Genomic DNA, 1,077,213 nt, shown 5'->3' on the forward strand with positions numbered 1-1,077,213 from the left:
ATTAAGCTATACTTCACTTGAATTCCAGCTCTGCAGTGGGGCACTGACAGTGCACTTCCAGCTTGGAAAGACCTGACTATACACTAAGAAAAATTCAGTCTGCCAATTCAGGGCCCGCCTCATGGAACCAGCTAATACTGATGGAAAGGAAAGGAGGAACTATAAAATATTGTTATATTGTTGAGGAAGAGCAAATCTGAAAGCCATGAGCAACTGATGAATGTATTCCTAAAGACAGCACTGAAAGCAGAAGTAATTTGCATGGGTTATCTGGATGGGCAAGCTGTTCAAAATAAAAGGGATGGGATTGCCTGCACTGACCCAGTCTGATTGCTTTTGCCACAGACAAAATAGAGCACCAACTTCTAACAGATAAGTCAAGAAACAGAGCTAGGTTTTGGACACATGAAAAGTACATCCTCACTTGGTGTGTAAAATAAGGATTGGTTCCACTGCCTCATTTTACTCCTGAGCCTGCTAAGAATTTAGGCTGGATTTTCAACAGCCTAGATGTTTAACCAGGCTTTAAATGGCTGAAGCTGGACTAAATAGTTTCATAAATGACTAAAAAGCTAGATTATTTGCCAAGGCTGTTTTTATGCCCCACTTTTGTCACACTGGCGCTGGGTAGAATAATCGGCATCTCCAGAATCTCCACTTTCATTTTAAAATGCCAATTGTTAGCCCTTACATTTCAGAGCTTGAAGACAGTGCCTGCTGAAAGCTGAGACACCAGAAGGATAAAGGGATAAGAATTGAACTGAGCCCCCAAAACAGTCCAGCAGCCAGTGATGTATTTGTAGCAGGAGAGTTATATGGTCCCTCTAACCAGCCCCATCAACAGTTCTGGTGGCAGCATTTTGGACTAGCTGAAGTTTCCAAACATCCTTCAAAAGCACCCCAGGTTGATTTAGATGCTTGTTGCAGTTGCACTTAACTATCTGCACAGTGTCTGAAATAAGTTTTTTTTTCCAGACAAAGAAGTTGCCCATTCTGTTTCTATGCGATGAGTAAAATTTTGAAAGTAGCAGTATGCAAAGTGCAAGGAGATATGACAGCCAAACTACTTTGATTGATTTCCTGCTTTTCTTAACATTTAATACATCTGTGAGCAGGCAGAGTAAGTTGATGGGGAGAGTCAACCCTACCCTCCCTTCCTTTTCCCCTGCTGAAAATTCCTCCCCTCACTCGAGCTACTATTGCCCCATGGGGGAGACTTTGCAAATATATAAGTTTTTTTTTCTCTGTAAAGCATATAGCACTAGGAATTTTCAGGAGGAAAGCAGTGAGAGGGGGAAGGCTTAAGGTTTCTCTCCCAACTACCTTGCTCCTTCTCAATTGGTGTCCTCCCCTGCCCTTAGGTGCTATTAAACATGTGAGAGATGGATGATCAGACCTCCTGTGACATCTGTTTGAACTGTTAGTGAAAAGAATGTGCCAACATTCTTGGATCTTGCTGTCAAAATATTTTGTCACTTCTTTACAGAACATGTGTATCTGTTGTACTTCGCAATTTACTGAATACCACTATGTGTCTAGAAGAAGCAGGCAGTGGTTGTGTCTGTGGAGAGTGGAATGGGGAGGAGATCTCAGACAAGATTATGAATAGCTTGGTCTGTAAATCAGGTCCTCCTGACAGGAACTCACTACAGCTCTACAATGATCTGCTGGGAGAGTTTATTTCCTTGTTTTTCAATTGCCTGTCACCGTCTTTTAAACCCAAGTGCCTGAAATTAGTTGGTGTTGACAGAAATCCAACTAATTCCAGGCACTTGGGGTTATAGGACACTGGCAGGCTCTAATAGATTTGATTTAGTCTCTCGTCTTTTGCACGTTCACTGCCTGATTTCTGGGTTGTCATTATCACTTGTTATCACTTCAGCTCTTTTCTTTAAATGTGCTTGAAGTGTAAGATGCTTTTATTTATTTATTTTTAACATTAAGTTTATGATTAATTATGATTAGCATGTGGTATGACTTGAAGTCCATAATCTTGAAAGTGTCTGAAGCCTTAAATTGCATGCAGTTGATTGAAGTGCTAAAATTTCAGTGTGTTTTGGTATGGTATGATACTATGTTAATATAATATATAACAATGTTTTAAGATAAGCCATTCCAAACAAATTTTTCTTTATCAGCAAAAGAATCCAACATACATAGCAGCAGGTGAAAGCTACAGTATAATTCTGAGGGTCAAGAGCTGAGTTATTAAGGATCTGATACAACTTTGTACCAGTGCAAAGGATTTTGATTATTTTTGTTAGAATCTAGTGAGAAATTTCTGCCAGTGTTTATTTATTTATTTTTTTAGGGAGCAACATAAATATCATTTCAAGTCACCAGTCTTGCCCTACCTGGCCATGTCCTCTTCAGAGGATGGCCTGTCTCAGCAGGATGAGACCAGGGAAGATCTTAACTAGTACCCCTCTCTCAGAATCACAAAAGATTGAGGAGGTGCCAGAAATGGCAGTTGTTGCTGGAGGTGATGACAGCTTGATGTATGAAGAACATCAGGATCCTAGAGAATATCCTGATTTTGACCCTGCAGCAGAGAATACATTAACAATAGCATAAGTGTTCTCAAGGTCAGACATCTGCAGTAAATAGTTAATTACAGTTTTCAAAGAAAGGAGGTGTAATAGGCCAAGGTGAATAAATAACTTGAAGCCACAGTGGGATTATAAACATTGTTTACAGACTGGTAGAAGCAATGTTTGTAATCACATTCTGCCCTAGTCTCCTTGCATCATATTGGCCTGAACTCCTGCCAGTTGATTTAGACTCTTGTTGACCTGCTTCTGTTTGCTCCCTCTGAGCCCTATCAGACTTGTATGTATCTGATTTGCAATTTGCTGGCTTTTATCTCTTAATTCTTGCAGGATACTTGAATCTCAGTTCTAACTACTTGCTGTTTAACCTAGACTAACTGTTGACTCTATTGCACTCTTGGTTATGGAAACTTGCTGCCATAGAACACAATATTAACACATCCCCTTGGGAAATTTATGTTCTGGGAATACCATGGAAGCCAATTTTCAAAAGAAACCTAAAGAAAATGGTAAAGATCAAATGGAAGATCACCAAGGTTAAATGTTTGTTCATTACTTACTGTTGGAAAGTTGGGGTACCAAAGACTCAATTTTCCAGTGAAAGTGATTGCAGTGTACACCAGAGTTTGAGAAGCTGTGGGCCTCCATGAGTCACTGAACTCATTCCATAATCAGCCATAGCCATGCTGGCCAATGATGAGGAATAATGGGAGGAGGAGGAGGAGGAGGAAGTGGAAATATGATGACTTCTTGGAAAATGTCTCATCCTGGGTGATCTTTAACATTTCGCGATGTCAAAAAGTCCTGCACAACTTTCCATACACTGATGGGATGTTCCTCTGTTGCCAAAAAATGATCTCACCTCTTGGTTTCCTCCTTTTTTTCTCTTTTGCACTATTTGTTCTACAGAGAAAAAGGCCAGGTATAGGAGGCAGCAAGAGCTTCTTGAATGGGAAACTTTTTATATTAATGCTAAAACATTAATAAACAAATAAAGAATCTAGCACAGAGAATCTTTATTTTAAAATGGTGCCTACAATGTTTTTCAAAAAGTTAGTGTGAACGACAACTGATTTCCAGAGGAAATTAGGAGGGAATTGATCCCCATTTGTCAAGCCCTGAGACTGGGGGCTTTAAATTATAGTTCTAATCCCCCTCCAAAGAATCAGTCAAAACCACATCCAGCAGAGAACCTTCAACAGGGTATTTCCAACATTTTTCAAAGAGTTGATGTGAAAAACATCTGATTTGCAAAAGGAAATTAGGGTAGAGTGAACTTCCACTCTCAAAGACTAAAATGGCAATGAAGTGCTCATCTTCTAAAGCAAATGAGAAAAAGTGGTTTTCTTTTGTGGGGGAAATACTGTGAGAAAGCAGAGAAACTGCAAGATTCCTCACAAGATTTCTCTCTAAAAAGATTTTGCAGAGGGAAATCTCAAAATGATTTTTTTTTCCTCACACACACCTTTCGAAAGAGTGAGAAGCTGCAACATTCACATCCCTATGCTGAAAGTTCTCTCCCTCTAAATTTATATGAATACAAAATTAGGCTTCTATTTAATTCCGGACAGGAAGAGGAGATGAAACATCAATTTATATCCAGTGGTGGCTTTGACTTAATTATAATTATAATCTTAGAAGTGCAGAGCTGGAAGGGAGCCCTTGGATGATCAAGCCCAGGGCTTGTCAGGGAGACACAGTTGAACTCCCAACCTCTGGCTCCACCACCAGATAGATACCTAAACTACTGAGCTATCCAGCAGTAAGCAGAAAAGACTTATATAAGTCAAGCTCCAGGTTTTCATCATTACTTCTTATCAGTTTCAGCTGTTTCTGGCAGATCCCATAACCTACAGGCATGGCTTTTGTGGCACAGCTTAAATGGGTAGGAGATATTTTTGAAACACAGCACTAAAAAAAAGATTAGTTCTTACTAGAAACAGTAAAGGGATTTGGGAGGGTGCACCCCCACAATGAACTTTGCCCACCTCAAATAATCACCATATAACATGCACTGAAAGGAGAATGTGGCAGGACCCAAGGTTGCACTTGATCTATTAATTTGCATTTGCTTCAAGAAATGAAAATTTCCATAATGAATCTGCTTCAAAGATTGGCTTAACGTGCATTGATATGTGTCACCCCCACAACTGTACAGCCTAAGTATTACATTTAGAGAACAGTAAAGGCAATCATTGCAATAAAAGTAGAATTAAAGTGTGAAAATCACATTTTTATAATTGACTGTAATAATTACATTCATAAGTAGCTTAGGGTAGGGATGGGGACTATGTAGTTTTCCAAATGGTGTTAACTACAACTGCTGTCAGGCCTCGTTTTCCAGATCAGTGTTGGAAAATGTCACTGTGGCATACAGCTCTGCTCTCACCTGTCCGTCACAGCTGGGCAGGGGAACCTCAGCCAATGAGAGGACGGAGGGTGATGCAGAAGGGGGAGGAGCTGGATTATATAAGGTATGTGTGATGTGTGAAAGGGGGAGTTTTGGAGAGTTTGAAAAGATGAGAGAAGTTGATTGAGAGAGTGAGATAGATTTGAGAGAGATAGTCAGTGAGGGAAACGTCTGTGTGATCTAGTAATTGAGAAACGTGATTAACAACTTGAGTTATTACCTGTGATTCGCCCTTTTTATTTTGTACAAATCAATAAACACTTTATTTGTTTGAAAGAAAAACTTGTCCTTTGTGAGTACTAAGGATAGGTTGGTGGCAGCAAGTGAAGAATAGTAGTGAGCACTCTTGGAGGCCTGTATTGGTAGAGGCTTGAGAGTGGCCCGCCACAGTCACTTCTACCTGATTCATGAAACTTTTTCTCATGCCCTTCACATTTTCATAGTAGGGTGGAGGCATAATCCCACTTAGCATGCCTAAATATATATATGTGGATTAAAGAAAAATATGTATTAATAGTTAGGTTAAGATTAGAAAGGAAATATTCTTCTTTGTGGTCTCTGTGAATGCGCACAATAGGGCTGTTCTGTGCTTGCTCAGAGGTTCTTGGAATCTTCTAGAACTTTAGCACCGTTCACCAGGACTGCCCCCTTAGTACACGTGGCGTGCCCATCCTGGCAAGTACTTCAGTTCCTTTTTGCCGCTGCTGAGTTCTGATCTCTCGATGAGCAGCTCCATTCACCATTCTTTATTTCCATCTGCAGTCTTCTTCATGACTTCTAAAAGAAACAAGGGGGGGGGAGTCATAAGTTGGTGTGACGATTGCCCCATGTCACTCCTGTCGCTCACAGTCTGGATCTCATTTGCATGAGCCTATGAGAGGAGTGGAGGGGCAGAGTCAGCAGATATAAGTAGGTTTGGCAGAAGAGAAGAAGGGAGATAGAGAATTTGCAGAGAGAGATAGTCAGGGAGACAGTGAGAACAGATACTAATAGAGATAAGCTGGTCAAATTAATAGATAGAGCAGGTGGTGATTAGTTATGTGGCAAAGTATATGAAATTTTAATGATTTGATTGTATGCATTGAATAAAGAACATCTGTGATTCTGATTAAATTTAATACACTTCAATAAGTTCTGTTGGCAGTAAACAGACAAGTGTCTGACTAAAGTTCCTTTTATATTGTGGATAAAGGGAATTCACTGGTGGCAGTGAGGAAGACCGGGAACATCACAGTTGGTATCTGCTGGTGGGATGACATAGCATGAGCCCTTTGTTTGGGGGAAACAAGCAGGGGGCATGTGGTAAACGTCATAAGTGGTGTCCAACGGCAGGATACAAAAAGATTCCAGTAAAGCCAAAGTTTAAAGTGAATTTTTCTGAGGCATTCAGTTGGCATTGACTTGCTTTAACTGTTAATCCAGCCTCATGTAATCTCTGTAGTACTGTTTCAAGGTGGATTTTGTGCTCTTCCCAGGTCTCTATAAGGTCATGTAAACAAGGCATTGGGTAAACATCTGTTTTAGTGAGGTGATTTGATTTTCTGTAGTCTATGCAGAAGCAGATGCTTCCATCTGGCTTATCTACCAACACTATTGGGGCTGCCCAAGGGCTAGAGGAAGGAATGATAACTTTTGCCTTCAGCATGTCATCTAGCTCCCCACAAACCTTGGCAACATATGGCCCCGTTACTACAACCTTGGCCACACCAAGTTTATTAGAAAAGACTTGCTTGTATTTTCTATGTCAAAACAATCCACGCTTCCATATGCATCTTGTATTCACTTTTTGAAATACTGATTTAAAACATGCCAAAAATGGTTTAAATACGGGTGGTGTTTCACTAATGTCAACCAGGCTTTTACTTGGTACATGTTTTCAATCTTTCTTCCCTTGTGGGAGTCTCATGGTACAGTGGTTAAACTGCTGTACTGCAGCCAAAACTGTGCTCACGACCGAGGGTACAATCCCAGGTTGCCAGCTCAAGGTTGACTCAGCCTTCTATCCTTCCGAGATCGGTAAAATGAGTACCCAGCTCGAAGGGGGGGGGGGGCAATGTGTAGCCTGCATAATTAACTTGTAAACCGCCCAGAGAGTGCTTGAAGCACTATGGGGCGGTATATAAGCAACACACTTTGCTTTATATATATTCCAAATATTTAGGCTTGCAGGGGCTTAAGAAAAATCCTGGTTCTTCTGTATATAATACAAACTGACAGTCTTTGAGTTTACATATAACAAGAAGTGCTAGAGATGACCTAAGAGAGGAAAAAATGAGGATTCCCTGATTCCATTGAGTTTTGAATTTCTAGTACAGTTCTCTTTTTTGCAGCATGGTAGAAGTACATAGAGCCACAAGTTCCCCAGAGTCCATCCCTTTTATCATTATCTGGCATTTAAAATCTCAGTAACTCACTCTGAGATATTTGTAGGAGAAAGAATAAAACTGTTTCTTTACTTACATTTGGTTAGTACTACAGGCTTGTGTATACTGCTTTCTTTACTACACACATACTAGCAATCAACGAAACAGATCAACAGCAACAAACAACTGCCACCAACCAACAAAAAAAAAAGAGGGGGATAGAACACTTAGCAGAGGGGCAGGCTTTCTTTGAATTCGAAAGCTGGAAGGAACAATTGGTTATTGCTGGATAGGTAGACAAAGTAACCCAGTAAAGTCTGCCAGTCATTCAGACTGCAGATAGCATGTGAGGTTATAAATAAAATTGTGAGATACGTGGTCATTCCACACACATTGTTTAAAACTTGTGTTAAGTTTGGGGAAAACTTTAAAGCAACTGCAATATTCTGTACCGGTTCATTCCATTTTAGTACAAAATATTTACATATTCAACTTTCATAACACCCTATATCCCATGTTTTTCAATGGCTCCAGACACAGATCATTTAGAAGTTGCATGAACAAATAATAAAGAATCATGAATATGTGTAAATTGTCCTGTAGAATTAATTACAGATTAAATAGAGAAGTGGGGAAAATACTAGTGTAGTTACAACTAATCACAACAATATAGGGCTAGTATAAAATGATGAAAATATTTATTGCTTTGAACGTCAACTGTCAGGTACTTACCTCAGATATGGGATTCTGAGTACAGAACTGCTTCTTTTGAGAGCTTCATGTTATCTAAAATTCATTTCCTTTTCTTCCCATTGTACACTGTAAAAGCCAAGCAATATGTCTTCCTGAAAATCACATTTCAGCATTCCTTCTCTTTGATCTCTACAGCCTCAGACAGCAGAGAGAACCGTATTTCTGAATCCCTTCACATCAAAAACCAATACCTGAAAGAGAAGGCTTAGTCAGAACCCCTTTTCTGTTAGTTTTTAGAAAGAGGTCTAAGCTTTTCAAAATCTTTTTATGGGCATCCCATAGGAGGTACACTTAAAATGAATTGTGAAGTCTGCATAGTAATATTCAGAATATTCTGGTTTTTCAGAATATGTACATCTTTTCTGCTTTATGTTTCCATTTCATATCTGCACAGCTCATGATAAATAGCAATTGAGTTTACACTATTAGTATTGCCCCCTTACGCTTGTTTTATTTCCGTGTTTTTCCTTGTGTCAGAAGCTCAGTGGGAAGAATTAAAGGTTTTGATCAGTCATGTGCAGCCTCTAGTGGCCCTATCTAGTTATGGCCATCATTAAGGAAGATTGCTTGGCAGGTAGGCAAACTGCAAGTACATTTTTCAGTCTCCTCTCCATTCACATTGGTGAGAAAATTACACATATTGTGTGTGTTTGTATTATCTGTTGATATTTATTAAGAACAAAGTAGCTCTCATTAGCACAAATACATATCTGTATAAGATGAGACTCAAGTTCAAAACTATTTATAACACCTTTAAAGGATGAGTTCAAGAAAAATCATTAGGGAGGAGCATAAGGGAAATAGTATCAGTAAGAAGCAACCCAAGTACCCTAAATATACCAATGATGCAGCAGTTATTGCATTTAACTTTGATCATTTGCAAAGTATTTTGAAAGAATTGAAAACGAAATTGGTTTAAAATTAAATAAACAAAAAGCAAAAGTAATGCCAATCAAGAGGAAAATAGGAATGCCATAATTTATGGCTATTGTATAGACTAGTACAAGAACATACTTGCCTGGGATAGGTAATAAAGTGTGGGAAATGTAATCAGAAACCAGAAGTGGAGAAACAAATAAGACTTGCACTGCCAACTTTTCTAAACAAAGAAAAATCCTTGAAAATAAACAAAACATCATAGAATTATGAAGATTTGTTTAGGATAAATGTGTGTTGCCATTACTGTCCTCTGCTACCCAGATCTGGACTCTAACAAGATCCATAAAAGAAAAGCTCCTCAAAACTCAAAGCAATGAAAAGACAGGTGCTAAATAGCAGACTAGCAGATAAAGTAAGGAGCCAGGATATTTGACAAAAAAAGCAAAAACAATAAATTTAAAAGAACAAAATGGTGAAACATGTAGATAAACAATGGAATAAGAACATATATCAACAGCGCCCTTGGATTGGAAGAAGACTACAAGCAAGATGGAGGGATGATACTAATAGATCACTAGGACTGGTGTGGTTTAAAAGGTAAAGGTTCCCCTTGATAATTTTTGTCCAGTCGTGTTCGACTCTAGGGGGCGGTGCTCATCCCCGTTTCCAAGCCATAGAGCCAGCGTTTTGTCAGAAGACAATCTTCCATAGTCACATGGCCAGTGCAACTTAGACACGGAATGCTGTTACCTTCCCACCGAGGTGGTCCTTATTGATCTACTTGCATTTGCATGCTTTCGAACTGCTAGGTTGGCGGGAGCTGGGACAAGCGATGGGAGCTCACTCCGCCGCGTGGATTCAATCTTACGACTGCTGGTCTTCTGACCCTGCAGCACAGGCTTCTGCGGTTTAGCCCACAGTGCCACCACGTCCCTGGTGTGGCTTAGATTAGTACAAAACAGAAATGTGAGGAAGCAAAAAGGGGGGGTCTATATCATAGAATAAAACAGTTGGAAGGGGGCTGTAAAGGGCATCTAGTCCAACCCTATGCTCGATGCAGGAATACAAATCAAAGGATATCTGTCAGGTCTTGTCTAAATTTCTCTTGCATGCTTCCAATGTTGGAGCATTCACCACTTCTCAAAGTAATTCATTCCATTTTCATACTGATCTAATCATGATAATCGACTGAAATCTGGCTTCCTGTAACCTGAGCCCCCTCTTGTGTGTTCTGCAAACTAGGATGATCCTGCCCCTCCTCTGTATGATAGCCTTTCAATTATCTGAAAAGTGCAATACTCATTCTTCTTTTCTCAAGGCTAAACATGGCCACTTCTTTGAACCTTTCCTCATAGAGCCTGATTTCCGGCCCCCTGATCATCCTTATTGCCCTCCTTTGATCTTGTTCCACTTTGTCAGCATGAAGTGCGGTGTCCAGAACTGGACACAGAACTCAGATGAGGCCTAACCAGTGTCGAATAGAGAGGAACTAGTACCTCATGGAATGTGGAGACTATATTTCTGTTAAAGCAGCTTAAAATAACATTTGTCTTTTTTGTAACCACATCACACTGTTGGCCCATATTCAGCTTGTGCTCTACAATGATTCTAAGGTCCTTCTTGCTCATAGTTTTGCTGACCCAGGTATCCCCCATCTTGTAACTGTGCAATTGGTTTCTTTTTCCTAGGTGCAGTACTTTGCACTTATCTTACTTGAATTTCAGTCTGTTCTTTTCAGCCCAGTGCTCATGATCATTTTGAATTTTTTTTCTGTCTTCCAGAATATTAGCCATTGCGTCATCCGCAAATTTGATTAGCATTCCCTGCACCTTGATCCAAGTCATTAATAAAAATGTTGAAGAGCACAGGGCACGGGACTAAACCCTGGGGTGTCCCACTTGTTATTTTCACTCAGTTTGAAAAGGAGCCATTAATCATGAGGAAGATGTTGCAGCCAAGTGTGTATCCACCTGAGATATCCAGCTCACATCTAGTTAGCTTTGGGGTACTTTGTCAAAAGCTTTGCTGAAGTCAAGCAAAGCCTGTCTGCAGCATTCCCTCTGTCTGTCAGGGAGGTTACCCAGTCAAAAACTGAGTTCAGGTTAGTCTTGAATTATTTGGCTTCTAGTTGTTACTGCTTTGTTTTCTAGATGCTTGCATAGTGACTACTCCAGATTTTTCCCTTGGATTGATGTCAGGCTGACTGGTCTGTAGTTCCCAGGGTTTGCCCTTTTGCCCTTTTGTGAACATTAGCCCTCCTCCAATCATCTGGCGCCTCACCCATTTCCCAGTATTTCAAGAAAGTAATGGACAGTGGTTCCGAGAGTTCTTCCAGTTCCTTCAGTATTCTTGGATGCAGTTCACCAGGCCCTGGAGATTTGAACATCCACTAGATGTCCATAGACAAAGCAAGAAGGCATGCATGTGTAATGCAAGTGTATTTGAATGAGAAAATACTGTGTTCTTCGTGAATGTCAACATATACAGTACATATAATACACATATAAAAAGATAGACAGAGATGCCTAAATACAGATATCAGGGTAACTAATGAAACAGAAATATATAAATGCTATATAAATGTTTTGGGGTTCCTGCATTGTTCAAAATAGCATACATTGTGTGCATGATGGTATTTTTGTAACACATATGGAATGTTCCAAGGGGCAGTATGATGCTGTTATCTTCTGAATGTAGTCATAAAGTGTTATAATGCTGGGTTATATATCCAAAGGTTTTATAATGTTTTTAGAATAGTGTTTCTATTCCAGTCAGTGATAAATCAGCCAGATTGTTGCTAGAAACCTCAATTACGTAAACACTTCCTTGAAAACATTCACTGAGGGGAGTTTGGTGGGATCAGGGGTCATCTTCAATTTGTGTTAATTATTTAGTTGCAGAAGAAAGCTTGTCCTGTTTTCATATAAAATGTCCATCAGTTTTGCCTTAATAGCCTTCATTTTACCAAAAAGGGGGGGGGAGATCTTTTGTATCTGTGTGTTCTTCCTGGGATGAGATTCCCATATTGACTTAATGAATGTTATTTCCAGTAATCTTATTGTATCGGTAAATACCTTGTTTAATGAAAGCAAAGACTATTACGCACACAAATAAAACAGAAGGTCCCATTTGCAGGTAAATAACTTTAATACTAATCAAAGAAAACTGACTAGATGCTGCTGTGGAGTTTTATAAGCAACTGGTAAGCTGCTTTTTTTGTGGAAGGATGTTGAGGACTACACATGGTGCACAGGCTGCATTTTGCCCACCCATCCAGTAGTTATTAAAATTGTTCCTCAAAGTACAAACTAGAAAGTTTATGTTTCAAATCTTACCACAATCATAAAGTCCCTAGGCAATTTTAGATAAAATACGAGGAAAAAGAATTATGGCATACACTCCAAGTTTTCATGTAACTTTCCTTCTTCCTCCTCTTCTTTGTATTTACTGTTTTTTCCCAAAGCACTGTCCTCAAAAGACTGTGTAGCCAAATAAAAAATAAATATAAAAATGGCTGAGAAAGAGTTTTTCAGGGCACTTATTATCTGCTAGCTTTTCTGCCTTCTTTCCACCCTGGCCACAGTTGGTTGATTGCATGCTCTTTACCTTCTTCAATTACACTTATTAGAAATGTTGTGGGGCATGAAATCACTTGTTTACATGAATTATATCACTTGATAGTAGTGTTTGTTTCTTGTACTGTAAGTCATATTTCAGTAAACTGTTCTTACAAAACTGAATGGAAGAAAGACGATGCCACCTACTGCACACAAGAAGCCATTGCTGAATTGGTTTCCTTCAAATGACTCATTTCTCTTTGCACTTCAACCATTATTTCACCCTGACTGCACCCATGAAAACATTCCCACAAATAGATTCCTTCTCTCAAGAGATCCTTTTCAGAAACAAAGGCTTAGTTTAATATTGGATGAAGAGACGGACAGAGATGCCTATGTAACTTTGGCTCCTGCTTGTCCGGTTATAATGGATATGGTTCAGTTCGTGCAGCCTAATGATGTGAACAGGATATTTGGAGAGGTGAAGGTTACCACATGTCTACTGGACCCTTGCCCTTCCTGGCTTATAAAAGCTGCCAGAGAGGGATTGGCAGAGTGGGTTAGATGAGTGATTAATGCTTCCTTGCAATAAGGAAAGGTAGAAGAATGTCTTAAGGAGGCAGTAGTAAGACCGTTGTTTAAAAAAAAAACTCCTCGAATCCCACTGTACTGGAGAATTATCAGCCAGTTTCCAATATTCTATTTTTGAGCTAAGTGTTGAATCATGTTGTGGTATCTCAACTCCAGAGGTTCCTGGATAAAATGGACTTCAGATCTGGTTATGGAACAGAGACAGATTTGATCACCTTGGTGGATGACCTATGCCAAGAACTGAACACAGGGAGTGTGGCCTTGTTGGTTCTGCTGGAGCTTTCTGTGGCTTCTGATGCCATCAACCATGGCATCCCTCTGGGACACCTTTCTGGGACGGGTCTTGTAGGTATTGTTTTACAGTTGTTCTGATCCTTCCCGGATGACCAAGCTTAGGGAGGTCTTACTGGGGGAGTCCCATTTGACTCCCTGGCTGTTGGCCTGTGGTGTCCCTTAGGGTTCAGTCCTGTCCATATTATTTAACATCTCCATGAAACCATTAGTAGCTGTTATGCAGGGTTTTGGGGCTCGGTGTCATCGGTATGCTGATAACACCCAACTTGTATCTTTCCTTTCCATCTGATTCCAAGGAAGCTGTTCTGTGCTTAGACCAGCGCCTGTTGTCATTGATGGACTGGACGAGGGCAAAGAAATTGAAACTTAACCCAGACAAGACAGAGGTGCTCCTGGTTGATCAAACAAGGCAAGGGATAGGGAGTCAGCCTGTACTGGGTGGGGTTACACTGCTCCTAAAAAGTTGGGTTTGCAGCTTGAGTGCACTCCTGGGCACAACCCTGAGCTTGGATGCAGTTTTCAGTGGTGGCCAGGAGTGCATTTGGACAATTAAAGTTGTACTTATGCCTTGACAACTTAACGACTAAACTACAACAAAATGCCATGACACGTCTGATCTGGCCATGGCAAAACATACCTAGTTACTTCCTGTTTGGATTACAGTGGTGCCTCGTATAAGGAGTGCCCCATTTAACAACAAATCCGCATACCGATACGGATTTTGCGATCAGAAAAGCGATCGCATACCGATGTTGCCTATGGGGAAAAATCGCTTTGCGATGTTTTCCCCATAGGCACCATTTTCCCCCAGCTGAGCGGCGGGAGCCTCCCAAGGAGCGCTCCCGCAGCTCAGCTGGGGGAAAATGCCTGCGGTGGCCTCAGAAGGACCCTTCTGAAGGGTCCTTCAGAGGCCACCGCCAGGATTCCCCTTCCCCGCGGTCGGCTTCCCTGGCCATGGTCAGACTGTCAGGAGTCCGACCATGCCTGGGGTAGTCGGCCGCGGGTGGGATCCAAGCCGCGGGGTGGTGGTGGAAGGCATGGCCGGGCTCTTCGGCAACTGCCGAGGCTCGGATCCAAGCCTCGGCGGCTGCCGAACAGCCCATCCATGCCTCTGATCCTCTCCCCACGGCTTGGATCCCAGCCGTGGGGGAAGGGTGGAAGGCATGGCCGGGCTCTTCGGCAACTGCCGAGGCTCGGATCCAAGCCTCGGCGACTGCCGAAGAACCCATCCATGCCTCCGATCCTCTCCCCACAGCTTGGATCCCAGCCGTGGGGGGAGGGTCGGAAGCATAGCCGGACTTCAGCCGGCTAAGAGGCCAGCGATCAGACAGGAGGAGGTGGGAAGTTTCCCCCAACCCCTCCCGAGCAAACACCGGGTTTTCAGCCGGCTAAGAGGCCGGCGATCGGGCAGGAGGTGGTGGGGGAATCTTCCCACATCCTCCTGCCCGATCGCCGGCCTCTTAGCCGGCTGAAGTCCAGCTATGCCTCCGATCCTCTCCCCACGGCTTGGATCCAAGCCGGCGGGGGGGGGTGGAAGGCATGGCCGGGCTCTTCGGCAACTGCCGAGGCTCGGACCCAAGCCTCGGCAGTTGCCCATGGCAGGGCTAGCCCCCGCAAGTCCGATCCAAGCCGCGGGGGAAAGGTGGGGAGAACGGATGCCTGTCAGGCATCCTGGGCTCGGCAGCGCGGGGCGGCGGGGACAGGGTGGAAGGGTCTCCCCACCCACCCTGTCCCCTTCGCTGGCAGCCACCCCCGCCGCTTTCTCCAGCCTGGATCGGGCTCCTGGGAGTCCGATCTCGGCTAGGGAAGGCAGCGCGGGGCGGCGGGGACGTGGTGGAGGGGTCTCCCCACCCACCCTGTCCCCTTCGTTGGCAGCCACCCCCGCCGCTTTCTCCAGCCTGGATCGGGCTCCTGGGAGTCCGATCTTGGCTAGGGAAGGCAGCGCGGGGCGGCGGGGACAGGGTGGAGGGGTCTCCCCACCCACCCTGTCCCCTTCGCTGGCAGCCACCCCTGCCGCTTTCCCCAGCCTATCGGGCTCCTGGGAGTCCGATCTTGGCTAGGGAAGGCAGCGCGGGGCGGCGGGGACAGGGTGGAGGGGTCTCCCCACCCACCCTGTCCCCTTCGCTGGCAGCCACCCCTGCCGCTTTCCCCAGCCTATCTGGCTCCTGGGAGTCCGATCTCGGCTAGGGAAGGCAGCGCGGGGCGGCGGGGACAGGGTGGAGGGGTCTCCCCACCCACCCTGTCCCCTTCGCTGGCAGCCACCACCGCCTGGATCGGGCTCCTGGGAGTCCGATCTCGGCTAGGGAAGGCAGCGCGGGGCGGCGGGGACAGGGTGGAGGGGTCTCCCCACCCACCCTGTCCCCTTCATTGGCAGCCACCCCCGCCGCTTTCCCCAGCCTGGATCGGGCTCCTGGGAGTCCGATCTTGGCTAGGGAAGGCAGCGCGGGGCGGCGGGGACAGGGTGGAGGGGTCTCCCCACCCACCCTGTCCCCTTCGCTGGCAGCCACCACCGCCTGGATCGGGCTCCTGGGAGTCCGATCTCGGCTAGGGAAGGCAGCGCGGGGCAGCGGGGACAGGGTGGAGGGGTCTCCCCACCCACCCTGTCCCCTTCATTGGCAGCCACCCCCGCCGCTTTCCCCAGCCTGGATCGGGCTCCTGGGAGTCTGATCTCGGCTAGGGAAGGCAGCGCGGGGCGGCGGGGACAGGGTGGAGGGGTCTCCCCACCCACCCTGTCCCCTTCGCTGGCAGCCACCACCGCCTGGATCGGGCTCCTGGGAGTCCGATCTCGGCTAGGGAAGGCAGCGCGGGGCGGCGGGGACAGGGTGGAGGGGTCCCGAAGGCTTCCAGTCTTTTGCCTGGAAGCCTTCGGGATCCCCCACCCACCCTGTCCCTGCCAGTTTTTAGTCCATTGGAACGCATTAACCGGGTTTTAATGCGTTTCAAGGGGCTTTTTTATTTCGCTTTACGATGTTTCCGTATAGCGACGTTAATCCTGGAACGGATTAACGTCGCTATACGGGGCACCACTGTACTGCATTGCACTCTACATGTTGCTGCCTTTGAAAAGTTTTAGGAAACATCAGCTGGTTCAAAATGCTACATCCAGACTGTTGACTGGTACTAGTTATAGGGCGCATGTCACTGCCTTATTACAACAGCTTCTCTGGCTGCCAATCTGCTTCTGGGCCCAATTCAAAGTGCTGGTTATTACCTATAAAGCCCGATACAGCTTGAGTCCAGGCTATTTGAATGATCATGTCACTCCATATGAGCCTTCTCAGGTTGTAAGGTTTTCTGGAGAGGCCCTTCTCTTGGTTCCACCACTTTTCAAACCACATTTGGCGAAGAGAAGGCCTTATCAGTGGTTGCTCCCAGGCTTTGGAATCTAATGCCCTGAGAAGCCAGGTTGGCCCCCTCCTTTTTGTCCTTCTGTCATCAGGCAAAAACACTCCTCTTCAGGCAGGCAATAAGTTGTCTCAGGAATGCTGGTTTTTAACTTATAGTTTTTTTTACCGTATATGCCGGCGTACAAGACGAGTTTTGGGGCCCCGAAAACATGCCTCCAATTGTGGGGCCCGTCTTGTACGCCGGGTGCCAGGAAGGAGCCGCGGCTGCTGCGAGAGTGATGCGGGGCTGCGCTGGCCGGGGAGGAAGGAATGGATGGAGGGAAGTGGTGCGCGTTCGCTCGCCCGCCCGCCACCCACATTTCCCCTCTTCCTCCTCCTCTTCCTCCTGCTGCCGGGAGGGAGGGAGCCGCCGCCGCCGAGAGAGTGATGTGGGGCCGCGCAGGGAGATGGAGGAAGGGAAGCGGTGCACGCTCGCGCGCCTTCCACCCCCTCGCTTTCCCTCTTCCTCCTCCTCCTCCTTCTCCACTTTCCCTCTTCCTCCTCCTCCTCCTTCTGCCGCCACCAGGGAGGAACGCAGACAGGCAGGCAAGCAGATGGAGGGAGGGAAGCCGCTCGCGTGCCCGCCACGCCCCACTTTCTCTCTTCCTCCTCCTCCTCCTTCTCCTGCCGCCGCCCACCCAAGACTCTTCCCGGCGCCGCATTTTGGGGGGAGCGTCTAATACGACCCGTCGCCGTATACGGCGGCATATACAGTAAATGTTTTTGAATTGTTTTTATACCTGGTTTTTTAAAAACTGCTGTATGTTTATGTTTCTTTTTTTAAAATGTGAAGTTTATGTTGTGTCTTTAAATCTGTTGTTTTATTTGCTGTGAGCCACCTTGAGTCCCCTAATGGGGAGAAAGGAGGCATATAAATAATTTAAATAAATAAATGTAGAGGACCAGCTACTGGAAGAGGGTATCGTCACTCTTGATTGTAATGGAGATGGATGAAAAGCCTGCTTGTGAAGCAGTTAGGGAAGGGGTTAGGTTTTGTGGTGGGTGGTGAAAGCCAGTAGGCTTTCTTCATATATTAGGCTATGTAAAGCAAGTGTTTGCTCATGCACTCATGCCCTCTTTTTAAATGCAATGCTATTCCCAACAAATAAGATTTTGTAACGGGTGCAACAAAATTTTTATTTGAATGTATAGAGGTGCAGAATCCAGATGTAGAAAGCACTTTTTGTATGATGAGATGGTTGGGTTGTTTTGCTGTGTAACTGACAGTTGCTTAGATTAAAATGACTTTTTATTCTGTTGACTATACCACTGCAATCAGTAACAGTAGATTATAGATACAGTAGTTATGTCATATAAAGATGGCTGACAAGTGGAGTAGCTCCATTAAATCAATGTAACTTATGGAGGGGAAGGCTGACCGAATGGGTTTATACTAGTAGACTTACTATGCTAAGCCAACTAGATTTCAGCCTCTATAGGCAGATCAAAGAAATTGGACTCTATCTGGATTTGTGCTGCCCCAGCTTCCTGTACCATTTATACTACAATGGTGCCCCGCATAGCGACGTTAATCCGTTCCAGGATTAACGTCGCTATCCGGATTCTTCGCTATGCGGGGGGGGAACCCATAGGAACTCTGTTTAATGCGCTCCTATTGGGGAAAAACTCACCGGTAAGCAGAGAATCCCCCATCCAGCTGCCATTTTCGCCACCTCGGTAAGCGAGGCACGAAAACGCTGCAGGTGGCCATTTTCCCCCAGCTGGGCGGCGCTGACTTCGGAGCGAGCGCGGTGGAGGCTTCCCTGGAGGTTGCTCCGAAGCCAGCACCGCCCAGCTGGGCAGCGCAGGCTTCAGAGTGACCTCCGGGGAAGCGTCCACCGCACTTGCTCCAAACCTTCTCCCCCCCCCCCAGCTGGGCGGCGCTGGCTTCGGAGCGACCTCCGGGGAAGCCTCCAGCGAGGTTGCTCTGAAGCCTTCTCCCCCCAGCTGGGTGGCACAGGCTTCGAAGCGACCGCTGGGGAAGCCTCCACCGCGGTCGCTCGGAAGCGCCTGCCGGTCAGCTGGGGGGAAATGGGGCCTATGGGGAAAAATCGCAAAGCGATCGCTTTTGCGATCGCAAAATCCACATCGCTATGCGGATTCGTCATTAAACGGGGCACTCGTTATACGAGGCACCACTGTATTTTGCTAACATTTCAACTACAAGCTGAGATGTTCCTGAAGCATTATAGATCAAAAGGCTTTTAGGGAATTAACAGCCAAAATGCATTAGAATGTATTTACAGGAAAGCAATATTAAACCCACCAGTCCTCGACATGTTTCAACTCATATTTAGTCAGGATATCTTTTTACTTTCTCTTGAATGCACACCTTAAGGTAGCTATAATACTGTCAGAAGGCTAGACTGCGTTACAAGTCTGGATTCCTAACTTATTCATTCAAAGCAGAACAGCCAGAGCTGAAACACCAGAATAAAATGTATGCATTCTTCAGGAATTAACAGACACATCCATAGAACTGACAATTGTAACATAGATTGGAAGGGAAAAAATTCTTGAAGTGAGACTACTAGGCAGGAGCAGTATAGAGGAAGATGAGACTGGATGGCAACAGTGACACTCCAGCTGACTATTGCTAGCATTGTGCAAAGAAAGGCAATGGTAAACCATTACATATTTTACCCTGCAAAAAAAGAAGACGAAAAGAAACACAAACATACAGCAGTTTTTTTAAAACCAGGTATAAAAACAGTCTGAGCCTCATGGCGCAGTGGTTAAACTGCTGTACTGCAGCCAAAACTGTGCTCACGATCTGGGGTTCAATCCCAGATAGCCAGCTCAAGGTTGACTCAGCCTTCTATCATTCCGAGGTCGGTAAAATGAGTACCCAGCTTGCTGGGGGGGCAATGGGTAGCCTGCATAATTAACTTGTAAACCGCCTAGAGAGTGCTTGAAGTGCTATGAGGCGGTATATAAGCAGCACGATTTGCTTTGTTTTAAAGGATATATATACGAGGGGGTGCTGATAAGTATTGAGCCTTTCCCAGGAAAAAAAATTAAGCTAGGAAGCTGTAACTGTCATACTCTTCTACATATTTCCCGAGGAAGCCAATGCACTTGCGCCATCTGTCCTGCAGCTTCTTAAGTCCCTGCAAATAAAATTCATCCGACTGCTGGTGTAACCACTCACTTGCAGCATTAGTTGCCTCCAGAACACTCCCAAATTGTTGTCCCTTTAGGTGTTTTTTGAGTTTGGGGAACAGATAATAGTCAGAAGGAGCCAGGTCAGGAGAATAGGGTGGATGGGGCATCACTTGAAAGCCTAAGGAGGTCAGTTTTGCCATTGTTTCACCTGCAGTGTGCAACAAGGTGTTGTTATGCAATAGGATGACACCTTTGGAGAGCTTTCCTCAACGTTTTTCCTTGATGTCTTGCTTCAACTTCATCAATGAAGCACAGTAATATTTTGCTTTGATGGTTGAACCGTTGGAGGTAGTCCACGAGCAGAATGCCCTTCTTATCCCAAAAAACTGTTGCCATATGCTTCAGCACCAACCTTTGCACTTGGAACTTCTTTGGCCTGGGGGAACCACTGTGCCTCCATTCCTTAGACTGTTCCTGTCTCAGAATCATAACAGTAGATCCATGTCTCATCGCTAGTTACCAGTTTGCCCAGGAAATCTTGACTCATTTCTTGCAAAATATTCCAAAACAGCCAATAACTCCACACGTTTCTTCTTTTATTTGGTTGTCAAAAGTTTGGGGATCCACTTTGCTGCCAGCCTTCTCATTTCCAAGTCGTTGTGGATAATGGCACCAACTCTCTCACGTAATAGTCTCAGATATATAGCAATACTGATATTCGGCAGTCCTCCATGATCATGTCATGGATGGCTTTCACATTTGCAGGAACAGAGACAGAAACAGGCCTTCCACTTGGTTTCTCACTTTCAACACCAAAATGGCCAGTTTAAAAATTAACAATCCAGCGTTTAACTGTTATATATGAAGGGCCACTGTCACCCATAATTTTTGACATTTCATCATGTATCTGCTTTGCACCTTTCCCTTGGAGAAACAGGAACTTCGTTATGGTCCTATCCTCTTCCACATTGAACTTTTCTGGAGGTGCCGCCATGTTCACTTTGGACGGAAAATGAAAGTTAAAATCATAAGTAGTTGATTTTTGCACCGTTGAATATAGACAAATTGGCCAATACACCCTGCAATTTATAGCTTCCTAGCTCAATTTTTTTCTGGGTAAGGCTCAATATTTATCAGCACTCCCTCGTATATATTTGGAACTTTCCTTTTCATACTTTAAATATTTTCAGACCATGGTAAGTGAATCAGCGGATACTGATCCCACAGATAAGGAGGCCCAGCCCTACACAGAAATCTGTCCCTTACTATTGGTTTCCAAATGCTGAGCTGAGCATCTTCTCTGGTTTGACTCTCTGCTGGCCACTTACAGTTTGTAAGTTCCTTTGCTCCCTATTGAGATTGAATAGTTCAGCAGAGCCTCTACTGTTCATCCTGGATTAAGTAAAAAGCAAAGCGTGCTGCTTATATACCGCTCCATAGTGCTTCAAGCACTCTCTGGGCAGTTTACAAGTTAATTATGCAGGCTACACATTGGCCCCCCAGCGAGCTGGGTACTCATTTTATTGACCTCGGAAGGATAGAAGGCTGAGTCAACCTTGAGCCGCTACCTGGGATTGAACCCCAGGTCATGAGCACAGTTTTGGCTGCAGTACAGCAGTTTAACCACTGCGCCATGAGGCTCCATTTACAACTATTTGTAAGTAGCTTAATAGAAACTAAGGAGAGGGCACTGATAAGGCCTAGCATCGGTGTAGAGGTTCTGTGCAATAAAGGATGCACCAACAAGGCTACACTACGCTGGCTGGGGAACCTCCAAGCTATAGATTGAGCCCAATCTTCAACTGCCTGTCTTTCCTGTAACTTTCATGCATCTTCACACCTTTATGTCCCGCACACTTTAAATGGGTACCTAAGCAGTCCCTCATGTAGGAAAGTTCAGGTAAGGAGATATAACTCAACAGCAACCAAATTTCATGTACTGATTTGAGAATATAAATAGAGCAAACTTACAATTATTGAACTGAGTTTTCTTTTTCACTGTTTGCAGATGGAAGTGTTCTACAGTTTGGTACACTTGTTAGCACTTCAAACACTTATGACAAATCGGGGATTGTGACTGTTGAAACGGACAAGCCTTTGCTTTGGACAATGGGCATAAAAGATGAAGGATCTCCTTAGAAGGCAACCAACACCTATTTCTCTTAAACAAGGTCTTAATGAGAAATTTCTTGGAAATTTGTATAACAAATGCTGAATTACATGTGATGCAGTTACAAGTCATTCACAGTACTTTTTTTCAAATTACACTTTGGCTTTTAATGAAATTTTCATCTTATCACAAGCAGGTTTTACTGAATGTCTTTATACTGTACTGATGCCATAATTTACGAGCTTTCAAAAAAGATTGACAATTGATATATTCTTCACTACATTGTGCATATATATATATGTGTGTGTGTCCTTTAAAACAGAGGTCCCCAACACCCAGTCCGTGGCCCGCTGCTGGACCGGGCCATGGAGACAGATCCCCCCCCGCATGCACTCATCCCCACACAGCTGTTTTGCACATGCACGCACACTCCACCACGCCCATGTGTGCGCCACACTGCCATTCACGCATGCGCACGGGGGTGCCCTGCCTTCCCCAGCTGGTCCATGGAGTGAAAAAGATTTGGGAGCCCTGCTTTAAAGCACTGAAAACCTTATAAACAGCTGGATACTCTATATTCCATTCCAAATTGTCACTTATCACTTAACATTTTACCACTTAACTAATTTTAGGAGACATTAATTTGCAACCTGACATTCAACTGGATTATGTTCCTGGCCCAGGAAAATACCCATCTCATCAGGTGCAAGGCCAAAAGTCCCTTAGCGATTGGTTGTCTGAGAGATTTTAAATGGAGTATTGTGCCTTACTGCTTTGAATGTTTTTGGTGTTGATTTTGTTTACCACTTGTAATGTGGTATTTGTTTGATTCTTTTTTAAATATTTGCATACATTGCTTTTAGCTTTTAAATATTGTCTTTTAACAATGTAAACCACTCTGTGTCCTTTTTAAGAAGAAATATTTTAAATAAATAAATGTCCAACTCATCAGTTACAAGAACTTTACATTAACTTTTAACTGGATGCTCATATTTCACTCAGTGTGTGCTAGAACCAAATCATGCATGACAAGAGAGCACAGACGCACCACCTCAAGCATCTCTTTCAATATACAATTAGTCCTCATTGTATTCCTCCCTAGCAAAAATATCCCAGTAGTTTTGGTTCTTTACCTCTGAACAAGATGATAGGAATCCTTGTCTGTTATTATTGCTTCTATGTAGGAAGCGAACATAGGCAGTCAAAGAGCTCCTGTGCTCCCATTTAGATGAAATGGGAGACAGACAATGCTAGGAATGGGGAATGAATACCTTTCTAGATCATTATATATGCCTGGTGTGTGCAACAACTCATAAATGAAGAGTGTGAGTAAGCAACACTGTTTATGATAGACTTTAGGTATGTATGTCACAGAAAACAGAGTTTTAACACAATCCACATGTCAATTTAAGGAACATTGTTGGTACAGTGGTGCCCCGCATAGCAACGATAATCCATTCCAGGAAAATCGTCACTATCCAGAATCATTGCTATACGGAATGGAACACCCCATAGGAACGCATTAAACCCCATTTAATGCGTTCCTATGGGGGGAAAACTCACCGCTATGCGGAAATCCTCCATATGGCCACCATTTTCGCCACACCGATAAGTGAAGAAATCGTGCAAAAACGCTGTGGGCGGCCATTTCGTTTACCCGGCGGCCATTTTGGAACCGCCGATCAGCTGTTTAAAAAACATCGCAATGCGAAGATTGGTAAGCGAAACGCTTACCGATCATCGCAATACGATTTTCGCCCATTTAAAACATAGCAATGTGATCGCTTTTGCAATCGCAAAATCTGCATCACTATGCGGATTCGTCATTAAACGGCGCGCTCGCTATGCGGGGCACCACTGTATGCTTATATCCATATGCTTAAGAAGTTTGAACAATTATAATGTCTTTTTACCTAAGACACTTTGTCTTAAAAATGCCAATGCCTTAATGGTACAGACTGTTTTTTTAAACGCAGGTTTATCTAGTATCATGTTTTGCTAATTTTTGCATATAGAAAAGACGACTGAAATATCTAATCTGTTAAATATGCTTGTGTATCCGACATTACAAGAAAGAATATGGAGTTGAGAATCCTTTGAAATAATTTGTCAGTGCCACATCTTTTGCAGTAATCGAAACCAAGTTTATACACAAAGAATGTAATCTCTAGGTTGTCTTGGTTATTTCAACACGGATGCTCCCCACTATCCCTGAAGAAATGGGGTATTACATTAAGGACATTCTCTCAGAATTTACATCAAGTATAGGCAACATAATATCCTCCAGATGTTTTACAATCAATAGTCCAATGCATATGGAGGGCTCCTCTAATCTAATTTACTGAGGACAAAACTAAGAACCACAGATCAAATCAGAACATTGCCAAACCAAATTTACTTGAAAACTTAGTTTATACCAAACAGCAGTAAAAGCAAATTAGGTAAATTATTAAGACAGAAAAATGCACAATGTTCTTTTACGTCAATATGCACAATATCACGCAACAAGCCTTCCTGATGCATTCAGCCGCCCCTGCCAAAAAAAAAAAAAAATACAATCAATGTAATAGTCTGCACTGTGATTATATCATTCTGCAATTATATTTTATCAAGTGTTTCAAAGTCATTATTCAGGAAATAGCAGATTTACCTCCATTAAGATGGTTTGATTTATATACTTTAAATTTAAAAGGGGCAGCTTAAAGAAAATGTTCTCACTCAAAATTTTCCATATACAGTGGTGCCTCGCACAACGATTGCTTCATACAACGATGAATTCACACAGCGATGGGTTTTTTTGAGGAATTTCCCCCATCGTTTAACAATGTTCTCTATGGGGGAATTTCACTTAAAAATGTCCCTTTTTGCTCATTTAAAAGTGTCTTAAAATGTTTGAAACCTTTTTTAAATGCTTGGATTCCATAGTGCACCTTGTGAAACATGTGCAAACTTAATTTGGTTTTGTTCTGAGTCTTCATTAATTTTTGGTGATTTTTTTATTTTCCCCATTTAAATCAATTGAATGGATAGTTCTATGCATTTAAATAGGGAAAACAAAAAATCACCAAAAATTAAGGACGACTCAGAACAACACCGAATTAAGTTTGCATAGGATTCAGGAGGTGGGCTAACGATTGCAAGCATTTAAAACCTGTTCCAAACATTGTAAGGCACTTTTAAATGAGCAAAAACGGACTTCGCAAAGCCATTGAAATGTATTGAGTCGGCTTCAATACATTCCAATGGAGGAAACATTGTTTCACTCAACGATGTTTCCTATGGGGATTTTCGCTTAAGGACGGCAATCCGTTCTGGTTTTCAATGCATTCCTATGGGAAATGGTGTTTCACAGAACGATGTTTCACACAACGTTGATTTTTTTGGAACCAATTAACATCGTTGTGTGAAGCACCGCTGTATCTGCCAAATATATGGTGCAATAGATGCCCTCTTAAAACCATGTTAATTTACAAGTAAACAGAGCACTATTTACATGTTTTGAATCTCTTTCTCTTTTTGTACATAAATACCTTCCTAAACAAAACATCTTTAAAATAATCCTATATAGTGTATTTCTTATTCCCAGCACCCATTGCAGCTTGAGGTTAACAATGCATGCCTTTAAGAAGGCACCTTACACCAGATCAGACCGCTGGTCTATCTTGTCCATGATTTCAGACAGAATTTGTGCCTTGTCCTATCTAGAATACCAAAAATCAAAGCTGGTATCAATCTGGTGTCAAAACCTGTGCTCTGCTACTCTTCTGTGGCCCCTCTAAGTCAAATATAAGTTCTACTGACTCCAAGTAATTAGTACTGGATTGATGCAGAGAAGATACAGGAAAATTCATACTGCCTTCTTTTTTCAACATTGTGGCATTCAGTTTCATTCTGCTTTGGTTAATCTGCATACAGTGGTGCCTCGCATAACGAGGGCACCGTTTAACAACGAATCCGCATAGCGATCCATTTTTTGCAATAGCTAATGCGATCGCATTGCGATGTTTTGAATGGGAAAACATCACATTGCAATGATCGGTAAGCATTTCGCTTACCGATCTTCGCATTGCGATGTTTTTAGAACAGCTGATCAGCGGTTCTAAAATGGCCGCCAGGTGCCCAAAATGGCCGCCGCAAGCATTTTCGCGCGGTTTCCTCGCTTACCAAGGCGGCGAAAATGGCGGCGCTATGGAGAATCTTCGCTGAACAGTGAGTTTTCGCCCCATATGTGGGTTTTAGTTCCGTTTAGCGATGTTTCCGGATAGCGACGATTAATCCAGAACGGATTAACATCGCTATGCGAGGCACCACTGTATTTCCAAAAACATACAGCAAACAAAATGTCTACAATCAAAAGGTCAAAACAAGGGTTGATAAATAATAGAACGGAATAGTAGAGTTTGTTTTTATAAGATGAAATTACAGTAGCAGATGAAAGTATATGAATTAAATACAGGAATGTAACTCCATCTGATATAATAAAGTGTTCTACTTAGATATCTGGCTGCCGAAGCAGAGGCTGGAAGTTCAGTTTTCCACTTGGCACCCCAAAAAAGCCAGCCTTTGTGGATTTGGGCAAGTTGCACAGTCCCATGAAGCTTCCAGAAGAAAACCACTTCCAAGTACTTTCTACATGAAAAACCCTGGAAATGGTGCCAATAAGTCAGAAGTGACTGATTCAATTTAGAGCTTCACTGTAATATTAGCATACTGTAAGTTTAGCATGATTATAATGAGATTTCATTGTAACTGTTATTTTTCAAAAAAAAGATACATTTAATATTTTATTAATGGTTGCTTGAAAGTAATTTTAAAAAAATAAAACAAGTCCAAGTTCTTTCAACATCCAGATTAGATTAGTCTAAAAGCATTGTCTGAGGTGCTGTCCTGAAAAGATAGTTTGGAACCCTCAATTGGTACAGAATACTGATGCCTAGTTATTCAATACAATTAATTATTCTGGCTGTACGACAGCCATTAAAAATTTTTCTTTGCTGAAATCAAGCTTCTGATTTAAACAGAAGTCCTAAATCAGGTTTGTCCAACCTGCAGCCCGAGGGCCACATGCGGCCCAGGTTGGCTCATAATGCGGCCCGGTGCAATTTTTTATTTTTAAAGAAATTCCAAAGTTTCAAGTTACACTGCCAGCGCTTGTGGCCGGGGCACATCACAATGGTAGGGGGGGAGAGAGGGAAAGAAGGAAGGAGTAGGAGGGGAGGGGGGGCTGTGTGACTGCATTGTGCCATCCCCATCAATAGGTGGACGCCCTCCCGGCCCCATAAAGCCACCGGAGTCAAAGCTGGCAGCCTCTGCTGTCTGAGATAGCAGCTGCCGATAGGCGCGCTTGGAGTGGGGCTGCGGAGGATCGCTAGGGCTGCCCCCCCATGCGGCCCAAACCAAATTTATGTGCGTCTCAAACCAAATTTTCATCTTCTAATGTGGCCCAGGGAAGGTTAAAGGTTGGACACCCCTGTCCTAAATGATTTAGAGCTAGGGCATATCAGGGACTCTTTTCTCATGTGAATCTGATGAAAACCTTCAGTTTCCTGGAGAGTCTTTTATATGGGAGGCACACCCCTTAGGAAAGCTCATTATGCAGAAAACAAGTTAAACTCCCTCATCCTACAATCATTGCTGTAGCATTTCAGCAGACATCTATGAGATTATTAATATCTCAGAAAATCACTGTAATGTCATATATACCAACCACTGAAAGAGAATACAGTGGTGCCTCGCTTGACAATCCGTTCAAATCGGTGTTAAGCAAAATCGTCGTCAAGCGAAATTAAACCCATTGAAATGCATTGAAAACCGTTCAATGTGTTCCAGTGGGCGAAATACCTCATAGTGCAGCGAAGATCCTCCATAGGGTGGCCATTTCCCGGTGCCTGTTAAGCAAGGAATCCATCCTAAACACAGCGGGGAGCCATTTTGAGAGCTGCCGATCAGCTGTTTGAAAACCATCGTAATGCGAAGAATCGGTTCCCGAAGCAGGGAACCGATTGTCATCAAGCGAATTTTCCCAATTGAACCATCATTTTGCGATCACAATAGCGATCGCAAAAAACCATCATAAAGCGGATTTGTCGTTTAACGAGGTAATCGTTAAGTGAGGCACCACTGTATGGGTGTATGGGTGGTCAAATCAATATGGGTGGTCAAATGAAAGCATACAAAATAAATTATGGAATATTCCACACAACTTTTTTTAATTTTACTTACACAATAATATTGTTGATTGGAATATGGATCAGTTTTACGAAGAAACCAATGAATCCCATTATTGCAAAACCTATTGCTGTTGCCATGGCAATCTTCTGGAATTCTGTAATGAAAAAATATATTTCACTTGTAAAAATGCAAGAGATCAGAACATTGCAATAAGAGGTGACTTTAAAAAACAGAAGCACAGAAGTAGATTTCAAAAACCAATGCAAGTTGACATTTGTAACCAGGAATATATCTTAAACAACTGAATTACAAAGATTGATTAGTTTCAGAATCAAATCTTATTAATAGGCAGCTAGCACTCCTTGAACCAAAAATAAATGAGTGTGCATCAGATCCTTTTATGGAATGGGGAAGGAGGGCATGAGCATATAGAACTGCACCTCAGTGGTGTTGCTTTTGATGTCTACTCATTCAGAGTTAGGGTGAGTGGGCTGAGAGCCATTCAGCAACAGAAGTACAGGGCTCCTGTAACCAAAAACTGCTGGGGAAGAGAATCATATAGCAGCTGCTGAGGCCCATTTCACAATAATGCTGAACAGACTGGACAACTACTGGGGAGAAACCTACGGTGAAATGTCTTCACAACTTTAAGGCTCATTATACTGCCTTCTGAAAATTCTGATTAATGCTATGATCACAAAAATTTACACTACAGAATCTGCTGGTTTCTCTACATTCCTTCGTAAAGTTCTATTCCACTGCCTCACTGTGGTATGGAGAAAACACTGAGCTCTCAAGGGCTGGGCCAGCACAGCACAAGTTTGGCAGATTCTATCAAGCCTGGAGGGCTTTCACTACTGCCCCAGAGTGACTGCATGTCTGTCTTCTTGAGAAACAGCCTATTTACTTGCAGAGAGGACTGTTGAGACACATTTGGCCACTAGGTGTTAAACTGTCTAGCAAATCTGAATACAGTGAGGGTATGCAAAGTTGCAATTGGCATCCATTTCACTGCAGACCTTCAAGGTATTCAAAACATGCCACAGATAAAGGATGGAATACTGACAACTTAATAAGTTGTTCTAATGTCACAGAGGAGCCAGGCAAAAAAGGGAAAAAGCAGAAATCAAAGGAAAGATTAATGGGCCTCAGGATAGAGATAAAAAAGAGGTTATCAAAACCATCAGCAAGGGGAGGGGGGCTACTGACTCATGCTATTTTGTTATAGAACCATACAGAGATGTGAGCGTTCCACCTTCAGTATACAGTCAACCCTCGACTTACATACCAACTTTTCTATTTACGAACGGCTCTGTTCGCAAAAAATGGCATCGACTTGCGAACGGAGCCTCAACCTACGAACGAGGTTGAGGCTCCGTTCGCAAGTCAATGCCTTTTTTTTTGCGAACGGAGCCGTTTGTTGCCTTCAGAGGTCTCAATGGGCTTTCTCCCTGACATTGGAGGAAGCCCTTTGAGACCTCCGAAGGCAAAAAAGTAGGAAGAAAGGGCGGGAAATTCAAATTTTTTGAAATGCTGGAATGGATTAATTCTGTTCCCATGCATTTTAATGGAAAATGGTACTTCGACTTACGGACTTTTTGACGTACTAACGCTGTTCCAAAACGGATTAAGTTCTTAAGTCGAGGTACCACTGTACTTTGTTGGTCTACAATTCTGCCAAACAAGCATTTATGCTGCTCACTGAAACCTTCTCTTACTAAACAAAGGAGGGTTCAGGCTCTTCTGTACCACCATGAAACCAGCAAGCTTTCATTAAGTAAGCTACAATCCTCCAGGACTTTGGGGAAAGAACTTACACTTCTCACATCAAGCTCCAGAAAACCTGCAGCACTCCATGTGTCTCTAAGGCCCAATATGATGTCAGAAAAAGTGACCACCTTCCTGTAAGCTCAGGAAGTAATACTTTCCCTAATTATTTTTTCTCATTTCAAGGAATGTGTTCACCAACAAACAGGCAATTATACTGTAGAGTCTTGTTCAGAAATTTCTCTCCTCATTATAAAATAACATCCTCTGAATCCCATTTCATTATATTATTTCAGAACTTTTTAAAAAATGTGTAGCTCTTAGAAATAGAACTCACCAAAGCATTTATCAGCCCTGCCCCACCCCCAACACTGTGTGATTTGGTTCTTCAAAAGCAGCATTTGTGAAACATGAGTCTCCTCTGAGAAACCATCAGATATTTTATCCAACAATGAAAATAGGAGATTCAAAACCGGAATATGAGATAAACGTTCAATCAACTGAAAGCAGATTTTTCCCCATGTCTCTGACACTAATATACATCATAATTTAATTGTTTCAAATTACTTTACCTTTCCTGTCTGGTTTTGTACATCTTTTAACAAGCCTAATAGAATCTTTAACAAACTGACGGCTGGGTTCCACAAACTGCATTACTTGATCCATGATGAACTGCAAGAACTAAAACAAATACATCAATTTGCAAGGTTATTTCTGTACAATCATTCAAAATCAACTACAAGTTTTCTTTTAACAGAAATAATGGTGAAGTTTTAAATGCAAACAAAAGTATAACTTCACAAACTTTCATATATATTTGATTGAGCTAAAAACTACGTCTAGGCATAGCTTGAGAAACAACTCTGCCCCCATTTGTAAATCCACACATGTCATCATACACAATCTGTTTTTCAGTACTTCCAACATTTCACTCCAGTGTTATTCGCATTAATATACCATGCTTCTTTGCAAAGCTGAATATAGTTTCCTTAACAATTTTTACTTTAACACCCTTTTAACACTCACTTAAGTTTACAGATGACAAAATCTGGAATTTTACTCCAGAGTAAGTTAAATCACCCCTTCACGAATTGCTGCCTTGTCGTGGTGAAGGGGCTTGAGTAATTCAGAGAAGCTATGGGCTATGCCGTGCAGGGACACCCAAGAAGGCCAGGTCATAGTGGAGAGTTCTGACTAAACGTGATACACTTGGAGCAGGCATTGGCAAGCCACTCCAGTATCTTTGCAAAGAAAACTCCATGAACAGAAACAAAAGGCTAAAAGATATGACGCTGGAATATGGGCCCCTCAGGTCGGAAGGCGTCCAGCATGCTACTGAGGTAGAGCGGAGAACAAGTACAACTAGCTCTAGAGCTAATGAAGTGGTTGGGCCAAAGCCGAAAGAATGCTCAGCTGTGGACAAGCCTGGAAGTGAAAGTCTGATGCTGCAAATTAAAATACTGCATAGGAACCTGGAATGTAAGATCTATGAACCCGGGTAAGCTGGATGTGGTCAAACAGGAGATGGAAGAATAAACATTGACATCCTGGGCATCAGTGAACTAAAGTGGACGGGAATGGGCAAATTCAGTTCAGACGATTATCATATCTACTATTGTTCAAAACAAAGCAGGGCAAGGGAGTTGAAAACAAAGCAGGGCAAAGGCTAATGGAGTTTTGTCAAGAGAACAAGCTGGTCATCACAAACACTCTTTTCCAATAACACAAGAGGCGACTCTACACATGGACATCACCAGATGAGCAATACCGAAATCAGATTGATTATGTTCTTTGCATCCAAAGATGGAGAAGCTCTCTACAGTCAGCAAAAACAAGACCTGGAGCCAATTGTGGCTCCGATGATCAGCTTCTCATAGCAAAATTCAAGCTTAAACTGAAGAAAGTAGGAAAAACTACTGAGCTAGCCAGGAATAATCTAAACCAAATCCCTTATGAATACACAGTGGAAGTAAAAAACAGATTTAAGGAACTCGATTTGATGGACAGAGTGCCTGAAGAACTATGGATGGAGGCCCATAACATTGTACAGGAGGCAGCAACAAAAACCATCCCAAAGAAACGGAAATGCAAGAAAGCAAAGTGCCTGTGCAAGGAGGCCTTACAAATAGCAGAGAAGAGAAACAAAACAAAAACAAGGGAGATAGAGGAAGTTATAGAAAAATGAATGCAGACTTCCAAAGAATAGCAAGGAGAGACAAGAGGGCCTTTTTAAATGAACAGTGCAAAGAAATAGAGGAAAATAATAGAAAGAGTAAAACCAGAGATCTGTTCAAGAAAATTAGAGATATGAAAGGAACTTTTCTGCAAAGATGGGCATGATAAAGGACAAAAATGGGAGGGACCTCATGTAGAAGCAGAAGACATCAAGAAGAGGTGGCAAGAGTACACTGAGGAATTATATCAGAAAGATCTGGATGTCCTGGACAACCCAGATAGTGTGGTTGCTGATCTTCAGCCAGACATTCTGGAGAGGATTTTGAAGGGGCAGAGGAACTAGAGACCAAATTGCCAACATGCTCTGGATTTTGGAGAAAGCCAGAGAATTCCAGAAAAATGTCTACTTCTGCTTCATTGACTATGCAAAAACCTTTGACTGTGTGGACCACACCAAACTATGGCAAGTCCTTAAAGAAATGGGAGTGCCTGACCATCCTTATCTATCTCCTGAGAAACCTATATGTGGGACAGGAAGCAACAGTTAGAACTGGATATGGAACAACTGATTGGTTCAAAATTGGGAAAGGAGTATGACAAGGCTGTATATTGTCTCCCTGCTTATTTAACTTCTATGCAGAATACATCATGCAAAAGGCTGGACTGGAGGAATCCCAAACAGGAATTAAGATTGCCGGAAAAAACATCAACAACCTCCGATATGCAGATACCATTCTGATGGCAGAAATTGAGCAGAAATTAAAGAACCTCTTCGTTTTCGTTTCGTTTAGACGTTTAGTCGTGTCTGACTCTTCGTGACCCCATGGACCAGAGCACGCCAGGCCCTCCTATCTTCCACTGCCTCCCGGAGTTGTGTCAGATTCATGTTGGTTGCTTCAGTGACACTGTCCAACCATCTCATCCTCTGTCGTCCCCTTCTCCTCTTGCCTTCACACTTTCCCTCTTAATGAGGGTGAAAGAGAAGATTGCAAAAATGATCTGAAGCTCAACATCAAAAGAACTAAGATCATGGCCACTGGTCCCATCACCTCCTGGCAAATGGAAGGGGAGGATATGGAGGCCGTGACAGATTTTACTTTCTTGGGCGCCATGGTCACTGCAGATGGTGACAGCAGCCATGAAATTAAAAGACCCCTGCTTCTCGGGAGGAAAGCAATGACAAACCTCGACAGCATCTTAAAAAGGAGAGATATCACCTTGCCGACAAAGGTCCGCATAGTCAAAGCTATGGGTTTTCCAGTAGTGATGTATGGGAGCGAGAGCTGGACCATAAAGTGGACTGCCAAAGAACTGATGCTTTTGAATTATGGTGCTGGAGGAGGCTCTTGAGAGTCCCCTGGACTGCAAGGAGAACAAACCTATCCATTCTAAAGGATATCAACCTTGTGTGGTCACTGGAAGGACAGATCCTGAAGTTGAGGCTCCCATACCTTGGCCATCTCATGAGAAGACTCCCTGGAAAAGACCCTGATGTTGGGAAAGTGTGAAGGCAAGAGAAGAAGGGGACGACATCTCATACAATTTCATTTACTCCAGAATAAATTCCCAATGAGATTCTCAGCAATTTCTCACCTGGCTAGCTAGGTCTGAAACCACATTCTCATTCTAGGAGAACACTAATGATCAGTGCATAGCTATTGATTTCAGCACATAAAGAACAGCATGAGGATGGGCAACACATGGCCTTCAGATACTGACTTTCTATCAGCCTTAAGCAGTATAGTGAGGAATGATGGATTTGCAATCTGGCATCTGGATGGCCATAGATTTCCTATATCTCCCTTATAAAATTAACCACTCTATTAATACACAGAATAGCTACACAATAGAACAGAAGAGGAGGTGGGTGATGGGGCACATTTTAGACTTTCTTTGCTTTCCAGTAGGAGGTGGCATATGTTTCTAGGCTACAGGTCCCAAAATACATCAGTACCCATATTGAGGAAATTCTAGGAGGTCTAGGTTCCAAAACACAGAGATTCACACTTCTATAAATAATTATAATCGTATGTATTAGAATCACGGATCAGACGTTGCTTCTCAACTGAAATACTTAGCAATACAATTATCCTATTCCTTTTGACTCTTGGAATAAGAAAGATGGCAACCCAAGATAGGGTCATTTGTATTGTACTACGAACACTCTGAAATGTTATTCCAGACAGTAAATCCGATGGCTTTTCCACACTGCTTACAGGCCTTTCTTCCATTTGCGCAGGGCTTTTAAAATGTGGAAGATGATAAATATGAGCCTAAATCTTTGCTTCTTCAGAAGTGCTCTTGTGGCTTCCACTGTTTTAAGCGGTTATAGTGGAATTTAGAACAGAACAGGTTTTAACGACAGCGCAGCACAGAACTTCCTCAAATAAAGTTTGTTTGAGGGCATAGGAGACCCCCCCTCTCTATCTGTACTAAAGGGAGCAAATACAAACTCCGTGATCCAGGCTTGTCGCACCATCAGCATCGCCCACCCCCACCCAAGCAGCGTACTGTACAAACCACGGCCGGCGGCACTCACCCACTCCCGATCCGACCCGTCGATCGCGACAACCCAACGTCCGCTCTTTAAAGACACGTAGCAACTTCACCAAAGAGAGGAAGCGGAAGCCTGCGCGGGGAGCACGCAGAGGCGACGCACTTCCTCTCCTGGGGTGCCGTTGCGGCAGTAGCTTGGTTATACTTCCGGTTTATATATAAACTTCCGGTTTATAAATATATACATTTTAAATATATATTTACGGCTGTGCCCAAAGAAGTACCCATATTTTAAACTCAAGACAGAGCGGATTAGGTTTACAGAGGAGTCTTGCGTGCTCGTTATTGTCAAACCACACATACCCTCCGAGTGACACGCGCGTGGACACTTCTCTAACCAGGCTTTTATAGTTTTACGCGCCTCGAAACGGGCGATGTCGACGATCGTCACAGCGAGGAAGAAACAGACATGCCGGCCCCGCCTCTCTGCGCGAGGCCTGTGACGTCCATGGAGCCCTTTGGACGGGGGGGAGGAGAGAGAGAGAGAGAGCGGGAACGAGCCTGGTTCCGATCCCGCGCGTGCGTAATAAAAGGCAGCGAGGAGATGACGGGTTGCGGGGCTGATGGGATGCGTTTAGCTCTTTCTCCCTCGTCTTTGTTTGGCGTCGGGGAGAAAGTACGTTTTGTTTCCCAAACTTTTAAATCTGCACGCATTTTAATCATACGTCCTTGCATGCTGGGCGGGATCGGGAGGGAATCGCCCGAATGGGAGCTGGGGCTGGAAATCGACACCGGCCTTTTCGACCCTCTCCTGGTTATGTAACATTACGGTTGATCCAAAGCCGCTTTGCTCCACCACCGCCCTCTCCTCGCTAATGCTGCTCTGCAACTGACATCTACAGAGCAAAGTTAAAATGTAGGCAAACTAATAAATAAATAAAATTAGGGATTCCTTTGTATTTATAAAATATTTGCTCCATTCGTTTTTAATCAGTAGGGTTAGATGCTTTTATGGCGAATGTGAAAACACTTGACTGGTTAGATAAAAGTCGGAGCGTGTTTCTATGTCATTAGAAGCTAGTTAATAACATGAAAAGCTTTGGGGAAACTTATTCCAGAGCCAGTTAGGTGCACTAGATACGGTGTGTTTTATTTATTCATTCAGTACATTCCTCTACTTCTCACATAGTTCTGCACATGTAAAACCTAACCCTACCTTGCCTCCCTGCCATCACATTTTCTGCTGGGATGAAATTGTTGGGCTCCAGTCCTAACTAGCCAAAGCAGCTGAGGCCCTGCTAGGATGAAACTTGAGCAGTCAAAGCTCTGCTGATGCTGAATCTGACCACCTTTTAGCCAAAGGTTATTGAAAATTAATGGGCAGCCCTGAGTGTAGTCTATGCTGACATAGTATCTGTGGCCCTGGGACAGTGGAGATTTAGTGCAAGTTAATTCCCTCCTCACCCCACTTCTCTGTCGCCTCCATTTTGGCTCTTCTACCAGGAGAGCCAGGCTGGCAAAGCAGTCCTCTACTGGCAAATGCCTCAGGTCAGCCAGCCCAAGGACAGTTCTGCCAGGAGAAGGGCGGTCCTACTGGTAGAAGAGGTTTATGCTTATTCCTCATTCCCATGTGCTAAAACATCTTCAGACCACTGCAGTCGGGACTGCACAGCGTTCGTTTTGTGAGACCCCACTTACAGTGTTAAGTAGTTCAACCCGTTTCACAAGGGCTTTCTTGGAATATACTGTAATAATAATATATTGCTTAGTAACAATATCTTGCATAATAACAGATTTTATGCAAGAAAAAGTTTGGACAGTTATTTGTGGTGTTTTTAGGGCTACAATATGCTTGCAAAACATCAGATCATTTAATGGCTCATTTAAATAGATAGAATAGCTGCAGATTGTACTATGCTTTTGCCCCACACTGCAAATCAGTCTTGCTGCCCTCAACCTAGTGATCTATTTATCTGCTTTGCTCATCTAATAATCTCAGAGAAAAATAACCCAGCCTTTACAACACTGGATGAATTTTCTTTGCCATGTGCCTGCTGACCTATTAAGTAATACTGTGTAAATATTGTACAACTGCAGATTTATGATACTTCTGATTTTCTTTCTTTATATTTTCTGCTCACCTCTGCATCACTTTTGTTTGTCTGGTTGTATTATCTGTTAACCACCCAGTTTACTGTTAATACATTGATTGATTGATTGATTGATTGATTGATTGATTGCTTTTCTCCCCATGGGAGATTTAAGGCAGCTCACAGTCATGGATCACCACAGAACCAAACTACTGAAGAGTGTTACAAGTATCTCTTTGCAACATTTGTGGGGCCAGATACCACTTGAGATAGCCCCATGGTCACCATGGTAGACATGAAGTTTCAGCATGGATGTTGAAGTCATCTCATATAAAAAGCTGAGTTGAGTCCAGAATGAGGCAACTTTAGCCAGTTCAGGAAGGAAGACTGTTTTGCAGCTGGGTAGGCAATACACTAACAGAACCCTTATTCTGCCCTGGGCACACACTCTCACGTATGCACACTCAAATCCAGGAGACAGCGAGACATAGTGTGTCATGAAAGTAATTGAATTTTGCAATTCTTCCTTGCCTACCAGTCTTTCCTCCTGCTGCACAAAGAAACCAGGTAGGCATAGCAGAGGAAAAATTAACTCATCCAACTTTATCTAGCCACATCTCTGTAATGCATGCCAGGTCAACATGTTCCTTCAAGATCAAATCCATGATCTCTTTTGTTAAAACATATCAGAAACACAATTAGGCATGTATACCAGCTTCTGAATCAGAATGAGATCAGAAATCACAATGTTCCATGGTTTTGAGACAGACTTCAAGCTGATGGTATATTCCAGCTGATTACCAACTAGCAGCTTTCCATCTACTGTATATATGTAAATATATTCCTCTCTTTGGCTGCAAGCAGTCCTACGCAGGTGAAACAAGTAACATCTCCATAGCCAATTTAAATGCAGTAAATAAAGGAGAAACTCCTGTGAGAATTTGTTGGCATTACACCAAGAACTCACCTCAAGATTCTGGTGATGATGAAACCAATGATGTCACAAAATCTTCCTTTGTTGGAATTTGCAAACCGAGTTTTAACACATTAAGAAGTTGTAGTAGTAGCAGTAGTAGTAGTACTAGTAGTAAGACAGAAGTACAACCATGGCAGAGAGGAATTATGCCAACCATTTTCCATCTAGCCACTCATTAGTTTAACAACTAAATCTCTCAAGTCAGTGATCCTGAATTCTTCCCTCCTTTTAAGATAACTGTCTTCTGCATCACTTCATCATTTTTCCTCATCATGGAACCTACAAAAGTTGATAGTAATATGCCAGACCAGATGACATCTGGCCCCAGTGTTGTAAATTCAGAAGATCGACTCTTCCTTCGGGAATCATTAGAAAATATAAATAATTCCGTATCATTTACTTTGAACAACATTTGTATAAGTGAGGCTGGTGATGAGTTTCTAGAAGATGCATGCAGACAGAGCAGTTCAGAGCCTTGTAGTGAGGAAATGATGGAAAAATATCAGAATGGCATTCTAGAAGTGGAATACAAGAACCTGCAAATAAGTGATGAGATGAGGAATCAAATCAATGAAAAGAACAAACAAGCTTTTGAAGTTCTTGCTAAAAATGAACTTCAAAAGGCAGTGGATCTGTTTACTGAAGCAATTGAACTGAATCCACATATTCCCGGATCCTACATTAACCGTGCCAATGTCTTTATGCAGCTGGATGATCCAGCTTCTGCTATTAAAGACTGTGACATAGCTATTGAGTTGAATCCCAAATCAGCGGAACCATTAAAATTGAGAGGAAAAGCATTCAAGAGTATAGGGCATTTGAGAGAGGCAGCCTATGATCTTGCTTTAGCATCCAAATTAGAATATGAAGAACAGACCAATGCTGTGCTCAGAAGGCTGCAATCAGAGTTTCAAAGGATTGCTGAGAGACACTCAAAACGCATCATAAGATATAAGGAACTGGAGATACTGGAAAAGACTCAGAATGCACAAACATCTTTAGAGCATCAGGAAAAAGATTGGAGAGGAACCCAATCTAGCCCATCATTTGAGAATGCATTAGCAAATGATAAAGAGGAGGGGAAGCTAGAGCATCATGGTCAAATATCAGATGATAATGTGGATGAGATGTGGAAGCAGGCCAATGAAAAGAAGAAGCAAGCCTTCGTTGCATTGGAGAAAGGCAAATTAGAAGAAGCCATTGAACTGTTCACTGAAGCGATAAGATTCAACCCCTGGCTTACCAACTTGTATGTTTGTCGAGCCAGAACCTTTCTGAAGCTTCAAATGCCAAATGCTGCTATAAGAGACTGCAGCCAAGCCATAAAAATAAACCCTGATGCAGCTCTATCATACAAGTGGCGTGGAAGGGCATTTTGTCTGTTGGGTTACTGGGAGGAGGCAGCTAAAGATCTTGCTATAGCTTGTCAGTTAGATTACGATGATGATACCTATGCCATGCTAAAGGAGATTCAAGCAGAGTCCCAGAAAATTATTAAATATTTGGGTAAGCTTAAAGAAAAATGTAACAGAGGAGGAGAACTTGAGGAACAGGTGAGGAACATACAAGATCATGAGGAAACACAGGCAAAGATATCTCGGGGGAAAGCAGAAACTCGGGAGACAGCATCAGGAGAACAGGGGGGAAAACACTTTAAAATGTCTCATGGAAAGAATAATCCATATAATTATTCCTCAAATCATAAAACTCTTCCTCTTTCTTTTACAGAGGAACAAGGTAAAGCTTACAATGGCTATACTGTAGAACAGGAAAGAGGTCAGATTGCAGCTCATGGAAAACATGAAGCATCTGAAGTGCAGGAAATGGGGATTCAGGAAGGAGCAGAGGGAGAACAAAAATCCTTTAATAAATCAGATAGTGAAGAGAGTGAATTGGACATCGATACAGAAGAGTTGGTCGAACCTGATGAAGATGTTCCTCAAGAAATGGGAGATGAAAGCTTGATAGTAACAGAAGAAATGCAGAAACAAGCCAATGAAAAGAAGAGAGATGCCTTCGAAGCAGTAAATAAAGGTGAACTTCTAAGAGCTGTAAACCTGTTCACTGAAGCTATTAAGCTGAATCCACAATTTACCATTCTATATGCAAACAGAGCCAAAATCTATCTACAACTTCAGAAGCCACATGCTGCTATTAGGGACTGTAATAAAGCCATACAAATCAACCCTGATTCTGCACAGCCCTACAAGTGGAGAGGGAAGGCTTTGCAGCAACTTGGTTACTGGCAGAAGGCTGCTAAAGACCTTGCCATAGCCTGCCAGTTGGATTATGATGAAGAATCTTATGCCATATTAAAGGAGGTACAACCCAAGGCTCAGAAAATTGCCAGACTATGCAGGAAACGTGAGCGGAAATGTGAAGAAAAGAAATATGAGGAGCTAATGGTTAGAATTCACAAAGTTTTTGAGAAGTATGAACAACCTCAACCTAATCTTTTGGGGTTGGAAAAAAATGTCAACAAGGTCACAGAAGATCAAACAGAGGTTTGGAAAGAAACCATGAAAGAGCAACAGTCAGTTTGTCGAATACCACTGAGAGAAGAGAAGAACACATCCAAAGATGAATTGGAGAAAAGTCTTCAGGAAAGCATACAAAAACCATACAGATGTTCTGTGAAGGAAACTGTGGAACAAAAAAACTTTCAGCAGAAACTACTAGATGAACAAGGGAGTCATCAGCAGAAGAAATATCAAGAAACAGACCAGTATGTAGAACTGGAGGATCAGTTGAGAGCTCTCCAAGAAGAACTGGGGGAAAAGATGAGAGTTTATCAAGAACAGTTGGATGAAGGTGAATATGCTTTGCAGAGACAAGAGCAAAATTACAGATTGATTTTAGAGGGACAACAGAGAGCTCAGGAGTTGGCTCTAGAAGAAATTACAAGAGCTCAGCAAGAGGCTCTGGAAGAACTGGCAAGAGTTCAAATGAAAGCCCTGACAGAACAGGAGAGAGCTCATCAGCAAGCCTTAGAGGAACAGGAGAGGGCTCGGAAAGCTCTTGAAAGTGCTCACAAACAGGTTTTGGAAGAACAGAAAAGAGCTCAGATGGCCACCATGGAAGAACAGGAAAAATGTCTTGAAGAAAAAAAGATGGCTGAGGCAACCATGGAAGAACTCTTAAGGACTCAAGAAAAGCTCAAAGAAGAGCAGCGAAGGGCTGAGAAGAAAGCACTAGAAGAAAAAGAGAGAGCTCAGAAGACTTTTAAAGAATTAGAGGCTGCTCATAAGAAGGCCTTGGAGGAGCAGGACAGAGCCCAGAAAGCTCTTGAAGCTCTAGAAAGAGCTCATAAATGGATACTAGATAAAGAAAAGGAAGCACAGATGGCCACCATAGAGGAACAGGAACAAACACAGAAAAAGCATCTAAAAGAAGAGAAAATTGGTGATGCAACTCTGGAAGAACTCTCAGATCTTCAAAGAAAAGCTCCTGAAGATCAAGAAAGGACTGAAAGGCGAGCAATGAATGAAAGAAAACTATTTCAGAGGGATTTGAAGGAACTAGAAATTGTTCAAAGAAAGGCTCTAGAGGAGCAAGAAAGAGCTCAGAAGTCCCTTGAAGCTCTAGAAAGAGCGCAGAAGTTGTCACTGGAAGAACAGAAACAAGCACAGGAAAATGCTCTAAAAGAAAGGAAGATGGCTGAGGCAGTTTTGAATGAACTATCAGAAGCTCAGAGAAATTTCCAAGAAGAGCAAGAAAAGGCAGAGAAGAAAGCAGTAAAAGAAAGAGAAGTACTTCAGAGGGACATAAAAGAATTGCAAATTGCCCGGGAAAAAGCCCTGGAGGAACAAGAGAAGGCACAGAAAGCTCTGGATGCCATAGAAACAGCTCATAAACAGGCAAAGGAGGAACTGAAGAAAACACAGATGGTTGTGATGGCGGAACAGGAGAAAGCACAAAGAAAATCTGAAGAAGAAAAGAAGATGGCAGATGCTGCCCAGGAAGAACTCTTAAGGATTCAGAGAAAGTTCCAAGAAGAACAGCAAATGGCTGAGAAGAAAGTGATGGAAGAAAAAGAGAGAATTCAAAGGGACCTGGAAGAATTACAGAGTGCTCAAAAGAAAATGCTGGAGGAACAGGAGAGAGCACAGAAAGCTTTGGATGCTTTGCAAAGAGTTCACAAACAGGCAATGGAGGAACAGAAGAAATCTACAGACGATAGGAAGAAGGCTGAGGCAGCCCTGGAAGAACTCTTAAGGACTCAGAAATTGTTCCAAGAAGAAAGGCAAAGGGCTGAGAAGAAAACAGTGGAAGAAAAAGAGAGAATTCAAAAGGACCTAGAAGAACTACAGATTACTCAGAAGAAAGCTTTGGAAGAACAAGAAAGAACTAAGAAAGCTCTGGATGCTCTGGAAAGAGCTCATAAACAGAACCAGGAGGAAGAGAAGAAATATCTTGAAGAAAGGAAGAAGGCCGAAGCAGCCCTGGAAGAACTCTTACAAAATCAGACTCTGTTCCACGAAGAGCAGCAAAGGGCTGAGAAGAAAGCAATGGAAGAAAGAGAGAAGACCCAGATTGCTCACAAGAAGGCTCTGGAAGAAAATGAAACAGCTCAGAAAGCTCTGGAAATTGCTCATAAACAAGCAGTGGAGGAACAGAAGAAATCTGTAGAAGAAAGAAAGAAAATGCTGGAGGAACAGGAAAGAGCACAGAAATCTCTGGATGCTTTGGAAAGAGTTAAGAAACAGACTGTGGAGGAGCGTATGAAATCTGTAGAAGAAAGGAAGATGGCTGAGGCAGCCCTGGAAGAACTCCTAAGGACTCAGAAACTGTTTCAAGAAGAACGGCAAAAGGCTGAGAAGAAAGCAGTGGAAGAAAAAGAGAGAATTCAAAAGGACTTAGAAAAACTCCAGATTGCTCAAAAGAAGGCCTTGGAGGAACAGGAGAGAGCACAGAAAGCTTTGGATGCTCTGGAAATAATTCAGAAACAGACTCTGGAAGAGCATAAGAAATATGTAGAAGAAAGGAAGATGGCTGAAGCAACTCTGGAAGACCTCTTAAGGACTCAGAAACTGTTTCAAGAAGAACAGCAAAGGGCTGAGAAGAAAGCAGATGAGGAAAGAGAGAAGACCCAGATTGCTCACAAGAAGGCTCTGAATGAGCAGGAGATGGCTCAGAAAGCTCTGGAAAAAGCTCATAAGCAGGCAATGGAGGAACAGAAGAAATCCGTAGAAGAAAGGAAGATGGCTGAGGCAGCCCTGGAAGAACTCATAAGGACCCAGAAACTGTTCCAAGAAGAAAGGCAAAGCGCTGAGAAGAAAGCAGTGGAAGAAAAAGAGAGAATTCAAAGGGACCTAGAAGAACTCCAGATTGCTCAGAAGAAGGCATTGGAGGAACAAGAAAAAACTGAGAAAGCTCTGGAAAGAGCTCATAAGCAAGCAATGGAGGAACAGAAGAAGGCTCAGTTGTCTGCACTGCTAGAATATGAACAAACACAGAAAAAATCTGAAGAAGAAAATAAGATGACTGCAGCGGTTCTGGAAGAACTCTTGAGGAAGGTCCAAGAAGAACAAGAAACAGCTGAGAAGAAAGCAATGGAAGAAAAAGAGAGAGCTGAGAAAATGCTGAAAGAATTAGATGCTGCCCAGAAGAAAGCCCTAGAGGATTTGGAAATAGCTAAGAAAAAAGCCAAAAAGGAACAAGAAAAAGCCCAGAAAGCTCAGGATGCTCTTGAAAGAGCACATAAGCAACTCATGGAAGAACAGAAAAATATGCAGAAAAGATCTGTAGAGGAAAAGAAAGCAGCTGAGGCAGCCCTTGAAGAACTATTAAGGACTCAAAAAAAGATCCAAGAAGATCAGCAAAGGACTGAAGAGAAAGCAACAGAAGAGAGACAGCGAGCTCAGAAGGCCCATGAAGAATTAGAGATTGCTCAGAAAAAGGCTGTAGAAGAACAAGAAAGAGCTCGGAAAGAGTGGGAAGCCCTTGAAAGAGCTCATAAGCAGGCTCTGGAGGAACAGAAGAGAGAACAGGAAAAATCTCTTAGAGAAAGGAAGCTGCTTGAGATTGCCCTGGAAGAACTTGCCAGGTCTCAAAGAAAGGTCCAAGAAGAACAGGAAAGGGCAGAGAAGAAAGCTGTAAGAGAAGAAGAGAGTGTTCAGTGGTCTTTGGAAGAATTAGAGATTGCTCAAAAGAAAGCTCTAGAGGACTTGGAGACAGCTCAGAAAAAAGCCATGGAAGAAAATGGAAGAGCTCAGCAGAAGGCCTTGGATGAACAAAGGAAAGTACAGCTAGCTAAAGAAGAGCTGGAGAGGGTACATGCCAGGGCCATAGAAGAACAGCAAAGAGCTCAGAAAGCAGCTTTGGAGGAGCAGCAGAGAAACAGGAAGATGCTGATTGAACTGGAGGAAGCAAGAAGGAAAGCTTTGGAGGAACAGGAAGAAGCACAGGTGAAGGCTCGAGAAGAACAAGTGAGAGCTCATCAAGCGATGGAGGAATTGGCAAAGTTTCAAAAGGCAGTTCTGGAGGAACAAGAGATAGCTCAGAAGGCAGCTCTAGCAGAGCAGCAGAGAACTCAAATGATGATGATGGAACTGGAGGAAAGGCAGAAGAAAGCCTTGGATGAACAGGAACGAATACGGGCAAATGCTCTTGAGCAACAAGAGAGGGCTCATCTTGCTATGGAGGAATTGGCAAAGGCTCAAAAAGCAGCTCTGGGGGAACATGAGAAAGCTCAGAAGAAGGCCTTAGAAGAACAGAAGAGAGCTCAAAGAGCCATGGAAGAGCTGGAGAAGGTACGAAAGCAGGCCTTGGAAGAAATGGAAAAAGCACAGACTAAACATCCAGCACCAAGTCAGGAATCTGTTTTGAAAAAGTTTAATGAGGCATGCAAGATGGTACATAGCATTGGTACTAATGAACCAGAAGGTACTCCAAAGAAAGAGCCGGATGCAGTTCATAAACAGACCGGTGCTGAACAAAGAAATACTCATAATGACTTAGAGCAGAAGGAATATCCACAATCTTACAAGAGCACAGGGCACAGGGGCTCAGAAAGACCATTCCTAACATCTGTTTTGGACTTTTTTCAAACTGAGTACATTCCAGAATTCTGATCCTATAAGGGTTAAGAAAAAAGGATGAACTGAATTTGAAGGGCATCTGCAGGTATTGTGTTCATTAAAGTAAAAGTTGGGAGGGAAGGAATAAGAAATGTTTCTATTTTTAAATAGTTCCCCCATACAAACCATTCATACTGTTCAAATTAAGGTAGCCATACATATGTGATCCTGACATAGCTATTTATACATTTAATGCTGAAATCCATTAATAAGACATAGCTAGAGCAGGCCCATTGAATCAATGGAGCTTGCAGAGGTGCTGACTTACGAAATCACCACCGATTCATAGGCCTGTTCTACCTGTGACTTAGTACTGGATTTTGGCCATAGTGTGTGTGTTAGTTAGGTAATTAGGTACCCTGTTTCCCCAAAAATAAGACCTAACCTGAAAATAAACCCTAGTATGATTTTTCAGAATGCTCGTAATATAAGCCCCCAAATAAGGCCCAGTTAAGTGAAACCCTGCCCTCCACCTTTGTGCAGCAACCAGAAGAAGATGACATGACTGTATTTGAATAAATGTAGATTGCTGTACATGAATAAAACATCCCCTGAAAATAAGCCCTACTGCATTTTCTGGAGTAAAAAATAATATAAGACCCTGTCTTATTTCTGGGGAAATGAGTTAGTATCCTGCCCATCTAGTAGCCAGGCCACTATTCTGAGCAGCTTGCAATATCATAACTTAAACATATGATAAAACCACAACCATAACAAACATACGAAAAACTACAATAATAGTCTAATAAATCATCATACAAAAACCTAAATATCTGAATATAAAATAACTGATACAAAAATGTACATATATACGAATGTACAAAGAGACAGCTATGGTGAGGATATGAAAGAGATGCCATTAGACTTAAGGTTCATTTATCAGGCAATACAGGTACTAAATAGAAGGCCAAATAGTAAGCACATGATCTCTATCCTGTTTCTTCTCAACCTAACCCCAATATGTGAAAATAAATAGTAAATTTGGACAGATTTTTACAATGAGATTGTTTCCTATCAAATGTCTTAAACATTGACTGATGTTTAAAATATGATAGATTTTTCACCTATTACAATGAGTCAAATGTTATAAACATACATATATGTATACATGCACATTCACAGCAGAAAGTTAGATAGAGAAATAAAAAAACACTGCATTTCAGTGTAGCTGAGCAGGATGGTCATGACAAAAGTTGAACATTATCATAATAAAATGGCTAGCTATTTTAGTTTCTGAGTTTTCACATTGTGTTGCAGTTCAATCAAAATTTCAGACATGTTGAGGGGAAGAATTCATTCAGTTCCTCAAAACACCTCTGCTTTATGAATGGGGGATATTACACGTCTATATCCATGCTTAAATATGCCAGGAAATAGCCTGATATCACTGCACAATGAGAAAAGGAGTCAGCTTCTCAGACTTCACCGCTTGTGACTGGCAATGAGTAAAAGAGGGTACGTGTAGAGCATCTTGACTACTGTCACTGGTGTCATCAGCAGTCTGCCCTTAGCTATATAAATGTGTAATCCTTTTTCTTGCTAGCAATGTGGGTACAACATTGTGCAGGTTTTTTGAAGAAGTGAATGTCCTGGCTTTTGAAAATGGAATTTTACATATACAAAACTTCACAAACATTCCAGTAGCAGCTTCCTTCATATTACCCAATGCTAGAAAATATGTACTACATGATATGTACTACAGTTGCTGGGGGAGGGTGGAACCAAGAACAGCTGAGATGTTGCTGTATTCCTTCTGTGCCAAAATATTTTGAAGGGTTGTTATGGACTGAATGGTGAAGCAAAAGCTGTCAGTGAGTGCAACACATGCCACAGAGAAACGTACACACTCTTTAACTGCTCAGGTAAACTAATGTTGCCATGCCAACTCCACCGAATGGGATTTCTTCAGATAACCTGGACCCAAGATATGTAGTGTTCCTGTCGTTAAGATTGTTTGTATTAGTGGAAAGAGGTTTAGATAGGCTCTTCCCAAAAGCAAAAGTCAGAGGAAGTCCAGCTGTGGCCTTCCAGATGTTTTTGCAATGGACTTCCATAATCCTTAAACATTGGCTATGCTACTTCCGACTGATGGGAGTTGTAGATCAAAAACAACTGGAGGGCCACAGCTGCCCATGCCTGACTTAGCGGAATGTATGAATTGACAGTCTCCCTTGGAAGGGGCAACGTTGCAGGCTATTAAGCTCCTTTGCAGAGCAGATGTCTTGAGCCATTGAGGTGAATCTATTATTAAACTCAAAACAGAAACAGACGTTACAGATAGCCCATCATAAAAGAACTGAAAGCGGTTAGCGTAGAGAGGTGTGACTAAGACAGCCTTTCATATTTGAATGATAATGATAGTTTATCTGTAAGATCTGTTTCTGCCCTTAGCATCAAGTTATTATGCTATTAGGATGGAACCTGTAAATGTTTCTGGAAGGATGAATACTGCTTTAATTGGATAAGTCACACAGAGAATTAGGTTTTGGTCTCCCTGCTTTGTTTATTTTTCTTTTTTGGTTCCCACCCATCCAGTTTTTCTTGCAGTGGTGCAAATGCCAAACATTACCTGCTGGCCTTAGTGTCACAGAAGGCTCTTCTTCCTCTACGGCCATCCTGAATCCATTGGGCATTCCTCCTTTTTGCAGTTTTTGTTCTGGTCATGCATCACTAACTAGTTCCTACACAGCTTAGTGCTCTAGGGCAGTCTTCTCAAGATGTTTAGACGGGGTGTCCCTGTTGTGAATGTTTCCACCCATTGTAGCCCGTGCCCCAAGTGGAAAATCAGAAAGACCGCTACAAAATGCATTGGCAGCCATTAATTTTATTCAACAAATAGACAGCACCTCTGTACTTTTCTGAATTGGCGCAAAGGATTCCACCGCTTGAACTGATATGAATGCATTTGCTAATTTAAAAAAAAAGAAAAAGAAACCCCAGCAGTGGAGAGGGAAAAAATCTGTGCGGGGGGGGGGGGGACTCTGAGCTGATTTGCATTGACTTGCACGTAATGAAGTCAATAATATGAATCGGTCTGTCCCTATCCCAGAGCATTTCCAAACTTATTTGTCAGTGTGGTCACCCTCTAAGAAAGCTATTCACAGGCTGCATTTTCAGTTTTCTAGATCCTTTTCACTGCCTTAACAGCCTGATATCCTATCTGGAATGTTATAATTAAGGAGCTGGACACAGCTCATTAAGAAATTTACTGAGGAAACAATATTTTCAATTGATCTTGTATAGGGAGTGGGAATAATCAGCAGTGAAGAAATCTGTTCAAAGTAAGCGTGGTCATAGTGCTGCCCACCAATGTGTCAGATTGCCCCTTCTAGCATTTGTCACTATTTGTTGTGCTTAGGGCACAGATGAGTTGTAATCCCATCATTCCAAGCCAATCTGGAGGGCCACACTTAGCTCATCCCTGCTTTAGGGACAAAAGATGCTTTCCTGGGACTTGTGTAACTGGAAAGGATTCACTTGATCAAGGTTTATCCATTGTTTCCTGCCAAGGAGCTTGCAATGCTTACTTTTTCCTGAACTCTACACTGAAGCAGGAGACATAGGAAGCTCTCACAGGCTAAAAGCCGTAAGTCTTAAAAAATAATTGTGACCCTCCATCTGATAATATGTTCCCATTGCAAATGTTCGTGCCAGTTTTTTTTCCCCCTGTAGTGTGCACTGGACTTGTATTAGATACTTCATGTATTCTGGGCGGTGGCTGACCCTTTCTATAGGATGACAATGCTTAAGGCTGTGGAGCCGCTCAGAGATCGTGCTTTATTTATAACTATATGTTCCAAATATTGCCACTAGGTGGCAATGTAGCCAAATTGTAAGTGAAACAGGAAGGCTTGCTTCCAAAACAACTTTCCTTTCTGAGCTAGCAACAGATCAGTTTTGTTGTTATTAACAAAGTGGCATTTCTTGTGTGGAAAATATGATAAGCATTCATTCCTTGCTAGTGTTTCTCCTGTGGGCTAAGCCATCTGCAGTCCCTGTTTGCATTAATTCAGGGTGAACTATGCATCAACTCAAGGAGAACCTGCATCAGCTCAGAGACAATAATAGCCCCCTCAGTGCCAGTGGCGGGATTCAGGCGGTTCGCACCGATTCCGCAGATCCGGTACCTAATTTTCTATCAGTTCTGCAGAACCGTTTGTTGGCCTGCTGAATCCCACCACTGGGACCTCCCTCCCCTTCCAGGGTCCAGAGGGGTTTCCAGAACTGCAAATCCAATCGATTGGGACCAATGGGGTCTGAAAGGGGTGGAGGTGGGGGGGCTTGGACACGTGCGTACATTCACGCGTTTGTTCACTTCCTAGTAATCCACCCCCCCAAAGGAAAAAAAGTTTGCACGGCCTGCCTCCTTGCATGCGTTGCTCCAAAGGCTTCTCTACCTGGCGGCCCCTTGGGCTGGGGCTTGGCCAAGGCGGCCTCCTCGCGAGTAAGACGCACCCTGGCCTCCGCCTCCTCCCCACCCATCCACGCCTCCGGAGGAAGCACGTTTACTCTTAAGTAAGCCTCTCTCCCCCGCCTCTGCCAAGGGAAACATAATGGGGAGATGGGGGGGAGATGAGTCAACACGGGCGGGCCTGGCGGCGGCGGCTCCAACACTCCTCAAGTCTTCCTCGGGAGTAAAGTCCCACTGGCCGCGGAGGGTAGGGGACTCCTTGGAAGTAAGTCCGCCGCTTACCAAGTCGTCCCGAGGCTCCTGCAATCGCCCGGCCCCCACCGTCCCACCCACCCGTTTCCCATCTGAGTCCTCTGGGCACAAAAGGATGGTCGCAGGGCTGTGATCCTCAGGAGCAGCCGGGTGGGCGCTTTTCAGGTGGGGTCTTCCTCTTTTTTTTCAGCGTGACTAAGTCCCGCATGGAATTGCCTCTGGCTTTTTTTATTTATATTTATTTATTTATTTATTTATTGGATTTATATACCGCCCCATAGCGCTACAAGCACTCTCCGGGCGGTTTACAATTTTAATTATAAAGGCTACACATTGCCCCCCCAGCAAGCTGGGTACTCATTTTACCGACCTCGGAAGGATTTTTTCCTTCTTTTTTTGCCTCTGGCTTTTTTTCCTTCTTTTTTAAAGGCAAGCTGTCCACATCCTTTCCCCCGCCCTCCTTCCCTTTCCGAACATTTCCCCCAAATCTATGTTTCACCATTAAGAAGGACTAGAGGTAATTTTCTCTCTTTTGGGGGGTGGGGGTGGGGGTGGGTAGCGGCGGAATCCTGTCTTTTGGCTTTTTGAATGGGGTCAGAATCGCTTCTTAAAAGGGTGGGGAACCGTTTGTAGACTTTTTATGAAAAGTTTTTTCTCTTCATTTTTTCTCCACCTTTTTTTAAAAAAAGGTCTTTCTATCTGTTTGTCAGACCCAGGAGCGTTGAATAAAAGTAGAAGACTTATTTATGTGTATATATATTTAGATAGCCCCTTCATGGATTGCTGCCTTGTCATGGCGAAGGGGCTTGAGTAACTCAGAAAAGCTATGGGCTATGCCGTGCAGGGACACCCAAGACATACAGGTCATAGTGCTAAACGACTAAACGCAATCCACCTGGAGTAGGAACCAGCAATTCCACTCCAGTATCTTTGCCAAGAACGCCCCATGATCAGAAACAAAAGGCTAAAAGATATGACGCTGGAAGATGGGACCCTCAGGTTGGAAAGTGAGGGGAAGTTTGGCCTTGGAGTTCAAAATGAGTTCAAAAAGGCTATTAATAGAGTTTTGTCAAGAGAACAAGCTGGTCATCACACTCTTCCAACAACACAAGAGGCGACTCTACACATGGACATCACCAGATGGCCAAAACCTTAATCAGATTGATTATATTCTCTGCAGCCAAAGATGGAGAAGCTCTATACAGTCAGCAAAAACAAGACCTGGAGCTGACTGCGGCTCTGATCATCAGCTTCTCATAGCAAAATTCAAGCTTAGACTGAAGAGAGTAGGAAAAACCACTGGGCTCCTCAGGTATAATCTAAACCAAATCCCTTGTGAATACACAGTGGAAGTGAAGAACAGATTTAAGGAACTCAGTTTGGTGGACAGAGTGCCTGAAGAACTTTGGATAGAGCTCGTAACATTGTACAAGAGGCAGCAACAAAAACCATCCCAAAGAAAAGGAAATACAAAAAAGCAAAGTGGCTGTCCAACGAGGCTTTATAAATAGCAGAGAAGAGAAGGGGAACGAAATGCAAGGGACATAGGGAAAGTTACAGAAAATTGAAAGCAGACTTCCAAAGAATAGCAAGGAGAGAGAAGTGGGCCTTTTTAAATGAACAATGCAAATAAGTAGAGGAAAATAATAGAAGGGAAAAAAACAGAGATCTGTTCAAGAACATTGGAGATAATTCAAGGAACATTTTGTGCAAAGATGGACATGATAAAGGACAAAAATGGGAGAGACCTCACAGAAGCAGAAGACATCAAGAAGAGGTGGCAAGAATACACAGAGGAATTATACTAGAAAGATTTGCATATGCCTGACAACCCAGATAGTGTGGTTGCTGACCTTGAGCCAGACATTTTGAAAAATGAAGTCAAGGGGGCCTTAGAAAGCTTGTCTAACAACAAGGCCAGTGGAGGTGATGGCATTCCAGTTGAACTATTTAAAATCTTAAAAGATGACACTGTTAAGGTGCTACACGCAATATGCCAGCAAGTTTGGAAAACTCAACAGTGGCCAGAGGACTGGAAAAGATCAGTCTACATCCCAATACCAAAGAAGGGCAGTGCCAAAGAATGCTCCAACTACCGGACAATTGCACTCATTTCACACTCTAGCAAGGTTATGCTCAAAATCCTACAAGGTAGGCTTCAGCAATATGTGGACCGAGAACTCCTAGAAGTACAAGCTGGATTTCGAAGGGGCAGAGGAACTAGAGACCAAATTGCTAATATGTGCTGGATTATGGAGAAAGCCAGAGAATTCCAGAAAAACATCTACTTCTCTTCCACAGCCTTTGACTGTGTGGATCACAGCAAACTATGGCAAGTCCTTAAAGAAATGGGAGTGCCTGACCACCTTATCTATCTCCTGAGAAAGCTATACGTGGAACAGGAAGCAACAGTTAGAACTGGATATGGAACAACTGATTGGTTCAAAATTGGGAACGGAGTATGACAAGGCTGTATCTTGTCCCCCTGCTCATTTAACTTATATGTGGAATACATCATGCAAAAGGCTGGACTGGAGGAATCCCAAACCAGAATTAAGATTGCTGGAAGGAATATCAACGACCTCAGATATGCAGTTGATACCACTCTGATGGCAGAAAGTGAGGAGGAACTAAAGAACCTTGTAATGAGGGTGAAAGAGGAGAGTGCAAAAAACGGTCTGAAACTCAACATCAAAAAAACTAAGATCATGGCTACTGGTCCCATCACCTCCTGGAAAATAGAAGGGGAAGATATGGAGGTAGTGACAGATTTTACTTTCTTGGGCTGCATGATCACTGCAGATGGTGATAGCAGCCGCGAAATTAAAAGACGCCTGCTTCTTGGGAGGAAAGCGATGACAAACCTCATCAGCATCTTAAAAAGCAGAGACATCACCTTGCCAACAAAAGTCCGAATAGTCAAAGCTATGGTTTTTCCTGTAGTGATGTACGGAAGTGAGAGCTGGACAATAAATAAAGCTGAATGCCGAAGAATTGATGCTTTTGAATTGTGGTGCTGAAGGAGACTCTTGAGAGGCCCCTGGATTGCAAGGAGAACAAACCTATCCATTTTGCAGGAAATCAACCCTGTGTGCTCATGGGAAGGACAGATCCTGAAGTTGAGAGTCCAATACTTTGGCCATCTGATGAGAAGACTCCCTGGAAAAGACACTGATGTTAGGAAATTATGAAGGCGAGAGGAGAAGGGGACAACAGAGGACCAGATGTATGGACAGTGTCATTGAAGCGACCAACTTGAATTTGACCCAACTCCGAGAGGCGGTGGAGGACAGGAGGGCCTGGCGTGCTCTGGTCCATGGGGTCATGAAGAGTTGGACATGACTAAACGACTAAACAACAAATATCTAGATAGAAGGTATATTGGGCCAGTTTCTTCCTCATTTATTTGTGTTTTTTTTAAATCTCTTTGGATTGAATGGTGGAAAAATATTTATATTTTTAGGCCCCATGAGGGCCAGTGTGTATGGATATGTGTATGTGCTTTTTGCTGGTGAGGGTCCCCAGAATTGCCAGGGGGGTTGCTGAAAGCTGACCTTCCCCCCCAAAAAGGGACTGCAAATAGTTGTCCTTAAAATTCTGGCCAAGCGCAATGGAATGAATGAAGTATGTTTTTTTGTTTTGCTTTTTTCCCTCCAGGCTTTGTTTTTTTCCTCCCAGGCTGATGGATCTCGGAGTTCTAATAAAAATTTCCAGAATTATTTAAGCTAGAACTTGGTCTTTCCTTTCTTTTGCCTTTTGCTTGGAGAAGTAGGGAAACTCCTGGGATAAAATGGCTAGCAAACATCCCTGCAGGAGGGATTTTATTTACATTAAATTATTAAATTATCCCCGGCATGGTTACCCTCTGTTTTTGCCGGGTCCCTGTTGTGACAGGGCCAATGTAGTGTTTATTTAAGCTGGCTTGTCTCTTTCTCTATCAATGCCTTCAAGCTATGTTTGTTGTTTTCAGGGGTTTGATGCCATGACTCTTCCTACAGCTCTGCTCAATCTTTTATTAAATCTTGCACGCTTCAAGCGCTTGACCTGGATGTGTGAATGTCTCTCTCTCCCATTTTGAGAGTGATTTCTCTCTCCCCCCTTTCTTTCTTCAAATATGGAAATATATTCAATAACTGTTTTTCAGGTATTTAATATTAAAAATCTTCCTTTAAACATAATCTAGTTGTCTGTACCTCTTTTACTATTCTTATTGCAGTATTGCGTGAATTATTAAACAACCTTTCGGTATATCTTTTGGTATAGTTAAAATGGTCATTAGGACATAGAACCTATTGTTAATTTATTTCAATCCCACCACTGCTCAGTGCCCTTCCTTTGACTTCATATACTAAGGCTCAAATGCCGCCTCACCTGGGGCAGGGGAATACTTTCCCCAGTATCAAGAGGACTCTTTCCCCCGATGAGTGTAGAAGAAAGGTGAGGAGTCTGTGGCTCACCAGATCATTTCCGACTGCAGCTCCCACCATCTCTCAGTATTGGATATGGTGCCTACAGTTCACGAGAGCTGTGGTCCAAAAATATCTGAAGGGTCCTATGTTGCTCATACATGCTGGTGCTCTGCATTCAGAGTTCAAGGAAATATGAAGCCTCTCTAACTGGTCTTCAGTGGAAAATTATGGCACCCATGCCAAAATTGTGTCGATGTTCCTGTTATGTTCTGTCAGGTTGCCTCCAACTTTTGGCGAGCCTGTGAATGAGAGTTCTTCAAAATATTCTGTTCTCAAAAACCTGCTGAACTCAAGCCTATGTTTTCCTTTAGGGACTCAATCCATCTGATATTTGTTCTCCTCTTTTCCTCCTGCTTCCAACCTTTCCCAGCATCAGTATCTTATCTGGAGAATCTTGCCTTCTCAAGATTTGCCCAAAGTAGGACAGTCTCAGTTTCAACATGTTTGCCTCCAGAGATTGTTGAGACTTGATTTGATTTAGGACCCACTTGTTTGTCTTTATGGCAAGCCACAAAGCTCTCCTCCTGCACCATGTTTGAAAATAAATCAATTTTTTTCTGTCACCTTTCTTTACTGTACAGCATTTGCACACCATACATATAAATACAAATGTATGGATGATCATGGTCTTAGCCCCCAGTGACACATCTGTACACTTCATTATTTTTTCAAATTCTTTCATTACTGGCCTTCCAAGTCTCAATCTTCTGATGTATTGGCTGTAGTCTCCATTTGGATTGAGCAGCATCTCAAATGGTTTCAATTGCTCCATTGTCAATGTTAAAGTTGTATAGTTCTTCTGTAGTCATGATTTTGGTCTTCCTAATTTTTAACTGCAGTCCTTCTTTAGCACTTTCTTCTTTCGCTTTCACTAGAAGTCATTTCAGGTCAATGCTGCTTTCTGCCCATAAGACAGTGTCATCTGCATATCTTAAATTATTAATGTTTCTTCCACCAGTTTTCACTCCTCCTACATCTGAATCTAGTTTGGCTTTCAGTATATGTTCTGCATTACAGACTGTACAGATAAGGGGATAAAATACACCCTTGCCTGACACTTTTGCCTCTCTCCATATTCTTATCTAACAGTAGCTTCTTGTCTACAATATAGGTTACGGTATGCATCCGGACAATCAAAAGCTGAGGCAACCCAATGTTTCTCATGGTTCACACAGTCAAAGGCTTTCCTGGAATCTATAAAACATAGAATGATCTTCTGTAATTCTTTGGTGCTCTTCAGTAACCAGTGGATCTTGAGTACCTTTTCCATTTCAGAAAGTTTTTTAAAGCCATATTTATTACTTATTATATTGTTCCAGGCATTTGAATCTCTTTGCCACAGAAAACAAGATTGATACTAATCCTGCAAGTACTTATGTAGGAAAAAAAGAATAGTTTAAACCAGAAGCAGGCAAACATCAGGTTTCTGGGAACACGTGAGGTTTTTATCCAGAACTCTGAGATCCACCAAGCTAAGCAAGATGCAAAAAGTAGATTGAGGTAGGTAGAACAGGACATTGAGCAATAATAATGATAATTAAAAGGGTTAAGAGCACATCCTAAGCACCTTGGAAATTCACTTTCCATCCCAGAACTGAGCTCACAGTCCTTTCCAAGAAAGTCTGGTATGCATTTTCCTCAGGAATCCTTTCCCCAGGAAGTTGCAGGGTAGAATTGCCAGAGCTTCAGTTGACCAATGTAGCCGTCCCTCATCCGCTGTTCTGACAAAGAAACCAGCATGATGCCTTTGCCACAAAAATCATTGCTTGTTGTAAAAGGCACTACCATAGAGGCTAATTAGGAAAGAAGCTAACTGCCTTCTCCTCATACACTATGGGGCAAGACACTGGAACACTAATAACAATCATAATTTGGCATAATAATCATGCCGTCAAGTCAATGCCATCTCATGAAAATCTTTTCCAGGGTTGTCTGAGTACAGGATACTCAGTCACAGAATCATAGAAAAGTGAAGTTGGAAGGGGCCTACAAGGCCATCAAGTCCAACCCCCTGCTCAGTGCAGGAATACAATCAAAGCACGTCTGCCAGGTGATTTTTCTTGAATGCCTCCAGTGTTGGAGCACTCCTCAACTCCCAAGGTAACTGATTCCACTGTCGTGCTGCTCTAACAGGATGTTTTCCTAGTATTCAACCGAAATCTGGCTTCCTTTAACCTGAGCCAATTGTTGCATCTCCTGCACTCTGAGATGATCGAGAACAGATCTTGTCCCTTCTCTGTATGAGAGCCTTTCAAATACTTGAAAAGTACTATCATATCACCCCTCAGTCTTCTTTTCTAAAGGCTAAACATGTCCAGTTCTTTCAGCCTTTCCTCATAAAGCTTGGTTTTCAGCCCCCTGATCGTCCTTGTGGCCCTCCTTTAAAGTTGTTCCAATTTGTTAACATCCTTGAAGTGTGGTGTCCAGAACTGGACATAATACTCAAGGTGAGGCCTAACCAGTGCTGAATAGAGGGGGACTAGCACCTTGCGGGTTTTGGAAACTATACTTCTATTAATGCAGCCTAAAATAGCATTTGCCTTTTTTGTAGCCACATCACACTGTTGGCTCATATTTAGCTTGTGATCTACAACGATTCCAAGACCCTTCTTTCTCATAGTTTTGCTGAGCCAGGTATCCCCCATCTTGTAATTGTGCAGTTGGTTTCTTTTTCCAAGGTGCAGTACTTTGCACTCATCCCTACTGAATTTCATTCTGTTGCTTTTGGCCTAGTGCTCCATCCTATCAAGGACATTTTGAATTTTGTTTCTGTGTTCTAGGGTATTAGCTATTCCGCCCAATTTGGTAATCATCTGCAAATTTGACAAGCATTCCCTGTACTCCCTCATCCAAATCATTAATAAAAATATTGAAGAGCACCAGGCCCAGGGCTGAGCCTTGGGGTACCCCACTTGTGACCTCCTCCCAGTTGGAGAAGGACCCATTAATCATCACCCTCATTATTCTGTAGCCAATTGTGTATCCAACTGACACTTGATCTACCCAGCCCACACCTAGTTAGCTTGCTATTCAGGATATCATGGGACACTTTGTCAAAAGCTTTGCTGGAGTCAAGATATACTGTGTCTACAGCATTCCCTCTGTCTATCAGAAAGGTTATCTGATTAAAAACTGAGATCAGATTAGTCTGGCAGAATTTGTTCTTGAGAAATCCGTGTTGGCTTCTAATTATTACTGCATTGTTTTCTAGGTGCTTGCACAATGACCACTATACGATCTGTTCCAGAATTTTTTCTGGGATTGATGTCACGCTGACTGGCCTGTAGTTCCCAGGTTCCTCTTTTTTGCCCTTTTTGAAGATTTATTTATTTATTTATTTATTTATTTATTTATTTATTTATTTATTTATTTGTTAGATTTTTACACCCACCCACCCCAGACAGCATCTACTCGGAGCAGCTTACAAATATCACAAAACCATAAAATATAATAAAACATAATAACCATTAAACAATTAATTCAATAATACAGTATGGTGTGTTCAAGATGGGGAATGATAAAACAGAGATAGGGACAACATTGGCCCTCCTCCAATCCTCCGGCACCTCACCCATTTCCCATGTTTTGAAGAAAATAATAGCGGTTCTGAGAGTTCTTCAGCCACTTCCTTCAGTAATCTCGGATGCAGTTCATCCAGCCTGAACCAACTTGTTCAAGGTGGTAAGGTGTTCCTTGACTATTTGTTTATATCTAGCTGCAATCCTGTCCCCCCCCCCACACACACACAAACACACTTGCACTTACAATTTGTTTGAAAGTTCAAAGTCTGTCTTATGGGAAAAAACTGAACTAAAATAGGAATTGAGCACCTCTGCCTTTTCTCTTTCATGTGTTATCATTTTTCCATCTCCATTGTGGAGCTGTACCACTATGTCTTTTGTTTGTCTTTTGCTACTCACATACCTGAAGAATGAATTTGTATTGCTTTTAATGTCTCTAGCTAACCTGAGCTCATTCTCAGCTTTTGCCCTCCTAATGCCATCCCTGCAGTTCCTTGCTATTCTCTGTACTCATCCTTGGTGGCTTGGCTTTCCATTTCCTGTACATGTCTTTTTTTGTTTTTAGGTCCTCCCTGAGCTCTTTGTGAAGCCACCTCCCACCTTTTTTCTTGTTAGAATTTTTTGTAGTTGTGCCTATAGGATTTCTTTTTTTAGAACCTCCCACTCTTCTTGGATTCCTTTTCTTGTTAGGTCTCCTGCCATGGGGCCTTACTTATCCTTGTTCTGAGATTATTAAAATTGGCTTTTTTTAAAATCCAGCAGACATGTGTGGCTACACCCTGCTTTCATTTCCTTTGAAACCAAGAATTCTAGAATATCATGGTCATTCTCGCCTAGAGTTCCCCTTACTGCCACTTCCCCCACTAAGTCATCTCTGTTGATCAGAATCAAGTCAAGGATCGCAAATCCTCTGGTTTCTTTCTCCACTTTTTGTAGGAGAAAATTATCAGCTACACAAGCCAGGAATTTCTTGGAAGGGCCATACTTGGCAGATTTTGCCTCCCAACATATATCTGGATAACTGAAATCTCCCATCACTGCTACATTGTGTCTCTTTGAAAACCCTGCCGTTTGTTTTTCAAAAGTTTTGTCCGCTTCCTCTCTTTGATTGTGTGGTCGGTAGTAAACTCCAACGACCAAGTTCCTTTTGTGTGTAGTGTTTTTTTTTTGTTTGTTTGTTTGTTTTTTGCCCTAACTGGATTGATCCAGATGCTCTCGGTGGGACAGTCAATCTCCTCCTCCTGTATTTCTGTGAAGGGATGTGTATTTTTGACATATACTCCACCTCCTTTTTATTCTCTCTGTTCTTTTCGATCAGTTTATATCCCTCAATTGCTGTATTCCAGTCCTGGGAGTCATCCCACCAAGTTTACCATTCCCTTCTCCTGGGAGCACTCTGGGACCATGTCTCTTGCCCAGAGCCATGCAGGTTGACGCCTCGTCCAGGAAGCACAGTGGGAATCTAATTCCTGGCTTGATACCTAGTTCACTGAGCTATCAAGACAGGAATAGGAGCACACACCGGATATCTAGCCTTACACAACACTTTCTTAGATCAGATCAGATAACACATTGAGGGAGAAGAGCTCAATGAACAGAGGAGCAGCTTAGAGATAGACTTCATGCCTCAGACTCAGAAGAAAGGATAAGGCTTTCCTGGCTGAGGGTGGGAGTATTAGGGTGCATTCCATGCCCAATTTACCCCTACTCTGCCCCCAAGTTTCTGAGCAATCTTCTCAGACATCTTAAATTAATGTCAAGTTTCTGAAATGTGATTGTTGTCTTAACATTCAACTCAAATCAAATTTAAAAAATCAAATTTATTATCATTGTAAGTATATACACAGTATACTGATACAACAAAATTCACAGACACCCAGAGACCAGACCCACATGCACACACATTAAAAAAATCCCCAAACACTCCCCACCCACTAAAATCCCCCACTAAGAATACGAACATCTCACTGCAGACTAAGTAACACTATTCAACTATTCACTACTGGTGGTCTTTAAGCTCATTATTAAGTGTAATTATTAAGTACATTCTGGTTGAATCAAATCTCATCTTGTCTCCAGAGTTGTAAACAGCACTGTTGCTCATTTCTTCCCTAATTGCTGAACTATTATTTATTTCCATTTTTTTTCTTATCAATGGGGATAGGGATAAAATGTGTGAGAGTTTGAAAAAGTACCTTACAAGATATTAATATATTTCCTATATAGTATATGATTCATTCAAATTATACTTTCAATATCTTATACAATCGAAATTGGACATATTTAATATTAATCTAATCATTAGTTACATGGCTGTCTATATTTTTATATTATCAGTTGCTCTTTCTATTTTGAAAACATACATATGGTTTTTCCCAACATTTCTGGTGGTTCTTTTTCCTTGTTTCATCTAGACATTCTGATAATTTGTCCATTTCTGCAATTTAAAAAATTTTGGCTATCAATTCCTCTGTTTGCGGAATCTCAGGTTCCTTCCAGTGTTTTGCAAAAACTAATCTTGTGGCTGTTATAATATGAACGCTTAAATATGTTTTTGCCAGATCCATTGAACCCGGCAAGATATTTAATAAAAATAATTCAGGTTTCATAGGGACTGGGCTTTCAAGAACCTCTTGTAACAACAGCCTGACTTTGTTCCAATATTTTGGCGCTTTTTTACAAATCCACCACATATGACAGAATGATCCTTCTGTTTACACTTCCAACATAGATTTGATATTTGGGCATTCATTTTAGCTAACGTTATGGGTGTCAAGTACCATCTATAAAACATTTTGTAAATATTCTCTTTAAAAGTAACAAATTTGGTTAATTTTATATTTGTTTTCCATATTTGTTCCCATTGTTCTAGCTCCATATTGTGGGCATTATTATTAGCAAAGATTTGCAGTGTCCCATCAGACCCCACAATCCAGAACTGCAGGGTGCTTTAGTCTGTGGTGATGCTGGCCAACTGGCTACAAGGGAGAAGCGTGGGTTGTCCATTCTGTTTCACCTTCACTGCAGGCTCCCCTATGTATGAAGGTAATTCCCACACTCCCAGTTGTCCCTTAGGCAACAGAACCAGGAGCACAGGATGCCCCAGTGTCTCAACAAACTCCCCTGTATCAAGACAAATGTTTGTGAAATAGAATAAAAACACTCTACAATTCAGAACAGATAAGCTCTTCTCAGTCCTCGGAGTGTGTCTCTTTGTCCATGTGTATTTGCAGCACTTAGTGAAGTGGTATGTCTGTTCAGGGCAGCTGTGTTCCTAATCATGAAGCAGTTCACAACTTTCTCAGCATTACATTTTTCGCCTTGAGATGTGGAATAGAACTTTAGTATTGTGTGTAAATGCAGTTAGTTACAGTAGCATTTTATGAAAGCCTTTATACTGTAACCAGCTGTTTCCTCTGTTTAACCAGACTGTTAAAAATGTGGTTTATTTGTTTTTCCAATTAGTTGTGCACTGCCTTTGTACTCGGCTACCAGAGTCTCACTCGGACATGTCTTTAACCACATTCTACATTGGGTCTGTCCAGACTGGCTGTTTTGGGTGCAAGGTGGATCAAGCTACAAAAGGTCTGTCAAGGTTGTGGGGAGGAGCAATGTGCCATTTGCCACACTCTTCCTGTCCAAACAGCAAACAACCCCTTGTAACCTGAAGAGCTACCAATTAAGTGCTTTCCTCAATTGTCGCCTCTCTCCTTTTTTTCCCTGTCATTGCATTTTCTCCCTTCCTCCCTTCCTGCTTCCCTTCTCTTCTTCTCCCCCACCTCTTGCTCCGAATATGCAGCTGCAGTACTGAGGCTGCTGGAAGTTGGTTCCCCCTGGGTATACAGAGCGTGCCAACAAGAATTTATGCCCTACCACTAGGCCAGAAAGGTGTGTGACAGCTCTTAAAGGGTAAAGATGGCTCGATCGAAATATAAACACAAGCAGAAGTGGGCTTTTTCTCCAACCTAAACCATGCCTTCAACAATCCATAGGCTGTATCTATATGCTAGTGTGGACAGGCTCTGAGTCAACTGTCAACATGGAATTTGGACATAAGAATGTCCTTCAAGATAGATAGCAACCTGTACAGACAACTACTGGTGTATAGGACACTGCAAAGAGGGCTTGAAAATGTGCTGAGAGGAGGACAAGGGGGACAAGGCAGCAACTACCAGTGGCAGTGCTGGAGGGAAGGTAAACTCACTGGAGGAAAGGGGATTACTAAAAGCATCATGTCTAAAGGTCCTCCAAAACCTGGAGTCAATACTGTGATTTATTTCTGAGTAGATATGCCCTGGACGGTAGTGTAAGGCTGCAGTCCTGCAGACATTGGACACATGAAGATTAAATGTCCAACTAAACATGCCTAAGAGTGTGCTCAAAACCTCACTCTTGGAAAGAAGAATCAATTCAAACATTTTCTTGTTCCTTCTTCCTTGTTCCTTCCTGTTTTGTAGTGAATACAATTTGATGAATAATAGAGCTCTGCATAAAATATTTGTTGGGGCACACTTGCTAGCCCCTTCATGGATTGCTGCCTTGTCGTGGCGAGGGGGCTTGAGTAACTCAGAGAAGCTATGGGCTATGCCGTGCAGGGCCACCCAAGACGGACAGGTCATAGTGGAGAGTTCCGACTAAACGCAATCCACCTGGGGTAGGAACCGGCAATTCCACTCCAGCATCTTTGCCAAGAATGCCCCATGATCAGAAACAAAAGGCTAAAAGATATGACACTGGAAGATGGGACCCTCAGGTCAAAAGGCGTCCAACATGCTACTGAGGAAGAGCGGAGGACAAGGACAAGTAGCTCCAGAGCTGATGAAGTGGATGGGCCAAAGCCGAAAGGACGCTCAGCTGTGGACGTGCCTGGAAGTGAAAGGAAAGTCCGATGCTGGAAAGAAAAATACTGCATAGGAACCTGGAATGTAAGATCTATGAACCTTGGGAAGCTGGAGGTGGTCAAACAGGAGATGGCAAGAATAAACATCGACATTCTGGGCATCAGTGAACTAAAATGGATGGGAATGGGTGATTTTAACTCAGATGATTATCATGTCTACTATTGTGGGCAAGAATCCCGTAGAAGGAATGGAGTAGCCCTCATAGTCAACAAAAGAGTGGGAAAAGCCGTAATGGGATATAATCTCAAAAATGATAGAATTATGTCAATACGTACCCAAGGCAGACCTTTCAACATCACAATAATCCAAGTTTATGCACCAACCTCCATTGCTGAGGAGACTGAAATTGAACAATTTTTATGAAGATTTACAACACCTTCTAGAACTGACACCGAAGAAGGATGTTCTTCTCATTCTGGGGGACTGGAATGCTAAGGTAGGGAGTCAAGAGATAAAAGGAACAACAGGGAAGTTTGGCCTTGAAGTTCAGAACAAAGCAGGGCAAAGGCTAATAGAGTTTTCTCAAGAGAACAAGCTGGTCATCACAAAAACCCTTTTCCAACAACACAAGAGGCGACTCTACACATGGAAATCACCAGATGGGCAACATCGAAATCAGATTGACTATATTCTCTGCAGCCAAAGATGGAGAAGCTCTATACAGTCAGCAAAAACAAGACCTGGAGCTGATTGTGGCTCTGATCATCAGCTTCTCATAGCAAAATTCAAGCTTAAACCGAAGAGAGTAGGAAAAACCACTGGGCCACTCAGGTATAATCTAAACCAAATCCCTTACAAATACACAGTAGAAGTGGAGAACAGATTTAAGGAACTAGATTTGGTGGACAGAGTGCCTGAAGAACTTTGGATAGAGGCTCGTAACATTGTACAGGAGGCAGCAACAAAAACCATCCCAAAGAAAAGGAAATGCAAGAAAGCAAAGTGGCTGTCCAACGAGGCCTTACAAATAGCAGAAAAGAGAAGGGAAACAAAATGCAGGGGAGATAGGGAAAGTTACAGAAAATTGAATGCAGACTTCCAAAGAATAGCAAGGAGAGACAAGAGGGCCTTCTTAAATGAACAATGCAAATAAATAGAGGAAACTAACAGAAAAGGAAAAACCAGAGATCTGTTCAGGAAAATTGGAGATATTAGAGGAAAATTTTGTGCAAAGATGGACATGATAAAAGACAAAAATGGAAGGGACCTCACAGAAGCAGAAGACATCAAGAAGAGGTGGCAAGAATACACAGAGGAATTATATCAGAAAGTTTTGGATATCCCGGACAACCCAGACAATATAGTTGCTGACCTAGAGCCAGACATCCTGGAGAGTGAGGTCAAGTGGGCCTTAGAAAGCCTGGCTAACAACAAGGCCAGTAGAGGTGATGGTATTCCAGTTGAACTATTTAAAATCTTAAAGGATGATGCTGTTAAGGTGCTACATTCAATATGCCAACAAGTTTGGAAAACTCAACAGTGGCCAGAGGACTGGAAAAGATCAGTCTACATCCCAATACCAAAGAAGGGCAGTGCCAAAGAATGCTCCAACTACCGGACAATTGCACTCATCTCACACGCCAGCAAGGTTATGCTCAAAATCATACAAGGTAGGCTTCAGCAGTATGTGGACTGAGAACTCCCAGAAGTACAAGCGGGATTCCGAAGGGGCAGAGGAACTCGAGACCAAATTGCCAACATGCGCTGGATTATGGAGAAAGCCAGAGAGTTCCAGAAAAACATCTACTTCAGCTTCATTGACTATGCAAAAGCCTTTGACTGTGTGGACCACAGCAAACTATGGCATCTCCTGAGAAACCTATATGTGGGACAGGAAGTAACAGTTAGAACTGGATATGGAACAACGGATTGGTTCAAAATTGGGAAAGGAGTACGACAAGGCTGTATACTGTCACCCTGCTTATTTAACTTATATGCAGAATACATCATGCGGAAGGCTGGACTGGAGGAATCCCAAGCTGGAATTAAGATTGCAGGAAGAAATATCAACCACCTCCGATATGCAGATGATACCACTCATGGCTATTGGTCCCATCACCTCCTGGGAAATAGAAGGGGAAGATATGGAGGCAGTGACAGATTTTACTTTCCTGGGCTGCATGATCACTGCAGATGGAGACAGCAGCCCCGAAATTAAAAGACGCCTGCTTCTTGGGAGGAAAGCAATGACAAACCTTGACAGCATGTTAAAAATCAGAGACATCACCTTGCCAACAAAAGTCCGAATAGTCAAAGCTATGGTTTTTCCTGTAGTGTTGTATGGAAGTGAGAGCTGGACCATAAAGAAAGCTGACCTCCGAAGAATTGATGCCTTTGAATTGTGGTGCTGGAGGAGACTCTTGAGAGTCCCCTGGACTGCAAAGAGAACAAACCTATCAATTCTAAAGGAAATCAACCCTGAGTGCTCATTGGAAGGACAGATCCTGAAGCTGAGGCTCCAGTACTTTGGCCACCTCATGAGAAGAGAAGACTCCTTGGAAAAGACTTTGATGTTGGGAAAGTGTGAAGGCAAGAGGAGAAGGGGAAGACCGAGGATGAGATGGTTGGACAGTGTCATCGAAGCAACCAACATGAATTTGACACAACTCCGGGAGGCAGTGGAAGATAGGAGGGCCTGGCGTGTTCTGGTCCATGGGGTCACGAAGAGTCGGACACGACTAAACGACTGAACAAAAAAAAAAAAAAACACTTGCTAGACATTAGATGTCAGTATTGGACAGTGAACTGTGATGCACTCAGGCAAGACAGCCTAAATGTTGTTGTTGTTTAGTCATTAAGTCGTGTCCGACTCTTTGTTACTGTCAGGCCCTCCTGTCTTCCACTGCCTCCTGGAGTTTGGTCAAATTCATGTTGATCGCTTCAGTGACACTATCCAACCATCTCGTCCTCTGTCATCCCCTCCTCTTGCCTTCACACTTTCCCAACATCAGGGTCTTTTCCAGGGAGCCTTCTCTTCTGATGAGATGGCCACAGTATTGGAGCCTCAGCTTCAGAATCTGTCTTTCCAGTGAGCACTCAAGGTTGATTACCTTCAACTGGATAGGTTCCTAAATAAGGTTAAACAGCCTAAACAATCACTTCCTAACTCCAATTATTTACACTTTGTTTATTATGTACCAGTGCTTTTACCACATCAGCCAATTTTTAAATCTTCTTTGATAGTTTGTCATTATTTGTACAGCAAAATGTTAGGGTCAAGGACGACTTGTTATTTAAGGCCCTCATTGGCATACTGTGGTTAAGCAAACACATTGAACTGTAAATGGCATAACTTCTCAGAATCTCTGGTCCTCTTAAATTGTTGTATAAAGAACAGTTACAGGGACTCGATCATATGGAAGAAATCATATGAGACCTCTCACATCCATGGAGATATTGCCCTTTCCCAGTACCAAATCCCAGGAAGGTGAGTGGTTGAAAAAAGTGTCACTGTGCTCCCAACTCACAATTTTCCATGGGAAATGTGTGGCCACTCTATATCCATGGAAGCATTGGATCAAATTTTCCATCCTTCATGGAATGTTTCTTAGGGAGCTCTTCATGGAGGAACTTGTGAACATTTGAATTGAACCTCTTTTAAGGTTGTGGCATGACTGATATTTTAGCACTAGCTTTAAACCAAATATTTCATACCTAGATCAGGATTAATTCTAGGCCTTTGGGGCACACTGTTTTACTTCTCCTTTTTCAGCAGTTTCTTTCTGTTCTCCCAGTTCAGCATTTTCTACCTCTCTGTGTCTGTGTTCTGTGCCATCAAGTTAGAATCCACTTATAGCGCCCCAAGAGGGCTCTCAAGGTATGTGAGATACTTAAAGAGTAGTTGTAGAGTTCCACGGTCCCAGTGACTTTCCATGGCTGAGTAGGGGTTCAAACTCTGTTCTCCAGGGTCGTGGTCCATTATTCTTTCCACTACACCATGAAAATTTCTTCCTACTCTATTATTTAGGATTTCTTCCTTTTTTACATTTGTTCATTTCTTATCTTTTGATTTGGTTGTTTCTTCTATAATGATTACTACTCTCAGGAGAAACAGCTTCAGCTGACATCCTGAACATCCTGGCTATGAGACAGCCAAATAGCCCACTAATTCATTCAGGGTTTCTACTGCATATTGAGTCACTGCTGTAAGGAGCGCTTAGCACTCGGTCAGAGAGTTCAACAGGCCACTTACCTACCACCTTTGCTCTGAGGCAAGTCCTAAGACCTCAGCAGTGCATAGCATAAGCCCCTTGAACAAGTCTGACCTTAAAAGAACACTTTACTTTTACCCAGTGCTTTACAAGTACAGACACATGGGCTTTGTGATTCCTTAGAACTCACAACAGCTCAGTTAGGTAGGACTCTTAAAGGTAGCTAGTTTGTGGCCCTCTCCACTCCCTGGATTTAGCCAGACCCTGCTGTTCAAGAGACTTGACAAATTGGGAATTTAAAGAGAAAAGAGGGAAATTTCATTGTGATGGTTACAGTTATTCCTATTTACCAATTCTTTGGTAAGAATTTTTATAATTATTTTTAATCAGAAAAATAGAGGTTCATAGAATCAGTTTATATTGCTCAAGCTTTAGCATAAAGAACATATTCAAAGATTATTACACTTAAATAAAACAACCAATCCACATTAAAATAAAAACACTACTAAGCTGGGCTAGCCCCACCTCCTTCTTTCTCTTCATTTACATTCTTTCTCCTTCAAGCTACTTGCTCAAACCACCAAGTTCTTTTTCTCTCCCACCATCATGGAATCAATCTTCTCCCACATAATCCATCGTCCATTTTCTACATTCTTTAATTCCTGACTTCTTCTTGACACTTCATATGTCTGTTAACCAATTAGCCTCAAGGGGCTATGCACATCTTCCTCCGCCCTCAATTCCCATGAAAATCCAGGTGTTTTATCTCTTCTCCAATTAGCTCAGAATGCTGAGTCTTCCACAGGCCTCTTTGACTAACCTTCAGCTTTATCTCGAACCATGCTGTACCAGTCTTCAGAAAAACACTCTCATAGCACTTAAAGAAAACATTACAATGTCTCTTGAATCTTCTTCACACAGAACCCTGTCTGACTCCATCTTACATTTCTCTGACTGCTTAGCCCACACTGTTTCAACTCCATCATACACCACCATTGAAATTTCAAAAATATAGGGTTACATATGAGCCTATATCTTTGACTAAACTAAAGCTAGGATACATATTTTGCCTTAGTAATTTCACTAATTCTATGTTAAAGTTATACAATGAAATAAATGGCAAATTTTAATTATGCATTCTAACTAGCAAGCATGAGCTAGAGAAAGTTCTATCAGCAGCAATTGAATAGAGAACTCTGGAAAGCAGAAAACAGGCATGTTAGTAGTAAAACAGAATTACACTTTGGTTATGCTCAGGATCAGGGACATGGTGGCGCTGTGGGCTAAACTGCAGAAGCCTGTGCTGCAGGGTCAGAAGACCAAGCAGTCGTAAGATCGAATCCAACCAATGGAGTGAGCACCCATCGCTTGTCCCAGCTCCCGCCAACCTAGCGGTTCGAAAGCATGCAAATGCGAGTAGATTAATAGGGACCACCTTGGTGGGAAGGTAACAGCGTTCCGTGTCTAAGTCGCACTGGCCATGTGACCACGGAAGATTGTCTTCGGACAAAACGCTGGCTCTATGGCTTGGAAATGGGGATGAGCACTGCCCCCTAGAGTCGAACACGACTGGACAAAAATTGTCAAAGGGGAACCTTTACCTTTACCTTTTATGCTCAGGAACCATTGAATCAGAAAACACTTCTTCAGCCATCTGTCACATCTGAAATTCTACAATGCATCCTGGGCATGCTGTCTGCGATGACATTCAGCTTCCCAGGAATGTGCTGAACCTCAAAATCAAAATCCTATAAAGTTAAACTCCAATGCAACAACTTTTGGTTATGAGATTTCATCTTTTGCAACCAGAGGCAGGATTACTTCTTCATACATGAAGATGGATCACCTCTAATGAAATATCAGTTTTGGAAATTGACGGATTTGACGTTAGGCAGGTGGGGATTCTTTTAGAATTGCGGCAGCTTCAACTGTAGCCGCTCTAGGTTATCATCCTGATGACATTGAATGTCTAGGACGTTGGTCGTCTTCAGCTTATCACAGATATGTACATGCATTCCCTCACGTCTAGGCAGGCGCCTGGACTTTTTTGTCTTTACAGGTCCAGTATTGTCTGGGAGAAGGTGACTGGTCATGATTCTTGGCCACAGCTACATTTTCGGGGCAGCAAAATATGCGGCTCAATCTGCATGATTTGGAGTATTTGGCAGTGAAATGCCGCCCCTTTTACCTGCCTCGTGAGTTTAATGTTGTTATAATAACAGCAATATATAATATATATACCTCCTGATGCTAACACAACCACAGCTTTGAGTTGTTTGTTAACTGCTATCAGCAAACAGCAGCAGGCCTACCCAGATGGAGTGCTGGTGGTAGCAGGTGATTTCAATCAAGCCAATTTAAAGACCGTCCTCCCTAACTTTTATCAGTATGTGGACTGTCCCACTAGAGGGGAAAATACCTTGGATCAGGTATATTGTAACATCATGCATGGATATAAGACGAAGCCATTGCCTAGCTTGGGACAGTCAGATCATATATCTCTTTTTTTGATTCCATCGTACAGACCCCTTGTTAAAAGAATCAGACCATCAATTAGAGAAATACAAGTGTGGCCAGTGGATGCAACTGAGCAACTTCAAGATTGCTTTAGGAGCACTGATTGGACACTGTTTGAGGAGGACAATGTTGATACTTATGCCTCTACAGTACTGTTTTATATCAAAAGCTGCATCGATGTTATTGCTACAACAAGACAAGTACGAGTGTTTTCTAACAACAAGCCTTGGCTAAATAGAGAAGTGCGCCTTTTATTAAAAGCCAGAAATGCTGCTTTTCATTCTGGTGATGAACTACAGTATAGCGAGGCCAGAGCTAAACTGAAAAGGGGCATTAGGGATGCCAAAGCTATGTACAGCCAGAGAATTGAACAACACCTTGAAAGTTCTGACACTCGCCGAGTGTGGCACGGCCTACGACAAATCACTGGTCAGAGTAACAAAAACAGTCTGTGTAGCAGCAGTGATTTTTTGGCTGAGCAGTTAAATCAATTTTTCAGTCGTTTTGAGGTGGAAACAGGAACAACCATTATTCCAGCACCTACTGTCCATAATACATCACTAGAATCTACCATCGACAGACAACCACTAGTACTGCAGATTTCAGATGTGAGACGCGCTTTCCAGAATATTAATATTCGAAAGGCAGCTGGACCAGATGGAATCATGGGACGAGTTGTTAGGGGCTGTGCTGCAGAATTAGCTGGCGTTTTTACGGATATTTTCAATCTATCCTTGTTGCAGTGTTCTGTCCCCACTTGCCTGAAGACATCTATTATAGTGCCAGTCCCGAAGCAGTCAGCTGTGGTATCTCCCAATGATTATAGACCAGTAGCTTTAACATCTGTTATTATGAAATGTTTTGAGAGATTGGTGCTGGATTACATTAAGGCTAGTCTTCCACCTTCTTTGGATCCATGGCAATTTGCATACAGGAGAAATAGATCTACTGATGATGCTGTGTCCATCGTACTCCATACTGTATTGAGCCACTTAGAACAACAGGGAACTTATGCGAGGCTGTTGTTTGTGGATTATAGCTCTGCTTTTAACACCATTCTACCAAATAGGTTGTTTTTAAAAATGATCAACCTGGGATTACCTCAGGAGATCTGCATGTGGATAAAGGATTTTCTGACAGATAGGCCACAGTCAGTAAGGATGGGATCCCACCATTCTTCTACCCTGGTACTAAGTACAGGAGCTCCCCAGGGCTGCGTGCTGAGTCCCTTCCTCTATTCCCTGTACACACATGATTGCACCCCACTATATAACACCAATGCAATTATTAAATTTGCGGATGATACGACAGTGGTGGGACTCATAAATAAGAACAATGAGTCTGCTTATAGAAAGGAAGTACAAAGATTGATACTATGGTGTAAAGAAAATCATCTCACACTTAACATCAAAAAAACTAAAGAACTCATAATTGATTTTAGGAGGAAGAGAAATGTACATTTACCACTGTACATAAACGGTGAGGAAGTGGAGAGAGTTGGTAGTTTTAAATTTCTGGGTACTTACATCTCAGAGGACCTCTCATGGACTATAAATGCCAACATGCTAATAAAGAAGGCACAGAAGAGGCTGTATTTCCTGAGAATGCTCGGGAAGTTAAATTTATCACAGCATTTACTTCTGTCCTACTACCGTAGCACCATTGAGAGTGTCCTAACTTATGGCATTCTGGCATGGTTTGGGAGTAGCTCTGTAGCGGACAAAAAAGCTCTACAGAGAACCATTAAAATTGCCCAGAATATCATCGGGCTTCAGCTACCAACCCTGGATGACATCTTCACATCCCGCTGTCTGAGGAAGTCACACAGCATCCTGAGAGACTCTTCCCATCCTGCTTATAACTTTTTTGAACTGTTACCGTCTGGCAGAAGATATAGAACAATTAAGACTCGGACCACACGTTTTCTAAATAGTTTTTATCCTAGAGCTATAATTGCAATTAATAATGAGCTTAAAGACCACCAGTAGTGAATAATTAGTTGGACTGTGTTACTTGGCCTGAGGTGTAGATGTTTGTATTTTTAGTGGGGGACTTCTAGTGGGTGGGGAGTGTTTGGGGAATGTTATGTGTGTGCATGTGTCTGGTCTCTGGGTGTCTGTGAATTTCGTTGTATGGTATACTGTGTATATACTTACAATGACAATAAATTATATTATATTATATTGTGGGGGAGCAAATTGGCACTTGGAGCTCAAGCTCAAATCGTATGGAAGGGGATTCACAGACCACTGTGGAGCTAATTTTGCAGAGCGGCTGCATTTGGTTGCAAACCCCTGATGTATTGCTCATACATTTGGGTGATAATGATCTGGCCGGGCATGCAGGCAAGGCCCTGATATTGGATGTCATTCGTGACCTCAGATGGCTGAAAGCGGCATATCCAACTTTGAGTATTATTTGGTCTACGATCATCCCTTGGCTGGTGTGGCAATATTTTTAGCCAACCTCAAGGGGGGACTGCTTTTGGTGCTCAAGCACGATGACAGGCATAGGACTTAGTGCAGATAGAACAGGTTCCAGTGAGTCCCCTCACAACCACAGGTAAAGTATAGCTTATCTGATCTCCCAGCACTGCAGATCGTGTGATTACAGTGCTTGGGGAAGAGGATCCGCTGGGGCCGCTACCAGACGAACAGTCAACAAGACGAAGGAGACCTGAGGTCTGGGGATGGTCAAACTGGGGCCGACCAGGTTCTCGCTGTCTTCACGACTATGAGATCTTGGTGCTCGAGACTCGCCCATAGTTTGGTAGGGGGCCATTGTGAACCCTCTGCAGAACCTGATTCTGCACTATAGCAGAACCCCCCTTTCCCTTTTAGGATAAATATGAATATTCAATAAAGTGTGGCCCATGTTAAAGTCTTTAAAGTCATTAAAGTCTTTTGGCCTATAGGAAATAAGGTAAATTGGACAGACCAGGGTAAATATGCTTCCTAATTTGGAAGACTTTTTTTAAAAAAAATCACAAAGTTATGATAAACATCCTTATTAATATGTTGGTATTCTATCGCCCTAATCCTAACACCCACTAAAATAGCCTTTATATAGCTCTCCTCATCTAGCTAAATAATGTAATTATGGTACTGTTATTATTAACTAGAACTGCATATGGAACAACTGATTGGTTCAAAATTGGGAAGGAGTACGACAAGGCTGTATATTGTCCCCCAGCTTATTTAACTTATATGCAGAATACATCATGTGGAAGGCTGGACTGGAGGAATCCCAAACCAGAATCAAGATTGCCGGAAGAAATATCAACAACCTCTGATATGCAGATGATACAACTCTGATGGCAGAAAATGAGGAGGAATTAAAGAACCTTGTAATGAGGGTGAAAGAGGAGAGTGCAAAAAACGGTCTGAAACTCAACATCAAAAAAACTAAGATAATGGCCACTGGTCCCATCACTTCCTGGCAAATAGAAGGAGAAGATATGGAGGCAGTGACAGATTTTACTTTCTTGGGCTCAATGATCCCTGCAGATGGAGACAGCAGCCACAAAATTAAAAGACGCCTGCTTCTTGGGAGGAAAGCGATGGCAAACCTTGACAGCATCTTAAAGAGCAGAGACATCACCTTGCCAACAAAAGTCCGAATAGTCAAAGCTATGGTTTTTCCGGTCGTGACGTATGGAAGTGAGAGCTGGACCATAAAGAAAGCAGACCGCCGAAGAATTGATGCCTTTGAATTGTGGTGCTGGAGGAGGCTCTTGAGAGTCCCCTGGACTGCACGGAGATCAAACCAATCCATTCTAAAGGAAACCAACCCTGAGTGCTCACTGGAAGGACAGATCCTGAAGCTGAGGCTCCAGTACTTTGGCCATCTCATGAGAAGAGAAGACTCCTTGGAAAAGACCTTGATGTTAGGAAAGTGTGATGGCAAGAGGAGAAGGGGACGACCGAGGATGAGATGGCTGGACGGTGTCTGCGAAGCAACCAACATGAAATTGGCACAACTACGGGAAGCAGTGGAGGATAGGAGGGCCTGGTGTGCTCTGGTTCATTGGGTCACGAAGAGTCGGACACGACTAACGACTAAACAACAACGGTATTATTAACTATAATTTACAGCTGATATTTTATTAACAACTCATTACTTGTAAATGTTCTCTATGATTAATGGAATAGCTGTTTGCTTGCTTGCTTACTTGCTTGCTGGCTTCCTTGTTTAGATTTTCTCTTTTGGAGCTGATGACATCTACCATACTGGTTAAGTAGTGATCTGCAGGATAAGCATTTTGAGAAGCAGCAACAGAATGCTTACTAATGGAAAGCACTGACAGGTGTATTGTAAAACTATGAGCTGGACTCAAACATGGTAATTCTGAAGCTTGTCCTTAACTTACTGATTCCAATAAATTTAATAGGTGCCATTGGTTTCAGTAGGTGTACTATGACTAAATCGAGACACAACCCCATTACCGATTCATTGTGGGGCCATTATTCTGACACTCAGAGCAGAATTAATCATCACAGTATTTAACAAAATAAAGCTAGGCTTGGGCTCCAGCTTCCACTGTACAGAGATACAAGAATTTCTGATAAGCAATGGGAAACACATTTCCCTCACCGTTACTGAGGTCTTGGGCCCAGTCTGGCAATGGTGACTTGACAAATCAGGAATTTAAACAGAAAAGAGGGAATTTTCATTGTGATTGTGACAGTTATTCCTATTTAGCAAATTCTTAACTGTAGGCACTTTTCCTACATCCATTCAGCACGGGGAAGTTTTGAAATACTGTAGAATGTCTACACAGGCTCTTTTGGAGCCATCAGGTACAGGCGAAATAGGGTAACCTGGCGTTAAGTAAGGGTGCAATACGCCGTTCGGTGTGATGCTTGAATCCAAATGGCATACTATCTGAGCTCAAGTGACTGTATCTTGTCTCGCTCATTTCAGTGGGAATTTTTGATATTGTGAAGTGGCTTAATAGAGAGACTTCAGGATACTGGCATATTCTGAGCAGTGAAGATAGGTTGCATTGTTTATTTTAAAATATTTTTCTTTAACTTGTTTGAAAGCAAACTATTTGTAGCCAAATCCACCACCATAATATTTGGAAAGCCACGGAAAGGTTCAGAACCATGAACATGTGCAGAACCAAAATTTCTCTCTACCCTGGAATGACAGTCAGTAGAAGGCATTATGGAGGAGCCAAAAGAGTGGCCATATTGCCAACATAGGTGCTGTTATTGTCATTTGCAGTAGCACTGCAAAAGACAAGTATCATTTCAAAGAACAAGCAGCAAAGCTTCTAATGGTGAGTCCTATCATTTTGTTGGAGAATTTCTCCTTCCCCCGGAAATAATTGATGAAATTATATCTCAAGTTCCTCTTGGTAGAAATAGACTAGAGAATTTTGGAGGGTAATTTGTGCACAGCTACATAAGAGCTAAATGTGTTTGATATCTGATTCTGGATCCCAACGCTGGATGTTTGATTTCCCCACTGTGCCTCTTGGGAAAAGAGTCGGCCTGTGTATCCTTGGGCAAGTTGCACAGTTCCAGAGAGACCCTGGAAAAGGGGAACAGTAAATCACTTCTGAGTACTCTCTACCTAGAAAGCACTGGGAAGGGCCACCAGGAGTCAGAATTTACTTGCTGGAACAAGATGATTATCATTATCCATTCTACAGTAAAGTCATTGTCTCCAAAAAAGACTCCAAAAAGGTATGCATTGTGCTGGTGCATATCAATCCAGCAGTCTTAACCTTCATAAAAAAATATTTTATGAAGCTAAAGAATCTTAATTGCCCATTCAAGACCTAAGCTATCCCAAAATACTTATTACTACAAAATAAATACTTTGTGTATTATAAATATGAAAAGTCAATACTTGGCATAAATACTTTTCATGTTGGTGATTCCTCACAACAATAATTTGTCCCTAGGAAGATTTATCCCCTTGAAGCTGCTTCAGAATTTCGGCTAAAAGAAAGGGAATGGGGAGCCCATAAGGGTGGGAGTTTGCAGATGATGCAACTGTCCTAAGCACTCTACAAAACAAGAAAGATGGCTCACAACAACCTTGTACACAGTGAGCCATAGTTCCATTATGCACAGGTCATACCCGGTCAGTAAACAGATTTTATATTTGAGTACAGAAAATTTCCACACAGCTCTCTACGTTGAATACTAGGAAGTCTTGATGTGCAAACACAAATATCATTCACATACCACTGCCAACACCAGTGTGTCAGCAGAAAACATGCTTGGGCAAGCAAATGTTGCCGCTGTGTTACATACCCCATGAAACTCCTTTTGAAAGTCTGAGCAAAGAGCACTGCTGACTTTTTGTCCTGGCCACAGGAGCTTTGTTTAAATGCTCCCTGTGGAAACGTAACACATGAAATGCAGCAAATAAGAGGAGCTAGAGGAATAGGGGGAAAGGGGTTTGCTCTGTTTTGTTTTCGGGCCTCTTTCATTGCAACAAAATGGTCAGAGGAGATAAAGAATCACAGCGTTTTAGGAATAACTGCAAACAAAAAGATGGGGAACAAAGGAAAAGATGTTGCCTTCCTTCTGGAATTCTGGAATACTGGGAAACGTTTTGGTTAGCCTGGACCATTGTTGCAGAGTTCTGAATTTCTGGTAAAATTTCCTTTTCTTATGTAGTAGAAGTATAGGGATCCACACAGGAGAATATCTACAAGTTCTTCGGAGTCCACCCCTTTCTCATTGACTGATACTTAAAAGTCTCAATAACATGTTTTAAGACATTTGTAGGAGTTTTTTAAATTATTTGCACACAGTTGCTTGAAAATAGACGTACATGCTGCTTTCTTTACTGCACACATACTTAGCAACCAACTAAACAAATCAGCAGCAAATAATTGGCACAAACAGACTAAAAAGAGGGAAAGAAATACTCAGCACAGAGGTGGGGCTGTCTTTGAAATCAAAAGCTAAAAGGAACAATTGATCAGTACTGGAAAGATATACAATCCCCTCAGCCCAGAAAAGTCTCTCCCAGTCACACTAGCTACAGACAGCATGCAGAGTTGCAAATAAAACTCCAACAAAAAGATGCGCTTTGAACTACAAGCACCCCATGCACCTTGGTCATTAGCCATTGTGGCTGGGTTTTTTGAGAACTGTAGTTCAAAAAATTCTCAACCTCCAGTTAAAACATCTATGTCCATCAATTAATTTAGATTAAATGATCGGCTACTGAACATGGGAATAATCTTCACTGAAAAGCTTTGTCATTTGACAAGGAGGTTTTGTCTCCATTATTAACTTGTGGATGCATTTGCACACACCAGAAATCCCTGAATATTTGAAATTATCAAGAAATGAACATGCCTATGTATAACTCAGCTCTCAGATATGCTGCTCTCTGGACAATTCTTGCTGCAGTTAGTAAATTCTTCTTGGCTGATTATATTCCAGGCCTTTTAAGAATATCAAAATAACACTACCATCCACAAAGGGAAAATCCAAGAAGTTTTTCCTCAGTGTATTCTTATTTTTTTTTATTTGATTTATATAGCACCCATCTGGCAGCCAGGGCCACTCTGGGTGGTTTACAACAATAAACAAAACCATAAAATACTAATACAACATCAGAGTTAAAGTGCAAATTAAAATATCATAAATAAAGTGAAGGACAAGGTGAGAAGAATGCAATACAATTAATATAATTAATAGCATAAAATATGGCAGCATATAAGTTAATGCATTATTGGACATACTGTTGCATCAGTAGTTGTTTACTCTGGGAAATCCTGTCTGAACATCCAGGTCTTTAATAACCTTTTTAAAGGTGCCTAGTGAGGAAGCTGGGTGAACTTCAGGCAGAAAGGTATTCCACAGTTGTGGAGCATCTGTTGAGAAGGCCCAATTTCTGGTGGCTATTTTCCGGGCCTCTCTTGGGGTCAAAACTTTCAGACACCCTGCCTGTGATGATTTTATTGGATGGGCAGACCTTACTGGAAGGAGGCACTCAGCCAGATATCAATGTCCCAAACCGCTTAAGGCCTTGTAGGTTAATACCATCACCTTAATACTGGGACAGATGAGAACAGGTAACCAGTGTAAGGTGGCCAAGGTGGGGGAAATATGTTGGTATTTTCTAACCTCACTCAGTAATCTGGCTGCCGTGTTCTGGACCTGTTGCAATCTCTGTACCAGTTCTAAGGGCAGTCCCACATAGAGGGGACAGCTTGCACATTTCAATTTAATCAATTTTTCATTGACAATAATAATAAAAGCAAACACTCAGGTGAGATGTGTGGTTTCTTAGAAACCACTGCTTCCAATTTTGATGGGGATTGAGGATTGGGAGCAGGCCTTTGATAGAGGTGATAATTAATTTAATTATATATGTAATTAACTAATAGAAATTGGATTAACTAAATTATCTAATAATAATTAATAACTGCAAAAAAGAGAGGAGGTGAAAGCTCAGACTGTAGTGAGTTCAGGCGATAGTCAAGGGCGGAGGAGGTCTAGGTTGTGTAAAGATATAATATTTCATTAATCAGCCTATTGGCCACGAGTGCTGGGCCTTTGCTAAGTAGAGTTAATTGGTAAGATAATTAATAGCAATCAAGTGAATAGTAAATTTTATTGAGATTGTGGTGTAAGTAGTTTAACGTAGTGTGAGAACCCAAGTTTTCAATTCAAGTGGCTCGGATGGCTTCCAGGAAGGGCCAAGGCAACAAAAAGGGAAGCAACAGCAAAAAAGTGAGCTGCTCCTCAGATATCGCCTCCCCAATCATCTCCTGATGAAGAGGCATGGCCAATGTGCCAACAGCTTCAAGAAAAAAAATTTGGCCTTAGAGGCTGAAAGAGCAGCATAACAGATAGCACAACATAGTGAATCGCAACCCAGACGGTCTGAAAAGGAAGCTAAGAGTCATAGAAAGGCTAAATTCAAGGCTATGGCTGAGAATGTAATGTCACATTTTACGGCTTTAGAGGATGACCGGTGGGCCTCATGGTCATCCAGGAAGGGATTGGTGGTCTCAACAGCAACACTTCAGCATCAGAGCGAAGAGGAGGGGCAGGGAATATGAATGCTTGAGGCTGAACGATCTGCTGCGGGGTTCTGAGGACAAGAGATGAGATGGCTTTGGACAAGCAGTTTAGCAAGGAGGAGCAAGAAACACCACCTCCAGTAGCACGTGAGTTGGCAGCAGCACCTGACACATTTAACACAGTACCTTCTTGGCCATGGCTGGGCAGTGGACAGAGCAGCTGGCCAATTCATACAACACATGACATACAGGGCTATGGGGCCTCAGTTGGCACTTGGCCAAGTACAAGCACACCAGTGGGGAACTGGGTAACCCCGTATCCTCAGTTCACTTTTCCAATGCCCATGGGTTCGATGTTGGGTGTAGGAATCTGCCCTTAAGCACTGGTGCCTTACATGGGATACAACTCAGTTCGATCAAAGGCTCTGCCATGCCATTAGGCGATCACCTGCCATGAGTTCTGCCGAAGAAGATCTGGAATCTGAGGGGTTAATTACAACTGAGGAGAATGCTGGGCAATCAGAATCGCAGGCAGCTGAATCACCACCAGATTATCCTGCCCCAGTAAGCCAGGGTAAGGGAGAAGCTTCAGCAAGGACTCATGACATGAAGATCCAAAGCCCGCATGAACGCTTCCCATAGGAACATCAGGTCGACCAGCCTTGAGTATTAGCAAGATGAAGTGTTTAGATGGCTGCTGTTGCTATAAAATCTGCACCCAGAGGCTTGCAAGTTTGTGGAAGCAACAAGTCAATTACTTTGGCTCGCATCCATATGCCTGTTTATCCTGGACCTTGTTCTCTGGACCCCTGGCTTTGGACTCTGACTGCTGACTACAGTTTGTGTTTTTTGTATCTGCTTTGCATCTTCTGGACTTCTGATATTGGACTGGTTTATTGGACTGCTGCCTGTTGAAACCCCCTGGAAATGTGACATCACCTTACTCCAGCAATGAAAGAAAAGATTTGAAATGTTTTACATTGACTTTTTTGATCTCCTTAATAGAGAGGTTGATAAAAAGGACATCGATAAAGAGGACGAATGGGAGAAGGAAAGATGTAGGAACGTTAGGCCTGAGAGGACATGGGCAAATTGGTTTCCAGGTTTCTTTCTTTCTTTTTTAATGTTCATTTAAATATTTTATTTTTAAACTACTAGGAATAGGTAGGGAATACAAAAGGTAAAAGGAAGTGGAAGGTATGGGGAAAGGGTTTTAAGGATAGGAGAGCACAGAATATACAATCATCCAAACTATTCATATTAAGTATACAAGCATCCTATCTATTCATTTTTCAATAAGAAATCAACCTGTTACTTTTTTTAACTGTTTGATTACCCTCTAAATATCAGCTTACACTTATGTTTTAGTTTAAATCTAAGTTGATCCAACACTATCAGTGAACTGATATCACTTCCCATATATTCTCATTACACTTCTCTTGTTTCCATGACTCTGTTCTCTTCCAGTTTTGGGGAGATAGGGTTGAATCCAGGACAGTAATCCAATTTTTAACCTCACATTTTCTGACTGTTGTAGCTCAATAGCTCACAGGGTAACTCTTTATCCCATCTATGTTACCTGGCATCACACTCAATAAAAACAGTTCTGGAGTTAGTACAGTTTTATTTAACTGTTGTTTAACATCTCATGGTTTCCCTTTCATCAGATCTTCCACCTGGCTGAGACACTCATTTACCTGCTGAAATCCCATTATTATTATCATTTCCATGGTAACCTACCATTCTTTAGCTGGCAAAATACCCAACAGTTGATATTCAAATTTTTCGGAGGCCATTTCTATCTTTCCAATGCGTATGGTTTGTATAAATAATCACTCCCTCAAAAGGGCCTCTATAATCAAACCTTTTCTCCCTACGCAGCTTCTAATTCATCTTCCTCCCCCCTCACTCACTCCCTTCTCTCTCCTTCGGCTTGCAATGCTACAGCCTCTCCTCCCCCACCCCACCTTTCTCCCCCTCTTTCTTGCCTTGTAAAACAGCCAATGTCTCTTCAATTAACCCCCCCCCATCTCCTCTCAGTCTCTGCTATTCCCCTTCACTCCCCCATTTCACTCCTCTCTGGCCTAACCAAGCCACTTGGGACTCTTCCCCCTCCCATTGCAATCCTCCCTGGCATATTAAAACAATTCTTATCTGCTGAACTGATTAACTAAGGTCCTCAGACTTTCACTTCTGTTTCTCCTTTGGTTCCTAATGAAGGAGACAGAAATCATGAGAATTCACATGAGGGGAACTCAGTAAACAGCACCCAAATTCAAGGAATCCAAACAGTTATTGAACCTGCTGGTCACCAATTGATCACAACTGAAGAGGTTGAAAATCTGTTCCCTCTCTTTCCTCAGAATGTGCACACAGTTGTTGACAAAGAATTGGCAACAGCACATCATGATGAATCACTGACTGCAAACGCTGTAGGCCTCGTCCTACAGAAAGACTGGCCGGTTCAAGGCAGCACAGTTGCCACCTGCATTTCCCTTATGGGTGCTTCACAGTGTGGTTTGTCTAATTTAAACTTCCACTACACTATCTCAAGGACTGTTTTTTTTTTTTTTTTGCCCTACCAATGGCATCACAAGACAGGAAAAAATCTGATTTTACAGTCCTTGTGTACCACAGTTCCCATTCTACTTCTCAAAGACACCAGTGCAAGGTAATACCACAGTAAATGTGGACTCCTGGTTCTCCAAATGTAACCATAGACCAAATTTGTCTGGAAAATCCTGGACTCCTTGTCTATTATTTCATGGATCAAACTTTAGTGACAAGTCAATTTCTCTCTGCTTATATTTCTGAGCTTCTGACTAATTGCTTTCAGAAAACAACATACCTCCAGAGGGGTGAACACAGCACCTATAAATTGTTATTTGGCAAACAACATAATGGAAACTAAATGTTCCATGTTTTTACCTGAACTACAAACTCTATCACCACTTGCATTGCTTGAAAATTTGACTTGGGCTCCTGCCTTCATGAGCCCTTCCCAAAAACATGAATTACAACCCCTGCTTGATGCAGGCTGGGGTATCGGTCTCCCCCTGACTACATAAGCATCATGACAGCTATACAAAATTCCATCCACAAAGTCAATACTGGGTTAATAAGTAGAATTCCTTTCTTTGCCTCTGTACAGCTGCTTATCACAAATGGCCTGTTCTGGAGCAGTCTCGAGGCCATGACGAACAGGATGGAGACTCTGGAAGCGATAACAGGACATCTGGCAAAGGAAAGCCATTATACCACACAGTTCACAGATTTGGAGAGCCTGTGCTTATTTATTCCTCACACCGCTTTTTCTAACTGCACTCCAGACATGTGCTTTAATCCTTTTCTGACCTTGGCAACCTTTCTTGATGGTACCTCACAACTTTTTTTTTACAGCTGACATTTGTAATGAACTACAGGAAGTTATCTGAAAACAAAAACCTTGCACAGACTCCGCTCCTTCTGTTTTTTCTAAGTCTCTTGACAATAATTTCTATTTCCACCAGAGGGCTACACAAACTTTTTTTCCTTTTGATGCTGTTCAGCCACAAGGACAAGATGGAAACCAAGATTTCTATCAAGTGTCAATAGAATTGTCTATACTAAATAATTTAACTGTCTCTGCAGGTCAGCGCACGCTGTTGGCAATAGAGGAGCCTGTGGAATGTCTGCTGAAGATTTATGAGCAGCCCCCAGACCTTCTTTTGAAGGGATCTGACCATTTGTTAACTATGAGTTGCAGTCAAGCTGTTTTGTTTAATTTCACAGGTCCTTGGTGGGTTCCAGCTCGGTGCATGAGACCTTATCATGGAAAGGATGAGCTGGCATTGCAACCTGCAAACCCCCATTCCAGAATTCCATCCAGTGATGACCCTACCCCTAACCCTAAATCAGATGACTGCATGTCGGAAGTGCCTGACCAGACCTGAGAGCACTCAACCGAAAAACTCTTTGATACTCCTCTGCTATTTCCTCATTCTTGGAACTGTTCCAGTAGGTGGTGCAGAGGCTTGAGAAGATCTGCATGCGCATCTGCAATATAACATCTGGGAAACATTGGCCATCATGAACGTTTCTCACTTTTGCCTGCAGAAGGCATATGCCATGCATGGTCTACTCTGGGATCTTGCTTAATTCCTGTCTGTAAGGAACCATGTGACATTGCCAGTGATACATCATTGGGGCACTGGTTTAATGCTACTCTTGTTAAGTACTATAATTCTCATGGAGTGGGAAAATAACAAGAATGCTACCTGTTGATGCTTTCTCACTTTACACTCCTTTTGTAGGAACTAATGAAAATATCACTTGCACTAGAATAGTTACCTGTTCTTCTGACAGATGCGTTCCAACCACAAAAGCCACATGGAATTGTTCAGTCAACATTACATACAACTCAGTCAACATTACATACAACTGGGCACATGTGATACTGCCTCCAGGCTGGTTCTTTACATGTGGTCAACATAGGTTTATTTACATTCCAGCCAACCTGTCAGACACACAATGCTGCCTCAGTAGATTAGCAATCAACTTAATGCAACGTTCTGCTTTGCAGAACCCATTGCCTTGGCTGAGACGGGAAAGCTTATCTCTTGATAGTACCTGTAATGGTAAAGATATTCTGTTATCCAAAGCAGAATATGTTTTACTGGCCACATCACTGGTGTGCCTGGCCTAGCTGTTCATAACGCTCGTTACTCTTGCAAACTGTGCATGCACCTTAGCTAAGACCATTAACCACACTTCCACTGCTATTTCCCTGCTGAATCAAGAACAACGTCAACTACGTAATGCTATTTTAGACAACCACGCAGCATTGGATTATCTCATGTTGCACAATCATATTGGTTGTGAGTCTTTTAATAACCTCTGTTGCTTCAATTTATCTGATAATAGTGATGCAGTAACAATCAGCTCGCTCAGCTGAGACAGCTTGTCACTAACATGCAGCAAGACATTCTTCCTTCCTGGTGGGATAGTTTATGGTCATGGCTGCCTAACTTCAGATGGCTGCGCACTGTATTGATATATGCAATTATGATTTTCGCACTCCTTGTAATCTGCTCTTGTTTTATTCAATGCATTCCAACCTTTTTGCTTGTTGCAAACCTCCACCTTTTGGCCTTCGTAGAAAGGACTTATATGTAATCCGTAAGCATATTAAAGAATATATACCTTTGCCTAATAAAACCTTTTACCTAATAAAAAAAGAAAAAAGGGGAATTGTGGGAGTGCCATTCCCAAGGTTGCTAAGCCACATTGTTGTTGTAGTGAGGGTAGACACTCCTAGCAAGATGCGGCTTCTTCCAGGAGGAGCTACTACCCATTCTTCTTCTTTCTCATAGTGATAGGGAGCTAACTTCAAAGGCCTTTCCTTGGGCCAATCCTCATGGCATTGGCATTATGCAGCCATTGTCCTCTCTGAACTCTGTCAACTATCTGTATATTGTCAACTATCAGTGAGCTTGTAAGGTTAATAAAAGAGAGTCCTCCTGGGGGCATTGCCCCAGAGTTGAGTTGATGCAGAGCTGTATTGAGAGCTGCATCTAGAGCTGGATCCAGAGGTGTGTATGGAGGATCTCTGCATGTGTGGTGACTTCTTTAACTTCTCTCTCTATTTGCTATCCTAATTACTTGTGACTACATAAACTATCAGCCTTCTCATTTCGTGACCCTACACTTAGTGACCATCAATGTTTCAGACCCGGCAGCCATAGATTCCTTCCAAATTTAAAAAAAAGCAGGTGGTACAATGATTCTCTTTCAATATATGCAAAACTAATCTTTTCAATTTATTTGATTGATTTTATATCTGGGGATGCTGGACGTTGTTTGTTTCTCCACAGGGAGGGGGTAAACAGTTTTGAATTTAAAAAATTGTAATTCAAAACCCTTTCCCCAAAATGTCCTTAAATTTGACACAGAGCAAGAGCAGACTGTCTGCCACACCCGTGCCAAATTCAGTGCTGATCCATTCCAGTTTCAAAGTGATAACATTTGTTTGGGCTCCGCCTATATTTAGAACTCCCTTGCAGAATGTTGATTTGCTCTGTCAGCACATGGCATCACCGCATTCTCATGCAATGATAGTAAAATGGGAGTGAGGCATATACCTTAAACTTCTGGGAGAAAGAAGGAAGATGAGATGTAGGACTCATAATAAGAAAGCCAAAAATGAAAATACATTCATGATGAGACTAAAGCACAGGTTATTTTAGAGTATAAGATATGTGATAAATGTCTTATAACACCAAAGCTTTAGACAGGGAGGTGGGGAGGTCATGTACTGGTACAGGTGTACACCCTGTCACCCTGCTCACAAGATCCTGTTGACTGCAGTAATAGATTTTCGAGCTGCGTACAGAGTCCTGTTCTAGTAAAAACACTATATAGGAGGCACTGCTGGAAGACTAAAAGAAGAAATACAGGACCAGGCTTCCACCTTTCAGCAAATATTATAGACCAAATTTTGAATGCATTCCTTTAAAAAGAATTAATAGAGTTTACAAACATTGTATTTATTTATTTATTTATTTATTTATTTATTTATTTATTTTATTTTATTTTATTTTATTTTATTTTATTTTATTTTATTTTATTTTATTTTATTTTATTTTATTTTATTTATATCCCGCCTATCTGAATCACATAGGACCACTCTAGGCGGCTTACAACAACGACAATTTAACTCTATAACTCAAAGTAAGGGGGGATTAATCATGCCTACATTAAAAACTGTGCTTTCCAATGGCTATGAATCCACTCATTGTCATAAACTATGATTCTTATTACTTGTCGAATATCAAAAAGAGAGGGTTAAAAGCAAGAGCTGACATGTACGTAAACCTCCCCTGTCAGAGAAGTGGAAGACAACTGCTTTCAATACAAGGGAAATACAAATTAACTATCATTCATTCATTGTGAAGTTATACTGGGAAATTTGAGTCTGTTCAATTTAAGTGGCCACACAGGGAGACAGGAAAAAAACTTGTTTGCTGCTTTGCGGCTCTATTGAACCCCACACGGGGATTGGTTAAAGGGTGCCTTTTGAATAAGCTTTAACAAGGGTTCCCTCCTCCGGCTTCCTCATCTTGTTAGGTTCTTTTAAAAAAAAGAAAAAGAAAATTAAACTCTTGCTGACAGACAGAAGACTTGCTTTCTCTTCATAATCTGTAAAAAAAAGTCTTGCATATGGAGATAAGCTTTTCTGGAAAGAGTGCACAGTGACTTCTCTGGGTGGGGGGGTGTATGCAGCTCATCCTCCCTTTTTGCATCAGTTCAAGTCATCAAACCTCCGAACCAATGCAACCAATGGCTCCCTTTAAGAAGTAGCAGCCACAGTGGCAGAGGGAAAAACAATAGATGGAGGGCGGGAATCCAGGTTGACATTTCCCTTTGTATCATGTGATCAATGGGAAAATGTGAATCAGCCCACCCCAAACTGTAGTATTTCCCACATTTTTATCAATGTGGTTGCTGCCTGGTTTAGGAAGTCTGAAACATTTCTTTCCACTAACAAAGCCATGTAGGATTTTCTGCCATGAGTTTTTAAAAGAATTGTTATTGGAACTATCATTATCATCCTTATATGACTCCTTAATGCAACAAGATACTGCTCACATTTGTTTAACTTTGGGGGTCTTTTTCTGAAGAAGACAAAAAAGTGAGTACTATGGAGCAGTGGTTAAACTGCAATACTGCAGAGTCAGGTCTCAGCTGATGAGCTGAGTCCGAAGGGCTCCGAAGGGTTGACTCAGCCTTTCAGTCTTCTGAGGACAGTAAAATGAGTACCTAGCTCACAGGGACAGGGGGGAGTGGTTTTTGCATAAGTATGTTTTTAACCAGTGCAGGGAATGCTTGTCAAATTTACAGATGATACCAAATTGGGCAGAATAGCTAATACTCTAGAACAGAGATGCCCAACCCCCAGTCCACAGCGCTGTGCCGGTCTGTGTCCTGGGCCGGACTGGGCTGTGGAGACAGCTCTCCCACCCAATCTGCATGCACTCCCCCCCTTGTAAAGCTCCTTCACACATGCATGCAAGTGTGCACCCGCATGAGCAACCCTACCCCACCGTGCATGTGCACGCCCTCCTAGTGCCCCTGCCTTTGCGCATGTGCATGAGTGTGTGTGCGTGCATCCCTCCTCCTTCATAAATGCATGTGAGTGCTGCATGGCTGTGCGAGCAGGCACCCAACCCTTCACACATGTGCATGAGTGTGGAGGGGGTGCCCCACCTTCCCCAACTAGTCTGCAGTGTTAAAAAGGTTGGGGACCACTGTCCTAGAAAGCAGAAACAAAATTCAAAGTGACCTTGATAGGATGGAGCAGTGGTCCGAAAGCAACAGAATGAAATTCAGCAGGGATAATTGCAAAGTACCGCACCTCAGAAAAATAAACCAACTGCACAGTTACAAGATGGGGAATATCTGGCTCAGCAAAACTATGAGTGAGAAGGATCTTGGAATTGTCACAGATTACGTTAAATATGAGTCAACAGTGTGATGTGGCTACAAAAAAAAAAGGCTAATGCTATTTTAGGCTGCATTAAAAGAAAAATAGTTTCCAAATCTCACGAGGTGCTAGCCCCCCTCTATTGAACACTGGTTAGGCCTCACCTTGAGTATTGTGTCCAGTTCTGGTTTCCACACTTCAAGAAGGATGCTAACAAATTGGAACAAGTTTAGAGGAGGGTGACAAGGATGATTAGAGAGTTGGAAACCAAGCCTTATGAGGAAAAGCTGAAAGAACTGGGCATGTTTAGCCTTGAGAAAAGAAGATTGAGGGGCGATATGATAGCACTTTTCAAATATTTGAAAGGCTCATACAGAGGAAGGACAAAATCTGTTCTCGATCACCCCAGAGTGCAGGACATGCAACAATGGGCTCAAGTTAAAGGAAGCCAGATTTTGATTGAATATCAGGAAAAACTTCTTAACTGTTAGAGCATGACAACAGTAGAACCAGTTGTAAGCAATCCCCCATCTCCAAGGAGATTAAGGGGAAGCCGGAGAAGGAGAGATTCCAGAAAATTAGTCAGTCCTTATGAGCTAAGACGAGCCCTCGATCTCAGTCAGGCCCTGCACCAATTTTCCTTCTTCAAGTCCATCCCCTTTGTTAAGTAAAAACAGGAAACACAGACAATCCATGAATTTACACTCAGGCAAATCTGGGCTCTATATGGTAGCAAATACACATGGCCAATTAGATAGGTTAGTCTGTTCAAGAAACCAATGCATGCAATTCCAAAACATTACTGCTTTATTAAGACATATGGTTCAGAAAAGAATTCAGATTATAGTAAAGCATTTCAGTTAGAAACATTTTCATATCAAGGCTGACAGATCACCCCCACCACTCCAGCTATAAGAATAAAACAAGAAGATTGAGGGGCGATATGATAGCACTTTTCAAATATTTGAAAGGCTCATACAGAGGAAGGACAAAATCTGTTCTCGATCATCCCAGAGTGCAGGACATGCAACAATGGGCTCAAGTTAAAGGAAGCCAGATTTTGATTGAATATCAGGAAAAACTTCTTAACTGTTAGAGCACTACAACAGTGGAACCAGTTACCTCAGGACTTGGTGAGTGCTCCAACACTGGAGACATTCAAGAAAAACTTAGATGTTTGTTGTGGGTTTTTTTAAGGCTCTTTGGCCGTGTTCTGAAGGTTGTTCTTAATGTTTCTCCAGTCTCTGTGGCCGGCATCTTCAGAGGACAAGAGTCAGAACTCTGGACAGGAGTCCAGAGCACAGACAGAGTTCTGACTCCTGTCCTCTGAAGATGCTCAGATAATCTAGCTCAGCTGAAGTCTTCTTGTTCCATCTCCTTTACCAGAAAGCAGCTGAAGATCTATCTAACTGTCTCAATGAAGTCAAATGGATTAAAATAAGTTTACTTCTGTTTAGATCAGAGGCAGGCAATCTTAAAAGGTTTGCACACAATCATCCTTGGACCTCGGATGGCTGCACTTGTTCCTATGACTCCTTTTTCCCCCTCAGAAAAACAGTATGCTCTCTCTCTCTTTTTAATTATAAAATGCTCATTACTTCCTACTCCCTCAGAGGGTGCAGAACATATTTTCCAAAAATATTTTAAATTAGGGATAGAGGGAGTGCTTTAGGGTTACTCAGGACCCACATTTGGGTTCTTGAAAGCTTCGTGCTGCTAACTAGTTTAGACAATGTTATCAGAAAAATTTAGTCTTCCCATTAAGCATATACGGTAACTAAGAATTTAAAATAAAATATATAAGTTTAAACTTCTCAGCTAGCCTCAGAAAAGCAACATAGGAATTATTATTAAAGAAAGTTGCAGCTGGCTGCTGGCAAAAGTAATATATTCATTATTCTCCCTATCAAGAACATTTTAAGGCACACATTAGAGACAAAACTTTTTAATTGTATGTTAGTGAGAAACATAGAGACTCGAAAGAAGTCCGGTTGCAAAAACATGAGAGCCAGTATCCCATTGACTCAGTGGGATCTGCATATATGTAGTCTTGCCATTCAGCAGCTGATTCAACCAGCAACTGGATACCAGCCAAATAGTGAAATGTTAACATGCTAGAAAGAAAATCAAATGCTCTGTCCTAACATTCTCTCTAATAATTAACTTTGGAACACAGTTGTTATCATTTATAGGTGACACTTCATCAAACCTTTTTTTCTTTTCCTTTTTCATCCAGATAACTTGCACTATCTCACTAGCATTCAGAAAGCAATGAAGAGGAAATTGAGTCATTTTATGTGCAAATAAGATTACTTAGGTCAGAGGGTTTTTTTGAGGATATGGCACAAAAAATTCTGTTCTGTTTTATAACTTTATGTAACATATTAAACACATAGAAACAACAAATCTGTTACAGTGAAGATGTCACACAGGGCTATTTTTTAAATTTAGCTCCAACAGTGTAACCGTCTAGAATACATAAACAATTAGGTTTTTTTCCTCATCCAGGCAACATTATTGCAAGTGAACAACAAAACATTTGGATTTTTATCTATAAAGTACATTGTGGAGAAATCTGTGTTTCTTTGCCTATGCTACAGCAAATGGAGATCAAAAATGTCTACTGAAGCATGTTTTTACCTGCTTTTTATGATGCATGATTTCATTATTGTATGATTCTATTGCTGTGTGTTTGGTTTATAGTGACTTATTATGAATGATGTTCTTAACAAATATATTCATTCAATCACTTAACAACTTAAGTGACCAGCTCATAAAACATATTTATGGCTAAAATATACAAAATTCAGTTTAAAAATAAACAACCAATTCATAAAACATATTTATGGCTAAAATATACAAAATGCAGTTTAAAATGTACAATCAGTTCATAAAACATATGTGATTAAATATACAAAATGTAAATTTAAAAATACAACAAATAATTAACTATGTCCTGGTTGTAAAATATGGGGTGAATCAAATACAGCTATCCTTTGAACCATTTAAGTTTATGGCTATTGCTGTGTTGGCTGGAAATGAATTCTACTCTTCCACTAACTGCGCCTATGTGAACAGGTATTTCCTTTTTGTCTGTCCCCACACCTCAGCGTCACTGGATGCCCTGTGCCTTTCAATTTTGTAAAAGAGGGAGGAAAGAGACATTTTCATAATTGTATAAGACTTTTGCATGGCTCCATGTAGCCAGCTATTCTCCTAAACCAAGAAATCCCTTCTTCACCGGGGAGGTACTTCAGCACACGACTCGCTTAGGTGGCCCTCTGCCACGAGAATGATGCACCTAAGAGAGGAGGCAGAAGTGCTGCCCTAAATGAGCAGATCAGATTTTCCATCCTCTGCCCTTCCAGTTTGCTCTACGGAAAGCCTGCCTGGCCTTATCTCCCGCCCACGCACCCCCCCCCAAAAAAAACACCCAGTCCCTTCCCACCTCTTTGGGCCAGTTAGCATTAGAAAATGCACTGTGGTTGCAGAACAGTCCTCGCTGCCCACCGAGAGCCACACACTCGCGCCTCCCTTCGCTCCCAGCCCGACTTGGCCGACACACAGTGTGTGCGTTTGCGCGCGCGTTCTCGCTCTCTCTCCCTCCGGATTCTCGTCGCCCGCTGAGGATGGGGGACGGGTCTCCCGCGTTTGGAGGAGTCTCCGGAGCCACCGGGGGACACTCCCGGGCCAGGCGCATCCCCGCCGCCGCCGCCGCCGCCGCCGCCTGCCTGCTGGGGTTGCTGGCCGGCAACGTGTGCGCGGCGGTGGTCGAGAAGAAAGGTGAGTCGGGCAAGGCGGGAAGTCACGCGCGCGTGTGGGGCTGCGGGGGCTGCTCCCTGGTCGAAGAGCCCGCGGGAAAGAGATGCCCAGGACCGAGCTTCTCTGGGGTAGGGGGGAGGCTGCCTTGGGATTGTCTTCTGGAGCGCACTGCACATGCTCAGAGGCACGCGGCACCCACACTGGGAAGCGCCCGTCACTGGTCTTTTCGCGCTTCCGATCCTGTCCAGTGTTCTCGATCATGGGCTCTGCCTGCAGTCAAAGGGATTCTCCGTTACAATTTCACTGTTTTTGATTCTGGATTTAAACAAACAAGCAAACAAATAGGTTCTGGGACTTTCAACTCTAGTTTCAGTGTCTGGGTCTTGCTTACCTACTGCTGGTTGCTTGTACTGTATGTTGCAGCGCCTCCTGGACAAGCGAGCCCGGTGTGTCTCTAAGTCCTACATCAAAGATTGGATGGCAAGAAGCATAACACACTATAATAGTAGTAGTAGTAGTAGTAGTAGTAGTAGTAGTAGTAGTAGTAGTAGTAGTAATAATAATAATAATAATAATAATAATAATAATAATAATAATAATAATAATAATAATAATAATAAATTTCAGAAAACAATGTGGTAGTAACTTGTGGTTGCCTGCTGAAGGCAGAGCTGCCTTGGCGTTAAGATAACCTGTACAAGTGCCCGGTTTCTCCCAGCTTACTGTGTACATAATTCAAATTTCCTGATGGAAACTCAGTATTTCATGTTTGAGGGGGACAGGATGGCAGAAGTATGCTTACTAGACAGCCACTCCCTCTGCCTCCAGTGAAGGGTGTCCCTGGTGTCAAAAAGTTTGGGACCCAGTGTTCTAAAGCCCTCTTTAATATCAGGTGCTATTTATCCGTTCTGCCAACATAGGCACAGCATTATTGAATAGCATAGAGAGCGGTTCTCTCTGAGGTCATTTCCTTGCCAGTGTTACATACAGCACTGATGTTACCTGTCTGTCATGGGTTTGGAGGGAAAGTTCCATCCTATGGGGAGTGGAAGGCGGGACATCAGGAGGAGGGGCTGTACTGTATAAATATGTGAAGCGTGTGTGGAGAGTTGATGATATACTGAGAGATGCTGAGAGACACTGGGTTGTGACGAAGCAGCAGCTGGGAAGAAGAAGCTGTTGTGGGAGTCTGTGTGTCAGACAGGGTACTTCTGTGTGTCAGAGTACCAACCTGATAGGTTCAGGTGTCTGTATGGTTAGCCAGAACTGATAGGTTCAGGGTCTGTGCGTTAAGTTAAGGGTTCTGGGTGAACCAAACTGTATGCTTGTATGAGTGAGAATAAGCCACGTTACTTTATCTATTCACCTGATTGTTTTATTTTTCCCTGTGTGTATTTAAATAAACCTTGTTCTTTTTATTGTTTGAAAATCCATCCCTGGTCTGTGTGACTTCTTGTAGGGAATGGTTGGTGGCAGCTTAGTGTAACTGTGTGACATATCCCAGTAGGTCTGGGTTTGTCACATTGATTGGTGTCCAGCGTGTGGGATACGACTGGTCCAGTTGTCCAGCGGTCCAGCAAAGCCTTGGCAAGTGTGCCCAGAGCAAGGGGGGTCTAGTCAGGGACAGTCTGAGGCGCGTAGGTAATCTTCTAGGTGTACCTCACGGGGGGGTGCACTAGTGGAAGAACGTGCCAACTGGGGAGACTTAGATTAAGGTGCTCTGAGGCAGCCTAGTTTTGGCGGGAAAAAGCTGAGGCAAAACTGCGTAGTAACAGTGAGCTAGCTTGCCAGCTGAGAGGCCCAGCAGAGGGGGGTAGGCTCTGACTCGATACTGTTGCAAGTTAGTGCTGAAGAACAGCAGCAATCTCTAGGGAGAGCTGGTTCTGAGGCAAGAAGGAAAAAAGTGGTCGTTTTATTTTGAGGCTTGACTTTTAAAGCAGCCTGTTCTGAGGGGGGATTATGCCCTTGACTCGAAGCCAGATAGCAGACATGAGTGAAGTGAAAGACCCCCAGATTGACCAAGGTTCTGAGGATGAATTTGGCTCAGTGCAAGGTGACAGCACAGGAGAGCAGAACCCAGAACTTAGAAAATTGCTCATAGTCCAACAGCATGAACTGAGGATGAGGCAATTTGAAATGGAGGAAAGGGAAAGAGAAGAAAGATTAGAGAGAGAGAGAATGGAGAGAGAAGAAAGAATGCAGAGAGAGAAAATGGCGTTTGAATTAAGAAAACTGGAACTGATGAACCAGAACAATAATAACAATAGGGATTCTGAGGGAGGCCAATTGTCTAAAGCTGACCTGAAGAAATTCCCTGTGTACCACAAGGGAGATTGTCCTGAGGTATTCTTTTCCTTAGTGGAAAGAGCGTTTGTGGACTTCTCAGTGAGGGAAACTGAGAAGATGACCATCATGCGGTCTTTAATCAGTGGTAGCCTGGCTGAGGTTTATGCCGAGATGCCTGAGGAACTGATGAAAGATTTTGCAGAATTTAAAAAACTGGTGTTTGCCAGACATGGGATAAATGCAGAGCAGCTGAGACAAAGATTCAGGTCCCTCACCAAAAAACCAGAACAGACTTTTACCCAAGTGGGGGCCCAATTGGTGAGGCTGCTTGAGAAATGGCTATCGCAGGAAGGGACAGAGACCTATGAGCAGCTTAAAGATTTGATAGCACTGGAACAGTTCTATTCAGTCCTGCAAGGGGAATTGAAATTCCAGGTGAGGGAAAGGAAACCGAAATCTGTGGCAGCCGCCGCAGAGATCGCAGATTTTATTTCCCAAATAAGAAAGCCCTTGGGTGAGGGGAAATCTGTAGGTAAACCCAAAGAAACCTACAGCAAGTACTCTCAGGGACCAGGGAAAAGCCAGCAAGGGGGAGGGGCCCATGGTGAAGGGAAGCCCTCAGACATGAAACCAAGACCTCAGATTTTGGAGGGAAAACCAAAACAAGATGAGAGAGAATCAAAATACACCAGAAAATGTTATTTCTGTCAGGGAAAGGGTCATCTAATCTCAGAGTGTGAGAAATTGAAGCAGCTAAAAGGAATGGTGCCTCAGAATGCTAGTGGGACCAAGCCAAAAGCTGTGTTCTGTGTCCAGAAAGAGCAAGGCTCAGTGTCACTGAGGGAGCCTGTTGCCATGACTACTCAGTCTGGAACAGCTACCTCTGCTGATCAGGCTGAGGAAAATGGTCCTCTTGTGGAGGTAAAACGCTGCTTGCTGGTGAAAACAGATTCTCAGTTGTTTGAGACAGCCGGGGTGGACGTAGGAATACTTGACCGTCAGTATAGGGGGCTGCGGGACACTTGTTCCCAGGTAACCCTGTGCCATCCAGATATTATTCCTAGGGAGTTTATAATCCCAAATGAGAGCATGAAGGTAGCAGGGATTGAGGGGCAGGTAATCTCTCTGCCAGTAGCAGAGGTACCTGTCCACTTTCAAGGCTGGAGGGGAGATTGGCGGCTAGCGATTTTATCGACTCTGCCAGCAGCCGTGCTCGTGGGAAATGACCTGGCTGAACATGTGAAACGGGTGCTAGTGATTACACGCTCACAAGCCACCACAGGGACAGTTCAGGGGGGTAATGATGAGCCAGAGACGGAAGCAGAGGGGAGTTCAGAAGCTGTGGTGGAAACCTTAACCACAGACAGCAGATTTGGACAGGAGCAAAAGGCAGACGCCACTCTCCAAAAGTGTTTTGAACAGGTGACTGACGCCCAGCTAACACCTGAAACCCCAGTGAGATTTCTGGAGAAAAAGGGGATTTTAGATAGAGAGACCCTGAGGAATGTCTCAAAAGGGGGAGATGGGATCAGAAGTCAGCTGGTGGTACCTGAAAAGTATCGCCCCATGATCTTAAAAAGGGGTCACTCTGACATGTTTGCTGCACACTTAGGGGTGAAAGGGCCCCTTGAGTTGATCAAGCAAAATTGGGAGCAGATCACCCAGGATGACCCACAAGACGTTGTGACATACATAGACACCTTGATGAATGACCTAAGGAGAAATCTAGAGCTGGCAGCAGAAAACCTGCAAGCTCAGAAGGTCAGACAGAAAACATGGTATGACCACAAAGCTAGAGAGAGGCACTTTGACCCCGGGGAGGAAGTGCTTTGGCTTAGGCCCTGCAGAGAGAACAAACTGCAGCTCAAATGGGCAGGACCATATAGGGTCATTTCCAAGATGTCAGACCTGAACTACCTAATAGAGCAGGAGGAGAACCAAGCAAGGAGGGTGGTTCATGTGAATGCCCTAAAACCCTACTACAGAGGGGAACAGAGGGTTTTATTCGCGATAAAAGCAGCTGAGAGTGAGGAAGCTGAATTACCCTTCTGGGAGGGTAGAGGGGAAGTAAAATGCAACCCAGAGGAGGTAAAGATCAGTCCTGCACTCACCCAAGACCAGCAGCAAGAACTAAAAATGCTGCTTAGTAAATATCAACAGGTGTTTTCCAACAAGCCGGGGATAGTGAAGGGAGTGATGCATCGGATCCACACAGGGGATGCACCCCCACAGGCAGTATCCCCATACCGAGTAACGGGACCCTACAGGGACAAGGTGCGGAAGGAGCTGGACGAAATGCTGAGGGAGAACATAATCGTCCCCTCTTCTAGTCCTTGGTCCTCTCCGATAGTCCTTGTGGACAAGCCTGATGGGAGCATTAGGTTTTGTGTCGATTACAGGAAATTAAACCGTGTAACCACTCCTGATGCCTACCCAATGCCCAGGCTAGACAACCTGATTGAAACCATAGGGGGTTGTCGGTTCATCTCATCATTGGACCTGGTAAAGGGATATTGGCAATTAAGAATTGATCCCAGGGATCAAGAAAAGACTGCCTTTTGCAGCCCTTTTGGTCTCTATGAGTTTCGAGTCCTGAGCTTTGGTCTCAGAAATGCACCAGCCACATTCCAAAGGCTGATGGACCAGACCTTGGCAGGGCTCAGTGACTTTACAGTGGCCTACATTGACGACATAGGGATCTTCAGTAATACCTGGGAAGATCACCTGATACACCTGGAGTTAGTGCTGCAGAGGTTAAGTGCAGCAGGGCTAACAGTAAAGGCCAGCAAGTGTCAGCTGGGTAGCCCAGAAATAAAATACTTGGGTCACATGGTAGGGGGAGGAGTGATAAAACCCCTGGAGGCCAAAATAGAAGCTGTTCGTGATTGGCCTAGACCCAACACCAAGAAAAAAGTCAAATCATTTCTTGGGTTGGTGGGCTACTACAGAAAGTTCATCCCGAGGTTTAGCGAGATTGCGGCTCCGCTGACCGATCTGACGAGGAAGACGGCTGATGACCGCATCCCGTGGACCAGCGACTGTGAGGCGGCGTTCCAGAGGTTGAAGGAGGCGTTAATCAACTATCCTGTCCTGCGTGCTCCAGACTTCGACCGGGAGTTCATCATCTACACCGATGCGTCTAACAGCGGCGTAGGAGCAGTTCTGTGCCAGGAGGATGAGAATGGTGACCAGCATCCAGTGTCCTACCTGAGTAGGAAACTTCAAAAAGGTGAGAGACATTTGGCAACCGTGGAGAAGGAGTGTTTGGCCATAGTCTACGCGATCCAGAAGGCCAAGCCTTACATCTGGGGAAGACATTTTGTTCTGTGTACTGACCATTCACCATTGCAATGGTTAAAGACCATGAAAACCCACAATAGCAAACTTATGAGGTGGGCTTTAAACCTACAGGACTATGACTTTGAAGTGAAGGTGGTCAGAGGGTCAGTGAACTGTGTTGCTGACGCCTTATCAAGAAGACCTGAAGAATGAAGACGGCGAAAGAAACATGGACTATGTACATATTTTGGTGAACAAAAAGGTTAAATGTACCTGGTTTTGAATTTGGTTTGTAAGAATAAAGGTAAATTGATGTAATGTATATGGTAAATGTTTAAATGCCTAATTGATATGGTTAACTTAGAATGTAAGTATAAGTAAGTATGATATGGTATGTATAACTGTTGTTGTGTGTTTTACCCAGGTTGTTTTTTGGTGAAAAGCACCTTAGCTTTCCCCCTACAAAACAACTTTTAAAGAGGGGAGGTGTTACATACAGCACTGATGTTACCTGTCTGTCATGGGTTTGGAGGGAAAGTTCCATCCTATGGGGAGTGGAAGGCGGGACATCAGGAGGAGGGGCTGTACTGTATAAATATGTGAAGCGTGTGTGGAGAGTTGATGATATACTGAGAGATGCTGAGAGACACTGGGTTGTGACGAAGCAGCAGCTGGGAAGAAGAAGCTGTTGTGGGAGTCTGTGTGTCAGACAGGGTACTTCTGTGTGTCAGAGTACCAACCTGATAGGTTCAGGTGTCTGTATGGTTAGCCAGAACTGATAGGTTCAGGGTCTGTGCGTTAAGTTAAGGGTTCTGGGTGAACCAAACTGTATGCTTGTATGAGTGAGAATAAGCCACGTTACTTTATCTATTCACCTGATTGTTTTATTTTTCCCTGTGTGTATTTAAATAAACCTTGTTCTTTTTATTGTTTGAAAATCCATCCCTGGTCTGTGTGACTTCTTGTAGGGAATGGTTGGTGGCAGCTTAGTGTAACTGTGTGACATATCCCAGTAGGTCTGGGTTTGTCACAGCCAGCACTTAAACATAAGGAATTACTTGAGAGTGCTGATCCTAAATTAAATCATTTTTCAGCCTTGATGATTGAGTTCCGTGTTCCCCTTGCAGCCCTGTTTGCCTAGAGTTTCATCTTCTAGTTCATCTGCACATCTCTGTGAAGAAAGTTTTATTCTTCTGTTGTTGATAAACCAGTTTAGAAGCAGCAGTGGGAACAGTGGGTGGGAGTTTGGGAGTTTTGTTTTGGCTGGTAGATAGCTTTCCCTTTTCTTCTTCTTTCTTAGCCTTTGTGAAGCAGCCAGCTTCAGTTCCAAGGGAATCATCTTTATTTTGGAACTCTGCCATAAGGAGAAAAAAAATAAAGATTTTCTTCTTTCCATCTTTCCGGTCCAGGTGTGGGGGGGTGGCGGAGGGGAAAGGGGAGCCACAGGTTTAGAAAGCCTGATACGTGAGTTAAGCAAAAGTAATTTCAGTATTTCATGGCTCCAGATAATAAAACAAACTTGAAAAGAAGAAACATTCTCCATAGAGCTAATTACACAATCTTAACATCAAAAAGTGTTCTCTTTCAGTTCTAAACAGCAAGTTCATATCTGTTGGTGATGTAAACAAAGCAGCGCTGGTTTTTTTCCCTTTTGTGTGTCGTTCAATCTATCTGCGTATGGTTCAGATAAAACCATGTTGCATGTACTAGGAATCTGCATAGAAGAACGTAGAACTTGGAAACAAAGTGTTTAGCATTTGCATTCAATAGAGAGCTGTAAAGCACCTCTGCTGCCTAATATTAGTAATTTAACTGAATGTGGAAAAATATTGAAAAGAATTGCAGGTTTGCATGTGCTGGTTTGACTATGAACTATGGTTCTGTAGTCTACACTTTTCTCTTTTAATAAGGCCATGGATAGTAGTATTTTCCTTGACCATGACCTTCTTCTGAAGTTGAGTTGATAATTTATTATTATCACTCTTTCAGATATATTACAAAGGCTCTTACTCGATACTGTATGGGCTTAAGTATAGATTGACACGGATATTGTGTGGGCTTTAGTATAGATCAGGGGTCTCAAACATGCGACCCAGGGGCCATTTGCAGCCTGCCGGAAGATAGTTTGTGGCCCCCGCCTTGCCTCCCCCCCCGAAGCGCCCATGCATCCTCTGCTGTCAAGAGTCAAAAAAAGCCTTGCCTCACTTGCTGGCTCTCTCCCAAGACAGTGCCTCTTGCACCCTCCATCTGGAACTGCAGCCTGCCTGCCAGCCCACCTGTCTGTCGGCTAGCAGGCTGCAGTTCTGGATGGAGGGTGCAAGAGGCACTGTCTTGGGGGAGAGCCGGTGGGCGAGGTGCTCTGCCAGCCCTTTTCCCTGAGCACTTGAGCTGCCACTGAGCAATGCCTGAAAGTGGAGGTCACTCCTGGCCCATCATCAAAGAGCACGTCCAAGCTGCCAACAGCAGCTGCCACTGCCACCATCTCCTCCAAGGAAGCGGCTCTCTGGCTCTCTTTCTCTCTTGCCACCCCCAGCATCAGCCCGGCCAGCGGCCGCCTTAGCACTCGGTGGTGCTTCCTCCTCCTCCTCCTCTTCGTCCTTCAGCCACCTCGGCTCTGGAGGCTGCCTGGGCTCGCTTTGCAAAGTTTTCTCCCCTGTTGTGGTGGGGGTAGCTGCTGCTGCTGCTGCTGAGTGCGCCTTTTTTGAGGGGAGCCTCCAGAGGAAGGTTGCCGGATCTCCATGTGTGTGTTTGTGTGTGTGTGTGTGTGTGCACGCACGCACACCTATGGTGGGGGGCGCCCTATTCTGTTTAATTTCTCAGGTACCTATGAGGGCTTTGCTCCTTTGGCAAGGTGATTCTGTGAGGGTTTTTTTATAAAAATTATGTCATGCCTTCCCCCCCCAGCTAGGCGGTCGCTGGTGCTCCCTCCCTTCTTTGCTTCTTCGTCTTGCTGTTGCTGGTGGTGGTAGTGAAGAAGAAGCCAGAGGGGGTTGTGGCCGGTGATGAGGGCTTGCGCGCACCTCCTCCTCCTCCTCCTCAGAGCCCCAGCCGAGCTAAGGAAACTCCTGGACGGCTTCCTTGGGCTCTTGCTCCGCTTGGCGGGAAATCTGATGTGGCCCACCCACAACCAGACTCTGCCTCCAGCGGCCCCCAGGTAAATTGAGTTTGAGACGGCTGGTATAGATTGACACGGGTCAATCTATACTAAAATAAATTCAATTCTTCCAAAAAAAATGGTTTGTGAATGAGGGATATTGTGCTTTTGTACCCACAATGCAAAAAATCCAGGAAATGACCGAGTATTGCTGCACAATATCCTGCTTGCGTTGCCAACAGGAAAAAGGATACCAAATTTTACACAGCAAAGGGCAGCCTGAATGTTGACAGCACCAATGGCAGCAGTCAAGATGGTCTACAGAATACCCTCTTCTGCTGACTACCTTTTATACTTGTTGAAGCCCTAACAGTTTCTTTGTGTTTGGGTGAGAAGTGGTTAACTGATGACAAAAGAAATCAGTTTCTGGGATTTTCCCTTGCGTGGTGTCACTTTATGAATGGTAGTGGTGCTGGGGGACTCCTGTTCAACACCTGGACCATTAACCTGTGGAGTGTCTCAGGGTTCTGTGATTCTCCATATTGTTTCACGTATACATGAAAAACCTGAAAGAGGCTGTCTAGAATTTTGCTGTCTGGTACCACCAGTGTGCTGATGACACCCAGCTCCATCTGCTTTTTAAGATGTTCCAGGAGGCCCTTCTCTTTCCTGGGCTTTTAAAACAGGAGTTTAAATATATACATGCTACCCATATACAGTGGTGCCTCGCATTACGCCGTTAATTCGTTCCAGCGAAATCACTGCAGAACGAAAACGTCATAATGTGAAAATAAAAAAGCCATTGAAACGCATTAAAACCCGGTTAATGCATTCCAGTCGGCTAAAAACTCACAGTCCAGCGAAGATCCTCCATAGGGGCGGCCATTTTGGGGTGCCTGTGCAGCGGAAAATGGCTCCTAAACACAGCGGGGAGCCATTTTGTTCACACGGTGGCCATTTTGAAAACCCAACAATCAGCTGTTTTGATCGTTGGGAAGCGAAAATCGGTTCCCAAAACAGGAAACTGATCATCGCGCAGCGAAATTCCCCCATTTAAAACATCATTTTGCGATCGCTTTTGCAATCGCAAAACCTTCAACGTTAAGCAGATTCATCGTAATGCGGGGTAAGCGTAAAGCGGGGCTCGACTGTATTCAGTCAGAAATTTCCCTCATATAGAATTACCCAGTGGTAGAGGATTCAAGAAGATAAGCATAGGATCTGTACTATGATTCCTGGAGAAGAGAGAAGTGAGGACTGCTTGGATGTGCCGATAGTCCCTGTGTGCTAAAATATTTTGAAGGGCTGTTTTGGACTTAATGGGAGGGCGAAGCAAGATGTTCATTTACTTGCAAGAAAGGAGACAGCAGCAACAGCAGGATGTGGTGATGGCATCCATTAAAAGGGGATTGGACAGATTCCTGAAGGAAAAGTCCATCAAAGGTTACAAGCCATGATGTGGATGTATAACCTCCAGGCTTAGAAGGTACGTACATCAAAATGCCAAATGTAGGGGAAGGGTACCAGGGCACAGGTCTCTAGTTGTCCCGTGTGTTCCAGGAGGCATCTGGTGGGGCCACTGTGAGATACAGGAAGCTGGACGAGATGGGCCCTTGGCCTGATCCAGCAGGGCTCTTCTGATGTTCTTATGAGTAGGTAAAACACATAAAATGGAGAAACATACGTGGACGAAACAAAATCATCCATACTATGTGTAAGGAAGATCGTGAAGAAAGACAGGGCCAAAGTCAAGTCATTTGAAATGTGGTGTTGGTAGAGTTACTAACAGCTGCCAGAAAAGCAGAAAAGTGGGTGCTCATTTAAGTCAAGCCTGAACTCACAGTCAAGGAAAATAAAGTAACATGAGCCTATCCTGCCATGTACATATAATGGAAATACACAAATGACCAGAATAGACTATATTGCATGGAAAAGTGTGGTGAAACAGAAGGAAAAGAGGAAGATCTGAGATGAGATGGATTGACTCATTAAGGAACCACAGGTGTTAGTTTCCAAGATCTGGGCAGAACTTAATGGAAAAGACAAGATTGCTAGGGAGGGTTGGGAGGAGGAGAGGAGAAACTAACATGAGATGCTGCTTGTTAATCCTAATCCTTTAATTAATTCATCATTTCTTATTGCATTAGCTAGCAGTTCTATAACCATGCAAAATAATGTTGGTGAAAGTGGACAGCCTTGTTGTGACATTCGCCTCCTTAAAGCACCTCTGTTTTGTGCCCTCACAAAGGCTCCAGTCGTGTTTTCCTTTCACTGCCACCAATGGATTCCCTCAGTCCACAAAATAAATGACGTTTGATCAGACACTTGTATTGTGTTGCAAACAAAACTTATGTATTGAAGTGAAACCAATTTATTAATCACAGAAGTTCTTCAGATGTACATACTTTTCTCTTGCCATATAATTTCCACCTTCTCTGTCTATTTATCTTAACCAGTCTCTAACTCTGTCTCTATCTCTTCTGACTCTCTGACTCTGTCTTACTCTCTCTGACTAACTCACTCTCACCAACTCACTCTGACTGACTCTTGACTGACTCTTGACTGACTAACTCCTCCTCTCAGGCTCTGCCTTTTAATCTCTCTCTTGGCTCTGCCTCTCAATCACATTGGCATAGAACATAATACATGATTTATACCTAACAAAGGGTGAATGCTACATACCTCCCCACTTAAATATGTTTGTTTGGGAGGGGAAACACGTTTGTCATCCCAAAAATCATGCATAATTGCATAAAAACTATTTATTTATTTATTTGATTTATACCCCGCTTATCTGGACCACCAGACCACTCTAGGCGGCTTCCAATACAAAATCAGACAATAAAACACAGACAAGTACATGATGATTCAGTAACAGCTACAATGAAATAAAGGATAGGGAAAAATAAGAAAAAAAAATCAAGAGTTGGCTGGAGGGAAGGCCTGAATGAACAACCATGTTTTTAATTGGGTTTTAAAGATGCCCAGCGTAGGGGCCGCGCAAATCTCCGGAGGGAGATTGTTCCATAAGCGAGCAGCCACCACCGAGAAGGCCCGGTTTCGTGTCCTCTCCTTCTGGGCCTCTCGGCATCAAACTCCTCAGCCTCACCACCTGACTCACGCAGGTGATCCGGGTAGACCTTGGTGGAAGCAGGCGTTCCGCCAAATATCTTATTTATTTATTTATTTATTTATTTATTTATTTATTTATTTATTTATTTATTTATTTATTTATTTATTTATTTATTTATTTATTTATTTATTTATTTATTTATTTTTGGACTTATATACCGCCCCATAGCGCTACAAGCACTCTCCGGGCGGTTTACAATTTTAATTATACAGGCTACACATTGCCCCCCCAGCAAGCTGGGTACTCATTTTACCGACCTCGGAAGGATGGAAGGCTGAGTCAACCTTGAGCCGGCTACCTGGGATTTGAACCCCAGGTCTTGAGCAGAGTTTTAGCTGCAATACAGCGTTTTAACCACTGCGCCACGAGGTCCTAAACCTTTTAGGGCCTTGTAAGTAAGCATTAAAACTTTGAAGTTGACGCGGAAACAAATGGGCAGCCAATGCAATGCGGCCAGTGTTGGAGAAATGTGTTGGTATTTTCTCACTCCGGTGAGGAGTCTGGCCGCCGCATTCTGCACCACCTGAAGTTTCCGCATCAGCTCAAAGGCAGCCCCACATAGAGCACGTTACAGTGGTCTAATCTTGAGATTACGAACGCATGCACCAAGGTAGTGAGCGCCCCCGTGTCAAGGTAGGGTCGCAGCCAGGCAATCCGCCAAAGATGGAAAAAAGCGATGCGGACTACCGACGCCACCTGCGTTTCCATGGTGAGCGTCGGGTCCAAATGTATGCCCAGGCTGCGGACCCCACTCTTCACAGCCAGGGTGACCCCCCCAAACGAGAGAGAGTCACCCAAGCCGCCTACCATGGGGGCACCCACCCTCAGAACTTCCGTCTTGTCCGGGTTCAGCCTCAGCCTGTTCTCCTGCATCCATTGCAGTACGGCCCCCAGGCAGCGCTGAAGGGACAGGACGGCATCACCTGCAGTTGGTGAGAAGGAGATGTAGAGCTGGGTGTCATTGGCATATTGATGACACGAAGCCCCACACCCCCTGGTGACCCCACCCAACGGCCTCATATACTGTAGATGTTAAACAGCATTGGGGAGATGATCGACCCTGTGGAACCCCATAATTGATACTCCACGGGGCCGAGACACTCTCCCCAAACTGTACTCTCTGGGGACGGTCCCCCAAGAAGGAACGGAGCCAAGCGAGTGCCGAGCCACCAATTCCCAACTCAGAGAGCCTCCCCAGGAGGATACCGTGGTCGACGGTATCAAAGGCTGCCGAGATGTCGAGGAGGACCAGCAGAAACATTTTGCCCCTGTCGGCCTCCCTCGTACAGGGCGACAAATGCCGTCTCTGTACTGTGGCGCGGATTGAAGCCCGACTGAAACGGAATCCAGGGCATCTGTTTCATCCAGGTGGGCCTGGAGCTGATCGGCCACCACCCTCTTGACCACTTTACTCATGAAATAAACATTGGCGACGGGCCTATAATTGTCAATTTCGTCTGCTGCCAAACTAGGTTTCTTTCTTATGGGCCTAATGAGTGTCTCCTTGAGGGCAGATGGAAATCTGCCCTCAAGGAAAGACCCATTCATTATTACTGTGGCCCATTCTGTTGTTATTGGCCTGGCTGCTTTGATTAGCCAGGCCGGGCAAGGGTCAAGAGAAGAGGTGGTGGCTCGACAGGGATCAAGCACCCTGCCCACAGAATCAGGCGTTACAGGGTGAAAGGAGTCGAAAATCACCAGGCAATACAGAGGGCTGGACATCTCTGCTCAACTCACTGTATTTAAAAAAGGAGAGAGAGCTCCTGGCAGATAATAATAATAATAATAATAATAATAATAATAATAATAATAATAATAATAATAATAATAATAATAATAATAATAATAATAATAATAATAATAATAATTTATTGTCATTGTAAGTATATACACAGTATACCATACAACGAAATTCACAGACACCCAGAGACCAGACACATGCACACACAAGATGGCCTCCACTTTAGATTTAAAGAAGCCTGCAAACTGGTCAGGTGAAAAACTAGGGGGAGGCCTATCACCTGAACCAGTTCTGGATAGGTCGTGCACTATACGGAATAATTCCGCCTGCTGGTTGGACGCTTTGCTTACCCGGTTAGTGAAGAATGATCTACATTCAGCCTTTACCTTAGTCAGGTAAAGGTTAGTCGCGACCCTAACAGCTATCCAATTATGATCCGTCGGGTTCTTCCTCCACCTACGCTGTAGCCTTCTCCTATATCGCTTCATCACTCGGAGCTCCTGATTAAACCTGAGTGCAGGCCGAGCTCTGAGCAGGAGAGGGCATTTAGGCGCGATCGTGTCTATAGCCCTAGTGGCAGCGATGGACCAGCTGTCAACCAGAGCCTTGACAGGAGCGCCAGCCAGGTCAGCCAAAACACCTCTCATGGCCTCCTGGAATCCAGCAGGATCCAGTAGCCTTCGAGGGCAGACCATAGAAATAGGTCCCTGCTCCCTGCGAGGGGGGAGTGCCACTGAGAGGTTACATTTTATTAGGTGGTGATCTGACCATGACAAGGGGACCGACAGAAGGTCAGTCACCACTAGATCAAACTCACTCCAATTGGTGGAAAAAACCAGGTCCAACGTATGGCCACCCATGTGGGTGGGGCCATTGACATGTTGGGACATGTTTAAGGAAGCCAAGGTTTCCAAGAACTCAAGAGCTGGCCCTGTAGTCTCTGTCCCCGTGCACGTTGAAATCACCCAAGATGAGAAGCCTCGGGGATCCCAACAATGCCGTGGAGACAAAGTCGGCCAGCTCTGGTAGGGAAATGGCTGGGTCACGGGGAGCGCGGTAACCCAGCAAAATCCCAATACCATCCCTAGCCCCTATAGACACGTGGAGTGCCTCTAGAGCTGGCTTTACCACTGAGGAGCGCCTAGTAACCTCTACGTTGGATTTGTAAACAATGGCTACTCCCCCCCGCCCCTCCAGTCTACCCTGGTGCTGGACAGCATTAAAGGGCGAGCAGATGAGAGCCAGGGGAGGACCCCCCTCCCCATTAATCCACATCTTGGTTATGCATGCCAGGTCTGCATCCTCCTCCAGGATAAGGTCATAGATCATCTGGGGTTTGTTGGATACAGACCTGGCGTTCAACAGTACCAGATTTAGAGTGAAGGGCTGTCTGGGCTGTCTACCTTGATACTGAGGGTTGGTCACCGTCTCAGAACAATGAACAGCCGTCAAACATCTGTTCATCGTTCTTCTAACATGAGTAGGGACTGTGCCAACGCCATATCTCCCTCTACCTGTGATCACAGGGATATTGAAAGGCCCCTCGCTGGGCGAGCAGGCCTTCCACTCCATATCCAAGAAAAGGAAAGAGAAAGAAAGAAAAAGAAAGAAAAAACTATTAAGAATCAATTACCCTAAATTAGTAAGACAAACAAACTTAGGCACAAAATAAATACATAAATCAAATATATACTATAAAATAGAAAAAATACAAAAAATACAATAAAAATCCCAAATTATAAACCCCATGTGTATAAAGTTAAAATAATTTTTTAAGGAATCATGTGCTAGAGCCCCACATATAGTCCTGGTCCTCCCTCCTCCTCCACACAACCTTGTCCATTCAATAATGCCGATTTCGATGTTATTTTTGGTGTTGTTAAAGCTGATGTTAAAGGTGGAGTAAGAATATTACTCGTGGAGGATAACACAAAGGTCTTAATCATGGACACAAGGGTGAGCAAAGTTGTTTCAGTCGCTGGCCCTTCCCGCCCCTTGGGAGGAGGCAAAGTGTCTCTGCAGATAGTCTGAAAAAGGGAGAGTGAGCGAACCGGTGCTAGAGAAGGCCCCGTCCCCTGGAGATCCAACATGGCGACCAGCCAGCCAGGGAACGGGACAAACAATTCACTCTCGCTCACAGTCACCCAGAGTCCCCCCCCCACTGCCTTTCACACCGGCATGCCAAAAAATTAAAGGTTTTCGCCACAACCAGGCACAAAGAGTCCGGCCGCCCCTGCTGCAGACTTCGGTTTCAGGTATGCTAATAGGACTAACTTCTGGGGGAGAGGGGAGCGCTAACCTCCAGCCTCGAATCCTTTCCCCTCTGATGAACTCGTCCAGAATCCAGCTGGGGGGAGGAGGGGGCATGAACCACCAGCTTCTAGGTTCTTTCCCCTCTGGTGGTCCTTCCCTCCGGGTTCTTCCCCTCTCCTCCAGAGTCCAGCAGGGTCTGGGGGGGAGGGGGCGTGAGTCTCCAGCCACTCGGTCCTTTTCCCTTCCGATGGTCTCCTCGAGAGTCGGCTGGGTCGTCCAGCTGGATCCCGCTCCCCTCCGACTCCGAAGCGCTCATCAGCCTCCTCCAAGGTAGCAAGACAGGGCTCCCAGCTTCCGAGCTCCCGGACTCTGATGACAAGCCAGCTGCGTGCTCCGTGACTCCGTGTTTCGAGCTGGCATTTCAGGTCCGCATTGGCTCCACGTTCCGAGGTCCTGCCCGGCACAGCCCAGCACTCCACATCACGCCCAGTAGGTCAGGCACCAGGTAAGCGGGGAGAGGAGGTGGATCAGAAGGAAAAGAAAAGAAAGAAAGGCAAAAAGAAAAGAAGAGAAAAAGACCAAGAGGCAAGCTGGAGTGGTGGAGAAAACGCTAACCACCCATCACCAGCGCCATCTTGGGAAAATCCAGGCACAATTTTGCAAACAATACAACATCATATATCTCTGTAACACAATATCTTCTCACTTTACACATTCCAATACAATTCAATAATATACTAAGTTTAAGGGCATGTTCAGCTACTTCTGATTTTTCTGGTTGTTTTAATCTGCAGTGTCTCTCATGTTCTTTGATTCTGTTGTGACTGTTGTGTTTTGTGGTCCCGATATATACCTGTCCACAGCTGCAAGGTATCCAGTGTACTCCTGCAGTGGTGAGGGGGTCCCTTCTGTCTTTTGCTGACCGTAACATTTGTTGTATTTTTGTGGTGGGCTTGAATACTGTTTGTAGGTTGTGTTTTTTTCCATTTCCCCATGCGGTCCATGACCCCTTTGATGTATGGCAGAAATACTTTATTTGTGGGTGGCTGTTTTTCTTCTTCAGTTTGGTGTTGTTTTCTTGGTTTGATGGCTCTTGTGATTTCATTTTTAGAGTAGCCATTTGCCTGTAGGGCCCAATTCAGATGGTTGAGTTCAATGCTGAGAAACAAGCTAGATATGAAATTCTATTTCAAAATACTGAAGTACTGGACAACATCAGCAATCTGTATGTTAGACTGCACAGGGAAGCCATTGAAATCCATAAACATAAACATAAACAAAACTTCAACAGGAAAGAAGAAGGCCTGAAACTAAACCCGGCCTGTCGGCCCATTCTGAAAAATACTACCTGTAAAAGGTCAGCGAACTCTTACCCAGCCACAATGGCCAGAGATCTTCACAGAAAAAAAGACCAGCTAATGACACGCATCAATCACAGTGACAGATAATCTCTCCCTCCTCCCCCTTCCCCCCTCATCAGAACAAAAACATGCTGATCACCCTATCTCCTGAAAAAAGACAAAAGCTGTTCCCACAGCTATAAATACTATCCAACAAACACCAACAGAGCATGGACAGAATTCCTACTCCAGTCCTCTGAAGATGCTGGCCAGAGAGACTGGCGAAATGTCAGGAAGAACAACCTTCAGAACACGGCCAAAGAGCCCGAAAAACCCACAACAACCATTAGATCCTGGCCGTGAAAGCCTTCATGATTACCCACACTAGTGGCTGGAGTTACTGGGGCTGGAGCTGGATAATGAACCATTGGAGCGGCCCAGTCGCCTAAGTGGGCACCCATATAAGGTCAATATGTACTGGGAGCCCCTGTCACCTAAGGGTTGCTTGCCAGATAGGGCTACACCTTAAATTGGCCACTACTTGGCCAAGGCCAAGCTGGCAATGCTGAAACCAATTTTCAATCAAGTTTTTAATTCAACAATTAATTCCCTTTTAAAAAAATTCTTATTAATGATTCTGATTACTATTGTTATTGTTATTGCCCCTATTTGTTGTCCCTTTTCTTCCTATTATTATTATTATTATTATTATTATTATTATTATTATTATTATTATTATTATTATTATTATTATTATTATTATTATTATTATTATTATTATGATGTTGTTGTTGTTGTTGTTGTTGTTGTTGTTGTTGTTGTTGTTGTTGTTGTTGTTGTTGTTGTTGTACTTTTTAATAGGCTTCTAAGGGGCTCCTGTGGTGGACCTGAATTTATTACTTTCCTTGATATCTGTGACTTTTATTAATTCTAATCCTAACATTAATTATACAATTAATCCAATAAATACAGCATCCTGCTCTTTAATCTATTATCTAAATCACTGCCCAGTAGCAGCTAATTAAATTGCAATCTGCCAATCAATAGCACCTCAATCAAAACCTGATTCAACTTATAAAATACTAAGGGACCTTAATATAATCAATTAAAATTAACCCCCACAAGAATATCCCTACTCCTAATTAATTCGCTCAACCTCTTCCCTTGGGCTCACGCCCAACCGTTAGTACCCAATTCAAAGGCAGCAGCCAATGAACGCGCATCTCAGAGTGAGGGAAAGAAAGAAGGTGGGGGAAGCGGGAGGAGGATGGGGTGTAGGAAAAAGGGTGAAAAAAATCCCTGAAGGACTAACGGCCAAAGCCACTCGCCTGTATCCTGGGTGCGCTACTATGAGCAAGTTTACAATCCTCCCTTCCTTTTCTCTTCCTTCTCTTCCTTTTTATTTTTACAATTCATGATTCATGCCTGTATCCCCAGTAATCAACTCCCCAACTGCACTTAAATCAATCACTTCCTTTTTTGTGGCCACATGGCTGGCACGGGCACCAGCAATGCACCCCCAACCCTCCTTCAAAACCAATTAACGTACACAAGTATTAATAAAATAACCAATTGAACCAAATGTTAACAAAGCAGTGAATAAACAAACTTAATCAATGTAGTAACCAGAACGTATAACAAAATCAAACTGATTTGATCATCCATGTGATGATTTGTGTTTTTATGAGATGCTAGAATGGGTTTTGTAGTCATAATATTGTCTTGACAGCATCCATCTTGATTTAAAGTCTGCTCTGTAGTAGGAAAGTTTTTCATGCTGTTTCAGAGAAGCTTCGCTCTCTGGTTATCTCGTTGCTAAGATGAGTAGAGAGCAGAGACTTTCGTAGTCACAATAATTCTGCCACAAAATATGATAACAACTTTCAAGCTCCCATGAGAAAGTTAGGCGGGACAACAAGACCCAGGAGGGGGTGTTCCTTATGAAGAATTCTGGGAAGAAGAAGGAAGTGGGGAGAAGTTGAAAAAAAGATGGAGTTGGACTGAGAAAGGTCAGACATGTGCTTTTTCCCAAAATGGATTATATCTTTGGTATGGAGCCTTTTTGTCAACATAGACTGATGGAGGACAATTGGAATCTACCTGACCTGTTGGACTACGAACTGTGAAATCCCTGGAAACGTGAGAATGACTGTACTTATGCATTATTCTAGTTTAGAATGCTTTTAATTATTTTATTTTTCCAGCTGGAGTGGTGGGGGTGATCTGTCTGCCTTGTTATGAAAATGTTCTTAACTGAATTACTTTGCAATAATCTGAATTATTTTCTGAACCATCTCTTTTTAAATAAAACAGTAATGATTTAGAATTGCATGCATTGGTTTCTTGAACAGACTAGTCTTTCTGATTTGGCCATGTGTATTTGCTACCTGATATAGAGCCCAGATTAGCCTGAGTCTAAACTCATGGATTTGTCTCTGTGTGTGTTGCTTTTCTTATTAAAGGAGGTGGATATGAGGAAGAAGTGTTAGTCAGGGCCTAGCTGAGAGTCTTGGGCTCATCTTAGCTCCTAAAGGACTGACTAAACTTTGGAATCTCTCCATTCTCCGGCATCCCCAGTATCCTTGGAGGTGGGGGATTGCTGACATCGTTGGCAGCAGTGACATGAAACGCGGGCTTTGATTTATTGCATTTACTTTTGCTTAAGTTGAAAGCAGCAGGCATCTTGATGCATGTGCTTTTTGCAGCTGGGAAATTCCAAGCCTTGAAATGCATAGAGTTCAATAGAGTTCAATGAGAGAAAAAACAAAAAATCACCAAAAATTAAGGACGCCTCAGAACAACACCAAATTAAGTTTGCGTAGGTTTCAGGAGGTGGGCTAACGATAGCAAGCATTTAAAACACTTTTCAAACAGTTTAAGGCACTTTTACAGGAGCGAAAAGGGACATCGGAAAGGGCTCTTTGATCTCCGTTTCCCTGCTTTTGAAGCTCTTTCCGATGTCCCTTTTCACTCCTGTAAAAGTGCCTTAAACTGTTTGAAACCTGTTTTAAATGCTTGGCATCGATAGTCCATCTTGTGAAACGTATGCAAACTTAATTTGGTGTTGTTCTGAGGGGTCCTTAATTTTTGGTGATTTTTTGTTTTCTCCATTGAAAGCCATTGGACGGTCCGTCCAATGGTTTTCAATGGAGAAAACAAAAATCACCAAAAATTAACGAAGACTCAGAACAACACCAAATTAAGTTTGCATACGTTTCAGGAGGTGGGCTAACGATTGCAAGCATTTAAAACACTTTTCAAACAGTTTAAGGCACTTTTACAGGAGCGAAAAGGGACTTCGCAAACCCATTCAAATGCATTGAGTTGGCTTCAATGCATTTCAATTGGGGAACCGCGTTTCCCTCAACGATGTTTCCTATGGGGATTTTCGCTTAAGGACGGCAATCCATTCCAATTGGAATGGATTAACCGGTTTTCAATGCATTCCTATGGGAAATGGTGTTTCACAGAACGATGTTTCACAGAACGGTTTTTTTTTTGAACCAATTAACATCGTTGTGCAAGCCACCACTGGCAGTCAGATTGTGAGAAGAGAGAAGGAACAGATGCTAATAGAGATAAGCTGGTCAAGATAAATAGATAGAGCAGGTGGTGCTTGGTTATGTGGCAAGATACTGTATATGGTATTTTAATGATTGGATTGTATACAATGAATATCTGAAGAACATCTTTGATTATGATTAAATTTGATACCCTTCAATAAATAAGTTCTGTTGGCAGTTCCCAGACAAGTGTTTGACTAAAGTCTTTTATATGGTGGATAAAGGAAATCCACTGGTGGCAGTGAGGAAAAGAGAAGACTGAACCATTTGTGAGAACATAACACCTAGGTGCATCAAAGGAGGGAACGTCACAATTTGTGTCAGCTGGTGGAGTGACATAGCTTGAGCTCTTTGTTTGGTGAAACAAGCAGGGGCCATGTGGCAAACATCATACACCCCTCTTCCAAAGCTACTGTCGTGAGACTGCAGCAAGGTCTCAAGTCCATCCAGGGAAGCCGGCAAAGGCAAGCCACACTGTCGAAGCCTCGGCTCTGCGGCGGCTTATTCATTCCCCACTAAAAATGCATAATTAGGCCTTTTGGGATCTCAGCCAATACTATTACAATACTCATGCATTTGAAGCATCCTGAATTTTATGTTGGTTATCTGTGCAAACAAACTAGCAGGTTTTAATCTCTAAAGAGAGATGGGCTTCATGATTGTAGTTTGTTAGGGTTGGAAAGAATGCAGATTCAATAAGAAAATCTTTATAGGGAAAATAATTTTTGCATTTTACATGTGAAGTGTACTTTCACATTTCAGAGGGGAAGGAGGAAGAATGAAAGTAAAAAAAAACTTCTCTGGCTTCTAGTGCATTTCTGAGTTTAGTTGAAGCTGTTGCTTTTTATCTTTTAAGACCGAAACAGTTTATGATAATTTTTTAAAACATGTACTGTTTAAAACTGCCCTAAATACAATGTATGCATCAATGTACGTATTCACCTTCTCTGGATGCTTCTACTAGGTGAGGTGTAGGCATGTAGTAAATGGGGAGAGAGGCAATTCTTAGTCGTGGAGCTCTGTTTGTGAGATGCAACAGGTAGAAAATACATATCTATCATTTATAAAGTGTTAAAACATTTGCGTTCCTAGATTTTATAGTGGATTATAGTGGGTTAGTTTCTTTCCCTTCTATATTCCAAACGTACAGTAAAATCTCACGCAGGCTAGCCATAGATTCTGCAAAAGTTATTGTCAGGCTCATCATTATAACACTGAGGGTGGTGAGAAAAAAAATGTAAATTATTACTGTAATACCCAGCCTGATCAAGAAGTTGATATTTAGCCTCTGTGTGTGATATTTCAGTTGTCTAATAAAGGCATCACCTACCTACATCTTCGAATCGTGTACAAGAACCACATAGCTTTTTCCTTTTTTGTTCACTTAGACATGGACACTGATACTAATTCTATTGACATAATGTTCTTGAGACGTAATGAGATCAATCCAATTTAATTCCCAGCCTTACCTAATCCATTAAAATGAATGGGACTTGTTATTCAACACTTTCATAAGCTCATTTGGCTGAAATCCTGTAGCTTAGTTGCACAAATAGTGTAACTTTAAGAAGTAAATTGTCATATATTAGGAAAACTCTGTAAATGTTATCTGTTGCATACTGAATTATAAGTGTTACTCCATGTTCTATGGAGATTTCTTAATTTGTGGCAATCCAGCTCTAAAAATTGTGTTGTAGCAACATTTTGGGCAATGATTTTAATGAATCTAGTTGGGACAAAGATTGGATTTGTCCCAAAAGGTTTTAATTTTGGTTTGCTGCTGGTTGTTTTTGTTATTGTGTAGCAATTAGTATATCACTAAAGATGTTATTTTATAAAGCCTAAAAATATAGGTTGTCTTTTAAATAATTGAACAATTTTATACAATTGACGAAAGGGGTTGATTTACAACTGTTACTACTCTCATGTATTTGCTTCCCCAATACATTTGAGTGAATAGCTTTTTCAGGATGATGATATGCATGGTCCCAAATCTACATTATTCATCACAAGCAGTAATTCCTATTCTTAGTGGATTTATTTATTTATTTATTTATTTATTTATTTATTCATTCATTCATTCATTCATTCATTCATTCATTCATTTACTATACCACCTCTCTGGACTTTCAACCACTCTAGTGGTCGAAACATTGGCAGTGTTTCTGTCAGTAAGGTTCCTTTTACTAAGAGGCTCTGTGCTGGCATTTAGTCAGGTTTTCAGTTACCTGTTTAGACCTCAGGTTTAAACCACACATGCTACTTTTGCTGTTTTGTTCAAAATGTGTTGTACATTACTCTTTTTATCCCCTTCTTTTCAGTGTGCCAAGGAAACAGCAACAAGCTGACACAGCTTGCAAGTTTTGAAGACCACTACAACAGCCTGAAGAGAACGTATGAGGGCTGTGAGGTGGTGCTTGGCAATCTTGAGATCACTTATGTGAAAGACAACTATAATCTCACTTTTTTGAAGGTTAGTATGATGATTCATATTGCTATGATTCAGGGGTCAATGAGGAAGAAGAAGATTGCTTGTGGTAGTATTTTAAAGTAGGAATGAATGCCCTGGTTCCCAGTTACTTCTGTTGGTGAGCAACTTTGTTATGGAACACTTCATGTTACATTTCTTAATTACCTCCTTATCCCATTCTCTTTTTGCAAATGGCAATTGTCTGTACCCGGCTCTTATCATAGCAGCTGGGTCTCCTGGATAGTACATCAAAGGACACTTGGAGGGCTTTCCTAGGAACCTCCACACTAACATGGCTTTTAAAAACTTATCAAAAATAGGTTTTAACTTGTGGAGACTAATACACATCAAACAATTCCAGGTCTGGAAATAATGACTCATGGATAGTTGTGAATTTGCTGTCTGTTCTAAGCAGAATATGAGGCTGTTTCAGTCAAGCTATGTAGTCAAGCCATGGATAAGAGTTTTGTGAAAAATATCATGAAATGCTTTTATGAAACAACACAGAATTTGGGGCACGAGTTAGTTACTTTATTATTGCAAAGGACTTTGCATCTTATGTAGTGAATTCTGCTGAGTATTAGTAAAGGCTAATGCCTCAGAGAGGTCAGGATTTAAGAAACCATTTATTTTATAGAATATGAAAGGTAAAGTGCTTTCTCGTCATCATTGTGCCAAAGAGGAAGGTATTACCCATGATAGAGAACAGACAGGGCAATTATGATTTAGGTAAAACAATCCAGTGTAAATTCACACATGAACCCTTAGATGTGGTGAGTGAAACATTTAGGTAAAACCGACTCAACAGTTACCAGAAAATCACTTCTGGTTTTTCAAAAAGCTGACACGCATCTTGTCCTGTCAGATAGCTTTTAAATAGAGCTCCGAAGGTTTCAGGATAGCAACTGGCCATTATTTTTCCAATGCAAATTAGCTTTGGGGCTCTTTTTTTTATATGGGTGCGTGTGGCCCACCAAGGTCTGAAAAGGCCCCTGTAAACCACCAGACTTGCCCACCCCCTCAGCTTAGCTCAAAACAAATACAACAGAGACAAACAGACCAGTTAAAAGTATGTTGTGTGGAATTCACTCCCTATGAAGCAAACAAAGGAATATTTGTGAGAATTCTATTGGCTTTTGTGTAAGGTTTGCTCTGAATGCACACCAGCATCTTAGCCATGGTGCATTACACAGACCTTACATGAACACCAGTGTGATTCTGACACTGTAAGTACTATTATATTTTAATGTGAGCTTTTCTGGACACAATAGTATTTAAGGCGCCACGTATTTTTGTCTTTTTTGTTTTGTTTTTGTTTCTTTGGATTTTGCCTGATATGACTGCACGGACTGACACAGCTACCTCTTTTAAAACTGCAAGTAAGATTCTAGTTGCTGTTTGACACGAAAGGTGTCAGGTTTAATGTATACATGGGATTAGGCTTTTTGTTTTCTTATCAACACACCCAAAAACACAGCTTTCAGTTTTCCGGTGCTGTATGAGCACAGAATACTGTTTTCTGCTTATATTTTATAGTCTGCCTTGTATTTTATAGCCTTTTCTGTCAATTTTGTGTTTATTGTCTCATTGTTTGTCACAGGGTGCATTGGCACAAATTGTGAGGATATGAATTTGATTAAGATGGTGATGAGCTAGTAAAGGACTTCTTGGTTTTCACTGGTAAAACAAGCTTTGGTCTCCTGAGATTATCTGTCTAATTTTTGCTCTGAAAATGCCTTAATTCATTTTGAGAACATTTTGATAATCTAAAAAAATCTAGATTTGATTGATTATTAGATAGCTATATAGTAGAACAGGTATGTCCTCCAGATATCTAGCTCTTCAGATATCTAGATGTTTCATTTTAATGGAACTTTTATGCCATTGTTGCAACAAGACTTAGTTCTACACTGAAAGTCATAGTAAGTCAATTATTCACTTTTTTTCACACATAGACATTAGTATTCTTCCATACACAAAACTCTTTAATAATTAATTGTGAACTGCTAATTTATGAGTTGCAAACATGCAATTATTAATTTTTGCTACGGGAATCAACAGTATCGATGACTGCTTTACCTTCGTGGGATGCTCTTTTTAACTGGTAGTGTTGTTATGCTACATCTTTTAATTTCTTAGGGACTGATATTTTTTGTGAGCCAAGGCATCCTGAAATCCAAGCAAGGGAGGCAATGGTTCTTTGCAGTGGGGGAAAGCGCCCCCATTATATATATATACAATATAGATAGAGATAGAGAGATGTTTATGAATCATGTGCTGCAATAAATCAGAAGTAATGTCCAAGTTCTCACGCATAGGTTCAGTAAACTGCTTAGCAATTTGTGTTTCTGAAAAATACCATCCCTAAATATTGTAGCCAGAGAATATGCTGACCACAGATTAAACAGTGTTGTAAGGTCATTCTACTTCACAGAAGCCATAATGGACTTTTCCTCTCTCTACTACAACAGCCTTAACAACAATTGCTTTTCTGGATTTTGTCTTAATAAGAATTTGTGTGTCATTTTGAAATAAGAATAGCATTTTATTGTTTCCAGTCTGCTTTCTTCCAAAATATAAAGGCAAAACTAAGGGGAGATTAGTAGAACCTTGGGGATTAATAGCTTTTAAGACTTCCTCACACAACCATAAAACATTGATTTTCTGTGTTCTCCTGCACCTTCCAGAGCATACAAGAAGTAGATGGTTATGTGCTTATAGCAATGAATACAGTGAAAAGTATTCCATTGGAGAATCTCCAGCTAATCCGAGGAAACACCCTTTTTGAAAATGCTGCTCTGACAATTTTTGCAAATTACGATAATTTGAGGGGACTTGAAGAGCTGCCAATGAGACGTTTAGCAGGTGAGATCTTTGGGAAGGAAAGGTGCAATGATGATGATGCAAACATATTGTTAGTTAAAAATCTGGGAGTCTCCAGCAGACCATTTGCCTATAGTGTGTCATTATGTAAACTTAGAGCTAACCAAATGCTTCATACTCAAGTTTTGCATTATTTTTTGGCTAAATTGTGGCAGGAGTAGTGTGCTTGTTAAACCACATGAACTTCTTAGTACGTAGTATTTATTTTTAAACACGTACTTTTTTTCAGAATAGTCAAACTGTTCCACAAAGATTAGCCTAGTAAACTGTTTGACAGAGAACCTCCAGCCTCCAGGTTGAATGTAGTCCAAAAGCTTCTTTTCCTCTTATTTCCAAATATTAACAGTCACAATTAGAAGTGGAATAGCCACCTGTGATATTTACTGAGTAACAAGAGGGTAACTCATTTAAATTTTATTGGGTAGAATCTAGCAGAATATTTATGCGTGCGTACATGCATTTCTCTTACATGGAGTGGCAAGGAGTTGTTAATTACATGTCCCCAACTGAATTCCTAGTAGCACACCAGTTGCATGACTCAGCATATGACTAGAAATTTAGTTGGGGGCTTATTGATTAGGAGCTAGTCTCTGCTCCACATTGCACCTTTGCACTTATGTAGGCATAAATTCAGTTGGATTCTGGTCATTTAAATCTTTTAAGTATGCATTAACTGTAAGAAACACTGGAACTTCAAATCAAGATGAAATCCCTAAGAGGTACATCTGAACTGCTTACGGATTCCCCATCTGAACTTGCATCCACCATCCTTCTGCCACCTTTATATGCAACACATTTTCTAACATCAGTCTGCTGATCTTATAGAATTGAGCCTGTGGGAGAGGGTGGGCTTTTATAGGTTTTTATCTCCTTTCTCCAGAAATACTGCCTTTGTGACCAGGATGTTTGCAGGTAATGCCTTTAACAGATTGTTGTGCTGATACCTGAATGACTAAGAGAGGATGTTCCCTCACTTTTCAATTGCATCTATATGGACAAAGTAGGGATTCGAGTTACGTAGAGAATAGTCTTATGTATACGTACTGAGTTTGTATAACAGATTAAGTTTCTATAGTTAAGAAAGGTCTAGCAGTGCAGGCCTATTATATACAAGCTCAGAAATAAATCCCACTGTATTTGATGGAGTTTACTGTCAGGCATGTGAATTAAGAATCACAGTTCAAGTATTTTCCAGTCATAGCCTCCCTCTTCCCACAGAAAATGTATCCAAAAACACCTAAATAAATAAAATGGATTTTGCTTAGTGTAGTAAATTGCTCTAGAGTAGGCCCATTGAATATTTTGGGATTTAGTGACCCAACTCCTCTGTAATTCCATTGAATGACATAGCAACTTACTATGATAAAGTTCAATCACAGTTAGAGTACACCTACTTGAATCCAATGGAGCTTATGGAAGAGTGACTCACCAAATCCCATTGATTCACTACGCCTACTTTAGCATGACTTAGCAAACAAAGCAATAGGATTTGTCTGTTGGGATTTATTTCTGCATAAATCTGCATTGGTTAGTAATATGAAATGCATGGTTGTAGGTTTTTCGGTCTGTTTGGCTGTGTTTTGGAGGTTTTTCTTCCTAATGTTTCACCAGTCTTTGTGGCTGGCATCTTCAGAGGACAGGAGTTAGAACTCTGTGTTCTGGTGTAGTGTGTGGGATAGTTGAGTATTTGTAGCTGTGGGATCCGCTTTTTGTCCTTTTCAGGAGATTAGATGATTATGGTGTGCAATCCCGCTTTTTTCAGGGCATGTTCAGCTACTGGCGATTTTTCTGGTTGAAAAATTGGCAGTAGCTGAACATGCCCTGAAACAAGCTGGACATTAAGTCCTATTTCAAAAGACAGAAGTACTGGAAACACCAGCAATCATTATAGTAGACTACATAGGGAACCCATTGAAATCCACAAACATCAACATAGCTTCAACAAAAAAGAAGAAAGTCTAAAACTCAACAAAGCCTGGCTCCCAGGACTAAAAAAATACAGCCTGTTAAAAGATCAACGAACTCTACCCAGCAACAAGGATCGGTGATCACTGCACACAAAAGACTAGATAACAACACCCATCAATCACAGTGACAGATCATCTCCCCCTTATCACAACAATGCACCCATAACAAAAAAACACACCCAATCTCCTGGAAAGGACAAAAAGCTGATCCCACAGCTCCAAAGACTCAACTATCCCACAGACTACACCAGAACACAGAGTTGTAACTCCTGTCCTCTGAAGATGCCGGCCACAGAGACTGGTGAAATGTTAGGAAGAAAAACCTCCAGAACACAGCCAAACAGCCCGAAAAACCTACAACAACCATCGGATCCCAGCCACGAAAGCCTCTGAGAATATGAACTGCAGTCTAGTGAACACTTTTTTGAGAATAAGCCTCATTGAGCATTAAAGCCGCTGCCTTGACGCATGTGCAGAGCACAGAATATTAAATAAATTAGTACAATGGTGGTATTTTCATTATTTTCTTAGCCTGTTAGGGCAAGGTTAAAGTAAGGATGTGCATTCAGATTCAGAAATATCTGGAGTTCACTGAATAGTGACATATTCAGATGGTTTCATATACGTTTGCATCCAAATTTGATAGATCCAAATATCTGAAATAATAATTCCTAATATTTGGAGTCCCATCTACTACTATAGAGTAGAAAGCAAAAGGCTAAGTTTCTTCTTGCCAGAGAAAGACATAAACGTCTGGCATGATTTCTTGAGAAATTAAATTTAAACAAACTGTGGCACCAAGGATAGTGGGGGCAGGGAACTGTGTCTCTTGACTGAGACTGTCAATGGGCAATTGGGGCGAGAGCAGTACATGTAAATGATGTCAGTCTGCACCACTGACATCTAGAAGCAGGCCCAGACACCAAAACCCAAAGGTAGTTTTTCACATTGGTTCGTTCCCACCGAAAGATGGGCACAGCTGCTTATAAATCTCCAGACTATGCTACTGGGACAGGTTGAAGGAAGCAGGAAAACAGTAGGCCAAATATGATATGGACTCAGTTCCTAAAGGAAGCCACTGACCTGTGTCTACAAGAGCTGAACAGGGGCATTGAGGTCAGGACTTTTTTGAGATTGCTCATACATAGGGCTGTGATAAATCAGAAGTGACCTGACAGGACATAGTAAGAGCAACAACACTGAACTAAACTGTTAACCCTTTTCTACTGAGTTTCCAAGTAATAGGAAGTAAAAGCTTTTTTTTAAATTAGGAAATTGTTACATTGAATTGATCTCTGGTTTCTATTTGGGCTTTTTCTTCAGTAGACATACATATAATTCAACTTCACTTTCTACACAAAATGTGTTGTGTAAATGACAAGACTGGTCAAAATTGCATCTAGCCTTACACATTTTTCTATGGCCATTCCCTTAGCATCATTCCTTATCACAGGAGTATGGTTCACAAAACTCTTACAAAAGCAGAATTTGGCCTCTTGTTTGAAAAGTTTCCCTACTTCTTTATTTTGCTCTCCTTCAATGCTTCCTTCAAAGGACAAACCATTTCATTGCTTGATGTTCTTGTACTACTTTCTTTTGGCAGAAATTCTAAATGGAGGTGTATATATTGGCAAAAACCCTTATCTCTGCAACATGGACAATGTTTTGTGGGACGACATTGTTGATACAACTAATGGCAAAGGTTTTGTGCTGTTTGATCCTGTGGAAAGAAATTTGTCAAGGACTGACAATAAGTCTTGTAAGTATAGTAGAGAAAAATAAAATATTCAAGATGTTTCAACAGTGTTGTTGAAATATTGTCAGCCCATTGGATGATTTCTTAAACTGTAAAATGTATAGTTATAAGAGAACCAGCATCTGCTGTTCGGCAAACATATGTAACAAATACATGCTTGTTAGGTCTCATTTGCCACCGTCATTGGCCAGAGTGTCTCTCGGCCAATAGACATGGAAGAAAACACCACTCCCATTGCTCAGGCTGTATGGCATTTTCCCTGTTCAATGGCTTCCCATGCCCTTACATATCCAATGCAGACTCCATGTCCTTATCATTAAGGCACTGTCCAGTTTTCCCTAACCATACCTTTAATTCTTCTTTCTTACTCTCTGATTGTTCACTACCTCACTCCTCCATCTATACAGCACTTACGTCCCCTAAGGGTTCTTCCTGTTATCACAACTCTGCTTTTTCTCCCTTGCTACTTCTTACATACGAAATATCTCTCCGGTTATCTGGATGGGATCATAATTTTGTTTGAACTTAACAAGTAAAGGAAAACTATATGTTATAGAAAACACGTCAGTGGAACCTGAAATAATTATTTTTTTTCTTTTTGTTATTATTATTATTATTCATAAAATCCATCTATGCTTATTTAACATTGTATCACCTGGGTTCAGCTTATAATCATTTGTTAAAACAACAACAATACATATTAAGCTCTTAATCTATGCAACATGTTTCTAACCATTGGTAAAACAAAACCCATGTTTGATAATATTCTGCATCTTCATGTCCTTTGATTTTCAGTGTCAGTCTATCTGTTTCAGTGCAGTTGTAATTATTTCTTGTGTTTCTTCATTTTTCCAATATTGTGCAAATATAATCCTTACAGCTGTTAAAATATGCAGTATTAAATATACATTTTGTTTATCAACACTTTCTGATATTATACCTAATAGAAAGCATTCTGGCTTAAAATCTACATTTTTTGATTAATTTAACAAGCCATATATGTATTTTTTTCAATTTTTTTTTTTTTTTGCTTTATCACAGGTCCATCAAAGGTGATAATAAATTCCATTTTTTCTGACATTTCCAGCATTTACTTGACCTGCTAGAATACATTTTAGCTAATCTATTGGATGGTAAATGCCATCTGTAGTGGGCACGCTGAAGCCTCTACCAACTCAGGCCTCCAGGAGTGCTCACTCTTCTTCTTCAGTCGCTGCCACCAATTTTATCCAATATTTTTTTTAAAAAAACCCAAGTGTTATTTCAAAACAAAAACGTGGTTTATTGGCTTAACAAAATAAAATAAGTAAATCACAAAATGTTAATCAAGGTCTTTCACTCACTGACACACACAGACTCTTCCCTCACTGACTATTTAGCTCACAGGCCCATAGACACACTCATCACTCACTCTCTCAAAATCTCTCTCTTTCTCACACCCCCTCTTTACATCATACACCCCTTTATATATTCCAGCTCCTCCCCCTTCTGCACCATCTTCCGTCCCCTCATTGGCTGAGGTTCCACTGCCCAGCTGTGACGGACAGGTGAGGGCAGGGCTGAATGCTACACCATCTATAAAACATTTTATATAACTTCCCCTTATAAGATGTTGCCATTGTCATTTTATAGTTTCTAGACCACAGTTTTTGCCATTTTTCAAAGTCAATATTATATCCAAAATTTTTTACTCATTGAACCATCGTTTCTTTGACCTGATCGTCCTCCATTTTCCAAGCTAAAATAAATTTATATATTTTCCTAATTAATTTATCATCTGATGTTAACATTATTTGGTCAAATATTGTCTGTTTTTTATAAAAATCACACATTTTAAAAATCCCTTTCATATCTAGATTGTATTTGCATTATGGGACACCATGATGCGTCTAATCCCTGGTCTATAAAGTCTTGTTTTGGTTTTAATCTCCTATCTATATCTAAGATATCTGTATAAGTCAAAATACTTTCAAAGTTCAGAAGATTGGGATGAACAAATGCTTCTATAGGTGAAACCCATACTGGTATTTTTGTGTACATTTTCATTTTTCCCATATTATATATAAGGAGTTTCTAATATAGTGGTGTGGCGATCTTCCTTTGTTGCCCCTATTTATTTGGCCCTCACAAAGGATCACGTTCTTTCACGCTGCCACCACATATTCTCCTGATACCAATTATGTTATACTTGTGTGCTGCCAACACGAAGGGTTATTGAACTTAAGAATCAGAGGTTTAATTAATAAATATTCTTTTATTGCCAAGTAAATCATAAAGGTAAATCAAGTATGAACTGTATCAGGTCTTAACACGGATTGGATTATGTATGCAATCACTTTTGTTCCAAACTACTATGTACTTTCTATCAATATTTCTCTTGTAGTACTAGTAACTTCGTTCTTGTTTGTTCAATATCATTTATCTCAATTCCCTCTCCTAACACTCTCAGCTCAAATCTCTAACCCTCTTCTGCTCACTTCTAAACCCTAACTGCCATTCCACTCTGGCCCTCCTGCACTATCCTTGGCTCCTCCCCCTTGAGCTTCTGTGATGGACAGGCAGGAATGACATCACCTTTTGGCATTTCGCTACAAGTGGTTTTGGAAATACCTGTGGGTTTTAGCTTTCTGATAAAAAGGCATGCCACTCTAACTGTAAGTCATGCCCCTCTAAATACAAAAGTCTTTTGTTTTTCAGACAAATCCATTATTTCAGCCATATTAGGACAGATGATTTGTAATATAAGGTCCAGTCCGGTAAACCAAAGCCTCCTTCTCCCTTGGATTCTTGGATCATTTTCCGTTTGATTCTGGCTTTCTTTCCTTGCCAAATAAATTTTAATATCGCCTTGTTTAGATCATCAGAGTATTTCTTCTCTATTTTCACTGGCACTGTTTGAAACAGAAAGACTAGTTTTGGAAAGATGTTCATTTTGATTGTTGCAATTCTTCCTAGTAGTGATAGTTGTAGATTTTTTCCATTTTTCTAGGTCCATTTTTATTAGGTTAAGTAGTTTTATATTTGTTTGTTTGTTCAGTCATTTAGTCGTGTCCGACTCTTCGTGACCCCATGGACCAGAGCACGCCAGGCCCTCCTATCCTCCACCAACTCCCGGAGTTGTGTCAAATTCATACCGGTCGCTTTGATGACACTGTCCAACCATCTCATCCTCGGTCGTCCCCTTCTCCTCTTGCCTCCACATTTTCCCAACATCAAAGTCTTTTCCAAGGAGTCTTCTCTTCTCATGAGATGGCCAAAGTACTGGAGCCTCAGCTTCAGGATCTGTCCTTCCAATGAGCACTCGGGGTTGATTTCCTTCAGAATTGATAGGTTTGTTCTCTTTGCAGTCCAGGGAACTCTCAAGAGTCTCCTCCAGCACCACAATTCAAAGGCATCAATTCTTCGGCGGTCAGCTTTCTTTATGGTCCAGCTCTCACTTCCATACATCACGACAGGAAAAACCATAGCTTTGACTATTCGGACTTTTGTCGGCAAGGTGATGTCTCTGCTTTTTAAGATGCTGTCAAGGTTTGTCATTGCTTTCCTCCCAAGAAGCAGGCGTCTTTTAATTTCGGGACTGCTGTCTCCATCTGCAGTGATCATGGAGCCCAAGAGAGTAAAATCTGTCACTGCCTCCATATCTTCCCCTTCTATTTCCCAGGAGGTGATGGGACCAGTGGCCATGATCTTAGTTTTTTTGATGTTGAGTTTCAGACCGTTATTTGCACTCTCCTCTTTCACCCTCATTACAAAGTTCTTTAGTTCCTCCTCACTTTCCGCCATCAGAGTGGTATCATTTGCATATCGGAGGTTGTTGATATTTCTTCCGGCAATCTTAATTCCGGCTTGGGATTCCTCCAGTCCAGCCTTCCGCATGATGTATTCTGCATATAAGTTAAATAAGCAGGGTGACAATATACAGCCTTGTCGTACTCCTTTCCCAATTTTGAACCAATCCGTTGTTCCATATCCAGTCCTAACTGTTGCTTCCTGTCCCACATATAGGTTTCTCAGGAGATGTATAAGGTGGTCAGGCACGCCCATTTCTTTTAGGACTTGCCATAGTTTGCTGTGGTCCACACAGTCAAAGTCTTTTGCATAGTCAATGAAGCAGAAGTAGATATTTTTCTGGAACTCTCTGGCTTTCTCCATAATCCAGCGCATGTTGGCAATTTGGTCTCGAGTTCCCCTGCCCCTTTGGAATCCCGCTTGTACTTCTGGGAGTTCTCGGTCCACATACTGCTGAAGCCTACCTTGTATGATTTTGAGCATAACCTTGCTGGCGTGTGAGATGAGTGCAATTGTCCGGTAGTTGGAGCATTCTTTGGCACTGCCCTTCTTTGGTATTGGGATGTAGACTGATCTTTTCCAGTCCTCTAGCCACTGTTGAGTTTTCCAAACTTGTTGGCATATTGAATTTAGCACCTTAACAGCATCATCCTTTAAGATTTTAAATAGTTCAACTGGAATGCCATCACCTCCACTGGCCTTGTTGTTAGCCAGGCTTTCTAAGGCCCATTTGACCTCACTCTCTAGGATGTCTGGCTCTAGGTCAGCAACTATATTGTCTGGGTTGTCCGGGATATCCAAAACTTTCTGATATAATTCCTCTGTGTATTCTTGCCACCTCTTCTTGATGTCTTCTGCTTCTGTGAGGTCTCTTCCATTTTTGTCTTTTATCATGTCCATCTTTGCACAAAATTTTCCTCTAATATCTCCAATTTTCCTGAACAGATCTCTGGTTTTTCCTTTTCTGTTATTTTCCTCTATTTCTTTGCATTGTTCATTTAAGAAGGCCCTCTTCTCTCTCCTTGCTATTCTTTGGAAGTCTGCATTCAATTTTCTGTAGCTTTCCCTATCTCCCCTGCATTTTGTTTCCCTTCTCTTTTCTGCTATTTGTAAGGCCTCGTTGGACAGCCACTTTGCTTTCTTGCATTTCCTTTTCTTTGGGATGGTTTTTGTTGCTGCCTCCTGTACAATGTTACGAGCCTCTATCCAAAGTTCTTCAGGCACTCTGTCCACCAAATCTAGTTCCTTAAATCTGTTCTTCACTTCTACTGTGTATTCGTAAGGGATTTGGTTTAGATTATACCTGAGTGGCCCAGTGGTTTTTCCTACTCTCTTCAGTTTAAGCTTGAATTTTGCTATGAGAAGCTGATGATCAGAGCCACAATCAGCTCCAGGTCTTGTTTTTGCTGACTGTATAGAGCTTCTCCATCTTTGGCTGCAGAGAATATAGTCAATCTGATTTCGATGTTGCCCATCTGGTGATTTCCATGTGTAGAGTCGCCTCTTGTGTTGTTGGAAAAGGGTGTTTGTGATGACCATCTTATTCTCTTGACAAAACTCTATTAGCCTTTGCCCTGCTTCGTTTTGAACTCCAAGGCCAAACTTTCCTGTTGTTCCTTTTATCTCTTGACTCCCTACCTTAGCATTCCAGTCCCCCAGAAGGAGAAGAACATCCTTCTTCGGTGTCAGTTCTAGAAGGTGTTGTAAATCTTCATAAAATTGTTCAATTTCAGTCTCCTCAGCAATGGAGGTTGGTGCATAAACTTGGATTATTGTGATGTTGAAAGGTCTGCCTTGGATACGTATTGACATCATTCTATCATTTTTGAGATTATATCCCATTACGGCTTTTCCCACTCTTTTGTTGACTATGAGGGCTACTCCATTCCTTCTACAGGATTCTTGCCCACAATAGTAGACATGATAATCATCTGAGTTGAAATCACCCATTCCCATCCATTTTAGTTCACTGATGCCCAGAATGTCGATGTTTATTCTTGCCATCTCCTGTTTGACCACCTCCAGCTTCCCAAGGTTCATAGATCTTACATTCCAGGTTCATATGCAGTATTTTTCTTTCCAGCATCGGACTTTCCTTTCACTTGCAGGCACGTCCACAGCTGAGCGTCCTTTCGGCTTTGGCCCATCCACTTCATCAGCTCTGGAGCTACTTGTACTTGTCCTCCACTCTTCCTCAGTAGCATGTTGGACGCCTTTTGACCTGAGGGTCCCATCTTCCAGCGTCATATCTTTTAGCCTTTTGTTTCTGATCATGGGGCATTCTTGGCAAAGATACTGGAGTGGAATTGCCGGTTCCTACCCCAGGTGGATTGCGTTTAGTCAGAACTCTGCACTATGACCTGTCCGTCTTGGGTGGCCCTGCACGGCATAGCCCATAGCTTCTCTGAGTTACTCAAGCCCCCTCGCCACGACAAGGCAGCAATACATGAAGGGGAGTTTTATATAATTATCTTCTTTTATAGTTATCCGTCTGGCAGTTAGATATATTCCAAGGTATTTTACTTTTTAAACTATTTGTAGGTCTGACGTCTCTGAGAGTTGATTTTTTTTTTGTTTGGCTGTTACTTTTTTCACTATAACTTTAGTTTTTTCTTTGTTTATCTTTAATCCTGCTACTTCTCTGAATTCATCAGTTTTCTCCAATAGTCTCAATGTTGTTTCCAACGGATCTTCCAAAATAAACACCAAGTCGTCTGCAAATGCTTGTAATTTGTAACTCTCGTCCTCTATTTTGGTGCCTTTGATTTTTGGATCATTCCTCACATTCCTATTTAATACTTCCAAAGTTGATATGAATAACAATGTAGAGAGCGGACATACCTGTCTAGTGCCTTTTTAATATTATTATTATCCAATGGTCAATTCACCATTTACAATTACTTTAGCTATTTGTTCATTATAGATTGTCTCAATTACATTGATGAAGTTTTTACCAAAGTCCATCGATTTTATTTCCTATATTATAAATTGCCAATTCATATTATCAAATGCTTTTTGGGCATCCAGAAAGATTAATGCCATTTGTTCCTCTGTATGCAGCTCATAATATTTTAATATGTCTAAGATTATCCTTTGGTTGCACTTTTTGGTAAAAACCCAATTTGGTCTGAATGGATGAACTCCACTAAATTTTTTTTCAATCTTTCTGCTATAATTACTGCAGAGATTTTATAGTCCACATTCAATAATGATATTGGTCTAAAAATTGTTATATGTGTAAAGTCCATATCTTCTTTTGGTATTAAGGTGATATATACCTCTAGTTTGTTAATAGCTTCTATTACTTCCATCATTGTTATTTTCTCATTTAGGAGACTTTAAATGTTTTCTGGTACTTTAGGGAGGTTTGCTTTTTTGATGTATTGTTTTTTCAAGGGAAAATTCTGGGGTATCATACTGATTAGCATAATATTCTTTAGTGTTTTTTTTACTTTTCTCTTTTTGATATTGTAAGTCTCCATTTTCATCTTGTAGCTTCCTTATTAGTCTATTTTGTTTTTCTTTTTTCAATCTATAGGATAGCCATCTTCCAGGTTTGTTGGCATTCTCAAAGAATTTTTGTTTAGCCCTTTTAACTTGTTGAGCTAATTCTTCTGATTCTATTAAGTTTAATTTATGTTTTACTATCTCCATCTGGTTTTTAAGGATTTTCTTCTGTGGTTCTTTTTGTAGATCTAACTCCAGTTTTTTCATTCTTCCTTCAGTTTTGTAAGTTGTTGGGTTTTTTCTTTATTCCTTTTAGCTATATATGATATGGCTAATCCCCTGACATATGCTTTAGCTGTGTCCCAAATCATTTGAAGGGATGTTTGCTCTTTTTTATTTTCTTTGAAAAAGAATTCCATTTCTTTTTTAGTTCTTTCCACAAATTCTTTATCCTTCAATATTCCCTGGTTTAAGGTCCATCTTGTCTTTTCTTTTCTCTCTCCTTTCCACAGCATTTTCATTGGATTATTATCTGCCCAAACATTGATTTCTATTTCTACTTCCTGTATTTCAGTTTTTAATTCTGAAGATAGCCAGATCATATCTATTGTCGACCAGGATTTATGTGTGTTTAAGTAGAAGGTAAATTGAAAGCTTTTAGTACAGTGGTGCCTCACATATAGAGCGCTCTGTTTAGTGATGAAATTGCTCTGCGATGCATTTTTTGTGATCTCAAAAGTGATCGCTTTGCGATGTTCCCTATGGGGGAATTTCGCTTTGCGATGATCGGTTCCCTGCTTCAGGAATCGAGCATCGCAAACTGATTATTTTTAACAGCTGATTGGTGGTTTCAAAATGGCCACCGGGTAAACAAAATGGCCGCCCGCTGTTTTCTGGGACGGATTCCTTGCTCTACAGCTATTTTGCTGCTGCTTTCCTTTCTCCAGCTGGGGACAGCTTAGAGTTGTTCTTTTTCTTTTATTCTTTTAATGTGTTATTCTGGCCAGGAGTGTTGATAAAATTAGTAAAACAAGGAGAAAAATAGTCTCACCCAGGTTGATAACACAATGTAAAACATCCAAAACTTAGTGCTTACTTCTCCATCAGCTGACGACTTGGACAAGCTGCAAGCAAGCAGATGGCTTGTTTTTCTTCTGCTGGTTTGAGGAGTTTCCCAAATCAAAAGAAAACAATTGTCATTATCTTCATGATCTACCGATATCTCTCCCTCACTTGTTACCTCTTCGTCGTGACTTAAGCCCCTTGCAGGCCAGAAAAAAGTCTCAGGGAATAGAGCTCTTTCTCTCTGGAACTATATGGTCATGACGTTGATCTGGAAGTCCTCTAGTGCAGAGGTCGTCAACCCCAGGACTGTGGCCCAGTGCTGGTCTGTGGGCTTGCTGGAAGTGGGCCGAGGACATGGATCACCACCCCAAGTGTTCCCCCAGTGCCCCTTGCAGGAGAGCAGTGCTGCTTCTCTACAGGGAAGCTGTCACGGGGCAGCCCGCCCAGGAAGCACTGACAGCCGGCCACTGGGCTTGGTGCCGCCCCAGGGTGAACAGGCAGGCAGGATCACATGTGCTGTACTGCTACTTCTTGCCCAGCCAACTCTTCCTGGGTGGGAAAGGTGGGCTGGGCGAGGGTGTTGCTGCTCATCCGTGGAACTTCTGTGGTTCTAGGAGAGCGTGTTCCCTGCAGCCACTGGCCCCAAATGCAGCTTGCCTTCTGGGGCCTCCTGTCGAAGCCCTGCTTCCACCCTTGCAGCAGCAGATCCGTCGCTCATGGCAGCCCTGCCCAGCAGCCCTTGCCTCTTTCTTCTCCGGCTGGGGAAACTTCCCCTGCTGCCGGAGCCCCGCTTCCTTTGCCAACAAATGGCATGCAGCCGCCTGGGCAGGGAGGGGCCAGTGCCTACCTTGGCCCTGAGATGCAGGAGCAGCCCCACCTTGATCAGGGGGGTTTCCATTTGAGCGGCTGGCATGAAGGAAGCAGCAGCTCTTTCCAACCTGACCCACCCGGCGAACAGCAGCAGATGCTGCTCCCACCTCGTGGCCCCTGGCACTGCCGGATCCAGAATCGTTCCGCTACCTTCACACCAGCCACCCAAATGGACTCCTGGGTCAAGGCAGAGCCGCTCCTGCTCCAGCAACTGCAAGGGCTGCCTCTTGGGGCCAAGGGGGGGCAGGACAACAGTGACAACCTGGAGTCGCGGGCAGCCCGAGGCAGAGGCAGCCTGTGGTGCATCTTCCCCAAAAGTGTCCGGAGTGCCTTTGATTGGAGGAACCCCAGGCCAGACCTGGGGGGGATGCAGGCTTGCAAGGGAGAGCGGGAGGGCTGTCAGGGCTTCGCAGAGCCCCCCTCACCTTGCCCCATCACCCTGTGCTTCCGGCCGGTTGCAACAGGGAGGTCACTAGTGGCCCATTTTCCGGTCTGCCCGGGGCTACTGCTGCTGCTGGTGCCGTTCCTGCTGCAGGTGTAGCAGCAGCTGCTTGTCTCCTCCTCCTCCCCCCCCTTTGCCTGCCCCCTCCACCTCCAGTGGGCAGGCATTTCCCTTCCTTTGCTGCAGAGAAAGCCCCTTTGTTCGTGCAGGGATTGAAAAGCAGCCATCATGGCGGGGAAGGGGTGGGGGCTGAGGGATGGGACTTCCCAACAAGCCCGGATTTAAAGAGACTGCAGCTTTCTTCCACCGTGTGCCTTCTCCGCGTTCCTCGGGTTCAGCAACCCACACATGGAGAAGGGGGAGCAAAGCATCCAGCCACAACCCTCCGCTTGAGCAGGCAGGGAGCAGGGTTAAAGGCACTCACCCCACAGTCACACCACTACTCAGACCATGGGGTGCCTGTGTCCATAATCCCTCTGGTTCCTTCCCCATTTTGCCTCCTTGCAGTGGGTAGCTTGAATATGGCAAGCAGCAGCAACTGACTGCTGACAGACACCAGTCTCTCGACTCTCAGGATTGCGCAGTTTGGACCGCTGTTGGCGCCCACCCCCCAACTGATCTGCGCATGGAGCTCGCACCCTCCAAATGCTCCGCGGACCTAAAAAGGTTGAAGACCTCTGCTCTAGTGGAACCTGAAATTATGTTAGTGTTCCAAAGTTGTGATTTCCACAGATCTTCATGACTGAGTGACAGTGATTGCAAAGGAAGCCTGCGTTACCTCCTGATAGACTAGTCATGAAACTAGTTTGCAAACTACAGGGCGTTGACAATCAAGAGCTTTTCAGCACGTCATGCACTATCTGTAATATACAGCTAACAGAACAACCCATGGTTTTCCAAGGTAGAATGACATGGGAAACCCAGTGTGGCTCAGTCTCCAGTCTTTGCTTATTAAAAGGATTAGGGGGCATATGAGCCACAAACCTTGCCACTGTGCATGCTCACCATGCTTGCCAAAACATACATTTAAGAGGATAGTATCCAAACATCCACACACACACATATGAGACTAATATTCTAATCTAATGTGTTACCTTTTCCTGTTATAAACAAATAACCCAAAATAGACATCCGGCTCTGCAGCCAGATACCCAAACCACTGAGCTATCCAGCCAGTTTTTTATAATAGGAGAAGGCAAAACAATAATAAAAAATTACAATTCTCCATTATGTGTATCTGAGTCCAGTCTTCTTGTATTTTTGGCTGTGCCTGAAAGAACACAGGTTATTTTAAATTCTGGACAGCACAACAGCAGCAATGAAATTAGTGTTCTTTGTAGCTGTTTTTAGAAATACATTTAAAATGGGCTTCTTATATTTCTTTGGAGAAAAAGCTTGCAAAAATTAGCATATTTTCATTGGGGAAAAAAGCAGACTTCATGTTTTGGGTTGATACTTGTAGGCACTCTTTAGAATTTATTTACAATTTGGGGAGGAATATACATTTTAACTCCTATGTTATTTAACAATGATCTAGAACAGAATTGGTTACTGTGATATCAGTGTTTGGTTGCAGGATGTTTGTGATGATATTGTCCTTTAGATCCACTCAAACATTTGAAACACTTACCCAATAGTGCTTATCCAATAATCTACATTATGTTCAGCCTAAAAACATCATGAAATAATTTATGTTCATGGAAACACGTTGTAAATGAGTTTTTCTCTTATTGTTATCCTTATTCTTTTCTAGGCCCCGTGTGCCATCCCAATTGCACAAGAGGGCATTGCTGGGCTCCTGGCCTAGAGAACTGCCAAACAAGTGAGTACAGTATATAAATTGATTTCCCTTAAAAATATATGTATGAAATACAGTTGTCACAATTATGTGAGCATAAATTGTATCAATGGCATCATCCTGTGACTTTACACTTTAATTTAATTTAACTGAAAGCTAAATCCATTTTGATTTGGGGAGGTCTTGGGATCTTGAAGACACTTTAATATCAGAAAATTGCTGTTGGATGGCTGGCAGCCGTCCCAATCCTGCTGACAGGATTCTACTAAGAAAAGCTCCCCAGACCGTCCAGAAACTCCCAAAGGCTTTCCCAGCCAAAAGGAATTCCTAGGGAGCCTCAAAACCTCAAGGGAACAGGAATAGAATGTTAAATTAAATTAAATTAAATTAAATTAAATTGTAACATCACAGGCTGATGTTCTCTTTACAGTTAATGCCCACAACAGGATTTCAGCCAATTAATAATATTACAATAACCCTGCATAGTATTTCAGAATATGGTAATCTGTTCTCTTAGATCATATTGACTAGTGGACCAAACATATATCTTTTCAGGAATGATAGGTTTCTAACCATAGAAATACTGAGCTCAACAAAAGAGATGGATGGATGGATGGATGGATGGATGGATGGATGGATGGATGGATGGATGGATGGATGGATGGATGGATGGATGGATGGATGGATGGATGGATGGATGGATGGATGGATGCACTTCAGTTCCAATCAGGAGGGGTAAGTATAATGCTTGACTCTCCCTTAACTGAGGTTAAGAAATCAGTTGTGGATTATAAATCCCTTTCTTGCAGCCCCGTCTTCCCATATTAAATGCATAAGTGTACATCAACACTTACATTGGCCACAGTTAAAGCATTCCTATTTAGGTGGGATTTGAAGCAAATTGTGCTTTCAGATCTATTACCTATAGTAAACTATAGTTAGGTTGCCATATTCAGTTGGCTAGACCTGGAATTTAGACATGCTGTTTAGACTATCAGCTGGCTGGGATTCCAGGGTTTCATTAAAAAAAAAGACAACAGCAAGTCTCTTGTCTTTGTAGAAGGCAAAATAAATACTCACTATTTTGGCTAACTGTTTTGTGAGAAATCCGCATGTACATGTCACAACTATGTGGCTTAACCTTGGCTGATTGGCAGACAGTTGAAATCTGTTCTGCAACACGACATGCAGCCCGTACGTACATAAACAGCAATGAAAACATTGGAATAATTGCTGCTTGTTAGATTATGGGAGCTGTAGCCCAGTGGTTCTTAACCTTGGGTTACTCAGGTGTTTTTGGACTGCAACTCCCAGAAGCCTTCACCACCAGCTGTGCTGGCTGGGGTTTCTGGGAGTTGCAGTTCAAAAACACCTGAGTAACCAAGGTTAAGAACCACTGCTGTAGCCCATAAAAAGAACATTTGCAATTGCTGATGTTATGCATCTTCCTTGCCTGATGAGAGTATGCGTTACATAGGTAGACTTACGTAATGATGAAAAGTGGAATATGGGAAAGATGGGCAAGCTAGGATATTTCTAGTTGCAGTAAGGTGTTCAGTCTATATTCTTGAAGGAAATAACATCTTGTTTCCCCCATGTTTGCTCTCACTTCCCCCTGCAAATTTCCCTGTAAATGAGATGACAGTGTGTCATTTGTGGGTGATTCCTCTCATGGATTTATAGAGGCTATTGTTTGCCATCAATAAAAACTGTTGACAAAAATCTCATGAGAGAAGCTCCTATGTGTACCAAAATGTAAATATTTCTTTATGTATATGCAGTGTGATGAACTTGCTTATGAAAGTTAGCTGCCCTAGGGTAAAATTAATGGACCCGGTTTTGCCTGATAAGGAGCTGATCATTCCGGACCCTCTCTGTTCTGTGGAAAAGCAGTTTCTTAGGAAACTTGCCTTTTCTGACATGCAGCATCTCCCCACTTTTCATAAAAACAACATTATAAGATGGATTTTTTCTGAGAGGTACTGCTAGGCCCAAGAGCACCAAGTAAACTTTGTGACTGAACAAGAATTTGAACTTGGATCTCTTAGTTCTAAGTCCAGTCCTTTAACCATTCCGCTATACAGGCTTTCTCAGAACAGTGATTACTAAGGGAACTATATTGAAATACAGTAGTAGAAAAGCAGTCAACAAGTAATGCATCCAATTTATAAAGTAAGCATGATATGCTAATAGGTTGTTTGATTTGTGTGATACACAAATAGGTTGTGCAGATTTGGAGATATTATCACAGATATTATCACAGTGCATCCAATTTACCTTACGTTTTCTACCTAAATCTCTTTGAAACCTACATTTCACTAGATAATCTTGTGTTCAAATAGTGCTCTGCAAAAACAAAAACAAAAAAATCTTTTGTTAAAAAAATGCTGATGATTGGTATGTTGTACATGTACTCCCCTTCCAAGATGCTGAGAAAGACCTATTTCATCACTGCCATTCCTTTGTTGTAACAATGATTGTTTGTTTTCTTGCTTATTCATTTATTTTTCTTTTCAGTAACAAAGATTGACTGTGCAGCACAGTGTTCAGGCCGGTGTAGAGGGACATTGCCATGTGATTGCTGCCATGCTCAGTGTGCAGCAGGATGTACTGGCCCTAGAGATAGTGACTGCTTGGTAAGAAGGCCAAAGAAACATTCATAGCGTTCTCTCAGAACTATACAGCTGATTTTTTTAAAACAGCAGTAAAGCTGCAATGGATAGATTTTGAATGGCTTGTTGCACTGCATCTATTGCAAAAAAAAAAAAAAAAACCTCGAAGAGAAATGCTACATTTTGATACAGATTTAATCTTCAATTTAATCAGATAAATATTTTAAAATTGCCAAATATCCATCAAGATCTATTCTTCTATTTTTCCTTGTTAGCCAGCTCAATTTATTCTTGTTTGGGATAGCCAGACAAGATTTATGTTTTTGCAAATCCCTTGAACTGGCATATAATATTTATTGACTACCTTTTTCAAAAAAAGAAATTGTTCTTCTGATTACCATTATAAGCCAGGCTAAACTACTTTGTTCCTCGTTTACATAATTTTCCTGCATAATCATTTCTGTTAACCAAAGGATCCACTGTTGGATAATCAATGTGTGGGCGTGGATCCAGACTTAGAATCATACTTTGGGTAGACCTGTTGAAATCAGTGGGACTTCTAGAGGGAAGATTTCTATTACATTTCACATTTTCTCTGAAGCCTTCATTTGAACCCATAAACTAGTCCAAACATGTTTATGAGTAATCTGTCCTTTCTCACCAGATTATTCATAAACATGTTCAAACTCACTCAGCCATGAGCTCAAACATAGGTTGCTGGAAAAAATATGACATGTCATAGAATTCCTTCCCCTAGATAACTATATCTAACCATAGACCCTGATGTTGGGAAAGTGTGAAGGCAAGAGGAGAAGGGGGCGAGAGAGGACGAGACAGTGTCATCGAAGCAACCAACATGAATTTGACGAAACTCTGGGAGGCAGTGGAAGACAGGAAGGCCTGGCATGCTCTGGTCCATGGGGTCACGGAGAGTCGGACATGACTTAATGACTAAACAACCACAGATAATTATAGCTTGATTAAGGTTGCAGTCTTAACTAGTCAAGATGGCTGCAGGCTGGCTGAGCTGACACTAAACCAACTGAGGTTCTGCTGAATTCAACCTGTTCCCCCAAGATAGACTTGTTCCAAATTACTTATGAGCTCCTTGGCCGCTGCCTGACTTTGTACTGAGATTTGGGTGTAAGTCTGGGCTGAGAAGGTTCTTCGTATTGACCTCTGTGAATGCATACAAATGGGTTTATTCTGCGTAGGATGTTTGGAAGATTCTAGAGCTTAGGAAAAAGAAACAATTTAGTTCCCCCCCAGGGTGCAAGCTCCACCTCCTCAACCTTCCTTTCGGTTCCTTTTTTTCCGCCATTAGGGTAGGATGTGAAAAACAGCAGAGCGATTAAGGAAAGTGCTATTGCCTTTTTTGTATTCTTATTCTGATTTCTATTCAATATTGTTGTTTTTTCTAGCAACAGAAAAACTCTTTAAGTTCTTTCACTGTCTTTTCGCAATTTTTTTCCTTGTCCCCCCTGAATTCCCTTGTTTTTAATGGCCCCTCGGGGTTTCAAAAAGTCCTTCGTTTGTTCTCAAAAAATTTCTTTAACAGATGGACACGATTTGTGCTTGTTTTGCCTTGGAAAATCCCATCAACCCCAGTCGTGCTCCGTGTGTCGAAGCCTCTCTAAGCAAGCTATTAAGCTTCGACTACAATATGTAAGGTCCTTTCTCTATGAAAAGACCCTTAATCCCGCCGTGAAAGGGCAGCTTGTTCCTTCTCCCCCTCCACAATCGGAGGTTGCAAAGCCTGCCCCCAGCCCAGCTGCACAATCTTTGTCCAGCATGACCTCTCTACTTACCAAGTCTAAGAATTCTCAAAAACCAGCCAAACCAGCCTCTTTTACGGTTCCTGCAAAGCCAGCCGAGTCTGCAAAAAAAGATAAAGACAAGGATAAGAAACATAAGACTATTGTTACTTCAGCTATTACTCTGCTCCCTCCAGGTCCAATGCATTTGGAGGACTCTTCAAGAGATGATCTCCGGCTCTCTGATAGAGAGGAACATGTCATTCCTCTGGCTCAAACACCTTGTGCCTTGCTCAGTTTCTCTTCATGTTCTGGCCATGGTGAGGCTGATGCACTGGCCTTAGCACATTTTAGCCCTTGATCCTCAGCACGGGCAGATACGGATGCTGAATCTGAGCAGAAGTCTGCTGTATACACTCCAAGAAAGAGAACAGAGAAGTGAAAGCATACTTCTCCATACCAACCATGGGGCCATGACGGCCAATACTACCATCCCAAGGGGCCGCCGCAATACGGCTATCATTATGATTGGTACCAGCCATACCCGTACCATGGCTACGCATACCAAGAGGAACACAGGAGATTTAATTATCCACCACCACCTTGGTACCCTTCCATGCCACCTCCACCGGAAGCCCTTGCTCAACACTGAGGGGATGTCCCTACCTCCCCAGAAAGAGCCATCATGAAAGATAACTATGGTACTGGACCTCATGGTTCCAGCTAAACGCCTCAAGCACAGCATACGTCATCCCTCAGTGGATATGACCACGCTCTACTCCGGCTCCCGGGGCCCTGATACTGAGCCTTTTTCGGCATCCACACATTCGGATATCAAACACCATCCCAAGGTTCGTGCGAAAGGTTTCCACCGCTCACATTTGAGGGCCTCTGTTTCTTCCAATATGGACAGCTCATCCTCCTTGAGGGCATCTGACACTCAACACCCCCCAGAGGATATCACTGACAGTCAACCTGTTTCATCCTTGGATGTCTACACATCCTACGCCCAACGTATACTGCGTATGGCAAGGACTTTAAAATTCGATGCTCAATTATCAGCACAGCATGAAAAGGATCTAGTCTTCCATGACATGGACCAAGACAAGTCATCTCCACCCAGCCTGAGCCTCATCCCGGCACTGCTGAGACTCGTTAAGGAGTTGTGGGATATACCACCCTCTACAAGTGTCACAAAAAATCGAACACCATTATAAGATGCATGGGATGGACGTGGACTTTCTAGTCAAACATCCGATCCCCAAGTCCATTGTGGTTGAGGCCACTCAGTATAAGTCCCGCAGCAGGTCCTTTATGACTCCCTTTACTTTCTTTACTTTCTAGCAGCGCTGATGATCCTAATTTCTAACTACCAGGTAGTGATGGGTGCCTATCAGAAACATCTGTTGGAAAGGATTCTCCCCACTCTGCAAGCCCTACCAGATCCATAAAAGGCTGAAACTCTGAATGTCTATACAGAGGCCAATACGCTTGCCAAGCAAAAGAGGGTCACAGTGAAACATGCTGCCAACACTGCTTCTAAAGCCATGGTAGTTTCGGTAGCTGTTAGGTGGCATGCTTGGCTCAGGCCGGCTAACATTATGGATGATACTAAGAATAAGATTGAAGACCTGCCCTTCGACACCGTGGGGCTGTTTAATTCAAAAAGGATGATATCATGGAAACCATCCACAAGATGAGAAAGACGGCCAAGTCGTAATACCTTACCAGCCGTATAAGTACCAGAAGCCTTCTTACAAGAGGCCTGCATACCAACAACAGTACCAGTATCAGCCCTTTCAGTACACTAAGCAGCAGCCATCCGAGCGGGCTTATCAGCTGCCACAAGCCGACCCCCTGCAATTTAAGCCGCAACAGTTCCAAGGCTCCAGACAACCCTTTCGCAAGTCCCTACTTAGGGATAGGCCGTTCTAATTTTTTCAATAGCCCCACAAGACTCTCTCCATTCCTCCCAGAGTGGAGGGGCATTAAGAGTGAGAGGTGGGTTCTGGCTATCATCCAAAACAGCTACTTGATAGAATTCTCAAAAATCCCTCCATTGAATTCCATCAGGCCCACCCCTTTCTCGGTACCTTTGCAAGGAGGAAATGTCTTCCCTCCTCAGAAAGGGGGCTCTAGTCAGGGTTCCACCTTCTGACTTGGATGAAGGATTATTCTCTAGATACTTCGCAGTCCCTAAAAAGGATGGGGGCATCCGACCCATCATGGACCTCAGAGACCTTAATGAATATGTACTTTATAAAAAGGTCCACATGCTGACGCTTGGCTCCATTCTCCCTCTTCTATTCCAGGGGAATTGGTTTGTTTCCATCAAGCTCAAAGATGCTTATTTTCTTATATCAATCCATTCATCTCATCAGAAGTTCCTCAGATTCAGCTTCGAGGATGCCAATTTGCCATTCTCCCCTTCGGGCTTTCAACAGCCCCCAGAACATTTACAAAATGTATGGCTCCCGTGGTGGCATACCTCTGCATCAAGGGGGTGAAGCTCTTCCCATATATCGACAACTGCCTCCTGGTGGTCCAATCCTACCATGGCACCATTACAGCCACCCAAACCACACTCGACACATTGGACAAACTTGGCCTGAATATCAATCAGGAAAAGTCCCACCTGGAGCCTTCCCAACTTGTCGATTACATCAGGGCGCAATTGGATGCACTGCAAGCAAAAGCTTTCCTACCCCTCCACAGAATCCTAAAGATCCAAAAGGTGATACAATGGTTCCAGCCTCATAAGCTCGTAACTGCCCATGATGTACAGCACCTTCTTGGTCTCATGTCATCCACGACATCAGTGGTCCTCCATGCCAGACTCAATATGTCACAGTCTGTCTGTAATATCTTTATTATTTATTGTATATGTTCCTTTTTATTGGAAGCCGCTCAGAGTGGTCTACTGGACCAGATGGGTGGGATATAAATCAAATCAAATCAATCAATCAATCAATCAATCAATCAATCAATCAATCAATCAATCAGTCAATCAGTCAATAAGTTGAGGATGCTCCAATCCTGGTTCCTATCTCAATTCAACCCCTCGACGGACAGCCCATTGAAGAAGCTGAGGGTTCTGCCATTCCTGGCAGACCAACTAGTCTGGTGGACATTTGTCCACAAACTATCAGTGGGCAGACCATTCAAGCCACTTTGCCTCTCGATACCGATAACAACAGATGCCAGCCTCTCGAGATGGGAGGGCTCATTGTCAAGAACTCAGGATACATGTATTATGGTCAAAGAGAGAAAAAACGCTCCACATAAATCAACTGGAAATGCTGGCTATCATGAAGGCCTTTCAAGCCTTCCTCCCACGTATTGAGGGAAGAGCAGTTCAGCTCATAATGGACAACACAACGTCTATGCATTATGTAAACAGGCAGGGTGGAACTCACCCCCTACCCCTTCTTCGTCTAACCATAAAGTTTTGGGAATGGTGCTGCATTCATCACATTTTCCCTCAAGCAATCCACATCTTATCAGATGACAACTACCTTGCAGATCGCCTCAGCAGATTACCCGCCCACACGCACGAATGGTCCTTAAGCGAGACGGTCTTTCAAGACATATGCCTCAGATGGGGCCAACCAACAATAGACCTCTTTGCATCCCGTCACAATACCAAGTGCCTCAGATACTGTTCGAGGGCTGGCATGAACACAGCGTCCCTAGGGGACGCATTTATGATACCTTGGTCCAGAGAACTTACTTACCTGTTTCTTCCAATACCTATGCTCCTAAAGACAGTCATCAGAATAATTCAGTACCGCACGGATGCCAGACTTATTGCCCCATGGTGGCCACAGCAACCATGGTTTGCCTACCGCAAGGAGATAACGACGGAAATGTTTCACTTACCTTCCATACCAACTTTCCTCTCCCAGAATGATGGGTCCGTTCTCCATCTGGACATCCAATCCCTCTGCTGATGGTGTGGAGGATATCCCCGAGTTCCGGGCAGTTCTAGATTGTGCTCGGAAACCGTCCACTTTCCGACTCTATCAGAACAAATTGAAATCCTTCATCAAATTCACTCAATTCAAGGGACTTACACCGGTCCCAACCTCCCTTAAAACTATACTTACCTTTATTCTAGGCCTATTTTGTCTGGGTCTTGCACACTCTACAATCAAAGTATATGTATCAGCTGTGATAGCCCACCAACTGACCAGCTCCCGGTCTATCAAACTTTTGTCCCATCCCACTGTCAAAAGATTCCTCAAGGGCCTGCAAAATATCAGGTCCCCAACACAGTGGATTGTGCCACAGTGGTCTCTTCAAGTGGTCTTGGAAGCACTTACCAATCCACCATTCGAACCCATGGCCACCTGTAACAAGAAACTACTCTCCATCAAAACCACCTTTCTTGTCGCAATCACCTCCATGAGAAGAGCTAGCGAATTGGCCACTCTAAGAGCGGACCCTCCATATTTACAAATCCATCCTGATAAAGTTACCTTATACCTGGACATCTCCTTCCTACCTAAGGTGATGTTGGACTTTCATTTAAACTAGTCTATTACACTCGTTACATTATTTCCATCTCCTTCCACACGGATTGAACAAAAGCTTCACACGTTGGATGTAAGGAGAGGTCTCGCTTTCTACCTGGATAGGACAAGGCACTTCAGAAACTCTCCTCGTCTATTCTTATGCTATTATGGCCCCAACAAGGGTGCTTATGCCTCCACTCTGATGTTGTTGAGATGGATAGTGCAGACAATTCAGTTGGCGTACCAACTTGCGGGCAAGCCAATACCGGACCATTTGAAGGCACACTCTACAAGAGTAGTCTCAAGATCGACTGCTCTTCATCGGGGCATACAGCTCCAGAACATCTGTAGAGCAGCTACTTGGTCTTACCCTCTGACATTCGTGAAGCACTACCGCCTCAATGTCAGAGCCAAGAGTGATGCTGCATTTGGAAGGGCAATACTGCCATCTTTGCTACCATGACGGCCCTCCATCCAGTGAATAAGCTTGCTATTAACCCATTTGTGTGCATTCACAGAGGCCACTACAAAGAAAGTTAGGTTACCTACCTATAACCATGGTTCTTCTAGTGGACCTCTGCGAATTCACACATCCCTCCCTTCCTCCCCTCTGTCCGTCATGTTGCCTTTATCGGTACCTACTCTTGGTAACGGTGAACTTAGGGAACTGAAAGGAAGGTTGAGGAGGCGGAGCTTGTGCCCTGGGGGGAACTAAATTGTTTCTTTTTCCTAAGCTCTAGAATCTTCTGAATGTCCTGTGCAGGCACAGAATAAACCCATTTGTGTGAATTCACAAAGGGTCCACTAGAACATAAGAACTATTATAATTACAATATTTACCATACATGAGAGAAATTTGTCTTAGACACTTCTACTAGTCTGAAAAACAGAAGAATAAACATGTTAGTATACTTAATCAAATACATCACTCTGCATATGCTCAGATAATACTCTAGTCATCAAACAGTAAAATAGTGAAACCAGGGTTAACATCATAATAACTTGACAATCCAATATACTGATATGTAGTAATAATAGTGAAAACACTCTATGTATGCTCAGGAACATTGTCATACAAAATATCAAGAAAATCAAACATCAGAGCTTTATCAATTCTAGCCATTTTCTCCCCTTGCATCTGCACTAAACACTCGAGATAAGCAGTGGGGAATTAACAGTAGATGTTCAACATCAAAATCATATTTTTGCAATCTGAAATACCACTGCATTAATCTTGGGCTTCGATGTCTCTGCTTTTCTAAGAATGACAAAGCATTTTGGTCTGCTTGAATTGGATCAGGGCTGTAAATTACAAAGTTGCCTACATAGCCAATCACATAATATAAATCACCAAAGAATTCATCAACCAATTTCTGAAAAGTAACATAGGTATTTTCCATTCCAGGTGCTAGTTTTCTGAGTTGGTAAATTCCCTGAGGGCAAGTAAATGATGTATAAGGGCGATGTTCCTCTTTAATTAAAATCTGATAAAGCCTTTCAACAGTTCCAGACACTAAATTGCCCTTAGACCCTTCTAGATCTATAGGAACAGAAACAGCAGTAAATCCTTCATTGCCTGTAATAAAAAGTTTCACCACATCAGTTTCTCCCGGTGAAATTGAGAAGACGTTTTGGGGTTTAGCTAACACAGGCTCCAATATCTGTCCTGGGTCAAATTGATCAATGCCTTCACCCCTGGATCCCTGTATTGCTGAATTAGCTGTGCCATCAGGTTTGGTCACAAGAGGCCGCTGTTGCAACAAAGTTCTCTTGGGAGTACTCTGCATAGCCTCAGAAACAGTACCAGCATTCTCACCACTTCCTTGGAAAATAGGCTGTTGAAAATAAGTATTGTCCCAAAACTTTGCTTTTCTTTCTAAAGATCTTTCTGAGAAGATTAACTGTGGTACTGGGCCGAATCTTTCAGTCTCTGAAGAAACATCAGTACTTTGTAATCCCAAAAAGTTAGCGCTTCCCCCTTCATTGGTGGTGTTATGAACAGTCTCACAATCTGAAAAGTTCAAATGCAGCTTTCTATCTTTAATCAAGTTTACAGAGTCACTTGTTCTATTGAAACAATGTGAAAGTTCATGCTGCAAGGTCTCTGTACAAATAACTCCACTATCACCTCCTATGGCACTGGGCAAAGACTCTGAGAAAACCTTCACTCCTCCAGCTTCCTCAGCTGACTTTTCCGGTACCTTGAGTAGGCCACCCCCTTGGTATTTTTCTTTACTTCCGAACTGCCATGAATTACATGGGGTCTCTGCCAACTTAACAGGGTCTGCTTTCGCTGTTCCCTCTGGGCTAAGAGAAGGGGGGTTGTTTGAGATCTGACATGCATCAAGATCTGCTGACACAAGTCCTGTTGCTTCTAAGCTCTCAGTCCCAGCAATTGCTTTATTACTTTGGAAAATCCCTTGCTCTCCTTCTTCTAGCAAACCCATAGTCTCCTCCCGAATTATTTCAGAACTTCTCACCTGTCCTGTGCTCTGAAAAGGAGCTGAAGATGGTTCTGAGCTGAATTCCAATGCACTGCAATTCTCTGGAGCACTGCAGTTTTCCCTTGGGTCGGCCGATGTTAATTTCCTCAAGTTCCCTTCGCGGCAAACTTTTTCCTGCATTCCTCCCTCTGCGCGCGGCTCTAGGGCCTGTAAATCCTTTGTTTGGACGGGCGATAAATCGCTGTCTTCTCTGGAATGCTCCTTAGCATTCCACTGGGCCTCGTTAACTCTTTCCACACAAACATCTTGCATCTCAGGGTTGCTCCCAATTGTTTGGAGCGTCTCATTGCAGTAATTCCCAAAGGAACCCTGCTGAACTTGGAAAAACCTTTGCATCAAGCCAGGTTCTGTGCTAAGAAAACGTTTTAAAAGGATGTTTTCCTGATAAAGCTCACGTATCAGGAAATCTCTTTCCCTAATTTTCTGCTTGGCTTGCTCGAAAAATCCAGAAGCCACTTCTAAGAGTATATCCACGGTTTTAGACTGGTTTTGCTCCTCCATTTCTGCTGGCACTCTAGCCTTGGCTAGGTCAGCAAACAAAACTTCTAATAATAGAAATGAAAATTTAAAAATCTCCTCTGCACTTCTGACCAACTGCTGTCCCTTCTGCTATCCTAAGATAGGCGAGAGAACAAACAGCTGCCAAACCAAAATAAAATTAAAAATCTCTTCTGCACTTCTGACCAACTGCTGTCCCTTCGGTGACCCTAAGGTCTGTGAGAGGCCAGACAGCTGCCAAAACCAAAATACTGAAAAATCCAAAAGGAAGAGAAAAGAAAAACTGTGATCACTCTGTGAACCCTAGAGTTACAGAGATGATCCTTGACTGAACTGGGTGCAGATAGATACCTCTAAGATCATAGGGCATGACTCTAGGCCAAGCCAGATGCAACTAGGTACTCCTGCCAGATCCTAAGATCGTAGTGGGGAGACCCAGAGCTAGGCTGGAACACGGCCAGGTGCTCCGGCAAATCCTAAGATTATAGGAGTACGCTTAGGCCAAAACAAAAAGGAAAAAACCTGGATGCAAGGTCCAAAACAATGTAGTCAGAGTCATTTATGCAATCCTAAGATTGTGAAATGACCTGCTCAACTAGGGTGCAAGCACTCCAAAAATAAAGGACATGCATCTAGGAATTTCTTCACTACAACGTTGTAACAACCTGCACATGCCTACTGATTAAATCCAATTGTTTCCTAACAGTTTGCTTGTCCCACTGGGAATCTCTTTCTTAAAAGAGCACCCCAGATTCTAACACACATTACCACAGCCTGAAGATTTAACACCTCTCACCACAGCCTTTAGATCTAACTGCTGGCAAACAGCGTTTCCTAGGAAATTACTGTTTACACCCAGGGAAGCACCTAGCTCCTTGAAGCCTCAGTGTCCCACTGCAATCAAAACTTAGCTTGTGGATCAGAGTCACTCAAGCTGTTAGATAGAACAAAAATTGGTCATCCTGAGGTACTACAAAACCCAGCACATGGTCCATCGCGCAGCTGCCACCATGCGACGAACACGGGTTCGAAAACACACGTGTACGCTTGGACAGAGAGCAATCAGGAGTTTGCACATGCCAAAAAGAGCTGAAAGAGTCCAATTCAGCCAGCCATGATACAACACTCCTTCTCACAGGTCTGCCCACATAAGAACACCCTGGTACTCTCAGATATTATTGTGAAAAGGTCAAGTGGGCTTTGTAGTCCTTAGACTTAACTTGTACCACTGACAGGACTCTAAGTAAGCTAGGCCGAGGCAGCACTCTCAGATGACCCTATGACAAGTGTACTGTTCAGGAAACCAAATGAGTTTTATAATCTTTATTTTATTAAAGAAAAAGCATGTTACTAAGCCAAATTAAACCAAAACAAATAATCTAGCATTGTGCTGTTTAGTTACACAGATGTAGTGAGGCAAAGAAAACATGAAAAATATAAAAGAGTTCCAAAACCTTATTAAAAATACAAAAAGACATTTAAAAGAATCAAAACAGTTCCAGTCCAGGAAATCATTAGTAAACAAAATAATCCAAGTTGGTTATAAAAAGGCTATAGTCCTCAGTGATACTATAGAATAAAAACCCCCTAAACAAAAGTAAAAATCCATTATATGTCCCATAGTCCTTAGAAAAGTAAAATCCAGTAAATATACCATAGTCCTTACAAAATTACAAGAGCATAGTCCATATGGAGTATTCCAAGAGAAGAAGTCCATAAAGAATATTCCATAGAACAGTCCATAGAAAATAGTCCATGCATAGTCCTTAGGAAAAATCCCATAAGTCCAAAAGTAATCCAGCAAAGCATAGAAACCAGTCCATGTAGGTAGGCCACCAAACTCTCTCTCAAGACATCAGGGTAAGTCCCATATGGCTGAAATGTAGGTCACGAATCACTGAAAGGTCGGTCTTGGAAAGACAAAGTCCATAGGTAAAAAGTTCCTTTTTCAAGAGTAACTGGCAAGGGCCTAATGCACCTTCCCACGATGTCATCCAATCAGAGTTCGTTACTAGGCAAACAGTCCTGTTACATCACATGAATTCTTTCTCATACACAGCAGATGTTATTTGGGTTTATGGTGGTTTCTCAAAGAGTCACAACAAATCTATCTAATCACACAGTCCTTTCTCAGGCCTTCAGAATAACATTCTCTCTGCTCGCCTAGAAAACAACTTGTCAGCATAGCACAGATACTATATACAAAGAAACAAAATGGAACCTCTCTGGCTTATTTCTTAATTACAAAACCCATATGCCTTAAAAGATTTTAACTCAAAAACCCATCTCATCACAGGTAACCTAACTGTTTAAATTTGGCATAACTCAGGTCTCTTTCTCCAACTTTTCTTTTGCTCTTCTGCTACTGATCTCAGTCAGCACAGCAGTTATGCCAGCAGATTGATTTCTGCTAGCAAATCTTAGTTCAATGGAAGTGATATAGCTAGCAGCTTGAAAGTACCCATGTTTTCCCAAAAATAAGACAGGGTCTTCTATTAATTTTTGCTCCAGAAAATGCAGTAGGGCTTATTTTCAGGGTATGTTTATTTTTTTCATGTAAAACAATCTACATTTATTCAAATACAGTCATGTCATCTTCTGGTTGGAGGGTGGGGTTTCACTTAACTAGGGCTTATTTTTGGGGTAGGGCTTATATGACGAGCATCCTGAAAAATCATACTAGGGCTTATTTTCAAGTTAGATCTTATTTCTGGGGAAACAGGGTATTTTTCTTAAAGGAACAAGCAAGTGAGATACTACAGTGATTTTTGAACAGATCTTTAAAATAGCCAATTATTGTGTAGCAAAGGTATGAAGACACAAACATGTGTCAGGACATTAATAAGTTATATTAAGTATTACAAAGGGATAGGGGAGCTAAACACACAGCTGCCATTTTTTTCCTTCTGACTGAAAATGTAACACAGTATTGATCTTGGCCAGGAGACCCTGTTTTGAATTTTTTATTTCATGGGTATAAAGGACTGGTAATTTAAATTCAAATTCTTCAAGCACATGAACTAAGGATTGCAACATTAGGATCAAACCTCATCTCAGCATTAACATTTTTCACCTGTAAAATGCCAATAACCTGTCTGGGGGCAGTATCAACCCCCTTTTTTCACCACTTGGGACTTCCATATAACACTGCTTGTTCCTCCTCCTCAGTTTTCAAAACCAGAGTTTATCAGATGGCCTACCTTCAAGAGAGGAGAGAAATAGCTTTTAAAGGAAGAATCATACCCTTTGGAGATACCAGGAGTGTGAGTCTCCATTTCTGGCATGCAGGCCACAGGTTGCACAGTTCCCCTGCCCTAGCTGAATGCTATTTCTCCAACCATGTTTGCACATGATGCATAATCTAAATTTGTCATAACGGGGACTGTTAATCACAAACAGCACATTTAAATTGTTTTTAGGGACACGGCATACATGGAAGTCCCCATAAGATGGCACCAACATTATTATAAGGTACCTGTAGATTATATTATACTGAAAAAGAAGTATTAAAATGTTGAATTAGTGAAACTTTACTCCAGAGCTGACATAAATTAAGATCATAACTTTGCCTTTTGCTGTATTTTTCCTTAGATTAAAGAAATTAAAAAAATACAAACAATAAAACTAAAAAAAATAAATAGCTAAATGATCCCACTGTAGTATTGTTGAGAAGCAGATTCATTCAGGCATCAGTAAGATAATAAATACAATTCACTTGGTAAAACTAGTTGTGATAAAGGGACAGCAGTATTAGTAGATGTGAGCAATAATAACCTCGGAAGCAGAAATGTAATTAGGGGGAAATGGTTTGACAGAATTAATGCCAGAAGTAATAAAAAATAAATGAAAATGAAAAAAGGCCATGTCAAAGAATTACTCAAGAACATCTGAAACAAAATTGTAGGAGCCAAAAAAAGTGTTTGAAACAACTTAAAGAAAAAGACACCTAACAAAGATTTGAGTCTCTCATAATGTGCATAAGATCAAGGATGCAACAAGTATACTGAAAACTACAGCTGATGGATACTCAACACAAGTGTAATATCAGGGTGTGTAATTAGTATATTAAAAAGATGATTGAAGATAACATATCAACACAGTTTATTATACAGTGATGGCTCACTTAACAGGTGCTCCGTTTAGCGCCGAAACCGCATAGCGATTAACTTTTTGCAATCACAAAAGCGATCGCATTGCGATGTTTTCTATGGGTTTTTTTCGCTTTGCTATGATCGGTTCCCTGTTTCGCTTACCGATCATCGCAAAGAGATGATTTTGTAACAGCTGGTCAGCGGTTCCAAAATGGCCGCCCACTGTGTTGGATTCCTCGCTTTAGAGGCAGTGAAAATGGCCGCCGTATGGAGGCTCTTCGCTTTAAAGTCTGTTTTTTGCCCATAGGAACGCATTAAACAGGTTTTAATGTGGTTCTGTGGGCTTTTTAAAATCGCATAGCAACGGAATTGCTTAGCAGCGATTTTTGCTGCACAGATTAACGTCGCTATGCGAGGCACCACTGTACCATATATTGATAATTGATAATTATCTGCTATCAAGTTGATTCTGACTTCCAGGGTTCCCTCGGAATAAAGGGCTCAGAAGTAGTTTAATTTCCTAAAGCTATATATACTGGCTCTTCTCCTGTGAGGCCCAGTGGAGAATCAAAATTCCAACCCTTGGTATTTCAACTCAAAGAGCTGTCCAACGAGATGTTAATAGCGACTGAAAGTACAGAAATTTGAATTATAGTGTCACTAGCAAAAACATCCAGTGCTTCTGCATTCAATGATGATTTCACAATTATTTAAAGTGGTAGAAGAAGACAACTTTAGTAAACCATTCCATTAAATTTATAGAACAAGAATTCCCAAAATTTGGCTGAGACTTGCTTTTGTTATCTTACCCACAAAGGAAAATGCTAAAGCTTGCAGTAACCACAGAAAAATGTGTATTCGTGGTATTGCTTTGCAATCTGTAGTTTGAAAACATCTTTAGAGAAGCTTTTAATGACTGAAATCCTGTTGCACAGCTCTGTGTACACAGCAAGGATGATGTCAGGGCAATTTTGGGAGGCACATGACAAATGCACAATGCAACAAAATCATGCATACCTGCATACCCCAAAATTGCCCCAAAAGCCTTTAATCTGCAGCAGTTTGCTGTTGTGCATGAAGAGATGTGCAGCAGGATTTCAGCCAATGATTCAAATGACAGTATTATTATAAATGGAGAAGTTATCAATAGCATCTGTTTTGTGAACAATACAACACTACTAGCTGACAATACATTATTTGTGAATAAATCAGTGAGCAAAATCCAGAAATTGTTGTTAGAATACCAAGTTCATTATAATCCATAAAAAAAAAGCAATCAAATAAACATAAAGACCCCAAATGAAGGTGTGGAACATGTTGACAAATACAAGTACCTTGAAAAGCAGTCAAGAGAACTGTAGAGTCATCGCCATGCAATAAAGGAATAGACCAAGGTAAAGAATGCAATATGCAACAGAAGCTTGAAATCGGCTGTGAGAGTGTGCATTATACTGTGATACATATTCTCACTTATATAGACTAGCATAGAATTGTAGACTTTAATACAGTATATTATTTTTTAAAGTGGATGTATTTGAAATGTGGATTTATTGTAGGATACTAAAAATTTCCTGGGTTGTGAAAGGATTACCAGCAAAGAAATTCTAGGATAAATAAATGAAGAGCAAGAAATCATAAAACCAATTAAATGTAGAAAGATAGGATGTTTTAATTGTGTAATAAGAAACTAATAGTATAGATTTTTACAACTAATACTTCAGGGTAAAATAGATGGAGGAAGAAAGAGAAGAAGCTGTTGGCTGAAGAACCCTTGAGACTGGTTTAAATATAACACAGCAACATTATTAGAAGTGCCACACCCAAAGTCAAAATAGTCATCAGGAAGTCCAGCCTTCTGTAGCAAGTAGGTGATGACTGTAAGATGTTATGAAGTTGTTAGACAGTATTGAATGTGCTATTCTGCCGGAGTAGTACATGCTTTCCAAAACATACTTCCTTAATTGGCTAAGATCTGTAACTGCTACTTCTTATTGTATTAAAACATAGATTGTTCTTTGCAGCCTTGGCATTGTTTCTTTCTTTATTAACAGGCTTGTCGCAGGTTTCGGGATGACGCAACTTGCAAAGAGTCTTGCCCAGCTTTACTTGTGTATAATCCTTTCACCTATCAGATGGAAGACAATCCAGATGGAAAATACAGCTTTGGAGCAACATGTGTAAAAAAGTGTCCACGTAAGTCTGCATTAATTGGGGGGGGGAAATAGTTTGCCTTGGGGAAAGAATCAGCTTCCTTTCGCTTTATATTTGGGAAATTTAAATTCATTCCTGGTTTGCTTCTAATAGAGAAGTCTCCAGATGTTCATGCTCTAGAACAGGCATTCCTAAGCAGGATGCTGTGAGGAAAAAAAATAAGTAATGACTCTTTGAGGACCCAAAATGACCCCCATAGACAAGACGTGTGTGTCTGAACCATTCATTAGTCCAATCTGGGCTGTTCTAGTCGTAAGGTTGAATGAGTAATTTTCTTGAATCTTTGCATCTGGTCTGAGTGGGTCATGAAATTATACATAGCCAAATTAGTGGAAAAGGAATTAGTGGAAAGGAAAATCTCCTCATGGATTGCTGCCTTGTCGTGGCGAAGGGGCTTGAGTAACTCAGAGAAGCTATGGGCTATGCCGTGCAGGGACACCCAAGACGGACAGGACATAGTGGAGAGTTCCGACTAAACGTAATCCACCTGGAGTAGGAAATGGCAAGCCACTCCAGTATCTTTGCCAAGAACGCCCCATGATCAGAAACAAAAGGCTAAAAGATATGACGCTGGAAGATGGGCCCCTCAGGTCAGAAGGCGTCCAACATGCTACTGAGGAAGAGTGGAGGACAAGTACAAGTAGCTCCAGAGCTAATGAAGTGGTTGGGCCAAAGCCGAAAGGACGCTCAGCTGTGGACGTGCCTGGAAGTGAAAGGAAAATCCAATGCTGCAAAGAAGAATACTGCATAGGAACCTGGAATGTAAGATCTATGAACGTTGGGAAGCTGGAGGTGGTCAAACAGGAGATGGCAAGAATAAACATCGACATCCTGGGCATCAGTGAACTAAAATGGACAGGAATGGGCGAATTCAGCTCAGATGATTATCATATCTACTATTGTGGACAAGAATCCCGTAGAAGGAATGGAGTAGCCCTCATAGTCAACAAAAGAGTGGGAAAAGCTGTAATGGGATACAATCTCAAAAATGATAGAATGATGTCAATACGAATCCAAGGCAGACCATTCAACATCACAATAATCCAAATTTATGCACCAACCAGCATTGCTGAGGAGACTGAAATTGAACAATTCTATGAAGATTTACAACACCTTCTAGAACTGACACCAAAGAAAGATGTTCTTCTCATTCTAGGGGACTGGAATGCTAAAGTAGGGAGCCAAGAGATAAAAGTAACAACAGGGAAGTTTGGCCTTGGAGTTCAGAATGAAGCAGGACAAAGGCTAATAGAGTTTTGTCAAGAGAATAAGCTGGTCATCACAAACACTCTTTTCCAACAACACAAGAGGCGACTCTATACATGGAAATCACCAGATGGGCAATATCGAAATCAGATTGATTATATTCTCTGCAGCCAAAGATGGAGAAGCTCTATACAGTCAGCAAAAACAAGACCTGGAGCTGACTGCGGTTCTGATCATCAGCTTCTCATAGCAAAATTCAAGCTTAGACTGAAGAGATTAGGAAAAACCACTGGGCCACTCAGGTATAATCGAAACCAAATCCCTTATGAATACACAGTGGAAGTAAAGAACAGATTTAAGGAACTAGATTTGGTGGACAGAGTGCCTGAAGAACTTTGGATAGAGGCTCGTAACATTGTCCAGGAGGCAGCAACGAAAACCATCCCAAAGAAAAGGAAATGCAAGAAAGCAAAGTGGCTGTCCAACGAGGCCTTAGAAATAGCAGAGAGGAGAAGGGAAGCAAAATGCAAGGGAGATAGGGAAAGTTACAGAAACTTGAATGCAGACTTCCAAAGAATAGCAAGGAGAGACAAGAGGGCCTTCTTAAATGAACAATGCAAAGAAATAGAGGAAGATAACAGAAAAGGAAAGACCAGAGATCTGTTCAGGAAAATTGGACATATTAGAGGAACATTTTGCGCAAAGATGAACATGATAAAAGACAAAAATGGGAAGGACCTAACAGAAGCAGAAGACGTCAAGACGAGGTGGCAAGAATACACAGAGGAATTATATCAGAAAGATTTGGATATCCCGGACAACCCAGACAATGTAGTTGCTGACCTTGAGCCAGACATCCTGGAGAGTGAAGTCAAGTGGGCCTTAGAAAGCCTGGCTAACAACAAGGCCAGTGGAGGTGATGGCATTCCAGTTGAACTATTTAAAATCTTGAAAGATGATGCTGTTAAGGTGCTACATTCAATATGCCAGCAAGTTTGGAAAACTCAACAGTGGCCAGAGGATTGGAAAAGATCAGTCTACATCCCAATCCCAAAGAAAGGCAGTGCCAAAGAATGCTCCAACTACCATACAATTGCACTCATTTCGCACGCTAGCAAGGTTATGCCTACAAGGTAGGCTTCAGCAGTATGTGGACCGAGAACTCCCAGAAGTACAAGCTGGATTCCGAAGAGGCAGAGGAACTCGAGACCAAATTGCTAACTTGCGCTGGATTATGGAGAAAGCCAGAGAGTTCCAGAAAAATAGCTACTTCTGCTTCATTGACTATGCGAAAGCCTTTGACTGTGTGGACCACAGCAAACTATGGCAAGTTCTTAAAGAAATGGGAGTGCCTGACCACTTTATCTGTCTCCTGAGAAACCTATATGTGGGACAGGAAGCAACAGTTAGAACTGGTCATGGAACAACTGAGTGGTTCAAAATTGGGAAAGGAGTACGGCAAGGCTGTATATTGTCCCCCTTCTTATTTAACTTATATGCAGAATACATCATGCGGAAGGCTGGACTGGAAGAAACCCAAGCCGGAATTAAGATTGCCGGAAGAAATATCAACAACCTCCGATATGCAGATGATACCACTCTGATGGCAGAAAGTGAGGAGGAATTAAAGAACCTTGTAATGAGAGTGAAAGAGGAGAGTGCAAAAAACGGTCTGAAACTCAACATCAAAAAAACTAAGATCATGGCCACTGGTCCCATCACCTCCTGGGAAATAGAAGGGGAAGATATGGAGGCAGTGTCAAATTTTATCTTCCTGGGCTCCATGGTCACTGCAGATGGAGACAGCAGCCCTGAAATTAAAAGGCGCCTTCTTCTTGGGAGGAAAGCGATGACAAATCTTGACAGCATCTTGAAAAGCAGAGACATCACCTTGCCAACAAAAGTCCGAATAGTCAAAGCTATGGTTTTTCCTGTTGTGATGTATGGAAGTGAGAGCTGGACCATAAAGAAAGCAGACCGCCGAAGAATTGATGCCTTTGAATTGTGGTGCTGGAGGAGGCTCTTGAGAATCCCCTGGACTGCAAGGAGAACAAACCTATCAGTTCTAAAGGAAATCAACCCTGAATGCTCACTTGAAGGACAGATCCTGAAGCTGAGGCTCCAGTACTTTGGACATCTCATGAGAAGAAAAGAGTCCTTGGAAAAAACCTTGATGTTAGGAAGGTGTGATGGCAAGAGGAGAAGGGGACGACCGAGGATGAGGTGGCTGGACAGTGTCTGCGAAGCAACCAACATGAACCTGACACAACTCCAGGAGGCAGTAGAAGACAGGAGGGCCTGGCGTGCTCTGGTCCATGGGGTCACGAAGAGTCGGACACGACTAAACGACTAAACACACACACAAATTAGTGGGCTTGGACCCTGTTGCATCTCCTAGGCTTCCATTCTTTCAGTATTACTCTAATTTACTGGGAAGCAAGAGGAAGTATTCTTCAGTTATCAAATATTTTGATCTGGAAAGAAATGCTGATACTCTGCTTTTACATTAAGAGTGCAATCCTAATTACCGAAGATAGAGGAGGACCAGCTGAGCTGAGACAAGGGCAGCTGAGTCTGTGCTAAACCCAAATCCCTTCCCACCTGAGGATGTTGGAAACAAAATATATAAGGGGTACACTTGCCATGGCCTCTGTGCTAGCATTAACAGCTGATTAGGTTTGGATCATGCAGTAATTCACCTCTTGTACCCTTTCCCCTGCGCACACTCCTTTGGTCACTTCGGTAGACAGATATTAGCAGACACAGCAGATGGGCATGTAGATATGTGATCTCCCTGCAGAAGGGGCCAGCAGAACAGAATTTCTGGTGCCAGAAAAGACTTTCCCTTATTCTGAACTCCATTCATCCAGCTGATTTTTGAGTTAGGATTGCATGCTTTTGTTGTAAAGTTGTGTCCGACTCTTCGTGACCCCATGGACTAGAGCACGCCAGGCCCTCCACATTTAACCACATTTCAACTTGCCTTTGAAATATACCATAGAAAATATTTTAGTGGATACTAAAATGAATCTACTTCTGTTTTATTGCTTTCGCAGATTTTCCTTGTTTGATTTTACAGAGGTGGTGGTTTGAGTTTCTGTCATTTTAAGTATTGTCTCTACTTTTAACCATGCTCACACACCAGCGTTCTATCCACCAGGATGAAAGGGTGGTTTTATTATATGAATTCAAATAATCTTCTGATCAAGCTGCCAGTGATTCTGTTCTTCCATTTGGAGATAATGTGTCCTTTTGCAAATACTTTTTATTTATTTTTTATATTATGTTATTAAAAAAACACAGAAAAGAAGACAGAGGAGATACTTTTCAATTACTTGAAAAGTAATACAGAGGAGGGGCAGGATCGGTTCTCCATCATCCTAGAGTGCTGGACACATAATAATGACCTCAAACTATAGGAAGCCAGATTTTGGCGGAATGTCAGGAAAAAAACTCTTAACTGTTAGAGCAATATGACAACAGAACCATCTACCTCAGAAGGTGGTGAGTGATCCAGTACTAGAGGCATTCAAGAGAAAATTGGACGACCATCTGGCAGATGTGCTTTGATTTGTATCTCTGCATTGAGCAGGGGGTTTAACTTGATGGCATTTTAGGCCCTTTCCAGCTCAGTTATTCTATGATTCTATATAATCTTGGTTTGTGGTTCTTCCCTTGTTCTCATTTTGTTGTTGTGCATGTGAACTATTTTTGTACATTTCTGTTTTTTTTTTAATTAATAAATGTTATCATTTATTTAAATACTGAAATCCTGTTTAATAAGTTATGCCACGTAAGGCTGATGCCCAGTGTTTATTCCGAAATAAAATATTTCCAGTTCCCACCCAACAGCCCTGAGACTCCTGGTGAATTCTTTTCATTGTTGGGATGATGTTGGGGACTGTAGAATGACAGGGAGAATCTTTAATTATCAGAAATTGCTGCCGCAGATAAAATAATCCCATCAGTGGTGTTTTTTGGTAATTAAAAAGTCCCTGTCCCACAGCCCCCAACAGTTATCTGACAAAAGAATATGTGGGAGTCTTGGAAACTTCAGGGGAAATGAAACATGTTTTATTTCTAAAAAATTGCACCATCAGCCTTACATGGCATAACTTACAGAACAGGATTTCAGCCTTTATCTCCTACCTACAATGACTTCTTGATGCCATTATTGTTTTCAACTCCCTTCCTGTCTTTTCTAGATAACTATGCTGTGACAGACTATGGATCATGTGTCCGGTCATGTGGTGCAGATTCTACTGAAGTGGAGCAAAATGGCATCCTGAGGTGTAAAAAATGTGAAGGGTCATGTAGTAAAGGTGTGTAAATTACAGAATTACTTCTAATACATTTCAGTTGTGACACCAGTTTTTACTAAACTGAAGTGTAACTCTGCCCAAAATTCATCATCCTATTGGTCATAGTAGATATTAATACTGTTATGCAACCCAACGACATAGGCAACATTAGGACCTAAAAATCTAGCCATGTCCTTTTGTGTTTCTATTTTCATTTTGTTGTTTAGTCATTAAGTCGTGTCTGATTCTTCATGGCCCCATGGACCAGAGCACGCCAGGCCCTCCTGTCTTTCACTACCTCCCAGAGTTGGGTCAAATTCATGTTGGTAGTTTCGAAGACACTGTCCAACCATCTCGTCCTCTGTCGTCCCCTTCTCCTCTTGCCTTCACACTTTCCCAACATCAAGGTCTTTTCCAGGGAGTCTTCTCTTCTCATGAGATGGCCAAAGTATTGGAGCCTCAGCTTCAGGATCTGTCCTTCCACTGAGCTCTGTCCTTCCAATGAGCTCTATTTTCATAGAGGCCAATTATTTTCAAATATTGTACATGACCATTTCACTATTTCTTACCATTTCCTTGATTGCCCCTCCTTCCAGCATGTATAACAAAGACAGACAGGCACAGAAAGTCTTGTGGTAGCTTTGTGTCTTCTTTGTTGCTGTCTTTTGTTTTGCATTTTTATGCATTCTGAAACAGGCTAACACAGCTACTTTTTGGGAAAACCATTTAAGCAGAACATTATCTTTAAAAGAAGACACATTGAACTGTGCATAGATCTAGATATGACACTTCTTAGAGAAATGGACAAATCATTATCATTTGAATTACATGATGGTACAGCATGGCACAAAATATGAAAACTGTGACAAACTGATGCTGGATATATAGTTCTTGCACTCTTTGGAGATCTAGTACCCACAGCACCTCTTTTTGTGTATGTTCAACAGTGTGCCCTTTATAGAGCATAATCATGTTGCTTAATGCAGTACAATGGTTCCCAAGGTGTCCTTGGACTGCAATTCCCAGAAGTCTTCACCAGCAGCTGTGTTTCTAGGGAGTGCAGTCAAAGAATGCCTAGGTTGCCCAAAGTTGGGAGCCACTGATGTAGTAAATTACACTGGAGTGGACCCATTGAATCAGTGAGGATTTGGTGAGTCAGCTCCTCATTAAGTTCTGTGAATTCAAATGGGTCTCTGTAACTGGGACATACCTTAGCATAGTAAGTTAAAGTTAGAGTAGGCCCATTTGAATTGTTTGAACTCATTGATTCAGTGGGCCTACTCTAGTGTGCTTTACAATGCTAAGCAACAGACTTTTTGCCATTATGTATTACATCCTGATGTTTCCCTCTGTGACTGAAAGACCAAATTGCTTCAATACAAAATGTTCTAGTCTTCATCAGACAAACCATTATCTGAAAGTGGATCAGAACTCACAGCTAATGTGGGCTGTGACTAAAAACAAAGTTTTGTTTAAAGAAGAGGTTCCCAGTTGTGGAACATTTTTCTTAGGTCTCTTGGATGGCACCTGGTTCATTAACTTCAAAATGTCAGATATATATATACAAAAGTCAGTTATTCCCATCCCTCTTTCCCCTCAAGAACTGGCTGTTACAATTATGAGACACTGTTTTGCTTTGTTTGTTTGTTGGTAAGATTGAAATACTTACTGGAGCTGGAAGACCCTAACTTGGTGTCTTTTTTCCCCTTTTAACCAGTGTGCAGTGGGATTGGAACTGGTGAACTAAAAGGTGCTATGGCTGTCAATGCATCCAATATTGATTATTTCAAGAACTGCACCACCATCAATGGAGATCTCCTATTTCTCAAACCAACATTTTCAGGGTAGGTGTAATGGGGTGGAGAAATAAAATATTAATACGATTGTTTTTTAAATAAGGAACCAAAGATTCAGTTATTCTTTTTCTTCTAGGGATGTGTACACAAGGACACCTCCCTTGGATCCCTTGAAATTGAACATTTTTAAAACTGTTAAAGAAATCACAGGTTAGTGATATTTCCTTCCTTTCTTCATAAGAATATAAGAAGAGCCCTCCTGGATCAGACCAAGGGCCCATCTCGTCCAGCTTTCTGTCTCTTACACTGGCCCCACCAGGTGCCTCTGGGAGCACACAAGACAACTCGATGCCTGTCTCCTAATACTCCCCCCCCCCCGCATCTGGCATTTTGAGGTACCTTCCTTCTAAGCCTAGAGATTTTACATCCCCATCATGGCTTGTAACCTGTGATGGACAGAAATTTGTCCAATCCCCTTTTAAAGGCATGTAGCCCAGATGCCATCACTACAACCTGTGGCAAGCTGTTCCACAGACTAACAACATGCTGGGTAAAGAAATATTTTATTTTGTCTGTTCTCACTCTTCCAACACTCAAGTTCAGTGGATGTCCCCTGGTTCTAGTATTGCATGAGATCTATCCACTTGATCCATCCCCTGCATAATTTTATACATCTCAGTCATATCTCCCCAGGTTCCTTTTCTCTAGACTAAAGATCCCCAAACACTGTAGCCTTTCCTCATAAGGAAGGTGCCCCAGCCCAGGCATCATTTTAGTTGCTCTCTTCTGCACTTTTCCCAGTTCCACAATGTCTTTTTTGAGGTGCAGCAACCAGAACTGTACGCAATACTCCAGATGCGGCCTTACCAGCGTTTTGTACAATGGCATTATAATGTTGGCTGTTTTATTTTCAATCCCCTTTTTAATGATACCTAGCATGGAATTGGCCTTCTTCACTGACTCCACACACTGGGTTGACACATTCAGTGAGCTGTCTGCCAGCACACCAAGATCTTTTTCCTGATCAGTCACAGACAACTGAGAACCCATTTTGTTGTTTAGTCGTTAAGTCGTGTCCAACTCTTCGTGACCCCATGGACCACAGCACTCTAGGCTCTTCTGTCTTCCATTAGAACCCATTAGCTGATAACTAAAGTTTTGATTTTTTGCCCCAATGTGCATTACCTTACATTTTCTTATACTGAAATGCATTTGCCATTTTACTGCCCATTCTCCCAGGTTGGAGAGAGCCTTCTGGAGCTCTTCACAATCCCTTCTGGTCTTCACCACCCTTCCTTCCTTCCTTCCTTCCTTCCTTCCTTCCTTCCTTCCTTCCGTCCTTCCTTCCTTCCTTCCCTCCCTCCCTCCCTCCCAAACTGAAAGTTAAACCGAGCATTAGACCTAGTGAAATTAATGTGACATGATGGCATTTTTTTCATAGTATTTATTTTTTATCTCACAGAAATTATATAAATAACAATAGAAGTGAAGAGAAGTCAACCAAAGGGCAGCTTAGTATGCTTAAGGGTTTGAGAACTCTTCTCTTGAACAGTGACAAAAGTTGGCAAGTCAAATTGGTTACCCAACCTGCTTTTGAAACAAATGTGGTTATTAAATTTTGTTCCATTTTGTTTTTTCCTTCCTCTCACATTTTCTATATTTTTAAAAGGACTTTCTCTGGTGGGGAAAAATAATTTCAAAGTGAGATCTAATGAAACCTAAAAATCTTACATTTCTGTGGTGTCTAAAGCTTCTCAGGTTTGTAGGTACCAGTCTTCATACTGTTTAACTGCTTTGGTGGCCCAAATATAAACTGTTTATGAAGCAGTGTTAAAAATACATCTATTCTGAAGCTCCCTGAAATGTCATTCTTCATTTTGATGTTTTCATAAAATTAGAAGATAGCTAAAGGCATTCCTGCTTGACAAAATATATATAATACCTTGTAAATGTTTTTATTCTATTTTGTTCTCTTCCAGGGTTCTTATTGATTCAGGCTTGGCCTAAAAATTTCACTGATTTGTATCCTTTTGAAAATCTGGAAGTCATACGAGGGAGAACAAAACAGAAGTAATTTTCCAAAAACCTATATCTTTGCATATAGTGGGGTTATAGTCAGAGAGAAAAAGTGGTCCCCAAACTAACCCCATGGACCGGTTGGGGAAGGCAGGTCACCATCCCTCACTCACACACATGCACGAAAGAGGGCACACAATGTCTTGCGGGCACGCTTGCGTGGGCGTGCTTGCACTCGTGCAAATGTGTGAAGGGTGGGATGGTGTTTGTGCAGGCGCGGTTGCACTTGTGCGCATGCGCAAAGGGTGGGGTGGCAATTGAGGGCTCTCGTGCACATACGTGAAGGGGTGGGGAGTGCTCATGCTGGTGCAGGCATGCATGCACAAAGGGGCTGTGCAGGGGTAGAGGGGAAGGTCTATCTCTGTGGTCCGGTCCAGCTCAGTCCACGGACTAGCACCAAGCCGTGAACCAGGGGTTGGGGACTCCTGCCCCATATCATTGGTTTTTCAAACATGGACAATGACTTATGACTAGATTACCTGTGGGAGGCTAAACCAGCAACAGTACTACAATTTCCTGTTTTCTTTAAGTTCTTACTGGGGACAGGACAGGATATAATATATGAGCAGTGATGTTTTCAATGTGAATCCCAGTAGCCTCAAACCAAAGTTTCTGTTCAGGTTAGTGCAGAATAATTGAATTGGAAGGGTTCTATAAGACCACCGAGTCTAACCCCTTCCTCAATGCGGGAATTCAACTCAAAGCACCTCTGCCAGAGGGTTGTCCAATTTTCTCTTGAATGCCTCCAGCATTGGAGCTCTCACCACCTCTCAAGGAAACTGCTTCTGTTATCACACTGTGGCAACAGCTAAGACGTTTTTTTCTGATATTCAACCTAAATCTTAGTTCTGGTAGCTTAAGGGCATTATTATGTGTCCTGCACTCTGGGATGATTAGGAACAGAATATACTCCTCCACTCTATGACTAAATTTAAAGTGTTTGAAAAGTGTTATTATTTTTCCCCTAAGGCTTTTTTTCTAAACGCTAAGCATGCCCAGTTCATTCAGTGTTTTTTCATAGAGCTTGGCTTCCAGTCCCCTGATCATCCTTCTTGCCCTCCTCTGAACTTGCTCCAGTTTGTGGACATCCTTCTTAAAGTGCAGCGTCGAGAACTAGACACAGTATTCAAGATGAGGTCTAACCAGTGCTTAATACAGGACTAGTACCTCGCGGGATGCACGCACTGGAGTCAAATGTGGCCTTTTCTGTCTCGGAAGTGCCGTGATGAGGAAACGGCACCTAGCCAGATTTTTCCTTCTGTGAACTCTTGAAGGAGATCTCGCAAGTTCTGGGCCTGGAATTATTTTATTTTTATTTATGTATTTTTCTATTTGAAATAGATCAGACTGTTTTTGTTATTTGTTTTAAACCGCCCAGAGTGGCCTTGGCTGCCAGATGGGAGGTATATAAATCAAATAAATAAATTAAATTAAATAAATGAATAAGAAAAATAGAATTAAGTGAAAAATAACACTTTTCCCTTACTTGTTTCTTCTTACGTTTTCCTTCTTCTCATTTTAGTGGTCGATATGCTCTTGCTATCACTACCTTAAATATAAGTTTTTTGGGACTGCGCTCACTCAGAGAAATAAGTGATGGAGATGTTGGCATTACGAAAAATGAACACCTGTGCTTTGTTAATACAGTGGACTGGAGAAAACATTTTGTAACAGAAAACCAAAAAGCAATAATTTCCAGAAATGGAAATGAAACCATATGTAGTAAGTTAATAGAGTCATAACACTCATAATAAGTGGTATATTTGTGTGTGTGGGGGGAGACTACTTTACATAGTTGTATTTATTGTTGATCAGCCACATTTTCTTCATACTATGCATGCTGTGGTACAACCACATCAGATTTCATTTAAGCATATTGTTTTTCCTTCTGTTTGAATTTTATTGTAGGTCTCATAATCCTATTGAGCTTTAACACCTGACACAGCAGGATGTAAAGATCACTTTCTCCCTTGTAAACTGTCTTTTGGGATTACTTGCCGAGGCCCTGTTCTGATGCTTCTTCCTTCAGAAGTTAGGCAGGTCACAGCCAGAGAACCTTTTCTGTGAAGTTTCCTAGTCATAAAATATTGAAGGAATATGCATTATGACAGTCCTACTGACTTCTGGTGCCAGGATCAAGATAATATTATCCCTCTGCATTTTTAAAGTTTTATGTGCTTTTTGCTGCTGATATTTGCTTTTACTCCTGCTTTGTTTATAAGGATTCCATTTTTATACATTCACTTTGATTGTTGTTATTCTTGTTTGGCTGATTTTATATTTTCCTTATTTATCCTGATGGATTACCCCAGACATTATGGTGGTAGCCTCTGGAATCTGCACACTGAGCCCTTCTGCTCCTCTGGGGCTGTATTAAGTTTTTCCCTCTTTGAAGAAGAAGCTCTTCCATTTCTTAGTATCTTTCTGTTCCTGAGATGGCCACATATACAGTAAAGCTTTGACTAAGTATAGTTGATACAAACAGGTCTTCTGAGCAGACATTCTGGTTGGTTGGTTGGTTTGTGTTGTTTGTTTGTTTGTGTTGTTTGTTTGATTGATTCTCATCAGATCTCAGAGAACTTCCTATATTCATCGCAAATGCACTGGTAACACTACAGATTTCTAAACTCAGAGATCTAAACTTACAAAGTGCTCATGTGTAAAGTCACCAATTACAAAGTTTCATAAAATACAACAAAAGCAGTACAAAGACAAATTACGTACTTGTTTGTTCCTTGAAAGCTTATATAGTTAGATGTGGGGGATGACCAGATACAGTCAACCCTTGACTTACGAACTTAATCCATTCCAGAAGGACGTTCGTAAGTTGAAAAGTTCGTAATTCAAATCCAAGTTCGCAAGTAGAGGGAATATTTCCCTGTCAGAGCGGTTTGTATGTCGAAATGTTTGTAAATAGGGCCGTTCGTAAGTTGACTGTATCTAATGGAAGAACGTTCTGATGCCATCAAAGGAAAAAAAGTTACTTCTGGTAGCCCTATAGTCTACTGCTCTGAATCATCAGAAGCAGAATGTCACACACCCATTCCCTTGTTTTTTTCTCCACTCAACCCAGGTTCACTTTCGGGTGTGACATTTAATTTTCAATCTTTTTCTGCTGCCACCAGAGGAGATATTCCTCACTATATCAAATAGGACTCTTCAATCAGTCTTATTCAATTAAATAATGTTTATTAAAGTGTTCACAAGTAACTAATATAAAGTAAATCATGGATGGTCTTATTTTATTCATGCAATCAACTGTGCTTTTATAACATTTTTATTTGCTTAGATAGAATCATGTTACTTCAAGTATTTCTTCATTTCACATCTTATTCTCTATCTGTCTATTCTTCTCTAACACCAGACTGGTCCTAACTGCCAAAACTACATCTCTCTAACTGAAGTCCCTAACTCATCCCTAACTCTCTAACTGAAATATTCTCTAACACCAAACTCAGACTCTGACTGCTCTTTAACTGTCATCCATTCTGTTATATATCCCTAGTCCCGCCTTTTCTGTACAGCCATTGGCTCCTGAATCAGGGTTCCATTGTGATGGACAGGAGTGGTTACTGACCTGTCCGTCACATACCTCCCCCCTTGGAAAAGTTTGTATCATGGGGGTAAACTCTACAGTGATTTACCCTCATGTACAACGTATGAGGGTAGGGATGTGGTGGCGCTGTGGGCTAAACCACAGAAGCCTGTGCTGCAGGGTCAGAAGACCAGCAGTCGTAAGATCGAATCCACGCAACGGAGTGAGCGCCCATCGCTTGTCCCAGCTCCCGCCAACCTAGCAGTTCGAAAGCATGCAAATGCAAGTAGATAAATAGGGACCACCTCGGTGGGAAGGTAACAGCGTTCCGTGTCTAAGTCGCACTGGCCATGTGACCACGGAAGATTGTCTTTGGACAAAACGCTGGCTCTATGGCTTGGAAATGGGGATGAGCACCGCCCCCTAGAGTCGAACACGACTGGACAAAAATTGTCAAGGGGAACCTTTACCTTTACCTTTACAACGTATGAGAGAATTAAATTTTTCAATATACAAACCTTTAAGCATTGAACAGTTATACATTTTATACTTGTATATTTTCTCTATTACCACTTTTAACTTACTCATATTTTTTTATTTTACTTTTCATTATACTTACAGTATCACCATTTTTATTACTTATATCATTACATATTTAACATTTCTTATACTATATTACTTACATTTTAAAATATTTTTTCCATTTCTTTTACATTTTTCCCATGCAATTATAACATTTGAATTTTGACCAGTTTGCATTCTATTACATTTACATTTTCATTTATTTATTACTTGTCATCAATTTTAACACTATGCTGCATGTTACATTACTACATTGCAAAACATAACCAGAACCTTTGATTACAGTTTCACTTCTAATATTTGTTATTATAAGTTTTTTCCTCTCTTCAGTCTTCTTGTGCAGCTTCTCATTGCTTTCGGTTATTCGTTGGGTCTTCGAGACCATGCATATGCAATCTTATTTTGAGTCTCTCTTTTGCTTTGGGTCTCAACATCAAAGTCTTTCAGATTAAGTGTCCCTCTTGCTAGTTTGTTGGTTTTATGTTTCACAGTTCGCAACCTCACATAAAGTTTCTTTCTTTTCAATGTCCCGTCAATTAACAATCTCCCCTTCCAGTTGCCAATTAAATGTCTCTCACCTGCTCAGTCTTTCTTGTTGTCCGCCTGGCTCTGCACAGCTCCTGGTTCGAATCTTGCCACAGCGATGATGGTGAAGACACTCTGGAACTCTCACGACATGAGGACGTCTCTTGACATCACCTCATTGGATACGATGAGGTCTCTGGACACGACCTCTCTGGATACAATGACCTTTCTGGATACTACATCGACCTCTCTTTACTGTAGTCTGCAGCTTTTCCAGGGCCTCTTTACATCTGCTCAACCCCTGGATCTTCTTGTCTTTTCTTATAACTTTTATAATTTTTAAAGGAGAGACTATACTTCTCGCATTTCTTTCCCCACACTGGGTATAGCCTGCTATCCTTATCATAGCTTTCACTCTATCCTCTTTTATTTTTTCTATGACTAGAGTAGATGTATTTAATACTCCTTGCATTTCAATTTTGTCTACTTGATTAATTTTAGATGCACCTTTAACTTTTTCTAGTTCTGTTTCTTTATTCTTAAATTTCTTAGATAGGGTTTCTTGTTGCTATGGGTGCAGACACAGAATTATCAGCTTTTTCAGTTAGCTGTATCTTTTCCTTAGGTACTACTTTGGCTGACTCCAATTTACTTCCCTCTAAATTTCAGTTTCACTATCTCAGGGTAGCATGATGTTTCCTGATCCTCATGTAACTTTTCCTTTTTTTCAGGAGTCATCACTACCGAGTTTTCTTTAGTTACAAGATCTTTGTCTGCATAGATTTTCTCAGGACTTTCAGAGAATAATAGGGTGATATCTTGAAACTCTTTTAACCAATCCTTTATTATTCTCCTTCATCTCCTGGTTAAAACTCCTTTCATTAGGCTTTCTCATACCTTTGCAGCTTTCTTCTACCCATTTACTTCTCTGACTCTCTAGCAATTTTTTTTCTCCCCCACATTCTCTAGTTACTGTAGTGGGTGTGTTCTGACTATCTTGCGAGCTTATATATATGAAACCACCTTTAACATGTATCATCTAATTCCAAAGCTCTTTTTCAACTCCAGACATCTCTCTGCACTCAAAAGGGATATCCATTTGTTTGTGGATATTTCTTTCTATACAGAATCTTTTAGGGGATTCTGAAATTGCTGGTTCTTTTTTAACTGCATTACAAAGTTGTAGCCAAGTAAAATCATTTTCTTGTTCTGATTTAAAATAGTTTTTCTATGCCTCCTACAAGTTCAGGTGATTGGTTAACACTTATAACTTCTTCAGGAACCTCACTATTTACATAAAGATTTTCTATCTTTTCTGTCTGTGAGTGTGTGGCGATCACATCAGTCTTAATATAATTAATCAAATCTAAACCAATTAAACAAGGTGTATGAATCTGATCTGAAACAGCTTTTTTAAGTTTACCAGCCCACCCTTGATAATTTATATGTACTTTAGCTACTGGTAGCTTAATTAATTCTGTTCCAATTCCTTTAACTGTAATTTTCTCCTTTGGAATAATATCTTCCTTTGGAATAATATCTGCATAGCATATAGTTATCTGAGAACAAGAGTCTCTCAAAGCTAGATACTTGATGTTGTTAATATAAATATTTTCTTCAGCTGATTTCATCAATTCTCTGTTAGTTTTAATGCAATAACAGGGGACAATTTCTGCTAGAGGAGGCAGTTGTTCCTGTGTTACAGTTTTGTCAGTTAAATCACCACCATCTTGGCTTACTTTAGAATTTTCATCATGCCTTTGTATACAGTACATCTTTTTAGGTACAACTCCCACTGTTTTCTGTTGTCCCATTTCTTTGTTTTTAACAAATTCATACTTGGAAATAAAATGATCTGGTTTTCCACAACCAAAACAAACCACTTTCTGCCAGGCACTTATTTTCCTTGCAAAGCACAGAGTCTATGACCTCTCCACGTGTCCAAATCTCTCAGCTTCACTCCCCTCAAGTCAGTTATATGGAAGAAATGCAGCCCCTGCTTTGAAAGGCTTTGGAGCTTTACTTCAACTAGAGTTGAAGACTGTGAAGAGCAAGGGGTACTGCTATGTTGATAACTTGCATATCAAAGGGAACGTGTAAAAGTGGTTGTCTCTGGTTTGATGTAGGAAAAATGAATAATTGCTAGATTTCATTAATTTTAGCTCTTTTTTAAAAAGAAAATATCATTGGAGATTAAATCATGCCACCCCAGCCTCTGCTTTCAGTGGTGTAGACTCCATTTGTGGCATTTTTTAAATACCATAGTATACGTTTTAAATTTTTTATCTCTTCTTTCCTACCTGCTGCAGGACAGGTTTGTCATCCGTTCTGCTCTGACACAGGCTGCTGGGGTCCAGGGCCCTCTCAGTGTTATTCCTGTCGTAACTTCACACGCCAACGGGAATGTGTCAAGGAGTGCAATATTTTTCAAGGGTAAGATTTTCCTCTATTCTATTCAAACAAAATTCAAGAATCCCAGTTTATAGTTGTGTATAGCTACAATGAGATTGATTGATTGGTTATTTGGTTGGTTGGTTGGTTGGTTGGATTTGTATCTCGCGCTGATTAGTACTCTGGGTGGTTACTACAAATATAAAACAGATGATAAATAGGATAAAAATTCTAAAAGCAGAATGGAAGTGTCAAAACCTTGAACCTGATCCAGGAGGTAACAGGCAACCAGTGAAGGTGAGCCAGAAGTACTGCACCTTCAACCAAGCACACAGTTCTCCCTTACATTATGTAACCGGACGTCCATCCCCCACTTCAAAAGGTGAACACCAGGCAAAAAAGCTCAGCTACTTGTAATGATACTTCAGGTTGTGCAATAACCTTCCTTCTGGATTCCACTACAAATTGTTCCATCTTACATGCTACCTTTTTTCTAGCAATGTTCACATTTGCTGGGTCAAGGGCCCTCCACCACTTCATCCTCTCAAGCCAGTTTAACCACACTTTACCATAATAAACCTTTAAGGCTAGTGATATGCATGAGCCCCCTTTCAAGAAGAAGAATCTCAAAATGGCAGAACAGATCTGTGGATATTCTTGATGACATGGCCCATTGTGTTCTGCACAGCCTTGTTAACTGGAAAACTACCCCTCAAGTATTTGTAGTTCTTAACTTGTTTACTATCATATAAGTCAATTTGCCATTTGTGGTTGGTGAACCTTTAGGTAAATACAAGAATTTTTTTTTCTTTCTTTCATTCTTTCTTTCTTTCTCTTACTTTCTTTTACTTTCTTTCTAATTGATTTCAAGATGTTCCTTGGCACAATATCCTTTAAATGCCAGAAGGACTGTTCTCAGCCCTACTTCTGAAAAGGATAGAATTACTATATTGACTGCATACAGTAATGCAGCTATTGGCCTTTTTGCCAGTTTAGGTGGGTGGAAGTCAGGATTACATCAAAATAGAATTAGTGAGTTTACATAGAGATTGAATAGAAGTGGAACTAAGATCCATTCCTCTTTCACTCCTCTTCTGTCTGGCACTGTATGGGTTAAATGGCCCTGTGTATTGCATCTGACTCTAAAGATGTTATCATATAGCGTTCAGATGACTGTAAGTAAAAAGACTGCAATCCACAGAGAAGCCTTTGAATTTGGCCCACAGTTTGTCTCATGAATGCTGTCAAAGACTGATTGGAAGCAGAGATAAGGATGACCCACAAACCACCAATTGCCTCCCAGTGGCCTGATGAACCACGAATCAATTCCTCAGTTCTTTGGATCTTTTTTTTTACAGTCCATGGGGCTATCTAGAGAGTCCATGGGGCTATCTAGAGAGAAAAAGAAAGCTCCCCGTCTCCACAGCCTGCCTCCACCCCTTTCCCACGGTCACTTACCTCGACAGGCTACATCCTTCTGCTCCGTGGCGGCTTCCACCAAAACAGACGCTGGACTGCTAGAACCATGATTTCAGTTCCAGCAACCTAGCTTTTGCTAAGAGCAGTCTGGAGGGCTGACTAAGGCGATTACCCCTGCTGTCAGACAGTGGGGTGGAGCATCACTTCAGTCAGGTTTCTGGGCAGGCATAGAAAAGGAAGGGAAGTGGGACCCAAATGATCCCCTACCCCACTGTCTTTGCAAAGACAGTGGGGTGGGGGATCACTTTCATCAGGCTTCCCCCTTCTTCTCACTTACCTACCCAGTCATAGAAAGATGGGGGAAAGCTGATTCAAGCGATCTCCCACTCTGCTGTCTGTGAAAAGACAGCAGGGTGGTGGATCGCACGGGTCCCACTTGCCTTGTCTTTCTATGCCCACCCAGGCGTAGAAGGATGGGGAAAGCCTGCTCAAGGCAATCCCCCATCCTACTTTCTACGCCCAGGCATAGAAAGATGGGGGAAGCTTGGCTGAAGTGATCCCCCCTTACTGTTTGCAAAGACAGCAGGGAGAAGTCCTTTGGTCAGGCTTCCCATCTATGCCACAGATGCAGAGAAAGCTGGGGAAGCCTGAGTAAAGCAATCCCCCCATCTTTGTAAACAGGAGGGGGTGGGATTCCCTTCAGGCAGGCCTTAACAAGCCACCAGAAGGGAAAACCCCTCTCTGCTTATGCCTCTGAAGAACAGCTGATCCGCAGGGGCATAAGCAGGTAGGGATAGACAAAGGGACAAATATAAAAGGGTTATATTTGTTGCTTCATATTTGTTGGGGTCTCTGGACCTCAAGAATATGAAGCAACAAATATCTGATGAATCAGGGATATATCCCAATCCATTTCTATATTCATCCCCTTGTCTATTTGGAAGTCAACAAAGGAGCCATCAAGTGTCCCATGGGGATAGAACAAGGGTCAGGGAACTTCTTTACCTTTTACCCCCAAAAAATTTATATACGCTGACATTACTCCTTGATTTGAAAAGAAGGAAATCATACATTATTGAATTCAAAATATTAGTGAATCTAAACAGGCTGTGTATCAAACTAGCAGGATGCACCAAATTTAATAAAGATGTGCACAATTTTTGCTGCAACACATTGCACTCCAGCCATGGGGTGGTATAGGGAGTAGTAAGGTGTCCGACGTGCCTAGCAAGTTGCATTAAAATTTTGCTAGCTCACAAAGGATTTAATCATCATCAGTGGCTGCCACAGAGGTGCTAGCAACGACATGCTTGCTAGAGACAACCAACACAGAGCTGGGGGGGGGCTTTTCCTACCACTTTAATCATTCTGTATGTGGTGTGCAAAAAGGAACAAACCAGGTTAAAGGTCATGTCACCCACCCTGGTGCCACACCCCAATATCAAAGGACCAGTGCACTATTTTTTTATTATCATCAATGGAAAACTCAGCAGTGGCTAGAGGATTGGAAAAGATCAGTCTACATCCCAATCCCAAAGAGGGGCAGTGCCAAAGAATGCTCCAAGTACTGTACAATTGCACTCATTTCACACGCTAGCAAGGTTATGCTCTAAATCCTCCAAGGCAGGCTTCAGCAGTTTGTGGAGCAAAAGCTCCCAGAAGTACAAGATGGATTTCGAAGGGGCAGAGGAACTAGAGACCAAATTGCTAACATGTGCTGGATTATGGAGAAAGCCAGAGAGTTACAGAAAAACATTTACTTCTGCTTCATTGACTATGCAAAAGCCTTTGACTGTGTGGACCACAGCAAACTATGGCAAGTCCTTAAAGAAATGGGAGTGCCTGATCACCTTATCTACCTCCTGAGAAATCTATATGTGGGACAGGAAGCAACAGTTAGAACTGGATATGGAAACACTGATTGGTTCAAAATTGGGAAAGGAGTACGACAAGGCTGTATATTGTCTCCCTGCTTATTTAACTTATATGAAGAATACATCACGCAAAAAGCTGGACTGGAGGAATCCCAAGCAGGAACTAAGATTGCTGGAAGAAATATCAACAACTTCAGATATGCCGATGATACCATTCTGATGGCAGAAAGTGAGGAGGAATTAAAGAACCTCTTAATGAGGATGAAAGAGGAGAGCGTAAAAATGGTCTGAAACTCAACATCAAAAAAACTAAGATCATGGCCACTGGTCCCATCACCTCCTGGCAAATAGAAGGGGACGATCTGGAGGCAGTGACAGATTTTACTTTCTTGGGCTCCATGATCGCTGCAGATGGTGACAGCAGCCACAAAATTAAAAGACGCCTACTTCTTGGGAGGAAAGTGATGACCTATTATGACTGTCAGAAAGATAAGTAAAGCAAATTAAGTGTGGACTTTCACTACAAGCTAAAATAATAAAACAAAGGGTACTGTACTACAATAGCATCATAAGAAGACAAGCTCACTGGAAGAGCAGCAATGCAGGAAAAAGTGCAATTCAGTAGGAAAAGAGAAAGACTGCACATGAGATTGATTGACTCAATAAAGAAATCCACAGTCTTTTGTTTGGTGCTGTAGTCAAAGTAGGACCATGAGCAGAAAGATTGGGATTCAGATTTTGGAATAAACTATGATACTCTTGTCTGCTCCGGGGATGAGAAATAGAGCAATGTGATTGCTACACACTTCAGACTTTTGCTGTTCTCAGCAGAAACTGCAGAACTAAATTGCAGTGGAGATTAAATTTTAGAAGGTTCCTTTTTTCATGGTTTTATGAAAGAGTCAAGTCTCTCTCTCTCTGTCTCTGTCTCTCTCTCTCTCTCTCACACCACACACAAACCCTTCCTCCCTCAATTTTCAACAATTAGTTGCTTCAGTTCAGTATGTACATTTCCTCTCATTACATTTAAACAAGTTTGAAGCCATCCTTTCCCCCCTTAATTCAAGCCTTCCATCCTGTTCGTCTGTTCCTTTTTTCATAGTTTTGAGTCAGTCTCTCTCTCTCTCCCATACACACATACACCTTCCCTCCCTCCCTCCATTTTCTACATACATTTAAACAAGCTGATGAAGGCACCCGTCACTCTCTCACACCTTCCTTCCCTCCTTAATTGCAGCTTTCCCTCTTCCTGATTGCAGTCACCTCTGGCAGAAGCAGTCATCAATAAGCCAGATTGACTGCCCGGGGCTGTTCTACAGCTGTAACCAATCAAGCAGCCTTATCGCCAGTCTCTGAAAGAACAGATTTACAAGTGCTGCAACCAAAGGTAGCAGGGAGAGATGACTTCCAGTTTGAGGTTCGGCTGCAGGGAGTGGGAGTGGGGGTAGCGCTCTGCTCATTACTCCCAGGATTTTCACTTTTATCTCATTTGGGGTAATTTACCCCTGTTTCCCAACCACTGGGATAGAAGCTATATTTCTCTAGCGTGCATTGTAGAATCAACGATTGATCACTTGTTCAGTGGCCTGCCATAAGATCTGATTGTTCCTTCATTGGAATGTGTTCCCAGTTTAGCCAGTCCCAGAATGTCCAGCCCAGATGCATTGCATAAAACATGCTTACTGATTGGGTGATAGATGGTGGATTCAGACATTATCCATTTTTAATACTGAAATGACAGCCATGCTCCAGTCACTGTGGATCTTGGCTATCTCATCAAACTGGGTAAATAAAGCTGCCAGCATTGGGGTTTACCAGTCAGGATTGTTAAAATATTACAATCAGAAAAGATGCAGATTAAGTACAACACAGCAGGACAGTTTAGAAATCATAGGCTGCTTTAAAAGAGGTGTTTAAATTCTCTTCTTGCATTTAGTAGAGTGGAAACAGCACAGCATGGAAAAGAGTAGATACCATAGTCTTGGATCAATGCAGGAAAAGGCCATTTCCATGTGCTTGTTAGGCAGGCCTAACAAGCTAGGGAGTGCCTTAGTTAGCCAGGCACCAAGGGTTAAAATAATCACCTTGAATTTGGCCCAGCTGACAACCAATGCAAGTATTTCAGTATCAGGGTTGTATGATCATGATGCCATGCACTAGTTAACAACCTAGCTACAACCTAGCTAATTTTGAACCTACTGAAATTCCTAGCTCCCCACAGAGGACCTATCAGTAGTCAAGAAGTGATATAGCCAAGACTTTGTTTTAATGTTTTTCAACTTTAGTCTAAATTTTCATATTGATAGTTGATGGTCTGTATCATAGTTCACTTCTGGTCTCTTTTTGGCAGAGAGAATGCAGCTTGCCTATCTTTTGCTTCTGACTATGTACTCTATTTGATTTTTCTGTTTGCCATCTGCTGAAACCTATGTGTACAGACTTTTGCTGGGTTCCCTGAAGCTTGTATTTTGCAATCATCTTTTCTCAAAGCTAAACATACACAATTATTTCAGCCTTTCCTCCTAAGGCTTGGTTTTAAGCCCCCTGGTCATCCTTGTCACCCTCCTCTGTACTTGTTCTAATTTGTCAGCATCCTTCTTGAAGTGTGGTGTCCAGAACTAGACACAATACTCAAGGTGAGGCCTAACCAGTGCTTAATAGAGGGGGACTAGCACCTCTCAGGATTTGGAAACTATACTTCTATTAATGCAGCCTAAAATAGCATTTGCCACTTTTGTAGCCACATCACACTGTCAGCTCATATTTAGCTTGTGATCTATAACAATTACAAGATCCTTCTCACTCGTAGTTTTGCTCAGCCAGGTATTCCCCTTCTTGTATTGTGCAATTGGTTTCTTTTTCCAAGGTGCAGTACTTTGCACTTATCTCTGTTGAATTTCATTCTGTGCTCCATAGGATGGGCCAGTGCTCCATCCTATCAATGTCATTTTAAATTTTGTTGCTGTCTTCTAGGATATTAGCTATTCCACGCAGTTTTGTATCATCTGCAGATTTGACAAGCATTCCCTGCACTCCCTCATCCACTTCATCAATAAAAATATTGAAGAGCACCGGGCCAAGGACTGAGCCTTGGGGTACCCCACTTGTGACCTCTTCCCAGTTAGAGAAGGACCCATTTATCATCACCCTCTGAGTAGAGTTCTATAGCCAAATGTGTATCCACCTGACACTTGATCTATCTAGCCCACACCTAGTTAGCTTGCTAATCAGGATATCATGGGGCACTTTGTCAAAAGCTTTGCTGAAGTCATGATATACTACATCTACTGCATTCCCTCTGTCTATCAGGTAGGTTGCCTGATCAAAAAACAAGATCAAATTAGTTTGGCAGGATTTGTTCTTGACAAAACCGTGAACTATACGGAAGAGTTCCGCCTGCTGATTAGAAGCATCGCTTATCCGGTCAGCGATGTAAGATCTTCTAGCAGCCTTTACCTTGGCCAGGTAACGGTTAGTTGCGATCCTGACAGCTATCTTATTATAATCCGTCGGTTTCCTTCTCCAAATGCACTCTAGCCGTCTCCTTACTCACTTCATTGCTCGTAGATCCTGGGTATACCAGGGTCCTGGCCGAGCTCTGCTCCTGAGAGGACGTTTGGGTGCGATCGTGTCAACAGCCCTGGTAGCGGCAGAGAACCAGCCATCCACCAGAGCTTCGACAGGAGCGCCAGGAAGTGCCACTGGAATCCCTCTCATGGTATCCTGGAATCTCATAGGATCCAGTAACCTTCGAGGGCGGACCATTAAAATAGGCCCTTGCTCCTTGCAGGGAGGGAGCTCCATTGTGAGGTTACATTTTATCAGGTGATGGTATGACCATGACAAGGGGACTGACACGAGGCCAATCACCATCAGACCACGCTCACTACACTCAGTAGAGAATACCAGGTCAAGCATATGGCCGCCCATGTGTGTGGAACCGTTAACATGTTGGGACAAGTTCAAGAAAGCCATGGTTTCCAAGAACTCAAGAGCTGGACTGGATACCTCCGCCTCCGCATGGATGTTGAAGTCTCCCAGGACCAAAAGTCTTGGGGACTCCAACAGTGCCGCGGAGACGAAGTCCGCCAGCTCCAGTAGGGAGGTGGCTGGATCGCGGGGAGCGCGGTAACCCAGCAAGATCCCAATACCGTCCCTGGCCCCAATTCGCACATGAAGGGCCTCCAAACCTGGCTTCACAACCGAGGAGCACCTTGTAACCTCTAAAGATTTTCTATAAACAATGGTGACTCCCCCCCTGCCCCTCCAGTCTGCCCTGGTGCTGGATTGCATAGCCTGAAGGGCAGGAGAGGGTTAGAGGAACCCCTCCTTCTCCACCCATCCAGGTCTCAGTTATGCACGCCAGGTCTGCATCCTCCTCCAGAATAAGATCTTGAATAAGCTGGGATTTGTTGGTTACAGACCTGGCGTTCAACAGCACCAGGTTCAGAGTAGAGGGCCAGCTAGACTGCCTACCTCGATACTGGCAGTTGGTCACAGTGCCAGAACACTGAACCGCCTTCAAACATCTGTTCACCGTTCTCCTAACACGAGTAGGCATTGTGCCAGCGCCATATCTTCCTCTACCCGTAATCACGGTGATGTTAGAGCCCTCGCTAGGCCAGCAGGCCTTCCTTTCCATATCAGTCAGAAAAGTAGAAAGGGAGAGAGAAAGAAAAAACGGAATAGGCAAAATACTCTTAGGTGATACAACAAAACAATAATAAAAATTAACAAATAATAACTGGGAGTAAACATTAATAATAGTGAAGCATTTACAATAAGTATTAATTATAATGATATCTAAATTATATCCAAATTAGAAGATTCAATAAAATTCAAATTATACAATTTAAATAAATATAATATTGAAATTTAAAATATGCATTTGTTTTAAATGGATTAAACAATAAATAGAATGGGGCAAACTAATAACGACAAACGGAATAAAACAGAATAAAACAAAAAACAACAAAAAATTAAAATAGTGAAAATAAACCCAAGCTTCTCCCCCCATATAATTAGTCCTGTCCTGCAGCACCCTAGGAGAAGATCTTATTTTCATCAGAGTGGTCGTTGGATATGAGTTCAAGTTCATGGGGGCAAGAGCCCCCACCCAGACAGTCAGAGGCAAAACTCAATAAAGCATTGAAAGGAGGAGAGCCACTGAGGACATGATACCTATGCTGGCTCTCTTGGCGTTAGAGAGTCGAAAGGGGAATTCCCCATTCAACCTTTCAGGGTCCACTGCTGAAAGCTGGGCTTCTCTAGCCATAAATAATAGCAAAGAGTCACAGTTCCAATCTCGCCCTCCAAGAAGCTCTGAGAGAAAACACAGCCAGCCGGTATGAGATTTCACAGGCTTCAGTCAGACTCTCAGTCTCTCAGTTTCCTAAGCACAGGCCCACCCGACTCCTTCGAACAGCGTTCCAGAAAAACATCTACTTCTGCTTTATTTACTATGCAAAAGCCTTTGACTGTGTGGACCACAGCAAACTATGACAAGTCCTTAAAGAAATGGGAGTGCCTGACCACCTTATCTATCTCCTGAGAAACCTATATGTGGGACAGGAAGCAACAATTTGAAATAGACATGGAACAACTGATTGGTTCAAAATTGGGAAAGGAGTACGACAAGGCTGTATATTGTCCCCCTTCTTATTTAACTTATATGAAGAATACATCACGCAAAAAGCTGGACTGGAGGAATCCCAAGCAGGAACTAAGATTGCCGGAAGAAATATCAACAACCTCAGATATGCTGATGATACCATTCTGATGGCAGAAAGTGAGGAGGAATTAAAGAACCTCTTAATGAGGATGAAAGAGGAGAGCGTAAATATGGTCTGAAGCTCAACATAAAAAAAACTAAGATCATGGCCACTGGTCCCTTCACCTGCTGGCAAATAGAAGGGGACGATTTGGAGGAAGTGACAGATTTTACTTTCTTGGGCTCCATGATCACTGCAGATGGTGACAGCAGCCACGAAATTAAAAGACGCCTACTTCTTGGGAGGAAAGTGATGAAAAACCTTGACAGCATCTTAAAAAGCAGAGACATCACCTTGCTGACAAAAGTACGAATAGTCAAAGCTATGGTTTTCCCTGTAGTGATGTATGGAAGTGAAAGCTGGACCATAAAGAAAGCAGACCGCCGAAGAACTGATGACTTTGAATTGTGGTGCTGGAGGAGGCTCTTGAGAGTCCCGTGGACTGCAAGGAGAACAAACCTATCAATACTAAAGGAAATCAACCCTGAGTGCTCACTGGAAGGACAGATCCTGAAGCTGAGGCTCCCGTACTTTGGACATCTCATGAGAAGAGAAGACTCCTTGGAAAAGACCTTGATGTTAGGAAAGTGTGATGGCAAGAGGAGAAGTGGACGACAGAGGATGAGATGGCTGGACGGTGTCTGCAAAGCAACCAACATGAATTTGACACAACTCCGGGAGGTAGTGGAAGATAGGAGGGCCTGGCGTGCTCTGGTCCATGCGGTCACGAAGAGTCATACACGACTAAACGACTAAACAAAACAAATCTAGGCACCCCCATCAGTAATGTATTCCATAGAGAGGTGGCCATCGCTGGGAATTCTTGTGGAATGCCACATGGTAGGACCTATTGAGACAAAACAGCATATGTTGAACCATCTGGCACCAGTCCTTAAGAAAGGATTGAAGCCAGCATAATGCTTTACCCCAGATTTGACAGCTGGTCCAGGAGGATGCTGTGCTCAATGGTACTAAAAGCCACTGAGAGATTCAGGAGAACCAACAGGGTCACACTCTCCCAGTCAGCCTCTCATAACAGGTAATCAGGCAGGATGACCAGAATTGTCCGTATCGCATGGCATGGTCTGAACTCCGATTGAAATGGATCAAGACTATGTCGTCCAAGAAGTGTCCTCCAAGAATGCTTGCAACTGGTCAGCCATGGTATATTGGCAACAGGGCAATGGTTATTTAAATTGTCTGTCAGCAAGCTGGCCTTTTTAAGAAGGGCCACATCATTGTCTCCTTTAGGCAGGAGGACATATATCTGTCCTACAGGGAGGATTTTATGATCTAGGTAGCCCATTCAACCGTCACTTCCTTGGCTGTTTTTAAAAGCCAGGAGGAGCATGGGTCTGACTGGGAGGTGGTGGCCTTAGGACCTGCAAGTGCCTTGTCTGTGCCATTAGGCTTCACAGGCCGAAATCGACCACTATAACTGGCCAAGACAGGATGTTGGACATCTTGAAATGACTTATTACCTTACTAATGGAGTCAAGATGGCCTCAGTCTTAGCATGGAAATGGGCTGCAAACCATTCACATGTAGAAACAAGTGGTTAAGGGCCCCAGAAGACATGCAGCTTCTGTGAGGTCTTGGAACACCCTATAAAGTTCTGCCTGATGGTTAGCTGCCTCACTAATGAGCCTGATGTTGTGTTATGAAGACCCCTGAGTTTTGAATGTGATTTGTTCCTATTCTTGACTTGCATTCCTTTTTCTGTCCCAATCAGAGAGCCACGGGAGTTTGAAGAAGATTCAGTGTGCTTCCCATGCCATCCAGAATGCCTGGTGCAAAATTCAACTGAATTTGGTCCAACATGCAAAGGACCAGTAAGTGTACATGATTATGAAAACTTACTTCAGTGCTCCAGTGTACAGATATCCCAGTCAAAAACTAATATGTGTTACAATGCTCAGAGGGCAACAGAGCAAGTACTTGTCAAGGAAGAATTGATATGGCTAGGGGCAAAATACTCCCAGCAAAGTCCAGAGTATCCTCTTTGTTCTATTTGGGGGGTACACACATCAGTTGCACTCTAGGCTTCTCTTTTAGTAGAATGAGGTGAAAGCATGTGCAGAGTGTGTCCCTTGATAAGCTCACCTATCTTTATTTCTAATAGTGACACTTAGAGAGGAAGCTGTGGAACTCTTTTTATATGGGGAGATAATACCAAGGAACATCATGCGCATAATAATAATATATTATTGCTTGGAGCAGCAAATTAATAACTGGCTTCCCAGTCCTAATATTAAAGAACCGGTTCCTAATTACTGCAGATACCATTGGGACGTAATAGACAAGGAACACATTCTTTCTCAGTCAGCCATGCATTCCTTTGCTTCTGAAAAATTCAGACATTCTTCATAATATAGGAGAATAAAATGAAAAGCATTCGATCAGTGTCAAAATATTTGAAGAGCTAGGTTCTTTACTTACTAAACCTCTTACTAAACTAAATGTATTTGCTAGATCTAATTGGAAAAGAGGCATTAAATTAATGAAATTCAGTAAATGTTGACATAGAGTTGATCCGGCAAAGGTCCATAGTAGGTGAGACTAGCAATTGGATTTAGGCAACTGTGTTTTAAATTATAACTAACCCATAGTGTTTGGGAAACTGTGATATAGTCTATGTAGGAGATTAAAGTTTGGCTCAAGCTGGTGAGAAGGGAGGGAAATCACAAGATGTTTGAATTGCAATCTTAATTTGTCAGTTAGAAATATTCTATATAGTTGAAAGTCCCACCATTTCAGATTTTTTTGTAGAAATTGCCCATGCTTCCACAAAATGCAGAACTAAAAATTCACAGGTATTCTCAATTCAAGTTTATGGAGAAAATGTAAAATAAAAAAAATACAGGGGAAATACATAAAAACATTGTAAATCTTAGGTGCTCTTGGTCAGTCAAAAGGCAGATCCGGGAATAGGTTCAATCTGTACTGGATAAGGTTAAACTCACTCTGGAGTAACAGGCTTGGAGTTTGGAAGTACTGTACTACTTCACTCATCTCCAAACCTGGAAGTCCAGATCTTGGCAGTGACCGGGAGTGCAACTACACAGTTAAACCTGGTGTGCCAGCTGGGCCTGTTCCTTGAAAAGTCCGATTTGGCTACAGTGCCACATACCTTAGTTAGATCCCATTTGGACCACTGCAACACACTGTGCATGGGACTGCCTTTGAATACAGTTTAGAAACTTCAGCTGGTGCAAAATGCTGCAGTCAAACTGTTGACTGGGGCTGGTTACAGAGAACATGTTCCTCTCCACAATCCATATTTTACTTCATTTTTACAGGGTCCAGACAACTGTACAAAATGTGCCCACGTAATGGATGGTCCTTATTGTGTTAAATCATGCCCTGCTGGTGTTTTGGGTGAAAATGATACCTTAGTGTGGAAATATCCAGATGAAAATTCAGTATGTCAGTTATGTCATCCAAACTCTATCTGTGGGTGAGTGAGTAGAGATACTTCTAAAACATGTCAAATAGATGGGCTTAAAACATGTTACTTTGTACACTTCCCCTGTGTATACAAAAAGTAATAGAAACTTAAGTAGCTCATGTACATGAAAAGATATGTTGAACGTATAAATGCATTTGCCACACTGTGTTTTGCGTTTTCCCCAAGAAAAGGCTTATTTTATACTGCTTGCATTTCAGCTTCCAATTTTTAAAAAATCAGCATGAAAACATTTATAGATGTTTGTATATATTCTTGTGTGCACAAAAACCTGCACTTATTTTTGCATACATCTTCTCCAGTTTTTCCCTTTTTTAATGCATTTTTCCCAGTTCATCCTTTTGCATTTGTTTTTTTTTTCCTTATGTATTCGCGGTTGTGCAATTTATTTGGAGAAATGTGTAGCATAATTTAAAGAAGTGTGTAAAAAAGAGGATAATTGTGCTCTGGTACACATATTGCTTTGGAAAACATGAATAAGGTCCATTATTATTAGAATGTGAACCAAACAAATAATTACACCATCACTAAATGCAAAGTGAATAATATTAATTATTAATTAAATAAAATATTAATTAAATAATTATATTTAATCAGTAGCTTTTAGAGAAACAAGATAGTAAAGAAAAGAAAAAGGTATGTAGAAGATAGAAACTGAATGATAAGCAGTAAATTTTCTTCATAGGGATTTTAACCAAGAAAATGATAGGATTTAAGAGATAAATGACTGTCAGTATTGCTTTTGTGTACGGCGTTGAGACTGTTCTGACTATTTTCAAAGCCTACATGTTCTTTTCAGTTATTGGCACCATGTCCAGATGGACACTTAATTTTACATAGGTTGGCCCAAAATGTAGCCCCAGTTTTAAGATCCTCATGGGTGAGAACTATACTGCAACCTGCTGTATGGTTAATGTAATTTATTCAGGGGCTCTCTATCACAGGATTGCCCTACTAAAATTTTAAACTAAACTGTTTTAAAAAAGATATCCTTTTATTTATTTATTTATTTATTTATTTATTTATTTATTTATTTATTTATTTATTTATTTATTTATTTATTTATTTATTTATTTATTTATTTATTTATTTATTTATTTATTTATATCCCGCCTGTCTGGTCAAACGACCACTCTATCCTTTTTGCTGAAGAAGACTTCTATACCAAAGCATCTTTTAGTTGATCCTAGTTTCTCTCTTGCAACTTGAGAGATAACCTTCTGTTTCTGATAAGAGCACACATCCATGATTTTCAGATACTCAACAGATTCTTTGTGCAAGCCAAGGGCAATACTAGTCCTAACACATCCTAGCATATTTTTCTAAAGTCTAGGACATGAGCTAAAGTGGTCATTTGAGAATATAAGAGCATGGGGCAGGGTTTTGTCGCAGCAAGATCAGTTGCATTTCAGGAGGGCCCCTGACTGGGACCATTTGGTTTCGACCACCCCAAATTTGGGGGGGAGGAAAGGACTTTTACTGGGAAAAGTGAAAGCCTGAAGCAAGAGAATCTGACTGAGAACCGAGGAAGGCCGGGTGATGCCTGGATTTCCTTCTCTTTGAAGTCTTTTTTCTGAAAGTAGAAATTGAGTGGTGCCATCTTGGCACAAAGCTATGAATGCCTCAAGCAGAGAGCGGAAAAGTACAGAATGATTTTGAACTTGAAGTGGCTTGCTTTACATATGGAACTCTTAAGGACCTAAACAATGAAGAGATGATACTGGAGCAGAATCAAACTAGATCTTAGTATAATCCTTAGCAGAGAAAACACAGGCCTCAGAGAAACTAGGCCCAGGAACATTCACAAATATCTCAGGCAAATAGAGGAATATTCACACATCGTATGGAATGTCATTGTAACACCTTTGTTTTGCCCATCCTCCTTTTGAACTGGCAGATGGCTTGGTCCTGGAATGCAGGCAGGAGGAAACCAGCCATGACAGGCAAAACCATTCACACCATGGAGCTGGAAAAGAAAATGATGGAGTCAACCACAGGGGGGGGGTCACTGGACAGTGACTGGGCTGGAAGATCTTCGACTTCTCTTTAGATTACAGGACAAAGGGATTTAGTGAAATTAATAAAAATGATAAGGTTTCTTTTCCTTGCATATCTTGGACTCTGTGGAACACAGGCTTGCTCTTCACATGATACTGCTCCAACAAGGAGGATTATATGCATAATCTTGATGGGGATTGTACTTTTGATTGTTTCAAGTTTAATTGCTTGAATTATTTTACTCCTCTTTGTGCTACCATGTGTGCCACCCCAAATGTTGCTTCAGCGATAAGGCCAGGTGCTGATTTAGATTCAGCCATTTTATTGTTGTCAGAGAAATTAGGCCCAGGAACATTCACACATAGCTCAGGCAAATAGAGGAATATTCACATATCGTATGGAATGCCTTTGTTTTGCCTATCCTCCTTTTGACCTGGCAGATGGCCTGGTCCTGGAATGCAGGCAGGAGGAAACCAGCCATGACAGGCCAAAACATTCACACCAGGGAGCCAAAGAGCCAAAGAGTGAAAGGCATATATCAGGGCCCAGGAAGGCTACACATAAACATACCAAAAGATAAGATTCTTTCCCCAGACATTCAGGAGCATCTTGGTCATAGGCCAAGGACACATACGCACACAATCTACATATTTATAGGGAACCAATGGATCAGCATAGTTGGCATCACTGCCCAATGAGGGACTGGATGCAAACTTGGGGTACAAATGACCAATAGAATTGTAGCATTTTATGACTCTTTGTATCATTATAAAGCATATATACACTGTATTTTCGGGATCCTCTCTGCTTTTAAGAGAAGTCCCAGCTGACCTTTTATTTACCCAAATAAAACTGAGCCTTTGATTCAGCTATTGCGTCTATGCCTGATTCCTTGCCGGAAAACCGAAACCCAAATCTGGCCGGTAACAGAGAGTGTGTGCAACCTCTCAGAGGAAGTGACTAGACCTATATCCTCCCAGACCAGGGAGACTGGTGAGCATTCCCCCCTTATGAGGCTTGACTGGGAGAAACATAAAGAAGGAGAAAGACTGAATGATAAATGTTTTTTGCCCCAAGACATTTTTAATTAATTAATTAATTAATTTTGATGCTGATTAAAGTTACGATCCTGTAGTCATATAACAAAAAAGAAAAAAAGTAATAATGTCACACACACCCAGTTCCCCTGTTTGTTCTTCTACACACCCAGGTTCACTTTCAGGCATGACATTTAATTTTCACTTTTTTCCGCTGCCACCAGAGGATTTGTTCCTCACTATATCACATATGACGAATAGATCAGTGTTATCTAATATAACAATGGTTATTTATGTGTTTAGAAATAAATCATATAAAGTAAATCATGGAAGGTCTCATTTTATTCATTAAACTATGCTTTGATAACATTTATAATTGGTCAGGTAGAGTTATTTTAATCAAGGTATTTATTTCTTTCTTATCACTTCTAACTCTTTCCAATCATAAACACATAAACCATACAAGACTTGTCCTTTTCTTATCTTATTCTCTATCTCTTTATTACTCTTCCTTAACACAATTCTGGTCCTAACTGACTAAACTGCTTCTCTCAAACTGATATCACTAACTGAAGTTCCTAACTGAAAATCCCTAACTGATCTCTCTAACTCGTATCCCTAACGCAAACCAAAGAAATGAACATGTGAGTACCAAAATATTTGCAACTGCAACAATTTTCTGAGAGAAGGGTTGCATTTTCTGACAATTGCAAGGGTACAAGTATTTTTGGCCATGACCGTATTAATCTAACTTATTCTACTAACATTTATAATTATAATTCCATGTAATTACCTATTTAACCCCAAATTATGCTCCTTTAACTACTAACTCTTCCTAAACAATATCTGTCTCCCCCCCCCCTTGTTAAACTATTTTAGCTATATCTATTGGTTTCTCCTTTTCATTTCCCCCCCCTTCCCATTACAGGACCCCTTCATGGATTGCTGCCTTGGCGTGGCAAAGGGGCTTGAATAATTCAGAGAAGCTATGGGCTATGCCATGCAGGGACACCCAAGACAGACAGGTCATAGTGGAGAGTTCTGACTAAACACGATCCACCTGGAGCAGGAACAGACATGCCACTCCAGTATCTTTGCCAAGAAAACTCCATGGACAGAAACAAATGACTAAGATACATGACGCTGGAAGATGAACTCCTCAGGTCGGAAGGCATCCAACATGCTACTAAGGAAGAGTGGAGGACAAGTACAAGTAGCTCCAGAGCTAATGAAGTGGTTGGGCCAAAGCCGAAAGAATGCTCAGCTGTGGAGGCGCCTGGAAGTGAAAGGAAAGTCGGATGCTGCAAAGAAAAATACTGCATAAGAACCTGGAATGTAAGATCTATGAACCTTGGTAAGCTCACTGTGGTCAAACAGGAAATGGCAAGAATAAACATTGACATCCTGGGCATCAGTGAACTAAAATGGACGGGAATGGGTGAATTCAATTCACACGATTATCATATATACTACTGTGGGCAAGAATCCCGTAGAAGAAATGGAGTAGCACTCATAGTCCACAAGAGTGGGAAAAGCTATAACCCGATATATCAAAAATGATAGGGGATTGGAATGCTAAAATAGGGAGTCAAGAGATAAAAGGAACAGGTAAGTTTGGCCTTGGCGTTCAAAATAAAGCAGGGCAAAAGCTAATAGAGTTTTGTCAAGAGAACAAGCTGGTCATCACACTCTTTTCCAACAACACGAGAGGCGACTCTACACATGGAAATCACCAGATGGGCAATACCAAAATCAGATTGATTATATTATAATCAGCTCCAGGTCTTGTTTTTGCTGACTCTAGAGAGCTTCTCCATCTTTGGCTGCAGAGAATTTAATCAATCTGATTTCGGTATTGCCCATCTGGTGATTTCCATATGTAGAGTTGCCTCTTGTGTTGTTGGAAAAGAGTGTTTGTGATGACCAGCTTATTCTCTTCATGAAACTCTATTGGCCTTTGCTCTGCTTTGTTTTGAAGTCCAAGGCCACACTTACCTGTTGCTCGTTTAATTTCTCGACTCCCTACTTTAGCATTCCAATCCCCTATAATGAGAAGAACATCTTTCTTTGGTGTCAGTTCTAGAAGGTGTTGTAAGTCTTCATAGAATTGGTTAGTTTCAGCCTCTTCAGCATCAGTAGTTGGTGCATCAACTTGGATTACTGTGATGTTGAAATGTCTACCTTGGATTTGTATTGAAATCATTCTATCGTTTTTGAGATTGTATGCCAGTACAGCTTTTCCCACTCTTTTTTTTACTATGAAGGCTACTCCATTTCTTCTACGGGATTCTTGCCCACAATAGTAGATATGATTATTGCTTGAAATGAATTTGCCCGTTCCCGTCCATTTTAGTTCACTGACACCCGGGATGTCCATGTTGATTCTTGCCATCTGTTTGACCACATCCAACTTATTAAGGTTCATAGATTTTACATTCCAGGTGTACACAGTATTTTTCTTTGCAGCATGTCCACAGCTGAGTGTCCTTCGGCTTTGGCCCAACCACTTCATTAGCTCTAGAGCTACTTGTACTTATTCTCCGCTCTTCCTCAGTAGCATGTTGGATGCCTTCCGACCTGAGGGTCTCAGCTGCCAGCATGATATATTTTAGCCTTTTGTTTTATTCATGGAGTTTTCTTGGCAAAGATACTGGAGTGGCTTGCCAGTTCCTGCTCCAGTGGATCGTTTTTAGTCAGAACTCTCCACTATGACCTGTCCATCTTGGGTGGCCCTGCACGGCATAGCCCATAGCTTATCTGAATTACTCAAGCCCCTTCGCCACAATAAGGCAGCAATCCGTGAAGGGGATTTGCAGTTACTGTGTTTGCAGTAACTGCTGCACTGTGTACAGCAGTTTGCTCTGTGTTTGCTGTTACATACAGAGAAAACTGAACAGGACGCTAGCCAAAGTTGTGCAATTTTAAAAAATGTTTAATGGCAAAGAAACAGATTAGAATAATATGTTTATGATATACATATTTAACTATATGTCATCTGAGTAAGAGATTCAATTTGTTTTTCTATCAGGAATACACCAGCAATACAAACAAGTACATACATGTTCATGATAATCATCATACACAAGAAAATATTGAAAAATATATCACTTTAATTTCCCCATTTCTACATGTCACAAGCCATTTTGAACAAAGAAAGGGCATGAAACATGTAGTCATTTGTCAGAGGTTTTATTTAGCAGTACATATTGGATTGGCTCCAGATTTAGTCATCTTTTAAGTACAGTGGTGCCTCGCTTAACGATTGCCTCGTTTAGCGATGTTTTCGCTTAACGATGGGTTTTTTAAAGAATTCTATGCATCATTTAACGATGTTTCCTATGGCCGATTTTCACTTAGCAATTTCGGGACCATGCTTCGCATAGCGAATGCATTTATAGGTCCCCTGTTTCGCTTAACGATGTCCGTTTTTTCAATTTTAAAAGTGTTTTAAAATGTTCAAAAATGTTTTAAATGCTTGGAATCGTTAGTGCACCTTCTAAAACATGTGCAAACCTAATTTGGCTTTGATCTGAGTCTTCGTTAATTTTTGGTGAATTTTTTTCTCCCCCATAGGAAAGCATTGAAACCAACTTTGGACAGGTGTCAAAAGTTGGGCTCAGTGCATTTCAATGGGGAGGAAATAATTCACAAAAAATTAACGAAGACTCAGAACAAAGCCAAACTAAGTTTGCACACGATTTAGAAGGTGCTCTAACGAACCCAAGCATTTAAAACAGTTGCTGACTTTTCGTTACTTTTTGTGAATTTTTTTCTCCCCCATAGGAAACAATGGAGCCCAACTTTTGACAGCTCCCTTGTTTCCTATGGGTGAGGAAAAAATTCACAATAAATTAACGAAGATCAAAAACTGTTTTAAATGCTTGGATTCGTTAGAGCACCTTGCAAAACCTGTGCCACCTTAGTTTGGCTTCGTTCTGAGTCTTCGTTAATTTTTTGTGAATTTTTTTCTCCCCCACAGGAAAGCATGGAGCTGTCAAATTTTGACAGCTGTCAAAAGTTGGTGGGGGGAAAACATTCAGCAAAAATTAACGAAAAGTCAGATCAAAGCCAAATTAAGTTTGCACCCATTTTAGAAGGTGCACTAATGATTCCAAGCATTTAAGACAGTTTTTGAAACTTTTAAGACACACTTAAATTTGCAAAAATGGACATCGCAAAACCATTGAAATGCATTGAATAGGCTTCAATGCATTCCAATGGTGGAAACATTGTATCGCTTAACGATGTTTCCTATGGGTTTTTTCGCTTAAGGACGGCAATCCGTACCTATTGGAACGGATTAACCGGTTTTCAATGCATCTCTATGGGAAAACGCGTTTCGCTTAACGATGTTTCCCATAGCGATGGTTTTTTTGGAACCAATTAACATCGTTAAGCGAGGCACCACTGTATACTGGCTGAAATCACTGAGACTAAGGTGATTTATTAGTCCTCCACTGATTACAGGAGGTCTATTGTGAGCATATAAACTGAAGCCATTTCATTAGCACTCATCCGTCTGCAGATCCCTCATTTATGCTGAAGCCTTATTGCGCATCTAGGAGCAGTTGGGAAAAAGGACCTAGCCATCCAGTGTTAGTTCCAACTAGAGCAGACCCAAGAAATGAAAAACATTTGTTAGTCACTACTTAAATAGGTCTCATTCATTACAATGGGTATAATCTAGTTAGAATTAATATTAGATTTATCTGCAAATGTTTAATCTTTGAGCCATAGGCAAAACGGTATGCTTAACTGCCTCACCACTCACCATTTTTTCCTAGCCTAATTTATTCTGCCAGTGAATTTCCTAGTTTGCCTATAAATTTCCAAATGTGTGCTTCCAGAAATAACATGGCCACTTAACATATTAAAAAAGCACTGATTTACATGGAATTCCATACACTAAAGAAAGATGCTAAAGAAAATATTCCCAGTTTGGTGTAGTGGATAGAGTGAGGGACTAGGACTCTGGAGAACAGGGTTCAATCTCTGCTCAGCCATGGGAGCTCTTTGGGACAGTGGAACTGGTAAAACCCTCCTTAAATATCTCATCTTGAAAACCCTGTTAAGGTCCTTATAGTCAGTTCCAACTTGGCTGCATGAAACAATAAGCAAGACAATATTCAGGTAACCGGTGTGCCTGTTGAGGAAAAGATAAGGAATGTGTACATCTAGTTAAATTCTCTAAAGACTGTGCTGATTTAAAGTTGAACACTACTTTCACTTTTGGGTCTGATAAGCTGCTAGGGTTTTTTTGGAGCCCTGCTTCTAATGAAAATCTCTTAACAATAATATTCACTCCTAATTATTCTTCTCTATGTCAAAGAGGAAAGATAAGGCTGCTATAACTCCTGCTTGGACAAGAGATAAAGCTTTAACTAAAACCTCTGACAAACAATCGGATTGCAGTTTGGAACACTTGTCGAGGGTAGTTAAACCAGCCCAACCCAAAAAATAAACAGGATAAACAGGAAGGAATGGACGAACTGATGTGGATTGTGGAGGACATGTCTTGTAAAATGAGTCAAGGTTTAAAACAAACAGAGAGATTAGCCAAGTCTACTGAAATGAGCATTGATATGCTTCAAGATCAAGTTTCAGGAATGACACAGGTGTTGAAAAATGTTAATCAGAAAGTTAAAGAGCTCGAAGACAGGGCAAAAACAAATACATTTAAGATAAGCAGCTTGGATGAGAGAATCAGCAAAACAAACAAAAAGTTGATTTATCTGGAAAATAATTCCAGAAGGTCCAATATTAAAATAATGAATTTTCAATTGCAACATGGACAAGACCTCAAAAAAGAGATTATAACCTGGATTAACTCCATAATGGGTACACAACACTTCGATGAACAGGACATAGAAAGAGTTCATTTTGTTGATAACCCCAAAAGCCCCAGAACAAGACCAGTGGTAGTGAAGTTTTTTTAATTATACAAAGAAAGAACAATTTATGAGAAAAATCAAACAAAAACAAGACCAGCTGGTCTATAGGGGCAGTAAGCTACAGATTTTCCAAGATTTATGAAATGACTCTCTGAATTGGAGAAAACATGTTGGGACATGTTCAAGGAAGCCATGGTTTCCAAGAACTCAAGAGCCGGCCCAGAGATCTCTGCCTCCGCATGAATGTTGAAATCACCCAGAACCAACAGCTCTAGGGAACTCAACAATACTACGGAGACAGCTCCGGTAGGGAAATAGCTGGGTCGCGGGCAGCACGGTAACCCAGCAAGATCCCAATACCTTCCCTGGCCTCTATCGACACATATTATAAATATGCAAAGTCAATACTTGGCATAAACACTTTTCATGTTGATGATTCCTCACAACAATATATTGTCCCTAGGAAGATTTATCCCCTTGAAGCTGCTTCAGAATTTCAGCTAAAAGAAAGGGAATGGGGAGCCCGTAAGGGTGGGAGCTTGCAGATGATGCCATTGTCCTAAGCACTCTGCATAACAAGAAGGATGGCTCACAACAACCTTGTACACAGTGAGCCATAGTTCCTTTATGCCACAGGTCATACCCGGTCAGTAAACAGATTTTATATTTGAGTACAGAAAATTTTCCACACAGCTCTCTACGTTGGATACTAGGAAGTCTTGATGTGCAAACAAAAATATCATTCACATATCACTGCCAACACCAGTGTGTCAACAGAAAACATGCTTGGGCAAGCAAATGTTGCCGCTGTGTTACATACCCCATGAAATTCCTTTTGAAAGTCTGAGCAAAGAGCACTGCTGACTTTTTGTCCTGGCCACAGGAGCTTTGTTTCCGTGTGGAAACGTAGCACATGAAATGCAGCAAATAAGAGGAGCTAGAGGAATAGGGGGAGAGGGGTTTGCTCTGTTTTGTTTTTGGGCCTCTTTCATTGCAACAAAATGGTCAGAGGAGATAAAGAATCACAGCATTGTAGGAATAACTGCAAACAAAAAGATGGGGAACAAAGGAAAAGATGTTGCCTTCCTTCTGGAATTATGGAATTCTGGGAAACATTTTGGTTAGCCTAGACCATTGTTGCAGAGTTCTGAATTTCTGGTAAAATTCCCTTTTCTTCTGTAGTAGAAGTATAGGGATCCACTTAGGAGAATGGCTACAAGTTCTTCAGAGTCCACCCCTTTCTCATTGACTGATACTTAAAAGTCTCAATAACTTGTTTTAAGATATTTGTAGGAGTTTTTTTTTATTATTTGCGTACAGTTGCTTGAAAATAGATGTACATGCTGCTTTCTTTACTGCACATATACTTAGCAACCAACTAAACAAATCAACAGCAAATTGGCACAAACAGACTAAAAAGAGGGAAAGAAATACTCAGCACAGAGGTGGGGCTGTCTTTGAACTCAAAAACTGAAAGGAGCAATTGATCAGTGCTGGAAAGATATCCAATCCCCTCAGCCCAGAAAAGTCTCTCCCAGTCACACTAGCTACAGAGAGCATGCAGAGTTGCAAATAAAACTCCAAGAAAAAGATGCGCTTTGAACTACAAGCACCCCATGCAGCTTGGTCATTAGCCATTGTGGCTGGGTTTTTTGAGAACTGTAGTTCAAAAAATTCTCAACCTCCAGTTAAAACATCCATGTCCATTAATTAATTTAGATTAAATGATTGGCTACTGAACATGGGAATAATCTTCACTGAAAAACTTTGTCATGTGACAAGGAGGTTTTGTCTCCATTATTAACTTGTGGATGCATTTGCACATGCCAGAAATCTCTGAATATTTGAAATTATCAAGAAATGAGCACACCTGTGTATAACTCAACTCTCAGATATGCTGCTCTCTGGACAATTCTTGCTGCAGTTAGTAAATTCTTCTTGCCTGATTATATTCCAGGCCTTTTAAGAATACCAACATATCACTACCATCCACAAAGGGAAAATCCAAGAAGTTTTTCCTCAGTTTATTCTTATTCTTTTTTATTTGATTTATATAGCACTCATCTGGCAGCCAGGGCCATTCTGGGTGGTTTACAATAAACAAAACCATAAAATCACAAAATAATACAACATCAGAGTTAAAGTGCAAATTAAAATATCATAAATAAAGTGAAGGACAAGGTGAGAAGAACACAATACAATTAATATAATTAATAGCATAAAATATGGCAGCATATAAGTTGATGCATTATTGGACATACTGTTGCATCAGCAGTTGTTTACTCTGGGAAATCCTGTCTGAACATCCAGGTCTTTAATAACCTTTTTAAAGGTGCCTAGTGAGGAAGCCAGGTGAACTTCAGTCGGAAAGGTATTCCACAGTTGTGGAGCATCTGTTGAGAAGGCCCAATTTCTGGTGGCTATTTTCCGGGCCTCTCTTGGGGTCAAAACTCTCAGACACCCTGCCTGTGATGATTTTATTGGATGGGCAGACCTTACTGGAAGGAGGCTCTCAGCCAGATATCAATGTACCAAACCGTTTAAGGCCTTGTAGGTTAATACCATCACCTTAATACTGGGACAGATGCGAACAGGTAACCAGCGTAAGGTGGCCAAGGTGGGGGAAATATGTTGGTATTTTCTAACCCCATTCAGTAATCTGGCTGCCATGTTCTGGACCTGTTACAATCTCTGTACCAGTTCTAAGGGCAGTCCCACATAGAGGGCATTGCACTAGTCTGATCTTGAGACTACTAGCCCATGAACCAGCTTGGTGAGGGATCCGGTCTCAAGGGAGGGATGCAGCCAGGTGATCTACTTTAGGTGGAAATAAGCGGATGAGACCACAGATGCTATCTGTGATGCCATTAATAGTGCTGCTTCCAGAAGTATGCCCAAATTATGCACCTCATTCTTCAAGGAAAGAGTGACCCACCCTCCCCAAAGGACAGGGAGGCATCCAGACCACAGACACCAGGGACCCCTACCTGCAGGATTTCCATCTTGTCTGGATTCAGCCTCAGTCTTCCATCCATCCCAGCACTGCATTCAGGCAGCGCTCAAGGGACGGGACAGCATCCACTGCAGAAGGATGGAAGGAGAGACGGAGCTGAGTGTCATCCGCGTATTGGTGACACAAAGCTCCAAAAACCATGATGACATCCCCTGGTGGCCTCATAAAGATACTGAACAGCATTGGGGAGGTGATTGACCCCCATGGGACTCCACAATTTAGAGTACACAGAGTGGACAGCATCTCCCCAAGCTCAACTCTGGGCATGGTCGTCAAGGTGGGACTGAAGCCAGGCCAAGGCCTGACCCCCGATTGGCACAGATCAAGGGCATTGGTTTCCTCCAGGAGAGCCTGATTGTTAACCGCTTCTTACCAAAACACAAAGCAATTATCAGGGCTGCTCTTTGATGACTGTGAATACTAGTGAGCACAAGAGAGTATCCTATAAAATAGACCATCTTAACTGCTGCCACTGGTTTTGTCAACATTCATGTAAAGCATGGCATCATTTTTTCTGCTGGTATTGTGCAATATTGTGCAGCAGGCATCGTTCAGTCTCAAGAGACTATGGTAACATGATCTGTATGGAGGACTTGGAACAGTGTCTAGTGTGGCTGAGAAGGCCAATTCGAAAGTGACAATTCCTTCCACACTGAAGACAAATACAATCTGTCCCCTGTCCAGCTCCCTGATTTTGCTGCTTTCAGGAGTGTTTGCCTCATCCAACTGGACAAGGGCTTCTTCAAACTGGGAGAGGCCTTGATGCACAGCCTGCCTCCAGGCTGAATGCTCAGATGTCAGGGTTTCCCATCTGTTGAGATCCATTCCTAAGGCCTTCAGATCCCGCTTTTAGATGTCCTTGTATCGCAGCTGTGGTCTCCCTCTGGGGTGATTTTCCAGCACTAATTCTCCATACAGGAGATCTTTTGGAAACTGACCATCAGCCATTCTCACAACATGTCCAAGCCAACATAGACGTTGCTCTTTCAATAATTTATACATGCTAAAAATTCCAGCTTGTTCTAGGACTACTCTATTTGGGACTTTGTCCTGCCAGGTGATACCAAAAATGCATCTGAGACAATGCATATGGAACGTGTTCAGCTTCCTCTCCTGCCATGCACAAAGGGCCCAGGACTTGCTGCAGTAGAGGAGTGTGCTCAGGACACAGGATCTAGAGACCTGGATCTTGGTATATGTCATCGACTTCTTATTGAGCCATACTCCCTTTGTGAGTGTAGAGAACATGCTAGCTGCTTAGCCAATGCATTTATCCAGCTCGACATCTAGGTTAAGAGTGTCAGAGATTGTTGAACCAAGGTACACAAAGTCATGAACAACCTCCAATTCTTGCATGGAGATGGTAATAGAGAAAGGTGAGTCCATGCCCTAGTCCATAACTTTTGTTTTCTTCAAGCTGATTGTTAGTCCAAACTCTTGGCAGGCCTTGCTAAAATGATTCATGAGTTATTGGAAGTCTTCAGCACAGTGGACAACAATGTCTCCATCATCGGTGAAGAGGAAGTCCCGCATGCATTTCAGTTGGACTTTGATCTTCGCTCTCAATCTAGAGAAATTAAAGAACTTTCCATTGATCTAGTACAGAGATAGATACCTTCTGTTGCAGTTCCAAAGGTGTTCTTCAGCATGACAGCAAAAAAGATCCCAAAAAGGGTTGGTGTGAGGACACAGCCCTGTTTCACTCCGCTTCGGATGTCAGCGGGATCTGATGTTGAGCCATCAAAAACTACAGTGCCCTTCATTTCCTCATGAAAGGAACTGATGATGTTAAGAAGTCGAGGTGGACATACAATCTTAGGAAGTATTTTAAAAAGGCCATCCCTGCTAACCAAATCAAAGGCCTTTGTGTGATCTATAGAGGCCACAAAGAGTGGCTGTCGTTGTTTCCTATATTTCTTCTGCAACTGTCTGAGGGAAAATACCATGTCAGTGGTGGATCTATTAGCTCAAAATCCACACTGTGGTTCTGGATAGACTCTGTCTGCAAGCACCTGGAGCTCCTTCAGTACAACACGGACAAGCAGCTTCCCTACAACGCTAAGAAGAGAGATGCCACGGTAGTTATTGCAGTTGCCCCTTTGTTCTTATACAATGTGATGATGTTTGCATCCTTCATGTCCTGTGGTACTCCACCTTCCCACCAGCAAAGATGAAAGACTTCATACATTTCGGTGATAATGATGTATTTACAGCACTTCAGCACTTCAACAGGGATGTTATCCTTCCCAGGTGCCTTGCCGGAGGCGAGGGAATCCAAGGCCGCTTTTATTTCTGCTAAAGTTGGTTTGCTGTCCAACTCTTCCAAGACAGACAGGCATTCAATGTTATTTAATGCCTCTTTGGTTACTACATTCTCTCTGGAATATAGCTCAGAATAGTGCTGCACCCAGCGTTCCATCTGCTGTGATCAGTCCTGGATGATCACGCCTGTATTGTGATTGCTGAATTGTGCAGCAATTTCAGGCTATTTCCTGGTGTTTAAAATTGTGTATAGAGAAGGACAATATCCTACTTTGATAAACTGGAGGTTTTTTAAGAATTAAATGTCCTGGATTTTTTAAATTGATGTTTAAGTATACGCACACTGCACACAATTTGAACAGAAACTTCACTCTTGTAAAAATACCCAATGCTAGAAGATCTGAGAAGATGAGCCGATGATCTGTACTATGGGAGAGGACAGAACCAAGAACAGCTGGGATGTGGCTGCATTCTGAGTGTGTCAAAATATTTTGAAGGGCTGTTTAAGACTTAATGCAATAGAACTGTTGGATTGCTGTGAAACCAGAGGTTGGCAGTTCAGTTCCCCACTGTGCCTCCTTGACAGGAGCTAGACTCGATGATCCATAAGTTCCATTCCAACTCCAAAGTAATAAGATTATTATTATTAAATGGTGAAGCAAAAGTGTGAATGAGTGCAACACACACAATGGAGAAACATAAACAGGTGAGGGGGAAGTAGGTAGAGAACAACTTAACTTGAGATACTGTTCATTTTCAAGATCTCAGCAGAGCTACTAATAATAGGTCATTTTGGAGATCATTGTTTGGTCCGCTGGTGAAATCTGTTTGCTGGCACAGGCCACCATTATCCTCTTCCCTGGATATAGTGAGAGCAACCCAGGAAGGGAGGGGGGAAGAATGAAAGTATTTAAAGGAAGTTCCCTGCTTCTGCCTCTTCTTTGCTGATAGTGAATGAAGAGGGAGCTCCGCAGTTTAGTTTGATTCCGAACTGTGTCACTCCGGCTTGCGTCTTGTTTCATCAGAAAGGGAGGTTATATCAGCACCCCCCAGTTTGATTATTGTGCAGTTGTACTGGATCAGGGACAGCTTGCACATTTCAATTTAATCAATTTTTCATTGGCAATAATAATAAAAGCAAACACTCAGGTGAGATGTGTGGTTGTTTAGAAACCACTGCTTCCAATTTTGATGGGGATTGAGGATTGGGAGCAGCCCTTTGATAGAGGTGATAATTAATTTAATTATATATGTAACTAACTAATAGAAATTGGATTAATTAAATTATCTAATAATAATTAATAACTGCAAAAAAGAGAGGAGGTGAAAGATCAGACTTTAGTGAGTTCAGGCGATAATCAAGGGCGGAGGAGGTCTAGGTTGTGTAAAGATATAATATTTCATTAATCAGCCTATTGGCCATGAGTGCTAGGCCTTTGCTAAGTAGAGTTAATTGGTAAGATATTTAATAGCAATCAAGTGAACAGTAAATTTTATTGAGACTGTGGTGTAAGTAGTCTAACGTAGTGTGAGAACCAAGTTTTCAATTCAAGTGGCTCAGATGGCTTCCAGGGAGGGCCAAGGCAACAAAAAAGGGAAGCAACAGCAAAAAAAATGAGCTGCTCCTTAGGTATTGCCTCCCAAATCATCTCCTGTTGAGGAGACATGGCCAATATGGCAACAGCTTCAAGAAAAAATTTTGGTCTTAGAGGCTGAAAGAGCAGCATAACGGATAGCACAACACAGTGAATCACAACCAAGAGGGTCTGAAAAGGAAGCTAATAGTCATAGGAAGGCTAAATTCAAGGCTATGGCTGAGAATTTAATGTCACATTTTGCAGCTTTAGAGGATGACCGGTGGGCCTCATGGCCATCCAGGAAGGGATTGGTGGCCTCAACAGCAACGCTTCAGCGTCAGAGTGAAGAGGAGGGGCAGGGAATACGAATACTTGAGGCTGAACGATCTGCTGCGGGGTTCTGAGGACAAGAGGGCAGAGGGGAAGAGATGGCTTTGGACAAGCAGTTTAGCAAGAAGGAGCAAGAAACACCACCTCCAGTAGCACGTGAGTTGGCAGCAGCACCTGACACATTTAACACAGTACCTTCTTGGCCATGGCTGGGCATTGGACAGAGCAGCTGGCAAATTCATACAACACATGACATACAGGGCTATGGGGCCTCAGTTGGCCCTTGGCCAAGTACAAGCACACCAGTGGGGAACTGGGTAACCCCGTATCCTCAGTTCATTTTTCCAGTGTCCATGGGTTCGATGTTGGGTGTAGGAATGTGGCCTTAAGCACTGGTGCCTTACACGGGATACAACTCAGTTCGATCAAAGGCTCTGCCATGCCATTAGGCGATCACCTGTCTTGAGTTCTGCCGAAGAAGATCTGGAATCTGAGGGGTTAATTACAACTGAGGAGAATGCTGGGCAATCAGAATCACAGGCAGCTGAATCACCACCAGATTATCCTGCCCCAGTAGCCAGGGTAAGGGAGAAGCTTCAGCAAGGACTCATGACACGAAGATCCAAAGCCCACATGAATGCTTTCCATAGGAACATCAGGTCGACCAGCCCTGAGCATTAGCAGGATGAGGTGTTTAGATGGCTGCTGTTGCTATAAAATCTGCACCCAGAGGTTTGCAAGTTTGTGGAAGCAACAAATCAAATACTTTGGGTCGCATCAATGCTCCTGCTTATCCTGGACCTTGTTCTCTGGACCCCTGGCTTTGGACTCTGACTGCTGACTATGGTTTGTGTTTTGGCGTTGGTGTTTTTGTATCTGCTTTGCATCTTCTGGACTTCTGATATTGGACTGATTTATTGGACTGTTGTCTGTTGAAACCCCCTGGGAACATGACATCACCTTACTAAAGAAAAGATATGAAAACATTATTACATTGACTTATTTGATCTCCTTAATATAGAGATAGACAAAAAGGACATCGATAAAGAGGACGAACGGGAGAAGGAAAGATGTAGGAGCATTAAGCCCGAGAGGACATGGGCAAATTGCTTGCTGGGTTTCTTTCTTTCTTTTTTAATGTTCATTTAAATATTTTATTTTTAAACTACTAGGACTAGGATAGGAAATACAAAAGGTAAAAGGAAGTGGAAGGGATGGGAAAAGGGTTTTAAGGATAGGAGAGCACAGAATATACAATCATCCAATCTATTCATATTAAGTATACAAGCATCCAATCTATTAATTTTTCAATAAGAAATCAACTTTTTTACTTTTTTAAACTGTTTGATTACCCTCTAACTATCAGGTTACATTCATGTTTTAGTTTAAATCTAGGTTACTCCAACACTATCAGGGAACTGATATCACTTCCCATATATTCTCATTACACTTCTCTTGTTTCTGTGACTCTGTTTTCTTCCAGTTTTTGGGAGATAGGGTTGAATCCAGGACAGTAATCCAATTTTTAACCTCACATTTTCTGACTGTTGTAGCTAAATAGCTCACAGGGTAACTCTTAATCCCATCTATGTTACTTGGCATCACACTCAATAGAAACCATTCTGGAGTAAGTACAGTTTCCTTTAACTCATTTAACATCTGATGGTTTCTCTTTCATTAGATCTTCCACCTGGCTGTGATGCTCATTTACCTGCTGAAATCCTGTTATTATTATCATTTGCATGGTAACCTGCCATTCTTTATCTGGCAAAATCCCCAACAGTTGATATTTAATTTTTTTTGAGCCCATTTCTATCTTTCCAATGCGTATGGTTTGTATAAATAATACTTTTTACTTTCCACTATTTTATCAACAAACCAAACCCAAAATCATAGACCTCCCCTGAGTATGTCCTCCCCTCCTTACCCAGATAATATAATATATAGCTCAACTTTTAGCCCAACAATTTGAATTACAACTGTGGCAGTATTATCAGAGTCCACACAGTCCAGCCAAGAAAAAGTCCAGACTAAACAGTGGACACAGGAAGTCAGTCTCTGCAATAGATATCGTTATAATCCGTCAAAACTCCAGTCCTGGTTTTCCTAGCTCCTCAGTCTATTTGGTTACGTTCATCTCGCTGATGATTCACTGTCTGTTTTCTTGCTTCCAAAGGTTTATTGCTCTTTCTAAAACCCAGCAAAATTCTGTTATCAAAGTCCCACACAATCTAGGGAGAAAGATCCAGACTAAACAGCATTCTCAAAATTTCAGTCCCTTAAAACCTGTCCAATAGTATTTTCTCTGGAATTTTTCCAGAAACACAAAATTTTTCCGTCTCACTGTCTCTCTGTGACCTTGAGCTAGCCTGCTGTTTAAGAGTCAGTTTCCCTTTGAAGAAGCAGGCTGGCAAGCATGACTCACCGCTCCTTCTCTTCTCTTGGTCAAGTATTTTCACTCAAGTTTCTTTTTCATCTTAATGAGGTTATTCATAAATCAAAGGTTTCAACTTACTTTGTTATTGTATATTTTCAGCTGTATTTTTGTTCTCCTCTCCTTGCAGGATGCGGTGAGTTACTCACAGCTATTCTGCCAAAAATGGCTCCCGTCTCTGATCTGTGCTCTGGTGAATTTTCAGAGGGAAGAAAAATCAGGTTGCTGCCCAATCTTCTTCCTTCCTTCTGGGGCTCACCAACTCCTTCAGAGAGACCTCTCCTGGTTTCCCCTTTGATCCACCCATTTCTAGATAGACCCCAGACCGACCAGTTCCAGCTTTTCCTGGGAGCTGTTCCTGGCAGCTCCTGGCTTCACCATGACAAAGCTCCACCTCTGGTTGCCTGGTTTCTTGATCTATGCTGGGGTGGTAGTGAAGGTGCAGCTGTGGAGTGCCCAGTCATTATTCCAATACCTGGACTTGATCTATAGGACTTCTGTAGACTTCGCGGGGCAGCTGTGGTTGCTCTGTGATGAATTGTTCTGTATGCAGAGCACTATTCATTACATTTTTCTGAGATGGGATGAACTATTGACAGGCCTTTGGCTGCAATTTGTGACTCCTGCCAGACTTAATCAAGGTGATAGGATTGATAGTGGGTATCTTATATGCATGCCAGTTCCTTCTCTGAGTCCCCGTGCTGGTACGAGGCAAGTGGTTCAACCCCACTTGCTCTGCTGGACTATAACACCAAGGGCACATGCACATGCAAAGCATGCCACTTTAGGCACAAGTGTTCGGTCTGCGGGGGCCAGCATCCCACCACATCATGTTTTAGGGCCAGAGGTCAACAAAATATCAATAAGGACACCACAGGGAGCAAAAAAGGCTAACAGTGGAGGGGGCTCCTCTAAAAAAGGGCCCCAGTCCAATTAAGATATCTGTATTAGAGGCCTGGTTGCAGGATTATCCAAGGAAGACAGACACATAGTATTTGTTACATGGTTTTATGGAAGGTTTTAGGATAATGGCGTTAGGAGAATGCAAGTCCTTTTCGCAAAGAATTTGAAGTCAGTAGGATGGAAGGTGCTGTTCAGGCCAAAATACAGAAGGAGGTTATAAAAAATAGAGTCCTGGAACCTTAACAGTATGCCCCTTTGGAGAACCTGTGGGTATCCCCATTAGGCGTGGTCCCCAAGAAGAATAAGGGAGAGTATAGGCTCATTCATCATTTGTCTTACCTGGAAGGTGAGTCAGTGAATGACACCATCCCACGGGAACTTTGGTCAATGTGCTACACCTCTTTTGACGAGGCAGTGCGAATGGTCTGCAGATGTGGTATTGGGGTGGAGCTTGCAAAATGTGACATTGTCAGCATTTCATATTCTTCCAGTCCACCCATGGGACTTTGACCACTTAGGCTTCTATTTCAAAGGTTCTTACTATGTTGATATTAAGAACCTTTGAAATGGGCTGTTCTATTTCATGTGCAGCATTTGAGTGCTTCAGTTCATTTTTAGAATGGAAGCTCAGGTGCAGGGTAGGTTGCAAAAACCCTGCCCATTATTTTGTGGGGAAAGCAACACTGGTCAATGAAGATTTATTTTAGAGGTTATTTTAGAAACCTTCCAAATAATGGCGCAGGAGTTGGGATTGCCCTTAGCTGAAAACAGAAGGACCAGCTACTACACTTACTTTTCTTGAAATAGAATTAGATACTATGCAATAAGTCTCTCGGTTGCCAGAGGACAAACTGGAGGCCCTTAGGACTCGAATTTGTCTGCTTATAAAAAGCAGGAAAGTATCATTGAAAGAACTACAGGAGATTATAGGTCATTTAAATTTTGCATGTAGGTTGAGAACGTGTTATGGCACTGGTGCGTGCCTTTACTTTGAAGGCTTTGAAGTATAACATTTTCATCCAGGCAAAGCACATTCCTGGTTTGGATAACAGCTTGGCTGATGCCCTATTGTGCCAACAGATCAATCAGTTCAGGGAGTTAGATCCAGGAGCCAGTGAATTTCCAGAGACGCTGCCCCCAGAGGTCAGGCAAATTGCTGTGATGACACGGAAAGAGCATTAGGCTTGGCACTGGCCCCAAGGACGTGGAAAGGGTACCTGGCAGTGAGTACAGAGTTCCAGGCATTCAGAACACTAGTGGGTTTGGAACTGATTTGGCCTGCTCCAGTGGAACACCTACAGCAATTCATAGTACATTTAAACAGGAAGGGCTTAGTGCCAGGATCCATACAGAGTAGAATGTCAGCCTTAGCTTTTCATGCTAGGATTCATGGGTGTAAAGATTATACTTCATATTTTCAGTTCAAGAAAATGGTCAAAGGCTGGAATAAGGAAAGAGGATGGGTTAAGGATGCAAGGGCACTAATCTCCTTGGCGTTGTTAGAAAAAAATTGCCAGCAATGGTTGATTATTTGTAGAGCTGAATATGAGGCTACGTTATTTAGGGCAGCATCATTATTGACATTCTTTGGCACTTTGAGGATCAGTGAGATTGTAGCTGTGGGTAAAGGTGACATGACGAGAATGGCTCTGCAATAGTTTGATGTTAGGTTGGAAGAGGGCATGGTAAGGATTCATATTAGCCGATCCAAGGTGGATCATAGCCAATTTTACAGAGTGGCTGCATTTGGCATGCAAACCCCCAATGTTTTGCTCATACATTTGGGTGATAATGATCAGGCCAGAGATCTGGGAGATCCATGCAAATAGGCCTGAGCTTTTTTGGCACAATGGCATGCACCTTTCAGACATGAACTAGGAAATATTCTGGCCGGAGGAGCTTCGTCTTGGTGAAGCTAGCAGCTCTCGGGAATAGCTCCCCGGGGAAAGCTAGAACCACTTCGGTCTGGGACCCTTCCAGAAATGGGGGGGGCAAGGAAGAGTCAGGAGAGACCCTTCTGCAGCAGCTTGTGAGCCACAGAAGTTAGAAAATTGGGCGGCAATTCGATTTGTCTTTCTTCTGGAAATTCACATCAGCACAGACGAAGATGGGCGCCATTCTTGGCAACTAGCCAAAGACAGCTCCGTTCGCCGAGAATAAGAAAACAGAAGCACGGCGAAAGTATACATCAAAGTAAGTGGAAGCCCTTGTTCTATGAAAAACCTCATTAAATGAAGAACAAGTGATTGTGTGCAAATTTATGACCAAATGAGATAAGGAGCGGCATTCTTAGCATTCCAGCTTTATCCAAGCTGAGGTCGGGTTATTTCGAAAGGAACAGCCAGGCAGAAATAGCTTGTGTCTCCATTAAAGGAGGAAAAATAACTCTTGAAGAATCAACTGACGGGCCTTGAAAAAATAATTTCTGCTGCAAACTGTTCACTCTGGATTCCTTTGCCTCTGTGGTTATATATTTTTGGACTGTGTGGGACTCTGTTTTCCGTGAACAATATACTGCCGGGACTCTGCTGGATCTCCCTGTTCGGGGGAGGAGAAGCAAGCCGTTGGAAGTAAAAGGAAGAGCTGTGAACTGGGGGCTATGTGGTTTGAACTGAACTGAGATCTTGACAAATGACATTCTAATAATAGAGTCTTGCCGGGTGAAGGTTAAAACAAACTTGGAGAAGAGAAAGAAGGGGGGGAAAAAAAGAAGCAACCGGTCTGAAGATATTAGCGACTACAAAGACACTTGAGAGATCTATGTTTTAGATTCCATCTCCTACTTGAATGTACCTGCTATCTTATTGCTAATATGGTATAGTGGTAAGGTGAAATATTAGAAATATTGGATGTGTACTGGGGTAAAGGGGTGAGGGAATATTAAGTGAAAATAGTGGAAAATGGAACCTCCCCCTGAGAAAAATACTGATCGGTGGCTAGACTGGAAAACTTCTTTTCAGATGTCATTGTTGCAAAAATTCATGCAGGTAAATTATTATATTGACCAGATGGAAGACGTGATTGGAGGCTCTAGGGGAGGGAAGGTAGCAGAGGTTAAATTACACCAAAAAGAGATTTCAGAACCGGCTGTATTGATGAAGATATCAGATAATATACAAGGGATGGAGGACCACCCAGTAAGAGATGTAGCGATTGAGGCTGAAAAGCAAACTTTGAATGATATTGTTTCCCCTTTTAAAATATGGAAGGAAAAAGAGTCGCAGAAACAAAACAAGTACAGGGAGGAAAGGGGAGGAGAGAGCAGGATTTATATTATTTTGGGTCTGCTGAGTGCATTCTCAAGAAAAAAGGAGGGTGAAAGAGGGGATATATTTCACAAATGGTCCTGGTGTTCTGATGCCGTGGGAATAACATAGATTTAAGCTGTATTACATGTATAAGCCGAAAGCTAAAGAGGTTAATACATAGACAAAATAGTCAAAAGAAGAAGAAGAAAAAGAAGAAAGATGAACCTTCATTGGAACATGAATAGATTAGATGTTTATATACTTGATATGTAAGATTGAATGATTATGCATTTGATGTTTTCTTATTCTCAAAACCCTTTTTCCATCCCCCCCACTGCCCTTTGCCTTTTGTATTCCTTCCCCATCACCCAATAGCTTTGAAAATAAAATTAAAAAAAAAAAAAGACATGAACTAGGAAATATTCTTAGCCGACTTCAAGGGGGGCCTGCTTTTGGAGCTCGAGGAGCTTGATGGCAGGCATGGGACGTACCTTAGCTAGTCCCTATGCTGTGGCAGGTAGTGCAGATAGAACAGGTTTTGGTGAGTCCCCTCACAACCACAGGTAAAGTATAGCTCATCTGATCTCCCAGCACTGAGGATCGTGCGATTATAGTGCTTGGGGATGAACATCCACTGGGGCCACTCCTGGACAAACAGCCAACAATGAAGAGGGGGCCAGAGGGCCGGGGGTGGTCAAATTGGGGCCAGACAGGTTCTCACTGTCTTTGCGACTGCAAGTACTTGGGGCTCGGGACTCGCCCATTATTTTGTAGGGGTCTGTTGAGACCCCTCTGCAGAACGTGATTCTGCACTACCATTTTATTGAGGGCATTAATGAATATTTAATAAAGTATGGCCCATATTTATTCCATAATAATTGTCTCACACCCTCCTAGCAAGATGTGGCTGCTTCTGGGAGGATCTACTACCCATTCTTCTTCTTTCTCATAGTGATAGGGAGCTAACTTCAAATGCCTTTCCTTGGGCCAATCCTCATGGCATTATGTAACCATTGTCCTCTCTGAACTCTATCAACTATCTGTATACTGTCAACTATCAATGAGCTTGTAAGGTTAATAAAAGAGAGTCCTCCTGGGGGCATTGCCCCAGAGTTGAGTTGATGCAGAGGTGTATTGAGAGCTGCATCCAGAGCTGGATCCAGAGGTGTGTACAGAGGACTCTGCTGGCATACATCCCTGCGTGTGTGGTGTCTTCTTTAACTTCGCTCTCTAGGACTATTTGCTATCCTAACTACTCCTGAGTACATAAACTATCAGCATTCTCATTTTGTGGCCCTACATATTGGTGCCCAAGCAGGGACCATCAATTAGCCTGGACATCAATTAACAGGGACCTTGCAAGCTATTCATCAAAAGCACGAAACACAGGCTCCCGAAGAATGACCCACCAGCCATCTATCATTGCCTGATGGCGATCCACAACTCATCCTCACTCTGCACGGGTTTCTAAGGTGCCTATCATCTCTGATAAGAGATCCCTGGGTGAGTTTTTCCTGTCTAAACAAGACCATGGGAACGACTTTTTCCCCCTCCTTATCTCCTTTACAAAAACAACACAAACAGGAGCTGATTTATCTCCTGCAAGGAGAGAGAGAAAAATTAATGAAAGACCTAAATAATGACTGGAAAATTTATTGACAGAGATAACTTCTGTCTGTCTGTTTTACTCAGAGGAAGGCACTTGTGAAATTTCAGTCTGGGATTTGATTGGAAAAGAACTTCACCACACCAAGAGGATTTCACATGAGATTCTTAATACATGGTATGTATACAGATATGCTATTTCATAGCTTAAAAATCCCCTGTTAAATCAATCTGTAGATCACCTGATTGCAACAAGCCCAAAAATCTCTTGCCAGGCCACCTGAACCCCCTGACTTCAATCACTCCCCTCAAAATGGCCTCTATAATCGAAACTTTTCTCCCTACGCAGCTTCTAATTCATCTTCTTCCCTCCTCACTCCCTCCCTTCTCTCTCCTTCGGCTTGCAATGCTACAGCCTTTCCTCCCCCACTCCACCTTTCTCCCCCTCTTTCTTGCCTTGTAAAACAGCCAGGGTCTCTTCAATTACCCCCCCATCTCCTCTAAGTCTCTGCTATTCCCCTTCACTCCCCCATTTCACTCCTCTCTGGCCTAACCAAGCCACCTGGGACTCTTCCCCCTCCCATTGCAATCCTCCCTGGCATACTAAAACAATTCTTATCTCCTGAAGTGATTAACTAAGGTCCTCAGACTTTCACATCTTTTCTCCTGTGGTTCCTAATGAAGGAGACAGAAATCATGAGAATTCACATGAGGGGAACTCAGTAAACAGCACCCAAATTCAAGGAATCCAAACAGTTATTGAACCTGCTGGTCACCAATTGATCACAACTGAAGAGGTTGAAAATCTGTTCCCTCTCCTTCCTCAGAATGTGCACACAGTTGTTGACAAAGATTTGGCAACAGCACATCATGATGAATCACTGACTGCAAACGCTGTAGGTCTCCTCATACAGAAAGACTGGCCGGTTCAAGGCAGCACAGTTGCCACCTGCATTTCCCTTATGGGTGCTTCACAGTGTGGTTTGTCTAATTTAAACTTCCTTCCACTACACTATCTCAAGGACTTGTTTTTTGTTTTTGTTTTTGTGTGTGTGTTTTTTTTTTTTGCCCTACCAATGGCATCACAAGACAGGAAAAAAAATCTGATTTTACAGTCCGTGTGTACCACAGTTCCCATTCTACTTCTCAAAGACACCAGTGCAAGGTAATCCCACAGCAAATGTGGACTCCTGGTTCTCCGAATGTAACCATAGACCAAATTTGTCTGGAAAATACTGGACTCCTTGTCTATCATTTCATGGATCAAACTTTAGTGACAAGTCAATTTCTCTCTGCTTATATTTCTGAGCTTCTGACTAATTGCTTTCAGAAAACAACATACCTCCAGGGGGGTGAACACAGCACCTATAAATTGTTATTTGGCAAACAACATAATGAAAACTAAATGTTCCATGTTTTTACCAGAACTACAAACTCTATCACCACTTGCATTGCTTGAAAATTTGACTTGGGCTCCTGCCTTCATGAGCCCTTCCCAAAAACATGAATTACAACCCCTGCTTGATGCAGGCTGGGGTATCAGTCTCCCCCTGACTACATAAGCATCATGACAGCTATAAAATACCATCCACAAAGTCAGTACTAGGTTATTAAGTAGAATTCCTTTCTTTGCCTCTGTACAGCTGCTTATCACAAACGGCCTGTTTTGGAGCAGTTTCAAGGCCATGACGCACAGGCTTGAGACTCTGGAAGTGATAACAGGACATCTGGCAAAGGAAAGCCATTATACCACACAGTTCACAGATTTGGAGAGCCTGTGCTTATTTATTTTTAAGATTGGCTCACTGGTTCCTCACACCGCTTTTTCTAACTGCACTCCAGCCATGTGCTTTAATCCTTTTCTGACTTTGGCAACCTTTCCTGATGGTACCTCACAACTTTTTTTTTACAGCTGACATTTGTAATGAACTACAGGAAGTTATATGAAAACAAAAACCTTGCACAGACTCCTCTCCTGTTGTTTCTAAGTCTCTTGACAATAATTTCTATTTCCACCAGAGGGCTATACAAACTTTTTTTTCCTTTTGATGCTGTTCAGCCACAAGGACAAGATGGAAACCAAGATTTCTATCAAGTGTCAATAGAATTGTCTATATTAAATAATTTAACTGTCTCTGCAGGTCAGCGCACGCTGTTGGCAATAGAAGAGCCTGTGGAATGGCTGCTGAAAATTTATGAGCAGCCTCCAGACCTTCTTTTGAAGGGCTCTGACCATTTGTTAACTATGAGTTGCAGTCAAGCTGTTTTGTTTAATTTCACATGTCCAGCTTGGTGCATGAGAGCTTATCATGGAAAGGATGGTTGGCATTGCAACCTGCAGACCCCCATTCCAGAATTCCATGCAGTAATGACCCTACCCCTAACCCTAAATCAGATGACTGCATGTCGGAAGTGCCTGACCAGACCTGAGGGCACTCAACCAAATTTTTTTTTGATGATTCTCTGCTGTTTCCTCCTTCTTGGAACTGTTCCAGTAGGTGGTGCAGAGGCTCGAGGAGATCTGCATGCGCATCTGCAATATAACATCTGGGAAACATTGGCCAACATCATGAACGTTTCTCACTTTTGTCTGCAGGAGGCATATGCCATGCATGGTCTACTCTGGGATCTTGCTTAATTCCTGTCTGTAAGGAACTATGTGACACTGCCAGTGATACATCATTGGGGCACTGGTTTAATGCTACTCTTGTTAAGTACTCTAATTCTCATGGAGTGGGCAAATAACAAGAATGCTACCCGTTGATGCTTTCTTACTTTACACTCCTTTTGTAGCAACTAATGAAAATATCACTTGCACTAGAATAGTTAACTGTTCTTCTGACAGATGCATTCCAACCACAAAAGCCACATGAAATTGCTCAGTCAGCATTACATACAACTCAGTCAACATTACATACAACTGGGCACACGTGATACTGCCACCAGGCTGGTTCTTTACATGTGGTCAACATAGGTTTATTTACATTCCAGCCAACCTGTCAGACACACAATGCTGCCTCGGTAGATTAGCAATCAACTTAATGCAACGTTCTGCTTTGCAGAACACCTCGCCTCGGGTGAAACGGGAAAGCTTATCTCTTGATAGTACCTGTAATGGTAAAGTTATTTGTTATCCAAAGCAGAATATGTTTCACTGGCCACATCGCTGGTTGGTGTGCCTGGCCCAGCTGTTCATAACGCTTGTTACTCTTGCAAATTTTGCATGCACCTTAGATAAGACCATTAACCACACTTCCACTGCTATTTCCCTGCTGAATCAAGAACAACGTCAACTACATAATGCTATTTTAGACAACCACGCAGCATTGGATTATCTCATGTTGCGCAATCATATTGATTGTGAGTCTTTTAATAACCTTTGTTGCTTCAATTTATTTGATAATAGTGATGCAGTAACAATCAGCTCGCTCAGCTGAGACAGCTTGTCACTAACATGCAGCAAGACATTCTTCCTTCCTGGTGGGATAGTTTATGGTCATGGCTGCCTAACGTCAGATGGCTGCGCACTGTATTGATATATGCAATTATGATTGTCGCACTCCTTGTAATCTGCTGTTGTTTTATTCAATGCATTCCAACCTTTTTGCTTGTTGCAAACCCTCACCTTTTGGCCTTCGTAGAAAGGACTTATATGTAATCCGTAAGCATATTAAAGAATATATACCTTTGCCTAATAAAACCTTTTACCTAATAAAAAAGGGGAAGTGTGGGAGTGCCATTCCCAAGGTTGCTAAGCCACATTGTTGTTGCAGTGAGGGCAGACTGTCCTAGCAAAATGCGGCTTCTTCCAGGAGGAGCTACTACCCATTCTTCTTCTTTCTCATAGTGATAGGGAGCTAACTTCAAATTCCTTTCCTTGGGCCAATCCTCATGGCATTATGTAACCATTGTCCTCTCTGAACTCTATCAACTATCTGTATACTGTCAACTATCAGTGAGCTTGTAAGGTTAATAAAAGAGAGTCCTCCTGGGGGCATTGCCCCAGAGAGTCCTCCTGGGGGCATTGCCCCAGAGTTGAGTTGATGCAGAGCTGTATTGAGAGCTGCATCCAGAGCTGGATCCAGAGGTGTGTATGGAGGATCCCTGCATGTGTGGTGACTTCTTTAACTTCTCTCTCTATTTGCTATCCTAATTACTTGTGACTAGATAAACTATCAGCCTTCTCATTTCGTGACCCTACACTTATTGACCATCAATGTTTCAGACCCGGCAGCAATAGATTCCTTCCAAATTTAAAAAAAAGCAGGTGGTTCAATGATTCTCTTTCAATATATGCAAAACTAATCTTTTCAATTTATTTGATTGATTTTATATCTGGGGATGCTGGACGTTGTTTGTTTCTCCACAGGGAGGGGGTAAACAGTTTTGAATTTAAAAAATTGTAATTCAAAACCCTTTCCCCAAAATGTCCTTAAATTTGACACAGAGCAAGAGCAGACTATCTGCCACACTCGTGCCAAATTCAGTGCTGATCCATTCCAGTTTCAAAGTGATAACATTTGTTTGGGCTCTGCCTATATTTAGAACTCCGTTGGAGAATGTTGATTTGCTCTGTCAGCACATGGCATCACCGCATTCTCATGCAATGATAGTAAAATGGGAGTGAGGCATATACCTTAAACTTCTGGGAGAAAGAAGGAAGATGAGATGTAGGACTCATAATAAGAAAGCCAAAAATGAAAATACATTCATGAAGAGACTAAAGCACAGGTTATTTTATCGTATAAGATATGTGATAAATGTCTTATAACGCCAAAGCTTTAGACAGGGAGGTGGGGAGGTCATGTACTGGTACAGGTGTACACCCTGTCACCCTGCTCACAAGATCCTGTTGACTGCAGTAATAGATTTTCGAGCTGCGTACAGAGTCCTGGTCTAGTAAAACCACTATCTCTATAGGAGGCACTGCTGGAAGACTAAAAGAAGAAATACAGGACCAGGCTTCCGCCTTTCAGCAAATATTATAGACCAAATTTTGAATGCATTCCTTTAAAAAGAATTAATAGAGTTTACAAACATTCTATCTATCTATCTATCTATCTATCTATCTATCTATCTATCTATCTATCTATCTATCTATCTATCTATCTATCTATCTATCTATCTATCTATCTATCTATCTATCTATCTATCTATCTATCTATCTATTTATTTATTTATTTATTTATTTATTTTATTTATATCCCGCCTATCTGAATCACATAGGACCACTCTAAGCGGCTTACAACAATGACAATTTAACTCTATAACTCAAAGTAAGGGGGGATTAATCATGCCTACATTAAAAACTGTGCTTTCCAATGGCTATGAATCCACTCATTGTCATAAACTATGATTCTTATTACTTGTCGAATATCAAAAAGAGAGGGTTAAAAGCAAGAGCTGACATGTACGTAAACCTCCCCTGTCAGAGAAGTGGAAGACAACTGCCTTCAATACAAGGGAAATACAAATTAACTATCATTCACTCATTGTGAAGTTACACTGGGAAATTCGAGTCCGTTCAATTTAAGTGCCCACACAGGGAGACAGGAGAAAAAACTTGTTTGCTGCTTTGCGGCTCTATTGAACCCCACACGGGGATTGGTTAAAGGGTGCCTTTTGAATAAGCTTTAACAAGGGTTTCCTCCTCCGGCTTCCTCATCTTGTTAGGTTCTTTTAAAAAAAAGAAAACGAAAATTAAACTCTTGCTGACAGACAGAAGACTTGCTTTCTCTTCATAATCTGTAAAAAAAAAGTCTTGCATATGGAGATAAGCTTTTCTGGAAAGAGTGCACAGTGACTTCTCTGGGTGGGGGGGTGTATGCAGCTCATCCTCCCTTTTTGCATCAGTTCAAGTAATCAAACCTCTGAACCAATGCAACCAATGGCTCTCTTTAAGAAGTAGCAGCCACAGTGGCAGAGGGAAAAACAATAGATGGGGGGCGGGAATCCAGGTTAATTGACATTTCCCTTTGTATCATGTGATCAATGGGAAAATGTGAATCAGCTCACCCCAAACTGTAGTATTTCCCACATTTTTATCAATGTGGTTGCTGCCTGGTTTAGGAAGTCTGAAACATTTCTTTCCACTAACAAAGCCATGTAGGATTTTCTGCCATGAGTTTTTAAAAGAATTGTTATTGGAACTATCATTATCATCCTTATATGACTGCTTAATGCAACAAGATACTGCTCACATTTGTTTAACTTTGGGGGTCTTTATCTGAAGAAGACAAAAAAGTGAGTACTATGGAGCAGTGGTTAAACTGCAATACTGCAGAGTCAGGTCTCAGCTGATGAGCTGAGTCCGAAGGGCTCCGAAGGGTTGACTCAGCCTTTCAGTCTTCTGAGGACAGTAAAATGAGTACCTAGCTCACAGGGGCAGAAGGAGTGGTTTTTGCATAAGTATGTTGTTAACCAGTGCAGGGAATGCTTGTCAAATTTACAGATGATACCAAATTGGGCGGAATAGCTAATACTCTAGAACAGAGATGCCCAACCCCCAGCCCACAGCGCTGTACCGGTCTGTGTCCTGGGCCGGACTGGGCTGTGGAGACAGCTCTCCCACCCAATCTGCATGCACTCCCCCCCTTGCAAAGCTCCTTCATACATGCATGCAAGTGTGCACCCGCATGAGCAACCCTGCCCCACCGTGCATGCGCACGCCATCTGAGTGCCCCTGCCTTTGCACATGTGCATGAGTGTGTGTGCGCGCATCCCTCCTCCTTCATAAATGCATGTGAGTGCTGCGTGGCTGTGCGAGCAGGCACCCAACCCTTCACACATGTGCATGAGTGTGGAGGGGGTGCCCCACCTTCCCCAACTAGTCTGCAGTGTTAAAAAGGTTGGGGACCACTGTCCTAGAAAGCAGAAACAAAATTCAAAGTGACCTTGATAGGATGGAGCAGTGGTCCGAAAGCAACAGAATGAAATTCAACAGGGATAATTGCAAAGTACCGCACCTCAGAAAAATAAACCAACTGCACAGTTACAAGATGGGGAATATCTGGCTCAGCAAAACTATGAGTGAGAAGGATCTTGGAATTGTCACAGATCACGTTAAATATGAGCCAACAGTGTGATGTGGCTACAAAAAAAAGGCTAATGCTATTTTAGGCTGCATTAAAAGAAATATAGTTTCCAAATCTCACGAGGTGCTAGCCCCCCTCTATTGAACACTGGTTAGGCCTCACCTTGAGTATTGTGTTCAGTTCTGGTTTCCACACTTCAAGAAGGATGCTAACAAATTGGAACAAGTTTAGAGGAGGGTGACAAGGATGATTAGAGAGTTGGAAACCAAGCCTTATGAGGAAAGGCTGATAGAACCGGGCATGTTTAGCCTTGAGAAAAGAAGATTGAGGGGTGATATGACAGCACTTTTCAAATGTTTGAAAGGCTCATACAGAGGAAGGACAAAATCTGTTCTTGATCATCCCAGAGTGCAGGACATGCAACAATGGGCTCAAGTTAAAGGAAGCCAGATTTTGATTGAATATCAGGAAAAACTTCTTAACTGTTAGAGCATGACGACAGTAGAACCAGTTGTAAGCAATCCCCCATCTCCAAGGAGATTAAGGGGAAGCCGGAGAAGGAGAGATTCCAGAAAATTAGTCAGTCCTTATGAGCTAAGATGAGCCCTTGATCTCAGCTAGGCCCTGCACCAATTTTCCTTCTTCAAGTCCATCCCCTTTGTTAAGTAAAAACAGGAAACACAGACAATCCATGAGTTTACACTCAGGCAAATCTGGGCTCTATATGGTAGCAAATACTCATGGCCAATTAGATAGCTTAGTCTGTTCAAGAAACCAATGCATGCAATTCCAAAACATTACTGCTTTATTAAGACATATGGTTCAGAAAAGAATTCAGATTATAGTAAAGCATATCAGTTAGAAACATTTTCATATCAAGGCTGCAGATCACCCCCACTACTCCAGCTATAAGAATAAAACAAGAAGATTGAGGGGCGATATGATAGCACTTTTCAAATATTTGAAAGGCTCATACAGAGGAAGGACAAAATCTGTTCTCGATCATCCCAGAGTGCAGGACATGCAACAATGGGCTCAAGTTAAAGGAAGCCAGATTTTGATTGAATATCAGGAAAAACTTCTTAACTGTTAGAGCACGACAACAGTGGAACCAGTTACCTCAGGACTTGGTGAGTGTTTGTTGTGGTTTTTTTAAGGCTCTTTGGCCGTGCTCTGAAGGTTGTTCTTAATGTTTCTCCAGTCTCTGTGGCCGGCATCTTCAGAGGACAAGAGTCAGAACTCTGGACAGGAGTCCAGAACACAGACAGAGTTCTGACTCCTGTCCTCTGAAGATGCTCAGATAATCTAGCTCAGCTAAAGTCTTCTTGTTCCATCTCCTTTACCAGAAAGCAGCTGAAGATCTATCTAACTGTCTCAATGAAGTCAAATGGATTAAAATAAGTTTACTTCTGTTTAGATCAGAGGCAGGCAATCTTAAAAGGTTTGCACACAATCATACTTGGACCTCGGATGGCTGCACTTGTTCCTATGACTCCTTTTTTTCCCTCAGAAAAACAGTATGCTCTCTCTCTCTTTTTAACTATAAAATGCTCATTGCTTCCTACACCCTCAGAGGGCGCAGAACATATTTTCCAAAAATATTTTAAATTAGGGATGGAGGGAGTGCTTTAGGGTTACTCAGGACCCACATTTGGGTTCTTGAAAGCTTCGTGCTGCTAACTAGTTTAGACAATGTTATCAGAAAAATTTAGTCTTCCCATTAAGCATATACGGTAACTAAGAATTTAAAATAAAATATATAAGTTTAAACTTCTCAGCTAGCCTCAGAAAAGCAACATAGGAATTATTATTAAAGAAAGCTGCAGCTGGCAAAAGTAATATATTCATTATTCTCCCTATCAAGAACATTTTAAAGCACACATTAGAGACAAAACTTTTAAATTGTATGTTAGTGAGAAACATAGAGACTCGAAAGAAGTCCGGTTGAAAAAACACGAGAGCCAGTATCCCATTGACTCAATGGGATCTGCATATATGTAGTCTTGCCATTCAGCAGTTGATTCAAGCAGCAACTGGATACCAGCCAAATAGTGAAATGTTAACATGCTAGAAAGAAAATCAAATGCTCTGTCCTAACATTCTCTCTAATAATTAACTTTGGAACACAGTTGTTATTATTTATAGGTGACACTTCATCAAACCTTTTTTTCTCTTCCTTTTTCATCCAGATAACTTGCACTATCTTACTAGCATTCAGAAAGCAATGAAGAGGAAATTGAGTCATTTTATGTGCAAATAAGATTACTTAGGTCAGAGGGTTTTTTTTGAGGATATGGCACAAAAAATTCTGTTCTGTTTTATAACTTTATGTAACATATTAGATAATTTTATCTATGCATCTGAAGAGGGTTCTACTGATTTGAAACACATGGAAACAACAAATCTGTTACAGTGAAGATGTCACACAGGGCTATTTTTTAAATTTAGCTCCAACAGTGTAACCGTCTAGAATACATAAACAATTAGGTTTTTTTCCTCATCCAGGCGACATTATTGCAAGTGAACAACAAAACATTTGGATTTTTATCTATAAAGTACATTGTGGAGAAATCTGTGTTCCTTTGCCTATGCTACAGCAAATGGAGATCAAATACGTCTACTGAAGCATGTTTTTACCTGCTTTTTATGATGCATGATTTCATTATTGTATGATTCTATTGCTGTGTGTTTGGTTTATAGTGACTTATTATGAATGATGGTCTTGACAAATATATTCATTCAATCACTTAATAACTTAAGTGACCAGCTCATAAAACATATTTATGGCTAAAAAGCACAAAATGCAGTTTAAAAATATACACCCACTTCATAAAACATATTTATGGCTAAAATATACAAAATGCAGTTTAAAATGTACAATCAGTTCATAAAACATATATGATTAAATTTACAAAATGTAATTTAAAAAGTACAACAAATAATTAACTATGTACTGGTTGTGAAATATGGGGTGAATCAATACAGCATTTTTATAGCTATCCTTTGAAGCATTTAAGTTCATGGCTATTGCTGCTGCATTGGCTGGAAATGAATTCTACTCTTCAACTAACTAAGGCTATATGAACAAGTATTTCCTTTTTGTCTGTCCCCACACCTCAGCGTCACTGGATGCCCTGTGCCTTTCAACTTTTGTAAAAGAGGGAGGAAAGAGACATTTTCATAATTGTATAAGACTTTTGCATGGCTCCATGTAGCCAGCTATTCTCCTAAACCAAGAAATCCCTTCTTCACCGGGGAGGTACTTCAGCACACGACTCGCTTAGGTGGCCCTCTGCCACGAGAATGATGCACCTAAGAGAGGAGGCAGAAGTGCTGCCCTAAATGAGCAGATCAGATTTTCCATCCTCTGCCCTTCCAGTTTGCTCTGCGGAAAGCCTGCCGGGCCTTATCTCCCGCCCGTCCCCCCCCCCCCAAAAAAACACACCCAGTCCCTTCCCACCTCTTTGGGCCAGTTAGCATTAGAAAAGAAAATCCATGCACTGTGGTTGCAGAAGAGTCCTCGCTGCCCACCGAGAGCCACACATTCCCGCCACCTTTCGCTCCCAGCCCGGCTTGGCCGACACAGCGTTTGTGTGTGTGTCTGTGTGTGTGCGCGGGCGCGTTCTCGCTCTCTCTCTCTCTCTCTCCAAATTACCGCCGCCCGCTGAGGATGGGGGACGGGACTCCCCCGTTTCGAGGGGTCTCCGGAGCCACCGGGGGACACTCCCGGGCCAGGCGCATCCCCGCCACCGCCGCCGCCGCCGCCTGCCTGCTGGGGTTGCTGGCCGGCAACGTGTTCGCGGCGGTGGTCGAGAAGAAAGGTGAGTCGGGCAAGGCGGGAAGTCACGCGCGCGTGTGGGGCTGCGGGGGCTGCTCCCTGGTCGAAGTGCCCGCGGGAAAGAGATGCCCAGGACCGAGCTTCTCTGGGGTAGGGGGGAGGCTGCCTTGGGATTGTCTTCTGGAGCGCACTGCACATGCTCAGAGGCACGCGGCACCCACACTGGGAAGCGCCCGTCACTGGTCTTTTCGCGCTTCCGATCCTGCCCAGTGTTCTCGATCATGGGCTCTGCCTGCAGTGAAAGGGATTCTCCGTTACAATTTCACTGTTTTTGCTTCTGGATTTAAACAAACAAGCAAACAAATAGGTTCTGGGACTTTCAACTCTAGTTTCAGCGTCTGGGTCTTGCTTACCTACCGCTGATTGCTTGTGCTTGTATGTTGCAGCGCCTCCTGGACAAGCGAGCCCGGTGTGTCTAAGTCCTACATCAAAGATTGGATGGCAATCAGCATAACACAGCATAATAATAATAATAATAATAATAATAATAATAATAATAATAATAATAATAATAATAATAATAATAATAATAATAATAATAATAATAATAATAATAATAATAAATTTCAAAAACAATGTGGTAGTAACTTGTGGTTGCCTGCTGAAGGGAGAGCTGCCTTGGCGTTAAGATAACCTGTACAAGTGCCCGGTTTCTCCCAGCTTTACATAATTCAAATTTCCTGATCGAAACTCAGTATTTCATGTTTGAGGGGGACAGGATGGCAGAAGTATGCTTACTAGACAGCCACTCCCTCTGCCTCCAGTGAAGGGTCTTCAACGAAACCAGTCCCTGGTGTCAAAAAGTTTGGGACCCAGTGTTCTAGAGCCCTCTTTAATATCAGGTGCTATTTATCCCTTCTGCCAACGTAGGCACAGCATTATTGAATAGCATAGAGAGCGGTTCTCTCTGAGGTCATTTCCTTGCCAGCACTTAAACATGAGGAATTATTTGAGCGTGCTGGTCCTAAATTAAATCATTTTTCAGCCTTGATGATTGAGCTCCGTGTTCCCCTTGAAGCCCTGTTTGCCTAGAGTTTCATCTTCTAGTTCATCTGCACATCTCTGTGAAGAAAGTTTTATTCTTCTGTTGTTGATAAACCAGTTTAGAAGCAGCAGTGGGAACAGTGGGTGGGAGTTTGGGAGTTTTGTTTTGGCTGGTAGATAGCTTTCCCTTTTCTTCTTCTTTCTTAGCCTTTGTGAAGCAGCCATCTTCAGTTCCAAGGGAATCATCTTTATTTTGGAACTCTGCCATAAGGAGAAAAAAAATAAAGATTTTCTTCTTTCCATCTTTCCGGTCCAGGTGTGTGTGTGGGGGTGGCGGAGGGGAAAGGGGAGCCACAGGTTTAGAAAGCCTGATACGTGAGTTAAGCAAAAGTAATTTCAGTATTTCATGGCTCCACATAATAAAACAAACTTGAAAAGAAGAAACATTCTCCATAGAGCTAATTACACAATCTTAACATCAAAAAGTGTTCTCTTTCAGTTCTAAACAGCAAGTTCATACCTGTTGGTGATGTAAACAAGGCAGCGCTGTTTTTTTTCCCTTTTGTGTGTCGTTCAATCTATCTGCGTATGGTTCAGATAAAACCATGTTGCATGTACTAGGAATCTGCATAGAAGAATGTAGAACTTGGAAACAAAGTGTTTAGCATTTGCATTCAGTAGAGAGCTGTAAAGCACCTCTGCTGCCTAATATTAGTAATTTAACAGAATGTGGAAAAATATTGAAAAGAATTGCAGGTTTGCATGTGCTGGTTTGACTATGAACTATGGTTCTGTAGTCTACACTTTTCTCTTTTAATAAGGCCATGGATAGTAGTATTTTCCTTGACCATGACCTTCTTCTGAAGTTGAGTTGATAATTTATTATTATCACTCTTTCAGATATATTACAAAGGCTCTTACTCGATACTGTGTGGGCTTAAGTATAGATTGACACGGATATTGTGTGGGCTTTAGTATAGATCAGGGGTCTCAAACATGCGACCCAGGGGCCATTTGCAGCCTGCCGGAAGATCGTTTGTGGCCCCTGCCTTGCCTCCCCCCCCCCCGAAGCGCCCATGCGTCCTCTGCTGTCAAGAGTCAAAAAAAGCCTTGCCTCACTTGCTGGCTCTCTCCCAAAACAGCGCCTCTTGCACCCTCCATCTGGAACGGCAGCCTGCCTGCCAGCCCACCTGTCTGTCGGCTAGCAGGCTGCAGTTCTGGATGGAGAGTGCAAGAGGCACTGTCTTGGGGGAGAGCCGGTGGGCGAGGTGCTCTGCCAGCCCTTTTCCCTGAGCGCCTGAGCCGCCACTGAGCAATGCCTGAAAGTGGAGGTCACTCCTGGCCCATCATCAAAGAGCACGTCCAAGCTGCCAACAGCAACTGCCACTGCCACCATCTCCTCCAAGGAAGCGGCTCTCTGGCTCTCTTTCTCTCTTGCCACCCCCAGCATCAGCCCGGCCAGCGGCCGCCTTAGCACCCGGCGGTGCTTCCTCCTCCTCCTCTTCGTCCTTCAGCCACCTCGGCTCTGGAGGCTGCCTGGGCTCGCTTTGCAAAGTTTTCTCCCCTGTTGTGGTGGGGGTAGCTGCTGCTGCTGCTGCTGAGTGCGCCTTTTTTGAGGGGAGCCTCCAGAGGAAGGTTGCCGGATCTCCATGTGTGTGTTTGTGTGTGTGTGTGTGTGTGCACGCACGCACACCTATGGTGGGGGGCGCCCTATTCTGTTTAATTTCTCAGGTACCTATGAGGGCTTTGCTCCTTTGGCAAGGTGATTCTGTGAGGGTTTTTTTATAAAAATTATGTCATGCCTTCCCCCCCCAGCTAGGCGGTCGCTGGTGCTCCCTCCCTTCTTTGCTTCTTCGTCTTGCTGTTGCTGGTGGTGGTAGTGAAGAAGAAGCCAGAGGGGGTTGTGGCCGGTGATGAGGGCTTGCGCGCACCTCCTCCTCCTCCTCCTCAGAGCCCCAGCCGAGCTAAGGAAACTCCTGGACGGCTTCCTTGGGCTCTTGCTCCGCTTGGCGGGAAATCTGATGTGGCCCACCCACAACCAGACTCTGCCTCCAGCGGCCCCCAGGTAAATTGAGTTTGAGACGGCTGGTATAGATTGACACGGGTCAATCTATACTAAAATAAATTCAATTCTTCCAAAAAAATGGTTTGTGAATGAGGGATATTGTGCTTTTGTACCCACAATGCAAAAAATCCAGGAAATGACCGAGTATTGCTGCACAATATCCTGCTTGCGTTGCCAACAGGAAAAAGGATACCAAATTTTACACAGCAAAGGGCAGCCTGAATGTTGACAGCACCAATGGCAGCAGTCAAGATGGTCTACAGAATACCCTCTTCTGCTGACTACCTTTTTTACTTGTTGAAGCCCTAACAGTTTCTTTGTGTTTGGGTGAGAAGTGGTTAACTGATGACAAAAGAAATCAGTTTCTGGGATTTTCCCTTGCGTGGTGTCACTTTATGAATGGTAGTGGTACTGGGGGACTCCTGTTCAACACCTGGACCATTAACCTGTGGAGTGTCTCAGGGTTCTGTGATTCTCCATATTGTTTCACGTATACATGAAAAACCTGAAAGAGGCTGTCTAGAATTTTGCTGTATGGTACCACCAGTGTGCTGATGACATCCACCTCCATCTGCTTTTTAAGATCTTCCAGGAGGCCCTTCTCTTTCCTGGGTTTTTAAAACAGGAGTTTAAATATATACATGCTACCCATATACAGTGGTGCCTCGCATTACGCCGTTAATTCGTTCCAGCGAAATCGCTGTAGAACGAAAACGTCATAATGTGAAAATAAAAAAGCCATTGAAACACATTAAAACCCTGTTAATGCATTCCAGTCGGCTAAAAACTCACAGTCCAGCGAAGATCCTCCATAGGGACGGCCATTTTGGGGTGCCTGTGCAGCGGAAAATGGCTCCTAAACACAGCGGGGAGCCATTTTGTTCACATGGTGGCCATTTTGAAAAACTGACGATCAGCTGTTTTGATCGTTGGGAAGCGCAAATCGGTTCCCAAAGCAGGAAACTGATCATTGCGCAGCGAAATTCCCCCATTTAAAACATCATTTTGTGATCGCTTTTGCAATCGCAAAACCTTCAACGTTAAGCAGATTCGTCATAATGCGGGGTAAGCGTAAAGCGGGGCTCGACTGTATTCAGTCAGAAATTTCCCTCATATAGAATTACCCAGTGGTAGAGGATTCAAGAAGATAAGCATAGGATCTGTACTATGATTCCTGGAGAAGAGAGAAGTGAGGACTGCTTGGATGTGCCGATAGTCCCTGTGTGCTAAAATATTTTGAAGGGCTGTTTTGGACTTAATGGGAGGGCGAAGCAAAGATGTTCATTTACTTGCAAGAAAGGAGACAGCAGCAACAGCAGGATGTGGTGATGGCATCAATTAAAAGGGGATTGGACAGATTCCTGGAGGAAAAGTCCATCACAGGTTACAAGCCATGATGGGGATGTATAACCTCCAGGCTTAGAAGGTACGTACGTCAAAATGCCAAATGTAGGGGAGGGGTACCAGGGCACAGGTCTCTAGTTGTCCCGTGTGTTCCAGGAGGCATCTGGTGGGGCCACTGTGAGATACAGGAAGCTGGACGAGATGGGCCCTTGGCCTGATCCAGCAGGGCTCTTCTGATGTTCTTATGAGTAGGTAGAACACATAAAATGGAGAAATATACGTGGACGAAACAAAATCATCCATACTATGTGTAAGGAAGATCGTGAAGAAAGACAGGGGCAAAGTCAAGTCATTTGAAATGTGGTGTTGGTAGAGATACTAACAGCAGCCAGAAAAGCAGAAAAGTGGGTGCTCATTTAAGTCAAGCCTGAACTCACAGTCAAGGAAATTAAAGTAACATGAGCCTATCCTGGCATGTACATATAATGGAAATACACAAATATCCAGAATAGACTATATTGCATGGAAAAGTGTGGTGAAACAGAAGGAAAAGAGGACGATCTGAGATGAGACGGATTGACTCATTAAGGAACCACAGGTGTTAGTTTCCAAGATCTGGGAAGAACTTAATGGAAAAGACCAGATTGCTAGGGAGGGTTAGGAGGAGGAGAGGAGAAACTAACATGAGATGCTGCTTGTTAATCCTAATCCTTTAATTAATTCATCATTTCTTATTGCATTAGCTAGCAGTTCTATAACCATGCAAAATAATGTTGGTGAAAGTGGACAGCCTTGTTGTGACATTCGCCTCCTTGAAGCACCTCTGTTTTGTGCCCTCACAAAGGCTCCAGTCGTGTTTTCCTTTCACTGCCACCAATGGATTCCCTCAGTCCACAAAATAAATGACGTTTGATCAGACACTTGTATTGTGAATGCAAACAAAACTTATGTATTGAAGTGAAACCAATTTATTAATCACAGAAGTTCTTCAGATGTACATACTTTTCTCTTGCCATATAATTTCCACCTTCTCTGTCTATTTATCTTAACCAGTCTCTAACTCCGTCTCTATCTCTTCTGACTCTCTGACTCTGTCTTATTCTCTCTGACTAACTCACTCTCACCAACTCACTCTGACTGACTCTTGACTGACTAACTCCTCCTCTCAGGCTCTGCCTTTTAATCTCTCTCTTGGCTCTGCCTCTCAATCACATTGGCATAGAACATAATACATGACTTATACTAATAAAGGGTGAATGCTACATACCTCCCCACTTAAATATGTTTGTTTGGGAGGGAAAACACGTTTGTCATCCCAAACAAACATGCACAATTGCATAAAAACTATTTATTTATTTATTTATTTGATTTATACCCCGCCTATCTGGACCACCAGACCACTCTAGGCGGCTTCCAATACAAAATCAGACAATAAAACACTGACAAGTACATGATGATTCAGTAACAGCTACAATGAAATAAAGGATAGGGAAAAATAAGAAAAAAATCAAGAGTTGGCTGGAGGGAAGGCCTAAATGAACAGCCATGTTTTTAATTGGGTTTTAAAGATGCCCATCGTAGGGGCCGCGCAAATCTCAAGAGGGAGATGGTTCCATAGGCGAGGAGCCACCACCGAGAAGGCCCGGTTTCATGTCTTCTCCTTCCGGGCCTCTCTCGGCATCAAGCTTCTCAGCCTCACCACCTGACTCGCGCAGGTGATCCGGATAGACCTTGGTGGAAGCAGGCGTTCCGCCAAATATCGAGGTCTTAAACCTTTTAGGGCCTTGTAAGTAAGCATTAAAACTTTGAAGTTGACATGGAAACAAATGGGCAGCCAATGCAATGTGGCCAGCGTTGGAGAAATGTGTTGGTATTTTCTCACTCCGGTGAGGAGTCTGGCCGCTGCATTCTGCACCACCTGACGTTTCCGCATCAGCTCAAAGGCAGCCCACGTAGAGCGCGTTACAGTGGTCTAATCTTGAGATTACGAACGCATGCACCAAAGTAGTGAGCGCCCCCGTGTCAAGGGGGCAATCCACCAAAGATGGAAAAAGGCGGTGCGGACTACTAACGCCACCTGCATTTCCATGGTGAGCGTCGGGTCCTAATGTATGCCCAGGCTGCGGACCCCACTCTTCACAGCCAGGGTGACCCCCCAAACGAGAGTCACCCAAGCCGCCTACCACGAGGGCACCTACCCTCAGAACTTCCATCTTGTCCGGGTTCAGCCTCAGCCTGTTCGCCTGCATCCATTGCAGTACAGCCCCCAGGCAGCGCTGAAGGGACAGGACGGCATCACCTGCAGTTGGTGAAAAGGAGATGTAGAGCTGGGTGTCATTGGCGTATTGATGATACAAAGCCCCACATCCCCTGATGACCCCACCCCGCGGCCTCATATAGATGTTAAACAGCATTGGGGAGATGATCTACCCCTGTGGAACCCCACAATTGAGACTCCACGGAGCCGAGACACTCTCCCCAAGCTGTACTCTCTGGGGATGGTCCGGCAAGAAGGAACGGAGCCAGGCGAGTGCCGAGCCACCAATTCCCAACTCGGAGAGCCTCCCCAGGAGGGTCAACAGCATCAAAGACTGCCAAAATGTTGAGGAGGACCAGCAGAGACATTTTGCCCCGTCGGCCTCCCTCGTACAGGGCGACCAATGCCGTCTCTGTACCATGGCGCAGCCTGAACCCCGACTGAAACGGAGTCCAGGGCATCTGTTTCATCCAGGTGGGCCTGGAGCTGATCGGCCACCACCCTCTCAACCACTTTACTCATGAAAGAAACATTGGCGACGGGTCTATAATTGCCAATTTTGTCTGCCGCCAAATTAGGTTTCTTTCTTATGGGCCTAATGAGTGTCTCCTTGAGGGCAGATGAAAATCTGCCCTCAAGGAAAGACCCATTCATTATTACTGTCTCCCATTCTGTTGTTATTGGCCTGGCTGCTTTGATTAGCCAGGCTGGGCAAGGGTCAAGAGAAGAGGTGGTGGATCGACAGCGATCAAGCACCCTGCCCACAGAATCAGGCGTTACAGGGTGAAAGGAGTCGAAAATCACCAGGTAATACGGAGCGCTGGACATCTCTGCTCGACTCACTGTATTTAAAAAAGGAAAGAGCTCCTGGCAGATGGCCTCCACTTTAGATTTAAAGAAGGCTGCAAACTGGTCAGGTGAAAAACTAGGGGGAGGCCTATCACCAGAACCAGTTCCGGATAGGTCGTGCACTATACGAAATAACTCTGCCTGCTGGTTGGACGCTTTGCTTATCTGGTTAGCGAAGAATGATCTATATGCAGCCTTTACCTTAGTCAGGTAAAGGTTAGTTGTGACCCTAACAGCTATCCATCGGGTTCTTCCTCCACCTACGCTGTAGCCTTCTCCTGTATCGCTTCATCGCTCTGAGCTCCTGGTTAAACCTGGGCGCAGGCCGAGCTCTGAGCAGGAGAGGGCATTTAGGCACGATCGTGTCTATAGCCCTAGTGCAGCGATGGACCAGCTGTCAACTAGAGCCTCAACAGGAGCGCCAGCCAGATCAGCCGAAACACCTCTCATGGCCTCATGGAATCCAACAGGATCCAGTAGCCTTCGAGGGCAGATCATAGAAATAGGTCCCTGCTCCCTGCAAGGGAGGAGTGCCACTGAGAGGTTACATTTTATTAGGTGGTGATCTGACCATGACAAGGGGACCGACACGAGGTCAGTCACCACTAGACCACACTCACTTCAATTGGTGGAAAAAACCAGGTCCAACGTATGGCCACCCACGTGGGTGGGGCTGTTGACATGTTGGGACATGTTTAAGGAATCCAAGGTTTCCAAGAACTCAAGAGCTGGCCCTGTAGTCTCTGCCCCCATGTGCACCTTGAAATCACCCAAGATGAAAAGCCTCGGGGATCCCAACAATGCCATGGAGACAAAGTCGGCCAGCTCCGGTAGGGAAGTGGCTGGGTCACAGGGAGTGCGGTAACCCAGCAAAATCCCAATACAATCCCTAGCCCCTATAGACACGTGGAGTGCCTCTAGACCTGGCTTTACCACCGAGGAGCGCCTAGTAACCTCTATGTTGGATTTGTAAACAATGGCTACTCCCCCCCACCTCTCCAGTCTACCCTGGTGCTGGACAGCATAACCGGGCGAGCAGATGAGAGCCAGGGGAGGGCCCCCTCCCCATTAATCCATGTCTCGGTTATGCATGCCAGGTCTGCATCCTCCTCCAGGATAAGGTCATAGATCATCTGGGGTTTGTTGGATACAGACCTGGCGTTCAACAGTACCAGATTTAGAGTGAAGGGCTGGCTGGGCTGGCTACCTCGATACTGAGGGTTGGTCACAGTCTCAGAACAATGAACAGCCGTCAAACTTCTGTTCATCATTTTTCTAACATGAGTAGGGACTGTGCCAACGCCATATCTCCCTCTACCTGTGATCACAGGGATATTGAACGGCCCCTCGCTGGGCGAGCAGGCCTTCCACTCCATATCCAAGAAAAGGAAAGAGAAAAAAAGAAAGAGAAAGAAAAAACTATTAAGAATCAATTACCCTAAATTAGTAAGACAAACAAACTTAGGCACAAAATAAATACATAAATCAAATATATACTATAAAATAGAAAAAATACAATAAAAATCCCAAATTATAAACCCCATGTGTATAAAGTTAAAATAAATTTTAAGGAATCACGTGCTAGAGCCCCACATATAGTCCTGGTCCTCCCTTCTCCTCCACACAACCTTGTCCATTCAATAATGCCGATTTCGATGTTATTTTTGGTGTTGTTAAAGCTGATGTTAAAGGTGGAGTAAGAATATTACTCGTGGAGGATAACACAAAGGTCTTAATCATGGGCACAAGGGTGTGCAAAGTTGTTTCAGTCGCTCCCCTTGGGAGGAGGCAGAGTGTCTCTGAAGATAGTCCGAAAAAGGGAGAGTGAGCGAACTGGTCCTAGAGAAGGTCCCGTCCCCTGGAGATCCAACATGGCAACCAGCCAGCCAGGGAACGGGACCAACAATTCACTCTCGCTCACAGTCACCCAGAGTCCCCCCCCCAGCCTTGCACACCGGCATGCCAAAAAATTAAAGGTCTTCGCCACAACCAGGCACAAAGAGTCCGGCCGCCCTGACTGCAGACTTCAGTTTCAGGCATGCTAATAGGGCTAACTTCTGGGGGGAGGGGAGCGCTAACCTCCAGCCTCGGATCCTTTCCCCTCCGATGAACTTGTCCAGAATCCGGCTGGGGGGGAGGAGGGGGCGTGAACCACCATCTTCTAGGTTCTTTCCCCTCTGGTGGTCCTTCCCTCCAGGTTCTTCCCCTCTGGGTCCTTTCCCTTCCGATGATCTCCTCCAGAGTCCAGCAGGGTCCAGGGGGAAGGGGGCGTGAGTCTCCAGCCACTAGGTCCTTTTCCCTCTGATGGTCTCCTCGAGATTCGGCTGGGTCATCCAGCTGGATCCCGCTCCCCTCCGACTCCCAAGCACTCATCAGCCTCCTCCAAGGTAGCAAGACAGGGCTCCCAGCTTCCGAGCTCCCGGACTCTGATGACAAGCCGGCTGCGTGCTCCGCGGCTCTGTGTTTCGAGCTGGCGGCAGCTCCGCATTTCGGGTCCGCAGTGGCTCCGTGTTCTGAGGTCCTGCCCGGCACAGCCCAGCACTCCACATCACACCCAGTAGGTCGGGCACCAGGTAAGCGGGGAGAGGAGCAGCATCAGAAGGAAAAGAAAAGAAAGAAAGGCAAAAAGAAAAGAAGAGAAAAAGACCAAGAGGCAAGCTGGAGCGGCGGAGAAAACACTAACCACCCAGCACCAGCGCCATCTTGGGAAAATCCAGGCACAATTTTGCAAACAATAAAACATCATATATCTCTATAACACAATATCTTCTCACTTTACACATTCCAATACAATTCAATAATATACTAAGTTTAAGGGCATGTTCAGCTACTTCTGATTTTTCCGGTTATTTTAATCTGCAGTGTCTCTCATGTTCTTTGATTCTGGTGTGACTGTTGTGTTTTGTGGTCCCGATATATACCTTTCCACAGCTGCAAGGTATCCGGTATACTCCTGCAGTGGTGAGGGGGTCCCTTCTGTCCTTTGCTGACCATAACATTTGTTGTATTTTTGTGGTGGGCTTGAATACTGTTTATAGGTTGTGTTTTTTTCAAAAGTTTCCCCATGCGGTCCGTGACCCCTTTGATGTATGGCAGAAATACTTTATTTGCGGGTGGCTGTTTTTCTTCTTCAGTTTGGTGTTGTTTTCTTGGTTTGATGGCTCTTGTTATTTCATTTTTAGAGTAGCCATTTGCCTGTAGGGCCGAATTCAAATGGTTGAGTTCAATGCTGAGAAACAAGCTGGATATGAAATTCTATTTCAAAATACTGAAGTACTGGACAACATCAGCAATCTGTATGTTAGACTGCACAGGGAAGCCATTGAAATCCATAAACATAAACAAAACTTCAACAGGAAAGAAGAAGGCCTGAAACTAAACCCAGCCTGGCAGCCCATTCTGAAAAATACAACCTGTAAAAGGTCAACAAACTCTTACCCAGCCACAATGGCCAGAGATCTTCGCAGAATAAAAGACCAGCTAACGACACCCATCAATCACAGTGACAGATAATCCCTCCCTCTCCCTCCTCCCCCTTCCCCCCTCATCAGAACAAAAACATGCTGATCACCCTATCTCCTGAAAAAAGACAAAAGCCGTGCCCACAGCTATAAATACTATCCAACAAACACCAACAGAGCATGGACAGAATTCCTACTCCAGTCCTCTGAAGATGCTGGCCACAGAGACTGGCGAAACGTCAGGAAGAACAACCTTCAGAATACGGCCAAAGAGCCCGAAAAACCCACAACAACCATTAGATCCTGGCCATGAAAGCCTTCATGATTACCCACACTAGTGGCCGGAGTTACTGGGGCTGGAGCTGGATAATGAACCATTAGAGCGGCCCAGTCGCCTAAGTGGGCACCCATATAAGGCCAAGATGTACTGGGAGCCCCTGTCACTTAAGGGTTGCTTGCCAGACAGGGCTACACCTTAAATTGGCCACTACTTGGCCAAGGCCAAGCTGGCAATGCTGAAACCAATTTTCAATCAAGTTTTTAATTCAACAATTAATTCCATTTTTAAAAAATTCTTATTAATGATTCTGATTACTATTGTTATTGTTATTGCCCCTATTTGTTGTCCCTTTTCTTCCTATTATTTCCCCCTTATTATTATTATTATTAGTAGTAGTAGTAGTAGTATTAGTATTAGTATTATTTTGTTATTGTTGTTTTTGTTTTTGTTGTTGTTGTTGTTATACATTTTAATAAGCCCCTAAGGGGCTCCTGTGGTGGGCCCGAATTTATTACTTCCCTTGATATCTGTGACTTTAATTAATTCTCATCCTAACATTAATTATACAATTAATCCAATAAATACAGCATCCTGTTCTTTAATCTATTATCTAAATCACTGCCCAGTAGCAGCTAATTAAATTGCTATCTGCCAATCAATAGCACCTCAATCAAAACCTGATTCAACTTATAAAATACTAAGGGACCTTAATATAATCAATTAAAATTAACCCCCACAAGAATATCCCTACTCCTAATTAATTCGCTCAACCTCTTCCCTTGGGCTCACGCCCAACCGTTAGTACCCAATTCAAAGGCAGCAGCCAATGAACGCGCATCTCAGAGTGAGGGAAAGAAAGAAGGTGGGGGAAGCGGGAGGAGGATGGGGTGTAGGAAAAAGGGTGAAAAAATCCCTGAAGGACTAACGGCCAAAGCCACTCGCCTGTATCCTGGGTGCGCTACTATGAGCAAGTTTACAATCCTCCCTTCCTTTTCTCTTCCTTCTCCTTTTATTTTTACAATTCATGATTCGCGCCTGTATCCCCGGTAATCAACTCCCCAACTCCACTTAAATCAATCACTTCCTTTTTTGTGGCCACATGGCTGGCGCGGGCACCAGCAATGCACCCCAACCCTCCTTCAAAACCAATTAACGTACACAAGTACAGTATTAATAAAATAACCAATTGAACTAAATGTTAACAAAGCAGTGAATAAACAAACTTAATCAATGTATAACTAACCAGAACTTATAACAAAATCAAACCGAGAGAGGGAGCCAATTCTACCCTCCCGATCTGAAGCCCAGAGCGGTGTGGTCCAGCCTACGAACACTTAGTAGCAAACCAAACAGCCAACTCTTCTCATGACTGATGTCAACAAAAAAAAGGAAGCAAAGAGGAGGGAATGGTCCTTATATGATCTACCGTTCCCCCTGTGATGATTGCCCCACGTGAGTCCTGCAACTCATAGTCAGGATCTCATTTGCATGAGCCTATGAGAGGATTGGAGGGGCGGAGTCAGCAGATATGAGAGGATTGGTGGGGCGGAGTCAGCAGATATAAAAAGGTTCAGATAAGAGGAAGATAGAACGGAGAGAGAGAGAGATACTAATAGTGATAAGCTGGTCAAGATAAATAGATAGAGCAGGTGGTGCTTGGTTATGTGACAAGATATATGGTATTTTAGTGACTGGATTGTATACAATGAATATTAAATTTGATACCCTTCAATAAATAAGTTCTGTTGGCAGTTCCCAGACAAGTGTTTGACTAAAGTCTTTCATATGGTGGATAAAGGACATCCACTGGTGGCAGTGAGGAAAAGAGAAGACTGAACCCTTTGTGAGGACACAACACCTAGGTGCATCAAAGGAGGGAACGTCACAATTGGTGTCAGCTGGTGGGGTGACATAGCGTGAGCTCTTTGTTTGGTGAAACAAGCAGGGGCCATGTGGCAAACCTCACACACCCCGCTTCCAAAGCTACTCTTGCAAGACTGCAGCAAGGTCTTGCGTCCATCCAGGGAAGCTGGCAAAGGCAACCCACACTGCTGAAGCCTCGGCTCTGCAGCGGCTTATTCATTCCCCACTAAAAATGCATAATTAGGCCTTTTGGGATCTCAGCCAATATTATTACAATACTCATGCATTTGAAGCATCCTGAATTTTATGTTGGTTATCTGTGCAAACAAACTAGCAGGTTTTAATCTCTAAAGATGGAGATAGGCTTCAGGGTTGTAGTTTGTTAGGGTTGGAAAGAATGCAGATTCAATAAGAAAAAATTTATGGGGAAAATAGTTTTGTCATTTTATGAAGTATACTTTCACATTTCAGAGGAGAAGCAGAAAGAATTAAAATTAAAAAAATTTCCTCTGGCTTCTAGTGCATTTCTGAGTTTAGTTGAAGCCTTTGCTTTTTATCTTTGAAGACTGAAACAATTTATGATAATTTTTAAAAACTTGTACTGTTTAAAACTGCCCCAAATACAATGTATGCATCAATGTATTCACCTTCTCTGGATGCTTCTACTAGGTGAGGTATAGGCATGTAGTAAATGGGGAGAGAGGGAATTCTTATTGGTGGAGCTCTGTTTGTGAGATGCAACAGGTAGAAAATACATATCTATCATTTATAAAATGTTAAAAAATTTGCTTTCCTAGATTTTATAATGGGTTATTTTCTTTCCCTTATATATTCCAAACGTAGAGTAAAATCTCACGCAGGCTAGCCATAGATTCTGCAAAAGTTATTGTCAGGCTCATCATTATAACACTGAGGGTGGTGAGAAAAAAATGTAAATCTCTATTACTGTAATACCCAGCCTGACCAAGAAGTTGAAATTTAGCCTCTGTGTGTGAGATTTCAGTTGTCTAATAAAGGTATCGCCTACCTACGTCTTTGAATTGTGTACAAGAACCACATAACTCTTTCCTTTTTTTGTTCACTTAGACATGGATACTGATACTAGTTCTATTGACATAATGTTCTTGAGACATAATGAGATCAATCCAATTTTATTCCCAGCCTTACCTAATCCATTAAAATGAATGGGACTTGTTATTCAACACTTTCATAAGCTCATTTAGCTGAAATCCTGTAGCTTAGTTGCACAAATAGTGTAACTTTAAGAAGTAAATTGTCATAAATTAGGAAAACTCTGTAAATGTTATCTGTTGCATACTGAATTATAAGTGTTACTCCATGTTCTATGGAGATTTCTTAATTCGTTACAATCCAGCTTTAAAGTTGTGTTGTAACAGCATTTCGGGCAATGATTTTAATTGATCTCCACTAGTTGGGACAAAGATTGGATTTATCCCAAAAGGTTTTAATTTTGGTTTGCTGCTGGTTGTTTTTGTTATTGTGTAGCAATTAGTAAATCACTAAAGATGTTATTTTATAAAGCCTAAAAATATAGGTTGTCTTTTAAATAATTGAACAATTTTATACAATTGACGAAAGTTGATTTACAACTGTTACTACTCTCATGTATTTGCTTCCCCAATGCATTTGGGTGAAGAGCTTTTTCATCTGCATTATTCATCACAAGCAGCAATCCTATTCTTAGTGGATGGATGGATTTATTTATTTATTTATTTATTTATTTATTTATTTGTTTGTTTGTTTAATATCTCACCTATCTGATCTTTCAACCACTCTAGTAGTCGAAACATTGGCAGTGTTTCTGTTAGTAAGGTTCCTTTTATTAAGAGGCTCTGTGCTGGCATTTAGTCAGGTTTTCAGTTACTTGTTTAGAACCTCTAGTTTAAACCACACATACTACTTTTGCTGTGTTGTTTAAAATATGTTGTACATTACTCTTTTTATCCCCTTCTTTTTCAGTGTGCCAAGGAACCAGCAACAAGCTGGCAATGCTTGCAAGTTTGGAAGAGCACTACAACAGCCTGAAGAGAATGTATGAGGGCTGTGAGGTGGTGCTTGGCAATCTTGAGATCACTTATATGAATGACAACTATAATCTCACTTTTTTGAAGGTTAGTATGATGATTCATATTGCTATGATTCAGGGGTCAATGAGGAGGAGGAAGATTGCTTGTGGCAGTATTTTAAAGTAGGAATGAATGTCCTGGTTCCCAGTTACCTCTGTTGATGAGCAACTTTGTTAAGGAACACTTCATGTTACATTTCTTAATTACCTCCTTATCCCATTCTCTTTTTGCAAATGGCAATTGTCTGTACCTGTCTCTTATCATAGCAGCTGGGACTCCTGGATAGTACAACAAAGGACACTTGGAGGGCTTTCCTAGGAACCTCCACACTAACATGGCTTTAGAAAAACTTATCAAAAATAGGTTTTAACTTGTGGAGACTAATACACATCAAACTATCCCAGGTCTGGAAATAATGACTCATGTATAGTTGTGAATTTGCTGTCTGTTCTAAGCAGAATATGAGGCTGTTTCAGTCAAGCTATGTAGTCAAGCCATGGGTTGCAGCAATAAGAGTTTTGTGAAAAATATCATGAAATGCTTTTATGAAACAACAGAGAATTTGGGGCATGGGTTAGTTACTTTATTATTGCAAAGGACTTTGCATCTTATGTAGTGAATTCTGCTGAGTATTAGAAACTCAGTAGAGGCTAATGCCTCAGAGAGGTCAGGATTTAAGAGACCATTTATTTTATAGAATATGACTTTCTGGTCATCATTGTGCCAAAGAGGTAGGTGTTACCCATGACAGAGAGAATAGACAGGGCAATTATGACTTAGGTAAAACAATCCAGTGTAAGTTCACACGTGAACCCTTAGATGTGGTGAGTGAAACAGTTAGGTAAAACTGACACAACAGTGACGAGAAAATCACTTCTGGTTTTTCAAAAAGCTGAAATGCATCTTGTCCTGTTAGATAGCTTTTAAATAGAGCTTCAGAGGTTTCAGGATAGCAACTGGCCATTATTTTTCCAATGCAAGTTAGCTTTGCAAGTTAGCAGCACACGCTTTTTTCTTATATGGGTGTGTATGGCCCACTAAGGTCTGAAAAGGCCCCTGTAAACCACCAGACTTGACCACCCCCTCAAGTTAGCTCAAAACAAATACAAATTTATTTATTTATTTGATTTATACCCCGCTTATCTGGACCACCAGACCACTCTAGGCGGCTTCCAATACAAAATCAGACAACAAAACACAGACAAGTACATGATGATTCAGTAACAGCTACAATGAAATAAAGGATAGGGAAAAATAAGAAAAAAATCAAGAGTTGGCTGGAGGGAAGGCCTGAATGAACAACCATGTTTTTAATTGGGTTTTAAAGATGCCCATCGTAGGGGCCGCGCGAATCGCCGGAGGGAGATTGTTCCAGAGGCGAGGAGCCACCGCCGAGAAGGCCCGGTTTCGTGTCTTCTCCTTCTGGGCCTCTCTCAGCGTCAGGCTCCTCAGCCTCACCTCCTGATTCGTGCGGGTGATCCGGGTAGACCTTGGTGGGAGGAGGCGTTCCGCCAAATATCGAGGTCCTAAACCGTTTAGGGCCTTATAAGTAAGCATTAAAACTTTGAAGTTTTATGGGTGCGTGTGGCCCACCAAGGTCTGAAAAGGCCCCTGTAAACCACCAGACTTGTCCACCCGCTCAGCTTAGCTCAAAACAAATACAACAGAGACAAACAGACCAGTTAAAAGTATGTTGTGTGGAATTCACTCCCTATGAAGCAAACAAAGGAATATTCATGAGAATTCTATTGGCTTTTGTGTAAGGTTTACAATCTGAATGCACACCAGCATCTCATGAATTGTTGTTTATCCATGGTGCATTACACAGACCTTACATGAACACCAGTATGATTCTGACACTGTAAATACTATTATATTTTAATGTGAGCTTTCGTGGACACAATAGTCTTTAAGGTGCCACATATTTTTCTCTTTTTTGTTTTGTTTTTGTTTATTTGGATTTTGCCTGATATGACTGCACAGACTGACACAGCTACCTCTTTTAAAACTGCAAGTAAGATTCTAGTTGCTGTTTGACACAAAAGGTTTCAGGTTCAATGTATACATAGGATGAGGCTTTTTGTTTTCTTATTAACACACCCAAAAACACAGCTTTCAGTTTTCGGGTGCTGTATGAGCACAGAATACAGTTTTCTGCTTATATTTTATAGTTTGCCTTGTATTTTATAGTCTTTTCTGTCAATTTTGTGTTTATTGTCTCATTGTTTGCCACAAGGTGCATTGGCACAAATTGTGAGGATATGAGTTTGATTAAGATGGTGATGAGCTAGTAAAGGACTTTTTGTTTTTTACTGGTAAAACAAGCTTTGGTCTCCTGAGATTAACTGTCTAATTTTTGCTCTGAAAATGCCTTAATTCATTTTGAGAACTTGAACATTTTGATAATCTAAAAAAATTCTGGATTTGATTGATTATTAGATAGCTATATAGTAGAACAGCTATATGTCCTCCAGATATCTAGCTCTTCAGATATCTAGATGTTTCATTTTTATGCAACGTTTATGCCATTGTAGCAACAAGACTTAGTTCTACACCAGGGGTGTCCAACCTTTTACCTTTCCTGGGCCACATTAGAAGATGAAAATTTGGTTTGGGCCACACATAAGAGTGGTCTTAACCAACCAGATAGGCGGGATATAAATAAAATAAATTAATAAATAAATAATAAACATAAATTTGGTTTGGGCCACATGGGTGGGCAGCCCTAGTCGTCCTCCGCAGCCCTGCTCCAAGCGTACTTACTGGCAGCTGCAATCTCAGACAGCAGAGGCTGCCAGCTTTTCTACTCCAGTGGCTTTATGGGACCGGGAGGGGGTCCACCTATTGATGGGGACAGCCCAATGCAGTTACGCAGCCCCCCTCTCCCCTCCCCTCCCCTCCCCTCCCCTCCCGCTCCTTCCTTCCCCCTCCCCCTCTACTGTTGTGACATGCCTCGGCCACATTCCGGCCGCAAGCGCCGGCAGTGTAACTTGAAACTTTGGAATTTCTTTAAAAATAAAAAATTGCACTTGGGCCATATTACCAGTTGACCTGGGCCCCAAGTTGGACAAGCCTGTTCTACACTGAAAGTCATAGTAAGGCAATTATTCACTTTTTTCACACATAATTAGTATTCATCCATACACAAAACTCTTTAATAATTAATTGTGAACTGCTAATTTATGAGTTGCAAACTTGCAATTATTAATTTCTGCTATGGGAATCAACAGTATTGATGACTGCTTTATCTTGGTGGGCTGCTCTCTTTAATTTGGTAGCGTTATTATGCTGCATCTTTAAGTTTCTTAGGGACTGATATTTTTTGTGAGCCAAGGCATCCTGCAATCCAAGCAAGGGAGGCAATGGTTCTTTGCAGTGGGGGAAAGCACCCCTGTAGCGGGCACGCTGGAGCCTATAACTCAGGCCTCCAGTATGTGCTCACTCCTCTTCTCAGGTAGCTGCCACCAATACTTCAGTTCAGTATCAAGTATATAAGGAGACAAGCGTTGCTTTGAAACTAAAAACGTGTTTATTTGATTAACAAAATAAAATAGGTAAACCACAAGTTGATAATCAATATTTCTCACTCACTGAACTCACTAACACACAGCTCCTAACTCTCACTGACTTTCTGGCACACTGTCTCTCAGACTCACAGACCTCTCTCACATGCTACATGCACCCCTTTTTATCCCAGCCCCTCCCCCTGTAGCACCACTTTCTGTTCACTCATTGGCTGCTGTTCCACTGCTCAGCTGTGACGGACAGGTAAGGGCAGGGCTGAATGCTACAGCCCCCATTATAGATATACAATATAGATAGAGATAAAGAGATGTTTATGAATCAAGTGCTGTAAGAAATCAGAAATAATGTCCAAGTTCTCACGTGTAGGCTCAGTAAACTACTTAGCAATTTGTGTTTCTGAAAAATACCATCCCTAAATATTATAGCCAGAGAATATGCCGACCATAGATGAAACAGTGTTATAAGGACATTCACAGAAGCCGTAATGGACCCTTCTTCTCTCTACTACAACAGTCTTAACAACAATTGCTCTTCTGGATTTTGTCTTAACAAGAATTTGTGTGTCATTTTGAAATAAGAATAGCATTTTATTGTTTCCACTCGGCTTTCTTCCAAAATATAAAGCCAAAACTAAGGGGAGATTAGTAGAACCTTGGGGATTAATAGCTTTTAAGACTTCCTCACACAACCAAAAAGACATTGATTTTCTCTGTTCTCATGTACCTTCCAGAGCATACAAGAAGTAGATGGTTATGTGCTTATAGCAGTAAATACAGTGAAAAGTATTCCATTGGAGAATCTCCAGCTAATCCGAGGAAACACCCTTTTTGAAAATGCTGCTCTGACAATTGTACTAAATTACGATAGAGTGGGGGGACTTCAAGAGCTGCCAATGAGACGTTTAGCAGGTGAGATGTTTCGGAAGGACGGGTGCAATGATGATGATGATGATGATGCAAACATATTGTTAGTTAAAAATCTGGGAGTCTCCAGCAGACCATTTGCCTATAATGTGTCATTATGAAAACCTAGAGCTAAACAAATGCTTCATACTCAAGTTTTCTATTATTTTTTGGTTAAATTGTGGCAGGAGTAGTGTGCTTCTTAAACCACATGAATTTCTTAGTAGTATTTATTTTTCAACACGTAAGTTGTTTTTCAGAATAGTCAAACTGTTCCTCAAAGATTAACCTAGTAAACTGTTCGACAGAGAACCTCCAGCCTCCAGGTTGAATGTAGTCCAAAAGCTTCTTCTCCTCTTATTTCCAAATATTAACAGTCACAATTAGAAGTGGAATAGCCACCTGTGATATTTTCTAGGTAACAAAAGTGTAACTCATTTAAATTTTATTGGGTAGAATCTAGCAGGATATTTATGCCTGCGTACATGCAGTTCTGTTACATGGAGTGGCAAGGAGTTGTTAATTACATGTCCCCAACTGAATTCCTAGTAGCACACCAGTTGCATGACTCAGCATATGACTAGAAATTTAGTTGGGGGCTTATTGATTAGGAGCTAGTCTCTGCTCCACATTGCACCTTTGCACTTATGTAGGCATAAATTCAATTGGACTCTGGTCACTTAAATGTTTTAATTATGCATTAATTGTAAGAAACATTAGAACTTCAAATCAAGATGAAATCCCTAAGAGGTACATCTGAGCTGCTTATGGATTCCCCATCTGAACTTGCATCCACCATCCTTCTGCCACCTTTATATGCAACACATTTTCTAACATCAGTCTGCTGATCTTATAGAATTGAGCCTGTGGGAGAGGGTGGGCTTTTATAGGTTTTTATCTCCTTTCTCCAGAAATACTGCCTTTGTGACTGGGATGTTTGCAGATAATACCTTTAACAGTTTGTTGTGCTGATACCTAAATGACTAAGAGAGGATGTTCCCTCACTTTTCAATTGCATCTATATGAACAAAGTAGGGATTCGAGTTAAGTAGAGAATAATCTTGCTTATGTATACTGAGTTTGTATAACAGACTACGTTTCTATAGTTAAGAAAGGTCTAGCAGTGCAAGCCTATTGTATATAAGCTCAGAAATAAGTCCCACTGTATCCAGTGGAGTTTACTCTCAGGCATGTAAATTAAGAATCACAGTTCAAGTATTTTCTAGTCATAGCCTCCCTCGTCCCACAGAAAATGTATCCAAAAACACCTAAATGAATAAAATGGATTTTGCTTAGTGTAGTCTTAGTATAGTAAATTGTTCTAGAGTAGGCCCATTGAATCTTTTGGGATTTAGAGAGCCAACTCCTCTGTAATTCCATTGAATGACATAGCAACTTACTATGATAAAGTTCAGTCACAGTTAGAGTACACCTACTTGAATCCAGTGGAGCTTGAGGAAGAGTGACTCACCAAATCCCATTGATTCACTGGGCCTACTTTAGTGTGACTTAGCAAACAAAGCAATAGGATTTGGCTATTGGGATTTATTTCTGCATAAATCTGCATTGGTTAGTAATATGAAATGCATGGTTGTAGGTTTTTCGGTCTGTTTGGCTGTGTTTTGGAGGTTTTTCTTCCTAATATTTCTCCAATCTTTGTGGCTGGCATCTTCAGAGGACAGGAGTTAGAACTCTGTGTTCTGGTGTACTGTGTGGGATAGTTGAGTATTTGTAGGTGTGGGATCAGCTTTTTGTCCTTTTCAGGAGATTAGAAGATTATGGTGTGCAATCCAGCTTGTTTCAGGGCATGTTCAGCTACTGGCGATTTTTCTGGTTGAAAAATTGGCAGTAGCTGAACATGCCCTGAAACAAGCTGGACATTAAGTCCTATTTCAAAAGACAGAAGTACTGGAAACACGAGCAATCATTATATTAGACTACATAGGGAAGCCATTGAAATCCACAAACATCAGCACAGCTTCAACAAAAAAGAAGAAAGTCTAAAACTCAACAAAGCCTGGCTCCCAGGACTAAAAAAATACAGCCTGTTAAAAGATCAACGAACTCTACCGAGCAACAAGGATCGGTGATCACTGCACACAAAAGACTAGATAACGACACCCATCAATCACAGTGACAATCACAGTGACAGATCATCTCCCCCTTATCACAACAATGCACCCATAACAAAAAACACCCTAATCGCCCAATCTCCTGAAAAGGACAAAAAGCTGATCCCACAGCTCCAAAGACTCAACTATCCCACACACTACACCAGAACACAGACAGAGTTCTAACTCCTGTCCTCTGAAGATGCCGGCCACAGAGACTGGCGAAATTTTAGGAAGAAAAACCTCCAGAACACAGCCAAGCACCCCGAAAAACCTACAACAGCCATCAGATCCCGGCCATGAAAGCCTCCGAGAATATGAACTGCAGTCTAGTGAACACTTTTTTGAGAACAAGCCTCATTGAGCATTAAAGCCACTGCCTTGACACATGTGCAGAGTACAGAATATTAAATAAATTAGTACAATGGTGGTATTTTTCATTATTTACTTAGCCTGTTAGGACAAGGTTAAATTAAGGATGTGCATTCAGATTCAGAAATATCTGGAGTTCACTGAATAGTGCCATATTCAGATGGTTTCATATACGTTTGCATCCAAATTTGATAGATCCAAATATCTGAAAGAATAATTCCTAATATTTGGAGTCCCATCTACTCCTATAGACTAGAAAGCAAAAGGCAAAGTTTCTGCTTGCTAGAGAAAGACACAAACGTTGGGCATGATTTCTTGAGAAATTAAATTTAAACAAACTCTGGCACCAAGGATAGAGGGGACAGGGAACTGTGTCTCTTGACTGAGACTGTCAATGGGCAATTGGGGTGAGAGCAGTACATGTAAATGATGTCAGTCTCCTCCACTGACATCTAGAAGCAGGCCCAGACACCAAAACCCAAAGGTAGTTTTTCACATTGGTTCGTTCCAACCGAAAGATGGGCACAGCTGCTTATAAATCTCCAGACTATAATACTGGGACAGGTTGAAGGAAGCAGGAAAACAGTAGGCCAAATATGATATGGACTCATTTCCTAAAGGAAGCCACCGACTTGTGTCTACAAGAGCTGAACAGGGCCATTGAGGTCAGGACTTGTTTGAGATTGCTCATACATAGGACTGTGATAAATCAGAAGTGACCTGACAGGACGTAGTAACAGCAACAACAACACTGAACTTAACTGTTAACCCTTTTCTACTGACTTTCCAAGTAATAGGAAGTAAAAGCTTTTTTTTAAACTAGGAAATTGTTAAATTGAATTGATCTCTGGTTTCTATTTGGGCTTTTTCTTCAGTAGACATATATATAATTCAACTTCACTTTCTACACAAAATGTGTTGTGTAAATGACAAGACTGGTCAAAATTGCATCTAGCCTTACACATTTTTCTATGGCCATTCCCTTAGCATCATTCCTTATCACAGGAGTGTGGTTCACAAAACTCTTACAAAAGCAGAATTTGGCCTCTTGTTTGAAAAGTTTCCCTACTTCTTTATTTTGCTCTCCTTCAATGCTTCTTTTAAAGGACAAACCATTTCATTGCTTGATGTTCTTGTACTACTTTCTTTTGGCAGAAATTCTAAATGGAGGTGTATATATTGGCAAAAACCCTTATCTCTGCAACATGGACAATGTTTTGTGGGACGACATTGTTGATACAACTAATGGCAAAGGTTTTGTGCTGTTTGATCCTGTGGAAAGAAATTTGTCAAGGACTGACAATAAGTCTTGTAAGTATAGTAGAGAAAAATAAAATATTCAAGATGTTTCAACAGTGTTGTTGAAATATTGTCAGCCCATTGGATGATTTCTTAAACTGTAAAATGTATAGTTAAAAGAGAACCAGCATCTGCTGTTCGGCAAACATATGTAACAAATACATGCTTGTTAGGTCTCATTTGCCACCGTCATTGGCCAGAGTGTCTCTCGGCCAAATGACATGGAAAAAAACACCACTCCCATTGCTCAGGCTGTATGGCATTTTCCCTGTTCAATGGCTTCCCATGCCCTTACATATCCAATGCAGACTCCATGTCCTTATCATTAAGGCACTGTCCAGTTTTCCCTAACCATACCTTTAATTCTTCTTTCTTACTCTCTGATTGTTCACTACCTCACTCCTCCATCTCTACAGCACTTACTTCCTCTAAGGGTTCTTCCTGTTATCACAACTCTGCTTTTTCTCCCTTGCTACTTCTTACATACGAAATATCTCTCCGGTTATCTGGATGGGATCATAATTTTGTTTGAACTTAACAAATTAAGGGGAAACTATATGTTATAGAAAACACTTCAGTGTAACCTGAAATTATTTTTTAAATTTTCTTTTTATTATTATTTTTCATAAAATCCATCTATGCTTATTTAACATCGTATCACCTGGGTTCAGCTTATAAGCATTTGTTAAAACAACAATACATATTAAGCTCTTAATCTATGCAACGTGTTTCTAACCATTGATAAAACAAATTCCATGTTTGATAATATTCTGCATCTTCATTTCCTTTGATTTTCAGTGTCAGTCTATCTATTTCAGTGCAGTTTTAATTATTTCTTGTGTTTCTTCATTTTTCCAGTATTGTGCAAATATAATCCTTACAGCTGTTAAAATATGCAATATTAAATATAGATTTTGTTTATCAACACTTTCTGACATTATACCTAATAGAAAGAGTTCTGGATTAAAATCTACATTTTTTGATTATTTTAACAAGCCATATATGTATTATATATTATATCCAAAAACTTTTGCTCATTGAACCATCGTTTCTTTGACCTGATTGTCCTCCATTTTCCAAGCTAAAATAAATTTATATATTTTCCTAATTAATTTATCATCTGATGTTAACATTATTTGGTCAAACGTCTGTTTTTTATAAAAATCACACATTTTAAAAATCCCTTTCATATCTAGATTGTATTTGCATTATGGGACACCACGATGTGTCTAATCCCTGGTCTATAAAGTCTTGTTTTGGTTTTAATCTCCTATCTATATCTAAGATATCTGTATAAGTCAAAATACTTTCAAGATTGGGATGAACAAATGCTTCTATAGGTGAAACCCATCCTGGTATTTTTGTGTACATTTTCATTTTTCCCATATTATATATAAGGAGTTTCTAATATAGTGGTGTGGCGATCTTCCTTTGTTGCCCCTATTTATTTGGTCCTCACAAAGGATCACGTTCTTTCACGCTGCCACCACATATTCTCCTAATACCAATTATGTTATACTTGTGTGCTGCCAACACAAAGGGTTATTGAACTTAAGAATCAGAGGTTTAATTAACAAATATTCTTTTATTGTCAAGTAAATCATAAAGGTAAATAAAGTATGAACTGTATCAGGTTGCTTGTTCAATATCATTTATCTCAATTCCCTCTCCTAACACTCTCAGCTTAAATCTCTAACCCTCTTCTGCTCACTTCTAAACCCTAACTGCCATTCCACCTCTCCAACTGTCTCTAACTGTCCAACTGTCTAACTCTGCCCCTCCTGCCCTATCCTTGGCTCCTCCCCCTTGAGCTTCTGTGATGGACAGGCAGGAATGACATCACCTTTTGGCATTATGCTACAAGTGGTTTTGGAAATACCTATGGGTTTTAGCTTTCTGATAAAAAGGCATGCCACTCTAACTGTAAGTCATGCCCCTCTAATAAATCCATTATTTCAGCCATATTAGGACAGATGATTTGTAATATAAGGTCCAGTCCGGTAAACCAAAGCCTCCTTTTCCCTTGGATTCGTGGATCGTTTTCAGTTTGATTCTGGCTTTCTTTCCTTGCCAAATCAATTTTAATATCGCCTTGTTTAGATCATCAGAGTATTTCTTCTCTATTTTCACTGGCACTGTTTGAAACAGAAAGAGTAGTTTTGGCAAGATGTTCATTTTGATTGTTGCAATTCTTCCTAGTAGTGATAGTTGTAGATTTTTTTCCATTTTTCTAGGTCCATTTTTATTAGGTTAAGTAGTTTTATATAATTATCTTCTTTTATAGTTATCCGTCTGGCAGTTAGATATATTCCAAGGTATTTAACTTTTTAAACTATTTGTAGGTCTGACGTCTCTGAGAGTTGATTTTTTTTTTTTTTGGTTTGGCTGTTACTTTTTTCACTATAACTTTAATTTTTTCTTTGTTTATCTTCAATCCTGCTACTTCTCTGAATTCATCAGTTTTCTCCAATAGTCTCAATGTTGTTTCCAACGGATCTTCCAAAATAAACACCAAGTCATCTGCAAATGCTTGTAATTTGTAACTCTCGTCCTCTATTTTGGTGCCTTTGATTTTTGGATCATTCCTCACATTCCTATTTAATACTTCCAAAGTTGATATGAATAACAATGTAGAGAGCGGACATACCTGTCTAGTGCCTTTTTAATATTAATATTATCCAATGGTCAATTCACCATTTACAATTACTTTAGCTATTTGTTCATTTTAGATTGTCTCAATTACATTGATGAAGTTTTTACCAAAGTCCATCGATTTTATTTGCTATATCATAAATTGCCAATTCGTATTATCAAATGCTTTTTGGGCATCCAGAAAGATTAATGCCATTTGTTCCTCTGTATGCAGCTCATAATATTTTAATATGTCTAAGATTATCCTTAGGTTGTACTTTTTGGTAAAAACCCATTTTGGTCTGAATGGATGAATTCCACTAAAAATTTTTCAATCTTTCTTCTATAATTACTGCAAAGATTTTATAGTCCACATTCAATAATGATATTGGTCTAAAAATTGTTAGATGTGTAAAGTCCATATCTTCTTTTGGTATTAGGGTGATATATACCTCTAGTTTGTTAATAGCTTCTGTTACTTCCATCATTGTTATTTTCTCATTTAGGAGACTTTAAATGTTTTCTGGTACTTTAGGGAGGTTTGCTTTTTTGATGTATTGTTTTTTCAAGGGAAAATTCTGGGGTATCATACTGAATAGCATAATATTCTTTAGTGTTTTCTTATTCTTCTTTCTGATATTGTAAGTCTCCATTTTCATCTTGTAGCTTCCTTATTAGTCTATTTAGTTTTTCTTTTTTCAATCTATAGGATAGCCATCTTCTAGGTTTGTTGGCATTCTCAAAGAATTTTTGTTTAGCCCTTTTAACTTGTTGAGCGAATTCTTCTGATTCTATTAAGTTTAATTTATGTTTTACTATCTCCATCTGGTTTTTAAAGATGTTCTTCTGTGGTTCTTTTTGTAGATCTAACTCCATTTTTTTCATTCTTCCTTCAGTTTTGTAAGTTGTTGGGTTTTTTCTTTATTCCTTTTAGCTATATATGATATGACTAATCCCCTGACATATGCTTTAGCTGTGTCCCAAATCATTTGGAGGGATGTTTCCTCTTTTTTATTTTCCATTTTATTCCATTTCTTTTTTAGTTCTTTCCACAAATTCTTTATCCTTCAATATTCCCTGGTTTAAGGTCCATCTTGTCTTTTCTTTTCTCTCTCCTTTCCACAGCATTTTCATTGGATTATTATCTGCCCAAACATTGATTTCTATTTCTACTTCCTGTATTTCAGTTTTTAATTCTGAAGATAGCCAGATCATATCTATTCTTGACCAGGATTTATGCTTGTTTGAGTATAAGGTAAATTAAAAGCTTTTAGTACAGTGGTGCCTTGCATAGCGAGCGCTCTGTTTAGTGATGAAATTGCTCTGCGATGCATTTTTTGCGATCGCAAAAACAATCACTTTGCGATGTTCCCTATGGGGGAATTTCGCTTTGCGATGATCGGTTCCTTGCTTCAGGAACCGAGCATCGCAAATCGATGATTTTTAACAGCTGATTGGCGGTTTCAAAATGGCCACTGGGTAAACAAAATGGCCGCCCGCTGTTTTCTGGGACGGATTCCTTGCTCTAAAGCTGTTTTGCTGCTGCTTTCCTTTCTCCAGCTGGGGACAGCTTAGAGTTCTTCTTTTCTTTTCTTTTATTCTTTTAATGTGTTATTCTGGCCAGGAGTGTTGATAGAATTAGTAAAAAAAGGAGAAAAATAGTCTCACCCGGTTGATAACACAATGTAAAACATCCAAAACTTAGTGCTTCTCCATCGGCTGATGACTTGAACAAGCTGCAAGCAAGCAGATGGCTTGTTTTTCTCCTGCTGGTTTGAGGAGTTTCCCAAATCAAATGACGACAATTGTCTTTATCTTCGTGATCTATCGGTATCTCTCCCTCACTTGTCACCTCTTCGTGGTGACTTAAGCCCCTTGCATGCCGGAAAAAAGTCTCAGGGAATAGAGCTCTTTCTCTCTGGGACTATATGGTCACGACATTGATCTGGAAGTCCTCTAGTGCAGAGATTGTCAACCCCGGGACTGTGGCCTGGTGTTAGTCTGTGGGCTTGCTGGAAGTGGGCCGAGGACATGGATCACCACCCCAAGTGTTCCCCCAGTGCCCCTTGCAGGAGAGCAGTGCTGCTTCCCTGCAGGGAAGCTGTCATGGGGCAGCCCGCCGAGGAAGCGCTGACAGCCGGCCACTGGGCTTGGCGCCGCCCCACCCAGGGTGAACAGGCAGGCAGGAGCACATGCGCTGTACTGCTACTTCTTGCCCAGCCAACTCTTCCTGGGTGGGAAAGGTGGGCTGGGCCAGGGTGCTGCTGCTCATCCGTGGAACTTCTGTGGTTCCAGGAGAGCGTGTTCCCTGCAGCCAATGCCCCCGAATGCAGCTTGCCCTCTGGGGCCTCCTGTTGAAGTCCTGCTTCCACCCTTGCAGCAGCAGATCCGTCGCTCATGGCAGCCCTGCCCAGCAGCCCTTGCCTCTTCCTTCTCCAACAGGGGAAACTTCCCCTGCCGCTGGAGCCCCGCTTCCCTTGCCAACGCAGCCTCCCGGGCAGGGAGGGGGCTCGTGCCTACCTTGGCCCTGAGATGCAGCCCTTGTGTTTGCTGGAGCAGGAGAAGCCCCACCTTGACCGGGGGGGGGTTCCATTTGAGCGGCTGGCATGAAGGAAGCAGCAGCTCTTTCCAACCCGACCCACCCGGCGAACAGCAGCAGATGCTGCTCCCACCCCGTGGCCCCTGGCACTGCTGGATCTAGAGTCGCTCCGCTACCTTCACACCAGCCGCCCGAATGGACTCCCGGGTCAAGGCAGGGCCGCTCCTGCTCCAGCAACTGCAAGGGCTGCCTCTCAGGGCCAAGGGGGGGCAGGACAACAGTGACAACCTGGAGTCGCGGGCAGCCTGAGGCAGAGGCAGCCCATGGTGCATCTTCCCCAAAGGTGTCCAGAGAGCCTTTGATTGGAGGAACCCCAGGCCAGACCCGGGGGGATGCAGGCTTGCAAGGGAGAGCGGGTGGGCTGTCAGGGCTTCGCAGAGCTCACCTTGCCCCATCACCCTGTGCTTCCGGCCGGTTGCAACAGGGAGGTCACTAGTGGCCCCTTTTCCGGTGCTGCCCGGGGCTACTGCTGCCGCTGGTGCCGCTCCTGCTGCAGGTGTAACAGCGGCTGCTTGTCTTGTCCTCCTCCCCCCTTTGCCTGCCCCCTCTGCCTCCAGTGGGCAGGCATTTCCCTTCCTTCACTGCAGAGAAAGCCCTTTTGTTCGTGCAGGGATTGAAAAGCGGCCATCAAGGCGGGGAGGGGGGGCTGAGGGATGGGACTTCCCAACAAGCCCGGATTTAAAGAGACTGCAGCTTTCTTCCACCTTGTGCCTTCTCCGCGTTCCTCGGGTTCAGCAACCCACACATGGAGAAGGGGGAGCAAAGCGTCCAGCCACAACCCTCCACTTGAGCAGGCAGGGAGCAGGGTTAAAGGCACTCACCCCACAGTCACACCACTACTCAGACCATGGGGTGCCTGTCTCCGTAATCCCTCTGGTTCCCTATCCATTTTGCCTCCTTGCAGTGGGTAGCTTGAATATGGCAAGCAGCAGCAACTGACTGCTGACAGACACCAATCTCTCGACTCTCAGGATTGCGCAGTTTGGACTGCTGTTGGTGCCCACCCCCCAACTGATCTGCGCATGGAGCTTGCACCCTCCAAATGCTCCGCGGACCTAAAAAGGTTGAAGACCTCTGCTCTAGTGGAACCTGAAATTATGTTAGTGTTCCAAAGTTGTGATTTCCACAGATCTTCATGACTGAGTGACAGTGATTGCAAAGGAAGCCTGCGTTATCTCCTGATAGACTAGTCATGAAACTAGTTTGCAAACTACAGGGCGTTGACAATCAAGAGCTTTTCAGCACGTCATGCACTATCTGTAATATATAGCTAACAGAACAACCCATGGTTTTCCAAGGTAGAATGACATGGGAAACCCAATGTGGCTCAGTCTCCATTCTTTGCTTATTAAAAGGATTAGGGGGCATATGAGCCACAAACCTTGCCACTGTGCATGCTCACCATGCTTGCCAAAACATACATTTAAGAGGATAGTATCCAAACATCCACACACACACATATGAGACTAATATTCTAATCTAATGTGTTACCTTTTCCTGTTATAAACAAATAACCCAAAATAGACATCCGGCTCTGCAGCCAGATACCCAAACCACTGAGCTATCCAGCCAGTTTTTTATAATAGGAGAAGGCAAAACAATAATAAAAAATTACAATTCTCCATTATATGTATCTGAATCCAGTCTTCTTGTATTTTTGACTGTGCCTGAAAGAACACAGGTTATTTTAAATAGCACAATAGCAGCAATGAAATTAGTGTTCTTTGTAGCTGTTTTTAGAAATACATTTAAAATGGGCTTCTTGTATTTCTTTGGAGAAAAAACATGCAAAAAATTAGCATATTTTCATTAGGAAAAAAGCAGATTTCATTCATATTTTGGGTTGATACTTGTAGACACTCTTAAGAATTTATTTACAATTTGGGGAGGAATATACATTTTAACTCCTATTCTATGTTATTTAACAATGATCTAGAACAGAATTGCATACGGTGATATCAGTGTTTGGTTGCAGCATGTTGGTGATGATATTGTCCTTTAGATCCACTCAGACATTTGAAACACTTACCCAATAGTGCTTATCCAATAATCTACTTTATGTTCAGCCTAAAAACATCATGAAATAATTTACGGTATGTTCATGGAAACACGTTGTAAATGAGTTTTTCTCTTATTGTTATTCTTATTCTTTTCTAGGCCCCGTGTGCCATCCCAATTGCACAAGAGGGCACTGCTGGGCTCCTGGCCTAGAGAACTGCCAAACAAGTGAGTACAGTATATAAACTGATTTCCCTTAAAAATATATGTATGAAATACAGTTGTCACAATTATGTGAGCATAAATTGTATCAATGGCATCATCCTGTGACTTTACACTTTAATTGAATTTAACTGAAAGCTAAATCCATTTTGATTTGGGGAGGTCTTGGGATCTTGAAGATGCTTTAATATCAGAAAATTGCTGTTGGATCGCTGGCAGCCGTCCCGATCCTGGTGACAAGATTCTACTAAGAAAAGCTCCCCAGACCACAGAAACTCCCAAAGGCTTCCCCAGCCAAAAGGAATTCCTAGGGAGCCTCAAAACCTCAAGGGAACAGGAATAGAATGTTAAATTAAATTAAATTAAATTAAATTGTAACATCACAGACTGATGTTCTCTTTACCATTAATGCCCCCAACAGGATTTCAGCCAATTAATAATATTACAATAACCCTGCATAGTATTTCAGAATATGGTAATCTGTTCTCTTATATCATATTGACTAGTGGACCAAACATATATCTTATCAGGAATGATAGGTTTCTAACCATAGAAATACTGAGCTCAACAAAAGAGATGGATGGATGGATGGATGGATGGATGGATGGATGGATGGATGGATGGATGGATGGATGGATGGATGGATGGATGGATGGATGGATGGATGGATGGATGGATGGATGCACTTCAGTTCCAATCAGTAGGGGTAAGTATAATACTTGACTCTCCCTTAACTGAGGTTAAGAAATCAGTTGTGGATTATAAATCCCTTTCTTGCAGCCCCGTCTTCCCATATTAAATGCCTAAGTGTACATCATCGCTTACATTGGCCACAGTTAAAACATTCCTATTTAGGTGGGATTTGAAGCAAATTGTGCTTTCAGATCTATTACCTATAGTAAACTATAGTTAGGTTGCCATATTCAGGTGGCCAAAACTGGAATTTAGACACGCCGTTTAGACCATCAGCTTGCTGGGATTCCAAGCTTTCGTTAAAAAAAAAAAAGACAACAGCAAGTCTCTTGACTTTGTAGAAGGCAAAATAAATACTCACTATTTTGGCTAACTGTTTTGTGAGAAATCCTCATGTACATGTCACAACTATATGGCTTAACCTTAGCTGATTGGCAGACAGTTGAAATCTGTTCTGCAACACGACATGCAGCCCAAACGAACATAAAAAGGAGAGAAAACATTAGAATAGATGCTGCTTGTTAGATTATGGGAGCTGTAGCCCAGTGGTTCTTAACCTAGGTGTTTTTGGACTGCAACTCCCAGAAGCCTTCACCACCAGCTGTGCTGGCTGGGGTTTCTGGGAGTTGCAGTTCAAAAACACCTGAGTAACCAAGGTTAAGAACCACTGCTGTAGCCCATAAAAGGAACATTTGCAACTGCTGATGTTATGCATCTTCCTTGCCTGATGAGAGTATGCGTTACATAGGTAGACTTACGTAATGATGAAAAGTGGAATATGGGAAAGATGGGCAAGCTAGGATATTTCTAGTTGCAGTAAGGTGTTCAGTCTATATTCGTGAAGGAAATAACATCTTGTTTTCCCCATGTTTGCTCTCACTTCCCCCTGCAAATTTCCCTGTAAATCAGATGACAGTGTATCATTTGTGTGTGATTCCTCTCGTGGATTTATAGAGGCTATTGTTTGCCATCCATAAAAACTGTTGACAAAAATCTCATGAGAGAAGCTCCTATGTGCACCAAAATGTAAATATTTCTTTATGTATATGCAGCATCTCCCTACTTTTCATAAAAACAACATTATAAGATGGATCTTTTCTGAGAGGTACTGCTAGGCCCAAGAGCACCAAGTATACTTTGTGACTGAACAAGGATTTGAACTTGGATCTCTTAGTTCTAAGTCGAGTCCTTTAACCATTCCACTATACAGGCTTTCTCAGATCAGTGATTACTAAGGGAACTATATTGAAACACAGTAGTAGAAAATCAGTGAACAAGTAATGCATCCAATTTATAAAATATGTGTGCTATGCAAATAGGTTGTTTGATTTGTGTGATATGCAAATAGGTTGTGCAGATTTGGAGATATTATCACAGATATTATCACAGTGCATCCTATTTACCTTAGTTTTCTACCTAAATCTCTTTGAAACCTACATTTCACTAGATAATCTTGTGTTCAAATAGTGCTCTGCAAAAACAAAAACATCTTTTGTTAAAAAAATGCTGATGATTGGTATGTTGTACATGTACTCACCTTACAAGATGCTGAGAAAGACCTATTTCATCACTGCCATTCCTATATGCATCCTTTGTTGTAACAATGATTGTTTGTTTTCTTGCTTATTCATTTATTTTGTCTTTTCAGTAACAAAGATTGACTGTGCAGCGCAGTGTTCAGGCCGGTGTAGAGGGACATTGCCATGTGATTGCTGCCATGCTCAGTGTGCAGCAGGATGTACTGGCCCTAGAGATAGTGACTGCTTGGTAAGGCCAAAGAAACATTCATAGCGTTCTCTCAGAACTATACAGCTGATTTTTTTAAAAAAAAAGCAGTTAAGCTGCAATGGATAGGTTTTGAATGGCTTGTTGCACTGCATCTATTGCAAAAAAAAAAAAACCTCGAAGAGAAATGCTACATTTTGATACAGATTTAATCTTCAGTTAAATCAGATAAATACTTTAAAATTGCCAAATATCCATCAAGATCTATTCTTCTATTTTTCCTTGTTAGCCAGCTCAATTTATTCTTGTTTGGGATAGCCAGACAAGATTTATGTTTTTGCAAATCCCTTGAACTGGCATATAATATTTATTGACTACCTTTTTCAAAAAAAGAAAGTGTTCTTCTGATTACCATTAAAAGCCAAGCTAAACTACTTTGTTCCTCATTTACATAATTTTCCTGCATAATCATTTCTGTTAACCAAAAGATTCACTGTTCGATAATCAATGTGTGGGCGTGGATCCAGACTTAGAATCATACTTTGGGTAGACCTGTTGAAATCAATGGGACTTCTAGAGGGAAGATTTCTATTACATTTCACATTTTCTCTGAAGCCTACATTTGAACCCATAAACTAGTCCAAACATGTTTATGAGTAATCTGTCCTTTCTCACCAGATTATTCATAAACATGTTCAAACTCACTCAGCCATGAGCTCAAACATAGGTTGCTGGAAAAAAATATGACATGTCATAGAATTCCTTCCCCTAGATAACTATATCTAACCATAGACCCTGATGTTGGGAAAGTGTGTAGGCAAGAGGAGAAGGGGGCGACAGAGGATGAGATGGTTGGACAGTGTCATTGAAGCAACCAACATGAATTTGACGAAACTCTGGGAGGCAGTGGAAGACAGGAAGGCCTGGCGTGGTCTGGTCCATGGGGTCACGGAGAGTCGGATACGACTTAATGACTAAACAACTACAGATAATTATAGCTTGATTAAGGTTGCAGTCTTAACAAGCCAAGATGGCTGCAGGCTGGCTGAGCTGACACTAAACCAACTGAAGTTCTGCTGAATTCAACCTGTTCCCCCAAGATAGACTTGTTCCAAATTACTTATGAGTTCCTTGGCCGCTGCCTGACTTTGTATTGAGATTTTGGGTGTAAGTCTGGGCTGAGAAGGTTCTTCGTATTGACCTCTGTGAATGCATACAAATGGGTTTATTCTGCGTAGGATGTTTGGAAGATTCTAGAGCTTAGGAAAAAAACAATTTAGTTCCCCCCCCCCCAGGGCGCAAGCTCCACCTCCTCAACCTTCCTTTCAGTTCCTTGTTTTCCACCATTAGGATAGGATGTGAAGAACAGCAGAGCGATTAAGGAAAGTGCTATTGCCTTTTTTGTATTCTTATTCTGATTTCTATTCAATATTGTTGTTTTTTCTAGTGACAGAAAAACCCTTAATTTCTTTCACTGCCTTTTCGCAATTTTTTTCCTTGTCCCCCTTGAATTCCCTTGTTTTTAATGGCCCCTCGGGGTTTCAAAAAGTCCTTCGTTTGTTCTCAAAAAATTTCTTTAACAGATGGACACGATTTGTGCTTGTTTTGCCTTGGAAAATCCCATCAACCCCAGTCGTGCTCCGCGTGTCGAAGCCTCTCTAAGCAAGCTATTAAGCGTCGACTACAATGTGTAAGGTCCTTTCTCTATGAAAAGACCCTTAATCCCACCGTGAAAGGGCAGCTTGTTCCTTCTCCCCCTCCACGATTGGAGTTTGCGAAGCCTGCCCCCAGCCCGGCTGCACAATCTTTGTCCAGCATGACCTCTCTACTTACCAAGTCTAAGAATTCTCAAAAACAAGCCAAACCAGCCTCTTCTAATGCTCCTGCAAAGCCAGCCAAGTCTGCAAAAAAGATAAAGACAAGGATAAGAAACAAAACACTATTGTTACATCGGCTATTACTCTGCTCCCTCCAGGTCTAATGCATTTGGAGGAATCTTCAAGAGACGATCTCCAGCTCTCTGATAGAGAGGAACATGTCATTCCTCCAGCTCAAACACCTTGTGCCTTGCTCAGTTTCTCTTCATGTTCTGGCCATGGTGAGGCTGATGCACTGTCCAGACCGGCTTAGCCCATTTTAGCCCTTGATCCTCAGCGCGGGCAGATACGGATGCTGAATCTGAGCAGGAGTCTGCTGTATGCACTCCAAGAAAGAGAACAGAGAAGTGAAAGCATACTTCTCCATACCAACCATGGGGCCATGAGGGCCAATAGTACCATCCCAAGGGGCCGCCGCAATACGGCTATCATTATGATTGGTACCAGCCATACCCGTACCATGGCTACGCATACCAAGAGGAACACAGGGGATTTAATTATCCACCACCACCTTGGTACCCTTCAATGCCACCTCCACCGGAAGCCCTTGCTCAACACTGAGGGGATGTCCCTACCTCCCCAGAAAGAGCCATCATGAAAGATAACTATGGTACTGGACCTCATGGTTCCAGCTAAATGCCTCAAGCACAGCATACGTCATTCCTCAGTGGATATGACCACGATCTGCTCTGGCTCCCAGGGCCCTGATACTGAGCCTTTTTCGGCATCCACACATTCGGATATCAAACACCATCCCAAGGTTCGTGCGAAAGGTTTCCACTGCTCACCTTTGAGGGACTCTGTTTCTTCCAATATGGACAGCTCATCCTCCTTGGGGGCATCTGACACTCAACACCCCCCAGAGGATATCACTGACAGTCAACCTGTTTCATCCTTGGATGACTACACGTCCTACGCCCAACGTATACTGCGTATGGCAAGGACTTTAAAATTCGATGCTCAGTTATCAGCACAGCATGAAAAGGATCTAGTCTTCCATGACATGGACCAAGACAAGTCACCTCCACCCAGCCTGAGCCTCATCCCGGCACTCCTGAGACTCGTTAAGGAGTTGTGGGATAAACCGCCCTCTACAAGTGTCACGAAAAATCGAACACCATTATAAGATGCATGGGATGGACGTGGACTTTCTAGTCAAACATCCGATCCCCAACTCCATTGTGGTTGAGGCCACTCAATATACCGTATTTTTCGCTCCATAAGACGCACCTTTCCATAAGACGCATCAATTTTTTAGGAGAAGAAAACAGGAAAATCTAATCTGTTTTCTTCGCTCCATAAGACGCACAGACTTTCCACCCCCCTGTTTTGTGGGAAAAAAGTGCGTCTTATGGTGTGAAAAATACGGTAAGTCCCGCAGCAGGTCCTTTATGACTCCCTTTACTTTCTTTACTTTCTAGCAGCGCTGATGATCCTAATTTCTAACTACCAGGTAGTGATGGGTGCCTATCAGAAACAACTGTTGGAAAAGGTTCTCCCCACTCTGCAAGCCCTACCAGATCCATAAAAGGCTGAAACTCTGAATGTCTATACAGAGGCCAATACGCTTGCCAAGCAAAAGAGGGTCACAGTGAAACATGCTGCCAACACTGCTTCTAAAGCCATGGTAGTTTCGGTAGCTGTTAAGTGGCATGCTTGGCTCAGGCCGGCTAACATTATGGATGATACTAAGAATAAGATTGAAGACCTGCCCTTCGATACCGTGGAGCTGTTTAATTCAAAAAGGATGATATCATGGAAACCATCCACAAGATGAGAAAGACGGCCAAGTCGTAATACCTTACCAGCTGTATAAGTACCAGAAGCCTTCTTACAAGAGGCCTGCATACCAACAACAGTACCAGTATCAGCCCTTTCAGTACACTAAGCAGCAGCCATCCGAGCGGGCTTATCAGCTGCCACAAGCCAACACCCTGCAATTTAAGCCGCAACAGTTCCAAGGCTCCAGACAACCCTTTCGCAAGTCCCTATGTATGGATAGGTCGTTCTAATTTTTTCAATAGCCCCACAAGACTCTCTCCATTCCTCCCAGAGTGGAGGAGGGTTACGAGTGACAGGTGGGTTCTGGCTATCATCCAAAACAGCTACTTGATAGAATTCTCAAAAATTCCTCCATCGAATTCCATCAGGCCCACCCCTTTCTTGATACCTTTGCAAGGAGGAAATGTCTTCCCTCCTCAGAAAGGGGGCTCTAGTCAGGGTTCCACCTTCTGACTTGGATGAAGGATTATTCTCTAGATACTTCGCAGTCCCTAAAAAGGATGGGGGCATCCGACCCATCATGGACCTCAGAGACCTTAATTAATATGTACTTTATAAAAAGGTCCACATGCTGACGCTTGGCTCCATTCTCCCTCTTCTATTCCAGGGGAATTGGTTTGTTTCCATCAAGCTCAAAGATGCTTATTTTCATATATCAATCCATTCATCTCATCAGAAGTTCCTCAGATTCAGCTTCGAGGATGCCAATTTGCCACTCTCCCCTTCGGGCTTTCAACAGCCCCCAGAACATTTACAAAATGTACGGCTCCCGTGGTGGCATACCTCTGCATCAAGGGGGGTGGTGAAGCTCTTCCCATATATCAACAACTGCCTCCTGGTGGTCCAATCCTACCACGGCACCATTACAGCCACCCAAACCACACTCGACACATTGGACAAACTCGGCCTGAATATCAATCAGGAAAAGTCCCACCTGGAGCCTTCCCAACTTGTCGATTACATCGGGGCGCAATTGGACGCACTGCAAGCAAAAGCTTTCCTACCCCTCCACAGAATCCTAAAGATCCAAAAGGCGGTGCAACGGTTCCAGCCTCACAAGCTCATAACTGCCCATGATGTACAGCACCTTCTTGGTCTCATGTCATCCACGACGTCAGTGGTCCTCCATGCCAGACTCAAGTTGAGGACGCTTCAATCCTGGTTCCTATCTCAATTCAACCCCTTGACGGACAGCCCATTGAAGAAGCTGAGGGTTCTGCCATTCCTGCAGACCAACTAGTCTGGTGGACTTCCGTCCACAATCTATCAGTGGGCAGACCATTTAAGCCACTTTGCCTCTCGATACCGATAACAACAGATGCCAGCCTCTCGGGATGGGGGGCTCATTGTCAAAAACTCAGGATACATGGATTATGGTCAAAGAGAGACAAAACGCTCCACATAAATCAACTGGAAATGCTGGCTATCATGAAGGCCTTTCAAGCCTTCCTCCCACGTATTGAGGGAAGAGCCATTCAGCTCGTAACGGACAACATGACGTCTATGCATTATGTAAACAGGTAGGGAGGAACTCGCCTCCTACCCCTTCTTCATCTAACCATAAAGTTTTGGAAATGGTGCCGCATTCATCACATTTTCCCTCAAGCAATCCACATCTCATCAGACGACAACTACCTTGCAAATCGCCTCAGCAGATTACCCACCCACATGCATGAATGGTCCTTAAGCGAGACGGTCTTTCAAGACATATGCCTCAGATGGGGCCAACCAACGCATCCCATCACAATACCAAGTGCCTCAGATACACTTGAGGGCTGGCATGAACACAGCATCCCTAGGGGACGCATTTATGATACCTTGGTCCAGAGAACTTACTTACCTGTTTCTTCCAATACCCATGCTCCTAAAGACAGTCATCAGAATAATTCAGTACCGCACGGATGCCAGACTTATTGCCCCATGGTGGCCACGGCAACCATGCTTTGCCTACCTCAAGGAGATAACGACGAAAATGTTTCACTTACCTTCCATACCAACTTTCCTCTCCCAGAACGATGGGTCCATTCTCCATCTGGACATCCAATCCCTCTGCTGATGGTGTGGAGGATATCCCCAAGTTCCGGGCAGTTCTAGATTGTGCTCGGAAACCGTCCACTTCCCGACTCTATCAGAACAAATGGAAATCCTTCATCAAATTCACTCAATTCAAGGGACTTACACCGGTCCCAACCTCCCTTAAAACTATACTTACCTTTATTCTAGGCCTATTTCGTCTGGGTCTTGCACACTCTACAATCAAAGTATATGTATCAGCTGTGATAGCCCACCAACTGACCAGCTCCCGGTCTATCAAACTTTTGTCCCATCCCACTGTCAAAAGATTCCTCAAGGGCCTGCAAAATATCAGGCCCCCAACACAGTGGATTGTGCCACAGTGGTCTCTTCAAGTGGTCTTGGAAGCACTTACCAATCCACCATTCGAACCCATGGCCACCTGTAACAAGAAACTACTCTCCATCAAAACCTCCTTTCTTGTCACAATCACCTCCATGAGAAGAGCTAGCGAACTGGCCACTCTAAGAGCGGACCCTCCATATTTACAAATCCATCCTGATAAAGTTACCTTATACCTGGACATCTCCTTCCTACCTAAGGTGATGTTGGACTTTCATTTAAACCAGTCTATTACACTCGTTACATTATTTCCATCTCCTTCACACGTTGGATGTAAGGAGAGGTCTCGCTTTCTACCTGGATAGGACAAGGCACTTCAGAAACTCTCCTCGTCTATTCTTATGCTATTATGGCCCCAACAAGGGTGCTTATGCCTCCACTCTGATGTTGTTGAGATGGATAGTGCAGACAATTCAGTTGGCGTACCAACTTGCGGGCAAGCCAATACCGGACCATTTGAAGGCACACTCTACAAGAGTAGTCTCAAGATCGACTGCTCTTCATCGGGGCATACAGCTCCAGAACATCTGTAGAGCAGCTACTTGGTCTTACCCTCTGACATTCGTGAAGCACTACCACCTCAATGTCAGAGCCAAGAGTGATGCTGCATTTGGAAGGGCAATACTGCCATCTTTACTACCATGACGGCCCTCCATCCAGTGAATAAGCTTGCTATTAACCCATTTGTGTGCATTCACAGAGGCCACTACAAAGAAAGTTAGGTTACCTACCTATAACCATGGTTCTTCTAGTGGACCTCTGTGAATTCACACATCCCTCCCTTCCTCCCCTCTGTCTGTCATGTTGCCTTTATCGGTACCTACTCTTGGTAACGGTGAACTTAGGGAACTGAAAGAAAGGTTGAGGAGGCGGAGCTTGTGCCCTGGGGGGAACTAAATTGTTTCTTTTTCCTAAGCTCTAGAATCTTCTGAATGTCCTGTGCAGGCACAGAATAAACCCATTTCTGTGAATTCACAAAGGGTCCACTAGAACCATGGTTACAGGTAGGTAACCTAACTGTTTAAATTTGGCATAACTCAGGTCTCTTTCTCCAACTTTTCTTTTGCTCTTCTGCTACTGATCTCAGTCAGCACAGCAGTTATGCCAGCAGATTGATTTCTGCTAGCAAATCTTAGTTCAATGGAAGTGATATAGCTAGCAGCTTGAAAGTACCCATGTTTTCCCAAAAATAAGACAGGGTCTTCTATTAATTTTTGCTCCAGAAAATGCAGTAGGGCTTATTTTCAGGGTATGTTTATTTTTTTCATGTAAAACAATCTACATTTATTCAAATACAGTCATGTCATCTTCTGGTTGGAGGGTGGGGTTTCACTTAAGTAGGGCTTATTTTGGGGGTAGGGCTTATATGACGAGCATCCTGAAAAATCATACTAGGGCTTATTTTCAAGTTAGATCTTATTTTCGGGGAAACAATGTACTTTTCTTAAAAGAACAAGCAAATGAGATACTACAGTGATTTTTGAAGAGATCTTTAAAATAGCCAATTATTGTGTAGCAAAGGTATGAAGACACAAACATGTGTCAGGACATTAATAAGTTACATTAAGTATTACAAAGGGATAGGGGAGCTAAACACACAGCTGCCATTTTTTTCCTCCTGACTGAAAATGTAATGAAGTATTGATCTTGGCAAGGAGACCCTGTTTTGAATATTTTTTTAATGGGTATAAAGGACTGGTAATTGAAATTGAAATTCTTCAAGCACATGAACTAAGGATTGCAAGATTAGGATCAAACCTCATCTCAGCATTAACATTTTTCACCTGTAAAATACCAATAACCTGTCTGGGGGCAGTATCAACCCCCTTTTTTCACCACTTGGGACCTCCATATAACACTGCTTGTTCCTCCTCCTCAGTTTTCAAAACCAGAGTTTATCAGATGGCCTACCTTCAAGAGAGGAGAGAAATAGCTTTTAAAGGAAGAATCATACCCTTTGGAGATACCAGGAGTGTGAGTCTCCATTTCTGGCATGCAGGCCACAGGTTGCACAGTTCCCCTGCCCTAGCTGAATGCTATGCCTCCAACCATGTTTGCACATGAAGCATAATCTAAATTTGTCATAACGGGGACTGTTAATCACAAACAGCACATTTAAATTGTTTATAGGGACATGCCATACAGTACATGGAAGTCCCCATAAGATGGCACCAACATTATTATAAGGTACCTGTAGATTATATTATACTGAAAAAGAAGTATTAAAATGTTGAATTAGTGAAACTTTACTCCAGAGCTGACATAAATTAAGATCATAACTTTGCCTTTTGCTGTATTTTTCCTTAGATTAAAGAAATTAAAAAAATACAAACAATAAAACTAAAAAAAATAAATAGCTAAATGATCCCACTGTAGTATTGTTGAGAAGCAGATTCATTCAGGCATCAGTAAGATAATAAATACAATTCACTTGGTAAAACTAGTTGTGATAAAGGGACAGCAGTATTAGTAGATGTGAGCAATAACAACCTTGGAAGCAGAAATGTAAATAGGGAAAAATGGTTTGACAGAATTAATGCCAGAAGTAATAAAAAAGAAATGAAAATGAAAAAAGGCCATGTCAAAGAATTACTCAAGAACATCTGAAACAAAATTGTAGGAGCCAAAAAAAGTGTTTGAAACAACTTAAAGAAAAGGACACCTAACGAAGATCTGAGTCTCTTATAATGTGCATAAGATCAAGGATGCAACAAGTATACTGAAAATTACAGCTGATGGATACTCAACACAAGTATAATATCAGGGTGTGTAATTAGTATATTAAAAAGATGATTGAAGATAACATATCAACACAGTTTATTATACAGTGGTGCCTCACTTAACAGGTGCTCCGTTTAGTGCCGAAACCGCATAGCGATTAACTTTTTGCAATCACAAAAGCGATCGGATTGCGATGTTTTCTATGGGTTTTTTTTTTTTGCTTTGCTATGATCGGTTCCCTGTTTCGCTTACCGATCATCGCAAAGAGATGATTTTGTAACAGCTGGTCAGCAGTTCCAAAATGGCCGCCCACTGTGTTTTCGCGTCGATTCCTTGCTTTAGAGGCAGTGAAAATGGCCGCCGTATGGAGGATCTTCGCTTTAAGGTCAGTTTTTTGCCCATAGGAACGCATTAAACAGGTTTTAATGTGGTTCTGTGGGCTTTTTAAAATCGCATAGCAACGGAATTGCTTAGCAGCGATTTTTGCTGCACAGATTAACGTCGCTATGCGAGGCACCACTGTACCATATATTGATAATTGATAATTATCTGCTATCAAGTTGATTCTGACTTCCAGGGTTCCTTCGGAGTAAAGGGCTCAGAAGTAGTTTAATTTCCTAAAGCTATATATACTGGCTCTTCTCCTGTGAGGCCCAGTGGAGAATCAAAATTCCAACCCTTGGTATTTCAACTCAAAGAGCTGTCCAACGAGATGTTAATAGCGACTGAAAGTACAGAAATTTGAATTATAGTGTCACTAGCAAAAACATCCAGTGCTTCTGCATTCAATGATGATTTCACAATTATTTAAAGTGGTAGAAGAAGACAACTTTAGTAAACCATTCCATTAAATTTATAGAACAAGAATTCCCAAAATTTGGCTGAGACTTGCTTTTGTTATCTTACCCACAAAGGAAAATGCTAAAGCTTGCAGTAACCACAGAAAAATGTGTATTTGTGGTTTTGCTTTGCAATCTGCAGTTTGAAAACATCTTTAGAGAAGTCTTTAATGGCTGAAATCCTGTTGCACAGCTCTGTGTACACAGGAAGGATGATGTCAGGGCAATTTTGGGAGGCACATGACAAATGCACAATGCAACAAAATCATGCATACCTGAATACCCCAAAATTGCCCCAAAAGCCTTTAATCTGCAGCAGTTTGCTGCTGTGCATGAAGAGATGTGCAGCAGGATTTCAGCCAATGATTCAAATGACAGTATTATTATAAATGGAGAAGTTATCAATAGCATCTGTTTTGTGAACAATACAACACTACTAGCTGACAATACATTATTTGTGAATAAATCAGTGAGCAAAATCCAGAAATTGTTGTTAGAATACCAAGTTCATGATAATTCATAAAAAAGAAGCAATCAAATAAACATAAAGACCCCAAATGAAGGTGTGGAACATGTTGACAAATACAAGTACCTTGAAAAGCAGTCAAGAGAACTGTAGAGTCATCACCATGCAAGAAAGGAATAGACCAAGGTAAAGAATGCAATATGCAACAGAAGCTTGAAATCGGCTGTGAGAGTGTGCATTATACTGTTATACATATTCTCACTTATATAGACTAGCATAGAATTGTAGACTTTAATACAGTATATTATTTTTTAAAGTGGATGTATTTGAAATGTGGATTTATTGTAGGATACTAAAAATTTCCTGGGTTGTGAAAGGATTACCAGCAGAGAAATTCTAGGATAAATAAATGAAGACCAAGAAATCATAAAAGCAATTAAATGTAGAAAGATAGGATGTTTTAGTTGTGTAATAAGAAACTAATAGTATAGATTTTTACAACTAATACTTCAGGGTAAAATAGATGGAGGAAGAAAGAGAAGAAGCTGTTGGCTGAAGAACCCTTGAGACTGGTTTAAATATAACACAACAACATTATTAGAAGTGCTGCACCCAAAGTCAAAATAGTCATCAGGAAGTCCAGCCTTCTGTAGCAAGTAGGTGATGAACTGTAAGATGTTATGAAGTTGTTAGACAGTATTGAATGTGCTATTCTGCCAGAGTAGTACATGCTTTCCAAAACATACTTCCTTAATTGGCTAAGATCTGTAACTGCTACTTCTTATTGTATTAAAACATAGATTGTTCTTTGCAGCCTTGGCATTGTTTCTTTCTTTATTAACAGGCTTGTCGCAGGTTTCGGGATGACGCAACTTGCAAAGAGTCTTGCCCAGCTTTACTTGTGTATAATCCTTTCACTTATCAGTTAGAAGAGAATCCAGATGGAAAATACAGCTTTGGAGCAACATGTGTAAAAAAGTGTCCACGTAAGTCTGCATTAATTGGGGGGGAAATAGTTTGCCTTGGGGAAAGAGTCAGCTTCCTTTCGCTTTATATTTGGGAAATCGAAATTCATTCCTGGTTTGCTTCTAATAGAGAAGTCTCCAGCTGTTCATGCTCTAGAACAGTCATCCCCAAGCAGGATGCTGTGAGAAAAAAAAATTAAGTAATGACTCTTTGAGGACCCAAAATGACCCCTATAGACAAGACTTGTGTGTCTGAACCATTCATTAGTCCAATCTTGGCTGCTGTAGTCATAAGGTTGAATGAGTAATTTTCTTGAATCTTTCCATCTGGTCTGAGTGGGTCATGAAATTATACATAGCCAAATTAGTGGGCTTGGACTCCGTTGCATCTCCTAGGCTTCCCTTCTTTCAGTATTACTCTAATTTACTGGGAAGAAAAAGGAAGTATGCTTCAGTTATCAAATATTTTGATTTGGAAGGAAACACTGATATTCTGCTTTTACATTAAGAGTGCAATCCTAATTACCGAAGATAGAGGAGGACCAGCTGAGCTGAGACAAGGGCAGCTGAGTCTGTGCTAAACCCAAATCCCTTCCCACCTGAGGATGTTGGAAATACAACATACAAGGGGTACACTTGCCATGGCCTCTGTGCTAGCATTAACAGCTGATTAGGTTTGGATCTGGCAGTAATTCACCTCTTCTACCCTTTCCCCTGCGCACACTCCTTTGGTCACTTTGGTGAACTAGCAGGCACAGCAGATGGGCATGTAGATCTGTGATCTCCCTGCAGAAGGGGCCAGCAGAACAGAATTTCTGGTGCCAGAAAAGGCTTTCCCTATTCTGAACTCCATTCAGCCAGTTGATCTTTCAGTTTGGAATGCATGCTTTTGTTGTTGTTGTTGTTTAATCGTAAAGTCGTGTCCGACTCTTCGTGACCCCATTGACTAGAGCACACCAGGCCCTCCCCATTTAACCACATTTCAACTTGCCTTTGAAATATACCATAGAAAATATTTTAGTGGATACTAAAAAGAATCTACTTCTGTTTTATTGCTTTCGCTGATTTTCCTTGTTTGATTATACAGAGGTGGTGGTTTGAGTTTCTATCATTTTAAGTATTGTCTCTAGTTTTAACCATGCTCACACCCCAGCTTTGTATCCACCAGGATGAAAAGGTGGTTTTATTATATGAATTCAAATAATCTTCTGGTCAAGCTGCCAGTGATTCTGTTCTTCCATTTGGAGATAATGTGTCCTTTTGCAGCTACTTTTATTTATTTTTTATATTATGTTATTTAAAAAAAAACACAGAAAAGAAGACAGAGGGGATATGTTTCAGTTACTTGATAGGTAATGCAGAGGAGGGGCATGATCAGTTCTCCATCATCCTAGAGTGCTGGACACATAATAATGACCTCAAACTATAGGAAGCCAGATTTTGGTAGAATATCAGGAAAAAACTCTTAACTGTTAGAGCAATATGACAACAGAAGCAGCTACCTCAGAAGGTGGTGAGTGATCCAGTACTGGAGGCATTCAAGAGAAAATTGGACGACCATCTGGCAGATGTGCTTTGATTTGTATTTCTGCGTTGAGCATTGGGTTTAACTTGATGGCATTTTAGGTCCTTTCCAGCTCAGTTATTCTATGATTCGAGCTATATTCCAGAAAGAATGTAGTAACCGAAGAAGCATTAAATAACATTGAGTGCCTGCCTGTCTTGGAAGAGCTGGACAGCGAACCAACCCTAGCAGAAATAAATGCGGCCTTGGATTCCCTCACCTCTGGCAAGGCACCTGGAAGGGACAACATCCCTGTTGAAGTGCTGAAATGCGGTAAGGAGATCATCATCACCGAACTGTATGAAATCTTTTGTCTCTGCTGGAGGGAAGGTGGAGTACCACAGGACATGAAGGATGCAAACATTGTCACGTTGTACAAGAACAAAGGTGACAGGGGTGACTGCAATAACTACCGTGGTATCTCTCTTCTTAGCGTTGTAGGGAAGCTGCTTGCCCGTGTTGTGCTGAAGAGGCTCCAGGTGCTTGCAGACAGAGTCTATCCGGAATCACAGTGTGGATTTCGAGCAAATAGATCCACCACTGACATGGTATTCTCCCTCCGACAGTTGCAGGAGAAATGCAGGGAACAACAACAGCCACTCTTAGTGGCCTTCATAGACCTTGCAAAAGCATTTGACTTGGTTAGCAGGGATGGCCTTTTCAAAATACTTCCCAAGATTGGATGTCCACCTCGTCTCCTTAACATCATCAGGTCCTTCCATGATGGAATGAAAGGCACTGTAGTTTTTGACGGCTCAACATCAGATCCCTTTGACATCCGAAGCGGAGTGAAACAGGGCTGTGTCCTCGCACCAACACTTTTTGGGATCTTTTTTGCTGTCATGCTGAAGCATGCCTTTGGAACTGCAACAGAAGGTGTCTATCTCCGGACTAGATCAGATGGAAAGCTCTTTAATCTCTCTAGATTGAGAGCAAAGACCAAAGTCCAGCTGAAATGCATGAGGGACTTCCTCTTTGCAGACGATGCAGCCATTGTTGCCCACTCTGCTGAAGACCTCCAACAACTCATGAACCGTTTCAGCAAGGCCTGCCAAGACTTTGGACTAACAATCAGCCTGAAGAAAACACAAGTCATGGGCCAGGGTGTGGACTCACCTCCCTCTATTACCATCTCCACACAAGAATTGGAGGTTGTTCATGACTTTGTGTACCTTGGCTCAACCATCTCTGACACCCTCTCTCTAGATGTCGAGCTGGATAAACACATTGGGAAAGCAGCCACCATGTTCTCTAGACTCACAAAGAGAGTATGGCTCAATAAGAAACTGACAACACATACCAAGATCCAGGTCTATAGAGCCTGTGTCCTGAGCACACTCCTGTACTGCAGCGAGTCCTGGACCCTTTGTGCCCGGCAGGAGAGGAAGCTGAACACCTTCCATATGCGTTGCCTACGATGGATTTTTGGTATCACCTGGCAGGACAGAGTTCCAAATAGAGTAGTCCTAGAACGAGCTGGAATTTTCAGCATGCATACATTACTGAAACAGCGACGTCTACGCTGGCTTGGGCACGTTGTGAGAATGGCTGATGGTCGGATTCCAAAGGATCTCCTATATGGAGAATTAGTGCAGGGAAATCGCCCCAGAGGGAGACCACAGCTGCGATACAAGGATATCTGCAAGCGGGATCTGAAGGCCTTAGGAATAGACCTCAACAGATGGGAAACTCTGACATCTGATCGTTCAGCCTGGAGGCAGGCAGTGCATCACGGCCTCTCCCAATTTGAAGAGACCCTTGTCCAGCAGGCTGAGGCAAAGAGGAAGTCACAAAGGAAGCAAAACCAGGGAGCTGGACAGGGGACAGATTGGATTTGTCTCCAGTGTGGAAGGGATTGTCACTCTCGAATTGGCCTCCTCAGCCACACTAGACGCTGTTCCAAGTCCTCCATACAGAGCACGATACCATAGTCTTTCGAGACTGAAGGATGCCTACTACTATTCTATGATTCTATATAATCTTGGTTTGTGGTTCTTCCCTTGTTCTGATTTTGTTGTTGTGCATGTGAACTATTTTTGTACATTTCTGTTTTTTTTTTTAATGGGGGGGGGTCAATGTTATCATTTATTTAAATACTGAAATCCTGTTTAATAAGTTATGCCACATAAGGCTGATGCCCAGTGTTTATTCCGAAATAAAATATTTCCAGTTCCCACCCAACAGCCCTGAGACTCCTGGTGAATTCTTTTCATTGTTGGGATGATGTTGGGGACTGTAGAATGACAGGGAGAATCTTTAATTATCAGAAATTGCTGCCGCAGATAAAATAATCCCATCAGTGGTGATTTTTGGTAATCAAAAAGTCCCTGTCCCACAGCCCCCAACAGTTATCTGACAAAAGATTATGTGGGAGCCTTGGAAACTTCAGGGGAAATGAAAAATATTTTATTTCTAAAAAATTGCACCATCAGCCTTACATGGCATAACTTACAGAACAGGATTTCAGCCTTTATCTCCTACCTACAATGACTTCTTTATGTCATTATTGTTTTCAACTCCCTTCCTGTCTTTTCTAGATAACTATGTTGTGACAGACCATGGATCATGTGTCCGGTCATGTGGTGCAAATTCTACTGAAGTGGAGCAAAATGGCATCCTGAGGTGTAAAAAATGTGAAGGGTCATGTGGTAAAGGTGTGTAAATTACAGGATTACTTCTAATACGTTTCAGTTGTGAAACCAATTTTTACTAAACTGAGGTGTAACTCTGCCCAAAATTCATCATCCTATTGGTCATAGTAGATATTAATACTGTTATGCAACCCAACGACACAGGCAACATTAGGACCTAAAAATCTAGCCATGTCCTTTTGTGTTTCTGTTTTCATTTTGTTGTTTAATCGTTAAGTCGTGTCTGACTCTTCATGACCCAATGGACCAGAGCACGCCATGCCTTCCTGTCTTTCACTGCCTCCCAGAGTTGGGTCAAATGCATGTTGGTAGTTTCGAATACACTGTCCAACCATCTCGTCCTCTGTCATCCCCTTCTCTTCTTGCCTTCACACTTTCCCAACATCAGGGTCTTTTCCAGGGAGTCTTCTTTTCTCATGAGATGGCCAAAGTATTGTAGCCTCAGCTTCAGGATCTGTCCTTCCAGTGAGCTCTGTCCTTCCAATGAGCTCTATTTTCATAGAGACCAATTATTTTCAAATATTGTACATGACCATTTCACTATTTCTTACCATTTCCTTGACTGCCCCTCCTTCCAGCATGTATAACAAAGACAGACAGGCACAGAAAGTCTCGTGGTAGCTTTGTGTCTTCTTTGTTGCTGTCTTTTGTTTTGCATTTTTATGCATCCTGGAACAGGCTAACAAGCTACTTTTTGGAAAAACCATTTAAGCAGAATATTATCTTTAAAAGAAGACGCATTGAACTGTGCATAGATCTAGATATGACACTTAGAGAAATGGACAAATCATTATCATTTGAATTACATGATGGTACAGCAGGGCACAAAATATGAAAACTGTGACAAAGTGATGCTGGATATACAGTTCTTGCACTCCTTGGAGATCTAGTACCCACAGCACCTCTTTTTTTGTCTGTTCAAGAGTGTACCCTTTATAGACCATAATCATGTTGTTTAATGCAGTACAATGGTTCCCAACCTTGGATAACCCAAGGTGTCCTTGGACTGCAATTCCCAGAAGTCTTCACCAGCAGCTGTGTTTCTGGGGAGTGCAGTCAAAGAATGCCTAGGTTGCCCAAAGTTGGGAGCCACTGATGTAGTAAATTACACTGGAGTGGACCCATTGAATCAGTGAGGATTTGGTGAGTCAGCTCCTCAGTAAGTTCTGTGAATTCAAATGGGCCTCTGTAACTGGGACATAATTTAGCATAGTAAGATAAAGTTAGAGTAGGCCCATTTGAATTGTTTGAACTTATGGAGAAGTTCACTCACTAAATCCTCATTGATTCAGTGGGCCTACTCTAGTGCTATTTACAATGGTAAGCAACAGACTTTTTGCCATAATGTATAACATCCTGATGTTTTCCTCTGTGACTGAAAGACCAAATTGCTTCAATAGAAAATGTTCTAGTCTTCATCAGACAAACCATTATCTGAAAGTGGGGCAGAACTCACAGCTATGTGGGCTGCGACTAAAAACAAAGTTTTGTTTAAAGAAGAGGTTCCCAGTTGTGGAACATTTTTCTTAGGACTCTTGGATGGCACCTGGTTCATTAACTTCAAAATGTCAGATTTATATATATATTTTTATACAGTGTGTGTGTGTGTGTGTGTGTGTGTGTGTGTGTGTGTGTGTGTGTGTGTGTGTGTGTGTGTGTGTGTGTGTATAAGATTTATATATATAAAAAACTGTAAAGTTTTAATCAATATACTAAATATAGCATAAATGCAGAAGTGTGTGTGCTCAAGATCCTTTTTTGTGTATACAGTCAGTTATTCCCATCCCTCTTTCCCCTCAAGAACTGGCTGCTACAATTATGAGACACTGTTTTGCTTTGTTTGTTTGTTGGTAAGATTGAAATACTTACTGGAGCTGGAAGATCCTAATTTGGTGTCTTTTTTTTCCCTTTTAACCAGTGTGCAGTGGGATTGGAACTGGTGAACTAAAAGGTGCTCTGGCTGTCAATGCATCCAATATTGATTATTTCAAGAACTGCACCACCATCAATGGAGATCTCTTATTCCTCACAATGACATTTTCAGGGTAGGTGTAATGGGGCGGAGAGATAAAACATTAATACGGTTGTTTTTTAAATAAGGAACCAAAGATTCAGTTATTCTCTTTCTTCTAGGGATAATTGGACAAGAACACCTCCCTTGGATCCTTTAAAGTTGAACATTTTTAAAACTGTTAAAGAAATCACAGGTTAGTGATATTTCCTCCCTTTCTTCATAAGAACGTAAGAATGTAAGAAGAGCCCTCCTGGATCAGGCCAAGGGCCCATCTCGTCCAGCTTTCTGACTCTCACAGTGGCCCCACCAGGTGCCTCTGGGAGCACACAAGACAACTCGATGCCTGTCTCCTAATACTCCCCCTCCCCCACATTTGCCATTTTGAGGTACCTTCCTTCTAAGCCTGGAGATTATACATCCCCATCATGGCTTGTAACATGCGATGGATTTTTCCTCCAGAAATTTGTCCAATCCTCTTTTAAAGGCATGTAGCCCAGATGCCATCACTACATCCTGTGGCAAGCTGTTCCATAGACTAACAACATGCTGGGTAAAGAAATATTTTATTTTGTCTGCTCTCATTCTTCCAACACTCAATATCGGTGGATGTCCCCTGGTTCTAGTATTGCACTTCATCCATCCCCTGCATGATTTTATACATCTCAGTCATATCCCCCCAGGTTCCTTTTCTCTAGACTAAAGATCCCCAAACACTGTAGCCTTTCCTCATAAGGGAGGTGCTCCAGCCCAGTCATCAATTTAGTTGCTCTCTTCTGCACTTTTCCCAGTTCCACAACGTCTTTTTTCAGGTGTGTCAACCAGAATTGTACGCAATACTCCAGATGCGGCCTTACCAGCGTTTTGTACAATGGCATTATAATGTTGGCTGTTTTATTTTCAGTCCCCTTTTTAATGATACCTAGCATGGAATTGGCCTTCTTCACTGACTCCACACACTGGGTTGACACATTCAGTGAGCTGTCTACCAGCACAGCAAGATCTTTTTCCTGATCAGTCACAGACAACTGAGAACCCATTTTATTGTTTAGTCATTAAGTCGTGTCCGACTCTTTGTGACCCCATGGACCACAGCACTCTAGGCTCTTCTGTCTTCCATTAGAACCCATTAGCTGATAACTAAAGTTTTGATTTTTTGCCCCAATGTTCATTACCTTACATTTTCTTATACTGAAATGCATTTGCCATTTTACTGCCCATTCTCCCAGTTTGGAGAGATCCTTCTGGAGCTCTTCACAATCCCTTCTAGTCTTCACCTCCCTCCCTCCCTCCCTTCCTTCCTTTCCTTCCTTCCTTCCTTCCTTCCTTCCTTCCTTCCTCCCAAACTTAAAGTTAAACCTAACATTAGACCTACTGAAATTAATGTGACATGATGGCATTTTTTTCATAGTATTTATTTTTTATCTCACAGAAATTATATAAATAACAATAGAAGTGAAGAGAAATCAACCAAAGGGCAGCTTAGTATGCTTAAGGGTTTGAGAACTCTTCTCTTGAACAGTGACAAAAGTTGGCAAGTCAAATTGGTTACCCAACCTGCTTTTGAAACAAATGTGGTTATTAAATTTTGTTCCATTTTGTTTTTTTCTTCCTCTCACATCTTCTATATTTTAAAAGGACTTTCTCTGGTGGGGAAAAATAATTTCAAAGTGAGATCTAATGAAATGTACAAATCCTACATTTCTGTGGTGTCTATAGCTTCTCAGGTTTGTAGGTACCAGTCTTCATAATGTTTAACTGCTTTGGTGGCCCAAATATAAACTGTTTATGAAGCAGTGTTAAAAATAAATCTATTCTGAAGCTCCCTGAAATGTCATTCTTCATTTTGACGTTCTCATAAAATTAGAAGAAAGCTAAAGGCATTCCTGCTTGACAAAAATATATATAATACTTTGTAAATGTTTTTATTTTATTTTGTTCTCTTCCAGGGTTCTTATTGATTCAGGCTTGGCCTAAAAATTTCACTGATTTGTATCCTTTTGAAAATCTGGAAGTCATACGAGGGAGAACAAAACATATGTAAGTTTCCAAAAAACTATATCTTTGCATATAGTGGGGTTATAGTCAGAGAGAAAAAGTGGTCCCCAAACTAACCCCATGGACCGGTTGGGGAAGGCAGGTCACCACCCCTCACTCACACACATGCACGAAAGAGGGTACACAATGTCTTGCGGGCACGCTTGCGTGGGCGTGCTTGCACTCGTGCAAATGTGTGAAGGGTGGGATGGTGTTTGTGCAGGCGCGGGTGCACTTGTGCGCATGCTCAAAGGGTGGGGTGGCAATTGAGGGCTCTCGTGCACATACGTGAAGGGGTGGGGAGTGCTCATGCTGGTGCAGGCATGCATGCACAAAGGGGCTGTGCAGGGGTAGAGGGGAAGGTCTATCTCCGTGGTCCGGTCCAGCTCAGTCCACAGACTAGCACCAAGCCGTGAACCAGGGGTTGGGGACCCCTGCCCCATATCATTGGTTTTTCAAACATGGACAATGACTTATGACTAGATTACCTGTGGGAGGCTAAACCAGCAACAGTACTACAATTTCCTGTTTTCTTTAAGTTCTTACTGGGGACAGGACAGGATATAATATATGAGCAGTGATTTTTCAGTGTGAATCCCAGTACCTCACACCAAAGTTTCTGTTCAGGTTAGTGTAGAATAATTGAATTGGAAGGGTTCTATAAGACCACCGAGTCTAACCCCTTCCTCAGTGCGGGAATTCAACTCCAAGCAGCTCTGCCAGAGGGTTGTCCAATTTTCTCTTGAATGCCTCCAGCATTGGAGCTCTCACTGCCTCTCAAGGAAACTGCTTCTGTTATCACACTGTGGTAACAGTTAAGAAGTTTTTCCTGATAGGCAACCTAAATCTTGGTTCCTGTATCTTACGGCCATTATTATGTGTCCTGCACTCTGGGATGATTTGGAACAGAATATACTCCTCCACTCTATGACTAAATTTAAAGTGTTTGAAAAGTGTTATTATTTTTCCCCTCAGGCTTTTTTTCTAAACGCTAAGCATGCCCAGTTCATTCAGTGTTTTTTCATAGGGCTTGGTTTCCAGTCCCCTGATCATCCTTGTTGCCCTCCTCTGAACTTGCTCCAGTTTGTGGACATCCTTCTTAAAGTGCAGCGTCGAGAACTAGACACAGTATTCAAAATGAGGTCTAACCAGTGCGTAATACAGGACTAGCACCTCGTGGGATGCACACACTGGAGTCAAATGTGGCCTTTTCTGTCTCGGAAGTGCCGTGATGAGGAAACGGCACCTAGCCAGATTTTTCCTTCTGTGAACTCTTGAAGGAGATCTCACAAGTTCTGGGCCAGGAATTATTTTATTTTTATTTATGTATTTTTCTATTTGAAATAGATCAGACTGTTTTTGTTATTTGTTTTAAACCACCCAGAGTGGTCTTGGCTGCCAGATGGAAGGTATATAAATCAAATAAATAAATTAGATTAAATAAATAAATAAATAAGAAAAATAGAATTAAGTGAAAAATAACACTTTTCCCTTACTTGTTTCTTCTTACGTTTTCCTTCTTCTCATTTTAGTGGTCGATATGCTCTTGCTATCACTACCTTAAATATAAGTTTTTTGGGACTGCGCTCGCTCAGAGAAATAAGTGATGGAGATGTTGGCATTAAGAAAAATGAACACCTGTGCTTTGTTAATACAGTGGATTGGAGAAAACATTTTGTAACAGAAAACCAAAAAGCAATAATTTCCAGAAATGGAAATGAAACCATATGTAGTAAGTTAATAGAGTCATAACACTCATAATAAGTGGTATATTTGTGTGTGTGTGGGGAGACTACTTTACATAGTTGTATTTATTGTTGATCAGCCACATTTTCTTCATACTATGCATGCTGTGGTACAACCACATCAGATTTCATTTAAGCATATTGTTTTTCCTTCTGTTTGAATTTTATTGTAGGTCTCATAATCCTATTGAGCTTTAACACCTGACACAGCAGGATGCAAAGATCACTTTCTCTCTTGTAAACTGTCTTTTGGGATTACTTGCCGAGGCCCTGTTCTGATGCTTCTTCCTTCAGAAGTTAGGCAGGTCACAGCCAGAGAACCTTTTCTGTGAAGTTTCCTAGTCATAAAATATCACAGGAATATGCATTATGACAGTCTTACTGACTTCTGGTGCCAGGATCAAGATAATATTATCCCTCTGAATTTTTAAAGTTTTATGTGTTTTTTGCTGCTGATATTTGCTTTTACTCCTGCTTTGTTTACAAGGATTCCATTTTTATACATTCATTTTGATTGTTGTTATTCTTGTTTGGCTGATTTTATATTTTCCTTATTTATCCTGATGGATTACCCCAGACATTATGGTGGTAGCCTCTGGAATCTGCACACTGAGCCCTTCTGCTCCTCTGGGGCTCTATTAAGTTTTTCCCTCTTTGAAGAAGAAGCTCTTCCATTTCTTAGTATCTTTCTGTTCGTGAGATGGCCATATATACAGTAAAGCTTTGACTAAGTATAGTTGATACATACAGGTCTTCTGAGGAGACATTCTTGTTGGTTGGTGGGTTGGTTAGTGTTGTTTGTTTGTTTGTTTGATTGATTGATTGAATGATTAATTGATTGATTCTCATCAGATCTCAGAGATGTTCCTATCTGCATCGCAAATACACTGTTACAACTGCAGATTTCTAAACTCAGAGATCTAAACTTACAAAGTGGTCATGTGTGAATTCACCAATTACAAGTACAACAAAAGCAGTACAAAGACAAATTACATACTTGTTTGTTCCTTGAAAGCTTTGGTAGTTAGATGTGGGGGATGACCAGATGTCTGATGGAAGAACATTCTGATGCCATCAAAGGGGAAAAAAGTTACTTCTGGTAGCCCTACAGTCTACTGCTCTGAATCACCAGAAGCAGAGATGTTCTGGTTTTAAACCCTAGATGGGTGGATATAGTATCAGATGGTACATTAACTACTTGGATCCTGAACAAATTATGGCTTTGTAGGCTACTATTAATACCTTCAGGTTGGCCCTTTGTCTCACCGATAGCCTACGCCTGTTGCCAAATACATGGCCTTCCAAACCACTTTCTGTCAGGCACTTATTTTCCTTGCAAATCACAGAGTGAACAGTCTATGGCCTTCCCACGTGTCCCAATCTCTCAGCTTCACTCCCCTCAAGTCAGTCATATGGAAGAAATGCAGCACCTGCTTTGAAAGGCTTTGGAGCTTTACTTCAACTAAAGTTCAAGACTGTGAAGAGCAAGGGGTACTGCTATGTTGATAACACGCATATCAAAGGGAACAACTGTGTGAGAGTGGTTGTCTCTGGTTTGATGTAGGAAGAATGAATAATTGCTAGATTTCATTAATTTTAGCTCTTTTTAAAAAAGAAATATCATTGGAGATTAAGTCATGCCACCCCAGCCTCTGCTTTCATTGGTGTAGACTCCATTTTTGGCATTTTTTAAATACCATAGTATATGTTTTAAAATTTTATCTCTTCTTTCCTACCTGCTGCAGGACAGGTTTGTCATCCATTCTGCTCTGACACAGGCTGCTGGGGTCCAGGGCCCTCTCAGTGTTATTCCTGTCGTAACTTCACACGCCAACAGGAATGTGTCAAGGAGTGCAATATTTTTCAAGGGTAAGATTGTTCTATTCAAACAAAATTCAAGAATCCCAGTCTATACTTGTGCATAATTACAATGAGATTGATTGATTGATTGATTGATTCACTGACTGATTGATTGCATTTGTATCTCGCACTCATTAGTTCTGAGGCACTGCTCTGGGTGGTTACAACAAATATAAAACAGATGATAAATAGGATAAAAATACTAAAAGCAAAATGCAAGTGTCAAAACCTTGAACCTGATCCAGGAGGTAACAGGCAACCAGTGAATGTGAGCCAAAAATGCTGTACCTTCAACCAAGCACACAGTTCTCCCTTACATTATGTAACCGGACGTCCATCCCCCACTTCAAAAGGTGAACACCAGGCAAAAAAGCTCAGCTACTTGTAATGATACTTCAGGCTGTGCAATAACCTTCCTTCTGGATTCCACTACAAATTGCCCCATCTTACATGCTACCTTTTTTCTAGCAATGTTCACATTTGCTGGGTCAAGGACCCTCCACCACTTCATCCTCTCAAGCCAGTTTAACCACACTTTACCATAATAAACTTTTAAGGCTAGTGATATGCATGAGGCCCCTTTCAAGAAGAAGAATCTCAAAATGGCAGAACAGATCTGTGGATATTTTTGATGACATGGCCCATTGTGTTCTGCACAGCCTTGTTAACTGGAAAACTACCCCTCAAGTATTTGTAGTTCTTAACCTGTTTACTATCATATAAGTTAATTTGCCATTTGTGGTTGGTGAACCTTTAGGTAAATACAAGAATTTTTATTCTTTCTTTCTTTCTTTCTTTCTTTCTTTCTTTCTTTCTTTCTTTCTTTCTTTCTTTCTTTCTTTCTTTCTTTCTTTCTTTCTTTCTTTCTTTTGTTCTAATTGATTTCAAGATGTTCCTTGGCACAATATCCTTTAAATGACGGAAGGACTGTTCTCAGCCCTACTTCTGAAAAGGATAGAATTACAATATTGACAGCATACAGTAATGCAAGGATTGGCCTTATTGCCAGTTTAGGTGGGTGGCAGTCAGGATTACATCAAAATAGAATCAGTGAATTTACGTAGAGATTGAATAGAAGTGGAGCTAAGATCCATTCCTCTTTCACTCCTCTTCTGTCTGGCACTGTATGGGTTAAATGGCCTTGTGTATTGCATCCGACTCTAAAGACGTTGTCATATAGTGTTCAGATGACTAAACAAAAAGACTGCAATCCACAGAGGAGCCTTTGAATTTGGCCCACAGTTTGTCTGATGAATGCTGTCAAAGACTGATTGGAAGCAGAGATAGGGATGACCCACAAACCACAAATTGCCTCCCAGTGGCCTGATGAACCACGAATCAATTCATCAGTTCATTGGGTCTTTTTTTAAAAGATAGTCCATGGTGCTGTCTAGAGAAAAAAAAAGAAAGCTCCCTGTCCCCACAGCCTGTCCCCACCCCTTTCCCACTGTCACTTACCTGGCCAGGCTGCATCCTTCTGCTCCGTGGCGGCTTCCACCAAAACAGACGCTGGACTGCTGGAACCATGATTTCAGTTCCAGCAACTTAGCTTTTGCTAAGAGCAGCCTTGAGGCGATTTCCCCTGCTGTCAGACAGTGGGGTGGGGACCACTTCAGTCAGTTTTCTGGGCAGGGATAGAAAAAGAATGAAGTGGGACCGAACCGATCCCCAACCCTGCTGTCTTTGCAAAGACAGTGGGGTGGGGGATCACTTTCATCAGGCTTTCTCCTTCTTCTCAGTTACCTTCTATTTCTATGCCAGCCCGGTCATAGAAAGACAGGGGAAGGCTGATTCAAGTGACCTCCCACCCTGCTGTCTTTGGAAAGACAGGGTCCCACTTGCCTTGTCTTTCTATGCCCACCCAGGCATAGAAAGAAAGAGGGGGAAAGCCTGATCAAGGCAATCCCCCACCCTCCTATCTTTCTACGCCCAGGCATAGAAAGATGGGGGAAGCTTGGCTGAAGTGATTCCCCCCTTTCTGTTTGCAAAGATAGCAAGGAGAAGTCCTTTGGTCAGGCTTCCCGTCTATGCTGCAGATGCCTAGAAAGCTGGGGAAGCCTGAGCAAAGCACTCCCCCCATCTTTGTAAACAGGAGGGGGTTGGATTCCCTTCAGGCAGTCCTTAACAAGCCACCGGAAGGGAAAACCCCTCTCATGCCTCTGAGGAAGAGCTGATCCGCGGGGGCATAAGCAGGTAGGGATAGACAAAGGGACAAATATAAAAGGGCTATATTTGTTGCTTCATATTCGTTGGGGTCTCTGGACCTCAAGAATATGAAGCAACAAATATCTGACACATCAGGGATATATCCCAATTCATTTCTATATTTATCCCCTTTTCTATTTGGAAGTCAACAAAGGAGCCATCAAGTGTCCCAGGGGGATAGAAGCTATATTTTTCTATCATGTATTGTAGAATCAGCCATTGATCACTTGTTCAGTGGCCTGCCGTAAGATCTGCTTGTTTCTTCATTGGAATGTGTTCCCAGTTTAGCCAGTCCCAGAATGCCCAGCCCAGATCCATTGCATAAAAGTTGCTTACTGATTGGGTGATAGATGGTGGGTTCAGACATTATCCATTTTTTTTATACAGAAATGATGACAGCCATGCTCCAGTCACTGTGGATCTTGGCTATCTGATCAAACTGGGTAAAGAAAGCTGCCAGCATTGGGGTTTACCAGTCAGGCTTATTAAAATATTACAATCAGTAAAGATGCAGATAAAGTACAACACAGCAGGACAGTTTAGAAATCATATGCTGCTGTAAAAGAGGTGTTTTAATTCTCTTCTTGCATTTAGTAGAGTGGAAACAGCACAGCTTGGAAGAGAGTGGATACCATAGTCTTGGATCCATGCAGGAAAAGGTCCGTTTCCATGTGCTTGTTAGGCAGGCCTAACAAGAAAGGCAGTGCCTTAGTTAGCCACCCTCCACTGAACTTGTTCCGATTTGTTAGCGTCCTTCTTGAAGTGTGGTGTCCAGAACTGGACACAATACTCAAAGTGAGGCCTAGCCAGTGCTGAATATAGGGGGACTAGCACCTTGTGGGATTTAGAAACTATACTTCTATTAATGCAGCCTAAAATAGAATTTACCACTTTTGTAGCCACATCACACTGTCAGCTCATATTTAGCTTGTGATCTACAACAATTCCAAGATCCTTCTCGCTCGTAGTTTTGCTGAGCCAGGTATCCCCCTTCTTGTAACTGTTCAATATGTTTCTTTTTCCAAGGTGCAGTACTTTGCACTTATCTCTGTTGAATTTCATTCTGTTGCTTTCGGCCCAGTGCTCCATCCTATCGAGGTCATGTTGAATTTTGTTTCTGTCTTCTTGTGTATTAGCTATTCTGCCCAATTTTGTATCATCTGCAGATTTGACAAGCATTCCCTGCACTCCCTCATCCAATTCATCAATAAAAATATTGAAGAGCACTGGGCCCAGGACTGAGCCTTGGGTTACCGCACTTCTTACCTCCACCTAGTTAGAGAAGGACCCATTTATCATCACCCGCTGAGTACAGTTCTGTCACCAATGGTGTATCCACCTGACACTTGATCTATCCAGCCCACACCTAGTTAGCTTACTAATCAGGATATCATTGGGCACTTTGTCAAAAGCTTTGCTAAAGTCAAGATATACCACTTCCCTCTGTCTATCGGGGGTTGCCTGATCAAAAAACAAGATCAAATTAATTTGGCAAGATTTATTCTTGACAAATTCGTGTTGGATTCTAGTTATTACTGCATTGTTTTCTAGGTGCTTGCACAATGACCATTTTATGATCTGTGCCAGAATTTTGTCTGGGATTGATGTCAGGCAGACTGGCCTGTAGTTCCCAGGTTCCTCTTTTTTGTCCTTTTTGAAGGTAGGGGCAACTTTAGCCTATCTCCAATCCTTTGGCACATCACCTTGTTACATAACAGCACTGATGTTACCTGTCTGTCATGGGTTTGGAGGGAAAGTTCCATCCTATGGGGAGTGGAAGGTGGGACATCAGGAGGAGGGGCTGTACTGTATAAATATGTGATGCCTGTGTGGAGAGTTGAGGAGATGCTGAGAGACACTGGGTTGTGACGAAGCAGCAGCTGGGAAGAAGAAGCTGTTGTGGGAGTCTGTGTGTCAGACAGGGTACTTCTGTGTGTCAGAGTACCAACCTGATAGGTTCAGGTGTCTGTATGGTTAGCCAGAACTGATAGGTTCAGGGTCTGTGCTTCAAGTTAAGGGTTCTGGGTGAACCAAACTGTATGCTTGTATGAGTGAGAATAAGCCACGTTACTTTATGTTATTCACCTGATCGTTTTATTTTCCTGTGTGTATTTAAATAAACCTTATTCTTTTTATTGTTTAAAAATCCATCCCTGGTCTGTGTGACTTCTTAAAGGGAATGGTTGGTGGCAGCTTAGTGTAACTGTGTGACATATCCCAGTAGGGTTGGGTTTGTCACATTGATTGGTGTCCAGCGTGTGGGATACGACTGGTCCAGTTGTCCAGTGGTCCAGCAAAGCCTTGGCAAGTGTGCCTAGAGCAAGGGGGGGTCTAGTCAGGGACAGTCTGAGGCGCGTAGGTAATCTTCTAGGTGTACCTCACGGGGAGGTGCGCTAGTAGAAGAACGTGCCAACTGGGGAGACTTAGATTAAGGTGCTCTGAGGCAGCCTAGTTTTGGCGGGAAAAAGCTGAGGCAAAACTGCGTAGCAACAGCGAGCTAGCTTGCCAGCTGAGAGGCCCAGCAGAGGGGGGTAGGCTCTGACTCGCTACTGTTGCAAGTTTAGTGCTGAAGAACAGCAGCAATCTCTATAGGGAAAGCTGGTTCTGAGGCAAGAAGGAAAAAAGTGGTCGTTTTATTTTGAGGCTTGACTTTTTAAAGCAGCCTGTTCTGAGGGGGGGTTATGCCCTTGACTCGAAGCCAAGTAGCAGAAATGAGTGAAGTGAAAGACCCCCAGATTGACCAAGGTTCTGAGGATGAATTTGGCTCAGTGCAGGGTGACAGCACAGGAGAGCAGAACCCAGAACTCAGAAAAATACTCCTAGCCCAACAGCATGAACTGAGGGTGAGGGAAATGGAGGAAAGATTAGAGAGAGAGAAAATGGCGTTTGAATTAGAGAGAGAGAGAGAGAGAATGGAGAGAGAAGAAAGAATGGAGAGAGAGAAAATTGCTCTGGAAAAAGAAAGGATGGCGTATGAGTTAAGAAAATTGGAACTGATGAACCAGAACAATAATAACAATAGGGATTCTGAGGGAGGCCAATTGTCTAAGGCTGACCTGAAGAAATTCCCTGTGTACCACAAGGGAGATTGTCCTGAGGTGTTCTTTTCTTTAGTGGAAAGAGCGTTTGTGGACTTCTCAGTGAGGGAAACTGAGAAGATGACCATCATGCGATCTTTAATCAGTGGTAGCCTGGCTGAGGTCTATGCCGAGATGCCTGAGGAACTGATGAAAGATTTTGCAGAGTTTAAAAAACTGGTGTTTGCCAGACATGGGATAAATGCAGAGCAGCTGAGACAAAGATTCAGGTCCCTCACCAAGAAACCAGAACAGACTTTTACCCAAGTGGGGGCCCAATTGGTGAGGCTGCTTGAGAAATGGCTATCGCAGGAAGGGACAGAGACCTATGAGCAGCTTAAAGATTTGATAGCACTGGAACAGTTCTATTCAGTCCTACATGGGGAATTGAAATTCCAGGTGAGGGAAAGGAAACCGAAATCTGTGGCAGCAGCCGCAGAGATCGCAGATTTTATTTCCCAAATAAGAAAGCCCTTGGGTGAGGGGAAATCTGTGGGTAAACCCAAAGAAACCTACAGCAAGTACTCTCAGGGACCAGGGAAAAGCCAGCAAGGGGGAGGGGCCCATGGTGAAGGGAAGCCCTCAGACATGAAACTAAGACCTCAGATTTTGGAGGGAAAACCAAAACAAGATGAGAGAGAATCAAAATACACCAGAAAATGTTATTTCTGTCAGGGAAAGGGTCATCTAATCTCAGAGTGTGAGAAATTAAAGCAGCTGAAAGGAATGGTGCCTCAGAATTCTAGTGGGACCAAGCCAAAAGCTGTGTTCTGTGTCCAGAAAGAGCAAGGCTCAGTGTCACTGAGGGAGCCTGTTGCCATGGCTACTCAGTCTGGAACAGCTACCGCTGCTGATCAGGCTGAGGAAAATGGTCCTCTTGTGGAGGTAAAGCGCTGCTTGCTGATAAAAACAGATTCTCAGTTGTTTGAGACAGCCGGGGTGGACGTAGGAATACTTGACCGTCAGTATAGGGGGCTGCGGGACACTTGTTCCCAGGTAACCCTGTGCCATCCGGATATTATTCCTAGGGAGTTTATAATCCCAAATGAGAGCATGAAGGTGGCAGGGATTGAGGGGCAGGTAATCTCTCTGCCAGTAGCAGAGGTACCTGTCAACTTTCAAGGCTGGAGGGGAGATTGGCGGCTAGCGATTTCATCGACTCTGCCAGCAGCCGTGCTCGTGGGAAATGACCTGGCTGAACATGTGAAACGGGTGCTAGTGATTACACGCTCACAAGCCACCACGGGGACAGTTCAGGGGGGTAATGATGAGCCAGAGACGGAAGCAGAGGGGAGTTCAGAAGCTGTGGTGGAAACCTTAACCACAGACAGCAGATTTGGACAGGAGCAAAAGGCAGACGCCACTCTCCAAAAGTGTTTTGAACAGGTGACTGACGCCCAGCTAACACCTGAAACCCCAGTGAGATTTCTGGAGAAAAAGGGGATTTTATATAGAGAGACCCTGAGGAATGTCTCAAAAGGGGGAGATGGGATCAGAAGTCAGCTGGTGGTACCTGAAAAGTATCGCCCCATGATCTTACAAAGGGGTCACTCTGACATGTTTGCTGCACACTTAGGGGTGAACAAAACACAGCAGAGAATCACACAGAATTTCTACTGGCCTGACATAGGGAAGCAGATCAGGGAGTTCTGTAAACAATGTGATGTATGTCAAAGGCAGGGGAATAACCGCGACAGGACCAAAGCAAAGTTGTGCCCTTTGCCTGTGATTGACACTCCGTTCAAATGCATAGGGGTGGATATTGTGGGACCTTTGCCCAAGGCCACAAAGAGGGGGAACAGGTTCATTCTAACAATTGTGGACCATGCCACAAGGTATCCTGAAGCCATACCCTTGGCTAACATTGAAACTAACACAGTGGCCGATGCTTTGGTGGGGTATATGTCCAGGATGGGATTTGCCTCAGAAATAATCACAGATTTGGGCGCATCGTTCACATCAAAGCTCATGAAACGCTTATGGCAAATCTGTGGAATAAAGCACAAGGAAACCACTGCCTATCATCCTGAAAGTAATGGGTTAACTGAGAAGTTCAATGGGACTCTAATGCGCATGATTAGGGCTTACTTGGCAGAGAATCCAAACAATTGGGACCAGAAGCTACAATCCCTTTTGTTTGCTTATCGATCAGTGCCACAAGCCAGTACCGGGTTCAGTCCATTTGAACTTTTATTTGGGAGAAGGGTGAAAGGGCCCCTTGATTTGATCAAACAAAATTGGGAGCAGATCACCCAGGATGACCCACAAGACGTTGTGACATACATAGACACCTTGATGAATGACCTAAAGAGGAATCTAGAGCTGGCAGCAGAAAACCTGCAAGCTCAGAAGGTCAGACAGAAAACATGGTATGACCACAAAGCTAGAGAGAGGCACTTTGACCCAGGGGAGGAAGTGCTTTGGCTTAGGCCCTGCAGAGAGAATAAACTGCAGCTCAAATGGGCAGGACCATATAGGGTCATTTCCAAGATGTCAGACCTGAACTACCTAATAGAGCAGGAGGAGAACCAAGCAAGGAGGGTGGTTCATGTGAATGCCCTAAAACCCTACTACAGAGGGGAACAGAGGGTTTTATTCGCGATAAAAGCAGCTGAGAGTGAGGAAGCGGAATTACCCTTCTGGGAGGGTAGAGGGGAAGTAAAATACAACCCAGAGGAGGTAAAGATTAGTCCTGCACTCACCCAAGACCAGCAGCAAGAACTAAAAATGCTGCTTAGTAAATATCAACAGGTGTTTTCCAACAAGCCGGGGATAGTGAAGGGAGTGATGCATCGGATCCATACAGGGGATGCACCCCCGCAGGCAGTATCCCCATACCGAGTAACGGGACCCTATAGGGACAAGGTGCGGAAGGAGCTGGACGAAATGCTGAGGGAGAACATAATCGTCCCCTCTTCTAGTCCTTGGTCCTCTCCGATAGTCCTTGTGGACAAGCCTGATGGGAGCATTAGGTTTTGTGTCGATTACAGGAAATTAAACCGTGTAACCACTCCTGATGCCTACCCAATGCCCAGGCTAGACAACCTAATTGAAACCATAGGGGGTTGTCGGTTCATCTCATCATTGGACCTGGTAAAGGGATATTGGCAATTAAGAATTGATCCCAGGGATCAAGAAAAGACTGCCTTTTGCAGCCCTTTTGGTCTCTATGAGTTTCGAGTCCTGAGCTTTGGTCTCAGAAATGCACCAGCCACATTCCAAAGGCTGATGGACCAGACCTTGGCAGGGCTCAGTGACTTTACAGTGGCCTACATTGACGACATAGGGATCTTCAGTAATACCTGGGAAGATCACCTGATACACCTGGAGTTAGTGCTGCAGAGGTTAACTGCAGCAGGGCTAACAGTAAAGGCCAGCAAGTGTCAGCTGGGTAGCCCAGAAATAAAATACTTGGGTCACATGGTAGGGGGAGGAATGATAAAACCCCTGGAGGCCAAAATAGAAGCTGTTCGTGATTGGCCTAGACCCAACACCAAGAAAAAAGTCAAATCATTTCTTGGGTTGGTGGGCTACTACAGAAAGTTCATCCCGAGGTTTAGCGAGATTGCGGCTCCGCTGACCGATCTGACGAGGAAGAAGGCTGATGACCGCATCCCGTGGACCAGCGACTGTGAGGCGGCGTTCCAGAGGTTGAAGGAGGTGTTAATCAACTATCCTGTCCTGCGTGCTCCAGACTTCGACCGGGAGTTCATCATCTACACCGATGCGTCTAACAGCGGGGTAGGAGCAGTTCTGTGCCAGGAGGATGAGAATGGTGACCAGCATCCAGTGTCCTACCTGAGTAGGAAACTTCAAAAAGGTGAGAGACATTTGGCAACCGTGGAGAAGGAGTGTTTGGCAATAGTCTACGCGATCCAGAAGGCCAAGCCTTACATCTGGGGAAGACATTTTATTCTGTGCACTGACCATTCACCATTGCAATGGTTAAAGACAATGAAAACCCACAATAGCAAACTTATGAGGTGGGCTTTAAACCTACAGGACTATGACTTTGAAGTGAAGGTGGTCAGAGGGTCAGTGAACTGTGTTGCTGACGCCTTATCAAGAAGACCTGAAGAATGAAGACGGCGAAAGAACATGGACTATGTGTATATAATGATGACAAAAAGTTAAAATGTACCTGGTTTTGAATTTGGTTTGTATGAATAAAGGTAAATGGATGTAATGTATATGGTAAATGTTTAAAATGCCTAATTGCTATGGTTAACTTAGAGTAAGTATAAGTAAGTATTATATGGTATGTATAACTGTTGTTGTGTGTTTTATCAAGGTTGTTTTTTGGTGAAAAGCACGTTAGCTTTCCCCCTACAAAACAACTTATAAAGAGGGGAGGTGTTACATAACAGCACTGATGTTACCTGTCTGTCATGGGTTTGGAGGGAAAGTTCCATCCTATGGGGAGTGGAAGGTGGGACATCAGGAGGAGGGGCTGTACTGTATAAATATGTGATGCCTGTGTGGAGAGTTGAGGAGATGCTGAGAGACACTGGGTTGTGACGAAGCAGCAGCTGGGAAGAAGAAGCTGTTGTGGGAGTCTGTGTGTCAGACAGGGTACTTCTGTGTGTCAGAGTACCAACCTGATAGGTTCAGGTGTCTGTATGGTTAGCCAGAACTGATAGGTTCAGGGTCTGTGCTTCAAGTTAAGGGTTCTGGGTGAACCAAACTGTATGCTTGTATGAGTGAGAATAAGCCACGTTACTTTATGTTATTCACCTGATCGTTTTATTTTCCTGTGTGTATTTAAATAAACCTTATTCTTTTTATTGTTTAAAAATCCATCCCTGGTCTGTGTGACTTCTTAAAGGGAATGGTTGGTGGCAGCTTAGTGTAACTGTGTGACATATCCCAGTAGGGTTGGGTTTGTCACACACCTGTTTCCCATTATTTCAATAAAATAATGGATAGCAGTTCTGAGAGTTCTTCAGCCAGTTCCTTCCGTACTCTCGGCCCTGGAGATTTGAACTCATTCAAGGTGGTAAGGTATTCCTTGACTATTTGGTTAGCAATCTCCAGCTGTAATCCTGCCCCCCCCCCCATTTGCACTTCCAATTTGTTTGGAAGTTCATAGTCTGTCTTATGGGAAAAGATGGAACTAAAATAGGAATTGAGCACCTCTGCCTTTTCTTTGTCCTCAGTTATCATTATTCCATCTTCATTGCAGAGTTGTGCCACTATGTCTTTTGTTTGTCTTTTGCTACTCACATACCTGAAGAATGCTTTTTTATTGCTTTTAGTGTCTCTGGCTAACCTCATCTCATTCTCAGCTTTTGCCCTCCTAATGCCATCCCTGCATTTCCTTGCTACTTGTCGGTACTCATCCTTGGTGGCCTGGCCTTCTTTCCATTTCCTGTACTTGTCTTTTTTGATTTTTAGGTCCTCCCTGAACTTTTCTGAAGCCACACTGGCCTTTTTTGCCGCCTCCCCCTTTTTAGTTTCTTGTTGGAATTGTTTGTAGTTGTACCTTTAGAATTTCTTTTTTTAGAAGCTCCCACCCTTCTTGCACTCCTTTTCTTGTTAGGATCTCGTGCCTTGGGACTTTACTTACCCTTGTTCTGAGATTATTAAAATTGGCTTTTTAAAAATCCAGCAGAAGAGTGTGTACTCTGCTTTCGATTCCTTTGAAATCAAGAATTCTAGAAGGACATGGTCACTCTCGCCCAGAGTTTCTCTTACTGCCACTTCCCCCACCAAGTCATATCTGTTGGTCAGAATCAAGTCAACGATAGCAAGACCTCTAGTTTCTTTCTCCACTTTTTGTAGGAGAAAATTATCAGCCACACAAGCCAGGAATTTCTTGGAAGGGCCATATGTGGCAGATTTTGCCTCCCAACATGTATCTGGATAACTGAAATCTCCCATCACTGTGTCTCTCTGAAAACCCTGCCATTTGTTTTTCAAAAGTGTTGTTTGCTTCCTCTCTTTGATCGGGCGGTCAGTGGTAGACTCCAACTACCAATTCCTTTTGTTTTTTGTCCCAAGTCTATTGATCCAGATGTTCTCAATGGGACAGCCATTCTCCTCCTCCTGTATTTCTGTGCAGAAATGCAGATTTTTTTTTTACATATACTGCAACTTCCTTTTTATTCTCTCTGTTCTTTTTGATCAGTTTATATCCCTCAATTGCTGTATTCTAGTCATGGGCATCATCCCACCAAGTTTCAGTTATTCCTATCAAGTCATACTTCCCCTCCTGAATTAAAATTTCCAGTTCTTCTTCTTTGTTTCCCATACTCCTGGCATTCGTATGCAGTCACCGGAGGTTGTGATTTGTGGCCTCTTTGTCTTTGCACGTTTTTATGAATAATATTATGATTATTATTCTGATTATTATTGTTTGTGTTATTATTGTTGCACTTTTGATCAGTTTGGTCCATTCCTCTTATTGTGTGTAAAGCTTCATCTGCCATTAACTCTGTCCTTGCATCTCCCTCCCCCTTCCAATTCCAAAGCCCTCCTGATGAAGTTCTTCGTGCTGTGGCCAAACACATTCTTCCCAGTCCTTGTTAGATGCAGCCATCTCTTGCTAGCGATCTTTCTTCCAGGAAGCTTAGCCTCCTGTAGTCCCAAAAACCAAATCCCTCTCATTGACACCACCTTCATAGCCCATGTTTCGCCATTCTGAGTCAGAGGTTCTTCCTAAACTGTAGGCTTTTGTACTTGAAATGAAGATCTTATCTACATCAGGATAGTTACTTTGAATCTCTTCAGCCTCTGTGTGTAGACCATGTGAAAGGATTGTGATATTGATTATTTTTGAATAAAGAAGTTTAAGTCCTAGGTCACCCGCAGAAGACGGGAAACAACTTTTGAGTATTCTCCACCTGGAAAACCCTGAAAAGGGTCACTATAAGTCAGGATTGACTTGATGGCACATGATATTATATAGTATAGAGACAGGACTTAGTTTGGATGCAGAAAATCTCAGTTTAAAAAATCAGCTTGATATAAAAGGTCCAGGAGAGCTATCCCTGGTCAGTGATGAGGATTCTTACATTTGAGGGACAGGTAGCTTTGACCAGGTGTAGGGCAGTTTCCAGTGGGTGATCCACCAAGCCAAACTGCATGGACTAGCAATATAACGTGAACTGCTGGATACTTGACAACACCCACTCCTTCTTTTGCTCTCCTGGAAGGAGTTTCATACCACTTCTTGTCATTATGTGATCATGATTTTGTTTTTGTTTTGTTTTTGCCCAATACTGAATTTAAATAATAAACTGCCTTGGAACCCTCAGCCTCTTAATGTGTGGATGCATAGCTTGTTGATGCAACGAAACACTCTGTCAGCGTTATTGAGGTGACTGAGTGTCTTAGTGAGGTTTTGAAAGTTGCCCATTCCTGTGCTCTATCATAATTGGCTTCTATCTTCATTTCTAGTCCTCTGGACAAACCAAAGTGTCCTGCTCTCTACTTACTTGCTTGCTTGCTTGCTTGCTTGCTTGTTGCTTACTTGCTTGCTTGCTTGCTTGCTTGCTTGCTTGCTTGCTTGCTTGCTTGCTTGCTTGCTTCCTTCCTTCCTTCCTTCCTTCCTTCCTTCCTTCCTTCCTTCCTTCCTTATTTACTTACTTACTTACTTACTTACTTACTTACTTACTTACTTACTTACTTACTTACTTACTTACTTACTTACTTACTTACTTACTTACTTACTTACTTACTTGTTGAATTTCTGTCCCATCCATCTAGTGGCAGCTGACCAGCTTACAACAAAATTTAAACAAAATGAAAACAACAAAAGAAAGCCCCCATCCCTATAGCCCACCCATATAAACAGACAAATGTATACAGATCCCAAGATGACGATGAGAATAACATAAATCATAAAATTAAAGAGTTAAATAATAATTAAATAAAAAGATTCTCAAAAGTCTGGCTGAAGAGCAATGTTTATTGCCCGTTTAAACATTAGTAGGTTGGGAGTCTAGCCACCTCCATCAGTAATGTATTCCATAGAGAGGTGGCCATCACTGAGAATCCTTGTGGAACTCCACATGGTAGGACTCATTGAGACAAAACAGCACAAATTGAACCATCTGACATTGGTCCTTAAGAAAGGATTGAAGCCAACACAATCCTTTACCCCAGATCCCCAAATTTGACAGCTAGTCCAGGAGGATGCTGTGGTCAATGGTACTAAAAGCCACTGAGAGATCCAGGAGAACCAACAGAGTCACCCTCTCACAACAGGGTAGGCCTCTCATAACAGGTAATCAGGCAGGATGACCAGAATTGTCTGTATCACATGGCATGGTCTGAACTCCGATTGAAATGGATCAAGACTATGTCCTCCAAGAAATGTCCTCCAAGAATGCTTGCAACTGGTCAGCCACTGAATGTTGGCGACAGGGTGATAGTTATTTAAATAGCCTGTCAGCAAGCTGGCCTTTTTAAGAAGAGCCATATCATTGTCTCTTTCAGGCAGGAGGACATATATCTGTCCTACAGGGAGGGGTGTATGATCTAGGTAGCCCATTCAACCGTCACCTCCTCGGCTGTTTTTAAAAGCCAGGAAGTGTGTGGGTCTTACTGGGAGGTGGTGGCCTTAGGACCTGCAAGTGCCTTGTCTATGTCATTAGGCTTCACAGGCCGAAATCGACCACTATAAGCGGCCAAGACAGGATGTTGGACATCTTGAAATGACTCATTACCTTACTAATGGAGTCAAGATGGCCTCAGTCTTAGCATGGAAATGGGCTGCAAACCATTCACATGTAGAAACATCTGATTAAGGGCCCCAGAAGACATGCAGCTTCTGTGAGGTCTTGGAACACCCTATAAAGTTCTGCCTGATGGTTAGCTGCCTCACTAATGAGCCTGATGTTGTGTTATGAAGAGCCCTGAGTTTTGAATGTGATTTGTTCCTATTCTTGACTTGCATTCCTTTTTCTGTCCCAATCAGAGAGCCACGGGAGTTTGAAGAAGATTCAATGTGCTTCCCATGCCATCCAGAATGCCTGGTGCAAAATTCAACTGAATTTGGTCCAACATGCAAAGGACCAGTAAGTGTCCATGATTATGAAAACTTACTTCAGTGCTTCAGTCTACAGATATCCCAGTCAAAAACTAATATGTCTTAAAATGTTCAGAGGGCAACAGAACGGTACCGTAAGTACTTGTCAAGGAAGAATTGACATGGCTAGGGGCAAAATGCTCCCAGCAAAGTCCAGAGTATCCTCTTTGTTCTACTTGGGGGTTACACACATCAGTTGCACTCTAGGCTTCTCTTTTAGTAGAATGAGGTGAAGGCATGTGCAGAGTGTGTCCCTTGATAAGCTCACCTATCTTTATTTCTAATAGTAACACTTAGAGAGAAAGCTGTGGAACTCTTTTTATATGGGGAGATAATACCAAGGAACATCATGCGCGTAATAATAATAATATATTATTGCTTGGAGCAGCAAATTAATAACTGGCTTCTGAGTCCTAATAATAAAGAACCGGTTCCTAATTACTGCAGATACCATTGAGACGTAATAAACAAGGAACACATTCTTTCTCAGTCATCCATTCCTTTGCTTCTGAAAAATTCAGACATTCTTCATAATATAGGAGAATAAAATGAAAAGGATTAGATCAGTGTCAAAATATTTGAAGAGCTAGGTTCTTCTCTTACTAAACTAAATGTATTTGCTAGATCTAATAGGAATAGAGGCATTGAATTAATGAGATTCAGTAAATCTGGCAAAGGTCCATAGTAGGTGAGACTAGCAATTGGATTTAGGCAACTGTGTTTTAAATTATAACTAGCCCATAGTGTTTGGGAAACTGTGATATAGTCTATGTAGGAGATTAAAGTTTGGCTCAAGCTGGTGAGAAGTGAGGGAAATCACAAGATGTTTGAATTGCAATCTTAATTTGTCAGTTAGAAAGATTCTATATAGTTGAAAGTCCCACCATTTCAGATTTTTTTGTAGAAATTGCCCATGCTTCCACAAAATGCAGAACTAAAAATTCACAGGTATTCTCAATTCATGTTTATGGAGAAAATGTAAAAAAAAAAAATTCAGGAGAAATACATAAAAACATTGTAAATCTTAGGTGCTCTTGGTCAGTCAAAAGGCAGATCCGGGAATAGGTTCAATCTGTACTGGATAAGGTTAAACTCACTCTGGAGTAACAGGACCGGAGTTTGGAAGTACTCCTTTACTCATCTTCAAGCCTGGAAGTCCAGATCTTGGCAGTGACCGGGAGTGCAACTACACAGTTAAACCTGGTGTGCCAGCTGGGCCTGTTCCTTGAAAAGTCCGATTTGGCTACAGTGCCACATACCTTAGTTAGATCCCATTTGGACTACTGCAACACACTGTGCATAGGACTGCCTTTGAATACAGTTTAGAAACTTCAGCTGGTGCAAAATGCTGCAGTCAAACTGTTGACTGGGGCTGGTTACAGAGAACATGCTCCTCTCCACAATCCATATTTTACTTCATTTTTACAGGGTCCAGACAACTGTACCAAATGTGCCCATGTAATGGATGGTCCTTATTGTGTTAAATCATGCCCTGCTGGTGTTTTGGGTGAAAATGATACCTTAGTGTGGAAATATCCAGATGAAAATTCAGTATGTCAGTTATGTCATCCAAACTCTATCTGTGGGTGAGTGAGTAGAGATACTTCTAAAACATGTCAAATAGATGGGCTTAAAACATGTTACTTTGTACACTTCCCCTATGTAAACAAAAAGTAATAGAAACTTAAGTAGCTCATGTACATGAAAAGATATGTTGAACGTATAAATGCATTTGCCACACTGTGTTTTGCGTTTTCCCCAAGAAAAGGCTTATTTTATACTGCTTGCATTTCAGCTTCCAATTTTTAAAAAATCAGCATGAAAACATTTATAGATGTTTGTAGATATTCTTGTGTGCACAAAAATTTGCACTTATTTTTGCATACGTTTTCTCCAGTTTTTGCCTTTTTTAATGCATTTTTCCCAGTTCATCCTTTTGCATTTTTTTTTCTTATGTATTCGCGGTTGTGCAATTTATTTGGAGAAATGTGTAGCATAATTTAAAGAAGTGTGGAAAAAAGAGGATAATTGTGCTCTGGTACACATATTGCTTTGGAAAACATGAGTAAGGTCCATTATTATTAGAATGTGAACCAAACAAATAATTATACCATCACTAAATGCAAAGTGAATAATATTAATTATTAATTAAATAAAATATTAATTAAATAATTATATTTAATCAGTAGCTTTTAGAGAAACAAGATATTAAAGAAAAGAAAAAGGTATGTAGAAGATAGAAACTGAATGATAAGCAGTAAATTTTCTTCATAGGTATTTTAACCAAGAAAATGATAGGATTTAAAGATAAATGACTGTCAGTATTGCTTTTGTGTTCGGCGTTGATACTGTTCTGACTATTTTCAAAGCCTACATGTTCTTTTCAATTATTGGCACCATGTCCAGATGGACACTTAATTTTACATAGGTTGGCCCAAAATGTAGCCCCAGTTTTAAGATCCTCATGGGTGAGAACTATACTGCAACCTGCTGTATGGTTAATGTGATTTATTCAGGGGCTCTTTATCACAGGATTGCCCTACTAAAATTTTAAACTAAACTCTTTTAAAAAGGATATCCTTTTATTTATTTATTTATTTATTTATTTATTTATTTGTTTGTTTGTTTGTTTGTTTGTTTGTTTGTTTGTTTGTTTATTTATTTATTTATTTATTTATTTATTTATTTATTTATTTATTTATTTATTTATTTATTTATTTCTATCCCACCTGTCTGGTCAAACGACCACTCTATCCTTTTTGCTGAAGAAGACTTCTATACCAAAGCATCTTTCAGTTGATCCTAGTTTCTCTCTTGCAACTTGACAGATAACCCTCTGTTTCTGATAAGAGCACACATCCATGATTTTCAGATACTCAACAGATTCTTTGTGCAAGCCAAGGGCAATACTAGTCCTAACACATCCTAGCATATTTTTCTAAAGACTAGGACATGAGCTAAAGTGGTCATTTGAGAATATAAGAGCATGGGGCAGGGTTTTGTCGCAGCAAGATCAGTTGCATTTCAGGAGGGCCCCTGACTGGGACCATTTGGTTTCGACCACCCCAAATTTGGGGGGGAGGAAAGGACTTTTACTGGGAAAAGTGAAAGCCTGAAGCAAGAGAATCTGACTGAGAACCGAGGAAGGCCGGGTGATGCCTGGATTTCCTTCTCTTTGAAGTCTTTTTTCTGAAAGTAGAAATTGAGTGGTGCCATCTTGGCACAAAGCTGTGAATGCCTCAGACAGAGAGCGGAAAAGTACAGAATGATTTTGAACTTGAAGTGGCTTGCTTTACATATGGAACTCTTAAGGACCTAAACAATGAAGAGATGATACTGGAGCAGAATCAAACTAGATCTTAGTATAACCCTTAGCAGAGAAAACACAGGCCTCAGAGAAACTAGGCCCAGGAACATTCACAAATAGCTCAGGCAAATAGAGGAATATTCACACATCGTATGGAATGTCATTGTAACACCTTTGTTTTGCCCATCCTCCTTTTGAACTGGCAGATGGCTTGGTCCTGGAATGCAGGCAGGAGGAAACCAGCCATGACAGGCAAAACCATTCACACCATGGAGCTGGAAAAGAAAATGATGGAGTCAACCACAGGGGGGGTCACTGGACAGTGACTGGGCTGGAAGATCTTCGACTTCTCTTTAGACTACAGGACAAAGGGATTTAGTGAAATTAATAAAAATGATAAGGTTTCTTTTCCTTGCATATCTTGGACTCTGTGGAACACAGGCTTGCTCTTCACATGATACTGCTCCAACAAGGAGGATTATATGCATAATCTTGATGGGGATTGTACTTTTGATTGTTTCAAGTTTAATTGCTTGAATTATTTTACTCCTCTTTGTGCTACCATGTGTGCCACCCCAAATGTTGCTTCAGCGATAAGGCCAGGTGCTGATTTAGATTCATCCATTTTATTGTTGTCAGAGAAATTAGGCCCAGGAACATTCACACATAGCTCAGGGAAATAGAGGAATATTCACATATCGTATGGAATGCCTTTGTTTTGCCTATCCTCCTTTTGACCTGGCAGATGGCCTGGTCCTGGAATGCAGGCAGGAGGAAACCAGCCATGAGAGGCCAAAACATTCACACCAGGGAGCCAAAGAGCCAAAGAGTGAAAGCCATATATCAGGGCCCAGGAAGGCTACACATAAACATACCAAAAGATAAGATTCTTTCCCCAGACATTCAGGAGCATCTTGGTCATAGGCCAAGGACACATACGCACACAATCTACATATTTATAGGGAACCAATGGATCAGCATAGTTGGCATCACTGCCCAATGAGGGACTGGATGCAAACTTGGGGTACAAATGACCAATAGAATTGTAGCATTTTATGACTCTTTGTATCATTATAAAGCATATATACACTGTATTTTCAGGATCCTCTCTGCTTTTAAGAGAAGTCCCAGCTGACCTTTTATTTACCCAAATAAAACTGAGCCTTTGATTCAGCTATTGCGTCTATGCCTGATTCCTTGCCGGAAAACCGAAACCCAAATCTGGCCGGTAACAGAGAGTGTGTGCAAACTCTCAGAGGAAGTGACTAGACCTATATCCTCCCAGACCAGGGAGACTGGTGAGCATTCCCCCCTTATGAGGCTTGACTGGGAGAAACATAAAGAAGGAGAATAGGGGAGTGAAAGAGAACAACTTTGCTTTCATTGCAGCAATAAAAGTTGCTTCTGCAGGACAATATAACCATAAACTACTGAGGGATTTAAATCTGTTAAGCAGCCAGAAACAGCCTTGGGAAAAGCCCTTGCTCCCTGTCAGCCATGGCTAAATAAGAAGCCCAGGGAGAGAAAGACTGAATGATAAATGTTTTTTGCCCCAAGACATTTTTAATTAATTAATTAATTAATTTTGATGCTGATTAAAGTTACGATCCTGTAGTCATATAACAAAAAAGAAAAAAAGTAATAATGTCACACACACCCAGTTCCCCTGTTTGTTCTTCTACACACCCAGGTTCACTTTCAGGCATGACATTTAATTTTCACTTTTTTCCGCTGCCACCAGAGGATTTGTTCCTCACTATATCACATATGACGAATAGATCAGTGTTATCTAATATAACAATGGTTATTTATGTGTTTAGAAATAAATCATATAAAGTAAATCATGGAAGGTCTCATTTTATTCATTAAACTATGCTTTGATAACATTTATAATTGGTCAGGTAGAGTTATTTTAATCAAGGTATTTATTTCTTTCTTATCACTTCTAACTCTTTCCAATCATAAACACATAAACCATACAAGACTTGTCCTTTTCTTATCTTATTCTCTATCTCTTTATTACTCTTCCTTAACACAATTCTGGTCCTAACTGCCTAAACTGCTTCTCTCAAACTGATATCACTAACTGAAGTTCCTAACTGAAAATCCCTAACAGATCTCTCTAACTCGTATCCCTAACGCAAACCAAAGAAATGAACATGTGAGTACCAAAATATTTGCAACTGCAACAATTTTCTGAGAGAAGGGTTGCATTTTCTGACAGAATTGCAAGGGTACAAGTATTTTTGGCCATGACCGTATTAATCTAACTTATTCTACTAACATTTATAATTATAATTCCATGTAATAACCTATTTAACCCCAAATTATGCTCCTTTAACTACTAACTCTTCCTAAACTATATCTGTCTCCCCCCCCTTGTTAAACTATTTTATCTATATCTATTGGTTTCTCCTTTTCATTTCCCCCCCCCTTCCCATTACAGGACCCCTTCATGGATTGCTGCCTTGGCGTGGCAAAGGGGCTTGAATAATTCAGAGAAGCTATGGGCTATGCCATGCAGGGACACCCAAGACAGACAGGTCATAGTGGAGAGTTCTGACTAAACACGATCCACCTGGAGCAGGAACAGACATGCCACTCCAGTATCTTTGCCAAGAAAACTCCATGGACAGAAACAAAAGACTAAGATATATGACGCTGGAAGATGATCTCCTCAGGTCGGAAGGCATCCAACATGCTACTAAGGAAGAGTGGAGGACAAGTACAAGTAGCTCCAGAGCTAATGAAGTGGTTGGGCCAAAGCCGAAAGAATGCTCAGCTGTGGAGGCGCCTGGAAGTGAAAGGAAAGTCGGATGCTGCAAAGAAAAATACTGCATAGGAACCTAGAATGTAAGATCTTTGAGCCTTGGTAAGCTCACTGTAGTCAAACAGGAAATGGCAAGAATAAACATTGACATCCTGGGCATCAGTGAACTAAAATGGACGGGAATGGGTGAATTCAATTCAGACGATTATCATATATACTACTGTGGGCAAGAATCCCGTAGAAGAAATGGAGTAGCCCTCATAGTCCACAAAAGAGTGGGAAAAGCTATAACCCGATATATCAAAAATGATAGGGGATTGGAATGCTAAAATAGGGAGTCAAGAGATAAAAGGAACAACAGGTAAGTTTGGCCTTGGCGTTCAAAATAAAGCAGGGCAAAAGCTAATAGAGTTTTGTCAAGAGAACAAGCTGGTCATCACACTCTTTTCCAACAACACGAGAGGCGAGTCTACACATGGAAATCACCAGATGGCCAATACCAAAATCAGTTGATTATATTATAATCAGCTCCAGGTCTTGTTTTTGCTGACTGTAGAGAGCCTCTCCATCTTTGGCTGCAGAGAATTTAATCAATCTGATTTCGGTATTGCCCATCTGGTGATTTCCATATGTAGAGTTGCCTCTTGTGTTGTTGGAAAAGAGTGTTTGTGATGACCAGCTTATTCTCTTCATGAAACTCTATTGGCCTTTGCTCTGCTTTGTTTTGAACTCCAAGGCCACACTTACCTGTTGCTCGTTTAAGTTCTCGACTCCCTACTTTAGCATTCCAATCCCCTATAATGAGAAGAACATCTTTCTTTGGTGTCAGTTCTAGAAGGTGTTGTAAGTCTTCATAGAATTGGTCAGTTTCAGCCTCTTCAGCATCAGTAGTTGGTGCATCAACTTGGATTACTGTGATGTTGAAACGTCTACCTTGGATTTGTATTGAAATCATTCTATCGTTTTTGAGATTGTATGCCAGTACAGCTTTTCCCACTCTTTTTTTTACTATGAAGGCTACTCCATTTCTTCTACGGGATTCTTGCCCACAATAGTAGATATGATTATTGCTTGAAATGAATTTGCCCGTTCCCGTCCATTTTAGTTCACTGACACCCGGGATGTCCATGTTGATTCTTGCCATCTGTTTGACCACATCCAACTTATTAAGGTTCATAGATTTTACATTCCAGGTGTACGCAGTATTTTTCTTTGCAGCATGTCCGCAGCTGAGTGTCCTTCGGCTTTGGCCCAACCACTTCATTAGCTCTAGAGCTACTTGTACTTATTCTCCGCTCTTCCTCAGTAGCATGTTGGAAGCCTTCCGACCTGAGGGGCTCAGCTGCCAGCATGATATATTTTAGCCTTTTGTTTTATTCATGGAGTTTTCTTGGCAAAGATACTGGAGTGGCTTGCCAGTTCCTGCTCCAGTGGATCGTTTTTAGTCAGAACTCTCCACTATGACCTGTCCATCTTGGGTGGCCCTGCACGGCATAGCCCATAGCTTATCTGAATTACTCAAGCCCCTTCGCCACAATAAGGCCGCAATCCGTGAAGGGGATTTGCAGTTACTGTGTTTGCAGTAACTGCTGTACTGTGTACAGCAGTTTGCTCTGTGTTTGCTGTTACACACAGAGAAAACTGAACAGGACGCTAGCCAAAGTTGTGCAATTTTAAAAAATGTTTAATGGCAAAGAAACAGGTTAGAATAATATGTTTATGATATACATATTTAACTATATGTCATCTGAGTAAGAGATTCAATTTGTTTTTCTATCAGGAATATACCAGCAATACAAACAAGTACATACATGTTCATGATAATCATCATACACAAGAAAATATTGAAAAATATATCACTTTAATTTCCCCATTTCTACATGTCACAAGCCATTTTGAACAAAGAAAGGGCATGAAACGTGTAGTCATTTGTCAGAGGTTTTATTTAGCAGTACATATTGGATTGGCTCCAGATTTAGTCATCTTTTAAGTACAGTGGTGCCTCGCTTAACGATTGCCTCGTTTAGCGATGTTTTCACTTAACGATGGGTTTTTTAAAGAATTCTATGCATCATTTAATGATGTTTCCTATGGCCGATTTTCGCTTAGCAATTTCGGGACCATGCTTCGCATAGCGAATGCATTTTTAGGTCCCCTGTTTCACTTAACGATGTCCGTTTTTTTCAATTTTAAAAGTGTTTTAAAATGTTCAAAAATGTTTTAAATGCTTGGAATTGTTAGTGCACATTCTAAAACATGTGTAAACTTAATTTGGCTTGGATCTGAGTCTTCGTTAATTTTTGGTGAATTTATTTCTCCCCCATAGGAAAGCATTGAAACCAACTTTTGACAGCTGTCAAAAGTTGGGCTCAATGCATTTCAATGGGGAGGAAATAATTCACAAAAAATTAACGAAGACTCAGAACAAAGCCAAACTAAGTTTGCACACGATTTAGAAGGTGCTCTAACGAACCCAAGCATTTAAAACAGTTGCTGACTTTTCGTTACTTTTTGTGAATTTTTTTCTCCCCCATAGGAAACAATGGAGCCCAACTTTTGACAGCTCCATTTTTTCCTATGGGTGAGGAAAAAATTCACAATAAATTAACGAAGATCAAAAACTGTTTTAAATGCTTGGATTTGTTAGAGCACCTTGCAAAACCTGTGCCACCTTAGTTTGGCTTCGTTCTGAGGTCTATTGTGAGCATATAAACTGAAGCCATTTCATTAGCACTCATCCATCTGCAGATCCCTCATTGCGCATCTAGGAGCAGTTGGGAAAAAGGACCAGTGTTAGTTCCAACTAGAGCAGATCCAAGAAATGAAAAACATTTGTTAGTCACTACTTAAATAGGTCTCATTCATTACAATGGGTATAATCTAGTTAGAATTAATATTAGATTTACCTGCAAATGTTTAATCTTCGGGCCATAGGCAAAACGGTATGCTTAACTGCCTCACCACTCACCATTTTTTCCTAGCCTAATTTATTCTGCCAGTGAATTTCCTAGTTTGCCTATAAATTTCCAAATGTGTGCTTCCAGAAATAACATGGCCACTTAACACATTAAAAAAGCACTGGTTTAAATGGAATTCCATACACTAAAGAAAGATGCTAAAGAAAATATTCCCAGTTTGGTGTAGTGGATAGAGTGAGGGACTACGACTCTGGAGAACAGGGTTCAATCTCTGCTCAGCCATGGGAGCTCTTTGGGACAGTGGAACTGGTAAAACCCTCCTTAAATATCTCATCTTGAAAACCCTGTTAAGGTCCTTATAGTCAGTTCCAATTTGGCTGCATGAAACAATAAGCAAGACAGTATCCAGGTAACCGGTGTGCCTGTTGAGGAAAAGATAAGGAATGTGTACATCTAGTTAAATTCTCTAAAGACTGTGCTGATTTAAAGTTGAACACTACTTTCACTTTTTGGTCTGATAAGCGGCTAGGGTTTTTTTTGTTTGTTTGTTTGTTTTTAGCCCTGCTTCTAATGAAAATCTCTTAACAATAATATTCACTCCTAATTATTCTTCTCTATGTCAAAGAGGAAAGATAAGGCTGCTATAACTCCTGCTTGGACAAGAGATAAAGCTTTAACTAAAACCTCTGACAAACTATTGTATTGCAGTTTGGAACACTTGTCGAGGGTAGTTAAACCAGCCCAACCCAAAAAATAAACAGGATAAACAGGAAAGAATGGACGAACTGATGTGGATTGTGAAGGACATGTCTTGTAAAATGCGTCAAGGTTTAAAACAAACAGAGAGATTAGCCAAGTCTACTGAAATGAGCATTGATATGCTTCAAGATCAAGTTTCAGGAATGACACAGGTGTTGAAAAATGTTAATCAAAAAGTTAAAGAGCTCGAAGACAGGGCAAAAACAAATACATTTAAGATAAGCAGCTTGGATGAGAGAATCAGCAAAACAAACAAAAAGCTGATTTATCTGGAAGATAATTCCAGAAGGTCCAATATTAAAATAATGAATTTTCAATTGCAACATGGACAAGACCTCAAAAAAGAGATTATAACCTGTATTAACTCCATAATGGGTACACAACACTTCGATGAACAGGACATAGAAAGAGTTCATTTTGTTGATAACCCCAAAAGCCCCAGAACAAGACCAGTGGTAGTGAAGTTTTTTAATTATACAAAGAAAGAACAATTTATGAGAAAAATCAAACAAAAACAAGACCAGCTGGTCTATAGGGGCAGTAAGCTACAGATTTTCCAAGATTTATGCAATGACTCTCTGAATCGGAGAAAACATGTTGGGACATGTTCAAGGAAGCCATGGTTTCCAAGAACTCAAGAGCCGGCCCAGAGATCTCTGCCTCCGCATGAATGTTGAAATCACCCAGAACCAACAGCTCTAGGGAACTCAACAATACCGTGGAGACAAAGTCTGCCAGCTCCGGTAGGGAAATAGCTGGGTCGCGGGGAGCACGGTAACTCAGCAAGATCCAATACCTTCCCTGTCCCCTATCGACACGTGGAGAGCTTCTAGACCCGGTTTTAACACTGAGGAGTGCCTAGTAACATCCAAGATGTTTCTGTATATAATGGCTACTCCCACCCCGTCCCTCCAGTCTACCCTGGTGCTGGACAGCATAACCGGGCAGACAGGCGAGTGCTATGGGAGGACCCCCCTCTCTGCCTATCCATGTTTCAGTTATGCATGCCAGGTCTGCATCCTCCTCCAGAATACAGTAAGATCTTGTATAATCTGGGATTTATTGGATACAGACCTGGCATTCAACAGCACCAGTTTTAGAGTGGAGGACTGGCTGGTCTGGCTACCTCAATACTGACAGTTGACCACAGTCCCAGAACGGTGGACAGCCTTCAAGCATCTGTTCATACAAACATCTGTTCAAACAAATACTTTGTATATTGTAAATATGCAAAGTCAATACTTGGCATAAATACTTTTCATGTTGATGATTCCTCACAACAATATATTGTCCCTAGGAAGATTTATCCCCTTGAAGCTGCTTCAGAATTTCAGCTAAAAGAAAGGGAATGGGGAGCCCGTAAGGGTGGGAGCTTGCAGATGATGCCATTGCCCTAAGCACTCTACAAAACAAGAAAGATGGCTCACAACAACCTTGTACACAGTGAGCCATAGTTCCTTTATGCCACAGGTCATACCCGGTCAGTAAACAGATTTTATATTTGAGTACAGAAAATTTCCACACAGCTCTCTACGTTGGATACTAGGAAGTCTTGATGTGCAAACAAAAATATCATTCACATATCACTGCCAACACCAGTGTGCCAACAGAAAACATGCTTGGGCAAGCAAATGTTGCCGCTGTGTTACATACCCCATGAAACTCCTTTTGAAAGTCTGAGCAAAGAGCACTGCTGACTTTTTGTCCTGGCCACAGGAGCTTTGTTTAAATGCTCCGTGTGGAAACGTAGCACATGAAATGCAGCAAATAAGAGGAGCTAGAGGAATGGGGGAAAGGGGTTTGCTCTGTTTTGTTTTCGGGCCTCTTTCATTGCAACAAAATGGTCAGAGGAGATAAAGAATCACAGCATTGTAGGAATAACTGCAAACAAAAAGATGGGGAAAAAAGGAAAAGATGTTGCCTTCCTTCTGGAATTATGGAATTCTGGGAAACATTTTGGTTAGCCTGGGCCATTGTTGCAGAGTTCTGAATTTCTGGTAAAATTCCATTTTCTTATGTAGTAGAAGTATAGGAATCCGCTTAGGAAAATGGCTACAAGTTCTTCAGAGTCCACCCCTTTCTCATTGACTGATACTTAAAAGTCTCAATAACTTGTTTTAAGACATTTGTAGGAGGTTTTTTTTAATTATTTGCATACAGTTGCTTGAATATAGACGTACATGCTGCTTTCTTTACTGCACATATACTTAGCAACCAGCTAAACAAATAAACAGCAAATAATTGGCACAAACAGACTAAAAAGAGGGAAAGAAATACTCAGCACAGAGGTGGGGCTGTCTTTGAACTCAAAAGCTGAAAGGAACAATTGAACAGTGCTGGAAAGTTATCCAGTCCCCTCAGCCCAGAAAAGTCTCTCCCAGTCACACTAGCTACAGACAGCATGCAGAGTTGCAAATAAAACTCCAACAAAAAGATGTGCTTTGAACTACAAGCACCCCGTGCAGCTTGGTCATTAGCCATTGTGGCTGGGTTTTTTGAGAACTGTAGTTCAAAAAATTAACTTTCTCAACCTCCAGTTAAAACATCCATCAATTAATTTTGATTAAATGATTGGCTACTGAACATGGGAATAATCTTCATTGAAAAGCTTTGTATTTGAAATGTGACAAGAAAGTTTTGTCTCAGTTATTAACTTGTGGATGCATTTGCACACACCAGAAATCTCTGAATATTTGAAATTATCAAGAAATGAGCATACCTGTGTATAACTCAACTCTCAGATATGCTGCTCTCTGGACAATTCTTGCTGCAGTTAGTAAATTCTTCTTGCCTGATTATATTCCAGGCCTTTAAGAATACTAACATAACACTACCATCCACAAAGGGAAAATCCAAGAAGTTTTTCCTCAGTTTATTCTTATTCTTTTTTATTTGATTTATATATCACCCATCTGGCAGCCAGGGCCACTCTGGGTGGTTTACAACAATAAACAAAAATCACATAAAATCACAAAATAATACAACATCAGAGTTAAAGTGCAAATTAAAATATCATAAATAAAGTGAAGGACAAGGTGAGAAGAATGCAATACAATTAATATAATTAATAGCATAAAATATGGCAGCATATAAGTTAATGCATTATTGGACATACTGTTGCATCAGTAGTTGTTTACTCTGGGAAATCCTGTCTGAACATCCAGATCCTTAATAACCTTTTAAAAGGTGCCTAGTGAGGAAGCCGGGTGAACTTCAGGCGGAAAGGTATTCCACAGTTGTGGAGCATCTGTTGAGAAGGCCCAATTTCTGGTGGCTATTTTCCAGGCCTCTCTTGGGGTCAAAACTCTCAGGCACCCTGCCTGTGATGATTTTATTGGATGGGCAGACGCTACTGGAAGGAGGCGCTCAGCCAGATATCAATGTCCCAAACCGCTTAAGGCCTTGTAGGTTAATACCATCACCTTAATACTGGGACAGATGCGAACAGGTAACCAGCGTAAGGTGGCCAAGGTGGGGGAAATATGTTGGTATTTTCTAACCTCACTCAGTAATCTGGCTGCCATGTTCTGGACCTGTTGCAATCTCTGTACCAGTTCTAAGGGCAGTCCCACATAGAGGGGACAGCTTGCACATTTCAATTTAATCAATTTTTCATTGACAATAATAATAAAAGCAAACACTCAGGTGAGATGTGTGGTTTCTTAGAAACCACTGCTTCCAATTTTGACGGGGATTGAGGATTGGGAGCAGGCCTTTGATAGAGGTGATAATTAATTTAATTATATATGTAATTAACTAATAGAAATTGGATTAACTAAATTATCTAATAATAATTAATAACTGCAAAAAAGAGAGGAGGTGAAAGCTCAGACTGTAGTGAGTTCAGGTGATAGTCAAGGTCGGAGGAGGTCTAGGTTGTGTAAAGATATAATATTTCATTAATCAGCCTATTGGCCACGAGTGCTGGGCCTTTGCTAAGTAGAGTTAATTGGTAAGATAATTAATAGCAATCAAGCGAATAGTAAATTTTATTGAGATTGTGGTGTAAGTAGTTTAACGTAATGTGAGAACCCAAGTTTTCAATTCAAGTGGCTCGGATGGCTTCCAGGAAGGGCCAAGGCAACAAAAAGGGAAGCAACAGCAAAAAAGTGAGCTGCTCCTCAGATATCGCCTCCCCAATCATCTCCTGATGAAGAGGCATGGCCAATATGGCAACAGCTTCAAGAAAAAAAACTGGCCCTTAGAGGCTGAAAGAGCAGCATAACGGATAGCACAACATAGTGAATCGCAACCCAGACGGTCTGAAAAGGAAGCTAAGAGTCATAGGAAGGATAAATTCAAGGCTATGACTGAGAATGTAATGTCACATTTTGCAGCTTTAGAGGATGAGCGGTGGGCCTCATGGCCATCCAGGAAGGGATTGGTGGCCTCAACAGCAATACTTCAGCGTCAGAGTGAAGAGGAGGGGCAGGGAATACGAATGCTTGAGGCTGAACGATCTGCTGCGGGGTTCTGAGGACAAGAGAAGAGATGGCTTTGGACAAGCAGTTTAGCAAGGAGGTGCAAGAAACACACCTCCAGTAGCACGTGAGTTGGCAGCAGCACCTGACACATTTAACACAGTACCTTCTTGGCCATGGCTGGGCAGTGGACAGAGCAGCTGGCCAATTCATACAACACATGTCATACAGGGCTATGGGGCCTCAGTTGGCCCTTGGCCAAGTATAAGCACACCAGTGGGGAACTGGGTAACCCCGTATCCTCAGTTCACTTTTCCAATGCCCATGGGTTCGACATTGGGTGTAGGAATCTGGTCTTAATCACTGGTGCCTTACATGGGATACAACTCAGTTCGATCAAAGGCTCTGCCATGCCATTAGGCGATCACCTGTCATGAGTTCTGCCAAAGAAGATCTGGAATCTGAGGGGTTACTTGCAACTGAGGAGAATGCTGGGCAATCAGAATCGCAGGCAGCTGAATCACCACCAGATTATCCTGCCCCAGTAGCCAGGGTAAGGGAGAAGCTTCAGCAAGACTCATGACATGAAGATCCAAAGCCCGCATGAACGCTTCCCATAGGAACATCAGGTTGACCAGCCTTGAGTATTAGCAGGATGAGGTGTTTGGATGGCTGCTATTGCTATAAAATCCACACCCAGAGGCTTGCAAGTTTGTGGAAGCAAGTCAAATACTTTGGTTCGCATCCACACTCCTGCTTATCCTGGACCTTGTTCTCTGGACCCCTGGCTTTGGACTCTGACTGCTGACTACGGTTTGTGTTTTAGCTTTGGCGTTTTTGTATCTGCTTTGCATCTTCTGGATTTCTGATATTGGACTGGTTTATTGGACTGTTGCCTGTTGAAACCCCCTGGAAACATGACATCACTTTACTCCAGCAACTAAAGAAAAGATTTGAAATGTTTTACATTGACTTTTTGATCTCCTTAACAGAGAGGTAGACAAAAAGGACATTGATAAAGAGGACGAATGGGAGAAGGAAAGATGTAGGAGTGTTAGGCCTGAGAGGACATGGGCAAATTGGTTTCCAGGTTTCTTTCTTTCTTTTTTAATGTTCATTTAAATATTTTATTTTTTTATTTTTAAACTACTAGGAATAGATAGGGAATACAAAAGGTAAAAGGAAGTGGAAGGAATGGGAAAAGGGTTTTAAGGATAGGAGAGCACAGAATATACAATCATCCAAACTATTCATATTAAGTATACAAGCATCCAATCTATTCATTTTTCAATAAGAAATCAACGTTACTTTTTTTAACTGTTTGATTACCCTCTAAATATCAGCTTACACTTATGTTTTAGTTTAAATCTAAGTTGCTCCAACACTATCAGGGAACTGATATCACTTCCCATATATTCTCATTACACTTCTCTTGTTTCTGTGACTCTGTTCTCTTCCAGTTTTGGGGAGATAGGGTTGAATCCAGGACAGTAATCCAATTTTTAACCTCACATTTTCTGACTGTTGTAGCTCAATAGCTCACAGGGTAACTCTTTATCCCATCTATGTTACCTGGCATCACACTCAATAAAAACAGTTCTGGAGTTAGTACAGTTTTATTCAACTATTGTTTAACATCTGATGGTTTCCCTTTCATCAATCTTCCACTTGGCTGAGACACTCATTTACCCGCTGAAATCCCATTATTATTATCATTTGCATGGTAACCTACCATGCTTTAGCTGGCAAAATCTCCAACAGTTGATATTCAAATTTTTCGGAGGCCATTTCTATCTTTCCAATGCGTATGGTTTGTATAAATAATCACTCCCTCAAAACTTTTCTCCCTACGCAGCTTCTAATTCATCTTCTTCCCCCCTCACTCACTCCCTTCTCTCTTCTTCAGCTTGCAATGCTACAGCCTCTCCTCCCCCACCCCACCTTTCTCCCCCTCTTTCTTGCCTTGTAAAACAGCCAGGGTCTCTTCAATTACCCCCCATCTCCTCTCAGTCTCTGCTATTTCCCTTCACTCCCCCATTTCACTCCTCTCTGGCCTAACCAAGCCACCTGTGACTCTTCCCCCTCCCATTGCAATCCTCCCTGGCATACTAAAACAATTCTTATCTCCTGAACTGATTAACTGAGGTCCTCAGACTTTCACTTCTGTTTCTCCTGTGGTTCCTAATGAAGGAGACAGAAATCATGAGAATTCACATGAGGGGAACTCAGTAAACAGCACCCAAATTCAAGGAATCCAAACAGTTATTGAACCTGCTGGTCACCAATTGATCACAACTGAAGAGGTTGAAAATCTGTTCCCTCTCCTTCCTAAGAATGTGCACACAGTTGTTGACAAAGATTTGGCAACAGCACATCATGATGAATCACTGACTGCAAATGCTGTAGGTCTCCTCCTACAGAAAGACTGGCCGGTTCAAGGCAGCACAGTTGCCACCTGCATTTCCCTTATGGGTGCTTCACAGTGTGGTTTGTTTAATTTAAACTTCCTTCCACTACACTATCTAAAGGACTGTTTTGTTTTGTTTTTGCCCTACCAATGGCATCACAAGACAGGAAAAAATCTGATTTTACAGTCCTTGTGTACCACAGTTCCCATTCTACTTCTCAAAGACACCAGTGCAAGGTAAATGTGGACTCCTGGTTCTCCGAATGTAACCATAGACCAAATTTGTCTGGAAATGCTGGACTCCTTGTCTATCATTTCATGGATCAAACTTTAGTGACAAGTCAATTTCTCTCTGCTTATATTTCTGAGCCTCTGACTAATTGCTTTCAGAAAACAACATACCTCCAAAGGGGTGAACACAGCACCTATAAATTGTTATTTGGCAAACAACATAATGGAAATTACATGTTCCATGTTTTTACCAGAACTACAAACTCTATCACCACTTGCATTGCTTGAAAATTTGACTTGGGCTCCTGCCTTCATGAGCCCTTCCCAAAAACATGAATTACAACCCCTGTTTGATGCAAGCTGGGGTATCAGTCTCCCCCTGTCTACATAAGCATCACGACAGCTATACAAAATTCCATCTACAAAGTCAATACTGGGTTAATAAGTATAATTCCTTTCCTTGCCTCTGTACAGCTGCTTATCACAAATGGCCTGTTTTGGAGCAGTCTCAAGGCCATGACGTACAGGCTTGAGACTCTGGAAGCGATAACAGGACATCTGGCAAAGGAAAGCCATTATACCACACAGTTCACAGATTTGGAGAGCCTGTGCTTATTTATTTTTGAGATTGGCTCACTGGTTCCTCATACCGCTTTTTCTAACTGCACTCCAGACATGTGCTTTAATCCTTTTCTGACCTTGGCAACCTTTCCTGCTGGTATCTCACAACTCTTTGATGCTCCTCTGCTATTTCCTCATTCTTGGAACTCTTCCAGTAGGTGGAGCAGAGGCTCGAGAAGATCTGCATGTGCATCTGCAATATAACATCTGGGAAACATTGGCTATCATGAACATTTCTCACTTTTGCCTGCAGGAGGCATATGCCATGCATGGTCTACTCTGGGATCTTACTTAATTCCTGTCTGTAAGGAACCATGTGACATTGCCAGTGATGCATCATTGGGGCACTGGTTTAATGCTACTCTTGTTAAGTACTCTAATTCTCATGGAGTGGGCATATAACAAGAATGCTACCTGTTGATGCTTTCTCACTTTACAATCCTTTTGTAGCAACAAATGAAAATATCACTTGCACTAGAATAGTTAACTGTTCTTCTGACAGATACGTTCCAACCACAAAAGCCACATGGAATTGCTCAGTCAACATTACATACAACTGGGCACACATCATACTGCCACCAGGCTGGCTCTTTACATGTGGTCAACCTAGGTTTAGTTACATTCCAGCCAACCTGTCAGACACACAATGCTGCCTCAGTAGACTAGCAATCAATTTAATGCAACGTTCTGCTTTGCAGAACCCCTTGCCTCGGCTGAGAAGGGAAAGCTTATCTCTTGATAGTACCTGTAATGGTAAAGTTATTCTGTTATCCAAAGCAGAATATATTTCACTGGCCACATCACTGGTTGGTGTGCCTAGCCTAGTTGTTCATAACGCTCGTTATTCTTGCAAACTTTGCATGCACTTTAGCTAAGACCGTTAACCACACTTCCGCTGCTATTTCCCTGCTGAATCAAGAACAATGTCAACTACATAATGCTATTTTAGACAACCACGCAGCATTGGATTATTTCATGTTGCGCGATCATATTGGTTGTGAGTCTTTTAATAATCTCTGTTGCTTCAATTTATCTGATAATAGTGATTCAGTGAACAATCAGCTCGCTCAGCTGAGATAGCTTGTCACTAACATACAGCAAGACATTCTTCCTTCCTGGTGGGATAGTTTATGGTCATGGCTGCATAACTTCAGATGGCTGTGCACTGTATTGATATATGCAATTATGATTTTCACACTCCTTGTAATCTGCTGTTGTTTTATTCAATGCATTCCAACCTTTTTACTTGTTGCAAAGCTCCACCTTCTGGCATTTGTAGAAAGGACTTATATGTAATCTGCAAGCATATTAAAGAATATATACCTTTGCCTAATAAAACCTTTTACCTAATAAAAAAGGGGAATTGTGGGAGTGCCATTCCCAAGGTTGCTAAACCACATTGTTGTTGTAGTGAGGGCAGACCCTCCTAGCAAGATGTGGCTTCTTCCAGGAGGAGCTACTACCCATTCTTCTTCTTTCTCATAGTGATAGGGAGCTAACTTCAAAGGCCTTTCCTTGGGCCAATCATAATGGCATTATGTAACCATTGTCCTCTCTGAACTCTCTCAACTATCTGTATACTCTCAACTATCAGTGAGCTTGTAAGGTTAATAAAAGGGAGTCTTCCTAGCGGCGTTGCCCTAGAGTTGAGTTGATGCAGAGCTGTATTGAGAGCTGCATCCAGAGCTGGATCCAGAGGTGTGTATGGAGGATCCCTGCATGTGTGTTGACTTCTTTAACTTCTCTCTCTATTTGCTATCCTAATTACTTGTGTCTACATAAACTATCAGCCTTCTCATTTCGTGACCCTACACTTATTGACCATCAGTGTTTCAGACCCGGCAGCCTTAGATTCCTTCCAAATTAAAAAAAAGCAGGTGGCTCAATGATTTTCTTTCAATATATGCAAAACTAATCTTTTCAATTCATTTGATTGATTTTCTATCTGGGGATGCTGGACGTTGTTTGTTTCTCCACAGGGAGGGGGTAAACAGTTTTGAATTTAAAAAATTGTAATTCAAAACCCTTTCCCCAAAATGTCCTTAAATTTGACACAGAGCAAGAGCAGACTGTCTGCCACACCCGTGCCAAATTCAGTGCTGATCCATTCCAGTTTCAAAGTGATAACATTTGTTTGGGCTCTGCCTATATTTAGAACTCCGTTGGAGAATGTTGATTTGCTCTGTCAGCACATGGCATCACCGCATTCTCATGCAATGATAGTAAAATGGGAGTGAGGCATATACCTTAAACTTTTGGGAGAAAGAAGGAAGATGAGATCTAGGACTCATAATGAGAAAGACAAAAAATGAAAATACATTCATGAAATACATTCATGAAGAGACTAAAGCACAGGTTATTTTAGAGTATAAAATATGTGCTAAATGTCTTATAACACCAAAGCTTTAGACAGGGAGGTGGGGAGGTCATGTATTGGTACAGGTGTACACCCTGTCACCCTGCTCACAAGATCCTGTTGACTGCAGTAATAGATTTTCGAAAGTCCTGGTCTAGTAAAACCACTATCTCTATAGGAGGCACTGCTGGAAGACTAAAAGAAGAAATACAGGACCAGGCTTCCGCCTTTCAGGAAAGAAAACTGGGACCAGCAAATATTATAGAGCAAAATTTGAATGCATTCCTTTAAAAAGAATTAATAGAGTTTACAAACATTGTATGTAACTCTATAACTCAAAGTAAAGGAGGCCTTAATCATGCCTACATTAAAAACTGGGCTATGAATCCATTCATTGTCATAAACTATGATTCTTATTACTTGTTGAATATCAAAAAGAGAGGGTTAAAGCAACAGCTGACATATACGTAAACCTCCCCTGTCAGAGAAGTGGAAGACAACTGCCTTCAATACAAGGGAAATACAAATTAACTATCATTCACTCATTGTGAAGTTACACTGGGAAATTTGAGTATGTTCAGTTTAAGTGCCCACACAGGGAGACAGGAGAAAAAACTTGTTTGCTGCTTTGCGGCTCTATTGAACCCCACACGGGGATTGGTTAAAGGGTGCCTTTTTAATAAGCTTTAACAAGGGTTCCCTCCTCCGGCTTCCTCAATCTTGTTAGGTTCTTTTAAAAAAAAAGAAAACGAAAATTAAACTCTTGCTGACAGACAGAAGACTTGCTTTCTCTTCATAATCTGTAAAAAAAAAAAGTCTTGCATATGGAGATAAGCTTTTCTGGAAAGAGTGCATGTTGGCACAGTGGCTTCTCTGGGTAGGTGGGGGGGTGTATGCAGCTCATCCTCCCTTTTTGCATCAGTTCAAGTCATCAAACCTCTGAACCAATGCAACCAATGGCTCTCTTTAAGAAGTAGCAGCCACAGTGGCAGAGGGAAAAACAATAGATGGGGGGGGGGGGCGGGAATCCAGGTTGACATTTCCCTTTGTATCATGTGATCAATGGGAAAAGGTGAATCAGCCCACACCAAACTGTAGTATTTCCCACATTTTTATCAATGTGGTTGCTGCCTGGTTTAGGAAGTCTGAAACATTTATCTCCACTAACAAAGTCATGTAGGATTTTCTGCCATGAGTTTTTAAAAGAATTGTTAATGGAACTATCATTATCATCCTTATATGACTCCTTAATGCAACAAGATACTGCTCACATTTGTTTAAATTGGGGGGTCTTTATCTGAAGAAGACAAAAAAGTGAGTACTATGGAGCAGTGGTTAAACTGCAATACTGCAGAGTCAGGTCTCAGCTGATGAGCTGAGTCCGAAGGGCTCCGAAGGGTTGACTCAGCCTTTCAGTCTCCTGAGGACAGTAAAATGAGTACCTAGCTCACAGGGGCGGGGGGAGTGGTTTTTGCATAAGTATGTTGTTAACCAGTGCAGGGAATGCTTGTCAAATTTACAGATGATACCAAATTGGGCGGAATAGCTAATACTCTAGAACAGAGATGCCCAACCCCCAGCCCACAGCGCTGTACCGGTCTGTGTCCTGGGCCGGACTGGGCTGTGGAGACAGCTCTCCCACCCAATCTGCATGCACTCCCCCCCTTGCAAAGCTCCTTCACACATGCATGCAAGTGTGCACCCGCATGAGCAACCCTACCCCACCGTGCATGTGCACGCCCTCTGAGTGCCCCTGCCTTTGCGCATGTGCATGAGTGTGGAGGGGGTGCCTCACCTTCCCCAACTAGTCTGCAGTGTTAAAAAGGTTGGGGTCACTGTCCTAGAAAGCAGAAACAAAATTCAAAGTGACCTTGATAGGATGGAGCAGTGGTCTGAAAGCAACAGAATGAAATTCAACAGGGATAATTGCAAAGTACCGCACCTCAGAAAAATAAACCAACTGCACAGTTACAAGATGGGGAATATCTGGCTCAGCAAAACTATGAGTGAGAAGGATCTTGGAATTGTCACAGATCACGTTAAATATGAGCCAACAGTGTGATGTGGCTACAAAAAAAAGGCTAATGCTATTTTAGGCTGCATTAAAAGAAATATAGTTTCCAAATCTCACGAGGTGCTAGCCCCCCTCTATTGAACACTGGTTAGGCCTCACCTTGAGTATTGTGTCCAGTTCTGGTTTCCACACTTCAAGAAGGATGCTAACAAATTGGAACAAGTTTAGAGGAGGGTGACAAGGATGATTAGAGAGTTGGAAACCAAGCCTTATGAGGAAAGGCTGATAGAACTGGGCATGTTTAGACTTGAGAAAAGAAGATTGAGGGGCGATATGATAGCACTTTTCAAATATTTGAAAGGCTCATACAGAGGAAGGACAAAATCTGTTCTTGATCATCCCAGAGTGCAGGACATGCAACAATGGGCTCAAGTTAAAGGAAGCCAGATTTTGATTGAATATCAGGAAAATCTTCTTAACTGTTAGAGCACGACGACAGTGGAACCAGTTACCTCGGGAGTTGGTCAGTGCTCCAACACTGGAGACATTCAAGAAAAACTTAGACGTTTGTTGTGGTTTTTTTAAAGGCTCTTTGGCCGTGTTCTGAAGGTTGTTCTTAATGTTTCTCCAGTCTCTGCGGCCAGCATCTTCAGAGGACAAGAATCAGAACTCTGGACAGGAGTCCAGAGCACAGAGAGTTCTGATTCCTGTCCTCTGAAGATGCTCAGATAATCTAGCTCAGCTAAAGTCTTCTTGTTCCATCTCCTTTACCAGAAAGCAGCTGAAGATCTAACTGTCTCAATGAAGTCAAATGGATTAAAATAAGTTTAATTCTGTTTAGATCAGAGGCAGGCAATCTTAAAAGGTTTGCACACAATCATACTTGGACCTCGGATGGCTGCACTTGTTCCTATGACTCCTTTTTTTCCCTCAGAAAAACAGTATGCTCTCTCTCTTTTTAACTATAAAATGCTCATTGCCTCCTACTCCCTCAGAGGGCGCAGAACATATTTTCCAAAAATATTTTAAATTAGGGATGGAGGGAGTGCTTTAGGGTTACTCAGGACCCACATTTGGGTTCTTGAAAGCTTCGTGCTGCTAACTAGTTTAGACAATGTTATCAGAATAAATTAGTCTTCACATTAAGCATATAACTAAGAATTTAAAATAAAATATATAAATTTAAACTTCTCAGCTAGCCTCAGAAAAGCAACATAGGAATTATTATTAAAGAAAGTTGCAGCTGGCTGCTGGCAAAAGTAATATATTTATTATTCTCCCTATCAAGAACATTTTAAGGCACACATTAGAGACAAAACTCTTTAATTGTATGTTAGTGAGAAACATAGAGACTTGAAAGAAGTCCGGTTGCAAAAACACGAGAGCCAGTATCCCATTGACTCAATGTGATCTGCATATATGTAGTCTTGCCATTCAGCAGTTGATTCAACCAGCAACTGGATACCAGCCAAATAGTGAAATGTTAACATGCTAGAAAGAAAATCAAATGCTCTGTCCTAACATTCTCTCTAATAATTAACTTTGGAACACACTTGTTATTATTTACAGGTGACACTTCATCAAATCTTTTTTTCTTTTCCTTTTTCATCCAGATAACTTGCACTATCTCACTAGCATTCAGAAAGCAATGAAGAGGAAATTGAGTTATCTTATTTTATTTGTAAATAAGATTATCTAGGTCAGAGTTTTTTTGAGGATATGGCACAAAGAATTCTGTTCTGTTTTATAACTTTATGTAACATATTAGATAATTTTATCTATGCATTTGAAGAGGGTTCTACTGCTTTGAAACATATAGAAACAACAAATCTGTTACACTGAAGATGTTATACAGGGCTTTTTTCAAATTTAGCTCCACAGTGTAACCCTCTAGAATACATAAACAATTAGGATTCTTTCCTCATCCAGGCAACATTATTGCAAGTGAACAACAAAACATTTGGATTTTTATCTATAATTAAAGTACATTGTGGAGAAACCTGTGTTCCTTTGCCTATGCTACAGCAAATTGAGATCGAAAACATCTACTGAAACATGTTTTTACCTGCTTTTTATGATGCATGATTTCATTCTTGTATGATTCTATTGCTGTGTGTTTGGTTTATAGTGACTTATTATGAATGATGGTCTTGACAAATATATTCATTCAATCACTTAACAACTTAAGACTAACAAGTAATCTTTCTCAAAGCATGAGCAATTGAGGCAGAACATACAAAGTGGTGTAGTGGTTATATGCAGGGATAGGTTATTAAATATAAACAAGTGGCCACTGAAAACACCCTCATTATTATATAATCAATTGCAGTGTACCTGACTTCATATAACAGTTAAGAGGGGCACTGTTAGTTCTGTACCTTGTCAGAAGACACTGCCATATCATGCAGGATGCATGACAGACATAGATTTTGTATATAAAATTTCCCTCCACATGCTTAAGAATTATGCTTTAGGAAACAAAGGCTGCTTCTACACTCAGTGGTTTCATTATTAGTTCACTTTGTTTTTAGGAAATCCAGCCAATACTGTATTGTTGAATTCCAGTATTTTCTAGATTGACTTCTTTTCTTTTGATGTTGGTTTGTTTTTACTCCTAGACTATAGCTATTAATCTTACTTTGAACAGATCTGCACCAACAGATTTACCTGTCTTACACATCTACCATTACTGCACATGTACCATTTGCTTTCGTGGCCCATCTAGCCCCTTCCCACATTAGCGATCCTGAAGCCTCTAGGAAACCTGCATGAAAAAAGCAGAACTTAAGGGCGGTATTCCTCTCCTATTATCTTCCTAAAACTGGTACCCAAGACATTCTGCTTCTAATCTGCAAGGCAGGATGGAGAGTATTATCCTCCATAAACATATCTAATCCATTTCAGTTTATGAATTGAATTGAAATGAAATGAATTGAATTTATTTATTACGGCCGGGTGACCAGCTCATAAAACATATTTATGGCTGAAATATACAAAATGCAGTTTAAAAATATACAACCAATTCATAAAACATATTTATGGCTAAAATATACAAAATGCAGTTTAAAATGTACAATCAGTTCATAAAACATATGTGATTAAATATACAAAATGTAATTTAAAAAGTACAACAAATAATTAACTATGTACTGGTTGTAAAATATGGGGTGAATCAAATACATTTTTATAGCTATCCTTTGAAGCATTTAAGTTCATGGATATTGCTGCTGCATTGGCTGGAAATGAATTCTACTCTTCAACTAACTAAGGCTATATGAACAAGTATTTCCTTTTTGTCTGTCCCCACACCTCAGCGTCACTGGATGCCCTGTGCCTTTCAACTTTTGTAAAAGAGGGAGGAAAGAGACATTTTCATAATTGTATAAGACTTTTGCATGGCTCCATGTAGCCAGCTATTCTCCTAAACCAAGAAATCCCTTCTTCACCGGGGAGGTACTTCAGCACAGGACTCGCTTAGGTGGCCCTCTGCCACGAGAATGATGCACCTAAGAGAGGAGGCAGAAGTGCTGCCCTAAATGAGCAGATCAGATTTTCCATCCTCTGCCCTTCCAGTTTGCTCTGCGGAAAGCCTGCCTGGCCTTATCTCCCGCCCGTCCCCCCCCCCCAAAAAAACACACACACCCCGTCCCTTCCCACCTCTTTGGGCCAGTTAGCATTAGAAAAGAAAATCCATGCACTGTGGTTGCAGAAGAGTCCTCGCTGCCCACCGAGAGCCACACATTCCCGCCACCTTTCGCTCCCAGCCCGGCTTCGCCGACACGGCGTGTGTGTGTTTGCGCGCGCGTTCTCGCTCTCTCTCCCTCCGGATTCTCGTCGCCCGCTGAGGATGGGGGACGGGGCTCCTGCGTTTCGAGGAGTCTCCGGAGCTACCGGGGGACACTCCCGGGCCAGGCGCATCCCCGCCGCCGCCGCCGCCGCCGCCGCCGCCGCCGCCTGCCTGCTGGGGTTGCTGGCCGGCAACGTGTGCGCGGCGGTGGTCGAGAAGAAAGGTGAGTCGGGCAAGGCGGGAAGTCACGCGCGCGTGTGGGGCTGCGGGGGCTGCTCCCTGGTCGAAGAGCCCGCGGGAAAGAGGTGCCCGGGACCGAGCTTCTCTGGGGTAGGGGGGAGGCTGCCTTGGGATGTTCTTCTGGAGCGCACTGCACATGCTCAGAGGCACGCGGCACCCACACTGGGAAGCGCCCGTCACTGGTCTTTTCGCGCTTCCGATCCTGCCCAGTGTTTATCGATCATGGGCTCTGCCTGCAGTGAAAGGGATTCTCCGTTACAATTTCACTGTTTTTGCTTCTGGATTTAAATAAATAAGCAAACAAACAAATAGGTTCTGGGACTTAAACTCTTGTTTCAGCGTCTGGGTCTTGCTTACATACTGCTGATTGCTTGTATGTTGCAGCGCCTCCTGCACAAGCAAGCCCGGTGTGTCTCTAAGTCCTACCTCAAACAATCAATTGTAAACCTCTAATAAATTACCCATTAACATCCAAATACAATCACCCCTACTATACATGAGCAATTAATTAAGTTATTCAGTCAAATGCAACCACTAATGAATTACTCAATTAGTATTCAAGTACAGTTGCCACTACTCTCAAGAATCAGTTAATTATAATATTCTACCTATGGAGTTAATTTATTCAAATGATCCCTGTAGAGTAAGCAGTCAGTCCAATTCATACAAATTCTCTGCGCTGGCAGATACTAGTAATGAAGGGTAGCAAATTAAAGAAGCCCCCTAAAATAACTGGCCTCATTTAACAAGTGTCATCCAGTATAGGTGTGCCTAGCCGACTGCCTGCCATCTTCCACACTTCAATGGCAAGCAAGTCCGAGTTTTAAATTAACATGAAAAAAGGGGGAGAAGGGGGGAGGGGTGCTGAATGATATCTAAAATGGATGCCTTGTGGCCAGGCATGCTGATCCTGACCGCCAAGCACGTGTGCACTTCAAAATGGCTACTACTCAAAACTGTAAGCTCTTTTGCTCCAAACCGGGGGAGGGGGGGGAAGAGATGTCAAACAGCAGAAAAGCCAAGCGGCTAAGCCTTGCTGCGGCCTCCTCCTCACAACCCCACCCTGACAAACAGTATACTATAAAGCTAGCTTGGTTTATTGCCCAATCTTCAACTATGTGTGCCCCATCTTGTATTTAACTTAATAAAAGCACACCACCCAATTGATCCCTAATTAACAAACTTCTAATTTAAAGAACAAAAGATCTGATCGTGCAGAAGCGCAATGCCGTGCAGTCCACATGCTCTCCCCCACAGACTGTCACCTAGTCAAATTAAATGAGGGCTAATCCAATTTCGATAAAATCAAAACTGAAATTAAGCTAATACAGAAAAATAATCAAAACAGCAATCAAACCACAGGAGGTAGCCGATGCTACCCTCCTAATTCTCAAACTCTTGAGTTGTGAGAACCATAAAATCAAGCACACAGCTCGAGCAGCTTCAAGCATCAAAACTCTATTGTTAACTCTGCCATCAAAGGAAGAGGAGAGTGGGGAACAGCCCTTAAATAATGTTCCCCCTCTCCCTCAAGTTATTCACTCGAGACTGTGAGTGTGGCGGACATCCCACACATCACTCTTGTCAGTCATTTTAGAGTTCTAGTGCAGGAGCCTGTGACAGGTCAGGAGGGACGGAGTCAACAGAGAGTCAGTGAGGAAAGAGAGTCAGTGAGGAAAAAGATGGTGAAGCATTTAGACAGCTAGAGAGAAGACTGGGAAGTGTTTAGACAAGATATTGGACAGTTGGTGTGTTAAAGAATATCAAAGAGTTAAAAGGAATTAGACGTACATAGATAGGTAGAATATATTGAGACCTTGATTACAGTAAATGAATACAAGCAAACATACAAGTAATCAAATCCACGTTTATTGAATGAATGATAATAGAACATTCATGATTTTACTTCTGTGATTCACTTATTAATCCTTAAATAAACCTTGTTATATTTGGCAGCAAGAGTGTGAGATTTATAACTGATATAGTGAGGATAATATCCTCTGTTGGCAGTGAAAAAGGGGAAGAGTATAAGTCGTGTCCAAAGGTGAACTTGTGTGAGTGGGAAAATATACAGAGTACACTGGGGGTGTGCCATAGTGACTTCTCTCCTCATCTGCGGAGGAAGGCAAAGGCAAGCCGCGCTGCCGAAGCGTGGCTCTGCAGTGGCTCCATCATTTGCTTCCCCAGTGCATTTGGGTGAAGAGCTTTTTCAGGATGATGATATGGATATTCCCAAATCTACATTATTCATGACAAGCAGTGATTTGCATACCTACAGTAACTCCTTTTCTTAGTGGAATTAAACATTGACAGTGTTTCTGTCAGTAAGGTTCATTTTACTAAGAGGCTCTATGCTGGCATTTAGTCAGGGTTTCAGTTACCTGTTTAGACCTCAGGTATAAAACACATACTACTTTTGCTATTTCATTCAAAATGTGTTGTACATTATTCTTTTTATCCCCTTCTTTTCAGTGTGCCAAGGAACCAGCAACAAGCTGACACGGCTTGGAAGTTCTGAAGACCACTACAACAGCCTGAAGAGAACGTATGAGGGCTGTGAGGTGGTGCTTGGCAATCTTGAGATCACTTATGTGAAAGACAACTATAATCTCACTTTTTTGAAGGTTAGTATGAAGATTCATATTGCTATGATTCAGCGGTCAATGAGGAAGAAGAAGATTGCTTGTGGCAGTATTTTAAAGTAGGAATGAATGCCCTGGTTCCCAGTTACTTCTGTTGGTCAGCCACTTTGTTAAGGAACACTTCTTGTTACATTTCTCAATTACCTCCTTATCCCATTCTCTTTTTGCAAATGGCAATTGTCTGTACCCGGCTCTTATCATAGCAGCTGGGACTCCTGGATAGTACATCAAAGGACACTTGGAGGGCTTTCCTAGGAACCTCCACACTAACATGGCTTTAAAAAAACTTATCAAAAATAGGTTTTAACTTGTGGAGACTAATACACATCAAACAATTCCAGGTCTGGAAATAATGACTCATGGATAGTTGTGAATTTGCTGTCTGTTCTAAGCAGAATATGAAGCTGTTTCAGTCAAGCTATGTAGTTAAGCCATGGGCTGCAGCAGTAAGAGTTTTTGTGAAATATATCTTGAAATGCTTTTATGAAACAACAGAGAATTTGGGGCATGAGTTAGTTACTTTATTATTGCAAAAGACTTTGCATCTTATGTAGTGAATTCTGCTGAGAATTAGAAACTTAGTAGAGGACAATGCTCCGACCCCTTCACGGATTGCTGCCTTCTCATGTCAAAGGAGCTTGAGTAATTCTGAGTAGCTATGGACTATGCCGTGCAGGGACACCCAAGATGGACATGTCAAAGTGGAGAGTTCTGACTAAACGCGATCCACCTGGAGCAGGAACTGGCAAGCTGCTCCAGTATCTTTGCCAAGAAAACTCCATGGACAGAAACAAAAGGCTGAAAGATATGACACTGGAAAGTGAGCCCCTCAGGTCAGAAGGTGTCCAACGTGCTACTGAGGAAGAGCAGTGGACAAGTACAAGTAGCTCCAGAGCTAATTAAGTGGATGGGCAAAAGTCAAAAGGTTGCTCAGCTGCGTACGTGCCTGGAAGTGAAAGGAAAGTCCAATGCTGCAAAGAAAAATACTGCATAGGAACCTGGAATGTAAGATCTATGAACTTTCGTGAGCTGGATGTGGTCAAACAGGAGATGGCAAGAATAAACATAGACATCCTGGGTGTCAGTGAACTAAAATGGACAGGAATGGGCGAATTCAATTCAGATGATTATCATATATACTATTGCGGGCAAGAATCCCGTAGAAGAAATGGAGTAGCCCTTATAGTCAACAAAAGAGTGGGAAAAGCTGTACTGGGATACAATCGCAAAAATGATAGAATGATTTCAATATGAATCCAAGGCAGACCTTTCAACATTACAGTAATTCAAGTTTATGCACCAACCATCAATGCTGAAGAGGCTGAAATTGACCAATTCTATGAAGACTTACAACACTTTCTTGAACTGACACCAAAGAAATATGTTCTTCACATTCTAGGGGACTGGAATGCTAAAGTAGGGAGTCAAGAGATAAAAGGAGGCGGGGCTTGTTGTTGTGAAGCCAGCAGCTCCCAGGAAGAGCTCCAGGGGAAAGTTGGAACTGTTCAGTCTGGGGGTCCTTCAAGAATGAGGGATCGAAAGGGAGACTAGGAGAAGTCTCCCTGAAGCACGGCGAGCAGCGGAGGTTAGGGAAGCTGGGCAGCAACTTGGTGTTTCTTCCCTCTGAAGAGATCACCTTAAGCACAAATCGGGCAGGAGCCATTTTGGGCCTTCAGCTGTGAGTAACCCACCCACCCTGGAGGAGAGAAGAACAAACAAATATGGCATTGAAAATACACAACAACAAAGTAAATTGAAGCCTTTGATTTATGAACAGACCCATTAAGCCGAAGAAAGAAATCGGGGTGAAAATATTTGGCTGAAAGAAGCCAAGGAGCGGCGAGCTTGCTTATCAGTCTGCTTCCTCAAAAGTGAAACTGACTCTTAAATAGCAGGCTGTTTCAAGGCCGAAAGTAAGAGAGGGAGATGAAAAAAAAATCTTTTGTTTCTGGAAAAAATCCCAGAGTGAATAACAGTGGATGGGGACTTAAAGCTCTTTGAAACAAGGAAATCAGATTGAGAAACAGAGACTGAAAAACTGTGATTGCTGTTGAGCTTGGATTTTCTCCCTAAATTCTGTTAATTTTCTGGAGAAGAAGGAATGAGCTTTTGGAGCAAGGTAAACATAACATTGAGGTACCAGACTTCACAACAGCATAGATTTGGGAGAGATAATGTTGGTCGAGGGTTGATTGTGGAGCTAGGAAAACCAGGACTGGAGTTCTTGATTGAATCTTTGGATTAATGGAAGGAATATACAACAAACTATAAGGACACCTATTGGAGAGACTGAAAACCTGTGACTGCTGTTGAGCTTGGACTTTTTCACTGGACTGCGTGGGACCCTGATAATAGAACTTTGTTAGGTTTCTGGAGAGGAAGGAATATTTTTACCACGGTTGTATTTTAAACTGCTGGGCTAAAAGTTGATGTACATACTATAACATCTGTGTAAAAATTGGAGGAAGATCCCAGGGGAGGTATTTGATTGTGGGCTTGGGTTGTTGATAAAATAGTGGAAACTTCTGAAAGAATGGGTGGTATATTTGAGGGTTGGTCACTTTGGTGAAGGATATAGTATTATTTACACAAACCCCACTCATTGAAAAGATCAAAATGGCCTCCAGAAAACTAAAGCACCAAATGCTGGAGACCTTTCTTGCCCAGTCTCAAAGTTTGGGAAAATTAGGTAAAGATTCCCCTTGACATTTTTTGTCCAGTCGTGTTCGACTCTAGGGGGCGGTGCTCATCCCCGTTTCCAAGCCATAGAGCCAGACAATCTTCCGTGGTCACATGGCCAGTGCGACTTAGACACGGAACACTGTTACCTTCCCACCGAAGTGGTCCCTATTTATCTACTTGCATTTTCAGGCTTTCGAACTGCTAGGTTGGCGGGAGCTGGGACAAGTGACAGGAGCTCACTCTGTCGCGTGGATTCGATCTTATGACTGCTTGGTCTTCTGACCCTGCAGCACAGGCTTCTGCGGTTTAGCCCACAGCAGACAAAGAATGGCAGCTTACCATGCAAAATACAGTGGGCCCTCGATTTACAAACGGCCCTAGTTACGAACATTTCGGGTTACGAACCCAATCTCATCGCAAGTAGTAAACCCTACTTGCGAACGCAGATGGGGTTATGAACCCAAAAGGCAGTGAGAAAGGGCGGGAAATTCGAATTTCCTGCCCTTCCTCCCTGCCTTTGGAGCTTTCAAAAGGCTTCCTCCGACATCGGAGGAAGCCTTCTGGAACCTCTGAAGCCAAAAAGGCAGGGAGAAAGCGCAGGAAGTGCAAACTTTTTGGCTTCAGAGAGCTCCGAATCCGCCCATCGCGGCGGCAGGGACCCCCAGGGAGGTCTCCCAGGGCTTGCACGCCACCATGGGAGACCTCCCTCGGGGTCCTCGCCACCACGATCAGTGCCTTCAGAAGTTTCAAAGGGCTTTCCCCGACATCGGAGGAAGCCCTTTGAAAGCTCCAAAGGCAGCGGAGTGCCGGGCGGGTAGAGCAGGCTGGGCGCCTGGCCACTCACCCCCGGCCATGCGGAACCAGCAGATGCCGGGCAGCTAGAGCAGGCCGGGTGCCTGGCCGCTTGACCCCGGCCGCAAGGAACCAGCAGAGCGCCATGAGGCTTCGGACTGGTAAGTCCTTTTTAAAAAAACATTTCTGTGTGGGTTTTGGAGGGTGGGTTTGGACTGGGGGGGTTATGTTTCTGTGGTGTGTGTGTGTGTTTGCAGTCCCAACGTGGGACTTGCTCTTTTTATTTTTATTTTTGTATTATTATTTTTTTGAAATGCTGGAACGGATTAATTCCATTCCCATGCATTTCAATGGGAAATGGTAGATCGACTTACGAACTTTCCGAGCTACGAACGTCCTCCCAGAACGGATTAAGTTCGTAAGTCGAGGGCCCACTGTATAATAACAGCAGGATTTCAGCAAGTAAATGAACGTATTAGCCAAATATTAGATCAGATGAAAGAGATGACATCAGATGTCAAACAACAGTTAAATGAAACTCCACTAACCTCATAATTGCTTTTACTGAGTATGATACCAGGCAATACAGATGAGATAAAGAGTTACCCAATGATCTATATAGCTACCATAGTCAGGAAGCTTTATGCTAAAAATTGGAAGAAAGCAGAGATACTGAAACAAGAGTAACTTGAGAAGGTATGGGAAGCAGTAGAAATGGATATTCTTTCAGATGTGTTGAAAGCCTGCTCAATTCAAAAGGAAACTGAACGATGGGATTTATTATATAAATGGCTTCAGTCTCCAAATAGTGTTGGAGTAGATTTAAACTAAGATGTAATTGTAAGTTGAAAGCTGAAGAGTAATCAAACTGTTAAAAAAGCGGAAAGTTGATTTGTTATCATAACATGAGTAGATTGGATGATTGTATACTTTGTGTTCTCCTACCCCCTAACCCTTTTCCCTTTCCCCTACTTTCCCTTTACTTCCTTTAACACTTTGTATTTCCCATTTTATTCTTAGTTGATAATAAATAAATAAGAGATAAAAGGAACAACAGGTAAATTTGGCCTTGGAGTTCAAAATAAGGCAGGGCAAAAACTAACAGAGTTTTGTCAAGAGAACAAGCTGGTTATCACAAACACTCTTTTCCAACAACACAAGAGGCAACTCTACACATGGGCATCACTAGATGGGGATACGGAAATCAGATTGATTATGTTCTCTGCAGCCAAAGATGGAGAACCTCTATACAGTAAGCAAAAACAAGACCTGGAGCTGATTGTGGCTCTCATCATAAGCTTCTTATAGCAAAACTCAAGCTTAAACTGAAGAGAGTAGGAAAAACCACTGGGCTAGTGAGGTATAATCTAAACCAAATCCCTTATGAATACACAGTGGAAGTGAAGAACAGATTAAAGGAACGAGATTTGGTGGACAGAGTGCCTGAAGAACTATGGATGGAGGCTCGTAACATTATACAGGAGGTAGCAACAAAAAAATCCATCCCAAAGATGGCCTTACAAATAGCAGAGAAGAGAAGGGAAACAAAATACAAGGGAGATAGGGAAAGTTACAGAAAATTGAATGCAGATTTCCAAATAACAGCAAGGACAGACAAGAGGGCCTTCTTAAATGAACAGTGCAAAGAAATAGAGGAAAAGAATAGAAAGGGAAAAACCAGAGATCTGTTCAAGAAAATTGGAGATATGAAAGGAACATTTTGTGCAAAGATGGACATGATAAAGGACAAAAATGGGAGGGACCTCACAGAAGCAGAAGACATCAAGAAGAGATGGCAGGAATACACAGAGGAATTACAGTATACCAGAAAGATCTGGATGTCCCAGACAACCCAGATAGTGTGGTTGCTGACCTTGAGCCAGACATCCTGGAGAGTTAAGTCAAGTGGGCCTTAGAAAGCATGGCTAACAATAAGGCCAGTGGAGGTGATGGCATTCCAGTTGAACTATTTCAAATCTTAAAAGGAGACGATGTTACAGTGCTACACTCAATATGCCAGCAAGTTTGGAAAACTCAGCAGTGGACAGAGGTTCGGAAAAGATCAGTCTACATCCTAATCCCAAAGAAGGGCACTACCAAAGAATGCTCCAACTACTGTACAATTGCACTCATTTCACACGCTAGCATGTTTATGCTCAAAATCCTCCAACGTAGGTTTCAGCAGTATGTGGACCGAGAACTCCCAGAAGTACAAGCTGGATTTCAAAGGGTCAGAGGAACTAGAGACGAAATTGCTAACATGCGCTGGATTATGGAGAAAGCCAGAGAGTTCCAGAAAAATATCTACTTCTGCTTCATTGACTATGCAAAAGCCTTTGACTGTGTGGACCACAACAAACTATGACAAATCCTTAAAGAAATGGGAGTGCTTGACCACCTTATCTATCTCCTGAGAAATCTATATGTGGGACCAGAAGCAACAGTTAGAACTGGATATGGAACAACTGATTGCTTCAAAATTGGGAAAGGAGTATGACAAGGCTGTCTATTGTCTCCCTGCTTCTTTAACTTATATGCAGAATACATCATGCAAAAGGTTGGATTGAATCCTAAACTGGAATTAAGAGTGCCAGAAGAAATATCAATAACCTCGGATATGCAGACGATACCACTCTGATGGCAGAAAGTGAGGAGGAATTAAAGAACTTCTTAATGAGGGTGAAAGAGGAGAGAGCAAAAAATGGTGTGAAGCTCAACATAAAAAAAACTAAGATCGTGTCCACTGGTCCCATCACCCCCATGGCAAATAGAAGGGGAAGATATGGAGGCAGTGACAGATGTTACTTTCTTGGGCTCCCTGATTACTGCAGATGGTGATAGCAGCCATGAAATTAAAAGACTCCTTCTTGGAAGGAAAATGATGACAAACCTAGACAACATCTAAAAAAGCAGAGACATCACCATGTGAACAAAGGTCCGCATAGACAAAGCTGTGGTTTTTTCCAGTAGCAATGTATGGAAGTGAGAGCTGGACCATAAAGAAGGCTGACCGCTGAAGAATTGATGCTTTTGAATTGTGATGCTGGAAGAGACTCTTGAGAGTCACCTGGACTGCAAGGACAACAAACCTACTCATTCTAAAGGAAATCAACCTTGAGTGCTCACTGGAAGGACAGATCCTGAAGCTGAGGCTCCAATACTTTGACCAGCTCATGAGAAGAGAAGACTCCCTGGAAAAGACACTGATGTTAGGAAAGTGTGAAGGCAGGAGGAGAAGGGGACGTCAGAGGATGAGATGGTTGGACAGTGTCATCGAAGCTACCAACATGAATTTGACCCAACTCTGGAAGGCAGTGGAAGATAGGAGGGCCTGCCATGCTCTGGTCCATGGGGTCACGAAGAGTCGGACACAACTTAATGACTAAAGAACAACAACAATACCACAGAGAGGTCAGGATTTAAGACACCATTTATTTTATAGAATATGAAAGGTAAAGTGCTTTCTGGTCATCATTGTACCAAAGATGTAGGTGTTACCCATGACAGAGAGAATAGACAGGGCAATTATGACTTAGGTAAAACAATCCAGTGTAAATTCACACATGAACCCTTAGATGTGGTGAGTGAAATTAGGTAAAACTGACACAACAGTGACCAGAAAATCAGTTCTGCAATAAATCAGAAGTAATGTCCAAGGTCTCACTTTTACGTTCAGTAAACTGCTTAGCAATTTGTGTTTCTGAAAAATACCATACCTAAATATTGTAGTCAGAGAATATGCTGACCACAGATTAAACAGTATTGTAAGTACATTCTACTTCACAGAAGCCACAATGGACTTTTCCTCTCTCTACTACAACAGTCTTAACAACAATTGTTCTTCTGGATTTTGTCTTAATAAGAATTTGTGTGTCATTTTGAAATAAAAACAGTATTTAATGTTTTCCAGTATGCTTTCTTTCAAATTATGAACCCAAAACTAAGGGGAGATTAGTAGAACCTTGGGGATTAATAGCTTTTAAGACTTCCTCACACAATCAAAAAAGCATTGATTTTCTCTGTTCTCATGTACCTTCCAGAGCATACAAGAAGTAGATGGTTATGTGCTTATATCAGGAAATACAGTGAAAACTATTCCATTGGAGAATCTCCAGCTAATCCGAGGAAACACTCTTTTTGAAAATGCTGCTCTGACAATTTTTCTAAATTACGATAGAGTGAGGGGACTTGAAGAGCTGCCAATGAGACGTTTAGCAGGTGAGACCTTTGGGAAGGAAAGGTGCAGTGATGATGATGATGATGCAAACATATTGCTAGTTAAAAATCTGGGAGTCTTCAGCAGACCATTTGCCTATAATGTGTCATTATGTAAACCTAGAGCTAAACAAATGCTTCATACTCATGTTTTGCATTATTTTTTGGCTAAATTGTGGCAGGAGTAGTGTGCTTGTTAAACCACATGAATTTCTTAGTACGTAGTATGTATTTTTCAACACATAAGTTGTTTTTCAGAATAGTCAAACTGTTCCACAAAGATTAGCCTAGTAAACTGTTCGACAGAGAACCTCCAGCCTCCAGGTTGAATGTAGTCCAAAAGCTTCTTCTCCTCTTATTTCCAAATATTAACAGTCACAATTAGAACCGGATTAGCCACCTGTGATATTTTCTAGGTAACAAAAGTGTAACTCATTTAAATTTTATTGGGTAGAATCTAGCAGGATAGTTATGCCTGCGTACATGCAGTTCTGTTACATGGAGTGGCAAGGAGTTGTTAATTACATGTCCCCAACTGAATTCCTAGTAGCACACCAGTTGCATGACTCAGCATATGACTAGAAATTTAGTTGGGGGCTTATTGATTAGGAGCTAGTCTCTGCTCCACATTGCACCTTTGCACTTATGTAGGCATAAATTCAGTTGGATTCTGGTCATTTAAATGTTTTAATTATGCATTAACTGTAAGAAACACTAGAACTTCAAATCAAGATGAGATCCCTAAGAGGTACATCTGAGCTGCTTATGGATTCCCATCTGAACTTGCATCCACTATCCTTCTGCCACCTTTATATGCAACACATTTTCTAACATCAGTCTGCTGATCTTATAGAATTGAGCCTGTGGGAGAGGGTGGGCTTTTATAGGTTTTTATCTCCTTTCTCCAGAAATACTGCCTTTGTGACTGGGATGTTTGCAGATAATACCTTTAACAGTTTGTTGTGCTGATACCTGAATGATTAAGAGAGGATGTTCCCTCACTTTTCAGTTGTATCTATATGAACAAAGTAGGGATTCCAGTTAAGTAGAGAGTAATCTTGCTTATGTATACGTACTGAGTTTGTATAACAGACTAAGTTTCTATAGTTAAGAAAGGTCTAGCAGTGCAGGCCTATTGTATACAAGCTCAGAAATAAGTCTCACTGTATTTGGTGGAGTTTACTCTCAGGCATGTGAATTAAGAATCACAGTTCAAGTATTTTCTAGTCATAGCCTACCTCTTCCCACATAAAATGTATCCAAAAACACCTAAATAAAAAACATGGATTTTGCTTAGTGTAGTAAATTGCTCTAGAGTAGGCCCATTGAATCTTTTGGGATTTAGTGAGCCAACTCCTCTGTAATTCCATTGAATGACATAGCAACTTACTATGATAAAGTTCAGTCACAGTTAGAGTACACCTACTTGAATCCAGTGGAGCTTGTGGAAGAGTGACTCACCAAATCCCATTGATTCACTGGGCCTACTTTAGTGTGACGTAGCAAACAAAGCAATAGGATTTGGCTGTAGGGATTTATTTCTGCATAAATCTGCATTGGTTAGTAATATGAAATGCATGGTTGTAGGTTTTTCGGTCTGTTTGGCTGTGTTTTGGAGGTTTTTCTTCCTAATATTTCTCCAATCGTTGTGGCTGGCATCTTCAGAGGTCAGGAGTTAGAACTCTGTGTTCTGTTGTACTGTGTGGGATAGTTGAGTATTTGTAGGTGTGGGATCCGCTTTTTGTCCTTTTCAGGAGATTAGAAGATTATGGTGTGCAATCCAGCTTGTTTCAGGGCATGTTCAGCTACTGGCGATTTTTCTGGTTGAAAAATTGGCAGTAGCTGAACATGCCCTGAAACAAGCTGGACATTAAGTCCTATTTCAAAAGACAGAAGTACTGGAAACACCAGCAATCATTATATTAGACTACATAGGGAAGCCATTGAAACCCAAAAACATCAACACAGCTTCAACAAAAAAGAAGAAAGTCTAAAACTCAACAAAGCCTGGCTCCCAGGATTAAAAAATACAGCCTGTTAAAAGATTAACTAACTCTACCCAGCAACAAGGATCGGTGATCACTGCACACAAAAGACTAGATAATGACACCCATCAATCACAGTGACAATCACAGTGACAGATCATCTCCCCCTTATCACAACAATGCACCCATAACAAAAAACACCCTGATCGCCCAATCTCCTGAAAAGGACAAAAAGCTGATCCCACAGCTCCAAAGACTCAACTATCCCACACACTACACCAGAACACAGAGTTCTAACTCCTGTCCTCTGAAGATGCCGGCCACAGAGACTGGCGAAATTTTAGGAAGAAAAACCTCCAGAACACAGCCAAGCACCCCGAAAAACCTACAACAACCATCAGATCCCGGCCATGAAAGCCTCCGAGAATATGAACTGCAGTCTAGTGAACACTTTTTTGAGAACAAGCCTCATTGAGCATTAAAGCCGCTGCCTTGACGCATGTGCAGAGTACAGAATATTAAATAAATTAGTACAATGGTGGTATTTTTCATTATTTACTTAGCCTGTTAGGACAAGGTTAAAGTAAGATGTGCATTCAGATTCAGAACTATCTGGAGTTCACTGAATAGTGCCATATTCAGATGGTTTCATATACGTTTGCATCCAAATTTGATAGATCCAAATATCTGAAAGAATAATTCCTAATATTTGGAGTCCCATCTACTCCTATAGACTAGAAAGCAAAAGGCTAAGTTTCTGCTTGCTAGAGAAAGACATAAACGTTGGGCATGATTTCTTGAGAAATTAAATTTAAACAAACTCTGGCACCAAGGATAGAGGGGGCAGGGAACTGTGTCTCTTGACTGAGACTGTCAGTGGGCAATTGGGGTGAGAGCAGTACATGTAAATGATGTCAGTCTGCACCACTGACATCTAGAAGCAGGCCCAGACACCAAAACCCAAAGGTCGTTTTTCACATTGGTTCGTTCCCACCGAAAGATGGGCACAGCTGCTTATAAATCTCCAGACTATAATACTGGGACAGGTTGAAGGAAGCAGGAAAACAGTAGGCCAAATATGATATGGACTCATTTCCTAAAGGAAGCCACCGACTTGTGTCTACAAGAGCTGAAGAGGGCCACTGAGGTCAGGACTTTTTTGAGATTGCTCATACATAGGACTGTGATAAATCAGAAGTGACCTGACAGGACGTAGTAACAGCAACAACAACACTGAACTTAACTGTTAACCCTTTTCTACTGACTTTCCAAGTAATAGGAAGTAAAAGCTTTTTTTTTAACCTAGAAATTGTTAAATTGAATTGATCTCTGGTTTCTATTTGGGCTTTTTCTTCAGTAGACATATATATAATTCAACTTCACTTTCTACACAAAATGTGTTGTGTAAATGACAAGACTGGTCAAAATTGCATCTAGCCTTACACATTTTTCTATGGCCATTCCCTTAGCATCATTCCTTATCACAGGAGTGTGGTTCACAAAACTCTTACAAAAGCAGAATTTGGCCTCTTGTTTGAAAAGTTTCCCTACTTCTTTATTTTGCTCTCCTTCAATGCTTCTTTCAAAGGACAAACCATTTCATTGCTTGATGTTCTTGTACTAATTTCTTTTGGCAGAAATTCTAAATGGAGGTGTATATATTGGCAAAAACGCTTATCTCTGCAACATGGACAATGTTTTGTGGGACGACATTGTTGATACAACTAATGGCAAAGGTTTTGTGCTGTTTGATCCTGTGGAAAGAAATTTGTCAAGGACTGACAATAAGTCTTGTAAGTATAGTAGAGAAAAATAAAATATTCAAGATGTTTCAACAGTGTTGAAATATCGTCAGCCCATTGGACGATTTCTTAAATTAGAACAGTTACAAAGGAATAGAACATATTTTATTTCAGCATCTTCCTAAAAACAGGAGTTTGACCCAATAATAGTATGATAATTATGGATTTCCTTCAAATATGACCAGTTTTAACTACCAAGCTGCAAATAACAATTTACACACATACTATCCAGTATATTCATGATGCATATATGAAGGACTAATTGACACATTCCCTAAAACAGTACATCTAAGGAGTCCAAAAATGTGTGGTATGAATATAACAAGCATGTATTTTCAAACATATATGTGCCGAACAGCAGATGCTGGTTCTCTTTTAACTATACATTTTACAGAAGTGCTTCATATGTTACCCATTTGTGCTTAAATTGTTTCTTAATATAAAAGTTTAATTGTATCATGAAAGTATTTGCCTAGCATTCTTAAGTTATAAGTATGATAACATAAGCTGTTTGCAACAATTGCAGATGAATTACCCAAAGCTGTTATTGCTTCTTTTAATTCATGTTTATCAGTGATTCCAGAATTGTCTCTACCATACGTGCAAAATACATTCTGTCATTCAAAGATGCAATTCCAGATTTCCTGCAAAGTCACTGACATTCATGTCAGCTTTGTTATATTTGTCAAACATGGATAAGAGGAATCTCACTGTTGTTGGATGAAATGGTATCCACATTCCATTGGAGAACGCATGCTACAGCTTACTGTCCAGTATGATCCCACTGCAGTCCTTATCAACATTTTGAAAAACTCCCCACAAAAAGCTGAGGTTGGGCATTTGCATTACCACCGTTGTCTAGACTGACTCCACGAGCAAGATACATAGGGAAGGAAAAGAAACTTAACCACACATCCATCTGCTAGCTGAGAAGTCTCTTCTTCTAATTGCAACCAGAGATGAAAAGAACAACGGCTTCTTCTTCCATTTCCCTTGCTTGTAGACACAAAAAACTTACCCGCAAACACACATTCCTTTGACAGAACTCATCAGTTCCTGGAACTGGCAGGAATTAGTCCACACCTTTATGCTGCTTTTATTAATATGAAGCCTGAAACACTTGGAACAGTGTAGTTTAGTGGTCAGGGAACTCTTTTACCTTTTACCCCCCCAAAATTTTATATAAGCCGACATTACCCCCTTGATTTTTCTCCATATATTTAAACAAGCTTGATGAAGCCACCCTTTTCCCCACCTTAATTCAAGCCTTGCCTGTTTCTTTTTTCATAGTTTTGAGTCAGTCTCTCTCTCTCTCCTCTCTCTCTCTCTCTCTCTCTCTCACACACACATCCACCCACCCTCCCTCCACCCATTTTCTGTATACATTTTCTACATACATTTAAATAAACTTGATGAAGCCCTCGGTCTCTCACACCTTCCTTCCTTTCCTTCCCTCGTTAACTGGATCCTTTCCCTCCTCTTGCTTGCTTGCAGACATCTCCGCAGAAGCAGTCATTCACAAGCCCCAGATTGGTTGACTGCCCGGGGCTATTCCGCAGCTGTACCAATCAAGCAGGCTTATCTCCAATCTCTGAAATAATGGATTTACAAACGCCCTGCCACAACCATTGAAGTAACAGGGAGAGGTGGCTTACAATTTGAGGTTTGGCTGCAGAGGGTGGGGGTGGGAGGGAGGGGGGGTAACACTCTGCTCATTACCCCCAAGATTTTCACTTTTACCCCATTTGGGGTAATTTACCCCTGTTCCCAGACCACTGGTGTAGTTTGTAATTCAGTACATACTACATTTTGTCCAATCATTTTGAAAATCTATCCCTCATTCTACCATGGAATGTTGCTAAACACTCTTTTTCTGGTTGGGGGGGATTACTAAGGAGGAGGCTACCTTTAACTATGTGCTTACAAATGCGGGGGGGGGAGGAGGAGAGATGCCTGCTGGTCATTTCGCAGATAATCTGAAAACCTGTTGCTTCCATTGCAGTATGTAAGGCTGATAACAGCCTCAGCCGTGGCTATTTTTCAGAAACAAATCATTTCTTATTTATCCTCTGAAGATCCTGAGGTTTCCATGGGAAAACAGGAAAGGAAAACCTTTAATTACCAAAAATTAGCACCACCAGTAAATGCCCAAAATAGATGATGGTCATACATTATCATCCGTACCACCACTGCAGCTCACCCAGTGTTGGTGGTGGAACAAGCAGGTCCCCTTTTCTCTCTATTTTTCTAAATATTCTGCAGAGGTTACTGAACATAATGGAGCGTCTCCGCTCAGCATGTCCAAAATGTCTATACAACTTCTGACAGAAAGAAAGGAAACCTGTTGGTTTTCATCTTAAAGTTGTCTGATTAGTTTCTCTTATTATCATGTGTTAATGACAGCAGCAACAGAATCTTACAGTCTTTTCTTGATTTAACTTTTATAGAAGGAACATTGTGATGGGAATTAGAGCAACACAAAGGTTAGGTCTCATGTGCCACCATCATTGGCCAGAGTGTCTCTCAGCCAATAGACAATAGACATGGAAGACTCCCATTGCTCAGGCTGTATGACATTTTCCCTGTTCAATGGCTTCCCATGCCCTTACATATCCAATGCAGACTCCATGTCCTTATCATTAAATCACTGTCCAGTTTTCCCTAATTCTTTAATTCTTCTTTCTTCTTTCTTACTCTCTGCTTGTTCACTACCTCACTCCTCCATCTCTACAGCACTTACTTCCTCTAAGGGTTCTTCTGTGATCACAACTCGGCTTGTTCTCCCTTGCTACTTCTTACAAATTAAATATCTCTCTGGTTATCTGGATGGGATCATAATTTTGTTTGAACTTAACAAGTATAGGGAAAACTATATGCTATAGAAAACACATCAGTGGAACCTGATATTATGTTAGTGTTCCAAAGTTGTGATTTCCACAGATCTTTATGACTGAGCGACTGTGATTGCAAAGGAAGACTGCGTTACCTCCTGAAAGACTAGTCATGAAACCAGTTTTCAAACTACAGGACGTTGACAATCGAGAGCTTTTCAGCACATCATGCACTATCTGTAATATATAGCTAACAGAATAAACCATGATTTCCAAGGTAGAATGACATGGGAAACCGTGAGCTATTCAGAACCCAGTGTGGAAGGCTCAGTCTCCAGTCTTTGCTTATTAAAAGGAGAAGGGGGCATATGAGCCACAAACCTTGCCACTGTGCATGCTCACCATGCTTGCCAAAACATACATATCAGAGGATAGTACCCAAACATGCACACACACACACACACACACACACACACACGAGAATAATATTTTAATCTACTGTGTTACCTTTTCCTGTTATAAACAAATAACCTAAAATAGATTATACTGACTCAATACATAAACATCTTGTTTGGGATATTTTGCTTATAATAATTTTTAATTATGTGCCTTCAAGTCAATTATGTCGACCTTTTCCACGATTTTCTGGGTAGAGAATGCAGACAAGTGGTTTACCATTCCCTTTTTCTGGGGGATGCTTTGGGACTGTGCAGCTTGCCCATGGCTATGGAGGCTGGCTCTTCTCCCTACAGGCGCAGGGATGCCCAACGTCTGGCTCTGTGGCCAGATGCCCAAACCACTGAGCTATCCAGCCAGTTTTTTTATAATAGGAGAAGGCAAAACAATAATAAAAATTACAATTCTCCATTATGTGTATCTGAGTCCAGTCTTCTTGTATTTTTGGCTGTGCCTGAAAGAACACAGGTTATTTTAAATTCTGGACAGCACAACAGCAGCAATGAAATTAGTGTTCTTTGTAGCTGTTTTTAGAAATACATTTAAAATGGGCTTCTTATATTTCTTTGGAGAAAAAGCTTGCAAAAATTAGCATATTTTCATTGGGGAAAAAAGCAGACTTCATGTTTTGGGTTGATACTTGTAGGCACTCTTTAGAATTTATTTACAATTTGGGGAGGAATATACATTTTAACTCCTATGTTACTTAACAATGATCTAGAACAGAATTGGTTACTGTGATATCAGTGTTTGGTTGCAGGATGTTTGTGATGATATTGTCCTTTAGATCCACTCAAACATTTGAAACACTTACCCAATAGTGCTTATCCAATAATCTACATTATGTTCAGCCTAAAAACATCATGAAATAATTTATGTTCATGGAAACACTTTGTAAATGAGTTTTTCTCTTATTGTTATCCTTATTCTTTTCTAGGCCCCGTGTGCCATCCCAATTGCACAAGAGGGCACTGCTGGGCTCCTGGCCTAGAGAACTGCCAAACAAGTGAGTACAGTATATAAACTGATTTCCCTTAAAAATATATGTATGAAATACAGTTGTCACAATTATGTGAGCATAAATTGTATCAATGGCATCATCCTGTGACTTTACACTTTAATTGAATTTAACTGAAAGCTAAATCCATTTTGATTTGGGGAGGTCTTGGGATCTTGAAGATGCTTTAATATCAGAAAGTTGCTGTTGGATTACTGGCAGCCATCCCGATCCTGCTGACAGGATTCTGCTAAGAAAAGCTCCCCAAACCATCCAGAAACTCCCAAAGGCTTTCCCAATCAAAAGGAATTCCTAGGGAGCCTCAAAACCTCAAGGGAACAGGAACAGAATGTTAAATTAAATTAAATTAAATTAAATTAAATTAAATTAAATTAAATTAAATTGTAACATCACAGGCTGATGTTATCTTTACCATTAATGCCCACAACAGGATTTCAGCCAATTAATAATATTACAATAACCCTGCATAGTATTTCAGAATATGGTAATCTGTTCTCTTAGATCATATTGACTAGCGGACCAAACATATATCTTATCGGGAATGATAGATTTCTAACCATAGAAATACTGAGCTCAACAAAAGATAGATAGATTAGATTAGATTAGATTAGATTAGATTAGACAGACAGACAGACAGACAGACAGACAGACAGATAGATAGATAGATAGATAGATAGATAGATAGATAGATAGATAGATAGATAGATAGATAGATAGATAGATAGATAGATAGATAGATAGATAGATAGATAGATAGATAGATAGATAGATAGATAGATAGATAGATAGATAGACAGACTAGCGGACCAAACATATATCTTATCGGGAATGATAGATTTCTAACCATAGAAATACTGAGCTCAACAAAAGATAGATAGATAGATAGATAGATAGATAGATAGATAGATAGATAGATAGATAGATAGATAGATAGATAGATAGATAGATAGATAGATAGATAGATAGATAGATAGATAGATAGATAGATAGATAGATACTGTGGGGTCTCGACTTACGAACTTAATCCGTATTGGAAGGCAGTTCTCAGGTCGAAAAGTTCTTAAGTCGAATCTGCATTTCCCATAGGAATGCATTGAAAACCATTTAATCTGTATCTGCTCTTTTCGTCCATAGAAACTAATGGGAAGCTGCTATTCCGCCTTCTGCCACTAGAGGGGGATTTTTTTCTTTTTTCCTTTTAACCTAAGATGACTTAGCTTTAAAAAAAAGGAAAAAAAGAGTTCGTAACTCAAACCTAAGTTCGTAAGTCGAGTCCATATATTCCTATGAGAGTGGTTCGTAAGTCGAAACGTTTGTATGTCGAGCCGTTCGTAAGTCGAGACCCCACTGTAGATAGATAGATAGATAGATAGATAGATAGACAGACAGACAGACAGACAGACAGACAGACAGACAGACAGACAGACAGACAGACAGATAGATAGATAGATGCACTTCAGTTCCAATCAGGAGGGGTAAGTATAATGCTTGACTCTCCCTTAACTGAGGTTAAGAAATCATTTATGGATTTCTACATTCCTATTCCTATTTAGGTGGCATTTGAAGCAAATTGTGCTTTCAGATCTATTACCTATAGTAAACTATAGATAGGTTGCCATATTCAGGTGGCCAAAACTAGAATTTAGACATACCGTTTAGACCATCAGCTGCCTGGGATTCCAAGCTTTCGCTAAAAAAAAAAAAGACAACAGCAAGTCTCTTGTCTTTGTAGAGGCAAAATAAATGCTCACTATTTTGGCTGTTTTGTGAGAAATCCGCATGTACATGTTGCAAGTGTAGGATGGCTTAACCTTGGCTGATTGGCAGACAGTTGAAATCTGTTCTGCAACATGACATGCTGCCGTACATACATAAAAAGCAAAGAAAACATTGGAATAGATGCTGCTTGTTAGATTATTAGGAGCTGTAGCCCATAAAAGGAACATTTGCAACTGCTGATGTTATGCATCTTCCTTGCCTGATGAGAGTATGCGTTACATAGATATCCTTACGTAATGATGAAAAGTGGAATATGGGAAAGATGGGCAAGTTAGGATATTTCTAGTTGCAGTAAGGTGTTCAGTCTATATTCTTGAAGGAAATAACACCTTGTTTTCCCCATGTTTGCTCTCACTTCCCCCTGCAAATTTCCCTGTAAATCAGATGACAGTGTGTCATTTGTGGGTGATTCCTCTCGTGGATTTATAGAGGCTATTGTTTGCCATCCATAAAAACTGTTGACAAAAATCTCATGAGAGAAGCTCCTATGTGCACCAAAATGTAAATATTTCTTTATGTATATGCAGCATCTCCCTACTTTTCATAAAAACAACATTATAAAATGGATCTTTTCTGAGAGGTACTGCTAGGTCCAAGAGCACCAAGTATACTTTGTGACTGAACAAGGATTTGAACTTGGATCTCTTAGTTCTAAGTCCAGTCCTTTAACCGTTCCACTATACAGGCTTTCTCAGATCAGTGATTACTAAGGGAACTATATTGAAACACAGTAGTAGAAAAGCAGTCAACAAGTAATGCATCCAATTTATAAAATATGTGTGCTATGCAAATAGGTTGTTTGATTTGTGTGATATGCAAATAGGTTGTGCAGATTTGGAGATATTATCACAGATATTATCACAGTGCATCCTATTTATCTTACGTTTTCTACCTAAATCTCTTTGAAACCTACATTTCACTAGATAATCTTGTGTTCAAATAGTGCTCTGCAAAAACAAAAACATCTTTTGTTAAAAAAAATACTGATGGTTGGTGTGTTGTACATGTACTCCCCTTCCAAGATGCTGAGAAAGACCTATTTCATCACTGCCATTCCTATATGCATCCTTTGTTGTAACAATGATTGTTTGTTTTCTTGCTTATTCATTTGTTTTGTCTTTTCAGTAACAAAGATTGACTGTGCAGCGCAGTGTTCAGGCCGGTGTAGAGGGACATTGCCATGTGATTGCTGCCATGCTCAGTGTGCAGCAGGATGTACTGGCCCTAGAGATAGTGACTGCTTGGTAAGAAGGCCAAAGAAACATTCATAGCGTTCTCTCAGAACTATACAGCTGATTTTTTAAAAAAGCAATTAAGCTGCAATGGATAGATTTTGAATGGCTTGTTGCACTGCACCTACTGCAAAAAAAACAACAACAAAGATAAATACTAGATTTGATACAGATTTAATCTTCAATTAAATCAGAAAAATATTTTAAAATTGCCAAATATCCATCAAGATCTATTCTTCTATTTTTCCTTGTTAGTCAGCTCAATTTATTCTTGTTTCGGATGGCCAGAAAGATTTATGTTTTTGTAAATGCCTTGAACTGGCATATAATATTTATTGTCCTTTTTTTTTTTCAAAAAAAGAAAAAAGAAATTGTTCTTCTGATTACCATTTTAAGTCAGGCTAAACTGCACTGTCCCTCATCTACCTAATTTTCCTGCATAATTTTTTTCTGTTACCCAAAGGACCAACTGTTGGATAATCAATGGTCGGTGTGGATCCAGACTTAGAGTCATACTTTGAGTAGACCTGTTGAAACCAATGGGACTTCTAGAGGGAAGATTCCTATGACATCTCACAATTTCTCTGAAGCCTAACATTTGAACTCATAAACTAGTTCAAACATGTTTATGAGTAATCTGGCCTTTCTCACCAGATTATTCATAAACATCTTCAAACTCACCCATGAGCTCAAACATAAAGGTAAAGGTTCCCCTTGACAATTTTTGTCCAGTCGTGTTCGACTCTAGGGGGCAGTGCTCATCCCCGTTTCCAAACCATAGAGCCAGTGTTTTGTCCGAAGACAATCTTCCGTGGTCACATGGCCAGTGCGACTTAGACACGGAACACTGTTACCTTCCCACCGAGGTGGTCCCTATTTATCTACTTGCATTTGCATGCTTTCGAACCGCTAGGTTGGCGGGAGCTGGGACAAGCGATGGGCACTCACCCTGCCGGGTGGATTCGATCTTACGACTGCTTGGTCTTCTGACCCTGCAGCACAGGCTTCTGCGGTTTAGCCCGCAGAAAAATATATGACATGTCATAGAATTCCTTCCCCTAGATAACTACTGTATATCTAACCATAGACCCTGATGTTGGGAAGGTGTGAAGAGAAGAGGAGAAGGGTGTGACAGAGGACGAGATGGTTGGACAGTGTCATTGAAGCCACCAGCATGAATTTGACCGAACTCCATGAGGCAGTGGAATACAAGCGGGCCTGGCATGCTCTGGTCCATGGGGTCATGAAGAGTCGGACATGACTTAATGACTAAATAACTACAGATAATTATAGCTTGCTTAAGGTTGCAGTCTTAACTAGCCAAGATGACTGGAGGCTGGCTGAGCTGATATTAAACCAACTGAGGTTCTGCTGAATTCAACCTGTTCCCCCAAGATAGACTTGTTACAAATTACTTATGAGCACCTGACTTTGTACTGAGATATGGGTGTAAATCTGGGCCGAGAAGAATTTTAATTTGGCATAACTCAGGTCTATTTCTCCAATTTTTTGGCTCTTCTGCTACTGATCTCAGCACAGCAGTTATGCTAGGAGATTAATTTCTGCTAGCAAATCTTAGTTCAATGGAAGTGATATAACTAGGAGCTTGAAATTCCCGTGTTTCCCCGAAAATAAGATAGGTCTTATATTAATTTTTGCTCTAGAACACGCAGTTGGGCTTATTTTCAGGGGATGTTTTTTTTTTTTTCATGTACAATAATCTACATTTATTCAAATACAGTCATGTCATCTTCTGGTTGGAGGGCGGGGTTTCACATAATTAGGTCTTATCTTTGGGGCAGGGCTTATATTATGAGCATTCTGAAAAATCATACTAGGGCTTATTTTCAAGTTAGATCTTATTTTCAGGGAAACAATGTACTTTTCTTAAAAGAACAAGCAAATGAGATACTACAGTGATTTTTGAAGAGATCTTTAAAATAGCCAATTATTGTGTAGCAAAGGTATGAAGACACAAACATGTGTCAGGACATAATAAGTTGTATTAAGTATTACAAAGGGATAGGGGAGCTAAACACACAGCTGCCATTTTTTTCCTCCTGACTGAAAATGTAATGAAGTATTGATCTTGGCAAGGAGACCCTGTTTTGAATATTTTTTTTTCATGGGTATAAAGGACTGGTAATTTAAATTGAAATTCTTCAAGCACATGAACTAAGGATTGCAAGATTAGGATCAAACCTCATCTCAGCATTAACATTTTTCAGCTGTAAAATGCCAATAACCTGTCTGGGGGCAGTATCAACCCCCCTTTTCACCACTTGGGACTTCCATATAACACTGCTTGTTCCTCCTCCTCAGTTTTCAAAACCAGAGTTTATCAGATGGCCTACCTTCAAGAGGGGAGAGAAATAGCTTTTAAAGGAAGAATCATACCCTTTGGAGATACCAGGAGTGTGAGTCTCCATTTCTGGCATGCAGGCCACAGGTTGCACAGTTCCCCTGCCCTAGCTGAATGCTATGCCTCCAACCATGCTTGCACATGAAGCATAATCTAAATTTGTCATAACGGGGACTGTTAATCACAAACAGTACATTTAAATTGTTTATAGGGACATGGCATACATGGAAGTCCCCATAAGATGGCACCAACATTATTTTAAGGTAGCTGTAGATTATATTATACTGAAAAAGAAGTATTAAAAGTGTTGAATTAGTGAACATTTACTCCAGAGCTGACATAAATTAAGATCATAACTTTGACTTTTGCTGCATTTTGCCTTAGATTAAAGAAATTAAAAATACAAACAGTAAAACTATAAAAAATTAAACAGCTAAATGATCCCACTGTAGTATTGTTGAGAAGCAGATTCATGCAGGCATCAGTAAGATAATAAATACAATTCACTTGGTAAAATAAGTTGTGATAAAGGGACAACAGGATTAGTAGATGTGAGCCATAACACCCTCAGAAGCAGAAATGCAAATAGGGGGGAAATGGTTTGACAGAATGAATGCTAGAAGTAATAAAAAATAAATGAAAATGAAAAAAGGCCATGTCAAAGAATTACTGAAGAACATGTGAAACAAAACTGTAGGAGCCAAAAAAATTGTTTGAAACAACTTAAAGAAAAGGACACCTAACGAAGATCTGAGTCTCTTATAATGTGCATAAGATCAAGGATGCAACAAGTATACTGAAAACTACAGCTGATGGATACTCAACACAAGTGTAATATCAGGGTGTGTAATTAGTATATTAAAAAGCTGATTGAAGATAACATATCAACACAGTTTATTATATAATATATTGATAATTGATAATTATGTGCCATCAAGTTGATTCTGACTTCCAGGGTTCCCTCGGAATAAAGGGCTCAGAAGTAGTTTAATTTCCTAAAGCTATATATACTGGCTCTTCTCCTGCGAAGCTCGGTGGAGAATCAAAATTCCAACCCTTGATATTTCAACTCAAAGAGCTGTCCAACGAGATGTTAATAGGGACTGAAAGTACAGCGATTTGAATTATAGTGTCACTATTTTTTATTTATTTATTTATTTATTTATTTATTTATTTATTTATTTATTTATTTATTTATTTATTTATTTATTTATTTATTTATACCTCGCCTATCTAGTCATTTCGACCACTCTGGGCGGCTAGCAAAAACATCCAGTGCTTCTGCATTCAATGATGATTTCACAATTATTTAAAGTGGTAGAAGAAGACAACATTAGTAAACCATTCCATTAAATTTATAGAACAAGAATTGCCAAAATTTGGCTGAGACTTGCTTTTGTTATCTTACCCACAAAGGAAAATGCTAAAGCTTGTAGTAACCACAGAAAAATGTGTATTTGTGGCATTGCTTTGCAATCTGCAGTTTGAAAACATCTTTAGAGAAGCTTTTAATGGCTGAAATCCTGTTGCACAGCTCTGTGTACATAGCAAGGATGATGTCAGGGCAATTTTGGGAGGCACATGACAAATGCACAATGCATGATAATCCATAAGAAGGAAGCAATCAAATAAACATAAAGACCCAAAATGAAGGTGTAGAACATGTTGACAAATACAAGTACCTTGAAAAGCAGTCAAGAGAACTGTAGAGTCATTGCCATGCAATAAAGGAATAGACTAAGGTAAAGAACGCAATATTTATTTATTTATTTTATTTTATTTATTTTTGGACTTATATACCGCCTCATAGCGCTACAAGCACTCTCCGGGCGGTTTACAATTTAATTATACAGGCTACACATTGCCCCCCACCCCCAGCAAGCTGGGTACTCATTTTACCGACCTCGGAAGGATAGAAGGCTGAGTCAACCTTGAGCCGGCTACCTGGGATTTGAACCCCAGGTCGTGAGCACAGTTTTAGCTGCAGTACAGCGTTTTAACCACTGCACCACGAGGCTCTGCAATATGCAACAGAAGCTTGAAATCGGTTGTGAGAGTGTGCATTATACTGTGATACATATTATCACTTACATAGACTAGCATAGAATTGTGGATTTATTGTAGGATACTAAAAATTTCCTGGATTGTGAAAGGATTACCAGCAAAGAAATTCTAGGATAATTAAATGAAGACCAAGAAATCATAAAACCAATTAAATGGAGAAAGACAGAATATTTTAGTTGTGTAATAAGAAACTAATAGTATAGATTTTTTACAACTAATACTTCAGGGTAAAATAGATGGAGGAAGAAAGAGAAGAAGCTGTTGGCTGAAGAACCCTTGAGACTGGTTTAAATATAACACAACAACATTATTAGAAGTGCCGCACCCAAAGTCAAAATAGTCATCAGGAAGTCCAGCCTTCTGTAGCAAGTAGGTGATGACTGTAAGATGTTATGAAGTTGTTAGACAGTATTGAATGTGCTATTCTGCCAGAGTAGTACATGCTTTCCAAAACATACTTCCTTAATTGGCTAAGATCTGTAACTGCTACTTCTTATTGTATTAAAACATAGATTGTTCTTTGCAGCCTTGGCATTGTTTCTTTCTTTATTAACAGGCTTGTCGCAGGTTTCGGGATGACGCAACTTGCAAAGAGTCTTGCCCAGCTTTACTTGTGTATAATCCTTTCACCTATCAGATGGAAGACAACCCAGATGGAAAATACAGCTTTGGAGCAACATGTGTAAAAAAGTGTCCACGTAAGTCTGCATTAATTGGGGGGGAAATAGTTTGCCTTGGGGAAAGAATCAGCTTCCTTTCGCTTTATATTTGGGAAATCGAAATTCATTCCTGGTTTGCTTCTAATAGAGAAGTCTCCAGGTGTTCATGCTCTAGAACACTCATCCCCAAGCAGGATGCTGTGAGGGAAAAAAATAGGTAATGACTCCCATAGACAAGACTTGTGTGTCTGAACCATTCATTAGTCCAATCTTGGCTGTTCTAGTCGTACGGTTGAATGAGTAATTTTCTTGAATCTTTGCATCTGGTCTGAGTGGGTCATGAAATTATACATAGCCAAATTAGTGGGCTTGGACTCCGTTGCATCTCCTAGGCTTCCCTTCTTTCAGTATTACTCTAATTTACTGGGAAGCAAGAGGAAGTATGCTTCAGTTATCAAATATTTTGATCTGGAAGGAAACGCTGATATTCTGATTTTACATTAAGAGTGCAATCCTAATTACCGAAGATAGAGGAGGACCAGCTGAGCTGAGACAAGGGCAGCTGAGTCTGTGCTAAACCCAAATCCCTTCCCACCTGAGGATGCTGGAAATACAACATACAAGGGATACACTTGCCATGGCCTCTGTGATAGCATTAACAGCTGATTACGTTTGGATCTGGCAGTAATTCACCTGTTCTACCCGTTCCCCTGTGCACACTCCTTTGGTCACTTCGGTGGACAGATATTAGCAGGCACAGCAGATGGGCATGTAGATCTGTGAGCTCCCTGCAGAAGGGGCCAGCAGAACAGAATTTCTGGTGCCAGAAAAGACTTTCCCTTATTCTGAACTCCATTCATCCAGCTGATTTTTGAGTTAGGATTGCATGCTTTTGTTGTAAAGTCGTGTCCGACTCTTCGTGACCCCATGGACTAGAGCACACCAGGCCCTCCACATTTAACCACATTTCAACTTGCCTTTGAAATATACCATAGAAAATATTTTAGTGGATGCTAAAAAGAATCTACTTCTGTTTTATTGCTTTCGTTGATTTTCCTTGTTTGATTATACAGAGGTGGTGGTTTGAGTTTCTATCATTTTAAGTATTGTCTCTAGTTTTAACCATACTCACACCCCAGCTTTGTATCCACCAGGATGAAAGGGTGGTTTTATTACTGTATCTGAATTCAAATAATCTTCTGGTCAAGCTGCCAGTGATTCTGTTCTTCCATTTGGAGATAATGTGTCCTTTTGCAACTGTAACAGGCGGCCCTGACCTCACCTGCTCCTTGTTCATGAGAGAAAAGCACTTTAGCTCTTGCCCATGAAACAACTTATTAAGGGGGGAGGTAATGTAACAGGCAGCCCTGACCTCACCTGTCCATCACAGCTGGGTGGTGGATCATCAGCCAATGAGGAGACGGAGGGTGGTGCTGAAGGGGGAGGAGCTGAATTATATAAGGGTGTGTGAAGTAAAAAAGGGAGAGATAAGGACTGGATAAGGATGAGCTTGAGATAGCTGGTTTAAAGGCCAGTGAGCCTGAGTTGTCAGTGAGGGAAAGTCTGTGTAATTGATTAAATAAGAAAGTGATTTCCATCTTGATTATCAACCAGTGATTTACATACTTTTATTTTGTTCAACCAATAAACCTGTTTTGTTTGAAAGAAACCATAAGCAGTAATTATATTTGGTGGCAGCAGTGTGGAGAGGAGTGGTGGGCACTTTGAGAGGCCTGAATTGGCAGTGACGTCAGAGTGGCCTGCTACGTACAGCAACTACTTTTATTTATTTTTTATATTATGTTATTTAAAAACACAGAAAAGAAGACAGAGGGGATACGTTTCAATTACTTGAAAGGTAATAGAGAGGAGGGGCAGGATCGGTTCTCCATCATCCTAGAGTGCTGGACACATAATAATGGCCTCAAACTATAGGAAGCCAGATTTTGGCGGAATATCAGGAAAAAACTCTTAACTGTTAGAGCAATATGACAACAGAACCATCTACCTCAGAAGGTGGTGAGTGCTCCAGTACTGGAGGCATTCAAGAGAAAATTGGACGACCATCTGGCAGATGTGCTTTGATTTGTATTTCTGCGTTGAGCATTGGGTTTAACTTGATGGCATTTTAGGTCCTTTCCAGCTCAGTTATTCTATGATTCTATATAATCTTGGTTTGTGGTTCTTCCCTTGTTCTGATTTTGTTGTTGTGCATGTGAACAATTTTTGTACATTTCTGTTTTTTTTTAATTGTTATCATTTATTTAAATACTGAAATCCTGTTTAATAAGTTATGCCACATAAGGCTGATGCCCAGTGTTTATTCCGAAATAAAATATTTCCAGTTCCCACCCAACAGCCCTGAGACTCCTGGTGAATTCTTTTCATTGTTGGGATGATGTTCGGGACTGCAGAATGACAGGGGGAATCTATAATTATCAGAAATTGCTGCCGCAGATAAAATAATCCCATCAGTGGTGTTTTTTGGTAATCAAAAAGTCCCTGTCCCACAGCCCCCAACAGTTATCTGACAAAAGATTATGTGGGAGCCTTGGAAACTTCGGGGGAAATGAAACATGTTTTATTTCTAAAAAATTGCACCATCAGCCTTACATGGCATAATTTACAGAACAGGATTTCAGCCTTTATCTCCTACCTACAATGACTTCTTTATGTCATTATTGTTTTCAACTCCCTTCCTGTCTTTTCTAGATAACTATGCTGTGACAGACTATGGATCATGTGTCCGGTCATGTGGTGCAGATTCTACTGAAGTGGAGCAAAATGGCATCCTGAGGTGTAAAAAATGTGAAGGGTCATGTGGTAAAGGTGTGTAAATTACAGGATTACTTCTAATACATTTCAGTTGTGACACCAATTTTTACTAAACTGAAGTGTAACTCTGCCCAAAATTCATCATCCTATTGGTCATAGTAGATATTAATATTGTTATGCAACCCAACGACATAGGCAACATGAGGACCTAAAAATCTAAAAATGTCCTTTTGTGTTTCTTTTTTCATTTTGTTGTTTAGTCGTTAACTTGTATCTGACTCTTCATGACCCCATGGACCAGAGCACGGCAGGCCCTCCTGTCTTTCACTGCCTCCCAGAGTTGGGTCAAATACATGTTGGTAGTTTTGAAGACACTGTCCAGCCATCTCATCCTCTATCGTCCCCTCCTCCTCTTGCCTTCACACTTTCCCAACATCAGGGTCTTTTCCAGGGAGTCTTCTCTTCTCATTCAGCTTCAGGATCTCTCCTTCCAATGAGCCCTGTCCTTCCAGTGAGCTCTATTTTCATAGAGACCAATTATTTTCAAATATTGTACATGACCATTTCACTATTTCTTACCATTTCCTTGACTGTCCCTCCTTCCAGCATGTATAACAAAGACAGACAGGCACAGAAAGTCTTGTAGTAGCTTTGTGTCTTCTTTGTTGCTGTCTTTTGCTTTGCATTTTTATGCATTCTGAAACAGGCTAACACAGTTACTTTTTGGAAAAACCATTTAAGCAGAACATTATCTTTAAAAGAAGACGCATTGAACTGTGCATAGATCTAGATATGACACTTCTTAGAGAAATGGACTAATCATTATCATTTGAAATACATGATGGTACAGCATGGCCCAAAATTTGAGAACTGTGACAAACTGATGCTGGATATACAGTTCTTGCACTCCTTGGAGATCTAGTAACCACAGCACCTCTTTTTGTGTCTGTTCAGGAGTATACCCTTTATAAACCATAATCATGTTGTTTAATGCAGTACAATGTTTCCCAACCTTGGATAATCCAAGGTGTCCTTGGAATGAAATTCCCAGAAGTCTTCACCAGCAGCTGTGTTTCTAGGGAGTGCAGTCAAAGAATGCCTAGGTTGCCCAAAGTTGGGAGCCACTGATGTAGTAAATTACACTGGAGTGGACCCATTGAATCAGTGAGGATTTGGTGAGTCAGCTCCTCAGTAAGTTCTGTGAATTCAAATGGGTCTCTGTAACTGTGACATACCTTAGCATAGTAAGTTAAAGTTAGAGTAGGCCCATTTGAATTGTTTGAACTTATGGAGAAGTTCACTCACTAAATCCTCATTGATTCAGTGGGCCTACTCTAGTGCTATTTACAATGGTAAGCAACAGACTTTTTGCCATAATGTATAACATCCTGATGTTTCCCTCTGTGACTGAAAGACCAAATTGCTTCAATACAAAATGTTCTAGTCTTCATCAGACAAACCATTATCTGAAAGTGGATCAGAACTCACAGCTAATGTGGGCTGTGACTAAAAACAAAGTTTCGTTTAAAGAAGAGGTTCCCAGTTGTGGAACATTTGTTTTGCTTTGTTTGTTTGTTGGTAAGATTGAAATAATTACTGGAGCTGGAAGATCCTAATTTGGTGTCTTTTTTTTTCCCTTTTAACCAGTGTGCAGTGGGATTGGAACTGGTGAACTAAAAGGTGCTATGGCTGTCAATGCATCCAATATTGATTATTTCAAGAACTGTATCACCATCAATGGAGATCTCTTATTCCTCACAATGACATTTTTAGGGTAGGTGTAATGGGGTGGAGAGATAAAATATTAAGATGGTTGTTTTTTAAATAAGGAACCAAAGATTCAGTTATTCTCTTTCTTCTAGGGATGGTTACACAAGGACACCTCCCTTGGATCCCTTGAAATTGAACATTTTTAAAACTGTTAAAGAAATCACAGGTTAGTGATATTTCCTTCCTTTTTTCATAGGAATGTAAGAAGAGCCCTCCTAGATCAGGCCAAGGGCCCATCTCGTCCAGCTTTCTGTCTCTCACAGTGGCCCCACCAGGTGCCTCTGGGAGCACACAAGATAACTCGATGCCTGTCTCCTGATACCCCTCTCCCCTGCATCTGGCATTTGGAGGTACCTTCCTTCTAAGCCTGGAGATTATACATCCCCATCATGGCTTGTAACCTGTGATGGACTTTTCCTCCAGAAATTTGTCCAATCCCCTTTTAAAGGCATCTAGCCCAGATGCCATCACTACATCCTGTGGCAAGGAGTTCCGCAGACTAACAACATGCTGGGTAAAGAAATATTTTATTTTGTCTGTTCTCACTCTTCCAACACTCAATTTCAGTGGTTGTCCCCTGGTTCTAGTATTGCGTGAGATTTATCCATCAAGCTGTCCACCAGCACACCAAGATCTTTTTCCTGATCAGTCACAGACAACTCAGAACCCATTTTGTTGTTTAGTCATTAAGTCATGTCCAACTCTTCGTGACCCCATGGACCACAGCACTCTAGGGTCTTCTGTCTTCCATTAGAACCCATTAGCTGATAACTAAAGTTTTGATTTTTTGCCCCAATGTGCATTACCTTACATTTTCTTATACTGAAATGCATTTGCCATTTTACTGCCCATTCTCCCAGTTTGGAGAGATCCTTCTGGAGCTCTTCACAATCCCTTCTGGTCTTCACCACCCTTCCTTCCATCCATCCATCCATCCATCCATCCATCCATCCATCCTTCCTTCCTTCCTTCCTTCCTTCCTTCCTTCCTTCCTTCCTTCCTTCCTTCCTTCCTTCCTTCCTTCCTTCCTTCCTTCCTTCCTTCCTTCCTTCCTTCCTTCCTTCCTTCCTTCCTTCCTTCCTTCCTTCCTTCCTTCCTTCCAAACTGAAAGTTAAACTCAACATTAGACCAACAAGAAGATGTGGAGAAATTAGCACAGAATTCTAAATTTGAGGCGGTAAAAAAAATTAAATATCTAGGGGTGATCATCACTAGAAAACCAAGCAATTTAATGAAGGAAAACTACTTGGCAATGCAGAAAGAAATTCAGAAAAATCTGGAGGAATGGAGCAAATTACAAATCTCATTTATGGGAAGAGTTTCAACAATAAAAATGATGATCCTACCTAAACTTTTATTTTTATTCTCAAACCTCCCAATAATATTGAATTTTAAGTATTTCAAGGACCTGGACAGACTAACAGCAAATTTTCTTTGGAAATATAAGAAACCAAGAATAAAACTTAAATTGCTGCAAGACGTGAAAGAAAGAGGGGGAGTAGGTGTGCCGAACTGGTTGCTATATTACAAGGCATGTGCAATGACCTGGATTAAGGAATGGATAACTTTAGAAAATCAAAGGCTGTTGAAATTAGAAGGACATGACTTAAAGATGGGATGGCATGCATATGTATGGTATGGGAAATTCAAAGAACACTCTCAGTTTGAAGAGCATATTATTAGGAAGGCTTTAGGGATGATATGGCAGAAATTTCAAGCACAAACTTATGAAAAAATCCCAATGTGGGTAGCACCAATAGAAGCATTTTCATTTAAAACCTTGAACCAGAAAGGAAGGTTAACCACATATGAAAATCTGTTAACAAATGAGTTGGAGATAAGGGATAAACAAGAGCTCGAAAAAATGGGTATAGCGGTGGACTGGTGGTCAATGGCAAAATTAGAATCAAGATATAAAAAGGACAGGGCGTTGGGTTTTTTTAAGGGCAAAGTTCAGGTAGACAGACTGTGGTTGTATACGGATGAAGCAATAATTAAGAAAATATACCTATCTATTAGAATATGAACTAGAGGATGAAAGGGTGAAAGAAACAATGATAAAATGGGCAAAAAAATTTGGGTATAATGTAGATCTTGATAACTGGACAATGATGTGGAAAGAAACCAATAAGATTTTGAAACCAGCAAATTTAAGAGAAAATGTACTCAAAATGTTTTACCGATGGCACTATACACCCATAAGATTAGCAAAAATGTCAGAGGGTAACAGTAACATATGTTGGAAATGCAGGAAAAAGGTCAGAACCTACTACCATATGTGGTGGACATGTGAAAAGGTCAAAATCTATTGGACACAGGTATGGGATTTAGTAAAAGAAATTACACAGCAGAGATTAGAGCTGAAACCTGAAATGGCATTACTGAATGTCATTTCAGGTGTAAATGACAATAAATTGAAGCATTGTCTTATGTATATACTCACAGCAGCTAGATTACTCTGGGCCCAGAAATGGAAAACAGAAGAGGTTCCGACGATGGAAGAGCTGTTAAAGAAACTATGGGACATGGCAGAGTTGGAAACTCTATCAGAAGCATTGCGGGAACAGCCAAGAGATTATGTAAAACAAAGCTGGGGACTAATATATCTCTGGGCCCAGAAGAAGACTGAAGTTTAGGGTGAAATTTAGGATATATGTAGAAATTTATTAATATATGCTGTAAACAGATATAGGGAGAATAGAGGACTAATGAGGCTGGAATCTTTGACTCCGGGGGGGGGGTACTTCAGATAGAGGGGTTAGTTTAGTTTTTTTTCCTTTGCTATATGGTCTTTTTTTTTTTGGCTCTTCGTTTTGGTTTTCTTTTTCTTTTTTGGTGTCTTGTGGTTTTATGTATGTTAAATAAAAAAAAAATAACATGTACCGGTCAGGGAGAGTTGAAGAAGAGTCACCCAAAGTTGGAAAGCACATCCGTTATAGAAGAGATGTGGTAGAACTCTGTTGTAGTTGTACGAGGGGGTAGCCATGTTAGTCTGTGCAAGGATTCTAGGTGAAAAACAAAATAAAAAGTCAAAGAAGTCCATTAAAAAAAAAACATTAGACCTACTGAAATTAATGTGACATGATGGCATTTTTTTCATATTTTTTTTTATCTCACAGAAATTATATAAATAACAATAGAAGTAATGAGAAGTCAACCAAAGGGCAGCTTAGTATGCTTAAGGTTTTGAGAGTTCTTCTCTTCAACAGTGACAAAAGTTGGCAAGCCTAATTGGTTACCCAACCTGCTTTTGAAACAAATGTGGTTATTAAATTTTGTTCCATTTTGTGTTTTTTCCCCTTCCTCTCACATCTTCTATATTTTTAAAAGGACTTTCTCTGGTGAGAAAAATAATTTCAAAGTGAGGTCTAATGAAAGGTACAATTTTTCAAGTGACAATCCTACATTTCTGTGGTGTCTAAAGCTTCTCAGGTTTGTAGGCACCAATCTTCATACTGTTTAACTGCTTTGGTGGCCCAAATATAAACTGTTTATGAAGCAGTGTTAAATATACATCTATTCCGAAGCTCCCTGAAATGTCATTCTTCATTTTGATGTTTTCATAAAATTAGAAGAGAGCTAAAGGCATTCCTGCTTGACAAAATATATATAATACTTTGTAAATGTTTTTATTCTATTTTTGTTCTCTTCCAGGGTTCTTATTGATTCAGGCTTGGCCTAAAAATTTCACTGATTTGTATCCTTTTGAAAATCTGGAAGTCATACGAGGGAGAACAAAACATATGTAAGTTTCCAAAAAACTGTGTCTTTGCATATAGTGGGGTTATAGTCAGAGAGAAAAAGTGGTCCCCAAACTTTTTAACCCCATGGACTGGTTGGGGAAGGCAGGTCACCGCCCCTCACTCACGCACATGTGCGAAAGAGGGCACACAATGTCTTGCAGGCACGCTTGCACTCGTGCAAATGTGTGAAGGGTGGGATGGTGTTTGTGCAGGTGCGGGTGTACTTGTGCACATGCGCAAAGGGTGGGTGGGAATTGAGGGCTCTCGTGCACATACGTGAAGGGGTGGGGGAGTGCTCATGCTGGCGCAGGCATGCATGCACAAAGGGGCTGTGCATGGGGGGGTGTGCAGGGGTAGAGGGGGAGGTCTATCTCCGTGGTCCGGTCCAGCTCATTCCATGGACTAGCATCAAGCCATAAACCAGGGGTTGGGGACCCTTGCCCCATATCATTGGTTTTTCAAGCATGGACAATGACTTATGACTAGATTACCTGTGGGAGGCTAAACCAGCAACAGTACTACAATTTCCTGTTTTCTTTAAGTTTGTTTGTTTGTTTGTTTGTTTATTAAATTTATACCCCGCCCCTCTAGACCATGTCTACACGGGGCGGCTTACAGCATAAAAAAGTCAATATAAAATATAGATAATCATAAAATGCAATTGGTATATTAATTAATACAATTAGTTTGAGAAAAGATTATAAAGATGGGATAAAATAAGAAAAAATAAAATAAAAGACTTAGCTGACTGGAGGGAAGGCCTGCTTAAATAGCCAGGTTTTTAACTGTCTTTTAAAAACACCCAGCGAGGGTGCCAGCCGGATTTCCGTTGGAAGAGCATTCCACAGCCGAGGGGCCACCGCAGAGAAGGCCCAGTTTCTAGTTTTTTCCTTCCGAGCCTCTCTCGGCATCAGACCCCTCAGCTGTCCCTGCTGGCGATGACGGGTGATTCGGGTAGATCTGGGTGGGAGAAGATGATCTGCCAAATATTGAGGTCCCAAACCGTTTAGGGCTTTATAAGTGATCATTAGCACTTTGAAGTTGACGCGGAAATGGATGGGCAGCCAGTGCAAAGCAGCCAGCGTGGGGGAGATATGTTGGTGTTTTCTCACCCCACTAAGTTGCCTGGCTGCCACATTCTGGACCATATGAAGTTTCCGCATCAGCCTCAAAGGCAGCCCCACGTAGAGTGTGTTACAATGGTCTAATCTCGAGATTACGAGCGCATGTACTAGAGTTGTGAGGCCCCCCCGATCAAGATATGGACGCAGCTGGGCAATCCGCCATAGATGAAAATAGGCGGAGCGGACCACGGATGCCACCTGGGTTTCCATGGTGAGCGCCGGGTCCAGATGTATCCCCAAGCTGCGGACCTCATTCTTTGCGGCAAGGGTCGTCCCCCCAAAAGAAAGGGAGTTACCTATACTGCTGACGGAAGGATCACCCACCCTCAAGACCTCCGTCTTGTCCGGGTTCAGCCTCAACCCATTTGACTGCATCCATTCCAGTACAGTCTCCAGGCAGCACTGAAGGGACAGAACGGCATCCACTGAGGTAGATGAAAATAAAATGCAGAGCTGCGTATCATCAGCGTACTGGTGACACAAGGCTCCACACCCCCTGATGACCCCCCCAGCGGCCTCATGTAGATGTTAAACAGCATTGGGGAGATGATTGACCCCTGTGGGACCCCACAATTGAGGCTCCACGGGGTCGAGACACTCTCTCCAAGCTGTACTCTCTGGGGCCAGTCCTCCAAGAAGGAACGGAGCCAAGCAAACGCTAGGCCACCTATTCCTAACTCAGAGAGCCTCCCCAGGAGGATACCGTGGTCAATGGTATAAAAGGCCGCTGAGATGTCAAGGAGGACCAACAAGGACGTATTGCCCCCGTCGGCCTCCCTCAACAGGTCATCCATCAGTGCGCCCAATGCCATTTCCGTACCATAGCACGGCCTGAAGGCCGACTGGAATGGATCCAGAGCATTGGTTTCGTCCAAGACTGCCTGGAGCTGATCTGCCACCACCCTCTCAACCACTTTGCTGAGGAAAGAAACATTGGCGACGGACCTATAATTTCCAATGTCGTCTGTCGCCAAGTTTGGTTTCTTCCTAATGGGCCTAATGAGTGTCTCCTTGAGGGCAAGGGGAACCGTGCACTCCTGGAGAGACCCATTAATTATTACGGTGGCCCATTCTGTTGTTACAGGCCTGGCTGCTTTGATTAGCCAGGCCGGGCAAGGGGCGAGAGAAGAGGTGGAGGCCCGACAGCGATCAAGCGCCTTGTCCACCAAATCTGGCGTCACAGGCTGAAAGGAATCGAAAATAACCAGGCAAGGCGGAGCGCTGGACATCTCAGCTCAATCAATTGTATTTTAAAAAGGAGAAAGATCACGGCGGATGGCCTCTACTTTTGATTTTAAAAACGCTGCAAATTGGTCAGGTGAGATGCTAGCGGGAGGCCCTTCACCCAGACCAATTCCGGATAAATCGTGAACTATATGGAAGAGTTCTGCCTGCTGATTAGAAGCATCGCTTATCCAGTCAGCGATGTAAGATCTTCTAGCAGCCTTTACCTTGGCCAGGTAACAGTTAGTTGCGATCCTGACAGTGATTTTGTTGCAATCCCTCGGTTTATTATTTATTTATTTATTTATTTAATTTATATCCCTCCTATCTGAATCACATAGGACCACTCTAGGCGGCTTACAACAACAACAAATTACAATAAAATTAATACAATTTTAAGATAGAGGAAAGGCAAGAACGAAGTGAAACGGAGACTAGGGCAAAGGAAAAATGGTGAAAGTCAGGAATTGGCTGTGGGGAAGGCCTGCCGGAACATCAGTGTTTTTAATTGTTTTTTAAAGATACCCAGCGAGGGGGCGCCACGAATGTCAGGGGGATGCTTATTCCAGAGGCGAGGAGCCACCGCCAAGAAGGCCCGATTTCTTGTCTTTTCTTTCCGGGCCTCCCTCGGCGTTAGGCTCCTCAGCCTCACCTCCTGACTCACGCGAGTCACACGGGTAGAACTTGGTGGAAGAAGGCGTTCCGCCAAGTATCGAGGCCCTAAGCCGTTTAGGGCTTTATACGAAAGCATCAACACTTTGAAGTCGATGCGGAAACGGATGGGCAGCCAATGCAGTGCGGCCAGAATGGGAGAAATATGTTGGTATTTTTTCACGCCACTGATAAGTCTGGCCACAGCATTCTGCACCACCTGCAGTTTCCGCAGCAGCCTCAAAGGCAGCCCCACGTAGAGCACATTACAGTGGTCTAATCTTGGGATTACAAGCGCATGTACTAAGGTAGTGAGGGCCCCCACATCAAGATAGGACCGCAGCTGGGCTATCCGCCTAAGGTGGTAAAAGGCGGTTCGGACCACGGACGCCACCTGGGATTCCATGGTGAGCGCCAGGTCCAGATGGATCCCCAAGCTGCGGACCCCATCCTTGGCAGGGAGGGTCACCCCCCCAAAGGAGAGGGAGTTTCCCAGACCCCCCACTGTGGGGACATCCCCCACAGCACCTCCATCTTGTCCGGATTCAGCCTCAGACCGTTCTCCTGCATCCATTTCAGTACAGCCTCCAGGCAGCGCTGGAGGCACAAAACGGCATCTCCTGCGGTAGGCGGAAAGGAGATGTAGAGCTGAGTATCATCAGCATACTGATGACACTGAGCTCCACACCCCCGAATGACCCCTCCCAGCGGCCTCATGTAGATGTTAAACAGCATTGGGGAGATAATCGACCCCTGTGGAACCCCACAAGTGAGACTCCACGGGGCCGAGAAGCTCTCCCCAAGCTGTACTCTCTGGGGATGGCCCTCCAGGAAGGAACGGAGCCAGGCCAAGGCAAGGCCCCCAATTCCCAACTCGGAGAGCCTCCCCAGGAGGATACCGTGGTCAATGGTATCGAAGGCCGCTGAGATATTGAGGAGGACCAACAGAGACAATTTGCCCCTGTCGGCCTCCCTCAATAGGTCATCGCACAGGGTGACTGTGACAACCCCAGACCTACTGGAGTATGCCACACTATAATTAAGCTGCCACCAACCATTCCCTATAAGGAGTCACACAGACCAGGAATGGATTTTTAACAAACAAAAGAACAAGGTTTATTTAAATAACAGGGTAAATAAAAAGATCAAGTAAATAAGATACTGTAACGTGGCTTAGTCTCAATTATACCCATACAACAGATTAGCACCCACAGAACACTTTAAAGTAAAGCACAGACCCTGAACCTATCAGTTCTGGCTACCCCTATAGAAACCTGAACCTATCAGGTAGGTACTAACTGACACACAGTTGTACTCAGTCTGACACACAGACTCCCACTCCAGCTTCTAAACTTCTCCACACAAGCTCCACATATATATATACAGTACAGCTCCTCCCTCTGATGTCCCGCCTTCCACTCCCCATAGGATGGAACTTTCCCTCCAAACCCATGACAGACAGGTACCATCAGTGCTGTATGTGACACCTCCCCTCTTTATAAGTTGTTTTGCAGGGGAAAAGCTAAAGTGCTTTTCTCCAAAAAAACAACCAGGATCAAAACACACAAAACAGTTATACAATAACACAATCCCATAACCCATACTTACACTCTAGGTTAAACATATTACTTATGCATTTAAACATCAATATTTACAATACATTAAGTCACCTTTATTAATACAAACCAAGCTTGTTTAATAAACAAGTACATTTAACTTTTGGTCACCAAAATATACATAGTCCATGTTTCTTCGCCGTCTTCATTCTTCGGGTCTTCTTGACAATGCGTCAGCAACACAGTTCATTGACCCTCTGACCACCTTCACTTCAAAGTCATAATCTTGCAGGTTTAAAGCCCACCTCATAAGTTTACTATTGTGGGTTTTCATTGTCTTTAACCACTGCAGTGGTGAGTGGTCAGTGCACAGAACAAAATGTCTTCCCCAGATGTAAGGTTTGGCCTTCTGGATCGCGTATACTATGGCCAGGCACTCCTTTTCCACGGTTGCCAAATGTCTCTCACCTTTCTGGAGTTTCCTACTCAGGTAGGACACTGGATGCTGGTCACCATTTTCATCCTCCTGGCAAAGAACTGCTCCTACCCCGCTGTTAGACGCATCGGTGTAGATGATGAACTCCCGGTCGAAGTCTGGAGCACGCAGCACTGGATAATTGATGAGCGCCTGCTTCAACCTCTGGAACGCCTCCTCACAGTCGCTGGTCCACGGGATGCGGTCATCAGTCTTCTTCCGTGTCAGATCGGTCAGCGGAGTCGCCATCTCGCTAAACCTCGGGATGAACTTTCTGTAGTAGCCCACCAACCCAAGAAATGATTTGACTTTTTTCTTGGTGTTGGGTCTGGGCCAATCACGAACGGCTTCTATCTTGGCCTCTAGGGGTTTGATCACTCCTCCCCCTACTATGTGACCCAAGTATTTTATTTCTGGGCTACCCAGCTGCAGTTTGTTCTCTTTGCAGGGCCTAGGCCAAAGCACTTCCTCCCCTGGGTTAAAGTGCCTCTCCCTGGCTTTCTGGTCATACCAGGTTTTCTGTCTGACCTTCTGAGCTTGCAGGTTCTCTGCTGCTAGCTCTAGGTTTCTCTTTAGGTCATTCATTAGAGTCTATATATGTCACAACATCTTGTGGGTCATCCTGGGTGATCTGTTCCCAATTTTGTTTGATTAAATCAAGTGACCTTTCACCCTTCTCCCAAACAAAAGTTCAAACGGACTGAACCCGGTACTGGCTTGTGGCACTGATCGATAAGCAAACAAAAGGGATTGCAGCTTCTGGTCCCAATTGTTTGGATTCTCTGCCAAGTAAGCCCTAATCATGCGCATCAGAGTCCCATTGGACTTCTCCGTTAACCCATTACTTTCGGGGTGATAGGCAGTGGTTTCCTTGTGTTTAATTCCACAGATTTGCCATAACCGTTTCATGAGCTTTGATGTAAACGATGTGCCCAAATCTGTGATTATTTCTGAGGCAAATCCCTTCCTGGACATATACCCCACCAAGGCATCTGCCACTGTGTTAGTTTCGATGTTAGTCAAGGGAATGGCTTCAGGGTACCTCGTGGCATGGTCCACAATGGTGAGAATGAACCTGTTCCCCCTCTTTGTGGCCTTGGGCAAAGGTCCCACAATATCCACTCCTATACATTTGAACGGTGTGTCAATCACAGGCAAAGGGCACAACTTCGCTTTGGTCCTGTCACGGTTATTCCCCTGCCTCTGACACACATCACATTGTTTACAGAACTCCTTGATCTGCTTCCCTATTTCAGGCCAGTAAAAATTTTGTGTGATTCTCTGCTGTGTTTTGTTCACCCCTAAGTGCGCAGCAAACATGTCAGAGTGCCCCCTTTGTAAGATCATGGGGCGATACTTTTCAGGTACCACTAGCTGACTTCTGATCCCATCTCCCCCTTTTGAGATATTCATCAGGGTCTCTCTATATAAAATTCCCTTTTTCTCGTGAAATCTCGCTGGGGCTTCAGGTGTTAGCTGGGTGTCTGTCACCTGTTCAAAACACTTTCGGAGAGTGGCGTCTGCCTTTTGCTCTTGGCCAAATTTGCTGTCTGTGGTTAAGGTTTCTACCACAGCTTCGGAACTACCCTCATCTGCTTCCACCTCGGGCCCTTCGGTACCCCCCTGAACTGTCCCCGTGGTGGCTTGTGAGCGTGTAATCACTAGCACCCGTTTCACATGTTCAGCCAGGTCATTTCCCACGAGCACGGCTGCTGGCAGAGTCGATGAAATCGCTAGCCGCCAAACTCCCCTCCAGCCTTGAAAGCTCACAGGTACCTCAGCTACTGGCAGTGAGATCACCTGTCCCTCAATCCCTGCCACCTTTAGGCTCTCATTTGGGATTATATACTCCCTAGGAATAATGTCTGGATGGCACAGGGTCACCTGGGAACAAGTATCCCTTAGCCCCCTATACTGATGGTCAAGTATTCCTACGTCCACCCCTGCGGTCTCAAACAATTGTGAATCTGTTCTCACTAGTAAGCAGCGCTTGACCTCCACCAGAGGACCATTTTCCTCAGCCTGATCAGCAGATGTAACTGTTCCAGATTGAGTAGCCATGGTAACAGGCTCCCTCAATGGCAAGGAGCTTTGCTCTGTCTGGACACAGAAGACAGCTTTTGGCTTGGTTCCACTCAAATCATGAGGCACATTTCCCTTTAGCTGCTTTAATTTCTCACACTCTGAGATTAGATGGCCATTTCCTTGACAGAAATAACATTTTCTGCTGTATTTTGAGTCTTTCTCATCTGGTTTTGGTTTTCCCTCCAAAATCTGAGGTCTTGGTGGTTTCATGTCTGAGGGCTTCCCTTCAACATGGGCCCCTCCCCCTTGCTGGTTTTTCCCTGGTGTCTGAGAGTACTTGCTGTAGGTTTCTTTGGGTTTACCTACAGATTTCCCCTCAGCACCTAAGGGCTTTCTTATTTGGTAAATAAAATCTGCGATCTCTGCCGCCTCTGTCACAGATTTCGGTTTCCTCTCCCTCACCTGGAACTTCAGTTCCCCATGCAGGACTGAATAAAACTGCTCCAGCGCTATCAGGTCTTTGAGCTGCTGGTAGGTCTCTGTCCCCTCCTGCGACAGCCATTTCTCTAGCAGCCTCACCAGTTGGGCCCCCACTTGGGTAAAAGTCTGCTCTGGTTTCTTGGTGAGTGACCTGAATCTTTGCCTCAGCTGTTCCGCATTTATCCCATGTCTGGCAAACACCAGTTTTTTAAACTCAGCGAAATCTTTCAGCAGTTCCACTGGCATCTCTGCATAGACTTCTGCCAGGCTGCCACTGATTAAAGATCGCATAATGGTCATCTTCTCAGTTTCCCTTACTGAGAAGTCCACAAACGCTCTTTCCACGAGGGAAAAGAACACCTCAGGGCAATCTCCCTTGTTGTACACAGTGAATTTCTTCAGGTCAGTTTTAGACAATTGGCCCACCTTGGAATCCCTATTGTTATTATTATTTCTACTTATTATCTCCAGCTTCTTCAGCTCAAACGCCATTTTCTCTCTCTCCAATTCAAATTGTCTTTGCCTCTCTCTTTCCCTTTCCTCCATTTCAAATTGCCTTTGTTTCTCTTCCCTTTCTATTTCCCTCATCCTCAGTTCATGCTGTTGGGCTAGGAGCATTTTCCTGAGTTCTGGGTTCTGTTCTCCCGTGCTCTCATCCTGCACTGAGCCAAATTCCTCCTCAGAACCTTGGTCTACCTGTGGTTCTCTCACTTCACCCATTTCTGCCATTTGGCTTCGAGTCAAGGGCATAATCCCCCCCAGAACAGGCTGCCTTCAAAAGTCAAGCCTCAAAATAAAGCGACGACTTTTTTCCTTTTGCCTCAGAAACAGCCTTCTATAGATTGCTGCTGTTCCTTCAGCACCAACTTGCAACTGTTGCCAGGCAGAATCCACCCCCTCTGCTAGGCCTCTCAGCAGACAGGCTAGATCACTGTTACTTCACACAGCTTTGCCTCAGCCTTTTCCCGCCAAAACTGGTTGCCTCAGAGCTCCCTAATCTAGTCCCCAATCTGAGTGTGCACGTTCTTCCACTAGCCTACCTCCCCGTGAGGTAAGCCTAGAAGATTACCTACGCGCTCTCAGATTTTCCCTGACTAGACCCCCCTTGCTCTGGGCACACTTTCCAAGGCTTTGCTGGACCACTGGACAACAGGACCAGTCGTATCCCACACGCTGGACACCAATCAATGTGACAACCCCAGACCTACTGGAGTATGCCACACTATAATTAAGCTGCCACCAACCATTCCCTATAAGGAGTCACACAGACCAGGAATGGATTTTTAACAAACAAAAGAACAAGGTTTATTTAAATAACAAACAGGGTAAATAAAAAGATCAAGTAAATAAGATACTGTAACGTGGCTTAGTCTCAATTATACCCATACAACAGATTAGCACCCACAGAACACTTTAAAGTAAAGCACAGACCCTGAACCTATCAGTTCTGGCTACCCCTATAGAAACCTGAACCTATCAGGTAGGTACTAACTGACACACAGTTGTACTCAGTCTGACACACAGACTCCCACTCCAGCTTCTAAACTTCTCCACACAAGCTCCACATATATATATACAGTACAGCTCCTCCCTCTGATGTCCCGCCTTCCACTCCCCATAGGATGGAACTTTCCCTCCAAACCCATGACAGACAGGTACCATCAGTGCTGTATGTGACAGTGACCAATGCCGTTTCTGTACCATAGCGCGGCCTGAACCCCGACTGAAATGGATCCAGGGCATCTGTTTTGTCCAGGAGCGCTTGCAGCTGATCGGCCACCACCCTCTCGACAACCTTGCTTAAGAAAGAAACGTTGGTGACGGGTCTATAATTGCCAATTTCATCCGCTGCCAAACTTGGTTTCTTCCTGATGGGCCTAATGAGTGTCTCCTTGAGGGCAGATGGAAATCTGCCCTCAAGGAAAGACCCATTAATTATTACAGTAGCCCATTCCGTTGTTGTAGGCCTGGCCGCTTTGATTAGCCAGGCCGGGCAAGGGTCAAGGGAGGAGGTGATAGCACGACAGCGGTCAAGCGCCCTGGCGACAGTGTCAGGCATGACAGGCTGAAAGGAATCAAAAATCACCGGGCAAGACGGAGTGCTGGACATCTCAGCTCGACTCACTGTATTCAAAAAAAGGAGACAGGTCCCGACGGATGGCCTCCACTTTAGATTTTTAAAATGCTGCAAATTGGCCCGGTGAAAAACTAGGGGGAGGCCTATCGCCCAGACCAATTCCGGATAGGTCGCACACTATACGGAATAATTCCGCCTGCTGGTTGGACGCTTCGCTTATCCGGTTAGCGAAGTATGTTCGACTGTCAGCCTTTACCTTAGCCAGGTAAAGGTTAGTGGCGACCTTAACAGCTATCCAATTATAATCCGTCGGATCCTTTCTCCATTTGTGCTCTAGCCGTCTCTGCGGTGGAGAGGGCGCTTAGGTGCGATCATGTTTACAACCCTGGCCGCCGCAGAAAACCAGATGCTGCTCAGAGCCTCGACAGGAGCGCCAGCCAGATCAGTCATAGCTCCTCTCATGGCATCCTGGAATCCAGTCGGATCCAGTAACCTTCGAAGGCAGACCATAACAATAGGTCCCTGCTCCCTGCGAGGGGGGAGGGCCATGTTGAGATTACATTTTATTAGGTGGTGATCCGACCATGACAGAGGGACCGACACAAGGTCAGTCACTATCGGAGCACTCTCACTCCAGTTGGTGGAAAAAAACAGGTCAAGTGTGTGGCCACCCACGTGGGTGGGGCTGATGACATGTTGGGACATGTTCAAGAAGGCCATGGTCTCCAAGAACTCAAGAGCTGGTTTCCTTCTCCTCACGCTCTCTAGCCGTCTCCTTATTCGCTTCATTGCTCGTAGATCCTGGGTATACCAGGGTCCTGGTCGAGCTCTGCTCCTGAGAGGGCGTTTGGGTGTGATCGTGTCAGCAGCCCTAGTAGCGGTGGAGAACCAGCCGTCCACCAGAGCTTCGACAGGAGCGCCAGACAGTGCCGCTGGGAACCCTCTCATGGTGTCCTGGAATCTCATGGGATCCAGTAACCTTTGAGGGCGGACCATTAAAATAAGTCCCTGCTCCCTGCAGGTGGGGAGCTCCATTACGAGGGTACATTTTATCAGGTGATGGTCCGACCATGACAAGGGGACTGACATGAGGTCAGTCACCACCAGACCACGCTCACTACACTCAGTAGAAAAGACTAGGTCGAGCATATAGCAGCCCATGTGTGTGGGACCGTTAACATGTTGGTACAAGTTCAAGAAAGCCATGGTTTCCAAGAACTCAAGAGCTGGACCGGATACCTCCACCTCCGCATGGATGTTGAAGTCACCCAGGACCAGAAGTCTTAGGGACTCCAACAGTGCCGCAGAGACGAAGTCCGCCAGCTTCGGTAGGGAGGTGGCTGGGTCACGGGGAGCGCGGTAACCCAGCAATATCCCAGTACCGTCCCTGGTCCCAATACGCACATGAAGGGCCTCCAGACCTGGCTTCACAACCGAGGAGCGCCTTGTAGCCTCTAAGGATTTTCTATAAACAATGGCAACTCCCCCCCGCCCCTCCAGTCTGCACTGGTGCTGGACTGCATAGCCTGGGGGGCAGGAGAGGGTTAAAGGAACCCCTCCTTCCCCACCCATCCAGGTCTCAGTTATGCATGCCAGGTCTGCATCCTCCTCCAGAATAAGGTCTTGGATAAGCTGGGATTTGTTGGATACAGACCTGGCGTTCAACAGCAACAGGTTCGGAGTACAGTGGGGTCTTGACTTGAGAACTTAATCCGTATTGGAAGGCAGTTCTCAAGTAAAAAAGTTCTCAGGTCAAATCTGCATTTCCCATAGGAATGCATTGAAAACCATTTGATCCGTATCTGCTCTTTTCCGTCCATAGAAACTAATGGGAAGCTGCTATTCTGCCTTCGACCACTAGAGGGGGATATTTTTTCTTTTTTTTCTTAGGTCAAGAAAGGTTCAGGGAAGGCAGGGAAAATACAGTCCAGGCAGTACAGTACCAGGCAGTCTGAAGACTGTCTCCCAATCCACTCCCTAAACGCTGGGAGGAGTGAGGAAGCAGACAGGCACCCTTTTCACTGGCCAACAGTTAACTAAAAGTTCAAATTTTGCACTTTCCCTGCCTCCCACATGGTTTTTTTTCAGTTCGTAACTCAAATCTAAGTACAGTGGGGTGTTGACTTAAGAACGGCTTGAGTTAAGAACATTTTGACTTAAGAACCACTCTCATAGGAAAATATTGACTTGACTTACATACAGTGGTGCCTCACACAACGATGAATTCACACAACGATGCCTTTTTCTGTTAAATTTGCTGCCTCACACAGCGATGTTTCCTATGGGGGATTTTCACACAACGATCTCCCTTTTCGCTCCTGTAAAAGTGTCTTACAATGTTTGGATGCTGTTTTAAATGATTGCAATGGTTAGTCCACCTCCTGAAACCTATGCAAACTGATTTTGGTGTTGTTCTGACACTTCGTTAATTTATGATGATTTTTTGTTTTTTCCATTGGAAACCATTAGACAGACCATCCAATGGTTTCCAATGGAGAAAATTCAAAAAATCATCATAAATTAACGAAGTGTCAGAACAACACCAAAATCAGTTTGCATAGGTTTCAGGAGGTGGACTAACCATTGCAATCATTTAAAACAGCGTCCAAACATTGTAAGACACTTTTACAGGAGCGAAAAAGGACTTCTCAAAGGCATTGAAATGTATTGAGTCGGCTTCAATACATTCCAATATAGGAAACATTGTTTCACTCAACAATGTTTACTATGGGATTTTCACTGAATGATGGCAGTCCGTTCCAATTGGAACGGATTAGCCAGTTTTCAATGCATTCCTATGAGAAATGGTGTTTCACAGAACGATGTTTCACACAACGTTGATTTTTTTGGAACCAATTAACATAGTTGTGTGAGGCACCACTGTACTTAGATTTGAGTTAAGAACTAAAAAAAACCATGTGGGAGGCAGGGAAAGTGCAAAATTTGAACTTTCAGTTAACTGTTGGCCAGTGAAAAGGGTGCCTGTCTGCTTCCTCACTCCTCCCAGCATTTAGAGAGTGGATTGGGAGACAGTCTTCAGACTGCCTGGTACTGTACTGCCTGGACTGTATTTTCCCTGCCTTCCCTGAACCTTTCTTGACCTAAGGAAAAAAAAAAGAAACAAAATATCCCCCACTAGTGGTCGAAGGCGGAATAGCAGCTTCCCATTAGTTTCTATGGAGGAAAAGAGCAGATACGGATCAAATGGTTTTCAATGCATTCCTATGGGAAATGCAGATCTGACCTGAGAACTTTTTGACTTGAGAACCGCCTTCCAATACGGATTAAGTTCTCAAGTCAAGACCCCACTGTATGTAAGTCAAGTCAATATTTTCCTATGAGAGTGGTTCTTAAGTCAAAATGTTCTTAACTCAAGCCATTCTTAAGTCAAGACCCCACTGTAGAGGGCCAGCTGGGCTGTCTACCTCGATTTTGGCAGCTGGTCACAGTGTCAGAACAGTGAACAGCCTTCAAACACCTGTTCTCTGTTCTCCTGACACGAGTAGGCACTGTACCACCACCATATCTCCCGCTACCCGTAATCACCCTGATATTAGAACCCTCGCTGGGAAGGCATGCCCTCCTCTCCATGTCAAGCAAGAAAGTAAAAAGCAAAAAATAATAGAAATAGAGAAGGGGGAGGGAATAAAGAAACAAAGAAAGAAAAAATACACTATAAAATATTAAACAAAGCGATTTAACAAATAATAACTAAGTAAACATTAATAACAAATAAACATTTACAAATACATTAATACTGTATATAACAAAAACATAAATTAATCACATCAAATTAAATTGTATTAAATTACCCCTCATGCAATACTGATTCCACCTCACTCTTATCTGGATCTTAGCTGATGTTTTTGCAATAATAGTTATTACAATTGGTACAGTTGTTAAAGTTGGCAGGATGAGGGTACAGCACTTGTAGTATTGGCGTGTTACAAAGCTTTCAACAGGAAAGAGAGGGAAACGTAACACCGAGGTTAAAACTCGCAGAAGTGTTCCTGTTTCCCCTCTATTCCTTCGAGGAACAGTTTTTCCAAGTCCTCGCATGGCAACTCGCCAAGGCAGCCAGCAGAGACCCACGACCAACAGATTTTTCATTTCAGAGATACTCCAAATCCCACGGGGAGGTTCTTACCTCGCTCCCTGATGGGGCACCGGGTGTGATGACCTACTCCATGAGATCTTTAAATGCCCCAAAGTTTTCGGTTGTCTCAGTGGCCTCCTGCCGCTGCCCCACAAACTGGAGGATGTTTCTTCGAGCCCCGCCGGCCAGCCAAGTTCCACCCCTGTGTCTCAGGCTCAATAGCAGCTTAATCTTCTCGCCCGGATGAACAAGGGCAGCCAGTTCTTCCAGGCACCCTCACGTTCTCCAGTTAGCAGGGCTCAGAGTGGTAACTCAGCAGGGGAAATGCTGCAAGCTCATTTCTTAAATGTCGGGAACGCCGTCTCTCACCCGGGCACCCGAGGGTAGCCAGATCTTCCAAGCACCCTCGCGTGTCGGGCTTGCTCGGGTTATAATACCAAGGGAAGCCTTACGAGTTCAGTCCTTGCAAGTGCCGGTACGAGGGATTTTCCAACCCTCCCAGCGCCGGCACCAGGCTCTAAGCGAACTCCAGGCAACCCACCGGCTTCCTGCTCCTAACGCTAGCGAGCTTCAGAAGCCTCGCCTCGCCTCGCCGCATCAGTCACTTCAGTGTTCCCCCTCTTTTGGCCTCACCCCACCACGAAATCAATTCCCAGGTCAACATGATGTTCTCCGAGTGAGGGGGGAGCACAGCGAGAGGTAAAAGAAACAAAACAAAAGAGAGAGGAAGATAAAATAAAAAGAAAAAGAAAAAGAGAAAAAACAGACCGAAGCTGCGGAGAGAACGCTCCCGACCAGCTTACGGGTCCGCCATCTTGGTAGGAAAATGTAAGTTGTTACTGGGGACAGGACAGGATATAATATATGAGCAGTGATCTTTTCAGTGTGAATCCCAGTAGCCTCACACCAAAGTTTCTGTTCAGGTTAGTGTAGAATAATTGAATTGGAAGGGTCCTATAAGACCACCGAGTCTAACCCCTTCCTCAGTGCGGGAATTCAACTCCAAGCAGCTCTGCCAGAGGGTTGTACAATTTTCTCTTGAATGCCTCCAGCATTGGAGCTCTCACCACCTCTCAAGGAAATTGCTTCTGTTATCACACTGTGGCAACAGCTAAGACGTTTTTCCTGATATTCAACCTAAATCTTGTAGCTGAAGGCCATTATTATGTGTCCTGCACTCTGGGATGATTAGGAACAGAATATACTCCTCCACTCTATGACTAAATTTAAAGTGTTTGAAAAGTGTTATTATTTTTCTCCTCAGGCTTTTTTTCTAAACGCTAAGCATGCCCAGTTCATTCAGTGTTTTTTCATAGGGCTTGGCTTCCAGTCCCCTGATCATCCTTGTTGCCCTCCTCTGAACTTGCTCCAGTTTGTGGACATCCCTCTTAAAGTGCAGTGTCGAGAACTAGACACAGTATTCAAGATGAGGTCTAGCCAGTGCGTAATACAGGACTAGCACCTCGTGGGATGCACACACTGGAGTCAAATGTGGCCTTTTCTGTCTCGGAAGTGCCGTGATGAGGAAATGGCACCTAGCCAGATTTTTCCTTCTGTGAACTCTTGAAGGAGATCTCACAAGTTCTGGGCCTGGAATTATTTTATTTTTATTTATGTATTTTTCTATTTGAAATAGATCAGACTGTTTTTGTTATTTGTTTTAAACCACCCAGAGTGGCCTTGGCTGCCAGATGGGAGGTATATAAATCAAATAAATAAATTAGATTAAATAAATAAATAAGAAAAATAGAATTAAGTGAAAAATAACACTTTTCCCTTACTTGTTTCTTCTTACATTTTCCTTCTTCTCATTTTAGTGGTCAATATGCTCTTGTCATCATGAGCCTAAATATAAGTTTTTTGGGACTGCGCTCACTCAGAGAAATAAGTGATGGAGATGTTGCCATTAAGAAAAATGAACACCTGTGCTTTGTTAATACAGTGGATTGGAGAAAACATTTTGTAACAGAAAACCAAAAAGCAATAATTTCCAGAAATGGAAATGAAACCACATGTAGTAAGTTAATAGAGTCATAACACTCATAATAAGCGGTATATTTGGCGGGGGGGGGGAGACTTCTTTACATAGTTGTATTTATTGTTGATCAGCCACATTTTCTTCATACTATGCATGTTGTAGTACAATCACATCAGATTTCACTTAAGCATATTGTTTTTCTTTCCGTTTGAATTTTATTGTAGGTCTCATAATCCTATTGAGCTTTAACACCTGACACAGCGGGATGTAAAGATCACTTTCTCCCTTTTAAACTGTCTTTTGAGATTACTTCCAGAGGCCCTGTTCTGATGCTTCTTCCTTCAGAAGTTAGGCAGGTCACAGCCAGAGAACCTTTTCTGTGATGTTTCCTAGTCATAAAATATCACAGGAATATGCATTATGACAGTCTTACTGACGTCTGGTACCAGGATCAAGATAATATTATTCCTCTGCATTTTTAAAATTTTATGTGCTTTTTGCTGCTGATATTTGCTTTTACTCCTGCTTTGTTTATAAGGATTCCATTTTTTATACATTCACTTTGATTGTTGTTATTCTTGTTTGGCTGATTTTATATTTTCCTTATTTATCCTGATGGATTACCCCAGACATTATGGTGGTAGCCTCTGGAATCTGCACACTGAGCCATTCTGCTCCTGTGGGACTCCATTAACTTTTTCCCCCTCTTTGAAGAAGAAGCTCTTCCATTTCCTAGTATCTTTCTGTTCGTGAGATGGCCACATATACAGTAAAGCTGTGACTAAGTATAGTTGATACATACAGGTCTTCTGAGAAGACATTCTTGTTGGTTGGTTGGTTTGTGTTGTTTGTTTGTTTGTTTGTTTGTTTGATTGATTGATTGATTGATTGATTGATTGATTGATTGATTGATTGATTGATTGATTGATTCTCATCAGATCTCAGAGACGTTCGTATCTGCATCACAAATGCACTGTTACAACTGCAGATTTCTAAACTCAGAGATCTGAACTTACAAAGTGGTCATGTGTAAAGTCACCAATTACAAGTACGACAAAAGCAGTACAAAGACAAATTACATACTTGTTTGTTCCTTGAAAGCTTATGTAGTTAGATGTGGGGGATGACCAGATATCTGATGGAAGAACATTCTGATGCCATGAAAGGGGGAAAAAGTTACTTCTGGTAGCCCTATAGTCTACTGCTCTGAATCACCAGAAGCAGAGATGTTCTGGTTTTAAACCCTAGATGGGTGGATATAGTATCAGATGGTACATTAACTATTTGGATCCTGAACAAATTATGGCTTTGTAGGCTACTATTAATACCTTCAGGTTGGCCCTTTGTCTCACCAATACCCTATGCCTGTTGCCAAATACATGGCCTTCCAAACCACTTTGTGTCAGGCACTTATTTTCCTTGCAAATCACAGAGTGAACAGTCTATGACCTCTACACGTGTCCCAATCTCTCAGCTTCACTCCCCTCAAGTCAGTCATATGGAAGAAATGCAGCCCCTGCTTTGAAAGGCTTTGGAGCTTTACTTCAACTAGAGTTGAAGACTGTGAAGAGCAAGGGGTACTGCTATGTTGATAACACGCATATCAAAGGGAACAACTGTGTGAGAGTGGTTGTCTCTGGTTTGATGTAGGAAGAATGAATAATTGCTAGATTTCATTAATTTTAGCTCTTTTTAATAAAGAAATATCATTGGAGATTAAATCATGCCACCCCAGCCTCTGCTTTCAGTGGTGTAGACTTCATTTTTGGCATTTTTAAATACCATAGTATATGTTTTAAAATTTTATCTCTTCTTTCGTACCTGCTGCAGGACAGGTTTGTCATCCATTCTGCTCTGATACAGGCTGCTGGGGTCCAGCGCCCTCTCAGTGTTATTCCTGTCGTAACTTCACACGCCAACAGGAATGTGTCAAGGAGTGCAATATTTTTCAAGGGTAAGGTTTTCCTCTATTCTATTCAAACAAAATTCAAGAATCCCAGTTTATAGTTGTGTATAGCTACAATGAGATTGATTGATTGGTTATTTAGTTGATTGGTTGTTTGTTTGGTTGATTGGATTTGTATCTCGCGCTGATTAGTACTCTGGGTGGTTACAACAAATATAAAATAGATGATAAATAGGATAAAAATACTAAAAGAAAAATGCAAGTGTCAAAACCTTGAACCTGATCCAGGAGGTAACAGGCAACCAGTGAAGGCGAGCCAGAAGTACTGCACCTTCAACCAAGCACACAGTTCTCCCTTACATTATGTAACCGGACGTCCATCCCCCACTTCAAAAGGTGAACACCAGGCAAAAAAGCTCAGCTACTTGTAATGATACTTCAGGTTGTGCAATAACCTTCCTTCTGGATTCCACTACAAATTGTTCCATCTTACATGCTACCTTTTTTCTAGCAATGTTCACATTTCCTGGGTCAAGGGCCCTCCACCACTTCATCCTCTCAAGCCAGTTTAACCACACTTTACCATAATAAACTTTTAAGGCTAGTGATATGCATGAGGCCCCTTTCAAGAAGAAGAATCTCAAAATGGCAGAACAGATCTGTGGATATTTTTGATGACATGGCCCATTGTGTTCTGCACAGCCTTGTTAACTGGAAAACTACCCCTCAAGTATTTATAGTTCTTAACCTATTTACTATCATATAAGTCAATTTGCCATTTGTGGTTGGTGAACCTTTAGGTAAATACAAGAATTTTTACTCTTTCTTTCTTTCTGTCTGTCTTTCTCTTTCTCTCTCTCTCTCTTTCTTTTTTTTTCTTTCTTTCGTTCTAATTGATTTCAAGATGTTCCTTGGCACAATATCCTTTAAATGCCGGAAGGACTGTTCTCAGCCCTACTTCTGAAAAGGATAGAATTACAATATTGACTGCATACAGTAATGCAGCTATTGGCCTTTTTGCCAGTTTAGGTGGGTGGAAGTCAGGATTACATCAAAATAGAATCAGTGAATTTACACAGAGATTGAATAGAAGTGGAGCTAAGATCCATTCCTCTTTCACTCCTCTTCTGTCTGGCACTGTATGGGTTAAATGGCCTTGTGTATTGCATCTGACTCTAAAGACTTTGTCATATAGTGTTCAGATGACTAAACAAAAAGACTGCAATCCACAGAGAAGCCTTTGAATTTGGCCCACAGTTTGTCTGATGAATGCTGTCAAAGACTGATTGGAAGCAGAGATAGGAATGACCCACGAACAACAGATTGACTCCCAGTGGCCTGATGAACCACGAATCAATTCATCAGTTCATTGGGTCTTTTTTAAAAGATAGTCCATGGTGCTGTCTAGAGAAAAAAAAAAAAGCTCCTCATCCCCACAGCCTGCCCCCACCACTTTCCCACTGTCGCTTACCTGGCCAGGCTGCATCCTTCTGCTCCATGGTGCCTTCCACCAAAACAGACGCTGGACTGCTGGAACCATGATTTCAGTTCCAGCAACCTAGCTTTTGCTAAGAGCAGTCTGGGGGGCTGACTAAGGCGATTCCCCCTGCTGTCAGACAGTGTGGCGGGTCGCTTCAGTCAGGTTTCTGGGCAGGCATAGAAAAGGAAGGAAAGTGCGACCCAAATGAGGCCCAACCCTGCTGTCTTTGCAACGACGGGGGGGGGGACACTTTCATCAGGCTTCCTTTGGTCTTTCTACGCCCAGGTGAAGAGGGGAAGTGAGAGCCAAGCGGACCCCCCCACCCTGCTGTCTTTGCAAAGACAGTGGGGTGGGGGATCACTTTCATCAGGCTTCCCCCTTCTTCTCAGTTACCTTCTATTTCTATGCCAGCCCAGTCATAGAAAGACAGGGGAAGGCTGATTTGACTTCCCACCCTGCTGTCTTTGGAAAGACAGGGTCCCACTTGCCTTGTTTTTCTGTGCCCACCCAGGCATAGAAAGAAAGAGGGGGAAAGCCTGATCAAGGCAATCCCCCACCCTACTATGTTTCTACGCCCAGGCATAGAAAGATGGAGGAAGCTTGACAGAAGTGATTCCCCCCCTGCTGTTTGCAAAGACAGCGGGGAGAAGTCCTTTGGTCAGACTTCCCATCTATGCCACAGATGCAGATAAAGCTGGGGAAGCCTGAGCAAAGCACTCCCCCCATCTTTGTAAACAGGGGTGGGTGGGATTCCCTTCAGGCAGGCCTTAACAAGCCACCGGAAGGGAAAACCCCTCTCATGCCTCTGAGGAAGAGCTGATCCGCGGGGGCATAAGCAGGTAGGGATAGACAAAGGGACAAATATAAAAGTGTTATATTTGTTGCTTCATATTTGTTGGGGTCTCTGGACCTCAAGAATATGAAGCAACAAATATCTGATGAATCAGGGATATATCCCAATCCATTTCTATATTCATCCCCTTGTCTATTTGGAAGTCAACAAAGGAGCCATCAAGTGTCCCAGGGGGATAGAAGCTATATTTTTCTATCATGTATTGTAGAATCAGCCATTGATCACTTGTTCAGTGGCCTGCCGTAAGATCTGCTTGTTTCTTCATTGGAATGTGTTCCCAGTTTAGCCAGTCCCTGAATGCCCAGCCCCGATGCATTGCATAAAAGTTGCTTACTGATTGGGTGATAGATGGTGGGTTCAGACATTATCCAATTTTTTATACTGAAATGATGACAGCCATGCTCCAGTCACTGTGGATCTTGGCTATCTGATCAAACTGGGTAAAGAAAGCTGCCAGCATTGGGGTTTACCAGTCAGGCTTATTAAAATATTACAATCCGTAAAGATGCAGCCTAAAATAGAATTTACCACTTTTGTAGCCACACCACACTGTCAGCTCATATTTAGCTTGTGATCTACAACAATTCCAAGATCCTTCTCGCTCGTAGTTTTGCTGAGCCAGGTATCCCCCTTCTTGTAACTGTTCAATATGTTTCTTTTTTCAAGGTGCAGTACTTTGCACTTATCTCTGTTGAATTTCATTCTGTTGCTTTCAGCCCAGTGCTCCATCCTATCGAGGTCATGTTGAATTTTGTTTCTGTCTTCTTGTGTATTAGCTATTCTGCCCAATTTTGTATCATCTGCAGATTTGACAAGCATTCCCTGCACTCCCTCATCCAATTCATCAATAAAAATATTGAAGAGCACTGGGCCCAGGACTGAGCCTTGGGGTACCGCACTTCTTACCTCCACCTAGTTAGAGAAGGACCCATTTATCATCACCGGCTGAGTACAGTTCTGTCACCAATGGTGTATCCACCTGACACTTGATCTATCCAGCCCACACCTAGTTACTGTAGCTTACTAATCAGGATATCATTGGGCACTTTGTCAAAAGCTTTGCTAAAGTCAAGATATACTAGATATACTTTGCTGAAGTCAAGATATACCACTTCCCTCTGTCTATCGGGGATTGCCTGATCAAAAAACAAGAACAAATTAGTTTGGCAAGATTTATTCTTGACAAATTCATGTTGGATTCTAGTTATTACTGCATTGTTTTCTAGGTGCTTGCACAATGACCATTTTATGATCTGTGCCAGAATTTTGTCTGGGATTGATGTTAGGCAGACTGGCCTGTAGTTCCCAGGTTCCTCTTTTTTGCCCTTTTTAAAGGTAGGGCCAACTTTAGCCTATCTCCAAACCTTTGGCACATCACCTGTTTCCCATTATTTCAATAAAATAATGGATAGCAGTTCTGAGAGTTCTTCAGCCAGTTCCTTCCGTACTCTCGGCCCTGGAGATTTGAACTCATTCAAGGTGGTAAGGTATTCCTTGACTATTTGTTTATCAACCTCCAGCTGCAATCCTATCCCTCCAACTTCCGTTTCCAATTTGTTTGGAAGTTGATAATCTGTTTTATGGGAAAAGACTGAACTAAAATAGGAATTGAGTACCTTTGCCTTTTCTTTGTCCTCTGTTATAATTTTTCTATCTCCATTGCAGAGCTGTGCCACTATGTCTTTTGTTTGTCTTTTGCTACTCACATACCTGAAGAATGCTTTTTTATTGCTTTTAGTGTCTCTAGCTAACCTCATCTCATTCTCAGCTTTTGCCCTCCTAATGCCATCCCTGCATTTCCTTGCTACTTGTCGGTACTCATCCTTGGTGGCCTGGCCTTCTTTCCATTTCCTGTACATCTCATTTTTGGTTTTTAGGTCCTCCCTGAACTTTTCTGAAGCCACACTGGCCTTTTTTGCCGCCTCCCCATTTTTAGTTTCTTGTTGGAATTGTTTGTAGTTGTACTTTTAGAATTTCTTTTTTTAGAAGCACCCTTCTTGCACTCCTTTTCTTGTTAGGGTCTCCTGCCTTGGGACTTTACTTACCCTTGTTCTGAGATTATTAAAATTGGCTTTTTTAAAATTCAGGAGAAGAGTGTGCACTCTGCTTTCATTTCCTTTGAAACCAAGAATTCTAGAAGGATATTGTCACTATTGCCTAGAGTTTCTCTTACTGCCACTTCCCCCACCAATTTATCTCTGTTGGTCAGAATCAAGTCAACGATAGTAAGACCTCTAGTTTCTTTCTCCACTTTTTGTAGGAGAAAATTATCAGCCACACAAGCCAGGAATTTCTTGGATGGGCCATACTTGGCAGATTTCGCCTCCCAACATGTATCTGGATAACTGAAATCTCCAATCACTACAACGTTGTGTCTCTCTGTAAACCCTGCCATTTGTTTTTCAAAAGTGTTGTTTGCTTCCTCTCTTTGATCAGGCGGTCAGTGGTAGACTCCAACTACCAATTCCTTTTGTTTTTTGTCCCAAGTATATTGATCCAGATGCTCTCAATGGGACAGCCAGTCTCCTCCTCCTGTAGTATTTCTGTGCAGAAATGCATATTTTTGACATATACTGCAACTCCCTTTTTATTCTCTCTGTTCTTTTTGATCAGTTTATATCCCTCAATTGTTGTATTCTAGTCATGGGAGTCATTCCACCAAGTTTCAATTATTGCTATCAAGTCATACTTCCCCTCCTGAATTAAAATTTCCAGTTCTTTTTCTTTGTTTCCCATACTCCTGACATGTGTATGCAGTCACCGGAGGTTGTGTGATTTGTGGCCTGTTTGTACATTTTTTATGAATAATATTATGATTATTATTCTGACTATTATTGTTTGTTATTATTGTTGAATTTAAATAATAAACTGGCTTGGAACCCTCATCCTCTTAATGTGTGGATGCATAGGTTATTGATGCAACGAAACACTCTGTCAGTGGGGTGACTGAGTATCTTAGTGAGGGTTTGAAAGTTGCCTGTTCCAATGCTCTATCATAATTGGTTATTCCTAGTCCTCTGGACAAACCAAAGTGTCCTGCTTTCCATTTACTTACTAACTTATGTGCTTACCATATTTTTCCATGTATAAAATGACACTTTTTCCTAAAATAATTAGAGGAAAAATTTTATACATGGAAGGAAGCAGTCGCGCGTGCGCACTTCGGCGCCTCTTGCTGCCGCCACTGTCACCCAATTGCCTCTTCCAGAGCTCATGACTTGTCCCCTCTGGTAGCCGAGGCAGCAGCAGGAGGAGGAGGCAGAGATGGAGGTGAAGGAGCATTCACATGTGCTGGGGCGCCTTTTGCTGCTGCCTCCCCTGCCCGCCTGATCACCACCTCCAGCGGGACTGACCAGCTCAGCTCAGTTGCTGGCTTGTCCCCTCCCGTGGTAGAGGCAGCAGGAGGCAGAGGTGAAGGAGCACTCACACATGCTCCAGCGCCTCCTGCTTCTGCCGCCTCCCACCTGCCCGATCACCACCTCCACTGGGACTGATGCTGCCTTGTCCTCTCCCGTGGTGGAGGCAGCAGGAGGCAGATGCAAAGAAGCAGTCACACGTGCTCCGGCACCTCTTGCTTCTGCCTCCCCCGCCGGCCCAATCACCACCTCCAGCAGGACAGAGCGGCTCAGCTCAGTCACTGGCTTGTCCCCTCCCATGGTGGAGGCAGCAGGAGGCAGAGGTGAAGGAGCACTCATACACGCTCCAGCGCTTCTTGCTGCTGTCTCCTCCCCCACCTGCCCAATCACTGCTGCCTTGTCCTCTCCTGTGGTAGAGGTAGGAGGAGGCAGAGGTAAAGGCAAACAAGGACTCATGCATGCTCGGGCACCTCTTTCTGCCTCATTAGCAAAAAGGAAAGGGAGCAACGGCTCCCTTCCTTTCTTGCTAAAGCCCCCCACTCCGTGCCTTCTCAAAAGGTGAGGAAAGCGGCAGTCACTTTGACAGCCACTTTCCTTGCCTTTTGCCAAGGTACGGTGCTTAACAAAAAGGGAGCCCTTTGATCCCTGCTTTTTTAAATTTGGGGTTAGAGAAAGAGGGGTTTGTCTTATACTTTGGGTCATCTTATACACGGAAAAATACGTTGCTTGCTTGCTTGCTTGCTTGCTTGCTTGCTTGCTTGCTTGCTTGCTTGCTTGCTTGCTTGCTTGCTTGCTTGCTTGCTTGCTTGTTGAATTTCTATCCTGTCCGTCTAGTGGCAGGCCACTACTCTGACCAGCTTACAACAAAATTTAAACAGAAGATGAAAACAACAAAAGAAAGCCTCCATCCCTATAGCCCAACCATATAAACAGACAAATGTATTCAAATTCCAAGATGACGATGGAAATAACATAAATTTAACAATTAAAGAATTAAATAATCAATAATTAAATAAGAAGATTCTCAAAAGTCTGGCTGAAGAGCAGTGTTTATTGCCTTTTTAAACATTAGGAGGGTGGGAGTCTAGCCACGTCCATCAGTAATGTATTCCATAGAGAGGTGGCCATCACTGAGAATCCTTGTGGAACTCCACATGGTAGGACCTATTGAGACAAAACAGCATAAATTGAACCATCTGGCATCGGTCCTTAAGAAAGGAATGAATCCAGCATAATGCTTTACCCCAGATCCCCAGATTTGACAGCTAGTCCAGGAGGATGCTGTGGTCAATTGTACTAAAAGCCACTGAGAGATCCAGGAGAACCAACAGAGTCACAATCTCACAACAGGGTGGGCCTCTCATAACAGGTAATCAGTCAGGATGACCAGAATTGTCCATATAGCATGGCATGATCTGAACTCCGATTGAAATGGATCAAGACTATGTCCTCCAAGAAATGTCCTCCAAGAATGCTTGCAACTGGTCAGCCACTGTATATTGGCGACAGGACGATAGTTATTTAAATTGCCTGTCAGCAAGCTGGCCTTTTTAAGAAGGGCCAGACCATTGTCTCTTTCAGGCAGGAGGACATATACTGCCCTACAGGGAGGATTTTATGATCTACGTAGCCCATTCAACCGTCACCTCCTTGGCTGTTTTTAAAAGCCAGGAAGAGTATGGGTCTGAGTGGGAGGTGGTAGCCATAGAACCTGCAAGTCGCCTAGAGTGGCCTTAACCGACCAGATAGGTGGGATATTAAATGAATGAATGAATGAATGAATGAATGAATGAATGAATGAATGAATGAATGAATGAATGAATGAATGAATAAATAAATGAATGAATGAATGAATAAATAAATAAATAAATAAATAAATAAATAAATAAATAAATAAATAAATAAATAAATAAATAAATAAATATGCCATTAGGCTTCACAGGCCGAAATCGACCACTATAACTGGCCAAGACAGGATGCTGGACATCTTGAAATGACTTATTACCTTACTAATGGAGTCAAGATGGCCTCAGTCTTAGCATGGAAATGGGCTGCAAACTATTCACATGTAGAAACATCTGGTTAAGGACCCCAGAAGACATGCAGCTTCTGTGAGGTCTTGGAACACCCTATAAAGTTCTGCCTGATGGTTAGCTGCCTCACTAATGAGCCTGATGTTGTGTTATGAAGACCCCTGAGTTTTGAATGTGATTTGTTCCTATTCTTGACTTGCATTCCTTTTTCTGTCCCAATCAGAGAGCCACGGGAGTATGAAGAAGATTCAATGTGCTTCCCATGCCATCCAGAATGCCTGGTGCAAAATTCAACTGAATTTGGTCCAACATGCAAAGGACCAGTAAGTGTACATGATTATGAAAACTTACTTCAGTGCTTCAGTCTACAGATATCCCAGTCAAAAACTAATGTGTCTTAAAATGCTCAGAGGGCAACAGAACGGTACCGTAAGTACTTGTCAAGGAAGAATTGACATGGCTAGGGGCAAAATGCTCCCAGCAAAGTCCAGAGTATCCTCTTTGTTCTACTTGGGGGGTACACACATCAGTTGCACTCTAGGCTTCTCTTTTAGTAGAATGTGGTGAAAGCATGTGCAGAGTGTGTCCCTTGATAAGCTCACCTATCTTTATTTATAATAGTGACAGAGAAGAAGCTGTGGAACTCCTTTTATATGGGGAGATAATACCAAAGGAACATCATGCACATAAGAATAATATATTATTGCTTGGAGCAGCAAATTAATAACTGGCTTCTGAGTCCTAATAATAGAGAATCAGTTCCTAATTACTGCAGATACCATTGGGACGTAATAAACAAGGAACACGTTCTTTCTCAGTCAGCCATCCATTCCGTTGCTTCTGAAAAATTCAGACATTCTTCATAATATAGGAGAATAAAATGAAAAGGATTAGATCAGTGTCAAAATATTTAAAGAGCTAGGTTTTTCTCTTACTGAACTAAATGTATTTGCTAGATCTAATAGGAATAAAGGAACTGAATTAATGAGATTCAGTAAATGTTGACATAGAATTGAACAAGCAAAGGACCATAGTAGGCGAGACTAGCAACTGGATTTAGGCAACTGTGTTTTAAATTATAACTAATCCATAGTGTTTGGGAAACTGTGATGATATAGTCTATGTAGGAAATTAAAGTTTGGCTCAAGCTGGTGAGAAGGGAGGGAAATCACGAGATGTTTGAATTGCAATCTTAATTTGTCAGTTAGAACAATTCTATATAGTTGAAAGTCCCGCGATTTCAGTTTTTTGTGGAAACTGCCCATGCTTCCACAAAATGGAGAATTAAAAATTCACAGGTATTCCCAATTCATCTTTGGTACAAAATATGGAGAAAATGTAAAACAAAATACAGGGGAAATACATAAAAACAATGTATTGTAAATCTTAGGTGCTCTTGGTCAGTCAAAAGTCAGATCAGAGAATAGGTTCAATCTATACTGGATAAGGTTAAACTCACTCTGGGGTAACAGGCTTGGAGCTTGGAAGTACAGTGGTGCCTTGTGTGACAACCCCAGACCTACTGGAGTATGCCCCACTTTCACTAAGCTGCCACCAACCATTCCCTGTAAGGAGTCACACAGACCAGGAATGGATTTTCAACAAATAAAAGAATAAGGTTTATTCAAATAACACACAGGGAAAATAAAATGATCAAGTGAATAAGATACAGTAACGTGGCTTAGTCTCAATCATACATACACCAGTTTGGTTCACACAGAACACCTTTAAATAAAGCACAGACCCTGAACCTATCAGTTCTGGCTACCCATAAAGACACCTGAACCTATCAGGTAGGTACTGACTGACACACAGTAGTACCCTGTCTGACACACAGACTCCCACTCCAGCTTCTTCTTCCTCAGCTTCTCCTCACTTCTCCACACAAGCTCCACATATATATACAGTACAGCCCCTCCTCCTGATGTCCCGCCTTCCACTCCCCATAGGATGGAACTTTCCCTCCAACCCATGACAGACAGGTAACATCAGTGCTGTATGTAACACCTCCCCTCTTTATAAGTTGTTTTGTAGGGGGAAAGCTAAAGTGCTTTTCTCCAAAAAACAACCTGGATCCAAAACATACAAAAACAGTTATACAATAACATAGAATACCATACTTACTCTAGGATAAACATATCAATTAGGCATTTAAACATTTACCATTTACAATACATCAAGTTACCTTTATTCATACAAACCAAGCATGTTTAATAAACAAGTACATTTAACCTTTGGTCACCAAAATATACATAGTCCATGTTCCCTCGCCGTCTTCATTCTTCGGGTCTTCTTGACAAGGCGTCAGCAACACAGTTCACTGACCCTCTGACCACCTTCACTTCAAAGTCATAGTCTTGCAGGTTTAAAGCCCACCTCATAAGTTTACTATTGTGGGTTTTCATTGTCTTTAACCATTGCAGTGGTGAATGGTCAGTGCACAGAGTAAAATGTCTTCCCCAGATGTAAGGCTTGGCCTTCTGGATCGCGTAGACTATGGCCAGGCACTCCTTTTCCACGGTTGCCAAATGTCTCTCACCTTTCTGGAGTTTCCTACTCAGGTAGGACACTGGATGCTGGTCACCATTTTCATCCTCCTGGCAAAGAACTGCTCCTACCCCGCTGTTAGACGCATCGGTGTATATGATGAACTCCCGGTCGAAGTCTGGAGCACGCAGCACTGGATAGTTGATGAGGGCCTCCTTCAACCTCTGGAACGCCTCCTCACAGTCGCTGGTCCACGGGATGCGGTCATCAGTCTTCTTCCGCGTCAGATCGGTCAGCGGAGTCGCAATCTCGCTAAACCTCGGGATGAACTTTCTGTAGTAGCCCACCAACCCAAGAAATGATTTGACCTTTTTCTTGGTATTGGGTCTGGGCCAATCACGAACAGCTTCTATCTTGGCCTCTAGGGGTTTGATCACTCCTCCCCCTACTATGTGACCCAAGTATTTTATTTCTGGGCTACCCAGCTGCAGTTTGTTCTCTTTGCAGAGCCTAGGCCAAAGCACTTCCTCCCCTGGGTTAAAGTGCCTCTCCCTGCCTTCCTGGTCATCCCAAGCTTTCTTTCTAACCTTTTGAGCTTGCAGGGTCTCTGCTGCTAGCTCTAGGTTTCTCTTCAGGTCATTCCTTAAAGAGTCTATATATGTCACAACGTCTTGTGGGTCATCCTGGGTGATCTGCTCCCAATTTTGTTTGATCAAATCAAGTGGCCCTTTCACCCTTCTCCCAAACAAAAGTTCAAACGGACTGAACCCGGTACTGGCTTGTGGCACTGATCGATAAGCAAACAAAAGGGATTGCAGCTTCTGGTCCCAATTGTTTGGATTCTCTGCCAAGTAAGCCCTAATCATGCGCATCAGAGTCCCATTGAACTTCTCCGTTAACCCATTACTTTCAGGGTGATAGGCAGTGGTTTCCTTGTGTTTAATTCCACAGATTTGCCATAACCATTTCATGAGCTTCGATGTAAACGATGCGCCCAAATCTGTGATTATTTCTGAGGCAAATCCCATCCTGGACATATACCCCACCAAGGCATCTGCCACTGTGTTAGTTTCAATGTTAGTCAAGGGAATGGCTTCAGGGTACCTCGTGGCATGGTCCACAATGGTGAGAATGAACCTGTTCCCCCTCTTTGTGGCCTTGGGCAAAGGTCCCACAATATCCACCCCTATACATTTGAATGGAGTGTCAATCACAGGCAAAGGGCACAACTTTGCTTTGGTCCTGTCACGGTTATTCCCCTGCCTCTGACACACATCACATTGTTTACAGAATTCTTTGATCTGCTTTCCTATTTCAGGCCAGTAAAAATTCTGTGTGATTCTCTGCTGTGTTTTGTTCACCCCTAAGTGCGCAGCAAACATGTCAGAGTGCCCCCTTTGTAAGATCATGGGGCGATACTTTTCAGGTACCACTAGATGACTTCTGATCCCATCTCCCCCTTTTGAGATATTCCTCAGGGTCTCTCTATATAAAATTCCCTGTTTCTCTCGAAATCTCACTGGGGTTTCAGGTGTTAGCTGGGCGTCTGTCACCTGTTCAAAACACTTTTGGAGAGTGGCGTCTGCCTTTTGCTGTTGGCCAAATTTGCTGTTCGTGGTTAAGGTTTCTACCACAGCTTCTGAACTCCCTTCACCTGCTTCCGTCTCGGGCTCAACAGTACCCCCCTGAACTGTCCCCGTGGTGGCTTGTGAGCGTGTAATCACTAGCACCCGTTTCACATGTTCAGCCAGGTCATTTCCCACGAGCACGGCTGCTGGCAGAGTCGATGAAATCGCTAGCCGCCAAACTCCCCTCCAGCCTTGAAAGCTCACAGGTACCTCAGCTACTGGCAGCGAGATCACCTGTCCCTCAATCCCTGCCACCTTCATGCTCTCATTTGGGATTATATACTCCCTAGGAATAATATCTGGATGGCACAGGGTCACTTGGGAACAAGTATCCCTTAGCCCCCTATACTGATGGTCAAGTATTCCTACGTCCACCCCTGCGGTTTCAAACAACTGTGAATCTGTTCTCACTAGCAAGCAGCGCTTGACCTCCACAGGAGGACCATTTTCCTCAGCCTGATCAGCGGATGTAACTGTTCCAGATTGAGTAGCCATGGCAACAGGCTCCCTCAGTGACAAGGAGCTTTGCTCTTTCTGGACACAGAACACAGCTTTTGGCTTGGTTCCACTCAAATCATGAGGCACATTTCCTTTTAGCTGCTTTAATTTCTCACACTCTGAGATTAGATGGCCCTTTCCTTGACAGAAATAACACTTTCTGCTGTACTTGGAGTCTTTCTCATCTGGTTTTGGTTTTCCCTCCAAAATCTGAGGTCTTGGTTTCGTGTCTGAGGGCTTCCCTTCACCATGGGCCCCTCCCACTTGCTGGTTTCTCCCTGGTCCCTGAGAGTACTTGCTGTAGGTTTCTTTAGGTTTACCTACAGATTTCCCCTCACCTAAGGGCTTTCTTATTTGGGAAATAAAATCTGCGATCTCGGCCGCTTCTGCCACAGATCTAGGTTTCCTTTCCCTCACCTGGAACTTCAGTTCCCCATGCAGGACTGAGTAAAACTGTTCCAGCGCTATCAGGTCTTTGAGCTGCTGGTAGGTCTCTGTCCCCTCCTGCGACAGCCATTTCTCTAGCAGCCTCACCAGTTGGGCCCCCACTTGGGTAAAAGTCTGTTCTGGTTTCTTGGTGAGTGACCTGAATCTTTGCCTCAGCTGTTCCGCATTTATCCCATGTCTGGCAAACACCAGTTTTTTAAACTCAGCGAAATCTTTTAGCAGCTCCTCTGGCATCTCTGCATAGACTTCTGCCAGGCTGCCACTGATTAAAGATCGCATGATGGTCATCTTCTCAGTTTCCCTTACTGAGAAGTCCACAAATGCTCTTTCCACTAGGGAAAAGAACACCTCAGGGCAATCTCCCTTGTGGTATACAGGGAATTTCTTCAGGTCAGTTTTAGACAATTGGCCTCCCTCAGAATCTCTATTGTTATTATTGTTCTGATTCATCAGTTCCAATTTTCTTAACTCAAACGGCATTTTCTCTCTCTCCAATCTTTCTGCTCTTTCCATTCTCTCTCTCTCTAATTCAAATTGCCTTTGTTTCTCTCTTTCCCTTTCCTCCATTTCCCTCACCCTCAGTTCATGCTGTTGGGCTATGAGCATTTTCCTGAGTTCTGGGTTCTGCTCTCCCATGCTGTCCTCCTGCACTGAGCCAAATTCATCATCAGAACCTTGGTCTACCTGGGGTTCCCTCACTTCACCCATTTCTGCCATTTGGCTTCGAGTCAAGGGCATAATCCCCCCACAGAACAGGCTGCTTTCAAAAGTCAAGCCTCAAAATAAAGCGACCACTTTTTTTTCTCTCTCTTTCTTTTGCCTCAGAACCAGCCTTCTATAGATTGCTGCTGTTCTTCAGCACTAACTTGCAACTGTTGCCAGCCGGAGTCCACCCCCCTCTGCTAGGCCTCTCAGCAGACAGGCTAGATCACTGCTACTTCACTCAGCTTTGCCTCAGCCCTTTTCCCGCCAAAACAGGTTGCCTCAGAGCTCCCTAATCTAGTCCCCAATCTGAGTTGGCACGTTCTTCCACTAGCGTACCTCCCCGTGAGGTAAGCCTAGAAGATTACGTACGCGCTCTCAGATTGTCCCTGACTAGACCCCCCTTGCTCTGGGCACACTTGCCAAGGCTTTGTTGGACCACTGGACAACTGGACCAGTCGTATCCCACACGCTGGACACCAATCAATGTGACAACCCCAGACCTACTGGAGTATGCCCCACTTTCACTAAGCTGCCACCAACCATTCCCTGTAAGGAGTCACACAGACCAGGAATGGATTTTCAACAAATAAAAGAATAAGGTTTATTCAAATAACACACAGGGAAAATAAAATGATCAAGTGAATAAGATACAGTAACGTGGCTTAGTCTCAATCATACATACACCAGTTTGGTTCACACAGAACACCTTTAAATAAAGCACAGACCCTGAACCTATCAGTTCTGGCTACCCATAAAGACACCTGAACCTATCAGGTAGGTACTGACTGACACACAGTAGTACCCTGTCTGACACACAGACTCCCACTCCAGCTTCTTCCTCAGCTTCTCCTCACTTCTCCACACAAGCTCCACATATATATACAGTACAGCCCCTCCTCCTGATGTCCCGCCTTCCACTCCCCATAGGATGGAACTTTCCCTCCAACCCATGACAGACAGGTAACATCAGTGCTGTATGTAACACCTTGGTTTACAATTGCCCCACATTATGACGAAACCGCATTACGATCTAAATGGTGTTTTTTTCGCTTTGCGATGATCGGTTCCCTGCTTTGGGAACCGATTCTTCGCAAAATGACAATTTTAAAACAGCTGATTGGCTGTTTCAAAATGGCCACTGGGTAAACAAAATGGCTCCCCGCTGTTTTCTGGGACGGATTCCTCGCAAAAACGGCTGCCCTATGGAGGATCTTCGCTGGACAGTGAGTTTTGACCGCATTGGAATGCATTGAAGGGGTTTCAATGCGTTTCAGTGGGTTTTCCCCCCGCTTTACGATGTTTTCGCTTAACGGCGATTTTCCTGGAATTGATTATCGCCATTAAGCGAGGCACCACTGTACCCCTTTACTCATCTCCAAGCCTGGAAGTCCAGATCTTGGCAGTGACCAGGAGTGCAACTACACAGTTAAACCTGGTGTGCCAGCTGGGCCTGTTCCTTGAAAAGTCCGATTGGGCTGCAGTGCCACATACCTTAGTTAAATCCCATTTGGACTACTGCAACACACTGTGCATAGGACTGCCTTTGAATACAGTTCAGAAACTTCAGCTGGTGCAAAATGCTGCATTCAAACTGTTGACTGGGACTGGTTACAGAGAACATGCTCCTCTCCACAAACCATATTTTACTTCATTTTTACAGGGTCCAGACAACTGTACCAAATGTGCCCATGTAATGGATGGTCCTTATTGTGTTAAATCATGCCCTGCTGGTGTTTTGGGTGAAAATGATACCTTAGTGTGGAAATATCCAGATGAAAATTCAGTATGTCAGTTATGTCATCCAAACTCTATCTGTGGGTGAGTGAGTAGAGATACTTCTAAAACATGTCAAATAGATAGGCTTAAAACATGTTACTTTGCACACTTCCCCTGTGTAAACAAAAAGTAATAGAAACTTAAGTAGCTCATGTACATGAAAACATATGTTGAAGGTATAAATGCATCTGCCACACTGTGTTTTGCTTTTTCCCCAAGAAAAGGTTTATTTTATACTGCTTGCATTTCAGCTTCCAATTTTTAAAAAATCAGCATGAAAAAATTTATAGATGTATATTCTTGTGTGCACAAAAACTTGCACTTATTTTTGCATACCTTTTCTCTGCTTTTTGCTTTTTTAATGCATTTTCCCAGTTAATGCTTTTGTATTTGTTTTTTCTTATGTATTTGCAGTTGTGCAATTTATTTGGAGAAATGTGTAGCATAATTTAAAGAAGTGTGAAAAAAAGAGGATAATTGTGCTCTGGTACACATATTGCTTTGGAAAATGTAAATAAGGGCCATTATTGTTAGATTGTGAACCAAACAAATAATTACACCATCACTACATGCAAAGTGAATAATATTTTTAACTAAATAAAATATTGATTAAATAATTATATTTAATCAGTAGTTTTTAGAGAAAAAAGATTTTAAAGAAAAGAAAAAGCTATGTAGAAGATAGAAACTGAATGGTAAGCAATAAATTTTCTTCATAGGGCAAATGGATTTTAACCAAGGAATAGGATTTTAACCAAGAAAATGATAGGATTTAAGAGATAAATGACTGTCACAGTATGGCTTTTCGGTTCGGTGTTGAGACTGCTCTGACTATTTTCAAAGCCTAATGTTCTTTTCAGTTTTTGGCACCATGTCCAAATGGACGCTTAATTTTACATAGGTTGGCCCAAAATCCAGCCCCAGTTTTAAGATCCTCATGGGTGAGAACTATATTGCTACCTGCTGTATGGTTAATATAATTTATTTAGGGGCTCTCTGTCACAGGATCGCCCCACTAAAATTTTAAACTAAACTGTGTTACAAAGGATATCGTTTTTGTTGATATCCAAAGCATCTTTCAGTTGATCCTAGTTTCTCTCTTGCAACTTAACAGATAACCCTCTGTTTCTGATAAGAGCACACATCCATGAGTTTCAGATACTCAACAGATTCTTTGTGCAAGCCAAGGGCAATACTAGTCTTAACACATCCTAGCATATTTTTTCTAAAGTCTAGGACATGAGCTAAAGTGGCCATTTGAGAATATAAGAACATGGGGGAGGGCTTTGTCACAGTGGGATCAGTTGCATTTCAGGAGGGCCCCTGAAACTGACTGAGACCACTTGGTTTCAACCACCCCAAACTTGGGGAGGAAAGGACTTCTACTAGAAAAAGTGAAAGCCTGAAGCAAGAGAATCTGACTGAGAACCGAGGAAGGCCGGGTGATGCCTGGATTTGCCTCTCTTTGAAGTCTTTTTTCTGAAAGCAGAACTTGAGTGGTGCCATCTTGGCACAAAGCTGTGAATGCCTCAAGCAGAGAGCAGAAAAGTCAGAATGATTTTGAACTTGAAGTAAGTGGCTTGCTTTACAAATGGAACTCTTAAAGACCTAAACAGTGAAGAGATGATACTGGAGCAGAATCAAACTAGATCTTAGTATAACCCTTAGCAGAGAAAACACAGGCCTCAGAGAAACTAGGCCAAGGAACATTCACACATAGCTCAGGCAAATAGAGGAACATTCACACATCGTATGGAATGTCATTCTAACACTTTTGTTTTGCCCATCCTCCTTTTGATCTGGCAGATGGCTTGGTCCTGGAATGCAGGCAGGAGGAAACCAGCCATGACAGGCCAAACCATTCACACCAGGGAGCCGGAGAGTGACGGAAAAGAAAAGGACGGAGACAACCACAGGGGGGGTCACTGGACAGTGACTGGGCTGGAAGATCTTCGACTTCTCTTTAGACTACAGGACAGAGGGATTTAGTGAAATTAATAAAAATGATAGGGTTTCTTTTCCTTGCATATCTTGGACTCTGTGGAACACAGGCTTGCTCTTCACATGATACTGCTCCAACAAGGAGGATTGTATGTACAGTGGTGCCTCGCATAGCGATGTTAATTCGTTCCAAAAAAAACATCGCTATGTGAAACCATCGCTATGCGAAACACCATTTCCCATAGGAATACATTGGAAACCGGTTAATCCGTTCCAATTGGAACGGATTGCCGTCGTTACGCGAAAAACCCCATAGGAAACATTGCTAAGCGAAACAATGTTTCCTCCATTGGAATGTATTGAAGCTGACTCAATACATTTCAAGGGCTTTGCAAAGTCAATTTTTGCAATTTTAAATGTGTCATACAAGGGGCAAAAATGGGTTTAAATGCTTGGAATAGTTTCTGCACCTTCTAAAACGGGTGCAAATGTAATTTGGCTTAGATGTGACTTTTCGTTAATTTAGGGTGATTTTTTTTCTCCCCAATAGGAAACAATGGAGCTGTCAAAATTTGGGCTCCATGGATTTCTATGGGGGAGGGAAAAATTCAACCAAAATTAACTAAGAGTCACAACCAAGCCAAGTTTAAGTCTGCACAGGTTTTACAACCTGCACTGACCACCCCAAGCATTTAGAACTTATAACAAATTAAAAAAAGACTCAGAACAAAGTCAAATCAGGATAACAAAGGGTTTATTAAGTGCACATTAAACATCATAAACTTTATAGCATAAGACAACTTTTTAGACTCAGAAATCGAGGTGATTGAACATCTGCATAACTCTTTCAGCAGAGAAACTCTTCTTGCAGTGAAGAAGCATAACATTTCACAACAAACTTTTTTGAAAGTGCATCAGTACACTACAGAAACCCTTCTTGCAGTGAAAAAGCATAACATTTCACAACAACCTTTTTTGAAAGTGCATCAGTACACTACAGAAACCCTTCTTGCAGTGAAGAAGCATAACATTTCACAACAAACTTTTTTGAAAGTGCATCAGTACACTACAGAAAACCTTCTTGCAGTGAAGAAGCAAAAAACTACAGTAAACATTTCAACTTTAACATCAACAATTGAGGTGAAATCATCTAAACCACCCTAACCACCCCAAATCAATGCAGCACTCTTTTAGGGGGTTGATGAGGGGGAGGAAGAAGAAATGCTCCACGTTGAAGCAAACTCAGCAGCACTGGTGGAAGGAGCAGGTTCCTCTTCCTGCATTGGTCTCTTTGTGAGGAACCTGTCCATTGTCAGCTGCCTTTGCCGCCTTTTCAGAATTCCTTGGAAAGGGGACACGATCCTTTCGTCATAGGAATTCAATAAGTTCTGTGCCAGATTCGTGTCCTCGTGATACCGCTGTGCTATAGTCTGCACATAATTCCAGCTGGTCAAAAACCTCTTAAGGTCCCTGGTCGACAGCTCTGCATGCTCTTGCTCTTCTTCCTTGTGCTCCTCCCTCGCCTCCGCCTGAAGATCCACCAGCTCCTGTGTGGTCAGCTCCTGGTCATGACCCTCAACCAGCTCTGCAATGTCATCCTCAGTGACACCAAGGCCCATGTCCCTCCCTAAGTCCACAATGTCCTGCATCACTGTGGACTCAGGTGCAGGTGCTGAAGGACCAGGAGCCACACAGCCTGGCCAGAGCGGGCGCCACGCAGAGTTCAGGTTCCGCTGGGTGATACCGTCCCAGGCCCTGGCGATCATCTTCAGGCAGATGACGATGTCAAACTCCTCACGCCAGAAGTCACGGAGGGTGAGGCTGGTGGTATCAGTCACCTCAAAACAGCGCCGGAACAGCTCCATGGTGTAGCGCTTCTTGAAGTTTGCGATCACCTGCTGATCCATGGGCTGGAGTAGCGGGGTGGTGTTTGGAGGGAGAAACATGATCCGGATGAAGGAGAACTCCTCCAACAAGTCATCCTCAAGGCCTGGAGGATGGGCAGGAGCGTTGTCCATTAGGAGCAGGGACTTCAGAGGCAGGTCACGGTCCAACAGGTACCGCTTCACAGCTGGGCCAAAAGCGTGATTGTCCCAGTCCACAAAGAGTATCCGTGTCACCCAAGCCTTGGAGTTTGAACGCCACATCACCTTCAGCCGTGCTTTGTCTACCTTGTGCTTCTTAAAAGCACGTGGATTTTCAGAGTGGTAGACAAGCAACAGCTTGATCTTCAGGTCCCCGCTGGCGTTGGCACAGAAGAGGAGGGTCAGGCGGTCCTTCATCGGCTTGTGGCCAGGCAGCTTGCTCTCCTCTTGGGTGAGGAAGGTCCTTTTGGGCATCCGCTTCCAGAACAGGCCGGTCTCATCACAGTTGAAAACCTGCTCTGGAAGGTAGCCCTCTGTGGTTACGACCTCGAGGAACTCCACAGCAAAGTCCTCTGCAGCAGTGGTGTCTGAGCTCGCTGCCTCTCTGTGTCTAACCACACTGTGGATGCCAGATCTTGCCTTGAATCGTTCAAACCAGCCTCTGCTGGCCTTGAACTCCTCAGGCTCAGCTGATGATCCGGGCTGCTCTGCCATGAGGTCGGCGTACAAGGACCTGGCCTTTTCACAGATCACAGCCTCAGTGACCGTGTCCCCTCCACGCTGCTTCTCCTCCATCCAGATCACCAGGAGCTTCTCCACCTCCTCCAGGACAGCTGGACGGTTCCTGGTGATCCTTGTGACACCCTTGGCGGCATCCATTGAAAGGATCTTGTCACGCTTGGCCACGATGGTGCCGATGGTCGATGCATTGCGCCCGTACTCCCGGGCGAGATCCGCAATGCGTCTCCCCTCATCGTATTTACAAATGATCTCCTTCTTCATTTCAAGCGTGACCTTCTCCCTGGTCGGCTTGCCAACCTGGGCAGAAGCAGTCTTCTTTGGACCCATGTCCAACGCTGTAGCTACGTTAAATGGAAAAAAAAAGTCAGTGATGTACATCTGCCTCACCTTCCCACACCTGGCCAAAACTGCCCTGGACAGGCAAGTGGCAGTTTTGGCACACACACATGCACCACAACCTGGGGGGGGGGAGAAATAAACCCTTACCTACCTCAGGATCAAACGGATCGTTTGGAAAAGCCTGGAAGGCAAGGCCTGAAGGCACACCTGAAGGCAAGGCCTAAGCAAAGAAAAATTCAGAACAATTAGACTGACCCTTACAACACCCTCCACCACAAACAAAGGAGAAAAAACCCACAGGAAAAGAAACGTTACCTACCTCAGGATCAAACAGCCACCAAAGGACTCACAACAACACACCACACCACACCACACCACACCTACAGGAAAAACATTCAAAATTGGAATAAGAAGCAGCAGTCCCAGTGTGGCTCCAGCACCCTTGGACCCCAGCCCCCACCCCACCCCATGGGCAGCCAGGCACAGAGAAAAAAAGTTGTAAAATGGCTTTTCAGTTGAGGACCCCAATCCCAGGCTCAGGCAAGCATAACTCCACCAGAAACAGCAGTCCCAGTGTGGCTCCAGCACCCTTGGACCCCAGCCCCCCCCACCCCATGGGCAGCCAGGCACAGAGAAAAAAATTTGTAAAATGGCTTTTCAGTTGAGGACCCCAATCCCAGGCTCAGGCAAGCATAACTCCACCAGAGACAGCAGTCCCAGCACAGAAACCCCCAGCAAAAAATCCCCTGCAATTCCCCCAATTAACCCCCCCATAACCAAAGCTAGAGCCAGCCAGACCCAACATCCCCACATGGCAGAAAGAAAACATTTAAAACAGAAAAATCCCACACAAATGCACAGAAACCCCCAGCAAAAAAAACCCTGCAATTCCCCCAATTAATCCCCCCCCCATAACCAAAGCCAGAGCCAGCCAGACCCAACATCCCCACATGGCAGAAAGAAAACATTTAAAACAGAAAAATCCCACACAAATGCACAGACCCAAAATCCCCCTTGCAAAAAACATGTAGCATTTCAGAAATGCAAGCTTACCTTCTCTTGCTCAAGCACAGGATGCACCCCCAAAACACAGTCCAAAGTGACAAATGCCAACCTTGGAAGCGCACATGGGAGAGTGAACCAAGGATGCATGGGCAAGGGGTTTTATACCTTCCCCGCACAGGCACAATGCATCCTGGGTACTGGCAGTTAGGATTTGAGGAAAACAAGAAATTAGCTTTGCAACACAGCCAGTTTTCCCGCTCTTTTTGCAAACATCGCTAAGAAATTAGCATTGCAACACAGCCAGTTTTCCCGCTCTTTTTGCAAACATCGCTAAGCGAAACGGGACCATTGACAGCATTCGCTATGCAAAGCACGGCCCCAACCATCGCTATGCGAGTTTCCTCCATAGGAAACATCGATATGCGAGGCAGTATTTTCCCCGGAAAACCCCATCGCTATGCAAATAAATCGCTACACAAGGCATTCGCTATGCGAGGCACCACTGTATAACCTTGATGGGGATTGCACTTTTGATTGTTTGAAGTTTAATTGCTTGATATATTTCTAAGTTTACTCCTCTGTGTGCTACTGTGTGTGCCACCCTGAATGTTGCTTCAGCGATAAGGCCAGGTGCTGATTTAGATTCAGCCATTTTATTGTTGTCAGAGAACCTAGGCACATTCACACATCGTATGGAATGGCTTTGTTTTGCCTATCCTCCTTTTGACCTGGCAGATGGCCTGGTCCTGGAATGCAGGCAGGAGGAAACCAGCCATGACAGGCCAAAACATTCACACCAGGGAGCCAAAGAGCCAAAGAGTGAAAGCCATATATCAGGGCCCAGGAAGGCTACACATAAACATACCAAAAGATAAGGTTCTTTCCCCAGACATTCAGGCGCATCTTGGTCATAGGCCAAGGACACATGTGCACACAATCTGCATATCTATAGGGAACCAATAGATCAACGTAGTTGGCATCACTGCCCAATGAGGGACTGGATCCAAACTTGGGGTACAAATGATCAATAGAATTGTAGCATTTTATTACTCTTTGTTTGTATCATTATAAAACATATGTACACTGTATTTTCGTGATCCTTTCTGCTTTTAAGAGAAGTCCCAGCTGACCTTTTATTTACCCAAATAAAATTGGGCCTTTGGTTCAGCTGTTGCGTCTATGCCTGATTCCTTGCCGGAAAACTGAAACCCAAATCTGGCCAGTAACAGAGAGTGGGTGCAACCTCTCAGAGGAAGTGACTGGATCTATATCCTCCCAGACCAGGGAGACCGGCGAGCATTCCCCCCTTATGAGGCTTGATTGGGAGAAACATAAAGAAGGAGAATAGGGGAGGGAAAGAGAACAACTTTGCTTCTATTGCGGCAATAAAACTCGCTTCTGCAGGACAATATAACCATAAACTATTGAGGGATTTAAATCTATGAAGCAGCCAGAAACAGCCTTGGGAAAAGCCCTTGCTCCCTGTCAGCCATGGCTAACTAAGAAGCCCAGGGAGAGAAAGACTGAAGGGTAAATGTTTTTGCCCCAAGAATTTTTAATTAATTAATTGATTGATTGATTGATTGATTATGATGATGATGATCATTATCATTAAAGTTACGATCCTGTAGTCACATAAAAAAGAAAAAAGTAATAATTACCTATAAATACAGTTATACTTCCAATAATTTTCTTACCTATAGTATACTAATAATATTTAAACATTTATAACTCTTCTCCTTCTAACCCTACAGTTATTCAAACTACCAGCATTTCAGCCCATTTTCCAATTGATCTCCTGCACCAGAGGCCAACAAGGGATTCCATACTTCCATACAATTATCTTGTTTTATTTCAGCTCTATAGAGTTTAATGCGATAGGTCAGTTTTTCCATCAGTGCCAGTCTGCATATTCTATTTTGAAATCTTTGCAAAGACAAGTCCTTAGTGTCCTTCCAGTGTTCGGCAATTTCATTACAGGCTCCTCCTAATATAATCACAATTAGTTCCTTATTCACAGTGTTGTTGTTCCCTCCTGTAAATAACAAAAAGTGGCAAATTTTGAGATTATTTTTTCTTTTGTTATACTTTCCAACCACTTAATCACCTTAGACCAGAAAATTTCCACTCTTGGGCATGTTAACCACATATGTTCCAAAGTTCCTTTATTCCTGCACTTCCTCCAACATACGTCTGATATTCCTTTATTTATTCTATTTAATTTTAAAGGGTGTAAGTGCCATCTGTGCACTGCTTTTAACACTGTTTCTTTAGCTTGAGATGAAACTGATTTGTCAGGTTGAGAGGCCCATATTCTTTTCCACGTGTTTTCTAATATTTCAATTTTTAAGTTTGTCTCCCAAACTATCTTGGATCCCATATTGTCTCCAAATTGTTTATCTATAATACTTTTATAAATGGCTGAAATTAACCCCGTTTTCCTTTTATTCCCTACCTCTATACAGTATTTCTCTATTTCTGTTAATGGTTTATTTGAGCCCAGTGTTTTATGCAGTTGAGCTGCCAAATTTCAAATTTGGATTATCTGATACCAATTAGTTGCTATATACCTAGTTTTCTCCTGGAGCTGTCCAATTGTAATAGGTTTTCTTTGTATAAACAAGTATCTTATTCTATTCATTCCTCTCTCTTTCAATTGTTTAAATTGTGTGTACTTATCTTGAAACTTAATTTTAGGGTGTTCTAATATAGACACATAATGGAGGTATAGGGGAGCGAAGCTTATCATATAGTTCCTCAATGTCCGGAGTAATTCTTTAGTAAAAGGATTCCATATTTGTTTCTCATTTGTCAAGATTCTTTCTTTATATACGTCCAGTGACCCTCCTTGTTCTTCTCTGTCCATTCTTGCCCATTCAGGAGTCTTGCAGTCTTGTATAAGTTTGATTATTTGAGCCATTTGAAAAGCTTCATAATATTTTAGTAAATATGGTATTGCTAGCCTTCTATTTCTATTTGGGCCGTACTTAACTGTGTTTATGAATCTCAGGGATTTACTTTTCCCTGCAATAATTTTTTCCAATATGGCTTGCCATTGTTTTATCTTTTTCATTTCCAATTGTAGAGGGACATTTTCAAATAGAAATAGATGTTTTGGTAGGATATGAGCTTTTTCTATTGCAATTCTGCCCAATAATGTTAAATTTAATCTTTTCCATTTTTTAATTTTTTTACTTTATAGAAATACTTCTTTATAGTTCCTATCGACTAATTGCCGTATATTTTTTGTTATCCAAATCCCCAAATATTGGAAACTTGAATAACATAGGTCTAAACCTGTTCTTTTCTTGATTTCTTTTTGTTCTAGCATAGGAATATTTATGCATAGTAATTTAGATTTATTGTAATTAATTTTTAATCCTGTATAACATTTGAATTCTTCCAATATTTCTTTAAATGTTTCTATACTTTCCATCGGGGATTCTAAGAATAAAAGTGTATCGTCAGCATATGAATAAATTTTATGTTGCTTATTTCTAACGATTATTCCCCTAATATTAATATTTTTTCTAATAAGTGCAATGAGTGGCTCTATGCAAATATTAATGGAGACAATGGGTCTCCTTGTCTTGTTCCTCTATATACCGTGTTTCCTCGAAAATAAGACGGGGTTTTATATTAATTTTTGGTCCAAAAATGCATAAGGGCTTGTTTGCTTGCTTGCTTGCTTGCTTGCTTGCTTGCTTGCTTGCTTGCTTGCTTGATTGATTGATTGATTGATTGATTGATTGATTGATTGACGATTTTTTAAAGCCACGCCATTACTAGTGGCAGATTTTCAGGGGATGTTTAATTTTATTTTTATAAAAATCTATGTTTATTCAAATACAGTCATGTCATCTTCTTCTGGTTGCTGCACAATGGTGGAGGGTGGGCTTTCACTTAACTAGGGCTTATTTTGGGGTAGGGCTTATATTACGAGCATCCTGAAAAATCATACTAGGGCTTATTTTCAGGTTAGGTCTATCTTCAGGGAAACAGCGTAATTGAAATTTTTCAGGTTCAATTCCATTTATTAATATTGAAGCCCTTGCCCCTTCATATAGCATTTTAAAAAACTGATAAATGTAACACCCATATTCATTTCTTTCTAATAATTTGAACATATACCACCATTCCATGTGGTCAAAAGCTTTGAGAGCATCCAATGAGAGTATTGCTACCTTCTGTTTTTTTTCTGATGCAATATGCATAATATTTGATTAGATTAGGTATTAGACTTGGAACAGCATCTAGTGTGGCTGAAAAGGTCAATTCGAGAGTGACAATCCCTTCCATAATGAAGACAAATAGTCTGTCCCCTGTCCTGGTTTCGGGACTACCTCTTTGCCTGGGCCTGCTGGACAAGGGTCTCTACAAATTGGGAGAGGCCGTGATGCACCACCTGCCTCCAGGCTGAACGCTCAGATGTCAAGGTTTCCCATCTGTTGAGGTCCATTCCGAAGGCCTTCAGATCTCACTTGCAGATATCCTTGTATCACAGTTGTACCCTCTGGGACACTTTTCCTGCACTAATTCTCCATTCAGGAGATCTTCTGGAATCCGACCATCAGCTATTCTCACAACATGCCCAAGCCAATGTAGACATTGCTGTTTCAGTAATGCATACATGCTAAAAATTCCAGCTCATTCTAGGACTACTCTATTTGGAACTTTGTCCTGCCAGGTGATACCAAAAATGCGTCAGAGACAATGCATATGGAACGTGTTCAGTTTCCTCTCCTGCTGTGCACAAAGGGTCCAGGATTCACTGCAGTACAGGAGTGTGCTCAGGACACAGACTCTGTAGACCTGGATCTTGGTATATGCCGACAGCTTTTTATTAAGCCATACTCTCTTTGTGAGTCTAGAGAACATGGAAGGTGCTTTGTCAATGCATTTATCCAGCTCAACATCTAGGCAGAGAGTGTCAGAGATCATTGAGCACAAAGGTACACAAAGTCATGAACAACCTCCAGTTCTTCTGTGGAGATGTGGTAATAGAGGGAGGTGAGTCCACACCCTCGCCCATGATTTGCATTTTCTTCAGGCTGATCGTTAATCCAAAGTTTTGGCAGGTCTTGCTAAAACGATTCATGAGTTGTTGGAGGTCTTCAGCAGAGTGGGCAACAACAGCTGCATCATCGGCGAAGAGGAAGTCCCGCATGCATTTTGACTGGACTTTGGTCTTTGCTCTCAATCTAGAGAGATTAAATAGCTTTCCATCTGATCTAGTCTGGAGATAGACACCTTCTGTTGCAGTTCCAAAGTCATGCTTCAGCATGACAGCAAAACAGATCCCAATCAGGGTTGGCATGAGGACACAGCCCTGTTTCACTCCGCTTTGGATGTCAAAGTGATCTGATGTTGAGCCGTCAAAAACTATGGTGCTCTTCATTCCCTCATGAAAGGACCTGATGATGTTAAGGAGTCAAGGGGGACATCCAATCTTGGGAAGTATTTTAAAAAGGCCATCCCTGGTAACCAAATCAAAGGCCTTTGTGAGATCTATGAAGGCCACAAAGAGTGACCGTCGTTGTTCCCTGCATTTCTCCTGCAACTGTCTGAGGGAGAATACCATGTCAGTGGTGGATCTATTAGCTCAAAATCCACACTGTGATTCTGGACAGACTCTGTCTGCAAGCACCTGGAGCCTCTTCAGCACAACATGGGCAAGCAGTAGTCTCTACAATGCTAAGCAGAGAGATGCCACGGTAGTTATTGCAGTCGCCCCTGTCTCCTTTGTTCTTACACAGTGTGATTATGTTTGCTTCATTTTTTAATTCTTGTTGTGCTCTGTAAAACATTTTGTGTGTCTCTTAGTATTGTACTTTTTTAACATGCACTCCAGTTCAATATTATATTTTGGCTTCTCGGTTTTATGGTTTCAATTTTTTTGTGCTCTTCATGTGAACTTTTTGTTTAGATATATAGACTTGGTCACTCTGATTTTTCTGTAAAATTTTTCTTTGTGCCTTTTTAACCCTCTTTATAGTGTGCATGAATATATATTTTCCTTGAAGCTTAATTTAATTTCAGAGTTTTCATCTTGAAATTTTATTTCTTGCATTGTGATTTGTTTTTATGCCCTTTCAATATTTCTTTTTGCATCTTAAAATTCACTTGTAATTAAATCATTAAATGTTACTGTTTTTTCGGGCATTTCATTTTTTTGCAATGAATTTTATTTTCAGGAGTCATTGGATTTAAGTGTCTTTCTTGAATAAATAAATAAATATCGCCGTGGGGAGGGGGGCAATGATAACTTCCTCAATGGCTCAAGGGGACGTTTCTTTCAAAAAGGTTAAGAAACACTGGCTTAGGGCACCCGAATCTTTCAATTTTGCTTGTAGATTATTTTTGCTGTGCTTCAGCAAAATATATGGCACAACTGCCATCATGCCATAATAAATCTTTTAAGACAATTCGTGATTTCATCATTAACCTATACAGTTTTGGAATCTAAGCAAACAGGAGGCCCCTTTCCAGCATTTCTCAAAAATAGGAGAGAAAAAGCAGCCTACACCTAGAGTTTGGGCAAGGAAGCATAGGGCAATAGTAATTGTCTGGAAATCAATGCAATTAATTATGGCTGCTCATCATAATTTTTAAAGGTCATTTCTGCAAAATCCAAGATAATGCAGTCTTTTAACTGCTATTTTGATTTGTTAGAGCAGAAGGACAATAATTGTCCATGCTTAATAGCAGGCATGTTTGTAGTCTTTTCTATTTAGAAATCAGTGTTGTATTTGGATTAAATGGCTACTGAGAGTTCTAATTCTCTAAACCCACTCTTTATTTTTAAAAGGAGACTGGAATGGGATGGAGCTGCTGTATGTTTAAATATTGATGATTTACTACTACATTATTTGTATGCAAAATTAAATGATTTCCAGTTGTTCTAAGCATCTATAGCCTATTTTCCTTCTTTCTCCCTTTTCTCATATTAAATGTTTGCCTTCTCTCATCTGATGGATTCATTTGTTTATGGTTTGTTTGATCTAATTATGGGATTCATAAGGAATACGATGAGTTAGGGAACCAAAAGATTCAAGTGACTTGGCTGCATGTTTGGCTCTACCTCCATGCCCTTTTCTTTACAGCACTATAAAAGAACCTTGATCAAAGTCTGAGTGGCAGAGCTACGCAACATAGCTAAAGGTAAAGGTTCCCCTTGACAATTTTTGTCCAGTCATGTTCGACTCTAGGGGGTGGTGCTCATCCCCGTTTCCAAGCCATGGAGCCAGCGTTTTGTCCGAAGACAATCTTCTGTGGTCACATGGCCAGTGCGACTTAGACACGGAACGCTGTTACCTTCCCACTGAGGTGGTCCCTATTTATCTACTTGCATTTGCATGCTTTCGAACCGCTAGGTTGGCGGGAGCTGGGACAAGCGTCAGGCGCTCATTCCATCGCGTGGATTCGATTTTACGACTGCTGGTCTTCTGACCCTGCAGCACAGGCTTCTGCAGTTTAGCCCGCAGCGCCACCACGTCCCTCCACAGCGCCACCACATCCCTGCCACGCAACATATGACCCTGTAAAAAAGGTGTCTCCCCCCCCCCTTGGACAACCGTGGCAGAAAGAAACATGTGATCAGGGGAGTTCAACTTGCTGTGTGAATTTCCTTTAATAGAAATAGCTAGAGTTACAATTCTGAAAGACTATTATGGAACGCCTTTTTTAAAAAAGCAGCCCAAGGGTTTGTTTGGGTTTTCAAAAAATTTTCTGAGTGTTAGGTCTAATGAAAAGTACCACACTGTTTTTGCCTTGCAGCATCCTTGCTGTGTGAAGATACTGCAGTGCTGATTTGAAGATGAAACAGAGGAAGGAGGAAGCTAGCTGTGTTTCTTAGCCCTTGGCTTCTTTTGTCAACTGACAATTAATTACAATGTCTGATGCTAAGAACTGACCAAGGACCAAAGCTCCACACTATACACCAACCACCAGCTGGTATTTTCAGATGGAAACAAAGTTGTGTCACTGCAGACACAAGCTGTAGCTGTGAATTACCATTCTTTTTCTCATCTAGCCACCCAGAGTGGTAGAATATACCAGATGGGCAGAATATAAATCAAACAAATAAATAAATAAAATAAAATATCTATTTCTGCTCTTCCGGGTCATTTCAGAATCTCTGACAGGTATCCTTGCCAAATGCCCAGCAGCACTTGCTGCTCAGAATTGGCATCCAAATGACTGGCATCTGAGCATCTGAGCTTTTTCACTTTAAAGCATTGGGCTTCGGGATCAGGTGGCAGGGGAATGAAATGGCACATTGCTGTATGTAGCATGCCGTTCCCTGTGTGTGTGTGTGTTTTCTCTTTTAAATTAGTATGTATGCTTTGATCTAGATTGAAACCAGCACAGGTGCAGGCAAGGATGGTAGTCTTACCCTCCCCAGATGCTTCCATTTACAAACGCAGTAGTTAAAGGTGGAAGAAGACTGTATTGGCATCAAGGGAGGTTTTACTTTTAATTTAACTGCTGCAAAGAGAGGGAGAACTAGGTAAAGTAGCAAACATGAGCTAGATTCAACTTTAGTCTGCCATTGAAGTGAGAGAGCCAGTATGGCATAGTGTATAGCATGTTGGACTAGGACTCAGGAGATGTAGAGTCAAATCCCTGTCAACCATGGAGACTCATTGGGGGTGGAAATGGCAACATCTCACATATCCTGAAAACCCTAAGTCAAGATGTAACAAGATGTAATAGCAAACAAGCAAAAATAAGTTTATTGTGTGGCACACAGGCCATTGCAACATACATCAGATAAAACAATACAATATTACAATATATTACAATATATTGTAATATAATATTACAATATAGTACAATAAAATATTAAAAGCCATTTAGAATCAAATCAAGTTGATTTCTATTATGACACAAAGTTTTAACATCTAAGGAGAGGACAAATGCAGATGGACAACATTAACCAGTGCCAGCAGCAAGCACTTATTGTGAGATGAATAACCCCAAAAGATACAGATACTTAAGTATTAACTTAATTGATAGAGGCAGGGGATACAGGTTTCATTAATAGCAGAGTCTGTCCAGTGAAATCAGTGGGACTTCACACCTATAACTAACAAGTTCTGTTCATTTCAGTGGCCACTAAGTTAAGCCGGTGCTGGATTTAGCTGCTTGCTGTAGTATCATGACTCTGCCACAGTCAAGATCATTCTTCTTTGAATACACGCACCCTTAGCAAAGCCAAAGCATCAAAAGCTGCTACACTGGCAATATAATTTCCTGAGATCTGTGTCAGAACCTGGGTCTAAAGTAGACCACTGTGTAGTCCCTAGGCAGAGTTGATGTTAAACGATCACAGCTGCTGTTCAGTGCGCTGCTTTATTACTCATAAGTTTTTGGCTCTCATCTGAATATAGATGTTGTCTTTGGGGGGAAAACATTGCATTTGAATTCATGTCAAATGATACTAAAATTCTGATGGTTTATTTAAACATGTTAACCAGCCACACTTGATGATAGCTGGAGTCTACAGATGACAAATGAGTAATGCAAATATTCATGAGGACACATAAGTGTACCAGAAGCTTTTTCATAGAATGCTTTTTTAAAAAAATATGCTCATACAGTGGTGCCTCGACTTATAAACACTTTGACTTGTGACCAATTCGAGTTAGGACCAGCTCCAGCCACAAAATTTTGCTTTGAGTTGCAACTGGAGCTTTTAGATGAGACCGGAAAAAAGGCAGGGAAAAAGGCAGGGAATTTAAACTGTTAACTGTTGGTCGGTGAAGAGGCTGCTTCTCTGTAGCTCTTTCATCCCAGTGGTTAGAGAGTGGGCGTTCGGAGGAGGCTTCGGACTGCCTGGTACTGCTTTCTGCTTTTTAAAATGCCAGTTCGGAGTGAATACAGGGTTCTTCTTCGTGGCCTCTGTGAATGCACACTAATGGGGTTAAATCTGCACTTGTGCAGAGGCCTCGGAATATTCTAGAGCTTAAAGTAACACTTTTGGCTCCGCCCCCCAGGACCTCATGGTTCGCCCGTCCTAACAGTTACCTCAGTTCCATTTTTTCCGCTGCTGCAGTTAGGTCTCCTGGCTAGAGCTCCGTGAAATTATTGGAAATTCTTGGAAAATATTTGGCTCCTGTTCGATTCTTCATTGAGGAAAGTACAAAGACTTTATCATTTAGGAGGGGAGGTGTGCGTTTTGGCCCTTTGCGAGGGTTTTCCCTCTCTCCCCCTCCCTTCCCCCCCCCTTGGACTGTTCCCAGGCCTCCAAGGCTTCCTCATCTCCCAGGGTTACTTTTAAAAGCTGCATTTCCTTGAAGAGTCGCACAAAAATCTTTGTGTATGCATTGAAGCGGCCTCTGCGTCCGCAGAACCCGACCCTTTACCTCATATATAACCTAGGGAAAAGAGCAAAGCCTCTAAAACTAAGGCCAAACCCTTAGTTTTATAACCACCAACCCCTCATTCTTCGGCTATTCCTAGCCTGCCACCACAGGCTTCCCCGTCCTTGCCTGTCCTCACTCCTCAGTCTCCTGTTGAGTTTCTTTCCTAGGGCTCTTCGCCTCCATCTTCACTGCCGTCGTCGGTCCCGCTTCCTCCTACTCCGGAATTATCCCTGCAACATCCTCTCCGAAAAACAAGAAGGTGAAAGCGAAGCATTTGGCGCCATCTTTAGAGATTCCCGGTCTCCGAGCCACTCGGGACCGAAGGTCTCACCCCACGGGGCTCGACATCTTCGCCCCAGTAAAGCGAAGAAGCATGCGCCTAAACAGGACTTGCGAAAAGCAAGAAGGCGAAAACGAAGCATTTGGCGCCATCTTTTAGAGATTCCCGGTCTCCGAGCCACTCGGGACCGAAGGTCTCACCCCACGGGGCTCGACATCTTCGCCCCAATGAAGCTAAAGAGCATGCGCCTAAAGAGGACTTGCAACCGCTCAAGCTCTCTAAGAGCTATTTGAGACATTGGAGGCAGCAAATGCAAAAGCTGTATTATCCGCGTCTGCTATACAGCCTTGCTGCGGAAACTTCATCCTCCGAGTCCTCCGAGTCCTCATTGGAATCCTCCAATGAGAGTTCGACATCGTCGGTACCGTCCTTCCCTGATATCAGGAGGAAGAGGCACCGATCGGTACCGAGGGAACCTCCGTTACTGGAGATGCCCGAACATCGATGGACCTCCCAGGTCCCGATACTCCCGCGGGCTCCGGTACCGAAGAAAGAGATCATCTCCTGATACCAAAAGACATAAGAAGAGATGGTACCATGAAGCCTCCCTGGTACAGGAGGTTAAAACATGCTGGTACCATGCCTTGGTACCAAGCAGAAGGCTAAAACATGCTGGTACCAGGAGGTCAAAACATGCTGGTACCATGCCTTGGTACCAAGCGGAAGGCTAAAACATGCTGGTACCAGGGGATTAAAACATGCTGGTACCATGCCTTGGTACCAAGCGGAAGGCTAAAACATGCTGGTACCAGGGGATTAAAACATGCTGGTACCATGCCTTGGTACCAAGCGGAAAGTTAAAACAGGCTGGTACCAGGGGATTAAAACATGCTGGTACCATGCCTTGGTACCAAGCGGAAGGCTAAAACTTGCTGGTACCAGGAGGTTAAAACATGCTGGTACCATGCCACGGTACCAAGCGGAAGACTAAAACAATATATTCCCATAAGAAACGCCTGGTATTGAGGAAGTATTCTTAAGGAAGATACTGAATACTGATGATATGAGGAAGGATACTGAAAAAGAAACCAGAAGTCCTTTTTCACTTCTGATGCTCCACTTTCTTCTACTTCCCATGACTCTGACTCTGAATCTTCCGACTCCATGGCACCAGACCACTCCTAACCTGACCCTGCCAGACTCTGATATTTGTGATGGCTTTCCTCCATCCCTCATTTCCGAATTTCATTCATGTTCTAACATGATACAGAGAATCGATAAGGCTCTTGATTTAACAGTACATCAACTTCAAACAGAGTCTGATAAGGTTTATGCAGATATTGATGAGGAATCAGTGCCTTCCCTGTGCTTGTCCCTTATCCCATCTTTATTCTGCTTGCTTCAGTAGACCTGGGAAAAGCCCTTCTCTGTCCCTAAAATGTCTAGGCTTGTAGAAAATCTGTACAAGACCTATGGTACCAATACAGATTTTTAACTAGGCATCCTCCTCCTTATGTGGATGTGGACGCCACACAAGCCAGATCACGCTCAAGATCTACTACCGCACCGAGCAGCGAGGAGGTTAGAAAGCTCATCTACATGGCAGCTATGGGCGCCTACCATATCAACCTCTCTAACTGTGCACTACCCTCTCTTCAGGCAGCCCCAGCAGCATTTAATCTGAAAGGGCTTGCTCTCCATTAAGACGCCATGTCCCTCACTCAGCAAGAGAGTGTGATAGCGCATCACATTATCGAGGCCACCTCCAAACAACTCATGACTGGGGTAACCTTGCAAAGACACGATTGGCTAAGGTCAGCCAACATTTCTGATTATGTCAGATTTGGAATAGGGGACTTGCTCTTTGATAGCTCTAGGTTATTCGATCCCTAGATGGCCTTCAAAGAATGAGGAAAACAGCATGGTCGTACCACGTTCAGCCTTATAGATCTCAAAAATTCCCATTGATGCATCAGTACTCTTATAGTGTATACAGACCTTATACTTCTCAACGAAGATATCTCCCTCAACAGTTGGCTCAGTACCACAATCCAATCAACGCGACCATCCCCACCATTCCTATACGAAGTTGACAAAAAATCCAACAGACACTGTGACTCCCTCCCGCTTACCACCGCTCGATTCTGCGTCACATGTTCAGTATGCTTGCTCCCTTCTTTCTGCATGGACCCACATCACCTCGGATGCCTGGGCTCTTTCCATTGTCACCTATGGGTACACCATAGAGTTTTGGGATACACCGGCTCAGCGGGTGATTTACACTCACTCTTCTACCACTCTATGAGACAAGGTAAAGATCCTTTTTGGAAAATCAGACATATCTCCTGCCACTCCAGGTGGGGGCAGATCACTATGCCCCATTTTGGACCTAAAGGACCTGATTTTTCTTCATCAGCCAGCGCCGTTTTTGCATGGTGACCTTGGAACATATCCTTCCACTAATTCAACAAGGAGATTGGTTTACTTTGATAGACTTGAGTGACGCCTGCTCCCACATATCCATCAGAAGTGATCATTGCGAATACCTCCATTCTCTCTAGGAAGGCCCATTTTAGAGTTCAGCGCCTTGCCATTCAGCTCTCGACGGCGCCTCGAGTATTCACATAGGGGCCATATTGGAATCTTCGCCGGCAAGAGCTTTTCCTTTCCCAGAATGGCACGGTCTAAATTTGTTCCCTGATATGTCGCTCCCCTCCGTTGTCTTGGATCCCAGCCCATCAGGCCCAAAATCTTCGGGGACTCATGATTTCCACCACATCTGTCATAAAGCCCGCGAGGCTCAAGAGGCAGTCCCTACAGACCTGGCATCTGCCCTGTTTAACCCCATGAAAAATACGCCCTACATATGCCTACAGATTACTCATGAGCTTGCACACCAACCCTGCTGGTAATCAACCCAGAAGACTTGGCCCTGGAAAGACTCTTTGCTCCACTCCTACCTACCTCGAGAATCACGACAGACTCCAGTCTGGTTGGATGGGAACCCCACTGTACCAGTCTTCATATCTACGACACCTGGTCAGTGAAGTAAAACTTTCTCTTTTTAAAAAAATCTGGAATTGCTGGCCATCTTCAAAGCATTTCAGGCGCTCCTAACTCTCAACCTAGGCATGGCTGTCCAAGTTACTACGGATAATGTGACAGCAATGTACTACATCAACAAACAGGGAGGCACCCATTCTCTTCCTCTACTGTACCTGACTGTTCAGTTTTGGGAGTAGTGTCTAGAATTCCACATCTTTCTGTCTGCTGTCCACATCTCCGCCCAGGACTTCACATGGGCAGACCATCTGAGCAGGCGAACATACCAAATACACGAGTGATCTCTGGACCATTGCACATTCATCAGAATCTGCAAGAGATTTTTTTTTGTTCCTCCCTGCCATAGATGCCCTTGCAATTGAGGTGAACAGCTAGTGTGCCATCTATCTTTCACGGCCTGGACTAGGGGTAAACTCCCATGGTGCCCTGGAAGGGCTGCTTCATGTACATGTTCCCTCCAATACCTCTCCTACTGTGCATAATAGTGAAGATATGACATGACAATGCCACCGTGATCCTCATAGCTCCATACTGACCCATACGGCTGTGGTTCACAACACTGCTGACAATGTCGTCAGGCTCCCTGAGACCCCTGTCTATTCCTCATCTTCTGACCCAGAATCAAGGGAAAACGTACCGTCCAGGTCTACAAGCTCTTCACCTCATGGCATGGAGAATTCCTCCTCGATAAACTCCATATTATCACACTCCAGGAAGCCCTCTACCAATCAACTCTATTTCTGCAATTGGCTGGCATTTACCAAAATTACTACTCACTGTTACATACAGCACTGATGTTACCTGTCTGTCATGGGTTTGGAGGGAAAGTTCCATCCTATGGGGAGTGGAAGGCGGGACATCAGGAGGAGGGGCTGTACTGTATATATATGGGGATCCTGTGTGGAGAAGTGAAGGAGTTGGAGGAGAGCTGAGAGAAGGAGCTGGTGTGGGAGTCTGTGTGTCAGACAGGGTACTACTGTGTGTCAGTCAGTACCAACCTGATAGGTTCAGGTGTCTGTATGGGTAGCCAGAACTGATAGGTTCAGGGTCTGTGCTTTATTTAAAAGTGTTCTGAGTGAACCAAACTGGTGTATGCATGATTGAGACTTAGCCACGTTACTGTATCTTATTCACTTGATCATTTTATTTTCCCTGTGTGTTATTTAAATAAACCTTATTCCTTTGTTTGTTTAAAAATCCATTCCTGGTCTGTGTGACTCCTTACAGGGAATGGTTGGTGGCAGCTTAGTGAAACTGTGGCATATCCCAGTAGGTCTGGGGTTGCTACATTGATTGGTGTCCAGCGTGTGGGATACGACTGGTCCAGTTGTCCAGTGGTCCAGCAAAGCCTTGGCAAGTGTGCCCAGAGCAAGGGGGGTCTAGTCAGGGACAATCTGAGGGCGCGTAGGTAATCTTCTAGGCGTACCTCACGGGGAGGTGCACTAGTGGAAGAACGTGCCAACTCTGGGGACTAGATTAGGGAGCTCTGAGGCAACCTGTTTTGGCGGGAAAAAGCTGAGGCAAAACTGTGTGAAGTAGCAGTGATCTAGCCTGTCTGCTGAGAGGCCTAGCAGAGGGGGGTTGGACTCCGGCTGGCAACAGTTGCAAGTTAGTGCTGAAGAACAGCAGCAATCTATAGAAGGCTGGTTCTGAGGCAAAAGAGAAAAAAAAGTGGTCGCTTTATTTTGAGGCTTGACTTTTGAAAGCAGCCTGTTCTGGGGGGGCATTATGCCCTTGACTCGAAGCCAAATGGCAGAAATGGGTGAAGCGAGGGAACCCCAGGTAGACCAAGGTTCTGAGGAAGAATTTGGCTCAGTGCAGGATGACAGCACGGGAGAACAGAACCCAGAACTCAGGAAAATGCTCATAGCCCAACAGCATGAAATGGAGGAAAGATTAGAGAGAGAAAAAATGCAGGAAAGGGAGAGGCAAAGGCAATTTGAATTGGAGAGAGAGAAAATGGCGTTTGAGTTAAGAAAATTGGAACTGATGAATCAGAACAATAATAACAATAGGGATTCTGAGGGAGGCCAATTGTCTAAAGCTGACCTGAAGAAATTCCCTGTGTACCACAAGGGAGATTGTCCTGAGGTGTTCTTTTCCCTCGTGGAAAGAGCGTTTGTGGACTTCTCAGTAAGGGAAACTGAGAAGATGACCATCATGCGATCTTTAATCAGTGGCAGCCTGGCAGAAGTCTATGCAGAGATGCCAGAGGAGCTGCTAAAAGACTTCTCTGAGTTTAAAAAACTGGTGTTTGCCAGACATGGGATAAATGCGGAACAGCTGAGGCAGAGATTCAGGTCCCTCACAAAGAAACCAGAGCAGACTTTTACCCAAGTGGGGGCCCAACTGGTGAGGCTGCTAGAGAAATGGCTATCTCAGGAGGGAACAGAGACCTACCAGCAGCTCAAAGACCTGATAGCACTGGAACAGTTCTATTCAGTCCTGCATGGGGAACTGAAGTTCCAGGTGAGGGAAAGGAAACCGAAATCTGTGGCAGAAGCAGCCGAGATCGCAGATTTTATTTCCCAAATAAGAAAGCCCTTGGGTGAGGGGAAATCGATGGGGAAACCTAAAGAAACCTACAGCAAGTACTCTCAGGGACCAGGAAGAAACCAGCAAGGGGGAGGGACCCATGGTGAAGGGAAGCCCTCAGACATGAAACCAAGACCTCAGATTTTGGAGGGAAAACCAAAACAAGATGAGAAAGACTCAAAATACAGCAGGAAATGTTATTTCTGTCAGGGAAAGGGCCATCTAATCTCAGAGTGTGAGAAATTAAAGCAGCTAAAAGGAAATGTGCCTCATGATTCGAGTGGAACCAAGCCAAAAGCTGTGTTCTGTGTCCAGAAAGAGCAAAGCTCCTTGTCACTGAGGGAGCCTGTTGCCATGGCTACTCAATCTGGAACAGTTACATCTGCTGATCAGGCTGAGGAAAATGGTCCTCTTGTGGAGGTCAGGCGCTGCTTACTTGTGAGAACAGATTCTCAGTTGTTTGAAACAGCAGGGGTGGACGTAGGAATACTTGACCATCAGTATCGGGGGTTAAGGGATACTTGTTCCCAGGTGACCCTGTGCCATCCAGATATTATTCCTAGGGAGTATGTAATCCCGAATGAGAGCCTAAAGGTGGCAGGGATTGAGGGACAGGTGATTTCGCTGCCAGTAGCTGAGGTACCTATGAACTTTCAAGGCTGGAGGGGAGTTTGGCGGCTAGCGATTTCATCGACTCTGCCAGCAGCCGTGCTCGTGGGAAATGACCTGGCTGAACATGTGAAACGGGTGCTAGTGATTACATGTTCACAAGCCACCACGGGGACAGTTCAGGGGGGTAATGATGAGCCCGAGACGGAAGCAGGTGGGGGGAGTTCCGAAGCTGTGGTGGAAACCTTAACCACAGACAGCCGATTTGGCCAAGAGCAAAAGGCAGACGCCACTCTCCAAAAGTGTTTTGAACAGGTGACAGACGCCCAGCTAACACCTGAGACCCCAGTGAGATTTTGTGAGAGAAAGGGAATTTTATATAGAGAGACCCTGAGGAATATCTCAAAAGGGGGAGATGGGATCAGAAGTCAGCTAGTGGTACCTGAAAAGTATCGCCCCATGATCTTACAAAGGGGGCACTCTGACATGTTTGCTGCGCACTTAGGGGTGAACAAAACACAGCAGAGAATCACACAGAATTTTTAGTGGCCTGAAATAGGGAAGCAGATCAAAGAATTCTGTAAACAATGTGATGTGTGTCAAAGGCAGGGGAATAACCATGACAGGACCAAAGCAAAGTTGTGCCCTTTGCCTGTGATTGACACTCCGTTCAAATGTATAGGGGTGGATATTGTGGGACCTTTACCCAAGGCCACAAAGAGGGGGAACAGGTTCATTCTCACCATTGTGGACCATGCCACGAGGTACCCTGAAGCCATTCCCTTGACTAACATTGAAACTAACACAGTGGCAGATGCCTTGGTGGGGTATATGTCCAGGATGGGATTTGCCTCAGAAATAATCACAGATTTGGGCGCATCGTTCACATCGAAGCTCATGAAACGCTTATGGCAAATCTGTGGAATTAAGCACAAGGAAACCACTGCCTATCACCCTGAAAGTAATGGGTTAACTGAGAAGTTCAATGGGACTCTAATGCACATGATTAGGGCTTACTTGGCAGAGAATCCAAACAATTGGGACCAGAAGCTGCAATCCCTTTTGTTTGCTTATCGATCAGTGCCACAAGCCAGTACCGGGTTCAGTCCATTTGAACTTTTGTTTGGGAGAAGGGTGAAAGGGCCCCTTGATTTGATCAAACCAAATTGGGAGCAGATCACCCAGGATGACCCACAAGACGTTGTGACATACATAGACACCTTGATGAATGACCTAAAGAGAAACCTAGAGCTAGCAGCAGAAAACCTGCAAGCTCAGAAGGTCAGACAGAAAACATGGTATGACCACAAAGCTAGAGAGAGGCACTTTGACCCAGGGGAGGAAGTGCTTTGGCTTAGGCCCTGCAGAGAGAACAAACTGCAGCTCAAATGGGCAGGACCATATAGGGTCATTTCCAAGATGTCAGACCTGAACTACCTTATAGAGCAGGAGGAGAACCAAGCAAGGAGGGTGGTTCATGTGAATGCCCTAAAACCCTACTACAGAGGGGAACAGAGGGTTTTATTTGCGATAAAAGCAGCTGAGAGTGAGGAAGCTGAATTACCCTTCTGGGAGGGTAGAGGGGAAGTAAAATACAACCCAGAGGAGGTAAAGATCAGTCCTGCACTCACCCAAGACCAGCAGCAAGAATTAAAAATGCTGTTCATCAAATACCAAAGGGTGTTTTCCAATAAGCCGGGGATAGTGAAGGGAGTGATGCATCGGATCCACACAGGGGATGCACCCCCGCAAGCAGTATCCCCATACCGAGTGACGGGACCCTATAGGGACAAGGTGCGGAAGGAGCTGGACGAGATGCTTAGGGAGAACATAATCGTCCCCTCTTCTAGTCCTTGGTCCTCTCCGATAGTCCTAGTGGACAAGCCTGATGGGAGCATTAGGTTTTGTGTAGATTACAGGAAATTAAACCGCGTAACCACTCCTGATGCCTACCCAATGCCCAGGCTAGACAACCTGATTGAAACCATAGGGGGTTGTCGGTTCATTTCCTCATTGGACCTGGTAAAGGGATATTGGCAATTAAGAATTGATCCCAGGGATCAAGAAAAGACCGCCTTTTGCAGCCCTTTTGGTCTCTATGAGTTTAGAGTCCTAAGTTTTGGTCTCAGAAATGCACCAGCCACATTCCAAAGGCTGATGGACCAGACCTTAGCAGGGCTCAGTGACTTTACTGTGGCCTACATTGACGACATAGGGATCTTCAGTAATACCTGGGAAGATCACCTGAAACACCTGGAGTTAGTGCTGCAGAGGTTAAGTGCAGCAGGGCTAACAGTAAAGGCGAGCAAGTGTCAGCTGGGTAGCCCAGAGATAAAATACTTGGGTCACATGGTAGGGGGAGGAGTGGTCAAACCCCTAGAGGCCAAGATAGAAGCCGTTCGTGATTGGCCCAGACCCAATACCAAGAAAAAGGTCAAATCATTTCTTGGGTTGGTGGGCTACTACAGAAAGTTCATCCCGAGGTTTAGCGAGATTGCGGCTCCGCTGACCGATCTGACGAGGAAGAAGACTGATGACCGCATCCCGTGGACCAGCGACTGTGAGGAGGCGTTCCAGAGGTTGAAGGAGGCCCTCATCAACTATCCAGTGCTGCGTGCTCCAGACTTCGACCGGGAGTTCATCATCTACACCGATGCGTCTAACAGCGGGGTAGGAGCAGTTCTTTGCCAGGAGGATGAAAATGGTGACCAGCATCCAGTGTCCTACCTGAGTAGGAAACTCCAGAAAGGTGAGAGACATTTGGCAACCGTGGAAAAGAAGTGCCTGGCCATAGTCTACGCGATCCAGAAGGCCAAGCCTTACATCTGGGGAAGACATTTTACTCTGTGCACTGACCATTCACCACTGCAATGGTTAAAGACAATGAAAACCCACAATAGTAAACTTATGAGGTGGGCTTTAAACCTGCAAGACTATGACTTTGAAGTGAAGGTGGTCAGAGGGTCAGTGAACTGTGTTGCTGACGCCTTGTCAAGAAGACCTGAAGAATGAAGACGGCGAAAGAAACATGGACTATGTATATATTTTGGTGACCAAAGGTTAAATGTACTTGTTTATTAAACATGCTTGGTTTGTATGAATAAAGGTAACTTGATGTATTGTAAATGGTAAATGTTTAACTTAGAGTGTAAGTATAAGTAAGTATGGTATTGTATGTTATTGTATAACTGTTTTTGTATGTTTTGGGTCCAGGTTGTTTTTTGGTGAAAAGCACCTTAGCTTTCCCCCTACAAAACAACTTATAAAGAGGGGAGGTGTTACATACAGCACTGATGTTACCTGTCTGTCATGGGTTTGGAGGGAAAGTTCCATCCTATGGGGAGTGGAAGGCGGGACATCAGGAGGAGGGGCTGTACTGTATATATATGGGGATCCTGTGTGGAGAAGTGAAGGAGTTGGAGGAGAGCTGAGAGAAGGAGCTGGTGTGGGAGTCTGTGTGTCAGACAGGGTACTACTGTGTGTCAGTCAGTACCAACCTGATAGGTTCAGGTGTCTGTATGGGTAGCCAGAACTGATAGGTTCAGGGTCTGTGCTTTATTTAAAAGTGTTCTGAGTGAACCAAACTGGTGTATGCATGATTGAGACTAAGCCACGTTACTGTATCTTATTCACTTGATCATTTTATTTTCCCTGTGTGTTATTTAAATAAACCTTATTCCTTTGTTTGTTTAAAAATCCATCCCTGGTCTGTGTGACTCCTTACAGGGAATGGTTGGTGGCAGCTTAGTGAAACTGTGGCATATCCCAGTAGGTCTGGGGTTGCTACACTCACTACCCTAAATGAAGAGGTTTTCCCGTGGTATGGCAAACCTTTACCCTCCACGGGGCCAGTCTATACCACAGTGGACTCTTCACACTGTCCTGAGTGCCTCTCGCATTCATCGTTTGAGCCACTGACCACAATTGCTGGACATTTGTTGACTTTCAAGGTTATTTCTTAGTTGCAGTTACTTCCAGTAGCACTTCAGGTGGATCCTCCCTTCCTACTTTGCCACCTGGACAAAGTTATACTGTTCCCAGATGTCTCCTTCATACCTAAAGTTTCTACTGAGTTTCATATCAGTCTGCCCACTTTCTTTCCTAACTGCCTACAGATGTAGAGAGGTCTCTTCACCTGCTAGATGTTCGCAGAGCATTATCGTTCTATGTTTGCAGGACTGTTTTTTCCCCCGCAAGTCTAATCGCCTGCGCCCGGTGAACGCTCACTTTACCGGAACTTTGGCTATTTCTACAGCTTTTCCTCAAGGGTGTCCCGCTGTCAGACACCTGCACAGCTGTCATTTGGCCCACTCCATCAGCCTTCATCTTTCACTATTGCCTGAATCTGCGGGCCAAGGAAGATGTCGTTTTTGGACGCGCGGTCCTGTCTGCTGTTTTGCCGTGACGTCCCTCCTCCTATCAGAGGCAAGCTTGCTAATCACCCATTAGTGTGCATTCACAGAGGCCACGAAGAAGAAAGAAAGGTTACTTACCTGTAACTCTGGTTCTTCGAGTGGTCCTCTGTGAATTCACACGTCCCGCCCGTCCTCCCCTCTCTCCGTCACAGCTGTCTCACCTTAGAGCAGCAGCGGAATTTGGGGAACTGAGGTAACTGTTAGGATGGGCGAACCATGAGGTCCTGGGGGGCGGGGCCAAAAGTGTTACTTTAAGCTCTAGAATATTCCAAGGCCTCTGCACAAGTGCAGATTTAACCCCATTAGTGTGAATTCACAGAGGACCACTCGAAGAACCAGAGTTACAGGTAAGTAACCTTTCTTTTTGCAGCATGGGTTTGGGCTGGGGGTGTTATGTTTCTGTGCTGTGATGGGTCTTGAAGTATTTGGGTTTTTCCAGCTGGAATGGATTAATCGTGTTTCCAATGGGCCTTGCAGTGTTGTTTTTGTTTTTCAGTGGGTTTTTTTTCTGACAGAAACGGATTAATGGGTTTTCAATGTATTCCTATGGGAAATGGTGCTTTGAGTTACGACCAACTTGAGTACAACCATCTTCCGGAACCAATTAAGTTCGTAACTTAAGGCACCACTGTATTTAAACAGCATGCTTATGATGTGTACTTATCAACAAAGCTACTGTGGACACTTGTTCAGACTTTCAAAGTATTAGAGGGAAGGTGGTATGGGTATATTTTGAAAATCCATACCGAAACACCCCAACTTTCAGTTAAATGATCTCAATTTAATTGATTAAATATATTGATTATAATTATAATTATATAATTAATTATATAACAAATTAAATATTAAATCCCTCAAATTAAATTGAGATTTGTAATAAATACCATTGTGGGGCTTGCTCTCAATCAAGTATGTGCAGAATTACTGTCTAGATAGCTACTTCCTTTGTTCTCCATAGGCAACAGTTGAAGCAGAGTGTCCTCCCATAGTCCAATAGGGTGGTTTACACCTTATCACCTGTGACCTGTTTTTTCCAGGAGCCTCTCATTTTCTGGCTATGATGGAGACCAGAATTTATTTCTTTATTCTCTAGTGAACTCATTTCTGCAGGCAACTGCAAGAAAAATTTCCTAGTTCCATGCTAGCTGAAAAGAACATGGAGATAATGTTATAGATGTGTAAATGAATACCAATTCAGCTTGTCATTTGCTTGTTCCAAAACTTGACAGTATAATGGATAGTTAGGGGCATGTTTCATGGCAACTACTACAAACCATTAAAACTGTTTGGGCAGGATAAAAGCCACAGTGGTGTGAGAACTTTTTATTTTTCCTTTCCTTTTTCTTTTGCTTATGAGAAAGTCAGGAGACCAGAACAGCTTCTAAGGACCCATGGCCACTTCTAGAGAAGAGCAAAGTTGGGCATTTACCAAGGCAAAATTATTGGCAAAGTGCCCCTATTCCAACAAAACCACAATTACAGCGTTTCACAGGAAATATTGGAAGACTAGCATCTATGTCCTAATTCTCAGAAACAACTGTAGCAAACCTGCATTTGGACTTGACCACTAGTGAATCCAAGTGATCAAACTATGTTCTATTTCAGAAAATGTACTTACAAAAAACTTACATATTGGGAGGAAGATTCTTGGTTCTTGGCCCTGGAACACAAACACTGGTTTAACAGCTTCTTAACATTCCAAGAGTTTCTTAGGAATTTTTGTCAGCTACCTAGCTAGACCTACCATATTTTTCCATCTATGACGTACTTTTTCCTAAAATCATTACATTAAAAATTGAGGGACATCTTTTACATGGAAGTAAGCTGAGATAGCTGAAGAGAAAACAAAATGGCACATACCTTGCCTCTGTAAACAGGCTTCAGTCACAAGGCATAGCTTCCTACAGTCAGGAGACTTAGCTTTCTCTAAGTCTTATGGAACTGACATCAGCTGATCCTGAACAAACCAATTGGAACACAACTCCTTGGGGGTGGTGTCTGCAGGTTAAGATTAAACAGAGAATCAAAATATCTGATGTTCTGAGCCCAGAGGCTGAACCTTTTCTTAAATTTTGATTTAGAAAATTGGGGGGGGGGGTTGTTTGCATCTTATAAATGGAGGGGTGTTATAAACGGAAACATATGATATATGTGTGGTAATGTAGCAGTGCAGTCAGATGGAATGCAGTCTTTGCTATCACAAGGAATTAGAAGATCAGTTTTATGGACATGAGGAATTGAAACGAGATTTACAGTGAAGTTGCATATCTCTACTGGAAAGTTAGACATGTTTACGATTGTAGTCTAAATATCACCAGTGAATAATCTTTAGTCAGCTAATTCTTTAGTCACTTCCAATTAAATAAAACAAAACTGAACAAAATTAGCTGGCTGTAGAATTTTTCCTCCACACATGAAAATATGAACCTGGCTTTAATGCATTTAACAGAGTCCCTCTTCATAGTGCTAATTCTTCCCCACTGCAAGGGCATGACTCCTGGCAACTGTACAGCGCTTAATCCAAGCCTCTCTCTCTCTCTCTGCATCCAAACTTGGCCGCCAAACATAACTCCTAGCTAAGGCTTTCATGCACACGATTCCAGGGTGCGCTTCGTGCAAAGCTAAGAGAACTTGTTGCCACAAGGGCTTGGGAATTACCACTCGACTTCCCCACAACAAACACCCCTTATGGGTGGATAATTCATCTTTGCAGGAAACATATGGCTTAAAATCTTGGCCCTTCTGAACCTTAGGCCACCCCCTCCCCACCCAGTCCAAAACACGGGAGAGGACGGGGTCCCAGGCAGTCCTCTTTGCCACATCTGCCACATGGAGAGGCCGATCAGGTAGCTCCTCCATCAACATAATTTGGTGAGCATGTGCCGGATCTGGACCTATCTCTGACAAGGGTAAGTGACTGAGTGCATCAGCAAGTCCCATTGCCTTCCCGGAGCGATGCTGGAGAGCATACTGATATCCTGCCAAAAAGATGGAACAACGGAGGACCCTAGGGGAAAGAACATGTGGTGTCTGGCAACCGGATGCAAACAACCCCAGCAACGGCTTATGGTTGGTCAAGATGGTAAAAGGCCGTCCATACAGGTAGTCATGAAATTTCTTCACTCCTGCCACAATCGCCAGACCCTCCTTATCAATTTGCGCATAGTTTCGCTCTGCCGGGGAAAGAGTCCGTGAGTAGTATGCAACAGGAACTTCTTTCCCATTGGGGAGCAGATGGCCCAGGACAGCACCAATTTCATAAGAAGAAGCATCACAAGCTAACACAACAGGTAATTTTTCATCAAAATGTGCCAGTACCAAGTTTGAAACCAACAATTCTTTAACTGCTTGAAAAGCAGAAGCTTGACGAGGGCCCCAAGCCCAGGGAATGTTTTTCTTTAAGAGGCCAACATGCACACACACACACACATATATACATAAAAAAACCCACCTTAGTTTTCGCTCAATATGGCATCAGTGCTGAGCATTTGAGACAGAAGTTCAGGGCTCTGACAAAGAAACCTGAAGATTCCTACTCTCAGTTGGGGGCAAACTTGACCAGATATCTTGACAAATGGCTTCAACAGGAGGGAGTTGAGACTGTACAGGATATTAAAAACATCTTAGGACTTGAGCAGTTCTATTCACTTCTACCCAGAGAACTGAGGTACCTTGTGAGAGATAAAAACCCAGAAATCTTCAAGAGGCGGGAGAAGCCACTGATTTTATTTCACACATTTGAAATCCAAACTTTTCTGAGGTGAAAGATGGAAGGAAAGCTTGGGAGGACACGAAAAGAAATCCCAGAGGGCAGTTTAAGAACCAACAGATGGTTGGGGGCCATTTTTGTAGGCAAGCCCTCAGATTATAACCAGATCAGAAACAAGGATTGGGAAGAAAAGGGAGTTAAAGGCTCTAGTAATGATCAAATGAACTTTCGAACTTGCTTTCGTTGTGGGGAGAAGGGCCACTTCTCAGCCCAGTGTAGTAAGAACAGAGAAGTTGGGCCTCAAAAGGGAAATTTACCTAAGCCTAAGGTTGTATACTGTTTACGGCAGGACCAAGTTACCACCGAGAGGGAGGAACTGGGCGCCATGGCAACCCAGGCTAATCTCCCTACACAAGCTGAGAACAGAGAACCAGATCAACTTCCAGAGGCGGAAATTCTGCATTGTTATTTGATTAAAACAAACCAAGAACTCTTTAAAACTTCTGGTGATAATATTTTTGTTAATAACATTAAATTTATGGCTCTGAAGGACTCATGCTCTCAAGTAACCTTATGCCATCCTGACATTGTCCCTCAGGAATGCATTTTGAAAGGGGAAAGCATGATAGTTAAGGGGATTGGAGAAGCAGCTGTTATTCTGCCAGTCACTGAAATACCCATCAGATATCAAGGTTGGGAAGGGAAATGGAGATCAGGAGTAGCTGCACAATTGCCAGCGGCGGTTTTAATTGGGATTGACCTCACTAAGTATGTGAAGAGAGTTTTAGTGCAGACTCGGTCCCAGAAGGAAAATGAAAGGACAGCTGAGGAAAAAGATGAAATTCCTGTGGAGATAATGAGAGACAATGATGACCCAGCTGAGTTAATACAAATTAGGAATCCCCAAAACAATACATTTACACAGGAACAAAAAGCAGATTCCACGCTGCAACGTTGCTTTGAAAAAGTTACTGAAGAACCATTAACCCCTGAAAGACCTGAAAGATACCTTATAGAGAAGGACCTATTATACAGAGAGATCTTAGTGAATCCCAGGAAGGGAGGGGAAAATCTTCAGAAGCAATTAGTGGTTCCTTTAAAATATCGACAGAAAATAATGGAAAGGGGGCACTCAGACATCTTTTCTGCTCATTTAGGCATTACCAGAACTAAACAAAGAATATCCCAGAATTTTCACTGGCCTGAAATGGGGAAGCAGATAAAAGAATTTTGTCAGAAGTGTGATGTGTGTCAAAGGCAAGGGAACAGCAACAATAAGACTAAAGCAAAGCTATGCCCTTTACCAATTATTTCTACCCCATTCCAACACATTGGTCTGGACATCGTAGGACCATTGCCCAGAGTCACCCAGAGGGGGAACCAATTTATTTTAACAATTATTGATTATGCCACACGGTACCCTGAGGCCGTCCCTCTGAGAAATATTGAAACTCATACTGTGGCTGATGCCTTGCTTAGTTATATGAGCCATATGGGGTTCGCGTTTGAAATAGTTACGGACTTGGGATCATCTTTTACATCTAAGCTCATGCAAAGATTGTGACAATTTTGTGGAATCAAGCATGTAACTTCCACACCCTATCACCCGCAAACTAATGGCCTTGCAGAGAAATTCAATGGACCCCTCATGTGTATGATTAGGGCATACTCTGGGATCAGAAATTACAACTTCTGCTATATGCTAATAGGTCTGTACCCCAAGAAAGCACTGGGTTCAGTCCTTTTGAGTTATTGTTTGGGAGAAAAGTGAGGGGACCCCTTGACTTACTCAAACAGAGTTGGAAGAAAATAGAAGGATCTGATCCTGAAAATGTGATTTCATATTTAGACCACCTAATGAACACTCTAAAGAAAAATTTAGAGCTGGCTGCTATAAATTTACAGGGGCAGAAAAAGAAACAAAAAGTCTGGTATGATAAGAAAGCCAGAGAAAGAACTTTCAATCCTGGAGATGAGGTGCTAATGCTGAGACCTCTCAAAGGGAATAAATTACAACTAAATTGGGCAGGACCATTCAGGGTAATTTCCAAAATGAATGAAATTAGTTATGTCATCAGGGAGGATGGAGAACCAGGCAGGAGAGTGGTCCATGTAAACATGATCAAGCCTTACTATAGGAAGGAAAACATTGTTCTGTTTGCAATGAAAGAAGCAGACAATGAAAAACATGGTTTACCATATTGGGAAGGGAGGGGGAAAGCCAAATTTAACCCTGAAGATGTCAGAGTTAGTCCTTTACTTTCCCCTGAGCAACAAAATGAAGTGAGGGCCTTGGAAATGAAATACCAACAGGTCTTCTCCAGCAAACCAGGGTTATCCAAGGGAGTGGTGCATAAAATTGATACTGGGGATGCACCCCCACAAGCGGTTACTCCTTATAGAGTTACTGGGCCATATGTCACTAAGGTTTGCAAGGAGCTGGACGAAATGCTGAAGGAGAACATCATTGTTCCTTCATCCAGTCCATGGGCTGCTCCTATAGTGCTTGTAGACAAGCTGGATGGCAGCATCCGATTTTGCGAAGACTATAGGAAGCTGAATCATGTAACCAAGCTGGATGCATATCCGATGCCCAGATTAGACGACCTAATAGAGACCATAGGGGGATGTCAATTCATATCCTGCCTAGATCTAACGAAAGGGTTTTGGTAAGTGGGGGTAGACCTCAAAGATCAGGAAAAGACAGCATTCTGTAGCTCTTTTGGATTATATGAGTTCTGTGTCCTGAGTTTTGGACTGAGAAACTCACCAGTGACATTTCAGAGACTCATGGACCAAACGCTGCAAGGGCTTAGTGACTTCACAGTGGCTTACATCGATGATATAGGGATCTTTAGTCATACATGGAAAGATTGCCTGTATCACCTGGAAACAGTGCTGCAGAGAGTGAAAGCAGCAGGGCTAACAGTGAAAGCTAGCAAATGCCAGCTGGGTAGCCCCAAATTGAAATATTTAGGCCATATAGTAGGGGGAGGGAGAATTAAACCCCTAGAAGCCAAAATTGAAGCTATTAGCAACTGACCTAGACCCACCACCGAGAAAAATATCAGATCTTTTCTAGGGTTAGTCGGCTATTACAGACGTTTTATACCCAGATTTAGTGAAATAGCAACTCCTTTATCTGACCTAACACACAAGAAGAATGCAGAAAGTATCCAGTGGACCTGCAGCTGCGAGGAGGCGTTCGCGATGCTGAAGGGGGCGTTGATGACCAACCCAGTCTTAAGAGCTCCAGATTTCCAACGCGAGTTCACCATCTTCACCGATGCATCCAACACAGGGTTAGGAGCCGTGCTGAGCCAGAAGGACAACGACGGAGAACTTCATCCCGTGTCGTAACTGAGCAAAAAGCTACTGGCGGGTGAAAGACATCTTTCTACCATTGAAAACGAGTGTCTTGCAATAGTGTATTCTCTTCAGAAACTCAAGCCATATATATGGGGTAGACATTTCGTTCTGTGTACTGACCATTCCCCATTATTATGGTTGAGAACCATAAAAGCAAACAACAGCAAATTGATGAGATGGGCCTTGATTCTTCACGACTTTGATTTCGAGGTACGGGTAATTAAAGGGACTCAAAATGGTGCTGCAGATGCCCTTTCAAGAAGACCTGAAGACTGAATAAGAAATAAAAGGACTTTGGTAAAATGGCAAATGCTATGGAATGTTTAATTGCACCTCGTTAAATGTTGTATGCTGTGTGTTATATGAAAAAAATGTATGTAAGTATTTTAAGTGTTATGTCATGTTGGTGAGTAAGCACCTGTATAGGTGATTGAAGTGGTGAGTAATGTAGTTGAACTAGTAACGGAATTACAAGGTAATGTATAGCATGCAAATAAGTTGTTGAATTATTGCTTATGTTCAAAGGTGGTAAGTTTTGATTGCAATGTTGTTTAATGGATGATTTACTACTGTAAAGCTCCTCGTTGTTCATGAGGGTAAAGCACTATAGCTTTTACCCTATGAAACAACTTTTTAAGGGGGGAGGTATGTAGCGAACAGCCCTGTCCTCACCTGTCTGTCACAGCTGAGTAGTGGAGAAAGAGCCAATGAGAGGATGGAAGGCGGTGCCAAGGGGGGAGGGGGCTGGATATAAAAGGCTGGTCCATGGAGTATGAGGGAGATTCTGTGAGTGAGAGAGATTCTGGTAGTGAGAGACTGTGTGAAACTTAAGAGTGATCTGAGAGTGAGATAGAAATCTGTTAGGACGCTGAATGGAACACAGAGTTGATAGAGCTTTAAAGTTAAAGTAAAACTGATTCAGATTCAAATGATTAGCAACCTGTGATTTACCTACTGTATATTAATCAGATACTAACCTCCCTGATCAAATACACACCCAAAAGCAGCATGCTAGTTTTCTGAGGCACAGCAGACCTTTTGGTGGACGTGCCTCTGTTCACCCACAGATGCTAATGACCAAGGGAGGAGCCTGCTCAGAAGGACTGGCAAGAAGATATATACTTCAGTGCAACATAGACTGAAAATGCTCATCACAAGTGGAAATTCAATACTCTTATCAGCTGCTTTTGGCACGTTTTCTCTCATAAAGTTAGAAAGGTACCACAGGTTTCTTACCTAGGAGTGGATAATGAAGGATGCTAGCTTCTTCCCAGTGGTAGGCAGATCAATTATGATAGGCAAATGAAGTATCACAGCAGAGTTGTTCATGGCAGAGTGGGTGTTCATCATATGCCCCACCTCTTGATCATGGTTCATAGTGGTCTGCCAAGAAAATCAGTTGCCCCAGAACCTAAGCTTACGCAGGGCCTTCCCTATACAAAGTACAAACAGATTAATCAACATAGTTCTTATCATAGCATGTCACAAGCAGGTGTCACAATAAGAACATTGCAAAGGTGCCTCATGGCTTTGGCATATTATTAATATAGATAATATTATTATTTTATAAGTGTGGGGACTACAATCCCCAAAGTTTTAGCATTAAAAATAAAGTTTCTAAGTTGTGGGATATCTGCTGAACAAAAAACATGCTATCGGTAATTTTGTGACAATCATTGTTTCCATCTGAGACCTATTTGCATGCTAGCAAAATAACACTTCTCACTGAAAGGAAAGGCAAAGTCAGGCTAAATGAATGAAGAATGAATGTGAGCATACAAAGCAAATCATACCATGCCAGCTACTGTGAGCACATCTCTCAGCAGCAACATGGTTAGTATTAGAAAGCACATCTGTTCTTTAATTTCTTATAAATTTGTCAACTAGACTACGTTTCTGTTATCTTGAAAGAGGTTTTTCTCCACCTCTAACTATTGGACTGCCATAACCTTACTCTGCTCAGAATCGGCTGCCCATAATTGAAGATGACTAAGAACCAAAAATCAGGGTGGGATTGTTTTGCCTAGTATATCCTTTTACTTCCCCCTAAAAAGGTGAACAATTGCATTCACTTGTTTAAGGGGAAATAAATAACAATAATAATAACCTTAGAACTGCAGAGATGAAAGGGACTCTATGGATCATCAAGTCTTTCCCCTGTCCAAGAACTAGAGTGGGGAGTCAGATGCCTAAACCACTGAGCCATAGTATCTGGAAGTTGAGTCATGGCAACTGGACTTCTTCCTTATTAAGTTGAAATGATTCGCTACTCATTCAAGTAGCTTCTTCAGTCTGAGGAGAATTAACAGGAGATCCCTGATATATCCCCACATTGGTTTCACTTCCCTCTGGTCTGAATAGGCTTGATAGATGGACAAAGGGTGAGGGATGAGTGAAAATCCCACTTCTGAAGTCCTCCAGCCATTGTCATGGATCGTTAACAGTCATTAACAGTGGTCTTTCTGGTAGGTGTGGTCCTCATCTTTGTGGGGACAGATGAAAGGGCAGCATGATAAATAGGAGGCAGATTGTATCTAATGCCTCCACCCCTGTTGAGTGATGGATTTTCTGTATGCACATATATGGCCTCCCTGACTCCACCTATCTTCTCGATCCAAAATGAGTACATCTTGGTCATCAAATGATTGTCCTTTGTACTTCAAATGAAGAAACACTGCTGATTGTAGTCTTGAGCCATAGCCCCTCTTGTGCAGTGCCCCTCTTGTCCTGTTTAGTGGCTGCTTGGATTCTCCAATGTAGAACTCGGAACACTCCTCTTTGCATTGGACTGCATATATATACTAAGCCAGAGACTTATATATACACTAAGGCAGAGACTCATCCACCAAAAAGACTGGACGCCAAAACTCAACAGAGTCAGGATATATATATTGTTCCTGTTGAGTTTCGGTATCCGGTCTTTTTGGTGTATGAGTCTCTGCCTTAGTGTGTTTGTGGGTTTGAAGTGCACGGGTATGCAATGTTTATCAAAAAAAATCCTTTTGAGCTTTTCAGACACACCCGCTATGTAAGTAATGACCAGGTTCTTCGGTTGGCTCTGGGTCTCAGACTGTTCCAATGTCCTGCTGGGTAAAGACATTGCCTTGTTAAAGGCCCATTTTGGATATCCACGGGCCTTAAGGGCTGTCCTCAGATGTCCATCTTCCGGCTAGTTTAGCATCCTGATGACCTCTAGTTTGTGTTGCAATGGGTGATGAGAGTCAAACTGCAAGTACTGATCAGTATGTGCAGGTTTTCTGTAGCTTTCTATGCCTAGGTTGCCATTGGATCCTATGATGACTGCACAGTTCAGGAAAGCCATCCGGTTGTCTCTGGTGTCTCACCTGGTGAACTTGATGTTTGGGTCCACTGCGTTTATGTGGTCTGTGAAGGCCTGTATTTCCTGAATCTTGATCTTCACTCAGTTGTCGTCCATTTACCTGAACCAATGGGTCAGAGTTGGACCCTGGAAGGTGTTCAGTGCCTTCTTTTCTACTTCTTTCATGTATAAGTTGGCAACAATGGGCAACACTGGGGAGCCCATGGCAGAAGTGGGATTTTCACTCACCTCCCCCCATGCTTTGTCCATTTAACAAACCTATTCAGACCAGGGGGAAAGTGAAACCAATGTGGAGGATATATCACGAATCTCCTACCAACTCTCCTCAGACTGAAGAAGCTACTTGGATGAGTAGTGAAACATTTAAACCTAATAAGAAAGACATCTGGTTGCCATTATTCAACTTCCAGATAACCTCACCTGGATGACGAGAATCTTCACAGTTACACTGAGCTATAGTGTTGCAGTGGGTGACAAAGTTGCCATTAACAGCATTCTCTGCCCCTTCCAATGACCTGGCCTTCACTGATGTGGATCACACAAGCGGATTAAATATGCTTTCATATACACACATGGTCCCTACTGTATGCAACACCTTACCCTACCCCACATACATATACTGGGCCCTCAAGTTTGTTAGTTAGAAAACAGAATAGCCAACTGCAACAGTACTTCTTCCAATATTCAAAAGACAAACTGATGCATTACAGATTCTGTTCTTTACATATGGACTATAGGGAATCCCTCTCTCACTAAACTGTACAGGAAGAGCAAATTGTAATGCAGTGCTTTGTTTTACTTTTATTTCAGCTGATTCATCTTCTTTTTCTATTATTTTATAATACACAGGTTTATAGGTAGACATTAAGTTTTAATAAAGCTTTTAATTAAATATTTTTAAAAATTATATTCCAAATATCTAGGCTTGCAGGGGCGTCAGAAAAATTGTGGTTCTTCTGTATATAATATAAACTGACAGTCTTTGAATTTACATATTACAAGTGTTAGAGATGACCGAAGAGAGGAAAAAATAAATTCCCTGATTCCATTGAGTTTTGAATTTCTGGTAACATTTTCTTTTTTGCAGCATGGTAGAAGTACATAGAGCCACATGTTCCCCAGAGCCCACCCCTTTCTCATTATCTGGCATTTAAAATCTCAGTAACTCACTCTGAGATATTTGTAGGAGAAAGAATAAAAATGTTTCTTTGCTTACATTTGCTTAATGCTACAGGCTTGTATATACTGTTTTCTTTACTACACACATACTAGCAATCAACTAAACAGATCAACAGCCACAAACAACTGCCACCAACGAACAAAAAAGGGGGATAGAACACTTAGCAGAGAGGCAGGCTTTCTTTGAATTCGAAAGTTGGAAGGAACAATTGGTTATTGCTGGATAGATAGACAATCAACCTAAACTAGTAAAATCTCCCAGTCATGTGAGGTTATAAATAAAATCGTGAGACACGTGGTCATTCCACACACATTGTTTAAAACTTGTGTTAAGTTCGGGGGAATCTTTAAAGCAACTACAAGAATTTTGTACTGGTTCATTCCACTTGAGTACAAAACATTTACATATTCAACTTTCGTAACACCCTATATCCTATGTTTTTCAATGGCTCCAGACACAGATCATTTAGAAGTTGAGTGAACAAGTAATAAAGAATCGCGAATATGTGTACATTGTCCTGTAGAATTAATTACAGATTGAACAGAGAACTGGGGAAATACTAGTGTAGTTACAACTAATCACAATGATATAGGGCTAGTATAAAATGATGAAAATATTTATTGCTTTGAACATCAGCTGTCAGGCATGGGATTCTGACTACAGAACTGCTTCTTTTGAGAGCTTAATGTTATCTAAAATTCATTTCCTTTTCTTCCCATTGTACACTGTAAAAGCCAAGCAATATGTCTTCCTGAAAATCACATTTCAGCATTCCTTCTTTTTGATCTCTACAGCTTCAGACAGCAGAGAGAACCGTATTTCTAAGTCCCTTCACATCAAAAACCAATACCTGAAAGAGAAGGCTTAGTTAGAACCCCTTTTCTGTTAGTTTTTAGAAAGAGGTCTAAGCTTTTCAAAATCTTTTTATGGGCGTCCCATAGGAGGTACACTTAAAATGAATTGTGAAGTCTGCATAGTAATATTCAGAATATTCTGGTTTTTCAGAATATGTACATCTTTTCTGCTTTATGTTTCCATTTCATATCTGCACAGCTCATTATAACTAACAATTGAGTTTACACTATTAGTATATGCCCCCTCAAGCTTGTTTTAGTTCCGTATTCTTCCTTGTGTCAGAAGCTCAGTGGGAAGAATTAAAGGTTTTGATCAGTCATGTGCAGCCTCTAGTGGCCCTATCTAGTTATGGCCATCATTAAGGAAGATTGCTTAGCAGGTAGGCAAACTGCAAGTACATTTTTCAATCTCCTCTCTGTTACAAACCCAGACCTACTGGGATCTGTCACACAGTTACACTAAGCTGCCACCAACCATTCCCTTTAAGAAGTCACACAGACCAGGGATGGATTTTTAAACAACAAAAAGAATAAGGTTTATTTAAACACACACAGGGAAATATAAAACAATCAGGTGAATAGGATAAAGTAACGTGGCTTAGTTTCACTCATACACACACACAGTTTGGTTCACACAGAACCTTAACTTAAAGCACAGACCCTGAACCTATCAGTTCTGGCTAACCAACAGACACCTGAACCTATCAGGTTGGTACTCTGACACACAGAAGTACCCTGTCTGACACACAGACTCCCACAACAGCTTCTTCTTCCCAGCTGCTGCTTCGTCACACCCCAGTGTCTCTCAGCATCTCTTTCAGTGTGTGTCTCTCACCACACAGGCATCACATATTTATACAGTACAGCCCCTCCTCCTGATGTCCCGCCTTCCACTCCCCATAGGATGGAACTTTCCCTCCAAACCCATGACAGACAGGTAACATCAGTGCTGTTATGTAACACCTCCCCTCTTTATAAGTTGTTTTGTAGGGGGAAAGCTAAGGTGCTTTTCACCAAAAAACAACCTGTATAAAACATACAAAAACAGTTATACATACCATATTATACTTACTCATACTTACATTCTAAGTTAAACATAGCACATATGCATTTAAACATTTACCATATACATTACATCAATTTACCTTTATTCATACAAACCAAATTCAAAACCAGGTACATTTAACTTTTTTGTCATCATTATATACACATAGTCCATGTTCTTTCGCCGTCTTCATTCTTCAGGTCTTCTTGATAAGGCGTCAGCAACACCGTTCACTGACCCTCTGACCACCTTTACTTCAAAGTCATAGTCCTGTAGGTTTAAAGCCCACCTCATAAGTTTGCTATTGTGGGTTTTCATTGTCTTTAACCATTGCAATGGTGAATGGTCAGTACACAGAATAAAAGGTCTTCCCCAGATGTAAGGCTTGGCCTTCTGGATCGCGTAGACTATGGCCAAACACTCCTTCTCCACGGTTGCCAAATGTCTCTCACCTTTTTGAAGTTTCCTACTCAGGTAGGACACTGGATGCTGGTCACCATTCTCATCCTCCTGGCACAGAACTGCTCCTACCCCGGTGTTAGACGCATCGGTGTAGATGATGAACTCCCGGTCGAAGTCTGGAGCACGCAGGACAGGATAGTTGATTAACGCCTCCTTCAACCTCTGGAACGCCGCCTCACAGTCGCCGGTCCACGGGATGCGGTCATCAGCCTTCTTCCTCGTCAGATCGGTCAGCGGAGCCGCAATCTCGCTAAACCTCGGGATGAACTTTCTGTCGTAGCCCACCAACCCAAGAAATGATTTGACTTTTTTCTTGGTGTTGGGTCTAGGCCAATCACGAACAGCTTCTATTTTGGCCTCCAGGGGTTTTATCATTCCTCCCCCTACCATGTGACCCAAGTATTTTATTTCTGGGCTACCCAGCTGACACTTGCTGGCCTTTACTGTTAGCCCTGCTGCACTTAACCTCTGCAGCACTAACTCCAGGTGTATCAGGTGATCTTCCCAGGTATTACTGAAGATCCCTATGTCGTCAATGTAGGCCACTGTAAAGTCACTGAGCCCTGCCAAGGTCTGGTCCATCAGCCTTTGGAATGTGGCTGGTGCATTTCTGAGACCAAAGCTCAGGACTCGAAACTCATAGAGACCAAAAGGGCTGCAAAAGGCAGTCTTTTCTTGATCCCTGGGATCAATTCTTAATTGCCAATATCCCTTTACCAGGTCCAATGATGAGATGAACCGACAACCCCCTATGGTTTCAATCAGGTTGTCTAGCCTGGGCATTGGGTAGGCATCAGGAGTGGTTACACGGTTTAATTTCCTGTAATCGACACAAAACCTAATGCTCCCATCAGGCTTGTCCACAAGGACTATCGGAGAGGACCAAGGGCTAGAAGAGGGGACGATTATGTTCTCCCTCAGCATCTCGTCCAGCTCCTTCCGCACCTTGTCCCTATAGGGTCCCGTTACTCGGTATGGGGATACTGCCTGCGGGGGTGCATCCCCTGTGTGGATCCGATGCATCACTCCCTTCACTATCCCCGGCTTGTTGGAAAACACTTGTTGATATTTACCAAGCAGCATTTTTAGTTCTTGCTGCTGGTCTTGGGTGAGTGCAGGACTGATCTTTACCTCCTCTGGGTTGTATTTTACTTCCCCTCTACCCTCCCAGAAGGGTAATTCAGCTTCCTCACTCTCAGCTGCTTTTATCGCGAATAAAACCCTCTGTTCCCCTCTGTAGTAGGGTTTTAGGGCATTCACATGAACCACCCTCCTTGCTTGGTTCTCCTCCTGCTCTATAAGGTAGTTCAGGTCTGACATCTTGGAAATGACCCTATATGGTCCTGCCCATTTGAGCTGCAGTTTATTCTCTCTGCAGGGCTTAAGCCAAAGCACTTCCTCCCCTGGGTCAAAGTGCCTCTCTCTAGCTTTGTGGTCATACCATGTTTTCTGTCTGACCTTCTGAGCTTGCAGGTTTTCTGCTGCCAGCTCTAGATTTCTCCTTAGGTCATTCATCAAGGTGTCTATGTAAGTCACAACGTCTTGTGGGTCATCCTGGGTGATCTGCTCCCAATCTTGCTTGATCAAATCAAGGGGCCCTTTCACCCCTAAGTGTGCAGCAAACATGTCAGAGTGACCCCTTTGTAAGATCATGGGGCGATACGTTTCAGGTACCACTAGCTGACTTCTGATCCCATCTCCCCCTTTTGAGATATTCCTCAGGGTCTCTCTATATAAAATCCCCTTTTTCTCCAGAAATCTCACTGGGGTTTCAGGTGTTAGCTGGGCGTCAGTCACCTGTTCAAAACACTTTTGGAGAGTGGCGTCTGCCTTTTGCTCCTGTCCAAATCTGCTGTCTGTGGTTAAGGTTTCCACCACAGCTTCTGAACTCCCCTCTGCTTCCGTCTCTGGCTCATCATTACCCCCCTGAACTGTCCCCGTGGTGGCTTGTGAGCGTGTAATCACTAGCACCCGTTTCACATGTTCAGCCAGGTCATTTCCCACGAGCACGGCTGCTGGCAGAGTCGATGAAATCGCTAGCCTCCAAACTCCCCTCCAGCCTTGAAAGTTGACAGGCACCTCTGCTACTGGCAGAGAGATTACCTGCCCCTCAATCCCTGCCACCTTCATGCTCTCATTTGGGATTATAAACTCCCTAGGGATGATATCTGGATGGCACAGGGTTACCTGGGAACAAGTGTCCCGCAGCCCCCTATACTGACGGTCAAGTATTCCTACGTCCACCCCTGCTGTCTCAAACAACTGAGAATCTGTTTTTACCAGCAAGCAGCGCTTCACCTCTATAAGAGGACCATTTTCCTCAGCCTGATCAGCAGAGGTAGCTGTTCCAGACTGAGTAGTCATGGCAACAGGCTCCCTCAGTGACAATGAGCTTTGCTCTTTCTGGACACAGAACACAGCTTTTGGCTTGGTCCCACTAGAATTCTGAGGCACCATTCCTTTTAGCTGCTTCAATTTCTCACACTCTGAGATTAGATGACCCTTTCCCTGACAGAAATAACATTTTCTGGTGTATTTTGATTCTCTCTCATCCTGTTTTGGTTTTCCCTCCCAATTCTGAGGTCTTAGTTTCATGTCTGAGGGCTTCCCTTCACCATGGGCCCCTCCCCCTTGCTGGCTTTTCCCTGCTCCCTGAGAGTACTTGCTGTAGGCTTCTTTGGGTTTACCCACAGATTTCCCCTCACCCAAGGGCTTTCTTATTTGGGAAATAAAATCCGCGATCTCTGCGGCTGCTGCCACAGTTTTTGGTTTCCTTTCCCTCACCTGGAATTTCAATTCCCCTTGCAGGACTGAATAGAACTGTTCCAGTGCTATCAAGTCTTTAAGCTGCTCATAGGTCTCTGTTCCCTCCTGAGATAGCCATTTCTCAAGCAGCCTCACCAATTGGGCCCCCACTTGGGTAAAAGTCTGTTCTGGTTTCTTGGTGAGGGACCTGAATCTTTGTCTCAGCTGCTCTGCATTTATCCCATGTCTGGCAAACACCAGTTTTTTAAACTCTGCAAAATCCTTCATCAGTTCCTCAGGCATCTCGGCATAAACCTCAGCCAGGCTACCACTGATTAAAGACCGCATGATGGTCATCTTCTCAGTTTCCCTCACTGAGAAGTCCACAAACGCTCTTTCCACTAAGGAAAAGAACACCTCAGGACAATCTCCCTTGTGGTACACAGGGAATTTCTTCAGGTCAGCCTTAGACAATTGGCCTCCCTCAGAATCCCTATTATTATTATTGTTCTGGTTCATCAGTTCCAATCTCTTTAATTCAAACGCCATTCTCTCTCTCTCCAATCTTTCCTGCCTCTCCCTTTCCTCCATTTCAAATTGCCTCATCCTCAGTTCATGCTGTTGGACTAGGATCAATTTTCTGAGTTCTGGGTTCTGCTCTCCTGTGCTGTCACCCTGCACTGAGCCAAATTCATCCTCAGAACCTTGGTCAATCTGGGGGTCTTTCACTTCACTCATGTCTGCTATCTGGCTTCGAGTCAAGGGCATACCCCCCCTCAGAACAGGCTGCTTTAAAAAGTCAAGCCTCAAAATAAAACGACCACTTTTTTTTCTTCTTGCCTCAGAACCAGCTCTCCCTAGAGATTGCTGCTGTTCTTCAGCACCAACTTGCAACAGTATCGAGTCAGAGCCTACCCCCCTCTGCTGGGCCTCTCAGCTGGCAAGCTAGCTCACTGTTGCTACGCAGTTTTGCCTCAGCTTTTTCCCGCCAAAACCAGGCTGCCTCAGAGCACCTTAATCTAAGTCTCCCCAGTTGGCACGTTCTTCTACTAGCGCACCTCCCCCTGAGGTACACCTAGAAGATTACCTACGCGCCTCAGACTGTCCCTGACTAGACCCCCCTTGCTCTGGGCACACGTGCCAAGGCTTTGCTGGACCACTGGACAACTGGACCAGTCGTATCCCACACGCTGGACACCAATCAATGTTACAAACCCAGACCTACTGGGATCTGTCACACAGTTACACTAAGCTGCCACCAACCATTCCCTTTAAGAAGTCACACAGACCAGGGATGGATTTTTAAACAACAAAAAGAATAAGGTTTATTTAAACACACACAGGGAAATATAAAACAATCAGGTGAATAGGATAAAGTAACGTGGCTTAGTTTCACTCATACACACACACAGTTTGGTTCACACAGAACCTTAACTTAAAGCACAGACCCTGAACCTATCAGTTCTGGCTAACCAACAGACACCTGAACCTATCAGGTTGGTACTCTGACACACAGAAGTACCCTGTCTGACACACAGACTCCCACAACAGCTTCTTCTTCCCAGCTGCTGCTTCGTCACACCCCAGTGTCTCTCAGCATCTCTTTCAGTGTGTGTCTCTCACCACACAGGCATCACATATTTATACAGTACAGCCCCTCCTCCTGATGTCCCGCCTTCCACTCCCCATAGGATGGAACTTTCCCTCCAAACCCATGACAGACAGGTAACATCAGTGCTGTTATGTAACACTCTCCATTCACATTGGTGAGAAAATTACACATATTGTGCGTGTTTGTATTATCTGTTGATATTTATTAAGAACAAAGTAGCTCTCATTAGCACAAATACATATCTGTATAAGATGAGACTCAAGTTCAAAACTATTTATAACACCTTTGAATGATGAGTTCAAGAAAAGTCATTAGGGAGCATAAGGGAAATAGTATCAGTAAGAAGCAACCCTAAATAGACCAATGACGCGGCAGTTATTGCAGATAACTTTGATGATTTGCAAAGTATTTTGAAAGAATTGAAAACGAAATTGGTTTAAAATTAAATAAACAAAAAGCAAAAGTATTTCCCAATCAAGAGGAAAATAGGAATGCCATAATTTATGGCTATTGTATAGACTAGTACAAGAACATACTTGCCTGGGATAGGTAATAAAGTGTGGGAAATGTAATCAGAAACCAGAAGTGGAGAAACAAGACTTGCAACTTTTCTAAACAAAGTAAAATCCTTGAAAATAAGCAAAAAATCATAGAATTATGAAGATTAGTTTAGGATGAATGTGTGTTGCCATTACTGTCCTCTGCTACCCAGATCTGGACTCTAACAAAATCCATAAAAAAAGAAATGCTCCCCAAAACTCAAAGCAATGAAAAGACAGGTGCTAAATAGCAGACTAGCAGATAAAGTAAGGAGCCAGGATATTTGACAAAAAAAGCAAAAACAATAAATTTAAAAGAACAAAAAGGTGAAACATGTAGATAAACAATGGAATAAGAAGATATATCAACAGTGACCTTGGATTGGAAGAAGACCACAAGCTAGATGGAGGGATGATACTAAAAGATCACTAGGACTGGTGTGGCTTACATTAGTACAAAACAGGAATGTGAGGAAGGAAAAAAGGAGGCCTATATCATAGAATAAAGAAGTTGGAAGGGGTCTATAAAGGCATCTAGTCCAACCCTATGCTCGATGCAGGAATACAAATCAAAGGATATCTGTCAGGTGCTTGTCTACATTTCTCTTGAATGCTTCCAATGTTGAAACATTCACCACTTCTCAAAATAATTAATTCCATTGTCATACTGATCTAATCCTGATAATCGACTGAAATCTAGCTTGCTCTAACCTGAGCCCCCTCTTGTGCGTTCTGTAATCTAAGATGCCCTTCCCCCTCCTCTGTATGATAGTATTTGAAAAGTGCAATGCTCATTCTTCTTTTCTCAAGGCTAAACATGGCCACTTCTTTGAATTTTTCCTCATAGGGCCTGATTTCTAGCCCCCTGATCATCCTTATTGCCCTCCTTTGATCTTGTTCCAGTTTGTCAGCATGAAGTGTGGTGTTCAAAACTGAACACAGAACTCAAGATGAGGCCTAACCAGTGCTGATTACAGAGCAACTAGTACCTCATGGAATTTGGAGACTGTATTCAGCTTATGATCTACAATGGTGCCTCGCTTAACGAGCGCACCGTTTAATGACGAATCCACATAGCGATCTCTTTTTTGAGATCACTAATGCGATCGCATTGCAATGCTTTAATAGGTAAAACATCGCATTGCGATGATCGGTAAACGTTTCGCTTACCGATCTTCGCATTGCGATGTTTTTTCAGCAGCTGATTGGCGCTTCCAAAATGGCTGCCGTGCACCCAAAATGGCCACCACAACCATTTTCGCGGCCTGCCCTTGCTTACCGAGGGCGCGAAAATGGCGGCGCTATGGAGGAACTTCGCTGAACGGTGAGGTTAGGAGCCATAGGAACGCATTAAACAAAGCGTAATGCGTTCCTATGGCTTTTTCCGTTCCGTATAGCAATGTTTCCTCATAGCGACGATTAACGTCGCTATGCAGGGCACCACTGTATAATGATTCTAAGGTCCTTCTTGCTCGTAGTTTTGCTGAGCCAGGTATACCCCATCCTGTAACTGTGCAATTGGTTTCTTTTTTCTAGGTGCAGTACTTTGCACTTTTCCCTGCTGAATCTCATTCTGTTGTTTTCAGCCCAGTACTCATGATCATTTTGTTTGTTTTTTTGTTTTTTTGTTTGTTTTTTGGCTTCCAGAATATTACATAGCTACTGCACCTAATTTTTTGTCATCTGCACATTTGATTAGCATCCCCTGCACTTTGATCCAAGTCATTAATAAAAATGTTGAAGGGCACAGGGCACAGGACTAAACCCTGGGGTATCCCACTTGTTGTTTTCACTGAGTTTGAAAAGGAGCTATTAATCATGAGGAAGATGTTGCAGCCAACTGTGTATCCAGCTGAGATATCCAGCTCACATCTAGTTAGCTTTGGGGAACTTTGTCAAAAACTTTGCTGAAGTCAAGATATACTATGTCTACAGCATTCCCTCTGTCTGTCACGGAAGTTACCCAATCAAAAACTGAGTTCACGTTTGTATAATAGGGTTTGTTCTTGACAAATCTGTGTAGGCTTCTAGCGGTTACTGCATTGTTTTCTAGGTGCTTGCAGAGTGACCACTCCAAAATTTTCCTTGGGATTGATATCAGGCTGACTGGTCTGTAGTTCCCAGGTTTTTCCCTTTTCCCCTTTTTTGAAGATAGGGACAACATTAGCTCTCCTCCAATCATCCGGGGCCTCAACCATTTCCCGTGATTTCAAGAAAGTAATGGACAGTGGTTCCGAGAGTTCTTCCAGTTCTTTCAGTATTCTTGGATGCAGTTCACCAGGCCATGGAGATTTGAACATCCAAATCTATATATCTGTAGACTAAAAAAGAAGATATGCATGTGTAATGCAAGTGTATTTGAATGAGAAAATACTTTGTTCTTCATGAATATCAACATATACATAGAATATCAACATATACATATAATACACATATAAAAAGATAGAGATGCCTAAGTACAGATATCAGAGTAACTAATGAAACAGAAATATATAAATGCTATAGCAAAATGCTTTGGGGTTCCAGCATTGTTCAAAATAGCATACATTGTGTGCATGATGGTATTTTTGTAACACATATCGAATGTTCCAAGAGGCAGTATGATGTTAACTGTTATCTTCTGAATGTGGTCATAAAGTGTTATGATGCTGAGTTATATATTGAGAGGTTTTATAATGTTTTTAGAATAGTGTTTCTGTTCCAGTCAGTGATAAATCAGCCAGATTGTTGCTACAAACCTCAATTACGTAAACACTTCCTTGAAAACGTTCACTGAGGGGAGTTTGGTGGGATCAGGGGTCATCTTCAATTTGTGTTAGTTGTTTAGCGGCAGAAGAAAGCTTGTCCTGTTTTCATATAAAATGTCCTTTAGCTTTGCCTTAATAGCCTTCATTTAACCAAAAAAAAGAGGGGGGGGAGGTCTTTTGTATCTGTATGTTCTTCCTGGAATAAGATTCCCATATTGACTTAATGAATGTTATTTCCACTAATCTTATTCTATATTCTTATTCTTGTTTAATGAAATCAAATACTATCTATTATACAAACAAATAAAGCCGAAGTTCCCATTTACAGCTAAATAACTTTAACACTAATGAAAGAAAACTGACTAGACACCGCTGTGGAGTTGTATAAGCAACTGGTAAGCTGTTTTGTTTTGTTTTTTTGGTGGAAGGATGTTGAGGACTGCACATAACACACAGGGTGCATTTTGCCCACCCATCCAGTAGATACTAAAATCGTTCCTCAAAGTACAAACTAGAAAGTTTCTGTTCCAAATCTTACCACATTAATAAAGTCCCTGGGCAGTTTTAGATAAAGTACGAGGAAAGAGACTTATGGCATACACTCAAAGTTTTCATGTAACTTTCCTTCCTCCTCCTCTTCTTTGTATTTATTATGCTTGCATGCTCTTTACCTTCTTCAATTACACTTATTAGAAATGTTGTGGGACATGAAATCACTTGTTTACATGAATTATATCACTTGATAGTAGTGTTTGTTTCTTGTACTGTCAGTCATATTTCAGTAAACTGCTCTTACAAAACTGAATGGAAGAAAGACGATGACACCTACTGCACACAAGAAGCCATTGCTGTATTGGTTTCCTTCATTTCTCTTTGCACTTCAACCATTATTTCACCCTGACTGCACCCGTGAAAAAATTCCCACAAATAGATTCCTTCTCTCAAGAGATCCTTTTCAGAAACAAAGGTTTAGTTTAATTTTGGATGAAGAGACAAACAGAGATGCCTATGTAACTTCGGCTCCTGCCTGTCCTCTGGAAATTGCTCATAAAGGCAGTGGAGGAGCAGAAAAAATATGTAGAAGAAAGGAAGAAAATGATGGAGGAACAGGAGAGAGCACAGAAAGGTTTGGATGCTTTGGAAAGAGTTCAGAAACAGACTCTGGAGAAGCATAAGAAATCTGTAGAAGAAAGGAAGAAGGCTGAGGCAACTCTGGAAGAACTCTTAAGGACTCAGAAACTGTTTCAAGAAGAACAGCAAATGGCTGAGAAGAAAGCAGTCGAGGAAAGAGAGAAGACCCAGATTGCTCACAAGAAGGCTCTGGATAAACAGGAGATGGCTAAGAAAGCTCTAGAAACAGCTCATAAAGGGAGCAACCGGCAGCGAGAACAGGGGAATTTTCAGGGCTCTGAAAACCCCTGGGTTTTACTCCGAGTCAGCGGAACCCCCAAGAAAGGGGGAGCAAGTTTCCACAGGAGAGTGGGGCTGGCAGCAGAGGAGCTGGAGACGCCGAAGAAAAATCAGACTGCAATCTGCTTTTCGGAGGAGTTTCTCTTCCTCAATTGCAACTGACTCGTGAAGTTGCCATGATGAATTGGTGTGTAGCTGTCCGGAGAGGGGAGAGGAAGATTTATGATTTGACTGCATGAACATAAGTCGAACGGCTATTTTCACGGCAAGTAACAGACCAGATGTTTTGTTTGGAAAGTTTTATTGTGGAGACAACCTCTTAAGCGGCAGAGAATCCTGGCAAACTTTGGGGTTTTTTCTTACTATGCCATAATCTAGTTAGAATTGAGAACTGAGAAAGTGAAACTTGTCTCTTCCACACTAACCCTCCCTCCTAAGGTTTCGCTTTTTATACATGGAGCAAAGAAATATAACAAAAATGAGAAAGTTACTTGCTGAATGTCTTAAATGGTTGATAAGTAGAGGTAATGCTTAAATTAGATTACATATTTTGATCACAATTGTTTAGAAGGTATAGATGATAAGCTAGAAACATGAAGATATTAAGTAACTCATAAACTATAGTTGGTCTATGCAATTAAGAGTGGCTTCAATATAAGATCAATACAGGTTTAAGTTTATATATTGACAATTTATGTATGTTAATTCTTGGGGTTTATGTAGTCAGAATTATATATCAAATGGATATGGCCTAAAGATGTTAAGTAGGGCAATATGGTTTATGCAGTCAGTATTATATGTTAGATGGATATATGGAAAATATTCTCCCCAATTATGTGTTCTGTGTTTGTTTTGTATGTTTGTTTGTGTTATTAATCAATAAAAAACATTAAAAAAAGAAACAGCTCATAAACAGGCAATGGAGGAACAGAAGAAATCTGTAGAAGAAAGGAAGATGGCTGAGGCAGCCCTGGAAGAACTCATAAGGACACAGAAACTGTCCCAAGAAGAAAGGCAAAGGGTTGAGAAGAAAGCAGTGGAAGAAAGAGAAAGAATTCAAAGGGAACAGGAACAAATATGGGCAAATGCTCTTGAGCAACAAGAGAGGGCTCATCTTGCTATGGAGGAATTGGCAAAGGCTCAAAAAGCAGCTCTGGGGGAACATGAGAAAGCTCAGAAGAAGGCCTTAGAAGAACAGAAGAGAGCTCAAAGAGCCATGGAAGAGCTGGAGAAGGTACGAAAGCAGGCCTTGGAAGAAATGGAAAAAGCACAGACTAAACATCCAGCACCAAGTCAGGAATCTGTTTTGAAAAAGTTTAATGAGGCATGCAAGATGGTACATAGCATTGGTACTAATGAACCAGAAGGCACTCCAAAGAAAGAGCCGGATGCAGTTCATAAACAGACCGGTGCTGAACCAGGAAATACTCATAATGACTTAGAGCAGAAGGAATATCCACAACCTCACAAGAGCACAGGGCACAGGGGCTCAGAAAGACCATTCCTAACATCTGTTTTGGACTTTTTTCAAACTGAGTACATTCCAGAATTCTGATCCTATAAGGGTTAGGAAAAAAAGGATGAACTGAATTTGGAGGGCATCTGCAGGTATTGTGTTCATTAAAGTAAAAGTTGGGAGGGAAGGAATTAGAAATCTTTCTATTTTTAAATACAGTCAACCCTTGACTTACAAACGGCTCTAGTTACAAACATTTCAACTTACAAACTGCTCTGATACAAAAATATTGACTCGACTTGCACACTTATATTCGAGTTACAAACAAAAAAAACATGTGAGGTGGGGAAAGTGCGAAATTTGAACTTTCAGTTAACTGTTGGCCAGTGAAAAGGGTCCCTGTCTGCTTCCTCACTCTTCCCAGCATTTTGAGAGTGGATTTGGAGACAGTCTTCAGACTGCATGGTATTGCTGGTATTGCCTGGTACAGTGCGGTACGGACTGTATTTTTATTTTTTGGCGCTTTAATTTTTGATTTTTGGATTTTTATAAGGTGTTCCCTCCCTCCTTTGCTGCCCCCCCTTTCCCCAAAAGGTGCTTGTATTGGCTTGTCTTGATTGAAAAGGTGCTTTTCAAGATGATCGGTTGTCTGAAAGGTGTTTGGTTTTTCCCAGAAGGTGCTTGTCTTGGCTGAAAATGTGTTTTTCAGGGTGTTCTTTTGAAAAGGTGTCTGTTCCCTCCTTCTCTCCCTCTTTTCTTTCCTTTTTTTTAAACCTAAGTCATCTCAGGTTATAAGGAAAAAAAGAAAAAAAATTCTGCCCCTAGTGGTAGGAATGGATTAACCAGCTTTGCATTAGTTCCTATGGGAAATGCTGATTCGACTTACAAACTTTTTGACTTACAAACTTCCTTCCGGAACGGATTAAGTTTGTAAGTCGAGGGTTGACTGTAGTTCCCCCATTCATACTGTTCAGATTAAGGTAACCATACACATGTGATTCATACATTTAATGCTGAAATCCATTAATAAGACAGAGCTAGAGCAGGCCCATTGAATCAATGGAGCTTGCAGAGGTGCTGACTTACGAAAACACCACCAATTCATAGGCCTGTCCTACCTGTGACTTAGTACTGGATTTTGGCTGTAGTATGTGTGTGTTAGTTAGGTAGTTAGGTACCCTGTTTTCCCGAAAATAAGACCTAACGTGAAAATAAACCCTAGTATGATTGTTCAGGATGCTCGTAATATAAGCCCTACCCCCAAAATAAGCCCTAGTTAAGTGAAACTCTGCCCTCCACCCTTGTGCAGCAACCAGAAGAAGATGACATGACTGTATTTGAATAAATGTAGATTGTTGTACATGAAAAAAAAAACATCCCTGAAAATAAGCCCTACTGTGTTTTCTGGAGCAAAAAAATAATATAAGACCCGGTCCTATTTTCCGGGGAAATGAGTTAGTTAGTATCCTGCCCATCTAGTAGCCAGGCCACTATCCTGAGCAGCTTGCAATATCATAAACATATGATAAAACCGCAACTATAACATCAACATACGAAAAAACTACAATAATAGTCTAATAAAACATCATACAAAAATCTCTGAATATAAAATAACTGATACAAAAAATGTATATATATATATATACGAATGTACAAAGAGACAGTTATGGTGAGGATATGAAAGAGATGCCATTAGACTTAAGGTTCATGTGTCAGGCAATATAGGTACTAAAGAGAAGGCCAAGTAGTAAGTGTTACATACAGCACTGATGTTACCTGTCTGTCATGGGTTGGAGGGAAAGTTCCATCCTATGGGGAGTGGAAGGCGGGACATCAGGAGGAGGGGCTGTACTGTATATATATGTGTGGAGAAGTTTAGGAGAAGCTGGGAGGAGAAGCTGGAGTGGGAGTCTGTGTGTCAGACAGGGTACAACTGTGTGTCAGTCAGTACCTACCTGATAGGTTCAGGTCCCTTTATAGGTAGCCAGAACTGATAGGTTCAGGGTCTGTGCTTTAATGTAAGGTGTTCTGTGTGAACCAAACTGGTGTATGTATGATTGAGACTAAGCCACGTTACTGTATCTTATTCACTTGATCATTTTATTTTCCCTGTGTGTTATTTAAATAAACCTTATTCCTTGGTTTGTTAAAAATCCATTCCTGGTCTGTGTGACTCCTTACAGGGAATGGTTGGTGGCAGCTTAGTGAAAGTGTGGCATATCCCAGTAGGTCTGGGGTTGTCACAGTAAGCACCTAATCTCTATCCTGTTTCTTCTCAGCCTGACCCCAATATGTGAAAACAAATAGTAAATTTGGGCAGATTTTTACAATGAAAGAGATTGTTTCCTATCAAATGTCTTAAACATTGACTGATGTTTAAAATATTATATATATTTTTAACCTATTACAATGAGTCAAATGTTACAAAAACACATATATGTATACATGCACATTCACAGCAGAAAGTTAGATAGAGAAATAAAAAACACTGCATTTCAGTGTAGCTGAGCAAGATGGTCATGACAAAAGTTAAACATTATCAAAATAAAATGGCTGGTTGTTTTAGTTTCTGTGTTTTCACATCGTGTTGCAGTTCAATCAAAATTTCAGACATGTTGAGGGGAAGAATTCATTCAGTTCCTCAAAACACCTCTGCTTTATGAATGGGGGATATTACACTTCTATATCCACACTTAAATATGCCAGGAAATAGCTTGATATCGCTGCATGATGAGAAAAGGAGTCAACTTCTCAGACTTCACCGCATGTGACTGGCAATGAGTAAAAGAGGGTATACGTAGAGCATCTTGACTACTGTCACTGGTGTCATCAGCAGTCTGCCCTTAGCTAAATAAATGTGTAATCCTTTTTCTTGCTAGCAATGTGTGTACAGAGTTGTGCAGGTTTTTTGAAGAAGTGAACGTCCTGGCTTTTGAAAATGGAATTTTACATATACAAAACTTCACAAACATTCCAGTAGCAGCTTCCTTCATATTACCCAATGGTAGTGGATCACAGAAAATAATCACATGGTATGTACTATAGTTGCTAGGGGAGGGAGGAACCAAGAACAGCTGGGACTTTGCTGTATTCCTTCTGTGCCAAAATATTTTGAAGGGTTGTTATGGACTGAATGGTGAAGCAAAAGCTCTCAGTGAGTGCAACACATGCAACAGAGAAACGTATACACTCTTTAACTTCTCAGGTAAACTAATGTTGCCATGCCGACTCCACTGAATGGGATTTCTTCAGATAACCTGGACCCAAGATATGTAGTATTTCTATCGTTAAGATTATTTGTATTAGTGGAAAGAGGTTTAGATAGGCTCTTCCCAAAAGCAAAAGTCAGAGGAAGTCCAGCTGTGGCCTTCCAAATGTTTTTGCAATGGACTTCCACAATCTTTAAACATTGGCTATGCTACGTCCAACTGATGGGAGTTGTAGATCAAAAACAAATGGAGGGCCACAGCTGCCCATGCCTGACTTAGCGGAATGTATGAATTGACAGTCTCCCTTGAAAGGGGCAATGTTGCAGGCTATTAAGCTCCTTTGCAGAGCAGATGTCTTGAGCCATTGCGGTGAATCTGTTATTAAACTCAAAACAGAAACAGACGTTACAGATAGCCCATCATAAGAACTGAAAGCGGTTAGTGTAGGGAGGTGTGACTAAGACAGCCTTTCATATTTGAATGATCATGACGGTTTATCTGTAAGATCTGTTTCTGTATCAAGTTATTACACTCTTAGGAGGGAGCCTGTAAATGTTTCTGGAAGGATGACTACTGTTAGAGAATTAAGTTTTGGTCTCCCTGCTTTCTTTATTTTTCCTTTTTGGTTCCCACTCACCCAGTTTTTCTTGCAGTGGTGCAAATGCCAAACATTGCCTGCTGGCCTTAGTGTCGTAGAAGGCTCCTCTTCCTCTAAGACCATTCTGAATCCACTGGGCTTTCCTCCTTTTTGCAGTTTTTGTTCTGGTCATGTATCACTGACTAGTTCCTACACAGTTTAGTGCTCTAGGGCTGTCTTCTCAAGCTGTTTAGATGGGGTGTCCCTGTTGTGAATGTTTCCACCCATTGTAGCCTGTGCCCCAGGTGGAAAATCAGAAAGACCGCTACAAAATGCATTGGCAGCCATTTATTTTATTCAACAAATAGACAGCACCTCTGTACATACTTTTCTGAACTGGCACAAGGGATTCCACCGCTTGAACTGATATGAACGCATTTGCTAATTTAAAAAGAAAGAAAAAGAAACCCCAGCAGTGGAGAGGGGGAAAAATCTGTGCGCGGGGGGGGGGACTCTGAACTGATTTGCATTGACTTGCACATAATGAAGTCAATAATATGAATTGGTCTGTCCCTATCCCAGAGCATTTCCAAATTTATTTTTCAGTGTGGTCACCCTCTAAGAAAACTATTCACAGGCTGCATTTTCAATTTTCTAGATCCTTTTCACTGCCTTAACAGCCTGATATCCTATCTGGAATGTTATAATTAAGGAGCTGGACACAGTTTAAGCTCATTAAGAAATTTACTGAGGAAACAATATTTTCAATTGATTTCGTATAGGGAGTGCGTATAATGAGCAGTGAAGAAATCTGTTCAAAGTAAGCGTGGTCATAGTGCTGCCCACCAAATGTGTCAGATTTCCCCTTCTAACGTTTGTCACTATTTGTTGTGCTTAGGGCACAGACGAGTTGTAATCCCATCATTCCAAGCCAATCTGGAGGGCCACACTTAGCTCATCCCTGCTTTAGGGACAAAAGATGCTTTCCCAGGACTTGTGTAACTGGAAAGGTTCATCCCTTGTTTCCCGCCGAGGAGCTTGCAATGCTTACTTTTTCCTGAACTCTAAACAGGAGACATAGGAACCTCTCACAGGCTAAAAGCCGTAAGTCTTAAAAATAATTGTGACCCTCCATCTGATAATACGTTCCCATTGCAAATGTTTGTGCCAGGTTTTTTCCCCTGTACCGTGCACTGGACTTGTATTAGATACTTGATGTATTCTGGGCGGACACTGACCCTTTCTATAGGATGACAATGCTTAACGCTTTGGAGCTGCTCAGAGATCATTCTTTATTTATATGTTCCAAATATTGCCACTAGGTGGCAATGTAGCCCAATTGTAAGTGAAACAGGAAGGCTTGCTCCCCAAACAACTTTCCTTTCTGAGCTAGCAACAGATCAGTTTTGTTGTTATTAATTAACTGGCATTTCTTGTGTGGAAAATATGATGAGCATTCATTCCTTGTTAGTGTTTCTCCTGTGGGCTAAGTCATCTGTAGTCCCTGTTTGTATTAACTCAGGGTGAACTATGCATCAACGCAAGGAGAACCTACATCAGCTCAGAGACAATAATAGCCCCCTCAGTGCCCTTCCTTTGACTTCATATACTAAGGCTCAAATGCCGCCTGACCTGGGGCAGGGGAATACTTTCCCCAGTATCAAGAGGCTGCTGAGAGGCCTAGCAGAGGGGGGTGGACTCTGGCTGGCTACAGTTGCAAGTTAGTGCTGAAGGAACAGCAGCAATCTATAGAAGGCTGGTTCTGAGGCAAAAGAAAAAAAAGTGGTCGCTTTATTTTGAGGCTTGACTTTTGAAAGCAGCCTGTTCTGGGGGGGGGGGATTATGCCCTTGACTCGAAGCCAAATGGCGGAAATAGGTGAAGTGAAAGACCCACAGGTGGACCAAGGTTCTGAGGAAGAATTTGGCTCAGTGCAGGATGAGAGCACGGGAGAACAGAACCCAGAACTCAGAAAAATGCTCCTAGCCCAACAGCATGAACTGAGGGTGAGGGAAATGGAGGAAAAGGAAAGAGAGAAACAAAGGCAATTTGAAATAGAGAGAATGGAAAAAGAAGAAAGATTAGAGAGAGAGAAAATTGCTCTGGAAAAAGAAAAGATGGCGTTTGAGTTAAGAAAATTGGAAATGATGAACCAGAACAATAATAACAATAGAGATTCTGAGGTGGGCCAATTGTCTAAAACTGACCTGAAGAAATTCCCTGTGTACCACAAGGGAGATTGCCCTGAGGTGTTCTTTTCCCTCGTGGAAAGAGCGTTTGTGGACTTCTCAGTAAGGGAGACTGAGAAGATGACCATTATGCGATCTTTAATCAGTGGCAGCCTGGCAGAAGTCTATGCAGAGATGCCAGAGGAACTGCTGAAAGACTTCGCTGAGTTTAAAAAACTGGTGTTTGCCAGACATGGGATAAATGCGGAACAGCTGAGGCAAAGATTCAGGTCACTCACCAAGAAACCAGAGCAGACTTTTACCCAAGTGGGGGCCCAACTGGTGAGGCTGCTAGAGAAATGGCTATCTCAGGAGGGAACAGAGACCTTCCAGCAGCTCAAAGACCTGATAGCGCTGGAACAGTTTTATTCAGTCCTGCATGGGGAACTGAAGTTCCAGGTGAGGGAGAGGAAACCGAAATCTGTGGCAGAAGCGGCCGAGATCGCAGATTTTATTTCCCAAATAAGAAAGCCCTTAGGTGAGGGGAAATCGATAGGTAAACCTAAAGAAACCTACAGCAAGTACTCTCAGGGACCAAGGAGAAACCAGCAAGGGGGAGGGACCCATGTTGAAGGGAAGCCCTCAGACATGAAACCACAAAGACCTCAGATTTTGGAGGGAAAACCAAAACCAGATGAGAAAGACTCCAAGTACAGCAGAAAATGTTATTTCTGTCAAGGAAAGGGCCATCTAATCTCAGAGTGTGAGAAATTGAAGCAGCTAAAGGGAAATGTGCCTCATGATTTGAGTGGAACCAAGCCAAAAGCTGTGTTCTGTGTCCAGAAAGAGCAAAGCTCCTTGCCACTGAGGGAGCCTGTTGCCATGGCTACTCAATCTGGAACAGTTACATCTGCTGATCAGGCTGGGGAAAATGGTCCTCTTGTGGAGGTCAAGCGCTGCTTACTAGTGAGAACAGATTCACAGTTGTTTGAAACCGCAGGGGTGGACGTAGGAATACTTGACCATCAGTATAGGGGGCTAAGGGATACTTGTTCCCAGGTGACCCTGTGCCATCCAGACATTATTCCTAGGGAGTATATAATCCCAAATGAGAGCCTAAAGGTGGCAGGGATTGAGGGGCAGGTGATCTCATTGCCAGTAGCTGAGGTACCTGTGAACTTTCAAGGCTGGAGGGGAGTTTGGCGGCTAGTGATTTCATCGACTCTGCCAGCAGCCGTGCTCGTGGGAAATGACCTGGCTGAACATGTGAAACGGGTGCTAGTGATTACACGCTCACAAGCTACCACGGGGACAGTTCAGGGGGGTACTGAAGAGCCCGAGACGGAAGCAGGTGGGGGGAGTTCCGAAGCTGTGGTGGAAATCTTAACCACAGACAGCAAATTTGGCCAAGAGCAAAAGGCAGACGCCACTCTCCAAAAGTGTTTTGAACTGGTGACAGACGCCCAGCTAACACATGAAACCCCAGTGAGATTTCGAGAGAAAAAGGGAATTTTATATAGAGAGACCCTGAGGAATATCTCAAAAGGGGGAGATGGGATCAGAAGTCAGCTAGTGGTACCTGAAAAGTATCGCCCCATGATCTTACAAAGGGGGCACTCTGACATGTTTGCTGCGCACTTAGGGGTGAACAAAACACAGCAGAGAATCACACAGAATTTTTAGTGGCCTGAAATAGGGAAGCAGATCAAGGAGTTCTGTAAACAATGTGATGTGTGTCAGAGGCAGGGGAATAACCGTGACAGGACCAAAGCGAAGTTGTGCCCTTTGCCTGTGATTGACACTCCGTTCAAATGCATAGGGGTGGATATTGTGGGACCTTTGCCCAAGGCCACAAAGAGGGGGAACAGGTTCATTCTCACCATTGTGGACCATGCCACGAGGTACCCTGAAGCCATTCCCTTGACTAACATTGAAACTAACACAGTGGCAGATGCCTTGGTGGGGTATATGTCCAGGATGGGATTTGCCTCAGAAATAATCACAGATTTGGGCGCGTCGTTTACATCGAAGCTCATGAAACGGTTATGGCAAATCTGTGGAATTAAACACAAGGAAACCACTGCCTATCACCCTGAAAGTAATGGGTTAACGGAGAAGTTCAGTGGGACTCTGATGCGCATGATTAGGGCTTACTTGGCGGAGAATCCAAACAATTGGGACCAGAAGCTGCAATCCCTTTTGTTTGCTTATCGATCAGTGCCACAAGCCAGTACCGGGTTCAGTCCGTTTGAACTTTTGTTTGGGAGAAGGGTGAAAGGGCCACTCGATTTAATCAAACAAAATTGGGAGCAGATCACCCAGGATGACCCACAAGACGTTGTGACATATATAGACACCTTAATAAATGACCTAAAGAGAAACCTAGAACTAGCAGCAGAAAACCTGCAAGCTCAGAAGGGTAGGCAGAAAACTTGGTATGATCAGAAAGCCAGGGAGAGGCACTTTAACCCAGGGGAGGAGGTGCTTTGGCTTAGGCCCTGCAGAGAGAACAAACTGCAGCTCAAATGGGCAGGACCATATAGGGTCATTTCCAAGATGTCGGATCTGAACTACCTTATAGAACAGGAGGAAAACCAAGCAAGGAGGGTGGTTCATGTGAATGCCCTAAAACCCTACTACAGAGGGGAACAGAGGGTTTTATTTGCAATAAAGGCAGCTGAGAGTGAGGAAGCTGAATTACCCTTCTGGGAGGGTAGAGGGGAAGTAAAATACAACCCAGATGAGGTAAAGATCAGTCCTGCACTCACCGAAGACCAGCAGCAAGACCTAAAAATGCTGCTCATCAAATATCAAAAGGTGTTTTCCAATAAGCCGGGGATAGTGAAGGGAGTGATGCATCGGATCCACACAGGGGATGCACCCCCGCAAGCAGTATCCCCATACCGAGTAACGGGACCCTATAGGGACAAGGTGCGGAAGGAGCTGGACGAGATGCTTAGGGAGAACATAATCGTCCCCTCTTCTAGTCCTTGGTCCTCTCCGATAGTCCTAGTGGACAAGCCTGATGGGAGCATTAGGTTTTGTGTAGATTACAGGAAATTAAACCGCGTATCCACTCCTGATGCCTACCCAATGCCCAGGCTAGACAACCTGATTGAAACCATAGGGGGTTGTCAGTTCATTTCATCATTGGACCTAGTAAAGGGATATTGGCAATTAAGGATTGATCCCAGGGATCAAGAAAAGACCGCCTTTTGCAGCCCTTTTGGTCTCTATGAGTTTAGAGTCCTGAGTTTCGGTCTCAGAAATGCACCAGCCACATTCCAAAGGCTGATGGACCAGACCTTAGCAGGGCTCAGTGACTTTACTGTGGCCTACATTGACGATATAGGGATCTTCAGCAATACCTGGGAAGATCACCTGAAACACCTGGAGATAGTGCTGCAGAGGTTAAGTGCAGCAGGGCTAACAGTAAAGGCCAGCAAGTGTCAGCTGGGTAGCCCAGAAATAAAATACTTGGGTCACATGGTAGGGGGAGGAGTGATCAAACCCCTAGAGGCCAAGATAGAAGCTGTTCGTGATTGGCCCAGACCCAACACCAAGAAAAAAGTTAAATCATTTCTTGGGTTGGTGGGCTACTACAGAAAGTTCATCCCAAGGTTTAGCGAGATAGCGACTCCGCTGACCGATCTGACGCGGAAGAAGACTGATGACCGCATCCCGTGGACCAGCGACTGTGAGGAGGCGTTCCAGAGGTTGAAGGAGGCCCTCATCAACTATCCAGTGCTGCGTGCTCCAGACTTCGACCGGGAGTTCATCATCTACACCGATGCGTCTAACAGCGGGGTAGGAGCAGTTCTTTGCCAGGAGGATGAAAATGGTGACCAGCATCCAGTGTCCTACCTGAGTAGGAAACTCCAGAAAGGTGAGAGACATTTGGCAACCGTGGAAAAGGAGTGCCTGGCCATAGTATACGCGATCCAGAAGGCCAAGCCTTACATCTGGGGAAGACATTTTATTCTGTGCACTGACCATTCACCACTGCAATGGTTAAAGACAATGAAAACCCACAATAGTAAACTTATGAGGTGGGCTTTAAACCTGCAAGACTATGACTTTGAAGTGAAGGTGGTCAGAGGGTCAGTGAACTGTGTTGCTGACGCCTTGTCAAGAAGACCCGAAGAATGAAGACGGCGAAGGAACATGGACTATGTATATATTTTGATGACTAAAAGTTAAATATATCTGTTTATTAAACATGCCTGGTTTGTATGAATAAAGGTAACTTGATGTATTGTAAATGGTAAATGTTTAAAGGCCTAATTGATATGTTTATCCTAGAGTAAGTATGGTATTGTATGTTAATGTATAACGGTTTTTGTATGTTTTGGATCCAGGTTGTTTTTTGGAGAAAAGCACTTTAGCTTTCCCCCTACAAAATAACTTATAAAGAGGGGAGGTGTTACATACAGCACTGATGTTACCTGTCTGTCATGGGTTGGAGGGAAAGTTCCATCCTATGGGGAGTGTAAGGCGGGACATCAGGAGGAGGGGCTGTACTGTATATATATGTGGAGCTTGTGTGGAGAAGTTTAGGAGAAGCTGGGAGGAGAAGCTGGAGTGGGAGTCTGTGTGTCAGACAGGGTACAACTGTGTGTCAGTCAGTACCTACCTGATAGGTTCAGGTCCCTTTATAGGTAGCCAGAACTGATAGGTTCAGGGTCTGTGCTTTAATGTAAGGTGTTCTGTGTGAACCAAACTGGTGTATGTATGATTGAGACTAAGCCACGTTACTGTATCTTATTCACTTGATCATTTTATTTTCCCTGTGTGTTATTTAAATAAACCTTATTCCTTGGTTTGTTAAAAATCCATTCCTGGTCTGTGTGACTCCTTACAGGGAATGGTTGGTGGCAGCTTAGTGAAAGTGTGGCATATCCCAGTAGGTCTGGGGTTGTCACAGTAAGCACCTAATCTCTATCCTGTTTCTTCTCAGCCTGACCCCAATATGTGAAAACAAATAGTAAATTTGGGCAGATTTTTACAATGAAAGAGATTGTTTCCTATCAAATGTCTTAAACATTGACTGATGTTTAAAATATTATATATATTTTTAACCTATTACAATGAGTCAAATGTTACAAAAACACATATATGTATACATGCACATTCACAGCAGAAAGTTAGATAGAGAAATAAAAAACACTGCATTTCAGTGTAGCTGAGCAAGATGGTCATGACAAAAGTTAAACATTATCAAAATAAAATGGCTGGTTGTTTTAGTTTCTGTGTTTTCACATCGTGTTGCAGTTCAATCAAAATTTCAGACATGTTGAGGGGAAGAATTCATTCAGTTCCTCAAAACACCTCTGCTTTATGAATGGGGGATATTACACTTCTATATCCACACTTAAATATGCCAGGAAATAGCTTGATATCGCTGCATGATGAGAAAAGGAGTCAACTTCTCAGACTTCACCGCATGTGACTGGCAATGAGTAAAAGAGGGTATACGTAGAGCATCTTGACTACTGTCACTGGTGTCATCAGCAGTCTGCCCTTAGCTAAATAAATGTGTAATCCTTTTTCTTGCTAGCAATGTGTGTACAGAGTTGTGCAGGTTTTTTGAAGAAGTGAACGTCCTGGCTTTTGAAAATGGAATTTTACATATACAAAACTTCACAAACATTCCAGTAGCAGCTTCCTTCATATTACCCAATGGTAGTGGATCACAGAAAATAATCACATGGTATGTACTATAGTTGCTAGGGGAGGGAGGAACCAAGAACAGCTGGGACTTTGCTGTATTCCTTCTGTGCCAAAATATTTTGAAGGGTTGTTATGGACTGAATGGTGAAGCAAAAGCTCTCAGTGAGTGCAACACATGCAACAGAGAAACGTATACACTCTTTAACTTCTCAGGTAAACTAATGTTGCCATGCCGACTCCACTGAATGGGATTTCTTCAGATAACCTGGACCCAAGATATGTAGTATTTCTATCGTTAAGATTATTTGTATTAGTGGAAAGAGGTTTAGATAGGCTCTTCCCAAAAGCAAAAGTCAGAGGAAGTCCAGCTGTGGCCTTCCAAATGTTTTTGCAATGGACTTCCACAATCTTTAAACATTGGCTATGCTACGTCCAACTGATGGGAGTTGTAGATCAAAAACAAATGGAGGGCCACAGCTGCCCATGCCTGACTTAGCGGAATGTATGAATTGACAGTCTCCCTTGAAAGGGGCAATGTTGCAGGCTATTAAGCTCCTTTGCAGAGCAGATGTCTTGAGCCATTGCGGTGAATCTGTTATTAAACTCAAAACAGAAACAGACGTTACAGATAGCCCATCATAAGAACTGAAAGCGGTTAGTGTAGGGAGGTGTGACTAAGACAGCCTTTCATATTTGAATGATCATGACGGTTTATCTGTAAGATCTGTTTCTGTATCAAGTTATTACACTCTTAGGAGGGAGCCTGTAAATGTTTCTGGAAGGATGACTACTGTTAGAGAATTAAGTTTTGGTCTCCCTGCTTTCTTTATTTTTCCTTTTTGGTTCCCACTCACCCAGTTTTTCTTGCAGTGGTGCAAATGCCAAACATTGCCTGCTGGCCTTAGTGTCGTAGAAGGCTCCTCTTCCTCTAAGACCATTCTGAATCCACTGGGCTTTCCTCCTTTTTGCAGTTTTTGTTCTGGTCATGTATCACTGACTAGTTCCTACACGGTTTAGTGCTCTAGGGCAGTCTTCTCAAGCTGTTTAGATGGGGTGTCCCTGTTGTGAATGTTTCCACCCATTGTAGCCTGTGCCCCAGGTGGAAAATCAGAAAGACCGCTACAAAATGCATTGGCAGCCATTTATTTTATTCAACAAATAGACAGCACCTCTGTACATACTTTTCTGAACTGGCACAAGGGATTCCACCGCTTGAACTGATATGAACGCATTTGCTAATTTAAAAAGAAAGAAAAAGAAACCCCAGCAGTGGAGAGGGGGAAAAATCTGTGCGCGGGGGGGGGGGGACTCTGAACTGATTTGCATTGACTTGCACATAATGAAGTCAATAATATGAATTGGTCTGTCCCTATCCCAGAGCATTTCCAAATTTATTTTTCAGTGTGGTCACCCTCTAAGAAAACTATTCACAGGCTGCATTTTCAATTTTCTAGATCCTTTTCACTGCCTTAACAGCCTGATATCCTATCTGGAATGTTATAATTAAGGAGCTGGACACAGTTTAAGCTCATTAAGAAATTTACTGAGGAAACAATATTTTCAATTGATTTCGTATAGGGAGTGCGTATAATGAGCAGTGAAGAAATCTGTTCAAAGTAAGCGTGGTCATAGTGCTGCCCACCAAATGTGTCAGATTTCCCCTTCTAACGTTTGTCACTATTTGTTGTGCTTAGGGCACAGACGAGTTGTAATCCCATCATTCCAAGCCAATCTGGAGGGCCACACTTAGCTCATCCCTGCTTTAGGGACAAAAGATGCTTTCCCAGGACTTGTGTAACTGGAAAGGTTCATCCCTTGTTTCCCGCCGAGGAGCTTGCAATGCTTACTTTTTCCTGAACTCTAAACAGGAGACATAGGAACCTCTCACAGGCTAAAAGCCGTAAGTCTTAAAAATAATTGTGACCCTCCATCTGATAATACGTTCCCATTGCAAATGTTTGTGCCAGGTTTTTTCCCCTGTACCGTGCACTGGACTTGTATTAGATACTTGATGTATTCTGGGCGGACACTGACCCTTTCTATAGGATGACAATGCTTAATGCTTTGGAGCTGCTCAGAGATCATTCTTTATTTATATGTTCCAAATATTGCCACTAGGTGGCAATGTAGCCCAATTGTAAGTGAAACAGGAAGGCTTGCTCCCCAAACAACTTTCCTTTCTGAGCTAGCAACAGATCAGTTTTGTTGTTATTAATTAACTGGCATTTCTTGTGTGGAAAATATGATGAGCATTCATTCCTTGTTAGTGTTTCTCCTGTGGGCTAAGCCATCTGTAGTCCCTGTTTGCATTAACTCAGGGTGAACTATGCATCAACGCAAGGAGAACCTACATCAGCTCAGAGACAATAATAGCCCCCTCAGTGCCCTTCCTTTGACTTCATATACTAAGGCTCAAATGCCGCCTGACCTGGGGCAGGGGAATACTTTCCCCAGTATCAAGAGGACTTCCCCCCCCCCCCCCGATGAGTCTAGTAGGAAGGTGAGGAGTGTGTGGCTCACCAGATCATTTCAGACTGCAGCTCCCACCATCTCTCAGTATTGGATATGGTGCCTACAGTTCACGAGAGCTGTGGTCCAAACATATCTGAAGGGTCTTATGTTGCTCATACATGCTGGTGCTCTGCATTCAGAGTTCAAGGAAATATGGAGCCTCTCTAGCTTGTCTTCAGTGGAAAATTATGGCACCCATTTCAAAATTGTGTTGCTGTTCTTGGTATGTTCTGTCAGGTTGCCTCCAACTTTTGGCGAGCCTATGAATGAGAGAACTTCAAAATATTCTGCTCTCAAAAACCTGCTGAACTCAAGCTATCTTCTCCTTTAGGGAGTGAATCCATCTGATATTTGTTCTCCTCTTTTTCTTCTGCTTCCAACTTTTCCCAGCATTAGTATCTTATCTGGAGAATCTTGCCTTCTCATGATTTGCCCAAAGTAGGACAGTCTCAGTCTTTTTTTTTTTGGTTTTTTTTTTTGTTGTTGTTGTTGTTGTTTTTAGGTCCTCCCTGAGCTCTTTGTGAAGCCACCTCTCACCTTTTTCCTTGTTGGAATTTTTAATATTTATTTATTTATTTATTTGATTTATATAATTTATTATTTATTTATTTGATTTATATTTGTAGTTGTGCCTATAGGATTTTTTAAAAAGAAGCTCCCACCCTTCTTGGACTCCTTTTCTTCTTAGGTCTCTTGCCATGGAGCCTTATTTATCCTTCTTCTGAGATTATTAAAATTGACTTTTTAAAAATCCAGCAGAAGTGTGTGGCTACAGCCTGCTTTCGTTTCCTTTGAAATCAAGAATTCTAGAAGGACATGGTCACTCATGCCTAGAGTTCCCCTTATTGCCACTTCCCCCACCAAGTCATCTCTGTTGGTCAGAATCAAGTCAAGGATAGCAAATCCTCTAGTTTCTTTCTCAACTTTTTGTAGGAGAATATTATCAGCCACACAAGCCAGGAATTTCTTGGAAGGGCCTTGCTTGGCAGAATTTGCTTCCCAGCATATATCTGGATAATTGAGATCTCCCATCACTACTACATTGTGTCTCTTTGAAAACCCTGCCATTTGTTTTTCAAAAGTTTTGTCCGCTTCTTCTCTTTGATTGTGCGGTCGGTAGTAAACTCCAACGACCAAGTTCCTTTTGTTTTTTTGCCCTAACTGGATTGATCCAGATGCTCTCGGCGGGACCGTCAATCTCCTCCTCCTGTATTTCTGTGAAGGGATGTGTATTTTTGACATATACTCCACCCCCTCTTTATTCTTTCTGTTCTTTTCAATCAGTTTATATCCCTCAATTGCTGTATTCCAGTCCTGGGAGTCATCCCACCAAGTTTACCTTCTTCTGGGAGCTCTCTGGGACCATGTCTCTTGCCCAGAGCCATGCAGGTTGACGCCTCGTCCAGGTAGCACAGTGGGAATCAAATTCCTGACTTGATACCTAGTTCACTGAGCTATCAAGACAGGAATAGGAGCACACACCGGATATCTAGCCTTACACAACACTTTCTTAGATCAGATCAGATAACACATTGAGGGAGAAGAGCTCAATGAACAGAGGAGCAGCTTAGAGATAGACTTCATGCCTCAGACTCAGAAGAAAGGATAAGGCTTTCCTGGCTGAGGAAATTCCATGCTCAATTTACCCCTCCCTGGCCCCCAAGTTTCTGAACAATCTTCTCAGGCATCTTAAATTAATGTCAAGTTTCTGAAATGTGATTGTTGTCTTAACATTCAAATCAAATCAAAAAATCAAATAAATTTATTGTCATTGTAAGTATATACATAGTATACGCATACAACAAAATTCACAGACACCCAGAGACCAGACCCACATGCACACAAATAAAAAATCCCCAAACACTCCCCATCCACTAAAATCCCCCACTAAGTACAGTGGTGCCCCGCATAGTGACAATAATCCGTTCCGGAAAAATTGTCGCTATGTGGAATCGTCACTATACGGAACAAAAAAGCCCATAGGAATGCATTAAAACCTGTTTAATGTGTTCCTATGGGCTTAAAACTCACCATTATGTGAAAATCCTCCATACAGCCGCCATTTTCACTGCCCAGTAAGCGTGGAATGGGCGCGAAAACACAGTGGGCGGCCATTTTTTTTACCCGGTGGCCATTTTGGAACCGCCGAGCAGCTGTTCTTAAAACATTGCCATGCGAAAATCGATAGCTATGCAGATTCGTCGTTAAACGGGGTGCCCGTTATGCGGGGGCACCACTGTATATGGACATCTATACTGCAGGCTAAGTAACACTGTCCAGATATTCACTACTGGTGGTCTTTAAGCTCATTATTGTGTAATTATTAAGTACATTCTCATCTTATCTCCAAAGTTGTAAACAGCACTCTTGTTCATTTCTTCCCTAATTGCTAGACTATTCTTTATTTATTTATTATTTTCTTATCAAGGTAGGGCGCGAAGGGGAACAATGGGGATAGGGATAAAAGGGGTGTGAGATTGAAAAAGTACCTTACAAGATATTAATATATTTCCTATATAGTATATGATTCATTCAAATTATACTTTCAGTATGTTATACAATCTAAATCAGACATACTTAATATTAATCTAATCATTCATTACATGCCTGTCTATATTTTTATATTATCAGTTGCTCTTTCTATTTTGAAACCATACATATGGTTTTTCCCAACATTTCTGGTGGTTCTTTTTCCTTGTTTCATCGAGACATTCTGATAATTTGTCCATTTCTGCAATTTCAAAAATTTTGGCTATCAATTCCTCTGTTTGCGGAATCTCAGGTTCCTTCCAGTATTTTGCAAAAACTAATCTTGCAGCTGTTATAATATGAACACTTAAATATGTTTTTGCCAGATCCATTGAACCTGGCAAGATTTTTAATAAAAATAATTCAGGTTTCATAGGGACTGGGCTTTCAAGAACCTCTTGCAACAACAGCCTGACTTTGTTCCAATATTTTTGCGCTTTTTTACAAATCCACCACATATGACAGAATGATCCTTCCTTCTGTTTACACTTCCAACATAGATTTGATATTTGGGTATTCATTTTAGCTAACACTATGGGCGTCAAGTTCCATCTATAAAACATTTTGTAAATATTCTCTTTAAAAGTAACAAATTTGGTTAATTTTATATTTGTGTTCCATATTTGTTCCGATTGTTCTAGCTCTATATTGTGGACATTATTATTAGCAAAGATATGCAGTGTCCCATCAGACCCCACAATCCAGAACTGCAGGGTGCTTTAGTCTGTGCTGATGCTGGCCAACTGGCTACAAGGGATAAGCGTGGGTTGTCCATTCTGCTCTGTTGGAGTTTCACCTTCACTGCAGGCTGCTCTGCATATGAAGGTAATTCCCACGCTCCCAGTTGTCCCTTAGGCTACAGAATCAAGAGCACAGGATGCCCCAGTGTCTCAACAAACTCTCCAGTATCAAGACAAATGTTTGTGAAATCGAATAAAAACAGTCTACAATTCAGAACAGATAAGCTCTTCTCAGTTCTCAGAGTGCGTCTCTTTGTCCATGTGTATTTGCAGCACTTAGTGAAGTGATACGTCTATTCAAGGCAGCTGTGTTCCTAATCATGAAGCAGTTCACCACTTTCTCAGCATTACATTTTTTGCCTTGAGATGTGGAATAGAACTTCAGTATTGTGTGTAAATGCAGTTAGTTACTGTGGCATTTTATGAAAGCCTTTATACTGTAACCAGCTGTTTCCTGTGTTTAACCAGACTGTTAAAAATGTGGTTTGTTTCTTTTTCCAATTAGTTGTGCACTGCCTTTGTACTCAGCTACCAGAGTCTCACTCGGACATTTCTTTAACCACATTCCACATTGGGTCTGTCCAGACTGACTGTTTTGGGTTCAAGGTGGATCAAGCTACAAAAGGTCTGTCAAGGTTGTGGGGAGAAGCAATGTGCCGTTTGGCTCACTCTTCCTGTCCAAACAGCAAACAACCCCTTGTAGCCTGACCAGCTACCAATTAAGTGCTTTCCTCAATTGGCTCCTCTCTCCTTTTGTCCCTGTAGTTCCATTTTCTCCCTTCCTCCCTTCCTGCTTCCCTCCTCTTCTTCTCCCCCACCTCTTGCTCCAAGTCTGCAGCTACAGTACTGAGGCTGCTGGAAGTTGGTTCCCCCTGGGTACACAGAGTGTACCAACAAGAATTTATGCCCTACCACTAGGCCAGAAAGGTGTGTGACAGCTCTTAAAGGGTAAAGGTGGCTTGATCGATATATAAACACAAGCGGAAGTGGGCTTTTTCTCCAACCTAAACCATGCCTTCAACAATCCATAGGCTGTATCTATATGCTAGTGAGGACAGGCTCTGAGTCAACTGTCAGCATGGAATTTGGACATAAGAATGTCCTTCAAGATAGATAGCAACCTGTACAGACAACTACTGGTGTATAGGCCGCTGCAAAGAGGGCTTGAAAATGTGCTGACAAGGAGAACAAGGCAGCAACTACCAGTGGCAGTGCTGGAAGGAAGGTAAACTCACTGGAGGAAAGGGGATTACTAAAGGCATCATGTCTAAAGATCCTCCAAAACCTGGAGTCAACACTGTGATTTATTTCTGAGTAGATATGCCCTGGATGGTAGTATAAGGCTGCAGTCCTGCAGACATTGGACACATGAAGATTAAATGTCCAACTAAACATGCCTAAGAGTGTGCTCAAAACCTCACTCTAGGAAAGAAAACTCAACTTGAACATTTCCTTGTTCCTTCTTCCTTGTTACTTCTTCCCATGTTTTGTAGTGAATACAATTTGATGAATAATGGAGCTCTGTATAAAATATTTTGTTGGGCCACACTTGCTAGACATTAGATGTCGGTATTGGACAGTGAACTGTGATGCACTCAGGCAAGACAACATAAATAGTCACTTCCTAACCCTCATTATTTACACTTCGTTTATTATGGACCAGTGCTTTTACCACATCAGCCAATGTTCTTATCTTCTTTGACAGCTTGTCATTATTTGTACTGGTTGTTAAGAGTACAGCAAAATGTCAGGGACAAGGACAACTTGTTATTTAAGGCCCCCATTGGCATACTGTGGTTAAGCAAACATATTGAATTGTAAAGGGCATAACTTCTCGGAATCTCATGTGTTTAGGCATTTAATTTTCTCAATTGAACCAAGTTCAATATAGTATACTGAAATATATATTTTAGAATCTATTCCCACACTAGAATTTGTTTAACCTCAGTTTTCATTTCTTTTTTTATATACATGTCTAAATCCAAGGAAAACAGAACATTGCAATAAAATATCATGAATGAAGTTTGAACAAAATATGAGGCCAAAGTCAGGGTTTTGCCCAAGGAAGTTGAAACTATCAGAGATAATTAACATGCATCTTCCCCCCCCCCCCGCACATCTGAGTTGTAAATTAGGAAGATGGGGGTGGGGGAGGAGGGAGGATTCTTTATTGACATAGCCAATAAAAGGATACCAAATAACTAGCAACGTGATCAGCAGCAGCCTTCAAAACTTGTAGGTCCTTTTATATTTCTGTGCACTCATGGGGGCTTTCCCAAACTGCATGCTTGCATCAAATGGTGCTGCAGAAAGAGGGTCTCCTAAATTGAGGAGCAGCTTTTCACAAGGGGCCTAAAAACAGCCACTGCAAGTACAGAAGCCCAGATGTAGAATATTTTTTTAAGGTGCTCAGATCTGGAAATGTGCTTCATTACTTAGATACGAAAATCCAATATGTTCTCATTTAAAGGAAAAAATGAGGCTGCCATCCTATACCCACATATCTGAGAGCACTTTGAATTTTGTCAATGGACATAAGTTTTGAATAGACATACATAAGATGATAGTTTAAATGTGTGACAAGAAGAATAGAAAATATGGAAGTAATTTTGGCTGGAAAAGAAGGGTGAGTGTGAACAAATAATTACATTTGATAGGAAATCTAGGGGAGCAGATTTCTTTTCTGATTATACCTCTAATCAGAATAGTGCTGAAAGTGGAAGACAATGTTAGTCTGATGTTAATGTGAAACATAAGGAAAATGAAAGACTCTTTCTTTCTTTCTTTCTTTCTTTCTTTCTTTCTTTCTTTCTTTCTTTCTTTCTTTCTTTCTTTCTTTCTTTCTTTCTTTCTTTCTTTCTTTCTTTCTTTCTTTCTTTCTTTCTTTCTTTCTTTCTTTCAGAAACTTTCCCGACCCCAAGTTTCTGACATTGTCATCTTTTCCCAGTTTTCATTCATCATCACTGTGGCCACCTAAATACCTCATAACTTTCTGTAAAGCTTATGTCTTTAGTTCCTTAAACTAAAATCACATGCAAATTGTTTTGCCAGGAATGAACTCAAGTTTCAAAACCAATATAAACTGTCTTTTAACTGAATCCATTGTTCTTTCTTTTTCTCCATTCCCTTGCCATGAGTAACCTCCCACCATGAAAACTGCTTTGCAAAGATAGATTCTGTGTGTAATCTAAACTTTCTAACAATCATTTTTAAAAAATGAAATGAGAGAAGGCATAGTTTTTACTTTCTGTTTCTGAGGAGTTGTTCAGAGGCTGTGTGGTTGTTTTTCATTCACATCTTAACCATTGGTTTTTATTTGGAGTAATTTCATTCTCTTCATTATTTAAGGAGGTGGTTTTTCACCAGTATGGAGAAGCTCTCTTGATTTTTTTTCCTTTGCATACAAATACACCCACACTTTTTTCTTTATTCAACACAGGCCTGAGCTGGTCCTCTTAAGTTGCTGTATAAGGAACAGTTACAGGGACTCGATCATATGGAAGAAATCATATGAGACCTCTCACATCCATGGAGATATTGCCCTTTCCCAGTACCAAATCCCAGGAAGGTGAGTGGTTGAAAAAAAGTGCCACTGTGCTCCCAACTCACAATTTTCCATGGGAAATGTGTGGCCACTCTATATCCATGGAAGCATTGGATCAAATCTTCCACCCTTCATGGAATGTTTCTTAGGGAGCTCTTCATGGAGGAACTTGTGAACATTTGAATTGAACCTCTTTTAAGGTTGTGGCATGACTGATATTTTTAGCACTAGCTTTAAACCAAATATTTCATACCTAGACCAGGATTAATTCTAGGCCTTTGGGGCACACTGTTTTACTTCTCCTTTTTCAGCAGTTTTTTTCTGTTCTCCCAGTTCAGCATTTTCTACCTCTCTGTGTCTGTGTTCTGTGCCATCAAGTTAGAATCAACTTATAGCACCTCAAGGGGGCTCTCAAGGTATGCGAGATACTTAAAGAGTAGTTGTAGAGTTCCACGGTCCCAGTGACTTTCCATAGCTGAGCAGGGATTCAAACTCTGTTCTCCAGGGTCGTGGTCCATTACTCTTTCAACTACACCATGAGAATTTCTTCCTACTCTATTATTTAGGATTTCTTCTTTTTTTACATTTGTTCATTTCTTATCATTTGATTTGGTTGTTTCTTCTATAATGATTACTACTCTCAAGAGAAACAGCTTCAGATGACATCCTGAACATCTTGGCTATGAGACAGCCAGTTGGCCCACTAATTCATTCAGGGTTTCTACTGCATATTGAGTCACTGCTGTATCTAGTGTGGTGCCCATGCTTCCCTAAGGAGTGCTTAGCACTTGGTCAGAGAGTTCAACAGGCCACTTACCTACACCTTTGCTCTGAGGCAAGTCCTAAAACCACAGCAGTGCATAGCGTAAGCCCCTTGAATAAGCCTGATCTTAAAAGAACACTTTAATTTTACCCTGTACTTTGCAAGTACAGACACATAGGCTTTATGATTCCTTAGAACTCACAACAGCTCAGTTAGGTAGGGCTCTTAAAGGTAGCTAGTTTGTGGCCCTCTCCACTCCCTGGATTTAGCCAGACCCTGCTGTTCAAGAGACCAGTCCTTTGGTAAGAATTTTTATAATTATTTTTAATCAGTTTCATAGAATCAGTTTATATTGCTCAAGCTTTAGCATAAAGAACATATCCAAAGATTATTACACTTAAATAAAATAACTAATCCACATTAAAATAAAAAAACACTACTAAGCTGGGCTAAGGTGGGCTAGCCCCACCTCCTTCTTTCTCTTCACTTACATTCTTTCTCCTCCAAGCCACATACTCAAACCATCAAGATACTGTGTAGATTAATCATGATCCATCCATTTATATACATTTTCCAATTATTTAGGCATCCATCAGTCTCAAGAGATTATGGTAATGTGCTCTGTATGGAGGACTTGGAACAGCGTCTAGTGTGGCTGAGAAGGCCAATTCAAGAGTGACAGTCCCTTCCACACTGAAGACAAATACAATCTGTCCCCTGTCCAGCTTCCTGATTTTGCTGGTTTTGGGACTGCCCCTTTGCCTCAGCCTGCTGAACAAGTGTCTCTTCAAATTGAGAGAGGCCATCCTGCACCTCCTGCCTCCAGGCTGAATGCTCAGATGTCAGGGTTTCCCTTCTGTTGAGGTCCAATCATAAAGCCTTCAGATCCTGCTTGCAGATATCCGTGTGTTACAGCTGTGGTCTCCCTCTGAGGCAATTTCCCTGCACTATTTCTCCATACAGGAGATCTTTTGGAATCCGACCATCAGCCATTCTCATGACATGCCCGAGCCAACATGGACATTGCTGTTTCAGTAATGTATACATGCTGAAAATTCCAGCTTGTTCTAGGACTACTCTGTTTGGGACTACTCTGTCTTGCCAGGTGATACCAAAGATGTGTCGGAGGCAACACATATGGAAGGTGTTCAGCTTCCTCTCCTGCCATGCACAAAGGGTCCAGGACTCACTGCAGTACAGGAGTGTGCTCAGGGCACAGGCTCTATAGACCTGGATGTTGGTATATGCCGACAGCTTCTTATACACTCTTTGTGAGTCTAGATAACATGGTAGCTGCTTTGCCAGTGCGTTTATCCAGCTCGACATCTAGGGAGAGAGTGTCAGAGATCATTGAACCAAGGTACACAAAGTCATGGACAACCTCCAATTCTTGCATGGAGATGGTAATAGAAGGAGGTGAGTCCACACCCTGGCCCATGACTTGTGTTTTCTTCAGGCTGATTGTTAGTCCAAAGTCTTGGCAGGCCTCGCTAAAACGATTCATAAGTTGTTGGAGGTCTTCAGCAGAGTGGGCAACAATGGCTGCATCATCGGCGAAGAGGAAGTCCTGCATACATTTCAGTTGGACTTTAGTCTCTGCTCTCAATCTAGAGAGATTAAAGAGGTTTCCATCTTATCTAGTCCAGAGATAGACACCTTCTGTTGCAGTTCCAAAGGCATGCTTCAGCATGACAGCAAAGAAGATCCCAAACAGGGTTGGCACGAGGAGACATCCCTGTTTCACTCCACTCTGGATGTTAAAAGGATCTGATGTTGAGCCAACAAAAACTACAGTGCCCTTCATTTCCTCATGAAAGGACCTGATGATGTTAAGGAGTCGAGGTGGACATCCAATCTTGGGAAGTATTTTAAAAATGCCATCCCTGCTAACCAAATCAAAGGCCTTTGCAAGCTCTATGAAGGCCACAAAGATTGGCTGTCATTGCCCCCTACATTTCTCCTGCAGCTGTCTGAGGGAGAACACCATGTCAATGGTGGATCTATTAGCTATTAATCCACACTGTGATTCTGCATCGATTCTGTCTGCAAGGACCTGGAGTCTCTTCAGCACAACATGGGCAGGCAGTTTCCCTACAATGCTGAGAAGAGAGATGTCATGGCAGTTATTGCAGTTGCCCCTGTCTCCTTTGTTCTTATACAATGTGTCACTGTTAGCATCCTTCATGATCTCTTTACAGCACTTCAGCACTTCAACAGGGATGTTATCCTTCCCAGGAGCCTTGCCAGAGGCAAGGGAATCGAAGGCCACTTTTATTTCTGCTAAAGTTGGTTCACTGTCCAACTCTAACAAAACAGGCAGGCACTCAATGTTATTTAATGCCTCTTCTGTTACTATAGTCTCTCTAGAATATAGCTCAGAGTAGTGCTGCACCCAGCGTTCCATCTGCTGTGCACAGTCCTGGATGATCACGCCTGTAGCAGACTTCAAGGGAGCAGATTTCTTCTGTATTGGACCTAAAGCCTGCTTGATACCATCATACATTCCCTTGATGTTACCTGTGTCTGCTGCTATCTGTATTTGAGAGCAGAGCTGAAGCCAATAATCATTGGAACATCTCCTGGGGGGCGGCCTGTTGGACTTTGCTACGAGGAGCTCGAAGAGCCTGCAAGTTGTACTCACTAAGACAGGCTTTGTATGCTGCTAGAGCTCTCCTCTTATCCTCAATGGCTGACATCAGCTCCTCCAAATGGACTTTGAACCAGTCTGCCTTTTTTTTTGGTCTTCTTGCCAAATGTGGACAAGGCAGTATTCTACATCTTGAAATGTTCCATTGTTCAGGTGCATTTGTATCAGCCGGGCCTGGAAGGGTTTCCTCAAGGGCTTGAGCAAATTCCTCCACTTTGTGAAGGGAAAAGATTTGTATAAGAGTAGCTTCTCACCAGGTAATACACATCTCAGAGTTACTCATAGGACAAAAAGGTAGTGGAGAGACACACATACTGCCTTGAATTCCTTGGAGGAAACAGTAACATTTTTTAAAATGGAATAATAAAAACCGTAATCACTGGATCCTCAGCTGATGAAAGTGAGAAGATGAAACCTAAGGCTAGATTCTGGCTTCCAGACATGTTAGCTTTGAACAGGTATTGTGGTTTCAGTGTGAGGACAAGTCAAAAATACCTCCCCCAACAAACACATCAGGGTGGACAAGTATTGCTTCCCATTGCAGCCAACAGCTTTCTCTTGAAGTCTGAATAACAGGATCCAATCACTCCAGTCCTTCTGGTAATATGCACAGACAACAGTCATATAAGGCAGGTTGGAGCTGCAGTCTTTACAAACTGTCCTTCTGATTTCTGTGCTGCCCATTACAGCCCTCCCCCCTCTACTCTATTGCCATTTCCCTGCCCACTGCTAAGCTTACCATGGGGGAGGAGGAATCAGGATGGTGCTGGGGGAGATGCAGAGGTTACTCTGTCAAAGACCCAATCAAACCTCTTGCCAACTCCACCCTCATAGTATTCATAGTCAATAGAAACAAAGCCAGTGGTGTAATTTCTCATTATTTGTTTGTCATCTTGTTATTACTGCCTCCCTCTGCCTTCCCTCTCCCTCCCTCCCTCTTTTTAATATATTCATCTGTTGTTATCCATTCTATCAACATTTAAATTTTAATCTACCAAAACCAGTAAGATATCTTCCCTGCCTGGCTTAAATTATGCTATACAATAAAATAAATTAATAAATTACTATTTATGCAATGTACATTGCATACACATCTATAGGAGTGGATCTTCATAAGATTAAAAGCTAAACACAAATTCCCATAATGTACAAAAGGGCCTCACCACAATCACCCATAATATTAACCCTACAGTCCCTTTAGTACCCTTAAATTAAAACTAGAGAGTTGGATTTTTGAAAGGCATGTGCTAATAGGGGTTTTCCTCATTCTTTGTGGCTTCCTACATACCTTCCCTACCTTCACGGTAATGACAAATACTTGGAATTGCAACTTGTTGACATTCCTCTTCCTGTTCTTACAAGTTATGTCCAGCATACATTTTTAATCATCATGGCATTCCATCTCCATGTTTCACATATCTGTGAGTTCTCATCACTTATAAAATGAATTGGTTATATTGGTTTCCTGAAAGGAAGATGACATCAATTGTTAAAAGGGAAAGATAGCCAGAGAGGGAACACAGGGAGGAGAGGAGATCAGAAATCTGAAGCCAAGTCTGATTTCTTCTTTGAGGATTTCCACCCTTTTTGCCTCCAAGTGTCATACATTATAATGATCAACTAACGTTTCTATTAGACAGAGCAGCAATTTAGGGGGAAAGTAACAGCCATGAGTCACTCTACAGGAAGAAAAGCACGGTGGAAATTAAATAGATAAATATTTATTTCTGGGGGCTGTGTTGTTTTTTGCTTTTCTAGTGGATGTGTTTCTAACCCTTATCCCTCCAAGATGGGACATATTGTTGTATAATTCAAGCAGAAGTAGATATACAGGATACATATTTTGAGTCCTCCAGCTGATTTACAGTGCTTGTTTCCCTCCCAGTTGTTCCTCCCGCAGTGTCAGAACACAGAGCATGACCTTAGGTTGAAACTAGATTTTAAAAGGAATATGTATTTTCTTCAATTAACCCATTCTCCCTTCAGTAATGGGATATCCTCAGAAGTAATGTGCCTCAGAAATCAAACTAGCAGGTTGAGCCTATGTTTACCATCCATTGGTTAATCACAAAACAACGCATCCGTAAATGCCAGATATATAATTGAGGAAAATTATTTGGTATGACAAACAGAACACTTTCATTGCTTGAAGGAGCAACTCTTCTAAAAATATACCACATATATCTTGTAGTTCATCGCAAGTTCAACCACAGGTTCATATTGGGAGAGAATCAACCTTCAAACGCTCTGGCCCTAATCAGTTTTAAATAATGCCAGAAGAAATAGAAAAGTCGAAATCTTCTGACCATAGGGCTTGTGGCTATGTTAAATCCAAAGACAGAGACTTCAAACTAAATAAACCATAGGCAGATGGACAGGTATTGAGTTATCTAGCAGTCCCTACTGGGACAAAGATCAAATGGCTGGTCTCCCATTTTTCACACACCCCCGAGAAAGAGTTCCAGTTTTGGAAAATGTGGAACTTGCACACTTTTGTGTCATTTTGGTTAGTTCTATGAAAACAGTTCCCCAACTGGGAATTTTTGTGGTGGCTCTGGTGATCCAATATTGCTGTATTTGCTTTTGCTTTCCAGGTAAATTTAACAAAGATTCTATTGAAGCAACCTGTGTGTGCCATGGTTCTTAGTAACAAGAGAGGATGTGACAACAGAGGAATAGTGCTATTGGCAACTGGAAGGTAGACAATTCAGGTTTCTGACATTTAAGTAGCGTAAATAACCTATTTCCCAGAAAATAAGCCCTAACCTGAAAATAAGCCCTAGTATGATTTTTCAGGATGCTCATAATATAAGCCCTACCCCCAAAAATAAGTCCCAGTTGAGTGAAACCCAGGCCTCCACCATTGTGCAGCAACCAGAAGAAGATGATGGGACTCTATTTGAATAAATGTAGATTGTTATACAAGAAAAAAATAAGACATCTCCTGAAAATAAGCCCTAATGGGTTTTTGGAGCAAAAATTAATATAAAACTCTGTCTTATTTTTGGGGAAACAGGGTATTTTATGGTAATTTTCTGGTTTGTGGATATTTTAGTAGAGAACACCCTTTGTGACATTGCAGAGCCTGAAAGAGCTGGCCAAGGCTAGCTGTATTTTTTCTGCCATAAGGTTCATATGAAAGCTTGAGCGAAATACTGCTCTATTTTCTGAGGATATTGATACTCCCGTTAGTCTCCACCTCAAAGAAGGGAAAACTGAAAAGAGATGTGGTACACTGAACTGCCTATAAAAAAAAATTAAAGACTGTTTAAGAAAGTTTTATGTGAAAAGCTAATTGGAGCGAGAGTTATGATTGATCCTACTCATGCATTCTGAGGTGACTAGTATTTCTGAGAACTGTTGAGGACAAGACAGGCAGTTAGGTAGCACTTCAGAGCAATCTCAGACTTCAGATTTGGGGTGTCAGCAAAGGACTGCCAATTGAAATTGGGGTCTAATTGAGGTTCAATTTATTTAATTTGGGGGGTTTGTATATTTTGTTGCCAAGAGGTGATTGTGAGATTTTTCCACCTTGTGTGCTAGAACAACATGGCTGACTTTGAGAACTATGCATGTATATCAGGGGCAGAACTGGGAGGACACCACTTGTTGCACTATCTGAGGGATATGTTCAGGATTTCATGCTGGCAGATAATATATCTGCCCTCCTGGCAGGCCCTGCCCTCAGTTAGTTATTCTACACCTTTACAAGTGGATTTATTCCATTTAACAAGTAGATAACCTTGAGAATTGCATCCTTTCCGAAAGCTTCTCTGCACACTGCATCCTACAACCCAATGAGCTTGAAACAGTTTGGAGGCACAAGAATCTCTCAGGCAACATATTACTGGCCATGCTGTTTGGTAGATTTGGGGAGAACATTGAAATAATATTGAGAAAGCCCTGTCTCACAGTTTTGCTATTGTTGTTGAGCTAGTTCTCAGTTGGCAAGCATTTTAAAGCCTCCATCCGAAATTTTTATTTCAGCTTCATTTGGCTGAAAAACCAATCTCAGAGAGGGTTAATTTCAGTAAACATTCGCCCAGGCTCAGCCCTGAAAGCTGTTCTGAGGTCAAGACCTCAGTTCTGGCGTAGGTGAAGTAACAAGAACTAAGAGACTATTTTCCTCTCAGCACTGAAGAAACCATCAGCTGCCCCCTCCCACACACATCTGGGATTCATGAGATGGTTTCTAGGATTCAGAATGTAACTTCCAAGGAAGCTTGAGATTTGGCACCTCTTGTTTTAAGAAAGAAACACAATTTGTGAATCAAACAAAGTGTACAAATTAAGCAAACTTCAAATCTGTTAATAATAACAGCCTGAACATTAAGTCATTCCCATCATTTGGAAACTGCGTGGGCTGAACCATAAGTTAGGAAACTCTCAGTTTGGTACAATTATGTCTGAGTTACTTGTGTTCCAGCCCTTGGACTGTTTTTGTTGAATTTCTTTTTCTTAGAAGTGTGGCTTCATGTATATTTTAACTGTAAAAAAATTTCAATTGTTGCTAATTTTACATGATATCCTAATTTTTACACGATAATTCAAGTGTGTGTGTGTGTGTGTGTGTGTGTGTGTGTGTGTGTGTGTGTGTGTGTGTGTGTGTGTGTGTGTGTGTGTTTAATAAAAGAATTGTAAATGTATTTTCAGTTCCTTGTAAAATAGTGAGTCCCAAAATTAGCAACTGTGTTGAGAGGGCTTGGCATTTTAAACTCTGATCTTCATATGTATAACAAATACATGTTATGTTGAAACACATGTTGTTATACATATGTTTCATTAACTGTTATTATTTTACTGAATAAAGTAAAATTTAATAAACACAGATTTGAGGTGCTGTTTGATGATATTTTGAAATCTGAGAAGAAAGTGGGAGAAAATTCATAAGCAAGAAGCACTGTCAATGCTAGTAGGAAAAGCAATATTTACAGTTATTTTTATCTCCTATTATAGTAACATAGCAGAGCCAAGATAGGCTGGACACAGACATCTGTGCTCTTGCTTGTTAAATGTAAATTAAAATTTGCCCTGAGTAAAACTGGCCTTCATCAATTAATAAACCAAAATTTTAACTGCCTAATGTGCTTATGAGAATCAGTGACCATTATGTGTATACATTTAATTACAACATTTGTTTTCCTTTTTTGGTTAACTTCTAGTGTGAAGGACTATTGCAGGTTCATTTGTATTCCCAGAAAGCCAAAAGGTTGCAAGTGCATATTTCAGGCAATATGGATACACTATTTTTAGCCTTGATTTTTTGAGGCTTTTAGGAAATTTGAGCTAATATGCAGCAGAGGATTGGACACAAATGAGCCAGCTGTGATACAAAACATTTTTATTAAGAAAACAAAAGTATGCCAAAATAGAAAGCTGAGGCTCCTCTCATAAAAAATGAGAAGACTCTGAAAATGCATTGGTCAGGTATATATATACTGTTTACAAATAGGGACACATAACCCCCAAAACCATGATTGGGCCTAAGATGCAACAAGCTTGGATCCTTGCCCTAATTGGTGTCCAGGCTGTGATCCAATGACCCATGGGAGAATGATGGAGGCCCCCCTCCTCTTGCCCATTGTCCTTCTAATTTCCAGATATCCTGGCACCCCAATGTTTATTTCTTATCTATATTTTGATGTTGCTCTTCCTGAAGACTGAGGATCTGTTGTGTTGTAAATGGGCCTCTTCACACCTCCCCGTAACCTCCTGTAATGTTCCAATGTGTTTGGAGGTCATGTGGGCCTTATCATATTTCTGGGAGTCGAGGTCAGCTAAAGTTCGCTGCCTTTGGCGTGAGGAATCTTATTCCTATATGTGTGCTATGTTACTATATGTTTCTATATGTTTCACTACTTTTTCTTATTCAATACCTACTCACTATCAAAACACAGGTGATGGGATAAAAATTGGGTCATGACATTATTGACCTTTAGATCCTAGACTGCAATGTGACCTCCCTTTAATGCAGACCCTAAGCTGTGAGGCCAAGAGCATGCTTAGAACCCTGCTCAGACAAAATGAAACCCATCATCTCTGAGCAAATCAGGACATTCAGATTTGGTGTCCAGGTGATCATTGACATAAACCCCAATGCTGGGTAACCAATTTCTAATTTCCCAGTCGACCCCTTGACACATTCTATCCAACTCTAGGGGCTTGTCCTTGTCCCTCCATCGCCAGAGTGGGAGGATGGCAGACCAAGCCAGCAGCATTCCTCGCCTCCTAGACAGGATTTCCTCCTAAATCCCTTCAGGCACTCAGAATGAGCTCCTTTCACTTCCATAATCCTAGATCATTTCCCTTAATATGGATAAGCAAAACATGGGAGCAGGTGTCCCTGCCCTTTTCTCCAAACAAAGCAGTCAGTAACATATTCCCTGTTCTGTTGTCCCCTCAAAAGCAGACATTCCTCCCCAGACCTAAGTGAGCTCCAATGGATGTGGCGTTTGCCTTCCAAGCTGCCCAGGAGAGAATACTGTCCACACAAAGGAGGATGTGCTTCTGCCCTTACCTTGTAAACCCTGAAAAGAAACAGTAGCAAGCAGCATTGGAGGCTACTGCCCAAATGGGAGGGGCCTCAGATACCAATGGAAAGCACTGGAATGCCAAAACTTCACCTTCTTTACCTCTTCCTCATCAACTCCCATTGTAGATGCTACCACAATATGGAAAGAGTGTGTTCCAAAGTGCAACTCTTCCAACTCCAGTACTTTCAAAGCAATATTGGTGTGGGACCAGAACTGGAACTGGAAACTATTGTAAACAAACAAATACCTCTTGACTCTTCCACATGCTCCTATGTAGTCACTCATGGCTCAGAAGGGATATAAGGCCTCTTCATTGCAGATCTTTATTTCACCAGTGCTTCTGGCCCTTCTGGTCGATCTTCATCCTCCACATACATACACTGACTTCAGCCTCCAGCAATGACATATCCTGGCATAATGCCCTACCTGTCCTGTCCTACTTGGGTGCCACCAGCAACTCTGACACTTTCATGATCCTATAACGCCTTGAGGGATGCAGTGTAATATAGGCAACTCTCAAACCTAGAACAACAACCAGACCAACAGATCCATAAGTCACACAATACCACTGGCATCACTACCACCCAGCCAGCCATGGAGAGGGCCTTCTTTCTGCCCCACCCCTCAATCATAGGACGGTGGGTCTGGAAAAGTGTGGGATTCTCTGAAAACTTTCCAGACTTCTCTTTAAAACTCAAGAGGTCAGAGGGACTCCATGGCTGATGGTGCATCACAGTCAGAGTCTGTGCTGGCGTTCCCCTGCTCTTTCTCCTGTCTCTCTGCTAATAAGGGTCTGAGTTACCAGTGGGAAAGCTGGGACTGCTGGCAGGGGCAGTGGCATCAGTGGGGACAATGGCTCCCAGGCAGTAAAAAGACTGAAAACAGGTCCACAACTCACCAGATTGCAGGTTTTTCCAGACACCAAGGATGGTCCCCAAGGGTCACCCAGTTAAGAAAGACATTACCATCCAGTGGCGTTCCACCGTTCCACTCAGTCCGGTTCTACAGAAGCCACAGCAAAGTCCAAAAGTGTCAGTGCTGGCAGTGGCTCAACTCAACCTCCCACTGTCGGCAGGCACAGGTTGGTGTCGGCGTTTCCTCTGTCCGCTATCTGGGAGCCTGTGAGGCACTCAAAATCAAGCTGCACACCCAGGGACACCAAAAACTGTCACTACCAGAACTCAGTGTTTTAGCTGATTCTATTAAGCTAAGTCCCGAACAATAATAATAAGCGGACAATTTTTTGGAGGAAAGGGCAACAGGTTTATTCAGGTAAAACAAGTGCACACTTGGGTGCCCAGTAGAGTGGAGAGCCTGAGTTCAGCAGGTTTCAAGTTTTTATAGAGTTCTAAAAAAAGAACAAAAGTATGCAGCAGTTGATTGGTCCCTGAGGAATATATGCTCATTGATTAGAATTTCTCACATTTCAGCAAAGCACTTATCACTAAGGAATGTTAAGTCGTCCTTGTAAGACACTTGATTCTCTATAGCAGTTTCTTCCTCCTTACAGAAGGGTCAAGATTTAATTAGTTTTAGCAAATTGTTACAAGGTTAATTTAGCAAATTGTTAATTGTAACAATTTGCTAAAATTGGATCACTTAACTGGATCTTATACTAGAGGACAACTAGTTACTATTTCTTGCTTGCTCCAGAATACACATAGCTTTTTATTGTTTTGATCCATATGAATTGGGATATTGTGGCAGTGTGAAAATAGTTCAGAATTAGTTTACTCATGGAGAATAGCTTTAATTTGGTAAGAATTTATATTGCATCATTTCACATGAAACTAACAAATCTCCCTGACTTTTCCCAGATTAAAAATCCATGAGATCCACACTAATCTCATCCCTCCACTTTTCTCCCTGCTCCACTTTATGCTTCCTCTCGCACTTGGTCTCTCTTTCCCTCTCCACCCGTTGTAAAGGTAAATTTTAAGTTTTTTTTTCCCTCTGGTAAATTCCAACCAAGTATCTCGGGAAAAGAGAAAATTGGAGAGAACCAACCTGCACATGGGACAAATGTGCAAAACTGAAAGAGAGGTTTATTTAAAAAGAGAGATAGAAGAGTCTTGCAAGAGGGAGAGCCTGGGGTCTTACAATGTGAATACAAGCATTTCAAATAATACAGAAACACATGCATAACTTTATAGGAATTGACCCACAACAAAACGAAACACAGTGCTTCAAAAGTAGAACAAGTTCTGTTTTCCACAGACAGCTGCATGTGTGTTTAGATGTTGCGTTCTTAGAGGCACCTTAGAGTTAACCTTGTCACCTCCTGAACAATGATAACCAGTCATAGACAAAAGGTATATTGTGTAAACGTGACCATACAGCTTTCACATGCTTGTTTGATGTTGCAGTCTGTGTACGATAATGTTCAAAATGGGATGTAGATTCTGAGGCTGGACAGATTCTAATGTCCTTTAAAGGGTACTTTGATCTAAGCTATGGCCCTTATCTGCTGTGGAGGCATAAAAGGAACTTTCCAAAGCAACTGTGTCTCGCGAAGGTTGACCTTCTGTAATGTTAGCTCCAGGGTTTATGCTCTGAAGTTAGTAATGAGAAATAAAGAGAAATATTGTGAAAATACATTGAATACATATTGGAATGAAAAGGGGGATCAATATATATTTTTATTACATTCTTACTCATTCAGTCTGCTTGCCATTGCAGAGATCTTTGGGACAAATGAATAAAAAAGGTTATAAGAAAACTAATTTAAAGATGCAAACCTATTCCAGTTATTTAAATTAAGCTCAGCTCTTGTAAACTCAAGCCTGTGGGTTCTTTTGTGGAGTCAATCCATTCTTATTTTAGTCTCCCTCTTTTCCTGTTGGAGGGACGTGGTGGTGCTGTGGGCTAAACCACAGAAGCCTGTGCTGCAGGCTCAGAAGACCAAGCAGTCATAAGATCGAATCCACGTGACGGAGTGAGCGCCCATCACTTGTCCCAGCTCGCGCCATCCTAGCAGTTTGAAAGCATGCAAATGCGAGTAGATTAATAGGGACCACCTCGGTGGGAAGGTAACAGCATTCCGTGTCTAAGTCGCACTGGCCATGTGACCACGGAAGATTGTCTTCGGACAAAACGCTGGCTCTATGGCTTGGAAACGGGGATGAGCACCGCCCCCTAGAGTCGAACATGACTGGACAAAAATTGTCAAGGGGAACCTTTACCTTTTGTTGCCTCCAAATTCTCTTACCATTATTTTCTTTTCCAGAAAGTTTTATCTTTTCATGATGTGCCCAAGGAACAATAGTCTACATTTCATCATTTTGCTTCAGCGGTTTCTCCATACCCTCATCCACTTGGCAAAACTACCCACCAGGCTTTATCAAGTGGTACAGGGTCTTCTTGTAAGAGAAATTACTGAATGTTGATACCCACTAGAAGTGGGTGAATGCCTTGGACTGCATGTGGCCTTTAAAAGCCCCCCCTTTTTTTTTACCATCCTGGGATGTCTCCCTGTCCAGAATAAATTCTGCATGGGCCATTTTCCTGTTTTAAAAACCTTCAGGACTGGTGGTGGTTTTACAGTGAAATGGGTCCTTCAATAACTCCAAAGCACCAAATGAAACCATAAGTAGCATTATGTATGGATTTTTATTGAAACATTGATGCATAAAATTGAACTATTCAAATTTGTCCACCCCGTTTGCATGAAAAGTACAAAACAATTCTTAGCCCATTTAATAGCAATGACCCTCAGTCCAAAGACTCAGAGAACTACAGTAATTTGTAAAAGTTCATGATATGCAATAACTATAGAAACCTTGCATTAATTTCCCAGGTAAGCAAAGTGACACTCAAGATCGATTCAAAAAATGAAGAGGCACTAGAAGCCATATCACAGATATATACCAGCTACTGAAGTGCACCAAAGATTTTCAAAAGAAGATCAGTCTATGCTTTATAGAATGCTGCAAAGCTTTTGACTGTGTGGGTCACGAAAAGCCTCAGCACTTGATTGTCCTGAATCCATATGACACAGCTTGTTTTTAATTTTGACTTTAATACAAGTCTTTCATTTTTTTCAGGTGATCAAGGCAATCCAGGAAAGAATGCAGTTGGAAGCATTCTGACGATTTAAAGCAGTGGATTTAAAGCAGTGGCACACAAAGTGTGGCACAAGGATCACACTAGCCCTCCCATACCATACCACCTAGAGCCCCTAACGTCATCAGTGCAAATAAATAAACCCCAGATGACTTTTTTCCACATCCCTTAAATCCTCCCCACGAGTGGCTCTCCAGTTCATTTCCAGTCATATTTACACACACACACACACACACACACACACACACACACACACACACACACACTCACAATAAAAACACCTAGATTTATTTATTTATTTATTTATTTATTTATTTATTTATTTATTTATTTATTTATTTATTTAATATCTCACCTATCTGGTCTTACAACCAATCAAATATATATTTTTAAAAGCTCCTGGCTTATAATGTGGGATATTGTGCTTCTATATTCACAATTCAAAATGTCAGGAAATGGCCCAATATTGCTGCACAATATCATGCCCATGTTGCCAGAAAGAAAAAGCATGCCAAACTTTAAATAGCTAAAGGCAGCCTGAATGCTGAAGACACCAATAGCAGTAATCAAGGTGGTCTACAATCAAAGCTGAATCCTAGAATCTGAATTCTTTTTAAAATCAGTTAACCACTTCTCATCCAAACACAAAGCAATTGTCAGGGTGGTTTTTTGACAAGTGTGAAAAAATGAGCTTCTGAATATTTGTTCTCTATTCTTTTTAAAGTATCTTTTAAAATATTTTTACAACCAGATACAGAATCCCTTTGTAATGCCTGTTTGGCCCAGAAGGAATTAAAAAATTCTCCTCCTGCCATTCAGCTATGTCCCATCTGACACAGTCAAAAGTTAAGATTGCCCCAGACCAGGAGCTGATTTCCCCTTTGAAGACTTGTGTCAGGCTGGGATAAACACAAGTGCTCTGTTTTTCTAATACAGGAATATTTTGAATGTGCCTTATAAAATTGTATGCTAATTCTCTGGAGGTATGGGATAAAATGTCCCTTCCATTCCATTCTTTAAATCAAGCCTGTTTTTTTTAACTCTTCAAGGAAAACCTATCTTTTGACTCTGTTTCCATAGCCTTTATTGCCATTTCCTACACAAAATTGCAAAAATTCCTATATCCTTTCCTACAGAAAACTGCAGCAAAATATTTATTTTGGAATGCTCTTGCTGGTAAGCTTGCAACAAAGTCATTGTTTTTCCTTTTTGAAAGGCCTTTTCGAGGATCAACATTGCAACCCCTGCAGCCTGGATTCTTTCAACATTAAAAAAGAGTGGGTGAGGTTAAAATTCTCTTTCAAGATACAGATCATAGCTCTGTATCAGCAATTTTTTTTATTAGACTGCCAGTTTCAGCAATACCAAAGATCAGAAGATCAGGCCAGAAATGATGCCCTCTCAAAACTTTTGATACAAAAAAAGGAATATAAACTGCTGATACAACACACTAAGAAAGAATATACCAGGAAACTAAGGGGACAATTAATTGAAGCAGCTAAAGATAAAAACCCATCCCTCTTTTGGGGTTTAATCTCAGGTAGATCCTTTGGTCAAAAATCACCTACATCTCCATGTATGCCAGCAGACAAATGGGTCTCCTTTTTTGAAAAACTGTATGATGATGCTATTCAACCTTCCTCTATAACAATTTTAGAAAGCATCTCTAAATGGCCTGCTGTGACCCCAGGAGAGATTCAATCATATATAGAACAACTAAAAAAATGCCAAAACGCCTGGGCCAGATGGCATTCCACCATTTAAAAAAATATAGAATGGTGGGCAGCTTTTCTGGCTTATTTTTTATGCATATTGATACCACAGGCTATATACCCAAATCCTGGAAAACAGTTATTGTAGTCCCATTTTATAAGAAGGGCAATAGGGAGGACCCGTCCAACTACAGGCTGATTAGTCTGCTAAATATCATAAGCAAACTCTATGCAAGGCACCTTCTGGATATATTTTTGGTTTGGCTTGAGCAAGAGAACATCACAGTGGCAGAACAAGCAGATTTTAGTCCAGGGAGATCTACAATAGATCAATGCCTAGTCATTCAACATCTCATTGAGAAATTTTCCTCCCTTTTTGCAGCATTCGTTGATTTTAAATCGGCATTTGACTCCATATCTAGAATGTGACTCTGGGACAATCTGACAAAGTCTTCTATAGACAGAAGACTTCTGCGTCTTATTAAGGGACATATACGAAGAAACTTACTAAGAGTTAGATGCAATAGACAAGGACATCATACAGCAGTGGTTCCCAACCTTGGGCCTCCAGATGTTCTTGGACTACAACTCACAGAAGCCTTTGCCACCACCTCTGCTGGCCAGGATTTCTGGGAGTTGAAGTCCAATAACATCTGGAGGCCCAAGGTTGGGGACCACTGTCCTACAGAACCCATCCAAACTTATAGAGGAGTCAGGCAAGGCTGTTTACTAGCCTAGCTTTATTTATTTTAGCCGCCTAGAGTGGACGAGTTGCCCAGATAGGCGGGGTATGTATAAATAAATAAATAAATAAATAAATAAATAAATAAATAAATAAATAAATAGATAGATAGATAGATAGATAGATAGATAGATAGATAGATAGATAGATAGATAGATAGATAGATAGATAGATAGATAGATAGATAGATAGATAAATAAATAAATAATAACAACAACAACAATAACAACAGCAACAGCAGCAGCAGCAGCAGCAAGAACAACATTATTATTTATATAATTATTTTTATATAAATAACTTACCTAGCTGGCTCAATAACCACGAACACCACCCTCCCAGACTTGCTAATAGACCTATATCAATACTTCTGTATGCCGATGACACCACGATTCTCTCTAGAACTCCTGTCAGCCTAAGGAGGGCTTTGCAGAAACTCTCCTTATATTGTGAAACTGAGTTTCTAACAATAAACTATCAGAAAACCTAGATAGTTGCTTTGGTCAATTAAGGATCACTGTATTGAGCAAATTAATAACTTCAAATACTTAGGGGTAATTCTACAAGCCACAGGCTTAAGGGTTCAATACAGTAAGTACAGTGGTGCCTCAATTTACGACCATAATTCGTTCCTGAAGATGGACTTAACTCAAAATAGTCGTAAGTCAAAGCACCATTTCCCGTTGAAATGCATTGAAACATGATTAATCCATTCCAGCATTTTTAAAAAACCCCAAAAACCCACATAAAGCCCCATCAGAAGGCGCTGGGGCTTTAAAAACAACAACAATGAAAAATAAACAACAAAGCAAGCCCCAAAGGTACTGGGGCTTTAAAAAACAAACAAACCAAAAATAAACAAAGGAGCAAGCCCCATCGCAAGGCGCTGGGACTGCAAAAAAAAATCACCAAAAAACAAAACACATCAAAGAAACATAACCCCCCAAACCAAACCCATCCTACAAAAGACACCCAGAATAGTTTTTAAAAAGCAAAAAGCAGCACCTTACCTTACCAGGCAGTCCGAAGCCTCTTCCAATCATCCTTCCAGCACTCGGGCACCCTGGAGTTTCTCCGGGCCGGCCTTCCCTCTCTGCCACTTCACCGGACTGCTCCATCCCGAGCTTCGCCTGCCTTCCACGGCACACTCGGGAGAGCCAGCCCCACCCAGAGCCTTCGCCTCCCCGTATGGAGGAATTGGGTATGGTCCCCTTGTCACCCCGAGTTGCGGTGGTGGCCCAGCACCGGGAGGTTGAGCCCAGCTAGGGCACTCCAGCTGCTCACCCCGGCCCTGCCGTTGACTCCTCAGCGGCAGCCAGGGAGGGAGGAGCGAAGGGTATGAAATCTCCACTGTGCTCCATGACTGGCCCTCCAAGCCACAGAGCCATTAGTGCAATGGCATGGAACAAGGTGATGTGAGCCTGCTTCAGACAGCTGGCCCTCCAAAGTTAATGGATGGAGGCAGGCCGCCTTCCCGTTTGGTGGCACCATTCCCAACACTGCAGAAGTCTGGTCCCCTTGTCACCCAGGTTGCAAGGGTCTGGACTGGCTAGGGGACTCCTGCTCTAAACATTGGGGTGAAAGAGCTACTGTACAAAGAAGCAATGGTTAGCAATTTGAATTTCCCACCTTTTTTCCCTGCCTTTTTCCGATCATAAGTGGAAGCTCCAGTCACAAGTCGAAGCAAAATTTTGCAGCCTGAGCTGGTCGTAAGTCAAAATGGCCGTAAGTAGGGACGTACGTGAGTCAAGGCACCACTGTATGCGGCTGATCAAGGAGAAAGGACTGCAATTAGTATAGCAAAGTTTCACCACTCTCAGGGCAGAGTCTTAGTTCCTCAGCTCTTAAACTCTATAAAGGCTAAGATGCTTGCACAACTGGTATATGGTTCGTTTTTGGGGCCACCTAGTTCACATTTTGCACCCCAAGAAAGAGTACAATCTAAATTCTTAAGAACAATTCTTCAGGTCCCCAGATATGTCTCAAATGCAAGGATATGATTGGAGACAGGTCTCCTAAGAGTCAACGCCTGGGTTTATATCCTGTCTATATATGCATGGCTAAAGGGACATTACAACCCCCAAGGCCTTCTGGCCTTGATTTTCTATTATCATTTCCAATCCAACTGGGTAAAGGCTGTCCAGATCCATTTGATAAAAATCGGTCTATCTCCACAAATGCTGCTGTCATACCAAATAATTATGTGGCAAGGAAATTAGTCAAACAAAGAACTGAGGATATAGAATACCAATACTGACTTTGCTAGTGTACAGCATCTGCTGTTAAGGACCTAGATTAAGAACCCCATGGAACCGGCAGACTATCTGTCACTCTTAGAAGTGAGAGGATTTAGAAGAACTTTCTTGCTAGCAAAATGCTCTGCACTTCCGTCTGCCGTCCTCGAAGGGAAATATAGGCATGTGACTTATGCAGAAAGGCTTTGCTCCTGTTCTCTAGGGGTGGTAGAAAGTATGCAACACATGTTTTTTACCTGCCCCTACGAGATTGCACGTAATCAGATTATTTTTCCACTGATTAAAAAAATCCCAGGTCGTACAGAAGAAAGTAGACTTCAATTTCTTCTCTCAGATAAAGACCCTAAAATCACCTATAACGTTGCAAGTTTCTGCATGGTGATACTTAGATTCCAGAAATCAAAGGGTAGATAACTTTTAGATGTGTAGATTTTAAAGGGTTTTAAATTGTGGATTTTAAATGGATTTAAACTGAAAGATTTAAAATGCATTTTAAACTAGTGTAAGTGGTAATTTTGCTATGCTTTACACTTAAAAGGTTGAAATTGTAATTGTTTTAGTATAATTGGTCTAAGAACTGTAATAAAATATGTAAGTATGTTCATCTGTTTTAAATCTGGGGACATTTACGGTTGCTTGTTTCTGCATGGGGGCAATTGAAACAGCTTTACATTTTTAAAACATCATAATTTGAAAGCCCTGTGCCCAAACTTGACCAAATTTGTCACAGAGCAAGAGAAACCTGTTTGATACATCTGTGCCAAATGTGGTGCTGATCCAAATCCAGTTTTAGAGTTATAATTTTTTGTTTGGGCTACCCTCTGTGACAAACCCAGACCTACTGGGATCTGCCACACGTTAACTAAGCTGCCACCAACCATTCCCTATAAGAAGTCACACAGACCAGGGATGGATTTTTAAACAAATAAAAGAATAAGGTTTATTTAAATACAACACACAGGGAAAATAAAATAATCAGGTGAATAGGATAAAGTAACGTGGCTTAGTCTCATTCATACATACACACAGTTTGGTTCACACAGAACCCTTAACTTGAAGCACAGACCCTGAACCTATCAGTTCTGGCTAACCAATAGACACCTGAACCTATCAGGTTGGTACTCTGACACACAGTAGTACCCTGTCTGACACACAGACTCCCACACCAGCTTCTTCTTCCCAGCTGCTGCTTCTTCACATCCCAGCGTCTCCTTTCACCACACAGGCTTCACCTATATATACAGTACAGCCCCTCCTCCTGATGTCCCGCCTTCCACTCCCCATAGGATGGAACTTTCCCTCCAAACCCATGACAGACAGGTAACATCAGTGCTGTATGTAACACCTCCCCTCTTTATAAGTTGTTTTGTAGGGGGAAAGCTAACGTGCTTTTTCCCAAAAAACAACCTGGATAAAACACACAACAACAGTTATACATACCATATCATACTTACTTATACTTACATTCTAAGTCAACCATATCAATTAGGCATTTAAACATTTACCATATACATTACATCAATTTACCTTTATTCATACATACCAAGTTCAAAAAACAGGTACATCTAACTTTTTGTCATCAATATATACATAGTCCATGTTTCTTTCGCCGTCTTCATTCTTCAGGTCTTCTTGACAAGGCGTCAGCAACACAGTTCACTGACCCTCTGACCACCTTCACTTCAAAGTCATAGTCCTGTAGGTTTAAAGCCCACCTCATAAGTTTGCTATTGTGGGTTTTCATTGTCTTTAACCATTGCAGTGGTGAATGGTCAGTGCACAGAGTAAAATGTCTTCCCCAGATGTAAGGCTTGGCCTTCTGGATCGCGTAGACTATTGCCAAACACTCCTTCTCCACGGTTGCCAAATGTCTCTCACCTTTTTGAAGTTTCCTACTCAGGTAGGACACTGGATGCTGGTCACCATTCTCATCCTCCTGGCAAAGAACTGCTCCTACCCCGCTGTTAGACGCATCGGTGTAGATGATGAACTCCCGGTCGAAGTCTGGAGCCCGCAGGACTGGATAGTTGATGAGCGCCTGCTTCAACCTCTGGAACGCCTCCTCACAGTCGCTGGTCCACGGGATGCGGTCATCAGCCTTCTTCCTCGTCAGATCGGTCAGCGGAGCCGCAATCTCGCTAAACCTCGGGATGAACTTTCTGTAGTAGCCCACCAACCCAAGAAATGATTTGACTTTTTTCTTGGTGTTGGGTCTAGGCCAATCACGAACAGCTTCTATTTTGGCCTCCAGGGGTTTTATCACTCCTCCCCCTACCATGTGACCCAGGTATTTTATTTCTGAGCTACCCAGCTGACACTTGCTGGCCTTTACTGTTAGCCCTGCTGCACTTAACCTCTGCAGCACTAATTCCAGGTGTATCAGGTGATCTTCCCAGGTATTACTGAAGATCCCTATGTCGTCAATATAGGCCACTGTAAAGTCACTGAGCCCTGCCAAGGTCTGGTCCATCAGCCTTTGGAATGTGGCTGGTGCATTTCTGAGACCAAAGCTCAGGACTCGAAACTCATAGAGACCAAAAGGGCTGCAAAAGGCAGTCTTTTCTTGATCCCTGGGATCAATTCTTAATTGCCAATATCCCTTTACCAGGTCCAATGATGAGATGAACCGACAACCCCCTATGGTTTCAATCAGGTTGTCTAGCCTGGGCATTGGGTAGGCATCAGGAGTGGTTACACGGTTTAATTTCCTGTAATCGACACAAAACCTAATGCTCCCATCAGGCTTGTCCACAAGGACTATCGGAGAGGACCAAGGACTAGAAGAGGGGACGATTATGTTCTCCCTAAGCATCTCGTCCAGCTCCTTCCGCACCTTGTCCCTATAGGGTCCCGTTACTCGGTATGGGGATACTGCCTGCGGGGGTGCATCCCCTGTGTGGATCCGATGCATCACTCCCTTCACTATCCCCGGCTTGTTGGAAAACACCTGTTGATATTTGCTAAGCAGCATTTTTAGTTCTTGCTGCTGGTCTTGGGTGAGTGCAGGACTGATCTTTACCTCCTCTGGGTTGTATTTTACTTCCCCTCTACCCTCCCAGAAGGGTAATTCAGCTTCCTCACTCTCAGCTGCTTTTATAGCAAATAGAACCCTCTGTTCCCCTCTGTAGTAGGGTTTTAGGGCATTCACATGAACCACCCTCCTTGCTTGGTTCTCCTCCTGCTCTATAAGGTAGTTCAGGTCTGACATCTTGGAAATGACCCTATATGGTCCTGCCCATTTGAGCTGCAGTTTATTCTCTCTGCAGGGCCTAAGCCAAAGCACTTCCTCCCCCGGGTCAAAGCGCCTCTCTCTAGCTTTGTGGTCATACCATGTTTTCTGTCTGACTTTCTGAGCTTGCAGGTTTTCTGCTGCCAGCTCTAGATTTCTCTTTAGGTCATTCATCAAGGTGTCTATGTATGTCACAACGTCTTGTGGGTCATCCTGGGTGATCTGCTCCCAATTTTGTTTGATCAAATCAAGGGGCCCTTTCACCCTTCTCCCAAATAAAAGTTCAAATGGACTAAACCCGGTACTGGCTTGTGGCACTGATCGATAAGCAAACAAAAGGGATTGCAGCTTCTGGTCCCAATTGTTTGGATTCTCTGCCAAGTAAGCCCTAATCATGCGCATTAGAGTCCCATTGAACTTCTCAGTTAACCCATTACTTTCAGGATGATAAGCAGTGGTTTCCTTGTGCTTAATTCCACAGATTTGCCATAAGCGTTTCATGAGCTTTGATGTGAACGATGCGCCCAAATCTGTGATTATTTCTGAGGCAAATCCCATCCTGGACATATACCCCACCAAGGCATCTGCCACTGTGTTAGTTTCAATGTTAGTCAAGGGTATGGCTTCAGGGTACCTTGTGGCATGGTCCACAATTGTGAGAATGAACCTGTTCCCCCTCTTTGTGGCCTTGGGCAAAGGTCCCACAATATCCACCCCTATGCATTTGAACGGAGTGTCAATCACAGGCAAAGGGCACAACTTTGCTTTGGTCCTATCGCGGCTATTCCCCTGCCTTTGACACACATCACATTGTTTACAGAACTCCCTGATCTGCTTCCCTATGTCAGGCCAGTAAAAATTCTGTGTGATTCTCTGCTGTGTTTTGTTCACCCCTAAGTGTGCAGCAAACATGTCAGAGTGCCCCCTTTGTAAGATCATGGGGCGATACTTTTCAGGTACCACCAGCTGACTTCTGATCCCATCTCCCCCTTTTGAGATATTCCTCAGGGTCTCTCTATATAAAATCCCCTTTTTCTCCAGAAATCTCACTGGGGTTTCAGGTGTTAGCTGGGGGTCAGTCACCTGTTCAAAACACTTCTGGAGAGTGGCGTCTGCCTTTTGCTCTTGTCCAAATCTGCTGTCTGTGGTTAAGGTTTCCACCACAGCTTCTGAACTCCCCTCTGCTTCCGTCTCGGGCTCATCATTACCCCCCTGAACTGTCCCCGTGGTGGCTTGTGAACGTGTAATCACTAGCACCCGTTTCACATGTTCAGCCAGGTCATTTCCCACGAGCACGGCTGCTGGCAGAGTCGATGAAATCGCTAGCCGCCAAACTCCCCTCCAGCCTTGAAAGTTGACAGGTACCTCCGCGACTGGCAATGAGATTATCTGCCCCTCAATCCCTGCCACCTTCATGCTCTCATTTGGGATTACATATTCCCTAGGAATAATATCTGGATGGCACAGGGTCACCTGAGAACAAGTGTCCCGCAACCCCCGATACTGACGGTCAAGTATTCCTACGTCCACCCCTGCTGTCTCAAACAACTGAGAATCTGTTCTCACCAACAGGCAGCGCCTGACTTCTACAAGAGGACCATTTTCCTCAGCCTGATCAGCAGATGTAGCTGTTCCAGACTGAGTAGCCATGGCAACAGGCTCCCTCAGTGACAATGAGCCTTGCTCTTTCTGGACACAGAACACAGCTTTTGGCTTGGTTCCACTCGACTCCTGAGGCACCATTCCTTTTAGCTGCTTTAATTTCTCACAATCTGAGATTAGATGGCCTTTTCCCTGACAGAAATAACATTTTCTGGTGTATTTTGATTCTCTCTCATCTTGTTTTGGTTTTCCCTCCAAAATCTGAGGTCTTAGTTTCATGTCTGAGGGCTTCCCTTCACCATGGGCCCCTCCCCCTTGCTGGCTTTTCCCTGGTCCCTGAGAGTACTTGCTGTAGGTTTCTTTGGGTTTACCTACAGATTTCCCCTCACCCAAGGGCTTTCTTATTTGCGAAATAAAATCTGCGATCTCAGCTGCTTCTACCACAGATTTTGGTTTCCTTTCCCTCACCTGGAACTTCAATTCCCCATGGAGAACTGAATAGAACTGTTCCAGCGCTATCAAATCTTTAAGCTGTTGAAAGGTCTCTGTCCCCTCCTGCGATAGCCATTTCTCAAGCAGCCTCACCAATTGGGCCCCCACTTGGGTAAAAGTCTGCTCTGGCTTTTTGGTGATTGACCTAAATCTTTGTCTCAACTGTTCCGCATTTATCCCATGTCTTGCAAACACCAGTTTTTTAAACTCTGCAAAATCTTTCATCAGTTTCTCAGGCATCTCGGCATAGACCTCAGCCAGGCTACCACTGATTAAAGATCGCATGATGGTCATCTTCTCAGTTTCCCTCACTGAGAAGTCCACAAACGCTCTTTCCACTAAGGAAAAGAACACCTCAGGACAATCTCCCTTGTGGTACACAGGGAATTTCTTCAGGTCAGCTTTAGACAATTGGCCTCCCTCAGAATCCCTATTGTTATTATTGTTCTGGTTCATCATTTCCAATTTTCTTAATTCAAACGCCATCCTTTCTTTTTCCAGAGCAATTTTCTCTCTCTCCATTCTTTCTTCCCTCTCCATTCTCTCTCTCTCTCTCTCTAATTCAAATTGTCTTTGCCTCTCCCTTTCCTCCATTTCAAATTGCCTTTCCCTTTCCTCCCTTCTTTCTCTCTCTAATCTTTCCTCCACTTCAAATTGCCTCATCCTCAGTTCATGCTGTTGGGCTATGAGCAATTTTCTGAGTTCTGGGTTCTGCTCTCCTGTGCTGTCACCCTGCACTGAGCCAAATTCATCCTCAGAACCAGCTTTCTATAGATTGCTGCTGTTCTTCAGCACTAATCTTGCAACAGTTGCGAGCCAGAGTCTACCCCCCTCTGCTAGGCCTCTCAGCAGGCAGGCTAAATCACTGCTACTTTACACAGTTTTGCCTCAGCTTTTTTCCCGCCAAAACAAGTTGCCTCAGAGCACCCTAATCTAGTCTTCCCACTTGGCACGTTCTTCCACTAGCGCACCTCCCCGTGAGGTACACCTAGAAGATTACCTACGCGCCTCAGATTGTCCCTGACTAGACCCCCCCTGCTCTGGGCACACTTGCCAAGGCTTTGCTGGACCGCTGGACAACTGGACCAGTCGTATCCTACACGCTGGACACCAATCAATGTGACAAACCCAGACCTACTGGGATCTGCCACACGTTAACTAAGCTGCCACCAACCATTCCCTATAAGAAGTCACACAGACCAGGGATGGATTTTTAAACAAATAAAAGAATAAGGTTTATTTAAATACAACACACAGGGAAAATAAAATAATCAGGTGAATAGGATAAAGTAACGTGGCTTAGTCTCATTCATACATACACACAGTTTGGTTCACACAGAACCCTTAACTTGAAGCACAGACCCTGAACCTATCAGTTCTGGCTAACCAACAGACACCTGAACCTATCAGGTTGGTACTCTGACACACAGTAGTACCCTGTCTGACACACAGACTCCCACACCAGCTTCTTCTTCCCAGCTGCTGCTTCTTCACATCCCAGCGTCTCCTTTCACCACACAGGCTTCACCTATATATACAGTACAGCCCCTCCTCCTGATGTCCCGCCTTCCACTCCCCATAGGATGGAACTTTCCCTCCAAACCCATGACAGACAGGTAACATCAGTGCTGTATGTAACACCCTCATCTTTAGAATTGCCTTGTAGAATGTATTGATTTGCACTTCTGCACAATAACATCACTGCACTCTCATGCAGTGATAAGGCCTACTACATATTGCTCTCACCCCTGGCAGAATGAAGCAACTGCCTCAAGCAACTTATTTTGAAAGGCAGAGCAAATGGTTGATTCATTTAATATAGTTATATATTAATTACTATGGAGAATGAGGTTTATGAATAATTTGATTCTTCAGATGCCAAAATAATGTGACTATAATGCTCCCTGACTTGGAGAGAGGTGTATTTTCTGTTCACCCTAGGGGTGGGGGAGATGCCTTTCACAGGCCCAGAGTATGAGACTTGTTTCAGTCAGGATGGGGAGTTATTCTCAAGGTAGGTTACTTGAGATTTTTTTAATATGGAAAAATTAACCTTCAGAAGTGCCATTGACACTTCAAAGTTTCCAGGAAGCAAAGTTTGTTCTTGAGGCTTTATTTTAACATTACTTGGGAGAAGAGAGGAGAAAATGAGAAAGAGAGAGAGGAGTTTGCATAAAACTGAGCTGCTGTAAACTCAGAATTTTATCATGTTGAAGCCTGTGTGCAGTACAGCAACTTTTGGCAGAACACTTTCTTTTAAATATAATCCCACACTTTGTGTTGTACCTCAGGCAGGAGAAAGACTGGAGAAATCTTTCTAGCCAGGTTCCCACACTCTTAGCAAAGACAATCTAGCTTGGGGCAAAAAGAGGTGCTTTCTGAGTACTGCATATTACTCTCTATTTGTATATCTACCATTCCTTAAAGGTTCATGAAGGAAAAATGCTGTTGGGCTTAAACATCACATCTTACTGCTCATGAACAATAAAATTGTATGAGCAGTAAGAACATAAAATAGACTGTAACTATTCAGTTTAATTGATACAGTACCTAAGAGTACCAGATGAGGAGTGGGGAGTCCCTGTTGATGTTAGTACAGTATGTTGACTCCTGTTTCAACCAATTTTCAGGATTAATGTGAGGATAAAATGAGAGGGAGGCAACCATCTATATCAGTATGAATTCCTTGTTTTTAACAGAACAATGAGAGGCAGTCCAAGATGTTACAAAGGAAGTATCAAGTGAAGGTCAGCAGCCCCCCCCCATCCCATCCAGGTACTGATTTTGACATGAATAGACCTAAAGTGGAATGCAACAAGACAAGACATAGAACAAAGAACAGACTGTAACTCACCTTGTATAATTGAGGTGCTTTTATAAATAATAAATTATACTGATGATTCACTCAAGTACCAATCATGCAAAGGGGGGAAAGGAGCCACACCTCATTCACACAGTTTCCTGAACTAACAGCAAAATTAGGGACTTTCTACTTTGTTTTGTTTTGCTTAGGAAGAAGTGAAGAGCTATGCAGTGGGGAAAGAGCTATGGGGAAATAGACGTTGTTGAGGGGGTAGATCCAGGTAACCTCCATGGAGGGACTTGGGACAGACATCTATCAGGCTTCCAGTTTGATCCCAAGTCCCACCCCAGGGTCCAAAACAAGTCCCTGCAATTATTCCTTTTAGGGCTGACCTCATCTCCTCAGAATCTCTCAATCAGTAGCTCTGCCACTGATATTTTTTTCCTGACTTAGCATATGAGCGTTTCAGGATTGTATCACACATTATTAGGCTCACATGAGCTGAACAGTATATCAGTCTCAGCCAGATTGTCTAATTTCCAAAGTAAAAAACTTGCAGCATTCTTAAAACTGAACCAGATTATCTCAGAAACTCTGGATATAAATTCAGGCCATTCAGGAGAAGCATAAACTGAATCTTCATTGAGCTCATAGTCTCATCTGAGCATTTAATGATTCCCATACAGTGTGGAAATGTTGCCTTCTGGACTACAACTCCTAGAATCCCCTAGCCACTGTGACCACTGTGTAACTTTTCCAATCTCTGCTTTGGTGTACATAAAAAGTGCATGAATAAGGCATGCTCATAAAAGATTGGGATGTCAAGGAGAAAGCCTAGAAAAAGTTGAGTGGTGCTCCAGATCTCTTCACAACACTAGCTACACTGCTATCTCATTTTCAAACTCTGTTTCCAACAGAATTTGGTGACCTAACATATACTGCAGAAATGTTGTTCTCTTCACTTTTGTTCAGAACAGTTCTTTTCAATTGTTAGGAAAGTAATAGGATTTGGAAAGACAGTGAGAAATCAGAACCGCAGAAGCTTAAACACTCCACACGTTTTGGTTAATGCTTTTGTTAATACCTGCAGAATAATATGAGAATTTATTTTCATAAACCCCTGAAATAACACTTAGTGTTTTATCTGCAGTATATGCTCTCTAGTTTGCTATTATAAGGCTTATTAACATATGGAATACATTACTTTATTCTATTGTGTGTAGACTTTACGTTCAAGGCTGGTGTGGAGCAAATTACAAAACTCTGCAGGACAAGCAAGAGAGAGCAAGTAAGAGCTGAACAGTTTGCTCTGGAGAGCCAGGCTGGGTGTAATGTTTCTATAGTTTTAGGCACACTTCTTTGCCTTTATGTGCTGTATTGCTCCCTAATAAATCAAGGAAATCAACACTACCAGTTTATTCTGCTTTGGTCAATCGTTGCCTGAAATACTGGATCCACTTATGGGCACCACAGTTTAGAAAGAATATTTACAGGCTGGCATTTATCCCCTTGTTTCTTTCTGATTTTGAAGATTTTGTTTGCTTGTTTGTAAAAGGTAAAGGTAAAGGTTCCCCTTGACAATTTTTGTCCAGTCGTGTTCGACTTTAGGGGGCGGTGCTCATCCCCGTTTCCAAGCCACAGAGCCAGCGTTTTGTCCAAAGACAATCTTCCGTGGTCACATGGCCAGTGCGACTTAGACACAGAACGCTGTTACCTTCCCACCGAGGTGGTCCCTATTTATCTACTTGCATTTGCATGCTTTCGAACTGCTAGGTTGGCGGGAGCTGGGACAAGCAACGGAAGCTCACTCCGTCGCGTGGATTCGATCTTACGACTGCTTGGTCTTCTGACCCTACAGCACAGGCTTCTGCGGTTTAGCCCACAGCGCCACCACGTCCCACTCAGCGCCACCACGTCCCCCTTGCTTGTTTGTGGTTCTGATGAAAAGTGGGCCTTAACAACCCTGTGTTTGGGAAACCTTAGTTTGGGGGAAAGCACCAGGACCTTAGATGGGGGGAAAGCATCAACACCACACAACAATGCAACAATTACGATTAAGCCCAGCCCCCATCCCAAGGCTCCCAAATGCTTCCCTGTGGCAAAAGGAATCCCTAGGAAGCTTCAGAACCTAAAATGGGGAACAGACCACTTTTAATTAATGTAAATGAAATGTTCTGAATTTATCTGAATTGTGCCAGGCACAAAGTTACATAATAGGATTTTGGCCAGTGCATTTCTCTAACCCCCTTTAGCTAACTGACATTAACAAATCTGTTGAGTGTGAATGGGATAAGCTAATTAAGCACTGTGTGAAGAATTAGAAGAGTCACTACACAAAATTTTGGTTTTCTCAACTTTTAACTGTGCAATAGCAGTTTTGTAAAAGAAGAGACCGTTTTGTAGAAAAGCCTGAGAAGCAGCCCTGACTAGTTCAAGAGGTCTGACACCCGCAAAGCATGTTTTGCCCTGGAGGAGCACATGTTCTTTTATAGTAATGTGTCAAGCCCATCCCAATTCAACTCATCACTGCAATATCCCACCTCACCTTTGGGGAGAAATTGGTAACCATTCAGTCACACACATCTAGATTTGAAAATAGACTGATACTGTGAAGAGGGATATTATATTCAGCTAGCACTTGGGGCACCATTTATAGAGGTTGAGGGGACAATTCTCTTCTCTTCTCTTCTCTCTCTCTCAGTCTACACAGACACAAACACAAATATTTACACAGAGATACATGTACAGACAAACAGAGACTTCTTTTAGTTGTACCCATTCTTCCATTGTTATCCACTTGAAAAAACATGTTATGATGAAAAGTTTTCACTTTGAAGGAGTGCTGGAAAAATGGGAAGAAGGAATGAGATCCAAAATGCTCAAGATATTCCATCAGTACTGAAAATATCTGAGATATATTACAACCAGATAAACTTGGAAAATGTGTTCTTTCAATTGCAAAACTTTCTGCAACTGTTAGTCCACCTGAACTAATTTTCCAAGTTCCTGAACCAAGTGAAAGAGGAAAGAATTCTCCAGTGACAGAACAATACAACTAAAGATCAAGGCATTGTTGAGAGGTTTGATGATGTGCACACAATTGGCTACTGCACAACTGGACTAAATTCAGCCTCACAAGACTGTTTTTGTATCTCTTAGCCTTTCTCGGAATCTTCATGTTTCCACCAGACAAGAGGAATGGATAATCTTGCAGGCCTCCCACACCATTAATTCACTTTTCAAATATATTTCAAGAATCTCAAATACACACGTTTTAATTCCTGCAAATACCACATTTTAATTCCTGCAAAAACTGGGCATGAACAACAAACCACTTATCTTTTTGTTTTGGAAACATGTTTGGTTGTTCATGCTGTCCTTGAAGAGTTTCAAAAGCAGAAAGTTGTCCTATTAATTATGACTTCACTGTCACTTTGAAACCCCATTGTCTAAGACTTGTGGGAACTTGCATATCCATGTAACAGAGAGATAGAGGAGAGATCCAAAAGAAGCAACTGGTACTTACATGATTATGTTAGACTTTTTCTGAGATGTTGAAAAACACAGCAGTTGTCTGTCCAACCTGTACATACACAGGTTATATAGCCATGCAACCAACTTCTCTACTTTATTCAAGACAAGTTTAATCCCATCATCAGTGTCTTCTGCATTTGGGGTACTTTCAGACAAGTACTTTCAGTTGCTCTCAGACAAATATCTGAAATGAATCTCAGTTCTGCTTTTGAATTCAGCAAGGTCAGCACAGAGGCCAAGAATATTTGGTTTATCTCCTAATTTCTTCTGCCCAGTGTTTCCTGACTTATCTGGATAGATCAGTATTTAGAATAGCTCTCTCATCTCCTCTGATAGAATGACCAGAGTCCTCTGTGGGATTCCTGTGTGTGTCTACAGGCACTTGTGCCTGTGACTCTATGCTGCAGTTGTAATTCACACTTACTGTCATGTTGTAATATGAACTGCCACTGGGAGAACCAACAAATGTATTATTGTGCAAGACTTTCTCAGTAATTTAGATATGGGAAAATGCTGGCACAGGAGAGGGTAGGGGTGATGATATGCTGACTATGAAACGTTTGAAAATTAATCTCTCGTGATTTATGGATACGAAAACTTTTCAGAAGTACTGTCAACTGCTCTTTCTTGAGCAATACATAGCAAACCAGTGAAACTGCAATAGCTATGTCCCATCTTTTAAAAGTTCTGTTCTGCTGAAGGATTTACAGCACTGTATTATAACAACTTTAGATCCTACAGATGCGGTTGTAGAACAATTACCATCATACCATAGGAATGAATCTTTGATATTTTCATTTTATTTATCTCATTCTCTTTGGTTCACATAATATCATTCTGTTACTGGTTTGCAGTTGAAATCTGTTATAAAATATACTTAATCATTAATGGAAAATGCCACCTATGCTTTAACTTTAAAGAATGGTACAAAATGAATGCCACCTGGCAGTCTGCAGTTGTCATTCCATTACAAGATGGAAACATGTTAATGTGAAGAGGATTAGTTTGAAGGGAAGGAGGCAGCCTAAAATCCACCTAGGTCTATAATGAATAAAGAAATTCTCTACAAGAGAACTGTGGATTTTCTCCCTAGTCCAATGTCTGTTAATACATCACAGCCAAGAAGATGTTTTAGCTGAAGTTTTAAGCAGGAGGGATGTGGTGGCACTGTGGGCTAAACCGCAGAAGCCTGTGCTGCAGGGTCAGAAGACCAAGCAGTCGTAAGATTGAATCCACGCGACGGCGTGAGCTCCCTTCGCTTGTCCCAGCTCCTGCTAACCTAGCGGTTCGAAAGCATGCAAATGCAAGTAGATCAATAGGAACCACTTCGGTGGGAAGGTAACAGCGTTCCGTGTCTAAGTCGCACTGGCCATGTGACCACGGAAGATTGTCTTCGGACAAATGCTGGCTCTATGGCTTGGAAATGGGGATGAGCACTGCCTCCTAGAGTCGAACACGACTGGACAAAAATTGTCAAAGGGAACCTTTACCTTACCTTTAAGCAGGAACATTCAGCTGCACATAGAGCTGAATGTTCCTGCTTCATGCACCAGCTGCTTCTGAATGGGAGGGAGCAGTTCTCCTCCCTGAGAAATTTCCCAGTTAACTCACGCCTTCTGGAATTCGGACACTCCAGGAAGCCATCAGTGCTTCATATGACACTGTGCTGGCTCTTATGTGAAGTATTTCCCTTCTTCTTCTGAAGTGTTACAGTTTGCTTATCCCTTCATCTCTTTTCCTGTCTTTTCCTTCTGCAGAAAGCAGACAGACAGATACCTTTAAAATCTGAAACCAGTGCCTCTAGGATCCACCAACCCTCTATTATGCTAGACCAGACTTGGCAAACTGGAGCCTCAAAGTAATTTTGCCCCAGCAGGCATTTACCTTGGCAATAGAAGCCATAACACGTCTTTATTTGGCTGTATAGTGAACAAAAATGGAGAGTGGCACAAATTTTTATGTGAATAACATAACCCATACCTAACACTTTCCCTGATGGATGCCTGTTTAAGCGTTGTTCCAGGCCGAGTGAATGCTGGGGTTCCTCAGAAACTTCTCAGGGATTCCTTTAAGAAAAGATCAATTATTGTAGACAGGTTCATCTGAAAGGCAACTGGCTGACCACTACTAGCTCCCCAGTGATCATAATCTGTTGGATATATTCTTGGAAAAACTCTTAGATTGCATGTAAGCCCAATAAGACTAGTCATTTTCCTATATAAACCGAATATGCACCATAGAACATGCCCCAGAATCTTTTGCAATCTATACAGCCTGCTTGGTGGAAAACATCAGCAGTGAAAAAGTTTTGTGGAGGCAGAAAATTTAAAAACTACTCTCAAGTTAGAAAACAAGGAACATCTCTCTGCTTTGAAAAAATGTCTTTTTGTTTTCCTTGACATAAACTTTAGGTATTATTATTCTGCGCATCCTGATTAAGAGACAATGATGTCATACACTAATGCACTGTAATTTAGAATTGCTAGTTTGTCTTCATGTCCAAGTATTAGTTTGTCTGGAATAAGCTCCTAGATGTTCAGTCAGTTTATTTACATCCAGAATTTTGCAAGGAGATAAATATGCAAGAGAAAACAATACAGAAAGATTCTTTACCATGTTTTATGGTTTTTGGTTGGCCAATTTATGTACGGTGCATAGCTGTATGTATACAAAGATTTCTGCCACCCTGAAGCAGTAGAATGCAATGTTTTGTGAACTATATTTTGTGTGTCACATAGCATGCCTGATTCACAATAGAACCAGGAAAGTTGCACTTGAACTGTGCACTTGATTCCAAATAACTGGTTTCTGGTTTAAGTTAAATTTTAATCTCCTCAAATTAGCCCCCTTGATTTTAATTAAAAAAATCTTTCAGGTTGAATGAGAGCCACTGAGGAGAAATTTACATACACATACACAACAAAACTTTTTTGCAACTTGGATTCTTGAAAGCCAAAGAAATCATCAACCAACAGATCTGGGACAGGTGGATAGAGTGGTGAAAAAGGGTCACTTCACTGGGACCGATCTCCCTTAAAGCAACCCTACTATTCTTACAGGAATTGCCCCCAGCCAGATCTCTCAAAAAAGAATAGCCCTGCCACTGGACCAAAAAGGACCAGCGTGGGCACGCAACAGGGTCAGGCTGGTTTGTGATCTCTTCTGTGTCATGTGATCAGCAGAAAAAGCCTTGCACTGGATCATGCCAGAAGCAGTCCAAAATGCAAACTACTTCTCCCTCTGATTACACTCTGAGTCCCACATTATCTGGAAGCTGGCAACTGTAGAAAAATTTTTGCCTCACCAGATACTTCTATAGCTTGGAATTTATTCAATATTGTAGAGTTAACACCTTTGATGTTACTTTACAGGTATCAAAAGTTATATTTTCTCATTTATTTCAGAAGTTCCCTCTAAGGATATTTTAAGACATCTATACAGAAACTTTTCAAGTTTTGTGTGATTTTCTTAGCAAACCTAAATTATAGGAGAGGGCCCACCAAAAAATTACAAAAGAGTAATGAGCAGGAAAAAAAATAATGTAGCAGATGAGTTTTCTACATTGTAATGAGTGGCAACCTACGTACCGTCTAATTTTCAGCCCCACTGCATGGGGCCCCACTTCTCTCACACATGATTTCTCCCCTGCATGCATATGTGTTTCCGTGGTGACCGGAACCGAACCAAAGGGGCTGTGTGGAGGAGGAAGAAAGCTGCATTAAGGGAGCAGCCACTTACCTTAGAGGGATCCTTGGTAGCAACCAAGGTTTGTTTTTTTTTTTTTAACATAGTAATGACTATAGGGAACAAATCATTTTTAGAAGTAACTTTCTGAGCTCTTAAGTGCTCCACCACTTAGCAATGGCTTCTGTCTATGTATTTCATGTAAATGGTGGACCATTTAGTAACAAGTAAATAAACACATAAGGATCCAACATCCTTTTTGTCCCTGAAGGCCACAGGTGCCAATGGTCAAGGCTAGAATAAGTACTGGACAGACCTAGAAAACACTATTAAGCCTCTCACCCTCACCACACGCAGTCACAAAGATTCACACTCGTAGACTCTCTGCATCACACTTACTCACCCCATCACATATCTATGGTATATTCACTCTCATGAGGAAAACTGGCAAATAATAAGAAAACTCAAAATGTGTCTGCCCAGCAGTTGCAAACTAAGTCTATAATTAATGATTCTCTAAAGGCTTTTCTGCCTGAACATGCCTCTCCTGCTGGGAGGTTGTTCTAAGCCGGTGCTTGTTTCCCACTTACAGAGCAACATACTAAAGCTTAGTGAACATGCACTGGCAGTTTCCTCCTTGAATTATAATTACCCACAGAGCACTTCCAGAATCATACTACTTCTTCATTTGGAGCAAATTGTCTGTTCCCCCACTTTAATCCTGGGGTGTGTTTGCTCAAATATTTATTTGATGTTATATAAAGTCCTGTACTACCAGAGCACTTACTGGTTTACATTCCAGTTCAGTTCAGAATAAATTAAGCATTCTCCTTTTTAAATTTCTCCTCTCTTACCAAGCTGAAAGGTAGGGTAACTATCAAAAGCTTGAAGAAGCTCCCAGTAATTTTGCAAAATTCTGCCCATATCCCAACTTTAGCCTATTATTCTAATTCTTTTAGCCTATTACCTCCAATTCTCTAGCTCCTTCTTCCCTGTTTATCTTTTCACTGAGCTTCCCATGCAGCTTCAGACTTGAAAGCCAGAGTATTGAAGTTAGCCATTCAATTGCTACACCGTCCAAGAACAGCTGACTACAAATCTCTGCTTGACCTTGAAACTATGACTTTGGATAAATCAGTCCCTCTCAGCCTGACATATCTTACAGGGCTGTTGTGTAGACAAAGTGAAGCAATATAGCCTCCCTGACCTTACTGCGAAAAGGGGAAGACAGGAGTATTTTTCATAATTACTAGCAGAATCATAATGATAAATGGAGGTGTGCATACATGTTTGTGTTCATGTGTAGGGAAATTGAGCATCAAGTCATGCAGATAACTTTGTCATCACACCAACCCTGTGTTGCTGTGAGGGCAAGGGCTTGGTGCAACAATCCCCTGATCAGACAAGCAGTGATTGGCAACTCTGGGACAGTTGTAACACCTGCTGGCATCTGGGCGGATGAGGAATTATATTCTTTCCTACCAAGAAGCCAGCCTTCTTTAGATTCAGCTGGCTGCAGGATAGGACACTCAAGCAGGGAGCTCACTTTGATTCCTATAATGTGCTGCAGCCAGATGGAGGCCTCCAGACCTTAGCAGGGGATTGAACAGCTTTGGTGGTAGTGGAAACGGGGAGTGTTCCAGCTGTTAAGTGATAGAGGATGTGTTTTTATTGGCAACATGACATGCTATTTCTGGCTTATATGATTCGGAGGGACTTTTCTGGGCTGGGATGATTTTTGATCCAGCACAAACCAATCATTCCTTCCAGCCTTCAAATTCAAAAAGTGATCCACTCGTCGCTCCTGGCAGGAGGCGGGAGGACAAGCCTCGCTGCAAGGTTGAGTGGCAAGTGGATTGTGCACTGCAGAGCCATTGGTAGAATTGTGCTGCCCACATCCATGGTGGATCGGTGAGTGGACCATCCGGCCCCATGGGGCTGGACCCTCATTAACGCCACCTGTGCGGGGATATCATATACAAATACGAACACCCCCATCTCTAGCCCGGACTCAAGCCCTTTAAAGGAAGGTTACTGTTAAAAGTGACACGTCTAGGTAGGGGCTGGTCACATATGACTAACCATATTATGTTTCACTTAGATGTTCTTGAGCAAGGGTTAACAGTGAGATACATTCCAGGATGTGCAAGAGCCATAGGAACAATACAAAGAGCATTCTATGTGGATGACCAAGGAACATGTGGCTGTCCACAATGACCCAGGACCCAGCAATCTGAAGGAATCCAGCAGATCAGAACATGGTGAGTCACAACCTGCACCAGAAACACCAGCTGTTCCAGTAGCCTGGCCATGGGGTCCTACAGGTCCTGCCCCATCAGCTTACCTTAAACACAGTGTTCTGCATAGAGTATAGGAAGTGTTATGGGGCAGCAATTCTGGGGCCCAGGTGTGTTGACAGGTCAGCAGCTGAGCCTGGCTCAGGCTTGGAGCCCATTTATTACTTCCTGGGTGTTGGATCTGGAACTGGAATGTAATCTTCACCCTACACCCCAATATAGGGGTGCCTTTTGAGGAATGAGCCCTACTGCCAGTGTATCATTTATTCCCAGACCCCAAAGGAAAATATCCAGCCATGATATTATATGAACATCTTCAGCTAGTTGCTCAGAGCTATAGAAAAAAGGGAGAATGACAAGGAAGATGATAAGGGCCAAGAGAGGTTATAGAAAGGAGAGTTGGCTCCCTGGCTTTCTTACGTATGCTGTGGTTATAATGAGAGCATAGCTCTGATGGGTACTGGCCCTCCTCCAGTATACAGATTTAATTTTCAGGGTGCATGTGGACTTTGCTGGCCCCACATGATTTCTTTCTAATGAGATCTTTCATATGTAGGCACCAGTTAACCACTTCTTACACTGTGGGGAGCACCAGCCTCAGATTTGTCTAGAGTATAATCCTTGCCTACCCTGTGCAGTAGGAGACCGATTGGATGGTGGACACTTGGTGCACAGGTCAATGCTAGCCCCTAAGACCCATGATAATGATGGCAGTGGGTTCAGTCCCACGGGTTGGGCTGGGAGTTTGGGTGCAGGGATTGTGTAACAAGGAACCATGCTGGTAGAGGCATGAGTATTTAATTTGTGGCAGACTACACACCTCCACAGGTTGCACTCAGTTTAATGTCAGGTCTGGGCTAGAGGCACTGCCAGATCAGAAAAAGGGCAAGGTGCTTTACTCCAAGTGCAACCTGGCCTAATTAAGCTACACAGGCTTGCTGAGTGGTTGCAGACCCATCAAAATAGGCAAGATGCTAAGTATATATGGAATGGGTTCTATCTTGGTTTATGATTTTTTTTTCAGTGATGAGACATGGGCCAACAACATGAAGATGGTATTGCAGCAGCTAGTTAAGGATAAGACCAAGGCAGATGAAGGATAGAATCATAGGACCATATTCTATGCTGCCAGTGCCTAACCAAAGGGCATCCCCACTGAGGTCAATCCCAAGAAGGTGGTAGGCAAATATTGTCTTATCCATCTCCTGTCTTACCCAAAAAAGGAGTGAGTTAACACCTGGATCCTGTCTGAGCTGTGTGCAATCCAGTATAACTCATTTGGTGCAGCAATTCTAATGGTGCACAGCTGTGTACTGGCTGATGAGCTAGCTTACTGTGATGTCAAATCTGCATTTAGGTTGCTCCCTGTCCTTCTTGATGATTTTGAATTGTTGGGTTTTGTCTTTGAAGTCTGTTTTTACACAGGCAGAATTCTTCCAATGGGAAGCTCAATGCCATGCTCATTCTTCAGATGCTTTAGCACTTTTCTGGAATAGTTCATCAGGAAGAAAATGCCCTAGCATCACTGGCGCTTCATGACACAATGGTTAAAATACAGTATTGCAACCAAGATTCTGCTCATGACATGAGTTCAATCTTAGATAGCCAGCTCAAGGTTGACCCAGCCTTCCATCCTTCCGAGGTTGATAAATTGAGTACCCAGCTCTCAGGGGCAGGGGCAATGTGTAGCCTGCATAATTAAATTGTAAACTGCTCAGACTGTGCTTTAAGCACTATGGGGCAGTATATAAGCTGCACGGTGCTACCAGTTTGCATTTGTTGCATGTGTACACTGTGTTGTTCTCAGGCCCAGTCCAAACATTGCACTCACTTTACAGGTTACCACCAATGAAGTATCTCTTCCCTCTGTAAACCTTGTTACCTGTTAATTTTCTTCTGTTAGTTAACGAGTGCCTTTTCCTTTTCCTTGTCTGCCTTGAAGGATGCTGGCAAAGTCCACTAATATATTACTTCTCATCTTGATGTCCTTGGTATCTTCTTTTCTTTTATCTCTTCTTCTGGTAGATCCTTTCCTTATTACCTTTCCTTCTCTACTTGCCTATCCCCCATCAAACTCCATTTAGCTCTAACTGTTTGCTTGCTCCCTGGGGCCCGTGTCAGTTTTATTCATCTGCTGTGCTCTGTTAGGAGTCAACGAACAAAAAGCATATATTGCTTCTGCACCTAAGAGGAAAGGGGCGAAGAGTGATAATGGGATCTGCATGAAGTTAAGAGCATTTGTCTGGTGTATGACTTGTCATTATTGTTGTCCCAGTCAGCCTGGTGCAAAGAAGGGGTTTCCTGAGGGCTTGGTCACTCCATGAGGGTGTAAATCAGGGTATCAGAAGGGTCATGGAATGGGCTTAGGAGTTTTCTCAACACATCTAGACATTATCTATGAGTGGCTGGAATTCTTTAGGGATGATGGTGTCTCTTAGCAGTCCAAGGCATGTTCATTTATTCCAAGGACATGCAGTGGCTCAAGGCTTAAAATGGCCCCACTGCAACAATGGGTAATGCAGAAATCAGTGGTGAACTCTAGGTGGCACAGTTTGATGAAGCAGAACTTAACACGTTTGCTTCTTGGATGTTGAGATTCAAGGGCATAACCTGGGAAGCACCCTGTGAGACCAACTCAGGTAGCTCCCAGTTCACATCATGAGGCTTTGGGAGGAAACGGCCCTGGGAACAATTTCTGATTTGGGCTGGCCTGTGTTAGGCTGCAATAAGACAGCAGGGCCCTGGGCTCACCTTTGTGGGATAGGAGAGAGGGTTGGGAAGGACCCTTGCTCATGATCTAGGATCCGTACTACATTAGGTCCTTGTGCTAGGTAGGGAAGTTACATGGTTTAATAAAGTTGTGTCCCTAGTTAAAGCCATCGCCCTTTTCTTGCTGCTTCATTTGAAGGTTGAGGGGCAATAGTAGAGAGCAATTGTGGACAGCAAGAATCAAGCTGGCTGCTATCTACTGTATGCAGTGGCATCCTAACTTCCACTTCTAGTCACTTCTAGTGTGACTGAGCACTAGGAACTGGCTTTTTTATAGATAAGACATTTCTGCTCCTTTTTTCACCTTTGAAGAGGAAAAGAGGAGAGATACACAAAAAAATGCCCAATATTTCTTCATGGGTTAAAGAGCTGTGAACTTAATCCCCTGAAGAGGTTATGAATTATTCAGGAAAAGAAAATGAAAGACTGAGCTTTATATGAATTATGTTAAGATCCTCATGGTTCCTGAGAACTATTTCTTAACACAGTTTTAAAAAATGTACAGCATAAAGGTGTCAAAACAGAAGCCATAATTATTACTGAAGAATTAGTTAGCAAAGCACTTTCCTAATCTCAGTTGTTTTTGACAATCCCCCTCCTCCTCCTTATACTTTTTATTAAAATACTTCACACAAAAGACATCCCAGTCCTTCCTTTCTCCAAACCTTTATTGGCATAAATACAGCTGGGATTACTAACAATAAACACAACGGGTTATAATTTGGAAGTTAATTTAAGAATCTCAAGCAGAAAAATAGCGACAGCTTCAGTGATACGGGAGGAAGAATCATTCAGAAAAATCTCAGGGGTGTTCGGCAGGGAAGATAACCAGGGTTCTAGTAGTGCCTTACGAATGGAAAAATGAACTGAGCAGAAAAACAATATATGGTCAAGTGTATCCGGAACCAAATGGCAGAACAGGCATAATCGATCCTCTTTAGGAATATTTGCAAATCGACCGGTATGGTTCGCTGAGGGAAAAATGTTAAATCGGGCTAACATAAATGCTCTTCTTAACCTGGGGTTGATAAGTGAGGAAAAATAATTTGGATGATAACCAAGTGAAGGGAAAAGACCAAAAGAAAGCGGGGAACAGGTAGGATTCAGTTTGGCTGCAAGAACCTCAAACTCATGCTGCCAGAGTTTAGATTTAATAAGAGCATGGGCCTGTTGAATTCCTAAATCATTTAGGGATTCTAGATTCAAATCAAGGGATTGAAGTTTAATCTCAATCAACTTCAGCCACTTGGAAAGGAAATTGTCTCTGAGTAGATCGTATAGTAAGGAATTGGGCTTAGAGTTTAAATGTAAACGAAGCCAATATTTAAATGTGGTGGACCAAGCAAGGGTAGAAGGGAGATGGGTACCCAATTCCAAAACTAAAGTTGAAAGACGAATCATGTTGGGGACTCCTAAGATTTTCCTGAAGAAGGCGGCTGCCAAAGTGTCAACATCGTGATCTATGGCCTCAATCCAAATAGGAGCTCCATATAGTAAGTGGGAAAGCAATTTAGTCCGAAAAATAAGCAACGCTGCAGGCACAAATTGATTGCCAGATGAGTAGTGAAATTTTGAGATGGCATTAAGATGGAGGCTAGAGGAAGATAGAACCAATTTTTTGTGGGGACGCCAACTGAGTTTATGATGCAGAGTGATACCTAGATATTTAAAGGATAAAACCTGCTGAAAGGTTTGTGCTCCGATTGTCCAGGGAGATAGTGATACAGAGTTGGAAAAGTTAATTATTTTAGTCTTGTCAGCATTTATAACCAGGTCGTTAGCTGAACAAAAAGTTTGAAATTTGGATAGGGTACGACGGAGACCAGCTTTTGTTAGAGATAATAGGACTGCGTCGTCCGCGTACAAAAGCACAGAAATTGGGGAACCATTAAGAGAGGGTGCAGCATTAGTAGAAGCAGAAAGAGAGGAAGGCAGGTCCGCTAAAAATAAATTAAAAAGTAGTGGGGCTAAGACACATCCCTGCCGAACACCTTTGTCAACTAATAATTTGTCAGAGAGCTCATAGGAATTTGGCAGCCGAATCTGACATATATTGGAGGAGTGGAGACGCCTAAGCAAAAAAAGCAGTCGGGGTTCAATACCCCAGTTGTTAAGTTTATCCCACAGTAAATTCCTATTAACTGAATCAAAGGCTCCTCGTAGATCGACGAAGGCGGCAAAAAGTCTAGCTTTGTGATAAATTGAGTATTTTTCGGCAAGGTGATACAAAAGCAGAACATGATCCAGAGTCGAGGCTTCAGAGCGGAAGCCTATCTGTTCCTTCCCAGGGAGGTTTTTAGAAGAGGCCCAAGCTGATAGTTTTGATAAGAGAAATTTAGAATAAAGTTTGCCTATATGAGACAATAGGCTGATTGGGCGATAGTTACTAGGAAGAGAAGGGTCGCCCTTTTTGAAGATTGGTATCAGAATAGAAGATAGCCAAGAGTCCGGAAATACACCGGAGTGATTTACTATGGTAAATAATTTGGCAAGCAGATGGGACCACCAAAGAGGATTGTTAGACAGAATCTCTGAGATAACATGATCAGGCCCTGGGGATTTGCCAGGTTTAAGGGTGGAAATTAACTCTAGTACCTCATCGGAGGTAACCGGGGGCCAATCTGGGAAGTTTTGAGAGGGATTGATAGAATAATGGGGAGAGCACGAGGAGGAGAAGATTTTTGAAAAATGGGTAACCCAAGAATCAGAGGGTATTGGAGAGTACGGAGAGAGAGCATAAGATAAGTTTGTACGGGAAACAAGGGACCAAAAAGCCTTAAAATTCCGAGAAAGAATGGCTTGCAGCAGATTGGTCCATTTGCGTTGGGCGTGTAGATGTTGTTTCATATCCAGAAGGGTGGTACAAGACCTTCTGGCTTCGAAGTAAATTTTAAGAGCATTAGGGGAAGGGTAGGCTCGAATAGAATGGAAAAGGGATCTGACCTGTTTCTTTGCCAGCCAACAATCAGAGTCGAACCAAGAATTAGCTCGATTGTGGGAAGAAGACCGATAAGGCCTACTAAGAGCTTGAACCAAGGAGGCCAAGAGACAGTCGTAAGTGTCTATAGCCTGGGGGGTAGAGTTGGTTGAACCTATAGTATTAATAAGGTCAATAGTCTCTGGCAATTGTGACCATGATAAAAAGTCAGTGTCAGTTTGAGGGGACCATTTAAGGCGTGGTGTGGGGCTGAGAGGGGGGGAGTAATAGGAGGGGGACGGACTGGGAGATTTAAGGATAGTCGAAGAGGCAGGTGGTCACTGTCAGTTCGTGTTTCAACAAAGAAATCAGATATAAATGGAAGGAGAATAGGGGAGGCAAGGGCATAATCGATTACACTGGGGCCCTTGACAGAAAAATGAGTATAACCCCCAGGAATGTCTCTCCCCACAGTTCCATTTAATATAACAACTTGGAGACTGAGACTAAGGTTGGCTAACAAAGCAGCATAAGCATTGATAGAATGGTCTTTAGAGGATCTTGCAAGGTTGAACCAAGGAGGGGTTGATGTTTCAAGATCCCACTTCAAATGGCTAGCCAGTTTGATGTTATTAGGTCCTATTCTGGTATTTAGATCACCCATAAGAAGAACAGAAGCTGTGGAGTGAGTCCTTAAATGGAGAATTGCAAGATTCTCAATCTCGGTCCAGTAATTATTCGGGGAAGGAGCAGAAGGTGGTATGTATAAATTGAAAAGTAAAATAGTAAATTTGTTACACTGCAATAACAGAATCTGAATATAATTGGAATGGGAAGGGATAGAAGATAGTGTAAACAAGGAAGAGGATTGAAAAAGACAACATAGTCCAGCTGCAGGGCGACCCTTAGGGTTAAGTTTAATAGCGGGTATATGAAACGTAGAGAAACCCGGAATAAACGGAGGTGTTAATGACCAGGTTTCTTGAAGCATAATAATATCATAGCCGGATAGAAAACTGGTTAAATCCTTATCTAAGGCTTTTCTCTGCCACCCAGAAATATTCCAGGAGAGGAATTTAATATGAAAAGGGGAATTAGGGGGCAACTGAGAAGTATCATCCAGTCATGAAGAGGCTGGAAATCTAGGATTAGGGGTGGATGGAATGGGAAAGGGGGGGGAACAAGCAGATTGGAGGCGAGGGGAAGTTATCTGGGGTGGGCTGGGGCTAGATTGTGGTAAGGAAATTAAGGGCATAGTATGACAAATACCTAAAGAGGAAGAACAATTTGAATCCCTACAGGGTTTTGTGCTATTAAATGTAAGTTTGGGATTGACTAAATCAAACTTTAAAGGGGGAGGGTCTTGAGTAAGAGCATCAACCAGGAGAAAAGCGTCGGGTGTTGCACTACGTTTGATTAAACAAATTGGGGATAGCGGGATAACGGAAGAGGACTTGGAAGAGTTGGTAGCTATAAAATTACAATCGGAAATGTCCAGTTGTTTGGGAAGGTCAACATCGGGTTGTGGATCCTGGGAGGTTCCTGAGAATGTCGTGGGTAGATTCATGATGTTATCAGAGGGAAAATTTTGGAGAGGCAATGATTGTATTTTAGGCGAATTAGGAAGTACTCCTGTAGTCTTCTGGAAGGGAGTTGGGATCAGGATGGAGTTCTGCAGGGGGTCCAGGGGCAAATCAAGAGGATTGGTAGAACTCTTGCAATATGAGGTCCGGGCAACTGAAGAAACTTGCAAAGAGGCATGCAAAGGCAATGTAGATATAAGAGGTCTGATTGGAATAACATCTTTAAAAAAACGATGGGGAGTAACTCCCCAAGTGCGTAAAAACTGTGCAGATGCAAACAAAAGTCCCGGGACAAGATGAGAGTCAAACTTCAAAAGTACTCTACTCTCAACATGAGACTTAGATAATAATTCAATGTTGACCAGATCAATCTTCCGAATAGGCATTCTGAGAAGAGCAGCGAGGTGTCTCTTGGCCAATATAATTCTGTTCCAGCATGGGTAGCTTGCAGAATTGCCAGAAGGACGCACTGTGATGACAGCCACGTGTGGATCGTAGACTAATTGAGTGGCTGGCTGCATGGAAGTCCGTTGAGTAGCATTATCTGGCGAAGGATGATGAAAAGCAAATTGATGAGAGTCAAAAGGAATATCTTTCAGGCTTTTAGGAGGATTAACCGATATCTGGGGGTGTGTGTGGCAGAGCTCCCTCACAGCAGCCGTGAGGCAAGTAAGCTGCGTAAAAATGCGAGAAACCGTCTGGTAAGTCAACAGTGAATGATGTTTCAAAAGTTCAAGGGTATCACAGTCCAAGGATTCATCCGCACAGGAGTTCTCATTAGGCTTCTGCGTTGGGGGCTTAATTGGAGAAGAGGAATGTTCTGGAAACGCCCCGTCCGAGGAACACTCATTCACAGGCAAGGGTGGTTTATTAGACACTGGGGGCTGAGATGAAAAATAGGACTCCAGCCTCGACTGTTTGAACAAAGGCAGCAATCTTGCAGAATTAGGGCTAGGTGGCGAAAGAAGTCTCTTGGATTTCCCCATGGCAGTAGGCAGTTGGATAAGGGGGCAGGGTGAGAATAACACACACTCTCTTCTCAGAGGAGCAATGGCGTCAGGAGAAGTCCTTTCAGCTGGGAGCTGTATCAACAACGCCGGAGCAGATGCATTGGCAGGCCACCAAACAAAATAACCAGAACAACAAATGACTCCCCAGCTGATAAATAGAATTTGCAGGGAGAGAAAGTAGCAACTCAAGGAGAGAGGAGAAAGCAAAAGGATTACCGGAGCTCCGATTCCAGCTGCAGTCGGCTCGGACTCTCCTGAGCAGTTCCTTGTCCACGCTGTCTAATTACTTCCCCAGACTGGAGTTTTGTAATCCTCTGTTGTTTGCTGTTGTTCGCTGGTATTAAGGCTCTTCTTGATAAGGACCGAGCTGATGGTATCCACCAGATATCCACAAGGCTACCCGGCCTTATCTGCACTCTTCCTTCACGAAGAAGTACGGTTCTGGCTGCAGGGAGACTATCACTAATTGTGAAAACTATAAGGTTTGTTTATAAAAATAAAGATAAAATAACGCTTGCTCACTGCACCCAGCTGGAAAGTAGGGTAGCAGCTTCAAGTAAATAAAAACAGTAAAACCCTATAGAGTTAAATAAAATAAAGATAAAATCATCGCCGCTTGGCCAAAAGCGTGCTGCCTGGGCCAGACATCCCAGTCTGTACTATAGATGTCAAAATTTAGTCTGTCTGTTTCCAGACACGCTGGATTGTATCTGTTCAGTGCATCACAATGCATCAGAACACAGGAGTCTTTATAGGTACATGCACGCCAGGACATCAGTACCATTTGCTGCTGCCACAGATTTTTGGAGCCATAAAAAGGCAATCAATTGTTAATCAAAAAGTGCATATTACAGGCTGCAAGTATACTCTGTCTGGTAAAGAAAGGTCAGTTTAGCAACATCAGCCTTTCTGCCACCACTGTGGCAGAGCGCATTTCTGACCTGTCAAGTGATATTTATAACCAACTGTGTGAGAAAGCCAAATGTTTCGGTGTATACTCAGTCACTCTTGATGAGACCACAGACATCACCAACACTGCCCAGCTCATAATGTATGTCCGTGGTGTTGATGACAATTTTGAAGTGATGGAGTCACTCACAGTAATTCCAATGCATGGCCAGACCACCGCTCAGGAGATATTTCACCAGTGATGCCATAGAGAATGCTGGTTTGCCATGGAAGAGGTTTGTTGGAATAACAACCAATGGAGCACCATCAATGACAGGAAAGAAAAATGGACCGGTGGCACTAGTTTAAAAAAAAACTGGAAGAGGAGGGTGCTCTGCACTGCATTATCCATCAGCAGGCCCTTTGCAGCAAATGCCTGAAATTCGATAATGTGATGTCTATAGTTGTGAAATGCATCAACCAAATCAAATCCAGGGGCTTAAAGCACTGAAGGTTCCATGCTTTTTAAAGAGGAAATGGAGTCAGAATATAGGAATGTGCTCTACATCACCAAGGCATGTTGGCTCAGCAGGGGAAATGTATTGAGGAGATTTTTTGAGCTGAGAGCAGAAGTGAAAGCCTTCATGGAGAAGGATAGAGTGGCTGTTCCTGTTCTAAGTGATCCCAAATGGTCTCATGGACTTTTCTTGTTGATATCACACATGAGCTTAATGTACTGAACAAGATGCTAGAAGGCCAGGGGCAGGGGGATGACCAGCTAGGAGCGAACCTCCGTATTGCCTAGCAAGGTAAAAAGCTATTAAAATGCATTTCTTCCTTTAGAAGACTGTTTTTTTAACATAAATCCTTGGAGAGAAGGATAAGGAAAGCGTACAGCTAATTTAAAGCTCTAAAGACTATGTTATTTTAAAACTACGAACTACTTTCACTTTTGAGTCCGATTAGCTTCTGGTTTTTTCCAGTTGCCCTGCTCCTAACGAAAGTCTGAAACAACAATAATTATTCTTAATTAGACCTCTCTATGTCAAGGAGGAGGGATAAATCTGCCAAAACCCCTTCAGATTGCAGTTTGGAAAGATTGACGATGCAACCAACTGAAGACGATAAGATGGACGAGGTTACGAAGCTTATAAAAGATCTATCTTGTAAAATGTCAGAAGGCTTTGACAAAAAAAAGCAAAGATCTAAGTCCATCGAAAGGAGTATTAATAAGCTTCAAGATCAAATTTCAGGGGTGTCACAGGAGCTAAAGGACGTCAAAAGCAAAATTAGGGACCTTGGTGATACAGTTCAAGCAAATAAAGAAAAAATTGTGCCCATGGCTCAACAAATTTCTGAAACCGATAAGAAGCTCATATATAAGGAAGATAACCTCAGAAGGTCTAATATTAAATAATGAACATCCAAGTGCAACAGGGACAAGATCTCAGAAAAGAGGTTATGGCTTGGATTAACTCTATAATGGACACGCAACATCTGATTGAAACAGATATAGAAAAGGCATATTTCCTGGGAAATCCAAGCAGTCTCAGAATCAGATCAGTGGTTGTGAAGTTTTTGAATTACACAAAGAAAGAACAATTTTTGAAAATAATTAAACAAAAACAAGACCAGCTGGTTTATCAGGACAGAAAAATTCAGATTTTCCAGGATCTTTGTAATGAGACTGTGAAATGGAGAGGATCTATACGGCCAGTTACAGCGATTTTGAAGAAAAATAACATCAGATATCATTGGGGCTATCCAATTTTTTTTGAAAATCTGGAAAGACATGATTTTGTTTAAAATCCACTCTTGTGAGAAAGGTTTACAATTGTTGAAAGCCTGGAACATTTACGAAGGAGAAAGTCAGGAGTTAACTTCAACTACAAGCGAAGAACTAGAAGGCTGAACCAGAAATAATCAGATGTGTGGAAGAAGATGGACCAGTTTTTTCTTATTATTATTTTTTCCTTTATCTTTCTCCTAATAAAATTTCTCTTATATATGTGTGTGTGTGTGCATATATATACATATATATTTCTCTCCTCCCCTCTTTCCCCTCTTTTAATTTTTGATTTTTTGTTGTTTTCTAATCAACTTTATTGAATAATACTATTTACTTTATTCTTGTTCTTTACTTTTTTCTTTCTCTTTCTTGTATAAATTATATTCATATAATCATACTAAACACACTAAATTTAGATAGTAAGAGTGATAACAAAATTAAAATTGCTAAAAACTAAATTTAAATTTTTAAAGGATTCTAGTAAAGGGGAAGGGGGGAAGGAGAAAGGTATTCTTATTCTTATTTTATTACTATTTTAGTATTAAACATTAAGTAAAAATGCAAAAGTCAAATGAAAAGATCAGAGGCGAGGCTCCAGTTGTGGTTCCGCCGGACGATGGTGGTGTCTCCCCCCCCACCTTTTGCTCATGCCAGTGGTCATGGCATGGGACCATGGTGGAGAGGATGTGAACATATATGTTCACAAAATTGGTGAAGATCAATTATGGGTGCTGTTATGTCTATTTTATGTTTTAGTTTATTTTTGGTAGGTTGGTGGGAGGCAAGTTTACACATGGGACCTATTAGAAAGAAAACATTCGAACTCACATGGGTAGAAAAATAAGACTTGCAACTTTAAACGTTAAAGGCCTGGGATCAACAGTGAAAAGAAGAAGAATAGAAGCATTGTTGAGGAAAAACAAGTTGGATATTGTCTTTCTACAAGAGACTCATCAATCAGAAAATGGAGTTAAAGAGGTAAAGAAGAATAATATAGACATTTATGAAAAAAATTGGAACTTCTAAATCTAGAGGTGTAGCAATTATAATTTTCAAAAACTGTGAATTTAAAGTAGAAAAGGTAGCAAAAGATTGTAATGGTAGATATATAATAATGCAAGGTAAAATGGGGTTAGAAGAATATACTTTGGTAAATGTGTACACATCTAATAATAAACAAGGAGAATTTTATGATTTGGTTTTTAAAGAAATGGAAAATGTAAAGAAAGGTTATGTTATTATGGCAGGAGATTTCAATATGGTTATGGATAAGATAAAAGATAAAACTGCATATGGTCAGAATGATATTTATCATAGAAACACAATATTAAGTAAAAAGATTAAAAATAACCATTTGAAGGATATTTGGAGAGAAATGAAAGGTGATGAAAAAAGATATACTGTACTTATTTTTCAGTAGTACATAATACTCTAGAATAGATCATATATTTATATCTCAAGATTTAATTTCTAAGATAGTCGATACTGAAATAGACCCTATTAAAATAACAGATCATGCATTGATGTTAATAGAGATTGAAATAGTGACTGAGATAGAAAGTTTTCCTACAAATTTAAAGGATTTAGTAGAATTGTTTAAGAATAAAAGGGTTGCAAGATTGAAGGACTGGATGTGTAAAATGAGATTGAAGGAGCTGATCATGTCTAAACTTCAAACTAATAAACTATCATGGTATAATCTTATTCAGTTAGACACCTGGACAAAGGATTGGTTGAAAACTAATGGCAAATGTAGAGAACTTACTAAGTACAAACAATTTCTGTCATCACATGAAGATATGCAAGATACAATTTTGAAAGGAATAGTAAGTAAAATATATAATATAATTTTGGAACAAGAGGAAAAAGAATGGGGAATAGAAGGTTTGGATATTAATTTGGGGAAATGATTTAAAAATAGAAATTAAAATAGAGGATTGGACAAAAATGTGGAGGATGAGAGTCTTAAGATTAATGTCAACAAGAATAAAGGAAAAAAAATTTAAAATCTGCTTTAGGTGGTATTTGACTCCTGTAAAATTAAATATAATAAATCCAGCATATCCCAAAGCATGTTGGAAATGTGATGAGGAAATTGGTATGTATTTTCATATGTGGTGGGAATGTAAAGTGGTTAAGAAGTTTTGGGAATTGATTTTTAAGAAAATGTGTGATATATTTGGTAAAGATATTGATCTTAATGCTAAAATTGCTTTATTGTCAATTTTTGATAACACAGATTTGGACTATTACTCAAAATAATTAATCACCAATTTTATGACAAGTGCTAGAATATTAATAGCTAGATTTTGGAAACACAAGAATGATATTAAAATAGAAGACTGGTATTGTGAAGTATGGGACATTGCATTAAATGATAAATTGACTATGGAACTTAAAATAAAAAGAGGGGAAATAAGTTCTAACAATTTTTATGATATTTGGGATAAATTTGTGGAATTTGTGTTAGTGAAAGGAAGGAGGAAAACCTCTAAAGAATACTCAATACAATTTTGGAGAGGTAATCTGTAATAAAATATTATTAAATAGAGTCCTGTGGGTATGGGATACACGTTAGAATTTAGTTTATAATAAGCACTATTATTTGTATTTGTTCCCTGTATTTTTGTTGTTATGTATGTATTTTTGGTGGGGTTTTTTGTATTATAAAATAAAAATTAATTATTAAAAAAAAGAAGGCCAGGGGCAACTTGTCAGTGCTGCCTATGACAATGTGAGAGCATTCTCCACAAAACTGCTCTCTCAGACAGACCTTTGCCATTTCCCAGCATGCAGGGCACTCATGGATTCAGGCACACCATTCAGTGGTGAGAAGTATGTTGGTGTCATTTTGAAGATATAGGAGGAACTTGATCACAGATTTGCAGACTTCAAGATGGACAGATCCACATTTCAAATTTTTGCGGACCCCTTCTCCTTTGATGTGCAAGATGCCCCTCTTGTGCTTCAAATGGAGCTCATTGACCTGCAGAGCAACTCTGAACTCAAAGTGAAGTTCAGGGAGATAACTAGAAAAGCAGACAATTTTGGGCAATTTTTGAGAGAATTGACCCCCAGCTTCCCTGAGCTTTCCCGAATGTTCAAGGAGACCATGTGCCTTTTTGGGAGTGCATACTTGTGCGAAAATCTCTTCTCCACCTTGAATTTCAATAAGTCCAAGTACAGGTCCAGACTGACTGATGATCATCTTTAAGCCATACTGAGGGTCTCAACTGCTTCCTCCCTCAAGACAAATGTGGCTCGGCTATGCAAGAGGAAGCGCTGCCAGGTCTCTAGCAGCAAGAAGTAGGAAAGAGAAGCCATGTTCAAAAGAACAGTTCATGTTCTTCAATGTTCCATTCATGTTCAGGACAATTCATGTTTAGAAGAAGATTAAAGGTTAAAGAACTGTTAATACACACATTTGAATCTGAATACAGCAGATATAGAAGACTGAAGAAACCACATATAGTCACTCACTAAAGAAGAAGAAGAAGAAGAAGAAGAAGAAGAAGAATTATTTATTTATTTATTTATTTATTTATTTGATTTGTATCCCGCCCATCTGATCAAATAGACCACTCTGAGCAGCTTATTATTATTATTATTATTATTATTATTGTTGTTGTTGTTGTTGTTGTTGTTGTTGTTGTTGATGGTGATGATGATGATGATGATGATGATGATGATGATGATGATTTTCTTATTAATTCTTTCTTTCTTTCTTTATCTTATTTTGTATTAAAAATAAAAATAAAGAGATTTGAGAAGATTGGAAATTTTTTAACAAAACTTTTCTTGTGGAAAACCTGATGTGGCCCAACCTCACCCAGACGCTTCCTCCAGTGGCCCCTGGGCAAATTGAGTTTGAGACCCCTGATTTAAACCCTTCTGAGTTTTCCTCCCCAACACAGGGACGTGCAACAATCTTCTCATTTTCCTTGGCTCTCCAATGCCCTTCCAGAATATACAGTATTTCCACTAGTATCTCCTTACTCATCTTTCATGCTCTTCTTGAAACACAAACACTTCCACGAAATGATCCAGACTTGTTTAATTGCTCCTTTTGCCTTCAGCTTCATTACATTAAACTCAGAAGGAGAATCTGAAAACTGAACTACAAGTGGATATCTAAAAGAAATTAAATGCTCTGTTGCTTCCATTCCTGGCATTGTCTGTGTTTATAGCAGCTCAGTTATAGTAAGTTGTGTAATGAGTGTCCTTATAACATTGCAGCTTGAAGGGGGCGGGGGGCATATATCAACAGATACTTTCCTGTATTATCTTTTGTGCAATACTCTTTAAATCATCTCATATTGAATGAAAATGTTTTTGAGTATTTGTAAACAGAAGTTAAACTGTTATTGCAAAATACTCTGTGGTTATGCAAAATGGCCTTTCTGTATAGGCTTTTGTGTATCCTTGTGCATAAGGATGAAAAACACAGTCCTCAGTGGACTGTGGTCACCTGTGGATACTGCAAGCCAGGTTCCCTTTAACACAGTGGTCCCCAACCTTGGGTCTCCTGATGTCCGGATTTGTCAATCTAAGTAGAAACACAAACAGCGTAATTTGGTTCATACCAAACCATACTAACAGCAATCAAATACAGATCTATCTACCTATTTACACCTCTGGGTGCTTGTGCAAAGATAATTACTGCCTCATGACCTTGCTGTGAACCCCCAGGTCACATGGCTTACTATGGGTATTCTGGCTGTGAGATTCTTGGAAATGTAGTCCAAAAGCTAACTTCTCCAAGCATTGGAGATGCTGGTGGAATGATGACCACCAGCTGAAAGCAAAGGAAACAGTAATTGTAAGCAAAATGAGTGGGGAGTGTCAGGGGCTTTACCTTCACTCCTTCTCCTTATAAGCAATCTGCTCATGGTCACTGTTCTCCACCTCACCCCATTTACAAGAGAAATGCCTGGTTTACTCAGTAGATTTCCTGGCAAAGTGTGACATTTTGTGGCTTAGAACCTTCTAACTACACAGCAAAAACTAAAAATAAAAAAAAAGCTCAGGGACCTACAGGGACCTTAGCTTCAAGACTTCCCCCCAGAACACTACCCTTTATTGCTTTGTTCTCATCAACTGGCACTTATAGTCTCAATAACTCACTCTGAGACATCAGTAAGAGACAGAATAAAGTGTTCCGTTTACTCACAGTTCTGAATGATCAATACAAAAATCAGCATATTGTAGAAAAGTAATAACTGGTTACATGAGCAGAGCTTAACTGATTTAACTGATACAAATAGATATCTCTTTGTAAGAGTTTATACTTGTACGTATTTTTATGGGATGATGCTTCCCACAAGGCTCTCCTCCCCTATAAATATGAAAATGCTGTATAGCTTCCAAACAATACAGAAGCCTGGCAGAACCACAAACCGTCATCAGAGGTTTCCACATGTATGCCTGTGATTGCAGTTCAGAAGTTATCTGGAAGGAAATTCCTTGGTGAAGTCAGCATATTACTGCTTGCATTGGACAAGGATAAGTACTACTCAGAAGCTATTATCCATCCCCTGCAGGGGAGACATTCCTTGGGAGATATGCGGCAAAGGGACCTCAACTGACCACGTGAATGAGGTCAGCATGGACAAGAGTGTGAACTGAGCTTTTCATCAAAATGCATGTGTTCACCTTCCTTCCTATTCACCCTCAGTTGCAAGCACCAGAGCACAAAGGTCCTTTAAAAAAGATAGAGAGAGAAGGGGAGGTAAAGAAAGTGAGCCATGTAATAGCAGCTGGTAGAGGCACAGCACAAGTCTGTGCTGCGGTTGTTGGAGGTGGAAGAAGGAAAAAAGAAAAGGTATTCTTTTTCAGTGTTACAAAATTCCAAATTAATTTTATTAGACCAATTCAAGGGTCACATAAATATTCAAGCTTTTAAGATCTCCTGATCTTTTTCTTCATCAGGCATAATGTTACAGAAAGTTGAACATAAGGCAGTAAGCGTTGGGGAAGCTGAGGAGATTTTGAAGTAATGATACCTGCATGTTCAACATCCTAAAGAAGAAGGCTTGAATCCATTCAGATTGGGATTTGCTGAGCAATATGGTGGTTTCAGATTGCATCTGAAGCCACTAGGAATAAGAAAATAACAAACAATTATTGATCTCACCACCCATTTATGAAAATATAAAAACACGCTTTTATTCAGAATTGTCCCTCTACTGGCCAAAGCACATTGGCTCCTTTACGCTCAAAGCCCATTGGTGCAAGCTGAAAATGTTTGTTTGTAGCTCTATATCACCTCATAAAATATGATAGGATGATTTTATTGTATGTTCTGAACCCTCTCTGGGTGATTCACAACATACAATAAAATAATATAATAAAAAACCACAGTGTACAATAAATACAATAAAAATACAATAAAAAACCTCTGTGACTAGATAACCAATAAACATACCTTAAAATAAAATTACACAAATTAAAGCACATTTCAACACTAGTAGAAGGCAACACTACATAATTCCATCTTGATTAGATTCCTAAAAACTGAGACGAATAGTGCTTGGTGAACCTCTAGAGCAGTGATGGCGAACCTATGGTACGCGTGCCACAGCTGGCACTCAAAGCCTTTCTGCGGGCACGCGAGCCATAAGTCACAGGATTGCTCCCCCGCCGCTGCCACAGCTGAATCTGAGGACCCTGGCACCCTGACAGGCAACAGGCCAGGATCCAGAGCAGCTGGCACTGGCGACTGGAGGTGAATCTGAAGTGGGGTCTGGAGGCACCTCCATGCCTGGGATTCCCCCTTCCACTGTCACTTCCGTCACCAACACTTCCACTTCTGTGGCCACCACCGCCTGCTGATTTTATTTTTTTTCAGTTTGGGCACTTGGGCTCAAAAAGGTTCATCATCACTGCTCTAGAGGAAGTGTGTTCCAGAGGAAAGGGGCCATGACCAAGAAAGTTGGGTACCTGGTTCTAACTCTTTTGGCCTCCTTGAGTGTCACAATTTTTCACATCAAGGACTGTGAGGAGCGGGTGGGATAGGTAACTATTTTGTGGGAGATATAAAAAAATGTTTCAGCAAGTATTGAGGTCTTAAACTATTAAAGACTTTATAGGTAATGACCAGCACCTTGAAATGGACACAGAAGCTAACAGGGAGCCAGTGAAGGCATGCCAAATAAGTCTGGCAGGCGCATTTTGGACCCACTGAAATTTCCATATTGACTTCAAGAGAGCATTACAGAAGTCTATTGTAGAGATTACCTACCCATGGACCAGGCAGGGGCATCTCTCAGTAATCAGGTAGGGGCACACCTGGGCTATGACTTCAGCATCAAGTCAGACTCCACCACTCCCATCCACACCCCTTCCTGCCCTACAACAAACTGTTTTTGCAACATTTTGCCTGTTATCTAACATTTGGTAGATTTTAGCCACCTCTGAGTGCTAAACTCAAATGGATATGCTACGTTAAACACACAAAGCCTCTTTGTCAAAACCAATGGAGAATCCGCTTCTGGGTGGTCATCCAATTTGCTGTGTAGGGAAATTCTGTCTTCCTCTGCATCTAGTGTAACAGGCCAATAGTGTAGAGGAGGGAGAGAGAACGAGTTTCTCTTCCTATGAACCCTGCTGCTATTCCCATCACTGCTATGTAACAGGAGAGGTGTGATTGGGATTGAAGCTGGTGGAGGTTTATAAAGAGCCATGAGGGCAGCCCATGTTAGAGAATGCAAGGGTGGGAAAAGTGGGAATTCTGCTCCAGTTCTCTGAGCCAGAGAAGAATGCCAGAGTTTGAAAGACTTGCCTCCCATTTGAGTCAATCTTCCATGAACCTCTGAAGTACATTTCCAAGCCCAAATCTGGAGACCCACACCAGCATCCCTAAAGACAAAATGTTCCAGATAAACAGAATGCTGAACCAAAGAGCAGCCAAGTGAAACCAAAGGCTTCTCCTTTCTTGGCCAACAGCTAAAACGTTTTGCCAGGGAGGCCTTAAAATGTTTCAACAAGATGTGCGGAAGCGGACAGCATCTTCTGCCCAGGTCATCTGTTTCTTGTAGCATCAGTGTCACACTGCCATCTGCCTTGAGTCATGGAAATACACAAAGGGAATGAAGTGTTCTTAACAGAGCTGGCAGGCTGCACTGTGTATTAGGTCAGCTTGAAATGTTGCACTTTCAGATAATTACACGTTGTGGAGACATGAAGCTTTGGAAACATCTGTTCTGCACAAGTCCAAACAAAACGAATAAGAACCGCACAAGAGCACAGCTGGATGCTGGAATTCCCATTCCTTTGAATGGTGTTTGTTACAAGCTATATTTCCTGGGCAGTGAACCAGCTGTCTTCAAGTGAAGGTCAGTTTCAGAAGTCCCCCAATCTGACTCAAGTCAGGTGAGTGTCCTAGGATGAAACCTGACAGGTTTATCTGCCAATGTTTAGGAAAGCATAATTTATGCTGCAGATTTGTTGCGACCTCTCCAGTCATATCAATGAGGTTACAAATTATATGATAGAAATTATAGAGCAGCCATGGATGACACACATTTGTTGTTTTACAACAGATTTCCAAACTTTTTGATTCCAGTGGGATTCAAATAATCTAAAGCCTCATTCTATTATTATAAAATAAACAGAAGGGGTTGGATGGAGAGACATGCTAGTACTGTTTGTACATTTCCTTCTTTCTGTGTTCATGCATTTGTCCTGCCTTCATGTGGAATGCAACTGGCTGAGAAGCAGAGCCTTTTTTAAATGTGGAGGGAGGGGGAGAGAGAGGATCTGGCATGCTGAAAAAATCAGTGCACTGGATACATGGTGAGCCTCCATACATAGAAGAGGCTCTCCTCTTCTGGAAGGAACACTTCACATGAAAAGAGCAACAGAATAGGAAGGAGATAGACTTAGCCCCCACTCCCTCTCCTTGCATGTTTATTTTATAAAGATTGCACAGGCCTTTGTAACTGTGTGACAGATTGCAGCTTTAGAGTCCCTGAAATCCAGCAGCTGCTTTTTAGCAAATAATTTGAAAAACTTCTTGCAGTCAAAATGTTGCCCTTCAAAGCTCTTGTTTAAAAGCCATTCATTTTGAAAATCAAATATTTCCAGATGACTTTGTAAAAATTCAAAACCACAGTGAGGCGTGTATATAAAGAACCTGATATTTTGTTCAATGTAATGTTTAGACAAGAGAAGGAAACATTTGCTGCTGTTTTTTACTAGTCTAATTTATGGGGAATCTTGGCTTCAGAGGACTGCCCCTCCCCTTTCGGAAGGCAATGCATCAAAAAGAAGCAGAAAGAGCTGCTCGTGTTGGAGAAATCTCAGGGACTGCAGAACAATCAAAAGAGCTATTCATGCTGTCTTTGTGTGGAACCCCAGGGAGAGAGGGAGCTACATTTTGCCAGGTTGCTTAACAGGCTGGAGCCTGCACAATATATTTTCTCACTTCCACGAGAATTGTGGGTCCTCCTGGACCCCATTGCCACACTCTTATTTCTCACTGAAGCACTTTGACAGCTGTTTGTATTTGATTCTCACAAGAACAGTAACCCACTTGCTTCACTTTAAGGCCAACAATCAATCCTCTGGCTAGCTATTTCAAATGAATATTTAAAACCGAGCTCTCCTCAGCACTCTGCATATTTTCTCATCAAGAACACCACCCATGATGTTGTATTTTCTGAGTTGTAAAAGCTACATTTTCATTTAAGCAAAGAAAGAATTATAGCAATCCAAATAAACATTCTTCAAATCACACCACAAAAATGGGCAGACTGGGAAAGGAGAAAAACTAAAGCTCACAATGGTTCCAAAAATCACTTTGCTTCAAAAGAACAAAAGAAGGCACAGATCTGTATTATATTTGCATATGTTAATTTACATGAAGAGGTGCAAGTTTGGAAATAATTACTATTATTTAGCAAAATTGTAGAAAAAAACCACATCTGTCATAAGTTCCAAAAATCCCTGTTCTGGTAATACCTTTATTAGATCAGCTAAAGGGGCACAAAATTAAAAGACCAAGATTTTCAAATTTAAACAATCTCAAAAGAAAAAAAATTCATCATATATTTTAGGTAGTGGTATGTGAAGTGGTATGGAAGGGACGTGGTGGCGCTGCGGGCTAAACCACAGAAGCCTTTGTGTGCTGCAGGGTCAGAAGACCAGCTGTTGTAAGATCGAATCCACGCAACGGAGTGAGCTCCCGTCGCTTTGTCCCAGCTCCTCACCAACCTAGCAGTTCGAAAGCATGTAAATGCAAGTAGATAAATAGGTACCATCTCGGTGGGAAGGTAAAACAGCATTCCCTAGTCACGCTGGCCATATGACAATGGAAACAGTCCACGGACAAACACTGGCTCTACGGCTTGGAAACGGGGATGAGCTGCCCCTTAGAGTCGAACATGACTGACTAAAATGTCAAGGGGAACCTTTACCTTTTTACGTGAACACGATCAGCTCTGATTCAGTCTGAATTACTTCTCTTACAAATAGCAACCAATTCACTTTGAACCAGTTTGTAACCTGTCTGCTTCAGTTTGTATTAAAGCATTTGAAAGTGTTTGTACATACTTGCATTGGTCCAAATAAGCAAAAAAACATGAAAATCAGGAAAAAATAAGGGCTCTAGTCTGGAATGGGGGGGGGGGCTAAAGCTAAGTGTCAGTCAACTACTGCCTGACTTCCAGTGTGACTTCCGGTTTCCTTCCCTCCCTCCCTCCTTCTTTCTTCCTTTTGATTCCCGACTCCAAAAAGCGCTCAGCTGGGGTATAAAGCTGAGGCAGACGCAGGGAGCTCACAACCAGGAGTTTCCTGGGAGAGAAATAGGAAGGAAAGGTAGGAAGGAAAGGTTCACTGGAGGAGGGGAAGACCAAGGAAAAGAAGACAGAGAGGCTAGTGCTTTTGTTTGTTTGTTTGTTTGTTTAGAGTAACACCAGGAAGGGACCTGGAATAACTCCTAAGAATTGCCCAGACAGAAGCACTGTATGCTCAGCTGAAGAGCTGTGTGTCTGGCTTAGCAGGAGGGGGTGTGTCCTTAGCAGGAAGAGCCATGTGATTGGTCTCACAGAAAGGGGAGTGCCCTGATTACTGCTGTGAGCTATAAGTAGCAGCTGTGAGTTCTGGGAGATCCTTTTGATTCCTGACTCCACACAGAGCACAGCAGAGGAATAAAGCTGAGGCAGACCTCAACAGGAGAGGCCATGGGAGGGGCTAACATTTTTTTTTTTGTTCTTTTGGATATATTAATATATTTGTAGATGCTCTCAGTCACAGCCAAAGTAACGAAATAAAAGGGACGGACACTCATAAATGATCAGTTGAATGCAAAAAGTTTACAGGGATTATGGATGGTGGAGACAATTGAGTTGTAGTAACCTGGAAAGTATGTGATATGTTGGTCTTTGTTCCTGATTGTAACACAGCGTACACATGTAACAAGTGCAAACAAGTGGCACTGTTAGAAGAAAAAGTGAGAGAGCTGGAGCAGTGAGTAGCCACAGTCAAGGCTATAAAGGAAGATGAAGCATACATTGAGAGAACTCTTGAGCAGCAGCAGCTGTCACAGGGGGTGCTGGAGATGGAAGAAAACCAAAGCAAAGCAGTGGAGGAGAGTGCTGAGGACAGAACAAATGCAGTGAAGCAGCCACCATGGAAAAGAGTTATAGTGAGGAGCAAAAAAGAAAAAAGAAAAGAGAGAGAGAGAAGAAGAAATTCTTCACTAGTGGAACTACAAAACTACTTTCAGATTCTTGAACAGGAGCCTGCTGGACAGCATGAAGAGGAGACCCCACAGGAGGATGTGAGAAGGGCTGAAGCACAGCAGAATACAGCCACTGAACCTGCACCCTACGAAAAGAAGAAGATAAGAGTAGTTCTAGTAGCCTAAAATAGCATATTTTAGGCTACTAAAAGACTTCCTACTGTGTGGAACTGAGACTGGAATATGCCGGGAAGATCCATGAACTCACCAGGTATGCTGTCTCCCTGGAGGTCAGATAAGGGATGTGACAGAAGGACGGACATCACTAATAAAACCAACAGATACATATCCCTTTCTTCACTTGGGAATAAATGACACAGCTAAGAGGAGCTTTGAAGAAATCATGTCAGACTTTGAAACTCAGAAAGGAAACTCCAGGACTTTGGGGCCCAGATAGTTTTTTCATCCATCCTACCAGTACTCGGAAGGGGGAAGGAGATGCAAGCACAGAGTTAAAGATAGATGAAGCCTTACTCACAATAAGAGGAACAGACCAAGCTGTTCAAATGGAGGTCAATTATAACATTAATAGTAATAGTCATAAAAATGTGCAAAAAGAAACAGGCCATGGGAAACGGGTGAGGTGCCAGAGGATTGGTGGAGGGCTAATGTTGTCCCTATCTTCAAAAAGGGCAAGAAAGAGGAACCTGGGAACTACAGGCCAGTCAGCCTGACATCAATCCATGGAAAAATTCTGGAACAGATCGTAAACCGGTAATTGTGAAAGCACCTAGAAAATAATGCAGTAATAACTAGAAGCCAACACGCATTTGTCAAGAACAAATCCTGCCAAACTAATTTGATCTCATTTTTTATCTGGTCACCTCCCTGATAGACAGAGGGAATGCCGTAGACATAATATATCTTGACTTCAGCAAAGCTTTTGACAAAGTGCACTATGATATCCTGATTAGCAGACTAACTAGGTGTGGGCTGGATAGATCAAGTGTCAGGTGGATACACAATTGGCTAGAGAATCATAGAAGTTGGTGATTAATGGCTCCTTCTCCTAGACAGAAGACAGAAACAAATTTCAAAATGATCTGGAGCACTTGGTTGAAAACAACAGAATGAAATTCAACAGGTAAGGTAAAGGTAAAGGTTCCCCTTGACAGTTTTTGTCCAGTCGTGTTCGACTCTAGGGGGCTGTGCTCATCCCTTTTTCCAGGCCATAGAGCCAGCGTTTTGTCCGAAGACAATCTTCCATGGTCACATGGCCAGTGCGACTTAGACACGGAACGCTGTTACCTTCCCACCGAAGTGGTCCCTATTTATCTACTTGCATTTTCAGGCTTTCGAACCGCTAGGTTGGCGGGAGCTGGGACAAGCAACAGGAGCTCACTCTTACGACTGCTTGGTCTTCTGAGCCTGCAGCACAGGCTTCTGCGGTTTAGCCCACAGCGCCACCACGTCCCTTGAAATTCAACAGGGATAAGTGCAAACTACCACACTTCTGAAAAATAAATCAAATTCACATTTACAAGATGAGGGATACCTGGCTCAGCAATACTACAAGCGAGAGGGATTGTTGTAGACCACAAGCTGTATATGAGCCAACAGTGTGATGTGACTACAAAAGGCATATGCTATTTTAGGCCGCGTTAATAGAAGTATAGTTTCCAAATCCTGTGAGGTGCTAGTTCCCTTCTACTCAGCACTTGATAGGCCTCACCTTGAGTATTGTGTCCAGTTCTGGAAAACACATTTCAAGAAGGGTACTGACAAACTGGAACAAGTTTAGAGAAGAGCAACAAAGATGGTTAGGGGGCTGGAAACCAATGACTTATGAGGAAAGAATGGCAGATGTCCTTTGATTTGTATTCCTGCATCAAGCAGGGGGTCAGACTTGATGGCCTTGTAGGCCCCTTCCAACTTCACTTTTCTTTGATTTCTATGATTCATTCCTTTGTGGAGATCTCCCTCGTTGCAACTTTGAAATATAACCATGTACAATATATTACGATTTAATAATTATATAAAGATAGCCAATGAATTTTATATGAGAATACCTTAGGAAATAAAGTTCAAAGGAAATACCAAATTAGATTACTCATTTTATAGTCCTTTCCTTCCTATATAGCTACATACTATCTTTGGTTCTGTATACTGTATTTTCAGCTGTCTCTACTGGGTCAGTATTGGATAAACACTTTCCTAAACCTGCAATATGCCTCCTGACAAATTCTTAACAGAAATGTTCTCCAGATCTTCATCCAGAAAATTAATCTACAAATTTAATCTACAGAAAGATTCATTGAAGGGGAAAGGAATATCCCCATTTAGGAGCTTTTCTGCTCCAGAGGATAGACTACCTGACTGTTGTTTTGTACATCACATTTGCCACCCATTCTACCTGAAATACTGGTGTGCACAATGAAAAACCGTAAGAACCAAAATGCTGCAAAAATTAAAGCAAGCAGCAGGCATTTTAAAAATGTAAAGTGCAAAGGGGTATTCTTAATACTGTTGTGGTGTACCTCACTTAAAACCCACACAGGAAACTCAGGACATCTGTGGGACATTCACATTCACAGACCTAAGGAACTCAGTTGATTGGATTTGAAAGTGTACTGAAAAATAACATCCTGTGTATACTTACTCTATGGAAATGAAAACAATGCCAATAAAAGTCTCTAACCGACGAATATCCCTTTCATAACTCAACAAGGATGCAAAATGTTCACGATTACAGAATAAGGAAAATTCTGTGGTCAATATGAGCTTTCTCAGAGATTCCATGATTGTGATTTCAGGACAGCTTGGGTTTTTCAGTGGTACTTGAGCTGCCAATCCTTTTAGCCCCGCCCCACCCCACCCCATAATGAGTGTTATGGCTAAACTATGGGCCACACTTTAGGGGAACTTGCCATAGTACGGAATCAGTTTTTGCATCTGCTGGAGGTCTTGAGGTCTTGCGGTCCTGATTACAGTGGGACCCCAACTGGCCCATGGTTGGCCACCCCTGGACCTCGAGTCACCATCCCATTGGTGACCATCAGTCTGGGTGTGGCCCCAGCACATCCTCCCTCCCACACACTGTAATCTCACTATCCACAGTGCTGAGAGGCTGGGTGAGCTATAAGGTTACCTGTGATTACAAGGGGACTCACCTGTTCATTCTGCATTACCCACCAGTGTGACAATCCTAATTTCCACCCTTTAACAGCTTGCGCAATGTGGGATAAGCAAAAACTCCCTGCCTCCAACTGCCAATCAGGAAATGGGTAAAAATTCCTTTCTGGCCCCAAAAGGTGGATGGGTTGTGAGCCTTGAAGGAGGCCGAAAGGAGCGGGAGTGTGCTTAAGTAGGGCACTCCCTCCACCTCCCCCCCCCGGGTAGCATTTGCGAGATTTCTTTTGTTTTGCACTATCCTGGGAGGGAGGGCAAAGAAGCTCCACCCAGGTGAAGCATGCTTGTGGATCATGAAATTACAGTGTGTGGGAGGGAGGATGCACTCAGGCCACACGTGGACCAATGGTCACCAATGTGATAGTGGCTCGAGGTCCAGCGGTGGTCAAACTTGGGTTGGCCAGGATCCCGCTGTCATCAGGACCACAAGACCTTGGGGCATTGGACTCACCTGTTGTTTTGTTTTTGTTTTTTTGGGGGGGGGGAATAAGGGGTCCGGTGAGACCTCAGATGCAAAACTTGATTCCGCACTATGGCAGCCCCCCCCCCCCGCTTTTATGGTTATTTATAATTGTTAATAATAAAATGTGTCCATAGTTTACCCATAACACCTGTCTCACCTTATTATTCTGTGGTGGGGAAGGCTAATACTAACATCCTACCTTGAATTGAAACTGGCAATTCAAGGTAGGATGTTTAGGTAACTACATATTGCTGGAGATGTTCAACCAGAACAGCCCATAGCAGATCTAAATCTATTAGGCTTCTAAACTCCTGGAATTCTGTACTCACTGCAGCATATCCCTTGCATGTCTGTGGGGCCAGAGCCAAATCTATTGCTCTGAGCATCATCCCACCAATTTGCCAAACCTTGGGACACAGTGTCTCTGGGAATTCATTGGCTCCTAGATCAAATTCCCTGGACCAATCAATGTGTTGACAGGATTAGGCATTTGCTAAGCTATTATCGAGGCCCAGGATATGTCTTGTCTGCACCATAATATTAAATTGCAGGGTGTGCAAGGTGAACGCCCACACCAGGCACATCATACATTCAGAATGTGAAGTGAGGTTACTAATAACATGAAGTACTGCTAAATTGTTGCACCAGAAACGCATGACAGAATTGGCCCATTCGTGCACTTACAGCCAAAGCACACCAAGAATAGGAAAAAATTCCAGGAACATCAGGTCCCAGGTGATCCCCTTCTGTTGTGATGCATCCAGCCATACGCTGGTACACCATCTTCCTTTGAAATAAATCCCATAGCCCAGTGAGCCTGCTATATGAGTTTGTACCCGAAACTCTGCCCTGAGGTTCAATTCAGATCTCCAGAAGGAGACACCATTAAACTCCAAGAACCGGATGCACACTAGCAAATCCTGCCTCATGCCCGTCATCACCCACATCCTGTGGAATGGACGTCAAAGCTCGGACATGGCCTCACACAGCCTTCTCAACAAGGTGCTGCCAGGCACCACTACTCGGCACACAAAGTTCAGGTGTCCCACAATTTCTTGCAGCTCCTTAAGTGAGACTTTCTTTCTTCCTACTATGCAGCTGAGTTGCTGCTTAAACTCTCTCAATTTTTGTCTGGTAATCTATACTTTTAATCTATCTTTATTCTATTTTTAACCTATTTTTATTCTACTCTATTCTATTTTAATTTTATTTTTAATTTATTCTGGGCTGGAGGAAGATGGGGTTGTTTTCCCTCAGGCCACACTGGTCCAGGCACGTAGTGGCAGTACAAGGCCTGCTATGTGCACTTCCACTTTTCATTCCTCCCTCTTACTTGCTTATTCTCTTTTAAAAAAATATAACCTGCCCGTAGCTGCCCAAGCCAAATGGAGGTTGGGTGGGTGGGGTGGGGACAATCTGGCTTCTTCTTCCACCCTTGCTGTGTTGTAATGTATTTTATTCCACTTTGTTTATGGATGATTTCCTTTTCTATTGTTATTGTTGTTGTTGTTGTTGTTGTTGTTGTTGTTGTTGTTGTTGTTGTTGTTGTTGTTGCTGCCGCCGCCGCTGCTGCTGCTGCTGCTGTTGTTGTTGTTGTTGTTGTTGTTGTTGTTGTTGTTGTTGTTGTTGTTGTTGTTGTTGTTGTTGTTGTTGTTGTTGTTGTATCTTTGCCTAAATTCCTGAGGCTTGAACTAAGGTTGCCAGATATATTGGTACAAAAGGAGGACACAGAAAGACAAAAAGGAGGACAAAGGAGGACATATTGAGTGTTTCATTTGAATTGTTCCAGATTAAACTTGCAATCAATACAATTTTATTACAATTGCTGCCAATAAACGTCTCTTCGTGAACTGACCAAGAAACAGTCATGTTAAAAAATAAAAATAAATTCAATGGAGGCTTTTTTCAAAATACCAAAGAACATTATTTGAACAGCTAATTGTGCAATTATTACCTTTTAATTTTTATTAATTATATGACATATTTCTCAGAGGAGTCAACTTTTTTCAGATCTTCATTAGCAATCACATACTGTATGCATAAAACTGTTCACAAGTAATATTCTTCAAGTTGTACTTTGTGAAAATGACTCCTTTTACAGAGTCAACTAAGAGTCTGTTCCTTTCCTTTGTCCATTGAGCATTAATCAAGGAGAACACTCTTTCCACGTTGCCATTGTGTCCAGAAATACAGAAGAATAATTCATAAATTTTAAGTAACTCTGAAAAGCAACTTGCATTTGGGCAACTTTGGAAAAATAAACTCCACTGTTCATGCAAGAGTCTTTCAAAAACTGTTCATTCTTGTTTTGCACAAATGATTTAAGATTGCAGAAGAGTGGAAGTGTCAAGTCTCTCTGTGTGTCTCTCTCTCCCCCCTCTCTCTCACACACAAACCCTTCCTCAATGTTCAACAATCAGTTGCTTCAGTTCACTATGTCCATTTCTTCTCATGTCCATTTCCACCCACCCCTCCCTCGCACCTTTGAGCCTTCTCTCCCTTGCAGTCACGACCTTTTTTCATGGTTTTATAAAAGTAAGTCTCTCTCACACACACATACACCCTCCCTCCCTCCCTCCCTAAATTTTCTACAATCTTACTTTTAAACAAGCTCTGTGAAGCCACCAGTCACTCTCTCGCACCTTTCTTCCCTCCTTAATTGAAGTTTTCCCTCATGCTCTCAGTCACCTCCGGCGGAAGCAGTCATTGATTGCCCTGGGCTTTGTTGTACAGCTGTAACCAATCAAGCTGGCTTATCTCCAATCTCTAAAAGAAGGGAGGATTTACAAGTGCAGAGGATTTACAAGTGCCTTACAACCAAGGAAGGATGGAGAGGTGGTTTACATTTTGAGGTTTGGCTGCAGGGGATGGGGGTGAAGATAGAAAAGCCGGACATTTTAAAGCTTTTTAGCTTTGCCTGCTGGACAGAGGACTTTAGCTTCAAAACAAGGACATGTCCTTGTTTTGCCGGACGTCTGGCAACCCTAGCTTGAACAGACCAAGCAAGGCCTAAGTCGGCTGTTGTTCTAAGTTATTTTATCCTTGCCCCCCTTTTTAATATATCTTTATATTAAATTTGAGTTCCCCCAAGCTACATCTAGTGTCAGCAGCAAAGCATTCCCCCACTTTCCAAACGGGGGGGGGCTGCCGATGCAACCCCCCTCCAAAATCAAAAGCAAGAGCAAAACAGAAGTGTGACTCCCTTCTCAGCTTGCAAGCCTCGAAAGAAGCCAAAAGAAAGAGGAACATGATTTAGTGGGGTTCTCCCTCCCCCTCCCCTCCTGGGTTGCATTTGGGAGATTTCCTTTGTCTTGTGCTATCCCGGGAGGGAGGGCAAGGAAGCTCTGCCCAGGCAAAGCATGATCGCCGGCAGAGCAGCCATTTGCTTCTGGTGTGCTGATTTTGTTACAGGGATGAAACAGCAACCTGTGAGATTGGCAAGTGCAAAGTGTGGTCTTTGGGGTTTTTTAATATATATTTTCATATACACAAACAAATACAGAGAGCCACAATTGATTCAGGTGCCACCTTCTGCTTCCTCACTTTGCTTCAGATTGGTTTGGAAATGGCTTCAGTTCAGGTTCTGAATAATTTCTGAATCCAAAGCTTATCCCTAAATTTTGAGTGAGCACCCAGAAATACTACCAGAACCTCATCACTAAGCAGCAATTTGTTACTAAGGCTTAAGCAATTTTCATAAATGCAAGCGTAAACCAGCAATATATTTCTGGTCTCTCTTACTAGAAAAAGGTGATAGCAGTAGGAAAAGAGGAAGATGAAATGGATTGGCTCAATAAAGGAACCCATGGCCTTTAGTTTCCAAGCAGGGCTGTAAATGATAAGATCTTTTGGAAACAATTAATTTATATGGACACCAACATTCCCTCTAATTTTTGGCTTTGCTGTGCAGGGGTCTTGCTCCATGCGTGTACAGGTATGGGGTGTTTCAGCTGAAACCAGAAAATGGGCACCAACAGCAACTGCCAGTGCACAGCCCAATGGAGCTCTGCATGCATACACAGACACATATGCATGCATCTTTGAGGGAACATAGATGGACAATGCTGGAAATGACTAGATATCACAAAACAATAGGATTTGCCAAAAAAAAGCCAGTTCCTTTTAAATGGAACTGTCAGAAACAGAGGCCGGTGCATGATGAACACAGAGGAAAGGGTGCTCTAATTGGGAATCTTATCAAAAGGAATTTTAGCACAGATAGTCTGTCAAAATCCCTCTTTATTGGCACAGTAAAAAAAAAATCACTGGATCAAATGAAAGGCTGTGCTACACGCTACTATGAATTTAAGGTATACCATCTCCTGTGGATTATATATAGCTCCATTTGCAAGATTTTGATAGTAAAGGATTTCTACACTATATAATGTTTATAAATTGCCAGTGGTTACAGATAAAATCAGGCACCTACAACTTGTCTCTGCATTGCTCGTTTGTCTCTCCCATATAAACTTCATTCATTGTAGCATGCAAGATATTTTTCTGGTTCATGAAAGGGCTCTCAAAACAAGTACAAACAGGTTTTAAGACTTGAGGCCAACTTTATTACAGTGGTGCCTCAACTTATGAAATTCCCAACATACAACCATTTTGAGTTACGACCAGCTCCGACCGCAAAATTTTGCTTCGACTTGCGGCCGGAGATTCCAGTTATGAACAGAAAAAGGCAGGGGAAAAAGGCGGGGAATTCAAATTGCTAACTGTTGGTAGGCAAAGAAGCTGCTTCTTTGTAGCTCTTTCACCCCAGCAGTTAGAGTGAGTGCGATCGGACGAGGCTTCAGACTGCCTGGTAAGGTAAGGTGCTACTTTCTGCTTTTTAAAAACTGTTCTGGGTGGTATATTCGCGAAGGCTTTCATGACCGGGATCTAATGGTTGTTGTCCTCTGAAGATGCCGGCCACAGAGACTGGCGAAACGTCCTTCAGAACACAGCCAAAGAGCCCGAAAAACCCAGAACAACCATGTTCTGGGTGGGTTTTGCAGCGTGGTTTTGGGCTGGGTGGTAGTATTATGTTTCTACGCTGTAATGGGGTTTGCAGGTTTTGTTTGTTTTTTGGGTTTTTTCCCCCATTTCTGATGGGTCTTGGGGGATTTGTTTCCTTAGAAAGCAGGAAAGGCAGCCGGGAAAGGGTGTCAGGATCAAAGGGGTGCAAGCATGCTGCCCTTTCATGGCTGCATTAGCCATTTCCTAAGCTCTGCAGGGCTTAGAAAGCGGGAAAGGCAGCCGGGAAAGGGCAGGAGGATCAACCTAGTTAGGATATACAGTGGTGCCTCGCATAGCGAGGTTAATCCGTTCCGGATTAACCTTCGCTATAGCGAAACATCGCTAAACGGAATAAAAAAAAGCCATAGAAACGCATTGAACTTTGTTCAATGCGTTCCTATGGCTTGAAAACTCACCGTTAAGCGATGTTTCTCCATAGCGCCGCCATTTTCGCGCCCTCGGTAAGCGAGGGCAGGGCGCGAAAATGCAGCGCGGACCTTCCGGCGGCCATTTTGGAACCGCCAATCAGCTGTTCTCCCCTGCTTCATTGTGCGAAAATCGCTAAGCGAATCGCTTAGCGATCATCGCACAGCGAAAAATCGCCATAGGGGCCATCGCTGAGCGAATGCTCCAGCGATGGCCCAGAGTGCCTTGTTAAGCGATTTCATCGCTCAGCGTGGCACTCGTTAAGCGAGGCACCACTGTACCTAAATGTGAAACCAAGTATATTTGCATAGTGCAAGTACGGATTCCAGTTCCAAAGGCCCGTAAAGAAGGCCTAGCTATTACATACATGGAAGCCAGCATCAATACTAGTATCAATCAGATCAAAGACACATTATTCTTTCCTTTACCACTTCTGCCATTTTGAATTACATTTGTGTTCTACCCATTTTCCAAACTCCTGAGGGCAGCAAACCTGGATTTCTTTCTCACAGCAGTTTGGTGAGGCACATTAGACTGACAACAGGTGATTTACTCAAGACCATTTGCTGAGAGTTTGAGATCTGAGCAGGGAGTTGTAATCTGATTTCCTCCATCCAAGTCCAATATGCTAACCACTATATCATACTGTTATCTGCAAGCATCTATCCTTGGATTCTCAAGAAATAGCTACCTCTTACCATCTATGTAGATTCCAATACCTGCCCACCCTTGCTTGTCCAAGCACAACAGCAAAAGGAAGGCTGATCCTTTTTCCCAAGCATTAATGAATGTATAGCTGCAACTTAATATCCCTCCTTCACGAAGAAGGCAGAACAGTTTCTATCATGGTACATAGTTCAGAAAAGCCATTCATTGAAAACTAGTTAAAACAAGTAGAACAAAGAGGAGCAAAGCCGCCACTCTGAAATACAATCTTGATTTCTCAAAATATAGTCTGCCTTTTTTTGGTGGAGGGGCTCACAGCTCTTATGTGTGTCTGGTTTCTCTCTTGGTTTTTTTTTTTTCTTATTCTATGCTAAGTCTAAATGTTTGGTTTAAGCAGAGGTATTATGTGCTGATTTGTTGTTGTTGTTTAGTTGTTTAGTACTATCCGACTCTTCATGACCCCACTGACGAGAGCACTCCAGGCCCTCTTGTCTTCCACTGACTTCCGGAGTTGGGTCAAATTCATGTTTGTAGCTTCGATGACACTGTCCAACTATCTCATCCTCTATCGTAACCTTCTCCTCTTGCCTTCACACTTTCCCAACATCAGGGTCTTTTCCAGGGAGTCTTCTCATGAGATGGCCAGAGTATTGGAGCCTCAGCTTCAGGATCTGTCCTTACAGTAAGCATTCAGGGTTGATTTCCTTTAGAATGGATAGGTTTGTTCTCCTTGCAGTCCAGGGTGCTCTCAAGAGCCTCCTCCAGCACCACAATTCAAAAGCATCAATTCTTTGGCAGTCAGCCTTCTATATGGTCCAGCTCTCGCTTCCATACATCACTACTGGAAAAACCATAGCTTTGACTATGCAAACTTTTGTCAGCAAGGTGATGACTCTGCTTTTTAAGATGCTGTCGAGGTTTATCATTGCTTTCCTCCCAAGAAGCAGGCAACTTTTAATTTTGTGAGTGCTGTCCCCATCTGCAGTGATCATGGAGCCCAAGAAAGTAAAATCTGTCAATGCCTCCATATCTTCCCCTTCTATTTGCCAGGAGGTGATAGGACCAGTGGCCATAATCTTAGTTTTTTTTAATGTTGAGCTTCAGACCATTTTTTGCACTCTCCTCTTTCACCCTCATTAATAGGTTCTTTAATTCCTTCTCACTTTCTGCCATCAGAGTGGTATCTGCATATCGGAGGTTGCTGATATTTCTTCTGGCAGTCTTAATTCCGGCTTGGGATTCCTCCAGTCTGGCCTTTCTCATGATGTATTCTGCATATAAATTAAATAAACTGGGGGACAATATACTGTACAGCCTTGTCGTTATCCTTTCCCAATTTTAAACCAATCAGTTGTTCCATATCCAGTTCTAACTGTTGCTTCCTGTCCCACATATAGATTTCTCAGGAGATATATAAGGTGGTCAGGCACTCCCATTTCTTTAAGGACTTGCCATAGTTTGTTGTGGTCCACACAGTCAAAAGCTTTTGGATAGTCAATGAACCAGAAGCAGATGTTTTTCTGGAACTCTCTGGCTTTCTCCAGAATCCAGTGCATGTTAGCAATTTGGTCTCGAGTTTCACTGCCCCTTCGAAATCCAGCTTGTACTTCTGGGAGTTCTCGGCCCACATACTGCTGAAGCTTACCTTGGACGATTTTGGGCATAAACTTGCTAGCGTGTGAAATGAGTGCAATTGTACAGTAGTTGGAGCATTCTTTGGCACTGCCCTTCTTTGGGATTGGGATGTAGACTGATCTTTTCCAGTCCTCTGGCCACTGTTGAGTTTTCCAAACTTGCTGGCATGTTGAATGTAGCACCTTAACAGCGTCATCTTTTAAGATTTTAAATAGTTCCACTGGAATGCCATCACCTCCACTGGTCTTGTTGTTAGACAAGCTTTCTAAGGCCCACTTGACTTCCCTCTCCAGGATGTCTGGCTCAAGGTTAGAAACCACACTATCTGGGTTGTCCGAGATGTCCAAATCTTTCTGGTATAATTCCTCTGTGTATTCTTGCCACCTCTTCTTGATGTCTTCTGCTTCTGTTAGGTCCCTCCCAGTTTTGTCCTTTATCATGTCCATCTTTGCACAAATATCTCCAATTTTCTTGCACAGATCTCTGGTTTTATGCTTTCTATTATTTTCCTCTATTTCTTTGCACTGTTCATTTAAGAAGGCCCTCTTGTCTCTTCTTGCTATTCTTTGGAAGTCTGAGTTCAATTTTCTGTAGCTTTCCTTATCTCCCTTGCATTTTGTTTCCCTTCTCTTTGCTATTTGTAAGGCCTCGTTGGAGAGCCACTTTGCTTTCTTGCATTTCCTTTTCTTTGGGATGGTTTTTCTCACTGCCTCCTGTATAATGTTACGAGCCTCTATCCAAAGTTCTTCAGGCACTCTGTCCACCAAATCTAGTTCCTTAAATCTGTTCTTCACTTCCACTGTATATTCATAAGGGATTTGGTTTAGATTATACCTGTCTAGCCCAGTGGTTTTTCCTACCTTCTTCAGTTTAAGCTTGAATTTTGCTATAAAAAGCTGATGATCAGAGCCACAATCAGCTCCAGGTCTTGTTTTTGCTGACTGTATAGAGATTCTCTATCTTTGGCTGCAGAGAATATAATCAATCTGATTTCAGTATTGCCCAACTGGTGATGTCCATGTGTAGAGTCACCTCTTGTGTTGTTGGAAAAGAATGTATGTGCTGATAGCAGCACACAAATACTGTCTGCTGTGCATTATAGAGCAGAAGCCACATTTGAATCCCCTCCAACAAAGAAGCCTAAAAATCAGGGCAGTGTCTATTTCCTACATGGCCGGGACATGGCCGGGGGCTTTCCCTGTGGGTCAAAAGCATGTTAGGCCTGCTTAATCAATCCCAACAGATGACCTTCCACAGGCTGGGTGGAAAAGTCCAGTGGAAATCAAACTGATGCCACAAACACAAGGATGACTCTCAAAAGCAATGGTGGTGATGGTGGCGGTGGGCAATAGTATTTATTCTATAAACATTGGACCCTCAACTTACTGAATTAATCCGTATTGGAACAGTGGCTGCAGGTCGAAAAGTCTGTAGGTCGAGGCTCCATTGACCTGCAATGCATTGAAAACCAATTAATCCGTAACCGGCCGTTTTTGTTCCTTTTTCCCCCCGGTCTGTAGGTCAATTCTCCGGCTGCAAGTCAAATCTAAATTTTGTGGCCAGAGAAGTCTGTAACTTGAAAAGTCTGTAAGTGGAGCCATTTGTAAGTTGAGGGTCCACTCTTTCTAGCAGGAGCATTCGAGAAGCATATTTCCAGGAAAAACATTGACATTTCACCAAGCACATTAAAGATACCAGGAAGAGGAAAGTACATACATATAAACTTTATTGTTTCTGTCCATAGACCTTTACAATGTACTGACTACTGTAGTATATAAAATCCAATTAAAAATGGTAATTACCTTAAAACCTTTAAAAACAATAAAACCTGGTCTAAGAATATTGTCAAAACGTATAATGTCAGTCCACTCTATTCAGCATTTATATGGCATTATGATTCCTGACAAATTGAAGCCTCAGATTCTTAGCTGCTAGTGCAATTTGTGCTACAGCATATGTAATGTGCAACTGTGTATCAGCAAGCAATCCTACTACTGTTTCAGTGGTGTTACAGTTAAAATACATCTGAACGATGGGTGGCAGAAATCTTTCCCTAGGATTTTTATAGAGAGGACAGAATAGTAGATAATGAGTGAGATCCTCAGTCTGGTTGCAGCCAAAGACACATTTTCGTTCCTCGACTGGGATTCCTTTATATCTCCCTTCGGGGTATGCTGAGGCCATCTGTCCACATCTAAGTTCTGTGAAAGCTCTGCAAATCTGGGGAAAAGTAAATTACTCAAAATATTTTGGTTTTCTTGATTCACCTGAAGTTGGAGATACCAGGTAGAAAAACGGGACCCAACAATAGCTGACCTATCCTGACTAGCATCATGATCAAAGATCCAGTTCTTAAGGTAGCGATAGCTTAAACTAAGGAACTTTTCCATCCAAAGGTTGTGGGCCTTTAATTTTTGGTGACATTGTTGTGCCCATCCACCAGACTTTAGTTGTTCTAACCAGCAGCACGTTGTCAGGGAAGAGTCTTCCAAAATGTTCAGTCTCTGCCAATATCAATAAGCCAGATCGATTCTAGCAGCAATTGAGGGTAGGCCTAATTCAGCTCCGAGGTGAGCCGAGGGAGTTCCTGGGGGGAAAAGAGAAGTAATTTAATGTAGGTTATTTCCTGGCCACTCCAGTAAGCAATGGTATAAAGGAGAGAAGGCTCTCAGGGCCCACAACTGTGCCTTTTTGTTGTATAACAATGGTGACATTTCTGCCACTCCTCATGTCCCATCCTCTCTGAGCTTACCTTCAAGGGTTGTGGGATAGATTTTCTCAGCAACAATATATTGTTAACAACAATCTATGATATATCTGTGAAGATTCTCAGTCATCCAGGTGAGGTTATCTGGAAGTTGAGTCATTGCAACTGGACTTCTTTCTTGTTAGGTTGAAACTTTTCGCTACTCATCCTTCTAAAGTAGCTTTATGAACTTCCCAAGATACACCCATCATGAGCAGCATAAACTCAGTAACATATAACATTGCTAAATCCGTGGCCACCATCCTAGCACCATTGGCTGGACACTCAGACCATCACATTCACAACTCAAAGGAGTTTGTATCCAAGGTCAGGGAAAAGAAACTAAATACTGACAATATCATGGTATGCTTTGATATCACATTCCTCTTCACCAGAATTTCCACCCCTGATGCCCCAACAACTGTAAAAAGGAGAATGGAAGAAGACGACACCCTCTCCACCAGAAGCAGCCTCAACCCAGACAGATATGCCTGATCTTGGACTTGTGTCTGAACACAACTTACTTTACCTACAGAGGGAACTTTTACAGACAGAAACATGGCTGCACCCTGGTTTCCCCGATGTCGCCCATTATTGCCAACTTGTACATGAAAGAAGTGGGAAAGATGGCACTGAACACCTTCCAGGGGACGACTCTGACCCATTGGTTCACATATATGGACAACATCTGGGTGAAGATCAAGATTCAGGAAGTATAGCCCTTCACAGATCACATAAATGCAGTGGATCCAAATGTCAAGTTCACCAGGTGAGACACCAGAGACAACTGGCTGGCTTTCCTGGACTGTGCAGTCATCATAGGATCCAATGGCAACTTAGGCATAGAAAGCTACAGAAAACCTACACATACTGATCAATACTTGCAGTTTGACTCTCATCACCCATTGCAACAGAAACTAGAGGTCATCAGGATGCTAAACTACAGAGACAGAAACATCCCCTGTGTTTTTGTTGTGTTTTTGTTGTGTTGTTTCCCAGCACTGAAAAATACAGTCTGCAAAGGGTCAACGAACTCTATCCAGCCACAAGGATCACCACACACAAAAGCACAGCTAACAACACCCATCAAACACAGTGACAGATAATCTCTCCTCCTTATCACAACAATACACCCACAACAAAAAACACACTGATCACCATAATCATCCATCTCCTGAAAAGGACAAATGCTGGTCCCACAGCTATAAATACTCAACTCCCAAACAAACTGCACCAGAGCACAGAGTGCTACTCCTGTCCTCTGAAGATGCCGGCCACAGAGACTGGCAAAACATTAGGAAGAACAACCTTCAGAACATGGCCAAAGAGCCCAAAAAACCCACAACAACCATTAGATCCAGGCCATGAAAGCCTTCACGAATAAATTGGTCTTGCTTTTATGTAGAGCCTACACAGGAGCTGGAACCACTACTCTTCAGGTTCATTGTTCATCATGTGGAAAAAAGCATAAAAAAATGGATGACAGAGAGGGATGGAATAGATGCTGTAACAGCCACCCTCAAACTTCAAAGAGTGGTTGCTACTTCACTTTAAAAACCTCTGCTGCCACCAACACTTATCCTTAAATAATCATAAAAGGACAAGTGTAACTTTGAAAACAAAAACTGGTTTATTGATTACAGAAAAATAAAAATAGTAAATCACTGGTAAAGAATCAATTAATCAATCACTGTTAATAAACACTGGCTCACACAGACTATTTTTCCACTGACAGGCTCACTCACTCACTCTAACTAACAATCACTTTAAACCCTCAGCTCAAACTCTCATCTCTAATCTCCCCTCACACACTCTTCACCCCCCTTTTTATACTAGCTCCTCCCCTTAAGTTCCACCCTCCGTCACACCATAGGCTGGTGACTCACTGCCCAGCTGTGATGGACATGTGATGTTATGTCTGTCCGTTACAGATGCTTGCCTCTACAATTGACAAAATTGGATTTCCCAATGTTTGACTCGGGCCACAGCTGCATGTATTTCTAGATTGTCAGTAGGCATGTGGCTATGGGGACACTAAGTTTGATTATTTCCTGCTGTTCAGAATTTGCCACTATACCACTTCTAGAAGGAGGAGATGGGCTACTGACAAAAGAGTATGCCATTATTATACAATATTCAATTATTGGAAAAAAAAAACCTTTAGTTGACAAAAGTGGAATGTTGTGCTTCTGTATCCATGAGTCAAAACACCAGCAAATGGCCTGATATTGCTACACAATGTTATGCCCACATTGCCCAGCAGGTAAAAGGATGCCAAGCTTTGAATAGCAAAGGGCAGCCTGAATATTGACAACTCTAATGGTAGTAGTCAAGATGGTCTACAGGACGCCCTCTTCTGTTCACTACCATTTACAAAGAGATACCAAGCAAGAGGAAATCCCAGAAGCTGACTCCTTTTTTCATCTGTTAACCACTTCTCACTCAAACACAAAGCAATTGTCAGGGCTGCTTTTTGACAAGTTACCATTACTTTATGGTCTTTGGTGACTTTATCAGGTGGGAGAAAAACTTGAAGATGCCCTCTGTCGTAGAAAGCCTAATAAAGCCTGGTAAAACAGCAAGCAACAAACTATTGTCAAACTACATGCTTGGTTCCAAGATATTTGGTCATAAAAATTCCTGCATACTTTCTTTCCTCTTGGAACAACAGGGAGAAATAAAATATACTTGGCAAGTTCACAGAAGTATGCAAGAGAAGAAATGGAAGAAAGGCATGTGAACTGGAATACATGATTCTGAATGAAATTGATTTAATAATAATAATAATAATAATAATAATAATAATTTATTGTCATTGTAAGTATATACACATACATATTACCATCCAAAGATGATGATATATGCCAACTGCTTTTCTCTGTATTCACTGTTCTTCCTCAGTTAAGAAAATAAAGCAAACAATAAAAAAATTAAGTGAGCTTTCAATGATAATCCATCTGCCTCAGGCTCTACATCAACTTCTTGTGGGTAGTTCCAAAATTATATACTTTTATTAAAGTCTCAAAGCCTCGTGGCTGATGTAGAGGCCAGATTATCTTCTTAGATGAAAATAGTTGCAATCTGCTTTTTGTTTTTTGCTTTTTTTAATGTTCTAATAAAGGTATCATCTGCTCCTGTATTCATATTGTTTTGAAGACCATGTGGCCTTGTCCTGATTTTTTCTGAATTGTGTAAGATACTGTTGAAGAGCACCAACTGAAGACCGACATCAGTTCCTGAACATTATGAACTCTTGACACCAGATAAGCAGTCCTGCAAGCTAAGAAAAGCATCCACTAGGTAAAACTATTGATTTGCCTTTAATTTGGTTTGTCATGCTTCTGGGTCACCTTGTTTTGCTGACTAAATAAAAATTCTTTGAGTTTCAAAAGAAGGCAGAAGGAAGAAAGGGGGGCAGAGTACTTGGCTTCCCTTTCTTTAAGAGTGGGTGAAAAATCCAAATTGCAGTGGTGCCTCGCGAGACAATTGCCTCGCAAGACGATTAATCCACAAGACGATTAGTTTTTGCGATCGCTGTTGTGCTTCGCAAGATTATGTTTTCTATGGACGATTTTCGCAAGACAACAATTTTTCCCCATTGGAATGCATTAAATAGATTTCAGTGCATTCCAATGGGGAACCGCATTCCACAAGACAATGTTTTCTATGGATGATTTTCGCAACACGACAATTTTCCCATTGGAACGCATTAAATTGATTTCAATGCATTCCAATGGGGAACCGCGTTTCGCAAGACAATGTTTTTGCAAGACAGCAATTTTTGCGGAACAAATTAACATCATCTTGCAAGGCACCACTGTAATCTTCTGCTCCTGAAAAGCTGCACAGAAAATAGTTTCAGGATTGTCAAAGGGCCACCTAATCCACATAGCACAGAAGCCCTTCAGCTGCAAAAAGAAACAAACAGACAAAAGAACAGCTTTGAGGCAAGCTTTATCTCACGGAAAGGGTTGTATGTCATTAAAACTCTAGAATTTAGGCTGTAACATGTATCCAGAAGTCTTTCCTTAAGTCTTATAATCCACTTATATAGATGCACAAAGCACCCAGGTTTCTCCTTTCTATTTTGTGGTTTGTGTGTCATGCAGTTTCACCTAGTTTGCTGTAGGCACTTTATTACAGTGATTTTGCATTAGTATGGAACCAAAGTGTTTTATCAACAGTGCAATAAAATGAATGGGGTGCCTTTTTATTTGTCAACCTCATTTGAGACTGTCAAAGTTTTTTAAAAAATGTAACAATGTAGTATTTTGGCATCCTTTTATCCATTAGAACTCTGAAGTGAAATCTAACAACTTTGTAGTTGTCCGTATGAATGCATGTTTCTCAGAGAATTTTTCTTTTCAACCTTTCCTCTATGTAGGCTATTCAGGATAGTTTTAACAAGCATGACCCCACATGAAAGTAATGCTGATGAATTATACTGCTAATTGTGCTGGTGGTGTAGAATTATTAATCAATGCAATAAAGTTAAGCTTCACATAGCTCCAGGATTACTGGCTGGAGCAAATATTGATTTGCTACTTGTTGCTAAGATTACGGTTGGAAAGAAATTCCATTCCACTTGAAAATCCCACCCAGAACCTCAAGGTTGCAGTTTGGGCATATTGCCAGAAAATTCTGCCTTGCAGCAGCTTTCTAGCACATTTCAAAAAAAGTACACAAAGGATAGACATGGCACAGATTGGGAACACCCTTAATAGGAGCTATGTCTGCTTTGTGCATTCCACAACCTCTGCCATGATGGGTAATCAGAGTCATTTTCACCATCCTTATACACACTGGATGCCTTTGTATATGCAAATATGGATGTCATTAGACCATGCTGGGCATTCTTGCACATGTCTGGAGTTCCCACTGTAGTGAAAGGGAGCTGATGACACCATCACTTGGAATCCTATTTCTGATCCCCCACTCTACAGCAAAGTGTTGACAGAGCCAAACAACTTTGAACCAGGTCCAGATTTTTCAATCTGCCTAAGCATGTTAAACAAACAAACAAAAAAGTGTTCTCTATGTTTTGCTTCTGTACATAGCCCTGGAATCCTCTGGGTGTGGGGTGGTTTAGATCTATATAAAACAAAACAAGACAAAACAAAATAACCAAAAGAAAATAACCAATTGTACTTCATCAAAACTTTTAGAAGCAACCCAAATAAACAGAGTTATGAGTAAGATATCTTTTAGTTGGCCATGATGGTTGCGTTTTTGGAGATGTGAATGTCAAAACATTTGGCTGGTCAAAGATCTCCCATTTCATATAGAGGAAAGGTTACTTAGATTCTACATGTAGTAATGAACAATTCCAGCAATTGCAGCCACACAAAAACAATACTCAAAAAGAATAATTTAAACTAACACATTTAGAGGGTGACCACATTGATAAAAAAAAGTATGAGAAAGGTCATGGGTATGGGGTGAGCTGATTTACATTTTTTTCATTGACACATGACACAAAATGTAATACAAATCAGCCCAGGGTTCTCCGATCCCAAATCCATTTTTCCCCTCTGCCACTCAAATATCTAGTTTTAAAAAATCCTTCTACATTGGTTCAGGTGTGTGATCACTTAAACCAATGCAGAAAAGACAAAATAAACAACATGCACACAAACACACACAAAGTGGTGCTTTATTAAAGCACTTTCACCCTTACCTTTTCCCTCATGAGGTAGGATGAACTACAAACCACACACACACACAAAGCAGTGTCAGCACATGGCCTCCAAGGCCAAGTCCCTTCTCCCCCCCCTTTTAAGATTCTTCTTCTTTTTTTACAGCTTCTCCTTTCTTTGTGAAAAAAAACTCCTTCAACCCTCTTTTTGAAGGTAATGAAATGGGGAAATAAAGGAAGAAAAGCTTTGTTTAGACTTGTTCACAGCTTCTGAGATAGCTCCTTTGTAATGGTGCCACTTTCATGGCTATAAATAGAACTGCAAATAAGGTGCAAACAAAGCTTTTCCTCCTCTCTGCTTGTGTGGCCAGTAAATGTGAAGAGACTAGAGATGGGCACAAACCACAGTTTGGCCCAGTTTGGCATGGCAGGTGTTCTGTGGATGCCACACACCTCCCTCTCTCACCTCCTCCGAGTGGCTGCCCATTCACTGGCAGCAGTGCACTTCCCTCCTCTGCCTCCTCCAGTGGCCACCCACTCAGACAAGGAGGCAGTGAGTGGATAATTGTGTGGGGGAGGCAGAGGAGGGAAGTGTGCTGCTGCCAGGGAGTGGGCAATCATACAGAGGAGGAGGGGGAGGGAAGCATGTGCTGCCTGTGGAACACCTGTGTGAGTGCCAGGCTGCACCACCAAGCCACAGTTCATGCCCATTTCTAGAAGAGACCAAGGGAAACCTGAATTCCCTACTGCGACTTCACAATGAATGGATGCAAATGATTCCACATTTCCTTTGCTGTGCAGTCACACCCATAAAAGTGTCCAAAAATGATACTACGCCAGTTCTTAGAACAATTTGCCACATGGTGCTGTCTCCGCACATCAAAGATTTCATGACTGTTGTGCTGTGGAATGCCAGCTGTAAAAAGAACAGAGTGGTGAATTTATACCTAATAATATTTCACCAATCTGAAACAACTGCTCCTGTGAATATGCCAAACATGACTTAAGGGGCTCCTGAGCTGACTTTGAGAAAAGAATTCAGTTTGATGCTTCAGCCATTTTGCTTTGTTTTTTCAAGTCTGAATGCTTGACTCATTTCACTTGCTGGGTTCTTAAAGGTCTCCAAGAAAAACAAGAGCACTGCAGGAATATAAAGACTTGGAGGGAGTCCCTGAGAGAGAGAGAGAGACCCTCTACAAGGTAAAAAAGATTGGCAAGTGTGGGCTGCTAAACCTGGGAAATAAAGCCATTTATTTATCTAAAGGACAGAGACAGCCTGAGCTAACTAAGTGAGATCTCTTGTAATGGGCTTTCCATGCTATTTTAAGCTCTAAATAAAGAAATGTGTTTACATTTCTGAAGAGGCAGCAAAGCACTGTGTGCAAAAGGAGATTGAACCAGACTCTCAAGATCTTAAGCCAGATGAAGAGATATTTTCTTCATAACTACCAAGCTCATCACTCCTCACAAGGTTCAAAGGTGAAAACTGTCAATATTCCCTACATTAATGCACTTGATTCCTCAGCTATCTTCTTTATATTTATTTTTATATATTCTCCCCTCCCCCGCTTGTGTTTTAACTGAAACCCTAGTATTCCAACTTTCCACAGAAACACACCTCCTCTTTCTTCTCTCTTTTCCCTCATCTTTGCTTAGGTCTGGTGTCTGTTTTCTGTCTCCTGGAGGAATGTTTATATTTACAACAGTACCCTAAAACAAAATGGGCTAAATTACTGCATGTACACACTCAAAAGCCAATAAATATTAGAATGTTCTACTTCTGAAATTGATATTCCATCCAATATTTCATTCTGTTTCTGTATGTCTGACAAAGTAGAAGTGTCCACGAAAGCTTAATAAAAATACAATAGTTAGCTTTTAATGTGCCATGTGCTTTTTGTCTTTGTCTTTGTTTTGTTTCTTTGGATTTTGCCTGATACGCAGAGATAAGATTCATAACATCAGCAGTTCTGATGGGTTCTGAGCTTTTCCCTCACTGTCAATCCACATTCACAATGTGCCTTATGGAAACTGAGCACTGAATCTGGTCTTTGTCTTGTTCTTCTATCCCTTTGTGCTGTCTGCCATCCATTTATATTATTTAGCATATATACTCCTCCTGCACCTTATCCTATTTTCCTTATCATCTTCACAATCCTCTTGCTCTGATCCACCAAAATTTTGTAATTTTTCTAATAAAAATTTAAAAGGGATAAAAGATAGAAATGGACTGATTTTTAGTGTTTAGCAAGCTGGCCACCTGGATGAGATGCATCCTTTGTGACTGATTGCCACAAGGACAGCCTTGCTGATCCAAAGTGCCACTCCGATTGCCAAATAAGCAGGGGACTTCCTGCCATTTTCTGCTCCACAAGAGTGGATCAATGAGCTCCATATTGGCATCTGATAAGTAGGGGATGCTGTTATACCTGGAAGGTTTGAACAGATTATTACATCTGGTTATAATCAAACCATTGTTCCATCATAGGGAGCTTAGGCCTGCAAGCCTTAAGACATGCCAGAGGCTTCAAAGTAAAACAACTCTAAATTGGGAGATGGGATTGCCTTGGAACTATGAAGTCATGCATACCACATGAATGGAGCAGAAGTGGTTTCAAAGTTTCTTTGTGGCACTGAAAGCATTCTGTTCCTTTCCATGACCTATGCAAGGGGAAAGGGGCAAAATCTGCATCAGCACATTTGTAGCATTTCAGGGAAATGCTGGCAATAGCTAAAGCTTACTGACTAGCACTCATGAAATTACTAACATTGTGTCCCTTCTGAACTTTCCCTGTAAAGTTTAGCTAATGTTCCCCAGTGCATGACATGACTAGAGAATGTGCTATTGAACCACTGGTAAGTTGACTTCAGTCTTGTGTATCAGGACAGTACAAATTAATTTATATATATATATGAACCATCTGCCTCCCTCTCAATTTGAATGTCCTGATCTTGGATGCTCACCCATACTTAACATGTGAAATTTCTTGGATAAGAAAGGTGCATTGAAACCAGCTTTTTCCACAAAATTCTTGTAGCCCACACTAGGTAGTTAACCTGAAGCTGACCAGGTCTTGTAACAGAACACAAACCATCTTCTGTCCAATCTTTTCCAACAGGTGTGCTGAATCCAAAATTGTCGATGCTGAAGGAAGTTGAGGAGCTGTAGTCCAAGGTTCATCATCCTTGCCCTAGAACATGTCCTTGTGGCACTAGATCATTTTTTTAAAAAAAGTGGGAGCTGTTATTTCAGGGGACTTATTAATTATTGCTGGTCTTTATATTGAAAGGCCTAAATCAGTGATTTTAGTCAACGGTATTGTGAATCCTTTCAACTACCTTCCTAGTTTGTTTTAAACTGATCTTCACTGCAGTCTAACAGATAACACAACAAGAATGGCACAGCTCTTCATACAAAATATTGCACACACCTGCAACACAGTTGACCCAAGTCAGTCAGCATGACATGCTCTGCTGCTGTGCAAAACTACCTAAGGTGACTTTCAAAAGCAGATGTGGCAGTTAAACAGGTTGCAGATAGCGGGCTTAACTGTTATCTCCTGGTGACATCTCCTCCTGTTTGCTTACACAGTTTGCTGCTGTAAATGCCTATATGTCTGGAAAATTCCATGCAACTTCCATGCCCTCCCATTCCCTGAAGAAGGGCTCTCTTCCTAGTCAGGAGGATGCTGGCTGATGGCTCCAGTGAGGGGGGAGGGACTTTCTGTGGCATCTCTTGCTTAAGGTTCCTGATTAGGGACTCATGAAATGCTTTGTTTCCTTTATAATGGTGATACATACAGGTTTTACTTCCAAAAAAACACAAATTATTGAATCCTAGGATACATGTTAAAACCATAAACCATTTTGTAAGATTCAAGAATGAGCTGCTGACACTATAGCATTTCCTTGGGAGAAGTAATTTGGTGGTGGAAAGTAAAACCATGGTGGATAAAATTAATGTGCAGCCTATTTCCCAATCTTTAAAAACATATTTCCTGTATCTATTTGTGTCCTTTAAAAATCATCCATGGTATCTTTTACTTTATTTTTCTTTACTTTCCATTTTTAAAGCTTGTTTTAAAAAGGAGTCTAAAATCAATACATTGCAAAGACACTTGTGGAAGTATGCACTTTGCCTTCTTAAAACTGTACTGTGACCCCCTCTCAAATAGAAGACAGGCTGTGTTGGGGGTGGGAGGAAGAATTGTGGGGAATGAATCTGATAGTTGATACCAAATATTGTAACTGGTAGAGTTTTGTATCTTTTGCATACTGCTGTGGACTGCATACTGGTTCCTAGTCTGGTGAATTACTGTATGCATCTCAATTCTATTATATGTTTTTATCAGGATCATGCACCTATGGAAAATTCTGTGCTCTCTTAAGAGCCTCCAGCTATTCAATTAATTCTCAAATTATGAATAGTTCGTGACTGTCAGCCACAGGAAAACACTTGGGTCAAAATCTATTTGCATTGAATTGATGAAACGCAAATCCAGATGACCTCAGTACCAACTTGTGAGGTGAGCTAACTCTCCAGAGCAGAATTTCAAGTGATGTGAGGGGCTGAGGGAGCTTTGAAAAAATGTCTTGTTGTGGGTATAGTGTGGGAAAAGAAATTGCCACTTCCTGGACCCATGGTTTGGGCTTCTTCCATAAGAATATATGCCTAGTTATGGAGCCTATACTTTTGCCAGTAACTACCAGTGCTTGTTTACAGCAGGCTGTGGACTCATAGCCTTCAGGTTAAGTGGTATTCTCTATTACCTTGGTATGTATAAAGAGAATAGAAACAGGAATTTCTCTCTTGACTCGCATCTATAATTTTGCAGTTGATGTGTGCTGCATGACCAAAATAGGTGATAATGCTCATATGTTATTTAAACCAGCCAATCTCAATCTTTTTTGGCCACAACCATGAAGACAATATGAAAAAATTATAGGCTGAATCAGGATTGTCACATAATGAAGCTTGGTTTTTGAAGAATTGTTTATTATTATTATTATTATTATTATTATTATTATTATTATTATTATTATTATTATTATTATTATTATTATTATTATTATTATTATTATTATTATTATTATTATTATTATTATTATTATTATTATTATTATTATTATTATTATTATTAATATCCCGCCTATCTGGTCGGATCAGGACCACTCTAGGCGGTTTTGAGTTTGTGGCCCTCTTCAGAGCACAAGAGGGTACCTTGTGGTCACCAGGTACCTCTGGGCTACAATTTCCATCATCCTGCCTACTGAGAATGAGACCACAAGTTATCTTGCTTGATATAAAGGCTTTATTTCATTACAAACCAATATTATTTATTTATTAATATTTAAAATATTTTTACCTCGCCTTTCTCCTTGAGAACGACCCAAGGTGGCATACAACACTGAAATACAATATTTAAAATTGAAAACAATGAGTATAGCAACCAGGCAGTGTCTGTGCCTCTTCTTGAAATATATCATCAATATACATCACACTGAGAAACTTCTGTGTCTGAAATAAGTCCTTTTTCTTGATTGTTTATGGCAGTGCTTTAAGTAATCTTGTATTAGGTCAATCTACCCAAGGGCTGCTTAAACTTTGTTTATGATGGAGGTGGGGCTTGTCGCACAGCAGGGAAGGTGGTGTCTTTCATATCTTTGAGAAGGCATCCTTTTCCATCAACCAGATCATGGGGGCTGGAATGCTCCACTGTGGGTGTTATTAGGAGAGGTAACACCCCAGAAGATATTGGGACTGAGTGGGAGCAGATAGGTGGAAGAATCTGCTTATCTTCTCCAAAAGTCTCAACAGGCTGTTATCTGGATTGAGCATCAGTCGCCATGTTGCAGACACAACATTATTTGTGAGTACCCAAACTGGTTGTTGTGGGTTTTTCGGGCTCTTTGGCCGTTTTCTGAAGGTTGCTCTTCCTAATGTTTCACCAGTCTCTGTGGCCAGCATCTTCAGAGGACAGCACTCTGTGCTCTGGTGTAGTTGGCTTTTGGAGTGCAGTATTTATGGCTGTGAGATAGGCTTTTGTCTTTTTCTGTAGATGGGTGATTAGTGTGTATTGTTGTGGGTGTATTGTTGTGCTAAGGAGAAGAGATTATCTGTTCCCTTGGTTGATGGGTGTCATTACCTGGTCTTTTGTGTGTAGTGATCCCCTGTCCTTATGGCTGGGTAGAGTTCGTTGACCTTTTGCACACTGTATTTTTGAGAGCTGGGAGCCCAGTTTTGTTGAGCTTCACACTTTTCTTTTCTTTTTTGTTGAGATTTTGCTGGTGCTTGTGGATTTCAATGGCTTCCCTGTGCAGTCTGACGTAATGATTGCTGGTGTTGTCCAGTATTTCAGTATTTTGGAATAGAATTTCATGTCCAGTTTGTTTCAGGGCATGTTCAGGTACTGCAGATTTTTCTGGTTGTTTTAGTCTGCAGTGTCTCTCATGTTCTTTGATTCTGGTGTGGATGCTTCATTTTGTGGTTCCAATATATACCTGGCCACAACTGCAAGGTATCCGGTATACTCCTGCAGTGGTGAGGGGGTACCTTCTGTCCTTTGCTGACCGTAACATTTGTTGTGTTTTTGTGGTGGGCTTGAATACTATTTGTAGGTTGTGTTTTTTCAAAAGTTTCCCCATGCGGTCCGTGACCCCTTTGATGTATGGCAGAAATACTTTATTTGTGGGTGGCTGTTTTTCTTCTTCAGTTCAGTGTTGTTTTCTTGGTTTGGTTGCTCTTGTGATTTCATTTTTGGAGTAGCCATTTGCCTGTAGGGCCCAATTCAGATGGTTGAGTTCAGTGCTGAGAAACTGAGCTTCACAGTTCCGATTTGCAGTCTACCAGTGTTTTGATAATGCCTCTTTTTTGCTGTGGGTGGTGGTTGGAGTTTTTGTGTAGGTATCGGTCTGTGTGGGGGGGTTTTCTGTAGACCTTGTGTCCCAGTCGGAGGTCAGTTTTGCGTAGGACCATGACATCTAAGAACGGGAGTTGGCCCTCTATTTCTTTTTCCATGGTGAATTGTATATTTGGGTGGATGCTGTTGAGATGGTTGAGAAATTCTTCCAAATTTTCTTCACTGTGACTCCAAATTGCAAAGGTGCCATCCACATATTGGAACCAGACTGTGGGTGCGAGGGGTGCCGAAGCCAGGGCAAGTATTTATGTTGAGCTTCAGACTATTATTTTTTTTTTTGCACTTTCCTCTTTCACCCTCATTAAGAGGTTCTTTAATTCCTCCTCACTTTCTGCCATCAGAATGGTATCATCTGCATATCTGCACTATGAAAATAGATATTCTCAATTTTTAAAAAAATGAAAACTCAATCACATCATTTAGTGTAAACCATAACACTTTTATCACATCTATTATTAGTTCCCTTTGGACATTTAGAAGACAGGCTATCAAGGAGCCTAAACCATCATCTTCCATCTTATTGATGATTTATTTAGATCCGTTCCTAAGAGCTTAATCCACTCCACATATTGTCTCCTTTTTTGTCCCATCTGCCACAATGTATGTCTGATTATCTCCATTCCCCCCCTTTCAAATCCCCCAATTTGCCGCACTTCTACTGCTAACAACTCCATAAGCGGGTTTAACAATTTAGCTCTCTGCTGAACTGTATCTTCACCTTTTTCTTCTGAAGACTTCTGGAGTTAAAAAATATAATTATCTCTCTCTCTTTGTGTTTTTAAAAAACTAATTTCCTGTCTCAGTTCTGTTTTTCCCCCCATCTTCACTGTAAATTCCATTTGTGTCCCTATGTCTTTAATTTGTTCAAATAGCTGATCCATCTCTGCTTTTATCTGTTGTAGTCCATTAAATGTAATGTTTTGAATATTCTAGAGAATGTCTTATTCCATGATTGCAGGTATTATCTGGATTTCTTTCCAGCAGGTAGTAAACACAGTAGTTGTTCACAATGGTAGCTTATGTCTTGTGGCAGAAGCATTTACAATTCCATCTCTCTCTCCAGGCTTTGTAGTCAGCAATGATTGACAGGGGGAAGAAGTTTCCATCCTTTTCAAATCTTTTCCCAAGACTGTTTCTGGCTGTTTCACAGATTTAATTCCATCAGTAGTAGAGATGGGGATGAATATAAAAACAAATTGGTGTGGTTTTGTTTTGTTTTGACAAATATAGCGAATTCGTCACATATTCGTCGATCCGTATTCATCAAATTTTAAGTCCCAATTAATATAGCTTGACAAATAATTCCCGAGTTTTATTCACCAATCCATCAATTCATCTATGTTTGTTGCCCTTTTTTGGTCCTCTCTCTATGCCATCTCTGAGCTTGCTGAATGGTGCCAATCAGAAGCTCTGGCCAATCAGGAGATCCTGGATTGGCATGTCAGGCAGCCAATAGCACTGCTGAAAGGGCTGTGGGGGTGTAACTTTTACAGAGGCTTTATAAGCTTTTCCCCTGCAGCCATTTCCCACTTCTATTCTCATCATCTTCAGAGTGAGAACAGTTGCTGTTGGCTTGTGTGCTGTATTGCTCTACTTGCTTGCTATCTGTGGCTGTGGTTTCACTTCTGTGGCAACAAAGCAAACACTTATTTTTCTTTTTTTATTAGTACAACTTTACTGGGAATTTCAGTTAGCTTAGACTACTTATTTTATGGAGGCTTGTGTTCACAGTGGGTGGGGGTGGGAATTCGCTGTGTGACTGTGAGGAATCCATTTCCCCCAAATTTATTTCCTTCCTGTTCTGAGTGTGTGTGTCTCTTCTGAGATTTAGTTGGCAGGGCTTTTTAAGTCTAAATATTTAATTTTTGGAGGCTTGTGGTTGTGTCTTCTTCGGGCACAGTGGGTGGGTGGGATCCCTTTCCCCAACAATATTTAATTCCTGGTTGTGTGTGTGTCTCTGAGACTTTAAGTTGACTTAACACTTAGTTATTTTTGGAGGCTTGTGTTCAGCCATGGGGGGGGGGGGAATTGGTGTGACTGTGTGCCTTTCCCCAACAACATTTAATTCCCTGAATGGTTGTGTTGTGTGTTTCTGTCTCTCTCTCAGAGACTTGGCAGGGCTTTGCTTTAAATTTTAAAAACTTAGTTATTTTTGAAGGCTTGTGTTCAAAATTCATTTTTCTTATTTCATTACACTGGGGGGGGGCTTTGTTTAGGCAGGTTACATTTTAGTTAAACAAACAATTAGTCCACCACTCCCCAGTCCCCATCATCATTTAAAAAATAAAATTTACACTCTCTCTGACCCTCTCTTTTAGTTTCCTTCCCCACCACTTTATTATTAGTTTAGTTGGTTTGGCAGGCAGGTACAAGGACAAAATGAAGGGACCTCTTCACCATGGGGGATCAAAGGGGAAGAAGCCTGTGAAGCTTCTTAGACTAGGTAGTGGCACCACCACCACTATTCCTTCTCCAGTGGCCTTGCAAGCAGGCATTAAAGCAAAACTTCCAGAGGTATCCAAAGAACTGCCACTCCTCTTCCTAGAGGAATCTGAGGACTTGCTGGTTTCCGAAGATCCCCAGTCAGAATCAGAACCAGTAGCAGCAGGGCAGACTTTACAACCCCACCCCAATCCTGTCCCCAGAGTCATCTGTTCCCTCCTCCCAGACCAGCAACACCACTTGGACACAGAGTTCTTCCCAGGCCAGCAGCAGTCAGGGGCAGGCAGTGGGTCATCATTTTGGCAAACATGGCAGAGGGGCCATGTGGGATCATTTCACGGTGGTCAGTGATGACCCACGGCTGGCATGCTGCAATGCCTGCCTTGTGGTGGTCCAGAGGGGGTCAGACCCCAGGCATCTGTCCTCCACTGCCCTCCACCAACATCTGGAGAGGCACCACCCAAGGCTTCTGTCTGCAGAAGGCACTTTGTCACTGCCATCTGGGGGAAGGAGAGAAGCTCCAGGGGGAGATGTGGGGAGTCAGAAGGAGGTGTCTCCTTTCAAAAGGGCAGCTATGGGGGTTTCTGGGGCCAGGAGCATGAGGCAGGCCACAGGCCACAAAGTGGCACCCATTGGATCTGCAATGACCCTCAGCCAACAAGTCAAAGGACAAAGCCCAGCAGGCGGACACTCGTCTCACTGCTGAGATGATTGCCCTGCTCAGACTTCCACTGTCCATCATACCCCAAGCCATCTGCCAATTGCTGTGTTTTTTGCCCCCTGGTATGACCTCCTTTCATGGAGAACCCTCAGTTCTAGAGTGCTGCCCTCACTCTATGACTCTGTGAGGGAGGTTGTCTGTGATCATCTTTCACAGATACAGGGGCATAAGGTGCACTTTATGGTGGACCTGTGAAGTGGAGGTCAGCATGGCTACCTCTCACTCACAGCCCACTGGTGGGAGCCAGAGGATCTGAGGAGTGGCAGGGCATCATTAACAGGGCTGCAGGGGGAGGCCCTTGTCCTGCCCCCAGGCTACAGGTCAGTTCTGCTGCAAGTGTGGTACATGGAAGCTCAGGCGACAGGGAGGAACATCACCAATGATCATGCTGCAGGAGTGAGCACTGGAGGGGAAGGTCACCTGTGGCCACATGGTCTCAGATGCTGGGCAGAACAAGTTGGCAGCATTGGACGCGGCGGGCTTTGAGTGTGCACGTCACACAAATTACACCTTGCGGTGCACGATGCCCTTGGCCTGGGCAGCCACGTCAAGCCCAAGTGGGTCACAGGCACCTAGGAGACATGGGCATTCCTGGAGCAATGCCACCAACTGGTGGGCCACTTCTCCCACAACCTGAAAGCTACCCACCTGCTGCATGAGAGGCAGGAGGAGTTGGGTGTCCCACCTGGTGGAGCAGAAGGACATTTTGAAGGACATCATGTCCTCCATGCCCATGGAGAGAGGTGGGCATCACTGCCATGGATTGGCTGGCCCTATCCCAGATGCTGGAGATGCTCAAGCCTTTCCAGGAAACCACTGACAGCTTGTGTGGTTATACAGCAAACCTGGGGCAGGTCATCCCCCTGATTCATGCCGTCAATTGGTCCCTGGAAGCTGGTGCAGCACCAGGATCTGCCCTCCTTCCATGGATCAGGGCTTTGGTGAAGAGGTTGTAGGCAGGTGTGTGGAAGTGACTCCATCCTGTCTACAGGGACAGCCTGCCTGTGTGATCCCCAAATCAAGGGGGGCTTGGCAGCACATACCTCGGACCTAGAGGAGTGGAGAACAGAGCTCTCCATTGAGGTCTGCAGGGCATTGGGGGCACAATTCTTGCATGGGAAGAGGGCAATGTCAGGCCACAAGTCAGAGGAGGGGCAGAGTGGTTTTCTGGAGCCACAGAGAGGACTTCAGTTGGTGAAGGCCCCAGTCACCATTACTGACACTGAGTGGTGACCAGGGCAATTGCTGCAGAGGAAAAACAGGTGGCTGAGGAGGATTCGGAAGAGACAATGGTGCAGAAATATCTGGCTGAGTTCCCCCAGCCCCACCAGCCAGATGCCCTCCATTTCTGGGCTAGGAAAGTGGTCATATGGCCAGAGTTGTCCAATGTGGCCATGGACCTCTTTTCCATCCCCCCCAGCAGCATCCAGAGCAAGCACGTGTTTTCTCATCTTGGAGACGTACAACAACGACACTCGTATTTGGATCCTGTTACCGTGAAGAGACTATCATTTATCAAGGTGAACCTTCCCTGGTTGGGCTTCCCTTCACTGAACCCAAAAAGGTAGGGTTCCAGCGACATTCTCTCCCTTACCACACTGCCTGCCTGATGGCCTGCTTGCCTGCGCCCGCTTCTCTGCCCACCCACCTGCCTGCCCACCTGCCCACCCGCCAGTCCTCCTGAAAAAAAAGACCTGCCTACTTGCCTGCCAGCCTGCAAACCTGCCCCTCAGTCAGAAGTCCAGCTGCCAGTTGCAGTCGTCTCCTCGGGCCAAGTCCTGCCTGCTGAATCCAGTTGGCTCATCGGGCCAAGTTCTGACCAAGTCCTGCCTGTGCCTCTGTGCCCGATGGGGCAAAAAGTCTACATTGCTGCCTTGTGCCTCAGTGCTTGATGGGGCCAAAAAGCCTACTTTGCTGCCAACTACCTCAGTGCCAGATGGGGCCATGGTCTACTTTGCTGCCAATTGCTGGCATTTGTCAGTAGACAATTTTCCATGGTCATGTGGACAGCATGACTAGGTACGGAACACCGTTAGTTGTACCTTCCCACCGAGGTGGTGCCTATTCATCTACTTGCAGTGACATGCTTTCGAACTGATTCCAGCGCAGCGACCTGACCCAACTCGGCCATACCCCATGCCAACATGGCCAGGCCAGCCCCGCCCAAACCTGTCCAGGCGCCCTGATGCCTACATGGCAGGCATAGTCTAAGGGCTACATTAAGTCCTGCCTGGTGAGTCCAGTCACCTCATCAGGCCAAGTTCTTTCCAAGGCCTGGTCTAGATTCAAAGCTGCCGGCTGATTCAGGTGCAGCGATCCAAACCTGTCCGGGTGCCCTGATGCCAATATGGCCGGGCCAGCCCCAACCAAACCTGTCCGGATGCCTCCACTCAAACCTAAGCATCCCCTGGTCCTCCTCCTTTCTTAGTCAGATTCTGTTACTTCAGACTTTAACTTCTCCTAGTAAAAGTCCTTCCCCCCCCCCCAAGTTTGGGGGGCTCAAATCCAAGTGGTCTCAGTCAGTTTCAGGAGCCCTCCTGAAATCCTAACAGTCTTGCTGCAATGAAGGCAGTGTTTCTTCATTAGCTCCAGACTGAAGTTGAGCCTATTGGCCTGCTGTGGCTTGTATCTCCTTGTTTGTTTTTTGTTTGTTTGTTTGTTTCCTGCCTTTCTCTTTAAAAAGGACCAAGGGCAAATTACATCATTGAAAGACAATATTTAAAGCTAAGAGCAATGTTAAAAGGCAGCTTACATCATTAAAAGACAATATTAAAGATAAAAACAGTAAATATATAAATAGTAAAAAGAAACAAACAAATGGCACTCTGAGAAAGGGTAAACACAAATATTTCTTAAAACCCTGTCAAAGTAGTAATGCATAACAATTCATCTAAAAATCACACTCTGAAGGCAAAGGGGCACATAGGGTTTCATATATGAAATGCAGAGGCGAAGTTTAAAATCTCCTGAACACAACATCTAAAGAAAGCACTGCCAAGTGTCACGGTCCAGCAAGAAGGAGGTTGCAAGGTAGTCATATGGAGCCTGACTAAGAGAGACTCAACATGTGCTTCACCACAGTCAGAGGTATACAAGGCAATATGGATTTATCTAGGCTAGGGTGGGCAAGGTCCAGAGACCTGGGGCCAACCCCCATTCCCCTTTTGTTGTTCCTTTTTGAAATAATGTAATCTGATTACTCATTTATCTCCCTCAGCCGCAATGAATAAATATCCAGACAGGTAACCAAACACAGATTTCGACTTCACAGAAAGGTTTTATGGTGCTTGGCATAATGTTTGTCATGTTTGGGAAGAAAATAGGCCCTTATCCACTTTTATTTGTCTCCCCCCACCTCCATTTAAAATAAATATTTTTATTGTTATCATCTTCATCTTCCCTTCTCAAGATACGTGGGAAATGGACAGCATACATAGGAAATCCCATTATCCTGTATAGCCTGTTAAGTTGGCCATTAATATTTCTGCCTTAATTTTTTTCTCTCCCATGTTAAATGCTCATTCAGGATTTGATTCAGAACTCTTTTTTTAAAAACCTGCATCTCTTCCCTCTAACTTTTCTGTGTCACTTGACTGCACATGTAGGTGAAAGAAAACAGCACAAGAAGTGGCAGTATACCAACCCATTTCATAAATTAAATATTCCACCCTTGTTATTTCACTTGTGTCAGGCAATTTCCTCAATATAGGCTTCAGTGTGTCCAAAAATGCAGACTTGCTACTTTCTTGCCTCACTTGGCGGATCCTCTGGGACTTGAACTCTGCTTGCTCCATGTAAGTTGACAGCTGCTTAAATCAGACAAGGCATGTGGCCAGTTGAATCACCTGTCATGTTGATTTATGGCACTTAAAAGGTCCTTTGCTTCTGACTGGAAGGATTTTGCTTTAGCTTGGCTGCTCAAAAGAAACAGTATTTTCACTATGGAAAACATGGCACCTAAGGGGAAGAACATCCCAGTGGTGCAGTGGTTAAAATTGCAGTACTGCAGTTAAGCCTCTGCTCATGACCTAAGTTTGATCCTGATGGCTTCAGGTAGATGGCTGAGTCAGCCTCCCATCCTTCCTAGGTTGATAAAATGAGTACCCAGATTATTGGAGGACAAAGTGTTGTCTGCTTAATTATGTTGTAAACTGCCCAGAGAGTGCTTTAGCACCGTCGGATGATATATAAGTCAAAACAACAAGAAAATCAACCTCACTGCAATTGTAGAATCCCAAACGATGTAGAGCAGTTGTGCCCCATTTCGTTTTATTATTCTGCGTTCATTTTCTACTGATGATCTCTGACTGTGACTTTCACTTTACCAAATCCACTACTGTCAGCCATCTAAAAGGGACCTGTTCCTTCACATGGTCCCAATCCTTGTACCTTGCCGCTTCATGTGCCTGGGAGGAACATCCCCCAGAATATCCTCTACTAACTTTCTCTCTCTCATCTAATTTCTCTTCCAAACCAATTTCTCCAAAAACCTTGGCTTAACACTCCAGTATCCAACAGCCTAGCCATTTCCAAAGAAGCAGCTGCATTAGTCTGTCTCAGCATTTTGGAAAAATCAAAACAAAACAAAAGAGCAAAATGCTGTGGCACTTTTATTTATTTATTTTTATTTATTTATTTTATTTATTTATTAAATTTATACCCCGTCCATTTAGACCCAAGTCTACTTTGGGCGGCTAACAATAAAAAATAGCATAAAAGCAATATAATAAAATAAAGAACAATAGTAATATTGTTCAAGATGGGGAAAAGAAAAAAAATCAAGTGATCACAGGAGGGAAAACCTGCCTAAAGAGCAAGGTCTTAAGTTGGCTCTTAAAAACACCCAGTGAGGGAGCCAGACAGACCTCTGAAGGGAGACTGTTCCAAAGGTGAGGGGCCACTGCTGAGAAGTGTGAGTCTTTGTAGGTCAAAACCCACAGGGAGGCATTTCCCCCCCTTGCCCCTTTGAGTTTGCCGAAAAGTCTATCAGTGCAATCCCACATGTCTACTCTGAGTAACTCTCACAGAGTCCAGTGTGACTAATTTTCCTAGGAAGTATGTGTTGGACTGCAGCCCATTTATGAGTGAGCAGAGGTTATTTACCAAACAAAATATGTACAACAGTTTGCCAGCTTCATACATTTGCATTGAACTGCAGTGATTTGATTCAGTCCAGACCCTGGCAATCTACGTGTTGCTACTTTAATAATAATAATAATAATAATAATAATAATAATAATAATAATAATAATAATAATAATAATAATAATGATGATGATGATGATGATGATGATGATGATGATGATGATGATGATGATGATGATGATGATGGAAGGATTCTGTAATCCTTAGTCTAAGGTATCATTGACCCTAGGAACAATTTTCCTCTTCATCTGCAGCTTATACAGGCCTGGAGGAGGAGAACAAGTTCATTTCACCTTGAACCTCGGGTGTCAAGTGAATCAAACTAAGATTCTTATTTGCTTGAAGTAAAAAGCTGTTGGATCTTCAGTTGATTTGTCATCAATTTTTTTAAAAAAAAGCAAAATAGAAAGGAGAGAAATTCACTCATCAGGAATTCTAAAAGCAGCTGGCCTTTCTTTTAACAATCTTTAAGTCCAGAGGGTAGAATGGATTGGCAAAATTTCAAAGAACTAAAACATTTTACTGATGTGACCTGAAGGTATACAGGGAGAATCAGAACAACACCCTTTTCTAACTTTTATTTTTTGCAACACCTTTAACGTTTCTAAGATCTTTCAGAATAACTGAGAGTCACACCATAAGTGGAATATCAGACAAAAACAAGACGAACATGGTTTCTTTGAAAATGGAGACAGGAAGACTGTTGAATCAAAAGACTGCACTTTTTCAGACAACTTTCTCATGTTCACAGAATGTACAGCACTTTAAACGCAACTCTGCCAGAGTCTGAGAACTAACTACTTTTCTACAGCAATGCAGAATTTGATCGATTAGCCATGCTCAGTAATTATTTATCCATTGTTATCAACTGGCTCCTTCCCTCTCTGTCATCACTTTTTCCTTATAGGGAGTACCATGTGTTGGTTCTGGCACAAGCAAGAATTCTAGAAATTCAAGTGGAAGATTACCAACAAACTAATGTAAAAATGTAATTTTGTCATAAGAGGACCAAGGAAAATTGGAGATGAGTGGATGACTGGGATGAAGACAGGAAATGGAGATTCACATTTTTTTTAGCCTGAATTAAAATCTGAGCTTCTGAAGAACTATTGCTTGCTCTTCCTTTGATTTAATCTATGCTCACTATGAAAATACATATTATCAATTTAAAAAAAAAACAATCACATCAAAACTATAACACTTTTATCACCTCTATTATTAGTTTCCTTTGGGCATTTAGAAGAGAGGCTAGCAAAGAGCCTAAACCAGCTGCCAAATGTTGATGGCTGAGTTGGCCCCACACACTAGATGAACATGCCCTTGGCACCAGTCTAAATGGAGCTTGATATTATATATTCTGTATGTACGGATATAGACTGTACATAGCAGCCCTGATTGTGTTGGATTCTTGTCCTTGCAGAGGGAGCCATACACATATCTATCCACGGTATATGAACAGCCCCTAATTTTGTAACAGCCAGAACAATGATGGTATTGGGGCATGGAGGTGGCTGACACATTCTTGTTACTCTCTTATAACAATTGCACAAATATGGCTTCTGTTAAAACCATTTCCTCACATCCCATCACACTCCAGAATTACTAAGATTCAAAACTAAGGACAAAGCAAGCTTGATTCTCAATGGCTATGTTCACAAAAGGGAGGGAATTTAGCCACCATATTGCTTAATATACATGTTTACTTTCTCCTGCATGAGTGAATAATTGCCAGTCATAGCCCTGGGGAAAAATAAAGGACTGTATTCGGGGCACAAAGTAGTGTGGGTAAGCAAAACCCTCCTCTCTTGGCACTTGGGTGGCATAGTCCACACAGACAAGGATCCTATAGTCAAATACAGAGGTACACTCTTAGAGGGGTGTACAATATAGAAGGTTCACTTCCACAAATATCATCCATTGAAATGACAGGCAGTGAGCGAACAATAGGTATGTTGCTAGTGCTAGAAAATAAAATTAAACTAGCTAATCAAGTGAATCAGCTGCATACACTCATTCATATGGTTGTTTGATGTTTACACTTTATTGATTTATGGGCACAAATGACACTATTAATGCTTACTTATATGTAGCTGGAATATTAATAACATCTTTGAAGTGGAGTGATAAAAATTTAAAAGAAAGCAGGGAAGAAATTATAGTTTTCAAACAAGTGAAAGGCTTTATTTTCCACCTGGGATGTTTGCAGGATGTGTATTCTGGCAAGAAAATATTAGCCTGAAAGGACATCCAAAATATATGCCCTCATGCCAGATTCTGGTAGAATTAATGGACAGTGTGCTTGATCCTAGATTTCTTTGGATTACATTAAAGTGAGGTTGAGTTTAGAAGCAAGTGAGCTAAACATTTTATTTGTTTTATTCTAACTTTATTTATTTAGATTTCCTTTTGGCTGGCCACATCATAAGACTGTGGAGTAATATATCATGAGACCAATACTTGTAAAATTATAGCCATTTTTATAAAAAACAGTGAAACATTGACTAAAAGTACCCCATACTAGCTTAACACTGAACATTCAACAAATCATGGGGTGGAGTTCTTATGCGACTTCACCATCTTACACTTCAAGCTGGAGTTTACTTTGTTTTAACTTCCTCAGCTGCAAAATTCTGAATAAGAATTCTGCCTTCATGGGGAAATCCTCAAGAAGTAATACATTTTCCCTTATGATTTTCCTGACCTTGGGTATAGAAAAACAGATGCAGTGCTTACGGTGTGTCTGAAAAAGACTCAGACACAGAGATCTAGCCTAAGTTTAATTTTAAACAAAATAAAGCCTCTCTTTTTGATAACATCCTACTACAACCATTTTACATTAACCTATTTTCATATGCAACGAAGCCCAGGGAATCTCATCACTCTTGACTTCTGAAATATTAGTCTGCTCAGCAGTTGCTCCACAACTCTGGAATAGTCTCTCACCAGAAATTCACCTGGCCCCTTTACTGGGAACTTTCAAGAGATGACTAAAACATGGTTGTTCAGACAGGCCTTCCTGGACTTTGGAATATCTTAATACAGCAGTGCTTTTAACAATTACATCTTCAACCCCTCCACCATGCTTTTTTATTTTAATTTTCCCCATGCTTTTTATTGCTTTAATTATTTTACTGGTTCTCGTATTTTTTATTTTTAACTTGACACTCAATTGATTTTTGTATTGTTGTTTATAATGTTGTGGAATTTGTAAACTGCCCAGAGTGGCCTTAGTAGACAGGTGGGCAGTATAAAAATCAAATAAATAAAATATTAAGTTTCATTAATTAGCATATTATGCATATTTCCATGTTATGCAAACTGAACTATTTAATTTGCATAATATGCACATTATGCTAACTGGATTTGGGAAACTGAAATATGTAAACACAAATCCCAATATTTCCAAAATATATCACAATGTGCTATTTCAGTACACTAGATCGAGAGCTCTTTCCCAAACCTTTGAGAAAACATGTAGATTACCAAGATTCTTTGCCCTTTCTCATCCATCCATAGTTTCCCAGCACTTCTTGTGCTGGGATTTTCTTCAGTTAAAAAACATGAAGGAAAACAGAAAAATTAGGGGCAAATGGGACCATGGTCAGGTCCAATGTCCTTCATTAGGTGAACAAAGAAATTGCCTGTTGTTCATGAAATTTCTTTTATTAAATCAATTAACTTGTAATTCAACCTGGATGTGGGCCAGTGCCTACTATGACCATAACTTCTCTTGCATGTGGTAAATGCTTCCTGGATGTGGTGAATGAGATGTCCTATTCATTTGCAGCTCTCAAATCTCATTCATCAGTATCCTATTAAATTTGCACACAAATTAGACAGTTTGACCCATTGCCAGAGTGGTTGACTCAGGTTCAGGAGAAAAATAAACAGAGTATATTGACTGGCCTTGAAAGAACATCAATGATTGACTGGTGGATCAGCTTTTTGACCAGTGAACTCCACTGGCTATTATGTTACTGTAGAGAGCTTAGTGGCATGCAATGACCAAAGGAAAAAGCAAAAAGGAAAAAGCAATGAAGCAAGAACTCCGTTGTCTGAACATAGTCCATTAACTATCTCTCAAGTTCATGCCCTTTCAGTCTACAATAGGATAATCTCAATGGTTTTGTAAGGATTAGATGGAATAAATAAGCAGCATATGTAAATGGTTTCTGAACTGAAATTCATAGATTAAGTCAGTCAACAGATTTTAAACTGAAAATTCAAACCAATTAGATATGACAAGGGTGAGGGGAATTAAACTACAAGAGTAAAATCTGTAAAACAAAAGTTATTCATTTTAATTATATCTTTTTAAAGGTTTGAACCTTCATTGCTATTTGTTTGGCCATGGTATCTGTAATAGACTCTATTCCAGATCTCCCAGCCAGGGAAGGTTGAGGTAACACATTGAACTGTGCATGGGTAAATGCTTCCCTGTACTTTAGGTGCTCAATCTCTGTAAATATTTACCATGAAAATCAGCAAGAACTGAATAAATGTCATGTGACAATGGAGAACAAACATTGTTTATTGTTGCAAATGAATTTTGAAAGCCCACGTCATTCATTAGTGTACTCAGTTATATAGCACCTTAATGTGTAAGAACTAGAGGTGGGCACGAATTGCTGGTTCAGCAGTTCATGATGGTTCATCCTTTACACAAAGAGTTGTTCGGTGGTTCCCAGTCCTGCCTTCTCTGGAGGGCACCTATTCAGAAGCAGCACCCCAGCTTCCCTGCCCTGCCTGCTCTGGGTGCTTCCTCTCAGCGGTCAGGACCATATGAAGAAGGCAGCAGGGATTTTGTTCTCTCCAGACGTGCTTAATCTAGTGTAGATAGCTACAATATTTTAAACCATGTTTTTAATCTGACCATAAGTCACTTTGTGTTACAAAAAGAAAAATCAATAAATAAATTCTGAAACTATTAACTAATAAATAATGGACATAAATCTTTTTGAATTCTTTCAAAGTGTCGTTGTTGTTATTATTATTATTTAAAAAAACCAGGAACAGTCAATCAAATTATAAAAATACTGTCTGGTTTAATATAGCAGATAAAAGTTTTAACCAAAATCTTAAGTATCTGTTAAATATCAGTGCAGTATGTATGCTGTTCCTAATATTGCCATTTTTTGTCGCTCTTATGGTGTGATTTCTGAGATTGGCAACTGCTTATAGTACTATGTGAAATTTCTTGATATTGTTTCCAAAGCCCCAATGCTTTGGAACCACTGAAGTGTGTTTCTTCCAGAGGTGAGATGTTTTTATTGTGAGGTCTCTGTACTTCGTTAGTTTTTCCAATTCTTTATTTTCAACTCTGCCATTCCCTGGAATTGCAATGTCAATGATTCAGACATTTCTTCATCCTATTACTACTATGTCTGGTGTGTAGTAGTAGTAGTAGTAGTAGTAGTAGTAGTAGTAGTAGTAGTAGTTGTTATTATTATTATTATTATTATTATTATTATTATTATTATTATTATTATTATTATTATTATTATTATTATTATTATTATTATTATTATTATTATTATTATTACTATTACTATTATTACTATTATTACTATTATTATTATTATTATTACCACCTGTGTTACATTTGCACATGGTCCATGGTAAATAAAGGTATAAATCAACAAAAGAAGCAACAGTGTCTTCTTCAACTCTTTAGCTGGAATATTACTGGTTAGCGATGGCACCATTGATGCAATGGCATAAATCACTATCACAAATTGCCCCTAATCAATAAAGCTACACCTGTTTCACCCATCACACACCAGGGCACATGATTGCATGCAACAAAAGACACAACCAGCAACTTGTTAACCAGCCACAACTTTCCACTGCAATCTACATCATTATATCTATGCTAGAGATCAATAGGATACAAGAATTTCATACAGGCATTTCCAATTTGCTTTGAATGTTTATGACAACATGGAGAGATAATGATTGGCCTAGAGGTATTTATTTTCCTGTTGACTTTAGCAGAGTTCAGGACTCACTGTATATTTCTTATTTGCCTTGTCCCCACCAGGCAACAAAGTTCCACTATTTTATCTTATGGAGCTATTTCTTTAAAAATCCAGGCCAACAGTGTTTAAGCTGGATTCTTTCTCATGAAGAAATGAAGATTGTAAGTAAGTAAGTAAGTAAGTAAGTAAGTAAGTAAGTAAGTAAGTAAGTAAGTAAGTAAGTAAGTAAGTAAGTAAGTAAGTAAATAAATAAATAAATAAATAAATAAATAAATAAATGCATTATTCAATTATATTAAAGAAAAAATGTGTAATAGTATGTATAGACAGTGGTTGAAATCCTGTTGCTTAGTGTAGAATGGAGGATTCAGTGGGTCTACCGTAGTTGTAACTTACCATGCTAAGCATTAGGATTTCAGCCACAGTGTGCTAAAAAGCCATTAAGGGTGCATACAAAATGAATAGAACATAACTCCCACATTCCACTAAATGGTGTGATTGGAAAGCAGAGTATAAAATGAGGCTATGGAAACTTAATTACATAAATGCAATGGCATGTCATGGTCTGAGAATGCAGATGCCTCATCCCAAAATTGGAACATGAAACTTGAAGTTTCTTTTCCAAAATCTGTGCAGTTCTTGCTCTTCTTTGTTTAAGAGACATAGGACTGAGGGCCTCCTTCATAATGATTACCAATATAACCATTCCCCGTGCACTGAAACCAAAACTGAGAACATCTGTAGCCAACTATGTCATAGCCCAAAAGACATGCATTGAGATAGATTACTGAGGTCAATGTGAGTAGAACATTTCTCTTATTGCTGTGAGGAAAACTGGAGGGAGAGGTGCTACCTTCACAAGTTCCATTGAGGTGGAAGAGGTGGAACAGGTAAAGCAGAAGAGCAATAGTACAAGAATATAGGCATTTCTTCTGTAGCCATTTCCCTGCATGGCTCCTTCACCTTCCACTAACCCAAGCACAGGTAATTGTCAGAAGCTTTGCTCTTAGCTCCAGCCAGCATATATCTCAGGCTCCACTATCTAGGTAGCAGAATTTTTTAAAAAAAATCATGTTGGAAACCTTAGCTATGTCTAAGGACAGGATTTACACTGTTTTCCCCCTACAAAGTCATGTGATGTACATTATGAGATTAACAGCTTATTCACTATTCTTTAAAAACAAATTTTCACTCTGAAAGGAGCTTGCTGGGAAAAATACATCTTGGTTCCCTTCCTTCAATTGCTTTGTTTTTCTTGGGCTTTCTCCCTTTCTTGTGGCTCTGTGCACACATGCTGGGTGCTGCCTACTGGTGCAGGGGAATTCTAGTTCTGTGTCAGTGAGGAAGATGAAGATATTTCCCATGTAATAAAATCTATTTCAAGTGATACAAAAGGAAGATTAGACTACACCCAAGATGCTGGTTAACTAATCAGTGGGAGAAAAGATTCCACCCTCCTACCCTCCCTTTCAGCTCCACTTAACTCTCTTAAGTCATACCTAACAGTTTTTGTTGCTTGGAGGCCTTCCTAAAAACTTCCATAAAAAAATAAAAAATGGCTTCTGCTCTGGTTTTGACCTTATTTCCCTTTGGGAGGAGATGGAATCCAGTGAATTTCCCAGTAAGGAAGGATTCTTCTTCTTACGTATGATTTAAAACTTAAGGAGAGTGTTAAGTACAGTGGGGTCTTGACTTAAGAATGGCTTGAGTTAAGAACATTTTGATTTAAGAACCACTCTCATAGGAAAATATTGACTTGACTTAAGTACTTAGATTTGAGTTAAGAACTGAAAAAAACCCACGTGGGAGGCAGGGAAAGTGCAAAATGTGAACTTTCAATTAACTGTTGGCCAGTGAAAAGGGTGCCTGTCTGCTTCCTCACTCCTCCCAGCGTTTAGAGAGTGGATTGGGAGACAGTCTTCGGACTGCCTGGTACTGCCTGGACTGTATTTTCCCTGCCTTCCCTGAACCTTTCTTGACCTAAGAAAAAAAGAAACAAAATATCCCCCTCTAGTGGTCGAAGGCAGAATAGCAGCTTCCCATTAGTTTCTATGGACGGAAAAGAGCAGATACGGATTAAATGGTTTTCAATGCATTCCTATGGGAAATGCAGATTTGACTTGAGAACTTTTTGACTTGAGAACCGCCTTCCAATACGGATTAAGTTCTCAAGTCAAGACCCCACTGTAGTTTAAATACAGACTGCATGTCTGCTTTTTGCTCAAATTGTACTGCTATATTCAAGCAGTTAGTGTATTAGTCTGTCTCAGGATGCTGACAAAATTAAAGGGGGGAATGGGAGTAGGGAAGAGTAAGAGTAGCAAAAAACAGGACTGGTTTCGGTGTGAGTTTCTGTAGATCAAAACACACATCCTCAACATGTGGCTTCAGTACAATATATGCTGCTTTTTGCATCAAAGTTGGCATGCTTGAAATCAATGTATTTCCCACCCTTATGAATACACAGTGGAAGTGAAGAACAAATTTAAGGAATTAGATTTGGTGGACAGAGTGTGTGAAGAACTTTGGACAGAGGCTCGTAACATTCTACAGGAGACAGCAACAAAGTCCATCCCAAAGAAAAGGAAATGCAAGAAAGCAAAGTGGCTCTCCAATGAGGCCTTACAAATGGCAGAGAAGAGAAGGAAAACAAAATGCAAGAGAAATAGGGAAAGTTACAGAAAACTGAATGCAGACTTCCAAAGAATAGCAAGGAGAGACAAGAGGGCCTTCTTAAATGAACAGTACAAAGAAATAGAGGAAAATAATAGAAAAGGAATAACCAGAGATCTGTTCAGGAAAATCAGAGATATTAAAGGAACATTTTGTGCAAAGATGGACATAATAAAGGACAAAAATGGTAGGGACCTAACGGAAGCAGAAAACATCAAGAAGAGGTGGCAAGAATACACAGAGGAATTATATCAGAAAATCCTACAAGGTAGGCTTCAGCAGTATGTGGACCAAGAACTCCCAGAAGTATAAGCTGAATTTCGAAGGGGCAGAGGAACTAGAGATCAAATTGCTAACATGTGCTGGATTATGGAGAAAGCCAGAGAGTTCCAGAAAAACATCTACTTCTACTTCATTGACTGCGCAAAAGCCTTTGACTGTGTGGACCACAGCAAACTATGGCAAGCCCTTAAAGAAATGGGAGTGCCTGGCCACCTTATCTATCTCCTGAGAAATCTATACGTGGGACAGGAAGTAACAGTTAGAACTGGATATGGAACAATTGATTGGTTCAAAATTGGGAAAGGAGTACGACAAGGCTGCATACTGTCACCTGGCTTACTTAACTTATATGCAGAATACATCATGCGAAAGGCCAGACTGGAGGAGTCCCAAGACAGAATGAAGATTGCCGAAAGAAATATCAGCAACCTCAGATATGCAGATGATACCACTCTGATGGCAGAAAGTAAGGAGGAATTAAAGAACCTCTTAATAAGTGTGAAAAAGGAGAGTGCAAAAAACGGTCTTAAACTCAACATCAAAAACCAAGATCATGGCCACTGGTCCCATCACCTCCTGGCGAATAGAAAGGGAAGATATGGAGGCACTGACAGAGTTTACTTTCTTGGGCTCCCTGATCACTGCAAATGGTGACAGCAGCCACGAAATTAAAAGACACCTGCTTCTTGGGAGGAAGGCGATGACAAACCTAGACAGTATCTTTAAAAGCAGAGACATCACCTTACTGACAGAGGTCCGCATAGTCAAAACTATGGTTTTGCCAGTAGTGATGTATGGAAGTGAGAGCTGGACCATAAAGAAGGCTGACCACCAAAGAATTGATGCTTTTGAATTGTGGTGCTGGAGGAGACTCTTGAGAGCCCACTGGACTGCAAGGAGAACAAACCTATCCATTCTGAAGGAAATCAACCCTGAGTGCTCACTGGAAGGACAGATCCTGAAGCTGAGGCTCCAGTACTTTGGCCATCTCATGAGAAGAGAAGACTCCCTGGAAAAGACCCTGATGTTAGGAAAGTGTGAAGGCAAGAGGAGAAGGGGACGACAGAGAATGAGATGGTTGGACGGTGTCACTGAAGCGACCAACATGAATTTGACCCAACTCTGGTCCATGGGGTCACGAAAAGTTGGACTAAACAACAACAACATGAAAAAAATGTATGGAAGGCCAGTGCATTTCCATGGACATTCATTTCTTTTTGTTCAGACAACACGAGTTGTTCATTTTGTACTGATTCCATTCACTTCACTTCCTTTCATTTTCTGGTGTGTGTGCCATTACCTATATTGGCAGTAGAAGAAGTGACCACAAGTGTTCATTAGGGTGCAATATGTTGTTACAGCAAGATAATCTCTATTAAGTGGACACCTGCAGTTTCTCCTGTGGACTACCTTTCTACTTCTTTAAAAAAATCTGTATGACAAGTTTAGGACTGTGTCAGATAAATGCTGAGACTGAAGTACACTGCCTTGTTTACTAGGCTTGATTTCTTCCCATACTTGGTCTTTCACTGAGACAATTGCAGTGTTTACTTTTAGTATAAGATTTTAGGAGTCTTTCTTAGCCTGAGTAGAAATTAGCTCTTTGTTTCTTTTTATGTATCCTTTCTTTGATGTGACAAGTACAGTGGTGCCCCGCATAGCGACGATAATCCGTTCCGCATAAATTGTCACTATCTGGAATCGTCGCTATACGGGGCAAAAAACCCCATAGGAACACATTGAAACCCCTTCAATGCGTTCCTATGGGGGATAAACTTACCGCTATGCGGAAATCCTCCATACGGCCGCCATTTTCGCCCCCTCGGTAAGCGAGGAAACAGCGCGAAAACGCTGCGGGTGGCCATTTTTTCTTCCGGCTGCCATTTTGGAACCGCCGATCAGCTGTTGGGGAAACATCGCAATGTGAAACTCAGTAAGTGAAACGCTTACTGATCATCGCAATGCGATGTTTACCCATTAAAAACATTGCAATGCGATCGCTTTTGCTATGCGGATTCGTCGTTAAACGGGGCACTCGTTATGCGAGGCACCACTGTAACTGTATAGGAGGAATATGTGCTTATCAAGTAACAGTCTGGGAAGACAAGTGCTTATCATGAAGTTACATTGTTATCACTGCAGAAATGCATTTGCTTATACAGTACAACTATGCTAAACAAGGTCAGTAAGATCAGACACCTGTACCTGGGAATTCTATGTGTTATCAGTTTGCTCATTAGGAAAGTCCTTTGGGGACACATATATTTTGCCAATTAGTGAGGGATGTCCTAATCTATATCCCAGATAGTAAGTTACTTTTTAAATGTTTGTGGACCTGGGGGGCAGGGTGCTACTAGCTGCCTTGAAGTAATAAAAGGAACAAGATTTGGGGGCATTGTTGAGCCTCAGCACAGGCCATACCTGGCTGATGCTGTGCAGTCCACCTGGCAGTTGACGCCACAGGAGGCATGGGTATTTGGATGATCAGAACAACCCTGTCTCTATTTCCAGGGGCTCCCAGTGGCAGATGATGTTTCAGATTGTATGTCTGTGTCACTCTGTTCTTTTGCACTAGAGTTAGTCTTTTATCCTTTTTTTGACTATTGCTTTCTATTACATACTTATTTTACAATGGCTTCTCTCATTTCCTATTTTTTTCAATCAAGTTTTACAACCTTTATTTCTTCACTGACATATCATTGCCCTGGATCCAAAAACACTCCTTGCCTATGGCAAGACATTCATTCCCCTAAACCAATTTATTCCTAAGGTTTCAGGAAAGAAGATTCATCCATCATCTCTCCCTAGTGGCTTGGAGTCCTAGAGTATCTTCATTATAAGGCCTGCTTCCAATTTAGAAATTAGAAATCAACAGACCTTAACGACAGGCATCTCAATTTGAGCTGAGCGAAATGGGATATGATTTGTGTGGAAATTCCTGGCAGTACTTAACTGAGTACTCAACTGTCTGTAACAGTTATTTATGAGGCATTGAAATGGGCAGTGTAGTCCCTCATCATGTGGATTGGGAGATTGCTCCTCTCTATATCTCAATATTTCCAGGGCAGTCAAGTGAAGTCTGCAGATTGATTGAAAATAATGCCTGATCAACAAGGTGATGCACCTTGAATGGGGTTGCTTTGAGATTACAACCACAATAGGGGATCATTTTAAAAGGCATCTACATAAATGTCAATAACTGTAACATGAAAAATTGTCCTAAGAGCAAATAAACACTACCGGCCAACTGAGTTAACATAATGGTTGTTGTGGGTTTTTCAGGTTCCTTGGCCGTGTTCTGAAGGTCCTCTGAAGATGCCAGCCACAGAGACTGGCGAAACCTTAGGAAAAACAACCTTCAGAACATGGCCAAAGAGCCTGAAAAAACCACAACAACCATTAGATCCCGGCTGTGAAAGCCTTTGCAAATAGATTGAGTTAACAAACTTTTTTCCCCTTTCCAATCTGAATGAAGCTTGTGAATTATCACTGGGAGCAGAAGAGCAGACTTCATTTAGCAGGATTTCTAAGCACTTAACCAAGGTGAAATTCTAAGGATCCTTTGAAGAAAGCCATAATGATGTAACAGCTAAACATCAATGCATGTCTGGCTAGCATATATGCTCCAATGGTATTTGAAAGTACGATTGAGGAGCTTGAAGATCTATATAGTCAGTTATTTTCCCCTCACCTCTTCATTGGCTTAAAAGGTCCTGAGCTAGAATGCCTAACATAGATATAAACATCCACAACAGCTAACTCTGACTTTAAAGTAAAAGAAATAACTTTATATGTATCATAGAAGGACCTAATTGTTTTAATTAATTTACTCTACCTAACAAAAACTGTAAAACTCTAATGGTATATTACAGGTTTTTTTTTCAGTCAACCATCAGGATGTAAATTAGATATGCAGTACTCTAAAATTTATTTTTCTATTCTGTGGTAGGTCTGAATAAGCATAGCATTCTTCCATAAAGAGAGAAATTAACTCAAGATGTGAGTCCAGAAGCTAAGAGAATGTAAAATATGATGTGTCTAAAAATGCAGTGTTGTGCTTTATGTGTCTTTGTATTCTAGCATTTTAAAAAGGAATTCAGACCTATATTTTAGTTTCAGGGACATGTTGGAATGTTTGTTCCTTTTATCACATTTCATCCCAAATGCTTTGGGCAGCACATATTGTACCCTGAGATACTGTGTCAAGGTCACTTCATGCATGAGCAAGACCACAGGTCCACCGAGCACAAGAAGATTTAATCCCAGTCTCCCTGTACCCAACTCTAACTCTAGCCACTACGAAATTTAAGGGTTTTTTTTTTATCCTTTTAAGGTAGTTGAACACTAGGTGTTTCACACTGGGGTGACCCAGACAACACCTTTTATTCCTATTATTTCACTGTAGATCTTTCCCTATCATTGCATGCCATTTCAATTCTAGTCAGCAGTATCAACCTCGCAAGAGAAGAAATACAGTTAGTGCAGAAAGTTTCAAGCAAAAATAACAAGTTGAGAACAATGGTTAGGTGATGTGGAGAGACTCCAAATGATGATGTAACAATATTGATGGTACAGGAACTGTTTTTGCAAAGCAATTCTAAATATGCAGAAAAGAGAGGTGAAATACAAGCGAACAGAAGCAAAGAGAAGGGAGCTACATGTTTATCAGAAATCCAGTGCTGTTCTCTTAGTTCAGATAGAAGAGTACTGATCTTGGTGAGATTGAATGCTAAAGTTAAAAACAAAATAAAAAGTCAGCACCGTTTTATTGCAAAATACATGTTACAGTTCCATTGGATAAGTCCTCCAGCAAGAATGAATCAGAATCCCCTGAGTTTGATGTGGGGAGGAACTGCCAGATCCTGCAGACCCTAAGCTTTCATGGAACCAGGATTCTGAACCCCCAGGAAAAGGTTATGCTGTACAGTACCTGAGTCAAAGAAGGAGGTTGGACAGCCTCCTAGTCCTCTAAAATGTCCAGATAAAGGCACAAGCCCAGCTAGAAGTTCCAGAGCAAAGAGCTTGGCAGCAGGGAAAGACTTCTCAAAAAAGAGGCCGCTTGGAGAACAGGGGTTCTCCTTCTTAGAGAACTGTTTCTCCTCCAGGTGGCTTCATGCCTGCAACGGAGCTCCAGCAACTCAAACCCAACCCTTGGGCTTGGGTTGGGAGTTTTTCTAGGGTATACCTTAACTTTGCTTCTTGGACTTTCCATCTTTGATTCAATGACTTTTCAATTGGCTTTTTGTGGTTGCTCTTCGTCTCTGTTTTTAAATCTCATGAGCAAATGACATGAGATGATAATAGAGCCAAGTGAAGTATTTCAAATTCTATTTGTTTCAATAGGAAACCTGAAACATCCTTAACACTTTCTGAACCATACCCAAGTATTATTTCACTGAACCCACCCCTCTGCTTGAGAATCACAAAAGGTACCTGCATTGCACTTGAGACTAGGATGGACATTGTTTGTTCAGTCGTTTAGTCATGTCCGACTCTTCGTGACCCCATGGACCAGAGCACGCCAGGCCCTCCTATCTTCCACCGCCTCCCGGAGTTGTGTCAAATTCATGTTGGTTGCTTCGATGACACTGTCCAACCATCTCATCCTCGGTCGTCCCCTTCTCCTCTTGCCTTCACACTTTCCCAACATCAAAGTCTTTTCCAAGGAGTCTTCTCTTCTCATGAGATGGCCAAAGTACTGGAGCCTCAGCTTCAGGATCTGTCCTTCCAATGAGCACTCGGGGTTGATTTCCTTTAGAATTGATAGGTTTGTTCTCTTTGCAGTCCAGGGAACTCTCAAGAGTCTCCTCCAGCACCACAATTCAAAGGCATCAATTCTTCGGCGGTCAGCTTTCTTTATGCTCCAGCTCTCACTTCCATACAACACTACAGGAAAAACCATAGCTTTGACTATTCGGACTTTTGTTGGCAAGGTGATGTCTCTTGCCTTTTAAGATGCTGTCAAGGTTTGTCATTGCTTTCCTCCCAAGAAGCAGGCGTCTTTTAGTTTCGGGGCTGCTGTCTCCATCTGCAGCGATCATGAAGCCCAAGAAAGTAAAATCTGTCACTGCCTCCATATCTTCCCCTTCTATTTCCCAGGAGGTGATGGGACCAGTGGCCATGATCTTAGTTTTTTTGATGTTGAGTTTCAGACCGTTTTTTGCACTCTCGTCTTTCACCCTCATTACAAGGTTCTTTAGTTCCTCCTCACTTTCCGCCATCAGAGTGGTATCATCTGCATATCGGAGGTTGTTGACATTTCTTCCTTCAATCTTAATTCCAGCTTGGGATTCCTCCAGTCCAGCCTTCCGCATGATGTATTCTGCATATAAGTTAAATAAGCAGGGTGACAATATACAGCCTTGTCGTACTCTTTTCCCAATTTTGAACCAATCCGTTGTTCCATATCCAGTTCTAACTGTTGCTTCCTGTCCCACATATAGGTTTCTCAGGAGATGGATAAGGTGGTCAGGCACTCCCATTTCTTTAGGACTCGCCATAGTTTGCTGTGGTCCATATGATGGACATTGCTGATTTGTATACTGGGTGTTGCTAATTTGTATATTGCTTAAGCTTTATTTCTAACAATGCACAATCTCTTGTCAAGATGGAAATGCATGGTTTAATTGAGTAAGTTGAGACATCTCCTGTACTTTCTTCTGGTCTGATTTTGACTCACATATTTTGGCAGCAAACTTTTTAATGATTCTCTTATGAATTCTGTAAGGAACGCTTTGTATTATGAAACTGAGAAAATTCTTCACAAACAAAGATAATTGGTTTTTGTAAGTCATAACAATTAAGCTGGTAGAAAGTCAATATACGGTAAGTTTGTATTACAGATTAAGTTACGAATATTAGTAGTACTACATTTGTATTTTGTTCTTCTTTCCATCTCAGAGCCATAAAACTGAGAGTAAAACTAGATGGGAATCAGCTTTACATGTTTTCCAGCAATATAATTCACTCAAGGCTATATGTCTGACCAAGAAACTTGCAAATGAAGACTGTGGTTACCTCTAGATCAGGGGTCTTTAAACTATGGCCTGTGGGCCACATCCAGCCTGCCTTGCCATTTTATCCAGCTCACTCCCTTCAGCCTGTGCACGTGTGGCAGGCAGACGTGTGGGCAGGCTGGGGGGGTGGGCAGGTGAGTGGGCAGGCGTCTGCACAGGGGGTATGCACATGTGTGTGGGCAGGTGTGCATCCATGTGAGGGGTGCGCACAGGCGGGCAGACATCTGTGTGTCAGGTGCACATGTGTGTGCATGCGGCTGCACATGCACATTCATGCACACTCGTTCCTTCAGCCCTCAAAAATGTGGTAGGTATATTATGTGGCTCTCACACTCAAAAATTTGGAGACCCCTGCGCCAGATGATTAATCACAAAAAAATTGCAATATGGAAGGCTTGTGCTCAGATAAACAGGTATTTTTTGCCTCTTGACGGAGCAGTGCTTCTAATGATGGGCTATTGTATCATCTAGTTTGACTCTGACACATATTCTTTCTCAGTAAATATTTCCTCTGCCCCTTGACTATGTGCCAGGATAAAGTGATTCTTAGTAAAATTGGGTTTAAGTTGATTTCAATCATAATATGCGTCATATTTTTCTAAAGTATTTGTTAGAAGTTGTTCTATCATCTGAAAGCTGTCCAACTGAGCAGAAAGTATGAGATCATCACCATATTAAAAAAACTTTTGCCATAAAAAATAATAATAAAAAAAAAAACTTTTGCCGACTGGAGGAAGTGGCTAATTTGCAGGTGTAACTGTATAACAATAATGGAGCCAGTACATTGCCCTGGGGTAGAGCATTCACCAACTACATTGTTCTGCAAAATTAATGAAAAATCTGTGATTCTATTTATTTATTTTATTTATTTAACTTATATGCTGCCCACACTACCCAAAGTTCTCTGGGCGGCTTACAACAATTTAAATACAGTAAAAAGATAAAACTATTAAAATGCCATTTAAAATAATTAAAAATCCTTTGCAAAAGTATTGTTATTACTTTTGTCAGCCCATAATCATTCGTTAGATTATAGATGTTTCATAGTAATATGTGATGATGAACACTATCATAGACACCCAAAAGTTCAACAAAGGCTAGCCCTGTGACCTTGTTTCAAAAAATGTCCTCAATATGTTGTACTAAATGCAGGATTTGTGTCATACAATTCTGACAAGTCTAAAGCCAACCTGTTGTGGCATGAGGAGTGGTTGCACTACTTCCATTAGATGGTTAAAGAAAAAATTCTTCATCTTAGTCCTGAGATCAGCCTACAGGGTTTTTTTCTGGATCTTTGGGTTCTTTGCCAGGTTTCAAAACAGCAATTATTCATAATTTTCTCCAAATTTTCAGGATCCTGGTATAGTCAAGATAATCATTGTTACACTTCTGGCGCAGAGTAAATGAAGACACTTTACCAGCTCTTCTTTGACGGTTATATTTACATATATGTACACTTATATACAGGCAGGTCTCTACAGCACATTAGAAGTCTTCACACAGTCCGACAGCATGCGTGGCAGAAAATCACATCAGAAGAAGAGAACATATCACAGACACAGTCCATATTTATACATAATCTTGTCTCTGTCCAGTCCAATCGGGTTCCAGGTGACCTCATCTCTGCACCTGGGCTCTTTCTGGTTTCACCTCATTGCATCAGCTTAGGATGATTCAGCTTTTCTCTCCTCTGCACATAATGGCAGCTCGTTAATGAAACATATATGGGTTCAGGCCTATAAAATTCTATACCCTGACACCCCTCCTAATTTTTTATGCCTGAACACAGCATAATCCCAACACATTTACACATTATTTTTTAACTTTTAATTTTAACACATACTTGTTACCTGTAACCTCTGTGTGTTCTGTATGCACCTTTGCATCTGTGAACACCTTACATTTCTTTATGTACTTCATTTCCTCATCCATGGCCTCTAACCATTTTCTTTTTTCAAAAGCAGGAAGTTCTAAAACTTCTTTGTAATTTTTTGGTTCTATATAAACATGACACACTCTCACACCACCCATTCCAAACCTCTTGGGTGGTATACCCTTGTTTGTTCTTTGGGACCTTCTGGGACCTTGTGTTTCTGTCTGTGCCTCTGTCTCACTAACTTTGCTAGCATGTGTTTCTTCGTGTTCTTCGTGTTCTTCAATATCTTCTCCATCTTCATCTTCTCCATCTTCATCAGCATAGGACCTCGTGTCTTGCTCATGTGTTTCTTTCTGTCTAAACTGATCTCTTCTTTTTTCACTCAGTGGAATGTATAATTGTGAATTTGCGTGTACTTTGTCCCAGTTCTCCCCTTCATTGAAACTGGCAGACCTAGAAATTACAACGCTTCTATCACCATCTAGAAATCTATACGCCTTTGAGCTAGGCTCATAACCCAGGAATCTCATTTTCTTTGTTTTCGCTTGACCTTTTCTCCTGAGTTGCTTTGGCACATGTACCCAAGCGGTACATCCAAACACTCTTAAATACTTCAAACAAGGTTTCTTACCAAACAGTAAATAATATGGGGTTTGATCTATCGAGGATGACCAAATTCTGTTAATTAAAAAATTCGCAGTTTTCAGAGCTTCTGCCCAAAGTGCATGATGCAACCCTGCGTCAGCCAGCAGTGCATCTTTCATGTTCTGGAGCATCCCATTCCTTCGCTCCGCCACTCCATTCTGAAATGGACTATAAGGGCTTGTTTTTCTATGTCTGATTCCTGTGGATTCTAACCATCTCTGGAATTGTGTATTTGTAAACTCTGTACCTCAGTCAGTCTGCAATTGTGCCATCTGGTGGCCAAAGCGCCGCTCAATAGATCTAAGCCAATTCTTAAATGTTTGAAAAACTTCTGTTTTGGATTTCAGTGTGAAACAAAATGAAAATCGTATATAATCATTCACAATTACCAATGCAAATTTTGCCTTTCCTAATGAAGGTGGAAATGGCCCTATTAGATCAGCATGTACCAATTCAAATGGTCTATTTGTCTCTCTGGTACTCTGTCTCCCTTTTGGGGCAACTTGTGTTTTGCTTTGCTTACAAATTTGACAGTCCAGGTAATTCTTACAGTCTCTTATGTTCACATCTCTAGCCATATTTTCCATTTTTTGCACTGTCTTAAAGTTTACATGACCCAGTCTTCTATGTAGTAAGTGTATACAATTGTCATGTTGGGGTTCATTTCTGTGTACCATGTGTGTGTCTCTGTTTGTTTGGCCTTTTAATATGTATAAATTGCCCTCTTGCTTCGCTCTGGCCACTACTTTGTTATTTTTCTTAATTATACATTCTCCTTTTTCAAACATTACACAAAACCCCTGTTTATTGAGTGCTGACACACTTAAAATATTATAATCAATTGTGGGTGTAAGTAACACGTTACTTATCTCCAACTTCAGACTGGGAACAAACACTCTCCCTTCTCCTGTTACGTCTGCTTTTTGTCCATTTGCCAGCGTCACGTTCTTCAGCTCCGTCTTTCCTAGAAAACAAAACATCTCTACATTGTTAGTCAAATGATTTACGGCCCCCGAGTCAATTAGCCATTCAGCTGCGTGGGTGTCCTTGAAGTTATCTCTTGTTTTTCTGCTGACAAGAGAGACCGATCTCTTGCTGCTGCTCTCTGCAGAGCGTTTGTAAACTGCTGCTTCGGAATCCTTTCTGTTTGGAAACATCTCTCCTCTCAAACAATCCTTTTGCAAATGATTTCTGGACCCACACTGGTAACAGGCTTTGATCATCATGGCACGCCCACACTGCTCTCTGTTTGTCTCTGGCTTTCGTCTTCGGGACACGCTGCCGTCTGGACTCCATCTCCGTCTCTCCCGGTCAGCTCCCACGTGGCTTTCTTCTGCAGCTTGGAATCTCTCTTTCCAGTGTTCCTCCTCCTGCAAGATTCTGCTTGTTACATATTCAAGAGTTAGTTGTGTATCGGAAAGGCTTTCTAAGCTTGTAATAAGCATGTTAAATTCTGAACTTAAACTGCTCAAAATCAGGTAAACCTTCTGCTCCTCAGGGAAAACAACGTTCATTAACTGCAGTTCATTGAACAGTCCCTTCATGGTTTGTAAGTGCTTTGAGGCACTTTCCCCAGACCTCATTTGGCATTTATAAAGCCTCTTGGTTAGGGAAATCTTTGTGCCTGCTGTTTCTCTCAGATAGATGCTTCTCAGTCTGTCCCAGACTGCCTTGGCTGTGTTCAGTCGTATATGTACTAATTCTTCATCTTCTAGGGACAAAATAATAGTACTCAGAGCTCTCTCATGCTCTTCCTCTTGCTCTTCTGTTAACTGGGCTGGAGGACGGCTCACATAAGACCACAGGCTCTCTCTTCGTAATAACATTTCTGCTTTGACTGCCCATGTCCTGTAATTTTTACCATTCAGTCTATTTATGGCCAAGCCTCCTACGCCTCCCGTGCTGTATGCCGTCCTGCCTTCTCTCACAGTTCTCTGTTTCTTTTCCCCTCCTGGGCTAACAGACGAACTGTCTTCTCCCAAATCTTCTACTTCACTGCCACTGGCACTTTTGCTCTCTTCCTTCATTTATTTACTTCATCCACGTTTACTCACCACCGTCTGTCTTGCGCAGCCCACGTTTCTGGGCCCATAACCTCTGTTACGCTTCTGGCGCAGAGTAAATGAAGACACTTTACCAGCTCTTCTTTGACGGTTATATTTACATATATGTACACTTATATACAGGCAGGTCTCTACAGCACATTAGAAGTCTTCACACAGTCCGACAGCATGCGTGGCAGAAAATCACATCAGAAGAAGAGAACATATCACAGACACAGTCCATATTTATACATAATCTTGTCTCTGTCCAGTCCAATCGGGTTCCAGGTGACCTCATCTCTGCACCTGGGCTCTTTCTGGTTTCACCTCATTGCATCAGCTTAGGATGATTCAGCTTTTCTCTCCTCTGCACATAATGGCAGCTCGTTAATGAAACATATATGGGTTCAGGCCTATAAAATTCTATACCCTGACAATTATTAAAGAAGAAGTCATTTTTTATTTTTTTATTTTTTATTTTTGTTATTTTACTGAAATGTTTTATTTGACCTATGCAGATGTCATCCAGGTCTGCTGATTTGCCATTTTTCCAGCAAATATATGGAAAAAAATCTGAGAATTATTAAAGATGCAAGCATCATCTTCAGGGTTAACACTGTGGCTATTCCACATTACACATATTTCTTGTATACGGTATGTATTGATATCCATGGTGAGTGATAAGGTTTTGACTGGCAATGATAAACTGGATGTAATGACAGGACAGTCTATTAAAACCATTCAGGAAGGGAGATGGAATATGTATGAATGGAATTATGTGCTAATTGACTGTCATGCTGCCTGACTGTAGAGATGCTGATGTGTAAAAAGAAATAATTTAGTTTCAGTAGTGTTAGAGTTTGAGTTAGAAACATATGCAGCTAAGATGAGAGTTCAGTTTTGAGACCGGTACAGTGAAGTCAGGGTTTAATAGGGAAGTATATGAGGGTAATGAATGAGAGCTCAGAGGTAGCTAATTAACAGCTGTGCTGAGGGGCATCTGGTTTTTGTGATAAAAGCTTTCGAAATATGTGTTTTCACTCGAACATGTCTAAAAATGAAGCATCTGTGCAGAGATATATAAATAATTAAATGTGCTTTAGCTATAAAGATAGAGAGAAGTAAAGTAAAAGAGATTTCAGGTGTGTGGTGAGAATGTAACAGCTCTTAACATTGAACCTCCTTATTCTTTTAGTCGTTGGTTGTTTTTTTTTCAAGTACTGGCCATTTAATGGCTTTGATACATAGTGTGTTTATCTGTTTTATCCCTGTCATCTAACGTGATAATGTATGGATCTAATTAGTCATTGACATATATACCATTCATTGAATCAAAACCGATACTGTAAATTTGTCCACAGAATTAACAATTTTATTAATGAATTATGTTAACAATTGTGACAAATATATTAACTAACATGATTTGTTTGCACCGTTTCCGTGTCAGGATGAAAAGTTCCACAGAGAAATCATAGCAAAAATGCCTTGAGCTCCAAGCCGGCCACACTTCAGTGAATGACTGAATTGCCTTACCAATATAGAGATATATTTCAGCCTCTGCTTTCTTTTCATTAAGTCACATCAATGTGTTTTTAAAACATCAGTACAAGTTCATATTTGCCATGTTTTTCCTCTTGTGTATCAAAATCTTAGCAAGTCATTTCCTGATATCATTGATGAGTCTTTCTGATTCATTGTTGGTTTCTGTTAAAATATAGCATGAAATACAGGCTTATATTAAATTTTATTTATTTATTTATTTATTTATTTATTTATTTATTTATTTATTTATTTATTTATTTATTTATTTATTTATTTATTTATTTATTTATTTATTTATTTATTTAACTTATATGCCACCCACTCTACCCAAAGGTCACTGGGCGGCTTACAACAATTAAAATTCAATTAAAATACAATAAAAGATAAAATGATTTAAATACAATTAAAATACTCTAAAAATTGCCATCAGGACCCACAGTTGATGTTATTTCAATTAATAGCCTTCTGTAGATAGTTGAACCATGGTACACAAAGTCATGAACAACCTCCAATTCTTGTGTGAAGATGGTAATAGAGGGAGGTGAGTCCACACCCTGGCCCATGACTTGTGGTTTCTTCAGGCTGATTGTTAGTCCAAAGTCTTGGCAGGCCTTGCTGAAACGATTCATGAGTTGTTGGAGGTCTTCAGCAGAGTGGGCAACGATGGCTGCATCATCTGCAAAGAGGAAGTCCCGCATGCATTTTGACTGGACTTTGGTCTTTGCTCTCAATCTGGAGAAATTAAAGAGCTTTCCGTCTGAACTAGTCCGGAGATAGACACCTTCTGTTGCAGTTCCAAAGGCATGCCTCAGCATGACAGCAAAAAAGATCCCAAAAAGGGTTGGTGCGAGGACACAGCCCTGTTTCACTCCGCTTCGGATGTCAAAGGGGTCTGATGTTGAGCCGTCAAAAACTACAGTGCCTTTCATTCCCTCATGGAAGGATCTGATGATGTTAAGGAGACGAGGTGGACATCCAATCTTGGGAAGTATTTTAAAAAGGCCATCCCTGCTAACCAAGTCAAATGCTTTTGTAAGGTCTATGAAGGCCACTAAGAGTGGTTGTTGTTGTTCCCTGCATTTCTTCTGCAACTATCTCTGACACCCTCTCCCTGGATGTCGAGCTGGATAAACGCATTGGCAAAGCAGCTACCATGTTCTCTAGACTCACAAAGAGAGTATGGCTCAATAAGAAGCTGACAACACATACCAAGATCCAGGTCTATCCTGGACCCTTTGTGCACGGCAGGAGAGGAAGCTGAACACCTTCCATATGCGTTGCCTCCGACAGATTTTTGGCATCACCTGGCAGGACAAAGTTCCAAACAGAGTAGTCCTAGAACGAGCTGGAATATTCAGCATGTATACATTATTGAAACAGCAAAGTCTACGTTGGCTTGGGCATGTCGTGAGAATGGTTGATGGTCGGATTCCAAAGGATCTCCTGTATGGAGAATTAGTGCAGGGAAATCGCCCCAGAGGGAGATCACAGCTGCGATACAAGGATATCTGCAAGCGGGACCTGAAGGCCTTAGGAATAGACCTCAACAGATGGGAAACCCTGACATCTGATTGTTCAGCCTGGAGGCAGGCAGTGCATCACGGCCTCTCCCAATTTGAAGAGACCCTTGTCCAGCAGGCCGAGGCAAAGAGGAAGTCACAAAAGCAGCAAAACCAGGGAGTTGGACAGGGGACAGATTGGATTTGTCTTCAGTGTGGAAGAGATTGTTATTCTCGAATTGGCCTCTTCAGCCACACTAAACGTTGTTCCAAGTCCTCCATACAGAGCACGTCACCATAGTCTTTCGAGACTGGAGGATGCCTACACTACAGCCTTCTGGAACATTTGTAGTGACATCAAACAAACTCTGTGATGAACTAAACGAAAGAACTCAATATGTACATTTATATTATTTAGTCAATTTGAAATCAAGCACAAATTTTACTTAGTCATCCTTTGGGCATTTTGTTATACAAATCTGATATGATCAAATGTTGAGCTGAACAAAAACAACCCTTGCTATACACACCCAGTCTGCACTGGCATGAAGTTATGATATGGAACATTTTCTACAGGCACAATCTGGTACAATGTTCTTACTCAAAACCGCATCTTAGTGAGATGGAGTAAATTCCCTAAATTTAATACGGTGCCCTATTTGCTTGCATGAAAAAGAAGAAAATGACACAAGTAATGTGGGATTAAGTGTTACTTGTGAAGATGCCATTGTACAATCCTTGTAATGAAAACTGGTCTAGCACTGCTTTGTGACAAATTTTGAATGAAAGGCCAAACTATCTGTTTCAGGTTATCCACCATTAGGAAGTGAAATCTAGGAGTATTCCAGAGAGACGATTCAGGAAGATATTCATCACCGAGCTATCATATACAGTGGTGCCCCGCATAGCGAGCTTAATCCGTTCCAGATTAACCTTCGCTATGGGGAAACATCGCTATACAGATCAAAAAACCCCATTAAACGATGTTTAATGGGTTCCAAATGGGCCCAAAACTCACCGTTCTGCGATGTTTCCCCATGTTCCGGTGGCCATTTTGGGTGTTCCGGTGGCCATTTTGGGTGGTTCCGGCAGCCATTTTGGGTGTTCCAGCGGCCATTTTTGAACCGCCGGACAGCTGTTCCCCCTTGCAATGCGAAGAAACATCGGTATGCGATCGCATTAGCGATCGCGAAATCCGCATCGGTATGCGGATTCATCATTAAACAGTGTGCTCGTCATGCGAGGCACCACTGTATACAAAATAAAGTCTATGCTTAGCTTCCAAAGAGCAATTATAAAATAAAGCAAGCTAAATTGCAAAATGCAAGGGATATAAAAAGTTCCTTCCATCACAAGATACCATTCTTAACCAATAAGGAATTGCTTCTTTTCAAGACAATGAAAAACTTGCCCAGGTATTTAAAGTTACTGATCTGTTCAATGTGCTGTCCTTCGATTATCCACTTGTTTACCTGAGTGCATCTAGAAAAACCCATGATCTTGGTTTTCCTAAAGTTGGTTGTTGGCAAGTTATCTTTACAATGATCCATAAAAAACTCATTAATGTCATTTAAGACCTATTTGAGATAGCAACATAAGAACAGCACCATATGCATATAGAAACAAAGGAACCTTAGTCTCAGCAAATTTTGGTCCATGAAATTCTGATGCTAAGCATCCCTTCATCAAGTTATTAAGGTAAAGATTAAAATACAAGGGCTAGTGTGCAGCGCTGGGGTACGACCGCAGCAATAAAAGTTAGATTTGTCAAATTACCATCCAGGCCACACCTTACTCTTAGTATGGTGATAAAGACATCTAATAAGATAAAGCAGTCTTTTATCAGTTGAGGAGACATATATTTTATCCCATAATTTATCCCTTGGGATTGAGTCAAAAGCCAATTTCAAGACTATAAAGGCTACTAACAACATATAATAGCTCATATACTTCTCAATATAAACAATGGTCAAGGGTTAAAGTTTCCTTCTTGAACACTGCCTGTTCATTCCCAAGAATATTGTCTTCCTCAATCCAGGTGGTAAATCTAATATTTAAATATGTGCCATATTATTTGCCTGCTACTGACAGTAAACTGATATATGAGAGGGATCCTCCCTGTCTCCTTTTTTAAAGGGCTGGTATCACTATAGCTTCTAGCCATGCCAGGGGAAGCTGGCTAGTGTTGCTGTGTAAATAGATGTACAAAGCCCCACAAATCTATATTTGTCTGCAAAATTGCAGTTGGAATTATATCTTATCCTGGAGCTTTTGCAGTATTCAGGCAAAAGATTATGGTCTTCATTTCAGCCAAAGTTACTTGCTCCCAGTTTGGAATATTATTTATGTCCAAGAAGACTGAAATTTCCATTGGTTATGTTCTTGACTCAGCAAAGATTTTAGAGAAATAATGTTCCCAAATGTCAGCAGGAATTCTGAAGCTAACTGAGCCTAGTTACCCAGAGCACTGGTAGCTAATGTCCTAAATAATTAGGAGTTATTATTTAACACAGAATCTATTAATACCTTCCATTGTTTTCGTACTGCTCGTTTGTGTGTGTGTTTGTGTGTGCCCGTGTGTGTGTGTGTGTGTTGGCTAACAATGTTTTATAATTTTTTTATTAGATAATACTCTTGAGGTAAAACTATATTGTTTATATATGTCTCCCACGGGTTTTTTAGCTAGATAACATTCCTTATCAAACCACTTGGGAGCATTCTTTCTCAAAGTACTTCTTAAAGAGAGTTGTTTTGGGCTTATGACTAAAACCAAAGAAAGTTAATAATGTAAGACAGTGGTAGTTTCAGTAGGAGCTAAAATTGAATTTTTTTATTTTTCATCTATGGTAGATTTTAATAGGCTGATAACTTTCATGTTTATTTCATCTGACTAATGTGAACTTTTGTTAAGATTTTATTTCTATACATATATTCAGAAGCCATGTGTACTGAGGTGAGAGCTGACAAGATTAGAATTAATGGTAAATGATCACTTTCAATACAATTTCCATCTGAGAAATCTTTGACCAGTTTAGATAAAGAGGAAGTTAGCACATAGTCAACAACACTGCTACCACGCCCAGACACAAAAGTAAATTCTCTACAATTATCAAAATAATTATTTCCATTCAAGATAGAGAGAGCAAGGCGGCCTTGCCATGTGTGTCAGCCATATGCCACCACAACTGACCTTCAGGTCTTTTAAACTTCTATCACAGTTAAAAGTACAGTTCTATGTATTATCTAAGCACCATAAACTAGGTGGGAATAGTACATCATTGTTAGGACTGATTCTTGCATTAAAATCACCCAGAGGCTTTGGATTCTAGATCTGTTAGGCAATATTCCAACTGTTCCCAAGCTTGTTTTGTCAAATATTTGGAGGAGAATGATAGACTATAAATATTAATAGATAAAAAGGCACACGCTCTAAGCTTAAGTAATCTAGTCACTGCAATTTTATCACGGGGGAAGCCATTTATTGTTAGCCTTCAGTGAGGTGGAAATCAGTAATGCCAACCCAGCTTTAGGACATCTCTTCTCTTCTAGATTCATCAGGCAAGTCATTGATCAACTAGCCATTCAGCCTAATTTTCCTGTTGGGCCATGTTTCCTGTAATAAAATTGCATCATAAACTTTAAAGAAGGCCATAACTCCTGAGTCTCCTTGCATAGAGGCCCAGCCTGCAATGTTCCATAACAGGATTTTAAACTTCCAGTCATCTGAAATCAATTATTTCTGTTTAACTCCCTGATCTGGTCTTACAATGAGGATCGGGTTACCCTAATGACTGTCCAGCTTGATGTTCAATCAGTCAGTCAGTCAAGCTCCACAATCTGATTCAACTCTCCCCTTCCATCTATGAAAACAGATCCATTACCTTTCCGGGGTTTTGGAATATGATTTATAATTGATCTATTATTATGTCTCAGGGATGGTTTACATTGTCCCAACTTCTCTGAGCTAAGATACCTTCTTTGAAGCCATTCTGTATTAATCATTGATTCTCTTGAAAATGTATTGGGCTGGCAGTTCTTCAGAGGCAAATATTTATATACGTACAGCAGCTCCACTGGATGCCGATCAGTTTCTGGGCACAATTCAAAGTGCTGGTTTTAACCATTTAAAGCCCTAAATGGCCCAGTTCCAAGCTAACTCAAAGATCGTATTTCCCATTATGAGATGGCTCAGGTGTTATGATCATCAGGAGAGGCCTTTCTCTTGGTCCCACCACCTTCACAGGTGCGTCTGGTGAGGAGAGGACCATCTCTGTTGCAGCTTCCAGACTTTGGAACTGCCTCCCACAGGAGGCCAAGCTGACCCTATCTTTGCTGTCCTTCCATAAGCAAGCAAAGGCCTTTCTCTTCAGGCAAGCCTTCCCTCAGTAACTGGCTACCTGAGTGTGGTTTTTAAATGGATTGGTATGCATTACTGCTTTGACTCGGTTTTTAGTACTATTTGTGTTTTCCATTTCTCGGAGTACCATCTGATTTTTCCTTTTTAATACTTGTATATGTATTGTTCTTAGCTTTAAGACTGTCTTTTAATTATGTAAACTAACTCTTTATACTCACTGTCTTTAAATATTGTCTTTTAATGATGAAAACCACCTTTGTATATTCATTGTTTTCAGCTTTAAATATTGTCTTTCAACTATGTAAGCCGTCCTGTGTCGTTTTTAATGAGAAAGGTGCGGTAAAAATATTTAAAATAAATAAATAATAATACCAAGCTATTTTCTTTATTTAAAGGGGAATAGTTATTCTTTTTCTCCTGTTGTGCTGTCACCTGACTATTTGTATCCTCCAAAAATCCAACACTGCTTACTGGTTCTTTGTTAGAACCTTAGAGATGGGTGAGGGCATCTCCCAGTGCTAATATTCTGTTAATTATTACATCCTGAGACTGATTAGATAAAGCCAAAAAAGTCCTTAATAACTCCTTCTCTTCTGGGACATGAAAGAAATCTGTTTCTTTTGTTGGATTAGAGAATAAAGTTAGAAGGGGCCTTTAAGGCCATTGAGTCCAACCCCCTGCTTGATGCAGGAATACAAATCAAAGGATATGTGCCAGGTGGTTGTCTAAGTTTCTCTTGAAAGCCTCCAATGTTGGAACACTCACCACCTCTCAAGGTAATTGGCTCCATACACTGGTTCTTGTTTCCCACTCAGCTGTCTTGGTTGCATACAATGTTTGGAGATCTAAACATCTTCAAAATTAATAAGATGACCAAGTTCAATATCTTTTGATTGAGATTTAGATTCTTTATGGAGTAAGGCTGCCTGTGTAATATTCTCAAAGAACCTGGTGACCATCACACCTGCCCTCTGGAATTTATTCTTTGGGAATGCAATATTCTGGAATAATGGCCGAAGTGTTTACTTAGTGGTGAGATGTGAGTGGGCAGCAAGTTCCTTCATTAGTGGTAGAAAAATGCAGCCCTGCAGATGTTGTTGGACCAGCTCTCATGATCTCTCACCATTGGCTCTGCTGAATAGGGTTGATGGGAGTTGCAATAAATGTCTAGATAACTGGACTTTGCACTCCAATAAATACTCAACTCATTCTATCCCTGAGGTATACAGATAATTTAGAAGTTACAAGTTCCATATAATATAGTTACATGAACAGTTACTTTTCATTTGATGAGGAATGTAACTAGTAGTCACAAAGCCACTTTGATGCAGGAGATACAAACATCTCTTCTTCAATTAGAGCATCTATTTGTTTAACAACCAATTTACTGGCATCCAATCTGCAGATCAAGATTGCTGACTAAGCCATATATATATTACATTGCTGCTTTTACTCCCTGCTAATTAAGTGAAATTGTTGGACATTTTACTAAAACTTGTTCTATGTTGCTGCCTCACCCAGCTTTTTTACTCAGTCTTTTTACATTAGATCTGTCTGCTACCAACAAACTAACCTTTTTTGCTGAATGCTGGAGCTCTTCTGTTTTAGCTTAAAACTCTGGAAGTTTGGGAGGTTTGTTGGAAGAAGATTACCACATAACTCAAGGAAGACAAGTCTATATTTTTTTAACCAAACAAATGGGTATGTTTACTACTGAGAGATTCTCTGTATAATCTGAATCTCCCAGCTATGAAACTCAATCCAGTTACTTTGTTCCATCTGTGAATCCAGGCAAATGAGAAACAACAATTATGGTTCTCACAAGACAGGGTGGCAAATTGTTAGGGATTTCCTCCCTGACAGGGTTTGAACTACCACAGAGGAAAAGACAAACAAAAATTTCATCTTTCTTCTCTTTAAGAACAGAAAGAAAAAGAGAAACATCCAGTACTGATACTAAAACTTTAGATAAACCTGAGCTACTTACTATTTACACCAACAATGTAGACTGGACAGTGGATTATTCCTGGAGCAAACCTGAAATGCAAACAAATGAGGGGCAGCTAAACTTGGCACCTGAAATTGCTCAAGTTGAAAGCTTGGAATATCTAGTCCTCGGGAATGAGAGAAGATTTAACTCAGAAATTATAGAAGGTGACTCAGGACAGGAAGTGGAGCCATAATCCCCCCCATGATGGAAACTAGTGAAATGACAGCTTCTGGATTAGTCCATCAAGATACATGGACTAATCTTGGAGCCTTGGGAGCTGAATATCACAAGACTATAAGTTCTGCCATAGTTCCATCCTAGATAAGAAAGCTGGGACTACTGCACAGGGATTGAATGCCTCAAAAGAAGAGTTGCTTGAGAAAAGTATTTACTTAATATCTAATGAACTGGAGGCAATAAAACCATTTGTGTCATGGTGTAATGGGTTGCTAACCACCATGAGAGCTAGAAGGTCATTGGCTAAATAAGAATGAAAACATGGAAGGTGAGAATCATGGTGAAGTGAGTCATAATAAGATCATGTACCTACAAATGGAACAAGTAAACCAGTAATTACTGAAGATATCATGCAAGATCCATGGCATTATATCCTCAGTGAGAAACCTGGTCCAATATCCAAGGAACCCAGCTTCAGACAAGAACAAAACTAATAACATTCCCCAAATGGGAAATGATTCTAAACGTTAAAAGTTGGCTCTTTAAAATTTTCCAAAGCCCAAAAGCAGACTTTCTCAGTTTCAATGTAAGATTCATTTTTTACACGTAGTATATCTATTTGTTCCAGGAATTATCAAAATGTATATTATGCAGATAGAATACCTGTTTCCAGATTACCTCAGTATGCATGCTGTGGTAGCATTTGGAAGCTGGCAGATTATGATAAAGGTGGCTATTGTACCAGAGACCACAAATATTCTGCCAATGCTCCCTATTTAAGAAAACAAAGACAAAATTTAGAGCTCCCCTTGCTCTGAAAATGAAGGGAGACAGACAGGTTGCCTTGCATTTATTTTTACTTAAGCAAGAAGGACTCCCAACAAGTTTGGGTATTTATTTATAAAATAGTTTTATGCCATTTGTCTCGACAAAAGCCTCCCAAGGCAGCCTACAATAAATACGGAGATAAAATCAGAATTGAAACCTGCCAGTTACAAGTATTCAACAGTTGAAACATTACAAAGAACAGCACTGACACTTAACAAGCCACTTAAAATACAGACCAGCACAAAAGAATCTAAAAGCCATAAGCCAGCAACATTGACCAAAATCATTTTTCATAGTTATGCTGATGGAAGTGAAAAAGTGTAACTTACACTGGCAAACTGCCACTAATTAACAAGCCCCCACTTGGATTCCTTGTCACATGCCACTGTGTAATGCAATGAGGAATACTGGTGGGGGCTTGTTAATCAGCAACAATTTGCCTCTGCGGAATGTGTTAGAAACATAAGAGGACTTTGGCCACTGTGTGTAAAAAAATCTCAGCTGAATGCTATCTGAAATGGACATGTCTTCTCCAAAGCTTTTTTAAAAACCAAAACTGACAGAAAGAGTAGTATATCCTTTGGAAGTTATCTCTCTAGCTCCAGGACAACCACTGAGAAGATTTTGTCCCTAGTGCCTTCAGCCCCAACAAATATTCACAGCAGAGCAAAAGTGCAGCCCCTCTCATGCCAATCTTAGGGTTCAGCCAATGATTACACAGGAACAGGTGGTACTTCATACAACCTGACTACAAGTGCAGGCAATGCTACACTCCATCAAGTCAAAATGGCTTATAGTGACCCTAATAGGGTTTTTAAGATAAGTGAGACAAGTAAAGAGTGGTTTTACCAGTTCGCTCTGACTCCAACCAAGTGAGTTTCCATGCCAAGTTTCGAACCCAGGTATATTGAGTCTTAGTCTGTCACACTACACTACGCTGGGTGTCAGGGCATGTATGTATAACTGATGCAAAGTCTGCATACTTCAGGGTATACCAGCCTCTACTCCTAGCTGCCAACACTACCCAGATACCACTGGGACAAGAAGAAAACCCAAGGTGTGCGCTGAATATCATTCTCCTTCCCCTTTAAGTCTTCCTTCTTCGTTCTTTAGTCTTTCTAGCTTTCTAGCTAATTTTGTCTAGCCATGAAAAGGTTTTGAGAACCTCTGTTACAAGTTGTGAATAATTTGTTTTTCCAGCTTCAGCTCTGTCTTTTGAAAGCTGATTTAAGGATAATGCCATAAAGAAAGGGAACACATGGAGTGTATTATAATACACAGTACTGAGAAATAATGCTCATAATAGGAAAGCAAAGAAAACCAGACACTCTGCAGCAGACCCGTCTCAAGCGTCTGCAAACACTGTATGACTTCCAGATTGCTTACAGAGACACGTAAGGATTGTGAGAAATACATCTTAGTCATTCTTATGAGTTAGACTATGTGACAGTGTGAAGAATTCCTAAATGAACTTCAAACCCATACAATAAAACTAAGTTCACATATCTAGGATTATTGTTTCAATTAAAATCATATAGAACATGATTCCAGAAATTATTATTTTTTCTTATCTGTTGAATATTTTGAATTCCCAGTAAGCACAAGGAGTATATCTAATTAATGCAATCAATTTACAAATCTAAGCCTTTGTTCATGGTCACAGCCTAGTCTTAGTAGAATAATTCATTCAGTTAAATGGCAGCATCAGCATCCCTCTTTGAGGGATGGGCAGCATCTGAAGATCTTCATCACAGCTGTAATGTTGAGGCTGTTGCTCCTGGGAGACTTAAGCATCTACGCTGAGGCAGTGATTTCTGGATCAGAGCTGGAGTTCATGGACACCCCAATATTGTTGACCCTGTCTCAGAATGTTGCTAGCTCCACCACCACCACAGCAGGGCACGTGTCCTCTCATAAAATCAATCCTTCATTGCAGGAAACAGTTTCACCCTCCTGCTTAAAAGAAAGAGTCATTAGGTCCATTCTAAACAACAGTTAATCTAGCATCAGACAGTCTGAATAATTTCAGGCCTGTTTCAAATACTCCATTCACTGGCAAGCTGATTGAGAGGGTGGTGGCCAACCAGTTGCAGGCTTTTGTGGAAGATGACTCCTTAGTCTGGGTTCAGGTCCCAGGATGGTACAGAGATGGCACTAGACAGAGTGCAAGATGACCCTGTTGGCCCTCCTTGATCTCTCTGCCATCTTTGATACCTTTGACCACAGTATCCTCCTGGATAGACTTTTGGGGCTAGGGATTGGTGGCCTTGAACTATACTGGCTCTGGGCCTTCCTCAGCGGCTGATTCCAGAGAGTGTGGCTAGGGTAGACTGTTTTAACCCTGTGGGTCCTCAACTGTGGGGTCCCACAGGAGTCGATCATTTTCCCAATGCTGTTTAACATCTATATAAAGCCATTGGGAGAGGTCATCAGGAGATTTGTAGCTTCATGTCATCAGTATGTGGATGATACGTAGCTCTATATCTCCAGTAAATCATCTGCAACAGATGCCTTCCAGTGTCTAGAGGGTGCATGGATGCAGGACTGGATGGGACTAGGTAGAAAAGGCTGAAACTAAATCCATACAAGTCAGAGATCATTTTGCTGGGGGTAGAGGTGTCCATCTCCTTGACTGATGGCTGTTTCACCCAGACCTGATGGATTTACCCTTCTGTTCAAGGATGAGGTGTGCAGTTTGACCATATTTTAGAACCAACAGTGACCATGGAAAAACAGATATCTGCGCTTACACACACTGCATTTTCCCAACTGTGGTGTATTGCCCAGATGTGCCCCATCTGGACATCAAGACGATAGCAACCTTGATCCACACACTTGTAGTCTCAACAATTGATTACTGTAATGCACTCTACATGGAGCTTACCTTGAAGCTGACACAAAAGTGGTGCAAAATGTAGCAGCCAGATTGATTGCCAGGGTGAAGCAATATGACCATATCAACCCCATCTTGGTTAGCCTGCATTGGTTGCCAGTCCACTTCAATGGCAGGTTTAAGGTGGTGGTTTTTAACATATAAAACCCTGAATAGTTTAGGACCTTGTTACTTGTCTGAATGTCTCTAGCCAAGTTCGACTGCCTGTCTGAACAGATCCTCGGAGACCATGCACCTATAAATATTAATACCTCGAGAAGCCCGTAAAACAAGCAAAAGCTGGGCCTTCTGTGCTGTGGCACCTTTCTTGTGGAATGTGCTGCCACAGGAATTTCACCAGCTGCTTTCCCTCCATGTCTTTAGGAAACAACTAAAACCAGAGCTTTTCAAGGAGCCTTTGGGCTGGTTCTCCTCAATTGATTGAATGTGTAGAGGAGGAAGAAAGGCTCTTCTTTGTCATCTATTTCTTGCCACCTGTCTTTTAAATTGTTTTCTAATCTTTGTATTTTAGAGTGTGTTTTTATTATTATTGCTTTACCTTCTGTACACTGTGCAGAATAGCAATTTGCTAGATGGGCAATATAAAAATTAAATAAATGAAATGAAATATGAGGGTGAATGCATTGAAATCTAATTAATGTGTTCCTATGAGCAAAAAAAGTCAGAACAAAGTCAAATTTAGTTTACAAAGGGTTTATTAAGTGCTCTTTAAAGCCATACATATTGTGCAGATGATTTTTAAAATTTCAGTCAAAAAACTTTAACTTTTTAAACATCATAGAAAAACATTTAAAAATCAGCAAACATGAGGCAGGAACAAAAAAATGGAAAACATTCTTCTTGCGAAGCATGGCCATAGGAACATTTGTCTTGCGAGTCATTAACCCCATTGTCAAAACCATTTGTCTTGCGAGTTTTTTGTCTTGTGAGGCACTTGTCTTGTGAGGCAGCACTGTATTTGTTTAGCAATCTCCAGCTGCAGTCCTGTCCCCCCCCCCCACTTGCACTTCCAATTTGTTTGGAAGTTCATAATCTGTCTTGTGGGAAAAGACTGAACTAAAATAGGAATTGAGCACCTCTGCCTTTTCTTTGTCATCTGTTATCATTTTTCCATCTCCATTGCGGAGCTGTACCACTATGGCTTGTGTTTGTCTTTTGCTACTCACATACCTGAAAAATGCTTTTTTATTGCTTTTAGTGTCTCTAGCTAACCTCGGCTTATTCTCAGCTTCTGCCCTCCTAATGCCATCCCTGCATTTCCTTGCTACTTCTCTGTATTCATCCTTGGTGGCCTGGCCTTCTTTCCTGTAATCTCTTTTTTGGTTTTTAGGTCCTCCCTGAGCTTTTTGTGAATCCATACTGGCCTTTTTTGCCGCCTCCCCCCTTTTTAGTTTCTTGTTGGAATTGTTTGTAGTTGTGCCTTTAGAATTTCTTTTTTAGGAGCTCCCACCCTTCTTGGACTCTTGTTAGGCTCTCCTGCCATGGGACCTTACTTATCCTTGTTCTGAGATTATTAAAATTGGCTTTTTTTAAATCCAGCAGACACGTGTGGCTATACTCTGCTTTTGTTTCCTTTGAAATTAAGAATACTAGAAGGACATGGTCACTCTTGCCTAGAGTTCCCCTTACTGCCACTTCCCCCACCAAGTCATCTTTGCTGGTCAGAATCAAGTCGAAGATACCAAATCCTCTAATTTCTTTCTCCAGTTTTTATAGGAGAAAATTGTCAGCCACACAAGCCAAGAATTTCCTGGAAGGGCCATACTTGGCAGAATTTGCCTCCCAACATATATCTGGATAACTGAAATCTCCCATCATTACTACGTTGTGTCTCTTTGAAAAATCTGTTTTCAAAGTTTAGGTTTTTTGCAATTTTTGCAATTTGGTTTTCAAAAGTTTTGTCCGCTTCCTCTCTTTGATTGGGCAGTCGGTAGTAGACTCCAACTACCAAGTTCCTTTTGTTTTTCATCCCAAGTAGATTGATCCAGATACTCTTGAAAGGACAGTCACTCTCCTCCTCCTGTATTTCTGTGAAGGAATGTGTATCTTTGGCATATACTTCAATTCCACCTCCCTTTTTATTCTCTCTGTTCTTTTTGATCAGTTTATGTCCTTCAATTGCTGTATTCCAGTCATGGGAGTCATCCCACCAAGTTTCAGTTATTCCTATCAAGTCATACTTACCCTCCTGAATTAAAATTTCTATTTCTTCTTGTTTGTTTCCCTCGTGGTGCAGTGGTTAAAACGCTGTACTGTAGCTAAAACTGTGCTCACGACCTGGGGTTCAAATCCCAGGTAGCCGGCTCAAGGTTGACTCAGCCTTCCATCCTTCCGAGGTCGGTAAAATGAGTACCCAGCTTGCTGGGGGGGCAATGTGTAGCCTGTATAATTAAAAATTGTAAACTGCCCGGAGAGTGCTTGTAGCGCTATGGGGCGGTATATAAGTCCAATAAATAAATAAATAAATAAATAAATAAATAAATAAATAAATAAATAAATAAATAAATAAATAAATAAATAAATAAATAAATAAATAAATAAATAATCCTGGCATTCATATACAGGCACCAGAGGATGTGTGATTTGTGGCCTGTTTGTCTTTGTATATTTTTATGAATATAATTAATATATTTATTATTGCAATTATTATCGTTAATGTTATCATTGTTGCACTTTTGATCAGTTTGGTCCATACCTATTGCTGTGTGTAAGGCTTCATGTACCCTTAACTCTGTCCTTGTGTTTCCCTTCCCCTTCCAACTCAGTTTAAAGCCCTCCTAATGAAGTTCTTCAGGCTGTGGGCAAACACATTCTTCCCAGTCCTTGTTAGATGCAAGCCGTCTCTTGCTAGCAGTCCTTCTTCCAGGAAGCTTAGCCCATGGTCCCAAAAACCAAATCCTTCTCATTGACACCAGAAGTTTAACTTACCTTAAGTACCTCGACTCAGCAGTAAATTAGTTCAAGAGGACTTACTCCCAGGAGTGTTTGCATAGAATTGTGATCTACAGGCATACCTTCTTTCACGAAATTAATTCATTCTATGCGACATTACATAATGCAGAAATTTCATAAACCGAAACGCCATTTGTGCTAGGAAAGGGGCGGTGCTATAGGTGCAATGCACCCTGGGAAAATCCTTTTGTACTGCGGGGGGGGGGAATGTAAACCAAGACATTATTTCTTGGGATTTCGGTTTGTAAACCGAAAATTACGTAAACTGAGGCATTCGCCAACTGAGTTACCATTCTAATGAGTTTTCCTTTGCACACTTCTCATTGTGCATAGGAGGGCAGATGTTTGTTTTTGAAGTGTCGCATCCTGCCTTCAGCTCTAGGGATCGCTGGATGAACGGTCTTAATGAAAACATTTCTATTCACCCTAATCCTCACAGACAGGCAGCAGATGGGGGCTCGGGTTACATCTTTCTGGGCTGCAGAACACCAGACTCTGGTGAGTCTGCCATTGTCTTCCTTTGGCTGGTGCTGTCTGGTGTGTTGGAAGGCCTTGCTGTGCTGGCTCAGAATTAGGAAAAGACTGTGCTAGTGTAATCAAGAAGGAGAACCCAACACAAGGCGAGGTAGGCCGCAAAGGACGTTAGTTGTAGTGATTGGGCCACCAGCAGTTGCAGATCCCCAGGGAGAGTTTGAGAGAGAAAGTGGGGGGGGGTGAATGAGGGAAGGGAAGCAAGGAGAGGGGGAATAGAAGAGCTCTGACAGAGGGGTGGAGGAGTGAAGTAAATTTAATAATGATTTCTGTCCCTCTGCAAATTCTCAGGGGAAGTGCTTAATTGACAGCAGGCTACAAAGGGTTGTTTGCTGGTCAGATAGGAAGAGCACGCCGAAGAGTATATCGCTGCTCCCCCTGACTTCAACAAATCCTTTGTAGCCTGATCCATCCCACACCCAGAACGGCCAGTTTGGGCAGGTCCCCAAAAACAGCCTGTGGGGACACTAAAGTGAAGAGGACAAAATCTGACCCTTCATCCTTAGCTATGAGCAGTCTTTGTCAACCAAAATTCCGCAAGTCTTCTCTTCATTTTCCATTATAATGGCAAATAGTAAATGATACCTATGAAACCTTAGTGTGTCTTTAGTTGCATTTGTTTTTAAATCATTTGTGAGTGGCTTTGGATCCCTGCATTGAGCAAAAAGTGGAAATGAAATAAATAATAAATCATAAATATCCTTCGTTCTTCCTTTCCCCGAGTATCTTGGAAGATTCCTCACCCTCTGAGTGGAGAAAGCAGTTTCTCAGCCACTTATTTCAGCAAGAGATTGTGAACTGACCATGCTAGTGGCCAAAATGGTCTGCTGCCTTCATTATCCATAAATGCATTTTCAAGACATGCCAAAGCAAAAGGGAGACCTAGAGTAACATGCCAACCTGGCTGTGTCAACTTTTGTGAAGTGAAAGAAAACCTGGCACAGCTTCCTTACGCACACTTACGCATATGCACACATCTCCCTTTCTTCAGTGCCAACATAAGTTAGATAAGGGTGCTAAATAGGCAAAGATTAGTTTCATGCAAGTGCTTAACCAAATAAATGTCTTGAATGCATCTAATTAACACTTAGCATTCAAGGTATTAATAAATAGCTGTGGTTCTGCAATACCCCATACACAATCTAACCAGGCACCATTTATGTGTTTTGGCTCTAAGTACAACTTTAGATGTGTTTTAAATTATCTTTTAAAAGCTTGTCTTGGTTAAGAAAGCAAATAATCTGATGTCCAATTGGTGATTTATTACCAATTTTCAAAAAGAAGCACAAGTATCTGGGTTGCATTCATTATGCTCCCACTGAGTCTCCATTGGATACAATCTATAATTATACAGTACATGGCATCAATCTAGCAGCTCATGATTGTGAAAAATGCAAAAAAAATTCCAAAATGAAAACGCCTTATTTGTCATTTCTAATTCAAACACATACATTTTTAATTACCTATTAGTGTCTATGTTATGGAAGAATTATGATACCCAGTGTGGTGTAGTGGACAGGGTAACAAGAGTAGAACTCAGAAGGCCTGGGTTCAAAACCTCACTCAGCCATGGAAACTCACTGGGGATGTTGAACTAGTAAAATTACTCAATAAATATCTCAATTACTTTGAAAGCCCTATTAAGGTCATTATAAGTCAGATGAGATTTGACGACACATAACATTTATATTTGTCAAGGTAACATTTACAGACCTGAGCAGTACAAAGTGTCTTAATGAGCAACCATATTGAACAGCTGTGCTGTAATGCTGAATCATGATGACTCATAAAGTTCTGACTCATGTATGATGCAATATCAAATATGATTGGACACCGATAGTTGTGAATAAGTATATATGTGGACTCTGTACAGCAGATGTATTCTTCTTCCTGATGAGTGTCATGCTGTTATGCTGCCAGTCTACACTTCTGTATATAGCTTGTAAATACACGTCTGGTTCTGGAGAAGCTGCTTGTGTATGCGTGATTCATTTAACCACCTAGACCAGAAGTTACTCTGCTGAATTTCTGCGTACTTGCGCTAACAATATTACACATCTGTTATTCTTTGAGCAGATTAATATTTAAGTGCACAATTTGAATAATATTAGAGATGCAGGTGTCCAGGCTTCTGACAACAAAAGACTTTGATCCAGAGGAACCTTTGGCTTTCCATGTGGCTTTTCCCCACACATCCTTTCCTTCAGGCACCATAGCTTTTTGTGGTTGTGATTGTTTACTTGCTTGTTTTGTTTATTTTGTTTGTTTTGTTGTCTATTTACTAAACATGTTCACCTTCCATATATAATTTAGCATCCATATGGTCATTTCAATCTTGTTTCTTAAATTCTTAGATCAGAGGAAGAAAAGTTGAACACCAGGTATTGTTTCCACTCCAGACCATGCTTGATTTTTTCCTTCCTTTCGGGGATTTCTACAAGAAATTAAAATAAAAGGAAATCATTTGTGTGAAATGTTCAGACACCCAGCTGGAGTTACAAACTCTGGGACTTCCTGAGAGGCAAAAATATACCTGTAACTGAATTTTTGCCAGGAACTGTATGGCACTTGGAAGCAACCCACATGATTAAAAATAACATTAGGTCTGAAATAGTCATTTGTATCTGAAGCCTTGTAAAAATTTGTAAGGTATCACTTACCACACTGTACAGTTTATATGTAAATCGTATGTTACCAATGAATAGTCTCATTCTCCCTTTTTTAGTTGGTGCCTGAAAACAAAGTCAGCTTTTCCCCATTACCTGCTTACACCTGCCTTTTCAAAAATTCCTTAACCATGTACAACACTTCTCTGAAATATACATTGGCATTTGGATGTCTCTGCAGGGGATGGTCATTATTTTGATGGCCTGTGAGGTAGGACTCCGTGTTTTGGTTTGGGGTACCTAGCTAGAGGTTTATTGATTTATTTATTTAAAACATTTATAGCCCTCCCTGTATCACAGGTTCTCACAGGGGGCTACAGAGCCAAGTAAGTTTGTGAAAAACTTTTGCGTGTTGTTAATCACTGAAACCTGGCTGAACCCCACTATTCCAAATACTGTTATTGATATGGAAGGTTTTTTATTACATCATTTGGACAGGGACAGGAATGTGGGGAAGTGCAGAGGAGGAGGATTGTGCGTGTTTGTTAGAGAGAGCTGGTGCACAAACTCAGAGATTATAACACGTCATTGCTCTTTGGAGCTGGAATATCTGTCTGTTAAATGCAGACCTTTCTATCTTCCACGGGAATTCAGCGTTGTTATTATTATTGTTGTTTATATTCCGCTGGATGCAAACGCGGATTTGGGGCTGGGTCATCTGGGCGATGAAATTGGCAACTTGCAAAGTAAATTTCCGGATGCTGTATACATTATTGCAGGAGACTTCAATCATGTAGACCTACGTGCAGTCCTCCCTAAATTCCATCAACATGTAAAGTGTGCTACTAGGGGGTTGAACACCTTAGATAAGGTCTACACGAATATTGCAAATGGATACAGGACATTACAATTGCCACATCTGGGCCAGTCTGACCATATGTCCCTGTTTCTAGCTCCGGAGTATATTCCTCTGAGAAAACAGTCAGGGCCAGTAGTCAAGACAGTGAAAAGCTGGCCGGAGGGAGCAATGGAGCAGTTAAAGGACTGTTTTGAACAGACGAATTGGGAAGTTTTTGACCATCCTGATTTGGAAGAACATACAGCTGCAGTGTTAGGGTATATGGCACACTGTATTGATACTGTCACAGTGGATAAACGTATCCGCGTTTATCCCAATCAAAAACCTTGGATGACCGGGAAGGTTAGACGCCTGTTGTATGCTAGAAATAAGGCTTTTAAGTCTGGGGATGATCTAGACTACAGTGCAGCAAGAACGAACTTGAGGAGAGGCATTAAGCAAGCTAAGGCCGAATACAAGAGGAGAATTGAAGACTGCTTTCTCAGTAATAACATGAGGCAAGTTTGGCAGGGGGTTCAACAACTAACAAACTACAAAGCAAAAAAGGTTTCCTCAGGCGGAGGCGTGGAGGTGGCTGAGGAGTTGAACAACTTTTTTGCTCGATTCGAGATCGATCAAACTGAAACTGTTCGTTTGCCATCATTTACTCAGCACAGTCCCCCCTTCATTGTGAATGAGCAGGATGTGAGACAGACTATGAAGGTGGTTAACTCCAGAAAAGCAGCTGGACCCGACTTAATTCCTGGTCGGGTGGTTAAAGGCTGTGCTGATCAGCTAGCCGGGATATGGACTGTAATTTTTAATCGATCCCTGGCACTATGTGAGTCTCAAGGCTTCCATCATCGTTCCACTGCCTAAAAAGTTGCCTACAAACAGTCCGAGTGACTATAGGCCGGTGGCACTAACTTCAATCTTAATGAAGTGCTTTGAGCAGTTAGTTCGGAAATATATTATCTCCTGCTTTCCTGATTCCTTTGATGGGCTTCAGTTTGCTTATAAAGAAAATAGATCAACTGAGGATGCGATTAATACTGTGCTTTATATGGCTTTATCCCACTTGGAAACACAAGGGAATTATGTAAGAATGCTGTTTGCAGACTTTAGCTCTGCTTTTAATACCATTATACCCCACAGATTAATAGTCAAACTGAAAGATCTAGATTTTCCAGATTCTATCTGTCTGTGGATTTTGGATTTTTTAACAAATCGTCCACAAAGGGTTAAATTGAATGATTACATCTCTACTGACAAGATACTCAGCACTGGCACTCCACAAGGTTGTGTCCTTAGTCCACTACTGTTCTCCATTTATTCATCGGATTGCACCAATAACCATCCCAGTAATAGAATTATCGAATTTGCAGACGACACTACACTAGTAGGACTTATTTCTGGGGATGATGAGTCTGCGTATTGGGATGAGGTATTACAGCTATCCCGCTGGTGCAAAAAAAAACAATCTTCTATTTAACATCCAAAAAACCAAGGAATTTATAGTGGACTATAGGAAAAAAAGAGCAGACATTCAGCCACTGTATATAGATGGAGTTTGTGTGGAACAGGTGGTTGAATGTAAGTTTCTTGGGACCATCATAACAAATGACCTGACTTGGAGTGCAAACACCGCTGCGTTAATCAGGAAGGCGCAACAACGGTTGTATTTCCTAAGGACTCTTAGAAAGCAGCAATTGACTGAGAGTTTATTAACTACCTTCTATCGGAGTTCGATTGAGAGCATATTATCCTACTGTCTCTGTGTATGGTTCACGAGCTGCACAGTGGCAGAGAAAAAGGCAATTCAAAGGGTGATTAAGACGGCCCAAAACATCATTGGCTGTTCACTCCCCTCTTTGGAAGAATTGTATAAGAACAGATGTAAGAGGAAGATATCTAACATACTGAAAGACTCCTCTCATCCGGGATATCAGCTCTTTAAACTATTACCATCGGGAAGGAGATTTAGGGTATTGAAAGCAAGGACAAGCAGATTCAAGAACAGCTTTTACCCAAGTGCAGTATTGAGTTTAAATGCGGGGTCATAAGTTTTGGGTGGAATTTTAATTGCTGGGAGAAACGGGGTATTTATATTTGTATGGTGAGTGTTGTGTATATTTTTAACTTTTTTTTTGTAGTGGTGTTGTCCAGTTTTACCTTGGGGAAGAGCACCTCATTTCATTGCACCCACTTGTGAGTGCAATGACAAATAAATTTCTTATGTCTTATGTCTTATGTCTTTAAAAACATAAGACCTGTACGGGGAAGGCAATGTATGCTGATTTCTCCTCTGACCAGATTCCATGGCACATCCTGTGTGAGGGGTGAGCAATTAAAAATTAAAAAATTAAAAATATTTAAAAACATTTCAAGGGGGTCTGGGAGATTTGGAGCCATGCCCTTTAGTCCCCAAAGTAAAAGCCATTGGTCCTGGAGACTTCCAGGAATAAAAATATGTTATTGGAGGTTAAAAAAATGCAAACTAACTTCAATGATGGTTTTACATTATTAACACTGAGAAATCCTTGGATGGCCTTGAGGGGATACGCAAACACTCCTGATGAGCTGACTGCAATCCAGAGGCCACCGGACACCCATCCCTGTCCTATACTGTTTCAGAGAATCCCCCAAAATTCCAGGACACCTTTTTCTGGTATGCAGGAGCTGCAAGAGAAATAGATGAAAATGACCTCCCTTACCTTCTCAAGTGTTGATTGGGCAGCACCAGGTGTGCCTACAGGAAGTGAATCATTTTTGGCCATTCAACATGTCACTAAAACAGCCTTGCCCACTTTGATGGATGTCCTTTGTTGAGGCAGAGACTGGGAAGTGCATCCTTGTTTCTTTTCCTGGACTTTCCAGCAGCTTCTGGTAGTATCTTGCAGGATGAGCTCAATGGACAAAGGGCTACAAGCACATTGAAATAGTGATTCCACTCTTATCTTTAGGATCACTTTCTGCTTTTCTCACACAGAAGTCCATACTCTCCCCCTATATGATTTGGCATCTGTATCAAGAGCTGGGAGAGGGCAACAGATGACGTGGGCTAAAGCGAATGGCATTCTTCTATTGGAGATTATACAGATGTTGGATCAGTGGCTGGCAATGTTGCTGCACTGGATGAGGGCCAATAAACATAGGTTCGGTTTGGATCTCTACCAAGCATGTTCACAAAGACTTCTTTGGATCTCTTATTGATACTTCACATAACACACAAGAGCAATCTGGTGCAAATCATGTTTGCTCAGATTTTCTTTCCACAAAAGTAGTGATGATCCTCAGGAACAATTGAATTTGGAACTGATTCATGAGTACAATGTTCACTGACCAAAGCTACCTGGACATTGCAGTGTTTCCCTCTTCAAGGAAGGCATCACAATGTTTCCTTCTTCAGGGATCACAAATCCTCACATTACTGACTGTGAAGGTGGCCCAGTGGAGTGTATTGTCCCCTGAGGATACAGGAGGGGAGGGAGGGGAGAAAACAGAAAGTGAGAAGGAGCAGGTGGACCAAAAGGAGAATGCAGCAGTGGAAAAGAAGAAGACAGAACAAGGTGGCACATTTGAAGTGAGTTTAGTGGAAGAGCGCGGGATAAGAAAGGGGTGGAGCAAGAGTTGTCCATTTGGCAGGAGAGTATAAGTAGCCAGGGGGAGCATCGGTTCAAGGTGGTACTGGAGGTGTGGAAATGAAAGAGGGAGCTGGAGAGGTTGCGAGAATATGAAAGAGGGAAGACTCAAGAGCTGCTAAGAGACTACGCCAATTTGAAGCTAGGTGGGCTGTTGCCAGATCCCATACCGAAGGAAGGCGGAGAGGTGAAGTATGAGACCCTAGAGTGGTCAGTGGTAGTGTTCCTGAAGAATAAAGGGCGAGGGTGGCAAGTGATTAGACCAGATTCACGGTCAATACTCCCTCTCCTGAAGGAGACTGGGCAAGGCATCCATGCTGCAGCACCATTTGTACAATGCGGAGCACGCCCCTCCGGAAGCCAACAGATGCCAAGAGGTTTGGCCCAGCACTCCTATGAGTTCAATGGATGGTGGTTAAGATTATGTGTTGGATAGTTATGGCTTGTTGCCTGAATTAAGCTTTTTTGATCCCATCATGAGTAATGTTGATGTACCAGTTACTAATAAAGAAGAAGTTGTTGAAGTTAAGAAGACGTCTCCTGTGGTATTTCCTGCACAAAGTTAGGAGTTGTCAAAGTTTCAAACTGAACCCATTCACACTGACATCACTTCCTTTATCTTCCTTTTCAGTCAGGTCTTTCCTTATTTTTTTGTTTCCATTTTCATTTCTATGACCAGCAGTCTTCCACCCTCACCGGTCCCCACCAGGCAATCAATTTTTCCCTTCCTATCCACAGATGCACAGATGTACAGTTGCATCACAGAGGTTTTTAAAAAGCAAAAAACACCTCCCATGTACATCAATAATCGAAGTGGGTGGAGATACTAACAAGGATGTCAGTCACTGCCACACAACCCAAAATCATTGCAGCTTTACTGTAGATCACTGGTGCAGATCCAGCTACTTGTCATTCACATTATCACCTTGGGAAAATCTGCATATACCATGCAGTGTGCACTTAGCATTGCTACCACAATGTTGCATTGTCAGAATCACATGTGGATTAATGCCAAATGTAGTTCTGTTTTGAATCCCAGAAAGCCAGAAGTGCTGGGTGGGTACATGGTCCTTTAATTCAGCAGTTCAGGCCCAAGTGGCTAGAATTGCAAGGGCTGCCTTTGCCCAGCTTCGCTTACAAATACCTGCCTTGCCAGCTGGGGTGTGTGGCAACTTGTAGTCCAAAACAGTAAGTTTTCCTCATTCTGTCAGTGTTTTCATATTTCACCCTGGTGGTTTCCAGAAGCAATGCTTCTATCCTTCCCTCTGCAGACATGGAAGGAGTCTCCCTGAAGAATGTGAGGACTGTAAACCCTTTTCAGAGTCCAGTGGCATAAGAACAGCAGCCTGTTGACTGATTCTCCCACTCCAAATTTCCACTGGATTTCTTCTGACATGAGCAAAGAGCCTTTCCTTCTTTTGCATCATTTTAAAAAAATGTAAATTCAATATTCTAATGACAGCTGGTTTCCAGGAATGGCTACTATAGTATGAGCAGGTAAAGTCCTATTCTGCTAAAAGTCCCTAAAACAGAAACCTTGGTGAACACCATAACATCCTTCAGTCCCAATTTCTGTTCACCATGTATAGCACCCTAGAATCATAAGGCCAAAGGTATTTCCGTATTTCATATGCCAACAGTAGGAAAGGCCTTGCCAAACAGCTATGGGAACAGCCAGGTTCGCACATCTTTAAGCACAACCATGCATTTCACTTCAGATGATGTAGTTTAGAGGAATAAAATTGTATGCTTTAAAAAAATACAGGCCCACATCCAATTAATCCACTGCTTAGAGAATGCAGTTCTGCCCATTATTAAATCCGACCGATTTCTGTGTAATTGCACTTCAGGGGCTGAGGTTTTGATCTCAAGCCTGCACTAACATCCTTTCAAAATGCTTGCCTGTGTGCATGTGTGTGTCAATTTCAGATCCCTGCTGTGTTGCATGTATATCTTGCCAAAGCCTATTTCTATGTAGCTTCAATATTCCTGGGCAGGAAACTTGTGGGGTTTTGGATATATGCAAAAATCATCTGAGAAAGAGAGAACTACTGGTCTGGTGTATGGAGGATATCATAGACAGATCATATGGTGTCAATCTGGAAGGTCTGCCTGTCTACAAAAGTGTCTATCATTACTAAAGGAAACCCTCATAACATTCAGTTATTTATTGGAATAGACCATTATATTCGTTTTTTACATTCTTTTTAAATATGGGAAAGAAGTGAAAATAAACCCAGTCATTTTAAGTTTTGCAGCTGAACTTTCACATCAGCTCTAGTCATGGGTTTAAGTTTCACTAGTAAATTGTTCAGAGTATTTTAGTCTCGAAAGCAAAAACTTTGGCTGCTGATGTACAGATCTGTCAAGTCAATTTCTGTAGATGTCCTCTTTTTCCCATCTGCAGGTCCATTCTGTGTCAGTTCTAGGCAGATTAATTTTTTTAACATGGAAAAAAAACAAGATTTTTAAAAACTTTTCAGACTGTCGAATGCATGTTGCATGGACTACAATGTGCATTTTGGAAATATATGAAGTGTTTTTGCATACTTTTCAAATGTGCACATATTTTAAAATAAAGTTTTCCTTTCATAGAACTATCCCAAGCCCAGAGATTTACAGATTTACAGCCATGAATTGTTCCAGGTTCTGCACTTAGCCTGTAAGGGGCAGAATCATTTTTTAAATTTTAAAAAAGCCATGATGGAGCCAGGGGTGGGGGCCTTTAATGCATTCAAAAACTAATTTTATTTCACCACCATAGACCTGTCATTTATCATCTAATGTGGACTTCAGACTCCTTAGTATTCCAGGTCAGGGGTGGGCAACTATGACCCTTTCAATGTGGGTGGACTACAATTCCCCCTAATCCCACACTACTGGTGATACGGACTAGGACTGTTGGGAGCCAAAAGTCCCAAAGACCCTGAGATCCACCATTGCCCATGGCTGGTCGAGGTAGACCTTATACTGAGTATCGGGCTTGCATCAGGCCATAACAAGAAACTTCTTATGTTCATAACAGTCAGAAAATATGGACATGATTCACACATAATTATAATTATGACCATTTCATGTTGAAGGCCCAGTTCAATTTTATAGATTAAATATTTTATTAAATATTATTGTGACCATTTTTGTAGGTTGCCTGTGATTCATGTCTTATTAATGGAAAGTGTTTTAATATTTAATATACTTTTGACATTTCTCTGGGGTTCAAATAACGAATGATTCTACAGCTAGAGATTTATTAAACCAAGATAACCTAACTCTTATTTAGTCTGCATATTGCTACATCACATTTTTGTCCATGGATCCCTTTTTTTGGTCAAAGTGCTTTTTGCTGAGATTGATCTGGTTTCAGTACCTGGAAGTTCCTTGCTAGGCATTGGCAAAGAACAGAAAGCGAAGATGGAAGGTATAGGGAGAATGTGTAATTTGAATGCATTTTAAAAAAGGTAACATATATCTACCGATGAACCATAGTGATACTTTGTAATGTGTGTTATATTCTTAACATGCCAGAATCTGGTCTGTTTTTGTTAACAGACATTTCCTGTTTAGGAACTTAATCATTATCATCCTTTCATCAATATCTAACACTGTATTCTAATACTAGAGTAGTAACCAATGTACTCTCTAATTTTCAGTCCCTCTGGGCAGGGCCCCGCCTCTCTCTCAAACGACTGTGTGCAGAGTTCTGTTGCAACCAGAACATGATCACTGCACAGAAGAGAAAGAAAGCTGTGCGGAAGAAGGCAGAGACATGCACTTAGAGGGAATCTTGCTAGCAGCCCTTGTAAGCATAACTACGTTTGTACCCAGCCCTACCTAGATTATACACTAATAATAGCAGTAGCAGCAACAATGGAAGTAAGTGGAATAACTGTTGTTTGTGGAATCATACTTTTTTCTCAGTGCCTCATACACATCATTTCATAAAACTATATCTCCTTTCCTCTATTCATACATACATTTTATTATTACGGCATCGAGCCATACAAAATTGAATACATAACTTCATAGACAAGCATGTACTACAAAGTCATACAAGAGGTAAAACTAAAGGATAAAAAAGGATAAAAAGCTAAAAAGATAAAAGGTAAAACTGCTAAAAGATAAAAGGTAAACCGTTGAGGAGAGTGGCATATATATTCATACAAAATGTCTAAAAACAGCTAAGAATGTCTAAAGCAGCAAATACAGTGGTGCCTCGCTTAATGAGCGCACCGTATAACGATTAAATCGCATAGCGATCCGTTTTTTCAGATCGCTAATGCGATCGCACAACGTTGTTCCAATAGGGAAAAATTCGCTTTGCGAAGACCGGTAAGCGTTTCACTTACTGATCTTCGCAAAACGACCCCCACTGATCAGCTGTTCGGCGGCCAAAATGGCCGCCGGAAGCCGGGAAATGGCCTAAAATGGCCGCGTGCAGCGTTTTCGCGCCCTCGTTAAGCGAGGCGAGGGCGCGAAAATGGCTGCCGGCCATCCTGAAGCTTCGCTGAATGGTGAGTATTTGGCCTATTTGGAACGCATTAAACGATGTTTAATGCGTTCCAATGGAAATCGCTGCCCCGTTCAGCGATGCTTCAGCATAGCGAAGGTTAATCCGGAACGGATTAACCTTGCTATGCGAGGCACCACTGTATAGCGATGTATGGCCAAGGTCTAAGGGTTGAACTATCTAGTCTGACTGCTGTAACATGCCGCCCAAAATTTCGCTACCAGTTCTGTGATAGTCCGATCTTGGTCGGTTAGCAATTGATTACAGTGGTCTGAATCCAATTGGCTTGGCATATCTTTTAAAAGTGGTGTAATATATTTTTCTCGGATCTTATTATGTCTGTCACACCTAAGCATCATGTGCTCGATAGATTCTATCTCTCGGGAGCCACAGGGACAGAATCTCTGTTCACTCGGGGCTTTCTTAAATCTGCCTTCCAGCACTGCAGAGGGGAAAGCCTCGCATCTAGCCAGAGTAAAGGCTTTCCTAAATTTATACGTTTCCAGCTGTGATAGGTAGGCCATAGGGAGCGGACGATATTTATGCGTGTCTATTGCTCTGAAATTAGGGCATCTACTGAGATCTTCCTGTCTCTCCATATCCATTAATCTTTGTTTAAGGGCTGATTTTGCTTTATCCCATTGCATACTTAATATTGTTTGCGGAGAGAATCCCATTACTTGCAGTTTATTTAAGACCGCTTTTAACCAGCTTGATTGGAAGTTGTCTTCTAGGAGTAGGTGTGTTAATCCCTCTGATTGAAAGTTTATTTTAAGCCAGTACTGAAGGGAGGCTAGTTCAATTTTGGCTACCATTTTTAGTGAGCCGGCCTCTAATCGGATTTGTGCATTCATTACGCATCTAGGGACTTCAAGTATTGCTCTAAGGAATTTCGATTGGACCCGCTCTATCGGGTCAAAACAGCTGGGTGAAGGCCCCATAAAGGTGCCATAGAGCATCTGGCTAACCACCTTTGCTTGAAAAAGGTTTTGGGCTGCTGGAATATAACGGCCCCCTTTTGAATGGTAGAATCTTAGAATGGTGTTTGCTGTTTTTTCCCCTTGGATGGCTGCATATTGGATATGGGCATTCCTAACCCCGGTGGATTGCAGGGCCATGCCTAGGTATTTAAAGCAAGAGACCTTTTCAAGAGGTTGCCCATTTATAATCCAAGATCTTTTCTTTTGTCTTCTACCAAAAGCCATGATTTTTGTCTTTTTATAATTTATTTCTAATTCCTTCTTTCTGCAGAAGTCTGCAAATTTCTTAAGGGCTCTCTTTAGACCAATTGGCGTTCTCGCTAAAAGCACGGCATCATCCGCATAGAGAAGGATAGAAATATGTCTTTGGTGTAGTTTTGGAGAATGAAGACTGGGAGAATTCAGATGTTCTACTATATCATTTATATATAGATTAAACAATGAGGGGGCCAGTAAGCAGCCCTGCCTGACTCCTCTATAGGTATTAATCGGTTCTGTTAAATTCCCTTTCCTATTGAGCCTGACCTTAAGATTGGTATTATTGTGTAGCACACGCAACAATAGAAGTAATCGTTTATCTATTGAGGTGGCTTCTAAACTGTCCCATAGTTGCTGTCTCGAAATTGAATCAAAAGCCATTTTCAAGTCGACGAATGCCGCATATAATGAGGTTAGACCTTCTGTCGCATATTTCTCTATAAGATGTTGAATAATAAGACATTGGTCCATAGTGGATCTACCCTCTCTAAACCCGGCTTGCTCTGCAGCAATTCTGTTTTCTTCAATCAACCAGGTCTCGAATTTGTCCTGCAGATGCCTAGCATATAGCTTACTGCATATATTTAAGAGACTAATAGGGCGATAGTTTGCCGGTTCATCTCTTAGTCCTTTTTTAAATAAGGGTACTACTATTGCTGAATTCCATTCTACAGGAAAGAGGCCTGTGGAGTCTATGTATGTGAATAATGCTGCTAAAAAAGGTGCCCACCAGTCAATATTTTCTTTGAATAGTTCTGGAGGCAAGCCATCCGACCCTGGTGCTTTGCCTATTTTCAGTCTGGCAATATGGGATGTAATTTCCTCCTGGGAAACTGGAGGCCAGACCGGTAGATCTTTGAATTCACTAGCTGGGACTGGTGTTGGTGGAAGGTCTTTATAAAGATTATTGAAATATGCAACCCATTTACCCTGGGAAATTGGGGGATCAATTTGAAAGGGGAAATTTTGTCTCTTGTCCCTAACCAGTCGCCAGAACTTAGACGAGTTTTTCTGTTTCGCAGCTAAGATTATTTCCACCCATAGGGAATGAGTGTATTCTTTTTTCTTTTGATAAATTAGCTGTTTGTATGCTGCTTTTTGAACCCCAAGCTTCTGTTGGATTTCCTGTCTTTGTTTGTTATTTGATTTTTTAAACAGGTGATAGATGGCTGTAAGGGCTTTTCTGGCTCCTTGACAGTCTTTATCAAACCAAGGTTTAGACTTCCTAGCAGATGTGAATGGGTGGTCTTTAGGTTCAGTTAAATTTATTTTTAATTCCTGTATTAGACTATTATAGATCTTAATGGGGTCCATCTGTATATTGTGAACCCGCTCTTCAAATTTATAAATACTGTGATCTTTGCCGTCTATTATTTCTCTAAACCTGGATTGAGTTTGTGTGGACCATCTCACTCTATGACTTAATACTTGTAAGCCTTCATAAGAAGGCTGAACAGTCATAGTTTGGGTTGTAAATAGGAATTTAGCATGAAGCAGTAGGGGGAAATGGTCGCTCTCTAAGTAGGGTAATACCTGGAAGCTGGTTATGAGTGGGATTAGAGAGGCACAAACTAGCATATAATCAATAGTACTAGATCCTTGGCCTGACACATAGGTGAACTCAGCCGGATGATCCTCTGGAAAGGTTCCATTCAGGAGGTACAGATCCAATTTGGTGGCTACTTTGGCCAGATACAATCCTGCAAGGTTTGAGGTTGAGTCTTTAAAAAGCCTTGGTAGGGGGAAAAATTTATAAGGGTTATCTGGGTCAATAAAAGATTCCTTGTACTTAAATTCAAGGCTGGCATCATCAGGGCCAAGACGTGCGTTAAAATCTCCTAGAAGTATCACCTTTGCTTTTGGGTGATCTACCAATAGGTTTGCCACATACAGTATATTTCTAAGGAATTCCAGGCTTCAGTTATTTGTTGTTTTAATGTAAGTGGGGGAATGTATACATTTATTAAAATTAAACTGTCTTCCCCACTTTTCAGGACTACTGCCATAGCCCTTGAGTCCATGGCAGGTTTCTCTATGCATTTAAAATTTACAGTCTCTGAAATTAAAAGTGCCAACCCACCTTTCAATCTTCCTGGGCCCTCTCCCCTTTTGGCTTTCACCCAGTAACCTTGCAGGATGATTTCTTGGTCGGTCCAAGTCTCTTGGACTGCTATAATGTCAAATTTCTGGCGATGGAAGGGATTATCATGTGAATTTGTTAGACAGCGAAACCACCCTGCAACATTCCATGAGAGTATTTTGTACGAAGAGGTTAATATTTGTCATTCTGTTTTGTCTATATTATCCAAGATCTTATCGGTGTCATTGAATACACAACCATTTCGATTAAATGAGGCTCCGTTTTTTGATTCCAGAGGTGGTGAAGGAGATATCATACTGGCTGTTTGTCCAAATACCTCTTGATTTGTAACTCCTGGGACAGATGTTAATGGGATAATCGGTGGAGTCCTGACCTCCTTTACATTTGGCAGCTCAAACCCCGGTGAGGATCCACTTGCTAACATGGGGGATTCTCCCCCACTGCTAGCTAGAAGCTGGTCCAACATAATTGGGGAGATCTTCTCTATGTCATTTGGTCCCATAATGTCCTGTGTGTTACCCTCTGGTGGATTAACAGGCCTTATTGTGTTCTGAAGCTGAAGGCGCAATTCTTTTAGCCTGGTCAGCATCTCTGATTGTGCTTCCTTTGATGAATCTGGAAAAGCTGTCGATGTCCTTAGCTCCACCGGATCTATCATATGTCTGTCCTCATTATGTACAGTACTCATTGGATCCGTCCATGTGATTAGTTCGGTTTCCGTGACAGACTCTGTCCTTGGTTTCGGAGTTGGCGACGCTATTCTTGCTGGCTCTATATCAGAAGACTTGTATATGAGGTTTGGGAGGAGGGGATAGATCTTGGTGTTATGAAACACTCTAGTTGGGAATATTTCAAATTTCCTTAATAAAGATCTCTTCCTCAGTATCAAAGATGGAGTTTTTTTGGTTTGGAACAGTAGCACTACTTTTTGTGTTTGATTAGATTTGTTTAAAGTTTCAACCTCCTTCATGGATTGCTGCCTTGTCGTGGCGAAGGGGCTTGAGTAACTCAGAGAAGCTATGGGCTATGCCGTGCAGGGACACCCAAGACGGACAGGACATAGTGGAGAGTTCCGACTAAACGCAATCCACCTGGAGTAGGAAATGGCAAGCCACTCCAGTATCTTTGCCAAGAACGCCCCATGATCAGAAACAAAAGGCTAAAAGATATGACGCTGGAAGATGGGCCCCTCAGGTCGGAAGGCGTCCAACATGCTACTGAGGAAGAGTGGAGGACAAGTACAAGTAGCTCCAGAGCTAATGAAGTGGTTGGGCCAAAGCCGAAAGGACGCTCAGCTGTGGACGTGCCTGGAAGTGAAAGGAAAATCCAATGCTGCAAAGAAGAATACTGCATAGGAACCTGGAATGTAAGATCTATGAACGTTGGGAAGCTGGAGGTGGTCAAACAGGAGATGGCAAGAATAAACATCGACATCCTGGGCATCAGTGAACTAAAATGGACAGGAATGGGCGAATTCAGCTCAGATGATTATCATATCTACTATTGTGGGCAAGAATCCCGTAGAAGGAATGGAGTAGCCCTCATAGTCAACAAAAGAGTGGGAAAAGCTGTAATGGGATACAATCTCAAAAATGATAGAATGATGTCAATACGAATCCAAGGCAGACCATTCAACATCACAATAATCCATGTTTATGCACCAACCAGCATTGCTGAGGAGACTGAAATTGAACAATTCTATGAAGATTTACAACACCTTCTAGAACTGACACCAAAGAAAGATGTTCTTCTCATTCTAGGGGACTGGAATGCTAAAGTAGGGAGCCAAGAGATAAAAGGAACAACAGGGAAGTTTGGCCTTGGAGTTCAGAATGAAGCAGGACAAAGGCTAATAGAGTTTTATCAAGAGAATAAGCTGGTCATCACAAACACTCTTTTCCAACAACACAAGAGGCGACTCTATACATGGAAATCACCAGATGGGCAATATCGAAATCAGATTGATTATATTCTCTGCAGCCAAAGATGGAGAAGCTCTATACAGTCAGCAAAAACAAGACCTGGAGCTGACTGCGGTTCTGATCATCAGCTTCTCATAGCAAAATTCAAGCTTAGACTGAAGAGATTAGGAAAAACCACTGGGCCACTCAGGTATAATCTAAACCAAATCCCTTATGAATACACAGTGGAAGTAAAGAACAGATTTAAGGAACTAGATTTGGTGGACAGAGTGCCTGAAGAACTTTGGATAGAGGCTCGTAACATTGTCCAGGAGGCAGCAACGAAAACCATCCCAAAGAAAAGGAAATGCAAGAAAGCAAAGTGGCTGTCCAACGAGGCCTTAGAAATAGCAGAGAGGAGAAGGGAAGCAAAATGCAAGGGAGATAGGGAAAGTTACAGAAACTTGAATGCAGACTTCCAAAGAATAGCAAGGAGAGACAAGAGGGCCTTCTTAAATGAACAATGCAAAGAAATAGAGGAAGATAACAGAAAAGGAAAGACCAGAGATCTGTTCAGGAAAATTGGACATATTAGAGGAACATTTTGCGCAAAGATGAACATGATAAAAGACAAAAATGGGAAGGACCTAACAGAAGCAGAAGACGTCAAGAAGAGGTGGCAAGAATACACAGAGGAATTATATCAGAAAGATTTGGATATCCCGGACAACCCAGACAATGTAGTTGCTGACCTTGAGCCAGACATCCTGGAGAGTGAAGTCAAGTGGGCCTTAGAAAGCCTGGCTAACAACAAGGCCAGTGGAGGTGATGGCATTCCAGTTGAACTATTTAAAATCTTGAAAGATGATGCTGTTAAGGTGCTACATTCAATATGCCAGCAAGTTTGGAAAACTCAACAGTGGCCAGAGGATTGGAAAAGATCAGTCTACATCCCAATCCCAAAGAAAGGCAGTGCCAAAGAATGCTCCAACTACCGTACAATTGCACTCATTTCGCACGCTAGCAAGGTTATGCTCAAAATCCTACAGGGTAGGCTTCAGCAGTATGTGGACCGAGAACTCCCAGAAGTACAAGCTGGATTCCGAAGAGGCAGAGGAACTCGAGACCAAATTGCTAACTTGCGCTGGATTATGGAGAAAGCCAGAGAGTTCCAGAAAAATATCTACTTCTGCTTCATTGACTATGCGAAAGCCTTTGACTGTGTGGACCACAGCAAACTATGGCAAGTTCTTAAAGAAATGGGAGTGCCTGACCACTTTATCTGTCTCCTGAGAAACCTATATGTGGGACAGGAAGCAACAGTTAGAACTGGTCATGGAACAACTGAGTGGTTCAAAATTGGGAAAGGAGTACGGCAAGGCTGTATATTGTCCCCCAGCTTATTTAACTTATATGCAGAATACATCATGCGGAAGGCTGGACTGGAAGAAACCCAAGCCGGAATTAAGATTGCCGGAAGAAATATCAACAACCTCCGATATGCGGATGATACCACTCTGATGGCAGAAAGTGAGGAGGAATTAAAGAACCTTGTAATGAGAGTGAAAGAGGAGAGTGCAAAAAACGGTCTGAAACTCAACATCAAAAAAACTAAGATCATGGCCACTGGTCCCATCACCTCCTGGGAAATAGAAGGGGAAGATATGGAGGCAGTGTCAAATTTTATCTTCCTGGGCTCCATGATCACTGCAGATGGAGACAGCAGCCCTGAAATTAAAAGGCGCCTTCTTCTTGGGAGGAAAGCGATGACAAATCTTGACAGCATCTTGAAAAGCAGAGACATCACCTTGCCAACAAAAGTCCGAATAGTCAAAGCTATGGTTTTTCCTGTCGTGATGTATGGAAGTGAGAGCTGGACCATAAAGAAAGCAGACCGCCAAAGAATTGATGCCTTTGAATTGTGGTGCTGGAGGAGGCTCCTGAGAATCCCCTGGACTGCAAGGAGAACAAACCTATCAGTTCTAAAGGAAATCAACCCTGAATGCTCACTTGAAGGACAGATCCTGAAGCTGAGGCTCCAGTACTTTGGCCATCTCATGAGAAGAAAAGAGTCCTTGGAAAAAACCTTGATGTTAGGAAGGTGTGATGGCAAGAGGAGAAGGGGACGACCGAGGATGAGATGGCTGGACAGTGTCTGCGAAGCAACCAACATGAACCTGACACAACTCCGGGAGGCAGTAGAAGACAGGAGGGCCTGGCGTGCTCTGGTCCATGGGGTCACGAAGAGTCGGACACGACTAAACGACTAAACACAACACAAAGTTTCAACTGAAATTAGGTCCTTTAATAAGAGAGGAGTCTTCAGAAGAAAGTTTAAATGTCTTGCTACTTGGTTCCTAGTAGACCAGATTATTTCTTTTCCTTTGTAAGGGCAGACCATTAGGCAGATTTTCCTGGGTTGCAGAGAGAGAGCAAATGTCTTAACATCCTCCCCTCTTTTCCTTGGACTTCCGTCTGGTTGCTGCCCAGACTGTCGGGATTTGGGGTAGGTTTTTATTAGAGATGTCTTACTTTTTCTCTGCTCCACATCTGGTGTTTTTCCAAGTAGGTCTGCATTGTTATTTGCAGGAACCAGATTTTCCATTCTATCAAGGCTCTTCATTAAGGAGGAGATTTTTTCCAAAAATGCAGATAAATCTTTTACAGCTTTCAATATATAGTCTATAGTTCTCTCCATGATTCTCCTTGTCAGCTTTAATGTATCAGTTGGTTCAAGCCCTCTTTTAGGTTCTTCCACCGTTGTCTTTTCCTCTATTCATCATTTCCCCAACCACTGGAATACTTTACTTTCTGGCAAATGTTTGGGTCATACATTTGGCTCATGTAAATGCCAGTTAAAATTAATCTATTTATTCTGGCATTCACCAAATAGTCTCTCACCTCTGCCTTCTGCTGCAACGCACTTTCCTTTATATGTATAGATGAGCAGATTTTGAATTTTTTCATTTATTTGTTTATTTTAAAATATTCTCAGAGAACAGCACCAGAAAAAGGAAGGGGATATGTCCTGCTTGGGGGTGTAAACAAATGTACCACATCTAATTCACCCCAAAAAAGCAGAATAGTTAAAAAAATATGAACCACTGTCACATGATATGTGCCACATGATCACAATGTGAATTCCTATACAGAAAGCAGAAGATGGAAGGAAGAAGGGGAGCATTTTTCTTGTGTGATTGCAGCCTGTGAAGGCCTTTGAATGAGAACTTGCACTGCTTTTGGAAGCAGGCATGGCTCAGCAAGATAGCCATACTGGCATAGTTGCAGAGGGAAGAAGAAGAAGAAGAAGAAGAAGAAGAAGAAGAAGAAGAAGAAGAAGAAGAAGAAGAAGAAGAAGAAGAAGAAGAAGAAGAAGAAGAAGAAGGGATGCATCATACAAAAAGAGGACAAAGGAACATGGTGGTCTGCATAAAATATGCATGTGGTCATTCTACCTATGACAGTGAAATTGAAATCATTAATCACTATATTTCTGAGTTGTTTCTCGTGACTCTTTATCTTTAGCCCCACTTTGACACCCCTCCAAACCAGAAGGCTATTCTCTTTAAATTAAGAGCTGTGGCCACCACAAAGCCAGTGCAGGGAGTTAAGGAGGAGCATTATGTGATTGGAATATTAACATAAGAAATGTTTATGAACAGAAGACTATATATTGGTTCTCTAAAATGTTTTTGCAGATTTACAAGCTAAGAAGATAACAGTTCTCTAGTCTACACTGAAGGGACATCACGCTGTGCAATGAAAATAAAAAGGTAGTCTCTTTCTGGTGTAAATTGCCATCAGTCAGCGGCATTTTCCTTAGTAAGGAAAATTTATTAGTAGGTTCTTCTTTCCTTAATGTGAAACTTCCTTTTTTTCTTTTGAGCTGAAAATGGACCAACTAGCATACCAACATGACCAAAATACATTTTAAAAGTGAAAATCCTGAACACTCCAGGTGCTCTGCACTCTTCCTGCTGTGTTTTATCTTTGCATTCATTAGCTACTCTCTCACAATCCTCTGCAAACAATTTGTACAGGTGCTGGAATTGTACCCAGAAGATCTGAAGCTGCAAAATTAGCATCTGTGGTTGCTCCATCTGTTAATTGTTTAATCTTTGGGAAGTTGCTTTTAAGAGGAATGAATGCAGCAAAATGGTGGAGCCATCGGCAACTGAGCAGTTAGTCCAAGTTCTATTTCTAACATACTATAATATGATTGACGTGATTGTCCCCTTCTCTGGATGTAATGATTGCATATTTTGAAGTGTAGACCTTTATAAGACATCTAGAAAAGGCAGGCTGCCATGTCAATCCACATCAACAATCCAGTTCTAGCAATTTTCATTTTCACTAGCTCAGAGGGAACTTGAAGGAGTCTGTGAAATGATGTCAGCATAGGGCCAGTCTATGGGATGAACAAATAGCTGATCACCTGGGGCACCAAGCTGAATTGAGAAGGGGCACAAAGCTAAGCTATCAAAGGCACTTCTCATCCAGGGCACTATTATCCTAGGGCTAGCCCTGCATCACCTTTGCTAATCAATGAATCCTGTCTCTTCCTCCCAGTTATGTGCATGAGATGAGAATGTGGCAATATGTCCTGTTCCTCAGACAGTAAAGTACAGTATCTTAAACCAGCCTTCCCAGTTCTGCTGACTGTCTGTTCCCCAAATCCAAAAACAGATTTCAGGCTTGCAGGATCAATTTTCTGGCTTGCAAAATCAAACTTTATTGTTTCATTTTACAAGAAGCTATAGAACCCCGACCAAAGCTTGATGCAAGAGACATACACTTAGAATGAAGGAATTCATAGGAGAGTAATGTACTTTGAGTACTAAAACAGAACAGAATTCACACAATTTTCCAAAAACAAACTAATCAAGTCTCCTTCTTTCAAGTAGTGTAGGCATGAAGCTTTTCTTGCTAATATTGTTAAACAATTGATACTCACCATTGTTTCAGGTTTGATAGGAGCTTATATCTCTAAGTGGCACACCATGGTTGCACACATAGCCCCACAATGTGCCAACACCCTCAAGACTCGTGGAACAATGTTTTCTCAGCTCCTTTCCATCGAAACCTCTTTTGTAGTTGAGATTCTTGGATGAGATAACTATTATTCAGGCTCATGGAAAAGGGCACTAATGAAGTATCAACAGGAGTTGACTAACTTGCACAGCATCCTTCAACTTAAGCCCAAACCAGTCTATGAAGCAGGTTTATTTCCAAGGCACCATTATCAAAATCAGGACAAGTAAGCACTGCCTCGTATCAGAAGCCTACAGACAGGTATTTAAAGGCTTTTGGCTTCTACCTGGAATATTCTATAAAGTAATTATCTACATCGAAACATTGTGATACAACTTCATCTGCTTCGTTCCAGCAGACAGAGCCTTTCAATTTAGGTGAGAAGCCTGTATTTGCACACAGTCAGTTGCCCAGTTTGAGAAGATTACTCACCAGCAACAGCAAATCTTGTGACAGAGATGTTGATATAGGAACCAAACTCTATGGCAGACCCAGATACTAATTCTGTCTCTGGATCTATATTAGAATCATAATTGTTGTTACATGCTGTCAAATCATATGCAATGTATAACAACCCTAATAAAGTTTTCATATTACATGAAATATTTAAGGAAACACTGTTACAGGATATAAACATTTAATCACATACTTGCTGATCTTCCTATGTGATAGATACCGTATTTCATCAACAATCCCCTAAAGCACATTACATAGGGCATACAGGAAAGTTTTTATGCAAAAGAATAAATTGACACAAATCAGACTTTAAATGTAGTCATATAAAATAATCAGAAAATACTTTAGTGTCCCAAGCACAGTATCTCTGACCTCAGGGCCATGCTTGATCTTTTTGGTCACTCACTTTGAGGAAGAGGAGGAGCTTTACTTTGCATGTACACATTTTCAGATGTGATGCATGCTATCAGCACTGTAATCATTCTAGGGCAGCAGGGCTGAGATTTTAAAGGGGCTCTGCCTGAGATCTTAAAGAGCTACTGCCACTCAGAGCAGATGGCACTTGGTAGATGAGCAAAGTGACTTGATTCATGATGAAGCATGTGTAGGCATTCCAGCCACTGGGCAAAGTGCAAGTGCAGACATATGGTTGGTTGTCTCTGTGAGTAAATGAAAGGCATAGTTCTGGAACATTGTTGTGAATACAGCTCCTAGAGCTGGAGGGTCTTTGGAACGGTAGTCCAAATTTTACAAACTCTAGTGAAAAAATTGCTGTGTTGTGTACTCCCAAACTGAACACTAGATCCACCCTTTATTTTGTATTAAATTTTTGGGTTTTTATTATATATGTGATGCATCATTTCCTGTCAATGGGAATTATCAGCATGACTCCCCTTTACACATGCAAACAGGATATGTCATAAGAGGCATTCTTATTTCTTTTCTCCTGAGCAGATGTGTTCAAAAAGCCCTCCTAAGATGAAACTTCATACACTACTATCTGTATTTATATGAGAAGGCACAAACAGAATGCTTCTGCTGAAATCCAAGAGGCTTCTTGCCATCATATTTCAAAGAAATGCTTCAGTGGGATCAATATGTATACATTGTTTCTGAAGAATTGTATTTGAAGTCAGACATGCACTAGGATTTCAGTTTATGTTTTAAAAGATGCCAATTGAACTTCTCTGTGCCAATGGGCACATGATGCAGGAATAGCAGGGGGAGGTTGGGTTTAATCCTGCCCTCTTTCCTTGCATCCTCTGGGGATTATTTATTATGAAATATTTAGTAAATAACTAGTTTAAACATATTTGTTAATAATTAATTTGCTGCCCTGCCCTGACACACCTGAAGCCTGCTGCCTGAGCACTGCACCTAATGGCTGGGCCAGCCTAGATTTATGTGTCAGATCAAATGGAATTTATTCCTGTATGCTTCCTGCCAGCTAGTTCAGCCTTAGGAAGAAGTGTCTGAAATGTCTGCACAGCAGTACAGGCAGACTTTTTCTTGGTAAATAAATGTTAAAAGTGGGGAAAAAGAGCTCCCACTTGCCCTGTGATTTTCCTTATATTTGTCTTGACTTTTAGCCTCAAAGCATGCACATCATGCCAGTATCAAATACTTGCTACTCACTGCAGCCCACAGGTAGTATACCAAACAAACTATGTTAAAAAGGTGAAGAAATGTTGTGGAAGGGTTCTGATTTATAATTGGAGATAACTAGCTCCCAAGGATTTTCAATGTGCTGTTACATTTTGATTGTTTTATCAAGTCATAATTGGCCATATTGTGCTTGCATCCCTGCTCAGCCAATTTTTAAACCTAACTGCAAATGAATGGGGATGCAGCCACATCAAGAACTAGATGAATACAGCCATTTGTTGACCAAGTGACAATTTAACATCCTCACAGAATCACTAGGTCAGTTTTCTGGATTCTTCTGCCAGATGTGAGAATAACGTAACCATTCCTCTGTTTGGTTGTTGTAGGTTTCTCGGGCTGTTTGGCCGTGTTCTGGAACATGGCCAAACAGCCTGAAAAACCTACAACAACCATCGGATCCCGGCCATGAAAATCTTCAAGAATACATTCCTCTGTTTCTTTGGACTTCTGATGAGGTGCAAAGGTGCAGCCAGGTTTTCTTCACCACATAATAGAACAATCCAGATGAGCAGTTTACTATGTTGTGCCAACAAATTTTAGACCATCCTTAAGCTTACATTCTTTGAGTCCTAATGCAAGATGTGAATAGTTTCTTTTTCTGCTTATAGCTCCCACTAAACAGGTGATATGACTTTCATAAATTGTGTATAAATTATGCATTATTTTCCTATGCAGATTTCCTGTCTAGCAGGTAAGATATCACCTGGCCATCTGTACCTATCTCTATTCTGACCTGAAGATGTACAGGATAATACTGGGAAGACATTTTGCAGGTATTCTAAATGTGAAAAAAACTTTCATTTTTGGCAAGGACTTACATACGTTCTCGTATATCAAAATCCCAGTCCTATTAACTGCTACACTTCATATATCTTTTCTGCACTTGTCACTGCTCCAGTGCTCCCATAGTGCTTGGCTCTGAGGAGCCACCTGGAAAACAGGAAGATCTGAGGCTGTGTTAGGCATCCTTCTTTTCTGGTTTCTGGGAAAGGTCCAGATCCAGAGACAGCACCACCATTGCCTGTTGTGGGGGGGGGCACTGCCACATAATATAAGGTTGGTGTTTTGCCTCCTGCCTCATGCAGCAGGAAAAAATGGGCTCCCCCCCCCCGGTGGGTATGTCCATGTGAGTATATGTGGAGTGGAACCACATCTTTCTGCTGCTTACAAGGGAAACCAGTTACTCATTGTGAAATGCAGGCCTTTTTTGAACATGTAAAGAACTGTGTTTGTGTTGGCCATAACTGGTTTGGCTTTGTAAGAATAGAGGTAATCCAAATAGAATGAGGGGAGAGAGTAAAATTTAACTGAGAGATCAATACAAAATGTTTGAACTTTGCCATCAAAAGTATTCTATTTGGAGTTATGGACTGAATGCAAAGGGGAGCATTGGGGATAAGAACAAAATGTAGCTATAGCCATGAAGTTAATGGAGTTAATAATTGGAAACATTTGCTGATGTGTGACAGATGTATTGACAAGTTATTATTGTTCATGTGAAGTATTGATTTTATTTTACTAGAGGCTAGAAAAGATAACTTAATGGACACACGCTATGAATGATGCAAAGTCAAAAAGCATAAGCATTTGATTTGTTTATGTGTGATAAAAACTACATTAAAGTGTGTAGAATGTCAAGGTCATGAATAAAACTTGAGCTCTCTCTCTCTATTGGAGTGGTTGCATACTGTAGTCCCATGAATGCTGAGTTTCTTGGAACCTTACAATGGTTTCCTGAATTTTCCTGAACCTTACAATGGTTTCCTGAACCTTACAATGGTTTCCTGAAAAAGAAATTAGTGATATCTGACAAGGTTTCTTAAACCATTGGTGGAATTTTCCTGTAGCACACAACAAGATAAAGGTTTCCCTTGACAATTGTCCAGTCGTGTCCAACTCTAGGGGGTAGTGCTCATCCCTGTTTCCAAGCCATAGAGCCAGTGTTGTCTGTAGACAGTTTCTGAGGTCACGTGGCCAGTGAGACTAGACATGGAATGCCATTATCTTCCCACCATGGTGGTACCTATTTATCTACTTGCATTTTTACATGATTTCGAACTGCTAGGTTGGCAGGAGCTGGGACAAGCAACGGGAGCTCACTCTGTCGCGTGGATTCGAACTGCTGACCTTTCTACCTTGCAGCCCAGAAGCTTTGTGGTTTAACCCGCAGTGCCACCACATCCCAACAAGATACTTTGCCCTAAATCTGTTTCCTAGGCCCCTGGATCTGTACAGAAACAAGATTCATGCCCAGTGCACCATACTTTTTTCTCTGTTACTTTTCATGTTGGTGATTCCTCTCAACAATATATTGTCCCTAGGAAGATTTATCCCCTTGAAGTTGCTTCAGAATTTCAGCTAAAATTAATTAATTAATGCTTGTTATCTGAAAGTCTGTTGGAAATGTGAAAAAGAAATTGGTACATACTTTCATATGTGGTGGGAATGTGAAAAAGTACAAAAATTTTAGAAACAAATTTTAAAGAATTAAATGACATATGTGAAAAGATATAGAATTCAATTCTGATATTGCTTTGTTATCAATATTTGAGAATGTGGAATATGATAAGATGACTAAAGAATTGATAACCAATTTATTAACAGTGGCTAGACTGATAATAGCTAGGCAATGGAAATCAAAATCTGAATTTCAAATCAATGAATAGTATAATGAAATATGGAATAAAGCTATAAATGATAAACTAACTTGTAATTTAAAGTTTAAGAAAGATGAGTTGAAAAAGAATAATTTTTTTTGAAATATGGGGCAGATTTTTGGAATCTGTGTTAACAAGAGGAAAGGGGAAAGCTTCAAATCAAGAATCAATGCAGTTCTGGAGAAGAGGACAATAGAAGAGGAAGAAGAACTTAGACGGAGGAAGAAGATGATTATTGCAAGAGGTTCCGTCTATGGTGGTGGGGAACATGGTTAAATTGTATTTTGTTTTGTGTATTTTATGTTTATGTTATAAATAAAAAAGTTTATTTAAAAAAGAATTTCAGCTAAAAGAAAGGGAATGGGGAGCCTGTAAGGGTAGGAGTTTGCGGATGATGCCATTGTCCTAAGCACTCTGCATAACAAGAAGGATGGCTCACAACAACCTTGTACACAGTTCCATTAGTTCCATTATGCCACAGGTCATACCCTCTCAGCAAACAGATTTTATATTTGAGTACAGAAAATTTCCACACAGCTCTCTACTTTGGATACTAGGAAGTCTTGATGTGCAAACACAAATATCATTCACATACCACTGCCAACACCAGTGTGTCAGCAGAAAACATGCTTGGGCAAGTAAATGTTGCCGCTGTGTTACATACCCCATGAAATTCCTTTTGAAAGTCTGAGCAAAGAGCACCACTGACTTTTTGTCCTGGCTACAGGAGCTTTGTTTCCGTGTGGAAATGTAGCACATGAAATGCAGCAAATAAGAGGAGCTAGAGCAGGGGTCTCAAAAACACAGCCGGTGGGCCACTTGCAGCCCAAAGGATGATAGTTTGTGGCCCCCACCTTGCCTGCCCCCCCTGAAGTGCCCACACATCCTCTGCTGTCAAGAGTCAAAAAAGCCTCAGCTCGCTCAACAGCTCTCTCCCAAGACAGCACCTCTTGCACCCTCCATCCGGAACTGCAGCCTGCCAGCCGGCAGACAAGTGGGCTGGCTGGCAGACTACAGTTCCGGATGGAGGGTGCAAGATGCGCTGACTTGGGGGAGAGCCGGCAAGCGAGGCACGCTGCTGGCTCTTTTCCCCGAGCACCTGAGCCGCCGCTGAACAATGCCTGAGAGCAGAGCTTGCTCCTGGCCTGTCCTTGAAGAGCACCTCCAAGCTACCAACAGCAGCTGCTGCCGCCGCTTCTTCCAGGGAAGCAGCTCTCTGCCTCTCTTTCTCTCTTGGCAGCCCCAGCACCAGCCCTTCCAGCAGCCACCTCAGTGCCCGGCGGTGCTTCCTCCTCCTCCTCCTGCTTTAGCCACCTTGGTTCTGGAGGCTGCCTGGGTTCATCTTGCAAAGTTTGCTCCTCTGTCGTGGTGGGGGTAGCTGCTGCTGCTGAGTGTGCCTTTTTTGAGGGAGGCCCTCAGAGGAAGGTTGCCAGACCTCTCTCTCTCTCTCTCTCTCTCTCTCTCTCTCTCTCTCTCTCTCTCTGTGTGTGTGTGTGTGTGTGTGTGTGCATGAGTGCACACGTACCTGGGGGGGCACCCCATTCTGTTTAATTTTGTGGGTACTGTGGAGGCTTTTCTCCTTTGGCAAGGTGAATTCTGTGAGGGTTTTTTAAATTTTATTTTATGTTGTGCCCTCCTCCTCCCTCCGGCTAGGCGGTTGCTGGTGCTCCCTCCCTTCTCCTCTTCTTCGTCCTGCTGCTGCTCGTGGTGGTGGTAGTGAAGAAGGAGCCAGAGGGGGTCGTGGCCAGTGACGAGGACTCACACACCCTTCCTCCTCCTCCTCAGAGCCCCAACCGGGCTAAGGAAACTGCTGACCGGCTTCCTCAGGCTCTTGCTCCACTTGGCGGAAAATCTGATGTGGCACAGCCTCAGCCAGACTCTGATGTGGCACAGCCTCAGCGGCCCCCAGGTAAATGGAGTTTGTGACCCCTGGCGTAGTGTGAAAACCCAAGTTTTCAGTTCAAGTGGCTGGGATGGCTTCCAGGAAGGGCCAAGGCAACAAAAAGGAAAGCAACCAACCAAAACGTGAGCTGTTCCTCAGATATTGCCTCCGCTATCATCTCCTGATAAAGAGGCATGGCCAATATGGCAACAGCTTTAAGGGGAAAAAAATTGCCTTAGAGGCTGAAAGAGCAACACAACGGATAGCACAACATAGTGAATCACAACCAAGACGGTCTTAAAGGGAAGCTAAGATTCATAGGAAGGCTAAGTTCAAGGCTGTGGCTGAGAATTTAATATCATATTTTGCAGCTTTAGAGGATGACCAGCAGACCTCATGGCCATCCAGGAAGGGACTGGTGGCCTCAACAGCAACACCTCAGCATCAGACCGAAGAGGAAGGGCAGAGACTACAAATGCTTGAGGTTGAACGATCTGCTGCGATGTTCCGAAGTCGAGAGGACAAAGGGGAAGAGACGGCTTCAGATGAGCGGTTTAGCAGGGATGAGCAAGAAACACCCTTTCCAGTAGCACATGAGTTGGCAGCAGCACCTGACCCATTTAACACAGTACCTGCTTGGCCATGGCCGGGCAGTGGACAGAGCAGCTGGCCAATTCATGTGACACATGACATATAGGGCTACAGGACCTCAGTTGGCCCTCGGCCAAGTACAAGCACATCAGTGGGGAACTGGGTTACCGTATCCTTAGCTCACTTTTCCATGGGTTCGACGTTGGGCGTAGGGGTCTGGCCTTACCCATCCATGCCTGACATGGGATACAACTTGGTTCCATTAAAGGTTCTGCCTTTAGGGGACCATGCCATGCCATTAGGTGATCACTGTAACAGCCACCTTATACCTCACAAAGGGCCCGTTACGTCACACTCAATCACTCTTCGTTTCCACTGCCACCAACCATTCCCTCAAATAAAGCTTCAGGCCAAAGTATGATTTCAAAATAAAAACTTAGGTTTATTGTATACAAACAAAAGGAATGGTAAATCACTTGAATATAAATAATACTTCAATCACTATAATAATATAACAATCACACACTCATTCTCACAGACCCTCACTATATAGCACAGTTCTTATGTCACAGAATCTCCAAGCCCTATCTCCCTATCTCAACCCTATCTCAAAGCCCTATCTGGCTCTATCTGAAACCCTCACACCATTCACTCTCCTTATATACAACAACTCCACTCCTTATGTCCCACCCTCCGTCACGCCATTGGTAGATGACACACAGCTTCAGCAGTGACGGGCAGGTGATGTCATAGCTGTATGTAACAATACCTCCCCCCTTTAAAAGTTGTTTTGTGGGGGAAAGCTAAGGTGCTTTTCACCCAAAACAACTGGAAACAAAATCAAACATTACATTTTCCCCACATTTCAACACTTACCATTCACATATTAGGCACACTCTTACATAACTATATTATTCAAAATATACTTACACTTAAATAATCAATTGCATATATATATATACAGAACAATATTCCAATAACCACATATTTTCATAACTTATTAAAAACAGTTATTAATTTCAAGAGTCCAATTTTTTTCATCTGTCGTCGTCTGGTCTTCGGGATAAGGCGTCAGCAACACAGTTCATAGTCCCTTTGACCACCTTAACCTCGAAGTCATAGTCCTGTAAAATTAAAGCCCACCTCATTAGCTTGCTGTTTTGGGCCTTCATAGTCTTTAACCACATCAGAGGTGAGTGGTCTCTACACAGAATGAAGTGTCTCCCCCAGATGTAAGGTTTTAATTTCTGGACTGCGTACACGATGGCCCAACATTCTTTCTCTATGGTCGACAGGTGTTTCTCGCCTCTCTGAAGTTTCTTGCTCAGGTAGGACACAGGATGCTGGTCTCCGTTGTCATCACACTGGCACAGCACGGCTCCTACCCCGGCGTTGGATGCATCGGTGTAGATGATGAACTTTCTATCAAAGTCTGGAGCACGCAACACAGGGTGGTTGGTTAACGCCTTCTTCAGCTTCCCGAACGCCTCCTCGCAGTCACTGGACCATGAGATGCAGTCATCACTCCTTTTCCTCGTCATCTCGGTCAATGGTGCTGCAATTTCGCTGAACCTGGGGACAAATTTTCTATAGTATCCCACTAAACCAAGAAAAGATCTAATTTTCTTCTTGGTATTGGGTCTAGGCCAATTACGTATTGCCTCTACCTTGGCTTCTAGGGGTCTGATTACACCTCCCCCTACCATATGACCCAAATATTTCATCTCGGGGCTACCCAGCTGACATTTACTTGCTTTTACTGTTAACCCCACTGCTTTCAACTTCTGCATTACTAACTCTAGGTGACACAGGTGATCCTGCCAGGTGTTGCTAAAGATCCCTATATCGTCAATGTAGGCAACTGTAAATGCACTGAGCCCTTGCAGAGTTTTGTCCATTAGTCTTTGGAATGTAGCTGGGGAATTCCTAAGGCCAAAACTGAGGACACGAAACTCAAATAAGTGAAAGGGCTACAAAAAGCAGTCTTTTCTTGATCTCTAGGGTCTATCCGCATTTGCCAAAACCCTTTAGTCAAGTCTAAACAGGAAATGTATCGACAACCCCCAATGGTTTCAATCAGGTTGTCAAGTCTGGGCATGGGGTAAGCATCTGGTTTGGTTACTAGATTTAATTTTCTGTAATCCACACAGAACTTAATGCTTCCATCCGGTTTGTCCACCAAAACTATTGGAGCTGACCAAGGGCTAGACGATGGCACAATAATATTTTCTTTTAGCATCTCATCTAGCTCCTTGTGCACCTTGTTCACATAAAGTCCAGTTACTCTGTATGGGGTTACTGCCTGTGGGGGTGCATTTCCAGTATCTATTCTATGCATCACTCCCTTGGCTAAACCAGGCTTGCTTGAGAAGACCTGCTGATACTTAGTAACCAACATCTTTAGTTCCCTCTGCTGATCTAGGGTGAGTGCAGGGCTGATCTTCACCTCCTCTGGGTTGAACTTTATTTCACCCCTTCCTTCCCAGTATGGCAAATCATGTTCTTCTTTATCAGCTGCTTTCATTGCAAGAAACACTCTCTTTTCCTCTCTATAATATGGCTTGATGGCATTTACATGAACTACCCTCCTGCCTAGGTGTTCATCTCCTTCAATAATGTAATTAAGATCACTCATTTTGGAAATGATCCTATAAGGTCCTGCCCAGTTCAATTGTAGTTTGTTCCCCTTGATGGGCCTCAACATTGAACGATCTGCTGCGGTGTTCCGAAGTCGAGAGGACAAAGGGGAAGAGACGGCTTCAGATGAGCGGTTTAGCAGGGATGAGCAAGAAACACCCCTTCCAGTAGCACATGAGTTGGCAGCAGCACCTGACCCATTTAACACAGTACCTGCTTGGCCATGGCCGGGCAGTGGACAGAGCAGCTGGCCAATTCGCAACACAGGGTGGTTGGTTAACGCCTTCTTCAGCTTCCCGAACGCCTCCTCGCAGTCACTGGACCATGAGATGCAGTCATCACTCCTTTTCCTCGTCATCTCGGTCAATGGTGCTGCAATTTCGCTGAACCTGGGGACAAATTTTCTATAGTATCCCACTAAACCAAGAAAAGATCTAATTTTCTTCTTGGTATTGGGTCTAGGCCAATTACGTATTGCCTCTACCTTGGCTTCTAGGGGTCTGATTACACCTCCCCCTACCATATGACCCAAATATTTCATCTCGGGGCTACCCAGCTGACATTTACTTGCTTTTACTGTTAACCCCACTGCTTTCAACTTCTGCATTACTAACTCTAGGTGACACAGGTGATCCTGCCAGGTGTTGCTAAAGATCCCTATATCGTCAATGTAGGCAACTGTAAATGCACTGAGCCCTTGCAGAGTTTTGTCCATTAGTCTTTGGAATGTAGCTGGGGAATTCCTAAGGCCAAAACTGAGGACACGAAACTCAAATAAGTGAAAGGGCTGCAAAAAGCAGTCTTTTCTTGATCTCTAGGGTCTATCCGCACTTGCCAAAACCCTTTAGTCAAGTCTAAACAGGAAATGTATCGACAACCCCCAATGGTTTCAATCAGGTTGTCAAGTCTGGGCATGGGGTAAGCATCTGGTTTGGTTACTAGATTTAATTTTCTGTAATCCACACAGAACTTAATGCTTCCATCCGGTTTGTCCACCAAAACTATTGGAGCTGACCAAGGGCTAGACGATGGCACAATAATATTTTCTTTTAGCATCTCATCTAGCTCCTTGTGCACCTTGTTCACATAAAGTCCAGTTACTCTGTATGGGGTTACTGCCTGTGGGGGTGCATTTCCAGTATCTATTCTATGCATCACTCCCTTGGCTAAACCAGGCTTGCTTGAGAAGACCTGCTGATACTTAGTAACCAACATCTTTAGTTCCCTCTGCTGATCTAGGGTGAGTGCAGGGCTGATCTTCACCTCCTCTGGGTTGAACTTTATTTCACCCCTTCCTTCCCAGTATGGCAAATCATGTTCTTCTTTATCAGCTGCTTTCATTGCAAGAAACACTCTCTTTTCCTCTCTATAATATGGCTTGATGGCATTTACATGAACTACCCTCCTGCCTAGGTGTTCATCTCCTTCAATAATGTAATTAAGATCACTCATTTTGGAAATGATCCTATAAGGTCCTGCCCAGTTCAATTGTAGTTTGTTCCCCTTGATGGGCCTCAACATTGAACGATCTGCTGCGGTGTTCCGAAGTCGAGAGGACAAAGGGGAAGAGACGGCTTCAGATGAGCGGTTTAGCAGGGATGAGCAAGAAACACCCCTTCCAGTAGCACATGAGTTGGCAGCAGCACCTGACCCATTTAACACAGTACCTGCTTGGCCATGGCCGGGCAGTGGACAGAGCAGCTGGCCAATTCATGTGACACATGACATATAGGGCTACAGGACCTCAGTTGGCCCTCGGCCAAGTACAAGCACATCAGTGGGGAACTGGGTTACCGTATCCTTAGCTCACTTTTCCATGGGTTCGACGTTGGGCGTAGGGGTCTGGCCTTACCCATCCATGCCTGACATGGGATACAACTTGGTTCCATTAAAGGTTCTGCCTTTAGGGGACCATGCCATGCCATTAGGTGATCACTGTAACAGCCACCTTATACCTCACAAAGGGGCCGTTACGTCACACTCAATCACTCTTCGTTTCCACTGCCACCAACCATTCCCTCAAATAAAGCTTCAGGCCAAAGTATGATTTCAAAATAAAAACTTAGGTTTATTGTATACAAACAAAAGGAATGGTAAATCACTTGAATATAAATAATACTTCAATCACTATAATAATATAACAATCACACACTCATTCTCACAGACCCTCACTATATAGCACAGTTCTTATGTCACAGAATCTCCAAGCCCTATCTCCCTATCTCAACCCTATCTCAAAGCCCTATCTGGCCCTATCTGAAACCCTCACACCATTCACTCTCCTTATATACAACAGCTCCACTCCTTATGTCCCACCCTCCGTCACGCCATTGGTAGATGACACACAGCTTCAGCAGTGACGGGCAGGTGATGTCATAGCTGTATGTAACAATACCTCCCCCCTTTAAAAGTTGTTTCGTGGGGGAAAGCTAAGGTGCTTTTCACCCAAAACAACTGGAAACAAAATCAAACATTACATTTTCCCCACATTTCAACACTTACCATTCACATATTAGGCACACTCTTACATAACTATATTATTCAAAATATACTTACACTTAAATAATCAATTGCATATATATATACAGAACAATATTCCAATAACCACATATTTTCATAACTTATTAAAAACAGTTATTAATTTCAAGAGTCCAATTTTTTTCATCTGTCGTCGTCTGGTCTTCGGGATAAGGCGTCAGCAACACAGTTCATAGTCCCTTTGACCACCTTAACCTCGAAGTCATAGTCCTGTAAAATTAAAGCCCACCTCATTAGCTTGCTGTTTTGGGCCTTCATAGTCTTTAACCACATCAGAGGTGAGTGGTCTCTACACAGAATGAAGTGTCTCCCCCAGATGTAAGGTTTTAATTTCTGGACCGCGTACACGATGGCCCAACATTCTTTCTCTATGGTCGACAGGTGTTTCTCGCCTCTCTGAAGTTTCTTGCTCAGGTAGGACACAGGATGCTGGTCTCCGTTGTCATCACACTGGCACAGCACGGCTCCTACCCCGGCGTTGGATGCATCGGTGTAGATGATGAACTTTCTATCAAAGTCTGGAGCACGCAACACAGGGTGGTTGGTTAACGCCTTCTTCAGCTTCCCGAACGCCTCCTCGCAGTCACTGGACCATGAGATGCAGTCATCACTCCTTTTCCTCGTCATCTCGGTCAATGGTGCTGCAATTTCGCTGAACCTGGGGACAAATTTTCTATAGTATCCCACTAAACCAAGAAAAGATCTAATTTTCTTCTTGGTATTGGGTCTAGGCCAATTACGTATTGCCTCTACCTTGGCTTCTAGGGGTCTGATTACACCTCCCCCTACCATATGACCCAAATATTTCATCTCGGGGCTACCCAGCTGACATTTACTTGCTTTTACTGTTAACCCCACTGCTTTCAACTTCTGCATTACTAACTCTAGGTGACACAGGTGATCCTGCCAGGTGTTGCTAAAGATCCCTATATCGTCAATGTAGGCAACTGTAAATGCACTGAGCCCTTGCAGAGTTTTGTCCATTAGTCTTTGGAATGTAGCTGGGGAATTCCTAAGGCCAAAACTGAGGACACGAAACTCAAATAAGTGAAAGGGCTACAAAAAGCAGTCTTTTCTTGATCTCTAGGGTCTATCCGCACTTGCCAAAACCCTTTAGTCAAGTCTAAACAGGAAATGTATCGACAACCCCCAATGGTTTCAATCAGGTTGTCAAGTCTGGGCATGGGGTAAGCATCTGGTTTGGTTACTAGATTTAATTTTCTGTAATCCACACAGAACTTAATGCTTCCATCCGGTTTGTCCACCAAAACTATTGGAGCTGACCAAGGGCTAGACGATGGCACAATAATATTTTCTTTTAGCATCTCATCTAGCTCCTTGTGCACCTTGTTCACATAAAGTCCAGTTACTCTGTATGGGGTTACTGCCTGTGGGGGTGCATTTCCAGTATCTATTCTATGCATCACTCCCTTGGCTAAACCAGGCTTGCTTGAGAAGACCTGCTGATACTTAGTAACCAACATCTTTAGTTCCCTCTGCTGATCTAGGGTGAGTGCAGGGCTGATCTTCACCTCCTCTGGGTTGAACTTTATTTCACCCCTTCCTTCCCAGTATGGCAAATCATGTTCTTCTTTATCAGCTGCTTTCATTGCAAGAAACACTCTCTTTTCCTCTCTATAATATGGCTTGATGGCATTTACATGAACTACCCTCCTGCCTAGGTGTTCATCTCCTTCAATAATGTAATTAAGATCACTCATTTTGGAAATGATCCTATAAGGTCCTGCCCAGTTCAATTGTAGTTTGTTCCCCTTGATGGGCCTCAACATTGAACGATCTGCTGCGGTGTTCCGAAGTCGAGAGGACAAAGGGGAAGAGACGGCTTCAGATGAGCGGTTTAGCAGGGATGAGCAAGAAACACCCCTTCCAGTAGCACATGAGTTGGCAGCAGCACCTGACCCATTTAACACAGTACCTGCTTGGCCATGGCCGGGCAGTGGACAGAGCAGCTGGCCAATTCATGTGACACATGACATATAGGGCTACAGGACCTCAGTTGGCCCTCGGCCAAGTACAAGCACATCAGTGGGGAACTGGGTTACCGTATCCTTAGCTCACTTTTCCATGGGTTCGACGTTGGGCGTAGGGGTCTGGCCTTACCCATCCATGCCTGACATGGGATACAACTTGGTTCCATTAAAGGTTCTGCCTTTAGGGGACCATGCCATGCCATTAGGTGATCACTGTAACAGCCACCTTATACCTCACAAAGGGGCCGTTACGTCACACTCAATCACTCTTCGTTTCCACTGCCACCAACCATTCCCTCAAATAAAGCTTCAGGCCAAAGTATGATTTCAAAATAAAAACTTAGGTTTATTGTATACAAACAAAAGGAATGGTAAATCACTTGAATATAAATAATACTTCAATCACTATAATAATATAACAATCACACACTCATTCTCACGGACCCTCACTATATAGCACAGTTCTTATGTCACAGAATCTCCAAGCCCTATCTCCCTATCTCAACCCTATCTCAAAGCCCTATCTGGCTCTATCTGAAACCCTCACACCATTCACTCTCCTTATATACAACAGCTCCACTCCTTATGTCCCACCCTCCGTCACGCCATTGGTAGATGACACACAGCTTCAGCAGTGACGGGCAGGTGATGTCATAGCTGTATGTAACAATACCTCCCCCCTTTAAAAGTTGTTTCGTGGGGGAAAGCTAAGGTGCTTTTCACCCAAAACAACTGGAAACAAAATCAAACATTACATTTTCCCCACATTTCAACACTTACCATTCACATATTAGGCACACTCTTACATAACTATATTATTCAAAATATACTTACACTTAAATAATCAATTGCATATATATATATACAGAACAATATTCCAATAACCACATATTTTCATAACTTATTAAAAACAGTTATTAATTTCAAGAGTCCAATTTTTTTCATCTGTCGTCGTCTGGTCTTCGGGATAAGGCGTCAGCAACACAGTTCATAGTCCCTTTGACCACCTTAACCTCGAAGTCATAGTCCTGTAAAATTAAAGCCCACCTCATTAGCTTGCTGTTTTGGGCCTTCATAGTCTTTAACCACATCAGAGGTGAGTGGTCTCTACACAGAATGAAGTGTCTCCCCCAGATGTAAGGTTTTAATTTCTGGACCGCGTACACGATGGCCCAACATTCTTTCTCTATGGTCGACAGGTGTTTCTCGCCTCTCTGAAGTTTCTTGCTCAGGTAGGACACAGGATGCTGGTCTCCGTTGTCATCACACTGGCACAGCACGGCTCCTACCCCGGCGTTGGATGCATCGGTGTAGATGATGAACTTTCTATCAAAGTCTGGAGCACGCAACACAGGGTGGTTGGTTAACGCCTTCTTCAGCTTCCCGAACGCCTCCTCGCAGTCACTGGACCATGAGATGCAGTCATCACTCCTTTTCCTCGTCATCTCGGTCAATGGTGCTGCAATTTCGCTGAACCTGGGGACAAATTTTCTATAGTATCCCACTAAACCAAGAAAAGATCTAATTTTCTTCTTGGTATTGGGTCTAGGCCAATTACGTATTGCCTCTACCTTGGCTTCTAGGGGTCTGATTACACCTCCCCCTACCATATGACCCAAATATTTCATCTCGGGGCTACCCAGCTGACATTTACTTGCTTTTACTGTTAACCCCACTGCTTTCAACTTCTGCATTACTAACTCTAGGTGACACAGGTGATCCTGCCAGGTGTTGCTAAAGATCCCTATATCGTCAATGTAGGCAACTGTAAATGCACTGAGCCCTTGCAGAGTTTTGTCCATTAGTCTTTGGAATGTAGCTGGGGAATTCCTAAGGCCAAAACTGAGGACACGAAACTCAAATAAGTGAAAGGGCTACAAAAAGCAGTCTTTTCTTGATCTCTAGGGTCTATCCGCACTTGCCAAAACCCTTTAGTCAAGTCTAAACAGGAAATGTATCGACAACCCCCAATGGTTTCAATCAGGTTGTCAAGTCTGGGCATGGGGTAAGCATCTGGTTTGGTTACTAGATTTAATTTTCTGTAATCCACACAGAACTTAATGCTTCCATCCGGTTTGTCCACCAAAACTATTGGAGCTGACCAAGGGCTAGACGATGGCACAATAATATTTTCTTTTAGCATCTCATCTAGCTCCTTGTGCACCTTGTTCACATAAAGTCCAGTTACTCTGTATGGGGTTACTGCCTGTGGGGGTGCATTTCCAGTATCTATTCTATGCATCACTCCCTTGGCTAAACCAGGCTTGCTTGAGAAGACCTGCTGATACTTAGTAACCAACATCTTTAGTTCCCTCTGCTGATCTAGGGTGAGTGCAGGGCTGATCTTCACCTCCTCTGGGTTGAACTTTATTTCACCCCTTCCTTCCCAGTATGGCAAATCATGTTCTTCTTTATCAGCTGCTTTCATTGCAAGAAACACTCTCTTTTCCTCTCTATAATATGGCTTGATGGCATTTACATGAACTACCCTCCTGCCTAGGTGTTCATCTCCTTCAATAATGTAATTAAGATCACTCATTTTGGAAATGATCCTATAAGGTCCTGCCCAGTTCAATTGTAGTTTGTTCCCCTTGATGGGCCTCAACATTGAACGATCTGCTGCGGTGTTCCGAAGTCGAGAGGACAAAGGGGAAGAGACGGCTTCAGATGAGCGGTTTAGCAGGGATGAGCAAGAAACACCCCTTCCAGTAGCACATGAGTTGGCAGCAGCACCTGACCCATTTAACACAGTACCTGCTTGGCCATGGCCGGGCAGTGGACAGAGCAGCTGGCCAATTCATGTGACACATGACATATAGGGCTACAGGACCTCAGTTGGCCCTCGGCCAAGTACAAGCACATCAGTGGGGAACTGGGTTACCGTATCCTTAGCTCACTTTTCCATGGGTTCGACGTTGGGCGTAGGGGTCTGGCCTTACCCATCCATGCCTGACATGGGATACAACTTGGTTCCATTAAAGGTTCTGCCTTTAGGGGACCATGCCATGCCATTAGGTGATCACTGTAACAGCCACCTTATACCTCACAAAGGGGCCGTTACATCACACTCAATCACTCTTCGTTTCCACTGCCACCAACCATTCCCTCAAATAAAGCTTCAGGCCAAAGTATGATTTCAAAATAAAAACTTAGGTTTATTGTATACAAACAAAAGGAATGGTAAATCACTTGAATATAAATAATACTTCAATCACTATAATAATATAACAATCACACACTCATTCTCACGGACCCTCACTATATAGCACAGTTCTTATGTCACAGAATCTCCAAGCCCTATCTCCCTATCTCAACCCTATCTCAAAGCCCTATCTGGCTCTATCTGAAACCCTCACACCATTCACTCTCCTTATATACAACAGCTCCACTCCTTATGTCCCACCCTCCGTCACGCCATTGGTAGATGACACACAGCTTCAGCAGTGACGGGCAGGTGATGTCATAGCTGTATGTAACAATACCTCCCCCCTTTAAAAGTTGTTTTGTGGGGGAAAGCTAAGGTGCTTTTCACCCAAAACAACTGGAAACAAAATCAAACATTACATTTTCCCCACATTTCAACACTTACCATTCACATATTAGGCACACTCTTACATAACTATATTATTCAAAATATACTTACACTTAAATAATCAATTGCATATATATATATACAGAACAATATTCCAATAACCACATATTTTCATAACTTATTAAAAACAGTTATTAATTTCAAGAGTCCAATTTTTTTCATCTGTCGTCGTCTGGTCTTCGGGATAAGGCGTCAGCAACACAGTTCATAGTCCCTTTGACCACCTTAACCTCGAAGTCATAGTCCTGTAAAATTAAAGCCCACCTCATTAGCTTGCTGTTTTGGGCCTTCATAGTCTTTAACCACATCAGAGGTGAGTGGTCTCTACACAGAATGAAGTGTCTCCCCCAGATGTAAGGTTTTAATTTCTGGACCGCGTACACGATGGCCCAACATTCTTTCTCTATGGTCGACAGGTGTTTCTCGCCTCTCTGAAGTTTCTTGCTCAGGTAGGACACAGGATGCTGGTCTCCGTTGTCATCACACTGGCACAGCACGGCTCCTACCCCGGCGTTGGATGCATCGGTGTAGATGATGAACTTTCTATCAAAGTCTGGAGCACGCAACACAGGGTGGTTGGTTAACGCCTTCTTCAGCTTCCCGAACGCCTCCTCGCAGTCACTGGACCATGAGATGCAGTCATCACTCCTTTTCCTCGTCATCTCGGTCAATGGTGCTGCAATTTCGCTGAACCTGGGGACAAATTTTCTATAGTATCCCACTAAACCAAGAAAAGATCTAATTTTCTTCTTGGTATTGGGTCTAGGCCAATTACGTATTGCCTCTACCTTGGCTTCTAGGGGTCTGATTACACCTCCCCCTACCATATGACCCAAATATTTCATCTCGGGGCTACCCAGCTGACATTTACTTGCTTTTACTGTTAACCCCACTGCTTTCAACTTCTGCATTACTAACTCTAGGTGACACAGGTGATCCTGCCAGGTGTTGCTAAAGATCCCTATATCGTCAATGTAGGCAACTGTAAATGCACTGAGCCCTTGCAGAGTTTTGTCCATTAGTCTTTGGAATGTAGCTGGGGAATTCCTAAGGCCAAAACTGAGGACACGAAACTCAAATAAGTGAAAGGGCTACAAAAAGCAGTCTTTTCTTGATCTCTAGGGTCTATCCGCACTTGCCAAAACCCTTTAGTCAAGTCTAAACAGGAAATGTATCGACAACCCCCAATGGTTTCAATCAGGTTGTCAAGTCTGGGCATGGGGTAAGCATCTGGTTTGGTTACTAGATTTAATTTTCTGTAATCCACACAGAACTTAATGCTTCCATCCGGTTTGTCCACCAAAACTATTGGAGCTGACCAAGGGCTAGACGATGGCACAATAATATTTTCTTTTAGCATCTCATCTAGCTCCTTGTGCACCTTGTTCACATAAAGTCCAGTTACTCTGTATGGGGTTACTGCCTGTGGGGGTGCATTTCCAGTATCTATTCTATGCATCACTCCCTTGGCTAAACCAGGCTTGCTTGAGAAGACCTGCTGATACTTAGTAACCAACATCTTTAGTTCCCTCTGCTGATCTAGGGTGAGTGCAGGGCTGATCTTCACCTCCTCTGGGTTGAACTTTATTTCACCCCTTCCTTCCCAGTATGGCAAATCATGTTCTTCTTTATCAGCTGCTTTCATTGCAAGAAACACTCTCTTTTCCTCTCTATAATATGGCTTGATGGCATTTACATGAACTACCCTCCTGCCTAGGTGTTCATCTCCTTCAATAATGTAATTAAGATCACTCATTTTGGAAATGATCCTATAAGGTCCTGCCCAGTTCAATTGTAGTTTGTTCCCCTTGATGGGCCTCAACATTGAACGATCTGCTGCGGTGTTCCGAAGTCGAGAGGACAAAGGGGAAGAGACGGCTTCAGATGAGCGGTTTAGCAGGGATGAGCAAGAAACACCCCTTCCAGTAGCACATGAGTTGGCAGCAGCACCTGACCCATTTAACACAGTACCTGCTTGGCCATGGCCGGGCAGTGGACAGAGCAGCTGGCCAATTCATGTGACACATGACATATAGGGCTACAGGACCTCAGTTGGCCCTCGGCCAAGTACAAGCACATCAGTGGGGAACTGGGTTACCGTATCCTTAGCTCACTTTTCCATGGGTTCGACGTTGGGCGTAGGGGTCTGGCCTTACCCATCCATGCCTGACATGGGATACAACTTGGTTCCATTAAAGGTTCTGCCTTTAGGGGACCATGCCATGCCATTAGGTGATCACTGTAACAGCCACCTTATACCTCACAAAGGGGCCGTTACATCACACTCAATCACTCTTCGTTTCCACTGCCACCAACCATTCCCTCAAATAAAGCTTCAGGCCAAAGTATGATTTCAAAATAAAAACTTAGGTTTATTGTATACAAACAAAAGGAATGGTAAATCACTTGAATATAAATAATACTTCAATCACTATAATAATATAACAATCACACACTCATTCTCACGGACCCTCACTATATAGCACAGTTCTTATGTCACAGAATCTCCAAGCCCTATCTCCCTATCTCAACCCTATCTCAAAGCCCTATCTGGCTCTATCTGAAACCCTCACACCATTCACTCTCCTTATATACAACAGCTCCACTCCTTATGTCCCACCCTCCGTCACGCCATTGGTAGATGACACACAGCTTCAGCAGTGACGGGCAGGTGATGTCATAGCTGTATGTAACAATACCTCCCCCCTTTAAAAGTTGTTTTGTGGGGGAAAGCTAAGGTGCTTTTCACCCAAAACAACTGGAAACAAAATCAAACATTACATTTTCCCCACATTTCAACACTTACCATTCACATATTAGGCACACTCTTACATAACTATATTATTCAAAATATACTTACACTTAAATAATCAATTGCATATATATATATACAGAACAATATTCCAATAACCACATATTTTCATAACTTATTAAAAACAGTTATTAATTTCAAGAGTCCAATTTTTTTCATCTGTCGTCGTCTGGTCTTCGGGATAAGGCGTCAGCAACACAGTTCATAGTCCCTTTGACCACCTTAACCTCGAAGTCATAGTCCTGTAAAATTAAAGCCCACCTCATTAGCTTGCTGTTTTGGGCCTTCATAGTCTTTAACCACATCAGAGGTGAGTGGTCTCTACACAGAATGAAGTGTCTCCCCCAGATGTAAGGTTTTAATTTCTGGACCGCGTACACGATGGCCCAACATTCTTTCTCTATGGTCGACAGGTGTTTCTCGCCTCTCTGAAGTTTCTTGCTCAGGTAGGACACAGGATGCTGGTCTCCGTTGTCATCACACTGGCACAGCACGGCTCCTACCCCGGCGTTGGATGCATCGGTGTAGATGATGAACTTTCTATCAAAGTCTGGAGCACGCAACACAGGGTGGTTGGTTAACGCCTTCTTCAGCTTCCCGAACGCCTCCTCGCAGTCACTGGACCATGAGATGCAGTCATCACTCCTTTTCCTCGTCATCTCGGTCAATGGTGCTGCAATTTCGCTGAACCTGGGGACAAATTTTCTATAGTATCCCACTAAACCAAGAAAAGATCTAATTTTCTTCTTGGTATTGGGTCTAGGCCAATTACGTATTGCCTCTACCTTGGCTTCTAGGGGTCTGATTACACCTCCCCCTACCATATGACCCAAATATTTCATCTCGGGGCTACCCAGCTGACATTTACTTGCTTTTACTGTTAACCCCACTGCTTTCAACTTCTGCATTACTAACTCTAGGTGACACAGGTGATCCTGCCAGGTGTTGCTAAAGATCCCTATATCGTCAATGTAGGCAACTGTAAATGCACTGAGCCCTTGCAGAGTTTTGTCCATTAGTCTTTGGAATGTAGCTGGGGAATTCCTAAGGCCAAAACTGAGGACACGAAACTCAAATAAGTGAAAGGGCTACAAAAAGCAGTCTTTTCTTGATCTCTAGGGTCTATCCGCACTTGCCAAAACCCTTTAGTCAAGTCTAAACAGGAAATGTATCGACAACCCCCAATGGTTTCAATCAGGTTGTCAAGTCTGGGCATGGGGTAAGCATCTGGTTTGGTTACTAGATTTAATTTTCTGTAATCCACACAGAACTTAATGCTTCCATCCGGTTTGTCCACCAAAACTATTGGAGCTGACCAAGGGCTAGACGATGGCACAATAATATTTTCTTTTAGCATCTCATCTAGCTCCTTGTGCACCTTGTTCACATAAAGTCCAGTTACTCTGTATGGGGTTACTGCCTGTGGGGGTGCATTTCCAGTATCTATTCTATGCATCACTCCCTTGGCTAAACCAGGCTTGCTTGAGAAGACCTGCTGATACTTAGTAACCAACATCTTTAGTTCCCTCTGCTGATCTAGGGTGAGTGCAGGGCTGATCTTCACCTCCTCTGGGTTGAACTTTATTTCACCCCTTCCTTCCCAGTATGGCAAATCATGTTCTTCTTTATCAGCTGCTTTCATTGCAAGAAACACTCTCTTTTCCTCTCTATAATATGGCTTGATGGCATTTACATGAACTACCCTCCTGCCTAGGTGTTCATCTCCTTCAATAATGTAATTAAGATCACTCATTTTGGAAATGATCCTATAAGGTCCTGCCCAGTTCAATTGTAGTTTGTTCCCCTTGATGGGCCTCAACATTGAACGATCTGCTGCGGTGTTCCGAAGTCGAGAGGACAAAGGGGAAGAGACGGCTTCAGATGAGCGGTTTAGCAGGGATGAGCAAGAAACACCCCTTCCAGTAGCACATGAGTTGGCAGCAGCACCTGACCCATTTAACACAGTACCTGCTTGGCCATGGCCGGGCAGTGGACAGAGCAGCTGGCCAATTCATGTGACACATGACATATAGGGCTACAGGACCTCAGTTGGCCCTCGGCCAAGTACAAGCACATCAGTGGGGAACTGGGTTACCGTATCCTTAGCTCACTTTTCCATGGGTTCGACGTTGGGCGTAGGGGTCTGGCCTTACCCATCCATGCCTGACATGGGATACAACTTGGTTCCATTAAAGGTTCTGCCTTTAGGGGACCATGCCATGCCATTAGGTGATCACTGTAACAGCCACCTTATACCTCACAAAGGGGCCGTTACGTCACACTCAATCACTCTTCGTTTCCACTGCCACCAACCATTCCCTCAAATAAAGCTTCAGGCCAAAGTATGATTTCAAAATAAAAACTTAGGTTTATTGTATACAAACAAAAGGAATGGTAAATCACTTGAATATAAATAATACTTCAATCACTATAATAATATAACAATCACACACTCATTCTCACGGACCCTCACTATATAGCACAGTTCTTATGTCACAGAATCTCCAAGCCCTATCTCCCTATCTCAACCCTATCTCAAAGCCCTATCTGGCTCTATCTGAAACCCTCACACCATTCACTCTCCTTATATACAACAGCTCCACTCCTTATGTCCCACCCTCCGTCACGCCATTGGTAGATGACACACAGCTTCAGCAGTGACGGGCAGGTGATGTCATAGCTGTATGTAACAATACCTCCCCCCTTTAAAAGTTGTTTTGTGGGGGAAAGCTAAGGTGCTTTTCACCCAAAACAACTGGAAACAAAATCAAACATTACATTTTCCCCACATTTCAACACTTACCATTCACATATTAGGCACACTCTTACATAACTATATTATTCAAAATATACTTACACTTAAATAATCAATTGCATATATATATATACAGAACAATATTCCAATAACCACATATTTTCATAACTTATTAAAAACAGTTATTAATTTCAAGAGTCCAATTTTTTTCATCTGTCGTCGTCTGGTCTTCGGGATAAGGCGTCAGCAACACAGTTCATAGTCCCTTTGACCACCTTAACCTCGAAGTCATAGTCCTGTAAAATTAAAGCCCACCTCATTAGCTTGCTGTTTTGGGCCTTCATAGTCTTTAACCACATCAGAGGTGAGTGGTCTCTACACAGAATGAAGTGTCTCCCCCAGATGTAAGGTTTTAATTTCTGGACCGCGTACACGATGGCCCAACATTCTTTCTCTATGGTCGACAGGTGTTTCTCGCCTCTCTGAAGTTTCTTGCTCAGGTAGGACACAGGATGCTGGTCTCCGTTGTCATCACACTGGCACAGCACGGCTCCTACCCCGGCGTTGGATGCATCGGTGTAGATGATGAACTTTCTATCAAAGTCTGGAGCACGCAACACAGGGTGGTTGGTTAACGCCTTCTTCAGCTTCCCGAACGCCTCCTCGCAGTCACTGGACCATGAGATGCAGTCATCACTCCTTTTCCTCGTCATCTCGGTCAATGGTGCTGCAATTTCGCTGAACCTGGGGACAAATTTTCTATAGTATCCCACTAAACCAAGAAAAGATCTAATTTTCTTCTTGGTATTGGGTCTAGGCCAATTACGTATTGCCTCTACCTTGGCTTCTAGGGGTCTGATTACACCTCCCCCTACCATATGACCCAAATATTTCATCTCGGGGCTACCCAGCTGACATTTACTTGCTTTTACTGTTAACCCCACTGCTTTCAACTTCTGCATTACTAACTCTAGGTGACACAGGTGATCCTGCCAGGTGTTGCTAAAGATCCCTATATCGTCAATGTAGGCAACTGTAAATGCACTGAGCCCTTGCAGAGTTTTGTCCATTAGTCTTTGGAATGTAGCTGGGGAATTCCTAAGGCCAAAACTGAGGACACGAAACTCAAATAAGTGAAAGGGCTACAAAAAGCAGTCTTTTCTTGATCTCTAGGGTCTATCCGCACTTGCCAAAACCCTTTAGTCAAGTCTAAACAGGAAATGTATCGACAACCCCCAATGGTTTCAATCAGGTTGTCAAGTCTGGGCATGGGGTAAGCATCTGGTTTGGTTACTAGATTTAATTTTCTGTAATCCACACAGAACTTAATGCTTCCATCCGGTTTGTCCACCAAAACTATTGGAGCTGACCAAGGGCTAGACGATGGCACAATAATATTTTCTTTTAGCATCTCATCTAGCTCCTTGTGCACCTTGTTCACATAAAGTCCAGTTACTCTGTATGGGGTTACTGCCTGTGGGGGTGCATTTCCAGTATCTATTCTATGCATCACTCCCTTGGCTAAACCAGGCTTGCTTGAGAAGACCTGCTGATACTTAGTAACCAACATCTTTAGTTCCCTCTGCTGATCTAGGGTGAGTGCAGGGCTGATCTTCACCTCCTCTGGGTTGAACTTTATTTCACCCCTTCCTTCCCAGTATGGCAAATCATGTTCTTCTTTATCAGCTGCTTTCATTGCAAGAAACACTCTCTTTTCCTCTCTATAATATGGCTTGATGGCATTTACATGAACTACCCTCCTGCCTAGGTGTTCATCTCCTTCAATAATGTAATTAAGATCACTCATTTTGGAAATGATCCTATAAGGTCCTGCCCAGTTCAATTGTAGTTTGTTCCCCTTGATGGGCCTCAACATTGAACGATCTGCTGCGGTGTTCCGAAGTCGAGAGGACAAAGGGGAAGAGACGGCTTCAGATGAGCGGTTTAGCAGGGATGAGCAAGAAACACCCCTTCCAGTAGCACATGAGTTGGCAGCAGCACCTGACACATTTAACACAGTACCTGCTTGGCCATGGCCGGGCAGTGGACAGAGCAGCTGGCCAATTCATGTGACACATGACATATAGGGCTACAGGACCTCAGTTGGCCCTCGGCCAAGTACAAGCACATCAGTTGGGAACTGGGTTACCGTATCCTTAGCTCACTTTTCCATGGGTTCGACGTTGGGCGTAGGGGTCTGGCCTTACCCATCCATGCCTGACATGGGATACAACTTGGTTCCATTAAAGGTTCTGCCTTTAGGGGACCATGCCATGCCATTAGGTGATCACTGTAACAGCCACCTTATACCTCACAAAGGGGCCGTTACGTCACACTCAATCACTCTTCGTTTCCACTGCCACCAACCATTCCCTCAAATAAAGCTTCAGGCCAAAGTATGATTTCAAAATAAAAACTTAGGGTTATTGTATACAAACAAAAGGAATGGTAAATCACTTGAATATAAATAATACTTCAATCACTATAATAATATAACAATCACACACTCACTCTCACAGACCCTCACTATATAGCACAGTTCTTATCTCACAGTATCTCCAAGCCCTATCTCCCTATCTCAACCCTATCTCAAAGCCCTATCTGGCCCTATCTGAAACCCTCACACCATTCACTCTCCTTATATACAACAGCTCCACCCCTTATGTCCCACCCTCCGTCACACCATTGGTAGAGGACACACAGCTTCAGCAGTGACGGGCAGGTGATGTCATAGCTGTATGTAACAATCACCTTACTCCAGCAACTAAAGAGAAGATTCAAAAGGTATTTACATTGACTTATTTTATCTCCTTAATAGAAAGGTGGATAAAAAGGCCATAGATAAAGAGGACAAATGGGAGAATGAAAGAAGTAGGAGGCATATGCTTGAGAGGACATGAGCAAACTTGTTGCTGGGTTTCTTGATCTATGCTTGGGTGGTAGTGAAGGTGCAGCTGTGGAGAGCCCAGTCATTATTCCAGTACCTGGACTTCATCTATAGGGCTTATGTAGACTTCATGGGGCAGGCGTGGTTGCTCTGTGAGGAATCGTTCTGTATGCAGAGTGCTATTCATCCAAATGATGGGATGAACCACTGACAGGCCTTGGGCTGCAATTTATGACTCCTACCAGACCTAAACTAGGTGATAGGCTCAATAATGAGCATCTTATATGCAAGCCAGGTCCTTCTCCAAGCCCCCATGCTGGCATTCTTCGATTCTGGCATGGGGAAACTTTTGAGAAAAGAAAACCTACAAACAGTATTCAGACCCACCACAAAAATACAACAAATGTTATGGTCAGTAAAGGACAAAAGGGACCCCCTCACCACTGCAGGCATATACCAGATACCTTGCAGTTGCAGACATGTATATATTGGAACCACAAAACGCAGCATTGACACCAGAATTAAAGAACATGAGAGACACTGCAGACTAAAACAACCAGAAAAATCAGCAGTAGCTGAACATGCTCTAAAAGAAACTGGAGATGAAATTCTATTTCAAAATACTGAAGTACTAGACAACGCCAGCAATCATTATGTTAGACTGTACAGGGAAGCCATTGAAATCCAGAAACATCAACAGAGCTTTCAACAAAAAAGAAGGAAGTCTGAAACTTAACAAGGGCTGACTTCTGGCACTGAAAAATACAGCCTGCAAAAGGTCAACAAACTCTACCCAGCCACAAGGACCAGGGATCATTGCACAAAAAAGACCAGCTAAAGACACCCATCAACCACAGTGACAGATAATCTCTCCCCGTTATCACAACAATAAGATGGTGATGTGGTGGCGCTGCAGGTTAAACTGCAGAAGCCTCTGTGTTGTAAGGTCTGTAGATCTTCGGCTGTAAGATAGAATCCATGTGACAGAGTGAGTGCCCGTCGCTTGTCCCCGCTCCCGCCAACCTAGCAGTTCGAAAGCATGCAAATGTGAGTAGATAAAGAGGGACTACCTCTGTGGGAAGGTTACAGCATTCTGTGTCTAAGTCACACTGGCCATGTGACCACAAAAGATTGTCTTTGGACAAACGCTGGCTCTATGGCTTGGAAACGGGGATGAGCACCGCCCCCTAGAGTCGAACACGACTGGACAAAAATTGTCAAGGGGAACCTTTACCTCTACTTTTACTATCACAACAATACATCCACAACAAAAATATGCTGATCACCCTATCTCCTGAAAAGGACAAAAGCTGTTCCCACAGCTATAAATACTCAACTATCCAACAAACAGCAACAGAGCATGGACAGAGTTCCTACTCCAGCCCTCTGAAAATGCCGGCCACAGAGACTGGCAAAACATCAGGAAGAACAATCTTCAGAACAAGACCAAAGAGCCCGGAAAACCCACAACAACCATGAGGCTACATTATTTAGGGCAGCGTTGTTATTGATGTTCTTTGGCACTTTGAGGATAAGTGAGGTTGTAGCTGTGGGTAAAGGTGACATGATGAGAATGGCCCTGCAATGGTTTGATGTAAGATTGGAAGAGGACACGATAAGGATTCATATTCACCGATCCAAGGCGGATCAGTGTGGTAAGGGAGCTGATCTTCATTTAGCTACTTTTTCCATAATAGAGCTTTATCCAGTGAAGGCGTTGAGAGCATACTTGGATGTCGGGGCAGAGGCAGAATTACTTCTTCATACATGAGGATGGATCACCTCTAACAAAATATCAGTTCTGGAAATTGACAAATTTGGCGTTACGCAAGGTGGGGATCCACGGACTGAATTAATTTCAAACGTTCTGTTCCTATCTCTTTTTCCTCTTGTTCTGCAATTATATTATATATTCTACTTACTACTCCCTTCATCAAAGCATCTTTCTGCATATCTTCATGTGATGATAGAAATTGTTCGTACTTTGTGCATTCTCTACTAGTTTTCAACCATTCATTTATCCAACTATCTACAGTACAGTGGGGTCTTGACTTAAGAACGACTCGAGTTAAGAACATTTTGACTTAAGAACCACTCTCATAGGAAAATATTGACTTGACTTACATACTTAGACTTGAGTTAAGAACTGAAAAAAACCACGTGGGAGGCAGGGAAAGTGCAAAATTTGAACTTTCAGTTAACTGTTGGCCAGTGAAAAGGGTGCCTGTCTGCTTCCTCGCTCTTCCCAGCGTTTAGAGAGTGGATTGGGAGACAGTCTTCAGACTGCCTGGTACTGTACTGCCTGGACTGTATTTTCCCTGCCTTCCCTGGACCTTTCTTGACCTAAGAAAAATATCCCCCTCTAGTGGTTGAAGGCGGAATAGCAGCTTCCCATTAGTTTCTATGGACAGAAAAGAGCAGATACGGATCAAATGGTTTTCAATGCATTCCTATGGGAAATGCAGATTTTACCTGAGAACTTTTTGACTTGAGAACCGCCTTCCAATACAGATTAAGTTCTCAAGTCAAGACCCCACTGTAGTGCCTCGAATAGTGAGCGCTTCTATTAACGATGAAACCGAATAGCAATTAGTTTTTCGGGGCTTTTTTTCGCTTTGAATAGCTGAGCCGAGCCGCATCACTGCGAGCAAGCACCTGTGCCGGAGCCCTCCTTGCTGCTCCGCACTGCCTCGGTAGGTGCATCCACAGAGGCCTCTTTCCTGCATGGGTTGTGCGGTGCGGGTTGCGGGGAGGGGGTGCAGATGCCGCCTGGTGCCCGCTTGGGATCCCCCCAGAGGCGACCCAGTGGAACTCCTGGCGCAGGAGTGGAACTCCTGGCAGGGCAGCTCGTGGCGAGGGGCAGGCAGACAGGCACCCAGCCTGGGCGGAAAGCAGCGAGCTCAGCCCGCAGGAGAGCGGGAAGGAAGAGGCTGGGAGGTGCCTTGGCTGGGCGGCGTAAGGCAAACCAGTGACGCACCCGGCCTGGCTGCCTCTTTGGGCCAGATCCTGCTTTTTGGGAGCGATCCGCCACAACCCCCTTCCAAGCAACAGGCATTGCGGCTTCCCCGGCACCACCAACTCCCCCCCTTCTCGGTTTCCCTCCTTTAGATAAAAAAACTCCCCATTGAGATGCATTGAATAGGTTTCAATGCATTTCAATGGGGGAACCGCATTTTGAATAGTGTTGTTTCCTATGCAGATTTTCCATTAGCGACGGCAATTCGTTCCAATTGGAATGGATTAGCTGGCTTTCAATGCATTTCAATGGGAAACTGCATTTCGAATAGCGATGAAATCGAATAACGAAGTTTTTTGCAGAATGCATTAACATCGCTATTTGAAGCACCACTGAAATTGAATATAATTATACAATGGTATAATTACTTTGAAGTTCAACCATAATCTGATCCTTCGATCTCATTTTATTCATCCAATCCTTCAGTCTTGCAACATTTTTATCCTTAAACAAATCTACTAAACCCTTTAGGTTTGTAGGGAAAAAATGTATTTCAGTCACTAATTTTAATGGTGAAATCGAGGGACATAGCTTCTCTCTATATCTATTCCGTATATTTAATATTTCTTAAAAAGGCGTTTTTCATCCGATTCTTTTTTTTTTTGCTACATTAAACAAGGATTTTTCAACATTCCCATTTATTTCTGAGGATGCCGTATCCCACCAAATTAATTTTACTTTATTATATATAATCCCTCCAATAAATCTTAATTGATTTGCTATATAATAATTTTTTACATTAGGAATACCTAAACCTCCTTTTTGGGAGGCCTTATACCAATATCTTTTATTTGTTCTAGATTTTTTACCTTGATTACAAAATCCATTAACTACTCCCTGCCAATACTTGAAATCTTCTAATTGTACTGGTAGCATCCTGAATAAAAAGGTAATTTTTGGTAATATTTTCATTTTAATCATAGTGATTCTCCCAAACCATGATAGTTTCAATTTAGAATCTTCTTGCAATTTATTTTTAATATCACTTTTTAGTTCATTAAAATTTTTCTCCTTTAATTTTTGAGTCATTTTAACTATATTTATACCTAAATATTTAATATGTTTACACATTTTAAAACTATATTTATTTATAAACATTTCTTGTTCCTCTTTATGATTAAACATCATTATTTGTGTTTTCTGGCAATTAATAGTTAATCCTGTTATTTCCCCAAATTTTTCTAAGTGATTTTTAATATTATCCATACTCTCTAATGGGTTTTTAATAGTCAATAATGAATCATCAGCAAATAATCTTAATTGTATCATTTTTTTTCCTAATCCTTTAATTAATTCATCATTTCTTATTGCATTTGCTAGCAATTCTATAACCATACAAAACAATATTGGTGAAAGTGGACAGCCTTGTCTCTACCTCGGCCTAAAAAAATCTGTTCTGTTAAACAATTGCTTTTATTTTTTTTCCTTTTCTATCTCATATATTATGTTCAAAACTCATCTGGTTAAATTATCTATTTGTCTTCCCTTAATAAAACCACACTGGTCTTCCTTAATATAATTTTCTATAAATCTATTTAGTCTATTTGCTAATATAGCAGTAAAAATCTTAGCATCTTGGTTTATTAGAGATATGGGCCTATAGGATCCAGGATTTGTTTGATCCTTGTTGGGTTTTGGAATCAGAATTGTTGATGAATGTTTCCAAGAAGCAGGTATTGTCTCTTCTTCCATTATTTTATTATAAAACATGTTTAACTTATGTATCAAAATGGAACTAAAATGCTTATAATATGCTGAATCCAATCCATCAGGGCCTGGTGTTTTACCATTTTTCAACTTATTAATGACTTCCACAATTTCTTTTTCTTTAATCTCTTCTTCTAATATTCTTTTACCATCTTCCAATAATTTAATTTTTAAATTTTCATCTATATAGTTTTCTATATACTCTTTCATTATATTATTTCCTTTATATAATTGCTGAAATAATTCATGAAAAATCTTCAATTTATCTTTCATTATATTGCAGCTCTTACCTGTTCTCTCTTCAGTTATCCCAAATGAGTTTTTTACTCTTCTATTTTTACACATTCTAGCTAATAATTTTGAATTTTTATTGTTAAATTCAAAAAAATGCCTCTGGACTTTCTCTATTTCTAAGTTATTTAATTCCTTTCTCTTAGGCTGAATTTCTACCAAAATTCTTCTGTCTCTTTCTCAAAAAATCTATTTTTAAAATTTTTCAGATCTTCTTCCAATTTTTTCACATTTCCCTCCTTAATTTTTTTTTAATTTACAGGATTCCCTTATTGTTATTCCTCTTGTAATTACTTTCATTATGTCCCACAACAGGCCTAATTTAGTACCTCCTGCTTCATTTATTGTCCATAATTCTAACCATTCCTTGTTTATCTTTTCTATTACCTCTGTGTACTGTAAAATATTATTATCCATTCTGCGCCTTTTAGAGTCTTTATAATCTTTTTTTATTTCAATCTCTATTGATGTCAAAGCATGATCTGTTATTTTAATGGAGTTAATTTCAGTATTAACGATCTTAGAAATTAAACCTTGAGATGTGAATATAAAATCTATTCTAGAGTAACATATACGTACAGCTGAAAAATATCTTCTTTCATCACCTTTCAATTCTCTCCAAATATCCTTCAATTGACTATTTCTTATCTTCTTGCTCAGTATTGTATTTCTTTGATAAATATCATTCCGACCATAAAAAGTTTTATCTTTTATCTTATCCATAACCATATTAAAATCTCATGGCATAATAACATAGCCTTTCTTTACCTTTATATAAAGAAAAAGAAAAAATAACAAAAAAGTTAGTATAGATGAATAAGGAAAAGAGAGAAAATAGCATAAAAGCAAAAAAGAAAAAGAAATTTGAAAAGGGGGAAAACATTGAACCATCTTCTTTCAGAAACCTGGTCATTTCTGCTTCAACCTTCTATTTCTTTGCTTGAAGTTGGAGTTAACTCCTGACTTTCCTCTTCTTGTTGTCAGAGTTTCCAAGCCTTCAGCAGTTCTTTACCTTCTTCATAAGAGTAGATTTTGAACAGAACCTTGTCTTTCCAAATTTTTTTTAAAAATTGGATGACCCCATTAATATTTGAAGTTGTTTTTAATCAACACTGCGTGACAGGCTTCATACATTTTCTCCAATTCAGAGATTCATTGCATACATCCTGGAAAATCTGTATCTTATTGCCCTGATAGACCAAATGATCTTTAATTTCTCTCATAAATTGTTCTTTCTTTGTGTAGTTACAAAACTTCACCACCACTGGTCTAATTCTTCGGCTTTTTGGGTTACCAAGAAAGTGTGTTCTTTCTATGCCCTGTTCAACCACATGCTGTGAACCCATTATGGAGTTAACCCAGGTGTAGTGGTCATGAAATGAGAAGGCTGATAGTTTAGGTGATCATCAGATAATTAAGAAAGCAATTAGTCTTAGAGAGAGAAGTTAAAGAATTCAGTCACACACAGAAATATCTGCCAGTAGAGTCCTCGGTGCACACTGCAATTCTTCTGGGCAACGTCCCCAGGAGGACTCCCTTTTATTACTTTGACAAGCTCACAGATAGTTGACAGTATACAGATAGGACAATGGTTACATAATGCCAATTAGATTGGTCAAACAAAGGCTTTGAAGTTAGCTCTCTATCTCTATGAGAAAGAGGAAGAATGGATAGCCATTCTTCCCTCAGAAGCAGCTGTATCCACTAGGAGAGTGTGCTCTTCACTACAATAGATAACAGTTTAGCAACCATGGGGAAGGGCCCCCCCACACCCAGGTTCTAATCTCTTTTTTGAGGTCTTGTCCATGTTGCAGTTGGAAATTCATTATTTTAATATTCTGAGACTATCCTCCATGTAGATCAGACCTTTATTGCTTTCATTAAAAATTTTTTGTCCAAGCTGCATATTTTTTTAATCTGATTTAGCCCTGTCTCCAAGCTCTTTAACTTTGCTTTTGACATCTTTCAGCTCCTGTGAAATCCCAGAAACTTGATCTTGGAGCTTGTTAATGTTCATTTCAATGGACTTGGCTTGTCTCTCTGTTTGTTCAAAGCATTGATACACTTTACAAAACATGTCTTTTACAATCTTTGTGAACTCGTCCATTGCTTCCTATTTATCTTTTTCAGTTGATGAAAATGTCCTCGTCAATCTTTCCAGACTGCGATCTGAGGGTACTGGGTTTTTTTCTCTTGTCCAAGCAGGGGTTTTAGCAGATTTATCTTTCCTCCTTGACATAGAGAAGTCTAATTAAGAATAATTATTGTTGTTACAAGCTTTTCATTAGGAGCAGGGCACTACAAAAAGTCCAGCAGCTTATCAGACCGGAAAGCGAAAGTAGTTTTCAGTTTTAAAACAACACAGTCCTTAGAGAGTTTAATTAAATATACACATTCCTTATCTTTCCCTTCAAAGATTTATGCAAAAAGAACCAGTCTTCTAGAGGAACAAATGCATTTTAAAAGCTTTTTACCATGCTGGCGATATGGAGGTTCAGTTCTTAGCTAGTCATTCCTTCCCTCCGGAAGTGACGTCCTTGAATGCATTCCTTTAAAAAGAATTAATAGATTTTACAAACATTGTATGTAACTCTATAACTCAAAGTAAAGGGGACCTTAATCATGCCTACATTAAAAACTGTGCTTTCCAATATCTGTGAATCCACTCATTGTCATAAACTATGATTCTTATTGCTTGTTGAATATCAAAAAGAGAGGGTTAAAGCAAGAACTGACATATACGTAAACCTCCCCTGTCAGAGAAGTGGAAGGCAACTGCCTTCAATACAAGGGAAATACAAATTAACTATCATTCACTCATTGTGAAGTTACATTGGGAAATTTGAGTCTGTTCAATTTAAGTGGCCACACAGGGAGATAGGAGAAAAAACTTGTTTGCTGCTTTGCGGCTCTATTGAGCCCCACACGGGGATTGGTTAAAGGGTGCCTTTTGAATAAGCTTTAACAAGGGTTCCCTCCTCTGGCTTCTTCATCTTGTTAGGTTCTTTTTTTAAAAAGAAAAAGAAAATAAAACTCTTGCTGACAGAGAGAAGACTTGCTCTCTCTTCATAAGCTGTAAAAAAAAAGTCTTGCATATGGAGATAAGCTTTTCTGGAAAGAGTGCATGTTGGCACAGTGGCTTCTCTGGGTTGGGGGGGTGTATGCAGCTCATCCTCTGTTTCTGCATCAGTTCAAGTCATCAAACGTCTGAACCAATGCAACCAATGGTTCTCTTTAAAAGTAGCAGCCACAGTGGCAGAGGGAAAAACTATAGATGGGGGGGCGGGAATCCAGGTTAATTGACATTTCCCTTTGTATCATGTGATCAATGGGAAAATGTGAACCAGCCCAACCCAAACTTTAGTATTTCCCACATTTTAATCAATGTTGTTGCTGCCTGGTTAGGAAGTCTGAAACATTTCTTTCCACTAACAAAGCCATGTAGGATTTTCTGCCAAGAGTTTTTAAAAGAATTGTTATTGGAACTATCATTATCATCCTTATATGACTCCTTAATGCAACAAGATACTGCTCACATTTGTTTAATTTGGGGGGTCTTTATCTGAAGAAGACAAAAAAGTGAGTACTATGGAGCAGTGGTTAAACTGCAATACTGCAGAGTCAAGTCTCAGCTGATGAGCTGAGTCCGAAGGGCTCCGAAGGGTTGACTCAGCCTTTCAGTCTTCTGAGGACAGTAAAATGAGTACCTAGCTCACAGGGGCAGAGGGAGTGGTTTTTGCACAAGTATGTTGTTAACCACCAACAGAGTGGTCTAGCACACTGGTTCTTAATCATTGTTACTCAGATGTTTTTGGACTGCAACTCCCAGAAGCCTTCACCACCAGCTCTGCTGGCTGAGGTTTCTGGGAGTTGCAGTTCAAAAACACCTGAGTAACAAAGGTTAAGAACCACTGGTCTAGCACTAATAGAGCGGTATAAAAGCTGAAACCATAAATAAACATGAATAAATAAATTAAATCTGCAATGCTGAAGGATTGGCAACACAAACATAGCTCAAACTGGGATGGGTAATCCTTTTTAATCCACACCTGAAATCCAAAAAAACAGCACTGGAAATGAAACAACACCTGCAGGGATTATTCACATACAGATATTACACAGTATATGTCATATTAAGATCAGGTTACATAAATAAACATGATAGTACAAAATGCCTTGGATATAGGAATGACTGGGGAGAAACTGGTTGTGATTGATAACTTGATCTCTTGTGGGATAAATTTATATGTGGTGAGCTTTGCATTGTATAGAATCATCTGTGACTAGCTCTGACAAGCTTCCTCCCACTAGTTGAGCTGATATTAATCATTTCCTCATGAAAACCCTTTGTTACTTCTCTATGTTGTCTCTAGACACCTAAGTACTATTGAGCCAAGAACAATAGATTGGCAGCGTGTACATATGTATGATTGCACACTTCAGTAGACACTAATGAACACCAGGCACTTACATGCTAATTTTCACTAAATATAACAGCCAATCATGGCTTTCATAGGGTCAGTTCTTTCCCTCGAGGGGGAAAAAAAATCAGTTTCTGTTATTGAGTTCAGTCCATTTTCACAATCTGCTCCACCCAATTTTCTAAAAGTAAAACAAAAATATCTGGAACTTTGTATGAAAATAGTATGTGTCTATAACTGTGTCAATGTGCTCCAAGACCATGAAACCTAGATACCTGAAAAATGACATGGATATCTGTTTTTTTAAAAAAATGGAAAAGTTAATTTTAGTTAGTTAAAATCTACTCATTGCATGCAGTACCATTTTAAACTACTCAGGGTCAGATTTTTTTTAACCTTCCCCAAACAGCAGGGAACAAGCTGTAGTTAGGTCTGGCATGTTCTTTGTCCAGAGGGACTTTACACAGCTGTACCAAATGCCTTCTCTGCAGTCCCTCTATCCACAATTCTTCAAATTATAGGTTTTCTCCCTACTCCTATAGTGCTTTATAGAGTACAAGGGGGCTAGTCTCTGTTCTCAGGAGCTTTTGATTTCACATAGAAGAAGAGGATTGAAATCTGTGTGGTAAAAGGAAAAACAAACTCCAACACAATCTGAACAAATGACTGTCCTATATATTCCTATTTTGAAATGCTGCTGGCTTGTTAGCATAAGTATATTTTACTACATTCTCACCTCAAGTTGAGAAGGAACCCAAGAATCAAAAACCACATTTTAGAACCTCTAATTCTAGGAAACAGGTACTGTAAGTTTTTGTTGTTCTTCAGAAACTTAGGAACTGTTTGACAAGGGATAACATTGGGTCAGAAGAAATGGATATGTATGCCTCAAGCAGTGATGCCTTTATCAAATCATCCTCTGTTCAGGGGGCGGAACGGTCAGTCTTCCTTCAGCATATATTAATCAAACTAGCTATTCCTACTCTCTCTGTCCATTCGCTATATATTACCTCATGCATAGTCTGTTGCAAGATGATACCGGTTTTATATGTTCAGAAATAAAATTTTCCCATCTTCAACAAATACAATATTTTTTACAGCTGAAAGAACTTAGCACAAGCAATTGTATGTTTGATGGATGACATCACTCTTCAGCCTTTAAAGATAAGCTCTGGAGACAGGGGGACACAGGGGTCCAGAGGTCATTCCTAGATGTGAACAAATGTAATAATCATCAAATTAGGCAGCACTGGGCAGATTCTTTACCTGACAGCATTATTTCATTCCTGCCAAGAATATGATTGGGCCAAGAATGTGTTGCTAGTGTCTTAGCTACATATGTCCTTTGTTAGAAATGGTCAGAAACATAGCCCAGTAAGTCATACCTGTGTCAGAAAACATAGCATGGGAAGAGCAAGTAGATATTCTCATGCTGGATAAAGGAATGGAACTGCATGTGGAATGGGAAGCAGTATGCATGTGCCATAAAATGGCTAGAAGAAAGCATCCAACAGCACTCAGTGGTGGTGTGTGATATCATGATTGGATACCACTACCAGAAGCACCTGGTGGTCTATGTTGTGGTGGTACCAGTGTTATACAATCCTAGCTTGTTCTGTGCCATTGCCCCCCCCGTGTCACCCTCCAATACTCCAACTCACAGAATACCATTCTGCAGTGGGTTACAAGCAGCGTAGTTCACCCCCAGGAGAGGCACTCCACACATACCCTCTGCATGACAAGAAGGCAAAGAACACAAGAGCCTCCCCTTTGAAATCTCAGAGTGTTTCTTTTTAAAAATATTTAAATCATAATACAGTCCCAAGAACCCAAAACTTAGTAACAGCTACAGTCACAGTAACTCTCACTGTCTCATTACGCAAAAGTCACTGAGTACCCAGTATGGTTTAGTAGTGGATAGAGTAGTGGAGTGAAAATCAGGAGACCTGGGTTCAATTGTCTGTCTCTGCCATGGAAACTCACTACAGGGTGGAACTGGTAAAACCACTCTTTAAACACCTCACTTACTTTGAAAGAGCGATTAGGGTCACTAGAAGTCCATTCTGACTTGATGGCACATACATCCAGGCCTTCTCTCCAGTCAATACCTGATTTCTCTCTATTTTCCTTTATTTTTTTCTTCTACATTATTACAATTGTTATTGAACGACTATGCACATTCATGAGTTTATTGTTTTATCCTATATTGTAAGCCGCCTAGAGTGGACGAGTAGTCCAGATAGGCAGGGTATAAATCAAATAAATAAATAAACAAATAAATAAAGTGACAACAAGAAACCACTAGCTTATGGTACAAAACATACTTAACAGTAGTAGTGAGGATACATACAACCTGTAATTATAAAACAGTTGTATTTATAATTACAGTTGTAACAAATGCCACACTTTTTCTTGTACTTGATGAGAACAAGTATCTAGATATGTCAGGATACCTCACCAAGAATCATGTTAGCAAAAAAACTAACACTTTTCTCCTATCAACAGGAACACTGAAAAAAGGTCTACTTTGTGCAAAGTAGAATGCTGCTGTGCAAAACAAAATGGTTCTGCACCAAAAATTCACAGAACTTTAAGCAAAAAGTTTGATTCCCCCCCACCCAAAAAAAAGCTGAAAAAACCCATATCCATCAGAGGCAGACTTCAAATGCTTTCTTCTCATTGGAAAAACCAAAATAAGCAAGCATTTACATTCCTGAATTATACTGAATAGAGAGCAAAGCATGCTCTCGCTGGCTTAAATCCAGTAACATAAAGTCACATATGTCTGATGATGCCATCATCTATGGCTGTATTCTGGTAATTAAAATTTTCATATCCAGAACCCAAAGATTCTAAGGTTCTGATAGGATTCTTTTGGTCCTTGGGAAGCCTTTGAGAACAGCAGGATCAGTCTTAAATGTCCAAAAATCACTGGCCCAGCAGCAATTGTCCAGATATTTAAGATTTCCAGTCTTTGTTCTACTGTCCCCAAAAGGATCAAAGAATGCGATGGAAACCTAAGAACTTTTGAGGGGGGTGGGGGATTCAAAACATTTAACTCCCAAAAGACAGCCACAGCTGATGATGTCAGCAGAGTTATTCAGCATAACTTTACAGCCTTGGATTTCAAATCATTTATGTCTTAATTACTCCAAAAAAGAATTAATTACAAAGAACTGATGGACTGGAATAATATTGTATATTTCTGCCAGCAAAACACCAATGGCCCAACTCTCAGTGCCAAATTGCTACAAGTAGCATACACACTTCCCATTGCACACAAATCCTTTGCCTTTGACTAATGCCTGCCCTGACTTATTGTGACAATTTGCTACTGAATGTTTCACTGCTGTCATTATGCTTTCAAATATGAAACACAAATCTTGCCATTATCCACAACTAATCATAAAGGTAAAGAAATAGAAACGTTTTGCTGCAGAATCAGCCCTAAAAGCAGCAGACTGGCTGCACGAGAATAGGCTGGGCGGCACATAGAACGCAATAAACTCAGAGAAAGACACAGGCGAGGAGACTAAGCTGGGGAACAGCCACTGCTCCCCTCCCCTTCCCCTGCCCACCTGCTTGCCAAGGCAGCGGGCTCACTCTGGAAGAGGCTCACAACTCTCGTGTCATTCGCCAGTCTAGCTGTATGATGGGCCAACCTCATATCTGGCCTAGTAGGATAGACTGTAGCTGTGTTTGTTCAGCTGCAGTATCGTGGTGCCCAGTTCTCACCACAGATTTACTAAACAGAATCAGATGCTGAAGCATGTTTGGAATGTGGGCAATATAAACTATATGCAATATAACAAGCGTAATTATTTATGCAAGTAAAATAATACACGCACTAAAGCATGCATGTTTTTCATCAACCCTTTCACATATCCTCTAAAAAGTCACTTCATTAAACTTCTTTAGAATCATAGACATATGACGATCCTTAATAGATCAAAACTGGTACAAAGAAAAATATTGCATAAATCATTGAAGTCTTTATTTGTATGAACTAAACTTAGGCTGAACTACACAATGGGGAAAATATGCTTTGATCTGCAGTTTCTGAAATTGGGTCCCTGCTGGTTTCTGTGGATGAAATTGCTGTAACTGTCCAGACAACAAAGCTGTATTTGCATGGAACTCAAAGAGCAAAAGCAGAAGCTACATACATTTGATCAGAAGATGTGCTGATTAGCAATTTCCACCTCTTTTTAAAATGTATTTGTTTTTCCTAAGTGACCGTCTGTTGCAGCACTAACTTAGAAGTGTTGTTTTCAAAAGAAGAAGCAGCAGCACATTGTTCGGAGGCAACTGGAGCACCTCTTTGGCTTCAGACCAGGCAATCACTGCAAACCATAAGCCAAGAAAATCAATACCAACCAAATGGACCAAATTTAAGTCACCTCTGCCAGCTGGAAAAAAAAGAAGATTCTTTGTTGAAAAAACAGATTCCCCATTGAGCTTTCCTTCATGTAGTTACAAATGTTTGCATTGCCCTATCTGTATTACGAAGTGCCACAATTAATAGGCTGCCTCTAGACTTAGAGCGAGGTTCCATTAGTAAAATACTTTTATGCAGTGATGTTATTGAAACTGATTTAAAGTCACGTGGCAGTCATGTAGCATTTGACAGGGATGTTGGTAAGTCCTTGGACCGAAGTTCCATCTGAGTTCCAGCCTTTGGTACCAAGACTTAAGTCCTGAGTCTTTGGTACCAAGTCCCAAGCCCCAGGCCTTGAGTCCAAATCCCAAGTCTTGAACTGAGGCTGGGAGAGGACATGTGCATGCACATGCGCAGAAGCAGCGATTCTGGTTTCCCTTCCCGTAGCAGGCCCTCACCTCTGCACATGCTCAAAAGCAGTGGGCCTGGCTCCTACACCCCATCTACCTGCTCCTGTTGCTGCTACACCCTCACCCCTACTGCCATACCTCTCCCCCCACTGCCTACCTGCTCCTGCCACCATCACTGCACTCCCATTCCCCGGCCCCTACTTGCTCCTGCTGCCGCCCCCACTCCCTTGGCTGCCCTTCCAGGAGCCAGGCCTGCTGCTTCTGGGCAGGCTCAGAAGTCTGAGCATGCCCAGAAATGGTGGGCTTGGCTCATCGAAGGGAAATCAAGCCTGCTGCTTGCTTCTGAGGACACTGGCATGCAGTGGCAGCAGGAGCACGTAGGCATGGGGGGGGGGGGACAAGAGGGAATTGAGAAGTGACTCAGAAAAATGGTTCCAAGAGGGGTGGCAATGTGTAGCCTGTATAATTATAAACTGCCCAGAGAGTGCTTTAAGTGCTATGGGATGGTATATAAGCAGAACGCTTTTGCTTCCCTCAGGGGATCAATTATACACCAATTACTTTGCCTACAAACTCCTGAGCTTTCACTATATGTTGTAGGAAATTCTAGGGGCATACCAGCATTCTCAGGGACATGATGATTTCAAACCCTTTGGGTCTCTTGGGCCTCACTGTTGCCCTACATGATAAAATGGTGTGTTCCAGAACAGAGCCAATTCTCAACAGCAGCTGTGTGCTAGGAAGGTCTCAAGTGTGGGTGAGGAGAGCTAAGTTCCGGTCCGTATTACTCATCCAATCTCTTTGCGAAACTCCTGAAAAACTTCCCAGAATCCTAGTTTGAACAGTCATGCTTTAGATTATGCCAGTTCTTTAAAAGATGGGTGGAACTAGTGGAAATAAAGAGATCTCAAAGTATGCATCCAATGAATGTGTGCTCACATGTTATTCCTCTTGGTTTCACAGTGATTTCCTCATTAATTTTTTTATTTTGCATTCAGACTTTTGTCACTAGATGTGATGAAATATACTTGGAGTTACAGTGAAGGATTCAGAAATTGTTTAAGAGTAATAGTGAACAAAAACCAGAAAGTCTGTTTGGTGAAATGCAAGTTGCTTAATTGATAGGCTGCTTTTCACATGTGTGATCCTCAACATTGTTGGTTCATTAGAAAATGTATGTGTGAACGAGCCTTTACAGATCAGACACAATGTTCAGAAAACAATGCTTTTGAAGACCCACCCAGCTGCAAATCATCAAGTTCTGTCTTAATGATGATGCATCATCGTCATCATCATCATCATCAAGGCATGTGCAAACTGGCCCTCCATTAATAAACTCCAGATAAGAAGTGCAGCTGTTTGATGGGCTTCCAGTTCTTTGCTCCTATTCCAGAGGTATGTTCCCTCCTTTCCAAAGTCTCGATACCAGATTAAGGAGTATTATGCATACAATAATTAACTCCCTTCAGTTCCCACGTATTGTCAGATTATTGCAAATGTCCCCTAATTCAACACATCTCACCTTCAGAATCCACAGAGGACACTTGCCCAGCTGATGCAGACATGCTGCTAGTCCATGCAGCAAATGGATACACGGGAACTGAGTGGATATGTAACATAACAGCTGCAGAAAAGACAGAGGTGCTTCTGATCAGTCAAAAAGTAGGTCAAAGAATAAGGTTGCAGCCTGTGCTGGATGCAGTTACACTCCCTCTGAAAACACAGGCGCACAGCTTCGGGTTCTCCTTCACGTCCTCTGTGAATCACACTCATGGGTTATTCTGCGGCCGAGCAGGCAAAAGTCCGAGGCTTCTATAGCTTTAAGAGCTCTGTGCTGGGGGAGCTCCCCCGGAGATTACGTCACCACACCAGCACAGAGCAAGCCAGTTCCGTTTCCTGCCACCACTGTGTGCAGCACGGTCGGAGCTTCTCCTTCATGTTAATCAAACAAACAAACTTATTTCTTGGACTGACCTCCCAGTTTTTGATTCTGGCCTGAACTGACTATGTTTAAGGTACTGTGCATGGACTGCAATGCGAAGTTTTCGACAAAAAGCAAAGCGTGCTGCTTATATACCGCCCCATAGTGCTTCAAGCACTCTCTGGGCGGTTTACAATTTAATTATGCAGGCTACACATCCAGCTCCCTCTTTTGTTTGGGGGGGGCACAATCCAGGCTTGTGTGCCCATTGCAAGGCTTTTACAAAGCCTGCACTAAAGCGCAGGCAGGACAGGCATACTGCATTTCTCTGCTCAAAATCGTTGAACCCGCCTGCCATGGACCCCCCAAGAGCGCCGCCGTCTGAGGCATCTCTACCGCGCTCGCCCCTGAGCCGCAAAAAGGCCTCCACCGGGTCGAGGTCAACTGTCTCCGCAGCTGCGTCGAGACCTCCCTCGAGCCCACTGAGAACCACAAGGAAGCGCCCAGGTGGTTCTCCACTTGTTGTTCCAGCAGTCCAGCTCATGGAGTTACCAGCTGAGCTCATACCGCCTCGAAGCCTGTCTACTCCAGCCTCTCCAGCTGGTAGTCTTCCAGCTCAACCCTCGGGGATTTCTCCTCCAGCTCATCCGGTCCGTCCCGTGCCTGAGCTGACTGAACCAGCTCGAAAGAGGAAGAAGAAAACTAAACATCTCGAGCCCGTGGCACCTACACCGCCACCAGCTCCAGCTCAACCACCTTCGAGCTCAATCCCGGTCGGGCTGGCCACGCCTTCTCTCCCTCGTTTTGACATGGCCACTTTCCAGGCTTTTCAGCAGTGGCAAATGTTTTGCCAGTATTTGCAACAGTTTCCAGCTTACTCTGCAGGCACTTGTCAAGCACCATCTGCAGTCTCTGCCACTCCTGCCTCTGCTCATGCTGTTCGGCAGCCTCAATTTCCGGCTCACATGGAACACCATCCTGTTCCTAGTGAATTTATGGACATTGAGTCAGATGACAATGGAGATTCTCTCAGCCATTCTCCTATTCATAGCCCTCTTCTACCTTTCTCGGAGGATTCAGAAGATGACCACACTGAACCTCCTCCACAGGGAGCTTCAACAAAATCACCTACTGTTGATAGTCATCCCCCATCACCACTGGAAAGCTCTACCACTTACATCCAGCTCATGAAGCATATTGCAGAGGTGTTGGACTTCTCTGTAGTGCAGCCTACACTACCTAAACCAGAGAAGGTATTTGAGGATATGGTCAAGGACCAGATGGCACCCATTAAGCTGGCCTTTATTCCTTCACTCCTAGATTTGGCTAAAGAGACCTGGGCTAAACCGTCTGCCTCACTATCAGTCCCGAGGCGCGCAGAAAATCTCTACAAAACCCATGGAGATGACACAGAGTTTATACAAATGCATCCCACCCCCAACTCATGGGTGCTTGATGCCTCTCAATCGACCTCACGTGCAAGAAGCGGTCTAGCCCCTTCGGACAAGGAAGGCAAGAAATGGGACGCACTAGGCCGGAGGCAATATTCATTTGCCACTTTTGCCCTTCGTCTTGGGAATTACTTGGCAGCCATGGGGGCCTACAATCGCCATATCTGGAACCTGGCCTTGCCAGCACTCAATGCTGCCCTGGAAGACCTGAAAGCTGCAGCTCTGGCAGGCCACCAAGACACGGTCGCCCTTGTGTACCAGATAAGAGAGGCCACACGTCATCTGGTGGATATCTCCTTGAAACAACTCGTCACCGCAGTGGCTTTGAGGAGACACGCCTGGCTCAGATCAGCCAACGTTGCTGAAGACGTCAAGGCAAAGATCGAAGAGACGCCTTTTGAAGAAAAGGACTCTTTGATCCTGCTACGGATGACGCGCTGAAAAACCTCATTGACCATCGCAAGACAGCCAAGAATATTGCACCTCCGTCTATGTCTAAAGCCTCGACGCGTAGGTCTTATTTTTCCAGGCCATACAATAGACCTAGATATCAGCAGGGTTCTTATCGTAGCCAGCCGCTATACCAGTCCAGCCGACCGAGACAGCGACAACAATCCTGTCAGCAGGACCTTAAGCCTAAGCAGCAAATTTAACATCTTAGAGCTACCAGCACCCTCACTGTCCAGTGCTCGTCTAGCACAATTTTTTGATGCCTGGAGGGCTATTACCTCCGATTCTTGGGTTCTCACCATAATTGCCACCGGTTACGCTATTGAGTTTCATTCCATGTCTTGCACAGGGTTTTTGAGAGACACGGCCTCTTCTCCTATCCTATGTGAAGAGGTACAGAAACCAGAATGCCATTGTATTAGTAGAGAAACTGGACATCCTTATTAAATTTTTCTCTCGGTATTTCACTGTACCCAAGAAAGATGGTGGTCTTCAACCCATTCTTGATCTCAGGCCATTGAACTTCTACATTACGGCCAGGAAATTCCGAATGGTCTCCCTAGATGCCACCATTCAGATGCTTAGGCAAGGCGACTGGTTTACTCTCATCTATCTAAAGGATGCTTACTTCCACATTAGTATCCGCCCTGAGTTCCGCCGTTCTCTCCATTTTTCTCTAGATGGCGTAACCTATGAATTTAAAGCACTCCCCTTTGGGCTGTCTACGTCACCAAGGGTGTTTACAAAATGTATGGCTCCGGTGGCTGCTTACCTACATTTACAAGGCATCACAGTTTTCCCCTACTTAGATGATTGGTTGCTGGTAGCGTCGTCTGCTGAAACTTTGTCTTGACAAGTTGACTTTACTTTATCTCTTCTCTCCAACCTTGGTTTACAGGTGAACTACGAGAAGTCCACCTTGGTGCCTACCCAAGTCGTCACCTACATAGGGGGAGTGTTGGATGCAGTCTCAGGCCGCGCCTTCATTCCAGAAAATCGCATCCTAAAAATTCATCAGTTGCTACCGCGGCCTCTCCAATCTTGGTACCAGGACTTGTTCGATCCACTCCTCGATCCACCTTCGAAGCTGCTATCGGTGACACAGAAGTTGGCAGATCAACTCACTTGGTGGTCACTCTGTTCCAACCTCTTAGTGGGCCAATCTTTCAGTCCTCTGCAACCCTCGATTCAACTCACCACAGACGCGAGTCTCTCAGGTTGGGGGGCACATTGCCTAGACCTCACAGCAAATGGCCACTGGACCCTGCAAGGGGCTACTCTCCACATCAATGTCCTGGAACTTCTAGCAGTCTCCAAGGCTCTTCAAACATTCGAACGCCTGCTCTCGAACAACGTAGTACAGGTGACCTCGGACAATACCACTGTCATGTACTACCTCAACAAGCAGGGCGGGACCCACTCCCGTCAACTGTTTCAACTCACCATGCAGATTTGGGACTGGTGTTGTGCACGCCACATATATCTAGTAGCAGTTCATGTGGCATCAGTCAACAATGCTCTGGCAGACCAACTCAGCAGGTCTTCGGTTGCCTCTCACGAGTGGTCCTTGGACAAGGAAATCTTTTCGTCCATCTGCCAGAGGTGGGGCGTCCCATGCTTGGACCTGTTTGCGTCTCCTGTCAATGCCAAGTGCACCAGGTACTGCTCCCAAGCGGGTGTGGGGCATCTCTCGGAGGGAGATGCGTTCATGGTATCGTGGACTTGCGGTCTTGTTTATGCCTTTCCTCCGATTTCCCTAATACAGAGAACGGTAATCAAAATCCATCAGGATTGGGCCAACGTGATTTTGATCGCCCCCTGGTGGCCCCGGCAACCTTGGTTCGCTCCTCTCTTACAGATGGCGTCGGATCACTTCGGACTTCCCAATCTTCCACATCTGCTCTCCCTCAACGAGGGCAGGACCTTCCGTCCAGACCTGGATTCTCTTCATCTTACAGCCTGGAGACTGGACTTTCGATAGAGGAGGTGTTGAACCAAGCTCGCCGACCCTCTACTCTGGCTACCTACACTCATAAGTGGAAGTCATTCTGTGATTTTGCAGAAGAACGAGGTGTGTCTCCATGCCCCACCACTCTGAACACACTTCTTCAGTTTCTTCTCCTGCTCTTTCATCATGGCTTATCTCATTCCACGTTGAAAGTCTACATCTCTGCAATCATTGCCTATCAACCTCCTCTCTCAGATGCAGCAAAACTGTTTCAGCACCCGGTACTGAAAAAGTTCCTTAAGGGCCTTCGCAACATGCACCCAGCTTACAAGCCACCCACTCCTCAGTGGTCCCTTCAGCTTGTTCTCCGAAAGTTAATGTCTCCACCTTTTGAGCCGCAACCATCTGCGTCCCTGCAGCTACTTATTTTCAAAACAGCATTTCTTCTAGCAGTCACTTCGGCAAGACGGGCGAGTGAGCTGGTGGCACTGCGGGCAGACAAAGTCACATCCGGACAAAGTCACTCTTTTTCCAGATGTTTCCTTTCTTCCAAAGGTTGCCACTTCTTTCCACCTGAACCAGCCGATAGTCTTACCCACATTCTTTCCGAATCCTACAACTAACATCGAGAAGGCCCTCCACTCTCTAGACGTCAAGTGGGTTTTGGCGTGCTACATTTCTTGCACAGCGTCTTTCTGTAAATCTCCACGACTGTTTGTATCATTTTCGGACTGTTCCTTGGGTTCTCCAGTGTCTGCTCAAACCTTCTCCAGGTGGGTGGTGTCCACCATCAAGCTCGCTTATGAGATCGCTCACAAGCCGCTGCCTACTACTGTCAGAGCCCACTCAACCAGAGCCATAGCCTCGTCTACAGCATTCCTTCGCGGTGTCAACCTTGCTGATATCTGCAAAGCTGCAACGTGGTCTACACCATTCACCTTTGCAGCTCATTACCATCTCGATGTTCAGGCCAAAGCAGAGGCTGCTGTTGGTAGAGCTGTTCTGGCTTCTGTCCTGTCGTGACACCCACCTCCGGGTAAGTCAGCTTGCTAGTCACCCATGAGTGTGATTCACAGAGGACGTGAAGGAGAAAAGAGATTACCTACCTGTAACTCTGGTTCTTCGAACAGTCCTCTGTGAATTCACACTACCCACCCGCCTCCCCGCTGTACGTCCCGACTATCTATGGTTGGCACACACAGCGGCGTCAGTTCTTCAGAACTGGCTTGCTCTGTGCTGGGGTGGTGATGTAATCTTCGGGGGAGGTCCCCCGGCACAGAGCTCTTAAAGCTATAGAAGTTTCCACTATAGAAGCGGCCTGCTCAGCTGCAGAATAACCCATGAGTGTGAATTCACAGAGGACTGTTCGAAGAACCAGAGTTACAGGTAGGTAACCTCTTTTCTCCTGGATTCATCTCTGAGCCTGGATGCCCAGGTTTTGGAGGTGGCCAGGAGTGCCTTTGCACAGTTAAAACTAGTGTGCCAGCAGCACCCATTTCTTGAGAGGCCTGATCTGGTCATGGTGACACATGCCTTAGTTACATCTCAGCTGGATAACTGTAACGTGCTCTATGTGAGGCTGCCTTTGGAAAGTGTTCGGAAACTCCAAAGGGTCCAAAATGCTGTAGTGAGATTATTAACTGGGGATGGGTACAGGGAATATATAAGCCCCCTGTTACAGCAGCTACACCAACCACTGATCTGTCTCTGGGCACAATTCAAAGTGTTGGTTTAACTTATAAAGCCCTAAACAGATTCAGTCCAAGCTATCTAAGGGATCCCATCTCCCTCTATGAGCTTGCCCAGACTTTAAAATCATCACTTGATCCCACCACCCCCACAGGTGTGCATGGTGGGGACATGAGAGATGGCTTTCTCTGTCAAGGATTTGGCAACAGGAAAACGCAGAGTTATTGAAGACACAAGTTCTTCTTTTGCAAGATGGTTGTATTTACAGTATTTACAAGTATTTACAGGCAGGCATCACATCAGCATGGCAGGACATCATTACACAAACGGACATAGTGGATTGCAGCAAATGGTGGAGAGAGAAGAGAATGATACATAGACACTGTTCACTTATATACATAAACATGGCATCTCTAGTCCAATCAGAAGACACATGACTTCATCTTCTGCACCTGGGTGTCTTCTTATTTCCAGACATTGCATCATCTTCAGAGTGACTCAGTATACTCACATCTGTGCACAATGGCAGCTCGTTAATAATACAGTGGTGCCTCGCTTAACGATTTTAATTGGTTCCAAAAAAAATCGCTATGTGAAAACATCGTTAAGCGAAACACCATTTCCCATAGAGATGCATTGAAAACCGGATAATCCATTCCAATTGGATTACCATCCTTAAGCGAAAATCCCCATAGGAAAAAACGTTAAGCGAAACCCATTGAAATGCATTGAAGCATATTTCAATGGGGAAAAAATTCACAAAAAATTCAAAAAGACTCAGAACAAAGCCAAATTAAGTTAACGAAGGTTTTATTAGGTGCACTAAGGATTCCAAGCATTTTAAACATTTTTAAACATTTTAGAATATTTTTAAAATTGTAAAAACGGGGCTGTAAAAAAAACGTTAAGCGAAACAAGGGGACCTAAAACTGTCATTGTTAAGCGAAGCATGGTCCCGAAATCGTTAAGCGAAAATCACCCATAGGGAAAATCGTTAAGTGAAGCGCAAGATCGCTCCGAAAAAGCCATTGTTAAGTGAATTTTTCGTTGTACGAAGCAATCGTTAAGCGAGGCACCACTGTACATTTATTCAGGTTCAGGCCTACAAAATTTCTATATTCTGACATTCTCTATTTCTGCTCCCAGACTCTGGAACTGTCTCCCACAGGAAGCTAGGCTCGCACCATTATCGCTGTCCTTCCACAAGCAGGCAAAGACCTTTTTCTTCAGGCAAACTTTTCCTTAATGTCTGGTGGCTTGAGAGGGTTTTTTAAACAGACTGTTGTGTTCTGTTGTTTTGAATGTGTTTTAGTATTCATTTTATTTACAGTTTTTAATATAAATAGATATTAATATATTTAATTCTTTTTAAATATTTGTATACTTTCTGCTTTAGCTTTTAAATATTGTTGTTTTAATTATGTAAGCCACCTTGGGTCCTTTTTAAGGAAAAAGGCATGACAGACAGACAGACAGACAGACAGATGATAGATAGATAGATAGATAGATAGATAGATAGATAGATAGATAGATAGAGAGAGAGAGAGAGAGAGAGAGAGAGAGAGAGAGAGAGAGAGAGAGAGAGAGAGAGAGAGAGAGAATACAATGTAACAGTACTCCATTCTTACCACTGAGTAGCTACATAGAATCAGCTCCTGAAAGATGGTTGGAATTCAGGCAATATAACTCATATGCAGCATAATAGGTATAATGCCTATTAGGAATAATCTTTTTTTTCCAAAGAGAGGCAGGCGAGTGTAATGGTGAGAGTTTTGGATTGGGATTTGAGAAATTCAGGTTTGTCTTCACTAAGGGCAAGAACTGATGTGATAAATAGCCTGTGACTCATGATTGGGCAGAAGTGTCATAAATGTTATTTCAGTAGCTAATATCCTTTCCTGATCACAATTTTAACTGTTGTCTCTCTTTCTGCCCTGAACAATGAAAACCTTAGACCAATCACTCTTTCTCAGCATGGCCTGCCCTACAGGACAGCCATACACATGACCTTTAGCTCATTGGGGAAGCCAGAAGAAGTAAATATTTAAAAGTATGTAAATAGTGGTTTGTATCCTCCCATTTCAGTAAGGCACAATGTGTACTTACTTAACAGTGACTTTGGATTACTTCCAGTGACTTTTTGGCACACTAGTCTAAGACAATGGCGTCCATGCACATGCAAGCCTGCACATCCTATTCAACTGTCACTCTCCTTGACTAAGGAGTGATCAAGTGTTGGCTGGGGAAGCCATATCATTGGACTCTTTAGAAATTGGTCCATTTGTTTAGTCACAGATCTCTGAGAGAAGAAGCCACAGTCATCAGTACAGTATCTATCCTGCTGAACAAGAACTAGAAGCATGGGAAACTCCTGCATGAACATTCCCTGTCTTCTTAATTGTCCTATAGGTCAAAGACTGGATATAAATTTGTTAAATGCGTCTTTGTTATGGAAGCAAATGAAAAGAAATTTGCAATCTACATTTAGTAGAACATTCCCTCTGAATGTAAGATAAGGTTAATTAAAAGATTATCAACCAAAACAACGATCTTTGCCCTGTGCCCTTTGATTCATACAATAAGACACAGTTTGTGCAATATAATTTTGCAACATAGATCAGTATTTCCTGTCCAGCTAGACAGTAGATGCCTGTCTATTCAAGATAGTGCAACTATCGAAAGAACATAAAAAGTGTCTTGTGGGATCAAACCAAAAATCCATTTACGCTAGGATTCTGTTTCCTACAGCTGCCTCTAGGAAGTCCTCAAGCAGGGCAGAAGGACAATCATCATTTTTGATCATTGTTGCTTCAAAAACTGGTTCTGAGAAATGTTCTGCCTCTGAACCTGATAACTGTGGAAAGATATAATGATATATTAGCCCCTCATAGACTTCTCCTCCATGAATTATCCAGTTATCCTTTTAAAGCCTTCTAGAATCCATCATAGAATAATGGAGTCAGAAGAGGCCTATAAGGCCATTGAGTCCAACACCCTGCTCAGTGCAGGAATCCAAATCAAAGGATATTGGACAGATGGTTGTCTAATTTTCTCTTGAATGCCTCTAGCACTGAAGCACTCACCATCTCCCGAGGTAATTGGTATTATGCCAACAGTAAAGCTGTTTTTTTCTGATATTCTACTGAATTCTAACTTGAGCCCATTATTACAAGTCCTGCACTCTGGGATGATCAAGAACAGATTGTGCCCCTCCTTGGTATGACAACCTTGCAATTATTTGAAGAGTGTTATCTTATCTCCCTTCAGTATTTTTTTCTTAGGGCTAAACATGCCTAGTTCTTTCTGTCTTTCCTCACAGAGCTTGGATTTCAATCCCCCAATCATCAATGTTGCTCTCCTCTGAACTTGTTCCTATTTGTCTGCAGTATGGTGTCCAGAACTGGATAAAGGACTCAAAATGAGGCCTAACCAGTGCCATACAGTGGTCAATATGACCAGATAGGCGGGGTATAAATGGAATAAATAAATAAATACAGAAGGAAGCTAGTACTTCATGGAATTTTAGAAGAGGTAGCCATGTTAGTCTGTGCTAGCATGTCAGACAAACACAAAACAATTTTTAAAAAATAAAGAAGGCAAAAATGTTGCGGCACCTTAAAGACTAACTGCTATATATTTTTAATTCAAAATTGTTGTTGTTGTTGTTGTTGTTGTTGTTGATGATGATGATGATGATGATGATTTATTATTATTATTATTATTATTATTATTATTATTATTATTATTATTATTATTATTATTATTATTATTATTATTATTATTATTATTATTATTATTATTATTATTATTTTAAAGCCTGTCCATGCTTAATATCATGTCTCCTGGGTTCCACTTATAATCATTTGCTAATACAGCTACAATTATAATCCTTGCAGCTGTTAAAATATGCAGTATTAAACATACATTTTGCTTATCAACATTTTCTGGTATTATACCTAATAGAAAGAATTCTGGTTTAAAATTTACATGTATTTTGATTATTTTAACAAGCCATATATGTATTTTTACCCAAAACCTTTTTGCAAAAGCTAACTACTATATTTTAATGTGAGCTTCTCATATCCAGTGGGGTGCGGTTCACAGCATTTATCTGGAGGCTCCGCAGGTTTTACCTTATTCTACTTTACTTATTTACTTTAATAACTTCCCTTTATCTAATTTATTTGATCGGTTGCCTTGATGTGTTCAGGAGCTGGGAGGATTTGTTGTCATTTGTTGCCATTCCTCATTATCTAACTGAGAAACTCCTGGCCCCCTCATATCTTGAAGATTAGTAGAAACTCTTTAATTCTCCGGGCCTGGGTGATAAGGACATTTTTTTTAAAAAAACTTACAAAATAGTCTGATACTCTCTCCTGATATTCCTGCTAGTCATTTGACAGCCTTGAGGACTAAAGAAGTTTGATTGATATGGAACTGAGAGACTCTTTGGAGCTGGACTTGACTCTTTCTCCCCCGGTGCTGCATCGGATTAAGGAAACCACTCCAGTTACCATTACACCTATATCCGATATACACAGAAGCAGGGAGGCTCCAGCTTTGTACCAGAAGTAGCTTTGGAATAGAGGCATTATTACCTCCATCTCCCCTCTGGAACTCCACCAAAGATATATCACTAACCAAATTGATAGGAGTGAACATAACCTGGCAATGGGGAAGGCGCAACAACCCAAAATTAAAGACTTTCTGATATCCAAAGAACCCTCCAAATCCAGCGTAGCTCCTTCATCAGCTCCTGTATCAGAAAACAAAGGTGATTACCTCCCAACACATGGGGAAACATCTCAAACAGCACAAATAGATTTACCAGAATATTTTCTCAAGGATGAGCAGACTGTGGGAGCTGAGCTTTTAAACACCACCCAGCTTAATAGCACGGTGTATATGGACTTCGGCAATTTAAGGAAATCCAATTTTATGTCCCCCCCCCACATCATATTATCAGAGAGCCCAATGAAGGGCCCAGCTGTTACTAACCTCAAAGGGAGCCCAATAACACCCTGGTCAGAGTCCTGCATTATAGAAGTACCCATTTACAAAACTACTACATTAGAGTCAAAGGCTCATACTCCTTTAACTCCCACAGTCATTCAAGCACATCAAGATAAGTTAATTGCAGCAAGGGAAGACAACACTGGCTCAATGCAGACATCTCTAGTAGAAATTAGAGATACTCTCCAAGAAATCAAACAACTTATAACTCTTATGTTAGGCCATCTGACAAAAACTGAACACTCCTCAATGACCCCGGAAGGTTCTGCAAGGTAGACAACAGCTGTAACCTAGCACTGGTGGCCATTTTGAATTTTACTACAAAGCCCTTGTTGCTTATCAATGTCTATATCTTCCGGGAGCCAGCTCGTACCCGGTCCAAAGACCACTGGGCAAAACTAACAGAATATATTGATAGCCTGGTTTTTATTATATTCAACAGCTTCCTTAATGGTGCTAGGGGATTTTAACACTAAGAATGGAGAAAATGATGAGGCTATCTATGCTCGATTTCATATGATCCCCCTGGACTGTATTCCCCCCCCGACATCTATTCCCAAGATAGTCTAAGGATCTAGGTTGTAATTATGCTTAATGCAGATGGCCAACAATGTGGATTTAGCCCTGCTTAATGAGTGCATTGAGGGGGACAGGCCAGGGAGTATTCATTCATCTCACCAATGGGAGCCTCAACCATTGATTACATTATGGTCTCCAAGGATCTGGCAGATTTAATATGTGACTTTGGAGTGGAATGCCACCCTGAGAGTGATCACTTTCCTTTGTCCATATCAATCAACTGCAAAGCTGCTAAAGTATTTGTGAACAACGAATTTTCCCTCCTGTAGACAGCTGAAATAAGGGCTGCCTGAGTAAAATGGTCCGCAGAAATGGTTACCCTTGCAAGACAGTTACTATTAACTGAGTCTCTCTCCTCCTTTGGTAATCCCATTGTATCAGCCAACTCAATCTTGGCTGCACTAGAGGCCTATAAAGGGCTGATATGTCATCTGCAACTTTATCTGACATACAGAAAGTTAAAGCCTAGGCCCTCCCAAGCTGTCCACTCTAAATCTTGGTTCGATGCAGAATGTAAAACAGCAAAGTATGAACTAATATCCCTGTACAGGTCGTACAAAACACAGAATCTGGCTAAGATTCCTCCAGACCAGGGGTGTCAAACTCAAATTCATCGGGGGCCGCATCAGCAGTTTGGTCCCCATCAAAGGGCCGGTTCCGCGGTGCGGTGCCTGCTGCCGCCGCCGCTGCAGGAGAAGCAGCAGTGGGAGCCGCCTGGTAGGCCTCGTCAGCCTCTATCACCCCCAGCGCAGGCCCTAGATAGCTGATGTATTTTAACTGTTTGTGTAATAATTACACAAACAGTTAAAATACATCAGCTATCTAATTCTGCTGTTTGATAATGTTGCATGAATAAATTCACCTCTGCCTCGGTGCATTGTTATGAAGACTCCAGTGCAAATGAAGAGAGGAGATGCTGGTCCCGTTGTAACTCATCTCATCCAGGAAGAGCAGAATGTTAACTAACAAGTCACCGCACCAAGACAGGCAACTCCCGCCCTCCCTCCGCAAACCTCTCTCTGACACACAGACACACACGCGCACACATCCCATCACCGTGACCCAACCCCAGGAAGAACAAATCTGTGCAACATTTTCCACTGAAACAGAAAGTGGTGCCAGAAGAACGGTAAAGATTTCAAAAAAATAAAAATCTACCTGGAGACTCTCAAAAGGAAACAAACGGAAAAATAACCCAGATACTAAAAAGGGGTGGGAGGGGAGTAAAAGTGCTCTTTTGCAGCCGCCATTCATTCGTTTAGTTTCTCCAATTGTTTAAATGTGTGCAAGAGGGGGGTGGCGACAGCAGAGCTTTGGGCTTTGCAGGACCGGAGGGTCAAGGCGCAAGAGCCCCCTTCTCCCTACCCTCGGAGGCCAGGATGAATATGTGAAATTAAAATAAAATCGGGCTCCTAGATCAACGGCGGCCGCGGCGTCAAGCAGAGGAGCAGCGGCGGCGGCGGCAGCGGCGGAGGCCTCCCCTCGGTTCCATGCAAGGCTCCGCCGGGCCCCTCTCCCGCCCTCCTGCCACCACCACTACCCGCCCGCCCGCCCCAAAGACACGGGTGCCGCACGGTTGAGGGAGGCTGAGAGAGGCCTCCTCCTCCTCCTCCGCTACGGCCGCCGCCTCCTCCGCCTCCTGGCGCGGCTGCCTTCTCTCACATTCCCGGCAAGTCGGCCTTGGCGAAGGAGGGGCGCCAAGCCAGCAAGCGAGGAAACAAGCAAGCAAGCGAGCGAGGCCCGGGTTGCCGGCGGGGTGCGGTGAGGAGGAGGAGGAAGCGGCGGCTGAGGCAGCTTAGCTTAGGCTTGGTGGCGGCGGCCTTCCTCTCCTGACTCTGCAGCGCCCGCTGTTTCCTATTGTCAGTCTGTCAGTCGCGGAGCTCCCGGCCATGGCTTGCTCGCTAGCTTTCTCGCTTGCTCTCCTGCGCTTGCGTTCTCCGGCTGACGCACACGCGCGCTCGCTCCCCTCCTCCCGAGAGCGAGCGAGCCAGCCGCCGAGGAGACACCGACAAGTTTTTTTCCCACCACCATTGAAAAAAACAGGGGAGGCTGCAAGGCTGGCGGCGGCTCCGCGGGCCATCAGACGAGGTCTGGTGGGCTGGATTTGGCCCGCGGGCCTTGTGTTTGACACCCCTGCTCCAGACTGATTTATACTCAAGAAAAACTATAAAGCCTTGATTAGGAGGAAAAGGTATCAAGCTCAGAGAGAGAGATGGGAACGACTGATATTACCATCTGAACTTAAGGACTCAGCCTCTTTTTGATGTGGACTTCAACTTCTCCTTATGATGGGGAGAAGCAGTCGCGGTGCTGGAAGCAGGCATGGATGGATTTTGCCGATCTGGTTGAGGGTCTGGAGATTGAGCATACAGTACTCCATGTAGGCTGTGGGTGGATTGAGAGATTTCTCCCAGAAGTAAAACCTCAATCTTTGTAGATGAAGCTTAAGGGCTGGTCTGGTTAGCATTTTGCGCGCAGAACAGGAGTGGGTAGGATGTTGTTCTCCAAGGCAGAAAAGGCAGTGGTCGTGACCGTCAGTTAGTGGGATCTTGTTTGCGCAGAGAATGCACCGCTTGAAAGGCCTGGGGGAGCTCACAAAGAGCAGAAAAGAAAAGGAGGGAAAAATAGTCGTGGGGGAAGGGGAAAATCAGCAAAACCACGGGTAGAGAAAAACTAGAATAAACTCACAAGGGAACTGTCGAATAAAGAAAAATGATTGTAGCAAAGAATGATGATTCAAAAGGGAAGTATAATTCGATAAATTGCTCTATTTCTCCAAACAGGTCTGTTCAACATGACAGAAAAAAGGAACTGAGGGGATCAAGGATGGGCAGAGCATATGCTCCATGGGGGAATGTCCCACTAATCATGTGTCTTTAAGATCTAGAAATTTCCGAGATGTTCAGCGCAGGCGCAGAACAACCTAATTGTGTGCATTCACAGAGGCCATGAAGAGCTACAGGCACTCCTAACTGTTAGCAACCTAACTGTTTTACACCGCTTGGACTTCCGAACAGTTCTCCAGCAGGGGGAATCCCCTTTCTCAGTCTTTGTTTCATTCTGCTGCCAAACCAGGCAGGACCAATGGTGGAGCTCAAAGCAGCCAGGAGCAATGCGTAAGCTTTTATTTATTTCTTTTTTCCCCCACCAAGCCAGCAGCAATGCTGCTGCCACTCCTCCAGCTAACTCCTGTCTGATTCTGCCTAAAGCACCTCATTTAACAACCAATTTACTTAATGACCCAAGCCCTAAGAATGGAACCCAGTCTTTAAGTGAGGAGTGCCAGCATTCTGAAGCACAATTGTAATGGACTCATTAGGTACCATGTTAGTACACCAAAAGCATTTTTCCTGACATGAATGAAAGACTTCTGAAGCTTTGATGAGCTTCCCTTGTCTGTGGCACTTGGGATCTTCAGGCCTGCAGTTTTGCAATATTTCCTTTAATACTTGATCTACACTGCTCAAAAATTCTAATAAATTTGGAATAATTAGACTGAGCAAAGGCAAGGAAGAAGAGACTTCTTTTGAACACATATTGAAGGATAACAGTATCTATGAAGAAATCCTCAATGACTTTGCTACAAAGAAACAAGAGTTTCAGCCGGGAAAATATCTATCCAAGAAGGAAAAGAAAATATTCCTGTGAAAACCTCTTTGAATTAATAAGGACAATTGGAAAGAAAATTGTTTTCAATCAAATACTAGAACATTTAGGCATAACAAGGACATGAAAGAATACAAGCAGCTCTTTTTGAGAAAATTCCTGTTGTATAGAGTTTGTACTTACTCAGTCTAGAGTGGATTCAGATAGCCATTTAGCAAGTAGCAACATCCAGGATGTATATTACAGCTTGGTAAACCAGATTCTCTCTATTAGAATCATAGAATAGAGAAGTTGGAAGAGTCCTATAAAGCCATCGTCCAACCCCCTACTTGATGCAGGAATACAGATCAAAGGGTATCTGAGAGGTGGTTGTCTAAGTTTCTCTTGAATGCCTCCAGTGTTGCAGCACTCACCACCTCTCAAGGCAATTGGTTCCATTGTTATACTGCTCTAACAGTTAGGACGTTTTTCCTGATATTCAATCGAAATCTGGCGTCCTTTAACTTGAGACCATTGTTGCATGTCCTGCACTCTGGGGTGATCGAAAACAGATCCTGCCCCTCCTCTGTATGACATCCTTTCAAATATTTGAAAAATGCTATCAAATCACCCCTCAGTCTTCTTTTCTCAAGGCCAAATTTTTTCCTCATAAGGCTTGGTTTCCAGCTCCCTGATTATCCTTGTCACTCTCCTCTGAACTTGTTCCAATTTGTTAGCATCCTTCCTGAAGTGTGGTTTCCAGAACTGGACTCAATACTCAAGGTGAGGCCTAACCAGTGCTGAATAGAGGGGAACTAGCACCTTATGGGATTTGGAAACTATACTTCTGTTAATGCTGCCTAAAATAGCATTTGCCTTTTTTGTAGCCACATCACACTTTTGGCTCATATTCAGCTTATGATCTATGACAATTCCAAAATCCTTCTCACTTGCAGTATTGCTGAGCCAGGTATCCCCCCACTTTGTTACTGGTCATTTGGTTTATTTTTCTGAGGTGCAGTACTTTGCACTTATCCCTGTTGAATTTCATTCTGTTGTATCCTATCCAGACCATTTTGAATTTTGTTTCTTCCAGGGTGTTAGCTATTTTATGTCATCTGCAAATTTGACAAGCATTCCCTGCACTCCCTCATCTAAGTCATTAATAAAAACATAGAAGAGCACCAGACCCAGGACTGAGCCTTGGGGTACCCCACTTAGTACCTCCCCCCAGCGGGTGAAGGAGCCATTAATTATCACCCTCAGAGTATGATTCTGTAGCCATTTGTGTATCCACCTGACACCTGATCTGTCCAGCCCACACCTAGTTAGCTTGCTAATCAGGATATCATGGGGCACTTTGTCAAAAGTTATGCTAAAGTCAAGATATACAATGTCTATAGCGTTCCCTATGCCTATTGGAGATATTACCTGATAAAAAAAATGAGATCAGATTAGTCCGGCAGGATATGTTCTTGACAAATCCATGTTGGCTTCTAGTTATTATTGTATTGTTTTCTAGATGCTTCCATAGTGACCATTTTATAATTTGTTCCAGAATTTTCCCTGGGATTGACATCAAGCTGACTGGCCTGTAGCTCCCAGGTTTTTCTTTTTTGCCCTTTTTTAGCCCTCCTCCAATCCTCTGGCACCTTACCCGTTTCCCACGATTTCAAGAAAATAATGGAAAGCAGTTCTGAGAGTTCTTCAGCCAATTCCTTCAGTACTCTTGGATGCAATTCATCTGGCCCTTGAGATTTGAACTCATTCAAGGTGGTAAGGTATTCCTTGACTATTTATCAGTCTCCAGCTGCAGTCCTGCTGCCTCCACTTGCACTTCACATTTGTCTGAAGGTTCAGAGTCTGTCCTATGGGAAAAGATTGAGCTAAAATAACCATATTATTATGATGAATACTGTGTTGAATTCATGTCAGGTATGAATTTAGAACAAAACATGCATTAAAATGCTAATCTTTATGGATCCTTTGAATATTTCTCATTTTAGTAGATGCACCTTTTTCATGTCTATCCACTGTCCGTGAATCTTTTTTATATTTCACATTTGAAATATATTGGTTTGGTTGAATTTCTGTTTAGTATAATAAGTTGCACTAAAAGAGGCTCACTAAAGTAGGCATTTGGTGAGTCAACTCCTCTGTATGTTCCATTGATTCAAGTGGGCATTCTAGTTGCAACTTTTTGCACAAAAGTAAGTCAAAACTAGAATAGGCCCATTTGAATAAATGGAACTTACGGAGAACTCACCAAATCCCCATTGATACAGTGGTCCTACTCTTGTGCAGTTTATTATGCTAAGTAACATGATTTCAGACATAGTTGCTATGTACTTTTTAATATAAATAAAATAAAAGTTTTTAAAATTTTACTCCAAAAGACACAAGTGCAGGTTTTTGATATGAACCAAATCAACCTAAAGGTAGCCATGATTAAATTAGAAACCATCATTCAACTGGATTTAGCAAGGACTATCTTCAAGTGGATGATATGCTACCACTATGCCCAAAGAATATTTGGATTTTTCCATTTCCAGAGGTGACAGTGAGGTTTTACACTTATAGGGTTCAAGACTGTGCAGTTCTTATATCTTCACTGCTCCATACATTTACTTGGTTTCTTTAAACATGAAACAGCTTTCACTTTTATTTGTTCTTGTTTTGGTAATCTTTGTTCCAATGTAATTACAGCTTTCTGCAGTCAACAAAACAACAGCTTGAATTAATAAACTATTACCTATTTATAAGGAGAGTAATAATTCTACACAACATCCAGAGGTTGGCACTAACATATTACAATCAAGTTATCAATTAAATTGATTTCCTTAATTTTCTATTATAATTTGATGATTGTATTAACATTTAACTCAATTTGGATGGTTTGCCTCATTTTTTTTTTACTGATACATTAGTCATGGATGAGAGTTCAGCGGAAGAAAATTGTTGCCACGTGACAGAATCATCAAGGAACTATATTTTAAAATAAAAGAGAGTGATGTGCTCATTAGATAATACAAATGCAAGAAACCTTTATAGACCACTAAAAACAAATCATCCAAGCTGCTAGCTTTTGTGGATCAGTACTATCCATTTTGTCAGGCTTGTACCAGTGTAAAGCACTCAGTTCCAATAGTACATGGCAAGATGGATTTTGCCAGGAATTTTTCTTAGATGTAAGTTAAGAAAGATTCAAGCTGCACTGGAATTGTTGCTTTAAAGTTACAGCTGAGGAATCTGTGGACTGGAAATCACTCTCTAGTTCTTTAATTTGAGAAGTGCAGTGGTATGCACATACCTTCCCATTTGGCCTTCCTTTGAAACTACATGTTCCTGTTTGGCTGAGGAAGAAGGTGACACGCAAAATCTGGAGTCCTCCATCTGGGAAACTGGGGTGAAAATTCAGTAAATTCAATAGCTTTAATTAATATTGTCTAATGGTTGCAGTCTTTCTCTACTGATGATGAGTCTACATGTCTTCTCGTTGGTACAGGGGGTGAGTGGTGGCTATTCTTGGAATCTTTGTAATTCAGTTGAAATGAAAGACAGTCATGTGATCATTACATAACAGAAATGTAAGAATAGGAGATACTTTTAAAGCCCACTAAAAAAAATCATACAGTCGGCTAGCTTTCATGGATCAGGACTTAGGAAAGATGCAGGCTGCAGCTGGGTGTGATGTCCAATCTACATATCCCTTAACTTACATTTAAGAAAAATGCCTGGCAAAATCCATCCTGCCATGATCTTTTGGGACAAGTCTGACAAAGTGGACAGTCCTGATCCATGAAAGCTAGCAGACTGTATGTTTGTTTTTAGTGGTCTACAAAGGTATCGCCTACGCTTGCCTTTTTATATTTAAAAGAATCATTTTACTTCTGTCACCCCAAGATCTGTATTAGAATTTGTAGCTTTCCTGGCATGCATCTCCCAGTGTAATAAATCAGAGAAAGAGCAGCTATTTCCTTCTCTCAAAATCTCAAAATAGGCAAAAATGGAAGGGGAGGAGAAAAGAAGGGATATGATTTTTCACCTCCATTTTGCTATGGCTTTTAGTGCAGTAATGTAACATATATTTAAATGCTAATTTAAACAATGTTTTTCAATATTTAATTAGCTTTGTTATACATAACTTAATGCTCAACTTAATTTATGACTGTTTTTCACTAACTTTCCAGTCTCTGACAATATCTGGCTTCTTTGGTAAGGGTCAAAATGAGCTCTACACAAGGTACTTCCTATTGCTCCTAAGAATAAATTTAATCTTTTATTGGATTTTAGAGGATTACTGTATGTCTTCTCCTGCAGGGCAAATGGCAACATGTGTGTATCTTTTGGGAGGGGCAGATCAAATTGAGAAGATGGGCAATGAGAAGTACATAGAGCGATGAAAAGAGACCCAGTACCACTTTCCTAATAGGGCTTGGGGCTAAAACAAAAGATTGTAAGTGTCAACATGTAGAAAGAAAGAAAGAAAGAAAGAAAGAAAGAAAGAAAGAAAGAAAGAAAGAAAGAAAGAAAGAAAGAAAGAAAGAAAGAAAGAAAGAAAGAAAGAAAGAAAGAAAGAAAGAAAGAACAAACGAACAAACGAACAAACGAACAAACGAACGAACGAACGAACGAATGAACGAACTGTAGTTATGTAACTGGCTCCTTAAGCAGGTTCCCATGGACCATTTAACACCCCCTACTACTCCATATAAGAACTCAAATGCTAAAACAGAATAGCATGGAAGACCCTTTTGAGTCCATATTACATGTTCTGTTTCAACTGTGTGTTTTTTAAGCAGCAGCAGATCCCTCCATCCCATTAAGTGCAGGTTCAGCTATGGCAGGCAAATAGACTTCTGTATCTTCCTGTGATATTTCTTGTGCATCTCTGAAAGCAAAATTTTTATGTTACTGAAAAGCCAGGTCTGTTGCCATTCTTGGGATCCCAACAAACCAACCACAGTCATCCCTGGACAGGAGTCAAAAGAGCTTGAAACAATATAAAGCATAGGTTTGCCAGAGCAGTAGCATCCTGTTCTCCAAGAGTCCAAGCCAAAATATGAGGCCAGGTGATTAGCCCGTGTAATGTCACAGAGCAAGTCTTTGTGATGTCACAGAGGTGGGGCAGGCAGTGGTTACTGAGAAGCAGAACTACAGCTTAGCCACTTGGTTGTGCAAATCAAAAATGAAGAATCCAGGGAAATGACTCCTGGATCTGGATGTTGTTGTTCTGTGCCATCAAATCACCCTTGATTTATGGCGACCCCACGAATGAGCAGAGAATCCTGTCTTCTGATGATGATGTGCACAAAGTAGGACAATCTCAGTTTCAACATCTTTTCCTCCAGTGACAGTTCAGGCTTGATTTCATCCAGGACCCATTTTTGTCTTTCTGGCAGTCCAGGGTATCCATAAAACCTGGTTAACTAGGTAACACAGCAACCTAGAGCCAGGAAAAACTAGTTCAGTGTTTGACAGCCAGGCAAGTGGCCAACTGTCCCTCTAAGCTGCAGAGTTTGCTACCATTCTTACAAGGGCTCACATCCTGCATGGACTCACCTATGGTGCCTATGAACATGGGAAGATTTTCCAGGCTCCTGGGGCTTAAGGAAGGCTTTGTGCTAATCCAACTCAGAGATTTTTTCCCCAGGCCCTGGTATCATGACTCATCTTCTTCGGTCATCTTCAGAAGTGGAAGAGGACATTTTGCAGCCTTGAGGAGAAGGGCTGAGGTAATTTCTGTTAGCGAGGCATCAGATGATGAAAGTCTGACCAATGTGAGCCCCATTTGCTCAAGAGAAAAGTGACAGCTTAGAAGATTCAAGTGAAAGCAACATCAGTGTCTCAAGGTCTTTTGCTAACTGGGAGATTGTAACAGATGGATGTCAGGAGAGGTATGCTGACAGCTGCAAATTCCATGAAAACCACTGTTAATTTGTGGAAGATAGATCATTAAAGCCTCTGGCTCATGCTTTGCCATTTACAACATGGACTGTGTGATGACCTGCTTTTGCTTGCCACCTGGCATTTAAGGTGGTGAATTACTTGTACCTGACTTTTTAGTTTGGCATTCAGACACTGAACTGAACTGACTTGAAGGATGCAGCCAGGCAATTGCTGCTCACAAACGTAACACTTATACTGCTGCGGCCAATTCTTGTTCCCTCCCCTCACTTCTAGCTTTTTAATGGATTGATACAGTTCAAGTACAACACACTTACAGACACCTTCATAATGAGCCCGTGAGCTATGGTGTCACTTGGAAAGGGGCAGAAACTTAAATGCCACTTCATAATAAGGAACATACTGTACTTAATCCTTCTCTAGCAACACTTGTCCTGAGATTTGTCTCACCACCTAGAGAAAGCTGGCAATTTCCTGAGATTTCAGCTGCCAGGCTGAGACCTAGTAACCCTTGGACTGGATTCCTAGATAGGAAACTGAATTAAGGACAGACAACACAGGAGCACATGACTGTCTTAACTAAGGACACGCAAGTCCCTGTGGAAGTAGCACACAGTCTTGGTTGGAGCTGAAATTGTACGTGCTCCTTTAAATGAACACAGCCAGTTAATTTTTAACACTGTCCCAAACTAAATGACAACCACAAATCTTTAGGGTGTTTTGCTCATTATAACCACTGGTATCAGACATAGTACAAACTTTAAATTAGTTGTTTTGAACTTCCGTTTTGAAGGCTGCAGGCAGACAGTAAATTAAAACAGAACTGAAATTTGCTTCAAAAGAAAAAAAATTGTGCAAGACAAGTAGGTATTGTAAGTTTTTGTATATATACCAAAACCTAATACCTACTTACTAAAGTAACATGTGGAACATACAGTATGAGCACACCAAGAGCAGCAAATCCTCTATTAAACTGATTTCTTGGGGCTCAGCAGATGGTGAGGGTGAGACACTAAGACTAGAAATCTCGACTCCCATCAAGAGCATCTGGATCAATATATTTGGGGCAAAAAACAAAAGGAACTTGGTAGTTGGAGTCTAGTAACGACCACACAATCAAAGAGAGGAAGTGGACAAAACTTTTGAAAAGCAAATGGCAGATTTTTCAAAGAGACACAATGTAGTAGTGATGGGAGATTTCAATTATCCACATATATGTTGGGAGGCAAGTATGGTCCCTCCAAGAGATTCCTGGTTCTCCTACAAAAAGTGGAGAAACAAACTAGAGGATTTGCTGTCTTTGACTTGATTCTGGCCAACAGAGATGACTTGGTGGGGGAAGTGGCAGTAAGGGGAACTCTAGGTGAGAGTGATCATGTCCTTCTAGAATTCTTGATTTCAGAGGAAACGAAAGCAGAGTGTAGCCACACTCTTCTGCTGGATTTTTTAAAAGCCAGTTTTAATAAACTCAGAGCAAGGATAAGTAAGGTCCCATGGCAGGAGATCCTAAGAAGAAAAGGAGTCCAAGAAGAGTGGGAGCTTCTATAAAAAGAAATTCCAAAGGCACAGCTACAAACAATTCCAACAGGAATAAAAGGGGGGAAGCAGCAGAAAAGGCAAGTGTGGCTTCACCAAAAGCTCAGGGAGCAGCTAAAAACCAAAAATGAGATGTACAGGAAGTGGAAAGAAAGCAAGGCCACCAAGGATGAATACAGAGAAGTAGCAAGGAAATGCAGGTGTTACCCAAATTGGGTTCCCGTTCTTTTTATCCTGGGGAGAGGAACCATGAGAGGAGAGAGAGCCCAGCCAGAATACTGACAAGAAGACCATACACCAATAATTTTGGGTTAAGCACTATTCATGTAACATTTATTGATGAGACATAAGACATAAGACATAGGATTTATTTATTTATTTATTTATTTATTTATTTATTTATTTATTTATTTATTTATTTATTTATTTATTTATTTATTTTATATGCCGCCCACACTACCCAAAGGTCTCTGGGCGGCTTACAGCATCCAAAATACAACAAAGACATGTAACAATTAAAATACAATTAAAATATATATAAAATTGCCATCGGACCCACAGCTAATATTATTTCAGTTAAAAGCCTTCTGGAACAGGAAGGTTTTGACCTGGCGCCGAAATGTCATCAGTGTCGGCACCAGACGAATCTCAGTCGGGAGGGCATTCCATAGTCTGGGGGCAGCTGCCGAAAAGGCCCTTTGTCTACAAGCCGTCCCTCTTACCTCCTTGAGGGACGGCTCTTTCAAAAGGGCCCCCTGGCTAGATCTTAACTGCCGGGTAGGCTCATATGGAAGGAGGCGGTCCTTCAGGTATCCAGGGCCCAAGCCGTTTAGGGCTTTATATGTCAAAACAAGCACTTTGAATTGGGCCCGGGCAGCAACTGGTAGCCAATGTAACTTATACAGAATCGCCTTGATATGTTCCCTGCGGCCACACCACTCACCAGCCGCGCAGCTCGATTCTGGACCAGTTGCAGTCGCCGGACCGTCTTCAAAGGCAGCCCCACGTAAAGCGCATTGCAGTAATCTATACGGGATGTTACCAGTGCATGTGTAACTGTCATGAGACTCCGCTCGTCCAGGTAGGGCCGTAGCTGGTATAGTTTCCGCAGCTGGAGGAAGGCGCCTCTGGCCACTGAGTCCACCTGGGCTTCCAGTGTTAGACTGGGGTCCAGGAGCACCCCCAAGCTGCGGATCCTGTCCCTTAAGGGGAGTGTAACCCCATTCAGGGCAGGGAGATGGCCCTCCAGCCTGTCTGGCGAAGCACCCACTAACAGCACTTCCGTCTTGTCTGGATTTAGTTTCAATTTATTGACCCTCATCCAGTCCATTATCAGGTCCAAACACGAGTTCAGCACAGAAACCGCCTCACCTGGATTGGTGGAAAACGAGAGGTAGAGCTGAGTGTCGTCAGCATATTGCTGACTCCTCAGCCCAAACCTCCTGATGACCTCTCCCAGCGGTTTCATGTAGATGTTAAACAGCATGGGGGACAGTATCGAGCCCTGAGGAACCCCATGACATGAATATAAGGCAAAAGGTACCAAAAGGGCTCTCTTTCATACTTCCCATTCCCACAAGATACTCACTCATCCAAAAGGCCCTTCTCTGAGGGTGATTAATCCTCGGAAAGGGTGATGGGGGTCGTTCCAGTGCTGTTCCGAAGCCCACCTGTTTCTTCCTGGGTCATCCTTCTTATAGGTCTTTTCCTTGTGGGCTGTGTTAATGGGCTAAACCTGGGCTGGCACAAGCACACGGGGGGGGCAGACCCTGGCTTTCTGGGCAGATACAATCTGTTGTCATGCAGGAATGCTTCCTTTCATGTGTACAGTTTGTTTCATCTGCCACAGACTTGGCTTCAGCTAGGCTGCTTCCTCTTTCTTAAGCTTGCTTTCTCCAATTTTAGTTACATTTGGACTTCTTGCTCCAGTTCACTTCCCTCTTGTCTGGGCACAACACCTGCAAAAATCCAAACCTTTGCCCACACAGCAGTCTCTTATTAATAATGAATCTGTCTCTGTCTGCAACTCACATCTTCTTTTGAAGCTCTGTATTGGGCACACTGTCCCATCTTCCCTTGCGATTTCTCCATCTTCCTCTCAGGTCTGGGGTGCTGGTTATTCTGGAACCCACACACACCTCGTCACACTCTGTCGCTCATAACACAGGGATGGCATTAGGAGGGCAACAGCTGAGAATGAGCTGAGGTTAGCTAGAGATGCTAAAAGCAATTTAAAAAGCATTCTTCAGGTATGTGAGTAGAAAAAGACAAACACAAGACATAGTGGTACAGGTCCGCAATGGAGATGGAAAAATGATAACAGAGGACAAAGAAAAGACAGAGGTGTTCAATTCCTATTTTAGTTCAGTCTCTTCCCATAAAACAGATTATGAACTTCCAAACAAATTGGAAGTGCAAGTGAGGGGGAGCAACAGGGCTGCAGCTGGAGACTGATAAATAATCAAGGACTACCTTACCACCTTGAACGAGTTCAAATCTCCAGGGCTGGATAAACTGCATCAGAGAGTACTGAAAGAACTGGCTGAAGAACTCTCAGAACTGCTATCCATTATTTTCTTGGGAAATGCAGGAGGTGCCAGAGGATTGGAGGAGGGCCAATGTTGTCCCTATCTTCAAAAAGGGCAAAAAAAGAGGAAACTGGAACTACAGGCCAGTCAGCCTGACCTCAATCCCAGACAAAATTCTGAAACAGATTGTAAAGCAGTCATTATGCAAGTACCCAGGAAACAATGCAGTAATAAATAGAAACAAATCCTGCCAAACTAATTTGATTTTGTTTTTTGATCAGGCAATCTCCCTGATGGACAGAGGGAATGCTGGAGGCATGGTATATTTTGACTTCAGCAAGAGTTTTGACAAAGCGCCCCATGATATCCTGAGGTGTAGGCCGGATAGACCAAGTGTCAGGTGGTACACAATTGGCAACAGAATCGTAGTCTGAGGAATGGGCCCTTCTCTAATTGGCAGGAGGTAACAAATGGGGTACCCCAAGGCTCAGTCCCGGGCCCGGTGCTCTTCAATATTTTTATTAATGACTTGGATGAAAGAGTGCAAGGAATGCTTGTCAAATTTGCAGATGATACCAATTTGGGTGGAATAGCTAATACAGAAGGCAGAAACAAAATTCAAAGTGACCTTGATAGGATGGAGCACTGGGCCAAAAGCAACAGAATGAAATTCAACAGGGATAATTGCAAAGTACTGCATCTTGGAAAAATAAAGCAATTACACAGTTACAAGATGGGGGATAACTGGCTCAGCAAAACTGTGAGTGAGAAGGATCTTGGAATTGTTGTAGATCACATGCTAAATATGAGCCAACAGTGTGATGTGGCTACAATAAAAGGCACATGCTATTTTAGGCTGCATTAACAGATGTATACAGTGGTGCCACACTTGACGACGTTAATCCGTTCCAGCGAAATCGCTGTAGAGCGAAATTGTCGTCAAGCGAAAGTAAAAAGCCCATTAGAATGCATTAGAAAGCAGTTAATGTGTTCTAATAGGTGAAATACCTCATCGTAAAGTGAAGATCCTCCATAGGGTAGCCATTTTCTGCTCCCTGTAGAGCGAAGAATCCGTCCCTAACACAGCGGGGAGCCATTTTGCACAGTGGGCAGCCATTTTGGAAACCCGACGTTAAGCAAAAAATCAGTTCCCAAAGCAGGGATCCGATCATCGTAAAGCGGATTTTCGCCACAGACATGTCGTTTTGCGACTGTAACAGCGATCGCAAAAACCTCATCGTATAGTGGATTCGTCGTACAATGAGGTAATCCTCAAGCGGGCCACCACTGTAGTTTCCAAATCCCACAAGGTGCTAGTCCCCCTCTTGAGTATTGTGTCCAGTTCTGGACAACACAGTTCAAGAAGGATGCTAACAAATTGGAACAAGTTTAGAGGAGGGTGACAAGGATGATCAGAGGGCTGGAAACCAAGCCTTATGAGGAAAGGCCTGAAGAACTGGGCATGTTTAGCCTTGAGAAAAGAAGACTGAGGAGTGATATGATAGCACTTTTTAAATATTTGAAAGGCTGTCATACAGAGGAGGGGCAGGATTACCCCAGATTATCCGAAAGTGCAGGACATGCAAACAATGGGCTTAAGTTAAAGGAAGCCAGATTTCGACTGAATAGCAGGAAAAACTTCTTGTTAGAGCACTACGACTGTTGAACTAGTTACCTCAGGAGTTAGTCAGTGCTCCAACACTGGAGACATTCAAGAGAAACTTAGAAAATCACTTGGCAGAAATGCTTTGATTGTATTCCTGCATTGAGCAGGGGGTTTGACTTGATGGCCGTGTAGGCTCCTTCCTTTTCTATTATTCATTTAAAAAATAGCTCATTTTACCCAGACTGAGGAAGGTCAATGTTCTTCATAGGTATGTGTGGCAACCCCAGACCTACTGGAGTATCCCACCATGTAATTATGCTGCCACCAACCATTCCCTATAAGGAGTCACACAGACCAGGAATGGATTTTAATAAACAAAAGAACAAGGTTTATTGAAATAACAAACAGGGTAAATAAAAGAATCAGGTAAATAGGATAATGTAACGTGGCATAGTCCCAATCACACACATACAACAGCTTGGTTCCCACGGAACACTTTAAGGTAACGCACAGACCCTGAACCTATCAGTTCTGGCTACCTAGATAGAAACCTGAACCTATCAGGTATGTACTAACTGACCAACAGTTGTACCCAGTCTGACACACAGACTCCAACTCCCCTTCTCCACACAAGCTCCAAATATATATACAGTACAGCTCCTCCCCCCTGATGTCCCGCCTTCCACTCCCCATAGGATGGAACTTTCCCTCCAAACCCATGACAGACAGGTACCATCAGTGCTGTATGTGACACCTCCCCTCTTTATAAGTTGTTTTGCGGGGGAAAAGCTAAAGTGCTTTTCTCCAAAAAAAACAACCAGGATCAAAACACAAAACCAGTTATACATTATAACACAATCCCATACTTACTCACTCTAGGTCAAACATATCAATTATGCATTTAAACATTAATATTTGCAATACATTAAGTTACCTTTATTAATACAAACCAAGCCTGTTCCATAAACAGTTACATTTAACTTTTGGTCACCAAAATATACACAGTCCATGGTTTCTTCGCCGTCTTCACTCGTCGGGTCTTCTGGACAAGGCGTCAGCAACACAGTTCATTGACCCTCTGACCACCTTCACTTCGAAGTCAAAATCTTGCAGGTTTAAAGCCCACCTCATAAGTTTACTATTATGGGTTTTCATTGTCTTTAAACACTGCAGTGGTGAGTGGTCAGTGCACAGAACAAAATGTCTTCCCCAGATGTAAGGTTTGGCCTTCTGAATCGCGTATACTATAGCCAGGCACTCCTTTTCCACGGTTGCCAAATGTCTCTCACCTTTCTGGAGTTTCCTACTCAGGTAGGACACTGGATGCTGGTCACCATTTTCATCCTCCTGGCAAAGAACTGCTCCTACCCCGCTGTTAGACGCATCGGTGTAGATGATGAACTCCCGGTCGAAGTTGGGAGCACGCAGCACTGGATAATGGACGAGCGCCTCCTTCAACCTCTGGAACGCCTCCTCACAGTCGCTGGTCCACGGGATGCGGTCATCAGTCTTCTTCCGTGTCAGATCGGTCAGCGGAGTCGCCATCTCGCTAAACCTCGGGATGAACTTTCTGTAGTAGCCCACCAACCCAAGAAATGATTTGACTTTTTTCTTGGTGTTGGGTCTGGGCCAATCACGAAGGGCTTCTATCTTGGCCTCTAGGGGTTTGATCACTCCTCCCCCTACTATGTGACCCAAGTATTTTATTTCTGGGCTACCCAGCTGACACTTGCTTGCCTTTACTGTTAGCCCTGCTGCACTTAACCTCTGCAGCACTATTTCCAGGTGTTTCAGGTGATCTTCCCCTCTACCCTCCCAGAAGGGTAATTCAGCTTCCTCACTCTCAGCTGCTTTTATGGCAAATAAAACCCTCTGTTCCCCTCTGTAGTAGGGTTTCAGGGCATTCACATGTACCACCCTCCGTGCTTGGTGTTCCTCCTGTTCTATAAGGTAGTTCAGATCTGACATCTTGGAAATGACCCTGTATGGTCCTGCCCATTTGAGCTGCAGTTTGTTCTCTTTGCAGGGCCTAAGCCAAAGCACTTCCTCCCCTGGGTTAAAGTGCCTCTCCCTGGCTTTCTGGTCATACCAGGTTTTCTGTCTGACCTTCTGAGCTTGCAGGTTTTCTGCTGCTAGCTCTAGGTTTCTCTTCAGGTCATTCATTAAAGTGTCTATGTACGTCACAACATCTTGTGGGTCATCCTGGGTGATCTGCTCCCACTTTTGTTTGATTAAATCAAGTGGACCTCTTACTTTTCTCCCAAACAAAAGTTCAAACGGACTGAACCCGGTACTGGCTTGGGGCACTGATCGATAAGCAAACAAAAGGGATTGCAGCTTCTGGTCCCAATTGTTTGGATTCTCTGCCAAGTAAGCCCTAATCATGCGCATCAGAGTCCCATTGAACTTCTCCGTTAACCCATTACTTTTGGGGTGATAGGCAGTGGTTTCCTTGTGTTTAATTCCACAGATTTGCCATAACCGTTTCATGAGCTTTGATGTAAACGATGTGCCCAAATCTGTGATTATTTCTGAGGCAAATCCCATCCTGGACATATACCCCACCAAGGCATCTGCCACTGTGTTAGTTTCGATATTAGTCAAGGGAATGGCTTCGGGGTACCTCGTGGCATGGTCCACAATGGTGAGAATGAACCGGTTCCCCCTCTTTGTGGCCTTGGGCAAAGGTCCCACAATATCCACTCCTATACATTTGAACGGGATGTCAATCACAGGCAAAGGGCACAACTTCGCTTTGGTCCTGTCACGGTTATTCCCCTGCCTTTGACACACATCACATTGTTTACAGAACTCCTTGATCTGCTTCCCTATTTCAGGCCAGTAAAAATTTTGTGTGATTCTCTGCTGTGTTTTGTTCACCCCTAAGTGCGCAACAAACACATCAGAGTGCCCCCTTTGTAAGATCATGGGGCGATACTTTTCAGATACCACTAGCTGACATCTGATCCCATCTCCCCCTTTTGAGATATTCATCAGGGTCTCTCTATATAAAATTCCCTTTTCCTCGCGAAATCTCGCTGGGGTTTCAGGTGTTAGCTGGGTGGCTGTCACCTTTTCAAAACACTTTCGGAGAGTGGCGTCTGCTTTTTGCTCTTGGCCAAATTTGCTGTCCGTGGCTAAGGTTTCTGCCACGGCTTCGGGACTACCCTCATCTGCTTCAACCTCGGGCTCTTCAGTACCCCCCTGAACTGTCCCCGTGGTAGCCTGTGAGCATGTAATCACTAGCACCCGTTTCACATGTACAGCCAGGTCATTTCCCACGAGCACGGCTGCTGGCAGAGTCGATGAAATCGCTAGCCACCAAACTCCCCTCCAGCCTTGAAAGCTCACAGGTACCTCAGCTACTGGCAGTGAGATCACCTGCCCCTCAATCCCTGCCACCTTCAGGCTCTCATTTGGGACTATATACTTCCTAGGAATAATGTCTGGATGGCACAGGGTCACCTGGGAACAAGTATCCCTTAGCCCCCTATACTGATGGTCAAGTATTCCTACGTCCACCCCTGCGGTCTCAAACAATTGCGAATCTGTCCTAACTAGTAAGCAGCGCTTGACCTCCACAAGAGGACCATTTTCCCCAGCCTGATCAGCAGATGTAACTGGTCCAGATTGATTAGCCATGGCAACAGGCTCCCTCAGTGGCAAGGAGCTTTGCTCTGTCTGGACACAGAACACAGCTTTTGGCTTGGTTCCACTCAAATCATGAGGCAAATTTAACTTTAGCTGCTTTAATTTCTCACACTCTGAGATTAGATGGCCCTTTCCTTGACAGAAATAACATTTTCTGCTGTACTTGGAGTCTTTCTCTTCTGGTTTTGGTTTTCCCTCCAAAATCTGAGGTCTTGGTGGTTTCATGTCTGAGGGCTTCCCTTCAACATGGGCCCCTCCCCCTTGCTGGTTTTTCCCTGGTCCCTGAGAGTACCTGCTGTAGGTTTCTTTGGGCTTACCCACAGTTTTCCCCTCAGCACCTAAGGGCTTCCTTATTTGGGAAATAAAATCTGCGATCTCTGCCGCTTCTGTCACCGATTTAGGTTTCCTCTCCCTCACATGGAACTTTAGTTCCCCATGCAGGACTGAATAAAATTGTTCCAGCGCTATCAGGTCTTTGAGCTGCTGGAAGGTCTCTGTCCCCTCCTGAGACAGCCATTTCTCTAGCAACCTCACCAGTTGGGCCCCCACTTGGGTAAAAGTCTGCTCTGGTTTTTTTTGTGAGTGACCTAAATCTTTGCCTCAGCTGTTCAGCATTTATCCCATGCCGGGCAAACACCAGTTTTTTAAACTCAGCGAAGTCTTTCAGCAGTTCCACTGGCATCTCTGCATAGACTTCTGCCAGGCTGCCACTGATTAAAGATCGCATAATAGTCATCTTCTCAGTTTCCCTTACTGAGAAGTCCACAAACGCTCTTTCCACGAGGGAAAAGAACACCTCAGGGCAATCTCCCTTGTGGTACACAGGGAATTTCTTCAGGTCAGTTTTAGACAATTGGCCCACCTCAGAATCTCTATTGTTATTATTGTTATTCCCATTTCTACTCATTATCTCCAGCTTCTTCAGCTCAAACGCCATTTTTTCTAACTCCAACTGTCTCTGTTTCTCCTCCCTTTCAAACGCCATTCTTTCTCTCTCTAATCTTTCTTCTTTTTCCATTACTAATTGTTTCATCCTAAATTCATGCTGTTGGGCTAGGAGCATTTTTCTGAGTTCTGAGGTCAGTTCTCCTGTGCTCTCATCCTGCACTGAGCCAAATTCCTCCTCAGAACCTTGGTTTTTTTTTTTTTTTTTTTTTTTAATTTTTAATTTTTTAATTAACATATCCATACATAACCATTTCTCTTATCTTTACATAGTCATCATTTCTCCTATTTATTTCTACCCCCTTATCCCACCCCCCCAAAGAAAAAAAAAAAAAACAGAAAAAGACCATTTAATTTTAAATCTGCAACCATGAGCACACCTTTTGGAGTTTAACCAATATAACATTATTGGCCCCCCCCTTCTCTTACCCATCTTACATATCCCGACCATTTCTTTCTTATCTCTAATGTTTTTTCTTCCCATACCTTATCCTGTGTCAAAATCGACAGTATGTCTGATTGAATCCATTCATATAAATACCAATTCCATCTTTCCAAAGTCCATTTTGATGCATCCTTCCACCCATAAGCTATTACTGCATGTGCTGCTATAATCATAGCTTTAAATAAATTCTGTTTAGGTTTTTTTACTTTATTATTCCCCAGAACTCCCATAAACAAGATTTTCCCAGTCAGCTGCAAGTTAATATTACATACGGCGTTCACCTTTTCTAAAATCAGCTGCCAAAATTCAATAACCTTAGGGCATTCGCACCAAAGATGTGCATAATATCCCTTACTCCTCTTACAATGCCAGCAACTTGAATTCAAACCTTTTATCATATAAGACAACTGAGGGGGTGTCCTATACCATTTCAATATTAATTTCATCTCCAATTCTCTAAATTTATCCATTTTGATTTCCAATATGCCTTCCATTAACCCATCTATTTCGTATGCTGACAATGTCATTTCTCTTTCCCACTTCGTTTGTATTGTCCCAATCATATAATCTTTATCTGTATTTATCAAGTTATACAACTTCCTTGCAATACCCTTCTTATTATCCTCTTTATTATTATATAGTTTTTCTAGCGGGGTATCCTCTTTATTTAGTATTCCAGAATACCTTCTCTGTTTCAAAATATTGTATAAAGCCATAATCTGTAACCAGTATTGTCTTCCAACTTGTCCTACTACATTTTGTGCCGGAATCTGTATCCCCTGAGGGTTGTATAAATCCTTCACTCTATAATAGCCAGTTTCTTTTAGTTTCTTCCAAAAAGTTTTCTCAATTTTCAAATCCTCACCTAGAGATTCTAGTGGGGTCCATTTGGAAAGACTTGGCATCCAATTAAGTTGCCTTTCCCCCCATATTATTAATGCTGTCTGTCTTGGACCTATTGTATTTTTAATGTCTTTTTTAACCTTCTGTGTAAATATTCCAAATTTACCTACTTCTTTATTTATTGTATCCTCCCATCTTACCCATTTCTCCACACTTTTCCCATCTAATTCCAATAGCATTTTAATTTGAAAAGCTTCGTAATAGCTTTCCAAATGTGGGAGACCCCACCCTAAATCTTCCTGTGGTGAATATATTACCCTCTTTACTATTCTAGCTTTCTTCTTCCCAAAAACCCAATTTTTTAATTCTTGGTCCCATACAGCTAATTGTTTTTTAGGGATGTACTCCGGGAGTACCTGAAATAGATATAACATCTTTGGTATTATAAACATTTTTATTGCCCTTATTTTCCCTAAAATACTTATATATCTATTATCCCATTCGTTTAGTTTTTCCTGTATCCTTCTCCAAGTTATTTTATAATTAGTTCCCATCAAATTTTTAATACTTTTTGTTATTGTTATACCTAAATACTTTAATCTCCTAATTCCTAATTTCATACCTGTCAGCTTTGCTATTTCTTTTTGTTCCTTTAAATCTATCCTTTTAAACATTATTTCTGATTTCGAAATATTTACTCCTAAACCTGAATATTCTTTAAACTCTTCTAAAATTATCAGTAGTTCTCTTATTGCATCAAGAGGATTTTGTAACACCAATATTATATCATCCGCATACAGATTTAATTTAATTACCTCTTTCCCTACTGTATATCCTCTTATTTTACTACTACTTCTAATTTTTTCGGCTAAGGGTTCCATAGATAACACAAACAGCATTGGGGATAAGGGACATCCCTGCTTCACTCCTCTCTGGAGCAAAATTTCTTTTGTATAATTATCATTAACTTTAATCATTGCCTTCCCTTCTCTATAAATTTCTTTTAATGCTATCAAAAAGGGACCGTCAAATCCAAATTTACTTAGTACTTGAAATAAATACCCATGACTTAGAGTGTCAAATGCCTTATATACATCTAATTTTAAAAGGGCAAATCTTCCTTCACTGTTTCCGTGATGTAGAGTATTAATCACATTCCTTATAGGGTGTCCAATATATCTCCCTTTAACAAAACCATATTGATCCTCTCCTATTAATCTTGGGAGTGTTTTCTCTAATCTATTTGCTAAAATTTTTGCAAAAATTTTATAATCCTGGTTTGTTAAACTAATAGGCCTATAAGAGTTGGGGTCCGTCGGGTCTCTCGATTGTTTCAAGATTATCATAATTTCTGTTTTCCTCCATGATTCAGGGGCTCTCCCTCCCTTCATTATCTTGTTAAACAAACTCTGCATTTCTGGAACTATTAAAGGCCCCACCATTTTATAAAATTCTGATGTAAAACCATCTAAGCCTGGTGATTTCCTACTTTTTAAATTTTTAATAACTGTCAAGATTTCTTGTTGTGTGATTTCTTCATTTAAAATTGCTAAATCTTGTTTCTTAATTTTGTTCACAATAGCTTCTTCAAATTGTTTCTCTTCATTTACTTTAAATAACTTACTATAAAAATCTTCAAAGATCTCCCTTATTTGTTTGTCTTTAAACACCTTACTTCCCGTTTCATTTTTCATGCACCCTATCTTTTGTTTTTCCTTTCTTTTCTTCAAATAGTTTGCCAATCTTTTCATCGAGTTTATATTTATTCTCTGATACTCATTCCTCACCAATAAATCTTTTTTCCACAAAAACAAATTATCTAACTCTTGCAACTCATCTTTCACCCTATTCAACTGTTCTTGTATTTGTCTTTCGAACTTCACCTGTAATCTTCTTTGTAATTCAACTATCTCCTTTAGTTTTTGTTCCCTTTTAAAATTCACCTTTCTTCTAAAATGAATTTCTTTAGAAATACATATTCCCCTGATTACTGCCTTTGCAGCATCCCAAATTATATCTTCCTCCGCAGATCCTTTATTTTCTTTAAAATATTTTTGTATCCCTCTTATTAAATCCTCTCTATCCTTTTGTTGCAAAAATATCCTAGAGTTAAACCTCCACCTTCTAACTTTCTGTTCCTCCTCCAAACCAATCTCAACAAGTAATGGTGCGTGATCTGAAATCCATATAGCTCCTGTTTCCACTCTATTAACTTCCATATCGTTAGTTTCTTTCACTAAGATATGATCAATACAGGAAAACTTTTTATACCTTTTTGAGAAAAAGGTAGGATGCTTTTCATCCTGCAGGAGACTAAATACCTCTTTAAGTTTCCATTTTTTTAAGTTTACTTTCTTATTTTCCCTAATATCATTATTCAAATCCCCTGCAATTAACAAGTCTCCTTCATAAAATGACTGCAATCTTTGAAAGGTTCGGTTCAAAAATAGGGTTTGTCCTTTGTTAGGTGCATAAATACATGCCAAAGTATACTTCTTTCCATTCATCCTGAATTTCACAAAAATAAATCTTCCATCTCTATCTTTACATTGTTCCAAAACATCTATATTCATTCTAGAGTGCAAGAGAATGGCCACACCCCTTGCTTTGTTTGTTCCCCTTGACTCTATCTGCAAACTCCAGTCAGTAGACTTCATCAAAGGTCTTACGTCTCTCTTACTCTTATGCGTTTCCTGCAGACACAGAATATCAACCCCTTGATCCTTTATCATCTTATTTAATCTATAACGTTTCAGATCTGAGGCCAAACCATTCACATTTAAGGAGAGTACTTTAATTATCCTCCCCATTTTTTGTCTATCTCAACTCCCCCTGGTGTGCCCCTATTATTTACTATTTTTTGATGGTCTTTCCCTTCCCCATAGCCCAAAAATAACCCCTTCCCAAGGAGTTGGGTAAGGATTCTATATCCCCCCATTTTCGTCTCTATACGTGGAGATCTGTCTACCCACATACTCCCCCCCCCAAAAAATTTCATTCTTTTCAACCAACACTAACCAAAACAAAAAAAAAAAACTATTTTCACGTGGTATAAATTTTACATTCCTGAAGGAAGCTTATTCATATTTACAGTCACATATAAATTCCCTCAATCTTCTTCTTCTTCTTCTTCTCCTCCCTCCTTCTCTTCTTCGGCCTCCTGAGTAGTACGTTGTATGTTAAGTCTGTATAGTAACTTCTCCGCCTCTGCTGGGTTGCTAGCTTTCAAGAGTTTTCCATCTTTAAAAATTAAAATATTGGCTGGATAACCCCAGGAAAATAAAACACCATTCTCATGCAACTTCTGTGCAAAGGGTTTCATAAGTCTTCTTTCATTCATGGTTTCTGGTGATAAGTCAGGGCGAGGAAATATCTTCTGTCCCTGAAGTTGTAAGTCTTTAATTTTCCTGAGTTTGTTCCAAACATAATTCTGCGTTTTCTCTCTTGAAAAAGCTATTATAATGTCTCTAGGCCTGGCTCCAGGCTTTGGTTTCGGTTTCAGAGATCGGTGAGTGCGTTCAAGGTCCTCATCTGTTATATTTATGCCATGTTCCTGAAAAAAAGCAATTACAGTCTTCCCAAGGTCTCCTGCAGCAATGTCTTCTGTTACTCCTGAAAGTCTTAAGTTCCTTCGCCTTTGGCGGTCTGATAATATAGCCAGCCTTTTTTTTAATTGCTGTATTTCTTTCTCGTTGTTTTCACTTTTTTTCACAGCATTATCTGCAGCTGACCTTGCTGTTTTAACCTCTTCCACTAATTGCCCAAACTTAGATTGAAGCGCTTTTAGGTCTTGTCTAATATTTTTCTCCATATTAGTTATCAACTCCGACAGTTCTTTAACTTCACGTTTTGTCGCCATTATGCTTGTTATGTTGTTTTGTTGTTTTCACGGAGAGTATTATTGCTTGTAATTAGCAAGGAAAAAACTCACCAAGTCAAGGGAAAGTTTGTAGCTGAGTTTCCGGAACCTCCTCAAAAGTTCCTTCAGGCTTATCTTTCAATTGTTTGGTTGTATTATAGTTTTATCTGTAAGTTTCCTGGAGGGCGATGTAAAGGCGTCTAGCTTCGTCGACGCATGCGCAGATCTCCCTCCTCAGAACCTTGGTCTCCCTGTGGTTCTCTCACTTCCCCCATTTCTGCCATTTGGCTTCTAGTCAAGGGCATAATCCCCCCAGAACAGGCTGCCTTCAAAAGTCACGCCTCAAAATAAAACGACGACTTTTTTCCTTTTGCCTCAGAAACAGCCTTCTATAGACTGCTGCTGTCCCTCCAGCACCAACTTGCAACTGTTGCCAGGCAGAATCCACCCCCTCTGCTAGGCCTCTCAGCAGACAGGCTAGATCACTGTTACTTCACACAGCTTTGCCTCAGCCCTTTCCCGCCAAAACAGGTTGCCTCAGAGCTCCCTAATCTAGTCCCCCAATCTGAGTTTGCACGTTCTTCCACTAGCCTACCTCCCCGTGAGGTAAGCCTAGAAGATTACCTACGCGCCCTCAGATTTTCCCTGACTAGACCCCCTTTGCTCTGGGCACACTTGCCAAGGCTTTGCTGGACCACTGGACAACTGGACCAGTCGTATCCCACACGCTGGACACCAATCAATGTGGGATCCCCAGACCTACTGGAGTATCCCACCCTGTAGTTATGCTGCCACCAACCATTCCCTATAAGGAGTCACACAGACCAGGAATGGATTTTAATAAACAAAAGAACAAGGTTTATTGAAATAACAAACAGGGTAAATAAAAGAATCAGGTAAATAGGATAATGTAACGTGGCATAGTCCCAATCACACACATACAACAGCTTGGTTCCCACGGAACACTTTAAGGTAACGCACAGACCCTGAACCTATCAGTTCTGGCTACCTAGATAGAAACCTGAACCTATCAGGTATGTACTAACTGACCAACAGTTGTACCCAGTCTGACACACAGACTCCAACTTTCCTTCTCCACACAAGCTCCAAATATATATACAGTACAGCTCCTCCCCCCTGATGTCCCGCCTTCCACTCCCCATAGGATGGAACTTTCCCTCCAAACCCATGACAGACAGGTACCATCAGTGCTGTATGTGACAGTATGCTATACCATTTCTGGTAAACTTGAGCAGCTTTGAGAATTATGGGCAAATCCATTTGACTTGAAATTGGATATCAGAAAAATCTGTGCACATACTATGAGAAGTAAAGTTTCTTTCCAATAACTCAAAGTACCCAGCTTGCTGGGGGGGCAATGTGTAGCCTGTATAATTAAAAATTGTAAACCGCCCGGAGAGTGCTTGTAGCGCTATGGGGCGGTATATAAGTCCAATAAATAAATAAATAAATAAATAAATAAATAAATAAATAAATAAATAAATAAATAAATAAATAAATAAATAAATAAGTATCTCTGTGCTTAGTGAGCTTCAGCAATGGGGGGTGGCAAGTGACAAACAGATAACCTGGGTGTTTTTCCCCTTTTTAACTTCTATGTGTCAAGTGATTGCTTTAAGTTGCCTTACTTCTTCATTCAGAACAATTATTCAGTTCAGTTGTCTTATGTAGTCTGCAAATATTAAATACCAATGTAGTCTACAAACATTAAACAGGCCCATGTAGTTTGCAAATATTAAATACCAAATTATTCTAAAAAGCAAGAGAAAATTCCACTGAAATCAAAACTGATAATCTAGCTGTTAAGGTCTTTTTGTTCCATCTCCTTTAATTTATAATTTGTTTTATTTTATTTTATTAGATTTATACCCTGCCCATCTAGACAGTCTACTCTACTTTAGCAGATACTGTAGTCTAGTCTACTTTAACAGAAAGCAGCTGAAGATCTAGCTAACTGTCCCAATGAAGTCAAATGGATTAAAATAAGTTTACTTTTGTTTAGATCAGAGGCAGGCAATCTTAAAAGGTTTGCACACAATGATCCTTGGATCTCATTAACTGGTTTCTAAGGCACCTGTTCCTATGACTCCTCCTTTTTTTTCCTTAGAAAAATTGCGTGCTTTTTTAAAATTATAAAATGCTCATTGCCTCCTACTCCCTCAGAGGGCGCAGAACATATTTTCCAAAAATATTTTAAATTAGGGATGCAAAAACACAAGAGCCAGTATCCCATTCCTAGTCCTGACTAGAGTAGGCCCATTTTTGTTAATTTAGCTCCAACAGTGTAACCCTCTAGAATATATAAACAATGAGGTTTTTATCCCCTCATCCAGGCAACATTATTGCAAGTGAACAACAAAACATTTGGATTTTTATCTATAATTAAAGTACATTGTGGAGAAATCTGTGTTCCTTTGCCTATGCTACAGCAAATGGAGATAAAAAATGTGTACTGAAACATGTTTTTACTTGCTTTTTATGATGCATGATTTCATTCTTGTATGATTCTACTGCTGTGTGTTTGGTTTATAATGACTTATTATGACTCTTGGTCTTGACAGCTACATTCATTACATCACTTAACAACTTAAGACTAACAAATAACCTTTCTCAAAGCATGAGCAACTGAGGCAGAACATACAAAGTCATGTAGTGGTTAAATGCAGTGATAGGTTATCAAATATAAACAAGTGGCCACTGAAAACACCCTCATTATTATATAATCAATTGCAGTGTGCCTGGCTTCATATAGCAGTTAAAAGGGGCACTGTTAGTTCTATACAGCTGCCTAGAGTGGTCATTCGACTAGATAGGCAGGGTATAAATGCAATAAATAAATAAATAAAATAAATATACCTTGTCAGAAGACACTGCCACATCATGCAGGATGCATCAAGGTATGGTGTATAACAGACATAGATTTTGTATATAAAATTTCCCTCCACATGCTTAAGAATTATGCTTTAAGAAACAAAGGCTGCTTCTACACTCAGTGGTTTCATTATTAGTTCCCTTTTTTTAAGGAAATCCAGCCAATATTGTATTGTTGAATTCCAGTATTTTCTAGATTGACTTCTTTTCTTTTGATGTTGGTTTGTTTTTACTCCTAGGCTATAGCTATTAATCTTACTCTGAACAGATCTGCACCAACAGTCTGCCCATGTACTGTAAGATTTACCTGTCTTACACATCTACCATTACTACACATGTACCATTTGCTTTCTTGGCCCATCTAGCCCCTTCCCACATTAGCGATCCTGAAGACTCTAGGAAGCCTGCGTGAAAGCAGTAGAACTTAAAGGTGGTATTCCTCTCCTATTATCTTCCTAAAGTACCCAAAGCATTCTGCTTCTAATCTGCAAGGCAGGATGGAGAGTGTGACGATCGGTCCCACGTCACTTCTGTCACTCATGTCCAGATCTCATTTGCATGAGCCTATGGGAGGAATGGAGGAGCGGAGTCAGCAAATAAGAAGGCAGAGTGGTAGTTGCAAGAAGAATGGAAGGGAGCAATTGGAAAATAAGATAAGACAGTTGGAGATATGAGATAGGAGATAAGATCAAGAGTGATAGATAGATAGTCAGAGAGATAGTCAGACATTCCAGCTGAACTATTTAAAATCTTAAAAGATGGGGCAGAGGAACTAGAGACCAAATTGCTAACATGTACTGGATTATGGAGAAAGCCAGAGAGTTCCAGAAAAATATCTACTTTTGCTTCATTGACTATGCAAAAGCCTTTGACTGTGTGGACCACAGCAAACTATGGCAAGTCCTTAAAGAAATGGGAGTGCCTCACCACCTTATCTATCTCCTGAGAAACCTATACGTGGGTCAGGAAGCATCAGTTAGAACTGGATATGGAACAACTGATTGGTTCAAAATTGGGAAAGGAGTACGACAAGGCTGTATATTGTCCCCCTGCTTATTTAACTTATATATGCAGAATAGGTAAAGGTAAAGGTTCCCCTTGACAAATTTTTTTTGTCCAGTCATGTTCGACTCTAGGGGGCAGTGCTCATCCCCGTTTCCAAGCCACAGAGCCAGCGTTTTGCCCGAAGACAATCTTCCGTGGTCACATGGCCAGTGCGACTTAGACACAGAATGCTGTTACCTTCCCACCGAGGTGGTTCCTATTAATCTACTCGCATTTGCATGCTTTCGAACTGCTAGGTTGGCGGGAGCAGGGACAAGTGACGGGCGCTCACTCCGTCACATGGATTCAATCTTACGACTGTTTGGTCTTCTGACCCTGCAGCACAGGCTTATGCAGAATACATCATGCAAAAGGCTGGACTGGAGGAATCCCAAACCAGAATTAAGATTGCTTGAAGAAATATCAACAATTCCGATATGCAGATGATACCACTCTGATGGCAGAAAGTGAGGAGGAATTAAAGAACCTCTTAATGAGAGTGAAAGAGGAGAGTGCAAAAAACAGTCTGAAGCTCAACATCAAAAGAACTAAGATCATGGCTACTGGTCCCATCACCTCCTGGCAAATAGAAGGGGAAGATATGGAGGCAGTGACAGATTTTACTTTCTTGGGCTCCATGATCACTGCAGATGGATACAGCAGCCACGAAATTAAAAGACGCCTGCTTCTTGGGAGGAAAGCGATGACAAACCTCCACAGCATCTTAAAAAGCAGAGACATAACCTTGCCAACAAAAGTCTGAATAGTCAAAGCTATGGTTTTTTCCTGTAGTGTTGTATGGAAGTGAGAGCTGGACCATAAGGAAAGCTGACCTCCGAAGAATTGATGCCTTTGTATTGTGGTGCTGGAGGAGGCTCTTGAGAGTCCCCTGGACTGCAAGAAGGACAAACCTATCCATTCTAAAGGAAATAAACCCTGAGTGCTCACTGGAAGGACAGATCCTGAAGCTGATGCTCCAGTACTTTGGCCATCTTATGAGAAGAAAAGCCTCCTTGGAAAAGACCTTAATGTTGGTAAAGTGTGAAGGCAAGAGGAGAAGGGGACAACAGAGGATGAGATGGTTGGACAGTGTCATCGAAGCAACCAACATGAATTTGACACAACTCCAGGAGGCAGTGGAAGATTGGAGGGCCTGGCGTGCTCTGGTTCATGGGGTCATGAAGAGTCAGACACGACTAAATGACTAAACGACAATGAGATAGAGCAGATAGTGGCAAAAGATATATGATACTGAGTTGATTGTGTGCACTGAATAAATAACATGTGTGATTCCAATATAATTTACTACACTTCAATAAATCAATTCTGTTGGCAGCAAGTGTCTGAATAAAGTCTTTTACTTTGTGGATAACGGAAATCCACTGGTGGCAGTGAGAAAGAGAAGTAACTTCTCAATTGAGATCTGCTGGTGAGATGACGGTAGCGTGAGCCTTTGTTTGGTGAATCAAGGGTCACATGGTAAACGTCACAGAGAGCATTATCCTCCAAGAGCATATCTAATCCATTTAAGTTTATGGCTATTGCTGCCTTGGTTGGAAATAAATTCTACTCTTCCACTAACTATGCCTATGTGAACAAATATTTCCTTTTTGTCTGTCCCCACACCTCAGCGTCACTGGATGCCCTGTGCCTTTCAATTTTTGTAAAAGAGGGAGGAAAGAAACATTTTCATATTTGTGTAAGACTTTTGCATGGCTCCATGTAGCCAACTATTCTTCTAAACCAAGAAATCCCTTCTTCACTGGGGAGGTAGTCCAGCACACGACTCGCTTAGGTGGCCCTCTGCCACGAGAATGATGCACCTAAGAGAGGAGGCAGAAGTGCTGCCCTAAATGAGCAGATCAGATTTTCCATCCTCTGCCCTTCCAGTATGCTCTACGGAAAGCCTGCCTGGCCTTATCTCCCGCTCGCCCCCCCCCCAAAAAAACACACCCAGTCCCTTCCCACCTCTTTGGGCCAGTTAGCATTAGAAAATGCACTGTGATTGCAGAACAGTACTTGGATTTTTGTTTTGCAGCCGCTATGTAGATGGAAGAACAGGAACCACAACTATTTCTAATCTGTCAAAAGAAGACTGTTCCCTGCCTGTTTTTTCCTGAGAAATCTGCCTTAAAAATTGAATCCCCTTTTTGTTACAATCCTTACATTCAGAGAAATCTCCTTCAATCTGTGGGTGTAGATTGCAGTGGACAACACCTTTATCAGGAAATTCTTCCTAGCATTTAAGTCAAAACTCTCCTTTCTTGTAACTTGAAACTGATTCCTTTGAATCCAACTCACTAGGGCCACAAAAAACAAACCTGTTTCATCTTCCTCATAACAGGCCTTCAAATATTCAGAGCAGGTTAATGGGAAAAAGAAACCACAACAAATGGCTGTCCCTCCTTCCCACTTTTTGGATCCTGCTACTATTCAGTACCATGATCATCTTGAAGTGAAAGCAGAGCACAACAGCATTCCAGCAATCCAGAAGGGGACTATCAAATTTGCCAGTGGTGGTGTAGCAGGCAACTTAGAAGGATAGAATTTGATCTGGATCAGAACTCAAGTGCTCTCAAGTCACCCTTGTCTACAGTATGTTCCAGCTACAGGAATTACAAGCATCATTGATGTCAATATATGTCTGTGTCTAGGAGCAAGAAGTCTTTTTATAATAAAATTTTTGTAGTCTTCTACCTCCTATACCTCATGTCTCCCTGCCAGTTTTGGAAGGAAAAAGGCAGACCAAAACATCCATCAACAGATGCATCTTATGCGGTTGTTGAAACAGTACACTGTAAGACTTACTAGTTTTTAAGGCAACCAGTGGAGAACCTTTGACCCTAGATTTTGCTGAACTGTAACTCCCCTCACTCTATACTATTGGTTAAACAAGCTGGAGCAGATGGCAGTTGCAGCACAGTGACCAGCATGCTCCTGGCCAGGGCAGGGACGATTCTCATCCTGAAGTGGGACCACTAGTATCAACACCTGGAGGGCCCACTGTTGGCCCATAAGATGCCCACCCGCCACTGTGAGGAGATAACGTCTCCCCCAGCGCTATACTTGTCCGCCCTTCTTTCCCTCACCAGGGCTACAGCCGAAGCAAAGGGCTGTTGCTGTCACGGGGCCCGCGTTATTTGAATTGCTGGATTCCAATCCGATTCCTTGTAAGGTATGGAAAGCCGCAGCCGCAGGTAAACAAGGTGTGGCAATCAGTGTTGCAGCAGCAGATAAGGTAAACGACAGGCGCGGCCGCCAGTGGAACAGAGACGGGAGCGCGCGTGCCCATTGCTCAGCCCAGCCAGCTGAGCTGGAATTTCTCGCCTTTCCCGTCACCCGCCTTAAGCAGGTACAAAGCTCCACCTGAAGTCAGGGCGGGCAGAGCCACTCCTTCCCTCCACCTTCTTTGTCGTCTTCTTTTTGTTGGAGTTGTTTTTGTTGCTGCTGCTGCTGCTGCTGCTGCTCCCGCCCGGTCTTTCCATTGGTTCTCCGGACAACCCAGAGGGAGCCCCTGAGCTGAGCACGGAGGGTGGGGGGGGGCGGGAGTTTTGCTTTTGAGTTTCGCAATAAGAAGGGAGGGGGAGAGGACCTGGCGACCGACGCCGCTCGCGCCCTTTAGCGCCTTCGACAGCCCTCGACGCGCTCGTCCTGCTGGCCTGCCGGCGCTTCCCCCACCGCGCGCACGTGGCGAGGGGCCAGTTGGGGCGAGAAGCGCCCCTCGCCCGCTCAGCAAAAGAGCGGCCGCCGCCTCCAGAAGCAGCAACCAGAGGGCGAGAGAGAGAGAGAGAGAGAGAGTGAGGAACGGGGCTGACTGCTGCTCCTCCCTCTTTGCCCCCCCCACCCTTTGAGTTGTCATCATCTGGCCACAGCGGTAGGAGCCTTCCTTCGGCATGGTTCTCTACGGAACGGCAGGGGAAGATAGGGAGCCGGCCGCAAGAAGCGGGTTCGCCGAGGAGTAGGGCAAGGAACGGGCGACGTGAAGAATCGCGCGCTGCCCACCGAGAGCCACACGCTCGCGCCACCCTTCGCTCCCAGCCCGGCTTGGCCGACACAGCGTGTGTGCGCGCGTGCGCGTTCTCGCTCGCTCTCCGGATTCTCGTCGCCCGCTGAGGATGGGGGACGGGGCTCCCGCGTTTCGAGGAGTCTCCGGAGCCACCGGGGGACACTCCCGGGCCAGGCGCATCCCCGCCGCCGCCGCCGCCGCCTGCCTGCTGGGGTTGCTGGCCGGCAACGTGTGCGCGGCGGTGGTCGAGAAGAAAGGTGAGTCGGGCAAGGCGGGAAGTCACGCGCGCGCGTGGGGCTGCGGGGGCTGCTCCCTGGTCGAAGAGCCCGCGGGAAAGAGGTGCCCGGGACCGAGCTTCTCTGGGGTAGGGGGGAGGCTGCCTTGGGATTGTCTTCTGGAGCGCACTGCACATGCTCAGAGGCACGCGGCACCCACACTGGGAAGCGCCCGTCACTGGTCTTTTCGCGCTTCCGATCCTGTCCAGTGTTCTCGATCATGGGCTCTGCCTGCAGTCAAAGGGATTCTCCGTTACAATTTCACTGTTTTTGCTTCTGGATTTAAACAAACAAGCAAACAAATAGGTTCTGGGACTTTAACTTGTTTCAGCGTCTGGGTCTTGCTTACCTACTGCTTGTACTGTATGTTGCAGCGCCTCCTGGACAAGCAAGCCCGGTGTGTATAAGTCCTACATCAAAGATTGGATGGCAATAAGCATAACACAGCATAATAATAATAGTAATAGTAATAATAATAATATATTTCAGAAAACAATGTGGTAGTAACTTGTGGTTGCCTGCTGAAAGGAGAGCTGCCTTGGAGTTAAGATAACCTGTACAAGCGCCCAGTTTCTCCCAACTTACTGTGTACATAATTCAAATTTCCTGATGGAAACTCAGTATTTTATGTTTGAGGGGGACAGGATGGCAGAAGTATGCTTACTAGACAGCCACTCCCTCTGCCTCCAGTCACCTTCTTAGCTAGATGAAATCTCTGAAAAGAATAGCAATAAAGGAAAGCTCTTATGGCATGCCAAAACATGCAGTGAGGTAGTGTCACATATCAAAGCTCTGAATTTATTCCAGAGTTTTTCCTTGATATTTTTCTCAGTTTAATTCCTTTGATGAAGTGGACCCCAAGCCTTGAAAAATTGTATTGTGGTGAAGCTATCAGCCAACAAGGTGCCATAAGACTTCTCTGCTGCATTTAGTACAAAAGATTTGGCTTTGCTTCTAGAAGTCAGTCTTTTTGTAAATCTTGCACAAATGTTTGCAATGTGATCATCTTCTTCTTTACATTTTCAAGCCCTTAAAGCATCAGCAGTACAAACAATTGGGTAGGACACAGAGGTCTCTTGTTTATATGGCCCATGTAACAGGCAGATGAATGTGTTTCACAAGAGTGCAGAGGATTATTAACTCTCTTCCTGTAATGTGGGGAAAACCAGTAATGATTCATAGGGATGCCTGAGCCTAGTAAACCATCATTCTGTGCGGACATGAGACTTAAGTGCATTGCATATATTTCTGTGAAATGTTGTTTTCTAAAGCAGTGGTCCCCAATCCCTGGGCCGTGAACCGGCCCCTCTCCGTGGCCTTGGAATGACCGGACCGCTGAGACAGATTTTTGACAGCCAAAGGAATGTGCATGTATGCACACCTGCCCGCACAGACGCACACCCGCTGGCACACACACACCCCCGCATGCACACACACACACAAATGCCCACCCACCTCCTGCATGCACGAATGCATCCCCCGCCTGACACCTGCATTGAGGACCTCCCACCCCCACGTATGCATGCCCCCTGCACGGACAGACACATGCACCCCCAATGGCTCCCAGTCTTTGGGAGAAGAGTCTTCAACTAAACCTGGTGTCAAAAAGCTTGGGACCCAGTGTTCTAAAGCCCTCTTTAATATCAGGTGCTATTTATCCCTTCTGCCAACATAAGCACAGCATTATTGAATAGCATAGAGAGCGGTTCTCTCTGGGGTCATTTCCTTGCCAGCACTTAAACATAAGGAATTACTTGAGAGTGCTGATCCTAAATTAAATCATTTTTCAGCCTTGATGATTGAGCTCCGTGTTCCACTTGCAGCCCTGTTTGCCTAGAGTTTCATCTTCTAGTTCATCTGCATATCTCTGTGAAGAAAGTTTTATTCTTCTGTTCTTGATAAACCAGTTTGGAAGCAGCAGTGGGAACAGTGGGTGGGAGTTTGGGAGTTTTTGTTTTGGCTGGTAGATAGCTTTCCCTTTTCTTCTTCTTTCTTAGCCTTTGTAAAGCAGCCAGCTTCAGTTCCAAGGGAATCATCTTTATTTTGGAACACTGCCAGAAGAAGAAAAAATAAAGATTTTCTTCTTTCCTTCTTTCCGGTCCGGGGGGGGGGGGGGAGAAGGGGAACCACAAGTTTAGAAAGCCTGATACATGAGTTAAGCAAAAGTAATTTCAGTATTTCATGGCTCCAGATAATAAACTTGAAAAGAAGAAACATTCTCCATAGAGCTAATTGCACAATCTTAACATCAGAAAGTGTTCTCTTTCAGTTCTAAACAGCAAGTTCATACCTGTTGGTGATGTAAACAGGGCAGGGCTGGGTTTTTCCCCTTTTGTGTGTCGTTCAATCTATCTGCGTATGGTTCAGATAAAACCATGTTGCATGTACTAGGAATCTGCATAGAAGAATGTATAACTTGGAAACAAAGTGTTTAGCATTTGCATTCAATACAGAGCTGTAAAGGATAATCATTTTCTGACCCTTGCTGCCTAATATTAGTAACTTAACTGAATGTGGAAAAAAATAGAAAGGAATTGCAGGTTTGCATGTGCTGGTTTGACTATGAACTATGGTTCTGTAGTCTACACTTTTCTCTTTTAAGAAGGCCATGGACAATAGTATTTTCCTTGACCGTGACCTTCTTCTGAAGTTGAGTTGATAATTTTTTATCATCACTCTTTCAGATATATTACAAAGGCTCTTACTGAATATTTTGTGGGCTTAATTCAGGTGACACAGGTCAATCTATACTAAAATAAATTCAATTCTTCTAAAAAAACCTCTGGTTTGTGAATATGGGATATTGTGCGTTTGTACCCACAATGCAAAAAATCCAGGAAATGACCCAGTATTGCTGCACAATACCCTGCTTGCGTTGCCAGCAGGAAAAAGGATACCAAGCTTGACACAGCAAAGGGCAGCCTGAATGTTGACAGCCCCAATGGCAGCAGTTAAGATGGTCTACAGCAGGGGTGTCCAACCTTTCACCTTCCCTGGGCCACATTAGAAGATGAAAAATTGGTTTGGGCCGCACATAAATTTGGTTTGGGCTGCATGGGGGGACAGCCCTAGCCACCCTCCGCAGCCCCGCTCCAAGTGCGCTTACCGGCAGCTGCAATCTCAGATAGCAGAGGCTGCCAGCTTCAACTCCGGCAGCATTATGTGGCCAGGAGGAGGTCCACCTATTGACGGGGATGGCACAATGCAGTCACACAGCTCCCTTCTCCCCTCCCCTCCCCTCCCGCTCCTTCCTTCCTTCCCTCTCCCCCCCACCGTTGTGACGTGCCCCAGCCGCATTCCGGCCGCAAGTGCCGGCAGTGTAACTTGAAACTTTGGAATTTCTTTTAAAATAAAAAATTACACTGGGCCGCATTATGAGCCGACCTGGGCCACATGCGGCCCTCAGGCCGCAGGTTGGACAAGCCTGGTCTACAGAATACACTCTTCTGCTCAATACCTTTTACACTTGTTGAAAAAGAGCCCTGACAGTTTCGTTGTGTTTGAGTGAGAAGTGGTTAACTGATGACAAAAGGAGTCAGTTTCTGGGATTTTCCCTTGCGTGGTGTTACTTTATGAATGGTAGTGGTGCTGAGGGACTCCTGTTCAACACCTGGACCATTAACCTGTGGAGTGTCTCAGGGTTCCGTGATTCTCCATATTGTTTCACATATACATGAAAAACCTGAACGAGGCTGTCTTGAATTTGGCTGTCTGGTACCACCAGTGTGCTGATGACACCCAGCTCCATCTGCTTTTTAAGATCTTCCAGGAGGCCCTTCTCTTTCCTGGCTTTTTAAAACAGGAGTTTAAATATACCCAGATATTCAGTCAGAAATTTCCCTCATATAGAATTACCCAGTAGTAGAGGATTTAAGAAGATAAGCGTAGGATCTGTACTATGATTCCTGGAGAAGAGAGAAGTGAGGACTGCTTGGATGTGCCGATAGTCCCTGCGTGCTAAAATATTTTGAAAGGCTGTTTTAGACCTAATGGGAGGGTGAAGCAAAGATGTTGATTTACTTGCAAGAAAGGAGACAGCAGCAACAGCAGGATGTGGTGATGGCATTTGGCCTAGATGCCTTTAAAAGGGGATTGGACAGATTCCTGGAGGAAAAGTCCATCGCAGGTTACAAGCCATGATGGGGATGTATAACCTCCAGGCTTAGAAGGTACGTACGTCAAAATGCCAAATGTAGGGGAGGGGTACCAGGGCACAGGTCTCTAGTTGTCCCGTGTGTTCCAGGAGGCATCTGGTGGGGCCACTGTGAGATACAGGAAGCTGGACGAGATGGGCCCTTGGCCTGATCCAGCAGGGCTCTTCTGATGTTCTTATGAGTAGGTAAAACACATAAAATGGAGAAACATACGTGGATGAAACAAAATCATCCATACTATGTGTAAGGAAGATTGTGAAGAAAGACAGGGCAAAAGTCAAGTCATTTGAAATGTGGTGTTGGTAGAGATACTAACGCCAGCCAGAAAAGCAGAAACGTGGGTGCTCATTCAAGTCAAGCCTGAACTTTCAGTCAAGCAAAATAAAGTGACATGAGCCTATCCTGCCATGCACATATAATGGAAATACACAAATGACCAGAATAGACTATATTGCATGGAAAAGTGTGGTGAAACAGAAGGATTGACTCATTAAGGAACCACAGGTGTTAGTTTCCAAGATCTGGGCAGAACTTAATGGAAAAGACAAGATTGCTAGGGAGGGTTAGGAGGAAGAGAGGAGAAACTAACATGAGATGCTGCTTGTTTGCAAGATCTGACCAGAGCTCTTAATAAGTGGACATTTTGGAAGCCAGTAACTCATATAGAGTGAGAAGGGAGGAGGAGGAGGATGAGGAGGAGGGTTTACCTCCCTTCTGTCTCCCTAACCTTCACCCCAGTGTTCTCTGCAGCTGCCCTTGTCTGCTATTGCTGCTGTCTCTTTACTTGCACATAAATCGGGTAAAATTTGCTTTGAGATCATCACCAGTTACAAAGCAAAAAAAGGTGTTCATTTATTTATTTAAAATATTTTAATCCTCCTTTCTCCTTTAAAAAGGCCTAAGGTGACTTATAACAATTAAAAGACATCATTTAAGATTATTTACAATGAGTGTATAATACTAAATGGATCAATGAATATGGTACCGAAAAACATAAACAGTGTTTGGAGAAGAACAGGAGAGATTTTTGGATTTGCCTTACGGAATTTTGAATACTGCTAATGCACAATATATAATGATCAAAGTTTGAAACACAGTCTTTTAGTTTACTCTGAGACTTTAAGTGTAATAAAATGACTGAAAGTAGGTGTAATAGAATTTCAGTAGGGCAGTCAACAGTGTGGAGATTGCTTTTCTTTCTAATTGTGAGTTAGTTCCTACCTTCCTTAGGAACGCTTCAGAGACCTTTGGCTGGTTATTGTGGGGAAAAGAATGCTGGGCTGAGTGAAATATTGGTCTGATCTAACAAGAGAATTTTTATGTGTTAGAATAATGTGGATCACCTGACAGTGACCTAAATATCAGGAATGCAAACTATACTGGGTTTCCAAATCCTTTCCATCGTTCAGATATTTATACAGAAGATCCTAATCCCAGTGCAAATATTCTAAAGAACAATAGGTCAGACAGAATTAAAGCTGTCAAGCAAGGAGAGATGATAGTCCCAGGATGAAAAATGGGTATCACTTAGGGTCATTTATCCGAAAAAGGGTGGGAAACTGTCCCTAAAAAAGCCTCAGAGACATATTCAATGTAAGTGCAGTATCAATGCCCCTGAAGAAGGCTAAAAATAATTAGCCAAACGCATTGGGCTTGCATCTTTAAATAATAAAGTGATACCCATTTTACATCCTGGGACTATCGTCTCTCCTTGCTTGACAGCTTCAGTGGATGTACCAGTCCTTTTTGTTCTTGTTAAAACAGAAATGAAGTCAGAATTGAAAGAATCCATTGTGCTCTTTCTAACATGCTAGTAGGAGTCAGAAGAGTTTGCCATCCCAAAATCTCCGCATCCATGCTATAGTAAAACAAAACCCATGTAGGGCATGATGTGTTACAGTTTCATCTCTCCCCCTCTTCAGCGTGTAGACCTCGTGTTTTAGCTGTTTTTTTCAATATTATGGTACCCATGCATTTTAATTGTCCTCACTGCTAATATCTCAGATTTCATTTAGAACCAATATAATAACTTCTGGAAAATGTGCAAATTGAGTCTTGTGATTCTATATACAACTTTCAACACACAGAAACCAAACAGGTGGAGATCCTTGAAAATGCAAACACTCAAGGTGGAATTTTTGTATTGCTGCTAAAAGTTGTATATAGAAACATAAGATTCTATTTGCAGATTTTTCAGCCAATTTGCCCTGTTCATTGGTGCAAGAGATCCAGACAAAATTTTAAAAAAATGTTGCAACACCTTAAAGCCTAACTGTTATAGTTCAAAGTGATCAACATAAGCCTGAAGAAGTGGATATATTCATGAAAGATCACATTGGTATACAATAGTTTTTCATATTTTGTGGGGTTTTTTTTTAATTCTCAATATATGTGCACAAGGAGAGTCTTTCTCCTTTTTGGTTCCCCTGATGGACTGCTTTAAATTATCCTGAGAGGGCTTTCAAAGTAAGTGAGATATATAAGGAGTGGTTTTACCAGTACCACATCTCAGCCACTGGATTTCCATGACCAAGTGGGGATTAAATTCCAGGTCTCTTGAGTCCTTGTATGCCATTCCATCAGCTACTTCCCACTGGGTACCAGTAGACTGAAAATGTATCAGTATAAGCAGGTGATTCCTATAGTCTCCTAACGTCATTGAGTTTGACTCAACAATATAAATATCTTGAACTTTCCATTCCTGTTTAATCTAAGAGTAATCAGGTGAATCTTTTAAGAAGATTCTTTTAGGAAGATTCTGTGTCAGACTCAAACTGATCATTCCCCTCTGTTCATTTTGACCAACACATTGGTTTTGAACATTGAGAATGTATCTTCTTTACACAGTTCTCGTTTGAAAAGTTCCTGAATATTTGTGTTCTGCTCAGATTAAAAGGTGTCCCTTGAACTAGTTCCATTATTAATATTTTCCAGGTTTGGGAAAAATATGCATTAGAAACACATATTGGTGGGCACAGGAAAGTATGTAACAGAAATGCTATGAAGTACACATTCTTGGGTATGTGTATGGATATGTTACCAAATATAGAAAAAACAAACACAAAAACACAGCTATAGTCCTTTTATAAGACCTTGTATAGGATTATGTTATATTTGATACAAATACATAAAAGTTTTGTACACATCATGCACAAAGATTATTGCATACCAAAGTTCATTACATATTAAATGCTACATTTTATCCCAAAAAACATGCATGGGGAAATTGTTACACATGAAATTCACAAAGACTGTTACATGGCAAAGATTGTCACACACTATTGGCTTCTGTGTTCTGTTTCCTAAGTATACTTCCTCAACTGTCTGTCTTCATATCATCGTGCCTGAAACCAGATTTAATTTTACTAACTTGGCCAAGAGCCACAGTTCAAATTCTTTCATAGAAACCCCACATTCTTCCTTATACAGGGGCTAAAAAGTTTATACTATAGCTAACATATATGGTATTGTCTACATTAGACTTTTTAAAGTCCTTAAGGAGCAATCATCCATCTTTATGTATGTTCCATCCCATTTCTGCACACTATAACACAACAAACCAAGCTATTTTTAAAAAATGCCCTGCAAAGACTATACTGTATGTTGAAATCTTCCATATAGATAGACATACTGTACTCAATTTCTGGATGTCTTTTTGGGAGACACACTGTTGGATGATAACTGCAAAAGCAAGCAGGTAACTCCTGTAACCACCTAGCATCATACTAATATACAGCCAGCTGCAACTATTCCTTGACTGAAACAGATTGTGTAGATCCATCATTATTTTTTCATATTTGATTATATGTTACTGTGGAGCAAAGCAAAGCAGCATTCTGCAAGGCAGTTGTAAAAATGGGGGCAGCCCAAACAAAAAAGCGATAGCTTTGAAACTAGAGTTCACATTAGCCCCACAATTGGCACAGATGTACCAGATAGTATGCTCTTCTTTCTCTGCCAAATTTGAGGAGGCTTGGGCAAAGGGTTTTCTGGTTATTAATTTTTTAAATCTAAATTCTTCCCCTCAGAAAATGATAAACTGGAGGGTTTTTTTGAAGAATTGAACAGCGTATCCCACCAGCCACATACCCATGCATGTACAAAAGTGTGATTGCTAGCATTTTTGTTACAATGCTTTATTATCACCATTCTGTTGCATCATTATTGGGGGAGGGATTTAGATACAGGAGAGTGTCATAAATACAGAGCCATAACAATTCTGCAGTTTTCCTTAAAGTCTTGTGGGATTTTTTTTAAAGTTTCTTTCTTCTTCAAATGGATGTGTCAGAAGTTTCTGAAATATGCATATATTCTGAAATCTATCCAACTAGTAATGGTTAGAGATATTGCTATATCATCTTTCAGTGATTCCTTAGTATCTTTGCAGTAGTTATAATATAGTGATGCATGTATATTGTCCTGTTTTTTGTTTTAATCTTCCCCACAAAACAAAGTCATAGAAGTAAAGCAAAGTACATTAGGTTTTCTTCACAATATTACACAATGGCTCTGCCTGGCAGCAGTGTTTTATCAAATTCCAGGATAATTGTATGCTTTTATTAAGGGCAGCTTTTGCTTCTAGATATGTTGCAGGACCACATATGAAAACTAATTACTTTGCAAGAGTGTCTGTTTTTTTTCCTAACAGGAATTTTAATTACCAAGCACCTTGCATTTATTGCTTACCCTTCTTATTACTTTATGTAAACTGCTTTGAATGCTTTAAAAACACTGAAGTGTTTAATGTGTGCTATATGTAAATACATCTTATATAACTACCCAGAGGATATTGATGCAGGTTTTGGTGTGATACTTCCTTCAATACTTATTTTTCAGATGCAGGACACAGAGTGGGAAGTGGTTGAGGAGTACTGCAACAGGATTGATTTTCCAATGATCCTCTTGACCGCTCTTCTGATTATGTAGGAATCCCTTTGCATAATAAATAGGAATACCTTATTGTTTGTGGCATTTATTTGCAATGAATTCTGTAATGTAATGAGGAAGGAAGACATGTATCGAAAACAAAGTAAACATAAAGCTAGAACTCTCAGCAAACATGGTTCTGAGGTTCATCTTTACCATGTTTGCACTTAAGATTTATATCTTTAACTCTCAATTTAACATCTCTGTGGAGATCTGTGGTGGGCAGACATTATGACCTTCATAGGATGTGTGAAACAGATGAACATCTCAGAGAGAATGATCAAAATATAATCTTAGGGTATTTGTAACTGTGCAAACTATAACAGGCTCAAGATTATGCCAAAGGTTCCTACCTGATGTAGTGTCATCACCTGTGGCAATGTGGTGATCCCACGGTATACTAACCCCGTAGCATCATGTGGGATTGCTTTATTAATAACAACAACCACTAGTCCCAAGGGCATTACAGTACTGGCACACATAGCTTTTAAACAAAACAAAAGGTGTAATGTGTGGAAGTAGAACTTGAGACAAATCTGATATAGTTACCAGTGCACATCAGCCAGGAGGTACATTGTTTCTTTATATTTGGTAATAAGTGATAACAACATACCTTGAGATTTCTGTAGGAAGGCAGCATGTTCGTAATTATGTTGAGAAAAGGTAGCCTTGTTAATTGATTCTAGCAAAAACAATGATTCCTGTGGCAGTGATTCTTAAAAGTTTTACTTGGCATAATAATTCACAGACTGTAGTCTATTTGTTCAGACAAACATATGCCAAGTAAAATGTACTATGTTTTAAAGTGTCAGAAAACTCTCTTGTATTGTTTCTGCAACAATGGATACCTCCTTGAAAAAAATGTTAATACTGTGCTGTCATAGTATCTCTCTAAAAATCTTGGGTTTGAACTTGTTTGGGCACACAGTTGCTTTATTAGACAAAATATCACACCTTTGGTTATGGGTAACTTGGATAAGAGCCTTTGGGGGTCAAAGATATTTCTGGGGTAGAGATCAGAGTTTATCAAAAGAGACAACAATTTTATATACATTTAAGATATTATAGAAAGCAAAGTTATTAATATATATAATGCACCAAGAAGTCTTGATCTTTGTTGAGGCTGTTAGACATGCATTAGAACCTGTTGATGTAGCCAATTTCTGTGGTCCCCTTCTTGAACCTCCCTTTGCAATTCTGTTGTTCTACAATAGCCTGTTTGAGATTCATAACAGAATGTCCTGGGCGGTTAATAGATGGCATATATTTCATTAGACTAAATTGACTCCTGATGTTTTTAGGACCTTTGCTGTTGCTGCCAGTGTGAGTACGGGGACAGGGAAATGACTGGTATCTAGGCCTATTTTTTCCCTGTCCTTGTCTCCCTGTTTTATTGCCTGTTGTTTGCCAGGACATAGTTGTTTAAGACTGGAGGTTATCTGTAGGCAAGTATGGCCTGGTCCTCCAAATTCTTGGAGAGGAAAATATTGTTGTTCAGAATGGGTTGAAGATAATTAATGATTTGTATCAGTAGGGAGCTGTAGGTGATTACTAATGGTATTTGGCCATTTCCTTTATTTGGTCTGTCTTGCAGCATGTTGTTCCTGAGCACTACTGGAGAATCAGGGTTAAATTAATGGCAGCGTGCCCTAGTATGGTGATACTGAGAATTTTAAAAAGAACAATAGTGAAGTAAAGCCTGAAGAAAAGCGGGAGAAGATTCCTTGGTGATCATTAAAATGCTTGAAAATATATGCGTAATTTTGGTTAAAATGTAGTCTGCCATTTTAAAGAGATGCCAGTAGCACTGAGAGAGAGGTTTGGACAAGACTTCTTTTGGCCCTCTTATTGAGCCATCCCACACAAACATTTAATCTGCCCTAACTGTGAAGGAATTAAGTGCCAAAAATGTAGTTGTTTCTTCTTTTTTAGAGGGTTATGGTGCTCTTTGTGAAATGGCATGATGCCTAGCCAGAGGTGCTTTTTCATAACCATCCTTTATTATTTATACTTGTTAGACACATTTACAGAAAAATTATCTAGACAGCATAAAAACTGGATTAAAACATGACCAACGATTATACATGTTCTAACACATCTGCAGAGCACCAGGTTGGGGAATGCTATTTGAAAATACAATTAAATAAATGATTTGTATCTAGACAGCAATGCAGCTCAGAAATCCAAACAAACAACAAAATGCAAAATGAAATATCAGCATAGTACAAATACAATAAACCCACAGGAATGAAAGCCGCTAGTCCATACAGGAGCTAAAACTGCCATCAGTGCCATACAGATAAAATAGCAAGATTTTTAAAGTCTATGACTGTGAAACTTTATCATAAGACATAAGACATAAGAAATTTATTTGTCATTGCGCTCACAAGTGGGTGCAACGAAATGAGGTGCTCTTCCCCAAGGTAAAACTGGACAACACTACAAAAAAAAAGTTAAAATATACACAACTTTCACCATCCAAATATAGATACCCCGTTTTCTCTCAGCAATTAAAATTCCACCAAAAACCTATGGCCCCGCATTTAAACTCAATACTGCACTTGGGTAAAAACTGTTCTTGAATCTGCTTGTCCTTGCTTTCAATACCCTGAATCTCCTTCCTGATGGTAATAGTTTAAAGAGCTGATATCCCGGATGAGAGGAGTCTTTCAGTATGTTAGATATCTTCCTCTTACATCTGTTCTTATACAATTCTTCCAAAGAGGGGAGTGAACAGCCAATGATGTTTTGGGCCGTCTTAATCACCCTTTGAATTGCCTTTTTCTCTGCCACTGTGCAGCTCGTGAACCATACACAGAGACAGTAGGATAATATGCTCTCAATCGAACTCCGATAGAAGGTGATTAACAAACTCTCAGTCAATTGTTGCTTTCTAAGAATCCTTAGAAAATACAACCGTTGTTGTGCCTTCCTGATTAACACAGCGGTGTTTGCACTCCAAGTCAGGTCATTTGTTATGATAGTCCCAAGAAACTTACATTCAACCACCTGTTCCACACAAACTCCATCTATATACAGTGGCTGAATGTCTGCTCTTTTTTTCCTATAGTCCACTATGAATTCCTTGGTTTTTTGGATGTTAAATAAAAGATTGTTTTTTTTTGCACCAGCGGGATAGCTGTAATACCTCGTCCCGATACGCAGACTCATCATCCCCAGAGATAAGTCCTACTAGTGTAGTATCGTCTGCAAATTTGATAATCCTATTACTGGGATGGTTATTGGTGCAATCCGATGAATAAATGGAGAACAGTAGTGGACTAAGGACACAGCCTTGTGGAGTGCCAGTGCTGAGTATCTTGTCAGTAGAGATGTAGTCATTCAGTTTAACCCTTTGTGGACGATTTGTTAAAAAATCCAAAATCCACAGACAGATAGAATATGGAAAATCAAGATCTTTAAGTTTGTCTATTAATCTGTGGGGTATAATGGTGTTAAAAGCAGAGCTAAAGTCTGCAAACAGCATTCTTACATAATTCCCTTGTGTTTCCAAGTGGGATAAAGCCATATAAAGCACAGTATTGATCGCATCCTCGGTTGATCTATTTTCTTTATAAGCAAACTGAAGCCCATCAAAGGGATCAGGAAGGCAGGAGATAATATATTTCCGAACTAACTGCTCAAAGCACTTCATTAAGATTGAAGTTAGTGCCACCGGCCTGTAGTCATTCGGACTGTTTGTAGGCAACTTTTTAGGCAGTGGAACGATGACGGAAGCCTTGAGACAGACGGGAACTGCGCATAGTGTCAGGGATCGATTAAAAATTACAGTCCATATCCCGGCTAGCTGATCAGCACAGTCTTTAACCACCCGACCAGGAATTAAGTCGGGTCTAGCTGCTTTTCTGGAGTTAACCACTTTCATAGTCTGTCTCACATCCTGCTCATTCACAATGAAGGGGGGACTCTGCTGAGTAAATGATGGCAAACGAACAGTTTCAGTTTGATCGATCTCGAATCGGCAAAAAAGTTGTTCAACTCCTCAGCCACCTCCACACCTCCGCCCGAGGAAACCTTTTTTGCTTTGTAGTTTGTTAGTTGTTGAACCCCCTGCCAAACTTGCCTCATGTTATTACTGAGAAAGCAGTCTTCAATTCTCCTCTTGTATTCGGCCTTAGCTTGCTTAATGCCTCTCCTCAAATTCGTTCTTGCTGCACTGTAGTCTAGATCATCCCCAGACTTAAAAGCCTTATTTCTAGCATACAACAGGCGTCTAACCTTCCCGGTCATCCAGGGTTTTTGATTGGGATAAACCCGGATACATTTATCCACTGTGACCGTGTCAATACAGTGTGCCATATACCCTAACACTGCAGCTGTATGTTCTTCCAGATCAGGATGGTCAAAAACTTCCCAATTCGTTTGTTCAAAACAGTCCTTTAACTGCTCCATTGCTCCCTCCGGCCAGCTTTTCACTGTCTTGACTACTGGCCCTGACTGTTTTCTCAGAGGAATATACTCCGGAGCTAAAAACAGGGACATATGGTCAGACTGGCCCAAGTGTGGCAATTGTAATATCCTGTATCCATTTGCAATATTCGTGTAGACCTTATCTAAGGTGTTCAGCCCCCTAGTAGCACACCTTACATGTTGATGGAATTTGGGGAGGACTGCACGTAGATCTACATGATTGAAGTCTCCTGCAATAATGTATACAGCATCCGGAAATTTACTTTGCAAGTTGCCAATTTCATCGCCCAGATGACCCAGCACCAAATCCGCATTTGCATCCGGCGGAATATAAACAACAAGAATAATAACAATGCTGAATTCCCGTGGAAGGTAAAAAGGTCTGCATTTAACAGACAGATATTCCAGCTCCAAAGAGCAATGACGTGTTATAATCTCTGAGTTTGTGCACCAGCTCTCTCTGACAAACACGCACAATCCTCCTCCTCTGCACTTCCCCACATTCCTGTCTCTGTCCAAACGATGTAATAAAAAACCTTCCATATCAATAACAGTGTTTGGAATAGTGGGGTTCAGCCAGGTTTCAGTGATTAACAGCACGCAACAGTTTTTCACAAACTTACTTGAGGAGACCTGTAACCTTAAGTCATCCATCTTGTTTGCCACTGATCTGGCATTAGTCAGAAAGAGACTTGGGAGTGGTAGTCGCTTTGTCTGTTTTTGCAGCCTATACAAAACACCAGCCCTGCAGCCCCTTTTCTTCTTCCTCTCCTTACGTTTCCTTTTCGTTCTCACTCTCGCTTTTGCTGGAATTACAGTCCACAGAGAGCCATGTGAAACTATAGATATCAGAAGGATAAGACAGCAATACAGACTGAAGGCAAGAATTATGCTGATGATTCATTGGCATTCATAACAATTTAAGCAATCTTTTTCAATCTTATCTCTTGAGTCTGAGGCAACTCCTAATATCTCAGTTCATATGTAACAGTAGATCATGGTTAGTCATTATGAAAATGAGCCGTGGCAAGCCTTGAACGTTCATGTTCCTTCCACCCTGTCCTTTGCATATAAGGGGAAGAGAATAGACACTTTGGCATGTACATATCGTGCAGAGGCTATAGACGAGGAGGTGGTTTTCTTGGAGCTCTTGAGGGAGGGAGGAAGAGAGCCAAGGGATTTGGATGGGTGGATGTGGTTTGCTAAAGAGGGTGCACCATTTGCACCATGGTCCATGGTAAATCTCGCACTGAAAAAAACTCTGTGGTATCCCCTTCCCTTTTTGATCCCCTAAGCAAGTGCAGTGGGGTCTCAACTTACGAACTTAATCCGTATTGGAAGGCGGTTCTCAGGTCGAAAAGCTCGTAAGTCGAATCTGCATTTCCCATAGGAATGCATTGAAAACCATTTAATCCGTATCTGCTCTTTTCTGTCCATAGAAACTAATGGGAAGCTGCTATTCTGCCTTCTGCCACTAAAGGGGGATTTTTTTTCTTTTTTTCCTTTTAACCTAACTCGAATCTAAGTTCGCAAGTCGAGTCCACTCCTATGAGAGTGGTTCGTAAGTCAAAAAGTTTGTATGTAGAACCGTTCGTAAGTCGAGATCCCACTGTGCTTAGTTTCCTTAATGGTTAATCTAGGGCTGGCTACAATATACTTCCTCCTGCTTGTGGGCAATACACTGAATTTTTAACCATTGAACAACAGTTGTAATATACAAGACAAACAAACTAAGGATTTCCAAGGAATTTTGTAAAATGTTTATGTGTGAGTGTGTCTAGGAAAGCAGCCATCATTGGCTTCTTTTATCAGAAGGATCACATTACAGTTAATTTATATAGCTGATAATTTTCACCCAATAATGAGCAACTTCAAGAGCATTTGGGACAGTGTTTGTGATTCTGTGCCCCAAATGGTTCTCAGCAGCTTTCAAAGAATATTGTTCCTTGTGGAGACTTTTGCTTTATATTTTGGCAGTGATACAGTCCAAAGGTAGTGTGCACCTAGGTATGTGGGGGCAAAACAATGATCTCATTGGATACTCTTCCAGGCAGCCTGGAATTTTTGAGATACCTGGTTGTTGTTCAGGTGAGTGTTAGTAAGGTTGAGTTTAAGTTGCTTTCTATCACAGTTTCATGTATATTAATAGAAATGTGAGAAGTGTATAAAAGGGTGGAGGCAGAGTTAAGGAAAATAACTTGTTTGGGCAGTTCGGTGAGATATTTCAACATTGCTTTCAGCAGAGAAATAAGGGATTGCTTAAATTAGCAACTAGTTTTTTTAAAGTCAAGTTGAGGCATATTCCAGCTCCTTGTAAGTGAAAAAGTGGTTAGTGATTTCAGACACAGTAACTGAAAATATAATATGACAAATTGCAGATCATTTTTTGTATACTTTATGCTTAGTTGGTGGTATTTTGTGGAATATTGTGAGGCATTTTAAACTGAAGACAGTGGTCATATTTAAATAATTGTAGGGATTGCTGAGCTGGCTGGATAGCTCAGTGGTGTAGGTATCTTTAACTGCAGAGCCAGAGGTTGGGAGTTTGGTTCCTCACTCTGCCTCCTGTGAATAGAGTCAGCCTGTGTGGCCTTGGGTATGCTGCACAGTCTCAGGGTACCCTCCCTCCCTGCCACAGAAGAAGGGAATGGTAAAGCACTTATGACTATTCTCTACCTGGGAAACCCTGAATTGTCAGAATTGACTTAATGGCACATGATTATTATTATTATTTAAGGATTGTTGGGAAAAGATTTTGAGTCAAGTATTGGAATGAAATTAAGCAAAGGGAAGGAGTGCGTATTTAGAAATGCTCTCCACAATTGGGACCAATCTCTAAACAATTACGAACTGATCTAAGTTCACCTACTTATGCTTCCTGGATTTCCTCTTGGATTATAATGGTTTGCATTTGTAATGTTAGGAAAGTTGTTGCATTCTGTCATAATTTCTCCAGCTCTCTTCCACATCCTGTTTTGATTGTCACCTCTTAATAGCCATTTTTCTGGGTTTCACAAAGTAGATTCCTGGTAAGAACCAATAATTGTTTTGTTTCCCAACTTTCTTATTGTGTTTCTTGGCTTTTCACTACAATACTGTCTGTGTATTTGAGGCATCTAAATTTGTATTCTAAACTCTTCCATTGACCCATTAGCATACTTGGATCTAAGCATACCTGGGCCACTCCTAATCACAGTGTGTGGCACACCATAATTGCAATGATAATAGGTTGTAGTTCTTATAAAGGATCTATTATGTGGCCGAATCTGCTTTGAACCATTGCCTGTAGAAAATTGTGGTGTAATCCAGGGTGTTGCTGCAGCAGACCCTTGGCCTTCTCCCTGTGATTCCATGGTATGTTCTTTGAAACAAATGTCCACTCCAAAAGCATGCTTGTAGAGAAAGATCTTTGTGCAGTAGATGGACATCCAGCTAAGGGATGGTAAAGATCTATGGTGAAGTGCTATATATTTAGAATTGGGAAGCGAGTTGAGGAAGATATGTTGTGATTTTCATGAATTAGCCTCTTTTTTTCATTTTCATTATCCACTTTACAAGATACATGCCTCATTCCTGTTAAACACTGCTTTTGTAAAATAGAATTTTAATAAAGACAAGGTAATTTCTATAGAAGTCAGTTTCATGTCTGTTTAGAGAAGCTTTCTATAAAGTAACAGAGGTATAGCCTATAATGTCATTATTTACCATCAGGCTTTGTCTGCAGCATCCAATTCATTGCGCTCTGTAATCTTTCCTTGACCCTGTATTTTTTAATCTGTGAATATTTATGCACTGTTCCCTGATTGGAATTCATTCCTGACCACATCCACTGTGCCTCTCTGTTTCGGTCCAGGTTCTGCTGTAATTCATTCAGTTTCTATGATTATCCCTGTGCTAGTTGTTAAGAGACCGTTTGGAAGAGATAAGATGTGGGTCTATTGATGAAACGAAATATGTCTTTCTTGTAAGCTTCCTGGATAGGAAGCCATAAGGGAAACATACACGTAGACTTCACAGAGCTCTTAGGAGAGATATAGCAGGATGTAAGCAATTAACAGAGTGGGTATATACAGTGGTTCCTTGACTTATGACCATCCCGACTTATGACCATTTTGAGTTGTGACCAGCTCCAGCCGCAAAATTTTGTGTCGACTTGCAGCCGGAGCTTCAAGTTGCGATCAAAAGAGGCAGGGGGAAAAGGCGGGGAATTCAAATTAGAATACTAACCATTGGTTGGCAAAGAGCTTCTTTGTAGCTCTTTTGCGCCAACGGTTAGAGTGTATGTGTATGTGTCGGAGGAGGCTTGGGATTGCCTGGTGCTGCTTTCTGGTTCTGAGTAAGTACATTTACATGGTTTTGCAGGGTCGGTTTTGGGCTGGGGGGGGTTATGTTTCTGTTCTGTGGTGCTTTTTGTGTTTTGGTGTGTTTATTTTTTCAGCCCCAGCACCTTCCAATGGGGCTTGCTGTGCTGTTTATTTTTGGTTATTTTTTTTTTGCCCCAGCACCTTCCGATGGGGCTGGTGTGTGCTTTATTTTTGGTTTTGGTTTTTTTAAAGCCCCAGCACCTTCCGATGGGATTTGCTGTGTGGTTTATTTATTTATTTATGTTATATATATTTTGGCTGGAACGGATTAATTGCATTCCAATGGATTTCAATGGGAAATGGTACTTCGACTTATGAGCATTTCTAGTTACGTCCATCTTCTGGAACAGATTGTGGTCGTAAGTCGAGGCACCACTATAGCTCTTTAAAATTAGACAGATTCACCGGGAATAAGGCAATCAGTAACAACATCAGAGGCAAAATGCCTGACAAGATCAGCCTGTGTGATACATGAGCGACAGGATAATTTTGTGCACATGGCTTGGTTGTTAGCTTGTCATAAGCAACTGATTGCCCACTGTGAAAAAAGAATCTGGCTGGGCTAGATAGACCTTTGGTCTGATCCAGTTATACTGGATCTTATATTCATAATTTTTTTTAATTAAAACTGCCTTTTGTGTCATAGTCTAGTAACTGAATGGAATTGTGTCTTAGCTTTTCTAAAAAAAAGATATTGCTATTTGGAATTTAAATATGCAGTTTTTAACTTGGTGTCTTTTGTATGTTAATATACATTCATACATATAGTTGTACAGTATGAAACCATCGTATGTAAAGAATGTCTCCTGGGCTATGTTGAGAATGGAATTACTTTGTTTCAGGATGGATTTGATTTAAATTAAATTGATTTAAATAACAATTCAAATTTAAAAACTGGATTTTGACAGCTTAAATAAAAATTGATTTTTTTAAATTTAAATTGTGATTTAAATCAATTTGTTTTTTAAAATCATTTATATTTATCCCCCTTGTTGTGTATATCAGGGAGGGAAATGTGATGCAACTTCATTCCTTTTTATTTTTTACTTGAAGCTACACACCAGCTATAATCAATATCACATGCACTTCTCTGTGAATACAGTTTATGTATATTGATTCATAAATGCAGTACTGTATTTTATGGTGGATGTGTTATGTGGGAATGCCAATTTTTTTACTATTTAAATGCTGGTAAACAGAGCAATGGATAATTGACTAATCTACTGCACTAGCCAGTGCTTGTAAGTATTCCTCACTGTAGCTGCAGACAGTAGTTCTATACTGTACAGTGGACCCTTGACTTACAGACAGCTTGACTTACAGACTTTTTGAGTTACAGACTTCTCTGGCCGCAAAATTTAGGTTTGACTTGCAGACTGAGATTTGACTTACAGACCAGAAAAAAACCAAAATGGAACAAAAACAGCCTGTTACGGGATTAATCAGTTTTCAATGCACTGTAGGTCAATGGAGACTTGACTTACAGACTTTTTGACTTGAGAACCGCCTTCCAATACGGATTAAGTTCTCGAGTCAAGACCCCACTGTATTTATTATTCATTCATTCATTTAAAATATTTCTACTCCACCTTTCTCCTTAAAAGGACCCAAGGCAGTTTACATTATTAAAGACTATATTTAAAAGCTAAAAAAAGTAAGTATAAAACATGAAAAAAGAAACAAGTATCATATTAAAAATGGTAAATAAATCAGTAGTAAAAACACATTTAAAAGCAACAAAGCACAACAATCCAATTTGGAAGAAATATCTCAGACATCTAGTAACTAAGGAATAGCCTGTCTGAAGAGAAAGGTATTTGCCTCCTTGTGAAAGGACAGCAAAGATGGGGCCAGCCTGGACTCCCATGGGAGGGAGCAACTGATAAGGCCTTCTTCTGTGTTCCCACGAAGTGCACCTGTATAGGTGGTGTGACCAAGTGAAAGGCCTCCCCTGATGATCCTAATGTCTGGGCAGGCTCGTAGAGGGAGATGTGGTCTTTTACACAGCTTGAACTTGCCTTTTAGGGCTTTATAGGTTAAAACCATCCCTTTGAATTGTGCCTGAAAATTGATTGGCAGCCAGTGGAGCTGCTGTAACAGGGGAGTTATATGTTCCCTGTAAGCATCCCCAGTTGACAATCTGGTTGCATTTTTATTGTGCTGGACTTTCCAAACAGTTTCCAATGGCAGTCCGCATAAAGTGTTTTATCCAGCTGAGATGTAACTAGGACATGTGGCCAGATTAGACCTTTGAAGAAATGGGCACGGTTGAAGCACTGGTTTTAACAGAGTACAGGCACTCGTGGCCACTGCCATCCGAGTAATAGCCAGCGAAGAAGAACAGAAAAGAGAAAAGAAAGGAATAAAAAAAGAACGCTCAAATTTTAACTTACACCATCCTATTAAATCTTTGTTTATGAAAAACCCCTAACTTAGCTCCCTTGCTTCAGAAAAAGATAAATTTATCAGAAGGCAAATTCCTTTCTAACTTTGCAACAACAGTTCAACTAAACTTGGAAATTGTTTTAAACGCAGTGCCCCCTAAACATCTGTGAGAATAACACATTTTATACCATAGTAAGTAATGGAAAAATTGCTTTGAAATAAATAAAAAGGAATACTTTTCTTCTATCACATTGCCCCAGTTTTTTTTCAAAAGTAACTATATTCTTAGAAGGAGTTACCTGGTGCAGTGATTTACATTACCAGCCTGTTAAGCGCAAGAGTGTTAAGTGTTTGATTTTTAAGTGCTGCATGTGATAATCAACATTTCCAGAGAATTCAGAGTCCTGGACACCAGGTCATTGTTTTTCTTATATTTTCACAAGCATTGCACGTTGGTATTTATAACTGACATCTGCATAAATCATGTAAGGAGCCTTGCACAGTTATTTATTGATCAGAATGAGGTCCCCAAAGGTTGACTTGTACCAATGTTTCTCAATATGATGGTCCATGGGTACCTTCAGTTGCTAATCCACAATGACATATGTCACGTACCCCCAGTGGTCCCTAGTTTGTTTCCCTCAAACCCAGGTTCACCTTTGGACACGACTTGCTTATTACTTTTTTCACCAACTGCCACCAATGGATCTTGATCCACTATTTACCATAGATGTTGCAAAGACACATGTATTCAAATATAATTGATTATTTATTATTTTGTTGTTAAATCACAGAAGTATTTTTCATAGATTTTTATTACATTGCACTCATTGCATGGGTATTAAACAAGTTTCTTTATGGGCATCACATTTCATATTAATAACTGTTAATCACTGGAATACTATCAGATGACTGTCTATTTATTATACTTCTATCTTTTAACTATTCTTTAATCCATAAACCAACTATACCACATCAACTTTCCCTTCTCTCTCATAAAACTCTCAAAACCTCTCCTCTCATTCCCCCTCCATCTCCCAACTGCCTCTGTTCCTTTGACTCCGCCCTCCTGTCTTCTCATAGGCTCCAGCTCTAGAGCTCCACCTGATGGACAGGTGGGACATGGGCATTCCGCCACAACATATCAGGAATTTCCCCCCCAGAAGTCTAACATTGGTATGCATAGCACCAGAGTTCATACATCTCAGCACTCCAGGCAATGGCCATGTCATGCCGGATTAGAAAACCACCACGCACAGAGGCCTACCTTGTTTCTTAAGGCAACATGCATCCAAAACTTACAGTTGCATGCATGTCCACTGGATCTCAGAAGCACCATTTCCTTGTTTTAGGTGTATACAGACTTGCTTCTACCGATTGAGCCGGGTATGGCTTATGTTGTATATAATGCACTCATTTTGCGTTTTCAAGGGCTAGATTTAACTGCTTTCCCTCAGCCCCTTTAAAAGGCATTTTAATAACACCCCATACTGTAAAAAGGATTTGTCCCTACAGGAAAGAAATAACTGAGACCTTGGCACACATCTTTGTAGAATGTAGCTGATATAGGAATGGACGTATTCGATATCTTGGTTCAGTAATGAGTAAATGTACTTCTCTACCCCCCACAGGCTATCTGAAGTTTCTGTTGTCCAGAGAAAATCAAATAATAACTAGTGGCTAAGTTTTTATTTTCAGCTATGAGAATTTGCAAAACGCTATAGCAAGATTTTATGTTATACTATGTATTTATTCTGCATATTTATCTTTGTATAATCGGGTCTCTGATAGCATTATAAAATTTTAAACAGTTTTAGTGCACTCATCATGTCTTTCTTATTTACTTCCAGTTTTAAAGGAGGAGTTTTATATCCTTTCTTTCCTCTTAGAAGCCTCTGTCATCGTTCTTAGATGTGATGGGAAACGAAGATGTTTGGTACCTAAACATGTGTAAAATGTGTAAAAAAATTAAAAAATAAAAGACTAAAAAGAAATTATTAAAATGTATATGAAGCTGTTTCCTGGCTCATCGAAATACAAAATATTGCCAGTCCAGCACACCACAAAGTTTGAGATGTACTAGTTTATAGTTTCCATTAGATGAAGAGTAAATATAATATTGGAAACAGGTTTTTGCTTCGTCTGTGCAAAAATGGTATAACCCAGAAATATAATGGACTTAAATCATGTTGAGTTTAATTCTGTAGTATTGGGAGTGTAAATTACTTAATCTATGAGCTTGCCCCAAGTAAGTTTGCAATTTTTGATGGCACTAAAACCTAGCATATACAGTAATTTTTTGCTACTTCATTTATAATGAACAGTTTATTAATAACATGCCAGCAGTAGGATTGTTATCCTCATTTTCAAGTAATAACAAAATGCTAATACAAAAAAAAAATTACTCACCTTCCTCCTTGTTGGAAAAAGCTTGGAGATTGCAGTCACACAGAAAGTAACTGAAGAAGTTAGTATCAATGGCTAAGGATATGACAACTTGCATTGATGGAGAAATTAACGAAAAATGCTATCATATGAATTATCTGGACCAGCCAGACAATTTTTATGAGATGTGACAAAAATGAATTGTCTACTTTGTTTAGCATAGTCAATAGTTGGCCCTACCCCGTGTTTTCCTTATTGATGTAGGAAATACATTTTTAATTGATACTGCATCTAATGGCTGAAATTTTTTTTGAATCCTTTTTTCCTCTGCCTTTTTCAGAGTCTGTGACTGCTTATTATGAGTTGATTTCATATGTATAATTAAATTAAAAATTTTAAAACTTAACAACAAAAAAAAAGAAACCAAAAATCCATTTTAAAAAATGTTTTGTTTTTTAGTCATTAAGTCGTGTCCGACTCTTCGTGACCCCATGGACCAGAGCACGCCAGGCCCTTCTGTCTTCCCTTTCTTCCCGGGAATTTGGTCAAATTCATGTTGGTAGATTCTATGACATTGTGCAACCACCTCGTCCTCTGTCATCCCCTTCTCCCCTTGGCTTCACTCTTTCCCAACAGCAGGGTCTTTTCCAGGGAATCTTCTCATGAATTGGCCAGAGTATTGGAGCCTCAGCTTCAGGATCTGTCCTTCCAGTGAGCACTCAGGGTTGATTTCCTTCAGAATGGAGAGATTTGTTCTCCTTGCAGTCCAGGGGATTCTCAAGAGTCTCCTCCAGCACCACAATTCAAAAGCATTGATTCTTTGGTGGTCAGCCTTCTTTATGATCCAGCTCTCACTTCCATACATTGCTACTGGAAAAACCATAGCTTTGACTATGTGGACCTTTGTCGGCAAAGTGATGTCTCTGCTTTTTAAGATGCTGTCTAGGTTTGTCATCGCTTTCCTCCCAAGAAGCAGGCGTCTTTTAATTTCGGGGCTGCTGTCTCCATCTGCAGTGATCATGGAGCCCAAGAAAGTAAAATCTCTCACCGCCTCCATATCTTCCCCTTCTATTTGCCAGGAGTTGATGGGACCAGTGGCCATGATCTTAGTTTTTTTGATGTTGAGCTTCAGACCATTTTTTGCACTCTCCTCTTTCATCCTCATTAAAAGGTTCTTTAATACCTCCTCACTTTCTGCCATCAGAGTGGTATTATCTGCGTATCTGAAGTTGTTGATATTTCTTCCAGCAATCTTATTTCCGGCTTGGAATTCCTCTGTCCAGTCTTTCACAGGATGTATTCTGCATATAAGCTAAATAAGCTGAGGGACAATATACAGCCTTGTCGTACTCCTTTCCCAATTTTGAACCAATCAGTTGTTCCATATCCAGTTCTTACTGTTGCTTCCTGTCCCACATACAGTGGTGCCTCAATTTACAACCATAATCCATTCCAAAAGATGGGCGTAATTTGAAATGGTTGTAAGTCGAAGCACCATTTCCCATTGAAATGGATTGAAACCCCATTATTTATTTATTTATTTATTTATTTATTTATTTATTTATTTATTTATTTATTTATTTATTTATTTATTTAGCTTATATGCCGCCCACTCTACCCAAAGGTCTCTGGGCGGCTTACAACAATTAAAATTCAACTAAAATACAATAAAATATAAAATGATCAAAATACAATTAAAATTGCCATCAGGACCCACGGTTGATGTTATTTCAATTAAAAGCCTTCTGGAACAGGAAGGTTTTGACCTGGCGCCGAAATGTCATCAGTGTCGGCGCCAGACGAATTTCAGTCAGGAGGGCATTCCATAGTCTGGGGGCAGCTGCCCAAAAGGCCCTTTGTCTACAAGCCATCCTTCTTACCTCCTTAAGGGACGGCTCTTTCAAAAGGGCCCCCTGGCTAGATCTTAACTGCTGGGTAGGCTCATATGGAAGGAGGCGGTCATTTAGGTATCCAGGGCCCAAGCCGTTTAATCCGTTCCAGCTGGGAAAAATACCCCCCCCAAAAAAAAACCACTTCAAGCCCCATATGAACACTCTGGGGCTGTAAAACAAACACACCAAAACAAGAACAAAAAACACAGCCAGCCCCAGCAGAATGCTATGGAGCTGGGGGGAAAATCACCAAAACACAAAAACATCACAGCACAGAAACGTAACCCCCCAAACCCAAACCCACCCTGCAAAACAAAGTAAATGTACTTACTCAGGAGCAGAAAGCAGCTCTAGGCAGTCCCAAGCCTCCTCCGATGCACTCAATCTAACCGTTGGGCGAAAAAGCTACAAAGAAGCTCTTCCCCAACCAAGGGATGGCCCTCTAATTTGAATTCCCCGCCTTTTTCCCCTGCTTTTTTTCTTTGGAACTTGAAGCTCCAGCCACAAGTTGAAGCAAAATGTTGCGACCAGAGCTGGTTGGAACTTGAAATGATTGAAAGTTGAGAGGTTCGCAAGTTGAGGCACCACTGTATAGATTTCTCAGGAATTAGATAAGGTCAGACACTACCATTTCTTTAAGAACTTGCCATAGTTTGTTGTGGTCCACATAGTCAAAGACTTTTGTGTAGTCAATGAAGCAGAAGTAGATGTTTTTCTGGAACTCTCTGGCTTTCTCCATAACCCAGCGCATGTTATCAATTTAGTCTCTAGTTCCTTTGCCCCTTCGAAATCCAGCTTCTGCTTCTGGGAGTTCTCGGTCCACATACTGCTGAAGCCTACCTTGGAGGATTTTGAGCATCACCTTGCTAGCGTGTGAAATGAGTGCAATTGTATGGTAGTTGGAGCATTCTTTGGCACTGCCCTTCTTTGGGATTGGGATGTAGATTGATCTTTTCCAATCCTCTGGCCACTGCTGAGTTTTCCAAACTTGCTGGCATATTGAGTGTAGCACCTTAACAGCATCATCTTTTAAGATTTTAAATAGTTCAACTGGAATGCTATCCAGTCTGCATTCAATTTTCTGTAACTTTCCCTATCCCTTTTGCATTTTGTTTCCCTTCTCTTCTCTGCTATTTATAAGGCCTCGTTGGACAGGGGTTGAACCTGAAACCATCTGCGTATTATATGCATATTGCCTTTCTTTTTATGGATCAGAGTAGCTGTCCAACAGCCAGTTCCTAATTGTATGGAACAGAATCCAATTAACAATGCACAGTATATGTGTGTAAGTGAAATCACATAGTCGCAGTTATCAAGGCGCTAACTGTACTCCTAGGCATGTGCTCAGGAGTTGAACAACTACCTGGTTAATTTGTGGCACTCTACTGTTGTGACCTAATGAAATTTCAAATATATATATATGTAAACTGTGCGTAGGATTCTCACCACAAAATTATATATTAAGTAAATTTATAGCTACATCAATACATCCACTGTGTGACATCTTTCTGGACAGTGTAAACCTGAGTATAAATGTCAAAGTGTCTATACTGAGAGAGTTGCTTCTGGATTATGAGTCCCAAATAATCTCTTTTTCAGCAAGAACAATTATATTATGCTGTCACTTTTTCAATCCAGCTGTACATCCCTCTGAGTATTGGAAGTTTGCAGCTGTGCATATTGGCATACTTCCTCCCCAGCAGCAAAAGGCCCTTGTTGAATTATCAGATAATGTCGCTGGAAAGCTATTCTGGCCATATGTTGGGATGTCCAAACTTTGGCTGATAACATTTTCTTAACTCCATTCCATTCTTTATAAACAAACTGCCCTGTGGCCTAGTTTTCATTTACTGGGCTGAGTGATAATTGCTTATTAGTATGTAGGACATGTTGATGCAAGTTCCATTAAGGAGTGTATCATTCACTAGACCTGTCTGTTGATAACTCTTCTCTATTTCATTGCAAAAATAGGAACTAATAAACTGGCACACAAAAGTGGTGTTTTCCCCAGGCTTGCTTTTGGTTATGGTCATTTCTGTTAATGCTTCAATGGAACCAATACAACTTGTGCTCCTTTGATGTACAGCCAGTAGGGCGGTGTACTAAGATCTGCCAAATCTCCTTCACAGTCCTTGGCTGGTCTGTCACTTGTCCAGTCAACAGGAAGAACTGTCCCCTGGCTTGGCAACATGAGTTCTTTAACTGAAGATTCCATCCAAAGTATAATCTGTTAAACATTTGTTTTTAATGAGTGAAAGAAAGGGGAATTCTGATGCTATGGAAGAAATAAACTCTTGTCACTGGTGTTTTGTTCCATTCAAACAGGGATTTGAACGTTTTGCCATAGGGAACCCTTTTTTCTCTCTATAATTTGGAAAAGCAACTCAAATGCAAAGCCTGGCAGTGATCACATTTGTTGCCTGCATGGGAAAAATAGGTATTGGGATGGGTATATGTATGGATAGGTAGGTTTAAATGTTGCCAAAAGGAAGAACCTCGAGGAAGCAAATTCATTATTGATAAAAGAAAACATAGCTGAGCCAGTTTTACACAGGAAGAAATGTCTGCTTTGTTTGTTTGCAAGGTCACTTTGTGCATTCTCGGAGGACTGTGTATTTGCAATATTTGTTGAATTCAGCAATATGTGTATTTATGAATTTATGGAGCATTCTCGGTGCTGTATGTATTGGCAGGATGCTAGTGGGGCATTCAGATGTGTTGAAGATGCTGTAAAGATTCCACTAGGGCAGTGGTTCCCAACTTTGAATCCCCAGATGGTCTTGGACTGCAACTCCCAGAAGCCTTCACCACTAGCTGTGCTGGCCAGGGTCTCTAGGAGTTACAGTCAAAGAACATCTGGTGACCCAAGGTTGAAAACAACTGCACTAGGATATAAATTTATTGCCAAGAGAATTATAACCTTTCTGGATACTTTTTGTTTTTCTGATAGTTTGCAAAACTGGTTTAGGTCAGCTGTTTTAGAGCTTTGTTGGGCATCTGATCTAAACTGTGCTACAGAAAAGGAATACATTTATAAGAGATGTATTTAATTTCTGTACAAGGGTTACAGTGTGCTGCCCTACCTGAAGTCAGCAATTGGTGAAGACTCAGCTTTTAGTCATTTGCACCAGGCAGAGCCAATTGTAATTAGTTAACTTAGTCCAGTCAATGCAGGGAAGTCCAGTCCGAATATAATTCCATTTGTATACTGAATGTGGCTGTAACCACATTACTGTCACAAACAGTGATGACTTACTGCATTAAGTATGGCATAAATACATTACATAACACTAATTTTATGATATGTAACGTTACTAAAGTTGCATAAATAAATCATGCAAGAGATGGACCTACAGGCTAAGTTCTAAGAGTATGACTTGTAGGAGGTTTTACAAATTCAAAACCAGAGCACTAGCAGAATAATAGCTGCTAATAATTTCATGTCCACTGTGACTCTTTAATTCTAGACCAGAATTTTGTTGTGCACAAAGGATAGAGATTTCAATAGAAACAATAATGTGCACCATTAAAAATCAGTTTTAGAAATGAATTGGTAAGCTAGTTCTCTTAGATAATAAGCACATTATGGCTGATTTCACCATAGGGAAGTTATTCATTCTAGCAGTTAAACAAGTATTTTGGTTTCTTGCTAAATAGGAACTCTAAATACGTATTTCTCTCCTTGAATCATATAATTAAGACATGTGCACCATGCATATTACTGTGTCCGAGAAAGAATTCCATTGAAATTGTATCCAAATACCTAACTTCCTTGGGTTGATAAGTACAAACTGGAGTTCAGGACAAACCCTTTTCGGATCTACAGTGGTGCCTCCACTTGCGAACATCCCTACTTATGACCATTTCGAAGTTATGACCAGCTCTGGCCGCAAAATTTTGCTTCTACTTGCAACTAGAGCTTCCATTTACGAACAGAAAAAGGCAGCCAAAAAGGTGGGAAATTCAAATTGCTAACTGTAGGTGGCAACGAGGCTGCTTCTTTGTAGCTCTTTCGCCCCAGCAGTTAAGAGAGTGTGCAATCAGAGGAGGCTTGGGACTGCCTTGCTTCTGCTTCTGAGTGTGTGTGTGTCTGTGTGTCTCTGTGTGTGTGTGTGTATGTGTGTGTCTGTGGGTGTGTCTGTGTGTGTGTGTGTGTGCAGGGAGCCTTTGGGCTGCCTGGTAAGGTAAAGTGCTGTTTTCTGCTTTTTAAATACTGTTCTGGGTGTTTTTGCAACATGGTTTTGGGCTGGGGGGATTATGTTTCTGTGCTGTGATGGGTCTTGGGGGGTTGTTTGTTTTTTGGATTACCCCCATTTCTGATGAGTCTTGGGGGGTTTGGTTGCTTTTTGGAGTGTTTTTTCCCATTTCTGATGGGTCTTGGGGGTTTGGTTGCTTTTTGGTGTTTTTTTCCCATTTCTGATGGGTCTTGGGGGGTTGGTTTGTTTTTTGGGGGGTTTCCTCCGTTTCCGATGGGTCTTGGGGGGTTTGCTTGCTCTTTGGGTTTTCCCCCCATTTCCAATGGGTCTTGCATGCTTCCCTTACTTTTTTCCTTTGCTTTCTTTGCATTTCTGACCAGGTCCCTTTGTTCTCTGTGCATTTCTGATCTGCTCCGTTTGTTTTCTGTGCATTTCAGATGGGTCTTGCATGCTTGATTGGTTTTCTTCCCCCTCCCTTCAGCCAGAAGGAATTAATCACATTTCCAATGAGTCTTGCAGTGATTTTTTTGGGGGGTGTAATTTTTTTCTTCAGCCGGAATGGATTAATCACATTTCAATGCATTCCTATGGGAAATCGTGCTTCGACTTAGGACCATTTCAAGTTACGTCCATCTTCTGGAACGGATTATGGTCGTAAGTCAAGGCACCACTATATTGAGGCCATTGCATTGCATTGGGAGTGATTCTTTCCAGGCAAAGTGCTTAGATGCAAGGGATAGTCCAAATGAGATCATTTCAGCATATCACACCACAGTGTTACATAGACTCATTAAATATGTTCAACTTAGCTAGTGCTTAAAGATGTGCATTGTCTTCAGACAAGTGTGCAAAACCAGACTACATAAAGTGCATTTGTGGAATGTTGGCTCAACCATGGTGCACAGCAGAGGGTTCCTGGTCACCTTTGAGATGGGGCAACAACACTAAGAATCCTTCACTTTCCATCCAGCCTTCATTGGGTAAAGCATTTTCAAGTATACTCAGCTGAGCAGTCTGAACTGAGAAAAAAGAAAAGGAATATAGTATCTGAGCTACTGGGTAGAAGTAGAAGGCAAGTGTCAACCAAAGCCACCAGTAATTCTCAAGATCATTGAGGCACGAGGAAGAGCTTAGGCTGAAGCCACAGTGTTCAACAGAGTGGATTGGATTTAAATCATGGCTTAAATTTTAAAAATCAGATTTTTGACAAATTGGGTTTTAAAATTTAAATTGTGGTTTAAATCACTATTTAAATGAATTCATTTTTAAAAAATCATTTATTTTTAGCCATCTTGGTGCCCTATATATATTATTGCAACCACTCAACCATCCATTTCACTTAGGAGTAATACAGATGTGCTTTATTGCTGCTATACTGTGGATGAATGCTCGTATCCCTCTTGTATGGGATTTGATTGGCTATGTCACAAATAGTGAATCAGGATCTGTCTTTCCTGCCCCCCCCACAATGTCTGCCTTTTTCTTTTTTATTCTTTGTGTGTGTGTGTGTGTGTGTGTGTGTGTGTGTGTGTGTGTGTGTGTGTGTGTGTGTGTGTGTGTGTTTGCACGTCCTACTGCTTGATGCTCTTTGTGCAGTTACTAGAAGATTACCTGTGGGCAGAAGTGCAGTCCTGTTTTCTACCATGCCGTAGAAATATACAGTGCTGTCATCAAATAAGATGACATTTTCTTAATGTCATCTTCATGTCATCTCATTTGAGTATGTCTTTATTGTGAAACTGTGTTTTTAAGGATGACAACTGCAGTTATTTCTTTGTGGCCATACTTCTCCATGTTGCTACAATAACTTGCTTTGGCTACCCTCATGCACATTGCTGGTTCATACTCAAATTTTTCACGTGGTCATTAATTCATTCATATAATTGCATGAAGACACGAAATAGTGTTTGTGTTTGCATATGGGTATTCACTATTCACTAGACTACAGTGGACCCTTGACTTACAGACGGCTTGACTTACAGACTTTTTGAGTTACAGACTTCTCTGGCCACAAAATTTAGGTTTGACTTGCAGACTGAGATTTGACTTACAGACCAGAAAAAAACCAAAATGGAACAAAAACGGCCTGTTACGGGATTAATCGGTTTTCAGTGCACTGTAGGTCAGTGGAGACTTGACTTACAGACTTTTTGACTTGAGAACCGCCTTCGAATATGGATTAAGTTCTCAAGTCAAGACCCCACTGTACAGTGTTTTATTATTTTCCTCCCTTGTACTGTATACCACTCTTTGCCACATAAAACATCTTTTTTTGTAGTTAGCATTGCTGAATATTTGTGCTGTAAGCTATTAACCTGAAATCACTCAGCTGTTATGATTTAATTTATACTGGTCTGATGGAAAGGACTAATGTTGTCTTCTTTTCCCTGGATATTTTCCTGGATAGATTAGAGGAAATGGACTTGAGAGACCAATACCACTTCAATTATTGTTATTCCCTGGGAAAATTCCTTTTTGTCTGCTTTTACACACAGCAGTTTTTAGGTCTCCTTAATAAATTCACTGAGACAAGCAGAATAAGAAAGCTGTTTTTTGTTTGTTTGTTTGTTTTTGTTGTTGTTGTTGTTGTTGTTGTTTTTTTTGCTTTTTTTGCCTTCTTGATTTCATTGGCAATGGATCTGTTTATAGAGAAGACTGTATGTTCTACTCTCCTGTAACGCTATATTTGCTGGGGACATGCTATACAATGTTTTCTTCCTCCGGAAGATCTGTATAACTTACCATGTGTAAAAATCACGTGTGTGTCTATTTTATTGTGCATATCAAGATATGTTGTCAAGATAACCTATTATCAGTACTGGCTTCTCAATACTGTATTTATTTATTTTTACTATTTAAATATCTCCTTTTTTGACAGATTTGTTTTACTTAGAGTCATTTGCATGATTTATATGTATGATACATATGTATTGTTTGTATACTGTACATCTGTATGAGGAAATACCCATGCATATAGCTTCCCTAAGCCATTGCTCAATCATAGAATTTACAGACTAAACTTCCTTGTATAATATGGTAAGGATCAGCTATTTCATGGAGTACAGTGGGGTCTTGACTTAAGAACGGCTTGAGTTAAGAACATTTTGACTTAAGAACCGCTCTCATAGGAAAATATTGACTTGACTTAAGTACTTAGATTTGAGTTAAGAACTGAAAAAAAACCACGTGGGAGGCAGGGAAAGTGCAAAATGTGAACTTTCAGTTAACTGTTGGCCAGTGAAAAGGGTGCCTGTCTGCTTCCTCACTCCTCCCAGCATTTAGAGAGTGGATTGGGAGACAGTCTTCAGACTGCCTGGTACTGTACTGCCTGGACTATATTTTCCCTGCCTTCCCTGAACCCTTCTTGACCTAAGAAAAAAAAAGAAACAAAATACCCCCCTCTAGTGGTCGAAGGCGGAATAGCAGCTTCCCATTAGTTTCTATGGACGGAAAAGAGCAGATACGGATCAAATGGTTTTCAATGCATTCCTATGGGAAATGCAGATTTGACCTGAGAACTTTTTGACTTGAGCACCGCCTTCCAATACGGATTAAGTTCTCAAGTCAAGACCCCACTGTATATGAAAGGACAGTGTAAGCTGCCCAGAGGTCCCCTCCGTGGCTCACAAGATAAGTTACAGACAAAAAAGGGTTTATTGTGAACTTGGAACAAAAATACTAACAGAGTAAAATTATACATAACAAACCAGGGGATTCCCTAAGCTAACTCTCCTGGCACAGGAAGGAGGCTCACTTTTCTCCCTCTTCACGATGGAGAGGGAGGACAAAGCCCTTCTCCTCAAGCAAATTGGGGACTCCTGGGATATGTGCCAGGTAGGGCGTGTTGCAACAGGGGTGAAAGATAGCTACCATGAACTGGCCTCTCATAGTAGTTTCTATGACTTCAGCTCCCTCTTGGCCAATCATTTCTGAAACAGTGAGTGGTGCAGTGAGAGTGGAACTCATGGGGGTTGAATCTCTTGGGCGTACGGTGGCTGGTGTGGAAGTGGGTGGCTTTTGGCAGATGGTGGGCACAGGCATGGGAGCTTCCCTCTGATGGTCAGTGGGTTCCCAGGAATCAACCTCTGTTGGGGTCTCACTGGTCTCTTTGGTGTTTCCCTAATTTATCACAGCTAATTGTCACTAGTTGGCGAGGTGCTGTGTCACTTCTCAGTCACACAATCAGGTACACAACCAAGAAACACCTTGGCACTTTGCCAATTATCTGCAATTAATTGTGGCAGGTTACGCAGACCTTACACAAATATTAACAGGAGTGGAAAACAACATACTTTTTGCATTCCTAATTTGGAGGGATCCCAGTGAAGCCTGAGGTTGATAAGGCAATTTACATTTAAAATTTGTGCCTTTGATGGGGAGCACCTGTAGGTCACTGATTGACCACATTCTTTGCATTCAGACAGTCCTATGTTTGACCTCCACTTGAGACTCCAACGCACAGCTGTCAGTCAAAACACAGCATCCTCTTTAGGCAACGAGCCAACAACTAGACAGTATGAATACCTTGTGAATAAACTCAGAGCAGCATGAATGAGAGTTATTCGTTGCTATACATCATTATAATTTCTTCTGAATTGATCTTTTGAGACTCTTAAAAATATTTGTTGATATGAGAATATCATATGGGAAGATGGGCATAGGTGTATCTCTTGTACAAATTAAATTGTTGGCGAACATTTAATGTTTATTTAGAATCCTGTTAGACAATTTGACTTTGCATAGTGAAGTTTCACTTGGTGCAGTTTAAAGTAAAATGGAAAAATGGAAGGGACCTCACAGAAGCAGAAGACATCAAGAAGAGGTGGCAAGAATACACAGAGGAATTATATCAGAAAGTTTTGGATATCCCGGACAACCCAGACAATATAGTTGCTGACCTAGAGCCAGACATCCTGGAGAGTGAGGTCAAGTGGGCCTTAGAAAGCCTGGCTAACAACAAGGCCAGTGGAGGTGATGGCATTCCAGTTGAACTATTTAAAATCTTAAAGGATGATGCTGTTAAGGTGCTACATTCAATATGCCAACAAGTTTGGAAAACTCAACAGTGGCCAGAGGACTGGAAAAGATCAGTCTACATCCCAATACCAAAGAAGGGCAGTGCCAAAGAATGCTCCAACTACCGGACAATTACACTCATCTCACACGCCAGCAAGGTTATGCTCAAAATCATACAAGGTAGGCTTCAGCAGTATGTGGACCGAGAACTCCCAGAAGTACAAGCGGGATTCCGAAGGGGCAGAGGAACTCGAGACCAAATTGCCAACATGCGCTGGATTATGGAGAAAGCCAGAGAGTTCCAGAAAAACATCTACTTCTGCTTCATTGACTATGCAAAAGCCTTTGACTGTGTGGACCACAGCAAACTATGGCAAGTCCTAAAAGAAATGGGCGTGCCTGACCACCTTATCCATGTCCTGAAAAAACCTATATGTGGAACACGAAGCAACAGTTAGAACTGGATATGGAACAACGGATTGGTTCAAAATTGGGAAAGGAGTACGACAAGGCTGTATATTGTCACCCTGCTTATTTAACTTATATGCAGAATACATCATGCGGAAGGCTGGACTGGAGGAATCCCAAGCTGGAATTAAGATTGCAGGAAGAAATATCAACAACCTCCGATATGCAGATGATACCACTCTGATGGCAGAAAGTGAGGAGGAACTAAAGAACCTTGTAATGAGGGTGAAAGATGAGAGTGCAAAAAACGGTCTGAAACTCAACATCAAAAAAACTAAGATCATGGCCACTGGTCCCATCACCTCCTGGCAAATAGAAGGGGAAGATATGGAGGCAGTGACAGAGTTTACTTTCTTGGGCTCCGTGATCTCTGCAGATGGAGACAGCAGCCCCGAAATTAAAAGACGCCTGCTTCTTGGGAGGAAAGCGATGACAAACCTTGAGAGCATCTTAAAAAGCAGAGACATCACCTTGCCAACAAAAGTCCGAATAGTCAAAGCTATGGTTTTTCCTGTAGTGTTGTATGGAAGTGAGAGCTGGACCATAAAGAAAGCTGACCGCCGAAGAATTGATGCCTTTGAATTGTGGTGCTGGAGGAGACTCTTGAGAGTTCCCTGGACTGCAAAGAGAACAAACCTATCAATTCTAAAGGAAATCAACCCTGAGTGCTCATTGGAAGGACAGATCCTGAAGCTGAGGCTCCAGTACTTTGGCCATCTCATGAGAAGAGAAGACTCCTTGGAAAAGACTTTGATGTTGGGAAAGTGTGAAGGCAAGAGGAGAAGGGGACGACCGAGGATGAGATGGTTGGACAGTGTCATCGAAGCAACCAACATGAATTTGACACAACTCCGGGAGGCGGTGGAAGATAGCAGGGCCTGGCGTGCTCTGGTCCATGGGGTCACGAAGAGTCGGACACGACTAAACGACTGAACACAAAGTAATGTTACACAAGGACATGTGTAGGATTTCAATATTGGCAAAGGGCAAGTTCTGTGAATTACTCTTAACAAAGTACAACATATAGACCTAGTTCACTCTGAGCTAATAAATTGCAACAATCTTTTGTTTTGACAGTATGCAGAAAATAGTGGTGCCAAAACTGTAACTGCTTAAAAGAAAATCAGTAACATGTATCCACATTTAATAGGCCGTACACATATGTTTCCTTAAACACTGGTCTACAATTTTTTAGAAGTCATCTGCTTCAGAGATAAAATGTGCTATTTATTATGTATTTTGATGTGCTGAATTAAAGTATGACAATTAAAACAACTGATTGGCTACAGTTTCTAAGAGATTTAAGTTTTTTACATTTTATGTATATTATGTAGATAGTAAAGCTTTTATCATAAATTGTAGACCTAGGTTTTTTCATGTGTTTATGGTTGCTTTACATGATAATATTTTGCCTGTCCTGTCTATGTAACACTTTAAAAAACAGTGAAAGAATTATATAAATTAAATTTATTATGAAACAAAAGACAGAAAACTACTATGTACGTAGTTTAGTCCTATCCTATGTCTATTTGGCACTTCTTGGTTTGTCTCTTGTATTCATTAAATGGAGCATCTCTTGTCACTGTCCAGCAATAGTCTGGAAGCATTGATGGGTTCTCTTTGCCCCAATAGTATTTCTCCATTGCTGCAGAGTCGTGGTGAAATTGCTTGTTGCTCACTGCTCTGCAGTTCAGTGGGAAAAAATCTAAATGACAGATTTTTAAAAATGTATCTTTAGTGACATGTTGCAATCAAGGCTTTTGTATGCCTTGAGGAAATTTTCCACCAACAACCTGTAGTTGTATTCCTTGTTGTTTATGATAATATTTATTGTCATTAACTGGAAGGCTTTTCATGCCATTTTTCCTTGCTAACAAAGACACCTTTCTTTATCTTAGCTTCATTTAATCTTGGAAATTTTCCATGGAGGTACGTGAAACTGCTTGTGTTTTGTCCATGGCCTTGACAGAGTTCTTCATCAGACCCTGCTTGATGTGTAAGGGTGGTAACAAAATCTTCCTTGATTCAACAAGTGAAGGATGCTGAACACTTTTCCTCCCAGGCACCATGAGCAATAAATCTGTCACTGATGCTGGTCATAGTTCAAAAGTTGTCATGTTGTCCTTCATATGGACTCCACGACTAACTGGAATTGATGGCAAAACATTGCTTTAAGAGTCTTCTTTGATGGATCAATGAACAGTCTCCACTCATCTGGATCATGAACAGTGTTGAGGGCTGTCATCACATGATCAGCGTTGTTGCAGGCTAAAATTATTCTGCCTTAAAAATAAGTACTGTCCAGACACCGTCATAGATTTATTCATAGATACAATCAAAGATACATTTTTATCATTTCTGGTTTAAATTGAAATCCACTTCCCTTTATAACTCACATATCCTCCACCATTCCCAAGTCAAGGGGAGCAACCATGGGCCCACTGAGGTTGCCCACTCCAGTATAACAAAGTCCATGGAGTCTAGATATGGGACAGGTTCCTTGACAATTTTTGTCCAGTCGTGTTCGACTCTAAGGGGCGGTGCTCATCCCTGTTTCAAAGCCATAGAGCCAGCGTTTTGTCCAAAGACAATCTTCCGTGGTCACATGGCCAGTGCGACTTAGACACGGAACACTGTTACCTTCCCACCGAGGTGGTCCCTATTTATCTACTCGCATTTGCATGCTTTCGAACCGCTAGGTTGGCGGGAGCTGGGACAAGCGACGGGCGCTCACTCCGTCACGTGGATTCGATCTTATGACTGCTTGGTCTTCTGACCCTGCAGCACAGGCTTCTGCGGTTTAGCCCACAGTGCCACCACGTCCCTCAGATATGGGACAGATGAGCTCATAATTCTTACCTAGTACAGACATGATACATGAATTCTGCATTCAGATATTATACGCTAGCATAAAAAGTGGGTTGTACAAGTTGCTTGTGTATTTGCTTTGTGATGCTTCTAATAACATCTAAAGTTACTCTTTACTTTTTCCATAAAGGCTGCAGTTTTTAGACTATGTCGAAAAGACTCCACTTTCAGTAACAACAGCCTTAATTGAAGAAGTATCAGCTTCCCTGGTTTGGGCCATCAACAACTCCTTTCAGTATATATACTAGAGTTTCCTTGTTTTTGCCTACTGCAGCTTGCCTCAAATGACATCAAGGATGTCTTTGTATCATGCTAAAGTAGTCAAATGAACACCTTTCGTAATTCTTTTTTTGAAACAGCTGTAGTTTATCTCATAGTATTACAATAGTCTCCAGTTCATATATCATGCTTCCTTTCTGTGCACTGCACAATTTTTAACTTCTCAATTCTTGTGGGAACATTGTTGCTTCTTAAATTGCAGCACAAAGACTTCAGCCAAAAAACAGATGTTAAAAACAGATGGTGTCAAGTTTCACATGGATTTTAAAACAACAATATATCAATGGGAAATAACCAGTGAGCTCAATATATTTGAGATTTTTGCTAGTCTCATTTCCGTCCACCCCCTCGCCTTTTACTCCCCCATAGCGTGTAAGTTGCTTCTTTTGAAAAGCCTAGGTTTGCATCTATCCGTTATGGGACTGGAAGGAAATGAATTGGAATAGGCAAGGGGTATGTGAAACATACTGACACTTCCTACACCAAAACTGTATATTTTCAGGGTGGAACTCCCACAACTGTAATGCAAGAGCCTTTTGGAAATGGAACATGGTAGAATTCCTGCTAACTGGCAGTTAGAAAGGAAGATTTCAAATTATTCCATATCAATTGAAGAAAATAAATGTCAGAAAGAATAAACATGTTCAGTTAATTCTATTAGTTATGAAGAAATATTTGTACACATCTTAACATGAATTTAACTTGTTTTTAGAATTGGAACCTAGTATTTTTAACTTTATTATTATTATGACCATTAGCTGCCTTGCGTCCTTTTATGGAGGAAGGTGGGGTAAAAATATTTTAATTAATTAAATGTTAGACACATAAGAATAAAACACAACAACAGAACATAAAGTATTTACAGTCAAATCAAATCAAGCTTAAATTCAGGTTATAATGGAATGCTAATTCCTAATCTAGTTAATGCAGTGGTTTGGTTGTCTGTTTCCTTGATGTGTACACTACTGCACAAAATTTTGTGACCTTGGCTGTGATTTCACTGCAATTTTTACTCTCTGGCAAATCAATAATTTGACTCTGTCTCCTCTTCTCTGACGAGTCAATAATTTGACTTGCCAGATAGGAGGAGAGAAATACAAAATTTGTTTGGTCTACCAGGATAATGTTTTAGAATCGTGGGAATACTGTAAGTAGATTGCAGAAATTCTTATTAAATTTGCGACACAGGACATGTTCCATAGTTCTACCATGGCAGATTGATAGGGGAAAGACTTTGGGAATAAAAGAATCAGTACATAAGGCTGATGGCAGAGTACTGAAACAGGCCAAGGTAAAAGCACTCTAGTATCTAGCAAGTTATAAATTATAATCTGCTGGGATATCGATTTGCTTTTATTCTCATTTATTAAGCAACGCAGAACCTGCACTCTGTCAAGTTGGATTCTGTATCCCAGATCCGTGTCCTAATATTCTCTTTAGCTTTTAGAAATCTCAGATGTAACAGGACCAGAGGGAGGTAACCCAGTTTTCCTTCAACTTCTCTCGCCCAGTTTGAGGAGGTGGTTATCATTAAAATCAGAGGTGCTGATCCAAAAGGATTAAGTTTTAACTGAATTGTTTAATTGTAACTTTAGAGACTGATTATTTGAAGCCAAATACTTACTTCAATTGGGATTGGCAAGATGTGAAATTTATTGTGTATAGAGTGTTAAATAATTCAGGGGTATGTGGAAAATGTACAGTAGTCCTAAAATGAAAGTTCTTTTACAAATGAGGCTTGAGCAACAGTTTGCTAAAATAATTGCAAAACAATTAGCCAGCTCTTCATCTGAACAAGGCTAATATACATAAACACTGCCTAGCAAAAGGAATTAAATTCATGCCTGATGGTAAAGCCATGGAAGGGAATTCAGAGTGTATTGAAATATGTAGAACATATGTTGCAATGTGTTAATTTGACCAGAATGGCATTTGCACTCTCTGTAACTGCAATACTTTGGTGTTAAAGTATCTTGGTGGACCGGATCTTTTAGGTAAAAGGTAAAGGTAAAGGTAAAGGTTCCCCTTGACAATTTTTGTCCAGTCGTGTTCGACTCTAGGGGGCGGTGCTCATCCCCGTTTCCAAGCCATAGAGCCAGCGTTTTGTCCGAAGACAATCTTCCGTGGTCACATGGCCAGTGTGACTTAGACACGGAACGCTGTTACCTTCCCACCAAGGTGGTCCCTATTTATCTACTCGCATTTGCATGCTTTCGAACCGCTAGGTTGGCGGAAGCTGGGACAAGTGACGCGCACTCACTCCGCCACGTGGATTCGATCTTACGACTGCTTGGTCTTCTGACCCTGCAGCACAGGCTTCTGCGGTTTAGCCCACAGCACCACCACGTCCCTTCCTTCAGTCTTTGCACATTTTAGTCACAATAATGATGTTTATCATCATAATAGCAGTCTGTCAGATTCTGAGCTACAAGCCCTTGTAGTTACAGAAAGTGCAGGAGCAATAGAAACCCCTATTTTAAAAAGTCTACTGTGCACCAGGCCCTTGGACCTCTAGTCCCAGCAAAAAAGATTGTTGATAGGCTGGGCAGAGTTGTGGACATCTGAAATACAAGTACAGGGAGGTGCACACACAGTATAATTCAACTCATCAGCACAAGAAGGAGCATCACATTGCAAGGCAATGTTGTATGTCGCACACACCAGATACTAGTTTTAAATTGCTTTTAATCTTGATATATTTTTGATTGTTTAAAATATGATACTTATATAGCATTTTAAAAATTGTTGATCTATAGTTTTACTTGTGAGACACCTTACATCCCCTATGGGAAGAAAGGCAGCATATAAATATAATATAATATAATATAATATAAATACCAAAGCACTGGGCACCAGACACCAAGGAGCAGCAAATATGTAGCAGTACAGCAGCAGGCTTTATTTCCAGAAGCTGGCAACACAATGAACCTGGATTTTCCTTCATAGATTTCAAGCTGGTTTGGCTCGATGAGCATTTAGAATTACTGTATTTTGTTTGTGTTGTTAATATGCTTAGAGTCTAAGAAAATAATTTTAATGTATTTTTCTTCTTAAGAATTTATTTATTTATTTATTTATTTATTTATTCAATTTCTACCCCGCCCCTCTAGACAACGTCTACTCGGGGCGGCTTACAAAAATTAAAACACATTAAAACAATGTAGAAAAATAAATAACATGATGCAATTATGATAATTAATATTATCCAAGATGGCAACATTAAGAACCAGAAAAAAAAGGGGGAAAAGAACTTAGGTGACTGGGGGGAAGGCCTGTCTGAATAACCATGTTTTTAGTTGGTTTTTGAACACACCCAGTGAGGGTGCCAGCCGAATTTCAGTGGGAAGTGTGTTCCACAGCCGAGGGGCAACTGCCGAGAAGGCCCGGTTTCTTGTTTTCTCCTTCCGGGCCTCCCTCGGCGTCAGTCCCCTCAGCCGTCCCTGCTGGCTATGTCGGGTGACTCGGGTAGATCTGGGTGGGAGGAGGCGATCTGCCAAATATTGAGGTCCCAAACCGTTTAGGGCTTTATATGTAATCATTAATACTTTGAAGTCAATGCGGAAACGAATAGGTAACCAGTGCAGCGCAGCCAGAGTGGGGGAGATGTGCTGATATTTTCTCACCCCATTAATAAGCCTGGCTGCTGCATTCTGGACCATCTGGAGTTTCCGCATGAGCCTCAAAGGCAGCCCTACGTAGAGTGCGTTACAATGGTCTAGTCTCGAGATTACGAGCCCGTGGACTAGAGTAGTGAGGGCCCCCCGATCAAGATATGGTCGCAGCTGGGCAATCCGCCATAGATGAAAATAGGCAGAACGGACCACGGACGCCACCTGGGTTTCCATGGTTAGCGCCGGGTCCAGATGTATCCCCAAGCTGCGGACCTCACTCTTTGTGGCAAGGGTCGTCCCTCCAAAAGAAAGGGAGTCACCTATGCCGCTGACGGGAGGGCCACCCACCCTCAGGACCTCCGTCTTGTCCGGGTTCAGCCTCAATCCATTTGACTGCATCCATTCCAGTACGGTGTCCAGGCAGCGCTGAAGGGACTGGACGGCATCCACTGAAGTTGGAGTAAAAGAGATGTAGAGCTGTGTGTTATCAGCGTACTGGTGACACGATGCCCCACACCCTCTGATGACCCCGCCCAGCGGCCTCATGAAGATGTTAAACAGCATTGGGGAGATGATCGACCCCTGCGGAACCCCACAATTGAGACTCCACGGGGCCGAGACATTCTCCCCAATCTGCACTCTCTGGGGGCGGTCCTCCAGGAAGGAGCGGAGCCAGGCAAGTGCCAGGCCGCCGACTCCCAGCTCGGAGAGCCTCCCCAGGAGGATACCGTGGTCGACGGTATCAAAGGTAGCTGAGATGTCGAGGAGGACCAACAAGGACACATTGCCCCCATCGGCCTCCCTCAACAGGTCATCCAGCAGTGCGACCAGTGCCGTCTCTGTACCATAGCGCGGCCTGAAGCCCGACTGAAATGGGTCTAGAGCATTGGTTTCGTCTAAGAGCGCCTGAAGCGGGTCTGCCACCACCCTCTCAACCACTTTGCTGAGGAAGGACACACTGGCGACGGGCCTATAATTGCCAATTTCATCCGCCGCCAGATTTGGTTTCTTCCTGATGGGTCTAATGAGTGTCTCCTTGAGGGCATGGGGTACCTTGCCCTCCTGGAGAGACCCATTAATTATTGCAGTGGCCCATTCAGTTGTTACCGGCCTGGCTGCTTTGATTAGCCAGGCCGGGCAAGGGTCGAGAGAAGAGGTGGTGGCCCGACAGCGATCAAGCGCCTTGTCTACCAGCTCTGATGTTACAGGCTGAAAAGAATCGAGAATTACCGGGCAGGACGGAGCGCTGGACATCTCTGCTCGATCCATTGTATTTAAAAAAGGCGAAAGGTCACGGCGGATGGCCTCCACTTTAGATTTAAAAAACGCTGCAAATTGGTCAGGTGAGATGATAGAAGGAGGCCCTTCACCCTGGCCAATTCCGGATAGATCACGAACTATACGGAAAAGTTCCGCCTGCCGGTTGGATGCTTCGCTTATCCGGTCAGCGACGTAAGCTCTTCTAGCAGCCTTTACCTTATCAAGGTAACGGTTAGTTGCAATCCTGACAGCAATCTTATTGTAAGCCGTCGGTTCCTTCCTCCAAGTGCACTCTAGCCGTCTCCTTATTCGCTTCATCGCTCGTAGATCCTGGCTATACCAGGGTCCTGGCCGAGCTCTACTCCGGAGAGGGTGTTTGGGTCCGATCGTGTCAACAGCCCTAGTGGCAGCGGAGAACCAACCTTCAACCAGAGCTTCGACAGGAGCGCCAGACAGTGCCGCTGGAATCCCTCTCATGGTATCCTGGAATCTCATGGGATCCAGTAACCTTCGAGGGCGGACCATCAAAATAGGTCCCTGCTCCCTGCGGGGGGGAAGCGCCATTGCGAGGTTACATTTTATCAGGTAATGGTCTGACCATGACAAGGGGACTGACACAAGGTCAGTCACCATCAGACCACGCTCGCTACACTCGGTAGAAAAGACCAGATCAAGCATATGGCCACCCATGTGTGTGGGGCCGTTGACATGTTGGGACAAGTTCAAGAAAGCCATGGTTTCCAAGAACTCAAGAGCTGGCCCGGATACCTCCGCCTCCGCATGGATGTTGAAGTCACCCAGGACCAAAAGTCTCGGGGACAAAGAACAGTGCCGCGGAGACGAAGTCCGCCAGCTCCGGTAGGGAGGTGGCTGGGTTGCTGGGAGCGCGGTAACCCAGCAAGATCCCAATACCATCCCTGGCCCCAATCCACACATGGAGAGCCTCCAGACCCGGCCTCACAAGCGAGGAGCGCCTAGTAACCTCTAATGATTTTCTATAAACAATGGCAACTCCCCCCCCGCCCCTCCAGTCTGCCCTGGTGCTGCACTGCATAACCCGGAGGGCAGGAAAGGGTCAAAGGGACCCCTCCTTCCCTACCCATCCAGGTCTCAGTTATGCATGCCAGGTCTGCATCCTCATCCAGAATAAGGTCTTGTATAAGCTGGGATTTATTGGATACGGACCTGCCGTTCAAAAGACCAACTTCAGAGTGGAGGGCCAGCTGGGCTGCCTACCTCGATTTTGGCAGTTGGTCACAGTGTCAGAACAGTGAACAGCCTTCAGACATCTGTTCACTGTTCTTCTGACACGAGTAGGCACTGTGCCAACACCTTTATACCTCCCTCTACCTGTTATCACACCGATATTAGACACCTCGCTGGGGAAACATGTCAAGAAGGGGGGGGGCGGAGAAAGAGGGGGATAGAAAAAAGAAGAAAAAAGAACAAAGAAAAAGAATAATACAATGATACAATAAACAATAATAACAAATTAACGTATAGTATCTAATAGTCACCTTAAAACATGAAACAAAAATATAATATGTTAAATTAAACAGAGATTAACCCACCCCACATTACTTCTCCAAATTATATCCAAATTAGAAGATTCAGTAAATTAGAAGATTCAATAAAATTCAAATTATACAATTTAAATAATTTCAATATTGAGATTTAAATATGCATTTGTTTTAAATGGATTAAACAATAAACAGAATGGGGCAAGCTAATGACAACAAATGGAATAATACAGAATAAAACAAAAAACAACAAAAATTAATATATTAAATAAGCAGAGAAAATAAGCAGAGAAAATAAACCCAAGCTTCTCCCCCCATATAATTAGTCCTGTCCTGCAGCACCCTAGGAGAAGATCTTATTTTCCTCAGAGTGGTTGTTGGATATGAGTTCAAGTTCATGGGGGCAGGAGCCCCCACCCAGACAGTCAGAGGCAAAGCTCGATAAAGCATTGAAAGGAGGAGAGCCACTGAGGACATGATACCTATGCTGGTTCTCTCGGAATTTCCCATTCAACCTTTCAGGGTCACTACTGGGCTTCTCTAGCCATAAATAATAGCAAAGAGTCACAGTTCCAATCTGGCCCTCCAAGAAGCTGTGAGAGAGAACACAGCCAGCCGGTATCAGATTTCACTCTCAGACTCTCAGTTTCCTAAGCACAGGCTCACCCAACTCCTCCGAACAGCGTCCACAGCTTCCGAGGGTTCTAGCTCTCGAACCGGCAAGCTCTTCTGGACCCTTATATGTTTTAGAGATGTATTTGATTGTGCCTTTTTAGACTATAAGCTCTTTTATTTTTAGAATGTAATTAAAACATTATTTTGGTATTTTATTTTACTTTTTATGCTACTGTATTTTGGATTGAATTCTGGCTTAAACATTTGTCTGCAACTTAAGTTCTCTCTTCTTTTTAAAGTATTTGTACATACAGTTTCCATAGCTTTTGAATATTTGACTTTTTAATATTTGGGGTTTTATTTTGGAGGTTATGAAACAGAAGCAATGTGGATGAATAAAGCTTGTAGAATTAGACAAGCTAATGTTGCCTGGAAACAATTAAAAGACTTATACTTTGATAACTGGATGAATGATTGGAAATAATTGTCTGGTGTCATTCCAGACTTAACCCTTTTTTGGCATAAATGCCAGCTGTGATGAACACAAACCTCTGATTTTTCTCTAGAGGTCTATAAATTTCTGTAGGGCTCTTCAGGCGATGTTCAGGTGTCAGACTCCCTGACTTTCAGTTCCAGCTTCTGTTTTGTGTAGGGCATTAGGGATATAGCATGATAACAAAAAACAGTTCACAGGAATGTATACTATATTACTTCAAGAGGGCAGAAGTCTTTATGTATATATAAACCTGCACTATACATAAACTGGACCAGTTACTTGCTTTGGAAGACTTTCAGTACAGGTAGTCTGTAGGAGCCCCTTCTTGAGAAAAAGCCCAAAATGGCAGTAACTGATTTTGAGCATTTTCAGTACATGGGCAATGTGGGCTCATCACAGTCCAGATATCTGAAAATGTTCCCCAAATATAGGTTTTATCCTGTTTGAATTTGTGACTATCTGTCTACTTACACTTAACAATTTTTGGGTAATTTATTACACCTGGTCTTCAGAGCAGACATCCAGGATCTTTCTAAATATTGTATGACTGAATTAGGGCTTCTTAATACACTTTCAAAAATGCTACCCTTGTTTTTCCAAGTTGTTCTGTCATTAATCTTAGTTTTCTCTTTTTGCATGGTTTCTCCCTTTAAGACTGTACGCTAGTTTTTAAAATTATTTAAAATAAGAATCCTGAATGCAAATTTTCCCATATCTATATACTGAGACACTAGCTATCCTACTGTGGGGTAAGGGGGACTTTAAAATATTTTCATGTTACTACACTTTTTGCAAGGAAAGAAATAAACGTATTTTCCCAAGAGAAACTGGTGAACAGGCAAGGCAGTCACTGGAATGATGACCATCAAGCATTTGTTGAGACTGATTACAGATATTTGATCATTAATCATAGGTAACTTCTATTATCATCAATCTCAACCTTCTATTTGTCATAACAGTTCTTATTCACTCTTAACTCTAATCACACCTCATCTCTCCACTCTGATCTCTCTCACTCTGACTGACTCACTGACTCCCTCACTGACTCCGCCTCTTTATTACATATCTCTCAGTTCTGCCTCTCAGCAACATTAGCCTGCAACATGAATATGCATGACTACTTAACATAATAAGGGTGAACATTACTCTCTCTCTCTCTCTCTCTCTCTCTGTGTGTGTGTGTGTGTGTGTGTGTGTGTGTGTGTGTGTGTGTGTGAGTGAGTGAGTGAGAAAGAGAGAGAGAGAGAGAGAAACATGGAGGGAAGGTAGAAGGAGGCAGCTGCTGGCTGCTCTGTGTATGTGTTTGTGTGTGACTAACTGAGTGAATGACCGGAGAGGGAGGGAGGCTGCTTCTCTGAGACCTAGGTGGGCAGAGCTGCTGTTCAACTTTTGTTCTCTGAGTTGTGTCTCCCAGTTTTTGCACCAGAGTAGGTGTGTCTTGCAGGAGAGCAGCTCAAGAGGAAAAGTCACCCATCTGCACACACACACATGCTCTGACAAATGATGCAACACATGCACATACACACACAAACCTGGGCAAAGGGAGGGGGGTCATACATGGACTGGAAGCAGCTTCTGCAGTGCGATTTCCCTCTGCAGGATTCCAACTAGAAAACAGAGCAGTTTAAAAGATAAGGAAGTAAGATTTTTTAAAAACTAGAACAATAGGGACTCAACTCAGAAAAAAGGCTCCAAGCTGCAAGTTGAGTCCCAAGTAATTTTTTTGAAAAATGTGAATCAAGTCGAAGTCGAGTCACTGGTGTGACTTAAGTGCAACTTGACAGTGAGTTGCACGACTCGAGTCTCCATCCCTGACTTTATGCCTACAGGGAAAAATGCTCTATTTTAAATGACTCACTTTTAACATCTGTTAAGTAAAAACTGAATAAAACTTAAGTTTAATAAACACTTAGTGCAGAATGAAACCAAAATATAATTTTGTAGCCAATCAGTTGAGCTCCTGTTGCAGTTGTAAATGTGAGTTTTAGAAGTGTGTTTCTGTGTTGGGGGTATTTTTTATTATTATTATTTGAAGAGTTGCAGAAGAAGACGGATTGCATATCAAGTCATTGTCAGTCCAGGGTGTCCTGTAAAAGTTAGTATCATCTTTAGTTTTAGTATGAATGATTCAAGAACTCTTAATTTCTCTTTGTAGTATTAGTGACAAAATAGAAGTTCCTTGCCATCCTGGGGATTCGGAAATTACTATTACTAATTTCATATAATGACCCAAATCTTGTTACTCAACTGTGCATGGATAACTCAAGTTGCCTGTGGTAGCTGAAGAGGTAGTGTGATCCTGTAAGCACTTTTGCTAGTGCATTGTGCAATTGGTCAGGAAATAGGAAAATATGTCTGCTTTCAAAGTCAGTTGCCTACCTTGCCCAAGTTACGAAATAAAATGGAGCTTTACGATTTATACATGGGACCTGCAACAAAATGTGGTGATGTTTTTTACCAGCTGTGCTGTTTTTCAAAATACCCCATTAGCTGTTTTTCAAAATACCCTCAAATGATTTGTGTGAACCACTGAGTTTTCCTCAGAATTCATTGTGCTGTTTTGGGGTCTTACTCCTTAAGTAGAAACATTTCTCTCTCCGAGTGCCATCTTAGCTGTTGAAGTTGGCTTTCTTCATGGTATATTTTCACTTATTTCTCCCTGTGTGGGATAGGTTTAAGGTTCAGACAGTCTCCAGTGTTGATCAGCCAAGAAATTCAACTTCTAGCTTTTCCATATTTACCCGCGATCTTGCCGTGAGTGATATATTTTAGTATGTTACATTGGTCATGGTGAACTGTGTGTCCAAGATATGAGAGTTTGTGTTTCATAATAACCAACTCTGATTCTTTTTGAAACAAAAGCACATGGCAAGAAACCTGATGATGTCTCCTTCTTGTGCATTAGTAGTGCTGTCTTCACTTTAAAAGGATGACCTTGTGTAACTCATTCTTGCATGGTTATATCAGTATTTTCTTTGGCAAATTCTGGCCCTCAGACCCTAAAAGAGGCCTGTAACTCAGTTACTCTTGACTGTCTGCCACAGCCCTTCCTCTGCCAATTTCGTGACCAGCTACACTTCCTTGCATTATTTCTTCTTCACCACCTTGTATCATACGGCTTTGCATTCTTTCTTGTTGTCATCATGTTCCTAGAAACTAGTACCATCATTGTGCTCATCAAGACACTGCTAACAAACAGTGCCGTTCTAATATGCCTATAGCAACTGTCTTGGTTTCTAAAAATCCTGTCCCAGATAACTGAGTAGTTTCCATATTTTGGCTTGTGTTATCAGTTTCTATTTTATCTGGTCTACTGGCAGAAGAGTTGCATTCTTTCATTAAGGAATGTATGTTCTTTTTGTTTTGAAATCAGGGATTTTAAACTCTGGGTTTATGTTAACCATGCTCAGCTTTATCAGAAGTAATGCTAACTCACAGTCTTGATTTGTTTTAAATTGTTCTAAATTAGTGGTTCTAATGCATTTGTTATAAATACAGTGGCAGTGACAGATTTTACTTTCCTGGGCTGATCACTGATCACTGCAGATGGTGACAGCAGCCACGAAATTAAAAGACACCTGCTTCTTGGGAGGAAAGCGATGACAAACCTAGACAGCATCTTAAAAAGCAGAGACATCACCTTGCCGACAAAGGTCCGCATCGTCAAAGCTATGGTTTTTCCAGTAGTGATGTATGGAAGTGAGAGCTGGACCATAAGGAAGGCTGACTGCCCAAGAATTGATGCTTTTGAATTGTGGTGCTGGAGGACACTCCTGACAGTCCCCTGGACTGCAAGAAGAACAAACCTATCCATTCTGAAGGAAATCAGCCCTGAGTGCTCACTGGAAGGACAGGCCCTGAAGCTGAAGCTCCAATACTTTGGCCATCTGATGATAAGAAAAGACTCCCTGGAAAAGACCCTGATGTTGGTGTTACCTGGCAATTCTGGGCTCAATATTTCCGGCGAGGACAACAGGCTAAGACGCACTCAGCTGATCAATGAACCAACTTTATTAAAGAAAGAAATCAGCCGGGCCTTCCTCTTAAAAGCAGAGAAAATACTTTGAGGAGATGTATAGACATGCATTTTATAATGATACAGACAAAGAGCCATAAAATGCTACAATTCTATTGGTCATCTGCACCCCAACTTTGGATCCTGGTCCTGATTGGACTTGGAGTGACCATCCAGTTGACCCATTGGTTAGAGAAAAATACAGTGGTGCCCCGCATAGCGAGGTTAATCCGTTCCAGGATTAACGTCGCTATACGGAAACATCGCTGAACGGAACAAAACACCCCATAGGAACGAATTAAACCCTGTATAATTCGTTCCTATGGGGCAAAAACTCACTGTTCAGCGAAGATCCTCCATAGGGCTGCCATTTTCACCGCCTCGGTAAGCGAGGCGCGAAATGGGTGGCCATTTTGGAACCGCCGATCAGCTGGGCGACGGGCTCTTGGGAAGGAGTGCAGGGACCTCCTCCACCCTCCTTCCCAAGCGGTGGCCGGCCTTTCCCCCCAGCTGGGCAGTGGGCTCTCGGGAAGGAGTGCAGGGACCTCCTCCACCCTCCTTCCCAAGGGCCAGCCGGCCTTTCCCCCCAGCTGGGCGGCGGACTCAAGCGGAGGCGGCGGCTGCAGGGTGGGGGGTGTCCCAAAGGCTTCCAGGCAAAGGCCTGGAAGCCTTCGGGACACCCCTACCCTGTCTCCGCCACCAGCAGCCACCCCGCGCCGCCTACCCCAGCCGTGCTCGGACGTCTGGAAGTCCGAGAACGCCTGGGGTAGGTGGGGCGGGGCGGCTTCAAGCGGGGGCGGCTGCAGGGTGGGGGGGTCCCGAAGGCTTCCAGGCAAAGGCCTGGAAGCCTTCGGGACCCCCCTACCCTGTCCCCGCCACCGGCAGCCACCCCGCGCCGCTTACCCCAGCCGTGCTCGGACGCCTGGAAGTCCGAGAACGCCTGGGGTAGGTGGGGCGGGGCGGCTTCAAGCGGCGGTGGCTGCAGGGTGGGGGGATGTCCCGAAGGCTTCCAGGCAAAGGCCTGGAAGCCTTCGGGACCCCCCTACCCTGCCCCTGCCACCGCTGAGAGCCTTCCGAGCTCTCAAAGGGCTTTCTCCAATGTCGGAGGGGGGCCCTTTGAGAGCTCAGAAGGCAAATGTCGGCGGTGGCTTCGGGGTCCTTCCGAGGCCGCCGCCCACCGCCAACATTTTCCCCCAGCTGAGCGGCGGGGCTCCTGCTGAGCTGGGGGAAAATGCCCCGAAGGGGAATGCAGGCGGTGGCTTCGGAAAGGTCCTTCCGAGGCCACCGCCAGCATTTTCCCCCAGCTGAGCGGCGGGGCTTCAAAGCTCCCGCCGCTCAGCTGGGGGAAAATTGGGCTATGGGGAAAAATCGCAAAGTGATTTTTCCCCATAGTCAACATCGTAATGCGATCACAACAGCGATCGCAAAATCCGCATCGGTATGTGGATTCGTCGTTAAACGGGTCGCTCGTTAAGCGAGGCACCACTGTATACATTTTCTGCCTTGACTTCATACCCTTAAAGTCTGGCAATAAGGGCACCTATCCTGTTATCTTATTGATATGTTTATGTGTGTTTCTTCCTGGGCTGGGATGTGCCCTTCAAGGAGGGTGATTCATGAGTATGTGTTACAATCTTTATCTCTGGCCTTCCTGCTTTCAGCATTCCAATGCCAGGCCATCTGGGCCATCCTTTACTGGAATGGCAACTCTTAGGTTGAACAAGGGGTCCCTTTGTTTGCTTAGGTGGGTCATGGATGGGCCATAAATACTATCAGGTATTGGTATCTCTCTAGGTGTGAATAGTCTTTGTTGTTCCAGGGTCTGGGTTGAGGCAGAGTTGAAACGGAATCAAAGTTGCAAGGCATCTGGTGAATGTGGGCTACGTGACTATCAAGAGTTAAATACATCAGTGAAAGAAAGCATTAAAGAAATACAAGAGAGCTGTGTCTTATTACATATGGGTAGAAATACAGGAGAAATACAAAAGTAATGCATGGATGATATTGGTACATAAGGAAATACATGAATTATGTTGGTACATATAAAGGCAACAATTATGTTAAAACATGGCTTCTACATCCTTCTGTATCACTGGGAAAGTATGAAGGCAAGAGGAGAAGGGAACAACAGAGGACGAGATGGTTGGACAGTGTCATCGAAGCTACCAACATGAATTTGACCCAACTCTGGGAAACAGTGAAGGACAGGAGGGCCTGGCGTGCTTTGGTCCATGGGGTCACAGAGAGTCGGACACGACTTAACGACTAAACAACAACAAAAAATAGTGGTGTTTTTAAAATTGTTCAGATTTATTTGTATTTTAATATCAACATCTTAAAATATTGTGCTTTTAAACATACATAATTTTTAGCTGTTGTTCACCACCTTGACTCCCTTCACTGGGAGAAAGGTGGAATATTAATTAATTAAGTCTTCTTCCTTTCTCTTAAAGTGTTAAATTACATTTGCACCATTCTCCTATTTACTGCATCACCCATATAAGTTAATAATTATTAGAATACTAATACCTTTTCTGTAAATAAAACAGGGTAAAATGTAACATTTAAACCAAGTGGGAATTGTGTTTCCAGTAACAGTTTCATTTTTATGGCATATTTTTAGTTTCTAAAATAAAGTCAACCATTTCCAGGAAAAGCTAAGGTACGAAAAAAATGTGGCTGGCTCATTCTTCCCCTTTTAACCTTTCCACTTTGTCACTCATATTTTTTGTCGGTAAAATGCAATTTGTGGATTTATTTAGGATGCCTCCAGCAAAGAACTATGCTGCCTTTGAATGCCTAACAGGCCAGATTCGTAATGCCTAAATGACAAATATAAACATTTTATCTTGTTACCAGCTGCTGTTTTTTTAAAAGAGGAAGATTTAAGAGGTGAGGGGACAAAAACACACTGAAATGACACATCTTGAGTGTATGTTTTAAGTCTGGTAAATTGTGACATTTTTCTCTGTTTCATGGCAACCTGGGTGCATCGATTAAACATGCTATTCAAGTTGCATAGAGTAGGTAAGCTCTGTGCCAAAAAATGAGAGTGAAAGCGGGAAAGAAGTTGGAAAGGATTTTAGCAAACTAACAGGATTAGTAGCAGGCATAACTATTGAGCAAACTAAGAATTTGGCTGGATAGTGGATTTTCCATTTACTGTGTTCTGGAGAGCACTTATTTCCCCGCTCCACTTCTATTTCCCAAATCCTGAGGCACATTCCTAAGGTCTTTCTCCTATATCTCTATATCAATCTGGAACTTTCATCTGGATGGATTTTGCAGCTTTCAATTTTAATGCTATCTACTTTCAAGAGACTATGCTGAATCTTCAGTCCGTATCTACATAGAGATTATCCTTATGCTGTACACCATGACTTTTGACATCAGCACTCTGGTTATAGAAGGAATCAAATGAATCATTTACTGTACTTATTTGCGCCTGTGTGATGCAAAATTGATCTGGAGGATAGAAGGTTTGTGTAATTAACTGTATGTCAGTTTGCTTCTAATATGTATTAATGTAATCTCCGTATTGGGCTTTTATGAGGTTAAAGTGCTGACTAGGAACCAAGTCGAGACTAGGATGTAAGAAATCTATCAAAACTCTGCTGCTGTCATACATTCATGATGGCTGCCCTCTTAACACTATTGGATGAAAAAAGATTTAGGGCAATTTGACAACCAAAGGGTGAAACAAAGGTTAGTTTTTAAAAAAGGGACACAAGCACAGCTGTCCATGTTTTAGAGACTCTTTTTCAGGAATCAATAAATGAACAAAAAAAAATCATGAAAAAGCCTCTTTCATGGTCTGAGTCTTTTCTTAAAACCCCAAAGCCCACCCTTACAGGCTACGTCCTCTGATACTGTGACATCTATGGTGTCAAGTTCTAAGTGAATAAAAGCTACTTTCTCTTTGAAATGTTCAACAAACCTATCAGACCAAGTGATAAGAGTAGAGTAGTCCACCGTGACTAGATAGGCGGGATATAAATTAAATAAATAGTAATAGTAATAAATTCTGCTCCTGGCTTCTATAAAATAGGTCCAAACATTCTTTTCATGACTAGGAACAACCATGCTGAGCATTAAATTGAAGATAAAATAATTCAGACAAAATAAGACTTTTCTCTTCTCAGTTTAACATAGTAGGCACAGCGTGATCATCTTCTTAGAATGAGAAGAAGTGATTTTTAAATATATATATATATCTCACTCCTCTCTCCCTCTGTGGGTTCCGTTGTATTTTTTCTTCCCCTCCCACACTTCCCTTCTTTCATTCTCCTCCCACTTTCTCCATCACTCTTCCTTGGAATCTGCAGCCACAGTGGCAAGTGGAAGTAGGGCTACTGGAGGCTTCTGTCTCCTGGCTAAATAGCCACTTTAGCTCCTTTTAGGGAGAAAGACAGGGTAGAAATATTTTAAATAAATAAACAGACTAAATGACGAGCATGCCAAAAAAAAATGCATATCCTGCTGCTGGTTAAGAAAGGTGCAATAGCTTTTCAAAGGTAAGGATGGATAATTCTAAATAGAAATATTTGTGAATTAGGTTGTGTATTTTTTAGTCTAAATCGTGCCATCAGCTATCTATATATCATATCGATATGCCAGTGTGGACAGACCCTCAGTTAATTTTCTGTCCAGTACAGTTTTATGTACTGTCTCTTTCATAATAACCATAATGGGGTTTGGGCCTAGGAATCTTGCTCTTGTTACTTTTCAAGCAAACTAGATATTAACTCAGAGATAGGGAGCTTAGACAATCAGACGTGGTATAGAGATAGGAGCTTAGGCAACCAGATTTGCAAATTGGGCTCAAGTTTGCTTCCACTGACCAATCACAAAAAATAGCTTGCTAAATGCAAAATATAAAGTTAAAGAAGATCACAGGGTATGACAGAGAGATATCTTTCAACCATTTAGGACAGCTCCTCTTTTAAACATGTGGTAAGCATATCATCTAGTTTGCCCTTAGTCTTTAAAATACACTGGATCACCCATTTGCAGCCGCACAGCTTGCCCCTGCCCCCTTCCCGCCCTACCTCGCCTCCCTACCTGGTCCTGTCACCACCTCCTCTTCCTCCATTCCTGCAAATGGACAGTCTGTAATACATGAGAATAGTAGAGAAACACTTTCTACAATTTGTGTGAAATGCAAACTTCTTTTGAACATTGGTTATGGGAGAAGTGGATCTTGTGAATGTGTTAGTTATGTTTAGATACTTTTTCAGTTATGCCTATATGCCAAGGAACAATGAATCTATAAAAATACACAGATTGCATGTAGCCCTTGGTCTCAATGGATGTCATCCCTCGCAATCCCAATATCTACTGCTTTTTTACTCACACTATAGCCTTAGGAGAAAACTGCAAGATCCAGCCTCAATACTTTCTTTGGCACTCCAAGCTCCATTAAGGGAGAAGGAAACTTTTATATAGACACATTAATGAGGTGAGACACAATCACATTCATCAGAGCAATGACTTAGCTTTTGTTATTTATTTTTCGTCACCATCTTTCATGCTTTTGGTATTGAGTCGTCTTCTACTCAAGACACTGGTAGTTGGATTGCTGCAGCCCAGATGATAACCATATGGCAATGGTTCCCAACTTTGAGTCCTCAGATATTCTTGGACTGAAACTCCTAGAAGCCTTCACCACTAACTGTGCTGGCCAGGATTTATTGCAGTTGTAGTCCAAGAACATGTGAGGACCCAAGGTTGGGAAGCAGTGTTGTATAGTCAGTGCTGCCCCAAGAAAGATGGCAAGGGCAAGGAATTCAAAAATGTGACCATGGAGTTTAGCAACTAGTGGATACTTCAGGAAAATATTCTAGCTATTGCATTTCTTGAATAGGAAAGAAAAGAGGAGCGAGAGAATCTAGTGGGTAGACAAATGGACCAATAGACAGGGTATTTGAATAGGAGCCACGCTGAAGATTAAGATAATCTTTTCTCACACTCTTCTGTCTCCCACTCTCTCTGTTGCAGGGGTCTCCAAACTTTTCACATGGAGGGCCACATAATATATTTGCAATATTTTCAAGGGCCAAAGGATCGCCCTCATATGTGTGCACACACGTATATGCATACACACACACTCCTGCCTGCACGCATGCACTCCCACCCACATGCTCCCACGCAGACACACAAACACAGACGGGCGGGATAAAAAGGTCAGGCAGACTAGATGTGGCCTGCGGGGTGTACTTAGGAGAGCCCTGCTCTAGTGCATCACATTGTTTATTTCTTTTTCTCTGTTGTACTATAAAAAAGTAGAGAGAGATGTGTGAGGTGATGCTGCTGCCAGACAGAGTGAGAGAGAAGAAGGATTGCAAAATAAAAATAATAAATCCACTGCTGACTGCCAGATTACCTCTAAGTCAGGACTTTCCAAAGTGTTTGTCTCTACAGTGCCCCACAGTGACCAAGATGCTGTCAATATCATGAGTTCAGTCGAAATTCCGGAACCTGAGGGGTTAACTACAGCTGAGGAGAATGCTGAGCGATTAGAAGCACAGACAGATGAATCACCACCAGATTCCCCTCCCCCAGTAGCCAGGGTAAGGGCTAGACTTCGGCAAAGACTTATGACACAAAGGTCAGAGGATCGCTTGAATGTTGCCCACAGAAACATCAGGTCAGCTAGTCCTGAGTTTTGACAGGATGAAAGGCTTCCAGCAGTTCAATGACTGTTTTGCTATATAATCAGCTCCCAGATGGCTGGGAAGCTTGTGGAAACAACAAGTCAAATCTCTGGCTCGCATCCACACTCCTGACTACCTTGAACCTTGTTCTCTCGACCCTTGGCTTTGGACTCTGACCCCGGGCTACATTGTGTGATTTGGCTTTGAACGCTGACCTCAGCTTATGGATTGTTATAGGGCTTTGGCATTTTGGTATCGACTCTGCATCCTCTGAACTTCTGATATTGGACTGGCTTATCGGACTTTGCTCTTGAAACCCCCGGGAACATGACAGTCAAACCCAGCGAACAGTGCAATGGAATTCTCACTCTTTTTCTTTGCTGAGCTGCTGCTGCTTTTCCAGCTCCAGTTCTAGCTCCTTTGTTCTTCTTTGCTTCATGCTCTGCCCCACACCCATCACCACTCCTCCTGCTCCACCATTGCCGCTTCTCAAGGGAATCGCAAGTTGGAAAAATTTGGGAACACCTGCTCTATGGGAATATGGCCTGGGAAGAAGAAAGGTTGTTGTTGTTCTTTTGCTTGTTTTAGAGGTTTAAATAATCAGTAAATAAACAATTGCAAATATTAATTTATTATTTACCTCTTTGTTTCTCATATATTAGACTTGAATAAACTATTTGTGTACTGGTATCATTACCCCATTTTAATTTCGGACAACTTGATGGAGTAGATTGAACTAAGAGGTGGTGGCTGACCCAAGGCCAGAGTCAGCTTTCATAGAAATGTGTTTAGACACAAAGATTAACATGCTGAAAATTTAGCATTGTTTATGTGACAGCTGTAATGCTGGAAGAAACCAGTGCCATAGTCATATGGCTTTCTGCTAACCTGATTGTTGCATTTTGGAGTCCTAGGTACTATAGCACTACAACAAAAGTGACAACAAAACAAACCACTAGAATCAACTTCTCATGATGCACTTCATTTTTGAACAGTAATCTGAGACATATGGGAAGAATTATATGTGTATGTTGCATTCATTGACCAAGCCACCCCTGGAGAGCTTGACAGTTTAATTAGAGTCAATGAACCACATGTGCTGAAAATCACAAAGTCAGCCTTTAAAACTATTTCTGTTGTTTTTATTGCCTTTAAATCTGTGTTTCCCACCACTGCTGGTTTCTCTTTTACAGCTTGCGTGTACAAATTAAGAATCGTATAGGTGGTGATATCATACTATCCCACACAGTGTGGAGCCCACTAAATGATTTCCAGGTTGACAGAGCTCTGATTTCAGCTTTCTTATGGAGCATGTTTTTCTTCTTTCCATTTACTGTGCAGAATCCCTGTAGTGTTCAAACTAAATAGATGATTCTTTCTGGAACTGACTATATATACACAAACTGAAACCCTTTTACCTGAAGCATCTGTAGTGTTTAATCTCTGTAACAGGCTTCAGACCTTCCTATAAGAGGAATCTGATTCTTCTCTTGATCTATAGACAGTACAACCCCCATAATATTTACTTTGGTGATCCGTTTTCTACCAGTTGAAAGGCTTTGAACAAGGAATAATAGCTGCCCCATTCCGTCTTTTGTCCCAGCTGTTTTCTCACTCATCTTACCCACTTTACATCCTTCTGGTTCGTCTGGCAGCTGTTGACTACAGCTGACATCTATACATCTATTCCATCACTTAGCTTTCTCCCAGTTTCTCATCTTTCTTGTTCTTGGCACTGCTGTCTACCCTTTCACGTTTCAATTTGCCAAGTTTATATATAAAAGAAAAGACCAATGTCTGTTTCTAGAGAAGTACATTCCAGAGGCAGAGTAAGAATTGCAGTTTAGATATGGTTAAACACAGTTAAACATATATATATGCATAATCAGTTTCTTTTGCCATTTTGATTACTGGATAAGAAGCAGTAAATAGATAATGTGTCTGAATAATATTAATTCATAGTTATGAGAAACACAACTTTTCGAAGGAACCAAATAAACTAGGCTATGTGTTAATAGTTTTACCGTCTCTCTGTAATATGGAAGTATCTTTAAAGTTAACTATTCACATTTAGACCAAGCATGTCATGAAGTTATAAGGACTTGTAAAGCTGGCAGCTTTAAGTGTTCTTCATCTGAGAAAAAACATTAAAATAAATTCACAGTTCTATTTTTTATTTTTGTTTAAATTTGTAGTGGTCCATTAGAAGAAAAACAACTAAAATTACTGTTTTACAAAATACACCACTGCTTTACTAACACAGTATACAAGGCAAATTGTCTTATGACACATCTGATAATTATCTTGACTTTTGGTGGTGACATTCAGAATTTTTGGGTTTGACATTTCTCAGTAACTCTCTGGTGGCATCTGGCCATTCTTTTATTCCCAGGACTGTGCTGGAAAGAATAACATGCTTCCAGAATTGATTCTATGGGCTACAGTTCTGTACTCTAGAGCTCTGATTACAATAGCATGTACTTGGAACTGGAATCCTGTTTGATTTCTTCCTCCCTCCTCCAGCCCTTTGTGGCTTAGCTTGAGTAAATAGGATAGAGGGGAAATCCATGCAAAGCAACTTTTTAAAGCTGTACTGCTGATCTGCAAAGGCTATTAAATTGTACATTGGTGCTTGTAAATATCAATGCTTTTCACAAACCTCTGCATAATCTTCTTTTTGTAAACAAAACTTGATAAACAAATTGCATCTTAATTAAAACTAAGGTGTCTGAGTGTCCCACCTTGTAGCACAGTTCCACTGTCTTTTTTCCTTTTTCCTTTTTTAAAATCTTTTTCATAGGCTGCATGTTGTGCTGGATTTTTCTTGTAGAGCTGGTCCCTGCTTATACAGAATGTGTACTGGGGCTTCATCATGCAAGAATTGTTTTAAATCACTGAGATTAAAGTGACTACAACTTTCTTCACAATATTTACTTCTACTTTGTAAATTAACCCCTCTCTCTTTTCACACAACTTTTTTGGGATGTCATGTGATATAATTTTATATTTCTTGGCGAGTCATGACTCCTGCAGTACCTGTAAATGGTTTAGCGATTTTAATAGACCATGTGCTAAGTGTTACATGACAACATAAAAAGAATCATGCTGCATCAAAGATACATTTAATCCAATATTCTGTTTATATTATAGAATATGAAGAAGCATCTAAAGCAGTGTGTTCCAATTTAGGGACAGACTTTTGTATTTCTATGGCTTTCAGTCCAAGAATTAACCTAGAAACACTTAGGTAGAGTTCTGGGTTTAGAAGAGAGGAAACCAAAATGAAAGAGAGATGCCTCACTGCCCCCATTTTCTGCTTCACTCTACATGGCTGGGAAAAAGCAGCGAATGTCCCCTCAGTATCACTACTCTATGGAGGAGCCTGTCATTGAACTACACCAACCAAGTTCAAGTTTATTGTATTGGTTAAAAGCCATCACAATTGACTGAGATACAAATATGATCAAGTAAAATCATTATAAAATCATAGACGTGTAAAATAATAAGAGGCCTATCCACAGGAGGAAAGATAAAATCAGAGGGACACGTTTGAGTGCCTCTTCATATTTAGGAGTCCCCCGCACAATTGATTGTGATGGCCCTCAGGAAATGAGCGCAGATGTTTCTGGCTGCTTTTGCAAACAGCACTGTTCTGTATGTAACATATGGGTCACAGTCTGAAAGTAACCTGCCCACCTTTACCTGAGGGCAGCCAAAATGTTTCCCAAGAATTTTTCTCTACGGTTTTGACAGAGCTGACAATTGAGTTAATGGTGAACAACATCCTCTATCTAATCTGCTCTGTAAATACATAGCCTTAGATGCTTAGGGACATTCATGTACCTGCTAAAACGTCAGTTGGCATGGTTTGAAGATGAAGTTCTGTGAACACAGTTCTCAGGGAAACAAAAGTACAGTGGGGTCTCTACTTAAGAACTTAATCCGTATTGGAAGGTGGTTCTCAAGTTGAAAAGTTCTTATGTTGAATCTGCATTTCCCATAGGAATGCATTGAAAACCATTTAATCCGTATCTGCTCTTTTCCGTCCATAGAAACTACAGTGGAACCTCTACTTAAGAACTTAATCGGTTTTGGAATGGTGTTCTTAAGTTGAAACGCTCTTAAGTTGAAGCAAAATTTCCCATAGGAATGGACTGAAAACCAATTAATCCGTTCTGGCTGTTTTTTTTGTTATGTAGAGGTGCATTCGTACATTGAAGCATTAGTTCCCATAGGAACTAATGCAAAGCTGGTTAATACATACTCTACCACTAGGGGGAGAATTTTTTTAACCTAAGATGACCTAAGGTTAAAAAAAGAGCAGGAAAGGTTTTTTTTCCTGTTCTTATCTTGGATTTCTGTTCTCAAGTAGAAGCAAAATTTAGCAAATGGAGCTGTTCTTAAGTTGGATTGTTCTTAAGTAGGGACGTTCTTAAGTAGAGACCCCACTGTAAGTGTATGTAAGTATTGCGCCCTTGAGTGGTTTGTTTTCAGCAGATGGTACCAGTGAGAGAAATTTGAAGAATCTCTTAAGGCTAAGTCCTGGTCATTATCCAATTTATAGATCTAGTCCCTCAACATTCTTTTAACTACAGTTCTAATGAAGCACTGGGGCATCTCCCAGGATGCAGTAGGATTGATGTCATGTTCCTTCCTCTGCCCAGCTAAAGCACATGAAATTAAGCAAAATGTGGAGCTTTGAAGGCATGACTTTCGCCTTCTGGTTTATCCTCTCCCGAACACATAATTCTGCCTGGGGAATACTGAAGTGAATTCTGGAACCGAAAGGTCTAGAAATAAGAAAATCACACTATGTTCAAATTAGAAGAAGATAAATGAGATTAAGCTTTAGAAAGAATGGTATGTATAATGGCAGAAGCTATGCAGTAGATTAGTGCTGTATTTTACTTTTCAGAGCAGTTGGCCAAAGTTGTCTTACTGTAGGGAATCCTGAAGGAAATGGGCCCTTAAGAAGCTTGTAAACCTTAGATTCTCTGAAGCATGTAAATAAAGAATGCTTCTGATGATAGCTGTGAAAATTTTTAGCCTCCTGTGCCTTTCATGGCCTGTGAAACATTTGTTTTCATAACTATGTATTGCATCTTTGTATAGGATATTGTTATGAGCTCTGCCTTGTGGTTTATTATACAATATATGGTGAGTTCGTCATACCTGTAACTTTATAGGTCATGGGGTTTGGCCACTGGTGTTGTCCTTTGATGGCACAGATAGGGCAACCTTTCACTCATTAAGTCATAAATTGCTGCTATGTTGTCTGTAAGTCACAAATGCAGCCAAAATGAGAACCTTTTTAAAAAGTTCCTCAGTATCATTGTTTTGAAGAAAGGTAAAAATCTAGGGTATAGCTCTGCGATATGATTATGTGTGAGTGTCTTTTCCCCCCAGGTTTTGGGTATTCTTGTTTATAAAAATACAGGAATTGAAATGCCAAGAACCTTGCTTTCTGTAATCGCTCAAGTGATGGTATTGCCTTGCCTGCCCAACCCAAAATAACGAGATGAGACACAGTAATACGGGTTAAAACTAGGGCCACAACTTTACTAACTATTTAACTCTTAACTATCCCTTTTTACAAGGGGGGCAGCCGTAGTGCTAACAGGTTTGGAACCCTCTTCATTCTTGACCAACCTGTCCAGACTTTTGTCCCTGGGAGTTCCTACCCTAAGAGGTTGTTGTTGAAATGTCCAGCACCTTCTTGGCCATCCACCCAGAGTACCTGGGGCTGCCCTCTACCCGAGTCTCTAGACTCCAAATGCCCAGCATCCCCTGGGGTCACCCTGTTTTCTCTCCCCTCAGCCAAACCTCTGTAAATGCAATTTTGAGAGGAGGGACCCCTTGCACCCCTTGGGTGCCCACACTGGAACTCACCTGAACCCACCCTGTTTAGCACTACCCACCACAGCTTAGGGGCTACATTGTATGCCCTGAGCCCCCCACCAAGCCAACATTTCAGCCGTGAGGCCCCCTTATAAGTCCTGAAGGAAAATCTCCAAGCCAGCATCCGAAAAGTACATACCATCCAACCTATACAACTCAGGGTGACTGACCCTAATGTTTGGGTGTGTAATTACTGACTCCAAAATGGCCTTTATAGCCCTGCCAACCTCTCAGTTGGCTCCTTTCCGGGACTTGTCAATACACCTTGGATCACATCTGGCTCTACTATGTGTGGAATAATTGCAGACCAGACTATGCATGTGCCAGGAAAGTGTGCAACCAAAGCCTGCAGATCCCCAATGATCTACCATATTAGTGACTTGCCCACTCTCTGGGTCAATTCATTGCCACCAAAGTGGATCACCACAATATGAGGGGTACATTTGGACAACCCTGGGATGCCAATTCCAAGAACCTGTCCCAGAGCATGCCTCTCCACACCAACGAGGCCCATGTGCCATATAGCTCCCATTATAGGGAACAACTCTAGGAAGGACAGTTATACTTGAGGTATGCCACCATGCTGGCCATACACCTGCACACCAGCTCCCCTTAAAATAAATCCCATACCCCATGGAACCTGCAGCATCCATTTGTAGCTGCAATCCATTCCCTAGCCTCAACTCGGTCCTCCAAAAGGAGATGCCATTAAAACCCTGCAAAAATTTCAACCAAACTTCTAAATCCTGCCTCATGGTTGCCGACAGCTTGCATCAATGATGTGTCTTCCTGAGCCTTTCATAGTGTCACATAGTCTTTGCAAAAAGGCCCTACCAGGAGCTACTGCCTTGCAAGCAAAGTTCAGGTGTCCAACTAACACCTCAAGCTCTCGCAAAGTAACCCTACTGTGCTAACATCCCGTGAAGGTGCTGCTTCAGATCTGCGATTTTTGCATCAGGCAGTCAGCTGGATTGCTGAATAGTGCCTGCGGCATGCCCCTTGTGTATCCCTAGGTTATTTCACTCACCTAAGGCCCATGCCATGTTCCCTTTTATGCTGCCACCAGTTGATCTCTGTCAACAACATTTACTTAGAAAGATTGAGGTCCATACTGCGTGTAAATCATAACAAAACAGGTTTATTGGATATACAGTGGTGACTCGCTTAGCGAGTGCTTCGCTATGCGATGAATTCGCATAGCGAGGGGGTCCGGGCCATCGCTGGAGCGTTCGCGATGGCCCCTATAGCGTTTTTTCGCTTTGCGATGATCGCTAAGCAATTCGCTTAGCGATTTTCGCAGAGCGATTGGCGGTTCCAAAATGGCCGCCGGACGGTCCGCGCCGCATTTTCGCACCCTGCCCTCGCTTACCGAGGGCGCGAAAATGGCGGCGCTATGGAAAAACATCGCTTAACGGTGAGTTTTAAAGCCATAGGAATGCATTGAACGAAGTTCAATGCGTTTCTATGGCTTTTTTATTCCCGTTTAGCGATGTTTTCGCATAGCGAAGGTTAATCCGGAACGAGCGAGGCACCACTGTAGTTCACATAAATAGGTTCTTAAAACACTTCCAACTATTCAGTAGATTCATACTAACTTATTTCACATTAAACTCTCTCTAAGTTCCACACTCTCAATTTCCTCCCTTAACTCCTCACAGACGAACTCCTCTCTCTGACTCTCTGACTTCTCACTTCAGATGCTCCCTGATTATCTCCCGGACTAACTGCTCTTATCTGCCTCACCCCTCCTAGTTTCTCTGGCTTCGCTTCTCAACAATTCCCATTGGTGCATTCAAATATCCTCATACATATGCAAAGGCATGGTGATCAATACAGTGTCCAATTCAATACCTAGGAAAGTCAGTCTCGTGGTAGGTCCTTCAGTCTTCTCCTCTGCTAAGGGGACACCGAGCTCTTAGAAAAGCCTCGTGAGGTGCAACCAGTGGGAAGTACCTTGTTTCCCACTCAAAAGAATATCATCTAACAGCTCAAAGTCCTTGGGATGAACTGGGAGGAGCCTAAAGGCTGACTTAATGTTGCATTTAGCTAGCTCCACCCCTGTCCCACAAACCCTCACCATGCGGACTGCTGTGGCAAAGGATGTGTAGTGCACACTACATAGCTCCTGCAATATCCTATTTTTAACAGAATCTCCAGCTGGGAAGGAAAATGATGAATTAGTCTAAATTCACCTGGCACTTTCTTAGGTACAGTGCCCTCAGGTGTGGCCCCAGTGGGGCCACGAATGGGCCCAAAACTCTACCTTCCAAATACCTCCTTACTAATCTTAACCCTAACTATGGCTTCATGCCCTTGAACTGATTTCAAATATTTTGCCAAGGTGGCCACACTGACTCCAGCTGCAGGAATACTAAAACCCAACTGAAACCCTTCCCTAAGAAATATGGCAGCCGCTCATTCAGGATACTTATGCAGCTAAGCTTCCAAAACCCAAACCTTAAATGGGCTGGGCCCCTTTTGGAGGGTTAGGGGGGCCAGGAGGCAATTTCTTATTGCCTCCCTGTTCCCTTCCTTCTGCTCCCCCAGCTTCTCCCCTACTGCATGAGATTGATGCATGGGCTCCCCCACATATCATACACAGGTGCATAAACTTGCAAGGCCACCTATTGCAGGCTTCCTTGGAATTAAAGTCCCAACATACCAAGCAGGGTTGAACGGTGGGAAAAATTCACCTGAGCTGTTCTTTAAATCAAATGGCCACTATCAAATCTTTCACCTAGCACCAGCCGGGCTGGTGTCATGTACCGAAACCATAACCCATCATGTGGTGTGTCCCAGCGCATGTTGGGCATGGCATCACACACATGCGGAATCGCTCATCATAGGAAACCACACATGCTCTGGGAAGTCTATATATTTTATTTATTTATTTATTTATTTATTTATTTATTTATTTATTTATTTATTTATTTATTTATTTATTTATTTATATCCCGTCCATTTAGACTAAAGGTCTACTCTGGGCGGCATTACAAATTTAAAAACAGTAAAACCAATAAACATACAATAAATCCAGGATGTCAAAATGTGAATTTAAAATACAGGAGGGAAAGCCTTCCCAAATAGCCAAGTCTTAAGTTTGTTTGTTTGTTTGTTTGTTTGTTTGTTTGTTTGTTTGTTTGTTTATTATTTATTTATTTATTTATTTATTTATTTATTTATTTATTTATTTATACCCCGCCCATCTGGTCTAAAAGACCACTCTAGGCGGCTTCCAATATAGTAAAAACAGTAAAATAAGACAAAAAAAAATACATAAATCATACTGTAATAAACACAATACAATGATAGAATAGAAAATAAATAAGGAGAGAATAAACAGAAAAGTCAGATATTAACTGGAGGGAAGGCCTGAATGTATAGCCATGTTTTTAATTGACTTTTAAAAGTGCCCAAAGTGGGGGCCGCGCGGATCTCAGGAGGGAGATTGTTCCAGAGGCGAGGAGCCACCGCTGAGAAGGCCCGGTTTCATGTCTTTTCCTTCCGGGCCTCTCTCGGCGTCAGGCTCCTCAGCTTCTGAATATGTTTAAGGGATTTATATGTCATCGTAAGAACTTTGAAATCAATGCGGAAACGAATGGGCAGGCAATGCAAAGCGACCAGTGTGGGGAAAATATGTTGGTATCTTTTCACCCCTGTAAGAAGTCTGGCCGCCACATTTTGTACCATCTGAAGTTTCTGCGTCAGTCTCAAAGGCAGCCCCATTACAGTAGTCTAATCTTGAGACTACGAGCACATGGACCAAAGTGTTGAGCGCCCCCACATCAAGATAGGGACACAGCTGGGCAATCCTCCGAAGTGGAAATGTGCGGAATGGACCACTGATGACACCTGGGTCTCAATGGTGAGCGCTGGGTCCAAATGTACACCCAAACTGCAAACCTCACTCTTGGTGGTAAGAGTCACTCCCCCAAAGGAAAGGGAGTTTCCCAGACCACTGAAGTCTGGGGCACCCACCCGAAGGACTTCCGTCTTGCCCGGATTCAGGCTCAGTCCATTCACCTGCATCCATTGCTGAAAATTTTATTTAAAAATAAAATTCAAAAAATAATAAAAGGAAGAGCAGACATTAGTTGCATTTATACACATATATGCTAAAAAAAGAGGGGGGAGTGGGAGAGAGTGGGAGAAGCATACATAGGTGGGGAAAGGGAGCGGCTTAATATTAGTAGTCCCCATTAAGTGGGTGCAACTGCAAATAAAGAGACAATATGCCTTCCAAAAAGGTTGCAGAGGAAATAAGGGGAAGCAGCCAGCTAAACGTAAGGCTCCTGCTCACTCGTCTCCTAGAATTTCTTCTTCGGATGATGAGGACTGGCCAGATTATTAATTAATTTGGGAAAAACTTAGTGCCTTAGAGAAGGAAGGGGTGCAGGCCAGGACAGCTGCAGGAGTGGTCACAGAGAGAGTCAAAGGTGCATAAGATGGCTGAACTTAAAAGGATGGGAAGCTTAATGGTTTTTCGTATCACTGCTTTAGAGGGTGAACGTCCCTTCCCTTCCTTGGCAGCTTCCACGATGATGACACCAGCAAGAAAGTCTTCCAGGTCAGCAGAATATAAAGACAGCTGAAGGATCAAGAAGGGAGTCAGCAAGCATGCAGACCCATTATGAGGATCAGCATGCATGTGCATCGGGTGGAGTGGTGATGGCTTCAGGAGGTGTCTTGCCAAGTGAGCTACCTGCTACACTGGGCATGACACTTCTGGCAAGTGCTTGGCGCTGGAGTACCGGGAGCCAATCGGTGCCTGTCTCTTTACCCTTACCCTTGCTGTTAATTCAAGGAGGGACTGTATTGCCTGAGGTTAACCCAGGTCCAGGCCTCACCACAGGAGGCCCCACAAGCCTAGCAGCAGGATCTGGGATGGAGGTGACATCCATTAGGGCCATCCCAGATACAGAGTTTAATTCTGTGGTGCATTGTCTCCCAGAGGGCAATCAGTCCCTTCCCTTGGGTGATCATCTCCTGCCAGCCGCTATGGAGAAAATTTATTGGGGAGATTATGTCAATGTTTCTGAATTATTAAATAGAAAAATGGAAGAGAAAAAATTAGGATGAACATAGGGATAGGGAGAAGGTGAGAAGATGGAAGCCAGACAGGTGCTGGCCTCGAAGCCAGACAATTGGCTTCCAGGCTTCCTCATTTATGCAGACACCATTGTGCAAGCACATAGAGAAAGGTCTTTTTCCTTAATAAAATATTTAGATTTGATTTATAGGGTATATCTACGTGGAGCTACCTTTGAGACTGACGCAGAAACTTCAGATGGTACAAAATGCGGCGGCATGACTTCTTACAGGGGTAAAAAGATACCAGCACATTTTCCCCACGCTGGCTGCTTTGCGTTGCCTGCCCATTCGTTTCCACATTGATTTCAAAGTTTTTATGATTACATATAAAGCTCTAAATGGTTTAGGACCTTGATATCTGGCAGAGCGCCTTCTCCCACCGAGCTCTACCAGAGTCATTCGTTCCAGCCAGGCTGGGCAGCTGATGGGCCTAGTGCCGAGGGAGGTCCAGAAGGAGAGAACGAAGAGCAGGGTCTTCTTGGTGGTGGCTCCCCGCCTTTGGAACAACTTGCCAGTGGAGATCCACCTGGCTCCCTCTCTGGGTGTTTTCAGGAATAAATTTAAATCTTGGCTATTGACAACATATAAAGACAACATATAAAGACACCAGTCTCGTGGTGCAGTGATTAAACTGCTGTACCACAGCCAAAACTCTGCTCACGACCCGGGGTTCAGTCCCAGGTAGCCAGCTCAAGGTTGACTCAGATTTCTATCCTTCCGAGGTCAGTAAAATGAGTACAGTGGTGCCTCGCATTACGACGTTAATTTGTTCCAGCGAAATCGCTGTAGAACGAAAACGTCATAATGCAAAAATAAAAAACCCATTGAAACGCATTAAAACCCATTTAATGCATTCCAGTGGGCTTAAAACTCACCATCCAGCGAAGATCCTCCATAGGGTGGCCATTTTCGGTGGCTGTCTTGCAAGGAATCTGTCCCAGAAAACAACGGGGAGCCATTTTATTTACCCGGTGGCCATTTTGAAACCGCTGATCAGCTGTCCAAAAATCATCATTTTGTGAAGAATCGGTTCCCAAAGCAGGGAACTGATCGCAAAGCGAAAAACCCCTATTTAGACCATCGTTTTGCGATCGCAAAAAGATCATCATAATGCGGGGCAATCGTAAAGTGAGGCAGCACTGTATCTAGCTCGCTGGGGGGAGCAATCTGTAGCCTGCATAATTAACTTGTAAACCGCCCAGAGAGTGCTTGAAGCACTATGGAGCACTATATAAGCAGCACACTTTGTTTTGCTTAAAGACTGTAGTTCTTGTTTTCATTGTTAACATTTGGAGTCCATTCTTACTGTTCTAAATCTTATGTTAAAGAAATATTACTCATTTGAAAATAGAAGGATTCAGTGGAGCTTTATTTAGATTGTATCACTGGATGTCACTCATTGCAACGTTTGTGTGTGTGTTCTTGAAATTTTGATCCAGAACCAACTTCCTGTTCCTGTTGCAACCCTTCCAGATACGTACATATATATGGTTGTTCCCATCTCTTGTTTTTCATGTGATTTTGTAAAAGAGGACAGAATTGGGTTACTAAGCTGAACAAACCAATAGAACAAGTGCAACAGGATATAAGAAATTATTTTCTCTTTTCTCCCTCTGCTCTATTTTTGGTAAAATGGCTGTACTTACAAGCTTCTTGGATAGAGGGATTTGAAATTCCTGGTATTTTGTGACCTATTTAGAGAGGTAAATACTTCTAATATTACCAGTTATTTTATAAAGAGATTTAACTTGCCCTCCCCAACCAAAGAGGTCATGATGCAGCGTTATAATTATGACAGTGTAATAATGAAACAACAGATGGTTCTGTCTACAACAGTGGCTATAGCAGCATGGTCAAGTCTCAGTATGAATACCACCTACAATTTGTCATTGTAGCTATATGAAGGATGCTTTTAACATTTCCTCATTTTAAATTCATGCCTAAATTCAAAGAGACATATAGCTAATCTGAATTAAAATCTGAAGATATATTCAGATGTTCAGGAAGAAATGTTTTATTGGGTTTTGCATTTATAGCTTGGGTACTTCTGAAGAAGAGTCCAAAATAGGAATAAAGAATTGATTTCCAGTGGACTGTGCGAGTGGAGTATTACGTATGTATAGCTGTGCTCCATTCATTAATGTGTTTCTGCTGTATTCTACTGCTTCACCCAGTGAAACTGGGACATTTTTCCTGTTCTCCTGCAGACCCTCATGGCTCTGAAAATTTTGGTAACCCTCTATGTGAGAGGGCATTTTGGAAGAACTGTCTTTCAGCAGTCCTTCAAATTGTGACTATCCTCTGTGAGGACATGATTTTCTTAACTTCAGATCCTTACCTCTTGAAAGCCGTCTCAATTTGGTGTCCTTACTTCACGCCTTTATCCCTCATGCACTTGTAATTGCGCTGACTGTTCAACGTGTCCTAGGCACCATGGTGTCCATGACTTTGGTAGTTCAGCATGTTCACCCCAAAATGAGGTCACTTCAAGCATGGTTTCTTGCCTTATACAACCTGCTGACATCCAGGTAAGACAGCTTGTTAGTCACCTGCAGTATGATTCCCAGAGGCCATGAAGAGGAACAACGGATTACCTACGTGTAATTGTAGTTCTTCGAGTGGACCTCTGTGATTCGCACATCCCGACCCAGCCTCCCTTCTCTCATGCCCTATTTGCTTTATGCGGCAGTTGACCTAACTAAAGAGAGAGCCTAGACACGAAGGTACATATACCAAGGGTGAGGGGTCTGCACTAGTTCAGAAGCTCTAGAATATTCAGATGAGGCTCCGCGCATGCACGGATTACCCACAGTGTGAATCACAGAGGTCCACTTGAAGAACTACAATTACAGGTAGGTGACCTGTTGTTATAGATGCAATGAATCTGAATTTCTTGAAAGAAGTTTCAAACAGTTATATGTAAATGATAATTAAATGTTCTTTTCAAAGGATTGTATGTATTTATTTAACTTGGAAGTATGGAATTACTTTTGTGAACTTTTAACTTGGATCTTGTCCTAGTAAGTTAAATGGATCTTACACCTAAGTAAATGTCCATAGACCATTGATGTATTTGTATTTCTTATGGAGCAGAGATTAGCAAAATTACTTCTTTGATTCACCAGTTTCAAGCATCCTCCAGCTTTATCTAGTTTCCCCTCCCTCCATTTTATCCTGACAGCAACCCCATATAGTACTTTTGATTGAGAGATATACAGGGACACCCAAATCATCTTTGTAACAAAGCTGGCAACTTCACTTGGGTTTCCCTGCTTCATCATTTTGATTGTTCCTACAGCCTTTCCAGAAAGATGCTTGATTGGATAGCTTTGACGGAATACTGAACGCATTTTACATATACATGTTTTATGTGTGTATGTGTTTCTGTATTTAATAATAAATGTATGCATCATTCCCCTGTTGGATCAAAGGAACACCAATTTCATGAGTGCATTTTAATCTGCTGCTACCTACGTACATGCTTATCTCTTAATTTCATGTTAGTCTGCAGTTCAGCCTGCATATGTAGTAAATGTAATAAATATTTCAGGTGAAATACATTAGCAAACTATGAGGTGTACCTGGCTATTTGCTCTCATGTATATTTCAAGGAGATACTGTATAGATGGAGACACTGTAGTATAATATCTTGAAAAATAAAATTTATTTCGATGGGTGGATAAAATAAAGCCTTGGGTAAAAATTTTGCCAGAATAATCAAGAATACTGCTGAGAAGAAGAGGTGCTGATGCTATGCTCTGCAGTTAGGAATCCAGGATGAAGGTAGTCAGATATTTGATAAATCCCATATTATATAAACAGATGAGAAGGCACTGTAAGAAGTACTAATCACATCCAATTCCTGTATGCATGAAGTTTTCTTACTAAAGAATTGTAAGTAGAATTGTAATTTCCCTTACTAGCCAACTGTATATGGATCTCTATAAGTGTGTTTGGACATTTCTCCTCCATCTCCAGCTGTGGCGAGATCCCCAAATTCTCTTGGTGTACAAATAATGTTTGGCTGAGAAGGAATGTGTACAATGGTGATGCCCATGCCTGATTTAATTGTTCACCAAGACTAGGGATGTGAAATAATAGCTAAAGGGAGCCTATGAAGTGTTGGAGTTGGAGTTTTTACAAAAGTGTATGCTGTCTGGAGAAGATTTGACTGAGAGGGACCTCTCTGGTCTGTGGTGACTGTCAGTCCATCCAGCACTAACCAGTAGTTTCCTCCTGCTTCTGAACTCAAAGAAAGCCCCATCTCTCTGCTCAGTTTTTCTTACCCTCTCTAGAGTCTTTTGAAGTCTGTTGTTGAAAGCAGTCATGTTTGCCAGTTTGATCTGTTCAATTGTAAGTAACGAAACCTTTTATTTTTTTCTGCTGCTAATGTCTCAGAATGAGTTATTGAGACTGTAAGTGCCAGTTGGTGAGAAAAAGGATGGACTACTTTGAGGGAAAAAATGTATTCTCTCGTATGAATCCCTATACTTCTGCTGTGTAGCTAGAGGAATTTAACCAGGGTACATTTTTGTTGATGATTTTTTTAAAAAAATAGTGGCAAAAATCCTGTTGTTTAGTGTAGTAATTTGTTGGGATTTGGTGAGTCAATGCTCCTCTTAAGTTCCATTGCTTCAGTGGGCCTGGTCTGTTTACGACTTAGTATGCTCAGCAACAGAATTTCAGCTGAGTGTGTAGAGTCAAGGAACACTTGCTGCATTTTTCTTGTTCATTGGATTAGTTGAATAAGTGTAAGGGAAGAAATGTGGATGTCATGCTGGCATGCTAATACTGCATGTTGAGGATGTGTTTTAAATGAAGTGTTAGGTAAATGGGATACAGCAAAGAGGTGCCGTGCTTTCTCTTACCTGACATTGTTGAAAATCTGGCTCAGTATTTATGCATCCTTTCCATCTTCCATATTAAAAAATCTATGAGATGTGGTTATTGCTTTGTCTCTTGCCTACAGAGACTGAGTCAAATAAGGACTCACTACAGTACAATTACATCAATGAATTCAACTTCTGTGAAGATATAAGAAAGCTTTACTTTAAAATCTAAATAAAGTGACATACAAAATAGGAGTCCTGGAAGCATTCTCCCTGTGATATTACACTCTGCCCTCCACACACAAACACACACACATTACTGGAATAACAATTTTTAATGATTTAATACAGATTTCTGAACAGAGCAACATCAAGAAAACCAGCTTTGAAAGTGTATCCCTATGTTAGGGTGACAGTGTGTGTTAATATTTTAGCACCTCCTTTCCTTCAGTAAAGTTAAAGAGACATTTGAAAAGGTATCTATTATACCACTGTGGTAGAGTAGTTTTGTTGTCAAAGCAATTAATGGGTCTTATGTACAGGAGAGCCAGTGTGGTGCAATGGACAGAGGTGATGAACTAGGGCTCAGGAGTAGGGATGAGATTTTCGAAATTATAGGATTTCCAATCCCAGAAGTTGCCTAGGATCACTCGGGCAGATTTCCTGGACTGGGAGAGGTGGAAACAGAAGACAAAAGAGCTGTCAAAATCCGGTTGTGCTTCTCGCCATGAATATCAGCGGGGAAGCAGAAGAGTACCCCCCTCAGTCATACTGTTTCCTGGGAAAGTGGTCTATGGGTAGGTAATTTCACTGACCATTAGACTCTGTAGGGGGAGCCTCTTGCTGAATTACCTCTCATGGAATAATGAGGCAACTCCAAGGAAGCAGTGCAACTGAGAGATATTTCCCTTCTGATCAAATCATGTGGAGTGAAGCAGACAGATATCTCTTTTATCTTCTGGTTTCTCCTTTCCCCACCCCAGAGGTCTACCTGGGGGATTCTATAGTCCTGTAATTATGAAAATCCTGTTCCTACTCAGGAGACCTGGATTTGAATCACTGCTTGGCCATGGAAGGTCACTGGGGGAGACAATGGTAGAACCGCTCCTTAAAATTTCACATTCCTTAAAAAAACCTGTGTTACCTTCTCTGTTTTCCCCAGAATAATAATTTGGGGGCTGTATGAGTTGCAGATGCGTTGAATTGGAGGTAACTTATTCATGTGGTGGCCATAAGTCAGAGGCAACTTGACACCACAGAACAACAACACCTTAGCAACATGATGGATTTTTTTGTCAATTCAGAATAACTTAATCATTAATCTTATGCTGTTATAGCTAGAATGTGGTGAAATGGTTTCTATGGTTCATTTTCAATTAATAGAGACTTGATGAAGAAAAGAATTTCATTTTCATTGCCAGTGTTTGTTCACAGTTACTGTTGCCAGGACATAATGTTGAACTTTTTTCTTATATTTCTAATATCTCTTAGACAATTGTGTTATGTCATAACTTCCTCCTCAGCATGTTTGTGTTACTCCCTTTTTTCTGCAGTGTTTTTATTGGCAAGAATGGCTATTTTTATTGTCCATTTTGCCCATCAGATTCCATAAATATAGTCTCAAAGGAATGTGTTGTACCTTGACTCACTTCCTACATAATCCTGATGCTTCTTAGAGAGACTCATTACAGTTAGCCATTTCATTCGGTATGTGAAACGTGGGCTGATATATGGATGAACTTTGGTGTTTTGTTTAATAACTCTTGATCTTCAAGATTAGATAGCCAATAAGAGGTCAGACATCAACTTCCTTCTGTTAAAAATCAAACTGTCAAGAGAAACGGGACAAATTATGCTCTGAAATAAATTGAGGTCCTTATTTCAAAGAGTTTTCATACTTAGCCATTACACAAACTCTGTAGTGTTCACATGAACAAAGCCAAGCAAGCTGTGTGTGTTGTCTTTGAATATGCAGAAATGGGTGCAATACTGTTAGTTTTCTTTATTGTTCTAGGGCAAATGGTGCCAAAACGTTGACCATATAATTAGCTGCTCAGTTAGCTAATCAAGCTTGACATGAGCCCCCATGGCGCAGTGGTTAAACTGGAATACTGCAGTCAAGCCTTTGCTCACAACTTGAGTTCGATCCTGACAGGTTCTGCTAGCCGGCTCACAATTATGTTGTAAACCACCCAGAGAGTGCTTAAGCACATGGTGTGGTACATAAATCAAATCAACAGCAACATATGACCCCGTCTAGCCTCTGTAGAAAGGGGGGGCAAATTTTAATAGTCTGCCCCTAGAGACTGATGGGTATGGGTGGTTTTTCTAAAGTTGAACTTGGAAGATAAACATAGAATGCTGTGTGTGTCTTATAGGCTCTTTATGGAGGCAGCCTCCATTGGAATTCACTCCCTGGTAGGTTTCAGGGAATCCTTGTGACTTGTAAAGGTGCAGCTGGAAGCTTTTCAGAAAGTGTAAAGAAGTGGCAAGGGAACAGCATGGAGGTAAGAGGACTGTTCTACCTCTGTCTGTTTGGTGGCTCAGTCCCATATTTCAGCCAGGGTATCACTGCCAAATTATGGGACTGGGACCTCTCTCAGACTGTAGTAGTATGACCAGTAATTTTTTGAATTGCTAGTGAAAAACCACTATGTTTGGTAGCTTATTTAGCATTGGAAAAATCCAGAAAATATGCAGGCAGATATCTGAAATTATCCGCTACTTATTGTTAAACATCTTGCTCCAAACCAGGACTGTCATGGTATTTTCTTTCTATTTAGGTCTTGATTGGTTTGTTGCACTTCTGTTCTGCCTAGTTAGTTCTTCAAAACACTTTCTTCCATCATTTAATTCTATGAATGGAAATATCTGCATGTACATCTGCTGTTGTTTCCACAACTCTTCTTTTCACACATTCAGAAGGCATTGAAGTAGTCTCTGATGAGAAGTGAATTGTGAATAGTTGGTTCCTTTCCTCTTGCTTGCATAGGATTCCTGGGAGTATACTGCCACCATCATTCATGGAATGCCCTGCAGTGATGTTAGGGAATGTAGAAAACAGCTGGAGTCTGCTGACTGGGACTGATGTGTAAAATATGTTCCATCAGGTTCCATCAGGACCACAATAAACTTGCATCTCATCCCTTGTGCGGATGCCTGTCTTTCCAAAAACAACAACAACAAAACCCCATGCCTTCACACAAAAAGACAGCCAAAGATTACTAGTTGCCTACATAAGTTGGCCTACTGCCATTATGTCCTATTCGTCACACTGAATGAGACTGCTTGTGTTTTTCTGTGCTATTCAGGAAGTTGTATAGTGCAATAATGACTCCATTATCTAATGGTCACAGTTTAGATTATTAACATTTCCACAGGTGTTTTTTTTTTAAAAAAGGTCCACTTCCAGTTCCATTTCTATTGCTGCTGAAGTCAGCTCAGAATTGGCATTAATAAAATGCTGCAGTGTATTCTTGCCATGCTTGTGATATTGGAAGAGCATACCTTTACGGTCATGCTGTCCTGCTCCATGCTCAATACAGGATGATTACGTGCACAATTTTGTTAGTTTTGCTGTCCTAAAACAAAAATCCTTTAACATAGCTTAAGTCCACAAAACAGTTGAGACAGAAGGAGCACCATACTTTTACATAAGTAATCTTTGGGTTTATGGTAGAAGGAGGATTCAAGCAATGGATTTCATAGCCTATCAAACTCCATTGTAATTCTATGCAGTCTTTTTCAGTTCTTGTTTGATAGAATTCATTTCTGTCCAACAAGTATGTGTTGGAATGTGAGTAGTTGAAGGTGAGTAGATCTACATGAAGATTATTTCATATAGGTCCATCATGTAAGTCCATTTCATGCTATTGCCTCTTCATTACATGTTTGCACTTACTCATGTAGTTTAGAAGCTCCTGTTGTCTATGAACATGCTTTAAAAAGACATTAGGTCAAATTACAGTATTGTTAAAGTACATATGCTAAGGCAACATCTTCTGACTATGGGTTCATGGAGTCATATTATACCAGAGTTCAACAGCTGTGCTAGCTCCATAGAATGTTCTTATGATCTGTAAAAGACTAAATTGAGTCCAGTTTGTATCTCTCATACAGCAAGGGCTACATTACCTTTATGAAGAATGCACTGTGGTAGGCTCCATATACCAAATGCAGAACAAATGGAGAACAAAATATGAAAAGGTACAGCTCCTCCTTTAAAAAGTGGTTGCAAGGAGAGATGCATTTCCTTTCCACATTTTATTTCTTGTTGCTTGTTTTAAATTATCTTTAGCTGATTCTGTAGACTTTTAATCACTAAAACATAAACTGATGATGATTTTAGCCTCAAGGGTTATTCTAGTTCAGTTTTACAGGTCCCATAGGCATTTCATTGAACTATGTAAACAGTGACAATAATATTGTGAGATGAAATGAATCTGATTAATAGCCATTTGATATAGCAAACTATTATACTTAATGGAATAAAAAACCTGAGAGGCCAAACTGTAGACTGTTTGCATCTAGTCCTGTAGAGTTGCTCAGTAGTTCCTGTTACCATGACTCAGACTGTATTCAGGTTACATGGCTCTTCTAACTACGAAGGAGACTGGAAGGTGTTGTAGAAAAGCCTATGCTAATTAAACAATGGTCTTGCTTTCTCTTTCTCCTGCTTAGAAGGAGACTGAGACCAACGTGGATGGAGCTTAAAATGATATATCTTGCATTCTCTCCCCACCCCTTAACAGGCACAGAAAGACATATTCTGTACATTTTGCCCCTATATTGTTATCTGAAACATTACATTTTGTTGTACAATGAAAGGTACCTATTTGCCAAAAGGGGAAGATATTAATAGGGAAAATGGAAAGCATTAACTGCACTTGTGTAAATTATAGCAACCAGTCTTGTGTGCCTGATTTTTAATCTAAAGCAGCTAAATACATTTCAATCAATTCAATTAACACATGAATAAGGACTGTTCTGAGCATATGCTCTCCATAATAATTTCAGTATATTTTCAAATTCAATAGCCAGGTAGCTGTATATTCAAATTAAATTGCAGATGCATATTGTTTTCTTACATATAGTACTATATTTTTGTAGTACCAATTGCTGTAATGAACTTTGACATGTGGGTAACAGTATACACAATGCTCTTCTCTGTGATTACTGAATAACCTAGTATTTAAAATATATATTCAGCTATCTTTTGACAGCAAAAATAAAAGTCAGTACTGTATTTCTTCTAAATAAGGGTGTTCAAAGTGCTCACATTTAGCCAGTTTTCTGAAAAATCAGATACACTGTTCTTTTAGGTTTGTTCTGTAAAATGGTTCCTTGGCACTTCAGATGGCAGAGCATTTAAGATGCTTTTTCTCCACCTCCCACATCTATACTTTATAAATGCAAGCTAAGTTGAAACGCTTTCTATCAGTAATGTAGTGGCAAATTCAAAAGTGCATGGGCTCTTCATGATTGTCACACTATATCCCCTCACATCTTTATTCCCTTCTAAGATTATATATTTAAAATGATCTTTTTCCCCTTTAGAGTTCAGTTGAATGAGAATACCTTATTGAGAAAAAATGCTTGCTAATTACTGTCTGGTGTGAAATCATTTAAACTTTATTTGCATAGAGTATGGACTTGGTGTTGTAGACCAGGGTCCCCAACACCCGGTCCATGGCCCGGTGCCGGTCCGTGAGGAGCCATCAGCTGGGCCGTGGGGACACAGTGGTAGCTATTACAAAAAATAGCACAGCGGGGAGGCCATTTGAATTTCCTGGGCTCCTGCCTTCTGCTGCTGGGTCCGTCCATGTTGCTGGCTTTCCAGGAGGCAGAGCCCAGCTGGAAAGCCAACAGCGCAGACAGACTCAGTGGCAGGAGGCAGGAGCCCAGGAAATTCAAATGGCCTCCCCACCGGGCTCTGCCTCCAGCTGCTGGGTCCATCCGCGCTGCCGGCTTTCCAGCCAGGCTCTGCCTCCCAGAGCCTGCCTGGAAAGCCCCTGGAAAGCCAGGAGCATGGACAGATCCAGTGGCTGGAGGCAGAGCCTAGCGGAGAGGCCATTTGAATGCCTCCTGCCTCCAGCGGCTGGGCCCGTCCATGCTGCTCACTTTCCGGGTGGCGGCGGAATCACAGGAGGCTTCCTGGGGGCCTCCCAGAGCGGTGGTGAAAGTCTGGGAGGCTGAGGAGGCTTCTGACTGGTAAGGTGCTGCTTGTTCCTTTTTTTTAAAAACACTGTTCTGGGTGGGTTTTGGAGGGTGGGTTTGGACTGGGATGGTTATGTTTCTGTGCTGTGATATTTTGTTTTTATGTTGTAATTTTATGTTGTATTTTTTTTTTTTTTGCAGTCCCAGTGTGGGACATGCTCTGTTTATTTTTATTTTATTTTTATTTTTTTGGACAGTGGTGGCGCCCCCCCCAGTCCTTGGAAAAACTGGTCCCTGGCATTAAAAAGGTTGGGGACCACTGTCCTGCAGAAGCTGTCACAATTACAGTGGTGCCTCAACTTGTGAAATTTTCGAGATAACGAAAAGCTCCGGCCGCAAAATATTGCTTTGACTTGCAGCTGGAGCTTCGAGTTATGAAAGAAAAAAAACTGTGGGGGAGGCGGGGAAAGTGCGAAATTTGAACTTTCAGTTGACCGTTGGCCAGCAAAGAGGCTGCTGGTCTGCTACCTCGCTTGCCCCAGCGGTTAGAGAGTGGATAGGGAGAGAGTCTTCAGATTGCCTGGTACTGCCTGGTACTGTACTGTACGGACTGTATTTTTGGCTTTTTTTAAATTGATTTTTGGAATTTTGACTTTTTTTTAAAAAAAATAGAGAGACTGCCTGTTCTGGGTGGGTATGTATGTACTGTACTGTACAGGGTTTTTTGCAGCTTGTTGGGTGGGTAGGGCTAGGTGGGTGTTATGTTTCTGTGTTCTGATGGGTCTTGCAGTGTTGATTTAAAATGTGAAATGTAATATTAAATTAAAATGAAATGTGAAAATTAGACTGTAATTTTAAAATGTAAAATTTATTTATTTATATTTGCATTCTGTGGCTCCTAGAGTTTGTATACTGTGACCTCTCCTTTGTTTTAAAATGTGTGTGTTTAAAATGTGGCTCCAAGATCTGTCTCTTTTAAAATCAGAAAATATTCTGTGAGGGGATGTGGTACTTGTTGATGCAACCAGGCTTTAAAATGGAGTTTACTGTAGACTCAAGGCTCTCTTTACCCTCCCCCCCATTGTCTTCTCTCCCTCTATGCTCTCTTTTTGTGATGAAGAGTTCTGTGCTGGAATAATGCTTGCTGGATTCTGTGGCTTCTAGGGTTTGTGTACTGTGACCTCTCTTTTGTTTTAAAATGTGTGTGTTTAAAATGTGGCTCCAAGGTTTTCTATTTTAAAATCAGAAAATATTCTGTGAGGGGCTGTGGTGCTTGTTGATGCAGGCAGGCAGGCTTTAAAATTGAGTTTAAAATGGAGTTTTAAAATGGAGTCTTCTCTCTTTTTGTGCTTAATAGCACAAACCTTTGTCTAAGTGATGACCTTCTTTCTTTCCGCTTTTCCCCATTGTTCCCTCCCTCCCTCCTTTCCTGCCCCTTTTTTAACCTAAAATGTGCTTGGTTTTGTTTAAAAGGTGCTTGGTTTTGTTTAAAAAGTGCTTGTTTTAAAAGGTGTTCTGTTTAGAAGGTGTCCCCTCCCCTCTCCCTCCTTTCCTGCCCTTTTTTTGATCTAAGTTCATCTTAGGTCAGTGGTGGCGAACCTTTTTGGGCTCACGTGCCCAAACTGGGGGGAAAAACAGTGGGCGGTGTGCCGCCGCCGCACCTGAAACCGGTGGCGGAAGGGGGAATCCCAGCATGGAGGTGCCTCAAGGCCCACCCGTTGGCAGCACCAGTTGCTCCAGATCCACCTGCCAAAGTGCCAGCACCGGCTGCAGATGCCTCCTGAAGTTTGGCTGCATGGGGGGGAGTGGGCAGGGGCAGTCGCAGTCTGGCAACCTATGGCTCACATGCCAGCAGAAAGGGCTCCATGTGTCAGCTGTGGCATGTGTGCCATAGGTTCGCCATTGCTGTCTTAGGTCAAAAGAAGAAAATTCTCCCCCAGCGGTAGAGGACGGATTAACCGGCTTTGCATTAGTTCCTATGGGAACTAATGCTTTGACTTAAGAACGGCGCCTCTACATAAGAACCAAAAACAGCTGGAACGGATTAAATGGTTTTCAATGCATTCCTATGGGAAATGGTGTTTTGACTTACTAAAATGCCACCGTTCCAATATGGATTAATTTTGTACGTCGAGGCACCACTGTATGTGACATGGTGCCATCTGTTGTGTGACATTACTGACTCTGCCTAATGACAGGACAGCCCTGGGGAGTCATTTCAAATCCTGAAGCACCCAATTGTGTTTAGCATGAGTGTTCATCATATTTATTGAAGCTTTCTCCCAGTGAGAAAGAACAATCACACTTCACACAAAAAAAAACAAAGATTAAATTTTACATATCAGTTTCTAAGATAATTTAAAAAAACTATGTTAACAATTACAATCTGCTTTTCTTTTAACCACATAATATTGCTTTTCATTATTTTCAAGTAAAGAAAACAGTGTAGATTTTGGACTCCACCCCCTAGAATTCTGCAGGGAGTGTGACCGGATCTGCATACCTCAAAACAGCCATTACAAGAGATGTCTATCAAATTTAATGCAGATATGTTTAACATGTATTAGATCTGTTTTAAATTAAATTACTTTAATACTGGAAGTTGGAAAAGTGCAAGCTTCCAATATGTATCACTGGAAATAAAACTTGTTTAACATTTTTAGGACTAATAATTCCCATTTTCTTCGGCTTTGTGTATGTGACTTAGGAAAATGGCAGCTTATCACTTGTGAAGTCTTTCATATACTCTGTACTGAAAGCATAGTAAGAAAATCCATAAACAAATAGGTATTCTCATGTTTGTTCAGCAACCTTGATTTCCTTTAGCCTTTTGGTGTGCTTATCTTTGCAAACCACAGTCAAAAGAACATTCAATATTTGCTTAATAAGAGATAAATAACGATCTGCCCCAGTCGGTCCTTGTCAAGGCATCCATAACATGATGATTGTTAGTGACAAAGTCAAGTTCATTGACTTTTACGTATAGAAAGTGGCAAGTCAAAACATAAGAAAAGATTCTAAGAAGTTTAAGTGGCTGAAGAACAATCTGTACTTGCAAGAGGTGACCATGGATTAGGTCTGTGTGTCAAAAATTTTAGATGATGGAGTACTCTTTTAATAGAGATACAGCAATTTATTTATGTGGCACAGCTTTGGATTCTTGTTGGAAAACTGGTTTAGAAAAAGAAGACAAGGATACATGATTCTTAGACCACTAATTCAAATAGTCGAAGTAAAGTTGAAAATTAAGTCAATTTGGGAGTTCCAGGATTGGCTATTTGTCATAAATTCAGTACAGTAATTTCTGAAATGTTTTCACATGCCAAATCATTGTTAGATTTGGAAAGGGGAGGCATCACTTATGACCCTGATACTACAGAGATATTGGTAGGAAAGGGAAGATTCTGTTTTTTACTCCTTAGAAATATGGGACAGGAAGAAAACTGAACAACATGAGGATTATGTCATAGCAATAAAGAAAAGAGGGAAGCCCTAAAGATACAGTAACATGCAACAGGTGAGACAGGTGCTTGGGGATTGATATCTAGGTCCTAATAACCTAGGGGTATAGATACCAACCCAGTAAAGATGATGAAGGGAAGGTAGCTAGATCTCTCGTTAGCACCTGGCCCAACATGGACTTGTTTTAGTCACCATATGTATAATCCTTCCCTTCTTTCCTTCCTTGGTTAGGGAACAATTGTGCAGTCGTGTGAATGGTTACAGATGACAATTTTAGTATTCTTACCTTTAAAATATTGGCCAAAATCCTGTTGGGCCAGATCCACCAGTGTAATCAGAATGGCATCATCATCAGTGGCAGATTTTGGACGCCATTCAACTTTGTTGCATTGTGTACAAGCCATGCACAACCTGAAATCAAAAGGAAGCTTTGAATCAGCTGCAATCTGTTGCCACTGATGATATCCTTCCTGTTGTACACAGAGCTTTGCAACAGGATTTGAGCAATAGAATTATTTTCTGTAACAGAATGGTGCCTGTGCAGAAGTAAATATGTTTGTTATCAGGGCAGTAAATAAACCTTATTTTATTCATAGGCTTATAGTGCTTTTTTCTTTCCTTTTTGAGAAGGAGCCTAGCCTATTGTGTTCTCAATATTTTCTGACTCAGTCACAAGGAGTTTAGAAGATTTCACTTCCATATTTTAACTAACCATCTTACTATGTTCTTGAATTCTAGTTAAGCTCATCTCTGTTTAGTAGAAGCCATAGTTTATGAAGTTGGCTTTCCATTAATTAAATCTTTGGATAATATGCTTAACTAAAATAGGAGGAAATATGGACAGCATTAAGCTCTTTCTCATGCAACTTGAAAAGTTGTTCCCTGAAGAGATAAAACCACTGCTCTGAGGAAATATCTTATATTTTTCTTACTAATCACATAAAATCTTTACATTTTTATTTTTATAATCATGTTTAATTCTTGAGTAATATGGTAGAATTGGATGAGTGTCGTTAATGGAAAGAGGAAAAGGGAATTGTGTGCCCCTTAAAGTTTTAAATCTTTTCTTGCAATAACTATTTTGTTTTTCAAATTAAAGAACATAGTATTCATTGTGTGTACCACGCACTGAACCACTTTCTGCATTACTAGGGAAAACTTAATTCCTAATGTGGGTCCCATAGGATGACATCTGGTGATAACATTTATTCATTTAGAACGATGATTTCCACTGACAGAGGAAAAAGAAACACCATATGATTTGGTACAGAGTCAACTAAACACCCACCTTTCTTTTCAGCTTGCTTATCTTTAATTTACTTGCATATTGTATCATAGATGCTTCCTGAATGAGACAAGTTACTATCAGGGGAGCTTTGTGATTATTTTAATTAACACAGATGTTATAACAAGTTACTGTAAAATTCACCAACTATTGCTTTTAGCTAAATAAATACTAAGTGACTGCTATGTATTCTTTAAGGATGATTTTTTTTCACTGCCCATTTAAAGAGGACTGAATTATGAAGTGAACACCTTTTAAAATGTACCATCTCACAGTCAAGACTAATTTTAAAAGGCCAGGGCACAATCAATTCCCTGCCAATATTAATTGCTAAAGGACGACACGCCTCATAACATTTAGATGATAGCAGCATGAATTGTATGCTTTTGCTCTTTACAGTGCTTGCCCCTTTGGCTTTACTTCACAGTTGATTAAGTATGGAATACATTGGCAAATGTTTGCTTATTCCACATCTGTTCATGACATACTCAGAAGGGGGGAAAAGGCCTGTGTACCTTGTTCTTAATCTATCAATGCGGCATATCAAAATGGTCATCAGTAGGTTGAATTGGTATAATGCATCCATTGGCAGATTTAGTATTCTCATACCATTAGGTTTGTTCGAACAAAAATATTATGGGAAACTTGCAGACTAGGGTTCTTAGTGGTATAACAGTTTGAAAGAGTTTGAAGACATGGGGGAAAGGGTTCTATGAGGAACAGAAATACAGTATATCAAGTTATATTGTTAGCATCCAATTTTAGGTTTCAATTCTCCGGCAGGGAATAAATTGTTATTTTTATTAAACATATAGCTGAACTCCCGTCTTAAAAGACAGATCGGGAGTCCTCATCATTTTATAAATTTCATAAATTTTATAAATTTCTTACAAAGGACAATAAAGCACAGCATCCCCTTATTGGTCTCTTGAATCCTATGTGTGCCTGTTGGGTCATCTTATTGGCCATGGTAGATGGGGGAAAAATATCCAAATTGCATCCCAGGGTTAGTGGCTGCCAAGTTTGTGAATGTGTGAACCATTGTGTATTTTGAAACATGTTACAGCCGCCTGAAGCGCTGTGAATGTTATTTTGAGTTGGCCTTGGGAATGTTTCTGTGCACGCCAAGCAGGAAGAGACAGTTACTTTGAGATGAAATGAGGATACAAAAATGCATTGACTATACAAAAACACATATAGAATATCATTATAGTAAGGAAATAGTGAAATCATATTTCAATTACAGGTACAAGGTATGATTACTTGTGTAAGTACATGTGAATCAAATAGCATGTGTTATCTTAAATTGTAAATCCAGTACTTCGTATATGTTATATCAGAACCCCCTATCTATCAATATATCTTCTAAATTTGAGTAGTGTCCTCATCTAGACATTTAAGTCTCAGGGCCTCCCATCAACCAAAATGAGCAGCTACAGCAGATAATTAAGAATGACGAATTCACTGCTGCCCCTTCTCCCCAGTCCCCAACCCTGGAGAACTGTAATGTGTATGTCTCCAGAGGTAGCTATTTCTGAACTGCTAGACTCTAAGACATCTCAGAGGTGGGAATTTATTGAAGAGCTGAATGGGGAAATCACCTGTGTCACAATTGTGATATAAGCAGCACAAGCTAGATAACTGTTGGCAAGAATCCTATTAGCAATAATTGCGGTAAGTTAAGCAGTTGCATTTGCAGTTATGTGCCAAAGTCACATGAAAGTCACATGACTCAGCAAAGTCACATGACTCACAAGTGATTTCTCTGACTGCTTAACTTGCAGCAATTCATGTAACTATTTGTGCACTTAGTTTAGATATTTTATTGACATTTTTCTGTTTGAACAATTAATCCATCCAAATCAATCAACATGGTTATACTGATGACTACGTTCACTTTTTACTAAAATGGAACTAGTATAAGTCACCAATTTGGGTATGTGTGTTTGTGTTGTAATACCCCTTTTTGAAGCTAGGTGGCCCCAGAGAAATAGGGACAATGAACTGACATTCCCAATAGATCCGAATGTCTAAGAGATTGATTTGGTCCAACACAAGCCTAGTCATGGTGAGAATGTTATTGAGACGCTAAAATACTTAACCATAATGTTACTTCAGTGACTGTTAAGTGGTTTCATCTCTAACACATGAATGAAATGCAGTCAGCTGGTTTTTGTGTGCCGTACTTGTGATGAAGTTGAAGTAATACATAAAAAATGGAAGTAACTTTTCTTTTAAGAAAATTGTGAACTGATTACTGTACCATGAATCATCCTAGAATCCTGTTTATGCTGACTTTTAAAAATGTATAGCAACTGAAAACACTCTTCTAGTGGTTTGTTTTATAGAAATTGTTGATCAAATTTTGATGAGGAATTCTCTGCATTAGTTGGGCAGCCTTCTCTGGAGAGTACAAAAGGCTATACCGCCAAAGGCTTAATGTGGAATGTAAGCTGTGAGGTGGAGGAAGGGGTGGAAGACAGATCTATCTAGAAGAGGTAGACTAAGAATTCTATCCCTGGGGAAAATTCCATGATGAAAGTTTCACAGAAAGGCCTGATAGGAAACAGCTGCCTGAGGGTAGCCTTGTCCAACAGAGCTCTCCAATACCCTCAAAATTCTGCTCCATCCTCTGTGAATGGAGATTGTGCAGATTGTTTCAGAGGATAAGCGCTGGAGTGCCACTTGTCTTTGCCTGTGAAGACACTCTGTAAACTGTACTGGTTGTGAATGGAGAGACTTCACAATTAGCAAATTTGCAAACGAGGTTGTTTGGTGTTGTGTTTTCCTGGCATTCTTGTGTCTCAGAAAAAAAATCAATAGAATAATTATGTAAGTAATTTTATGGCCACACTGAAAAAGATGTGAACATGTTTGAAACAAAGCCTGTAAATCCATTTTAATAACATGATCATTGTATGATAAACCTCACAATAAAATATAAATTATGTATGGAAACTCCTTAATATAAATTATGCTACGATATAATATAGTGTGATATAATATAGTGTAGTATCTAAAAGTACAATTTTTTGTAACTCAGGTATTTGAAAATAGCTTTCATTATGTTTTGCCACAAATAGAATGTTTATTTATTTTTGCATTTTTAAATGTTTGTTATTCTAGTTTAATATAACAATACAGTGACATGTATATGTAAGTAAACATCGTGTTTCAAATGAGATAAGGTTCTAAATCCAATGTTCAGCTGACAGAACTCTCGCTGGAACCACCACAAACACTTTCTTGCAAATTTTCTAACCCTCTAAAGTTGATTTTAGGCGCTGCAGTGACAAAAAGAGGTCACCCTTCTCCAGGTTCCACTGCAGACCTGGGCAAAGTGTGGCCCACGGGCCACATACGGCCCGAGAGCCACTAGTGTCCAGCCTGCCAGTCATCGCTCCAGTCCAGCCCCCCCGTCGCCACTGAGTGAGCCAGAGCTCCAGCTCCGGTTACCCAGCACAGCAGTAAGCAAACCTTGCGAGATCCGACGCTGTGATCTTGCAAGTTTTGACTGTTACTCTTGAGCCGTAGGCTGCGGAACCTGCGGCTTAAGAGGCCAGAAGTGACAAATCATGTTGCCTGCGCGAGATAGAAGACAGCCGGAGAGGAAGGCTGCGGGGGAACAGGTGTGTTAGCTCAGTGTCAGGGTTTTTTCCCCCTTTCTTTTCCCCCCTGCGGTGAACGAATTACAATACTTACATAGTTAACTCCCTAAAAAGTTTAGGGAGTTAACTATGTCAGCCTTGTAGTTCGGTCACCGCAGGGACTCACCCAATGGGGACCTATTACCCACAAATTGGGGGCCTATTACTACCCACCCCCGAACACAGTTCAGATTTTTCATGTGGCCCCTTTGGAAATTAATTGTCCACCCCTGTTCCACTGGAACTCCACTGTTGTACTCAGTTCCTCATCATCCTTAAACAAACTGAACATGAAAAAGAGCTAAGTCATTAGCTGCTGTAGCTAACAACCTATAAGAAGTCTTTAATGTTTCATCCACTAATGAATTATATTGAATTAGGAGGTCCCCCCCCCCGCCTCCTTAAGAAGATTCATTCAAATTGAGCAAAATCAGCCTTCCAGTCTCTGTATCTGGTCTCACAGACTGGACGTAAGAGTGAATGTTTTTGCAAATGATTCATTGGTTGGTTTGTGAACAATTAGCTTTGAATGACAACTTCCTTTCATTTATGTTTTAGTGTGGGTTGTGTATGACTGGACATGCAGATCACACTGGAATGATTATAAACAGATGGGTAGATCTAAGTAGTACAACTGGATTTGCAGTCAAAATTTCCATATTCACATTTTCAAGGTACTTTTGTCACAGAGTGTTATTTAGCTATATCAGTAAATGTTTCCTTGAATTACAAAGGCAGTTTTCTGACATGATCCTTTAACACTGAACAAATAGTCCCTAAATACTACTTTTCTATGCTGCATGAACTGAAAGGTTCTTACAAAGTGCCTTGTAAGCCATCAGTATTATAACTAATATAAATACAATAAATGTTAAATCAAAGTTTGAGATACATACTGCACTTGGTTTACATCAAACTTTTACTGTTTTGTTACAGGAAGCTGCTCTCTTAAAATTTGTGGAGTTTGAATGTGGCTCAGTGTTTTATTGCTGAAATCCTTTTGTGCAGTTATGTAAATGGATTCACTTTTAGAAATGAATTTCTGTAAGTTAAGAAATCTCGGTGGCATTATCTGTTGCCAGTTACCGAGTTGTGGAAGTTGGTATGCAACAGATAATGCCTAGGGAATCTTGTTAACCTATAGCAATTTGTATCCAAAAATTATACCAGTTTTGTAACTACACAACAGGATTTCAGCCATGAAAACAAGCAACATTACACCACATTCATGTACCACAAATTCTACTAAGAGAGTAGTTTCGTGTCACAAAGCAATAACATTTTGACTTAAATTGATTGCAGCATGTATCTCAATATGTGAACTAAAATTCACCCATACTTGCTTTTCTTTGTTGGGGTCACAAAATGAGAAGGCTGATGGTCTTTGTGATCACAAGTAATTAGGATAGCAAATAGTCTCTTAGAGATAGAAGTTAAAGAAGTCAGCCACACCTAGGGATGTCCGCCAGCAGTGCTCCTGATGGGCGACTAGTCTGAGGAAGCATCTTCTGCCCTGCCCCCAGGAGGACTATGCTTTTATTAACCTTACAAGCTCACAGATAGTGGACAGTATACAGATAGGTTACAGAGTTCAGATAGGATAATGGTTACATCATGCCATTATGATTGGCCTAAGGAAAGGCTCTTTAAGCAAGCTCTCTATCACCTATGAGAAAGAAGAAGAATGGGTAGTCACGCCCCTCAGAAGCAGCTGTGACGTCATCCAGGAGAGTTTGCCCTACTACTGTAGATTAAGCCAACAGCTTAGCAACCATAGGAATGGCACCCCCACATTTCTTCTTGTGTTGACATTGGGAGGCTAAGTAGTCTGCCTTCAGCACTGATAGATGTACCATTATGGTGTTTCTTCCCCATTGCTGGATCTATGTGACACAGATCTTCTAGTATGTTTAATATATTTTTACTTTTTTTACTAAAATATCTATGAGGGCATCCACAATGCAACCAGTCTTGCTTAGAAAGGGAGCTTTGCCTCACAGTTTTACTAATAGCCATGCAACGGGGGGGGGGGGGGGACAAAACGAAGAGGTTTTAATCTCTAAAATGATGCCTTTTCACTAGAGATGGGCATGAACTGCAGTTTGGTGGTTCAGCCCAGTTTGTTGCTGTGCCTGCCCAGGTGTTCCATGGGTGCTGTTTTTCCCCCCTCCCCTTTTTCCTCTGCAAGCTCGCCAATTCCCCAGGTGATATACGCTTCCCTGCCTCAGCATGACTGCCTTCTTACTGATTGCAGCGTGTACTTCCCTCCTCTACCTCCTCCAATGACTGTCCACTCAAAGGCAGAGCTGCATGCTTCCTTGTCCCACCTTGTCATCTGAGTAGACAGCTCCAAGAGGAGGCAGAGGGGGGAAGTATGCACTGCGATTGGTGAGCCAGCAGCTGCGCTGAGGAGGCAGGAAGTGTGCATTTATTGGATTGCTATCCCACCCATCTAGACCAAAGGTCTGCCCAGGGCGCATCATCTGGGGAATGGGTGAGCACACAGACGAGGCAGGATGGGGAGCAAATGGCACCTGCAAAATACCTGTGCAGATGCACTGCCAAACTGCAGTTTGTGCTCATCTTTTCTTTTCATCTTAATCAGGTAGAGTGTGTGGCCATATACTTCTAGGACTTTTTCCTGCGCAGTACTCCTCTTCAGATGGAACTTATTCCTGACTTAATTAACTACACCTAACTTTGGATTTCAAGTCACATGATCTGCCATCTGAATTAGAGTGGTCCTGACCAGACCAGATAGGCGGGATATAAATAAAATAAATAAATAAATAAATAAATAAATTATGTGTTGCAAAATGTAGCCAGTTATGCTGGCTGGGAGGTTCTCAGAGTTCTAGTAGAAAAAAAAAAATTGCAAACTAATGCAAACAATTGTTGTTAGAGACAATATCTTTGGGAAAACATTGTAAGATCTTTCATTGTTACAAAGCTATTTCATGAGAACCCATAACATCTTTGCTTATCTGTGATTTTAAAACCAAACTCCAAGGCTGATTGCAAACAGTTGGCAATGTATAGGGAGCTGATGTAGTATCATGGACTTCATTGGTGTGCTCACTTACTCTCATCTGCTCCACTACAATTCTGGTCATCAGGCTTTCTGGGTCATAACTTCTGATTTATCTAGCCCACTGCTACCTAATAACATTGGCAAGAGCTCTGCAAACTCTTTTTTAGTTTTGTGATATGAGATGGAAAACAAGTATTATAGGTAGCCAGTGATTAAAACTCAAAGCACATTCATCTTGAAGAGACTGTGATTGAAGCATTCATTGTGTTTGGGAAATCATACTTCAAGGCAATTCCATGTTTAAGTCCTGAAGACCAATTACAAAACAAAGCAAGTCAATTTGCTAATTACATGACATGAGAAGAGTTCTGCCATATGCTCAGGGCTTTTAGCAGTTAAGAAAGTTATGTTCTAATCACAGCTTAACTGTAATGTCCATTTCTGCCTATAGAACCATTGTTTTAAGTGTTTATGCTAAGAATGAACACTTAGAAATTGAATACTGCCTAGAAAGGGTCTCTTGATCTGCTGTGCATAGAACAGTTTTCATTTGATTTCCAGATTTTATTTAAAAAGCAAAAATAATAACTGCAACAGTTAGATAAATTGGTTTACAGGTTTGCCACACTAGAGTGACAAAACTTTGTTTAAACAAATTTTGCGAAATACATGACTTCAAGATATTTGAATTGGCAATTTAATGAAAATTAATAGGCTGGTAGATAGCCCTTTTTCCTAGGAACTTCAATTTTTTCAGCCTTTTAGAATGTTTGCATTTTTAAAGATTTTCAAAGAACAATCAGCATGTATTTATTTTTGTCAGATAAATGGGATTTTGATATCCTTAGATTATTCATATAGTGGTCAATCCTGATGCTGATGGGAACAGAGTCTAGTACATTCGCATTTGCAGAGATTAACAGCACACAATTAAATATACATACTGAGAAGGCAGAGAACTTATCAGGAGAGTGACGGGAATTGGTACGAGCTAATTAACAGAATCAGAACTAAGACATATTAGCAGAAGACATACTCTTGATGCAGTACAATGCTAACCTTCCACTCAGTCTTGTAATAAGAAAGTAGAGAGAAGGAATGGGTAGCCTTCCTTGATGTTATTAGACTGAAGGGCCGTATATTCTCTCCCTGTGTGGTGAAAATATTAACTGATGAGTTCTGGAATAGTGTGCTCCCTGTAGTAAATTGTGCAGTCTTATGGGGCTGCCTTTTTCTCAAAGCTTCATCAGACAATGAAGCTGGTAGAACTGGTAGAATGTACCATATTTTTCTGTGTATAAGACTACTTTTGTCTAAAATCTTTAGAATAAAAATTGAGGGTTGTCTTATACATGGAAGTAAGCTGAGGAGAGAACAAAAACAAGTGGAAGGGAAAGAAAGGATCAAAGTGATCCTGCAGGGCTTTGATCCCTTTCCCCCTACACTTGCTAAGTCCCACTTAGATTTCTTACTTTTGGGTTAGAAAAATGGGGGTCTTATACATGGGGGCGTCTTATACACGGAAAAATACGGAATTCTGTTTCCTTGCTACTAAAGAGATAGCTTGGGTGCTTCACATTTCTTATTCTGCCAAACTGACTTATGCAAGAGGATTTAATTATGCACTGTTTTGATGAAATGCTTTCAAACTTAAGAGAGGAAAAACTCATACTGATATATGCTACTTAACAACAGCTTCTGAAAACAGAGAGGAAACTTTGCCCCCAAAAGATTAAGTAGGGCAGTTCTTCCTGCCCCATTCATGAGCCACCTTAAGTGGAAAGAACTTAATTTGTCAAACAAGTTTGCTCTTTCAAGCCTTTATGGTTTTCCCATTATGTTTAAACAGTTTTTTTTCACTGTTTGTTCGCTGGCTATCTAATAAACTTTACTTGGCATGCAAGAGAGGATCATCTGCATAAGTTATAAGAAACTGAATAAAGGATTCTCAGAGGGCTCAATGAGCATCTGCCTTTCACTGTATCTTTTTCTTGAGTATTCATTTGTCTGTGCCATTGCTACTCTTGAAAAGTTGTCATCTTCCTCTGCTCCCACTGTGCAATTTTCGTTGGTGAGGCAATTTACCTTCTTCCTGAACTCCTCTCCAAAATGTATTTCTTGAGTCACAGAAAACTGTGAGCAAGATTAAAACAGCATTGGCAGGTTTGAATTTTGGAGTGTGCAGCTTTCCTTTTCCTGTGTTCCAGACTAAAGAAATAACAATTTATCTTTAATTTATTAATCTTCAATTGAACAAATAAAGTTTGCATTTTACCATATCCTCAGAATATATAACCTTCTTCCAGTACTGAAGGAGATCAAGGAAGTTAGCATTTCATCTAAACAAATCAGTCACACCATTCCCCTTTAGTCCTTCCCTCTTGGGAGTGTGGCCCTTAGATTGCCAGCAAATCTGAAAAGTGCCCTTTGGCCCTACTGGGATAGTTGGCCCCTGCCCCAAATCATAAGCCCCACCAGATTTCATTTCATTGATTAAAATCATTATGTGCTGCCAAGTCTCTATTAGGGTGTTCAAGATAAGTGTGAAATTTAAGGAGTGGTTTTACCATAGTGCCCCACTCCCCATTTGTTCTACATAGCAGCAAAGCAGCAAAGCAACCTTTATTGGCATAAAACAGTTAAAACATACAATCCGATAATAAATTAAAGTAGTAGGAGAAGTTAGGTTAGTTTTTTTGAGATTTGAAGAGTGAGCACCTTAGCGAGGAACTCAGCTACTGGAGTCATAGTTTCCAGAGAAAAGTCATGGAGGAGGAAACCTGTCAGAAGCTGGGGGGGACCAGAGAAGCCTGAGATGATTGGACCTAGAATTCGGTCTCAGAGATCTCTAAACTTGGGGCAGTGACACAGAATATGCGAAACTGAATCGGGTTCTAATCCGCAGAGGTTACAAGTTCTTTTTTCGAAGGGTACTCGGGCATATCGCCCCTTGAGGACCTCGGAGGGGAAAATATTCAGCCGCGCTAGCATAAAAGCCCTCCTGGTTAGGGGGTTCAGCAGGGACTGTAAGTAAAACTGTCCAGAGCCAAAGGTAGGGAAGATACCATAGTGGATAGGAGAGCATATTTGGTTGATACTGGAGACCAGATGGATATACTCAGACTCCCATAGTTTCTCTTTAACAAGAGAGAGTGCCTGATCAAAATTGCTGTTAAAGATGGCGTTTAAAGGTATACCAATCGATTCAAGTTTGGTTTCACATAACGTAAACCACTTGGATTGATAATGGTCCTTAAGTAGATGTACTAGAAGAGAGTCTGGGTCTGTTTTAAAGAAAAGGCGGAGCCAGAATTTGAATGTGAGTGCCCACGCTACCGATGAGGGTAGATGCATGCCTAACTCTAGGGCTATAGTCGATAGTTTAATTGAAGTTGGTATCCCTAGAATCCGGCGGTAGAAAGAGGCAGCCAGTAGATCTGCTTTGTTGTCCATAGCATTTATCCAAATTGGGGCGCCATAGAGTAGGCGGTTAATCAGTTTTGCCTGAAAGATTCGGGTGACAGCTGGAACAAACTGGTTCCCGGCGTTATAATGGAATTTAGTTATCGCACCAAGAAGACATGAGGTGGATGCGATTGCAGAATCTCTATGTATGGTCTATTTGAGCTGAAAATGGAATAGTAAACCTAGATACTTAAAGGATCTCACCTGTTCAATCTGTTGACTATTGATTTTCCAGTGTAAGGGCTTCCATGATTTTGAAAAGACAATAATCTTGGTTTTCTCAGCGTTAATAACAAGATCATTGCGTAAGCAGTAAGATTGAAATAAGGAGAGAAGTTGTCTTAGACCAAGACTAGATATAGAAAGGAGAGTCGCGTCGTCCGCGTATAACAGAAGAGGAACGGGTATCTTATTTAGGATCGGAGCAGACTTTTCGGCTAGCAGCAGCTGAGAGCGTAGATCTGCTAAAAAGAGGTTGAATAGGAACGGAGCTAAGATGCAACCCTGTCTCACTCCTCTGTTAATTGGGATCTTTTCCGAGATGGAGCCACTATAGTTGAAACGGACTTGGCAGAAGTTAGCGTGGTGTAATTTACGTATTAAAAAGAGAAGACGTGGGGGAATTCCCCACGCGGCTAGTTTTTCCCACAAAATGGACCTATTGACGGAGTCGAAGGCCGCTTTCAAATCAACAAAGGCCACGAACAGGTTCCCTTTAAAATGATATACATACTTCTCTGCTAAGAACGAGAGAGTTAATGCGTGGTCCAGTGTTGAACTACCCGGGTGAAAACCGATTTGCTCTTGTCCTGGAAGATTTATAGAAACGGACCAGGAAGTGAGATGGACCAGAAGATGTTTACTATATAGCTTTCCGATGGTGGAGAGTAAACTGATCGGTCTATAGTTGCCCGGGTTAGAAGGGTCGCCTTTTTTAAAAATAGGAACCAGGATAGAGGTGAGCCAATCCTCTGGAATAGAGCCATGTTCGTTTATTAGGGTGAATAAATTTGCCAGAGGCTCAGCCCACCATTGGGCGTTGTTGATTAAGAGGTCATTGGAGATTCCGTTGGGGCCGGGAGACTTCCCGCGTTTCAGAGCATAAATGAGCTTTAGGACCTCGTCCCTAGAGACCGGTGGCCAGAGGGGGAGCTCAGAGGGAAGATTCTTTGGCATAGGAATTGGGTCCTGGGAAGAAAATATTTTCGAATAGTAAATTGACCAATTAGAAGGGGAGATAGGCAGGGAGCTTTTATAAGAGTCTTCCGTAAAGGAGTGGGTGATGAGTGACCAGAAAAGTTTGCTGTTCTTTGATGTTGTGGCCTCTAGGAGCTGGCACCATTTCCGCAAAGCAAAGTTGTGCTTCTTGACGTCAATGAGACTGCGCCATATAATTCTCAACCTGTAGTAAGTGGCCTTGGTCTCTGGTGAGTTGCAGGCTTGAAATAAAGAGAATAAACGGCGCATAAGGCGTTTAGTGGCCCAACATTCGGCATCAAACCAAGTGTGATGTATAGCTTTATTTTTTGGTTTGGCTTCAGAGCTGAGCAGTTCTGCTAAGGAGTGAGTAATCTGCTGATAAGATGAGGCAGCTAATGATGGTGATGTAGTGGACCAAATTGTTTTCCTAAGGAGGATCGTATCAGGGCTAAGAGACCATTGGTCGAAAGCAGATCTGATTTTAGGAGACCATTTAGGCCAAAGCTTGGAGCAAAAGGGCAGGCTATCTTTGGGTTCCTGTAAGGAAGAAATCGAGATTTTTAGAGATAATGAGGCGTGGTCGCTGTCAATGCGGGCGCCAATGGAAAAATCACTGCATCTAGTCAGCAACTCAGGAGAAACCAGGATATAGTCCAGCACACTGGCACCGTGGAAGGAAAGGAAGGTGAAGTTATCAGCGTGAGGATACTGGGGTGAACCGTTAATAATGTGAAGATTGTAGGCAGAACAGAGGTTTGCTAAGTGTCGGGCGTTCTCATTAAAAGAGCTGTCCTTTGAGCTTCTTTCCAAGCGGAGCCAGGCAGGGGTCAATTCATCGAGTTCCCAGTTAAGGAATTTGGCCAGTTCGTTATTATTAGAACCTAATCTTGAGTTAAGGTCTCCGACTATTACTACAGAGATTGAGGGGTAGGAGACTAACACGGAGTCTAAAAGCGTTGTCAGTTCCATCCAAATTGCTGGAGCTGCCAACTCTCTAGAGGGGATGTAAACATTAACCAAAAGGATAGACGGAACAACGCCTTGGAGGATAAAGGGTTGGATATAACAAGATTTAAAAGGAAAGGGAGTAACAGAGAATCGTGAAGAAGGTTGAAAAAAGCAACAGAGGCCGGCACAATGGCGGCCCATTTTGTGAAGTTTAAAAGCTGGCACATGGTATGAGGTTAAGCGAGAAATGTGAGGGCCACTCGGGGTCCAAGTTTCTTGTAAACAGATGATGTCAAATTGTAACAGGAAGCTGATAAAGTCCGGATCCAATGATTTGTTCCCCCAGCCGGCAATGTTCCATGACAAGATCTTCACCTTAAACCTGGAGGATGGGGCTGTAGAAGGGGCTGGCAGTCACTCGAGGTGCTCAATAGAGACCGAACTCTCTGTGGAGTTCTGAGAGATACATCCGTTGGGAGGCCTGGACTGAGTTGGAAGCACCAATTCTGGGTAGGAATTGGGTAGAGTGTTTGAGCCAGCCTGGTTACCAGTATCTGAAATTATTCCATTGGGTGCAGGAGGTGAAAAGAAGTTTTGTTTGGGAATAGTATAATCATAATCCAACGGAGGCACCGTTTGAGCCTGGGCGTCAACTAGGGTGAATGTTCCCCCCTGGGAGTCTTTGTTTATAATGCAGGTAGGAAAGAGTGGAGGGGGGGAGCCTTAGCTGCTGTGGAATTGGATAGGAGGTATTCAGTCTCTGGTCGAATCGCTCTCATGGTGTCTTGTCTTGGTGGGTTGGTAGCAGCTAAATCGTCAAAAATAATTAGTTCCTCGTAAGGGGTTGAAAGAGGAAGGGCTTGTGGGGGATTATAGCTAACCTTTACCCCATTGGAGATGTTAAAGGGTTTCTTGATTGCAGGGTCAGAAGATTGAGCGTTGGCTTTGAGAGTGGTCTCATAGGAGGGAGTTGAGACGGGGAGCTCCTCGGAGGAGCTTGCTACTTGATCTGGTGGAGCTAGTATGTCCGAGCTCTTTAGTTCCTTCACTTGATTTCTTAGGGCTAAAAGGCGATTCTGTAGCGAGAGTTGATTGCTGTTCAAGTCATTTGGGTGCTGGTTTATTCCCCAGTCTTTAGCCCATTTGCTTGAAGGAGAAGGGCCCACGGTCTTCTTGAGTTTAGTAATAAACAATCTACTATTCCTAATTAAGGGTTTGGGGTCCGCTTCTTTAAAAACCCTAGAGGGGTACACCCGATAGCTCATGAGGTGGGGTGCAGACTGGAATATCCTTCGAGGTATGTCACTAGAAATAAATGACAGAAGAACTCTGCAGAAACCTTTATAGTGGGGTAGAAAGTGAAATTGTTTCAGCTTCTTGGCTGCAATGGTAGAATCAAGTAGCGTAGAAAGTGCTGTAAGGATCTTGCTCTTGGTGTTCCAGCGGTGTAAGTCAGGTACTGGAATCTGAACGACCACCTGGTAAGCTTGATAGATTCTAGTAACTTTCTCATGCTGGTTTAAAGGAGCCTTACATCCCTCTTTAGGAGAAGAGTAGTTGGAAAAGGGATAAAGCCTTCCTTTGTTGGGATTGCAGGGGGCCTCTTCTCTATTAGCCACCAGCCGGATTATGGTCTGTAGTTGTGTCTCAATTAGACTGAGTCGTTCCAGTAGCAGAATTAAGCTCTCTGCAGAGATAAAGCTTACCTCGCTGAGAAGTTCAGCAGCAAAGCAGCTGGGCTTTGTGTGGGTGCCGTTTGTATGGACCTCATTAGGGCGTGTCATCCTTCTGGTTCCCTTAGTTTTGCTCGTGTCTTCGGCATTGTTGCCTTTACTTGGAGCATTTATGGGAGGAGAACAGTTTAAACTTTCATAAGCGGGAGGGAGGATAGTATCAAAGTTGGGATTCGTTGACCCAAGGTTCTTGCCGGGCTCTTTATCAGAGCTTACCCTGTCCTTGGAAAGGAGGAGTGTCTCCAGTTTGAGTTGTTTCTTTTTCCTTGTCGACGGCTCGTCATCGGAGTTTGTGTGCAGGTATCTTTTCATGCCGGATGTCTTTCAGGTCTTATTATGGCGAGGAGGACTGGACACTGTTTTCTAATACTGTAGAATCTTACTTCATCTTAGGGTGCTTTCTTGCAGTAGAAAAGCAGCAGCCTTCAGCAGAACTGGCGGGAGTGCTCTTGGCTGACTACCTCCCATTTGTTACCTTGGTCAGCCAGGTATTTGAACCCATATCTTCTGAGTCCTAATCCATCATTCTACCCACTGTACCACATTGGGTAAAAATGCCCCCCACTAATTAATCAACTGGCTTTATTAAATTAAACCCAGTTGAGCAGTCATACTTTTTGTAGCTGCTTAAAGGCATCCTTTTTGTGGCCTGAGAATAGGACAGATTTTCAAATAATTTATTCAGCACTGAGTTTGGCTAGATTGACTGCTGTCTCATTTATACTTTAAGAATGTTAAATCCTGGAACCATGTATGAAACAAACAGAAAAAGGATAATGAAGCCAATAGGATTTCTTTTTCAGCTGTTTGGTAAAACTAATTTGTTCAAGTAACTCATAATGTTTTACAAACAGTTCCTTGCTGTCACAAATTATGTGCCGTCAAGTTGGAACTGACTTATTAGTGATTCTAGCAGCGTTTTCAAGGTGAGATATTTAAGAAATGGCTTTATCAGTTTCACAGCCCCAGTGAGTTTCTATGGCTAAGTCAGAATTCAAAACCAGGCCTCCTGAGTCCTAATCTGTTATTCCAGCTATTATTGTGTTTCCCCGAAAATAAGACAGGGTCTTATATTATTTTTTGCTCCAAAAAACACATTAGGGCTTATTTTCAGGGGATGTTTTATTTTGCAGTCATGTCATCTTCTGGTTGCTGCACAATGGTGGAGAGCAGGATTTAACTTAGCTGGAGGTTATTTTGGGAGTAGGGCTTGTATTATGAGCATCCCAAAAAAAATCATACTAGGGCTTATTTTCAGGTTAGGTATTATTTTCGATGAAACAGGGTATATCACAGTGGGTACCACGGAAAAGCTGAAGGCATTGGGTCACCTTTGGCCATTCACCATCTTTCATCCTCATCAACCTCACTGAGATTTTATGAAGCTATGGGGGTGGGATCATGAACCATATGCACTGAAGTGAAACATAACTAAAACAAAAGTGGGCTGAAATAATAGCATAAAATTTGCAGACAGAGTTGGGAAAGGAACTGAACATCTAAACAGAAATAAGAAAGAATACCAATCTGCATATCCCTCAGATTACTCCCAATGTGCCAGAGCATGGAAGAATTGCTTTCTTTGTACTAAAACTCCCAGAGTCCCCCAACCAACATGACCCCTAGCTGTGGCATCCATAAGGAAAAATAACTGCTCTATGTGATGGGAGGAATTTGGACAGTATTATAGGTTCCTTGCTTGATTTTATGTTGTTGGGAATAGTTTTGAAAAGTTACCTACCTGCTCATCTAGCACACATTTCTGCTTAGAGCACTATCCAAGTTTTTTTACCAATAAGTGAGAAAATGCCAACATATCTCTCCTACTCTGGCCATGCTGCACTGGCTGCCCATCCGTTTCCACGTTGACTTCAAAGTGTTAATGCTTACATATAAGGCCCTAAACGGTTTAGGACCCTGATACTTGGCAGAACGCCTGCTCCCACCTAGATCTACTCGGATCACCCGCATGAGCCAGGAGGTGAGGCTGAGGAGCCTAACTCTGAGGGAGGCCCGGAAGGAAAGGACACGAAACCAGGCCTTCTCGGCGGTGGCTCCTCGCCTCTGGAACAATCTCCCTCCTGAGATCCGCGCGGCCCCCACTTTGGGCACTTTTAAAAGTCAATTAAAAACATGGCTATACATTCAGGCCTTCCCTCCAGTTAATATCTGACTTTTCTGTTTATTCTCTCCTTATGTATTTTCTATTCTATTCTATTCTATTCTATTCTATTCTATTCTATTCTATTTATTTGTTTGTTTGTTTGTTTGTTTGATTAATTGATTTATACCCCGCCTATCTGGTCAATTGTTGTATTCTGTTTATTACAATAAGATTTATGTAATTGTTTGTGGGTTTTTTTGTATTATTTCACTGTTTTTACTAATTGGAAGCCGCCTAGAGTGGTCTTTTAGACCAGATGGGTGGGGTATAAATCAAATAAATAAATAAATAAATAAAATAAGCTTTTTATAGCTGGAAATTCATTTGAGGAGCTAATTAAAAGTCACTTGATTTAATTTAGTAAAATGTTTTTTTCACAGTTAATGAACACAAGTTCTGAAATGGTTTCTCTGGCAGTGATTTTAAAAAGGAATGAGTAATGCAGAGGTAAACCAAACAACAGAGTACTTGTGACTGTTCCTAATTGCGGGTACACACTGCTTATTAAAAGTTCAGCAAAGTTAATCAAGATTGTTGATTAACTTCTTCAGTGAAAATTAAAATCTGCTTTATATCTGTCTCCACTAAACAGTTAGTGCAGTATTTCTAGGCATAGACAGGGATGGTTCAGATAGCATCTGTATCACCTAGTTACCTTGTAAAAACTGGGGGGGATGCTCATTAAAGCAACCCTTCTCCTGGTTTTAGAAGAGGTGGCTGTGTTAGTCTGTCCTAACATGTCAGCCAAAATATATATATAAACAAAAAAAATGAAGGAAGCCAAAAACATTATGGCCTCTATATATGTGCTATATTTTAATGTGAGCTTTCATGGGCAAATCCAATTCTTCAGACTTGTCCAAAAGCTTTTTGTCCAGCCTTACTTTTAATGCAAAGATAGGGCATCTGTTAGGTGAAACCACAAAAAAGTGTTTGAGCAGAGCAAACACTTAGTTACAAAATACTGTAAAGGAGACATGTTCCTTCATTTAGTTTCATTTAGCTAGCCGTGTTACTGTGGAGATAAAATGGGGAGTTAGACAGTGTTACTCTAAACTCCAGAGTAGATGTGGGGAACAAATGAAACATTACCTGTCATACTGGAGGCAATATATAGCCAAAATGACTAATAGCCATTATAGCTCTGTCCTCTATCAGTTTATCTAAACCTGTGCAAGTTGGTGGCCATCACTTCATCTTTTGGTAGTGAAGTCCATGATTTTAACTATCATAGAGTCATAAAATAATTGCATTGGAACAGGGCATATAAAGCCATCTAGTCCCACTCCCTGCTCAATGCAGGAATCCAATCAAATTATATCTGAGAGATAGTTGCCTGATTTTTTTCCTGAATTCCTCCAGTGGTGGAGTGCTCACCACCTCCCAAGGTAATCAGTTTTACTATTGTACTGGTCTGTTAGATGTTTCTAATATTCAACTGAAATCCAATTTCCTGTAACTTGAGTCCATTATCACATTGTCTTGGACTCTGTAATGACTGAGAACAGATCTTGCCCTTCCTCTGTATGATAATCTTTCAAGTATTTGAAGAGTACTAGCATATCTCCCCTCAGTCTTCTTTTATCAAAGCTCTTTCAGTCTTTCCTCAGAGGACTTGTATCTGGTCATTTTGGTGGCTCTTCTCTACTTTTTCCAGCTCTATAAGTCCTTCTTGAAGTCCACTGAGATGAATTGAGAGTTTGAATCTTTTGAAATCTTTTCTCATTTGAAAACTGTTAATATCCAAAGGTTCAGATAACAGCTATTACTAGAAGCGACCCAAAGAATAAATTCTCAAAGAATGTTGATACTTCATTTACTTACAACATTTGGAATATTTTCCTCTGGCACTGAATAGTATAGTTGTAAAAGAGATATTCTAAATAGTCACTATACATGAAATGTTGGCAATAGACAAATTTTGCAAAGCAGAATTGAAATAAGAAAAATATATATTGTAAAATTAACAAATCTTAATAAAACATGGCACATTTTCCTAAACTGTCGCTCATAAAATTGGAATTTAGTTTTCTTCACCAGAGCTAACAATGTGCCCAGGGTCTATCTAGGAGTACACTCAACCCCAACTGTCATTGAAAAACAAACTAGTAACTACTAGTTGTGTTTACTTTTCTGCTCTGTTTTAAAGAAAGCTTTTTCCCTCCACAACACAGTGTTGTTTGAATTTTTGTGGCTAGTGCATTTGATTAATTTTCAAAGCAGTGAGGAAGCTAAGCAATGTACCGTATTTTTTGCACCATAAGACACACTTTTTCTCCCAAAAAAACTGGGGGGGGGAAGTGCATGCGTCTTATGGAACGAATACTGTCCCCTCCATGCCACCATTGCTGGCTTCCCAGGCCTCCGGAGGCCTCAGCAGGCCCGTGGGGGCCTCCCCCAGGCACCATGGCTGGCTTCCCAGGCCTCCGGAGGCCTTAGCAGGCCCCGTGGGGAGTTCCCCACCACCACCATCGCTGGCTTCTGAGGACCTCCAGGAGGCTTTTGACCGGTAAGGTGCTGCTTTTTACTTTTTAAAAAATGTTCTGGGTGGGTTTTGGAGGGTAGATTTGGGCTGGGGGTATGTTTCTATGTTGCTTTGTGTTTTGGTGATTTTTTTGGAGTCCCAGCATGAGACTTGCTCTGTTTATTTATTTTTACTTCATTTTTTGGTATTTAAAAATTAGTTGCTTCTTTTTACTTTTTAAAAAAATGTTCTGGGTGGGTTTTGGAGGGTAGATTTGGGCTGGGGGGCATGTTTCTATGTTGCTTTGTTTTTTGGTGATTTTTTTTTGGCAGTCCCAGTGTGGGACTTGCTCTGTTTATATATTTTTATTGTATTTTAATTTCAGTATTTAAAAATTAAGTGCGTCTTAACGGCCGGTGCGTCTTATGGAGCGAAAAATACGGTAGTTATGTGAATGTATTTTTTTCTGTACCTTTGTACAACAACAACAACAATAATAACAATAATAACAATAACAATAACAACAACAATAACAACAATAATAATAATGATAATGATAATAAAAAAATCAGGAGGCAAGCTTGGCTAGAATTTTGTCACTGTAAATCAGATTTTGAACATTTCAAGAACTCTGTATGTTCACAACAGGTTCTGAAAGTAAGAATAGGATTGTGAGACTTCTCAGTTGCAGCTGTTATGTATACAAAGTAGATATTTGTAATTCTACAGATGTTTTGAGTAATTACTCTTCTATACAGTGCTTTTCTTTATAGACCTCCAACCCAGAGCAGAGAGAACTCTATAATTATGATAACGTGCATTATACACAGAAAACAATTTTTTATATATTTCTGTTGAGATTTTTCACAACAGTGCGCTATTATTGCATTAAACTTTTGTTCCTTGGCTTACTATTTGGCTACTTTTATGATTGAATGTTTACATTTTATTTATAAACTATTAAACCAACTGATTCCCGTATCAGAATGCAAGAACAAATGACAATAATAATCAAATTGCTCCCTGTGAATCCAGAAATGTAACAAACTAGCCTAATTATGTTTATTTTACATGCCAATAAAGGTTTTTTGTTGTTGTTGTTATAGTAATAGTCAAAACTTACTTCAACCATAGTCTCCCTGTTATCCAAAGAATTCTAAATGGCCAGAATCCAAGTGCTGATTTTCACTTGCATAAGTGAAATAGTTTAAGTCAGAGCAACAAATTCCACTAATTAATGAGGCACCAATTGTGCTCATGCACATACAGTTGATCATGTGATCAGACATGTGCTCAGGAATTCAGCAGCCATTTCACTTATACAAGTGTAAATCACAAAGTGGATTACGGCTTTTAATTTTTCCTATTTCCCCCCGTGGTTTTATGTTCCTCAATTCTACTCTAGTTATGTTTAGGTTTTGTGTAGATTTTGGATTATTTTATTACATCAAATATATGGGTTTTAGTACATCTATACCCAGAATGTTAAAATTTAAAAAAATATAGGTTGAACATGTCCAATGGAGTTTGTGACTACTGATTGTTTGAATGATTGACTATTGATGCAATAACATAATTTCAGTACCAAAAACTATCCTTTTGTGAAAAATAAGCCAAAGCCTTCTTGAATGCAGAGCTATTGATAGATAATTTTCCTAGTCCCACTCTCTTTATATTTTTAAAAAACTGAATAGTAGAGATGGCCATGAATCAGAAAAATGGTGATTCATTTTGATTCGTAATTTGCCAAGGTAGATAATAACAAATTATGAATTTACAATTTTTTTCTGAAGAATCGGCAAATTGATTTGTCAGTTTGTTTTGTACTTTAAAACCCTATTAAGCACCATTCCCAAGAACCTGGAAACACCAGATTTGCTGGGAAGCTTCTCCTGACTCTTCTCTACAAGCAAGTTTGGTGAAGTCTGGGTTTCAGCAATCTGGGTTAAACACTCACAAAGAGGCCCCTCCAGGAAAGTTCCCCCCAGGCACCTGGAGACGACAAAATCAGAGAAGCTTCCCCTGGCTCTCCTCTACAATCCCTCCAAACTGGGAGATGCTGTAGAGGAGAGTCATGGGAAGCTTCTCTGTGATTTTGGTGTCTCTAGGTGACTGGGGTGACATTTTATAGCCCAACAATAAAATGAATCAAAAATTGCTAAACATTAATTGATTCATATTTGTCATGGGCATCGATTCGTATGAATACAAATTGACAAATTAGCAATTTTTGAACAAACTTGGAAATGCTTTTTTTTTTAAAAAAAAAAATTGTTCCCATCTCTACTGAATAGTCTTTGGAGAAACAATATTCTGAAAACTTAGCAAAATACCATTTGATCATTTTTGTTCCATCAAATGTTTAAAGGCAATAAATACAGTGGACCCTCAACTTACGGAATTAATCCGTATTGGAACAGTGGCCGCAGGTTGAAAATTCCGTAGGTCGAGGGTCCGTTTCCCATAGGAATGCATTGAAAACCCTGTAATCCGTAACCGGCTCAAGAAAAAAATACCCCCCACAAAAAAATCAAAATAAATAGACCTTACCTGTCTGAAGCCTTCCAGGGGTCCCCCGCCGCCGCCATTGCCGCTGCCTGAGGCCTCCGAGGGCTTCCCCGCCGCTGCCGGAGGCCTCTCGAAGGTCCCTTGCTGCTGCCATCGCCGCTGCTCGAGGTCTCTGAGGGCTTCACCACTGCTGACAGAGGCCTCTCGGAGGTCCCCCACCCCCGCCGATGCAGGCTTTCCCAGGGTGGACTGGGTCTACTAGGGGAGGACCAGTCTACTGCCCGGGACAGCCTGGTAGACCAGATGCCTTCCAGGGCTTCACTGCCGTCATGGGAAGCATCTCAGAACCCCCCCACTGCTGATCGTGTCTCCGAAGCACAATTGGCGGCGGTGGGGCCTCCAAGAAGCCTCCCATGGCAGCGGAGAAGCCCTGGAAGGCATCCCGAGGCACGACCGGAGGCCTACGAACTGGAAGGGGGAGGCAAGGAAAGCGCCAAATTCGAATTTGGCACTTTCCCTGCCTCCCCCTTCTGGTCCGTGGGTTGATTCTCCAGCCACAAGTCAATGGGAAATTTTGTGGCCAGAGAAGTCCCTAGGTCGAAAATTTCATCAGTGGAGCCCTGCGTAATTCGTGGGTCTACTGTACATGCATTTGAGCTACTTCATTTTGTATATGTTTACACATGTACCATATGCATAAAACATTGTGTCACCTACTCCATTGTAGCAAATCATACAATGATTTATAATCTGTATTTTTGTCCAAAGAAATTAAATACAGCCAATTATCAACCTAAAATCATATGTTTTACAGTTTAAAGTTTCATTAAAGTTTCTTCTGTGTTATAGTACAGTGAAGCATATTTTATATTCTCCTCTAGTTGTCATTAAGAATTTAGTGGCAAAATTATTGCAGAATTTTGGCAGTTAACACCAAGAAAGGAAATGCCATTTGCTTCATACAACTCATCTGCTTCAGTCAGAACAGTGACTTTATCTTAATTTTAAAATGCTGGTTGCTATATATTAGGCGTCTCAAACTCAATTTACCTGGGGGCCGCTGGAGGCAGAGTCTGGGTGAGGCTGGGCCACATCAGATTTTCCGCCAAGCAGAGGAAGCTGCCCAGGAGTTTCCTTAGCCCAGCTGGGGCTCCGAGGAAGAGGAGGGGCACGCGAGTCCTTGTCGCTGGCCACAACCCCCTCCAGTTCCTCCTTCACTACTACCACCACCAGCAGGATGAAGAAGCAGAGAGGGAAGGGAGCGCCAGCGACTGCCTAGCCAGGGAGAGGAGGGCACGATATAAAATTTTTTAAAAACCCTCACAGAATTTGCCTTGCCAAAGGAGAAAAGCCCCCACCGGTACCCGCAAAATTAAACAGAACAGGGGGGGGACACAGGTGCGCACGCATGCATGCACACAAACACACACGGAGGTCCGGCAACCTTCCTCTGAGGGCCCCCTCAAAAAAAAGGCGCACTCAGCAGCAGCAGCTACCCCCACCATGACAGAGGAGCAAACTTTGCGAGGTGAGCCCAGGCAGCCTCCAGAGCCGAGGCGGCTGAAGCAGGATGAAGAGGAGGAGGAGGAGGAAGCACTTATGGGTGCTGAGGCGGCCGCTGGCCGCGCTGGTGCTGGGGGTGCCGAGAGCCAGAGAGCCGCTTCCCTGCAAGAGGCGGTGGCAGCGGCAGCTGCTGTAGGCGGCTTGGAGGCGCTCTTCGAGGACGAGCCAGGAGCAAGCTCTGCTCTCAGGCATCGCTTGGCTTCGGCTCAGGCACTTGTGGAAAAGGGCTGGCAGCGCGCCTCGCTCGCCAGCTCTCCCCCAAGACAGTGCCTCTTGCACCCTCCAGGCAGAACTGCAGCCTGCCGGCCAGAAGACAGGCGGGCTGGCTGGCAGGCTGCTGTTCTGGATGGCGGGTGCAAGAGGCACTGTCTTGGGAGAGAGCTGGCAAGCAAGGCGAGCCTCTTTTAGACTCTTGACAGCAGAAGACGCGTGGGTGCTTCAGGGGGGCCAGGCAAGGCGGGGCCACAAACTATCATCCGGCGGGCCACAAATGGCCCCCGAGCCGCATGTTTGAGACCCCTGCATTAGAGCTTATTTTCAGGGGATGTTTTATTTTTCATGCACAACAATCTACATTTATTCAAATACAATCATTATTTTATTTGTAATTATTAATGTATTCCAATTCTCCTTTCACTTCTTTAAATGTACCTTGTGCCACTTCCTCCAGGGGTGCCACCGCCACTGCCAGGAGGCACCATGGTGGTGGCTCGGCTTCCTCCGGTGGCGGTGTCTGGGCTGAGGTTTCCATTGGGGCTGGCAAGTACTGGGTCCATTTTGTGGGAAACAATGGTGACGTCGGTGGCAGTGGCGGTAGAGGGGAGTGGTGTTGGTGTGGAGGGCGATGGGGGACCGAAGCTGGCAAGTCCTGCAGAGGCACAAGCCCCAAGAGCCAAGGAACATTTTCCTGGCAGTGTGCAGCTCCTTCCTCCCTGGCCACCCAGCCCCTCCACACGTGAGGGAAAGGGGAGAGGAGGGTAATAAGTTTTAAGTCTCTCTCGAGGGCTTGGAGGATCCCAGTGATTCCCTGGTGGAGGGCAGGATTTCACTTAACTGGGGCTTATTTTTGGGGTAGGGCTTATATTAAAATCATCTTGCAAAAATCATACTAGGGCTTATTTTCAGGTTAGGTCTTACTTTCGGGGAAACATGGTATACATGTGAAGGTTCACCACCAACCTAATGAATTAAAAAATATCTGCGCTAGGGTACCTTTAGTCCTCATCCATCCTCTTTGTGACCCTGACCCCTCCTTTGTGTCACTTCAGAAAATAAGAATAGCATTGCCAAAAAAAGAAAATGACAGGCAGTAAGTCACAGAGACATAATCAGACAACTAAGTGGTGGCAGTTAGTGACTTTTAAGAACAACACTGGGTAGGTGCTGCAGTCTGTAGTTTAGCCTATCTCTCTGAGGTGCTCTTTTTTCTCTGGCACCAGTGGTGGTACTGGGTTTTTGGTGAGTTATAAACAGGAAGGTGAAGTTTGCTGGAACCACACAGGCCTGCCACTTGCATAAGGTGGCAAGTTAAAAGCTAGCATTTGTGAGATAACTTACTGCTTAAAAGCCTGCCTGAAGAGAAAGGCCTTTGCCTGATGGAAGAACAAGAGGGAGGATGCCAGCCTGGCTTCTTGGGGCAATGCATTCCAAAATGTGAGAGCAATCACTGGAAAGAATCTCTGTTGTGTCCACACCAAATGAGCTTGGAAAGGTGGTGGATTGGAGAGAAGGGCCTCTCCAGAAGACCTTAAAAACCAGGTAGGCTCATGGGTGTGTGTGTGTGATACGATTCTTCATGGAAGGGCAACCACATTGTATCATTTTGAGGTGAGGTGCCTGAACTATCAGACCATGGAATGCCCTTCAGTGAAAATATCTCACCAAAGTAGAGTGGGACAAAACTTTTGTTGATGCTTTAAGATTACTGGTTATGTTGTAGGAACTGGGGGAACGGAGCAGATAATTGTTGGTTTGTAGCCCAGAACTATTTCTACCAGGAAAATGTATCACTTATCCTGAAGACAGATACCCATCTCCACTGTAGAGTGCTGGCAAAGCCCAATTCAAATGGAAGGGCAATTGCTGCTATCATAGAAACATTCCTGGTAAGAGTTGTAAAAATCATCGAAACAGTTTGGGGAAGCACTCATATCTGAACTGTCTTCTGAAAGCAGTGTAAATCTTTGGCTGCATATATTTGGGGATGAAATGGTGCTGGGACAGATCTTTAAATATTTGTTTCTGGCATGTTATTTGTTGCTTTGAAATAAGGTAGGCCAGAACTGTGTCAGTACAGTACAGCTACACTACAGTCATATCTTAACCATTATGTTCTGTGGCAGCTTTACTCTCCTGTGGAGAGAAAGCAAAGCATGAAAAACCATTAGGTAATTCCATACACAAAGAACTGGATTGTCCCTCTTTTCTATCTCTATGGGTATGCTGCTTACTCAAAGAGATGAAAAGGGTAGAACCAACCACTTTGCTTTATCAAGAGAAGTGTGCACATTCCAAAATGGAGGGGGGGGGGGGATCAACAGATCCTGTTTTGTTTGTTTATTGCTGTGGGATGCAAGGATACAGGTACTTCATGTGTAGTTTTTGCTGCTTGATAAAAACAACATGGGAAGCCAGATCTGTTTTTGACCCTTCCATTTCACTACATGAAGTGAGAAACAAATTCCTGATAGTAGAAGTGGTGGCATTTCCTCTTTCCCTTCTCCCTAGTTTGGCTGAGCCAATATTTGCATTTAGTTTGCTAAACAATGTTTTTGCTTGTAAATATAATATTAAGTCCATCAGATTAGCTGTGATTAATGATTAGCCTAACAGTGGCAGGAAAGTAAGCAGAACTTGAGGAGCAAGATGTGCAAAGAGCTGAATGCTGAATAGTTTGAGATACTGGACCCATAAGGATAATTAAGCCTCTACATGTTGCTCACAGAGAGAGCTCTGACGCAGATATGATTTGTTTGCCATCTCACTGTATTTGCTCTTGGAATTTGCTGAGTTTTAAGAGGACAGGCTCCCCTAACTTTGCACAAGGGTGTGATCAACTGATACTTCAACAGGAAACTATACAGAACATGCCATTTCTGAATAAGAAGGAAATGAATCACAAATTTAGTTTTATTCCTGTGTTACTACCTCAGGTCTCGACAATACAATTTCTCTGAATCTGGCAAGGATGGAGGTATAAATTTGTGAGACCTTTCTGCCTGCTGTCATTTAAACTGTAACAAAGTCTTACTTTTAACAGCCCTGTTAATCATTTGCACACAGTCATGTGGACAAAAGGGCATGAGATTGCTCCCCCCCCCCCATGATGCCTGATTTCTACTAGGCCTCTGAAAATTCTCTTGTGTTTTCAAGGGAAAGCAAAATAAATAGTAAATTTTGTTTCGTGGAATTATATGGATTTAAAGTCTGGAATTATGTTTTTACTCATAACTTCACCACGCAGTGGTTTAGGTATCTGGCTGAGGAGCCGGAGCTTAAGAGTTTGATTCCTCAGTGTGCCTCCTTGACAGGGGCTGGACTTGATGATCCATAAAATCCCTTCCAGCTCTGCAGTTCTAAGATTATGATGATGATTCCAGATTCCTGATCTCTTATTGTCTAGTCTTTAATAATCCTAGCTAATAGGCTGACCCTTGACTATGCTCTTATCTATGTCAATAGGTTTTTTTAAAGTACATTGTTTCATGTTAAAATATTGCTACTGGTAAATGCAGGAGTAGGCAACTTGTAGCTCTCTGGGTGATGTCAGATGAGATCTGCCATCATCTCTGGCCACTGGGTGTGCTGGTAAAGGTTAAAGAGAGATGCAGTCCAATGACAACGACTGGGAGGGGCACAAGTTGCTCACCCAGGATTGAAACAATCATTTTCTTATCTTATTTCTTAATCAGTTTATATTTTGTTTGAATATTTTAGCATAAGATATACTTCAAATACAATTCAGTGCTAGAAGCAAATTGTGTATTATACCGTGTTTCTCTGATAATAAGACACTGTCTTATTATCTTTTGGGGGAAAGAAAAGGGCAGAGGGCTTATTTTCGGGGGAGGGCTTATTTTAATGACCCGTCATTAAAATAAGCCCTCCCCCAAAAATGCGATCTGAAGAGAAACCAGAGCATTTTCCCCCGAAAGCTGGCGACAGCCGCACCAGCAGCAGCGGCGGCGGCGGCGGCGGCGGCTACTTGGGCTCGGCCAGGGAGGAGACGGAGGCTGGGGAAAGGCAGCGGCTGAGAAGAACTGGGCTTCTCCTTCCTGCTTTCCTGCTTGGCTCCTCTCGCTTTCTGGCTCTCTGCGAAGCCCTCACCACTGTGGAAGTGAAATGAGGAGGAAGGGGAGCCAAAAAGGCGGGCTTTGCCGGGAAGGGGGAAAACACAGCGAGCGAGCGTGCCTGTTCGGCTTGCAGGCGATGCTCCTCGCTATGCTGCCTTGGTCGCCTCCTCCCCTCCGCCTTGAAGCTTTTGTTCTCCTCCTCTCTGGTCCGGGGGCAGGAGCGCCCGCGGGGCGCCCGCGGGGCTCGTGCCTCTCTCTCCCTCGCGCGCCGGGCAGGGGAGTTCCAGGCGGAGGAGGAGCTTGCGCGGCTGTTGGCTCCCGGGATCCCGTTCGGCGCGCCCTGAGACGAAAGCACTGCCATGAAGGGCGAAGCTCTGCTTTGTCCCTACTGCATTCTGCTCTGCTGAAGGGATGTTTTTTCGTGCCCTCGGTAAGCTTACCCAGGGCGCGAGTAGGGCAACAGGGCTTATTTTCGGGGAAGGGCTTACTTTAGAGGAATCCTACAAATTAAGGGGAGGGCTTACTTTCGGAATAGGTCTTATTATCGGAGAAACACGGTATTTCCACATTGCTAAGTCAATAATTGGTATTATTTGTTATGGTACTGGGAATGGAATGGAATGAAATGTTCCCTCGTTTGTCTTAATAGAATTTATTGTGGAAGCATACTGTATTTTTCTGTGTATAAGACACTACAGTGGTGCCTCGCTTTACGATTGCCCAGTATTACGACGAAACTGCATTACAACGATCTTTTTGCGATCACAATTGCGATCGCAAAGCGATGGTCTAAATAGGGTTTTTCGCTTTGTGATGATCTGTTCCCTGCTTCGGGAACCGATTCTTCGCAAAACGATGATTTTAAAACAGCTGATCGGTGGTTTCAAAATGGCTGCCAGGTAAAGAAAATGGCTCCCCGCTGTTTTCTGGGACGGATTCCTCACAAGACAGGCAGTGAAAACGGCTGCCCTATGGAGGATCTTCGCTGGATGGTGAGTTTTGACCCCATTGGAACACATTGAAGGGGTTTCAATGCGTTTCAATGGGTTTTTTTTCGCTTTACGATGTTTTTGCTTAACAGCGATTTTCCTGGAACGGATTATCGCTGTTAAGCGAGGCACCACTGTACTTTTTCCTAAAATCATTACACTAAAAATTGAGGGGCATCTTTTACATGGAAGTAAGCTGAGAACACAGAAAGAACAAAATGACCCTTACCTTGCTTCTGTAAAGAGGCTTCCTTCAATCACTAGGCTTAGTTGCCTCCAGTCAGGAGGTTTAGCTTCCTACAGTCAGGAGATTTCGCTTCCTCTAATCATGAGCATTATGGAACTGACATCAGCTGGTGCTGATCAAACCAGCTGAAACACACCTCATTGGAGGTGGAGCCTGTAGGCTGAGATGCAACAGGGACTCGTAATGTCTAACTTTCTGAGCCCAGAGGCTGAATACTCAAAGCTAAGTTTTCTTAATTTGGGGGTTAGAAAAGTGGGGGGGACTTATAAATGGGGTCATCTTATAAACGGAAAAATATAAGTGGCATAAATATGCTTGAATTTCACAGTACTATTTTAATGGGTAACAGCAGCCTGATTGCAAGACTTTTATCAAGGATATGGAAGCCAGAAAAAAAATCAATGATATGCACTGCACTTTTGCCTTATATGAAAAGTTCAACTCATGAACCAGATTTTTTCTAAGAGTGAAATAATTTGTTTTCTTCAGTAAATACCTGCTCACTTTGCAAGTAATGCATCTATCAGCAACCTTGTTCTTCTCATTGTAGAACCTATGTTTCTTTTCATTAATGCAAGGCTCCAATTCTGTTAAAAGCTCATATTTTTTAAAAAAAATGGCATAGAAACATGCATTCATATTGAAAAAAACCTTGTGAACACTGGTATATTGTGGTTGTTGTGGGTTTCCATGGGTGTTTGGCTGTGTTCTTAAGATTTTTCTTCCTAACATTTCACCAGTCTCTGTGGCCAGCATCTTCAGAGAACATGAGTCAGAACTCTGTCTGTGCTCTGGTGCAGTTTGTTAAATATTCAACTATCCAACAAACTGCACCAGAGCACAGAATGAGTTCTGACTCCTATCATCTGAAGATGCTGGGCACAGAGACTGGCAAAATGTTAGGAAGAAAAACCTTAAGAACACGGCCAAACAGCCCAGAAAACCCACAACAACCATCAGATCCCGGTCGTGAAAGCCTTCGAGAATACACTGGTATCTGCGTTATGTGGAAATCAAATGAGCATCTATTTTGTCAAGTTTACATTCATTGTTAACTGACAAACACCAGTGGTTTACAGTGAACATACACTCTGAAAATAGGTACATGCATGATGTCACACATGAATGAAAGCCAGGTTTTTATCCACCCTCAGTGTACACATTTGTTGAAAGCAAATTTATGAGTACTCTTCAACTGTAGTAAATGTGATTATGTCACCCTGAAACCAACTGAACAGTTTAACACAACCACAGTTCCACTAGAACAAGAGAGGAGGTTAACCCCCTGTGCACTTCTATAGCGTTCACATACAGTTTTAAGTCTGGTACTATGAGTAATTGCAGGAGTATGCTGGACACAGCATGAGACTGCACCCTTGGCCCATTTACTTCATATACATGAGAATAATCATGTGCTGTCAAGTCAATTCTGACCTATGAAAACCTCTTCAATGTAGTCAGAAGTAGTTTACAATTGCCAAGAGTTAGCAAGTTGCTTCTTGTATTCCTTCTCACACACAGAGTCACAAAATTGGTGTGAAACAGAGATAAAAGTGGTGGCTTGTTAACTAGTGGCAATTTACCATGGCCATTTATGCCATTGCACTTACTCTGGTGTAAATAATCAATTCCATTTTAGGCATTTTCTTTCTCTCATATAACTACTGTGAAATTCTAATAATACAAGGTAATGCTATCAAAAAATAGTAAATAAATATTAACAAATATTTTAATATTTGATTTAGTATTTGACTTAAACATTAGCAGCATAATGCAATTTTTTGCCAAATGAAATGTTACTTTTTAATATAATTTTCACTCTCTCTTAAATAATCTTTGTTAAATAATTTCTGGTCTAAATTGGATTATTTTACACCAGGACATGAAACAGGCTGTATAATCTGTAAAACAGAGCTGCTGATTCCATAATGCAAAATTATAACTTTTAGCTGAGTGATCTAATTTAGAGATGGGCATGAATCAGAAAAATGGTGGTTCATGATGGTTCATGGTTAGCCATGAACCACAAACCACCAAGAACCAACTAGAGAATTGAACCAGTCTGTGATTCAGTTTTCACTTTCTGCCTAGGAGGGAGCTACCTCCTCCTGTGGTGCCACCACCATGCCGCTGCACTGCCACTGGCACCATACTCTCCCTGTGTCCTGGCCAATTCCTGCTGTACCAGTTCCCTGACAATATAAAACTGGTACTATCTTGCAGCTAAGGGTCATTTGGGATGGCAGTTGGTAATGGGGTGCCAGTTCTCCCACAAACAATTCTGCCTGCTGCTTTTTCATAGCCGTGCAGAACAAGGCAGCCGGGTAACAGATTTTGTTTGGGGGGGGGGCTCCTAATAGCAGTTATAGGCTTTCTTTTTCCTCTCCCATTCCTCCCAAGAGAAGCAGCTGCAGTGGGGGCAGGCAGTATTCCTGCAGCCTGTCACAGCCCCCCAGCTCTTCTGTAAGTTCTCCCTAACAAACAGATTTGCCTTCGGGTATGACTATTTCTCTTGTCTCCACTTCTGCTGCCACCAGAGGAAATCCTTCCTCACTTACCAATTAGGACCACAGAATCTGTAGTTTCAAATATAACATTGTTTATTAACAGATTAACATATTTAAGACTCAAGGAAATCACAGGTGGTATTGTATTTTATATTCATTAAACTTCATTTAACTTTGAAATATGCTGGTTACTTTGTATTTAGTTTCAATCACTTTAAAACAATTTATTTATTTCTTATAGTTTTCATTGCATTCAGTTCTCTTATACATTTCTTTCCAAAGCAATTTTTACAACTACCTAACTCTTAACTAACTGTCCTATATCATCACTAACTGAAACCCCTAACTCCTGTCCAACTGAAACTCTGATTATAACTGTCCTCCATTCTCTTCTTATATTCCTTGGTTCCGCCCTCCTGCGCAACCATTGGCTACTGAATCAGTGTTCCATTGTGATGGGCATGTGTGGTTTCTGGCCTGTCCGTCACACAGCCTACCCACAGGGTGGATTAAAATAGATGATTTTTTAAAAAATTTAAATCAGATTTTTAGAATTTAAATCAGATTTTTTATTTATATCAGGGTTTTTTAATTTAAATCAAATTTATTTTAATAAAATTGTTTTGGAAGAAAAATCTATTTAAAGATAGTTTTCTGTTTAAGATACATTATAATGAATAATTTTTCAAAGGCCAATTGAAAACCTGGCTGTTTAGGCAAGCCTTCCCTCCAGCCACCACTTAATTTACTTCCTTTTCCCCCATCTTGAGCACTGTCTATCGATGTGTTACTTTGTTACTGTATTTTCTCTTTATATTTATTCCAAATATTTAACAGGTTTCTTAAAAAGGGGTTTTTTATCTGATTTATTGAACTTCTCTTTAGTATATTAAACAAGTATCCTCCAGCATTTCCATTTATTTCTGAAGATTCCATCTCCCACCAAATTAATTTTTCTTTATTGAATATAATATCTCCAATAACTCTTAATTGATTTGCTATATAATAATTTTTAACATTGGGCATACCTAAACCTCCTTTTTTTGAGCCTTATACCAATATCTTTCATTTATTCTAGATTTTTTGCCTTGATTACAAAATCCATTAATTAATCCCTGCCAATATTTAAAATCCTCTTCTTCTAATCGTATTGGGAGCATCCTAAATAAAAAAGTGATCTTCAGTAATATTTTCATCTTAATTAAAGCGATTCTCCCAAACCATGATAGTTTCAATTTGGCATACTCTTGCAATTTATCTTTAATTTCATTTTTTAATTTATTAAAATTTTTCTCTTTTAATTTTTGAGTTGTTCTAATTATGTTTATACCTAAATATTTGATAAGATTACACATTTTAACGCTATATTTATTCACAAACATTTCTTGTTCCTGTATATTATAGTTAAACATCATCATTTGTGATTTTTGCCAATTAATCCTTAAACCTGTTATTTCTCCAAATTTTTCTAAATGGTTTTTAATGTTTTCCATACTCTCTAATGGATTTTTAATAGTCAGTAAGGAATCATCAGCAAACAAATTAATTTTAATCATTTCATTTTTACCTGTTCCTTTAATTAATTTATCATTTCTTATTGTGTTAGCTAATAATTCTATAACCATGCAAAACAATATTGGTGAAAGTGGGCAGCCTTGTCTAGTACCTCAGCCTAGAAAGAGCTTTTCCATTAAACCATCATTAACTATTATTTCTGAAGTATTATCTACGTATAATTGATCTATAACCCCTCTAAACTTTTTACCAAATCCCCAATCTCTTATAAGAAGTTTTAGTGTTGACCATTCAACACAATCAAAGGCTTTAAATATATCCAATGATAAAATCATTGCTTTTCTTTTTTCTTTTTCTATTTCATGTATAATATTTAAAACTCGTCTAGTTAAATTGTCCATTTGTCTACCCTTAATGAAACTACATTGGTCTTCTTTAATATAATTCGCTATAAATCTATTTAATCTATTTGCCAATATAGCGGTAAAAATCTTAGCATCTTGGTTTATTAAAGATATAGGCCTATAGGATCCCGGATCTGTTTGATCCTTATTGGGTTTTAGAATAAGAATCGTTAATGAATGCTTCCATGAAGCTGGTATTGTCTCTCCTTCCATTATCTTATTATAAATCATTTTTAGCTTAGGTATCAAAATGGTGCTAAAGTGTTTATAATATTCTGGACCCAATCCGTCAGGACCTGATGTTTTACCATTTTTTAATTTATTTATGACTTCAGCAATCTCTTCTTCATTGATCTCTTCTTCTAATATTCTTTTATCATTTTCCGATAATTTAGTTTTTAAATTATCATTTATATATTTTTCTATACATTCTTTCTTTACGTTATTTCCTTTGTATAGTTTCTGAAAAAAATCATGAAAAATCTTCAATTTTTCTTTCATTATATTACAATTTTTACCTGTTCGATCTTTAATTGTCGCTATTGAATTTTTTGCTCTTTTATTTTTACACATTTTAGCTAACAATTTTGAGTTTTTGTTATTACATCAGATCTCTTTGAACTTTCTCGATTTCTATATTATCTAATTCCTTTCTCTTAGCCTGAATTTCTATTAATATTCTTCTATCTCTTTCTGTAAAAAATCTATTTTCTAAGTTTTTCAAATCTTCTAGTTTTTTCACATGTCCCTCCTTAATTTTTTTTAATTTACACGATTCTCTTATCGTTATTCCTCTTGTGATTGCTTTCATTGTGTCCCACAACAGGCCTGGCTTAGCACCTCCTGTTTCATTTTTTGTCCATAATTCTAGCCATTCCTTCTTTATCTTTTCTATTATTTCTGGATACTGCAGAATATTATTATCAATTCTCCATCTTTTGGAGTCTTTATAATCTTTCTTTATTTCAATCTCTATTAACATCAATGCATGATCTGTTATTTTAATAGGGTTTATTTCAGTATCGACAATCTTAGAAATTAAATCTTGAGATGTAAATATATAATCTATTCTAGAGTAAGTATTATGCACAACTGAAAAATAAGTATATCTTTTTTCATCACCTTTCATTTCTCTCCAAATATCCTTCAAATGGTTATTTTTTATCTTTTTACTTAATATTGTGTTTCTATGATAAATATCATTCCGACCGTATGCAGTTTTGTCTTTTATCTTATCCATAACCATATTGAAATCTCCTGCCATAATAACATAACCTTTCTTTACCTTTTCCATTTCTTCAAAAACCAAATCATAAAATTCACCTTGTTTATTATTAGGTGTGTACGCATTTACCAAAGTATATTCTTCCAACCCCATTTTACCTTGCATTATTATAAATCTACCATTACAATCTTTTACTACCTTTTCTACTTTAAATTCGCAGTTTTTGAAAATTATAATTGCTACACCCCTAGATTTAGAAGTTCCAAAAAAATTTTCATAAATGTCTATATTGTTCATCTTTAACTCATTGACTCCTTTTTCTGATTGATGAGTCTCTTGTAGAAAGACAATGTCCAGCTTGTTTTTCCTCAACAATGCTTCTATTCGTCTTCTTTTCACTGTTGATCCGAGGCCTTTAACGTTTAAAGTTGCAAGTCTTATTTTTCTACCCATATGAGTTCAAAAGTTTTCTTTCCAATAGGTCCCGTGTGTAGCCTTGCCTCCCACCAACCTACCAAACATAAACTAAAACATAAAATAGACAAAACAACACCCCATAATTGATCTTCACCAATTTTGTGAACATATACATTCATGTCCTCTCCACCATGGTCCCATACCATGACCACTGACATGAGCAAAAGGTGGAGGGGAGACGCCACCATCGTCCGGCAGAACCATGACCGGAGCCTTGCCTCTGATCTTTTCATTTAACTTTTGCATTTCTACTTAATATTTAGTACTACAATAGTAACAAAATAAGAATAAGAATAAGAATACCCTTCTCCTTCCCCCCTTCCCCTTACTGGAATCCTTTAAAGAGTTTATATTTAGTTTTTAGTAATTTTAATTTTGTTATCCCTTTTACTATCTAAATTTAGTGTGTTTAGTATGATTATACAAATATGATTTATTCAAAAAAGAAAAGAAAGAGAAAGAAAAAAGCAAAGAACAAGAGTAAAATAAATGGTATTATTCTATAAAGCTAATTTTAAAACAACAAAAAAAGAACCTCAAAAATTAAAAGAGGGGAAAGAGGGGAGGAGAGAAACATATATATGTATATATATATGCACAAACATACATATATATAAGAAAGATTTTATTAGGAGAAAGATTTTCAAAAAAATTGGGTAGCCCCAATGATATCTGATGTTATTTTTCCTCAGAATTGCTGTAACCAGCTGCATAGATCCTCGCCATTTCACAGTCTCTTTACAAAGATCCTGGAAAATCTGAATTTTTCTGTCCCTATAAACCAGCTGGTCTTGTTTTTGTTTGATTGCTTTCAAAAATTGTTCTTTCTTTGTGTGATTCAAAAACTTCACAACCACTGGTCTAATACCGAGACTACTTGGATTTCCCAGGAAATATGCCTTTTCTATATCTGTTTCAATCAGATGCTGCATGTCCATTATAGAGTTTATCCAAGCCATTATCTCCTTTCTGAGATCTTGGCCCTGTTGCACTTGGAAGTTCATTATTTTAATATTAGACCTCCTGAGGTTATCATCCATAAATATGAGCTTTTTATTGGTTTCAGAAATTTGTTGAGCCATGGACACAATTTGTTCTTCATTTCCTTGAACTGTGTCACCAAGGTCCCTAATTTTGCCCTTCATGTCCTTTAACTCCTGTGACACCCCTGAAATTTGATCTTGAAGCTTAGTAATGCTTCTTTCGATGGACTTAGATCTTTGCTCTGTTTTGTCAAAGCCTTCAGACATTTTACAAGACAGATCTTTTATAAGCCTCGTAACCTCGTCCATCCTATCGTCTTCAGTTGGTTGTGTCGTCAATCTTTCCAAACTGCGATCTGAGGGGTTTTTGGCAGTTTTATCTCTCCTCCTTGACATAGAGAGTTCTAATTAAAAATAATTGTTGTTGTTTCAGGCTTTTCGTTAGGAGCAGGGCAGCTGGAAAACACCAGTAGCTAATCGGGCATGAAAATGAAAGTAGTTCGTAACTTAAAAAAAACATAGTCCTTAAGGTTTTTAATCAGCGATACGCCTTCCTTATCCTTCTCTCCAAGGATTTATAATAAAAAAAACCATTCTTCTAAAGAAAGATATGCATTTTAATAGCTTTTTACCTTGCTAGGCGATACGGAGGGTTCGCTCCTAGCTGGTCATCCCCCTGAGCGGAAGTAACGTCCCTCTATTATTTATTTATTTATTTATTTATTTATTTATTTATTTATACATACATACATACATACATACATACATACATACATACATACATACATACATACATACATACATACATACATACATACATACATACATACCCCCCGCCCATCTAGACCAAAGGTCTACTCTGCCATGCTACTTTAGCATGGCATTCTGAACCATCAGAATGTGTCTGGAGTTGTGATTTCTGTGTTTTAATCTCTGAACACAAATGGGGCCTATGATTGGACAGTGGTTTCTAATCCTAGTTAAAATGTATGTGGATCCATGAGGATCTATGCATCAGATCCATGTTTTTGCACCATTGGAAAGCCTTGCATGGAAGGACCCATGATTCCTGTTTTGTAGTCTTTAGGCAGAGATGATATCTCTTTGACAGTGGTTTGAGGATGATCCTGTGTAAAAATATGTGGATCCATGAGGATCCGTACCTTGGATTGGTGTTTTTCTGCCACTGCAAAGCCATGCGCTCAGGGACCCATGATTTCTGTGTTTTAGTGTGTGAGCAGAGTTGAGACCTATGATTGGATATTGATTTTGGGGTGATCTTGCAGAAAAATCAAGTGGATCCATGAGGATTTGTGCTTTGAATTCATGTTTTTGTGCCACTGCAAAGCCATGCATTGAAGAACACATAATTTCTGTGGTGTAGTCTGTGGGTGCAAACAGGACGCACAATCTGACATTGGTTTAGGGAGGATAACATCTAGAAATTATATGAAACCATGTGACTCTGTAAACATATGAGTAAATTGAGTAAATTTACTCACAAGCAAACCAAGTAAAGCATGCTTTGAGATCATTCTCCAGTTACAAAGCAAAAAACCAGTAGTTTCACAGCTTAAATAAGTGAGATCCTTAATATTGTTATCTTTTTTTTTAAAAAAAAATTAAATATTTCCACAGGAAGGAGCTAAAAATGTATAGCCAGGAAGTAGTTAAATGCTTTCTTTCACACTTAAGGTCATAACAGTTTTGAAGTTGGTAAACTTTCACCTGCCCTCCAGACATTTGCTGTGCTATGCAAATAGCTATCTTTTAGAATCTTGCCCTAAAAAGCAGCGGTTTCCGAGGCTTTCACCTTTTATCAGGACTAATTAAGAAATTCAATTTAGAGCCATTCCTCTATCATTCTAAATGGAAAAAGTGTCAAAAAGAGTATTTTTTTCAGGTATGCAAATTTTGTCTTATCATATTTCATCCTTTTCAAAGGACTGTAAATGAAAATTACTTACATCTGTACAGACTAAAACTGTTACTTTTTTAAAAAATCACAACTCAAAACCCCTTTGCCAAACACCCTCAAATCTGGCACAGAGCAAGAGCAGACTTTCTGCTACATCCATGCCAAATTTGGTGTTGACCTGCAGTCCAGTTTCATAGTTTTAATTTTTTGTTTGGGACATACCTATATTTTGATTTGCCTTATGGAATGCTTCTCTACTTGTAAGTACATAATATCTGACTGCATGCTTGTGCAGCCATAATGGAGTTGGAAGGGGTGTATAAGGCCATCAAATCCAACCCCCTGCTCAATGCAGGAATCCAAATCAAAATATTTCTGATAGTTGAATGTCTTATTATGTCTTGAATGCCTCTAGAGAACACTCACCACTTGCTGAGGTAATTGGTTCCTTTTTCGTACTGCTCTAACAGTTAGGATTAGACATGGGGACAAAGTGCCAAAATGGGGCTTTGTCTTGCTTTGTTGGTCATCAAATTGCCCCCCAGTGACCCAACAAACAACAAATCAATTCATCATTTGTCAGGTCTCTTTTCCTTTGCTTTCCCTCCTCTTACTATGCCCCGAAGAGAAGGGAAAACACTGATTAAAGTGATTGCCCAGCCGATCCCTGCGCAATCACTTTGATCTCTGCTTCCTCTCTTCTTGCTAAGCTCCATGGGGCTTAGCAAGAGGAGGGGGAAATGGATAAAAACTCTGCAGGATCACTTTGATCCCTCCTTTCCCCCTTCTTGCTAAGCTTAGCAAGAGGAAAGCAGGGATCAAAGCGATCTTGCAGCCGAGGCTGCAGGATTGCTTTGATCTCTTTTCCCCTCCTCTTGCTAAACCCCACTGGGCTTAGCAAAAAGGCGGAAAGCAGGGATCAAAGCGATCGCACAGCAGCAATCCCTTTGATCCCTCTTTGATACCTTCCCTCCTCTTCTTATACCACATGGACATAGGAAGAGGAGGAAAAGGGAACCGTGCCTTCCCCCAAGCCTCATCGATAGGATTCCCTTCAGGCAGGCTTTAGCAAGCCACCCAAAGGGAAAACCCCTCTCTGCTTATGCAGCCCAAGGAACAGCTTGTCTGTGGGAACATAAGCAAATAGGGAAGGAAGGGACAAATCTGAAAGGGTTATATTCATTGCTTCATATTCATTGGGGTGTCTGGGGGTATTTAGCAAATTGGGGATATATAACGAATATCCTAATTCATTTTTATATTTGTCCCCATGTCTAGTTAGGATGTTTTTCTTGATATTAAACCAAAACCTGATTTATTGTAACTTGAGCCCATTATTATGTGACCTGCACTCTAGGATGATTACGAACAGATCCTGCTCCTCCGCTTTATGATAGTCTTTCAAGTGCTATCATGTCTCTTATCAGTCTTCTTGTCTCAAGACTAAACATGCCCGGTTCTTTCAATCTTTCCTCATAGGTTTTCATTTCCAGTCTCCTGATCCTCCTCCTCTGAACTTGTTTGACTTTGCTGGCATCTTTCTTAAAATGTGGTATCCAGAATTGGATACAGTACTCTAGATGGGGCCTAACCAGTGCTGAATAGAGGAGAACTAGTACTTCGTGTGATTTGGAGTCTATACTTCTGTCAATTCAGTCTAAAATAGCATTTACCTTTTTTGCTACCATATTATATTGTACTGTTGGTGCATATTCAGCTTATGAATTGGTGTGTTAGAGACAGAGAAAGGGAGAACACACATACATTCTTGTGGAAATGTTACTCCTGTTCTACTGCAAAGTGTCATATTGACATCTCCCAGGAGCTAAAAGAAAAGTGTTGCACTCTCTGAGCCTTTGAATTTTGGACATTTCTGTAGCAGTGATCCTGCTCTTAGTATGAAGTTTGCTCTTGAAGAAACAGTTATAACCTTTCTCTACATTACTTGTCTCCTTACCAACAGCACTACATTTAATTACTGTTTCAGATGACATGGGAGACCAGACTTTGTCAGTACTTGGTGATGAATATTTGACAGTGATTATGCACAAATCTGTTCCGTTGTTGATCGTGGCATTTTTTTTAAAATTCAGATATATAAAATTAACCTTGATGTAGCTAGAAGAACTAGCTGTTGCTGTGTTTTTTTTTCTATTTTATATTTTTCTTGTAGAATAAATACTTTGAAGGGTTAGACAGGCCATATACAAATAACATTTCACATTGGTGAATTTTAAGTTTCATTCTTCTTTAATAAATTAAAACTAGCTCCACTCCAAGGTAACAACAGAACATAAGACATCTATTAATTTTCCCCCATTGTTCAGTCATAATCCTATATAACCTTAACTGTTCTTCCTGTGGAACTGTTAGTCTTTCCCCACTAAAAATGCATAATTAGGCCTTTTGGGATCTCAGCCAATACTATTACAGTACTCATGCATTTGAAGCATCCTGAATTTTATGTTGGTTATTTGTGCAAACAAACTAGCAGGTTTTAATCTCTAAAAGTGGAGATAGGCCTCAGGATTGTAGTTTGTTAGGGTTGAAAAGAATGCAGATTCAATAAGAAAATCTTGATGGGGAAAATAATTTTTGCATTTTGTGAAGTGTACTTTCACATTTCAGAGGGGAAGGTGGAAGAATGAAAGTAAAAAAAAAAAAAACCTTCTCTGGCTTGTAGTGCATTTCTGTGTTTAGTTGAAGCTGTTGCTTTTTATCTTTGAAGACCGAAACAGTTTATGATAATTTTTTAAAACTTGTACTGTTTAAAACTGCCCCAAATACAATGTATGCATCAATGTATTCACCTTCTCTGGATGCTTCTACTAGGTGAGGTGTAGGCATGTAGTAAATGGGGAGAGATGGAATTCTTAGTGGTGGAGCTCTGTTTGTGAGATGCAACAGGTAGAAAAAAATATCTATCATTTATAAAGTGTTAGAACATTTGCTTTCCTAGATTTTATAATGGATTATAGTGGGTTAGTTTCTTTCCCTTATATATTCCAAACGTACAGTAAAATCTCACGCAGGCTAGCCATAGATTCTGCAAAGGTTATTGTCAGGCTCATCATTATAACACTGAGGGTGGTGAGAAAAAAATGTAAATCTCTATTACTGTAATACCCATCCTGACCAAGAAGTTGAAATTTAGCCTCTGCATGAGAGATTTCATTTGTCTAATAAAGGCATCACCTACCTACGTCTTCGAATCATGTACAAGAACCACATAGCTTTTTCCTTTTTTATTCATGTAGACATGGATACTGATACAACTTCTATTGACATCACGTCTCTGTCTTGAGACATAATGAGATCGATCTAATTTTATTCCCAGTCTTACCTAATCCATTAAAATGAAAAGGACTTGTTATTCAACACTTTCATAGGCTCATTTGGCTGAAATCCAGTTGCACAAATAGTGTAAATTTAAGAAGTAAATTGTCATAAATTAAGAAAACTCTGTAAATGTTATCTGTTGCATACTGAATTATAAGTATTACTCCATGTTCTATGGAGATTTCTTAATCTGCGGCAAACCAGCTTTAAAAGTTGTGTTGTAACATCATTTCGGGCAATGATTTTAATGGATCTCCACTAGTTGGGACAAAGATTGGATTTATCCCAAAAGGTTTTAATTTTGGTTTGCTGCTGGTTGTTTTTGTTATTGTGTAGCAATTAGTATATCACTAAAGATGTTATTTTATAAAGCCTAAAAATATAGGGTGTCTTTTAAATAATTGAACAATTTTATACAATTGACGAAAGGGGTTGATTTACAACTGTTACTACTCTCACGTATTTGCTTCCCCAATGCATTTGGGTGAAGAGCCTTTTCAGGATGATATGAATGGTCCCAAATCTACATTATTCATCACAAGCTGTGATTTTCATCTCTACAGTAATTCCTATTCTCAGTGGAATTAAACATTGGCAGTGTTTCTGTCAGTAAGGTTCCTTTTACTAAGAGGCTCTGTGCTGGCATTTAGTCAGGTTTTCAGTTACCTGTTTAGACCTCTAGTTTAAACCACACATACTACTTTTGCTGTTTTGTTCAAAATGTGTTGTACATTACTCTTTTTATCCCCTTCTTTTTCAGTGTGCCAAGGAACCAACAACAAGCTGACACAGCTTGCAAGTTTGGAAGACCACTACAACAGCCTGAAGAGAATGTATGAGGGCTGTGAGGTGGTGCTTGGCAATCTTGAGATCACTTATATGAATGACAACTATAATCTCACTTTTTTGAAGGTTAGTATGATGATTCATATTGCTATGATTCAGGGGTCAATGAGGAAGAAGATTGCTTGTGGCAGTATTTTAAAGTAGGAATGAATGCCCTGGTTCCCAGTTACTTCTGTTGGTGAACCACTTTGCTAAGGAACACTTCATGCTACATTTCTTAATTACCTCCTTATCCCATTCTCCTTTTGCAAATGGCAATTGTCTGTACCCGTCTCTTATCATAGCAGCTGGGACTCCTGGATAGTACAGCAAAGACACTTGGAGGGCTTTCCTAGGAACCTCCACACTAACATGGCCTTAAAAAAACTTATCAAAAATAGGTTTTAACTTGTGAAGACTAATACACATCAAACAATTCCAGGTCTGGAAATAATGACTCATGTATAGTTGTGAATTTGCTGTCTGTTCTAAGCAGAATATAAGGCTGTTTCAGTCAAGCTATGTAGTCAAGCCATGGGTTGCAGCAATAAAGAGTTTTTGTGAAAAATATCTTGAAATGCTTTTATGAAACAACACAGAATTTGGGGCATGAGTTAGTTACTTTATCATTGCAAAGGACTTTGCATCTTATGTAGTGAATTCTGCTGAGTACAGTGGTGCCCCGATGGACGATTACCCCGCTTGACGACGAATCCGCTTAACATTGAAGTTTCTGTAGAAAATGGCTCCCCGCTGCGTTAGGGATGGATTCCTTGCATTAGAGGCACCAGAAAATATCTGCCGTATGGAAGATCTTCGCTGGATGAGCAGGTATTTCACCCATTGGAACGCATTAACCGGGTTTTAATGCGTTTCAATGGGTTTTTTATTTTCACTTTACGATATTTTCGCTCTACAGCGATTTCGCTGGAACGAATTAATGTCGTTAAGTGAGGCACCACTGTAGTGTGTGTATACATATACACAACACTACCAGTTAAAAAGAGCAGCCCACCAAGATAAAGCAGTCATCAATAGTGCTGATTCCCATAGCAGAAATTAATAATTTTGAAAGCTTGCAACTCATAAATTAGCACTTTACAGTTAATTATTAAAGAGTTTTGTGCATTGAAGAATACTAATGTCTATGTGTGAAAAAAATGAATAATTGCCTTACTATGACTTTCAGTGTAGAACTAAGTTTTGTTGCAATGATGGCATAAAAGTTGCATAAAAATGAAACATCTAGATATCTGAAGAGCTAGATATCTGAAGGACATACCTGTTCTACAATACAGTGGTACCTCAACTTATGAACATCCCTACCGATGAACATTTCAACTTACAAACAACTTCACTCGCAAAATTTTGCATCAACTTGCGAACTGAGCTTTGACGTACGAACCATAAAAGACAGGAGAAAAGGGTGGGAAATTTAAATTTACTAACTGTTGGTGGTGAAGAGGCTGCTTCTTTGTAGCTCTTTCTCCCCAAAGGTTAGGGAAAGGGATATGGTTGGGGTAGCCCAGAGCCAGGAGGCTTCAGCCTCCTGGATGCTCTGGCAGGGGCGGCGGGCAGTGAGGGTGACCCAGAGCCAGGAGGCTTGAGTCTCCTGGATGCTCTGGTGGCAGTGGTGGGGGCAGCAGAGGCAGTGGTCGCCCAGCACCGGGAAGCTTGAGCTGGCTGGATTTCTTTGGCTGCTCACTCCCGGCCACGATGGAGACAGCGATTGCCAGCGCTGGGACGCTTGAGCTGGCTGGTTTTCTTTGGCTGGTCGCCTCCCGGATGACCTCCTGATTGCTCCTCCCTGCCATCCGCCATTTGAATTTCCTACCATCGGCCCATGGAGGTTGGTGCAGAGCAAGTGGAAGGCGAGCTGGGAGGCGAGCGTCCAAAGCACCCTCGCCAGGCTCAAGCCTCCCGCCAGTGGCGGTCACAGCAACAGGGGAAGCCCGGGAGGCTCAAGACACTTCAGACTGGTAAGATGCGCCTTTTTCCTTTTAAAAAACTGTTCTGGGTGGGTTTTGGAGGGTGGGTTTGGATTGGGGGGTTTATGTTTCTGTGGTGTGTTGTTTTGTTTTGGGGTTTATTTATTTTTGCAGTCCCAGCGTGGGACTTGCTCCAGTGTTTTTTTTGTTGTTGTTGTTTTTTGTTTGTTTTTTGGTATTTTTTTAAATGCTGGAACGGATTAGTCCCGTTCCCATGCATTTCAATGGGAAATGGTGCTTTGACTTACGAACATTTTGACGTACGAGCACCATGCCAATATGGATTACGTTCGTAAGTTGAGGTACCACTGTATAGCCATTTAATAATCAATCAAATCTAGATTTTTTTAGATTATCAAAATGTTCAAGTTCTCAAAATGAATTAAGGTATTTTCAGAGCAAAATTTAGACAGATAATTTAATCTCAGGAGACCAAAGCTTGTTTTACCAGTGAAAAACAAGAAATCCTTTACTGGCTCATCACCATCTTAATCAAATTCATATCCTCACAATTCGTGCCAATGCACCCTGTGGCAAACAATGAGCCAATAAACACAAAATTGACAGAAAAGACTATTAAATACAAGATAGATTATAAAATATAAGCAGAAAACTGTATTCTGTGCTCATACAGCACCTGAAAACTGAAAGCTGTGTTTTTGGGTGTGTTGATAAGAAAACAAAAAGCCTAATCCCATGTATACATTGAACCTGAAACCTTTTGTGTCAAACAGCAACTAGAATCTTACTTGCAGTTTTAAAAGAGGCAGCTGTGTCAGTCTGTGCAGTCATATCAGGCAAAATCCAAAGAAAGAAAAACAAAACAAAAAAGAGAAAAATATGTGGCACCTTAAAGACTGTTGTGTCCATGAAAGCTCACATTAAAATATAATAGTATTTACAGTGTCAGAATCATACTCGTGTTCACGTACAGTAAGGTCTGTGTAATGCACCAGGGCTAAACAACAATTCATGAGATGCTGGTGTGCATTCAGATTGCAAACCTTGCACAAAAGCCAATACTGTAGAATTCTCATGACTATTTCTTCATTTGTTTCATAGGAAGTGAATTCCACACTTATAAAACCTACTTTTAACTGGTCTGTTTGTCTCTGTTGTATTTGTTTTGAGCTAATCCGAAGGACAGGGCATGTCTGGTGGTTTACAGGGGCCTTTTCAGAGCTTAGTGGACCACACGCACCCATATAAGAAAAAAGAGCCCCAAACCTAACTTGCATTGGACAAATAATGGCCAGTTGCTATCCTGAAACCTTCGGAGCTCTATTTAAAAGCTATTTGACAGGACAGGATGCATTTCAGCTTTTTGAAAAACCAGAAGTAATTTTCTGGTCACTGTTGTGTCAGTTTTACCTAATTTCACTGATCACATCTAAGGGTTCATGTGTGAATTTACACTGGATTATTTTACCTAAATCATAATTGCCCTGTCTATTCTCTCTGTCATGGGTAACACCTACCTCTTTGGCACAATGATGACCAGAAAGCATTTTACCTTTCATATTCTATAAAATAAATGGGTCTTAAATCCTGACCTCTCTGAGGCATTAGCGTCTACTAATAGGCTAAAAACTCACAGTCCAGCGAAGATCTTCCATATGGCGGCCATTTTCGGCGCCTGTATAGCGAGGAATCCGTCCCTAAGCACAGCGGGGAGCCATTTTGAGCACCCGGCACGATTTTGACAACCCGACAATTGTGATCGCAAAAACATCGTTGGGAACCGGATTCGTCGTAATGTGGGGTAATCATTAAGCAGGGCATGACTGTATATAGTAATGTCCAAGTTCTCACGTGTAGGCTCAATAAACTGGTTAGCAATTTGTGTTTCTGAAAAATGCCATCCCTAAATATTGTAGCCAGAGAATATGCCGACCATAGATGAAACAGTGTTGTAAGGACATTCTACTTCAGAGAAGCCGTAATGGACTTTTCCTCTCTCTACTACAAAAGCCTTAACAACAACTAGTCTTCTGGATTTTGTCTTAATAAGAATTTGTGTGTCATTTTTTATAAGAATAGCATTTTATTGTTTCCAGTCTGCTTTCTTCCAAAATATAAAGCCAAAAGATTAATAGAACCTTTGGGATTAATAGCTTTTAAGAATTCCTCACACAACCAAAAAGACATTGATTTTCTGTGTTCTCGTGTACCTTCCAGAGCATACAAGAAGTAGCTGGTTATGTGCTTATAGCAATGAATACAGTGAAAATTATTCCATTGGAGAATCTCCAGATAATCCGAGGAAACACCCTTTTGGAAAATGCTGCTCTGATAATTTTACTAAATTACAATGAAACGAGGGGACTTGAAGAGCTGCCAATGAGACATTTAGCAGGTGAGATCTTTGGGAAGGACAGGTGCAGTGATGATGACGATGATTATGATGATACAAACATATTGTTAGTTACAAATCTGGGAGTCTTCAGCAGATCATTTGCCTATAATGTGTCATTATGAAAACCTAGAGCTAACCAAATGCTTCATACTCAGATTTCCTTTTTTTTTCTTTTGCTAAATTGTGGCAGTAGTGTGCTTGTTAAACCACATGACCTTCTTAGTACAGTAGTATTTATTTTTCAACATGTAAGTTGTTTTTCAGAATAGTCAAACTGTTTCACAGCCTAGTAAACTGTTCCAGAGAGAACCTCCAGCCCCCAGGTTGAATGCAGTCCAAAAGATGGTTGTTGTGGGGTTTTCAGGTTTTTGGCAGTGTTCTGAAGGTTGTTCTTCCTGACGTTTCACCAGTCTCTGTGGCCGGCATCTTCAGAGGACTGGAGTAGGAACTCTGTCCATGCTCTGTTGCTGTTTGTTGGATAGTTGAGTATTTATAGCTGTGGGAACAGCTTTTGTCTTTTTTCAGGAGATAGGGTGATCAGCATGTTTCTTCTTGTGATAAGGGGGGGAGAGATTATCTGTCACTGTGATTGATGGGTGCAAATATTCAGCTATCCAACAAACAGCAACAGAGCACAGACAGAGTTCCTACTCCAGTCCTCTGAAGATGCCGGTCACAGAGACTGGCGAAACGTCAGGAAGAGCAACCTTCAGAACACAGCCAAAGAACCCAAAAAACCCACAACAACTATCAGATCCCAGTGTGAAATACATAGTCCAAAAGCTTCTTTTCCTCCTATTTCCAAATATTAACAGTCATAATTAGAACTGGATCAGCCGCCTGTGATATTTTCTGAGTAACAAGAGGGTAACTCATTTAAATTCTATTGGGTAGAATCTAGCAGGATATTTATGCCTGCGTACATGCAGTGCTGTAACATGGAGTGGCAGGGAGTTGTTACTTACAAATCCCCAACTGAATTCCTAGTAGCACACCAGTTGCATGACTCAGCATATGACTAGAAATTTAGTTGGGGGCTTATTGATTAGGAGCTAGTCTCTCCTCCACATTCCACTTTTGCACTTGTGTAGGCATAAATTCAATTGGACTCTGGTCACTTAAAATGTTTAAGTATACATTAACTGTAAGAAACACTAGAACTTCAAATCAAGATGAAACCACTAAAGGTACATCTGAGCTGCTTATGGATTCCCCATCTGAACTTGCATCCACCATCCTTCTGCCACCTTTATATGCAACACATTTTCTAACATCAGTCTGCTGATCTTATAGAATTGAGCCTGTGGGAGAGGGTGGGCTTTTATAGGTTTTTATCTCCTTTCTCAAGAAATACTGCCTTTGTGCCTAGGATATTTGCAGATAATACCTTTAACAGTTTGTTGTGCTGATACCTGAATAACTAAGAGAGGATGTTCCCTCACTTTTCAGTTGCATCTATATGGACAAAGTAGGGATTTGAGTTAAGTAGAGAATAATCTTGCTTATGTATACTGAGTTTGTATAACAGACTAAGTTTCTATAGTTAAGAAAGGTCTAGCCATGCAAGCCTATTGTATATAAGCTCAGAAATAAGTCCCACTGTATCCAGTGGAGTTTACTCTTAGGCATGTGAATTAAGAATCACAGTTCAAGTATTTTCCAGTCATAGCCTCCCTCTTCCCACAGAAAATGTGTCTAAAAACACCTAAATAAATAAAATGGGTTTTGCTTAGTAGAGTGGTGCCCTGCATAGCGACGTTAATCCGTTCCAGATTAATCGTTGCTATCCGGAAACATCGCAATGCGGTAGGGAAAACCCCATAGAAACACATTAAACTTTGTTTAATGCATTCCTATGGGGCGAAAACTCACTGTTATCCGAAGATCCTCCATAGCCCCGCCATTTTCGCCGCCTCGGTAAGCGAGGGCAGCGCGCGAAAATGGTTGTGGCGGCCATTTTGGAACTGCCGATCAGCTGTGTGAAAATGGGGCCTTTGGTCCTCCCAAAGCCCCCATTTTCACACAGCCGGCCGAAGCGCTTCGGAACGACGGTGGGGGAGCCCTCCCCCGCGGCCGCTCCAAAGTGCCTGCCCCAAAAATGCCGGCTGGCGCTTGGGAGCGGCCACAGGGGAAGGGTCCCCCGCTGTCGTTCCGAAGCGCCAGCTGGCCGAAGCGCTTCGGGATGACGGCGGGGGAGCCCTCCCCTGCGGCCGCTTCCAAGCGCCCACACCAAACACGCCGGCCAGTGCTTGGGAGCAGCCGCAGGGGAAGGCTCCCCTGCTGTCGTTCCAAAGCGCCGGCTGGCCGAAGCGCTTCGGAACGACGGCGGGGGAGCCCTCCCCTGTGGTTGCTCCCAAGCCCCCGCCAGGGGCCTATGGGGAAAAATCGCAAAGCGATTTTTCCCCATAGGGAACATTGCAATGAGATCGCTTTTGCGATCGCAAAAAACGAATCGCTATGCAGATTCATCGTTAAACGGGGCACTCGTTATGCGAGGCACCACTGTATATGAATGAATTTATTTATTATGGTCAGGTGACCAGCTCGTAAAACATATTTTTGACTAAAATATACAAAATGCAGTTTAAAAATGTACAACCATTTCATAAAACATGATGCTAAAATATACAAAATGCAGTTTTAAAATATAAAATCAGTTCATAAAACATTTTATGTGGTTAAAATACACAAAATGCAATTTTAAAAGGTGTACAGCCAGTTCATAAAATATATTATACGGTATGGTTAAAATATGAATGTTTCCTCCCTTTGGTTGGGGCCACAACATTTCTCTATGCTTGACATTAAACCACCCTCATGTTAAAACCAGTCGACCTGTGAACTCAGGAGACTATAAGGGAGTGCTGTGTCATTGCTGCTACACAACATTTTGCTGCAGAGCATGAAATAAAGGGGTCTTGATAAGAAAGAAGTAGCCTGATGTAAAATTCATTAGGTCTCCCTGGATATCTGAGAATGATTCGGCTCAAGAGGTTAGTGCGTAGATCTTGATAAAAAAAAGACAGTACAGTAAGACATGACCTACAGTTTCCACTTGGTCATCATTACATAGACATAGGCAATCCGAAATAGGTATATGTTGAAGTCTTCCTTCCATGAGTTAGAAGGTAAAACATTAAGTCTCGCTAATGTAAAGGCTCTTCTGGTCTTTGTTGACATTGTGCTCTTCAGATATGAAGATATTTTGCTTAATGTAGTAAATTGCTCTAGAATAGGCCCGCTGAATCTTTTGGGATTTAGTGAGCCAACTCCTCTGTAATTCCATTGAATGACATATGCATAATCTATCTGCATAGCAACTTACTATGGTAAAGTAAGGTACAGTTAGAATACACCTACTTGAATCCAGTGGAAGAGTGACGCACCAAATCCCATTGATTCACTGGGCCTAATGTGATTTAGCAAATGAAGCAATAGGATTTGGCTATTGGGATTTACTTTTGTGTAAATCTGCATTGGTTAGTACTATGAACTGTATGGTTGTTGTAGGTTTTCCGGGTTGTTTGGCTGTGTTTTGGAGGTTTTCCTTCCTAGCATTTCGCCAGTCTTTGTGGCCAGCATCTTCAGAGGACAGGAGTTAGAACTCTGTGTTCTGGTGTAGTGTGTGGGATAGTTGAGTATTTGTAGCTGTGGGATCAGCTTTTTGTCCTTTTCAGGAGATTGAATGATTATGGTGTGCAGTCCAGCTTGTTTCAGGGCATGTTCAGCTACTGCCGATTATTCTGGTTGAAAAATTGGCAGTAGCTGAACATGCCCTGAAACAAGCTGGACATTAAATCCTATTTCAAAAGACATAAGTACTGGACAACACCAGCAATCATTATATTAGACTACATAGGGAAGCCATTGAAATCCACAAACACCAGCACAGTTTCAACGAAAAAGAAGAAAGTCTAAAACTCAACAAAGCCTGGTTCCCAGGACTAAAAAATACAGCCTGCAAAAAGGTCAACAAACTCTACCCAGCAACAAGGACCATTGATCACTGCATATAAAAGACTAGCTAATGACACCCATCAATCACAGTGACAGATCACCTCCCAGTTATCACAATAATACACCCATAACAAAAAACACCCTGATCACCATAATCACCCAATCTCCTGAAAAGGACAAAAAGCTGATCCCACAGCTACAAATACAGTGGTGCCCCGCATAGCGATGATAATCCGTTCCGGAAAAATCGTCGCTATACAAAACAAAAAAGCCCATAGGAGTGCATTAAAACACGTTTAATGCATTCCTATGGGCAAAAAACTCACAGTTCTGTGAAAATCCTCCATACGGCCGCCATTTTCGCTGCCCGGTAAGTGAGGAATGGGTGCAAAAACACAGCGGGCGGCCATTTTTTTACCCGGCGGCCATTTTGGAACAGCCGATCAGCTGTTAGAAAAAACATCGCTATGCGAAAATTGGTAAGCGAAACTGCTTACCGATCATCGCAAAGCAATTTTTCGCTATCTAAAACATCACAATGCGATCGCTTTTGTGATCGCAAAAACTTAATCGCTATGCGGATTCATCGTTAAACGAAGCACTCGTTATGCGGGGCACCACTGTACTCAACTATCCCACACACTATACCAGAACACAGAGTTCTAACTCCTATCCTCTGAGGATGCCAGCCACAGAAAAACCTCCAGAACACAGCCAAACAGCCTGAAAAACAACCATCGGATTCCGGCCATGAAAGCCTTTGAGAATATGAACTGCAGTCTAGTGAATACTTTTTTGAGAATAAGCCTCATTGAGCATTAAAGTTGATGCCTTGATGCATGTGCAGAGTACAGAATATTAAATAAATTTGTACAATGGTGATATTTTTCATTATTTACTTAGCCTGTTAGGGCAAGGTTAACGTAAGGAAGTGTATTCAGATTCAGAAATATCCGGAGTTCCCTGAATAATGCCATAGATGGTTTCATATATGTTTGAATCCAAATTTGATAGATCCAAATATCTGTAATAATATTTCCTAATATTTGGAGTCCCATCTACTCCTATAGATTAGAAAGCAAAAGGCTAAGTTTCCGCTTGCTAGAGAAAGACATAAACGTTGGGCATGATTTCTTGAGAAATTAAATTTAAACAAACTCTGGCACCAAGGATAGAGGGGGCAGGGAACTGTGTCTCTTGACTGAGACTGTCAATGGGCAATTGGGGTGAGAGCAGTACATGTAAATGATGTCAGTCTGCACCACTGACATCTAGAAGCAGGCCCAGACACCAAAACCCAAAGGTAGTTTTTCACATTGGTTTGTTCCAACGGAAAGTTGGGCACAGCTGCTTATAAATCTCCAGACTAGGATACTGGGACAGGTTGAAGGAAGCAGGAAAACAGTAGGCCAAATATGATATGGACTCCCTTCCTAAAGGAAGCCACCGACTTGTGTCTACAAGAGCTGAAGAGGGCTATTGAGGTCAGGACTTTTTTGAGATCGCTCATACATAGGGCCGTGATAAATCAGAAGTGACCTGACAGGGTGTAGTAAGAGCAACAACAACAGTGAACTAAACTGTTAACCCTTTTCTACTGACTTTCCAAGTAACAGGAAGTAAAAGCTTTTTTTAAAAACTAGGAAATTGTTACATTGTATTGATCTCTGGTTTCTGTTTGGGCTTTTTCTTCAGTAGACATATATATAATTCAACTTCACTTTCTACACAAAGTGTGTTGTGTAAATGACAAGACTGGTCTAAGTTGCATCTAGCTTTACACATTTTATGGCCATTCCCTTAGCACCATTCCTTATCGCAGGATTGTGGTTCACAAAACTCTTACCAAAGAAGAATTTGGCCTCTTGTTTGAAAAGTTTCCCTACCTCTTTATTTTGCTCTCCTTCAATGCTTCCTTCAATGGACAAACCATTTCACTGCTTAATGTTCTTGTACTAATTTCTTTTTGGCAGAAATTCTAAATGGAGGTGTAAATATTGGCAACAACCCTTATCTCTGCAACATGGACAATGTTTTGTGGGAAGACATTGTTGATACAACTAATGGCAAAGGTTTTGTGCTGTTTAATACTGCGGAAAGAACTTTGTCAAGGACTGACCATAAGTCTTGTAAGTATAATAGAGAAAAATAAAATATTCAAGATGCTTCAACAGTGTTGTTAAAATATCGTCAGCCCATTGGATAATTTCTTAAATTAGAACAGTCACAAAGGAATAGTACGTATTTTATTTCAGCATCTTCCTAAAAACAGGAGTTTGACCCAATAATAGTGTGATAATTATGGATTTCCTTCAAATATGACCAGTTTTAACTACCAAACTGCAAATGACAATTTACACACATACCATGCAATATACAGTATTCATGATGCATATATGAAGGACTAATTGACACATTCCCTAAAACAGTACATCTAAGGGGTTCAAAAATGTGTGGCATGAATATAACAAGCATGTACAGTGGTGCCTCGAATAGCGAGTGCTCCAATTAACGAAGAAATCGAATAACGATGTGTTTTTCAGGGCATTTTTACGTTTCTATTAGCGATGGCCCCTATGGGCGATTTTCGGTTAGTGGTGGTTGGGGCGGTGGTGGGGGCGGGGGAAGGGAAAGGGGCCCTGGCGCGGCCATGCGCCTGGCTCCCCTTCTCCCAATCCACCTCCTCCTCTTCCTCCAAGGAGGCGGCAGGCGCTCAGCCCCAGGCTGGCGGTGGGGGAAGGGAAGGGGCCCTGGCACGGCCGTGCGCCTGGCTCCCCTTCTCCCGATCCACCTCTTCCTCTGAGGAGGAGGCGGGCGCTTAGCCCCGGGCCGGTGGTGAGCGGCACTTCGGCTGGCTCGCTCCTCCTGGGGTGGTGGTGAGCGGTGGCCACCCATCTCCCGGCGGCCCGGCCGGGCCTCCTCCGGCTCCGGCTCCTCCTGGCAGCGCTGGGGGTCGAGGGAGGAGGACAGAGGGACCCGCCAGGCGCCCCCCGGCAGGCAGGGACGGGCAGGCGGCCGCGACACTCCTTCTGGGCTGGCTGGCTGGCTTCCTCCTCCTTCCTCGCTCCCGCGCTAGCTGGCTTTGTTCTTATTTTTTAATTTTTGTTCCCCCATTGAGATGCATTGAATAGGTTTCAATGCATTTCAATGGGGCAACCACGTTTTGATTAGCGATGTTTCCCATGGAGATTTTTGAATAGCGACGGCAATTCGTTCCAATTGGAACGGATTAGCCGGCTTTCAATGCATTTAATGGGAAACCGCGTTTTGAATAGCGAAGAAATCAAATAGCGATGTTTTTTGCGGAACTCATTAACATCGCTATTCGAGGCACCACTGTATTTTCAAACATATATGTGCCGAACAGCAGATGCTGGTTCTCTTTCAACTATACATTTTACAGAAGTGCTTCATATGTTACCCATTTGTGCTTAAATTGTTTCTTAATATAAAAGTTTAATTGTATCATGAAAGTATTTGCCTAGCATTCTTAAGTTATAAGTATGATAACATAAGCTGTTTGCAACAATTGCAGATGAATTACCCAAACCTTTTATTGCTTCTTTTAGTTCATGTTTATCAGTCATTCCAGAATTGTCTCTACCATATGTGCAAAATACATTCTGTCATTCAAAGATGCAATTCCAGACTTCTGCAAAGTCACTGACATTCATGTCACCTTTGTTATATTTGTCAAACAAGGATAAGAGGAATCTCACTGTTGTTGGATGAAATGGTATCCACATTCCATTGGAGAATGCATGCTACAACTTACTGTCCAGTATGATCCCACTGCAGTCCTTATCAACATTTTGAAAAACTCCCCACAAAAAGTTGAGGTTGGGCATTTGCATTGCCACCATTGTCTAGACTTACTCCAGGAGCAAGATACATAGGGAAGGAAAAGAAACAATCACACATCCGTCTGCTAGCTCAGAAGGCTCTTCTTATAATAACCTATTCTAAATTCCAGTTAGAATTGCAGCCAGAGATGAAAAGAATAACGGCTGCTTTTTCCATTTCCCCTGCTTGAAGACACAAAAACTTACTGGCAGACACACATTCCTTTGACAGAACTCCTCAGTTTCTGGAACTGGCAGGAATGAATCCACACCTTTATGCTGCTTTTATTAATACAAAGCCTGAAACAGTTGGAACAGTGTAGTTTGTAATTCAGTACATACTAGATTTTGTCCAATCATTTTGAAAACCTATCCCTCATTCTACCCTTATAGCAGAAACTGTTGCTAAACAATCTTTTACTGGTTTGGAGGGGCATTACTAAGGACGAGGCCACCTTTAACTATGTGCTTACAAAAGGCGGGGAGAGATGTCTGCTGGTCATTTCGCAGATAATCTGAAAACCTGTTGCTTCTGTTACAGTATGTAAGGCGGATGACAGCATCAGCCACGGCTATTTTTCAGGAACAAAACATTTGTTACTTATCCTCTGAAGATCCTGAGGCTCCCATGGAATCCCATAGAATCCCTTTCATTGACAAGAAGCCATTGGGAGAACAGGAAAGGAAACTCTTTAATTGCCAAAAATCAGCACCACCAGTAAATGCCCAAAATAGATTATGGTCATACATTATCATCCATACCACCACTGCAGCTCACCCGATGCTGGTGGTGGAACAAGCAGGTCCCCTTTTCTCTCTATTTTTCAAAATATTCTGCAGAGGTTACTGAACATAATGGAGCGTCTCCGCTCAGCATGTCCAAAATGTCTATAAAACTTCTGACAGAAAGAAAGGAGACCTGTTGGTTTTCATCTTCCGGTTGTCTGATTAGTCTCTCTTATTATCATGTGTTAATGACAGCAGCAACAGAATCTTACAGTCTTTTCTTGATTTAACTTTTATAGAAGGAACGTTGTGATGGGGATTAGAGCAACACAAAGGTTAGGTCTCATGTGCCACCATCATTGGCCAGAGTGTCTCTCGGCCAATAGACATGGAAGAAAACACCACTCCCATTGCTCAGGCTGTATGGCATTTTCCCTGTTCAATGGCTTCCCATGCCCTTACATATCCAATGCAGACTCCATGTCCTTATCATTAAGGCACTGTCCAGTTTTCCCTAACCATACCTTTAATTCTTCTTTCTTACTCTCTGCTTGTTCACTACCTCACTCCTCCATCTCTACAGCACTTACTTCCCCTAAGGGTTCTTCCTGTTATCACAACTCGGCTTGTTCTCCCTTGCTACTTCTTACATATGAAATATCTCTCTGGTTATCTGGATGGGATCATAATTTTGTTTGAACTTAAAAAGTATAGGGAAAACTATGTGCTATAGAAAACACATCAGTGGAACCTGAAATTATGTTAGTGTTCCAAAGTTGTGATTTCCACAGATCTTCATGACTGAGTGACTGTGATTGCAAATGAAGCCTGTGTTACCTCCTGATAGACGAGTCATGAAACCAGTTTGCAAACTACAGGACGCTGACAATCGAGAGCTTTTCAGCACGTCATGCACTATCTGTAATATATAGCTAACAGAATAAACCATGATTTTCCAAGGTAGAATGACATGGGAAACCGTGGGCTATTCAGAACCCAGTGTGGAAGGCTCAGTCTCCAGTCTTTGCTTATTAAAAGGAGAAGGGAGCATATGAGCCACAAACCTTGCCACTGTGCAAACTCACCATGCTTGCCAAAACATACATATCAGAGAACAGTACCCAAACATGCACACACACACACATGAGAATAATATTTTAATCTACTGTGTTACCTTTTCCTGTTACAAACAAATAACCCAAAGTAGATTTTACTGACTCAATACCTAAACATCTTGTTTGGGATATTTTGCTTATAATAATTTTTAATTATGTGCCATCAAGTCAATTATGATTCATGTCAACCTTTTCCAGGATTTTCTAGGTAGAGAATGCACACAAGTGGTTTACCATTCCCTTTTTCTGGGGGATGCTTTGGGACTGTGCAGCTTGCCCATGGCTATGGAGGCTGGCTCTTCTCCCTAGAGGCACAGGGTTGCCCAACATCTGGCTCTGCAGCCAGCTACCCAAACCACTGAGCTATCCAGCCACTTTTTTATAATAGGAGAAGGCAAAACAATAATAAAAATTACAATTCTCCATTATATGTATCTGAGTCCAGTCTTCTTGTATTTTTGGCTGTGCCTGAAAGAACACAGGTTATTTTAAATACATACCGAACAGCAGCAATGAAATTAGTGTTCTTTGTAGCTGTTTTTAGAAATACATATAAAATGGGCTTCTTATATTTCTTTGGACAAAAAAACTGCAAAAAAAATTAACATGATATGTTTTCATTGGGGAAAAGGCAGACTTCATTCATGTTTTGGGTTGATACTTGTAGGCACTCTTAAGAATTCATTTACAACTTGGGGAGGAATATACATTTTAACTCCTTTTCTATGTTATTTAACAATGATCTAGAACAGAATTGTTTACTGTGATATCAGTGTTTGGTTGAAGCATGTTGGTGATGATATTGTCCTTTAGATCCACTCAGACATTTGAAACACTTACCCAATAGTGCTTATCCAATAATCTACTTTACGTTTAGCCTAAAAACACCATGAAATAATTTATGTTCATGGAAACACGTTGTAAATGAGTTTTTTTCTTATTGTTACTTCTATTCTTTTCTAGGCCCTGTGTGTCATCCCAATTGCACAAGAGGGCACTGCTGGGCACCTGGCCTAGAGAATTGCCAAACAAGTGAGTACCGTATATAAATTGATTTCCCTTAAAAATATATGTATGAACTATAGTTGTCACAATTATGTGAGCATAAATTCTATCAATGTCATCATCCTGTGACTTTACACTTTAATTTAATTTAACTGAAAGCTAAATCCATTTTGATTTGGAACTTGAAGACGCGGGGGAGCTTTAATATCAGAAAGTTGCTGTTGGATCGCTAGCAGCTGTCCCGATCCTGCTGACAGGATTCTGCTAAGAAAAGCTCCCCAGACCGTCCAGAAACTCCCAAAGGCTTTCCCAGTCAAAAGGAATTCTTAGGGAGCCTCAAAACCACAAGGGAACAGGAATAGAATGCTAAATTAAATTAAATTAAATTAAATTGTAACATCACAGGCTGATGTTATCTTTACAATTAATGCCCACAACAGGATTTCAACCAATTAATAATATTACAATAACCCTGCATGGTATTTCAGAATATGGCAATCTGTTCTCTTATATCATATTGACTAGCGAACCAAACATATATCTTATTGGGAATTATAGATTTCTAACCATAGAAATACTGAGCTCAACAAAAGATAGATAGATGCACTTCAGTTCCAATCAGGAGGGGTAAGTATAATGCTTGACTCTCCCTTAACTGAGGTTAAGAAATCAGTTGTGGATTATAAATCCCTTTCTTGCAGCCCCGTCTTCCCATATTAAATGCCTAAGTGTACATCAGCGCTTACATTGGCCACAGTTAAAGCATTCCTATTTAGGTGGGATTTGAAGCAAATTGTGCTTTCAGATCTATTACCTATAGTAAGCTATAGTTAGGTTACCATATTCAGGTGGCTAAAACTGGAATTTAGACATGCCGTTTAGACCATCAGCTGGCTGGGATTCCAAGCTTTCATTAAAACAAGAAGACAACAGCAAGTCTCTTGACTTTGTAGAAGGCAAAATAAATACTCACTATTTTGGTTAACTGTTTTGTGAGAAATCCACATGCACATATCGCAAGTGTAGGATGGCTTAACCTTGGCTGATTGGCAGACAGTTGAAATCTGTTCTGCAACATGACATGCTGCCGTACATACATAAAAAGCAAAGAAAACATTGGAATAGATGCTGCTTGTTAGATTATGGGAGCTGTAGCCCATAAAAGGAACATTTGCAACTGCTGATGTTATGCATCTTCCTTGCCTGCTGAGAGTATGCGTTACATATATAGACTTACGTAATGATGAAAAGTGGAATATGGGAAAGATGGTCAAGCTAGGATATTTCTAGTTGCAGTAAGGTGTTCAGTCTATATTCTTGAAGGAAATAACACCTTGTTTTCCCCATGTTTGCTCTCACTTCCCCCTGCAAATTTCCCTGTAAATCAGATGACAGTGTGTCATTTGTGGGTGATTCCTCTCGTGGATTTATAGAGGCTATTGTTTGCCATCAATAAAAACTGTTGACAAAAATCTCATGAGAGAAGCTCCTATGTGCACCAAAATGTAAATATTTCTTTATGTATATGCAGCATCTCCCCACTTTTCATAAAAATAACATTATAAGACAGATTTTTCTGAGAGGTACTGCTAGGCCCAAGAACATCAAGTAAACTTTGTAACTGAACAAGGATTTGAACTTGAATCTCTTAGTTCTAAGTCCAGTCCTTTAACCATTCCACTATACAGGCTTTCTCAGATCAGTTATTACTAAGGGAATTGTATTGAAATACAGTAGTAGAAAAGCAGTAAACAAGTAATGCATCCAATTTATAAAGTATGCATGATATGCAAATAGGTTGTTTGATTTGTGTGATATGCAAATAGGTTGTGCAGATTTGGAGAACTAAAATATGGCAGCCACACATATTATCACAGTGCATCCTATTTACCTTACATTTTCTACCTAAATCTCTTTGAAACCTACTTTTCACTGGATAATTTTGTGTCCAAATAGGTAAAGGTAAATGTTCCCCTTGACATTTAGTCCAGTCATATCTGACTCTAGAGCACAGCACTCATCCCCGTCTGCAAGCCGTAGAGCCAGTGTTTGTCCATAGACAGTTTCTGTGGTCACGTGGCCAGTGTGACTAGACACAGAATGCCATTACCTTCCCATCATGGTGGTACCTATTTATCTACTTGCATTTACATGCTTTTGAACTGCTAGGTTGGCAGGAACTGGGACAAGCGACGGGAGCTCACTCACTATTGTGTCCAAATAGTGCTCTACAAAAACAAAACACATCTTTTGTTTTAAAAAAATACTGATTATTGGTATGTTGTACATGTACAGTCATGCCCCGCTTTACGATTTCCCCGTTTAATGACGAATCTGCTTGACGGTGAGGTTTTTATGATCACTTTTGCGATTGCAAAATGATGGTTTGAATGGGGTTTTTTCCGCTTTGCGATGATCGGTTCCCTGCTGCGGAACTGATTTTCGCTTTACGACGATCAAAAACAGCTATCGGCGGGTTTTAAAATGGCCGCCGGCTGAAGAAAATGGCCCCCTACTGTGCTTAGGGACGGATTCCTCACTGCACAGGCACCGAAAATGGCCGCCCCTATGGAGGACCTTCACTGGACAGTGAGTTTTCAGCCCATTGGAACGCATTGAACGCATTTCAATGGGCTTTTTATTTCACTTTACGACGTTTTCGCTCTACAGCGATTTCGCTGGAACAAATTAATGTCATAAAGCGGAGCACCACTGTACTCCCCTTCCATGATGCTGAGAAAGACCTATTTCATCACTGCCATTCCTATATGCATCCTTTGTTGTAACAATGATTGTTTCTTTGTTTTCTTGCTCATTCATTTATTTTGTCTTTTCAGTAACAAAGATTGACTGTGCGGCACAGTGTTCAGGCCGGTGTAAAGGGACATTGCCAAGTGATTGCTGCCATACTCAGTGTGCAGCAGGATGTACTGGCCCTAGAGAAAGTGATTGCTTGGTAAGAAGGCCACAGAAACATTCATAGCATTCTCTCAGAACTATACAGCTGATTTTTTTAAAAAAGCAATTCAATTGCAATGCATAGATTTTGAATGGGTTGTTGCACTGCATCTACTGCAAAGAAACCCCAAAGAGAAATACTACATTTGCTACAGATGTAATCTTCAGTTAAATTGGAAAAATATTTTAAAATTGCGAAATATCTATCAAGATCTGTTCTTCTATTTTTCCTTGTTAGCCAGCTCATTTTATTCTTGTTTGGGATAGTCAGACAAGATTTATGTTTTTGCAAATCCTTTGAACTGGCATATAATATTTATTGACCTTTTTTTTTCAAAAAGAAAAAAGAAATTGTTCTCCAGATTACCATTATAAGTCAGGCTAAACTGCACTGATCCTCATCTACCTAATTTTCCTGCATAATTGTTTCTGTTAACCAAAGGAGCAACTGTTGGATAATCAATGTGTGGCCGTGGATCCAGTCTTAGAGTCATACTTTGCGTAGACCTGTTGAAACCAATGGGACTTCTAGAGGGAAGATTTCTATGACATTTCACAATTTCTCTGAAGCCTACATTTGAACCCATAAACTAGTTCAAACATGTTTATGAGTAATCTGGCCTTTCTGATTACTCATAAACATCTCCAAACTCACTCATGAGCTCTAACATAGGTTGCTGGGGGAAAATATGACATGCCATAGAATTCCTTCCCCTAGATAACTATAGCTTGATTAAGGTTGCAATCTTAACTGGCCAAGATGGCTGCAGGCTGGCTGAGCTGACACTAAACCAATTGAGGTTCTGCTGAATTCAATCTGTTCCCCTAAGATAGACTTGTTCCAAATTACTTATGAGCACCTTGGCTGTTGCCTGGCATTGTATTGAGATGTGGGTATAAGTCTGGGCCGAGAGGGATTTGAATTTGGCATAACTCAGGTCTATTTCTCCAACTCTTTTTTTTTTTTTTGGCTCTTCTACTGATCTCAGTCAGCACATCAGTTATGCTAGCAGATTGATTTCTACTAGCAAATCTTAGTTCAATGGAAGTGACATAGCTAGCAACTTGAAATTACCGTGTTTTCCCGAAAATAAGACAGGGTCTTATATTAATTTTTGCTCCAGAAAACGCAGTAGGGCTTTTTCTTTTCAGGGGATGTTTTACTTTTTTTCACGTACAACAATCTACATTGATTCAAATACAGTCATGTCATCTTCTGGTTGCTGCACAATAGTGGAGGCACGGGGTTTCACTTAACTAGGGCTTATTTTGGGGGTAGGACTTATATGACGAGCATCCTGAAAAATCATACTAGGGCTTATTTTCAGGTTAGGTCTTATTTTTGGGGAAACGGTACTTTAATTAAAAGAACAAGCAAATGAGATACAGTACTACAGTGATTTTTGTACAGATCTTTGAAATAGCCAATTTTTGTGTAGCAAAGGTATGAAGACACAAATATTATGGTGTCAGGACATTAATAAGTTGTATTAAGTATTACAAAGGGATAGGGGAGTTAAACACACGGCTGCCATTCTTTTCCTCCTCACTGAAAACTTAACAAAGTATTGATATTGGCCAGGAGACCCTGTTTTTTCCCATGGATATAAAGGACTGGTAATTTAAACTGAAATTCTTCAAGCACATGAACTAAGGATTGCAACATTAGGATCAAACCTCATCGCATTTTTCACCTGTAAAATGCCAATAACCTGTCTGGGGTCAGTATCAACCCCCTTTTTTCACCACTTGGGACTTCCATATAACACTGCTTCTTCCTCCTCCTCAGTTTTCAAAACCAGAGTTTATCAGATGGCCTACCTTCAAGAGGGGAGAGAAATAGCTTTTAAAGGAAGAATCATACCCTTTGGAGATACCAGGAGTGTGATTCTCCATTTCTGGCATGCAGGCCACAGGTTGCACAGTTCCCCTGCCCTAGCTGAATGCTATGTCTCCAGCCATGTTTGCACATGAAGCATAATCTAAATTTGTCATAACGGGGACTGTTAATCACAAACAGCACATTTAAATTGTTTATAGGGACACGGCATACATGGAAGTCCCCATAAGATGGCACCAACATTATTATAAGGTACCTGTAGATTATGTTATATTGAAAAAGAAGTATTAAAAGTGTTGAATTAGTGATCATTTACTCCAGAGCTGACATAAATTAAGATCATAACTTTGCCTTTTGCTGTATTTTGCCTTAGATTAAATAAATTAAAAATACAAATAGTAAAACTATAAAAAATTAAACAACTAAATGATCCCACTGTAGTATTGTTGAGAAGCAGATTCATGCAGGCATCAGTAAGATAATAAATACAATTCACTTGGTAAAACTAGTTGTGATAAAGGGACAGCAGTATTAGTAGATGTGAGCCATAACAACCTCAGAAGCAGAAATGTAAATAGGGAAAAATGGTTTCACAGAATAAATGTTAGAAGTAATAGAAAAGAAATGAAAATGAAAAAAGGCCATGTCAAAGAATTACTCAAGAACATCTGAAACAAAATTGTAGGAGCCAAAAAAAGTGTTTGAAACAACTTAAAGAAAAGGACACCTAACGAAGATCTGAGTCTCTTATAATGTGCATAAGATCAAGGATGCAACAAGTATACTGAAAACTACAGCTGATGGATACTCAACCCAAGAATAATATCAGGGTGTGTAATTAATATTTTAAGTAGCTGATTGAAGATGACATATCAACACAGTTTATTATATCATATATTGATAATTGATAATTATGTGCCATCAAGTTGATTCTGACTTCCAGGGTTCCCTTGGAATAAAGGGCTCAGAAGTAGTTTAATTGCCTAAGGCTATATATACTGGCTCTTCTCCTGCGAGGCTCAGTGGAGCATCAAAATTCCAACCCTTGGTATTTCAACTTAAAGAGCTGTCCAATGAGATGTTAATAGGGACTGAAAGTACAGAAATTTGAATTATAGTGTCACTAGCAAAAACATCCAGTGCTTCTGCATTCAATGATGATTTCACAATTATTTAAAGTGGCAGAAGAAGACAACTTTAGTGAACCATTCCATTAAATTTATAGAAAAAGAAGAATTCTCAAAATTTGACTGAGACCTGTTTTTGTTATCTTACCCACAAAGGAAAATGCTAAAGCTTGCAGTAACCACAGAAAAATGTGTATTCGTGGCATTGCTTTGCAATCTGCAGTTTGAAGACATCTTTAGGTAAAGGTAAAAGTTCCCCTTGACATTTAGTCCAGTGATGTCCAACTCTAGGGTGCGGTGCTCATCCCCGTCTCCGAGCCTTACAGCCAGCGTTTGTCCATAGACAGTTTCCAAGTTCACATGGCCAGCGCGACTAGACACGGAACACCGTTAACTTCCCACCGTGGTGGTACCTATTTATCAACTCCCATTTACATGCTTTCAAACTGCTAGGTTGGCAGGAGCTGGGACAAGCGACGGGAGTTCACTCCGTCGTGTGGATTCGATCTTACGACTGCTGGTCTTCTGACCTTGCTGCAGAGAGGCTTCTGCGATTTAACCCACAGCGCCATCACATCCTCCTTGCTATTGATATTATCGCTGTTGTGCATGAAGAGATGTACAGCAGGATTTCAGCCAATGATTCAAATGACAGTATTATTATAAATGAAGAAGTTATCAATAGCATCAGTTATGTGAACAATACAACACTACTAGCTGACAATACATTATTTGTGAATAAATCAGGGAGCAAAATCCAGAAAATGTTGTTAGAATACCAAGTTCATGATAATCCATAAAAAAAGAAGCAATCAAATAAACATAAAGACGCAAAATGAAGGTGTGGAACATGTTGACAAATACAAGTACCTTGAAAAGCAGTCAAGAGAACTGTAGAGTCATCACCATGCAATAAAGGAATAGACCAAGGTAAAGAATGCAATATGCAACAGAAGCTTGAAATTGGCTGTCAGAGTGTGCATTATACTGTGATACATATTCTCACTTATACAGACTAGCATAGAATTGTGGGTTTTAATACACAATATTATTTTTAAAAGTGGACGCATTTGAAATGTGGATTTATTGTAGGATACCAAAAATTTCCTGGATTGTGAAAGGATTACCAGCAGAGAAATTCTAGGATAAATAAATGAAGACCAAGAAATCATAAAACCAATTAAATGTAGAAAGATAGGATGTTTTAGTTGTGTAATAAAAAACTAATAGTATAGATTTTTACAACTAATACTTCAAGATAAAATAGATGGAGGAAGAAAGAGAAGAAGCTGTTGGCTGAAGAACCCTTGAGACTAGTTTAAATATAACACAACAACATTATTAGAAGTGCCACACCCAAAGTCAAAATAGTCATCAGGAAGTCCAACCTTCTGTAGTAAGTAGGTGATGAACTGTAAGATGTTATGAAGTTGTTAGACAGTATTGAATGTGCTATTCTGCCGGAGTAGTACATGCTTTCCAAAATACACTTCCTTAATTGGCTAAGATCTGTAACTGCTACTTCTTATTGTATTAAAACATAGATTGTTCTTTGCAGTCTTGGCATTGTTTCTTTCTTTATTAACAGGCTTGTCGCAAGTTTTGGGATGATGCAACTTGCAAAGAGTCTTGCCCATCTTTACATGTGTATAATCCTTTCACTTATCAGTTGGAAGAGAATCCAGATGGAAAATACAGCTTTGGAGCAACATGTGTAAAAAAGTGTCCACGTAAGTCTGCATTAATTGGGGGGGAAATAGTTTGCCTTGGGGAAAGAGTCAGCTTCCTTTCGCTTTATACAGTATTTGGGAAATCGAAATTCATTCCTGGTTTGCTTCTAATAGAGAAGTCTCCAGCTGTTCATGCTCTAGAACAGTCATTCCTAAGCAGGATGCTGTGAGAAAAAAAATTATGTAGTGACTCTTTGATGTCCCAAAATGACCCCCATAGATAAGACCTGTGTGTCTGTACCATTCATTAGTCCCATCTTGGCTGTTCTAGTCGTAAGGTTAATGAGTAATTTTCTTGAATCTTTGCATCTGTTCTGTTTGGGTCATGAAATTATACATAGCCAAATTAGTGGGCTTGGACCCCATTGCATCACCTAGGCTTCCCTTCTTTCAGTATTACTCTAATTTACTGGGAAGCAAGAGGAAGTATGCTTCAGTTATCAAATATTTTGATCTGGAAGGAAACGCTGATATTCTGCTTGTACATTAAGAGTGCAATCCTAATTACCGAAGATAGAGGAGGACCAGCTGAGCTGAGACAAGGGCAGCTGAGTCTGTGCTAAACCCAAATCCCTTCCCACCTGAGGATGTTGGAAATACAACATACAAGGGGTACACTTGCCATGGCCTCTGTGCTAGCATTAACAGCTGATTAGGTTTGGATCTGGCAGTAATTCACCTCTTCTACCCTTTCCCCTGCGCACACTCCTTTGGTCACTTTGGTGGACAGATATTAGCAGGCACAGCAGATGGGCATGTAGATCTGTGATCTCCCTGCAGAAGGGGCCAGCAGAACAGAATTTCTGGTGCCAGAAAAGACTTTCCCTATTCTGAACTCCATTCAGCCAGCTGATCTTTGAGTTAGGATTGCATGCTTTTGTTGTTGTTGTTGTTTAGTTGTTAAGTCGTGTCCAACTCCTTGTGACGCCATGGACCAGAGCACATCAGGCCCTCCACATTTAATCACATTTTAACTTGCTTTTGAAATATACCATAGAAAATATTTTAGTGGAGACTAAAAAGAATCTACTTCTGTTTTATTGCTTTCACTGATTTTCCTTGTTCAGTTATACAGAGGTGGTGGTTTGAGTATCTATCATTTTAAGTATTGTCACCAGCTTTGTATCCACCAGGATGGAAGGGTGGTTTTATTATCTGAATTCAAATAATCTTCTGGTCAAGCTGCCAGTGATTCTGTTCTTCCATTTGGAGATAATGCGTCCTTTTACAAATTCTTTTTATTTATTTTTTTATATTATGTCATAAAAAACACAGAAAAGAAGACAGGGGAGATACTTTTCAATTACTTGAAAAGTAATACAGAGGAAGGGCAGGATCTGTTCTCCATCATCCTAGCGTGCTGGACATATAATAATGGCCTCAAACTATAGGAAGCCAGATTTTGGTAGAATATCAGGAAAAAACTCTTAACTGTTAGAGCAATATGACAACAGAACCAGCTACCTCAGAAGGTGGTGAGTGATCCAGTACTGGAGGCATTCAAGAGAAAATTGGACGACCATCTGCCAGATGTTCTCTGATTTGTATCTCTGCGTTGAGCAGGGGGTTTAACTCGATGGCCTTTTAGGCCCTTTCCAGCTCAGTTGTTCTATGATTCTATATAATCTTGGTTAGTTTGTGGTTCTTCCCTTGTTCTGATTTTGTTGTTATGCATGTGAACTATTTTTGTACACTTCTGTTTTTTTTAATTGGGGGGATCAATGTTATCAGTTATTTAAATACTGAAATCCTGTTTAATAAACTATGCCACATAAGGCTGATGCCCAGTGATTGTTCCAAAATAAAATATTTCCAATTCCCACCGAACAGCCCTGAGGCTCCTGGTGAATTCTTTTCATTGTTGGGATGATGTTGGGGACTGCAGAATGACAGGGGGGATCTTTAATTATCAAAATTGCTGCCCCAGATAAAATAATCCCATCAGTGGTGATTTTTGGTAATCAAAAAGTCGCTGTCCCACAGCCCCCAACAGTTATCTGACAAAAGATTACGTGGGAGCCTTGGAAACTTCAGGAGAAATGAAATATGTTTTATTTCTAAAAAAAATGCATCATTGGCCTTACATGGCATAACTTACAGAACAGAATTTCAGCCTTTATCTCCTACCTACAATGACTTCTTGATGTCATTATTGTTTTCAACACCCTTCCTGTCTTTTCTAGATAACTATGTTGTGACAGACCATGGATCATGTGTCCGGTCTTGTGGTGCAGATTCTACTGAAGTGGAGCAAAATGGCATCCGGAGGTGTAAAAAATGTGAAGGGCCATGTAGCAAAGGTGTGTAAATTACAGTATTACTTGCAATACCTTTCCATTGTGACACCAGTTTCTACCAAATTGAAGTGTAATTCTGCCCAAAATTCATCATCCTATTGATCATAGTAGATATTAATACTGTTGTGTAACCCAACGACATAGGCAACATTAGGGCCTAAAAATCTAGCCATGTCCTTTTGTGTTTCTATTTTCATTTTGTTGTTTAGTCGTTAAGTTGTGTCCGACTCTTCATGACCCCATGAACCAGAGCACGCCAGGCCCTCCTGTCTTCCACTGCCTCCCAGAGTTGGGTCAAATTCATGTTGGTTGCTTCGAAGACACTGTTCAACCATCTCGTCCTCTGTCGTCCCCTTCTCCTCTTGCCTTCACACTTTCCCAACATCAGAGGCTTTTCCAGGGAGTCTCTTCTTCTCATGAGATGGCCAAAGTATTGGAGCCTCAGCTTCAGGATCTGTCCTTCCAGTGAGCTCTATTTTCATAGAGACCAATTATTTTCAAATATTGTACATGACCATTTCACTATTTCTTACCATTTCCTTGACTGCCCCTCCTTCCAGCATGTATAACAAAAACAGACAGGCACAGAAAGTCTTGTGGTAGCTTTGTGTCTTCTTTGTTGCTCTCTTTTGTTTTGCGTTTGTTATACATTCTGAAACAGGCTAACACAGGTACTTTTCAGAAAAACCATTTTAGCAAAACATTATCTTTAAAAGAAGACACATTGAATTGTGCATAGATATAGATATTACTCCTCTTATCAATGGACAAATCATTATCATTTGAATTACATGATGGTACAGCATGGCACAAAATATGAAAACTGTGATGCTGAGTACAGTGATGCCTCGTATAACGAGTGCACCGTTGAACGATGAATCCGCATTGCGATGCGGATTTCCCCATCGCTAATGCGAGGGCACGCTCGCATCACGATGGGGGAACAGCTGTTCTGCAGCTCCAAAATGGCCGCCGGAACACAAAAAATGGCTGCTGGTACACCCAAGATGGCTGCCGGAACAAAAAATGGCCGCTGGAACACCCAAGATGGCCACCGGAACAAAAAAATGGCCACTGGTACACCCAAGATGGCCGCCAGAACACAAAAAATGGGCACTGGTACACCCAAAATGGCCGCCGGGATGCTCAAAATGGCCGCTGGTACACCCAAGAGGGCCGCCAGAACAAGGGAAAACATCGGAGAACGGTGAGTTTTGGGCCCATTTGGAACCAATTGGGGTTTTTGATCCGTTTTACGATGTTTTCCCATAGTGAAGGTTAATCCGGAACGGATTAACCTCACTATGCGGGGCACCACTGTATATAGTTCTTGCACTCCTTGAAGATCGGGTACCCACAGCACCTCTTTTTCTGTATGTTCATCAGTGCGCCCTTTATAGACCATAATCATGTTGCTTAATGCAGTGCAATGGTTGTCAACTTTGGATAACCCAAGGTGTTCTTGGACTGCAATTCCCAGAAGTCTTCACCAGCAGCTGTGTTTCTAGGGAGTGCAGTCAAAGAATGCCTAGGTTGCCCAAGGTTGGGAGCCACTGATGTGGTAAATTACACTGGAGGAGACCCATTGAATCAGTGAGGATTTGGTGAGTCAGCTCTTCAGTAAGTTCCATGAATTCAAATGGGTCTCTGTAACTGGGACATACTTTAGCATAGTAAGTTAAAGTTAAAGTAGGCCCATTTGAATTGATTGAACTTATGGAGAAGTTCACTCACTAAATCCTCATTGATTCAGTGGGCCTACTCTAGTGAGATTTACAATGCTAAGCAACAGACTTTTTGCCATAATGTATAACATCCAGATGTTTCCCTCTGTGACTGAAAGACCAAGTTGCTTCAATGCAAAATGTTCTTGTCTTCATCAAACAAACCATTATCTAAAAGTGGGGCAGAACTCATAGCTAATGTGGGCTGTGACTAAAAACAAAGGTTTTTTTAAAGAGGTTCCCAGTTGTGGGACCTTTTTATTAGGACTCTTGGATGGCACCTGGTTCAGTAACTTCTAGGTGTCAGATATTTCCTTGAGCTTTCAACAAGTAGTATATATATTACTTACAATAAAAACAACTACAGTGGTGCCTCGCATAATGATGTTAATTGGTTCCGAAAAAAAACGTTATGTGAAAACATCGTTATGTGAAGCACCATTTCCCATAGGAATGCATTGAAAACCGGTTAATCCGTTCCAATTGGAACGGATTATCCGGTTTTCTCCCTCCCCCCGCGGCTTGGATCTGACCCACGGCAGCTACCTCAGCCATGGCTGGACTCCCTAGAGTCCGGCCATGGCTGGGGTAGCCGCCGCGGCTCGGATCCAAGCCGCGGGGGGAGGGTGGTGGGATTGGAATGCCTTTCAGGCATCCCGGGCTTGGATCCCACCCGCTGCCGGTTACTTCCAGGCGTCCGAGCACACCTGGGGTAAGTGGCACGGGGCGGCTGCCGGCGGCGGGAACAGAGTAGGGCTGTCCCGAAGGCTTCCAGGCTGCCGCTGCCGCCGCTTGAGCCCACCACCCAGCTGGGGGGAAAGGCCAGCCGGCGCTTGGGAAGGAGAGTGGAGAAGGTCCCCGCACTCCTTCCCAAGAGCCCGCCGCCCAGCTGGGGGGAAGGCCGGCGGCGCTTGGGAAGGAGGGTGGAGGAGGTCCCCACACTCCTTCCCAAGAGCCCACCGCCCAGCTGATCGGCAGTTCCAAAATGGCCACCCGTTTCGCGCCTCGCTTACCGAGGCAGCGAAAATGGCAGCCCTATGGAGGATCTTCGCTGAACGGTGAGTTTTTGCCCCCTAGGAACGAATTAAACAGGGTTTAATGCATTCCTATGGGGTTTTTTGTTCCGTTCAGTGATGTTTCCGTATAGCGACGTTAATCCTGGAACAGATTAACGTCGCTATGTGGGGCACCACTGTAATACCGTGATTAAATAGTGTATAACACTGTCCAGATTGATTACACAGGCAGCACTTAACTACAGTGATGTATTTATTTGCATGGGAGTATGTACTATTGAAATCAGATCTTGCACAGGATTTTTCTGTTAAAAATAATTATAGAGGTATGGGAACAAAGAATATAATTGATTTCAGTTTTTGGAAATCTCCCCAAGTAATTCATGTCATTTTGGACTACATCAGGAATTACATTTTACCGTCTGACCTCACATTAGAGTATATGTAGTAGTATAATTTGGACACTGTAGTTGTAGAAGAATATTTGGGCAATTACGAACAGAAAGTTAACAAAAATCTGTCAGTGGAAAAGTCTAGCTCAGTGGTTCCCAAACTTGTGTAACCCAGGTGTTCTTGGACCGCAAATCCCAGAAACCCCAGCCATCACAGCTAGTGATGAAGACTTCTGGAAGTTGCAGTCCAAGAACAACCTTACTCAAGTTTGGAAATCACTGGTCTAGATCCACCATCTGTGTCAGGACATAGTAAATGTACTAAACCCACTATAGTAAATAAACCCATCTGTGCTAATGTAGTAAAATACTGAGAGGGAAGGCCTGATAATTATCAGGAAAACAAAGCTTATTTTCCAGGGATTGTAATGATTAATAGCATAATAATATGAATTCCTATGCTCTACCAAGAAGAATTTAAAGGAATATAGTATTATAATTTTACTTAAATGGGCTAGATGTTGTTTGTATCTGGTTTATATCTACCTAACTCGTTATGATGATTCTGCTTACGGTAAAGTGTTAATCAATGTACTAAAGGTTACAGGTCTCCTCAGGTAAGTTTGTGAAAAACTGTTGCGTGCTGTTAATCACTGAAACCTGGCTGAACCCCACTATTCCAAACACTGTTATTGATATGGAAGGTTTTTTATTACATCGTTTGGACAGAGACAGGAATGTGGGGAAGTGCAGAGGAGGAGGATTGTGCATGTTTGTTAGAGAGAGCTGGTGCACAAACTCAGAGATTATAACACGTCATAGCTCTTTGGAGCTGGAATATCTGTCTGTTAAATGCAGACCTTTTTACCTTCCACGGGAATTCAGCGTTGTAATTATTCTTGTTGTTTATATTCCGCCGGATGCAAATGCGGATTTGGCGCTGGGTCATCTGGGCGATGAAATTGGCAACTTGCAAAGTAAATTTCCGGATGCTGTATACATTATTGCAGGAGACTTCAATCATGTAGATCTACGTGCAGTCCTCCCCAAATTCCATCAACATGTAAGGTGTGCTACTAGGGGGCTGAACACCTTAGATAAGGTCTACACGAATATTGCAAATGGATACAGGATATTACAATTGCCACACTTGGGCCAGTCTGACCATATGTCCCTGTTTTTAGCTCCGGAGTATATTCCTCTGAGAAAACAGTCAGGGCCAGTAGTCAAGACAGTGAAAAGCTGGCCGGAGGGAGCAATGGAGCAGTTAAAGGACTGTTTTGAACAAACGAATTGGGAAGTTTTTGACCATCCTGATCTGGAAGAACATACAGCTGCAGTGTTAGGGTATATGGCACACTGTATTGACACGGTCACAGTGGATAAACGTATCCGGGTTTATCCCAATCAAAAACCTTGGATGACCGGGAAGGTTAGACGCCTGTTGTATGCTAGAAATAAGGCTTTTAAGTCTGGAGATGATCTAGACTACAGTGCAGCAAGAACGAACTTGAGGAGAGGCATTAAGCAAGCTAAGGCCGAATACAAGAGGAGAATTGAAGACTGCTTTCTCAGCAATAACATGAGGCAAGTTTGGCAGGGGGTTCAACAACTAACAAACTACAAAGCAAAAAAGGTTTCCTCGGGCGGAGGCGTGGAGGTGGCTGAGGAGTTGAACAACTTTTTTGCTCGATTCGAGATCGATCAAACTGAAACTGTTCGTTTGCCATCATTTACTCAGCAGAGTCCCCCCTTCATTGTGAATGAGCAGGATGTGAGACAGACTATGAAGGTGGTTAACTCCAGAAAAGCAGCTGGACCCGACTTAATTCCTGGTCGGGTGGTAAAAGACTGTGCTGATCAGCTAGCCGGGATATGGACTATAATTTTTAATCGATCCCTGACACTATGCACAGTTCCCGTCTGTCTCAAGGCTTCCGTCATCGTTCCACTGCCTAAAAAGTTGCCTACAAACAGTCCGAATGACTACAGGCCGGTGGCACTAACTTCAATCTTAATGAAGTGCTTTGAGCAGTTAGTTCGGAAATATATTATCTCCTGCCTTCCTGATTCCTTTGATGGGCTTCAGTTTGCTTATAAAGAAAATAGATCAACCGAGGATGCGATCAATACTGTGCTTTATATGGCTTTATCCCACTTGGAAACACAAGGGAATTATGTAAGAATGCTGTTCGCGGACTTTAGCTCTGCTTTTAACACCATTATACCCCACAGATTAATAGACAAACTTAAAGATCTTGACTTTCCAGATTCTATCTGTCTGTGGATTTGGGATTTTTTAACAAATCGTCCACAAAGGGTTAAACTGAATGACTACATCTCTACTGACAAGATACTCAGCACTGGCACTCCACAAGGCTGTGTCCTTAGTCCACTACTGTTCTCCATTTATTCATCAGATTGCACCAATAACCATCCCAGTAATAGGATTATCAAATTTGCAGATGATACTACACTAGTAGGACTTATCTCTGGGGATGATGAGTCTGCGTATCGGGACGAGGTATTACAGCTATCCCGCTGGTGCAAAAAAAATAATCTTTTATTTAACATCCAAAAAACCAAGGAATTCATAGTGGACTATAGGAAAAAAAGAGCAGACATTCAGCCACTGTATATAGATGGAGTTTGTGTGGAACAGGTGGTTGAATGTAAGTTTCTTGGGACTATCATAACAAATGACCTGACTTGGAGTGCAAACACCGCTGCGTTAATCAGGAAGGCACAACAACGGTTGTATTTTCTAAGGATTCTTAGAAAGCAACAATTGACTGAGAGTTTGTTAATCACCTTCTATCGGAGTTCAATTGAGAGTATATTATCCTACTGTCTCTGTGTATGGTTCACGAGCTGCACAGTGGCAGAGAAAAAGGCAATTCAAGGGGTGATCAAGACGGCCCAAAACATCATTGGCTGTTCACTCCCCTCTTTGGAAGAATTGTATAAGAACAGATGTAAGAGGAAGATATCTAACATACTGAAAGACTCCTCTCATCCGGGATATCAGCTCTTTAAACTATTACCATCAGGAAGGAGATTCAGGGTATTGAAAGCAAGGACAAGCAGATTCAAGAACAGTTTTTACCCAAGTGCAGTATTGAGTTTAAATGCGGGGCCATAAGTTTTTGGTGGACTTTTTAATTGCTGAGAGAAAACGGGGTATCTATATTTGGATGGTGAAAGTTGTGTATATTTTAACTTTTTTTTTGTAGTGTTGTCCAGTTTTACCTTGGGGAAGAGCACCTCATTTCGTTGCACCCACTTGTGAGCGCAATGACAAATAAATTTCTTATGTCTTATGTCTTATGTCTAAATATAGCATAAATGCAAAATTATGTGTGATCAAGATCCTTTTTTGTGTACACAGTCAGTTATTCCCATCCCTCTTTCCCCTCAAGAACTGGCTGTTACGATTATGAGACACTATTTTGTTTTGTTTGTTTGTTGGTAAGATTGAAATAATTACTGGAGCTGGAAGATCCTAATTTGGTGTCTTTTTTTTCCCCTTTTAACCAGTGTGCAGTGGGATTGGAACTGGTGAACTAAAAGGTGCTCTTGCTGTCAATGCTTCCAATATTGATTATTTCAAGAACTGCACCACCATCAATGGAGATCTCCTATTCCTCAAAGTAACATTTTCAGGGTAGGTGTAATTGGGTGGAGAGATAAAACATTAATACGATTGTTTTTTAAATAAGGAACCAAAGATTCAGTTGTTCTCTTTCTTCTAGGGATGAGTACACAAGGACACCTCCCTTGGATCTCTTGAAATTGAACATTTTTAAAACTGTTAAAGAAATCACAGGTTAGTGATATTTCCTCCCTTTCTTCATAAGAACGTAAGAATGTAAGAAGAGCCCTGCTAGATCAGGCCAAGGGCCCATCTCATCCAGCTTTCTGTATCTCACAGTGGCCCCACCAGGTGCCTCTGGGAGCACACAAGACAACTCGATGCCTGTCTCCTGATACCCCTCTCCCCTGCATCTGGCATTTTGCGGTACCTTCCTTCTAAGCCTGGAGATTATATATCCCTATGATGGTTTGTAACCTGTGATGGACTTTTCCTCCAGATATTTGACCAATCCCCTTTTAAAGGCATCTAGGCCAGATGCAATCACTACACCCTGTGGCAAGGAGTTCCACAGACTAACAACATGCTGGATAAAGAAATATTTGTCTGTTTTCACTCTTCCAGCACTCAATTTCAGTGGATGTCCCCTGGTTCTAGTATTGCAATGAGATATATCCACTTTATCCATCCCCTTCATAATTTTATACATCTCAATCATGTCCCCCCCCAGGCACCTTTTCTCTAGACTAAAGATCCCCAAACACTGTAGCCTTTCCTCATAAGGGAGGTGCTCCAGCCCAGTCATCAATTTAGTCGCTCTCTTATGCACCTTTTCCAGTTCCACAATGTCTTTTTTCAGGTGTGTCAGCCAGAACTGTATGCAATACTCCAGGTGCGGCCTTATCAGCGTTTTGTACAATAGCATTATAATATTGGCTGTTTTATTTTCAGTCCCTTTTTTAATGATACCTAGCATGGAATTGGCCTTCTTCATTGCCGCCACACACTGGGTTGACTCTTTCATTGAGATGTCCACCAGCACACTAAGATTTTTTTCCTGATCAGTCACAGACAACTCAGAATCCATTTTGTTGTTTAGTCGTTAAGTCGTGTCCGACTCTTCATGACCCCATGGACCACAGCATGCCAGGCCCTCCTGTCTTCCATTAGAACCCATTAACTGATAACTAAAGTTTTGATTTTTTGCCCCAACGTGCATTACTTTACATTTTCTTATACTGAAACGCATTTGCCATTTTACCGCCCATTCTCCCAGTTTGAAGAGATCCTTCTGGAGCTTTTCACAATCCTTTCTGGTCTTCTCCTTCCTTCCTTCCTTCCTTCCTTCCTTCCTTCCTTCCTTCCTTCCTTCCTTCCTTCCTTCCTTCCTTCCTTCCTTCCTTCCTTCCTTCCTTCCTTCCTTCCTTCCTTCCTTCCTTCCTTCCATCCATCCATCCATCCATCCATCCATCCATCCATCCATCCATCCATCCATCCATCCATCCAAGCTGAAAGTTAAACCCAAGATTAGACCTACTGAAATTGTTGTGACATGATGGCATTTTTTTCATAATATTTATTTTTTATGTATTTTCATAGAAATTATATAAATAACAATAGAAGTGAAGAGAAGTCAAGCAAAGGGTAGCTTAGTATGCTTAGGGTTTTGAGAGCTCTTCTCTTCAACAGTGACAGAAGTTGGCAAGCCTAATTGGTGCCCCAACCTGCTTTTGAAACAAATGTGATTATTAAATTTTGTTCCATTTTGTTTTTTTCCTTCCTTTCACATCTTCTATATTTTTAAAAGGACTTTCTCTGGTGGGAAAAATAATTACAAAGTAAGATCTACTGAAATGTACAAATTTCCAAAAGACAATCTGACATTTCTGTGGTGTCTAAAGCTTTTCAGGTCTGTAGGCACCAGTCCTCATACTGTTTAACTGCTTTGATGGCCCAAATATAAACTGTTTATGAAGCAATGTTAAAAATACGTCTATTCCGAAATGTCATTCTTCATTTTGATGTTCTCATAAAATCAAGAAAGCTAAAGGCATTCCTGCTTGACAAAAATATATATAATACTTTGTAAATGTTTTTATTCTATTTTGTTCTCTTCCAGGGTTCTTGTTGATTCAGGTTTGGCCTGAAAATATCACTGATTTGTATCCTTTTGAAAATCTAGAAGTCATACGAGGGAGAACAAAACATATGTAAGTTTCCAAAAAACTGTATCTTTGCATATAGTGGAGTTATAGTCAGAAAGAAAACCGTATATCAGTGGTCACCAAACTTTTTAACCCCACAGACCGGTTGGGGAAGGCGGGGCACCACTCTGCGCTCATGCACGAAGGAGGATGCACTCTCTCGTGCGGTTGCGCTCACATGGGTGCAGTTGCACTCGTGCAAATGTGTGAAGAGCGGGGTGACACCCATGCAGGTGTGCACGCCCTTGTGCACATGCATGAAGGGCGGGGTGGCACTAAAGGGTACTTGTGCACATGCGTGAAGGGGTGGGGGAGTGCTTGCGCTGGCACAGACATGTGTGTGCATGCGCAAAGAGGCTGTGCGGGGGGAGTGCGTGTGGGGGTAGAGGGGGAGGTCTGTCTCCGCGGCCCAGACTGTGAACCAGGGCTTGGGGACCCCTGCCATATATAATTGAAGAATGGGCAGTGACTTATGACTAAATTACCCGTGAGAGGCTAAACATTAGTGTAGTAACATTACTACAATTTCCTTTTTTCTTTAAGTTGTTACTGGGGACAGGACAGGATATAAGATATGAGCAGTGATCTTTTCAGTGTGAATCCCAGTAGCCTCAAACCAAAGTTTCTGTTCAGGTTAGTGTAGAATAATTGAATTGGAAGGGTTCTATAAAACCACCGAGTCTAACCCCTTCCTCAGTGCGGGAATTCAACTCCAAGCAGCTCTGCCAGAGGGTTGTCCAATTTTCTCTTGAATGCCTCCAGCATTGGAGCTCTCACCGCCTCTCAAGGAAACTGCTTCTGTTATCACACTGTGGTAACAGTTAAGAAGTTTTTCCTGATAGGCAACCTAAATCTTGGTTCCTGTATCTTATGGCCATTATTATGTGTCCTGCACTCTGGGATGATTAGGAACAGAATATACTCCTCCACTCTATGACTAAATTTAAAGTGTTTGAAAAGTGTTATTATTTTTTCCCCTCAGGCTTTTTTTCTAAACGCTAAGCATGCCCAGTTCATTCAGTGTTTTTTCATAGGGCTTGGTTTCCAGTCCCCTGATCATCCTTGTTGCCCTCCTCTGAACTTGCTCCAGTTTGTGGACATCCTTCTTAAAGTGCAGCGTCGAGAACTAGACACAGTATTCAAGATGAGGTCTAACCAGTACTTAATACAGGACTAGTACCTCGTGGGATGCACGCACTGGAGTCAAATGTGGCCTTTTCTGTCTCGGAAGTGCCGTGATGAGGAAACTGCACCTAGCCAGATTTTTCCTTCTGTGAACTCTTGAAGGAGATCTTGCAAGTTCTGGGCCTGGAATTATTGTATTTTTATTTATGTATTTTTTTCTATTTGAAATAGATCAGACTGTTTTTGATGTTTTACAATTATTTTACTCCAAACTATTTTTATCTATGAATAATCAAGAGAATTTTTCTCCTCTTTTAACTGTACAGTATTTATTATATTATAATCCTCACTCCACTTTATGATTTTTTATTTTCGCCCCTATGTATTAATGTTGCTATTTGCTATTTTGTTACTTTGTTGTTATTTGTTATTTGTTGTAAACGGCCCAGAATGGCCTTGGCTGCCAGAAGGGAGGAATATAAATCAAATAAATAAATAAAATAAAATAAGTAAGTAAGAAAAATACAATTATGTGAAAAAAAATTCCCCTACTTGTTTCTTCTTACGTTTTCCTTCTTCTCATTTTAGAGGTCGATATGCTCTTGCTATCACAAACCTAAATATAAGTTCTTTGGGATTGCGCTCGCTCAGAGAAATAAGTGATGGAGATGTTGGCATTTTGAGAAATGAACACCTGTGCTTTGATAATACAGTCGATTGGAGAAAACTTTTTGTAACAGAAAACCAGAAAACAAAAATTTCCAAAAATGGAAATGAAAGCATATGTAGTAAGTTAATAGAGTCATAACACTCATAATAAGCTGTATATTTGGCGGGGGGGGGATTACTTTACATAGTTGTATTTATTGTTGATCAGCCACATTTTCTTTATACTATGCATGCTGTGATACACTCACATCAGATTTCACTTAAGCATATTGTTTTTCCTTCTGTTTGAATTTTATTTTAGGTCTCATAATCCTATTGAGCTTTAAAACCTGACACAGCAGGATGTAAAAATCACTTTCTCCCTTGTAAACTGTCTTTTGGGATTACTTTCAGAGACCCTGTTCTGATGCTTCTTCCTTCAGAAGTTAGGCAGGTCACAGCCAGAGAACCTTTTCTGTGAAGTTTCCTAGTCATAAAATATCACAGGAATATGCATTATGACAGTCTTACTGACTTCTGGTGCCAGGATCAAGATAATATTATCCCTCTGCATTTTTAAAGTTTTATGTGTTTTTTGGTGCTGATATTTTCTTTTACTCCTGCTTTGTTTATAAGGATTCAGTTTTTATACATTCATTTTGATTGTTGTTATTCTTGTTTGGCTGATTTTATATTTTCCTTATTTATCCTGATGGATTACCCCAGACATTATGGTGGTAGCCTCTGGAATCTGCACACTGAGCCCTTCTGCTCCTGTGGGACTCCATTAACTTTTTCCCCCTCTTTGCTCTTCCATTTCATAGTATCTTTCTGTTCCTGAGATTGTCATATATACAGTAAAGCTGTGACTAAGTATGGTTGATAATACAGGTCTTCTAAGAAGACATTCTGGTTGGTTGGTTGGTTGGTTTGTGTTGTTTGTTTGTTTGATTGATTGATTCTCATCAGATCTCAGAGACGTTCCTATCTACATCGCAAATACACTGTTAAAACTACAGATTTCTAAACTCAAAAATCTAAACTTACAAAGTGCTCATGTGTAAAGTCAACAATTACAAATGTTTCATAAAATACAACAAAAGCAGTACAAAGACAAATTACATACTTGTTTGTTCCTTGAAAGCTTATGTAGTTAGATGTGGGGGATGACCAGATACAGTCAACCCTCGACTTACAAACTTAATCCATTCCAGAAGGACGTTCGTAAGTTGAAAAGTTCGTAACTTGAATCCAAGTTTGCAAGTAAAGGGAATATTTCCCTATCAGAGTGGTTTGTATGTCGAAATGTTTGTAAATAGGGCCGTTCGTAAGTCGAGGGTTGACTGTATCTGATGGAAGAACATTCTGATGCCATCAAAGGGGAAAAAAGTTACTTCTGGTAGCCCTATAGTCTACTGCTCTGAATCACCAGAAGCAGAGATTTTCTGGTTTTAAACCCTAGATGGGTAGATATAGTATCAGATGGTACATTAACTACTTGGATCCTGAACAAATTATAGCTTTGTAGGCTACTATTAATACATTCAGGTTGACCCTTTGTCTCACTGATAGCCTATGCCTGTTGCCAAATACATGGTCTTCCAAATCACTTTCTGCCAGGCACTTATTTTCCTTGCAAATCACAGAGTGAACAGTCTATGGCCTTCCCACGTGTCCCAATCTCTCAGCTTCACTCCCCTCAAGTCAGTCATATGGAAGAAATGCAGCCCCTGCTTTGAAAGGCTTTGGAGCTTTACTTCAACTAGAGTTGAAGACTGTGAAGAGCAAGGGGTACTGCTATGTTGATAACTTGCATATCAAAGGGAGCAACTGTGTGAGAGTGGTTGCTTCTGGTTTGACGTAGGAAGAATGAATAATTCCTAGTCCAGTGATTTCATTAATTTTAGCTTTTTTAAAAAAAGAAATATCATTGGAGATTAAATCATGCATCCCAGCCAATGTAGACTCCATTTTTGAAATTTTTAATACCATAGTATATGTTTTTAAATTTTTATCTCTTTCCTAGCTGCTACAGGACAGGTTTGTCATCTGTTCTGCTCTGACACAGGCTGCTGGGGTCCAGGGCCCTCTCAGTGTTATTCCTGTCGAAACTTCACACGCCAACGGGAATGTGTCAAGGAGTGCAGTATTTTTCAAGGGTAAGATTGTTCTATTCAAACAAAATTCAAGAATCCCAGTCTATAGTTGTGTATAGTTACAATGAGATTGATTGATTGATTGATTGATTGATTGATTGATTGATTGATTGATTGATTGATTGATTGATTGATTGATTGATTGATTGCATTTGTATCTCGCCCTCATTAGTGCTGAGGCACTACTCTGGGTGGTTACAACAAATATAAAAGATGATAAATAAGATAAAAAAAACTTTAAAAAGGTAAAGGTAAAGGTTCCCCTTGACATTTTTAGTCCAGTCGTGTCCGACTCTAGGGGGCAGTGCTCATCCCGTTTTCAAGCCGTAGAGCCAGCTCTTGTCCGAAGACACTTTCCATTGCCACATGGCCAGCATGACTAGGGAATGCCATTTTACCTTCCCACTGAGGTGTTACCTATTTATCTACTTGCATTTGCATGCTTTCGAACTACTAGGTTGGCGAGGAGCTGGGACAAAGCGACAGGAGCTCACTCCGCCGTGTGGACTCAATCTTATGACTGCTGGTCTTCTGCACAGGCTTCTGCGGTTTAGCCCACAGTGCCACCACGCCCCATAAAACACTAAAAGCAAAATGCAAATAACCATAAAAGCAGATGCCGCAAAACAATCATAGGAATCAAAGCAGATGGAAGGAAAAAGGGAAAGGTGATCAGCCAGAATCAGTGTGGAAAGCATCCCTGTAAAGCCAGGTCTTCAGTTGCCTCCTAAATATCAGCAGGGGGTGGGGCTAGGCAGAGCTCCTTTGGAAGTTTCTACAAGGTTGAGCCACCGCAAAGAAGACCCTACAAGGGATGCCTACCTGGAGGAGTCTCGATTGACATGACCTTCTGGATCAGGCAGATGACATTAATAAAAGACAATTGTTGGAGGCCAAAACCATGGAGGGCTTTGTACATGAGTGTCAAAACAGTGAACCTGATCCAGGAGGTAACGGGCAACCAGTGAAGGCGAGCTAGAAGTACTGTATATGCAACCAAGCACACAGTTGTTCTTTACATTATGTAACCCCACTTCAAAAGGTGAACACCAGGCAAAAAATCTCAGCTACTTGTAATGATAATTCAGGTTGTGCAGTAACCTTCCTTCTAGATTCCACTACAAATTGTCTCATCTTACATGCTACCTTTTTTCTAGCAATGTTCACCTTTGCTGGGTCAAGGGCCCTCCACCACTTCATCCTATCAAGCCAGTTTAACCACACTTTACCATAATAAATTTTTAAGGCTAGTGATATGCATGAGCCCCCTTTCAAGAAGAAGAATCTCAAAGTGGCAGAACAGATCTGTGGACATTCCTGATGACATGGCCCATTGTGTTCTGCACAGCCTTGTTAACTGGAAAACTACCCCTCAAGTATTTATAGTTCTTAACCTGTTTACTATCATATAAGTCAATTTGCCATTTGTGGTTGGTGAACCTTTAGGTAAATACAAGAATTTTTACTCTTTCTTTCTTTCTTTCTTTCTTTCTTTCTTTCTTTCTTTCTTTCTTTCTTTCTTTCTTTCTTTCTTTCTTTCTTTTCCTTCCTTCCTTCCTTCCTTCCTTCCTTCCTTCCTTCCTTCCTTCCTTCCTTCCTTCCTTCCTTCCTTCCTTCCTTCCTTCCTTCCTTCCTTCCTTCCTTTCTTTCTTATTGATTTCAAAATGGCCTTCACACAATATCTTTTAAATGCCAGAAAGACTGTTTTCAGCCCTACTTCTAAAAAGAATAGAATTACTATATTGACAGCATACAGTAATGCAGGGATTGGCCTTTTTGCCAGTTTAGGTGCGTGGAAGTCAGGATTACATCAAAATAGAGTGAGTTTACCTAGAGATTGAATAGAAGTGGAGCTAAGATCCATTACTGTTTCACTCCTCTTCTGACTGGTACTGTATGGGTTAAATGGCCTTGTGTATTGCACAACTGGAGATATTAAAGGAACATTTTGTGCAAAGATGGGCATTATAAAGGAAAAAATGGTAGGGACCTCACAGAAGCAGAAGACATCAAGAAGAGGTGGTATGAATACACAGAGGAATTATACCAGAAAGATCTGGATGTCCCGGGCAACCCAGATAGTGTGGTTGCTGACCTTGAGCCAGACATCCTGGAGAGTGAAGTCAAGTGGGCCTTAGAAAGCATGGTTAACATCAAGGCCAGTGGAGGGGATGGCATTCCAATTGAACTATTTAAAATCTTAAAAGATGACGCTGTTAAGGAGCTACACTCAATATGCCAGCAAGTATGGAAGACTCAGCAGAGGCCAGAGGACTGGAAAAGATCAGTCAACATCCCAATCCCAAAGAAGGGCAGTGCCAAAGAATGCTCCAACTACTGTACATTTCACACACTAGCAAGGTTATGCTCAAAATCCTCCAAGGTAGGCTTCAGCAGTATGTGGACGAGAACTTCCAGAAGTACAAGCTGGATTTAGAAGGGGCAGAGAAACTAGAGACCAAATAGCTAATATGCACTGGATTATGGAGAAAGCCAGAGAGTTCCAGAAAAACATCTACTTCTGCTTCATTGACTACACAAAAGCTTTTGACTGTGTGGACCACAACGAACTATGGCAGGTCCTTAAAGAAATGGGAGTGCTTGACCACCTTATCTATCTCCTGAGAAATCTATATGTGGGAGAGGAAGCAACAGTTAGAACTGGATATGGAACAACTGATTGGTTCAAAATTTGGAAAGGAATACGAAAAGGCTGTATATTGTCCCCCAGCTTATTTAACTTATATGCAGAATACATCATGTGAAAGGCTGGACTGGTGGAATCACAAGATGGAATTAAGATTGCCGGAAGAAATATCAACAACCTCCGATATGCAGATGATACCACTCTGATGGCAGAAAGTGAGGCAGAATTAAAGAACCTCTTAATAAGGGTGAAAGAGGAGAGCACAAAAAATGGTCTGAAGCTCAACAGCAAAAAAACTAAGATCATGGCCACTGGTCCCATCACTTCCTGGCAAATAGAAGGGGAAGATATGGAGGCAGTGACAGATTTTACTTTCTTGGGCTCTATGATCACTGCAGACGGTGACAGCAGCCACAAAATTAAAAGACACCTGCTTCTTGGGAGGAAAGAGATGACAAACCTAGACAGTATCCTAAAATGCAGAGACATCACCTTGCTAACAAAGGTCCACATAGTCAAAGCTATGGTTTTCCCAGTAGCGATGCATGGAAGTGAGAACTGGACCATAAAGAAGGCTGACTGCCGAAGAACTGATGCTTTTCAATTTTGGTGCTGGAGGAGGCTCTAGAGAGTCCCCTGGACTTCAAAGAGAACAAACCTATCCATTTTGCATGAAATCAATCCCGAGTGCTCACTGGAAGAACAGATCCTGAAACTAAGGCTCCAATTCTTTGGCCATCTCATGAGAAGAGAAGACTCATTGGAAAAGACCCTGATGTTGGGAAAGTGTGAATGCAAGAGAAGGGGAGGAGAGAGGACGAGATGATTGGACAGTATCACTGAAGCTACCAACATGAATTTGACCAAACTCTGGGAGGCAGTGGAAGACAGGAGGACCCTGGGGTGCTCTGGTCCATTGGGTCACAAAGGATCGGAGACGACTTAACGATTAAACAAACCAAAAAAATTGCATCTGACTCTAAAGACATTATCATATAGTGTTCAGATGACTAAATAAAAAGACTGCAATCCACAGAGAAGCCTTTGAATTTGGGCCACAGTTTGTCTCCTGAGTGCTGTCAAAGACTGATTGGAAGCAGAGATAGGGATGACCCACGAACCACAAATTGCCTCCCAGTGGCCTGATGAACCACGAACCAGTTCATCAGTTCAGTGGGTCTTTTTTTAAAGAAAGTCTATGGGGCTATATAGAGAAAAAGAAAGAAAGCTCCCCGTCCCCACAGCCTGCCCCCACCCCCTTCCCACTGTCGCTTACCTGGCCAGGCTGCATACTTCTGCTCCGTGGTGCCTTCCACCAAAACAGACGCTGGACTGCTGGAACCATGATTTCAGTTCCAGCAACTTAGCTTTTGCTAAGAGCAGCCTTGAGGCGATTTCCCCTGCTGTCAGACAGTGGGGTGGCGGGTCGCTTCAGTCAGGTTTCTGGGCAGGGATAGAAAAAGAATGAAGTGGGACCAAACCGATCCCCAACCCTGCTGTCTTTGCAAAGACGTCGTGGGTGGGGGATCACTTTCATCAGGCTTCCTTTGTCTTTCTATACCCAGGTGAAGAGTGGAAGTGAGAGCCAAGCGGACCCCACCCAACCCTGCTGTCTTTGCAAAGACAGTGGGGTGGGGGATCACTTTCATCAGGCTTTCTCCTTCTTCTCAGTTACCTTGTATTTCTATGCCAGCCCGGTCATAGAAAGACAGGGGAAGGCTGATTCAAGTGACCTCCCACCCTGCTGCCTTTGGAACGACAGGGTCCCACTTGCCTTGTCTTTCTATGCCCACCCAGGCATAGAAGGAGGGGGAAAGCCTGATCAAGGCAATCCCCCACCCTACTATCTTTCTACGCCCAGGCATAGAAAGATGGGGGAAGCTTGACTGAAGTGATTCCCCCCTTGCTGTTTGCAGAGACAGCGGGGAGAAGTCCTTTGGTCAGGCTTCCCGTCTATGCCACAGATGCATAGAAAGCTGGGAAAGCCTGAGCAAAGCACTCCCCCCATCTTTGTAAACGGGGGGTGGGTGGGGTGGGATTCCCTTCAGGCAGGCCTTAACAAGCCGCCCAAAGGGAAAACCCCTCTCATGCCTCTGAGGAACAGCTGATCCGCGGGGGCATAAGCAGGTAGGGATAGACAAAGGGACAAATATAAAAGGGTTATATTTGTTGCTTCATATTCGTGGGGGTCTCTGGACCTCAAGAATATGAAGCAACAAATATCTGACAAATCAGGGATATATCCCAATTCATTTCTATATTCATCCCCTTGTCTATTTGGAAGTCAACAAAGGAGCCATCAAGTGTCCCAGGGGGATAGAAGCTATATTTTTCTATCATGTATTGTAGAATCAACCATTGATCACTTGTTCAGTGGCCTGCCGTAAGATCTGCTTGTTTCTTCATTGGAATGTGTTCCCAGTTTAGCCAGTCCCAGAATGCCCAGCCCAGATGCATTGCATAAAAGTTGCTTACTGATTGGGTGATAGATGGTGGGTTCAGACATTATCCAATTTTTTATACTGAAATGATGACAGCCATGCTCCAGTCACTGTGGATCTTGGCTATCTGATCAAACTGGGTAAAAATGCTGCCAGCATTGGGGTTTACCAGTCAGGATTGTTAAAATATTACAATCAGAAAAGATGCAGATTAAGTACAACACAGCAGGACAGTTTAGAAATCATATGCTGCTTTTAAAAAGGTGTTTTAATTCTCTTCTTGCATTTAGTAGAGTGGAAACAGCACAGCTTGGAAGAGAGTGGATACCATAGTCTTGGATCCATGCAGGAAAAGGCCCGTTTCCATGTGCTTGTTAGGCAGGCCTAACAAGATAGGGAGTGTATTAGTTAGCCAGGCCCCAAGGGTTAAAATAATCACCTTGAATTTGGCCCAGATGACAACCAATGCAAGTATTTTAGTATCAGGTTTGTATGATCATGATGCCATGCACTAGTTAACAACCTAGCTAATTTTGATTCTACTGAAATTCCCAGCTCCCTCAGAGGACCTATCAGTAGTCAAGAAGTGATAAAGCCAAGACATTGCTTTAATCAATGTTCTTCAGCTTTAGTCTAAATTTTGATATTGATAGTTCATGGTCTGTATCATAGTTCACTTCTGGTCTTTTTTTTTTTTTTTTTTTTGCAGAGAGAATGCAGCTTGCCTATCTTTTGCTTCTATGTACTCTATTTGATTTTTCTGTTTGTCATCTGGTGATATCTATGTGTACAGATTTTTGTTGGGTTCCCTGAAGCTTGTATTTTGCAATAATCTTTTCTCAAAGCTAAACATGCACCATTATTTCAGCCTTTCCTCATAAGGCTTGGTTTCCAGCCCCCTGATCATCCTTGCCACCCTCCTCTGAACTTGTTCCAGTTTGTCAGCATCCTTCTTGAAGTGCTGTGTCCAGAACTGGACACAATACTCAAGGTGATGCCTAACCAGTGCTGAATAGAAGTCAAGATATATTATGTCTACAGCATTCCCTCTATCAGGGAGGTTGTCTGATCAACAAACAAGATCAAATTAGTTTGGCAGGATTTATTCTTGACAAATCCATGTTGGCTTCTAGTTATTATTGCCTTGTTTTCTAGGTGCTTGCACAATGACCATTTTATGATCTGTGCCAGAATTTTGCCTGGGGCTGATGTCAGGCTAACTGGCCTGTAGTTCCCAGGTTCCTCTTTTTTGCCCTTTTTGAAGATAGGGGCAACTTTAGCCCACCTCCAATCCTTTGGCACATCGCCCGTTTCCCATGATTTCTAGAAAATAATGGATAGCGGTTCTGAGAGTTCTTCAGCCAGTTCCTTCAGTACTCTCGGCCCTGGAAATTTGAACTCATTCAAGGTGGTAAGGTATTCCTTGACTATTTATTTATCAATCTCCAGCTGCAATCCTGGCCCTCCCACTTCCACTTCCCATTTGTTTGGAAGTTCATAATCTGTTTTATGGGAAAAGACTGAACTAAAATAGGAATTGAGTACCTTTGCCTTTTCTTTGTCCTTTGTTATAATTTTTCCATCTCCATTGCATAACTGTGGCACTATGTCTTTTGTTTGTCTTTTGCTACTCACATACCAGAAGAATGCTTTTTATTGCTTTTAGTGTCTCTAGCTAACCTCATCTCATTCTCAGCTTTTGCCCTCCTAATGCCATCCCTGCATTTCCTTGCTACTTGTCTGTACTCATCCTTGGTGGCATTACCTTCTTTCCACTTCCTGTACATGTCTTTTTTGGTTTTTAGCTGCTCCCTGAGCTTTTGGTGAAGCCACACTTGCCTTTTCTGCTGCCTCCCCCCTTTTATTCCTGTTGAAATTGTTTGTAGCTGTGCCTTTGGAATTTCTTTTTATAGAAGCTCCCACCCTTCTTGCACTCCTTTTCTTGTTAGAATCTCCTGCCATGGGACCTTACTTATCCTTGTTCTGAGATTATTAAAATTGGCTTTTTAAAAATCCAGCAGAAGAGTGCGACTACACTCTGCTTTCGATTCCTTTGAAATCAAGAATTCTAGAAGGACATGGTCACTCTCGCCTAGAGTTTCCCTTCCAATTCCAAAGCCCTCCTTATAAAGTTCTTCGTGCTGTGACCAAACACATTCTTCCCAGTCCTTGCTAGATGCAGCCGTCTATTGCTAGCAGTCCTTCTTCCAGGAAGCTTAGCTTGTAGTCCCAAAAACCAAATCCCTCTCGTTGTCACCACCTTCATAGCCCATGCTTCGCCATTCTGAGTCAGAAGTTCTTCCTAGACTGGAGGCTTTATATTCTTGTTATTTTTTGGAAGCCACCTAGAATAGTAGCTTGTTCACCAGGTTTAAACAAATAAAATAAATAAAATATGTAATTATCAACACATTCTTTTTAATGTGTGATGAGTTTCTTTGTGGAATCTTTAAACCCCTTTTAAAAATATCTCCTCCCCTGTGCCATATCAGAAACAGAAGTTGAAAGTCACAGTTTATAAAGTTTTCTTTTGATTTTTATATTATAAGTAAAAAAAATATGTAAACTCGAAACTGTACACAACAAAATAGCAGGGAACACCAAAAGTTTCATAAATCCCTTTAGTTTTAAAAATAACTTGCAATGCTAGAAGATTTTCTACAGTTCAATAAACACAAACATCCAGGGTGTTGTGTTTCTAGTTAGATACAACCAGCAAGTTGATCCATGAAGCTCCATGAACTGTTGATTAAGAATTAAATAGATTCCCTTTGAAATAGTTTGAAACAATGAGGAATTATTATGTTTTGAAAGAAGAAGAAATGCTGCTTCTTGCCACATGCTAGTTAAGGTATGGAGGATTGTATTTAGTTTTCTCCATGAAAACTCTGTTAGAGCAGCTTGAATGTTTCAGTGGCAGAAAAAGGGAGGAAAGAAAAGGCTTGGAAACATGAAATATCACACGCCTTATCTGTTTTGCAGCAGTCTACTTTTAGTGCAAAAAGGTTAACAAGGGTTGAAGCTGTTAAAATAGCCAACAACTCTGAAGCTTGCTTGGAGATTTTAGGTAGAGATAAGAAGAAGAACAAAGAGGAAGTGAAACCTTTTGTACCCTCATTGCCTGGACTTGTTATAAAACCAGTGCCCGTTAATGAGGAGCTTATTCAAGAAAACCCAAGAGCTGTTTCTAAGTTGAAGATGCCTAAGGAAATGCTGAATTGCTTTCTGAAATAAAGAAAATGATGGACCAGAATTTTCAGGAAATTAAAGCAGAGCTAAAAGAGTTACATGCAGAAGCTGCGAAACCTGTGATTGGCATTAAGGCAATATAAAACAATATGACAAGTTAAAGATGAAGTAAAAACACTAAATTTGGAAGTCAAACAGATTACTAGAAAGGTCAGAGCTAATACTAGGCAGATATAGATGCATGGAGGTAACCTTACTGAAATTGGCAAAGAACTGTTATATAGACAGCAGAGAAAAAATGTGAAGCTATGTGGATTTGCTAACGGACGTGGTGGCGCTGTGGGTTAAACCACAGAAGCCTCTGTGCTGCAGGGTCAGAAGACCGGCAGTTGTAAGATCAAATCCACACGACTGATTGAGCGCCTGTTGCTTGTCCCAGCTCCTCGCCAACCTAGCAGTTCAAAAGCATGTAAATGCAAGTAGATAAATAGGCACCACCTCGGTGGGAAGGTAACAGTGTCCTGTGTCTAGTCGTGCTGGCCACGTGACCACGGAAACTGCCTTTGGACAAATACTGGCTCTATGGCTTGGAAACAGGGATGAGCACCGCACCCTAGACTAAATGTCAAGGGGAACCTTTACCTATGTGGATTTGCAGAGGGCAGTGCTGAAGACAATGTGAAGTTTAGAGATGAAATTTTACAGTGGTCTAAGTGTATGCTGATCTCTGCTATCAAACAGTGGTCTGGAGAAGGAACACGAAGCTGATAGCTGCCATTTTGGTGAAACACAGTATAAAGTATTTCTGTGGATGCCGGTTTGTTTGTTTGTTTGTTCGTTTGCTACCTGTCTCCAAAAGGATCCAAGCTGGCTTACAGTATTAAAAGTTAAAAGTTAAAATAATGTTATTACAATGAAAAAGAATTAAACAGGTATCATACAAAAACTTGTTAAATAAGAGCAATATTTAAAGCACAAGTAAAACAACAGAATATAGTAATCCCTTTTTAAAAATCCCCTTCATCAACCAGTCATTTAATGGAAAGCCTGTCTGAAGTGAAAGGTTTTAATCTCCTTGTGTAAAGACAGCAAAGATGGGACTAACGTGGCCTCCCATGGAAGGGAGTTCCAGAGTCTGAGAGCAGCAACAGAGAAGGCCTTCTCCCATGTCCCCACCAAAGATGACTGTGACGGTGGAAGGATGGAGAGAAAGGCTTCTCCTGATTATCTGAATACGTGGGTAGTGAGATACAGTCTTTTAGATAGCTTGAACCCAAGCTATTTACGGCTTTATTCGTTAAAACAAGCACTTTGAATTGTGCCTGGAGATGGATTGGTAGCCAGTGGAGCTACTGTATTGCTTGGAAAAAGATATGAACTATTAGAACATTGAGATCTGTGTCAATAAGGATAAATAACTTTTACAATTTGCTTATTTAAAATATTTCTGTCCTGTCTTTCTCCCTCCAGTGAAACTTATATAGATGATAATTGTACTAAGATGTGTCTGAAAGGGTGCCAGAAAATAGGCACTTATTTTCATATATGTTTGAAATGTGATTTTATATATATATATATGTATATATATAATTTTGTCAACAAGTTTTTTGAAAAAATAATAAAATTTTATTTTTTAAAAAATATTTTTTCCTGCCTTTATCCTTTAAAAGACACCAAGGTGGCAATTTAAATTTAGCTGTATGTCATAAAATAGCACTTTTATCAATATTTGAAAAGGAGATAGAGAAGTGGATGATGAGAGAACTAGTTTCTAATCTGTGAACATTGGCAAGATTGATTATTGCTGGAAACTGGAAATCAACACACAATATACTTTTAGGTGATAGATGTAGAGAAATCTGGGATATCTCAATAATAAACTTACATTAAACTTAAAGATTAAGAAAGGGATAAGTAGGTATATGGGGGAAATTTATTTCTTTTTGTATTTATAAAGAAGAAGGGACAAAGTTTAACACGTGAGCCTGTGCAATTTTGGAAGGGGAAAGGAGCCCAGAAGGGGAAATGGTTTAAGCAGTTACAGTATTCCCTAATGATCCCAGTAGCGGGGTTTGCTGTATATGTAGCTTGGTGGGTTTTGTTTTTTGTTTTTTAAAGTTTTTGTTTGTTAGATGTTTTAATGTTTATCAGTTGTTGTAGTTAATAATTTTTTTAAAAGAGAGAAACACAAACTTCCGTTGGGAGTGTAGCACTAGAAATTCACTTCTTTGGAACCAAATCAACAATTATCATCCTGCAACAAGAACAACTTTTTATCATTCTCTTAATGTCCAGTTCGTAATGTTGGCACTAACAACAACAAATATTTTTCTTGCTTTCCCTCCTGCTATCTCTTTCTAAAGCTGTATGCCTAGTCTTAAAAAACAATCAAAACAGAATACGTGGAAGCAAATGTTTCTAAAAGATTCTATCAGCATATGTTATATTTTTGAAGTAAACATCCTCCAGGTAATATTTTGACCTGCATACCAAATATCTTATTACACAGACATAACTTAATTACTGATAAATTGCTTGAGATGTAATGACAGGACCATCTGCTCCCAATTTTTATATTTTAATAAATAAGGCAAGAATTTCTGAGACCTAAAAAAGTCAGAAATACACAAGCACTTATGTAGTTTAAATATGGCCAAAAATGAGACTTTTTAGCACCCAATTTTAGTATGTGCATATAGACACAGATAAAAATTAAAAGGTTTGTTCTTTGATTCCATTGCAGAAGTGCTAGTATTGAAGGATTCAAAAGAATATTTTGGTCATACTTGGATTAATTTTTCTCAACAGCAGAATTGCATTGGATGATAATGTGCCTCTTGATATTATCAAATTCAAAGCTCCTTCTGTCTCTCGATATGTTCTTGTACCTTGACAAACTCTGCTTGACATTACAAGAGGTTATAGGAACAAATTTGAAAAAAGCCAACTCATCTGGAAAAAATTCTGGCTTGAAGTCATCAAATTTTGCTTCAAGTCCATTTAGAATGTATTCGCGAAGGCTTTCACGGCCTGGATCTAATGGTTGTTGTGGGTTTTTTGGGCTCTTTGGCTGTGTTCTGAAGGTTGTTCTTCCTAACGTTTCACCAGTCTCTGTGGCCGGCATCTTCAGAGGACAGCAAATTTGTTGGAGCACAATTTGCTGTCCTCTGAAGATGCCGGCCACAGAGACTGGCGAAACGTTAGGAAGAACAACCTTCAGAACATGGCCAAAGAGCCCGAAAAACCCACAACATCAATTTAGAATGTTACTTCTTTTGCAAAGCATAGAATATCCCAGATTAGGTTGTAGCACTCTTTCCAGTTTATCACTAATCTTTCACAGTCTTGATGAAGGAAGAGTCACAATAGTCAGATTCTTTAACCATCCGCAGCCAGTAATCATAATTTGTAGAAAAATACATAGCCGCATCCATCCAAGTGCCCCAAATGTCATGACAGGTTGAGGAGGGAGAGCCAAAGTAGGAGCAATTGCTTTGAACTTTTGTACTTGAAATGAAGCTCTTATCTACATCAGGATAGTTACTTTGAATCTCTTCAGCCACTGTGTATAGACCATGTGCAAGGCATGTGATATGGATTATTTTTGAATAAAGAAGTTTAAGTCCCAGGGCACCCCCAGAAGACGGGAATGGTAAACAACAACTGAGTATTCTCCACCTGGAAAACCCTGAAAAGGGTCACTATAAGTTAGGATTGACTTGATGGCACATGATATTATATAGTATAGTGGCAGGACATAGATTTGTAAGCAGAAGATCTCAGTTTAAAAAATCAGCTTGATATAAAAGGTCCAGGAGAGCTATCCCTGTTCAGTGATGAGGATTCTTACATTTGAGGGACAGGTAGCTTTGACCAGGTGTAGGGCAGTTTCCAGTGAGTGATCCACCAAGCCAAACTGCATGGACTAACAATATAATGTGAGCTGCTGGATACTTGACAACACCCATTCCTTCTTTTGCTCTCCTGGAAGGAGCTTCATACCACTTCTTGTCATTATGTGATCATGGTTTTGTTTTTGTTTTGTTTTTGCCCAATACTGAATTTAAATAATAAACTGCCTTGGAACCCTCAGCCTCTTAACGTGTGGATGCATAGCTTGTTGATGCAACGAAACACTCTGTCAGCGTTATTGAGGTGACTGAGTGTCTTAGTGAGGTTTTGAAAGTTGCCCATTCCTGTGCTGTATCATAATTGGCTTCTATCTTTATTTCTAGTCCTCTGGACAAACCAAAGTGTCCTGCTCTCTACTTACTTACTTACTTACTTACTTACTTACTTACTTACTTACTTACTTACTTACTTACTTACTTACTTACTTACTTACTTACTTACTTACTTGTTGAATTTCTATCCCATCCATCTAGTGGCAGCTGACCAGCTTACGACAAAATTTGAACAAGATGAAAACAACAAAAGAAAGCCCCCATCCCTATAGCCCACCCATATAAACAGACAAATGTATACAGATCCCAAGATGACGATGAGAATAACATAAATCATACAATTAAAGAGTTAAATAATAATTAAATAAAAAGATTCTCAAAAGTCTGGCTGAAGAGCAATGTTTATTGCCCATTTAAACATTAGTAGGGTGGGAGTCTAGCCACCTCCATCAGTAATGTATTCCATAGAGAGGTGGCCATCACAGAGAATCCTTGTGGAACTCCACATGGTAGGACTCATTGAGACAAAACAGCATAAATTGAACCATCTGACATTGGTCCTTAAGAAAGAATTGAAGCCAACATAATGCTTTACCCCAGATCACCAAATTTGACAGCTAGTCCAGGAGGATGCTGTAGTCAATGGTACTAAAAGCCACTGAGAGATCCAGGAGAACCAACAGGGTCACACTCTCCCTGTCAGCCTCTCATAACAGGTAATCAGGCAGGATGACCAGAATTGTCCTTATCCCATGGCATGGTCTGAACTCCAATTGAAATGGATCAAAACTATGTCTTCCAAGAATGCTTGCAATTTGTCAGCCACGGTATACTGGCAACAGGGTGATAGTTATTTAAATTGTCTGTCAGCAAACTGGCCTTTTTAAGGAGGGCCAGATAATTGTCTCCTTCAGGCAGGAGGACATATATCTGCCCTACAGGGAGGAGTTTATGATCTAAGTGGCCCATTCAACCGTCACCTCCTTGGCTGTTTTAAAAAGCCAGGAAGAGCATGGGTCTGAGTGGGAGGTGGTGGCCTTATCTATCTATCTATCTATCTATCTATCTATCTATCTATCTATCTATCTATCTATCTATCTATCTATCTATCTATCTATCTATCTATCTATCTATCTATCTATCTATCTATCTATCTATCTATCTATCTATCTATCTGTTTATTTATTTATTTATTTTATTGGATTTCTACCCCACCCATCTAGACCAAAAGTCTACTCTGAGCGGCACCAAAGGTCTACTCTGGGTGGCTTAGAACCTGCAAGTGCCTTGTCTATGTCATTAGGCTTCACAGGCTGAAATCGACCACTATAACTGGCCAAGACAGGATGTTGGACATCTTGAAATGACTTATTACCTTACTAATGGAGTCAAGATGGCCTCAGTCTTAGCATGGAAATGGGCTGCAAACCATTCACATGTAGAAACAACTGGTTAAGGGCCCCAGAAGACATGCAGCTTCTGTGAGGTCTTGGAACACCCTATAAAGTTCTGCCTGATGGTTAGCTGCCTCACTAATGAGCCTGATGTTGTGTTATGAAGACCCCTGAATTTTGAATGTGATTTGTTCCTGTTCTTGACTTGCATTCCTTTTTCTGTCCCAATCAGAGAGCCACGGGAGTTTGAAGAAGATTCAATGTGCTTCCCATGCCATCCAGAATGCCTGGTGCAAAATTCAACTGAATTTGGTCCAACATGCAAAGGACCAGTAAGTGTACATGATTATGAAAACTTATTTACTTCAGTGCTTCAGTCTACAGATACCCCAGTCAAAAACTAATACAGTATGTGTTAAAATGCTCAGAGGGCAACAGAGCAAGTACTTGTCAAGAACGAATTGACATGGCTAGGGGCAAAATACTCCCAGCAAAGTCCAGAGTATCCTCTTTGTTCTATTTTGGGGGGGGGGGGGGTTCACACATCAGTTGCACTCTAGGCTTCTCTTTTAGTAGAATGAGGTGAGTATGTCCCTTGATAAGCTCACCTATCTTTATTTATAATAATAACACTTAGAGAGAAAGCTGTGGAACTCTTTTTATATGGAGAGATAATACCAAGGAACATCATACGCATAATAATAATAATAATAATAATAATAATAATAATAATAATAATAATAATAATAATAATAATAATAATAATAATAATAATAATAATAATAATAATAATAATAATAATAATAATAATAATAATAATAATAATAATAATAATAATAATATATTATTATTGCTTGGAGCGGCAAATTAATAACTGGCTTCTGAGTCCTAATAATAAAGAACCGGTTCCTAATTACTGCAGATACCATTGGGACGTAATCGACAAGGAGCACATTCTTTCTCAGTCAGCCATTCCTTTGCTTCTGAAAAATTCAGACATTCTTCATAATATAAGAGAATAAAATGAAAAGGATTAGATCAGTGTCAAAATATTTGAAGAGCTAGGTTCTTCTCTTACTAAACTAAATGTATTTGCTAGATCTAATAGGAATAGAGGCATTGAATTAATGAGATTCAGTAAATCTGGCAAAGGTCCATAGTAGGTGAGACTAGCAATTGGATTTAGGCAACTGTGTTTTAAATTATAACTAGCCCATAGTGTTTGGGAAACTGTGATATAGTCTATGTAGGAGATTAAAGTTTGGCTCAAGCTGGTGAGAAGGGAGGGAAATCACGAGATGTTTGAATTGCAATCTTAATTTGTCAGTTAGAAAGATTTTATATAGTTGAAAGTCCCGCCATTTCAGTTTTTTGTGGAAACTGCCCATGCTTCCACAAAATGCAGAATTAAAAATTCACAGGTATTCTCAATTCATCTTTAGTACAAAATATGGAGAAAATGTAAAACAAAATACAGGGGAAATACATAAAAAACATTGTAAATCTTAGGTGCTCTTCGTCAGTCAAAAGGCAGATCCGGGAATAGGTTAAATCTGTACTGGATAAGGTTAAACTCACTCTGGAGTAACAGGCTTGGAGTTTGGAAGTACTCCTTTAATCATCTCCAAGCTTGGAAGTCCAGATCTTGGCAGTGACCGGGAGTGCAACTACACAGTTAAACCTGGTGTGCCAGCTGGGCCTGTTCCTTGAAAAGTCCGATTTGGCTACAGTGCCACATACCTTAGTTAGATCCCATTTGGACCACTGCAACACACTGTGCATGGGACTGCCTTTGAATACAGTTTAGAAACTTCAGCTGGTGCAAAATGTTGCAGTTGAACTGTTCACTGGGACTGGTTACAGAGACATGTTCCTCTCCACAAACCATATTTTACTTCATTTTTACAGGGTCCAAACAACTGTACAAAATGTGCCCATGTAATGGATGGTCCTCATTGTGTTAAATCATGCCCTGCTGGTGTGTTGGGTGAAAATGATACCTTAGTGTGGAAATATCCAGATGAAAATTCAGTATGTCAGTTATGTCATCCAAACTGTGTCCGTGGGTGAGTAGAGATACTTCTAAAACATGTCAAATAGATGGGCTTAAAACATGTTACTTTGTACACTTCCCCTATGTAAACAAAAAGTAATAGAAATGTAAATAGTTCATGTACATCAAAACATATGTTGAAGGTATAAATGCATCTGGCACACTGTGTTTTGCTTTTTTTTCCCCCAAGAAAAGGCTTATTTTATACTGCTTGCATTTCAGCTTCCAATTTTTAAAAATAAGCATGAATAAAATTTGTAGATGTTCGTATATATTCTTGTGTGCACAAAAATTTGCATGTATTTTTGCATACCTTTGCTCCAGTTCTTGCCCTTTTTAATGCATTTTTCCCAGTTAATGCATTTCATTTGTTTTTTTCTTATGTATTCACAGTTGTGCTATTTATTTGGAGAAATGTGTAGCATAATTTAAATAAGTGTGAAAAAAAGAGGATAATTGTGCTCTGGTACACATATTGCTTTGGAAACTGTGAATAAGGGCCATTATTATTAGAATGTGAACCAAACAAATAATTACACCATCATTACATACAAAGTGAATAATGTTAATTATATTTAATCAGTAGCTTTTAGATAAACAAGATTTTAAAGAAAAGAAAAAGTATGTAGAAGATAGAAACTGAACGATAACCAGTAAATTTTCTTCATAAGGCAAAAAGCAGGGATTTTAACTGAGAAAATGATAGGATTTAAGAGATAAATGACTGTCACAGTATGGCTATTCTGTTTGGCGTTGAGACTGGTTTGACTATTTTCAAAGCCTACAGTACATCTTCTTTTCAGTTATTGGCACCATGTCCAGATGGAAGCTTAATTTTATGTAGGTTGGCCCAAAATGCAGCCCCAGTTTTAAGATCCTCATGAGTTTGAACTATACTGCTCCCTGCTGTATAGTTAATGTAATTTATGCAGGGGCTCTCTGTCACAGGATTGCCCAATTAAAATTTTAAACTAAACTCTTTTACAAAGGATATCCTTTGTGTTGAAGGAGAATTCTATACCAAAGCTGAAACTCAGAGACTCACAAGATTCTTTGTGCAAGCAAAGGGCAATACTGTACTAGTCTTAACAGATCCTAGCATACTTTTTCTAAAGTCTAGGACATGAGCTAAAGTGGTCATTTGAGAATATAAGAACATGGGGCAGGGCTTCATCGCAGTGGCATCAGTTTCATTTCAGGAGGGCTCCTGAAACTGACATGTGGGACGTGGTGGCGCTGCAGGACGTAGTGGCGCTGTGGGCTAAACCGCAGAAGCTTGTGCTGCAGGGTCAGAAGACCAGCAGTCGTAAGATCGAATCCACATGACGGAGTGAGCTCCCGTTGCTTTGCCCCAGCTCCTCGCCAACCCAGCAGTTCGAAAGCATGGAAATGCGAGTAGATAAACAGGTACCACCTCGGTGGGAAGGTAAAACGGCATTCCCTAATCATGCTGGCCACATGGCAATGGAAACTGTCTTCAGACAAGCACTGGCTCTACGGCTTGAAAACGGGATGAGCACTGCCTCCTAGAGTCGGACACAACTGGACTAAAAATGTCAAGGGGAACCTTTACCTGAAACTGACTGGGACCACTCGGTTTTTACCCCCCCCCCCAATTTGAGGATGAAATGACTTTTTCTAGGAAAAGTGAAAGCCTGAAGCAACAGAATCTTACTAAGAAGGGAGGAAGGCCGGGAGATGCCTGGATTTGCCTCTCTTTGAAGTCTTTTTTTAAAGCAAAAATTGAGTGGCACCATCTTAGCATAAAAACACAGAATGATTTTGAACTTGAAGTAAGTGGCTTGCTTTACATATCGAACTCTTAAGGACCTAAACAATGAAGAGAGTGGGTGCAATCTCTCAGAGAAAGTGACTAGATCTATATCTGCCCAGACTGGGGAGACCGGCGAGCATTCCACCCCTTCTGAGGATTGACTGGGAGAAACATAAAGAAGGAGAATAGGGGAGAGGAGGAAAACAACTTTGCTTCTATTGCAGCAATAAAACTCACTTCCACAGGACAATATAACCATAAACTACTGAGGGATTTAAATCTGTGAAGCAGCCAGAAAGAGGCTTGGGGAATGCCCTTCCCCTTTGTCAGCCAAGGTTGACTAAGAAGCCCAGGGAGAGAAAGACTGAATTATAAAAGTTTTCTGCCACAAGACATACATTTGTTTGTTTGTTTGTTTGTTTGTTTGTTTGTTTGTTTGTTTGTTTGGCTGTTGTTGTTGTTGTTGTTGTTGTTGTTGTTGTTGTTGTTGTTGTTGTTGTTGTGATATTTACCATGTAGCCCCTGCTTGTTTCACCAAACAAAGAGCTTATGCTATATCTGGTTAACATCCCTAGTCTTTTGGGTACGACACTGAGCCCAAAAATGACCTTTCTCTCCACACGCATAACATTGTTTACTAGCTCTGGATTTGAAATACAGGGCCTTGCCAACCTTTCCTTCAGAGCTATTATGTTTCAGGTGACTCAGCTCTGTAGATAAAGGCTTGCCTTTAAAATGACTTCCAATAGCTTGGGTACTTCTCAGGCAATCTCTACTGGGTGGGGTCCCTCTCCTCCTGTTGTCCCACACTTTCCCACTAATTTTTACCTCAGAGAACCTGGGGTTTCTTATCTCACTTATGGAATCCACATTTTCACTTGCTTCCATTAGATTTTTAGGTTTTTTGTCTCTTACTAAATAACACAGTTCCCCGGGTAGAATAGAATAAAATTGCTCCAAACCAATCACATGTTTCATTTGTTCTAAAGAAGTGACATTCTCACACTCCATCCTCTTTTCCTCACTGCCAGAAGTGGATTTCCTTTATCCACCATATAAAAGACTTTAGTCAAACACTTGTCTGGTAACTGCCAACAGAACTTATTTATTGAAGGGTATCAAATTTAATCATAATCACAGATGTTCTTCAGGTATTCATTGTACAAAATCAAATCATTAACATACCATATATCTTGCCACATAACTAAGCACCACCTGCTCTATCTATCTTGACCAGCTTATCTCTATTACTATCTATTCCTTCTTTCTCTTCTCTCACAATCTCTCTGACTATCTCACTATCTGCAAATTCTATCTCATCTTATCCTGCCAAACCTTTTTATATCTGCTGACTCTGCCCCTCCAATCCTCTCATAGGCCCATGCAAATGAGATCCTGACTATGAGTGACAGGAATGACATTTGGCAATCGTCACTATTTGTTGTTGTTGTTGTTGTTGTTGTTGTTGTTGTTGTTGTTGTTGTTGTTGTTGTTGTTGTTGTTGTTGTTGTTGTTGTTATTAAGTTACGATCCTGTAGTCACATAACAAAATAGAAAAAAGTAATAATTACCTGGAAATACAGTTATACATCCAATAATTTTCTTACCTATAGTATACTAAAAATATTTAAACATTTATACAGTGGTGCCTCGCTTAACGAGCGCATCGTTTAACGCCGAATCCGCATAGCGATGTGTTTATTGTGATCGCAAAAGCGATCACATTGCGATGTTTTAAATGATTAAAAATCACTTTGCGATGATCAGTAAGCTGTTTCGCTTACCAATTATCGCATAGTGATCTTTTCCCAACAGCTGATCGGTGTTCCAAAATTGCCACCGGGTAAAAAAAAATGGCCACCCGCTGTGTTTTCACGCCCATTCCTCGCTTACCGGGCAGCGAAAATGGCGGCCATATGGAGGATTTTCGCATAACGGTGAGTTTTTTGCCCATAGGAACGCATTAAACGTGTTTTAATGCATTCCTATGGGCTTTTTTGTTCCGCATAGTGACGAATCCATATAGCGACGTTTTTTGCGGAAAGGATTATCGTCGCTATGCGGGGCACCACTCTATATGTTCTAATTCTATAACCCTACAGTTATTCAAGCTACCAGCATTTCAGCCCATTTTCCAATTGATCTCCTGCACCAGAGGCCAAAAAGGGATTCCATACATAAATTTATCTTGTTTTATTTCACCACTGTAGAGTTTAATGCGATAAGTCAGTTTTTCCATCAGCGGCAATGTCCATATTCTATTTTGAAATCTTTGCAAGGACAAGCCCTGAGCATCCTTCCAGTGTTGGGCAATTTTATTACGGCCTCCTCCTAATATAATCACAATTATATTCACAATGTTTTTGTTCCCTCCTGTAAATAACAAAAAAGTTGCAAAGTTTCATTTGGGATTATTTTTCTTTTGTTATACTTTCCAACCACTTAATCACCTTAGACCAGAAAATTTCCACTCTTGGGCATGTTAACCACATATGTTCCAAAGTTCGTTTATTCCTGCACTTCCTCCAATACGTCTGATATTCCTTTATTCTATTTAATTTTACAGGGTGTACGTGCCATCTGTGCACTGCTTTTAACACTGTTTCTTTAGCTTGAGATGAAACTGATTTGTCAGGTTGAGAGGTCCATATTCTTTTCCACGTGTTTTCTAATATTTCAGTTTTTAAGTTTGTCTCCCAAACTATCTTGGATCCCATATTGTATCCAAATTGTTTATCTATAATACTTTTATAAATGGCTGAAATTAACCCCGTTTTCCTTTTATTCCCTATCTATATACAATATTTTTCTATTTCTGTTAACGGTCTATTTGAGCCCAGTGTTCATCATCATCATAACCTTTATTGGCATAAAACATACAACAAGCAGGGGTCCTCAGATAGATGGAGGGTATATACCCTGCATGAAGCAGATCAAAAAGCTTAGTAAAGCATTACATAGTTTCAAGGTATACAGTAGTTGTCCGATTGTAATAGGTTTTCTTTGTATAAACAAGTCTTTTTAGTTTATACATTCCTCTCTCTTTCCATTGTTTAAATTGTGCATACTTATCTTGAAACTTAAATTTAGGGTGTTCTAATATAGACACATAATGGAGATATAGGGGGAGCGAAGATTATCATATATTTCCTCCATATCCGGAGTAATTCTTTAGTAAAAGGATTCCGTATTTGTTTCTCATTTGTCAAGATTCTTTCTTTATATAAATATAAATCCAATGACTTTCCTTGTTCTTCTCTCTCCGTTCTTGCCCATTCAGGAGTCTCACAGTCTTGTATATGTCTGATTATTTGAGCCATTTGAAAAGCTTTATAATATTTTAGTAAATATGGCATTGCTAGCCCTCTGCTTCTATTTGAACCATACTTAGCTGTGTTTATGAATCTCCGGGATTTACTTTTCCCTGGAATAAATTTTTCCAATATGCTTTGCCATTGTTTTATCTTTTTCATTTCCAATAGTAGAGGGATATTTTCAAATAGAAATAGAAGTTTTGGTAGGATATGAGTTTTTTCTATTGCAATTCTTCCCAATAATGTTACATTTAATCTTTTCCATTTTTAAATTTTTTCCTTTATAGAAATACTTCTTTATAGTTCCTACAGACTAATTGCCTTATATTTTTTGTTATCCAAATCCCCAAATATTTGAAACTTTAATAACATAGATCTAAACCTGTTCTTTTCTTGATTTCTTTTTGTCTGAGGATAGGAATATTTATGCATAGCAATTTAGATTTATCATAATTAGTTTTTAATCCTGTATAACATTTGAATTCTTCCAATATTTGTTTCTATACTTTCCATCAAGGATTCTAGGAATAATAGCATATTGTCAGCATATAAATAAATTTTGTGCTGTTTATTTCTAATTATTATTCCCCTAATATTAATATTTTTTCTAATAAGTGCAGTGAGTGGCTCTATGGCCTGTGCAAACATTAATGGAGACAATGGGTCTCCTTGTCTTGTTCCTCTGTATACTGTGTTTCCCTGAAAATAAGAAAGGGTCTTATATTAATTTTTGCTCCAAAAGAAGCATTAGGGCTTTTTTTCAGGGGATGTTTTATTTTTTCACATACAACAATCTACGTTTATTCAAATACAGTCATGTCATCTTCTTCTCGTTGCTGCACAGTGGTGGAAGGTGGGCTTTCACTTAACTAGGGGTTATTTTTGGGGTAGGGCTTATATTACGAGCATCCTGAAAAAATCATACTAGGGGTTATTTTCAGGTTAAGTCTTATTTTCAGCAAAACAGAGTAATTCAAATTTTTCAGATTCAATTCCACTTATTAATATTGAAGCCCTTGCCCCTTCGTGTAGCTTCCTTAGAACGCTGATAAATGTTCCACCCATATTAATTTTTTCTAATAATTTGAACATATACCACCATTCCATGTGATCAAAAGCTTTGAGAACGTCAAATGAGAGTATTGCTATCTTCTGCTTTTTTTTTCCTGATGCAATATGTATAATATTTGATTAAATTCAGCATCCTTCAGTCTCGAGAGACTATGGTAACATGCTCTGAATGGAGGACTTGGAACAGCGTCTAGTGTGGCTGAGAAGGACAATACAAGAGTGACAATCCCTTCCACACTGAGGAAGTGACTTGATTCACCAAAGGTCACATTAAAATATAGCAGTTAGCCTTTAAGGTGCCATAACACTTTTGTTGTATGTATGTATGTATGTATGTATGTATGTATGTATGTATGTATGTATGTATGTATGTATGTATGTATGTATTTATTTATTTATTTATTTATTTATTTATTTATTTATTTATTTATTTATTTAGCTTTTGTTTTGTGTTGTTTTGTTTCTTATCTGATATCCATGTTAGTTTGTTGCAGCAAAAACATCAAAGGGATTGTGGCAATTTCAAGATTAACAAGTTTATTTGGCTTATATTTGGATTTGTCAGTAATATGTCACCCATTGAAAAAGGTGTATGTTGCTATTTGTTCTTGAGGTCATAAAATCCTGTGGAGGGACTGGGATTGTCTAGAGTCCCATGATACTGTGTTGTGAATTGTTTATCTGAACAATTCATTTGTTGAACACACTGTGAGAAGATGTAGCTATAAGACCTATGGAAATAAACTTGGAGCCCCTACATCTATGACACAGACTTTTTCTTTCCAATCCAGATGTTAACAAAATAGTTTTGCATTTCATTTATGTTTTATTAAGTAGCCAGAGCAGGCTTAGCCTGCATCCCTGTACTCACTTAGCTGGAAACAAGTCCTATTGAACTTAATGGAATTTACCTCTGAATGACATGGCTAGGATTACATTGTAAGCGTCTGTTAAGAGTCCATAAATGTAAACAACCTGGTTGCCATAGATTAAATTGGAAATAGGAGGAAAAATCTTGTTAAAATTGAAATGGAAAATTGGCCCTAACCAGCTATGTCTGTACCAAGTGAATTAATATGTGTAGTTAATATGTATAGTTCCAAAATTATGTGTGTACAGACAGTATGTGCAGACGAAAACCTGTGTTACAGTGATGTCAGCACATGGATTGCATAGAATGCATGTCTCATTTTCACAATAAATGTTGGTAAGAGATGCATTTCGAAGTCCGTCTGTCTCTAGATTCAACTTACTTATACTCACATATTTTGATTTCTTAGTTGAACTGAAAAACTTTACACAAATGTCAATGGTGACATAGTCTGTGCTTTATGTTACTTACGTGAAGTTTTGTCATTGAAAACCCATATGAGATTAAAAGGCTAAAGGAAGAGCCCTTTGTAAACAAATTTGTATAAACAGCTCCAGAATCTTGACAAGAACATATATAATTTGCACCTTGGAGGTGTTGAAAACCACTATTTCAGATTTCAAGCAGGATAGTCCATGTTTTATGCTTCTCTGTGACAAGAGCTCTTTGCAGGCACAAAAGGCCATGAAGAATGAGAAATGTTCCTAGTTGTTTTGTGTACAAGTTAAATACCTTTCTTGGAATGGAAGGCTTCTGAATTGGGAGAGAGGAGAGTGGTGTTATATCATGTATAATTCTGCATAGCAGAAGTAGACCTTTGTTAGGATAGTGAATCTGCCTCCAAGATTTTACCAGCAAATAGTGTTAAGTGATGATTACTGAATATTAGCTTTTAAGTCAAAACTCAAGTCACTGAGGTTAATATTTTCCCTTTAAACACAGAAGTGTTGTATTATATAGAGTGAACAGCTGCACTAAATTGCCTGAGGTCTGGTATTGAGAGCTTTCCTTTTCCCTAGTCATCTTCAGTCATTCACATTTCTGTTAAAAATGAATGTTTAAAATGAAATTACCAGCAAACAGTTGTCTCTGTGATAGATGGCTTTGAGTGATCAGGATGAACAATCTTTTGAAATCAGTGAATAAGGCAGTGCTTTTAAGAAGACTGCATTTGTACTTGGTGGGGGAGGCATGAAAGAGTTGAGAGTTCTGTGCTGTATTGAAATAATATTCTGGCAAGCTCAATTCCCAGTAAGTTTCAAAATACTCAAATCTGAAGCTGTTCCTTCAGCAGAACATTCAGCATATTCTGTCCTCTAGGCAAAATCTCCTGGTCCGAGGGTCTTGATGTTTTCCAAACTGTTTTCTTTCCTTCGCAAGCACTGTGTCTCTAAAAACAAACTATTTGTGTTCAGAAAAGAAAAAAGTGGATTGTCCATTGAAGGGTTTTATTAATTCTGTTGTTCTTCCTTTTCTTTCCCCTTTTTTAAATTACAGATGCAAAGGACCAGGACTTGAAGGTTGTCCTAATGGGTAATTATTGCTAATTAATTAAGGGAGCATACCATAAAATATATGTCTTGTGTATGTAGCCAGGAGTCATCATGTGTCTCCTTTTATTTTGGGGAATCATACCAAGATAGACAGAATTTTATATCCATAAGTTAGGAAGCTTATGTTGTCCTTCTCAAATGGTAGACTGGCAAAGCTGCTGTATGTCTAGATGGTACCACTTTGTGCTGCAGCTGGGATCTCACAAAAGGTTGTTCTAAAAGCCTATTAAAATGAGGGTTGTGGAGAGGCTAGAAATGTCCTTGATTCCTAGTTTCCTGTGTGTAGAAATTTGTGTATAGTTAATTAGTTATGTGCTATCAAGTTGGAATCAACGTATAGTGATCCTAATAGGGTTTTTCAATGTACGTGATATATTTAAGGAGTGTTTACCAGTTCCAGTTCTCCAGTGAGTTTCTGTGGCAAGTGAGGATAAACTACTACACCACACTGGGTATTTATATGTGTGTACAGGGACATATAATTACATGCACACATGTACATTAAGCCACTAAAGTGGGTCAATGACAGGTGTCGGCCATTTCCCCTTGCAGTTGGGCTTCTGCCAGTCATGTTGGAGCACAGGTAGCGAGAGTCAATTTAAAACAACCTTGGGAAGAATTTGCAGGGGAGTGGCTAGTTACCCCTCTTGTAATCTATTATTCACTGCAATTCATAATGCAGTTTGCATTACAAGGCAAACATGGGCTGGGGATTCCTTGTTTCTCTTTGGTCAGAACTACATGTTATATTGTACATTCTTGTGCATTAACTGTTATATTTGATTGAATCCATATCATTTGTGCAAGCCTCTGAGCTCTTAGAGCATATGCTCAAATGGAAGTTCACTGTTAAAAATGTAAGTTAGCCCTATTGCTATTCTTAATCATGAGTAACCCTTCCTTGTGACAGAAAGATTGATGAAGAATGCTGTTCATTCTCTGTGTACCAAAGCACTTCCAAATCCCTCATATTCGAGCTGAGGGCAGTTTTGTTTTTTTTACTTATCTGGAGAAATAGCCTAGTTTTGTTTTGTCTCCCCCACCAAATGTTTAAATTAACAGCTCTGAAAGTCTGCTGTAATAAATAGATTATCCCCTACTGTTTCTGTTTTCTAGCTCTAAGGTTCCATCAATTGCAGCTGGAGTTGTTGGAACTATCCTTGGCTTGGTTGTTGTAGCACTCAGCATTGCTCTCTTTGTACGTCGGCGCCGCATTGTTAGAAAGCGTACTTTGCGCAGACTGCTACAAGAAAGAGAGGTAGGTCCAGCAAATGATTCTGACATTTACTAGCTGAAACTGAATCAGATACTAACTGCCAACATTTCAAGGGCCTTTGCAAATGTTTACCTATTCAGAATGAATGTGTAGTTGGATGGAATCTAAGTGTCTTCCCTCAAGGAAGCACACCTGTTTTGGGGGAGATACCACATTTTTAATCACAGTCATAGAGCATTATATTATTTCCAGTAACTGACTTTCTCCCATGCTAGTCAGGACCACTGAGGTATAAGAATGGCCATGATGCAGATGAACACAACTGTCCATTCAATGCTAATGTCATGGTGTGACCTATCAGCAGTTAGTGTACACAAGAGATGAAATTATCTAGAATTAAGGCATCATGAAACTTGACTTTCTCCTGACAATGAGGTGCCAAACTTAGCCTTGTGACTAACCATCAGAGCTGTCCCTTTTTACTTCTATACAAGGACACATTTACAGTCAGTAGAAGCAAATGGCAACTTTTTTGTGCTTAAACCACATCAGGCTTTAGGTATGGAGTTGCAAGTTTGGATGCTCCCATATGGAAGAAAAACACTTAGGAAAGTAACATGATAGAAAGATGGTTGGGTAAATCTTCCTTTCTACATATACTAGAAGTATTTGGAAATGGTGAGGATGGAAGCATGCAAATATGTGATCTTCACTTGCTACTTGAAGAGGTACCATCTGAGTCCTCTCTCTCTAGAGCAGGAACAAATATTATGTACATGCAAACACTCATATTTTTGCTATTCTTATAACATATAGTATAGTTTCTTAACATAGCATTCTAAAGATAATTTATTACTGACTACCACTATGGTAAGTTGTAATTTAATTTATTCAAATATGGCTTATTCAGGGACTACTAATTCAGATTCTACATACTGAAGAATCCTGTATAAACGTCCAGAACAGTAAAATAAGGAACCAACTCTGTCTTCTATGTGGATGCATGTTACATGGAGGATTAGGAAAGCATGCCGTACCATATCATGACAAGAGCAGTTTGCATATCTGCTCTCCCACTAGTTATAAATACTAAATACTATAAGATTAGAGTGTCACTAGGCATACTTCTCAAAAAAATTGTAATATTGGCTATCATGCTGAAACATCTCCTCCTAAGCTATATTCTTTTGGAATTCAACAGCTTGTAGAACCTCTGACTCCCAGTGGTGAGGCACCAAACCAAGCACTTCTAAGGATTTTGAAAGAAACCGAATTTAAAAAAGTCAAAGTTCTTGGCTCTGGAGCATTCGGTACCGTCTATAAGGTGATGTATACACCTTTTCCTTTAACAGACACAACTGTATATACCCATGCTTCGATGTTAGTAAGTGGATCTTAGTTCCAACTAAGCATGCACAAAATCAGGCCACAGCACAATTGAATTCTTCATGTGATCATTTTACATCTGTGTTTATATTGATAGTGCATTATTCAAATTCCATGCATTATTTCCAGAAAATGGTGTGATACATTCATCTTGTTCATCTATTTGTTTACTGATCCTGCAGTCTGATCCCTATTGCAAAATCCAAAAGTATATACAAACTTTGTTCACTAATGCTATGTTGAATTTAAATTAAATGTATCTTGTGTTCTGTACTTTTGTTTTTAAACAGGGACTCTGGATTCCAGAAGGAGAAAAAGTTAAAATTCCTGTGGCTATTAAGGAATTGAGAGAAGCCACATCCCCCAAAGCCAACAAAGAAATTCTTGATGTAAGCTTTCTTTCTTTTTCTCTTTCTTCTTTGAAGTACTCACTGTGGTGCTTTACACAGCATGCACACAAATGTGAAGGCATTATTGGTGAATGGGAAATATTCACATAATTCTTCTGAAATGTCTTCATTGGGTTTTCTGTTTGTCTGCAGTTCCTGTTCCCAAAAAACCTATACTTCCTAGAGCTATTGTCAACCGCAGTTAGTTTGTAAGGGGAAAAGTTATTTATATGTTTTCAGCAAAACCTTTCATCTAGTTTTTAAATAGCCAATTTTCCCTTGAAACATCTGAAAATCTTAGCTCACAAAAATAAAATCTTAACATGAATTAAGACAGGATTTTTAAAAAATGTTTTCCAAATAGGCAGGAAGTTTCCCACTAAATCATGCCTCATTTTCATATTAGAACAAGTCATAGCATTTACTATATCTTTCAAGGACATTCATGAAAAGGTATTGACTTTTTAAAAATATATACTTCCTTTTTTTAAAAAAAAAACCAACCCTTTTTACTCAGTAGGAATTATTGGTACTGATTACCAGGCAGTTATCCTCATGATTCTTCTAACTTCATTAGAAACTTTAAAAAGTTTCAACGGAAATTCGGAGATGATTACAGCCAAAGTGGAAATGTTGCTGAATACCCAGATGTTAAGATTGAGGCCCAAAAGACAGCTCCAATTCCAAGGACCTGCTTATTGAAAATTATTTCATGGAATATAGCCGGTTGGGCCTCCAGACAGAATGACCCAGGAATACTCGATTATTTAAGACTACATGATATAATTGCAATACAGGAAACCTGGAGCATTGATAATATTAGTTTGAATGGCTATCTGGTGCTTAATAGCTATGCAGCTCCTAGCAGTGGAAAGGGTCGCCCAAAAGCAGGGATGGCTCTAATGTTCTCTACTGCTTTGGAAGCTAGGGTTAAATGGCTGCCACCCTGTCACAAAATTGCTATGGCTGCCTTACTTGTTATCAGGTCAAGCACTTATTTGATTATCAATGCCTATATTCCTCCATTGTCTTCCAAAAATCAAATAACTCAGATGTGGAACCAATTGGAACTTTATATTATAAATTTAGAATCCATAGCCCCCAACGCACATGTGATACTTATGGGAGACCTGAATGCAAGAACTGGATCAAATAATGACATCCTTTACTCTTCCATTGTTTGGGGCACAGACTCTATAGAGAACCGCATCCTGATGAATTATAGAACATCAAAAGATCTAAAGATCATTATAGTGGGGTATGCGTGGCACGGATGGTAAAACGTCTTACTCTTTATATTGTAAATGGCAATGTACTGTTTGATAATTGTGCAGAATTTACCTTTGTATCAGGGAGGGGTAGTAGTGTGGTGGACTACATGTTAATCTCTCCATCTTTAACCAGATTGGTTGAGGAATTCTCTGTCGGACATAGAACAGATAGCGATCATTTACCCCTACTTTTAACCTTGTCACTTTCTAACCCAATACATCTCCCCCCTGAACACCATTTAGGTGACAATGTCTTATCTGTACGATACAAACGTCTAGCCTGGATAGATGAAGTTAATGTAAAAGTCTCCAGTTTCTTAAAATCTCCTCCCAGTGAGAAATTAAGAAACTTAATAATAGCACCTACCAAATCTACTTTGGCTTCCATCGTGACAAACTATAACTCCCTAGTTTTAATAATACAATCTGTTCTAAGCCCAAAACAATCTTACACCCATTAACAACCGTGAAGGTACATTCATAAATGGTTTGATAAGGAATGCTCCCTAAAAAAAAAAACCAACTTAGGGAAATATACATGCAGTATAGGAAGAAGAATCTGGCAGCTTTGCCCCAGGAGTACTACATAGTTAAAAACCAATACAAAACCCTGATTGCCCAGAAAAAGAAACAATCAATTCAAAAACAATGGAACATCTTAAGAGACTCTGTGCTAAACAAAGATTCTAAGCTATTTTGGGCCTTGGTTTCTGGAGCACTAGGCGCTCAAACAGGACCAGCTTGCTGTAGCATCCCAACGGATATATGGGAACAGTACTTTACCAAAATATTTGAGGAAACTAAACCCTCACAAACTGTTAACTCCACATCCTTACATCTAAACAAATTGCCAAACTGGGACCCAGTAACCGAAAATGAAATAAGGCCATTAATAGCTTGCCTAAAATCAGGGAAGGCACCGGGACCCAATCTAATACCAGCAGAGTCTTTGAAGACCAATGTAGACTGGTGGCCCCCCCTTTTATCCCATCTATTTACATTCATTAATAACACCGGGCAAATTCCATACTCCTGGTTAGAGGCAATAGTCATACCAATCTATAAGAAGGGGAATAAAGACAAACCCTCAAATTATAGACCAATTAGCCTTCTGTCAATTGTGGGCAAGCTTTATGCTAGATATCTCAATAATAAAGTAATCACATGGATTGAGGAGGAGGATATCTTAGGGAATGAACAGGCTGGTTTTAGGAAGAACCGCTCCACTTTTGACCACTGTACAGTTCTGAATAACCTTGCAGAGAAGTATCTGGGCTGTTATGGGAACGGCTTGTTTGCATCTTTTATAGATTTAAAGTCTGCCTTCGACTCAATACCGAGAGTAAAATTATGGGAAAAATTCTACTCTTCTTCGATTGATAAGAGGCTATTATATGTTATCAGAAGCCTCTACCAACAGACCACAATTAGGGTAAGATGTGGAGTCGATGGGAATCTATCAAACCCCATCCAGGTAGAGAGAGGGGTTCGCCAAAGTTGTATTCTGGCACCCACATTATTCAATTTGTACCTAAATGACCTCTCTAAAAGCTGCACAGCACCTGAATTTCACCCCCCGAAATTAGCTAAAATCAGTGTGCCCTTACTACTATACGCAGATGATGCAGTTATCATGTCACTATCGGAAGTTGGTCTTAAACGAATTCTGCGTGTATTCATGAGTTACTGCAGGAACAACCTATTAACAATTAACTTCAAGAAAACCAAAATAATGGCTTTCTCTAGACATAGTAAAGTTAAAGAATGGGTTATTGAGGGCCAGCATATAGAGCAAGTTAAAACATTTAAAGATTTGGGAATTGTCTTCTCACATACCCTCTCCTGGTCCCACCATAGACAAACTGCAGTGCAGATGGCTAATAACACAAGCAAAGTTCTTAGACGATACCACTATGTCCAGGGTGGGCAGTTCATCCCTGCTGCTCTACAAATAGTTAAGTACAAAATTCTTGCACAGCTCCTATATGGTATTGCAATTTGGATAAATGGTTTCAATCCTGCAGTTGAAAATGTTCTGTCAAACTCGTTGCGACTCCTATTCGCCATGCCAAGGTGTGCCTCTTCAGCTGCTTTGCGTTTGGAGGCTGGTCTTCAATCGGTGGAATGTCAAGCTTGGTTGTATGCATTCTGATACTGGTTGAAGGTGGTATATGTTCCCACAACCAGTGGGTATTTATACTGTTTACAAAAAGATGTTTTTGCCAGCTCATGGCATAAGGGATTTATTGACAAATTACATCTTTTAGGCTTCTCAATTGACTTCTTTCGGAATCAGCCTTATGATAGTACCAAGTCAATGATTGTACAACGCATTAAAGACATAGACCTCCAGTATTCACTAGCTTGTGCAGACAGGACCTGCTCACCAATGCACTTTGGTTTTAATTTTAACTTTCCCAAGTTAGCAAATTATATCAAATCACAGTACCAAGGTATCGTTTTGTCTTCTCAAGGGCTAGGTTTAACTGCTTTCCCTCAGCCCTGTTAAAAGGGTGCTTTAATGACATTCCTTATAGAGAAAGGATATGCCCCTGTGGGGAACAAACAGTTGAGTCCTTGGCACACACCATTTTAGAATGTAGCTATATAGATCTGAACGTAACCATTATGTCTACCCAATAATGTATAAATGTACTGGTATACCTCCCGGAGACTACCTGAAGTTTTTGCTGTCCGGAGAGAACCAATTAATAACACAGTCGGTGGCTAAGTTTTTATTCACAGTTTTAAAAATTCGCAAAATGTTATAATAAGACAAGTACATGACTCATGTTTTATACTGCTGATATATTTTAACAATTTACTTATTTTATATATTTTATATAATGTGCTTATTTTTGTATTTTTGGGTCTATGACCGTATAATAATAAACTAACTAACTTTAAAAATGAATTTTGGTTTGTATCCAGTAATGTCAGTTCACTTGGATACAGCTTACGAAGCTTGTGAAAGCCCTGTTTTCATTGTTGCACAACTTTCAGATCCAGTGCTTTGATTCAGCTTGAATGGTCTACAAACCATTACTGGAGTGCTTTCATAACTCATCCCAGCTTCAGTACAGAGGGCAATGACTTTGATAGCATGTGTTCATTCTCTGTCAAAACACTGCCCCCTCTTGGGATTTTATCACTAGCATCATGTTGAATAAGGCCCAGGCATAGTATTACGGTATGTTAAGTCTTATTGGTCTTTACAGCAAAAGCAAATGCACATGGTGATTTTTTTAACTGTTTTCTCATATAATAACATTAAAGAGTAATGCAGTGTGTAAAGTTCAACATATTTCACTATAGATGATGTAAACATCTGTGAAACACGTTGAGTAAAAGATGGCATTTCATTTACAGTACTTTAATGCAATTGTTGGTTTAGAGTGGTGATGGTTCCCCAGCAGGTAAACCCAATAAATAACCATGTGGTTAAAGGCCAAAATGGGAAGAAGTGAAGGTTCTTTATGTTTCATTGACACTCTGATATTTTCTTTCTTCTTTCTTCTCACAATATTATTCTAAATTAGAAAATGTACTTGTTTAGTATGATTTAATATTTATCTAAACTCAGCCCAAAGAACAAGAAGAAAACTTGGCACTAGTTCACACATCTATTATGTATTTAAAATATTTGAGGAACCTTGCAACATTTTCAAATCCTGCAGGAATCAAGCAATTAAAATTTAAGAAGCAATAAAACAAGCATGTTTTAAAACAAGAACTAAAGCAAGATAATGTAAAATAAAATACAGAATACGTTAAAAGCTTTTAAAAAACACCTCAGATCTTTGAAGAAAATATTTTAAAGAATCCTAGTCTCCTTTAAACAAGCAAGAGGACCCTCCAGCCCCTGGACCTAGTCTGACCAACAGGGGTTCCCCTTCTGGCATGTGCGAGGCACAGGGGAATCCCCTCCCACAAACTGTGCACCTTTTCCCAAACCTATAGTCTTTGGAGTGGGGAAATTCTTCAGTGCACCTGGCATTGGGAGGTGGGTATCAATTGTTGTGTCTCATTGTTGGTTGGAGATAGAAAAGCCACAGCACTTTCCAAGCAATATTCCAATTTAGAATGGTGTGCAAAGTGAACTGGCTGGTATTTAGACAAGCTTTTATTTTTCTGTGTGGAGAAAGAGGCACCAAAAAAGAAGTGAATGTCAGAACGTAGAAGGCTTCGTTTTTTGTGTATTGTTATTTTCAAAATCAGGTACACTTCTGAGTAAGGGCTCTAACTATCCTAATAATTTTATATGATTGTGTGAAAATAAGTACATGGTTGTTCATGCACCTACACCCAAAGCTGTTCACATCAGGCTGAGGAACTGTCTTGTGGTGGTGGTTTTTCTCTGTAGAACCTTTCCCATTTACATATCGGCTCACATAGATAAACTGCAACAGGGCTCAGTGATTTTCATTACACTAATCATCTCTGTGATTAGTGCCATCAAGTCAATTCTGATTAATGGCAATCCTTTCCGGGGTTTTGGAGACAGAGAGTACTCAGAAGTGGTTTACCATTCCCTTCTTCTGGAGGCTTCGTGGGACTGTGCAGCTTGCCCAAGGCTGCACAGGCTGGCTCTTCTGGGATGCACAGTGGGGAATTGAACTCCCAGTCTCTGGTTCTGCAGCCACATATCTAATTCACTGAGCTATATAGCCAGTTGTCACCACAATCATGGAAATAGCCATGGGTTCTTTGTGCATATAGTCTCATCATATAGCTCCACAGTATTGACAACCAACCAAAACCTAGTTTTGTCAAAGACATTTCCACTCCATCATGGGCCATATTACTGTTTTGTCTTAGCTTTGCACATATTTAAAATGTTTTTGAGATTACACTTTTCATGCACAAGGCCACACTCTCCTTTCTCAGCTCTGAAGAAGTGAACACAGTAGACCAATTTATTGCCATTGCTTAAGAGTTGCACAAAAGACAGTGAAAGACTCATTGCCTATTAAATTCAGCACAATGTCAAAGTGATCTTTTTTAAGACTAGAAGAAAGATGTTGCCATACCCAGATATCTTCAGGAGCCTCCATAGCTGTTTCCATAGTTCAGTATAAAATCAAAAGCTGGCCCTTTTCTTTTCCAGGCTCCAGAGGAGGGCAGCATTTTCTTTAAATTAAAATAAGTACTTGATCATGATGAGCTGATCTGTACATTTGTGAGCCCCCTGTCTAATATGCATCAGAGTTTCAACATGCAGTCTCATCTCTGGGAGAGGTCACAGGGAGAAAAACACAGCAGCCCTTTCATGCATTTGAACTAGCCTGAAATAACAATCCAGTCTTTGTCTTATGAAAAATAGGGAACACTATTTTTAATTTTAAGAAATTTGACTAGTAAAACTCAAAAAGAACTAGCACTTCTATTGAGGAAACCTATGACTTCAGTGTCTCGTGCTAAAGTATTTTTGATTCAATCCTTGACTACAATTCAGAGAAGAAAGGTCTATAATTAACTTTACTTTTGAATAGCTACCAAAGGTACAAGCTTACAATCTTACCTGCATAGCCCACAGTAGAAAGTTCTGATTCTGTATAGGGTTGCCATGTCAATAGTATCTATTTATACCTGTGACAAGAGGATGGGCCTTTGTGATTTCACAAAGTTTGAGCATGCAAGAACTGGGATGAGGCCAGGTCTGCTTCTGGGCCAGCTGACTGTATGAATGAGTGAGAGGGGAATCTGTGTAAATGGCACTAGAATCCAGGTAAACCTTGGATACCCCCATTTTATGGCAACCCAGAAGCAGAAGAGTAAAATATGGAAAGCAGCCAAATATGCACAAGAGCCACTGCAGTTGCCCCTGTTGCTTCTTTCCTGGAGATGTAGATAAGCATAATAAGTGCTTGAGCTTGGCCAGCACCCTGAGACCTGACAATCCAACTGTTAAGAAAGCCTCCTTTTTACATTATGTGCCAATGCATCGGCACATGGCATGAAATGGGATAGCATTCTTCCACATTTCTTCCTTTTCTGTTGTTGGATATAGTATCAGGATCTACTACTAACTCTAGTGCTTTAGGTTCTCTGTAAACTGCAGGTATTGGCAGCCATCTAATCCAGTTCATTCTCCAACCACAACTCCTAATGGCTTTATTAGGATAATAGCTAATTCAGGAGATTTGCTGCCAAATACCAAGCATGCTTGCAGCAGGTCATGGCGTACCTCAGAGATTTCCAAGATAAAGTTTGAAAACAAAAGCTGTGCTGTAAATTCTAAAGGCATGTTAAAGAACACATGAGTGCACAATGGTTTCATTGTTTAAGCAGCTTCTGGCTGCTTCAGTTTGCAATATCAAATTTAATAGGGTCTGCTGAATATTGGAACAGCTCCATATTCTATATGGTTGGTGTATGACACAAAGCCCAGATTCTGAGTTTGGCAGATCTCAAACCAGTTTTTGAAGGAAGGTAACATGGGGCTTTAAATGGTTTGGAAAATAGTGACTTAACTAAACAATGTGAAAGATGTGTCATTCACAACAAGAGGCAGAAGGAAAAGCAGGCTTGCTTTACCATTGCTGGTCTTTCTAAGATCCATTTTAATGTATGTATAAAGCATTTACTGTATCATATTAATATAATACAATTTATGTGCACACTTACATGCCATTCCGTTTAAAAAATAAAATACATTGCCATATGCATTCTGGTCCATTTTTTAACAAACAGATTTTTGTTGGTGGAAGTAGTCTTTGCCAAAGTAATTTGAGACCTTCTGCTGTTGCATCATATAATCAAGCAAAAACTGCAGCACTCATTACAGTTACTAATGAGATGATGCTGAAAGTGCCTTCGCTATCATTGTGCCATGTGTTCGGATACCTATACATGTACCAGGTTCATCATATTGCGGGTCTCCATGTTCCCCACAATTGATTATTGTTCTGCATAATGGGTAAGGCAGAATGTGGTGAATCCTTTTCAGCTGTATCTCCATCCCCAAGGTTATTTTGACCCCTGTACCCCATAAAAGAGTAAACAACTTCTTCATAATCAGGGGCCAATATTGCCTCCATCTTTTTGACCCATTGCAAGTTATGAAGCAACCAGACATTTCATGAAAACACATATACACCTCCAGCTGTGTGCCTTGTTCTGCTGGTCCATTGTGCTTCTATATTGCTCTTAGGCATACCATCCTTTTAAGCCCCACCCTACACTAAATGGGGCCATATAAGAAAAAACAACAGGACAACCCTCAGGACAAGCTAGGGCTCCAAATGAGTCCATAAATGGCAAGCATACCTATAGGCAGAATACAGAAGCCGTTCTATGACTTTGACTACTGATAGTCAGATAGTACACCAGAACTGTTCAAGAGGGGATCTAGTGCTGGACTGGTGCATTGGCAATAGATTTGCTCCCCTCGTTACTCCATTAGAGAACTGACCCTTAGTCAAACAAAGTGAAGGTAGGCTTGGCCAAAACATTAGATGGTTGCCTTGCAATGTAACAGGAAAGAGGAGCAAAATTACTGATATGGATTTTGTTAGATATTTACCATCTTTTGATATAATCCTTTTATGAGAAGCATGGCTGTTAGAATGAATTGATTTTTTCATAGGGGCTGCTTCCTTAGAAGTCTCCACTGAGTTAACATTGTTGTTCACATGGCAAGCAACCTATGCAGAGAAACAATATACTCTATTTTTATTTGAATACGTTCCTTTGGTAATTACTCTGCAGTGGTCTCTAATGGACATTCAGTACATTGCTACTTAAATGCTCACTTTTTTCGTGACCACCTATTTTCAAGGTTACATCTTCTTGCCCTGAAAAACCTCTAACAGGTAGTTCACTGCTGTTCAAGCCTCCATGTTATGATCACAGCTCTTATTTCCAGGGTACTTCTCATATTTATACCCTTAGTCATTTAATAGTTTGTGTGTGTCTGTTTGTTCTGTACCTTCAAGTTGGAACCAATTTATAGTGACCCTAACAGGGCTTTCAAGATAAGTGAGATAGTGTTTTTACCAGTTCCACTCCCTCACTGAGTTTCCATGTCTGAATGGGGATTTAAACCCTGATCTCCAGAGTCCTGGTTTGTCACTCTATCCATTACACCATACTGGAAAACATTTAATACTTTATTCATATGAAATTTCAAACTTTGACACACACCCCATTATGATTGTGGGAATGTGTCACTTGTAGGTTTTCTTCATTGCTCAATAGTCCAGACTCCAGACTGTCCATTGGAGGACAATAGTCCAGGAAAATCTAAGCTAAATATAACATGTTAGTTTTTGAAGTGCCATGAGCCTTTTGCTGTCTCTTTGCTTCTTTAGCTGCTTGCTAACACAGCTGAGTACCCTCATTAAAATACAGCAGAGCTGCAGCTAGGATGGGGCAACTGGAGCTTTAACCAATGGAACCAAAAATATAGATTACATTAAAAATTTACTGCTAGAAGAACTCAAATTTGCCCATTAGGATTCGCTGCTAGAAGGATATGGATCAGCCCTCTTCTAGCACATATATATCAGTTCCAGCAGTTTCTACCGAAGCAGAAAGAAACACAAAATAGGTGGGCTCAGAATGGAAGCAATATGGCTGTTAGGCACAGATGCTTCTCTCCAAACCTCTGTGCCCTCCTGGCATATACTAGTCTCCAATTCAAGCTTAACCAATATGACAGCAAAGTAGTTACAGCTCTCAACAGATGAGATCAATGTATTTAAATCATCCCAGCTCCTCACCCCAATCATAGCTGACAGATTGGAGCAGTGGAGAATTACGCAAGTGTTGACTTAACAAGCAGCTCTCATTTAGTAGCTATATTCTAATTGAGACTAACAACTGGATTTATTCCCAGATGTTGAAGCTACTAGTGCAAGAAAACTGCATAATAACACATAGAAGTTGTGTTCAATTGTGTAAATTTTGTTACTTTATGTCCTGTTAAAGCTATGCTCTTTTTCCAATGTGCAATTCATAATTCATCACTGATTCTGATAAATGCACAAAAATGCTTAAGTGTAGATAACAGTTTTGCAAGTGACTGGGGAAAAGGACACGGGTCCCTGAAAATTAGATGTATGTACCTTCAAAGAGCAGAGGTATCCTCAGAAAAGGTGATTCTGGACAATGAGAGTGTCTGGAAGGGTTGCCTTGGAGAAGAGCGGGTGGGGAAATCTTCTCTTACTAGCCCACTTACATATGCCACTTACAACCCACACAATATAATTAATAACTCTGTTCCTTATATCCTTATGTACTTAACATTTTCACATGCAGGTTTTTTGCTTTTCTCTCTTAGGAAGCATATGTAATGGCAAGTGTTGACAATCCCCATGTATGCCGGTTACTGGGAATTTGCCTCACATCTACTGTTCAGCTCATCACACAACTTATGCCTTATGGTTGCCTTCTTGACTATGTTAGAGAGCACAAGGACAACATAGGATCCCAGTACCTTCTCAATTGGTGTGTGCAGATTGCAAAGGTAAATGAATACCAAAGTCCATCTAGTATTTTGATGATAACCAGTATTATGAAATTGATTTCACAGTTGCCATATAGAGAAACCAAAGGTAGATGGTATGGGCACAGGGTGGCGTCGCGCCCACCTGGACTGTATATTTAGAGCATCCATACAACAGGCTTAACTGGTTTTGAGAAAATGAGTTTTAAGACATATTTTTAGAACATTGTAGGCTGCTACATGTCTATTTTGCTGTTAGATCAAACCTCACAGTATAAGTTTTACAGTTCCATGGACTGTAAAATCCAACACTAGTTATGTAGAAACCATTTCAAATTGTCTCATTGTTGCTAGCTCAAAAACAGGAAACGAGATCCCAAAGGTGTTCTTCTGCAGAATTCATTTCACTTGCTTCCTAGGTCTTGGAACTAATAATTTTTCTTCAGTCAAAAAGACTTTATCTTTAATTATCTGAAAAGATGCAGATTGTTTTTCAGCACTAAAGTTGCCCCAAGAGGCTGATCATAAATTTCCTAAGAAAAAATGTTGTGTGGGAGTTTTTTTGGATATTGTACAACTACAGGAGGTTTGCAATAAATTGATTCTACAAAGAAGTGGCATCTTTTGTTCATGGATGGTAGGCGGCAACTAATTCTAGCCAAGATTGCTCTCAGAAACCCAACATTTATACAGTTATGTTCTATATGTTTTAAACCTCTCAATGTGTAAATAATTTTGTTTACTTATTTAAATGCACTTGTATCCTGTCATTAACCTTGGAGATGGCAGTCAAGGAAGCTAAAGCAATAAAAAGATCAAAAGTATCATTAAAACACATCAGTTTTTTAAAAAAAGTAATGTTTCCCAAAAGTCCCATTCAGCAACAACCTACAGTAGATGCCAAAGGTTGTCTGAATAAATCGTGGAAATAATTAAATGATAATTTAAGTTGTCTCTGTGCTTCCAGAATTAGGCTAAATGTAAATATTTGCAAATACACGCCATTTTAGATGCAATATCAGATAGAATAGACCTCTATTCAGAGCACAGTCTCTCGAGACTGAAGGATGCCTACGATCAGACAGAAATATGTATGTTTTGAATTGTAAGAAAATAACTAAATATAATAAAATTGTAAGCCTTGACTGAGGTGAGGAAGTTACTTCTAATAGGATTTTGTTGTGGTTGTTGACTTAATTTGTTTCAGAATAATAACTCATTAAAGGTTGTTAGTTAACAAAAGCAGCTTTTATTGTGGCCTTTTGCCAGTGCTGGTAATTTGTCTGGCAATATTGGAAGCGCTTAGCACATAGTGGGAGTCCATCTGAAACTGCCTTTAGACAGTGTTTTGATGGTGGAGAAAGAATGATAAAAGAACACATGAGAAACAACATTTTTCTAATGCTTTCTTCATTATCCTGTTAGTGAATACAAAGAGGGGGAAATAGAGAGGAGAGAGAGCCTTGTTGGCTGTGTTTGTGGAGTATGTGTTTTTTTTCAACTTTTAAAATAAAACTGTTAATGATCATAGCATTTCCACAATGAAATAAGACTGTCACAGTGTTTTATGTCTGTGTAAATACTCTGTAATAGTTGTTTGATACCGTAATAATAATGCTATGCAAGTATTCTGGTTATCAAAATATTGCAGATTTTGTTTATTCTATTTGAAGAAAATGTCTTGCTATACGAATCTTTCCTTAGTTGTGTGCCACCAAGCCAGTTTTGTCTTACGATGACCCTTTTTTCATAAGTAAATTAGATCGTATATAATTTCAATAACTGAAAGTTTCCATGTGTGGTTAGTCACACAGTAAATAGTTAAAAACCTGTGGCACCTGACCTTCATAAATGTCAGAATGATCTTTTCAAAGCATGTTTACATTGTATACTCATGCTCTGCTGACCATACAGCCACATTTCCACTGAAATAAAGTTACAAATTTATTAGAAGGAATTAGAAATTACAATTTTATTAGACCTAGCTCTCTTTTCTGTAGGAAATGGCCTAACTTTCTCTGCCATGCTGCCAGGAGTTGGGGATAGTGGAATAAGGTTTTCTAACTGTTCATTGTAAACGTGCTATAGGGAATGAATTATTTAGAGGAACGTCGTCTGGTACATCGTGATTTGGCTGCCAGGAACGTCCTTGTTAAGACTCCTCAGCATGTGAAGATCACTGACTTTGGGCTGTCCAAATTGCTTGGTGCCGAAGAGAAGGAATATCATGCAGAAGGAGGAAAAGTAAGAAAGATAATAGATTATTTCCTATTGATTGTTGTGATAATATGCTGGTATTTTCAATAACCTAACATTTCTGTGAATTTTATAGAGAGAGGACAGGTTAAAGCAGTGATTCTGACATGATCTGTATGGAGTTTGTCAAACTGTGAACTTACCCACACTCCATCCCAGTGGAGGTTGGTGACTCTGATTTCACAGAGTGGTGAATTTACAGTGGGTGTTAGTACACCCTCTATAGAAGGTCCCAAGATGCTGGAGCCTATTGTCAAAATAGGCTCATAACCTTGGATTGCATCTGTAAAGTTTGGGCTAAAACTCAGGATGGCTTCACCATGCCTGCAAAACCAGTCACCAGACTCTGCTGCCCCAGTCACTTCCTTGTATAATTTTGTAGACATTACAAGGAAAATACTCCCTGTGAGTTTTTCTGGACTTGGTCAACTTTAGTGACAGTTTTTGATGCCGTATAGCAAATGCCTGGTGGCACTGTGGCAAGTGCAAATTTATTCAGAGGAGGTAGGAGGTGTGCAGATAAATAAAGATCTAAAGCAGCTCACAGATCTATATGACTACAAATTATGTGCTGTTGTTGGAATACTTCTAAATGTTACCATATGAGAAGGCATAAAGCACTTCCAAACAATCCTTTAAGAAATGTGTTGCTTGTACAGAACAAAAAAACTACTAAAATTTTAGTTAACAGCACTTGCTTAACTATTACCATGTTGCCCGGTGCTACTAACTCTACCCTAGTAACTATCTGTAACTACACAGGTTATATGTTTTCAATAGAAGCTGATATATATTATAATGATATATGTAATAAATGGAAAATGTTTTACTGATAACAAAGATTATATTTCCTCAATAAGAATTTTAAGAAAATAAACATAATGACTGCTGCTTTGTTACACTTGCAGAAGGCAAAGGGCATAACATTCAGTTACTTCTAGCTGACAATTAACAAATCTCCACTGAAACATTTGGGTACACGTTACCACCCACCCGCCCACCCAATTATCCTAGCAGGACTTACTAATTGCCATCTAAAAGCAGCTGAAGATACTGCTGCTGTTTGCCTTCCACATGTGTAACAAAGCAACAGGATGTCAGCCTATAAAAATCACAGGTTGCTTGCTATACTCTTTGGTCATTGGCTATCGCAGCTGGGTTTTGTTTTTGTTTTTGTTTTTCGAAATAATATAAATATGTCCCACTATTGTCTACAGCAGGTCCAAGCAAAATTATTTTACTGGTACATTTAGCCAAATATATTTCAACTCTCTTCTAGGTCCCCATTAAGTGGATGGCTTTGGAGTCTATTCTGCACCGCATTTATACCCACCAAAGTGATGTCTGGAGTTACGGTAAATCAGAAATAAGTACAGTGGGGTCTCGACTTACGAACTTAATCCGTATTGGAAGGTAGTTCTCAGGTCGAAAAGTTCTTAAGTCGAATCTGCATTTCCCATAGGAATGCATTGAAAACCATTTAATCCGTATCTGCTCTTTTCGTCCATAGAAACGAATGGGAAGCTGCTATTCCGCCTAGAGGGGGATATTTTTTCTTTTTTCCTTTTAACCTAAGATGACTTAGCTTTAAAAAAAAGGAAAGAGTTCGTAACTTGAATCTAAGTTCGTAAGTCGAGTCCGTATATTCCTATGAGAGCGGTTCGTAAGTCGAAACGTTCGTATGTCGAGCCGTTCGTAAGTCGAGACCCCACATTCTAAATTGGCAATTGAACTTTTTTTTAGTGTTCGTGAAGTTTGTAACAATAGCTTGAGTACCAAATGAACTGTTTATAATTATTATAAATGCAGTAAACATTACACTCCACTGAGCAAAATTTTTCTTTGGAGGGTTTGGAAAGAGGGACAATACTATGGATCTCAGATTCTTTTAATAATGTTGTGCTTTAGTTCCAAAAAGATACATCAAAACAAGGCTGGTTGCCCAATCTGATAAAGGTTTGTGCAGGTTGATAGCTCTGTAAATAAGGAGCCTAATTTTATTTAAATGTAAAAGTTATTATATAAAATGCTATGGTAGTGTATCTTTTAAATAATTTTAAATCCTTTAAATCTCAAATGTAGAAAGTTATTGTTATGTAATCTGGTTGATGATTGTCACAGCTTTGTCACTGAGCACTTTGAGTCTGATGGCCATCGGCTATTCGTATAGGCCAGACACAAATTAGACATCTTTGTGAAAACTAGACAAGTCCATTTGTCCAAACTACATGGGACAGAAATGTTCATAACATATATCACAGAATAAGCCACACTAATGTTAGAATATTACCCAGTGCAATATAGTGGATAGAGTGACAGACTAGAACTCAGGAGGCCTGGGTTTGAATCCCCACTCAGTCATGGAAACTCACTGGAGGTGCAGAACTAGTGAAACCTTAGATTTTTATTTATTTATATTTATTTATTTAAAATACTTTACCTCACCTTTCTCCTAAAAAGGACCAAGGTGGCTTACATAGTTAAAAGACAATATTAAAGCTAACAACAGTAAGTATATAAATACTTAAAAGGATCAGACAAATACCATACAAAAATACATAAGCAACACCAAAACACATTCAAAGCAATAAGGTACAACAATTCATTTTAAAACCCCACTCAGAGAGCCAGTGACTTAGGGAAAACCTGACTGAAGAGAAAGGCCTTTGCCTGCTTACAGAAGGACAGTAAAGAAAGGGTTAGCCTATCTTCCTATGAGAGGGAGTTCCAAAGTCTGGGAGCAACAGTAGAGAAGTCCCTCTCCCATGTACCCATCCAATGCAGCTGTGAAGGTAGTGAGACCAAGAGAAAGGGCCTCTATCTTAACATTCAAGCAGGCTCATAAAAGGGGATGCAGTCCTTGAGATAGCTTGGGCCCAAGCTGTTTAAGGCTTTATGGGTGAAAACTAGCACTTTGAATTCTGCCTGGAAACAGATCAGCAGCCTGGAGCTACTGTAACAGGGGGATTATGTGATCCATGTCACCAGTCCCAGTCAACAGTCTGGCTGCTGCATTTTGGACTAGCTGAACTTTATTGACACTTCTCATCAGCAGCCCCATATAGGGCATGTGCCGTTCACCTTTGTGGCACCTGCGTGTTTGGCCCTCACAAAGGCTCATGTCGCGTTTTCCTCTCGCTGCCACTAGTGGATTACCTCAATCCACAATATAAATGACGTTTGTCTGGACACTTGTGAATTCAAACAGAACTTATTTATAGAAGTGAATCAGATTTAATAACAAAAGTTCTTCAGATAATCATTGTACACAAGCAAATCGTTAACAGTACTCTCAGCACGTACTTTTCTCTTACGATATCATTGCCACCTTCTCTACCTATTTTCTTAACCAGTCTTATCACTCTGTATCTGTTCCCTCTCTCTCTGTGACTAACCAAACTCTCCCTCGGACTCCCTGATTCTGATTCAGGCTCCGCCTTTTAACATCTCTTTTTGGCTCCACCTCTCAAACACATTAGCATAGAACCTGAATGATACATGGATTATTTTGCATAACAAAGGGTGAACGCTACAGGGCATATTACAGTAATCCAACTGGGATGTAACTAAGGTGGTCACTGTGGTCAGATCAGACCCCTCCAGGAATGGGTACAGCTGGTAAACTAGTTTTAATTGTGGAAATATATCTCACCTTGAAAGCCCTGTTAGGTTCCACCTTGACACCACAAGAACTACAATGTTTGAAAATCCGAGGAAAGGAAAAAGTGACAAGTATAATATGGCACATCTGCATCTGTTTTCATTAGCTTAATGATTTGCTCCCCTTACACCTTGCTTGCATAGTCAAAGGACTTTGGTGGACTATCATGTTCTCACAAGTCCCATCTTCTGCTTCTTTCTGCTCCATGTATCTATTTTGTTTCATTCACATAATGTAGCAAATAATGTATGTACTGTAGTTACTTCTCTGTTTAATGGTTTGCTGGGCAAACAGGCATCTGATAGTGCATCTAGAAGAGCCCTCATCAAAAATTGCCAGCCACCCAAAGTTTCCAGAGGCCTGCAAGCTTACAGCTGAACTTCGGCCCAATATGCACAGCTACTAACTTCAAGTCAGTGACTATCGAAGTTTTACTGTGGATATTTCCTCCAAACCCTTAAGTATGACAGGGAAGTAGTTTAGTGAGCTTAAAAGGCCACACCTTTTTCATTGGGTACTCTCACCTTTTGTCAGTTGCTTGACACATATGTAGATTTGTGTTAATTGTTCCAACCAAGATAGTATGAGAACTTTTGCATTTAATTCCTAACAGTTCCCTTTAAGGTCTGTCTACTAGTACAAATCAAATCTGTTTATTCTAACTTCTTGAGTTACACACATAAACCATATTAGTAGGAACAAGACGAAAGAGGAGGACAGTCTGCATGCACCCATCCAAAATGTTTCCTAGTTGTGTTTAGCTCACTAAACCAACAACAACAAAAACTACATATTTACAAATGGTGTAGTTTATTGTTTTAACTTCATAAGGATTAATTAAAACTATGCACTCAGTAGAACCTTTGTAAAGTTTATTTTCATTTAATTATGTATGTGCTTAACAAGACAAGGAAACATTTTCAATGGGTGCATTCAGAATACTCTCTTTTTAATTAATAATGCCTCAACTCCATGAAGCCTGTTTCTCCACCAGACTAGCAAGTTGCTTTGCACAGTGGCTGTTTAGTTTTAATGGAGGAATCTGTTAACATTCTTTCCAACTCTGCATTTCAGGTGTCACAGTTTGGGAATTAATGACTTTTGGATCAAAACCATATGATGGCATTCCAGCCAGTGAGATTTCCTCTGTCTTGGAAAAGGGAGAGAGGTTGCCTCAGCCTCCTGTTTGTACAATTGATGTCTACATGATTATGGTCAAATGTAAGCCAATTTCTTGTACATGTCACTGTGTTTCATTTAAGTAAGAAGGGAAGTTACAGTATATCTTTTTTTAAATGCCCTACACTTGCTGTTTACCTGGGAATTTGGCAATTCACAAGGCAATTTATTCTGGCTGAGTTCAATGGGAAGCAAGTAAAACTACTTCAGAATTGGTGAATCATGCCAAAATGTTCTAGAAAAAAATGTATGCACATCTTTTGTTTGTTTATAACCTGATGAGTAATACATACATATTCTGTTCATTGTCCGGTGAATGTGTAAGATCAAGAACACACAGCAGAGGTACAGAGTTGTAGAGTGATATATTTAGTGTGAAGAATAGCTTATTCATATGCAATCAAATTTTCAAATTAATTTTCTCAAGGATGTTTGGGAAAAGGCAGCAGAGAGTATTTTTCAAGCTCCAAGCCTGTTGCAGGGATACTCTGTTTATAAGCTTCTGTATAAAATCAAAACAGGAAGACTTTTTGTTTATTCTAGGGAGAATGAAAATGGCTTTTTGAAAAAAGAGGGGGATTTGCTTATATGGAGGGATCATGATTGGCCTTCCTTTTCTTTCTTTACCTTTTTCACTCCCAGTGCACCAGAGACCACATGGGATCTCCCAAGAATTACAGCAATGCACCCACAATTCTGCCCCCTCCCTACCCCACAGAACTCCCAGAACAGTGCTGGATCCTGACATAGGATCATTTTGAGCAACATTCTCTTGGGGAAGGGAAGGAGCTGCACCGGCTGCTAAATATCCAAATACTGTAGGGTTGTTTGGTTGTTTTTTTTTCTTCCTGTGTACTGTATGAAAAATATTCATAAGTAGTCCACTAGATGGCTCTCAAAGACTTAACTCTGAATGGCAGAGGGTTGTGATGGCTATGCATTTTTATCACTGAAACCTCAAACATTATTTGGGAGTTCTGTCAAGTTTAGTAATTGGTTCTTTGTAGAACTATAGCATGGGAAAGGAGACATTAACAGGACTATTAGCCTTTAATAACATTTAATAATGTGCAATTATTTTATCATTTATGATGGACAGCCTTCTTTTTTGTAGATGCATCTCTTCCCCCCCCCCAATTGATTTTACTGCCAGCACATATCTTCATGTCATATTGAAATATGAAGCTGGCTTATATCAAATCAGGTCAATTTGTTCACCTACCCTGTCTCATCACCTCTGATCCTAAGAAGGCTGTTTTTAATTATCAGTAGGAGGGATTTCACTTTAGACCATTTGTATGCAGCGTCCTAAATCCAGCTGAACTATAGGAGGAAGCAGTTCCATGGAGGAGAACAACACTGGTAGAGGAAGTAGTTGTAACAGTTGCCCATGTTGTAGAATTCCTGGGGGATTATACAGTGAGTCCTGGGGATAGAGAAATAATGTTGTTTCTTTTATTTGGTCTTGGAGAAGAGCCCGGCAAGAAGAGGAATAGCTTGTATGCTTGCTTGTTTTGGCTACATACAGAATGTTATTTCTTCATATTGCATTTATATAATATAGTACAACTTTACCTCCTGCTGTTTTCTGAAGTGTTAGAGTACACAGTACGAGTTAGAAATAAAAAAAGAGTAATACATATACAATAAAACTGAAATTAACTGTTGTAAATTTGGCTATTCCTGTGTCAGCCTACTCTTGCCTATTCAGGATATTTAGGGAATGGCAATCATACATTCATTTTCCTATGTAAGGAACTGTAATGTGCAGCTAGGCAATAATAATTCTACATAATTTAATACCATGTAGTTTTTATACTTACTGCCTAGGGGGGTTAATATTAAGCACCAGAGGTTGATTTTTGAGTTGGTTTGTTTTCCTTTTACTAAGAAGTGTTCCTGCTTTTGGGGTGTCAATGTAATCCCTACTTTTCATCTTTCATTTTTGCGTTGCCACCTTCAGGTTGGATGATTGATGCAGAGAGTCGCCCCAAATTTCGAGAACTGATAGTAGAATTCTCCAAAATGGCACGAGATCCTCAGCGCTATCTAGTTATACAGGTACTATTTACTCTCCTTAGCAAAATAGTTCAAGTGGAACTATCTAGGAAAAAATCTAGATTAAAATTGTTTGTTTGTGTTTGACTTAAGTTGCAATGTTTTCTATTAAAAATGACCACATTCAGACTAAATCTTTTTTAAAAACATGTAAACCTGATAACAAAAATTAAAATGCCTTTATTCTATATTGCATATAATTAAATTAAATCAATCTGTGAAGGGCAGGTAAGTTGAATTGGCTTCTGAAGGTGCCTTGGCCAATTACATCATGGCAAAGGAACACTCTATCAGGTAAGAGAGTTATACAGTGGTGCCCCACATAACGAGTGATTCGTTTAACGATGAATCCGCATAGCAATGTTTTTTTGCGATCGCAAAAGCGATCGCATAACGATGTTTTAAATGGGTAAACATCACTTTGTGATGATCGGTAAGCGTTTCGCTTACCGATTTTCGCATAACGATGTTTTTTACACAGCTGATTGGTGGTTCCAAAATGGCCGCCAGGTTAAAAAAATGGCCGCCCACAGTGTTTTCACGCCCTTTCCTCGCTTACCGGGCAGTGAAAATGGTGGCCGTATGGAGGATTTCCACATAACTGTGAGTTTTTTGCCCATAGGAACGCATTAAACGTGTTTTAATGCATTCCTATGGGCTTTTTTGCCCCGTATAGCGACGAATCCGTATAGCGACAATTTTTTTGGAACGGATTATCTTCGCTATGTGGGGCACCACTGTATTTAGAATATAGGAACTGACAACTTAACTGCAAGATAGAATTTGGCTAGGAAGGTGGGTGAAGAGTTTTGAACCTTGATAGGCTTAGTCGAACAGGGTTAACCTCTGTAGTTTCCACAAAATGGGAAAAGGCTAGGGATGCTTTGGATGTGTTATTAAAAACAGATAACCATCTTGATAATGCATGGCTTTTCAATTTGCAGTGCATTGCTTGAAATCCTGTGTGGTGTTCATGTCGATGTATTTCTATATTCTTTATTTATGAAACATATACTATGTCTTTAAACAAATACACCATTAAGATTCATCGCTTCTTGAGTGTTTTGAAAGAAAACGTCTCTTCCAGTTCTAGAATCTGCCTCAGTTTACATTCGAATCCAGCACAGAGTGTAAAAGTGGTTTAAAAGAACCTTAGAAAGATTCAGGATCATTACTCTGGCTCAAATGTTTCTCTACCAATGTAAATTACTATTACTAGTACCTCTTAAAATGGGAGGATAGCCCCTTACCCCACAGATCTTCCAGGTGAAGCCACAGGCTTGCAGCAGAGAAACATGAAGCAAAACTTTAGTTTTTATTTCAGAAAATATTGGTAATCTCATTATCTCAAGTCATTTCTTCCCAACCTTGGGTAACCCAGATGTTGCTGGACTGCAATTCCCAGAAGCCTTCACCACCAGCTGAACTGACTGGGGTTTTTGGGAATTGCAGTCCAAGAACACCTTGGTTACCCAAGGCTGGGAACATGACAAAAAAGATGGCAGGTAAGAATGTTTGCTTCACTTGTAGTCAGTTCTCCTGCATTGGCAATGCCTGAATAAGGTTTGTATGTAATGGCCTGATCATGCTTGAATGCCCCTTGTCCAAAAATAAGAAGGCGAACAACTTCAGTGGTTCAAGTGACAATTGTCTCTCCCTAGGATCTACTGCACACATACCCATAGCCACACAACTGAATCGTGGTGGCAAACTAAAAAAAAAACGCAAGAAAACAAGCAAGGAATGGGATAAAAATGGCATTGAGGCCATGCGTTCCCAATTCTGCTCCTGTAATACAGCACCTGACTGCCTCTGAAGAGATGGGATAGGATAATAAAAATCGCTTATTTAAGCTAGAATTGTCATTAGAATGAATTAGGGGTGTCTGCTCAGACAAAGCATCCAAAGGAAAACTATCACAAAGATAAGTGAAATTTCTCAAAAAAAACCCCAAAAACAATCATGGTTGGAAGCAACCATGGAAGAGAACTCTTCTCTTCAGAAGTTCTTCTTTAAGCTTTCTTAGAGGCATTTGATTGTCCTGATATTGGAGTGGGTGAAAATTTTATCCAGCAGGGCTCTTCTTATGTTTTGTTGTGTAGCTATTGCCAATAATACATACCAATGGTATTCTTTATTGGCAGTCTGAATACATAGTGTACAATTTAAGCTATAGGGACAATTTATCAAATAAAGAAGTGTAAAGTCTCTGATCCTTAGTGTGATTTATCTTTGCACAGGGTGATGAAAGAATGCACTTACCAAGCCCAACAGACTCAAAGTTTTACCGGAGCCTGATGGAGGAGGAGGATATGGAAGACATTGTGGATGCAGATGAATACCTTATTCCACATCAAGGATTTTTCAGCAGCCCATCAAATTCTCGGACACCTCTCTTAAATTCACTAGTATGAAACTGCTTTTAAAAACTTATTGGGAACACGAGAACAACTTGAACCTGAACCAAATTTAATAATATCAATTGATTGTTTCAATATTGTTTTTTATATTTGGAACTTTTTTTATTTAAGGTTATATCTAATATTATACGGTATTATTTGAAAAGAAAGAGAGAGAGAGAGAGAGAGAGAGCAAGCTTTCATAGTAACAAATTCCAAAATTGAAGGCATGCAGAATCATAAGAAACATTAAAAGATTGTCAAACATATTATGGCATTTAGCTTTCCTTGGCCAGATTTTTGCCACAGTAATTGTCAACCTTAATTGCTCACAAATTCTTTTCCACAAAAATATTTAGTATGAAACATACTCTGATAATCCAATATTCTTTCTCTACTAAAATGAAAACAAGGAAACTTCTTTTTCTGTTTCAGAGCACTACCAGCAATAATTCTGCAACTGTAACCTGCATTGATAGAAATGGGGTAAGTATGAACAAATAAGAATCACAGGCAGCAGCTTCTGGACTGTGATGTGGTTCTCTCTGCAGTTAATGTCATCTTTAAAAAATAGCCCACTCCACAGGTCATCCAAAGTCAACTTTGAAATCAGAATGCTCGTGTCCTCCTATCAGAAGATATGTGCTGTTTATTTCCAGTCTTGATCTGTATTTTATCCTAACTAGCAGGGACATCCTGTAAGAGAAGACAGCTTTATCCAACGATACAGTTCAGACCCAACTGGAGTTTTTCTCGATGACAGTTTGGATGATAGTTTTTTACCTGCTCCAGGTATGTACATGGAAACTATTGAGTATTTGAGTTCAACCCCTGACATGTAAAGTGATCCATATGGATGACATCAACTTTGCTTTTCTATATTGGGAAAGTTTTTTAAAAAAAAAACTCCACATGATTTTTACATTTCTCTGAAGATGTCATTTGCTTTATAATTGTCTGGCATTATAATAATAGAAAAGAACTTTTGTCTTAATAGTTCCTGCTAAGGAATAAGAGTAGTTACACTTGTCATTGATCTCCAATAAGACTTGATCACATATTGCTAAGAATGTGTGTAAAAGTCATGCAACTACTAGTAGTGCTAATATTTTATATATTTTATATATTAGCAAACTAACAGTTGTGGCTTCCTTTACTGAGTTAATCTGTCTTGTGTTAGATCTTCCTCTTTGTCTTCTGCTCCACTGCATTTTTCTAAGCAGTATAGTCTATTCTGGTCACTTTTGTATTTCCATTATACGTGCATGGTAGGATACGCTCAAGTTTCTTATATTTGCTTGAGTAAGAGGCTTGACTTAATAGAGCACCCACTTCTCTGCTTTTCTGGCTGTCGTTAGTATCTGTACCAACACCACATTTTGACTTTTGTCCCTGTCTTTCTTCATATATGTAAATCACATTGACTAGTCTTATAAGTCTCCAGATTGCATGAGGTACTAGTTCCCATTTATTCAGCACTAGTTAGGCATCATCTTCATGGACTTATTGTGTGCATGTTTTCCAAAAGATGTCACTTTGCATTTGAAGTAATAATAAAAATGTAAAGTTTGGCATTAGCAAAGAAGGCCAAAATTATACATAGGCCATACTATGTTAAAGGAAGACAGTGAAGAAAGACAGGGACAAAAGTCATTTGAAATGTGGTGTTGGTACAGATACTAGCAACATTATAAAGCATTAATTCACAAAAGGAGAAGAGCAGCTTTAAAGAAGGAGTAATAGAAATAGTTCCAGTGTTGTGGTGCATCTGGTATGAGCATTGTTAGTATTGAACTGCAACACCTGCAGTCAATCAAATGTCCTCTCTCTACTAGCCCACCAGAACACTTCGATAACCTTCTTGAGTTATGCCTGGTATACTGAAATTGTATTTACAGTGGAACTAAAGTCATGTGTGCAAGTGTATTGATCTTCCTTCCTTCCTTCCAATTGTTTTAGAATATGTGAACCAGCTGATGACCCAAAGACCATCTGCTTCTGTTGTGCAAAATCCAGTCTACAACAATTTTTCTCTTCCCATTGAGCCAAAGCCTGGGATTGATTCAAACCATCAGAAATCCCACAGCACAGCACTGGACAACCCAGAGTATCTCAACACAAGTCTCTCTCCTTTTCCTAACACAGTTTTTGAAAGGTTTCCCTATTGGGATCAGACAGCCAACCACCAAATAAATCTAGATAATCCAGATTATCAGCATGACTTCTTGCCCAAGGAGACCAAGCTTAATGGCATCTCTAAATCTCCTGCAGTTGAGAATCCAGAATACCTAAGGGTATCAACACCAAAAAGTGAATACATTGAAGCCTCAGCATGACCACTAAAAGAGACTTCTTGTTGTTCGTGCAGCAAGATCAGTAATGCAGGTAACAGAGGTGATTGCTATAGAAACAAACTGGACAGATAAAAGAGCAGTCATGGCAAACAATTTTTTTTGTCTAAATATGATTTCAACAAGCATGTTTTGGACTTATTTTACATCTGTCCATGCAGAAGACGCAAGGCAGAAGGAAAAAAACATCCAGCAAGCAAGTAATCATCACTGTGTTCCCTTTCTTTAAAAGTTAAATAGGATTGTAGCTCCTTGATGCAATCCAGCTGCAACATCCACTTCAAATCTTCCAATGCTATATATTTTATAAAATGTTTCTTGAATTTTAAAGAGATTTTATTACATCAGGAAGACCAGTTGCGTCCCAGTTGATGTCCTCTGGATCATTGGGGGTGGAGTAACCAGTCAAGACACAAGAGGATTTCCTGTATCCTCGGGACAAAATTGAGCAACTTCTGAAGACTTAAGGAAAAAATTGTTTCTATGCATTTGTCCACTTTTTTAAACACGAGCTTTGTTTACTGTTTTGTTGTACCAATGAGGACAATATCACATCTGGAAAAGATGTGGGGATTTTACTTAATCAAGTTTTCTCGGGGGAAATTGAATATGGTGAGGACAATCTGATAAGCCAAAGTCCATTTAGCAGGAAAAACTTGCCTACAGCACTCACTGCCAGCTGACCACTACTGTTTGGAAGCCAGAACTCTGCGAACGTAAGACACTGATCAGGGATCCTTATAAAATGCTCACTAGACTGTCTCTGAAATGCTCACTGTAGGCCTAAATATTGTCGTCGTTATGTATTTGTTCCTCTTTTGTTTTTTGGCTCTACTGTTTTCTCTAGAGTTGTGGAAAATGAATCTTCAGTGTTTAACTAAAAAGCTATAAATGCAAAAGATTTATTCCTTGGTGGTTTTTGGACACATTGTGAATCTGAATAGTGAAGAAATGCAAAGATGCAGTTTATCTAAATGATATGAATAATGGGCGTACCTGCACACACATTGACACCAGGATCTGTGAGATTCTTCTGTATGGATGAGCTTGTTCAGCTCCCTGCTATCTCAAGGGGCTTTGTTCAGGAAAGCTTCCTTTCTATCTGTAATTCATTAGGGAAAGTTAAAATGCAATTATTTGCATCTAATTACCAAAACTAATCCCCCAGCACATTGCTCCTTGAACAATTTCTGGCCAGTCCATTGAGACACATACATTACATGCATATGCATACGTAACGTGCAATTCCAGGTCAGTCCTATGAATGTCTATTCAGAAACAAGCTCCACTGGCATGTGTGAATCATGCCTTTCTCTTCTCCCCCCCCCCCTTCATAATTGTGTATAGGATTCAAATAACAGTCTTGTAAATGTGGGAAGTCATTGCCACTGCTGGCAAAAGAGCAACAGCTGAACTATTGTTAAAGTGTTGCCTTCTCATTGCACATGGAAAATATTCCAAAATGTAGTTGCTCTGAATTAAGCACAACACCCTTACGTTGTCATAATGACAATTTTTCATTGAAGGGGAGAGAGAAATTAACAAAACTGTGTCATCTATCCCATGGTATAGAATATTCTGTTGTTTACCAGATGCAGCATGGTGGCTATATGGTCATTATGCCATGTGTCTTAATAAGAATACTCGACATATGATAATTTATGGAGATTAAATTGCCTTTAATAAAAGGCAGCTATCCTAAAAGTAACCAATTATCTCAGAGAGGATCATGATTTATGACCTTCCATAGTTACAGCCTCAAATCACTGCATCTTTTTTGGAACATCATAATACTGCTTCTTGAAAAATGTGCACTGATAATGGCATAGCTGCATACTTTTATTACTTCATATTTTTTCTTCATGACACTTCTACTAAAATATTTAATGTGTTCAGTACTACATTTTCAGGTAAATTCACATAAGCTTCGGATGTTATCTAGTTTCAGTGGATGATGTTTGCATGCAAAAATACATTTAAAACTAACTCTATAGGACCATTAGTGATGAGTTTTTGCAGTGGTATTATTATAATGACAGGGCAATCCTTTGCCCATGAATTTTATGGGAAACCTTGAATGCATCTCTATGTGATGAATTTCCTACTACATATGTTTCATCACATTGGGGATTTGGTCCTTAAAAATGTATAAATGAATGAGGAAATTAGAATTGCCCTAAAGGTTGTTAGGTGCCTGATCTTTGGAGTTGCTCTTTTGTGGTAAATGAAAACTGAGGATGCTTTATTTTGCAAGGGCTAAACACCAAGATAGGTTACATACACTGTACACAATTGAGTTTTGCTAAATTATGGCTGTGCTTTTTGACACTAATACAGTTCTGTATTTATTTTTGCAAGAGGTTAAAATATATTCCAATTTGAATTGCAGCAAGAGCACAAAAGGTAGATTCCCATATAAAAAAGTGCCTGTGTACATCATCATGTCTTATAGTACTCTACATCCTGCTGTCTTATGCATAGCTGTGGCTTTCCTAGTCATCTATATTAACATTAGACTAGTATGAGGACAGCAGTTTTGTTTTTGCAAGTAGCTCCATATGTTGCAGGAGGTAAGCAGCAGAAAAACTTCCTGTAGGACTGTCATGTAATAATCCCTACTTTGGTATCTCACATTATTTCCTACAATGAAAAGGTATGGAAACATTTGGTTGTGTGGTGAAACAGTCCCATGTGTAAAGCTCTTTGCATTTCCTGACAACCATTTCATTTGGGGGATTTAGATGTTTGTACAGGCAATAACACAGAAACTGTTACCTACCTCTTTAATGTCAGTTGTTGTGAACATTGTTCTAATTTTTCTATGATTTCTATTTCTCTGTGAGAAAATATTTTAATTGGGGCAAAGTGAGAATTGTCTTTTTATTCTTGTTAAAATGTTCGGTAAAAATAGAGAACTATATAGAATTCCACTGCCGGGGGTGACACTGCAAAGATGTTATAATCACAAATGATCATTAATTGTGATCCTTCTTTAATAGAAATCCCATGTTCCTTTATTTTCCCAATAACATTTTACAGTAATTTTTGTTCTTTTGCTCTAGCACCTGAATTTTTAAGTCATTTTAGAAGTAAGAATAAATAAATGAATAAGAATAATAAATATTTGTAAACATACACATCTTAATAATCTTTTTACATAACAATGGGCTGTTAGGACCAAAGATGTTTCTCCTTTTCTTATTTTAAGCACATGAATAAAATACAATTAACCAGCATTTTCAGAGGGTCTCATTATTGGAATATTTTATTTTTAAAAAATCATCAACTGTGACCTGGCATAGGCAGTATGGTACCACTATTAAAACCATGGGTGAATGTCTTCCTAGGACAACATAAGCCATGAAGAGCAAAACCAATTATTACTAAATGAAGAGCAGTTCTTTTTAAAGACTGTCCAATCCACATTTTAGCGTTAAGACACGACTTGTCTGCAGATATCCTGGGGCAGTAAACTCACCTTAGGAAGGCCCGTTAGACTGCCAGTGCTCCTATTATTATTTAATTTAATTGTATATTTTTGATTGTAAGGGACATATCTGCATATGCATCATACTCTTTACTTGTAGGTGATCATGGAACAGAGGAAGGCTAATTGCCTTAGAACAAAGGAGTCAACAAAGGATGCCCAAGCCAGCAGAGTCTCAAGGCAATGCCCTGAGAGCTCTTTTTATTGACTTAGCATGAGTTACATAATATGTTGTTAGAATTCAGATAGGATACAAGTTACCTAATTGCAGCTAGGATTAGCTGAAATAACTCTTTGATGCTCTACGTCTAAGCGAAAGGGCAAAATAAGGGGTTACGTGGTGGAGCTGTGGGCTAAACCGCAGAAGCCTGTGCTGCAGGGTCAGTAGACCAGCAGTCATAAGATCAAATCCATGCGATGGAGTGAGCTCGCGTTGCTTTGTCCCAGCTCCTCGCCAACCTAGCAGTTCAAAAGCATGTAAATGCGAGTAGATAAATAGGTACCACCTCAGTGGGAAGGTAAAACGGCGCTCCCTAGTCATGCTGGCCAGGTGACAACGGAAACTGTCTTCGGACAAGCGCTGGCTCTACGGCTTGAAAAATGGGAAGAGCACCGCCCCCTAGAGTCGGACATGACTGGACTAAAAATGTCAAGGGGAACCTTTACCTTACTGCCTGCTGGCTGCTGCCACTTCCTGCCAGGAGTGTATGCACGTCACTGGAACAGAATGCAGCTACAACCTTTAAGCAGAAGTTTCCCACATTTGCTGCCCATAGACTCGACACATGCACTTTCACGTCTGTGTTAATTTTGGAATTTTCACTCATACAAGTGTATCTATCAGTAGCAATTTCTTTTGAGCAGTACATCAAGTCTGTGAACCCAAAGTAGCATTCCTAGAACATGTGAATTTATCAGAACACCACAAAACATAAGTAGGATCAGGCCAGAGAAAGGTTTCATAATCCTTACTTCATTTTTGTATTGGAGCAATGTATTATATTGCTTCAAAACAATTATATTGAGGCAATGTGCAGTGTATTAATTTTTTATTATTTTTTTAATTTGAAGAAGACATTTGGCATCAGCAAACATAAAGTAAAAGGGACGTGGTGGTGCTGCGGGTTAAACCGCAGAAGCCTCTCTGCTGCAAGGTCAGAAGACCAAGCAGTCGTAAGATCAAATCCACGTGATGGAGTGAGCTCCCGTCACTTGTCCCAGCTCCTGCCAACCTAGCAGTTCGAAAGCATGTAAAAATGGGAGTAGATAAATAGGTACCACATCGCTGGGAAGGTAAAATGGCATCCCCTAGTCACGCTGGCCACATGACCATGGAAACTGTCTTCGGACAAACGCTGGCTCTATGGCTTGGAGACGGGGATGAGCACCGCACCCTGGAGTCGGACATGACTGGACTAAATGTCAAGGGAAACCTTTCCCTTTACCTAAACATAAAGTGCATATGACATTAATCTTTAGTATTTAAATTATAAATGAATGTCGCTACTGTGGGTTTTCTTCATACACAGAAAAGGAGAGTAAAAAAATAAATATTACTATAAACTATGTACTTTCTTTCTGCCAGCAGAATGAAACTTTCATAACAATTTAAAACAAGTTTCAGTAATCAGGAGAAACATAATTTTTCATCTTGAACTATAAAAAATCTTGGAATTGATTTAATGTAAACAAAGTGACATCAAAGTTGTGTGCCATTTAGAGAGGGAAAACCAAGAAGCTTCTGCACCCTAATCTATCAAAAGTAATCTGTGTACAAAAGTCCACCAAAATCTGTTCAACTGGCATTCCATTCAACTGACATGTTATTAGTTCTATGTTGTAAATTTTTTTAATGTCCAATATATAAATATTAGTTGTTTGCGTGTACACACACACACATTGTAAATCCTTAGTTAAAGGATTCAAACCATTAAACACAATTCTAGTACAAACCCTATAGAGTTTAGTGGAAATTAAGGTAGAACTAGTGGGAGGCATTTATACAATAGCTTCAGCATTGTACATGTATTGATCTATAGACGCACAATTTGTACAAATTAATGACACATTCTGCATGGTTGAATAGTTTTGTAGTGTTGTTAAAAGAAAGAAATGTATGTTAAATGATAAAAAAGATGTGCATAATTCTTTTCCAAGTTTTCATAATGCTTGGAGGATAACAGTTATTGTAATATAGTGTATTGTGGTGGATAGAGAAAAGGCATTTTGGCTGACTCCTAAGTTGAAACTTCAGAGAAGTACTAGTGGTAAAAGGTCTTTGATTTCTTCTTCTGACACTTGAAAATGTATCAGCATGAACTCATATGCAGAAACTGGGGTAACGATGACTTTTGCTAAATAGAATATTTAGCTGGAAGCACACTCCATCCAAATTAAAACAGCTTTGAAATAAAAAAGAAGAATAGGGTAAGAATAAGTACCAGTACAGCAATGCTTCCAAAGATCTTTTGTCCTGCTATCTTGTCCAGCGCACATCAGTATCCATTCATACTTGTATGTGAAATTCATTGCACCAATTTGAGCAAGTTTCAGCATATGGCATCTGGCATGTAAAGAGATACTTGATGTACCAAGACCTGCTCCCTTCTAATGATGTTCACTGTGCAACAGTTAATCAAGGCTGAGGAAAATAGGTGAATCTAGGAGGTAAAGCTTTCTGAGGCTGGGTGAACTCAGGGAGGCCTATCTCTCAATAGATGTGTATAAGATTGTGACGTGCATTTAAAGGTGTTGAATGATCTGTGGAATTAGGAATTTGAAGAGGAGGGAGCCATTTGTGAGGTTATCTCGGAATCTGATGGCTTCTTGCAAATGCAAATGTGACTGGCTTTTATACCATACCAGGAGCATGTGTTCTCTTTCACTCTACCCAAAGCATCCTGGTGAAGTGCAGAGCATTCAGCAGCTTGCCACTCACAGCTCCACATTTCCCAGGATACCTTGGGGAAGGGGAATGTTTATTAATTTAATCTAAATGGGTAGCATAGACATGCCTTGGGGGTGATGTCTTTCCTAACTGGATGGGCTATAAGAGGGCAGATGTGATGACTGAGGAATGCACTGTTAAATGTCTATATCTAAGCAATGTAACATAACAGAGAACGCATAAATAGATCCATGAAATGTAGGTGTTGTCTTGGTGAGTCCTAGCTATACTGAACCTAAAGAAAAGTCTTTTCTTAAAATACTTTATATGAACTATGTATATAGTATATAGTATTTTGTATTTTTCAATCCAAAATGAGGGTGTGATAAACTACCAAAATTTTCCTTTTATGCAATATACAGTCTAGTCTTATATGTCATATTTTTCAGCAACGACTATTAATGTGTTTTTGAAGCATTTTCATTTTTTTTAATAAAGAGCATTACATAAACTTTGTTCAGCATAAGAGTTATTTGAAATTCAAATCCATAGAGGGGGAACACTGCAGAATGGAGGACTTTTCCAAAGTAATCACAATGTATTACTTATTACCAGACCTATGGTTCACTGACTACTCATATACCCTACAAACTCACCACCATCAGTATTGCAACAAAGTGCCAGATCCGATTTCCATAGGTAAAGGATCTGATTGTGGGCCAGACTAAACAATACGTATAGTAAGAACATTTTAAGAAGCAGGAATTCCTTATGTGTTCAAAGATCCTGATTGTCATAGTATGACTTTTTCTAATCTCTTGTAGCTTATAAATTAGCTTGCTTGGATTTTTTATCAGTCAGTGGCAGATAAACAAGAGCTTTGTTTGTAAGTCTGCTCAGGTATGAAGCTGAAAGCTCAAAGGAAATCATACCACTGGAATATTTCCTGCCTGTTCGTTCCTAACAACATGGCAACTATAGCAATTAATTTGAGCCTATCTCATGAGCTGAATATATCACAGAATTATATGATAGTCCTCTTGATGCTCCATTCAGCTGATTTGGATGTGTGGGGACTTCTGCATGATTCCCCGCCAAAGCAAGTCAAATTAGGATTAATTCTAAAATCTTCAAGCAAGACATAAGGATCAACTATGCTAATTCATCATTTGCTAGAAATACTTCCCTTCTGCTGAAGAAGTAATGGGCAACAAATAGTCACAAACACTCCAAGTGTAATGGTTATAGAAATGGTATTTGGTGTATGTACAACTGTCTTTCAGTTTATTATGCCTGCAGTGCAAGTATGAAATAAACAGCATAAATTTGTAAGTGAATTGCCTCAACTTAAGAAATAACCATAGACATTGCCAGTTGCATAGCTCAGCACACAAGTGATATTTCTTAACTAAAGGCAATTTGCCTCTGAAATTATACTGTTTAGATTTGTTGTTTAGTCGTTATGTCATGTCTGACTCTTCATAACCCCATGGACCAGAGCACGTCAGGCCCTCCTGTCTTCCACTGCCTCCCGGGGTTGGGTCAAATTCATGTTGGTAGCTTCGTCCCCTTCTCCTCTTGCCTTCACACTTTCCCAACATCAGGATCTTTTTCAGGGAGTCTTCTCTTTTCATGAGATGGCCAAAGTATTGGAGCCTCAGCTTCAGGATCTGTCCTTCCAGTGATCACTCAGGGTTGATTTCCTTCAAAATGGATAGGTTTGTTCTCTTTGCAGTCCAGGGGACTCTCAAGAGTCTCCTCCAGCACCACAATTCAAAAGCATCAGTTCTTCGGCGGTCAGCCTTCTTTGTTTAGATTACATAAACCTAAAATCCTAATAGATTTTTGGCCTATGCTGAACAATTGTACAAATGTCCCATTTCCTCCTTAGCAGCAGTTTTCTGCACAATTACTTGATAGTAAACCTCCTAGGGTGCAGTGTGAACAAACTCTAAATAAACATATAATGTGACAATGAAAAACATAAATAGGTTAATAGAGATTCCAGTGGTCAAGCTAGACAGTATGATCAGCTATTTAGAAGTGAAGGAAGCCTCATCTAGCAATGCTGCTTCTCATCTCATCATTTTACATTCCAGGGTGCTTTGTTAGCAGAAGGAAAACATGGGCCTAATTTGCAAGACTGATTGCTGAGGCATATAGCTGTTAGGGAGTTCCTTAGCTGTAGGGAAATCATGATACTAGCAGGATATGGAGACTTTCCTTAACATTTTATTTGACTCAGTCCTTAGATTACACATCAGATTTAGATCTTTTTATACAACACATGGAAAAGCAAGTACAGTGTACTGTGCCTCCCACACATACACACATACAGAAGCTAAACAATTTCAAAAGAAAAAAAGGCAGCTCTCTTTCCACGCCAGAAATTAAAAAGCAAGAACAATTAGACCAGGAAATAAATACAACACACATACACACATTGACCCTTAGAAGATGCTTGCATGTTCACCAAGCACAGAGCCACAGTGGTCATGATCTTCAGCACTAACAGAGTCAGCATCTCTTGTCATATTGATGAGTAGTTAGTGATGTTGAATCCTAATTCCAGCAAAATTTAGCCATTTAACTATTCAGCTCCAGAAGAAACTCTGGACTGCAGCTCAATGGGAAGTTCTATCTACAGCCTTCTTATACGTCCCAGTATATGTTTATATATATTTAGCCAATCAGTGCTGTTCATTGTCATTTTCAGTTTGCAAACAGATGGACTGAAAAGTCAAGCTTTCACAAGTCAGTCATGAAGGGCAGAAGAAAAAACAAAGTCAAAAGCCAAAAGTCGGACATTTACATGGGGAAACTAATACCAAGACATCAAAGATGCCCAGAATTGGGAGCTACACTGATAATCCTTGTTGCTTCTAGCAGAGCAGCTTTGATTGTGAAAGAATGTTATTGCTCTTGGTTCAGGCATCTCCCTGCTTCATCAGCAATACATGTTGGAGATCTTCCCTGGTGGTGCTTGCTGTTCTACATTTGTCTTCCAACATCTGGAGTTGCCAGCATTCCCTGTGGTAGAAGAGTGTTTCATCAACCCTACTTTCCTCCTACTTCTGCCTCTAGCTGAGCAGCTGCCCATGTGTCCTCTGGATGGTTAGGATTCTCCTGATTCACTTTTGAGGAGGTGTAGGACTCATCCTGGTAATGCATGACACCCACCTGTATCTAGCACTGGTGTACTTCCTACTTGGAGCAGGACCAGAACGGTTGCTCCATTGCCCCCACCCCACCACAATACGCCTCAATTTCATCTGGCGGGCTATCTTGTCCAATCTTATCATAACTGTTCCCTTTAAAGAGCTCTGTGAACTTCAATATTATTGATTATGTATTCTTCCCTTTTGTGATAACAAACATACTGCCAGGATTTTCAGATTTCATATCACAAGGTCTCTTGAAAAATGCAGTCAACAAATGCAGGTGCTCAAGCTTCATGCTATATTAAAAGGTCTCTAGATGTTTGATATCATCCTTGATCATGCTGTGAGGGTCTGGTCCACTATGCCTTTTTCTCCCTGTTTCCACCAACTCGGAGTCATCATCTGGGCTTGAGATGAACATGATGAAGCCATACTCATAATTCCATGGTGTCCTCTATAGTCTCGATTTATAACACTCTTTTAGATCTATTGCCAGGGGTAGCACTGCCACCCCTCTATATCAAACCTTCTTACTCCACAAGCAAGTCAGATATGGCACCCAGATTTTTGCTTGACAAGCTAGGGAATTATTTCCTAGCAGAAGTCCCTTCCAATAAACATTGATTCTTGCTTAATTCCTCTAGGGTCTCCAAACAAATGAACAAAAAAGCATATAGGCAGCCTGTGCAGATGCATCAGGACAGGTGATATATGATCAAATTGTGATGTACCTGGTGGCAGCATTTTGCACCTGCTACAGCTTCCAAACAATCTTCAAGGACAGCCCAATGTAGAGACCACTGCAATAGTCCATTCTCAAGATTACAAGTGCATGGCCCAATGTTCTCAGGGACTTTCCATCAAGATAGGGGCAAGGGTGTTGTGATCTGCCTCAATGTGATTTTCCATTGAGAGGGCCGGGTCCAGAAGTATGCCTAGATTTCACACCTGGTCCTTCAGGGGGAGAGTGACCCCATCTAGACCAGGTAAACAGCCACTTAATCGATCAGGGGTCCCACCCAACATCAGGACCTCCGTCTTGTCAAAATTCAATTTCTACCTGCCAATCCATGACCTCATCCAATCCATGACCATGGCCAGGCGGCACTCCAGGGCCACAGCTTTCAATACTGAAGAGGAAAAGGAAAGAGTTGTGTGTCATCAGTGTACCAATGACAGCAAACTCCAAATCTCTGGATGATCTCTCCCAGTGGTCTTATATTGATGTTGAACAGCATAGGGAGATGATTGACCCCTGTGGGATACTGCATTGCAGCCTCCCCCAGCTGGACTCTCTGAGACTGACCCTCTAGGAAGAAATTGAGCCAGCAAAAAGCCAAACCTCCAATCCCCAACTCCAACAACCAGCCCAGGATGATAACTTTTGGGAAATGGCGAGCTCTACATTCCAGCCATTATGGAGTTAAGTGCTTCTCTTGACCAAAGTGGACCTCACCTGGAAGTATAACCTACTTTAGAGCCAATGAGTTCTGTTTCTCTTCCCAGTAAGGCTCTACAAAAGAGGGTAATTGCTTTTGCCTGAAACACACACAGCATACTGATGCTGACTGACAGAGTGAAGCAGAGACTGGGTGTGCTTGCTGTGGGCATTGCCTGAGCTGCCATTGCCCTACTTGCTTCCACTATTTTGGAATGTCTTGTTATGTAGGTTTAGGAGTTTGATTTACTAGGAACTTCCTGTTTACCCTTTTATAAGAGTCTTGGCTAATGTTTATTACCTTATTACTTCACATTCATCTCCATGGCTTCAATTTTTTCCTACAATAAGGTGGTCAACAGTATCAAAGAGTGCTGAGAGATCCAGGAGAACCAACAGTGTTGCACTCCTCTTGTCAGCCTTTCAAAGAAGATCATCTAGCAGTGCAATCAACACTGCCTCAGTCCTATGGCCTGGCCTAAATCCCTACTGAAATGATTCTAGACCAGGGGTCTCCAAACTTTTCACATGGAGGAACACATGTGATATTTTCGAGGGCCAAAGGAATGTGTGCATGCGTGCGTGTATGCACTCCTGCTCACCTACTTGCATACATGCACTCCCACTCACCCGCATGCACACACTCCTGTCCAACTGCGCACACACCCGTCTGCGCGCACTCACATCTGCCCACTCATGTGCATGCACTGTATTGGTGCGATAGGGGACTAGAGAAAATATTGTAGAGATAGCTGTCACCCTGAATTATTTTGTGGTCTGCAACCAGCAACCACAGTCTGGATGCATCTTGAAAAATGGCACAGAAAGAAGAAACATGCGTACACCATGAAGTGTACAGTGCGCACTGCATAAAATGTACATTGAGGCTAACACTATGTGGAATATAAGCAGTATATAAATAATTGTCTTAGCAACTTAGCAATTATTTGTTAGCATGGATATGGAAGTAGTAAATTCCATGTATAAAATCGAGAACACAAGATAGGAAGCAATGGGTGCTGTTGTACTGGAAATGATTGTCTCCAGAACAAACGAGTGATGCTACACAGGGAGTTCAGAAGTAAATGTTGGAGGTAAACACCATCACCTCCTTCACTGTGAGAGAAGGACAGCAACTTGGCTTGTTGGGTGCTAACTTACCAGGCACCTCCTGGTGACTGATCTGTTGTATGACTTCCATAGAGGGAATCGTAAGTCAGAGCTCAAAGAACAGCTGGAATGTTCAGTGCCTACGTGATATAGTGTTAAAGTCGAATGAAAATGTAAAGAATAAGAATAGAAATTAAAAATAAAAAGTAAACAGAAGGAAAAGGACACAGTACCGCACCACCTTTCAATCACATCAAAAATGTCTGCACATGTCATCACAGGAATCACCCCTACACACAGAATACATTGACTCCATTAACCACATAATGCATAAACGAATTTAAAAAGACTACAATATAAAGTGCTGCAAAATAAACAAGCTCCTGATAGGTGTTAAAGAGGAAATAAATGCTGGCAAAAAGGCAGTCTTTTCCCCCGTGTTTAGCTTTACATTGTGTAGTAGTATATTTTTGAATGAACTGCAACTGTCCTAAGTCCAAAGCAACTGGAGTGGTATATTGAAGTGTAGATGTACCCTGACATATTTTAAGCATATTTTAATCTGATCCCAACATAATCTCATGCATGGCTGATTTTAATTAGTCTTATCCCGAGATACAAACAGTGCTGCATCTGGGACGAGACGTCATATTCAATAGAGGAAACTCAGTGAAATCAGCAGGACTTAAATGAATTATGCTTATCAAATCTGACACAAAATTGGGCAGAAAAGCTAATATACTGGAAGACAGAAACAGAAATCAAAACTATCTTGACAGGCTAAAGCACTGGACTGAAAACAGAATGGAATTTAACATAAAGTGCAAAGTTCTACACCAGGGAGGAGGAGAAACAAACTCTCAATTACAAGATGGGGATACTTGGCTCAGTAATACTATGAGAAGGATTTTGGAATTTCACTGGGATTACTCAAAGGTTGAGGCTGGATCCAACCATCAACACTTACCCAACCTTCAAATTCTTTCTAGGTCTGCAGTTTCATGATATGATGGCTCAAACAGCTTCAAGCACAGCATGATTTTCAGATTTTCTGATGTTTGGTTTTCCATTCTTTGTTCAGGCCTGAGAATTCAGCTGAGTATGACTGAACCTTTTGTGCAAGCCAAATAGCCCACAGAATAAGAAGAATGCCTGTCACAAAGCTGCCAGCAGGGTGCATGGGGTTTTGGGAAGACGTGAGAGATTGAGAGAGAGACTTTAATTCAAACATGAATCTTCTCAGACTACGCTAATACACTTCTAAAACCCAACAACAAATAAAATCTGGTCTGGCACATTCTGCGTCAAGAGAGGGTTCAGTGTTAGGAAATACATATATTTCCAAGTGATACAGGGCAGCGTTCCTGCCGTCGGGGGAGTCGCCTGTGAGATCTGCCGTCCCCAGGCACTGGGTGAGAGACAGTGTCTGGGAGTATTTCTGGCTTGCACTCCCCTGGCCTTCAGGACTGGGACCCTGCTGCTGCTGCTGCTTCTGCTTTGGGCAACCCCACCCCTTCTGCAACACCAGCCACCTGGCTGGAGGGGAGGGAGGCTGTAAAAGCCAGAAGCCAGTGCCAGGGCCCTGCTAGGGCAGCGTCCCTGCCGTCGGGGGAGTCGCCTGTGAGATCTGCCGTCCCCAGGCACTGGGTGAGAGACAGTGTCTGGGAATATTTCTGGCCTGCACTCCCCTGGCCTTCAGGACTGGGACCCTGCTGCTGCTGCTGCTGCTGCTTCTGCTTTGGGCAACCCCACCCCTTCTGCAACACCAGCCATCTGGCTGGGAGGGGAGAAGGGGCATTAGAAGGGTGTGTGGGTTTGTTTTGTTTGTTTTTAACTGTTATTGAGTTGCATAGAGACCCACAGTGGACCTGATGGAACAGGAAGGGGGGAGGGCGTTGGAGGGGGCAGCCATTGAGGTGGTGCTGGGTAGGGGAAGGAATGGTGGTGGGGGTAGAATATGCCCGCGTAGGAGAAGAGAGGTTAGATATCTTACATCTAACCCCTCTTCTAGTCCTACCTCCAACCAGATGGTATCAGGCGACCATATCAGCAAACCCTCGAGCCACGCGGTGCTGTTGATGAACGCCAGGTCAGTACAAAATAAGACTGCCCTCATCCATGATGTAATTCTGGATGAGGGTGCTGACCTGGCGTGCATCACTGAGACCTGGGTGGGAGAGGAAGGTGGTGTCCCCCTCTCCCAGCTGTGTCCTCCTGGGTACTCAGTCCAGCACCAGTGTCGCTCGGAGGGTCGGGGAGGGGGAGTTGCTATAGTCTATAGGAGCTCTATCTCCTTGACCAGGCTTCCTATCCCCTTGAGAGGAGGTCTTGAGGGCCTGTATTGTATGTTGGGCTTACGAGACAGATTAGGGATTCTGTTGGTGTACCGCCTACCCTGCTGCGTACAAACAGTCTCCCTACCTGAGCTGACGGAGGTCGTCTCGGACCTGGTGTTGAGGACTCCCAGGCTGTTGGTGCTGGGAGACTTCAACATCCATGCCGAGGCTGCCTTGACTGGGGCGGCTCAGGACTTCATGGCCGCCATGACAACCATGGGGCTGTCTCAATGTGTCATCGGCCCGACACATGAGAAGGGCCATACCTTGGACCTGGTTTTCTCAACGGGACTGGAAGGTGGTGGTTTGGATGTGGAGGGGCTGGTTGTGACCCCATTGTCATGGTCAGGCCACTTCCTGGTCAAGTTCAGTCTATTAGCTTCTTCTTCCCTCTGCAAGGCTGGGGGATCGATTAAGATGATCCGCCCCCGGAGACTAATGGATCCGGATGGTTTCCTGAATGCTTTGGGGGATTATCCGTCTGATATGGTCGGCGCTCCTGTCGAAGCTCAGGTCACCCTATGGAATAGGGAGATGACCCGGGCGGTTGACACGATTGCGCCTAAGTGCCCTCTCCCTGCTCGCCGAGCCCAGACAGCTCCTTGGTATACTTCTGAACTGCGGGCGATGAAGCGAGAGGGGAGACGGCTGGAGCGCAGGTGGAGGAAGTCCCGCTGGGAATCCGATCGAACACGACTTAGAGCCCATTATCGGGCCTATTTCGTGGCAATACGGCTGGCGAAACGGCAATATTTCTCCAGCCGCATTGCTTCCTCAGAATGTCGTCCAGCAGAGCTGTTTCGGGTGGTCCGGGATCTTCTTCAACCGGGAAATCTGGTGGAGGTCCCGGACTGCTCATCAGCTCGCTGTGACGAGTTTGCTATTCATTTTGAGGAAAAAATCGCTCAGATTCGCAGTGGGCTGGACTCCACTGTTACTATAAAATCGGAAGATGTGTCCAGTGTGCCGTGCTTAGGTCAAACTTTAATGGATGAGTTTCAATTGTTGAGACCCGAGGATGTGGACAAGGTGCTTGGATCTGTCCGTTCACCACGCTGCTCGACCCTTGCCCATCTTGGCTAATCGGAAGTTCTGCCAGGGGGGTTCGCACCTGGGTCCAGGAGGCTGTGAACGCCTCTTTGAGAGAGGGAGTGGTCCCTACCACCTTGAAAGAGGCGGTAATTCGACCACTCCTTTAAAAGCCTAACCTGGACCCAAGGCTGGTGGTTAACTACCGACCAGTGGCGAACCTCCCTTATTTGGGCAAGGTGTTGGAGCGGGTTGTGGCCGGGCAACTCCAGGCGCTGCTGGATGAAACGGATTTTCTGGATCCATTTCAATCAGGTTTCAGGCCGGGTTTTGGTACAGAGACTGCCTTGGTCGCCCTGTACGATGACCTTTGCCGGGAGAGAGACAGGGGGAGTGTGACCCTATTGATACTCCTGGACCTCTCAGCGGCTTTCGACACCATCGACCATGGTGTCCTTCTGGATAGGCTGGCTGGGTTAGGAGTTGGGGGCACTGTTTTACGGTGGTTCCGCTCCTTCCTGGCTGACCGTGTCCAGAGGGTGGTGCTGGGGGACAGTTGCTCTGCCCCATGGCATTTATGTCATGGGGTTCCTCAGGGCTCGATACTGTCCCGCATGCTGTTTAACATCTACATGAAACCGCTGGGAGAGGTCATCAGGAGGTTTGGGCTGAGGAGTCAGCAATATGCTGACGACACTCAGCTCTACCTTTCGTTTTCCACCAATCCAGGTGAGGCGGTTTCTGTGCTGAACTCGTGTCTGGACCTGATAATGGACTGGATGAGGGTTAATAAATTGAAACTCAATCCAGACAAGACGGAAGTGCTGTTAGTGGATGCTTCGCCGGACAGGTTGGAGGGCCATTTCCCTGCCCTGAATGGGGTTACACTCCCCCTAAGGGACAGGGTCCGCAGCCTGGGGGTGCTCCTGGACCCCAGTCTAACTTTGGAAGCCCAGGTGGACTCGGTGGCCAGAGGCGCCTTCCTTCAGCTGCGGAAATTATACCAGCTGCGGCCCTACCTGGACGAGCGGAGTCTCATGACAGTTACACACGCACTGGTAACATCTCGTATAGATTATTGCAATGCGCTCTACGTGGGGCTGCTTTTGAAGACGGTCCAGCAACTGCAACTGGTCCAGAATCGAGCTGCGCGGCTGGTGAGTGGTGGAGCCGCTAGAGATCACATCAAGCCGATTCTGTTCAATTTACATTGGTTACCAGTTGCTGCCCGAGCCCAATTCAAAGTGCTTGTTTTGACATATAAAGCCCTAAACGGCTTGGGCCCTGGATACTTGAAGGACCGCCTCCTTCCATATGAGCCTACCCGGCAGTTAAGATCTAGCCAGGGGGCCCTTTTGAAAGAGCCATCCCTCAAAGAGGTAAGAGGGATGGCTTGTAGACAAAGGGCCTTCTCGGCAGCTGCCCCTAGACTATGGAACGCCCTCCCAACTGAAATTCGTCTGGCGCCGACGTTGATGACATTTCGGCGCCAGGTCAAAACCTTCCTGTTCCAGAAGGCTTTTAATTGAAATAACAACTGTGGGTCCTGATGATGGCAATTCTAATTGTATTTTAATTGTATTTTAATTGTATTTTAATCATTTTATTGTATTGAATTTTAATTATTGTAAGCCGCCCAGAGACCTCTGGGTAGAGTAGGCGGCATATAAATTAAATAAATAAATAAATAAATAAATAAATAAATAAATAAATAAATAAATAGTTTTAATTTTGGATACACCCAGAGAGTTAGCTGTGTCCTTTGTTATAAAAAACACAAAGAGTTTGTGTCTCCATAAAAATTTTCTTTGTTATAAGCTCTTGCAGACCATGAAGAAGTGGGCTATAATTCACTAAAGCTTAAGCCTAACAATTTACTTGTGAAAATAACATAAGATTTGTTGTTGTGGGTTTTTCGGGCTCTTTGGCCATGTTCTGAAGGTTGCTCTTCCTAACGTTTCGCCAGTCTCTGTGGTTAGCAAAGTGCTGTCCTCTGAAGATGCCGGCCACAGAGATTGGCAAAACGTTAGGAAGAACAACCTTCAGAACATGGCCAAAGAGCCCAAAAACCCCACAACAACCATTAGATCCTGGCCATGAAAGCCTTCGTGAATCCATAACATAAGATTCTTGACTGATTTCATTTCCAGTCACCTGTAGATCCTAGACCCATAGGAGATGGTGACCTGGAAAACCCTGAAAATGGTCACTGTAAGTCAGAATTGAATTGTTGGCACATTAGTATTACTATTATATAAATGGAGTTGCCTGCCTACCTAGCATTTTTATACTGGGGTAAAAATATAGGTACTGTACTGTCTTTTGACGTATCTTCCCACATCTGAAACACAGTTTTTTTAAAAAAATTCTTTAGGAGATGCAAACTGTTTATATGCTTAGCCAGTTGCTTGTTGGCTGGAGGGTACTAGAAGTGTGCCATATGCTTGGTTATGAGCTGGAGGAAACAGTTTGAATGTTGCTGTTTGTTGGAAAGAACACTAAGGTTTGTTATATTTGGAAAATGGATTATCCCTTTCAGCCAGGCTGTCAAGCAGAAGGCCCTGGTAGTCTCATAGATTTCTAAGACTCCATGTCCCACTCAAGGGGTGAGGAATCTTTGGCCTTCCAGATGTCTTAGTCTAAAAACATGTAGCTCCATCTTTTTCTCCATTTGACACATGCCTTGGAATCAAAATCTGTAACATCTGGAGGGCCTCGATTCCCCATCCCTCTGCCACATGATTGTTAGACCAACTTCACAGCTTCTCTTGTCAGACCAACTTCTCTTGAAAGAAGCCGCACAGATATCAACTGCCAGGGTGTGTAGGGATTCCAGGTGGTTTGGGGTAACAGCAAGGAGTGGAGAAGATGGCAATGACAATCCATCTATATTTCTAGCTAAAGAAGGAAACTCTCCTGTCACAAGGAAGCAAACTTACTCTATGAAGGACTGTCTTGGAAACCTACTAAATACCATGGCACTTCTGGAAGAATTTTGTGTTGGTTTGTCTTAAATGAAATTTAGCACGCAGCTCTTTTTACTGGATTGAACTCATTAGGGCTTTCTTATGTAAACATGTAATAGGTAGAGTACACTGAAGTTATTGATGGATTGCTGGAAGTAAATGAGCAATGATAGTTGACTCCCACCATTATACTGCTGAAATGAAAAGTAGCTGAGGAAAGGGATAAGCAGAAGAGGATTTTTAGGTGAGTTGGAGTTCATTTCAGCCCTGGTACCCAAAAGAAATTCCACAGTGGAGGAAGTTTTGGTTGTTTGCTTGTTGGTGTTTCTTCACCCGGCTTTATTTACTGGATCTTGGTGGTTCTCCTTAAAAACAAACTAGATTGCGCCATCATGAAACCCGCCTGCCCAACCCGAGATCCGAGGCAATCACGTTGCCATTGCTCTGTTTTGCACTCCAGGGAGAACTATCTGGATCTGGTCTGCTTCTGCGCCGTCTCGGCCGCTCGGAGGAACGCTGCCCGAGGCCCTCCCTCCCTCTGCCCGCCGTGTCGTTTACGATCTGCTGCGCTCAGTTGTCGGCAGCGCAAGGCGGGCGGGCAGACACAGATTTCACAGCCACCAAAGGGAGATCGGAGCTGGCGGGAGAGCATTGCAGACCCGAGTGGAAAGAGCGCCAAGTACCCCCCTCGGGGCAGCCTGACAAGGGTTTTCCTTATCTAGCCAGCCCTGTGTTTTCTCTATTCTACTGAGCAGAAGGTAGATCCGGTCGCAGCGCTGTCGAGATGGACGGCGAATGAGAGAGAAACCAGCGCACGAGAAACGCCGCCGTCTAGGCAGCTCGTCCTAGGAAGCTCCGAGCCACGGGCTTAAGAAAGAAGCGGGCGACGGAGGCGTCCTACCGGCCTCGGGTTCGGTCGCCCTTGGGGCTGCTTTTCTTTCTTCCCTTTCCTCATGATTCCAGCGGCTCGGCGGGTTTGGATGTCCCGCCCCAAGGACTTGCTGATCTACTGCCTCATCTTCGCCCTCTCTTTCCCGCTGATGGTCCTGCTGTTCGCGATCTAAAATGACCTGGAAGAGGATCCTTCGCCGTTTCGGAGAAGCACTCGGAACGAGCTCGGTCTTGCAGCCGCGGGCCTGGAGGCTGGCAACTGCCGCAGCGGCAGCCTCGATGGCGGCGGCGGTTTGATCACAGCCTTCTTCCCCCCCCCTTTTTTTCTCTCCGCCCCCCCTTCCGCCTTCCCCACTTCTTGGCGATGGGCAAGCGAGACAAGGTGAACGTGGGCGAGGAGGATGCGGGGCGCTCCTGGAGCCTGGGCCGCCTTCTCAGTTTTGCGGTCGAGGCTTGATTCCCGCGGGAGGGAGCCTGGAAGCCCCGTCCGTCGAGTGCGCGGCCTGCCCGGTTCCAGAGAAAGCGCCCCATCATTGCCAGGGGGTGGTGCCGCCTCTCCGCACGGAACCCGGGGCGAGGAGGAAGGAGGGCTACCCACCCACCGACCCCCCTCGCGCCTAGAGGCAGCCGGCCGGTTGCATGGCAGAAGCGGAGAGAAGGGGAGGGCCCGCAGTAGCCACGCACGACGCCCGTCCTGAGGAGACCCTGCAGGGCGAACGCCACGACTGGAGCGACACCGTTTTCCTGCGCAGCATTTCCCACACCGGTCCACGGCTGTCTTCTCCCTTGCGGGCGTAAGGCCACCCGCCACCTGCGGAGCCGGCCCCTCGCGCGACAGCACGTAGGGCTTCTTCCCTGCGGCGCCGCAACCGCCGCCCCTCCGGCCCCGCCCCGCCCGCGGCTCCCCCCCCCCCCAGCCCGAGCGCGTTGCAGGTCTTGGCCTCGCTGCTGGCGGAGTGTGTCCGCGCCGGCTCGCCGTGCCACGGTGGGCGGGCCCGGGGCAGGCGGCGATGGGAGAAGGCATGTCCAAAAGGCTCAAGGTGCAGCTGGGAGGCGAGGCGGAGATGGAGGAGCGGGCCTTCAACAACCCCTACCCGGATTACTCGCCCCGGGGAGCCGCCGGCGCCGCCGCCTCGGCCAGCGCCACGCCGCCTTCCCCCGGCGACGCCGAAGGCAAGCGGAGCCGCTCGGCTTCGCCCCAGCGAGACGACAGCCTCCCTTTCGATAGCCGCGGGAAGGTGAGCGAGTCGCCGGCCGGCAGAATTGGACTTCTCTGTCCCTGAGATCTGGATAGAACATGGGCGGTAGTGTGGGTGGAAAACCTTACTCCTTGTCTCAGATCATTTAGAGGTCTAAATAAAAGAAGATGGTCTCATTACAATCTGGGGCCCTTTGTTAGTTTTTTGGTTTGGAATTAAATAGGATAAATACTTTGAGCAGTTGGCTGGAATATTGGTCTTTTTGTTGTCTTTTAAGCTCGATGGAATGAACAGGTGTCATTTAGAGGTCTAAATAAAAGAAGATGGTCTCATTACAATCTGGGGCCCTTTGTTAGTTTTTTGGTTTGGAATTAAATAGGATAAATACTTTGAGCAGTTGGCTGGAATATTGGTCTTTTTGTTGTCTTTTAAGCTCGATGGAATGAACAGGTGTCATAAGGAACTATAGGAATGGTTTGTATTGATAGATGTGCACATATTGTTAGCGTATATAAATATTATAAAATAAAAATTCAAAAAAATCAGAATTGCAGAGGGAGCATTACCTCAGAGAAAGGCCATCTCTCACACTGCAAAATCTGTAGGCCGTTATACAGATGTGTGTCGCTACTGCCCGGGGAAGTTGGTATGGATTAATTTTCAAAGAGGAACTGGTCTTCAATTTGAAAGAGAAATCTTTGGTTGAAACTGACCAACCCTTACCCAGGCTTGTCGCTTTTAAAAATAACCTTCCTTTAAACTCCAGCTATTATCCGTACTAAATCAAGTGGTTAAAGAATGAAAAAAAAGATATTTTCTTTATTATAAAGTTTAAAAGTGGCAAGCCTGGGTAAGGGCCAGTCACAGAAGCCCTGCCACTTCCCAGCACTTATGAACAAAATATTTTAAACACAATCCAAGGGCTTATAGACTTTACTACAGTGGTGTCTTAACGATTACCTTGTTAAACGTCGAATCCGCTTTATGATGGTTTTTTGCGATCGCTATTGCAATCGCAAAACGATGTTCCTATGGGAAAAATTCGCTTCACATCGATCGGTTCCCTGCTTCGGGAACCGATTCTTTGCATTATGACGATCTAAAAACAGCTGATCGTCGGGTTTCAAAATGGCCACCCGCTGTGCAAAATGGCTCCCCGCTGTGTTAAGGACGGATTCCTCGCTATATAGGCACCAGAAAATGGCCGCCCTATGGAGGATCTTTGCTGCACGATGAGGTATTTCGCCCATTGGAACACATTGAACGGTTTTCAATGCATTTCAATGGGTTTTTTAATTTCGCTTGACGATTTCGCTTAACAGTGATTTTAACAGAACGCATTATCGTCGTCGAGCAAGGCACACTGTAGTTCATTCCTGTTTATATTTAGCAGAAGCAAGTCTTATTGGCTGAAATCCTATTGTTTAACTTAGGAAGGCACATTGAGTAGGCCCATTGAATTAGTGGGGTGAGTCAACTATCCTGTATGTTCCATTGATTTAAATAGGCCTAGTCTAGTTAAAACTAAGTGAGTTGCAACTTGAATAGGCCCATTTGAATCAATGGAACAACATAGTTTATGGAGGAGTTGACTCACCAAATGTCCACTGCTTCATTGGACCTAATCTAGTGCAATTTACTGTGCACTAGATTCTAGCCACTTAATAAGCTTAGTGTTAGGTAAGTAGAAGTGGGTTTTTTCTGTTTAGGAAATCAAAGAGTGAAACGTACTTATGTGATTATTTGGAATGGAACTTAAAGTATAATAAGCATGAATCCATGTACCCATGTTTGAGGATAGGGGTTGATCTGTGAGCACAATTTCTTCTCTCTGCCATAATTTCTGCTTTAAACTGAAGGTGTTTTTTGTTTGTTTTTTGGAGGCTGGGGGATTTCGTTGCTTTTTAAAATGCATGAACACAGGTATAAGAGTTGGGAAAGGAAGTTTGTCTTTGTTGAATAACAAAGTAAAATAAAAGTAATTGTATAAATTAAGAACACTGTTCAGGTGGTTTACATTATTAGGGAAAACACAAATAAAATAATTTTTTAAAAAATGAAAATATATGACACCACAAACTAAAACAGAAAAGACAACCTATTGACACCTGATAATGTTGCTTTAAATCAGGCTTGTCCAACCTGTGGCCCGAGGGCCGCATGCGGCCCAGGTCGGCTCATAATGCGGCCCAGTGCAATTTTTTATTTTTAAAGAAATTTCAAAGTTTCAAGTTACACTGCCGGTGCTTGCGGCCGGAATGTGGCTGGGGCACGTCACAACAGGGGGGGGGAGAGGGAAGGAGTGGGAGGGGAGGGGACAGGGGGGCTGCGTGACTGCATCGCACCATCCCCGTCAATAGGTGGACCCCCTCCCGGCCCCATAAAGCCATCGGAGTCGAATCTGGCAGCCTCTGCTGTCTGGGATTGCAGCAGCCGGTAAGCGCGCTTGGAGCGGGGCTGTGGAGGACGGCTAGGGCTGCCTCCCCATGCGGCCCAAACCAAATTTTCATCTTCTAATGTGGCCCAGGGAAGGTGAAAGGTTGGACACCCCTGCTTTAAATGTTTTCTTTTTAAAGAAATAGATCCTGTCTGTTAGAAGGTGTTACTCAGAAATCTGCCTTCCCTGGGAAGGTGTTGTGTTATTGTTAATTTTTAATCAGGAAATACATTCTGGGATCTGATGTGTCCTACCAAAAGCTAGTCCTATTCAGTAGTCCACTAAAAGCTAGAAAACCATTATTTTTGGAATTGCCACTGTATGCTGTTTGCTTGGGTAAAAAAATCATATGTGGGGGGGGGCGTTAAACTTTCAAAAGGTGGTAGCACTGAGAGGTGAACAGTAGAGATGGCGGTATTCGTATATGAATACACACACAAGTGGAGATAACTCACGATTCTGCCGCTCACTTGAGCTCACTGGGGCCTTCTGGGACAGGAGGTGGGATGACAAGCCTCTCTGCCAGGTTGCAGAGTGGCTAATCCACTGCGGACAATGGAGCGCTAGGAAGGCTCTGTCGAGCTCACATCAATGGTGGAATAGTAAGTGGACAGACCCTCGTTATCTCCACCTGTGGGGGGGATATACAAATACAAATATCCCAATCTCTAGTGAACAGCAGCATCAGTCAGTAATAGCTGTAAAGAAAAGATTGCCAAAAAGATAATTACAGTCTCTAACCTTTGTTTCTGGAGAAGATGAGAGGAACATAGGGCTCATCAAGAAGAAACGTTTGTTTCTCCCCTCTTTATGCTGGTTGCTGTTGCTTGGTGCCAAATGAGTGCACATCTTACGGGGGTTTCTGTTCAAACTCATTCCCCAAACTTCTTTCTCTAAGAAATCTGAACAAATGGATAGAAATGTTTCTAAAAGCTTGAAGAAACCCTTTAAAAATATTTTCTGTGCTGGATTTTGGTGTGTGGGAGTATTAGTAGATAAGCGTGAACATCGAAAGCATATGTTTTGAGTTGTTTTCATTGGTGGTTTTCTCCATTCCTAATCTTCCTTGGAAATGAGCTCTCTTTTGTAACGACTCATTGGAAAATGTCAAGGAGCCTCTTTGAAAGATGTTCTTCTATGTTAGATTTAAGTTACTTCTGTTTGTTTTATAGTTTTTAGCATTAACTGAAAATTTCTGATATGAGCCCTTTAGTAGGGGAGATTGATTCACTCTGCTTCTAATCTGCTTTGAAAACCAGCTATCTTTCATAGCAACACACAAGGCATTTGCTAGAATGCCACAAATTTTGATCACCAGGAGACCAGTTATTATGTTTAATCACCAACACACCACATTTTCAGACCCATAATGGGGAGAGAAGTTCAGGAGAGAAGCAGGGCTCTGTCATGTCCCAGTGAAAGCAGGAAGTCTCTGGATACTTCTGCTGTGTTTTTTCCTGCTCCCAAGATGAACACTGTAAGAGAAGCAGGCCGTGCTGCAGGACCCAGAAGAGGTCTAGAGGATGGTGGGGCTGCACTGTGGGACGAACAGAGCTGCCTGACTCAAGCTAGCACGTTCTTGTCTCCTATCGGGAGAGGACATCTGTGTGTGGGCTGGACAGTGTAGCTGGATGCATCAGAGGCATTTCCTACAGTTAATTTTTTTTCCACTCCTCTCCTTGTCTGGATTGTATTTTTCCTTTTCCTCAAAGCTGATGGCCATATTCTAATTTATAAACACTGATCTTTATTGAATTTCAAGTAATTGCGTAGACTCCCTCATGTCATTGCAGATCATTAGCACAGGAACATAATATTTTGACAACCTTAAGTTGAATGCCAGCATTATGACAAGTTAGTGAATGTGTGTGTTTGAAACCAAGCAACTGGAGAATGACTTGAGTCATTAATGCAAAGTACTAATGGGTTGTTTGTATGTGCCCTGACATATTTGAGAATTGCGTTATACGTTCCATATAATTAAGGTTTGTTTAAATCTCTTAACTGATTTCCTGGGAATTGAAACCTAATGATACTTAATAGAATGAGTCATCATTAAATGGGAATAGTTCATTAGGACATCTTTAGATGATTTATTGGTGTGTAGTTGGTCAGTGAACTCCTGGAAATTCACACCTTGTTTTTTTTGGTAAAGATGCTTTCAGTTTTATTTTGCTAAATCACAGAGTATGTTGACACCATATTACTGGCAGAAAGCAGCAATGACATGAAATGAATTTTAGTAAAAGTAAAAGAAAAGTGCCAAAGCAGGACTGCAACTGAACATTAAGAAGGCAAAAATAACGACTACAGAAAAACTACACAACTTTAATGTTGGCAGTGAAGAAATAGATTTTGTACACCTTGGTTCAATGATCAATCTAAATGGAAACTGCAGCTAAGAAATCAGAAGACTGAAACTAGGAAGGGCAAGTCATGAAGGATTTAGAAAAGATAATCAAGCGCAAGGATGTGTTATTTGAGATATTCACACACTTATACAGCGGTGCCTCGACTTATGAACTTAATCCATTTCAGAAGATGGTCGTAACTTGAATTGGTCGTAAATTGAAGCACTATTTCCCATAGGAATGCATTGAAACCCCATTAATCCATTTCAGCTGGAAAAAAAAGACCAAAAACCCCACCAAAAAACACTGCAAGCCACATTGGAAGGCATTCGGGCAAAACAAACAAACAAACAAACAAAAGCCAAAAAAGAAAACAACACTGCAAGCCCCATCGGAATGTGCGGGAGCTGGGGGGAAAACACACACCAAAAAACAAAACAACAGTGCAGCAGTAGCCCCATCAGAACGCGTTCAGGCCGAAAAAAACACACACCAAACACACACACACACACAACAAAACAAAACAACACTGCAAGCCCCATCAGAACGCAGTGGGGCCGGGGGGGAAATCACCAAAAACAAACAAACAAACAAAAATCATAGCACAGAAACATAACCACCCTCCAGCCCAAACTCACACTGCAAAACCCTGTATGTACTCACTCAGAAGCAGAAAGCATCACCAGGCAGTCTGAAGCCTCTCTGAAATTGTACACACTCTTAACTGTTGAGACAAAAGAGCTACAAAGAAGCAGCCTCTTCGCAGACCACCAGTTAGCAATTTAAATTCCGCACTTTTTCCCCCACCTTTTTTCTGATCGTAACTCAAAGCTCCGGCTGCAAGTCAAAGCAAAATTTTATGGCCGGAACTGGTCATAACTTGAATTGGTTGTAAGTCGAGACACCACTGTATTTCCAATCACCATGTATGTGTATGAGAACTGGATATGTAAGGAAGCTGACCGGGGGGGGGGATAATTCATTTGAAATGTGGTGCTGGAGGACAGCTTTGCAGATACCCTGGTTGGCCAGAAAGACAAACAAGTGGGTCCTAGATCAAATCAATCCTGAACGATCTCTGGAGGGATTAAGCCAGATATGGTCTAAACATTTATACCATTCAGTTCTCTTTTGGCCTACCAAGAAATGACATGGCTGAATTGTACAGCAATGTGTTGTGGCAGAAAATTTCTTCTACAAAGAAATTCACTTTCCTCTGTGTTAGTCTTCATCTTTTCCCACTGCAGTTCCCAGTTCGCTAGAAATGTGTGCATAGATTCAGAGGGAGAACAACCAGAAGGAACATGGTGCTGGTTTCTTTATGCGTTATACATCAGGTGTGACAGAACCCCATATGCCTTGTTTCTTGGGCACTTAAAACTTTAGTGCTGATGCCTAAGTGTTTAAAAGTATTTCCAACTTCCCTGTGCACCAAAAATAGTGAGGTTCCAAATCAGCAAGTAGTAAAGTAAAAAGTTAGATTTTTAACCTCTGGGAGAAACTGCTTTTGCCTGGTAAGGACAGGGTGGATAAAAATCAAATTGGTTTAAATCATGATTTAAGTTTTAAAAAAATAATTTAAATCATAAAAAGCTCTGATATTCTAAATTAAAATTGTGATTTAATTCATTTTGATTAAAAAATGAACAGCTATTCCAGAACTACTTGAGTCCATTTCTTTTTCCAAAGCCACTGAAATTGTTGCTGGGGAGAAAAGGATTTACTTCTCTCTCTTCACAGCCTCATATACGTTGGTGCCTCGACTTACGAACGTCCCTACTTACGACCATTTCGAGTTATGACCAGCTCCAGCCGCAAAACTTTCTAATGGGTCTTGGGGGTTTGGTTGCTTTTTGGAGTGTTTCCCCCCATTTCCGGTGGGTCTTGGGGGTTTGTTTGTGGTGCTTTGCTTTTCCCCTATTCCTGAACTGTCTTGCATGCTTCGCTTGCTTTTTGCATTGCTCTTTCCCCATTTCCGATCTGTCTTGCATGCTTCATTTGCTTTTTGCATTGTTCTTTCCCCATTTCCGATCTGTCTTGCATGCTTTGTTTGCTTTTTGCATTGTTTTCTCTCCATTTCCCTCTGTCTTGCATGCTCTGCTTGCTTTTCTTCCCCCCCTTCAACCGGAAGGGATTAATCGTGTTTCCGATGGGTCTTGCAGTGATTCTTTTTTGGGGTGTGTGTGCGATTTTTTCTTTCGCCAGAACGGATTAATTGTATTTCAGTGGGAAATGGTGCTTCAACTTACTCCCATCTTCTGGAACAGATTAAGTTCATAATTCGAGGCACCACTGTAATTGTGGTCATGAAGTTGTTGCAGTCTTTATACAGTGGTGCCTCACTTAACGACATTAATTCGTTCCAGCGAAATCGCTGTAGAGCGAAAACGTCATAAAGCGAAATTGAAAAACCCATTGAAATGCATTAAAACCTGGTCAATGTGTTCCAATGGGCTAAAAACTCACTGTCCAACGAAGATCCTCCATATGGCGGCCATTTTCAGTGCCTGTATAGTGAGGAATCCGTCCCTAAGCACAGCGGGGAGCCATTTTGAGCACCTGGTGGCCATTTTGAAAACCCGACGATCAGCTGTTTTGATCATTGTAATGCGAAGAATTGGTTCCGGAAGCAAGGAACCGATCTTCGCAAAGTGAAAAACCCCCATTAAAAACATCATTTTGCGATCGCAATTGCGATCACAAAACATTGTTGTGAAGCGGATTCGTCGTAATGTGGGGTAATCGTTAAGCGGGGCACCACTGTAGATTGCTTTAATCCAATTGGAAATCATTAGAGGTAACAGTGATGTTTTAGAATCACTGGCAAGTTACCAGTCCTCAGTATTCCGAAAAGAAGTTAAAAAGTTTTGATATAGCTACTTGTTTTAGACTAGAGCTGAAAGAATGATGTTCTGTTGCCTTAAATAGCTACAAATGTAATTTCCTGAGTGACCGTAGCATATCGCATGCTGATTTTGGATTGCAATTTACAGGAGAAAAAAGAGCAACTGTCAAAATTGCTGAAGCATGTTCAGAGAAGTGACAAATGCTGAGCTGCTCTCTTGCCTTCTATCATTAAATAGATAGATAGATAGATAGATAGATAGATAGATAGATAGATAGATAGATAGATAGATAGATAGATAGATAGATAGATAGATAGATAGATAGATAGATAAATAAATAAAGGCAGTGTGAAATATCAAGGAACTATATCTCAGAGATGCAGTTCTTACCCATCTTTTATATGTTGTAATAATCTCTGTGTGTATCTATCTGTCTAAATCAATTTTTATTTTCCACAGATCGACTCTTATTTCAGCAAGAAGGTCACAACTAAAATTAAGGATCTATTGCAACAAATGGAAGAGGGCCTAAAGACAGCAGACCCTCATGACTGCTCTGCATATACTGGCTGGACAGGTGAGGTACCTGAAATAATTCTTGAGTTAGCTTAAAGGTGTGATCTTATGAACTTCACAATTGCAGTGGGTTTTTTTGGAAGCTGAAGAGCTGGATTCCAGATTCTAGCTTTGTTTCCAGTGATTTTAGGATCGTGCAGATATTGTTGTTGTCCATGAAACTATGCTAGGGGACTCCCAGATTCTTCACCCTTGTTTTCCCAATTATGGCCACCTATGAAATCCCAGGTAATTTCCCACAATCAATAAAAATGGTCTCATGAGCTAGAATGTAAAAATTTCAGACCTTGCTACAAAGATAATGGAAGCTCAGCCTCACAAGAAGAACTGATAATCTCTCCTAGATATGTAACTTCAATTTCTGGACAATTTTTTGCACCATTCATGAAGGGTGTGTGTTCAGAGCCTGAGGAAATGGATCTCATCCATGAAAGCTTGCTATTTGTTTAATTTCTTTGTGATCTTATAAAAGGTATCACGTACTATTCCATCAATAGAAATGCTTTCCTTTTTTACTGTTGTTTGTCCTGATTGTACAAATGGTGCAATGTGGGTTGTTGATGCTTCCAGTAGTTTAGAGACAATGGGTGAATCCTGATAACTTAATACAAGCAAAACCTTTCCACTGTTGGTTGTTGTGGGTTTTTCGGGCTCTTTAGCCGTGTTCTGAAGGTTGTTCTTCCTGATATTTCGCCAGTCTCTGCGGCCGGCATCTTCAGAAGACTGGAGTGGGAACTCTGTTCATGGTCTGTTGCTGTTTGTTGGATAGTGGAACACCTTCCACTGTTGTTTGTAATTGTATGGGTTGATTAGATAGGTTGATAATCTGAGCTGATACTTTGTCAAATAGATATCTGTTACTTTAGTTAGGAAGGTACCTCCAGGCCTATCCCTGCTGTCAGATTTGCCTTGTGTGTGAGCATCACACAGGGAAATTGACTACAATCTGGACTGCTTGTAGAAGGGTCCAGTGCAGTCCGTTTCCCCAGCTATTACACAATGCACAGGGAAATGTGCTCTGGACCAACCCTGATTGGTCCCAAAGCTGGACTTTTTGGTTCAGCTGTAGGGCTTCTACTTATTAGGACTGGGATGGAGTGATTTAGTAGCTGATGGAAGGGTCATTTTAAGGGTGATTGTTCCCATTAAAGTGAGCCTATCTGGTGTGCTCAGGAGTGCCGCAGGAAGGATAAAAATCAATGATTTTTAAAAAGTAAAATTGAGTCAATTAAATCATGATTTAAATTACCATATTTTTCCGTGAATAAGACACCCCCACTTTTCTAACCTAAATTTTCTTCTCAAGAAAGTGGAGGGGGAAAGCAAGGATCAAACCGCTCTGATCCCTTCCCCCTCCTTACTTCCATGTATAAGATGACCCTCAATTTTTAATCTAAAGATTTTAGACAAAAGTATCATAAATGGAAAAATACGGTAAAAATCAATTTTTATTTATATAATCAAAAATCTGATTTTTAAAAATTGAAATTGTAATTTAAATCTGTTTTATTTAAATCAGATCCACTCTGAAAGAAAGCCTTTTCAGTTGTCTGATTGCACCCTAATTTTTTTAAAAAGTATAACACAGACTGGTGTGTTGAATGTAGAATTCAGATTTCAGAGAATCTCTGCTTTCATACATTTTAAAAACACGATTCTAGCCTATATGGTAGCAGGGAGTGTGTGTACATTACATATTGAGATCCCAAAAGTCAAAGTGGTGGTGGCTGAGTAAGATCTACCATGGTTATGTGACAGGTTTCAGTGTCCCTTCCCTTGAAAGTCTCAATTTGAATAAAATTGTTGTAAAAAATTGCAGCCAAGTGAAATGTAGGGGATTATGCAGTCTTATTTTTATTTTGTAATTTATAAGTGCTCCTGAATGTAGGTTTTGTTGTTCTCTCCTTTGTACAAACCTGGTTCTGCAAGAATCAGAATGTGTTTATTACTGTTGGATTTATACAGTCCTGTACTTGTGGCATGTTGCAGTCAAGATAGATGTATGAGGTGCCTTGCAATATAGAAAGAGCCTCTGCTTTCTAGTTTGCTTGATAATAAAAGGGAAAGGAAATAGGGAGGGATGATAGAAATGAAGCAACTCAGGCATGACTTGTTGCATTTGCAAATACCTTGTAGTGATTACCTAGAATGCTAGTGGTTCAGGGAGAGAAACAGCCTGTCATGTCCGGTTTCTTAACAGAACCAGTGGATAACATTGCAGTCCAGGAGGAACTTTTAATTTTAATTATTTAACATTTTAATTATTTTGCCCTTTTATTTTGCCTTTTTATTGTATTTTAAATGCTGTAAGCCGCCCAGAGACCTTCGGGTAGTGTGGGCGGCATATAAGTTAAATGACTAACTAACTAACTAACTAACTAACTAACTAACTAACTAACTAACTAACTAACTAACTAACTAACTAAATAAATAAATAAATAAATAAATAAATAAATAAATAGGTGCTGCTGGATGACAGTTGAGGGCAGGGAGAGGAGGATGGAGCTGGCAACCCAGCAAAATCCATGGAATGGAGAAGCAACGTTCAGTTTACATGCTCTTCAAGCTTCTTCTGCCCTCATGCTCAATTATGTAGTGATACATCTGTATTTTTCCACTTCTTCCTCATTAATGCCTCTTTGAAATAGAGTGTTCTTGACAGATGGTGCTGTAGGAGAGGTGCTAAAATCATGGCATTTCTGATTCATTTTATAAATCTAAAAATGGGAGCAGCTTTGTGATGCTGAAGCTTTTTAGAAAATACAAATTGCCTCTCAGTTGCGGTTTATTTAGAAGTGGAATGCAACAAAACTGAGGCAGGGATTGAGGAAATTAGTTGCTATCTCAGTCCAGTAAAGGGCAAACAGGTTTTAAGAAGGTCACTTTATGAGTCTGGTGGAAGATGGCTTAGGTTTTGAAAATATGTTCAGACTCAATAGTGAAATATTTTTGAAGTCTGTGATAAATATAAGCACATCTATTCATGTTCTGTTTTCCTTGTGCTTCTTTATTTTCTTCCTTTGAAGAAGTTCTGGGTGATACAAGGGGGTATAGACTTAGATTAGAATGAGATAGTGTGGCTTGATCAGTGACCAAGGGTTAATCAAGATTTGAATCTATATCTCTGTAGTCAAGGTCCAGCACAAAACACAATTAACATATGGGCTTTCCTTATCTTTCCTTTTCAGAATGCAGAATTTCCATGTGCCACTTTTCTCCTGTGGTGCAAAATGGAAAGCAGTTTGTGTTAGATAGTTCTGCAAGGAGAAGGAAAAGGAGGGAAATCAGTGCTTTGGTAGAAATCATGAGAAATGATAATATGTAAAATACAGAGAAGGTGGGACAAAGGCATATTTATATCTGTATCTATATATCTATACAGTAGTACCTCAGTTTATGCAATTAATCAGTCATCTGGGACATTACATAATTGGAAATTACATAAACTGGAATGCGGATTGCTGTAGCAATGGGGGCGGTGCTAAAAGCCTCTAGGTGCGATGTGTCCTTTTCGTACAGCGACCCCCCCCCCCCATAAAAACCGTAAACTGAGGCATTATTTCTTACGGATTTCGGCTCATAAACCAAAATTTATGTAAACCGAGGTACTACTACTACTACAACTCTCTCTCTCTCTCTGTACATGCATGTAGGTATGTATGTATGTATATACAGTGGTGCCTCGCTTAACGAGCGCACCGTTTCACGACGAATCCGCATAGCGACGCATTTTTTGCGATCGCATTGCGATGTTTTAGGTGACAAAACATTGCATTGCGATGATCGGTAAGCGTTTTGCTTACTGATCTTCGCATTGCGATGTTAGGGAAACAGCTGATCGGCGGTTCCAAAATGGCCGCCGGGTGCAGAAAATGGCCACCCGCAGCGTTTTCGCACTCTGCCCTCACTTACCGAGGTGGCAAAAATGGCGGCCGGATGGGGAATCTTCGCTTACCGGTGAGTTTTCCCCCCATAGGAACTCATTAAATGGAGTTTAATTCATTCCTATGGGGTTTTCCTTTCCGTACAGCGATGTTTCCAGATAGCGACGTTAATCCTGGAACGGATTAACATCGCTATGCAGGGCACCACTGTATGTATGCATGTAATGTGTGTCATCAAGTAAGTTCCAACTTAAGATGGTGCTTTCCAGAATTTTTTTAGGGGTGCTCCAGGGCTGTGCTGCTTGCCCAAGGCTACACAGTTTGGCTCTTCTACTTGGAGGCACAGTGGGAAATTGAACTGCCAACCTCTGTCTCCACAGCCAGACACTTAAACCGCTGTGCTAGTGGTAAACTGGAGGAAAGTGAGACCGCAGATTCTGGTCCCGTGGATAAGGGGTTCTACTGTATGCTCTGTCCACACCAGATATATAGTTAAGTGGTCAGTGGTTCTCTATTCATTTGTGAAATGTGCAGGCAAGCTTAGTTCACAAAATACCAGAATTGGCCATATGGACAGTTGGCTGCCAGTAGTGAAGAACATTTCAGCACTCATTATCATCTATGATGTAGATCAGTGGTTCTTAACCTTTGTTACTCGGATGCTTTTGAACTGCAACTCCCAGAAACCCCAGTCAGGACAGCTGGTGGTGAAGGCTTCTGGGAGTTGCAGTCCAAAACTCCTGAGTAACCCAAGGTTAAGAACCAGTGATGTAGATGATGATGGAGATAAGAACATGACATAGATTTTCTCAAATTCTACAGGCTACATAACAGACCTAGAAAGTTACTTTTAAAAACTCATTTGTTCTCTGACTTGGTGCAGAGCCCCTGCAACAACTTGCTAACATACCCTCCATTGCTCTGGGATCAGAATCACAGAACCCTGAAATAATGAAGAGGCCTATAAGGCCCAACTCACAATTCAGTGAAGAAATCCAAGTTGAAGTATACGAGATGGTTGTCCAATTTTATCTTGAATGCCTCCAGCATTTGAGTGCTTACCATCCCCTGAGATAATTGGTTCCATTGCTGTACTGCTCTAACAATTAGGTTTTTCCTGATATTCTGCCTAAATCTGGCTTCCTATAACCTGAGCCCTGCATTATGTGTCCTGCATTCTGGGATGATTGAGAACAGATCCTCTGTATGAGTGACTATCTTTCAGAAGTGCTATCATATCTCCCCTGAGTCTTCTTTTCTCAGGACTAAACACGCCCAGTTCTTTCACTCTTTTCTCTTAGGGCTTGGTGTCCAGACCCCTGATCATCCTTGTTACCTTCCTCTGAACTTTGTTACCTTTCTTAAAGTGTGGTATCCAGAACTGGACATCGTATTCAAGATGAAGCCTAATCAGTGGGAATAGAGGAGAACTAGTAATTAACTAGATTTGAAGACTATATGTTTGTTAATGCAGCCTAAAATAGGAGTTGCCCTTTTGTTTCATCCACATTGGCCTGTTGTAGATCAACTTGTGATCTACAACAGTTCCAAGAACCTTCTTGCATGTAATCTCACTAAGCCAAGATGCCGAGTCCCCATCTTATAACTGTGTTTGGTTTCATTTTTGTAGGTGTATACCTTTCCTCTTCTCCCTATAAAATTTCATTCTGTTCTTTTCAGTCCAGTGTTTTAACCTATCAAGAGCTCTGTGATTTTTATTTGTTTTCCAGGGTGTTAGCTGCTCTGCCGAATTTTGTATCATCTCTGATTTGATAAGCATTGCACCTCCTCTTCAAGTCATTAACACAAATGTTGAATCTTTCTATATTTTTAGAAGAGGTAGCAGTTTTAGTCTGTGCTGGCATACCATGCTAACAACAACAACAACAACAACAACAACAACAAATATTGTGGTACATTAAAAACTACTGTATTTTCATGTGAGCTTTTGTGGGCAAGTGATCTGAGGAAGTAGACTTGTCCATGAAAACCCATATTAAAATTAAAAGCAGTTAGTCTTTAAGGCACCACAACATTTTTGCCTTAGTTTCTATTTTGTTTTTACCTGATATTCTATATTTTTGTTGCTTTTTAATTTCTTGTTGAAAAAAAAATCCTTCTAAAGAACTAAGAAAGTAGATACTTTGCAAAATAATAACTTGCCTGAAAAATTGACCAAGGAACCATTTTTAATTACCAAGACATTACAAAGTAATGAGAAAATGGTACTTGTTCCATGGGGGTGAAGAGTAAGGGGTGAAGAGTGATGAGGTTAGCTAACTGTACCATGTGGCAAAAAGACTTCCCCCATTGCTCTGTTGCAGAGTGGATTTAACCTTTAAAAATCAGATGTTTTTGACTGCTTAGTTTTAAAAAAAATGATTTTTAAAATTTTTAATCATCACTTACATAATGATTTAAATCAATTTGATTTTAACTAATCATTGATTTTTATCTTCTGTGCTCTGTTACTTTATTTGTAATGTGCTACTTTCAAGAGGAGGAAGAAACAATAAATAATTGAGTGAATTTCAACTTGTAGATCTAGGTAGAATCTCATGTTTTTGTTCCAGTTAGAATATGAAACTTCTCTGAAAACTAAAGTAGTTTATGACTGTTAATACAGACTTTATAATAAACTGAAGTCTATTGGATGTTTGGTTAGGAATGTAGACAGAATGAGATAATAAGTTATTTCATTTTTCTTTTCTTTTGAACGTTCCAGGGATTGCCCTCTTATACCTTCAGCTGTACCGTGTGACAAAGGAACAAAGTCACCTACAGCGGTCCTTAGACTATGTGAAGCGAATACTACGGAATCTGAATGGCAGAAGGGTTACCTTCCTCTGTGGTGATGCCGGGCCCTTGGCAGTGGGCGCAGTTGTGTACCACAAGCTAAAAAATGATACAGAATCCAAGGAGTGTGTGACAAAGTGAGTACCCTGGGTAAAGAGACCTTTCATCTCTACTCCCCCCAACCTATATCTTGGTTGGAAAATATATTTATAGTGTTTATTACATTTGTTGTAGATGTAACATTTATGGTTCTTGATAACACTGTCACAAACTAAAGCCATGCTCTGCTGAATTTTATACTGTATAGAGTAAATAGCAGGTTGGATATTGAAAAAAAAGTAGACTCCGAATCTAGTTGATGGTTCATTTTTGTGGTGTAAAAACGGGGTAGTATAAAACAGTTAACTACATCAGTTTGTTGTAGAGGGCTATAGGCCATACATTCAGTAAATACTGAGCCCCCCACCCACTTTGGCTTGGTACCCAACTCAAGCAACCAGTTGACTTATCCATAGGACAGGCTGTGACTGTAGATAGTATGAACATTTGGAAAAGAGAACATTCATTTCAAGATAAAATTCAGCAGCATATTATTTGGTTGTTGACATGAGCTCAATAACAGTAGGCTACATTTTCTGATAGAGGTTAAGACGAGAACCTACCTACATACCTACATACCTACCCACCCCTTTCTTTAATACATCAGGTAAAACATATTCTTGAATGCAGAATGTCCCAAGTATTGACCCTTGGCATATCTGGGCAGTGAGGTTTGTAAGGGTCCTTTTGTGAAACCCTGAAGAGCTGTTGCCAGTTAGTGTAGTCACTGCTGAGCTTTGTGGAGCAGTCATCTGATACAGCTGTTTTCTAGAGATGTGGCAGTGTGATAAAATAATAAAACAGAATATTTAAACAACAACTAACACAGGAGCTATCAGAGCAGGTTAAAAAAGAGAGCATAGAACTTTTAAGTCTTAAATTATTTGTTATATGTGTGAAATGACAAGACTAATTTGTTGTTGCTGCTGTTTAAAGCTGAAAATCTTTAATTTGTTGTATTAGTATTATTAATTCATTAATTACACTTTAAAATAATCAGTGGGGGTTAACAGAATGGCAGGTTAGCATTGCTAGTAGCAGATTGTCACCATTGGCCTCTCATAGTATATTATTGCCTTGTTCAAAATATGGTACTCTTTTTGGCGTTTTAGAATTGATTTTTTCACCCAGAAAGACTACAAATCCCATACTGCAATTGTTGTAAATAGATAAGGGTCATGACTGCTGCAAAAACTAACTGGTTAGGGAACAGTGTATGTCCTGAAACAGAGATCTCTTCTCTCGACCTCTGAGAAAAAGACACCCATACATCTCCAACAAGACTTAAGTCTGTACAGAATTATGATTTCTTTGATCACGTTCATATGCATTTTTGCACCAGAGTACAATAGAAGCTTTGCCTGAAAAGATCCCCTTTTGGAAAAGCTGCTTGTCTTCTCCCTATCTTACTGTCCTCTAGGCCAATGGTCCCCAACCTTGGGCTTCCAGGTGTTCTTGGATTTCAACTCCCAGAAATCCTGGCCAGCAGAGGTAGTGGTGAAGGCTTTTGGGAGTTGTAGTCCAAGAACATCTGGAGGCCCAAGTTTGTGGCCCACTGCTCTAGGCTGTGGAGATCACAGTGATCATTTAATAGCATACTCATCACTTCCATGGGCCAGTCAGACAACTGTCTCGTAGATAATATCATTCAAGAAACATATTTAGAGTTTGTGCTTGAAGCAGAACAAGCAAGTGGAAGAATACCTCCATAGAGCCTAAATATCTCTGTAGATCTTGAGGTAGCTGCTCTAGCTAGAAGCTGTTTGAGGGAGGTAAGAGAACAGGCGTAGTGGGAGAACTGTGGCTTTAATGAGAGAAGGATTGAAAGAAAGTAAATCTTATGTTCTCTTTCTGAGCCCCCCAACATCCTGTATACCCCTACTTTCCCTTCTCCCTCCCACACAAGAACATGAAGCAGATAGATCACCCAGGAAACAGGAGAAATTCCAAATTGTTGGGATCAACACTTCTCCATTTACCGTATTTTTTGCTCCATAAGACGCACTTTTCCCCCTCCAAAATGTGGGGAGGAATGTCCGTGCGTCTTATGGACCGAAGGCAGCAATTTCGTCGCTGCTGGCCCCGTGGGGGGAGCGTCGCAAGGGTCTGGGTGAGCCTTCCAGGACCCTTGAGAGGCTCCCCCACCCCCCACGGGGCCAGCGCCAGTGAAATCGCCAGCTTCCAGATGGGGGGAACATCGCAAGGGTCCTGGAAGCTCACTGAGACCCTTGCAACGCTCCTCCCACCCCCACACGGGCCAGCACCGGCAAAATCGCCAGTTTCTGAGAGTGTTTTGAGGCTTCCCAAGCCTCAAAACACTCCCAGAAGCTGGCGATTTTACCCCCCCTGACCCCATGTGGGGGTGGGGGGAGCGTCGCAAAGGTCCGAGGGAGACTTCCAGGACCCTTGCCATGCTCCTCCCACCCCCGCATGGGCCAGCACCAGCAAAATCGAAAGTTTCTGGGAGTGTTTTGAGGCTTCCCAAGCCTCAAAACACTCCCAGAAGCTGGCGATTTTACCCCCCTTGGCCCCGTGGGGGTGTGTGGGGAGGGTGGCAAGGGTCCAAGGGAGCCTCCCAGGACCTTTGCCATGCTCCCCCCACCCGCCCACGGTGCCAGCCCTGGCGAAATCGCCAGGTTCTGGGAGTGTTTGGAAGCTTGATAAGCCTCCAAACACTCTCAGAAGCTGGCGATTCTACCCCCCTTGGCCCCGTGGGGGGGTGGGGGGAGCGTGCCAAGGATCTGAGGGAGCCTCCCAGGACCCTTGCCACGCTCCCCCCCCCGCACAGGGCCATCACCAGCAAAATCGCCAGTTTCTGGGAGTCTTTTGAGGCTTGGGAAGCCTCTGAAAAGTCCCAGAAGGTGGCGATTTTCCCCCTCTGACCCCCGAGGGGGGCAGGGTGAGTCTCTAAAGTGTCCTGGAACACACCCTAGGACCCTTTGGAGGCTCACCCTGCCCCCCCTGCTGGGCCAGAGGGGGGGAAATCGCCAGCTTCTGGGACTCTTCTGAAGCTTCGCAAGCCTCAAGTCCCAGAAACTGGCGATTTCGCCCCCTCTGACCCCTGGAGGGGCAGGGCGAGCCTCCAAAGGGTCCTAGGGTGTGTTCCATAAGATGGACCTCTCCATAAGGCTCACCAATTTTTAGGAAAAGAAAAAAAATTATTTTTTCCTGTTTTCTTCTCCTAAAAATTTGGTGCATCTTGTGGAAAGGTGTGTCTTATGGAGCGAAAAATACGGTACCTCTGCCTCCCTGCTTCCAGCCTAACAAATAAGCAATAAAAACAAATCAGTTATTATACTGTAGTAAAACAAAAGCAAACCGCTAGATTAAAACATTTTTGAAACCACTTCAAGTATTGAAAGTGAAAAAGGATGTCTGAGTCTTCAGTAAAAGAATTTTGTTTTAAATATATCTGCATGTTTATTCTTTTTTGTTACATTTTTAATTAAAGGTTAAATAATATATAGACAAAACAGAAAAAAAAGAAATACACATATCTTACAACAATTCAATAATCATAACTAAAATTAGTGCACCCATCATTGGGACCAGTAGAGATATATTTCACCAGTTATGATGTTCCATATCCTTTCCAAAAATTGTCTCGTTTGGGTAGTCAGACTTCGTCTTTCAGAAATACAAAATTCAAGAAATCTTGCCATAAAGCAACAAACTAATTCTCCTTTAATAATCCCTTTCAAAAATCTTATGTCACATGTCAATTTGTCATTAATTGCTATTTCCCAAATTTCATAGCACCATTCACTTAATTGAAATATTCATTTAAGTTTTCCATTTTTGCAGTCACTAATTTAGCTGCCATTACCACAATTAACTCTTTTTAAGTCCAGCCCTACTGCTTTTCAGGAAAGGTAGATAATAATGTGATTTTGGGGGAGACTTCTGATGTTACTTTTACAATTTTTTCCATTTATTTAAATACCAACATCCAAAATGTCAATACTAATTACACTCTGAACACATATGGAAGTAAGTACACATCACCAACATAATTTGAAATATTTAGAATCCGTAGAATTTAATTTCACAAGTGTCAAATATTGTCTCCAGATCAATTTATAAAAGTTTTCTTTTATTCTTCCAGACATTATTAGCTGAATCTGTTTCCCCATAAGTTTTAAGAGCCTTTTCTACACCTTATAATATCTTACAAATTTTGCCCACCGCCCCTATCCTTGCCCTACCCTTTTCCTTCTCTCTTTGAATTATAATTTCCTCAAATTTCGTCAGTTTGTGGAAATTGCCATTATTCTTTCCCATTCTGTTTGTCCAGTGCTCTAACTGAATCACATTAATCCATGTTTATCAGGCAAAATCTAAAATAAACAAAACAAAGACAAAAAGATGATGCATCTTAAAGACTATTATATTTTAATCCATGTTGTCTTCTCACCTTCTAATATTATTCTTAGTTTTTCTTTGGAGTTTGTTTTCTCCAACCAGTCTTCTAATCTATGATCCTGTTTCCTTTTTAATAAATCCTGAAAAATTTGTTTCAAATTCTCTGGAAACTCCTCTATTTCAGCTACACATGTTAAAGGGGAAATTATTTGTCTGTATTTAGTCCAGGTTAGCAACATATTTTTCAAAAAGGGTATTTTCTCAACTCTTTTATACCATTATTATTGTTTTTCTTAAACACAGTGTTCTCTATATCATCCCTCAATTCTTGCATTTCCAAGTTAAATAAAATCAGAGTATCTTGGGAGGATATAATATCTGGAATGAATCTTAATTAATTAGCTAAATAATAAGATTTTATGTTAGAAAGACCCAGTCTCTTTGAGGTTGATAGCATATTTATCCTGGCTCTTCTATCACCATTGCAGAATTCATTAATCATGTTTTCCTGTTCTTTTATTTCTTCATTCCTTATTGATAATTTTAAAAAAAAATTAAACCTCAGCAAAATTTTCATGTTGTAGAATGCAATTTGATCAAACCAAGATAGCTTAATCTTCCTGTATTCCTTCTCTTCAATTTTCACTTCTAATATCAATTCCTTAAAATTTTTCTTTTTAGATCCTGTGAAATTTTTTTTGTTTGATTTTTCCCAAATATTTAATACTCTATTTTAATATCAAGTTTTCCTTTATCAGTGCTTTTTTAAAATTATTACAATTAAATAACATCATTTCTGATTTAAACCAATTTATTTTTAAGCTGATTACTTCTCCAGCTTTTTCCAAATGAGCTTTTATATGCTCTGTAACAGTAGATGGAACCTCAGTTGCTAGTAATGTGTAATAAACAAATAAATTAATCTTTTTGGCCTATACCCTGTATTGACTTATCTTCCCTAATAGCATTTGCCAGCAAATAGTATTGGGGAAAGAGGGCATTCTCATCACATAACTTGGCTTGCTAAAATTTGTTCTGTTGCTCCATCATTCACTAATACTGTGGCAAATTTTTTACAGTATAATTGATGAATTATACTTCTAATTGTATACCACATTCAAGCTTTTCTACCAACCTTTTTAGTGCCGGCTATTCCATCAAATCATTCATTCATTTAAAATATTTCTATCCCACTTTTCTCCCTGAAAGGACCCAAGACTTAAAAATATCTAATGCCATTATCCCGGCTTTCTTTTTACTTTTAGATAAATAGTGAATTACATTCAATACTCTTCTGGTTACATTTTCCATTTGCTTCCCTTTTATAAATCCATTTTGATTGGTCTTTGTGTATTTTCCGATGAAACTGTTCATCCTTTCAGCCAAAATCTTAACATCTTCGTTAATTAAAGAAATAGGTCTATAAGCTTTCACATCCTTGGGATCTTTATTACATTTTAATGTTAGAATAATTAGTGAATTCTTCCAGGAGGATAGACTTTCCTCTCCTTCCATTATATTATTAAATAAAGTTTTGAGCCTCGGTACTAAAATTTTTTTTCAAAGTTTTATAATATGCATCTTTACACTCAATGATCTTTTCTAGTTCCTTCATGGATGCCCTTCTAGTCCCAGTCTTCTTTTGATTTCTTGGCTGCAGTTTCCGTTAGGCTTGATGATTGAACCACGGTATAAAAAAACTAGAGTATTTCAGTCTCTTCATTGTCAGTGTTAAAGTTGTGTAGTTCCTCTGTAGTCATGATATTTGTCTTAACTTTCAGCTGCAGTCCTGCTTTGGCACTTTCCTCTTTCACCTTCCCTAACAGTCATTTCATGTCATTGCCACTTTCTGCTGGTAAAACAATGTCATTTGTAGACCTTAATTTATTGATGTTTCTTCCACCAATTTTCGCTCCTTAATCTGAATCCATTCGGGCTTTCCGTATGATATAGGGCAGGGGTCTCCAAAGTACGGCCTGCGGGCCAATCTGGCCCACATGTGCGTGTGAATGGGTGGGTGGGTTTTGGCCCTCGAAAATATGGAAAATATATTACGTGACCCTCACTGTAAAAAGTTTGGAGACCCATGATCTAGGCTATATGGGGGTGCCATTATTTGCATTTTTAAAAATTTGCTGGAGCACGATAAGGCAGTAATTCTTGCGCAAAATGTCAAGTTAGTTTCACTAAAATCAGAAGGTCTTCTTTCCAAATAAACATCTATGGATTTTACCACACAAGATCCATTTAGTTTAGTGTACTGTCGCCAAGAGTTGGGCTTGAAAAGATCTTTATGGTTGACATTTATGTCCCCAACATGTGATAATTATGATGCCAATAAGCTCCTTTCTATTGCACCAGCATTTTTAAGTAGTTTTCATTTTTTATGAATCTATGTGTACATCATGGTTTCAGCTAGTAAGTTTTTGTCACATATTTAAATATTTTCATGTGCAAATTATTTTTGTTTGTGTTCAATGCAAAATATATTTTATTGTATTTATTGTTTATGCATGTTGTGCCTTGATTTACACCACAACTCTGCCAAAATATTTAAACCATAAAGGAAGAAAATTTTGTATTTTATGAGAAACACGTTGATTGTTAGCTATTGGTATGATGCTGTTCTATGTCTAAATCCAATACATTTTCCCCAACTTTGATTGGAGGTTGCAGTTTTGCAAAGAAAATAAGCTTGGGTTAAGGATTAATTAATATCGAACTATCCGTTTTGGTAATTTTTTTACCTAACATTTTAAATACAATCTTACTAGTACTTCTTTAATATTTGAATACTTTACTGTTTTTAGCTTTTAATATTGTGTTTTCAGTTATGCAGGCTCCTTGGCTTATTTATTTTAAGAAGAAAGGCAGGGTAAAATATTTTAAATAAATAAATGTTCAACCACTTGGGAGTATTAGGCCTCCCAAAATGTTGAGACAAATGACTAGATAGGCGGGGTATAAATACAATAAATAAATAAATAAATAAATTAGTGTAATAATAAGGACACAAGATGAATTGAGCTTGCGGCTTTTTCAGATGTCCCTTACCCATCCACAGGAATAGAAGGTAGCAAGGTCACTTTAACAGCTGCAAAGCAAAGACAGCCTCTCTATCAGATTCTAAATTGTGACTTGGTTAGCTACCTGAGTCTGGTAGAAATTGTTTTCCCTCACAGGAAGATTGAACTACTCATTTGTTTCCATTTGTTCCTTTTAATATTTGCATCCCTGGAAAGAATGATTATATTTGAGATCCAGAAACTTCTGAGATCTTTTCCTGTTATCCTGTACTTAAGCTGATAAGAATGGTTATAAAAACCAAGGATTTTTGCACTTGCATTCTGAATGGTGGCTGTACCTGTTATTTCTGCCTGCATCATTTATGGGACCCAATATTGCAGATTAGGTCTTGAGGGCTTTGCCCACAGGCATCCTAGTGCAGTTTATATTTAGAAATTTAATCAGTCTCTTCCTGATCTGCAGTCTTAGCAAGATTAATCTCAAACCCCGCTTGTGATATCAGTGTTTCCATTTTAAACAGAATTCCTTTTCCTTCTGGAGAGTCAGGGAGATGCTCTCTACATGTAGGTGCAGCCAGACTGTTTTATGAAGGGGAACAAAGAGTTATAAAGTGTGGAATTCCAATCATGCTTAATTGAATGGCAGTTGGGCTGCCCTCTGAGAATCAAGTGGGGCCAAATTTGCAAGTGCAGCTAGTTCTTTCTTCTTATGAGTCTCTCTCTTTCTCTGAATGGCCCTGTCTAATGCTCTCCTGGATTTATACTCTTTTGAAAGGCAAGGAACCTGAGACAGTTTATAGTATGGTTTAGAGTAGTTGCTGCTAAGAAAGGTCTGATGGATTAATAAACTTTAATTTAGTGTAGTGGTAAATATATAAGTAGAAATATTTTAATTATTTATTTAACTTATATGCTGCCCACTCTACCTAAAGGTGGCTTACAACTATTAAAATACAATAAAAAGATAAAACAATTAAAATACAATTAAAATAGATACTCTAAAATTGCCATCAGGACCCACAGTTCATATTATTTCAATTAAAAGCCTTCTGGAACAGGAAGGTTTTGACCTGGTGCCAAAATGTCATCAGTGTCGGCGCCAGACGAATCTCAGTCGGGAGGGCATTCCATAGTCTGGGGGCAGCTTGTTGCATGTCCAGATGCTCTCAAGGGGACATCAATCTCCTGTATTTCTGTGAAGGAATGTGTGTGGGTTTTTTTTACATAATACTGCAACTCTGCCTCTCTTTCTATTCTTTCTGTTCGTTTTGAACAATTTCTATCTTTCAATGCTGTATTCCAGTTGTGGGAGTCATCCCACCAAGTTTCAGTTATTCCTATCAAATCATATTTCCTGAACTAAATTTCCAGGTGTTCTTGTTTGTTTCCCATACTCTTGGCATTCATATATAGACACCAGATATTGTGTGTCTTTGTATATTTTTATGAATATTACTACAGTAATAATATTGATGTTATTATTGACCCCCATTTGAAAGTTTGATCTGTTTCTCTTGTGTGTAAGGCTTCATCTGTCTTTAACTTTCTGCTTGCATCTCCCTTCCCCTTCCAATTCAGTTTAAAGCTCTCCTGATGAAGTTCTTCATGCTGTGGCCAAACACATTCTTCCCAGTCCTTGTTAGGTGCAAGCCATCTCTTGCTAGCAGTCCTTTTTTCAGGAAGCTTAGCCTGTGGTCCCAGACACCAAATCCCTCAAGTCAACACCACCTTTCTAGCCATACTCATTCACCTGGAGTATTTTCCTTTCCCTTTCTATTCCTCTTCCTAGTGCTAGTAGGATGGATGAAAAAAAAAACTATCTGGGTCCCAAAGTCCTTGAATTTCCTTCCCAGAGCTTCGAAGTCTGATGTGATTTCTTCAGAGCTCCTCTTGGCTGTGTCGTTCGTTTGCATGTGGACAAGAAGAAAGGGATATGTATCTGTAGGTTTTATGAGTGATGGCAGTCTTGCCGTCACATCCCTTATCTGACCTCCAGGGAGACAGCATACCTGGCGAGTCCATGGATCTTCCTGGCATATTTCAGTCTCAGTTCCACTCAGTAGGGTGTCTCTTACTACAACTACTCTTCTCTTCTTTTTGTAGGGTGCAGGTTCAGTGACTGTATTTTGCTATGCTTCAGCCCTTCTCATGTCATCCTGTGTATTCCTGCATTGAGCAGGAGTTAGACTCTGTGACCTTACAGGCCTCTTCCAACTAAATTATTCTATGTTCTATGAAGCACAGTCTTCTGGAAGTTTAAGGAGACTGCAGTCCAGATTTAGGCATGTGAAGAGTTGTTGTTGTTCTGTGCCATCAAATTGGAACCAACTTATAGCCACCGTAATAGGGCTTTCAAGGTAAGCAAGGTATTTATGGAATGGTTTTACTGGTAAAATGACTGGAGATTCAAACCCAGTTCTCCAGAGTCCTAGTCTGTCACTCTAGCCATGGCACCACATTGCGTATGTGAAGAATAGACCGATTGAAATCAATGGGGCATCTTAATCACGACCAACTTTTTCCATTAATTTTTGTGAGGCTGTTATAAGCACGACAAACTCTTACTCAGGCAGGTTGTGATTTCCAGGCCTTGATTGGATTGTGCCCCTTGTTCACAGCAGATAACTTGGTGTGTTCTCATGAGAAAGCAATACTGAAAGAGGCTTAATCCCCCCCCCCTACTTTTACTTACTTCAGGCTTTTGCAGCTCCAGAGAATAGTCCTTGCAACAGATTCTGACCTTCCGGATGAGTTGCTCTATGGAAGAGCGGGCTATCTTTATGCATTGCTTTATTTGAATACTGAAATTGGCCCCGAGACAGTAGCACAGTCTGTTATTAAAGAGGTAAGAGAAGACATGTTTCCAAAATTGCCTGTCCAGTTTTTCTTTGAATGGTAGAAAATTCTGTGGTTGACCTCATACAGAGCAAGCCTGACCAAATCATTAACCAATAAAATGGCTGTCTCAGACGGCAAGCTTTGGTTGATATAGAATGACAGAATATAGCTGCCTGCTTCCTTGATTAGTATCGTATATTCACTGCCAGGGAAAAGGCACATGAGGGATGTTGTCCCATCTCCCTAAATAACAAATCGGTGTTAAGAATTCTATACAGTCCCTAAAGGGGGCAGGGTGGAATTTGCTGCATATTGCAAATATTTGGTTCTGGCCATGTGACCAACTCACTTCCGTTGGGAGGAAAGAATATAAGGTGTGATGCCTTTCAACTGTTTGTTTATTTAAAATATTTTTACTCTGCCTTTCTCCTTAAAAGAACCCAAGTTGGCTTACATAATTAAAAGACAATATTAAATCAAACAACATTGAGAATCCAAATACTAAAAAGGACCAAACAAATACAATACAAAAAAATACATAAGCAACACCAAAACGCATTCAAAGCAGTAAGGGTACAACAATCCCTTTAAAAACACTACTCGGGCAAAGCAAAGTGTGCTGCTTATATACTGCCCCACAGTGCTCAAAGCACTCTCTGGGCAGTTTACAGCTTAGTTATACAGGCTAGACATTGCCCCCCTCCCCCATTGAACTAGGTTACTCATCTTAGCAACTTCGGAAGGATGGAAGGTTGAATCAACCTCAGGATGGATGTCAGAATCCACTGGGATTGAACACTGACAGTGAGCAGAGTTCTGAGTGCAATACTACAGTTTAACCACTGTGCCATGAAGCTCTTAGGCAACCAGTCACTCTGAGAAAGCTTGCCTAAAGAGAATGTGTTTGCCTTGATGCAGAAGAATAGAGGCCACCAGCCTGGCCTCTTGTGGGAGGGAGTTCCAAGTCTGGAAGCAGTAATAGGGAGCACCCTCTCCCATGTATCCGCCAAATTCACCTGTGAAGGTGGCAGGATGGGAAAAAAGACCTCTCCTAATGATCATACTGACACTCAAGCAAAGCAAAGTGTGCTGCTTATATACTGCCATGGCACTTAAAGCACTCTCTGGATGGTTTACAATTTATTATGCAGGCTACACATTGCCCGCCTGCCCACCCACCCAGTGAGCTGGGTACTCATTTTACTGATCTCGGAAGAATAGAAAGCTGAGTCAACCTTGGATTGAATCCCAGGTCGTGAGCACAGATTTGGATGCAGTACAGCAGTTTAACCACTGTGCCATGAGACTTATAAAGGGAGATGTGGTCTTTGATGTGGTCCCTACTCGTGTTAGAAGAACAATGAACAGATGCTTGAAGGCTGTTCATTGTTCTGAGACTGTGACCAACCCTCAGTATCGAGGTAGCCAGCTCAGCCTGCCTTCCACTATATCCCTGCTGCTGTTGAATGCCAAGTCTGTTTCTTATAAGGCCCAGGTGATTTACGACCTTATCCTGGAGGAGGATGCAGACCTGGCATGCATAACCGAGACGTGGCTCAATGGGGAGGGTGGCCCTCCCCTGGCTCTCATCTGCCCGCCCGGTTATGCAGTCCAGCACCAGGGTAGACTGGAGGGGCGGGGGGGGAGTAGCCATTGTTTACAAATCCAACTTAGAGGCTACTAGGCGCTCCTCGGTGGTAAAGCCAGGTCTAGAGGCACTCCACGTGTCAATAGGGGCTAGGGATGGTATTGGGATTTTGCTGGGTTACCGCGCTTCCCGCGACCCAGCCACTTCCCTACCAGAGCTGGCCGACTCTGTCTCTGCGGCATTGTTGGGATCCCAGAGGCTTCTTGTCTTGGGTGATTTCAACGTGCACATGGGGGCAGAGACTACAAGGCCAGCTCTTGAGTTCTTGGAAACCATGGCTTCCTTGAACATGTCCCAACATGTCATCGGCCCCACCCACGTGGGTGGCCATACGTTGGACCTGGTTTTTTCCACCAGTTGGAGTGAGTGTGGTCTGGTGGTGACTGACCTCGTGTTGGTCCCCTTGTCATGGTCAGATCACCACCTAATAAAATGTAACCTCTCAGTGGCACTCCCCCCTCGTGGGGAGCAGGGACCTATTTCTGTGGTCCACCCTCGAAGGCTACTAGATCCTGTTGGATTCCAGGAGGCCATAAGAGGTGTTTCGGCTGACCTGGCTGGTGCTCCTGTCGAGGCTCTGGTTGACAGCTGGTCCATCGCTGCCACTAGTGCTGTAGACACAATCGCGCCTAAACGCCCTCTCCAGCTCAGAGCTCGGCCTGAGCCCTGGTTTAACCAGGAGCTCCGAGTGATGATGTAGGCGAAGGCTAGAGCATAGGTGGAGGAAGAACCCGACGGATTATAATTGGATAGCTGTTAGAGTCGCAACTAACCTTTACCTGACTAAGGTAAAGGCTGCATGTAGATCATTCTTTGCTAACCGGATAAGCGAAGCGTCAACCAGCAGGCGGAGTTATTCCGTATAGTGTGCGACCTATCCGGAACTGGTTCATGTGATAGGCCTCCCCCTGGTTTTTCACCTGACCAGTTTGCAGCCTTCTTTAAATCTAAAGTGGAGGCCACCCGCCAGGAGCTCTCTCCTTTTTTAAATACAGTGAGTCGAACAGAGATGTCCAGCACTCCGTCTTGCCCGGTGACTTTCAACTCCTTTCAGCCTGTAGTGCGTGACTCTGTGGCCAGGGTGCTCGATTGCTGTCGAGCCACCACCTCCTCCCTTGACCCTTGCCCGGCCTGGCTAATCAAAGCAGCCAGGCCAATAACAACAGAATGGGCCACAGTAATAATAAATGGGTCTTTCCTTGAGGGCAGATTCCCATCTGCCCTCAAGGAGACACTCATTAGGCCCATAAGAAAGAAACCTAGTTTGGCGGCGGATGAAATTGGCAATTATAGGCCCGTCGCCAATGTTTCTTTCATGAGCAAAGTGGTTGAGAGGGTGGTGGCTGATCAGCTCCAAGCTCACCTGGATGAAACAGATGCCCTGGATCCGTTTCAGTCGGGCTTCAGGCCGTGCCACGGTACAGAGACGGCATTGGTCGCCCTGTACAATGACCTGTGAAGGGAGGCCGACAGGGGCAAAATGTCTCTGCTGGTCCTCCTCGACATCTCGGCGGCCTTCGATACCATCGACCACGGTATCCTCTTGGGGAGGCTCTCCGAGCTGGGAATTGGTGGCTCGGCACTCGCCTGGCTCCGTTCCTTCTTGGAGGACCGCACCCAGAGAGTACAGCTTGGGGAGAGTGTCTCGGCCCCGTGGAGTCTCAATTATGGGGTTCCACAGGGGTCGATCATCTCCCCAATGCTGTTTAACATCTATATGAGGCCGTTGGGTGGGGTCATCAGGGGGTGTGGGGCTTCGTGTCATCAATATGCCGATGACACCCAGCTCTACATCTCGTTTTCACCAACTGCAGGTGATGCTGTCCTGTCCTTTCAGCCCTGCCTGGGGGCCGTACTGCAATGGGTGCAGGAGAATGGGCTGAGGCTGAACCCGGACAAGACAGAAGTCCTGAGGGTGGGTGCCCCCGTGGTAGGTGGCTTGGGTGACTCTCTCACGTTTGGGGGGGTCACCTTGACCGCGAAGAGTGGGGTTCGTAGTCTGGGCATATACCTGGACCCGACGCTCACCATGGAAACGCAGGTGGCGTCGGTAGTCCGCACCACCTTTTTCCATCTTTGGCAGATTACCCGGCTGAGACCCTACCTCGACACTGGGGCGCTCACCACCTTGGTACATGCGCTCGTAATCTCAAGATTAGACCACTGTAACGTGCTCTACGTGGGGCTGCCTTTGAGGCTGATGCGGAAACTTCAGGTGGTGCAGAATGTGGCGGCCAGATTCCTCACCAGAGTGAGAAAACACCAACACATTTCTCCAACACTGGCCACATTGCATTGGCTGTTTCACGTCAACTTCAAAGTTTTAATGCTTACTTATAAGGCCCTAAACAGTTTAAGACCTCGATACTTGGCGGAACGCCTGCTTCCACCAAGGTCTACCCGGATCACCCAAGTGAGTCAGGAGGTGAGGCTGAGGAGCCTGACGCCGAGAGAGGCCCGGAAGGAGAAGACACGAAACCGGGCCTTCTCTGCGGTGGCTCCTCGCCTCTGGAACAATCTCCCTCCGATGATTCGCGCGGCCCCTACGCTGGGCATCTTTAAAACCCAATTTAAAACATGGTTGTTCATTCAGGCCTTCCCTCCAGCCAATTCTTGATTTTCTTAATTTCCCTATTTTTATTTTATTATAGTTGTTTTGTATTACTATGTATTTGTTTGTGTTTTTATTGTCTGATTTTATATTGGAAGCCGCCTAGAGTGGTCCGGTGGTCCAGATAGGTGGGGTATAAATCAAATAAATAAATAAATAAATTTGAGATCATTTGGGCACAAACCATTTAGGGCTGTATAGGTTGGAATCAACTCTTCCCACATCTTTGTTGGTGCAGAACTGCTGCTCACCTTCCTGGGCCCTTCCTACCCTTTTCTTGCCTTTCCAGATACGTTTTGTGAACTCAGATTTCCCTGAACACTATTAATTCTTGTGCTTATCCAGCATCAATGGAAGACATGAAATGCTGTCCCAGTACATAATGGAAAGATGGCTGACAGATACCATGCCCCCTTTACTTGCCTTGAAGAGCAGATTGAAGAGGAAGAATGCCTTGGCATTCCGAGAAGACATTAAGATAGAACAAAAAGTTCCCAAAAAGTGAGGTATTGCTACCTGAGGAGCATTGGGGTTGGGGGAGGCAAACCTGCTGATGCTCAACAGTGAAGCCTTTCAAAAATACATCAGATGGGCCAAGAAGTAATTTGTGCTCAGATTCAGAGAGCCCGTCACTTAGCTATACTGCCCAGTTTAGCCCTGGGGGGGGGGGGTGAGCCCAGGTGAGTGAGTTGTGGTTAGGACTATGGAACCAGCCTCCCTCCTAACACATCAGTCTTTTTAGACTTGGTAGTGCTTCCAGGGAGTCCACAATTCCACAAGGCTAGGCAGTTAGGACCAATATGCCCACCTTGCAAAGTAGTTTCCATCACATTTGCAAAAGCACCAACAATTCTTGCTAGATGCTCATGGCAAAACTTGGTTTTAATACCATTAATCTTCTGAGTTGAAAACTCAGACAGTTGAAGAAGTTTCATATTATTTTAAATAGAATGAAAAGACTAAAAAGCAAAATGACAGAAATGGTTTCAAAAAGCGTTTGTTGCAAAAATTTGATTGAGACAAAGCTATGGCATGGCAATCAAGTGAACAAACAAGAAAATAATAAAGCTAAACTATTCCAACTAATACTCACACAGAAACGTGTAAGTCAGCGTATTTCTGAAGCATATACAGAGTGACTCCTTCATGCTATTTTTATACATTAACCCTCCCAGTCCAGACCTTTCCAGATGATTCACCAATCAGGCTTTGAGTTCCTTCAAATGTTAATGAAGACAAGAGTACAGCTGAAATCATCTAATTAGTGCAGCACCAGGGAAGACGTTGACTTGGCCTCAAAGGCCTCTTTCTGACAAAATAAGCTGCCAGTGTTACCTTCTCCTTGTTGCTGGCCATGACAGTTCTCAGCCAACTTTCCCGGGCACACAAAAAGAAGTCTGATTTTCTAACATGGGCCTCATGTTCCCCAATTTCTCAGTTTCTTTGCATTAATGCTAATGAGACACAGCTTTTAAAAATTCCTGATTTGAGAGAAGTTACTATTTGACACCAAAGCTTAGAAAAAATACGTTTTGGACAAGGCCTCTCAGAATCCCTTCAGTTTCCCTAGAACCCTTGAATCCCCTGCAGTGGAGGATCCTAGAAGTTGTAATCCAAAGAAGTAACATTTCCAGTGTCTGCTTGACACCAATGATATCACAGGCATTGTCCAGTAGTTGGGCTGGAGCTGACACTTTTTCTTTTTCTTTTTGAGCCAACATAAAGCATTGTGTTTTTATGTCAGTGTGTGTGTTTTTTAAGAAAATACAGCATTTTTATATTTGTTGGTTATAAAACATGCTGATCAAATGTGAGTTTTCTTGGAATAGTTGGATATCTCCCTTTTTTCCCTCCTCTCTAGGTAGTGGACTCCATCATTGAATCCGGTAAAAACTTTTCCAGGGAAGAAAAAAAGACTGAACGGTGTCCATTATTGTACCAATGGCACAAGAAGCAGTATGTTGGTGCAGCTCACGGTGTGTCTGGGATCTACTACATGCTAATGCAGGTAATGTTTCCTGAGGAAAGTTTATTGCCTGGTTAACCCACCATTCATGGTTCTTAGGCTAGATTTTCCCCTTAACACAGTGGGGCTGTGCCCCACATTTGCTGTTGCCTAGTTAAACGATAATGGAAGGCAAAAGGAAAAGTAATTTACTAGATTTCTCAATGACAATGCGGATGAACAGTAATATTGTTATTTTTCTAAAAACATTTTATTGTGTGCATTTGTTTAGCCAGCTGCCAATGTGGATCAGGAGACTTTGTCAGAACTGGTGAAGCCAAGCATCGACTATGTGCGTCATAAAAAATTCCGATCTGGGAATTATCCTTCATCTTTAAGCAACGAAACTGACAGATTGGTGCATTGGTGTCATGGTGCCCCAGGAGTTATCCATATGCTCATGCAAGCATATAAGGTATGCCCTTGTTTTCCTACATGAGAAACCCATACAGTATTTTACCATGAAAGTCAGCTTTTCAGATTCCTAATAGGAGCCTGTTAGATGCCCACTAATGTTCCTCCATCTTTATGTTACCCTTCTTTCTCAAAATCCAGTAAAACTTTATCTGCTGCATGGGTAAGAAACTTGTTACTATGAACAAAGATCAGAATGAACCCAAGAACTTCTCCTGTCTGAGTCAGGGCAGCAAATGCAGCTCCCACCTAAGGGATGGCCATATTATTTGGGCATACAGGGGAGAAATCCCCCAAGTAATTCTTCAGCTCTAGCAGTAAAGAGCTCCAGTATAACAAATTAAATAGCAATTAGATGCCCTTTTCCTGATCATATATATTCAGATTACCTGAATCTGCTGCCTGAGTTGGTTGCCTCACTTTATGGCCCTAATGGTAGGGCCAGCACTGACCAAGATCTAAAATGTCTGTAAAATTTGATTATATTAGCCCAAGAGGACAAGGTGCTCCTTGGCAGGAATGCAAATCTAAGCAACACTCCTTCCTTTGCCGTCTGACAAACTGCTTTTGAAAGTGGTTAAGATATTCAAACACAGTTTTTGTTATGGCTGTGCTGTTCAAAAAATGATCTGATTTGTTTGACTGTAGGCTTCAGTTAAGGTGCTTAGTGTTTTGTTATCAATTTTATATATAACCAAATAGCAGATCCAGCCTCATCTGGTAAACATGCACATCTCAGCTATCTGAATAATATATACAGATTTATGCGTTGTGCCATCTAATTGTATTCAGTTCACTTGTACTTTTATTCTTGTTTTGACTACTTTGGTCATTCAGCTTCCACCAAATTAAAACATAACTATAGATAATAATGAATACATGAGCAAGGTGCTAGTTTAACAAACACAATGCTAACAGATACAAATACAAATATGTACATTCACCAAAATGCTGAATTAAAAGCAAAATATAAAATGATTAAAATGCACATTCAATTTCAATAAAAAGTAAGTAATTTCAGTTACTTTTGTGGGTCTTCAGATACTCTTTCCTTAACTTCTGGGCAGCCACAGCGAGTCTCACCACTCTATCTGTTACCACCTTGTTGGTGTCAGATAACAGAGAGATGATTTTATTTTGATCATTTTTATCTAGCCTATCCTTTAGCAAAATTGCTCTGAAACTTGTGCTAGGTTCACTGTATATGGGACAGTGCACTAAATAAAGTTGTCTGTCCTCTTCTGCTTGTGCTCCACATAAAAAAGCGCTGAGATCTTGGTGCCTGGGTTTACCGTCCTTCCAGATATAGTGAAGGCAGAGTTTGAAATCTTAGTGCCAAAAATGCTTTTCTAAGGGGAAGGGCTGACAGTTCATATAGATAATACATAAATCTATAGGATAATGTAAAAATGCAAATAAGGGGAAGCTAATGAAATCTTAATTTAGATCTTGCTGAGGATAAAAATCATTTAGCCTTTTCTTTATACATTTGTGGATCTGTTTCAGAGTTCTTGTTTGTATATTTTGTGGGATTGACTCAAAGGCTAGCATTTGTTTTTCACAATTAGCCATCCAGTTTTGTTTTGTTTTTTTTTTTTTTTGTCTGCCAGATTTCATTTGTACTAGAAATCATTTCTTAGGTAACCTGGAATCCTCCATATTTAAGGAGCTTAAAGTAATACATAAACCAGGCAACATAGATATAGAATTTTACTGACATAATCTCAATCTCAGCTCTAATTCTGGATGCTGGGGTAGATAGAGGCAAACCAAGCAAGAATTTGTAAAATTTATTTTGCACAGTTTCCAAATGTTTTGCTTTTGTAATTCTCCTAATTTCTCCTCCATAAAATAACGGTGGGATGAAAATACTCTTAAAGCAGGAGTGATCATATCCCCACCTTTTGTTCTGGGAGAAGCTCAGAACTGCATATGCAGCTCTTGTAGCCTTCAAAGCCGAAGATGTGAGCAGTTGCCCCTGTCTGCAAACCATACACCAAGGTAGTTAAAATATTTCACTTGTTCAATCACTTGGCCATCCAGAGACCACTTATGCTTCAATGGGTGGTTTCCAAACACTACAACATTTGTTTTAGCATTATTTATCTGAAGATATTCCTTACAGCAAATTGTGCAAACGTCTTTCAAGTGTCTCATGTGTGATATTAAGTCTGTATCATCTGCATATAGCAAAACTGACAATTTGTGCACTGAAACTGAAACAGGAAAATATCCTAGGCTTTCAAACTCCAAAACTGCATCACTTATATAAAGATTAAAACAGATGAGGGCTAATAAACAGCCCGGCCATACTCCCTTAGAAGTTGGAATTAAATCTGACAGCTGGTCGTAAAGGCCAACTCTCATGCTTGCAGGTGTGTCGATATACAACATTCTAATAAAAGTCAATAATCTCCTATCAGTATTGGAATTCTAAAGCCTTTCTCAATTCTATCAAATGCTTTTGTAAGATCTAAAAAAATTGTGTCATATTTGTTCATAAGATGATACGAGATGTAACATTAATCAGTAGTACTCCTACATTTCCTTAAAACTGCTTGTTGTTCAACGATGATATTGTTAGATTCTATCTAATACCAAGCATATAATTTTTAGGTCACATCCAGTAGGTTTACAGGCCTGTAATTATCTGGATCACTTTTATCTTTCTTGTAAATTGGTACAGTTATAGTCTCCCAGCTTTAGGAAGCTTACCAGTTATATTTATGAAAGTAAACAATTTTGCCAGCACTAGGGACCACCAATTAATATTTTCTAAGAAAAATTCAGATGGTAACATATATTCACCTGGAGCCTTTTTGTATTTCAATGCTTTCATCGGTTTTTTAACCACTGTTGGTGTCACTGGAGGCCATGGGTCAGTTTCATTTACCTTTATATACTTGTTATATAGCAGAGTTTCATGATTGGGAAGCTTTGAATTAAATATCTGTGTAAAAATTCTTCTTGTTTATCACACACTATTTGCCATCACCATTGAGTTTTGGTTGCTTAGATTTTTGTGATACTAATGTCCAAAATTTAGCAGCATCCTTATTCACTGCTCCTATTTCAAGCTGTTGCCATAGAGGAACATCTTATTTTCAAGTCATTTTCTTTTCGCAATTGTTTATCGCCTACGAGTTTGTACCAGATCTAATAACTGGAGATCACTGTGATTTTGTTTCATTTTTTTAACCAAATTATTTACTTCTCATTTCTTCTCTCTCCATTCTCCATCCAACCATTCAGTGTTGGATTTATGTTTTGCTCCATTACAATTAGGTTTACTTAATATTGGCTTTAACTCCTTTCTCTAGCCAATTAATGTGAGGCTATATAATAGATTTTCTAAATTATTTTATTTATTAGATTTATATACCGTCCATCTAGAATATGTCTACTCTGGGCGGTTTACATATAACATAAAAATAAACTGAGGTAAAATCCAAATTAATCACAAAGTCCAAGATGGGGAAAGGAAAAAAGAAGAAAAATGAGAGGGGGGGGGAGGAAAAGGAAGATAGGCTAGATAACAGCTGTAGGGAAGGCCTGTCTGTATAGCCATGTCTTCAAGCTAGTATTGAAGGCCTTCAGCGAGGGAGCCGGGCAGATTTCTACAGGTAAGTTGTTCCATAGGCGAGAGAAGTACTCTGCATTTTTGAATTCTGTTTACGCCTACACTTGCCTTGATTGGGTATGTGAGGATAAAAATACGTCTTTCAGGACAACCAGTGCTCCAGGAACAACCATATCTATAAGCAAAGGCTGGTGATCACTTTCAGGTCTTTGCCTCACTAAAAATTATTTGAACCATGGAACTCCTACTGATGACAAGAGGATATAATCGACTCTACTTCCTCCTCTTCAACAGGAGAAAGTAAACTCCCCTTCTGAATCTCCCTATCCTGAGCCATTACAAATGACCAGTTGCTATTTATAAATAGTATTAAATGACTTGAAGCCAGATTTATTAATACACATATCTTGATCTCCTGATTTTCTGGGAGGAAATTCCTACAAATCTTCACTCAGTAGACCAATTTTTTTCTGCTACAACAGCATTATTACCTCCAATTCTAGCATTGAAATCCCCAAAATAATTACTGATGTTTGAGGTTATTCTTCTGAATTTTTTTCTAGCTGGGAATCTAACAAAGTCCAGATATTACTGTCACTGTCCATTAAACCTTTAGGTTGAATATAGACATTAATACAAATTAAGCTGCAATCAACAAAATTACGTAGATGGACTGCCTGAAAGCTTTGGGAGAGTACAGACAGCTCTTCTACTTGTTGACATGCAAACTGTCATTCCACCTTTATTCCTTTGCTATTAACTCTAATGGCAGGGTGAAAATAAGAAGAAAACTCTTGGATAGAAATTCATTTGTCCAAGTTTCTTGGAAACAAATTATGTGAAATTGTTTAATATATTCTATAAAGCTGTTGTCCATCAGCTTATTGAACCAATAATTGTTGCAGTGTTCCAAGAAATTAATGGAATTATTTTCTGAATCCTCTAGCCTCCCATCATGTCAATACGTGTTTTGCCATTCAGTTCCACCTCTGAGACTGAACTGTTCCCTTCAGTCATAATTAGTTCCTTATTCTTTATCTGTTTTAGATCACTATTTTGCCACTGATTCCTAGCAGTTAACATCTTGTTAGAACATTTATTAACATGTTCCACCACCCCATTATACCTTCTACTCTTCCACATTCCAAACCTAAAATTTGTATTTCTGTCTTGGATCAAAACCAGAATTGGATTACCTTCATCAGTTCCAGTATTGGCTATCTCCAAACTTGGGTAGGCACTTCAGACATCATACCATGTAATGAATGTGGCCCTTGTGCTGGAGTATGTGGATCCTGTTCCACAGAATTTGCTTCCTCTAAGGCTGCTATGTCTACCATACATGCTAATTCATTTGCTACTTTCTTCCCCACATTTGTTTTACTATGTGGCTTATTCTCATAAGAACATGAGAAGAGCCCTGCCAAGGGCCCATCTCGTCCAGCTTCCTGTATCTCACAGAGGCCCTACCAGATGCCTCTGGGAGCACACAAACAACTTGTCTCCGGATACCCCTCTCCCCTGCATCTGGCATTTTGAGGTACCTTCCTTTTAAGCCTGGAGATTGTACATCCCCATCATGGCTTGTAACCTGTGATGGAGTTTTCTTCCAGGAATCTGTCCTATCCCCCTTTAAAGGAATCTAGGCCAGATGCCATCACCACATCCTGTGGTAAGGAGTTCCATAGACTAACAACACGCTGGGTAAAGAAGTATTTTCTTTTTCGCCTGTTCTAAAATCTCTTTAGCCATTACTTTAGGGGCAAAAAGATCAAAGCTAACAGCTGATGGTTTCTGAGCTGTCCATTATGAATCGGGAAAGAGATATTGGTGTGCTGGTGGAGAGCTCGATGAAAGTGTCAACGCAGTGTGTGGTGGCAGTGAAAAAGTCCAATTCCATGGTAGCTATCATTAAAAAGGGGATTGAAAATAAAATGCTCGTAAGGCCACACCTGGAGTATTGTGTACAGTTCTGGTCGCCGCACCTCAAAAAGGAAATCGTGGAACTGGAAAAGGTGCAGAAGAGAGCAGTTAAAATGATGACTGAGTTGGGGCACCTCCCTTATGAGGAAAGGCTACAGCAGTTGGGGCTCTTTAGTCTAGAGAAAAGGTGCCTAAAGGGGGACATGATTGAGACGTCTAAAATTATGCAGGGGGTGGATAAAGTGGATAGAGGGAAGCTCTTTTCCCTCTCACTCAACACCAGAGCCAGGGGGCATCCACTCAAATTGAGTGTTGGGAGAATGAGAACAGGCAAAAGAAAATATTTCTTTACCCAGCATGTTTTAGAGCTGTTCTTTTTTTTTTTTTTTAATAATTTTATTTTATTTAGGAACAGGGATAGAGGGTACAGAAAGAAAGAGGGGATAGGAAAGGAAAAATGGTTTTGGGGGATAGGAGAGCATAAAGTATAACATCATCCAATCAATTCATATTACTAATACATATCAACTTTTTGCTTTTTCACAGTTTGATTACCCTCCTGCTTTTATCTTATCATTTAATTTTAATTTTATTCTATGTTATTCCAACATTGTCTGGTAGCTGCTGCCATTTATACAATACATCCCATCGTTCAGTTTCTTTTTGAATTAAACAGTCTTTCAGCCCATCTGACAGAATATCCATTTTTTTCACTTCCCATATTTTCACCATAAAATTATCTGGTTTCAGTATCTCTGCCTCCTTAAGATTTTTGTCATAATGCTTTTTAATTTTGGAAGCTGCATGGGTCACTGGATAACTCTCTACTGCATTCATATTACCTGGTGTCATGTCTAATACAGACGATTCTAAAGTCTGTACAACTTCATTTAAGTTTTGTTTGGCATCTACTGTCCCCTCTTTCGTCCCTTTCATCAAATTTTCTATTTTGCTAAGACCTGCATTCACTTGCTGGAACCCTGTTAATATTAGCCTTTGTATATTAATCTGCCATTCCTTTTCTATTTCTTGCACCACTATTCCAGAACTTTGGGATTGAACAGACCAAGTCTCCATTTGTTCTTTTGAATTTTTGGGGTCCATCTCAGGCTTTGGGGTTTGTATAAATACCACAATAATCACCCCCTAGAAATCCTTCCACAGTTTCCACAATTTTATCAACAATTCAAACCCCTCATCATAAACCTCCCCTTAGATCTCCCTCCAATCTTTGTCCAAATATTGTAGTATAAAAATCAACTTTTAGCCCAGCAAATACAATATCAGTTAGAACCGTGACGCAGTTATTTCTTCTTCTCCTGAGTTCAGCAAGCTTCTATTATTAGACTCACACGTGGTCACAAACAAAACAACAGTCACAAAGTCTCAAACTGTCCAGTAGATTGTCCTTGGAGCTCGTCTTGTGATCTTCATTAACCCCTTAATGCTCCTTAGTCCAGTTGGCCACGTCAGCTCCTTCTCCCGAAAACCACCAGATTCTATTATTTATAGTTCACAAAGTCCAGAGAAGGCAAAGAGTAACGTATCCCAGCCACACTGCATCCACCGAAGTCTCTTAAATCCAGTCAGACGGTGTTGCTGTCTGGGATTCTTCTCCAGAAACATAAGATTTATTTTTCCATCTCAGACTCTCGGCTTTAGAATCAGCCTGGCGTTTTAATAGTTCACTTGGAGAAGCTTATGTTTTAGAGCTGTTCTTATGTTCTTTTCTTTATTGTGGATTTGCTTTATCACGTTTAGCCTTTTACCAGCATCCATTGCGTCTTTCATCTTAAAAAGCAGCTTAAATTTCAAACTATTTTGCTTTCTTACCAAATGTTTTGAGCCCTCATATTTCACATTATTTTTACACTTAGTTTTTTTTCTGTTATAATATTGGGTGTCCATTTCTTAGATGGACCTATCTCTTTCCTTTTGTTGTTTGGTTTCACCTTTACTTCTCTAGCTTCTTCTTTTGATGTTTTGACTTCAGATTCATGAGTATGAGATATCGGGCAACATCACAGTCAGCTTTATCTAGATCTTTTTCCGGAGGTAGAGAGGGGCCAAGAGGATTCTGATCTGCACAGAGCAATAACTCCTCAAGGGAAAGGCTGGCAATTCTGTCAGCAATATTGGGTGATACTAGATTGTATAGGTCATCTTTACCTGTCCAAGATGAAGAGTTTTCTTTCTTTGACCCTAGAAATCCTCCAATGTAGACTGGACTCTCTTCTTTAATGATCCAGTTACTAGTCCTAACAGATCTTTGATTTCCCTCAGAAAGTCACTGATTTCCAGAATTACATCACACAATGATAAATTGTCCCTGTCCTTTATGGATATAGATTTGTTAGTCTGAACAGATGTATGCGTTGCAGGATTTCTTCCTTCATCCTGCATCTTCCACAACATTTCACTTTTATTGGTTCATACCTATTCCTCAGGAGTAATAACAGGTGGAGGAAAAATCCTCCATTCTTAGTTTACCAAAGTCCACACTCAGGTAGCTTTTTAAATGACTGTTTTCCAATAGTGGTTCCTTATTTGGGATCGTATATGGTAAAATGAAGGGACGTGGTGGAGCTATGGGCTAAACCACATAAGCCTGTGCTGCAGGGTCAGAAGACCAGCAGTCGTAAGATCAAATCCACGCGTCGGAGTGAGCTCTCGTCGCTTTGTTCCAGCTCCTCGCCAACCTAGCCGTTCAAAAGCATGTAAATGTGAGTAGATAAATAGGTAACATCTCGGTGGGAAGGTAAAACGGCGCTCCCTAGTCACGCTGCCACATGACAACGGAAACTGTCTTCAGACAAGCGCTGGCTCTACGGCTTGAAAAATGGGATGAGCACCGCCCCCTATAGTCAGACATGACTGGACTAAAAATGTCAAGGGGAACCTTTACCTTTTTATGGTAAAATGATAAGCAAATTTGCTTGGACTGTCATAGGTACTACCAAATCATGCCATGTCCTAGATGCCATTGATTCCTGTTTCTGGATGAAATCTGCCATCTTTGTTTGCTTCCGTGTTTGTCTGTTGACCAAGGTGGGTGAAGATGGCAGAGAGCTTCTGGTCTTCTTTGTCAGGGCAGGGGATTGGTCCAAAGCCCCAGAACAACTGTGCTTCTTTCTGAGTTCAGAGATAGGGGTAATAATCAGTGGTGTAATCCTCTGTACCTGATGAAATAGTAGGGGAGATAATGTGTTGTCTGCAATCTCAGAGTCACTTAAAGAGGCCTGCTCCATTTTTATGCTTCCGTTTTGACCTCAGCTCTGCCTCCAATATCTACTTGGAGGTAAAGCTGAGACAGCAAACACCTCTCTGACCAAAATGTTCTTCTTAGTGAACGAGTAGCAAAAACATCTGTAGTCCTCAGAGGTTCAGTAACACCATCTATTTCTGTTCATCAGCAGATGAGAGTGTTAGCAAGAAAGTAAGTCTTTAAAAGAACTTTATTTATTTATTTATTTATTTGATTTGATTTGATTTGATTTGATTTGATTTGATTTGATTTGATTTGTATCCCGCCCATCTGGTCTGGTTGACCACTCTGGGCGGCTTCCAATAAAAGTATTTGTCATGGAACATACAAATATTACAATCAATTAAAACACATATAATAATAGAACAATAAGGAAAGGGGGAAAGAAGAGAGAGAAAGTTAAATATTGACAGGAGGGAAGGCCTGAACATATAACCATGTTTTTAATTGACTCTTGAAAGTGCCCAGCGTAGGGGCCGCACGAATAACCGGAGAAAGGTTATTCCAGAGGCGAGGAGCCACCGCTGAGAAGGCCTGGTTTCGTGTCCTTTCTTTCTGGGCCTACCGCGGCGTTAGGCTCCTCAGCCTCACCTCCTGGCTCGTGGGGTGATCCGAGTAGATCTAGGTGGGAGTAGGCATTCCGCCAAGTATCGAGGTCCTAAACCATTTAGGGCCTTATATGTAAGCATTAAAACTTTGAAGTCAATGCGGAAACGGATGGGCAGCCAGTGCAGCATGGCCAGAGTAGGAGAGATATGTCTGGCCGCTGCATTCTGCACCACCTGAAGTTTCCGCATCAGCTTCAAAGGCAGCCCCACGTAGAGCGCGTTACAGTGGTCTAATCTAGAGATTACGAGCACATGTACTAAGGTGGTGAGCGCCCCCATGTCTAGGTAAGGCCGCAGCCGGGCAATCCGCCAAAGATGGGGAAAGGCGGTACGGACTACCAACGCCACCTGTGTTTCCATGGTGAGCGTTGGGTCCAGGTGTACCCCCAGGCAGCGGACCCCACTCTTTGCGGCCAGGGTGGCCCCCCAAATGGGAGAGAGCCCCCCAAGCCACCTGCCACGGGGGCACCCACCCTCAGGACTTCCATCTTGTCCGGGTTCAGCCTCAACCCGTTCTCCCGCATCCATTGCAGTATGGTCTCCAGGCAGCGCTGGAGGGACAGGACGGCATCACCTGTAGTTGGTGAAAAGGAGATGTTGAGCTGGGTGTCATCAGCATATTGATGACACGATGCTCCACACCCCCTAATGACCCCACCCAACGGCCTCATATAGATCTTAAACAGCATTGGGGAGAGAGTCGACCCCTGTGGAACCCCACATTTGAGGCTCCACGGGGCCGAAACACTCTCCCCAAGCTGAACTCTCTGGGGACGGTCCTCCAAGAAGGAGCGGAACCAGGCCAGAGCCAAGCCACCGATACCCAACTTGGAGAGCCTCCCCAGGAGGATACCATGGTCGACGGTATCGAAGGCCGCCAAGTTGTCGAGGAGGACCAACAAAGAGATTTTACCTCTGTCGGCCTCCCTCAATAAGTCATTGTACAGGGTGACCAATGCCGTCTCTGTACCGTGGCGCGGCCTGAAGCCCGACTGAAATGGATCCAGGGCATCTGTTTCATCCAAATGTGCTTGAAGCTGGTCAGCCACCACCCTCTCGACCACTTTGCTCAAGAAAGAAACATTGGTGACGGGCCTATAATTGCCAGTTTCGTCCGCCGCCAAACTAGGTTTCTTTCTTATGGGCCTAATGAGTGTCTCCTTGAGGGCAGAGGGAAACCTGCCCTCAAGGAAAGACCTATTTCTTATAGCAGTGGCCCATTCTGTTGTTAAAAATTGTTTTTTAAAATTGTTTTTAAAAGTATTTTAAAAGGTTTTAACAGGTTGTTTCCAACAAACTTCCAGGGACTTCCAAGCCTTACCTTCTAGGCAGCATGCGCCTCTTTCATCCCTACCTTTTGCAACACAGCTGTTGTTTTCCCTACTCTGTTTTATTATTATTTTTAGTTCCAAATCTTTTCTTACTGAAATGCCTTTTTGTTGCGGTCACTGACTTTGGAATTCTTCTGTTATGTGATGTTACATATCCCAGGCTTCCATGCAATGCTCAGCTTCTTCAAGCATCTTAAAACAGAGAAGGCTACAACAGCTTGTTCAAGTTTGGCTCCCTTCCACCAAAGAAAAAATTGTGGAGGAGTTCACCTCAAACCTCTTCCCTTGTAATAAAAAGACACTACTACTAATGCCTGGCTTAAAAATCGAACTTTAAAACACGATAATATGAATAAACAAAGATAAAAGCAGAACTGCTTATCTGCATGTGTGCTTTGGGCACTTAATCACATCCAGTGTGAGATATTTAAGGAGCAATTTTACCAGTGCCACCACACACACCCAATGAGTTTTGTGGCCAAGCAGGGCCAGTGCCACCCCTGCTCCCAGGGCAGATAGAAGCACACATCAGCTGCACACCTGAAAATCTGTCACATCCGGGGTCCTCCTTTTCTAGATTAGGGCATACTTATTACTGTCGTCATTAGTTTTGTTGATTTATTCCTATTATTAAGCACACAGAAGGGAACTCTGTAGTGGGCCTAGGAGGTTGCTGGTTCAGATCTATCCAGAGGACAAAATATTGTCCTGCACAAAGCAGGTGTTTGTACTGGGGGTGGGGGAGGGATTGCCTGCCTCCTTCCAAGCACTATGATTATGTGTTAATTTCCACAGGTTTTCAAAGAAGACAAGTATCTGAAAGATGCCATGGAGTGTAGTGATGTGATTTGGCAGAGAGGATTGTTGAGGAAAGGGTATGGCATCTGCCATGGGACTGCAGGAAATGCCTACTCCTTCCTATCTCTATATCACCTCACTCAGGATAAAAAGTACCTCTACCGAGCTTGCAAGGTATCTTTTATTTTGGTTTTGATTTGATTTATATATTTAGTTTGCCTTTTAAACATACATTATTTGTGTTCTCCATCTAAATGTTTTTTTTATGATTGATGACCTAAGATTTTTTTCTCCATTGTGATTAATAAGTAGGGCAAAAGGAGGAATTTTCACAAATGTGTAAAAAAAGTTAAAAAATAATTGCCATTATTTATATTAAGGTCTGTTGCAGTATGGAAGTTCTCATGCAGAATTCCAGCTAGCCAGGTTGTTTTATTAGGTATGTTTTATTATGTTGCCTTCTCTCCAGTTTTCTAGGTATCCCCTGTACTCTGTTAGCTTGCATGCCATGTTCTTTGAGCATAGTCACTCCTTGCTGAGTTGTTTTTTGGTTGTGTCACAGAAACTATAGGAACCTATAAAGTTTAAGAATCATTTTCCTTCTCTAAAAGTAATGTGCTTCTGGAAAAAAATCAGTTTCCTCTTCAGATAAGTTCTTTCTTATGCATGTATTTGGTTTCATTTGCATCCCCAGCTCAGACAGCGATTTTCCTATGTTGCAGGAGTGGGGCACAGATGACCCTCTAGATGTTATTGGGACACAGTTCCCTTCAGCTGTATCTAGTACAGATAATCATAAGGGATCATGGGAATTGGAGTCCAGAATCTGGAGGGTCACCCAGTCAGTTCAGGTGCATAAAACAATGTTAGAAAGCTGATTTCTGTAGCAGCAAAGCATGTTTATTTGCCTTGGCTGCCTAATTTAAATGTCAAAGTTCTGCCACAAAATCAAGGTCTTGTGACTGTTCATTGAAGAACATAGTTAATGACTCAGGTGAAGGAGCAGCCATGGCAGCATTTATGTGGGGAATGAAACTAAATTGAAACTAAAGGTCTGTTGTTCTTAGTGGGAAGGAGGCTCTTGCTCTCAATTCCACATCTTAGCCTGAATATGGGTGATAAACACTTTGGACATTTAACATTTTTAATCAGTAGTAAGAAGTGGAATTTGGGAGTAAGACTGTATCATGTTAACATCAAGAGGGATTTCTTTTCAGTGGATGGTCAGTTCCTGCTTGACTGAAAAAATCACTTCTAATAGGCTGGTGGGGAGGCCTCCTTTCTCTTTGTCAGACACTTGCCAGGTGAAGAGGTAATGGGTAGAATTGCTTACTACTGCCCTCTGATGTAAGCTCATGAATATTTCTCCTTAGAATTGACATGCTGCCAATACCCCTTAATTTTACTAGATCCAATGAAAGAGGAAGATCAATTCATTCATGATAGGCAAACTTTAATCACTGCAGAGTGGATTTTGGTTAATCTGCCTGTCCACTTTCCTGAATCTCAGAGTTTTAAGTAGGGCTGAAGGTAGACCTCTTAATCGGGGCAGATTAACTGCAATGTATTCATCCTTTTGCCCTTCACAGTATTTTGCATCTACTGGATGCTGGTATTTATTCATTTGTATTGTTTATCAAAATAGCCAGGCATTCTTCCCTTTGATTTGCCATTTTCCCCCCAGTTTGCAGAGTGGTGTCTAGATTATGGTGCGCATGGTTGTCGTATTCCTGACCGACCCTACTCACTCTTTGAAGGTAGGATCCTTTTATTATTGAATTTATACTCAATAATAACAAAACAACAGCGACACCAACAGCTTTCAAAGCAATTCATGGATTAGTCAGACTGCAAGCAAATTTCATGTGAACTAGTCATGGCTATAATCTGAATACAATTACAATGGAGTTAGCACAGTTGAACACAGTGGAACTAATGTCTGAGTAGTCCTCCAAAATATTGTTTCATGGAATCATAGATAATTGAGTTGGAAGGAGCCTGTAAGGCCATCAAGTCCAACTCATTGCTCAATGTAAGAATCCATATGAAAGCAGATCTGACAGATGATTGTCCAGTTTTCTCTTGAATGCCTCTAGTATTTAATGGAATAGTGTCATGCCTGTATAATATTCTTGGCTTTAAAAAAAACCTATATTAAATTCATTGAAGTGGAGATGAGTGGGTGACACCGTTGGACAAGTGGATGGATGATGGAATAAATAATTAATAATGACTTTGGATCGGAAGGAGTAGAGGAAGACTGCGTATTAGATGGATGGAGTATATTAACAGATGAACATGAACTTAAAAAGTGTGAAACAGAAGTTCGTAGAAGCAAAAAGAGAATGCTTTGATCCACGCTGGATATCAGTGGGCAGAAGCAGATGAAGAAGATGATACAATGTGAAAACTTGAAATGCCCTGGCTAAAATGTTTTCCCTTATCACAAAATACTCGATTTCTTCTTGTTTTTCTGTATCAGTCTCAAGCTCCTAAGATATAAGCCCCATCTCCCCTCTGTCCCAATTATGGAACAATTCCAGTCAGTTTTTCTTGCCCTTTGGTGATTCTTAGTAGTTACCGCATGAAGTTGCTTACTACCTGCTCAGACAACCTTTTAAAGAGACTGTTGGATCTTGGGGCATTGTGACAATCAGTGATGGAAAACATTGTGTGAATAGAAGCAGTGTGCATGGTGCCACCCAACTATAAGGGTTAACTGCCTGGAACACTCAGGAAATTACCATGTATGAATCTTGACTGATAGGTATAAAGAGGAGCAGGTGCTTGCCTACATTCACTTCAATCATAATTCAGCAAAAGGTAGTTCTGGCAGTATCTGAATAATGTTGATGGGATTCAAGCATGTCACGACAAATCCATTTCAGTTGTGTTTATAGAGACTGGCAATCCAATCCAGTCCTGTTTATCTTACTTGGAAGTAATTCCCAGTTCAGTGGACTGAATAATGCAATGTTATATATCTATCTCATTGAGTTCAGTGATACATATTTTTGGATGAAGGTATATAGGTTACTATAGTTGTTTCTAATATTGTATGGATTGGGCCTTTTGATATATAAAACCTCCTCTTTTCAATACAAACTTTCCAAGTTTCCAGGCATTTGAATTATACTGCTTGCTACATTCAATATGCCAGCAAGTTTGGAAAACCCAACAGTGGCCAGAGGATTGGAAAAGATCAGTCTACATCCCAATCCCAAAGAAAGGCAGTGCCAAAGAATGCTCCAACTACCATACAATTGCACTCATTTCACACACTAGCAAGGTTATGCTCAAAATCCTGCAAGATAGGCTTCAGCAGTATGTGGACCGAGAACTCCCAGAAGTACAAGCTGGATTCTGAAGAGGCAGAGGAACTAGAGACCAAATTGCTAACTTGCGCTGGATTATGGAGAAAGCCAGAGAGTTCCAGAAAGATATCTACTTCTGCTTCATTGACTATGCAAAAGCCTTTGACTGTGTGGACCACAGCAAACTATGGCAAGTTCTTAAAGAAATGGGAGTGCCTGACCACCTTATATACCTCCTGAGAAACCTATACGTGGGACAGGAAGCAACAGTTAGAACTGGATATGGAACAACTGATTGGTTCAACATTGGGAAAGGAGTACGAGAAGGCTGTATATTGTCCCCCAGCTTATTTAACTTATCTGCAGAATACATCATGCGGAAGGCTGGACTGGAGGAATCCCAAACTGGAAGTAAGATTGCCAGAAGAAACATCAACAACCTCCAATATGCAGATGATACCACTCTGATGGCAGAAAGTGAGGAGGAATTAAAGAACCTTGTAATGAGGGTGAAAGAAGAGAGTGCAAAAAACGGTCTGAAACGCAACATCAAAAAAACTAAGATCATGGCCACTGGTCCCATCACCTCCTGGGAAATAGAAGGGGAAAATATGGAGGCAGTGACAGATTTTACCTTCTTGGGCTCCATGATTACTGCAGATGGAGACAACAGCCATGAAATTAAAAGACGCCTGCTTCTTGGGAGGAAAGCGATGAAAAATCTTGACAGCATCTTAAAAAGCAGAGACATCACCTTGTCAACAAAAGTCCGAATAGTCAAACCTATGGTTTTTCCTGTCGTGATGTATGTGAGAGCTGGACCATAAAGAAAGCAGACCGCCGAAGAATTGATGACTTTGAATTGTGGTGCTGGAGGAGGCTCTTGAGAATCCCCTGGACTGCAAGGAGAACAAACCTATCAATTCTAAAGGAAATCAACCCTGAGTGCTCACTGGAAGGACAGATCCTGAAGCTGAGGCTCCAGTACTTTGGCCATCTCATGAGAAGAGAAGACTCCTTGGAAAAAACCTTGATGTTAGGAAAGTGTGACGGCAAGAGGAGAAGGGGACGACCGAGGATGAGATGGCTGGACAGTGTCTGCGAAGCAACCAACATGAATTTGACACAACTCCAGGAGGCAGTGGAAGATAGGAGGGCCTGGCGTGCTCTGGTCCATGGGGTCACAAAGAGTCGGACACAACTAAACGACTAAACTACTAACTACTACGCTTGCTGTTTGTTCAATATTAACATCTTTTGGAGGGTATTGTGGAGGGAGTGGGATTATAGATTTTAGTAATATATAGTCTCTGTGTGCTATACTTTCCTGATAGAAATCCTGGCTTGTCACCAGGCCATAGAAGCACAACACTGAAATAGCTGTCTTCAGAAAATGACTCTTATTTGCCATCTTTTGTTAATCTATAGAACTGCAGTATTATTTAGGAATGGTTGCATTGATTTTGCGCAGTACACGTTAACTGTAAGAGCTAATGTCTGTTTTCCTTCATGCTGTGCATTTGTAGCAGGGTTATAAAGACGTTATACTAAGTTGTTCTTATTTGGGGTGGGAAAGTTGATTTTTTAGCAGCTGATTTCCACTTACAGATAAATTAGAGAAATCTTGTTTTTAAATTACACAATCCTGCAACAGCAGAAAAAGGCTGGAAAGATTTTAAAAAGAGAACACTTCCTTATCTGGTGTCTTTGTTACCACAGATGTTGAGAGAGGAGTCTCAGAAAGAGGGGTCAGCTGCCTCCTGTGGATTAGCCTATGGCGTCTTGTGGGCATTGCCAACTGCTACCTGTTCTCTCCATCTCACAGTTTTTCTGGCAACATATAGTCATGGATAAAGAATGGGAAGGTTTCAGCACTGCTTCTACCTTGGTACATTTTAAATGTGGATTTGATTTTTCTGTTTCAGGTATGGCAGGAGCTATACACTTCCTCTCTGACATATTAACCCCTGAAAATTCCCGCTTCCCAGCATTTGAACTTGGTCCTTCAAGGATGGATGAGAGAGAGGAGCAGAGCAGCTAACTGGAAAGTGAAGATGATGCCAGAAGCAACATGACTGCTTAGTGCCTGAAGTACACCAAAACTGGTAGTGGAGTTTGAACAAAGAGAGATAATTTCTTGCCTGTTCTTGAAAGAACTGCATTTGTCATGTTCGCATGAATTGGAGAATTCCACACCTGGATGTTTCATTTTAAGAGATGCCTTTTACTGTGGTACAGAGCAGTCTTACTTTTGTTGAGATTTCCCTTTTTGAGTTTTCACAGTTGTCTTTTCAGGTCATTTGAGTGTTTGCATGTTTCTTGCTGTTGTCCGTAAGTGTGACTTTTTTGTTATTTGTTGTGTAACTAAAAACTATTTGGTGACATACAGTCTTGTTTTTCTGTGCATGACTGTAATGACAACACACTTCTGTTTCTGCACCTGGATAGATGAGGTGACTATGTAACTGCATTGTCTGTTGATCACAGTGAATGAGGGAAGGAAACACAGTCAGATGCTCAAGTGTGTTGAACCTCTTCCAGAATCATACATTCAAAGTCACTGGAAACCCCCTCCCAGATTTCAAGGGTGTGATGTAGTCATAGCTAAGTACTTTTGAATTCCTATTGATTGTCATGAAAAAGCTAACCTGAAATATCCAAAATTGAAATTAGTGGCGTATACATATGCTCAATTTGTGACTGGATTCTGTTGAATAGTCCTCCTTTTCTCCACAACTTTAAAAAAAGTTTTCAGTTATTCAAATTGAAGCACCTAACATCCTGTCAGTTTTGGTAGCAGAAACAAGTCCCAAGACTCTCCTGTAGAAATTAGTGAGACAGAGCTGTACTCTTTAAGTATATTTTAAAGTGAATAGGTTTGCATTATATTTGTCTCTTTCTCTTCCTTCTTCAAAACATTTTTATTGAATTCAGCTTTATAGGCATTTTTATGAGAGCTTCAGATTTATGAAAAACAAGACCATTTGATGCAAGAAGGGGCACTGTGTACACCAGAAGCTATCCACTCTCTTGTTTTGCAGTTTGATATAGGTGCACCATAACATATGAGTCTCATAACCAAAGTTCTTGACGAAAAGTATTTCTTTATTTCTTTGTAATTTATTTGTAGGACATTGAACAAAATGATATTTACATTGTATGGTATATCCTTTTATGGAAGAGGTCTGGGATTTTTTTAAAAAATGGTTTTCAGGCAGAATTAGTGAGAAATGAACCCCATTTCCAAAGGGGATATTTAAAAAATGTTGTATTGAATTGTTCTAATTTTGTGATAGCTGTTGCACTGGTTTAGAGGACAGGCTGTTCAAATGGGTAGATTTTTGTAAGAGAAGATAGTGAATTGGGCTGGGGGACTGTTACCACAATGTTTTCCTGTTGAAATTATTTTCCAAAATAAATAAATAAACTTAACAAAATATGGAAATATTCTCATCAATCATTTTCTGTCTGACCATGTACTGAGACAAAAAGGTAATGGGGAGTATTTAGGCTACAACTAGATATTACACAGAAGTTGTCCACTTGTCATTTTAAACAAAAACTATAAAGAGTTTGATAGATAACCGAATTAGGGAAGATTGCCTTTAGGTTTCATTGTTACTAGATGGTCTAAACATATCTGTTTTTCATCTTCATCCACTGAAGCTTGGTTGAGACACGGAAATGAAACCCTGTGAATTTAGAGACTTGCTCTTAGGTTAGTAGACTTGTAATAATCTTAGAATTATTCATCCGTTTGTGGATGAAAGTGTTCTGAAGGTGCTTCTGTCCAGTTTTAAGGAATCCCATCTGCTCTTGGACAATGGTTTTTGTGAATCACATGGCTTACTAGAGTTTCACAGGCCAAATTCCTGTATGTCAATTCAGAAAGATTTTAGATCCCACCCCCATTTAGAAATGAATTTGTTCCTTATTATAGCAGGCTACATTAAGTAAGGCTGATTTGCTAATACCTATGCATTCTAAGCAGGACTTTCAACTGGGTCAGTTTTCTTGTCTTGCTATTAACTGAGTGATCAAACTGTATAGAATTTGCCTGTAGATCATAGGTGGTGCACTTGTCTCCATTCAGATATTATTCAAGTTCCATGATTGCTCATCATTCCTTGACAGACTGACTAGACCTGATGGGAGCTAATGCCCAACAATACCTGGAGGCCCAGGAGTTCTCCAGCCCTGTGGTCAGTTTAGTATCACAATGGTTTTGCTTAATTTTCCTGAAAAATACTTATTGGTCAAAAACTCACTGGCTGCAATCCATTAGTAAACTGCATCTAGAGGAAGCTCACTGAATCAATGGAACTCATAGATGAATAATCAATCAAATCCCCACTGATTCAATGGCCCTACTCTTGTGACTTCCTTTTGGGTTTTAGTAATTGTGTATGGTGTAACTTTTGCTCACATATACACATCCCTAGTTGGATAATCTGGATATCTGTCTTTTGTTTGGTGAAGGATTGTAACAGCTGATTTCCCCTGTCTCAAAACAGCTGATCACTGGCATTCAGTATATCTAACTAATGTTTAGACAATCCCAAGTGATGTATCAGGCAGCGACGCATACACTAATATTGTGCAGTTGTAGAGTGGACAGAGTAGAGATGTATCCTACTTTTAACTGTATTAGCAATCTGTATACATATGGATTGGCAGATCCTAGGTCTTTAGAAGATAATAACATTGATAAACAATATGGTGAAGCAGGCTGCCTGACTATATAAGGTCGTGTGTGTGTGTGTGTGAGAGAGAGAGAGAGAGAGACAGATCTCAGGCAGAGATTGAAGAAAATGACATTGGATGTGGGGCTCCATTCTCATGGTTTGGATATTGATACTGGAAGCTAAATGTCAATTTAGAACGGACAGAAATCAAGGCAAAACAGTTATGTAACGGCAACTCTCAGGAGTAATCATAGCATCAGCCCTGGCAGTAGGTTTGCAAGTCCCTGTTAGCATACTTAGCCGGAAGGATCTGTCCAGCTTGGCAAATGTACATTAATTGGTATGACCTTAATCCAAAGAGACACAATGCTGTCTACATAGGTGAGGTAGTGGCAGAATATTAATGAAACTTGACTTTACAGGAAATATTACTTGCTATGCCATTCAGTGGAATGTCCAAACATATTGATGAAAATGGAGTTAGTAAAAATGTGGAAGGCAACACACTTCTGTTTCTGCACCTGGATAGATGAGGTGACTATGTGGAAGACATTCTAGGTACAGGTATATGTATAGATTTTGGTAGCAAGGAAGATAATTTCTGCTCCAGCACACACTTAATACACAGTTTTCTGTAGTAAGTAATCAGCATGATACATATACCCAGATCAATCTTAATTTATATACCCAGGAGAACACAACCCAATTAATAAGATTTTTTTTAAAAAAAAAAACTATGGAAAATATGCATTAAAAAAAACCCCCACACTAGAACAAAATATGTGCAATAATGCATGCAAGTAGTCATAAAGTACTTAGATATTTAATTATAACTTTGCTTCTTTTGTCCAATCAAGCATCAAACAATTTCAGTAGAATAGCAGTTTGGCTTTGTTATAAGAGGTGGCACAATGTGCCATTAACATCACAAGAAATATCTACACCTCAGGGAAAAATCATACTTCACACTAAGTTAGATTTCAATGTACAGTATCAGAGTTGATTGTAAAAATTGTCTGTACTCAATACTAAAAGCAAAAATTGAACTCTTCAAACACACTAAATAGTATAAAATTGTTGAATAGCTATCTGCTAACAATCTAGAACCCATCCTGTGCAGAGTAAAATTCTAGAGTTTTGTATTTATGCAGCTTTAAAGCTGAACCTTTTCACATATTGTGCAGGCATTTGGGTAAGATGATAAGTCTGAACTGGATTGGTGGTGGGGGTGTCCCTTTAAGAAAACTTTAAGTTTAGCTCTTTGGCTTCGTAAAACTGGAGCCAAATCATAACCCCACATCCATAATGTAAACCAGCAGTTAAGGGGATTATCACAGGTGGCGTGTTAATTCAAACATGTTTATTTTCATCACTGAACCCTCTCACCACTTGTTTATGTAGAATGGATGGTGCCCCACAAAATGTTCCAGCTACTTTTGTTGAAAAATAAACAGTTGGTTTTCAGGAGATTTTGGAAAAGATGAAAATTCTGCTAGGTAACATGTTTGCAACTAAAACAATTTTTTGATACAACCGCCAGTGTGGCTGTTGTAATAAGGTGTGCCAGGAATCACATTTAAGGAGACATGAAAACCACATGTGGCTTGTATTTTTAAAGCATCCCTATTTCTACAGTGCCATCGGAGAATATAAATGTGTCTGAGGACTTGTCCAGCCAGAGCATTTGTTCCCTCTGCTTTTTACCACTTAATACTGGAGGAGCATCCAATTTACTAGGATTTATCTCCAATAAAGACAAAATTAAGATAGATCATTCTCTTTAAAATGTCTCTTAAGACAAATTACAGGAATCCACTTCCTTTTTTTGGTTTATTTAAAAATTGTTTTTGAGTGCCAACTAGAAAGCTTGCACCAAAGACATGAATTTCAATAAAATCCCATAGAATTAAACTGTCCTCAGACAAAGTGAGTTAAAAATAAACCCTACTTTCTGAAGAGATAAATGCACACAATTTCTCAGAAAAAGCTGACTATATGTGGATGGTGGGGAGAGTGCCACTAAAGTTTAGACCCTGTTTTATTGTGGAGAGTAACTTCTTTGTCTGGAAGATCCTTCAGTGTAGTTTTCTTGAGCATCAATTGATGTCCATACACATTATGTAGAAATGGGCAAATAGGAAGTCTTTAATGAATAGACATCAAGAAGAAGTGGCAAGAATACACAGAGGAATTATTCCATAAAGATCTGGATGTCCCGGACAACCCAGATAGTATGGTTGCTGACCTTGAGCCAGACATACTGGAGAGTGAAGTCAAGTGGGCCTTAGAAAGCATGGCTAACAACTAGGCCAGCAGAGGTGATGGCATTCCAGTTGAACTATTTAAAATCTTAAAAGATGATGCTGTTAAAGTGCTATACTCTATATGCCAGCAAGTTTGGAAAACTCAGCAGTGGCCAAAGGATTGGAAAAGATCAGTCTACATCCCAATCCTGAAGAAGGGCAGCGCCAAAGAATGCTCCAACCACCAAACAGTTGCACTCATTTCACACGCTAGCGAGGTTTTGCTCAAAATCCTCCAAGGTAGGCTTCAGCAGTATGTGGACTGAGAACTCCCAGAAGTACAAGCTGGATTTCGAAGGGGCAGAGGAACTAGCGACCAAATTGCTAACATGCGCTGGATTATGGAGAAAGCCAGAGAGATCCAGAAAAACATCTAAAGCAAAGCAAAGCAAAGTGTGCTACTTATATACCGCCTCATTGCACTTCAAGCACTCTCTGGGCGGTTTACAAGTTAGTTATGCAGGCTACCCATTCCCACCCCAGCAAGCTGGGTACTCATTTTACCAACCTGGGAAAGATAGAAGGCTGAGTCAACCTTGAGCCAGCTACCTGGGATTGAACCCCAGGTCGTGAGCACAGTTTTGGCTGCAGTACAGCAGTTTAACCACTGCGCCATGAGGCTCTTATAAGATCTACTTCTGTTTCATTGACTGCACAAAAGCCTTTGACTGTGTGGACCATAGCAAACTATGGCAGGTTCTTAAAGAAATGGGAGTGCCTGATCACCTTATCTATCTGCTGAGAAATCTATATGTGGGACAGGAAGCAACAGAACTGGGTATGGAACAACTGATTGGTTCAAAATTGGGAAAGGAGTACAACAAGGCTGTATATTACTTCCTGCTTATTTAACTTGTATACAGAATACAACATGCAAAAGGCTGGACTGGATGAATCCCAAACTGGAGTTAAGATTGCTGGAAGAAATATCAACAACTTCTGTTATACAGATGATACCACTCTGATGGCAGAAAGTGAGGAGGAATTAAAGAACCTCTTAATGAGGGTGAAAGAGGAGAGCAGAAAAAATGACCTGAAGCTCAACATCAAAGATCATGGCCACTGGTCCCATCACCTCCTGGCAAATAGAATGGGAAGATATGGAGGCAGTGACAAATTTTACTTTCTTGGTCTCCATGATCACTGCAGATGGGGACAGCAGCCACCACATTAAAAGACACCTGCTTCTTGGGAGGAAAACGATGACAAACCTCGACAGCATCTTAAAAAGCAGAGACATCACCTTGCCGACAATGGTCCGCATAGTCAATGTTTTTTCCAGTAGCGATGTATGAGAGCTGGACTATAAAGAAGGCTGCCCTATCCATTCTAAAGAAATCAACCCTGAGTCCTCACTGGAAGGACAGATCCTGAAGCTGAGGCTCCAATACTTTGGCCATCTCATGAAAAGAGAAGACTCCCTGGAAAAGACCCTGATGTTGGGAAAGTGTGAAGGCAAGAGGAGAAGGGAATGACAGAGGATGAGATGGATGGACAGTGTCATCGAAGCTACCAACATGAATTTGACCCAACTCCGGGAGGCAGTGGAAGACAGGAGGGCCTGGCGTGCTCTGGTCCATGGGGTCACGAAGAGTCGGACACAACTTAACGACTAAACAACAACAATGAATAGACTTGGGAAATGTTGTGTATTTTTCTAACCAAATATAGTGGTGCCTTACTTAACGATTGCCCCATTTAGCGATGTTTTTGCTTAACGATGGTTTTTTTAAAAGAATTCTATGGGCGATTTTCGCTTAGGGATTTTGGGACCATGCTTCGCATAGCGAATGCATTTTTAGGTCCCCTGTTTCGCTTAATGATGTCCGTTGGGCTCAATGCATTTCAATGGGGGAGGAAAAATTCACAAAAAATTAACGAAAAGTCCGCAACTGTTTTAAATGCTTGGGTTCATTAGAGCACCTTCTAAATCATGTGGAAACCTAGTTTGGCTTTGTTCTGAGTCTTCGTTAATTTTTTGTGAATTTTTTTCTCCCCCATAGGAAACAATGGAGCTGTCAAAAGTTGGGCTCCATTGTTTCCTATGGGGGAGAAAAAAAATCACAATAAATTAACGAAGACTCAGAAACTGTTTTAAATGCTTGGATTCATTAGAGCACCTTCTAAATCGTGTGGAAACTTAGTTTGGCTTCGTTCTGAGTCTTCGTTAATTGTGAATTTCTTTCTCCCCCATAGGAAAGCATGGAGCTGTCAAATTTTGACAGCTGTCAAAAGTTGGTGGGGGGAAAAATTCAGCAAAAATTAACGAAAAGTCAGATCAAAGCCAGATTAAGTTTGCACCCATTTTAGAAGGTGCACTAACGATTCCAAGCATTTAAAACAGTTTTTGAACCTTTGAAGACACACTTAAATTTGCAAAAATGGACATCGCAAAACCATTGAACTGCATTGAATAGGCTTCAATGCATTCCAATGGAGGAAACATTGTATCGCTTAACGATGTTTCCTATGGGTTTTTTCGCTTAAGGACGGCAATCCGTGCCTATTAACCAGTTTTCAATGCATCTCTATGGGAAAACGTGTTTCACTTAATGATGTTTTCCCCTAGCGATGTTTTTTTGGAACCAATTAACATCGTTAAGCGAGGCACCACTGTAAATGCAGTAGGACTGCAGTATACATGAGGAATTGGTTCCAAGCTGCCCTACAGATGCTTAAAAATGCAAAAAATATCAAATGATATATATTGCATGGTTTCTGACTCCCTCTAGTAGCCAGATCTGGTAAATTCATCCTGGAAATATATATAAATACACATTTCTGAGGTTTTTTATTTAGTATTTTCAGGCAGAGGATAAATGAATCAGCAGATACTGATCCCATGGATAGAGGGGCCGTACTCTACCTCTAATTCTAACCTAATCATGTGGTAATAGTTAATGGCACTAATTTACTCCCTTTATAAAATTAGTACTACACTGTACTACACCTATGTGAATGCTCCTCCTTCTAAATGGTTTCATACATAGAGAAATGTAGAATGCCTTCTTCCTGACACACTCATTTTCTATGTGTAGGTTTTTCCCCCCTTGGGTCTTCTACAAGACTACAAGTCCCCCTTGGACTTCCACTAGGATTCAACAGGAATACAGTTAGGAATAACTATCCCATAATTGCTACAGTTTATTTAGACAAACAAACAAACAAACAAATAAATAAATAAATAAATAAATAAATAAATAAAGGTAAAGGTTCCACTTGACATTTTTTATTCCAGTCATGTCCCATTCTAGGGGGCAGTGCTCATCCCGTTTTCAAGCCGTAGAGCCAGCGCTTGTCCGAAGACAGTTTCCGTTGCCACGTGGCCAGTGTGACTAGGAAACGCCGTTTTACCTTCCCACTGAGGTGGTGCCTATTTATCTACTCACATTTGCATGCTTTCAAACTGCTAGGCTGGCGAGGAGCTGGGACAAAGCGACAGGAGCTCACTCCATCGCGTGGATTCAATCTTATGACTGCTGGTCTTCTGACCCTGCAGCACAGGCTTCTGTGGTTTAGCCCACAGCACCACCACGTCCCTCCACAGCGCCAGTATTTCCAAAATGCTTACAAAATGTTATAATGACTGGAGAATTGAATTATCTTCTTCAGTTCTATGTGGAAAACAACCCACTAGGATACCAAAGTTATCAAAGTTAATTCTGTCTCCTGCACTATAACTTTATAGACACAGAATATGTTTCACAGGGGATACACTAAGGAGCAGCCTTAGGACAGACATCAGCATGAACTGCACTGCTTAATGAAAATTTTTAAAGAAGCTAAGGAACTCTAGCTAGTGTAGGACTGACTTCCTAAATCAATCTCATCTTAAATATAAGAGCACTGGCCAAATTTTAAAGTACACAATTATTGGAACAGGGTAGAAGATGATACAATGGACACACTGTATTCATTGCAGTCTGTTTCTAAGCTTGAACATCTGAGCTCAAATACTGTCTTCAGCAATTCATTGATTTTTATAAAATACTCTTTGAATTGCACCTCCCATGATTCTCCAAAATGACAAATTTTGTACTTCTTGTCTAATCTGGATGTCTTGGGTGTAATTCTTCCTAGCAATAGGCCAAGAATGGAAGTTGTATAATGTTATAGATGGTACATAATAAAGTGAAAAACTGCAAACAATTTTTAACTGAAAAACTAGAAACAAAAAGAATCAAAGATGCACAAAGAAAGATAAATGAGAAAGCAAGGATGTAACACCCCAACAGTCCAATGAGTCCAGGATCATTTAACTTGCCATAAGTGCTCCTGTATCTTCCACGCTTGTGTCGGGCTAGTTAGTCATGTGCATAACCATCAGTGTGCTACTATTCAACCTTAACCACTCACTTCTTTTTCTTCTAAATGATAAATCAGATGAAAATGGTCTTCTTACAAAACAAAGGATGAACAATAGTGAACAATAAGGATCTGAGAGGAAATGCCAAGCTTCAAATGCCAAGTGCTGAAATCTAGCACTTGTTTCATAGACAATCTTTAATCACTTCACTTTGAGTAAGATCTGCTAAAAATGAGCATGACACCAATGAGTATGATCTAGCCAAAGGGAGAAATCTAGAATCTGAGGTCACACAAAATAGGCCTATTTCTAGTTGTTACACATTCTATGTCAGAGTAGATCTTAACCTTTTTTTTCTCAGACTGAAAAATCTGATTATTCTCATTAAAAATGTGGATCTAAGCTGAGAATACCTTTTTGACAGAGCTTCTACAAATACTCTAATGTGTCCCATGGTGGTTTCAAAAACTCAACTTGGTAATTAATATATGCTTTGATCATTATTTAACAATTGCATTCTCCACTTTTTATACATAGTATAATCTTTCATCATGCATGAAAAAAATTAAGGCAGAAATATGTTACATTTCTGGACCAACCCTCTTCATATTTTCAATGTTTCAGGCCATGTTACTAGGTCTGTGCAAGATAAGAAAATGAGCAAAATAAAGAACAGAATATGAAGTATGGTGCAAAGATATGCTGATGCTGGCAGTGCTTCAAAGTTTACACTGTGAAGCAGCAATAGTTCAGGAAGGATCATTCTGATAACCTGCCATTGTACCCAGAATCAGTGAACTGGAGTCCCTGCCTCCCAAGAGAAGAGCTAGCCTGTGTAGCTTTAGGCAAAGCTGAACAGTGCCACCAGAAGGGGGCTGTTAATCACTTCTGAGTATTTTATATCTCAGAAGCCCTGGCAAGGGCCACTGTTAAAGTTTGAATCGACTCGACAGCACACCATTATTATTACATAAAGTGGTCATTTTGTACTAAACCTATCACTGAGAAGTTGTGTAGTGCTTGTTCACAAGATATGAACAAATGACATCTACCATCAAAATATGACATTAACTCACCATTTGTGTCCAGATGCTATCTTATACCACAGGCTTCAAACCAATGGGTCATCAAATTAAAGTAATTTTGGCCGAATCCTCTTGTGAAAAACCATGCACACAAAGACTGGCAGTTCCCACATCCCCCAGCTGCACCTGTTTTCTCAACCAGCATGCAACTGGTCCACAAAGAACAGGCTGCCAGAGGGAGGGAATCACTTGTATAGTTATCCTTCCATTCAAGATTGACTCAACGAGATTCTAACCGTAGAATTCAGTACTTATTTCTGTGCAGTCCTAAACAAGTTAACTTGAAAGGAAATTACCCCAGATTCAGTGAGACTTGACTTCTAGTTACTGTCCTTAGGAAACTGTTTGTCTAAAACAGAGCAAATCTAGATATGCAAATAAATCAATGTTAGCTTCTCAATTCAATATAGCTGTACAATGACATGTGCTTATGATTACATGGTTGCAGTACAACTTGTGTCACCACCTTGCTGGGAGTTTAAAACTTCCATTCGTCCAGCCTGAATCGCCAATAATACAGGACACTGGAAGTTGGATACGGACAACATCTGGAGGGCCACAGTTGCCACTCTTGCTTTCCAGTTTTTAGGCAGACACTTAAAATAGCCGGCATATTTGCCTAACAACATAACGTATGAAGAAGTGCTCGCTTCCTTCAAAAATGTATTAGTGTGATTACTGTATAATAGAATAGTCAATACATGCTTGTTTAAGGTTTTAAGCTTACTAGAATTAATGTATATTCCAAATAATGCCTTCAACATACTGGACAATCACTGCATGATACTGCAATACTTTATTTGGGAGTGACAATGCCCCTTCATATTTTGCATATCGCACCCTGGAGATTCTCAGATCTAGCTTTAACTGACAATCGGGTCACAGAGCAACAGGTCTTTTTAGCATATCTGAAGATGTGATTACTACACAGCCTAAAGCAGGGAAGCTGCCATTGCCTGGTCTCTCAGTTCAGTGGCAGATATAAAGCTAAAGGGGAGCTCTCCAGATTGCAACCTAGCACCCTCATAGTTTGTCACTGAGAGGCTGAAAAGAAAAAGAATGCAAGTTGCTGTAATGCCAGGAAGGGAATGGCAGAACGACAGAAGTTAGATATAGGACATTTCCACCAAGCAAAAACAATGGAGAACAGATTCTCATTTACTTCTCTGATGGGCAAAATCCTCATTAGGGTATTTGTAGCCATATTGATTTCTACTAGTATTAATTTTTACATAATGTGTTTGTCATATCCTCCAGAAACTGCAGTCATTTCCTAGTATCTGGTCAATCTCTCACTGTATTACGAAGTTCACTTTGAATAAATATATCACCACATAAAAGAAATGGATGAAAGTCACCTTGAGAGGATTCTACCACATTAAAAATTAAAATAAGACTAAGAAGAATGTGAAGAAGTACTAAGCATTCAAGCTAATCTAACAACCATTTTACACATGACAACAAGGCAATTTTTGGTTTACCATCAAGTACACATTCAAGAGGTTGCTGCAGTCAATCCATTCTCAGGCTGCAAATGCATCTCTCACACTCACACCTTTAAGAATAGATATAAAATAACATCCTTGTTTGTTTAACCAATATTACATGAAGGTGTTACAGCCAAAAGCAAAAGTTTGTTTTATTTTTAAAATTATAGAAGTGTTACTCTAGAAACATAACCTGCAATAATTTTTCTTTCCAAATAAAATCGACAATTTGATATGACATTCACAATACCAATAGCACATTAAAAAATTTATTCTTGGCAACAACATGCCCCTCTTTCCACCCACCCCTAATAATTGGAGGTGGTGGTGGTGGGGATATGGAGCCAGGTTTGAAAGGGGCAGAGTTGACTCTGATGGAGATGGTATGATCTTGTTTACCTAGTGTCTGTGCAATTGAAAAAGAACAATGGGTTTTTTATCCAGAAGAAAACATTCATCACACATTTTCTTACCAAAATTCCTTTAAGTCTGCTTCATCAAGTCTTTTCCTGTTTCTCCAAGCTCATAAAAGAACAAAAACAAATGTAGCTCATTATTCTTGTTTCAGTCAGTCCAGCTGTCTCCTCTTGTCTCATGTTTGTTAGTCTCTCTTTCTCTCTCAATCATGTTTAAAATAGAATCAGCTCCAGGAGTTAGATCAGTCCATATTGATTTGTGCTTACTACCATACTTTGCCACAAAGATGTATTAATATGTGTACTAGAAACACAAAGATAATTTTTTAAAATAGTAACACATACAGGATTTAAATACAAACTTTCAGTAAAAAGCACATAGACAAAAAAAGACTTCTGTTCTTGGTTTGAAATTATCAGAAGAGAATTTGCCCCAGGCTGCCAATCTGCTGCTCCTGTCCGCTTACTGCTAACCAGAAGAGGCAAGGATGCTGGAGCACTAGCAAGTTTTCTGCTACTCGCCACCTGATCCTTTTCTGATCAAGTCACCATAAACTGCAGCTCCGAGGTTATGTGGAAGATTTCACTGCCTGCTCATAGGGTGGGGGTGGGGTGTTGCAATAAGAAGGTGGAGGTGGGTAAACCGGGTTCACTTGCGGAGACTTCGGCTGGACATGATAAGACATAGCCATGGGGTTCATCATAACACCTTCAGGGTCTGGGTAGTACGCCATTCCTGGCTGTTGGGATCCTGAAAGAGGAAGACATGTCAATACTTGGCACTCGTCTGCACTGCCATGTTTTAAAACTACACTGGGTGGTATTTGTAGTACTAATAGCACTGCATATATCAGCACACCTTAAAGGAATCTCAGAGTAAAACCTAGAACCCACACATAGAAAAGCAATATTTTAAATAAATAATATATCTGTCCTTGATCAACTGATGGGAAATTATGAAGATTTCTTGTCCTTTTCCAGCTTAAATATGTTATCTAATATAGATTAAGCTCTGCCTCGGGTCCGCTTGGGGAGAAAAGTGGTGTATTATGGAAAATGAATGGAATAGAATGGACCATCATCAATAAATAATAACTAGCTACATGCTTTCAAATTGATATCAGCAACTGAAACATGTCCTAACGTCAATTTACGTTAAGACATGTTCAGGACTGTGTGCACTGGCGGACCTTTCTTAGAATAAGTGATTGAATCTGTGTGTATCTCCAACTGTAGTAACATTGTTTAATAGGGATGATGGCCAGAGACTCAGTCCAATTCACAAAGTGTGAGCAGGGTGAAAATTTTAGCCCTGCAGCTGAGAAACAGGAAATGTTCCAAACCACATGGACTAATAAAACAAAGAATCAAAATACTGTCCCTCCCTCTGACACACACACATGTGAACAACAATTTATGGACATCTCTCTGCCTCTAAAACGAGCACCCAAGGTAGACCCTAATCTTTATTAGGTAACATTTAAAACAGAAAAAGACAAGAAATATCTACCATTTTCTATCAGTTGACTAAGATAAAGATCTTACTGTTATTCAAATGTTGATGCTAAGCAATACAATGCTATGTCTTCCTTGGCAAAGTTTTTATTGAATCCAATTTCATTCACTGAATTTTATGATTGGACCAGTAAACACTACCTTCCGTTTTAAACTTTTTGTGTTCTCCCGCCATGTCTCCCATCTTTTTTCTTTCCCAAGAAAATCATTCAGGATAAAAGATGGAATGGTTGCACAGTATCTTGTGACTGGTATCACTAGAGGTTGTGTGTTTGGAAGCACTTGCTAACTCATATACTGTATAGGCATACCTCAGTTTACAAATTTAATGCGTTCTCCGGGACATTACGTAATGTAAAAAATTCGTAAACCAAAACACGGATTGCCATAGGAACGGGGGTGGCGTTATAAACCTCTAGGCACAATGCATCCTGGGGAAACTTGCTTTGTACTGAACACATAAACCGAGGCATTATTTTCCATGGATTTTCCTTCGTAAACCAAAAATTATGTTAACCGAGGCATTCATAAACCGAGGTACACCTGTATAGTAATTAAAAATCGTGTGCTGTCAATTCACTTCTGATTTATGGCAAACCTTTCCAGGTTTTTCTACTTAGAAATGCCCAGAAGTGGTTTACCATTCCCTTTTACTGGGGACACTTCTAGTTCTGTGCAGCTTGCCCAGGACTACACAGGTTGGCTCTTCTCCCAGGAAGCACAGTGGGGAAGAGTCTCTAATTCCTTCTGGACTGAAGCATTTTGATTAACAGTTTTGCTCTAGAAAATTTATTGATGTTTACATAATTTACCACTATATCTCTGTGCTACAAGATCTGTTTGACAGTAAACATAAAAAGATCTGGAGACCTCTTATGGCCACAAAGACTTCTCCAACACTGGAATGATAGTTCATACTCAGAATAATACAGTCTTGCTAAATCACAGTCCGTGTCTGTTTTAGCACAACAGACAACTGCTAGACACAAATTTACTAATCTGGACTGGATATATTTATTTATTTTATTAATCCCATCACACTACAATGGGAACAAGTCGCTTTTACACTGATATATATGCTTAGAAACTTGTTCTCTTGTAGAAATTGGGTCCACTCTACTAAATTTTTGTTTAGCACTACATTACTTCTATGACATGTTTGTTACTAAGCAATCATTATACTCTATTTCAATTCACACCCTTTCCCACTCTTATCTTATTCTTCTATAAGCTGTCGTGGGGGCATGGGGAGCCTTTTTAAAATCTAAGTATTCATTTATTCTAAATATGGAATAAATCTAATATTTATTGAATTAAGTACCATTTATTACTGTTAAACATCTTTGATTTCAAACAGGGAAATAAATAAAGTGCATAAACCTATGTGCATATAATTTGTTGATTTAGCCCATGTTATTGAAACTATGTCAGTTAGTGCCTTGCTGCTTCCTGAATATCCAATTGAGCCCCCTCCTCAGTCAAGTTTCTGGGATTTACTAGACCACATCACAACATCCTTTACCAAAAGAGGAGGGGAGAAGAGATTAGACCATTAGTTCAACAAGTGCCAGCTTTCATGTTTGCATGATGTAACTACAGAAGCATAAATGCTATACAGCTTCAGATAATACATGGTAACATTCAGGTTTAATAGAGTTTATGCTACAATTGGCTGAAGTGCAGATTATGGTAGTGGGAACAAAATGAAGCTTCAGGAGAAACTCAAGTTTCATTTTAAATAAGAGCACTGTAGCATTCTCTATTTATTTGATCTATGGTCTATATTATATTATGTAATGGTTTATGTTTGTTATGTAATATAATGGCTTATAAATATTCATGTTGCTGAGAGGCGGAGCCGAGAAAGATTCTATAAGAGGCGGAGCCTGAGTCAGTCAGTCAGTTAGTTAGAGAAATGTAAGAGTCAGGCAGGAGAGAAAAGCCAGACAGAGTAATAGTGTGTGTAGTCTGGGAAATTTAGGTGTGATTAGCTACTGAAGATATTTATGAATCTCTGTAATCAATAAACCAAAGTTTTATTTAAAAGAACTTGAAGTGTGGACCTGAATCTTTCTGAAGTAATGGTGATTTAGAGATCACCTGGTGGCAGCAAGTGTAAAAGAAGAGAGAGTTTGCCTTCGTGTGCTCTGAGGCTTGACGGTTAAGTAAGGGGCACGAGGGTGGATGCCACAAGTACTTTTAAAATCACTTTCAAAGTACTCTTGAAAATCTCTGAGCAATGCCACCTGCTGCATAAGATTTTCATTCATTGGTCAATTCAGAGCTTTACTGACCAAAACAACTTCTTCCAGCACTCTTTTTTTATTATCTAATAATGTAAATTATGAAAAAATGTGCTAAATGTACATAATGTTGTAGATTGCAGAATTTTTGTTTTCTTGGTACATTTTTAATTTTTAGTGTGGAGATGTTATCACTGTGATTGGACAGGATTAAACAATATTTTGTTCAAATATTGGGAAAAACACAAGCAGAATAAGAATACATTTAAACTTCTTTAAAGGGCCTAATAGAGAAAGGCAAGCTTATTTAGCTCTTTAGGAGACAAGGTATTTTTGATTCTGAAAAAAAAAATCTTGGTCTATGGGGAAGTTAACAGATTGTCCTCACAGTGTTGCTGCTTCATTTCTCTTTTGTGCACATACAGAATCACTTTCTTTTAACAAAATTCCTTTCCCTGGACAAACCTGATAGTCACAGTGACTCAGGACCCACCCAGACAAAATACTGTCTCACAAGAGAACTGTGGCACTCAACAACAAGCTCCTCTTTTCTCTTTCCTTCCGCACTCTGCCATCCTCCATCTTTGGATCCTTCACCCACAGCTTACTCTGTCTCCTTTGTTACACTGCCTCCTGGATTATACCCTCCCCCTCTCCCCCCCCCGGTCAATCTCTCAGCACTCTATCCCTGCCTCCTGTCAATACTTACCTGTCGGCTTGGGTACATCCTTACTGCCCATATGTGTGCTTAGACAGAGTTCAAGCAAGTTTTCTTAATATCCCTTTTCCCAGACCGAAACAAAACCCAAACCTGTGGATTTCCATATAGTCTCCCCAACACCCCACAAAGCCACATTTATCTTGTGAATGTTAGGCATCTTTGCAGGGACGAGGCAACAGTTTGACTATATTAACCTGGCTTGAATGGCTGTGAGCTGGCCTCAGTTCTCCTTATAGTCCTCTACCTGGGTGCAGCTATTCATTTTAGCATATGAAAAACAATGTAGAAGTCTCCATTTAGGAAAATTGCTGAGGTGGAAAGCAAAGCTATATCCTCTCCTTGGGGTGTTTAGCATACAAAGGACTCTCACAGGAGATGGGAGCTGAAGCAGCTACCGTATTTGCTGGTGTATAAGGCAACTGGGTGTATAAGACGACCCCCCAACATTCCCACTCAGAATGTAGAGTTTGTTATATACTTGCTGTATAAGACTATCCCCTCTTCCGCATGCGTGATTCTGCTTTGGCTGCACCATGGGGAGAGTTCCTTTTGCCCCTTTTGGTTCCTTTTCGGAGAGAGCCAGGGTTTGCTGAAAGAAGGAACAGCAGAGAGGCGGCAGCCATTTTGGAGAGGCGGCAGCCATTTTGAGAGGCAGCAGCCATGTGGTCGCATCTCAAAATGGCTGCCTCCTCTCTGCTGTTCCCAACAGTCAGCTGTTCGGTGCTAGAGTCAGGCTGTTCCCAGGCTAGGAGCGGGGTTCTACTCGGTCTTACTACCAGGTAAGTGACTTCGCTGGGAGAGAGGGAGGGTTTGCTGGACATGCACCCAGCATACAAGACGACCCCCCACTTGGAGGCATGTTTTTCAGGGCCAAATAAGTCGTCTTGTATGCCGGCAAATACGGTATGTTCCTAGGAAGTCCCTAGAAATGAATGACATTTTCCAAGCATTTCTTTCAAACACCTGCAAATGCCCTACAGCTTTTACACATATCAGAGGAAATGTTTACAATATTTCTAACGATCATCTCATACAATTATCATTTCTAAGCCAAATGCAGCTAATTTCTATATCTCTCGATTCATTGGGCCTCTCTCCACAGTGAAATTCACCCACTTGAAATCAGCTTCCCAATTTAACTTCAAGTCAATGAGTAATGGCATTTTTATAAAGTTATACCAAGTGATTCAATAATTTATATTTGCCATTTAATCTTTATATCAGAACATCCTAGTACTTGCCACAATTTCTCATACTTCCTTTTTCAGAAAAGAGTGGGAAGGAGTAAACTGCAAAGGGGATGGAGTGTTGTATGAGCTGCTTAGACAAACACATGCACAAGAATAGTGGCTTCCAGCATTTGGCATAAACTAAATTTATGCCATATTTGAAGTGTTGTGACCTGATCATCTAAGTATTTAGTTAATAAACCTAGGTATCAATAGCCTCCCTACCTGTTTGTTTAGAAGGGCAGGAGTAAGTGCTAAGATAACTTTTTGCACCTTCTAGTTGTTAAATTGCCTCCAGTATATGGCGACCTTATGAATGATGTCCTGTCCTCAAAAGCACTGCTCAGCTCTTGAAAACTGAAGCTTCGAGATTCTTTTGGGGAGTCTTATCTAATACAGTGGTGCCTCGCTCAACGAGGATAATCCGTTCCAGCGAAATCACTGTAGAGCGAAATCCTCGTTAAGTGAAATAAAAAATCCCATTGAAACGCATTGAAAACCCGTTCAATGCGTTCCAATGGGCTGAAAAACTCACCGTCCAGCAAAGATCCTCCATAGGGGTGGCCATTTTTTGTGCCTGTAAAGCGAGGAATCCATCCAAAAACACAGCGGGGAGCCATTTTACACAATAGGCGGCCATTTTGAAGCCACCGATCAGCTGTTTTAAAAACGTCGTAATGCGAAGAATCAGTTCCCGAAGCAGGGAACTAATCGTCGCAAAGCGGATTTTGCCTATTAAAACATCACTTTGCGATTGCAAAAGCGATCGCAAAACAGTCATCGTATAGTGGTTTTGTTGGTTAACGAGGCAATCGTTAAGCAAGGCACCACTGTAATTGGTTTTCCTCTTTTCCTGCAGCCTTCAACCTCTCCCAGCATTATTGTCATTTCCTTAGAATCTGACCTTCTCACGATGTGCACATCAAGATATTGAAGAAGAGTGGGACGTATAGTCAATGAGAATGAAAGAAAATACTATCGATACTGTCCCCCATGCTATTTAACATCTACATGGTACCGCTGGGAGAGGTCATCAGGAGGTTTGGGCTGAGGAGTCAGCAATATGCTGACGACACTCAGCTCAACTTCTTATTTTCTACCAATTCAGGTGAGACAGTTTCTGTGCTGAACTTGTGTCTGGACCTGATAATGGACTGGATGAGGGTTAATAAATTGAAACTCAATCCAGACAAGACGGAAGTGCTGTTAGTGGGTGATTCGCTGGACAGGCTGGAGGGCCATTTCCCTGCCATGAATGGGGTTACACTCTCCCTAAGGGACAGGGTCCACAGCCTGGGGGTGCTCCTGGATCCCAGTCTAACCCTGGAAACCCAGGTAGACTTGGTGGCCAGGGGCGCCTTTCTCCAGCTGTGGAAATTATACCAGCTACGGCCCTACCTGGATGAGCAGACTCTCATGACAGTTACACACACACTGGTAACATATCATATAGATTACTGCAATGCGCTCTACATGGGGCTGCCTTTGAAGATGGTCCGGCGACTTCAACTGGTCCAGAATCAAGCTGTGCGGCTGGTGAATGGTGGGGCCACTACAGCCAATTCTGTTTAAATTACATTGGCCACCAGTTGCTGCCTGGGCCCAATTCAAAGTGCTTGTTTTAATATATAAACCCCTAAACTGCTTGGGCCCTGGATACCTGAAGGACCACCTCCTTCCATATGAACCTACCCGGCAGTTAAGATCTAGCCAGGGGCCCCTTTTGAAAGAGCTGTCCCTCAAGGAGGTAAGAGGGTTAGCTTGTAGACAAAGGGCCTTTTTGGCAGCTGCCCCCAGACTATGGAATGCCCTCACGACTGAGATTTGTCTGACACCGACGCTGATGACATTTCGGCACAAGGTCAAAACCTTCCTGTTCCAGAAGGCTTTTAATTAAAATAATATCAACTGTGTGTCCTGATGGCAATTTTTAGACTATATGATGGCAGACCGGTAGCTGGCTGGGAGCGTTTTCTCCCGCCACTCTGGTTCAGTTTTTCTTTCCTCCTTTCGTTTCTTTTGCTTTGGTTTTTTATTTTTTATTTTCTCACCACTTCTTTTCACGTGGTGAGCTCTTCCTATCAGGTCCTGTGCCGTTTCAGGGCTATCTGGAGGCTGTCGTGGCGAGTTGGAGGATGGGGGGAGAGACAGCTAGCTTGGCTTGTCTGTGAGGTGGAGCTCGGCGTTGCAGGAGCCTGCTTTTGTGTTGCGGTTGTTTGGAGGAGCCTGAATCTGTGAAGACCTGTGGGTTTTGGTGGGCCCGGCGCTGGGGCTTCGGGAGACCTGGCCCAGCACGGAGAGGTTCAGAAGAACTCACCAGTTTGAAAGGTTTCCTGGAGGAACGCCCAGAAACATCACATATGCCATTTGGAGGAAGTGTGGTAAGCTCGATGTTGGGGGACTGAGGAGGGCCGTGAGGCTGGTTGAGGGCTCAGAGAAGTTTGGTGCTGGCTTGCTGTGGGACTCTTTTGGGAGCTTCTTCTGAGGGGTCCATCTGGAACTGGGAAACCACGCTGACATCAGTGGCCAGGGAAGTCCCTTTTCCTGCTGCATCCCCCGGCATGTTTAATGAAGAATTTTTCATCTGTCCCCTTGTCGCGGAGAGAGGCAGTGTAGGTGCCATGCTTCCAGAGGTTCTCCTTCTCCTCCCCCTCCTTCCAGTGTTACACCATGCTTTGCACTTGACTGCTTGGCCTGTGGTCTCTGCCCCCAAAAACTTGAACTCATCTCCGGCAGCCTCCTTGAGGAAAATAAAACCTGCAGCCAGAGTGCTGCGGGACAGGACCAACTGTGTGGGGGGAGAATCTTGGGTTTATTTTCTGTTGATTTTTATTGATTTTTTGTTATATCTTACCTAGTCTATTTTAGTTTGTTCTACTCTGTTGTCTTTATCTCACCTATTTTTGAAACAAATATACATTTTTTATTTAAATTTCATTTAAATTGCCTAATTTAAATCTTATTTAAATTCCTTAATTTAAATCTTATTTAAATTGATAATTTGATAAATTGCCCAATTTGATAATTTCCTTGATTTGATAATGGATAATTGTTTACGTTTGTATTATTATTTAATTTTGGATCAATTTTGTTAATCCTGTTATTATTGTCTAACTGTATTTAGTGTATCCTTTGTTCTTTTCTTTGGACATGGAGTGGAAGGCTTGCCCCCCCCCCAGCAGGGGTTCTAACATCCGAGTGATTACGGGTAGAGGGAGATATGGCAATGGGACAGTTTGAAGGCTGTTCACTGTTCTGGCACTGTGACCACCTGCCAGTCTCAAGGTAGTCAGATCAGCTGGCCCTCCACTCTAAAACTGGTGCTGTTGAATGCCAGGTCTCTGTCCAATAAATCCCAGATTATTCAATATCTTATTCTGGAGGAGGATGCAGAATGGCGTGCATAACCAAAACTTGGATGGGCGGGGAAGGGGGCGTTCCCTTGACTCTTGCCTGTCCTCCTGGTTATGCAGTCCAGCACCAGGGTAGACTGGAGGTGCAGGGGGGAGTAGCCATTGTTTTTAGAAATACTCTGGAGGTTACTAGGCACTCTATGGTGGTGAAACCAGGTCTGGAGGCCCTCCATGTGTTGATTGGGACCAGGGATGGTATTAGGATCTTGCTGGGTTACCACGCTCTCCGCGACCCAGCCACCTCCCTACCGGAGCTGGCGGACTTTGCCTCAGCGACACAGTTGGAGTCCCCAAGGCTTTTGGTCCTGGATGACATCAACATCCATGCAGAGGCAAAAATTTCCAGTCCAGCTCATGAGTTCTTGGAAACCATGGCTTCTTTGGACATGTCCCAACATGTCAACGGCCCCACACATGTGGGCGGTCATATGCTGGACCTGGTGTTCTCCACTGAGCGGAGCGAGTGTGGTCTGATGGTGACTGACCTTGTGTGAGTTCCCTTGTCATGGTCAGATCACCACTTAATAAAATGTAACCTCTCAGTGGCTCTCCCTCCCCGCAGGGAGCACGGACCTATTTTAATGGTCCACCCTCGAAGGTTACTGGATTCACCACGATTCTACGGTACCGTGAGAGGGATTCCAGCTAATCTGTCTGGTGCTCCTGTTGAGGCCCTAGTTGATGGCTGGCTTGCTGCCACCACTAGGACTGTAGACACAATTGGTCCTAAATGCCCTCTACAGCGCAGAGCTCAGCCAGGGTCCTGGTTTAACCAGGAGCTGTGAGCTATGAAGTGAAATAGGAGACGGCTAGAGTGGAACTGGAGACAGGAACTGACGGAATATAATAAAGCTGTCAGGATTGCGACTAACCACTACCTTGCTAAGATGAGGGCTGCTAGACGATCACACTTCGCTAACCGGATAAGAGAAGCTTCAAATCAGCAGGCGGAACTCTTCCGTATAGTTCACAATCTATCCGGAATTGGTCTAGGTGATGGGCCCCCACTAATATCTCACCTGACCAATTTGCAGCATTTAAAAATTCTAAAGTGGAGGCCATCCACTGGGACCTCTCTCCTTTTTTAAATACAGTGAATCAAGCAGAGATGTCCAGGGCTCTGCCTTGCCCGGTGAGACTTAAATTCTTTCAGCCTGTGACACCAGATATGGTGGACAAAGCGCTTGATCGCTGCCGGGCCACCACTTCCTCTCTTGACCCTTGCCCGGTTTACAGTCATGAAGAAAGAGGTCCAATGAATGTAGAAAAATGGAAGATGGATTATGTAGGAGAGAGAGACCATTTTGTGGAAGAAAACTTTTTCCTGAGAGAAGTTCCTGATGGTTTCTGTTATGTAGCTGAAAGGGAAAAAATGTAGCAGGGAAGAAAAGAAGGAGGTGGGGCTAGCCCACCTCAGCTCAGCTTTTAGTGTTTATTATTTTAATGGGGAGTAGTTGTATTTAACTATGGTAATCCTTTGAACATATCTTTATGCTAATGCTTAAGCAAACAAACTGTTTCCACGAAACTATATTTTCTTAATAAAACATAATTATAAAAATTCCAACTGAGGACTAGTCTCTTGGATAAGCAGGGTTTGGCTATATCCAGAAGGGTGGTGAAGGCCATTGATTAGCTACCATAGAGAAGTCCTATTTAAATCAGCTGTTGTGAGTTCTAAGGAATCACAAAGCTCATGTTGCAGTACTTGCAAAGTAAAATATTCTTTAATGATCAGACTTGTTCAAGGCACAGATGCTATGCACTGCTGAAGATTTGGGACTGGCCTCAGCATAAAGTGGTAGATTTGTGGCCTGCGGAACTCTCTATCTGAACGCCATCTCCTTAGGGAGATTTGGTCATGACAGTGCACAGCCTCAGTTTCATAATTTTTGCCTCCAGAGAGTGTTTAGGCTTGACTGGATCTAAGACCTATTTGTTAGTCTTTCTGGAAGCCCACAAAGCTCTCTCCGGCATCCATATTTCCAGTCAATCAATTCTTTTCCTGTCAGCTTGCTTTACTATCTTTCATGTCCATACATGGTGATACAAGAGTGTGGGTGATCTTGGTCTCCAATGACACATCCTTACATTTGATTATCTTTTCTAATTCCTTTATTGCTTTGCTTCCTAGTTCCAGTCTTCTTCTAATTTCTTGGCTGCACTCTCCATTTAGATTGAATCAAGGCATACAAAATCTCTTACACTTTCAATTTCTTCATTGTCAACGCTAAAACTATGAAGTTCTTCTTTAGTCATGACTTCTGTCTTCTTAACATTCAGATGGAGTCCTGCTTTGGTACGTTCCCTTCCTCTAACAGTCATTTCAAGTCATTGATAATTTCTACCAGTAAGTTGGTATTATCTGCATATTTTAAATAACTAATTTTTCCCCATCCATTTTCATTCCCCCTTCATCTGAGTTTAGTTCAGCTTTTTGTATGATATGTTCTGCATACAGATTGAACATATAAAGTGATAAACACCTTTGCTGCTCTTGATATTATATCCTAATAGGGCAATGAAGTGCTACAGCACACCAACTTCTTTCAGAACAAACCACCTTTTCTAAGGAGAAAGACAGGGTAAAAATATTTTAAATAAATAAAATAAAACAAATCCATAGTTTCTCATGGTCTACACAGTCAAAGGTTTTGCTGTAGTCTATAAAGCATAGACTGATCTTCTGAAGTTCTTAATACTGTCCAGTAGCCAGTGGATATTTGTAACACACACACACACACACACACACACACACACACACACACACACACACACACACACACACACACACACACACACACACACACACACACACACACACACACACACACACGACAGGACCCCCGCCCAGCACTCTGGAAAATTAGAGGGAACACTGACAATTAGCATGGAGTTCTGGATGTCTGAAGACCAAAAATGTAACTGTCCCTATCTTTGGGCTGCACTGTCAGGGATGATGTAGCTGCATCTTACACTGCAAGGGGAAAGACAGATCTTTGCTCAAGTCTTTGGTCAGCTGATGTATAGACAGTACTAAGCTAGATAGACCAGTTGTTTATATAATATTGGGCAGTTTCACATGCTTCCTACTGGATGCCCCATGACATCTTTATCCTCCAGCCTCTAGCATGGTTATTCCTTGTTCTTAATGGGTACATTTCTGATTCATACTATTGATTCAGCTCTTATCCCTCCATCTAAATTTCATTTCAGAAGTCAGACTGTGCACACCGCAGGTGAGCCAAGGTGGACAGCACCAGTATCATGTCACTTTTAGTAAAGTATTTGAAAAATATATTGGAAAAGAATATTTTCAAGCCCATGACAACAGCAGGACACCAATATGGCTGTACTATTAAACAGTTCATGAGCTGAAAGGACAGATGTAAACTCTGACCTGCTGTACTGGGGTTAGGTGGCCGGGTGTATGACACATTGTAAGTGGTTTCATCAACCAATGGAGGAGGATACATCCGTCTTCGGATAAAGAAACCTGCCCCACAACAAAACAGAACTCCCATCATCAGCAGGAACCTAAACAAAGGGGAAAGGAGACAATGAGACAATTTAGTCAGTGTTATATAATGTGACACACAATGATGATTTATTTTTAAAGCCAATTACATGCCTTGGTGTCATAAATAATTATGAGTTTAAATAGTCAACTGAAGCTTAGATATCCTTGTATGCATATGGGTCAGTACCAGATGGCCTTGCTTTTTCAGGCATAGAAATTAGTAGGCTTACAGAAAAAAAAATCATACTTCATTTCATGTGAAAATGTTAGCCAACTGTGTGCTGATCCATTGTTCGCCTCAGTTTTCCAATATGGAAATGGATAAAAAAAAACCACACTGGCCAAAATCCTGTTGCTTCGCATAATAAAGTACAAAATAGTTTGCCTACTAAATCAATTGAGATTTGGTAAGTCAACTCCTCTATAGGTTCCATTGATTTAAATGGGTATACTCCAACTGTGACTTACTTAATGCAGCTATTACTTGGTCACCCATGCAGCTTTTATAAATAACAAAATGATTAAGACAGATGGAGGGGGCCATTTTTGTGGGCTAATTATTATTATTTTTTATTTGCAAGGCTGAGGTAGTTAGTATACAGACACTCATCTTGTTTTTGAGTTCATTCAAAAAATATAACTCTGAGTAATAAATGACCTACCAAGAGCAAACCTTCCTGTTCTTATCTAACAACAATTTGTATTCCCCAGGTTGAATTTAAGATTTGTCAAAATCACTGCTCTCATGAGGCAAGTAGAGACATTAGGACTTGCAGCTATCAGTAGATTTCTACTTTTATTAAATATACACCAAAACAATCCACATGTTCTTACACGTAGAACTGTAAACAGAATTCAGATTAACAAACCACAATTACTGCATTGATTTGAAAAGGGCTTGTGGCGTTTAGCCCATGGCCCCTACTTGTTCCACCAAACACAGAGCTCACAAAGGTATCTCAACACGCCCTATGACACGCTGGCACCAGTTGATTTCTTTATCAACGTAATTTTCTTATGTAAGACTAAGGACCCTCCAGTACTGACTTTTTAACAGAAACAGGTTTATTGATTACACGTGGTTTCAGGTATAATTTTTAAGCACATTCTTAAAGTTCCACACAGCTTCAACATTTTACTTGAATCTCTTCTATATTAATTAACACTGTTCACACTCTGACTAATCACTGCCTAATCACTCCTTAAACACTCTCTGCCTCCAAACCCCAAACTATCCTCCTCTCTCTAGCTCTCTCTGACTCTGCCTGAACTCCTCTGTCCCAGGCTCCGCCTCTTCAGCAGCCCCTTTGGCCCCGCCTCACAACCACATTAGCATATAACTTATGAAAAATGCATATAACTGAGGGTGAACGCCACAGGGCTCAATATTTTTATTTGGTAATCTGTTCAAAAAGTAAAAGGTTCATGTCCTTTGCACACTTCACTTGACTGTAAGTCTGTATCTCACGCTTGTAATATCCCATTGAACCACCCACTGTTTTTTTGGTCAGGCTAATAACAACAAATACAAATCCTCAAACATGTGGACACTACTCTATAGACCTGATGGCCTTGTGTGTCCCTTCCAACTTCACTTTTATATGATTCTATGATTTCATTGTAACTGAATAGCATATGTTGTGGATTGGGATAATAACAAGTTTCATAATTACTAGGTTGGGATTTTCTGCATAGATAGAAAAGTTGATGAATTGATAGATTGCAATTAAGCAGTGCAGATGTGTATGCTCCACCTTCATTCCAAATACAAAGAGTTTCTATGGTCACTCAATAATTTAAGCCTGCACTTCACAACTCTGTAAATTTCAAATTAAACTCTTATGAGTGGTGACTTAAAAGTTGTATTTGTGCATCATACCCACAAGAGCACTCTCTTTTGTGATATTTTTCAAACAATAAATTGAACTATTCACTGTACCCATTTGGCCACAGCAAAAGTGAAGACAATGATGGTATGAGGCAATTGTCACCTACGTTAAATGGAGGGACTGCACCCTCCAGCAAAAATCACAGCTCTGTGAGGGTATCTATCCTCTGTTTCTGTTGACATCTCTCAGTTTACTGACACTTGCAAAACAGAGCTGATCTGTTTGGTGTTCACTTTCAAATAGATACATCTGAGAATAGAACAAAACTCTACAGTGTACAGATGCAACTAGCAGTCATTCCTTTTTCCTATAGGAAATTCTGTGGATTTTTACAGAGTACCTTCACAGAAATTCCCAGGATTCTTGAAGGAACCAATGAGTCTTTTTTCCATCCCATCCCCAAGCATTCTGGATGGAGACGTCCTCTTGCCTTGAAGCCATGAGGGAAAACTAGTGTTCTGTGTGAATCTGCAGCCTACAATTCAGTGTACATATCACCAGTGTGGCATGCGGGGTGGATTCGGCAGTCAGGGCACATGTGAGGTCCAGTCCAAACCTTCATATCAGTTTTAATACTGTGCAATGTAATTACAGACAAGAAATGTAACACAGGGCACTGACTTACCAAAAATACCATAATCGCTGGATAGACAGAGTCCTCACACAGCACCGTGAGCCACAACAATCTTCATATGGCCGACATCTGGATAAGAGGAAGAAGGAGAGGGGATCTGGGATTCACAAAGAGAAGATGCCGCCTGCCAGAATAAAGAGTTGGCAGGAAAGCAAAACCTGAGGGGCTAAGATTCTGTCAAATCTCATTGTTTTTACTGTCAGCCCATGAGCTGCAGAACAGATACGGAAGAGCCAACAATTCCAAGGAAAGTACAGCGACTTCTAAGAGTGCTATTTGTAATGTTTGAGCTTGTAAAGAAGCCAGCATTGAAAATGACCTACCTACCAAGGCAATAATAGAGAGGTCTGCAGCCTTTGATTATCTTATTTACAAGCCATACATATTCATAGTTTTATACTTGTGATGTATTTGAAGACAAAAAAGAAACATGCCTAAAGCATTATGCTTATACAACACAGGAATAATATCTTATGATTTCCAAACCAGGAGAAGATATTAAGTTTGTCCAAACCATGTAAGGATCATCCTAAAATTAATCAAACCTGTTAAACTGATTAACAGCGGGATAGCGCATACATGACTGCAACATCAACATATTGTCAGCAATGGCCTACATGTGTGAATATAGTTTACAGAACTACCACCAGAGGATGTTGTTCAAGAAAAACTGCAATTTGTCAAACTGCAAAAATATCAGCAGACATAATTAATGCAAATTGTTACCAAAGAAAGGTGCAAAGCTGGAACAATATTTTTATAACATTCTGCCAATTGTGATTATAAAGAAGGACTCTGCACTAGATTTAAAGGAAAAATTAAGCCAAAAACATCCATTCAAAAATTATCAGTTAATTTGATAAACTGCTAAATAATAGAAACATACAAAACCTTATAAAATTGAAAGAAAATTCATCTTCATCATAGATAGCAGGACTAACTTCCCTAAACATCTTCACCAGGAGCATCTGAAAGATTTTTGATCAGGGGCTAGGTGTTCCTCCCACAATCCTCTAGCAAAACAAATCAACTGCAAAAGGAACCAAACGTTCATGTCTAGATACTGATACACTTTTTTGGAGTCATTCCCCCCCCCACTTCCCATGGAGAACCTGTAGGCACATACAACCACATTCCCCCCATGCTTGAATAAGGTCTTTTAATATATTTATGTTCAGTGTAGGTCTGCTTTCTGTACATTCCTCTATTTTGGATCATTCCCTGGCTTAAGGACATTAATTTAAGCAATGATTCCTTGGAGAAACTGTTATAATACAAAATATCTGGGAACCTAAATCAGAGGTCTCCAAAGTACAGCCCGTGAGCCGCATCCGGCCCGCCTTACCTTTTTATCTGACCCATGCATGCATGTGTGTGGGCGTGCATGTGTGTGTACACATGTGTGTTCCTTTGTCCCTCAAAAATGTGGAAAATATATTATGTGGAGATCCCTGTCATAGAGGAATAAACAAATGAAAAAGAAAGCATGCTGCATGATATTAGGAGGACATAACTAGAAAGACTCAAGATAAAAAAGAAAAAAGAAATGGAAAAAATTATCCAAGAGTAATTGTTGAGATTAAAAGTTCCTACTTATTTAATTATTATTTTAACACTTCTCTTTCTGTTAAAATGTAGAAGGAAAATTACAATTTAATTTTTAAAAAATTGTTGGAGACAATAAAGTTGGTTCTGTTGCCATGGGATTTTTGTAACCATTTACATGACAACTTGATGCTAAAGGCCACTTTATGCCCAAACGTTTTTTAGAACATGTACATCTAAGACCTGTGAAAGAAACATGTTTACCAAGCTGTGCATCAGACTGCAAGATGATGTGGCATAGCTCCTTGTCAAGTGCAAAGCCTTGGCTGCAAACCCAGCTAAGCTCTCTGGTAAGTGTGAAATGAGTCTAAGCATTTGGGATCTTATTAACTAAAGACGCAGAAGGGTAATCTGTGGGTACATATTTTATCTAACATGATTGGGACTAGGGGGCATGCCTGTTTCTGTTCAGAAACCATTTTGGCTCTGTGTATGACCACTTGGAGACAGAGAAAAGAGAGCTGTTCAAGATTACCTCTGCTTCTAGCAATGGACACAATCTTGCACTTATTAAACTGTAAGTCTAGTCCAACTTCCTTCCATTCTATTTGCTATAATTTAGAATAACTGGTAGTACAAAGAGAACTTGAATCTGTCTCCCAGCATATACACACTCACACCTGCATAATATGAGAAAAAGATAATAACTTACAGATAGTATGTAGGATACAATCCTTCAAAGTACCAGCACTGCTTTTTGGCCTCCGAATACTGTAAAGGAAGGGGGAAAAGTCAGCATTGCTCACCACACATTGTGCGAACGATAAGTAACACATAATGCATTACAGCAGCTTTTCCAAACCTGGTACTCTCCAGATGTGCTGGACTACACTCCAATGGTCACAGGGGCTGGGTTGTGGGAGTTCTAATCCAGCAAATTAAGAGAGCATCAGATTAGGCAGATCCAATACAACTTTTAAGAAAAAGAAGTCTGCAGCTCATAAAATAAAATATTTAGGGTAATCAGATGCAAAGATAGAGAAAAGCAGGACTAACAGTATCAGTCAATGCCATGTTCCCAAACCTGATAAAAGAAAGCGGGGACAGGACAAGATAGGCACGTGCTTAATCCTTCCCCCATTTTTGCTTACTTTTCCTTATAATGCCTCCCCTCCCCACCCCACTCACTGTATATTGTAACTGCAGGTTGTATCCTCCTGTTTGACCATTTGCAGCTGCACCTATTATTTTAAAACTACTTTTACAACAGCAATTTAAAAACACAGGATCATGACCTTCTTTGCCTCTGGCCAGTCTACCCATCTTGCAAGATGTGGAGGGACGGCCGGTAACTCCATGTTTGAATAGTGCTTCCCCACAAACCCATTAGTCAACAGTTTAACAGTCTCCTAAGAAGGGTGTATTGTTATCACTCATTGTATTAGGACAGTCTGTTATTGCTAACTGAAAAGCCTCCCCCTCCACCCTGTTACTTACATACATACATCAGTGGGAAAAAGGTGACTGACAAATGATATTAAATAAATAAATACTGAAGCCAAATCTCTGGCTATATGATGTTGCACTTAAATTACTCCAGTCCTCACAGTCTGCCTATTCTACATTGATTTTGGTATGAGACATACAGTGGTACCTTGACTTACGAACTGAATCTGTATTGGAACATACAAGTATTATGTACTTGTGTGGCATATATTCACCATATTTACTATTCCACCTGGATAGATTTCTTTTCTGGAGACACATGGGTGGTTAATGAAGAGTTGGAACAATAGTAACCCCACCACCATCACTACCCAGGGATATTTTTGAAGGTACCCCTGAAGATTTCATATGAAAAAACAACAGACAATGATTTAGCTGAGCAGAGTGCCAAGGAACATGATTTGTCTCTGCAAAACGGGCATTTGGGAATATATGTACTTCAGTACTGTGCAGGTTCTTCTCTTTTTTAAAGCCAAATGAGATGAGATTGTGGCAGGCCCACTGCATAAATCAAGCTTGGTTCTAACTTTGAAGGAGGGGGAAAGATCCAATTACTGAACCAACAGCAAAACAAAAAGAAAACACCCACCCACAGAGGCCCATTGCATTCATCTCCAAAGTAGTTCCCCTACCTAGGTACAATTCTATTCTGCCGTACAAATGAATGAGAATGAAAGAAGAGTAGGGTAGGGAAGATTACACCAAGGAAGACTTGTGTTCCTTCCCTTCTGCACTTCTACTTCTTTGGACAGCCTTCTCTCCAGCTCACTTTATGCAGCACTGAGGTAGCTCGGGGTTTAAAACACACAGCCCCCTATCTATCTATCTATCTATCTATCTATCTATCTATCTATCTATCTATCTATCTATCTATCTATCTATCTATCTATCTATCCATCTATCCATCCATCCATCCATCCATCCATCCATCCATCCATCCATCCATCCATCCATCCATCCATCCATCCATCCATCCATCCATCCATCCATCCATCCATCCATCCATCCATCCATCTCTGCACAGCCTCAGCACCCTGCTTAGCCTGAGATACCTATTGCTGTTTCCATAGCAGCATGTGCAAATATATAAAGTTGGAACTTAATTTATTTGCTTAAAAATAATAATATTTACTTGCTTAAAAATAAGAGCTTTCTTTTCAATGCAAGTTTGCCCATTCTGTTGGTTTTTCTCCCTTTTCTCCATCATTAAATATATTTATATCGTTAAATACAAATAAGCCTCATTTTGAAGTCCAAAATGGAAGGCATTATTTTAATTGGAATGTACATTTGAACTAATTTAATTCTCCACTGAATAGCCACACTGAACAATTGTTCAGTATGCTGCATTTAGATCCGGGGGGGGGGGGGGAATAATGATAAGATAATGATATATGAACTCGTGTACTGCAAAAAATAAATTAATAAATAAAAATCCTACCCTATTTTTATAAAGGGTATGAGTAAGGAGATTAAATCAAGGCAACAGCATGTAAGCTTTTCTAAATGGAAGATAATTCTGATTTCTTCTGACATTGTTTGCTATAAAACCTTAAAACAAGCTGGCAGGGGAATTCTCGAAGTTGTGGTTCAAAAAATTAATTTTTCCTAGGATTGTCCCTCAGTTTAAACAGGCAGGGACAGCGAAGTCTCTCTGGGGATGGCTCCCTGACAGCTCCGACAGCTCCATTTGCACCATTTGTATTTAAGCATATAGGGAGGACTATCCCTCTAAATGTTCTTCAACAGCACATATGTTCTTCCTTTTACCATGATGTTAAGGTGTGGACCCCTGGTAGGCTCCATTTCAAGATTTGCTAGGAGAAAGGAATGCTGCCTGTATGAGCTAGATCAGTGGTTCCTAATTTAGGTAATCCAGGTGTTCTTGCACTGCAACTCCCAGTAATGCCAGCCAGCACAGGTAATGGTGAAAGCTTCTGAGAATTGTAGTCCAAGAACACTTGAGTGCCCCTAGGTCGAGAAGAACATGATCAGCCTGTCTAAATCATAATTGTCCTTTTGACAATGAAACTCAACATGGCTGCATAAATTTACAGGAGCTGAAGATATGCCAGAAAGACTAACAAGTGAACCCTATAGCAAGTCAAGGTTGAATTACTGCTGGATGAAAAAATATTGAAACTGAGGCTATCCTACTTTGGGAACATCAAGAGAAGGCGAGATTTGCTGAAAAAGATAATAATGCTAGGAAAAGTTGAAAGCAGCAGGAAAAGAGAAAGACCAAATACAAGATGGATTGGCTATAAAGGAAACCACAGGCTTGAGTTTGCAAGAGCTAAGCAGGGCTGTTGAGGACAGGACATTTTGGAGACTGTTCATTCATAGGGTCACCATAAGTCAGAGAAGACTTGGTGGCACATAACAAAAACAAAATTCTGGCTTGCTCTCGTCAACCTGAGGTGAAACAAGCTATAGACGGTAAGAAAAGTAGCACTACTATTTTTATAAAGACAACCAACTAAGACTCAAGGCGATACTTGCTCATGTGAATCAGTAAGACAACTGTTAAAAAACCAGACCCTCCAATGCAGCAGCCACCCCTGACTGCCACATTTAAGGATTTAAGAAGTGAAAGACATGAATTTTTTAAAGCTGAACAGACAACACCAACACTTATAACAAGCTCACACATTCGGTGCAAGTGATAACCAGGGATGAATCAAGACATTTTGCTCTCTTGGGTAGGGAGACATGTTTCCCTTCCACCCAACTCAAGCCATGACGTGCCCAAAGTCAATCTATTTATTTTTGCACATCCCTCAAACTACAAACAATATAATAATTAATTCAGTGACCAATAACTCACTCCCACCTCACGATGCACAAAATCATTCACTTGAGGAGGCCGCCTCACTTTGCCTTGATCATAGCTTGTTATTTGCCTTCTTTTTGCCAACATTGCTGGACAATTATATGAAGAGGCAAAAAGTAAGGATATACAGGGATGTGTCAGAGGGACAGATCCCAATACATTTAGCTCCATATTTTCAACAGACTAGCTTTGGCTCTGAAGGGTTTCAGCCAGGATTCTTTCTCAGCCCAACATGGAGACACTTGCTAGTCTCTCATTCAAGTAGTAACTAGACTTGACCTGCTTAGCAACCAAAGACCAACACGTTAAGTGTGTTCAGAGTCACGTGGGTATTACTGTTAATGGATTATATATTCAATTCAGCAAGTTAAGAACTGCAATACACATGTGAATGAAGGCAGGATAAAATTGAGCCAGCAAATTGCAGTACCACACCTATATATTTATAATGTTCAATGAGCACTGAGGTCTTAAAGCATGCTGCTTATATACTGCCCCATAGCACTTCAAGCACTCTCTGGGCGGTTTACAAGTTAATTATGCAGGCTACACATTGCCCCCCCCCCAGCAAGCTGGGTAATCATTTTACCGACCTCGGAAGGATAGAAGGCTGAGTCAACCTTGAGCCGGCTACCTGGGATTGTACCCTCGGTCGTGAGCACAGTTTTGGCTGCAGTACAGCGGTTTAACCACTGCACCACGAGGCTCCTCCTTAAGAGGGATGTTTGTCATGCAAGAAGCATACAAATGCTGTTCTTCACATGACAGGGAGTAAAAGTAAATAGTAAGCTTTCTAGCTGCTGTTGGCACAGTTCTATAATAGTATTTTCACCTCTATTACATTCTCAGGGCTTTGGCAGAATACCACAATAATGATAAATTTCACATCATCCATGGAGATCATGAATTTCTTTCATATTGTTTGCTTTGGAGTATCTTCCAGTCACATTCTAGCAAACCTATCCTGCCATGCTGTCCCATGGAAATTTTGCACTTTCATTTGACAATGAGTACTTGAAGAAGGAAAAAGGGAAATATAAAAACAATTATTATATTCTTAAAGTGCCTAAGTACACAGAAATGGATGTTTGTAGCAGACCTTGTAGCACAGGGAGTAAATCTTTAGATTTTGATGTGGACAGGGAAAACCCAAAATTTGGTTACCTATGTTCTTGTAATGTGCATATTGTCTCATAATGTACAGGAGAATATTGCTTTACCTTCTATATTTTTTTAAAAAAAATCTGATCTATCTGATTATATTTGTTCAGAATTATTGTTTTGCTCATGGAAGTGTTTGTTTTTTCTTGTTGGAAAATTATATTTTTAAGAAAAGGCATTAAGAATTTGATCTGTAATTGTCTCACTTGATATTCACAGATATGAGTGACTCATCTGGCAGTAAAATACAAGCAGACTGTTGATGTGAAATATATTCAGCCATAGGTGGTGACAACAGATTTCTAATGCATCCAGCTTGTGATCCTTAATCCATTTGGTTATTCTTCTAACAGTAATTATCCTATTTTATTAGGAATTAATGTGGGCTAACAGTGGACGTGATGCCATTAGAAGACATTATACTTTATGTGAGTCTGTTAACCTTTTCCATAAAAAGCACATTAACAGTTCTGAATGCAATTACATTTTCAACATTACATGGTAGATGGCAATTGTTTCCATCCTAGAGAAATTGGACTATAATTGAGCATAATATCTTTCTCACTCTTCCAGAAAGAAAAGGTATTCATATCTACCAAAATAAATTAGAAAATTATTGCTTTTTGATTGGGCAATATCCAAGCGACGAAGCAGATGTTTGAAAATGGAGTGAAGTACAGTTTGCTTCTCCTGCTGCTGCTTTGGTTAGAGACAAAGACGGTTATTCTATGTTATTTATCATCAGATAAGGTAGTACTCTATCTAAGACAACTGCCAGTAGAAGCTACAAAGAATTCTTGCCAGTATCATTTCTGCACAGATAATTTCATTTTCTTCTGGTTCAATTGAGCAAACCCAATTATGCTCAGGACAATGGACAGTGTCACAATGCAGCAAAGAACTATTTCCAGCCTTGGCCAGCCAGCTGGCTGCTTTGAAAGGTTCCTTTGGGCATTGGACTACTGGTTGGCACTTGCAAACACTGTACTAATGCCCATGGCTTGATAGCAACCATTGTTACATGCAGGATTACTTCTTCAGTCAGCCACTGCAAAGCCTCTCAACACTTTTGAGTACAGATATGAGCCAAGAAGCCCCCGGTTTAGCTCTCCTTTCAGACTTAGGCCTGAAGCAAATCTCTGTTCCGTCAATTTCCATCTAAAATATGGAGATAGTAATTCTGATCTACAGTACAGTGGTGCCTCGCATAGCGAGGTTAATCCGTTCCGGATTAACCTTCGCTATAGCGAAACATCACTAAACGGAATAAAAAAAGCCATAGAAACGCATTGAACTTCATTCAATGCGTTCCTATGGCTTGAAAACTCACTGTTAAGCGAGGTTCTGCCATAGCGCCGCCATTTTCGCGCCCTCGGTAAGTGAGGGCAGGGCGCGAAAATGCGGCGCGGACCTTTCGGCGGCCATTTTGGAACCGCCGATCAGCTGTTCTCCCCCGCTTCGTTATGCGATATTCGCTAAGCGAATCGCTTAGCGAATATCGCAAAGCGAAAAATCGCCATAGGGGCCATCGCTGAGCGAATGCTCCAGCGATGTCCCAGAGCGCCTCGTTAAGCGATTTCATCGCTCAGCGAGGCGCTCGTTAAGCGAGGCACCACTGTATATGCTTTAGTAAGAAGCACTAGTTTAATTTATGTTAATAAAATGCATTGCATAAATCAGGGTACACAACCCCTTAGGCCTTCACTGGAGCCCTCCTGCTCCGTCAAATCCCCTGACATCTTCTCTTCCATAGATCCTCATGCAGATTATTCTTTTCCTATTACTGCTTACAATGAGAAAAGAGATTTCTGTATAAGGACCTCTGGGATGTGTGCATGCGTATGTACTTGCATACAGCTCTAATCCTAATACAGGATTACGTTCAACCTCTGGAATTTAAAAAGGTGGTGCACCTCAAATGTAAATACTATGAAAAATTATAGTGCAATTGGAATGTTCAAAGAACTCTACTTTGCAAGTGACTACAGCTACACATGTAAAAAAGCAGCTGGTGAGAACAAGAGGTGCCACAAACCCAATGGCCATATGAATGAATACTTGTGAGTTAAGTCTATCCATTGAACCCCTTACATTTTCCATGCATCATATTTGTGGAACATGGATTCTATTAACCAGCTCAGTTACAATTATCGCTGTTGTATATTTACTCTGCCACAGGAATGATCTCTATTGGTTTTCTGACATGACAATATTGGTGATATCTGCTATTAGCAATCAATTCAAATCCAAAGGAGTGCTACTGATGGTGGTTGTGATTTTGGTGGCGGATATGTCGATTTGAATACACCCAAATTCTTCAAATATTTGAAAAGTGCTATCATATATCCCCTCAGACTTCTTTTCCCAAGGCTAAACATTCCCAGTTCTTTCAGTTTTTACTCAAAGGGGTTGGTTTCCAGCCCCCTAATCATCCTTTTTGCCCAGGTTCCACCCTTTTGCCCTTTTTGAAGGTTGTGACATTCATCTGGCACCTCATCCAATCATCTGGCACCTCATCCATTTTCCATAATTTCAAAAAAATAATGGACAGCGGTTCTGAGAGTTCTTCAGCCTGTTCTTCAACACTTTTGGATGCAGCTTATTTGGCCCTGGAGATTTGAACTCATTCAAGATAATAAGGTATTCCTTGACTATCTGTTTATGAATCTCCAGCTGCAGTCCTGTTCTGGAGGATCATTGTCTGTCCTTTGGCAAAAGACTGAGCAAAAATTGAAATTGAGCACCTCTGCTTTTTCTTTGTCTTCTGTTAACATTTTTCCATCTCCAATGTGTAGGTGAGACATCACTTCTTTTCTTTGTCCTTTACTACATAAATACCTGAAGAATGCATTTTTATTGCTTTTCGTAGTGTCTCTAGCCAGCCTCAGCTCATTCTGTGCTTTTGCCTTCCTTAATGCCATCCCTGCAATTCCTTGCTACATTTGTATTCTTCCTTGGTGACCTGGCCTTCCTTCCACTTCCTATACATGTCTTTTTGTTTGTTTGTTTTCAGGTCCTCCCTGAACTTTTTGTGAAGCCTCGATGGCCTTTTTTGCTGCCTCCCATCTTTTTTTCTTGTTGGAGTTCTTTGCAGTTGTGCCTTTTAGAATTTCTCTGGTTTTAGAAACTCCCACTTTTCTTGGGCTCCTATTCTTGTTAGGATCTCCAGCCATGGGACCTTACTTATTCTTGTTCTGAGATTATTAAAATTGGCTTTTTAAAAATCCAGCATATGTGTGGCTATACTCTACTTTGGTTTCCTTTGAATTAAAAAATTCTAGGAGAATATGGTCACTCCCGCCCAGAATTCTCCTTACTCTTTCTAATAAACTAAAATATATGGTGACAAATAATAAGTTCCTCCACTTATTAAAAAGCACTTTAAAATGCTTTTTTAAAAAGAGTTTCATGTGATACTTATTTTAGCCCCTCTGCTTTAAATGGCTGCTACTTTAAACTGATAATTTAAGTTCTGATTTGAGTTAGGTGGATTGTCTGTTGTATCATTTATCAAACTGAAAGCTATTAGCTACAGGAACACCAATAAATCTTGCAAATAAATTAAATTAATACATAAGCCAACAATATTGTGCACCTGCCCCAGCTGCAGCTGGCTGGTGTAGTGGGCAGACTACCTATCTCATCAGGCACAGCTGGCACGCTTTCTCAATGTGCTACACCTGGATCCTGGGGTGTGGCAAGGGAGAATGCTGTCACTGCCCCTGCAGTGTGGGGTTGTGGGGGTGGCAGAGCTAGAGATAAAGGGCAAACCAGAAGACTCCAAGGAGGAAGAACACCAGCAAGACATTGAAGACTGGTCTGTGATGAGATATCACTGCGAAGGGGGCTGGCTAAAATGTCTGAAGGAACTGCCAGGGTAAGACGAGATGGAGCAAGGCTCCAAGAGTCGAGGCTCCTGGAAAGCTAGAGAGACACCAGGAGCTGCCCGAGACAAAGCAAGCAGGTGGCTGGTCCCTTGCCCTCCTGCCTTGAGCCCTGGTTCTCCAGCTACCACACTCATCCTGATTTCTGCCTCCATATCCTGCACTCAGCCATTTCCTGAAGCAGTTTCTGCTGTGCCTCCTGTTGTGTCACCCTAGGAGGGTGTGTGTGTATGAACGTTCCTCCTATCATAGACCAAGGACTAGGGTGTGTAGTCTCAGGTCAGTGTCCCACCTGCCTGCAAAAGCCCCCAGCAGCTTTCTTTAAGAGACATTTTGGCCAAGCTGGACTTACTTCACTCCCAAATGTAGTAACTCCCTGGTTCCAGTAAGACTTTCTTGACCTGTTGGGACTGGGGTTTGTGGTTCATTGTAGGAGTTGGACCAAGCTGGAGATTGCTACATGCCTAAAGGGTCCTGACTCCACAAGAACTTTTTCCTTCCCTGGCTGGGCAGAGCCTGGGGTGACAAGAACTGTGTTGTGCCTGGCCCAGAGGGTTACGATCCTGTTAGGGTTTTTCAGATATTGGCCCAGAAACTCCTGGGTCTGCAAAGGACCATGTACCCAATGTATGTTGGGGCCTGAGTCTGCCAAAGCCTATTTCTGTTCAAAGACAAGCTAGACCTGATGTTGTGAAAGACTTTTGGTGTAAATTGTTTTCTCTCTTTAATAAAGCTCCTTCTGCAAAGACTCAACCTATCATTACGGAAGGACGGCTGGGGCAGCTCACAGCATCTCATTAGTTTTCACAACAAGATTGCTAAATATACTCATCACTAAGTTAAATACACTGAACTCTTCTGCCTAATAGTTCTTCAAACTGTTTATTATTCTATCTACAAAGCCAAGACTAAACAACGTTTGTTCTAATACAGAGCCAACCGCAGCACAACCCAGGCTCTTGAGCAAGCTCTCAGTAGTTCCAAAGCTCTCAACTGTCCTCTAAATGCAGGACAATAAGCAAACAAGCGTGACACAGATTAGCCCACATTCAGTATCCTGAGAATAAAATATGCTCACTATTTGCTCAGCTGAAGCCTCTGCTGTGCATTTTTCAGTAAGTACTAAATGCAATCTGATTTAGTCTGCATCCCAGGTCTATTTGAAAAAAAAGGAGGCGGCTTGTGGATAACAAGACTTTATTAACTTCATATGCAGCCTCATCCCCATTGTTGGAAAACAATGCTGTTCTCCACAGTTCAATGGAGGCTTTTCTTCTTTTTTCAATAGATGCACTGTAAAGAATGAATGAACATTTGGGGGAATACAGTCATGAGAAAAAGAAAGCACATCCTCTTTGAATTCTATGGTTTTTGCATACCAGGGCATAATAAAAATCATCTGGTCCTTGGCATGTGTGAAAATGAGTATCATGATTTATTTTGCCAAAATAAAGCCAAAATGGAGAAACCGTGTGTGAAAAACACCCTTACTGCTTCTATGAGAATTAAGAGACTAAGTAGCAGCCAGGTGCTGCTAATCACATGACCTTGAGTAAATGATCATTAGTAAGTGTGATCGCCTCTATAAAAGCTGAAGTTTTAGAAATTTGTTGGTTTTAAGCATTGTGTTAATACAAAGCCAAGAGGGAAACACATCAGCAATGATCCTAGAGAAGCAATGGTTGCTGCAAATCCATCAGGGAAGGGTTAGAACCCCTTTTCCAAACAATGTAAAGTCCATCATTCTACAGTGAGGAAGATTATTCACAAGTGGAAAACACTCAAGACATTTGCCGGTCTTCCCAGGAGTGAATGTCCACTTCAATTTATTGTTGCTAAAGGTGGTTGTACAAGCTATTGAATCATAAGGTGTATTTAATGTTTCACGCATGGCTTCTCCACTTTGGCTTTATTTTTGTAAAATAAATCATGAAACAATGTAATATGTCATGTTGTTAATCTGAGGTTGAATTTACACACCTGCTAAGGACCAGATGATTTTTATTATGTGCTGATACATAAAACCACAGAATTCAAAGATGGTGTACTTTCTTTTTCATGAGACTCTAAATGCAAGGTTTACATCTAGAGATGGAGGTATTCGTAAGCTGGACATAACAAGGGTCTGGCCCCCGTCCACTCATGCATCCACCACTGGTTCCACTCTCCCTTCCAATCTCTCCAGAGCTCATGGTCAGCTATCCACTCCTGGCAGAAAGAGGGAAGATGAGTCTCCCTGCTAGGCTGGTAAGTGGATAACCGACCGGGTGCTCCAGAGTGACTGGAAGGGAGAGTGGAGCTGGCTCCAGCAGTGGACACATGAGTGGACGGTCTGGCCCCAGACCCTTGTTACATCCAGCTGTGTGTGGTGATCCATATTCATACACAAATATGCCCATCTCTAGTTACATCTTTCAAGTGGTCCTTCCAATTCATATCACAGTTCTGAGTGCTTATTTTGGAACAAATAAAACATGCAGGCTGTTTAATATAGTGTGTAACTTGCCCCTCACCAAGGAATTTTCTGATGCTGTATACAGCACACTGCAGTAAGTGCAATGTTAGCAGAATTTTAATGGCTAGGACAAAATGTCCCTGTCGAGTTCAACTCTTCTTGAAATAAGTATTGGTATCTGCAAGTCCACACAGGCCTCCAAACACAGGGACAAATCTGACAGTACCACTAAGATTACAAACCTAGGCCTTCAGGAGATTGCAACCATATCTAAAACAGACAGTAACATTCTTCTGCTGCAACTAACTGTAAAAAGGTCTCTAGATTTATTCAGGCATTGTGCCCAAGTATGCTACATTATCATTTGTACGAGTAATAGAGCTGGAGATAGTCCAGTGCACCCAACCTCCCTCTGCTGAACAGGAAAATCTACAAGATCCTTATATTCCAAAATGAGAAGAAGCTTTCCCACAACTGGGCACCCAGCCCTATAAGAGTTCTTGGCCTTGCAAATGATGTTAATCACATTCAGGTGAATGTGAGTTGAAGAACCTAAACTCTTTTCTATTCAACACGGGAAGTAAGTATTACTTAAGAGAGCGAGTTCAAGCATGTATGAGGGCATCAACAATGAGACCAGTTTATGCAGCTCTCTACTTAATACCCCAGTCTCTGTTTTCTGTCTCTGTTTTCCGCCTTTTCTTCCGTATTCATTTTTGCCAAAACCATGTCCTCTGGTTGTTGTTTGCATTCAAAGGTGCTATTTGCAATAAACAGTGACTTTGCAGCAACTTGAGCCTGGGTTGTTTTTTGACAGGAAAGTGGCATGAGGAAAAAAAGAGTTAATTCCCTCTTTTACACACACACACACACACACACTGCATTTTTTACATGGAGTAGAAGTGTACAGGATTGCTCTTCATAATAAAAAGAAGTGCATGGAAGTATGCTTTTACAAGTGTGACCTGAACGTAGCATGTAGCTGGACCCTTATCCCTTTTTGGCAGTAGCCATGCTGTTGGTCCCCAACCGACATGAATCAAGAACCTGACAGAATACACAGCATTGATATGGCTGTGCAGTGTGGGATTGATAGTGATCTACAAGCTGCTGTCTATGGAAATTTCTGAGTCAGAAACCATTTTGACATCCTCTCCCGACCCCCCAAGATTCTCCAAAATATAATTTTTGGCGGTATCAAATATACTTTGAGGTTTGAAGAGACATCCCACACCACTGGCTTCCCTTCTTGAGTACAGAAGTGCCTCGATCTACGAACATCCCTACTTACGACCATTTCGAGTTATGACCAGCTCCGGCTGCAAAATTTTGCTTGACTTGTGGCTGGAGCTTCCACTTATGAACAGAAAAAGGCAGGGGGAAAAGGCGGGAAAATCTAATTTCTGTCAGTAGCAGTGGCGACAAGGCTACTTCTTTGTAGCTCTTTCTCCCCAGCAGTTAGAGAGTGTGCGATTGGAGAAGGCTGCCTGGTAAGGTAAGGTACTGTTTTCTGCTTTTAAAAACTGTTCTGGGTGTTTTTGCAATGTGGTTTTGGGCTGGGGGGGGTTATGTTTCTATGCTGTGATGGGTCTTGGGGGGTTTGTTGGTTGGTTGTTTTTTTCCCCCATTTCTGATGGGTCTTGGGGGATTTGGTTGCTTTTTGGGTTTTTTCCCCATTTCCGATGGGTCTTGTATGCTTCCCTTGCTTTTTCCTTTGTTCTCTTTGCATTTCCAAACTGCTCTTTTTGTTCACTGTGCATTTCCGACCTGGTCCCTTTGTTCTCTGTGCATTTCCAATCTGCTCAGTTTGTTTTCTTTGCATTTCTGAACTGCTCCCTTTGTTCTCTGTGCATTTGCAATGGGTTTTGCACGCTTGATTGCTTGCTTGCTTGCTTGCTTGCTTGCTTGCTTGCTTGCTTGCTTGCTTGCTTGCTTGCTTGCTTGATTGATTGATTGATTGATTGATTGATTGATTGCATTTATATGCCACCCATCTAGACAGAGTCTACTCTGGGCGGCTCACAATATACAAGATAAAAACAATTTAAAATATACACAGTTTTACATAAATAAAAACAATACGATGTAAACATAGTATCGTAAATTTACAAGTTAACAATTAATTGAAAGCAAACAGTCCCAAGATGGCAAGAATCAAAAGAAGAGAAATAAGAAATAAGAATGACTTAATTGGCTGAAGGGAAGGCCTGCTTGAATAGCCAAGTTTTCAGCTGGCTTTTGAAAATGCCCAGCGAGGGTGCCAGCCAAATTTCGGCAGGGAGGGTGTTCTACAGCCGAGGGGCCACCGCCGAGAAGGCCCGATTTCTTGTTTTTTCCTTCCGGGCCTCCCTCCATGTCAGAACCCTCAGCCGTCCCTGCTGGCTATGTCGGGTGATTCGGGTAGATCTGGGTGGGAGAAGACGGTCTGTCAGGTATTGAGGTCCCAAACCGTTTAGGGCTTTATATGTAATCATTAACACTTTGAAGTCAATGCGGAAACAGACGGGCAACCAGTGCAAATCAGCCAGGGTGGGGGAGATATGTTGGTGTTTTCTCACCCCACTAAGGAGCCTAGCTGCCGCATTCTGGACCATCTGACGTTTCCGCATCAGCCTCAAAGGCAGCCCCACGTAGAGTGTGTTACAATGGTCTAATCTTGAGATTACGAGTGTGTGGACAAGAGTAGTGAGGGGCCCCCCATCAAGATAGGGTCGCAGCTGGGCAATCCGCCATAGATGGAAATAGGCAGAGCGGACCACGGACGCCACCTTGGTTACCATGGTAAGAGCCGGGTCCAGATGTACCCCCAAGCTGCGGACCTCACTCTTTGTGGCAAGGGTCGTCCCTCCAAAAGAAAGGGAGTTGCCTATACCGCTGGCGGAAGGACCACCCACCCTCAGGATCTCCGTCTTGTCCGGGTTCAGCCTCAACCCATTCGACTGCATCCATTCCAGTACAGTCCCCAGGCAGCGCTGGAGGGACCGGATGGCATCCACTGAAGTTCTTTCTTCCCCCCCTTTTTCTTTCTCCCCCCCCCCACTTCAGCCGGAAGGAATGAATCAGGTTTCCAATGAGTCTTGCAGTGATTTTTTTTATTTTTGGTGATCTTTTTCTTCAGCCAGAATGAATATTGCATTTCCAATGCATTTCAATGGGAAATGGTGATTCAGCCTATGACCATTTTGACATATGCCTATCTTCTGGAACCAATTAAGTTTGTAAGTCAAGGCACCACTGTATACCTGCTACTGGTGGCATTAACTCTGGTCCTGATAAGAAGGTGCTCCCTGACACTTCCCCTCCCCATAGTAGCTTTGTTTAGAGCATCTGCAGGAATTTAAAATGGAGAATGCTTGGCATGAATCAGCAAGGAGGGGGAATAAAAAGGATGATGCCCAAGAATGCTGAGTGGTAACACTATGCCTGGGAAATCCACTTCATCCATTTTGGCTGAGATATACCTTCTGTGCTTAAATGCCACGTGTCCTTTGCTTTTCTTGAAAATATTGCAAGAGATGTAATTTGGCAGGGCTTCTTCTTGCTTTATTTCGCTCAGATGACTATCAATTCATGGTAAAATCTCATATGACTGATTAGCAGTGGAGTGGGATGTGGCGTAATCTGTGATAGTTACATAATCTAGTTCCTTGTTTTCTCTAATAGCACCACTTCATTACACAAGCAAATGGGTTATGAAAGCACTTTCAGTAGGTTTCATGTAGTACAATAAAAATAGTTTTCAGACCATTGGCTTTGAGGTAATGGCAATCATTTACCAATTGTGTCTGTTATTTCCTGATTTAACCTTTGTTCATATGACCTTGTAACTCCTAAAAGAAAAATGTAAAATCCTTCTACATTATATATATAAATATACAGTGGTGCCCTTCGCTATGTGAAAACTTCGCTAAACGGAACGGGGAAGCGCATTGGGCACAAAATGGGCACAAAACTCACCTTTAAGCGGTTTCCAGGGTCCGGCAGCCATTTTCGCGCCCTCGGTAAGCGAGGGGAGGACGTGAAAACGCTGCGCGTGGCCATTTTGGGCATCTGGCGGCCATTTTGAAACCGCGGAACAGCTGATCTGCGGGCATCGCAAAGTGAAGATCGGGAAGCGAAACGCTTACCGATCTTCGTTATGCGAGTTTTGCCCATTGGGGCCGACGCTATGCCTCTGCATTAGCGATCCCGAAAACGGGATTGCTATGTGGATTCGTCGTTATACGGTGCGCTCGTTAAGCGAGGCACCACTGTATATATATTTGATGGCTTGATTATAGTGCACCTCCTGTGAGATGTACATGAGTGTATAACCACTATTATTGTACTGTTCAGATTGAATTCATCTGCTTGGGTGGCGGATAATCTTGTGATGCTGCAGCACAACTGATTTGGCTGATTTTCTCACCATTGTCTTTATATTTTTTTTATTTCTATTTTTGGCATAAACATAAATGTTGTTGATATTAACATGATTGTTACATTTTCCCCATTAAAATTTACAGAATAAACACATCTGAGATAAACTGGGGTCTGCGGACATGCTTATTCCACAGCCTTACATTAGGTTGCATCAGTGCATTTGTCATGTTTCCTTGGAACTGCTTATGAGAAGGGGGACAAAAATCCTTAGTTAGCAATCTTATCACCAACATTGTCAGGAAGTGTCATTATCCGGGTTCCTTACCATGAAGGAAAGTGTTTAAAGCAATTTTATATCTGTCCTGGATGATAAGACAAATTTGAGCAGTTTTTTCACAAGTTTTATGACAACTACAGTGGACCCTCGACTTGCGCACGGCTCCACTTACGAACTTGTCGACTTACAGAGTTTTACAGCCACAAAATTACAATTCAAATTTGGCGCTTTCCCCACCTCCCCCTTCTGGTCCATAGGCCGCCAGTCATATCTCCGGATACCTTCCAGGGCTTTACTAACACAATGGGATACATCTCAGAGGTCCCCCACCACCACTGATTGTGCCTCTGAAGCACAATCGGCGGCAGGGGGGGCCTCCAAGATGCCTCCCATGGTGGCAGAGAAGCCCTGGAAGGCCTCCGGAGGTCCCCCTCACGGCTGATGGTGCCTCTGGAGAAGGTCCAGAGGCACGATCGGTGGCGAGGGGGACCATCAGAGGCCTTCCAGGGCTTCTCTGCTGCCAAGGGAGGCCTCTCGGAGGTCGTCATCCACTGCCACCGCCGGCTTTCCCAGGGTACACCGGGCCTACCAGGGGAGGGCTTCCCCCAGTACGTCCGGTCTACTCCCCAGGAAAGCCTGGAAGACTGGGCCTACCAGGTGGTAGGCCTGGTCTACCAGGCTTTCCTGGGGAGTAGACCAGGCCTACCGGGGGAAGCCCTGCCCTGGTAGGCCCGGTCCACACAGGAAAACCTACGTTGGCAGGGACAGGGGACCTCCAAGAGGCCTCCAGCAGTGGCAGTGAAGCCCTCAGAGGCCTCGGGCAGTGGCGATGGTGGCAGCGAGGGACCTCTAAGAGGCCTCTGGCAGCAGAGGGGAAGCCTTCGGAGACCTCGGGCAGCGGTGGTGGCGGCAGCAAGGGATCTCTGTGAGGCCTCCGGCAGCAGCGGGGAAACCCTTGGAGGCCTCGGGCAGCAGCGATGGCAGCAGCAAGGGGACCTCTGGAAGGCTTCGGACCAGTAAGGTGTATTTATTTTAATTTCGGGGGGAGTATTTTTTTCCCTGGTAGTCTAGTGGTTAGGATTTGGCGCTCTGACCGCCGTGGCCAGGGTTTCATTCGTGGTCAGGGAAAGTAAACTTTCCCCTTCATGGATTGCTGCCCTGTCGTTGCGAAGGGGCTTGAGTAATTCAGAGAAGCTTTGGGCTATGTTGTGCAGAGATACCCAAGACGGACAGGTCATAGTGGAGAGTTCCAACTAAAGGCAATCCACCTGGAGCAGGCATTGGCAAGCCACTCCAGTAACATTTCCCAAGAAAACCCCATGAACAGAAACAAAAGGCTAAAAGATAGGACGCTGGAAGATGGAACCCTCAGGTCGGAAGGCATCCAACATGCTACTGAGGAAGAGCGGAGGACAAGTACAAGTAGCTCCAGAGCTAATGAAGTGGTTGGGCCAAAGCCAAAAGGATGCTCAGCTGTGGATGTGCCTGGAAGTGAAAGGAACGTCTGACGCTGCAAAGAAAAATACTGCATAGGAACCTGGAATGTAAGATCTATGAACCCTGGATGTGGTCAAACAGGAGATGGAAGAATCAACATTGACATCCTGGGCGTCAGTGAACTAAAATGGACAGGAATGGGTGAATTCAATTCAGATGACTATCATATCTACTATTGTGGGCAAGAAGCCCATAGAAGGAATGGAGCAGCCCTCATAGTCACGAAAAGAGTGGGAAAAGCTATACTGGGATATAATCTGGGTATATATAAACTGGGTCCTGATGGCAATTTTTAGAGTTTCTATTTTAATTATATTTTAATCATTTTATCTTTTATTGTATTTTAATTGAATTTTAATTGTTGTAAGCCCAGAAATATTTGGGTAGAGTGGGCGGCATATAGGTTATATAAATAAATAAATAAATAAATAAATAAATAAATAAATAAATAAATAAATAAATAAATAAATAAATAAATAAACAAACAAACAAACAAACAAACAAACAAACAAACAAACAAATAATCTCAAAAATGATAGAATGATTTAAATATGAATCCAAGGCAGACCTTTCAACATGACAATAATCCAAGTTTATGCACCAACCACCAATGCTGAGGAGACTGAAATTGACCAATTCTATGAAGACTTACAACACCTTCTAGAACTGACACCAAAGAAAGATGTTCTTCTCATTATAGGGTACTGGATTGCTAAAGTAGGGAGTCAAGAGATAAAAGGAACAACAGGTAAATTTGGCCTTGGAGTTCAAAACAAACAGGGGAAAGGCTAATAGAGTTTTGTCAAGAGAACAAGCTGGTCATTACAAACACTCTTTTCCAACAACACAAGAGGCGAATCTACACATGGAAATCACCAGATGGGCATTACTGTAATCAGATTGATTATATTCTCTGCAGCCAAAGATGGAGAAGCTCTATAGAGTCAGCAAAAACAAGACCTGGAGCTGATTGTGGCTCTGATCATCAGCTTCTCATAGCAAAATTCAAGCTTAAACTGAAGAGAGTAGGAAAAACCACTGGGCTCATCAGGTATAATCTAAACCACATCCCTTATGAATACACAGTGGAAGTTTAGAACAGATTTAAGGAACTTGATTTGGTGGACAGAGTGCCTGAAGAACTTTGGATAGAGCCTCGTAACATTGTACAGGAGACAGCAACAAAAACCATCCCAAAGAAAAGGAAATGCAAGAAAGCAAAGTGGATGTCCAACGAGGCCTTAGAAATAGCAGAGAGGAGAAGGGAAACAAAATGTAAGGGAGATAAAGTTACAGAAAATTGAATGCAGACTTCCAAAGAATAGCAAGGACAGACAAGAGGACCTTCTTAAATGAACAATGTAAAGAAATAGAGGAAAATAATAGAAAAGGAAAAACCAGAGGTCTGTTCAGGAAAATTGGAGATATTAAAGGAATATTTTGTGCAAAGATGGACATGATAAAGCACAAAAATGGGAGGAACCTAACAGAAGCAAAAGACATCAAGAAGAGGTGGCAAGGGCTTCCGGCTTGACATCGCGACGAGACAGCAGCAGGAGGACAGAGCTCTGTCCCCCGGGCTGAATTCTGACCTTGTTTGGGACACCGTAGGGTGTCGGAACCACCCTGGAGGGGTGGTGAACTGGGGGGAAAGCCTGTTAATCACGGGGGCAGCGGCGGCCACCCCGTTCGATCCAGGAAACTCCCTAATCAGCCAATGGGCAGAAACAAGCAATCTTTGCTTGCGAGTCGTCGGCAGCCGGCCAAAGAGGCAAGAATCAGATTTTTGGCATCGCTGTTTACCATCGGGTGAGACTTTTATAACTAATTGCTTATACCCCTGAAATAATTCCTATATATGGAAAAAAGAACTGCTATCTCTCAGAAACTAAAAAGCGGCAAAAAATCTGGTGAGAGGGATAGCTGATGGAAAGGAAATAACTTTAAAAATATACTTTAAGAATATTACAGTTTGACGTTGTAAAGCTTGAGAAATTTTCCTGCCTTGCTTCTACAGTAGTTAACATATGCACTTCTGCAAATACTCTTGCCATATATATGTATATGCACTTTATATATATTTTCTCCCATTTCTCCACAAAAATTGTGCTTTTTCTCTTGGTAAAGTTAAGAACACATACAGTAAGCACAAAAGCGCAGGTTGATTGATCAGAAAGACACAAACAATCCAAGGCCAGGCTGAGTGTCAGCAGGCAAGGTGGTCTACAGGATCCCCTCATGTGCCCACTGTTACATACAGCACTGATGTTACCTGTCTGTCATGGGTTTGGAGGGAAAGTTCCATCCTATGGGGAGTGGAAGGCGGGACATCAGGAGGAGGGGCTGTACTGTATAAATATGTGATGCCTGTGTGGTGAGAGAGATGCTGAGAGACACTGGGTTGTGACGAAGCAGCAGCTGGGAAGAAGAAGCTGTTGTGGGAGTCTGTGTGTCAGACAGGGTACTACTGTGTGTCAGAGTACCAACCTGATAGGTTCAGGTGTCTGTTGGTTAGCCAGAACTGATAGGTTCAGGGTCTGTGCTTCAAGTAAGGGTTCTGTGTGAACCAACCTGAGTGTATGTATGAGTGAGAATAAGCCACGTTACTTTATTTTATTCACCTGATTGTTTATTTTTCCCTGTGTGTAATTAAAATAAACCTTATTCTTTTTATTGTTTAAAAATCCATCCCTGGTCTGTGTGACTTCTTAAGGGGAATGGTTGGTGGCAGCTTAGTGTAACTGTGTGACATATCCCAGTAGGTCTGGGTTTGTCACATTGATTGGTGTCCAGCGTGTGGGATACGACTGGTCCAGTTGTCCAGTGGTCCAGCAAAGCCTTGGCAAGTGTGCCCAGAGCAAGGGGGGTCTAGTCAGGGACAGTCTGAGGCGCGTAGGTAATCTTCTAGGTGTACCTCACGGGGAGGTGCGCTAGTAGAAGAACGTGCCAACTGGGGAGACTTAGATTAAGGTGCTCTGAGGCAGCCTAGTTTTGGCGGGAAAAAGCTGAGGCAAAACTGCATAGTAACAGTGATCTAGCTTGCCAGCTGAGAGGCCCAGCAGAGGGGGGGTAGGCTCTGACTCGATACTGTTGCAAGTTAGTGCTGAAGAACAGCAGCAATCTCTAGGGAGAGCTGGTTCTGAGGCAAAAAGGAAAAAAGTGGTCGTTTTATTTTGAGGCTTGACTTTTAAAGCAGCCTGTTCTGAGGGGGGATTATGCCCTTGACTCGAAGCCAGATGGCCGAAATGAGTGAAGTGAAAGACCCCCAGATTGACCAAGGTTCTGAGGATGAATTTGGCTCAGTGCAGGGTGACAGCACAGGAGAGCAGAACCCAGAACTTAGAAAATTGCTCATAGCCCAACAGCATGAACTGAGGATGAGGCAATTTGAAGTGGAGGAAAGGTTAGAGAGAGAAAAAATGGAGGAAAGGGAAAGAGAGAAACAGCGGCAATTTGAAATACAGAGAATTGAATTGGAATTGCAGAGAGAGAAAATGGCGTTTGAATTAAGAAAACTGGAACTGATGAACCAGAACAATAATAATAATAGGGATTCTGAGGGAGGCCAATTGTCTAAGGCTGACCTGAAGAAATTCCCTGTGTACCACAAGGGAGATTGTCCCGAGGTGTTCTTTTCCTTAGTGGAAAGAGCGTTTGTGGACTTCTCAGTGAGGGAAACTGAGAAGATGACCATCATGCGATCTTTAATCAGTGGTAGCCTGGCTGAGGTTTATGCCGAGATGCCTGAGGAACTGATGAAAGATTTTGCAGAGTTTAAAAAACTGGTGTTTGCCAGACATGGGATAAATGCAGAGCAGCTGAGACAAAGATTCAGGTCCCTCACAAAAAAACCAGAACAGACTTTTACCCAAGTGGGGGCCCAATTGGTGAGGCTGCTTGAGAAATGGCTATCGCAGGAAGGGACAGAGACCTATGAGCAGCTGAAAGACTTGATAGCACTGGAACAGTTCTATTCAGTCCTGCATGGGGAATTGAAATTCCAGGTGAGGGAAAGGAAACCGAAATCTGTGGCAGCAGCCGCAGAGATCGCAGATTTTATTTCTCAAATAAGAAAGCCCTTGGGTGAGGGGAAATCTGTAGGTAAACCCAAAGAAACCTACAGCAAGTACTCTCAGGGACCAGGGAAAAGCCAGCAAGGGGGAGGGGCCCATGGTGAAGGGAAGCCCTCAGACATGAAACCAAGACCTCAGATTTTGGAGGGAAAACCAAAACAAGATGAGAGAGAATCAAAATACACCAGAAAATGCTATTTCTGTCAGGGAAAGGGTCATCTAATCTCAGAGTGTGAGAAATTAAAGCAGCTAAAAGGAATGGTGCCTCAGAATGCTAGTGGGACCAAGCCAAAAGCTGTGTTCTGTGTCCAGAAAGAGCAAGGCTCAGTGTCACTGAGGGAGCCTGTTGCCATGGCTACTCAGTCTGGAACAGCTACCTCTGCTGATCAGGCTGAGGAAAATGGTCCTCTTATAGAGGTAAAGCGCTGCTTGCTGATAAAAACAGATTCTCAGTTGTTTGAGACAGCCGGGGTGGACGTAGGAATACTTGACCGTCAGTATAGGGGGCTGCGGGACACTTGTTCCCAGGTAACCCTGTGCCATCCAGATATTATTCCTAGGGAGTTTATAATCCCAAATGAGAGCATAAAGGTGGCAGGGATTGAGGGGCAGGTAATCTCTCTGCCAGTAGCAGAGGTACCTGTCAACTTTCAAGGCTGGAGGGGAGCTTGGCGGCTAGCGATTTCATCGACTCTGCCAGCAGCCGTGCTCGTGGGAAATGACCTGGCTGAACATGTGAAACGGGTGCTAGTGATTACACGCTCACAAGCCACCACAGGGACAGTTCACGGGGGTAATGATGAGCCAGAGACGGAAGCAGAGGGGAGTTCAGAAGCTGTGGTGGAAACCTTAACCACAGACAGCAGATTTGGACAGGAGCAAAAGGCAGACGCCACTCTCCAAAAGTGTTTTGAACAGGTGACTGACGCCCAGCTAACACCTGAAACCCCAGTGAGATTTCTGGAGAAAAAGGGGATTTTATATAGAGAGACCCTGAGGAATATCTCAAAAGGGGGAGATGGGATCAGAAGTCAGCTGGTGGTACCTGAAAAGTATCGCCCCATGATCTTACAAAGGGGGCACTCTGACATGTTTGCTGCGCACTTAGGAGTGAACAAAACACAGCAGAGAATCACACAGAATTTCTACTGGCCTGACATAGGGAAGCAGATCAGGGAGTTCTGTAAACAATGTGATGTGTGTCAAAGGCAGGGGAATAGCCGCGATAGGACCAAAGCAAAGTTGTGCCCTTTGCCTGTGATTGACACTCCGTTCAAATGCATAGGGGTGGATATTGTGGGACCTTTGCCCAAGGCCACAAAGAGGGGGAACAGGTTCATTCTAACAATTGTGGACCATGCCACAAGGTATCCTGAAGCCATACCCTTGACTAATATTGAAACTAACACAGTGGCCGATGCTTTGGTGGGGTATATGTCCAGGATGGGATTTGCCTCAGAGATAATCACAGATTTGGGCGCATCGTTCACATCAAAGCTCATGAAACGCTTATGGCAAATCTGTGGAATAAAGCACAAGGAAACCACTGCCTATCATCCTGAAAGTAATGGGTTAACTGAGAAGTTCAATGGGACTCTAATGCGCATGATTAGGGCTTACTTGGCAGAGAATCCAAACAATTGGGACCAGAAGCTGCAATCCCTTTTGTTTGCTTATCGATCAGTGCCACAAGCCAGTACCGGGTTCAGTCCATTTGAACTTTTATTTGGGAGGAGGGTGAAAGGGCCCCTTGATTTGATCAAACAAAATTGGGAGCAGATCACCCAGGATGACCCACAAGACGTGGTGACTTACATAGACACCTTGATGAATGACCTAAGGAGAAATCTAGAGCTGGCAGCAGAAAACCTGCAAGCTCAGAAGGTCAGACAGAAAACATGGTATGACCAAAAAGCTAGAGAGAGGCACTTTGACCCAGGGGAGGAAGTGCTTTGGCTTAGGCCCTGCAGAGAGAATAAACTGCAGCTCAAATGGGCAGGACCATATAGGGTCATTTCCAAGATGTCAGACCTGAACTACCTTATAGAGCAGGAGGAGAACCAAGCAAGGAGGGTGGTTCATGTGAATGCCCTAAAACCCTACTACAGAGGGGAACAGAGGGTTTTATTCGCGATAAAAGCAGCTGAGAGTGAGGAAGCTGAATTACCCTTCTGGGAGGGTAGAGGGGAAGTAAAATACAACCCAGAGGAGGTAAAGATCAGTCCTGCACTCACACAAGACCAGCAGCAAGAACTAAAAATGCTGCTTAGTAAATATCAACAGGTGTTTTCCAACAAGCCGGGGATAGTGAAGGGAGTGATGCATCGGATCCACACCGGGGATGCACCCCCGCAGGCAGTATCCCCATACCGAGTAACGGGACCCTATAGGGACAAGGTGCGGAAGGAGCTGGACGAGATGCTGAGGGAGAACATAATCGTCCCCTCTTCTAGTCCTTGGTCCTCTCCGATAGTCCTTGTGGACAAGCCTGATGGGAGCATTAGGTTTTGTGTCGATTACAGGAAATTAAACCGTGTAACCACTCCTGATGCCTACCCAATGCCCAGGCTAGACAACCTGATTGAAACCATAGGGGGTTGTCGGTTCATCTCATCATTGGACCTGGTAAAGGGATATTGGCAATTAAGAATTGATCCCAGGGATCAAGAAAAGACTGCCTTTTGCAGCCCTTTTGGTCTCTATGAGTTTCGAGTCCTGAGCTTTGGTCTCAGAAATGCACCAGCCACATTCCAAAGGCTGATGGACCAGACCTTGGCAGGGCTCAGTGACTTTACAGTGGCCTACATTGACGACATAGGGATCTTCAGTAATACCTGGGAAGATCACCTGATACACCTGGAGTTAGTGCTGCAGAGGTTAAGTGCAGCAGGGCTAACAGTAAAGGCCAGCAAGTGTCAGCTGGGTAGCCCAGAAATAAAATACTTGGGTCATATGGTAGGGGGAGGAGTGATAAAACCCCTGGAGGCCAAAATAGAAGCTGTTCGTGATTGGCCTAGACCCAACACCAAGAAAAAAGTCAAATCATTTCTTGGGTTGGTGGGCTACTACAGAAAGTTCATCCCGAGGTTTAGCGAGATTGCGGCTCCGCTGACTGATCTGACGAGGAAGAAGGCTGATGACCGCATCCCATGGACCAGCGACTGTGAGGCGGCGTTCCAGAGGTTGAAGGAGGCGTTAATCAACTATCCTGTCCTGCGTGCTCCAGACTTCGACCGGGAGTTCATCATCTACACCGATGCGTCTAACAGCGGGGTAGGAGCAGTTCTGTGCCAGGAGGATGAGAATGGTGACCAACATCCAGTGTCCTACCTGAGTAGGAAACTTCAAAAAGGTGAGAGACATTTGGCAACCGTGGAGAAGGAGTGTTTGGCCATAGTCTACGCGATCCAGAAGGCCAAGCCTTACATCTGGGGAAGACATTTTATTCTGTGTACTGACCATTCACCATTACAATGGTTAAAGACAATGAAAACCCACAATAGCAAACTTATGAGGTGGGCTTTAAACCTACAGGACTATGACTTTGAAGTGAAGGTGGTCAGAGGGTCAGTGAACTGTGTTGCTGACGCCTTATCAAGAAGACCTGAAGAATGAAGACGGCGAAAGAACATGGACTATGTGTATATAATGATGACAAAAAGTAAAATGTACCTGTTTTTGAATTGGTTTGTATGAATAAAGGTAAATTGATGTAATGTATATGGTAAATGTTTAAATGCTTAATTGCTATGGTTAACTTAGAGTGTAAGGATAAGTAAGTATTATATGGTATTGAATGTATAACTGTTGTTGTGTGTTTTATCAAGGTTGTTTTTTGGTGAAAAGCACCTTAGCTTTCCCCCTACAAAACAACTTATAAAGTTGACACCCACCACCATTCACAAAGAGATGCCAAACAAGTGGGAAATCCTGGAACTTGACTCTTTCCATCAGTTAATCACATTTTCCCCAAACACAAATCAATTGTCATGGCTATTTTTTTTAAAGGCTCCTCTCCTTCCACCACTCTCCCTCCCTGTATGTGCAGCTATACTTCATCTAAATTTATGTCCTGTATTTTCAAAAGGAGATGGCTGGATAGCTTAGTGAGTTAGATGCAGAGCCAGAGTCTGGAAGTTCAATTCCCCACTCTGCATCTCAGAAGAGCCAGCTTGTGTGGTCTTGGGCAAGCTGCACATTCCCAGAATGTCCCCAGAAGAAGGAAATGGTGAACCACTTCTGAGTATTCTCTGCTTTGAAAAGGGTTGCCGTAAGTCAGAACTGGCATGATGGCACATGATTATTATCTTCTAAATGATAAGAAAGATAACTTCAAATGTAAAAAAATCCTCTCATATGAATCATTTACTTTTGAGAAGGCAGTGGTAGGCATTTGAAAAAATCCACTAAATTTATTATGAGTCACACACAAAAAAAAGAAATGGTAGCAAAACACAGACACAGAAATGTGTAGGAAGAAACTAGAAGTTTACTAGTACTTGTCCAACGTTCTTCAGATTTGCATAGAGCAAGTCCATTCAATCATTCTGCCAAATCTGGTCCTGATTGAAGAAGGTATAGAAGTTATAACCTTTCTTCCCCCCATCAGTAATAGCTTAAGAAATGCTGCTTTGATAGGTCATGAGATATCAAAGATGCACTCCTATGCACCTCTAGTGTGGATAAAAACATTTTAGTCTTCTGGAGGGTAGCTACTGGGCAGCAGCAATAGATGAAAGAGATGCTGGCACAGGATATTTCACAGGCAAAGGAAGTGACACTGAAACTAACTTTTGTTAGTACAGTGGAGAAGAAGGCAATAGTAAACCAGTGTTGAATCTTTCTTACCTTGAAAGTTCCATGATGAGACAATCCAAAATGAAACAAGAGATAGTGTTGGAAGATGAGATCTCCAGGTTGAAAAGCACTCAATCAGCTACTGGGGAAGAGCAAGGACAAGTATGAATAGTGCTGTTGCTAATGATGCAACTAGATTTACACCGAAATTTCGTGGCTAACATGCACGGAGGTAAAAGGAAAATCTGATGCTGCACAACAAATAAAATTGGAAAATGGAATGTGAAAAGTATGAATCAAGGGAAACTGGAAAAAGAAATACAAGAAATGGAATGTTTAAAGATTGCTCTGTTTGGAGTCAGTAAACTAAAGTGGACTGGAGTGGAACATTTTCAATCAGACAGTTACAAAGTATTTTACTCTGGAAATGACAAACTGTGAAGAAATGGTTCTAATACTAAGGCAAGATGTAGCACTGTCAGTTAGAGGCTATAATGCAAGGTCTGACTCCATGGAAAACATAACCATTATTGAAGACTATGCTCTAACTACTAATGCTGAAAAAGACAAGCTGAAAGTTTTTATGTAAGCATCAAGCTGAAAGTTTTTATGTAAGCATCCAAGAGGAAACTGATCACACAGCAAAAGAAGACATGCTTATAATCATAAGTGACTGGAATGCAAATGTAGGAAACAAAGCAGAACCAAATGTTGTTTCTGTCTCAAGGACAGAAACGAAGCAGGAGAATGATACAGTATGTGAAGCCAAACATCTGTTTATTGCAAAGACATGATTCAAGCAACCAAACAGGTGATTGTTCATGTGGATATCACCAGATTTATCAATATAAAAATCAAATGGACTACATAATTAGAAGCAGGAGATGAAGAAGCTGTATTCTCTATGCCAAAATAAGTAGATTGGGATACTGATCACAAACTGTCAATATCAAACATTAAAGTAAAGCTGAAGAACATTAAAAGAATCCTAGTGCCAAAATATAATTAAAATAATATTTCTGCGGAATTTAAAGTCCACATAAAGAACATACTTGCATTATTAAACTAAACTGACCATAAACAATAACTGTGGACTGAAACCAGATATTATTAGGGAAGGATGTCAAAAGACAATTGCTGTACTAAAAATAAAATAAAAATCTAGATGAGATGGTGGAAGAAACACTTAAAATTGTTAAGGACAGGTGAGAAGGAAAAGTAAAAGGTGACAGAAGTAGGGTCAGAATCCAGAATGTACCTTTTCATCAAATGTCACATAGAGAAAAGGATAACTAGTGTAACAGTTGATACAAAGAAATAAAAGAGAACAACAAAAGAGAAAAAAAATTGCTTCCAGAAGATGCAAGAAATCAAAGGGAAATTAGGAATGCTGGAAGAACAACATGGAAGCACACTGTCTGATCAGGAGCAAATAAAGAGAAGGTAGAAATAGTATACTAGAAAGAAGAGATAAAAGGATGGCAGATCCCTTGGAAGAAGAATCCTGTGATGAAGAACCAGCAATTCTAGAAAGTGAGTCGCAAGCTGCTGTGAAAGCACTGAGAAGAAATAAATCACCAGGGATAGATGGAATACCGATCGAGCCATTTAATGCCACAGAGTCTAATCTGTCAAAATCTTAAGAAAATTATGCCAACAAATATGGAAAACAAAACAATACTCTGGAAACATTCAATATACTACATTCCAATCCCCAGGAAAGGAAATGACAAGGATGGCAACTGCTATCCAGTGAATGACTGCTCGAATTTCCCATGCAAGCAAAGTGATGCTCAGGTTGTTGCAACAAAAGCTTTATCTTTATATGAAGTGAGAGATGCCTGATGTTCAAGTTGGATTCTGAAAATAAAGAAGCATGCAAGACCAGATTGCAAGTATCTGCTGGCTACTGGAATGAACCAAACAATTTCAGAAGATCAATCTGGACTTTATAGACCACAGCAAAGCCTTTGACTGTGTGCATCATGACTAGCTATAGGTTGTTCTGAAAAAAATGGTTATGCTTCAGCTTGATGCATAACTTTTACTGTGGACAAGAAGCTACTCTTAGGACAGAATATGGAGACACAATTATTACCTATAGGCAAAGGTATCAGACCAAGGTGCATTTTATCCCCATGTACAATCTGTATGCATATCATATCATACAGAAAGCCAGACTAGATTCATATGAAGGAAGAGTGGACACTGGTGGCAGAAACATCAATGATTTAAGATTTGCTGATCTTACTGGGAGAAAGTAGCAATGACTTGAAACAATTTTTTAGTAGAAGTGAAAGAAGAAAGTGCCAAAGCAGGACTACAGATGAACACAAAGAAGGTAAAAATCGTGACTACAGAAGAAATACACAACTTTAATGATGACAACGAAGAAATTGAAATAGAGAAAGATTTTGTAAACCTTAGTTGAATCATCAATCCAAATGGAGGCTGCAGCCAAGAAATCAGAAGAAGACTGATACTTGGAAGGGCAGCTTTGAAGAATTAGAAAAGATTATCAAGTGTAAGGATATCTCATTGGAGACTCATCTACACACTCATATTCCCAGTCACCATGTATGGGTGTGAAAGCTTCACAGTAAAGTAAGCTGACGGGGGGAAATTGATTTGTTTGAAATATGGAGCAAGAAGAGAGCTCTGACGATACCTTGTCTGCCCGAAAGATGAACAAGTGGGTCCTAGATCAAATCAAACCTGAATTTTCTCAGGAGGCAAAAATGACAAAACTGACACGTTTATACTTTAGGCACATCTTGACAAGGCAAGTGTGACAGAATGCCCACATCACTCCTGTCACTCATAGCTGAAGCTCAAGTGCAGGAGCCTATGAGATGACAGTATGTCATCCTGGGAAACATATGCTAGAAAATGAAACAATTTCTATTAAAGGGATTGGAGCTGAAATTGTGAAGCTGCCATTGGCAAAAATTCCCATAAAATATAAAGAGTGGACAGGAGAGTGGACAGTGGCCATATCAGACCAAATTCCTGCCCCATGTTTAATAGGCCTGGATTTATCAGAGTATGTACAGAGTGTTTTAGTTACAACTCACTCCCAGGGAAGTCTAATTGAAGACACAGAGGAAAACACTGGGAATTTTGAAATAATAGAAGGGAATGAAACACTTAGTCTAGTCAATATGGGGAATCTTAGTAATCTGTCTTTCATAAGAGAACAAAAAGACGACCCTACCTTAAGTGAATGCTATAGACATGTTAAGGAAGGGCCCTTGACCCCTGAAAACCCTGAAAGATACAGTGTGAAGGAAAACCTATTGTACAGAGAAGTTCTTGTGAATCTTATGAGGGGAACGGAGAGAATCCTCAGACAACTGATAGTACCCTTCAAATATAGAGAAAGAATTTTTAAAAAGGGACATAAAGATACATTTGCTGCTCATTTAGGGATCACACGTACAAAGCAAAGTTGCTCAAAACTTTTACTAGCCTGGGATGGGGAAGCAGGTTAAGTTATATTGTCAAAGTTGTGAAACATGTCAAAGGCAGGGTACTGGGAATGATAAAACCAAAGCTAAGTTGTGCCCTTTACCAATCATTTCAACCCCATTTCAGTGAATAGGCCTAGATATAGTGGGACCCTTACCTAAAATTACCAGGTGGGAAAATAGATTCATTTTGTCCATAATTGATTATGCCACCAGATACCCAGAAGCTGTTCCTTTGCGAAATATAGAAACAGAGACAGTGGCAGATGCATTATTAAATTATATGTGTCGCATGGTCTTCGCTTCCAAGATAGTTACAGATTTGGGGACCTCATTTACGTCCAAATTAATGAAAAGGTTGTTGCAAGTCTGTGGAATCACTCACATCACATCATCCCCTTATCATCCCCAGACTAATGGATTGGTAGATAAATTTAATGGAACCTTAATGCGTATGATTTGAGCTTATACCACTGAAAATCCAAATAACTGGGATCAAAAATTGCAACCCTTCCTGTATGCTTATAGATCTGTACCCCAGGAAAGTACAGGATTTAGTCCTTTTGAAGGCAAGCTCGGGGACCCCTAGATCTACTCTGGCAAAGCTGGGAGAAACATAGGGAGGAGGATCCTGAGTCAATGATCCAATATATAGATACACTGATGTACTCCTTGCAGCAGTCTCTTGAGTTAGCAGCAGAAAACTTAAAGAGCCATCATGGAAAGCAAAAGCACTGGTATGATAAGAGTGCCAGGGAAAGAACATTCAATCCTGAAGATGAAGTGCTAATGTTGAAATCTATTAAAGGAAATAAACACCAATTAGCTTGGGCAGGTCCATTTAGAGTAGTCTCTAAAATGAGTGAAGTGAATTATGTAATTCAGGAGGAGGGAGAAGAAGGCAGAAGAGTGGTGCAAGTAAATATGATTAAACCTTATTATAGGAAAATTTTGTCTTATAGGCCATTAAAGAAGTGCCCAATGAAAAACATGAACTACTATTGGGGAAGGAAGGGGTGAACCCCAATATAACCGTGAAGATGTTAAGATTAGTCCTACTCTAACCCCAGAGCAACAAGATGAAGCGAGATCCTTGCTGCAGAAATACAAGCAAGTCTTCTCAAATAAGCCTGGTGTAGCAAAGGGGGTAGTACATAAAATAGATACAGGAGATGCACCTCCTCAAGCTGTCACACCTTATAGAGTAATGGGGCCATATGTAGACAAGGTTCACAAGGAGCTAGATGAAATGCTAAAAGAAAAAATAATTGTTCCTTCTTTTAGTCCGTGGGCAGTCCCAGTAGTTCTAGTTGATAAGTCAGATGGAAGTATCCACTTTTGCGTGGACTATCAAAAACTGAACCACGTCACTAAGTCAGATGCTTATCTGATGCCTCGGTTAGATGACTTGTTAGAGACTATAGGGGGATGTCGATTCATATCAAGTTTTGACCTGACTAAGGGGTTCTGGCAAGTGAGTCTAGACCCCAAAGATCAGGAAAAGACCGCTTTTTGTAGCCCCTTTGGTTTGTTTGAGTTCCGGGTCTTATGTTTCGGAATGCGAAATGCTCCAGCAAACTTTCAAAGACTCATAGACCAAACCTTACAAGGGCTTAGAGAATTCGCTGTAGCATACATTGACGATATAAGGCTCTATAGTCAGACATGGGAAGAGCACATAATTCACCTTGAAAAAGTGCTGCAGAGACTACATGAGACCAGGTTAACAGTAAAAGCTAGTAAATGCCAACTGGGTAGCTCTGAATTAAAATACATAGGCCATGTATTAGGGGGAGGCACAATCAAACCACTGGGATCTAAAATAGAAGATATCAGCAACTGGCCCAGACCAAGAAAAAAAGACCAAGAAAAAAATAAGATCTTTCTTAGGGTTAGTTGGCTATTATCATCACTTTGTACCCAATTTTTGTGCGCTAGCCGCTCCTTTATCTGATTTAACACACAAAAGAAAGGCTGAGAAGATCCAATGGACGGTTGACTGCGAGGTGGCCTTTAGCAAGTTGAAGACGGCGTTGATTACCGGTCCTGTCCTGACAGCTCCAGAGTTCCAGAGAGAGTTCACAGTCTTCACGGATGCATCCGCCATCGGGCTGGGAGCTGTGCTGAGCCAGGCAGACGATGACAGAAACCATCATCTGGTATCCTATCTCAGTAAGAAACTGCAGGCGGGCGAGAGGCATTTGTCCACAATTGAACGGGAGTGTCTAGCCATTGTATGGTCACTTCTGACACCAAATCAATGTGACAAACCCAGACCTACTGGGATATGTCACACAGTTACACTAAGCTGCCACCAACCATTCCCATTAAGAAGTCACACAGACCAGGGATGGATTTTTAAACAATAAAAAGAATAAGGTTTATTTAAATACACACAGGGAAAAATAAACAATCAGGTGAATAAAATAAAGTAACGTGGCTTATTCTCACTCATACAAGCATACAGTTTGGTTCACCCAGAACCCTTAACTTAAAGCACAGACCCTGAACCTATCAGTTCTGGCTAACCAACAGACACCTGAACCTATCAGGTTGGTACTCTGACACACAGTAGTACCCTGTCTGACACACAGACTCCCACAACAGCTTCTTCTTCCCAGCTGCTGCTTCGTCACAACCCAGTGTCTCTTAGCATCTCACTCTCACCACACAGGCATCACATATTTATACAGTACAGCCCCTCCTCCTGATGTCCCGCCTTCCACTCTCCATAGGATGGAACTTTCCCTCCAAACCCATGACAGACAGGTAACATCAGTGCTGTTATGTAACACCTCCCCTCTTTATAAGTTGTTTTGTAGGGGGAAAGCTAACGTGCTTTTCACCAAAAAAACAACCTGAATAAAATACACAAAACAGTTATACATACCATATTATACTTACTTATACTTACATTCTAAGTTAAACCATAGCAAATAGGCATTTAAACATTTACCATATACATTACATCAATTTTACCTTTATTCATACAAACCAAATTCAGAAAACAGGTACATTAACTTTTTGTCATCATATATACACATAGTCCATGTTCTTTCGCCGTCTTCATTCTTCAGGTCTTCTTGATAAGGCGTCAGCAACACAGTTCACTGACCCTCTGACCACCTTCACTTCAAAGTCATAGTCCTGTAGGTTTAAAGCCCACCTCATAAGTTTGCTATTGTGGGTTTTCATTGTCTTTAACCATTGCAATGGTGAATGGTCAGTACACAGAATAAAATGTCTTCCCCAGATGTAAGGCTTGGCCTTCTGGATCGCGTAGACTATGGCCAAACACTCCTTCTCCACGGTTGCCAAATGTCTCTCACCTTTTTGAAGTTTCCTACTCAGGTAGGACACTGGATGCTGGTCACCATTCTCATCCTCCTGGCACGGAACTGCTCCTACCCCGCTGTTAGACGCATCGGTGTAGATGATGAACTCCCGGTCGAAGTCTGGAGCACGCAGGACAGGATAGTTGATTAACGCCTCCTTCAACCTCTGGAACGCCGCCTCACAGTCGCTGGTCCACGGGATGCGGTCATCAGCCTTCTTCTTCGTCAGATCGGTCAGCGGAGCCGCAATCTCGCTAAACCTCGGGATGAACTTTCTGTAGTAGCCCACCAACCCAAGAAATGATTTGACCTTTTTCTTGGTGTTGGGTCTAGGCCAATCACGAACTGCTTCTATTTTGGCCTCCAGGGCTTTTATCATTCCTCCCCCTACCATGTGACCCAAGTATTTTATTTCTGGGCTACCCAGCTGACACTTGCTGGCCTTTACTGTTAGCCCTGCTGCACTTAACCTCTGCAGCACTAACTCCAGGTGTATCAGGTGATCTTCCCAGGTATTACTGAAGATCCCTATGTCGTCAATGTAGGCCACTGTAAAGTCACTGAGCCCTGCCAAGGTCTGGTCCATCAGCCTTTGGAATGTGGCTGGTGCATTTCTGAGACCAAAGCTCAGGACTCGAAACTCATAGAGACCAAAAGGGCTGCAAAAGGCAGTCTTTTCTTGATCCCTGGGATCAATTCTTAATTGCCAATATCCCTTTACCAGGTCCAATGATGAGATGAACCGACAACCCCCTATGGTTTCAATCAGGTTGTCTAGCCTGGGCATTGGGTAGGCATCAGGAGTGGTTACACGGTTTAATTTCCTGTAATCGACACAAAACCTAATGCTCCCATCAGGCTTGTCCACAAGGACTATCGGAGAGGACCAAGGACTAGAAGAGGGGACGATTATGTTCTCCCTAAGCATCTCGTCCAGCTCCTTCCGCACCTTGTCCCTATAGGGTCCCGTTACTCGGTATGGGGATACTGCCTGCGGGGGTGCATCCCCTGTGTGGATCCGATGCATCACTCCCTTCACTATCCCCGGCTTGTTGGAAAACACCTGTTGATATTTACTAAGCAGCATTTTTAGTTCTTGCTGCTGGTCTTGGGTGAGTGCAGGACTGATCTTTACCTCCTCTGGGTTGTATTTTACTTCCCCTCTACCCTCCCAGAAGGGTAATTCAGCTTCCTCACTCTCAGCTGCTTTTATAGCAAATAGAACCCTCTGTTCCCCTCTGTAGTAGGGTTTTAGGGCATTCACATGAACCACCCTCCTTGCTTGGTTCTCCTCCTGCTCTATAAGGTAGTTCAGGTCTGACATCTTGGAAATGACCCTATATGGTCCTGCCCATTTGAGCTGCAGTTTATTCTCTCTGCAGGACTGAATAGAACTGTTCCAGTGCTATCAAGTCTTTAAGCTGCTCATAGGTCTCTGTTCCCTCCTGCGATAGCCATTTCTCAAGCAGCCTCACCAATTGGGCCCCCACTTGGGTAAAAGTCTGTTCTGGTTTTTTCGTGAGGGACCTGAATCTTTGTCTCAGCTGCTCTGCATTTATCCCATGTCTGGCAAACACCAGTTTTTTAAACTCTGCAAAATCTTTCATCAGTTCCTCAGGCATCTCGGCATAAACCTCAGCCAGGCTACCACTGATTAAAGACCGCATGATGGTCATCTTCTCAGTTTCCCTCACTGAGAAGTCCACAAACGCTCTTTCCACTAAGGAAAAGAACACCTCAGGACAATCTCCCTTGTGGTACACAGGGAATTTCTTCAGGTCAGCTTTAGACAGTTGGCCTCCCTCAGAATCCCTATTATTATTATTGTTCTGATTCATCAGTTCCAATTTTCTTAATTCAAACGCCATCCTTTCTTTTTCCAGAGCAATTTTCTCTCTCTCCATTCTTTCTTCCCTCTCCATTCTCACTCTCTCTAACCTTTCTTCTCTTTCCCTTTCCTCCATTTCAAATTGCCTCATCCTCAGTTCATGCTGTTGGGCTATGAGCAATTTTCTAAGTTCTGGGTTCTGCTCTCCCGTGCTGTCACCCTGCACTGAGCCAAATTCATCCTCAGAACCTTGGTCAATCTGGGGGTCTTTCACTTCACTCATGTCTGCTACTTGGCTTCGAGTCAAGGGCATCATCCCCCCTCAGAACAGGCTGCTTTAAAAGTCAAGCCTCAAAATAAAACGACCACTTTTTTTCCTTTTTGCCTCAGAACCAGCTCTCCCTAGAGATTGCTGCTGTTCTTCAGCACTAACTTGCAACAGTATCGAGTCAGAGCCTACCCCCCTCTGCTGGGCCTCTCAGCTGGCAAGCTAGATCACTGTTACTACGCAGTTTTGCCTCAGCTTTTTCCCGCCAAAACTAGGCTGCCTCAGAGCACCTTGATCTAAGTCTCCCCAGTTGGCACGTTCTTCTACTAGCGCACCTCCCCGTGAGGTACACCTAGAAGATTACCTACGCGCCTCAGACTGTCCCTGACTAGACCCCCCTTGCTCTGGGCACACTTGCCAAGGCTTTGCTGGACCGCTGGACAACTGGACCAGTCGTATCCCACACGCTGGACACCAATCAATGTGACAAACCCAGACCTACTGGGATATGTCACACAGTTACACTAAGCTGCCACCAACCATTCCCATTAAGAAGTCACACAGACCAGGGATGGATTTTTAAACAATAAAAAGAATAAGGTTTATTTAAATACACACAGGGAAAAATAAACAATCAGGTGAATAAAATAAAGTAACGTGGCTTATTCTCACTCATACAAGCATACAGTTTGGTTCACCCAGAACCCTTAACTTAAAGCACAGACCCTGAACCTATCAGTTCTGGCTAACCAACAGACACCTGAACCTATCAGGTTGGTACTCTGACACACAGTAGTACCCTGTCTGACACACAGACTCCCACAACAGCTTCTTCTTCCCAGCTGCTGCTTCGTCACAACCCAGTGTCTCTTAGCATCTCACTCTCACCACACAGGCATCACATATTTATACAGTACAGCCCCTCCTCCTGATGTCCCGCCTTCCACTCTCCATAGGATGGAACTTTCCCTCCAAACCCATGACAGACAGGTAACATCAGTGCTGTTATGTAACAGCAGAAACTCAGCTCATATATATGGGGAAGACCATGTTGTACTTTGCATCGATTATTCCCCATTTCTGTGGCTGAGAACTATAAGGGCAAATAACAACAAGCTGATGAGATGGGCCCTACTTCTGCAGGACTCTGATTTTGAGATTCAGAGCGTGAAGGGAACCCAAAATGTGGTGTCTGTCACATTATCTCGGAGACCAGAGGACTGACAGAGAAAAAAAATTGTAAAATGTAAGGGTATAGAAACTGTTTGGTTTATACGTAAGTATGAGATGGGAAAAAATTAATCTCGTAGTGAATTAATGGTAAGTAGTGATAAATGTAACACTAACAGGATTTGTATTAATGTAATTGTAAGTAATGCAAATTTTGATAAATGTAATTTAAATGTTTAAAGTAATAAGTTTAATTTGTGCTAAAGAGTAGTAATCAATAATAACAAGCATGCATAGATACTGTATAAAGGTAAAGGTAAAGGTTCCCCTTGACAATTTTTGTCCAGTCGTGTTCGACTCTAGGGGGCGGTGCTCATCCCCGTTTCCAAGCCATAGAGCCAGCATTTTATCCGAAGACAATCTTCCGTGGTCACATGGCCAGTGCGACTTAGACACGGAACGCTGTTACCTTCCCACCGAGGTGGTACCTATTTATCTACTTGCATTTGCATGCTTTCGAACCGCTAGGTTGGCAGGAGCTGGGACAAGTGACGGGCGCTCACTCCGTCGCGTGGATTCGATCTTATGACTGCTTGGTCTTCTGACCCTGCAGCACAGGCTTCTGCGGTTTAGCCCACAGCGCCACCACGTCCCTCCTATAGATACTGTATAAAGGAATATATATATAATGTGGAATATATAGAGAGAGTAAAAGAGTTACTGGTAATAATATTGGGAACATATTTGAAATAAATTGTTTATTGCTTCCTGAGTTGTTCATGAGGGTGAACTATAAGGTTTCCCCCATGAAACAAACTTTTCCTAGGGGGGAGGTATGTGACGGAATGCCTATGTCTCTCCTGTCACTCATAGCTGAAGCTCAAGTGCAGGAGCCTATGAGAGGACAGGAGGGGTGGAGTCAGTTAGGCAGTTAGAGGGAGTTACAGTGGCAGTTAGGAGGAGGGAGAGAAGGAAAAAGAGAATGAGTGTGTGAAGGAGAGAAATTGAATAGTCAAGATATAGTCAGAGAACTAGAGAGAACTGAAAGTATTAATAAGTTGGTTAAAGGGAATAAATCAATAAAACAAAGTAAGAATTGAACATGTAACCAAAGATAAGAAGTTTTATTGAGTGATTCTATACAATGATTAATAAGAACATCAATGATTCAAATTCAATATAAGTAAACAAGTTATGTTGGCAGCAAGTGTCGGATTCAAGATTGTGCAAGTGTGGATAAGGGATATCCACTGGTGGCAGCGAATGAGAAAGAAAACATCGCCAGAGTGAACCTTGGTTTGGGGGAAACAAACAGGGAACACTCGGTGGAACATCACAGTGGTGACCACAAGTGGGTCCTAGATCAAATCAAACTTGAACTTTCTCTGGAGGCAAAACTGACAAAACTGACACTTTTATGCTTTGGGCACATCATGACAAGGCAAGATTTGCTGGAAAAGACAATACAGTGGTGCCTCGCTTAACGGGCACCCTGTTTAACGACGAAATCGCATAGCGATGAAGATTTTGCGATTGCAAAAGCGATTGCATTGCGATGTTTTAAATGAGGAAAAATCGCTTTGTGATGATCGGTACCCTGTTTCACTTACCAATCATCGCAAAGCGATGATTTTTTAACAGCTGATCGGCGGTTCCAAAATGGCCACCGGGTTAAAAAAAATGGTCGCCCGCTGTTTTCTGGGACGGATTCCTCGCTTACCGGGCAGCGAAAATGGCCGCCATATGGAGGATTTTTGTTTAAAGGTGAGTCTGAAGCCCATAGGAACACATTGAAGGGGTTTCAATGCATTCCTATGGGCTTTTTAATATCGCATAGCGACGAAATCACTTTGCAGCTATTTTTGCTGCACCGATTATCGTCGCTATGCGAGGCACAACTGTAATGCTATGAAAAGCTAAAAGCAGCAGGAAAAGAGGAAGACCAAATATGGGATGGACTGACTCCATCAAGGATGCCACAGGCTGGGTATGGGACATTTTGGAGATAACTAATTTGTTGGGCTGCTGTAATTTGGAAGTGACTTGATCACACATAACAAACTGAGGAAAGTCACAAAACATCCACATTAACTGTTAATGAAATTTAAGATGGAAAAGTAAGTTTGCAAGATTAGGAGCATAAGAAGGAGCAAAACAAAAGCATAAAACTGGTAGCTTTCTACCAGAGTTTAATAAGACAGAAAAGAGAGTGTCTTAACTAAGGATCTACAAAGACTATTTTCATCCAGCAGTAATCTTTAGTTGCCCAAAACGGAAGGGAAAAGAATCTGCCTTAAAAATCAGCACCTAAAAAACACATTGTGCACTAAGAAAGTCCCTCCTAGAGCCATGTTTTACTACATTGAGTTATGCAGTCAACCCATGAAAATGCATCTTTGAAAAAAATTACTACTCCCAGAACTTCCCAGTCAATCTGACTATAGGGTCCTGGCAACAAAAAGCTTTTTCAAGCCCTGAGGCAGATGAAATAACTGGGACGATTCAAAGCTCTGAGATACTGCTGCAAATGTCAAGGGCTGCCAGCCGACCAATCACAGCAAAGGTGGTCAACTAAATTCAAAACCCTCCTGAGGTGGTCTGTGAATTACTGAACAACATGTTTCTCAAGAATCCATGCCTGTTTTTCATGGATTACAGAAAATAAAACAAACTAAAATCTTTGAATCACTCCTCCAGGGATGTTTCCTGCTCAACAAAACCAGTGACGTTCCAGTTCCCAGACTTTATTCAACTTACCTCAGTACATGCAGCATGATAAGGAAAAGAAAAAGGCTTCTTGACTTTAGCTTAGTTATTAAGTATATCCTAATTCTTATTAAATAATAACTGAAAAATATTGAAATGAAAAAACTAAATGCACCTTCAAATGTTGAAACAGGAGGTGGGTGAAGAAAGTAGATGGATGAAAAATGAAATCAGGCAGGTGATGGATGTTGAATACAGAATATAACAGTTTTATTCTGAGATGTTTTGGGCATTGAATTCATATGCACATTAAGATCTTAACAACCTATTTAGAAAAGGTTTTAGCAGTCTAAAAAGCTTTCAAGAGACTATTAAAAACACTATGTATCTCAGGATAGCACTTCAGGCATCTAATGGAAGGGACTATAGGCCATAAAAGTTTCTGTCACTCTAATGGAACCTCTGAGATAAGTTAAGTAAAAATACAAAGAAATAAGGGAAAATCAACTTTTCTGTTTTAAAAAGTCACAATGAACATAACAGAAATTGTTTTTAAAAAATGTTCTATGTTGCATGAGCACATTGCAGAAGAATAGCAATCACTAAAGGAAAAGGTGAAAGCTAACACTGATTTCAACAGAAACCCTCCCAATATATAAAACAGAATGACCTGTATGCTTTGGGGTGTTTCTAAAAATTAGTCCACATTCTGGTCACATTGTAAAATACAACTCCTTCAAACTGTATTATATCAATTCCACTGCTGTTACAGGAATAATCATATGCTTGCCTACATAGTTACAATCATCTTTCTAATTGCTGTATGCTGGGTTTTATAAAGACTCACCAGCAAGGTGATACAATCCTCTATTTTATTTACACTACCTTGAGCTCCAGTTTCAATCAAAATCAATGCCTGAAGAAAGCCCAAAAATTGATCCAGGTGTAATGATAGTAGTGGACAGAGACTTGGAACATGCACCTTCCTCCTTCCTAGACTGATATGTGACCATCTCTCTTTCTTTTGGCAATGACCATGCTTATCAACAAATCAGAGTCTGCAAATATGGTTGAAAGGCAGATTTGCAAACTCTGATCTGACCTAGCCATTTTTAGTGAAAACACCAATAAAGGGAGTCAGGACCATTTGCAAAGACAGGAGGATTTTGTGCAGCCTCCAACCATGGTCAAGAAATTGCACAGCATTGCATTTGAACTGTTCAGTTCTATATTTCAAGATACTTCCTTCATAATTCTTTATTGTCAATTTTAAACACTGGTTCTTCTATTTCATCTGGATGTGTCAATTTCTCATGCATGGTGCTGCTTAGTGCCCAAATATAAAGCTCTGTTAACTCAAAAAGATATATACAATTGGCTTACCTTACCTCTGGAGGTTTTATGTGCTTAAATAGAACCATTTTCTCTAAATAGATCAGATTAGGATTAGCAAATGGATCCAATCCATGAAAATGGCCCAGATAAGAGAACTGACTGGTCTGAACTAGAAAACAGTTACAAGCCTATCATTTAACAGAGTTTCTTAACATATCTGACTCTCCTGACAAGATGCTGAAAATAATTAAGGGTGCACAGAAATTTATGGTAGTCATTTTCTGACTTCAGTTCGATGTGGGGCTGGCATTCCTCAAAAGTCAGAAGCTGACATTAACTGTATGTCTTTTCTGTATGTAGTCTGTGGACACTCTTAGGTAGGTGTATCAAGGCTTCTGGGCAGGACAGCATTGTGAGCATAGGTTCTCTGAAATATCAGTTAGAAAACCACTGATCTAAGCTGTTTGGATAGCTAAGTTTTGAGTGTATGTCGATGCTTATTTCAATAACACCTAGGACAAAGCATGATCATTCAGCTTTTACCTATGCTTCTACTTTATGGGAGCTAAGGCATATGTATAAATATGAACTGTCCAATTTCTCCCTCTTTCTCCATTAAATTGTTTATCCCTCTTCAACATGGCATCATACATCACCATAAACTGGTAGTGCTATATACAGAGATTTAATTCTTTTAGTTTTTAAAAAAAGATACGTCTGATCTGAGATGTAGTCAAAGCTACCTTACATTTTGACATGGAGAAACCTCGAGATGGTAAAAGGGACATCTTCACCCATATACAACTTACTGTTTAATCAAAACAGTTGAGAAACATTGGTTACTGTAGCTCTAAGGTGAGTATGTTCCTGGGACTGACTTTGAGATCAGCTATTACAGGATGCATCACAATGTTGGTATCAATCATAGTCATAAGGCCTCCCATGACATAACTGAAAGCCTCAGTCTCATGCATATGATGGGGAAAGGAAGGTGTGATAGTAATGTCTGTCACAGTAGCCTGGTCTACAGGCCTGTGTACAGGTGGAACCTTGGGAATAGACAGAATTTGGGGAATAGGTTCTTGAGACCAAACAGTATCTTAATGTAAGTATTGACTTTGGTTCTGAAGATGCTTGTGTGACAATCTCTCCTGAAGCCCCTATCCCCCTCAGGTCTTTACGAGGTTCTCGCCTTTCTTCTTTCTTCACTGTATTACTGCCTTAATACCATTTAATCATGGAGACATGTGTGCTTTTAAAACATAAGTCATTTATTACATCAGGGAATTTAACATCTGATTAATATTCCATAAGTAAATCACAGGTAGCTAATCACTTGTATTTGAATCAATACTACTTTAACTTTAAAGCTCTATTAACTCTGTTCCATTCAGCGTTCTCACAGATCTCTAACTCACTCTTAGTTCACTCTTCCCTGCAATGGTCACTAACACTAGTACTGCAACAAGTGGGACAGTAGCAAGTGATGGGTTGATAAAAGGCAATGAAGAAGCTTAAGTGAAAGATTTGAATCTGTTCAATTTATACAGGTAAGCCTTTCTAGTGGAGGGCTTCTTTGATTGATGGAGGATGATCATTAGTGAGGCGGAATCCTCCACGCTGCCAGGTGCAGAACAGATAAGTCTGGGTGGAGTACTTGGGCATTGTTCTGTGTGGGGCAGAACGAGGGAGGTGATGAATGTCTAATGAGAGATTTTGAAGGGTTCTCGGCCACCAAGGGGCTATAATGATGGCATTGGGTTTGTCTCGTTGTAGGAGAACCATGACCTTGTGGAGAAGCGGGAACGGCAGAAAAAGGTTAAGTGAGGGTCTTGGGCCATCGGCCAATGAATGCATCTCCTTGGGAGTGCTTGCCAATGCCAACTTGGAAGCAGTATCATTTGCACTTCCGATTCACACGGGAGGTGAAGAGGTCGAGAGTTTGTTTGCCCCATCGTTCGCACAGGGGAAGAAAAACTGATTCATGAGCTTGAGAGTTTGTGCCGCTGAGTAGATCAGCCAAGTCATTGTCGTAGCCAGCAATGTGTAAAGCCGTGAGGCAGATATAATGTGCTAGGCACCACTCCCAGAGGTTGACTGATAAATATAGGAGACTTGGAGAGTGGGTGCCACCTTGTTTGAGAATATAGTACATTGCCATGGTGTTGTCAGTGGCAATTTGTAACATCTTGCCAGCAAGGAGATTTCTGAAAGCTTTGCAAGCTTTTATAATTGCCAGCAGCTCTAATTCGTTGATGTGAAGCAATTTCTCTCTGGAAGATCACTTGGCGTGGACTTTGAGGGATTTGCAGTGAGCTCCGCAGCCTGTGAGGCTGGCATCGGTGGTGACCTGTATTTGTGGTTGTGGTTGTCGGAACGGCCGCCAGACGAATATATTGGGAGGCAAACCCCACCATTGAAGTTGGGAGGTGAGTTCTGGGGTAACTCTTAAAAGAGTGTGAGGAGAGTCTGTGAACGGGTTGAAGAGGGTGAGAAACTACGACTGAAGATATCTCATATTGAGACGTATGTGCTGCAATATTGAAGTCATAGAGGCCATGGTGCCTAGCACACATTGCAAAGTCAAGGTGGGTACCATAGCACGAGGGGTGAAAATGTGATGTAATGCTATGAGATTTTCTCTCTTGTCTGGAGGAAGAAAGGTGCGAGCTTGTGTGGAATCTATGCATTTGCCTATATAATGAATAATTTTTGTATGTTTCAAATTTGTTTTTTGTTTGTTGACAGCAAGACTGAGATCACAAAGGAGGGTAAGGGTGAAGTGAGTATCTCGTTAGGCCTAGTAATGGATTTTTGGTGGGGTTTATTTCTTTGATTTCGGAAATAGGGTGTATAAGAAGTTTGTTTTGGAGGATAACATTGGAATTTTTGATATGAGTTGTACGCTCGCCTCATTGATTTTTTGGGGGGCATTGTTGGTAAGATGGATAAACTCCCCAATGTCTAGCTGCTGATCTTTTCTTTTGCACGTTTTCCAAAATACCATCAGTTTCAGCATTAAGAGGTTTGCCCCATCGAATGGAAGGTCTTTGATACATGCGTGGGCATCCTCAGCTAGGCCAGCTGTCCTTAGCCAAGAGAAACGTCGTAAAGCTACTGAAGTGGCCATTGACTTTGCTGTGGCATCTACCGTGTGCCTAGCAGAATGTACCTGTTATTTGGCAATGGAAAGACCTTCTTGTTGAAAGGTTTGGGTGAGTACTTTTTTATCTTCTGGTAAAGATTTGACAAAGGTTGACATATTGTCCCAAAGGAAACGTTGATATGCACCCATGGATCCCTGGTAGTTAGTGACACACATGGTGAACGCTGCTGATGAATAAAGCCATCTTCCTTCTACTATATTTATTTGGTGGTATGAGGGTTTGTTGATGTCAAGATCTGGATTTTGAGGCTTCAACAAAAATAGAGTTTGGAGCTGGTTGTTTTTGAAGAAATAGAGCTCCAGGATCATGTAGAAGTTATTGATTCGTTTAGACATGGTATGGGAAGAGGCTGGTTTTGTCCAGAATCACTGAGCTGTGCTGAGTAGAGACAGAAGCATAGAGATATGTACTGGAGTAGTTGTATCATTGGAGATTGGGTCGTATAGGTGATCAGCCAGTTCTGCTGAAGGATGGTGGATTTGGAGACTGAGAGACTTAGCCATACGGATCATAAGTTGGACATAAGTTTGGAAGTCTTCCGCCGGTGATGGTGGGTCGGCATCAACAAGATCAGATTCTGGTGAGGTAAGTAATACTGATGGCATCTGAGGTCTGGATCCATGATTGGAATAATCAGGATTGCGTCGGGAGTTGCCGGATTGTCGATCAACTTCGGCGTCGATAGGTTGAGTGTCATAGTATTGACGTTTGTGGCTCAATGTTGATGGAGGTGGCATGTCCATGGGCATTTGTCAGTGTCGAGGATTTTCGATATCGAGAGATGTCATCCGAGTGTCCATCGACGTTGTTTGATATGGTTGGACATTGGTGTTGAACCTGGGGTCATAGTGATGTCGAGTTCGATGGCTTGGTTCTATTGGGCAATGGAAATCATGCGTAGAGGGACAGAATGAGTGTCCATGGACCAGGATGGATAGCGAGGATCATCGATATCAGAGCCTGTGTCTCAGTGATATTGAAACAGAGGTTGTTGACGAGCTGGTAAAGCAATGGAGTATATAGACAGAGGATTTCCATTGTCTGGATGAGCGGGAAAATATCAGGAGGCTGGAGCTGTAAAAGCCTTGCATGTAGAAGAAATTTGCTCAACCATCCTGGGTCTTTTAGGTGCCAGGCAGGGAGCAGGTTGGAGTTGATGTGGGTCACAGTGATATGGCCATTTCGACACCGATGATTGTTGAGATCGAGGCCCACCATGAGAAGGTATGGCCAAGCTGAATAGAGCAACTGGTTGATTGGCAGTTGCGCTTTGTCTGGTCAAGCATTGGTCGGGGCAAATGGCAACCCGGTGAGAGTGCTGAGATGATGAAACAGACGGCTCCAAGGACTGCTGGGGCCAATGTCTCTGAGGAGGTTGTGGTGGACGATCAGATGTTACCGAATAAGGTATGGTCTCTAGTTGTTGTTTGGAGTCGACCCTATCAGATGAAGCAACAACAGAAGGGTTGCTCGAAAGAACAGAGTGTTGAGAACTGGGAGAAGATGTTAATCGATCGACTCTGTCATCCAATTCTGGTGATTGGGAGCAGGGTTGATGAGAGGGGATTCCGTCATCATCAGAAGGCTAACCAATAGAGATTGATTTGGCAGTTTGTTGAGGCTGCTGAGAAATGACTGCAACTTTAGATTTATCCTGTTTAGGTCTTTTAGGCGGAGAAGGCTCCGGAATTGAGGAGGCTTTGGTGGACATTTGACGTTTAGTGCAGGGCTTCGATATCGAGGATTTCGGTATCAAGTGCTTCAATTTATGGGTTTTTGAAGTTTTAGACGAAGTGGATAGAGCGTCGGAATGGGATGGTGTGGTTGATGGACGTTGTTTTGAAGCTTCAGAAAGAGCCTTCTCCATGGCTTCAGTTTGTGAGGTGACCTTACAAGGAGGTTGGGCCATTTGGTTAGTTGAGGGGATTGTTCTCAAAGATGAAGTTTTAATCTGGATAAGCGAGAGCGGAGGACTCCACACTTGAAGTTCTTACAATGCTGGCAGGAGAACATCTGGTGTGCCTCTCCCAAGCAAAAAGAAACACTTGGTGTGGCCGTTGGAGAATGGTATTTTATCACAGACCACACAGTGTTTAAATGGGCCATGAATAGGAGAAAATAATTTGAGGAGAAAAAAATTATGATGGGGGGGTGCGGCCAGTGGCCAAGCAAAGTAGAAAAGAAAAATCTCTGATTGTAATGAATTTGATCTAAAAGTTTAAAGGAAAAAAGATCGATAACAGGAAGGAATCAAGAATAAGCTCTCTTTCTCTTTTACTCACAGAAGCAGAACTATGTGGCTCTCAATGCAGCGGTTGAAAGAAACTGAAAGGGGAGCCTTGGCACCAAGGTACTTATACAAGGGGGGAGGGGTCTTATTCTAATGTGCTTTTTGCTACCTCAGAAGCTCTAAAACTTTCCAACGAGGCTCCGCGCAGACACGGATCACCCAGGCTGTGATTCACAGAGGCCACAAAGAAGAACCTAAACTTTGAGCTATATGAACAGCACCAACTCTTATTTCAACAAGGTAACAGTGAGATTAACAGAACTGGCCAGAGCCACTCACAGACCTGGCACAGTCCATGGTTCTACGAAACGTCAAGAATATGCTTCAGAAGCCTCTTGTTCTACCCAGAAATTCTCTGGGAAACCATGTTCCTGAAGAAACAAAGCATGAAGACTATTACGTTGCGTTATATTATCAACTGGATTTGTAACTCAGGATGGCATAGTGATAGATGGATCAAAAACCACAAGGAGATGGAGACAGAAAACCTTTTAAAGTTCTAGAATGTTAGCAACAAGCAATTCTTAATAAGATGAAAACATGAATATTCCCTTCATTTTTAACCAATCTGATGCATACAATACTACAACAGAGGTCAGACAGGCATTACTAATTAGGACAAATGGACTATGGACTTGCTTAATTTAGGACATTTCAAGCAGAAGAGTGCTGGTATGAGCTTGCTCTCTTACACCCACTCCGACAAAGTGGCAGCCATTTTCCTTCAGTGCTATTGCACACATGTGCACATACCAGAAGCATTTGGCGGTGATTATATGGATGTCTGCCAGCATTCCAACATGAAGAAGAGTATTAATCACATGCACCAACTCAGTCATCCCTACCCAAGTGGTCCTGGCATTCACGCAAACATAACCATATGTGATGACACCACAGCAAGCAGCTCCCATTTGTCCTACCATACAAAGTTCCAGAAATGCCACATAAAGGAACCCTATTTTTCTTCATAGTCAATTAAGTACTTCTTCATTCTTTATTCTATCAGTCTTTTGGATGCAAATGATTCTTATGTCCACCCACTGAGAAGGGACAAATGATCAACAGAGACAGCAGCAATGGAGACTGGGGAGCACCAAGGGCATTTTGTCCATCCCAACTTCCATCCATTCCCAAATAACCTGTGATAGAACTACATTTGAACAGTGAAAAAGAAAAGGCTGTAGGGTGGGAAACAGAGAACAGCCTCTCTTTTAATTTGCACATATTTTCTGCTCGGCCACTTGTAGTTAACTCTTCCTATCCATAGCAAACCAAATAAATGATTAGAAGCAGGCATTTCAGGTAGCCATGGAGAATGCAGTGAATAAAGTTTTTCAATATACTGTATTTTTCCGTGTACAAGATGCCCCCCCACTTTTCTAACCCAAAATTAAGAAATCTAAGTAGGGCTTAGCAAGTGTAGGGGGAAAGTAAGAAGGCTTAGCATAAAGGGTGTGGGGAAAATTTATGCTGTTATGCTGTTACAATGTATATGTCTGTGGCAGTAGCAAATGTATATCTATGACAATGGCAGGCCTCATGCTAAAACTGCAAGTCACTAGTTTCCAGTAAGGATGATCATTAACCTGCTGTCTATTGTCTCTGGATAATGTAGTTAAAGTGTTCGTGTATTCAGGAACTTGTCTGTGTATTTGGATGGTATCTGTGTCTGTTTACTGTTGACTGTCTGTTTGCCAGCCTGTCTGTTTACCAACCACTGTGTTTACTGATGCCTTTGTATTCAAGGAAATTAGCTGTCTCTGTTTACTAGCACTCTGGTTATTCTGGCTGTGTATTCAGGAAATTAGTTACCTCTGTATTGATTAACTAGAGCAAATGTAGTAGGGGGATACAATAAAAGAAGAGAGGGCGGGGGAACGAGAGATTCCGCCTCTGAACAGCTGCCATACACTCGAGTGTCCCGTCTTTTCTTTTTCCCCCTTGCTGGTCAAGGAGAAAGATCCCTGCCCTGAGGCTTCATCTGCAAGATCCCTACTTCCCCTCATCTTGCAGATCCCGACAAAATGGTGCCCTCTCTGAGGTAATTCACCTCTCTGAGGTCCATTCTTGAAGACCACCTACTCATCACGCCCGGTATGGAAGGGCTACAGCGCGCGCATGCATCCTCTGGATCCCGATGAGTAGGACTGAGGTCAACTTTCGACAATTCGCACTCATCTCGCCTGGCACAGGCCCCAAGACGCGTCAATCATCCGCAAGGATCCCTCGGGTGAGTGGAATTTGTCAAGTAAGACACCTACACGTTTAGCAACATGGGAACTTCTTTATCCAATCTTCAGGAACAATCTGTAGTGTGTACTTGCCTCCAAGACACACGTAACATTTTTTTTGATCCAGAATTCGAGGCTAATCTAATCAAACAACTCCCTCAAATTCTGCCTCCGCTCCCTTCAGCCTCTTTGGCTTGCCTGGAGCAGCATGAGAACAATTCCTGGAAAATCCAGGATGAATTGAAAACATTGCCATCTCAGGCAACTGAGATTGATAACCATCCTTCAATGGATGCAACAGGTGCTTGTGCAGAAACTGGTGTCATTTCTGCCCCTCCTGTCATTGAGGGAGCAGCAGAAGCACAGAGAAATGTGCCAGCTGTTTCTGCTAGTTGTGAACTGCCCCCATCTCAAGGCATCCGCAAACTGCAAAGCAGTAACCAGGACAATGGGATGGACTCTTTATCTGCTCCCTGGTTTAATGACTGCAAGGCCTTGACAAAAGATTCCTTTCCACCAGCAGAAGGACTTACTTGCCTTCAAGAATGGCAGGATTTAGCATTTAAGCGACCAAAAATTAATGCTGGTGCATCCCCTGATGGTCCTCTAATGTTTATGGGAGGAGCTGCATTTGCTACTGCTGTTCAGCAAGGCTTCAGGACAACAGCTCTAACTCAAGCAGCAGGAGTATCTATAAACACATTCCAATCAGCAAATCAAACTGCATGCCTGACTCCCTTCCTTGCTGGTCTGAAAGAATCAGCAGCTACCTCAGTGTCTCCGCCAGTTCAGCCAAAGTTGCATTATGTCCCAGCGAATTGGGACCCAGGCCCAGATTTCTTTGATATCATGAACTGAGGTACAAAAACAGCTTTACAAGCATTAGATGCATCATATAAGGAAGGGGAGGAAGAAGAGAATCTAAGGGGGGTAACTGCTACACCCAACATGAAGCTTGTTTTGAACTGCTTTTTCCATATGCTAATCCTGTTTGAATGAAAAGTCCTACTCAGCCGGACATGGCAATTATATAGATCACCAAAGAATGCCTCCCACCTGGACAGTAGAGAGACTAATGCTGCATATTGGGGTGGGAGGAGGCGAACCAGAAAGTTTTCCCCCATCACCTTCCAATTTGGAGAAAGCATTGTTTACACTCAAGCCACTTGTAAGGATCCAAATGATGTCCTGCACACTCTAGGTTCCATGTTCTTAGAACTACAAATCCTATCATACCTTGCATTGCTGTGAGCATATGGGACTTCATACAAGCCTGCATTCCTGTCTCTGCCTTCCAGGAGTAACAGTGTCACATCCCTGAGAAAATGTTTGTTGCAAATGCTGTAAATTGTAAAAAATGTTTGTTTTTCTTTCTGCAGGATAAAAGTGCATGACATGTGTTTCATCTGTTAGACAGATCTTAAAGTATTGAATTTTAGAGAAGCAATTCTTAGTTTTATGCTCAAAATTAACTGCAGTTTTAGCCTTAGAGTTTTTCCTAATATGAATTTAATTTTGTTGTAGACACTGTATGTTTATTCTTTTACATGTCACAGTTTTCCTTGAAAATTATTTTCTAATGTAATATGAAAACTTTGTCTATTTATCCCTGAGACAGAGAAACATATTATTCCCTACAAGTAGGCCCCACAGTAGGCAATTTTGTACACTGTGATGCTGATACATCTGACATGCTTGCCTGTAGAAACATATTTTCAGTCCAAGGGAAATTTAAGGGCACTAGCAGGCAACTTTTTTAATTCAGTCAGTTGTACAGTTTAGGAACTTTGCCCCAGTGCCAGGCAGATGCATACATGCATCATTCTTTACTACTCATCCCTCAAAATAAGTTGCTGTTCTTTTGCCAAGCTCTATATGTATCTCTCCAGTCAAGTGTCATACAAGAAATTCATGGTGTGTGTGTCTTCAGTGGGGAAGTTGTCTGTGTCACATATTTCTATGCAAAAGTTCTGTATACCTTAAAATGTCTTGCTTTTGCCTCTTAGCAGTATGTTGTGCTTATATATTTGAATAATATGTTTTCAATATGCTTTCTTTTCCTGAAAATTGTTATTACTCTTGTTATGCAATCTTATTGTAATTGTAATTTTAATTATCCAATATTGTGTTTTCTTTAATCTACACTGTAAATTTAATTCTCTTGCCAAGATTCCAGGTTTCATTCCATCAAAACAATGTTTTAAAGTTGTAAAGAATGAGTTTTGCCTCTCAGTGCAACAAGGAAGCAGGTTTGGCTATTTGAATGCTTATTGCAGTGGCCTGGAATATGCTATTCCGCCCTCTGCTGAAGATGAGCCTGACTTCATGCCTGTCTTCAACAAAATAAATAAAAAACGGTTGGGATGTGGGGAAAATTTATGCTGTTATGCTGTTACAATGTATATGTCTGTGGCAGTAGCAAATGTATATCTATGACAATGGCAGGCCTCATGCTAAAACTGCAAGTCACTAGTTTCCAGTAAGGATGATCATTAACCTGCTGTCTATTGTCTCTGGATAATGTAGTTAAAGTGTTCGTGTATTCAGGAACTTGTCTGTGTATTTGGATGGTATCTGTGTCTGTTTACTGTTGACTGTCTGTTTGCCAGCCTGTCTGTTTACCAACCACTGTGTTTACTGATGCCTTTGTATTCAAGGAAATTAGCTGTCTCTGTTTACTAGCACTCTGGTTATTCTGGCTGTGTATTCAGGAAATTAGTTACCTCTGTATTGATTAACTAGAGCAAATGTAGTAGGGGGATACAATAAAAGAAGAGAGGGCGGGGGAACGAGAGATTCCGCCTCTGAACAGCTGCCATACACTCGAGTGTCCCGTCTTTTCTTTTTCCCCCTTGCTGGTCAAGGAGAAAGATCCCTGCCCTGAGGCTTCATCTGCAAGATCCCTACTTCCCCTCATCTTGCAGATCCCGACAAAAGGGGAAAGCAGGGATCAAAGCAATCCTGCAGTGCTTTGATCCTTGCTTTCTCCCTTCATGCTAAGCCTTGCGGGGCTTAGCAAAAGGAGGGGGAAGGGATCAAATCAATCCCGCGACTGCATGACCATTTTGATTCCTTTCCCCCTTATACAGCCATGCAATTGCTTTGATCCTTTCCCCCTACACTTGCTAAGCCCCATGGGACTTAGTAAGCAGAGGGGAAAGCAAGGATCAAAACCATTGTGCAGCGCTTTGATCCCTGCTTTCCTTTCGCTAAGGCTTAGCAAGTGGAGGGGAAAGCAGGGATCAAAACCCTGCAGGATCACTTTGATCCCTGATGTCCCCTCCACTTGTTTTTTCTCTCCTCAGCTTACTTCTGTGTACAAGACAACCCTCAATTTTAGTCTAAAAATTTTAGACGAAAGTATAGTCTTATACATGGAAAAATACGGTACATAGCCTAAAACTCTAGGGAAGATCACAATCACATCCACATCACTGAACCTTTAACTCTGTGTGGAAAGTTTGCCTTACAAAAGACCTGCATCACCACTATTCCATTCTTCTACTGCAACAACCATAATATGCTATATTTCAGTAGGTTTAAAAAATGAGACCCCAGAGGGATAGGTCATGGGAGTCATAATGCATCAGAGATTATCAAATTTCAGTCTGGCAGAGTCTTTTGCATAAATCTCTGTTCTTAAAAGAAAAACAACTGCATAAGAAGTTTTGAAGCATCATTTCTACTTTGGAAAAATACTTCCACCACAATGGAGTTACCAGGAATACTATACATTTTTTATTTATTATTAATGGCCAGAATTCATGGAAGTTTCCCTCATCTTGACAACATTTAGTTATTCAGTGGCAGAGATTTACAAAGCCTAACACGTAAGCCTGAAGAAATAAGTGTGCCTGAAGACATGGCTGTAATCCACAACAGCTCACACTGAAAGATGCCACAAGAAGCAGATGTAGCACTTATGCTCACCATTCTTTTCTAGGAAAGAGAGAGAAGAATACATATACATCTCAATATTTTGTCCTTCAGCTTTGATCATCAATGTTTCAGTAATAAATTGCAACAGACTGAAAGCAGTAAGTAATCAAATTACCAAAAAAAAAAAAATCCTTTGCTCACTTTTTCAGGCGGGATGTATGTTTCTACATCAGCTTCAACAACAGGTATGGGCAGTTTTAACACTAAACAGAAAGTGGAATGTTTTTGTACTGTAAATATTCCTAAAAATGATTTAAAGGTCTTAATCAGTGGGAGCACATCAAATGACATATCAGTACAGTCTGGTCTGCCTTAACTGCACAAGTCATAAAAATACAAGCACTGATTTAATATTTTTCTGTGTATAGCCCCCCCCCCCAATGTGTAAGACAACCCCCTAATTTTGACCCTTGCTGGAGGCGCAGGAGCAGTCAATGGGCAGCTGCAAGGCACCCCTTGACTGCTCCTCCATCTCCTGCTGCCTTTGCTGCCTGATCACCTCCTCCAGTGTGACTGCCGGGGCTCACCTTCAGCTCACATTGCTGCCTTGTCCCCTGCCCGAAGGGAGCCTGCAAGTGGTGCTGGAGGAGGCAATCTGGCGGTGGTGACAGCAGTCAATGGGCAGGAGCGAGAGTTGGCCAAGCACGGCTGCTCCTTTGCCTCCATCTCCTCCTCCTCCTGCTGCTGCCTCCGCTGCTGGATTGCCTCCTCCAGCACCACTCGCAGGCTCCCTTTGGGCAGGGGACAAGGTGGCGACATGAGCTGGAGGTGAGCCCCGGCGGTGGTGCTAGAGGAGGCGATCAGACCGTGGAAGCAGCAGAACGGGCAGCCGCGAGAGATGGCCGAGTGCGGCTGCTTCTCTGCCTCTGCCTCCTGCTGCTGCCTCCGCCACCCAATCATCTCCTCTGGTGTGACTGCCAGGGCTCACATCCAGCTCACATCGCTGCCTTGTGCCCTGCCTGAAGGGAGCCCGCAAGTGGCGCTGGAGGAGGTGAACCGATGGTGGTGGCAACAGTGAATGGGCAGCTGCAAGAGGCAGCTGAGCATGGCTGCTCCTTTGCCTCTGCCTCCATCTGTGTATAAAATGACCCTCAATTTTTCGTCTAATGATTTTAGGAAAAAGTGTCACTTTATACATGGAAACATATGGTACATGTGCCTTTGCAAAACCTTGGCAATCTTAGTGTTTGATTTGTGAAAAGAACCAAAGATAAATTCAGAGGACTTTTTTTATTCCATCTAAGCAAAGGGTATGTTAGTAATCCCAGCCTACATGACATAGCTACTGCAATTTTTAAAAGGATGAAATTTATTTTTGGAAGCCAGCAAAAAAACTTAACCGGAATGTGTATTTCCATGTATGAATTCTTGGCTTCCTTCTCTCCATACTGCATATATAGTGGCTCCTCAATAACCAACCTTAACTGTTACCATTTTCTGGCCAAACTATCCCAGAAATGAGAAAAATTATATCTTCCTCCTGTAAACATTAATTTGAACTGGCATGAGCAATGCAACAGACCTCCTACAGTGAGGAAGCAACTTTTATGTGCAGGGCCCAAGGACCAACACAGGCACTGGGCCTGAAACTGATTTCCTTCGGCCTTTACAATCATTACAAAGGTTTGAGCTATTAGCTGAAGCAAGAACTTAAAGAACAGAACTAGCCTCAGTGGCTATCCCCTGACCTTAACTCCATAAACGGTTACAGCATCTTCAAGTTCCTATGTGGCAATTGAAATGCCACTACTGAAGCCCCTTTGTTTAATAATGAGGCTTTTATAGGTCCCTCTGAACATGGCTGCATTGACAGTTGGTATTACTGCATGTCTGGTTAAGATAGCAGCTCTCAGTTGGTTTGACTGAATGAAGTTATCTGCTCTTGCCAGGCTCTTTCTCTGAAGTTTCTTTCTTAGCAGCAGCAGTCCAGAGGAATCTGCATGGAACTAAGAAGCGCAAAGGACAAACTCTCTTTGACCCTCCCTCCGCTTCCTCAAATCAAACTAAAACATTAATGCCAATATACATTCTGTATTAAACTACTTTTTTCTCTTGCAAAGCAATTTGCTCAGAGATACACATCTAACCTATCAGACATGCAAATTAAGCCTGTGTCTACCTTCCAATAGCCAATTACAAAACAAAAGACAATAAATGTAAGATATTTGAGGACAATCGTGTGATGTAATAAACAATGTCTTTCATCACTTAAAGGAGGCTGCCTCTAAAAACATGGTTAGCCTATTACATAACATGGACTTCAGATATACTTTTTTATAGCCTACACCTCTGTAGCCTACCTGTATTCCTGCTTTTGTCTATTTTAAACCTGTCCATTCTGAACATCTCATTATTACACTACTATACGATTATCCCCTTACATCAAGGATGGACCATATTTCTTTACAGAGGACAGCCATCCATATGCAGGGCTGTCCAATCCAAATCAAAAGATAAAGGGATGTTGAAGTTCTCCATCTACAGTTAGCACCTAAAGAGCAAACTCAGCAGACACACAGTCACCTGGTCACAATCTTCTCCACTGGGGTGAACACATTATAACTCCATTTAACAAACTGTAAATTAATCATTTCTAATTTTGCATCAGTACATACCAGTGAGCATGAGCAATTTTAAGCAAATTCATATCCTTTTCTGTCCTTCTCATAAGGTGTCTACATGTGTTCTTTTTAATAATGTATAAGCGACCAAACATATCTGTCTACATTGTTAGATTGCAACCAACCCTACCCAGCATAGCCTCTAGTGATGCATTATGGTTGTTCAACCTTAGACAACTACAGTCACCCACCTCTGCATTACAATAGCTTGCATTATATTATAAGCCCTGCATATTTTCTTTGTGCAGCTCCAGTATATATATTGTATTCCCGTTCTTAAATGTTGTGTTATTCTGAACTTATTACAATGTAAGTGATCCCCAAAACTGCATGCATCTGAATAACAGCCATCTGGAGTATTTGTTTTTCTGTCCTTTTCTCTAGTTGGCAACTCCCGTACTTTCACCAGTAGAATTCTCTTTAATTGACCACTAATGCTAAAAGCTCATTGGCATTTAAAGATTAAAAAAAATCGATGACTCAGATTTTTAAAACCATTACCATCCATTCCTTCTTTTTTCATCATTAAATTAACCAAAACAATGAAGTACAAGGCTTCTCTCTCTCTCTCTCTCTCTCTCTCTCTCTCTCTCTCTCTCTCTCTCTCTGTGTGTGTGTGTGTGTGTGTGTGTGTGTGTGTGTGTGTGTGTGTGTGTGTGTAGAGAGAGAAATGCATACATGTGTACATACATACATTCATGTGTGTATCTGTACACATATATGGAACTGAAGGGCTGGCACTCAGTGGTGTGTATGAATCATGAACAGATCATGGTCCAGTGATATGTGAGTGTTTAGTTTATTTAAAAGAGGGATGAAGTCCAAAAGTCCATTCTAAAAGAAGGCTATAGTTTCCTGAAAGCCATTTATTACCTGACCATTACCTGACCTAAAAACCTCCCTCCCTTTAACACCAGATACTGTATATGCTGAACCCTAAACTCTTAGATCAAAGGAAGCTGACATACAACCAGAAAAAAGCTAAATGTGTGAATGGAGCATTAAGAAATGATGCTGAAAGACCCTGTTTATAAAATCCATTAGAGCCTGTCAGAGTGCTGCATAGTTTCTCCTAAATGGATTGTACATTGCAAACTTAATCTTCTATTACTCTGACATGCAATTTGCTCCATAATCCACTGCTGTAAAACCCAACCAATAGAAAAAAGTGGTAGACTGATCATTATTAAGTTGCAGCTCAGGAGAATCTCTGGTACTGAATTAAACCAAATGTTTCTAAAGAGACAGAACATTTATTGCAATCTCTGTTTTATTACACAGGAACTCAACATCAGAGAGATTAGGAATAAAAATGCCTTTGTGGTCATTTTGATTCAGGTACTGCCTCCCATGATTTTATTGATCACATATGTAGAGGAACGTGAAGTTTCTTCCCATTGATTGATTTCTCCATGTGAAAAGTGCAATGTATACAGAGAAGTTTTGCTTCATATGGATGCTCTCCAGGGTTTCCACTTATGTGAAGAGTCCACATGCAAGCAGGAACCTCATCTGCAGGGGTGGACAAAATGATGGAAGGAGGCGCTAGGTGCTCCTCCGCTCATGTGATATATAAAAGCAGAGTAGTAATACCCAAACAGGGCTCTTGTATTTTCATACTTGCCAGTGAGATGGCAAGATATGTACCAACACTCTTCACTCAATTTCTCACATTTGAAGAGGGGAAATTTTGCACAAATTGTACAAAACTAAAACAGCTGCTTTCCTGTTGAGGAAACAGAGATTAGTAATATCAAATGTATTATCTGGTTCTTTTTTATTAACCAGCAAGTCCTTCTGCACTTACTGTATGCATGTGGCTTCCTTGCAGTAATTTTACACAGAGGAAATATATAGAAATTGCTCAAACTTTCATTTTAAAATTCATCCCTTATCTTGATCCGTTCTTGATTTCTCAATATGTCAAGACAGCTTCATTCACAGTAACTAATCTTGCCAATATTATTGCTGCATGAGAGTGTAGCAATGCTCCTATGCTGGCAGAACTAATCAACATTCATAACACAATTCTAAAAATGAGGGCAGCCCAAACAAAAAAAAAATATGACTTTGAAATTGGGTTTCAGATCAGCACCAAATCTGGCACAGGTGTAGTAGACAGTCTTTTCTTGCTCTGTGCCTAACTTGGGGAAGTTTGGGCAAATGGTTTTGGGGTTGTGATTTCATAAAATAAAATTGTTTAACCTGCCTCAAAAATAGCCTTTCTTAAAGTAGTGACTTTCTTATAAACTGAGCATGTCTGGACTAGGCTTACCCTTCCAAAGTAAATACACTGTTGTAACTTCATGGTCAGGAAGGGAGATGTTTGGAGGGCAATGAAAGGTCTCAGAAAGTCAAAAATCAGGTTTTCTTTGAAGAATCAAAACAACAGGCTTGTTTTAAACAAAACAATATTTTGCAATGAATCACCAAGGAACTAGCATACAGTTTTGTAAGGTATATTCCAAGTATTTCTGTATTAAATTTAGAAGGTATCCAGGCTGCAGGGGCTGAAATATTAATCTTCCAAAAGGGAAAAATAACTACTTTGTTACAAGCTGATTATCAGTAAGATCAATGCAAAGTAGATATATTGTTGCAGCTTCCTGACCCCAGAAGAGAGATGTCTGGAAGATTTCTTGAAAATTGGAATTCTTCAAATTCTTAACCTGAGTCTGCTGAGGCCCTGTAAAACAGTGTCCTAAATTTTCTTGAAAAGTTATGCCACTGATAGAATCTTTGAAGGCAAACAAACACAGACATTATCATTTGCATGTTAAACTATAAAACTCAGTATACAACTGATATAGTCTAAGATGACTTCTTAACATGGGACAATTTGCCTCTGAAAATTACAGCATATCTGGTATGCCAGGGTAACCAGACAAGAGGATTTGGGCCAGTGTCTCATAAACTACTGGAGTTCAGTGCCTAGCCTGGTTGATCTGTACCAGAATCTGCCTTCTAAATCACATCTCTTTTTATTCTTATCATAGTATTGCAGAATTTAAAATTATGGGTGAATATGAAATACTGTATAGGAAAAATGAAAAATACATTAAAATGTTAAGATAATTAGACTGTTTTTGACCTTAAGTGGGCTACTTCAATAGCATTATCTCAGCCATTTAGTAGATCTTCTTTTGTACACATGGTGGGGCATAAACTGCATGCAAGTGCTACCTTGATTGAATTTCTCCACAGTCAAAGTAAAAAATTCATCCTGCATCCATTTTGTTTGATTATTTTTTGATCTTCTTACTTTGCTTCAAAGTCTATTATTTCCGAATGGTCCAGCTAGAGTCTTGTCCAAGTGGGAGACACTTCAGCATTCATCCATTTTCCAATGTTGTTTTCGTTGTATGTTGTTTTTGTTCTCCATAGGTTTAGCCTAGCCTCTTCTAGTTTAATATTTAGAGCTTGAGATGTGTCCAGGAACCTTTTCCTTGATTTTAGCCACTCTAAGTGGTTGGTGTCTGTGTAATGGATGGGATTGGTGCTGTTTTATTTTATTTCATAAAATACAGGTCTGTGCTTTCCACGTCAAGATCAGAGAAGCAGAAAGGAAGCTCCAAGTTAGCCAGGAAGAAAAAGATATTACCACACTGCCCTACCCCGAAGTTTCTGTGTGTCACTCTGCAACGGCCTACAAAAAATATTGTCTAAACACCAAACAGAAAGTAGTCAGCAGAAATAGCTTATTCAAGAAACTGGCTATATCAGACTAGGGTGCACACCCATAAACAATAAGAACAACAGCTTTGCCTCTGTGTTACGCCAAAGAAGAAAATGCTACTGCTATATTGTATAAATCAGAACACATCAAACAAGTGGGTGTAGTTCTTAATGTATCGTGCAGGATTATTAATGACTACGTGAAATCCTACCCCCACTGGAAACATCTATTATTTGGCTGGTATTGCCCCTCTGGATATACATCAAGAGGTCCTAGCAAATAATAAACAAAATAAGGTAATAGAAGTTCTACCTGAAATCAGTACGCACAGATGCAGCACATAAATCACCCACAAAACCCCCCGGTTATTTTATATACAGTATTTTGTCGCTTTATGTAGTTTTCCATTTTCCTTATAATTTGTTGTATTTTTAGTTAAAAAAATTTACATATACGCAGCATATTAATAAAGACATATTTTATCTAAATAAAACCTTGGTAGCAAAATAACCCTTATGTCTTAGGTTTCAAAATCTTAAAGCTTAAAGCACTCTGGATGCCATATTTAAGTTTATGTGGATATTTCAAGGCTTTTCACAAGCCACATGAACATCTGGGAGGAGCAGGAGGCACAGAGAGTCATATTATCTAGTTAGTTAATATAGGGTATGTAATGTGTTCGTAAACTATTTCTTTTAGTGAAAGAGCAACAACTCCTAAAATTAAAACAAAGGGGAAATAGCTTTTGTACATTGTCAATTCATTTGTAACATATATGAATTACTTGCAGCTAACAGGAACATTGTGATAGGAATTATTATCTCTCTTTCCTCCACTTCCACATAATGGACAAGGAAATGTTAGCAGGTTCTTCTCCCATTACCTCTCCACTTGACTGCCCTATATAAATGGCAACTTTAAAAATTACACCACCACTACTTGGACATCTAAGTTCCACTACATCTATCAGCACAAAGAATAAAGGCCAATCGCAAGTCCCAACTAGAGGACTTGTTATGTATTGTCAAGTCGGAACCGACTTGCAGCAACCCTAATAGGGCTTTAAAGTAAGTGGTTTTACTAGTTCCACATTCTCTGTGAGTTTCCATGGCTGAGTGGGTATTCAAACCCAGGCCTCCAACATCTAAGTCTATCTCTTTATCTACTACACCACACTGTGCGTCTAAGTACTAATTCACCATTGGACAATTGATTCAATGGCTCTACTCTTGATGGGCCTAGCAGATGCATTTAGGCCATAACACATAGTTTGACCCTCAGCCATAAACCAAATTTATCATGCTAAATAACACCACACTTCCCAATTTGGGTCATATCAGCTCCCCAGAAAAAAATCCCACTATTAGATCTCAGCTCTGGACCAGATGAAGTAACAAGAAAAATGAGACCCCCCCTTTTTTTTTTCCTTTGCTTTCCAAGGTAACTACCACCTGTTTTGACAAATTCAGAAATCAAGGTAGGGTTTCCCACAACTTTAAGGTCATACAAGCATGCAGAAGGTGGTTGTGAGGCTGTGTTGAGTAGCTCTGCCCTCACTCCACTCAGGGATTATACCCCCAGCAATTGCAGCCCAGGCCAGAAAGACCTACCTCCCTGCAATATGGGGACTCAGACAGTGTGGGAAAACATAGAGTGTGCATACTAATGCATGTACATCAACTCTTTGCTGTAGCCATAAAACAGCAATCAGACTTACATCTAGGAAAGACATGCCTGGCAAAATCCATCTTGCCAAGAACTTTTGAACTTAGGATCCTCACATGAGTACAATGTGGTGTTTTAATCCCCACAGAAGGACATGAGAAAGGCTGAAGCACAGCAAAATACAGTCACTGAACCTGCACCCTACAAACAATTCCAACAAGAAAAAAAGGACAGGAAGCAACAGTTAGAACTGGATATGGAACAACTGATTGGTTTAAAATTGGGAAAGGAGTATGACAAGGCTGTATATTGTCTCCCTGCTTATTTAACTTATATGCAGAATACATCATGCAAAAGGCTGGACTGGATGAATCCCAAGCCAGAATTAAGGTTGCCGGAAGAAATATCAACAACTTCAGATATGCAGATGACACCACTATGATGGCAGAAAGTGAGGAGGAATTAAAGAACCTCTTAATGAGGGTGAGAGCGCAAAAAATAGTCTGAAGCTCAACATCAAAAAACTAAGATCATGGCCACTGGTCCCATCACCTCCTGGCATATAGAAAGGGAAGATATGGAGTCAGTGACAGATTTCACTTTCTTGGGCTCCATTATCACTGCAGATGGTGACAGCAGCCACAAAATTAAAAGATGCTTGCTTCTTGGGAGGAAAGTGATGACAAACCTAGACATCATTCTAAAAAGTAGAGACATCACCTTGCCAACAAAGGTCCGCATAGTCAAAGCGATGGTTTTTCCAGTAGCAATGGATGGAAGTGAGAGCTGGACCATAAAGAAAGCTGACCGCCAAAGAATTGATGCTTTTGAATTGTGGTGTTGGAGGAGGCTCTTGAGAGTCTCCTGGACAGCAAGGAGAACAAGCCTATCCATTCTAAAGGAAATCAACCCTGAGTGCTCACTGAAAGGACAGATCCTGAAGCTGAGGCTCCAATACTTTGGCCATCTATCCCATGAGAAGAGAAGACTCCCTGGAAAATACGCTGATGTTAGGAAAGTTAGCAAAGGCAAGAGGAGAAGGGGACAACAGAGGATGAGATTGTTGGACAGTGTTATTGAGGCTACCAACATGAATTTAACCAAACGTCTGGGAGGCAGTGGAAGACAGGAGGGCCTGGTCATGAAGAGTCAGACACGACTTAACGACTAAACAACCACAAATGTATTTTCAGGATGCTCGTAATATAAGCCCTACCCCCCAAAATAAGTTCCAATTAAGTGAAACCCTGCCCTCCACCACTGTGCAACAACCAGAAGATGACATGACTGTATTTGAATAAATGTAGATTATTGTACATGGAAAAAAATTAAACATCCCCTGAAAATAAGCTCTAATATGTTTTTTGGATCAAAAATTAATATAAGACGCTGTCTTATTTTCAGAGAAACATGGTACATTTTGTTTTGCTTACTAACAGACATGTGTGGTGTCAGATTCTTTTTCTTTTTGCTTGTAAGCAATAACAGTTCATTGCTGTTTAGCAGTAAGTATAAACAGTTTCTTGTTAATCAGCAGATAATTGCTGCTGGGAAGCAACTAAGGTCAACAAAAGCCACTGCCACTTCTTAGTGGGTTACGTAAATATAGATTACACTATAAAAATAACCAATCATTTCTCACACTACAAGAACAATAATCTTCAGAGGATAAAGCAGCTGAGAGCCATCTTAGCTACAGAGAGAGAGAAGGATGGATATTACATAGGTTTTAACTATAACCTGGCTAAAACTGGGTGAGAACAATGTGTATTAATTTTATGTTTGTGTTAATATGCTTAGAAATAAATAATCATTTTTACTTTATGTATTTTTATTCTTGATCACTGTGATCTTCTAAGAGACATATGCCTCAGACTGCATTTGAAATATTCATTGTTCTTTTTTACTTTTAAGAGAGCTTTTACTCTTTACAAAAATACTTCTGAATGTTTACAAGTTACAAATGTGGTTTTAAAATATGTGCCTAAAGCTTTACATAAGTTCAAGTTGTTTGGAAGTTATAACAACTCTTAGTTGATTTTTTATTATGAAACATGGAAGCTATGTAGACAAATAAAACTTGTGGAAAAATACACAAATTTAGAGTTGCTGGAATTATTGCAACAAAGAAAATACATGAATTCTGAAATGCTTATCTAATGCTTGTCTGATTTTATTCTGGTATTAACCCTTTGCTGAGATATTGTCAGCTATTACAAACCTTGAAAACTTGTGTCAGCTGTAGTCAAACAACAGATTTCTGTTATTTACCCTATAGCCTTTAGGGTTGGTTGGTTTGTAAGGAAGATAGTACAAAGCACCGCCAATTAAAGTCTGACAGAGGTGGTAATTATCAGATGTATTACTTGAAAGTAAGAGAAAATAGTAACAGTATGGAAGCATTAGGTATTTTGCAAAATTATTGTTCAGACTTTTGATATTCTGTGTTCTGAGACCACCTTTCCATGTTATTTTTCTATAGAAAAGTTTTTCAGAAAGGTAGCAATCTGACAGCAAACTCTAATCATGGTGCTTTGCTTTTTGCATTTCCCCTTCCTGTATCCTGAACATCATGTGCCAACTGACTTTGTCACTGAAACACCACCTACAGACACACCCCTTCCCTTTACAAGAATGGATCACAACTAACTACACAAAGGGGGGGGGGGAGTCCATTTGAATCATTCCAGTTTGAAAAAAAAGAAGCTCCCCAGTGGTGGCGGGGGAGTCACTTTGGAAGCAAAAAAGGGCTGGGGCAATTCAATTCAGCCTTGGTTTCAAGTAGTCAGTAAAAACTCTTCAAATTCTCCATTTTATAAGCAGAGCAAATCCCATGGTATTCAACCATTTACTTGCACTCTCAAATGTGCTGTTGCAAAGCCACTGTATACTGGATGAAAGGTGGGATATAAATGTAACAAATAAATGATAGTATAAATGATAGTATAAATGTTCAGATCAGTAATATGTGTGTATGCTAAATACTAAATATTAATAGCTTACACAAACTATGTTGTTGTTGTTTAGTCGTTAAGTCATGTCCGACTCCTATACATGTGTTGAATGTAGCTTGTGAACACATTGCTAACCAAAAGCAGTAAAGGAAGCCTTAAGGGACTGGGTCAGCACTCTTCCCTCAGGCACAAATCTCTTCCCTTTTTTTCTCAAGGGAACTTTTTTTCAAGTTGTTTAGTTCCCTAAAACTACTTTTCATTAGCGAACCAGTTGAAGTTGCCTGTAATCTCCAGTTTGATGAGGTTAAAGGTGTATCTGGACTGAATGATTTCAGCCATCTGGAAAGGTTTGGGCAGGATTAAACATCCCTCCCTAGCCCACCTCCCCCCAAATATCTGCAGATAGAAAACAAGCATGCCAGGGGAAAAGCTGGCCAGAACCTTTCTCCTCTGAATCTAGTTTGCTGTGGCTGAGGCTCTTTTTGCATGACTGAGCTCCCACCTTTCCACTAAAGTGATGTTGCCCAGGCAGTTTCCCTTCTGAGAACTAGGCCTTGCTGTCCCTTAGATCCCAACGGGACTTCTCCTTACTCCGTGACAGCGAGTGTGGGTGGAAAAGCCCCCTCGAACCTTTAACATATATTTATAAACACAAAACATTGTTATTTGTGATGCTTTTAGTAAGAATCCTGGTGACAACGGTAACACAAACAAATGCTTCATATTACAATAGCGGTTGACAATAAAAACTTACCTCCAGGAACAGGAAGAACAACAAGAAGACCCCTTGCTGGAAATGGTCCATTTCTCCCCTTCTCCAGCCCCGTCCTGCGTTGCTCTCTCTCAGATGCTCTCAGCAGCTGTCAACCGGAGAGAGAGACGTGTCCCTTCCAAGCATCCTGCCTCTCCGGGGATGCAGAAAAGAACCGACGCCTCCGGGCCGGGCTGTGACGGCGGAGGAAAAGGCCACGAAGTAGCCGGATGCGAAAGGCAGGCGGGAGAGAAGCTCTCCGCTCCCCGGGGCCGGTGGGAGCAGGGCGGTCCAAGTCCGAGGCGGAGACTCAAAACAAAGGGATCCCGGGGGCGCCTGCCTTTGCTCTCCTCCCTTTAATGGAAGAGGAGACACGCAAAACCGATTTCTGGATCAAGCAATGCACACGGATCCGGGCGCTCACTTCCCAGGGAGCAGTGCCAAGGAATCGGCTCAGGGCCGGGCACCTCCCGGAGATCAACGGCCGGAGGCGCTTTCCTGGCGCCGGGTCTCCTCTCCTCTCCTCCCTCGGCTACTGACGCCTGGGCAGACGTCGCTGGGTTGCTCCGGAGGCTAGCAGGGGCGGGCCGGCTTCCTCCAGCCGCGGTTGCCGGGAAAGAGCACAAAGAGAGCGGCAGGGCAGGGCAGGGCTGGGCTGAGAGGCTAGAAGGACCCGCCCTCGACCCCCCCACCGCCCCTCCCCTCCCGCCGCCTGTGCCAGCTGCTTCCCCGCCCCCAGGTTGGTCCTACAACCTCGGCGGAGAAAGAGCCAAACATGGGCAGAGGAAGATGCCCACGGCGCGCAACGAGGAACGCAAGACGCCGCAAAAAGAGACGCCCTCGACTGGCGGAGGAGGGAGAGCAGGGCCTTTTTACTGACGCGGTGGGGGGGGGGAGTCAAACACCACACCAACGCCGTGAAAAAACCCTTGAAGGCTGCCTGCTCGCCGCCCCACGGCTCTGTTGGGCTCGCTTATAAGGTGGTTGCTGCCGCTCGTGGAGACGCCCTATTGTTTCCGACGTGTTTCATACTAGCTGGGCGTGGGCTGACTGTTCGGCTCCGGTTCGGTAACACAGACGACACCCGCACCACCTTTCGCCAGGGCTAGATTCTATTCGAGCCCGGGCTTCGAAATATTTCTGCCAGCGGTCGCCAGGCTTGGCCTCGGAACACGGGAAAACGAAAACCATGTGCCTCTGAGCACCGGCAGATTTCTGAGTAATTACAGTTGGCGCCAGTGGTCGGTTTCCTGGGATAGCTAACTCTATGATAGCTGAAGATGACATGTGAAACTTTCTGAACTGCCCTGTTCAGGTGCTTCCCTAGGGGCAGAAGCAGAAAGTGACATAAATCAAGGCTATCCCAAAGAATAAAACATCATTCCTGCACACCGAAACTTAGTGATCATGGAAAGGTTGACATGAAACAGTCATGTTTTACATGAAGGTTTTTTTGTCGTGGGAAGTACTTTATAGATTAAATTCTTTTTTTAAAAAAACTCTCTGGTTTATGAATGTGGGATGTTGTGCTTCTGTATGCACAATTCAAAAAGCCATCCATTGCACTCTGTGTGTCCTGACTCCTAAGATTTCCCATTGCTGCGTAATATTGTACTCATGTTGCAGGAAGGAAAAAGGATGGCAAGTCTGACGTAGCAAAGGGCAGCCTGAATGCAGAGAACACCAATGGCAGCAGTCAAGATGGTCTGCAGGATACCCTCTTCTGTCCACTACCATTCACATTTGTTGAAAAGCAGCCCTGACAACTGCTTTGTGTTTGGGTGAGAAGTGGTTAACTGATGAAAAAAGGAATCAGTTTCTGGGATTTTGTGTGGTGTCACTTTGTAAATTATAGTTGTACTGAGGGACTCCTGTTGAAGATCTTGACCATTAGCCTGTGGAATGTCTCAGGATTCCAGGATTCTCCATATTTCACATATATATAAAAAACCTGAAAGAAGTTGTCCAGAATTTTGTTGTCTGGTACCACCAGTGTGCTGATGACACCCAACTCCTTCTGCTTTTTAAGATTTTCCAAGAGGCCTTTCTCTCAGTCTCTCAGGTGTGGTCACCCAGCATCCACCCCCTTCCACCATTTCACCATAAGAATCTACATGGAATGAAATATTCCATTTAAATTTAATTGTGCCTTCAGACCCAGCCTTTCATTCATGGTTTCTCCATTTTGGCTTTATTTTTGTAAAATAAATCATGATGTGGTGTAATATGTCAAGTGTTGTTGTTCATCTGAGCTTGTATTTACCTAGTTTTCAGACCTGATAGGGACCAGATGATTTTTATTGTGTCCCGAATTCAAAGAGGGTGTACTTAATTTTTTTACATGACTGTACCATATCTGCGTGCCAGTATGGGTGTTGTGCATGTTCAAGTGGCTGTAGGGGACAGAAAAGTTTCACTATGAAAGTGGAGGTTCAGTTACCCAACATTTGATCTCATCCTATGTGTAAACCCACATGTCCCGTAGAAGAGATAACAATGTGATTTTTTGACACATATAGTGAGGAGCTGCCTTTGTCTTCTAGAACTGTGGACAATGAATGAGGGAAAAATATGATGTGCTTTTTTCTACGTAAAGGTGTAAAGAAGTACTGTTCATATTTTTAAACATACTATAAATGGGATGTGCAACAAAGTGTTGCAGTGTACCTTCTCTCCTTGTCCTGGGTTCCTGAAGCAATGAAACCTTGCTTTAAAAGAAACTCAGGAAAGATGTTCCACACACTCCTTTGTTCTCACCACTGCTGTTTGAGCTGAAGCAAGAGGTGAATAAACAAGCAGGTTGCAATGGTGAGGAGGAACAAGGCAGAAGGGGGCCAATAGGGAAGGGTGGCCCTTGGCAGATATCTGACCATGGCTGCTCTTGATGGTAGCAACCCCAGAGGAGCTCTTCCCCCGTCCCAGACTGGAGAACCCCCGAGGTCTGCCCCGCTACTCCTCCATTTCCACCGCAGCCACAGACAGGATGAGGTTTCCTGGGTCCATCTGAACTTTGAGCACGCCTTGGGGGAGTTGCATTGGGTCACAGAGACACCCATAACCTCAGAAGAGTATCTAGGACCTAGCAGGCTGAGAGTGGCAGCTACCAGAGTGCAGGGAAAACTGGAAGCCTGTATACACCATCCTGCTGTCACATCCCGTTTCCTGCACACTTGAAGGAGGTCTTGGGCTTGATGAATGAGGTGGGGTTCTGCCCTCGACAGAATTTAACTGTGAAGATTCTCAATCATCCAGGTGAGGTTATCTGGAAGTTGAATTAAGTCCAGTTGCCATGATTCAACTTCCAAATCCACAGAGTTTACTTTGTTTGGGGAAAAGTCAACTCCCTGGCACCCTCAACGAGACATTTTCTGTTGTACTCCAAGCAGGCAATATTTGAGTTCATATAAAATACAATAAAATAGTTTGTTTGACTGCAACCAACCCTCCCAATGGAAGGCAATGTGGGGACCTCTCACAACTGGCTATGTCCCTATAAGAATTAAGTCCTGTTGAACTTTGGGCAAGAAAAAGATAATAAAGCAGCAAAGAAACCAAGCTGGAGCCTGCTAGGTACTGTATATGATTAAAATTTCTATTCCCAGGGTTTTTTTAGAAGTGCTTGAATTGTCGGAGAAAATGTTGGGGAATTAACACTCCACATATTGTAGCTAAATTGTGAACACACACACACACCCTTTAACCTTGTAATAATTGTACTTAAGGGAGATGCCACAAAAAGAGAGCAGAATCTGTCCCCACCTCTTTCTGTGTGGAGCACAGCCCCAAAGTTAGTCCTTCACTTACATCTGCAACATATCTGACCTACTTTATGTTTTTTCTCAGTATAACAATAATCGAGGCCATCAATCATAATTGTTACTATATTATTGTAAAGTGTGATAGTTGTTATTAAATGTGTGTTAAACATTTCATTAATAGAAGTATTAGTGTCTGAAGTCCTGCTGCTTAGTGTAGTATGTTGCAACCAGAGTAGGTCCATTCATTCCATGGAGATTTGGTGAGTCATCTCCTTCATAAGTGCCATTGGTTCAATGGGCTTACTAAGGATTTAGTAACTGTCATAATGAACAAACACTGCATGTTATATAATTAGACTTGAAATGTACAACCTATAGTCGTTATAGTGGTTACTCAGTTTGAATTCTAGAACAGGCAAGTATTGTCAGCAATTTGTTCAAACTTGAGCAAGCATGAAGCTGGTGAAAGCACTTTTGGCAATTTGAAAATGATAAATACTAGATCCTATTACCTATTTCTACAGAATTTTCTATCAGTTTCAATTGTTGTCTGATGCTACTAGGTAGGGCCAGCTCAAGGCATCTTGCTGTCTGAGACGAAGAATATAATGGCATCCTCTCTCTTTCCACATACAAAGACGGTCTCAATTGGCACTTGAATCATTCTCCAACACAGACAATGCAACAATAATAAACAGAAGACTCTAGGTTAAGTAGCACAGCCTCCTTTAAAATGGTAAGATGGTAAGGTGATCCATGAGAAAAAGAAGGCTTTTCTCCTACTTTTAATTTTTTTCCCCAGCACAGTACACTGAAGCAGAAACACCCCTAATTTGCTTTCTGGAAAGACTGTGGTAGTGGGGTGTAGTAGCAAAATCAATAAAAGTTGCAGTCTTCTGCAGTGTTTCAGTGAGTACGTGCTTCCATAAACCTGGGTTGTTTGTTTTGTTTTATTTTAGCATGAAGATAGACACAAGATGTATAGTCGAAAAATGTTTACGCAGTTGGAAACTGAGAGGGGTGCAATTGGAGAAGTAGAAGGAAATTTATTATTATTATTATTATTGTTGTTGTTGTTGTTGTTGTTGTTGTTGTTTTGTTGTTGTTGTTGTTGTTTGGTTTGTTTGTTTGTTTGTTTGTTTGTTTGTTTGTTTGTTTGTTTGTTTGTTTGTTTGTTTATTAGGAACTTGAACTTAAGAACTCATGCAACACAATTTATACAAGGCTTTCATTTCCATACCTACATCAAACAACCCAAACTACATTAAGAGGGTACTCCAAACTCAGATGCACCAGATGTACAGGATTTGGAAAGGTCAGTTGCCTTGTATGTTTGCAGCACTTTCCTTGTTTCAGCACAGCCTCTTTGAGCTGGCTGTTCTTAGATCTTCTGGTGGAACAGGATTTTTTGGCGTAACTCCTGTGCTGGCTGAGATCAGCCAGCGAAAGAGCCAGAGAAAGGGAGGAGTGGGGAGGAGAGGAGCTGAGTTATGCCAAATTCAAACCACTCTGAGCTCAAACTCTCAGCCATGTGCTGGCACAGAATCTGGGCAATTCTAAGTAATTTCCATCATCCATAGGAGGGGTAGATTCAGCATATCCTCAGCCATTTTAGCTAGTTAAGATATTGGCCAAAACCTTTTCTTCAGCTTCACCTCTACTGAAAGTCTGGAGAATGTTTAAACAAACAAACAAACAAACAAACAAACAAACAAACAAACAAAAAACCCTGAAAGAATCGCATACCAAGCTAGAAACATTTGTAGTTTTGAACTTTAGTTAAAAACCACTAGTTACATATACAGCAGAAGTGCAGGAACTTAAGAGGAGAATTAGCTTCAAGTCTCCCCAGAGTAGACAACTCCTTAGACATAAAGAATAAAAAGCTTTCTTTTACTCATAATTGAACAAGTTAAAAAAAATACTGCACAAAAATGACTGCTTAGAGTAGCAGGCCTGTGAAAGGGCTGGCTGCTTCCTGGTAGAAAAGGAACAATTGGTTATTGCTGGATTGTCAGTCATCCCCAGCCCTGAATGGTTCCTCCCAGCCAAACATATTAAAGGCATCATGTGAGGTGGAAATAACTCCATTAATAAATAACATTTATTGCGGATATAAACTGATCAGCCACAGCATTAGAACTACTGACAGATGAAGTGAATAGCACTGATTACAGTGATGCTTCACAAGACATATATCTTTACAGTGGCATCTGTCAAGATGCGGAAGATATTAGGCAGCAAGTGAACAGTCAGTTCTTGAATTTTATGTGTTGGAAGCAGGAAATGTGGGCAAGTGAAAAGATCAGAGTGACTTTGACAAAGGCCAAAGAATGATGGCTAGATAACTGGATCGGATGATTTCCAAAATGACAGGTCTCGTGGGATGTTCCTGATATGCAGTGATCAGTATCTACCAAAAAGTGGTACAAGGAAGAACAACTGGTGAAACAGGATCAGGGTTGCAGGAGCCCAAGCCTCATTGATACATGTGGGAGGCGAAGGCTAGCCTGTCTCACACAGAGGAGCTACTGTAGCTCAGGGTGCTGATAAAATGAAGGCTGGCCATGATAAAAAGGTGTCGGAACACACAGTGCATTGCAGTTTGCTGCATATGGGGCTGTGTAGCCGCAGACTGGTCAGAGTGCCCATGATGTCCTCTGCTGAAAAGCATCTACAATGTGAGTGTGAGAGTCAGAACTGGACCATGGAGCAGTGAAAGAAAGTTGCCTGGTCTGATGAACATGTTTTCTTTTTGACCAGGTGGATGGCTGAGTGCATGTGCATTGTGTACCTGGGGATGAGATGGCAGCAGGATGCACTATGGGAAGAAGGCAGACCAGTGGAGGCAGTGTTATGTTCTGGAAATGTTCTGCTGGGAAAAGTTGGGTTCTGGCATTCATGTGGATGTTACTTTGACACATACCACCTGCCTAGAGAATGTTGCAGACCAAGTAAACCACCCTCCCTATGGCAGAGGCATTCCCTGATGGCAGTGGCCTCTTTCAGCAGGATAATGCACCCTACCACACTACAAAAGAAAATGTTCAGGAATAGTTTGAGGCACCATGACAAAGAGTTAAAAGTTTTGCCTTGACCTCCAAATTCCCCAGATCAAAATCCAACTGAGCATCTACTGTATAGAATATGTTGTAAAACCAAATCCAATCCATGGAGGCCCCACCTGTCAACTTGAAGGACTTAAAGAATCTGCTGCTAATGTCTTAGTGTCAGATGCTGCAGGACAAATTCAGAGGTCTTGTAGAGTCTTTGCCTTGATGCATCAGAGCTGTTCTGGCAGCACAAAGAGGGCCTACATGATATTAAGCAGGTGGTTTTAAAGTTGTAACTGATCAGTGTGATTGATAAAATAATAATAATGCGCTGTTAAGTCAACTCCCAACTTACAGAGACCCCTTTCAGGCATTTCCAAGTAGGGAATACTCAGAAGTGACTTATCATTCCCTTCTACTAGGGGCACCCTGGGACTGTGCAATTTGCCCAAGGCCACACAGGGTGGCTCTACTTGTAGGAGGCTCAACGGGAAACCAAACTCCCAGTCTCTGGCTCCACAAAGCTAAACCACTAAACAACCTAAACCTAAACCACTGAGCTATCCAGCCAGCTGTAGTTGATAAGGATTTGTTAATATTCTCTTGTTCAAAGACACAGAAAACCCTTGAACAGTGTTGCATATATACACAAATAGCCCAAAATAAGAATGTGTGTACCTCCCAGGAACATGGGATTTCATAGGAGAAGTATACAATGTTATATTCAGTCAGATCATTTGTCTAATCGTATTAGAAAGACAGACAGAAAATTCTGTTCAGCCCTAACATTAGGGAGCTTGGAGAAGTTAAACTTTTGACTTCAGTTGTCAGAATTGCCCACTTTGCAGAATGAGTGATGAAACTGAGGAGTTGTAGTACAAAAGCAATTTATCTAAGCTCTGATTTTAGGTGATGTACATAGTATGAACACATATGATGTACATCACCATACTATGTACATCTTTGTGTGTCAGGATCTAGCAGCAGAACTGGGGGAGAAAATGCTGAGTCAAATGCTGAATTGTTCCTTTTATTCATTTAATTTTATTTCCCATGTACATCTATGTTGTTGTAAACAAAAAATGAGACTGCATCCTATTTTGCTTTTATGTCTTTCATTATATGGATTTCTCTGAATTGAATGAGCCATGTTAAATGTACATCCCTCTCGTCCTGGCTCATTACATGGATGCATCCTGGCAGTTTTTTCTTCTATCTTTTGAGGGGGGAAATGTAAATTACTAAGTCTATTAAATAACTTCCAGATGGTCCAACTAGAATCTTTATTCTGGTGGGAGACACTCTTCAGCATTCATCCATTTGGAAACACGTGTTATTTTTGTTCTCCATACATTTAGCCTAGCTTCTTCTGGTTTAATATTTGGAGTTCAAGATGTGGGTAGAAAATGGCTCCTTGATTTTAGCCAATGTCTAGGAGGTTGGTGTCCATGAAGTGGATGGGTTTAGTATTGTATTACCTTCTGTGACGGACAGGCCAGAAACCGCACCTGTCCATCACAATGAAACCCTGATTTAGCAGCCAGTGGTTGTGCAGAAGGGCGGAACCAAGGAAATATAAGAAGGGAATGGAAGACAGTTAAAGATCAGTTAGGGATTTCAGTTAGGGTTAGAGTTAGGATTTCAGTTAGTCAGGAGTTAGAGAAAGAGTTAGATAGTCAAAATTAGAAGTGAGAATAGTAACAAGAAAATACACAAGTTGGTTAAATGGCAAATAAGTAAACAAAAGAGGACATTTCAATGATTGTGATTTTGAGTAAATAAAGAACATCTGTAACTTTAATAAAAACTTTCAATTGTTGGTAGCCAGTGTTTGAGTGAAATAATTTACATTGTGGATAAAAGAAATCCACTGGTGGCAGCGAAAAAGGGTGCAAATTAAATGTCATGCCCAAAGGGAACCTGGGTGTGTAGAAGAACAAACAGGGTGTGTGTGTGTGACACCTTCTTCCATTCATCATTTGCTAGCACCTCTCAACATACTTCTGGAGTGGCAATGCCAGCCAAATACAGTGGTGCCCCGCATAGCGACGTTAATCTGTTCCAGGATTACCATCGCTATCCGGAAACATCGCTAAACGGAACTGAAAACCCCACAGGAATGCATTAAACTCCGTTTAATGCGTTCCTATGGGGGATAAACTCACCGTTAAGCGAAGATTCCCCATACGGCCACCATTTTCACTGCCTCGGTAAGCGAGGAATTGGCGCGAAAACGCTGCGGGCGGCCATTTTCTTCTTACGGCGGCCATTTTGGGACAGCCGATCAGCTGTTTCCCAAACATCGCAATGTGAAGACTGGGAAGCGAAACGCTTACCGATCATCGCAATGCGATGTTTTCCCTATCCAAAACATCGCAATGCGATCGCATTAGCGATCACAAAAAACGCATCGCTATGCAGATTCGTCGTTAAACGGTGTGCTCGTTAAGCAAGGCACCGCTGTAATAGACATCATCAATGGGGATAGGTTTCAGGTAGCTAGTAAAAATCTTGCCTAATTAATTAAGAGCTGCATCCACTTGTTTGGCATGTGCTAATTTATACTATTGGCACTAGCATATTTTACTGTGGAGTAGCACAGGGACAAATCTTTTGTTCTTAATGTTTGTGGGTGTGCAACCAGTCTAACTTAGCCAGTTTCCTAAGTAAGTTATTTCTGGTAGCAATTTTCTGCTTGGTGTTTAGACAAGTTTTTTGTAGGTCAGAATGTCCGAGTGACATTCAAATATTCTGGGGAAGGGTAAGGTTCCAAAATCTTGCTTTCCCAGTTAACTCAGAGCTTCAAACAAAAAGAGATGCAATTTAGGAAGATCGTACTTTTGACCTCTCTAAGAGGCCTCTGATTCCTCTAATGTCAGGTCCCTTCCTTAATCTATGACCCCAGGACCCACTCAAACTCAGGCTACCTTGCCCTTCTGCCTCTTTCCCCACCCAGATTTTGTCCCTTCTTGTTCCCTCTTGCCCCTTATCCCAGAACGGATTAAAATCTGATCAAATATGTCAGATTGAAGAGGCTCCACAATATTGCCCAATAATCTGTATTATTGCAACAAATGTATTTTTGTATTATTTATTTACTTATTTATACTCAGACTACCCATAATCTGAGTCTCTTAAATTGCAGCCAGCCCTACCATAAAGCAGAATGAGGCAGCTGCTTTGGGATGTCATTAAACAGATCTATTTTGCTAATATTGTATTTTCAGTCTCAGAGACATACATTTGTGAGAGCTTCTGTTCAAGGTTCCAAAATAACTTGATCTATCTTGCATATTATGCACCTGGACTTTGCTGTATGTACCCATTTGTTATTTCACTTTATTGTATATTTTGGTTAGTCCCTACCTTTATCTTATTAGAGGTTAAAGTCTTATTGTATAAATTTAGTTGTTAGTAGTTTAGTTTAGAGCCCTTTTTCTTTAGTTTAGGGATTAAGAGTGGTGAGAATTTCTTCTTTTCCCTCTCTCACACTCTCTTTTGCTTCCTGCTTAGTGGAATTAAGACCTGGTGATTGCTGATCAGCCTGGAGAGTTGATTTTGTGGGGGCATAATGGAATATTGGTGGTGACAGAGAGGCAGGGATATGGTGCAGTTTTAGGAGATCCTGAGATCAGCAGTTGGTTCTGATCCCAGGCTCTAATGCAAGGGTCAGGGAACTTTTTTACCTTCCCCCCCCCAAAAAAAAATTTATAAGCCGACAATACCCCCTTGATTTGAAAGGAAGGAAATATAGATTATTTGAATTCAAAATCTTATTGAATCTACACAGACTGTGTACCTAACTAGCAGGATATATCATCAGTATCAATGGCTGCCAGGCTATGTACTGAGCTAGCAGGATGCACCAAATTTAATAAAGATGTGCACTATTTTTGCTGGAACACATTGCACACCAGCCATGGGTTAATATAGGGAGTAGTAAGGTGTCCAACATTTTTTGGAGATGTGGTGGCGTTGAGGGTTAAACCGCTGAAGCCTCTGTGCTGCAAGGTCAGTTGTAAGATCAAATCCACGCGATGGAGTGAGCACCTGTCGCTTGTCCCAGCTCCTGCCAACCTAGTGGTTTGAAAGCATACAAAATGCAAAAATGCA

General features: G+C 41.6%; 9 protein-coding genes and 9 long non-coding RNA genes across 32 annotated transcripts in view; 10 read left to right on the plus strand and 8 right to left on the minus strand.

Annotated features, from left to right (window-relative positions):
- The window catches only part of LOC140708323 (uncharacterized), a 22,552-nt gene extending 8,042 nt beyond the window's left edge, over positions 1 to 14,510 (minus strand). The window contains exons 1-2 of the long non-coding RNA XR_012088424.2: positions 8,055 to 14,510; positions 1 to 5,736 (exon numbers count right to left, since the gene is read on the minus strand). The exon at positions 1 to 5,736 is cut by the window's left edge and continues 8,042 nt beyond it. This is a non-coding gene — a long non-coding RNA (uncharacterized LOC140708323). The remainder of the gene's footprint in view (positions 5,737 to 8,054) is intronic.
- The window catches only part of LOC110090022 (uncharacterized), a 306,902-nt gene extending 260,922 nt beyond the window's left edge, over positions 1 to 45,980 (plus strand). Inside the window, exons 1-2 of one of the 4 annotated variants that reach the window (XM_073003740.2) lie at positions 35,086 to 35,185; positions 39,401 to 45,980. In XM_073003740.2, the coding sequence (XP_072859841.2) occupies positions 39,496 to 44,745 (5,250 nt within the window). In that variant the 5' untranslated portion in view covers positions 35,086 to 35,185; positions 39,401 to 39,495 and the 3' untranslated portion in view covers positions 44,746 to 45,980. The other 3 variants (XM_020813445.3, XM_073003739.2, XM_078377437.1) reach the window with 3 other exon arrangements.
- On the minus strand, positions 24,370 to 35,109 carry SEC61G (SEC61 translocon subunit gamma). 3 transcript variants are annotated; one of them, XM_020813449.3, is made up of 4 exons: positions 34,970 to 35,109; positions 30,508 to 30,616; positions 28,220 to 28,322; positions 24,370 to 24,530 (listed from the first exon to the last, which is right to left on the minus strand). In XM_020813449.3, exons 2-4 carry the CDS (start codon positions 30,599 to 30,601, stop codon positions 24,521 to 24,523), a joined length of 207 nt encoding a protein of 68 aa, XP_020669108.1. In that variant the 5' UTR covers positions 30,602 to 30,616; positions 34,970 to 35,109; the 3' UTR covers positions 24,370 to 24,520. The 3 variants fall into 3 exon arrangements, with proteins under 3 accessions (XP_020669108.1, XP_020669107.1, XP_078233564.1); XM_020813448.3 differs by lacking the exon at positions 34,970 to 35,109 and adding an exon at positions 34,650 to 34,808; XM_078377438.1 differs by lacking the exon at positions 34,970 to 35,109 and adding an exon at positions 33,514 to 33,599.
- Positions 45,981 to 49,587: 3,607 nt separating the features above from the next.
- On the plus strand, positions 49,588 to 89,548 carry LOC144583542 (uncharacterized). Its single transcript, XR_013537365.1, has 2 exons — positions 49,588 to 75,587; positions 81,749 to 89,548. It is a non-coding gene; the product is annotated as an uncharacterized LOC144583542 (long non-coding RNA).
- Positions 89,549 to 89,906: 358 nt separating this feature from the next.
- Positions 89,907 to 181,368, plus strand: LOC140707981 (epidermal growth factor receptor-like). The gene is made up of 16 exons (XM_073002560.2): positions 89,907 to 90,221; positions 113,211 to 113,362; positions 116,047 to 116,224; positions 119,813 to 119,968; positions 131,332 to 131,400; positions 133,894 to 134,012; positions 149,401 to 149,542; positions 154,972 to 155,088; positions 156,785 to 156,911; positions 157,000 to 157,073; positions 158,843 to 158,933; positions 160,462 to 160,661; positions 165,891 to 166,014; positions 176,769 to 176,868; positions 178,336 to 178,493; positions 180,400 to 181,368. Exons 1-16 carry the CDS (start codon positions 90,068 to 90,070, stop codon positions 180,440 to 180,442), a joined length of 2,004 nt encoding a protein of 667 aa, XP_072858661.2. The 5' UTR covers positions 89,907 to 90,067; the 3' UTR covers positions 180,443 to 181,368.
- An 18,464-nt stretch (positions 181,369 to 199,832) lies between these two features.
- Positions 199,833 to 204,441, plus strand: LOC144583543 (uncharacterized). Its single transcript, XR_013537366.1, has 2 exons — positions 199,833 to 202,698; positions 202,888 to 204,441. It is a non-coding gene; the product is annotated as an uncharacterized LOC144583543 (long non-coding RNA).
- An 8,395-nt stretch (positions 204,442 to 212,836) lies between these two features.
- On the minus strand, positions 212,837 to 692,091 carry LOC140707986 (uncharacterized). 2 transcript variants are annotated; one of them, XR_013537362.1, is made up of 3 exons: positions 691,987 to 692,091; positions 214,030 to 214,094; positions 212,837 to 213,904 (listed from the first exon to the last, which is right to left on the minus strand). It is a non-coding gene; the product is annotated as an uncharacterized LOC140707986 (long non-coding RNA). The 2 variants fall into 2 exon arrangements; XR_013537361.1 differs by lacking the exon at positions 691,987 to 692,091 and adding an exon at positions 214,411 to 214,755.
- LOC144583049 (epidermal growth factor receptor-like) lies at positions 213,505 to 288,665 on the plus strand. 2 transcript variants are annotated; one of them, XM_078377461.1, is made up of 17 exons: positions 213,505 to 213,655; positions 228,756 to 228,907; positions 233,118 to 233,295; positions 236,928 to 237,083; positions 244,459 to 244,527; positions 246,863 to 246,981; positions 257,884 to 258,025; positions 259,734 to 259,841; positions 262,106 to 262,222; positions 264,138 to 264,264; positions 264,353 to 264,426; positions 266,180 to 266,270; positions 267,800 to 267,999; positions 269,758 to 269,881; positions 284,075 to 284,174; positions 285,614 to 285,771; positions 287,699 to 288,665. In XM_078377461.1, the coding sequence occupies exons 1-17, from the start codon at positions 213,505 to 213,507 to the stop codon at positions 287,739 to 287,741; spliced, it is 2,109 nt and encodes a 702-aa protein (XP_078233587.1). In that variant the 3' UTR covers positions 287,742 to 288,665. The 2 variants fall into 2 exon arrangements, with proteins under 2 accessions (XP_078233587.1, XP_078233588.1); XM_078377462.1 differs by lacking the exon at positions 259,734 to 259,841.
- On the minus strand, positions 307,000 to 309,766 carry LOC140707985 (uncharacterized). The gene is made up of 2 exons (XR_012088112.2): positions 309,647 to 309,766; positions 307,000 to 309,495 (listed from the first exon to the last, which is right to left on the minus strand). It is a non-coding gene; the product is annotated as an uncharacterized LOC140707985 (long non-coding RNA).
- Positions 309,774 to 391,678, plus strand: LOC140707983 (epidermal growth factor receptor). Of its 3 annotated transcripts, XM_078377463.1 has the most exons (17): positions 309,774 to 309,999; positions 312,489 to 312,640; positions 320,173 to 320,350; positions 323,970 to 324,125; positions 328,359 to 328,427; positions 331,344 to 331,462; positions 336,433 to 336,574; positions 339,248 to 339,364; positions 340,958 to 341,084; positions 341,173 to 341,246; positions 344,735 to 344,825; positions 360,349 to 360,548; positions 362,340 to 362,463; positions 370,361 to 370,460; positions 377,563 to 377,720; positions 390,673 to 390,730; positions 391,346 to 391,678. In XM_078377463.1, exons 1-16 carry the CDS (start codon positions 309,837 to 309,839, stop codon positions 390,689 to 390,691), a joined length of 1,989 nt encoding a protein of 662 aa, XP_078233589.1. In that variant the 5' UTR covers positions 309,774 to 309,836; the 3' UTR covers positions 390,692 to 390,730; positions 391,346 to 391,678. The 3 variants fall into 3 exon arrangements, with proteins under 3 accessions (XP_078233589.1, XP_078233590.1, XP_072858671.2); XM_078377464.1 differs by lacking the exon at positions 390,673 to 390,730; XM_073002570.2 differs by lacking the exons at positions 390,673 to 390,730; positions 391,346 to 391,678 and adding an exon at positions 379,485 to 384,736 and having other exon boundaries at positions 309,782 to 309,999.
- Positions 408,090 to 410,424, plus strand: LOC140707988 (uncharacterized). The gene is made up of 2 exons (XR_012088115.2): positions 408,090 to 410,132; positions 410,228 to 410,424. It is a non-coding gene; the product is annotated as an uncharacterized LOC140707988 (long non-coding RNA).
- On the minus strand, positions 417,782 to 461,488 carry LOC140707984 (uncharacterized). 2 transcript variants are annotated; one of them, XM_078377448.1, is made up of 3 exons: positions 461,094 to 461,488; positions 460,443 to 460,717; positions 417,782 to 426,014 (listed from the first exon to the last, which is right to left on the minus strand). In XM_078377448.1, exon 3 carries the CDS (start codon positions 422,308 to 422,310, stop codon positions 418,525 to 418,527), a length of 3,786 nt encoding a protein of 1,261 aa, XP_078233574.1. In that variant the 5' UTR covers positions 422,311 to 426,014; positions 460,443 to 460,717; positions 461,094 to 461,488; the 3' UTR covers positions 417,782 to 418,524. The 2 variants fall into 2 exon arrangements, with proteins under 2 accessions (XP_078233574.1, XP_078233573.1); XM_078377447.1 differs by lacking the exon at positions 460,443 to 460,717.
- LOC144583540 (uncharacterized) lies at positions 526,457 to 554,854 on the plus strand. The gene is made up of 2 exons (XR_013537363.1): positions 526,457 to 533,527; positions 545,137 to 554,854. It is a non-coding gene; the product is annotated as an uncharacterized LOC144583540 (long non-coding RNA).
- On the minus strand, positions 583,728 to 645,901 carry LOC140708326 (uncharacterized). 3 transcript variants are annotated; one of them, XR_012088426.2, is made up of 4 exons: positions 645,582 to 645,901; positions 637,325 to 637,399; positions 587,669 to 588,421; positions 583,728 to 583,944 (listed from the first exon to the last, which is right to left on the minus strand). It is a non-coding gene; the product is annotated as an uncharacterized LOC140708326 (long non-coding RNA). The 3 variants fall into 3 exon arrangements; XR_012088428.2 differs by lacking the exon at positions 587,669 to 588,421 and having other exon boundaries at positions 645,582 to 645,893; XR_012088427.2 differs by lacking the exons at positions 583,728 to 583,944; positions 587,669 to 588,421 and adding an exon at positions 632,965 to 637,097 and having other exon boundaries at positions 645,582 to 645,893.
- LOC144583538 (uncharacterized) lies at positions 676,926 to 684,237 on the minus strand. The gene is made up of 2 exons (XR_013537360.1): positions 682,257 to 684,237; positions 676,926 to 677,054 (listed from the first exon to the last, which is right to left on the minus strand). It is a non-coding gene; the product is annotated as an uncharacterized LOC144583538 (long non-coding RNA).
- On the plus strand, positions 689,534 to 910,719 carry LOC110081594 (epidermal growth factor receptor). 3 transcript variants are annotated; one of them, XM_073002558.2, is made up of 28 exons: positions 689,534 to 690,214; positions 813,867 to 814,018; positions 818,098 to 818,275; positions 824,206 to 824,361; positions 828,879 to 828,947; positions 831,758 to 831,876; positions 836,434 to 836,575; positions 838,759 to 838,875; positions 845,542 to 845,668; positions 845,757 to 845,830; positions 847,716 to 847,806; positions 849,514 to 849,713; positions 851,600 to 851,732; positions 865,817 to 865,916; positions 867,493 to 867,650; positions 876,165 to 876,200; positions 877,337 to 877,478; positions 878,638 to 878,760; positions 879,113 to 879,211; positions 889,766 to 889,951; positions 892,019 to 892,174; positions 893,466 to 893,541; positions 896,922 to 897,068; positions 898,990 to 899,087; positions 901,325 to 901,492; positions 901,919 to 901,969; positions 902,173 to 902,275; positions 903,443 to 910,719. In XM_073002558.2, exons 1-28 carry the CDS (start codon positions 690,067 to 690,069, stop codon positions 903,817 to 903,819), a joined length of 3,726 nt encoding a protein of 1,241 aa, XP_072858659.2. In that variant the 5' UTR covers positions 689,534 to 690,066; the 3' UTR covers positions 903,820 to 910,719. The 3 variants fall into 3 exon arrangements, with proteins under 3 accessions (XP_072858659.2, XP_072858658.2, XP_078233575.1); XM_073002557.2 differs by having other exon boundaries at positions 689,535 to 690,214; positions 902,170 to 902,275; XM_078377449.1 differs by lacking the exon at positions 818,098 to 818,275 and having other exon boundaries at positions 690,174 to 690,214; positions 902,170 to 902,275.
- A 10,860-nt stretch (positions 910,720 to 921,579) lies between these two features.
- Positions 921,580 to 974,487, plus strand: LANCL2 (LanC like glutathione S-transferase 2). The gene is made up of 9 exons (XM_020798404.3): positions 921,580 to 924,377; positions 932,432 to 932,549; positions 939,158 to 939,365; positions 949,413 to 949,560; positions 955,674 to 955,820; positions 956,050 to 956,232; positions 967,734 to 967,910; positions 969,421 to 969,493; positions 972,976 to 974,487. Exons 1-9 carry the CDS (start codon positions 924,150 to 924,152, stop codon positions 973,089 to 973,091), a joined length of 1,398 nt encoding a protein of 465 aa, XP_020654063.3. The 5' UTR covers positions 921,580 to 924,149; the 3' UTR covers positions 973,092 to 974,487.
- Positions 974,488 to 985,043: 10,556 nt separating this feature from the next.
- VOPP1 (VOPP1 WW domain binding protein) lies at positions 985,044 to 1,066,947 on the minus strand. Its single transcript, XM_020798408.3, has 5 exons — positions 1,066,293 to 1,066,947; positions 1,002,754 to 1,002,812; positions 1,000,488 to 1,000,565; positions 997,854 to 997,990; positions 985,044 to 986,083 (listed from the first exon to the last, which is right to left on the minus strand). The coding sequence occupies exons 1-5, from the start codon at positions 1,066,341 to 1,066,343 to the stop codon at positions 985,902 to 985,904; spliced, it is 507 nt and encodes a 168-aa protein (XP_020654067.1). The 5' UTR covers positions 1,066,344 to 1,066,947; the 3' UTR covers positions 985,044 to 985,901.
- Between the last annotated feature and the right edge of the window lie 10,266 nt (positions 1,066,948 to 1,077,213).

Source organism: Pogona vitticeps, chromosome 6, assembly GCF_051106095.1.
Source record: "Pogona vitticeps strain Pit_001003342236 chromosome 6, PviZW2.1, whole genome shotgun sequence".
NCBI classification, from domain to species: Eukaryota; Metazoa; Chordata; class Lepidosauria; order Squamata; family Agamidae; genus Pogona; species Pogona vitticeps.

Bases quoted from the DNA above. Each gene is read 5' to 3' on its own strand.
- SEC61G (XM_020813449.3), bottom strand. From the start codon at position 30,601: ATGGATCAAGTAATGCAGTTTGTGGAACCCAGCCGTCAGTTTGTTAAA. The intron at 28,323-30,507 runs GTAAAGTAATTT...TTTTCATTACAG, and splicing joins TACAAAACCAGACAGGAAAG to AATTCCAGAAGATTGCCATG.
- LOC140707981 (XM_073002560.2), top strand. From the start codon at position 90,068: ATGGGGGACGGGTCTCCCGCGTTTGGAGGAGTCTCCGGAGCCACCGGG. The intron at 134,013-149,400 runs GTAAGAAGGCCA...CTTTATTAACAG, and splicing joins CTAGAGATAGTGACTGCTTG to GCTTGTCGCAGGTTTCGGGA. The intron at 178,494-180,399 runs GTGAGTGAGTAG...TTGAACTGGCAG, and splicing joins CATCCAAACTCTATCTGTGG to ATGGCTTGGTCCTGGAATGC.
- LOC144583049 (XM_078377461.1), top strand. From the start codon at position 213,505: ATGGGGGACGGGACTCCCCCGTTTCGAGGGGTCTCCGGAGCCACCGGG. The intron at 233,296-236,927 runs GTGAGATGTTTC...TTCTTTTGGCAG, and splicing joins GCCAATGAGACGTTTAGCAG to AAATTCTAAATGGAGGTGTA. The intron at 262,223-264,137 runs GTGTGTAAATTA...CCTTTTAACCAG, and splicing joins TGAAGGGTCATGTGGTAAAG to TGTGCAGTGGGATTGGAACT.
- LOC140707983 (XM_073002570.2), top strand. From the start codon at position 309,837: ATGGGGGACGGGGCTCCTGCGTTTCGAGGAGTCTCCGGAGCTACCGGG. The intron at 310,000-312,488 runs GTGAGTCGGGCA...CCTTCTTTTCAG, and splicing joins GGCGGTGGTCGAGAAGAAAG to TGTGCCAAGGAACCAGCAAC. The intron at 341,247-344,734 runs GTTAGTGATATT...GTTCTCTTCCAG, and splicing joins AACTGTTAAAGAAATCACAG to GGTTCTTATTGATTCAGGCT.
- LOC140707984 (XM_078377447.1), bottom strand. From the start codon at position 422,310: ATGCCCTTGACTCGAAGCCAGATAGCAGACATGAGTGAAGTGAAAGAC.
- LOC110081594 (XM_073002557.2), top strand. From the start codon at position 690,067: ATGGGGGACGGGGCTCCCGCGTTTCGAGGAGTCTCCGGAGCCACCGGG. The intron at 836,576-838,758 runs GTAAGTCTGCAT...TGTCTTTTCTAG, and splicing joins ATGTGTAAAAAAGTGTCCAC to ATAACTATGTTGTGACAGAC. The intron at 879,212-889,765 runs GTAAGCTTTCTT...TTTCTCTCTTAG, and splicing joins CCAACAAAGAAATTCTTGAT to GAAGCATATGTAATGGCAAG.
- LANCL2 (XM_020798404.3), top strand. From the start codon at position 924,150: ATGGGAGAAGGCATGTCCAAAAGGCTCAAGGTGCAGCTGGGAGGCGAG. The intron at 924,378-932,431 runs GTGAGCGAGTCG...TATTTTCCACAG, and splicing joins CTTTCGATAGCCGCGGGAAG to ATCGACTCTTATTTCAGCAA. The intron at 932,550-939,157 runs GTGAGGTACCTG...TGAACGTTCCAG, and splicing joins TGCATATACTGGCTGGACAG to GGATTGCCCTCTTATACCTT.
- VOPP1 (XM_020798408.3), bottom strand. From the start codon at position 1,066,343: ATGGACCATTTCCAGCAAGGGGTCTTCTTGTTGTTCTTCCTGTTCCTG. The intron at 1,002,813-1,066,292 runs GTAAGTTTTTAT...CTTCCTTTACAG, and splicing joins TGTTCTTCCTGTTCCTGGAG to TATTCGGAGGCCAAAAAGCA. The intron at 986,084-997,853 runs GTCAGAGTTTAC...TTCCTCTTTCAG, and splicing joins ACCTAACCCCAGTACAGCAG to GATCCCAACAGCCAGGAATG.